Below are 1,153,433 nucleotides of genomic sequence, written 5' to 3'. Positions count from 1 at the left end.
CTGACAAAGAAAAGCTTTTAGTAAACCTAGATAGTAAAGACAACGAGATCGCTTTATCTTACTTTTACACCTGTTCGAACAACCGGATGTCGGGCAGACGATAGTAAAGACACTAAAATAAGGAAGTCTGCGAAATTTTATACGAATCTCGATTATACGGAAAGAAATATTTTTTTAATTAATTTATTGTCACTATATCGAGATTGTCATTCTTTGTAAATATGAAATAAAATACGCAAAGTAAATACAATCATTTAATTTCCGCTAATACAAATATTTGATTCTCGATAATGCTATTTTTTTAATGCAAGTTAACAAGCAATTCCGCGATAGCAGGTAGGCGAGAGTGGACTTATATAGTCAAAACCAACCTACTACGTGATCCAAGATCGCCAACAGCATCAAATTTCATCTGGAAATTTATCTTATAAACTTCCTCATTTATATTTCTGTCTAAAAAGAATCTAAAAAGAACAATTCCAGTGTTGCATTATTATACGTTGAATAAAAGACGAGAATATAAAACAAGAAAAATTTATATATCGCGAGAAAGAATAAAATTAAAAAAAAAAAAAACTATAAGTTCTCTTTATGTATAAATGTACGAATAAGGAGTAAGTAAAAATTTGCATTGAACAACCTGTTATCTTTATAGATCGATATCGCGAATAAGGTGCGGACTGATAGTGCTCGTGAACCAGAAACAAATTGGGCCGTTGAACGGTATTTTTCGCGGCAGCATTGATCGTGTAATGGCCTTCGATCGAACTTTAGTCCTTGGGCCCAGATGTTACCCTCCAGGATCTCGCGATCGATCCTTCCGACGGATGCGACCTTGTTCGTAGGTGCTCCGCGAGGTGTAAGGCGGCTCGAGCTAAAAGGGTCGATGACGAGAGAGTTCGGAAATGCGACGTCCCACGTGGGTGAGTTAGTGCAAAGCCATCCTTCCTCGGCGAGTGCAGTCCTCACTCCGAGCACGGTATCCAAAGCTGGAGGACGCGGTGCGATTCGATAGGTAGGTGCCGCCGCGCCGGATGGCACGAGGCTGGGAGGGAGGGAGGAAGAGGAAGAAGCGGGGTAAGGAAGAGAAGGGTCAGGCTGGGACAGGACGAAAGCTCAGGTGTTCCGTTTCTCGGGCCCCGACTCATCCGCGCGACGGTTTGGCGAACCCGTTGTCGGTGAACAGGCGGCGCACAGTACCCGTCCTCATCTTTGCCCCACTGCTGCATCTCGCGTCCGTCTGCACGCCCACGCCCTAGGAGTCCTTAAGGTCTTTCTCACAGTCGTACCTTGAACCCATTCGCTGCGTCATACGTGTCGCCGGAATTATATGCATCTCAATCACAAAAGCTCTTCCAGCCGCGCGAATAAATAATAGATAAATGTGAAAGAAAAAAAATTACTTTCAGATACCGTGTCTTCTACGATTCTTTCGATCTCGTTTGCTTTTTTTATCCAATCCACGTATAAAATAAGCATATTGATATCGAATAATTCTGCAATACTTCTTATTAGAAAAATATTGCGCGCAACTAGCTTTTAATAATACATTACGATCATTAATTATATGAAAATTTATTATAATTAGCTACAATCCAGAGTATACAGAAGAAACGAAACAAGCATTACAAAAACTATCGGCCGACCAGAATAAAAAGCAGACACGTTTGCAGACTGCGAACTAGTTGTTGCAAAATCAACGCGCCAAGTAAAGTCCCAGTGGGATTTATTAGGTTTCAATCTTCACCGCTGGCACGCGGTGATCCTTCTTATTGATACGGGCAACCATATTTCTGCCTTGACAAACGATTCTGGCGGACGTACTAATTACTCCCCACCATCAATAACGTCTCTCAGGTTGCGCGCTCTGTACCGGATGTAGGGAGAACCGATTTCCTCGTTCGATCGACCTCTCCTTTGTCCGCGTCTGTTGCTCGTTAATTCCTCGGCGCGTACGCAGCCGCGAGCCTTCCCGTACGGTAACGTAATAAAATATATCTTAGCGGTCTGTGTCGATCGGACCTTAGCCTCCAACAAATCGCACATACGCCAACGTCGTCGACACAAACGCGATGTGTACGCGGCCGTGGTGCGTGGATTCACCGCGCGCGATTCAATGCGGCCACGGGACATCCTCCGAGAGAGAAAGAGAGAGAGAGAGAGAGAGAGAGAAAGGCATGAGCGATTACAACGATGACTGCTCTACATCATCCAACGTGGTGATTGTACCCTCGCGTGATACAACGTAGTTCTCGGCTAATACCGGAGACACGGTATCGGTAATATACACGTCTCGGCGCGCGGAGCCGGCTGCCTTCGTGCGCGTAACTTATTGCCGCGCGCTCGAACCGGCGACAGATCCGCCGGAGAGAACGCCGTTTGAATATCGTAGGAACAAGGTATGAGATATTAGTGAATAGGTGCTAATGTTAACAAGGTGGCAGGCGGGATGGAGCCGCTCCATATACGTCGGGGCTCCATAAAGCACATACGTCACTTGAACGCGTCATGACTGACGAGTTGATACAACGATAGCGTAAGCGCCGTTGCGCTAATTTGCGCTCAGCGTTGTACAGTCATTTAGATTAGTATCTCTTTCAACTTTCTTCGTGTTATTTATATCGAGTCATTTTTCCGGATACGTAATTTTTAATGTGCAAAGCATTGGAAGGAAATGTTTTTCTTTAGAAAACATTTATGAATTAATTATTTTTACTAAAAGATCTGAATTATAGTTGCGTTTATAATCTGCTTTGCGATTTATAGAAATCACAAATTACGACTGTTGCTGTTTAAAGTACACGTATTACTTGCGATCACTCTTCAAGTTTTTAATGAGGAAAAAACAGTCTATCTCTCGTCTTCGAAGAGAACTTGATCTCGCGTGGTGCAGCGTCGTATCCTTCACTTGCTACGAATCTTTTGTGGGTATCTTACGTATCACTGTCAAACACGCCTCGGGCCATCGCGATCGCCCTTTTGTGCATACGCGCGCGACCATTACGCATCGAAATCGTCGGTAGGTGCTTATCCTTGCAAATTGTAATACACACAAAAGTTCCGAGGCGGGCCTCTCTCGGGCGTAACCCGAAACCGCGCGCATCGAGAACGCTTAGAAGGCGTCCGTGAGTTGTCCGCATTTACGAGTCGTATGAATATAGATGGTCGGGCCAGTTCGCTGGATGCATGCGACGAGCTATAATCTTTGTCTCGCACGCAAGGGGGCTTTTGAAGGAACGAAGGGCGCAATATTCTGACTGAGAATCGAGGCTTGGCGTCACACACATTTTGTGGTCGATTCTAGAGCACGTTTGTCAATCTTGCGGTACACGACTTATGTCAAACGCATACATACTTCTTGGATCTGTATGTTATCATTGAAAATATGCAGAATTTGAAATTATAAATTTATAATTATAATAACAACCATGATAATAATTAAAATAATGAAATTCATGAAAGCTAAAACTGTTACGCATTTTATTGTCGCTTTTTGCAATTATATTACCGAATTATTCCCGAGCGAGAGACAAGTTCGTGTAATTGTAGTTGATAATTCTAGAATCGTTCTATGGTTAACATTTACTGTGATATGATATATGACGACGAGCCATATATCGCACTTGTGTCCAAAATAATATGTTGCTCAGCTTTATGTCCGGCTTTAGCCTACATTTGTCATTCGATGGATATTTTCTGCCAACCGATTTATACCCTCGCGTATGTCCAAACGTCTACGCTCACTTTTGGGTTTACGATCAATTGAGAGTTTATGTCGCCGTTACAACGATCATATTACGCGTATGTGCGTTTCGATGCACTATACGCAGTCTGGTGAATCACGTGTCCTATTAGCCCACGTGGTTGCCGTCGCCGGAAAAAGTTTTGTCGCTTTCTCATCTTTGCAGTCGCGATCGGCCGAGTCAATTCCAGCGCATCGAAAACATTATGAAGACGTCGATCGCCGATGCGAGCACTCCTCCTACGGGATAAGGGCGCAGGTTGTGCCTGCAATTTACATCGCTGTCCGTTATGGCGTTCACTAGAGTGACAGAAGTAACACGGTTTCCCCGTCGTGCAAGGCTGAAGGCGGACGTAGATGTATCGCCGGCCGATGAAGATCGCCGACCTGCCGTGGTCGGTCCGTCGGCACTTCGCATCACAGCGCAGCCTTTTGAAGCCATCGAGCCTTTTGAAAGGAAGATCGTTTAACAAAAACCCGCAGCGAACCGATACATTTTATATATTTCGAAAAATACGCAAAATAATATTAATTTATTAATAAAAAGAAAAGCAGAAAAATATTACTAATAATATTTCAGCATGATTTGTGAAGGAAAAAATAAGAAAATAAAGAAAAAGAAAAAGAAAGTAGCAAAAAGAATGAAAGAGAGAGGTTTGATCTCCGCGAAAGTTTGCGTCGCCGCAAAGGTACGTGATACCGCGCCGAGGAAAATTATAATACTCTCGTTTAATGCGGATACTTTCTCGGCGCGACGTGTCCAATCGATGCGCAGCAATCGCAGTTACGTGCGCCGGCGTGGTCCAATAACAGAAACGTCGTGAAAGTACGCGCGAGTGTACTTGATTGCCGCTTTTCCCGAATAAGCGTGCAGCTGGCGCGCAAGGCGTATCTCGCAATTTAAGCGGGATAATCATTCGTCGTTATTAAGAAGGGAGTATGGGGCTGCGCGCGGGGCTGGCCCATATCTTCGGCGCCCACACTCGGGACTTTGCTCCGTATTGTCGTCGCCGAAGTTTTACGCCGGGCTATTAACACTTCCACGACAAATAAAGGCCCCTTCTCTGTCTTCCCGCTCGTGACGCCGCACGAATGCAGCGAGCCCGGCATCACGCGAAGAGGTGCACTCGTAATGCGACGCCTCTCGAACGGAACAATTACAGAACGTGCGCTCACCTCGGCGAATTATGCCGCGGCAGCGCGGACACGTTACGCTCGAAATTCGCCGCGGTAATGAGCGGGCACGCATCTTACGTGTACCTTATGACCCGATTTTACGATTCGAGAGCCGTGCCCAAAGAGCGACGCTGGCTCGTAGGTGGCGGTCTCGCACTATTGTATGCTTAAATGATACTTAAAATTCCAGGGTTCGCTATACATTAAAATCGGTCGGTTACCTGAACCGGTCCCGCATAATGTGCATATAGTAGCTTCACATTATGATTCTGCGTCGAAATATCCATGGGTCTTTTCTCGAGTTTATTTTTTGCCGAGAATCGAATAATCCATTTTCTCCATTGAGTTTGACAAAAAAAAATGTCTAAAAAGTATACTCATACATTATTTATAATTCGCCAACTCTGTTTCATCCCGAAGAGACACTCTCGCGATTAAAGACTTCGCGCAGCACCACCATAGATGTATGAAATATTCTCCGATATTAAGCCGAGATTATGGTGGTTAGATGGATCATCGTTCGATGATGGCAAGACTCTAGTACTTCGGCGAGAGAAGGCACAGTGAATACGCTTAAATTACGACTTCTCAGCAAGGTATCGATAGTATTATTACAAGCGCCACTGCTTGGCTGATGTCATTATCCTGGATAAGTATTGGTTCGATGCTGATGTCTATAAATAAAACCTGAATTATAAAGAAGATTCTTTCATCTGTAATCTGGTTGGAAAATTGACCACCAACATTGATTGTTGCAGCGGCAAGCTGATTATTATCACGATTATACATTAATGAAGAAGTAAACGACGGTGTGTTTTCCATTCATGAGTCACGATTGGATTTATTAAGCGATTTGTTCGAACTACTGTCCTTTCGCGCCTGTCTCATTTCATCTTGCACGCTTCATCTTCGCGCTGATACTTTCGCTAAACAATCGGTTAAATCGCAGGGAAAAAAAGTGAAAGCGAGTTGAATATCTGTGTCATTTAATTTTTCTACATTCCAGAATATCGATCTACTCATGCGCGTCTCTCATTTACGGCACTTATTCAACGTATTCCGAACCTTCACTTACTTCATTCTTCATTATGCGCATTGTTGTCAAAGACATCACGATTGTTACCACCATTCAAGAGAGTGCGAATCGATAATTGTAAAAATAACTAAAGCATAACCATAACTATTTTGTCTTCCGGTGTTGGATTGCCGTTAATGCCGAGAATAAAAAGATTTCTGAAGTTTCACTTGAAGTCATTTCTAGCAATAATGATGTCTTAGAACGCAAAGAAACGTTATTATTGCCAGTGGTTGTCATTCTTTCTCGATGAATTCTTGTATTATAGACCATATTTGCTACGAAAAATTCAATCTCTGTTCGTCTCTTCAGTATCGTATAGAATTGTGATACGTTCGTAATCTTCGTAGGTGTTTTTATCGAGAGAAAGCGATATATTATTTGGATGTTTTGTTCGTGAAATAAAAATCCACGTTTGTGCATTGAACCGGAGCTGAGGCTTATTCTGTTGCAGTACGTAGCTTTCTGAAAGTGGAGGAAAATACTTTCGTCGTGTTTGTCGATAGTTGTGTAATGACAAGGCGCTCTGGATGCTGCAGTTGGTGCATACCTGCGTAATAAGTAACAAGTGATCCGTGCACATTTTCTGCACCGGAGAAACGATAATAATGCAACGTAAGAGGGACCACCACGCCTTCGTTCTCTACGATATAGTCCCTCGTAAACGATCGACTTTGAGAGAATAAAGCAATGAATATTACATAATATTATACTTACACGCATAAAATGAATTTATGAATGAAAGCGGTACGTTGCCACTTGGCGATTTTATAAGGGTAATAATATTTAAAACGCAATCGATGTGTTGAACTTTGCATCTGTAGACTACTAAAGATAGCTATTTCTTATGATATATTTATTCCACAAGCGCATTCAACTATAACTATGTTTGTAGCAAATATCATTTAACATTAAAAATAATTACTAAAGAGACTTGCTGTGTGGGAAATATTTTTCAAAAAGTTTTATCGATTTTAAGTAAATTGATATAAAATTACAGTAAATTTCGGAATAAATACTCTCGTAATTTTTTAATATTTATTAATAAAATACGTTTGAACTGTACAAATCTCTTATATCGTTCGAATAAAAAACAGAATCAACTTGACGCTATTACACAATTAGTTACAACTTTCACTGCAATTTACTAATTGCTGTTAATCTGCAGATTATAATCGAGAAGACTAATACGAAAGGTTTAGTGCTTATTAATAATTATATGTGGGCGGTGTTCGATTAATTATTCCTGCAGAGATCTGATCTTTGCGATAAAGTGTATAGCTGCACAGGATGCACTTCTTCAAATGTTAACGTGACCTGGCTTATCCCAGCGTGTTGCAAAGGCGCGCACTGCAATCGCGAGTTCGATGAAGATTAACAAATTTTATTACGATTATCGATTGCAGCCGATAATCGCGATTGCACCGGCTATCTGCACACGCGTGTGTATAGAAGGTGTCGATTACCTGAAGAGGGCGAGACGGCTTAGAGCCTGATAGGATCATGGTTTTTTCGTTATCGAGGATCACGACCGGCGGTGCGATCCGGCCAGACAGGCTGGCAACACATGTCCCCCTGGGCAAGTGACGTCATTCCTTGTAAACACACACTTTGAATTCTGCTTTCCTACGGCGGTCAATCTCGGTAACGACCACGCACCGCTTCGGCGATCTTTTGAACATCGTATATCCATTAGATCCTTCGATAATGAAAGGCCACAGATTAATTTGAAAATAAGTTATGATTTGCATGGTTATCCTGCGCGATAATTTATTTTTCAGCGGGGACTAATAGCTGTGAGCGTCAAGAGCCAAAGGGGTTTCGCGAAAAATAAAGCTAGTGGAAGAAACCTGTCAAAACGTTTCATTATCGCGAGCATGTAAAACGGAATTGGATATGCATGCCAAAAAGTTTTATTTAGTTCGTCGGTATACAAAGCACTTATTACGAATATATTTTAGGCACAAAGGATTAAAATCCATAAAGAAAATAATGAGATACAGAAAAGCAAAAACCAAAGTAAATATATTTTCTTATGAACACAGATTTTGTTGGCATAATTAGAAAGTACAGTTTCGCGTGTTATTTAGCAAGCGCTTTCGCAGTTTCTTCAAAAATACTTTTGCCATTTTACACGCTGACAATTTATTAAACTAGAATTTATCGATTGACATAAATTTAGTAACGAATAAAAATTACTGTACTCTCAACAAGCATATAACTTGTGCCGTCCCGAAGTTTCATTGTTCAGTGGAAGTAGCATAGTTGATGTTGATTCAATCGCTTATCGGGCGATCGGCGGCTTCTCGATTGAAACATGATAAGAGCTGCTTAGTGATGAACTAATTTGGCGACACGTCGGGGCGGTCGCAACATGACGAATTGACAGGTCGAAATAAATCCCGCATACACAACGCGTGTGTCCGCCGGCTACTTCTGGTACCTCGTAAAATTAGAGCTGATCTAACCGGACAGGATCCCGGTGGCTCCGGCGTGCCTACGCACGACGGGATCTGTGGCCGAGCGTAGTGCGGTTATCGTCTGTATTGAGTATCAATGATTCACTCTCGGAATCCTCGGCGCGGTGGTCTGCGGTAGACCTGGTAGATGAATCAGCCGATTGCGAAGGTAATTTACGCGTTCTCGAAAATGCGGTCAATAAACCAATATTAGATCGCATTGTGATTCGACTATTCACCGCGACGTTACGTCTCAATCGCCTTTACACAGATTTCATCCTTCTTTTGGTCCAAAAATACAATAAATTTTTTGTGCTATTAGGAAACTATTCGTATCTTTCATCTCGCTGACCATCGATGCGTTCGTCGATACAATCTGGCATAACAATGTAAATTTATTTTGTCCGAAAGAATTAATTTACTCTAGAATTTAAATCACAGAGTAATTTAGATCCTGAAAAACTGACGATTTAATATGCAAGGTCGGAAGAGTCGAGAACTTAATTTAAATATGAATAACATTATATGAAAAGCATACAAAAAATTAAGAGAAAAAAATAATTTCCAAGTATAACAGAGTTAATTATCCGAATCCACATGTTTTTGTGATATTCCTTAAGACATAAAAATTTTTTTGCAGATGCAACAAGATATTTTGTTTCAACAAGTGCTAAAAGATTCGCAGATTTTACAATTTTTATCGCGAACTTTCGAAAGGTAACGATCGCACGCCCGCGCGTTATGAATCAGTCGATCGTAATTATTGCGGCAAGATCAGATACGACTTATTGCACCGTCATTTATCTACGAAAACAAAGATCTGGCGAAACGTGTGTTTCAACAAAGTCGAGCCACGTCGGGTATTATGTAGCCTAATTGCAACGGCCATCACCGTTTCTCGGCGTTGACAGATTACTGATACGGGAAATATCTAACAAAGTGATATCCTGCGAGCGAGCGGCGCATGATGCGCTCAGCACGGCGCGAAATGAAAATCTCCGGCCGGGTATCCCTTCCCGCTATTACCTGGAAAAGGGTCGACTTTTTGCCGCGCATGCACTTGCGGTGATAACGATCATGCAGGTGACATAGTTCGGACGTGCCGCGATTATGTCATCGGTCGCTCCGGGAACGTAGCTGCTATGGTTATACCGCATCAGACTTCCCGTGGATCAGCATCGAGACACCTGCACGCGTTATCGGCTCAGTTTACTCTCTTCTCGCTTCTCCCCCCCACCGTCCCCGCGCATGAGTTCTTATCGGCGATGTTTACTTTAACTGCGTCATTCATAGCGATGCACCTTAGGCGCTTGCGCATAATCCCACCGAGGGGAATCACTACATTCTTACAGCGCACTCCTACACAATGTTGCTGGGAAGACGATTTGTTCGTTTTCGCGTTTTACGATAGATTATCGCCGACGATAAATAAGTAGTTTGTTACGACGAGATTGATATGTTTCTTCAACGAGGATATATACGACGAAAACGCAACGAGTTTCCACAACAGAACGATAAAATTGCAGGAATAGATTTGTGATTCAATGCTGTCTGGCTATTACAAGATTGACGTAATAATAGCACGAGTCACGGAAATAGATTGGTTAGTCATTCAGTTAATGTTCTTCCCGCAAGATAGATTCAATTGTCGTGAATTGCCATCTTATATATATATATACGTAACATGTTTTTACGTTACCAGCCTTATTGGATAACTAAAAACACATATTGCATCATTTGATTGCAGCATTTAAATTCATAAATCCACACAAAAGCGCATAAATTTAATTTTTTCTATCATATTGCAAAGAAAGAACGCAATATTAGTTTATCGATAAATATTGCATTTTATGTTAGAAACGCGCAAAGCCTTCACGTGACTTGTTATTTCGTATAATACACAATGCAACTGTTACACAATCGCAGTCGATAGCATCACACTGTAGCTCGGAGCATTCCTAAGCAATGAGATCACCGCTACATCGAATCTGTTCGTCGATCTTATCGATATTTCGTATCAACGATTGTCGCACGAGTTGCGCGATTATTATTTGTCATCCGTCGAACGCGGTTTGCGGTGTCGCCGGTCTGCCGAGTGTCTGTCTATCGCGAAGAATCTTATTTACACGGAGAGATACTTGCAAACTCATCGTTTGCTTAGCCCCCGGTAAGGTTCACGTTCGCGTGAGGTCACGCGGAGTTCGATGACAAGCGACGGAAGCCGCTTTCTTTCTCTCGATTCGCCGCGAACGATGACGCGACGCCGGGATGCCGGACGGCGAAATCGGCCCCGGCATTAATGAGCTTGTTCGCTCGCACGGAGAATAGGTAGGAACGCGAAGAAGAGGGGAGGGGGGGGGTCTCCTCTTTCTCCTTCACCCGAGGCGAGGTTTACACGAAGACACACCGTGGGCGGTTCACGAAAAGCCACCTGACGCGGTGCTAGCGTGACGGACTGGTTGTGCTCACGAAGCGGCACTCGATGTCGCTCTGTTGTTTACTCTCCAAACATCTTAATATCGCACACAGGCGCACCATCGTCTCTGTCCACCTCCGTCTTGTCAGCTATTTTCCTTATTTTCGTTTGTGGACAAAAAAAAAGGATCTGTGCCTCACAATAATTGGGGCGCACTTTTTTTTACATCAATGACTCGACGATGATAGACTATTTACACGCGAACGTATACACGTTCTTACTCTTTATACGAGATCTCGTGGTTTATCATGTATCGTGTAATCATAATCTTGCTAATCAAGTGTCCGCCGTAAGAGCCGCGTCAAGTTGAAACGGAGAAGCGACGCGCAAGAACACCGAAGGAGCAGCGAAACTTCTCTATCTACCTACACCGAACAATACGCTACCATAGCCGCTATGACGTCATTGTCGTGACTGCACTCACCCATTCCACATTCTTCGTGCCTCTCCTCCCCTTCTGAGTTCCGCCGTGAGTGATTATCAATATAAAAATGCGGACCGAATTTTGCACGATAAATCGGGGGGGAAAGTGAGGAGCCGCGTGCCGTCAGGAATACCAATCAGCCGGTCGGACTAGATGTTTGCTCCCGATCTGCATAAAGATCGAGGCACGCCGAAAATTATGCCGAAATGCACCGGTTACGACGCTCCCGCTGCAGTCCCGCGATTCATCTCGCTCGGCTCTTTCGCTCCCTTTTCTTCTTATCCGATGAAGGGTGCGTCCACCGCAGCAGGCCGTTTTCTCGAACGGCGAAGTCGGCTCTCATATATCTGCGCACTCTTTGCTATATAAAAAAAAAAAGTTAATATTTTTCGTCTTCTAAAATATACGATTAGGATTGTATTATATACTCATTTGTACATAAGCGCATTCGGCAAGTTTTATGTAACGGCAATGCCTGTAAGTCACGTAATTGTTCAGTACTTTTGCATGTCCGTTACTGATTCTCATTAATGCGCGTATTCATGGGGCGGTACGCGCGAGGCAGGCAACTGTAACCGCGAGTGCCTCGAAGGCGGTACCGAGCGATTTGAAGTCGTACCTATATCCATCGATGTACAATTATCGAACAGCCATAGCGCTGCCGCCGAAGGCGAACATCTGGAGCTAGCTGTTCGGGTCTATTTGTCACTGAACGGTCATTAAAGAACGTCGCAGAGGAGAAGCTGATTGGTGAGCAAGGTGGGAATAATTCTCAGTCAGGGTAGCCATGCCGGAGGAAAGAGCGGATAAGTCGCCGCAAAAAACGTAACACTCTTCTTAGAAACTGCACGACTACTTTTGCACCGCGGATCGCAAAACACATACGCGCTCTCTCGTCCCGCAATCCGTCGATGGAAAGGAAAACAGTGATTGCGGCAAAGATAAACAATTTAAATTATTCAAAAAGCACTCCGCAAGATCTTTTATTCAAGCAAGGTATTCGTTAATGATCTAATGTTGTTGAGAAAAATCATAGGGCCGGAGGCAAAGTCATTAGAATGTATCAGATCGACACTATCGGATTGGAAAGGAGCTCGTTGTAGGTGGAAAATTATCCTCCGCGCACTACAAAACATTAATTTATCCGGTTGACAAGAATTATTAATGTCTCATATTTGTGAGATCTAGGACAGATTTTACGTAATGAAACGGAATGTATCAAACGTACTTTCTCAACTTTTTAAGCATACCACTTTGGCATTTATCGAATAAGTAATTTAATAACATGCTAATTATAAAATATAACTCATATTAAAATTATTAAAGCTGTTTTAATTAATATTTGAAAAGTGTAACGTGTGATCTCTCTCATAGAAGTGATCTCTCTAATAGAAGTAAAGAAGATTTGTATGATTCAACAGAAAGATACATTTTTTGAAACTTTAAACTAATTATAGAAAATATTTTTCTGCGACTTTTTAAATTTTACAGCAAACATTTATCGAGAAAATTTTCAGGAACAATTTAAATCTATTTTTGTAGACTTTAAAAGGGAGAGTTTTATTTCGCAAAGATATATGGATATCAATTACAAATGATATGTGCGTCTCTGTTGTGGAATACAAAAAGTGCAGCGTAAAGACGCCGATTTAGAATCTCTATAAATCATATAATATGTAGAAAAGTGGTATCTTTACAACCCACTTGAGGAGACCATCGTCGTCAACGCTCGAGCGGATTAACTTAATCGTCAGAGAATTCATCTACCTGCGGTTTTCGAAAGTCGACACGGCCGTACGCTAAATCCCGACGATCGACGTAACTGTCAGACTATTTCTTTCAGTAGTGCGAGCGTCCAACGAGTGACGTGCCAGACGAGAATCAATCGTCAAGCGCAAAATGCAAAAGCGGGTGCAATATCGATGCGTCGCATGCCATTTTCGGTGGCAAGTCGTATCGTTTAAGTATCACGCGCGCTGCAATGAAAGTGGATTAGCATTACGTGCACATTGTCGGGACTGAAAAACGCGCGACCGTACGTTGGACTTTTCGACGCGCAAGAGATCGGGACCGGCTCAATGGCTCCCTGATTTTACTCTAATCTCTGTTTACGAAGATCACCATCTTACGCGCTTCTTTGTATCACAAACAATCTTAGAATCGTCTTCTTTGTATAATATTTCTTTTTATCAGCACGATTTTAATGAGATTAACTGTTTTTCGCGACTCTCACAATGATAAAGAAATGTGATCGCAAAAATCAGATTTATAGAATCCCAGTTAAACCAAACGAACAAATTAATTTATTCTAACATTCAAAATCACTAAAAATAGAAGAGAAAATTACTGAATACGTTTTTGTTATTAGAGAATTTCCTACATTTTAATTTGCTGAATGCACTAATTAATATAATTGATATAATTAGTTATACAATGTGCTTCTTTTTGGTTGTGAAACAAAAGGACTCGAAAAAATTCCCGCTGCATTCTTTGAAGTTGAGCGGACAGACGATGATCCGTTCAGAAGCAAACGTGTAGTCGCTCGCAGAAGCTAAAAGAACGACGTGGACCTGATTCTGGGGCAAAACTCGCTAAGCGGTAAAAAGTTGTTGATTAAAAAGCGGCGTAGGGCCAATTCCGAGTTTGAGCGGCGAGCTCTCGTTCTCGAGATACAGGGAAGAGTCTCAGTGCCGCGCGAAACCAACCACAAAAGAAGACAAGACCGGACGACTACCTTGGTCCAAGGACCAAGGACACGGAGCGGAGCACGGCGTAGACGGCCACCCATACTGATCCATCCCGGGTTGTGTTCCCACGTACGGCGCCGCGGGCAGCGGGTTTTGGCAAAACTTCTAGAGACCCAAATTAAAGCCGTTAGCTGCCTCCTACGAACTGTTCGTGGCCGGTCCACCACGATGCTGCATAATTAAAGGAACGTCATGTAATTGGAAGTCAGAGCTGCCTTTGTTCGCCCTCCTGCTATTACGCGCTTTCTTCAAATTGCGCTCAGTATTTGCAGTTTCTATCGATTTACGTACGAGATCGTGAATTTCAACAGCATAAATGTACGCGAATTAAAGCGAAATGAGACGAACAAGGTGAATTAAACGTAGCGTGAAAAATAGATTAGCGAAATGGCGAGTCTGGAGGCTTAGCTAGAGTTACAACTTATCGTCTGATCTCGCCGTTCCTTTGTCGAACACAAGCTTGTTGCTTCACAAGGTAGACGCGGCCATCGGGTGTTCCAACGATTAAAAAGGAGCGCGTATGCGAGCGAGAACATTCTACAAATCATAAAATGTGAAATATATCGCCAGGAGATCGTTGAGTTAGAAATCTAGTTGTGAGTCGTTGAGTTAGAAATCTTCGGTCGTGGACCGCTGGAATCGTGGAAGAATTCGTGTCCATTTGAGGGGGTTAGCGTTGGCCGCAGCGGCAGAAAACGACGAGGATCACCTACTAATATTTTTATTGACCGTAAAAATCGCGCTGTAACTGAGCATCGGCCGCGCCATGAAACGGGATTGAAAATGGAGATACTCTCAATCGTTATCCGTGACAAAGAAGATCGCCGAGGAGTCGATGATCCCCTTATCGGTGGAACGTAAGAATCAAGGTTGCGAGCTGTTGAGTGCCGACTCAATAGTCATCCATTATGCAGTTTATTGCTACTTTGCAGATAAGTCGAAATTGTAATCGATCGCATTTTAATTCGAATAACGAAATCACTTTGTCCCCAAAAGTCTTGAGATTTAAACAGTAGGCTCTCTTTATATGATTTCTTAAGTGGCGCAGAAAAGTGTCATTATTATTATATTATTGAAAAAAGATATCTTATTTGCAGAATATAAAATCTATAATAAATTCACACCTTATTTATGATAAATGAGAACACGCGTTATTGAATTTTCTAATATGATTAAACATGTTATTATTGATCAATCTATCTTGTTACTGATCAGGTTTATTGTCGACGTTTAATGCGCCGAGTTAAATACGTGTGATGACTTGACGTTGGTTAGCATATTTGACTACATATACATTGCATGTTGTATACACGCCGTCAACGCCAGTCGTTGAGCAACTGGGCACATTGAATCCACGTATTAGTATGTAAATTATGCAGATCCATGAGACTGCATTAATCTTCGACGCGTTCCTCGGGGGATTTGTTCTATTTTGTTTGTTTTTATTACGCTTACATAACGAAACAGAATTTCGCTTCCTTATTCGCCCGTTCTACTTTACCTCGTGTTTTATAATTACATCCTGAATTTTTGAGAATAAAGCGATTTCGTCACTCGAATCAGAATAGATTACGATTTTGACTGAACTCATAAATATTCTTTTTTCTCTAATATTAACATTTATAAATGTAATAATTGTTTACAACGAGCAATCACTTTTTGTGAAAGCAAGTCGGAATATCGCCTTACGATTCTCCGTGACACGGAAGAAACGATCGCCCATAAAAATTCTAGGCAACGCAGGCCTTTCTCACGATTTATTTAGGTGCTTGAGCTGGCTTCGCGGTCCCGTCGCAGAGAAGAGTTATACACATTGTGCGACCTCCCCAATGCTGGTCCTCGCGATCTTCTTTTATGAAATTTTAAATCATTCGATTTGGGAATCGCGCACTATTTATTACCCATTCGGACGCGCGACGTGTCCTATAGAAGATTGCTTCCAAGTCGGCCAACTCCGCCTGCACAAACCGATGTAAAATATCGTCTTCGCCAGAGCGCGGCGAGACGTTTACATGCATTCAACGGAATTTATTGTATTATCGTGAAATCTAATTTATACGTCTCGCTTGGTGACGTACTGCCACACAATTTGAGTGAAAACGGACTCTGCAATCATATCACGGTGTGTACGTTTTATTTTTTTTCAATTCGTTTTTTAATTTGTTTTTTAATTTGTTTTATGAATTGATTTTTATATCTATCGATCCATCGATCATTTGTTAAAAGTTAAATGTGCATTGTAGATTGTGGGCGCACACACTTTTCTTTTGGCATTTTAAAAGTAAAGTACTCAAATTATAAAGGCGTTGTATTCTCAACTCTATTTTGTTAAATAATAGTCAGTAGTTTAAACAATATTTGCAATGTTTGTAAGAGCTTGAGCCAAAGAAACTTGAGATCGTAGAAATCTTTATTATCGATGAAGTATTACGCGGTAGTTTCGGTGCAGTAGTCGCGGTGGAGACTCTTACTTGCAAGAAGTTCACTTGCTGTGTAACAAATTTGAAGAGAAAGTTAATTATTTACCTATAAATGACGTAAAGCAATTGAATAAATTGATGTAAGTATTAATTGTAATGCAAAATCTCATAAACTTTTTCACAGTTTATCATAATTACATTTTATCACTGATTAAAGTGAATATAATAAATCATCTAACAAATTTGGCTTATATTGTTAGTTTAATACACTAAACATTATTAATTGTCTTTCACTTTCATATTAAATGCACTAAATTTATATATATATTTCTATGTATCTTTGACAGTTTGCAACTTTAAATCTTTGACAGATGTAAAAAGTTAAATATAAGATAAAAAATAAAAAATATATAACGAATTAAATTAGTTAATAAAAATATAGTTTCAAATTTTGTAGTCGATAATTATGATCAACAAGTGCGCGCAACGAGTTTGACTCGAAAATGCCTAATCCGGAAGTGAAAGGTATTAGATCAGATAATGAGGTTTTAATGATCAAGTTAAACTCGGGAATTTTGTGAAAATTTTAGTATAAAATTAATTGACAAGTAACATGTATATATGGCGCCTTGAGAAGTGCAACCGGATACTCGAGATTGTTTATCAGAAAACAAGTTTTAGGCGTCTCGTACAGATACAGACAATACTATTGATTTAAAAATTGAAAAATTATCACAACTAAACATTTACAAACAATCTATGTCACATTAAAATATTTTATACGCACATTGATGATTTAAATACATAATACGAGAAAGTTATTAAACAATTAATATCTATTAAATATTTAAACATTTTTTATTCCAATAAATATTTAGATCATTTTTTATCATCAAACCGCGTTCGCAATCATGTCACATCATTATTTAAGATTCTCCAGCTCCAACAATTATTTTATAATATTAAATATGCGGGAAGGTAACTATCGGTTCGAAATTTCTCACTGGTTACCGTAAATCTAGTCGATCGTGTCAGACGTCCTGGGAAAGTATGTCTTATCTACGTTCTTATTTGGTGTCCGGTGTGTGCTCCGAATGCAAAGCTGCCGCCGCTGCACCGTTATCGCCGCATAAGCATCTCCCGTGAGGCGGTTTGTTTTATACGCAATTACTTGATGAGTCATTTCTGTAATTGGGGCATATTTTTCCGGAATTTATTGACGACGGGACCTAGCAACCGGCGAGATTAGCATAAACCGAGGATGACTTACTCGGCCTGTCCGCCGGCGACATTTTAACGAGCATAAACTCGCTCGGCTTTATTTATCGTGCGTGTTATCAGTCTTTTCTACCTCGCATTTCGTCCTGCGCTCCCACAAGTCTTTGTAACCGGGAGAAAACGCGGCGGCGCCTCCGTTTGACATTTGATCACGTCTTTAACCGGCCAGCGAGTTTATATCGTAATCTCTCATTCGCGTGGTATGGTAATTCTAGATTTTAATTAATTTATAAATTATATAGAATATATATTTTTTTCATACGCAAAATTTGTTAAGAGATTACGTTGCAAAATATTCTCGGTGTTAACAAATTTTTAGATCGCTGATACAAAAGTTATAAAATCGCAACAACAGTAACATATTTCTGGATGTCAGTTTTTTGTAATCGTTAAAACGAGCGTTAACAATCCATTAGCAGCGGCCCGAGGATATGGCGGAAACTTATTAGGAAAAAATAAATGCTACAAGGAGAGAGGAGCTTGACCGTGGGAGTTTCGAGCCGTTCGTAACAGCGACTGGTACTTAAGCACGGCACCTTTCCTTTGGCAAAAGTGCTCATCGAATGCCGGGGAGATAAATATTCATGTCCCGGAGTCGTTTTCCGTTCGTCTTTTGCGGGGCGTGCATTAGCAAACGGTCGATCTAGCTTCAGGTCGGCCGATATAAATGGGGTATGAGCGCCCAACTGCGTACAAGGTCGTTATCTTAACGCGGCACCACTAAAAACGGGAAGAAGCGGCAAGAGTGAAAAGGTAGACCGCGTAGGAGGGGGGGGGGAGAAAAAAAAAGAAGAGAAGGAGAAGGGAGAGGCAAATAAGAGGATCGGAGGCTGTCGCGTTGGAGAGAAGAGGACTCGGGATTGAGTTGTCCCAAGGTGCCGGATGAATCCTCCGCGAGCTACTCGGGTAGGTTAGGTATGTTAACAAGTTAGGCGATACTAAGATAAGAATCCTCCGCGATCCTTTGTGGCCTCCACACGGTAACGCGACACCAGAACAACCCAGACCAAAACCAGACCGCCGCGTCGGCTTTCGCCCTCTTCCATCTTCGTTTCTCCCACCTTCGCCGCAGGTTCTCGCCCTCTCCTCGCTTCCCTTTGCCACCGACAACCCTCAAAGAGCAGAACGATGTAGGAGCTCAATGAACACGACGCTGGTAGCCGTAGGCGAGCGCCATTCCTCTCATTCATCCCGACGAGATCGCGATCCGCAAAATCTGACCTCCGCTTTTTCGCCACGCTGCTCTCTCGTATCAAAGCTTTATCTCCGCTTTGATTATTGCCACATAAATGCGATATCATCGTTATGATAATTTGAGACAGACTCTTTTAATATTATTAATAACAATGATCACTGCCGGCTACTTTCCATATCGCGTGCCGTTTTCTAATTAAGAAGAATAAAATAAAGTTCTCTATTTGTACACCATAGAATATCTGTATGATTATTATATCATTTTTCTAGTATTGGTTTTGATTTTATTATGTGCCGATTTTCACAAGCCTGCAATTGAAACTTGTGTAACTATTTGAGTATCAAGTAGTTTAACAACATGTCATGAACATGTGAAATTTTTCTAATATAAGTGACACGTGCATTTATATGCGTAGCCTTGTTTATTAAGTGGAAAGGATAGATTTTTTATGTGATTTTATTATTAATAAATACATTATCATTATTAATTATGTCAAAAAGAAACGGTATTATTCGATAATACTTTTCTCGATGAATTTGATTGTTCTCGCGAATTTTGCGAAAGAAATCGAAGAAAATATTGTAATCTTTTTATCTACAATGGTTCAGTTTCTAAACAGCAATCTGAGATTAATGTTTAGTGAAATCAATTGAAATCAAGTAATCAATAACTGAATAATTCTCGCTGCCGAATACATATGTCTATTATTTGTTAAATAATCATTACATATTCCGTTAAAATATTATTACAGTTCAAGAATTAGTTTTATATCTTAAAATTGTCGAAGGATAATTTACTGTAGCAGTGTAAAAAAATTTCTTTACTAATGGCGCTAACGGAAAGAGGAAAGGAAACACGACCTTCGAAAATTCGTCCCATTTTTAACCTGACATTAACTTGTGAATATACTCACAAGTTATTCACTCAGTTATTCACAATGCGCAGCGTGAAGAATTGGCATCAAGCCGTAGCCAAAAGTATCGAGACGAAGGTGATTTCTCTATTAGCTTCGGATAGACCCCTGTAGTGTGTTGTTGGAGGGCAGTGATTTTGGGGTGGAGAAAGGGGGTCCTCAGAGATTTTCATGGGGCCACCTTGGAGCTTTGTAAGTTACCGCCAGATTTTATGTGTGTATCTCTTCGCTCTGCTGGTTAAAGTGCCCACTTTTAGTCGTATAGGAAGGTTGGAGTCGGGTGGTTTGCTTTTGTTGCATTAAATACATTTATGCTCGTTTCTACTGCTCGGGCAGCACGCCTTGGAAGATCGGGTGGATTGAAGGAGGGTGGGAAACCGAAGGACGCACCCACCCTCGCAGGGGAACGACATAGTTTCACGTCGCGCCCTTAGAGATCGTGTGGGATTTTTGGGTTTGAACCGGACGGAGATTATAAGATATCGTTCACAACCGTGATGGAACGCGGCCTACACTTCGGGGGTTAACTGGTTTTGACAGCCGCCGGAGTTATCACGCTTTTATGCATATCGCTCCGTCATCGTCGCTCTTGCTTCTTTCAGGCACGCCTATCAGGCACGATGCGCTTGCATCTAGCGCGCGATCAGTTTCTCTGAACAAAGTTAATTCAACATTTTTCCATTTTACTTGTAAAACAAATGAGAGTAACGACTGCGCTTGATTTTAATGCGAAATTAACTGGCAAATGCGTGGACAAAATCGGAGATAAATTATTGCGGCTGTCTGCTTGAAGAAAGGTAGGCGAAAAAGAAGGAATGAAGAAGAAGAAACGCAGAGCGAGAATGGATGGAGAGGAGGAAGTCGAGATGCATCCCCTCTCTCCCGTCTATGAAAGGAGCCTAGTTCTGTTTGCTTGCTTGTCTGCATCCGTGTCGGCTCGTGTTTCACGAGATTTCGGTATGTGTCCCGTGGACAACTCAATAACACACAACACCGAGGAACAAGGCTCTCTCCCATACGCAGCCGATGTTTCCGACGGTGAGTCCACGGGGTTACTCAGGTAGGCCTTTAATGGTGAAACAAGGATAGGAGATATCCAATATCCGTCTTCTCCCTCCGGCACACGGTCTCTTCATCTCACCCGGGAGTTAGAATCTTCCATCCGATACCCCCCTACAGTCGACATTCTCACGCTAATTGGCCGGCAGCGCCCTCCCTGTAATTTCATTAAGGGGGTCTCGTGCCCACAGTGAGTTTAAGGCCCCGCCAATGCGTCTATCTCGCCCTCGTCTTTCTTTCTCCTTTCCACAGGGCAAATATTTGCCACGTTCGATGGCTTTACAGAGTCCGACAGAACCAGAACCGAAGAAAACGAAGCGGAAAATATATATTTTCAAGGGATTAGCGCATCCATCTATTTCGTTTTCTTTTAGTTAGATAGTTTGGAAAATTACATTTTCCGCTTTTGTCCTTCGTTTTCACTTTTACTTTAAGGTCCATGTTACAAAACAATATGATTATTTGTCGAATATTTTAGTGTCTATTTTTTTTAAAGAAATCCTAATATCATGGTGTCCTCGCCTTTCTTAAAAAATGGAAGAAACTTCTTTGAAAACTTAATGAACGATCCGACAATACTCGAGCGAAACAAATTGGCAACTATCGCATTGTTCTTTGATGCCAACAAAAAAATTTTGTAAAGAAATTTATGTTAATGTGCCGAAGGTAGTATATTTCATATAATAAATGAGATTCTATAGGGTCGTTTCTTTCACGTCACGAGACGTCACGTGACGTGATATATTACCAAATGATTTTGGCAATACTCCAATTGATTTTGTGTCAACGTTATGAATGGCGTTCATAGACAATATAGACATAGAGCTCAGGAAGTGCTTGAATGGCCATGCTATTCCTCGAGAATATTCGCATCTCAAACTTATTATTACTATTTTCTTTGCTTCTTTTATTTTGCATCTCTCTTTGGTAGCATCTTTTGTATGTATGACAATAATGCAGAATCCATATTTTTTAGTAATTGCGTTTTTCACGCTAAGATAAAGTCATTTTACTATTTGTTTTCTAATCTGTATTCCTGCGTCTGTTACACTTATTGTCAGTCGAATAAAAAGCTTTTTCATGCTATAATATAATTAGTGTTTGATAGAGTTTGATTTGTCCTTTATACATTAAACGTGATAGAGATACTTTTTTTTATTAAATACAATGTAATCTGATATTATTGAAAGCAATAGAAAATTGGAAATTAAAAGTAAGAAAAATATACATAGAATACCAAAATATAAACTTAAATAATATTTATAATTTATTTATTTCTTATTACTATGATTTTTATTTTGCGCTATTAATATAACAAATTGAACTAGTTTGCTGATAACAATATTATTCAATTGGCCAATTCGCTAGATTTCATATGCGGATCGAAACGACTTTTGCGTCGAATCGTGTGAACGAGCGATGCGATTTGTCGCCACGAAAGGTCTCGCGAATGGGCGATATACGACTTCCTATCAACTTGACTGTGCCAACAGTCAGCGTCATCGCCAACCTCTTTACGGTTTCTTAAGAGGAGAACCAAGATCTCATGGGCGGTCGTTTCGAATACCTCTTGGCGAACAATGTGCCAGGGTGTGCATACAATTAACCGGCGCGTTGTCGTCGGCTTTGCACACGTTCTGTGTAATTGCATCGTGTTTTGCTACGTTGTATGGGCCCCCTTGAAGTTCTTTTCCACGGTCTATGTGGCCCAAACGTGCCTGAGCATACGATCTGCTTGCTAGCGAAATCGCGAGTGACCATGTTCACACCCCGACGAACTCGCGTGGATAAGAGTTTCTCGCTTAATTGTCGCGCGTTTCCTCTTTCAAATGACAGGGTCATGATCTTTAATAAATAACATATTTTTCATATCGCGCACAATTAATAGATTATACTACAATACATCCACAATGCAATGAAATAAAATCATATTCAAATTACGTGAAAACATTTTTTATATTTAAGTTCGTGTAAATCGCGACATTCTGTATTTCTTTATAGTTTCAACAAAAATAGAATCCACACATTTCACTTTTTTATTTTAATTTCTTTGATATTCTATTAGTTATTAAATTGGAACAACGAAATGCAAATTTACATTTGTTGTCTGGATAGTTAAACAAGTATTTTCATTTTCACTTTACTACACGCATCGTTGTTCAAGCATTCTCGTACAGACTATCGCATTAGGATGCCTGTGAAAACATTTATTAACGACAATTCTATTATAAACCGGATACCAAATTATTTTGATGATACGGAAGGAATCTTTTGGGGTATTAATTTCGTTCCATGTAATTTCATAAGTGGTTGGCGCCAGCCAGGACTGAAGCTTCTCGAATGACCGGTCGGCATTCTTCTTCAATGTGCCGGCAGGTTCAAAATCAGACACGGTTGTGGTTGATCTCGTAGATCTTGGGAGAAGCATCCGCGACTAGCGAGCCGTGAAATCGCAATTTGCCCGCAGATTATGCTCGCAGATCGCCGAAGTTTGAGAAGCGTGAAACCGAGAGGGTGGAGCGTGACGCTACTTGACGCCGCTACTCAAGTAGCACAAGTGTTTTCACACTGTTACTTACGCTTGTTGGACGTCATAAGTTACGATGCCTGAGACTATATCTAAAATTATTGCATAATTATATAATTAATATTAAATTATTGTGTATTTATAATCACAATATATAACTAAAAGGATGTAAAATGTATCGTGTGCGGATTGTGACATTATTAAGATGGATTCGATATTTAAACGCGGATATTTGTTGCAATTGTGAATGTTTAAATATTTGTGTATAACGTTATATATTATATAAGATATATTTATCTACTCATGGAAATATAACACAATCAAATCAAAGAAAGGTGATGTAATTGCGAGATAAGATCGCGAAAGACCGCCGCGCGGTCTATAAAAAGAAAATCGAGATACAATAGGAGGCTGTTTCAACGTTTCTGGTAGATCGAAGATATATGACAGGTAAGACAAGTGGAGGAGGATTCGAGCGCCCACGCTAGGTCGAAGAACCGGTTCTTAAATCACAGCCTAAACAAGCCTATTGTTGCGCATTTAGTGTGTGAATGTTGCCAAATCTAATAGGAATTGCCAATCGGTTTGGTGTGGCGCATCATAAAAAGCAAGAGCGTGAGAAAAAAACAGTGACGGTAAGAAATAGAATATGGAAAAGGAGGGAAGATGATTAAAGTTAGAATCTATTCTTAAAAAAGTTTATGTTATAATGCTTCCAAAAATCTTAAAGTTTTTAATAGGTGATATTTACATAAACATTTAAAAGTCGATACTCTCGTCATTTTCTCTACAATGACATATTAAAACAATAAAAAAGGTATCCAGGCTGACGTAAAGTTACAATTTTCAAAATCGGTTTTTTTTTTTTTGGACAATGATAGGCCTACGTGTCGGTTTCGACTGCATAACACGTTCGAATCTAGATAATAGAAAGAAAAAAGTGGTTTTAATCCTTTCTACAGGCCGCTTTATATTTTACTACTCAGACCGCTAATATATTATCGCCGCAACCGTGATATATTTGACGTGAGTGTCGGGAAAATTAAAGCAATCCTTCTGCTGGTATCGCCGGTGGTCCAGGATCGCGAGCCGAAAGCGGGCCCCGCTCATGGTAATCGGAGATGCCAGGATACAAATATGTGCACATTAATAGAGAACGACTCCACGAATGCTCCACAAGGAGCACGTCTCAGGTTGGCCGAGGAGAAAAAAGGCTATTAATTTGCACGGACATAATTTTTCCCGCAAATTCAAATGGCGTGAATTAAAATTTCATTCACATTAAGTGATTTTTATTCTACAGATATTTTTCGAAACCTTGAACACGCCAACGATGAGAATTCAATTATAATTATCTGCGCCATGTTTTATAAAATATATGAATAAATTTTATTTATTTTATTCGCACGCGCGCTACTGCGAAGAACTTTTGTATATACCTATTGGTTTATGCATTGAAAATTACGGAAAGAAATATGATTCCGTATTATAGACAGCCAACATTTGGGAAAAAAGACTGAAAGCGGCACGGCTGAAAAGGAAAAAGGTAAAGATTGAATCCGACAAGACCCCCCCGTGGTTAAATCCTCGCACTTTTCTGTTAGATGAAATCGCTGATATCATTTGAAGTCCTGCCGCACATTTCTTAGCCACACATTTCTTAGCCACGAATATTTTTGCGGTATTCTTAAAAAATGAATGGTCAAAGAAACCCAAAAACTGTGAATAAAAGAATTTTTTGTTTATTCGGAGGCAAGCACTAACGTTCTTGGACACCGTTTTTTTATTATATATAAAAAAAACACTTGACTTAAGAAAATAAATTGAGCAAAATATTTAGAAAAAGGTGAATTCATAAAAGCTATTCCATATAATCAATAAAATTTAAACTTGCAAAAGTTTGAATAGCATCCACTTTGTTTCTACGATCCATTTTTCTTCGTGTAATCGTTAAAATATTCGAAGGATTATCAATTAAGAAAGGATCAATCAATATTATCATATTATTGACAGCTCCGAAATTTTACAGCCGGTGGTATAATAATGAAACGCTCAATGATTAGTATAATCTATGCAGAGAGGGGTGGTCTAGTCTCACGAACATGCGTGCGAAACAGCTTTCTCCTTTCGGCTGGATCTAATGTGACAGGCTTTTTGGGATTCCCGACGATCGTTTCGCGGATGTTAACAAGGCATCAACATGAGTCTCGTGCCTGACTGCGGTCGGCATTAAGTGGAACGATCAAAAAGGGTGCGGCAACCAAACCGACTACGAGCGGATGGAATAGCACCGATATACCGAAATACTGGATTCGCGGCACATGTGTTCTTGCGGTTTTTTTATATCTTCTGTGAAATATTTTGCCTGCCTGCTGCTCTTGACACACAACGCTTTGTGACGCATCAATCGAGAGTGTTTGATAATCTCCGCCTTTTATATACACCTGAGAAGTGTCGCTCACCAAAGGCAATCCTTTGACCGCCAACCAAGTAAGCGCGAGTTATGAGAAGCATTTCCGCCGCACGCGCGTTCAAAGAGACCGAATGAATCGTACCTTTCGAACTTAATTGGATTTGTCGCAGAATAATGAATGAATCGCGCTAACTAATCTCCAATAATCTTGACAAATGTTATTTTTGTATGACAAAGAACGCCGCTACATAGAAATCATAGAAATTATCATCCTGCTTATATTACTTCGCAAACAATCCATACAACTTATACAAAATTATGATGAGAATGAAATTAACTTCAAACTGAGAGTACAGAATTCTTGCTTCTTTCACTTGACTTGTTATCGCATGCATTCCTTGTGCGCTTCTTATAATTTTCGCGCCGTTATCGCAGAAAATCAGACGCTTGCGTCGGGAGAAGCGCTCTAATCAGTGAGGAACCGAGTCGTGGATCCTCGAGCGCGCATCCGAGAGAACGACGGTGAGGGTGTCGCCGTTCGAAAAATGAGAATGCATTACCCCGACGCCTTCTCTCAAAGCTCTCGGGCGAGATCGACGTTGGTGGCTCGGCGGATAGCACCGGCGTCTGGATCTGGACGCTATTACGAACGTAGAAACGAGCAGGAGAGCGCGACGGAGAAGGAGGGCTCCTCTTTCCTCGCTCTCGGCAGGCATTCCAAAACAAAGAGCCGCGATGCTGGCTCAACGGTGGACAATATGTAAATCAGTGGCTGGCCGTGGTCACGATGTCGCGACCTCGCCGTCCCGCTTCGGGCTACCTCCTCAAACCTCCGCCATCGCCGCCACCAAACCCACTAGCTCGACTACTTCCCCTAAGGGTCTGGGAGATGTGTAACCATACGTAATGGTCGCCACGCTGCAAGAAATTTTAACCGAGATAACCGAGAATGAATGGAGAGAAAGGAATGATTTTACTTGTGAAAATTATGTTATCGAGCGCGGAGCTGCATCTCTCGATCGTCTATTAACGAATATCTAAAAAATTATTTTACACAAATGTATTTAATTCGCTAATTAACTTGAGATTATTTTACAAGTTTATGCCGGATTACATTTCAAGAAAGAGAAGACGTATCCTATTTGAGATTACTTTCTCGAAGAGAATCGCACGTTTATCAATATCTCTCGGCGATGGAAATCGGTGACATATTAAACAAAAGCGCTGGTGCAGCGCAATATACACGAAAAATCACTCTTCCACGATGCACTTTACATTGGCAACTTTCGAAAGTGACCACGTTCAATCAATCTTAGTGCATCAGCTGAACCGAAACCGTCTCGCATATCCACGCGGATACGACTGACGATGACGCATGCATCGGTCAGAATGGCTTTGGTTCCCATGCATTTCGCGAGGACGGCCGACGATATATAATGCCAGCTTCTCGGCCGTCCCTATCTACGGCAATTAGCTGTTAAAAGTGTTCGTGTGTTTCATCGGTTATCGCCGTCCCACCCACGTGCCCGAATCGTCCTCCGCGCGTTATCTCGCGACAAAATGCATCTCGTTCGACCGGAACAGCTGGCCGAAAACGCGACCCGATCCGCCGCGGTAGAAACGTCGTCCGTGCATAAATGCGACGCCAATGTCGCGAAAGAACGGCATTTTCATAATGCCGATCGTCCCTCTTCACTCGGGCCTACGGCCTTTCTTCTTTTTTCCGACCGATATCTGCGTCGTATTCATGCTTCTAGGAAGCGGTCTCATGCTTCCCACGAACGGCACCTCTTTTCTTTGAAGTCATCTCGGCGCTGACCGAGAGAAACACTGCTGAGCTATCACAGCGGGATACTTTTAAGCATATACGACATTTCTACGGCTTACCTTTGCCTTAATTTTTCTTTGATGTGTTTCCGAAAAGTAACATAATTATTAGTCAAATTTTTGCGCGGGAAAATTTATCTTTCTTTTCTTTGTAATATATTCTTTAGGAAAGTATATAAAATCAAGTAAAGTTGTATAAAAATCATATAGAATTTTATTTATACAAGTGTAAAATTATATTGGAATTCAGTTTTGCATAGAGTTGTAGCATTTCATTAATAGAAGACACAGATAGAATTATAGATGTGGACAGATATATAGACGCGAAACGAAAGTGCCGAGTAATTCAATGCAAAGTCACCATTAATGTCTATTAAGCTCTAATAAAAGACGTGCACGCGTTTCGATGACAAAATACGAACAGAGAACCCCTTGCACTAGCCACGTCCTGTCAGCTAACAAGGCAAAATTAGTTGTGAAATAAATCTCGACTGCTTTAAAATGTAGTGCGGCAGGAGGGCAGGGGATGGAACCTATTAGCACAGCACCGCCCCTCAATCAAAAGCAGTTAAGGATGACCGTGTGCCATGCTCGTTTTCCTCGGGTTGTTCAAATTGACGACTACTACAAGGATTCACTCCCTCAACATCTCCGTTGAAGAGAGGAAAATCGAGTATAATTGCATTACAAAAAGGATGTTATGTGAATTCAGAAATACGAGTCGCAAATGATTGCGAATTTCATACTTTATAATTTCATACTTTATGTGTCTTACTCTTACTTATGTTCGGCTATATCTTGCTTCCAAATCTTTTTTTTTTAATATAAAAACGTGTCTCTACGTATGATTTTGTAAGGCGTCTTTGAGCATTTGCATGTACAATCCGCGATATAAAATACGCTCAAGCCACATTTTGTCAATATAGTAGACGATCTTGTTTCCAAGGATGCCGCGGCGTCCTGCGAGGACCACTCAACTTTGGGAGCCTCTCTTGTCTCGGCATTATTGAAAGTTGTCTTGAGGGTCACTAGGAATGTAGCGGGAGGAGGACGCCTCCGGGGATAGCGAGGAGGTGAGGACGGGAGAAAGACGAGGCGAGTCAGATAGCGAGTGATGAAGAGGAATGGACGGCGGAGTGGCGGAGACTCCTTCTAGCAGCCCATGCGGGCGCACTGTCCTAATTACAACGAGGCCTCCTATTTTTTTTCAAGCTGAAAGGAGCCGAAGTATTCGCCCGCGGCAACGGCGCGGGGCCTAGACGATTCCGGACCGCTTTCAGGACTCATTTGCGAAGTGCAAAAGGATCGTCGGCACATCACCGTCGCCGATGATGAGGGAAACGAGAGGCACACATCGAGGAATGCCAGTAGAAAGGAAGATAGTTGGGGGGGGGGGATGAGGGGGAAGGCGGACAGGACGAAAGAAACGCAAAGCGTGTTCTGCCAAAAAAGTGGCGGGAAAAATGTTTTTCCCAGCCATTCATAGCTGTGGCCGAATGTGCGGCCTCTTCTCACGATTCATTCATACCTCACCGCATGAGATTTGATCTACCTGCCTCGCCACCGGCGAAGACACTGGCGGGCCATTCTTCTTTGACGCTCTCTTGTAGGTCCGGTGGTATGCATGCACCGGACCTCTCGGATTTCATCGTAGGCGATTCATCGACCACTGTCGATACTCGCTGACTACGTTTTGTTAATTATCCAAAAGTATTTCTGAACTTTGCAGCCAGTATTTATTAATTAAACGTATTTATTACGTTTATTCACGTTGGAATCGCTGTAATCGGTATAATTTATATCATTATAGTAATTTCACGTTGCAAGATGTTGCGAGAAATGATATTTCCGAAAAAAAAAAAATTATTTCCCGAAAATAATCTCACAGCAAAAAGGAGACAGCTTCTTTTTCGAGTCGAAATGTTGGACGAAAAATATAACTTCTCTTCGACGCCGGGCAATTATCCCGCCTTCTTATAGAATTCGAGAATCGTATCGCTCGTCGGCCGTCAAACGTAGCGTAGGAAGATGGGCTAACGATCTTAATGGCTAGGCAAAACATTGACACCTTGGCGGTGCTCGCGAGACCACCTGGACGGGGACACGAAAGAGAAGGCGGGCAGGGATCGTTAAACACAGGATCAGTGCGAGAGGAGTGGAAATCCTTATGAGAAAGTAAGTTGGGCGAACGATGACAACGAGCTAACAGCGTGCGCAAACACGGCGGCTTGGGACAGAGCCGTACCCGGGCCGGTGATCATGTACTTACGCGTTTCCTCTCAAACACCGACGACGTCGACAGCTCCGGGGACACGGCATCGGACACTGATCATGGGAAAAGACAAATCCCGCTTGTTCAAGTAGGAATGTCCGAGCTGAATGCCCAGGCAACACGCGCCGATGATCGGAGAATCGCTTCGTTAATACGCTTGTTCGAGAGTAAATAGTGGAAATTTGCACAAAGTACATATACAATTGGAAGATTATATTTTTGAAGAGCAAAGAAGAGAATTATCGTATAAATATATTATTTTAATTATAATTATATTTTTTCACGTAGACTTTTACGTAGACTGTCTTTTTTTCATAACGCATTTCAAAATATTTTTTTCTTTTTCTTTGTTTTTATTGAAAAGGATTGAAAAGGATGGAGGCGGAAAAGGCAACATTGAAATAATAACGACGAAATGTATTTGTACGGTCTTTGGTTTAATACGATACAACAGAGCGGGCATTCTAAGATGAGAAACCCGATTCCTATTACATATCCACACATAACTATAATTCTCAATTTATTACTAAATTATAGTATATTATTAGGTGTGTTATGTACAATGCATATATGTGAAGCGACCGCGCTAATTGATTTACTTTTAATTTATCGCGACATATGGAACGCACTTATTCTACTAAAATTTTAGTTTACGGTCCACGATACTCCTACAGTTATCAGAAGAATTTAGTTTTACAATCAATCGAAACGTTTACAGACCGTACTTAGCTTCTCGCATCGTTATTTAATTCTGCGTTCCATACATTTCTACAGTTGTATAAATCATAATGGAAAGAGACAGAGAGACCGAATTGAAAGCGCACGAAAGATATCCGATCTATTCTTAGGAAGCAACATCATATTAATCGACGCTCAAATCTCACAGCGCTATTGCGTTATTTTCAGATAAAAATGACTTTTTGAAAATCGATAAAACAAATTTTTCATATATCGTCAGCCTTTAAAAATATTTCTAAAATGATTGATTTATTACGCGATACGAAATCTGAATGTCATAAAAAGAATGTCATCTATAAAACAATATCATATTATATTAAGAAAATAGCCGATATAAATTACTAAATAATAAAATCAAGATAGAAATGGTGACTCTGTCTCCCTTTTTGTCAAAACGGAAGCAAGCATGGATTGATCCGGTAATGGACAATTAGTCGCCTGAGGGATGTTCTAAGATGCATATCACAGACGCGATGATATGAAAAAAAAATACAATATGCGTGTGCGTATATAAATAACGATTTACACATTAAAACTGCGTCGATGATAATTATGAACCTCGCATTTGTACATATGATTTATGATAAGCTTTCGAGAATCGCTGTCGATGTGAAAATTAAGTATGATAATGCATATCTCGATGCATTTTTGTTCGTAAACGATCGCAAAGTGACTTTCTATCGTGACCGATCTTTAGGAATAGATGGCAACGCGATGAGTCATAAGTACCAAAAAATTCTTCCGGTATTAATTTTGAAGACTGCTGGTGTAGGGCGTATCAGTTTGTGATTTCTTCTAAAAATTTATAAAAATAAATTGATGAATCACGATATATATAAAAATATACATTACACGTTTAAAAAATATATATCAGCAGTCATAAAATAGCATCATTTATGGAATTTTAAAACTATAAATTTAAATCGATGAAGAGAATAAATCTTCATGCGACAACACCCTGTTGCCAATAGTCTTCAACAGTCTCGCGTGTTAAAAAAAAAAAAAAAAAAAAAAATCAGTATAAAAAAAATCACGCAAAAGAATATTTTTTAAAAAGAATAGTATCAAGTAAAATATAAAGTTAAAAGGATCCCGTTTGCGAGTTAAATATCAAAATTAACGAGCCTCGTCAAGTTTCTGATTAGAGTACTCATATCCTGCGAAGGTACGTCAAGGTACGAGAAGAGAAGCAGCAGCAACGCGACACGCGACATGAATTAACGTTTGTCGCGTTCGTTGCATCTTTCTCTTTTTGCACTATGAGAGTTGATATCGTGATAAACTCCATGTATACGAGCAAAAAATAATCGCACGTGTAATCGGAGTTATCAATTGTGATATATCCACCTCTCTTTCATAGGCACTTTTAAGCTCAACTAGATTCTTTAAATACAGAATGGCGCAAAAATCACGGAAAGATTTAAAACATTCATATTTTTTCGGACTTTAATTTTACAGATTTATATCCTTGCAAAATAATGACGAATAAACACAATTGAGCATCGAACCAAGACTATAGAATTTCATCTCGTAAATTGAATTTCTATTGCTTCTAAGTTTATTTTAATTTGTTAAAGCAATAATTAAAATAAATGAAACTCAAAAAAATATAATTAAACCATGTATAGAAAATTGTTTCTTTCAAAAAGATCGTAATTTCTAACTTTATCAATTCCGGCTAATTGTTTTTCATGATTAATTTTCCACGGATTAATCTCTTTAAATCTGTAAAAAGAGAAGATCAGAAAAATTAGTAAAATGAAAAAGGTATGAGTGTTCAAGTCCCTTCCTGACTTTCATGCCAACCTGTACAAGTAATCGGAGTGTAAAAATCTTTATAAAAATAAAATAAATAATCTGAATAAATATGAAAATATGCTAATATTATAATTAGTCAATAAATTATTATATAAGATTATGGAGCATGAATCGCTCACGAAGATACCTTTTCAATGTGCCGTCGTGAGATTTTTGTCGCGTGTACAACGTAATACGTACGCACGATTTTCTCTTGTTGACGAGAGATACAAATTACGACGAGATCCAAAACATTGCATTTGATTATAAATGCATGAAACTATGATTGGATTCTTTCCTACTAACTATTTCTTTCTCAGTTCATAACTGCTTTACGCATGCAGCACAAATAAAAATGCGTAACCTTACGTAATAAATGTCCACATGTCCAAAATTCCACGACTTCAGAAAGTAAAAACATTTGTAGACAATTACACTAAGCGGCTTGAGATTTTCTAGAGCTCTTTCATCGATTGCTCTAATCCTGTATATACCTTGTGTGTATAGTAGTAGATGATTGTCATCAACTTATTTGTATGAAAAAGTATATCAAGAGTCTCAAGTCGTCACTGGTAGATTAAACCGTGGTCGTGTTCAACGTAAGGCGCTAATAAAATGTCGAAAATAAAGTGTATCGAGGATAAAAACATAAAGTTTTTAGAACGTTATTGTTTCGACAATTATTTGCGTTGAACATTGGACGGTTGAGTCGGATCTCATTCTTACATTCTTTCTTGTTTGTGAAATCAAATATATGGTGCATCTTCGCGTGAAGCCATGGTATATGTGATAGATGAGTGTGCTTGAGATTACGTGTGATCGCGAACTACAACGACGAAAGCCAACGGGCCGGTAACCACACGACTCTTTATCCTTGTCTTTCTTCTGTCCGTCATACTGTCCTATCACATCGAAGTTCTATCAGGAAGTGTCGAAGGTGAATGATGGACGAAGTTCGATGATGGCTTAGGAGCCATCACAGAACCTTGATATGGACACGACACCGCGATTTGTCGCGATATATCCGCCGGTTCGACAACGTGGATCGATCCTCGTCATCGATACCGACGGATAGCCCAATCCTTGTTGCGGAAACCATATCGTTAAAGTAATTCCCTCGCGATAATACGATCAATTGTATCAGCGAGGAAAAGAGATCTCTATCACCCTCATCATCTAGGAGAGTAGAGCATCCAGATACGGTTGCGCCAATTTCGTGAGATGTGGAATGACGAATCGTCGCCTGATTGTAACCCTTTTCCGGCTTCCGTCTTGCCATCCTTAAGATTGCATCGGCAAGTGTTTACGTAGATACTCGAATATTTGCTCCACGTACTCGAGGCCGTTCATGTAGTCACGAAAGATTAGCCAGTCCCGCAGATTGCGAAACGTTGAGGAAGACGACATCGCTCGGTACTCGGACGACATGGCATCTCGGGTGACGTCCTGCCGCGACATTACTCCGCGCTCCACTAAAGCGACCTGCAGCTCGCAAAGAACCTGAAAAAAAAATAGAAACATCAGGTTATTAAAAATGTTTTGAACGCTTAAACGCACAGGCGTATTTTTTTAGTGAAAATTTAATGAGCATCGTAATAAAAATGCACTGAAGAATATCAGTATCAGTATCAGTGGAATTACTTAGTTTTCTCAATCTAATTATTCATCTAAATTTAAAACAATATGAAAATGTCGACCAATATAACTCGTAAATACAAAAATCAAGATAAGCATTGCTAGTAATCTTCAATGGGCGGTGACTGTTCTTGGCAGTGATCTTTCAGAGTTCATCTTTTCGAAAAAAAAACCGGTGATCGAAAATAAGCAAAAAAACCGCAGGAACTACGATAGGAACTTGTGCGTGCCGAAAGCCATTCGTCGGAATGGTCGATAAAATAGCAGTTTCGCCTTTCAGCGCCGATTCTTAACGTTTCAACCTCTACGTAAAACGCTCGTAAAACTTGGCAAAACGCTTTTTATCGCGTTTGTAGCCACAAGAGAAAGAATAATTCAGGCTAATTGCGCCGGAGCTATTGTGAAAGTTGCGCGCAGCGGTTCTTTTTTTTTATTCCACGCGCTATAGAAGAGTGACAAATCGGAAACTCGCGGGCTCGTCGTAATTACTCGGGAAGATAACGGATTTGATCTCGAAAATAAACTCACCGTTCGAAGCTCGTACTCGGTATCCTGGAACTGCTTGTGAAACTCGAGATGATGCTCCTCCTGGTCCCAAACTATCTGTTCCAAGCCCACCGCGTACTTCTGCATATATTCATATGCATCGAGGAGAGCCTTGTCGAGCTGAAAATCGAACACATTATTGATCATTTATTCGTAATTATGCGTTATTCGTACATATAATTCATATCGCGTGACGCTTCGCAAAAAAAAAAAAGAAAAAAATTTCTCAGAAGTTACTGTTGTAGATTATTAGCGACACATGGATAAGTGAAACCGACATGAGCCAACGTTATCAATGATACGCACCTCTAACGTATCAAGATACTTTTGATCCAGCTTCTCCCCCAAATGTTTAGGTATCTCATTCAGCCCAGGTAGCCAATCGTAATGGCTATCCTTCCACGTCGCGTGCATGTCGTCGAACTCCATCTTGAAAGTCCGTCTGACCTGCAAAATCAAAGAAGAAAAACGTGGGCGCGATTAGATGCGTGTTGCCTCGCTCGAAAAAGGAGCCGCGGCGTCGAAGAAAGATGCGCGGGACTATCAAGTTTCCGCATCGTCGTCCTCTTAGCGCGCGCAGTCTCGCGGAAATTTAAGAAAAATTATTCCGCGTGGGTGTCGCGTTATTTCAACGTTGTTTTGCGTGTCTCTCATATTCGTTCCCGCGCACGAGAGTAGATTAAGGAGTGCATGAAGCAATACGTGACGTGATACGCATGCGTTTACGGCTGCTACCTGTCAGTTATTTAAGTGCAAGTTGTTTGTTCAATTGATAATATTTAATTTTTATAATAATATCACATTTTCCTTTTCTTCAGAAAACAATCGTCAGCAAAAGAATGCGATGCGTGTGCCGCGACAGTTCGCGCTACCGCGTCTTGACGGCGATGCATCTCGTCACGTAACTCGTCGCTTCACATTGCTGCTTCGTGAAAGGATCGCGGACTAGTTGCACCGCATTGCTCTCATTGTATTTCGAGGTATTCGTCAATTGTGCCGGCAACGGCGCGTACATCGATGCGCTCGCGTTAATTGCTCGTGCACAGCTCGTGAAACAGCGGGAACGACGCCACTGGGTGTCAGCGAGTTTAGTCACCGATTATACGCCGTGCAACACACCTCGTACGCGATCAGTCTCCCGATATCCCTCGTTCCTGGTACGATGAAAATGCAACCGGCCGTGCGAACCGCTGCGTGAGTAACGCTCGGCGCTTGGCCGGCACCTCTCAATGCGCGCGTGCCTTGAGCACCGGCGGCGACGGCGGCGGCGGCGGCGGCTGACTTTTCGGGAATACCGGGATGGGTCAGCTGACGAAAACCAGCTTAGTCCTTTACCCAGAAAATACTTGGAAATTCGGGCGCCGGGCCGAGACACGCTAAACGTCTCTCGCCGGGGGATCGCTTACGTCGAACGAGTCATTATGAATCATCCACCGAGTCGGGAAGTGCCGAGAGACATAGAGACCACAGAAACGCGTGCTATAGTTTGCGTAACATAGGAGTCACTCTAGTTTTTATATCGCAATGCGGTTTAATATAGCAGACTATTCTAATGCATCTACTTGACACGAATAATTCTCCAGACGATTAGCAAAATGTTATCATAGAATAATGTATATACTTCATCATCTGTTACGTAATTCAATTGTCGCGTATTTCTTTACATATCACTTTCGCATATATACTTCGCAATAAACGAACGCTTCAGATCTGTGAACTTATGAGCCGTAAGGTCGTTGCCCTCTTATCATGACAAACAATCGCGATATGGTACGAAGGATCAAACAACCGTGTTAATAAAAATTCCGTTATTCATATTTCACGTGAATGCGCATTCACTAGAGATGTTTGCGCGCGAAAAGATGATTTAGCGTCATCAATCTCGCATCTTGCAGCAATTGTTTATAACGCGCAACAGATAACGCATTGCGTGCATCACTATCTCGAGTTTGGAATGGAAATAATCATCGCGCGATACTACCCTCACAACCTGCGTGCACGATAATACCTTCGATCGCAAACAACATTCCTGAGAACTATACTGCCAGGAACCACGTGTTGCGTGGCTTGATAAATCATATATCCCCGAAGTCGCTGCTCTATCTAGAACGCATACGATGCCGCGGCGGGAAAACAAGTTTACAAACTCGCAGGTTGATGAACGAAAATAGCGGTACGCCTGTGGAAAATAAGTATACGTGACAACGAACGGACGTTCGTAGGCACGACGGCGGCGGAAATTCGTGGCTCGCGAGGGTAGCCCGTAGAAAGGCGGCATCGCGGTAGTCATTCATTAAATCCATTCCCTCGTTATGGCATGTTCGATCTCGTGTACCTGCGGGCACTCGCGCGCCGATCGATGATCGGTCCTTCTCACGCCCCGATCGTTACGAAAGCCACTAGGAGGATACAAAGATATCTTTCCGACCCATCACACTTCGTATCGAGAAATATTAAATGCGCACGGTGGTCGGCCGCCAATTGCGTCATCCGCCGTTATTCTGCTAATGATACCAATAATTATATCTATGGCAGAGTTCTCCGAGTGTACAGGTATGCATAATGCGAGAGATACTTGATGGGTGATTAAACGAAATTTTACGATAATTTGGTGTAAGCAATCTGCTTAATAAATACATTAACAAGACCTATGCGTAGAGAATTCGCCGCTAAACCCGCGTCCGCCTTTTTTTCTTTCAGGTGCCGAAAAGAACTCGTTTTCATCATTGCGTTTTATGATGTGTTGGTTACATTCACGTGATGGCTCTCATTCGGGAATCGATACCTCGATAATTTTCGTTTTAACGTGACACAAAAGAACGGTTTGCAAAGTCACAAAGTTTGAAAATCATCGGTGATTTTTTTCACACTGTGAAGCTCGTAAATTTTCAGTTTTCCCGCTGAGATGTGAAAATAAATAGTGAAAAATACCAACAGCGGAAATGAGAAGAAATAAAAGGTAAAGCGGAACAAAAAAGGTAGGATAAAAATTTGTAGAAAAGAATGAAGGGAAGTTAACTAAGTCGCTAACAACCACTGGCGACGAGCAAATCTATGACGTGGGTCTTTTGTGCCTCGTAAAAGTCTCGTCGACTCGGGTTCAAATAATCGTAAAACCAGGCTGGAAGCCGGCAGGAAGTCGGATGGCAAGAATAGGTATGGTCTCCGCGTGGCGCTGCTGAGGACCCGTCAAAATCAATTAGCCTTTCAGTCGTTCTTCTAGCACGGCTTCACCGCGCTGCACCGCTTATTAGAAGTTATAAAATTTCGGTGTGACGGCTTCGAGGACCGATTTCGAACAGCTCGCGAGTTTGACGCGTCCCATGAACGAAGCGAAAAGAGAGAAACGATCGAAGATGAAGATAGAATTTCTTGATTTCAGTGAAATTCTGACGATGATTTTTAAATTCCATTGATAATTTTTAACACCGTATTAGTTTTTTTTCTTTTTTCTTTTTGGTAGATTGTTAGATTTTTTTCCATACAGAAAAATCGTATTGAATTCATCTCGAGACAGTTATGTGAATTTTTTTTGCAATCTTGTGGGATTTAAGAATTTACGATTGTGGCGGTCACGGCGCGATCGGAAAATATGTCATCGCGCGAAGGAGCGACGCGAATAGACGTCGACACGCAGCAGTGTATCGTGCTAAAGAGATATGTGTCGTATGTATTGAGGCGAGTACATGCACTGGCAGGTTGTATATCCGGTCTGAGTTTTAGTATGCAGGCGGCGTGTCAGTGTGGCGTATCCGCGGTGGAGAGGGGCAGCTTCCGATTCTGATTTATTGGAATCCACCGCTTCCGATATTTTATCCGATTCCTTCACGTACGCCGGCGTCTGTGCACGCAAGCGTCGTCCGTCGCGCGCGATCGCGGCGAACCGCAGAACTCGACTTATAAGTTATTTACGCGAGTGATATGGAAGAACGTACGATGAACCGCGTCATACGTCACGGCGATGAGGAAAAGGAGGTCCGAGATGCAATAAATAAGAAGAGCAAAAAGTGCGGCGGATAAATACGGGATAAAATCCGCGATTGCGCTTTAAAAATTCTCAATCATCCCGGAAGCTTTGTGAAACATTCATTCTCCGATTGCGGAGAGATCGCGGGAGTCCGTCGCCGGCTTCTCTTCGCGCTCGCGCCGCGAGATACATCGGTCATGAGACTTCCGTAGTTCTCGGTATTCCTGGCTAATCTACTCGTCTCTCAGCAGGCAGTCTACGCTGAACCGATAACGAATGTTAGAAGGTGAAGTGACTGAAACACCAGACAGTGTGTCGCCGCGGGTCGATATCAGCGGAGGGAGAGAACTCCTCCCGAGTTTCTCAGTCTCGGCCGCTCGACTTTATATTCGCGACGACGAGAAGAACCCGACTCTTCTCTGTCGTCTTACTCAACTATGACTTCACCGCTTCTCCACGCCGTCCGTTATATGTCGTCAGGCGTTTATACGTGTGCAATTTATTGTCTTTCCTCGTCCAAGGGTAGGGAGCCGAGCCGCGGCCCGTACGATATCGAATTATGCGCTGACTTGGAAAACACCGGTATCCGGTATCCGCCGTGCGATGATGTAACGGGAACGCTTTCTAGCCGCCTTCGGTCGCGGGGCCCCGAGGCGAAACGGACCCTATAATGCGGAGAGGCACAAATACCCTTTCTCGATGTGCACGCGACGAATGCTAATTTACTCGGTCATATACTCGCTTCGCCTAGGTAAACACCGTTTGTGCGAGCGAAGAAGGGTCTTTGTCTGATCCTAACTGATGTTGTTCGACGATCAATCACGGGTGTTTATTTCTGGATACCATTATTTATGCGCAAAGCGCAGCCGTTTAAGCGCTAATGACTGGCGCTCTCTTCTGCCTTGCTTTTTCGAAAAGACTAAATTTCTTCTTACACGCTGCCGTATAATTTTGAGACATGCAAAGACGAAAAGTGGAATCCGCGTCTCTCAATTGGACTGCACATAAAGCTGTCGGATAATCTTCTTATGAAAGGAGAAAAAAATTTCGCATGCGAAACATCGCCTTTGCCCTTGCGGTTTTAAAGTCGGTCTCTTTTTTTGGATCGCTCCTAGAGAAGAACCTTGAGGAACCGCTCGGGTCTGGTGCGTGATTTATTGTCCTTGGCTAGAGATAATAAGGTACGATTGGTCGGGAGAATTCTTTCGAAACAAAAATTTCTCGCGGTCGTACGTTTCTATCGTAAGATCGATTATGTACTACTTCCAGAATTCGAATGCAACTTTCCTCGTAACAATAATAACTGGAATAAATAATTTACAAATTGTTCAGTATAATATCAATATTTTTTTATTTAATGTATTATATTGAAATCTCCATCGGACTTGGAAAACATTTTATAAATTTAGATCTAATCTATTATGCTAATTCTCTTACACATTAATATTTTTCTAAACAACAGACAAAACCGAAGGATCGAAGTGAGAACGCGTTTTCGATTAGCGGTGCAAGTCACAAGATCGAGATCTTTCTCCAAGGTTTATGTGTGCCTCGTAGAACTACGATCGATGTCCGGACGACCGGAAATACTACTATAACCGCCTTCCGCTCGAAGTTCTCTCACTCTATCTGATTTCCCTTCTAAAAGTCTTACTAATAATTATCGAAGCCGCTGATAATTGCTAATCACACTAAACAGCAGTTCGGTTGATAAGTTTAATCTCTCGTTTGAGCCACCAATATTGCACGTAAATTGATTGCGTGAGTGGTCTCAAGATTTTTCAAGAGGACGACAATGCGAAATTGTGCGAAATATAATACATTCGATTACTCACGTAATTGTCGCGAAACAGTTTAGCGTGCGACAACGCCGTCTTCGCTTGAACCACTACTTGTTGCAAGAGCTGATCATCCTGCAACTGAACAACGTCCGTCGAAGAATCGCCGTCATAGGTCACCGTCTCGGCAGCGAGCCCACAAGGATTCACCCATTTTTGCGGTGCGCTCGACATTCTGTCTTCGAGAGTCATTATCGGGGCACTTTGCACCGATAATATTGGTATTATGTATAATACTGCTAAGCAAAGCCCTGAAAAGAAAGACGGTCGTGATAGAAGTTGTTTTAATGATCTTAATTATTAAATTATCATTTACGATATAAAATTGCGATTTAATTCGTATTATTAGGCATTATGTTAATGACTAGTTCATTAAAAAATCTTTATATACAAATTTAAATCAATGTTTCGTGGATGAAATAAGAATCGATACCACGATGGAGTCTTTCATTTACGCCATCGCAATAATTAGAGCGACTGACGCTTTTCTTCTTGATTTTTGTATCATCATCGTGGTATTTTAATACATATTATACAGAATAGAAAGTTAACGAATGCAATGCATCTTCTCACCGAAGATTTGCGCCGAATGAGCGCTGCGGAATCCATTTCGCGACGAGGACTAATTTGTGTAAGGGCATCATTAACGGAATCATCGTCGTATTAAAAAAAAAAAAAAATACAAGACGAAGGTACAGCTCAATGCTCCGCGGTAATCAATGACGTGAGAGCCGCGAGATGCCTGCGTGAAATTATCATCGAGCTTCCGGCTTGTTGCCTCTTTACCCTCCGTCTGTTTTCACCCTCGGGGATTCACTCGTCGATAGTAAGCGCCTAAATGGTAGATTTCGATCGGGGCCGTCTTATGATCATCCGGCAGTTTCAAGATCACCGCTCGTCGAATTACGTCCCCGCGAATTCGTCGTCGCATTATTACGCGAGTTACGACCCTTGATGAGGGGCCTCGGATCACGTGCAGTGGTACGACGACAAACCATCAACAGTTGCGCGTACGCATTTGGAGGATATATAACGACGGCAGGCTACCGCATACGATGCGTTGTCTGCATTTAATCCGTGTCCCCTCCCCTTCACTCCTCTTCACGGTCATCATTTCGAAGGGAGTCACAAAAATCGAACGGTGCGTGCATCGAACGGACACGATGCGTTCACTGCGAAACACAGTGTAAATTTAGAGTTAATTTGGGGACGATAGTTAAAATTTTACCAGTCGCTCAATTTTTTATGTTGAAATTTATCTTTCAATCGCGGAATCTAAATGGACTTTCAAATACATCTAAAGATATGTTTTTCCGTTGATTGGCTTAATCATCATTTAACAATAGCATTCGGCAATACTTATCACATTTAAAAAATTTCTAATTGAACGTTAACAACGCGATATTTATCGGAACAGGGATGTTCTGACAATATCAAGTATTGGATTGACTTATCGTTCGGCGAGATGAATAGGCGCGCGACCAAAAACCGGAGGTGCGTCGTGTCACGTATAGGCGCTAACAAATTTAATTTTAATGTGCATGAACGCGCGATGCAGCGTGGCCGGTTCGAGCGCGCCGCACGAACGGAGGGAGACAGAAATGCAGACGGAGAAAGAGCGAGATGCGGAGAAAACGGGGAGCGGGACGGGGCGTAGGGAGACGCCTTGAACACTTAACGCATATTAATGAGCGGCTCTTAAGTGCGTTCTACGTTGCGATGAGAGAGCAATTTGCCGCGCGGAGAAGTTTGCGCCCCGTAGGATGACAACGCAGAAACCGTGTCGGCCAACAACGGTCAACGTTGACATAATTTTCGACGCGGGCATACTTCTATGACGATACCGCCGATACGTTTCAATAAGCGCTAATTACGCGTTTAACCGTTTGATTTATTACAGATAGGTCGCGCGCACAATCGCCTGCGTTAAATAAGGAAGCGGAATCGCGTGAATTTTCCTCTGTGTATAATATTTGACTGTCACACGACGGCGTATATCATACGTGAGCACGTTGTCCTGGTTTATTTCTTCCTAATTACTTGCAACAACACATAACGGTATTGATTAACGCATCTAGCTATTTTTTGCGCTTTATTCCCGTCGCGGAAATAAAAAGTGGGGAGGAAATATCTTCGAAGGGATGGCAATTCTGACGGAAAGCGTCCAATTAATTTTTCGCTAATGATGTTAGAAGAAACACGTGCGTACTTGCAATGTACTTTTCGCCCATATACGAAAAACGTACGTGTCTCGAGAAACGGCCGTTCGCACTGCAAGTATTTCTATCGCGTCGCGAAGCTTGCAGTGATCCACGTAAATGATCTCGGTGTCCACGATCGTATCTCCTTACTTGTCGCTCAAAGATGTCATTTACTTTCTCTTATTTCTTTAATTACCCCGCCTTCCTTTTTTTCCTCCCGCGGACGTTTAATTGCTATGCGATTAGTCTTCCACGATCGGTCAAATTCGTCGGCGGAGAAAGGAATACGATGATATAGGCATACTTTCAGACGAGTTCTCGTTCAATGTGAGAAAAGAAATTCAAACGGCCGTGTGTGATCTTGCCGCTCAGAACTTACTCTCGCATTTACTTAATCCAGGAACTACGTGCCGCGGACTTTGTTATTTTTCGCAGAAGTACGTTGATATAGTGGGAAACTATCGTCCGCCATGTATTATAATTAATGCGTGTTACTTTCATTACGCGACAAATATCTCAATTTTTCCGCGTTTTATAACAAATTAACTATGCATCCCTTTTTTTCGCCGTTGTCAGCGAATATTAATCCACGAAATGTTCGACAGCTGGCTCCTCCGTGCCGTTTTATCTTTTTATATACTTTACGCCGATATCGGTGTGCGCATTATCGTCGGTGTCGCGAGAGCCTACCTCAACGGCGACGTTTAACGACGGCGTTCCATCGAAATTCCTAAGAACCCGCGGTCGCGTTGAAAAAAGTATGGCGCGCAAAGCCGGTGAACACCGGTGCAAAGCACATCTCTGCTGTCGGCCGGCAAGAAAGACGATGAAAAATGCGGTAATGACGCACTGTCCTCGCATTGCTCGTGACAATTATACCCCATTACGTCCGACCCGCTACTCCCTTTTCTTCCGTTCGCGTCCACAGACCGAAGTGCGTTGCGGTAGGTCGCGATACGCGCCGCGCGTATGTGTGTTCGTCAATTTATCGCAAATTATTCTCTGTCAATTTCTCATTGTCACAAGAGGATAACGCGTCAAGTTTCCTATCATTGTTGACGCGAAGTCGCATCGACATGCTGGTTTGTTGTAGAAAGTTTCGTGCAATAATTAATAATGATTTAACAACGAGTGATAATACGTTGAGCACCTTGTTCACAATAATGTTTCGGCACGTGCCGCGCACCCGCACTTTTGGAAGCCAAGAGGGTTTAAAACCACCTGTAGCGAACCCCGACTGTTCAACAGGTGGCCGCAGGCAAATATAGGACACTCCTGGCACGTACCGCGTTTTGAATTCATTCCGGGAAATCTAGAGCTCCGAATATGTGTCTTGAATTTAATTGAGAATTTGGAAGAAGCAGATAAGACGATGAATGAAACGCGTGTCGACTTAAATCTGCCCGTCCGTAAATGAGGAATCGATAAGGAGGACCGTTACGAAGCGGATGACTAATACGACGAAAATGACGTCAAAGTGGTAAGAGAGAATGACACGAGTGACAATAAATAAAGTAATATCGAAATGTTACATTTATAAACGATGCGTCGCATGCTTTGTCTCGCCAACGCACGTGAAAGAAAATATTCAATATTGTATATTTCGAAAAATCCAAATTAAATATTAAAAATTTATCACAAGCGACTGTACGAAGGCAATGTGTTCATTTATGAAGAAACTTTTAAAAAGTATTATTTAGTATTACGCAATAAATTTTATTATCCTCAAAAAATGTAGGTAAATTAACGAAAGAATGCAAAGAATGGTATACCGTTATAAAAGAAAACGTTAAAATTGCAATTTTTATGAGCTAAAGTAAAAAAGCGTAAAATTATCATTGGCGATTATAGAAAACAGAACCAAGTAGACTTGTAGACCGGTGAGTATACTTGGAGCCCGGCGTTTTCTAATGGTACTTGTCACGGGACGTTCAATGTTTAAGGTTTCGAAGCACACGCGGGTTTTACCGTCAGGTCATAATACGCTCCGGGTACGGATTTACGAGTCATTATCAAGCTATTAGTTTATCGATGTCGGCCGAGTAATAGGACTTTTGAGCTTTATTTTCAAGTATCAGCCGATATAATTCTAGATAGCGATCGATTACCTAGGCAGGTATTTAATACACAGAAATTGAGATAGAAAGATTCTAGATATAATGTTTACATCAGATAAAAACGAGTTAGTTATATATATATATATATATATATTATTCCGTGTTGATGTTACGAAAGGTTAACACCGAGCGAGAGATATAAACGCGACAGGCTTGATACAAATGAAGCAAATCCTGATATGATTTCTAAATCAATTCGGAGAAAGCCTCTTGCAGCCGGAAAGAGGATGCAACTTTTATGTTGACAACGACCACGCGGTAAAGATAGAACTGCACGTTGCAACAGCTGAAATATTGTTAAAATAATTACGTAATGCTATTTTGCGACATTATCGCAATCTCGAATCAATTGATGTAGCATGTTGTCTGTATAGGAACACATAACGAAGATATTTCTTTCATCCGACAATTAATGTCGCTTGTGTAATTGTTGTATATGCGGCTTTCGACGCAAGTTTCACTTATTGATTCATGTTTCGGGAAATGGTGTTAATTTCGCACAATCGATATATCTGCAATGTCAATTTTTAGTCACATTTATTATGACGGTCAAATTTGTGTGCGATAGTAACTTCTACTTACATATCAGCGTGATAAAGGTGACCCGTGGTGTACAATACGACCATCTTCTTCGATTGTCGAGGTGCGAATTGAGCGACAAGTGTCTTCGAGAATCATTTCTCTTCGTTCTCACCGTTTTCGCTACGGTATACGGTATCGGTGTGTAGTTGGAATTTTGTAAGTTGTAATTGTATTTGTAAAAATTGTTGGATGTCTGAGTTTTGGCTTCCGGCAATAAGATTTGATACTTGTGCGCGGTTTCATCGAGGACTCGGTGAGGCGTAGTTCTCTGATCGCGTTCTTTGAATATGATTTCCATCGTCGGTTCTTCCTTTATGAGTATCTCTGCGTTCCTCATCGCATAGCACTCTATCACTCCGAACGCACGCAGGCACTCGCGAGCGCGTATAGGACTTTAAGGCGGGAGTTACGCGAACGTATCCCTCGCGGCCTCTCCTCGCGTCAGCGACGTATATGTATGAGCAATAGATGCACGCGCCGCGACTATACGTATAGATACGTGAATACCGCGGATGGTGCGTCGTGTGCGCTCGCTCCAATTGTATTGCCGCGCAATATGTCACCTCGCTCAAGGGGTTGTCACACTCGAAAAACTGTCCGCACAGAATCACAATCTGTTTGGCACTGATCCCGGCACACACGATGCACTGATTCTTATACGAGGGGAAGGGGGGAATAGGGGGGTTGTGGGATTCCGAGAGAAAGAGGGAGGTGGGTGCTTGACAAAGTGGCGGGGGTACTCAAGAAGTAGAGGAAGAATCAGAGGGGTACACCGTTAAGGGTGGCCCACGTGCCTCCCCCCCCGCCCTTTCCACGGCTTTCTCACTTTGAAATTCGTGCCTTCCACCACCACTTCTATCGCTGATTCTCCTATCACTTGCACTTTACCGTCGCGCTCTCGGAGCGATATTTCTTCTCCACCTGCTCGCAAGTTTTGTCCCCAAGGAAGTGTCAAAAAATCAGCTGAGCACTTGTACCTCTCCGAGACGGAAAAGAGGCGTGGTCAATCGGGCGAACAAACTGGATAGGATGTGAGCGAGCAAGAAGAGGTGAACTGTTCGCCCGCCGTGACAGTAGGAGTAAAGCTGTCTAAGGGAATGGAAGTGGACTTCTGTTCGTCTGCTTTGGCCGTACGTAGATCGGCTCTCGCCGGCCTCGCGCTGTCCTTATCTATTGTATTCTCTTTCGTTCCCTTGCTTCCTCCTTCTACTCTCTCGTTTTTTCTCCCTCTTCCTTCCTGTCCGGGCGCCGGCTCTTTCACTCTTCCTATCACCTCGTGCGCCCCCCGTGTATGACTGTCAGTGTATGGTACTGGCCACTCGGTCGACCTGTGCCTATATACGATTGTAAAGCCACCGAAGCACGTGGCCCGCACCCCGCTTTCAGCCAATCCCTCCCACCATCGTCGCCCTTCCTTCGAGCACCCGCGCCGCTTCATTATTTATCGTCTTCTATTCTTTCTCCTTCTCCATACCGTCATCGCCGCCACCGTCACCTCCTTCGTCCATCGTCTTTTCCCTCCACCTGATCCTCCAACGCGTCTCCTGCTCCCCACCGCCGGAATATCTGGCAGTTCAGGACTACGCGACTCATTCATAACTCCCCGCTTTTGAGCTGCTGCTCCCACTTCGCCGGTCCCCACCATATGCACGTAGTAGGCGCTAGTCACCCAACGAAGCGTCGATTCACGGTCGACCTGCCATTGTAGTTTCAGCCTCTGAACCTTCGGCGATCTTCACTATTACGAATAGGTGCTGAATCTTCTCGCTCTTGCCTATTGAAATTTGCTAAAGCAGTTTCAAACATTTGATTTTACATATCGTAAAAAATGTGCTTCTTATTCTTTCTTATTTTCTGATAATTATTTCTTAATTCTATGATTGTTTCTTCTATCTTTTACACTTCTGTTTTTTGCTTCATTATTCGATATAAGCAGCATATAGCGTTAAAAAGTTTAAATTTAATTTCGTAGAAATATAAAATATTCAAGAATAATTTGTTTTCAAAGTTAATAATTCCACAATCTTTAAATCTATTCCTTACTTATATATTTTTATGACTTATATCGGATAACATCCACAATTTTGCCAGACAAATCAAAGCACTTTTCATACGCAGAAAATATTTTAACACGATGTTTACAGGTGTAAGTATTCACTTTCTACAGAGCAAGAAAGTAAACAGTTTAATTTCGTATTAGAATTGTAATTACATGTCGATGGCTTTTTTCTCCTATCACAGAACACACGTAGTTAGTCGATTCGTGTTCTCCGCGAAAAGTGCAATGTATTAAAACATTGCTGTAGATGAAACGAATCTGTCGACGAAGATAATTATAGGATAGAAGCGTTCCGTCTGTAGAGAGGACGTGTGCGTCAGTAGCGCGGCGGTAAGCGCGATTCTTCTAATTGTCACCGTCGTCGAAGACGACGTGACACCGCTCGTTATCCTCGGTATGTCGTCGAGAATCTCATACGTACAATCCTCTACGTAGTGTTGAGTTTTGCGAAGAGTTCACGGCATTAATAAACGGGCGTTCTAGGGTCGCGATCCTTCGCCGTGCCTACGTCAGACATGTATATACCGTATGTATTTTCCGTAGACATAACAACGACGTCCGTAATAGTGACGATGACGTTGATAGTAATTAGTCGTCTCGCCGACCTCATTGCAACAAGCGCGAAGACATCGCGATTTGTCGAGATGCATACTGTTTGATAAACTGACGCGTTGCACTGAATATCCATCATAATCAATGAGTTTTGCATATGGATTGATATATCTATCATTATCTACATTTGCCGTTTGTCATCGCTTTTATTAATTATTACGGCCGCATGTTAGATATCTTGTTACGATCGAGTGAAGTCTATCAAATGCTGATGAAACTTTCTTACAAAACGGGAGACTTCCGTCTGGAAATGGACGTGTGGTCCAGGTTCCCCTCTCGCGCTTCGGATTTTCCCACTACGACGCGCGCGCTCTCCCCACGCAAAACTACGTCCGTATCCTCTTTTGCCTCCCACTTAAAGTCAGTGATGACGTTTCCTTTCACTAACTCTCGAATGCTTACTAAATGCTTACGTATGTCGTACCTCCGGCGAAGTTGGAAGCACCCGCGCCTATGACAAGCCGTTTGAAACTTCGTACTTCGTACTTTTGAAAGATTTTTCCTAGAAAACCGGACAGGCGTCGGGTCTTCCCGTCACAATAGGATTATGACTGACAAATATCTTCAAGGAATCCGACCTAGCGGTGCGGATGCGGTCAATTATAGGGTTAGAAACATTCCGAAGAGATTTCCAATTAGTTATCATAATAAAATTAATCATACACACGCGCGTTGCAAGATCTTCAACAAATGTATAATAATTATATAACTTCGAATACGATATTGAAACAAAACGTTATATACTTTTCCATCAATATCCTGTTCATTATTATTAATTATTATTTAGGTGCAATATAGAGGACTCATATGTTAAACAAAATCGTTTTATCTTAATTTTTAGGACTTTTATTAAATAAAAAAATTTTTAATTCGCCCATTCAAAAATCCAAGTTCTTGGGTACTTAAATTAAAAATAAATCTAAATTTGAAAAAAAAAATTTGCCCATATTAGATAATCTTATGGATAGAGTTGTACAACATAGCATTCGAGTTACGTCAGCAGGTGTTCGAAAACCACGCTGTGAGTGGACCACACGAGTAGGTTTGCAGGTTTTGGTGCCACCGATTGCACCAGGAAACGAAATCAATGATGAAACAGCAAAATAGATTCTCCATAAATCTTTCTTAGCGCCGTATTTGACTAATTTTCAATTAATTAATTTTATTTGAACAAATCTTTGATATCCTCTAAATTCATATGTTTTTAATCATGTATTTACGACGTTTTTTTTTTTATTGATCGTTTCATTAAAAAATTATCGATAAATGGAAGTGCTTACATTTGACGCAGATAAATACGTCACGTTCAATTTTTGGGGTCAAGTGCCGGAAGCAAGATTTACGCAAGATATTTCACACATACTTGATTCTTGTTAAAAAATGTGGTTTGCGGCTTAGAGATCGACAATCGCGTCATAAATGTGACAAAGTACGCTCCTTCCGGATTGAACTTGCGCTAATTCCCCACATTAGAGATTGTAAGGGATATTTATAAATAAAAGCCTTGCAGAAAAGCATTCAACTTCTGACAAATTGTCTTCGTTAGAAGCTTACGTGTTTTGCGAGTGCGCGTGGCATAGAATCGGCAAGTCTTCGCTTGCTTAGATGATCTATTAAAAATCAAATTTTCAATAGATACACTGCACACCTAAAAATATTTATTTTCTGCTACACGTCAGCCATTTGTCAATAGAGAACGTTTATGCAGAGCTGCTTATGCCATCATGATATGACAGAATACTTTTTAGTACAACAGAATTCTGATGCGTGACTATCAGTAAAGAGCCGTGCCGATATAACTTATTATGACCGATAAGAATCACGTGGTATTTTTGATGAAGTAACGCGGTATATGGCACGGAGACGTGACTTGGAGGAATTGTCAATATTAAACGACCTAGGTTAATAAAACGACGTAAATTCGTAAAGACTGCGTATTGAACAATGCAAAGAATTTTTATTGTTGTAGGTCTGCTACGCGTAATCAATATTTAATACTGAAATATTATTTCTAAAATAACATTCTCTTATTCTTATTATATATTTCTCATAGCTTTCCAAATGGTGCATCTAGTTTTTGCTACAAAATTAAAAATATTTACCAAAACTAAAACTTCTAATGATAAAAATACAAAAAAAAAAGGGTAAAAATTCACAAGTTGAAATAATCTACGAATATTTTTTTATATTTTTATTGTTGTATATGTGATTAGTTCCCAAGTACTTCATTATTTGCACATCAAGTTTACGCATTTAAATTAATGAAGAAACATAGTGACACATTGTATTGAGAGATGCATTTTAATTTGAAAAATACTCTACGTGACCACTCTCACGGATTTGTGCGTCAACTTTGCGTAAGATCACACGTTTGCGAAGGCTCGTGACACGATGGAACAATATAAGGAAAGATGACAACGCGATTAAAAACTGTGTGAATTTATTACGTAAATAAAACGCAGGCATGTTTGAGCACCTAAAAAAAAGTAGCTATAGAAGTTTCTCCTTTATAGCAAATAATAATTGTAAAATTATATCAATAATTATGTAATATTAGTATAAATAAATAAAACAATTTTGTATGTTAAACTTAGATGTTTATCATTAAATTATTTTAATTTCTGTGCAATTGTTCATTTTTAATTCATACAATCGTGGAAATAAAAAACCGAAACTCGGATAATTGAAAATTTAATAAAAATTTAATCCGCACGCAAAACTTCTTTTACATTTCGCTCGTGTAAGATGTATATATTTCTGTGCACCTTGCTCTACCATTTTTTATTTATCGCACGTGATACGGCGCCGGCATGTCCCCTTCTTCGAACGTACGTGATTTCCTAATGAGAGTGCAAGAATAACATCGGTATACATAAAAAAAATAGGTAGAGGAATTTTCAGATAAAAATATATTTCGCAATAAATGGTTTCGCTTGAATTTTGAATCATTGTTTTCAGAAAATATTGCAGCATTTAAATAACAAAAAATTCTTTTGCATTTTTCCAGCAATTATTTTCATCATTATTATTTTATCACGATTTGTGTGTATAAAATACTTATATCAAACAATTTCTCTAGAAATAAGATACGGTAAATATTTTCACTATCTACCGTAGTAATAAGTATTGAAATTTATTGTAAGCGAATAATACGTATAAAAATGAGAAATAATTAGAAATTTTATTATCTGTTCTATCTTTTCCGCGACATGCTTTCGAAAGTAGCTACTCGCGTATAAAATGGATGTTTTCATATTTTAAGAAATCAACCGAGATCCGTGACGACAATACCATATTTTCTGCGCATTAATGTGCGTACGTTTGAAGTTTACGACAGAGGAAAATTAAGTGATGACTAGACCGAGTTTACGCAGAAAAGGTACGCGGTCGCATGGTCCGCAAGAAAAAAAGAGATGTAAGTGAAACGTCCCGCTTAATTAATGAGTCAATGTGATCATTACTTCGCAGGAAACGCGCGCGTTTTCCGCCGAAAACAAAGTGCACATTGCGCAGGCCGCACTGTGACGAATCCTATACTTGTCGACTTCTACAAGATTGACATATAGAACTCGTTACTTATGGAAATTAGTCTAATTCCGTATCGCGGTTGGCCATTACGCTCGTAGTCACGCATCAACGCGTAATGCCCATCATCATGTCCGATAATCACTTCGATGGAAATACAAGAGGAGAATCGCGAGAATTGCGCGCAACGAACACGTGTGCAGCGCCGTAGAATGAAAAACGAGATATTGTTTCTCAAGGCAGGGGTCAAAACTGTGTACTGTAGGTATGGATCGAGTACACGCGTACTTATTGCTGTACACACATGTATTTCACGAAAAATTGTCGTCGACTCTTTCGCTGCTTAGCGCAGCTACAGTTACAATTCAGAATTCCACCCTATTTTTCCGGATAAAAACCGATAAATTAATATTAATACTTCGTGTCGGCAGGTTTTAAATAGCAAGAAATTCATAAGCATCGCACATATGTGTCACTAAGATTATTTACATATTTGGTATGGCACTCTGGATCGTGTATGAATCATGGGATTAATTTTGTAAAGAATGTGCGAGATTTTGAGTCATTAACGAAGCAATTAGTAAAGTGAGGTGTTATAAATCTATATTGTGAGATCCAACATATTGCGATAATTTTATACCGTCAAATCTCAGCTCTTTTCTTCTAAGCAAAATGCAAATTAAAATATATTGTTTTTCATGCCCACTTGATATGCGAACATTTTTCTGAAAACTAACAGCACAAATAGAAAAATACAAGAGTCTTTTAAAATGTTATTCGTGTAAAAGCGAGTTTTGCTCATGGCCAGATTTCTGAAGTAAATATTTTCTAATTATATACCGATTGCAAGGAATTAGTGCTTCAATGAAGGCGGTAATGACAATTGGCAATAAACTAGATCAATCGCGTGCGATAGAGTTCATTGTACTCGATCGAATACGGTAATCTCGTTCAAAAAGATACACGAGGGTCTCAAGCCGCAACCGGTTAAGATTTTGCGCGCGGCATTACGTGAACGGGCGCATTCGAAGCGCGTACGGACGCGCGCCGCTAAAAAGCGGCGTTTAACAGTCCGAAGTGGAAAAGGCGGGGGCAATTTTTCGAAAGAGGCAATTATCGATTCGTGTGGTCCCCGCGATGGCGGCGGTTGCAAGAAGCGGATAGAGACATCGGCCACATTCCACGTACGAAAGGCATCTCGGGATCCCGATAGGGACGGCGGCCTTCTCTCTCTTGCTCTTTATCTTGCTCTTCCTGCTTAACATTTCGGCCGCACGGGGACCACCCAAGGCCTCTCCCCTCGTGTCGGTGCAATATTCAATGCCAGGTATACACGTGAAGGCGAAAACCAAAAAAATATCGGGTCAACCTGAGATAAAGATCGGCCAAAAAGTGTACCGCCAGCGCTCTAAGACTTTAGCAAGCCGACCAACGAGAAATATATGCGCAGACTTTAGAATGCCGTAGAATTTGACAGGCGTGGAGAAAGAAAATCATTTAGGCAAAGGATTTAGGGTATTCATAGTCCGTTCTTATATTTAAGATTGTCTTAAGTACGATCTTAAAATGCTATGAATTTGGGGTAAGTCGCTGCGAAGCTATCTAACAATCAGAAATCATATTAGTATTTTGAGATGGTACTTAAGATAATCTTGGAATAAGAACGAACTAATACCGTCCTTAAGTGGTAGCGCAAGAAAATGCAAGCTCAACGAATAAAAGGGCCCACACAAAAAGGCCCCGCGAACAATATAATTGACTACAATCGATTCATAAGCGATTCCGGTATGACAAAACGAATATTTACTTAATGCATTTTTTCACTTCACCGTGTATGTCAGAAACAAAATCGTGGCTTACCGTTCTGAAGAGAGCGAGACGAATTGAAAATTTCTCGGCACGCGATGTCAGCAGTCATTTATCACAGTAATCATGGCAATGAGCTTTCCCATTTCCGAAGATGCCCTGAACGCGAACTCCAACGGATGTGCCGCGGCGAAACGTGAAAGACGCCGTGATAAAACACATGCCACGTTATTGTAAATTTTGTGGCTATGTAGCAGCGCAGTTGGAAAATCCGGAGTTTGAAGATTGGCAAGGTTCGTTTTACTTTCACGCGTCAACGATGCTGCGATACGCGATGAAAAAAAACAAAACAAAAAAAAAAACAAAAGGATGCGAGTGACACGTTGAGAAATGAACTCTTATTGACGTTTTGCGTTACCGTAATCGCTGGGAAGTCCGTTATTTGTTGTGATTATCGAATCAATCAATCGTTTATATTTATATATTATATAATAACCGTGCAATATTGTATTTTCTATAATATTTAAAGGTATATTTGACACGGTGGAACATCATAGAGTTTGCGATATTGATGGTTAAATATCTCACGCGGACTAACATAGCAAAATTTTAGCAATCAAGATTATAATATAATATTAGACTTTCAATAGCAGTATAATAATGAGTTGAATATATGTAGAGCAAGAATAAACTTACACACTGATTGATTTCACTGCTCGATGCAAGCACTATCTTTAAATATGCGTAACTCTGTTACTTACGAAATAATGACATTATCTGTGGAACTCCTTGTTGACATCCGGCATATATTGATTAGTAAGGATGCATGTATTATGCGTGTGCGTCATTACAATCAAAATTTCCATGAAATAAGCTATCAGAATTTACCCTCCGATAACACAATCGTCATTAAGTGCGCTAATGACGTATGTCGGCACGTCAACGCCCAATATCGATCGCGAAGTTTACACTATGGAACGCAATAGTTTGAATTATTCATTTTACGGGTAGTTTCATCGTTTGAAACTTACTATTATCTTCAATAAATTATAGAGTAGACCTTTAAGCACAAAGTTTGACTGGAACAATCACGTTACGATTATATTTCGGGTATTTCGGGTATTTCACTCGGCTTCGCATTTACACATCGTTAAATGTTAGTAGCATCATCGTACACTCAATACCGTCTTCGCGCAAAATCTATCGTTAGCTGAGCGATTGAGAATCACGTGCGTGACTTATGTGAAATATGAGAGTGCGAAATGATATACTTCTGCTTTGAAATATTAACACATTGTTTTAATTATAAATTTCTTTTACAGTTAAGTCGTTAAAAATCTTTCTACATTTATTATTAAGCCATTAATTTAGTACAGATTTTGCTACCATATTTTTTATGTATTAATTAAACTGCGTGGTAAAAAAAAAAAAAAACTGTTGTTTTAAAACGACAAGAAGAATAAAATTTATCTAGATTTTCATTTACGATTAAGATGCTTTTACAAGTAATTTGCAAAAATTACTTGTTTGAGAAATGCTGAGTTTCAATATTTCATGAATCGAAATAAATTTATAGTAAATTGATTCGCATTGAATAATCAATAAGATGTATAATATAAACTTAAATTATCGTATTAAAACAAAGTAGAAGTACGAGATTAAGATAGATGGATTACTAAATGATTGATTGTATCGTATTCTGAAAACTGTTGAGAATTTAATTATGTAATTAAACGGCAAATCACATGTATAAAATATCCATTACTACAATCATTGATAGTTTTATTTGCGATAATCGTCATCAATTAGCGTGCCTCTATTTCGTTAAGACAAGAAAGAAAATTAAGGATTCTACTGGCAGTTTAAAATCTCGTATATTGCCAGTCATCATCAATGCTAATCTTTGTATGTAAATACCGTCATCCTGTGTATACTATCGATTACTAATTCTCGTGAAATATCTGGCATTGAATTGATTTCTCTGCATTCCTGTACCAACTATCTGATGATCTCAAAAAAAGATGCCATGTTTTTAAGAAATATTAAAGTTTTATCGCGAACTCTTGCATAAAATATTATTTTTTATATTTAAATCCGTTTCGAGAAAGTTAGTTTGGTTGTTTTACTTGAAAATGAATTCTAAAAAATTAATTGAAATAAATATCAAAATAAAGTAGGAAAATAAACAATTTGAATTAAGTCCTATGTTGTTTATTAATAATATAGAAAAAAATCAATTCAGAATTTAACATGTTAAATTATCAATGTATAATAATATCGTCACTTGTATTACAGCAAAAACCGGAAGTTCGTTCTTGTATGCTCGATCAACTCTTATCTTACTCTGGTTCCGGCCGAAATCATCCGACTTTTGGATTGCAATCTGACTCTCGAAACTGCACTGTCGGTTTGACAACGAACTGATGCCCATATGTGCTATTTTAGTTGATTTCAAGTACATCATCAGCAGCGCATGTTTTAGATTTAAAGTGCATCCGCGATTGCCAGACATTGAATTACGAAGAGATGTTTGCATGTAGATATGATGAATGGTAAATATGGATTTAAAAATGGTTTTATCAATTAGTATCAATCCTCGTATAATATATCACTTTTCTATAATAACATTCTGAGAAAAATGTTTCTTAAATGGCTTCTCATCCACATAACGACTCTTGTTTACGGTAAAAAAATTAAATTAATTCATACGCAGTTTATGCGATTGACCTTACAGATTCACTCTCCATTGCGACGGAATAACAGTCGTAAACAGTGTGAATCAACCCTTAATCCATACAGTGTGAATCAACGCGTAACTTATACTTCCTTCAATCTTTGATTCACGCGCGCCTTCGTCTTGTCTGGTCGTAACCGTCTGCTATTATTTTTAGCGCGTGATCACTACTCTGTACGAAGACAAGGAGAAAGAGGGGGAGGACGTTTGTAAGACGGCTCTAACGCCGACCGTGTATATTAGGTCATCCCGCAGGCTTGGCTTGCATAATTATCGGCTCTTCTGTCACCAAAGCCCGACCCGCGTACAGCGTAGCGTTGCTCTTACCGCACCTTCAACCGCGGCACTCATCAACATGGTATGCGTAAAAATGAACACTACATGTGTACATATGTCTTATGAGATCGTGCGATAATTCGAGTTAAGTTATTGTTTTGTTAAGTGCTTGGCACTTCAATCAAACTGATCACGATTTTATAATAAATTATAAATTACAATCATCAAATTAAAAAGATTGAATAAACAGTATCGGGGATATTTAGAAAAAAATGCTTGATATTTTAATCAAACTAGTATGGATTCACGATGTGTTGTAACAAATTGCAAATTACGATTACGAAATTGGAAAGAAATCGAATAAACAATGTTAAATAACTGAAAACATATTTTACAGGGGATTTAAAAGTATTGCACAAGCGTATCTTACAGATACGGTATGCTTAAATGTTATTAGTCGATAAAATTCACCGATTCAAAGATGTGCAAGCGCAATGACACATGTGGAAACTCCTGCTAACGATCATTGAACACTCTCCCAAGTCTTGTTGGTAAGTCACGAGGAAAGATCCTTCGCTATTCTGCGCGGGTAATAATATGTATTATAAGAAAGCCTTGTGCCAGGATTTTCCAATTGTGTCACGAGGCAGTTGTATTTTTGCGTTAATGAGTGCCAAAGAGTCCGATGAGCAGAAAATATAATATAAAAAATTAAATTAATTACAGCTTTGTGCGCGCGTGAGATCTAATCAGTATTTCACCGGTAAAAAAATCGATTATATTGATGATAAGGTTCTTATATATGTTCATTGTGGAAAATCTTTCTTCTACGCTTCGACGTGTAGTTACATTTATCTATCAATATACAGTGAGTTCCTCATATTTTAATAATATAATACAACGAATAAACACCATGATCACTAATTTAGTTGAAAGAAGTTTGGTTGACTGCGATGACACAATTTTGCGAAGTATAACCATGTGTTTACTGCGTCGTAACATCGTGTACAAACTAGTAACGCGCTGGGTGAGTAATTCAAGTTCACTCACGCTTTCTCCGAATCATTTTAAAAGCGCGGGAAAACGGCTGAGTCTTAATATAGCGGAACTTGAAGAACTTTTTATTCATACAGTCAGATACAGTATTCTTTCGCATGCCATACAGTTAACGGCGGATCGTCGCATCGTCGACATTCTCTTCATTAACGGTAAATCGAGTTATAATGTAATTTTAATTTACGCAAAACGTTTAATTTAGCTTCGTGAACTTTTTATTTTAACCGTGCGCAAGTGACAAGAATAGTACGAAAGTGAATATGCAAAGGATAAGTGAACAAATGCAAACATAAATGAAGCAAATGTATGAACATATAAGCTGTTGCACGTGTATCCTGTCGTGACGACTTTTACAAACAAATTATTACGCATTTGCTATCAATCTAATTAGCCACCAGACACATTCAGTCTGTGTGCGATGATGTTAAAGAAGATTACAAGTGACTTGAAAATACTCAATTATTCACACGGAGGATACGCAACGTTAACCCGTTGCGGTTTCTGAGGGTTAAATGATACTGGCGTCGCTGTCGTCTGCGCGATATCCTTGTTTTGAGATTTTTTCCGAGAAAACAATCTTGGACACCAATTTTGTGTGACTGTTGCCCGACCACTTCCGGATACACAACATCCGTCTATTGGCGGAACTATGTCATAAAGGTTCCCTGAAGTACAAATGATCAATCTGGTACTTCATCAATCTAGGGCACTTCACTGCGCGCGAGAAACTTCATCATTCATTAAGAATAAGGAAAGATCTACTCTAACTCTCAATGTATTTTACTAATCATTTTCAAAGATTTGATAGTGGAAAGTCGTGACTCATTATTTAATACAAAAAAATTGACGATACAAAAAACTATTTTGGATCGTTAGATTTTTAATTACTGATTGCAATCAATTGAGATAAAAACCTGGGATTTTCTTATAATAATATTATAAATATTGTTGAATGCGTTATATATGAAGTACAACAACCTGTCATGATATATGTATGTACATTTTTCTATCCGCGGTACGCTGCAAGCCGATGAAAGGCGGCCGATTAGCGTACATGCTAGCCGTCGTCGCGTTCGCATCTGCGATACTGTTGTTTCTTGCGATGCATCGACGAAGAAATCATCGGCATCAAGGCAAACGACTCGCGAGGAAAATTAAATACACAACACACGGCTCGTACTCCCTAATCGTCCAGGCTTGACTTTGATGTCACGGCATGTAATAATACACACACGCAGCACGTTTTGCGCGCTCCTCGGATTGTGTATCTGTCACTGGATACGCTCCTAATCGGTTTAACGCATCAAACGTAATTTAAATCGTTCAACGTCATTCGTATTCGGCGGCAAAACAGTATTTTTCCTCGCTAAATAGCGCGACTCATTAAAATGCTATTAAGTAATAAAGCAGATTGCGACCGATTACACCGCGCGATGCTATCACGTAGATGACCTTTCCGTAAAGTTTGACGTCAGTGCAGGACTGCAGTTGCGACGGATGTTGCGTGATAGATCATGTCACACGCCACAAAGATCCTCGCAAAAACATGTCAATTCGATGTTGATTGTGATGGATAAGAACCGATTGATTCGTTAGATGTAACACCTTTGCTTCGCGTAGGTGCGGATTAAAATTTTACGGGCATAACGATGGCCGCCCACGCCATTCAAACGTCACGAATACTACGTCACAGGTTTCTCGGACTCGAAGAAATAACTCGGAGCACGTTACTCGTAGGTCTTTATCGCATAACATTTCTCGTCGCAAGAATGTCATCACTTAGTGATTCGGTAACGGATGTAACGGTAACTCTGTCGACTCATTGTCGAAACAGGATGTATCAATGTGCCGCGGAAATTTAATATCGCAGATAAGACACAATATTGAGCTATCGTAAACTCAGCTGGCATCAGTTACACGTAGCGTCTATCGCGACGTAATACATCTCGCGTGGAATAAATTTAAACTTTGATAAGGACCCGTGAGAACATATAAATAGGTAGGATTAACGTCGGCGCGAATCGACGAATCCTGTTTTTGGAAAGATAGCTGTGCAACGGCGCACAATTTACATACGTTTTACGTTCTCGTTAAACAATCAGGAGGGAGAAACGTTAATAGCTGATATATTCGTTTGACTCACCTTATTTCGTCGGAAAATTCGCTGAAGGAAGTCCAGTCTGCAACAGAAAGAGGATAAAAATGATTTACCGTTAAGGTTTCACAATCGATTTTTTTTATAACGTGTCTGCGTCGCGTTTTCTCGAGTTGCGTGAAATTTTGACGTCTTTCGTCTGGCAGGTATAAACAGACGAGAGATGCAAAGTCCGAGATATTTTAAAGCTTTATGCAACGATTACGTTATGTCGGAGCAGGATATTCTCTTGGAATATCCCTCGTGTATTTATCCTGCGGTTACTTCGTTAGTCCGTAAGTCAGATTTACCGCTGCTGTAATAGTTGCTTGGCGGAAGAAAAAAACTAGTCATCCTTCAAGTATGCGGGTATTGTTTCTTAATAATACGCTTTGAATCATGTTCAGTTGGCAGACTGGAGTCTTCGAGATGCATCGCATTTGATTGTTGTGCTGCGCAATGTATTTACATTTATTGATGCCGTAGCAAAGGTCAGCTTCCTTCAATGCAATTTTCATGTCACCTTTCGAAAAGAATACCCACAGATGTATCTGTATTATTAGAAAATATACGTAATTTATAATGTGACATACTTTTATCTTCTTCCTATTATTATGAATACAGTAATTTTGTATTGAAGAAAATTTTAATTTGACGCAATAAACTTATTTATATTAATCGAACAGCGCAAAACAAACGGAAAGATAATTGGAAAGGTATTAAAAAAAAAAAAAATTTGATGACGATTGTGTTATCTCGCTTCTTACTTGCAGTACGCAAGATATCGATTACATTGCTTTTCGTCACGTTAATCTTTCTCACGCGTGCAAGGCCAGGTGGACATTGCAATGGACTCTATCGCATATGATCAACATCGTAGATGTATTGCACCTGTAACAATGATTTCTTCGTAATCGCCATAGATTTCTTTCGAGCAGAAGCCAGTTGTGCTTGGTTTAGGATACCAGTGCGAGCAGTCGGCACAAGATGTGTATCATTTGTACTTTCCTGACGTCGCATACCGAGAAGTGAACTTCGTTCTTCTCGGACCATCTGTCTTGGCATTCTAACTTACAATGTGTCTCGAATATCTTCAACATTAAAATTTATCTTCGCTAACGAAGTACGAAAGACAATTATTTTGTCTAGACAAAAGGCTGCTTTACGTTTATGCGACCGCACCTATTTTTCTTCTACACGTGTAATTTACGGAAAGTAAAATTTAAAACATTTTATTTCGTTCTCGATATTAAATAATAACACAAACAGAAAATTATATTATATAATAAAATGCGCGACGAATGTACGTTCGTCAATGGCGCTCCGAATAAGATTTTTACGTACGTATTTTAGAGATAAAAAAAATTGATAAAAGTCGTACATAGGACACCCTATGGATATTACATTGCGATCACACGATGGCACGTGGTCGGCGCAGCCGGTGTACGTCCAAGTATGCACTTGTAGCTCACAAAGTGCTGGTATGTACAGATCATTTCCTCCGGATGATTCATTGCTGAGCCGGTGCCCTTCAGGGTCGGGACGGCGGGTATCTGCTTGGGGTCGGAAGATCGCACGATATCGCGTTACTCTCTCAGGGTGCACCTGTGCAGCTCGCGTCTCAGCTACTATCATGCTACGCGCTTTTGCTTGAGATGCACCCTCCCACCGGCAGATCCGCTTCATTCTCCACTCTCGGTTTCCGTTCCCTTTCTTTCGAGCACTCATATCTACCGATAAGATTTCTGACGGGCCCACTGTGGGCTTGTGCCGTCGTCAACAACACGTGCTTTCGGCTTCATTCACACTTTCATTCAAAGTGGCCGTATCGATTGACTTAAGATTGCGACGTAGATATCTGTGTCGCGTTTCAATTTCCATATCGTATTTGTAAAATAGAAATGTGAAGTAACATCTGCCAATTTTATAGACGAGTATATATTTATGCTTTGTACTTCTACTTCATTAATGAAGGAAATTTAAATTATAATCTTAGTCGCTATTATTTAATCTTCAATTATGTTATCGATACTTTATACAGTTATACTTTATACAGTTTGTTATCGTTGCAGATCATTTTACATGGCCGTCTGTTAGCTATCCATTTCGATACAAAACGCAAACAGAACTAAGAAGCTTGCATATCATCGATAGTCATGCAATACGTCCGCGTTCGTTGACGTGAGCGCTGATGCGATCTCTCACTAGATCGTTTCATTCTTTACTCTCGTTCACATTTCTTTTCTTTTAGGTGTTATTATTTCTCTCGATCAAATTTTCTCTAGAGAGAAATGTACATTTTAACATTAAAGTACATTTTTATGCTTTAAATTGTTATATTATAATATTTAGTAGGTTAGAACTTTAGCATATATATTTCTTTACTGATATGCATTAAAATTTTATACTTTAAACAGAAAAAGGAACTATTTCTTTCTTTAAAATATAAGATTTCAATGCATCGCAGTGAACTTCTAGGCCCATCAAACGATATAAGATACGTTTTAACACTCTACTTATTTGTTATGTATAATTATTAATTTTAATAATAAAATTCAAAGCTTTTTCTAAACTTAACATGAAATAAAGAGCACATTGAAAAAATTCTGAATCCATCAAGTTGGTATGGAAAGCAAGTGTTACATATTCGGTTAGGAAGCTGTGGCATTTCCGGATTGTATATTGAGTAGGCGTAATTTTTGCAAGGCGCCCAGTTGCTTCGTCATACGCGCGATGCTTCTTCGAGGGCATAGTAAGAGAATTGAGCACGCATAGGATCGCCGAGACCGTTCCGTTGAATCATCGCGACTCGATTCCAGGAATGCTCCATTCATCTCGGAGCAATGTCTTCGTAAAGGACGCGTAAACCGAAGGTCTTGCGGAATCGACGAACCTGCTTGCGGAAGAAACACATTCTGACCCCATTCCACGCGCGGTCGTAGCTTTGAGGACGCAGCTTTCCTAATAACAGCTTGATAAATTTTAGGAATATCTCGCACTCTTCCAGATTGCTATTTAGCAGCAATGAGATTATCAAATCGTACATTACGTTTTTTATGGCCAATTTTTTTTATTTATCGCTCGTTCCGATATTCATGTGTATCAAAATTAATTTCAGACACTGAAACAATGTAAACATTTTTTATTGCAAAGGTATAATTCACTAAAGAGGACGGAAACAGTTTTGTAGTGCTATTTTGTATTGATTTATCATATCCTTTGCGTCCCGACACCTACGCTTTATTCTTCAAATCTTTTTTTTTTTTTTTTTTTTTTTTTTTTACTTTTTTCACTATATTGATTGTGCTGCTTTTATAAAAATGATCGAATATCCAATATCTAATTTAATCATAATATATAGAATATTTTTACTTATTTGCATACTTCAAAAATAAAAATTTTAACAGAATTATTATTGCTTGTACTTGTTCAATATTTATTCCGATTGAATAAGTTTGTATATTACACAACAAAGATACGGGTTTCCCCCGCCTTTAAACACTTAAACTCATTCACGCTCACGCTGACGTATACTATTTTGCGAGATACTGAGTATTCTTCTCCAGTAATCTTTCAGTTTATTTAACGGAGTGTAAAGTCGATTACGTATCGCAGTGTTTCCCGCGGCAAATACGAACGACAAGTTCAACACCAAAATTTATTGCCTGTAACGTTTCCGCGGATTTACACCTGCGTCATCAGTTCGGAGTGTTTCCAGCGATCCGAACAATTACGCGGTCCGCTTAAGTAATCGCATAGTGCAACATAGCGCAAGGTGTGCGCAAATTTGATCGGGACTATTTGGCATTTTGTATGCCGAGAACGCCGCTCGTGCTCTGAATCACTGCGAGCGAATTCCTTTGGCGCGCCAGTGATACACCGCGTGTTTGGACCAACTTCCGATCATTTAGTCACGATCGCACGTCTTTTGGGATCTTGCGCAAGACCTCAATCCCGTTACACGGCGCTTCCTTTCCTGATCTTCGCGCGCTACTCTTATGCAAATCCTATTCTCATTCATGCAACCGTACTCTCAGTCATTCCGCGGATATGCGGACATTTCACGACCGCAATTTACGGTCGATATTATTGCAAAATATTGCGTAAGCCATATATTACACTATTTATAACATAGCAGATATAAATAGCGGACTAATAATGCGTATTTTAAGCAAATAAATTATAACTTTTTTAGGATCTTTCGTACGTACGATTATTTTCAGGGAAAATCAGCAAGAAAAATCGAAAAGTCACGCATTATATGTAACACTTCCACATTTTTCTTATTTTTTTATCACTTTGGAAATATTTTTGATTTCGTTAAACAAATTGCGAGGGGATTATTTGGATCGCGCAATCGTGCTATCTTGCAAGACTACTTATGCGTATCGTTATAATGCGATCGCAAGGTCTCTTTTTATATCTGTTATTCATAAAGGGGGAAGCACACCGTATAATCTATGCATATATGCCAGGCGATCGGTCTTTGCATAAGATGCCTAGACGATACCAAAGCACAATTATCATTCACCTGATTCACCTCTCGGCATTGCACTGCCGCAAACGTATCGCGTTTGTTGCGTTTCAATCCGAGTACCGGGGATTACTTTCGCGGAACTTGCCTTCGACTTTTGTGATCGAGGCCATTAGAGACATTTTATAACGGCCGAGTCGCTCGTGATTTCTCGATTAATAATGTTGCGTCGAAGGCCGAACCAGATGTCGCAAAAGACAGATTGCGTTGCCTTGCATACAAAAGCGAGCGGATCTTTTTCGTTTTTATTTTCATTTTTAAATTGGTGTCGCGCGGATGACGTGGGTAACCGGCGCATGATTCTCACACTCGGCATATCAACACGGGGATCGTCGCCTTTCTAATCTCCGGGCCGACAGGTACGAACCGTTTCGTACAACGAACGGTCAGTGACGCGTGACGATACCGACTCGCGTGGCGAATTAGCATACCCATATCATTATTTTCACGCGACCGTAAAGTTTGTCGCGAACGTGCGCAGGCTCACGTTCCGCTTAAGAACGCGCTGTAAGGAAATTTTGAGAGGAAAAAATTATGATCCTCTAACGGCGGAGACACTTTACAGATTTGTTTTTTTCAATAAATTTACCATTGCGTCGATCAATTTTGCGGAAATTCTTCATTTCGCAATATTTCTTCTATTTCTGCATAATTAATATATTTTAAGCAAAATGTCATTTAAATTGATTATTTTGATATCTGTTTTTATACGAAATTGCATCAAAATTTAAATAATTTTGTTCATTCGCAATGTTGTAGTTGACTGAATTGATTAGTATCGGCACAGATGAATTAATCATAATAAATAAGTTAGCTGAATTCAATATAAATCGTATGTGAATAAAGTAAGAGCTTACATTACTAATTTAATGACATCAAAATTAATGATAATTATTATTTTGTTTTATATTATCATTTCAATTTATTATTTTTCTTATATGTTATCATTATATATCGCAATATCGATCAATTTAATTGAAAAATGTAAAATCCTTAGTTTTACACAATTGACTAGCGGCAACAGTGTAACGAGAGGGTCCGTAGGTAAACTCGAGCACGATTGCTGAGTCATTCCGCGACTCCGAGAAATGAGCGAGAGAAGTTTCCCAGTAACCAGATCATCCGCCTCTTAAATCGAAAATATTAAATGCAATCAAGTGATTGTAGCTTATGATAGGCGTCATTATGTTATCACGCTACGAAAGATCGGGCAGAAAATATAACTTCGCGGGAATAAATAGAAGCATCGTTTATGTCGTTGTGTAATATTACAGCGGGAAGCGTTGCTCGAAAGGCTTCTGATCACAAATTTTTGCGTGATAAATATATCGCGTGCTTAAGAGAGAGAGAGAGAGAGAGAAAAAGGGGGGGGGAAGAAAAAGTGTGAGTGATTAACATATCATTACGATATTCTTATTATTTCGTATGAAGATTTTGAATTATAAACAACAATAATAACATTTCCATTTATATCAACACTTGCTAATTAAAATTGTACTGTTTGTTGTATTACATTTTTACATGGATAAAAACAATATATAAAAATATAAAACGCATATATTAAAATTACTAATTATTAATTATGCTGTCACGCGCACCAAGTATTGCACTATACTTTCATCGCTTTGGAGAAGCTCCCGATATGATTGACCCACTTTAATGATATATATTAGGTTCGGTTCTCCTTGTCATCGTTATACACGTTATATGTTATCCGTGCAGGTTTGGACATGTTCGTTCGCGCAGCTTCTTTCGCTTCCATGGCTGTATCTACGCTTCACAGATTCGAGACTCTCTCTGGTTTTCTTTCTTTCTATTCAGCATCTTTGAAATCCTGTTTTATTCATTCGCCCAATCGTTTCTATATTGTAAACATACATCTTCACATTACAAATGTCATTTTGCAATATTTGGTATTTAATTTTTAAATCCGCTAATTTTGAAGATGATTATTTTAAGATGCATTTAACTGCTCTATGTAAAGCATTACACTTTGTTGTAGCAAGTCAATCATAAAATTCAAAAATAATTATTTCTTAACTTTTATGATAAATTAAAGTAAAATTTTTTGCAAATCCTCGTAATAATGTTAAGACAAATATATTCGGCGATTGCATTTCGATCGTTAAACTAAAGCTACGGCATAACTTTCTCTTTCATCGTATGCATTTACCTCAAACCAGTATGTCTATCTATGACCTATGAACCGTATATGCAGCTTCGTACAAAGTACAAATGCAACAACACTCACGTATCGATCTACTGTCTAAATGATCGCGCTACAAATCCGCGGCCTTGCGGCTCGCGCGCACACGCGCGCGGCGGCACGCAAGAGTTGGATAAATCGTTATATGTTAACGTCCGTCACGTAAAATATGCTATCTCGTAGTGACCTATTTTTCGTAACGATCTGCGCCGAGGAGGAACCAATATTTCTACCTAGCTAGTCTGTTCCTTTAATCTTATGTTTCGCTCGATCACGAACTTACCGGGATTTTATCAATGCATGTGAATGGATAAGTACGATTACCTGAATGAAAAGCAGCTATAATATCTAGAATCATCAAATTGTAAGCAGTCGCGTGCTATTCGTACATTTCGATTTAAACATCCATTCCCAGTCTATCGAGGAATAATGTGAGGATTCAGCTATAAACACTGATAGCTATAAACACTTTCCAATACCTTTCTCTGTTGTTTGAACAAAGAAAATGTTTAAAAATAATTAATAAAATATCCACATATTAATATAAATATATAACACAAATTTTTTATAAGTTTATGAAAATTGCATCTGTGGTTTATTACATCTTAATGTATTCTGTTCAATTTTTATTCTCCCATAATTATACAACATTCAAGATTTTAATTTCTTAAAAGGCAATAAATATAAATTTAATTTACATCGTTATTTGATATCAATTTCTTAGATTATTAAGAAATACATTTAAAGTTGAGCATTCATCGATTACTGTGCGGAACACTACGTTGATACTTCTGCTTTAAGGTTCAACCGTTATCGCGGCGTATTTAGTTAATTGAATAAGTGCACCGTAGAAATAATATATTTAAGATGCAAATTAAACTGCGCGAGCAAATAAATGCTTTGCTGTTGCTGCATATAAGACACGGAGGAACGATCTGCGGTATTCGCGCGACGAGCAAAGAGAATACCAAGCGGCGTTCAAGCCTGTGAGGTGTATGAATCAGTCGTAAGCAAGTGTAACGACCCAATGACGTCAAGAACATTGCACAACAAAGCGGTAATCCCAACCGTTACATCGGCTTATCGATTTCTCGATTTCCTTCGAGAGCGTTTAAAAATGTAATAAGAGTATATAAGACTTTGAACTTCATTCATGGCTTCATCATTTTAATCCTTTATCTTAGTCCTTTGAGCGTTTCCAAAAGCTAGTCCACGTATAGATTTACTGTAATTCGATTAATTTGTCAGGATTTACTCATGTTTATTAACGTTCACCTAATTTCGCATCATCTTTCAATCCACATTTTTCATACATTTTATCGCATTTTAATTTTTTCGTCCTATTTTGTTAAATAATAAGCAAGGACTAATTTAGTGAAGTGAAGACATTGGATCGTTTTAAATCCAGGTTTGGTAATTCAAGGACTGTAAAAACCTGATGACAGAAAGGGCAATCGTTTTTAAGAACTACTCACTGATTCCGATAAATGTACGTTAATTTCTGATATCTTGACATTTTCTGTTCGTTCTGAAGAGAAAATTTTCTACTGAAATTGTAAAATATTCATGTATCAGTTATAAATTTTCGTTTTACTTCCTACGCTTCCTTGGTAAAATTCAATTCTAAGATTTCTAGTGGCAGGTTCCTTTTTCCGTAAGAGATATTGTGCCGAGCGATAAGAAATTGCTCTGACGTCATCGCGAGAGCCGCCTTCGTCAATGTTGATCGCGCCATTGCACTTGATTCTTTCGACGTGAAAGCGAACGGAGATAGCTGCGAATGAGTGAAAGTGCAACGCAATGGGAGCATGATGAAACATTAATTTCCCAAATCCGTGTTCTGTATCCTGCTTGAATACTTTGATGATCAGATTTTAAGTTCAAAGTCATGTGAAACCTTTCACGTGAATTGAATTAATTACAAATTCCAGGTTACAGTTTTCTCATAAGTTTTATCAAATACTTTATGATTTTTTAAATAAATTTGCGTGGATTTCTATCTGAAAACATTGGCTAGTTTATTGTAATATAATAAAGTTTTACTGTACTTTCGATCAAAACTGTTGTAAGTTATATTAATACTGTAATACTCCGCAGAGAGACAGAAGTCGAGAAACAATCATGATTCTTATGAGTTAACAATTAGTAATACTTGTGTCACTTCCGTAAATGTTCGAGGAACTTTGGAAAAATTCGCATCATCATGTGTCACGCGTCGAAAAATTCCTTCGCGATGCTTGAGTATGTAGCGTGTTTGAAATACGACAATTATTCACCCGTTTACGTAAGAATTATTACCCATTTAGAAGTCTCTATGTAACGCGAAATCATTCGTCTTAATTGATGCCACTAAGTCTGAAACTATGATTAAGTAGCTTCAATCCGAATATGTTGACAATTAAAACTTTTGACCGAAAAACTATTATGTCTCCATTTTATTGTTTTTTTTTTTAATTATCCAGAAAATTGCAATAAATTCAAACTATTGTATCTTATATAATTCTTATTAATTTTTCGAGCTGCAGCTTTAAATGTCACCTGTAACAAGCGTTTGCTAACGTCACGACATTAATTAGTTTATGTGCATGATTATTTTGAAAATGATTTTTTCTTCTCGTAAACATACGTCATGGAATTATAATGTTTAGATGGGATCGTAACCAATCAAAAAATATTTTCCTGCCAATGTCTAGTTTGTCCTACGCCCGTGTTGCGATACAAAAAAATCTACGAAGTTACTGGACCAGAAAAGAACAGATAAACGCATGATTAAATTGATTATTGATCGATTAAGATTATTGTAAAATATCAGTGATAGGTATCAGCGTGTAATATAAATAATTAATGTGTCACTAATTTTATAAATGGAAATAACTGTTTCTCATTATCTTAAATTGGAAAGAAATGCTTTAATGAGCGCGAATACTATTTTTAATGTCTTTCTGTACACATTCCATTATTTATTTAGTTTTAACATTCTTGAAAATATAGCTTTGCGAGAAGGAAATTAATGCAAAAGTCAAAGATTTCATTAAGCAGAAAAACTTGCGCAGCTTGACCTCCGCGATCATTAATACATCCATTTATCTGTTCCCGAGTTTTTTGAAAAAAAAAAAAAGAAAACAAAACCTGATGCATAATTGGTTATCATCGTATGGCACTCCTCTCTCTCTCTCTCTTTCTTTCTCTCTCGTCATTGCGCAAAATGAGCATTCGCACTTATGCCTATCTATGAACAACGCGTGGCCGGTGCCCCGCGCGTACGTAACGAATGTGCATGCGGATAGTTTAAGGCCGCGCGAACGCGTATGCGTTGCACGCATAATCGACGCGGGCACTTTCTCGCACACGCTTCGCGGCCGTATATGCGCACGAGTGCGCGCGACCGCGAATCGCTCTTTCCTTCTGTCAGCGAAGATCGACGACCTTGGCCTCGTGACCATGAGCGCCGGTTGATTCGTTATATTAGCGCGCGGGCGCTACACGGTATTTCATACTTCCCGAGTGATACAGGATGATACAGGAGGAAAGGTCAGGAATACTTTGGGAAATGATAGTATCGCTCGATGCAGGCAAAAGTTCATATAAACATATCTAATTATCCGTTAGGTGTGTTGGCTGATATATGTATACCTCTTATTTTAATTCGGTTACATTTTCGCGTTGATATACGCAAGATATATTGGCAAAAAAAAAAACGCTTGGCGCGTAGCACGTTTTAATGAACAATGCGGATGATGAAGAAATTATTAATATATTTATAAGAAGCTAAAAGTACTTCTATAATTTGAAACGTTAAATTTTTCTAGAAGGAATTTTTATGCTTTACATATGCGCACACGTGTATGATATTTTTTAATTTTTTTATAATGTTTTTTAATACGAGAACAAGAGATTGCAAGAAAAAACGTTGTAAATAGCTGCAATAATATGTTATTGATTTTCTTACGACATGTAATTATATGGTAATACATTATTTACAAACCTGTGTGTAAGCCTTCATTAGAAATAAATCAGTTAATCGCATGCATTATAGATAATGCATCTATATGCAAATTTTCCATGGCAATCTCCTTAGAAGCTATCCCGATATTGATGGAAAAATCGCAGAGCTGATGAAGATTGTCATAAATAATAAAAAAGAAGATGTACACAGACATATTACATTAAACGTCAATCAATTACACGCAATATTGATAGATAGCCTTCCCCACTTCAATCACATTAATAATAAGTGGCAATCGGAATGTAATGATCGAGATAAAAAACGATACGTCATACCTGTGGGTGGGTGATTAGTATGACACGATCGCCGGTAACGTAATATTAGACCACGCATTAAATTAGGATGAAGGTACAAACTGAGAACGGCTGGAGAACTTGAACGCGACTGCATGAGTCACGCTCACGAGTGTGACTCATGAGAAAATCGCCGGTGGAATCCGTGAAAACGTGAAACTAATCGCGCATCCACAATGCATGCGTAATATGTATAAACTGTGCAGAAAACTGGTTACACAGTCAAACTGACATCTCCCTCCGCAGCGATGCATGTCGGCGATCTGATAACAAACCACGTTGAACGCGTATTCGATTTTACAACAACAAATTGGCGACGAAACAACACGTTTCAGGTGAGAACGAGAAAATTTCCAGATTGCTCGAGATACTGAAGTGCTTCCGGAAGCAATAAAATGCGGAAAATTTTCTGGATATGTAAAAACTTTGCGATGATCTCACAACTTCTTCAAGTAATGGGTAGCAATGAGTATGCCATTACACGGATCATTTTCTCAATGCAAGGTCTTTGATGATTACTATTTATATTCTGCCACAGTTTATCGATGCTTCATCATAAAAAAAAAAAAACTTCCATCGGAAAATTTTAAGAAACAAAATATAATTTGTTTCACGCTTTGCGTGATATACGAGCATAAGTGAAATTATTTTAATTGTGCACTCAGATATTTGAATTGTGCGTAAATATAAAATTTGGCGACATGAATCATAATTATTCATCCATATATTATAATTTTGTAACAGGTAGATTTGAGTTTTATCAATATGATAAATGATGAAACAGAATTCTTATCTTACGTATTTCGATGCTTGGTATTAATGCGTATTGCATTATGACGAAAAGTACATAAATTAAAATTCCTCATATGGATTTTTCTTATATTGATCATAAATTAAAAATATGTGCAGTACCGTACATTTTGAGAAAGAAGAGAAAGATTGTGTTACATTAAATATTTATTTCTACTAAATTCGCATATCTTTTGCATTATATATTTTATTTATAAAGTAAGAAAGAAAATTCGATTAAAGTTTAGCGATAAATGATATTACTGTCTTTTATTTTTTATTAGAGATATTAAAGATTTCACAATTATAACACTAATCAAAATAAGACTAATTTAAAGATACTTTGCGAAATCTAGAACTTGATAAAATAGATTAATAGAACATGGATCTTAACGATCCGAAACGATTGAATCATCGCACAAACTACTTGATTTAACGCTTGCTTTCAATTTTATTTTATTTAGCTGAGATTTTATTCATTATTCTAACATTTTATTATTTTGATATCTCATAGAATCTTTGTTGCAAAACGGAAAATGTATTTTCATGATTGTTGCAAATTCTGATAAAAATTTTGTCTTTAAATTTCTTTCCATTTCTGTGAAAAATACGAGTACACGAGATAATAATTTATCTTGTTCTTAAAGGAATTAAATAACTAAATGACAATAATCCGTGTCTTTTATGTCAATGGAGACATCTGTAGAACAGACGATTAACCCGTTTGTACGCGTACGCAGAAACAGTGAGTCAAATCCTGTACCAGAAGAGACACGCGAATTTGCATAAATAGGAAACGTTTGACGTTGTGTGTGCTGCGTGTATCTGTGTGTGAAATTATGCAATAACAAACTTCTTTACCGATTAACAGATTCTTCTCTATCGACCGTGGAAAAAATACAAAGCGGCAAGAAATTGCGCCGTGACGAATTGAGAGTGAGAATACAGGTATATAAAGTATACAATAGTCGCTAGTGTCAGGATCATTATCGAGCTTTACGGCACCACAGCAGTCTGTAATAATAATCCATGCAGTAGCTGATAAGCTATTCTGAAAACGTAATATCGGCACCACGTGTCTGCAAAATCAAATCATAAAACTCATATCAGACTGTGCGATATAGATTGAAGATTGCGAATTGAAGATTAGAGTTTGACCTATCAGGGCAAAATGAGATAAAACTGAGACTACTTGAGACTACTTCAATTTGCAAGTCCGCCCAAAATAATATGCAATCAGTGCAGAAATATTAACATTCTGACTAATTAGAGCATTGATAAAAGTATTTAATAACTGTACTTTTAAATCGTAATTAGATGTGAGATGTGAGAAAAATTATAGACGTAATTATAAAATGTGTTTCGCATATAAACGTGTAAATGTGTAAATGTGTAAATGTGTAAATGTGTAACTGTATCTCGGTCAGTATGCAATTACAACTAATATTCTAATGAATTTAATTGAGTCTTGAACGGTAATCAATTTGCTCGATGCACTAATTAACTTGGATCGTGTGGATGTACAGTAACATTTTCTAATTGTATAATTCAACGCTATGTGATCATTGAAATACAAAATAATGTATTGCTAGTGAATAAAAACATTTTTTTATTTATAGAATTTCTGACAAACAAATTGACTTGATCTTAAAGATATTGTTGATCTGATTGTCAACAAATAGAAAAGGTATTAATTCTTACCTTTTTTAAAACTGACTGACACACTAAATGAGCTGAATTAAATATTAAGCTGATACAAACAAACGCACAAAGTCAAGAATATTTTACTATTCACAAGAGAGAGGAAAAAAAAAGAAATAAACGCGAGTAAAGGCGTCTTGTGCTTACGGCGCCAACGCGACGGACTAACTGCATGACATGCCTTGGGGCAAGCTCGAGTTATCGATTTTATACTTGGCGTAGACCTCCAGAAGAATTTGTCCCAATTATCATTGGTATATTTCTTATGATCGAATCTGACCGAGTCAATCAACATTTCTTTACAAAAATAGAAAATAAGTTATGCAACTAAATTATATAAGATGTATAAAGCGCGGATAAAGATTTATTTCTTATGTAGTTTTTTTTTTTTTTTTTTTTTTTTTCAAAAGTACATAGCACAGCAATTTGTCAGAAATGCAAGAGATAATAGGAAAAAAATTACGCTCTAGATAAAATCTTTTTCTTACGCGTATAAATGTCAAACGGATAATTAATTAAAAAGCTCGAAATTACTTATAGAGAGAACATCTTCCGATGCTTCTATGTATACTTTTCACGGTATGTTTTGTTATTGCTCTAAAGGAAACTATTCTTTTTTTAGCCTCACGCGCGTCTTAATTGGCTGACGTATCCGAGTTATGTGTTTTTATTCGCCCACTCAATGGTAGGTGGCCATGCACGCGGTCATGCACGCTTTGTTGGAGAAAGCATCTGTTTCTACAGAATTCATTTTCGTCATGCATTAAAAATAGATGACATTAAAACAATCAATTTTAGATAATAACGCACAAGTAATCTATAAATTCTCGTATCTCTATAAATTCCAACATATGTGTCACTGCTGACGTATAGCGCGAAAAGTGAATCACAATTTTATCGTCACGTAATAATTTTAATATTTATCTGTTGTCATAAATTGCATATGCAACTAAAATTCTTTATTTTCACAGTGACAAAGTTTCTGATAATCTAATGATTTTTTCCCCTTATATATGTATAAATTGTTTTCCGCAGTTAAGCATCTTTTATCGCTGTGAATCGTTATATTTTTATAATTATAATGTGTCACGTGTATCAACACAATATATCTACATAAATATCTTTCTATCGATAAATTGTCTCATAAAATAAATTTTTATTTTCAGACCGTTGTATATGAAAATATAGGCATGTTGCATGTGTTTAATTTCCATAAAGCCAGCGTCTGCATGATAAGCAATATTTGCTTGTAATGTATTGCGCAAATAAAAACGTCGAAATGTTTTGAATAATTAACATTTGAGTTACTAGATAAATTAAATAAAACCTTACTTTCCTCTTTTCATATATTAAATAAATTTCAAAAATTTGTACATTAAAATTTCTAAAATTATAATAAATTATGTGGACAATGAATATTTTAAATAATAGAAAAATTAAGCACGTCTTAAATTGACTGACAAATTAATTTTATATTAAATTAATATTGTATTATTTTTGTAAATTTGGCTTTAATTAAATTTAATTGCGAATTACTTTATATGGTTATTAAATTTAGGTATTTAAATCGTTCTCATGCGTGAAACATTTATACTGTCACAACTAGAGTCATTTAACATCGCCTTAAAGCTAATATCTCTTTACGTACGTGAAGATTTGTGAAAGGCCGAGCCCAGCCTAAGATCAATTCGATCTTTGCAAAAAATTATCGATACGATTTTTTATCCGCATTTACCAAATTTGCAGAAAATTAAAAATAAATGAAAAATGTTTTCAAGGACAAAACTTTTTCTAGAACCAAAACTTTAAAAGATATAGTGCATTTATTATTTACAATAATCTGCAATTTTATTTTTATCAAATGATGTACACGGAATAGCTCTATTTTTAGCAAGTAGTTTACTAAAAAAGATCAATGATGTCGATAACATTGTTAACTAATTATATACGCAAATCACTTCCTGTTGATGACTTTCTTGCGTAATAGCTTTATTTTTACATAAACAGTAGCACCAAATGCGTAATATATCCCAACCAAATCAATCAAATCAAAGAGTAAACAGTTCAACGTGCCAGATCAAACCGGCATGAATTAATTCATCGAAACATGCATAGGACATTATTATAATAAAATTCTAAGTCTTACTTTTTTCTCTCTTTCTCGATGACGTGTGTTTTTCGAAATCTTCTTTGGAACCAATGAATTTCCCTTGCCAGACTATGCACGGCCGAACATCTCCTACAAGCCGGTTGGAATCTTCCACGTCGATACGCGCGGACAGGAAGCAACCTGACGAACGTGAACGTACTGCGACTTCGTCGCGCGACTCGAAGTGTTCTTCACGCAGCTGGTATCTTTTCAAGGACGGAATAACGGTGTCACCGGCGCGAGAACGATACCGCAACGGCGCGTCGGGTCCACGGAGAGTCCCTTCTTGGCCGACACCTTAGGATTGCTCTCGATAATTTTTGTCCTCGGGAAACGTGACTCGAAGTCTTATCGCGGCACCTGCGACAGAAAATGATCCGCGCGCAAAATCTTCTTTTTTCTGCAAAAGCGTGAAGATAGCGTCGACCAGGAAGCCCGCGGAGTAGCGAACGAAATGATCGTGCCGAGGAACGGACGGCCGTGGTGAGAGGCCGTATAGAACAACGCTGTTGAATATATCGGTCTAACATGTTTGTCGGTATTAGTATGAGCGTGTAGGTGCGCCTCCTCCGCGCTAGTATGTAGATATGTGGCTTTGACGTGGACGCCTGGTGGGGCCTTCACGCGCATTTCCTCTCTCACTCTGTCATTCTTTCTCATTTCGTCTCTCTCTTTCTTTTCTAAGCAACCTTTATATATATATATATGGAAAGTAGCATGCGGGCGTATACACGAACCCACGCAATATGGGCGCATGAGACTGTGCCTCGGAGAGCGAAGCGCCGCAAAGATAGAGAATTCGTCAAATTTCTGACAATGATAATAAAGTGACGTGATCACTCAGATTCGTTTTTTACTTACTATAGTAGTTTGCGATACAGCAGATAATTGCAGATCCCAATTGCTATAAACAATGCAATATGCAAATTACGGAAAGAATGCAAAAAAATGCAGAGAATTTCATTATGTGCATTCTAACAATTCTAACAATAAAAAAGTTTAGTAATAATTGCAATTTTTTTGCGTTGTGATATTTTATACATAATTAAAACATTGTTTAGTCCAATTTGTATTAAATGTTTGTCAGTACATTACATGTATCTGAAAGATTTAGATTCTTTTAATTTTTCGTTTGATAACGCTCTGAAAATTTTAACATAATAGTTTTTTTTTCTAAATTATTATTGCTGATAATGTGTATTTATATATTATGATTTTAAAAATTACAATAATATTAATATATTTTATTTTCACATTACAAGCATAGTTTATGAGTAATGCAATCGAGTTGCATAGAAGATATGCCAAGACTTACGTAATAATTACTAATCAGCAGGTATTTACTAACCGCTCCAAAAACATCTATTATTAACCAAACTGTTTTACGTACAAAGTTTCCCAGATAGTCAAATGTTAGCTAAAATTTCATTAATTTGTTATCAATATGCCAACATTGCAAACATTTGACTATCTGGGTTCTTTGTAATTTATAATCTTTTAGTAGCAATTATACTAATTTTATGTTAATTAATAAAAATATAAATAATTTTTTTTATCAAACCTCTTGTATTTTTAAAGGTTTGAATATTGCTAATTAATTTCTTGTGATATAATCCATTCATTATTTTAATCCATAAATGTGAGAAAAATTACGCGCAAATACGAAATCGGTCTTACACATATCAATATATACTTAATAGCATTTTCGAATGAACGGATTTTGATTCATCGCAGAACAGTTAATCACTATTTTATTATGAATTCAAGTCTTAATGGAGACGATGCAATGACGTCATCAATCGACTTTAGATTGATCAAAATCCGTTTACTTGAAAACGTTATAAGATTCCATAGCTTTATTTGCTGTTGCGCAAATTACATTGATGTATAAGACACTGTAAAAAGAAGAGTTCCTGCAGTCAGTCTAAATTTAAAAGCCTAATTCCATTTCTGATGGCTACCGTTTTCGCATGTACCTATCGCATAGATCTAAAATTAACCACCTACTGTTTTGGACCGAACTAATCATATATCCAATGTTACGAAATGTTTGGAAGTGTTGAAATATTCTAAAACGATGCTGCCTACTCAAGTTGCCTCGACAAAGTAGGAATGCAGTGAGCAAATATCTCACGCATAAGTATGCCTCTTGTTCATGCATAAATCTTTTGGCAAAGATGAATACTTTAATAAAATACGTAGCAATTTTATTTTTCATTAAATTATTACGCACGCAATAGTTGTGTAGTTTAATTAGAATATTATCTCACCTTAACGTTTCCATTTATGATTTTATTTTTACATGATTTATGATTTGAAATGCAAACATTATAAGTGTTTTCATCGCGGTATAGTTTACATGTGCAATAAACTGGGAATTTACTCGGATATTTATTCTATCTGGGAAATCCCGCCCAGCCTTCGGTTATTCACAAACATAAAAATTGCATCGTAAAATCATACAATTATGTAAACATAACACTAAATCAACGTCTATGATCTAATCAGTTAATTATCGTGGCGGCTATCAGTAACGGTACTACTCGTTTGATTAGATACGCGCAGACGTTTTTATTTAAATACAGTAATATTAATTCTAATTGAGAAAACTGCAATTTCGAATTATATTGTGAAAATATCGACATAATCGTATAAATAGATACGATCTAAATATAATATCTAAATATACGTATCTAAATATAGATATATTGAATTGGTATCAAAGTTCAAATTTTGGGATTAAATTCCAATTAATAGTACATTTTATCTCAGCCAAAGTTTAGTTCGCTAGAATTGTGAAGACAATTATAATTTCAATTTTGAAATAAATAAAAATAAGAAATCCTTTTTTATTTTTGTTTCACTTTTTAGTTATCACACATGTGTTTTTAAATTTATTGACGAAGAGAGTAAAAATTCTAAGTACGCAAATCATGTCGCGTAAATTATTCTTCTCTATCTTTTTTTCTTCAGCAATCCTGATTGCAATCACGTACATATGTGGCGTAGATAGTCGAAGCTTATTTGCCGATCATTATCAGAAAATGCAATCATTTACATGTGCATAATTTGTTTAACGCACTTTAGAATCTCGTGAGTTATCGCTTTACCTGTCGGCAGGTAGTTCGGCTGGTCTTGGTTCGTTCAGCTTCGTCGCTTCGTAGAAAAGCGACGAGGTCGCCTCGTAACTCGATCCCGAGAAGCGATTCCTATGAATTTTCATGATTTGCTAGAATCGACCGTAGTTTACGCGGAACCAGTCCGTGTTTTCCGCGAGTCCATTCTCGCACACAGCGCGCGCGGGAGAGGTGTAACCCCATGGCAGGTACACCTTGCCCCAGAAAAACTGGTAACGGTACATTATTCTATATCTGCATATGCATTATATAATGCATATGCAATATGCGATAATTGTTTTACGTTTGCTACACAGCGCGTTTATCTTATTATCAATACCTCGCCGTGGCGTGTCTTATCGTTATGTTGTGCGAAAATATATCTCACGTGTGCAAAATATAATTAATATAATTAAAACAACAGTAATTATAGTTATGTATAATTACTAGTGCAAATTTTCTTTTTGCATTTATAATGAGATTGTACACATATAGACACATTAACATATGCCAGTATTGATAAATGCACTTTTGCTTCAACGCGTTAAGTATTGTAAAATAAATTTTTTTTATTATTGTTACTTAAAAACTTTCTTAAAACTAAATATATCAATTCCGCCGTGCTAAGGTATGTGATGTCATACCTGGCTGCCATCCTTCTGTACGTTACAAGGTCTCAATTACTCTGACGTAGTCATGAAACGATCGATAATAAGCTCGTCGGAGTGCTACCGTAAAGCATACCGGCGTCCGTGGATGCTTTAAACGATACGGACCAATGGTAGAACCAGCATTCAACAATGCCACGCCCCGGCAATCTTGGAGAGATCAGTACCTGTACCAAAAGGATGCTGCCAAGGCAGGTCAGAAATTGTCCCTGCAGCCCAAGCCGATATCAATTCTTCCCGTGTCAATATTAAAACCTTCGTGCATTCGAACGGTTTGAATGAAATTGTCAAGAAGGTAAAATATTCAAATACAATGACGAATTAGTAATAAAAAATCTATTTCTATTTTTCTTTTTAATCACGTACAATGCTCGTTGAAGTTGAATAGCTTTTAAGTTCAAAAAAGAAATGGGAAAAATTGATTATTTTGAAACCGAGATATCTTGATAGGGCAGACCACACTTCTCCGACGAGTGGAGCGTGCCGCAGAAAATGTGCAACGGGTAGCCATTATTATTGCAACATCACGTAAGATGGTGGACTACGTAAGAGAGTAACAAAAAGAGAAAAATCAAGAAAATAAAAAAGCGGATGTATGATTAAAGAATTTGAGGAAAGAAAAATAGCTATGCGATAAAAGACAAGATTACAGAGAGTTAATTAGAATATTATTATTATCGTCTAGAATATGCTTGTATTTTTTAAATTACACATGATTACTCTCGAGTATTGAAGATTAAATCTTGTATTTCACATTGTCACAGGTGTGCCGTGAGTTTGATTGTGCAATAATAATGCAGACTCTGCAATGTTGCAATAAGCGTAGTAAGCATTGATCAATGTTAACAAAGCGAGGCTATGTTCTCCATTTGAATCATGTCTAAAGTCTCGCGTTACTTCAAACCGCAATTGCTGACTCAAGGATTTCAACGTTTTCAGATGCAAAAAGTCTGCTTCTTTCGATCAAAGAAATAAACACAACACACTAAAGTATTATTTAAAATAACACGTTGTGAATCTTTTGCAAATATTTCCATTTATGATAAATAAAATGTTAAAGCAATCTCACATATGATTTTGAGCGCTTTTAATTTGCAAAAATGTAAATTATTATGTTTTAATGTAGCCAACAAAAATTTTTGAGTTTTAGAAATGATAAATTTTGAAAACAGTAAAATAGCTGAGTAAGAATTAAGCGCAATTGATATAACGTATAATATATAAAATTAATTAAATAAAAATAAAATATTTTGTTTCTAGTTCGAGTCTTCTTCAACGAAAAATCGTGCGAACTACAAGAACAAGTTTGCAAAATACATATCTTATTTAAATTAATTTTAATATAATCAGCAAAAGCATATTTAATACATTTCTCTCAGTCTGCCTAAGATCAAATAAATGTAAATTTTCTTATAAAACAAAATTAACAAAATTAAGATAAAAATTAAAAAAAGTAATATTAAGTAGATAAGTGTATGTTTTCACGATTTTCTGAGACAGCTTTTTCGTCTGTAGTTTTTCAGCACGATGGTTGCTGACCGTCGTGTGTCTTTCAAACGCACTCATGCGATTCTAATAATTATGACAAAGAGTAAATAAAAAATACGATGAATAATATGTGGATAACAAATAGCGGTTGAGACGAATCGTTGCTTACTTGGCAAACTAACCCAACGGGTCTGCGCGGAATCTATATGATCTAGCGGTTGTCAAGAGTTTCGCCGAGAACCAGACTCCTTTCTGGTTTAATACGGAAACATTCGACGTCTGGCTCCGCAACATCATGAAACGCACGCACAACAGAGTCTGAGAAAGAAAGTACCAACTACCGGTAGGGTCGACGTCCGGCGAAGGCCGCTAACGACGCCTAATCTTTTCCAAGAAGCTGTCACAACTCGCCGCTCTTCTGGTATCGGGCCGCGTTCACGATCAACCGTGAACTTTTCGATACAATTACTCTCCGATCCAATAAAAATTTCAAACTGTACAGCAATGTACAGGAAGATCAATGCTATTGGTTTTGGCTTAATAGTCAATTTCTTTTCATTACTTTGTTCTATAAAATAAGATCTTTTGATCACAAATTAAAAAAAAAAAAAAAAAACATTTTTATGGTTATTTGAATAATTCACTTCTTTGTTTCCTTCAAATTTACTGTTTCATTAATATATGCGTCATATTATCTAATTTTAAAAGAATATATTCAAAAGCGACATTGCATCATAAATATTTATGTATACAGCAGAGATCTTGGGAACAAAAAATGCTGTTAATTCTTTTGCAAGCTCGTGCACGGCGCTCTCTCACAAGTCAATTCTCTTCCCGTTCATCAATTTGTCGGCTCCCTACTTGTCGTCGATGTTCCCTATCAGGTATATCCAGCAAAAATGTACTGAATGTGTTGGAAGGGATGAGTCTGCCCTTCTCCAAAGAGAGAGAAGACATTACTCTGACATTCATCAGATTGCACCGTGTATTTTAAGATGCTTGCAATTTGTCTCAGCGGTGGACATTTCGCATATGTAACTAAATTCAGTTCTTGCCATCTCTTTTTATACATAAATTTTAATCAACTTCAAAATTGTTTACAAAATATATTATTATTATGATTATTCACGGTAAATTAGAGATTCAATAATTGTTATATTTTTAAGACAGTATTGAAAAAAAATCATTATAAAATCATAAAAAATGTTTCGGAATCGTGATAAAAACTGTGTTTGCAACGCGTTACATTAAATATGACAGGCCGTCGCATCTATCATGCTTAAGCGGAGGCGTTAACGTCACGTTATCTGCGTCGCCTAGTTAATTAGAAGAATTAATTAGCATCGGCAAGTAGCATAATTAATATGCGCAAGCGAGGCGTCTTCCTCCGGATGTCGATGCGCTGTCAAAGATGTCGCGATTTTTGGCACCGCCTGATACGCCACACCTTCGACCACCTACGGCGAATCCGCATCGAATTAATAAAACATTGAACATAATATGCTGTATAAAACATGATATTAAGCATTGCTTCCGGCTTTCAATGATCAATCGAAATACTGTTCATTCTTCAGCGGTCTCCCATTCAACAGAAACTGTATCGATTGCCATAGCGAGATAGCAGAAGGACATTTAAGCAATGTCGCGTACGCGGAGCTCTCTGTCTAATGCCGTAGACATTGCATTGTATTCACAACAATTCTCAATGGCATTCCATTCATTCAGCGTTGTATCATAATTACTCTTGCTACACGATTTTTGCGCTATTGTTTTCGGGAAATGTAGAATAATTTGTAAATAATAGATAAATATAAATTTGATCTTATCTAATATTGAAAAAAAAAAAACGCTTGTGTTAATTTAGGAAATCAAGTCAATTGTTATGCTAATTCCTCCAATATTGTATTTATTATATTTCGTTATAAATTATCTAATTGAGGACGTTTCCGATTATAATAAGATTTTTGTGTAAAAATTTTGGACGTGGCTACGCGACATTAAATGAAGTCAATGGAATGAACATCTACCTTGGTGCAAATCCGACGATCGTTTCCGACAGGAAGTCTGGCCAAAGAGGAAGCCTCCGACTGCGTCAGCAGACGCCGCTCTCTACCGTACACCTTTCATGCCAGCTCGTGCTGTTTCAAATACATTCATGCCTTTTGCATTTGCTCGCACGAGTTCGCCGACAAAGAACGTCGGCACGAAACCTGCGCTGCATTCTTGATGACCCGACGCTCGTTCATACTTCTCGCCCACGCGCGCCGTCCCGCCGTATTGTTTATTGTCATTTAGAAACCGCAATTGTGACTTGATCAGCTGGAATAACGAACTTCCCTTATGTTAATAATTTACTCCGTCCCTTTTTCAATGACAATTGCGACCGTAGTCTAAAAAATACATTGAATTTAGAAATATGTTACATGAAGTCGAGAGAGAAAAGGATTCTCCTTGTGTTTACGGCTTGCTTGTGTATCGGCTGAGAAAGCTGATTTACGGCTTCTACGGATCTCAGTAAAATATCAAATTTCCGTATAATTGACGTCACGAAATAAAGGCCGTGTGTACATATGTTTCACGCTCTTAAAGGATTCCTTGCAAAGTTGGAATAGCCACACGATTCGCGATCGGCAAATACCGCCACACCCTTCCGTGCCGCTTCCGCCCTTCGTTGAGAGATGTTTGCAGCAAATTGGAACCTCCCCTGCCCTTCCTTCCAGTAATTGGCAAGCCATGCGTTGGGCGTTTTTCTCGGTCCGGCCCCGATCCGTAATTGCGACCGACCGACGAACAAACACGCCGTGTACACGCATAGATGGAAGTCAACCATTCCGACGCTACAACGATCGGGAGAACATTCTAAACGTATTACTTCTTTTCTATCGTGAGGTTACAAATAATTGAAGAGCTTGTTTCCAAAACCAGTTCTCTTCACCTCTGCAATTCGTCGTTGTCGCGAAAAAACGTGTGGTCGGTCCTTGCCGCAACTCATATAACAAACATATCGCTCGATTTCGTGTACAATATGTATTTTTTAAAAGCATTTGTCTTTATAAATAATACGACAGTTGTTTTTTTATTTAATTCAACAAGGCGAGATATAAAACAATATAAAATTCAATATCTCGGTTGTTGATTAAATGCGCGTCCGTGCCAACGCAAATTTTAAAAGTCTTACGTCTCTCTAATAATTTGTTAGAATAAAACAATTCATGTGCCTTGTTTATTTTATGTGAAAATTCAATGTAAAGTAACATAGAACGCGTTTTCTTAAAATATAGCCTTTTCTTTAACTTTCATCTAATTTATTTTACAACATATGCATTTTGCAGACGCGACTCATGTTTTTTTAATCACGCGTCGTTATATGAATATTTACATATATACTTTATATATTCAGCGATAGTCGATCCATGGAACAGGTTTCAAGACGCACACACAGAAATTATACGGAGACAGAGAATTGTAAATGGACGATGGAAAAATACTAGCCGGAAGTTAGCGCTCGTCGTTGCGCCCTGTCATCTTGCGGCTCGTAAAAGCTGCTCCTTCCTCACCTCTTTCGTCTTCTCTATTCAAGTGTTTCTTTGCTGCCGGCCCGATGACAGATGGAGCAAAGACGATCGAACGCGATCCATTCGAGCAAATATAATTGCTCGGTTACTGATTGATTTCTGCCGAGACTTTTGTGCAAACCCTATCGCCTGCTTATATCCTCCTTACATCGCCCCGACTTCTCTTACCGCCAGTCTGCTGTAATAATCATTAATTCGAAGAATCGTTCGAGCGACTATACACAGATTATATCACAGACTATTGCACAGATTATATCGCGCTTTACACTTCATCGCAAAGTAGCATATACGCTATAAATACATAACAGACAATAAACGTTTGTAACAATCGATAGATTAAAATTAATGATTCTTTTTCAATATATTAAGCAATGAATGATGAATTTAATTCGAGATGTCTGAAGAGTCTATATATTTATTTCAACAATATAGTAATTTTGTAAATTGTAGTGTAACGTTATATAGTCAGGTATAGACGTTTTAGTCATTTCTCCAAACTTTCACGGTTCTTGAGCTGCGTTTCTCCAACGGCTTGACGCCGGCTGTTCATTCAGATTTGATCGACATATGATATCGCACCGCAGCTAGCAATCGCGATGACAAAAACTCGATAGGGTCCAAGTAAAAAGATCACGCACGTGATCGTGTGTGCTGTGCCGTCGTGTATTATTAGCAGGTAGCTTGTTAGGCGGTCGGTTTGTGGATAATGGCAGGTATTACAACACGCGACCGTTATTAACCCCTCTATACGTCTCCCTCAGTCGTACACGGTCTCCATAGGCCCCTCTTTATCTCGCCTTCTCGCTGATTCGCTCTCTAGAGGAACACCCCGATACCGACACAGACAAGATATAAATCATTATTCATAATAAGCTCTCGCGACAAAAAACCTGTACCGACAGATCTTAGCTACGCTAAATAATCGCGGTCGTAGTTCTCGCTCCACCGGACGTCTCTCTCCCTCCCCGCTTCTTCAGAAGACCTCGAGACGATCATTCCGCAATTAAAGAATGCCGCTGTCGGGATTCGGACGATTTCTCTCCAATCCATTCTCGAATCTCCGCAAAAGACACGCCCATTTTATAGGAATATTCCGAAAGCGGAAGATCGAATCTATTAAGAAGAATATTCGACAATTTTCCGTGATCTGAAAATTTAACATTCAAACATTTATGCGTTGCAGATAACGCAATATTGTAATATTTTCTTTCAACAACTTTTCGCATTTAAAAATTTTTCAATCACCCAATAATCCACTTAGAAGAAATTGTAAAAGTTAAACATTTAGCGCTCAATACATATTCAACAGTGAGTGTAAGTAATAGGATCAAAGTAGAATCCTCCTTCTTATTCTTATCACTTTTAGCGGTAAAATATGGCTTTTGAGTTTCGATCGATAAAAATACTCAAGGAAATTACTACATTATGTATCTAAAGCTTAGATTTAGTGTCATAAAAATGAAATTACTACATTTAGCGTCAAGAGCAATATGATTTCAATCTCTGCCGAATGAATAGAAATATGAAAAACAATCAGTTAATTTTCTGCGATCCCGCATTTAATAGAGATGACTTTCTCCGCGTCAATACATCTTCGAACATTTTCTTGCGGCGGCCGCGTTTTTTGAGAGACTCCGGAGAGTTTGTGGCGGAAAGGGTTTCGGTCCAGGCGATTCAACACGGTGAAGAACACGTCTTCATTTTAGCGGTCAGGAGGTGCCGGTGACATTCCAGGGAGCTGCGACGCGAACCGAACAGAAAGGATGCGACCTCGTCGCCGGTCGCGATGGCACGACGGGGGATCGACGTCCTGTAAGGCGTCGCCGTCCTCGCCGTCCTCGTCCTCCACGTCGTGTGGGTCCGAGCGTTCCGGACATAGCACCGCGTCCCCACGATCGTCGGGGTTTTGCTACCGCGCGACCCGAGTTTTTCGCCCGGCTCTCCTCTGGCGGTAACTCGAGGCCTGGCAGGCCGGGAGTGCATTACACGCAATTAGACGCCAGGGTGGCCCCGAGGTATGTCCGACAAACGGCCCTCCTCCTCATCCCCCCTCCCTTTCCTCTGCCACATTGTATACCACAACGTCGCGTTTTCCTTCTTGTTCCTCTCCTTGTCGCTTCCATGCCCACGCTCGTTTCCTCTCGTGTGGCCCTTATCGGGCCATCTTTCCGAGGGCTCTCGAGGGCACGAAAAACCGTGCTCGTATTTTTATTCCATTCGTCGAGCTGAACATTATATAGCCGCGGTAATCTAATGTACCTTGTAGCACAAATTTATCATTGCGCCAGCGATGAATTAATCTGTTCTACTCAATCATTTTTTTTTTATCTAAACGGCGTTGTCGCTTGACAGCGGTATCGCAGATTGAAACGCGATCCATTGATTCTGAGATTGGAGGATGAATTGTCACGAAAGAAACGAATCGTCACGGCGTGATAACGTCTACTAAATTGATAAATTGATGAAGAATTATCAATGCAAAAAGTACATTGTTTAATAATTTTATACCACAGACTTCCAATATTAATTTTGTGTCTTGAATAATGTAAATTTCGTAGATATATTTTTCGGATTAAATTGTTATCACATGATTGCAATTCTAACATCTGTTGTTAAATTAAATAGTATCAGACATTCGATAGCTCTCCAACGCGACAGTTCTAGCGACGTATACGGGCGTGGTATGCGTGTCGGCTGCTTCTGCGCCTACAAAAATGAGCGGTTAATTATATTTGTCTGTGTGCGAACACGTGTTTCACACTCTTACGGATAGTCAATGGAGGCTGTGGCTATCGTCGAACAGCATGACACACCGTGCTGTCGTCGCGCAAGAGTGAAGTATGAGGTACGCTGAAGAGAAGGAAGAAGAGCAGGTTGAATAGAGAGAGAGATGCGCGGGGAGAGACTCCATATATAAGAAACGGTGGCACCGTTTAGCGCGGGTTGCACTGACGTGCCTTAAGTGTAATTACCATTGGTGTAATTAATTTAGCTAAAGAGCTACCGGCATTAATTTACCGCGCGACTTCAGTTCTTTTTCCCCTCGAACGCTCTTTTTTTTCCCCCTCCTTGCGCTTAAAGTGCAGTTGTTGCGCGCAGCCTTCTTCCGGAACTCGCGTCTCTGTACTTTTTGCAAACCCCCTTTTATTTCTATCTTCTTTAAAGTAAAATTTTATTTATGTTAAAATTCGTTCATATGATCGAGTTATGTACCGACCATATTTTATGAATTTCTTAATTGCGATAATGTTAGAATTATGAATTGAAAGCACATTATTAAAATATATTAAATAAATGATTTTTTAGACATATTCTGACTTTATAAAGAATGAATTTTGGCAACGATACATTATTTCAAAAAATACGATACAATATATACAATATAAAAACCTGAGATTCACATGTTGCAGCGTATAAGCAGATTTTGAAATATACGACTCGCGGCTGTTTGTTTTATTTTGTGCTGTCTACCAGTCTTGAGTGAAAGGCTGATATTATTGCAGTATTCACGATTTACAATTCGAATAATTTTTTTCACAGCTGTTCATGCAGTTCGTAGCAATCGATGCGATTGTCGTCGCCACGGTCATTAAGTCGCATACCTGCGGAGACAGTCGGCTATTATCTCGTTTGAACAAGAAAAGAAATACCAATAGTTGTATAATGCTCAATTTTTCTCTTGAAATAACGATATTGACATAAGCTCGAGTATTTGCGATAGAAAAAAATGTGTGTCTTTTGTGTCAGCTGATATATCTTCATGTAATTTGACATTCTTATTTAGATTAGAAAAAAAGAACAAGATAAAAGTTACTATCTTTTTATAATTGATGCAAATATAATGTATTTTCTACAAATAAAAATTTTAAAACATAATTGTGCAAATAATGCATATAGATTGCACTATTGTTGACCAATAATTTGCGTCGCGATCTGATTTTCACAATTGGCTCGGTAACCGAGGCCGAGTCCACCTTCATTATTAAACACGTGTATATATTTCACACGCGCTGTGGTAGAAACCGAGACAATTTTCGCAGACTACAGATGCACGCGATATCTCAACAGAAAAGCAAGCGTGCTTGAATGGCGCGAAATTGCGATCCAGACACGAGACCGTGAAACGCGTGTCTCCATGGACCATTCGTTTCGTCGAGGATAACTTGGCGTATTATAGCGCCTTGTTGATGATAGGTGTAAAAACTCATTTTCTGTCCGTATTTTCTGTATTATTTCTTTGCGTGACAATAAGCTAATAATCAAGAGCATCAATAAAAAAAAATCAATGCTATAGATGTTTAAAACAGCAATTCTGTCTCTCTGTGTCTTTCGTGGCTTCTCGAAAAGCCGATTTACGTTGACTATCTCTAAGCTATATCTAAGCAATTGGGCAAAATAAATTTTCCTCAAAAAATTCAACTATTATTTCTAAGAAAAAAAAAGAGAAAGGAAATAAAATACGACGAAAAATTATAAAGGCTCGATGTAGTTTTACCCGGAAGAAAAATATAAAAACATAAGTAAAAGATATAATCATAGTAGCGATGCTTTTTTCAAACATAATCAGAAGATGTGATAGAGTTAATTGACATTATACGTTCAACAGGCGCGATCGCAGTGTATTTGCGCTGGTTGGTGGTCCAATTAGTGTAGCATCCGATGAACGAACGGACGCGGGGCTGAGCAATTGTCGCGGCTGAGACCATATAAATTTCTTAGTACGAGCCGGTGTGACCGCCGGTAGGCCGGTCAACCGGGCTAACTGTGCACACATAGTAGATTTTCTTGCGTCGTTGCACAGTGCTTACTGCCAGTGCGTTCATTTAAGGATATTAAACGCTTTCCTTGTAGGTTGATGATTGCACCGACAGTTACTATCTGGAAACTATTGCCCCTCTGTAAAACAGTAGGGATCCAGAGTCGCACAATTAAGTGTTTCGTGACAAGGCTACTTTTAGAATAGAGCTAGCTACGACTTTTTTGACAATTTTTTAAAAAGATAAAACATTAGAACACCCGTCGTTTTACATGACGTTTTAACAATTGACAAAAGCGCGTGACGTTTTGGACACGCGTAACAGACACTAAAGGTTCTTTCTTTACTTTAAAAATCTGTCAAAATGATTTGTTACTTTGTTTTACTCTTTTTTTGTTAAAGTAGCCTTATTTTAAAAGTAGCCTTGTCAAGAAACGTTCTTCATTGTGCGATTCTGGATCCCTATAGTTTAACAGATAGTTTAAGTATCGTCGATGCAATCATCAATTTATGGAGAAAGCGTTTAATCCTGAAAACGTTAGACTTGGGCTTTTGTCACTTCGAAAATTTAATGGTTGCAGCCAATTTCCAGATTTATTGTAAAGACTTTGTTAAGAAGCGTGCCGTTCCATATTTTACTCTATTCTTTTACAAAAGGCGATAATTTCTGAATAGTAATTGTTGCTAGTGTATAATTCAAGTTCTATACGGAGAAAATTTTATATAAAAAAATAGTAAAAAACATAGTAACAATTTTTATATTCTTATAATTTTTTTATGGTCCGCGGCTACTGCCGTACATAGTAATTTTTTATATAAAATTTTCTCCGTGTATTAGGACTAAAATTAATAAAATATATATTTTGCATTATTCATGATGCTTATTGCTTCATTAACATCGCATTAACATCGCATTAACATGAATACGTAATGTATTTACACGTGCAAAATTATTTTCTTTCACTTATTAAAATTAAGAGCTTAATTTATGGGAGATTATGATGCACTAGTGACACTGAGTAGTAGTTTATAGCCGTACAGTAAAATTTGATTTCAAAATAATGCAAATAGTAATAAGATTTACCAAGGTGAGAATTTATTTGGCAACGTGCGATGGCAATGATTATGTATTTAGATGGCAACCTTGTATTCGGCATCATGTATTTTGAATATTAGATCACACGCTCCACTTGAGTCTTGTGATAAATGATAGATAATTATCATTTATATGATTCGATTCGGCATTATTGAAATGACGTCAGAAGAGAAACGGAGAAGAAATCAGTGTTCTGACCTCTTCTTAAGAGAAAAAATGCAGATTTGCGTAGGAGAATCTGGCTTCTTGCCAAATATCACTCTTCTGTCGGCTACTTGGCCAGCCGTTTCGACGTGACTCGCGCGAGTAGCCTTTATCTTATAACTATTTACGACACCACGAGAAGTTATTGTAGTTTGACTGATGCGAGTGCGTTTCGTGTTTTTCGCGAGAGACGACGACAATTCGCGCTGCTGTCCGATCTAGTGATCTTCGCGATTCCGTGACTTTCGGTATGTAGACGTGAAATCGATACCAAAAAAATAGAGATTTAATTGCTGCATCATAATTTTTGTGTACAAAACGATTCCCCGTATACTAGTGTTGAGTGTGTGTTTATACGCCAGTTTTAAATACACTTACAGAACTTTCTATGATAATGTTAAATAATTTCTGATAAAAAAACATTTTTTTGTTAAAATAATATGTTTATAAAAAAAGTGAGGTTTAAATGAGATTAATAATAATATCTTAGAAATAATTTATGATACAATATATTGCAATGTAAACCTTGTGTTAAAAATATTCTCCGATTGTGATACTCTCAATAAAATGCATACAGAAAGTTGATATATAAAAAAATGAGATAATTTACACTAATTAAAGAATATAATTGTTTTCGTTATTTCTACAATTTTTTATTAATATTTTACTTTATTATTTTTTATTGTTTTTAAAATTTTCATAGACCTTATGTTATAAATAATTTTATGTTATAATATTATATTTGTGCATAATTATTTACATGTCTGTTTCAAATTTATGTTTATTCATAATAAGATTATTGCGACAATTTTAATAATTCAAGATTGTATATTGTTTCAAAGGTACATTGTTTCTCATTTACCATGGAAGCAGACGTTGATTCAGCAAATATAGAAGATTGTCAAAACAACAGAAATAAAAAGAAGCCTGGAATAAGAAATTTCTTTAGAAACGGTAAAGAAATACAAATTAAAACATAAAGTCTAAATGTAACAAATATCTTTTTTATAAATTAAATGTTTAATCTATTATTATAGTTTGGCGTAGAATAAGAATGGTGAGCGATAAAGATAATCAAGGAGAATCAAATAATGATGACGGTCATCTACACTGTACGTATATTTTTAGCTACTTGCAATCAATTTTCTATCAATATTTTTTAAACGTGTAAAACTATTATCATATACTAATAAAAGAGTAGAATATATCCTGAGATAAACAGTTATCTACAGTTGGCATATAAATTTAAATGCATGTAATTTTTAAAGCTAAATTGTTTTATTCATAATTTAAAAATGTAATACAGCATAATTATTAATAATATTGTAAATGTTAAAAAAAATATTTAAAAAAATTTTAAATAATATTAAACATATTACAAGATGTCACCACCAATCGCTATAATCACAAACGAGGTACTATTAAAGATCGACGGCTACGAATAAACTTTCGTGACTCTCGAAGGGGCCTGAGGGGTTTGAAAGTAATTCAAGAGCGATATATTAATATTTTGATATTGAAATATTATATAAAATTAGATCAACTCACCGCCACGATGCGCAGCACCGAAGTTGAAATTCTGTAGATCAGCAATGTTGATCTGTAAAATATACAAAAATATTGTAAATTATAGCAGTATTTAATACAATTAGTATCTGAGAAACAATTACGCACATTGAATTTTTCATTTGTCTTTTTTCAAATAAATAGCTAATGAAAAAATTATCAATAACTGAATTGATTAAAATCATAATAAGTATAATATGTAAAAAACTCTAATAATTATAAATATGAAATATTGCGAACAATTTACTAAATATTTACTAAATATTTCAAATATTTTACGTGCGTCACATTATACATAATTATTTATGTGCAATATTTTACAAATAATAAATGAAAAATGGATGATTAATTGCCTCTTTGGGGCTCTGTCGATCCCCGATGCTCTTCCTGAGCTTCCTTCTTCTCACAGTCCTCTTGGCAATCCTTCAAGGCATTCACACGTGTTTGCAAAGCGAATATAAAAATTGCCCGATATTTTAAACGGTACTTCCGACGCGTATTTTGTCATGTTATACAAAATAAAAACACGAGTATTATAACGCACGGAATATAACGCGTTCGATACTCTGCAGCGTTCAAAACAAGTAACGAAAGAAAAAAGAGGAGGGATCGAAGAGTACGGAATAATTTTTTGCGCGTCAATCGTCGGAGCTATGCTACGCTTGAACTACTTGAATGAGTTTTTTATGCTCTTTTCACGCGAAAAAGGCAATTTATGACATATAAAACTTTCCATTTGGCATATTATAATGTAAATATTATACATTAAAAGTAAAAGTTAAAATCAAATGTGAATACATGTAAGAGTTAAAATAAAGAATACAGAGCCGCAGAATAAAATATCGTTAAACGCGGCAGTTAATTAACAACGCAAACTCTTAATGGATAGAAATATAGGAAACGATATTAATATTCATTGCACTTGTAATTACGAAGCAGATTTATGTTAGGAGAATAGCAAGCATAGTGGTACTGGATGAGATAATACGCCGATACAGAAGGATCTGTCCCGCCTGTATCGGCGCGCACATTCCTCGCATTTCCCCTCCCAAATTGGCACGACTATGTTTCCGCTATTGGTTTGTTATTATTCGCACGGCGGCACTCGTACGAAGTAGATTCTTTCATATCGGCGCATTATCTCGTCCAATACCACTGTTTGCTATTCTCTTAATATAAATCTGCTTCGTAATTGCAAGTGCAGTAAATATTAATATCGTTTCCTATATCTATCAATTTGCGTTGTTAATTAGCTGTCGCGTTTAACGATATTTTATTCTGCGGCATTTTATTCTTTATTTTAACTCTTACATGTATTTTATTCTAACTTTTACTTTTAACGTATTTACATTATAATATACCGAATGGAAAGTTTTATATGTCGCAAATCGCAGTTGCCTTTTTCGCGTGGAAAGAACATAAAAAAAGCATTAAAGTAGTTCAAGCGTAGCATAAACCTGACGACTAACGCACAAAATATTATTCCGTGCTCTTCGATTCCTCTTCTTTTTCCCTTCGTTATACTTGTTTTGAACGCTGCAGAATGTCGAACGCGTTATATTCCGTGCGTTATAATACTCGAGTTTTTATTTTGTGTAATACGACAAAATATGCGTCGGAAGTGCCGTTCAAAATATCGGGCGATTTCCATATTCGTTTTGCGAACATGTGTGAATACCTTGAAGGACTGGCAAGAGGACTGAGAGGAGGAGGAGGCTCAGGAAGAGCATTCAGCGCCGGCAGAGCAAAGAGGTAATTAATCATTAATTTCTTATTTCTTATTTCTAAAATATTGCACATAAATAATTATGTAATGTGATGCACGTAAATTATTTGCAATATATTAAGTTAGCAGCGCCACGATTTTTTCTTAAGTGATATTTACGATACAAAATTATTTTTGATGATATAAAATAATACTAAATAATCCACTAGGTTGCATTCGATTGTGCTGATCTGGTCCTGCCAGCTTAAGAAAGCTATCTAGATCAGTTGATCGATATTTAAGCTTAGAATATACAGGATGAGGCATCTAAAACAGGCCACTTGAATAACTCACTTGCTTTTAAATAGAATGCTTACGATAGAAAAAAATGCATCAGATCAATCTTGCTTGGTTTTAAGAGGAACGTAATCTGGTGTGAATAGTTTTTTTTGTAAATTGAGGTGTAGAGGAGATGCGAAGGTTAACTTCGTTTATTTAAATGGAATAATATGTTATTTTATTTACCTTCTAATAGAGCAATTTAAGCATACAATGACCTATTGTTAAAGGTCATTCAAGGTCGTTAAAGGTCAACTGTGATGGAAAATAATTTACTTCAAGGAACCAATCGAACACTTTTGTGTCTCCTCTAATTGTTGGTATATCGCTCTTGTAATCGCTATACGATAGTATGTAAACAAACATTCGATCACATTGTACGCTTCATAATATGAATACAGCGTATGTTGTACGCTATTATTAATTTGTGGTATGCTACCGACCAAAGTGCGGCTTTGTAACATTCAAACTTCCATGAAGCGTAAAATGTGATTGAATGTTTATTTACATTCTACGATGCATATAGCGATTACAAGAGCGATATAATAATAATCAGAGAAGACACAAAAGTGTTCGATTGGTTCCTCAAAAAAAATTATTTTCCATCAGTTGATCTTTAACAACCTTGAATGACCTTTAACCGTAAGTCATTGTATGCGCTTTAAAATGCTTTATTAGAAGATAAGTAAAAAACATATCATTCCATTTAAAAAAATAAAGTTGACCGTCGCATTTTCTCTACACCTCCACCTGTAAAAAAACTATTGACATCAGATTATGTCCCCCTTGAAACCAAACAAGATTGGTCTGATGCATTTTTTTCTATCGTCAAAAGCAGGCGAGTTATTCAGGCCTGTTTTAGATGCCTCACTCTATATATGTTCGCACTACGGTGCATAAATTTTGTATATTAATTTTTAACAAGCTCTTGTTATAATAATTTATAATAAGTGTTTCTGCTCTAACAGAAAAAATTAATTTGATATTTTTATAGAAAGAATTTTAGAAAAATATAAGAAATAAAAACATACTAATAAATTTATTTATTTTCGCTATGCACTAATTTTGTCTTTTCTAATCTATTCGTGCATTCATGGTTTAATCGATCCCATGGTCGAGCACGGAAATTCGAAATTCGTGGTCCCGTTGACAATGGTCGAGCATAAATCGCGTTACAAATACTGATTGACCACGGAATAATGGTTGATTATTAACACAAATTTCGGACGCAAAGGGCGGAAATTGAGTCGAGCTGTGCGCTAAAGCGTCTTGCGAAAAACACCGAGACGGTCGCTCTTGGATTTTGGATGCAATTAGTGGAAACTAAGCTGAGCTCTGCGCTAAGCATCTCGCCGAGGCAATCGCTTTCGGATTTCTCTGATTGTGAGATGAAAAAGAAGTATATGATATACTTTTTAAAATTAACAAACTTGTGATCAAGAAACCTTATATCTATATATTTTAGTTAACTGCCAATGTTTTAAATTCATATTATGGTATATATATTATATATTGGTATATATATTATGGTTTTTAGAAGATTACCCTCTGAAAATATTTTTAAAATAATGTACCGTTTAATTGGATAATAAATGAGAATTTGCATTAGTTAGTACTGCTTATATATTTACTCTAATTAGAGATAATGGAAATGTAAATACAAGAGAGCGCCAACAGTCTTTCGGGACATTTCTAGTTATGGAAATTCAACAAGATTTTCCACTGTAAATCCTGAGTATGTATTATGTGCCAGTTTCATAGACTTATTTTTATAGCATTCTCGTAGCATTTTAAATTAACTTATTAAAATTTTTGTGTTTTTAAAGAAGAAAGAATATGTATATATATATTCTTTTACACACACACACACACACACGCGCGCGCGCGCACACACACACACACACACACACACACAAAATATTTTTAAAATTAACGCTCTACAAATGCATGGTGTTACTGCTGCGATATTCTTGGAGACATTAAGTATATCGCTAATGATTGAACTTCCACCAAACTTTTTAACATATCGATTTATCATTTCCGTAGAGAATACGCATGAAATATTCAAATATGTTCTAGAAGTTTGACACCGGAGTCGAGAGTTTCTCACAGTTGAAGTTCCTGGTTATACTTATTGTTAGAGCAAACAGCTAAATTTGTTTAGGAAAATCCAAAGTAAATAGATGTATAAGATGTATAAATATTATAGAATTATCCATACATATTCCCAATTTTGTGTATTTTCTCTAATTAGAAATTTATATAAATATATATTACAATAATATCATAATTTAGTACAAGCAACAGTTTTTGATATATTTATGAAACAGAATATACATCGATATATGTATATGCCTACTTGTGTCAGGAAAATTCATGGATAGTGAAAAAGTTAATTTTACCTTTGTAATCAATTGATAACGCCACGCAAATTAATATTTTAGATAAATAATTCTGACTTTATTAAAAATTCTGATGTCTCAGTTTTCAATAAAATTTCTCAAAAATTTTAATTCCTTAAAATTCTGCTGTGAGATAATATTGACGATTATATCGATTTATAATGAACGTATAATCAAATAATAATACACCTTCCCTAGAGCCTGTCGACGAGATAGTCGCGTGTTCTCACTCAACTTGCTACTGCTAATCAGCTGATCAGCTGAACGTAATAGCATTATAGCGTAATAGTTATGTAACGGTTTACGCGCGTTTATATGCCTGTATATAGCATCGCGTTCATTCATAAGTCATGCACGCGCGCCAGATTTTCGAAGCGTTATAACTTGGTGAAAAATTGACATAGCGATATATAAAAAAAAAAAAAAAAAAACGAATATTTCGTGCTTCGCATTCCGCAGATGCTTATGCAATGAATATAATTTTATCGTGTGTAGAATTAACACGTGCATATTTTTATAAAATATAAAACGATACATTATATTGTAAATTATAAAAGAATTTTTAATGACAATTATAGAATTGTTCATTTGTTTGTATCCACGATTTGTATTAAGCTGAATTTAAACTGATTTGTATAAGCAAGAACTTATTCTTGATTATATCCGTTTTATAATTCTTGCATACATCTTTCCTCCCTTTCTCTCCTCTCTCTCTTTTTCTTTTTGCTTATTTTATAGAATTTAAATGTCCCGAGTCCTACTTTGTTCATTTTCAAATCCTTCGAAGAAAATGAAATTGCGTGGAAACGTTGCACGGCCGTTGAAACTTTTGTAGCTTTTCTTAACTTTTTCTCTGATATTTTTTCCTTGTCTTATGACGTCTGAATCACCACCGAGCGAAGGCGTTTTGCTGTGATACTATTTATCTCCATCCTAACGGTCTCTTTATCTAACAGAAACGACTTCCACGTCTCGCCATTAATTTTAACAGGGAGCCACAATTAACTTCATCCCTGAAGCAAAAATGAAAAAATCATACTGATTCTTAAGTGTCCATAATCATACTCTCCATCGTCTCTCTCTCCATCGTCTCTTTCTCCATCGTCTCTCTCTCTCTCTCTCTCTCTCTCTCTCTCTCTCTCTCTCTCTCTCTCTCTCTCTCTCTCTCTCTCTCTCTCTCTCTCTCTCCCCCCTCTCCCTCCCTCTCTCTCTCTCTCTCTCCCCCCTCCCTCTCTCTCTCCCTCTCTCTCTCTCTCTCTCTCATCATTTTAGATGGAGAATAACCATAAATAAGGCAAAGTGCCACCTGACGTTGCTAAGATCCTTCATGCCTTATAGCACTTAAGAGATCCCACTTTTTACGGTTTTATGCATAATTAAGCACATTTAAATATACAGAATAAAGCTGTGCCGCATATATGACTTACATTGCTTGAAACTTTGTTTAAACATTGTTTAAAAGTATTTTATATTGTTGGCACATTATATTTCTTAATTTTTGAAAATCCTAATTTAATGAAAGCTTGAAAATTTAAATTTTAGACCATTTATCATTCGCCTTTCAAATATTTTAGCTTTGGAATTTAACTGTGTTATATTTTAATATGTGTCTCGTACTTTTTTTCGAGTATTGATAAAATTGATTGCGCACAAAGTAACATAATATAATGCTCATACTCGTATGGACATACTCGTATAAACCTAGAGTCATCTCTAATCAAGACAATGTTAAATTTAACTTAATTAAGAGAACAACAGCGAGTAGGAAGATATTCAATGTTTCCTACGCTTCAGGGCGCTCACGCGCGCGCGCGCGCGCGATATTTCATATCATTTCTGTTTCGCTCCTGTCTCCTTTTCACAGAGAGCTGTAAACAATCGCGTTATATGTTCAGGGTAGATTATTTCGCCCGAAGGTGCTTTTACAACCGCGACGATAGTTGGTTGAAACCTTTGTGAACATGTTGCAGTCACGTGAATTTACAGCCGTTTATGCATTAAACACACGTTGAATTATGAAGAGTACCTCGTCGTTTAAAGAGTTCTCGTGGATTGAAGTAGTTCTGCACAACATGCACTTAGTTAAGTGCGTGTAGAGTAAAAGAGCATTCTCATGAAATGTTTATTAATACTTGACGAAGATACGTAAGTAGCAAAACATAACGTTTCTCTCTTAAAAATTAAAAAAATCGTATTTTATAGCAACAAAATTATTTTTTAAGTATTTTTGGTGGTTTATTAACGGTGATAATAATATAATATGCATGTGAAATAAAAAAAAGTTGAAATATAAAACATTCTAACATTTTAATATTATGAATATTAAATAATGTGGCTCCAACTTGATTATAAAATAAACGATTAATATTAGTTCTCACATTTACAAGAAATACGTTTCAAGTGATTTATTGATAATTGGTTTTTGTAACCGTCGTGTAATAATCTGTACACAGATGCTTCTGAAATATATTATTATTATTATTATTATTATTATTATTATTATTATTATTATTTAACAATAAAAATCATACTTGGGTGATCAATTTAACAAGTTTTCCCGACGGTAAATAGAGGATATATTTATAGTTTCCAGTTTTCTATAATCCACCAAGCAAATATTGCAGATCTAAATTCGATACTCAGCGGAAATAAAGTTATATTTCGAAACCCTCTTTTTCACGAGTCACCTATTTCAATTTTCCTGCTTCGTTGACGTCAATGATTATGGCGGGATATGCTATGGTTGGCAGAAGTCAAATAGAAGTCAGGGGCTGCAAAGGGATATGAGCTATTTATATACCTTCCTCAAAGTTTAAGAAGTCATAAGCATATAAAAGTATTTTAGCATGTAGATACCTGGTTTTCTTAGTGATTTACTTTTCCTCAGTGATTTCTTATTAAAAAGCGGAAATAAAAAAATTTTGCAGAATTAAAAGATACCCCTTTGCTATCGCAATATCCTACTTAGCGATATTTCTATACCTAACATTGTTATTTAAATAAATTGCAATAATATTGAAATGTAATTGAAAAGTATTATTACTCAGAGAAACAATCATACAGTAGCTAATTACATCTTCCATTGTAACACCGCATAAATATAATGTAACATTATTTATTATATTTTTCTTTTCCTTTATAAAACCGCTTTCGCGTATGCGTTGTGCATAAAAAAATATTACATATGAATATAATTTTTAATACATTCCTTTATTACGATTTATGATAATCTATATAAATTTATGTAATGCGATAAAGTCTGATGCGTTTCAATTCTACATATAAAAAATAGTATCTTTAAAGTATAACAGCGTTTTAATGCATCATTAAACGATTGCATCTTTCATTTTCATTCAACATTGCAAAAAGATAAAAAATCCATTCTAAATATTATTACTTACTTTCAAAATATTTTATTTTATACCCTTACAAAACTGTAGTCTCTCAAAATGTTTTCGTATCAAATGATACAATTACATCAAAATGCAATTGTGTAATTTGCAATGAAAGCACGCAGTATATTCAAACTCTTAGCGAATTCGTATAAACAATCTAAGGTTATTCCAAACTATGACCGAATTCTAGATCAAAAGGAGAAGCGCGTTCAACTTGACATGATGTTTAAATTGGTTTCGTAATCGCCATGCCATTGCCACGATCTAAATTTTCACTGGCAACCGAAGGCTTTCACATTAAAGCCACTGTGGTTATCGTAAATTGGGGCAGACTTGAGAGTGTATTCGGCGGTCACAGATTTTGCCACTTGGGAACTTCTGATATCGCGGTGTAGCGATCCTGTTTGAGAGGCAGATTAAAACTGACCCTGGAGGCTTAGAACATCGACCTCCAAACCACCTTAATCTTCACCGCTTGCACGCTCCATCGTATAAGTCATGATTCGCGAATATTCGTCAATTAGGAGGCTTATGCAATTACGTGATCTTCTCATGTAAACACGGAGTTATCACCGACTTTCCTCTAAAATATATATATGATACATATGTGCGCGATACTTGAAAAAAAAATGTTTTACATGTTAAAAGAATTATTTTTACTGAAAAATTTTACACGTCTCGAAATGTGCAAATATTTCTTATTCCGTTTATATTGATGGATTTGTTTTCAATACGGAAAGTAAATAACGAGATCGCCGTGTTGAATCTGTCTCTCGTTTTGATCCGTTTTATTACCGCAGAAATATTTCCACAATACAAGACGACTCCGTTCCACGATTCCGTCTGTTCTGTACTCCGTCGACCCTTTACGCAGTCGTGGCTTTAGTTGGTACTTTATCACCTTCATCTCTCGCGAAAACTTTTGCAATTAACGCCGTGACAGTTAGAGAATGTTAATTTGAGCAAGTTACCGTCTGCCATTCGCGATAACGAAAGCCGTCTTTTCGTCCGCGACATCGCCAATGTGATTACTTTCCCTTTGGGATAAGACGTTCTTTCGCCTATCCTTCTCTTCGACACTCCGCACAATCGCGCGGCGAGAAAATACCTCGATGTGGCTCTCGTAATTATCGAAAATCGACTTTCAAGTCGCCAGGGTCCTTTTTTTTTCCTCTTCTCGCTTAAACAACTCTCGATATATCCATGCCGAGTTAAATGGGCGAGTTTTCGTAATGCCACTTTATCCCGGTATCTTCGTAACCACGTGTTCGCAGAAGCTCCCCTTTAATCGAGGCGTGGAATTTCGCTCTACATTTTTGGCGGCGCTTCGAGCGCTAACATACGCGGCAGTTACGCGTCTGGCGAACTCGTCGACATGATGTATTCTAAGCACGAACAAGTGGGCGACGTATCATCGATTTCCCGATGAGAATAAAATCCGTGCATATAACGGCAGTGCGGTATATCGAGCGACGCGCATCCCCGGAAATTGGCGGATGAAGCGAGTAAAATGGATCGTGCAGGCATGATTTTATGGGAAATCCCGGCAGTTACTCGTACTTACTCCCTTAGCCACATGGAATTGCGGATTGATTCCATCGGGAGTGCTCTTATGTCCTTTACCACAAATTGCAGAGTGCCAGCTAACGCGCGTGAAAAGGGGTGGTCATGCTATCAAGTGTTATATTCGTCGACGATGAAACGAGATTGATGACGAGAAATGTACGAGAAACGTTATCATAGTCGCGAAATTTCAAACTTCTATCATAAAAGCAAAAATTAATACCGTACGATCAAAAATTAATAATTAATACACCGATAAATATATCTGACATATTTTTGAGATAACCGAGAATGCTATAGATATCAAATTATTATTGTTGTTACTACTGTGTACGATAGCGCTATTATTATCTGCGTATGACAGATGATGAAACTGACATTTCATTAGCAAGAAATATCTATGTCGTGCGATTTCCGAGAAGCGATAAGTCATCAGCGTTACTCTACTGATTAATTATTTTACTTTCTGCTTTGCTCGAAGATATCTCATTTTGTCATTATTTCTTGTGGTAAAATCATCTTGGAAGTTCTGATAGAAGTACAGATAAATATTTCGTTGGCAAATATTTTTTTTATAACGTGCATTGTGTTCTGCGTTGCATCATGCTGCGCAGTTTTGCTTTTTTATAAGTTGTTTTACAAATGTTTGGGTTTGCATACATGTATGAAATTAATTTTTGCGCGTTTTATTTCAAACCTCTCTTGATATCTATATAAACTCGGCTAACGTAGAATTCAATCAACGGATTTTATTAGATACTGTCTGCACCGTTTGGCTCGTGAAAAAAATTTCGAAAAAATCTGTTTCGAGCGAAGTGACTCGGAAAACGTGAATAGAGCGATAAAGTTCATTTTACTCCAGCTGCCCATGTTCATGCAAAGTGTTTATAAGTTTTATTCGATTTTACAGAAAATTGAATGCAATCTTAATATTTGATTACAATACAGTGATATAAAATATTATAAAATACAGTAATATAGTCGTGTCAATTTTAACTGCAGAAAAACGTATCTGAGTATATCAATATAAGAGCACAATTGTCACAAAAAGGAATTTAATAGAATCGCATAAATTGATATAAATTTAAATCATATGTATGGCAAATATGTGTAATATTAAAATCGATAATAAATATTTTATTTTATAACATATTTAAAACGAGCTAGAATAATCATTCTAATGTATTCAAAAGTGGTTGCAAGTCCCAGATGTTAAGAATGAATAGTGTGATTGGAAACGTCACATGTATTTGCGTGTATGTGTATCGAGTTTCCATCACATACCAATCTATCGTACCACTGGACCAATAATGTTTCTCTCGTAGTTGGCTACCGACGTTCCGTACGACGCCGGAGACTGAATCCCGTGTACATGTATGACGTAGTACGAACCAATCCAACTCAGTGTCGCGAGCAGGATAGAACCGGAAATAGATGCGGTTTCACGAGATCCGGTTTGGCGAGCTGAAAAAAAACGAAGCTTTGCCCAAAGGAATGAATCACGCGGTTCACTCGAGACTCAGGAAATAAAAGCGGAAATTGTAGCGGCTCGGTGAAATTCCGGTGGAAAAATTTGCACATATGCAACGCGAAACCGAATTACTCGAAGACTGGCATTTGTTTCGATAATTTAGGAAGTACAACCGGGTGATAGCTTTACGCTTTTTAATAATGCAGAGCTAGCTAAAAATTTAAATTCCACGTGTAGCGAAAAATTCGATTTCTGTTATTCTGGGTTTACGTTTTTGTAAAAATCGTGTGAATTTATTGCGAAAATGTAGGTGTATTTCGCAATAAAATTATTCTCTTTGCGTGACAATCTATATTTTTTAAATCCGCTATTTGAATGTTTCAAATAAATTAAATATATAACGAAATGTATATGAATGAAATTATTTTTTATTTAAATTTGTTTTATGCTTTTCCATTACGCATTTTAAGCTGTAAGTATCTTTTAATTATTTAAAATTTTATTTCTTTAAAATTCTCTGTTATTTCAAGTTTATTACTGCTTCCTACCCAGCTCATCATTTTATACATATTTGTTTTTTGTTAGTAGAAAGTCATGAACTTTTACTTTTGTAACGGTGTGTAATAAACAAAATAAATTATTATATCAGTCGTAATAGTAAGATAAATTTGTACAAAAATAAAATAATTTTTTTTTTTTTACTTTCTATAATATAAATGTTTTTGGAAGCATTTATGTTCTGGACTTTATCAGCCAGAATAGATTCCATAACTTTCAAAGAATGCCATTAATACATTTTTGCGATGAAAAATGCAGCATAACAAGCGCAACCAAAAAGAGGAACGCAAGAGTCTATTTTGTTGTTTGTAAGTAAATTTATTAAAACATGCATGATAAAATAAATCACTTGAAAAATATGTATGGCGTATAGTTTTAATCTAATTCTGAAAAAATTTAATTTACTACATTTTTATTAAATTTTTAACAATTTTTTATTTACACTTTAATTACTTTAAAGATTACAGAAATATAAGACAAATTTCGAAAACGACTGACCATGTTGCATTGCAAAATAATGCAGGCACTCTTTTATTCGACGAAGCATCACGAAACAAGACAGCTTTGAAGCAGGAAGTTTCATAGACTTGTCTTTTGAAAGATGCACGAGGCAAACTTTCATCGAGTCATTACTGTTAAATGATGTAAATAGAAACGACGAAGTTTGATTGTCTGCTTTGTGAACTCTTGTAATTAATTACTTTCCTCTGTCTTTGTCTTCATCATCATCGTGTTCTTGTGTTTGCTTTCTAAAATATAGACAAGTATACCGAAATATGTGAGAATTTCATGCAATATATATAACGATTCAACAAATAAGGAAATATTGTAATAATTATCAGATCGATAAATATGAATTACAAATTAACAATATTAATACAATCTCAATTACAAATTATCAATAATATTACTCGTATTACATAAATTTCAGCATATAAATCGCATTATTTAGTAACTTTCGCGAATAAATGAGAATAAAGATTCTCAGTAGCTTAATGAATTGCGCGAAAATGAGAACGATATGATTGTATCTAGTATTGGAAGCAGAGTTGGAATAAACTTGTTATATGTTTTACATTTTAATTCTAAAGTTTGCTAATATCTTTGCAATTCCTATCACGATATTTATAAATTATGAAAGTTTACGAAAAAGATTTATGATGTTTTTTGCACGCATTAATATTTATTTATCGTTAATTATTCCAAAATAATTTATGTATCCGATATTTATTTATATATTCTGAAATATTATATTCTTATATTACATTCTAAAATCATTATCGATCATGTCTAAAAAATATGCAACTCATTACAAGTATTTTAATATTAAAATAATTATAACTCAAATAGTAACAAATGCATGTTATATAAAAATATCCAAAGAAAATTTAACGTTCTGTGAATTCATGCCATAAAGTAATTTTTATTTTATTTATAGAATATCCATTTTCCATCATTTTTTTATTCTATTTATATCTGTGGCTTGGTAAAAGAAGTGTCTAACAATAAGTCATTTTTTTCACTATCGAGTTTATGTCTACTTAGGCATGCCTTGTCATTTTTATGACGGAGTGACATATGAATTTCTTATTCCGATAATTAGCGCCTCGAATGTCTGACAGGCTTAAGCATTTCTTGCAATGAAAATATTTTTCGTTCATAACGTTGGGGGGGGGGGGGGGGGACTCGATAATGAAAAAAATGACTTGTCACTTTTTTTATCAAGCCACAGATATACATTAATTTTTTTTAAATTGCATTGGAGACACTTGGATAGCGAATGGTTGCCTGATTTCTCGTTATATTGGATAATTGAATTTCTCCTTGTTTGGCCTGACCCTAGAGGATTATCGGCACAAATTCCAATAAATTACTCGATCTTCAGACTTACTCACCTACTTTTTCCCAGAGTTTCGCTCTCTTTGTGTGAGGGTGTTCATATCGATAATGATATTGACGTCATCACGCCATAGTAAATCAGACAAAATGTGTTAGATTGGGTGTATTACACTTTGTTAAATGTTTTTTAAAGTAGAGAGAGCAAAAGAGACGAAAGATTATATATGTACCATTTTACTCAATTCAATTAAATAAATTATTAGTAGAATTAAAGTAGTAAAATCGTAAATTATTATGTTCTCGTATTTCTCGGCAGACACCTTACGATTTGTAAATTCCATTACAAACGCTCATACGGACGCTGCATGAGAATGCGGAACAAACTGGTCTTAATGCATGAAAATCTGCATTACAAACAGCGGATCGTTACCACGTTTTTCTCACTGCCTTTGTTTTCCGCGTTTTTGCGTTTGCATTCGGAGCAGTCTGCGAGCCGAAAGTAGATTGTAGTTTTTATCGCTGCAAGATAAATATTGTTTTCACCAAGCGGCAAACAGGCACGTAATCAAAGGTTGTATTCCAAACAATTTGACTGCCGATTGACACACGTGCAATTGTTAACGTGGCGCGAGGGTTGCGATAAAATTTGCTGTTATAAAATCAAGAGAGCTAGAGATTTTCGAGTATTTCTAAATACTTTTCAATGATCACATACTCGTGCAAATTTATATCCTGCGTATTTTTAGCAAGATTTTCATCGTATAAAATTTATCGAATATCGAATATTAGTCTGTATGTATATATAAATTCATTCGGTAACAAGTGTTTGTGGGTGATATTAATAATTTACTTTTCTTTCTCCGAGATATTACAACATATGTCGCAATCGTAAATTTGTCGTCACGCTTTATTGCCATGGTTCTGATAAATGATATTTGTAAAGGTGATATAAAGCCATATTTTTCGCAAATGTGGTTTGTTTAATGTATTAGATGATTAATTGTCCGCACTCGTTTGATTCCCCATATATTGTATGTGTACTGCGTGAGAACAAATATTTGACGACGATGCAGCATACAGTTCTCGGTTAAACGATAAAAAAAAGTCGTCCCGAAAATCTCGTGTACGCGTCGCTTAAACTTTTCAGCAAAAATGATTCATCGCGGCTTGGCGAGTTTTCGTGGAAAACGTGTGCGCGTGTGCAACCATGCGTAACAGTGAGAGCTGCAATTTTATCGCTGTAATGGACACAGTCGATATTTGCGCGTCGCATCGCGCCAGATGCAAACGCGTGCCCAACTGTGCATTCAACGAGTCGCCTAGTCGTATCCGAAACTATGCAGGCACGTGACAAGATTGTCGAGCGTGGTTGATTGCTAGCAAAACCCCATATAAGACCATAGTTTTCGTTTCTTCTCATCTTAGAGGCACTATTTGGATCCCGACCACGATTCTACATAAAGATCCGTAAGGATTGTAACGGAAAGCACTCAGCCTTGTGCAAGAAATATTTGCTTCCACGCTTTAAGCAAAATGGAATAGGTTTGCCACGCATAAATGCAAAATTGAGCACATATCTTCTCTTGTGTTATATAAACACTATAATAATAATTTAACAATATTAATTCTAGTCTTTGCATTTCCCGATTAATCAAATTTGAATTTCTGTCTTATATAAATTAAAATATTCTTTTTTACATTTTTTAAAATTTAAAATAATGAACAAGTAATATAAAACAAAAATATATTTATATTTATTGTAGTAAAAAATAATACGAGCACATATGCATTAGATAACTTAATTAAGAAAAAGAATTTATAATTGAATTATAGTATTTTAGAATTTTGAAGCAAGTAGAACCGGAAGGGTTCGTAAATTGCCAAAACCACTGCTGAGGGTTAAAAGCAGAAATCACATAACACATTGGTTTGAGAGTAGACTAGAGACAACAAGATTACTCTAGTCATCAGTATGCCGATCATGAGTCCTAAATAACGGAGGACCTTAATTTGAGCTAAACTACTTAAATCTTATTATCTTCGAGTGGAAGTTACCAATGAGTTGATTACTTTGGATATAAGTGATGTAAACCTAGTTTCTAAACTCGATATACTGCGTTAGTGCATATCCGAGCTTCATTTAAATTTATAATGTTTCAAAACTTGTACCCACAATTAATTCATTAAATATATATTAATCTATATTAATTAAAAACGCCTCATGTTTATCAGTTTTACTGAATCAACGCGTTCTTTGAATAAATATCTGTGAAATGCAATTTCTTGAAATAGGAAATAGAAGTTTCTTGAAATAGTAAAAAATATTCTAATATATGTGTCATGGATGATTATTCATATCTAGTTGATCAAATACATTTTTCATTCAAGGTGCTTCAAGTTACAAGGACAAGTGAACTAAAATATTGTTCTCAGAAATATCAGGTCACTAGGTAACGTAAAAATAATTGCGGACTTTTTAAATAAATGTTCTTTTACCGTGCCATAATTTCTGTAATTAGTATCGATTAGCTACAAATACAACTGCGATATACTTAGTTTATTAACCAATGTATACGCATTCTTTTTGTTAATACGAGTGTTTATTTTATCCATATAATCGCTTGTAAAATTATTGAAAGCCTATTGTACAAGCTAGTACAGAATTTTGTTTCAAATACTATCTCAAATAATGATAGGGTAGGATTGAACTTTCGGCGGTATTGCAATTACGGCTTTTCCCTCTGGAGTGCCTTTAGCACTTCGTAAATGGAAGCTGTATTTAGGGAGTGTCTGTGTGACCGACAATACCGTAACACAATATAGGTTCTACCGAGCTGCTCATAGATCGAACAAGAAACTCGTATATGAGGCGGATGCGTGGGCCCTATTGTTTCATCGTATCTGGCTTTGATCACGCTATTTCATAGATCACAAATTAACGGTGTCACACGCCGCTAAATGTTGCCGTTTCATAGGACCATTAGCTTCCAACATTTCAGGGTATAAGACAGGATTACGCCCGTTTCGCGCATTTTCGTCGCGTCCGATGCAAATTTATGGACGACCGCCTGCTAACAAATTCGCTAGCCGCATAGGGCTGACCACACGTCGGGTTCCTCTACTAGACGCGGCTCGTATGTTATATGTGGTCTCTCGCTTAAATCAAGAAACGTTCCGCTAATGTTACGACATGATTAATTGATACACACTTTATGAATAAATCTCAAATAAATAAACAAATTCTGGGAAAATTTTATTCAATTATAATATATAAAAAAATATATATTTTTCTATAATTATATATTTCTTATAAAAACACTGACATAATTTTATTTATCTTTCCATATATATTTTATTCGAATACAAATTTTGAATAGAAACTAAATATATTTTTTTTGCAATTTTATAAATATCAAAAATATAAATATAGTTGTTTAATTAGACATTTATGTTGCGCAACAGTTACATTAACATAAATTATATTATCATTTGTAATTATTAATGATCTGTTAGGCAACTAAATTTATGCATGTTACAAAGCAGAGTCAGCTACATAAATATAGGAGCGGAAGATCGTATAAATGTGGACTTTCATACCAAAGTAATTAATCCACCGTGAAATATAGCAAACATATGTAAAATATGGGAAGCCACTATTGCAATAAATATTTGTTACAACGTAATATATACTCGTAATAATAAATTAGAAAATAAAACAATTTGTGTAACTAAATTTACTAAAATTTTTTTTCCATTTTCTTCTGTAAACGCTCGAAAATGTAATTCACTTTTTTATTCCTTGCTCCTAGAGTGTGCAGTATCGCTATAAATATCTCTCTTCGATGTGTGACTTTTATTATCTCAAACCGACCGATTTCTATCTCCTCCAATTCTATCAGTTTTCTCGCTCACAGCGTCATGATACAGTGGGCTCTTTCTCTCTCTCTCTGATCGCGTCATACGGGCGCCCGTGGCAACAGGTTACCTAGCAACAGCGTTCCACCTCTTCTGGTTAGCCACCAGAATCAGTGCTGACGCCGACGATATCGCTTTCGGTCCTATTTACCCTCGTGGCCTTCCTTCGGTTATTTTGCGCAATTTACACCTCGTGTCGGCTGCCTACTTTCTCCTACGCAAGCTTTCAGTAATGTGCTCTCCCTACCGGCCGGCTGAACTGTGCTAACAATCTTTATCACTCTCTGAAATTTGCCATCTTACTGCGCGAAACGGTGCCACTCATGATCTACGGACACCGTATCAGGGGATGGGATGGGATAGATGATAAGAAACGGTTTCGTGGATATGATCCCCCTGAGAACTTTTACGCGCCGGGACGAGCGGGAAAAGTTATTTAAAGAAGAGTAAAAGTTTCATCCCTCTTGCTCGTTTTTGTTCGTGATTTTTACACGGTAATTTAGAAGATTATTTGGCGACTTTTTAGTTCCTCATTTATTTCACACAGTCGAACATTACGAAAGTTTTATAGCACTCAATCCAAAATATCCACTTGATGTAGTTTATTATAACATAAAAAATAAACATAAAGTAACACATAATAAATTAAATACGTACATACATGCATAGAACGATATAAAAAAACGCAAAGTTAAAAATGTGAAAAACAAATAATAGAAAAAAATTTTATGTAATGAATAAAAAAAAAGTATCGTTTTATAAAGAATAAGACTGATATTTTTATCGAACAAAGAAAAATTGAATTATGAAGTTATATTCTTTCACACCGATGTAGCTATTCTACTTATATTTATTTTTCTCTTCAGTTCTTCTCTCTAGAACTCATTTCTTCAATCTGTTTCTCAACTTCTTTCCACCGCATAACGGAAGGTTTTTGTCGTTTTGACCAAGTAGTCAAATGTTCGCATTTTCTTCGTCGCATCGTTCGCTTGTTCAAGAAATTTATTTTGATATGTTATATGTGACATAGTTTATTCGGAATAGGAGGACAATGGAAATATCGGTGAAAAATCCGAGCCATATCGACGCATACATCTTCCTGCATGCAAAAATCATGAATTTGTTAGAAATGCATGGGAATCTATAAAAGTTCACTTGACAAACCATGGTCTACTACAAACCTATTGCGAAGACGAATTGTTTGAATTTTAAAACGAGAATGAAATAATATGTATGTGAACGCATACAAATATTTTTTTTCCATAAAACTTTTTAGCGCTAATCAAAACTTTTAGTGATGAATAGCTTGGAAAACTTCATACATACAATAATCTTTCTACGCGCGGGTAAAAATTTCACAAGTGCGCTACAATTTGCTTCAAGCCTCAAAGTTGATAGATTGAGATTACACATTAATATTCAACAATAGTTTAATAAAAAATATTTTAAATATATTAATCATTTATCTCAGTATGCGCTACTAAAACATTTTATGGCCATAAAAAAATTTTATAAGTGAATCAACGAATCGATTAATTGATTATGTGACACTGTTTCATAAATATTATTAGAAAATACTGGAAAAAAGTCTATCATTATACACAATATAATCTTTGGGATAATAAAATAGTTTAGTTGAACGCTATAGTTTATTACAGTTTGATTATCTTCTGACCTGTTTCTGTACCCGTGCATTATCTATGCAGAAAGTTAATCTCTGACGTATCAAATACGAGATGCACTGATAGTGTTATTTTACTTTACCAGCTTGAGATTCTATCAGCTCCCTCTTATTTTCACATTTACGGAATAGTGACTATCTTGCCTACTAACGCGTAATAGAAATTGAAACCCTTTCTTCCTTGTGCAAGGTTATATAGAGCGAAAGAATGCAATAGAATCATTTAAGAACTTCATCTTTTGATGGTCAATTTAGATGAATATAAAGATTCTATTCGAAATTGGGATTTAGACATAAAATAAATTTATATAAAAATTTATCATTTATAAAATATTTCCGCGGACATTTTAGAGTAAATGGTAGTGCTGGTATCTGGGACATTGTCCTACATGCTACCGGCTTGAGTGAATGAAGATAGTGTTTACAGCCTCATTTATATGCTAATCATCGTTCAGAGACGTAGTGCATTGATCCAGTGGATATTAGGGACGCATAGACGCCTCGCTTTTACCTCGACTTATAGGAAACGTACTTTAAAGGCCTCTTCGGCAGGATTTTCCATTATTCACACAAAATTGGTTTACTAATAACAGCAATTTTTAAACAAATAATATCGAAAGAAAAGCTGTTTAGCACAAATTATAATGTATGTATCGTGCGTATCAAAAAGAGTGATTTTTACTTGTCATAAGCATATCCTTATTTTTCTTTATTTGCGCTTTTTGTCACGCGTATGTATTTTGTTAAGCGTTCATTGAAACGTATGTGTATAATTGAAATTGTTAAAATGCGTATACAAACACGAGATTAGCATATACATTAATTTACGTAAGATATATTGTAGATCTCGTTAGATACACAACCACGACGGCCAATCATAGAGACACGGATTTCCCTTATGAAAGCTTCCTGATTGCCCTATTCGCCCATCCGTTATATCTCGGGTTTTATGCAAATAGCTGCAACCCCTACTCTGGCGACTTCCTGAACTAGTTACTTCGTCTTAAATGTTTCGTAAGTAACTAAATTGTTAAACTGTCGTCGTTACACTCGATTCATTAAGTTATCTCTTGTGTATAACACGACATTTTATTATATTATTTCACGAAGAAAATTAACAGTAGTTAAGCGCTTACGATTTCAAAATCTTTTCAAATATGATCTGTTAAGTGATCTGAGTTTAATTCATTTATATGAAATTTTATATGAGACATTTATTTTTTTAAAACAGTTTTCCCCCAAAAAATACATTTTTTTCAATTTTCGAATGTTTATTGAAATTTTGTGATGTAGTAAATACTGAGTGCAGATTTCGTAGGAGAGAAAATTGCACACACAATGCAGATCGCAACGTTTTAATTGAGTTTTCAAACAATATTATCTGCCTCGTTTGTGAAAACAAAGGGATGAACTCAATCTATTCCGTAGTGATTCGTAATCCGAAATGAATTTTTCAAGCTAGTTTTACTGCGATAATGTATTCAAACAAATTTTTTAAAAGATAAAGTAATTAAAAATATTTAGATAACAATTTAATCAAGTGCTTTCTGCTGAAAATATGGTGCATATATATGATTAATGAATTTGACATCGTAGGAAGTAAAGAAAATACAAAAGTCTGGATGCGAGTTTATCATTTGTTAACGTAAGTTTATATTTGAATGCTGACGTCAAATGTTTATTACTATCGTGCATCATGATTTGACTTTTATGAATGTGTACATTCGGTTCTGATAAAGTTTGGAATCCATGTCATCGGAATGCTACATAAAATGTCGTGCACGGCTGTATTTCTGAATTCCGATTTCAATTTGATAGTTCGGAGTCACTTTGTGTATGAGTGACAGTATCCGCCGAATATTGCGCTTCAGATACTCGGCGGTCTCAAGTTTTATGAAATATCATGTCGTTCTTGGCGATTGTCAATCGTGTATTACATGACGTAAAATCAATTGTCAATATAAAGAAGAATTTATTTAATTTGCCGTTAAAAAATTTTTTTTAAATTTATTTCCACATGCCAATCTTCACTTGTGTTTGATTCAATTTACTTTTCGCGCCTCACAGTCGAAACATTTAAAAGCACAAATAGGTATTGATATCCCTTTTCCGTTTTTCCACAGTCGAAAACGGGGACTCGAAAGTACGATAGGCGAATCGTTGCGAGCGTATTAGTACAGTAGTATAGAAAGCACGACGAACGACGATAAATCTTTTTGACAATCGAAATCTTCACCGAAAAACATTGAAAGCCTCGTTTCACAGGTCATTTATCTCTCGTTATACCGCGTGAAAATCGGACGTCGGCGCTACGCGGAATGCATTTTCTGTGAGAGTAATATGTTCTATCATATCTCATGTAAAGTCATCTTTCTTGGTCTCACGAATCAGTGACATCTTATCTTATTCTTCCATTTTCTTTTCCACCTTTTGAATCTCATAACTCTTTTTTATCGTCAATTAATGTATTTGTTTATTTTTAATTATGTTAACTAAATTGTTTAATTTATCTTTAACTGCGCAATTTATCAACGTTAAGAACCGCCTATTTAGTTGCTATTCTCCTACTTTCATTTGTCAGTTTAATTAACGTTTATTTGCCTCTCATTAAAGTCTTCCTTAGGTTCGCACACGATTTCACCCGGATTTTCCCGTGCTCTTCTTACTTCAACTACTTACTTTTACTACAAATACTAAAAATAGTTAACTTGATTTCACGGTGAAAAATCTTGACATCTTGATGCGACGGTATTAAAGCGCACGTGGTGCCAAGGTGACGTCCTTATTATATGCCATGTTCCAATATTTCCAATAGATGTTATCGATGAGACACTATTCGTTCCGATAATTTGAAAAAACAGATATATGTAATTTTGAATAAAAATTTATAAATTCTAAAATACAATAGCATAAAATAAATTCGCAATTGAATTCAGGAGTGAAAATTTATGCCATGGCCAGACAAATTGTATAATTTTAATTTTTAAATTATTAATTAACTTTTAATTTTTTTAAATTATTACATAACTTGAAATAATTACAGAAAATTTGTTTCAATGAAAAGATTATCCTTTGTTCTGAAATATTTATAAAATTCCAATACTTAGATATTAAAATTCTTTGTTCAATAAAAGAGTGAAAAATAATATTTAATTTTAATGTTTCAATATTTGTTTTATTACCTATAATTCATTAAAGTCGTTAGATCTATTTCATTTTAGTTTTTATATGTTATTTTTAAATTTCACCATAAATTTGAACCGCCATGTGATAAAACTCGATCACATTGGCACGTTTGAAGCATCGCATTATCTCCGTTAAACGGAGAAGCACTTTTCGCAGTGAAAAGTCAACATTTAGCAGTTTGACAATCCATTATACTTAGTATATTATACTTAGTATATTATACTTAGTATATTATACTTAGTATATTTTGGATCAGTGACTTGCTTTGATAATGTACAAAAAAATTACTATTCTTAAATACTCGTACATTATTCATGCGCGCTCTTATAAGGAAAACACGTTTCTTTCGTAAAATATGCATCTCATACATAGCACTAGATAGCAATAATGAATTATCTAATAAATTGATTTTTTCTCTGAGAAATAAAATAAGAAATTTACACAATGAATTAAAGGAGAGATCACAGACACGTTTCTACCTTATATTTCAATCTCTTTCTTTTAATATGAAGATATTGATCGCGGCTCTTTCAAACCAATACTTGTTTCACTAAAGTACTTTTGCCATCTTTAAGCGTATCTTTGACTCAAACTTCGAACAACTTCCTTCTCGAAAGGTCGAAACTTCGAAGCGGCTACAGGAATGAAAAACAAGTCAGACAGAGGAAGCATCCGATAAATTACCGAGTTAGAGGCAGATCGCGCGCGAGCCTCTTCTTCCAAACCTCGACTTTAATGTTATTAATAGCATCTGGACGCTATTAATCTCCAGAGATTACAAAAACGAGGGACGGAATTTCACATATGCATGAGTATATGTCAGCACACATTGTGCCAGTGTTCCGATGGGATTTCTCTAAGTAAATTTGTCAGATAATAACAGATTTGCACAATAACAGCTTTGCCATAATAAAATAAATGCCTGAACTGAATAAAGCATAAACTTAACAATCTTTTTACAAACAACATTCTATCTTGAAAAATAAATCTAAAATTATTGTACAATCATCACAAATAATTAAAAAAAAAAAGAGAATTAATTAATAGGAAAAATATTTTAATGATTTCTTTTTTTATAATCTCTTCTAAATTATTTTGAGAACATGATTAGACAGATAAATAGTAAATATAAATTGCGCATGTCTAAAAATGGCATTAAATGTCTTAAAGCACCGAGTGTCGTAAATAGAGTAACACGTTTCAATCGAGGCAGCTGTATTTCTCTATTATTCGTAACAGTGGAATCACTTCAATTAGAAGATCGTGCCTGAGGGCTTAAAGTTTATTAATATATTGTATTTCTGCTGCACGCGAGGCTGAAAGTGACAATTTGTTGAGGAGGCACGTAGAATGCTAACGATGAATCTTCGCGACACAAGGTCAGAATGTCTGAGTGAAACATTTTACGACAGGGTCGCGGAGCCTTGCGTCAGCATTTATATAGGACTGTTACTCCTTGTACAATATAAATTTGTCTGTACCACGCAAAATAAATAACTCGTGACAAATTCAGATGAAAATGGAAAAAGAAGTGAAAAAGAATTTCGTGACTGCCGCGGCATGCCGGTACTTTGATATCATGTATCTAAACAATTCTTTTTCATGCTACTAAACGTAACATTTACAGGCTGTTTTACTTCAATAAATCGTTTCAATTTAATAAATTTGCAGTAGGTTATAATAACAAATAAGGTACAGTCGTACATCATTAAATTAATAAGATGCATTTATATGCAATTCTCTTTCTTCGTAAAGAAGAAGATAGAAAGAAAGAAGACGTTTTCTTAAATAGTGTCTTCATTAAACTTTAATAGATCAGAATGTGTACATCGTGCAAGAGTTATTAAAAATTCCCAAAGTTCCCAAAAGTTCAAAGTGCGAGGAAGCATAATAAAATGATAAATAAAACGAAAGACATCTCGACTAGAATTAAAGCGGAAGATAGGAATCTAATACTGCTCCAAGACTTCTCGTGTGCACACACACTCTCCATAAACTCGCAAGAAGTTTCAGAGCACTATACTGCCATGTCTCTGTGTAGACACTGCACATGCCGATCCAACTACTCACTGTTGCATTACGGGCCTTATTCGGTCGTACTTGCCCGCTGCGGCTTTTCGCTGTCGGCAGATTCGACGGTCCAACTTTGGGTATCTGCCAGATCTATCGATGGGCACTTCCCATCTATCTTATCGCGTGTGAAGGCAACCATAAGTGCTGTTTCGGCGTATTCGATATCGAAGGATCCAATACTCTCAGTCATACGGAATAGGCGATTAGTTCCATATTCCAAACTCCGTCCCAGTTGCACATAATCCTCAGATCTTATATCATTTCTACTAGAAAGTTTCTATCTGTTCGATTACTAGAATTTGCATTTATGATACGTACGTTGCCGTTGGGAGAAACATGCTTCCGTTTTAGAATCTATTTATAAGTATGTATATTTTTGATACAAAATGGTAATCGTTGAAAATACTTAAATTTAACTTTTTCATGTCGCATATAGTTTAATTATAAGATAATTTGCAATAAAAATATTGTCATCAAAATATAAAATGCTAGTTTTTCAAATATTGATTAATTGGACAATGGTCATTGAACAATAATCTGTATTAAAACTCTTGAACTCTCTCTGACAAGATCTCATAAGGAACATGACAAAAGCTGGAAGTACCAATATTGATTTTTTGCAAGCTCGTAAGATGCTTACAGAGAGGTGGAATTACCTCGTGTTTTTCCTTTATATCTTAGAATTTTGCAGAAATTTTCAGTATCGTCTGGTTTGTGGCAAATGACCGATTCAATTTATTAAGTTCTACGGCACGGAAATTTCAATTTACCAGTTTTTAGCAATTTCGGCTTTTACCGTCTAGTTCTTACTCATAGATCATTTATTCGCTTTCCTCGAGACGTGAATAATCTGCATCACACAGTAGGCGTTGCACAGTTTTCGTCGACATACAGTTACTAGCTTTCCTCTGTTTTCCTGTTTCTGGCATTTGCATCGAAATTAACGGATTAAATATCTACATGCGCAACATCTGCTGTATATATCGGTTCGGTCAAACGAAATCCCGATATTGCCGAGACTCACGCTATCAATAAAAGATTGCAATTGCCATTTGCAATTCTTTTCCACGTTTGTCCACCATGTACGCTTCGATGACATTTCTCCTGCAATAGTGGCACCCGCTGAATCATGACCCCGTTGCAAAAAATTGCCTCTAGCATTATCAGCTATTGAGTATTTTTAATATCAAGACTTGGCTCATGTTGATCTCCTTGAAAGTAGGCGCTGGGAAAAATGCTCAAGGCGTTGGATTCGCGACAATAGTCGTCACGGAGAACATGTGCAATCGTTTGGTATTCAAGAAGGTACATCGGGACAATCAAGAAGGGCGAGAATTCTAGATGATAACCGGGGAAGAGCGAAGCGCCTTGATATCTGTCCATAAGGAAAATCTAAGATGAGATGTGCCGGAGGTGCGATTATGTTCTACTTCATGTCTCGATCAAAGATGCCGTAAAACGCTTAGAGCTATTCTGGCAATATATATTCCAGCTGGAATATACATATATATCGCTAGAAATTCTGTACATAATTATATCCCACTAATAACAAACGAAAAACTTTGGAAATAATTATTTTGCAGTTATAGATACAAAAACAATTCACATGCGAGGCGAACTGCAAGATGCAAATCATTGTAATTCACTGTGCATGCAGAGAAATTCAATTTTTAAATAAATGAATAAATTCTATTTTTATATTAGGATTTCGATTTGACTAACAAATATAAGATTTAATCTTTTTTTCCTATTCTGTCAGAACTCTATATTCCATCAATATTTAGTCTTCATTCGAAAATGAAATTACGTGCAGCAAAATGCAGCTGTGATCCGATTTGTATTGATTGATCACACGATACGCGAATACGCTGTTTTCTCGCCGATTTATAAATACTCCAATCGAAATGTGAAAAATCGTAAACTCTTTTTTTTTTTCTTGCGCCGCGACCGTGATTCCGATATCGAGATAAGAGGACCGCAGAGAAATTTAAGTTTAATGGGGATCTAATTTACACCGTGGTTGGCGGCAACGACACAATCGTGAATTGTTTCGGGAAAACGATAAGTATTTGATACCGGGTATCGCTTTGTTAAATCGGAAATCGGTTTTAGTTTTTTCTTCTTTATTTCGCGCCCGGCCATTGTTTCCAATGTCGCGAGGCGATAAAATAGACCGTGTCGTATTCTGCATTATCTGCACGGACTGGTAGGTCTATTACGCTGCCACTCTGTTGCCGCCGCAGCTCCACACACCGTCGCATTTTCGTGCTGGTAAAATATACTGGAGTGTCAATTTTTTGCAGTAACAATATCCGCGTGGAGAGAAATTAAGTTTCGCACGCCGTTTGGAACTACTGCCCAGAAAATCGATAATCGCTCTTTCCTATAGTTGTTCTCAATTACTTCTCTAGTTCTCAATTACTTCCAACTTCTATCAAGAAATAAGCCACTTATTAATGGGCAAGTGGTTAATGGACGGATATTCGTAAATGCCGATCTGTGCAATTAAACGCTTTGCGAAAGGCTCAATGTGCTTTTAGTTTCTCTCGCAGTAGCGATAGAATAAGCTGCGCCATGCCTACGTGCACAATGGTGGATTTTATGACGCGCTTTGAAGAATAAAATTTTTTACGCTTAAATTGAAATTAAGTATGCAGGATCAATGACATTTGTATAACATAAAAACATATAAATGTATTTTAATAAGCAAATGCAGCGCCATCGATGCAGGTGGTTTATGGAGCGCATTATTGAAAATATAAACAGTGGATACACTGTCTAAGATGATGGCAATTTTTCAACTTCCTGTCAATTTCACATCATTTCCAAGTATCGTGCGCCACATTATTTTGATAATGTCCATTACATACATATAATCTATATCCTCTGAACCGACGATGATCGATGCACTCACTTTAGGAGCCATTATTGCGAGCTTGCAAATTTCTAACCGACTTTCATCTGCATAGCCCATAAAGCTCGTACGAAAATATAATATCGTTGCATACACTGCAGCAATTGCGCTCCAAATTACAAGTTGCAATATCGTATAAGTTGCTAGAATGAGCCATCAGGTAACAATGTGAATACAAAGATATATAATTGTCTGATCATGACGTCATTGCAATATATATTTATATCATAAAAAGATATTAATATTATAAGATATTAATAAGATATTAATATTATAACTACGCGGATTAAAAGCAATGTGCATAAACATTGTATAATAATTGTATAAACTATTTTACATTTGTTATCACGAAACTGTGCATTTTTAATATGCATATTTAAATTTTCTTGTATTTTTTCGTTTATATGAATCTTCGAGTTCATTAACAGTTGATTTTTTGGGGGGAAAATTTAAGTTCTTTTAGTTATTAATATTAAATATGAAATACATTCAACACATTCTCACCAACAGCTGTGTCCATAATGTGAAATTGTTAAGAAGCTTCCTTTGAGAGAAAGTGAGAAGTTCGCGGCGCGAGAGTATCATAATTCAAAGATCGATAGAAGTGGAAAGTACTTAAAACTTTTAACCGTGATAGTTGTTCCTCCGACTTTCTTCACCAGCGATCTTATTTCGCCTTTTCTCGGAAGTTGAAAATACGCCAGCGAAAGAAGATCCATCCGATGGATTCAATCGATCGGGTTAAGGCGAAATATCCTAGGATTGGTAATCGTAACGCTGCTCTTTTCAAACTCGATCCTGTTCTCTCGGAAGGACAAGCTCACCGCTATAAGCACATCGTAACGTACACTGCGGCATACAAAACACCGTGGATGAAAGAAACTCCGATCGGACACGAACGAAACTGGCGAGCTCAGCAGTGTGACGGGGATAGCCGCTGAAAAGATTCTACTATCAGAAAAGTTTACGAGTTCCTGAGAATAATGTGGTAAATTACGAAAAAAGAAGAAAAAATAGAATGCTGGAAAAGCACGTCGTTTTAAAAGCCGTCGCAAACTTTCAACATTTTTTTTCGCGTTTAAGGCTTGTATTATGGAGGTTTCAAGCTCGGGATGCAAATTAATGGCAGAACCAAGATGGATTTTGAACAAAAAGTTTGCGCAGCTGTCTTAAACGTGCGACATTAATGCAAAAATTATAGCTAAGACATTGTAAATTGAAATTATTCGGATTTGTTAAAGCGATATTTAATAGTGTACGTATAGAAATTGATAAAATGCGCGCTATATGTTTCACAATTAAGAGATGCATCTCTTAGATTATAAGAGTTATAAATACCAGTTTTAACTATTTTACGTCAGTTAAAAAAAATCAGTAAGTATTATAGTTATTAATTAAAAAGAATAAAACGTAAGAATACAACGTAAAATATATGTATATGATTAAACTGTATAAATAGAGAAATATAGATCGTTGTTAAAATTTTGCGTTTCGTTTCCTTTTAGCGTTTCTTGCGGGGCTTTAATGAATATATAATGCACTTCGAATATTTTAAAATGAAAGGAAATACGATGCGGTGCATAAAAGAGTATCGATAGCTTCTGATGAACAAAATGAGCACTTTCATCCCGCTTTAAATTCGACCAACTATGGGATATCTAAATTTAATTTGCTTTTGAATACTGCGTTCGCAATATTCGCTTCATTTCGTTAAAGCAAATATAGTTTGCTCATCTTACTGGCATCTTCAATCATCTTTCGTCGAGTAGAAGCACGATTTTCTTTGTTTTCCATCTTATATGACTTGAAGGAAGAAGATCATAATAAGCTGGCTGCACATTTGCTGCAGAATGTTATAAAATTTTTCGTGAATATTTGTTTGTAAAAAAAAAAAGAAAATTTGTACATAAATATTGCTATCAAATAATTCATAAAAATTATGTACTACGTGTAGAAAAAAATTATTTTTGACTAATTATGAGATCTTTATTGCCTCAAAGCCTCAAGTTTCTATCGCGACGATATTGGAAGCTGCTCGAAAAATGGCGTAAAGTATAGAGAAAAGATAAAATATAGTCAAATCAATGTACTAAAATAGATTTAATATTTTCAGCCTTGCAGTTATAGATAATTTTATTTTTATAGACAATTTTTTATTTTTAAAAATAAAAATCGTCTCAAAGAGTAATTTTTTTAAATTTAATTTGTTAGCAGATAATAATGCACTTATAGAGAATAAAAACGCGGTTTTGTAGTGAATTCGGGAAAATATGTTTTATCGCGAAGCTTGAGATCCGTCGTTTCGCATTTTCTCGTTGCACGAAACTGGAAGCTTGCTTAATGCGACGAGAGCCAAATAAAACGAGAAAGAAGGTCACCGTGGCGGAAAGTTGCACGCTAAAATTATTTTGCAGAAACTCGGTAAAAATGATAAACCGTTAGTATATCTCGGATATCATAATCATCGTTGAGATATAAGCAAAAATCATATTTTGCCTTATATTAGTTCTTAATGGTTACAATTTCCAGAAGATTTAAAATTAATCCGTAGCAACGGCGACAATTTCATTTTGCTGTGTACGATAAAAATTTTTCAACTTATCAAGAACAGAACCAGAATTTCTTCAAAATCGTTACAAAATTATTTACGAATTATTTACGAAATTATTTACGAATAATTTTGCTCTTTTTTCTATTTGCGTAATAATATTTAATTATTAATAATAATTAACATATCAGCATACACACACGCATTACACGTTATCTTCAAATATATCTTCTGTTACTTCCTATACAAAAAGACATTCATTCAGAGTAATTAGTAATGTTTTCTACTAGGTTTTTATGTATATTGCAGTAAAATGTAGTGACGCTTTTTCCTTTGAGTCCTATCACAGTAACAGTTCCTCTCGATTGTAAATATTACACAAGTGCTCCGATTCCTTTCTTGGCAGCAATTTCCCGTGATTCTCCACGTTCTACCCTTTTGCTCGTCTTCTCTAAGTGTAACGAACGTTTTATTCCTCGCACGCCTGTTCTAACCTAACCTTTAACTAACAATCCGGAATATCAACTCGTTCTTCTTGAATGTTGGTATTGTTAGACACGCTGATATGTATAGCAATAATACAATTTTATTTTTTTTTATGGTTCTTTGATTAAAAAGAACCCATATTTGATCTTTGAAAAAATCTTTTTGTTTGTAAGACTTATTGTGTAAAATAACTATGCTTTCAAAAATTTGGCATATATATATAGAATAGTTTTAAATTCATTAAAACTTTACGTAAAAAAAAAGATTTGATTTCTTCATAGTTTTTTAACCCTGTTTCGTAGGGTAAAGTCTCAACGCACGCTTCAATATAGAAATGATATAATACTTTCGTTTGACCTAGTATGCCGGGCCAGCCCTTTGTGAGGAAGAATTGCGCATTCATGGAAAAAGTGGAGTGCGCCTTACGGAGGATAGGTTGAGATGTCGAAGTTTTTGTGGATGTATTTATGAATTTACCCGATCGGGCGGAAAAATAGGTTATCGCGCAGTCAGATTCCATACTTAGAGAAGCGATAATAACTTATAATGTTCTGCTGCTTAACAGCATGCACGCATTTGTCGATTCTTAAATTGTACTTTATCAAATAATTATATTAGATAGTTAATCAAGTATTTATTTATATATATATCATTTGAAATGACGCCAAAAGTCATCGACGAAAAAGCTAGTCCTGATTAAACTTATTACGCTACAAAAGGCATCGTTAGGAAGTTCTATGGAAGGAATGTATAAAAGGCGAATTATAGGGCAGAGTATTTCACTTGATCGCGCGGAATTTCCTCTTGTCCTCATTTCATGGAAATTATCTTCGAGCGACGTCTGTGAAGCTGGAACTACGAAATGCAAATAAAACTTATGCGGTATTCGATTGTCCACAATTTGACCATATTCGTCTATACACACAATTTTTTTATTTATTTGGCAAAGAAAAGCTATATACAAACAAAACAAAAATTAAATAAAAAAACGCATTTAGTTGTGCTCGTAACAAAGTTTTATCCAATTATTTGCCTGCGTGTAACTTTTTTCTGCAAAGTAAACAAAAAAAATTACGGATGAACAAATATGGTTAAATTGTGGTGTGCCAGCTTCGCAGCTCCCTTCAAGCGCCTCGTGATTTCGAAGCGTCTCGTTGACGACGTAAATACCGTAATGCAATTACATAACGATGAGGAATGTGAATGAATATAATTTCACATATTTTGAGAAATGTTAGTCGCGATGCGATCATAACGGAAATTCTTGGACGTTCGTATACGAAGCATCCATTATCGATAGGATGCATAGGATGCTTACACACGAGTTGCACAAAAATTATAATTTAAATAAGATAATCCGCTCTTTCATTTGCGTGAGCTTAAGTTACCTTATTATTTCAATGCATTCGTCAAACTTTTCTTTTCTATACAATGGCGTTACGTTTCATAAATTCTTGAAATATTAAGAACGCAAAAATATAGAGTACAACTACTGTATAACGCATTCAGTCCATATCTCGGCGAAATGCGAAAAAGAAATGTTTAAAGTACTCAGCCGTATTATGCTAAAACCCAATTCAGTCAGCTTCTGGATGCAGAGAGCTCGAGGAATATGCGTAGATATACGTCTCTTACGATAAAACGTTACTCACTAGCATTGCAAGTGCACTCTGCCACTCTCTGTAGGTGCTAGAGAAGAAAGAATGCATTTCTTCTTGTTAACTGCAGTAAACCATTCATATCTAACACAACAAGTCAAGATAACCGTGTTAATAGCCACTTTCCATTTCCATTTTCTGTGCACTTATTTCAAGATTCTAATCATCAGTTATTTAATTCGTCCAAATAAATTAAGATTTTGCGTGAAAATAAGAAAGTTTTTGATTTTCGCATCGACGCGCGTGTTATTGTGATTGAAAGATCGTAGCAGTGCGCACTCGCGACTGACTGTGATTCGAGAAGATTATCATTGATCCTGGTTTATACCGGCTTAGGGGGGTGGAAATGGTCTCAAGTGAAGTCTGAGCAAAATCGTTATTGGAAACCGCTCTTCGTTAACCGCTTTAATCGGCTATCTTTAGAACCAAATTTCCAGACTTAGGAACGTTAAGACTTTTAATCAGAAAATGTCTAAAATCAGGATGTTGATTCCTTCCGTAATGGTAATTGAATAAAATTGTGGGTTATTCAATTCATGTTATTCAAAAAAAAGGACAAATATAATATTTGTTATCAAAAGAAAATATGAATATAAGTTTTCTCTATCGATCCAAGTCAAAATTTGATATTATGCGAAGAAAAGATATCTTTCCCATGTAATACATACATACATAATGTGGAAGGTCACTTCAACATTTGCAGAGTTATAGCATATTGCGATGATAAGTTCGATTTAGTAGGATCGGTTACCATAATAAGATCTTTCCAACCCCTTTCGTTATCCCTCTCAAGCGTTGGAGAAATTCAGCCTATCTCGCTCCCAGAGGAGCATTTTATTCTCTTCGTCCATCTTCGACATCTCACTAACTCTGAATCACCGATAACGCCCTTCAATAATTTGAAGAGAGAAATAATGCGCAGGCATTTTTCAGGATTTCGATAACACAAGACCGCGTAATTGCTTCTCTTTCTTATGTTCTCGCAAATCTGATAGAGATTTATTATTTATCTACTGATATAATCACGGAAGAAAATTCGGATTACACTAAAAAGAAAATAAGCGCGGATTTATTGTGTAATTCTTTCTCTTGAAAAAGCTACGCATCGATGCTGCAGCGCAGAATTCTCGATCGACATAATATTTATATAACTAAACATACAGATGCTTACTGAGGAAATAGAATGGATGAATGGAACTGGATGGAAATTGCGATTGATTTGAGAGATAGATGGGGAACGAAATCGAAGTAGAGGACTGTGGGTCGAGCTAGATAAGTCAGATCAAAACTGACATCACATTGAGTTAACGGCATTTCGAGTAACTAAAAGCGGTGATCGGTGAACCAGTACTTACGAGATGATCAAAAGGGATTGGATTCGTTTTCACAATTCTATCTTTTCAATTTTACAGAGAATTTAACTAAAGAAAATAGTGTGCAGACTAAAACCGCAACCAAGTGTGTGTTGGTGTCGTTAAAAAGGTGTTAGATTAATCCTGTAATTAGAGAATTAAAAACAACAAATATAAAACAAACGTGTGTGTTTCGTTGCGATACCAAATACCAAAAATTCATACAATTAGCGATATTACAATCTAATAACGATTGATATTAATTGCTCTTGTAATATCATTTTCTGTTTGCGATTTATTCAAATTTATCAGTTAGAAGAATAAGTTCTAATTAGAGAAACGACTTCCAAAACTTTAAGTTGTTGCACCATCTGTGCCAAAAATATGCACATCGTTGCAAGCGCCGTGATTCACCGTTCAAATTCTGTCCGTACTGCATTTTGAATCAGAACCGCGCGCTGTTCGATATTTCCCGAGTGGAGAAAATTTTTGTTATGTGATTCAAATTGCAGATCGATGCGGTGGCTGTTTCATGGCGAGTAGTAGTAGTAGTAGTAGTAGTAATAGTAGTGGTAGTAGTAGACGCGCGCTGCGTCGACTATTACGCGGTACCACGAGATTTCGCTCTCGACAAACGCTTCGCGGCAAGCGGAGACGGGATGAAATTTTGAGAAAAAAGAAACAGATGCCGGCGAAGGTCGGCTTGGCAGGTAAAAATACGAAGCAGAATTGAGGGTGAGCGCCGAGAGGGAGAAGGAACGCCACAATTCGAGGTGTCGAGTGCCAAAGGACCGACCGGCGGTGCCACGCTTCGCAGACGTCCCTAGTGCGCAAGGGCGTTGGCGCTGACGACGGACGGTACTGGAAGTGTCGGGGGTGTGGGGTCTGGGAGCTTTGGAGCTTCATGGGAGGGGCGGGAGCGTGAGGGGGTTTGAGTACAGTAGGGGTTTGAGGAAGCCGTGGGGTGGGACAACCGGAGACGACTGTGCTCCCAGTCGCTCAGTCCGCGCCCCGACACGCAATCACACGCATACTTCTTGTTCAGAGATAGCGAAGTTTCCGTCGTTTATCGCTCGAGGTTTTTCAAATCGGTTCATAATTCCCGCGACCGCGCGACGGATCAATTCGGGAAATCCTCGCTGCCAGTTTCCTTGTCGATCTCTGACGATATCTTACGTTTTCGCCGGTGAGTATAATAGTTGGTAGTGTCGTACTTTCTTTTTTTTTTTTTTTTTTTTTAATATGATCGCACGGAAAGTGAAATTTCTACGGTGCGTTTCGCGCGGCAGTTGTTGTGTGGGAATTCGGGGAAAACTTCCAACTGTTGTACTATTTTCTTGTTAAGCCGCTCAGGTGGCCGCGTTTATCTTCAATGTGGCAGTTCAGAAATGTTGCGTCGCATTAGAAGGGGATTCATCACAAGACACGATAAAGCACGGTAATCCGCTCCTCTTTCATCTTCGTCAGAATCTCATGTTGCCCCGAGAATTACCCTTGTAATTACAATTGTCACACGTCGTCTTCATCCCGCTAATGGAAGAGCCGGCGGGTTTGCTTTATTCTCGACAGAAAGAAATAAGATCTCACGTTGTCGTACGCATTAGTGAAACCCTTACAATTTTGTGCGCAACGAGGTTCGTGCAAATAAAAATTTGTAAGAGTGACACATATTGTCGAAACTTTGTATCGTTTTTTCCATGCAACAATACTGTATTAGAACGAGCGATAAAATAACTGTAAATAAGCGTATTTTGCTGTGTGCGCAAAAATTAAAAATCAATTAATTCAACTGTTTTATTCACATCATCAGCGTAATATCGTTCTTATAGAAGTTTTTTAAAGCACATAAAAAACTCTTTATTACTTTCCTACAAAATTTAAAAATTTATTCAAACTCCATTTCACATTTTGGTAAAATATATCATTTTGGTATTATAAATTTTTTTTTGTATCAAGCATTGGTGCCATGAATTATCTTAACGTCTGGTGTTTTTGCCTTAAATGAAGATATACCAAAGATCATTTATTACGCAGTGTACAGCGTCTATGATTCTTATCCGCGCGTCTATATTGTATCTTCCGCGCTGTGTTACTGAAATGTTACTGAAATCTTAGAAGGAAATCTTAAGTTGAGGAGAATTAATCCACCTCCAATTTTTGGTAGCTATTTTATTACAGATTGAATTTCACAATGAAGTAATACGCGTCTTCTCTTACGTATTTATGACATAAAGATTGACTGTAAAATCACACAATAAATGCAATTACAATATTTTATGTTTCATCATAATTATTTAAATTTTTTGTATATAAATGAAGCTTTGTAAATTTTAATTTTGTATTAATAAGATGCAAAATTTAATCGCCGACAACAAATAATATAAATAGATATAGCTGTATTTTTCCCATATAAGCAAATAAAAGAGATCAATTTGTATAATATATGTATATTCAGTTGCATTTTACAATGCAGTAAAATATAGATTGATATGCATATTCATAATTGTTCATATTTTAACACTTGTTTGTAATCAAAATCACAAAAACAATTATAAAATTATCATTAAATATGGATTCTTTTCACATATGAATTTATTATAGGAAACGATTTCGGATTAAAATTCTACTACACTGCAGTAAGTTACGCTGCAAGTTAAAATTAAAACGCTTGAGATACGCGTTAATTTTTTAAAACGAAATCCTAATCGCGTATCTTCGTTACAATCACTATTTTATAATATTCAAATGTTTTCATCGTATCAAATTGTGAAACACATTATATTCACAAATGAAACAAATGCCAAATGTGCGTAAGTTGTAAAACGGAAAAGATAGAATAATAAAATATAATTGATAGTGACAAAAGCTGCTAATTACAATCGATCAGTTTTGTGCCAGATTAAAATACTGATTGTGCAGCAATATTTTAACATTGATGCTTTTCTTATTGGATCTGCTTATTATGAAAATGCAAATGACAAATTATTTTTTCTTTTTATTTTATATAAAATAATGATAAAATGTTTGTACTTATTGTTACTATATATCATTCCGTATGTGAAAAAATGATTAATGTGTTAGTTCGCTCATTAGCCTTGGAGTTTCTGTCACTTTATGGCTTCGCACACTCGTACTCGCTGCAGAAAATCCATTTGCTAATTGGAGAATGCAGCCATTTACGAAATCAAATACGAACGGCAAGTAAGATTCGTTTACAAATTTCGAATTAGCATTTTGCTAAATCATATGAATGAATTATTATTACGCATCATTAATCCGGTTCTTGATATATATGTTGTATAATAACCGGAGTTTCCATTTATATGCAGCGCGTCCTAGACCTATCAATCTGTCTTCTATTTATATCATGCAGAGTGTACTTCACACAGAAGGTCAATGTATCGATACAAGGAGTTCTTCTTTTAGAACATCGTTTATTCAATAAAAAAAATTAAAATTTTCTTATAAACTTTTATGATCTTCGTAATAATTATAGTGTATTTATTTTGTATCTTCAGTGGTATTAAAAAAAAAAAAAAAAAAAAATGTGTGAAAGCAACGGCATTACTTTGAATATCGGCGCTAGAATCTCCAATATTTTACTTACATTCTTAAAGTAGACATATCCAATCTTAGCTTATCTGTACGAACTGACCGTAATTTTATGGAAGGTTGGCAAGCTCGATCCCAAGAGTAAGCCGAGAACTTTCTTGGAGCTGCTTTCGAGCGCTCATCTCTCCGCTGTCCAAACTTGATTCATCTAACTTCACTCGATGAAGTTCGTCATCCGAAAAGATACGAATTCCGTGAATCGATGCAAAAATACGAAGGAATTCATCTGGCGCGTTTGCAATTTGTGGTCCTTCGTTACGTCAGACGAAAGTTGACGATAGGACGCGACAGCTGTTTCGAAAGCGCGAGGTTGCCAATGTGCGACGTCAGCTTGCTCGTTTAAAATAAAAAACGAAGATTTTCTCCGGTCAAAGACCACGAGAGAGTATCACAAAGTGGATGAGGGAGAGTGAATCGACGGGTTATTATTGAAAAAGTTATAATTCACCCGCGCGCGGGCGTGCGCGCGAATCGTTGACAAAGCTAATTCATACCTCCCGTGCTTCTCCGATCGAATATTTTAATCGTCGACAGTGCCTCTTGTTCTCCACCTCATTGTGCTTCCCTTTGCGCTACTGGACCGGCTTAATTGAGTCTCTCGAATCGCTCTCTGTCCGCGCGGAGAGATCCACAAAGAGAATAGCCCATTGCAAGTTCGATGACTTCGGACGCTTTATTGCTTGCATCAAGTTTTAATTACCGTAAAAACGATAAGAGAGATTCCCATTTATTTGTGTGTCATTCTATATTTAGATAATTTTCGATACAGAAATTGTTTATCACTGCGTAAATTAATCAGCGTAAAAGTTTGAAATTTAGGAAGTTTAGGCGCGGATAAGAAAAAAGTTGCGCTAAAAAAAATCACACTTACAGGAATTGGCATATTTAATCTATGCTTGGAATCGATGAGAGAACCGAATCGGATCGGGGCCGAGTTCTGAAAGTGGTACCGTAAATTTAATTTTTAATAGCGAGTCTGGATTTGTTCAATCCTCCCTCCTATGTCCTCTGTTCGTCTTTTGCCTTCCACATACAACTACCTCAGCGTGGATTGATTCTCTGACAAAAAAAGATTATTATCGTATGACCTAGATCGCTTTAGTATGCAGGTGACATTACTTGGGTAAAGAGAAATTCAATTTCTGAAGAATACGCTCGGGTATGATGTTAATCTGCAAGCCATTTCCCGAATAAATAAAGCTATCTCTGCGTTCCCATGCATACCTTAACACTTTGAAATATTCAACAATGAAATGTATACTTTAATTGTAAAGAGTTATCGAAAATTATTACATATTTTTGTTCATAATTACGACTATTGAATTAAAATAAATTATAATAATACATTATCATGAGAGAAAAAAGTAGAAAAAGCCAAAGCAGAGATTGTTCGACTTACTTTTTACATTAGTTTTTTTATAAAATTTTATTCGATATGTGATACGTTTAGTCTAAATTACTTTTAATAGCTGATCCGTATTTCTCAGGCTTTTCTTGGGTTATCAATTTGGATTACATAATCTGGAGTAATAATTTAATGTTATCGGAGACTTGGAAATTAACCGAGGTAAATGAGCCACTTTACCTTATATGAGATTTACAGAATTAATCAGCGGATTATGGTATATAAAGATATGGTATATAAAGAAAAAAAATAGTTGTTGTACTTAAACGAAAATTTCATGCGACTTATTTTAATCGGTAAAGCTTTTTAAAGTCGAGCATTATTCCTGCCGTTCTTTCAACGTAACCACTTGTCGAACTGTTATTCTCGACCACGCAAACGTTTTCATTTTAAAATTAAGTGTTCGCATCGAAACGAGTTCGTTAATTCTATTTTAATAGACAGCATTTCATCTGTCTTATTTGTAGATTGAATCGATCTGCGCATACTAAAGTATTTTTCATTATCGTCCCCGTGAACACGTGCACGGCTTTAATCAAATTTCGTTTTATATTTGGAAATCTCTGGCGGCTTTAAATTTCATACAAATCACGTTCTATATTTTACCAGCAGTTATATCTAATACTGATATCAAATGAACTTATATCAAAAGTGCATTTAAAAATAATGCGATATTTATCTTTCACGACAACGTGCCCTAAACAAATTTTTATTAAATTTGAATATGGAGATCATAACAGTTAAATAGATGAGTATAAAATAATTTTAACAATTTTACTAATTAAAAAAGTCGATATACTTATTTATAGAAATATCTGCTTCTCGAAATTTAATGTGATATTTTCGCGAAGCGTAATCAATTCAAAGTTAATTTAGATGAAGTTATAGCTCGCTTGATGTCATAATTATAAGCGGTGTAATATTAATTTTTTTAGTGCATTTTATAACGAGATCGTAAACGATTGCAAACGTGGCGTCCAATTTCAGTGAAACGATATAAAGCAACGTCTTCCGCTTCCGAAGCGAAACAAGAACACTATTACCGCTGTCGTTACTCTCAATAAGTTCTCATGGTCGAGCTGTCATGGCTCGATGAAGAGACGTATTTATGATCTTGTTTTTCTGAAAAGCACAAGAAAGTTTTGTCCCGGAAGAACGTTCACCGGCGATTACGCACGATAAAATGAGATGTCTTTGGATGAAGAATTCTTTTTCCGCGCAGACCATCGTATGGCGCCGTTATCCTTCGCTACGTCCTTTGCATACATTTCGCCGACTAAATGTTCCGGTCTTCACCGCGTTGCATAATGCAATAGCCGTCACGCTCCTTGATCGGTCCGCTTTGCTTCTATTTCAATTAATGCCTATTGATTCGATCAGGCCGCGTCATTACGCCGTATCGTAATTTACATGAAGATTCATCAACCCGACTTTGCACGAAATATCATTGATCGGCAGAACGACAATGGACCGTGATATGTATATTTCCTGAATGTTTAATATTAATACAAATCCGTTAAGCTCGAGGCATTATATTCTAGAAATCAGTGCCGTTCTATTATTGTTGTTATTATATATAATCATCTTTACTTGTGAAAAATAAATGCAGTTACTCGTTAAATATTAATGTTATAAGTAAATACGGAAATATGGAATGTATTATAAATATAAATATAGAAATACAATGTCATTTAAAATGCAGGAAAACACAACGTGTTGTTTACAAGAACTGAGTATTAAAAAAGAGCTTATGCATTCGATTAAATTGGACGTATTTCTTGATGTGCACATTTATATATTGTACTTCAAAAATGACACAAAATTTGAATATTGCTGTGGTAATATATTTTTGTCATAAAATAATGTAATTTATATGTAAAATAGAACCGGTATAAGAGAAAGCGTATAAGTGGTAAAGGTATAACGGTACAAGAATAAATGAAAGCTAACCTGAGAATATTTTTCGAAACATTTAAGTTTTATACCGGTGCAACACGAAGCAATTCGACGCACGAAAACGACCGCATTCGCCATTCCGAGGAGACTGCAAACTGCCAATTAACGTATTTCATAGACCGCGACATAAATTTAGCGGGACAATAGAGAGCATGTCTGAATCGGGGGCGTCTGCATCGTAAAGCAAAAATAACAAAATATAAGTACAGTAAAAACGTGGTGAGGCGCGTAACTCTCGGCTATTTGAGTAAATAGTCCATAAAAGCTGCGTACTTTCCGACAAAACGTTTTATGCGCCGCGACGCGTCATTCGTTCGTCGCTCGTAAGAAGTTCTCTTGAACCCGGTGGCGCGGCTGGTCCGGAATTAACTACGGTTCGCTCCAGAAATTAGCCGGACTCGATAAGAACACGTAGCGGATCTATTGATCTTAAGGTCTTTGTTCGGTTTACATCTGCCCGATCATCGGCAGCAACCGACGTCGTCTCCGAAGACGTCAAAGTTTCCGAAGGATCTTAAGGATTTAGAGGGATTTTCTCGTGCACTGTTCCATACAGAATACCGTTGTGATAAGAAATAGAAACAATGGACGGAGGAAGCGAAAGAGGAAGCAAAACGGAGGGCAAATGGAGGGAGGGAGGAGAATAAAGCGAAAAATGAACGAATCGAGAGTAAAAGCAAAACAGAGGAAGCATGACAGAAATGGGCGCTACCACTAGAAATTTTACTCGCTGCATCTCGGACGCCGTTCTTCCGTTTATTTTCCCGTATAAAACTGCCGCGTCCTCTTTTCTCCCTTGCGTTTTATTTATAACGCGCCATTGCGTCTGAACATTAACGGCGTTAATTATGTATCTATATACAGAGTGATGAAAAATTCAATGCCCAGACTGCTAGGAGTAATAGAAGAGACCGAAACAAATGTTTTTTGTTAAACAACTATGGATCTGAAACTGGCACGACTAGTCAACCTGCTCAGATAATTCATAAGATATTTCAAACCCATAGTAGTTTGATATAAAATGTTTGTTTCGGTCTCTGCTGTCAAATTCGTAATAAATTAATGCAAAATATAATATTGTTTTATTGCCAATCACACAACCTACCAACAATCTCTTATCCCTAGCAGTCTAGCATCGAATTTTTCGTCATCCTTTATGTCGCGCTTGTAGACTATCGCGATTACTCGCGCGCGCCGTTATTCGTAGCGTAATTTTGTCAAATCAAGAAAAATTGCATACACGAGTCGGCGGATGTTTTTTGTCGCTTTCCGGAGTTTCATCGACGTATGTATCCTGTCGGATACATACAAGGGCAAGGCATTATCAACTTCAGGATACGATTATAACGTATCCTGCAACATATATAACATGCATATTCGCCGTCTCTGTCTTTCGTATAAGCATACATCATTAATATTTCCCATATTAAATGTCGCTTTGTTAGGCTATCACGTGCAGTGCGTTTGCGTCGTGTAATTAAACTCCATAACGAGGCACTTCGGCGGCTTCAAGTAATTAATAACGCATCTGACAGCGAACGTCGCGCCGCGCAAAGTCGTTCCTGTCGTTGCATTCCTGACTACTCCCATCTGGGACGGACGATTCAAAATTTTTTTCTCCAGCTCTTCTGTTTCCCCGCCAGCAGCTGTAAGAGAAGTGAAGGGCAATATCTCAGGTCTTTATGAATCCCGTTTGTTACGCGAGCCTCTCTTTTGAAACTGAAAATCTTCAGGATTTCATGGGATATTTCTGTCGTACGTTTCGCTTCCTCCGAGACGCTCTCGGTCATTTATATCTGCCAGTGACACTTATACTTTGCAAATTGGTACGTAATTTTTTGCACCTCGTAAGAAATAATCATCCTTTATTTACTTATTTGAGAAACACAAAACACACTATAATTTCACTTACACACACGAATGTAAATTCTTGTGTTTTTGTCGTGAAAATATGTTTGTTTTAAAAAAATATGTGTATTGCGATGTGAAAACGATTGACTCAGTAACTATAAAATTTTTTCTAGAGAATCACTAGTTATTTTTCTATAAAATCATCGATATTTTATATATTGTATAAAATTACAATATATTGTGCATTTTATGAAAGCATCAATTAACTACTTTTAATGTAATATATGTGCGTAGATTACATATACAGATTAAACTTTAAAGAACTTCCATTCCACAATTAAAACACAGAGCGGAGACGCAAACGATGATATATTTACTTTTCATGCAGATGGCAATACTGCACATGGTATTATTTATCTCAATAAAACATAGAGACAATACAATATAACCGAAAATACATAAAATAAAAACAAGTCGGCGCATTTGAATTTAGCGTAATATGCCAAAAAAAAATGACAGATGGTAATAAATTTGGACTTTTCGGTTAATGGGTCAGACCGGAAAAAGAAACTTGCACATATTGTACGAGGAAATAATGTAACAGGTGGTCCACCCTAACTTGCCTAAACATGCATTCACACAACTTTTCCACATTTACAAACTTCGTACTCTGATAAGTTTCAAAGTAATTCAACGTGAAGTAAATTAACATAAGATTTTTGTGTTATTTTCTCTTTGCACTAATGTACAAATATATCTCTGATTATTAATTATCAAAATTCGAAATCGTACAAAGACGTAATAAAGCTTATTTATCAATTAAAGTCTTGTAAGTAAAAGCTTATTTTTTGTAAATTGTTAATAAATTAAAAATAATTTTCTGTAATATATCAAAGTTTCCATTGCTTATATTCTAAAAGAATGTAATAATTGCAATGCGTAGAAAATAAAAGAAGCTTTTAACGTGTACGTTTACCTAAATGCAAAGATTAATGAGAATATGCTAAAAATAACTAAATCATTAGTAGGAGTGTAAATATGTGTACATAAAAGTAATCCTACTCTTTCTAAGAGTGATTTCCACAGAGACCAATTTTATTAAGGCAGTTTTATCAGGAACCTACAAAAGTATGATTAATTGCACGCACGCAGGCATTTGCCTAAATAAATATGGTGTACGTGTAAATACGGAATCCTACAGAATACAAGCGGCGTTAGATGCGTTATAAATGACGGGCGAAAGTGCCGGTTTCCGCCGTTAAATCCTAAATACAAATATTGCACGTAGAATTGTTTATCTCAATATAACATAGGCATTTAAAATAACCAAAACGAGTCGATGTGTTTGAAATTAGAGTAAGCAAAAAAAGATGTTAGATGATGATAAATTTAGACTTTTTGCTTAATGGATTCAATTCATTAATGTGAAAAATAACAACGTAATTTATGGCCATATATTTTTTTTCAAATTAAGATTAAGCTTAAATTAAGATTATTAAGCTTAATTTTTTTAATAGAAAAAAATATTTTCTTATTATAAAACACGTAACTATATAACATGAATTAATTGCATATGATTCAGCATATATATGATTTTGATATGATAGCAATAGTCGCGGATTTTCATAATTCTAGATGTCTTTTTGGTCATTTATCTCAGATTTTCAAAGTCATGATCCATTAATTTTAGTTTCAAACATCAACACTTTGCCGCGTTTTACAACTAAGTTTGCTAATAACGGCCGCTAATAAGTCTCATTGTTAAAGTTTTAAGATCCAAAGGGGACCGTATTTATTCACGGAATTCTCAGCGAGAAAAGCGTGAGTTACATTCCAGAGCACATAAAGTTGGGAATAGTAAACAAGGGCGTTACAAGTTTTCTGAATTCTGCCAGGCGTACTTAGTACACAGAGATAAGGGTCTATCCGCTGGCGAGTAAAGAGGGACGGAAAGCGATAAAGCTGGGGTGGAAAACGCGTAGGAGTTTCCATAAACCGAAGAAATATCGTTTCGGGTTTAAGATTTCCAAATTATGCAAATAACCAGCCATGCGCACACGATACATTGCTGGCGATACGTCGCAGTCACGATGATACGCTGCTGTGTATCGGAAAGACGTTATTCAAGATAGCTAGTACGTATTAAATCGCGACGTCTATTAATTACCGAGGCAGCCTATAAATCTTAAAACTTTTTTAATGGCCGCGTAAATTTCGCGCGATATTTTACACGCGGTCCTGTCAATTTGGAATGGTCCGCGTTGAGGGGATGATGAATAGCGCATGAAAGGAGCATTCTTTTTTTTCCCTTGCGCAAAACTTTTCATAGATTTCAACGTTTCACCGATCGAAAGTTTAATTAAGTATGAGACGTAATTGAAAATGACCCTCGTGAATCTTTTGTGGATTGCTTATGATAAATTGAGTTTATCAGCTGAAATCGAGTTTTCTATTCTTCATTTATTTCGGACGTTTGCTATTTCTAAGTGAAAATTGATTCATTTAACTTTCACAAATACTCAACTTTCTATTCCAAGTTTTATTAATTTAACCCTTTCGCTGCGTACGACGTATATATACGTCATCGAAAAGTAATCTCTCAGTTACGTACGTCATGGATAACTGTTCTTCACTGCACAACGAATATATATATATATACAGAAATAAAATAAAGTATATAAAAATAAATATAATAATAAATATATAAAATATATGTATATATAGAAATCCAGTACCGAAATCAAATATCGTGCCACACACAGCGATCGTTTTTTGGTTGAAACACGCCGCAGCGAAAAGGTTAAGTGGCAAACATTTTGAGATTTTTATTTATTACACATACCCATTGTATTTCAAGTAGTAACGTAAAAATGTTTTATTCAATTTCACTTTTTTCGAATTATAATTTAAAATTAATCGTCAAATTATTGTTTTACATGTGCTGTAGGAGAGTGAAAATACTTGTACAGTCGTGATAATAAAGTATTATCTCTATATTGAAAATTTCACCTTTCTTGCAAAAAGTTTGAACATTGCAAAAGTTCACTAAAGCTTGTCTTGCCCTACATTTAGACTTCTGTACACTTGGAAGTATATCTTTCACCATAAATTGGGCTAAATATATGGTTGTTAAGAAAGAAGATACAGATGCATATGCGAAGATTGCATACGAAGGTTTTCATATACCACTATTAGGTTGCTATCGTTAAAACTTTCATACTATTATTGTAAAAAGACAACTTTGAATTTAGCACATTCACATTGCAGAACATTCAAATTCTATGTAAAATATTCGACCGCGTTGGCTTCGTCGAGAAAAAAACCGAAGTAGTTTTAACCGACGAAAAAACCTATTAGTGTTTTTAGGTAAATGCGATATTGTAAATCTAAAACTACAGTAATTATCATTAAAGTAATTCGAACTCACGGAGACAGATATATTCCTGCTGTACTTTCATGTGTTTTACGATGCTAAAGCTTAAACAATTTGAATTCAAGACAGAATTATTCGAGAAGCATAATATTTGAATGGTGTGTTTTTCTATCTATACATTCAGTCAAAAAATAAAAGGTTATAAAATATAGGAATTTTTTCTGAAAGTTTATGCACGGTTATTGGGTTTCCGTCTTTACTGCTGTTTGTGTATTTTTTCAACAAATTCCTTTCGATAGCAATCGCTTCGAGCATACGGCTAAGTGAAAATACGGGAAAGCGTACAGTTTTAATGATCGCGTACAGAAACGAATGTATAAATATTTTTCAGTGTCCCACGAACTTGGAAGAAAACAAAATAAAAATTCCAAACGGCAATCCGTATTGATCAAACTGCGTAAAAAAGATTTTATTCCACTCATACATTTGAACCATCGCGATTTTATACGATTTTTTAATCTATATGATTTTAATTTTAGTCATTTAATTTTAGTTTAAGGTTTATATGCCGTATTAACTGCGGGTCGTTATTTGCGGAAAAATGGCTCCAGATGGTGTTTTCATTGCCGCCGGTAACAAACCACCATCAGCATGCAGAACGTCGCGATAGCATACGTGTCGATTCCAAATGAAAAACCAGTTCGAAATCGCAATACTCGTGATAAAACCGACAGCCAATGTAATCTTCGCTAATTCAGTGCGCTTGTGTATTATCAGATCTAATTTATAGCCACACAAGGATGCGTCGCATGCCGCATACAACATACAATTAGTATCGACAGTGGGGCGCGAGAATGGTATTGATTTTACAGGTTTATATCCGTTCTTTTGTTCACACGGATAGAGCTATCGTAACCTGTGAGCAGAAACGTGACGTCAAACAAGTAAACATCATTCAGTGGGTCCACGGCGCTGTGAAATCTGGCATAAAAATAATTTTTTTTAAAATAAATTTATCTAAGTATCACATGTGAATTATTTAACATGTGACACACTATAAATTTAATTAACACGTGTAATTTTTGTATGAAAATATTTCCAACCCATTAAATTTAGATTAAAAATCTGCATCAACTATTATGTTCTTGTATGCTTTTATGTCTTTTTAATATTAAAGCCAGCGGCACACGGTACGTTTTTGCTTATTGGATTGATTGCGAGCTAGTAAAATACTAGAAATGCACCATACAGCATACAATATTTTTAGTAATTTACTAACTCGCAATCAATCCAGTAAGGAAAAACGTACCGTGTGCCGCTGGCTTAATTCTGCTTTTAATTAAAATTGTTTAAGTTACTAGTTCATGTTCTTTTCTGGCTAAACGAAACCCAACTCAAATTCGAATAGTCATCATATCGCACATGCAATATGGCGCGTATCTTAAGGGAAAATCGCCATATGTGTCGCGAACCGTGTAACCGTGAAGCTAAACTTCGAGCAGACTTGCGTCCGTGTAAACGCTATGCCGTGAATATTGGGAATTTATGAGAAGCTGGGATGAGCCGCGTTCCCTCCAGACTCTGGAAGCGTTTCCGATTTATCGGGCTTATGGGGAATCCAAGCATCGCCAAGGTGTCGTTCTAACGCTCTACTTTCACTTCGCATATAAAAGTAGTAATCAATTTTGTTTAATTGACAGAATTGAGTAACTAAAGTCTCGTAAAAAGTAAAATGAAACAAATTAAATTTAAGTTGGAAATTTATGTAACGCTGTCATACTCACAATAAGAAATCTATTCGATTTTTGATTGTAATAAATTGTAAAATACTTCTTTACTATGTTAAATTTCGCTAAGACCGTAATTATGTAATGTATAATTATTTTATTACACACTGCGTTTAAAATCACGGAGCAAATTTATTAATAAAGCTAAACATTTAATTGATGATTAAATCATTATTATATTATTCAACGACGTATTTCAATTTTCATCTAGCAATAATCTCATTTTAACATGTAATTTATAATTAGAATTCTAATGCTATAAATTTATTTAAATTAACATATCAATATCGATTTTAAAACCGCATATTGAGATGGAATCGATTATCGTCTTACAAGTTGTCGGACGAATTCTTGGTTCTTAATTATTTTAGAGATTGCTAACTTTATAAAATTAATTTAATAATCTAAACTTATCACTAGCACATTTATCTTTGTGCCAAATATATTTGTCGTTTTAATTAATTTGATTCAATGGTTACAAACATATTTTTCCAAATTCTTTGAAATAAAATACATTTTTTAAGAAAGAAAACTCATTTTATTTTGCATAAACAAACTCGCGGAACAAGGAATAATTCTACTTTTGAATTTAGGTTTCAGAAAATTCAACTGTAGTTCTTGTCTGTCTATATCAACCAATACAGCTTTCAGCATCATCATATACTATGTAACGTGCTGATGAGCAAACGAGCTGCATCGGCGTAAAAACGACTAGTGCGTGTAGCGGCAGTGACTGAAATATAAATAAGTGAGAATGACGTTCGCGCGCGTCAGCTTCGAGAGAATTGATATTCCTACGTGCATCTGCGGGAAACAGCTCATGTGTCGTATTGATATTCCGACACTGATACAAATCCAAACTTTCATAAATTCTATCACGTACAATTATTAAGCTCTCATTATAACTTAATTATATGTAAAGTATCATTTTTATAAAACATGCTATTTATTCTTTTAACTACAAACAAATATTATAACTATATCTAAGAAGACACTTTGAATATTTTCTATAAAACACAAAAGTAATAAAAAAAAAAATACTCCTGCACTAATCTTTTCAAAATATGAACTGTCAAAGTATGCAACTTTCGCAATGACAACTGTTCGATAGCACGAAGTAACGCACAAATGCGCATCGAAATAATCAATTGGCGTCGCAGAAAAGCGGCAACAATAAATACGAGTATCGGCTTTACATGCTCTTTTTAAGCTAGGATAGTTTTAAAAAAGAGGAAGTTATTTAAAGAGTATGTTGGTTTCTATTTATCGGAGATTGCTCTGTTTAAAAACATTAATTCATATGAGTGTGTTATGTGGTATATGTTATCTACGTGAATAATTAACAAATGCGCGAGCGTGATGGATGGGTGGATTTTTATATTAAATAAAATTATAAGTTTATTCGTGCTTTTTTTTTAACGAGGATATTTACAAATTAATAAAGAAATTAAATAAACGCGAAGTAATAGTAAAACACGATAACAAAAGCAAAAAGAATTCTTCTTCAACAATCTTTTTCTAATTAGAACTGGTTTTACCCTTCTCAGCGTGTAAAGCGAGCGCTGCATCGTTTGCACTGCGATATTTAATTTTCTCTCCGTTTCTAGGCAACGCAAAAACGTGCTTTTAGTTCATTTCAGTCGGTTCTCGTTGCAGATAAAACGAGATCGATCGCACGGCTGATAGTATGATTGGGTTTGCGTACCATAGAGTGAAGCCGATCGATGATTGATTGGTCGATTCTTCTACAATAGATTTCGTTACGAAATTGCACAAAGCCAGAAAAGAACTAATAAAAATACGAACCGCTAGAATCATCTGTGCATCCATTGTAATTTAAACGATGAATTGTAAATTGAATCGTTCTGCTACGTTGCTTCGCGGACACAATCATATTTATTTTAGCGATATAAAAACCCAATATATATCACATCGGATATTCTCTATATATAACAATATATAACAATCTATATATAACAATCTATATATAACAATTTATTAATATGTAATATTCCACAAATTACACAAATATTATAAACTGAAATCAATTATCGGCAACTGCGAATTTTTCTATAAATGCTTAAAAGTGAGTGATAAGCACCTTTTTTTTTTAGCCGTATCGAACGTCTCAGATATCACGCGACAAAACCTGCCGGAAAATTGCCGCTGACGCTAGCAATGCGTCAAAGTTTTTCAATTTTGTTTTCTTGCTCGTATTGAAAAGCTCGCGACGGGAACGTACGTCTCGGAAAAAACAAACGACGTCGTTACAAGGTATCCATCGGACGAACGGGACGATACATCACTACTGCGGATAACGGTAGAAAAATACGCGTCACATTCTCCATCGTTATGACGGCGAACTCGTTGGCGGAACGCCGGGAAAATGAGAATTAAACATAGGGTCCGATAAAGTGACAAGTCGGGCGACAATAATGGATCGCGGTGGACGAGAAATGAGTCGTCGTCGTCGTCGTCGTCGTCGTCGTAGTTGTTCGGCTTTCTTCCGCTATTCCGCGGACGCTGATAAAGTTCGCCTGTGCACGCAGACGTACGTAACACCCCCGTTTTCGTTAGCGCCGCTAACATGCCGATGGTTATCGGTAATGGATGAAACGCCCGACTGTTGTGCGTCACACCGCTTGACACAGTCGACCTGCGATGCGACGGATCGGACAGAATCCAAATATTCCGCACAAATTTAAACCGCTGATGTTTGCGCGTGTCATGGCTCCGATAAATTACGCAATGCGCCTGGTTGAAGCTGCAAAGTACTATATAAACTGAGAAAAAACAAAGAGAATCGAGATTCTAGATATTTTTTTTTACAGCAAAACTTTTCATATTTCTGTAGTACATTTAGTTTGCGTGCAACAGAAGCTGCGATTTTATGACTGTGTGAGTTGCATGTGAGTTCAACCTTATTTTCTGGTATTTTTCATAATGCAAAAATTGGAGTTCAACAAAGGATATTTTACGTGCGCAAAAATCGACAATTAAAATTAATATAATTTTGACTTATGACTTGACATGTGCAAAATTAACTTTTATTTAATTTTATTTAATTAGACGAAACTAAAAGGTAACATTTATCAATATAATGATTGAACGTAATAATAGTAATAAATATGTCATACATTTCGTGAATCTTGTTTTTCATCCTTCATATCTTAAAATCTTCACTACAGACAAGTCGGTCAACCAAACACGTTCTTCTATACATCGAGGTTCGTGCACTGCATATAATGCACTCGTAGAAAAAGATCCACGAGAAAAAGATACACGAGAAAGACAACTGTGAATTTCAATGTGGCAGTATCTCGTAAAATGAGAAGATTTCGAATGTAAGAAATGTAATAGTAAGAAAACGAGATATTTCTGACAAAATGCGAACTTGGCAACATTAAAAATGTATTTTAGCTAGTTTGCCTTACATGAGGCACCACATAATAAAAGGCGTATGATCATGCTATATTTTGTGATTAAAGTTCACTACGTTGTTACTTAATGATTGCGTATATTTTTACGATGCACCGTTGTAGAATCGAGCTTTTAATTGAATCGTATCGGGTCAATAGCACTTTTGATAGCCCGGTCAACAAAACACAGTACGGTATAGAGAGAGGCAATATATAATATTATTCGTTTTATATGATGCCTCTCTCGTTTTGACGCTTTTGCGGCAAATATTTGTAAAAGTAAATGTTTCGCCGTGTATTCAACTCTGCACTCTACATATACAACGCGTAATGGCGATGATTGCATTTAGCTTGGAAATTGGCAACATCGTTCTGCCTTCGGATCTATAATGCGAATCTGTTTCTGTGAATCACAAATAGCAGATGTATTCGTGATAACTTCGCGAATAGCAGCGCGAGGTTAATCGTTTATATTGTGCGAGAGGTGAAAAATTATGTTGTAAATTGCGTCGCACGAAACAAGTTCTGGTGCTCCAATTCACTCGCGGTCGCTTGCGGATGCATAGAGGTTCTTTAATGAACGCGATGAAGCGCTCGTATGCAAGAGTGCTTCTGACAGACTGCTTACGTGTTATGAACGTGTTATATGGTTCCCGATCTTATGAGACGGTAAACGCTAGAAATTTACGAGCGGTACTTAATTGGATACGTCAAAATTACTGACGCAAGAGTAAAAAAGTCAACCTATATCAATCCGCCATATGGAATGCGAAAGATCATCCATTCTGCATCAATGATTTCACGGATCATATGACGCCATTCTCGTTGTAGCCTCGTTGAAGCTGAAATCTCGCTTGATTGATGACATTGCACATTGGCTCGATATGCACTCATAACAGTTGGGTTGCCTTGTCCCTATCTTTCCATCTTTTTTTCAACTTCTTTAACAAAAAATTTAATCTATCACCTTTCGTGTATCTCAATCGTGACAAAATTCCACATTTTATACATTGAAATAATTTTTCGCGTTAAGACAATACGCAATTATATTCTCCGTGTAGAACGTTTTATTAATTTATCAAGAGCGCTTCACCATGAAAAGTGCTTCCGGATTTTCTAGATACTGGTGCAAATTACAAAGTATACATGTAAATATTGTCGAAACAATGGAATCTCACCATTACCGTTAATGATAGCCGGCCGGAAAACGGTCGTCTTAGCGCGATCTCGAACTCTTTGTTGGTTTTACCGTACGTGGTGCATTTTAGATTTGGAATCGAGCCAAGACATTTCTCTGACAGACTTATAGGATCGTACGTCGACGACGGCGCTGTATAATGCAAGGCCGACGAATTCTTATCGATCATTTCAATGAACTTTAGTTTACCCAGAGAATACTTTGAGAATGAGAGTGGTGCGACATTTTCACCTGTTCGCGCTATTAACGTTGACGATCCCTTGAAAAATGTTAGAGAGAAAAAAATCATATTTTTATATGATTAATAATTTTTTGTGCATGCATTTTCATAAAATATGTACCTTAATATACATATTTTCGCCAGAAATTTCCAAAGCATATTTTACTCTTAACTGGATGTATTTCGACAGATTCCATACTCACCTGAAACAAAAAGCCAAAATACACAACATGAATATTTAAAACATTATTTTTATCAAAATATTATCTCTAATTATTAATTTCTATTTGAAATATTTTATCCAAGATTATGCCAAGTGTATCATACAACATTAAATAGTAATTATAATTTTAATTAATCATTTATACATTACGGAAATGCAAATATTTATAGAATGGATGTAAAATATCAAATCATTTCGTTATTTATTCGGTTTAATTTAAAAGGGTAATAGATGCGTCCACTTATCTTTGGGGTGAAGAAGTTGCTGAACTAAAATGTCCCCGAATGAACAGTTTTGCCCGACAACGAATTTACTGGTAGCAATTTACAAACTACGAGAAAATGCCGCTAATGCATAGTGACAGAGCCAGACATGAATAGACGTGCACCAGAGAGGCTGATGCGCTCTGTATTATCCCGTGCAAACGGTGTGACGGGCATAATGGACTATTTCGGAGCGGATAAATTTCTATTCACGTATTCTTGCCCGGCAGAAACTTCGCAATTCCTACGTGTCCTGATCGGCAAATTTAGAAGTTAATTATGCGGAATTGTTTGAGAACTCTCGATCATACAGTAGGAATATTGTATAATATTATTATACATATAATAGTATTATAAATTATAAACTGGTCCTGAAGCTAGACGATAAAAGGTTTTTTTTTTTATATTATCAGCATTATATTAAATATACAGTGAATTTTAAACAAGAAAAAAATTAAATATGCACAAGAAATAAAGAGCTTTTTACGAACAAAATGACAAAATAATAATTTGATGAAATAATTCCTCCAATACATTAGAAAAAATAAAATACATTTTTTTTATCTTTAAAACCTACACGATTCCGCAAAGTTATGCACCGCGCTGGCTTTAATTTGTTAGATCTTACTTGCGTAATAGTATCGGCCTTGTATAGTGCGTGATATTTTTATTTTCTCAAGAGGACGTATTTTCAGTAAATCGATAAACCTGCTTGTATACGCAACTTTACCTTTTCCGCTACCTTTCCACTATATTTTCACCGTCTGATCGTTTCATGTTACTTAACAACGCGGAGCTTTTTCAAAGAATCCTCTTGCGTCGTTTCTAAAAATTACCTGCAACCTTTATTTCCTCCTTCTTTTGTCATTGAAGCTTAAAAGTGATCCGTAAACTAGATTTAATTTTGTCTCTTGTAGTTCGAGGATTGAAGTAGATTAATGTGCGTCGTCGATGCCCCGTATAACTATTTCTACTTGCTTCAACACGCAAAGCCAATTACAATTGTGCCAAAAATATTTCTCTCAATTCTATATCTAGAAATAGTAACAACTATTATGATTCAGTAAATTCATTCATGAGGTAGAATATGCTTCCACATTACGTTTGTCATGCGATACATTAGTTGTGTAAGATATGAAAACACATAAATGGCCACTTTATTTTCAGTATTGTTTAACTCAAAAATCAAAATGTATTTTTTACAACAATTAAATGATCGTATATGTTGTATGTTCAATGAAAATATAAAATTGAAAGATATTTTTAAATGTAACGCATCGTAAGGTAAGTTCATCGTGCTTTCCTTATCACTCACTAATCAGAGATACCGAGGTGTTTATTAGAATTAAACTTCACTATTATGTAGATGCTAACAGACGGGCGCTTAGCGAGCGTACCCCGATTGTAATCAAGGAACATGTTGCGCTCAGGAAGCACACTTCGCTGGAGATAAAATGGGCTGTGTCGCAGCATGCTGTGCCTAGCTGCACGCATGATATGTTCACGCCCGTGTTACCTTGTAATTCGTTCTAACCCAGCTCGAGCAAAAGCATGAAAAAGTAAAAGCGCGCGGGATGAAAGAATGATAACATTAGCAAGCATAATAAAAGCAGAGGTAGTGAAATTTTTCCCCAAAAAGAAAATTTTGCGTAATTTTTTACTATTCCATATGATTACACATTCCTATTCTCGTTATCTTTCATCTATCTTTTGTTATTCGAATTTTCAATTCCTATTTTTATTCTCTGTTCACTATTACATGAATTATTCGATTTTATTGAATTGTTCTTTTAGATATTTCTTTAACTTTTTTGTAAATTTAGTTGAAATTAATGGATAAAGAATTCGAAATTTTCATTTGACATAAAGTCAGCGCATTTTAAAATTATTCATGAAAATGTTCCATCAACTTTTATTCAGAGATATATGTAAATACGAAAATGCATACGTAATACAAAAAAAAGATGCATACATAATAAAGGAACCATACAAAAAAAAAATCACTATTAATCGCGAATGTCTGTTAGAGGCATTTGGAGTGGACGAAGCTTAGGAAGAATAGCGGACGCTCGTAAGTCCAGTCGACGGGAAAATTTATTTAAACGAAGCCATTCAATAACGACACCTCGACCGAAACTCGCGGCGCTGTCCTTTGAATTCTCCACATCCGCCCAACCCGACACTCGACCCATTAATTTTTCAACCAGTCAGCAATCTACCTCCCGCCACTTCCTTTTTCTTCTGCACGGCTCTCTTTCCATCCGTTCGTCCCTACGCGAAGAGGCATCGTCCACTCAGGGTGTCCCGGAGCACCACTTAACCAACCGCCGATCGTTGCAGAAATAAATAAAATCGTACTGTCTCAGCATCGAACACGATTGATCCGTCGCTGAATATTTCCAAAGCAGAAACCGTTTTAATAGTTGCAAATCCAATTAATACTAGACATCCCGTCGTGTTTGGATTTGTGATAGAAATGTAAAATGCGTCACAGACAGAGCACGTCTGTATTTGAGAGAGAAATATAAAGGGACTGAGATACATTTTTCTATCTTTAGTTCTGGAATATTTTTGAGACATCATACTTTTAAATAAAACTCTTTTAATAAATATTAATAAGCATATGAAAAATCTCAAATATAAGAAATAATAAACTGTAATTTGTCTAGTTTCAAAATGTGAAACAAATTTTCCGTACACGTGGAAAAATTCTACGCGCTAGAGTAAGTATGTCATTCCTGTAACACCTAGTATATTCGTGATGAATAAGCTTCTGCCAACAGATGTTGCGAAAATTACGCGTAGAATGCTTCGCATATTGCGGAAGTATATAAGCTAATGTCAACAGAAGACGCTGTTATATATTCAAAACGCGCTAAAAGCACTTTTCTACACCGTTACATTCTCGCATTCATCCAAGTGCGAACCTTAACGCGCGGTATTATTATTAACTGCACCACATTTACCGTGCTATAAGCCACGTTATTGATAGTAAATATTATAGTGTTTTGAAAGTCATATCTCTCTTTATTGTCTATTCGCGTGTTTCTTCATTTTTATCTCTTTCTTTATATTACTTTTTTATCACTCCTTGCCAGACATCAGTTTCCGAATTAATAGAATAAAGTTCAAATTGCATGGATAACACAATCTATTCAACTTTGAATATCTTCAAAAAATACGATAAAATTTAATTTAACGATTTTTTAGTAAGACAAAATGTGTAGTAGAATTTATACTTTGCATATATTGGCCTAATCGTTCAATAGAATAGAATTGAGAAAAAGACATGTCCTCTACTTTTATTGTTCATTGTATACGTCTGCCAATCGCTAATACTTGGCAGCAACTAAACTAAAATCGGCAACAAACACGTTGGCACGTATTCAAAACATTCGAGCTTCTTCAAGCAATAGCCCATTCTCTCTTTGTCGTGTCCTTTTACCGACCCCTCCATCGGCTTCTCGTATTCAGGTAAATTGTAGTCTCGAGTTAGCAAGTACGCCAGCGACACAAAAAGGTGCTGTTAACACTAATAGCGCGGTACTAATACGTGTTGAGTAACGTCTGAAGTAGCAACCTGGACTTTTTAGCGTTGAACTAGATACGCTGGTTCTTCGTAAAGATACAAGATGCAATTTATATTTTTATCATTTCCATGTCTGCAATTCAGGTGTTTTTCTATATTCCAAGGAAATTAATCGTGCTCCTCACTTACTTTGTTTCGCTCCCGTCAATTATATAAACATTGCTATTATTTAATTATGTTGTACAATCAGCATTATCAATACACATTAACATACAATCGAATTTTGAGTATCCTTTTGTGAAAATATAAAGAAAATAATAATATTAGAAAAAAGTGCAATATTGCGCAAAAAAATGCAATGCAATTTCTCATTTAAATCGGCGTAATTCTTTTTCAGATATATTATTTTATAAGACTAATATTATTTTAGAATAATTTCATATAAATATGCTTTTCTCTAAAATATTAGATTTCAGAAATAATAAAACTCCAAGTAGCGTTATAAAGCGCAGAGCGAAATGTGATATAGCAGGCATCCTCAATCCTTCAACAGTTCTATTATCCTTCAGTTTTCACACATCCGTATGACAAAGCAAGGCGAAAAATGGTAGCGTTCCCTACTATCTGCGAGTAATATCCGGTGGATTCGAAATGATAATCTTTCTCTGAAAGAGTTTTCGTATTCGGAGATAAAAGACAATACTTTTTCTGACAAAGAGAGAGAGAGAGAGAGAGAGAGAGAGAGAGAGAGAAAGAGAGAGAGGACTCTATGACGAGAGATAATCTAGTAGTTAACTCAATATGACGCTTTCGATTGTTCCGATCTCTAGTTCCATTTAAATACTGTCGTAATAAATGTATTATATATAAAAATATCGTATATATATCTGTTGTCAAAAGATATATACATACATATACACGATGTCGTATACGTGTCAAACTCAAGCGATAAATGTACCAAAAACCACACGAAACAATATCGATATTTCATCGACAAGTACTTTCTATCGTTGCTTTGATATCGTTCTGTCATAGTCAATAATTTATTTAGCAAGACTACAACTTATTCATACATGCCGCGTGTACGAACAAATTACTTTTGTTGAACTGCATACTTTCGTTATCGTGTACGGTTACAATTTCAGTAGGCGAAAATTAATATCTCCATATTATTATGGATTCTATAATGCAAAAATGTATGTGCGAAGTAATTCTGAAAGAATTATGTATAACCAACTTCTGTTATTATCAAGTAACGCAACTACGTGAAAAGTGTGTGTGTGTGTGTGAAGACGGATAAATATTATATTTATTTTCCGTCTGTTCTAATCGTTTCATATGAAAAAGTCGACTGGGTGAAAAAAGCAGGGTCGCGAACTAATCTTCGTCGAGAAGCTTTTTCTCCAGGTTCCCACTTTTCAACGGATAACCTTAAATCAGAAGCGCGAGATCTCAAACGATCATCCTACCCTCTCGGCTTCTCAACTAGGAGGAGGGAAGAAATATAGGCGAGCGGAAACATTAAACCGAGGAAATCCGATATCGCAGAAAACCCTTTGACAATTTTCGACGTGGATACACCCCGTCGTTTGTAAGATGTATGAATATCGGTTTCGAGAACGCGGTAAGAATGCGAACCACTCGGTGCCTCCTTTGTTCCATTTTTCGTCGGGTTTCTGGACGCGAGGACCTTTTCTGGTTCTTCCGCAATGAAGAAATAATCCGAGAAGCGGAATTTTTTCAAAGGCCACCGCGTTTACGATCCAATGAGAAACGAAGGCTGCAGGCGCGAAAACAAGACGAAGGTAGGATCCATTTGTCGAAACTGAAAAAAGCTCGAAAAAACAAACTAGACTGATGTCCTCTCGCCGGAACGTCGATGAAAAATAGTAAAAGCACTCGTGGCTTTATGTGCCATCGTTGTTGAACACAAGTGACGAATTGCGATGAATCGATGCTTTTACGATCATTACTTTGTTGCCGAGACAATTAAACTTTCTTGAAGCTGCTATTTCAGAGCGTAGAAGTTACGATAATATAATTATTTAATATCTCTTTAAATATATTTCAAAATTGTATTGCATAATAACATGCGATTAACTCTAAAATGTTCTGATTCGAAAATGTTCTAAAATTTTATATATATTGTATAATAATTATTATATTACAGTTAATAATTTAACAAATTTAAAAGATCATACGTTTAAATGTATGATAAATCCATATTATCCGCATTTTCAATAAATCGGTTTTACGTATTTAGCCTCATAATATTGGGGATATATGCGGAGCTTATAATTGTTTCTCTTTCGTTTGGCCAAGTCAATTCGCAGATAGACGGCGAAAATCCTCAGCGGATTTTCGCAGTGATAAAGTTTGGGTTTCATTTCGCGGGGTTTATTGGGCGCGCTTTTATTACTGTACACTACACACCGAGAACAAATCATAGTCTGTGTGTATTGGTCAGTCGAGAAAGATGGATTTTACGTTTTTGCTTATTTTGCAAGAAGCAATTTAGATTTCATTTTCTTGCACCGTGATCGAAATCTCGGTCACTTGACTGTGTAATAAGTACATTATGATGCGTACAACGGCCGTCTCGTGAAAACAGCTACTAGTGTTTTGATCATGACAGGAAGGTAATAGGATACGTGAATAAGAGAAACTTCCGACAAACTTGCACACAAAGTTACATGGAAAGCGAAGTTTGTCTCACGTTTTATAGCAATCTCTGTGTCACAACGCTAAGGAATATTTTATTTACGACAGCTTTTGAAAGCTCTCTGGGAATGCACCATTCGAAGCCGTTCGTTATTTATAGTGGTACCTTTTACGAAACATCGGCATTGATTCAATTACGATCGACGTTTTAGGAAACAACCGTTTCTTCAGAGAAATTTCAGTTCGAGAAAGTAAAAGATGCAAGTCATACTTTTTATTTGACTTGTTTTGCAAAACAAAAGATATATAACAAGAGTTATACGAAAGGGATTTTAATATGTTATTTTATCAAAAATAAAATCTCGAAATTAAACAAACGCGTGAACAGTTATTTTAAAATGTAATTTTTTAAATAGCAACAATTGATGACATTTTTATCAGAGATATGTTTCAAGTGTTTAAAATAGTTAAATATTAACGTGCGGTTACATTTGTTTTTAACTTTTCATTTATCTGTAAATGTGTAAATTGTTAACTATTGTGTTAAATTATTTTTATCTAAAAACTGCGAAAACCATTGATTAAACCGATAAAGATTCTAATACAAAAACAAAAACTACGCATCAACACGAGTATCACGAGTTTACATCATACATTTCATCAAACTATTTTAACACAATATTAACTCGTTACCAGCGAACATACACGTGTCTGATAAATAATGCAACGCAGCTTCAAAGCTAACTGTCGCTTTTCTCTCCCTTCGTTCTCTTTTCATTTACAATTCTCTCACTTTCTGCTACGTTTGATCACAAGAATGAATAATTTCTAGCTTAATGCTAACAAATGTTGCATTATGTGACGAGTGTTCTCGCACGATGTTACAATGTACATGTAATATCGTAAAATATTCGTCGCGTGCCAAGAAACGATGCAATTTCTTTTTATAGAACGGTTAATCATGATTCAGCATTAAGCGAGTGAACTTGTATTTTTACAGAGCGCATTACACGCCAAACGTTTGCGATTCTAGGTCGTAGCGCCGTAGATTCCAGTCATTTTCCCAAATTCCGGGTCAATACATCAGAATGTGTACCCACATGATTCCTGCCATTTCATGCAATTTTTAGCGGTTTACCGATATGTTTGTCGAATACTTACGTCGAGGAAGTCACGCGAATAAACGTTACATTGCAACACAATGCTCGGGATTATGTTCTCATCTATGCATCTAGCAGTATACAAAACAGTCCGACTAACCATATGGACGATCGAAATACAATTGGCTTATCCTCGTGAAAAATAGTACTTCCAGTAGTAGTTGGCATAGTGCTTTAAGAATTAATCGAGCGTTCGTGACGTATCGTCTATCAATTTCATTCAAGAAACTTTACAGTGTACACTCGGCACTCGATTAAATTAGATCCATATTATCGATTAAGTACACACTTCATGTAAGATAAATATCTCTTAGGTAATTTACGTTGTAAAAAGAGATATGTATTCTATTACCTGCTGTACGCATTAACTGGAGGCTAAACTGTGATGATATGATATTACATTGCATATATATATATATATATATATATATATGACAGCATATCACATTATACAATAAAAACCGCTACTAAAAAGAGAAATATTTTTTCTACGTAACACGGTAGAATAATAGTACATACGTGTCTGAAACGAAGATGGAGAGAAAACATAAAGTTAATTTCAGTTCGAAACGTGTACGTGCTATCGTTTATCCTGTTACATAAAAATATTTTTCTACATAATATGCCCCGCGCTATCTCTCATACAGTTTTGTGCAATAATTGCGCACTATTTTTAATCCAAATATTGTTGCAAATTGCATTGAAATGTCGTACTTCCATAATTTACTTAACAACGTATTTGCCAACACGTGTGGAAGCAATGAAGCAACATTGAAATTTATGAAATAAATCCATGGTCTTTTTATACAGGTATTGATTCTTTTTTTTTTTTAATTTCTCAAATAGCAGAAACACATAAATTAATCACTCTTGTCTACAAGGTAATTTATCTGTTTTCACTACTTAAAACCTGCGCTACTTCGAACTTTTCGTATTTTCGTCAATTATATAAATCGTGAAGTCACACGTTGGATTGAGGTAGATTTTCGCATCAATCTCGTGAACGTCGATACCACACCGTGCATTCTATTGATCCCCGTAATACTTGGAATCAAGATAATGCTTTTATTATTCATGAATTGAAACGTCTGTCAGTAATACTGACAAGCAATCGTAGAAAAATCCGTTTTTCCTGCATATTTGTCACGGACAAGCATTTTGGCATTATCGTATATTCTTTAGTTAAAGAAGTTAATTTAAGTCACAGTATGAAAATCTTGTGTGTTGGAGAAAATGCTGCACTTAATACAAATATCGCGATAATTCAACCATTCTGAACAAAATGGCAAATAAACAACAAAATTGTTCAAAATAATGTACGTATTTTTCACGCTCCACTTATAAGCAATGCATTTTGTTGATATATGAAAGAACCGATATAAAATGCACGTCATGAACAGCTGCTGGGAATTTTGTACTTTTATCATGTATAGCTATGGGCAGCAATCTCAATATATGGAATGCCGGTTTTAGCTAAAGAGCGTTTCCAAAATGAAATGCATTTCAGCGGACGATTAACACATTCGCTGTATTCGGCCTGCGTCCTGATTTACCTCTCGCTAATCCATCCAACGCAAATGTACGCTCAGGAGAGCGTACTAAAACTCTACGGATCAATTTGCTGGTCAGCAATAACTAATATATTTGAAAAAATATATATCGCCCGCCGACGGAACAAAAAATCTCAATAATAAAATATATATTATATTTTGAGACGCAGTATACGTGTCAAGCGTCTGCGCCGATGATGCGTATGTGGTGCGCACAAATTTATCGATTGAAATTTACTTGAATGCGTGTTGCATGACTCGGTCACTTATGATTCGCAAACCAATGAAACTGCTCGCGGGTGAAATTCAATGACTCCGAAAGCCAATCGACACTGTCCAATGTTATATTTATCGGATGATATTGCGCGGAGATCCGAAATTGCATCGCACACGACTGCTTTCGGTTCGTTCGTCCGTATAATATATTCTAATGGAAACTGAGGTGAAAATGTCAGACAAACAGGCAGCAAAATTACATCTCGTCCATTAGAATACAGAAGTGACCATAATGAAAGGGTGTTTAACGTTACAAATTAGTTCGTATACATGCGAAAAGTATACAAGCGGTCAACCATATAAATCACTTATGCGTGAAGAGCGCATGAATGCCAACTCACTTGGTATTAATAACTAAATAATTAATTATAATAATATTATTTACATAACGAGAAATCTTGCAAACAATTTTTAAGATCAATATTAAAAAGTTGAAATATAAGAATTATGCAAAATTTAATTTTTTCTAGGATAAATGCATCTTAAGTTATAAAATTTAATAAATATTATAAAAGTAACACTCGTGAATATCATTCATCGAGTCCATATAATCTTATACATAATATACAATATTTTAGACAAATTAAAATTTAGAAGCAAAAGGATTTCATCTCATGAAATCCCGCAAGCAAAAACTGTCAGAGACCAGAAAAATTATTCACCCGTTAATCGTTTTTTTTTTGTAATCACGAGGCAAATAATTTCGCTTCCACTAAGTGCTCTATACAGGTCATAGCGCAATTAGTTAAACCTCCAATTAAAAAAAAAAAGCATTACTTCGTTCTTTCTTATTGTATCGACATATGGTCCGCGATATTAGAAGCAAACATTTTTTTTAAATAAAGCATAATAATTTTTTAATGCAATAAATAATAAAGTAGCTCTCTCTCTTCTCACTTATTAAAAGAAATAAAAGAATCCATAACTCTTTATCCATTGATTAAAATGCCCACTAATTTTGAAGATGTTGCAATGTAAGTACATAAGTATTGCAAACGCATCTCCGTTTGAAAAAAAAAGATATTAACAACATAAGTAATAATAATTAACAATAAAATTTTTAATTCTCTGATTTATGAATGTGACGCGGTTTAATTAGCTTTTTAAAAGTTCATTAAAAAGATGGCGGTAAGGAATATTTAATATACATATATATCAAAACCTGATTTAGTAAGAAACCCCTCTTTATTTACGGGCACAGAATTTTGGTTAAAGGGCTCGTTACAATTTACGAGCTCCTTTCTAGCCGCACTATAAATTTCACCTGCCCGGTGCTTTATGCAGAAAAGAGAATTGTGACGACATCGAGAAATTTTAGTGTCTGCCTTCAACCATCATTATGCAAAAGCCCATTAAAATGTTCGATCCACATGTTGTTTACATACGTATGCTCGGACATACGACGCTCTGACATTTTACCTACGCCGATTTACGAGGTTCACTTTTCTAATGTCAAAAGCAGATCATTTGCTTAAATTGTTATTGATAATCACGAACAATCGAAAGGCAATAAAAGTTTTTGTATAAATAAATTTAAAGTAAATTTTATATTTACTCGGCTCGTTCTGCAAAAGGTTTAACAAGAATTTTCCGGAGGAGAACGATTAGTGTGAAATGATCATCCATTATATAATCTGTCATAATTAAATACATATATATTTGATTAAATGGTTCTTGCATATTCAAGTTTCCACTTCGGCTTATTGGTTAAACCTAATTAAGTTTCCGAGGCACGCCTTTAGAACAAAAAGTGATTAACTTCATTCTCCATTCAAATGATGGACAATGCTCTCGCTCCTACAATTAGACTACAGTGCGCCAAAAGAAAGAATCTCGTTTCCGACTAATTATTTCCTTACAGAGCATACTTTCTGTGCGAAATTACGGAACTTCAAGACACAAATAATTGACGAGGATATCGCTTGTTTTATGAAATGAATTAAATGTTTAAGTAGTATCATTAATCATTACTGCAATCATAAATATTTTTATCTGCTTTTATTTTTTTTTAAATAGATTATTGTTATCAAGATAGTTTTAATAATTTAGTAAATCCTTTTTATATTTTTAAAAAGTTTCCATAAGCATAAAAGAATAATCTAATTTTCGGAGAAAAGACTTTATTAATTTCGTGTTACACACAGCATCATTATGCCTTAACGCTTAATTAGCTTTATCTTCACTTGTCTTACACATCTTCTAAAGTCGAACGCACTGTCTGAACATTCGCATTTAATAACTATTAATTAAAGAATTTAATTATTCAAATAATTTGATTAATTAATCCAAAGCAAAACTTAGAAAAAGAAAAGAATAAAATAATGAGAGAAAAACCAAAACATAAATTTTAGACAAGTTTATACTTCATAAATGTCATAATTCATATGTTAATAATTCGTGTAATTCCCATTAATCTTGTAAATGAGCTCTTGGCAAAACAGTTTAATCCGCCATTGTGCGTGGGCAAACTGACCTCGAAATCTCGGACGCCAAACACTTAATAGTGACCTCCGAAAACAAACACTCGGTCGAAATTACGTTGCCAATGGTCGACAGACACAATCATGTGTGCCAGACCCAAAGAATCAGTCCACAATTCACAGTATGTGAATCTCGTGCACATACTACAATGACAAGGCAACGATATTATTTCGATCGATGGAACAATTACTAACGTAATTGTATATAGAGTACACAGTGGGAGAGAGTACTAGCCGGTATCAATCGCGACGAAATCGTACAATACGAAGTTATCTATCAGTTAGTCGAGATATCGATGTCACTCGATCAAAATGGCGCACATTGGTTTAGATCCTGCTGTGTCGCATTCCGGCAATATCCAGAGGGCCCCTATCGATCTTACTATTCACGCCGCGGAATACAATATCATTTATTTTGCATCACACTGATTCCTACAACACTTGAAATATATATTTTGCATATGAATCGAAAGTAAAATTTTTTATCCGCGAGATAAATCAAGATGCGTTTTACAAAAAAAAAAAAATAGTCGCTTTACTTAATTATACATTTGACATTTTTAAGATTATTAAAGAGTTATATCTTTTATACGCGTACATGGCGCGGATATTTTCGCACCCTACGTCATCATTTGTGTAGAAGTTACCTGGCTTGGAGATGGTAATGGCTTCAAGCAAGATTGCACTTGGCTAATAGCCCCTGGCATACTTCCGCAGAATTTAAATTATTCGCGCTAGTTAAGGTATTCACTATTTTCATTTCCCACTTATTTTAACCATGAAATTGGGGCGTCTAAAGATAATATTATTGGCGGAAATCAAGATCGCGCGATAAGTACAAGAACACCAAGAACGCTTGTGGAAATTTTATTATGCTGCAGCGCAATATATAACAATGCAGAATATGTTCAAGATAAACAAGATCTTATTCATCTAATCGATCACAGTTGCTATATACGTCATTATATCAATATCGTGAAATAATTATATATTATTAGTAGTACCAGTATTAGAAAACTTTTCCAAAGTTTTAACAATATATTCAAAGTTGAAAAATAATTGATTTGTGCGATCTGCTGCCCAACAAGCGTGATCGCTAGTAGAGTGCAAGTCGTACGAGTGTTCCAGAGAGTAAAGCATAAGAGGTAAGATGTCCATAACGATGAGCAAGGGTGGCGAGAACCCACCACCTGTTGCCATGGCTACCGTTGGGCGAGCACCGGGATTTGCGTCAGTTTCAAACTGTGAAGCAAACGATGCCACCGCTTAGATCGATTATCCTATTGATCAAAATTCCGCACAGCTATCGGATTATTATTAATATTCGTTTAATTCCTATCATAACTTATTCAAGAATATTATACACTGTGTATCTATATATATTTTTGTTAAGATGTCCATCTAAAAATGTAATGTTTTTACATTATTGCTTAATTCGCGAAGTGTCGTTGGTTTTCAGTCATTTATGAGTCAGAAATTATTAGTGCATCGACATTTTCGTTAAAGAAGCATGAAAATCCATTAGGAAGTCTATTATTAAAATCTATTATTAAAGTAGAGGTCGGTATTTCTGCAACATTCTGTATATTCTATATTTATGAAGTGTACTGAACTTTGTCGACAAAATGTACACGGAAACACAACAATTTTATAGAGATAACTCATGCATGAATAATATTTGACAGTTTTGTCGTATCAATGCACAAACATGACGATATGACAATTATAGAGCGATTAAAGCTATGAAGTAAAGTTTCAAGTGAAATAAAGCAGACTAGCAAAATGAAGAATTTTATTTCAGAGATTATCTCTCACTCGTTATTGGCAGTTTCAATTTTTTTTCTTGACCTGCCGAACGAGCGTCAAAATTATGAGAAAAAGTGGCGTTAGTTTGTGCTTTTAATTACGTCGTCTCGCGCTTTCTTTATTTTTCACAAAGTTTCGACGACTCAATTCCATCAGCGTGTGAATAGATGCAATCCACGGCCATATTTCGGCGCAGAATTTCAATCAGGACATGATTGACGACAGGCGCTGTGTACGTAGTACGAACTCTGCTTTACGCACAGTTTTCTGCAGTTTGTCGAAAAAAATCTAAAAAGCTATATCGCACCCAGATCGTATAAAAAGAGAAACGTCAATATGCATTGCAAAATATTGTCATAAATTATTGAATTAATTTGATACTGAAACAATTTGTTCGTAAATTATGTATTTATTTCTCTTAATATTTTTGTAACATTATAATTATAACGTATTTTCATTTTTTAATCTTAATATTTCAATAAAACGGATTGCTTATTTTTTTTTCTTCCAACGCGAAAATAATATATTCTTTTCGACAGACTGATTCACTCTAAAAGTTTTATGTGACTCTATGTGACTATTCTCAAAATAACCGCAAACAAGTTAAAACAGAATATATCTCTTTTATACAAATAAATAAAACAAAAAAGAGAACAATATATAGCGATACAACAGTATAGCGATACAAAGAAAAAATCTACCAATTAGAAAACTGCATAAGAATTCTGAATTCCGCCGCGATAAAGTTTGCAAAGAAAGTGCAGTATAAGTCGTTATCTTCGAAACTTTGCATGAATTGCGAAGTATTAAAAGAACGTAGAAGTAAAGCTAAGAATACCAGTCGTGCTTTATGAACGACAAAATGATTTTGCAGCAGCAACCTAGTGCTCTCTAGTGCTCCACTTTACCTGGAATACAGTTTAGATGACCTTCTTGCGTTTCAAGGTAAAAATAAAAAAAAAACGTACGCGTTATATCGTTCTCGTGCACCTCTTTAACTAACTTCTTCATTATCTCTTCTCTCTCTTCTCCTCGGTCCATTTATTATTCCATTAATCCGGCTACAAACCGTATAATGTATTCGTTCTAGTTAATAGTTGTTCCTATGAGTTTCTGATTTTTATTTTAATTATCAATTAACTTTAATTATGCTGTATTACAGTTTGCAAACTCGTGTAACATAAGTTTCTTCAACATTTGTGTATATTCAAGTATCGATTAAATATTACGATATCATTGTAATTTATTGCATATTATGATGAAGCACCGCACTTTTTTAAGCTTCGGCTATTTTTGCATAAATTCCTTCTTCTTGGATTCTTGGTTTGATATAATGCTTAAATAATACTGTTACGGTTAATGCATATGTATGTGGGTTTTACATATTTTATGCTGCACTTAGAATTATCTCCTGCAATTGTCGTCAGCGAAAATCTTCTAATTTAACATTTATTTTCATCAACTGTTAAATCTTATTTTGATAGAAATTTTGTGAAAATTAATTTATAATATAAATAATAATTAATTTGATATATATATACACAAACAATTGAAAAAATAGAGAGTTACTTTTCAAGGAAACAATAAGAATAACGTAAATTGATAAATTAATAAAATTTTTTTACGTTTATCTTGCACTCTAAATAAGTTTATTTTTTGTTTAATAAACAAATTTAATTCTTTTCTCTAAAAATAATGTAGTTTCTCCAGAATATTAAGAATGTCAAATTTTACAGAGACATAATACGCACACACAAATGTAAGTTAAGCGTTTATTTTATTGCAAGTGAATATACGCCAAGTTTTTTATGAGAACATAATATATTGCACCCTACAAAGCGTACGGTACAATAAAGGTGTGAAGGTTACGGCTATGAATAGGTTTAGTGTTCGCATTACTTTCAGAACGAGTAATGAGAAACACGTGCACGCGTACATACGGTCAATTACTCACGATTTTCTCATTTTTATGCATTTACGCACGTACGAGCTATATAATTATAATTTCTACGGCTCGTAGTTATGTAGCTACGCAAATCTTTACAGCACACCCTAACTTAGTGTCATCTCCATAATAGAACTGTACGCCTCGATTAATGAACGTTTCATGAAAATTTTGATAATAAGTTCTGCTGCTTTCTATCTCACTTGAGTTATATTTCATATTAATACTCTAAGGATAGAAAAAATACTTATATCTTGTTTTACGATTTACGTGAATATTTATAAATTATCGTAATTACACAACAAAACAAGGTGTGCGTAATGATGCAAATCCAAAGATATTTAGTGTTTTCTAAAAAAAATATTTGAATATTGCTTTTGTCTTTAAATTCTACTTTCTTTTTAAGACAATTCTACGGTAGTTTCTTTGATAAGATCTGTCTCCTTAGCTCGTGTGCTTTCGCTTAGGCTCAGAGATAGTTGAAAGAAAAGACCTCGTAAACGCGAAAGAAGAATTTATCTTAGTCGACGTAATAAAACGTCCCGACGTGAATTTCTCCTGCGTATCGAGCGTGAAAAAATATATCTTTTTTCCACTTGGGTGCATTTTACATTTTCTGTGTCGTAGATCCGTAAGGCATGTCTGAGATGCATTGTGGAATATTTACGTCCGTTGCCAAGATTTACGCGGAAATTAAGGTAAATGCATATTCTCTTTTACGGGTACCTTTGACCCGAATCGTGGTGATAACACGCTTTTATACGCGCCTTTATAGGAAATTCGTGCCCTGCCTTCCGTATCTGAATGAATATGACGCGGCTGCAATTGCATATCAATTTGTAGTTGCAATCCTACCAGCTATACCAGAATACAACGATATCCTGGAAACAAGATATACATAATAATCGCGTTTGCGAAGCAAAATACAGATAAAATTTTCATTGCCAAAGATGAAATGTATATTTGCTTATAGAAACTTCAGAACTCTATTTCTACAAATATTCGTCCTGTTTTTTTTTTTCATCAGTATTTTAGCAAACAAAAAAAATAAAGACAATAAAAGTTTTCTTCGTCTAAAAAAAAAAAATTTTTTTTAAAAGAAAAAAAAGAAAAAAGACAGAAATAACAATACTAATATTCTAAAAATATTTAAATTTTAAATTAACACGGCCAGGTGGAACTAGTTTTCGAGTTTCTAAAGTTACAATTAGTAGTAGAATTAAGGATAGTAATTAAAGTCACTGAGGCATGTGAACACAAGAAAAAGCTGAGAAGAGAGAGAGAGTGTATCACGTCGTACATTTGTACAATACATTTCACAAAAATTGACTATTTCGTTTTTATAGTCTCGCTGTGTAACTGTGCTTCTGAAAAGAGGCCATAGTATCTTAGTGAGAAATTTCTTTGGTCCAAGACGCTTGTATTTTCGCTCTATACGAGATCTACTTGTACACGAGTATTGTCGGAAAGTTCCAATTGATCCGCGCGCAAATGGCGTGTCCGCCTGTTCTAGTCGCGGAATAAAATGGAGCGTATAACCGGTAAGAATCGAGGGATGCATCGAAGTGGAGAGACGGTTATTTTTCCACGATCAAATGTTCGAAAGTATAAAAGTTCTTTTTAACATCACTGATGAGTCACGTAAGCAAAGTATACGCAAAATAATATTTTTCTCCGGGCTGAAAATATCTATCTATGTGATCGAACATTTTCTATACTGCTTTTTCAAAGCTTTGGAAATTTAAATTTTTCATGATTAATTATATATTAATTACTACTTATGTAACTTAGAATCCACAGAGTATCGAATGGAAATATTATTTCGCGAAAACATGTAAACATCGTGTGTTCAGTTATTCATAATTTCATTGGACAATAGTGAGAGACAATTATCTGTGTAGCTTGTGGATTTAAAGTCTTAAGAAGACAAGATTGAAAGTCTTCTATCCGTTGAAAGCGGATCATTGTTTATTCCACGTTGTAAGGATTCAAAGTTTATATCAGCCCTGACAGGAAAGGATCAAGCAGTGCCAGGAACAAGGTCTTTACCTTTAATCTCGTGAAAGAGGGACGGAGATGAGGCATTTTCCCATGAATAATATGAGCAGCAAAATACAGAGAGGCTTGTTGTCTATTCAATAAATGCGATTATACGCGATGCTTCCAGTGCCGCTTGAAATGAAATATATTCGATAATGTGATGTTATATAATATACGGCCCGTACAATATATGGCCGATACTATACATGGTTTGCTAGTCTTTGATAAATATGAGCTTATCTTTGTACAGCAAATATTGAATCAGTCCTATATTCCCCTCATGGAGATCGTCGATTCAAGTCATCTGCAAAACTTAAATAGTCTATTCTCCCGAGCATCGACTCTAAAGCTCGTTCGTTCGCTACTCTCGACATGGGGATTTTCATTTCTTCTCTCGTTCACAATAAATAACGATAAACGCTTCCATGGGCGTGCGATCAAAGCGTACCCACTTTTCTATCTGATGGCTGAATATTGCGAGAATTTCTGTCAATAAAAATCAACGGACTCGAGCAAATAAAATGATTTGAAAGAAACTACACTCCATTCATCTACTGCAAGATAAATAATAATGAATTGTTCTCGTGTCAAATGGGCGCGGCTCTTTAAAGCAGTGGTTTGTTTAAAATCCGATCCGTATAATATGTCTATTTGATAAATATTGCACGTGTATCCGCCTTCAGTATCATGTGATTCAGTACAAATAAAAAACTTTCATCAACCGTATCATGTTAAAAGCTGCCATTTTCCTGCGATTTTTCTTTTTTTCAATCTCTGAATACATCATGCTGCGTGTGACATTATATTATGAAGCGATAACACTTACTAGGTGCGCAACTAAGTTTCCGGGTTTTTTTTATCAATGCAAAATGGAAAATTTCAAGAGAAATACAAAAAACGATTTATTCAAAGTATCGTCCCTCGCTAGCTACACATTTTTGCCATCTCTCTGGCAATACATGAATACCGCGACGATAAAACGATGCGTCTTTGAATCGAAACCATTCATCCAACCAGTTTCGCACTTCTTCGAAATTGGCCAAGTGTAGCCCAGCCAAGCCATGCGCCATCGACCGGAACAAGTGATAATCGGAAGGGGCCAGGTCTGGTGAATACGGCGGGTGCGGTAGCAGATCCCATTTCAGCGTTTTGATGGTGTCCTGGACGATGGAAGTGCGATGGCACGGAGCGTTGTCGTGCTGCAATATCACTCGTTCGTGTCTCGTGTCCCATTCTGGCCGTTTTTCGAGCAATGCATGGTTCAAATTTATCAATTGTTGTCGATAGCGATCCCCATTGACAGTTTCGCCCGGTTTCAGCAGCTCATAGTACACGATTCCTTTCTGGTCCCACCAAATGCAAAGCATTGTCTTCTTTCCGAAGCGATTTGGCCGTGCCGTCGATGTTGATGCTTCGCCAGGTAAAAGCCACGATTTTTTGCGTTTGGGATTCTCGAAATATATCCACTTCTCATCGCCAGTAACAATTCGATGCAAGAAACTCTTTCTTTCATGCCGCAAAAGCAAAATTTCGGAAGTGGCTCTTCGATATTCCATCTGTCTCTCAGTCAACTCATGCGGCACCCATTTTCCTTCTTTTTGAATTTTTCCCATGGCATGTAAACGTTTGGAAATACCTTGGCGAGTCATGTTTAATGCCTCCGCAAGTTGATCTTGTGTTTGTGTATCATCTTCATCCAATAACGTTTGCAGATCGGCGTCCTCAAATGTTTTTGGTCTTCCGGAGCGCTCCTTGTCCTCAGTGTCGAAATCGCCACTTCTGAAGCGTTTAAACCAATCTTCACAGGTAGTTTTCGATGGTGCATGTTCGCCGTAGGCTTTTTCAAGCAAACGACGTGCTTCAGCTGCATTTTGTTTCAAGTTGAAGCAGAAAAGCAAAGCTTCCCGCAAATGCTGTTTATTTGGCACAAAACTCGACATCTTTCTTGTTAGAAAAAATATTTTTGCGTTGCGATATCTGTTGGTATTATGACTGGTTATTGTTGACAGATGTCCAAGTTAATAAAAAAACACAACTTTAGACATGTATATCGACTACATGTATCGTTAGCGCCATCCATGTGTAAAACCCGGAAACTTAGTTGCGCACCTAGTATTGCAAAAATTGCTTCCAATTTTCGTAGTTCTTTATCTTGACTCCGGCGGCTATGAAGGAAACAATGGAGGCCAGGCAATTTATTTAAATAAAACACAAATAAAATGCAGAGTGTGAGGCTATTGTTAATGAAAATTGAAATTAAAAATTAAAATCAGTACACGCAATTTACACGCAACGGGATTTCATTAATAATGCTTTTTCAGATAATAAAGATCTCTACAAGAGTGATAAAATCAATAATAAGATATTGTTTCATTTCCAATTTACAACGATATTGTGCAATTTATATATTCTGCGCGTATTAATAATTAAAAACGTCAATAGTTTATAAAACTGGTATGTCTATAAAAACTGATACATTTCTGCAACACTTTAATGATTGATTTTAACATTTAAAATATTTTGCAATGCTAAGAGAAAACAGAATATAAAATATAGAATATATTATATATTATATAGAATATTAAATATCAATACCTTAATAAAAATATAATAATTGCAATTGAATCTTGTATCTGCCTTTATAATCGCTTTAGGCCACATTATGCAGATATATGAACGCGATATGTACTTTTAGTTAACTTATTCATAATATTCCTTGTAATGAGATTCTTCCACGGTGCCACGTGGTAAATGAAACTCGACCATAATTATGTATTCACAGACAATGTTGCTCTATGCAAATTCAAGAGAGAAAATACAAACCCGGCGGAAAACGAGGTTTATTAGTAATCGTGACATACGAAGTTGATTTTGCCTCATTGTTCTATTTAGTTTTAATTAAATATTTATTGCATATATATGCAATAAATGATACATGGCCAGAAAATGATGTATAACTATCTACATATACATGTATATCACAGATACAAAAGACGTATATCACAGATTCTCCGATTTTGCATTTTATTTATATCATTTATCATTTAAAGAAAATAAAAAGTTAGATAATCTGATATGTAAAATCAAATATTTTTTTAGCTATTAAAGATGTTTTAAAAAGTTTTTATTTATTGAACTTCGTTCAATATATCCGCTTCAGTTTGAAACGTATACGTGAAAAATTAAAGAATTGCAGTCACGTCTTTCACGTAAAAGGAAAGGAAAACCCCAATTGTCAATGCATCAACAAGGAATGTCCACGAGCCCAGCTTTGCAAAGCACATAGCTGGCAGCTTTCCAATTGGTTTGACCTATATCCATTTAAAATGACAGCAAACCAAAACCTCTACTCTTCACGAACTGTGATTTTCTTGCAAATGACAATAGTTTCTCTCTTATGTATCAAACCGGCTACAAAGGACTGTTTTATGATTGGAGTGTTATTAAAAAATGCCTGAGTAAATCTATATAAATGCACCTTTGTTGATATTAAATATAACGCTAATAAGCAACGTAAAATTGCGGTTTATGAAAGGAATTATTTTTTTAAAAAGAAAAAATATGTCAAGTATTTTTGACTATCTTATATTCACAAAAATGTTCTAATAAGATAAATATTAAAAAATTTTAATATTATTATTCTTAAAAGACAAGAGTATTTCATCTGCAGAATGTTTTTAACTTTAAATGATGTAGATCTTATATAATTATAATCGTTATTTAATATTTGGATCACTGAATGTAATTATTTATTATGAACCAGAATCTACATTAATAATATTATAATTATTATAATTATTTTGCTGTTACGCTACTTTATGATATTAATGTCGGATGGATTCTGCAAAGATTTACATAAAATATAATATTAAATTAAATTAATAAAATGCCTGAAAGGCATGTATATGCCTCAAATACCTTATTTCAGTATTATTTTACATAAAATATGTACTTTTAACCAATAAACAAATTGATTAATTTTTATACTTTTTTTCTAACAAAATAAAATTATTAATGTAAAAGCGAATATATTGAAGTAGGCCGAGTATGTGAAGCACGGAATAGAATAACAGAAATAGAATGTTAATTTAAATTATATAACAAAATATATGCATATATTATATATTAGATTATCAGATGCTACAAATGTTATTATTTTGACAGATTATTTTGATCAAAATTGAGAAATTTCTTTCAATTATTTTTGTTTTTTATTTAAAAAAAAAAATTGTCTGAAAATTGATAAAACAGTTTGTGTATAGAAAGTGAGCAAAATCTGAGACAAGTTGCACAAAATAATTCAACGTGCGGATTATTGCAGTCCGAAATTTCCGTCACATTGTAAAACCTCCGCATGGATTTATAGAAAGCGCTGTTCCATTTTCGTTAGAGCGCTCTTCCACTGGAGTTTTATAAATATAGCACTTCCCTCACGCTTATTGCATTCATCGCTAGAATTGCATTCCGGATGCACCAGAATGTGTCCTGCAGGACTCGTGGACTGGATAACGTGAAAAGCCACGACTGTCTACCATTGGTTTTAATGTGCGCGCCGTTATAAATTTGCAGAACCGAGGTCCCATGACAGACCCCCACAATAGCGAAATTGCTAAGAAACTTAACAGTAAAACAATTTCGCAATACAACACATTTCTCACTCAAGTAAGATTACTTAATATCTGTGTAAGAATAAATACAATGCAGAAAATTTTATTTATATATAATATTTATGTTTGCATTTTTATAAGTGTTTATTGTATTCTTGTGCACAGATGTAACAGCAATATATTTTTGAAAATATTTCAAATTTCAGTTTTCAAAGTCATTAAAGTAACGTCAATCCTTTACATGATATAACACTTTATGTCAATTCACGATTATGGAAGCTTTGAAAATATATGTGAAATTCAATCAAAATATGCTGCAGTGAAAAGGTCATTTTTGTACTGTAATATTGTTTCATATACACGCATAAGTTACGTGGATTTCGATTTGCAACTTTATTCCGACAGATACTTTTGATAACTGTTATAATGTTACGATTGACGGTGAAAATATTTTACTATTTCGCAGCTGAGTTTTGCAAAACTTGTGTTTTAACGAAATTGCAATTGGAATTATAATGAAACTGCGCAAAGCAATATCGATTCGGCGGAATAACTACGAAAATTTCAGTGCGAAAGGGCGTTGATGGTCTCTCGGGTACGCCAGACCGCATTGCCTTTGCAGAAGAATGTAATTCCACGTTATCGAAGTACGTGATGGAATGAATGAATGAATGAAAAAGAGGGAACACAGTTTCTAGAAATCTGTCATCGCGTTACTAGGCTTCTTCCGATTCTCATTTTAATGTAATTTCCACTTTTCAAACTGGTAATTGAGATAGATTCATTAAAACCAGATTAATTTTTAAAATTATGAGTGAATAAAAATTATAATAAAATTGTACCAGACAAAATTCGTTAGCTGGATAAAAACTGCATCCTGAGACATATTTCAAAAATATATTAAATATGGAATATAATTTTTAATCAAATATTTCGAAATATATGTACATACAAAATCAAATTAATCGATTCAAAACGTATATGCAAATTAATAGTAAGAGTTCTTATTAAAATCATACTGTAAATCTGTAAACAATTAAAATCTAACTCTTAATAATTTAATAATATTAAGTAAATTAGTATTTAGTGCGTAAATTCGACATCGTGCAATTGGTTTCAAATCAACAAGCATTCATGATTATAGTATTAATTACTTTCTCATCCACAGATAATCTATTCGCTGATATATATTGAATATTTTGTCACACAAATGACTTAATTAATACATTTTGCTCTGATAACACTATATTTAATTGCCAATTAAAATTATAATTTTCTTATTCAACTCTCATTTACAATTTTTTTCAATTCTATCAATTTATAATTTAAAATAAAAGTAAAAATTTTATATTTATGTTACAGAAACAAAAACATACTTTATGATAAAATAATTGTGGCGTTTATAAAATCTAAAATAGTGATTTAACTTAAAATTAAACAATAGATTATTTTCAAATATTAGATACCAACAAATGTCTATTAAATTAGTTCGATGCATGAGCTTGCTATATCCCTTGATTGTTAATCTCTATCGATTGGCTCATTAAATATATTGCACTATCTTGCTTTATGTGTTGTAATAGTAATGAGATATTGCATTGTTAAGACGTCGTGGCGCGTGTAATTTAACGATCAACACATTTGCAACTGGGCTTAATTGAATGCATGGTTATTGATCAAATGTATACAGCATAAGTATACGATGTTCTATAGTGCAGAATATCATTTATAGTATAGCCTATAAAAATGTAATAGGACAATAATAATGAAATCTAATTATCATCATAAGATATTTTACCCTAATTTAAAAAGTGATAGTAACATAAACAGCATTTTTGAAATATTTTAGTGGCAATCTTAATATTTGTCGCCAAATGTAATTAATAAAACTGCGACTTTAATGTTATTGTACGCAATAAATTACTTTTATTGTACGAGTATAATACCATCAAATTAAAGGGTTATTGCGTAAACCCAATTTGAAGGAAATATAATTTTTATTCCATACTATGAATACTAATGTCTGCTCGCTTGTCCTAGTGATAACGTCATTATCATTTTATGGGTCATTATTCCGTGAACCGTAACATCTTAGTTGCCTAGCTCTCGTAGCAGCAACCAGATATAATCCGGTAACATTGCGTAAGTATCTAGAAACTATTCTACCTGTTGCAATGGCTTTGTAAACGTACAATAAAATGGGAAGAATTCCAGTTCGTTAAAGCTCTCGCCACATTCCAGGTCAACGCACACTTTATTTAGACTCTCTTTTTATTTCATCTTACTCATACTCATCGCGAAAGTGAAACTATAATTGTCGTTCGTCGATATCGATCCTTAAATTGATGCCGAAGTATCAAATTGTAACAATTATCGAATAATTTATATCAAAATGCAGAGAGCTATGTTTTTGTAAATAGCTCTTTATATTTTTCGATATAGTCTGCAGATGTTATCAAACCATTGGTTTGATATAATATTAATTTGTCTTTTTGTGTTTGCTTTATATTTAAAATGTATTTGTTATTGTAATATTTGCACAATAACTGGATAATATTGAATTAGTTCATATCGATAAACAGTGTAACGAAAAGCACATTTCGACTGATTGCTGTTATTATCCGCAATGTATTATTTCTATCTCGTTATAAATCATAAACAATTTGTAAATACATAATATATTATCTCTTTTACTGTCAATATAGATTTTGTAATTAAATTTGGGAAGCAATTATGTGCAATTATTTCGTCATTATTTATGAATTATTTACTGCTATTTGGGATAGAGAGTGTGATTTTTTAAAATTATTACTAATTTTTTTCTAAGAAGAATTTATCTAACATAAAAAGATGACAAAAGTTCTCGTAACAACCGTATGATTGACAGTGTAACGATTTTTATTACATATCATTTTATCACAAATATCTATAATACATTTCGTATATATCGCTTCTTCCGGACACTTTGGCAAATGTAGTAATTTCTTGGAACGTTAAACGCAGTCCTACACCGTTATTCATCATCTGAAATGGTTACCCAGTGAACGAGATTGTATAATCTCTCGCTTATGTCTTGTTTACCTCACTCTGTGCTCATGTAATAGTTCAATGAAGATGCAAAGACATTTGTATCAGCATCTATACTACACGCTACATATCATCGAACTAATAATTATTATTTCTGATAATAATTGGAAAAAAAGTATCATATAATAATAATTATCGTAACAGTTAACGATATTTTGTAAACCTTACATTGTAGAAATTCGAATCTACGTTGATATTTCAATGATAATATCTTATTTATAAAAAAAAGTTTAAAAATTTCATAAACAATACTATTTGATGCGTGAAATAAATTGAATTAGTTATAGTTATACGTTTCGCAACTTGTAAAGTAAACTATAAGAACAGCATCTGTCTCTGATCTTTGTCACGACATGGAGATGTCCGGTAAGCGTCAGATATGACAGGCAGTTAAGAAGATGACCGTATTTCCTACTCGAGAGAAGATCGATCGAGGCGAGAATCGAAATTGCGTTGGTCTAGAGAATAATCGAGGACGAAGACTCTAATGGTTGAACCACGTAATGGCGGTGAGCCGGCCAATATTGAGTTATGCTAGACCGGGATTGGCACCGAATACTAGATCGAGCGATATTACGCATTTAGGTATCGGGGATGAGCGTCGCGAATTGACAGTGCTTGATTTTCGCGTCAAATTCCATAAATGACGACCACGTCGGCATACAAATTACAAATTTCTTCCTGTACAGGAAATACCAATAATTTTCCCGCCGGCCACACACGTTTTTATTGTAAACGTCAAAAGCTTACTCTCATTTCGTGCAGAATTGACTACAGTGTATAATGAGTAAATAATAATCAAATTGCATATTTAAAAATTAATAATTATCTTCGGAATAGTGCAGTGAAAAACTAAAAAAAAATTAATTTAATTTTCCTAGTTTTTGACTGATGTTTATGCAATAAAATTTTTCAATAATTCTTATTTAAAAAAATCATAAATCTATGAAAAATACAATTTTCTATCTCACTACGATAAAATATCAAATTACTCGGAAAACTATATTCTGACAACATTTACACAATTACACAATATACTTAAAATAATTCAATTTTCGTAAAATATTCTTTTAATTTGATTAACCATCTATACATATTTATGCTGTACTGTTTTCAAGCAATATAACCATGAAGAAAATTTCCAATAGCTTCCTCAGAGGATATCTACTGTTTCAACAAAATTAGAATTGTTTCGTGCCGGAAAGAACGCATTACTTTTGTTCGCATTACTTAATAAAATATTTCTCTTCGGCTACCAGCAGAAGTATCTGCCAAATGCAGACAAAGATTCTGATCAATAAAGTTGACATTTAAGATGTTTACTTTAGAGAATCTCAGAAAATTGGATTCTCTAAGAAGTTGCTTAATTCAACAAGAACGTTCATCTGATTTGGTTTACACCGCGCTATACTATACGTATAATTTGACAATGACCTAATTAGCGTGTACATAAGCTTGTACCTCCGTTATGTAATTTACACATAGTGAAGCGTAAATTAGGACGCGTGCAAATTACAACCCGTAAGTTAAATTATAGCGATGCTCATCTTGACATCTCTAATGCAAATTATATAGCAACCCACGGTATTTAGATAATTATTTTGGATATTTAATTTATTTAATAATGTAATATTCGTGTAATATTATGCTAGAATCCAAATTATTTAATTATTATTTTATTATCGTTACTAATTATTGTATCTAATTATTATTTTAATTATTTGTCTTATTATTTTAATTTAAAATTTCAAATTGTTCTGTGACAGTTTTGTATAATTTTGTGACGCATTTTATCATATACTTTTTATTATATAAATATATATTTCGAAATTTTGATAGTGTTTTACTGTTTTACCGGGTAACATGAATTAATTATTTTAAATGCATAATGTTAGATAAAGTAAAAATTGAATAGCGTATTGTGAAAGAATGAATATATGAATCTATTGACTTGCAAGTTCTGAGCTTCTCAGTTACACCCGTATTCTATTTTTGTAACTTTATCTAGTCGAAACAATGTGAAGGGTCCATGAAAAGGAGATCGATTCGAGAGCAAAGTAACATCTCAGCGACCTTTTGTGACCGTTAATAGGGACATCGATTAAAAATAAGATGTTCAGGACTATGCATACCGTTGAAAAGATAAAATAATTTCTCTCAATGATCTCCATTGGAATTATGAATTGTAGCACAATATCAAGTTTTTCCAATTTTAAATACGAGAAAAATTTTAAATCATAATTTATGCAGTTGAAAAATGCCTGTAAAAACGCATGCGAAAATATGGAAAGTGTTTATTTTGTTTAAAAATTTATTCATTACAAATTTGCTTTATTATTTTAAAACAACTCCAAATATTAAAAATGCTATATCATTTTATTCAAATTATTTTCTCGCTGCAAATATTATTTTAAGAGAATTGCACAAACATCTATATCATTTTTTGAAGGCCAATATATTTTTCCAACAAACCGATACTGAGTTAAAATTTATACTTTAGACGAGCTGGCGAGCATTATGCAAGCCGTCACGTCAATATTTCCTCAACCACGAAATTGAGAAAGAAGGATGCCACCAGTTTTTCTCATTTTTTTTCCTCATTTACTCGCGCCGCGTAAGGGCATTCTTCGGTCAACTCCACACACATCCCTATGTAAACAGCGTAAACCGAGACTGCTTAAATTTTCACATAGCGCCGCCCTTTCGTAGTCTCCGCCGGTTGACCTGCGAGAAATTTATGTACCGAAGGAATACGCCGTGGTTCTATTTCATTCTTCCCTTCATGTATTCGGGATGCTTTTACCTTACCTTTCATATACCAACACTGTTTTATCATCGTACTTTATCGTACTTTTCTGCTCAAGATACGCTAAGCACAAAAATGTTGCTAAAATATTCATAATACATATGTACTTTTTCAGCCTCACCGCGGTTTTAACTTCAGCTCTTATGTAATGATATTAACATATCGCTCATTTGCTGCAACAAGGACATAATTTAAAATGCCATTTTTGAATTATTGATATAGAAAGAACGGTTCTTACTTGTACTCTCTCTGTTTACTGTTAAAACGATTATAATACTTTTGTCCGACACTACAATATATTATTATACCAATAGAGCATTTCAAAATAATGTTCATATCAAAATTATAATGATTTAAAACATTAAAACTCGTTTTCTGAGTTACGTCACTGCAGCAAATGAGCGATATATAATCAGTCGAAAGATTAGTTTTATGTAAACATTAAAAAATCTCTCTTATCCGGCATACTTTCTTCGCGATTAAACTTGACTATGCACGACTATACACCCTATAAAACAGAATTGTTTTATCCATTGTCGTTTAACTTTGCGTTCGACTTCGCTAAATAAATAAAAGAGTACTGTAACTCCCTAAATAATATAAAAGCGCGCTTCACAGTAAACAATTTCTCACACGTGTTATGTTTTATAACACATGAAATTGATTTTACCTTCTCAAAGTGAATTTCGGTAGCAAACGAAGGTGGAATACATGTACATTGATGGACAGCGGGACAACGTAGAAGCTTCACTGAGCTTCGAACTGCTTCGTAAAGCTTTGTGCATTTCCAATTCCCTGATGGAAAGCTGTTCAATCTATTAAGCTAGGTATGGTTGTCAAAGATTACCTTCTGATTCTATCGTACGTGATATGTACGAGCTGCTAAATTGAATTGATGTAGACAGTGATTCAAACGTCTTGTCCAAATTTGAATTAATCGAATAATATATTTGTCAAACAAAACACATTATATGAGTATATATTTTTGATCTTGTAAGTATTCATATAAATTATCTTATAATTATATTTTCAAGAGTCAATTTCCTTTCTTTTCTTCATTTAGATTAATTAATAATATATTGGAAAAATAGGACACTCAAATGTAATCTTCGTTTCTCATTTAATCATTGATGTGTTTTGCAATTATTTATATTTATATTTATCTGTGTAAAGTAATAAAGAAATTTAATGTAAATTATATAATATTAACAAAAAATGTTAGAAAGATATATTAGTTATCTTTGAAGTTTACCGGTTTCCGAGATAAATTATTTGCGACCGCAAATTGCATAGATGAAGGATAATGGCAACTGATACCCGCATTTCCCGAGGGTTCTTTCAAGGTAAATTCGATTGGTGTTTGCTGAAGATGATGAATATGTGCGGGCGCGCTACGTTGACTATGTATTTCACCCAATCGCTTTGCGTTTTGAGATGGACTAATTTATGCACGTAAGTCGCCGAGCGACTTAGTGAAACATTACGGCGCACGACGCAACTTGCATGCACGTGACGTATCTGCGATGTAAATCGTATAGTCTAAGGTACACGCGCGGTACCTTCGTGTTCTTCAAGACAGGCCTGCTGAAAATTATAGGCCCTACTCGTCCTGCTCTATCCACTGCCGGGACCTACCCTGCAAAAGCCGTTACGATCGCGGAAGATTTGTTGGAAGTGGCGGGTCGTCTTCCTGACTTGGCCTCCGCGCAGGGGAGAAGTTTGGTTCTTGCTCAGGGTCGACTTCGTTCGCGACACGTATATAAAGCTCGAGAGTTTAAAGCCTGATTTATCGTGACGACCGGTGCGGCACGCCGAAATGCGAGTAGACAGGCTAACGTGCGGCGCGGCAAGAGATGTGATCTATAGGTACTAAGTCTATTTCGGATTATCTGACACGAGGACGCACGTCCGTGTAATACGTTGATGTCATGAGAACGTCGGGATAATGTTGCACTACGTTGACATCGTCTCATCCGGAGACATGTAAGGTAATCCCCTTACAAGGATGCAAATGTTTTTGCATTTTCATACTTTACGCTGTTTTTAACAAATATGCAACAAATTCTCCCGTGAACGCATTACAAAATTTACATTGATATATGCGCAAAATTTAATTAAATAAAACAATTTAATACAGAATTATTAAATAAAATTCTTATTATAAATTTAAAAATAAGCACGTAAAATAAAATTTAATTTTAAGCTGTGTTGTAAATTATTTTATACCATATGATATTCGATATCTTGATAATTAATTACACATTTCTTTGATATCGCAGATTACTTTCGGATTCTGTTAATAAAATTTGTGTTTTAATTTATTTATGAGTGTCCTTTAATTAGCTTCTCTTTCCTTCTTTTATATTTCCCTCTTGATTTATTTTCCCAACGCGATCGTAAAATCATAGCAAGACCCTCGTCGAAAAGCATCGAAGAAACCAGGACGAAAATTGGAAGGAAAGAAAAGTAGCCAATCGAGATCGTCGTAAGGTAAAACTTAAGGGTAACGGAGTAATATGAAGGGATGGTTGCCTGAGGGATAAAAGTAGATTTTGGACGACAGTGCGGTCTGTAACGTCAAGGGAAGATCTTTTTTTTAGATCAATAAATTGTTTGGTTAGCAATAAAATGTTAATGTTACGATATACAATAGAGGTAGTTTGATATAAAATCAAATGCAAGAGATACATTTTCAATTGTGTAATACTACTTTATCAAAATATGCCACTTTTATTGTTAATGTATATTGATGATTGATGTAAATATTAATAAGTAAATGTTAAAACAAACTTCACATTTTATTTCTAAGATGTTATGATAATAGACGTTTTAATATTTATTCTGTCATTTTAATGGATTTGTCGTTATAAACTTATTTTTTAAACGTTATTTTAAACGTTATTTTATTTTTTTAAGAAGATTTGTATTCTCCTTTTTACTTATTTACTTTATTTTAAAATAAAATGTTTTTATGAAAAAAAATGTCAAAAAAGTAAATAGAATATTTTCTATAGCATTTTACATTTTCTCAATTTTTTATGAGAAAATATTGTTGAAAGTTTAAGCTTTGACATATAAACATCTATTTCTCGACGTATAATACGGTGCGATTTCATATTTTATTCTATCCTTAAAATTCCACGTAAGCGTAGGCCATTCGATTAAATCGGAGATAAAAACGATATATACGAAGATAAAATATGGGGTTAAAAAAGATAAATCGTAATCGATGAAAGACACGATTCTTTTTTTAAAAGACAAGCTATCTCTGTAGTTTCGTGACATGAACATGGTAATACTAAGCCATGTAACGATGTCAAGAGCTTTGTCGGTGCTCTATCTTATGTCACTTAAGTGTACCACAACCACATCTTAAACTAACTCGAGGTCACGAAACCTATTACAAAGACAGCAAATAAAAAACGCCGTAATTGCTCGTTAAATCTCCTGACGTATATGAATGAAACTTGGAATATGTAGAAAAAAATTAAAGAAATGATGCAGTTTGTTCACGTTTCCAAAATTCTATGTAACTTAATTAGTTTCAGAGTTGTACGTAATATAAATAAATTAATGTTTCTTTTTTTTTTGTAACATTATAAAAAAGTAGTATAATTTATCGATTTAATTTCGTTTTTGTGATAATTCTTACGAAATTATATATTTTTTATAAAGCGCTTGCGTAAACATGTCTATATACAAGATTTAATCTTTTTTGTATTTTATATATATATATCCATTTTTATTCGTATCATCTTTCCCGTCTAACCGTAGAATCACAAGAGCACGTATCTGTCATCATATTTTATTGAGTTAGGACTCTGCTCAGTGTTGTGGGTGGAAAATAACAAAAGATGGAACCCAAGTAGGATCGTAAAACTTACAGATATAAATATCAATCCTGGGTTTTTTTACGTACCCAAAAATATAAGTCCATTCTTACTTTCAACCCGAATTTGAATCATACATAAATTATATTTTTAGGTAAGGAATGCACGACTTTGATAGATTTCTTTTCTTCTCTTAGCTACTTTTTCTTCGGAAATTTTCAAACTCGCGAAACTTTATCCCGAACCTACGGACTTATTCTCATTTTGCACTTTTCTCTTTCATTCGCGGTATCGCGAAGAGTTATGACGATACCGAGCACAGTTGCCATCGTCTACTTGATAATAACGTAAAATTGATTACGGTTTTATCAACTTCGAGTCGATTGCACTGCCGAGTTTCAATAACTTTTATTAACGATGTTGTAAGCGTTGCTATCGCAATATATGCGAAATTTTGATTATTTATTCAACAAATACGTTATTGCACATACATGAAAACGACTGCATGCAATTATTTTAAGAACATTCATAAAATGCAATAAATTCTTATCAAATGCGTTTAACTTCTTTCTTTTATGTCACAAATGGCATAATCAATTCTTTACAATTTCCATCTTATCTCAGCAAATCTCTTGTAAATTATGATATTCGTCGCCTCCCTTTATCTCTGCACGTCCGTGATCGTTTCTTCATTGCAGTCGAGAGAACTCACATGTGCATACGAAGTATACGTAACTTGAAAGTTCTTTGGTTCGCAGTAATTTCGAAGAAACTTCGCTCGAGCAAGACAAGTAGCTTTACGGGTGATCTAATAGCCATTTTATCGCCCTCACTTACAACGGTTGGGTATGTTTGTGAACTTAGAAGTAGGATTGTAACGACTGCAAAGTGCACAAAGTACATCGACGTAAATTTCTGAAATTGGTGCTATTGCTAATTGTCGGCACGCTGTGTGATCAATTGTTAGATTCCAGTTAAGACAAAGAGGCAATTGTGGTAGAACGCGCTACATCGAATTCTATATATTACTGATTCTATCCAGACAATTCGAACGCTTGGTTACGTGAATTTATCGACAGTCGTTAAGGAATACGTATTAAATCCAGAAAAATGGACTCATTACCTCTTAATTCCTCTTTGACCTGACCTCAATTGATTCAATGCCGGAAGTGAAGAAGCTAATTTCTGTGATTATTCCGGTAAAAATTATGAATTGTGTAAAAGAACAGTCAAATTTACTATAATATTTAAACATAATAAAATTCAGTAGCATTTTTTAAGCAAATAATGAAAATACCGTACGTATATTTGAATTTTTATGTAACTCGAACGGCGAACACTCACATGCATAAATGTATCTCGCCTTCCAAATCTTAATAAAATATTGATTTTATGAAAATCAATACGTGCGCATCCCAAAATTGCACTTTCTTGCCAACTCTCTTTTTACCTGTCTTTCTTACGCAACCCATGTACTACTCAACTACCATAATTTCGTGCACAAACACAACTAATGCATGTGTTTCTTCTTTGCCTGTTTCAGATACTAACACAACCGAACTCACAACACACTAATCGACTACGATTTTCGAGAACAAGCATGATCTCGCCCAGGGCCTCACGTCGATGAGAGGGGGGAAATGAGAAAAGGGCTTATTGCTCCCTGCACGATAAAAAAACGGGTCGAGACAAACTAGGATAACATTGAATGAATAATTTGTCGACTACTAAATAAATCGTGGGTCATCACAGTCGGACAAACGGATATCCTATCGTGGGACTTGATCTGAATCTTTTATTCCTGAAGGGAATAAGCGCTGTATTTGCAGTGTTTAAACACGTGTCAGGGTGAGCATTTGATAGAATTTCCGGTTGAAATCCTTCCTTTGAATATATTTGATTTCAAACCTTTTCCAGACGAAATTGATGTGTATTGGATGCAATATATTTGCACGAATATAATTGCACGAATCTTGATAATGTTACTTTGATAAAATTATTTGCAACTCTTTAGACAACATTATCCTCAATCAATACTCTGCATTTGTTAAGTTATTCAGTTATTGCGTATTACATTAAGTCGTATAACACACTCCTTAGATTTTTGCATCAAACGGGGAGATTTTTGCAATAAGAATTGTGCATTGAAATTGTCGTGAATAAAATCGCAAAAAGGTGCATCCGTTTCTAAAAGATCCTTGTAAATTTCGACCATTTGGCGTGAACTTTGAGGATACAGGTGTATCCGGCTGGAAAGTTCGCTTTTGGCGGTAGCAGACGAAACGTGCGGAAAAAGCAAGAAATTTGCTGACACTGCGCTTCTGTATGCACAGTTTCTATTGAGAAATCGATGGTGGCAAGAATCGCCAGCGAAGCGAACAAAGAATCTGTACAATACGCTATTCTATTGTAAAACTGGCCAGTCCGGCGTACTGTGTTTACTAGAATTTTAACCAATTTATGTATAGAATGATTTCATCGTATCTCTCAACACAATGCACGTACTTCAGCAAGAATACGTGATATAATCACAAATACTATTGCCTATAATATTAACATAATACGATATTTATAAAAAAATTTATAGAAATATATAACAAAATATATGGCACGTAAAGTTAGCGTGGAGGTAAAGTTACTCGCGGAAAAGATGGAATCGTACGTGACACGCGTGAAAGAGTAGTCATAAAAGGCGAGCTGAAAGCAATGTCAATAAAAATGAAAAGTTAAGAAAGAGAGTTGCGTAAATGAGGGTGACAGCCCTACGAAACGTCTTACAGAGTTCCCCGAAGAAGCCTGCGGCGATTCCGGCGACGTAAACGAGCAAGGCCCTCGCCGAGTGAAAAGGGCTTCGCGGGAAGAGGGCCGTGCGAACGTACCTCTGGGTCCGTCGTGGTGTTGTCCGCTGGGGGTGGCGGTGGCGGTGGGGGCGGAGGAGGTTGCAGACGCCGTGATTTGGAACGTCGTACAGGTGGCGGTCGGGGTGTTCCCTGTCTTGCCACCATCAGCTCCTCTGTCGCAGGAAGCGCGGGAGGTTGCGGCCCCGTGGTGGGGCTCCCCTCCTATAAAAAACGCCAAGGTACCGGCGTTCTAGCGCGATTGAAGCGTGGAAAAGTTATGAGAAGTGATATTCCGTGTTACGATAATAGAAGTATCTGCAGAAGTATATTTGCGTTTGTCAATTTAGCGTCTTAAAAGTTTCGTATGCATTTTGATGCTAGTTTTGATTCAAATAAAGTCAATTAAGAAACTAAATTCTTAAGCAATACTTTTACGATTTTCATAACTTTAATAGCTCTCTGTGACTTATAGTATTCTGTTTAATATTCAAATAGTATTTGGTTTTCACTTCTTAATTAAATAAAGAATTTTATTATTTATTAAGTTTTTTATTCAAATCAAGTTAATCAGGAAAAATTTGGTCTTATAAGTGGCATATTAACATAACAATAATGAAATGACATAAAATATCAATTAATGATAATAATTGCTTGTAAATTTACTTAAACTGGCCCAGAAATATCACAAACGACGTTCTATTTTTCTAAAACGAAAACTTTCCAAGAAAGTGGAAGCTAAATCTCCTCACTGCTAAAAAATTTTGAACTCTCTTCAATTCTCTACTTAATAATCCATGCGCAAAACATGACAGATATTCGCATTATATTGTATATTTAAAACTAACGGCACTCTTGTGGACGTCTATACATTACGTAACAGTCTTCCTTCTATCTCCATACCATAAATTCTTCAAGCGCGAAAGTCATAACTCAATTAAGAAGTGAATAAATTCAATTACGAATTCGTAATTACATTAAATAATTTCAGGCGTCTTAGAATGGCCAGAAATTTAGATTACAGAAAGTGACATTAATATGCTATAAGCCATGAAATTAGAATCTGCAACGCAAGCCATTGTAAAAAAATGACCGGAATATAATATTGCTTATAAAAACTAATCAAGATGCATCGCTTGTATAAAAAAATCTACAAACTACTGAACCAAGGCATCGAAATCTGATCACGTCGTAAATTCTCGAAGGCAGTGGCACTGTCTGGGGTCGCGGAAGTCGTGGACGCGGCAGAGGCCGCGGGGGCGGCGCGAGCCTGTTCGGTTCCGGCGTCGCCCCCGCAAATTACGCACCAGGACTGCAGGGCGTCGCGCCTGAGCTGCGGGAGGTCGTGAACATCCTTGGTGAAAGGAACCAGGCTGGCACCCTGACGGGCGTGGGCCCGCCACCGGGAACGCTGGATAACGACTCGGATGAAGAAGAAGGGACTTCTACGAAGAGGCCACCAAGACCTCTCTACAGGAGATTAATCAACTACGTGAGGCAAGCCTGGACCGGCGTCAAATTTGCACTAGGTACATTTCCAGCTTTATCAATGTAAAAGTTATTATAATAACTCGCTATGATGTATCGCAGAAGATGGATGTTAGATATTTTTATATAGGTACAGCATAATTCAAGAGTTTGCCTCAAAAATAATATATGAGTAATAATTATATTCTTTGGATTAAACGCTCTTTTTTTTTTAATAAAACTGAAAGATGGAAAGTAAAAAGTTAGAATTGTACGCTTAATATGTCTTATATTACTCATATATCTATTCTCGGATAAAATTAAAATAATGTAATCTGCAATATGATAGTCACGGTACGAATTAAAAGGATTAAGTCTGATGAGTACGTTAAATGGACATCAGTTAAATTACTCGATTCATTATACTCTATATTTACGTGGACGACGATGATGACGTCACGTAGAAATTAATATTCGCTCGCGACAATCTTACGTTTAACAACTGTGTGTACACATATAAGTATGTAAAAATCCTATACCGTGCAAGGCAACTTTTCTCTTTCTCGATTTATTCAAGAATCGTATGGGAATAACATTTTACATTTTATCAAACTGGAATATTCGATGGAATCGACCTCGCGGCACCTCACATACAACGTTTTCTATTGAGCAACGAGTAAAAGAGTGACTAGCGTACTTGTTCGCGAAACATGAAAGCCTTCGGGGTTTAACCAACAGTTCAAGCTGCTCACATGTCTTACCAGTCATCTATGTTGCATGATATCTACTTGCCTCCACGTAGTAACGCTTGCTTGCTTTCTACGTGCAATGCTCATTGCACTATATTTTTTTTCAGTCGATCTTACTCGATTTCGTCAATAAACTAAAAAGCAATCAAAACGTCGTATTATCGACTTATTTAATCGATAAAATTCAAACAATTTTCATATCGTTGATATATACGTGATCTTAAAATAATTCGTAAGATAGTAATTTTGTCTCCGAGATATCGTTTATGCGTTTAAACGTGTAAACTTTATACGCGAATAAATAAGTCTTCTCAACAAACTGCCAACAAACAAACTGTAATCTATCCTTAACGCATGTAAAACGATTGGTGGCTTCCAATAACGCTTCAAAAATAAGATGCATACGAATTGTGATGTATAATGCATCAGAACTTGCAACGTAGGAATCTCTTATTATGCGCATAATAGCAGGAATTTGTAATATGTACGTAGATAGTTAACTATTACTGCCGAAGTCATCACTAAATGCAGATCATAGAATATATAAGGAGTTCTTTCACGCGACACTTTCAGCTTACGTGTCTCGATTGATATCGGTTCGAGCGTAGCAAAAGCTAGTGGCTCGAGGACAAAGGATTATTCAACGATAATGTAAGTTAGAAAAATAGACAAAGCAAATTGGGCCATTTTCAAAACCTATTAAATATTTATACTTGTATCGTTACGTATGACAGTAGCTTCACGGTCACTCTACGCCATTATTCATATCCTATGCAACCTATGGTCGCTAAAGGCGTCTTTTCATCACGCAATACTCTGGAGAGACCTACAGAATATCCACGCAACGTATCCTGGGCATTTGAGGTGGCTAACTTAATGAAAATTCATACTGCGTCCAGGTGCGGTATCATCCGCAAATTACATTTTCGCAAACAAATTTATGAGGGAAATATCTGAAACCAACATCGTCATGCGTCCGACGTATCAGTATGAGAAACAGTGAAATACCGTTTGTTAGCGCTTGCTCCCGTATTTATTGTTTGCCGGTTATCTCAGCTATATAACTTTGTCCGATAGCTGATTCATTCGAGCTGCATTGCAACAAGATCATGCTTTAGCGTATGTTACAAATTTATCATCATAAATTATCTCAGTTAATTTATTAAACAAATAACAATTTTTAATTTATTTTTATCATAATCTATTCATTATATTTATTAATTTATTTTTATGATAATGCAAATTTATTCATTGTTCAATGCACACAAGGCCTACACAATATATATTTATTTTTAATTTATTTGTTCGTTATTGCAAAAGTGTATTTTTTTATGGAGAAACGTAGAAAATATTGAATAGCAATTTAGATTTTCGACAACATTAAATTCAAATAAAATAGGATTTTTATTACAAATTTTGTTTTAGTTATCCAAAATTTGGTTTAACAATAATTCAATGTAGAGGCAGCTGTAACCACAATATGACTACGCTTAACCTCATGTTAATCGAGATTTTGTTTAAACGTTTCGTTGCACTCAAACAAAATGGAACAAAATGTATTGCGGTGAATGTTGAAACAGTCAAACGATAGAACGTGATTGCACGACGAAAATTGAACAAATTGGTTCTGGTCACATTTCATGGTTACGTCATTAGCACATCCTTAATAAGCATTGTGAATTTATTGCTCGGGAAAAAATTTTATCATATACTCAATGCTAATTAATCATAACAGAAGCCATTCATTGGAAATCCTATTGAAATCTATCGACGCAATTTCATAATATGTACTCCAATAGAAATAAATAACTCGATATACGAGTTTTTAAATGAAAAATAGTGATATAAGTTATGGAGAAAAATGAAGTATTAAAATATTCCTTATTTGTGCACATACTGTCAAATAAAATTAAAAATTATAATAAATATATTAATAATTGATTTTATTTCAAAAGTGAGAAAACATTTAAAACAATAAATTTCTCAATAAAATATATGTTCGATTATCAAATATGTACATCTCATAGGCATTACATACATTGATTAAAAGTGTGCTATGAAAATTCCATAGATTCTATTTAACGTAATCACATTTTCTTTTCGCCGCGACCAGTTTAAAAAAGACAAGATTTTATGCGGGATGTCGCATAAATTAATCTGATTATGCAAAATCCTCTCTCGCTCATCCTGCAACGCTAGAATATCGAAAAATCTATGATTACTCATTTTTTTATAAACTCCAACGTATAAAAATAAAGTAGGACTAAAATTGCCTTTTTAAATCTTTCGAGATGTTTTATCATCGATTTATAGGGGAAATAAGTAAAAAAAAAAAAATTTTTCATGATATTCTAACCGGCTTACATTTTATTTATATCGCGTGCGACCTCTGAAGCAGAATTACTCCAAATTACGATTTATTAAGAAGAGACAATTATACGGAAACATTTCTCGGTCTTTACAGAATCATTCATAAACTGCCGAATATCCCCGTTCAATTTGCGAGCGTGTAATAGATTCCTGCGGGATCACTATCGATGAAACGCATCGACGAGAAATCCAGCAGTCCGGCCTTTCATCAGGAAACAGAGACCGACGTGCATGCTGCCTGTCCGACGGATAACGGGAGCATTCCGCGAGGAATGCCTTTCATCCCTTGCACAGATCCAATATCTCGAAAGAGGAGGCAGCGCAGACATCCACGATTCGGTCTTCATCTCCCCTAGACCATCATCCGGAATGAGACAGAGGGTCGAACGGATGTTGCCTTGCCGTTGACCCTATTTACGCTCGGTCAAACCGACCCCTTTGCTTCGGAAGTACATAACACGGAAGAGCAGACAGATAGAGAAGTGCGGAAGCAGCCCTCGTCTCATCTAGATTAAATTTCGAGCTTCTTTGTTCCCGTGATCATCCGCCACGCAATTTTCAAAAGAAGAGATGTCGCGAATATTTATTTGGAATATCTAAAATTCTCTGAAACAATATTGTTAATTGCGATGAAGAAAAAGATTCCGAAGCTCCCCAACATTGGACACTACAAAATCTACTGCTCCATTTTATGCTATGTATGACGATTCTTATCGTGGTTAATAATTATGAGGCGAGATAAGCTGCGCCGGTGGAACCGTTACAGCTTAATAATTTAAGTCGTAAATTTTTCTGATCGATAAAACACTCGGAGAAACATTTGCCTAGAATTCTCTGCAACGACGCGATCATGTTCCCTTTTTTTTTTTTTTTTAATTTTGAGCTGTCATAAAAACTCCCAATGGAATTACCGAAGTTATAATACAAATACACAGATGTTCTCTCCCCAAGCGTTTGCTATCGTTCACTCCGCGAGAGATCATTTGCCGTGCCAGTTCTCGTTTTTATCTTCCTGTGTCACATTTGTCTGAAGATTAAATCTGAGAAATTCAGTGCTGTCGGAACAAGACGATTCGATTTAAATTCCAACACCGGATTGCTCTCTCGCCTCCCAGTTTCCGCCAACCTTTCTCGCGAAAAACATAACGTAAGCTTCATGTGGGAACAGCGTAAGAGTACCTCGAATTTCCGCTCTGAATCCAAATCTTCCTGTGCTGTATGAAAGCGGCGTATCGTACGATACAAATTCCGATTTCTGCTGCGTGCACTTGCGCGCGGCAATGTTTCACGTGGTGAAAAGGATTTATTACGAAATCACTTCATTGAAATCGCTTATCGTTGGACGGAATAACGATTTTTCGTTATTCCCCATTCAAAAATATAATGCAAAGTACTGTTATCGTATAACTCTGACAATATTTTTTTTAATTATTCAGATAACTAATGTATTAATTCTGTTTAATTTCTGGAGTTCTCTTGATATGCATATTTTAATACTTTTTCATAAAGAATTATCCACTACATTTCTTTTTTTTAATCAAAACTTCTCTCTATTAACATTTTCTCTCAGATAACCGAAAGACTAAATTAATAGCTGTTCAAATATCTTAGTCGTTTATGTTGCAAATAATTTAATTTCTTGCTCAGATTGATTAATTGTATCGTGTCATTTCTATAGTGTGTTATTTTAAAATTTTAACATCTTGCTATCACGTTGCCAACATAACTGAACTTACATTTTGTTTAAAATAAGAGGCTCATATATTACTCCGGATATACGTGCAACGCCCTTGTAATATAAAATCTTTCCATTGTGGTTCTGGAATTTAAATCTTTTTAGAAGAAATATATGTATGTATGCTATTTTATTCCCCTATGCGTATATTCACCATTCTCGTTTATCAAAGAATTCATACATATTTTTTGCCTCTTTACACATCTGGATGGATAAATTTTATCTAAAGTTCTTTTTGAAATTAAAGAGAGAGAAGAGAGAATACCATTTTGCGCAAAATACGCATTTCTAGTATCAACGTTCAAGGAATTGTCGCGATGCGACTCTTCCATGAACTGTATTTGTGGAATACATTTCGCAAATCCGTCACCGCTTCGATTGCCAGACTGCCACAAATGGTTCTGAAATTCACTTCATCTTTGATTTCACGACATCACGACGCCGAATGTATAAATATTGTATGAACCACATGTGATATAGAACGGATGGCGCGCTTTCAAACTACAAGGAAGGGCAATTTTTACAAAATCTCGTGGAGCACTATCGTGGTCGCTCGCGTCTCGCTGCCTCTTGTAGCGGTCTCATAAACGCTGTACTTTACTCTACCGAAGGTCGTTTCACGTTGAGGTTTCTTGGAGGTTCGACGGATTCTTCCTGGGATAAAGAGGACCATCCCGTGGGAAATAAGGTGCAGTAATGCAGTACTGCCACTCACGTACATCTCACGAGCAAGCGGAACTTTATGAATTGCAGTGCCAGGTTTTCCACCTGGCGAGATAGCGTGTGTTTCGTCACTCTTTCTCTCCTACTTTCGTAGACGTTAATTTGAAAAAGTCTGCGCAATTGTCACTACGCCGATTAATGAATAGAATTCTAATTGAAAAAGTTATAAAATTTATGATTCGCTATTAAATAAGGAAATTGGATATCTACTTAACAGTGTTTTGTTCTCAAAGCCATAATGTCTTGTTCTCAAACATAATCTTCTCAAGTTAAAGTAAATATCGCTAACCCCCGGTAGACACCAAAGTTAAATGGACTCCGCCAACTCATACATTTGCTTGTACATATAATGTGCCTGAAACTTGCGCACATTTCTGAAATGATGGTTTTTGTAATGATCAGATAAACAAATTATAACTTTAAAATTTACCGTATTCTATGCATTTTTTTTCCACAAAATCAAACAGAAAAATGCATGCGATTTAAAACTTCAACGTGACACGACAGGAATCGCAGAGACGATTGCTGTATCACGCGAAAGTTTGGAATCTTGCAATTCAATCTCAGATCTCTGCTCGCGATTACAGTATCACCGGATACAGGCTTTATAGATAACAGTAACGATTGATGTATTGCACATTGAAAAAAAAAGTAAAAACCAAAATAGTAGCAGTAAAGTGATACTGCGTTCTATTGAATTGTGCAACAAAAAAAAGGCTGAAAAAGATAAGTGTGTCAATCTGGGATTATTTTAATATGAATTTTGTGCACTATTCTCGTATTTGATTTGCGTTATTCATTTATCTTGCAATTTTGAGAATTTCATTTTTCCACGTATTTGTATGTTTGTGACATACATACAAATTTTTTAAACAATATTAAATTTTCTTTTTAAGTACAAAATGAGTTAGAAATAGCTGAAAGGATTTAAATTTCTTTATTTGTTCCAATAGTTTAGACAAATTAAAGTGTAATTGTTTGAAAACTGTGCTTATATAGTTTGCAATACAACGTAAATTTTCCACAAGCAATAGATTTCTCGTCCGTTTTTGTAAACATCACATCGATAGTTTTGCTACTCGTATCTACCTTATAGTACCTTGGTAAAACCTAGCTTTTCGTCTTAAGCTTTCAAAGTTCTTTAATCTTGTTAGAGCTTTCCGCCAGTCCAATGGATTCGTGATACACGAAAGGAATTTACCGATCTCTTTTCCGCGATTAACACGAGTACGTTCCGCTTTTGCTTCGCAGACTCGGAATACGAAGAAGAGCAAACACCAAGATATAGACCAGACTCTTTGGCAAGCCTTTGTCGAGCGACCAGATTCACGGAGGCCGAGCTGAAGAGGATATATCGCGGATTCAAGGCTGAATGTCCTACGGGAGTCGTCAGAGAGGAAACTTTCAAGTGCATCTATTCGCAGTTCTTTCCCCAAGGAGGTGAGGTCAGATTTTAGATATAGCAATATTTCTGTCATGATAAATGCTTCACAATGCGAGAATTCTAACGAAGAAATTTTATTTCTTTGTTTTTAACTAAAAAAGTTATCAAGGAAAGTTACAATACATCAACATATTTTATTACTTAAAACTGCGACGAAAAAGAGAGCAACAAAATTATTACTTTTATATTTTTATGTGGTATGTGCATTATATATTTCGGTTAATAGAATTCTCTCTTTTCATCGAAAAATGCGGACACACTACATCACGAAGTAGATGCCATGGGAGTAGCGCGTTCTACAACGTAGTCAAATATATGTAGAAGACGCGTATATTTTGTATCACTTTAGATTAAAAAGTCAGAGTTCCAGAATAACACGGTTGTTCTGAGACAAGAAACATTTATTATTTGTTGTAATTATCATAACTTGAAATGAAATGGCAAGGAAAAGTATCCATATTTTATGCTTGCTTCATATTCTACATTTACTCTGTGCACACAATATCCTGCACATGGTTCAACATATCCAGCAATGGAATTTGTAATTAACAACAATAGCATTCCGAGTTATCTTCTTTCGCTCCTCCTAGATATACGTTTTTTGATAAACGCAAAATTTTCTCGAACACATTCTTCCCACGGAAGAATTCCGTGGGAACCAAAGAAACGTTTATTTTATAAAAAGAACGGCCGCGGATATACACCGACCAGTTTATTTATTCGCCGCGCATTTATTCGCATTTAAATTTCCTCGTTGCGACGGCAGCATCGGGGATGCGTCGAAGAACGTCAACATGAAGAGGGAAAGAGAACAATCCAACAACTGGGATAACTACAGCCCTTCGCTGAGCGCGGTTGCAGTAGCCATGGTAACGAATTCCCGGATCAAAATGGCACTGCGTTTCAAACGTTCCCTTTTATTCATCCGCATGAGAGATATGGTTATCCACGATTACACGCGTTCCGCGCATTAACGCGATGAAATTCACATTTTCGAAAATTACGCCCGTCGCACCACATTTTAATTAAAATCAATTAACTTCACCGTAATATAAGATGATATTAAGTACTTCATCACACTAAACATTTATAATTGATTTTTTTATAATTAACAAATTTTTTAGTTAACTGTATTTAATTAAAATAAAATCAATTATTGTACAATTTTACGAATTTATATTTTTCTATTTCTATCTCTATTTATTAACAAAAATTAAGATAATTGAAAATATAAACCGAGATCTCACAGTATTACTATATACGAAATATATGTTAAAAATTGTCTTTTCAAGACACAAAATGTTTGTAGCGCGACCATTCGCGTCAATAGCGTATCACGATGTAAAAAAAGAGAAGCAACGGACGGAGTACTCATAAACGTCTGAAGTATCGCGAGGCGCTTAAACCTTCCTGCCATCGACAAATTTCTCGCTGGAAATTCACACCCAAGCACATCGATATCATGATTTGTTTGTCGCTCGACGTAAAAGGCAGATCGAATGCGAATTTACGAGCGATCGAACCCAAAATCCTTGAAAAAATCTCTTGTAGTGAATAGACGACGGTTCACATACCCGTCCATCTTCAATGCCTACTATTTTACGATTTACAGCAATTTATGTCCTTATTCTCTGAAAAGCATGTGTACCATCAGAGAAATAAATACGGCATTATCCAAGCAAAGCTGTCCCCGGAGAAATATAAGAAATATTGAAAATGTGTTGAACGGGAATTTAAAGGCTTTCCATAATCCAGAATGTTCGTTCAATAAAAAGCGTAGTCTATGCAGATAAAATGTATGACGAGAAAACATAAATATCTTCCTAACATATATATTAAAAATTATTAAAATTAAATAGAAAGAATATAATGTATAGAAAATTAATTATAAATTTCCTGTGTTGAATTTTGCTTCGCGAAAAAGAAACGGGATATCCATAACGATTTTACTTCTCCTAAATTGCAAAAGAATCATCTTGTAGGTTTATTTACTGCGTTTTGTTAATTTAGTATAAATCGAACAGTCGAGCAAGCAGGGAGAATATAGAACACGGTCATTAAATTCAAGGTTTTAATTAAAGTCCCATTCGCATTGGGCACGCTACTTTAGATGTTTCGCCAGCGGAGATTTTTATAATTCGTGTGCTTTTGTTTCAACAAAGAAAAACCCAGGATACTTTAATACAAGATTCATAAAATCCACACAAATGTTTAATTTAAATTCTTCTATCTTAAAAATGTTAAAATTTCATGAAAGTATCTTTGTTCTTTGTAAATTTAATCGTCAGCTTATTTTTACGCATACACGTGTAATTTAAAACAGAGGAATGTTTCAAATGGTTATCAGAATTGTTCCAATAAATGGTCGATAGAATCTTTCTTGGCGAATTGTGTCTTTTATCAAGGGTAGGCATGTTTATACTTATCTAAAACCCCTCTGGCAAAACCCAAGAGGGAAGTCGAAATCCGCACGTATAGTTCAGCACGTGAAATTTATACCTCTGATATCGAATACGGGGTCGGCACAATAAAGGGATGTTACAGAGATCTGCCTCGACAGTCAAAAGTCGAACAGGTGAATTACGGTATAGCGATAAATCTCATTCCTCCAAGATAACGATTCACGATTCCAACTTGTTAGTTCATACTGAGCGATTCGCGAAAACTTCCGCTTCCAAAGTAGATTTCTTTTTATTTGCGTCACGTATCATCGATTATTATTATAATACGCATTTATTTAAACAGCTGTCTCAAATGAACATTGTATGAGTACAGATATTTATGCAAAGAGAAATTCCAGCTATTACTTATATAATTTATATTTTATCAGCACTTTTTAAAAAACATCTCGATATGCAATGCTAATGAAGCAATATCGTAAAACACAACACGTTTTAGTTTACGCAATATTTATCAATGTTTGCGTTCGATCGGCTATGAAATAAAACTGCGATAAAAAAGTCAACCGCAATAAAAAAGTATTTACAATTTTAGAAATAATAAGTCTTATCTTATTTCTTGTAGTATCTTGTACTTCCCTTTTGCGCGAAATATGTTGTTGATAAGATATACAGAGAATTTAACGTGTCTTATATATTGACTCAAAGTTACCGCATATATACCACGCGCATGCAGGATTTGTACATATATATGATGCAAGGTGTGAAATACGTGACCCTTCACCCGGAGACTGTAGCTTGGCAATTCTCCGAGGACGGTCCGGAACTATTGAACTAGTGGTGGTTGTACATATACGCGAATCATCCCACCGTGGTTTATATTCTTTAACATTAGTATGCAACACAAAATCTTACTGGATTTCTGAACTACAAAAGGATATGTTAAAAATTATCGAGAATTATAAATTTGTGTAAAATAGCTATTTTTGTTGAGATAAAATTATAATTTAGTTTCTAGCGCGGTTTGTCTCTCGCGGATCAATGTTAAAAAAAAGTACAGATAAAATTTTTAAAATACTTTTTTGAAATAAAACGCTGTGGGTGGAAAAACTAATGTATAAATGTATTCCACAGCAGAAATTTTTTGTATAGCAGAAACGCAAATTTTTATACAAATTAAACTTCTCGCGGTAGTATATGTACATATATCAAATATCTTCTGTACATACTTCAAAGTATTGGTACGTTGTTCTAACTATATATTACTTGAATCGCGGACTCTTCAAAGTGAAGAAAACTAATTTTCAAATTCTACAATTGCCCCACAATCGGGCACGTTTCCCAAGAACACGTAGTTCTCAGAACGCTACCGAACTTTGACAAGTTAGTAACGCTTTATATCCCGGTCTTTCACGATAAACTCCCGATGACGTAATTCAGTATGTCTAAAGTATGATAGGAACTGTTAGAAATTTTCAAGTAAATCCTTTCGATGAATTCAGACCTATAGTTCTTACTTAAATGAAAAGCTGGAGAGTTTGACGTTTACCACAGTTTTACCTACTGTTCGAAAACATGCTTTTCATTGTGAGACAGCTCTTAGTAATTATAATCCACATAGTAATGCACAATGATAATTTTTATTTTTAATTGCAATTATTGTTAAAATATTGTTAAAATATTGTTAAAATCGCAATTATGTTAAAAATATTTTTCTTAATCTTTAACAATTCATAAATATAAGTTGTTAAAACCAAATATGTAGCTTATCTTTTTTAAGCCACAAATATATAGCTTTTTCCCAAAAATTGTATATGTTCCGTTTAAAAGTCTTGATAAGATATTGCGTTATAAAACGTAGTGCGAGGGAAAGTAAAGGGAGTAACAAGTAAAGAGAGTTTTTTTCATTAAAAAAAGTTCTTTAAAATGACCTACATTTCAATGACCATTCATTTTGACTTACATTTTACTCCTTAAATGTTCTTTTACTTTTTGACATACTCGTATATACCTGGTTCTTTTCGTAAAATCTTTACGTGATAAATTTTATCGAAGACAGTAAAAGGCAACCGGTACAGCATAAATATATATGGTGTGATAATTTCCGGCCTGTATAAATCAGCGCTTTAAATCTGAGGCATTCGCGTTATCTCGACTGGAAATTATTAACACACGCCGATGGATATTCAGTTTACGAGTCCACAATAGATTCGACGGTCTTTTGTAGGCTTTCGTTCAAGTCCATTGCATGTGTAACTATTGCAAGATTGAAATGCTTTTATTAGCGATACGCTTCTGTTTTACGAAAAGAACGAATAAGTATTCTTGGTTTCAACAAAGACTAATTAATGGAAACATTTAATTATTACTCATTATATGTGCTTGATATCTCTAGTGCGAATTTCTTTTCGTTTTTAAACCAAATTCGAATAAATTTACTTTTATATTGCATTTATATAACGCACATATAATTATAGGTACTAATACATAAATGCTTTAGTATTGCTATCACAATTTTGACAAATATAAGAAAATCTAGAATTATAATAAAATATGTATATCTATGTATATGTAGAGACGTATAAAGAAGTAATTTACATGTCTGTTTTTCTTTCTTCTAGCTAATACAAGCCAGTATGCGCATTACGTTTTTAATACTTTGGACCAGGATCACAGCGGGCTTCTCAGCTTCGAGGTAAGTTTATGCATTGCATATGTAATTTTCAATCATTTTTAATAAAATGTAATAGCATTGTGTACACACAATGGCCTTCATATGCATTAGTTTTATTTTACGTTGCGGAATCACTTTTGCGATATAAAGTGACACTTAATTCTTTCTTCTGCCAGTCTGCCTTTCTCTGTATTCTCTGAGATTGTTTGTGTTTAGCATATTACTTTGAAAGTCGATTTTATGCATAAAATTTCACGCTATCAATCTCACACTCTATATTTAACTCTTCGGGTCAATTTAATGCAAATTAATATGATAGTACACGAGGCAAAACGTGTGTGTCACAATATACATACGTATCGTAGAATGAAGCAATATGAAAATTGCTGAATAATATTCACGGCTTCAAGTGTTTAACGTGATCAAAGCACATGTGATAACAATTTCTCTAAAATTTGTACCGTTAATTAAAAAAATTCTTTATATGGATCAGTTTTGTACTTTCTTTTTTATCTATAAATTTCTTAATAAAAATCTTGTCTAATACTTTATGTTACAATTGAAATCGTTATTTAATTGGATTCATTGGACAGAAAGCGACTAAATTGAAGAGTGACCGCTTAACCACATTTCACATACATACACACACACGCACACACACACATGTACAAACGACTAGCGGTAATTAAAGTACTAAAGAAGTAATTCAATAAAACAGTTGAGAATAAATAATGCAATTAACTTAATACCTACTCAGCACTATTTAATTAATGGGAAGAGTATATAATATATCAATTAGTATTCTATAATATTTTGGAGTAAAACAATATACATAAATAGATAGTGCACGGCAAAGTTTATCTGATTGCATTGTTCAATATTTAACACAACTTTACTGATAAAATTCAATTACTGCGACTACTATTGTAATCGATACATAATTAAAAGACTAACACGCGCGTCATATTCCAAATAAACATAATTGCAGACTAAGTAAGCTAATTAGATACAGCACAAATGTTCAACGTGCATTTAATTAAATTTACCGAGTGACAGTTCAATCATTCGCCGCTACTCAATTCAAGTGCCAAAGTCAATTTGCAGACGAAGACGATATTGCGACCTGTCGGGGATATTGAAGGTCTAAAGAAGAAAGTGGAAGAAAGGAAGTCACGGAGGCGGAAGTCATAGCGGAATAATTAGCAGATAATGCAATTGCTTTCCGGCCCATTGAGATGGAATTGTGCTTTGTATAATTGGTATCGTCGTGCTCTTATCCCTGCCGGAGAATAGTTAGATCCGAATGCAAACTTTCCGTCATCTTTTTTTTTTTTACATAGTGATAAAATTGTTTAACCTTAACCTTTGATATTTACTCATCTTTAATTAAGTTATCCCACAGGAATCTCTGGACGTGTTCCCCATTGACCTGTATGCGACAAACTTTCAGTCAGATTTCATCCATGTCGAGGGACTCTAATGACGAAAAGTTAGCGCGAATATATTAACTACATACACGAGTTGTTATCACATGTGCTTTGATCTCGGATAATTTTCACGTCGGCGGCGACAGTAGAATTATAATATAATAGAATGATATCTTGAGTATAAGAGGTTTTAAATTTGGATAATTTTTATTGCAGTAAAATGTTTTGGTTGGATAGAAATCCATTATCAAATTTTTATATTTTTTATTAAAAAGAAGAGAAAAAAAGAAGAAAATTTTGTTGTTTATTTAAAATGCTATAATATCACAAACGTATGAACGTAACAATATCCATTGTAGTATTTTAAAATAAACGTTGTAAAAGAAGCTAAAAGAGAGAGAAATGTCTTTTACCGACTTTTTTTCAATAGCTAAAGAACGTAGAATCGCGTTTGCATCGTTAATCCAGAACTTCTCTAGATGATTCAAGGAATGAACGGCTCCTTTATTCCCGTGTTATAATGTATATCATCTTCTTTCATTTCTCGAATTCTATTTGTATTACTACGAACATACGAAGGCCTCTATTGTAACTTCAATCGTATTACATGTTCACTCTGCGAGCGCGCGAGAGGAGGATTACCATTCCTTCTTTCCCGAGATAATACTTTATTCGAGTGCACTTGCTCTCGACGCATGGGCAACAAGACTCCTCCATCTTCGAGGTTCCTTCGGCTGTCCCTTATTCTTTCTCTCCGCTTCCTCATCGCTCCCTTTAGGTGACGACGAGGAATCCGGTGACCGTAAGATTTAATCGCATTACTATCGACAAGTGCATGTGTAGCATTCTCATCGGTTAAATTTCTATCGCGAAAATTTCTCAAAACCAATCTCGCTAAAATTGTCAATAATTTCTCTTAAATTCCGACTAGAATATAGATTTATTTATATATAGAAGGTTTCCTTATTACGATTTATATATTTAATATTTATATATGTATTTAATTTCAAAATCAATATCCGCGAAATACCAATTAAATATAAGTGCTTTTCAAAAATTGCACAAGTTAATGTTATATTTCTAAAAGTATAAAGTATAACCTTGCGTCGAAATTTATATGCAGCGTACCGCGCGGTAATAAATTAACGGCATCTGTTATGAACCAACGCGATAAACGAGATCTACTACGACCTTGGATATTTCATATTGGGATACCGAACAGTTGGTCGCTATAAAATTTCTTTTGCAACAAATAACCACTAAAAATTCTAATTTTTGTCAGAATACACGTTTTAATTGCGTTCAGCATGCCAAGCTAAAGTCAAAATTATAAACTGCAGCGATGACAAAAATTATTTGGCTACAACGTTGCATGCGACATTATAAAAAAGCGTTGTTAGCATCTGTGTTTTAAAAAAATACATACGTTATGACTAAATCTGTTTCAAGCGGAGTAGAATGGGAGAATAAGCGTCACCGGAACTTTTAATTAACTGTGATATCATTTCTCACAAGCCACTCTTTCTCTTTCTCTCTCTTTTTTTTAATATGACTCATTCTGCGACGGATCCTTATCTTCTTCACTTTCTGGCGTTGCAACATTCCCCGCGGATATAGCCGCGCTTTAATAAGGTGATCCTCATAGAATTTTAAAAAGTAATTGCGATTCAACTTTACGAGCGTATTTGCGTACTTTGAAAAATAAGTAATATTGTTAGCATAATCAATCACGGAGCGTAAATAAGTAATGATTTATCTATCACAATATTTTATATACTAATATTGTGTATCAAATAATCAGCGGACATAGAATTATAACTTAAGACAGAAAAATTGAAAGTTTCTTCTTGTATGTAAAAAGTTTTGGAAGACATCACTATGTAAATATAACAAGTTTCTTTTGCGTTAATACTGGACTTACGATATTATGGAGATTTGCAAATCATTTAGAATGTAAATTGTGTTTCAGAATTTTTAAATTAACTAATTAAAAACTTTGTTAATTTTCTTTATAAATAAAAAGCCAAATATATAAAAATATATATTGCTTGGTTTTAAAAATAGGTATCAGGTCTTCTTTTCTTCTACTTGTTAATTAAAAAACTAACAATTCAATTCATTGAGTAAGTGAGAAATTTAATTAGACATGTTAACCGACGGTGGCCGAAATAATATGACACTTTAGTTAAAATGATTTGCATGCTTCCTGCTTACATGTGGATCTGTGCCAAGCAGTTGAAAAGCATTTTCGTGTAAAACATTTGAATATCTGTCATATACAATTCCATTTAAATTCGATAATGTAAAAATTAATTTAAAAATGAGAGAAATATATTCACATAGATTATTTTTCTAGTTTATTATTGAAAAGTGTTAATTTCATGTAATAAAATAATAGAAAGTATTATCGAAAATCTCTGTACATTCGACTAAGAAAAGAAAATCATATCATATGAGTGTGTGAGAACAGCCCTTATTTTCTTCGTAGATCAATTTAATTATGTAATAATAGAAAATTGCAGTGAGTAAAAATTAAAGAATAATCTAGAAACAATTTTGCAAATTGTTGAATCAAATATACAATACGAACAAATAATACACAATATCAGTACAGACAAAAAAAATTGTCAAATTATGTTTCAAAAATAAGTATGTTTATTTCGAAGCAAAATTAAAGAAAGTAATTCAATTTTAACTTTTAATGAAAGTTTCGTTAATTGAATTGAATGTTTCTACAATATTTACTCTTTTAATCGATTCTTTAATCTCATTTCTCGACGTATTGCCGGCGGCGATTTCAATGTCTATAAGCAGAAAGGACAAATTTTCATTCCTTCCAGTTAAGTCTCATCCAATTAGAAGTTTATTCCAGCAGCGAAAATTTGACGATTTCAAGAATGTGCGGAGACGTGATTGTAGTAGTGATTCATTATCTCATCTTCTGCGAGAATCTTGTCTCGAGAGAAACTGTAAACCTTAACGGTGCTATCTTCCACAAATTGTATATGTGTATATATATATATATATATATATATATATATATATATATATACACAAAATTGTTTTACTTGTCCCAAATTTTAACAATATCTAACAGTATTTATGACCAATACAAAAATTAGCTACATTATTGTCTAAACAATTTAATTATAATGTTGCTTAAAATAAAAAATAATAAGATTTTAACAAGTACATTACTAATCTAAATATTCTCTCGTTACTTATTCATACATAATTCATATATTTTTGTTTTAAATATTTCGTTAATTTGAGTATCACAAGAAAGAACAAGGTAAAAAAATTATTTTGTAATTAAAATAATCTTGTTATAATTTTTTACTATTCTCTTAGGGATCGTTTCATTAAGCATGTTGATTTTAAGTAGATTTATTGAAAATTTATTTCAATATATAATGCACTATAAATTTTCTAAAGGCAAACAGCATACTGTAATCTTGAAAATTTTGCAAATGCAAATTCTAGAAAACAAAATTATATACTTTAAGAGTTGAGTAAATACGTATTTGAATAATAATAACGATTGCGATCTTCAAATGCGTTGATGTCCGTAATTCATTGTCCGTAATTCTCAATAAATTGAACGGAATTCCACTGCTATTTCCTGACTCTCGACATAATCATGACCTGGATCAACAATCGATACTTATTCGGATGTTTCATTGTTTATCGTTAGGATTAGGTCAACCATATAAACGCGCAAATATATTTGCAAACCTCCATTTCCTAATTGATGTTGCAATGCTTATTTACTGCTATGCTGAACGCATCTTCACGCAAACCGGTACGTAATATTCATAGTGGCTAGTTTAATATTACTTTCGAAATTATAAAAAGTATCTCAATTAGTAAAAAGTATTGATATTAAAAGTCACTTAAATATCGTTACAGCATTTTTTTGATCAAAACAGCACTGGTTATTAAATCGTTCTTCTCTTAATAAGATAAAAATGTTATTATTATAATACGGTGTTATCACTGTGGATTAAACTAGTACGATTGGTAAAAGCAATAAATTATACGTCTAAATTTTCACTTATTAAAATAATAATGCTGCAACTGTAGCTCTCTTCACTTATAAAATTTTCAACAGCATTCTTTTTGTTCGTAATAATGACGTACTTCCGTTTATACAATATTAATTAACGTGTATATATATACCTAACAGTACCGTGCGATTTTATGAGTAAAAGTCTGTCCATTTAGTTTGCTGTGCTTGACATGAGCACTCTCAGTATTTTAAAAACTTTCCGACCTTCTAAATATTCGCAAAATTTCATCATTTATTGTAAACATTGAAATAACGTTTATAATAACACAAATGACAACTGTATGTATCAGTAACACACACTGACAAAATGTTTAGTATGCATTATATACATATTTTTAAGAGAAAAATATCACAGTGAAATTATAAGATTAGGAGAAGATAAAGATTGAGATTACAAGTGCTTTCTGTGAGAAATGTATGAAGGATTTGAAGTCAGGATAAACGTGTAAACAGACAGAATGATACGAAGCGTGAACTGTGGATTCCGGCTGTAAGTAAGATTAAGCGACGTCAAGTATGATGTATACCAAAGAGGGCTTAGACCTTCCAGAGGCATTTATACAACATTTGGCGATTTCCTACTCCCTTGAAACGCGTCATTTTTTCACTTCATCCAAGCATGGTAGCTTATATTTCATTGTTTCACGCGGTTATATCAGGAAGGATAGAGACACGTGCTTATTAGTGACTGCAATTTCTTAAATTACTAACAACTAGTGATAAAGATTCTTGCCGTAATATCGAAATTTATCTTTATGTAACAAGATTCCACGTGTTTCCATCCATGTTTAAAAAAAAAATCATTAAAAAATATTTTTTAAGAATTTTCGTACTACTCGTGCCTTTTTCTTTACGTTTTATATAAATGATTTGATAATGTCACAGTATAGTAAACTAGTATTATTATTATTATTATTATTATTATTACTAGCGAACGAAAGCTTTTTCAAAAATGGTATTTTTCGCTGTTTTAATCTCTACATATAGTTTTTATCCTGTCTCTCGATTTTCCACGCTCCAACTCCAAGCTCTGTTAACTTTAGTCACTTAACGTCTGCCATCATTTTATTCCCTCATCTCGCTGATTTTATTCTTTGTGGCCGCTTAATATAATTTGCTGGGCTAACAGCACCAACAGATACGCTTTTTGCGCGCAGAGACACCATTAACCAACTAATGAAATTCAGGATAATATGTACTGTGTTACAATTTGTACCAAACAAAAGAAGCGACATTTTAGTTCTAATAATCAATATATTTTCTATTATAGAACTTTAAATGCAATATACTTTTTATTTTATAATTTTATAATTTTAAATACAATTATTGAGATATAACAGCACTGCGCTCCCCCCCCCCCCCCCCCCACACACACACACATACACACACACATTCTTTGCATCATTTATATTAATTAAAATTCCTCCTATACAGAGTGAGTAAATATATTTTCAAATTTTGTGAAAGCGTTCCTGAATAAAAAGGAAGAACAGATGTTTCTATGTGAACATTAGCTCGCGAATAACACAAATACAGTAGTATGAAATAAAGACTTTACTTAAAAGTGTCAGGTGGGTATGTTTTTTGTTTACAAGAGAAGCTCAAAGTGTCCTCGATCATTTTTCACACATGTCTGAACATTTTATCATACGTAAGATGAATATCACTTTTCTTCAAATGAAAACATTCTTTACACTGTTACAGTAAATCAATGAATCAATATTAATATGCTCGGTTGAATTGTCTCAAGCATACTGACTTGATTGTAAGTACGTTGTCTCTTATTGTACTGAAGTACAGAGGCCTGCATTAAAACCCTCTTCCCTTTTTCTTTTCGTGGGTCGTAGTATGCTGATAAACAAACACTATCCCAGAATCAAAACACTAGGGTCACAACATCGTGGAAAGAAACAATCTGATCTGATCTCACGAGTATACGTAATGTAATACTATAGATTGGAACATGTTGGGGCACGTGACGTGAACAAACCTACAATCAGTCATTATTTGAAATCTATTTGTGTCCATTATTTATTGTATCCATTATTTCGATAACAAAGTACTTTCGGCCTAATGTATAGAAACATCTGTTCATACTTTTTATCCAGGAACACGAAATTTTAAAATTATAAAGCAAAAGATATATTAATATGCCTATCCTGTATTTCATCTTTGCATGCACATTTAATGTTACATTTACGTATTATTTTTTGTTTGGCAATTAAAATTTACGAGAAAAAAATAGATATAATAATACGTTTATCTTTTTCAAAACCTTACTTATTTATTGCACATAATGCAATTATGTATTGCCATAATTACGTTATTGATTATTATGTATTAATTACCGAAATTAATTTATATGATGTAGAAGATAGGTATTCAATGTTTTCCAATTCCGATGTCTTTTAATTTGCTCTAACATATGTTATCTGATCGATTCACCTCACACCTCATTGCTTTAATTTGATTTTATTGAACTCGAAGCCTACCAAATGTAATTAGCAAAGTGGCTTCTCCCATAAAGCATCCGTTCGGAAGAATCTAAGAGATTACCGCGGCGAATAAAACTCGCACTTCTGTTTCGCATGACGCAGCAAAACTTTATCTCGAGGCAAAATTTTGTATTCAAAAGAAAGCGCTTATAATGAGACGAAAAGGCGTAAGTATTCTGCTGAGTTTTCATCCATTCGCTTTGCTTCGCGGGACAGATAATTAAAATTCGGCGTACGATTTAATCATCGAGCAATCGTCGCAAACAAAAGCATAAATTTCAGGCTCGCTATCGTGATCGTAGTTTTATTGCAATTATATAAAAACCATTCTCGAGTGTACACGAGTGCGAAAATGTGCTGATGCATTTCTCACGCTGTGGTAAATTCAAGTTAGTGGCATAATGCAAATGCTGCAGCTTCTATTCTATCTTACAGTCATCGCATTCGAAATTCTAGACGAATTTCCATAGTAATTGTTGTCCCGAAACGGACATAACGCCGCCAGTTCTATTACTTACGGGTTTACTTATGCGCGTCTGATATATGTCTATATCCCACGCAATACAAACTTCTCGCGGTTTCACGCTCATACGCGTACATATTAATACGGACTGGGATTTCTACGGTGCAACTTAGTTGATTGATAGCATAGTTTATCTCCTATGAGACGACACATTACACGCTGTCGCAGTTATTTGCTCAATTACTGCACAATTAAATGTAACATCCCTTTGTGTCCAAATTGCTTTTGTACGTGCAAATTTCTCGAAAAATAGCTCCTGCAAATCTTTTTTATATCACGATGCCCTTTATGCACGACCAAAATTTGCATAAACACGTTAGCATGACGTTAATGTGAATGCATTAATGTAAAAGAATAAGCTTCGTAACCGAATTTAAGCTCTTAATTCTAACTTTAAGCTTCTACTTGTATTTTATATTATACTTAAACAAATGAGTATATATTTTAATCACAATTAAAATTGTAATTCTTTAGAATATATTTAACGCTACGATTCTAAACAATAACATCTAAAGTTTTTAAAAAAAAATCATTATTGTAAAAAAGATATAAAAAAAGAAATGCTGAATTACTGGATTTTTATTTATCTAATTGGTTTTTAAAACTTCTGCGTTATTCTGATAAACCATTTTTTAAATAAAAAATGCCTTTTTACTAATTGCTTACTAGTGAAAGCAACATCGCACGATAAATTTGTGGCAAATCGCATCTTTCGATCGTACATAACTTAGCGTCAAGTTGCAAATGCATACGCCGCCACGAGTCTCGTGTGGTATGTTCACATCTGTACGTTTCATTCTAAGTTCTACACCGCGCCGTAATTCAGCCGACGGGCACTAAAGTTTACCGATATATATACCACTCACCATCAGCGTTATTCGCTCAATTATCATTAAACGCAATTCTAACTTTCTTCGCGTGGAAAATTTAATCATTTTATATATGCCCGAACGAACGTTGGAGAGAGACGAATAAGAGGAGAAAATTAAAAATAAGTGAAACATATTTCCTGCGTTTAGGGAGCGAATGTAACGCAACTCGGCATATGAATATCTCGCACATGTACATAACGCAGAAAATGTTCCACGGTGACGCTGTTATGATCGATGCCGCTTTTTATGTGTTCCAGGACTTTGTTACGGGCCTGAGCATACTATCTCGTGGCTCGATAGACGAAAAACTTCGTTGGACGTTTTCTCTTTACGACATCAACGGAGACGGTTGTATCACAAGGGAGGAGATGACGGACATTGTGACTGCGGTATATGAGCTGATGGGAAAATTCGCTGATCCAAACTTGAATCATCAAGGCGTACGCGAGAAAGTGGATCGTATGTTTCAGGTACGAAAATGGAAATAGACCTTCGTATCGCCCGTAGAAAGGGAAGAAAAAGGAAAATAGAAAATATTTTGCGCGAAAAATATATCACGTCTTACGATTGGCTGATAAATCTTCTATTTTGCCAGAACATAAAAATAAAATCTAGTTAATTTATAATTTAATAGATCAGAGAAACATAATTAAATTAAAAATAATGTTAATTACGAAAAGAAAATTAAATTGAAAATGTTAATTTGATGCTTTGAGCAAGCAGAATATTTAAATTAATAAGCTTTGTATCTCTTCCAAACGGCTAAATCTGTCGATAATTTGTTCACTTTAACGAAAGAAAACGAGCTTTGCGAGAGTATATATCCGCGAGACAGGAACGAGCCTTTCTTTTTAGCAGCTGTCACATTGTTAGCTGCGGATGACAATGCCCGCAATGCACTCGTTCTCTTCACCTATCTCCACCGCCGCAGGCGAAAAAGAGAGCAACCTGTTTTACAGAGACAATTTGTGCAGATGACGTGTTGTCTGTCTGATATAAGTTGTGCGCTTTGTCAATTTGATGACAAATGGAGTTCAAGAGTTAGTGTTTTTAAGTGTACAGGGTTCGCGATCGAATTGTGCAAGCAAGCGCAACTGCCTCTAACACAATTGTGTTTTTTTGGTAACATTCGTAATAAATATAGAAATATATCCGGTACAACTAAATACGTAGATATACCAATATTGAAATAAATAGTTAAAAATCATGTGTTTCTTATCTCGTTTATGTATGAAAATTTAAACATAAATTCAGAAATATATTAGACGTAAATCTTATTTTGCTCGGATGCTTCATGAATGCATCTGCACGGTCTCGTGCAATCAAGAAATACTGTTTTGCATAATCAATGTAATTATTCAATTTTACTATCGGAGGATACGGCCTGTTAGATCGGAAGTTTATTTTGTAATCTGTTACTCTCGGGGATGTTAAGCTGCCAGGATCTTAGATCCTCATCTTCGATTCTGTGCAGTCAAGGTTGGATCTATTGACGTGCTTCCTACGCTCTCGTTGACGTCGAAAGGAAACGCAAATTCGACGGTAAAGGCGACGCGACCAGAAAGGGTAAACGCCTTGTTAGGGTTGCTGCTTTTGAAGCATGTACCCTGATATACGTGTACACACTCGCGGTCGCACGTGTAGCGGTCACGGGAGTATAAGAGAGACAGGATTAGTGTAACACGAAGCTCTTACTCGAAACCGCGTGCACCTTACGTTTATATGTATATACACAGATAGTTTAAATTCTAATTGCCTGTGGTTTTAGTTCCTCAAAAGCCCCAAGGGCTTTTCACAAGAAACCGCACTAGCTTCTCAATCTAACTTGCAACTCTCATGCTCTGTGATACTAAATAATAATTATAATATAACAAACATGAGACAGTTGAATTATAATTACTTACTTCCATGGAAAGTTAAAAATCGTTAATCTTTTTTAGTGAAATAATAGAATATTAACAGATTAGATATAAGAAAGGAAAAAAAAAACGATATTTTATCTGTGCAATTAATATAAATCAGAAACTGCAATTCTTGTTTAAATATATTTTGTGATTCATCTTCGAAAGTGTAGAGCTATTATTTTTTTACAGTTTTGTTGACTCAACGTATCACACTCTGCTTTTACCACACTACGAGAAACAATTCGATATAATAGTCATAGAAACTACTGTGGTCGCGGCTTGCGATTCAATTAAATGTTATTCCTGAGTACCCGTCGATATTCTATAGCTAAATCTTCCGGTTCACATGACGTAACTCATTAATCAGTTTGCAATCAACTCTGCAATTCACTGTAAAACGGAACGTTCGCGACGTTCAGGAAACTACCCAAATCTCTATGTGCAGATGTTACTCGCGGTTAAACTTTATTGTCATAATATCAATACCATCTGCTACATGAATGATTCCTAATTAAGAGAGGCTGGGGAGAGTGATTATCCCGCCATTTTTCCCCAATAAGACGATTACTGTGATCCTTGTTTAATACCACTATTTATATTGATGTTACAATTAAAATTGTATTATCATATTTTTTGATACATGCATATGAAATTCATATCATCGTAAATCGTAGATTACAAATGCGCCGCGTAATTGTATCATGTTCTCGATTTTGAAATTCTATTGATGACCGATATAATACAATTCCATACGGTAGATGTATTTAATTGTTAATGAATCAAATTCATTAAATATTATTATATTACTATTTCTCTATCTATTTGCTTTGCAGAATGACTAAACTTTTCCTTTTTACGGTATTGGTATTTACACATTTTACTTTTAATTTGCTCAATTTTTATTTTAAATTTGTAATGCCCTTAGATTTAATTATATAAATAGTAAAAAAAATACAATATAATTTAATTCCAAAGTACATGCGGATATTTTGAAATCTAATGGATTCGAATTGAGAATGAGATACTAAGCAAGGGTTGATAAGCATCTCACAAAAAATGCCGGAATAATATTCAGATTCCTTTCTGTTCATAGTAATGTGTGCTATCATCGTGCAGATAATATCGATAACGTAATATCATATTTGCTAATCGATTATAAATGCACAAGTATAAATGCAAGCTTCGTTAATATCGAGAGAATAAACTTCTCGGTAAAAATATATGTATAGCCTCTTCTATCACTAAAAAACGCATTTTTTATAATAAATTACTTACCATATCGTCGCTCTGCTGTCGACGCCCCAATGCCTCCTATGTCTCCTTCTCCTCCTCTCAGCAATCCTTCGAGCATTCACACACGTTCGCGGCGCACGCATTGCTCGCGCGCGTACTCGAATGCGAAAATCGTGCGAAACTATTACGGCACTCCCGGTATTAACGGCACTCCCGACGCGCATTTTGTTATATCACAACGGAACGAATATATTTCGTAGCACTGATTACGCGCACAAAGTTTATCTGTAACATATAAATACATTAATATTAAAATGATATTTGAAATACGATTATTGGCTTGGCACAATTATTTTCAGACACCCTGTATATTGCACGTACACGATTTTTCGCGAGTCAGCTTGTAGCGATGTTTCGCAGACGAAGAAACAAGATATCACACAACTTAAATGTGCGTTCTAGATTTTCTTTTGTGAGCATTAGCGTTAGATAAATCGATCCGGAACTTTCGCGAAAAAGCTTGAAAAATGCGGCGCAAGACAAAAGATCGGACTATCTCTTAACCATTTCCTTGTTTTTACGATAGCGAATATTTCAAAGTATACCTAAATAATACTTTATCAAAGAAAAAGAAGGAGCCTATGCGGCAAAGACGTATATATGTATAATGTGCCAAATGAAATCAGAACGCAGAAATAATGCGAGAGAGAACTAGAATAGAAGAAATTGCGTTACGTAAAGTGAAAATAAGATGGATGCGCGAAATGGAAAAAGTTTAATCATTATGTACGATGTTTACATGAAGTCTTTTTGTAACTTTGTAATATCCTTAGATTTAATTATATAAATAGTTAAAAAATACAATATAATTTAATTCCAAAGTACACAAAGATATTTTGAAATCTAATAGATTTTTAATCTATAGAGAATACGATGATGAGATTTGCAGATATACACAAGAAATTCACAATTCACGCTTTAAAAACAAATAAAAAAAAATCGATTGAGAAAATGAGCCACGTTTATAATATTTTCACGTTATCAATTTTAAAGTTTTATTAATAATTAATGTAATGTAATCTCGTATTCTAGATATATTTAATCATGCATAAATTCAATTAATTAAACATTATTATTTTTTATATAGTTATTTTGTAGAATAATCAAAATTTTCTTTTACGTATTATAATATTTATATTTATCCATCTTACTTTAACTTCAGTTATTATTTGTTTATAATTTCTTTCTCTATTTGCTTTCTTTTCCAATTTTATTTACTATTTATACACTTATGCACGTATCACTTTGAAACATAACTTCAATTAACGCAGAACACGTAAAGTGAGAATACAAGTATGCGTTAATCGAATAGCTTTCCGCAATTACATTTACTGATGTAGTAGCTTTTTGTAATCGTGCCGATAATCAGATGAACTACTCTTGTAAATGCATTAGAGCACTAAAATTAACGCCACGTACGCCCTTCCCAATTAGTCGTATAATATCATTAATTAATAATAATTGATTCATTTTTCTCTCTCCCTCACTACAGATTAATGAACTATTTCTATATTCAAAGTTAAATACCAGGTGATTAATAAACTTCCTGCATGATAAATAAAAGGTACGATATGTCTACTTTTTCGATCTTTCCAACTTTACGAGGTTCTTTCGACGTAGACCGATAAAGCACTATTAAAGCTAACCCCAAGCCATGAATACAACGTGCACGAATGAAAAATGGACCGGTGGACACTTTATAAACTCCTAACCGCGGCACAATGGCTTTGAACGCTTACGAAGATTCTCAATGCGCTCGTAGAAAAGCGATGAAAGAATAGCTCTTGCCCCCTTCGTGGTTTTGTGACGGATTCCATCAATATTCTTCTTAGATAAGTTTATTAAACCTAGCAAGCATAATTATTCGCAGTTATTTGAACAATTTGAACCAACTATTTACGTATTCCTTTGTTCATTTTAATGTTTTATAAAACTATAAATTCTTTTCCTTATTTTTTTAATACTGTCTAGTGCTAAAATATTTAAAAAGTAATGTATTGTCATCAAAATCTCTTTAAATTTTTCAACTGATTTTACTAAATTTATAAGCGTAGTTTACATGATTTTCAATATCATTGCAAAAAATCGCTGCGACATTAAATATAATTGTGAAAAGCTATTCAAACAATGCACATTTGTTAGTACTCGGAAATTTCAGGCAGTCAAAGCTCGAATTTCGAGATCAAAATAGCAACCCTAAATGATTGTAAATTTTTTATAGTACTTCTTTGTCGTACAAATACTTTTGTTTCCATTAAACGGGCGCTAATTAATCACGGGGGAAAGCAGAAGTAACGAGCATTGGTCGCGGTGTACCTGCGTTATTCGTAGCACTAATTAAAAACGCGCTTCATTCGAGCTCTGTTCGCCCCAGATCACGATTAAATCCGTCCCATTGTTTCTGGAAACTGCGCACCCAGCTCGCACAGTACTTTTCATCCTCGGAAAATGGGCTGCCCTGCCAATTTTTGGTGATAACATCGAATCGTTCCCACGTTATATCACGCGCGAACAAGAAACTAGAATATGAAGAATAATAGAACATGCAAAATATAAAATTTATGACTATATAATTTACCAAAGCATTAAAAACAAAACAATAAAAAAAATTGTAACAAATAATGGTCTTTTCTAAAGAAAAATTAACACGCACAATTTATTGTATTTAAAAAACTGCTTATAAAACGTTATTAAGTAGATATTCACATCAGCTTGCATGTATCATTGTAATATAATATATTTTCTTTTGATGAATTTGACGAAAATTACGAATTTGGATTAAGTCCTTGGTTCACAAAATGATGAGTGATCCTATTATATTGTCAGTTAAAATCCTATTTAAACTTTGGATAATAATTGTTGACTGCAGTATAATTATAGAGCTATGATAATATACCACAGCTTGTAAGCCGTGATACCAATTAATCGCATTCAACAGTACACGACGACAGACTCCTCCTCCACATATACCGACGAGCTTTACGTTTTGCAGTGCTAGGTAATAATTTTGCGATTCGCACCTGCCAATGGTCGATTTAGCGCTGCGCAGTCTGAATTCTCGTACATGCACGCAACATGACGTGAAATCCAGCCTCGACTTTCGATTATGTTTATTCCGTAAATTAACTCAATCCGATAGACTGTACTGAATCGCAGATAATTAGCATTCGGTGGTACAACCGCTCTTCTCTTGGATTATATTTTAATGAATATGCAAAGACCGCTTTATTGACCAAACTATATGTATATCTCATTCACTCGTATAGTTATCTATATGTATTAATATAAAAAAAACATGACATTCTTTTTAAATAATCTCGCATTTTATAATTATTTACATCAATGCAGAAAGTTAAAATATAAAATAATATTAAAAATAAAATTTAAAATTTAAAATAATATTGAGCTAATAAATTTTTCAGTAGCTTAACATACCGTAGAAACAATAATATTATAATAAATATATATATTTGTACGTAATTGAAATGCGACACAGTCGAAACAGGCGTCCGCGCGCATCCATGGTTGACCTGTTCTACTTTAAGTGATGCATACGTGTATATCGACGTACTATCGTAGAAACGTAAAAGTGTGAGAGGACGTCTACATTTTCCTCTACGTCTACGTTTTTTCCTCGTAGTATACCGTCTTAGGATATACGTCAGCGGTGGTTTTCCAATCTAGGTCAACCTAGCACTTTTTTCCCGAGTTTAAGCTTCATACTAATTCCATTCATTCATAGTTCATTCAATCATGTTGAAGCCACGAGATATGAGGTTCCGTATATTCGCAAGCAACTGTGATGCAAAACAAAGAGAGATTTACGAAGCGGATTTTAGTACTTTCCCTTCTATAGAAAGTTAAGATAATACTATTATAACGTTTATAACGTTTTACATAGTACCAACTTTTCTATACGATACTCTTCATTATATAGTTATGGTATTCATTGGATATTAAGACAGTTTATCGTTGTACGGCAACACTACGCAATGCTATTATTTTTATGAATATACATTGTAACTTATTATGTCGAAAATATTAGGTTATTCTGATATATATTCCAACCTTTTTATGAAAGAGATAAAAAGTTTTTTTTATGATAATGCATATAGTATAAGTATGCTGTTTATTTAAATATATATACGAACCTATTGATGAATTAAAGAGTTATAAGTTCCTAACAATATCTATCAGCAGCTCTATTTTGTTTGAATTTCTAATATAAATTAAGATATATTAAGCTTTCGAACAAATGGACTTTACTTGTTCTAGAAAATGGATGGTAACAGAGATGGCGTGGTGACGTTGTCCGAATTCTTAGAGGCTTGTCGAGCAGATCCGGACATCTCGACGAACATGGCAGCTTTGGACACTGCCTTCTGACACTCACCGCGTTCGCAATATACATCGTGGACTTGAAGGGATCACTCGATTAGGAAATAAATCGCTCAAATGTTGTACCTTAATTCCTTGGACCAGAGAAAGGAAATTTCTCAAGGTGTGTCCTATCGTTTTGGAGCGACTGATATGCGATTTTTCAAAATCGATTGCTTTGAAAGAAGACGACATTGTGCGATTTTGCGGGTACTAGCTCAACAAAATGTACTCAGTGGAATCTCTAGATTTGCAAGGAAAAAATTGCTATTAGGAAAAAAAAGAAAAAGAAAAGTATAAATAAATAGAATGTCTCAGCTTGAGATGTGCGATTTGAATGTAAGAAAGATCTATAAAAGTGGTTATTTGTGATAGACGTAAAAATTAAACAAATATTGGCGTGCTGCCTGACAGATAAGATGTTTGTACGATTAGATATCAGAATTCAGAATACAAATAGAGAAGCAGATTGGAGGCGATAATAAGCAAGTTGTTGTAACAATGGTAAAATAATTTTGGTATTATGCTTGGAACTTGCTTAGAAGATGCAAAGTTGTATGCAAAATAGCATGATATCTTTTACAAAAAGAGTGTATGTAATGAGCCCCCCTCCAATAACTGTCAAGTGTCGGCAAAGTGGTAAAAATTTCATAAAGCTTTAGTATTAGTCAGTATGAAATGGTTAGCGAATAAACGAGAATTAGAAATGGACCTTTGTATTGAGTGGACCGTTGCATTGCCGTAAAACACGAAATGTTTTAGAATATATTTTTAAGATTTACGCATGACATTACTCGCACTGTTTTATTTCCTTAATTTTAACTATAAAGATTTTAATTTAGATGTTATAGTTGTCTTCACATATAAATACAAGCAAATATACATATAAAAATGTTGAATGTGTAGAATTACATTATATTAAATGGTCACACATTCTGATTAAAATTTTCGATATTTTATTGTTGATATATGTTTTCGATGCATAGTAAATAAAGAATATAGTGGTTGAAAATTTGTTAAATTATATTTACGTTCGAATTGTACTTAAATGTATAACGAAAAAAAAAAACATAGCATTTGGTCGCATTTTTAAACAATTGCAATGTACATCTACGTGAATTCTTGTAACTTGTATAATTTTTAATAACAATGCGAGTTTTGTGCATGCACATTGAAGTGCGACACAATGGACAAGATAAAATGCGAGAATGAGTAACTCAACTCACGAATGAGACAAAGTTTATCGTGAATCCCGTCGTACAGCTGGATATGTCAAGCGGGATTTGTTGTTTCTAGTGCGTAAGCATGTAGATGGTAAGCGATATCAAAATATTTATTTTTGTGACAGGTAAGCGTATTATCGTTGTAAGATTCTAGATCGTAAAGACTGCGTGCTGCTAAAGAGAGAGAACCGAGGTGGACTTTAACTGAGAATAACGACGAAAGAAATATTCAGGAAAAAAGAGGGAGCCTCTCTCTGTCGATCTGGCATTCGAGTGATCTGTTGCTGAATACACGCGAAGTGTGTATACGTTTTATTATAATTATTCAACGAGTCGTGGGGACTGGACCAAAGCTTCCGCGATGGGCGAAGATTTACTTGAGCGAAATATATTTAATCATTTTCCATCACTGCCTACTTCTGATTAACTATAAATAAGGAGGAATAAACGAACGAATAAAACTGAGAATATCCGAGATGCATCGAGATCAGCGATGCTGGCCTGATCAAAATTATCGACATTAAATTGGAAAACAACACAAATATGAAATTTACTTATTTACAATATGAATTTCAAGTATTTCTTTTCTGTTACGTACGTTTCTTGTAAAATATTCGAGATAGCAAGTATATATATATATTTTACAAGCCGATATATTTGAATATTCCTCCGAGCTATATATATGGAAAGTAATGTGGTGACTAACTTCTCCAACAGCAAAGCTGACACAACTCCAACCCACGCGGTGCATCAATACGTCGAACATAGAGAGATAACAGAAACGAATGCGAATAATAAATTCAATGAAGAAACGAAAAGATAGATCGCGCACGATGAGAATTGCAGGCGTAAAGATTTCTTCGATTTTTAGCAGCGCCTATCTATAGAGTATAAGACTTACATGTAAATTGAGATAAACATCGAATGTTATCTCATATCAACTCGATCACTACCGCATGTCTTTGAAGTTACGTAAGTAAGTGTATAAAAGACAAAAAAAAAACGGGGTAACTGTGTCGTCTAGATACTTTCGAACTCGACTGGACATTAGTTTTTAGATGATGAGAAGGGAAAGAAAGAGAAAGTACTCTTACCCCACGATGGTTAATCGGAAATAAGCTAGGTCTAATATGTTGTGAGCTTTTTTTATGCGCCGTAATTAGTTTTAGAATAATTATTATTTTTTAACGTGACAACTAGACTGACGGTAACTGGAATATTATTAAGTTCGCAAGATGTAAAAAGAAATCGAATGCGCAGAATAGTAATTAATGAAAAGACCGAGTTGTAATATTTCTTATTTCAGGTGTAAGTCCTCGTTATGCCTTAACACCATCATGTGCTTAATTCACACTATCTCAATTATATCTGCACATATTACATTTGCATATTTCCTCTGCTGAAAATATGTAATCACTTCTTTACAATCTTTCTACTTCTCGTCACTGTCGCTAAAAATCGTTTAATCTCTACTGCGTACTGAAACACACCGAACTGCATGTTACTTTCTTTCGCAAACATCGAGTTAGCTAAAGAAAGTTTGATGAAATTTTCGTAATATAAGTTCGATTAAGGATTAAGTATTACAAAGTATAACATGGGAAAGTTGGATTTTATCCTGAATTTTTTTTTAACAAGTTATTTTACGTCAACGAGATAAAAAACGAAATATCTGATAATGATTTAAAGTAATATAAGAACATATCCGAGTGTGTGCAATGATTTGCAACTCTTTTTGTAATGCATTATGCCAATAGAAGAGAGTAATACGCGGTGATATCGTAAATTTTAAACAACATTAGCTTCTATTTAACTTTGTAATTATTATGTTAATCTTTAAACTATAATCGTACTACTTCTTTTGGTACGATATGGATAGTTTTACATGATTGGACAATAAAATATTTCATTGCAATGCGATCAGAACGTTAGACAAAGATATACAATAGTCGTTTATAATATCAAAAATAAAATAGAATAATATTTCCTCGCGCTTTTAAGATGTACTCAAAACATAACTGTCTGAAAATGATCCAATCATTATATTTCAAAAACGCAATTGGCAATTGTTTTACATCAGAAATAAAATTGCTTTGTTCGTAGTCGTTAGAATATAAAATAGCTATTGGTTCTTGATATCATTTAGATTGAAATTAGCAAATATTTCTCAGACTATATATTTCTTATCTATAAACCTGCTCTAAATTGTTGCTATCCTATCGGACGTGATTTATATAAATTATTATATATTATTAATGCTTTTTTCCCTTTAGACAAACAAAAAGAAAAGATATACTGCATCTCAGATGTTTTAAAGTAATGTTAGTTTCTATTACACTTATATTACATTCTCTTATCATAATTTTTTATTTCGTATCTTGTTCAACTATGGGTAGATATAACAATATTTAAGTCCTTCTAACTTTTAACAAAAATTTATATATGTTGAAAACTGATATATAATACATAATATTTACCGACATTAATCTCACATTAATCATTTCAATCGCGATAAATTGCAAGTTGCACTTGATAAATCGAATTTAAGAATCTCAGCACGTTTCTGATCGCTAAGAGACAAAAATTATTTTTCCTTTTTATTTATTTATTATACATCTGATACTCCATCCGAAAAGTGTAAAAGAATTCAGAAGACAAAACTAGCAGATCAATTTACTCAGCCTGAATCGTAACGCAAAATTAGGCTATCTCTCTTTATCTTTTGAAAAATTCTGCATGACTTATAATGCGGCTATTACGTATGTGATTGGCAGACTTTTGGTTGCATCGCTCTCGAAAATTATGTCACGCGATTTACGACGAGCAGAGAATTGGAAAAAATAATAATAGAGTAAAGCATCTTTTCGATCAACCCTATCACGTGGATACTATTCACACGTAGCTAGTTCGGCTACAAGGCTACATAGCCGCGAGTACTACTATCTTGACCCTTTTAATGTAGAGACACTATACTCGAATAGGATTCAAAGATCTATCTATCAAAATCTATCTCTTCTCTGTAGATAGTTGAGTCTTCACCGAGGGTGCTTTCGGTGGTCTCTAATATAGATATTATAACTGCTGGACAGGAAAAAAAATACAATGTGACTTGATCCGTGAACGGAACGCGAACGGTGGAAGTACCAAAAGCGAGGAGGTAATATTCGTCCTTCACGCGATCGCGGGAGAGGAAAAGAGATTTATTTAAATAAAAAGAATTAGAGCAAATAGAGTAATGAAAGATTATGGGTCAGATTGTACTAGCTGACAGATGGTCCAATCATAGACTATATATTCATAACGGGGAAAATAAACGAGAACTTAAAAGAATAGCCTAACAGTGTTATACACGAGGCATGAGAAACAGCGTGCGGAGAGTTATAAGTGTATGTAAAATATTGTTAAACAAAGCGCAGAGACACATTTATGTAGTCGTATAAAATTGCAAAAGCAAAGTTTCTATTATTTGATTAAGTGCTCCGAATCTTCATAATAATTAACAAAAAAAAAACCAATTCAGTTATCAGATTTTCGATTAAATCAATGCATTAAATTAAGACTTGATTAAATATCTTTTGAACCTTTATATTATTTGAGATGCAAATAATAAAGTTTTTTCAACATTCTTATCTTGATATTACGAGAAAAAAATTACTTCTTTAAGTAAGTAGATGGTAAATGATTTACTATTATCTTTTACTATTATCTTTTATTTCACTTTCTGAAATAACCAATCCGTAATGTAATTTAATATTATTAGTCATATTTCTAGTCACATAAAATCTATGTATCATGACGATGTGCTACAAAAATGTGTCACGCAGTTTCTCAGGCATCGCGCGTTGCAACATAACAAAGTTGAACAGATATTATTATATGATGTTAAAATATGGAGGATTTTAAACAGATTTAAAAGAAGAGAACAGGTAAAAAAATATTCATATATTTTCAGTGTAAACCGAGTATATGTATATACTTGTGGTAAGACTACGTATCTCATAGCTTTAACGGCTCGATGCCCAAGTGGAAACAATCTTCTTTGGTAGCTATATATCGAAATTGTGAGTCACGATCAACGACGCGTACAACGTCTCACGGCAAAAAAATGCTACGTAGCCAGTAATTTAATGTGTTCTGTTAACAAAGATGATATGTTTCCACTCGAAAAAAAGCGCATTAAAGGAGTAATCGTTTGGATGTTGATTGTTAAATGTTAGGATAGCTGGATACGACGTTATGTCCTTTCAATCCAAACTACATGTTGAGAGTCCTATTTATTGCGTACGGCTTGCATTTTGTCGATTGATCGATTCCTTACCTTTGGCTATCATCGTATCATTAATTTTATTGAATTTTTCAATCGACACGTGTGTCACCATTTGTTATATAAAAATATGTATGTATGATTTGACTTAATATAGTCTTCGTACGCAGAATTCGAAAATGAAACGTAAAATACATATTTGGTTCGCAACAACGTAGTCACTGCCGTCGCTTCTCCGCAACGAAAATAAATTTTCGCTTCAAACGTTTCGATACTATCTCGAAGAGGTAGTCATTCATGACATACACGAGCTCTTTGTATCACCGAAAAAGGCTCTTTCGAAAAGATTGTACGTTTAGCATTTTGTGTCGTTTAAAAACTTTATGTTTCGCGTCATCTTTAGTAATGTCTCGAAATCTAGTTATTACAGCTTATTGATTATTTATTGTACAATACCTGGAAATATGTAACTATTTTATAAATAAATAGATAATCAACGTGTATGTCATGTGTCTTATTATCAATATTAGTATTTTAATCAATTATGTATGTGTTGATAACGTTAGAAGCGAAGAAATATACTGAAGTTTTGAATCTTTCTTATTAAATTTTTAAGATTTTAGTTTTTAAATTAAACTTTTTTAATGTCTCTTTAAAATTATTTAATTATATATATATATTAAAAATAATAAATTTTATTTTTATATCAATATATATTTATATAATTTATATTTCTAAAATTTTATAATTTTATAATTTAATAAATTGTATGCATAACTTATCAAAATTTAAAATTAGAGAATTTTTTGCTTATTAAAAATGCAATTTTGTTGTTATTTATTTAATCAAGATTTGCAATCAAAATCAAAATGCAATTTTTAGCAATCATACAGTATATATTGAATAAATTTCATAAAAAAATTAATAAATTTACTCACCTCGTTGTACCCTAGCTAAATATGCCGTCAACTGTATCTAGAAAAATTAATATATATTTTTATTGTTACAAATTGTCATATATTTAATGTATATGTTGATCAATACATATTATATAATTATTTCCATATTTTATAAAGTATAATTATATCTGTGAAATAAAATGCGTAAATAATTATCTAAACATTTTAATAAATATTCAATAAATAAATAGGTAGCTGGAAAAACATTGTATGTTACAACAGATGTACCCGGCAAACACTAACATAATGTCAATGTTATAATTTCTCATTCAACAACATTATTGCAATATAATACATTTTGTATGAAACTATTATATTATTAAATGGGAAATTATAACATTGATGTTATGTTTTACTGTTGATTAATGTAGTAATATTTGCTGGATAAAGTAAGATACTGCAAATAGCTCTTAAATATGATTGTGTGTAGTATTCTTAGTTTTTTGTGTAAAATTTATAAAATGAAAAGAATTAAAAATATTATGCACGTTCATATTTAAAAGCTATTCACATTATCTTACTTTACATTTGTTAAATTTATAACGTTCCAGTAAACCTAATCTAACCTAACCTAACCAACAATAATAAAACATCAATGTTATAATTTCCCTCTTAATAATGTTACTGCAATATAACCTGTTATGTATGGAATAATTATATTGCTGAGTGGGAAATTACGACACTGATATTATGTTACTGCTAATTAGTTAGTATTTGCTGAAATAAATATGTTTTCTGAGCCAGCCATTCAAATTTTTTAATAAATATTTTAATAAATACTTTTCAGACATCCTAATAAGTACTTAACAAATACAATTGTAATTGTGTATGTGCAAACTTTATTTACCAGCTAGAGAGTATTAATATATTTGTTGCATCCGTTGTAAATTCCGCCTTAGATCATCAATGTTCCGCATCAGCTCCATTGAAGAATCAATAAATATCAAAAACCAGCACTTACAGACACACTACTAAATTAGGTTATCCGATTATTTCATTTGCGCCACGAATTTATATCGCGAATTTCATGCCGTACATAATACGTAAACCTGAAACAAACATATTCTCTATCACAAAGCAGTCACGCATATAGTTGTAATCGATATTATACATGCATTCAGAGTGAATAAAACGAACATGAAATGATCTTGGCACTTGGGGAAATACACAACGTAATTATGTTTATAACATGACAATCTGTACTTACTGAAACCATATTATACCAGTGTTGATCCACAAAACGCCATTAATCGTAGACATCTGCGATGAATAATACATTTCGATAATCGCCCGTCATTTTAATCGGCACTCCCGACAAAAATTTGCACTCATTACACACTCTTAATAAGGATAATGTACACGATGAATTGCAAAATATTTCCATTTCAAACCGCCTCACCAAAACTTTCCGCGCCTAATAGCGTACTCTTCCGGCTGTCGCGCGCACTACTTCCGAATACCGCGCGATCTATTGTACTGATTGTAAGTCTAAAATTCACTCTTACAATTAGTTTTAAATTTGGAAGAAATTTTTACTGTGTTATTATTATTATAAAAAAAAAAAAAAAATTATATATATATATACATATATATATATATATATATATATATATAAACATATGTAAAGAGATTTAAGCAATTTTCAAACTAAAGATGTAAAAATTTTCTTGGTGTTTCTATAAGTATAAAGAACCATAGGCGCCCGCAGAAATTTGCCTAAGTAAAGGCAAGTCTAAAATCCTCTAGGCTATGTTTATACATAATATTCTGTTATAATAAAAAAAAGCAGTGAGAAACCTGTGTAGCTTAAAGTCAAGATTCATATTATTTAAATTATAAAAATTTTATTATTTTTTATTTGAGGATCGAGCAATGTAATAATTCATTAAAAAGTTCAAAGAGTCATATTTCAGGGGAAGGGGGGCAAATGCCCCTTCTTGCCACCCCTTGCGGGCGCCTATGCCGAGTATGTATACACGGAAAAAATTCTATATCAAAAATTACTATGTACGGAATTAATCGCGGACCATGAAGCCACAAACCGAAAATTTTGTACTATGTTTCACATGTAAAAAACATAGTAAAAATTTTTATAATTCTTTCATGATCCGCGGCTACTGCCGTACATAGTATTTTTAATATAAAATTTTCTCCGTGTAGTAATAACATTTCAGCGAAATAGACGTTATAGCGCGTATTATTTACACGAATATTTGGTAAGAAATAATGCACATATAATATATTATTTCTGTGTATTAAATAAAATTACTTTTAAATTACAACTATATCAGAGAAATCGATATGATTATATAAAGAAAAATGCGTATTTTTTAAAATTATTTATACAGCATTAAGTACAATTGATGTACTGATCGCTGAAATAAATAAATATGATTGACTTAAAGGCTAAAGTGGCTGTGTCAGCTTAATAGACGTGACTTAATAGATATTGCATAAAAAATTGTAATGTGTATGTATTTAACCACCTGATTTCAGATGTGGCATTATCGTCGACTTTCTTTACAAAAATGCTCCGATTTATTGGTTAAAATTTTGTATTACATTACCCTATTTTTATTTCTTAAATAATAACAGTTTTTATGTGCTTTAATTTGCTTTAATTTAATCTTAAATACTTGTATTAAAATGAAGATTATTTAATATTTTAATATTTTATTTTGTTTGAATATTTTTATTAATACGCACTTTGACAGTTATTCGTTTGTGTGCGAAAATAATTTTGGCATTTTTTAATAATATAAAATATATTGAGTGAAGGCAAAAGTTATGATAAGTTTCATGGTACACAGAGAAAATTTTATATCAGAAATTACTATGCACGGCAGTAATTTTCGGTCCGCGGACTATGAAGCCACGGACCGAAAATTTTTATTATGTTTCACATGTGAAAAACATAGTAAAAATTTTTATAATTTCTTCATGGTCCGCAGCTACTACCGTACATAGTAATTTTGGATATAAATTTTCTGCGTGTAGAGAAATGCACCAAGTAATTTTATTAAACTGGACACACTAGCGCGCACTATATGCGCCATTATTTTTTTATTTACAAAGAATTATTTATTATAACTATGTTTAATGAAAGTAATATTTTATTATTATTATTTATATATTATTATACTATCATTGTCGCAATTTGTAGTACTATTTAACGCAAGTCCTGTTATTTACGTGTAAAAATATATTTAAATTACATATACTTGTGATTAGGTTATTACATAAATGTATAATGTAGAATAATTGGAAAATAAATAATCAGACCGAATTTTTAGAAAGCATTTAAATTAAACCAATATTAAACCATTAGTCTTTGACTTCAGAAAAGATTAAAACATAGAATCTGGTATCAAAGAAGACACTTTAAATATTTTCTGTAAAACACAAAACGGTAACCGTAAGCCGTTTAAATGATATATAAAAATTAATGTTTCAGCAAAAAAATTAATATTGCGGAAGAAAGGAAGAATGAAAATCTTTCATGCTTTTTTTAGATAGAATATTGATAAACACTGCAATTAATTTCATCAACAATCTTATCTATTCCGCTTTTCTCTACATGTAATTATATACGTAATAATTTCAGTAATAAATTTCATAATAGTGCACTTGTATAATGTAAAGTACACATAGGCGCCCGCAGAAATTTGTCTAGGTAGGCAAGTCTAAAATCCTCAAGACTATGTTTACACGTAATATTGTGTTATAATAAAAAAAACACATAATATTGTATTACAATAAAAAAAAAAAAAAAACAGTGAGAAACCTGTGTAGCTTAAGGTCAAGATTCATATTATTTAAATTATAAAAATTTTATTATTTTTTATTTGAGGATCGAGCAATGTAATATTTCATTAAAAAATTCAAAGAGTCATAGTCCATGGGCTTACCCCCGAGGGGGAGGGGGACAAATGCTCCTTCTTGCCTCCCCTTGCGGGCGCCTATGTAAAGAACTCGTGTGGAATCTCTCTTTTTCTTTCGTTCTTTTGTTAATGCTTTAAGGCAAATTTTATGCAATTTTTAGATAGATTTGGATTTAACAATCAATAGAAAAGATTGCGAGATCGACAGTTTTTGAATTTTAGTCAAACGGCCTAGAGATCGGCCCGATTATAGTATCCTTTTGTTTTATGATGTTTTCTTTTAGAATCGAGTTTATTAAAGAATAAGAGAGAGTCCCGCCAAAACTATAAGAAACTTTGAGACGACGAAAAAAGACCGCGATATATGCGTACAGGGCAAACAAAGTAGGAAACTATTCAAATATAGCGGTAAGCGAGCGCTGTTACGTGCTGATATGCAACGTAATGAGATTAAAAAAAAAACAGGATACTGTGGGATTTATTAGGGTTATAATATTCGTATATAGAAATTAACAAACGTTCTCGCTTAATAACTCTCGTAAATATAATTACTAGAGAAACATTTTTATTGCTAAAAATAACATAACGTAAAATAACATAACATAAAATAACATCGTCAAATAAATTATTAACAACTGATAAGTGAGAGTAATAATGAAATTAGCAATAAAAATGTTTCTCTAGTAATTGAAGAATTTATTTCTTATACACAAACGATTGTTTAATACAATTGAGTTTTATTTTAATGTTTACTAATATGATAGTGTTAATAATAATTTCTAAACAATATATAATTGATGTGGCAGAATGTATTGCAAACGAGAATAATTCATGCCGCGCCGCTCCTGACGGCGCGTAATGTGAACCCCGTAATTGGTTAATTTCAAATGCATTTTATTCAAAAACTATTGACCCCACAATTTTCTTGTACGGACATTTTTTACTCACGTTATCGAGATCTATCCACTCCTTCGAAGACCTGCGTTTGATCTGAAACACCCTGTATATTCGCATTCCTACATTCGGCCATTCTGCTCGAACATTTGTCCTCAAATGACAATATTTTTACTCTTCTGAATCACTCGCATAATCTACCCATGGTTTCATATAGTCTGCAGAAGTGGATGTTCTGAAAGGTCCTTCGTGTTTGTCTAATTTTTGTACTGTATATCTATCATTACGTAATACTTTTGTTACAGAGTATGGACCAAAATATTTATTCGCTAACTTAAGACCAAGTCCTAATTGCGTACGCTTTATCGCAACTAAATCGTTTTCGTTATATTTTGTCGCTAATTTTCGCGTTTTATTAAAAGTCGCTCGATTTTCACGCTGAATTTTTGTAATACACTCTTTTGCATTTCTACGCAAATCGTCTCGATCATTCCGAAAATCTTCGATCCACTCTTTTTCTAATAATTCTCGAATCTAAGGATCATCTTGAATACGCGCATGAGTTCTAAAAAATAAATGGAATGGTGTTGTACCAATACTTCTATGTGAATTACAATTTAAGTATAATTGAGCCAAATTAATAAATTTAAACCACTCTTCACGTTTAGGATCTGTAAGTTTAGTTAAAATAATGGTATTAAAATTCGGTTCACGCGTTCTATCTGACCGTTCGCTCGTGAAACTCTGGTTAATACATGATTAATGTTTTCTTTCGTACAATATTCTGCAAACTTTTTAGATGTAAAAGCCGCGCCTCGATCTGAGATTATTCTTCGCGGATTTCCAAAAATAGCTGATTGTTTTTTAAGCTTATTTACGACTTCAGTAGCGTTTGTGGTTCTAGTACCATATAACCATACAAACTTTGTAAATGCGTCGACTATTGCAAAAATATACTTATAACTCTTTTTTGTAGAAGGTAGTGATCCTAAATGATCGATATGGTATGTATCTAAAGGTAATTCGCTTTTTTCTATTGTATTTAAATATCCTTCCTGTTTGCCTTGTATTCTCTCAGCTAAAATGTAAGCTACACAGTTTCTTATTACTTTTTCTATTTTCATCTTTACATTGGGCATCCAAAAATCTTTCAATAATAACGCTTCAGTTTTTACAGCAGAGAAATGACCTCTATCATGTGCTTGTTTGATAATTTGTGTGTGCATTGATTTTGGAACAACTAATAAAATATCTCCATTACATTTCTTAAAAAGCAAATTGTTTTTGATTGTATAGCCTTCAATATTATTTTCTTTAACAGTGTCGAATATTTTCTTAATATCATTATCCTCTTGTTGTGCTCGCTTAAACTTTATAGTAAACTATCATTATTATTTATCATCATACATTTCAGAAAAGGATTACGACTTACGCATCTACGTGTGCCATATTTTTTCCAGGTCGATGTTCAATAGTGTAATCAACCTCTTCTAAAAGTAAGGCCCATCTAGCTATCCGTATACATAAATCTTTCTTGTGCATGGTTAAAGTAAATGCGCGACAATCTGTTATTATTTTGAATGTTATTCCTAACAAATAAACGCGAAACTTAGCTAATGCTTTGACAATTGCTAATACTTCTAATTCATAACTTGTATAACGTTGTTCTGCGGGAGAAGTTTTGCCGCTTGAATAATACACTGGATGAAATTTATTATCTTCATCGTTTTTTTGCATCAAAATCGCGCCATATCCATCAGCTGATGCGTCAGTATGCAATTCTGTTTGTACACCTATTTTATGTAAACGTAATACGGGTTTATTACACAATATTTCTTTCAGACGGATAAACGCTTCTCTTTCTCTTTCTGTGAATTGAAATTTCACATTAGATCTTAATAAATTACTCAATGGACGCGCTATAATTGAATAATTTGATACAAATTTTCTGAAATAGCCACTTAATCCGAGAAAGCTTTGCACTTGTTTTAAATTAGTTGATTCTGGAAATTTACGCACTGCCTCAATTTTATTCGCAGATGGACATACTTGACCATTCTCTATTACGTGACCAAGAAATTCTACTTTATTCTGCAGAAAACAACATTTTTTCCAATTTATCATTAATCCTGCTTCGCTCGCAATTTTTAATATTATTTCAAGGTTTTGTATTCCAGTATCTATATCTATAGAAGGTATTATTAGATCATCTATGTAAGTTAGTACTATCTTATCGCGTATTACATCTCGAAAAGTTACATTTATAAATCGTTAAAAAATTGGTGATGGTGAATTACAAAGTCCGAAGGGTACTTTTAAAAATTTATAGTGGCCATCAGGAATAATAAAAGCTGTATACTTTCGACTATCTTCATCGATCAAAACATGAAAAAATCCGTTTTTAAGATCTAAAATACTAAAAAATTTCGCGTTTTGTAAAAGATCTAATTGGTCTTCTATGAGTGGAAGCGGATATCTGTCTCGTACAATTTTTTTATTTAGTTGTCGATAATCGACACACAGTCTGGTACTTCCATCTTTTTTTTTTACTAATACTACAGGACTTGCATAATCAGAAAGAGAGGGTCGTGCAATACCATCTCAAATCTACTCGCTTACATGTTCATTTTCTCTCTTTCTTTTGGTGACAAACATCAGGCTTTCTGATATACCGGCTCTTCGTTTTTTAAGACTATTGTCATCTTAGCATCAGTTTCTTTAGTTTTTAAAGGATGATAGTTATTAACAATGTTTTCGAGAACTAATCGGTGTCTACTTTCCGGAATATGCTTTACGTTTATTTTATCAATTTTCTCGCACTCTAGATCTATTTGAAATATTTCGGGCAATTCATTATTCGTAGTTATCTCTTTGACTGGACTAATTGATATATTTCCGCTTTTGACATGCAACTCGACTGTATTTAAAAAAATTAGTACCAATAAGAAATTTGTGATTAATTACATTATCTGATACAACTCGAATAAGTATAGGATATGAATGTCCGTCTACTGTTAATTCTGCACGAAATTCTCCAAGTGTTACGTTTTCTTTTAGTCCTACGCCATGGAAATGAGTTTCTTTATATTCTAATAAAGGAGATCCTAGTCTAATGTATTGATCCGCGCGTATTAAACATAAATCACTTTCAGTATCAACTAAAGCAACGATTTTATGATCATTAATTTCAACTTCTTTAGTACATTTTGTTTGCATTACCTGCATTGCGACGCAGCTGTCTTTTACCTCTCGTCTCTTCGGACATTTTATCGCAATGTGCCCACGCTCATTGCATTAAAAACACTGAGATCCATTTTTCTTAGTCGGACAGTCCTTGCCATGATGATCGGGTAAACCACAGTTATAGCAATTTTTCTTCCCCTTGTGTGATGATTTATGCTGCTCGTTTTTTCCTCTGTTATCATCCTTGTCCATCCTTTGGCGGAATTGTGTCTTCTCTCTTGATTCGCCGCTTCTCGCTCCAGAATATTTCCTGTCCCATAGTGTGACTTTTTCGAATGCTTCCAACAATGACTTTTTTGTCTTAAGGCCGCTAACTCGTGCTTGATCTCTCAATATTGGATCAGGAATGCCGTCGATAATATATTCAACAATTTCATTTTCTTCAATCGGGATGCGATTACCAAGAATTGTCTTTTCATACGCATACTCGCAAAATGTCTCTCCTTTCTTCCATTCTCGCTCTTCAAACTTTCGTCGCAGTATCATTCTGTTAGACCGATGATGGAACATACTCTTTAGTTCGATCAATAGTGCCTCTAATGATATCTCAATAAATTCAGGCTTAGAATGTAACCAATCTAACGCTTTTCCTCTCAATCGCATACCAATTAATATCTTTGCATGCTCATCATCTAATCGATATGTTCGTTTTAATAGTCAGTCAGTTGTCTTTTCCAAGTCTCGAAGTCGCCTGTTGTACCATCGAAAATAGCAAGTAATTCAGCTATAGCAGTTAAATTGATCTTTGGCACTCGGTTCCGCATCGATATGTGAGTACGAAGGTCGATTGGACGTAAACTTGCAAGCTGTAACAAAATGCAAAGTATTATAAAATTGAGAAAAAATTTCTCTATTTTTGCTTTTATACATTTAATAATAAAAGTCATATAACAATAAAAAAATTTCCGATTAATGTAATATAAGTATGCACACGTCAAAGAATTCGGTAAATTGATACAACAAAAATATAAAAATTACGTCATAAATAATGAAAGTATACTAAGTAAATAGAATAAAATATATGAAATTATGTAAATTTATTATATATATTTAGTAAATTTTTGTTATTTATCATGTAATTATTACATCTAATTTTGTAAATTTATCGATTTTATTTTCAGTATAGAACACCGTGTTTAATTATGGTATTCCCTTATTATGATTGCATAATTGAACATCAAACATACTGTTACTTATAATTATACATCTCCGTGATTTTTGTTTTTCCTTATATTTGTACGTTTTGTAAACATGTGGATTAGTTCTTTGCGAAAAGTTTGTCCAGTTGCGCAGTAGAGAACAAAATTTATACTGTAATGTGCTGTGTCCAATAAGTGAAATATTATGATCATAGGTATCCCATCGCCATATTTAGGTATCTGAAAAATTATTATTGTTATTTTTGTTTTATATAGCCATTAATAATAACATATCGTATTACAATGCATCTATTTTTTTACGCGGAGATTTAACAAATTATTGTATAATTTCATTCATAATGTAAAAATTAAACAGTACAAATTATTAAAAGGACAATATTTAAAAAAATTCAAATTTTTAAAGAAAAATTAATTAATATATTTTTGTCATATACAGAGAGAAAATGCATTTGTAGAGTAAATAAACTATATATTATGATCGTTATTATTTTAATATGAATTATTGATACGTACGTAAAAACAAAAGAGGAAAAAGTAATGTCTAGGTAATTTCACCATTACAAATATGCTCGAAACAAGAATAAGCATTCTTGTGATTTTATACTGCATTTTGTCACTAGAAATCTGCGTTCTTTTATTAAAAGAATCGGACGCTGCAATCAACATTTTGCGAACACGATTTTGCTGGTAAATGTGGTATCCTATCAGAGTATTGCAGATTACTATCACGAGAGCAGGTAAAGTAAATATTAAAATAGTAGTCATAATCGTCCTTTTACTTGTAGCGCCTGTCTGAATGTCCAAATTTAGATGTTTGTATATAATATAAGTATTTATATTTTTTGATTTAAAAAGTTCATTTATATAAGTCATGGTCCACATATAAAAAATGTTGAACAAAATCGCTAGTCCCATCAGCGTGATTACTACGATTTTTGCTTGTCTGACAGTGCACCAAGATCGACGCAGAAGCGGATACTTCGTAACAATATATCGCTCGATGGTAAAGGCTACTATAAGCCACACGCTCAAGAACTCGGAAAAGAATCTCGGAAACTCTATCAAGTACGTTACCCAGTATGCGTCTTTTATTGGTTCTATATCCATTAACATGAGCCATTCAATGAGTAATATTATCGAATAAGTTATGTCGCATATTGCTAGCACGCCCAAGTAGATGTTGGACGAGAAAGAACGCATCTTTTTACGGAAGAGCACACTGGCAGACAAACAGTTTCCTAAAAAACCTAGAATAATAAAAATTGGCGTACCGTACTTTCTTGAAGTTTTAAAAATCTTATAATTATTATAAAGTGCATAATGTAGCTCCAAATAAGAATAAAATTCATATATGACGTCAGTGATTGGAAAATGTCTGCCTACAATATTTTCGTTACATAAATCTCGGAACTTTTCAATTCTACTTATGTTCACAGGTGACTGAAGCGTCATGAAACGTATACTGTAGACATGAATAAAATATTCGGCCATGTTTCGCAAACTTTTGTCAAGATCTCTTTCGTTGTTACAAACATGCAATAGTAGTTCGTGTTCAGATATGCTCGAATAATCTTTGCCAAGATTATTTTCAGAAAACATCCTTGCGTATGATTGTGGATTGTGTGCAACAGTTGATTGTGAGATGTAAACGAAAAGCAAAAAGGTATAATCAAGTTGCATCACGCGTCTGAAAAAGCGTTGTAATTATAATGTATGATATATTTATTGAAATCAATTAATCTTGCATATAAATTTTATTTATTGATATATTTATTAAAATAATTTTCTTTTATTATTAAAAGAATAAAATATACGAAATATATAAAATATATACAGTATTTTAAACATTTAAAGTAAAATGTCTTACGGACTATCTCACTTACCAGAGAATCGTTACTAATTCTGAAGTCTATGAATACGGACGTTACAAACTCTCAGCAATTTCCAGATTACAATCATTGAACTGCTAACCACTGACGATTACAACAAACTGAATGTCGAGACGACTGACTCGGATGACGGTATTATTTCTTCCTGGAAGTTTGCGGCTTACCAAAATGATTAATATTTTGACTGTAAAGTTGCTCATATACGTTGACGTGTAAATTTCTACAGGAGCATATAGCTCTACTTAAGTATTAATAACTGCCTACAATATCTTCGTTACATAAATCTCGGAACTTTTCAATTCTACTTATGTTCACAGGTGACTGAAGCATCATAAAACGTATATTGTAGAAATAAATAAAATCTTCGGCCATGTTTCGTAAACTTTTGTCAAGATCTCTTTCGTTGTTACAAACATGCAAACCTAGTTCGTGTTGAGATATGCTGGAATAATCTTTGCCGAAATTATTTTCAGAAAACATCCTGCGTACGATTATGGAACGTTTGCAACAATTGATTATGAAATAAAAAGCAAAAAGCGGTGTAATCAAGTTGCGTCGCACGTCTGAAAAAGCGTTATAACATTATTATATATGTTATTCATTGAAATCAATAAATTTTGCATATAAATTTTATTTATAAAGACATTTACTAAAATAATTTTTTTTTATTATTAAAAAAATAAAATATACAATATATACAATATATATACAGTATTTTAAACATTTAAGGTAAAATGTTTTACGCATTATCTCACTTACCTGAGTGTTGTTAAAAATTCTGAAACCTACGGGAGTTACAGACTCTCAGTAATTCCTCGATTTCAATTGTTCAACTGCTAAACACTAACGATTGCAAAAAACTGAATGTCGAGACGACTGACTTGGATGATAATATTATTTTTTCCTGGAAGTTTTTGGTTTACCAAAATGATTAACATTTTGATTATAATATTGCTCATATCCGTTGATGTGTGTGTTTCCGCAAAAGTCTGTCGCTCTACTGAAATATTTTTAATGAGATTAAAAAGAAGGTATTAATATTACTAAAATAATACATAAAATTTATTTAAAACAAATTTTTTTATTTTTCTCATAACAGATATTTTATTAAATATAGTTTTTATTATCATAATATTTATGATTACATGACAACTGTCGTTATTATATATTACGTATTGAATAACTAGAACATTATAATATTTTGCGACGTAAACTAGCCTCGGAATCACGCCAGATCCGAGGGAGCACGCCCAATGGAAATCGGTAACCGCGGTACTCCACGATCTTCGGGAGTTAGGTAACTTACGCGGCGTCGGCAGTAAATGCACGACTCAGTAACTCGCGGTGTCGGCAATAAATGCTCGATTCGGTAACTCGCGTTATCGGCAATAACTGCACGATTCGGTTACTCGCGGTACTCCTCGCACGTCGGGAGCAAGGTAACTCGCGAAATCGGTATCCAGAAATGGGCGCCAAGTATAATCGCACCATGGTAACGGTAACTTCAATAATTCTTTTAATATGTCCGGCCGCTCCCCGCTCGGTATATGGCAGAGGGGCGTAGTTCTTTTGATTTCTATTGGAGATTTTGGAGAGGAGATGTCTTCAGAAAAACACCACGTTTAATAATAAAAGTTAATAACTCTTATTATTACAGAATCGTGAATTAACAGAGCTGAACAAGCTTTAGAATCTCTTTAAGAGAGTCGGTATCGCATGCAAATCAAAACATCATATTTGCCAAACAGGCGTCACAGAAAACAATACTCAAAATGATAACCAAGAACGATACTTCCAATGACGTTACTCTAGACGGTATCCAAGAACGACACTCGAGAAACGGTACTCGAAGACTACAGTCGAAACGGTACTCAATACAATATTTGGAAACGATACACAAAACGACAATCGGCAATGATACGCAAAACGATACTTAGAATCGGCAGTCAAAGCGGCACTCCAAAAGATACTCCGGGAACGATACGCAAAACGGTAGCCGAAAACGTTACATACAACGATATTCAAACACGATAATCGGAACGCAAAATGACAATCAGAAGTGGCAATCGGAACGGTACGCAAAACCATATTCAGAAAAACGGTACAATAAACGATACGGTAATAGATTTGCCAGATACGCTCCAGTCTCCTCCCAAAACTGCGACCCCCGAGATTCCGCCAAGAAACGACGCTCCAGAACAAGCCCCAAAACGATAACACCGTCAGATACGGAGACAGAGGGAGTCCTGCCAGAGTCGTCCAATTTCTTTAAAGGCGTAAATCCGGAATCTCGCCCAGAGACGACGTTCCAAGGCCAAATCCGTACTAACGGTAATACATGAATTTCGGTAATCGGCAAAAGGTAATCTCAACGGTAATTTTGATAGAGGCACTCAAGTTTCCGCGACGAGTTGATCGTTACGCCCCAAGGTCGAATTCAAACTCTCGCTGCAAAACGGCACTGCACTCCACGCAAATTCCGCGACTCAAATTCTCTATCAACTTTATCAAACGGTATCTTCTCAAGACAATGGTAACATACGGTAACAGGTAACTGATAACTGCGGTAAGACGGAGACGGTGACGATATAGGTCTTTCTCGGATTACGAGCGTTTGGACTGTCGACGGCTCAGCGCCTCGAAGAGGGCTACGGTAACACAATAACCGGGGCCAGCTAACCTCCGACTCAGAAATTCACGGGAAGCGGTATCGACACTTCTTGTTTCGATAATCAAGAGTAATCGCGGTATTTCAGCGGTAACTGAAGGTGTCGGAGGCGTCCGCTTTGGCCGGTATTACAAAATTATATCTATCCTGGGTGATGGCCTTACAAAGACGGTACGGCTACGCTCGTCAGGATCCTCCTCCGAAGCTGCTCCTTCCCGGTTGCTGGCTCGTCGAACAGTGGTTTCTCTGAGATCCCCCTGGCCCATGTCGAGTCTCCACGCATCGGTCAGCGCACTCTGTTTATAATTTTTCCTCGAGTCGCCTGTCGATCGTAAACAGCTCCGACCTCGTCAATTGTTTATTCTTCATTTGTTTATCCTTTTTGCTCGCCAACGGCCGATACTTCAAAATAAGGGCCTCTGAATTTGCCGTCCTCCGGTTCGATCTGCCCGGCTGGCCAGGCCGCGGCTACATCGACCGTCTGTTTGGACTCTCGGTGATGGCGGCAACGTCTTTCGGCATCCGGTTGCACTGCCGTGCTCCCTCTATCTGGACCTTGTCGGGGCTTCTCCGTAACCTCGGTCCTGCAAAATTGGAGGATCGGTAATTGCTACTATGACAATGTTCAACGCGAGACTCGATACATGACCTTGGTTTCGTATGTTTTCCGGGCTTCCTCTTTACTGTCGAGGTCATCTTTCGAAATCCCACGGCGTTCGCTTCTTCTTGACGTTAGTTACACAAAACGATAAATTGGCCATACACCCTAACGCTAAAATCCTAAGTTTGTCGGTAGATTATAACAATTAAATAAAAGCGCAAGACCCGTCGAAGCGGGAGAAATCGCTCCCTCCTCGACCGGGGGGACGCAACTCCAAATTACGCCCCCTTCGGCCGGGCTAGTGCCCTTGTGACGGGCGCGTCACGTCACAATTTTATTTTGTACATTTCAATTAATATTATATATTTAGTTTTATTTAAATTTATAAAGTTGCATGCAATATTAACACGCTACTATTTTAGGAAATTTTTAGTACTAAAAGTTGTTTGAATAATGGAACAATATTATCGGCGCATTCTAAATAATTGATAATTAATCTCTCGTTTTGACAGCTATTTGCAATGGCAAACACAAATTTAATTTTTATCGTGACGTGACGCTTTTGAGCGTTGTCACAAGGGCGATAGCCCGGCCGAGGGAGCAGAGTTCTGGAGTTGCTCCTCGCGTTGAGAGAGCAACCCGCGAGACTCCACCATTTTCGTGCGTTGTTTTATATGTCGTTTCCGTTTGGTATTTCTATTATCGTTTAAGTTGTAAGGCGAGACCCCGTGCGGGCGGCGTTGCGTATTTTGTGCCTCAGAGCGAAGATTCAGCATCGCCATAGAGACCGGACGCCGGGGGATCATCAACGGGTGTCACGTGTTAGTGACCCCGCAGCAGACAAGGTCAGGTACCGCGATCCCGTCGCCTCCGCCATCCAGGCCCTATCGACTAACTCCGCTTTGGTTTTAGCCACACGCTCGCAAAGAAACGCAGCAGCGGACCTCGCCCGGCTGCAGACGGTACCGAGGACTCCGAAGATGCTGCACCCGGAAGGACCGGAGTAAGGCCCGGCCAGCCTAACCAGTCTCTTCCGGGAACATCGAATAATCAACGCAATCCGAACCGGATGATTTGAGGAAGCCACAGAAAGCGGGGGGGGGGGGCGCTCTGGATAAACTGTGGGCGGTTCTCAGGAGCCCCCCTTTTTGGAAAATCGGCAGGATGCGCGAAAAGGCGACGCGGAATTAGAAGGACCAACGTGCAGAGCCGAGAAGAATCACTGTTCGGTGTGCCGCAAGAGTGCGAGGACCAACGTTAGGACTCAGCCCAACGACGCCGAAGACGCCGATTCGATGTAAGCCGCCTCTCGGGTAGCCGTAGAGTTCCGTCCGGTTATGGCTGGTAGCGTGAGTCTGAAACTCTGTGTTCTGTGTCTCTCACACGACTAATCGCAATTTTGATACCGTAAGCGCGTTTTGGCGTTCAGTTACCGCATGTTCAGCCGGCTCCGGATATCGCGTAAAAGTCTCTTTGTCTTGCGTGAATCCAGCACCGACAGTCTCTTTCTCGTTGCCATTTCGATTGCCGTTCCGTTTCGTTACCGTACCGTCTTTCCGTTACCGTTTCTTTTTTGGAGATACCGACTATTTGCTACCGTCTTTCTTACGATACCGTTTTGTTACCGTTTTTGTCGCGTTATCACAGTACCGGAAGTACCGTGGTTGAATGTCCGCGGACGGATTTTATTCGGGAACGTTCGCGAGACCGCTGTTACTGCAAAGTTAGCGTCTCGGCGAGAAACGTGAAAACCCGCGAAAATAGCCGTTCCGCAACATCTCATTTCTGGCCGTTAGGCCACCGTCGTTCAAAGCATATTTATTTGGCCTTCACCGACCGCGTCGGATTGTCATAATACAAGTCATTTGTTTTGCTGAATATCGTCGGATCAGTTGCGAATTATCGTGATCGCGTTTCCAAAATTTCATGTAGTTACCGAAATTTGTTCTTGTTACCAATTTATTGGGCGAATTGCCTTACTGCCGCTGTATTAAGCTATTTCCGCCGTATCGGCTCAGGCCGAACAATCTACTCATCTTTAACCCTTGTAACCAAATCGTTGAAATACATTATTGTTAAATCTTAATTATTGAGTTGTCCTTGTGTTCGCCTCTCACTCCAGATATCTAACGCCAAATAAAAGAACTGCGCCCCTCTGCCATACACTGAGCGGGGAGCGGCCGAGCATTTTAGAGAACTGTTGAAGTTACCGATACCGCGGTGCGATTACTCGCACCTGGCGCCCATTTCCGGTTACCGATATCGCGTGAGTTACCTTGCTCCCGAATTTTGCGGAGTACCGCGAGTTACCGAATCGTGCAGTTATTGCCGATTTCGCGAGTTACCTTGCTCCCGACGAGCGTGGAGTACCACGAGTTACCGAATCGAGCATCTATTGCCGATACCGCGAGTTACCGAATCGTGCAGTTATTGCCGATACCGCGAGTTACCGAGTCGTGCGTTTACCGCCGACACCGCGTAAGCTACCTATCTCTCGAAGATCGTGGAGTACCGCGGTTACCGATTTCCATTCGGCGTGTTCCCTCGGATCTGGCGTGATTCCGAGACTAGTTCACGTCGCATTATCATCAATCCAATTGTAAGTATATTGGTCGAAAATGCTGAGAACATAAAGGAAAGCAATATGTACAATGTAATAAATAAAAATTACAATACTTGTTTAAAAGCGTTACTTACATATAAAAAAGCGTTTATCATTTATTTAAACAAGTAATATGCACGTGTGTAGTAAATAAAATTATCAAACATGTACATACTTGTATATTAATACACTGGTTGATATGGATATTTGTGACATAATAACATAAAAATAGAACGCAATTTGTCAGTAACAAATTCTTGTCATTTTAAAAAATATTCCTGTAATGAATAGATGTCATTCACTTAACTTTGAAGATAACAAATTGTTTTTGCTTTACAATCAATGATGTGACAATTTTCCCATTTTAAATAGTTAAAAATCAACATTTTTTTCTAAGTTATATAGGTCGATATTCATTAATAGAATATACAAAACTGCCGTTCTCTTTATGATACGCTGAAACATTGATACATACTTCATATTTGTGTATCATAGATTTTTATAATTGTTACTTTTGACTTACTTTTAACACTTTTAATACAATAAGATGTTTAACTATCTTATTTAGCTGTTTGCAGTTAACAATATTTATATAAAGTTATAATGTATATTATAATCTCTCGTGTATCAATCTGGAATGTTAGCTTCTCTTGAGAAACTTTCAGTTGTGCGTTGTTAACAAATAAGTATGATTTTTTGTTTGAAGTGCGATTGGACGTAAACTTGCAAGCTGTGACAAAATGCAAAATATTATCAATTTGAGAAAAAATTGCTTTATTTTTTATTTCACACATTTAATAATAAAAGTCATATAACATAGATAGTAAAAGAATTTTTGATTAATGTAATATAAGTATGCACATGTCAAAAAATTCGATGAATTTACACAACAAAGATGTAAGAATTACATGGTTAATAATGGAAACAGGATTTATACTAAGTAAATAGTATAAAATTTATGGGATATACTTCCGACAAGTTATCACCTCCGATTTGATTGATTTGCAGCCTAAATACTCATTTTATTTAGTAAATAATATTCCCAAATAGATTTTTGGCGCAAATGCCCTCTCCCTCAGCTTCCTCTCAAAGGTAAAACTTTTTGTTAATTATTTCAGAAAGTATTCATTGTACGGAAAAAGTTGTCACACAAAAAATGAAGCTCATAAGAAGCTCGACAAATAAGATCTTATACATATTGTATCTAACTCCAATATTTTAGTCGTTATTATTAAAAATCTGGAGGCAGTGTGTTCCGACTCCCTGCGAGCGGCTCCACCGACAAAAAGCTGTACACATAGCGTTTGGATTGAATCTCGCTTTGCGTAGAAATTTGTAAACCCATGTGGAACCTCGTTTCGCGTGGAAAGTGTATGTGTGGATGCAATGAGTGCCGCCCTTACTGGGGCTTTCACAAGTTTTTTGATAATAACAACTAAAATATTGGAGTTAGGTAAAATATGTATAGGATCTTATTTATCGAGCTTTTTATAAGCTTCATTTTTTGTTTGATAACTTTTTTCGTACAATAAACACTTTCTGAAATAATTAACTAAAACGATTTTATCTTTGAGTGGTGCTGGGGGCGGAAAGGACATTTGCGCCAAAAATTTATTTGTAAATATTATTTACTAAATTAAATAAATATTTAAGCTGAATATTAGCCAAATCGGAGGTAATAGCTTTTTTGAAATCCACCCAAATTGTGAAATTATGTAAATAAACAATATATATTTAGTAAATTTCTATTATTATGTACTTTTTACATCTAGTTTTGTAAATTTATTGATTTTATTTTCAGCATAAAACGCCGTGTTTAATTATGGTATTACCTTTTTTGACTGCATAATTGGACATCAAACATACTGTTACTTATAATTATACATCTCCATGATTTTTGTTTTTCCTTACACTTTTACGTTTTGTAAACATGTGGATAAGTTCCCTGCGAAAAGTTTGTCCCGTTGCGCAGTAGAGAACAAAATTTATACTGCAATGTGCTGTGTCTAATAGCTCGAATATTGCGACCATAACAAACACATTGACAAATTCAGATATCTGAAAAAATTATTAATGTTATTTTAGTTTTATATAACTATTAATAATAACATATCGTATTTTAATGCATCCATTTTCTTACGCAGATATTTAATATAAAAAAATTATTGTATAATTTAATTTTTAATGTAAAAATTAAACAGTATAAATTATTTAAAAACATTCAAACTTTAAGAAAAAAATTATTTAATACTTTTTGTCATATACAGAGAGAATGCAATTGTAGAGTAAATAAACTATATATTATGGTTGGTATTATTTTAATATTAATTATTGATACGTACGTAACTATCAATGCAGTAAAAGTAACGTGTAGGTAATTTCAAGATTACAAATATGCTCGAAACGAGAATAAGCATTCTTGTGATTTTGTACTGGAGCTTTTTATCACCAGAAATCCGAGTTCTCTCATTAGAAGAATCGGAGACTTTAATCAAAGTTTTGCGAACACGATTTTGCTGATAAATGTGATATCCTATGAGAGTATTGCAGATTACTATTACGAGAGCAGGTAGAGTAAATAGTGTAATAGAATCTATAATGATCCTTGTCTTTCTAACTCTTGTTTGATTTTCCAATTTTAGATGTTTGTATATATCATAGATATTCATTCTTTTTTTTTTTAATACTACATTCTGCATGGTCCAAGGAATAACAAACATATGCAGAATGTTGAGCAAAGTCGCTAGTCCTATCAGTGTGATTACTACAATTTTTGCTCGTTTGACAGTGCACCAAGATCGTCGTAGAAGTGGATACTTCGTTACAATATATCGCTCGATGGTAAAGGCTACTATAAGCCACACACTGAAAAATTGGGACAAGAAGTTCAGAAAGTCTATGAAGAAATATAACCAATACAAATAGTTTGTTCCTGGATTTATATCCATTATATGGAGCCATTTAATAAGTAATGTCATCGAATAGACAATGTCGCTTATTGCTAGTACACCCAAGTAGATGTTGGACGAGAAAGAACGCATCTTTTTACGAAAGAGCACACTGGCAGACAAACAGTTTCCTAAAAAAGCCAGAATAATAAAAATTGGCAAACTGCACTTTCTGAAATTTGAAAGGATCTTATAATTATGTAGAAATGTACGGTTTAACTCAAAAAAAGAATAAAATTCATTTAAGACGTCAGTGATGGGAAAATGTCTGCCTACAATATCTTCGTTACATAAATCTTGGAATTTTTTAATTCTACTAATATTCACAAGTAAATGAGGCATCATTAAATTTATACTGTAGTGATAAATAAAATTTTCGACCATGTTTCGCAAACTTTCGTCAAGGTCTCTTTCGTTGTTACAAACATGCAATTCTAGTTCGTGTTTAGATATGCTGGAATAATCTTTGCCGAGATTATTTTTAGGAAACATTCTTGCGTATGATTGTGGATTGTATGCAACAGTTGATTGTGAGATGTAAACGAAAAGCAAGAAGGTATAATCAAGTTGCGTCACGCGTCTGAAAAAGCGTTATAATTATAATGTATGTTATATTTATTGAAATAAATTAATCTTGCATATAAATTTTATTTATTGATATATTTATTAAAATAACTTTTTTTTATTATTAAAAGAATAAAATATACAAAATCTACAAAATGTATATAGTATTTTAAACATTTAAAGTAAAATGACTTACATATTATCTCACTTACAGGAGAATCCTTAAAAATTCTGAAGCTTATGAATACGGGAGTTACAAACTCTCAGCATTTCTCCGACTTCAATCATTGAACTGCTAAACACTGTCGATTGCAACAGACTGAATGTCGAGACGACTGACTTGGATGACGGTATTATTTCTTCCTGGATGTTTGCGGCTTACCAAAATGATTAATATTTTGACTGTATAGTTGCTCATATACGTTGACGTGTAAATTTCTACAGGAGTATATCGCTTTACTTAAGTATTGATAATAACATTAAAAACTGCAATAAATATTACTAAAATAATATACATAAAATTTATTTATAACAAAATTTTTTATTTTTTTCATGAAAGATATTATAGTAAACATAGTTTTTTATTAGCATAATATTTATGCTAATAAAATTACCTAGCAACTGTGGTTGTTATATTATAATACGTATTGAATAACTAGAACATTAAAATATTTTATTTTGTACAGTTTAATTAATATTGTATATTTAGTTTTATTGAGATTTCTACATTTGTATGCAATATTGAATTACTATTTTAGGAAAACTTTATTACTAATATTTGTTTGAATAATGAACAATAGCTCTTTATGCGTTGTGCACATATCATATTGTAATAAAGCAATAATAGACAATAAATATAATGGTCGGACGAAATAATGCGTTCATACACATACACACATATACACACACGGATCTTACAAATTCGGTGAAGATCTAAGGGCCGCGCGATCTAACGATAACATCAGCGGTATTTTCTGATTTTTTATATCGTGGGCAAGTTTAAAAACAACATATATTAAATAATTCTTTGTCGGCATATTGTTGATGTCGCCTTATGCATATAAACCAATGGAAGTTCAGAGCCAATCAGAAGCCGGATCCAAGAAACCTAGCTTGGAAAGGCTAAACTAATATTCATTACTGTTCTGCTCGAGCTAGTCGACGGTTCTACAGCTAAATCCTTTTTGAAGCGTTCAATACGCATACGATCAAAGTGAATCAAAAATCGATACCGTGCGCGCGCGCGCGCGCGCGCGCGTGTGTGTGTGTGTGTGTGTGTGTGTGTGCATATTTATATTAATCAATACCGCGACTCAAGACGATTCGTCTTTAGGCGTTGTCGCGGTTTGTCCGACCACCAGGACTCAGGGCAAAAAACATAACGCCCCTAGGCGAGGTCCATGCGACTCAGGGCGTTCGAAGGCCCCTAAGCGTCGTCTCAATATTAGTGCATCACAAACCACAAACAAAACTGTATCATCTCAAAAACGTGAATCTCAATAAACTAATTTTTATATGCGGAATCACAGTGTGGATGTAATCTATCCCTGCTGATACATAACATTTTGGTGCCTCCTGTGAGGTTTGTGACAAGCAGACGAGCTGACAAGACGGATACAATTGCCTCACATATCAAGGAATAAAATTGACGAATACGTTGGACGACCATTTATTATTTATCATCGATCTGAGTGAGTTATATGATTTCAAGTTATTACGATGGCTGATAGAGTCAAAATTCTCGTGCAAAAACGGACGTCGTTAAAATCACAAATTACGAATTTGGTCAATATCTTCGACAAGGGAAAGATGGACAATTCCGTATTAAAATTACGAATAACGCGTTTAAGAGAGTTATATCACGCATACGAGGAATATCACGACGAATTAGTCATATTAGATCTTAACGATGGGCATCATACCGAATTCGCAAATATACAAGATCGTTTTTATGCTCTCGCTGGTAGGATTGAAATGTCTTATACACGACAAATGTTCCGGATACTGGTAGTAGCACATCGAGTGATGAAATTCGAGCCAATAATAATACGGGTCTCGTAAATGCGGTCCAGAAACGGCGAATTAAATTACCCGAAGCATCTCTACCTACGTTTGATGAAAAATATGAAAAGTGGTTGTCGTTCAAAAACGCCTTTTATAACATGATAGGATCGCAAACAGATTTATCGGATATAGATAAACTTCATTATTTGAAATCAGCTTTAGTCGGGGAAGCTGCCGCTAAAGTAAGAATTTTTGAAGTAGACGGTATCAATTATTTAAACGCATAGAATTTACTAGAATGTTCGTATAAAGTCAAGCGGATTCTTATTTCACGACACCTTTCTTTAATTCTCAATTTATCAGCAATAGATAAAGAAACGACAAACGGTTTATCTAAACTCGCAGACGACATGCAGTAATACGTTGCGTCGTTAAATTCTCTAGGCGTTTCCATCGGACCAAAAATGATCGTACACATTCTTGAAAACAAGTTTCCGAAAAATACATTAGAGAAATGGGAGTCGACTCTTGAGAGAGACGAGTTTCCAAAACCAGAACAATTATACGAATTTCTTTATAAAACTGCAGTCTGCGCGTCGAAACGTGAAAGGTTAAAGATTGCTGAAACAGAAAGAGGCATAGGCGAACCCTTCGCGAAAAAGAAACGAAATGGGTTTACAAATCGAACATTTGTGTTAAATGCATCACGAAATTGTCCAATGTGCAAAACTAAAAACCATCCTCTCTACTTGTGCGACAAATTTAAACAATTACCCGTACAAAAACGCATAGACTTTATAAAAAGCGCGAAAGTTTGCTACAATTGCTTGCGTACACATCGGAGTGTCGCGTGTAAATTCTCGAGTTGCACAATTTGTCAAAAACGACACAATACTCTACTACATCTCGATGATTATGCGACTACAAACAAGTCTAAGTCCGAATCTGCTCAGACAGATTGACTAAACGAAACGACCGATAGAAACACGAATCTCACTACATTACATGCATCTACGCCACAACTATTAACGAGCGCACTTGTGTATATCCGTGACAGTGAAAATAAACTAATTAAGTGGCGCGCTTTGCTAGATACATGTGCCACCGCAAATTTTATTTCCGAAGCTATCATAAAACGATTAAATATAAATGTGCTAGCACATTCATTACCAATCGGTACGATTAATAGTATGAACACGGAATCGAAAGGTATAGTGCAAATCAATATACAATCGATACATGATAACTTTAATAAAGCTTTAACATGTCTAACTATTCTAACAATTACGGATTTGATACCTTCCGAGATTTTTCCGCGCAATTCGATCAAAATACCGGCAAATGTCAGACTGGCAGATCCGGAATTTCATTTACCATGCTCTGTTGATATATTAATCGGTTCAAGATTGACGTTGTCGTTGCTCGCTATCGGTCAGATAAATTTATCTCGCGAGGGTCACGATATGTATTTACAGAAAACGCGATTAGGATGGGTGATCGCTGGCAGTACAAAACCACATAATTATAAGGTGGCGACATGTTATTTAACAAACTTAGAAGACTTGTTACAGAGATTCTGGTCGGTCGAAGAAGTCGCGACAAATAAGTTAAAATCGGCAGAAGATATTGTGTGTGAATGCGAAAATCATTTCGAGAAAACGACCTCTCGTGACACACAAGGACGTTATACAGTTTGTTTACCATTTCGTAATACCGACAAGCGTCTTGGCGAATCACGATTTATCGCACTCAGACTTTACTAGAGTTAGAACGTAAACTCCATACCGACATTACCTTAAAAAACGAGTATACTCGCGTGATAGAAGAATACTTGAAATTAAAACATATGTCTTACATAGAAGATCCTATTGACGATGGCTTTTACATGCCCCATCACGCGGTAGTTAAAGATTCAAGTAGCACAACAAAGGTTCGAAATAGTATTTGATGCATCGGCAAACACTAACAACGGCCTTTCTTTAAATAACATGTTAATGACCGGTCCAACGATTCAAAACAAATTAACGTCACATTTAATTCGGTTCCGCGCGTCATTACAAATACGTCATTACAGCGGACATAAAAAAAAATGTACCGTCAAATATTATTGCACAAAGATGACCGAAAATATCAGCGCATTCTCTGGCGCAGAAACGACAAAATAGAAACCTTTCAGCTTAACACGGTTACATTCGGTGTTTCCTCTTCGCTTTTTCTAGCAATTCGTACGATACAAAGACTCGCGGATAATGAAATTCTTGCATATCCTAAAGCGGCTAATATTCTCAAAACACATTTATATGTCGACGATTTATTAACCGGTGCCGAGACAATTAACGAAGCTGGATGTATTAGAGACGAGATAATTAAATTATTATCGCGTGGCGGTTTCTCCATAAGACAATGGGCGTCGAACGAGAAACAGATAATTAGCGACATCCCATCTAACGCATTACACACAAATTTTGTGTTAAATGAAAACCAATCTCTAAAAACGTTAAATTTAGTATGGAATACATGCGATGATAAAAAATATTATTCCACTCACCCGTTTAAAGATTTAGAGAGAATAACGAAACGAAACATCCTATCAGAGATCGCGAAGATTTTCGATCCGTTAGGTTTACTCGGACCAATCATTTTGTATGCTAAGAAAATAATGCAGGACGTCTGGCGAAGCGGATTACAATGGGATGAATCCGTCCCACAAAGTATCCACACTGAATGGTTAGAGTTCGCGCGACAATGGCTATTAATAGATCAAATTTCTTTCGATCGAAAACTTTTGATAGATAATTGTCATGATATTCAATTCCATGTTTTTTGTGACGCGAGCAATAACGATTACGGTGCGTGTATGTGCGTACGCACTGTCGAAAATCGTGAGATAACAAAGACTCGTTTATTATGCCCTAAATCGCGAGTGGCGCCTTTGAAAACGTTAACCATTCCGCAACTCGAGCTCTGTGGTGCATTATTATCAGCACGATTATACCATGAAGTGAACGATGCGTTAGATATTACGCCTGACAAGGTCATATTCTGGTGTGATTCGACCATTGTATTACACTGGGTAAAAACACAGCCGCATTTGTTGAAAACCTACGTAGCAAACCGTGTAATAGCAATACAGGAACTGGCCGGTAGCCATGAGTAGCGACACGTAAAATCAGAGGATAATCCAGCAGATGCAATTTCGAGGGGTTAATTACCACGTGATTTTTTATTAAATATTACCTGGCGTACAGGTCCGACATGGTTAGCTAAGAACGAAACCGATTGGCCTACCGATGTTTCACAATTCAACGAAATACCGGAGTTAAAAAGAAAAATTTGTTTATCGACTACATATAGCGATATGGGAATTTTCGAAAGATACTCTTCATATTCGAAATTACTCAAAATCATTGCATATTGCCTTCGAGTTCGGCATACAAATAAATACATTGAGCCATTAAGCGCGGAAGAAATAAACGAAGCGGAAGTACGAACGTTAAAGATTCTTTAAGCAATTAGTTTTTCGGACGAAATTAAGAGACTGCAACAAGGCAAGACTTCGGTGAGCAAAGGTAAAATCGCCAATTTAAATCCATTTTTGGACGAAAATAACTTGATTTGCGTAGGAGGGCGTATTCAAATGTCTAAATTGACATTCGCGCAAAAACATCCCATTCTACTTCCAAATCGACACCATTTAACAGACTGTATTATTCGTGAGATACACGAAACGCATTATCATACCGGCATTCAAACCACGCTTTATATATTGCGACAAAAATTTTGGTTGTCAGATGGTCGGAATCAAGTGCGTAAAATCATACGCACTGCACGCGCTGTGTACGTTTTGATGCTAATACAGTAGATTATAAAATGGGAAATCTTCCATCAGTTTGTGTACGTGAAGCTATGCCCTTTGCCAACACCGGCATAGATTATTGCGATCCATTTTACATCAAAGAAAAAAATTCCGTAACAGAACGCGAATCAAAACATACGTGTGCGTGTTCGTGTGCATGACAATCAAAGCGTTACACTTAGAAGTCGTGAGTGACTTATCTTCTGACGGTTTTCTCGCGGCATTACGTCGATTCATAGCAAGAAGAGGTTTGCCAGAAAACATTTATTCTGATAACGGGTCTAATTTCGTAGGCGCACATAATCAATTGAAGGAAATGTACGCGTTATTCAACTCCGAGACACATAAATCTCTCGTAAATAATTTTGCAAATGCTCATTGAATCACTTGGCATTTTATACCGCCAGTAGCGCTATTTTGGTGGGTTATGGGAATCCTGCGTAAAACTTTTTAAACACCATTTCAAACGCGTTGTGGGGGATTCTTTATTCACGTTTGAGGAATTGACCACTTTCGTAATCGAAGTCGAGGGTATTTTAAATTCAAGACCAATCACGACCATATCAACCGATCTGAACGATGTTTTAGTATTATCACCAGCACAATATTTAATTGGCAAACCTATTACGGCCTTGCCGGAGGGCGATTTGTCCTCGGTTCCAGTCAACCGCCTATCCACCTGGCAACATATTACTAAGGTCCGACAGGATTTTTGGACACGTTGGTATCTCGAATACCCGAATGAACTTCAGATACGCAACAAATGGGTCAAGGATGGCTCACAAGTCAAATTAAACACTATCGTGCTGATAGAGGACAAGAACCTACCATGTACTCAATGGGCGATGGGCAGGATCACAAAACTACATCCTGGCGAAAATGGTATAACACGGACTGTCACTATTAAAACCGCCAATGGAGAAGTAAAAAGGACCGTACAGGTATTATGCCCGTTACCTATTAAAAAATAATCGGACAATTCTGTATAACGTTTCTGTAATTAATTGTACAGCGTATACGTATATATATATATACATATATTCTTGTTTGTTCACGTAAAGGCGTAATACGTAATCGCCGAACATACTATATTACACATCAAACGCATGCGATTATAAGCGAAAGACAAATATAACGATGCGATAGTTAATCGTACTCTCTCAACGGGGGGAGTATGTCACGTATGAGAGCTCTCTATGCGTTGTGCACATAAATTCATATTGCAATAAAGCAATCCCAGGGAGAAACGTAAAGTCGAATAGATGTCTAGTTGACGTCTATTCGATAGATCTAAAATAAGTTGATTTTTGCATCTCGGTAGACGTCGAAATGGTTTCTATTAGACACATCTATTAGACGTCTTGTAGATGTCTTATAAATGTTGATTAGACGCCTTATACATATAAAGCTTATATAAAGCTCGTATCAAACCATGCATTAACAATTAAAATTGAAATTTGACTAAACAGAACAAAGAAATTTTAGTCTTCTGTCCTGATTAATTAAATTCCAATCTTCAATCTTTAATACGTAGTCTGATGTGGGCTTAACCCAACGGATTGTTAATATATATTAATGAACTGTCAAAATTATAACCTCGTGTAATGTAATGTCAGATTTATTTATATGTAGTACATAAGTACATTGTTTTATTATAATATGCAATATTGTTTTAAGGATCACTGAAACATATACTGAGAAAAAATACAGCACTGTAGGATGCTTGCGCATTTATATCTTTAATATTATTTGACGCATACACTACAATGCTGTATTTTTTCTTAGTATATGTTTCACTGAGCCTTAAAACAATACTGCATAATATACATTTAACACAGTACATAATTGTAATATATATAATATAATAATATTTATAAGATTTCTAAAGTAGGTACTCTCTCTCTTATATTACTACAGTAGAATATATTATACGATACATTTCTACATTATTCAAATTTCTTTGCGAATACATACACAATATTTAATTATATTTATTATAAAATTTGTTAAGTTTAATTTTACTAATACTCTAAGATAAAAAATAACCTAATATTTTCCAGATCTAAAATTTTAATAAGACAAAGTTGACAAAATCTTTAAAGAAGTATAATCTAAAAATTGAGTTTATACATTATTAGAAGTAAAACAAACAAAAGGTTTGTTATTGTTGCGTTGCTATTTTGTACACTTGTATACAATTCGCACTTAAAATGAGAAGAACGTTATATTCAGGCGTTGGAGAGAAAAAAGAACTAAAGAGTGTACAATGCGATGCAACGCGAACTTTTGCAAATGCGAACTAACCTAAAAGCGTAATATTTTACTTTAAAGTACACAAATATATTAAATCACAAGATAAAGCACAATCAATTTTTCCTTGGGAAAAAAATCGTGCACTTACCGGTTTCTCTTCATTATCCATTTTTCACTGTTTTATAGCAGCACACACGAGACACAAGACAGCACAGCACGTGAACACGTGAATAGGTTACGGCATTCGCGCGGCAATACTTGTTGAGCCTGAGCGGTATGAAAGGCAACGTAACCAATCATATAAATGATCGATATTGATTGGTCAATATAGCACCCGCAAAAATCAAAATTACTAAAACAATTTTTCCGTAAAAATATTATATATATATATAATATTAATATAATACACTGCCGGCCAAAAGTTTGGATACACCATTGAAAAACCAGATATTATTGAAACAAAAACTTTTATTAATATAATTTTTGTTTAAATAATCAAATAATAATACAAAAACTATAGATAATTAAAAAAAAAAACAAATAAGTTGAATTTAAAGAATTTCTGAGACAAAACTTTTAAACTGCCTTTTCATCAAAAAAACCACCTTTCTTTTTGATGACTGCTTCCACAAGTCGAGGCATCCTTTTTACTAATTTATTTATTGTGTCTCGTTCTATGAAAGACCAAGCATTTTGTAATTGTCGCCATAGCTCCCCAGCAGATGATGGACAGGAGATTCTAATTTTTCTGTCAAGCTCTTCCCATAGAAGTTCTATTGGGTTCAGATCGGGCGATTAAGGTGGCCAGACCATATTAACGATAACGCCATCAGCTTCTTTATTCTCTAAATACTTTCGGCAGAGGCGGGAACTGTGCTTAAGATCATTGTCTTGTTGTAAAATGAAGCCACGGCCAATTAGTCTGACACCGGAAGGTATTGCATTTCGAATGAGAATATTTTTATAGTTCTCTTTCCTCATAATACCATCGATTTTTATAAAATCTCCAATGCCATAGCCACAAAAGCAACCCTATACCATTATAAAACCACCCCCATGTTTTACCGTGGGCACAATGCACTGCGGCGTCATTTTTTCAGAGGTGTTTCTTCTTACAAAAATTTGTCTACGAGATCCAAAGATTTCAAACTTGGATTCGTCAGTCTAAAGTACCTGTTTCCACTGCTCTATCGTCCAGTTTCGATGTTGGAGAGTCCATTCAAGTCGTTTCTTCTTATTTATTGGACGGAGCAAAGGTTTTTTCACTGCAACACATCCTTTTAGACCGGCAATTCTTAAACGTCTCTTCACAGTTGTAAGCGATACTGGATTTTTTCAAGTTTTATTGATGTCTGCGCGGATTTCCGGTGCTGTTAAGCGTCTATTTCTCTTGCTAATAACTACTATATGTTGATCTTCCTGTCGGGTGGTTACTTTTGGACGTCCTGTGCGAGAATGGCTACGAAAGGTGCCGGTGTCTTTGAATCTGGCAATAGTTGATTAAATACCTTTTAATGAGACTTTCATTTTTTTGGCGATGATTCGATAAGACATGCCTTCATTATATAAGGCAATAATAGCACCTCGTTTTTCCATAGGTATTTCTTTGTTTTTTCCCATTTTTTTAGATCAGTGCAAAAACACTTTAAAAAACTTTGAACTCTTAGTTGCTAGTGATGTATATAGACACATTTTAACCGTACAGAATACTGACAAAACCAATTTTAAATGCTCATTGTGACTTACGTAAAACGTAAATAAAACATTAAAACATTAACTGACCTTGAAGTAAGCATGTATATCTCTTATCGAGCACCGAACTTGCCTACCACTAGTTATACTTTAGCGATATTTTCGATAATTCTTTTCATAAAAATCAGACAAATTGATTTTTTTCATATAAATTAAGATTTAACTAACTAATAAAAAACAAAAAAGTTTATTAGAAAGCAGTGGAATCTTGCTAAATAAAAATGAACGGTGTACAGGCAAGTGTATCCAAACTTTTGGCCGGCAGTGTATAATATTAAAGAACAATTTATAATCGATTATAATTATATATGCTGCTGACAGTCTCGGGTAAAAGAGGACAGACATAATGCTATCTCTTTCTTTTTGCAGGTATAGCTATCGACCATATATGTAGACATCATTATTAATTTTATAATCTCCAAAATCATGACAGACAGAAATTGATTCGCGCAAATACAAAGTAAATATTAATATTAGACCAAAAATACATTTTATGAGATTATTTTTTTAACCACAAAATTTTTGTGTTTTTATCCTGATGAGGCTATATTGCATTAATATATTTACTTATTGTTAGAAGTCTATTAGACATCTATTAGATGTCGAAAGATAATTTGTAATCTAAACAGTGTTTGATAAACAATACATCGCTATTGTGTAAATATTAAGTTTTAATTTTGTATAAGGAAATAAATGACACAAAATTACATGGCATCTAATTTAGATATTTCTAGACATTATTTTAGACTAGATGGCTCCGACATCTAATAGACGTATATCCGATCTTGTGTTTCTCCCTGGGATAATAAACAATAAATATAATGGTCGGACGAAATAATGCGTTCACACACATACACACACATACACACACGGATCTTATAAATTCGGCGAAGATCTAAAGGCCGTGTGATGCTAACGATAGCATCGGCGGTATTTTCTGATCTTTTTTATCGTGGGCAAGTTTAAAAACAACAATCTTTGTCGGCATATTATTGATGTCGCCTTATGTATATGAACCAATGGAAATTCAGAACCAATCAGAAGCCGGATCCAAGAAACCTAGCTTGGAAAGGCTAAACCAGTGATGCGATATTTCCCACAGCGGTCCCGGCTCCGCTGTTTCACACAATCTTACAGAAGCGCTACGTCACGTATCCGTGTGAGCTCGGCCGTTCAACCAATGGAAGAGAGCGAACGTCTCCCTTCCACCGAGCCGACACAACAGACGATAAATGCATGCTACTTGCATGTTAAAAGCAAGCGTTTCTGATTCAGAAAAGAAATTCTGAGGCGAGTGGCTAAAATATTAGAGATTACCTGTTCGAGACCTGCTTCGTGCAACTTTTTTTTTTTTTTTCCTCATTTGTTTCTAACATAGTAAATTATTAGATATTTTTTTGCCCAAAAAAATAATATTTTCTATTTATTATTAATATTCGCATATATTAAACTAACAATTTTAGAAATAATACAGATCTACTATTGTTAATAGAAAAATGAAATTATTTTACAATGTTGCAACAAAGTGCTAATTTAACATATGCGAATATTTTTAATAAAGATAAAATAATTTTTTATAGGCAAAAACATTATCTAATAATTTACTTAAAATAAATATCGAAAAAGGAAAAAAAGTTACAAAATCACAGTTTTCAAACACGAGATTTTTAATATTCTTGCTATTCGCCTTACTCGTTTAGCCATGCTTGTTATTTTACATTTATCAACATGAAAAATTACACGCCTGCAAAGCTTTTAATTATTTATTTTAAACTACTGCATATTAGCAAAAGTTACTGCAGTAACTACATATACATGTACTGTGGAGATTAGTGGAGGAACACAGTAGCATATTAAAAATGCAGTCAAATAGATGTAGATTTTATTAGTAATTTTATTAGTACTATTAATAAGTAGTGGTCTTCCGCACCACCTTTGAGGTTCCACTTATGGCGCGTTCGATTTTTTTTTAAGTGGATCGTCGCCTGGAGCCCTATTGTACCACTTTTTTTTACACCTGTTATTTACAGGTTAAAATAATTTACAGTAGTTGACACTGTATTTTTGTATCTATATACATATATATATATATATATTGTATTACATCATTCTATTTTTATTTGCTCAATAGCAGTTTTTAATGTGCTTTAATTCGCTTTAATTTAATCTTAAATATTTGTATTAAAATGAAGATTATTTAATATTTAAATATTTTATTTTGTTTGAATAGTTTTATTAAAACGCACTTTGACAGTTATTCGTCTGTGTGCAAAATAATTTTGTCATTTTTTAATAATATAAAATATATTGAGCAAAGGCAAAAGTTATGATAAGTTTCATGGAGAAATGGACCAAGTAATTTTATTAAACTAGATACACTAGCGCGCACTGTATGCACAATTTATTTTTTTAGTTACAAAGAATTTATTCTAACTATGTTTAAATAATCTTAAAAATAAATGTTAAAAATAATATTTTATTATCATTATTTATATATTATTATATCATTATTGTCGCAATTTGTAGTACTATTTAACACAAGTTTTGTTATTCACGTGTAAAAATATATTAAAATTACATAAAGTTATGATTAGGTTATTACTTAAATGTATAGTCTACCATAATAGGAAAATAAATAATCGAACCGAATTTTTAGTGAGCATTTATATTAAACCAATATTAAACCATTACGTCTTTGATTTCAGAAAATATTTAAACAAAGAAATCGAAAATATATAAAAAAAAAACACTTTGAATATTTTTTATAAAACACGAAACAATAACCGCAAACCGTATAAATCATATGTAAAAATTAATGTTTAAGCAAAATGATTAATATCGCGGAAGAAAGGCAACAATGAAAATCTTTCATGCTTTTTTTAAGATAAGATATTTATTAACACTGCAATTAATTTCATCAACAAGCTTATCTATTTTGTTTTCATCTACATGTAATAATATACACAATAAGTCTGGTAATAATTTTCATAATTGTGCACTCGTATAATGTAAAGTACATTGTCACGTTTTATGCTAATAATAAATGAAACAATCACGATCACAAAATGATAATGCTGCTTGGTTACAATTTTCGTAATATGACATTGTAAATATTTCCAACGATAATTATTAAGTCATTTTTTATTCTAAATTATTATCATCCTAATACCGATGCGGGAAGGTCTCAACTGCCTACATTCCCATTTGCCAACAGCTTAGTTTGCCCACAACATTTTGCCGACATTCCCGATTGCCTACAGAGCGATTGCCTACAAGCATTATTGCGCACATTTAAAAATAAAAAATACAAACGTACGTTTGTGCGTAGGCAGTTGAACCCCTCTCACCGATGCAATTACGCATATTGCCTCTACTCGGAGCGATTATTTACTTGACATCCTCAGAATCTTCCGCTTTGCAATCTTCTTAGCGAAGAACACGGACGTTTTTATCAGAGAAATTTCCAGTTTTCATTTGCAGACTTCAGCTTTTGAATTAGTTTCGAACATTGAAGATTTCATTCACCGCAATCAAACACGATAATTCCTGAAACGGCTGGAATATATAAAAAAGACGTGAGAAAGTAGCGGATCTCCAACATGGGAAATTAACGTTAATGTAATTTTGAAATTTTATTACGGGCTGCATCTTAACCGCAAGACATTGCTGTTTAATAATATCAATGGTTAAAAAATTAAAAATTTTTATTATTATTTAATATTTCAATAAAATTGGAACATAGGTAACAAATTAATTCAGCAGCACCTATTATATAACTTTGAAAATTTCGATCAAAAAGTTTTCGATCAATGAGTTTTTGATTGTGATTCTATTCGTGATTTTGTGAATAACATTGACAGAAAAATTGACGCATTCCGATAACATAATGAATAAAATTAAAAGTAGAACAACCTGTATTTACTGCAAACCGTACAAATCATATGTAAAAATGATACGTTTAAATAATAAAATACTTCTTTTATGATGAATTTATATGATTATTTGTTTATGATGAATGCATTATGTATATCATAAACATTTCTTGAACAAACATAATTTTAGAATTTAAATTGATATATTTCACCAACAATTAACGTATTATATATATGGAGACTTTTACAAAAGTTATAATAAGAAATTTACACCACATAAAGTACAAAAAATAATAAAAATATAAAAAAAATTTTAAACATGCGTAAAAATAATAAAAAATTATATAAAAGTTAAATATTTGAAACTAAATTATAGTATAAAATGTCGGTATTTTTCACTTTACAGAAAAGTCGATAATTATTTCATTAAATTGTTTCAATAAATAAAATTAAGAATATAGTTTATAAATTTTAAACATAGTAAATAATAAAAATAATAAATAATAATTATAATTAATAAATTAAAAAATGTAACTTTGTTGTCTATAAAACGTAGATTTATAATCATATTCATAATTTTATAAACATAAAACAAATAATTATACGTCAGAACTATGTATACCACTTTTCTTGTATATATCTTTTAATAAATTAAAATCGTTAAAATTAAGACTGCCATTATTGCTGGTTGTGATGTTACTTGGACGCCGTTACCATCATTTCCCATTGTCAACTTCTCGATAAATCTATATAAACGATAGTTATACATAATAATTATTGTAATTTAAAATTAATTATTTATAATAATATTAACAATAGTATCAATAAAATTTACAAACATTTTCTTATTCAATTTAGTCAGTTTGCGAAATGTTTATTCTTAATATAGTCATTTAAATTAGTTCTCGTAGCAACAAATATGTATGAGTGACAAATATTACATTCTACTTCAAAACATCACTGTCGGTACAGTATTTCCACAGCCAACTTTGAAATGTATTGTTACGTCCCGGCAAATCACGGGTACTTATAATAAGTTGACCGGATATAGCGGGACTAATCGAAAAATTTCGGGTTGCAGGATTTACGCGATCCTACCCGGGGATACGTGCGATAACGTACACGAGTAATTAGTAGGCTTTACGGCCTGATGGCAGTACGCGTTTGACTAAGGGCTATGTGAGTAGCCTCAAATCTTGTTTCTTCTTATCCCGGTGTGGAGTGAGTAAGGAGGAAGTCCGCAAGCATAATTCGACACGTGAAACAGTTACTCGATGCGCGAACGATGGTCAGTTCTTGGCGGCAAATGCAACACCGTTGTACCTCGGGATGCGGATGGATTACTAAGCTATGCCGCCTTAGAAGGCACCGAGACTCGATAGGGATCAGAGGGTCGAGGATCACGCAGCTTCTGCAGAGGGCTTCTGGATTCTGTCTATGGTTATTGTCTACGTGTAGGAAGTCCATTGTACACCACGCAATGGGACGATGTTCCATATGGGACCGACGTGAGGTTCCTCAAAAGGGAAATGTCTACAGAAGTGTTTAGGAAAAGGGCCCGTGCCTAACGAAGGTTTTATAGTCTCGACCCTAACACGTGCAAGTTTACGACTTACCCGAAAGGTGTAGGTTTACGATCTACCCGAAGAGTGTAGAATTACGACCTACCCGAACACGTGCAGTTGCGATCCTTTTCGTAAATCCGAACAAATGCCTGAGTTCGCGTTATTTCCAGATTCGATTATCAATGTTGAATATTCACTTACCGTTCGGTGTATGTCTTAAGAGGCGGCTAAATATCTCAAATGCGACTGGAATATACGGCCCAGCGTGGATCGGCGGGATTGATTCCTGTGATCCGGGGTAGCGGGTTTGGTGTCAATGCGATCAGCGTGTATGGCCAGGGCTTTGATGAGTTGTACTCTTCTTGTCCGTCGAAGTCGCAGGTGCTGGGGTTATCCGCGGCCGCGAACCGATACTCGGCAAGTAGTTTGCGAGCGTGATACTTGACTCCGCCTCGGCGCGTTTTAGACTTAGGCATGAGGATGGAGTGTTGGGGAGTAAAATGCCGAATAATGTGATCTACGGTAAGTGTGCGGTGGGTCGCACCAAGTACCACAGATGTGTGCTTTGTAGAAACGTGTGCGGCGGTCCGCACCACAGATTCCCTAGGCATGTGCTCACTTTCAGCAAAAGAGGTATGGGAGGTATTGCTGGGTAACTGAATGAAGATTTGTGCTTTTAGTCAAATCACTCAAATATATTAAATTAACTTACACTTTTCTTATGTTAGGATTAACACAAAGTATATTCTCGATATAACTATTCTACACTTATTTTAGAATTGATAAGCTAAGATATATGTTAGAGTTAGAACGAATTTGAACTAGAGTTAGCAACTAGGCGCAAGATTTTTTGAGTTGGTTTTGCGTCGAGATCGGAGTTGGAACTGAACTTGTCTGGCAAGCGCTCTCGCTTAGCTGCGGTACGGCGGCTCAAAAAAAGTCATGTAGGTGGGAGGACGTTGTGGAAGAGAAAATGCTTGCGTGGATGGAAGGAAAAGGTTTTTCCTAGGTGGAAAGGGAAAAGAATCTGTGTAGGTGGAAAGGGAAGGAGATTTACGAGCAAGGAGTTGGGGAAGGTCTGGGTCGGGTTTTACGAGCGAAAAAGGTTGGAAGGGTCGAGTGAGGGTTTTACGAGCAAAAAAAAGATTGGAAAAGTCGAGTGAGAGTCGCTCGTTGATACTTATATCCTACGCATGTTGAATACTTATACTCTACGCAATGTTACATATCTACACTCTACGCATGTTAGCTATCTATACTCTACGCATATTGTACTATACTCCACTCTGTTATCAAGAGTGATTCGTTATGATCTATGCGCTGTTACATGACTACGTTATTACCTAGTTGTTGCAAACGGCGGAATACTATTGGAAATTCCCGGGGAAGGCGCGGAAACCAAAGCGGACAAGCTTTGTGATAAACTAAGATCCCTGTTCGCTGGTGATAAGGGGGTCTATATACGCAAACCAAACAAGCTTTCACAACTGCGACTTTCAGGTATAGACGACTCCATTTCGGTACTTGAAATTAAAGATGCGATATCAAGTATAGGGGGCTGTAGGTCAATGGACATCGCGAGTGGAGCTATTAGATATGTTCGAGGGGGTTTAGGCGTCCTCTTCTTGAGATGCCCGATTCCTGCAGCAGTTAAGATCCTTGAGGCGGGCAAACTGACCATTGGGTGGTCGACAGTCCGCGTGGAGGCAATGAAGGCAAGACCTCTGCAATGCTTTCGCTGTCTTGCTGTGGGTCATACCGTGCAGAGGTGCCCGAGTTTAGAGATTCGGCGCTTCTGCTGTTATCGATGCGGAGAGACCGAGCATAAGGCGGCAAACTGTAGAAATAGGGTGAGTTGCCCTGTTTGCAAGGAGAGAGATTTGGACACGGGGCACTTGGTGGGCAGTGACAAGTGCAAACCCGTCCCACTTAAAAAGATACCCACAAGCGACCCACAAAAAATGCACCAGTAGTACCTACGGTTCTTACACCAAAAAAGAATACGGACGATAAAGACGATGCCAAGAAAAAGAAAACGGTCATGGATGGAAAGTCGAAGGACATTAATGCCCCCTCCACCTCGAAAGAAGGCTTTGGTGGCAAGAAAAAGAAGAAGAAGGGTCATTGGGAACTTGACCTATCAGATGACTCACTCAGTGACGAAGATATGGATTGCATGGACGCGGACCTGTTTCCATTCTGATCGCTCTTTAACAAGTGAATTCTTAAGTAAGGATGCAAAACGCCTATCCCGAGTGGGAAAACAATTTTTGTTTGTTTTTATCGGTCTCATGGTCATTTATTCGACAACAAAACTCTCTATATATATTTAGTTAATTAGAAGTGGTCATATGACAATTAGTTAGACTTTTTTTTTTTAGTTAAGAATTAGAATTAGAACATTATTACTAATAGAATTAAGATATATACATTAACGTATCTATATATTTATATACAAACTTAGATGTAGGGTATTTGGTATGTGCCGCTTGCATGTATCTCGTGTATATGTGAGAATTGTGCATAAGTACCTGTGATTCCTTGGACGTCTCGGTTAAACTGTTGGTGGGGGTTTATGACCACGGCTAAGGGGGGGGACTGCGTCATGCGCTAGCTCGTAATCCGGTTCTCCCCTCATTTTCAAGGCCATAGATGGCTAGAGGTGAGTTTTTAGCTGGTAGGCGGTCGGGATGGTTGTCAGGGTCCGGTGGACCTGGTGGATCTTTGCTCACTCTTGGCTTTGGCTTTTTGGTATCCCGCTCTGTCCGCGTGGGTTGCCTGGTCCTGGTCAGGATGAGACGTGGTCCGTTCCCGGATCTGCTGGAGCTCACCTCGATGCGAGTCCCGGTCGAATCCAGCACTACCCTGGTCCGGACCAGGGTGCCTTTTGAAGATTTTCTCATCTCAAAAACTAAAACAAAAAAAACAAATTACCTAGTTGTTGTTGAAAAGAAATTGTCGGAGGGGGAGTATGGGACGTTACAATATGCTTTTTTAACTGTTCCTTAGAATGCGAATCTTTTAAATTTTTAGATAAAATGTTTTAATTGCAATTTTAATGTGTTGAAATATTTAAAATATATCTTGATTTGTTTACACTTTGGTATTTTTGTTCAAGACTAAAAATTTCTACATGTATTTTTTTATATGTAAAACCTAAGGTGGACATTTCGTTAACAATATATAACAATCTTTCAATGGTATAGCCATTTTGTAGTGACGAGACACGTTGTGACGAACCAACTGTGTCATGTGTTTCTTCAATTTGTATTTTTTAATTTGTCCGAATGTGTCCTTTTTATATGATAAGTCAGCACGCTGTTAATACAGAAAGAGAAATTCTTGTGACAAATATTACACTCCACTACAAAATCATCTCTTTTTGTGAAATATTTAGGTGGCCAATAGCGAAGGATATGATTCTTTCGTTGTTTTTCAGAATGCGAACTCAAGTGATTTTCCATAGATTCAGATGTAGACCGAACATTTAAATCACAGATAATACATTGTGAATATAACTTCTTTGAATATTTGAAATACATCCATGGCAATTTTATTAGTTTTTTCTCTTGTTCGTATTTCCAAATTTTTCTATGATGATTTATACAATGCCTGTAGAAATTATGAACGGTTATATAATAATATTTTTTTTCGCAAAACATGCATTGCGCTTTAGAATGCGGCAGTTTTACATAATATTTCCACACATGCTTTTTAGTTACAATAGTTAGTGATTTAGACGTTGCGTCCGTTTGAAGTGATGAAACGCATTCTGATGAACCAACTGTGTCATGTGTTTCTTGCGTTTTTTTTAATTTGTCCAAATGTTTTACTTTTATATGAACATCTAGAGTAATTGAAACATTAAGTGATATATTCTTATTACAAATATTACACTCCACTACAAAATCATCTCTTTTTGTCATATATTTCCATGGCCAACTTCGAAATATATGATTCTCTCGCTGTTTTTCAGAATGTGAACTCAAATGATTTTTTACAGATTTGAATGTAGACAGAACACTTGCATCACAAATAACGCATTGTGAATATAATTTGTTTATATATTTGAAATACATCCATGGCCCTTCTATTACTGTTTTCTCTTCTTCGTATTTCCAAATTTTTATATGATGCCTTGCCATATGTGGTTTTAAGTATCCAATGTTTAAATATATGTATATATTTTTTTTCGCAAAACTTGCATTGTGCTTCAAAATCCGATAGTTTCACATAATATTCCCACACATGTTTTTTATATGCAATATTTAGTGATGTAGACATTATGTCCGTTTGAAGTGACTAGACGCGTGTAAATGAATACGATGAACTAACTAGAACTGCTACAAGAACCTTTCCGTCGATGAGTATAGTAGAGAACGAAAGAAGACGCATTATTATTTTTCACTTGAATGTAAATATTGTTACGTCGGTCAAATGTAGCTAACAATGATCGAAACACGCGGTAACATCTCATGCCGAGTATGTATAGTAATAACATCTCAGCGAAAAAGACGTTACAGCGCGTATCTTTTATACGAATATTTTGTAAGAAATAATACACATATAATGTATTATCTATATGTATTAAATAAAATTACTTTTAAATTATGGCTATATCAAAGAAATTGATATGACTAAATCAAGAAATCGCGTATTTTTCTTATTATTTGTACTGCATTAAATGCAATTGATACACATTCATTGCAGAAGTAAATAGATATGATTGACTCAATAGATATCGCATAAAAATTATTATGTGTACGCATTTAACTACCTAATTTATTTTTTGATATGGCATTATCGTCAACTTTTTTTATAGAAATATCCCGATTTATTGGGTTAAATTTCGTATTACATCACTCTATTCTTATTTGTTCAATAATAACAGTTTTTAATGTGCTTTAATTTAATCTTAAATATACTTGTATCAAAATGAGGATTATTTAATAATTTAATATTTTACTTTATTTGAATATTTTTATTAAAACGCACTTTGACAGTTATTCGTCTGTGTGCAAAATAATTTTGGCATTTTGCAATAATGCAAAATATATTGAGTGAAGGCAAAATTTATGATAAGTTTTATGATAGATAAATGAACTAAGAAATTTTATTAAACTATACACATTAGCGCGCACTATACGCGCCATCAATTTTTTTAGTTACAAAGAATTATTTATTTTAACTATGTTTAATAAAAGTATTGTATCACCATTATTTATATATTATTATATCGTCGTCGTCGCAATTTGTAGTACTATTTAACACAAGTACTGTTATTCATGTGTAAAAATATATTAAACTTACATAAACTTGTGATTAGGTTATTACATAAATGTTTAGTGTAGAATAATTGGAAATGAAATAATTGGACCGAATTTCTAGTGAGCATTTATATGAAACCAATAGCGTTACGTTTCTGAATTCAGAAATTGTTTAAACAAAGAGTTCGGAAATGTATCTACAAAGACATTTTGAATATTTTCTATAAAACACAAAACAATAGTCGCTAGCCGTATAAATCATATGTAAAAATTAATGTTTAAGCAAAATGATTAGTATCGCGAAAAACAGGCAACAACAAAAATCTTTCATGCCTTTTTTAAGATAGGATATTGGTAAACCCTGCAATTAATTTCATCAACAAGCTTATCTATTCCGCTTTTATCTACATGTAATTATATACGTAATAATTTCGGTAATAAATCTCATAATAGTGCACTCGTATAAGGTAAAGTATATATTGTCACGTTTCATGCTAAAGAATGAAACAATTACGATCACTAAATGATAATGTTGCTTGATTTCAATTTTCGTGATATGACATTGTGAATATTTCCGACAATAATTATTTAGTAGTTTTTTGTCCTAAACTATTATCATCTTAATACTGATCCTCTTACGCAAATTGCTTTTACTCGGAGCGATTATCTAGGTACTTGACATCTTCAGAATCTTCCGTTTTGCAATCTTCTTAGTGAAGAACACAGACGTTTTTATCAAAGAAGTTTCTAGTTTTCATTTGCAGACTTCAGCTTTTGAATTAGTTTTCAAACATTGAGGTTTCCATTCACCGTAATAAAATACGATAATTTCTGAAACGTCTGGAATATATAAAAAAGACGTGAGAAAGTAGCGGATCTCCAACGTGGGAAATTAACGTTAATGTAATTTTGAAATTTTATTACGGGCTGCATCTTAACCGCAAGACATTGCTGTTTAATAATATCAATGGTGCAAGAATCTAAAGTTTTTACTATTATTTAATATTTCAAAAAAATTGGAACATAGGTAACAAATTAATTCAGCAGCACCTATTATATAACTTTGAAAAATCCGAGCGAAACGCTTTTGATCAATGAATTTTCGTTTATGATTTTATTCGTGTTTTTGTGAACAACAATGTTAGAAAAATTGACACATTCCCATAAAATAATGAATAAAATAAAAAGTAAAACAACCTGTATTTACTGCAAATCGTACAAATCACATTTCATAAAAATGAAACCTTTAAACAAGAAATGAGACTCTTTTATGATGAATTTATTTGATTTATATGGTAATTTATTCATGATGAATGCATCATGTATATCATAAACATTTTTTGAAGAAACATAATTTTAGAATTTAAACTGATATATTTCACCGACAATTAATGTATTACATTCGGAAATTTTCCAGAACTAATAATAAGAAATTTACACCATATAAAGTACAAAAAATAATGAAAATATATAAAAAATTTTAAACATACGTAAAAATAATAAAAAATTATATGAAAATTAAATAATTGAAATTAAATTATAGTATAAAATGTCGGTATTTTTCTCTTTACAGAAAAATCGATAATTATTTTATTAAATTGTTTCAATAAATAAAATTAAGAATATAGTTTATAAATTTTAAACATAGTAAATAATAAAATTAATAAATAATAATTATAATTAATAAATTAAAAAATGTAACTTTGTTTTTTATAAAACGTAGATTTATAATCATATTCATAATTTTATAAACATAAAACAAATAATTATACGTCAGAACTATGTATACCACTTTTCTTGTATATATCTTTTAATAAATTAAAATCGTTAAAATTAAGACTGCCATTATTGCTGGTTGTGATGTTACTTGGACGCCGTTACCATCATTTCCCATTGTCAACTTCTCGATAAATCTATATAAACAATAGTTATACATAATAATTATTGTAATTTAAAATTAATTATTTATAATAATATTAACAATAGTATCAATAAAATTTACGAACATTTTCTTATTCAATTTAGTCAGCTTGCCAAATGTTTATTCTTAATATAGTCATTTAAATTAGTTCTCGTAGCAACAAATATGTATGAGTGACAAATATTACATTCTATTTCAAAACATCACTGTCGGTACAGTATTTCCACAGCCAACTTTGAAATGTATTGTTACGTCCCGGCAAATCACGGGTACTTATAATGAGTTGACCGGATATAGCGGAACTAATCGAAAAAATTCGGGTCGCAGGATCTACGCGATCCTACCCGGGGATACGTGCGATGACGTACACGAGTAATTAGTAGGCTTTACGGCCTGATGGCAGTACGCGTTTGACTCAGGGCTATGTGAGTAGCCTCAAATCCTGTTCCTTCTGATCCCGGTGTGGGGTGAGTAAGGAGGAAGTCTGCAAGCATAATTCGACACGTGAAACAGTTACTCGATGCTCGAACGATGGTCAGTTCTTGGCGGCAAATGCAACACCATTGTACCTCGGGATGCGGATGGATTACTAAGCTATGCCGCCTTAGAAGGCACCGAGACTCGATAGGGATCAGAGGGTCGAGGATCACGCAGCTTCTGCAGAGGGCTTCTGGATTCTGTCTATGGTTATTGTCTACGTGTAGGAAGTCCATTGTACACCACGCAATGGGACGATGTTCCATATGGGACCGACGTGAGGTTCCTCAAAAGGGAAATGACTACAGAAGTGTTTAGGAAAAGGGCCCGTGCCTAACGAAGGTTTTATAGTCTCGACCCTAACACGTGCAAGTTTACGACCTACCCGAAGGGTGTAGGTTTACGATCTACCCGAAGGGTGTAGGTTTACGACCTACCCGAACACGTGCAGTTGCGATCCTTTACGTAAATCTGAACAAATGCCTGAGTTCGCGTTATTTCCAGATTCGATTATCAATGTTGAATATTCACTTACCGTTCGGTGTATGTCTTAAGAGGCGGCTAAATATCTCAAATGCGACTGGAATATACGGCCCAGCGTGGATCGGCGGGATTGATTCCTGTGATCCGGGGTAGCGGGTTTGGTGTCAATGCGATCAGCGTGTATGGCCAGGGCTTTGATGAGTTGTACTCTTCTCGTCCGTCGAAGTCGCAGGTGCTGGGGTTATCCGCGGCCGCGAACCGGTACTCGGCAAGTAGTTTGCGAGCGTGATACTTGACTCCGCCTCGGCGCGTTTTAGACTTAGGCATGAGGATGGAGTGTTGGGGAGTAAAATGCCGAATAATGTGATCTACGGTAAGTGTGCGGTGGGCCGCACCAAGTACCACAGATGTGTGCTTCGTAGAAACGTGTGCGGCGGTCCGCACCACAGATTCCCTAGGCACGTGCTCACTTTCAGCAAAAGAGGTATGGGAGGTATTGCTGGGTAACTGAATGAAGATTTGTGCTTTTAGTCAAATCACTCAAATATATTCAATTAACTTACACTTTTCTTATGTTAGGATTAACACAAAGTATATTCTCGATATAACTATTCTACACTTACTTTAGAATTGATAAGCTAAGATATATGTTAGAGTTAGAACGAATTTGAACTAGAGTTAGCAACTAGGCGCAAGATTTTTTGAGTTGGTTTTGCGTCGAGATCAGAGTTGGAACTGAACTTGTCTGGCAAGCGCTCTCGCTTAGCTGCGGTACGGCGGCTCGAAAAAAGTCATGTAGGTGGGAGGGCGTTGTGGAAGGGAAAATGCTTGCGTGGGTGAAAAGAAAAGGTTTTTCCTAGGTGGAAAGGGAAGGAGATTTACGAGCAAGGAGTTGGGGAAGGTCTGGGTCGGGTTTTACGAGCGAAAAAGGTTGGAAGGGTCGAGTGAGGGTTTTACGAGCAAAAAAAAGATTGGAAAAGTCGAGTGAGAGTCGCTCGTTGATACTTATATCCTACGCATGTTGAATACTTATACTCTACGCAATGTTACATATCTACACTCTACGCATGTTAGCTATCTATACTCTACGCATATTGTACTATACTCCACTCTGTTATCAAGAGTGATTCGTTATGATCTATGCGCTGTTACATGACTACGTTATTACCTAGTTGTTGCAAACGGCGGAATACTATTGGAAATTCCCGGGGAAGGCGCGGAAACCAAAGCGGACAAGCTTTGTGATAAACTAAGATCCCTGTTCGCTGGTAATAAGGGGGTCTATATACGCAGACCAAACAAACTTTCACAACTGCGACTTTTAGGTATAGACGACTCCATTTCGGTACTTGAAATTAAAGATACGATATCAAGTATAGGGGGCTGTAGGTCAATGGACATCGCGAGTGGAGCTATTAGATATGTTCAAGGGGGTTTAGGCGTCCTCTTCTTGAGATGCCCGATTCCTGCAGCAGTTAAGGTCCTTGACGCGGGCAAACTGACCATTGGGTGGTCGACAGACCGCGTGGAGGCAATGAAGGCAAGACCTCTGCAATGCTTTCATTGTCTTGCTGTGGGTCATACCGTGCAAAGGTGCCTGAGTTTAGAGATTCGGCGCTTCTGCTGTTATCGATGCGGAGAGACCGAGCATAAGGCGGCGGACTGTAGAAATAGGGTGAGTTGCCCTGTTTGCAAGGAGAGAGGTTTGGACGCGGGGCACTTGGTGGGCAGTGACAAGTGCAAACCCGTCCCACCTAAAAAGATAGAGCGACCCACGAAAAATGCACCAGTAGTACCTACGGTTCTTACACCAAAAAAGAATACGGACGATAAAGACGATGCCAAGAAAAAGAAAACGGTCATGGATGGAAACTCGAAGGACATTAATGCCCCCTCTACCTCGAAAGAAGGCTTTGGTGGCAAGAAAAAGAAAAAGAAGGGTCATTGGGAACTTGACCTATCAGATGACTCACTCAGTGACGAAGATATGGATTGCATGGACGCGGACCTGTTTCCATTCTGATTGCTCTTTAACATGTGAATTCTTAAGTACGGATGCAAAACGCCTATCCCGAGTGGGAAAACAATTTTTGTTTGTTTTTATCGGTCTCATGGTCATTTATTCGACAACAAAACTCTCTATATATATTTAGTTAATTAGAAGTGGTCATATGACAATTAGTTAGACTTTTTTTTTTTAGTTAAGAATTAGAATTAGAACATTATTACTAATAGAATTAAGATATATACATTAACGTATCTATATATTTATATACAAACTTAGATGTAGGGTATTTGGTATGTGCTGCTTGCATGTATCTCGTGTATATGTGAGAATTGTGCATAAGTACCTGTGATTCCTTGGACGTCTCGGTTAAACTGTTGGTGGGGGTTTATGACCACGGCTGAGGGGGGGGACTGCGTCATGCGCTAGCTCGTAATCCGGTTCTCCCCTCATTTTCAAGGCCATAGATGGCTAGAGGTGAGTTTTTAGCTGGTAGGCGGTCGGGATGGTTGTCGGGGTCCGGTGGACTTGGTGGATCTTTGCTCACTCTTGGCTTTGGCTTTTTGGTATCCCGCTCTGTCCGCGTGGGTTGCCTGGTCCTGGTCAGGATGAGACGTAGTCCGTTCCCGGTTCTGCTGGAGCTCACCTCGATGCGAGTCCCGGTCGAATCCAGCACTACCCTGGTCCGGGCCAGGGTGCCTTTTGAAGATTTTCTCATCTCAAAAACTAAAACAAAAAAAACAAATTACCTAGTTGTTGTTGAAAAGAAATTGTCGGAGGGGGAGTATGGGACGTTACAATATGCTTTTTTAACTGTTCCTTAGAATGCGAATCTTTTAAATTTTTAGATAAAATGTTTTAATTGCAATTTTAATGTGTTGAAATATTTAAAATATATCTTGATTTGTTTACACTTTGGTATTTTTGTTCAAGACTAAAAATTTCTACATGTATTTTTTTATATGTAAAACCTAAGGTGGACATTTCGTTAACAATATATAACAATCTTTCAATGGTATAGCCATTTTGTAGTGACGAGACGCGTTGTGACGAACCAACTGTGTCATGTGTTTCTTCAATTTGTATTTTTTAATTTGTCCGAATGTGTCCTTTTTATATGATAAGTCAGCACGCTGTTAATACCGAGAGAGAAATTCTTGTGACAAATATTACACTCCACTACAAAATCATCTCTTTTTGTGAAATATTTAGGTGGCCAATAGCGAAGGATATGATTCTTTCGTTGTTTTTCAGAATGCGAACTCAAGTGATTTTCCATAGATTCAGATGTAGACCGAACATTTGAATCACAGATAATACATTGTGAATATAACTTCTTTGAATATTTGAAATACATCCATGGCAATTTTATTAGTTTTTTCTCTTGTTCGTATTTCCAAATTTTTCTATGATAATTTATACAATGCCTGTAGAAATTATTAACGGTTACATAATAATATTTTTTTTCGCAAAACATGCACTGCGCTTCAAAATTCGGCAGTTTTACATAATATTTCCATAGATGCTTTTTAGTTACAATAGTCAGTGATTTAGACGTTGCGTTCGTTTGAAGTAATGAAACGCATTCTGATGGACCAACTGTGTCATGTGTTTCTTGCGTTTTTTTTTAATTTGTCCCAATGTTTCACTTTTATATGACTATCTAGATAAACTGGAACACTAAGTGATACATTCTTATTACAAATATTACACTCCACCACAAAATCATTTTTTTTTGTCCAATATTTATATTGCCAATTACAAAGCATATAATTTTTTTGTTGTTTTTCATAATGTGATTTGAAATGATTTTCTACAGATTCGGATGTAGACAGAACATTTGCGTCACAAATAATACACTGTGAATGTGATTTATTTAAATACTTGAAATACATCCATGGCAATTTTATTAGTTTTCTCTCTTGTTCGTATTTCAAAATGTTTCTATGCCATTTTGCTATATGTTTATAGAAATCTGTTGTGCTTATATAATTATATTTTTTTTCGCAAAACATGCACTGCGCTTCAGAATTCGGCAATTTTACATAATATTTCCACAGATGCTTTTTATTTGCAATAATTAGTGACTTAGATATTGTGTCCGTTTGAAGTAATGATACACGGTCTGACGAACCAACTGTGTCACGTGTTTCTTGCGTATTTTTCAATTTGTCCAAATGTTTTACTTTTATATGAACATCTAGATAAATTGGAATATTAAGTGATATATTCTTATTACAAATATTACACTCCACTACAAAATCATCTCTTTTTGTCATATATTTCCATGGCCAACTTTGAAATATATGATTCTCCCGCCGTTTTTCAGAATGTGAACTCAAATGATTTTTTACAGATTCGAATGTAGACAGAACACTTGCATCACAAATAACGCATTGTGAATATAATTTGTTTATATATTGGAAATACATCCATGGCTCTTTTATTACTGTTTTCTCTTCTTCGTATTTCCAAATTTTTATATGATGCCTTGCCATATGTGGTTTTAAGTATCCAACTTTTAAATATATAAATTTATTTTCGCAAAACTTGCACTGTGCTTCAAAATCCGATAGTTTCACATAATATTCCCACACATGTTTTTTATTTGCAATATTTAGTGATGTAGACATTATGTCCTTTTGAAGTTGAAACCGTGTGAGCTTTTCGAGCGCGGTATAGCTCGTCGGAATCCAGGTTCGGTCGGTTGGGGGTGTGTCAAAGAAAATGCGTTTAGTTAATGATAAATTAGAAGACGTGTTTATTTAATTTAGTATGTTTGATGACTGTGTGTGTACATGCGATGCGAAAGAATTATTAAGCAACGGCTGAATAATTATTTCAGCTAGGTAAAATACATATGAAAGGATATATCGGTGAAATCAGTAACAGAATATCGGTGAAATAATTATTTGGCAATGGCGAAATAAATCTTGAGGCGGCGTGGAATAAATATAAAGCAGCGTGAACGTAAGCGAAGTATCGGCGGTAGCAGAATAATTATCTGAACAACGGTTAAATAATTATTTTAAAGCGGCGCAAAATAAAAGCGAAAGCAACGTGAAAATAAATGTGAAATATTGGCAATAATGAGATAATTATTTGAGCGGCGGCGAAATAATTATTTAGTGTGACGTGAGGCGTCTTGGTGCGGTTGGTGAGAGCGCAAGCGCGGGCGATCGTGTCGCAACGGTTGGTACGATACGGAGCGCTGGTCGGTGAGTGCGTTCGTAGTATCGCGAGTCTGTTCGATCGTAGATCGATGCGGACTATTCGGCGGCGCGGATTGGTTGACGTGGTTTTGCTTGCCGGACGGATTACGATTTTGAAATCCCGGCGAATAAACGCGGTATCAGGACTTAGGTTGCCGATTACGCTCGGCGGGAGTACGAGGATGCTCGTACGAAGGCGGAATCTTAGAACGGCGACTTAGCTTGGTATGCGGAAATGCCCGCAATACGAAGTTCGGTGGCCTAGAGGAGCCAAGTACGCTCGGCGGGTATACGAATAGATTCGTATGCGGGAATCAAGAATACCGAGGACGCTCGGCGGTACACGAGGATACTCGTGTGCTGGCACAGGTATACGAAAAACCGAGTATGCTCGGTTGAGGACTACGAGGACACTCGTAGAGGGATGTTCGCTGTCTATCAGCGAACGGAGTCTGGTGAGAAGACGTTCAGCCGGGCCTCTTTTATACCCGGCTGGCGGCCGAATGATTTCGAATCGGCAAGCATCGGCGGTTTCGGCGGCGAGTCCCCCACAATACGGAATTTCGGAACGGTCGGGTGTGGGGGATTTTCGGCGGTTGACCGCCGCTGTTTTTGATAGGAAATTTATCGGCGCGCGATGCGCCCTTGGTGGGCTACGGACGATGGACGGTCCGTAGCCGTAACGATGCAGCGGGCTGCATCGTTACAAAGTGACTAGACGCGTGTAACTGAGTACGATGAACTAACTAGAACTGCTACAAGAACCTTTCTGTCGATGAGTCTAGTAGAGAACGAAAGAAGACACATAATTATTTTCCACTTGAATGTAAATATTGTTACGTCGGTCAAATGTAGCTAACAATGATCGAAACACGCGGTAACATCTCATGCCGAGTATGTACAGTAATTACATCTCATCCAAATAGACGTTACAGCGCGTATCTTTTACATGAATATTTTGTAAGAAATAATACACAAATAATATATTATCTATGTGTATTAAATAAAACCATTTTCAAATTATGGCTATATCAAAAAAATTGATATGACTATATCAAGAAAAATGCGAATTTTTTTAATTATTTGTATTGCGTTAAATGCAATTGATATATTGATTGCAGAAATAAATAGATATAATTGACTCAACAGATATCACATTGAAATTATTATGTGTATACATTTAATTACCTGATTTATTTTTAGATATGGCATTATCGTTGACTTTCTTTACAAAAATGCTCCGATTTATTGGTATAAATTTCGTATTACATTACTCTATTTTTATTTGTTAAATAATAACAGTTTTTATGTGCTTTAATTTGCTTTAATTTAATCTTAAATACTCGTATTAAAATGAAGATTATTTAATATTATAATATTTTATTTTGTTTGAATATTTTTATTAATACGCACTTTGACAGTTATTCGTTTGTGTGCGAAAATAATTTTGACATTTTTTAATAATCTAAAATATATTGAGTGAAGGCAAAAGTTATGATAAGTTTCATGGTACACAGAGAAAATTTTATATCAGAAATTACTATGCACGGTAGTAATTTTCGGTCCGCGGACTATGAAGCCACGGACCGAAAATTTTTATTATGTTTCACATGTGAAAAACATAGTAAAAATTTTTATAATTTTTTCATGGTCCGCAGCTACTACCGTACATAGTAATTTTGGATATAAATTTTCTGCGTGTAGAGAAATGCACCAAGTAATTTTATTAAACTGGACACACTAGCGCGCACTATATATATATATATGCGCCATTATTTTTTTATTTACAAAGAATTATTTATTATACCTATGTTTAATGAAAGTAATATTTTATCATTATTATTTATATATTATTATACTATCATTGTCGCAATTTGTAGTACTATTTAACACAAGTCCTGTTATTCACGTGTAAAAATATATTAAAATTACATATACTTGTGATTAGGTTATTACATAAATGTATAGTGTAAAATAATTGAAAAATAAATAATCAGACCGCATTTTTAGAGAGCACTTAAATTAAACCTAAATAAACCATTACGTCTTTGACTTCAGAAAAGATTAAAACATAGAATCTGGAAATGTATCAAAGAAGACACTTTGAATATTTTCTGTAAAACACAAAACGGTAACCGTAAGCCGTTTAAATGATATATAAAAATTAATGTTTCAACAAAAAAATTAATATTGCGGAAGAAAGGAAGAATGAAAATCTTTCATGCCTTTTTTAGATAGAATATTGATAAACACTGCAATTAATTTTATCAACAAGCTTATCTATTCCGCTTTTCTCTACATGTAATAATATACGTAATAATTTCGGTAATAAATAATAGTGCACTCGTATAATGTAAAGTACACATAGGCGCCCGCAGATATTTGTCTAGGTAGGGGCAAGTCTAAAATCCTCAAGGCTATGTTTATACATAATATTGTGTTATAATAAAAAAAAACAGTGAGAAACCTGTGTAGCTTAAGGTCAAGATTCATATTATTTAAATTATAAAAATTTTCTTATTTTTTATTTGAGGATCGAGCAATGTAATATTTCATTAAAAAATTCAAAGAGTCATAGTCCATGGGCTTACCCCCGAGGGGGAGGGGGACAAATGCTCCTTCTTTCCCTCCCTTGCGGGCGACTATGTAAAGAATTCGTGTGGAATCTCTTTTTTTCTTTCGTTCTTTTGTTAATGCTTTAAGGCAAATTTTATGCAATTTTTAGATAGATTTGGATTTAACAATCAATAGAAAAGATTGCGAGATCGACAGTTTTTGAATTTTAGTCAAACGGCCTAGAGGTCGGCCCGATTATAGTACCCTTTTGTTTTATGATGTTTTTTTTTAGAATCGAGTTTATTAAAGAATAAGAGAGAGTTCCGCCAAAACCATAGGAAACTTTGAGACGACGAAAAAAGAACGCGATATACAGGGCAAACAAAGTAGGAAACTATTCAAATATAGCGGTAAACGAGCGCTGTTACGTGCTGATATGCAACGTAATGAGATTTAAAAAAAAAACAGGATACTGTGGGATTTATTAGAGTTATAATATTCGTATATAGAAATTAACAAACGTTCTCGCTTAATAACTCTCGTACATATAATTCTCGTATCGCACGATCTGTACTCTACAAATGTCAATCTAAAATTCTCTTATTTGGCTCTCTGGAAGCCCGCTTTTATAGGCGACACAAACATGCATTTTCGCCTTTTCGGCCATTGTTGTTTGTTTAGGCACTCTTTACCCTATGCCGTTCTTACTTTATTATTGCGCCGACAATCATACCGCACTTCAAACACTTTCAACATACGCTTAGATTTATTACACTCTTTCCATTCGCTCATCAAATACATTTACACATACATATATATATTCGCATTCCTACAATACTTTCCGTGGAAATTCTTTATTTCTGAGCCGCTAATAAGTTGCTCGTTAGAGCTGTGGACTAGAACTGAGAACTTAAGAGCTGGACCTTCGTTATATAGGCTTGAGATGTTTTGTCGGCAAGTTTAAGAAAGTTCAGGCGGAGAGATAAGACTAAGAATTTATTAAAATAAATATTTCGCATGGGAAACGGAAATGCAGTAGATCCATGTTTATTAATTTGAGTGCTTATTTGTTAGGCTGAAGGAAATAGATGGACGAGACTATAGGTCGTAAAGATAAGGAGGGTTGCGGCACGTAACAGCGCGCGTGCCTTTAGAGTTAATACATTCGGATATTTGCGAACCTATGTCCACGGAATCGCTAGGCGGCGCCTAAATTTTTTATAATTTTCATAGATAATATCTTAATTGTAAGCAATTACAGTGGCGAACAGAAAAAATTGAAGAAATTCTTGAATTAATTTTTTGAAATAAAAGACTTAGGAGAAACAAAATATTTCCTTGGTTTAGAAATTTATCAGAACAAATCGAAAGACGAAATAAAAGTCACGCAAAAAAATTATATAAAACGGACACTCAAGAAATTCGGAATGGAAGATTGTAAGCCAATTGGAACTCCAGTCGATTCAAACGTCAAGCTAACAGAAAGCAACGACGAGCACGATGAACCAGACGACGATGACTTTAAAACCCAGTACTTTGAGGCAATAGGTTCACCACTTTACTTTAAAGTCAGATTAATCGACCGGACATAGCGCAATCAGTAAACGCGGTTAGCAGCTTCTGTAAAAATCCTGAAAAAATTCATTGGACGGCTGTAAAGCGAATTTTTCGATATCTAAAGAATGCTGCGAATTATTATCTTAAATATAGTAGTAATGGCGACGGTAACATTGTAGGCTATAGTGATGCCGATTGGGGCAACGATAAACAGAAAATCTATAAGTAGTTGTAAATTTCACTAAATGAAGGAGCCATTATTTGGCATAGCAAGAAACAGCGCACAATAGCTTTATCCACAGTAGAGGCAGAATATATTGCGCTTGCTTTTACTCGTCAGGAAGCTGTGTGTGGTTCAGAAATCTTTCGCACGAAATTACAGAAATTGCCAAAGAAACGTTAAAAATCAAATGCGATAATAACGGTGCGATAAGTTTGTCAAAGAATAATTGTAATCATCAATCTACTAAACATATAGATATACGCCATTATTTTATACGAGAAATACTTGCACACACAGAAATATGTAAAAATAACTCATATATTTAGTGATGAGATGACGGCTGATATCTTAACTAGGCCTTTACCAAAACCGCGACATGTGAAATTAATGAATAAGTTAGGTTTAAACAATACATGATAAAAACAAAAAAAAATGTAAAATACTTTCGAGGGAGGGCGTGTTGGAAAGTTCTAAAAAACAAAAAAAATTTTATTTTATTTTGTTTTTTTTTTGCGTATCCGATGCGCCACTGATACTATTATAGACTAACCGATAAGCGATTGATATCGTCACCTGGTGAATCACCTGTATCGGTAATATATAATAAATTTCTCTCTCTCTCTCTCTCTCTCTCTCTCTCTCTCTCTTTCTCTCTCTCTCTCTTTCAAAATTGCATACTATACATATTTCGAATCACATCCTACCACCTCTCTTGATAACTATTAGGTAGGTTTCAATGCTGTTAATATTTACATTCAAACAGAAAAACTGTCTCCTCGACTTCTTCTATCAGGTACTTTCCAACAAAATAAGGCTCGCATCATGTTCAGTTGAATACGTTCTCTCATACAGATCAGATCACAATGAATTGGGTAGAACGAATTAAATCGAAAGAGTGGATAGCGGTATATTTTACAAAAGAAAAAGATTTTTATGCACGGTGTCGAAATCAATCTTGCCAAAAGACTATTAGATACGTGTATGTTCAAAATAAATTTAAGAATCACGTAAGTGAAATATTCATGATGACATCAAAATATTTATGAGCATGAAGAGGCTAACAAGAAGGACTTGAAGTGGAAATATTTTATGCTAACAAGAGAAAGAGCTATAATATGTATTTTATGTGGTATGCCCTTAACTGAATTTCTATCAGACAAAAGTTTAATCAAACACGTAATTGAGCATGTAAAACAAGGACAAGATACAGAAACAAAAAGTGATTGATGTTGGAAATACTTAGACCAAGTTGGAGATTTTTCTGCTGAATGTAAGCTGTGTGCAAATGAAAACATAAAATTTATTTTACATATAAACGTTCAAGCCTTCAAAGCGCACATAAAGGTATTATACATAAAACAGAGCAAACAAAATTAACAGAAGAGTGGAAATATCTAATTGAAAACAACTACTTTTTGAATAAATGTTACACAAAGTCTGTGAATTTTTAAGCAGAATGTCGATTTTGCAAACTCAAATTTGTATGTGCTATGTCGCTTAAGACACACGTAAAGAAGCATGTATTTATTTACCACACCAAAGAGTTTCAAAAGACGGCACTTGGCAATAACTGGCCATATTTTAGGTATACGAAACAAATAGAAGAAAAAATAGAATGTATTATATGTAATCAACTTCTGTCGAATCACCAAATGGAAAATCACGCAAAAAATCATTCTCCACAAGAACGTATATCTTATCAATTTAACGATTGGGTATTTAAATACGCAAAAGAAAAAAAAAATTTTTTGAAATGTACGATTTGTGATGCAGGTATGAACATTATTGCTGACATAACACATTTAGAAACACATATATCAGATAAACATCCAGAAGATCACAATACAATAAATAAAGACAAAATACATTGGACATTTCAAACTGCAAAGAACACCTGGTTGCAAAAATGTTATACAGATGCTGGGAATTTTCGAGCAGAATGTACAGTTTGCGAATGCAAAGAAGTATATGTCAAGAAGGAACAGTTTGAGGAACATATGTGCATGTTACATTATGATATTTTCGATAAAGAAACATGGGAACAATGTAACGTCCACAGATTTTCAAATGAGTGGAAATGTTTGAGGTACACATATGACACAGAAATAAGTCTAAGTATAGAATGCGTAATATGTCATCAAAAAGATGTCAATATTGAACATTGTTGTTCACAAGACCTAAAATCCTCTTCTCAATATTGGATATTTAAATACGCAAGACAAGATGAATGTAATGCGAGTTGTACGATATGTGAAGAAAATATAAACATTGATTATGATTGGGATAATTTAAAAGACCACATGTCATCTGTACATTCAGAAAAATGGGAAAGAATACAACTAAAAGATTTGGAACAAGGAACAGAACATGATGAAGCTGGACCGTCGACAAGCTACGCAAGTTAAAAGAAAAACGATCGTAAGTTTTAATCATATTTTATTAATTACCATTGTTTAGTAATATTTATAATTACATTTTATTCTTTCAGTAGTTTACTCAATCAAAATATGATAAAATAATCAAATAATTAACATTTGTTTTTTATATATTACAAATGTTTATACAGATTCATCAACATTTGGCAATGGAAATGATGGTAGCGGCATTTTTAAGTATCATCTCATGATCAGCAATAACGGCAGTCTTGAATTTGACCTAAGTAATTTGAAAGACATGAAGACATTGGCGTATAATTTGACTTATTTATCGCATATCGGTTTTGTGTTTATAAATGTATAAAATTTGTATAAAATGTATAAATTTAAATATATATATTTATATATTTACAATTTAACACAATCCTATAAATTTATAAACTTATAAATTATAGTTATTGTTTTAAAACATAATATTTTTTGAATTATGCTTTAAAATAAAGTATTGTGTTTATACATTTACAAAAAACTAAACCGATTTCATGAATATAACAAATTTTTTGTATAGTGACGAATCTTCGAGTGACGTACTCAGTACATATATAATAAGAATAACAAAACTCAGATAATTAGTACTTGTTCGAAATATATGTTGCGAATGTTTATGTAAATTTCATCGAATCGCGTTTTGCAACGCATAGATTGGAATAGATACAATGTCTACGTCACTCAATATTTTCAAAAAGGAACCGTTTGATTTTATTGTGCAATTCAACATAAAAATCTTATACTTTTGTATAGTATTTTTATGAAAAAAGTAGACGTTAGAATCCTTAGCAAATCACTAACACAATCATGTTAAGAAGGAACTGGAGAATTACGTATTTCGCAGCTGGACATAGAAGTATTGCTTTTTTGTGCATAAGAAGACAGTATTTTTTGAAATTCATGTACGAAATGTATATTCCTTTAATTTCTTTTTACAATGCTTGTGTAAATACTTTTTGAAGAGTTCGGATATGAACATTTTATATGACTTTACGAAATGATTTTAAAGAATTACGAAACTTGAATCTAAACTTGAATCTTTAGAAAATAATATATCAATATTATAAAGTATTACAAAGATGTAGGAGATTGTATAATTTTATTAATTTAATGTTATGCTTATTTATGAATTCCTTGATCTCATGATATACATATGTTGTCTTAAAGTATTATAAGCAAGTAAAAGATTATTATTTTATTATGTATTATTTCATCATTTCAATATTAATCTTATTTAAAAATATCTTGATTACGAACTTAATGTTATCTTTAAAATAATTCAAGTATGTAGCAGATTGCATTTTATCATTTTAATGTTATAATAATTAAAAATTTCTCAATTTCTATGAAATTAATGTTGTATTTAAAGTATTGTGAGTAGGAGATTATATCATTTTATTATTTTAATGTTATTTCGTTTATTCCAAAATTTCTCGAATCTTTTGCGAATTTAATGTTATTGTTCACGTGATAAATTGAACTTTTGGCATAAGTTTGCACATGGAAATAACACATATTTTAAAATTTTTATATAATCATTTAAGTATAATTCGAGATTGATTATATATTCACACAAATACGTATAGCATGTGATAATAATTGGTACATTTATAATACATATACATGAAAAAATATATATATAGAAAAATCATGTTTTATTTAATTATGTTATACAAATATTCATTACGCTCCAAAAAATTGAAAGAAAAAAATACGTTTAATTTTGATCAAGTTGAATAAGCAGTATTAAAGCGATTTTTGCTTTATAACAGTGCTCAGAATTAATTGAACTTTTCGACCAATTTTTGTGGTCAACATATAATATTTCATTATATAAATTTATATTTGTTACTTTTTTATTTAACTAAATATTTTCTATGTTACTGAGACGGAAAAATGTTTTTTACTCACAAACAATAAAAAGATAATAAATTGTAGCAAATTTGAAATATTAAATATTCGCTTTATTTTAATACAAATACTAAAATATTAAAGTGTTTAAATCTAAGACGTTAAAAACTGTAGTCATGTTATAATTAGCAACAGAATGTTAGAATATAAAAATCAAACCAATAATTTGGTGTATATTGCGCTGGAAAATAAAAGAAATGACGATAACAACGCTGGCGTATCTAAAATATAAATAAGATAAAGAAATAGGCATGTAAGTATCTATATTTCTGCAATAATTGCAATAAATTGTAATATTGGTTCATATATCCATAAATTAAAAGAATACTTATATTTTTTCAATGTAGTTATTGTTATAGATCATAGTATTAATTACGAGCAATAAGCTTCATTAATTTCTTGTACATTATTTTTCAAAACATTATTTATCTGTGTAATGAACGCACTATGATGCTTCTCTCCACCCCCCCTCACTCCCACTTACACTCTTTCTTTCTCACCTTTCCCCCTTTACCCCTCTTTCGCTCTAGCTGGACGCAAACAAGTAAGCACGTGTGTGTCTATTATTTCTTTCTTTCCACTGTTAAATCACAAAATATTCTTTAAAAGAATTGATAAAACTGTCCATTGCTTTATGATGCGTTAAAATTTTGTACATATTACCTATATACATATATGTATATCATAGATTTTTTAATTGTTATATTTGACTTACTTTTAACACTTTTCATATAACAATGTTTAACTATTTTATTAAGCTATTTGCAGTTAACTATATTTATATGAAGTTATAATGTATATTATAATTTCTCGTGTATCAATCAGGAGTGTTAGCTCCCCTTGAGAAACTTTCTGTTGTGTGATGTTAACAAATACAATGTTTTATTTGAACTGCGATAGAACGTAAACTTGCAACCTGTAACAAAATGCACAGTATTATAAAATTAAGAAAAAATTTCTCCAATTTTGCTTTTATACATTTAATAATAAAAGTCACATAACAAAGATAGTAAAAGAATTTCTGATTAATGTAATATAAGTATGCACACGTCAAAAAATTCAATAAATTTACACAACAAAAATATAAAAATTACATCACAAATAATGAAAGTATACTAAGTAAATAGAATTATATATATAAAATTATGTAAATTTATTATATATATTTAGTAAATTTTTCTTATTTATCATGTAATTTTTACATCTAATTTTGTAAATTTATCGATTTTATTTTCAGTATAGAACACCGTGTTTAATTATGGTATTCCCTTATTATGACTGCATAATTAGACATCAAACATACTGTTATTTATAATTATACATCTCCATGATTTTTGTTTTTCCTTATATTTGTACGTTTTGTAAACATGTGGATTAGTTCTCTGCGAAAAGTTTGTCCAGTTGCGCAGTAGAGAACAAAATTTATACTGTTATGTGCTATGTCTAATAAGTCGAATATTGTGAACATGACTATCACATTGCTAGATTCAGTAATCTGAAAAAATTATTATTGTTAGTTTTGTGTTATATAACCATTAATATAGTAACATATCGTATTTCAATGCATCCATTTTCTTACGCGAATATCTAATATAAAAAATCTATTGTATAATTTCATTCAAAATATAAAAATTAAACAGTATAAATTATTTCAAAAAATTTAAATTTTAAGAGAAAAATTAATTAATATTTTTTTGTCATTTACAGAGAATGCATTTTTAAAGTAAATAAACAATGTATTATGATCGTTATTATTTTAATATGAATTATTGATACGTACGTAACGAAAAATGAAGGAAAAGTAATGTCTAGGTAATTTTACCATTACAAATATGCTCGAAACAAGAATAAGCATTCTTGTGATTTTATACTGCATTTTGTCACTAGAAATCTGCGTTTTTTTATTAGAAGAATCGGACGCTGCAATCAACATTTTGCGAACACGATTTTGCTGGTAAATGTGATATCCTATCAGAGTATTGCAGATTACTATCACGAGAGCAGGTAAAGTAAATATTATAATAGAAGTCATAATCATCCTTTTAAATACAGCGCTTATCTGAATGTCCAAATTTTGATGTTTGTATAAAGTATAGCTAATTATATTATTGGATTTTAAAAGTTCATTTGTATAAGTCATGGTCCAAATAAAAAAAATGTTGAACAAAATTGCTAGTCCCATCAGCGTGATTACTACGATTTTTGCTCGTCTGACAGTGCACCAAGATCGACGCAGAAGCGGATACTTCGTAACAATATATCGCTCGATGGTAAAAGCTACTATAAGCCACACGCTCAAGAACTCGAAAAAGAATTTCGGAAACTTTATCAAGTAAATTACCCAGTATGCGTCTTTCATTGGTTCTATATCCATTAACATGAGCCATTCAATGAGTAATACTATCGAATAAGTTATGTCGCATATTGCTAGCACGCCCAAGTAGATGTTGGACGAGAAAGAACGCATCTTTTTACGGAAGAGCACAATAGCGGACAAACAGTTTCCTAAAAGACCCACAATAATAAAAATTGGCAGACTGTACTTTCTGCAATTTGAAAATGTCTCCAAAGCATCTGCAATTGCATGTTGCGTGTGAAAAAAGAAATAAAATTGTTTTATAACGTTGATACGAAAGTCTCTGCCTACAATATCTTCGTTACATAAATCTTGAAATTTTTCAATTTTACTTATGTTCACAAGTGGATAATGCGCCATAAAAATTAAACTGCAGAGATAAATAAAAATTTCGGCCATGTTTCGCAAACTTTCGTCAAGATCTCTTTCGTTGTTACAAACATGCAATAGTAGTTCGTGTTTAGATATGCTGGAATAATCTTTGCCAAGATTATTTTCAGAAAACATCCTGCGTACAATTATGAAACGTTCGCAACAGTTGAAATGAATTGAAAAGCAAAAAGCGGTGTAATCAAGTTGCGTCACGCGTCTGAAAAAGCGTTATAACATTATTATATATGTTATTCATTGAAATTAATGAATCTTGCATATAAATTTTATTTATGAATACATTTACTAAAATAATTTTTTTTATTATTAAAAGAATAAAATATATAAAATATACAATATATATATATACAGTATTTTAAATATTTAAAGTAAAATATTTTAAGCATTATTTCATTTACCTGAAAGTTGTTAAAAATTCTGAAGCCTACGGGGGTTACAGACTCTCAGCAATTCCCCGATTTCAATTGTTCAACTGCTAAACACTAACGATTGTAAGCGACTGAATGTTGAGACGACTTGGATCATGATATTATTTCTTCCTGGAAGCTTGTGGCTTACCAAATGTTTAACATTTTGATTATAATGTTGCTCATATCCGTTGACGTGTGTGTTTCCGCAAAAGTCTATCGCTCTACTAAAGTATTTTTAATGACATTATAAGGAAGCAATAAATATTACTGAAATAATACGTAAAGTTTATTTAAAACAGATCCTTTTTATTTTCTCATAACAGATATTTCATTGAATATAGTTTCTATTAGCATTATATTTATGATTGCATGGCAACAGTGGTTATTATATATTACGTATTGAATAACTACGACATTATAATATTTTATTTTGTACACTTTAATTACACTTTAATATTATATGTTTAGTTTTATTAGAATTTATACATTTGCATGCAATATTATCATGCTACTATATTAGGAAAACTTTATTACCAATATTTGTTTGAATAATGAACAATATTTATTAGCGCATTCTAAATAAAATGATGAAATTGCTCTCTCCTTTTGACAACTGTTTGCAATGGCAATTATAAATTCAATTTTTATCATAAACCTAATTGTAAGCATATTAGTCGAAAATGCTCAAAACATAAAGGAAAGCAAAATGTACATGGAATAAATAAAAATTACAATAACTGATTAAAAGCGTTTCTTATATATAGAAAAGCGTTTATCATTTTGTATAAACAAATAATATGCACGTGTGTAGTAAATTAAATTATCAGACATGTGCATACTTGTATATGAATACACTGGCTGATATGGATATTTGTGACATAATAACATATAAGTAGAACACAATTCGTTAGTAACACGTTTTTGTCATTTTTGAAAATATTCCTGTAATAAAGAGATGTCATTTACGTAACCTTGATAATAACAAATTATTATTGCTTTACAATCAATGATGTAATCATTTTCCTATTTCAAATAGTTAAAAATCAACATATTTTCTAAGTTGAAAATCAACATATTTTCTAAGTTATATAGGTTAACATTTGTTAACAGAATTGACAAATCTCTTGTTCTCTTTATGGTGCGCTGAAACATTCTACATATTATCTACATATTTGTGTATCATAAATTATTTTAATTGTTACTTTTGACTTACTTTTAACACTTTTGATACAACAATGTTTAACTATTTTTTCAAGCTATTTGTTTTATATACTTAACTATATTTATATAAAGTTATAATGTATATTATAATTTCTCGTGTATCAATCAGGTGTGTAAGTTTCTCAAAAGAAACTTTTAGTTGTGCGTTGTTAACAAATAAGCACAATGTTTCGTTTAAACTGCGGTAGGATGTAAACTTGCAAGCTGTAACAAAATGCAAAGTATTATAAAATTAGAAACAAATTTTCTTATTTTTGCTTTTATACATTTAATAATAAAAGTCTTATAACAAAAATAATATAAAAATTTTTAATTAATGTAATACTTATAAATATGCACATGTCAAAAAATTCGATAAATTTACACAACAAAGATGTACGAATTACATAATGAATAATGGAAACAAGATGTATGTATAATTAGTGAATAGTATAAAATTTATGTAAATTATGTAAATGTACAATATATATTTAGTAAATTTCTGTTATTTATCAAGTAATTTTTACATCTGATTTTGTAAATTTATCGATTTTATTTTTAGTATAGAATATTGTGTTTAATTATGGTATTATCTTATTAAGACTGCATAATTTGACATCAAACATATTGTTACTTATAATTATTTATCTCCATGATTTCTGTTTTTTCTTATATTTAAACGTTTTGTAAATATGTAGATTAGTTCTCTGCGAAAAGTTTGTCCCGTTGCGCAGTAAAGAACAAAATTTATACTGTAATGTGCTGTGTCCAATAAGTCAAATATTGCGACCATAGGTAACGAATCGCCATATTTAGGTATCTGAAAAATTATTATTGTTATTTTTGTTTTATATAGCCATTAATAATAACATATCGTATTACAATGCATCTATTTTTTTACGCGGAGATTTAACAAATTATTGTATAATTTCATTCATAATGTAAAAATTAAACAGTACAAATTATTAAAAGGACAATATTTAAAAAAATTCAAATTTTAGGAGAAAAATTAATTAATATTTTTTTGTCATATAAAAAAAAAAAAAAATGCAATTTTAAAGTAAAACAACTATATATTACAGTCATTATTATTTTAATATGAATTATTGATACGTACGTAACGAGAAATGTAGAAAAAATAATGCTCAGGTAATTTCAAGATTACAAATACGCTCGAAACGAGAATAAGCATTCTTGTGATCTTATACTGAAGCATTTTGTCACTAGAAATCTGAATTCTCTCATTAGAAGAATCGGACGCTGTAATCAACATTTTGCGAACACAATTTTGCTGATAAATGTGATATCCTATCAGAGTATTGCAGATTACTATCACGAGAGCAGGTAAAGTAAATATTATAATAGAAGTCATAATCATCCTTTTAAGTGCAGCGCTTTTCTGAATGTCCAAATTTAGATGTTTGTATAAAGTATAGCTATTTAAATTTTTTGTTTTAAATATTTCATTTTTATAAGTTATGGTCCAAATATAAAAAATGTCGAACAAAATTGCTAGTCCCATCAGCGTGATTACTACGATTTTTGCTCGTTTGACAGTGCACCAAGATCGACGCAGAAGCGGATACTTTGTAACAATATATCGCTCGATGGTAAAGGCTACTATAAGCCACACGCTCAAGAACTCGGAAATGAATCTCGGAAACTTTGTCAAGTAAATTAACCAGTATGCGTTATTAATTGGTTCTATATCTAGCAAAATAAGCCATTCAATGAGTAATATTATCAAGTAAATCATGTCGCATATTGATAGCACGCTCAAGTAAATGTTGGACGAGAAAGAACGCATCTTTTTACGGAACAGCACGCTGGCAGACAAGCAGTTTCCTAAAAGACCCAGAATAATAAAAATCAGCATAATGTACTTTTTGAAACTTATAGAGGTCTCAAAAGTATTTTCCAGTGCATAATTAAACTTAGAATAAGAATCAAATTCATATATGACGTCAGTGATTGGAAAATAACTGCCTACAATATCTTCGTTACATAAATCTCGGAATTTTTCAATTCTACTTATGTTCACAGGTGACTGAAGCGTCATGAATCGTATAATGTAGAAATAAATAAAATCTTCGGCCATGTTTCGCAAACTTTCGTCAAGATCTCTTTCGTTGTTACAAACATGCAATCCTAGTTCGTGTTTAGATATGCTAGAATAATGTTTGCCGAGATTATTTTTAGAAAACATTCTGAGTACGATTATGGAATGTTTGCCACAGTTGATTATGAAATCAAAAGCAATAAGTGGTGTAATCAAGTTGCGTCACGCGTCTGAAAAAGCGTTATAACATTATTATATTTGTTATTCATTGAAACCAATACATTTTGCATATAAATTTTATTTATAAAGACATTTACTAAAATAATTTTTTTTATTATTAAAAGAATAAAATATACAAAATATACAATATATATACAGTATTTTAAACATTTAAGGTAAAATGTTTTACGCACTATCTCACTTACCTGAGAGTTGTCAAAAATTCTGAAGCCTACAGGGGTTACAGACTTTCAGCAATTCTCTGATTTCAATTGTTCAACTTTTAAACACTAACGATTGTAAGCGACTGAATGTCGACACAACTGACTTGGATGATGATATTATTTCTTTCTGGAAGCTTGTGGCCTACCAAAATGTTTAACATTTTGATTATAATGTTGCTCATATCTGTTGACATGTGTGTTTCCGCAAAAGTCTGTCGCTCTACTAAAGTATTTTTAATGACATTAAAAGGAAGCAATAAATATTACTAAAATAATACATAAAATTTATATAAAACAGATTTTTTTGATTTTTTTTATAACAGATATTTTATTGAATATAGTTTTTATTAGCATAATATTTATGATTACATGGCAACTGTGGTTATTATATATTACGTATTGAATAACTACAACATTATAATATTTTATTTTTTACACTTTAATTAATATTATATGGTTAGTTTTATTAGAATTTATATTGTTGAATGCAATATTATCATGCTACTATTTTAGGCAAATTTCAGTACTAAAATTTGTTTGAATAATGGAACAATATCATCGGCGCATTCTAAATAATTGATCTCTTGTTTTGACAACTATTTGCAATGGCAAATACAAATTCAATTTTTATCAATCTAATTGTAAGTATATTAGTTAAAAATGCTGAAAACAGAAAGGGAAGCAAAATGTACATGTAATAATTAAAAATTACAATAACTGTTTAAAAGTGTTTTTTATATATATAGAAAAGCGTTTATCATTTTGTATAAACAAGTAATATGCACGTGTGTAGTAAGTGAAATTATCAAACATGTGCATACGTGTATATCAATACACTGGCTGATATAGATATTTGTGACATAATAACATATAAGTTGAACGCAATTCGTTAGTAACACGTTTCTGTCATTTTTGAAAATATTCCTGCAATGAATAGATGTCATTTACGTAACTTTGATGATAACATATTGTTTTTGTATCTTTACAATCAATGATGTAATAATTTTCTTATCTCAAATGATTAAAAATCAACATTTTTTCCAAGTTATATAGGTTAACATTCATTAATAGAATTGATAAATCTGTCTTTCTCTTTATGGTGCGCTGAAACATTCTACATATCACCTACATATTTGTGTATCATAAATTGTTTTAATTGTTACTTTTGACTTACTTTTAACACTTTTGATACAACAATGTTTAACTATTTTATTAAGCTATTTGCAGTTAACTATATTTATATGAAATTGTAATGTATATTATAATCTCTCGTGTATCAATCAGGAGTGTTAACTTCTCTTGAGAAAGTTTTAGTTGTGCGATGTCAAAGAATACAATGTTTTGTTTGAAGGTCGATTGGACGTAAACTTGCAAGCTGTAACAAAATGTAATTTATTATCAAAATGAGAATAAGTTGGTTTATTTTTTGTTTTATTCATTTAATAATAAAAGTCATATAACAAAGACAGTAAACAAATTTTTTATTAATGTAATATAAGTATGCATACTGTCAAAAAGTTTCATAAATGTATACATCAATGAAATAGATATTTCATGATAAACGATGAAAATATATCACCTAAGTAAATAATATAAAATTTATGAAAACATGCAAATTTACAATATATATTTAGTAAATTTCTGTGTATATTTATCATGTAATTTTTACATCTAGTTTTGTAAATTTATCGATTTTATTTTTAGCATAGATCGCCGTGTTTAATTACTGTGAAATTACCTTACTATGACTGCATAACTGGACATCAATTATACTGTTACTTATAATTATACATCTCCATGATTTCTATTTTTCTTTATATTTGTACGTTTCGAAAACATGTGGATCAGTTCTCTGCGAAAAGTTTGTCCCGTTGCGCAGTAGAGAACAAAATTTATACTGTAATTTGCTTTGTCCAATAAGTCAAATATTTCGTTAATAAAAAACACATTGTCATGTTTAAATATCTGAAAAAATTTTTATTGTTATTTTTGTTTTATATAGCCAATAATAATAACATATCATATTACTATGTATCTATTTTTTTACGCGGATATTTAATATAAAAAAATTATTGTATAATTTTATTCATAATGTAAAAATTAAACAGTACAAATTATTTAAAAAGATTCAACTTTAAAAGAAAAATTAATTAATAATTTTTTGTCATGTACAGAATACATTTTTAGAGTAAATAAACTGTATATTGTAGTCGGTATTATTTTAGTATGAATTATTGATACGCGTACGTAACGAGAAATGTAGAAAAAGTAATGCGCAGGTAATTTTAAGATTACAAATATGCTCGAAACGAGAATTATCATTCTTGTGATCTTATACTGAAGCATTTTGTCATTAGAAATCTGAGTTCTCTCATTAGAAGAATCGGACGCTGTAATCAACATTTTGCGAAAACGATTTTGCTGGTAAATGCGATATCCTATCAGAGAATTGTAGATTACTATCACGAGAGCAGATAAAGTAAATATTATAATAAAATTCATAATCATCCTTTTAAGTGTAGTGCCTTTCTGTATGTCCAATTTTTGATTTTTGTATGAAGCATAGCCATCTGTTTTTAATATTTCATTTCTATAATGCGAGGTCCAAATAGAAAAAATGCTGAGCAAAATTGCTAGTCCTATCAGCGTGATTACTACGATTTTTGCTCGTTTGACAGTGCACCAAACTCTTTATTCTTATGTCGTTTCACATTAACAGGATATTTTAACAAAATTACAATCATTGTTCGAGAGCGTTTTTAGCTTAATTAGCTTATCAACGTTTAGTCTACTTACGACTGTATTATTTATGTCAAATTTTTTACACCGAAAATGGCCACATTTTTTAGGCCGAAACATTTGTTGTTATAATTTTTCAATAAAATAAACTTTTGAGTGATTCTAACCAGTTTCTGCTCTAGCTTAGCTCGTTGTTTTCACGATTATTGTTTAATAAAGAAGAGCAATATCTTAATATTATTTGTATTTTTAAAATTATAAAACATGTTAAAAAGCGTTTTTTATATAGAATAAAATAATATGCACATGTGTAGTAATATGATGAGACATGTACTTGTATATCAATACATTGGTATAGATTTGTGATATGATAACATGTAAATAAAACATAACACATTTTTAGAATGTTCTTTTTCTTCATTAAAAAATATTCTTGTAATGAATAAACGTGTAATTTACGCAACATTGATTATGACAAAATGAATTGGCATTACAATCTACGATGCGACAGTTCACCTATTTAATAGTAAATCAACACTTTTTCTAAGTTATAGCTCATCTTCCAAGTAAAGCTCACATTCATTAAGAGAATTGATAAAACTGTCCTTTTCTTTATGGTGCGCTGAAACATTGTATTATACATACTACCTACATATATGTGTATCAAATATTTTTAAATTTATTTATGACTTTTAACGCTTTTAATACAATAATTTATTTAACTATCTTATTTAGCTATTTGCAGTTAACTATATTTATATGAAGTTATAATGTATAATATAATTTATCGTGTATCAATCAGGAGTGTTAGCTTCTTTTAAGAAACAATCATTTGTGCGTTGTTAACAAACACATTGTTTTGTTTGAAGTGCGATTGGACGTAAACTTGCAAGCTGTAACAAAATGCAAAGTATTATCAAGTTGAGAAAAAATTGGCTTATTTTTCCTTTTATTCAATTAATTATTAAACTCATATAACAATTATAGTAAAAGAATTTTATTAATGTAATATAAGTATGCACACTGACAAAAGTCGGAAAATTTACACAACAAAGATGTAAAAATTACACGATAAATAATGAAAACAGTGGCCCACTCATGGTGGGGGGGGGGGAGGTTAAAACTCCCCAAAATTTAATTAATATACTTTATTTTTTTATTAACTTAACAGCAAAAAGTAAAAAATCTGTAGTTAAATAAAATGCGTTCAAATATTTGTATTTTTTGTCTGTTATTAATTATAATCACAATTTTAATAATTCAAAATTCACATCAATATTCTTGCACACAATTTATTATGATAGCTTCTTCAATTATACTGCTGTTCGAACGTATACCTATAATATCTATTGTACTTTAAGATATTCATATTGTGGAAGGATTTAAATAAGTTACTTAAGAAACATCTAGCAGCCATATATATAGACAAATTTTCTAATTATTTAAGCAATCCAGTTAATCTGATTATTTATAGAAAAGCAAAAAAACTTGATATTAATTTATAATTATGCTACTATAAAAATAAAATTTATTTTTTATTAAACAATGTAACATTTTTATATTTTTTAGTCTGCAATATAAAATTATCCTGACTTTTGGTCATATTGTTTTATTTTGTGTGTGTAAATTTTAAACCCCCCCCCCCCCTGAAAAAAATATCCTTAGTGCGCCGCTGAATGGAAATATACTAGTATAAAATGTATGAAATTATGTAAATTTGCAATATATTTAGTAAATTTCTGTTATTTATTATGTAATTATGCCAGATCTCGTCCGGATGGATATAATTGTAGTAGCGTTCCGCTGCGCTATCCTCAACAGGTTTTGAAGCCAGATTCAAAAAACGCGCCGCCTGCCTGCACGTAGGCCGCGCCCTACTATCGCCACGGCCATCATTGTTTTCCTGTAATGCGACTCCTCAACTCGTGCTTTTTTCTCATTTCTCAATACTGTGAATTCTTGTCTTTTCAGGAATGGAAAAGACGTCTCACACAGCCAGAAGGAGAAGGAGATCACCGTCGACAGATAGGATTGCGGGTTTAGAGGAAAAGATGTCACAATTGACATCCTCTCACAGAGTGAGGTTATGGCGCCCCGTCGCCCCTCCCCGCAACTGTCTGTTCTCTCTGCTTCTCCGCAGACGAGTCAAGGGTCACGCATTCATTCGAGATCCGACTCGGAGGTCAGTCTCGAGGCACCTCTCGTGCCAGCGGACCCATCAGGTGTGTATGAATACTGCTGGATCTGTATTTGCGAAATACAGGCGGCATGACGACACAACCTGCTTTCACAGACAGTCTCATCAACTTCGTACATCTAATGCAGGCGAGGATGACTTGCCTCCTCCAGGCCCTGAGCAAAGTTTGCTTCAGGCTAGCTCTCTCCTGGATATCTCTGTCTCCGGCGAGGTCACCGCCGTTTTCTCTGGCCAAACAATTGTTTGGAGAGCGAGACATTGAGAAAGTCTCTTTCTGGGACGAAATAGTAACCCAGACGTGGCAGGATCTCACGCGTTCTGGCCTTGTCAGAGATCAACGTGATCGACTTTTAAAAAAATACTCTCCGCCGGACACAGCGGCTTTTCTCAAAGCCCCGGCATTAAACCAAGAATGTCGAGTGGCTCTCAAGGGAAACTTTGTTATCAAGAGGGATGATTTTGCCTGCAAAAATCAGGATCAACTTGGCAAGGCCCTTTGCGCCCTTGGCGAGGCTATTTCGGATTTTCTCTGCCCGGCCACTCAATCATTTCTCACGTCGGAGGCAGATTCAGCAGTGACTAAGGTTAATGACCTTTTCCATCAGCTTTCCAAATTTAGACGGGCAGAAATCATGCCCGCACTCAATCTTGCAGCCAAGGACACTGCAAATGCTATCCCTTCGGATGAGCTTCTCTTCGGGACCTCCTTTGGAGACCGAATAAAGAAGGTAGCAGCAATGCAGAAATCGTCTAAGGAGATTATCAGAATCCCGGTACAGATATCCAGACAACTTCAGCAGCCGATCTCTCAGCTAGTACGCACGACTGCATCTAGTTCGGGAAATGCCCGAGCCCCTGCCCCCCGCCCGAGGACGGCATCCAGGAGGCCAGGGGCGAACACAAATCGCCGTCACTACTATCCCAGGTCCTACTCGAGGTCGAGGAGACACTAGTTAACACTGAGGTACTAGTGGGCGGCTGACTAGCCCTTTTTCGGTCCCAATGGGAAATAATTACTTCGGATCCAAGGATCCTACAAGTCATTTCGGGGCTACCCCTCATCCAGCAACCACCCTCTCAGGCCAGAGAACCTTCAGTTTTCTTATCCTGCTTCGAGGAGCAGCGCTGTTCCCAGGAGATTGCCAGACTTTTAACTAAGGGAGCAATAGAGCCGACCGTGGACTGTGAGAGTCAATATCTGTCCTCATTTTTCTTGATTGAAAAACTCTCAGGAGGTTGGTCTATTCTCAACCCGAAGGACCTCAATCGGTTTATTAGTGCACCGCATTTTAAGATGGAGGACTGGAAGACCGTTATTCGCCTCATTTCTCCAGGAGATTATCTCGCCTCCATTGACCTGGAGGACGCATATCTCCTTGTTCCGGTACACCAGAACGATAGGAAATTCCTTCGTTTTCGTTTCCTCGGTCATCTATACCAATTCCGTGTCCTACCCTTTAGCCTGGCTTTGGCACCTTACATTTGTACTAAGATTCTAAGGCCAGTAGCATATTTCCTCAGAGTTAAAGGCTTCTCTTCGGTGATTTACCTGGACGATTTTCTCCTCATAGCGCCATCGCATAATCAGTGCCGGAGGAATATCAAGGCAACAAGACAGTTGTTATCTTTAGGATTTCTCGAACGCAGGAGCGTTTCCACCCCGACAAGTTCTTGTCGCTTCCTTGTTTTATTTTTAACATAACATCTTTTACAGTTTCCATCCTCCTTGACGGGAGGGAGAAATTATTCCAGAGATCCTTGGATATCCTTGCCAGAAGCAGTTGCAAAATTCGCTATTTAGCCATTTTTATAGGCTCTTTGATCTCGGTTTGCCCAGCCGTCCAGTACGGCATGTTACACACAGAAATCTTAGAAAGAATAAAATTTTTGGCTCTTACATTTACAGGAGGCGACTTCGAGGCTCAAATGTCTCTCCCTTCATCGATCAGAGAGGATCTCCACTGGTGGAAGGACATTTTTGCGGACAAATCTCAAGAGAATCCCATCAGATCAGGTCTCTTCGCCCTTGAGATCTTCTCAGACGCCTCTCTCACAGGTTGGGGCGCTGTTTGTAGCAATGGGCGTTCACACGGTTTTTGGTCACCAGAAGAGAAGCAATTCCACATTAATTATCTAGAACTACTAGCGGTTTTCCACGCTCTTTGCTGTTTCGCCGCTCATCTTTCGAACTCCAGAGTCCTTCTCAGGGTAGATAACTCTACAGCCCTGTCTTACATTAATCACATGGGCTCCATAAGATTCCCACTCTTATCTAATTTACCTAGGGAAATCTGGATTTGATGCGCAGACCAGAATATCTTCATTTATGCTGCATATATTCCCTCAGCCCAAAATTGCGAGGCAGACGCTGAGTCTAGGGTAGTCTCCGAGGGAACGGAATGGACTCTAGATCATCGATATTTTAGTATAATCAATCATCGTTTCGGGCAGTTTAATATTAACTTATTTGCATCATCCATCAACAGCAAATGCGCTAGATTTATTTCTTGGCTTCCAGCTCCTCTCGCGGAGGCAGTCGATGCCTTTTCGTTACACTGGGGTAGCTTTTATTTCTATGCGTTCCCCCCTTTTATCCTAATTCCAAAGGTTCTACGTAAAATTATCTCCGACGAAGCGGAGGGGGTGGTTGTCATGCCGTGGTGGCCAGTCCAACCATGGTTCCCCTTATTTAATCGCATTATAGTCAGTCGCCCTATCTGCTTCAATCCCAACATTAACATGTTATCATCTCCTTTCAGGAAATTTCACCCAGCTTGGGACAGGATTACCCTGGTTGCCGCGAGGTTATCCGGCAAGCCTTTGTCTACAGGGGAACTCCATTCCAAACAGTAGCTACAATGCTCGCTTCTCTCTCCGAGGCCACTATAGCCCAATATGTGAAACCTATCAAGCTATGGTGGAATTTCTGCAGAGAAAAGGGACATCAACTACTTTACTCTGTCAAGGCCCGTCTTCTGGGACTTTTTATCGTCCCAGTTTGTAGGGGTGCGCTCCTACGCCACCCTAAACTCACACCGTTCTGCTATATCGCTGGTTTCGACGAATGAAGTGGGTTCTCACCTTCTCGTTAAGAGATTCTTTCGAGGAGTTGCGGCTTTGAAGCCTCAACGCCCCCGTTATGACTACGTATGGGACCCAACTCCAGTTCTTAACTATCTGGCCTCCCTATACCCTCATGAGAACCTCTCTCTAGAATGCTTGTCAAAAAAGCTCATCACACTCCTTGCTCTTACTACCGCGCAGAGGATGCAGGCGCTCGCAGCCATCCAGATCTCTAATATTTAATTCGCGGATTCTTTAATTATTAGAATTCCTTCACGTTTAAAAACCTCGGGAATCGGCAGAGATCAGCTCTTGCTCTTGTTCAAGCCCTTCCAAAGTAAGCCAGAGCTCTGTCTTTTCTCTTTATTAAAGTTTTATTTACAATTCACATCCATTTTGCGCAGCGAAAGCTGTTCACCTCTTTTCATTTCTCTTCGGGCCCCGCATAGACCGGTGGCAGCTCAGACATTAGCTCGCTGGGTTAAGGAGGTGCTTGGCTCAGCCGGAATTAATACTAGGATCTTCTCTACACACTCTACTCGTCACGCTTCAATTTCTCTCGCTGCTAGTAGAGGTGTTAGTTTGGACGAGATCAGGCGTACTGCTGGCTGGAGCAGTTCCTCAAATGTCTTTGCCCGTTTCTATAATCGCCCGCTGATTAGGGGCGCAACTTTTCAGGACACAGTCTTGAATAGTACTTAAGATTTTTTATAAAAACAACCTTTACATATAGATTTTCAGATTCATTTCTTTTCTTACATAAACAAATGTATAATCCAAATAGACAACGTTTTATGTTGTACCGTACGGAATCTTCAACAAATCTGTGCTTTGAATATCTACAATTATATCCATCCGGACGAGACCTGGCATAATTTAATAATCAAACAAACTTACCGTGAAGTTCGATTATAATTATGCTGTCTCGTCCGGATGGAGTATCCCTCCCCCCCTTTCTTTTTGTTCTATCCCATTTTTGCCAGATTTGTTACCTTTAAACTAATAATGACCGTGGCAATAGTAGGGCGCGGCCTGCGTGCAGGCAGGCGGCGCGTTTTTTGAATCTGGCTTCAAAACCTGTTGAGGATAGCGCAGCGGAACGCTACTACAATTATATCCATCCGGACGAGACAGCATAATTATAATCGAACTTCACGGTAAGTTCGTTTAATTATTAAATTTTTACATCTAATTTTGTAAATTTATCGATTATATTTTTAGTATAGAACGCCGTGTTTAATAATGGTATTACCTTATTATGACTGCATAATTGACCATCAAACATAGTTACTTATAATTATACATTTTCTTCATTTTTGTTTTTCCTTACATTTTTACGTTTTGTAAACATGTGGATTAGTTCTTTGCGAAAAGTTTGTCCAGTTGCGCAGTAGAGAACAAAATTTATACTGTAATGTGCTGTGTCTAATAAGTCAAATAGTGTGGCCATAACTACCATATTGCCATATATTATCTGAAAAAATTATTAATGTTATTTTTGTTTTATATAACCGTTAATAATAACATCATATTACAATGCATCAATCTTTTTACGCAATTATCTAATATAAAAAATTTCTTGTATAATTTAATTCATAATGTGAAAATTAAACAGTATAAATTATTTTAAAAAATTCCAATTTAAAAAAAAAAATTATTTAATATTTTTTTGTCATATAGGGAATGCATTTTTAAAATAAATAAAACATATCTATTATGGTTGAAATTATTTTAATATGAATTATTGATACTTACGTAACGAGAAATGTAGAAAAAGTAATGTGTAGGTAATTTCAAGATTATAAATATGCTCGAAACGAGAATAAGCATTCTTGTGATCTTATGCTGAAGCATTTTGTCATTAGAAATCTGAGTTTTCTTATTAGAAGAATTGGACGCTGTAATCAACATTTTGCGAATACGATTTTGCTGGTAAATGTGGTGTCCTATCAGAGTATTGCAGATTACTATTACGAGAGCAGGTAAAGTAAATATTATAATAGAATCCATTATCTTTCTTGTCTGACCAGCTCCTTTCTGAATGTCCAAATTTACATGTTTGTATACATCATAGATATTTATATCTTGTTTAAAATACATTGCATCTCTATTATGCATGGTCCCAAAAATAAAAAAAATTTGTAGAATACTACGTAAAATTGCTAGTCCCATCAGCGTTATCACTACGATTTTTGCTCGTTTGAAAGTGCACCAAGATCGACGTAAAAGCGGATACTTCGTCACTATATATCGCTCGATGGTAAAGGCTACTACAAGCCACACACTCAAGAACTCGGAAAAAAAGCTCCAAAAATCCATAAAGAACTTTAACCAGTACAAATACTTTTCTTTTGGTTTTATATCCATTAAGATGAGCCAGTCAATGAGTAATATTATTGAGAAGGCGATGTCGCTTATTGCTAATACACCCAAGTAAATGTTGGACGAGAAAAAACGCATCTTTTTACGGAAGAGCACAATGGCGGACAAACAGTTTCCTAAAAGACCCAGAAAAATAAAAATCGGCAGGCTGTACTTTCTAAAATTTGAATATGTCTCCAAAGTATCTGCAATTGCATGTTGCATGTGAGAAAGGAAATAAAATTGTTTTATGACGTTAATGATTGGAAAATGTCTGCCTACAATATCTTCGTTACATAAATCTTGGAACTTTTCAATTCTACTTATGTTCACAAGTGGATTAAACGTCATATATATATAGTTGAGATGAATAAATACTTTGACCATGTTTCGCAAACTTTCGTCAATATCTCTCTCGTTGTTACAAACATGCAATTCTAGTTCGTGTTCAGATATGCTAGAATAATCTTTGCCGAGATTATTTTCAGAAAACATCCTGCGTACGATTATGGAATGTTTATTCAGTTGATTATGAAATGAAAATCAAAAAGCGGTTTAATCAGGTTACGTCACGCGTCTGAAAAAAGAGTTATATCATTATTATATATGTTATTCATTGAAATCAATGATTTTTGCATATAAATTTTATTTATTAATACATTTACTAAAATAACTTTTTTTATTGTTATAAGAGTAAAATATACGAAATACACAAAATATATACAGTATTTTAAACATTAAAATAAAATGTCTTACTCACTATCTCACTCACCTAAGAGTCGTTAAAAATTCTGAAGGTTACAAATACAAGGGTTACAAACTCTCCACAATTTCCCGATTTCAATTGTTCAACTGCTAAACACTAACGATTGCAAAAGACTGAATGTCGAGACGACTGACTTGGATAATAATATTATTTCTTCCTGGAAGTTTTTGGTTTACCAAAATGATTAACATTTTGATTATAATGTTGCTCATATCCGTTGACGTGTGTGTTTCTGTCTGTCGCTCTACTAAAGTATTTTTAATGACATTAAAAAAAGCAGTATAATTACTAAAATAATACATAAAATTTATTTAAAACAAATTTTTTCATTTTTCTTATGACAGATATTACATTGAATATAGTTTTTATTAGTATAATATTTATGATTACATGGCAACTGTGGTTATTATATGTTACATATTGAATAACTACAACATTATAATAGTTTATTTTGTACACTTTAATTAATATTATATGTTTAATTTTATTAGAATTTATATGGTTGCATGCAATATTCTCATATTATTTTAGGAAAGTTTTAGTACTAAAATTGGTTTGAATAATGGAACAATATCATTGGCGCATTCTAAATAATTGATGATTGATTTTTGGTTTTGTCAACTATTTGCAATGGCAAAAACAAATTCATTTTTTATTATGAATGTAATTGTAAGTATATTGTTCGAAAATGCTAAGAACATAAAAGGAGCAATATGTACAATGTAATAAATAAAAATTACAATACCGGTTTAAAAGCGTTTCTTATACATATATAGAAAAGCGTTTAGTATTATTATAATATATAAAGAAGTAATATGCACATATGTAGTAAGTAAATTTATGAAACATGTACCCGTGTGGAAAATTGTCTCACAAAACTGAGACAAATGCTAATGATTAGCTATTCTAGGCTACAATGAATATCTAGCTAGTAGTGTTAGTATCACTTGCTAGATTTTTGGATGCATATCATATTTGAAATGCTTGGTCAGTGATTATATCTTATAGTTATTTAGAGTTAACCATGACATTGTATTTAACTACGAAAATTATATAGTTATCAGATTGCTACAGGCTACCAATCATTAGTTTTAAATAAAAAAAAAATAGTGTGTTTCTCGTGATATATATCTAATTTCTCTCTATACGCTATCTAATTATTTTTAGTTATAGATGACGTTGAATTATTTAAAACTTATCTAGTTGTCATCTTATACTTGACTAGCAAACTTCCCTCATTTATTATTGTAATTTTTTAGTTTTTTTCTTATTATTAAACATTAAATATTTTTTATTTTTTTTTTTAAATAATAATTATAGATAACCTAATAGATGCTAATACAACTGTATCTAAAAATGTATTAGCTGTAATACAAAAATTTTTTCACCGGGATCTGGCCATGAAGTATACTTGTGTAAAAAAAATTGAAAATAAGAAAGCATTAAAACCATCACTATATTATGATTGTATCAAAGGTAAAATTTATTTATTTATTTATTTATTAAATTTATTGTTGCGCTTTTAATCACAGTACTTATTAATAAATAATTATTAATTATTTTTATCAATGCTCACAATAAACACTTTTTACTGTTCATACAACAATCACATGGTACACGTTTACATATTAAGAAAAACAGGAGGTGTCTTAAGCTTATTGAAAAAATAGAAAGTATAGCACGTCATTTTACTTTGTTGATAAAAGAAATTTTTATATAACGAATTTACCGAATAATATCAATTCGAGCTTGGCTTGGCAAACAACGTGCACGAATCGTAATGCAAAGATCTCAGAATCGAATACAGATGTACCACGAATATTTTCAACGATTAAAAAGGTAAAGGAATAAAATAATATGTATATTGATCGATGTGAACTAATAAAAAAAAATTTACAGCAAAGAAAAATACCAGTGAAATAGAATTAAAAGAATCATGTTAGTTAAATGCGATAAATTCACCTATACAAATGTAAGAATTCGAGCAAACCAATTTCTTTTTACATTTTTTAAAAATAATTTTTACTCGCGAGCCACGAGCTTACCTCACTTATCTAGCTGTGAGATAATAATATTAGCTAGTACATATATGTACTTTTTGTATCATGATTTGGATGTAACAGCATTATATTATTAACTAGGTATTATCTATAAGTTCTGCATAGAAACGACACTTTTTTTGTAATTAATAATTAGTTAATGCCTGCAACATCATCACTCACATGTAAAAGCATTACAATTCTATTTAACTATTAGCTAATAAAACTAGACAGTGATGAGTTGAAACTCTAAATAATTAGATAGTTACAGGACACTGACTTTAATTTTCCACACGGGTACATTGAGATGTACGATGTCACAATTCACCGATTTCAAATAGTAAATCAACACATGTTCTAAGTTATATTTCTCATATTTATTGACAAAATTGATAAAACTGGCCATTTCTTTATGATGCGCTAAAATATTGTATATACTACCTACATACATATATGTGTATCGTAGAATTTTTTAATTGTTATATTTGACTTACTTTTAACACTTTTAATACAATAATATAAAACTATCTTACTTAGCTACTTGCAATTAATTATATTTTAACAAAATTATAATGTATATTATAATATCTCGTGTATATTACGAGAGTTAACTCCTCTTGAGAAATTTTCCGTTGTGCGTTGTTAACAAATACAATGTTTTATTTGAAGTGCGATTGGACGTAAACTTGTAAACTGTAACAAAATGCAAAGTATTATCAAAATAAGAGAAAATAAATTGGTTCATTTTTGCTTTTATACATTTAATTATAAAAATCATATAACAAAGATAGTAAACAAATATTTGATTAATGTAATATAAGTATGCACACTGTCAAAAAATTCGACAAATTTATACAACATTGACGTAAACATTTTATAATAAATAATGGAAATATGTATACTAAGTAAATAGTATAAAATTTATAAAATTATGCGAATTTACAATATGTATTTAGTAAATTTCTGTTGTTTAGCATGTAATTTTTACATCAAGTTTTTAAAATCGATTTTTTTACAGTATAGAACGTCGCATTCAATTATGGTATTACCTTATTATGACTGCATAATTGGACATTATTCATACTGTTATTTATAATTGAACATCTCCAAAATATTTCTGTTTTGTCATAGATTCGTACGTTTTGTAAACATACGGATGATTTCTCTGCGAAAAGTTTGTCCCGTTGCGCAGTAGAGAACGAAATTTATACTGTAATGTGCTCTGTCTAATAACTCGATTATTGATAACTTGACTAACGAATTAACATATTTAGGCATCTGAAAAAATTTTTAATGATATTTTTGTTTTATATAACCATTAATAATAACATATCGTATTTTAATGCATCCATTTTCTTACGCGGATATCTAATATAAAAAAATTATTGTAAAATTTTGTTTACAATGTAAAAATTAACCCGTAGAAATTAAACAATACAAATTATTTTAAAAAATTCAAATTTTAAGAGAAAAATTAATTAATATTTTTTTGTCATATACAGAATGCATTTTTAGAATAAATAAACTGTATATTATGGTCGATATTATTTTAATATAAATTATTGATACGTACATAACTAACAATGTAATGTGCAGGTAATTTCAAGATTACAAATATGCTCGAAACGAGAATAAGCATTCTTGTGATTTTATGCTGAAGCATTTTGTCACTAGAAATCCGAGTTCTCTCATTAGAAGAATCGGACGCTGTAATCAACATTTTGCGAACACGATTCTGCTGGTAAATGCTATATCCTATCAGAGTATTGCAGATTACTATCACGAGAGCTGGTAAAGTAAATATTATAATAGAATCCATAATCCTCCTTCTCTGACTAGCTCCTATCCGATTGTCCAATTCTAGTTGCTTTAGTACATCATAGAAATTCATATTTTTTTTAAAATATACTTCATCTACATAATATTTAGTCCCAAAAATGAAAAAGACATGTAGAATAGTATATAAAATCGCTAGTCCCATCAACATGATCACTACGATTTTTGCTCGTTTGACAGTGCACCAGGATCGACGTAGAAGTGGATACTTCGTCACTATATATCGCTCGATGGTAAAAGCTACTATGAGCCACACACTCAAGAACTTGAAAAGAAAGTCTGGAAATTCCTTGAAGAAATATAACCAATACAAATAATAATTTTCTCTTGGGTTTTTATTCGTTAAAAGGAGCCATTCAATGAGTAACATCATTGAACAAACGATATCGCTTGTTGCTAGCATGCCCAAATAGATGTTGGACGAGGTAGAACGCATCGTTTTACGGAAGAGTACAATAGCGGACAAACAGTTACCTAACAGACCTAAAATAATAAAAATTGGCAGACTGTATTTTTTGAAATTTATAGAGGTCTCCACACTATCTGCAATTACATTAAGCATGTAACGAAAGGAATGAAATTCATATATGACGTTAGTGATTAAAAAATGTCTGCCTACAATATCTTCGTTACATAAATCTCGGAATTTTTTAATTCTACTTATATTCACAAGTAAGTGAGGCATCATGGTACGTCTTCTGTTGATATAATCGTAGATATAATATTCAGCAAACCCTCGTAAACTTTCATCAAAATCTCTTTCGTTGTTACAAACACGCAATCGTAGTTCGTGTTTAGATATGCTGGAATAATCTTTGTCAAGATTATTTTCAGAAAACATCCTGGCTTATGATTATGGATTGTTTGTAACAGTTGCTTATGAAAAGAAAAGCAAAAACGGGTATAATCTAATTGCGTCACGCGTCTGAAAAAGCGTTAAACATTATTATAACATTATTAACGTTATTATATATATTATTTATTAAAATCAATAAATCTTGTATATAAATTTTATTTATTGATATATTTATTAAAATAATTTTTTTTATTATAAAAAAATTAAAATATACGAAATATATAAAATATATACAGTATTTTAAACATTTAAAGTAAAATGTCTTACGGACTATCTCACTTACCAGAAAATTGTTATAAATTCTGAAGTCTATGAATACGGGCGTTACAAACTCTCAGCAATTCCCGGATTACAATCATTGATCTGCTAACCACTGACGATTGCAACAAACTGAATGTCGAGACGACTGACTCGGATGACGGTATTATTTCTTCCTGGAAGTTTGCGGCTTACCAAAATGATTAACATTTTGACTATAACGTTGTCCATATCCGTTGACATGTGAGTTTTTGCAGGAACCAATCACTGTTTAAAGGTATTAATAATATCATTAAAAAAACATTAAATATTATTAAATTAATATATAAAATTTATTAAACACAAATTTTTTTATTTTTCTTATGAAATATATTATATTGAGTATAGTTTTTTTATTAGTTTAATAATTATGATTGAATGGCAACTGTAGTTATTATATACTATGTATGGAATCATAACAAAATATAGAACGACAAAATAATTGAGTTTGTATTGTTTAATTAATTTTATACTTTTAGTTAAATTAAGAGTTATGCATTTGTATGCAAAGTTATCGTTTTAGTATTTGAGGAAAATTTCGTTAGCGATATTTATTTTACAAATTTAATTACAACAATATTATCTGCGCATCCTAGATTGATGATTGCTCTCTTCTTTTGACAATTTTTTTTTACGCCGGATATAAATTCAATTTATATCATTAATCTAAGTATATTGATTAAAAATGCTCACGACATAAAAAGATGCAATATATAGTACATATAATAGTTAAAAGTCACACAACGTGTTAAAAAGCGTTTATTACATGGAATAAAACATGTACATTTGTAGTAAGTAATATGATGAGACGTGTGCTTGTATATCAGTACATTGGCCGGTATAGATTTGTGATATGATAACATGTAAATAAAACATTATACATTTTTAAAACCTTTTTTCCTTCTTTCAAAAATATTATTGTAATGAGATGATATTTACGAAATTTTGATGATAACAAATTGACTTTGCATTACGATTTAAGTTATAGCTCATCTTCTAAGTTATGGTTCACAATCATTAAGAGAATTGATAAAACTGTCCTTTCCTTTAGATGTGATAAAATAACGCATATAATACCTACATATGTGTGTTTCATAGAATTTTTCTATTGCTGTTTTTTATTTACATTTAATATTTTTAATTCAATAATATCTTTAGCTATTTTATGTAACTATTTGTAACTAATTATATTTTAATAAAATTATAATGTATATTATAATATTCCGTGTATATCAGCAGAGTTAACACCTCTTGAGAAACTTTCAATTGTGTGTTGCTTACAAACATATTGCTTTTTTATTTGAAGTGCTATTACACATAAATTTGTAAGCTGTAAGAAAAAACAAAGTATTATCAAATTGAGAATAAATCGATTTATTTTTGCTTTTATATATTTAATTATAAAAATCATTTATATCATAACAAGACTAACAACAAAATGTATGAACCGTATTATCAGAGATATTTATACACATAAAAATTTTTTAATTTTAGGATTTGAAGACGCTCCTGACCCTTACGTCGTTTCACATTAACAGGATATTTTACCAGAATCACAATCATTGCTCGAGAGCATTTCTAGCTTAATTAGCTTATCAGCGTTTTGTCTACTTACGACTACATTATTTATGTCAAATTTTTTACCCTGAAGATTGCCACATCCTTTAGGCCGAAACATTTGTTGTTATAATTTTTTAATAAAATGAACTTTTTAGCAATTCTAACCAGCTCCTGCTTTATTAGTTCGTTGTTTTCACGATTATTGTTTAATAAAAAAGAGCAATATCTTAATATTATTTGTATTTTTAAAATTACAAAACATGTTAAAAAGCGTTTATTATATAAAATAAAATAATATGAACATGTGTGTAGTAAGTAATATGATGAGACATGTACCTGTATATTAATACATTGACTGGTATAGATTTGTGATATGATAACATGTAAATAAAACATAACACATTTTTAGAATATTCTTTTTCTTCTTTGAAAAATATTTTTGTAATGAATAAACGTGTCATTTACGCAACATTGATGATGACAAAATGAATTGGCATTACAATTTACGATGTGACAATTCACCTATTTAATAGTAAATCAACATTTTTTCTAAGTTATAGCTCATCTTTTAAGTAAAGCTCACATTAATTAAAAGAATTGATAAAACTGTCTTTTCCTTTAAATGCGAAAATAAAATAATGTATATAATATCTACATATGTGTGTTTTATAGAATTTTTCTATTACTGTATTTTATTTAGGTACATTTAATACTTTTAATGAACTAATATGTTCAGCTATTTTATATAATTATTTGCAGTTAATTATATTTTAATAAAATTATAATGTATATTATAATATTTCGTGTATATCAGCAGAGTTAGCACCTCTTGAGAAACTTTCAATTGTGTGTTGCTTACAAACACATTGTTTTTTTGGTTAAAGTGCGATTGGACGAAAATTTGCAAGCTGTAAGAAAATGCATAGTATTATCAAATTGGGAATAAATTGGTTTATTTTATACATTTAATTATAAAAATTATATAACAAAGATAGTAACAAAGATAGTGAACGAATTTTTGATCAATGTAATATAAATATAAACACAGTCAAAAAATTCGGTAAATTTACACAACGAAGATGTAAGAATTACATGATAAATAATGGAAACAGGATTTGTAATAAGTGAATAGTATATAATTTATGAAATTATGTAAATTTACAATATATATTTAATAAATTTCTGTTATTTATCAAGTAATTTTTCATCTAATTTTGTAAATTTATTGATTTTATTTTCAGTATAAAACACCGTGTTTAATTATGGTATTACCTTATTAAGGCTGCATAATTTGACATCAAACATACTGTTACTTATAATTATACATCTCCATGATTTCTGTTTTTCCTTATATTTGTACGATTTGTAAACATGTGGATTAGTTCTCTGCGAAAAGTTTGTCCCGTTGCGCAGTAGAGAACAAAATTAATACTGCAATGTGCTGTGTCTAATAAGTCGAATATTGCGATCATAACAACCACATTGACAAGTTTAGGTATCTAAAAAAATTATTATAATGTTATTTTTGTTTTATATAACCATTAATAATAACGTATATATAACGTATTTGAATGCATCCACTTTTTTACGCAAATTTTTAATATAAAAAAAATATTAAATAATTTTATTTATAATGTAAAAATAAAAAAGTATAAATTATTTAAAAAAATTCAAATTTTAAGAAAAAAATTAATTAATACTTTTTGTTATATACAAAATGCAATTTTAAAATAAATAAACTATATATTATGGTTGGTATTATTTTAATATGAATTATTGATACGTACGTAACTAGAAATGCAGAAAAAGTAATGTGCAGGTAATTTCAAGATTACAAATATGCTCGAAACGAGTATAAGCGTTCTTGTGATTTTATATTGAAGCATTTTATCACTAGAAATCTGAGTTCTCTCATTAAAGTTGGACGCTGCAATCAAAGTGTTGCGAACACAATTTTGCTGGTAAATGTGATATCCTATCAGAATATTGCAGATTACTATCACGAGAGCAGGTAGAGTAAATAGAGTAATAGAATTTATAATTATCCTTGTCATTCTAACTCCTGTATAATTTCTCAATTTTAGATATTTGTATATATCGTAGATATTTATTCTTTTTTATCCAAATATTATAATTTGCATGGTCCAAAAAAAAAACAAACATATGTAGAATGTTAAGCAAAACTCCTAGTCTAATCAGTGTGATTACTACGATTTTTGCTCGTTTGACAGTACACCAAGATCGACGCAAAAGTGGGTACTTCGTTACAATATATCGCTCGATGTTAAAGGCTACTATAAGCCACATACTCAAGAATTGGGAAAAAAAGTTCAGACAGTCCACAAAGAAATATAACAAATACAAATTGTTTATTCCTAGATTAATATCCATCATATATAGCCATTTAATGAGTAATGTCATCGAATAGATGATGTCGCTTATTGCTAGCACGCCCAAGTAGATGTTGGACGAAAAAGAACGCATCTGTTTACGGAAGAGCACAATCGCAGACAAACAGTTTCCTACAAGACCCAAAATAATAAAAATCGGCAGACTGTATTTTTTGAAATTTATAATGACATTCACACTATCTGCAATTACATGAAGTATGTCAGTAACGATATAAATAATTTTTATGATGTCAGTGATTGGAAAATGTCTGCCTACAATGTCTTCTTTACATAAATCTTGGAATTTTTTAATTCTACTGATATTCACAAGTGAATAAGGCATCATGGTACGTCTATTGTTGATATAATTGTAGATATAAAATTCAGCAAAACCTCGTAAACTTTCATTAAAATCTCTTTCGTTGTTACAAACACGCAATCGTAGTTTGTGTTTAAATATGCTGGAATAATCTTTGCCGAGATTATTTTCAGAAAACATTTTGCGCACGATTATAAAATGTTTGCAACAGTTGATTATTAGATGAAAAGCAAAGAGCGGTGTAATCAAGTTGCGTCACGCGTCTGAAAAAGCGTTATATCATTATTATATATGTTATTCATTGAAATCAAATTACTTTGTTGATAAAAGAAATTTTTATATAACAAATTTACCGAATAATATCAATTCGAGCTTGGCTTGACAAACAACGTGCACGAATCGTAATGCAAAGATCTCAGAATTGAATACAGATGTATCACGAATATTTTCAACGATTAAAAAGGTAAAAAAATAAAATAATATGTAAATTGATCGATGTGGACTAATAAAAAAAAAATTTACAGCAAAGAAAATTACCAGTAAAATAGAATTAAAAGAATCATGTTAGTTAAATGCGATAAATTCACCTATACAAATGTAAGAATTCGAGCAAACCAATTTCTTTTTACATTTTTTAAAAATAATTTTTACTCGCGAGCCACGAGCTTACCTCACTTATCTAGCTGTGAGATAATAATATTAGCTAGTACATATATGTACTTTTTGTATCATGATTTGGATGTAACAGCATTATATTATTAACTAGGTATTATCTATAAGTTCTGCATAGAAACGACACTTTTTTTGTAATTAATAATTAGTTAATGCCTGCAACATCATCACTCACATGTAAAAGCATTACAATTCTATTTAACTATTAGCTAATAAAACTAGACAGTGATGAGTTGAAACTCTAAATAATTAGATAGTTACAGGACACTGACTTTAATTTTCCACACGGGTACATTGAGATGTACGATGTCACAATTCACCGATTTCAAATAGTAAATCAACACATGTTCTAAGTTATATTTCTCATATTTATTGACAAAATTGATAAAACTGGCCATTTCTTTATGATGCGCTAAAATATTGTATATACTACCTACATACATATATGTGTATCGTAGAATTTTTTAATTGTTATATTTGACTTACTTTTAACACTTTTAATACAATAATATAAAACTATCTTACTTAGCTACTTGCAATTAATTATATTTTAACAAAATTATAATGTATATTATAATATCTCGTGTATATTACGAGAGTTAACTCCTCTTGAGAAATTTTCCGTTGTGCGTTGTTAACAAATACAATGTTTTATTTGAAGTGCGATTGGACGTAAACTTGTAAACTGTAACAAAATGCAAAGTATTATCAAAATAAGATAAAATAAATTGGTTTATATTTTTGCTTTTATACATTTAATTATAAAAATTATATAACAAAGATAGTAAACAAATATTTGATTAATGTAATATAAGTATGCACACTGTCAAAAAATTCGACAAATTTATACAACATTGACGTAAACATTTTATAATAAATAATGGAAATATGTATACTAAGTAAATAGTATAAAATTTATAAAATTATGCGAATTTACAATATGTATTTAGTAAATTTCTGTTGTTTAGCATGTAATTTTTACATCAAGTTTTTAAAATCGATTTTTTTACAGTATAGAACGTCGCATTCAATTATGGTATTACCTTATTATGACTGCATAATTGGACATCATTCATACTGTTATTTATAATTGAACATCTCCAAAATATTTCTGTTTTGTCATAGATTCGTACGTTTTGTAAACATACGGATGATTTCTCTGCGAAAAGTTTGTCCCGTTGCGCAGTAGAGAACGAAATTTATACTGTAATGTGCACTGTCTAATAACTCGATTATTGATAACTTGACTAACGAATCAACATATTTAGGCATCTGAAAAAATTTTTAATGATATTTTTGTTTTATATAACCATTAATAATAACATATCGTATTTCAATGCATCCATTTTCTTACGCGGATATCTAATATAAAAAAATTATTGTAAAATTTTGTTTACAATGTAAAAATTAACCCGTAGAAATTAAACAATACAAATTATTTAAAAAAATTCAAATTTTAAGAGAAAAATTAATTAATATTTTTTTGTCATATACAGAATGCATTTTTAGAATAAATAAACTGTATATTATGGTCGATATTATTTTAATATAAATTATTGATACGTACATAACTAACAATGTAATGTGCAGGTAATTTCAAGATTACAAATATGCTCGAAACGAGAATAAGCATTCTTGTGATTTTATGCTGAAGCATTTTGTCACTAGAAATCCGAGTTCTCTCATTAGAAGAATCGGACGCTGTAATCAACATTTTGCGAACACGATTCTGCTGGTAAATGCTATATCCTATCAGAGTATTGCAGATTACTATCACGAGAGCTGGTAAAGTAAATATTATAATAGAATCCATAATCCTCCTTCTCTGACTAGCTCCTATCTGATTGTCCAATTCTAGTTGCTTTAGTACATCATAGAAATTCATATTTTTTTTAAAAAATACTTCATCTACATAATATTTAGTCCCAAAAATGAAAAAGACATGTAGAATAGTATATAAAATCGCTAGTCCCATCAACATGATCACTACGATTTTTGCTCGTTTGACAGTGCACCAGGATCGACGTAGAAGTGGATACTTCGTCACTATATATCGCTCGATGGTAAAAGCTACTATGAGCCACACACTCAAGAACTTGAAAAAAAAGTCCGGAAATTCCTTGAAGAAATATAACCAATACAAATAATAATTTTCTCTTGGGTTTTTATTCGTTAAAAGGAGCCATTCAATGAGTAACATCATTGAACAAACGATATCGCTTGTTGCTAGCATGCCCAAATAGATGTTGGACGAGGTAGAACGCATCGTTTTACGGAAGAGTACAATAACGGACAAACAGTTACCTAACAGACCTAAAATAATAAAAATTGGCAGACTGTATTTTTCGAAATTTATAGAGATCTCCACATTATCTGCAATTACATTAAGCATGTAACGAAAGGAATGAAATTCATATATGACGTTAGTGATTGGAAAATGTCTGCCTACAATATCTTCGTTACATAAATCTCGGAATTTTTTAATTCTACTTATATTCACAAGTAAGTGAGGCATCATGGTACGTCTTCTGTTGATATAATCGTAGATATAATATTCAGCAAACCCTCGTAAACTTTCATCAAAATCTCTTTCGTTGTTACAAACACGCGATCGTAGTTCGTGTTTAGATATGCTGGAATAATCTTTGTCAAGATTATTTTCAGAAAACATCCTGGCTTATAATTATGGATTGTTTGTAACAGTTGCTTATAAAAAGAAAAGCAAAAACGGGTATAATCTAATTGCGTCACGCGTCTGAAAAAGCGTTAAACATTATTATAACATTATTAACGTTATTATATATATTATTTATTAAAATCAATAAATCTTGTATATAAATTTTATTTATTGATATATTTATTAAAATAATTTTTTTTTTATTATAAAAAAATTAAAATATACGAAATATATAAAATATATACAGTATTTTAAACATTTAAAGTAAAATGTCTTACGGACTATCTCACTTACCAGAAAATTGTTATAAATTCTGAAGTCTATGAATACGGGCGTTACAAACTCTCAGCAATTCCCGGATTACAATCATTGATCTGCTAACCACTGACAATTGCAACAAACTGAATGTCGAGACGACTGACTCGGATGACGGTATTATTTCTTCCTGGAAGTTTGCGGCTTACCAAAATGATTAACATTTTGACTATAACGTTGTCCATATCCGTTGACATGTGAGTTTTTGCAGGAACCTATCACTGTTTAAAGGTATTAATAATATCATTAAAAAAACATTAAATATTATTAAATTAATATATAAAATTTATTAAACACAAATTTTTTTATTTTTCTTATGAAATATATTATATTGAGTATAGTTTTTTTATTAGTTTAATAATTATGATTGAATGGCAACTGTAGTTATTATATACTATGTATGGAATCATAACAAAATATAGAACGACAAAATAATTGAGTTTGTGTTGTTTAATTAATTTTATACTTTTAGTTAAATTAAGAGTTATGCACTTGTATGCAAAGTTATCGTTTTAGTATTTGAGGAAAATTTCGATTGCGATATTTATTTTACAAATTTAATTACAACAATAATAGCGTATTCTAAATTGATGATTGCTCTCTTTTTTTGACCACTATTTTTGACGCCGGATACAAATTCAATTTATATCATTAATTTAAGTATATTGATAAAAAATGCTCATAACATAAAAAGATGCAATATATAGTACATATAATAGTTAAAAGTCACACAACGTGTTAAAAAGCGTTTATTACATGGAATAAAACATGTACATTTGTAGTAAGTAATATAATGAGACGTGTGCTTGTATATCAGTACATTGGCCGGTATAGATTTGTGATATGATAACATGTAAATAAAACATTATACATTTTTTAAATCTTTTTTCCTTCTTTCAAAAATATTCTTGTAATGAAATAATATTTACGCAACATTGATGATAACAAATTGACTTTGCATTACGATCTAAGTTATAGCTCATCTTCTAAGTTATGGTTCACAATCATTAAGAGAATTGATAAAACTGTCCTTTCCTTTAGATGTGATAAAATAATGCATATAATATCTACATATGTGTGTTTCATAGAATTTTTTTATTGCTGTTTTTTATTTACATTCAATATTTTTAATGCAATAATATGTTTAGCTATTTTATGTAACTATTTGCAATTAATTATATTTTAATAAAATTATAATGTATTAATTATAATTAAAATTAAAATTATAATTATAATATTCCGTGTATATCAGCAGAGTTAACACCTCTTGAGAAACTTTCAATTGTGTGTTGCTTACAAACATATTGCTTTTTTGTTTGAAGTGCTATTGGACATAAATTTGTAAGCTGTAAGAAAATGCAAAGTATTATCAAATTGAGAATAAATCGGTTTATATTTTTGCTTTTATATATTTAATTATAAAAATCATATAACAAAGATAGTAACTTTTACATCTAGTTTTGTAAGTTTATCGATTTTATTTTCAAGATAGAACGTTGTGTTTAATTACTGTGGAATTACCTTATTATGATTGCATAATTGGACATCATTTATACTGTTACTTATAATTGTACATCTTCATATTTCTGTTTTTTCTTATATTTTTACGTTTTGTAAACATTTAAATTAGTTCTCTGCGAAAAGTTTGTCCTGTTGCGCAGTAGAGAACAAAATTTATACTGTAATGTGCAGTGTTTAATAAGTCAAATATTATGGACATGACTACCACAATGCCATTATTAGTTATCTGAAAAAATTTTTATTCTTATTTTTGTTTTATATAACTATTAATAATATCATATCAATGCTTATATTTCAATGCTTATATTTTAATGCTTCCATTTTCATATGCGGATATCTAATATAAGAAATCTATTGTGTAATTTTATTCATAATGTAAAAATTAAACAGTATAAATTATTTCAAAAAATTCCAATTTTAAGAGAAAAATTAATTAATATTTTTTTGTCATATACGGAATGCATTTTTAGAGTAAATAAATTGCTAAATATGATTATTATTATTTTAATATAAATTATTGATACGTATTATTTTAATATGAATTATTGATACGTACGTAACTAATAATGTAAACAAAGTAATGTGCAGGTAATTTCAAAATTACAAATATGCTCGAAACAAGAATAAGCATTCTTGTGATTTTATACTGAAGCTTTTTATCACTAGAAATCCGAGTTCTCTCATTAGAAGAATCGGACGCTGTAATCAACATTTTGCGAGCACGATCTTGCTGGTAAATGTGGTATCCTATCAGAGTATTACAGATTACTATCACGAGAACAGGTAAAGTAAATATTATTATAGAATCCATAATTCTTCTTGTCTGAGCAGCTCCTTTCTGACTGTCCAATTTTAAATGTTTGTATACATCATAGATATTTATATCTTTTTTAAAATTGTACATTTTGCAAAACTTTATCTAATTGTAATTAATCAAAATCAGAGTGGAGGTAGCGATACTGTATAATTATCTTTGTTGCGTCGAGGCACGTGCCTTTCACGTCGTTACCGGAACTTTTCTCCACGGTGACGTGATCGAGGGATACGTTCTCTCTGCAGTTGAATATTGTGTTACCACTGCTCTCACGGAGCCTCAGGATTGTTACGGTATTGGTCGTGATTGAATAAAACTGATACTTTTGTTTAAATCAAATACTATTTATTAGCTGTCAGCCGTGCCGGTCATGTATGCGTCCGACTTGAGACTGTGTGATCCCGAAGAGCAGTCGGAGAGGGGGGCGAAAAAGCCGCGCAGTAATACATGGTAGCGCGCATATAAAAATCGAAAGACTAACTAATAATCGCTAACAAACGCCGCCCCCCGTTGAAAGGACGTGCTTTCAAAATGCCATCGCAGACATTTACAAACTATGAAATTGCCGCATGTAAAATAAAAACTAAAGGAACTATGATTCGACGCAAAAAAAATAAAAGTGAACAAAATGTAAAATGATAATAGCGCCGGAGTTTTTTTTTTTTTTTTTTTAATGAACTTATGTATCTATTGGCAAAATAGCCAGTTTAGACAATGGTCTGACGAATGTCCCTTTAGCGGTGCGGACGGTAGCGATTCGCGCTACTTGGTCGGGCCCTGGATGAATTTTTTCCACACGGCCCAAAATCCATTGCAAGGGAGCCAGGCCTTGTTGTTTAAGCAGCACCATCTGATTTGGCTCCAGCGACGTGCCCTTGTTACTCCTCCATTTTGAGCGTTCCTGTAGTGTGTGCAGGTACTCCTGACTCCATCTGCGCCAGAAATTTTGCCTGATCTGCTCGATTTGCTGCCAACGTACTAATCTATTTTCATTAACATCAGTGAGATCATGGTAAGGAAAGCTATTCAAGGCCGTGCCAATCAAGAAATGACCGAGGCTCAAATAAGACAAGTCGTTGGGATTGCAGCTCAAGGGAGTAAGAGGGCGCGAATTCAAAATAGCCTCTATTTTGCAAAAGACGGTTTGTAACTCCTCGAAGGTCAAAGGCGTTTTTGCGGCGATTCTGACTAGATGATATTTTGCGGATTTTACCGCGGCCTCCCAGAGGCCCCCAAAATAAGGTGCGTTTGGTGGGATAAATTTCCACACAGTTTCTTGCTCACGCAAAAAATGATTCACGTCTGATTGAACCTGTTCGTCTTGTAGAAATTCGAAAAATTCTTTAAGTTGCCTTTGAGCTCCGACGAATGTCGTGCCGTTATCAGAGTAGATGCAGGAGGGTTTTCCTCTGCGCGATATAAATCGTTTAAGTGCCCCTAAAAAGGCATCGGTAGTGAGGTCGCTGACGAGCTCCAAGTGCACGCTCTTGGTGGCAAAGCAGACGAAAACCGATAGATATGCCTTATGGCTGCGAGCGTTGCGCCGCTTAGATTCGCGTATCAAAAAGGGACCAGCGTAGTCGACGCCGCAGTGCGTGAAAGGGTTTGAGATAGTTACACGCTCTGAGGGCAATGAACCCATAATTGTCTCAGAATAAATAGGTTTGTTTTTGAAGCACGTTACGCATTTCCTTAGTAATTTTCTTGTGATGGAGCGTAAGGAAATTGGCCAGTATCGCTGCCTTATTGGGGCCATGGTGGCCTGTACACCCGCGTGCGCGTTGCGCTCATGCTCTCTCACTACTATTCGTGTAGTTAAAATATGATCTCGCGGTAACAAAATCGGATGGCGCGCGTTAGTATCTAGGTTTGAATTAGTCAATCTGCCCCCCACTCGAATTAATCCGTCTCCGTCTATAAATGGGGACAAAGATAGTATGCCGCTTGACGTGCTAATATTCTCACCTCTGCATAGTGCTCTTAGTTCTTCGGAAAAGGTCTGGGCCTGCGCCGACTTGCACATGATTCGTAACGCGGTTAAGATCTCTTGGTGAGATACAAAAGGAGTAGGCTCGGGCGGACGACGAACTTTAGAAAACCGCAAGCAGTACGCGAGAATTCGACATGCTTTATTGAGGCTTGAGTGCGAGCTTAAAAGCTTGCTTACAATTGAATATTCCAAAACGGTCGCGGCTGCGAGACATTTTTTTTGCTCAGGGAGACCCTCCGATGAGCGCGTAAACTCAGAATTAGGCCAATCGTTGTCATTCTGTTCTAGAAAGGCTGGCCCATGCCACCACATGGAAGAAATCGCTAGTTCATGCGGGTTAAGACCACGAGATAAAATATCCGCGGGGTTGTCGGTGGTTTTGACGTGACGCCAATCGATAAGATTGGTTAAGCCTTGAATTTCACCGACTCTGTTTGAAACGAAGACCGACCATTTTCGCGACGGAGAAGCTATCCAATTAAGGACTATAGTAGAGTCCGACCATAAAAATAATTGTATGCCGGCTAAAGTAAACAATGCTTCTATTTTTTTGATCAATCTGGCCAGTAGCAAGGCCGCCGAAAGTTCAAGGCGCGGCAATGATATGGCCTTGAGAGACGCAACACGAGATTTTGCGCATAATAATTCTGTGTGATAGGAGTTGTTACTGAATTTGGTGCGTATGTAAATGCATGCGCCGTAAGCCTGCTGGCTTGCGTCGCAGAATCCATGCAACTAGATTACTTGCGGATTCGTGTCGAGCTTGACGCAACGCGGAACGGAGATTTTGTTGACATCGGCCAGTTGCGCCCTGAGCCTTGACCAGCGCGAATGAATATTTTGCGGGACCGATTCGTCCCAGTGGACGCCCAGCTGCCAGAGCTCTTGTAAAATCAATTTGGCCAGCACAATAACAGGGCCCAACAGTCCAAGGGGATCGAAGAGTTTAGAGATTTCGGAGAGTATGATCCTCTTGGACACTGTCGCCGGTTCCTCATCGGGCTTATAATAAAAATAAAACGTGTCTTGAAATTGATCCCAATGAACACCTAACACGGTTGACTAAAAACCGCTGTCGATAGTAACGACGCTGTTGGTTTGGTCATTTAGGTGTTTTACTAAGTCCGGGCAATTGGATGCCCACTTACTAAGCTGGAACGAACCGAAGTCTAACAACTTGGTTGTTTCGTTGCAAATCATTTCCGCCTCACGGATCGTGTCGGCTCCTGTTAACATGTCGTCGACGTAAAAGTCTCTTTTGACGCACGCAGAGTCGTGTGGAAATTCGTTCACGTAATGATCGGCTAGCCATTTGAGGCATCTCGTAGCCTGATATGAAGCGGATGACGTACCGTACGTCACGGTGATGAGTTCGTACGTTTTGATGCGTGAATTAGGATCGTCACGTCACAGTATACGCTGATAACACGTTTGCGAAGGATGTATCAGTACTTGTCTGTACATTTTTATGATATCTGCTGCGAGGGCAAAGCGAAAGGTTCGAAAACGTAAAAGAATAGAGAACAACTCTTGTTGGACGACCGGACCTACCATGAGTGTATCGTTTAGCGATTTACCGGATGCGCACTTTGTAGATGCGTCGAAAACGACTCGTATCTTGCTACCCGTTGCCGAGGATTTAAATACGCAATGGTGCGGTAAATAAAAAGACGCCGCGTCGTCGTCGGCTTGCTCGTTAATTAACTTCATGTAGCCGAGCTCTTGATATTCGCTTAAAAACTGTGCATATTGATCTTTCAAGTGCGGGTCGCGAATAAGTCGCCTTTCCAAATTGTGAAATCGTTTTAAAGCGATAGTTCTTGAATCCTTGAAGGTATTGGGAACGTGCTCCTTAAAGGGAAATTTCACAACGAATCTATTTTGTTCGGTTCGAAACAAGTTTTCTAGAAAATGTTGTTTACAACGAGCTTCCTCGTCGGAATAGTTGTTTGGAAGATCAACAACGTCCTCGACGCGCCAAAAGCGCGATAGTTGATCATGTAATTGTGCATTGGTAATTGACGCGTGAAAGGATCGGACGCTCGCCCGTGAACCTGGCGGTGTGCCCCATCGTCCACCCAGAACCCAACCGAAACGCGTTTTGTGCAACGTCGGATGCGCACGGGGGGATTTAATTTGCCCAATGCAAAGCAAGTCCCAGAAATGTTCAGCGCCAAATAAAACATCGATTTCGGATGCGACGTGAAACTGCGGGTCGGCTAATCGAATGTTATTTGGAATATCGAAGACGCTTCTTTTTAACGTGAAAGCCGGAAACACGTCGGTCACATGATCAGTTACAATGCAATCGAGAGAGAGATTAAAAGAATTTGTACGCGATTGCAGCCGTATTTCTACTGCTTGAGATGCCTTCGTGGTCGTTCGGTTTATTCCAGAAACGGAAACGTCTAGAGATTGCGGCTTAAACGCAAGTACTCGTAGGAAGCGTCGTGAAATGAAATTTGCTTGTGAGCCAGCATCTAGCAGTACGCGACAGGGCTGTCGCGAACCCTTACTATCGTATGCGTACACGGTAGCCGTTGAAAGCATGATGCAGTTGTGAATGGATGAATGCGCATTATTTGCGAGGGCGGCAGAGGAATTCGCGGATATTGCTTCACTGGATCCGTCTTTGGTGGAATCGTGAGACTCTGAGTTAGAGTTTGCGGCGGTAGCGAGGTGAAGCAATGTATTGTGTTTTAATTTGCAAAGCTTACAATTGCCAGAAGTGCATTTACTCAAACTATGATCCGTGGATCTTAAGCAATTCGCGCAGGCCTTGCGTTTGCGAATCTCCGAGATTCTCTGTGAAATCGGCAAAGCTAAGAAGTTTTGACAATGATAGATGGGATAATCTCCCTTGCAAAAAATACACTTGGCCTTGATCGCCGCGAAGCACGATTGACGTTTTGAGTCAGATTGTGAACGTGTGTTCGCGCCCTTTAGAGTGGCGACACTTGATTTGCCGCTTGCCTCAAGCGTTTGACATCGATGAGCAATGAAGTCTATGAATTGCCTCAGCGTCGGCATCTCGGAACTCGTCAGCGATAAACGCCATTCTCGAAGCGTGAGCGCGTCTAGTTTGTTACTTAAAATATAGACTAATAAGTCGTCCCAATGCTGCGTGGGGCGTTTGAGCGCTCGGAGAGCGTAGATGTGCCTGCTTGCACCGTCCGCGACTTGACGCAGTTCTGCGAGATTTTCTTTAGTCATCGACGGCAGATCCATGATTGCCTTTATATGGCCTTGAATGATAACACGCTTGTTATCGTAGCGCTCCTTGAGTAGATTCCACGCTACTTCGTAATTTACGTTGGATATTTCTAACGCAGCGATTTTTTGAGCCGCGTCGCCTGTGAGTGAGGCCCTTAGATATTGTAATTTCTGTACGTTGCTTAACGACATGTTTGAGTGGATAAGAGCATTGAAGGTGTCGAAGAAAGGATACCACTCCTGGTAACCGCCGGAAAATTTAGGAAGATCTAATTTCGGTAGTCTTATGTGACTGTAGTGCTCAAAACTAGCGACCGACGAGGGTGACGGCGAGGGAGAGGCCGATGCTCGTGTCGGTATAGCAGGGTTGAGCTTTTTGCGTATTTTAGCCGATAAAGAATAAAAGGGTTCTTCAAACGTGACTCGATGGTTTGCTTCTGCCGCGTCGCGAGATTCTATTTTCGTTTGTATGTCGTCATATTCCGACCAATACGAATCGAGCTTCGATTTACGCTCTTCGAGTTGAGCTGCTATGGACGGATTAATGGATGTTACCGAATCTACGTAGGTTCGTATGCGCGTACACGCAGCGAGAATTGTCGTGCGTCGCTTCTTGAGCGCAGTAACGTCGTCGTTGGACATGGCGAACGCGATAAATATTTGTGCGACCGGAAATGACTGGCAATGACCTTGGAATAACTGTCCTTATCTTACAAATGAGATAAGCAGGCGCGAGATATAGTTGACAGAGGCAGATCGTAATTGCCGTCGGCGAGGATAAAGAGAAGCGTTCCTGGAAGTCGCCTGATGTGTCAGGATCCTGGATGTTAGCTGCTTTTTTAGCGGCAAGATGGCGCCGGGCGTGGTCGTCCGGATGTTCGAGCGGTATGGACGCTCGCTGTTCTCGTGATTGCACGAGGAAATTGGCTGCCTTGCTTCCGGCTGCTGCACGGATTGTAGTTGCCAGGCAGATGTTTCCTTGCCCTTGATTTGCAGTGGCGTTAACACTTTATTGATACCGAAATCCGGCTCGAAGGACCATTGTTGCATTGAGGCACGTGCCTCGACACAACAACCTTTTGGGTAATAATTTTAACCTATCAAACTATGTACTCAGATAAGCCACAAGTAGGATCATCCTCCGGTCTAGTTAAGGCATAACAGTGCTTTAGTTGAATTTAAAGTACATTGTCACATTTCATGCTAATGAATGAAACAATCACAATCACTGATATGATAATGCTGCTTGATTACAATTTTCGTAATATGACATTGTAAATATTTCCGACGATAATTATTAAGTCATTTTTTATTATAAATTATTATCATCCTAATACCGATGCGGGAAGGTCTCAACTGCCTACATTCCCATTTGCCAACAGCTTCGTTTGCCCACAACATTTTGCCGACAGCTTCAATTGCCGACATTCCCGATTGCTTACAGAGCGATTGCCTACAAGCATTATTGCGCACATTTAAAAATAAAAAATACAAACGTACGTTTGCGTAGGCAGTTGAACCTCTCTCACCGATGTAAATACGCATATTGCCTCTACTCGGAGCGATTATTTACTTGACTTCTTCAGAATCTTCCGCTTTGCAATCTTCTTAGCGAAGAACACGGACGTTTTTATCAGAGAAATTTCCAGTTTTCATTTGCAAACTTCAGCTTTTGAATTAGTTTCGAACATTGAAGATTTCATTCACCGCAATCAAACACGATAATTCCTGAAACGGCTGGAATATATAAAAAAGACGTGAGAAAGTAGCGGATCTCCAACATGGGAAATTAACGTTAATGTAATTTTGAAATTTTATTACGGGCTGCATCTTAACCGCAAGACATTGCTGTTTAATAATATCAATGGTTAAAAAATTAAAAATTTTTATTATTATTTAATATTTCAATAAAATTGGAACATAGGTAACAAATTAATTCAGCAGCACCTATTATATAACTTTGAAAATTTCGATCAAAAAGTTTTCGATCAATGAGTTTTTGATTGTGATTCTATTCGTGATTTTGTGAATAACATTGACAGAAAAATTGACGCATTCCGATAACATAATGAATAAAATTAAAAGTAGAACAACCTGCATTTACTGCAAACCGTACAAATCATATGTAAAAATGATACGTTTAAATAATAAAATACTTCTTTTATGATGAATTTATATGATTATTTGTTTATGATGAATGCATTATGTATATCATAAACATTTCTTGAACAAACATAATTTTAGAATTTAAATTGATATATTTCACCAACAATTAACGTATTATATATGGAGACTTTTACAAAAGTTATAATAAGAAATTTACACCACATAAAGTACAAAAAATAATAAAAATATAAAAAAAATTTTAAACATGCGTAAAAATAATAAAAAATTATATAAAAGTTAAATATTTGAAACTAAATTATAGTATAAAATGTCGGTATTTTTCACTTTACAGAAAAGTCGATAATTATTTCATTAAATTGTTTCAATAAATAAAATTAAGAATATAGTTTATAAATTTTAAACATAGTAAATAATAAAAATAATAAATAATAATTATAATTAATAAATTAAAAAATGTAACTTTGTTTTTTATAAAACGTAGATTTATAATCATATTCATAATTTTATAAACATAAAACAAATAATTATACGTCAGAACTATGTATACCACTTTTCTTGTATATATCTTTTAATAAATTATAATCGTTAAAATTAAGACTGCCATTATTGCTGGTTGTAATGTTACTTGGACGCCGTTACCATCATTTCCCATTGTCAACTTCTCGATAAATCTATATAAACGATAGTTATACATAATAATTATTGTAATTTAAAATTAAGTATTTATAATAATATTAACAATAGTATCAATAAAATTTACAAACATTTTCTTATTCAATTTAGTCAGTTTGCGAAATGTTTATTCTTAACATAGTCATTTAAATTAGTTCTCGTAGCAACAAATATGTATGAGTGACAAATATTACATTCTACTTCAAAACATCACTGTCGGTACAGTATTTCCACAGCCAACTTTGAAATGTATTGTTACGTCCCGGCAAATCACGGGTACTTATAATAAGTTGACCGGATATAGCGGGACTAATCAAAAAATTTCGGGTTGCAGGATTTACGCGATCCTACCCGGGGATACGTGCGATAACGTACACGAGTAATTAGTAGGCTTTACGGCCTGATGGCAGTACGCGTTTGACTAAGGGCTATGTGAGTAGCCTCAAATCTTGTTTCTTCTTATCCCGGTGTGGAGTGAGTAAGGAGGAAGTCCGCAAGCATAATTCGACACGTGAAACAGTTACTCGATGCGCGAACGATGGTCAGTTCTTGGCGGCAAATGCAACACCGTTGTACCTCGGGATGCGGATGGATTACTAAGCTATGCCGCCTTAGAAGGCACCGAGACTCGATAGGGATCAGAGGGTCGAGGATCACGCAGCTTCTGCAGAGGGCTTCTGGATTCTGTCTATGGTTATTGTCTACGTGTAGGAAGTCCATTGTACACCACGCAATGGGACGATGTTCCATATGGGACCGACGTGAGGTTCCTCAAAAAGGAAATGTCTACAGAAATGTTTAGGAAAAGGGCCCGTGCCTAACGAAGGTTTTATAGTCTCGACCCTAACACGTGCAAGTTTACGACTTACCCGAAAGGTGTAGGTTTACGATCTACCCGAAGAGTGTAGAATTACGACCTACCCGAACACGTGCAGTTGCGATCCTTTTCGTAAATCCGAACAAATGCCTGAGTTCGCGTTATTTCCAGATTCGATTATCAATGTTGAATATTCACTTACCGTTCGGTGTATGTCTTAAGAGGCGGCTAAATATCTCAAATGCGACTGGAATACACGGCACAGCGTGGATCGGCGGGGTTGATTCCTGTGATCCGGGGTAGCGGGTTTAGTGTCAATGCGATCAGCGTGTATGGCCAGGGCTTTGATGAGTTGTACTCTTCTCGTCCGTCGAAGTCGCAGGTGCTGGGGTTATCCGCGGCCGCGAACCGATACTCGGCAAGTAGTTTGCGAGCGTGATACTTGAGTCCGCCTCGGCGCGTTTTAGACTTAGGCATGAGGATGGAGTGTTGGGGAGTAAAATGTCGAATAATGTGATCTACGGTAAGTGTGCGGTGGGCCGCACCAAGTACCACAGATGTGTGCTTCGTAGAAACGTGTGCGGCGGTCCGCACCACAGATTCCCTAGGCATGTGCTCACTTTCAGCAAAAGAGGTATGGGAGGTATTGCTGGGTAACTGAATGAAGATTTGTGCTTTTAGTCAAATCACTCAAATATATTCAATTAACTTACACTTTTCTTATGTTAGGATTAACACAAAGTATATTCTCGATATAACTATTCTACACTTATTTTAGAATTGATAAGCTAAGATATATGTTAGAGTTAGAACGAATTTGAACTAGAGTTAGCAACTAGGCGCAAGATTTTTTGAGTTGGTTTTGCGTCGAGATCGGAGTTGGAACTGAACTTGTCTGGCAAGCGCTCTCGCTTAGCTGCGGTACGGCGGCTCGAAAAAAGTCATGTAGGTGGGAGGGCGTTGTGGAAGGGAAAATGCTTGCGTGGGTGAAAAGAAAAGGTTTTTCCTAGGTGGAAAGGGAAAAGGATCTGTGTAGGTGGAAAGGGAAGGAGATTTACGAGCAAGGAGTTGGGGAAGGTCTGGGTCGGGTTTTACGAGCGAAAAAGGTTGGAAGGGTCGAGTGAGGGTTTTACGAGCAAAAAAAAGATTGGAAAAGTCGAGTGAGAGTCGCTCGTTGATACTTATATCCTACGCATGTTGAATACTTATACTCTACGCAATGTTACATATCTACACTCTACGCATGTTAGCTATCTATACTCTACGCATATTGTACTATACTCCACTCTGTTATCAAGAGTGATTCGTTATGATCTATGCGCTGTTACATGACTACGTTATTACCTAGTTGCTGCAAACGGCGGAATACTATTGGAAATTCCCGGGGAAGGCGCGGAAACCAAAGCGGACAAGCTTTGTGATAAACTAAGATCCCTGTTCGCTGGTGATAAGGGGGTCTATATACGCAGACCAAACAAACTTTCACAACTGCGACTTTTAGGTATAGACGACTCCATTGCGGTACTTGAAATTAAAGATACGATATCAAGTATGGGGGGCTGTAGGTCAATGGACATCGCGAGTGGAGCTATTAGATATGTTCAAGGGGGTTTAGGCGTCCTCTTCTTGAGATGCCCGATTCCTGCAGCAGTTAAGGTCCTTGACGCGGGCAAACTGACCATTGGGTGGTCGACAGACCGCGTGGAGGCAATAAAGGCAAGACCTCTGCAATGCTTTCATTGTCTTGCTGTGGGTCATACCGTGCAAAGGTGCCTGAGTTTAGAGATTCGGCGCTTCTGCTGTTATCGATGCGGAGAGACCGAGCATAAGGCGGCGGACTGTAGAAATAGGGTGAGTTGCCCTGTTTGCAAGGAGAGAGGTTTGGACGCGGGGCACTTGGTGGGCAGTGACAAGTGCAAACCCGTCCCACCTAAAAAGATAGAGCGACCCACGAAAAATGCACCAGTAGTACCTACGGTTCACCAAAAAAGAATACGGACGATAAAGACGATGCCAAGAAAAAGAAAACGGTCATGGATGGAAACTCGAAGGACATTAATGCCCCCTCTACCTCGAAAGAAGGCTTTGGTGGTAAGAAAAAGAAAAAGAAGGGTCATTGGGAACTTGACCTATCAGATGACTCACTCAGTGACGAAGATATGGATTGCATGGACGCGGACCTGTTTCCATTCTGATTGCTCTTTAACAAGTGAATTCTTAAGTACGGATGCAAAACGCCTATCCCGAGTGGGAAAACAATTTTTGTTTGTTTTTATCGGTCTCATGGTCATTTATTCGACAACAAAACTCTCTATATATATTTAGTTAATTAGAAGTGGTCATATGACAATTAGTTAGACTTTTTTTTTTTAGTTAAGAATTAGAATTAGAACATTATTACTAATAGAATTAAGATATATACATTAACGTATCTATATATTTATATACAAACTTAGATGTAGGGTATTTGGTATGTGCTGCTTGCATGTATCTCGTGTATATGTGAGAATTGTGCATAAGTACCTGTGATTCCTTGGACGTCTCGGTTAAACTGTTGGTGGGGGTTTATGACCACGGCTGAGGGGGGGGACTGCGTCATGCGCTAGCTCGTAATCCGGTTCTCCCCTCATTTTCAAGGCCATAGATAACTAGAGGTGAATTTTTAGCTGGTAGGCGGTCGGGATGGTTGTCGGGGTCCGGTGGACCTGGTGGATCTTTGCTCACTCTTGGCTTTGGCTTTTTGGTATCCCGCTCTGTCCGCGTGGGTTGCCTGGTCCTGGTCAGGATGAGACGTGGTCCGTTCCCGGTTCTGCTGGAGCTCACCTCGATGCGAGTCCCGGTCGAATCCAGCACTACCCTGGTCCGGGCCAGGGTGCCTTTTGAAGATTTTCTCATCTCAAAAACTAAAACAAAAAAAACAAATTACCTAGTTGTTGTTGAAAAGAAATTGTCGGAGGGGGAGTATGGGACGTTACAATATGCTTTTTTAACTGTTCCTTAGAATGCGAATCTTTTAAATTTTTAGATAAAATGTTTTAATTGCAATTTTAATGTGTTGAAATATTTAAAATATATCTTGATGATTTGTTTACACTTTGGTATTTTTGTTCAAGACTAAAAATTTCTACATGTATTTTTTTATATGTAAAACCTAAGGTGGACATTTCGTTAACAATATATAACAATCTTTCAATGGTATAGCCATTTTGTAGTGACGAGACGCGTTGTGACGAACCAACTGTGTCATGTGTTTCTTCAATTTGTATTTTTTAATTTGTCCGAATGTGTCCTTTTTATATGATAAGTCAGCACGCTGTTAATACCGAGAGAGAAATTCTTGTGACAAATATTACACTCCACTACAAAATCATCTCTTTTTGTGAAATATTTATGTGGCCAATAGCGAAGGATATGATTCTTTCGTTGTTTTTCAGAATGCGAACTCAAGTGATTTTCCATAGATTCAGATGTAGACCGAACATTTGAATCACAGATAATACATTGTGAATATAACTTCTTTGAATATTTGAAATACATCCATGGCAATTTTATTAGTTTTCTCTCTTGTTCGTATTTCCAAATTTTTCTATGATAATTTATACAATGCCTGTAGAAATTATTAACGGTTACATAATAATATTTTTTTTCGCAAAACATGCACTGCGCTTCAAAATTCGGCAGTTTTACATAATATTTCCACACATGCTTTTTAGTTACAATAGTTAGTGATTTAGACGTTGCGTCCGTTTGAAGTGATGAAACGCATTCTGATGAACCAACTGTGTCATGTGTTTCTTGCGTTTTTTTTAATTTGTCCAAATGTTTTACTTTTATATGAACATCTAGAGTAATTGGAACATTAAGTGATATATTCTTATTACAAATATTACACTCCACTACAAAATCATCTCTTTTTGTCATATATTTCCATGGCCAACTTCGAAATATATGATTCTCTCGCTGTTTTTCAGAATGTGAACTCAAATGATTTTTTACAGATTTGAATGTAGACAGAACACTTGCATCACAAATAACGCATTGTGAATATAATTTGTTTATATATTTGAAATACATCCATGGCCCTTCTATTACTGTTTTCTCTTCTTCGTATTTCCAAATTTTTATATGATGCCTTGCCATATGTGGTTTTAAGTATCCAATGTTTAAATATATGTATATATTTTTTTTCGCAAAACTTGCATTGTGCTTCAAAATCCGATAGTTTCACATAATATTCCCACACATGTTTTTTATATGCAATATTTAGTGATGTAGACATTATGTCCGTTTGAAGTGACTAGACGCGTGTAAATGAATACGATGAACTAACTAGAACTGCTACAAGAACCTTTCCGTCGATGAGTATAGTAGAGAACGAAAGAAGACGCATTATTATTTTTCACTTGAATGTAAATATTGTTACGTCGGTCAAATGTAGCTAACAATGATCGAAACACGCGGTAACATCTCATGCCGAGTATGTATAGTAATAACATCTCAGCGAAAAAGACGTTACAGCGCGTATCTTTTATACGAATATTTTGTAAGAAATAATACACATATAATGTATTATCTATATGTATTAAATAAAATTATTTTTAAATTATGGCTATATCAAAGAAATTGATATGACTAAATCAAGAAATCGCGTATTTTTCTTATTATTTGTACTGCATTAAATGCAATTGATACACATTCATTGCAGAAGTAAATAGATATGATTGACTCAATAGATATCGCATAAAAATTATTATGTGTACGCATTTAACTACCTAATTTATTTTTTGATATGGCATTATCGTCAACTTTTTTTATAGAAATATCCCGATTTATTGGATTAAATTTCGTATTACATCACTCTATTCTTATTTGTTCAATAATAACAGTTTTTAATGTGCTTTAATTTAATCTTAAATACTTGTATCAAAATGAGGATTATTTAATATTTTAATATTTTACTTTATTTGAATATTTTTATTAAAACGCACTTTGACAGTTATTCGTCTGTGTGCAAAATAATTTTGGCATTTTGCAATAATGCAAAATATATTGAGTGAAGGCAAAATTTATGATAAGTTTTATGATAGATAATTGAACTAAGAAATTTTATTAAACTATACACATTAGCGCGCACTATACGCGCCATCAATTTTTTTAGTTACAAAGAATTATTTATTTTAACTATGTTTAATAAAAGTATTTTATCACCATTATTTATATATTATTATATCGTCGTCGTCGCAATTTGTAGTACTATTTAACACAAGTACTGTTATTCATGTGTAAAAATATATTAAACTTACATAAACTTGTGATTAGGTTATTACATAAATGTTTAGTGTAGAATAATTGGAAATGAAATAATTGGACCGAATTTCTAGTGAGCATTTATATGAAACCAATAGCGTTACGTTTTTGAATTCAGAAATTATTTAAACAAAGAGTTCGGAAATGTATCTACAAAGACATTTTGAATATTTTCTATAAAACACAAAACAATAGTCGCTAGCCGTATAAATCATATGTAAAAATTAATGTTTAAGCAAAATGATTAGTATCGCGAAAAACAGGCAACAACAAAAATCTTTCATGCCTTTTTTAAGATAGGATATTGGTAAACCCTGCAATTAATTTCATCAACAAGCTTATCTATTCCGCTTTTATCTACATGTAATTATATACGTAATAATTTCGGTAATAAATCTCATAATAGTGCACTCGTATAAGGTAAAGTATATTGTCACGTTTCATGCTAAAGAATGAAACAATTACGATCACTAAATGATAATGTTGCTTGATTTCAATTTTCGTGATATGACATTGTGAATATTTCCGACAATAATTATTTAGTAGTTTTTTGTCCTAAACTATTATCATCTTAATACTGATCCTCTTACGCAAATTGCTTTTACTCGGAGCGATTATCTAGGTACTTGACATCTTCAGAATCTTCCGTTTTGCAATCTTCTTAGTGAAGAACACAGACGTTTTTATCAAAGAAGTTTCTAGTTTTCATTTGCAGACTTCAGCTTTTGAATTAGTTTTCAAACATTGAGGTTTCCATTCACCGTAATAAAATACGATAATTTCTGAAACGTCTGGAATATATAAAAAAGACGTGAGAAAGTAGCGGATCTCCAACGTGGGAAATTAACGTTAATGTAATTTTGAAATTTTATTACGGGCTGCATCTTAACCGCAAGACATTGCTGTTTAATAATATCAATGGTGCAAAAATCTAAAGTTTTTACTATTATTTAATATTTCAAAAAAATTGGAACATAGGTAACAAATTAATTCAGCAGCACCTATTATATAACTTTGAAAAATCCGAGCGAAACGCTTTTGATCAATGAATTTTCGTTTATGATTTTATTCGTGTTTTTGTGAACAACAATGTTAGAAAAATTGACACATTCCCATAAAATAATGAATAAAATAAAAAGTAAAACAACCTGTATTTACTGCAAATCGTACAAATCACATTTCATAAAAATGAAACCTTTAAACAAGAAATGAGACTCTTTTATGATGAATTTATTTGATTTATATGGTAATTTATTCATGATGAATGCATCATGTATATCATAAACATTTTTTGAAGAAACATAATTTTAGAATTTAAACTGATATATTTCACCGACAATTAATGTATTACATTCGAAAATTTTCCAGAACTAATAATAAGAAATTTACACCATATAAAGTACAAAAAATAATGAAAATATATAAAAAATTTTAAACATACGTAAAAATAATAAAAAATTATATGAAAATTAAATAATTGAAATTAAATTATAGTATAAAATGTCGGTATTTTTCTCTTTACAGAAAAATCGATAATTATTTTATTAAATTGTTTCAATAAATAAAATTAAGAATATAGTTTATAAATTTTAAACATAGTAAATAATAAAATTAATAAATAATAATTATAATTAATAAATTAAAAAATGTAACTTTGTTTTTTATAAAACGTAGATTTATAATCATATTCATAATTTTATAAACATAAAACAAATAATTATACGTCAGAACTATGTATACCACTTTTCTTGTATATATCTTTTAATAAATTAAAATCGTTAAAATTAAGACTGCCATTATTGCTGGTTGTAATGTTACTTGGACGCCGTTACCATCATTTCCCATTGTCAACTTCTCGATAAATCTATATAAACAATAGTTATACATAATAATTATTGTAATTTAAAATTAATTATTTATAATAATATTAACAATAGTATCAATAAAATTTACGAACATTTTCTTATTCAATTTAGTCAGCTTGCCAAATGTTTATTCTTAATATAGTCATTTAAATTAGTTCTCGTAGCAACAAATATGTATGAGTGACAAATATTACATTCTATTTCAAAACATCACTGTCGGTACAGTATTTCCACAGCCAACTTTGAAATGTATTGTTACGTCCCGGCAAATCACGGGTACTTATAATGAGTTGACCGGATATAGCGGAACTAATCGAAAAAATTCGGGTCGCAGGATCTACGCGATCCTACCCGGGGATACGTGCGATGACGTACACGAGTAATTAGTAGGCTTTACGGCCTGATGGCAGTACGCGTTTGACTCAGGGCTATGTGAGTAGCCTCAAATCCTGTTCCTTCTGATCCCGGTGTGGGGTGAGTAAGGAGGAAGTCTGCAAGCATAATTCGACACGTGAAACAGTTACTCGATGCTCGAACGATGGTCAGTTCTTGGCGGCAAATGCAACACCATTGTACCTCGGGATGCGGATGGATTACTAAGCTATGCCGCCTTAGAAGGCACCGAGACTCGATAGGGATCAGAGGGTCGAGGATCACGCAGCTTCTGCAGAGGGCTTCTGGATTCTGTCTATGGTTATTGTCTACGTGTAGGAAGTCCATTGTACACCACGCAATGGGACGATGTTCCATATGGGACCGACGTGAGGTTCCTCAAAAGGGAAATGACTACAGAAGTGTTCAGGAAAAGGGCCCGTGCCTAACGAAGGTTTTATAGTCTCGACCCTAACACGTGCAAGTTTACGACCTACCCGAAGGGTGTAGGTTTACGATCTACCCGAAGGGTGTAGGTTTACGACCTACCCGAACACGTGCAGTTGCGATCCTTTACGTAAATCTGAACAAATGCCTGAGTTCGCGTTATTTCCAGATTCGATTATCAATGTTGAATATTCACTTACCGTTCGGTGTATGTCTTAAGAGGCGGCTAAATATCTCAAATGCGACTGGAATATACGGCCCAGCGTGGATCGGCGGGATTGATTCCTGTGATCCGGGGTAGCGGGTTTGGTGTCAATGCGATCAGCGTGTATGGCCAGGGCTTTGATGAGTTGTACTCTTCTCGTCCGTCGAAGTCGCAGGTGCTGGGGTTATCCGCGGCCGCGAACCGGTACTCGGCAAGTAGTTTGCGAGCGTGATACTTGACTCCGCCTCGGCGCGTTTTAGACTTAGGCATGAGGATGGAGTGTTGAGGAGTAAAATGCCGAATAATGTGATCTACGGTAAGTGTGCGGTGGGCCGCACCAAGTACCACAGATGTGTGCTTCGTAGAAACGTGTGCGGCGGTCCGCACCACAGATTCCCTAGGCACGTGCTCACTTTCAGCAAAAGAGGTATGGGAGGTATTGCTGGGTAACTGAATGAAGATTTGTGCTTTTAGTCAAATCACTCAAATATATTCAATTAACTTACACTTTTCTTATGTTAGGATTAACACAAAGTATATTCTCGATATAACTATTCTACACTTACTTTAGAATTGATAAGCTAAGATATATGTTAGAGTTAGAACGAATTTGAACTAGAGTTAGCAACTAGGCGCAAGATTTTTTGAGTTGGTTTTGCGTCGAGATCAGAGTTGGAAATGAACTTGTCTGGCAAGCGCTCTCGCTTAGCTGCGGTACGGCGGCTCGAAAAAAGTCATGTAGGTGGGAGGGCGTTGTGGAAGGGAAAATGCTTGCGTGGGTGAAAAGAAAAGGTTTTTCCTAGGTGGAAAGGGAAAAGGATCTGTGTAGGTGGAAAGGGAAGGAGATTTACGAGCAAGGAGTTGGGGAAGGTCTGGGTCGGGTTTTACGAGCGAAAAAGGTTGGAAGGGTCGAGTAAGGGTTTTACGAGCAAAAAAAAGATTGGAAAAGTCGAGTGAGAGTCGCTCGTTGATACTTATATCCTACGCATGTTGAATACTTATACTCTACGCAATGTTACATATCTACACTCTACGCATGTTAGCTATCTATACTCTACGCATATTGTACTATACTCCACTCTGTTATCAAGAGTGATTCGTTATGATCTATGCGCTGTTACATGACTACGTTATTACCTAGTTGTTGCAAACGGCGGAATACTATTGGAAATTCCCGGGGAAGGCGCGGAAACCAAAGCGGACAAGCTTTGTGATAAACTAAGATCCCTGTTCGCTGGTAATAAGGGGGTCTATATACGCAGACCAAACAAACTTTCACAACTGCGACTTTTAGGTATAGACGACTCCATTTCGGTACTTGAAATTAAAGATACGATATCAAGTATAGGGGGCTGTAGGTCAATGGACATCGCGAGTGGAGCTATTAGATATGTTCAAGGGGGTTTAGGCGTCCTCTTCTTGAGATGCCCGATTCCTGCAGCAGTTAAGGTCCTTGACGCGGGCAAACTGACCATTGGGTGGTCGACAGACCGCGTGGAGGCAATGAAGGCAAGACCTCTGCAATGCTTTCATTGTCTTGCTGTGGGTCATACCGTGCAAAGGTGCCTGAGTTTAGAGATTCGGCGCTTCTGCTGTTATCGATGCGGAGAGACCGAGCATAAGGCGGCGGACTGTAGAAATAGAGTGAGTTGCCCTGTTTGCAAGGAGAGAGGTTTGGACGCGGGGCACTTGGTGGGCAGTGACAAGTGCAAACCCGTCCCACCTAAAAAGATAGAGCGACCCACGAAAAATGCACCAGTAGTACCTACGGTTCTTACACCAAAAAAGAATACGGACGATAAAGACGATGCCAAGAAAAAGAAAACGGTCATGGATGGAAACTCGAAGGACATTAATGCCCCCTCTACCTCGAAAGAAGGCTTTGGTGGCAAGAAAAAGAAAAAGAAGGGTCATTGGGAACTTGACCTATCAGATGACTCACTCAGTGACGAAGATATGGATTGCATGGACGCGGACCTGTTTCCATTCTGATTGCTCTTTAACATGTGAATTCTTAAGTACGGATGCAAAACGCCTATCCCGAGTGGGAAAACAATTTTTGTTTGTTTTTATCGGTCTCATGGTCATTTATTCGACAACAAAACTCTCTATATATATTTAGTTAATTAGAAGTGGTCATATGACAATTAGTTAGACTTTTTTTTTTTAGTTAAGAATTAGAATTAGAACATTATTACTAATAGAATTAAGATATATACATTAACGTATCTATATATTTATATACAAACTTAGATGTAGGGTATTTGGTATGTGCTGCTTGCATGTATCTCGTGTATATGTGAGAGTTGTGCATAAATACCTGTGATTCCTTGGACGTCTCGGTTAAACTGTTGGTGGGGGTTTATGACCACGGCTGAGGGGGGGGACTGCGTCATGCGCTAGCTCGTAATCCGGTTCTCCCCTCATTTTCAAGGCCATAGAAGGCTAGAGGTGAGTTTTTAGCTGGTAGGCGGTCGGGATGGTTGTCGGGGTCCGGTGGACCTGGTGGATCTTTGCTCACTCTTGGCTTTGGCTTTTTGGTATCCCGCTCTGTCCGCGTGGGTTGCCTGGTCCTGGTCAGGATGAGACGTGGTCCGTTCCCGGTTCTGCTGGAGCTCACCTCGATGCGAGTCCCGGTCGAATCCAGCACTACCCTGGTCCGGGCCAGGGTGCCTTTTGAAGATTTTCTCATCTCAAAAACTAAAACAAAAAAAACAAATTACCTAGTTGTTGTTGAAAAAAAATTGTCGGAGGGGGAGTATGGGACGTTACAATATGCTTTTTTAACTGTTCCTTAGAATGCAAATCTTTTAAATTTTTAGATAAAATGTTTTAATTGCAATTTTAATGTGTTGAAATATTTAAAATATATCTTGATTTGTTTACACTTTGGTATTTTTGTTCAAGACTAAAAATTTCTACATGTATTTTTTTATATGTAAAACCTAAGGTGGACATTTCGTTAACAATATATAACAATCTTTCAATGGTATAGCCATTTTGTAGTGACGAGACGCGTTGTGACGAACCAACTGTGTCATGTGTTTCTTCAATTTGTATTTTTTAATTTGTCCGAATGTGTCCTTTTTATATGATAAGTCAGCACGCTGTTAATACCGAGAGAGAAATTCTTGTGACAAATATTACACTCAACTACAAAATCATCTCTTTTTGTGAAATATTTGTGTGGCCAATAGCGAAGGATATGATTCTTTCGTTGTTTTTCAGAATGCGAACTCAAGTGATTTTCCATAGATTCAGATGTAGACCGAACATTTGAATCACAGATAATACATTGTGAATATAACTTCTTTGAATATTTGAAATACATCCACGGCAATTTTATTAGTTTTTTCTCTTGTTCGTATTTCCAAATTTTTCTATGATAATTTGTACAATGCCTGTAGAAATTATTAACGGTTACATAATAATATTTTTTTTCGCAAAACATGCACTGCGCTTCAAAATTCGGCAGTTTTACATAATATTTCCATAGATGCTTTTTAGTTACAATAGTCAGTGATTTAGACGTTGCGTTCGTTTGAAGTAATGAAACGCATTCTGATGGACCAACTGTGTCATGTGTTTCTTGCGTTTTTTTTTAATTTGTCCCAATGTTTCACTTTTATATGACTATCTAGATAAACTGGAACACTAAGTGATACATTCTTATTACAAATATTACACTCCACCACAAAATCATTTTTTTTTGTCCAATATTTATATTGCCAATTACAAAGCATATAATTTTTTTGTTGTTTTTCATAATGTGATTTGAAATGATTTTCTACAGATTCGGATGTAGACAGAACATTTGCGTCACAAATAATACACTGTGAATGTGATTTATTTAAATACTTGAAATACATCCATGGCAATTTTATTAGTTTTTTCTCTTGTTCGTATTTCCAAATTTTTCTATGATAATTTGTACAATGCCTGTAGAAATTATTAACGGTTACATAATAATATTTTTTTTCGCAAAACATGCACTGCGCTTCAAAATTCGGCAGTTTTACATAATATTTCCATAGATGCTTTTTAGTTACAATAGTCAGTGATTTAGACGTTGCGTTCGTTTGAAGTAATGAAACGCATTCTGATGGACCAACTGTGTCATGTGTTTCTTGCGTTTTTTTTTAATTTGTCCCAATGTTTCACTTTTATATGACTATCTAGATAAACTGGAACACTAAGTGATACATTCTTATTACAAATATTACACTCCACCACAAAATCATTTTTTTTTGTCCAATATTTATATTGCCAATTACAAAGCATATAATTTTTTTGTTGTTTTTCATAATGTGATTTGAAATGATTTTCTACAGATTCGGATGTAGACAGAACATTTGCGTCACAAATAATACACTGTGAATGTGATTTATTTAAATACTTGAAATACATCCATGGCAATTTTATTAGTTTTCTCTCTTGTTCGTATTTCAAAATGTTTCTATGCCATTTTGCTATATGTTTATAGAAATCTGTTGTGCTTATATAATTATATTTTTTTTCGCAAAACATGCACTGCGCTTCAGAATTCGGCAATTTTACATAATATTTCCACAGATGCTTTTTATTTGCAATAATTAGTGACTTAGATATTGTGTCCGTTTGAAGTAATGATACACGGTCTGACGAACCAACTGTGTCTCGTGTTTCTTGCGTATTTTTCAATTTGTCCAAATGTTTTACTTTTATATGAACATTGCGACGACTTTTCCGTCGGGCAGAAGTACACCCGCCGGTAAGCGTGTCAAACCTCGTTGCTCTATTTTATAGATCTTAGTAATTATCGCGAAACTTATAGTTGGGCGCCAGGCGCGGATTAACGCGCCACACGAACAAATTACGTTAGAGTCAAATTTTTGCTTTTAAAGAGCAACGGCAATAAGCGCGACTAGCCCACTCTACAAATGGCAGAGGGGCGAGGTTCTTTAGAGATGCTAACCCGGTTTGGAGAGAGGAGTCTGAAATAAACGGTTATTAAGAACACACTAATCAGTAACAAATAACATTTAATTATAAATTAGATTAAGTGAGATTGACGCCGGGTAACGGGCGTCTTAACAATCCCGCGGAGTGGAGACATGTTTTATCTCAGTGAGAGGCGTTATGATTTCACTGTTTAACTCGCGGAAATCCGCGTACTTCCGTCTCACGCGGTATAATATTCGGCGTACAAATTCAGTAACTTTCATTCGGTGCGGTTGTTACAATTAGCTCTACTTCAATCTTTCTTCATAACGGTTAGCCTACAATACGAACTCTATCTCAGTATTATTCTTACGGTTCTGAATGTAAACGCTCGACCGAAGGCCGAGGCGAGAGATACGCGATAGGCTAACTCCAAAAATTCTAACACTCGGTACAGCAATACACCAATAGACGCGAAATTATCATTCATGAACGAGAGACATTAATTAACGCAAAACGACTGTCGGCTCGGCAGCCCCGAGGGGGATAGCATGGTGAAATCTTATTCTATAGAAGCGGTAGTCAGCGGGGCCCGGCCTAAATCTAACCTCGCAACATATCGCGAGACATTTCGGTACTCTTAATACACTTTCACGAAAACCAGGCGGGTTCTTATTTCCGCGAGGCTCGGGCCGCCTACTGATACCGCTCTTACCGCGAAGTCGAAGTGGTGGCCTTACAAATCGCTGGTACGCCCGTGGTAGTCCTCGAGGTTTCGCCCAGGTTGCCGACTCGCCGAACAGTGACGACAGCGAGGCTCGCCGGACAGCGGTGACCTTCCGCGCATCGTCCTGCGCATGTAGATCCGCGCTATCGATTAGCGCTACTTGATCCTTCGATATCTCTAGCGATCTCGATCCTCGCGTCGCTCCTCGATTTTTCGGCCCTCGGTGACGCTTTTCCGAGGTGACCCCGGTCTCTCTCTTTTGGCAGCTGCCGTTAACGCCCTTCGTGGCCTTCTCCGTTTCCAGATCCGAGCCTTCTTTGAATCGGTCGTGAACTGGCCAGGTTCCGACCGGATTCCTCTTTCCTGGCTCGTTACAACAGCTCCTTGTTCGGGTACTCCACCCCGGGTCTTCGGCGTGTGAGAGCGCGCTTCCCTCTCGGGCGTCATCTCTCTCGGTGCGTTCACCGGCCTCGATATGCTCCGTATCTGAAATCGTAACTGCGGTAGCGACTGTGTCTGGAATCGGATGATATTGACAAGGTGTTTTTACTTGCCCTTATCCTGGATCCGTCCGCACGCCGTCCGGGCCTCCGTCGTCCTGCCTGCTGAGTCCCTCGCAGGTCCCACGAAGGCTGCTCCACGGTAATTCACAATATGGGAGTTTGGCCACTCACCACGACTCGCTTAATTCGCTACAACGCAAAATCTAAAATCTCCAAAAAAAGGAATTAAGAGGGAGAGGTCGTCGCCCCCCCGCGGTGGGGTCTCCGACCTCAAATTTCCCTCCTCGATCGGGCTTTCTCGCCCTTGTGACGGACGTCAAAAAAAAAGTCACGTCATAACATCTAGATAAATTGGAATATTAAGTGATATATTCTTATTACAAATATTACACTCCACTACAAAATCATCTCTTTTTGTCATATATTTCCATGGCCAACTTTGAAATATATGATTCTCCCGCCGTTTTTCAGAATGTGAACTCAAATGATTTTTTACAGATTCGAATGTAGACAGAACACTTGCATCACAAATAACGCATTGTGAATATAATTTGTTTATATATTGGAAATACATCCATGGCTCTTTTATTACTGTTTTCTCTTCTTCGTATTTCCAAATTTTTATATGATGCCTTGCCATATGTGGTTTTAAGTATCCAACTTTTAAATATATAAATTTATTTTCGCAAAACTTGCACTGTGCTTCAAAATCCGATAGTTTCACATAATATTCCCACACATGTTTTTTATATGCAATATTTAGTGATGTAGACATTATGTCCGTTTGAAGTGACTAGACGCGTGTAAATGAATACGATGAACTAACTAGAACTGCTACAAGAACCTTTCCGTCGATGAGTATAGTAGAGAACGAAAGAAGACGCATTATTATTTTTCACTTGAATGTAAATATTGTTACGTCGGTCAAATGTAGCTAACAATGATCGAAACACGCGGTAACATCTCATGCCGAGTATGTAGCTCGTCGGAATCCAGGTTCGGTCGGTTGGGGGTGTGTCAAAGAAAATGCGTTTAGTTAATGGTAAATTAGAAGACGTGTTTATTTAATTTAGTATGTTTGATGACTGTGTGTGTACATGCGATGCGAAAGAATTATTAAGCAACGGCTGAATAATTATTTGAGCTAGGTAAAATACATATGAAAGGATATATCAGTGAAATCAGTAACAGAATATCGGTGAAATAATTATTTGGCAATGGCGAAATAAATCTTGAGGCGGCGTGGAATAAATATAAAGCAGCGTGAACGTAAGCGAAGTATTGGCGGTAGCAGAATAATTATCTGAACAACGGTGAAATAATTATTTTAAAGCGGCGCAAAATAAAAGCGAAAGCAACGTGAAAATAAATGTGAAATATTGGCAATAATGAGATAATTATTTGAGCGGCGGTGAAATAATTATTTAGTGTGACGTGAGGCGTCTTGGTGCGGTTGGTGAGAGCGCAAGCGCGGTCGATCGTGTCGCAACGGTTGGTACGATACGGAGCGCTGGTCGGTGAGTGCGTTCGTAGTATCGCGAGTCTGTTCGATCGTAGATCGATGCGGACTATTCGGCGGCGCGGATTGGTTGACGTGGTTTTGCTTGCCGGACGGATTACGATTTTGAAATCCCGGCGAATAAACGCGGTATCAGGACTTAGGTTGCCGATTACGCTCGGCGGGAGTACGAGGATGCTCGTACGAAGGCGGAATCTTAGAACGGCGACTTAGCTTGGTATGCGGAAATGCCCGCAATACGAAGTTCGGTGGCCTAGAGGAGCCAAGTACGCTCGGCGGGTATACGAATAGATTCGTATGCGGGAATCAAGAATACCGAGGACGCTCGGCGGTACACGAGGATACTCGTGTGCTGGCACAGGTATACGAAAAACCGAGTATGCTCGGTTGAGGACTACGAGGACACTCGTAGAGGGATGTTCGCTGTCTATCAGCGAACGGAGTCTGGTGAGAAGACGTTCAGCCGGGCCTCTTTTATACCCGGCTGGCGGCCGAATGATTTCGAATCGGCAAGCATCGGCGGTTTCGGCGGCGAGTCCCCCACAATACGGAATTTCGGAACGGTCGGGTGTGGGGGATTTTCGGCGGTTGACCGCCGCTGTTTTTGATAGGAAATTTATCGGCGCGCGATGCGCCCTTGGTGGGCTACGGACGATGGACGGTCCGTAGCCGTAACGATGCAGCCCGCTGCATCGTTACAAAGTGACTAGACGCGTGTAACTGAGTACGATGAACTAACTAGAACTGCTACAAGAACCTTTCTGTCGATGAGTCTAGTAGAGAACGAAAGAAGACACATAATTATTTTCCACTTGAATGTAAATATTGTTACGTCGGTCAAATGTAGCTAACAATGATCGAAACACGCGGTAACATCTCATGCCGAGTATGTACAGTAATTACATCTCATCCAAATAGACGTTACAGCGCGTATCTTTTACATGAATATTTTGTAAGAAATAATACACAAATAATATATTATCTATGTGTATTAAATAAAACCATTTTCAAATTATGGCTATATAAAAAAAATTGATATGACTATATCAAGAAAAATGCGAATTTTTTTAATTATTTGTACTGCGTTAAATGCAATTGATATATTGATTGCAGAAATAAATAGATATAATTGACTCAACAGATATCACATTGAAATTATTATGTGTATACATTTAATTACCTGATTTATTTTTAGATATGGCATTATCGTTGACTTTCTTTACAAAAATGCTCCGATTTATTGGTATAAATTTTGTATTACATTACTCTATTTTTATTTGTTAAATAATAACAGTTTTTATGTGCTTTAATTTGCTTTAATTTAATCTTAAATATCGTATTAAAATGAAGATTATTTAATATTTTAATATTTTATTTTGTGTTTGAATATTTTTATATATATTAATACGCACTTTGACAGTTATTCGTTTGTGTGCGAAAATAATTTTGACATTTTTTAATAATCTAAAATATATTGAGTGAAGGCAAAAGTTATGATAAGTTTCATGGTACACAGAGAAAATTTTATATCAGAAATTACTATGCACGGTAGTAATTTTCGGTCCGCGGACTATGAAGCCACGGACCGAAAATTTTTATTATGTTTCACATGTGAAAAACATAGTAAAAATTTTTATAATTTTTTCATGGTCCGCAGCTACTACCGTACATAGTAATTTTGGATATAAATTTTCTGCGTGTAGAGAAATGCACCAAGTAATTTTATTAAACTGGACACACTAGCGCGCACTATATATATATATATATATATATATATATATATATATATATATATATGCGCCATTATTTTTTTATTTACAAAGAATTATTTATTATACCTATGTTTAATGAAAGTAATATTTTATCATTATTATTTATATATTATTATACTATCATTGTCGCAATTTGTAGTACTATTTAACACAAGTCCTCTCTGTTATTCACGTGTAAAAATATATTAAAATTACATATACTTGTGATTAGGTTATTACATAAATGTATAGTGTAAAATAATTGAAAAATAAATAATCAGACCGCATTTTTAGAGAGCACTTAAATTAAACCTAAATAAACCATTACGTCTTTGACTTCAGAAAAGATTAAAACATAGAATCTGGAAATGTATCAAAGAAGACACTTTGAATATTTTCTGTAAAACACAAAACGGTAACCGTAAGCCGTTTAAATGATATATAAAAATTAATGTTTCAACAAAAAAATTAATATTGCGGAAGAAAGGAAGAATGAAAATCTTTCATGCCTTTTTTAGATAGAATATTGATAAACACTGCAATTAATTTTATCAACAAGCTTATCTATTCCGCTTTTCTCTACATGTAATAATATACGTAATAATTTCGGTAATAAATAATAGTGCACTCGTATAATGTAAAGTACACATAGGCGCCCGCAGATATTTGTCTAGGTAGGGGCAAGTCTAAAATCCTCAAGGCTATGTTTATACATAATATTGTGTTATAATAAAAAAAAACAGTGAGAAACCTGTGTAGCTTAAGGTCAAGATTCATATTATTTAAATTATAAAAATTTTCTTATTTTTTATTTGAGGATCGAGCAATGTAATATTTCATTAAAAAATTCAAAGAGTCATAGTCCATGGGCTTACCCCCGAGGGGGAGGGGGACAAATGCTCCTTCTTTCCCTCCCTTGCGGGCGACTATGTAAAGAATTCGTGTGGAATCTCTTTTTTTCTTTCGTTCTTTTGTTAATGCTTTAAGGCAAATTTTATGCAATTTTTAGATAGATTTGGATTTAACAATCAATAGAAAAGATTGCGAGATCGACAGTTTTTGAATTTTAGTCAAACGGCCTAGAGGTCGGCCCGATTATAGTACCCTTTTGTTTTATGATGTTTTCTTTTAGAATCGAGTTTATTAAAGAATAAGAGAGAGTTCCGCCAAAACCATAGGAAACTTTGAGACGACGAAAAAAGAACGCGATATACAGGGCAAACAAAGTAGGAAACTATTCAAATATAGTGGTAAACGAGCGCTGTTACGTGCTGATATGCAACGTAATGAGATTTAAAAAAAAAAACAGGATACTGTGGGATTTATTAGAGTTATAATATTCGTATATAGAAATTAACAAACGTTCTCGCTTAATAACTCTCGTACATATAATTCTCGTATCGCACGATCTGTACTCTACAAATGTCAATCTAAAATTCTCTTATTTGGCTCTCTGGAAGCCCGCTTTTATAGGCGACACAAACATGCATTTTCGCCTTTTCGGCCATTGTTGTTTGTTTAGGCACTCTTTACCCTATGCCGTTCTTACTTTATTATTGCGCCGACAATCATACCGCACTTCAAACACTTTCAACATACGCTTAGATTTATTACACTCTTTCCATTCGCTCATCAAATACATTTACACATACATATATATATTCGCATTCCTACAATACTTTCCGTGGAAATTCTTTATTTCTGAGCCGCTAATAAGTTGCTCGTTAGAGCTGTGGACTAGAACTGAGAACTTAAGAGCTGGACCTTCGTTATATAGGCTTGAGATGTTTTGTCGGCAAGTTTAAGAAAGTTCAGGCGGAGAGATAAGACTAAGAATTTATTAAAGTAAATATTTCGCATGGGAAACGGAAATGCAGTAGATCCATGTTTATTAATTTGAGTGCTTATTTGTTAGGCTGAAGGAAATAGATGGACGAGACTATAAGTCGTAAAGATAAGGAGGGTTGCGGCACGTAACAGCGCGCGTGCCTTTAGAGTTAATACATTCGGATATTTGCGAACCTATGTCCACGGAATCGCTAGGCGGCGCCTAAATTTTTTATAATTTTCATAGATAATATCTTAATTGTAAGCAATTACAGTGGCGAACAGAAAAAATTGAAGAAATTCTTGAATTAATTTTTTGAAATAAAAGACTTAGGAGAAACAAAATATTTCCTTGGTTTAGAAATTTATCAGAACAAATCGAAAGACGAAATAAAAGTCACGCAAAAAAATTATATAAAACGGACACTCAAGAAATTCGGAATGGAAGATTGTAAGCCAATTGGAACTCCAGTCGATTCAAACGTCAAGCTAACAGAAAGCAACGACGAGCACGATGAACCAGACGACGATGACTTTAAAACCCAGTACTTTGAGGCAATAGGTTCACCACTTTACTTTAAAGTCAGATTAATCGACCGGACATAGCGCAATCAGTAAACGCGGTTAGCAGCTTCTGTAAAAATCCTGAAAAAATTCATTGGACGGCTGTAAAGCGAATTTTTCGATATCTAAAGAATGCTGCGAATTATTATCTTAAATATAGTAGTAATGGCGACGGTAACATTGTAGGCTATAGTGATGCCGATTGGGGCAACGATAAACAGAAAATCTATAAGTAGTTGTAAATTTCACTAAATGAAGGAGCCATTATTTGGCATAGCAAGAAACAGCGCACAATAGCTTTATCCACAGTAGAGGCAGAATATATTGCGCTTGCTTTTACTCGTCAGGAAGCTGTGTGTGGTTCAGAAATCTTTCGCACGAAATTACAGAAATTGCCAAAGAAACGTTAAAAATCAAATGCGATAATAACGGTGCGATAAGTTTGTCAAAGAATAATTGTAATCATCAATCTACTAAACATATAGATATACGCCATTATTTTATACGAGAAATACTTGCACACACACACACACACACACACACACACACACACACACACACACACACACACACACACACACACACACACACAGAGAAATATGTAAAAATAACTCATATATTTAGTGATGAGATGACGGCTGATATCTTAACTAGGCCTTTACCAAAACCGCGACATGTGAAATTAATGAATAAGTTAGGTTTAAACAATACATGATAAAAACAAAAAAAAATGTAAAATACTTTCGAGGGAGGGCGTGTTGGAAAGTTCTAAAGAACAAAAAAAATTTTATTTTATTTTGTTTTTTTTTTGCGTATCCGATGCGCCACTGATACTATTATAGACTAACCGATAAGCGATTGATATCGTCACCTGGTGAATCACCTGTATCGGTAATATATAATAAATTTTTCTCTCTCTCTCTCTCTCTCTCTCTCTCTCTCTCTCTCTCTCTCTCTCTCTCTCTCTCTCTCTCTCTCTTTCTCTCTCTCTCTCTTTCAAAATTGCATACTATACATATTTCGAATCACATCCTACCACCTCTCTTGATAACTATTAGGTAGGTTTCAATGCTGTTAATATTTACATTCAAACAGAAAAACTGTCTCCTCGACTTCTTCTATCAGGTACTTTCCAACGAAATAAGGCTCGCATCATGTTCAGTTGAATACGTTCTCTCATACAGATCAGATCACAATGAATTGGGTAAAACGAATTAAATCGAAAGAGTGGATAGCGGTATATTTTACAAAAGAAAAAGATTTTTATGCACGGTGTCGAAATCAATCTTGCCAAAAGACTATTAGATACGTGTATGTTCAAAATAAATTTAAGAATCACGTAAGTGAAATATTCATGATGACATCAAAATATTTATGAGCATGAAGAGGCTAACAAGAAGGACTTGAAGTGGAAATATTTTATGCTAACAAGAGAAAGAGCTATAATATGTATTTTATGTGGTATGCCCTTAACTGAATTTCTATCAGACAAAAGTTTAATCAAACACGTAATTGAGCATGTAAAACAAGGACAAGATACAGAAACAAGAAGTGATTGATGTTGGAAATACTTAGACCAAGTTGGAGATTTTTCTGCTGAATGTAAGCTGTGTGCAAATGAAAACATAAAATTTATTTTACATATAAACGTTCAAGCCTTCAAAGCGCACATAAAGGTACATAAAACAGAGCAAACAAAATTAACAGAAGAGTGGAAATATCTAATTGAAAACAACTACTTTTTGAATAAATGTTACACAAAGTCTGTGAATTTTTAAGCAGAATGTCGATTTTGCAAACTCAAATTTGTATGTGCTATGTCGCTTAAGACACACGTAAAGAAGCATGTATTTATTTACCACACCAAAGAGTTTCAAAAGACGGCACTTGGCAATAACTGGCCATATTTTAGGTATACGAAACAAATAGAAGAAAAAATAGAATGTATTATATGTAATCAACTTCTGTCGAATCACCAAATGGAAAATCACGCAAAAAATCATTCTCCACAAGAACGTATATCTTATCAATTTAACGATTGGGTATTTAAATACGCAAAAGAAAAAGGAAATTTTTTGAAATGTACGATTTGTGATGCAGGTATGAACATTATTGCTGACATAACACATTTAGAAACACATATATCAGATAAACATCCAGAAGATCACAATACAATAAATAAAGACAAAATACATTGGACATTTCAAACTCCAAAGAACACCTGGTTGCAAAAATGTTATACAGATGCTGGGAATTTTCGAGCAGAATGTACAGTTTGCGAATGCAAAGAAGTATATGTCAAGAAGGAACAGTTTGAGGAACATATGTGCATGTTTGTTAGAAATAGAAAAGGATGTAGGCGGCGCTCGAGCGAGCGGCGCTCGGTACTGCGGCGGTGTGTGCGACAGCGAGTGGCACCGGCGTGAGCGAGCGTCCGATGTCTCGCTTAGAAAAAAAAAAGAAAAGGCAGTTGTTCATTCTTTTATTTTGTGTGCGTGCGTCTGAGATCTCTGCGTAAAAGGGCAACGTGTCCTCGGTACGAAAAACGGGCAAAATTATCAAGGTGATCTCGACAGAAAGTCCTTAATGGCGTGGGAACCTATTTCTCGGACTTGAGCCCAGATTCCATCCCGTTGTTTCTCAACAAACATCGGGACGGTCCGAGACATATATCGAGTCACCGCGTGGTCAAGGCCAAAGTGGCATTAGACTATCGTCCAGCCAAAGTGGCATTGTATTATTGGTCAAGGCCAAAGTGGCATTGAACTATCGTCCAGCCAAAGTGGCATTGTATTATCGGTCAAGGCCAACGTGGCATTGTGCGATTTCATCACGCTTACGACACAAAGCGGCTTTTGTTTAATCATTCTGCCGAAAGGCCATGTTTTGTTTCTTTTCCTTTCAGGTCATAAAACACAGAGGAATACTCATAACCTAACATAATATTCCGACAGGTGAAATCTAAAGAAGAAGAAACGAATAAATTGGAAGTATTAATATAATCAAATATTTTTGGTGTACGACATTGGTGAGCCGCTCGAAACTTTATTATTTCCGTTAATTTCTTAATTTTGATACATAACTGATTATAAATAATAGCCGATTGCAGGCACTTTCGTTCTCCTACTTAGTTATATTACAATTGTTACGCATTCAAATGCTAGTTTTGCCATGACGCCATAAAGTATCTATAATATTATACTCTCTTTAAAACAATAACAAGATTTTCATTGTCTTTGATTGTTTAATACCATGCGTTATCTTTTTTATATTGTTTGCATTGTAATTTATGATATATGCTAATCTGTGCATTTGTAATTTTGTCAACTCAATCTTAAAATAATAATTATCTTGATTATAGTATATGAATGGTTTTCTTTTGCTTCGACGAGTTATCAGATCATTCGGTATAATTCCATTCTGGATTTCTCACCCTTTTTTCTAATGGTCATTAAGCGCACTAGCTCAAGTTTTTATACATATTTTTGGTCCTTCGAGCCGGATACTTTTGATTCGACATTAAATAGCTTTTAAAAATGAGACTTTCTCACATCGAAGCTCGTATAGAGCAGCAAATTGAGTTGACAAAGTTAATATCCGATATTTATGATGATTTAATTGAACATGACATAACTCACACTTCATATCATGAAATACTTCTACGTTTAAATGTATTAAGGGAAGATTGGCAGAAATTTGCCACGATACATGACGCGATAAATATTGCAATAACAAAGTTGAAATTAGAGGAAGAAAATCAAATAAGGGAGCACATCTATTTCTCCGACAACTTGTTCACCACAACACGGAAGAATTACATAACCAACTGTGGAAGACTACAATCTCTATTGGAATCTGATCAAATAATCGGCAAGGAGAGTACACCCTCTCAATCGTCATGCACGACATCTTCTAATCCTATAGTGGTATCTTATCAAGCGAGATTACCACGGATAGACATTCCGAAATTCAACGGAACACCATCTGACTGGCTCTCTTTCAAGGATTTATTTCAATCACTGGTCTTGAATCATCCCACGCTTACAGCAGTCGAGAAATTGCAATACTTGAAAACGAGTCTAGTTGGATCTGCTGCTCGTCATCTCAAGAATGTTTCGATTAGTGGAGACAACTTTGAGAAAGCATGGCAGAATCTGACATCGTTCTATGAGAACAAGCGTCTTCTGGTCAATGCAGCTTTGCATGCATTTCTAAATTTGAAGAAGATCATAAAAGAGTCAGCAAGTGAGCTGGAACAATTGTATACTAATATATTGCAAGTCTACAGCTCTTTGGAACTCTTGGGCAGACCGGTTTCGGCTTGTGACGATTTTTTAGTCTTCATTGCCACCCAGAAACTTGACAACGAGTCAATAAAGGCATGGGAACAGTATCTAGGAAATACTACGGATCCACCCACGTGGACTCAGTTCATGGGATTCCTGATCACCCGGCTACGAACACTACAAGCATTTGAGAAATCAAAAATTGGGAAATCTGACTCACATTCTCAAGGCCTTAAAACTCATTTCCAAGGGAAGCAAAAGGAGAATAAATCAGACAATACTCTCGGATGTAACATCTGCACCGGCAAACATCAAACTGCTATGTGCAATGAATTTACCAGCAAGTCTCGAACTCAAAAGCTCTCTTTAATTGCGAGATATCGACTGTGCTATAACTGCTTAGGATCCCATCGAATCGCTAACTGCCCTTCTACTAGACGATGTAGGAAATGTGGCAAAAAGCATCACACCTCAATACACAATGATCCTTCGCAAGCAACTGTATCAGGAGATAAGGATGAAAAACCTACTAAGTCATCAGATAGCACTGAACGAACAACGGAAGCGAGAGTTTTACATTCCAATATTTGTCATGGATCGCTTCAAGCGCAAACACTGTTAGCAACGGCTCAAATTCGGATCATAAGTCTTGATGGACACACTACTAAAGCAAGGGTATTGTTAGACCAAGGCTCTGAGGTTTCATTGGTAACGGAACGATTAGTCCAACGACTTAAAATATCACGCCAGCGCTCTTCGGTTCCGTTGGTCGGAATTGGAGCTCAATCTTCTAACAAGACCAAAGGGCTCGTTCACTTCAGGATTAAGCCACACTTTGACTCAAATTTTGAGACTACTATTTCCGCACATATATTGCCCAGCCTCACTTCCTCAATTCCTACCATGGAAAGTCATCAAGATTCATGGACTCATCTAAAAGGACTACAGTTGGCCGATCCTCACTTCTCATCACCAGGTCCGATAGATCTTTTGCTGGGAGCAGAGGTATACGCTCAGATTCTAAATAAAGGAATCATTAGAGGTCAGGCAAACACTCCTATAGCCCAATCTACCACATTAGGCTGGATCGTTTCAGGCCCAACAGGCACAGGTCTCTCTCAATCGTCCTTTTCAAGCTATCATGTTTCTCCGGATAAAAATCTTTGTATAATCTTGCAAAGATTTTGGGAGCTAGAGTCCGTTCCAGCAATACATCGTTCATCATTGACACCTGAGGAACAAGAGTGTGAGACACATTTTAAAACCACACATTCTCGAAACTCCACTGGAAGATACATCGTTAGACTACCATTCAAGAACTCAGTCGAGAAGCTAGGTGACTCTAGACAGAGGGCTAACCTTCTCTGTAACAGGTTACTTCGACGTTGTGCTACAGATCTTAAGTATGCACAAGCATACGTCGAATTTTTGACGGAATATCAGAAACTAGGACACATGAGACAAGTATCGGACTCGACATACGTTCCCCCACATGCCTACTATCTACCTCATCATGGTGTCTGGAAGGAGACTAGTAACACCACCAAATTACGAGTTGTCTTCAACGGATCGAAATCAACGACATCAGGGTACTCCTTGAATGATATCTTACATTCAGGTGCGAAATTACAAGTGGATATATTCGACGTGTTGTTGTGGTTCAGACAATTTCGTTACGTCTTCTCGGCTGACATTGAAAAAATGTTCAGACAGATTAACGTACATCCTGATGATTGGAAATATCAACGTATTATCTGGGAGGATCAGAACCATCAATTAGTTCCCTTTGAACTTACAACTGTTACTTACGGATTGGTCTGTGCACCTTTCCAAGCGCTACGAGCTATTCAACAGCTCACCGAAGATGAAGGTACACGATTTCCTCAAGCCATATCCACTATGACCAAAGGTCGCTACGTAGATGATCTATTCGGAGGCGCTGATTCAATCACTGAGGCTAAAGAATGCGTGAAACAAGTAAATCAGCTCTGCATGGCGGGCGGTTTCCCATTACGAAAGTGGATTAGTAATAATCCTAACATTTTGGAGGAAATTTCACCTGAGAATCACCTTGATTCTCACAAAATTAAGACTGACGACAATCTCATGATATATTCCCTTGGTTCAATGTGGGATCCAAGCAAGGATATCTTTTATTTTCATTTAGATCTGGTCCCCACGGACACCATCACAAAACGAATCATGCTCTCAACAACTGCAAGAATATTTGATCCACTCGGATTTCTCTCACCCGTCATCATAACCGCGAAAATATTAATTCAAGAAACGTGGTCAATGAAAATTGACTGGGATGATCCTTTACCACCTATCGCAAATAGCAAGTGGACTAAATTCATCACTAGTTGTCAAGATATAAACAAACTCAGGTTTCCAAGATGGATTGGTACCGATGCGTCTTCTCTGTTAGAAATTCATGGGTTTTGTGACGCATCATCTGACGCTATGGCCGCCGTGGTCTATAGCAGATCCACCTCTTCAGAAGGACAAGTCGCAATTCAATTCGTGTGTTCTAAAACCAAAGTAGCTCCTTTGAAAAAGCTAACCATACCTCGCTTAGAACTCTCAGGAGCTGTCCTGTTGGTAAAACTGGTCTCTCAAGTACTACGAGTGCTCAACAGGAAAGAAATTAAGGTCTATTTATGGACAGATTCGTCCATAACGCTCACTTGGATTAAAGGTTGTCCATCACGTTGGAAGGAGTTTATACAAAATCGAACATACTTCATACAGGATACATTGCCTCAGGCAAAATGGAGTTTTGTTCCCGGCAACGAGAATCCAGCCGACCTTGCCACTAGAGGAATGACACCCATTCAACTTGCACACATGACCATGTGGTGGCATGGTCCGACATGGCTCTCTCAGTCATCAACTTTTTGGCCTTCAGCTCCAGAGAGAAATTTTACCGGAGAACAGCTTGAAGAGCGACCCATTAGGGTCAATAATGCTCATGTAGCATCACCCCAGCCATGGGACCTTTTAGATCGGTATTCAGACCTAAGCAGACTGTTGCGTATTACTGTCATATGCCAGAGAGCGGTAGCAAGGTTTAAACTACTACCTAACAAGCCGACTCATACTCCGATATCCCCAACGGAACTCCATTTAGCTAAACAGTTTTGGATCAAAGAAGTACAGCGTGCCACATTCCAACGTGAATTGAAGTTACTGTCTGAAGGTAAGGTGCTACCCAAATCCAACTCTCTAATTCGGCTCACACCTTATATTGATGCCGTTGGAATACTTCGGGTCGGAGGACGTCTTCGCTCATCAAACTTGTCTGATAATGCCAAGCATCCTGCAATACTACCACGGAACTCAAGGCTCTCATCTCTTGTGATAGCCGAATCCCACCTTCGATCATTTCACGGAGGAACTCAGCTTACAACGTCCTTTATTAGAGAGGAATTCTGGATTATCGGAGGTCGAGCCTCAGTAAGACGTCACATCATCAAATGCGTCATCTGTGCCAGATTCAGACAAAAAAGGGCGCAACAGCTGATGGGGCAATTGCCTCCTGAGCGAGTCACACCATCACGACCGTTTCTACACTCGGGAGTGGACTATGCAGGCCCCGTCATCATTAAGACATGGAGGGCAAAGAACGCTCGTACATACAAGGCCTACGTAGCTCTTTTCGTATGCTTCTCTACCTCAGCGGTGCATTTGGAGTTAGTCACTGACTATACAGCTGACGCTTTCATAGCGGCGTACAAGCGCTTCACAAGTAGAAGGGGAGTCTGCGCCACTCTTACCAGTGATTGCGGCACCAATCTCAAGGGAGCAAACGCAGAACTTCAACGACTCTTTTCCTCAGCGTCCAAGGAAGCACAAAATTTGGCAACGTTATTATCAAAGGACGGAACACTCTGGAAATTTAACCCTCCATCAGCTCCTCATTTTGGAGGCAAATGGGAAGCGGGAGTCAAATCTATGAAGTACCATCTAAAAAGGGTAGTTGGAAACACCCTACTCACGTATGAGGAAATGAATACCCTTTTAATACAAGTCGAAGCGATCCTAAACTCCAGGCCATTGAGTGCGTTGACAGACGATCCGGACGATCTAACAGTCCTGACACCTGGCCATTTTTTGATGGGTTGCGCACCTACCGTGATCCCTGAACCATCTCTTGACAACGAAAAAACCTCTCGCCTATCAAGATGGCAACTCCTTAGAAAGATGCTTGACTCATTATGGACACGATGGTCCACTGAGTACCTCCAACGTTATCACTCCATTTATAAGTGGAATCAGGCTACTCGCTCCATCACTGAAGGGTCAATGGTGCTGGTCGTAGATGAGAGATACCCACCTGCAAAGTGGCCTATGGGACGGGTCGTCAAGATTCACCCTGGCTCGGACGGATTAGTGAGAGTAGTTACAGTCAAGACACAAACCTCCGAGATGAAGAGACCAATTACGAAACTCTGCCTACTTCCAACTGATAAGGATTAGCCTTCTTCGTTCGTCAACCAGGTTTACGAAGGCGGGTGGAATGTTAGAAATAGAAAAGGATGTAGGCGGCGCTCGAGCGAGCGGCGCTCGGTACTGCGGCGGTGTGTGCGACAGCGAGTGGCACCGGCGTGAGCGAGCGTCCGATGTCTCGCTTAGAAAAAAAAAAGAAAAGGCAGTTGTTCATTCTTTTATTTTGTGTGCGTGCGTCTGAGATCTCTGCGTAAAAGGGCAACGTGTCCTCGGTACGAAAAACGGGCAAAATTATCAAGGTGATCTCGACAGAAAGTCCTTAATGGCGTGGGAACCTATTTCTCGGACTTGAGCCCAGATTCCATCCCGTTGTTTCTCAACAAACATCGGGACGGTCCGAGACATATATCGAGTCACCGCGTGGTCAAGGCCAAAGTGGCATTAGACTATCGTCCAGCCAAAGTGGCATTGTATTATTGGTCAAGGCCAAAGTGGCATTGAACTATCGTCCAGCCAAAGTGGCATTGTATTATCGGTCAAGGCCAACGTGGCATTGTGCGATTTCATCACGCTTACGACACAAAGCGGCTTTTGTTTAATCATTCTGCCGAAAGGCCATGTTTTGTTTCTTTTCCTTTCAGGTCATAAAACACAGAGGAATACTCATAACCTAACATAATATTCCGACAGGTGAAATCTAAAGAAGAAGAAACGAATAAATTGGAAGTATTAATATAATCAAATATTTTTGGTGTACGACATTGGTGAGCCGCTCGAAACTTTATTATTTCCGTTAATTTCTTAATTTTGATACATAACTGATTATAAATAATAGCCGATTGCAGGCACTTTCGTTCTCCTACTTAGTTATATTACAATTGTTACGCATTCAAATGCTAGTTTTGCCATGACGCCATAAAGTATCTATAATATTATACTCTCTTTAAAACAATAACAAGATTTTCATTGTCTTTGATTGTTTAATACCATGCGTTATCTTTTTTATGTTTTGCATTGTAATTTATGATATATGCTAATCTGTGCATTTGTAATTTTGTCAACTCAATCTTAAAATAATAATTATCTTGATTATAGTATATGAATGGTTTTCTTTTGCTTCGACGAGTTATCAGATCATTCGGTATAATTCCATTCTGGATTTCTCACCCTTTTTTCTAATGGTCATTAAGCGCACTAGCTCAAGTTTTTATACAATGTTACATTATAATATTTTCGATAAAGAAACATGGGAACAATGTAACGTCCACAGATTTTCAGATGAGTGGAAATGTTTGAGGTACACATATGACACAGAAATAAGTCTAAGTATAGAATGCGTAATATGTCATCAAAAAGATGTCAATATTGAACATTGTTGTTCACAAGACCTAAAATCCTCTTCTCAATATTGGATATTTAAATACGCAAGACAAGATGAATGTAATGCGAGTTGTACGATATGTGAAGAAAATATAAACATTGATTATGATTGGGATAATTTAAAAGACCACATGTCATCTGTACATTTAGAGGAATGGGAAAGAATACAACAAAAAGATTTGGAACAAGGAACAGAACATGATGAAGCTGGACCGTCGACAAGCTACGCAAGTTAAAAGAAAAACGATCGTAAGTTTTAATCATATTTTATTAATTACCATTGTTTAGTAATATTTATAATTACATTTTATTCTTTCAGTAGTTTACTCAATCAAAATATGATAAAATAATCAAATAATTAACATTTGTTTTTTATATATTACAAATGTTTATTCAGATTCATCAACATTTGGCAATGGAAATGATGGTAGCGGCATTTTTAAGTATCATTTCATGATCAGCAATAACGGCAGTCTTGAATTTGACCTAAGTGATTTGAAAGACATGAAGACATTGGCGTATAATTTGACTTATTTATCGCATATCGGTTTTGTGTTTATAAATGTATAAAAATTGTATAAAATGTATAAATTTAAATATATATATTTATATATTTACAATTTAACACAATCCTATAAATTTATAAACTTATAAATTATAGTTATTGTTTTAAAACATAATATTTTTTGAATTATGCTTTAAAATAAAGTATTGTGTTTATACATTTACAAAAAACTAAACCGATTTCATGAATATAACAAATTTTTTGTATAGTGACGAATCTTCGAGTGACGTACTCAGTACATATATAATAAGAATAACAAAACTCAGATAATTAGTACTTGTTCGAAATATATGTTGCGAATGTTTATGTAAATTTCATCGAATCGCGTTTTGCAACGCATAGATTGGAATAGATACAATGTCTACGTCACTCAATATTTTCAAAAAGGAACCGTTTGATTATATTGTGCAATTCAACATAAAAATCTGATACTTTTGTATAGTATTTTTATGAAAAAAGTAGACGTCAGAATCCTTAGCAAATCACTAACACAATCATGTTAAGAAGGAACTGGAGAATTACGTATTTCGCAGCTGGACATAGAAGTATTGCTTTTTTGTGCATAAGAAGACAGTATTTTTCGAAATTCATGTACGAAATGTATATTCCTTTAATTTCTTTTTACAATGCTTGTGTAAATACTTTTTGAAGAGTTCGGATATGAACATTTTATATGACTTTACGAAATGATTTTAAAGAATTACGAAACTTGAATCTAAACTTGAATCTTTAGAAAATAATATATCAATATTATAAAGTATTACAAAGATGTAGGAGATTGTATAATTTTATTAATTTAATGTTATGCTTATTTATGAATTCCTTGATCTCATGATATACATATGTTGTCTTAAAGTATTATAAGCAAGTAAAAGATTATTATTTTATCATGTATTATTTCATCATTTCAATATTAATCTTATTTAAAAATATCTTGATTACGAACTTAATGTTATCTTTAAAATAATTCAAGTATGTAGCAGATTGCATTTTATCATTTTAATGTTATAATAATTAAAAATTTTTCAATTTCTATGAAATTAATGTTGTATTTAAAGTATTGTGAGTAGGAGATTATATCATTTTATTATTTTAATGTTATTTCGTTTATTCCAAAATTTCTCGAATCTTTTGCGAATTTAATGTTATTGTTCGCGTGATAAATTGAACTTTTGGCATAAGTTTGCACATGGAAATAACACATATTTTAAAATTTTCATATAATCATTTAAGTATAATTCGAGATTGATTATATATTCACACAAATACGTATAGCATGTGATAATAATTGGTACATTTATAATACATATACATGAAAAAATATATATATAGAAAAATCATGTTTTATTTAATTATGTTATACAAATATTCATTACGCTCCAAAAAATTGAAAAAAAAAATACGTTTAATTTTGATCAAGTTGAATAAGCAGTATTAAAGCGATTTTTGCTTTATAACAGTGCTCAGAATTAATTGAACTTTTCGACCAATTTTTGTGGTCAACATATAATATTTCATTATATAAATTTATATTTGTTACTTTTTTACTTAACTAAATATTTTCTATGTTACTGAGACGGAAAAATGTTTTTTACTCACAAACAATAAAAAGATAATAAATTGTAGCAAATTTGAAATATTAAATATTCGCTTTATTTTAATACAAATACTAAAATACTAAAGTGTTTAAATCTAAGACGTTGAAAACTGTAGTCATGTTATAATTAGCAACAGAATGTTAGAATATAAAAATCAAACCAATAATTTGGTGTATATTGCGCTGGAAAATAAAAGAAATGACGATAACAACGCTGGCGTATCTAAAATATAAATAAGATAAAGAAATAGGCATGTAAGTATCTATATTTCTGCAATAATTGCAATAAATTGTAATATTAGTTCATATATCAATAAATTAAAAGAATACTTATATTTTTTCAATGTAGTTATTGTTATAGATCATAGTATTAATTACGAGCAATAAGCTTCATTAATTTCTTGTACATTATTTTTCAAAACATTATTTATCTGTGTAATGAACGCACTATGATGCTTCTCTCCCCCCCCCCCTCACTCCCACTCACACTCTTTCTTTCTCACCTTTCCCCCTTCACCCCTCTCTCGCTCGAGCTGGCCGCAAACAAGTAGGCACGTGTGTGTCCATTATTTCTTTCTTTCCACTGTTAAATCACAAAATATTCATTAAAAGAATTGATAAAACTGTCCATTGCTTTATGATGCCTTAAAATTTTGTACATATTACCTACATACATATATGTATATTATAGATTTTTTAATTGTTATATTTGACTTACTTTTAACACTTTTGATATAACAATGTTTAACTATTTTATTAAGCTATTTGCAGTTAACTATATTTATATGAAGTTATAATGTATATTATAATTTCTCGTGTATCAATCAGGAGTGTTAGCTTCTTTTGAGAAACTATCATTTGTGCGTTGTTAACAAACACATTGTTTTGTTTGAAGTGCGATTGGACGTAAACTTGCAAGCTGTAACAAAATGCAAAGTATTATCAAATTGAGAAAAAATTAACTTATTTTTTCTTTTATTCAATTAATTATAAAACTCATATAACAATTATAGTAAAAGAATTTTATTAATGTAATATAAGTATGCACACTCAAAAAGTCGGTAAATTTACACAACAAAGATGTAAAAATTACACGATAAATAATGGGAACAGTGGCCCACTCATAAGGGGGGCGAGGAGGGGGGGGGGGGTTAAAACTCCCTAAAATTGAATTAATATACTTTATTTTTTTATTAACTTAACAGCAAAAAGTAAAAAATTTGTAGTTAAATAAAATGCGTTCAAATATTTGTATTTTTTGTCTGTTATTAATTATAATCACAATTTTAATAATTCAAAATTTACATCAATATTCTTGCACACAAATAATTATGACAGCTTCTTCAATTATACTGCTGTTCGAACGTATACCTATAATATCTATTGTACTTTAAGATATTCATATTGTGGAAGGATTTAAATAAGTTACTTAAGAAACATCTAGCAGCCATATATATAGACAAATTTTCTAATTATTTAAGCAATCCAGTTAATCTGATTATTTATAGAAAAGCAAAAAAACTTGATATTAATTTATAATTATGCTACTATAAAAATAAATTTTATTTTTTATTAAACAATGTAACATTTTTATATTTTTTAGTGTGCAATACAAAATTATCCTGATTTTTGGTCATACTGTTTAATTTTGTGTGTAAATTTTAAACCCCCCACCCCCCTGAAAAAAATATCCTGAGTGCGCCGCTAAATGGAAATATACTAGTATAAAATGTATAAAATTATGTAAATTTGCAATATATATTTAGTAAATTTCTGTTATTTATCATGTCATTTTTACATCTAATTTTGTAAATTTATCGATTATATTTTCAGTATAGAACGCTGTGTTTAATTATGGTTATATTACCTTATTATGACTGCATAATTGAACATCAAACATACTGTTACTTATAATTATACATTTTCTTCATTTTTGTTTTTGCTTACATTTTTACGTTTTGTAAACATGTGGATTAGTTCTCTGCGAAAAGTTTGTCCCGTTGCGCAGTAGAGAACAAAATTTATACTGTAATGTGCTGTGTCTAATAACTTGAATATTATGTACATAACAAGCAAATTGACATATTTAGGTATCTGAAAAAATTATTATTGTCATTTTTGTTTTATATAGCCATTAATAATAACATATCGTATTTCAATGCATCCATTTTCTTACGAGAGAATATCTAATATAAAAAAACTATTGTATAATTTCATTCATAATGTAAAAATTAAACAGTATAAATTATTTTTAAAATTTCCAACTTTAAAAGAAAAATTAATTAATATTTTTTTGTCATATACAGAATGCATTTTCAGAGTAAATAAACAGTATATTATGTCGGTATTATTTTAGTATAAATGATTGATACGTACGTAACTACTAATGTAATGAAAGTAATGTTCAGGTAATTTCAAGATTACAAATATGCTTGAAACGAGAATTAGCATTCTTGTGATTTTATACTGCAGCTTTTTATCACTAAAAATCTGAGTTCTCTCATTAGAAGAATCGGACGCTGTAATCAACATTTTGCGAACACGATTTTGCTGGTAAATGTGATATCCTATCAGAGTATTGCAGATTACTATCACGAGAGCAGGTAAAGTAAATAGCGTAATAGAATCTATAACGGTCCTTATCTTTCTAACTCCTGTTTGTTTTTCGAATTTTATATATTTGTATAAATCGTAGACATTTATTCCTTTTTTTTCAAAATATGATACTTCATCTAGATAATACTTGAGCCCAATAAATAAAAAAACATGTAGAATGGTATATAAAATTGCTAATCCAATCAGTGTGATTACTATGATTTTTGCTCGTTTGACAGTGCACCAAGCTCGACGTAAAAGCGGATACTTCGTCACTATATATCGCTCGATGGTAAAGACTACTACAAGCCACACACTCATGAACTCGAAAAAGAAAGTCAAAATGTCCACCAAAAAATACAACCAAAACAAATAATTTTTATCTAGATGGATATTCATTAAAACGAGCCATTCAATGAATAATATTATTGAATAAGCGATGTCGCATATTGCTAGCACGCCCAAATAGATGTTGGACGAGAAAGAACGCATCTTTTTACGGAAGAGCACACTGGCAGACAAACAATTTCCTAAAAGACCCAGAATGATAAAAATCGGCAGACTGTATTTTCTGAAATTTATATAGGTTTCCACATCATCTGCAATTGCATGAAACATGTAATAAAAAGAATACAATTGATTTATGAAGTAAGTAATTGAAAAATGTCTGCCTACTATATCTTTGTTACATAAATCTTGGAACTTTTCAATTCTACTTATGTTCACAACTGGATTAAACGTCATATATATATTGTAGGGATGAATAAATTCTTTGACCATGTTTCGCAAACTTTCGTCAATATCTCTCTCGTTGTTACAAACATGCAATTCTAGTTCGTGTTTAGATATGCTGGAATAATCTTTGCCAAGATTATTTTCAGAAAACATCCTTGCGTATGATTGTGGATTGTGTGCAACAGTTGCTTATGAGATAAAAAGCAAAAAGCGGTATAATCAAGTTGCGTCACGCGCCTGAAAAAGCATTGTAACATTATTATATATATAATTTATTAAAATCAATAAATCTTGTATATAAATTTTATTTATCGATATATTTGTTAAAATAATTTTTTTTATTATTAAGAAAATGCAATATACAAAATAAAAATGAAATATACAAAATATATACAATATTTTAAGCATTAAAGTAAAATGTCTTACTCACTATCTCACTTACCTGAGAGTTGTTAAAAATTCTGAAGCCTATGAATACGAGCGTTACAAACTCTCAGCAATTCCCGGATTTTAATCTCTGAACTGCTAAACACTGACGATTGCAACAGACTGAATGTTGAGACGACTGACTCGGATGACGGTATTATTTCTTCCTGGAAGTTTGCGGCTTACCAAAATGATTAACATTTTGACCATAACGTTGTCCATATCCGTTGACATGTGAGTTTCTGCAGGAACTTATCGTTCTATGTAGATATTAATAATATCATTGGTATATAATCATGGATGTATGACCTTTTATCTGATTCCAGCGTTTCTTAATGCTATCAAATGTATTCTCAATAAATATGTTTGTGAATAAAGATACCACATCTAGAGAAGCGGTATAAGTCTTTGGATTAATCAGTTTTCCGTTTAATTTCTTGACTAAACTAAAACTATTTTTTATATAACTGCTAGGTTTGTTTATACTATTGTAAAGTAATTCATGTAAGTTTTTGACTAAATTATAAAAAGTATTTGACTAGAATAAAAGAACACAGAGCAGATATCAATAAAAAATCAGGTTCTCCCTCGGTAATTTCTTAGCACAGAATGGAATTCAATCATGATTTCAAATGGGACAAAATCAACAGACTAGACAGAGAACCTTGTTACAGCGAAAGACTAACTTCTGAAATACTACATATTAAAAGACAGAATACAGGACTAAACAAACAAAAGGACACGGAATTATTACCAGATACAAATCTACCAATACTTAAGAAATTCCCCACCCTTTAATCCACTCAATAGCCTATCCTCTCTTTCCTTTCCGTCTTACATCTTTGTCAGTCGAGTCCCGTTGACTACCGTTGACACATGTCTCATTTTTAAATTTTTGATACACACTTCTGACGGACTGTTTAAGGTATATATTTTTTAGGAAAAAATTTTTGTACTTAATTTTTTTTTAATTTTTTAAATTTTTTATTTCCGAATTGTAGTAATTTTCGACCATTTACATAAACCTTTTTGGTTGTTTTCTATTTTGCAAGTTAGATGGTCTTTGGCTTTACACATTTTTAACAAGAGTAACAACTAAATGTATAAACCGTATTATCAGAGGTATTTATACACATAAAAATTTTTTAATTTTAGGTTTTGAAGACGCTCCTGACCCTTACGTCGTTTCACATTAACAGGATATTTTACCAGAATCACAATCATTGTTCGAGAGCATTTCTAGCTTAATTAGCTTATCAGCGTTTTGTCTACTTACGACTACATTATTTATGTCAAATTTTTTACCCTGAAGATTGCCACATCCTTTAGGCCGAAACGTTTGTTGTTATAATTTTTTAATAAAATAAACTTTTTAGCAATTCTAACCAGCTCCTGCTTTATTAGTTCGTTGTTTTCACGATTATTGTTTAATAAAAAAGAACAATATCTTAATATTATTTGTATTTTTAAAATTACAAAACATGTTAAAAAGTGTTTATTATATAGAAAAAAATAATATGCACATGTGTAGTAATATGATGAGACATGTACTTGTATATCAATACATTGGTATAGATTTGTGATATAATAACATGTAAATAAAACATAACACATTTTTAGAATGTTCTTTTTCTTCTTTGAAAAATATTCTTGTAATGAATAAACGTGTAATTTACGCAACATTGATTATGACAAAATAAATTAACATTACAATCTACGATGCGACAGTTCACCTATTTAATAGTAAATCAACACTTTTTCTAAGTTATAGCTCATCTTCCAAGTAAAGTTTATTCTCACATTCATTAAGAGAATTGATAAAACTGTCCTTTTCTTTATGGTGCGCTGAAACATTGTATTATACATACTACCTACATATATGTGTATCAAATATTTTTAAATTTATTTTTGACTTTTAACGCTTTTAATACAATAATTTGTTTAACTATCTTATTTAGCTATTTGCAGTTAACTATATTTATATGAAATTATAATGTATATTATAATCTATCGTGTATCAATCAGGAGTGTTAGCTTCTTTTGAGAAACTATTAGCGTTTTCGATTATACAGGATTTGAACGACCCAGGGTTGATCAATCACTATTTTACTATAAATGCAAGTCTTTCATTGGTGGAGAGGTTGGAATGACGTCATTAACCAACCCTGGGTCGTTCAAATCCTGTATAATCGAAAACGCTATATCATTTGTGCGTTGTTAACAAACACATTGTTTTGTTTGAAGTGCGATTGGACGTAAACTTGCAAGCTGTAACAAAATGCAAAGTATTATCAAATTGAGAAAAAATTAACTTATTTTTCCTTTTATTCAATTAATTATAAAACTCATATAACAATTATAATAAAAGAATTTTATTAATGTAATATAAGTATGCACACTCAAAAAGTCGGTAAATTTACACAACAAAGATGTAAAAATTACACGATAAATAATGGGAACAGTGGCCCACTCATAAGGGGGGCGAGGGAAGGGGGTTAAAACTCCCTAAAATTGAATTAATATACTTTATTTTTTTATTAACTTAACAGCAAAAAGTAAAAAATCTGTAGTTAAATAAAATGCGTTCAAATATTTGTATTTTTTGTCTGTTATTAATTATAATCATAATTTTAATAATTCAAAATTCACATCAATATTCTTGCACACAAATAATTATGATAGCTTCTCCAGCTATACTGCTGTTTGAGCGTATACCTATAATATCTATTGTACTTTAAGATATTCATATTGTGGAAAGATTTAAATAAGTTACTTAAGAAACATCTAGCAGCCATATATATAGACAAATTTTCTAATTATTTAAGCAATCCAGTTAATCTGATTATTTATAGAAAAGCAAAAAAACTTGATATTAATTTATAATTATGCTACTATAAAAATAAATTTTATTTTTTATTAAACAATGTAACATTTTTATATTTTTTAGTGTGCAATATAAAATTATCCTGACTTTTGATCATACTGTTTCATTTTGTGTGTAAATTTTAAGCCCCCCCCCCCTGAAAAAAATATCCTGAGTGCGCCGCTAAATGGAAATATACTAGTATAAAATGTATGAAATTATGTAAATTTGCAATATATATTTAGTGAATTTCTGTTATTTATCATGTAATTTTTACATCTAATTTTGTAAATTTATCGATTATATTTTCAGTATAGAACGCCGTGTTTAATTATGGTTATATTACCTTATTATGACTGCATAATTGAACATCAAGCATACTGTTACTTATAATTATACATTTTCTTCATTTTTGTTTTTCCTTACATTTTTACGTTTTGTAAACATGTGGATTAGTTCTCTGCGAAAAGTTTGTCCCGTTGCGCAGTAGAGAACAAAATTTATACTGTAATGTGCTGTGTCCAATAACTTGAATATTATGTACATAACAAGCAAATTGACATATTTAGGTATCTGAAAAAATTATTATTGTTATTTTTGTTTTATATAGCCATTAATAATAACATATCGTATTTCAATGCATCCATTTTCTTACGAGAATATCTAATATAAAAAAACTATTGTATAATTTCATTCATAATGTAAAAATTAAACAGTATAAATTATTTTTAAAATTTCCAACTTTAAAAAAAAATTAATTAATATTTTTTTGTCATATACAGAATGCATTTTCAGAGTAAATAAACAGTATATTATGGTCGGTATTATTTTAGTATAAATTATTGATACGTACGTAAATAGCAATGTAAACAAAGTAATGTGCAGGTAATTTCAAGATTACAAATATGCTTGAAACGAGAATTAGCATTCTTGTGATTTTATACTGCAGCTTTTTATCACTAGAAATCTGAGTTCTCTCATTAGAAGAATCGGACGCTGTAATCAACATTTTGCGAACACGATTTTGCTGGTAAATGTGATATCCTATCAGAGTATTGCAGATTACTATCACGAGAGCAGGTAGAGTAAATAGCGTAATAGATTCTATAACGATATGTATCTTTTTAAATTCTGTTTGTTTTTCGAATTTTATATATCTGTATATATTATAGTCATTTATTCCTTTTTTTTCAAAATATGATATTTTATCTTGATAATACATGACCCCAATAAGTAAAAAAACATGTAGAATGGTATATAAAATCGCTAGTCCAATCAGTGTGATTACTACGATTTTTGCTCGTTTGACAGTGCACCAAGCTCGACGTAGAAGCGGATACTTTGTCACTATATATCGCTCAATGGTAAATAGCGTTTTCGATTATACAGGATTTGAACGACCCAGGGTTGATCAATCACTATTTTACTATAAATGCAAGTCTTTCATTGGTGGAGAGGTTGCAATGACGTCATTAACCAACCCTGGGTCGTTCAAATCCTGTATAATCGAAAACGCTAAAAGACTACTACAAGCCACACACTCATGAACTCGGAAAAGAAAGTCAGAATGTCCACCAAAAAATTTAACCAAAACAAATAATTTTTATCTAGATAGATCATTAAAACGAGCCATTGGATGAGTAATATTATTGAATAAGCGATGTCGCATATTGCTAGCACGCCCAAATAGATGTTGGACGAAAAAGAACGCATCTTTTTACGGAAGAGCACACTGGCAGACAAACAATTTCCTAAAAGACCCAAAATGATAAAAATCGGCAGACTGTATTTTCTGAAATTCATATCGGTTTTCACACCATCTGCAATTGCATGATACATGTAATAAAAGGAATACAATTGATTTATGAAGTAAGTGATTGGAAAATGTTTGCCTACAATATCTTCGCGCGCGTTACATAAATCTTGAAATTTTTTAATTCTACTTATGTTTACAAGTGGATGAAGCGTCATGAAATCTAAACTGTGGAGATAAATAAAAATTTCGGCCATGTTTCGCAAACTTTCGTCAAGATCTCTTTCGTTATTACAAACATGCAATCCTAGTTCGTGTTTAGATATTCTGGAATAATCTTTGCCGAGATTATTTTCAGAAAACATCCTGGCTTATGATTATAGATTGTTTGTTAACAGTTGCTTATGAAATAAAAAGCAAAAACCGGTATAATCAAATTGCGTCACACGTCTGAAAAAGCGTTATAACATTATTATATATATTATTCATTGAAATTAATAAATCTTGTATATAAATTTTATTTATTAATATATTTATTAAAATAATTTTTTTTTATTATTAAAAGAATAAAATATACAAAATATATAAAATATATATAGTATTTTAAACATTTAAAGTAAAATGTTTTACGGACTATCTCACTTACCAGAGAGTCGTTACTAATTCTGAAGTCTATGAATACAGGCGTTACAAACTCTCAGCAATTCTTAGATTACAATCATTGAACTGCTAACCACTGACGATTGCAACAAACTGAATGTCGAGACGACTGACTCAAATGACGGTATTATTTCTTTCTGGAAGTTTGCGGCTTACCAAAATGATTAACATTTTGACTATAACGTTGTCCATATCCGTTGACAAGTGAGTTTCTGCAGGAAACTGTCGCTGTTTGAAGGTATTAATAATCGCTATCATTAAAAAAAGCATTAAATATTATTAAATTAATACATAAAATTTATTAAACACAAATTTTTTTTATTTTTTTTATGAAATATATTATATTGAATATAATTTTTTTATTAGTTTAATAATTATGATTGAATGGCAACTGTAGTTATTATATACTATGTATGGAATTATAACAAAATATAGAGCAACAAAATAATTGAGTTTGTGTTGTTTAATTAATTTTATACTTTTAGTTAAATTAAGAGTTATGCACTTGTATGCAAAGTTATCGTTTTAGTATTTTAGGAAAATTTCGATTGCAATATTTATTTTACAAATTTAATTACAAAATAATAGCGTATTCTAAATTGATGATTGCTTTCTTTTTTTGACCACTATTTTTGACGCCGGATACAAATTCAATTTATATCATTAATTTAAGTATATTGATAAAAAATGCTCATAACATAAAAAGATGCAATATATAGTACATATAATAGTTAAAAGTCACACAACGTGTTAAAAAGCGTTTATTACATGGAATAAAACATGTACATTTGTAGTAAGTAATATAATGAGACGTGTGCTTGTATATCAGTACATTGGCCGGTATAGATTTGTGATATGATAACATGTAAATAAAACATTTTTAAAATCTTTTTTCCTTCTTTCAAAAATATTTTTGTAATGAAATAATATTTACGCAACATTGATGATAACAAATTGACTTTGCATTACGATCTAAGTTATAGCTCATCTTCTAAGTTATGGTTCACAATCATTAAGAGAATTGATAAAACTGTCCTTTCCTTTAGATGTGATAAAATAATGCATATAATATCTACATATGTGTGTTTCATAGAATTTTTCTATTGCTGTTTTTTATTTACATTCAATATTTTTAATGCAATAATATGTTTAGCTATTTTATGTAACTATTTGCAATTAATTATATTTTAATAAAATTATAATGTATTAATTATAATTAAAATTAAAATTATAATTATAATATTCCGTGTATATCAGCAGAGTTAACACCTCTTGAGAAACTTTCAATTGTGTGTTGCTTACAAACATATTGCTTTTTTGTTTGAAGTGCTGTTGGACATAAATTTGTAAGCTGTAAGAAAATGCAAAGTATTATCAAATTGAGAATAAATCGGTTTATTTTTGCTTTTATATATTTAATTATAAAAATCATATAACAAAGATAGTAACTTTTACATCTAGTTTTGTAAGTTTATCGATTTTATTTTCAAGATAGAACGTCGTGTTTAATTACTGTGGAATTACCTTATTATGATTGCATAATTGGACATCATTTATACTGTTACTTATAATTGTACATCTTCATATTTCTGTTTTTTCTTATATTTTTACGTTTTGTAAACATTTGAATTAGTTCTCTGCGAAAAGTTTGTCCCGTTGCGCAGTAGAGAACAAAATTATACTGTAATCTGCTGAGTTTAATAAGTCGAATATTATGGACATGACTACCACAATGACATTATCAGTTTCCTGAAAAAATTATTATTGTTATTTTTGTTTTTTATAACCATTAATAATAGCATATCGTATTTCAATGCATCCATTTTCTAGCGCGGACATGTAATATAAAAAAATTATTGTATAATTTAATTTATAATGTAAAAACTAAACAGTATAAATTATTTAGAAACATTCAAATTTTAAGATAAAATTAATTAATATTTTTTTGTCATATACAGAATGCATTTTTAGAGTAAATAAGCCATATGTATTATGGTTGGTATTGTTTTAATATCAATTATTGATACGTACATAACTAAAAATATAGAAAACGTAATTAGCTAATTTCAAGATTACAAATATGCTCGAACCGAGAATATGCATTCTTATGATCTTATGCTGAAGCATTTTGTCACTCGAAATCTGAGTTCTCATTAGAAGAATGGGACACTGTAATCAACATTTTGCGAACACGAATTTGCTGGTAAATGTGGTATTCTATCAGAGTATTGCAGACTACTATCACTAGAGCAGGTAAAATAAATATTATAATAGAATCCATAATATTTCTTGCCCAACTACTTTCATCCGGACTGTCCAAATTTAGTTTGTATACATCATAGATTCCTATATTTAAAAAAAAATACATTTTATCTGAATTATAATATAAATTCGTAGAATGTTACGTAAAATCGCTAGTCCCCCCCCCCCCCATCAGCGTTATCACTACGATTTTTGCTTGACAGTGCAATAGGACAGGACCGACGTAGAAGCGGATATCTTGTCACAATATATCGCTCGATGGTAATGGCTACTATAAGCTACACACTCAAGAACTCGGAAACAAAGCTCCAAAAATCCATTATGAAATGTATCCAATACAAATAATTTTCTATTGAACTTATATATATTATGATGAGATAGTAAATCAGTATTATCATCGAATAGATGATGTCGCTCATTGCTGATACGCTCAAGCAAATGTTGGACGAGAAAAAACGCATCTTTTTACGAAAGAGCACAATGGCGGACAAACAGTTTCCTAAAAAACGCAGAATAATAAAAATCGGCAGACTGTACTTTCTGAAATTTAAAAATGTCTCTAAAGCATCTGCAATTGCATGTTGTATGTAAAAAAAAAAAAAAATTTTATGACGTTAATGATTGGCGAATGTCTGCCTACAATATCTTCGTTACATAAATCATGAAATTTTTTAACTCTACTTATGTTTACAAGTAAATGAGGGATCATGGTACGTATTCCGTGGATATTAAGTTGAATTAAATATTTGGTCAAGTTTCACAAATTTTCGTTAAGATCTCTTTTGTTGTCACAAACATGCAGTCGTAGTTCGTGTTTAGATATGCTGAAATAATCTTTGCCGATATTATTTTCATATAACATCCTGCGCCCGATTATGGAAGGTTTGACAACAGTTGATTATAAAATGAAAATAAAAAAGCGATGTGATCAAGTTGCGTCACGCGTCTGAAAAAGCGTTATATCATTATTATATTATATATGTTATTCATTGAAATCAATGAATCTTGCATATAAATTTTATTTATTAATACATTTAATAATATAATTTTTTTTATTGTTATTAAAATAAAATATACGAATTACATAAAATATATACAGTATTTTAAACATTTAAAGTAAAATGTTTTACGCACTATCTCACTTACCTGAGAAATATTAAAAATTCTGAAGCTTACGGGGGTTACAGACTCTCAGCAATTCCCCAATTTTAATTGTTCAACTGCTAAACACTAACGATTGTAAGCGACTGAATGTCGAGACGACTTGAATGATGATATTATTTCTTCCTGGAAGCTTGTGGCTTACCAAATGTTTAACATTTTGATTATAATGTTGCTTATATCCGTTGACGTGTATGTTTCCGCAAAAGTCTGTCGCTCTACTAAAGTATTTTTAATGACATTAAAAGGAAGCAATAAATTATTAAAATAATACGTAAAGTTTATTTAAAACGGATCTTTTTTATTTTCTCATAACAGATATTTCATTGAATATAGTTTTTATTAGCATTATATTTATGATTGCATGGCAACTGTGGTTATTATATATTACGTATTGAATAACTACGACATTATAATATTTTATTTTGTACACTTTAATTACACTTTAATATTATATGTTTAGTTTTATTAAAATTTATATAGTTGCATGCAATATTATCATGCTACTATTTTGGGAAAACTTTATTACCAATATTCGTTTGAATAATGAACAATATTTATTAACACATTCTAAATAAGTTGATGAAATTGCTCTCTCCTTTTGACAACTGTTCGCAATGGCAATTATAAATTCAATTTTTATCATAAACCTATTTGTAAGTATATTAGTCGAAAATGCACAGAACATAAAAAAAAAACAAAATGTACATGAAATAAATAAAAATTACAATAATTGATTAAAAGCGTTTCTTATATACAGGGTGTCTGGCAATAATCGCCCCACCGGTCACATACAGGTAGAGGAGGTCAAATCGAGTAGAAAAGTCCTTTACCATTTTTTAATTTTCATAATAAGTACTGAGTAATTAACGAAAAAAGATCGGCGAATCCGCGCGAGTAAAGCGCGCGCGGTGAGAAGGACATCCCACTGCTATGCGATCACTAGGCGCGCGATGAAGCGTTGGGAGGAGCGCTCTACAAATGACAATGGCAACATACGAGCGGCGCGTAACGCTAGATCCTTGTGTCCTAGTGATCGCGTAGCAGTGGGACGTCCTTCTCACCGCGCGCGCTTTACTCGCGCGGATTCGCCGATCTTTTTTCGTTAATTACTCAGTACTTATTATAAAAATTAAAAAATGGTAAAGGACTTTTCTACTCGATTTGACCTCCTCTACCTGTATATGACCGGTGGGGCGATTATTGCCAGACACCCTGTATAGAAAAGCGTTTATCATTTTGTATAAACAAGTAATATGCACGTGTGTAGTAAGTTAAATTATCAGACATGTGCATACTAGTATATCAATACACTGATATGGATATTTGTGACATAATAACATATAAGTAGAACACAATTCGTTAGTAACACGTTTTTGTCATTTTAGAAAATATTCCTGTAATAAAAAGATGTCATTTACGTAACTTTGATGATAACAAATTGTTTTTGCTTTACAATCAATGGTGTGATAATTTTCCTATTTGAAATAATTAAAAATTAATATTTTTTCTAAGTTATATAAATTAACATTTGTTAACAGAATTGACAAATCTGTCGTTTTGTTTATAGTGCGCTGAAACATTCTACATATTACCTACATATTTGTGTATCATAAATTTTTTTCATTGTTACTTTTGACTTACTTTTAACACTTTTGATACAACAATGTTTAACTATTTTATTAAGCTATTTGCAGTTAACTATATTTATATAAAGATATAATGTATATTATAACCTCTCGTGTATCAATCAGGAGTGTTATCTTCTCTTGAGAAACTTTCAGTTGTGCGTTGTTAACAAATAAGCACAATGTTTTGTTTGAAGTGCGGTAGGACGTAAACTTGCAACCTGTAACAAAATGCAAAGTATTATAAAATTATAAACAAATTTTCTTATTTTTGCTTTCATACATTTAATAATAAAAGTCTTATAACAAAAATAGTATAAAAATTTTTAATTAATGTAATACTTATAAGTATGCACATGTCAAAAAATTCGATAAATTTACACAACGAAGATGTAAGAATTACATAATGATTAATGGAAACAGGATGTAATTAGTGAATAGTATAAAATTTATAAAATTATTTAAATTTACAATATATATTTAGTAAATTTCTGTTATTTATCAAGTAATTTTTACATCTGACTTTGTAAATTTATCGATTTTATTTTCAGTATAGAACATTGTGTTTAATTATGGTATTATCTTATTAAGACTGCATAATTTGTCATCAAACATACTGTTACTTATAATTATTCATCTCCATGATTTCTGTTTTTTCTTATATTTGTACATTTTGTAAACATGTGGATTAGTTCTCTGCGAAAAGTTTGTCCCGTTGCGCAGTAGAGAACAAAATTTATACTGTAATGTGCTGCGTCCAATAAGTCAAATATTGCGACCATAACTAACGAAACGTTATATTTAGGTATCTGAAAAATTATTATTTTTATTTTTGTTTTATATAGCCATTAATAATAACATATCGTATTACAATGCATCCATTTTTTTAAGCGGAGATTTAATAAATTATTGTATAATTTCATTCATAATGTAAAAATTAAACAGTACAAATTATTAAAAGTACAATATTTTAAAAAATTCAAATTTTAAGAGAAATATTAATTAATGTTTTTTTGTCACATACAAAATGCAATTTTAAAGTAAAAAGACTATATATTATAGTCGTTATTTAATATAAATTATTGATACGTACGTAACGAGTAATGTAGAAAAAGTAATGCACAGGTAATTTCAAGATTACAAATATGCTTGAAACAAGAATAAGCATTCTTGTGATCTTATACTGAAGCATTTTGTCACTAGAAATCTGAGTTCTCTCATTGTCAGTAGCAGAATCGGACGCTGTAATCAACATTTTGCGAATACGATTTTGCTTGTAAATGTGATATCCTATGAGAGTATTGCAGATGACTATCACGAGTGCAGGTAAAGTAAATATCATAATAGAATTCATAATCATATTTTTAAGTGCAGCGCTTTTTTGAATGTCCAAATTTAGATGTTTGTATAAATCATAGCTACTTATATTTTTTGTTTTTAATATTTCATTCGAATAAGTCATGGTCCAAATAAAAAGAATGTCGAACAAAATCGCTAGTCCCATCAGCGTGATTACTACAATTTTTGCTCGTTTGACAGTGCACCATGATCGACGCAGAAGCGGATACTTCGTTACAATATATCGCTCGATGGTAAAGGCTACTATAAGCCACACGCTCAAGAACTCGGAAAAGAATTTCGAAAACTGTTTCAAGTAAATTAACCATACAAAGTATGCGTTATTCATTGATTCTATATCTATTAAAATGAACCAATAAATGAGTAATATTATCAAATAAGCCATGTCGCATATTGCTAGCACGCTCAAGTAGATATTGGACGAGAAAGAACGCATCTTTTTACGGAAGAGCACACTGGCAGACAAGCAGTTTCCTAAAAGACCCAGAATAATAAAAATCAGCATAATGTACTTTCTGAAACTTATAGAGGTCTCAAAAGTATTTTCCAGTGCATAATTAAGCTTAGAATAAGAATCAAATTCATATATGACGTCAGTGATTGGAAAATAACTGCCTACAATATCTTCGTTACATAAATCTCGGAACTTTTCAATTCTACTTATGTTCACAGGTGACTGAAGCGTCATGAAACGTATATTGTAGAAATAAATAAAATCTTCGGCCATGTTTCGCAAACTTTTGTCAAGATCTCTTTCGTTGTTACAAACATGCAATAGTAGTTCGTGTTTAGATATGCTGGAATAATCTTTGCCAAGATTATTTTCAGAAAACATCCTTGCGTATGATTGTGGATTGTGTGCAACAATTGATTGTGAGATGTAAACGAAAAGCAAAAAGGTATAATCAAGTTGCGTCACGCGTCTGAAAAAGCGTTGTAATTATAATGTATGTTATATTTATTGAAATCAATTAATCTTGCATATAAATTTTATTTATTAATATATTTATTAAAATAATTTTTTTTTATTATTAAAAGAATAAAATAAACAAAATATATAAAATATATACAATATTTTAAACATTTAAAGTAAAATGTCTTACGGACTATCTCACTTACCAGAGAATCGTTACTAATTCTAAAGTCTATGAATACGGGCGTTACAAACTCTCAGCAATTCCCAGATTACAATCATTGAACTGCTAACCACTGACGATTGCAACAAACTGAATGTCGAGACGACTGACTTGGATGACGGTATTATTTCTTCCTGGAAGTTTGCGGCATACCAAAATGATTAACATTTTGACTATAACGTTGTCCATATCCGTTGAAATGTGAGTTTCTGCAGGAACCTATCACTGTTTGAAGGTATTAATAATATTATTAAAAAAGCATTAAATATTATTAAATTAATACATAAAATTTATTTATAACAAAATTCTTTATTTTTCTCATAAAAGATATTACAGTAAACATAGTTTTTTATTAGCATAATATTTATGATTATCTGGCAACTGTGGTTGTTATACATAACTGTGGTTGTTATAATACGTATTGAATAACTAAAACATTAAAATATTTTATTTTGTACAGTTTAATTAATATTATATATTTAGTTTTTTTGAGATTTTACATTTGTATGCACAATACCGTACTACTGTTTTAGGAAAACTTTATTACTAATATTTGTTTGAATAATGAACAATACTAAATTAGTACATTCTAAATAAATTGATGAAATTGCTCTCTTCTTCTGACAACTGTTTGCAATGGCAATTATAAATTCAATTTTTATCAAAATGTATTTTTAAGCAAAATTTACATGTAATAAATAAAAATTGCAATACCTGTTTAAAAGCGTTTCTTATATATAGAAAAGCATTTATCATTTTGTATAAACATGTATATTGCACGTGTATAATATGTGAAATTATCAAACATGTGCACACTTGTAAGTATATTAATACACTAGCTGATATAAATATTTTGACATAATAAGATATAAGCAGGGTTGGGAAAGTAATTTTGTAAAAGTATCTAGTTAAAGTTACAGTTCTTTTCATTGAAGAACAACTAGTTACAGTTACAAGTTACCGATTCTAAAAAAAAACACGTTACAGTTATAGTTACTCAAAAAGTAACGAGTCGTTACTTTTTAGTTACTTTTTTGCAATAAATGTGCACTACTATTTTAAATATACGAATCTTACATTTCAAGATTTATTAACTTATTATATACTACATAGGTACTTAATTTTATGTTGTATTATTTTATATGTAATAAATCACAATTGTTTTAAACTTAAAATAAAAATACATTTAAAATATTAAATTAATTAATAATTTAAAATAAATTATTCTAAGTGTATAATAATAAAAATAATAAAAAATTAATATAATATAATAAAAAGTAATATAATAAAAATTATAGGATTAAGATTTTTCAGTTTAAAAATTCACGAATTTCACACAAACAGTCGTAACTTTCCGAAAAATCGTAGACTAATGTTTCAGTTCTTCTTAAAGTCCCAATGTTATGCTTATGTGATAATTATCCTCAAAGATAATTTATTACTTGGTGGCAGTGCATTCTTTAAATGAAAATTTGTTTATTTCTGTTGAATTTCATAATTAATATCTATACGGTTATCCGTCTATTTATTTAACAAATATCGAATCTACACTAAATATGACAATTTTGTTTCTTTCCTTATGCATATGTTTATACAACTATGCAAGTTTGTCTGGATAGGCCCTAATTCTTGCAATTAATACAACCGTATATAGAATATCAAAGTAACTGTTAAATTAGTTACTAGTTACCATAAACATGTAACTAAGTTAAGTTACAGTTATAGATGAAGAAAAAAAAAAACAAAGTTAAGTTATAGTTACCAAAAAAAAATAACTGTAACTGTAACTTCGTTACAAGTAACGAGTTACTTCCCAACCCTGCATATAAGTAGAACGCAATTTGTTAGTAACACGTTTCTGTCATTTTAGAAAATATTCCTGTAATGAATAGATGTCATTTACGTAACTTTGATGATAACAAATTGTTTTTGCTTTACAATCAATGGTGTGATAATTTTCCTATTTCAAATAATTAAAAATCAACATTTTTTCTAAGTTATATAGATTAATATTTATTAACAGAATTGATAAATCTGTCGTTCTCTTTATGGTGCGCTGAAACATTCTACATATTACCTACATATTTGTGTATTATAAATTTTTTTTAATTGTTACTTTTAACTTACTTTTAACACTTTTGATACAACAATGTTTAACTATTTTATTAAGCTATTTGCAATTAACTATATTTATATAAAGTTATAATGTATATGATAACCTCTCGCGTATCAATCAGAAGTGTTAGCTTCCCTTGAAAAACTTTCAGTTGTGCGATGTTAACAAATACAATGTTTTGTTTGAAGTGCGATTGAACGTAAACTTGCAAACTGTAACAAAATGCAAAGTATTATCAAAATAAGAATAAATTAGTTTATTTTTGCTTTTATACAATTAATTATAAAAATCATATAACAAAGATAGTAAACAAATATTTGATTAATGTAATATAAGTATGCACACTGTCCAAAAATTCGACAAATTTACACAACATTGACGTAAACATTTCATAATAAATAATGAAAATATACTAAGTAAATAGTACAAAATTTATAAAATTATGTGAATTTACAATATATATTTAGTAAATTTCTGTTATTTATCATGTAAATTTTACATTTAATTTTGTAAATTTATCGATTATATTTTCAGTATAGAACGCCGTATTTAATTATAGTATTACCTTATTATGACTGCATAATTGGACATTAATCATACTGTTACTTATAATTGTTCATCTCCATGTTATTTCTGGTTTTTCTTACATTTTTACGTTTTGTAAACATGTGGATTAGTTCTCTGCGAAAAGTTTATCCCGTTGCGCAGTAAAGAACAAAATTTATACTGTAATGTGCTGTGTCTAATAACTTAAATATTATGGACATAACAAACAAATTGACATATTTAGGTATCTGAAAAAATTATTATTGTTATTTTTGTTTTATTTAGCCATTAATAATAACATATTTCAATGCATCCATTTTCTTACAAAGATATCTACTAGGATATCTATAAAAAAACTATTGTATAATTTCATTCATAATGTAAAAATTAAACAGTATAAATTATTTTAAAAAATTCCAACTTTAAAAGAAAAAATAATTAATATTATTTTGTCATATACAGAACGCATTTTTAGAGAAAATAAACTGTATATTATAGACGGTATTTTTTTAGTATAAATTATTTATACGTACGTAACTACTAATGTAATCAATGTAATGTTCAGGTGATTTCAAGATTACAAATATGCTCGAAACAAGAATAAGCATTCTTGTGATCTTATGCATTTTGTCACTAGAAATCTGAGTTCTCTCATTAGAAGAATCGGACGCTGTAATCAACATTTTGCGAACACGATTTTGTTGGTAAATGTGATATCCTATCAGAGTATTGCAGATTACTATCACGAGAGCAGGTAGAGTAAATAGTGTAATAGAATCTATAACGGTCCTTATCTTTCTAACTTCTGTTTGCCTTTCAAATTTTATATGTTTGTATATATCATAGACATTCATTCTTTTTTTTTCAAAATATGATACTTTATCTAAATAATACTTGATCCCAATAAATAAAAAAACATGTAGAATGGTATATAAAATCGCTAGTCCAATCAGTGTAATTACTACGATTTTTGCTCGTTTGACAGTGCACCAAGCTCGACGTAGAAGCGGATACTTTGTCACTATATATCGCTCGATTGTAAAGACTACTACAAGCCACACACTCATGAACTCGGAAAAGAAAGTCAGAATGTCCACCAAAAAATATAACCAAAACAAATAATTTTTATCTAGATAGATATTTATTAAAACGAGCCATTCGATGAGTAATATTATCGAATAAGCGATGTCGCATATTGCTAGCACGCCCAAGTAGATGTTGGACAAGAAAGAACGCATCTTTTTACGGAAGAGCACTGTTACGTGCCGCAACTTATAGTTTCTTAGATTACTCTTTTTATTCGAACCTTTGAACCTTTTTTTATCTTTACTCCTTATTGATCCTAAACACATGACCCTTCGATAACTGCAATAAACATTAACACTGTCCCTATGCCTAACGCATAATTTCCCTTTGACAAAATTGCCTTCTTCCAATAAACATTCCGCTGCTAGGATTTTCCTACAGCACCTTAAACGAAGATCATTCTCGCCAGTTCAGTTCTCGATCAAAGCTCAAACCAGCAACACCGAATAAAGACTTTTTCCACAAACGTGTCCCGACTTATTCTAAATAATCTATTACGTAGCTATACGCTCGTAACAATTGGTGGCAGCGGTGAGATTGTTTGTGTGTAAAAGTGCGGAAATTTTTACTATAATTTTACTATGATTGCTGTTAATTAATATCAAGTGAAAGAAAGTTAGAGACCCGGAATTCGAGAAAATTTCGTAGCCAAGCAAGACTATCAAGTAGAAGAACCGAGGTCAATCATAACTTGGTGCTATCCTGACGAAATTAACAGGAGCACATTTCGATCAATCTGTTGAGATCCTGTCTGTTAGCCGATAAAACCACGACGTGTAGTTTACAACCTACCCCGAGGAAAAAGACATCAGGACGCTCCTGAACGAGCACAGCAGCTAACGAAGGAAAAGGACAGCAACAACGAGACTCCGTGGACGGCCAGCACGAAAAAAGGTCAACCTTCATCATCATCTCATCAACGTCATCATCATCAATTCATCTATATCTACCAGCGGCGTGAAACCATCTTGTCATAGATATGCTGCGCATCGTACTTTTGTAAGTCTATGAATTTTGTAAACTTTAGAGACACTAAAGCGCATTATAATACAGACAGTTTGGAAAGTAGTTCGTCGATTAGTTATATTAGCGATAATAATTCTAAACATAATCACGTAATCTCAAATTTAGAAACAATCAATATGAACGATCGAACAGAAACGGTAGAGTCAGCGCAAGGCGTAGATCATTTTGGCACAAATCTAGAAAGTCGAAGATCCTCGACGAGTAACAGTAGCTATTTTCCCGTCCGTAATAGTTTATCGCTCATACCTGTTTTTAATGGAACAAATATTCCAGTGACGCAATTTACAGCAGATTGTAAAGGAGTTAATAATTTAGTCGAGCCAGACGATAGGTTATTTTTCTTTAGATCGGTCTTACAAGTTAAATTAACAGGAGATGCCGCGTTAGTGAGAACAATCTATACAATAAATAATCTTGATGATTTATGCAAAGCATTAGAAAAGGAATTCGGAAATTCCAAAAGTTTTGACCATTGGGAAGTGGAAATTAATAAACTTCAGCAAAAAAGAAATGAATCCATTGAAGATTATGCTACTAGAACCAGAAAATTAAATTTCGAAATGATCCTTGCAATTTCTAATTACCCTGATCCAACAGCAAGAGCAGGACTAAGAATCTTTGCAACGAATAAATTAATTACTTATTTCTTAGGCGGATTACACAATCAAACGGCACAACTTCTTTTATCACAAAAATTTAACACGTTAGAAGACGCAATAGAAAGTGCAACTAGGTACATTACAACATCTAATTATCATTCAGAAAGATTTAGACAAAATAGATTCAACGATACATCGCGAATAACTTGTAATTATTGCAGGAAAATAGGACACACTGAAAACAAATGTAGGAAAAAACGTTACGATTCACAAAATGCCTCTCGTGAAAATCAAAATTCTTGACAAAATAACCAATATAATAACGTCAGACGCGAGCAAAATTTTTCGCGGAATAATAACCCGAACGGAAGCAGATTTAACAGTAACCAAAATTCTTCTAACACTAACTATCAATCCAACCGGTTTAACCAACCCAATCAATATAATCAATCAAATTATCAACGTAATAATAATTTATCTAACAACCTACTTAATAATTGAACTAATAATTCACATTTAAACTACCATGGCCAAGCGAAAAGCACGCAACGTCAAGGCCAAATATCGAGTCGCGCACATCCGATTCAATCACTAGAACAAGAGCAAGAACATATACAATCAGAACAACCTCAAGGAATCTTATATCAATCCCATTCGAAGAACTTAGAAATTCAGGAGACAGATTCTTGTTAGATACAGGCGCTGATATTAACATCATTAAAGCTAACGCATTAGAGCGCGATACACTTGTGTATGTCGATGAAAAAGTAGAGATCCAAGGCATAACCGAAGAAAAGCAACAAACTCTCGGAACTGCATACTTACATTCAAATACGGGAGTTCACGAATTTCATGTAGTGCCCAGTAAATTCCCTTTGAAGGAACAAGGAATTATAGGTTCTACATATCTGCGTCAAGAAAACGCGAAAATTGACTTCAAAACGCGAACGGTAACAATTAGCAATAATCAAAGATACCCATTAGAATTTAGTAATCGAATAACGTTACCGAATAGAAGTATTTGCCCTGTGATGTTACAAACGAAACATTATAACATTGATAATGCATTCATAGATCACAAAGAGTTAGAACGTGGTGTTTTTCTAATGAATAGCATAGTAAAAGTGAATTACGCGGGAGAAACGTATACATACGTGACAAACACGACTGAAAAAGAAGTAGAACTAGAGTTACCTGAGATCGATGTAGAGCCAGTGGATATTACCACGAGCCCGAGGGACAGCCCTACATATAAGATAGACTCGATAATCTCAAATAATGTAACAAAAAGATTAAAATTATTAAAACAGAATTTAAGATTAGATCATTTAAATGAAGAAGAAAAACAGTCAATACAACCTATAATCGAAAATTTTAATGATATATTCTATTTACCGGGAGATCAATTAAAAGGTACTAATAGAATTACACACTCTATAAATACGACAGATAACATCCCTATAAACGTAAAACAATATAGATATCCACCGATCCATAAAAACGAAATTAAAAATCAGGTAAATAAATTATTAGATCAGGATATTATTCAACCGTCTGTTTCACCGTATAACTCACCGTTATGGGTAGTACCAAAAAAACCCGACGTTGATGGCAACAAACGATGGCGGTTAGTAATAGACTTCCGTAAACTAAATGAAAAAACAGTCGGAGATGCATACCCTTTACCTAACATATCAGATATCTTAGATCAATTAGGCAAAGCTAAGTATTTTTCGTGTTTCGATTTAGCCTCAGGCTTTCATCAAATTCCCATGGATCCGCAAGACACCGTAAAAACAGCCTTTAACACGCCTAACGGTCATTTCGAGTATAAAAAAATGCCATTCGGTTTAAAGAACGCCCCCGCGACGTTTCAACGCCTGATGGATAACGTTTTAACCGGACTACAAGGAAATGTTTGCTTTGTTTATTTAGACGATATCGTTATATACGCACAAACTTTAGAAGAACATAAACAAAAATTACACCAAATTTTCGAACGAAACAAAGAAACTGGTCTTAGCTTACTGCCAGACAAGTGTGAATTTTTCAAGCGCGAATTAACATATTTAGGTCATATAATATCAGATAAGGGAGTTAAACCTAACCCAGAAAAAATAAAAGCAATCGAGCAATATTCCGTTCCTAAAAATCATAAACAAATAAAACAATTTTTAGGACTTGTAGGGTACTATCGTAGGTTTATTAAAAATTTCAGCAAAATTACAGAACCATTTACTTCACTCCTCAGAAAAAATGTACCATTTAAATGGGAAATGAGGCAACAAATTAATTATGAAAAATTAAAACAGTTACTATCGAGAGAACCTATTTTACAATATCCAGATTTTGATAAAGAATTTTTATTAACCACTGATGCAAGCGATGAAGGAATCGGTGCAATCTTATCACAAGGCGAAATAGGCAGCGATCTTCCCATTGGTTACGCTTCACGAACATTAAATAAAGCAGAAAGAAATTACGACACAACGGAAAAAGAACTTTTAGCTATTGTCTGGGCAGTGAAACATTTTCGACCTTACTTGTACGGTAAACCATTCAAAATTATCACGGATCACAAGCCGTTAACTTGGCTCTTTAATGTTAAAGATCCATCATCCCGACTAATGCGCTGGCGATTAAAATTAGAAGAATATAATTATAAAGTCGTATACAAAGAAGGAAAACTAAATACAAACGCAGATGCACTCTCTAGAAATCCGCAAATAATGGCCTTTCAGATACAAGCTTCAGGTAGTAGCGACGAATTTGAGCTATAGCCTATTTTTACAACATGCACTAAACGATTCATTGTGGGAAACAGATAATATAATCCCTCAAACTTCAGGTAGCATAAAAGGTCTTTTAGTGAAAGAAATAAACTCTTCTTCTAAAATTAAAATTTCTCTTTCTAAAAACGGTAATAAAGCAGAAGACATAACGCTCGCACCGGGAAATATTAAAATTAAGAAAAAGAAGCATCTAACTGAAATAAATCTCGTTACACGCGAAAATAAAAATACCCCAATAAATATGGAAGATATTTTTAATTGCTTAATTAAACTAAAAGAATATGTAATTGCACATAGCCAAACGATAATTTCGATAGCACCTATAGGAGACGCTAACAATAAAATAAAAATAACTCAAATGATAAAATATATATTTAAAGATACACCAATTAAAGTATATCTATTAGAATCGTTAACACAAGAAGTTGTTGATCCAATAATAAAACAAAATATTTTAACAGAACTACATAATTCAGCGATCGGAGGTCACAAAGGCGTAACAAAAACTTTAAAACAAATACAACAATATTACTCATGGGATGGTATAAAACAAGACGTAAAAAATTATATAAAAGCTTGCCATGATTGTCAAAAACGAAAATTAGTTAGAGTAAAAACAAGAGCACCCATGTTAATTACTGACACTCCAAGTGAGGCATTTGAAAAGGTAGCGATCGACATTGTGGGTCCTTTGCCGGAAACAGAGGAAGGACATAAATACATCTTAACCACACAGGATCAATTAACGAAATTCTGCATGGCTTATCCATTGCTAGACACAAACAGTATGACCATAGCTGATAAAATCGTCAATAAATATATTTATACCTATGGTTCACCTAAAGAATTGTTGTCCGATCAAGGTACTAACATTTCAGGAGAGTTAATGAAAGGAATTGCAAAGATCTTTGAAATCAAACAGGTAAAAACAAGCGTTTACCACCCTCAGTCAAATGGAGCATTAGAGCGCTCACATCACGTATTAGCTGAATATCTAAAACCATATATTAATCAAAATCAAAATAATTGGGATTCATTTCTAGATGCCGCTATGTTCTCTTATAATACCGCTTATCACGAAGGAACAAAAATATCTCCGTACGAACTAGTATTTGGACGAAAACCGCGACTTCCTTCCGTACTTGTAGAACCGAGACAAGGAATCACTCATGAGGAATTTCTCGTAGATTTAACGAATAAATTGAATTACCTAAGAAAAAACGCTAAGAATAATTTACAAAAGGCTAAAGAGTCAGCGAAAGAATATTACGATAAGAAAATGAAACCATTAGTTTTAGATCCGAGAGAATACGTTTATGTATTACACGAAACGGTCAGAACAGGCAGTAAAAAATTGTCTGATCAATACGACGGACCTATTGTACCAGATTTCGACCATCCATACTTGCGAATCGGAACTACTGAAATCCGCTAGATTAGAAAATATATTGAAAGAATGCGATATCCGTGTAATGAAAATTCATAATACTGTCTGGTATCAATTACAATCTGCGAACTCGTGGCTTTATACTGCGCCGCGGGAGGAGACCCTTCACATTTTATGTAAAGACGACAAGCCGCGTCAAACACAACTACTTTTAACTGGTTTAGTTAAACTATTCCCGGAATGTGATGCCATTTCGGATAATGTTTTATTACATACCCAAACTATAAGCATAATCGATACCATTGATAAAGATTTTATTCCTAACGTTAATCTTAGTACAAACAAACTATGCGAAGATATCAAGAAAAATAATGTTAATATTTCAGAGCTTCAATTGTTAAACATTGGTAAAACACCTCACTTAGATATTAATTTGTTAAAAACAGCTAGTTCTAGTTTGGACGAATTATATAAAGAAGCAAATGAGATAGGCAAACATCACCAAACTAAAACCTTATATAAAAAGACCTTGAGTTGATTTTATTATATATTATATACTATGATAGGATTAGTTATTATCTATATAACGGTAAAATGTTCATTGATTAGTAAGTTTGTTCATATTTTTAAATTATGCTGTATACCTAAAGAAGGTTGCGTTCAGTATTTTAACAACTGTTTTAATAATAATATAACCACTTGCAGTGCTCATCCGACAGCTACGCAACGCAAAGTTACCTTTATATCGGTACCGACCGACAGCGAAGAATCCCTTCGTATCGAAAGAGAGGGACATGGAACAAATAACGAGATCCGACGTTCTCGCTCTCGTAATAATCGATTGTCAAGACTTGAACGCGTGTAAGACAAAACACGACTATTGTATCGTTTTAAGAAAATTTAACATTGCGAATTAATGTCATAGTATAAGAACCTATATATGTGTATGTTAGAGTATAAGACTACGTTATACCTCATTGTTAGAACATTGTTGAATATTAATTTTTCTGATCATTGTAATACTAGATTAAGTTATTGCGTTAATTTAGAAATAAGATCTTAAATGTATTTTTCTACTTCGAGAAAGATCTTCATTCCTAAGGGGGGAGATGTTACGTGCCGCAACTTATAGTTTCTTAGATTACTCTTTTTATTCGAACCTTTGAACCTTTTTTATCTTTACTCCTTATTGATCCTAAACACATGACCCTTTGATAACTGCAATAAACATTAACACTGTCCCTATGCCTAACGCATATTTTCCCTTTGACAAAACCGCCTTCTTCTAATAAACATTCCGCCGCTACGATTTTCCTACAGCATCTTAAACGAAGATCATTCTCGCCAGTTCAGTTCTCGATCAAAGCTCAAACCAGCAACACCGAATAAAGACTTTTTCCACAAACGTGTCCCGACTTATTCTAAATAATCTATTACGTAGCTATACGCTCGTAACAGCACACTGGCAGACAAACAATTTCCTAAAAGACCTAGAATGATAAATATCGGCAGACTGTACTTTCTGAAATTTATATAGGTTTCCACACTATCTGCAATTACATGAAGCATGTAACGAAAGGAATACAATTTATTTATGACGTAAGTGATTGGAAAATGTCTGCCTACTATATCTTCGTTACATAAATCTTTAAATTTTATAATTCTACTTATATTTACAAGTAAATAAGGCATCATGGTACGGCTTCTGCTGATATAATCGTAGATATAATATTGAGCAAAGCCTCGTAAACTTCCGTCAAAATCTCTATCGTTATTACAAACACGTAATCGTAGTTAGTGTTTAGATATGCTAGAATAATCTTTACCGAGATTATTTTCAAAAAACATTGTTGCGTTATGATTGTTTGCAACAGTTGTTTATTAGATGAAAAGCAAAGAGCGGTATAATCAAGTTGCATCACGCATCTGAAAAAGCGTTATAACATTATTATACATGTTATTCATTGAAACCAATGAATCTTGCATATAAATTTTATTTATGAATACATTTACTAAAATAATTTTTTTTATTATTAAAAGTATAAAATATACAATATAGATACAGTATTTTAAACATTTAAAGTAAAATGTCTTACGCACTATCTCACTTACCAGAGAATTGTTAATAATTCTGAAGTCTATGAATACGGGGGTTACAAACTCTCAGCAATTCCCCGATTTTAATTGTTCAACTGCTAAACAGTAACGATTGTAAGCGACTGAATGTCGAAACGACTGACTTGGATGACGGTATTATTTCTTCCTGGAAGTTAGCGGCTTACCAAAATGATTAATATTTTGACTGTAAAGTTTCTTATATACGTTGACATGTAAATTTCTACAGAAGCATATCGTTCTACTTAAGTATTGATAATAACATTAAAAGTTGCAATAAATATTACTAAAATAATACATAAATTTTAATTATAACGAAATTTTTCATTTTTTTTATGGAAGATATTATAATAAACATAGTTTTTATTAGCATAATATATATGATTACCCGGTAACTGTGGTTGTTATATAATACGTATCAAATAACTAGAACATTAAAATATTTTATTTTGTACAGTTTAATTAATATTATATATTTATATATTTAGATATATTTAAATATATTTATATATTACATATTTAGTTTTATTGAGATTTATACATTTGTACGCAATATCGTACTATTATTTTAGAAAAACTTTATTACTAATATTTGTTTAAATAATGAACAATATTTATTAGCGCATTCTAAATAAGTTGAGTAAAATGCTCTGTCCTTTTGACAATTATTTGCAACAGCTATTATAAATTCAATACTTATCGTCAATCTAATTGTAAATATATTAGTCGAAAATGTTCAGAACATAAAAGGAAGCAAAATGTACATGTAGAAAATAAAAATTACAATAACCGATTAAAAGCGTTTCTTATATATAGAAAAGCGTTTATCATTTTGTATAAACAAGTAATATGCACGTGTGTAGTAAGTGAAATTATCAAACATCTGCATACTTGTATATCAATACACTGGCTGATATGGATATTTGTGACATAATAACATATAAGTAGAACACAATTCGTTAGTAACACGTTTTTGTCATTTTAGAAAATATTCCTGTAATAAAAAGATGTCATTTACGTAACTTTGATGATAACAAATTATTATTGCTTTACAATCAATGATGTATTCATTTTCCTATTTCAAATAGTTAAAAATCAACATATTTTCTAAGTTATATAGGTTAACATTTGTTAACAGAATTGACAAATCTGTTGTTCTTTTTATGGTGCGCTGAAACATTTTACATATTACCTACATATTTGTGTATCATAAATTGTTTTAATTGTTACTTTTGACTTACTTTTAACACTTTTGATACAACAATGTTTAACTATTTTATTAAGCTATTTGCAGTTAACTATATTTATATAAAGATATAATGTATATTATAACCTCTCGTGTATCAATCAGGAGTGTTATCTTCTCTTGAGAAACTTTCAGTTGTGCGTTGTTAACAAATAAGCACAATGTTTTGTTTGAAGTGCGGTAGGACGTAAACTTGCAAGCTGTAACAAAATGCAAAGTATTATAAAATTGAGAAAAATTTTCTTATTTTTACTTTTATACATTTAAAAATAAAAGTCTTATAACAAAAATAGTATAAGAATTTTTGATTAATGTAATTTAAATATGCACATGTCAAAAAATTCGATAAATTTATACAACAAAGATGTAAGAATTACATGGTAAATAATGGAAACAGGATTTATACGAAGTGAATAGTATAAAATTTATGAAATTATGTGAATTTACAATATATATTTAGTAAATTTCTATTATTTATAAGGTAATTTTTACATCTAATTTTGTAAATTTATCGATTTTATTTTCGGTATAGAACACCGTATTTAATTATGGTATTACTTTTACTTATGACTGCATAATTGGACATCAAACAAACTGTTACTTATAATTATACATCTCCATTATTTCTGTTGTTCCTTATATTTGTACGTTTTGTAAACATGTGGATTAGTTCTCTGCGAAAAGTTTGTCCTGTTGCGCAGTAGAGAACAAAATTTATACTGTAATGTGCTGTGTCTAATAAGTCAAATATTATGGACATGACTACCACAATGCCATTATTAGATATCTGAAAAAATTTTTATTCTTATTTTTGTTTTATATAACTATTAATAATATCATATCAATACTTATATTTCAATGCTTATATTTTAATGCTTCCATTTTCATATGCGGATATCTAATATAAGAAATCTATTGTGTAATTTTATTCATAATGTAAAAATTAAACAGTAGAAATTATTTCAAAAAATTCCAATTTTAAGAGAAAAATTAATTAATATTTTTTTGTCATATACGGAATGCATTTTTAGAGTAAATAAATTGCTAAATATGATTATTATTATTTTAATATAAATTATCGATACGTATTATTTTAATATGAATTATTGATACGTACGTAACTAATAATGTAAACAAAGTAATGTGCAGGTAATTTCAAAATTACAAATATGCTCGAAACAAGAATAAGCATTCTTGTGATTTTATACTGAAGCTTTTTATCACTAGAAATCCGAGTTCTCTCATTAGAAGAATCGGACGCTGTAATCAACATTTTGCGAGCACGATCTTGCTGGTAAATGTGGTATCCTATCAGAGTATTACAGATTACTATCACGAGAACAGGTAAAGTAAATATTATAATAGAATCCATAATTCTTCTTGTCTGAGCAGCTCCTTTCTGACTGTCCAATTTTAAATGTTTGTATACATCATAGATATTTATATCTTTTTTAAAATACATTTCATCTCTATTATGCATGGTCCCAAAAATAAAAAAAGTTTGTAGAATGCTACGTAAAATCGCTAGTCCCATCAGCGTTATCACTACGATTTTTGCTCGTTTGACAGTGCACCAGGATCGACGTAGAAGCGGATACTTCGTCACCATATATCGCTCGATAGTAAAAGCTACTATAAGCCACACACTTAAAAACTCGGAAAAAAAACTCCAAAAATCCATAAAAAACTTTAACCAATACAAATAATTTTCTTTTGGTTTTATATTCATTAAGATGAGCCAGTCAATGAGTAATATTATTGAGAAGGCGATGTCGCTTATTGCTAATACACCCAAGTAAATGTTGGACGAGAAAGAACGCATCTTTTTACGGAAGAGCACAATAGCGGACAAACAGTTTCCTAAAAGACCCACAATAATAAAAATTGGCAGACTGTACTTTCTGCAATTTGAAAATGTCTCCAAAGCATCTGCAATTGCATGTTGCATGTGAAAAAAGAAATAAAATTGTTTTATAACGTTGATACGAAAGTCTCTGCCTACAATATCTTCGTTACATAAATCTCGAAATTTTTGAATTCTACTTATGTTTACAGGTGATTGAAGCGTCATTAAACGTATACTGTAGAAATAAATAAAATTTTCGGCCATGTTTCGCAAACTTTCGTCAAGATCTCTTTCGTTGTTACAAACATGCATTCCTAGTTCGTGTTCAGATATACTAGAATAATCTTTGCCGAGATTATTTTCAGAAAACATTCTGCGTACGATTATGGAATGTTTGCAACAGTTGATTATGAAATTAAAAGCAAAAAGCTCTGTAATCAAGTTGCGTCACGCGTCTGAAAAAGCGTTATAACATTATTATATTTGTTATTCATTGAAATCAATACATCTTGCATATAAATTTTATTTATAAAGACATTTACTAAAATAATTTTTTTTATTATTAAAAAAATAAAATATACAAAATATACAATATATATACAGTATTTTAAACATTTAAGGTAAAATGTTTTACGCACTATCTCACTTACCTGAGAGTTGTTAAAAATTCTGAAGCCTACAAGGGTTACAGACTTTCAGCAATTCCCTGATTTCAATTGTTCAACTGCTAAACACTAATGATTATAAGCGACTAAATGTCGACACGACTGACTTGGATAATGATATTATTTCTTCCTGGAAGCTTGTGGCCTACCAAAATATTTAACAGTTTGATTATAATGTTGCTCATATCCGTTGACGTGTGAGTTTCCGCAAAAGTCTGTCGCTCTACTAAAGTATTTTCAATGACACTAAAAGTAGCAGTAAATATTACTAAAATAAAACATGAAATTCATTTAAAACAAATTTTGTTATTTTTGTTATGACAGATATTACAGTAAATATAGTTTTTATTAGCATAATATTTATGATTACATGGCAACTGTGGTTATTATATATTACGTATTAAATAACTACAACATTATAGTATTTTATTTTGTACACTTTAATTAATATTATATCCCATGTGGGAATTTTATACATCAGACTAGTATTAGATACTGGCGAGATACAGATCCAGTACCGAAAAACGAGTTTTACGTTTCGGTACTGGCATAGTACAAAACCAGTATTAAAATAACAATGGTTTAGTACTAATCCATTATCTAAATCAGTATTGAGTAATGGTACTGAAATGGTATACTGCCGGTAAATTTGCGGTACTGTATCTGTACAAAAATTAGTAAAAAAAAATGTCAAATGTCAAGTACCGAGACGGTATACTGCCGGTAAATTCAAGGTACTGTGCCCGTACAGGAATTGGCAAAAGAAGAGCGTTGAATGCCAGTACCAAAATAATATATTGCCGGTGGATTTTTTTGTACTATACCTGTACAAAAATTAGTAAAAGAAATGTCAAATTACAGTACCGAAACGGTATACTGCCGGTAAATTCAAGGTACTGTGCCCGTACTGGAATTGGCAAAAGAAGAGCGTTGAATGCCAGTACCGAAATGGTACAATGCCAATAAATTTTTTAGCACTAAAATTGGCAAAAGAAGAACATCGAATACTTAGTATACATCATAGGAGGCAGTGTCAAAGAGTATAACCGTTGTATATTTTAATGTGACAGAAAGTGAAACTATATTCTAGTCCATTGCGTTATTAACAAAACGGATAAACTTAGTAAAAAAGAATTATATTTTTTTACGAAAAAAGAGAACCTTGAATAATTGGCCGAGAAACGGAGTAATAACAGTTATTGTGAGTGATAATTCTGTTATTTATTATGTTTACTAGTTGTCAAATTCTCTCTTTTTTTTTGTATTATGGAAAATAATTTTTTAATTGCAATTATATCAATTTTATAACTCATAGTTACAGCTATGTCCAGTGGTAAAAATTTAATAGAAAATGCTGAAAAGGAAGTACTTTTATACCAAAAAATATCGAGATTTAAAGAAGCTAAAGACTATATCATCATCATCGTTATCGTCATCATCGGATGATAATGAAATATATGAAAACGAGAATCAAAAAAATCAGTTACAATCTGACAATGTTGGGTGACCGAAAGTGAAGTTGAAAAACAACGTGCACAAATTTTGCCTTCTTCTTTAGCGTTATCTCATGATAATAGAAATACCAAGTAATTGCACACATATTTAGAATTTAAAATATTTTACATATTTGATGATAAAATTATCTGTTCATCATTATTTGATGATGATATTGAAATTATCTGTTAATACAATTTATACTTTTTAACAACGTAATGATTAATTTTGATGAAATTTTTGGATTTATTATTAAAAAAATAAATAAATGAATAATAAATAATAAATAAATAAACAAATAATAATAATAATAAATAATATTTTTAAATATTAAATATATTTTTCTAATTAAATAAGTAAAATCTTCAATTCTTTAGCATCTTTGATAATGAAATTACATCATCTTCATCAAGTGAAGAATTATGTCACGACAACGAAGTCGAAGAACAATTAGAAAAATTAGATCCAAACATTTCTTTTAAACAAAAGATACTTGATTGGTCTGTTAAAAATGTTGCATGTCTCAATAACAAAATGTTATCTGAGTTATTATGTATTTTGAAAACTGAACATGACGAATTTCCAAAAACAGCTGCAACATTTCTGCAAACTAAAAATTCCAGAAATGTTGTTAAATTTATGTTAAGTGCTAATGGATCGTTTGGTACTTACATTTATTTTGGTTTAGAAAAAGCTCTTAAATTGATGATAAATCCTAAAGTATATGTAAAAGATGTAATTGAAATTTTTGTTAACATCGACGGTGTACAAATTTATAAAAATTTAAAACAACAATTTTGGCCTATATTGATTATGTTACATGATAAGAAATACATTGTCAAACCGCAAGTTGTTGCTATATATCACGGTGAATCTAAACCAAAATCGCCAACGGAGTTTTTAAATGAATTTATAGAAGAACTATTAAGTTTAATGACCAATAAAATTAAATTGTCAGATAAAATATATAATATTAAAGTGTTAGGTTTTATATGTGATACACCGGCTAGGTCATTTATTAAATGTGTAAAATCTCACGTAGCATTTTATGCATGCGAACGTAAAAGGCAAAACAGTTGGTAAAAATAAACGCATATATTCGAGAACTACTTGTGAAGAATGCAATGAACAATCATTCAAAGAACGTAGGCAGCCTCAGCATCATCTTGATAACGAAATTTCTCCTTTATTAAAAATTCCAGGATTTGATCCAGTAAAATCAGTTGTTCTAGATTCAATGCACCTTTTATTTCTTGGTATTACAAAAACTTTATTAAACAATATTGTATTCGGTGGTCCTAAGAATAGTGGTATTGGGCCACGAAATCGATTATTATTAAGCAATTTACTCCATGGTTTATCTGGTCAAATTCCCTCAGAATTCCAAAGAAAAACTTTTGATATTGGTAACTTAAAAAATTGAAAAGCGACACAATTTCGTTTCTTTCTGTTATACAGTGGTATATTAGTACTTCGTCATGTTCTTCCAACTGATAAATATAAGCACTTTTCTCTTTTATATGTAGCATGTCGATTATTATGTAGTGATGATTTGGCAATATTAAACGCAGAAAATGCAAAAAAATTATTAATATTATTTTTTCGTTTGTTGCCTAAATTTTATGGTTCTCATATTCAAAGTATTAATTTTCATAATTTAATTCATATAGCAGATGATGTAACTCATATGGGATGTTCATTGACATTATTTTCGGCATTTCCATTTAAAAATTTGTTGATGACTTTAAAAAAATTAGTTCGTACACCAAATAATCCTTTAAGTCAAGTTGCAAATCGTTTAAAAGAAATTAATTTAAATACTAATATAAAGATTGTTCAATCTATATCAGTTACAGATTATGTTAAAAAGAAATCAATATATTTAGGCAATCATATGACAAAAATAATATTTAAAAGTATAACATGGAATAAAATGATTATTACAAATACATCTCCTAATAACATTGTACAACTAAAAAATGGCAATATCATACAAATTGATAAAATTTATTCGTTAAAAAATGATGTTTTAAATCAAGAAAAATTATCACTAAAAGGATCGTTATATTATGATACAAGAGATGTTTTTAACTATCCTTATAAATCATCTAATGTCGGTTTATGGCAAGTTAATTTAAGCAAATACCGTTGCGTTTTTCATGTTAAAGAAATTAAACATAAATGCGTACTTTTAAACATTAAGAATATTATGTATTGTACAAAATTATTACACGCTTAAATTTTCTTAGTTTGTAAATGTTTTAATAAATGTACATAAATGTAATCAATATGTACATTTAATTTTTTATTACCGTATAAATAAATATTTTAATACATTTCGATTTCGCTATCGATAGTTTCTGTATATGCATTTGTTTGTTGACTGCGGAACCTCGTTCTGGCATCATTGCTGTTATGTGTCAAAGCGTATAACTGTATATTTTTCTTGTATATCTTAATTTACGTGACAAAAAGTGAAACTATATTTTAGTCCAGTGTATTATTAAGTCTAGTGCAGTGCAGTGCTATAATTCGCATCAACCATGAATGATTTTTCATATTTGTGAGTACACGTATTTTTTCAATTTATTGGTAATTATGTTATTGTTAATTTTCAAAATAAAATACGTCATATTATTGACTTAAAAGCTTTTTTTACCAATAAAGAAAAATAATCGTAATTTATTATTCATATAATTTATTATATATAGAACTGAACTAAGTGATAATGTTACGCACGTAGTCGTCTGCTTTACTAGTATTCGGCGTCAAAATAAAAAATTATGTATAGATCTTGTACACACCAAAAGAATGGTTATTAAAACTTAAACGCACATGGTTTTGCAAATATCCGCCAAAATTAGAGTACGATAAAGTACAAGAATGGAGTAAAGAAAATAAAGCTCCAAAATTAACATGGAAGAAATATCCTGTTAAATTAATAAAAAATGCTAGTAAGTACAAATTAAAAAAAGTAAAATAAAAAATACATTGAATTATTTACGTTATATTATAGATAATTTCGATCAGGGACTACGTCGTATGACACGCATTTCAGAAGACACTGTTGTACTTCCAAGTGAAGTATCTGATATAGATGCTGAAGAATTGTCAGATACAGCATCAGATAAATCAAGTAAAATCAGTGATTTTGAATTTCAATCGTTTTCAAGTCAAAAAATTGTAAAAGAAAAAATTACGGAAATAGAAGAAGGTATTTATTGTTTGTAAACATGTTTGAAATTCGTAGATTTATACATTTATAATTAATATTTTTATTTCGTAGATAATGACGTCCCAAGCAGTTCATCAGAATCAGTTACTTTTAAAAATAACAAAAGTTTATTTGCAATGCAAGATTTGACAACCAAAAAAAAGAACAAGCGTAAAGCGACTCTCTCTCTCTCTGACAAAGCCAAAAATTTAAATCTATTGCAAAAAATAAAATTACACAATAATTGTATAGAAAATAATGGTGTAGTATTATTTAACAATTAAGATTACTTAAAAAACTTTTACAATAATATAACTTAGATTTTCTTATAATAAATAAATAAATAAATAAATAAATAAATAAGTTAATAAATAAATAAATTAATAAATTAAGAATAAATACTTATTTGTTTTCCTATTTTAGAATGCACTCAAGTCATTGCTAATGCTTGCTATGAACAAGTAAAAGTACTTATACAAAAAAAGATGGATAACATAAAAAAAAGGATTTTATACGATATACGGAAAGGATTTGAAGAATTACAAAACAATTTATTATTAAATTTATCACACAAAGATGAAATGAATCCAGTTTCTGCTTTAAAACAAATTATTGGTTTTACATTACTGATATCTATATTAGATGATTTTGATACTTTGGATGCCTCAATGGACGTTGACGAAAAAAAAAATGCCTTGGTAATTAATTTTTTTAGATTATTTTAATATTTTATTTAATAAATAAAATATTTTATAGGTTTATATTTTTTACAGCGTACGTTATTTGAGAAATATGTTGATGTAGCTTCAACACACAGAAAAGCTATACATAATGCTTTATCAGCTGTAATGACTAAAGATGTCCAGATATTATTTACTGCTTTTGGTCGACAAAAAAATGAAACAAAAAAATGAAACTTCAGCAAAACGAAAATTTATAGTTTACTTATAGGTATGCGTTATTTCAGCTTCTATTAAATTAATATTAATTATCAATTGATATATTTTATAATATAAGAATAAAAAATTATTTGATAGATATTCTCGTAAGTAAATTTGGAACTAAGGAAGAAAGAGAAATAAATTCTTCCTTGAGTCGATGATTTTCGAGCAGTAGATCGGTGCGGAGGTCGCAAAGAAAGAGAAAATGTTGGAAAAAATGTGAATTAATTAATTAATTATATTATAACTATAATTATTCATGTATTTAATTAATGTCAATTAATTGATTTTATATGTGTATAATAAATAATTCTAATAATAATACTGTAATTTAATTTGATTATCGCGCACAAAATTGATAATAATTATTGGAAATTGATACTGATCTTAAATATTGTTACAGTATTAAGAATCAGTATTGATTTTTGATACTATAATAGTATTTGAAATCGGTACAGATATTTAATACTGTTACTGTATTGGGGAAAAAAGCCGGAACTCCGCTTTAAGACCTTCTTATTCACCGCGTATATTTCGCTAAAAAGCAAAAATTTGCTACTAAGAAACATTGTGTGTATGTATGTACTTGCCATGTTCTGCCTCTGTTGAAACTTTGCGGCGCTCCATTCATTCTCTCAAAACCCTTGTTTGGGACGATCAACGAAGATGCATGTGCAACGCGCGCCGAAAATTTCTTATCGTATAGTTTCCTCTCGACGAGCTAAGTTATTTGTGTAGATAATTGACACTATGTACAAATGATTCGCTTGTTCGAATCATAAATTTCAGAAAGTTTCTGTTCTTATTGAGATATTTAGCCAAATTAAAAATAGCATATATTTGATGATTATATACATACGATATTTTTTATATCGATATTTCATAACATTGGGCAAACACACATAAGTTCTTTCTTAAGTATAATGTCTTTTTATTCTGCGATTTTAAAAAAAATTTAGACATTAATTTTTTCATTATTTTGCAGAGATAAAATTTTTAACTTGATAATTCATATAAAATATTGATTCTATAATTTTTGAAATATATTTGTAATTTTATGTATAACCGCTTCTTGTCTGTATTATAATGCAAATGAATATTAAAGAATATTAAGAACATTATCTTTCAAATTGTTCATATAAATTAAAACATCGTTTATATTTGAGGCGAACTAATTACAGTATAGCAAAATGCAATTATAGTAATTTTTCTTTATGTGATTTATCAATTATAATTTTTTTAAATTATTGAAAAAGTTTCTGCTAGACGAGCTTACTTGAGTGAATTATTCGCGAGTATTTCTGAGTATTGTCACGCTACATTGTGTTTTTGCTCATTTTATATCAAATATCCATTAAATTTACAAACTTTACTTGGCCCTGTCACACACTTTTTACAAATTTTAAAAGCCAACGAGAGTGCAGTAACGTGTAGTTGCTGCAACGCACACCTAGGAAATAGATTTACTACTCGCAAAGCATACATACAAGAGCAATATACATACAAGTTGATCAGCTTGACATGAATCAAATCAAAAGTTTTCCTTGTTTTCCTTGTTTAAATATATGCATGATTTTTCCGTATCTCGATGCTCGGATGTATCTGTCAATGGAAGTGTGCAAAACATGTCATTTGTCATATTTCAGTATAATACAAGAAAGCCTCGTTGCACATTTTTACAAAAAATAGGGAACATTTTTCAAACGTTCAAAATTCAATAATTTTCCAAGCACTGTAACTTGGCAAAAAATCATCGCAGACCAAAAATCAAAGAAGCGTTTTAAAGCTTGAAGTTTGTACATGTGCGTACAGGCTTCAGGCTATTTTTGGAAAATTTTTTATCCTGAAAAAAGGGACTTAAAAAAACGCATTGCTTTATTCCTTAAAATTACGTACCTTCAACACTCTGCAGCACTAGCAAAGATATGAAAAATCGAATTCTTTGTGGGTGTTTCTACCTCTAAAACTCTTTTTTAACTAAAATAAAAAATAGTTTTACGATTAGGTTTATATCTACTATATTCTGCAAAGTTTCAGATTTTTTAGAATTTTTGTTGCCGAGCCTTCCTTGTCAGTTACACAAGTAATAGATTTAATTTTATAGCAGACATATATTGCATTATCATAGTCATATTATCGCAGTAAATAATTTAAATATCATCAAAATAAGTTATCATATTATTTAGTTCACGCGGTAATTCCGGCAACCGCATAGACTGCCGGGATCAATTCGAACTTTCATGACATCTTTACATTATAATTATTTCAAACTGGAAGTAAATTTCTATTACTGGACTGATTATTGTATCTTTAAGGCTAGTTCTGTCAATGGCATAATTGAACATATTAATATGGCATAAAAATATATTAAAATATAACATTTTATCATCTTTCATCTCTATACTATATACAAAGAATTATTTTTACACATATTACGCTCATCTCGTTATTGTTCTAACATGCACGTTACCAAATGCTGCGCAGTCATGCTAGTTTTTTATATTTTTATATTTGGGTTCAAACAGCTACAGACACCATTTAGCGTTTAAGATTAATAATACATTTATTGTTGATTTGAATTTATAATAATGTACAACTTATCAAATTAAGAAATGTTTGTAAGTAACATATTGCACTATAAATAAAATATAAAATATTAATTTTTGTTTTTGTTTTTTATACCAATAAATGGATACAATACATATAACAACTATATTAATAATTCTTCCATTGCGCCAACAAAATTATTTGTTTACCTTTTTAAAATTTTAATTAGCTTCAAATGGCTGCATTTGTTCGATTGGAATAAATTTTACACGAATTGGATGCACAACTCGATTTATTAAATCGAACCGAAATCGAAAATCTTTCAAACGATCAACAGGTTCCAAGTAAAAGTTATACACCAAAGGAGCTATTATAGCCTTTAACTCCATCATAGCGAATCGCAGACCTATTAACATTCATATAAACATTAGAAATTATTTATATATTAAGAAATTAATATTGTAAATATTACCTATACAATTTCGTGAGCCTGCGCTAAAAGGTAAATAAGAAAAAGGATGACGATTTTTAATATTTTCTGGTAAAAATCTGTCCGGATCAAAAACATCTGGATTTGGCCAAAAATCGGGATTTCTATGAATTAATTTAATGCCAATGCCTATTTGTGTTCCAGCAGGTACAATATATGATTCTGAAAATATCACAAAACACAATTTATTAGAATAATTAAAAAAAGTTTATATTGTAAAATAAACATTCGTAAATTTTCGTTAGGAACATATTATATATATATAATATTAAATCACAAAAAAAAACTAGCCGATTTATCAACATAGAAAATCTTTTTTTATAGTTTTATGAAAATATACATGGTTCAATTTATTAAATGTTTAAAATGTTCATCGTGGACTTATAAACACAATTTATTTATCCAAATTTATAAAGTATTTCTAACATTTAATAACATTTGAAGAGGATAGAAGCGATGCATGCGCTAGTGCTTCAGTGACTCCCGAAATGCTATCAAATATTAGAAATACTTTATTAACCCGAATAAATAAATATTTACAAGTCCATGGTAAACATTTTGAGCATTTAATAAATTGAATAAGTCAGAGTAGAGTGTTGATTTTGATTTTGTGTGACTATTCCCGAGCGCTTCAAGTAGCTATAAGTCGAAACTTCAAAAACTGTCATAATTTTTTCAAAGAAATATCTGACAAAAAAATGTTTCAAATAAAATTAAGTTGTCTTTCATAGAATCCTAAAATGTAATTTTATATAAGAGTTTTTTATAAGAGTCCATTTAAAATTTTAAAGTTAACTCCCGCCCCATCCACGTAACCGGGATTGACTAATTTCCATTCCAGTTTGAAGGCCCTTCAGACCCATAGAATTTAAAAACTAAATTTTTAAAATAGATAGTTTCCGAGATACCCAGATGTAAAGAGTTATGTGGGTCACCCGGTATATAAGAAATATTTTTTATTAATTACTCACGTAGCTTTACATCTTCAGACGCAACTCGCGCTATAATAGGAACGCTAGGATACAGTCTCAACGATTCTTTCAAACATCTTTCCAAGTATGGCATATCGTTTAATGCTGCTATATTAAGTTTTCCATTATTCCTTAGCATCACTGCACTAATTTCACTTCTGACACGATCCTACATTATTTAACAAATTTTTACATGTTTTATTTGGTTTGCATTTGTGTCATTTTCAATTAAATTATATATGCAGCACACACATAATATAAAACATGTGTCTTTTTATATTTAAATACACAATTTTATTTTATTATAAATTAAAGCAGAATACTTTTGCATATATTTATTATATTACTGTAATAATCTTAACTATTTGTCAAATATTATCAAAAGACACAAACAATACTAAATTTAACTAATAAAATATTTAGTTAATACAATAAACGAAATATTTATTGTGTTTTCAAATCAATAATTTATATGTGATATACCTGAATATTCTTATGCTCAGCCAATAATAATATTGTGAAGCATATAGACATTGCTACTGTATCGTGACCCTGTAATGCGAAGAATTCATTTTATTCATTCCTATGCATTGTGTATAAACTATTGTACACATATAAAAAGACTTAGCAAGTAAAAAGCAAATTAAAATATTTTTTATATTATTAGTTGTTTAAAATGCTTTTTTCATATAATTTTCGAACATATTGCGTTCATGTGAAACAAATATTTCAAAAAATTAACAATTCCGCATCAATCTTTTTAAAAATTATTAATCAGAAAACATTCTTAATCAACAAACATACACAATTACATGTGTCACGGTAAAATCAAATTGATGTGTGAATAAGTATTTAATTTACCCCTACAGCCCCGTATTGGCCGTAATGCCAGAGTGGATTGTATATATAAATGATCAGATATCTACCTCAAACATGAAGGTATCAACTTCTTCTCTGATGTCCAAATCACTCATTTTATTATGATAGGACTCCGCTATCAAAAGATCCAACATAGCTAATCGCTTTCTTTTTACTGAGAAAGATTACATTACTTTAGTTTAATATATGTTGTATTAATTTATTGAATTAATCCGAAAGTTTCTTCGAATTTTTGACAAAAATAAATGTGCAAAATCTAAAGGAGAATTTTCGGATCAACTCACAATATATATAAATATACATATATGTATATGAATATAATAAAACACAAAACTTTCGCATTCTACATACATGCAGCGTACATATGCAAGTACAAATATTTATACTTTTAAATACATGTGTGTGTGCATGTGTGTGTAAATTCATACCTCCTATTATTTCATCATCGTTTAGTGCATCATTTTCAAATTGTTTCAAATATTGCCCATCAGTGTTTTTATGATATTGTTTTCTTTGCGCAATAATCTAAAGAAAAAGAATATAAATTTGTTCATTATTATATACTGTCGTGCTGCTAAATGTGCCGCTGACATACAAATTAGATTGTTCTAATTTTATTTGAATATTATTATAACTTTATTTATATACACAAAAATTCTGCACAATATAAATAACGCACAATTCTCACTCACTTTCTCGGTAAATCCATGCAATATTTTCAAATTCTTAGCTTGCCTTCTACCCAGTGGCGAAAATGCAAATATCGTATCAGAATAAAGCCACGGTTGCGATAATCTATATGTACAATTATATAATGTTACATAAGAAAACGAGGAAGCAATACATTTAAAGTCTGTGTGTAAGTTTCTTGATAAAATGATTCTTTAAGTTACACCATGATATTTTTATGAAACATTATTCAAAACTTTATATTATATTTATATTCAAACATTCTCTAAAAATGTCGAATATCTTTAAATGTGTTCATGCAAATAGTTACATATATTGTTAAGTTGTATTGCATTAGTATTTGCATAGTTACCTATCCAAAATCATTTTACTGCCTTCATGAACTGCTGTGCGATACTGTTCCTGAAATTCGCCCATATCTTTCATAGAAATTCCCATAGCAGTTTCTATAAATTATTGGTTAAAGTTATATAAATATTTGTTATCATTTTTCTTTTAATCATAAGTATGATAAGTTATATAATATATTTACATAATAATAATTATTATATAGTTTAAGATAATTTTTCAATTAAAAGTTACAATCTAACACATTATAGTGTAAAAAAGTTTATCAGTGCTCAAAGATTAAATATAATTAATATAAAATTATAATTATAATCAATGTTTAATCAATCGAATGTCTATGTCGAGAAAAAATTTCTTATAAATATATACTGACATACCGCATATTGTATTCAACGTATGATGACTAATAAAGGAGATTAAATCATTAATAGTTGATCCTTCAATATCTTTCAAACATTGCACCATGTAATTGCCCTCCTCAATCAAAATATTAACATATTGTTTCAACATATTAAAATGAAATGCTGGCGTTAGCATCTTTCTTCTTTTATGCCATTTCGTTCCTGTAATGAAAAAAGATAGCATCCTCTTTTATTGCAATAACACTCTAAATTATTAATATTTGCCGTAATATCTGCCTTACAAATTAAGTAATTAAAATTTATATTTCAAGTAAAAAATTTCACTAAGTTTGACTAAAAAGAAATTTTTTTTTTATGGCATATACTTTATAAAACAAAATATACTATAATTTAAAAATGACAGTAATTAGTCCTACATTGAGATTAATTTTTAAATTTTATAATTATATGTACTTAAATATAAAATTTATATAAATATAAAAAAAGAATAAAATTTTTATATATTTTCGATTCGAAATATTCTACGTATTAGAAATGAGAATTATGTTATATCTATTACGTTACCGTCACTAGTAAGTAGACCAGTTCCCAACCAAGGATTTAGAAGTGTGTATACAAACCCTTTTCCAATATGCTCTTTTGGGTTGGTTAATATTGTCTACAATCATATAAAAGATTATATTAAATAATATTTTAATTAAAAAATGCAAAAATGGAAAGTAATTTTTGTGTCAACTTGCTGCAACAAGTGTAATTGTTATTACACAGTTATGTCTAAGAAGAAAATGTTAAATAAAGTTAATTATTTTTTGAAGAACTCTTATTTGCATTAGACGGTAAACGCATAATTCCAAATACAAATTATAAATATCGGTATTATTTATCATTTATAATTTTAATATAATATAAAGAATCGTTTTATTTGTACAATTTATCTTAAATAGGAGTATATTTTTAACATTTCCCTTGCATGATGATTTCTTATAAAAGTTCTAGCGCTAATTATGTTTCCCTCTAAACCCGAATCCTATAGACATATAGACATATAGACATATAGAGTGTCCCACGGGAAGTTATCGAAATTATTAACTTATCATTTTTAAACGCATATAGAGAGCAAGAAAAGTAAAATATCCTTTAACATGAAATACTTTACAGTTTTATTTACATATAAACTAAAGAAAATCGGGAATATTTTTATCATTAAATAAGCGTTTTGATGTTTGCGATCATGTAATTCTTAAAAACTTAATATTGTTGATCCCTAAATACTCTTCTTTCCTTATATCGTTTGAACAACAAACACTAATATGTACAATATCAAAAAAATAAATAATTTAAAAAAAACAATATTTAATAAAATTCTAATATAATAATCAAGATTTGCTCATCTTTAAATATTTCTTTTACCTGTGCGTCATCAGGATTACTAATCGAAACAGCTCCAATAGTAAAACTCCACACCTTGAAAATATTCTTATATTCCTTATTTAATTTTTCCAGTGTGTTCAATATATCTTCTAAAAATCCAAATTTAAGAAAATATTAATTAATTTTCTTTAAATATACGTAATTATTAAAGAGCTGCAATCAATTATTTCCATACATGCGCGCCATTGTTTGACCGTAGAATAAATCTTATCTTGTTTACTGTTATGATTTCTAATACTTCTGATACTGATAAGTATCATTGGTCATAGTACAATTATCTGAATTTTTGCATCATAATTTTTTACTAATTTATATTGAAGCGTGAGAATTGAAAATAAAAATATACAATAATCAAAAATAATAAATAACATTTCATAAATAAAAATAAATCTAATTGAAAATTATACTCTTTAAAAATATGTAATGTATATATTATTTATTACATTTGATAAATTTAATGATTATTGGTATCGACAAAGTATTGTGCAATCAAATCATCAATACTGTTGATATCTTTATATCTTACTGAAACATTTTTTATACAAATTATAATATTATAATTTATTATACTATTTATTAATCTGTAAATGTACATAATTTTACTCGCCTAATGAACTGGTGCAATATAAAAGAGTATTGCCGATTAATGGAAGCGCCGGTGGTCCTGGTATTTGATCGATAAGTTGCCAAAATCTTCCATGATGAATAAGATAATGGCACAGTAATATGAGAAAGATGCATAATAGCAGCGAATACAGTAAAGTAATAACCATTTTTTATTGAATAAACTCCAATTTTCTTTTTTTCCTGAAGTGGTTCTAAATGTCAATACGAATTACATAATAAAAAGATAAGTCATTTAGTAATTTCTTAGTGTAAAGAAATACATTTATTAAATTACATAAAAAGTACACTCACCCGAAAAAAAAGCGGTACACTGAAAATGTGGGAAAAATTCATCAAATTTCAACTGACGATAACTTCGTAAATAATAAAGATAGAAAGTTCTATAAAATATGGAAATGAAGCTAAAAATCTCTACTTTAAGAATCAATTTATTTCAATGTTGCAAAATAAATTTATTGAAAATGGCGGATGACAAAGCGCGAGCATGCAAAATTGAAAAATAATGGTTCGAGTTTGCGACGGTGCACGGTATAAACAAAAAATTGTAGCTTATTGGGATCAAAAGCGTACGAAAGTACAGAGTCTCCTCTTTAAAATGCTTTTTTATGCATCTCGATACGATGATTTTTCGCCGAGAGATTCGCATTTGAAGAAAAAGGCAGATTCTTACTTCAAATGCGAATCTCTCAGCGAAAAATCATCGTATCGAGATGCATAAAAAAGCATTTTAAAGAGGAGACTCTGTACTTTCGTACGCTTTTGATCCCAATAAGCTACAATTTTTTGTTTATACCGTGCACCGTCGCAAACTCGAACCATTATTTTTCAATTTTGCATGCTCGCGCTTTGTCCTCCGCCATTTTCAATAAATTTATTTTGCAACATTGAAATAAATTGATTCTTAAAGTAGAGATTTTTAGCTTCATTTCCATATTTTATAGAACTTTCTATCTTTATTATTTACGAAGTTATCGTCAGTTGAAATTTGATGAATTTTTCCCACATTTTCAGTGTACCGCTTTTTTTTCGGGTGAGTGTATATTGTTGAAAAAATTTCGCCGAGTAAAGTCCATCTGTGCGATATCTTACTTGATTGACATCTCTTTTAATAGAGATCTTTCGTTTGATATCATAATTCTTACATAATTTATATTACACACAGCGTCCTCCAGAAGTGCCATTCAAGAAATATTGCACAGCTGGACTCTACTCGACGAGACCTTTTCAACAATATACAGGGTGTTCCAAAAATTTTGACACAGCGGCCGTATGCCGGTAGAGCAGACCAAACTGAACCGAAAAGTCCTCTACCATTTTACAATTTTTACAAGAGTTAAAGAGATATTAATTATTAAAGATTACCGAATGCGAACGCACGGCTGAGATACGACCGCCTACAGACTACGGTCGTTCGCCGCTTACCGCACGCCGCGCGCCAAGCGACCGTAGTCTGTAGTCTGTAGGCGGTCGTATCTCAGCCGTGCGTTCGCATTCGGTAATCTTTAATAATTAATATCTCTTTAAGGCGATGCTGGAGTAGTACTGTTTTACCGACGAAAAATTAATTTCGTAGTTTAAGAAAATTTTTTTATTGCATGTATAGAATTACAAATCCTTTTAAGTGATTAAAGTATACATGCTAAAGAATCGGCTGGTATAACATTTAAAACAAAAAACAGAAAAAAATTTGGAAATTTTACCGACAAGCTGTCGGTGCATACAAATATTTGTTTAATATAAAAATTATACAGCTTGCAGGTGCAAAATTAACATTCCGGCCGAAAGAGAATATATCAAAGATTAATAGGGAACTGTTAGAATTGAGTTCAGAGATGTAGTCTAAAAATGTTTCCTGAATTAGAATTTATGCAAAGCATGCGTGCAATATAGACGATAATGAGGTAAAAAAGAGCAATAGATCAGTTCCGGGATTTTGGGATAGAGGCGCTATACAGTTCTCAGTGCTATCTGTCATATACAGAATCTTTTAGGTTAGTTATGTGTGTGTTAGTTGTGTGTGTGCGTGTGTGTTTGTGTTATGTGCTACGAAACCCGGCTGAAAAAAATGAGTTGAAGGCACTCTAAAGGATAAAAAAGTGTATGTATTATACATAAATTTTGCAACATTTTTGCAAACATTTACATTATTTAGTTACATACATTAATATTCTAATTTCTGTGAAATACTTTTATTCAAGTGCTTTATGTGTATATATTATGTATATTATGTGCTCCATATTATGTATATTCACATCAAAGTATCTATGTAAAAAGTTAATATTATTTTATATATTGTCTATATTTTTATAATAAATGTATATGTCATATAACTTATTTATAAAGCATAAAATATAAAGGTATTTTTAGCTTCTTGTATTTATTATTTGTAAAAAATCTTGTTTAAAAAAAGCATTAATTTTGTGACTTGCAATAATCTGTTTCAATATATACTTCTTTTAAATACTTACAATTAGCCTTATTTTACCTTGGTATCTAAAATACACATCAAAATATAAAATTAATTTCTAATTCAGTAGAAAGAAAACATTGTAATCTTACATCAGAGAGGAATGGTAAAATATCATGTATATGTAATAACAAATAAATCACTTTTCCACTGACATTATACACAACTTTGCAGAAATAAATTTATTCTGTGAATTTTGAATGTGTAGTGCAGTTTAAAACACACAGTCAAAATATGTCTATATTTTTGAAATAATAGTTCTGATTTTTCATGAATCACGGTGGTTTTATAAGATGTTCAATTTTAACAGTTTTTATTGGACTGTACTTTAGACAATATTATATTTTGCCATTTCTTTCTGTTGTAAGACAAGAATGTTTCTTTTCTACTGTAATAGAAATACATTTTTGATTTTGATACGTATTTTAAATACCAAGTTAATCACATAAAATAAGGCTAATTGTAAGTATTTAAAAGAAGCATATAATAAAACAGATTATTGCAAGTCACAAAATTAATGTTGTTTCTTTTATCAAGATTTTTTTACAAATGATAAACACAAAAAATTAAAAATATCTTTATATTTCATGCTTTAGAAATAAAAAATATGGCATATATCATATACATTTATTGTAAAAAGAGTATACAAAATGATGTCAATTTTTTAGAAAGATATTTTGATATGAATATAAATAATATGGAGCATATAATATACATTATATATATATATATATATATACATAGAGCATATGACGTAATAAAAGTATCTTACAATAAAGAATAAGACAAGCCAGAGGCGGTTTTCTCGTGGACTGGCAATAATAAACAGACTGGCATTAGAGAATTCTTATTCTTCTCTTCAAGCCAGAGGCGGTTTTCTCGTGGACTGGCAATAGAGAATAAGACAAGCCAGAGGCGGTTTTCTCGTGGACTGGCAATTTAGAATTACAAAAGCCAGAGATGATCTAACGTCAGCTAACAATTTTTAATAAATATATTCAGAGGCGATCTAACGTCAGCTGACCGTTTAGAAAAAAGAGAGCTAAAGACGATTTATTCGTGAACTGGCAGATTTTAATAAATATTGTCAGAGGCGATCTAACGTCAGCTGACCGTTTAGAAAAAAGAGAGCTAAAGACGATTTATTCGTGAACTGGCAGATTTTAATAAATATTGTCAGAGGCGATCTAACGTCAGCTGACCGTTTAGAAAAAAGAGAGCTAAAGACGATTTATTCGTGAACTGGCAGATTTTAATAAATATTGTCAGAGGCGATCTAACGTCAGCTAACAATTTTTAATAAATATATTCAGAGGCGATCTAACGTCAGCTAACCGTTTAGAAAAAAGAGAGCTAAAGACGATTTATTCGTGAACTGGCAGATTTTAATAAATATTGTCAGAGGCGATCTAACGTCAGCTAACAATTTTTAATAAATATATTCAAAAGCGGTCTAACGTCAGCTGACGGTTTAGAAAAAAGAGAGCTACAGACGATTTATTCGTAAACTGACAGATTTTAAGAAATACGTATTTCTTTTAGTTAGTAATTTACTACACGTGTGGTTTGTTTATGTTTTATCGGATAATTTATAAGCATACATTTAACCTTTTTTCTCGCAATTGAAATTCTATCGTATGGCTGTATGATGTACATACGAGACGAAATAGACCTATACAAGGTGTCTAATAGATATAAATTAGATATGATAAAATATTTGATTTGAAAAATGTATGTATAATACTATATACCTAATTGGAAAAATATGTTATATGCTTTCCCTATTTTTATTCTTATGTAATTAATACAAAATAAATAAATAAGTTAATTAATTATTCAATACATGCATATACATATTGAATATAGTTATCTTTATTTTGTATTTTATGTAACTGAAATGATATATACTCTCATTATTTCAGTCATTATCACATAAAATACAAAATAAAGATAACTATTTATTCAATATATATGTGTATGTATATATATATATATATATATATATATATATATATATAAATTAATTGATTAATTAGTTATTTTGTATTTATTACATAAGGATAAAAATATGAAAAGTATGACATTTTTCTTCAGTGATATATATAGTATTATATGTATATTTTTCATTTATTATTTTGTCATATTTAGTTTGTATTTATTTGACACCTTGTATACGCCTATGTTTTCTCGGACATTATATTGCAGCCTTGCGACGAAATTTCAGTCGAGGAAACAAGCGCAAGCATCGTTTGTTTACTAACTTCCGATGACACACGTACACAGACCACACGTCAGTGTAGTGAGTTACCACTACAAACAAATGCGTACACACGGACCTACGCGGCGTAGGCTACGCCGATAATGTCGTTTCATTTTTAGTACCATCGAAATGATGGCGCTTTCGCGTCGGAGTTCGGCTGCCACTCCAGCATCCCCTTAACCCTTGTAAAAATTGTAAAATGGTAGAGGACTTTTCGGTTCAGTTTGGTCTGCTCTACCGGCATACGGCCGCTGTGTCAAAATTTTTGGGACACCCTGTATAATACATTCCCATTCGCAATTAACATTTCATGCATTGCCCTTGTAAATTAAATATGAAAATTGTACATAATTAAAAAAAAAATATTTTTTTTAAATATTAACAAGTTGCATTGTGTTATTATAATTTTGCAATATTCTTTATAACACAGCTTTTTTAGTAAAATTATATTTAAAATCATTTATCTTGTAATAAATATATTTATAAGAAATTGTTATGTAATTATAACAATGGATAATATGTTACAATCGTAAAAAGGTATGCTATTGTAACAAATAAACATCTTACAATCAAATAAAAATATCATTTTTCGCGAATAGATATAAATAATTTATATATAATATAGATTTTTACGAAATTTTAACCATGCATAAACTATGTTTTACAAAAAAATTAAAAACTTTTTCTTTGATACCTAAATCCAATGATATAACTAATACTTTAATATTATACACTATTGTTAGTAATACAAATTAAATAAAAATGTAGAGTTTACCTTATTAACAATTTTATTACGTTACTTTTCTAAAGATTTCAGCATAAAAATGTTGCTTTACCACTTTATACTAACAATAGTATACACAACTTCGAATACTTTGTAACAGCCTCAATGTGAGTCTCGATTTGAACACTGTCACTGTTATCAAGTTTCTGTTAAACGTCAATGCAAGATAGGCTTTTATATACACATAGTCATTGATAAAATAAATAAAACGTAAATAAAAAAATGTAACATATTGAATGTGATGTTGCAATAAGCAAAGTGCACATTGTGCACCATGCATGTGTATAATGTCATATTCAATATATATTCACAATACGTTTTTTCATTTATTTTTATCTTATCAATTATTATGTATAAAAGTCTATCTTGTATTAACGCCTAAGGGAAAATTTATAGCAGTGATAATGTTCAAATCGCTTCATTTACATTATCATACATAAGATAATTTATATATTAAAAAATATAGTTTTGTCAGCCCAGAGCTGGGTGTTGGTTGCTTAGTAAAAAAAAGTTAACAATTAGTTAATTCAAACGTTTCGGCTTATTTATTTTGGCCATCTTCAGTGAACGAAAATTCGAGAAAGCAAGTAACATGAAATTAATGAAAATAAATATATCCCGCAAGGTTATCGCATTTTGTTTACAAAATTCAGCCGTTGACACTAAGCCTACATAAAATTGGTATGAAATGTCGGAATTATAAAAAACTAATCTTATTTGAATTGTCAGAGATATTTTATATATATATGTGTATAGTGTCAACGGCTGAAACGAACTGCGATAACCTTACGGTTGTTGATTTCCTAATCTAGGAGAGATAAATGTTAAAAGCGTGGGGTCTGAATAGTTTAGTGGTCAGAACATTCGCCCAGCAAACGGAACATTCGGGTTCAATTCCCGGCTTAGCCACTCGCGCCCTAATATTTTTTCTCTCTTCCTTTCTTTCCAATAATTCCTATATGTACATTAAGTTTCTCGATATATGAAAACAATGTACTGAAAATTTCGTACACTTTAGGTATCTCGATCTGAGATCGGTGTACAATCTAACTGTCTCTTGTGGACTAATTTATTAATTTCTTTAAGAAAAAAATTAAAAATTTAGCACTAACATCCTGCGACGGCTCTTAATGCTCTTCTATTATATTCCTTGATTGTTATCATATGGAGCCTTACTATTATATGTGTTTTTAAAATTATATATGTTGTGTGAATAGTATTTGATTGGGACAAATCTTAACGGATGAACGAATCAAATGTTAAACTCTTTTGTCAGTGAATAAAAAGCAAATTAAAATATTTTTACATACAAATTAGAAACTATTTTTAAAGAAGTAATAATAAAATATATAAATGTAAATCATCCCGATAATTTCTTATAATATAAATTTTTTAATAAAATATAGGTCTTTACACTGAGAAAAATGTTCTGTTTGATTCAACAAACCGTCTGTTCGATTTTGGACGAAACAGACAGATTCTGGCTGAATTTACCAGAATCTATCTGTTTCATCGAAAATCGAACAGACAGTTTGACTTTTCTCAGTGCGTGTAACTTATGATATTAAAAAGAATATTGACAAGTTGCATTTAAATACTATAATTTTATGGTATTCTTCATAGTGCAACTGCTTTTTAGTATAATAGAATCAAATCTAAACAAATATAAAATTACTTATTTTGACAAATATAATTATAACAAGTCGGTATGTGACTTATAAATTATAACAATGCATGATATTCTCTGTAAGAGAAAAGATTTCATTACAACAAATAAATCTTAAAACAATCTCACAATTGAATAAGAATAACGTTCTTTGAAGGAACGAAAATAAATTATACAATATATACATTTTGCAAAACTTTATCTAAAATTTAAAAAAATTAAAAACTTGCACTTGTAATGTACTCAAAACTATAATATTATGTATTTAGCATTAGTACAAATAGCATTAGTACAAATATATTAGTTTATCTTACTAACTCTTGTATTACTAACGATTTCGGCAACCGCACAGAATACGACACATCAATTCGGACCGATACCGTTTTCACTTGTATCAGTATTTCAAAATAAGTTTTTTTTATTATTTTTTTATTATTAGGATGACTAATTTTTTATTTCTAAAATTTATTTCTAAAATTTTTTGGTATAAATAAATAATAGAAATACTATTAAAAAATGACATTTATTTCAATATTTCTTTCCAAAATCATAATAAACTCTCTTAGAAGATACGTTTTCGAAATACATTACAAGATATGTTTCGAGATACACTCACTTGTTTATCGCTTTAATCAAGTAACACGTGTAGTCAAGTGCTGAATAGTCTTTGTGCTGAAAGTCAAGTTTCTTTTTCTGGATAGAATAAACTCAAGTATCGTTCGACGAGAATCAAAAGTATATTTTAATCACGTTTGTAGAAATTTCTACTAAAAAAAATTATGCTTTACTTATAAAACAAAATCTTGTACATCTCTGAATACTACATGTAAATATCTTGACGCGCAAATATGATTTCGAATAATGATTTAAATGATTTCGAATAATCATGTAGCATATTTATACGATCAGATTCGCCGCTATCTTGTTTCTCATTTGACGACATGAGACAGCAGTTTTTTTTCAAGTATGAAGAAAAACATTTATATGTGATAGTTTATGTACTTTAAATATCTGTTACAATGTTCTTATCATATGATAGAACTTTTATTTGACATTTATAACATATACTACGCACAAGTTAATTAACAATTTTATACTTTATTAAGACAATTTTTGTTCGTAGATACTCTAAATCTAAGTTAAACGTATATTTATATATATTATATTGATATAAAATTTAAAATTTAAAATTTAACTATAAATGTTAAAATATAAATTCTATATTTTAACATTTATAGTTTTTATTAGCATAATATTGATGATTACATGGCAACTGTGGTTATTATATATTACGTACTAAATAACTACAACATTATAGTATCTTATTTTGTACACTTTAATTAATATTATATATTTAGTTTCATTAGAATTTATATAGTTGCATGCAATATTATCATGCTACTATTTTAGGAAAATTTTAGTACTAAAATTTATTTGAATAATGGAACAATATCATCGGCGCATTCTAAATAATTGATAATTGATCTCTCGTTTTGACAACTATTTGCAATAGCAAATACAAATTCAATTTTTATCATCAATCTAATTGTAAGTATATTGGTCGAAAATGCTCAAAACATAAAGGGAAGCAATATGTACAATGTAATAGATAAAAATTGCAATATCTGTTTAAAAGCGTTTATTATATATAAAAAAGCGTTTATTATTGTTATCATATATAAAAAAGTAATAATATGCACATGTGTAGTAAGTAAAATTATCAACCATGTACATACTTGTATATCAATACACTGGCTGATATAGATATTTGTGACATAATATAAATATTATGCAACACAATTTTAATATATTTTTTCTTTTTTCTTCTTTTGAAAATATTTTTGTGATCGCGCGATATATACGACATTATCGAAAATTTGATGATCAGAAGTTGTCTATAAATTGAGATGCACGATGTCACAATTCACCTATTTCAAATAGTAAATCCTCACACAGCACAAAACATCCTATGACATCTTAGGGATATCTCAATGTCCTGAGGTAATCCTTCAACACTTGTTCTAAGTTATATTTCTCATATTCATTGAAAGAATTGATAAAACTGGCTATTTCTTTATGATGCGTTAAAATATTATACAGGGTGTCTGGCAATAATCGCCCCACCGGTCATATACAGGTAGAGGAGGTCAAATCGAGTAGAAAAGTTTACCATTTTACCTTTACCATTTTTTAATTTTCATAATAAGTACTGAGTAATTAACGAAAAAAGATCGGCAAATCCGCGCGAGTAAAGCGCGCGCGGTGAGAAGGACGTCCCACTGCTACGCGATCACTAGGACACAAGGATCTAGCGTTACGCGCCGCTCGTATGTTGCCATTGTCATTTGTAGAGCGCTCCTCCCAACGCTTCATCGCGCGCCTAGTGATCGCATAGCAGTGGGATGTCCTTCTCGCCGCGCGCGCTTTACTCGCGCGGATTCGCCGATCTTTTTTCGTTAATTACTCAGTACTTATTATGAAAATTAAAAAATGGTAAAGGACTTTTCTACTCGATTTGACCTCCTCTACCTGTATATGACCGGTGGGGCGATTATTGCCAGACACCCTGTATATACTACCTACATACATATACATGTGTATCATAGAATTCTTTTATTGTTATATTTGACTTACTTTTAACACTTTTAATACAGTAATATGTTTAACTATTTTACTTAGCTATTTGCAGTTAATTATATTTTAATGAAGTTATAATGTATATTATAATCTCTCGTGTATGTCAGAAGAGTTAGTTTTTCTTCAAAAACTTTCAGTTGTATGTTGTTAACAAATACATTGTTTTGTTTGAAGTGCGATTAGACGTAAACTTGCAAGCTGTAACAAAATGCAAAGTATTATCAATATGAAAAAAAATTGGTTCATTTTTTATTGCATACTTTAATAATAAAAATCATATAACGAAGATAGTAAACGAATTTTCTATTAATGTAATATAAATATGCACACTGTCAAAAAATTCGATAAATATACATCAATCAAATAAATATTTCATGATAAATGAAAATATACTAAGTAAATAGTATAAAATTTATGAAAATATGCAAATTTACAATACATATTTTGTAAATTTTTGTGTATGTTTATCATGTAGTTTTTACATCTACAATAGTTTTGTAAACTTATCGATGTATGTACAGTATAGATCGCCGTGTTTAATTACTGTTAACTGGAATTACCTTACTGCGACTACATAACTAGACATCAATTATACTGTTGCTTATAATTATACATCTCCATGATTTTTGTTCTTCCTTATATTTGTACGTTTTGTAAACATGTGGATTAGTTCTCTGCGAAAAGTTTGTCCCGTTGCGCAGTAGAGAACAAAATTTATACTGTAATGTGCTGTGTCTAATAAGTCGAATATTATGGACATGACTGCCACAATGCCATTATTAATCTGAAAAAAATGTCATTGTTATTTTTGTTTTATATAACCATTAATAATATCATATTGTATTTCAATGCATCCATTTTCTTACGTGGATATCTAATATAAAAAATCTATTGTATAATTTCATTCATAATGTAAAAATTGAACAGTATAAATTATTTTTTAAAATTCCAATTTTCAGAGAAAAATTAATTAATATTTTCTTGTCCTATACAGAATGTATTTTTAGAATAAATAAACTATATGTATTATGGTCGGTATTATTTTAATATGAATTATTGATACGTACGTAAATAGCAATGTAAAAAAAGTAATGTGCAGGTAATTTCAAGATGACAAATATGCTCGAAACGAGAATAAGCATTCTTGTGATCTTATGCTCAAGCATTTTGTCACTAGAAATCTGAGTTCTCTCATTAGAAGAATCGGACGCTGTAATCAACATTTTGCGAACACGATTTTGCTGGTAAATGTGATATCTTATCAGAGTATTGCAGATTACTATCACAAGAGCAGGTAAAGTAAATATTATAATAGAATCCATAATTCTTCTTGTCTGAGCAGCTCCTTTCTGACTGTCCAATTTTAAATGTTTGTATACATCATAGATATTTATATCTTTTTTAAAATACATTTCATCTCTAATATGCTTGGTCCCAAAAATAAAAAAAATTTGTAGAATACTACGTAAAACCGCTAGTCCCATCAGCGTTATCACTATGATTTTTGCTCGTTTGACAGTGCACCAGGATCGACGTAGAAGCGGATACTTTGTCACTATATATCGCTCGATGGTAAAGGCTACTATGAGCCACACACTCAAGAACTCGGAAAAAAAGCTCCAAAAATCCATGAAGAAATATAACCAATACAAATAATTTTCTTTTGGTTTTATATCCATTAAGATAAGACATTGAATGAGTAATATCATCGAATAGATGATGTCGCTTATTGCTAATACGCCCAAGTAAATGTTGGACGAGAAAAAACGCATCTTTTTACGCAATAGCACAATGGCGGACAAACAGTTTCCTAAAAGACCCAGAATAATAAAAATCGGTAGACTGTACTTTCTGAAATTTGAAAATGTCTCCAAAGTATCTGCAATTGCATCTTGCATGTCAGAAAAGAAATTAATTTTTTTTATGACGTTACTGATTGAAAAATGTCTGCCTACAATATCTTTGTTACATAAATCTTGGAATTTTTCAATTCTACTTATGTTCACAAGTGGATGAAACGTCATGAAATGTATACTGTAGACATGAATAAAATATTCGGCCAAATTTCGCAAACTTTCGTCAATATTTCTGTCGTTGTTACAAACATGCAATCCTAGTTCGTGTTTAGATATGCTGGAATAATCTTTGCCGAGATTATTTTCAGAAAACATCCTGCGCACGATTATGGAATGTTTGCAACAGTTGATTATGAAATAAAAATCAAAATGTGGTGTAATCAAGTTGCGTCACGCGTCTGAAAAAGCGTTACATCATTATTATTATATATATTATTCATTGAAATCAATAAATCTAGTATATAAATTTTATTTATCAATATATTTATTAAAATAATTTTTTTTATTATTAAAAGAATAAAATATACAAAATATACAAAATATAGACAGTATTTTAAACATTAAAGGTAAAATGTTTTACGCACTATCTCACTTACTTTAGAGTTGTTAAAAATTCTGAAGCCTACGGGAGTTACAGACTCTCAGCAATTCCTCGATTTCAATTGTTCAACTGCTAAACACTAACGATTGCAAAAGACTGAATGTCGAGACGACTGACTTGGATGATAATATTATTTTTTCCTGGAAGTTTTTGGTTTACCAAAATAATTAACATTTTGATTATAATATTGCTCATATCCGTTGATGTGTGTGTTTCCGCAAAAGTCTGTCGTGCTATTAAAGTATTTTTAATGACATTAAAAGAAAGCAACAAATATTACTAAAATAATACATAAAATTTATTCAAAGCAAATTTTTTTTATTTTTCTCGTAACAGATATTACAGTAAATATAGTTTTTATTAGCATAATATTTTTGATTACTTTTTTTGTTTTCTTCGCATAAATCGAGAACTCTTACTGCGTGAGTGTCTCGGCAACAGTAACGCCCGCTGAAATCTATACTTATTGTAGTTTGTTCGGTCGCTGGAAATGTAATTTTGATGGGAAATATGTTCAGCACGTAATTTAACTCCATATTATAAGTCTGCGATGTTTTAGAAACGACAAATCGACTTGAAAATTGTTGCACGAAGTTAAATAACTGTTAAGTAACTGAAATTGCTATTTCTATTATTTATTATGCACTTAGGTACACGTACCGGCACGTATGGTGTTCCTCGCCGGCAACGGTATACGTGTGTGAAACAACCGAAGGCGTCACACGCATTCACACAAACGCGTATTTAACGTGTCGCTTGAAGCGAGGAGCACAGCGAGCAGCAAGGGAAAAAGTAGTGGGGGATATTTTCATCTTGCATCCTTAGCGCAAATCGGACGATCGAGAGAGAAAGCATTGCAAGACGTGATGTCAAGTTAGTGGTGTCCCTATAGCTGTTTTCCTCATGCGACCGTCTAATGAAGGAAGTGCGAGCGAGACAGTTAGAGCAGCTCGGTGTTCCTATCGATGTGTTCGCTCTAACACTTATGTGTCGTGCTTTTCTTTCTTTCCTTTAAAAAACGTAGCTGAGCCGCGTGCACCGACCGCCGGCATTCATTCTATTAATTATTATATCATATAAAGAGGCTTAATTTAATGAAGAATAGAAATTTGTATTGAAATGTTTAATTATACAAATATAAGAATTGTTTGCTTCCGTAACAAAAATACACGCTCGTCCTGATTAATTATTCATTTATTTATAATTGCGTAATTAATAACTTCTTTATTATAAGCAAAATTAGTAATAATGGAACAGGATAAGTCGCTAGAACATACTGTCTCCAATAAATGTTCAAATATAAAATTATATATTATACATATTATACATATATTATACATATTTTCGAATAAATCTTATATTTGAACATTTATTGGAGACAGTATGTTCTAGCGACTTATCCTGTTCCATTATTACTAATTTTGCTTATAATAAAGAAGTTACTAATTACGCAATCATAAATGAATGGATAATTAATCAGGACGAGCGTGTATTTTTGATACGGAAGCAAACAATTCTTATATTCGTATAATTAAACATTTCAATACAAATTTCTATTCTTCATTAAATTAAGCCTCTTTATATGATATAATAATTAATAGAATGAATGCTGGCGGTCGGTGCACGCGTCTCAGCTACGTTTTTTAAAGGAAAGAAAGAAAAGCACGACACATAGGTGTTAGAGCGAACGAGACATCGATAGGGACACCGAGCTGCTCTAACTGTCTCGCTCGCACTTCCTTCATTAGACGGTCGCATGAGGAAGACAGCTATAGGGACACCACTAACTTGACATCACGTCTTGCAATGCTTTCTCTCTCGATCGTCCGATTTGCGCTAAGGATGCAAGATGAAAATATCCCCCACTACTTTTCCCCTTGCTGCTCGCTGTGCTCCTCGCTTCAAGCGACACGTCAAATACGCGTTTGTGTGAATGCGTGTGACGCCTTCGGTTGTTTCCATAGACATAGGAATAAGGAGACGGAGTGTAAGCCGCGGGGGGTAAAGTCGCTTTCGGGGAGCGGGGACTACGGTCACATAGTACTTTGGTGCCGCATTTATGCTACAACTAATGCCAATGTGGCACTAAAGTATCACGTGACTGCTATTCCCCGCACCGTGGAACTGACTTCACTCCCCTCGCCTAAAGTAAGATTTTATCATTGAGTTCTATAACATACTGGAGCGAGCCTTCCTATCCCGAACAAAGAAAACTGCGTCCGCGATTTAGAAAAGGACACATATAGCAATGTGAGGATTTCTGTCTCTTTTTACGTTATGCTGAAAACATACGCTGGACAAAGAAGACTAGCCTCACGTAAATCTATCTGTCTTTTTCGCCGATGGAGACATCCCCACTCCTGAAAGGCTCGCTCCAGTATGTTATAGAACTCAATGGATTTTATGCTCTGTCTCCTTATTCCTATGTCTATGGTTGTTTCACACACGTATACCGTTGCCAAGATCTATAGAGAGAAGGTTACCTCAGGCAAACCGGTTGTGGGCGAGGGACGATGAAGTAAGGGGGGAGCTAGTACAGCTTGTAGGCGAGGGGCGACGAAGTAAGGGGGGAGTTAGAAACAGCTTGTAGGCGAGGGACGACGAAGTAAGGGGGGAGTTAGAAACAGCTTGTAGGCGAGGGGCGACGAAGTAAGGGGGGAGCTAGAAACAGCTTGTAGGCGAGGGGCGACGAAGGAAGGGGAAAGCATGATGATCTCATCGTCAAACAGTAGCTGTCTCTCTCGCACGCTTTAGTGTTTTCTCTCTCGCTCCTTTAATATAGAAATGCTTTAAGTTTTTATCAAAAAAATACTTTTATTTTGTAAAATATTGATAGCACTGGAAATTGCGTAATAAAAATTGAAAAGTAAATTAGAAAGGCGCTATAAATTACATATATTGCAAATTATAGCGCCTTTCTAATTTACTTTTTAATTTTTATTACGCAATTTCCAGTGCTATCAATATTTTACAAAATAAAAGTATTTTTTCGATAAAAACTCAAAGCATTTCTATATTAAAGGAGCGAGAGAGAAAACACTAAAGCGTGCGAGAGAGACAGCTACTGTTTGACGATGAGATCATCATGCTCTCCCCTTCCTTCGTCGCCCCTCGCCTACAAGCTGTTTCTAGCTCCTCCCTTACTTCGTCGCCCCTCGCCTACAAGCTGTTTCTAACTCCCCCCTTACTTCGTCGTCCCTCGCCTACAAGCTGTTTCTAACTCCCCTTTTACTTCGTCGCCCCTCGCCCACAAGCTGTTCTAGCTCCCCCCTTACTTCATCGTCCCTCGCCCACAACCGGTTTGCCTGAGGTAACCTTCTCTCTATAGATCTTGACGTGCCGGTACGTGTACATATGTAATAAGTAGGGCGCGGATGTTCGTGCACGATCCCATGTCGCGCGCAGAGAACCGCTGCGTGCGAGTGAGTCGAGTATACACATTATACACGATAGATATATTGAATTCAGATGAATTGACAATCGGGTTTTCTCGAGAAATGCTACCTCAGCGAGTACTCGACTCACTCGCACGCAGCGGTTCTCTGCACGCGACATGGGATCGTGCACGAACATCCGCGCCCTAGTAATAAGTATAAACTGCTTATGACGTTTGCAGTGTCAAGAATTTAGAAAGAGTAAGAAGACTTTGAATAGAATTCTTTTCTCTGTCACACATACTTTTCCTAACCGAGTTGAAAAGAGATAGCGATTCTGGGTGTATTTCAAACCATGTTAGTTTGGCTTATTTTATTTTCTAGATGTTAACAGCCACTAAACTAAACCGAGAAGTGTTCCGATTCGGAAAATAGAAAATAGAAAATAAAATAAGCCAAATTACACCCTATATAAAAAATGGAGGCTTACAATAAGTTCGCGAAAAAAAGAGAAAATAATTTCACTGCCTCTCTTTGTCTGACCGCTCGCTTATGTCTTTTGCACACAGGACGCGATAACGCTTGCCGCGTGACAAGAAGCGACGCGGCAGCCAATCAATCTTTCGCTCTTATGGAAAAATTGTCAGTCGATTGGTTAACGCGTTACCGGTTATTGGTTATTGGTTATTATTATTGGTTAACGGTTACCTTTCACTGCGTGCAAGCGTTAATCGCGTCCAATGTGCAGGAGCCAATAGGCCACGCTTATATGGAAAGACGCTTTTCAGTTTGTACAGAGTTCAATGAGCGTATTTTATCGACTGCTGCACGCATTACTTTTAAAATATCGCGTGCTTTATTCTTCCGCTTGCTATAAATTTTTTTACATATTTAAATATTTTATGCATTATCAATCATATTTAATGTTTCATCGGTGATACCAATTGTATTGAAAAATTAATTTAACTTGAATTGATCAATCTAAAAGTAGCAAGGAGAATGTTTCAAGAATTTTAGAAATATAATTGTACGAAGTGATAGAGTGTACGAAGTGATAGAGTGTACGAAGTGCTAAAGCACAAGAAAAAAAGCTAAAATGATCAACATGAAGTAATAAGAGTTATTTTATTTAAGTTAACAACATTTCTATTATGCATTTTATAGAGATCAATACAAAAAATTTGCTTGGTATAATTCTGGTATAATTAATTAACAAATACTAGTTGTGGTCTTAAATAATGGTATTATTCTTTGTTTGAAATAAATTAATTCTAAAAAAATTGTTGGAAAATTTTGCTATTATGAAATATGTAATATTTGTTTAAATTTATTATGTTATGTAATATTTGTAGGCAAAAGAGGCCAAAATGTATCAACCATATCAGTGCTGCCAGTCGGGCCGGGTTGCCCCTCCAGTCCCTTCCAAAAACCAGGCTATGCCCAGTAACGTATTGTAAGCGTGCGGATCCCAGTAAATATAAATCTAAATTTTGATTTTTTTGATAACACAGATTGAAGACTAAATTTATGAAGAATAAGATAGGATAAAAATAATTATTTAAAAAAAGGAATAGGATGAGAATAATTGTAAAAAAACATTCTTGTATAATTATAAAGAAATACTTTATTTGGCAGAAATTATTAAGAATAACAACATTTGTTGCAAGGGTAAGGAAAACTGCCAAAAACCTTACCAGTATCTGTCTGTTCACTGGGATTGTGCCAAAACTGCACCCACAACACGTTACTGTGGTTACCATGGTTACCGTGCGCGCGGCCTAGCCGTTGGAGGGGCTACCCGGCCCGACTGGCAGCACTGAACCATATTGTGATTGATATGTAAAAACACTGTCTAAAACTCTGAACAACACACTATAGGTTTGCTTTAGTTTTTAATTTGAAGATTTTGTTTTTAATTTTAGTGTTATCTCATTAGCAATATAATCCCAATATCGCCATCTTATTGTATCATATTTTTTTGACAAATCCTTACACAGCTAAAAAATAAGTACATATATTAGACATCATATAAATGAAATAAGTAATTTAATTACTATAAAATAAAGAATATAATTTATTTACCTCATAAGCAGAATTAATGTGAAACAAAGAGGATGGAGTTTCATCAGACAAACTTCTTTCCTGACAAATGTCAATTATACAGGCCAACAAATGATTAGTGCGGCATCCTTCTTTATATAGTTCTTCACATTTATTTCTTACTTTATCATTGTAACCCAAGCCTTTACTATCATGTAACAATATTCTACAAACATAAATTATAAATAATACTCCTATCAATATTTTCTTTTAAAATTATATTTTTAGTATAAATAAAATAATAAGTAAATAATTACCCTCTTAAGTAATTCCAAGCACTTTCATTTCCTCTTACTAGATCTATTTTTTCCAGTGCATAATCAATTTCTCTATCTATCACCTCTTGCTCAAACTTGGTTGTATTACTTATCACAAAATAACGTTGGTTCCAAGCAGAATTATTACGAACATCATCATTTATCAACTGCTCTACATATTCCAGTTCTTTATCATATAAACTGTATCCATAATTGCATTTTATTAATATACACATGCTAATTATAATAAAAATATTTTTATTATAATTTGTTATATATATTGAAAATGTACTAACTTAAAAGTTTGTATACACCACTGACGATGTTGCCAAGCATGATAATTTTTTGCATCCTTACATAAAACAGTTTCTATAAATGTTAATTCTTCTATAGGATCCTGCAACCATTCAACTATAACTTTTCTATGATGCCAAACTTGATAATTTTTAGAATTGTACTTTATCATTCGATCTGTATATTTTAACTCCTCATATAAGTTCTTTTCCAATGCTTTAAGTATCTCTCTTCTGTATTGCCATACAGTGTAATTGGCTGGATTAAGCCATATACAAGTTTCTGTTAAAGCCAACGTACGTTCTGACTTTTCACCTGATTTTAGAATGGCACGGAAATAATCATAGGCATCCTTAACTAAAAGTTAATACAGTAATTAATGAGAATATATAAAAATATGTGAAAATAAAGCTGCAGTTTATTAAAGCAAATTCTTTTTATAGTGCAATAAGTTCGTATAATAATAAGAAAACACATGAAGATAATTCAGTATATTTTACAAAATACAATTTTCTTTAATAATAATTAATCGTAGAATGACTCACACATTTATATACTCACACTTTTCGGAATATGCAATTGCTACAACGGGATGAGGACCATCGTCCTGAGGTAAAGGAGTCACGTCACTCCATTCATCGCGGTCCTTATATAAAATCCACGGTGTTTTCTCATTATCATCGCCATAATTTAACTCTTCGTCAGAACTATCCGACATGCTTTACTTTAATACAATTTTTTATGATCGTAGAGAGAAACAGGACCACAAAAGTTTTCTTTAGAGAATTCTAACCTCACTACTCTCTATACTTGTCCATATTCTATCCAATTGTAAAAATTGCTTGTATCTGCTACAGATAATATACACTCAATGTGCTATAAATACCTTTATACCTGCAGTTGATTATTTTAAAGGTGTATATACACACACACAAATATCTAATTAGAAAAAAAGGTGCTAAAATAATTTTCTTGCCACGTTTTCAATTTTAGTCCACTTGATTTACATTTGTGTCATGAGTTTCGTTTTATGTATCAACTGTATATTAAATAATAATACGATATTATTTTGTAAATGTAAATCTATCATTAATATGTTATCTAGAAAAAATTATAAATATATAAAATAAATAAGGAAAAAAATTTATATCTAAATAACAATTATTTTTCAAAGGTTTGTTTTTCCCAAATCTCAACAAATTAATGGTGCAATTAATGTCATGCATTAAAATTTAAAAGATTTATTGAATAGAACGAAATTATACAATGCTTTTTTGTTTAAAGTATTTAAATAAAAAAGTTGGGTAAGTTGATTATATCATAATATATAACAATGTTCTCTATATTAACCTATGTGTGTATTGTTACACATTATTACAGAATAAATTTGTTTTACACAGAAACATTCATCTCATTCTCTCACAGTTCTAATATTCTTGTCTTACATTCATTCAGTGAATGTACTACATAGCATTCTACAGTAACAAGACTGTAATGTGGAACTGTTAACAAATTATTTTCGCATTATTTTTGGTACAAATCATTTTTATCATTATATACCAATATTATATAACTGTGTCTTATATTTTGCATGTGACTTTGTACATTACTCAAATAATTGACCTTCATTAAATTACATAATGCAAACAATCAATTACATATATAATTTGCTACTTTACATTAAAAACTAATTGGCTAAGTCTTTTATGACACAAAAATTGACTATTATTTACTATAGACGTATGTACAGAGCTACTTCCATCTTTAACAAAAGCTTATTAACTGCAGACATACTTTTATGACAAAAGAAAAAAAAACAGATTCTATTTGCAGCTTTTAATATATAACATACAATATATATTGCTATTTTCTATCTTTCATAAAAAATAAGACTTAATTTTGCTTGATATTTAAAATTGTTACTTAACGAAAAACGTATAACAAGTGACTTCCGATATGTACATACTCAAATAAATACTGTGAAATCAAAGTTATATATTAAAATATATAAACGATGTGTACATAACTTGCAGATTGTGTACATTATTTGCAGAATGTAATTAATGTTGATCATTCGAGCAGTCTGCATATCATATGCAAAATGTCAAGACACTGCACAATTATGATACTGGTATACTATAATTATAATTGTAAAATTATTTGTACCATAAACAATATACACACAGTTGACTTTTTTCTTTTTTTTATAGAACGCAAATTATCTAATTATAATTAATTTTGCTCCTCTTTTTTCTCTTTTTTCTCTTCAGGTTCCTGCTGTGATTGATTTTGACTTTCTCTTTCCGCTGCCATCTGCAAAATCAATATGATTAAGTAATAGTTCTTAAGTTGTGTAAGATGTTGTAAATTGTCGAATTTTCTCTAGATAAGTTCTTGTACCTTCTTATATGCCATTTCAAATAGCTTCAAACTCGCTTGTTGGAGTTCATTCGTTTGTTTCTTTATTTCTTCAGGATCTGTATCATCTTTTTTGGCCAAAGTCTCTCGCAGTTTTGCAACTAATTCTTTAAGCTTATCGCACTATGAAAGGAAGGTAATAAGTATGAAAATGTCAATATAAAATACTAATAACAATAATTAATAATATTATACCTCTTCCTGTGGTAACTGTGCTTTGAATTCTTCTAACTTCGATTCCGTGTCATGTATAATTCCTTCTGCTTGATTAACAGCTTCAACTCTTTCCTTCTTTACCTTATCTGCCTTCGCATATTGCTCAGCATTTTTAACCATGTTTTCAATTTCATCTTTACTAAGGCCACCACTAGACTGGATAACAACTAAAATAAAAAAATCAGATTTAATATCCTAATCCCTCAGAGTAATATCTATGTCGTTTCTTTAGTCACTCAGTATAATATAGTCCACAATTTTTATATAATTTTGTATTAAACTTCAGAGACGAAAAATATAGGCATCACTGTGTAGTATGATTTTTGAATATAGTATATAAAATATATAAAATAAAAAATTTACATACTTTGTTGTTCTTTGCCTGTTCCCTTATCCCTGGCTGATACATGCACTATACCATTCGCATCAATATCGAATGTTACTTCTATTTGTGGTACACCTCTCGGTGCAGGTGGGATACCAATGAGACTAAATTGTCCAAGGAGTTTGTTATCATTAGCCATTTCTCGCTCGCCTTGATGAACTTTAATTTCAACTTGAGTTTGACCATCTGCAGCTGTAGAAAATACTTGACTCTTTTTCGTAGGTATAGTTGTGTTACGAGAGATTAATCTTGTGAATACACCACCAAGTGTTTCGATACCTATAAAGAAAGATTCAAAGAATAATTTTCTTACTAATAATACACAATACAAATTGACTTATAAAGCTAGAAATTCAGCAAATCAGTGTCTTCACTTGGTATCAGAGAGAAGATTAGTCTAATACATCATAGTTTCATATCTATAATCAAGAAAATTTAAGCCTCAATTGTTTACCCAATGATAAAGGTGTAACATCGAGAAGTAGAACATCTGTTACATCTCCTGCGAGTACACCTCCTTGAACTGCAGCACCAACAGCTACCGCTTCATCTGGATTTACAGCTTTCGATGGTTGTCTACCAAATATTTCTTGAACTGTTTGCTGTACTTTAGGAACCCTAGTCATACCACCGACTAATAAAACTTCCCCAATATCGGATTTCGTTACTTCGGCGTCAGAAAGAGCTTTCTGACATGGTTGAATCGTTCTTTTAATCAGATCATTTACAAGACTTTCGAATTTACTTCTGGATAGTTTAAGATTCAAATGTTTTGGTCCACTGGAATCCACGGTAAGGTAAGGTAAATTTATATCCGTCTGGAGAGAACTTGACAATTCAATTTTAGCTTTCTCTGCAGCTTCTTTCAATCTTTGCATTGCCATTGCATCCTTAGTCACATCTAGGCCTTGCTATAATATTAATTTCACAAACTGTTATTTAATACTGATATAAATTTACTTTAATGTAAAAAATAATTATAAAGTATATTTACCTCTTTTTTAAATTCAGATACGAGGTAATTAACCAATGCATTGTCAAAGTCTTCTCCTCCCAAGAATGTATCTCCATTTGTAGATTTTACTTCAAAGACACCTTTCTGGATTTCCAAAATTGAGATATCAAAAGTACCTCCACCTAGATCATAAACAGCAATACTGGAACAAAAATCATATTTATCACATCTGTCTTGCTTTCCAGCAGAATATAGGAAATACAACGTAATGTTCAGTAAAGTGTTTCAGCATGTTCAAGATAAATATCTTTAAGAGACGAAAAATATAAGCATCATTATAAAAAAAAAAATACTATTCATATCATGCATCAATGTAATTCTCTTACATTTTATCTTCCTGTTTATCCATGCCGTATGCAAGTGCAGCTGCGGTTGGTTCGTTAATTACTCGAAGCACGTTCAATCCAGAAATCTGCCCAGCATCTTTTGTGGCTTGTCGTTGAGAATCGTTAAAATACGCTGGTACAGTAATAACCGCATTTTTCACTGAAGTATTTAAGTAAGCCGCTGCTGTTTCTTTCATTTTCATAAGTACAAATGCTCCTATTTGACTAGGAGAATACATTTTTCCATCAGCGCCTTGTACCCATGCATCTCCATTGGATGCTTTAACAATTTTATACGTTACACTTTGCCTGTAAGATGAAATATTATTTATTAATACAAATATAACAATAATTCCTTATTGTAACAAAATCATATAAATATTAATGTGATACATACATATCTTTTTTAACTTCAGGATCTTCAAACCTCCTTCCAATTAATCGTTTTGTTGCATAAAATGTATTAACAGAATTTGTGACTGCTTGACGTTTTGCTGGCATACCAACTAAGCGTTCGTCCTCTGAAAAGATTATTTATTGAAAAAAATAAAATTTAAATTATAAAAATATTTGATTTTTATATTGTTAATTATTGCAAAAACAAATACATAGATAAAATAAATAAATGTTAAAATATATTAAAATATATTAAATAAAAAAATCTAGTAATAACCTTTTGTAAATGCTACATAAGATGGAGTAGTCCTAGAGCCTTCAGCGTTTTCTATAACTTTAGCTTGTTTTCCTTCCATCACTGCTACACAAGAAAAAGTAGTTCCAAGATCGATACCAATAACAGCACCCTTTACACCTTCAGATCTATAAAGTTTCATAGTTTATTTAAAAGTCATTCCAAAAAGAAATATTTATTTCATATGCATCTCTTTTCAATACTTACTTATAACGATACTGTTGTACATCGGTTAACCGATGTGACACGGTAACTGTTGGAGCTGCAACCTAGAATATTAAAAATAAAAATCTGTATATAGAAATAACTGTATTACAAATAAATTATATGTAAACAGTATTATACAGATTTTGTAGAATGAATCAAGACAGAAGGCAGAGAAACATAGAATTATAAAAAAGTACTTAAGTATAATCTTTTATTAACATAAATAACATAAGTCAAGCAAGATTTTTACTAAGAACAATTAAACATTTTAAACAAGGATTGATGATAAATATATTGAGTTATTTACAAAAAATATAAATTTTTTTAGTAGAAATATTTATGCAAAAGAAAATCTAGAACGGTGCAACTTTTCTTATGTAAGTAGTAAGATAAATTTTCTCTATTAAATAATAAAATGCCAAGCCTAAAGAATATATATCGTCAGTTATAAAATCTGAAAATATTCGTTAAATATATGAACCAAAAATTCACGTGCCGGCTTTAAAATCGGCGTCGCGATGGAAATAACATCTTCTAGACTCTTCGCGATGTATGACTGCAAAATAGCTTAGAGTTTATCGCATAACAGCACGACAAGAAAACATTATTAATAAAGAACTATCTTTCATCAAACAATGCATAAATAGCAATGACCGCAAAAAGTTAGAAAAGCATGGAGTTGCATTATCGCTAACAACGAATTTACTTACATTTTTCAGGATTGTGCTGAACTGTTGCTTTCTCGCGATGTCGCAGGCGACACCGGCGTAGTTGCGGTTCAATAATCTTGCGACGCTCAACATTTTGGCTTTCTTTAGTAGCTCCTAGAATTTCAACGATAAATCGGCAGGAAACGTGGTATAACCCAACTTCACATGTAATGATGCAACTCTATTCTCTCCGAACTCCTGCTCGAGACTGTGAAAAGCGAGTAATGCGCACACGCATATGTATCCCGCGTAACGTCCACCAATTGCATTCGAGTTCCAACCGAATACACCAGTAACAATTATATCATTCTACTCCTCGTGACTAATATCCAGTAGCATCTCGAATTGATCGCGAATGTTCTATTGAAGATCGTACATACATCGAACGTACTATCAAAACGATAAAAATGACGAGCGACTGTTTTTCGCAAAATAACGTAAATATTCTACAACAATTCTTATTTCTGTTTCAAATGTCTACACGCTAAGTGCAGTAAAACGAATAGAATAATTCAATAGCCGGATCTCTGTAGTAGTCAGGTATCTAGATTTTTTTGGGTTTTAAAACAGTACATGAAGTCAAAGGTTATGTAATCAAGTAATATAATTGCAATAAGAAACAAACAAATAAGAAACAAAGCTGTGATCTAAGATAGAATATCGTAGAATACAAAAAATGAAACGTTTGTATTCATATTTTAGATTAATACATATATTTTATTAAAATTATCCTAATGCAAATACATAATCCTAGTACAAATAAAATATTTTGAAACTTACAAAATAGCATAATATATGAATAATAATATGAATAACTAATATTTTCTCTATTGTACATAGGGCCTTATCGTATTAGGTTAGAAAAAATTGGTAGCAGTCAGAAAAATAGATTTAACAATCAGTAAAGTAGTACGCACAATAGTGGGCAGTTGGTCTTTTTCTGTTGCATTGAATCGGAAAGTCTAAAAAATTTACGATGGTTAGTAAGATAGATCGCGCAGTGTTCAGCAAAATAATGTACACAGTAGCCAGTAGAGTGCGCCAGTAGTGCGCAATTGCTTGGCGCGAAGAATTTTCGTTTGCGCGGTCTCTTTTCATCGCACGACTTGGAACATGGACGTTTTACTGTGTTAGCGCATATTTTATTCGTATTAAAAATGTACAATAAGTATGAATTTTTGTCGAGAGTGCCGGTTAAAGTGACGCTGTGAGTGTCGGAACATATTATTTATCGTTAATCGAATGCGATGATTAACATTTTATTGAAAATCTGATGGTTGAGCCGTGGATTCAAACACAGGTTAAAGTTCTGTGTATGGTAAGTATAGATTTTGATATTGTAAAATAATTCTTACGTTGAACATTCAGTTTGTCATCATTAAATCGAAAAAACGTAATTGCTGTTATGTACATGTTTATGATGAGCTCCGTGTGATCGCCAAGATTAGTTGCCTTATCGCGTTCACTCGGAATGTATATGTATATGTATATAATGCCAAATAGACCGCCATATTGTAAGTTGATAATAAGTCAAACAATTATGAAACAAATAACGTTGTCTCGTGTTTGTGTTTCATGTGTCGCAAAATGATAAACTAATGTGTATCTGTAATTTTTATATTTTTTCGACAGTGATATGTGCGGGTTAACTTTTATCTAGTAGATGCGAAATGACTAGCGATGATGCGAGATGTTTCAGTTTCCAGTATTGATTTCTCGATAGAGCTGATAGGATACAACGATCGGTGAGTCAATGCATTCATCATATTTGTGTAATTATATAAAATATTGATATCATTGTCTTTTTATTAATATTTGTTGTGTATATAATTTCTAAAAAATTGTACTTTTACAATTACATTTTTGCTCAAATTGCATTTTAATAAGTAAATAATAATATATAGAGCTATTTTCTCTCTATTTCAAGTGAAGAATATTAAATTTTGCACAAGCCATATACAAGTTCTTAGTCTTAAATTATAAGAGTACAAAATTTTGAAAATATAAATTATATAAATATATATATAAATTATATATATAAATGTATAAATATATATAATTTATATTTTCAAAATTTTGTACTTTTATAATTTAAGACTAAGAAATTATATATATAAAGACAAGATTTTATGAAAGCATAAATTTTATATAAAAAATTTGAAGAATGAATTATAAATTTTAAGAATATATTGTTCAACATTATTATATAATAAAAAAAATATAAGCATATTTTTTATTTAATTTTATTAATAAGTCGAATTGTTAATATTTTGACAAAAGCACAGAATTGTAAAAGTACAGTTACGCAATTTGTTGGTATGGCAAAAAATACTATGGTTATTGATATGATTGCTTGTTTTTTTCTTTGATTGATCATCGTAAAATTCGAGATTTTTTAAAATACAATATATGAAGAGAGCCCAATAACTGAAAAATATGTAATATCTTTTCTTACTGTATGTCCATTATAATCATTTTTCTATTTTAATGAATAATATATGAAAAATCTAACATAATATTAAAAATAACTATTACTAAAGAAAATTAGTGTATGGATATTGATCAGAAAATAAATGATTTTAGTTCGAAAAGCAAACACAATGAAATGCATAGTAATTATAGTGAAACATGTACGAAACTATTATTATTTGTTCATTATTTAAGTATATATATTATTGTGATAATACATAGAATTACTATTATATTATTTCTTAAAACAACACTATGTTAATTAATAATTGTAAATATAGGATCAAATTAGGACAGGATTTACTTTCATATTTTGTATTTAAAAAATGCAATAATTCTAATTTTTTCAAATACTTTGATAGTTTTTAATATTTAAAATTTTACGATGACAAATCAATAATAATAAATCTATGTTATACCAATATGATCTTTATTATACTGCTGTGTATAGAAAATGCAGTATACAATTTCTTTTATTTGGCTGCAACATATACATTGAAGTTAAGATAAGTTAAAATGCTGAGACTAAATTCATCCAGAATATAGGATGACATATATTACGTAAAATACTCGATTTGATCGATTAAATTTGATCGATTATTTGCATACGCAATATAAATAATTCAGTGTATTATTCCATCGTTATTGTTGTTACTAATTGTAAGTAAAATATCTTACGTATGCGTATTTTTACATACATCCCAGGGAGAAATACAGGTCGAAAAAACGTCTAATAGACATCTAATAGACATCTAATAGACGTCTATAAACGTCTAATAGACGTTTCTTCGACCTGTATTTCTCCCTGGGATAGCGCACTTAAATTAGTGAGCTTCTGCAAAAATTTATTATATTGAACATTTATAATCCAAACATATTCAAAAGTATTTATAATCTTAAAGATTAGGTAACTCGAAACTGCAGTAACAATGATAGTTTGCAATAAAATTATAACGAGTAGTACAACAAAATGTATAGTAACAAATGTACATACTAAAAATGAGATGGAGATCATTATGAACAGTTCTTCTTTTGTTACATGATGAGGTATTAAAACAATCAACGCACGTTAAGATTTTACTTAAATCTCTACAAGATTAATCAATAAATCATAATATTGCGAATTTTTTTTAACCAAATTTGCAATTGCTTTTAATTGTAAATTTTGCTTAGCAAAACTTTATTGAACGAAATTTTTTAATCAAGCTTGAAATCAATTTGGCGTTTGAAATTACATTGGAAACTTTTAATTAGTTGTTATAAACATTTAGCATAAGTCCTTAAACGATAAACATTTTTTATTTGATTCAACAATAATGAGAACCATCCAAATAGACATAAGAATAACAAACAATCGCTAAGTTCATTTGAACATGCGATTTATAATGTGGTCAGGAACAACATCGTTTAATATGAGCAATGTTAAAATCCGATGATTAGTAGGAGATTTAGGTTAAATCGCATTTGTTCTTTCCTTCCAAGCTGCAAAATTCATGGCTCCTCTCGTATAAACTGTACAATTAGTCATGTCATTCCTGGAACGTGAAAATAATATTTAAATATTATATCGCCTAGAATTGATGCATCACTAGTCAACTATTCAATATTACTATATTTGTATCGTAATTAATTTATTGAATTTAATCAATTAATAAATTACGATATTTGAAAATTAGTAATAATAATTACAGGAAAGGATCTTTTAGAATAAAAGCTCTCGGTTGCATCCATTGTAACCTATCTCCATTGTGGCATAAAATTTGTGCCATTGTACTTTTTCGTATTGCTTCCAATTGTTTTATCGTAAACGAACCAGCGGTATTTCCATTCTCGTACCAATATCTGTCACCTGCGTAGAGAAATTATTATAGATTATAAATAATAAAATAAAATTTTAAATAATTAAAGTCGCGGTAGACACAGCGCACACCGTTGTTGGTGTGCGCTGTTTATCAAATCCAGAGAAATTAAGAAAATGTAAGAAAATTTCATGCAAATCGAATCGAAGTGTTCACTTCGTATCAATATGAACGCAAGAATGAGGATTAAAATAAAATATGCATTCTGTCGCGCGAATGTAGTCGGATACTGCGAAAGCATTTAAAAGTTAAATTAGTCATATTTATGTTGATATTAAACCTGCTGCGAATCCTGTTTTGTTCTCTCTGATCTCTTTAATTCAGGAGAATAACATGCATCGCAAGTTTCGAGTGCGAAAAATGCAAGATTTATTTTATCATATAAAATTGTTAGTTAACGAAAATAAAGTTACCTAAACGAATATTCCGAAATGTCCGTCCTAACAAACAAAGAAACGTGGGTCCGAGAACAGAATCCGATACTGGTGCTTCCGAAAGAGCTCCCGTTACCAGATCTATATCTTCCACACTTCTACAAATTAAACAGAAAAGGATAAAACATTAGGATAGAAAATTTATAAAATACCATAGAGATCGTTTGCATAATTATTATAAGATCTCATAAAAAAGCAATTTATTTTGAGTCGCAATCGTAGAGAAATGCAAATTCAAACACGGCAATCGTTGCTGCATCTCACTCTATATTCTATCTTACTTGTAAACTGCTCGAAGTCTCTCGATAGTATCTCTGGTTACTGTGCCTTTAAGATCCCGAAAGTCCACGATATCCGGCAGATCGCAAAAGCTTCGCCACCTGACATAAGACGGCAAGCCATGATCTCTTCCCTGCTGTATAATTTGCGCGGCGTAGTCCACGGCTACATCGTTGGTTTTCCCGTCGTGGAAGTATCGCTCCAGGAGTATTTCGTTCAAGCCCGGAGGCAGAGGCTTCCTAGAATGTCCCGCTGTCGCGGAAATTAGATCTTGCATCCTAGATCGTCATTAAAATCAAGTTCTCATGGGACAACGTGTCAGTGGATCATGACAGTAGATCTTAGAAAATTTAATAGTACTTGTCGAAGATTTCTACCTTCTTTGAAAGTTTTAAGGATTTAAGGATTTAACTTCCAAAGGTTTAAAGGCTTAAGGAACAAAAATATCAGGGGAGAATAGATTTATATACTGTGCAAATACAGCGGTATTTAAATTTGTTCTGAGTTACGTATATTGCGCAACTCTCATCTCCCTTTACGGGCATTATAGTTTATGAAAGTTATACATGACACCCACGCTCCGCCCCTCTCTCTCTCTCTCTCTCTCTCTCTCTCTCTCTCTCTCTCTCTTTCTCTTCAAGAAAATTATGTTAGTACTTCGAAAATTTTAGGTCGTATAGAAGTGGAATTGTGCTGCGAAATAGCGTCGCGCGATATAAAATTTGGAGGAATAAACCGGATTTTTTTCTTTTTACTCCCAGCTGTTCCCAAATGATGGTTGGCACAAATGGAGCGAATATACGTTTCATGGAGCTCGATTTTTTTGCATTACTTTGTTCTGAGAGGGAGACATGTACAAAAAAGTTTAATATCAACTTTTTACGTTAAGTTTCTTAAATCACGCGCGCTCGTAAAATTTCACAAAAAGGCATCGCTGTAACGGCAATGTGCCTTTCACTGATGTTACATTCTTTTCCACTATGTAATTAAAAAGTTCGTGCGCGCTATTGTTCGTGCGTAGATGGAAGCATATATTCCGTGAACTTTTGTGGAATCGTGTCGAAGTTTGCATAGTCTTTGCTTGCGCAGCCCACATTCGTACATGGTAATAGATTTCGATTTCAGACAAATTAGCGTCGATAAAAATTCACAGTCTAACTTTGTCAGCTATTATTTTTCTGAAGTGAGCTATTATTTTTCTCGATGAATTTCTTTTTTACTTTAATATCTTTTTCGTGATATTTCCGCTAAAATATGAATGTTATTATTATATTTCACACAAGAAAAAGTGAAAGGTAGTAATATTCAATAAAAAGTCAAGTCAATTTTATGAAGACTGAAGAAGCACGCGATGGATGACAATAGTAATCATAGTAAAGCAATTTACTCAACACAACGGCATTCCTATCGTTATAAACTATAATGCAACGAGCATGTTCGCGCTTGACTGGAATGTATTTCATATGATAAAATACGAGATGCGTGAAGCGAGTGTATTTCCCTTCACTCGAGATGACTTCCCTTATCTTTTTAGTACTTGTGTGAGCTTGACACGCATTGATCTCTATCTTAGAAAAAAAAAGTACAACTGACTTGATTGTAGGTATTGTGTTTCTTTGAGACGCAATTTAAGTGATATTCATTACTCGATAGTGTGTAATGTAAAAGTGGAAAAGAATCTAACATTTACGTTTAAAGAATAACATGAGCATTAGCTACAATTCTAATTTGTATGAAACATGACATACAGACTTAAAACGCGAAGAACGAAATCTTAAATATTAGACATTAACTGCTTATTATACAGCGCGTGCATTATAATGATAGCGTGTAGTTTTAGAAATTCATTCACGCACTGTGTGAACTTTCTCACTGTAAATTTCATAATCTCAAGGATCTCGTATTTTTATGTGTATTAACATATCGTGATATTTAAAAATAAAATATATTATTCCTGTGTATAGAAAACGTTAATAGGTTATGAGATAAATCACGCTGAAATATATTTTGAATGATTTTATAATGTTGTTCTGCTTAAAAAATCAATTAAAATATAAACTTTCTCTCTACTTATTCTTCTTTTCTGTTTTCTTCCTGTTGATATCTAAATATCACGCGATAAATTCTCCTCGTATCTTAAATATCGGGTCACACTGGGGTTATATCGAGTAATTTCAACTGACCTGTAGCTCCGACGATCAGTCGGTCGATCGCGCCGGCTTCGTAGAACTCCTGCGGCGCGTAAAAGGCCGACAACAAGGACCTTTCGCCAGACTTTTGCGACGATCGCGAGTCAACCAGGTCGAGGGTTTTCGGGGTCAGGGCGGCGACGAAGAAGAGTCCGGCCGACGCCGCCGAATTCGAAAGTGTCGCGTCCACGCGAGTGTCGTAGCCGCGGAAGTAGCCCCGCTGTGTCAAGCGCAGGTCGAATCTTTGCATAACAAAAGATAACGTGTTTGGTACCGTATATGGATGTGAGTTACGTCTTGGAAAGTGGGGGTCGATCTAACATGATGTAATTTCGTTGCGTCATGGCTCTTGTAGGATGCATCGTACAATTTGGAAACACTTAAAGGACACTCGAATGAATATATAAATAATAAATTTGTCGATACACAATGAATCAGTAAAGCACTGCATCGGGACAATTAATTGCAAATTATTGCGCGATTGCGTAATAAATCGATTTAGATAGTTCGATTGAGTTGGTACTAAAAAAAATGATCGGTTTTTAAGGACCATATTATATGAAAAATTACAAGCAATAGAAATCGTAACTTGTCACAGGAATTCCGTATGCTGTTACGTAAATTATGATTTAACACACGTGTGCGCTATTAGAAATGTAGTCACGTTTTTCGTATATTAACGCCGTCTGATTATCTCCCATCGCATACGTCAGCGTATGCGATTAGTTCTTGTAATGATGGTATAAGAAGCCGTGTTAGACATTAAATAGAGTTATCAGAATGTAATGTCAATTCAATTTATAAAATAGCAACTAGCCATTAAAACCGACAGGTAGACGCCTTTATGAAAATATTGCAACAGGTTATTGCGACTATTGAAGAACATTGACGCTAATACAACTATAAGATACGACGATGAAATGCATATATTGATTAGCATAATATGTATATCAAAGAGCTTTAAATGTTCGAACAAATGCTAAATATTGACTGAAGTTATAACAAAAGAATCTTCAACGATTCGCAATTATTATAAATAAAGCGCGATTAGTGAAGTTTTAATGGAATGTATTAAGAAATGTAATTTAAGAAACATTATACATACTTGTCAAGAGCATCCTCTCCAAAAATAACTGGCAGAAATTCGTTATAAGTTATATGCTGCAGCTCGGCGATAACAATCCTTCTTGCTTCCTGATATAGTTGTTCGTCGTCCCAATGAGGATTTAAACGTTCTAATTCCGTAGCCACTCGGTTGTGCTCCCGTAAGAATAACACGTGCATTAAAGTAAGACCCGGATTCTCGTTTACTCTCGAATCGCCACTAAAGAAACACGGGAATGCTTTATTCGAGCTCCTGCAACTTTCATGTCTTGGCGAAGCCATCGGCAAATTCTTCCTCTGCGTATTTAGCAAACCGCCCTTGCCCAATCGTAAGGCTTTAGCTGTTTCTTCGGAACTACCGTAAAGCGGTGATAGATCCAGATAGGAGGATGCTTGATTAATCTGCTGTCGCGGACCCAACCTGCAACCCTAAATTAAACAATATGGCAACAATTAAATCTTCCATAGTGATTTAATCACTAAGACTGTTTGAAATATGTTAAAAATTATAAAATTTTTTGTGGAAAAGTCAAAACTCTCCATAAGGTTTATAATAAAAGATTCTAAAAGTCTGTTTGCTTCACAGAAGTTGAGTAATATATCTTCTTTAGAATTTTTATTTGAAAAATACATCGGATTAAATCCTAGAATTTTAATTCTATCCATCCGCAATGACGAAACTTTCTCTTCTTCATCTACAGTCTTCGTATGATGAGGGACATGTTCACACTCTGGTGTTGAGTTAGCTAATTTTTATACCCCCCCGTGTCATAAGTAAATTACTATTCGCTTGTGTGTTAGCGACGATATAAATCTTGTGCAAAACTCGTCTCAAAAGACATGAAAGATGAATTCCTAGATCGGGATTCTTGCACAATAATATGAAGAAATCACAGATGGTAGTATCTCCAAGAGATATTTCTCAACATTATATAAGATTTTATTCGCAATTACCTGTAACGAATTTCCTGGATGCGGCGCCGATCTCGAGTATTCCATACACCCGACCGGCTGCTCCGCGCGGATCGGAAAGCACTCGGGATGAAAATTCTCGTAATCAACATTGCAGCATTTGAGCCTGGCACCGTCCGGCAATTCCATCCTGGGCGTATGCGCCAAATCGTTAGCGAGGAATTGACTGAAAAGCGCATTGAGCGCCATCAAATAAGGATGTCTGAGATCCAGTCCGCCGGAATGCACTCTCGAGGAGACTTCTCTCGCGCTTGGCAGCTTTGTGCGGGGCAAGGAGACACCATCTTCGTATTCCGGCGGCAAGAGTCTCACATAAGCCTCCAGTGCTGCGCCCCAAGTTGGATGCAACGGATTATTGCAGCGACCGGTGTGCGTCCTGTAATGGATATCCGTTTTTTTGCACTCGGACATTATTCGCAGAAAGCTGGGCGAGCCGGGGCAGAAGATGGCGGCCACCGTCGGCAGCACCGAAGACGCCTGTTTCGACGACATATTGAGCGCCTCCACGAGCATCATCGTCATCGTCTCGATCCGCAGGGCTTGCCTCGAGAGATTTTGCGCGCCTTCGGTCATCTCGTGGGACGCGCCGAGAAACCAGGACGGCGAGCCGCGATTGAGACGCGTCTGGGAGTCTAGGATCGCTTGTTCCGCCTGGCTGTACCGCTCCATGGAAAGATTCGTACGCTTACCCAGATCCTGCAGCATCCTGGGCGGCAAGGTCGCAGCTCCGACGAGTGTCATTAGAGCGAGGAATCTGTGGATTGAAATCTAAAGATAGAAAACACCCACTTATCCACACTGAGTGCCGCCGCAGTAAACGGTTACGCCTTCGAATCGAGATGCGCTCTTGTGTGAATGCGCTTACGTACCGTATGGTGCAGCGCGGTATTGCTCATTGTTACCCAATCGCTATGCAAATTCAGCGACTGCTGTTATTATCTAACTTAGCAATGATGCGATAGGATCAATCATTAAAAGTACAATTATGGGGTTGGGTATCGCGGCAGTAAAGACGATCGTATATTTGTGCATCCGCTTTGCAAATTACCCGCACACGTTTTAAAGTCACGATGTTTATCGTCTTCTATCGACCCAGATTGCGGACCGGACTCGGCTCGTCTCATTAGTAGAATGTTACTTCGTTACCGTTAGTATTCGGTTTTGCTCTGTCTGCATTTTAACGCTGCGCTAGAGATATAGAGCTCGATAAGATCTCGTTGAAGTCACGTACGGCGATGCAACGGTAATGTACGGCGAGGTTTAAGAGCAAGCGAGGCTTTGTGCGTAATTTGCTCTACGTGACAGCGAAACTGGCGAAGATGTGGTAGACGTGATATCGAGTAGATCATAAACACACTTTGCGATTTATATCGCGCCATCGCAATGAACTCCGCAGACCTTGTCTGCGCGATGGCATTTCGCTTCGCTACATTAAAGACATTGTTTATGATATACCGCGACAAATTCATTCATCAACTCGGCTATCTGCCTCGAGCTAGTTTCTCAACCGAGACCATGTCGCTCTTTTTAATGTTACAGCATAAGGTCGGGACAGATCTGCAAGCGACCTCAAGAAGAGGTCGAATGAAACTGACATTTGAAATCTTTCCTGGTTCTTTTGCGACTGCTTTACGTAATCTTCTTTATTCTCATGATTAGCGTTCGCGTGAATCGATGGAAACAATCGCTCCGACACGCGGATCGATCACTCTCAACCGATTATGTCTGAACCGTTAATCTCCTTATCGACCCGGAACTTCGATGTTGTTAGAACACGAGCATGCACTTTGCGAGCGCGAGGAAGATTTGCGCTGATTTGAAGAATCGATAAAATCGACAGGGTAGATTACGTAATCACATTGCATTAGAGGATTATTGGCGTGATGTATCTTTTCTATAGTAATCAACCGTATAGAAAAAGAAGAAGAGGCAGGAGAATTAAATATATCACTTTTCCAGGATATCTTAAATCTATTAATCCATTTTTTAATTAGCTATCTTTTAATAAAGTTATTTGTAACAAAATTTCAAAAAATTATACATTGCATTATTAGATAAAAAAATTTTATTTTTTTTATGTTAAATTTAAAATATTTGATTTACCTAAAACCTTTAAATATATTATATATCTTGAAAACATTTTTAATTTTCTCGTTACTGTTTGTTCAGATTATATTATTATAATTGAACAACTGCGTGATAAACTTTGGATATCACGTACATTCTCATTTACACATAACGTGAAAATAATGATTGAGATATTTGTAATCTTCATTCACATAAAGGAATAATTACATTAAAATAACATATTATTTTTGAATAATAATCAGAGATTGCAATCTACGAGATGTATAGTGATATACACAGAATGAAAGTGTACGGTGTAAAGTTGTGCCGACACGGTATACAGGGATATAGCGCTGTGTGCAATAGATTATAATAATCATAAAACAATTATAATAATTATAAAACAATTAGTTTTGTGTCCCGCCCACGCGACGAAATTGCGCATCGATTTGTGCAGACCCGAACGATCTCGCACAATGTAATCGTTAACCTTTGATGAAGTAATGAGTTGAGAGAAACGTACCTAACTGCGAGTACAAATCGTTATGCCAAGACTTGAGCACATTCACATTTGCACAGTTTCATAACGTTGCCGTTTCACTGTTTACGACCATTGGGATAGAACGTATGAGCTAATTACTCGATATGTAACGATCCACGCTTAATCAACCCCCGGTTTTGAAACAAGTAATGATCTTGTGAAACTGCAAAATTATCATACTGGGAAAATATTCTATTATGTAAGTATTGTTCTTGCACGCGATTTCACATTTTACATTTTGCAGAAAGCAAGTTCCTTTTTAATAATGATGAGCTGCCGATTGCTTATGAAACAATGTTAATTTGCAAGTGAATACTTATGACTGAATTCGAATTTACAATTTCAAATTTGAATCATTTCTAGTAGAAATTTTCTACCATATTTTCAATTGTTTACGTATTAATCGAGGAAAATAAAGTTATTCTATTTTTTAAAAACATTTATCTTTTATAATAATTATTTGTTCTTCTATTTGTTATTTTTTTTTTAGTACTCATTAATTAATAAAATAAAGATAACACACTAAATAACATATTTTATGTTCTAATACTGCTGTAATACATAACTTAATATATTTTTTTGTATTTAATACATTTAAATCATAAATTTCTGATTTTGATTTTGTGCTCGCAAGGAGTTACGCATTCGTAAATAATCTCATGACAATTATTATATTATTATTAAAATGTCATTTGTATTGCATATTATTTTATATCAGATACAAATTTTTAAAATAATACTATTAATTGATTTATAAAAATTTACAATGTGATTAAAATACTTACCGTGATATGAAAATGAAAAAACTACCAGTGGCGATGCTTCTAACAGGAATTAACATTTTTCTGGAGATGATACACGCCATATCCGCTTCTCTCTCTTCTTCTTTTACGATGTAAGGATAACTCCTATATTTAATACACGGCGTTCATCTGCTTCGAACGGTTTTACAAGAATGACACGCGCGAGAGCAATGCGCGCGAGAACGCGCAGCGGTAAACTGAACTGAGAGCGATGCTTGAACGAAAGTAAAACTCGGGTCTATCTTGTCCGGTCTATTTCGGAGTGGGGTTTCTACCCAGGATCGCAGCAACACGCGATATCAATGGTGCACCATGCATTGAAGTATAACACGTACGCGGCAGCCGCGGCCGTCGGATTGGTATTATGAACGGGACCAAGGTTCGCCTTTCCTTGGCTACGTTATTGGGAATCGCGGTTGAAGGTGGTTTCAAGGCCCGACACTCCGTTCGCACCTTCGTGCGTGCAGCATGGTATGCTTGAACCGTGTGTTCTTTTGCATAATGTCATAACAGTAGGCATCACAGCGCTGTAGCGCTATGTTAAGTGACACGCGCGGGCTTGACTGCAATGTCGTTTGCGGATTGAGATTCCTTGAGATGATACCATCTGTGATTCATTCGGACAGTCGTGCACATCCCTCTATTTACTATTTTCTCTGTGTGGATCAACAGAATAATTATCAGTAATAAATCGCGAGAATATGCTGCGCGTGGGACGAAGCAAAAAAACAATCTTTATCGAATAGATTTCTTTTTTTATGCTTATATTTATTGGGCATTACAATATTGAAAGCGGAGAATTAATTTGGCACAATTCGACGATGAAATGTAACATACATCTATAATTACACATCTAAAATATCATTTGGTTTTACTTTATTAAGATTTGGATATAGGATATAGGATCATATAATTGTTGCAAATAATCAAACCATTTTTTTGGAAGCAATGAACACGTTTATTTATGTTCCATTTGTCACAATTACATTGTTTAGCTTTCCTCTTAATAATTTTATGAAGTTGTCAAGAAATTATTTATTATTTGTTGCATTAGATGTATATTATGCGTTTAATTTACAAGATTGTGTTTTTAGGAGTGTACATCGTCTGTGTTATCGAGTACTGCGCCACTGTAGGCTAAATCCCAATAATGTTCCACTTGATGCTTTTTGAAATGTTCACGTGCCATCTTTTCGATCGGACATACTTTAAACTTAATCTCGCCGAAGTGCCGCTGTTTACTTGTTCCCTCCCAAACGAGAACACATCTGTTCGGTACATCATTCCCATCGTTATCCTTCACTATATCTTCTTCCCACTTGATGCGATGCATCATCAATCGTTTGTATTTAGCTTGCTGCTTTGTCCCACCTTCCACTACAACAACATTGCAATCTCGGAACAGCATCACGCAACCAGTAAGATAAAGTTGTTTCGCGTTAGTCTCCACTTTGAATTTTTTTGAAGCATTGTTGACAAGATCACGTATTCTGTAAGAATATTTTCTATATTATATCTATATATCTATATATCTATAATATAAAACAAAATTATATAACAAATTTTTTTACCTGTAAACAGAGACGTTTACACCAAGACTAGTATCTTCCTTAAGTTTTCTCGCTTTCTTTTCGCGACGTTGATCAGCAGTGAGTCTCCGTGCTGCATTTGCATCTTCATGAGCTTTTAGTCTTTTAGCCATTTGTTGTCGCACATGAGCTTCAATTTTAGTAGGATCCTGCACAGCTTCAGTTCCCAAAACTCGCATAAGATTCGAGATCCGCAGCTTCGGTTCCGGTGGTGGTTCTAAACCTAATCGAATTTTTTCCTGTTCTTCCTTCCATGTTTCTCGTCTATTTTGTCTTCTTAATTTCTTACGCTCCTTCTTCGTAAGAAATACAGGCATGTATATTGGTTTCAAAGGATCCGCTGCAATAAAGTCACCAAAAACCATGAATTATATAATTAAACAACATGAAAGTAAAAATAAACATAATACATACTTGGAGGTCGCATTTGTGTTGGATGTTCCACTAAATTTGTGATAGTAGAACTCTTGATTGTCGTGGGCTCATTTTCATTAGGATATCCGGCAGTTAATATGACAGAATCCCACCATTCTATATTAGGCACATCTTCAGAAAGAGCTTCAGTTTTAGGTGCGATGAGAGCTAATTTGGTTGCGGAACTAATTCCAGTTTTTCTAGCAATTTGACTAATCTCATTTTGTAATTTCTCTAATTGCGTCTTCATACGTATTCTTTCTGCCAATTGTTGAAATTTGCCAGGTTCGTGAAATTTCAATGCACGTTTACCGCGCATTGCTGGTTTTACACCTATTCTGTTATCAAAGAAATGAGTATCCTGTATTTCTTCTGGACCCTTTGATTCTTGCAGTTGCGCTCGGAATTCTTCCCTTTTCTTTGCACGTATGTTAGCTTTTAATGTAGGCACTACTTGAGTCAATTGCACTTCTTTACCTGTTATGTCTACTGTTCTGCCAGATTCATCCAAGATTAAGGGAGTTGGTTTGTCTGGTACATTAACATTACCAAGTAGTCCTGAGTTTAATTTATTTTTGATCTGCGCTTGCAACGCAGCTATTTTTCGTGCTTTGTCTGAATCTGTTTTACTTAATAGGCCCTGATTGTACATGCTTCCTACTGTTGGAAGGGCATCTCGTCCTTTAAATATTGGCTTTGCAGAAGCATCTTCTTGTTTTATTGCCTTCAAAGCTCTTTTTCTTTCTTCTATTTCTTTTTGCGCATTTGCCATCATTTGCCTGATCTAAAGATATATGAAGACAACAAAATAACAATTTTTGTATTAATATTTAAATAATCATGTTTAATATGAAATAAAGTTTTAATACCTTGTCTGCAGAAAGTTGAGTGTCTATAGGCTTCTCATTTTTTGTTTCATCATCTTTAAATCTGGATTTTTTTGCATCTTTATCTTTATCTTTATCTTCAGGATGAGATCGTTTTTTGCTTTTTTGAGTCGCTTTAGTATCATCATATATTGTAAAAATTTTCTCTGTCAACTTAGAAGCCTTTTTATCTTCCAGTAAAGCCGATAATTTATCTATAATTTAAACAATAGCAAATTTAATTAGAAAAGTAGCAAGCAGGCTAGCAATCTATGTATTGTCTGCATTAGATGCTAATAAAAAACCATAGAGAAAATTAATTGTACTTAAATTAATATGTACATATTACATATTTATGTACTTTCTGCTACTTACCTGCTGTTTTACGTTTGTCATAGCCAGAAGTGATACAATTGACAGCAGTAGTAACAATTGCTGGTTCACTGAAGCCAAGAAATTTATGAACTGCTTTTTCAATTTGTGGTTTCATTTCATCTATTTCCTTTCGTGTTAGATACGACATTTTAAAAATTTTTCTTTTTATCACTAAATTCAAGCAATAATCCACAAATTTATAGAGAAGTTATATTCACAACATAACCTTTTTAATAGTTAGGTTAGGGTTAAGTTTGATTCCCTAACGAGTGTGTGTACCACTTGATATTAATTATTTTAAACTCTATATAACACTGAGACTTCTATTGTTATGTAAAATATTACTCTCATTTTATTTGAAACGTATGAGTATTGAAAAACGTTAGTTAATAAGCATACTATGACATCACATTGTACAACTGATGCTAGTTATATTCGACTACGTTCGTCAGAATTCGGCTATGATCGGTCACCAGTTATTTCTTGCCTTACAGTTTGTTACCACGCCTAGTCTGTTATTATTTTTTTTTTTAATGCTTATTAAGAATATGTGTATGCGCATGCATGCACTTATATACGAATATTAAATAATAGGATTTAATAAGTATAAAATTTTAACTTTATTAAACTTTAAATAAGTATAAATAAATTATTGAAAAATAAAATAGATTTATTTTTACTTTGCATTATAATAAAGCATAAAAAAATACTTTTTTTTATTTACAAATTTTTAGGCGTAACACCTAATTTATTTATTTATTTATTATGAATTAATTTTATGGACGTGTAACTCTTTTTTGAAAATGTAGATTAAAGTACGAAAAGAAGCTATATGATAGATGTAAATATAAATTTAAAATTATAGATTTTATTAATCAAATTTACGAATATTTAGATTTTTTGCATATTCTCATATGAATACTAATAGCGTAATTATACGAATTACTACCTGACACTCTCTTGTCCACTTTACTAATGATGGTACTTACATTCCACCTTTGGAGCTGGAAAAGCCCTCAAGGGAGATTTAGGTAGCTTCTCGTAATTGGCACACATTGACCCTTGACTGGATTTTCAAGTTTGAAAGGCTGTGCACACAACACATTATGCAGTTCATCGCTTTTTTACGTGTGCATAGCGTTAGCGAAAGAAATATTCGTTTCATCATAATGTGTATTTGTCATTTTAATAGTTAATATAAAAAAGAAATTTAAAAAATGCGATATTTTTGTATGTTTAAACGAGATATATTAGAGATATTTCGACTCACAGATTTGACATTACAATGAATGTGGAATAACAGAATATATATAAATTTTTGTTTGAAATATAATTTGCAATATAAATATTTCTCTTGAGATATAATTTGAGATATAGAGATTAAATAGCACATATTCTTTATTTAGCTATGATGAAAAAATATTTGAAAGAAATTATTAATAATGCACATCCTTTTATTATATTAATATTAACTAGGTACATTCTTTTTTCAATCCTTGAGGAATATACATAGAGTAAAATCATGAAAAAAAAAAAAAAAATAACAGCGCAAGACTATTTTAAAAAAATAATTTATTTTAAAATGACATTTACGTTTTTTATTTATTTGGTAATATTAATTTATTTGGAATCCAGTGCGAAGGTTCTATACTTGAAATTTTTTATATAATTATATCAACTAGCAGCGATAACATAATCTAATCAGGACATTGCGTGAGAATCGGAATTGTTGAATTCCGACGCCCGTCGCAACCGTTTTCAATAGTTTTGGTATATACCGAAGCACCAAACAATCAATCACTATGCATCTTATGGCCGTTCGGAAGAGACTTACAACGTAACGTGATGTTGCTAGAACGAAATATACGAAGGTGTAAAGGACGAAAGCGGTTGCGAGGGGCGGTGGAATGGCAGTGGACCGACAACCGCAAATGAGAATGGCAGAGGGAACTACGCTGTTCTACGCTTCTCTGGTGACCGATGAGGCCAATTCAGCGAACCACATTTGCTCCATTCCGAGGCTGTTGCTCTAAACTTTTCTGTTGATTGAAATGAAGGAATTGGAATTTCACACCGCATTTCCTTTGTTCCGGTTAGGCATCTATTAGACTTAATTGGCACGTATGGTGCCACGGGGTGCTGCTGTTTATTTCTACTGTCAGTGAGATAAACCGTGATGATGGTGATGATTATCACTGGTTAAGATAAACATTATGACGATTATAGTATCGTGCAGTTATGCAGTTAATAAATGAGTATTCTGGAAATAAATGTTTTATACATGTATTCATCGATAAAACATCATGAAAGCGCTTTATTCATCTTGCTTCGCGCGGGTATTACATTAATCATAGCGTTGTTTACAGATTTTGTATGAAGTAGCACATAATTGCCTGAGTTAAAAACTGCTGCAAAATGTTGGAAACTCATGAAAATCCGATCGCTGGCACATGTATTCGTGATGCACGCTTAAATTAGGACATTTTTAATTAAAAAAAAAATTAAATTAAGTCGTTAACAAATTTTTATTTTTATTGCAAAAATATGTATATACAAATAAAATTGCCGTTCTTCACAAAAAAGTAAACATTACTAAAAAAAAAAAAAAAAAAAAAAAAAAAAAAATATTTTTGACAGAACTTATTTAATATTTTACAAAATTAATGTTTGCCTGACAAATTAATTTCTTTTTTCTCAATATATTGTGATGCAATCAAACGCAAGAGTTATTAACAGTACATTTATTCTGCCGTTATAAACACGTTATTTTGAAAAGAATAATAAAAATGAATCTTTTATGTGTCGATATATTTTTTATATAAACGTTCAAGTACAAAGCAGAATTTGTTTCGAAAATTCGAAAAGATATTCCAAGGGCATTAAGAAGAGAGCACATATCGTCGCAAACTAGTGTGCCCAGTCATCCAAGCATAAATTTCCAACTATGAGTACTCATGCGGGTCGCTTGATTTGTATTCGCTAGTAAAAGTTACGCCGTAGCTATCTGTTAGGCAAATTACTACAAAGTAACTGGACTGTTGATATAGAACAGGTTATCTAGCGTGAACGGGACACGCAGTTTCTAAATACATTTTGAAAAATCAAACTTTATCCCGGCTGGTCGAAATTCAGCCGAGAGAGACCCGATTATTTCAAACTTTTCTCGGCATATTTTTTATGCAAAAAAATAGGATGACGATTGCTCTGAACTTTCCGAACATTACTTTCGCGTAAAAGATTTTATGGGAGAAAATGCGTGGGGTTGCATAAAAAGTGGAAATAATTTAGAACGATAAAAAAAGGAATGAGTGATTCTCTTGAGTTTACTGATGATATATCTGCATTGATTAATTTTTTTTTGCTATAAAAGTTACGGATCATAAAAATTTTGCCTTACCTATACGATTTTATGCTATGGAAACTTTAACGTTTAGAGGTACATAAAACAACTGTATGTAAATACTGCATGTAAACGCAATTCGTTTAACGTGTGAATCGACTTTGGTTATCTATAACGGTCTAATACGGGTTACGATAAGGGAATCATCGTAACTTTTAAATAATATTCTAAATAATCCACTTTACGTCGCAAATTATAAAGAAAAAGAACTAAAATTTCAAGAGCCTTTTATCCTCTTAAAACAAACTCTGCAAACGATGCACCTTTTCAGAATAGTCCAATATCTTTTTTTTTTTTTTTTTACGATCGCGCGTTGCCTCGCTTGGCTCTTGACTGTAGTCCATATCTATTTCCGCAAAACCATAAAATTGCGGTGCTCCCATTCTCGTACCCTGACTGTACAGATAAGTGGCAGGATTCAGAGCCCTTATCCATAAGATGCACCGTCAACGTCTCGATAATCGCGAGAACCGCATTAACCGACCGCATCCGTAAGATGAGTTTAGATCGTTTATCACTGTAATTGATGCAACTAGCTTTCGCAACTTAGGAACAGTAAATAATCATGAAGCTGCAACGCAAACACGAATACTCTCGTGTAATAATATCATTCTGATAAAACAGAGTGTCCGCTAATATGTAAAAGTTTTATTTAACGTTAAATTTAATCTTTCTTCTCGCGACAAGTCATTAAATATCGCAATCTTATAACGTGCTGCAAAAAAAGATTTTGTGGTTTTCTGTAACAGTAATAATAAGTGTGTTATGATCGTGCGTACAGGTGACACAGTCGCATGCCGAACGAGTTATATTTAGTCATTATATATCGGGTCAGTCGTGTTTCTTCGTAAATTTAACGATTTTGTCGGTAGACGTGGGCACGTCCCGAAATGATGTACGGTTCGCTCGTATGAGTCGGCAGCTAATGCTCTAATATGCGCAAAGGGTGCCATGCCCGTGTCACGCGGATTACCACTAATTGTAGTTTATGCTTTATACTACGCTATTCTCTTGTACGGCCGTTGGGTATTCGATGTATTAACGGAGATCTGCGCGTGTGTGGATCCGCACACTGGAAACCGAGCGCGTATCTACATATCAGGCGCGTGAAGATACGTGATAGATCGCGTACGCGTACGTGTGATAGTGAACGTATATCAATATGGTAGAGGTTCCCAAATTTTGTGTTCATTAGTCCTAAGCTTGACACGATCTCATATCCTCTTTCATTATCTAAGAGAATTCTTTGTTGATAACTGGAGGATTTGTGTAAATTAGATTCATCACGCTGTAAATTTATTGAAGATCGCGATTTTAATTGTTTTTATTACAATGAGTTGGATTAATTTTGTTTTTTGTACAAATATTGCATATTTTCTGAGATTGTATTATGACTGCAAGTTAGATATTGATATTTTTAATGTTATTTCTTATGTAAATTTATCTCCTTTAAAAAGATTAAAATAATTTTTTGTATTAACAGCAACTATCAATAACAGAAGATTAATTTACATGGAATATGAGAACTCGAAAATAATTATTATGTTGATCACGTTATACAAACAGAACGACTGCAAAAGGTAAGGGGTTTTGGAATTGATCAAATGTAATTATCATATTTGATAATATTGCTTAATAGGACAATGCGATTGCCCGCATATTTATACATATGCAATATTTACCTTTGTATATCGCAATGTTATCGCTACTACAAATTTTCCAAACAAATTCAAAGTTATCCCGTGTGTTGTGCGGATATAAAACGTCTGGTTTCCCAGAAAGAGCCAGTAGTTCTCTGTGAAAAAGAAAGCGATGTTTTCTGGTACAGCGAAATTAGCGTAGCCAAGAAAATGATTAGTGTAATGCGACACATGAGTGGTTGAGCATTGCTGCGATGCTGCTGCACACGCGGGATGAACAGGGAGCTCGGACTTCCTCGGCTGTCATGTCCGCGCGTCCGTCAGCCTGGGCTAAAATAACCGAGCATCGCACCCCTGCCTTGCAATTAAGCGCGGCTATATCTACCAGTTATACGCAACACACGATCCCCCGTCTACGCAGAGACGTGTACACAGGTGTGCGCGAATGTGCAGCGACTGCCTCGCAAAGGGCGCATTCACAATAGCATTCGCGATCTCCAGCAGAAATCAGCTGCCGGAGATCATCAGCTCATTTGCTTATTTTACTTAATTTCGTCACATGTTATATTATTTAGTTAATTATCGTATGGAGATTGAAACTTGTTTCAACACCAAAATGTATTTGACTCTAATATAAACATATAAACATACGACAATAGGTCTCTCATCATCAGAAATATAACATCCTGAAAAACGTGGATATTGGATAAACACATAATATTTGTCGGACAATATGTAATATTACAAGTTGTAATGCACGGTATTTAAATTGTTAAAAAATTTACTGTGTCCCATAGTTTTCATCCTTTTAATTTTTATATTTCTCTCTCACTCTATTAGACTTTTTAAAATATTTTTTTCCGTCGATTCAGCATTCAACATTTGTTAATTGGAAGTCGATAAAATGTCTTTTATATATCCCGGAGGAATTATTTTAAATTGATAGATAAATATAAATATTTTTAGAATTAAATTGCGATTCCGCACTGTAATTCCAGTTTTTTTCGATTAATGTTTCGTGTGGTGCGCGTATTTCCTTCTCTTCGTTTTCGTGTTCACCGCGTTTGTATAATTACCCGCGTTGCGGTGCGCAACCCTTATTTTTTTAACGGGCAGAACAAGCGTATACAGTCGTTATATCTCGCGGCTACTATCGATGCGAGCGATGTTTACGTTTAATTACCGCTGAATGCAAACGTTTAATTGTTACGCGCTGTTTGTACTTAGAGTTAAATACTCTTTGTTTTCATCACATAAACAAATGGAAAAGATTATTGCTACAAAATTATTATAGCCATGCAAAAGTCATGAACAAAAAACAAAGAAAAAATCGTAAAATTAGCGAGTTTTATCTTTTATTTTTAGAATTGCAAATCATTTATCAGTAAAAAATATATAGATATATACACTTACCTTAATTTCTGCTTACTAATTGCCTATTAGTTTTCTTTAATGCGATAATTTAGTGGTTCTTAATATTATAATATTTATTCTTATTACGCAATATTTCAACGAGCAATTTTACGAGGAAAAGTGGGATAGATTGGAAAGTAAAAAAAAAGAACAATACACACACAATATATATACATTTTCTATAATATATTTTACATTATAAACCAACCATACATCATCATAATAATATCTTGTATTCTTAAGCCTATGCGTGTTTTATCCTATATTTTCGTTTATATACTTCCTTCATATTTATACTTTGTTTACTTTTTCCATAGTATTTATATATATTTTTATTTATATTCATCATTATTTATAGTGTACTTTATATGCTATATTATGTATATATATAATATCATACACGTTTCTTTCTTCTTACGCACGTCCCAGGGCGTCTCGCGGTAGCGTGTGTGTGCGTGTGTGTGTGTGCGCGTGCGTATGTGTATACGTGTGTGTGTGTGTGTATAACGTGTGTGTATCGTGTGAAAATTGTTTCTGCAACTGTACACATTTCGCCATGCTTGTGTACACACGTCCGTCTCTATGCGCGCATAGTATAGGATTCTCGTTCTCTCTTCCTCGCTGCATGCGTTACGTGTCGGATGTGTAATTTGTATGTGTGTGCTTGCGTGCGCCGCTGCGCGCACGTGTATGCCGCGTCGTTGCAAATTACATGTACATTATACAGCTTTCGCTCGGCGTGTTGCTTTCGAGCCGTTCCCAGCCCCTTTAACTTAAATATGCAACGAGGCTGCCATGGGACCCCGCGGGCCATACGTTTAATCGCGGAAGTATACTTAAGTCGCGAGCGCTTGATCGCTCCCGTCGCTTTCGTTATTATGACGCTTTGTTGCCGCTTGCCTTTCGTCGCACCTATATTTTCGGAGGCTGTTTTCGTAATATGAGCACAGTGCCGAACGATGCACGATGGATGGATATCATACCGGCCCCTTCCCTCGAGTACCGCCGTGCCATTTCATGCGTGATACACAATATGTATATATGTTTTACCGGTGTATGTTTTTTTGTGTTTCTTTTTTTGTGTTTCTTTTTTTTTTGTTTTCAAATCCCCGATTGTTCGCGTTCTCGCTGTCTCTCACTTCACTCTCGTTGTCCTTCTCTTTACCGAAATGCATACACATAAAGAAGTGGATAAAGGCACCTAACTTCTTAGCGTACGGTCGTAAGTGATATGCCGCGTGTCGCACCGGGATAGGGAGAAGGGCCTTTTTTTTTTTTTTTTAATCTACGGGGCCCCGCAACGCATACTTCGTCAAATCGTACGAAAAGCTACGAGAAAAATGAAGGAACGTCGTAATCTCTGTATGAATCGGACGCGATCATAATTATCGTACTTTTTTTTTTTTTTTTTGGATTTTACCTCCTAACAACGCTTTCTTCCGCTGAAACGCACTAGATCTCGTTTTTTCTCTCTTTCTTACTCTCATTCGCGTTCATCCGCTTTGATCCTCGCTACATGTCATTCGACACATCCGTATTCTTCGTCTGCCTCCTCTTCCTCGCTCGTCCTGTCAATCTCTTTTCTCACACATGCACACACACAGACACTCTTTCTTTCATACACATGCACCCTCTCTTTCTTCCGCTCTTTCTCTCTCTCTCTCTCTCTCTCTCTCTCTCTCTCTCTCTCTCTATCGTTTCATTACACGTATCTATATTTGGGGGCACGGGGGGTCCAGCAGGCTAGCCACAACATTTATTTTCTCTTACGAGTTACGCTTCAATGTGTGTTTTTTTTTCTTATTTCTTACAACTAAAGGTATTTAACACAGTATGTCGCAGGGCGCGCATTTACAGATGTCGCGCACCCGCATTCGTTCGCTCCCATTTCCTCCTCGTTAAGCTTATATTCGATATAGCTTCTATTTGTTGGCTAATATTATCTTCTTACACATATATGCATATATGTATATATAATATACATATCTGTATTATATATATAGATGCGCGTGTCTTGTTTTGTAGTCTTTTTTGTAATATATATGATTATATACATACATTACTTTATATTATATGCTCATTATCTACGCTTACGGCTCCTACTTTTGTTTTCTTTCACTGTGTGCTTTTTCTCTTAAACATTCTTGCACTAACACTAAGCTGTTTCCACGGTGCTTTGCATCGGTAAGTATCCCAATTTGGCCCGACTGCTGCCCTCGTCCCGCTAAGAATTATGTTTAGACTCCCGAGGGGCATCTCAATATAAATAGTTAAGTTAAATGCACCTCTCGCTTAGAAAGAAAATATACGCGCGTTTAGTTGCGATTTACGGTTTAAAATTTAATTGATAAACGACAGTACTTTGGAAGAATGTGAAATTAACTCCTTTTGTGTCTCCGTAAATCGATGAGATTATCGGATAAAAAGACTACGCGTCTGTGTGTGATATGCCCATATCTCGATAGTCACGCGCAAAGAATTCTAATAACTTGCTGCCTCGTTTCTTATAATTTGTCATTCATACATATTCGTAAGTGCGAAAGTCGGTAATCGTGAATGAAAACTAAAGCGACGTCTTAATTTAAGTACACAGCCCATAAATACTATTCTTGATATCACGTTCAGATTACATCGAAGTAAATTATTTAGGCGATTGTCATTGCTACTCGCGCGATTCGTAGTGATCGAAACAAGTGCAGTGTGCGATAAATTTTGTCAGATTGATTGGTCGGCTGAGTTTGGTTTCTAAGCGTCACGGCTTTATTGTCGCGAAAAGAGGAAAACCGTTTTTTTTTTTTCCGCGAGCACAGTTTGAGTAACTTGAAGCACCGAATTGCTTAATTGCATTTCACGTCCCTCATTGCAGTTCCTGATTGGGAGTAGGATCGGCTGATTGGCTCGATGATATGTTCCGTGTGTGCATTCGTGGTGCCTACGTGTCGATCGATATCAAAATCGCGTTTTGTGGTACACTTGCGAGAGGCAAAAGTATTGCGAACACGATAGGATAGCATCGCAAGCAATCAATACGCCTTGCTCTCTTACTTTCCCCCAGGACCGACGCCACCTCCTCTGTCCATTGCCCGCACGGGACTTGTGCAAACACGCCGGTAACGATAATTAATATCTAGTCCTCGGTGAAAAGAACACGTACAAGTTTCTAAATGTATGTTTCTTCAATGATTGTCGACTATCGTTTGGTAAGTCTCCGCGAGAGATAAGTCTGTCCGGGCGGAGGATCCGTCGGTGCAGTGGCATCAGGACATCAATCGTGGAAACAAATAAGAGAGCATCAAGGGAAGAGACGCACGGATGAAGAAGAGTCGAAATGACATAGTGCCCGTTACGGGATACTAAGAGGAGGCAGGAAAACACGCTACGTGACGGGAATCGGACGAGCGAGGGAGGAAAAAAAAGGCACACATTGAATTTTGTTGTAACTCGAGAATGTAGCGTTTTTCGACCAGGGGGGTTAGATTAGTCAGGAAGGCGGTCGGCGCTTGCTAAAGCTCAAACGATGCGACGGTGAAAAAAATCACGAAATGGCATGAATCGCGTTATCGCGGTATGTTGTCGGGTTGTAAAATCTGAGAACTGCGACTTGAGGACGCGGGCAAAGGATGGAGGCAGCAGCCGCAGCACGCGTGTCTGTATGTATCCGTGTCTCTGTATGTATGTGTATGGTGTCTGTATATACGTGTTCTCGATAGGTGTATGCATATACATGTGTCCTGCCGTTTGTGCCGTATAAGGGTGCTGAGTATAACTTGCGGATATTTAGTTATTGCACTATTTCTCATGAACGCTTTTTTTTCGTTAACCTATTGATCGACAAGCTAGACTAGACTAGACTACGGTCTAGAGCTTTTTGTTAAGTTTCTCGCCGCTACGTTTCTACACGTATGCTGTGTGCATCCTGTGTATTTTGGTGTTGTGTGTATTTACATACGCGTATATGTGTGTTTTTTTTTTTTTTTTTTTTTTACACCTCGTGTACGCGCGCGCGTGTGTCCCTTTTCTCCGGTTGGGTCCGTGACTTAGGTACCGTGATTTAGGTATAAAGTGGATCTCTTGCCAGTTTTGCCCCACGACTTTCGTCGAGTGTGCCCCCCCCCCTCCCCCCGCCTACCCCCCTTTTATTTCTACAATTTGCTTCGCCCGGGTTGACACTTCCCCGCCATCCGCGTCGTTTCCATCCGCGATTCCACTGCCCCTTTTGTTTGCCTACTAAGTCAGATTACATTAATAATTATCTATCTATCACTTTATACTACATTTTGGTTTCCCGTTTAACGCGACGTCTCGCTCAATCGGCTAACTCCACTCGGTATATGTCCTAGACAACGTACAGGACTACATTAAGTCATATACACGCCTCAATGTGTAAGGCGCCTTTCTTCAAATACTTTTTACAGGATCGGGCGTCCACGCTGATTCTTTAAAAGAGTGCAGGATCCCTCACTTTTTTTTTCTCTCTGTCGAAGGTGGAATCGAGTCGGAGTGCATAGCGAGCAATTCGATAAGGGGAGCGATTGGGCGGAACGTAAAAGGAACGTAAAAGTAGAGCGTGTGTCAGATCCAATTAATATCCTTTTTGTGTTGGTGAAACGTTTTCGCGGTATACGTTACTGTACAAGATTTGATTGACAGATGCAAACGCACGCGGTAACAGGTTCTTATTGCATAATTCGTATTACAGTCTGCCATTTGGGTCCCTCTTGCCACTCGGTCTCCGTTCCCCCTCTCTCCCCTCGCTCGTTCCACCTTTCACAAAAATAACCTATATTTTTATTTCTTTCGCCTAACTAATAATGTACACGATATTTTCTTTTTACTTATATAGGTTCTCATGTCGCTTCTTAAAAGCTAATTTTCTCACGCACAGCGCTTTGTTTTACGCACGACGATTGAAAATAACAGCCCTCGCCGCCGCTGCGCGCAAGTATATATATATTTATATATATATAATATATATATGCATTTTTGTATTTATATGTATGTATATATATTTATTTATAATTTTGTTGCTTTCTCTTTGCATACTCGTGCCGTGTCCTCGAGGCTAGTCGCCCAATTTCTATTAAAAAACGAGATTCGGTTAGCATGACGATTCCCTTTTAAGCTAGAAATTTAAATAATGTAAAAGTTTCGCAAATCGCGAGTATAATCTGCATTTTTACTGTGATATTACGTATTTACACTCTGATATTTTTAATTTTCTTAAAGGTTTGTCAAATGTTACGCTATAATTGACGGGCATCGAAAGAGAATAATATTCAATTATAACGATAGACACAATCGTTCTCAATGTGCAGGTTACGAGAAGACTTGAATCGAAAGATGATTAAAGAAATCTTGGATCAACATGCAAGAAAACTGCAGAAAATACTCACGGTCGCGCTTACATTACGTGCGATCGTGCATGATAATTCATATGTTGCACTAAATTAAAGACATAAAAAAATTTAGGATAAGCTAAATGCATTCAGTAAGAAAATCATGTGCATATAATCAAACATATATGTACGAATGAATATATATCTCTAATAACATACCGCGCGAAACAACAACACAAATTAGAAATAAAGTTGACGAAATATCTTTCAATATCTCTCATCCAAATGTATGAAATGGATGAATTCGGAACAGTGTAGTCTGTATAGAAAGATTCCTTCCTAAATGCTCTTTTTTCTTAAAATTGCAAATCAAATGAAAGCAAACGCAACGAGAACGCAACCAATAAAGTGTACGTAACGGCAACACGATTATTATTTTTAATTTTGTTCACGTGTGTGAATTACTCCATCAGAGTCACTCGTTGTGATTGAAAAAAAATGACGATTTTTATTGTCGAGCTTTCTTTTCACGAAAGAGTCACTCTTTTAACCGGCTGACACAATCGCGACACACAATCGTTGGCAGACACTACTTTCATCACGAAACATTTAAACTCTACGCCATGCTGGGCAGATTTGATTGTGCCGTTTTTCCACTTCTTTCGCTGCGTTTCGAGCATTCGTGTGCCGTACTTTGATCATCGGTCTTTTTGATTGAGAAACATCGAACACGCTTTTGATTCGCTTAAAGCACGATCCATCTTTTGATTAATAACATAGTCGTTTATCGCTCGTCCTATCTCGTTTTTGTTTCAGCCATCATCGACGTACTCTTCACGCCCCCTAATCTGACCGCGCTTCTCGTGTGTCTATCCCCTTTTTTTTTGCCTTTTGTCTCTTCTCTATTCGTTTGCGCGGGTAAAATTATGGATTACGCATCGTAATATAGTACCACGGAATATAGTATCACGGGAGAGTTTCACTCGAAAGAGACATCAGACGAGTCATCGCGCCATTCAAAGCGCTTTCGCACGGTGACACTCCCACCCGACACAAAGGAAAACAATATTGAAAACTCGTGTGAATTGCCGAAATTCTGTACAAGGCAGGTGATGTTTTTTTCAAGTTGAAATTTTTTGGAATCCACAGTCAAAGAGGCAACTTTAAGAATTTTGTGTAATGTGTTATTTAAAAAAAAATATATATATTTCATATAAAGAGCAAACGTTTCCAATTTTTCAAAATTATTCTTCGAGTTCCTTGAAGCTTTAGTTCTCGTGTGAATTCGCGTCTGGTTGCTCCGTCGCTCCGACATGAACGCGGTCTAAGAGAAAGCGAGTACAAGATATTATCGGTACGACGAGCATGAGTTGCGGTACTTAAAACCGAAGGGGTGAGAAGGAGCGGTAGATAGGACGAGCTGGAAACAGGACGATGGAGATACAGAAGATCGAGCACGGAGATAACGGGGACGGGCTGCAATAAGTTTCACTTCCCATCTTTTCAAGTATTGAAACTGCTCGTTCTATCACCTCGTCGGTTCGCGACTCGTCCCGCCTCTTTTGGCCGATCCTCCTACAGCAAGCGGACAGTTTTAATAGCGGAGGAGCACGTCGATGATGAGATCGTGTACGATCGCAGCCTCCTAAAACGGCAGCCGCGCGGACAGGGCACGCGTAGACAAAAAACTTAATTCATCTAATCTAACTTTCGTGCTGTTTGTGCAATGTGTCTATCTACGAATTATTTAACTCCCTTTTTTTTTCTTCTTCTTCTCGTCCCTTACTTGTGCTGTGCGGTTTATTTCGTCGCTCGTTCATTTTCTCACGCTCTCTTTCTCTCCTTGCCCATTCTTACTTCTTTTCGCTTTCACACTCTCTTTCCCTCCCCCTCTAGCGCACTCTCATATGTACGATTGCACTCATGCAATTGCTTACATGTTCACGGCTTATACGAGTCTCGATCTCGTTTCTTTTTGTATCGATTTGGCCAAGTTGAAATTCGGGACATCGGCGGGATTGCGATCGTTTTGGTTGCTCCTCGGACAATTAAAATACACGCGTGCACGCACCGTCTCCTCTAGCTATGTTGCTCGTTTTGTTATTTCTTTTTTTTTTTTTTTCGTTGTTGAGAATTCGTGTATTTCTCGTTTACGCAATCGAGAGATTAATTTACAAAGAGACGGAGGAATCGATGGTTGCCTTCTTGCTTCCTAAGCTTAACGTTTTATTGCTTAAACGTCATAAAATCTCGACTCCCTTTGGTTCTACGTAGTCATATAAAAATCTAACGTTTACTTAAAAACCGCGGCGATCCGACGCAATCGGTGTTTCGCGTGTTCCGACATTTTTTTCTCAGAAATGTGCTAAATCGTCGGTGCCTTCCACGACAAACGTGTCTGATCGTTTTATAAAAGTATCCAACTGGCCTAAGTCGTGTCTGAAAAACAGACTCGATTGATAAAAACGGATGCTGAACCGCGCACCTGCGAAGATTTCACGCGTGAATAATCGTTTGGCCACGAATCCAATAATTAAGTATTATAACCGAGGTACGAAGTCTTCGCATTGGCAAATGGGATAAGACACGTAAAGCCAGTAGACAGGGCGAATTGTACGAAGGGGCCGATTACTCGCGCCCCCGTAAAAACGCCGCGCTATACACAAGATCCATCTCCACCTTGCCGCCGAATTTCGAATCGACCTCGAGCAACTTTTAATATAATATGCCTATCTAACTAGCTAATTGTTGAATTTTGTTTATAATAACCTTTATTCTTTTATGTATATATATATTTTTCATTTATATTTATATATATATATATATATTTATATATTTATATATCTTCACGAGTGTGTGCTTCGATTAATCGATCTTTGTATTTATCATTTATACACCGCGGCCGCTCGCCGGCCGCCCACATTCGGCCGCGAGCGTCCCGTTTCGACATTACGTCTTTGAGTTATTATTTTCGCTGTTAAGCCCAAAACTACAAAAATAATGAATCCGGGTAACGAGTCAGTATCCGGCGGTCTGTCGACGCTCTTCTTTTTCTTCGTAGAATCAAGAAATTTGTATGCGCATTGTTAAAACGGTGATAAAGGGTGTCGCGACCCCCATTGAACGTGTGCGGACTCGTGTTCCTCATGTACTCGGTACCGCTGGACGATACATAGTACGCGTAATTGGCCAGTTTCGCTAAGAAAAAAAAAAAAAAACACTGTCGGACCATCACGAATGACGTATTCGCGTGTATGCCGGATTTCTCGTGTTTTGTATTGAAGCTTCGGACACTACTGTTAACGGCAAACGCTATCTATTTCTTCAAGCCGAGCGAGATTGCTAGATTATCCTACAGACTGGACGAGAGGTATCTCCGCTTAGTAATTGGTAGCGGTTTCTTTTCTCTTATTACTGGACGTGAAAACTTACGGGGAGATTGGGGATGTTGGATGCATCTTGCGCAAGGTTACCTAAGGATTATGATTCTTAATCGCTATTCTTTTTTTTTTTTTCTCTCACTTTGCTTCTTCGTTTTTGACTAAGCGAGTGTTATCTGGTTTTCGTGATCGCCACCTTTCGGCTCGCGCGTCGTCAAGCCGGAAGTGGCATGAGTTTTACTGCTTTTGTTGCCGCGGTGGCGTCGATGATGACGGAAATGTTGTTGTTGGTGGTGGTAGTGGTGGTGGTAGTAGTAGTGGAGGAGGAAGTGATGGTGGTGATGGTGGTGGTAACTATTGTTGCTGTAGAAGTTGTTCCTGTTGGTTGGGTGTACTTGCTTACCATCACACTAGAAGGCTAGGCGTCAGCCAGTCCTCATCCGCTAGCTGGACCGCAACCAAGAACACACTTTACCATTTGAACACACAAACGCAGGTTAAGTCTTGGTCCGAATTTCAAGAAAGTAATAGAAATATGCTCGACAATAATCCTCTCTCTCTCTTTCTCTCTCTCTCTCTCTCTCTCTCTCTCTCTCTCTTTCTTTCATTCGTCTTTGCGCTCGTCTCTGTGTGCTCTCTAACTCTCTTGCTTTCTTTCTCTCTTCCATTCATTCTGCCTCTCGCTTGCGCATCATTCTTCACTCTTGCTTTCCCGTTACACTTTCTCACACTTCCCTACTACATGAATTCTAATCGATCTGAATCTACCTTCACCATGACTCAACCTCCACTACGTGGTGCAGTAGTAAAGACGTAAAAACTGCATGTAATCATGTAAGCACAGTGTGTAATAGTGAACTGCTTGCATTATAATTCAGAGCGCATTAACGACGACGAGATAAACGCAAGATTAGGTTAACGAGTTTTCCTGACTTAATCACTGTAATTTCCTCTGTCGTCATTACGTAGAAAAAAAATTAAGTTTATGTTATTACGATCGAATATGAATTACTACACCGATAAAATAGATATGCGAACATCGCTTCTTTCGCTTTCATCTCTGGTTTCTTCCATTCCTTTTCGTTCTGTAGAAAATATTATCCTTTTGCATAAAAACACGTTGCAGCGAGTATTTTCAGCTTGAATGCGAGGTTGAGCCAGGTTGTAGATGCAGTTATCTTGACGCTAATTGATATTCGAAAGAAAGGATAAGCCAGGCCGTGCGATGATAGTGGTAGCGATCACTGTGCCTGCGAACCGAAATATGTAAATAAAGATAGTCTTTTTGAAAATTTCGAGTATCCCTTCCTGGATATTGAACAACGAAAGTATCGATCTTATTAATACTATTATATTCGAGATTTCGATTTAATATTTGTAACATTATATTAATTAGAAAGTAAATTTAGACAATAATTAAGTTGATTCCAATTAATAATCCAACGATTATTTACTGAAATTGCTGAATGCGTTATTCCGAAGTAATTATTGAATTTATTGGAATCGCTAACAATACACGAAAAATATCTATTTTGTAGATATGTAAAGAGAAAATATAGACTTTTCAAAGGGATACTCGAATTGGATTAGATAAAGTGCAAGAAGCATAATACATGCAGTATCTACATTTCGCATTCCATATTCATACAAGTCAAAATCCACGTAGAGTAAGTGAGCGATCTTATCTTTCCATCCAAATTATATTTATGACGTTAATCTTAATTTTTTTAATTCCATTTTATATCTCTTTGTTTATTTTCTATTTGTTGCTATAAGTTTAGTGTGATCACATTCAAGTATCATCTCTAATACGCGATGAACAAATTTACATGGGAAACTTTTACGTTCGTAACTTTCGAGCTTTCGGCTTCTAATTGCAAAAGTGTGAACATTTATGTAAAATTGTTCTCTTAAATCCTATTATGATCAAACGTAAAACTTTGCAATTTTCTTGCGGCAAAAAAAAAGATATCAGCAAAATAAACGAGAAGCCAACTGCAATTTATCTCATTGGCAATATATTTTCGGGCGTTCCGTCTCTCGTTCGTTGTTTTATCGCTACTATTACCAAGAATTCGTGTTCAATTGAGGATGGTTGCTATGGCTAGTTTTCAAGCAAGTTTCAAAGTGGTATTTCACTTGACATGCAGTGATATAATGCGAACTTGGTTTTTCGAAAAGAGATATTTGTGCGAAAGCGAGCTAACTTTTCTCACCGGAATATCTCCTTCGACGCGATAGACAAGCAATCGTACGTGACTTTTACTCCGTTTTATGTGCGATATGTACAAAAGACTCACTAAAGCAACTACAGCTACGTGAAATGTATATATCTCCTTAAGCACATATGGTCGACAGGCCGTTTTACGCACTGCAAACAGCTGCAGATTAATGACTGAAAGCCAAAATCGATACAACGTTCGCAATATGCTACGCTATCTCGAATTATTCGCAGTCACGCTCCTGATAATAGTCATCTAAGGGTTTCTTACGCTATTAATAAATATGTTACTTGCTTCAACGCTACTTAAAAGTGCTATTTGTGTGTGGAAAAATGTTTACAGTACTCTTTTGGCATAATTGATCGTCGAAAGTATAAAAAATAAACAACACATTGATTATATTGTTAAGTTAGAAATTGGAAATATTTTTATTCTGGTTTGCTTTAATTTGTTTATTTCTTTGTCAGTTTAAAGAGAGATTTTTGTGGATCGTTAAATTAAAGCAACGGTAGATGAATAGAATTGTCGAGTAAATCGGATTTTAAATCAGACACTCTCTTACTAATTCAGTTTCGTGTACTTCAACTTGGTCTACTAGTCCCCTTGATCAGAAAACTTGTTCTCTTATTTCCAATAACTGTATTTCCTCTGAAGCAGAATCTTTTAACCTTGATCCGACTTATTCTTCAATCCTATAAATTAATGAATTCGTTGTTCGTACAGTTATATAACAATAAGCCAATATCATTGTATCAGAATATAAGCTTTTATTATTTGATTTAATTAAAAGAGTATGTAATTTCGTGTGATATAACGCTGTCATTAACAAAAGCTATTAAGAAAAGCTATTAATCTGTTAAAAGAATATTAATATTTCTTAAAATTGTACAATATTTCTTGCAAATTTTTTACTTTGCAGAAAATAAGCAATAAAAAGGGAAACATATAGAAACAGTAGAGTCACTTTGAAAATTTCAGACTAAAGTTTTTAGCGAGCTTTTAAATTAAGATAGTCATTTTCAATTCTGAAATCTCAAGTTGTCAAGTTCAGAAATTGTTCTCGAAGCAAAAGGAAAACGTGGGGCATTAAAAGCGGTGCTGAGTTGAAATGCATTCGCTGCGCTTGCCCGAAGCCATCCCTGATCTCTTTTCAAATATTCTAGATTTTTTTGTGGCTATGTCGTTTTTAGCGATGGCGTGTGTGCTTGTATGCAGTGCGCACTTTCTTACGTGTGCAGCTTGTGCGGAAAGCAAAATGGTTGAGCTAGACTTTTCTCTGGACAACTACGATAAGTATTATATTTCACCTCACTGCCATGAACCACAATTTTTTTGCGTCATATCTAAATCTCGACAAACTTCTATAATCTCTCGTCGAACGGGAAAGCGAGTTTGTCTTGTTCCATCAATGTCTGGTGTAAGAAAAATAAAAAATGCTCAGCTACTAAGAGTGCAATCTTTTTCACCAATGAAAAAGACTTAAAGATTATACCAGGAAGATAATTATATTTGGAAATCATACAGTTGATGATTTAGTATTACGTGATATTTCATTTAATCTCATTGACACCAAACATCGTCGCAAGTGTTTTGACAAGAATTCAAAGTAAAGATTATTTTCAGTTTCTATTAATATCTCTCGAAATTCGGTACAAGATAATAAGAATGTTACTTATTTTTCGTCACTTATGTGATATCTTATAAGACATGCTTACTACAAACATCCTCCACACAATTGCCATAATACAATTACGGCTGTCACGGGGCTTTCTCTATGGCAAAATAAATGCCTTCATAACGAGCCATCAAGTGTATCTATTCACGTAGCAGAGATGGGTAACATATTATATCGCTATTCAAACGTAAAAAAGATACTTACCATTTTATTGATGTTTTATATTTTTTTTTGACGTCTTAAGTGAAATTATATGTACACAAATAATACAATGATAAATGTTTCATCCCATCTTTTACCCAGCTCTGTTAATATGTAATATTGCAGTTGTCAATGCATAAGCACATAAATGCCCCTTTAGTTCGTAATTTGTATTTTATTTATACACAGCATTTTATTCTCTCGTGAATAATTATATTGGTTCTTGTCTTATTTATAACAAATTTATGATATATTTAAATTTACAATAAACAAATAATTTTGACGAAATTAATTTGACAGAGAAATTGAAGATCAATAATACTTAGTTATGAAATCGAAAACAGTCACTATAATTACGGTAAAAAACATTTTTGTTTATTTATTAAAAAAAAAATGCAAGTTTTCATCTGCATATACTATATCACTGGCATCGTACATAATGCTGGTATAAATTATTGAAGTTAACATATCGCCGCTGTTCCTGTAACCTCGCAATGATTGTTAACTGAAGCCAGAACATTACACCGAATATATACGCTTGTAGCTAATTATATCATACGCGTTATCGTAGCCATGTTTACCAGTGCAAAATTGTTCCACGTGAAGCGTACCGTGTTCTATCGCTCGAGCTCTCGAATGATATATACTATCAAGTTTACGAGGTTTCCTAAGATCACCGACAATATATATACGTATATACCACTCGCACTCTTCTGCCGACACATGCCTTCGATATCCTTTTGATATCGAATCGAGTTTCCACGTGCAACATTTACAAGCCAATACCGGCACCGACGAAATTGCTTTTGGACGTAACAGGGGCAAGATGCAAAGATATGTAAAAAGCGAAACACTCCTACGTTAGAGCCAACAAACATCACACAAACAAGTACGGCGTACAACTTGCACGCGTATACTGGTGGGATAGATAAAGTAATGGTTACCTGGAACTGTTGCATCGGGTAGGCCATCATTTGTGCCGGTGGCGGTGGTGGCGGGGGTGCGGCTTGCACCCCTGGGGGTGCCGTGACCGTCGTGGCGTGGTGTGGTGGTAACTGTGGTCCCCCAGGTAATCCCTGACCCCATCCTGCCGCTGTGCCAGCGGCGTGGACAGCACCCATGCCCATTCTACGTTTGCAAGAAATACAATGATTACGAAATCGTACAGTTTTTACAGAGACGCAAATGAAAGCTACAATTCGTATTTTGATATCTATCGTGTGTCTGCATCGCGAGTGTATTCTATGATGTTATATTAATATTCTTATTGCAAAATAAGCGAGAAATTTTTGATCAAAATTGTCCGAGTTTCGCATTATTTTTATTCTTTACTAATAATAATATATTGAAATGTATTTTAATGGAATATCTAGATTCAATACAAATATTTATTCTGTACTAATAAAGATGAATAATTTTAGACAAAGTATATATATATATATATATAATATATATAAGTTCTTGGAATAAATTTCGAAAATTAATTTGATTTAAAATTTCCGAATTGTTTTATAATTCATAGCATAGAACTCGCTTCATAAAAGATGGGAAGATGATATATTCATATTAGACTTGAATCTTCGATTATTCAAAACTTGGTCGTATAAAACTTCGTTCTCGAGGAAGAAGAACTTATCTCGCGTGAAAAGCTTACCCCATATATTGCGCCTGTTGATATCCGGCGAACTGTCCATAGGTGTATCCTTGCATGCCCTGAAGAAAGCCACCAGCTTGCATTTGTGTCGCTGTCGTAGGATAAGATTGGGGCGGATACCAGTATCCCAGTTGTCCGGCACCGCCGACGCCACCGACGCCTCCGACACCCGCGACGCCCGCCGCCGCCGCGGCGGCAGCTGCCGCCGCCGCGTAGTATGGGTACGTCGCCGACGATAACGCCTGAAAGAGCACAAGGATCAATGAAATAGAAAAGAGCAAGAACATTGTCTGGATTTTATACTTAACGATGGCGATAGGATTAGGAATGGTAATTTCGTTTCGCCGAAGATTTGTGTGGTCGTTTACGTGCGTGCTTAAAACTGCGTGACGCGTGAATTTCACGACAATTATTTCATTGTCGTAAATTATTTCGCTATTACTCGTCCGAACTCATTTCTTTTCTCGTGGTACAAAATCAAAGGAAATTGCTCTGTCGAATTATCGTAAGATTATATATTTTTATAAAATATATAAATTGATATATAAATTGAATATATCAATTTATAAAATATATAAATTGATTCATAAAATTGTCTCCTAGAGAAGAAAAAATGTTTTTTCTCTTTACAATAATTTGTTGTATATTTCTGTATTTGAATAGCTCTCTTAAATATGTTTCTTCTTTTCGAAAAAAGCGTCGGTTGTGAAATTGGAAAATAATATAAATAGAGAATGACATTGTTCCGAGCGAGAAACTTTTAAAATGTCAGTCTTTAATTTTTCAAGAGTTACGCTTCTATAAAGTTTACGAAATAACGCGTAGCCATTACGTTGTTCGTTAAAATATCCCAGTTAACGATGAACTGGGATATCACGCAAACCAGTTCGATCCCGTTGAATACGAGAACAGGGTATGGCAGGATACGTACTAACGTGATATCTCGGCTCTTCTGGGAGAAGCGCGTTATGGGAATAGAGATCAATTAGAGCGATGTCACGGGCCGAGTAGCAGTGGATGGATGCACGGAAGTACTACCGGGGAGTGCGAGCGCGTTTGGGAAGTACTTCGGGTACCATTCCCAGATCGGGCGTATCTATCCGTCCTAACGGAGCTAATTGCTAAGAGACCCGACCCGACACACTCCGAAGAGTGGCGTCTGAATAGACCGGAATCTTGCCTGATTTCCGGTTCTCTCTCTGTTTCCGCCTTGACTCTTTTCGCCGGACTCTCGAGCGATATACCGATATATCGGCAGAGACGCGTTAGCCGCGCGAAACCGGAAGGAATCGGCCGTGATAGAATCTGGTAACTACTTTCTTTTTCGAACGCCCCGGCGCTTCTTTGAGACGTGAACGTTCGCTATTCAATTTCACGTGACACGTACAACGGCGAGTTTGAATTTTATACGTATATCGAAAAACTCAGCGTTTTACATTTACGGGATTGATATGTAGATATCAGAGATTACATTTTATATTAATGCCGGCGTAGTACTTTTCTTTAAATGATTAAAATTCTCTAGAGATGTTTGTGCTTTATATTCATCGATGCGAGGTCAGCATTTTTGTCTTTCATGCATTATTTCTTGAGAAGAATCGGCGAAAATGTTTATTCATGAAATAAGGTAGAAAAGCTTTCTGGTTTGATACGCGCAAGCAGCGATGTAAATGTTAGAAAACACAGAGGACGGAATTTCACGTCGAAACTGTCCTCCCGGTAGAGCGGATAAAAGGAAAAGATAGAGAGCGTTTACCTGTCCAGTTTGTTGAGCATTATTAGGATCTCCACTCTCTTTGCCCCAACTGCACTTCACCGTTTGGCCATTGATGTCTGTGTTGTGTACCGCTACGATGGCGTGCGTGGCCGACTCCTTGGTGGAAAACCTGAAATTGTAGGAGAAGGGGATTTAAGTCTTTTTCCCAGGACGTGTCCTCCGATGTCGGTGGTGTTGGTACGGCGCGAGGGTGTATACAAAAAGAAAAATGTCCGGAACAATGCGGTGCTCCTTCCACCAGTTAAACCGGACCTTATTATGGTAGCTTAACGAAATGGTCTCTGCGACTGGTGCAGTTTAATTTATGCGAGTTTACCGCGCGCACGAATGAGCACGGTAATTGTGAATCTCGACGAATCTAGATTACTGTAGATGTAGGCATTCAATGTTGAATTCCACACATCAGTTACGCGGATTTAGTCTCTAGCTTGTCAGGAGTATTATTTTTTTGGATGAACAAATACATGTGCCATTAGGTTTTGTACACAGGCTGCTGGATCATAGGCGAACGATATAAATACATTATGTTACGTTTTCTTTCTAACATTCAAGAAATTAAGGAGAAGGAAATTTTTTGAAAAATAACAGAGAGAAATCGTGAAAAGAGAAACGTTTCAAGTATCTCGAATTTGTCCGACACTATTTGTGCATTACATTTTTTTGTTACTTTGCGACAGATATCTGCGGTTTCCATTACTCAAATATTTAAGCACGAGAATGGCTCTATATACAGCGCTCTTTAATTATTCAAATATATCAAATCCGTCACCTCTCGCGGCAAATCTGATCAATTTTGTCCTGCAGGACAGGAGAGGGAGAAAGTTTTCGAAAATCTGATTAGAGCACGTTGAATCCGGCTGCGAGAGTGGCGGGGAATTATTGAATTTATCGAGGATTAGGTCACTTTTAACGTTCGCGTTCAAGATTGCACAATGGCGATTCCGTCTGGGAGTTCGCCCCTTCCTATCCATCGAGCTCCCATCCACGATCGTTGAGTAGGACGAACGATGGTCATCGTCAGCAACCCCCCCTCCCCCCTCCCCCCGATCTCTCTAAGACCTCACCCCGAGCGATAACCAGCGGCAGATAAGATTCTTTCTTTCACCCGAGAAGAAAAGACCCCCCTCCCCTCATCCACCCTTCCGTCTTGCTTCCTCGCTGTACCTTGCAGTAAGTCCATACGTCATCCCAAGATATTCGTTTCCGGGGTTCCACGGCGTACGAGAGAAACGGCGGGAGGAAGAGCAATTAGACGGAAGATATCTGAACGACGGACATTGTCCAGGGGTGGCGGAACTGTGGCAGACATACGAAGCGGCGGAGGCCATCGTATCGGATAAGAACGGACAAGGATATTGAGCAACGTGCGCGAGAAAGGATGAGGGACGGGGAAGGAGGAAGGTACGTAAGAAAGGGTTTTTTGTCTCTTTCTTCTGTCCCTGTTTTCTTCTAGGAGAAACCTCCACCCTCCCGCACCCTCCCGCCTTCTTATCGTTCTAGAGCAACCCACCCACGCTCTCGGCAGTCGTTTCTGAGGTAGGTCACGGATCCCTAGCCGTCGTTAAGGTGGAGCGCTGAATTCGCTTTCGGGAGATATAAATGTTCAGCTGATTTCTTGAACTGTTAGGCTCTTTTTTTCTACGGTTTTCCGAGGCTATCGATTTTCTCCGCAGCAAAATTTATCGCTGTTTTTAATTGTGTAATGCGACATGGCCGTTAATATCGATTTCTTTTCCGTTTCCACATGTAAAATTATACGTTTTACGAAATACACTCACATCAAAATATTTAATAATCTTTCGCTAATGTTTTTGAAACGTACGTAGTTGATTTCGTCGGGTACGGGAAGTTGAACTGAAATATATGATCTGTGCGGATGTAATAGGTAGATTAATGAAATGGCCACGATCCGAGCTTGATGAGTCCGACATGCTGCCATTGACCCGACATGTTCTCGCGTTTCGTGCCATAAATCACAAGCGACGGTGGGTATTGATGCACTATTCATGCGATTTCCTAATATTTCGTAAAATCTCGTTTGATGACTCGCATTACGCTGGCACCAATCATCGCAAATGATTTGGAATAAAATTTTCTCAAATCTTACTTTATATAACTATTATATTGTACAAAATCCTATTGCTTTATGCAAATATATCTTTCCATATACAATATATATATATATATATATATACACATTTGTACTGCTAGATTGACTTTAAACTGAATTACTTAATTTCGTAATAAATTCATCTGACGATGAATATAGATATATCATTAGTTACGCTGTACACACACACTAAGACAATATAGTGCAGTGGCTTTAATTTGATTGGTTAAATAATTAAAAAGATAAGATGATTAAATAAATAAAAAGATTAAGACGATTTAACTTAGTTACCAAAATTGCATTTATCAATAAAATGATATACGATTTGATTATTATTTTACTTATTAATTTACTTTTCCAGACAGATTCACTGTAAAATATATGTCTTTTAGTTCTAAAAACTAAATACTTAAAGCAAAAGATAATTACATACTTTTGTTTAATATTCTGGAAAATTTTTATTATGTTTAGTACGCAAATAAATTGAGTTTGGAAATAAGAGTACAGAGAAAAGTTATATAAGTTGTTATTATGAGAGAAAGACATAGTATCAAGGAACATTTAAATTAAAATTTGATTAAATTTACAATAACGTATGGTAATAGTATATTAAGTTTGTATTCTAAATTTTTATTTTTACAGGATAGTAAAAAGCTTCAGTAATTAAAGAAGTTTGATTATATAATCAGTGAAATGGTTTCAAGGATTTCGTACTAAAGTTCCGTTTAATTCTTCACGTCCAGAGAATTAGCCTTAAGTGTTCTTTGTGGAGTCTAGTGATCGATAAATCATTTTATAATTTAACCGGCGATAGAGTAAAATGGCTTTTAATTACGGCAGTTTATTAAGATATAGAGCGATAATCCGTGAAACTTACATTTATTGTTTTATTAAAATAAAGAATTGTGGTAAATTAGTAAAATTTGTACATTTTTTTAAATAGCAAGAGCAATTGAGTGAGAATTTAGAGTTATATTAGATAGAGTTTTTAACGTTAATATAATTTAAATATTTATTATTAAATAAATTAATCGCCATTGGAGACACTTTTGTTTTAGATTTAAAATAAAATACCCCAAAAATCGATAACTGATTTAAACTAATTATAATTACATGATTTCGGTTGATTTTTATATATTAATCGGCGCAGATAATTTTGGTAAATATGTCAAATTGTACTGATGTCGCAAAAAATATTGGCTAATACGTCTGCAAGCATACGTCTGCAGTACAAACTCTATATTGGATGTGAGCAAAAAGAAACTAACTAGAGCAATTACTATTTTCGGTGACCTCCTAAAAATTGTAATGTAATGAAATAATTAATCCAATACGATGATGCAGTGGCATATTAATAAGTACAGTACTATTAATATTATAGTCTGTTTTTTATTCCATCGTTAGTTATAATCAAATTAAAAATTATTATAATCAAATTAAAAAATATGTAAGAAGATTGTTTGGGATGAAGGATCACAACACAAAGAATTAATAATCGTGTACATCGTATATATTTTATATATACATATTGCATATTGTTCGATTAAGTTTCGGTAAGTCAACTCCAAAGTGTATTGTACGTTCGCGAAATGGCGAACGATCATCTCTGATTGCGGGATGTCTGAAACCTATAGCTGCCTTAGGGAATTCCCCCTCAGGTTGTACTGACAACTTGAAAAGCTACTACTCACGACATATACCTATCTACCCTACATTTCAACAACGTCTCTGATAGTCTTCAGGGATCTCGAAATTCAAAATTATCGGTTTTACCTCAAGGAATGCGGAATAATAAGAAACCGTAGATATCCGACATTACATTTTATTTCCAGACTTAATAACGGTGGCTCTTGTATTTTTGATACGTGATTCGCGATTAAATTTCTTTTACTACTTTATTTCTAGAAGATACTAGAAGTATACTACTATACTTTTCTCTTTTTCACGATTCTATCCGAAATTTAATGAACACTAACTTTCGAGAAATATTTGTTAAAAAATAATTTTTTCAAGTAATTTTAGTTTATTAAATATTCAGATTGAAAATATATTTACCTGATGAAGGCGTAGCCTTTGTCCTTAAATACTCGAATTTCTTGGATGGATCCGAAGGGTGAGAAGGTCTTTTGCATAAGTTCTTCTGTTAAACCATTGGTTAATCCGCCGCAGTACACCGTGCAGTTGGTTGGACTACTTTGATTGTAAACTTCATCGAACGTCAGTGGCTTTGCATTCGCTGTGAAGCAAAAAAAGATGACACATCTTAGTTTCGTATTTACTTATAAAATATAACGAGAAATCTAAGAAAACTGGTTCAAAAGCGTTAATATTCGCAGCTACAACGAATTCCTGAATACAAGTTGTTACACATCTTTCTTGGTTCGCAATAAAGACACAATGGAAACTGTTGATAAATGCTCAGAAATTTGTACAGTATTATTTTGCATAGCGTAACGGGATATGGAGAAATATAAAGTAGTTTAAAACCATTTATTGCGATAGCTCAATTATGGCTTAAGCTAACGAGTTTTGTATGGTGAATTTTTAGATTTGCTGGGTTATCGATGTCGATTCTGCTCACGCCAGAAGATTAATTACTCTTAACAAATATAAAATACGCAACTATGTGGAAGTTTAACAAGTTTACTTTATGTATACATATAACGCTCACTATATTGCAACCTGTTTTAATCGACGCCAGCATACCAATTATCCGCAATTCTTGCGCTTAATTCATTACACGTTAAATATTAGTGAAATAATGCTTCATCCTTGTAAATTACGACAACAGAGAATTATTCCTTAATTAGAGAAACGGTTTAGGAAATATTGACTGCCGTGCCATCCCAAGGGGTATTTTTTTTTTTTATTATCAATCAATGCGGCACAATATCGTTCTGTTTGATGCATAAGTCACGCTCGTTCGTATCGTGATTGGTGCATAAAGAATGAGTAGCGTCGAGGCGAAGTGTATGAGGGCATTCATCAAAAAACGATCAGTGCGCGGTGAAATGATTATTCCGTTTGCGACATCCAGCGGCGGCGATCGAATACGATCCCGATGGCAATATAAGAAACAACACGCGCGTGAGGCCTTGGGAAAGCCATTATTGAAAGTATCTACTTCCCCCCCCCCGCGATAGATCTCTCACGTATCCTTTACCCCGCCGCTCGTCCCTCGGCATTACTTTTACTGATACTACGAAAGAGGTCAACCGGGTTTCATGACGCGGTCGAAGCAGGACGCGCGAGCTGCTGGAGATATCGAACGCCAATGCCAAAGAGGTTGAACCCCCGTCAGCTAAGTTTACGATCGTACGGGGGCTTAGCCTATACGGTCGGAAGCAGGCTACGGGTGTAAACGCGACCGGTAAACCACGGCCTGTAATTGCCTCGTTCGGGGATAGAAGGTTCTCAGAGCGGCAGAACGTCCCGTTAAGAACTTACCGAGGGACGTTCTCTTCTTTTCTCAAAGCTCGGCATTATCTCTTTATTGCTTGGCGAACGTTATTCTCAGTATTCCCGGAATGTCGGCGCAGCTTGTCCGTCTCCGTCGCCGCTGTCGGCTTTAAAAAATTTTGTTTGTTCTAGAACGCTTATTTCGCAAAAAAGAAAAGAGTGAGATTGAAATATCTGCACTTCTGGCGCTTGCAAGGTCGTGAACTTTTTACGGCCCCGCCGTCTTTGATCGCCGGCGTTTCGCGGGTTAATAGCTGAGAATTATTATATGATAAAAAATGTAACGAATCAATGCGCCGCGGTACAATCGCCAATTAGTGTGTAATATTATTCCACGAACATGAAATCTATTTATTGAAAAGGAATATTTTAAGTAAATCAAAAATTTCCGTGAGCGTTTCTGATTTTTAAATTTATTGAAATCTTTGATTCTTCTTTTTTTTTATCAAAAAGAAGGTTAAATGAAATTTATACAAAATTGTTTTGTATTTATTATAGTGATCAAAATATATATGTGTACATCATATTAACGCGGTATTCAAATCATATATATAGTTTAATTCTTTTATTATCATTATTCAGATGAATTATATGTTTAAGGATTATACATACATTGGTACCATGAGTGATTATTTTACAAAACCTTCAAATTAGCAGGCATTTTATGTCAAGATGCAGATAAATCATTATCATATAAAAAAGAGGTATATCTATCTGTACGTCTAATTGTTGCAATTTTGTAATCCTACTCAGAACATGCAAAATTTTTCGTCATAGATCACAAACAACATCGTCAAACGGGTCAAATATGGGAAATTTATTTTTTCCAGAAGTGGTACATATATATATAATGGACTATATATATGTATATATAATCCATTATTATATTTTATTTATCTACTAATTATTGGATTCCCATAAATGTAATTTTAGCTCGAACAAGCGGTCCTGCTAAAAGATCACAACGAAAGCTATTTATATTAAACGTTTCATAAACAATTTATTCCATACCTCGACACAGAATGAATATAACGAATATACGACGCAGTATTTTAAGAAGATGCTCGATCTATAACTCATATCCTCCTTTTAGAACTGTAATAAATTGCCTCCGGCGGAATATTAATTTTATATTGGATTTTAAGCGACACGAGAAGCTGTCACTGCTTTTCTGTCAATACTTGTCCGCGCTGTGGACGTAGTTTTCGAGATTTAAACGAGAGGAGAAATCGAGATTCAAGATATCGGAGATCGATTCGAAGAATTGCTCCCGACGTTTTGAAGCGGCTATATCGAGAATATCTGGTTGAAAAATTGAAGAGCTATTGTAGCTCTATGGCGATGAGTTTCGTACGGAACGGATTCCATGAAAAAAAAAAGATTTAAAGGAAAAATTGCGAAGATGAAGTCGATTCGGAGGTGGAATGATACTGGGTGAGAGGATAGCTATGTACGATCATATTTTTATCGAACTTTATCACACTGTGCTGTTGATTGATTTTAACCTGACATGTAATACATAGTGACACGTTCAGATCGTGATCAGGATAAATACTGTCATCTATAATTTATACAAGCATTATATATCGATTTGTTACGTCGTTAAATGTACGTGGCTGTGTCAATCTAGTATAAATTTTAATGCTGTTCAATTAGTTGTGGGCTTTCAATTAATTTTAAAGGAAATTTTGAATTTCTCATCATGTCAATAAAAAGTAATGAAATACTTCAAAGTTAATTAGTTGAAAAATAAAATTATTAAGAGTCTCTAAAGTAATATGGACAGCATATAAAAATTACTTATATTTCGTTCGTAAAATTTCTTTAGAAGAAAAACGATAGACAACATTTGGATCTTCTATTCTAGTTTCTGATAATAGACGGCGGAATTGTGAATGTTAGAATTTCCATGCGGAAATGCAAGAGGAACTTTTGAGAAATAATAATTTTCAGGAAGATATTCGACGGCTTGCTTTCGAACTCTGGCCTTATTTCCCCTCCGGAAATTCTTAGTACTTTAATCGAAATATTCCTTCTCGAGATTAGGCTATACCGATCCAAACTGATTTGATTCCGCTGAGTACACGATGGTTCCAATTTAACCCCTCAGGCATGATTTTCCCGACGTTTCCATTTTAAGTAGTCGACTCATGCGTCGTATACGTTTAAGGTCTTAATACGCTCCCGACCCTAACGTGATTGCACGACTGGCACGGTCTTGAGAATGCTATTTACCGAGTATTATAGTCGCAAAGTCACATACAGTCGATATGTTTAAAGTTCGATGCTTTCAAGAGCTGCGCTTGCAGAAATTACGTGTCAGTTTACGCGCGGCAATAAAAGTAAGTAACTACTTTCGAGTATCGAGCGCGCCAGTGTAGCAGCGTAGATATTACAGCGACTAAAAATTCTGCAGAAATTTTCTTTAAACTTCCATCGACGAACGATCCATATTTCAGCGTCGCGGGTCAAACAAGAATTTGTGCCGGCAAGAAAATATCCAAATTTCGCTGGTTCTGTCAGATCACTTTCGCTCTTCGAAAATGGTCCGTGATTTATGATCCGTCGGACGTGCCTGGTCGAAGATCCACCATTACGGAAACAGCCTGTAGTTCTAGATTCGGCTCATTAGGCAGCTGATTACGCGGACGTGCCTAAATCGAAGTTCTATACGTCAGGTCAATGGCGGCTACGGCGGTATTCCCGTGAAACTCTATTCTTATCTAGCGGGAACCACTTGGCGATCGAATAACTAGATTTATCACGCGAATCTAGTAACTTCTTACTTCACTGAATTTCCGATAACTCGCCGCTCTCGAGAGCCGGGAGATGAAAGATCAACAAGAAATTCGGGGGTAAACTCGAAATTTTCTACCGACCGCGCCGGAGTCCGGACGCGCTAGTTCCGACCTTAAGTAAAAAAAAGGGGTGCGGAACACTGAAGTAAGGAAGGGAAAAAAAAAAGAAGAAGAAGAAGGACGGCGGCTTTAGACCTCCGCAATACCTCCTCGCTCTCTCCATCTCCCGAAAGGGAAGTTTCCACTTTTCTCCGTTTTATGGCGGATGGAATCTCCAGTGGTCGACGTTAGAACTAGAATGTACATATCTCGTACCCCCTTAAATAACGCGGGTACTTGAAGTTTCGTTGGCACTGGTCACCCCAGCAGCGCGCCAATATTCGTTCCCGACTAAATTCATGGTAGCGAGCACTAAGTGGACACTGGCTGTCCCCGTGGCCATTCTCCTTTTTCTTATTCTCGGACATCCGTGGATATCTGAATAATCAATGCTCGAACTGACGCTGCATTTGTAACTTTCTGGCGGTTCATGTAAATCGGGCTGGACGGAATGGGTTTCTTGGTTCCTACCTCCCCGAATACTTCACCCGCTTCTTATTTAGATAAAGTTGCCGATCCCCACGGTTTTGCAAAAGTATTTAATATGTAAGCCATTATATGTGCTGAGCGTCTGGCGGTTTCTAGCGATATTGGATTTTTTTTTTTCAAATTGCAGGCAATTTGCAAGAGCGAAATACATGGATTTCGTAATGCGAATCTAATTTTATAATTAAACTTTCACGTACAGACGTGTTTGTTGCTCTTCTTGCTTGCACAAGTTACATTACAGAAATTTGTATGTGTATTTACTGTCATTAGTGGCCTATACATAACTTATGTAACTATAGTATTGTTTCGGATATCATTGTAATGTAAATGTATTTATATTTTACAGATAAACTTTGCGCGCGTAATCGGTGCTACGAAATATATTCGTTCCGTCGTATAATACAAACAAAATGCGCGTCGGGAGTGCCGTTAATGCCGGGAGTTGTAGCGAATCTATAGATAAACGCATTTCCGCCGTATGCCATGACAAATATTGGGACACGATTTTTTCTCGACTTTGGGCTTGGCTCGGGGGGAGGGAAAGATTGGTTTTTATCATGAGATCCCGACTGGATCCCGACTCCTTCGGTCCGCTAACATATGCCGGAAAGCATGGGGTTGCTTAATTGCAACTGTGAAACATGATGGACGGCATAGAAATCAATCCAGCGACTTCCGTTAGTTTGGCACCAAAATGCTGCTGGGATGCTCTGTATCCGATCGGTTGACCCCGTGACTAATCGCACCTTACCTTCGTCGAGCTTACCTTTGCCCTCTGTTTTGAGAGAATCGTGCCCCAATTGGTAAATGTGGTGGTCTGAAACGCGGAAGGAATTCACGCGTAACGTCACAGCTTGGACAATTCGGTTCGATTCGCCTGTGACGTCGGGAGTGCCATTTTAAGTATCGCGCGATTTTCGCATTCAGGTACGCGCGCGAGCAATGCGTGCGCCGCGAACGCGTGTGAGTGCTCGAAGGACCGCTGTGAGAGGAGGAGGAGGAGGAGGAGGAGGAGGAGGAGGAGGAGGAGAAGGCCTAGGAGGCATCGGGCAATAGCGGAGCAACGATACGGTAAGTAATTTATCATAAAAATTGCGTTTTTTTGTTTAGTGATAGTGAAGAGGCGATATGTATATAAATTTAGAATTAGTCAAAAGATATTAGTACCTCTCTCACAAAAGAAAAACTAGTATAATATTAGCGGAGAATATGATGGGGAATATATCGAGTGAAAGACTGTGCACGTATATAAAGGTGCACATAAAGTAAGAGAAATCGTACGTAGTACAAGAAAGTAATGAAATGCGAAATATGTGAAATATGAATGGGATATTATAGGTAAAATCTGATGGAGAAATGCTGTGCATACGATCACCAACTCCATTTCTTTCATAAGGTACCTGAGCTCTGATTCATTTCAATGATAATAACCAAATTATGTAAAAATATCGACAAGAGTGAAAAATTAAATAATGAGAAATATGAAAAATAGAATGAAAAGAGTGAAGGAAGATTCGATTTTCTTTTACCTTGCTCACTGTACAATTCCCCCGTTCTCTCTCTTCCCGCCCGTACCTCTCTTTGTCGTATTCGTATACCTCTTTAATAGCTTTAATACCTTTAACATCTCATTCGATTTAGAATATCTTAGGTCCGATAAGATTTTCCAAACAAGGGGAAGTATACGAGCATGCATATTAAAGCCAATGTATACAAATTGTATTGTAAAACGTTACGACATAAAAAATACTTTTAACGAGATTTGAACGACGTTACTACATACGCATATACGTGCATATGTTCCGAGGTGCGCACTCGGTATACATGTATGTACGTACATAAAAGACCATCACACAAGTCTACCAATTTAGTTTAATACCTCTAGTCGTACTATAAACAGCAGTTCACTCGCTCGTGATTTTCAAACAGACATAATAAAAAAATTTTCCACAACAAAAACACAAATAGAAATGTAAAGTGTAACGTTTTGTGCAACAAAGCACCGACATTTGTAATTTCGTGTAATTTTACAAAATGCTTATTCATGAATAAAAATTATTTTATACATTTAGACGTATGCATGATGTTTAAAATGCTACGTTATTCTTTCTCTTGTTCTAGACGCTTGTTAATACGACAATGTGTTAAAAAAACAAAGAAACGTGGACGAAAGAGAGAACGGCTGTATGTATACGAAGAAAAATAGAAGCGATAAAATATTACTCTAAATCAACGCGCAATTAGTGCCGAAATGACAGTTGTTTTATACTTCCGGTTGATTTATCGTAATATTTTACAGCTACAGTGATATATAGCAGTGCTGATATTTTTCTCCACGCAATAATGTATACAAGTATGAAGAGTGAAAATGGAAAGGTAGAGAATGATTAATAATTATAGTAGTAATAAATACAACATAGATAAGTAATATAATAATAATGTTAAAGGTATCTGAAAGGTTGCGAAATATAATTATTGAAAAAGAGGTAAGAAGTAAGAAAAAAGTACGAAACATATTTTTAATAAAGGGTAAATTAGATAACGTTTGTAGCTAACTTGCTTTGATTGTGGTACACTTACACACTTGTTTATGTTCACACCACCTCTCTCTTTCTCTTTCTCTCTTTTCTTTGCTACTGGCCTTAACTCCTGAGGTATCATCCTCCTGCAAAATATCCGTGTTAAAACGACACGTACAAAAAAAAACAAATGCAGCGACGATGGAATATATTCCTAAAGAATTCATTATTGCGTGTAGCGAGAAATATTGGCCACACATTTGTCACAATCGTGGGTCAAAGTTCAATAATTGCAGTAAATATTATCGTACGCAATAATTCACAATTAAGCATATATCAATAGCGCTTCAATAATTCCTCCATTATCGCTCTTACACGTAAGGTGTGTACTATGTTAAAACGAAAAAACCTAAGCTGCCGATGTTTAATCTTTCAAATAAAAGTTTCGTTACAATGGGGTTGTTAGAAAAAAAAAGAAAAATATTGAAAGAGATTTAGCGGAGGTCTCGTCCAATGATAAATGAACCGAGCCGGGTTGACGTTAGATTTGTACGCTGGAGAATTCGATACAGGTATTAGTCAAGCGTAAATTCGCGATACAATAAGGTACGTGAAGAATGGCGGAGCAAATGCTTTCGATCATGAGGGCTTTGTACAAATGTGCTACATTAAATGAAGTCTACGTTTGAATGGATTTTTCTCTTTCTTCTTATCCTACTCGCTTACCATTGTGACGATAGTTTGTACATCCTTATGCCGCTACGGCACTAACGACAATTTAATGGATCTCCTCATAATGACAAAAACTCGGTATTTCCTGACCAGTTTCTCCTATCTCTCAAGATTACACTATAAACTGTACGATGCGTCTTTTTATGGATAGTATAGCCGTATATCGACGCACGATGAGATTGCGTGTAAGTTATAACCGTAAGTTATAACTTACTTTTACTGTCCACTTCTAACGCGCGTACAATGTTATAATGAAATTACTTTCAATTAAATTTTAATCAATTAACCTTATTTTTTTTAGTTTACATTATAAAATAAAGTATCTCCGTAGATTTTTAGAATACTAACTTCAGATTAAATTACGATAGTCATTAATAATAAGCATCATTTAAATCCCATCTTTGTTAATAATTACGTACGTGATTAACTAATTAATTGTTGAAGAATGCAATCAATAATTGATCAGTTCTATCGCACGCTTGCGTATTGCAGATCTTTGAGTTAGGTGAAAAAAATAAGGTAATATCATAAATATGTCTAAAAGATAAATCAAAAGTCAGTCGAGCAGTTAAAGTTTAATATCAAGTTTCTCACATTCAAAGGTCCAAGTATGTGTCGTATAAATTCGCATAAATCCAAGTTTCACACGAAGGTGCAGATGCATAATGCAAATACATTTGTTGCAAGAGCATATACCACGTTAAAGCCTATACCTTCAAGTAGACCTTAACAGTAAACACAAACGCGTGTTCTCCGCAGGGACATTATAGGGACTAATAAACCTGCGAGCTAAACCACGGGCTGCCATACTTTGCCAAGACGGCTGAGTAACCGTGGCCGTTAAAGTTTCCGTATAATCTTGGGATAGGCGGTTTCGTTGCCCGGGAAAAGCCTTACTTCGAACCCCATGCTCATACCAAAGTTTGAGCCGCATCCAAATCTATGCGAAAGGGTTACCCGGCTATTATTTATGGTTCTTGTTCTGTACTTCCTATGTCTCTATCACGATTGTTGTGCACACAGTTGAGTCGGTATCTTTCCCATTCATGTAAATTTCCATTTACCTTACTCGCCTCACTCGACTTAACCTAAACGATACAATTAATAGAAATTATTCGGGTTTTTATATCATTTATACTATTATTTTACTCTATTATTAATCTTATTAAATTTAAATTTGCGACGATTTATTATATTTTAATTTGAGGAAGCTAAAAGTTATTATTAATTATTATTAACTTCGATGCAGTTTGATTCCATTCTATATTTTATGGATGAAATCACAATTTAAATTCTATTACCGTAAATTATCATTATATAATTCAATTTCTACATGCATATATTATCATCTATTAATATGTAACAATATTTCTTCAGAATACAATGTACTTTTATTCACAATTCTTATCAGCTCATTGTTAATATGCGGTACATTGCTGTACGGAAGCGTCTTCGCGACAGTAGTCGTCGAAATCAAAGATCAGATTTGTCTTTAGCTTACTGCGACGAATTATGGATCTCTAATCGAGATGTTTTCCTCGTAATCGATCACCGTGATATCCGGAGCTCGAGCTAGTCTCTAGAATCTAGAGTCTAACCTACCGCTTCGTGCTTCACTTCGTTTCACTGGTTCGCAAGCTCGTTCTCTACGAGTCGGGCCAAGCCAAGATTTGTAGTCGCGGCATAAATTCGAGCTTTCGCCCTTCTCCGACTTGCCCTAATAGATTGGTGGCCGTAACAGAGGCGTGCGATATGTACACGTGTATATTCAGGCACTCTCGGTTTCTGCGTTAAATGCCGGCGGACTCGAGACAATTCGGTCATTTTATCGCTAAACATTTCCAGAAGCCTGTAAGATGCGCGTATAAATTGAGGTTTTCGGATATTGCTCATCCGCAATAGAACAATTAGAAGTGTGTACATAGTCTTGATATATCTAGACCACTGCTGTGCGGTAGCTGTGTTATGTAGTACTGAAGGTTTTGCACCTTTCACGTAGATAACACTTGCGATTAATATGCGGTGATCCGACAAGTCATTAAATTTTCTTTCAAGCGTTTGTGTACTTGCGCGTATAAGCATGGACGAGAGACGCAAAACTCTATAATTTTTCTTACATTTTTATTAAACGCTTCTTACGAATCGCTTTTCTATCGGCTCAGTCAGCCGCGAATCATCCTATTAGGTGGATCGTCTCGATAATCCGCCATGTGGGCGATTTTTTTGCGAGGATCGAGAACCAGACGTATAAACGGTGCAAAGAACACAATTGAAGATAAGCAGGCGCGAAGGTGAGCCGTTTTAGATTAAGCTGGATACGAAAAAGAGAGATGGAGAAAGAGGGAAAGGGAGCGACAAAAAGACACAGAGGGGAAACGAGGCGGGGATGGAGACAGAACGATCCGGCGAGAGAGAAACTGATCCGAGCGTTTAAAGAGCCACGGGGGTGTTCAACAGCGTTCCGCACTCGACGACGAAATGGTCTCCCGCCTCGCCGAAACGGGAAAACCAATCCTCTCTCTGCACCTTCGTTCGCCTTTCGCCTATGTGCCTATATTACCTTCGATCCGCATCTCTGCAAGCCCTCACCACCCTCCGCGGGCGGCACCCGCCGCCGCCGCCGCCGCCGCCGTTACCACCGATCCTTCGCCAACCAACCTCCCCTCCCGCGCGCCTTCACTCGTCCTCGACTCTCTACACCCGACGTGTTCGGTGCCTCCTCTGTTCCCGAACCTGATCCCGCCAAACTGTGCAGTATGTTCCTAGGCAGGCAGCAGCCCTCTGGAATTTCATTTCGTGTGCCGGGCTAATTATACGCCGGGCTTTTACATACGAGGCTGTCGCTATTTTACTGTCGGTCAGCGCGGCGCATGGCTTCCGGGTTGTGTGCACGCTGTTAGTGCTGCCGAGCGTCGGTGAAAAATCTGTACGATCCCGCGCGATCGTTTGCACCGCGCGCCAGAGGAAGTTACAACAGGCGGCAATTATGCGCGAACAAACGCGCGCACGTGAGAAATTCATACGTCCCGCGGCGGTTGCCTTATCGCGCTCCAAAGTGACAAGCCGGGAAATTCGTAATAATAATACAGACGTTACGATCATTCCTTTTGGCACGAAACTAGGTCAAAGGAGATATATATAATGATATAGAAGGAGAAGGGGATTAGATATCGCGATTGGTTTCATAATAACGCGATCTTATCGCTGTAGCAAAGTGACGCGAAAGAGGCTGAGGGCGAATATGCTGTGAATATTCGTCTAAATATTCGTAAAGTAGTAGACGAGTGAAATACGTGTGTCGGAGATTGCGCGCGCGAGATCTCGTCGAGCCGATGAAGCGCGTCCTGCCGCAAACGTATGTCCGTGTATATTGTGTGATTGTCATATCCATCGCGAACGTTCGAGCCCGGAAGCGGTGAAAACGCTCGCAAAAACACGTTAGCCGGGCGAGTGTATTACTGTTGGATTGGTCTCGGTTCCGAGGTGCTGATAGCAGTGATTGCTTGGTCGAGGACTCGGGGTTGGGTTAGTGGTTGCAGCGGTGACTCGCTCGGCAACTACTCACGAGTTACTACTACAAACATTGAGTCTCTTTCCCACTCTTTTTCCCGCGTGCTCGGTCTCCGGCGATCTATCTTTCCACGGGTTCTCGCACCTACGTCGCTCATCCCTTTCTAAAATCACCGCCTTATCCGCCTCTGCGCTTGTCTGCCATCATTTACTTTCGACCACTTTCACGATTAAATGGCCGCGAAATTGCGACTGTTTTACGTGAGCTGGATAGTGTAGTCCGCGGTGACTTCACTACGGCGCGACTGGAGAGAAAAATGTTGAAATAACAGCGGATTCCGGCGTGCTCGCGTTTTATTCATCTGATCAATTATTTCACGTCATTGTTTATGACTTATGAACAAGAAGAGGAACACGAGATCCACCTTAGATTTTCCTTCTTCTCGTATAATCTTATATAACGTGCCTATCTCGTGTGCAAGAAAAATACTGGACAACATCGTTTTTGCATCGGAGCGTAAAAAGTAATAAATCGTTACACGCGCGAATGTTGATGCGAGTCCACATATTTTTAACTTCGGGCTTCGTATCAGTACACATAATTTTTTAATCCGGAGCAGCTGTCTCTCTTTTTGTTTGCCCTTCCGGTTTGTGCTTTGTCATAGCGCTATATTTCACGTGTGTTTGCCGTAATAATTTTCCCCGGTCGATTCATATGTAAAAACGTACACGCTCGCTTCATGCATTTGTGCCCTTTGAAAGTGATGTATGATCTTGATTGGCCGAATCGTTCTGAAGTAGACGTCGTCGAGAGGACAAACGAGCGCCGATTTACATCGGAAATCCGGAGGTGAAATTGCGCGAGGACGAAGTAGGTTTATCGGCACGATTTGTATAATCGTCAAAGTTTTTGGGATTGAAGCAGGGCAGCCATACGCGTACACCGTCTCTTGAGTAAACTCGATCGATCTCGGGCTACGGAAATCTAATTTTAGCGCGGTACCGTCACTCTACTTTCGTTTGCGGACTGTCGGTGTAAATGTTACATCGAAAGTTTTTCTTTTTTTTTATCGAATCTTAATTACACAATAGTTTGTTTCAACTTCTAGAATAAAAAGAAAAAATCTTTTAAATCGGTGATATTACTATACGTTTCGATCAATTTCGTTGAGTGGAGAGGCAATCTGCCAAGTGATTATACGTTTTATTATTAAATATATGATTTAAAGAGCGCAATCAGCCATTCGCACACAGAGATGGGTCTCTTTATAAATCGAAATATGTTGCGGTACAACATAACATGCTATTTAAAGGATGGTATTAAAATATCTTTAATATTTTAGTAAAATAAATCGACAATTCGTGGAAAAGCAAGCGATGCATCTTTTATCATGCGTGATAATTACGCGCAACATTTATAATTTACTGTTATATATGATTTTGTAAGTTAAATAAAATCGCATTTGCGTTAAATTTTTAATGAAATATATATAATTATAGTTTAAATAACAGTAAAAACGTATTTTTTCTATTTATTATAAATATATATTATTTTCGACAGTGTATCTTACAATTTGCCTTTGTTTACTTCAATATCAATACGTGCCAATATAATTAATCAAGTGCAACATTTAAACAGAGAGAAGCTCGTACTAATACAGCCATTATTATTCCCTGGACAATCATCGATATTAATTTCCGTACGTATTCCGGTTTACTATGCTACTAAATGATTCAACCGATGCGGTTCGATTGAAACAAAATCGTATTTTAACGTGCATTATATTCGCGCTAATATTTATCTCGCATCAAAAATCCATATTTTTCCAAATTGCATTCTCATTATTTAAACGAAATCCGGAGCGCATGGATGATAAATACGACAGATTGTTCCCAATGGCTTTAAATTGCGGACGTGCAATAGGAAAGACCAAGTGTTTTAACGACCAAATGGATCTTGCAACGACTGCTGTTAGTACACATAGCCAAGAGGAGATGCACGGCCAGGATACGTTGCCTCTTGCGCGAAATACATCTCAAGTGTGAGTACTCCTTAGAACAATACCTACGAGACTACAGTGTAACATCACGGTCTGGCTTGGAACATTACCTCTTCCGAAACGGGTCACTGAGTACGAACTCGGAGCAATTACAGTGACAATGAAAAATTTATATAAGTGGTTTTCGTCGACATTTAATGTTTTGATCAATAAGTAACCGTTACAATTGCAAGGGAGAGCTTATTACCGTGGTATAAGTTGAAAAATGGAGGGCAGATGCAATATTAATTGTGAATAATTATTAAATCTATCCCTTTCGCTTTACAAAGAAATAATGTTATCGAATATTTTTGAGGCATGATACTTTAGGCGTGTCTTGTTTTCAACAATGTAGTTCAAAATTGAAGACTTTAGATTTATCTTAATTTCCTGTTTGGAATATTGTGAAAAAAGTTGTTGACTCTAACAACAAGTGTCTTAATTATGTTAGAGTTGATTAACACTTTAATGATTATTGTCTTTGTCCATTTGCAATCTCCGTATCTCTGAAATCTCATGGTAAACTAGCGAAAGGGAAAGAAAAAGCGGAAGGAAAAGAGCGAAAGAAGGTCGAAGCTTTAAACCAACGCTAAGGGTCCCAGCCTCGTCTTGGATCAACTGTAAATAACAAAGTCTCCAATTTTCCTCAATTTGTAGTACGAAATACATGGTACAAGTGGTTGCGCTGTCTGTTCTTCGGACTAAGTTTCGCGGAATATATCGCATTTTTCTCCGACGACTTGACGGGTCGTATTGCGAACGTCTCTCCGCGCTTTTAATTCGCATCACGCGCGGATTTCGTATTCTGTCCGAAAGTTTCACATCTCGTCGCATTATCGAGTCAGGAAGTCGGAGTGACCCGGAGATATTGGGGCAGAAGAAATTGCGGCTCATCTGTTCGAGAGGCTCGCAAGCGTTGTGGGCATCTTTGTCCTCCGATTAGTTAAATCGTGCGAGCAATATCAAAAAATCGATTTAGTATATATAATAATCTCGCCAAGGAGAAATGGGACACGGGAGACGTAACGCTCTTGCGATATATTATTAATCGATCACGTGAATTAATACTCGCGATCTGGGCTATTAGCAATTTAAAAGGATCGTAAACCACAATCATGCATCTCTGTAAACCGCGCGGAGAACTGCATGGATACTGTTACTTTAATCGAAATGACGACCGATGTTTAACATCACAATATTATGATAATACGTTGTGCCATGATAATTAGTATACGCCATGTTCGTACGTTGCAAGACAAACAAGATATTTAGGATGTATATCTATGCAGCTCATATCTGATAATGGAGATGCATGATGGATACGCTCTGGTTAGCCGGAGGATTTATAGTCACTGCTCAAAATGCAACAATTTACGAACCGATTATGGAAAACCATGTTTATTAATATGAGTTAATGTGCGATTTTGGAGCAATGATATGGCCAAACTTTTGAGCCGATCAAATCCGGTACGGTACGGTTATTAAATTACATTCGTCTAATTCAGACATAATTCTCAGTTAAACTAATCTCAATGCAAATTATCGATCAAAAATTGTCGCATACTTCTTTAATAAAGCGTGTTAAATAACAAGCTTGAAGAGGCATAATACAAATCTGGTTTTAAATAATTCTTCTTAATTGCTCACCTATCAAATCTGCTCTATGAAGCTCGATATGCTACTGCATTGAGTTCTTTGAATTAATTATGACCGCAGCGCGATCGAATTTGCCAGTCTATGTTTAGTTGTTACCGGCATTGCTCGTGTCATATCCGTGAAATACGATGATAAGATCCGTTTCCATCACGTTAGAGTCGCGCCAAGGTCTTTAGACTTACTCCACAAATTGCGTTACATAAAGTTTGATGGACAATGTGTTGTAATACAATCCCGGACGACGTGACACTAATCGCGTTATCGGTTTGATATCAAAGCCGATTCGATTGGCGGAAGGACGTGTCCGCATCGCGGACGGTCGAAAAGAGTGCGATAATGCTGTAAAACGGAATACGCGCGCGTCCTACGGTTCGTTTCCTAAGGGATATAAACTTGCCGTTCCGCGGCAATTCTAACCAATTTACTATTCATGCTGCTTCGATGTGCGCCCAGCCGCGGGCTGTTGTGATACGGGCAACCAATCAAAAACTCTCGTCCGTGGTACAACCGACCGGCCAGCCGTCGATGCAACAAGCAGAAACCTCTACTCACAGCCTAAAGCGAGGATGGATGTTCGGAAAATACAGGAGGAAAGGATATGGAGAAGAGGGAGGGGAAGTGGGATGGGTGGGAGGACGTACGGAACATATAGAATGGTTGTTGGTCGGTAGTTTCGTCTGTTAACATTTCATCCAGCTTTTGTAGTGTTGCGCATACACGCGTGCAAATGTACACGCGTATACAACGATGTACACTTAACATGGGCGTATCGTTCGGGGAAGGGAAAAGAAGAGAGTACTTGACTCGCCCCTTGAGCTATAAAAGTAATTATCGTTGGGTTAACGATTTAGCCGTATCGGCGCGGTCGCGCGTTTCTCGTCGGACGTGAATGTAAATCATGCGGGACGGACCGCGCGGACAGATCGCGGAGGAGAAAATTACGAAGACACCGCGGGACACCTTTAATTGAATTGGTCTTTGATTTCGCGTGGCTTTATCAAACCGTGACACTTTGACAAAAAGCCAACCAATAGGATGTCAGTTGTGGCATATGATGTTTCGTGCATTTCTCATTCTCCGATAATTGATAAAAAGATCCCCCGCTGTGGGACACGTTGCTTTGTACTTGGGCGACGTAAAAAGGGCGACCGTCCGGCTTTTGTCTCGCGTCGGGTGCTGCAGTGCGAAATAAAGTTGTACAAAGTAATCTTGTCGAATAGTTTTTCATCATCTTCAACTCGGAATGCCCGAGACGAGATTCCCCCCTGCGTCTCTGTAACCAAAAGCCACACGTACTCGACGTGCGACAGAGCCTGCTCCGCCGAGCCGAGCGGATTTAAGATCATCGTGTAATTTAATACACAGAAGCACAGTCAAGCACTGCACGAGGACTCGCCGAGTTGTTGGAGATTTCCGTCTAAACTCCGGCTCCCCTCGATCGTGAGAAAAGCGTCGACAACAGCTTCGTAATAGAAGCTCGACGAGCGGCAGCGCGTTAAGGTCCGCGGCGCGATAAGAGAGACGCCCCTTCCCCTGCTTTAAAGTCGTAAGGCAAGCGATAGATGAAGGGTGAATTTAAAGGGGCCGGCCGACTTCTCGTCTTGGCCGCTTTAACTGCGGGACGACCACCTGCAAGTAGACAATCCGGAATCGACCGGCGCGGCGGCACGCATACAGCGCACGCTGCTGCACCGCCGCGGAGAATGCATCGCCAGCTCTCTATCTGGCACGAATATACTTGCGCACTTTAGTGCCGGGAAGCGTGCCGTGTGTGTTTCCAACACGGCTCGACACTTAACCCACGCAAACGGACTGCGCTGCTTATTCAATGCCTGCCGCCGTCGACCGCCCGTCACTCCTGATGGACTAGCCTTCCGGTGCGTTAAGATTGTGTTCGATACGATGCACCGCTCGGAACGGAAGTTCCCGGAGCGTTTCCCTCCGAGCGTTGCGCGATGCGTCGGCGATTCGTCGTTATTGCTTCGTACAACGTATCCGAGTAACGAGGCATGAATATTAGATGGATATTTACGCAGCGCGATATGATATCGATGCGCTCATGGTAATTATGCGGATGTATTTCATCGGTTTAGCTGTCCGCCGTCAAGTATCTGGTCTAAATGTAAACGTGCGTTTTCGTAACATTTCCGCCCCTTTTATACATACAGATGAAAATCCCCCGAGCGTTAATGCAGAACATTTGTAAAATCTGATCGTTGAGATAGAATCGAGAATAACCGAGTAACTCGGGTTATTAGAATTCCGTCTCGTCTCGTACCTTCATTCGCATGCTCCATTATGCGGATATGTTCAAATACTGATATAAAATCTGACGCATCTACGCAAACGTACGTAAGTACAAATGAGCTTACAAATGAGCTTACAAACGATCGTGTCGGGAATTATAACGGCATTATATCTCAAGTTAGCATCTCATGTTATCGCTATCGGAAATTGTGTTTGTAATATCTATCGGGAGTTTATGTTATGCGGCGTGTATAACGTTATGTATGTACGTTACGTTTTGTTAACTTAAGTGTACAGTTTATTCAACTGCATTTCTCTTGCGCGCATTCGGCGAATGTGAAAAAAATTCTTTCGCGTGTTGAATCGTGATATGCACTTTGTTCCTCACTGAAATTCAACTAGCACTTTATTTATTTTCCGTTGTTACTCATATAATATTACAATGCATAACGTAACCTTTAATGTGCATCATTGGAATATATAAGCCGTTCGTTCAGTTTACGGAAACTTTATACACGCGGTGCGTGTATTTTGCGTTATTTAATAACGGGGACAGGTCGTAATCATGCAGAATGGCTATGCACATTAATATACATTTCATATTTGGCTTATGCACTGAGATTCTAGTAATAAAATGCATTCGCGTACTGTGTAATCATTTTCGCGAAATACAGGGAAATTTTGCATTGATTCGCGAAATTTCAGTGTAGCCCTTCTGTAGGTATATTTTATTTTATAATTATCCGCGCTTCTCATGAGACATATATCGTGATATGCGACGCAAGTATCTTTATATAAATAAATATTTTCGCAGCAGTGAATGTTGCTTTTTGAGATCAGAGAGGTACATTTTAAATGTATCTATTGACAAAGCAAAATCTGCAATTTTCCGTTACCGGAGTGAAAACTTTATGAAAATAGAGTTATGAAAGCACACATAAGATTCGCGATTCTTGAATCGAATACGAGTATCGCATTTATTGTGATATATCGTGTCGCCGGGATAATATATGTACGTCATCGTTCCGTTTGGTGCTCTCGCAAGTTCTGGTTCGACTACGTACGATCCGACGTCGGCGATACAAACTTTCGACATTAACTCGCGCCCAAGTTTGTCCTTTCACACGCCAGCAATCATATTTTTGCCTGACCGCAAAATTATCTAATTGCCACGACTATAAAATATTGGCCCAGTTGCCGGGTAACTTCGGGACTCAGTCAAATTAAATGCTGGCACGACCCAACTGTTTCCCAACTTCCTTTTCGTTTTTCTCTTATTCCTATCATATTATAACCAAGAATTGATATTACTCACACTAGGCTCTCTCGCTGCCGCGCACTTTGCTTTTCATTAATAAGATAAATACAACAGGATGTCAAACATTCCCCCCCCCCCTCCTTTTCCCCTGGCGTATCGTGTCCATGCTCGCGTACAATGCAAACAAATTATCTTGATTCCGTTTATCTATTTGCGTGATGGCTGTCTTGTCGATATTTACCAGAGTGTGTATAACTCAAGTATCAATACTCAAGTCGTCCTAACGTCTTCCCATCTCACCGCGGCATGCAGATCAGCCCTAGAGTACAGCGGCTATGGTGCACCGCGTTTTGGATTTGCAGATGAGAGTTGGCGCAACCAACTCCGGGATGTTGTTGGAGAGATACCGAAGTAAAGAGCAGAAAAGTCCGGGGCCATATAAAACTTCACCGTGTAATTCAGCCAAGTAAAACGCTGGCCGATAAACTTGCACTCCGGACTTCTCCTGTTTTCTTGAATGCGTTTTACCGTGAGCGCGCCTGCGTGTGGCGCAGCCACCGCGCCTCTCGATATTTTCCGCAGCGTTGTCTTTCTTTTATCGCCACTCGCTCCAACTTATTTATCCATCTAAGCTTTTGATATCACATTTTATTGCAGATGGGCGATTCATCGCTCGTTCTATAAGTGATCTAATATTGCTTCAAATTACATTGATATATGTGTCGCTTGATACGTGCCGTAAAACATAATGCGCCAGAAAGAGGCAGCCTCTTTTAATTAAACACGATTTTATCGTTATAATTTTTCTATTAATTGACCCGAGAAAAAATGGTATAATTGGTCAGATGTAAATATATATAATTAGTTATGAAAAGATCTGATAACATATGAAATTTTATATGATCATATAAAATTACATATGTACTCGTAAATCATATATATTTACATCTGACCAATTATACCATTTTTTTCTCGGGGAGTTTTACGTATATAGGACTTTTTGGAATATAAAATAAGATATAGTTTGCGATACAAGGTGCAATGAAGAAAAGAGGTAATAATATTCTCCTAGTTTAACAAGATATACAAAGAGAGATTTAAAATGTGCTTAAATAAAAATGTTAATGATATGTTGATTATGGTAATTTATTCCGGAATAAAAAATTTTCTTTTCTTTTCCTGTATGTGAAATCCAGAAATGCATACTGTGGCGCCACTTTCTATTTTAAGAATGTGGTTCAGTTTTTCTTCACAGTTATTTCAGAAATATTTAAAATCTCCTAGGATATTTTTTATGCTGATAGCGTATGATTTTACTTTAGAATATTGAGGAATGCAACACACACATATTCCTGTTACATCTTAGAGCAGCTGGAATTTTTTGTTTGAGAAGATGGCTCATTACAATGTTAGGAAATGCCTTCGAGGCATTTTCCTATGCTGAAGTGTGTATGTCGCGTTCATGGATATGTGTATTTTCTCTGCAACGAATCATTTTCCAGAAAATATGAAGCTCTTCTATCTAAGGCTGCCGGGTTGCAGCTGCGTATTGTAGAAACAAAGGACTTTTTCGTGAAAATTTCCGCGCAAAATATTTAAGAATCTGCAAAAAATTATTTAATATAAATATATACTCGACGACGGAACAATTTGAATAATACTTCATGCTTTTTGTACTAATCGTGTCAGCAATTATTTTTAATAGAATTTTGGCACAACATCAAAATGACGATAAAAATAATTGTACGTCTCTCGAAAGACGACAAATTTGTCTAATATATCTATTTAGTTTAAAAATTACAAATATCTATTCCAATTGAACGTATGTTATAAAAGTTACTCGCATATTGCTAACTTTTATAAAGCAATTGCAAGAAGTTGCAAGAATGCTACGAAGCGAGTACGTTATGCGAAATGGTGACTTTGAAGTGCGCAAATCGATGTCGCAGATATACCTGCGTATATACATGTACCTACTCTCGTTGAATACGATTGGCCATCGACACAATGTAAGAATTTGCTTGAAGCGTGCCAAGTCCACTTGAAACTCAAGAGTTTTATTAGAGCTCGTAAAGTCGCTAAGATTTTATATGCGAATGACGCAGTTAAAGCAATATTGATTTTTCATCGATATTGTATTATAAATCGATAATCGTTTCAATATTTTGTTTAAGGAACATTTGAGTCAATTCTTAAACATTTTGTAGCCGCAGAAACTAAATTTGGGGCAAATTTTGTATAGTTTACAATGAGTTTCATGATTAATTGCTAATTGAATTGGTAGTAATATAATGCGTGTAACATTAAAATGTGATAAAAATAATTGTATATTTCTCGAAAGACGACAAATTTGTCTAATATCTATTTAGTTTAAAGATTTACAAATTTACATATCTATTCCGATTGAACGTACGTTATAAAAGTTATACTCGCATACTGCTAACATAAATAAAATGATACAAAACAGTCTGAGCTCAGATCAAATCATATCAGAAACTTTATTATATAATATTTATTTATACTTTTTCTTTGCAGATGTACAATAATACTTGATAAAATACAAGCGCATTTTCAACGCACATAATTTTACTAAAGAAAGAAAGAAAGAATATTAGTTATTATCATTATTATTAATTATTATTCGCAATAAATTACCGCCATTCTTAAAGTATCCTATAGCAACTTAATTAGAAACAAGACGTTTTTGTCGTAAATTTCTAAATCTTCACATTATGGAGAATTCCGGAGGACAAGACAAAAATTAATTTTTAGATTACGTTGGCATTAGCTGTAGGAAATGAAACGCTACGTGCAAGACGCGGAACAAACCAAGCGCGACATGGCGCTTATTACTGCGAAACTCCAGATATAGGTTCGGTTAGAAAATTAATAGCGCAAAAGTTATAGATTAAACTAATTCACGTGAGCACGTTTTAATCGTAAATGTTGTTTGCATGGAAAGTGTCATGGAAAGTGTCATAAATTCTACATGTTTACGGCGAAGAAGGGAAAGAAGGGAAACAAGGTGAACTTTTTGAAGATTATTATTTTCTCTTATGAGAAATTTAGGATACGTCCGTCGGGGAATATTAACCGCATAAAGGTGGCCAGCAAGAAAGTACTTTCTGCGAATTTGGCCTATGCAAATACGGGTGAACAATCCGGGTAGGTCGAGTTTGCAAGCCCTCGTCTAGTGAAAAAGTTTGGACGCCTCGCGACGAATACTAATTAAAGACTTGCGGAATGAAATTAGTTAGCCGAGGGATCGGGGGTGACTCTCCGAGGATGGACGATGGAGTCCTCGACTCGGGCGATGAAGAGCCGCTTATGATAATATAATAATACTTACTTGGGGCCTCGGAGTGCTACCTCCAAGCTCATTATGCGTTTAGTTCATAACTTCAATTAGATTCTTACTATCCCTACTGAGCCAGGGCTTTCATCCTGCCGTTGTCTCAAACCATCCTAATTATACAAGTAATTACTATCGCGAAAGAGAACGTTTCAACTCATTCATTGGCCGCGATGATGCTGCATAAGCAAAGATAGTTTATCCCTTTTGCAATTCAAATATTTTGTCCGAGATATTTCAGTTAAACTTATTGTACTAATTGTAATTTTATCGCGGCGGAAATATAATATTACATATTTCTCAAAGTTTAAGCACTCTTATCGCGAAACAGCGTATTCGTGACACTTGCGAGGAGCACCGACGATTATAATGTTCCTCCGTTAAGATTGTATTTGGTCATCCCAATTTGAAGTGCGATTTACGACTTGGCGTCGGTAAACGCATTTTAGAAAAGAGAGGAAAATATTTGTTGACCCCCTCCCTCCCTCCTCCGTCCTTCATCCATCGCTGCGGGAAATTTCCACAGAGTTCATACTGTCGCTCGCCGGGCTTTGAAATCAATCTCAGTACTCTGGGAACATGATAGTTCGACGCGAGTAGAACTTCTTCCTTCCTCCGCCTCGGTCCATTGAAAAAAAGCTCTTGAGTCCATCTCAAGGTATCGATTAACAAACACTCGAACAGCTAGTGCTGCCTTTGTAGAGCCCGCTTTGCAGAGTAACCGCTCGTGGTAAAGCCGTTTCGAGCTTTCCTGAATGGCACAGTGAAAGCTTTCTGTGCGAACGACTCACCGAGTGTTGCACAAGAGGCGGACCTTTCGAACTCCACAGAATAACGCGACCGTGCGCATCCATTTGTGCGCGGTAGAATTTCGCCGACCTAATCGAATTCCGGTTGCGTCGGCGAAATTTCCGCATTCGCGACCGACGAACGCGATATTTAATTTAGCAGCGCCGGTTTGGTATTCATGACGAGGCGTGCTGCGGACGTAAATATAACGCTTTGACGGAGTACTTGGAAATATGTATCGACCCTTTGATTTTATTTTCAAAAATTCTACTGTTACTGTTACGCCATCCGTTCTATTCGCCGAGCTGACTTCGACTTATCAAAATTATTCCTTTCAGCTTTTGTCATCGGAAACTTGCACTCAACATATTTCATTCTTTTTCTCCAAGAGAAAAAAGTTTATCTGAGTTTGTCACAAAGTCGTAATCGCGTTCACCTATTTTTACGTTCCGCTCATTGATAATATCCGCTCTTGCTTGTAAGAACTCTGCATATCTCTATAACGTACTTTTCGCTCTCTAACTACCGCGAGGTCTTGGCGATGAAAATAAGGCGATGAAATAAGAAACGCGACAGGAAACTTGCTCTTTTTGGATGAAAGGCAACGCGTAATACACTTTGATTTACACTTGCGTCGGTTTGCAGCGACAATTGAATACTTTCACCTGCTGTACCAAGGAAACCATTTATCACGATAGTAATCATGCACTATGCTACGCTCTTGTATGCAACAAAACGCTCGGTCATGAGACGCGAAGGTACTTACCTTCAGATTTAGGTGCGGGAGGTTTGCGAGTGGCCCAATTTGTCCGAATACTTCTGCCACCGAGCCACTGGCCATTCATGTTACCGATGGCACTCTCTGCTTCCTGAAAACAAGCACAATAATAAGAAAAATCAATATTCTCTACGAGAAACTCCAAAAGTACAATTCATATATTAAGCAAGAGTTTGCTAATTAACTGCAACTCAAGCATAAAAGTTGCATTAATTGATTCTGTTGAATATTATATTTTTCAAACGCCTGTTTAGCATTCGCTCACTAATGTTTTTAATATTTCATATTATTTTGTTCCCCCGCAACCTTGCAACATTGTTTTTTGATTTTGCAACCAAATACTATATTTCCAATGCCCGCTTTTATACAGAAGCGGTACATTGAATTTTAGCCGGTTTTTATGCTATTGCACACTATTCATTAATTCACTCTTTACGATCAAAGGAACCGTTGATTTTGTAAGAAGCATTCAGATGGAAATACAAAATATTTTTGCATACACCGCGAAATGATGGAGTTATATGGAGGTTATTTTATTTTATAATGTCGTTTCATCGAATGCGTATGAATGCATACGGTTACAGTTAGCGTTTGCAAAATTCTCACATTACAATGCTCTATTCTATTCTTGAGAAGCGGACGCTATAATATGTGAATAAATCTGTGATGCCGAGTAGGATGTAGGAATAAAATGGATAATTGACAATCGTCATTCGCAAAAATTCCACGTGTAATTAAAGTGAATTTCGCGATAATCGATAATTGCGAGATTACGGAAGATAAGGTTGTGTGTATTTATGTATTACAGAATGCTTCTAAGGGATTTCGCCGAGAGTGGGGAATGAAAATACGCGCGGCACCTTCGCGCGAAAGCTCCTTTATTGTCTCTCGCAACGTCTATAACAACAATCGCGGGGCGTCGTAAGAACCGCGGCGGCATCCGCGCGACGCGGAAGGATGTGCTGCATTCACACGCAAAACCGCGGATAAAACCAACAGGTATGTTGACGTCAATATTATCCGCGACTTATTGTTGATTCAGCCGCGGTATCCCGCCGGCTGGGCTCTCGATCCAGGTCAACTTAATATACGTTTTGAAATTTTATTCGATCGACTGCACTCTTGATTCCCCGGATTTTCGCGAACCGCTCCGGGCGATCCGGGACATTTTTCCATCGTGACGTCGGATTCCCTTCTGGGCGAAGGGACGAAATCATCTTCGGCAAAGGGCAGAGAGCGTTGCCGACGTATATTTCCGCGCGACGCAAACTATTTGCGCGACAGCTATGTAGATGTTATAATAAAATAGACATTATATCCGAACCGTCTACTATGCACGCGTCCATTACGCGGTTTTTGTGAAAAACAAGAGCAACTCTCTTTATCGATTATCGAAATTTGTGTAATGCGGAAAGAGTGAAGGGAGCGAGCGACGAGCGATATTCGCAGCGCGCGATGTTCGCTCGAAAGAAATATATATGGTATGACACACGTCATCGGTTGCATCATGCACACACACACACACACACACACACATACACATTCGCACCCGCGTTCGGAGGTACATGCTCGACATCGTGACGGTGGATTCGCAGGACGGCTGAGAGGGATGGAGACCTGAAAATATTCTCGACACGAGGAATTCCCCGAAAAAGTTTACTGTTCGAAAAGCTCTTCGGGTGTACGTAGCGCGGAGACGAAGGCGGGGAGGGGGATACCTCGCCATCTCTCTAGACTTCCCTCCACGCCTTTCCAGCTTCCAGCACAGTCCTACCCTCCGCCGCTCTCCACTGCCAGCCATTTGCGCCATTTGGGGGAGAGTCCCCCGCCTTTTCCTCATCTCCAGTCGTTACTTTCTTGCACGGCGCGGGCTGCACTCTTCAGACAGCGACTCCGCCGCGCTCGTGCCGCACGCTCATCCTCGCCACCGCGGATAAAGTATCTTCGAGTTCGAGTTTCCATTCTCGATATGATGCCGCATATTTGCGCGGTTAGCCTAGATAGAGCCAGGCGACCGAATGCCCCGCTCTAAGCCGATTCTAAACTTCGGTCGATATCCCCGACGCCTCTCTCCGACCCGCAACCCCTGAAAACCACCGCTGCTTGCCCCCTTCCGTCCGGCGTGACCAGGGCGTTTACGTGATACTAGAAGCACCACACAGCGCCGGCCGGTCAGCCGACGTCTTTCCCCGCGCTCACGGCCGGCCGGCGGTTCGAGCTGTCCAAGTACCCATCAAATCGAATTTCTTCCGCGGCCGGCGATGCTATAGACAGACGGGACCACCGCGCACCGACACCCAGCTGCTTTACACTATTATTAAGTCATGCTCCGGCACAACGCGCTGTCGGATTACGTGGCCTTAACAAAACTTCCTTACCAAACAAACTGTACTGATCTCGATTGTCCGTAAGCTTGTCGTTTTGAACTCTTTTATGTCGAGACTTTTATCGTTTTACAAATTTTGTCATTTAAAGTGCAATATAACGTACTTTTTTTTAAATCAAAATTCTTATACACTTTTAACAAATTGCGGTGTATATAGATCATATCAATTATTGCTCATAAAGAAATATTAATTTGTTGAATACTTTGTTGGTAGACGAAGAGAGAATAACGCGAAATGAAATATTTTTCAAGGAAGCTCATTGCTAAAAGATGGCTTTGCATACTTGTCAACTCGTTTATAGCGGTAATTGTATTCCAAAGTTGTGACTCTAATTCACATTGCCGTTTTACTGAATACCAATTACATTACCAATTATTATTATAAAATTTCATATTTAGCAAGAAATTAATATGCCTTTTATTCTGCAAGATTTGATTTAGCACAATTAAAAGTATTCCATATTATATTAACAGCTATATTTTAATATGCATTATAATTTCGTATTTAGTAAAAAAGGAATACGCCTTTTATTTTGTGAGGTTTGATTTAGCACCGTTGATGGTATTCTATTTTTGATCAAAGTTGTACGTGCCTCGCGGCAACAAAGTAATTTCGATGTAGAGTGTAATTCAATGGTACAATAATTCAATTTTTATTGAAATTTCAATGGGGTATAAATGATATAAGTCTATATAATCTACGTAATCATTTGTGCGAGAGAGAGAGAAACATGTTTCGTTTGGCGTGATTAATATTTGAGTCCGTAACGATAAGTAGCGCGAAATTTCAAGCAATATTTTCTTGAAACGTTTCAAATTATTTATTTGACTCGTTCGTACAATCCAGAAAATTAACGTAACATTTTACAATTTTTTAATAAAAGCTGTATGACTCTATGACCAAATAAAAATATGACTTGTTGTTTTAAAAATTCTGCGACTTGCTACATGTACCATATTTCTGTTGCGTCAAAAAATAAAGACTATTTATTTACATAGTCCTGCGTATATTCGCGATAACATGTCAACGCGGCCGTTATACATCCGGTATTCTGACTGCAACCATAAATAAAATAACGTTTACACACATAAAGGTGTTAACCAATGTGCCGTAAATGACGCACTAATTGCCATTGTTTATCTAGCATGGGATATACAAATCTATGCGGGTAGCGGTGCGCTTTTGTATGCTTAAGGTCGTGAGTCATAATATCGCGCGATTTATCGATCAAATGGTAAAGCAACAAAAGTTGACAGTAACTAGAGCGAGCACTTTTACTGAATGTATGTAAGTGTACGCTGGCCATCAACTGGTAACAGGGGCAAAGCTTGGACTACATGATGAATCCGTCCACGTATTTCAATAGACACCGACATTGTACCATATATTTGCTACTTGCCGCATTTTATTTTCATTGGAAATTACAAATCACAATTTACAGTGGCGGGATAAACGTTGCAATCGTAAATCAATTTTTTTTCCACCGTCGTTGGTATTAACGCATCATCGCACCTGACGAATGCGGTACACAAACGCACGAAACGTATAGAAACGCGAGACATTATAAAAGCTCGGTATTCATTAAATGCAGCACTTGAGACCGCCCTCGAGGAAAAACGAGAATCCCGAGAATTCGTATTTCCTCGTACATCTTAAAAGAGCCAGGATGCTGGATGCTGGGCGATCAGAGCTCGCGATTTAGGTACGTGTATCCGGCGGTCGAAGGATATAGTGGCGGCGGGACCGGTCGGTGGACGCGAGGGGCGGTGGGGATAGTGGTGGGCGGGGAAGGGGCGAAATTTTCGCGTGTTCCTAGAGGTTAACGGAGACACTCGGGAAATTTATACTTCGGCAATAGTAATACCGCGGGTGTGAGGCAGGTGCCGGCGGTGGTCCAGATCGATAGGACATTAAAACAGAGAGGAAACGAGAGAGGGTCTACCTTCGGGGCAGGCGCCTCGACGAATAACCCCGCCATAAACGGAGGAAAGCCTTCTTTTACTCAGCCGTACATCTAACTTCGCTGTGATTTACGTCGTGGATTTTGGCGGGTCACCGTAAAACTCCGGCCACTCTCCATTTAGTCTCCGAAAAATGATGTTGTAAACCGTGACGGTCGGACCCTCCTCCTTATTTCATCAGCGGAAGGACGATGTCAAGTTTGACATGCTGCGGAAGTGATTTTGCAGTCGCAGTCGTTGACGAGCGCTCGCGTTCTTTTCGGGGGACAATCGGGGAGTTGGATGCGATAATTAAAATGCTGCTCGGAACGACATTATCTACTCTGCCATTATGCCGCTGTAGGTCTGATTTACATAAAATAGATCGGGCACTTATCTCTTATCTCCTCCGCTCGCAAATATCCGGATAATGTGTCATTTCATTTTTGACTATATAATCTCTTAGATATGGAGTCACGAATGTTGTTGCTTTAATTGATGCTTTGCATGCTGCAATTTTCTCTCGCACTAACGCCTAACGGACTTTCTTGAGAGCGCAGTCGAATTTTGCTAAAATGTCGATCAAGAAAACGTGATGCGTAAAGTTTTCTTCTAGGGTTTCTAAGACTTGTAAGATCCTAAAGTTAACTCGGACTAAGTGGCTTTTTGGTAGTTAAGATATATCGATTGATACATGCTCGAATAATAAACTTATCTTATTAAACTTTCGAAATAGAAAAAAATCTCTTCTCTAGAAGAAGATGTCATGCTATAAAAACATGAATGACTAACAAAACTACACGCATAAAAGTTTAAGTGTTTCAGAGCTATATATTCCTAATGAATCAAAGTTTCTTTATTTTTTGACAATGAGAATAATTGTTAGCTAATAGGGTTTTATGCGGGATAAACTACTTTTAACAAAGTGTGATTGTATCTTGCAAGTTTTAAATACCGTAGCTAAGGCTCATATGATAGACTTTGTTTATTATCTCAGCTACGGCAACACTAATACTCTCGCTACTTTTTAAGGGAAAACATCGGACTAATATAATAATGTTGCTAATAAAAAGTACTTACTGCTTTTTTGACGAAAGAAACGAATCCATATCCCTTGGATTTTAAAGTTTGGGGATCCCTGACGACTCTGCAATCTCTGTAACATAAATATTATATCTTGTAAAATGAAATAATGTATGGACATAAGTAACGTAAGGATAGGATTCCATTATCGAGAAATTCGCTAATAGATCGATTTAGTGGTTAAATCCACTTGGTTCTTATTATAACATTCAATTAAGAATTTCTTATTTTAATCTTCATTTAAAATTCTTGCGTTATCTCTTTGATACCAGAATTTAAATAGAATTAATATCTCATCATATATTTACTTACATTTTTTTTTTTTTTTTTTTTTTGCTACGAAATGATGAATATTGAAATAACACACGTATATACGAATAGAATGATATTTAGCATTTTCTAGGAGGGGAAAGAATATTCATCTCCGTCTACGCGGTCATTATCGCAATATTACGAAGCTCGCAGGGAGGGACCTCAATTTGTTTCATGCACAGTTGAATTTCGAAACGCTCATATTCTCCGGAAAAGTACCGGCGACATTGTCGGGCAAATTGGGAGCGGGTTGCCGGACCGCCCCCGACAAATTCTTCCTCATAATTAAGATTCCAGTAGCGCACCCGGCGGACAAAATTAGGAATACTGGAACGCACGGCGTGGCGCTGGAGGTTTCGGTGTCGTTTCGGCGAGAGCTTAAGGCGAGGAAATATTCTTTCGACCGATAGAGCGGGATGGCATGCGCCGCGAATAAAATTCCGCGCCACGCACACACACACACACACACTGATATATCTCCACGCTTCTCGCTTCCGTTATTCGCCGGCTATCGGGACTTTTTTCGAGCGCAAGTGGGAATTTTCAAAAGACTACGTCGCGCGGTATCTACTATCTACTATGCGCGGTGATTGATGTATACCACGGTCGGAACTTTGATGTATGACACTTTCCGCGCACCATGGAATTAATTGCCCGTAGAAAAAAAATTGCCAGCGTGAAGATGACAGTACTGATCTTCCTCCTTATTGTCTCCGTATTTGTGATGGATGAATTGCAGTAGAGTAGCAAGTAATTAGAAAATAGATGGTTGAATAGTGACATCCATAAATGCAGATGTTTGCGCGGGGTATATTTCACGGACCTTTTTTCGTTTTAACTCTTTTCCGCCGGCTGTGCAATAGTTTTTGTCCGCCAAACTGAAAACGGTCAGCTTCATGAAGATAAGTCATTAAATGTATAATGTGCCCAACCGCAATTTAATGTGTTATGTTTAAAAAGTCTAGCAAACGACGTTTGCCGTGATACACGCGGATGGAAAGCGAAGAAGAGACGAAGTGAAAAAAAGCAAAGGGACGACCTCGTTTGGGAAGAGGAGGCTTCAAAGAAGGGTTGTCAAAAGGAAAGAACGTAAAAGGGAATAAAAGAGGAGGCAGGCGGAATTACGCGCGTTTCAGGCTGCAGCCGGTCGGTACTTCCACTCTGTGCATCAATTTGAATGCACACCTGCCGCGGTTTCGCCCGTAATTAAAACGATTAATCGATCAAAGGACGTATCTGGGCGGAAGCGAAAAGAGTGAGGAGAAATTCGTACGATGTGTACACCTCCCTAATGAGTAACGATAGAGAATAAATTAATGCGTAACGGCTGATGCGTAATATGCGTAGTAGTAATTAAATGTTTTTATGCTCGACGACGTTCCTTTACCGTGAAAAAAAAAAAAAAGAAGAATCCCGAAGTGAATTAAATGGAAGATAAATTCCGAGCGACGAATCATCGGCACGGTCGATTAATCTCTATTGGAAATAAATTGTAAGCAAGACGCGAGCGAAGCGACGCGCGTTTTAACGCGTAGCAAATCCTTTAGCGGCGTCACGTTTCAAGTAACAAATATAGGCGGATAATTTTAATCGACGATGCTCCCCCTCGCCGTGAGTACGCGTCGCGACTTCAAAGGCTTTACGTTACTGCGATATACCATTTCCGATTGCCTTTGCACCGAACGGTCGGCGAACGTCGTGGTTTACGAGCGCGGAATGTTGAGTGGTCAATATAAGTTAGATGTGGAACACGTCGGCCAGTCGTCCGCGTATGCCGTTGCCCACAACTTCGCATCACTCACATCGCGTATCCCCCCCTCCCCGCGCTTCCCGCTTTCTATCGATATAGATATGAGAGCTGTTGTGCGTTTCCGTACAGCGCGCTTGTTCGCTTTCCCTTTGTCGTTCCTCTTTACGCCCGTTCCTCTAGCCGGGCCGCCACCGCCGCCGTCCGCGTAGAGCGAAACAATTGACGTGACGGCGTGCGTCGTGGATTTACGTTCCTCACCGCGAAAAATCATAAATTAATGCACGGTTATTGACGCGATAAATCTCAGAATTTAATTCAGGCTCCGTCGAGCTCCCTGTCGCACGACACGCCGTGCCTCTCATCCTTTTTGGCCGGTGATATAGCCGCGACAATGCCAGAGGCTCGTACTCTGGCGGGTCAAAGCCTCGATAGGATAAAGAGTAAGTCTGGATTTATTGCCATCGAGCCAGTTGAACGCGATGGACGTGTGGATAGAAGAGGTTTTGCATGGGCGCGGTAGCGGGAGTATAGCGGGGTGATGATTCAAATTGCGCGCTAGGCGTGTATCCGGGATGACGAATTTTGCACAGGTTGTCTCTCATTCTATCAATTTCGCCGCCGTGATTCTGTGCGAATTTTCCGCCGTTGCGTATTATTCAATATCAGTCGTGATATTATTTTAACGACGGAAATAATGATTATAAATTGATTGCGAAATTGTTTATACTTTTTATAAAGATGTATGTGTGCGATTGGAAACGCAGCGCGAGGAAGGAAATGGCGACATTGTGTTCACGAAATTTCCATAGCTGCAGAGAAATTTGCATCCAAGGATATACCGTAAGTTTAGATTTATCGCCGTCGACTAGGTCGGGCGTGATAGACGCGAGAGTGGAAGGGTGGGCTGTGTCGATGTTTCAAATTGCGCGCTAGGGACGTAATCCACAGAAAGATTGCAGGCTTGTTGTTCGTTCTATCAATTTCGAAATCTTGACTCTACGTTGTTTATGTAGGTGATATCTGTTACGATTACACTGACAGGAAAGTGTTTACCTACTTAGATTGCTGGATTTCCGAGGCAATCCGATCAATTATATCAATAGAATTATACTTTTACTATTTAAAATTCACGTCATCCATTTCGAACCGATAATATTGATATCTTGTAATTAGCTAAAAATGTAATAAAGTATAAACTGATTAAATTTGTGAACTCAAGACTCATAATAACGCGAATCATTGACAATTCGTGAAAACTATTACGATCGTGAGAGTAAAAAGACAGTTTGGAAATGTTATAAAAATGTTATGGTTCTATGCCTTTGTGCGAAGCAATTTTCTTAATGTGATTTAATTCGTTTAAATAAGTGGTTTCTGAACTGTTTAACAAGTTTCTAGATTCCGTTCTCTTTAATCCCGAGACAAGTATAGTGGAGCTTGTAAAATTCCCACTGGTAATTCTTCTTATCTCGCAAAGTAAGTTCTCCGGGATTGATAAAAGCTGCTGGTCCGCAGCCCAATTTTGACAATTAACATGCGATTCGCTCGTGCAGTATTTACTCAACAATTGCTAGTTTGCGATGTCTGCTGAATGTATTCTGTTCGTAAACAGTGTACTTTTACCGGAATGCTCGATGCATTTCAACAAGTTTAAGCTGATCTCTCCCCCTCTCGCCTTTTACATCTTGTTCCTATCTTTTTCTTGCATCCCTCTTGCTTTCTTTGCCCTCTTGCCCTCTTTGTCTGCTTTCTTTCTTGCTTAGCGCGCCATTTCCTTTCTCTGTATCTACGCTATTCTTTTTCCATATATATTACTCACTTATTTTGGAAACATTCAAACATTACTTGATAATATCATAATTGAATCTTTTCTCCGCAAAAAGTTTTTCCCAGTTTGCTTAGCATGGAAATCAGGCATTCATGACATTTTCTATTTGTGAGAATCTTTTTTTTTCACATTTAACCCGCAATTTATTTGCGGATAATGGTAAAACTACGAATGGAAATTTTGAATAAATACTTCAAACGCATTTACGTGAAAAATTTTTATCCGTGAAATATTTTGTACTTTATAAAATTATATTGTGCATACATGATCACGTATCCTAATTCATAATTCTGTCCTTGCATCACACGTAACAAAAATTTTCAGCTTAATTAAAAGTATGTCAATAATGCAATAAGACATATACAATAAATGGGATCTCCTAGGTATTGCATTATTAATATTATGTTACGCGCAATTTTTGGGGGACAAACATTCGAAAAATACAAACTTATCAATCAATGATATATCATCTTCTATATCTCTAAGGAGAATCTTTCATATAGCTTTCTATACCTCGAACATGCGTGTCACAAAGACTAGGCAATCTTTATTTCCGTCAGTCGGAGCTTACGTTTCTATCGATGATCATTCGAGCGTCTCGCCTCGTTTTTATTTCGTACAAGATATTTTCGATAAGGCGGGCGGAACAAGAAGACGGGGATCGTGAATTGACGAAATCGTGTCACGACCTCATCAGTTTCATATCCTTAAGCCGCGAAACTTTCGCGTATTAACCTCCATTCCTTGATGCCGCTTTTTCATCTTTCATACTGCGCCGGTTCCTTTGACTACGTGCTGCGCAGGCAGTCTTTCCATTAGCCGCCGGAAAAATTCAAACTCATTAATTAGGCGCTAGGAATGGCGCGTCAGCACGAAGATCTTTGTACCGTAGGATCTGGGTCCTTATCGCCCGGGCAACGAAGATTGAAGAACACCATTTTCGAGCGAGCGAGGAGAGGAACTGTGGGGGTATGAGCGTCCGCGAGAACAGATTCATCAATCTACCTACAAATAATCGCTGCAGAGTGCTATCGTTCATCAGCATTTGATCGCTATTCTCGGACGCCGTTTATCGATTTCTGTATCAAGCGAATAACAACTTATCTGTTTACAAGGGATAGAAATACCAAATAGAGTAGAACGTTTATAAAGCGTGCGACATTTTACGATGACAGATTGATATTGTGCCATTGAGAAATTCGCAAGGAAATCAGGTCAGACATGTCGATAATTATTAACACGATGTACAATTACATAAGCAATCAATCCAGCGTAAATTACACGCGAACGCGCAATACATCATGCTCTCATTTATAAAATAACAATTTCCTGTACGCATACGATTACGTAATCTTATGCTACTTTATAGATGTAGATAAAGTGTCACACGCTCAGACCACAAATTTCGTTCTTTGCTTTTATTCAGCCGATATTTCGAGGTGTGCTAAAGGGAAAACCTTTATCGGAAATATTTCGAGTTCAAGCAGCAAATGGTATAGTGCAGTTTTCTATGCTAGCGGGAGTTGTTATCTTCTCGCCGTATAATGAATCCCGTGGGATGTAAGTTATGAATTTATAACCCTCTCACGGCCCGAGGATGAAATATTTTCGATAAGAAGTTACTCCGCCCTTCGATTATGAATAGCGGAAGTGCTAATCTCGGTAGGCTGACACTCTTCTTATCTCGATTGTTATTAATTTCTTTCGGCGCAGATAAAAGATTTTCACAGATCACCAAGCCAAAATATCGCATTTCAGTTTAACAATATCGACCGTGACAGTCTGTTTTATCATCGATTCGCTCGCGTTCGAGCACTAGCGTGGTTTTGCGAAAGGTAGGAATGTGCATTCTGCATAACCAACCAAACCGGCTAAAGTTTACACTATCAACAGGGTTAAGAGTGTTTATAAAGCATTAAAGACCAGCATTTTAGCGTAATGCCAGTCAATCAAGTGGCACGATTGTTTACACAAACTTTGTTGACTTTAAGTAATGTAGCGAGAGAACTTTTATTCTCTCGGTAAACAAGCTAACGCCTTATACTCCCAAGAGTATATTTTCTCTTAATATACTTTTAATAGCAGACAGAGTTCGTCTCATCTGCGACTGATCTTGCAAAGCGCGACGCGGGTATTTTTGATATTTGTAGCATGCGCGACGTCATCATTGACGCCAAACACTGTTCACTTCTAATATTCTCAGGCTTGAACGTTTAAGACTGACGGAAAAATGTTGGCGCAATAAAAGAGCAGGCCACGCGAAAGTCGTCTCGCGCATTGACAGGAACGACAGGACGATGAGGTTGTTTTCTTAATTCTTATTAAGTGCACTCAATACCGAGCCAGCTAATTGTCGATGGGATAGATAGGTCGGGTCGATGGCGTAGGGTGAGGCGGACAGAGTCTCAGACAAAGTCGTGTTGGCACCGACGCCACCCAACAGCCCTCGAGGGTCCCACGAACGAAGCTCCCTTCGATTTTGAGATGGCAACGGAACGAAACCGTGCTCGTTGGTGGAAATGTTCACCATTGAACTCCTCCACGGCACGCCGTTCCTACTTTCGTCGCTGTAAACCGCTTATTAATGTCCCCGATACGTAACACGCGGCATCAGCACCGACCATTACCGAGCCCCTTTTCACCCCTGCTCCCGATTTACCTTCCACCCCTATCACACTCATCCCCTTTCGCGATATTCACCCCTATAACCAAAGGGTTAACCGGCCCTGCCGTAAGCGAGATTATTACCTAGATAACCGGAAAATTAACTGCAAAATGCGCCGTTTTACCCTGCCGGCGTGCGAGGTTATGGTAATTTTAATAACATATTTATTGCTCCCCGACTGTCCTCTCTCTCTCAACGCCCACACAAAAGGCAACACTGAGCGTTTGTAGGTGAGGGCAGATAACGCGCCGCTGATTACACCGGCGCTATTTTGCGAAGTTCGCCGGAGCCGAATTCGTTCGGGCGAGTCGCCAGGTATCGGTAATTTATGTCCTTTCCCGGCAACGATGCGTGATATGTGTATAATGTGTGCAATTTTCAATCCGAATTATTGCACGCATAATCCATTCGCCAAAAACGATATCAAAAACGTCGTCAGTTATTGTGATACAATCATCGTGTTGATGTGTTCTCAAGATCAATATACCGCGAATGGTAAATTAACGTGATGAGATAATCTTCATTGAGGAATGATGAAATAATAATACTTGAAAAATTTGTTATAATTTCAAGCGAAATATTTTATACGAATATAATACGAATATAATACGATCAAATTATTGAATTATAGTATAAATATAGATAATAATTTTGTTTAGTTATTTATATTAAAAACTAGTAATTTTTGAAACGTAAAACGATAACACAAATTGTTTGAAAGGATTAACTTGATTATAAATTTTTATTACATATTTTAAGTCATAATGTAAAATGTGATTTGCGTTTGAGCTACTATATTGAAGAAAGTTATTTAGGGCGATCGGTTTTATTAACGCAATTTAATTAAGAAGCTATTGATTTTTTTATATTTACCTGCGTGTGTGCGACAAGAATAGACGAATTTAAATCTATAAAGAAACAAAAGGAGCGTTGTAATAATAAGAAAAAGGAGAATTTGTCGAGATAAAGGTATTAAGTATAATGGCCGTTCTATAGAAGTATATGGAGTAAAAACATATAATAAAACGCCGTGGCGCGAGCAACGATGATGGCGGCTCGTAGCCCTTCTTCACGGGTCGAGTAAAACTTCCGGCTGAATGGTAAATGCCCGAGTATTTTCTCCAATCGATAAGCTGCATGGCATCTACTGATCACGATAATAAGTTTATCCCATCAAGCGGCCGGAGACTATAAGAATATATTACTTATAATTATATTGTCATAAATTTTAAACTAGTGAAGATTATATCAGCTAATTATTTATAATTTTGTAGAACAGCTCGCTCAAGAAAGAGCTGTAATATATTTATATCTGTATAAGAAGCCATAAGATAATATCAGTGTTTGAAACTTGTGTGATACATTTTATATGAGTGCATTTTTTATTTATAAATCAGTGTATCGCAATATACACACGTAACGCGACGTGTTATAGTTTTGCATTACATTTCGACACGATATGTAATCGTTCAATGATATTTAAAATGTTAAATAACGATGGAATATAAATTATCAAATTCGTATCCTTATTATTTTGTTAGGCGAAAAAAAGGGAATTTTTTTCTGTGGAGTAAAAAATTCTGATATATCGAAGTGTAAAGTGTGATTTTGATGGCGTGGTCGTAAGCATACCAGGCTCCATCAAAATTTTGATGTCGGCTTCGCTTTTGATTCGCGCATATTTTGTCTATTCAGCAAGAGATACAATTCAAAAACAGGTAGTTACGCCCGACGAATCAGCTACGCGTTTTACCAGCTCTCGGTTTTACGAACGCATCACTATCAGCAGGTGACGTGCACGCTGTAACGCTCGCAATATCCCTCCGCGTTGCCGAATGACCGGCACTCAAACGTGGCTATTAGCCCGTGGATATTTCCGTTTTGAGATATGAAAAGAATCTCTATGTTCCCCATACTTTTTCGCTTGTTTTTTTTATTTTTTCTCTTCACTTTTTCTCTCTTTTACGAATGACTCACCAAATCGTGACACGTTGACATATTTTTGTTTTACGATAACAAAGGAAGTGTTTGCAATTATTGTACGAGGAAAAGTCGAAAAGTAAAGATTGATTTTCTTTCTTTCTCGGGTGTCACGCGAGCTCATGCTACTAAATAAAACAATAGTTACCGAAGTGTTTATATCTGCTTGTGGATTCTTTCGCTATCTGCCAGCATCTGTTACGATAAGGTTATTGCAAAATTAAATTTTTACTTGACGTATGTGTTGCTCTTTGGCGTACGCAGAATTTTCCATGCGAATCACTGTCGTGAATAGAGACGAACTGCTTAACGTCGGTGATGAACAGACGTCCAGTGGATTTAACGTAAACGTGATTTCCATAATTTAGGTTAGTAGACATGATTAAATTTCGAATGCGATATCGTCAGCTGTGTTGTGATAAGCGGCATTCTGAAATCATTTGATGTGGTTAGAAGATTATTTGCCGTCTTCATTATGATACCAATAATGACGTATCTTGTGACATTACACGTATATATCTTGTTATATACACATAAAAGTTATTCAATGCTTTCTAAAAAATATAAAATAATTCCAGAGTTTCTTGAATGGCATTGCGCTAATTAAATCATGAAGAAGCAGCACGGCAGTTAGGGATTAAAGTAGCGGTTCCACGTTACTTTCCTGCGTAATTAAAGTAAATTACTACGATGAGTTAACAACGAATTGGCTACAGTTTGAGAAAGTTTGCATCTAGCCGGATACGAGTGAGGATCGTAGCGCGTGAACTTAGAATCTCCTTCCTTCGAGTTAACTACTAGGGGAGCCAAAATAACGAAGGGTTAAGATGGCAGATACAAGGGGACGCAATGTCTTGTTCCCTGATATGGCTTCGTTAAGAGGATTAGGCGGCTTTGAAGTTACGTCAACTGAAATTGCGCTAGATCGAGCGAGAAGGCGTTCGACTGAATTGAGAATTTTTTTTCAACATTGACAAGAGCGAGTAGATTCACTACGGTAGGTTCTCCATTTTTATTTCATTGTAAAGTAGGACGCAAAATGATACACCGCTTATTTGTCGAAATTGAAAATAATTCATGCAAGAAAATGACACCGACAGCAAAGTGTGAACAGTTGTGGCCATGGAAACGTTATGAAAAATGTACAAAGCTCTTGCGAAAACAATCCTGCAAAAATTATTACAGTCGAGAAAATTGGAACAGTTATCGTTTGCGAAAGGTCATAGTATTATTTTTGCGTTAAAGAAAATTCTCACGGATATTAAAAGAAGCAGATCCTGGATATCGAATATATGATATCACATAGTGTCCGCGTCTCACAGGCTCTTCTTATTAAATTTGATAGCAGCTTTCCTAGCTATCGTATTTGCTTTAGACATAGGTGTAAGAGTGGAAACTTTGCGCCAAACTTAGTCTTTACGTCTTTCTGAAATTGCGAACGGAGAAGACTATCGACATTTCTGTCTTAAACGTTGATTAAAACGCAGCGGTTAACGTAGGATATTGAGTTGAGTTGAATGTACTTAAATATGATGTACTTTCTTTGGACTCTTTAAAATAATATCAATGAACAAAATGTGTCCAGTGTTGAGACAACTGTAATTCGGGTGGTTGACAACACGTTACTATAAATACAAATTGAATGCAATATATTATATTATAATATGTAGATAGAAGATAAATAAATAAATAAATTAATATATATATATATTTATACATATGTATATATATATATATATAAATGTACTGTAAATATATATATTGCAAAATTCAATACGCTTCTAACAAGTCGATACATGTTGCATTTATCACGTGAAGCATGAAAATAGGTATTTCGGAATTTCCTTGAGAATCTCGTGATCGGTTTCGAAACAAATATAACAGCGAAACAGAGGATACAGGTCATGTTCTTACAGTTGGATTCTACGCAGAGTGCAAGTGTGCTCGCGGCTTCGGATGCATTTATCCGAATCTTGATATAGAAATTTATTCCATCCACTCGCGCGCGCATCTCGTCTTGAAGTGAATTCACACATGACAGCGTTGTTCAGTATGGTAAATAATCGTTCTGGATTTCAATTCTTACCAACAACTTCGCTTCGCGAAAATTCCAACATGATAAATTAGGAGTTTATCAATAAATGGACATATTAATTCCCGTCCTTTCTTGCACGCGTGCTGTTACGATAAGATGGATATGAAAGCATTCCTTAATCTATTTATTAATCTTGTTATAACAAAGTTTAATATAAAGAACAGTTTAACAATTACTTTAAGCCTCATCTTAAACTTCATCGTAAACTTCGTCAATTTCAGCAAAAAGGTAAGAAGAGTAGAAGGCATCTAAGCTCGATTAAGACTGATTAGTTTTATTTCAGTTTGATAAAGATGTAAGGCAGGCAATGATTAAAAGATTGTTAAAGGATATTAATTTATCTACATATATTTAAACAAGAGAATGTTGAACTTAATTTAGGTAGATAAGAGATTATAAGTATCAACGTTTAAGAAAAGTGGATGAGGATTCCTTGTTGAAAATATAAATCATTTTAAAGTTTATCCCGAGATTCAAGGAAAATTCAAGATTAGATTTAGAATGTCAGAGGATTATCATTGGTCGATGTCGTTAATAGGATTATTTTCCAAATCGAGATAATTGAGAAAAAAAATAAATTTTTAATTAAACACTGCTAAATAGAAATATATCTGTTTTCTTTTTTTCTCTATCAATTTGTTTTGACGTTAGAATTATTTATGAATAAGAATTCTAATTTCCAAATTTTTCGTACAAAGCTCTCGCCGTGTTTCATACGAATGCAACGAACTTCGTAACTAATTATCAATGCAGCATAATTAAAAGAACAAATTCTTTCACCAAGTGCGGACGCCGTTTTTGTTTAATAATGTCATCGATATAACTAACGGTGCATCAATGCTCCTGAACGAAGCAATTTTTAGATAAATTGTATTTGGAAATTGGTGACGTGCGTATATGAAAAAGGTTTATAATGTTTATAATAACGAGCAAGTATAAATATATACTTCAATAATATTGAACTACACGCATACATGTATAAATATCGCGTATGTTTACCTATGCAGCAAATGTAAATTTTTCTCGACTCACTGCAATTCAATAAAACATGTTGTACGGAGAGGACAAAGAGAGGAAAATAAATTGAATTGCATATTAAAAACAATTCGTTATTTTTTGTTACTTTCTATTTTTTTTGTATTTTTAAAATATTTTGTTATATCCAAGTAAAATATACATAATGGCTTTTAAACTATATTTGATAATATTATTTACGCTTCAAACCATGTGTATATAGATATATCTAATATACATATACGATTTATATATTTCAATTTTTATTGAAATGTGCTTGTAAATGGAAATTTTGTAAAATAGAGGACACTTGTGTTCGCAGTGTTAGTTATCGCGTAAATTTTCTTGGTAATTTTATTTTAATCTGCATTTATCCCATAAGATGCATTGGGTAAACATAGAAACACGAGTCTTCGATTCTTTCCAAACAAAATTCGAATGAGCATTAGATACATTCGCTACCATCCAGGAAATTCACCATTTTTGCCTTCACCGAGCACTTATGTGTGCTTTCTATTCGTGCGGAAGATCATCCAATATTTAGTGGTCGTTGGACGGGATAATAAATGTCGGTTCGATTGCAATACGTGCACGTCACGGGCGTAGACTCGATTTCGTTCGGTGGCCCAATCAGTCGAGCCGCGCCTGATTTAATGCGTTATTTTATTAGAAATCTATAAAGCTATCCAGATTACGCGGGGAAAGGTTTATGGCCTGCCGCCAACCCACCGAGTTCGCCCTCTACCGCCCCTTTCCACTTCGAGCTGAACCGTTTTCGACATCCAACATACCAGCACCACCACCGACTTCCGACCACCACACCAACGAATCCTAGCCGATTTGGGCGTCAGCCACCCTTCTTTCGGTTCCGCCAGTTAACGTGTCTGCTCTTCCAATGTGGCGGAAGAAAAAGGACTCCCCGCTCGACTCGGCGAATTAATTTATGCGCGATTCCTTTTTATTTGGGTCGACCCGCGGCCCGACAATTTCCACTCGAAATAGGCGACACCGATGCTGCGAGGATTTTCGCCGCGAAAGAGGTGCGGCTGAATCCTAGGCATTCTTCCACAGAAAAATAATGACGATGAATGAATGTGCAGGACAAAAGAGGTTTCGCGAATGGTAAAAATTCTACGAGATAATGGGAACTATTTTGCGTTATTAGTTTTGTAATTTTACCATGTTGGGTTGATGAATATGTATAAACAAGCTACTGTCACGAGTAGACGAATTATAATTTTATTTGTTAACGAGGTATCTGCAAGCACGTTGTAAACATGCATATTTATAGGAATATTTTTTTTAAATGTTATTTTTACGTTTTATACAAAATATTAATTTGCTAATAAAATATACATTTAATGTCATATCGAGTATAAGTTTTATATATCAGATATTTGTTTGTAAAAGGTAAAAATAATACAAGAGCATAGAGAATTTTGAAGGATCATCGAAACGAGAGAAATTTTTCACTTCCGGCTTTTACGGTCAACGTAGAGTATATTTCAGAAAACGATTGCAGTGGGTGCCAGAATTCTCGCCCCGGAAAATTGAATTCTCCGCTTTCGTTCCCATCCATGAATTTCGTCATCATAAAACAATGGACATAATTTTGAATCCCGTATTACTCACAGTTCAAAAACTTTTCTTCCGCATTGTTTTTCATCTGTAGTTTTCCGCACGGTCGCATCAATAAATTTATGCACGAATACCCAAAGCTTGATTCACTGCTCATCGATAAAATTCGAGATTGAAATTTGTATAAAGCATATATAAAAAAAAAAAATAAATTATACGCTATCAAGCAATGAGAAATATGTGGTATATATAAAAATATAATTATATACATTTGGTATAAAACAGAATTAATATTTTAATATCACAAAAATTCTTGCTCCGGCAATTAGCAATTTAACGAATGGTGTAGTTTATTTCCATTGAATCTACGAGCTGACGTGCTGCATTTAAAAGTGCCTTCTATAATTCCGCGATGTGGTGTGACTGGTGTGGCGTATTGATTTTTAAGAGGGAAACGAGGAAAGTGCGGTGAAGTCGCGACGGCGACGGGCAGCACGTAAAGCCGCGAGGGCATTTGTTAATATCGCAATATTGATTATTTTTAATGAGGATGCCGTGGCAAAACGCCCGAGCAATTGAATAGTCAACACGAGCTTAGCTTTTACATCCGTAATAAGTTTTATTAAGAATATCTTGAGGAGGTTTTCCTTTACAAAATTTATTTTTAAGACGTTATGCATTATGCTGTAATAAAATGCAGCACAAATGGAACGATGTGCGTGCAGTTTTCGCTTGGCGTTAAAAGTGTGAAATTATACTTGCATGGACGGAACATGCCGCCAATAAAATTTCGAAGTGTTTCAAATACGCGCAATGAGATTCTTTGCTCCGTTACTTTAAATAGTTCTTACGTCGTAAATTATAATATATAATAATTATTTGATGATAAAATATAAAGCGAGGATTTATTACGAATTAATAAATGTTAGTCACATATTTTTAAAGAACATACGTGTCCCTCAGAAATTTTTCTGAGAATTGCATAATTATTTGAATCTAACTTTCAAAAGTCAAATAAATTTATAATCCTGTATTTTATGGACGTATTTATCGAAAAATTTAATCCGAATTTATTTCTTTAATTTGGATATCTAACGATTTACGTATAATATAAGGCAGATATATTTTCCTCTGCAATTTCTGCGTTTTGTAAATAAAAAGTTTTCATAAATTCTTCAAGGAAAGGAAAACATAAATTACAGCTTGTCGTCCCAAGTAAATCTGACATTAATGAGATAATGTAACATTTTTAGTACAAGCCATATGTGTATGCCACATAAAAAATGTAAAGAGAATTAGCACTGATATGAGAAACCGACATCGTTCGTACGAAAGATACAGAATCGATTGCAAATGCTATTCAACCAGATTTGAATTCGCGCTGTCTTCCGTTATCCATTTCTATACAAAATTCATGACAGAAGAAATCTCACGCACATTGTATGATTTTTGATTGCGACAATACGGCGTATCGCCGAATATTCGGATCAACGAATTCGCTGCTTCAACGCAGTCTATTCATCTCGGTATCTCGATTGTTTTGCAGTTTTAATATCCAAGATGGTGAATGCTTTGGAGGCCGCGGCGAAGAATGAGGGACGGAGCCTGGTTGCATTTTAATCCTTCCTATATCAGTGCGGTCTACGAAGATATGCATCCAGCCTTCGTAGCCGAGGGGCGAATCCCGGATCTCTCCGTGGGTAAGTGATCAAAGCATATTGAATATGAATTTCACCTGGTTGACTTGCCTGCACGGAGCTCGCCTTTCTCGTCCTGCGTGAAAAAGGATAAAAGGAAGTTGAGCAGGGGCAGCATCTGCGGGGAAACTGTCCGGCGAATTAAGTGCCGCAACAATTCCCGTAAATTGAGAGAAGTGGATTTGACAGGGGAAGCGATTAAGGGATCGATTCAAAAACTCGCGGGTATCGACATTCAGTTTGAGACGTAGTCGTTGCTCGGCAGATTATTAATTGAAAGAGGGATATGCGGAGATTGATTAAATTTAAAATTATGATCACTGGCAATCCCCTGTCCAGGATAATTCTCGCATTTGTTACGAACGGATTTTGCAACTTTACTATGCATCACTAAATGACGCGCGCTAACCAACAGGTACCTTTTTATTATTGTCGCGAGCTTTTCTTCTCCAGATAAAAATTGTGCGATAATAATTTATTAACGATTAATTTATCTTGAATGACTGTGAGTAATCGGAATCTGTTTTAATTATCCTTTAAGCTATTGACAGTGTTGGAGGGACATGTTTGATTACATTCAATCAGACTAATACATTCTGCACGTATTGTGTGCCATTCAATCGCCATTTGATCACAAAGGCGGATTGGTATTGCAATATAACAATCAATTCTTGAATTACTAAGCGTGCCTACGTAATTAGCGCGATAGATCAACGATTGCAGAGAGTCGGCGGCAATCATAAACGTGTACGATATCGTGCGTGTGTGTACACGGTTAACTATTTTAGAACCGAACTTTCATAACCGAATTTGCATTTGTACACATGCAGAAATCCCCTGAAATTCCCCCGAAACACGGGATCGAGTGAATATTTATTTCGTTTACCCAAAAACAAGAGTTTACGTATTTGAAAGGAGGAAAAAAATCCATATACAAAATAGAATACGAATCCCATTTTGATAGATTTTCAATCGGAACATATTACGGGTTTCCATTAGAGACACGAAACTCGATTTCGCATTGGAAGCGAGGAAAGGCGGATGTGTTGGTATCAGGAGCGTTAAAATAATAAAATGGCAAAAGGAACAGCCTTTCTCGCGAGCAGTATCCGCAAAAGTCGCTCCAACTTCCCGTGTACTCGAGACCGGTTCTCTGACCACCCTCTCGTCCTCGCGAACTACAGCCGTCGCCGTGAAAGAAACTCTATAGAAAGGGGGGTGGGCAAGGGGGGGGGGGGAGCAGAAAGGACGGGAGTGTGGGGTAAAGAGCACGTTAGCCAGGCTGCGCGCGCGCGCGCGCGCGCGTGTGTGTGTGTGTGTGTGTGTGTGTGACTTTTAAACCACTCGCCGTACAAGTTGACTTTTATTTGAACGAAGTATCAACAGGTATCGACCCGAGTCTCTCTCCTCCTCTATAGTGTACATCTAGCGGCTCTCCGAGCCTTCCTCTCTTCTCGTGCACCTTACACCTTCATCTTCCTCTCAGGCGGTTCGGCGTGAGGGCTATTCCCTCGCGGATGAAAATCGCGGGATGCCGGCGAGGGAAGTCGCTGCCGCGTGCGCGGCGCGGCGCCGGGACTCTTTAGAAATTAACAGCACGTTGTTGGTTTGATCCTCGCGGATAGCGCGGACGAATGGCCCCGGCGTCTAACACATTTCTCCCCTGTTCGGGGATTTTCGTTTCAACCGCCTCCTCGTTTTATCGGCCAAGTCGGGCGCCGTTCGTCTTTTCCTCCACCTCGTTCCGCGCTCTCGTTCTCCCGGGAGAGTAAGGAAATTGGTTACTCTTATTCGCCGGCGATATTCCCTTTTTTCCCCCCCCCTCCCCCCTTCCCTCAGCCGGGGCAAGACGGTATTCAGCACGATCGCTCTGTGCGCGCGTGGACTCTCTTTCGACCGTTTTGTTTTCTTTCGGTACACTCGTCGAAAAGCTCCTGAGAATGGCGTACTGCGCGAATCCGCGTGCTATATCCATGGGGGACCGGGGTTGCTTTTAATTTAATATAATCTTTGGGATCAATTCGCAGCATGTTTGCTCTGCCCTACCAGCCAAAGGTTCAAAACAGGTAACTTTGATTGAATCGCGGGATACGTGAACGAGATTGGTTGATCCAGCAGATTGAAGAGGAGAATGGAAGATTTTATCAGACGGCAGAAAAACAGCTTAGTCGTTTAGTAGGGTCTTACCTCGTAAAGTACCTGTAAATATTACACGAGATCGTGAAGACCTTTTCGTGAGATTTATTTTTCTTGATACAATCATTCGGTGTATTTTCGACTTAAATTTTGTTTTGAAAATCGTTTCTTATACAAAAAAAAAAAAGTAGGTCTCTCGTTAATTTTTTTGCGTAGCGAGCACGATGCATCATGGAATAGTCGATACAGACGGTAAAAAAACCGCGATCATGAACATCCATTATTCATCAACCAATAATTGGCTTTGTGATCGTGTTATATTTTATCTATGTATTATTCCAATGACGTCAGCATGAGAGAGAAATAGTATTCTATTAATAAACTTATAACGTGTGATAGCCGATTGGATTTGTTGGATTTAATTGTTCTATTATCATTGTAATAATGTCGATGCTAAATGTTTAATCAGACTGTGAAGATTTAATGCAATTATGCATGGAAATATCGGTAACACCATAACGTAAAATATATATGTATATATATATATTTTTTCAAACACGTTCTTTTCATAAGCATCGATGAAAACAATATTTTAGTTGTCGAATGTTTCCTATTCACGTAACAATTGAAAAGATTTTTACAAAATAAGGAAAAAGATTTTATGTCACAGAATGAAAAAAAGATCTTTTGACATTTTTGACAAACATGCTTTCAATGACCGAATCGTTTTAAAATTTCCAACCTAGTTATAAAGTCGTTCCAGACGACGCTATCCATAGCAATTTCTAGCGGCATTCCAACGAAATCCAAAGTCGATCCGGAGATTTCGAAGCTCGGCAGAAAGGCGTTTAAATCCATGGTCGATATTCCGATCGGATGAGCGGATGGCTCGAACGTAGGCAGTGATGGGGGTACGATTGGAGGTGAAAACCAGGGGTAATCCCGGGGATTATTCTCTCTGATCCCAAACCAAATATGTGTTCAACGGATGTCCGCTAACCACCACTACCGCCACCACTACTGCCGCCTCCCGGTAACTTCGCCTTCCATCCCCTGCCATTCTCATTATCGTTTCACGATCTTACGTGATATAGGGTGCAAATGTCTTTCCGCTCTACGTGCGTGACATCGCACGAAAGCAGACGCCGTTAACGTGAAAATTGTTCACTAAAGTAATTATGCGAGACAAGGCAAGTATCGACAGGGCGGACTTCAGATGAGAGTCGTGGAACTTTGAGCGCCTGTTCGGATACCACTATACCAGATGACGGTGTTAGTACGCTAAGATATGGCGTGCGTCTATTGTTGTTAGCCCGAACTAATTTTGTGCGCTCATAATAATACGCCGCTGGCGGAGGAATGCTCTTTTACACGCAATTGAAATAGCTATATACAGTCGTATACAAATTATTCAGCAAACGTTAAAATTTATTCGTCTATTTATGTCGGCGATTGCGGAAATCCGTGTTTAGTACATCGTTTGCCTCGAAATTTGGATTCCGAAAAATTAATCACGGGTAGAGTTAAAACCTCATTTGTCGCCCGCGGTCGATGAATTGGCGCGCACAACGGATATTGTTAATGCCACGTTTTCCGATCGATCGATTCGTGTATACCAAGTTGCAGGTAACGACGACGGGGAAATGTAAAATTTTGCTCACTACTCCTGGGGCTTGTGCCGTCGCGCGCTAGTCGGACAAGCGACTGGCCGAGTTGTCGGTGTTGACCAAGGAGAAGTTGCACCATTATTTAGCGTTTGAATGCCCGATAAGAGAAATCGCGGCTGTTTCGGACAGACATTGTTTGGCCACGGACAGCCCACGTACATGCACGCAGCGGTACCAGCTTCTCTTGCACAGATTTACGCGGCGGTGTGTACTGTTCACTCCGTTTCTCGTATTCTGTTTCTCCCTCTTTCTCTCTCCCTCTCCACTCTCTCTCTCTCTCTTTCTTCTTTCCCCCTCATTCTTGCATTCTCTGTTGCTCTCGCTCTGAAACTCCCTTCTATTCTACTTGGTCTCTTTGGGGTTCACGCAATCGCTTTCCTTTTGTCCTTCTTACGATCTCTTTCTGTTTCTGTTTCGTTTCCATATCTCATGCAATTCTTCTGTTCGCCTTTTCGCGCTACCACTTTCTGCTTACGCGTTTATTATTTTTTTTATTCTTGAGTGGAGAATAAGCTCTCGCGTATATGTAAGTCGTATAACTGGCAAAAATCGATTACGTATTTGACTTGCAATAGAAAGAGTATATATATATATATATATATATATATATATACTCTTTATAGTATATATATATATATATATATATATAATATTATATTATAATTTCTTGGCCGATACTTCGTATATACCATATGTATGATCGCACACACATATATATTAAATAAGTAAGTTAAATATTATATATTACTGTTATGATAATTTATATAAATAATTGTGTACAAAATGTTAAAATAATAAACGTTAAAAATACACGTTTCGGTGATTATATCAAAATCAGAAAGAAAATTGCATTTGCAAAATAAAATCACGTTAATGCCGCGACAACAAAATTATTGTGAAATCGTGCGGTCATTAAAATTAAATTTAGATTCCTGGCAATTTTTGCGTTTAATTGAGTAGAGGACTTTTCGCAAATGCAGTCATGCAAATCTAACGAGATGTAATCGAGTTATCGGAGGTGACTCTCGGTACGTTTTTTTCGCGCAGAAATTTTACGTTCCAGATATATTCGAATGAGAAGACCGTATTCGGAATAAGGATGTATTTTTAAGGATTAACAAGATACGGTCCTAATTACCGGTGTCCCATTACCGAGACGTAACAGCGAGGGATCGCCATTCGTCCAGCTAACATATCGGATCGTTAATGATGTAGTAGAAAGCAATAATCCACTCTGTCGAATATCTTAGGCGGCCCGTAGCTACACAGTGCATTTGGCCTGTCTATTACTCAGGTCTCCCGGCACGGGACATTAGGACACTATTGGTACATTATCAGCGGGCATTAATACCGGCAGCCGCCTCGCACTATCGCGTTGCACGCTAAGATAATTACGGGGTGAAATATCGTCCGGTAAGGCAACATCGCCAGTTACGACCACGCTGGGACCACGCTTGTTCCCCCGCCACCCTGCCCCGCGCCCCATCCCCGTGCCGTCTCTCTCGCGCTCCAACGCCCGTCGGCCGGCCGTCTACCCATCTTTTTCCATTGTCGAGAGTTCGTGTCTTCTCCTCGTATTCCCCGCTCGTTTCCTCGATTCTTCTTCCACTCTTGCCGCCTGGCGCCTTCCTCACGAACGTGGATTTCGGTGGAGCTTTCCCGGTCTGACGATTTCAATTTGTCGACCGGAAGGAAGAAGAGCGGAACTCATTCGAACCGCGGAGAGCCGCCGCTGGTGCCGGAGTGAGCGCGGCTAGTTTTATCCTTCGACCCTATATCCGTCCTCTCTTTATCTCCTTTTCGCTTTCGCCCGTGCCTCTCGCCGGCCGTCCCGTTCCACAAACTTGCTCCTATCTTCCTTTCTTTCGGTCTCCACTTGTTTTTATCCTTATTTTCGTCCCCCTCTCTCTCTCTCTCTCTCTTCTTTTTTTCGGATACGGCGCGCAATAGAAAATCGGTTGCTCCGGGGCTGCTACGGCATCGACGTAGCTATAAAACGCGAGCGCGAGTGGATAAAAGAAGTGACTGGAAATTTCGTCAGGTTGTTTCGATATCGTCGAAACAGTTGGCAGATGGTAGTAACAGGGGCGAGAAACGCGCGAGGTACGAGCTGATAGACGACAGCGCACGCCAGAGGGAGAACAAGACGGGACTGCCGCAGTGGGGAAAGAGCGTGAGGAGTGCGGGGGAGGGGGGAGGAGGGGGACGGGAAAGGGGGCAAGAGTGATGGGGAGAGAGCGTCAGTTCTCAGGGGTTGATTTACACTTCAACCTACATCCAATGCAGCCAACCTATATACGGAACTCGTCAAGTTCCTCCACCGTACTCCCAGGAGTCGATAACTCGAGGATACCAAACTCTTAGCCGTGATGGTATACGACGCCGGCGAAAGCAATAGCTTGTTGCCCGGTCCGGCATCAGCGACTGCCCACTATGTCTTCGAAGTAGTCCCGCTTGCATCGACGATAATGCGCCCGACAACTTGCTAAAGAGCGAGGTCGCTAACAACAAATTAACGCAAGCGTTATGTCTGGTCTCAACGGGAAATTATCACCTTCGCAGATGCAGCTTGTCATTTACTTAGGAATAATTTGTGTTTGTATCGCGAAGTTAAAGCGGTATATATATATATTAATTCTGTCATGTCCGGAAATGTATCGCTTAATTAAACTGGGATCTGAAAGAAAGGAATCTCTGCGATGTGATTTTTTCACACGAATGATAAAAATTGTAAATTCATCGGAAATGTAATATCGGTTAATTTGCGTCCCGCCGCGTCTCATTGAATATCTTAGATCTACTCGTTAAAGATTTCTCATTCAGAGTTAATTAGTTAGCTAATTAATGCTGTACAGAATTATTGCTGAGAGCAAAGAAGCTTGGTTCGAAATAATCTAACAAACTTTTGAAAATGAGAGAAATATTTGGTAGGCAAAAGGAACAATATATAAGAAATGACTAACAATAATCGGGAGAAGAAGCAAACTAAGTCATCAACTTATAACTATTGCGCTCTTCTTTTAGCTTCGTAAAAATATTAGTCTTTTTTCAACGCTCTCTGTGTGGCATCAATGAGAAAATAAATTTTCTTCAAGTAGACATCATTAATTATATTCAAGCGCGTCGCGGCGATTGCTTTTAGAGCTTTCATAGCACTTTCTACAGCGCTATCGCTCTTTTAAATAGAAGTATTAATAATAATAAAAAGTGCGAGAGTCTCTTGCACGGGAACGCGGTAGACTGCAGACTATAATGTGACTTAAACAACTACTTGGTTTTTTTTTATGATCAGAAGACACGCCAACGGACGTGTAAAAACGTGCAAAAGGGGGGGGATTGTAGATGTACGAGCTCGTTTGCCGAACAATTTAAAGTAGATCCCACGTAAACGTAAAAGTGCGAGAAGATACGAGCCGCATAAATAATAGATTTTTAATTCGAGTCCACAAGGAAAAATGAACCACCCTAGGAAGCGACTCCCGATTCATTCTCCTTTTCATGAGGCCTTCGGAGAGGTCGGGCGAGAGGCGAATATGCAGGTTCCTTTTTTGCTCGGGACGTAGGAGAGATTAAGATTTCAGCTATTCTCCGCTGAGCTTCTCTGACGTTTACGCGCCTGCTGAATCGCGAAAGGTATGGCGCCGCCTGAATTCTATTACAAGGGAAAATCGATGACGGAGACGCGAGATTTGGAAAAGGTTCGTTTTAAGTGTTTGCCGCTTTTTTGAGGGAATTGTCCTACTTAAATGTGATTCTCAATATCGAGTGAACGTAGTACTAAATGTTAAGCAAATGTTTGTTCGGTATCTTCGATCTTTTAACGCAATTACTGAATAGCTTTTGCCTGATTGGTTCTGTTTTACAGAAATTTCTTGCATTTATTTTTACTTCTTCGGAAATTTCTTCGCAAGATTTCAATTTCTGTTAGCTTTTTTTTATTACCTTCTCTTCTTACGCTTACACGTACTAATATTTTTCTTGTAATAACGTCTCGCTCCGCAATCTCACAGATCATTGCTGTATTCTGTTCTAACGTATAGTCGAAATTTCAGTTGCCACGTTCGCAGACGTGCGCATGAGATTGAATAGATTCCTGTCGTAAAACGAGTATCGGTTTACACGACTCTCCGGCAATACGTTTTGAGAGGCATAAATGTCGCGAGGAAGATTGGAAGTGCTGCCAAGGGAGAGTGTGGGTGTGTACTTGGAGCACAACAGCGGGGTTGCTCTTAGCAGAACGCGTAAGGAAGGTATGGTATATTGAAACAAACCAGAATCGAGGGTCGCCATAGGGATGGAACGGATGTAGTTGTTAGTCTCGAGAGATTCGCATTCATTCGCCGCCCTCTGTAAATCACCCTCAAATCTTCGACCCCTTCAAATTCGCATTCGCCATACTGTAACTCTACATAAGGTGTGTGTTAGTATAGAAAGGAATAGTGACAAATTCGCTATCCCGAATAGATAAGATACCCAAAGTCGATGTAGGCCGATTTGTGTCTCTGACGTGATACCCGGAATAAAAATCTTTCCCTACGAAAAATGATGTCATATCTAGAAATAGAGGAATCGATCGAGTGACTTATCAAAAATCCATATTGATTGCTCTCAAGAAACGTCGACAAATGAAGCGATATCTCGGAATGGGATATAAGTTAAGTGGCACAAAGTGACATTTCCATGCGTGGCGTTTCAGGATGTGCACGTATTCGCACAAGTGGAGTAACTTTTGATATATGCAGCGCCGGTATGGAGCATAAGTTGATGTTTGTTGTACGTATATCGGAGGACGTATAAACGAACGTCTCTCAAAATTTCAGATTTCTAAAGGACTATCAAAATACGAACGCCTGAGTTGAATAAAATTATAGCGTTGCAGAAAAATCGTTGAGTTGAAATTTTCTCTCGCTTTCTTTCCTTCTCTCTCAGTTGGAAAATAATTTGTCCTACAACGCCTGTTATTTGTAGAATATTGCCTGCGTATTGATGCTAAAGAATTATATCTCCGTGTCGAATCCTTAAGCTCGAAAGGCGCGGAAACATATAGCACATAATTCTCCCACGTACCTGTATCATACAAATCCGATAAATGAATATCAGTAGTTCTCATAACTCGGCACTTAATCCAATGATAAATGTAAGTAGCTTCCATAAACCTCACGTGTTCCCGGCGTTTTATGAATTTGCATTAAAGCTTTCTGTGACGTGATCCCGTTCAGAATGGCTCGATCCGCAGACACGTTGAGCCACGCTCAAACGGCGCCATAGATTTTTCGGTTTCAAACCATTTGAGCGTCCCCGTGTGTTCGCGACACGATGCAGAACCGAAGCCAATGTGTTCCCGGCGAGAGAAAGTCGTTTCAGTTCGCGTTTCAGAACTGGTATTGGTTCCAGTTATGTAGGTACAGATGGGCCAGCGCGCACGGTCGACGGGGCACAAATATATCTATATAGCTGTGCAAACTCGCCGCTATTGCAGGAAGAGCGAATGGGCTATGGAAGCCCGGAACGGAGGGCGAAGAGGTGTGTACGTGTGCGTGCCATTTGTGAATGTCACTGTGCGACACAGAGCCGCGGCTGGACATGAGGGACGGAGAAACTGTGAAATACACGGCTCAATACTTCGCTGGTGCACGCTTTGTCGCGGTCAGCCCCAAACTCACCCGCAATTCTAATTGTTACATGAGGCATCGAACGCCTCGAATATATGTCGATACACGGTGGCGCGAAAAAAACTATCTGGCTGTAGGGATAACTGGGCGCGTCGCGGTTGATGTATCCGGAAGTAACGTTGTTACCCGTAAGTGCTGTGTCGACGTAAATCCTGCTGCTACGCTCAGTTACCCACGCTGGAAGTGAAAATTGGAAATTGAAGCAATTATTTAACGACGTAATGGATGTTTTTTTTTTTTTTTTTCATTGGATGATGTTAACACGGTATCAATATTAACGTTATATTACATGTGGCATATAATTATTTTATGTTGCACAAATTTATGTTATTTGCGAAAGTTATTGTAAATTTTAAAGGTTTCACAGATTTCATTATGCATCATTGCAAGATAGAAGTTTTATCTTTAGAGATGTTTTCATTTCTTAATTTTTAACGCTACAATTTTCCAGAGATTTTTCTTGCTAAAAAATATAATTGTTTTACGCGTTACAAAAAATTCTAGATATTTAACTGCGTCGTCAATATGCTTAGTTTCTTCGTACTCTAACGTCTCCGAAATATAAATTGTGGTATTAGAAGTTGCAGTATTCCTTATATTCTTCGTACTTATACCTGTACCAATTTATTTCATGTCGGCTCCATTTATTTCAACCTGTTGATAGGTAGGAATTCACGTATGCCAGTATGATCTTAGTAGTACTTTTATGACATATATTCTGACAGCAACATCCTTTTAACAGACGCTAGCAGCCGTGATTTGCGATTGTGCGAGTATCAAGGAGAAAAGAAAAATTGTTCACTGAACAATACATTTAGCGTAAATTTTAATGACAACTACATGCGACACGTGAATCCTGAAGAATTAAAACCGTAAATACAGAAAAAGAAAGAATTAACATATGAAGACTAAATCAAAAGCTGTTTACGTATTTGCGTTTCTCTCAAACATACAACTTAAAAATAATAAATACGAGTTTTGTTGGTACTATTCAATCCTATCCGTAAGTTGAATAAGCTAACTAGCTCGCTTGAAAATGTTTCATGAACAAATAATTGCGGGTACATTTCTATACAAGTTGCAACTTAGTTAGATAACAACTATTCTACACATTTCTATGTTGCATAAATATCTATTCCCGCTGAATTTAACATTTATATTGCGCAAAATAGAGAGAAGCCGCGATAATATTGTAGAAAGAAATTTCTTGGTAATATTTTTGAAAGGCGGCGCATTGTACGCGAAGCTATAATTATTCATTTAGTAAGTTGAACTAAAATATGCGTCCCTTGACGGAGAAGCTGCGTCCTTTGCAGTTGAAAAAATACAATGTATTCAATGTTCATTCTTTTTTTTGATACGTAGATTGAATATTGGTAAAGTAATGTATATGTATACATCGGTAAAACATATGCACGAGACGAGAGAATAGTTGAACCGAGTCGTGATGGAATAAAGCGGAGTGGAATGAAGTGTATGCCTTCTGAATGCCCTCTGGGCAAGTCCTCGGGGAGGGAACTTAAAATGTTACGAAAATACAAAACAGGGATAAAGTAAGAGTAGCTCTTGAAGTTGAAATATGAATATACTACTGGCCATGTGAACGCTCAAAGAGGAGGCAGATAGTGGCAAAGAATATTCTCAGAAAAGGGCAATATTTCTGAGTGAGAGAGAAAGAGAGAGAGAGAGAGAGAGAAAGCTGTTGGAATCGCATAAATACGTATGGCCAGTATGAAAGCGGAAAATATTCTGGGTAGTAAATGAAATAATAATATTTCCTGTTTTTTACAAATTATATTATTTATTTCGCGGCAACTTATATAAAGTACAAAATGATATGGACACGTGCAGAGAGAATATAAGAATATACCGAGAAACATAATTTTCATATTATATTACTGAAGTGAGATATTTTTTTATGCGTGTAATTTATATTGGAATAAATAGATACATTACGTTATTATGCGTTTTGCAGCGCAAATATCTATAAATGTCCTAACAAAATAAATTTTTTTATCCTATACGATATCTCTTTTTTATAATACCGGAAATGGTTTTTTAAAGTATTTCTGCTTGACAGCTCTGTGAAATGCAATCTATTAATAAATAGTATATCGCAAATAATGCAACCCATTTTAGAATGTCTGAAAAAAGAGTATTAAAAGTTGGAAAACTAACGTGTTGGTCAGTTTCGCAATTTTTGCACGTGATCAAACGGGCTATTTTCGAACATGTGTATCGGACCAGTTTACGCAACTAAATTTGGTAAACGTGCGCACAATTAATTTTGTACATACGTGCGCAGTGACAATCTGCCTAGAACATTGTATTTTTTTTCACTGCACAGCTTGTCATGGGTTAGGTGAATTGTAAGGATCACTGTAAATGCAAGAATGGCTCTGCAAAACACGTTTATTGTTTCTATTATTATTTACTTTGTTTTATATTAATTCTCCGATGTGGAAAATATAACAAGTAGATTGCATTTAAATCAAATAAATGCATGCATAAAATGTTTATATTCAATTTCATATTCTTAATTATTGTCTAATATTACATAAATTTATACAGATGAAAATAAAGGCAAATTGGAAAATTGACGATCGTATATGTGTCGTGTGTACACGATAACATTATTAGTGTGATTTCAAGGCTTTAAGATTTTCTGTCGACCTCGAGCTATCTTAAACCAGCCATAATTTAAATCAAGCCATGGTTCGCAAGCGGGCAGCCCAAGTTTTATTTACATAAAATTATATTTTAACGATGGAGCTACAAGTACTCAGTTCTTAGTAGTTACGCTCGAAACCGTCGTTATCGCCTCATTATCATAAACTCTTTTCTGAAAAGAGTCGACGTTCAGCTTGTCTGTTCTGTCGCTTGTAAAATGAATTATCTTAATCTGTAAGTTTTCTCACTAATAATCTTATGCTGAAATAATTTGTTTTATTACCACTAATTTTGCTTTACTAATATCCATCGTACGTTAAGCATTACCTGTGTAAACAATATGTATATCTGTTTCATGATATTAATAGTTTGAAGATTTTATTCAAGCTAGTATAATACTCGCATATTAATTAGTTAATGCACAAAGTTCTCTACAAATTTCATGCGCGTCAGAAAGTTTGATCAACATTTTCCTTAACTAAACTAAAGATCAGCATACTTGCAGAATCAAGTTTGCAAGATAAATAAAACTGATTATTTCAATATCTAGTAATTCTGATAGCAATATTAAAATCTGAGAAATTACCAACTTATAAAATGTGTTTAAAACTGTTTCCGCGCGTAAACTTAAAGCGAAATGCGCATTGTGAAAAGAAGAATTGCGAAATAATCTCTCCCCGCGTATCTTCCGCAAGAATTTTGCAAATCAAACATTAATAACTCGCATTTAAGATATTAATCCGTTTTGCATACGGAAGCACATAGTTCACGGTCTCTTTAATACACTTAATACGACTTTGGCTCCTTTGACAAGCGAGCTTTCTGTATCTTGCCAGCCTCGTTCCCGGATCACGATAAAAGGAAACGCTCGGCCGTTAACCGCGAAAAGCAGCGCGGCGCTTCGACAGAGCCTCGGGACTTGCTCGTATGTCGCTATACACGTGATCTACGTACCTGTGTACGTATAATACGACGAACGTTTACGACCCGAAATTCCGACCAAGACCTCGCCGAAATTTCAGTGTGCGAGGCTGCACGTTGAGCATCCACATCCACATCCATATTCATGCAAAACCCGCGGCGGGTAGCGGGTATGCAAATAACAATATAGGTTGAAACGCAGAGGGTGTGTAGAGTAGGGGGAGGGGTGCGCGGGACCCGCGGGTGGATGGAAAGGCTGGGGTGGGCGACGAGGGAGATGGTCCGCGAGTATAAGAGGAGGGAGAGGTTTGGGATCGCGTCATGTGACGGGATTTTTCAAAATGTGAAAACTAATATCGCAAACTCGCGGCTTCTTGCCGCGGACGGGTCATCCTCTCCGGCAACTATGACTGGCAACGACTCACCCTCGCTTCAGCGACGCCTTGATATTCCTCTTCCCTCTCGTGCTATTTCGAACCGCCTTCTTTCTTTACTTTATCCTCCTACGCTACGTCGTTGCCGGCCTAGTAGTCCTTCGCACGGCCACCCTTTTCGCTTTTATGTATGTCGTTTGTGTATATGTATGTATATGGGACGTCATATATAGTGAAGGAAGTGTAGTGTGTAGCGCTGACAGCTACGGGTATCTATATAGCGACTACGATTCACGGTACACCGCCTCTCATCGGCCTGCCTGCGTCGTGGAAAGGGAGTTTTCTTTATTAAAGCCGGAGTGACCAAAATATGAGTTTATATCTACTATGGACCCCCTGTCCGTCGTAACCCTCGTCCGGTATAGCCTTCGTCATAGTCAACATGGAAAATGAGGTACAAATATAAATTCCATCTATCCCATCAGCTCTGCGTCCTTTGTTTTGAGGTTTACGGTGCGCGTAACTTTTGATATGAGAATAGAGAGGATATACGAGAGTATAACTGACAAAACAATATTTAATTACACTGAATAACTAATCCAACGTAAACATTAATAATTAAATTTATTTAATTTAGCTAATAATAGAGATACGAGAATTTGCATACATATTTACATATAGATATTTCTGATTTACACTGTAAATATCCTCTTTATATGCCATTAGAAATATCTATATGTAAATATAGATTTACAGTGTAAATATCCCGCCGCTTTATTCATTGTTTGGATATCGCAACAAAATTAATGTGGTCTAACAGGAGTAATACTTTTTAAATAAGAGGCAATATCACAAAATTGGGATTTAAATTTTTCATACACTAATATCAAGGATCAGTAAATTAAAAGTAGCAGCAAAATAGTAGACACAATTTTCTCGTGCGTGTTATCTTCTTTGAAAATATAATCAGGAAAACTCTCATGTACTGCAATACTTGTGATAATAAACTGAACCTCGATGGAGCTCCAGGGATTCAAAGGAACGTTATGGTTAAACAACCATACGAGTGAACGACGCTCTGGAGACTATCGGTTTTTAGCCGTTATCGCAGTATTCTAAAAACTGACCTATAAATATAAAATAATTTAACAATTCGTTTAACAATCATCGGTCGCGAAAATGAAATAAACTAGTTAGCATTCGATGGATTAATGACTTTGTTTAATTATCAGTGTTGTGCAATAAGATGCGCGAGATTTGCGTAAATTATTGAAATTGATAGAATCTACAGTAATTATGTTGTTTTATTATATGTAAGAGATAAATATACATATAGGGGATAATAGTAGTTAAAAATACAATTCATTATCACGAAAGTTAATTATTATGATAATTTATCTCTCGCAACGTTATTATTATTCGCGCATTTGTCGAGATTATTATGATATACGAGTGATATACGAAGTATAATGGCAAAAAATATATCGCGCAATAAAATTTTACATTGCTTTTTTTTTTAAATTTTCACGAAAAAATAAAACAATCTTTTTCATTTTTAACGATAGACACCAAAAGCTTTTGGCCTATATTTCATTATGCAGTGCGACAGGAGCGGTTTGTAGCACAGGTTCGTAAATAAAGCATCCAATGTTTCTATGTGAAGCAGGTGAAATGGTAACGTTGCACTTCGAGATTGTACAGTTTCCAAGAGGAACTAGATGATGTTCCTCTTCACAGAAGTAGTGCCGCGGCTATAAAAAGAACGATGGCGAAACAGAGTTCAACGTGCGAGCGCACGCGTGTATTAAAAAAATGTTATTACGTTGTTTACGTGTATTTTACAAATAAACATTTCGGTGTATAATAAAATCTATATTAGCGATTTGATTGTTATCTACATACGCAAATAAATTTTATCTCGCCACTCCTTTTCGATGTTCGGAAAATGAACGTCAAAATCAACATTTCCAGAAAAGTTTACATCAAAATTGTTCATTAATTTTAAAAATATTTTTTCATAAATATATTTGCGTTGTATTGTATCGCTTGTCTCGTTGTTTATATTGTGAATTTACCTTTTGCCGACTTCTCGCTGGTGAGATTTTTTTAATAGAGTCTGTTACTTCTCTAGCTGAGAGAACAATAAGAAATTACAGTAACAATACTGGTGCTACATAGGATGTCATTATTGCATGCCACATTTCTTGGTGGAAATTCAACAGAGAATAATCCAGCTGTCTTTGACTGCTCGAACTCTGCAGTTTAATTACTCTGACAAGTGACTTATAAAGGAAAGATGCTGAGGCATATAATGTAATTTACACTTTCCTTAGCGTCATTATTAATAATTTTCTCATCAAGCTACTAATAAAACCCCCACGTTAATTTTTATTGCGTTAATTCTGGATATTGATTATTAAGGCAGATCGCTTTTCTATTAATATATATTTATTTTATCTTATTATTGAAGACTTTTAATACTCGTATTTTGAGATACAATATAATTAATGGCACAAATACGTGCAATCGTAACGATTATTGTTCCGCCTCTGTTGTCGCTGCTCCGATATGAAAAGGCCAAAAGCTCGAGGCAGAACGCGATATAAAGTTCCCGTTCGAAAATAAGTTTTCGTACAGAAAATAGGACAAAATAATCGCCCAAAACGAGAGTTTTATAGCCGCAGATTCCTATAGCATTACTTGTTACGACATCAAGTTGAAAACTTTTCTTCTTGTGCGTCGGTTAAGTAAATTTACATTTTATGATTAGATGCTATTCTGATATAATTGATCGAATAATCAATTCATTAGCCACAGAAGTACACATTTTCACGAAAATGTTATTGCCTCGGAAGATTTAGGTAGATTTTTCAAATGAGGTTTGGAAATATTTTTTTAGTATCTCACCTCTGCGATATTCGTGACTTTTTCTGTATATAGGCACATACAATCACAATCGCTCGCCTGCCCTACTTCATCTGTCCTTTTCTCCGCTTTTGTCTCTCACGGCCCTCGACCTCCTTATTTCGACTGCTTTTTTTTCTTTTTTTTTTTTAGAAATCCAAGTTGCAAGTATTTCGCTTTCAAGTCTGCGCGCCGAGTTGTCGGTATGCGATCCGAAGAGAGCTTTCTCAAATCCGTCAGTATTTCTAAATATTCGTATCAATTCCAGCCCTCGCGAAGTCTGGACATCTCAGTCGCCCGAGTTAGCATCGAGCCGACCAACGAGCCGATACGAATCGCGGTATTCAAAGAGCCCCTTTTTCCTCTTCTCTCTTTCACCCTTTCCGCCATCACATTTTCTCCTTCCTACACGTCCCTCGATCGTCGCAGCTTTCTCTATCTCTCTACTCGCTGCTCGACCCACTGCACAGTCGTGCCGACTACAGCTGTGTGTGCACCGCGAAGTGTGCGTTATTGGCAAAGCGGGGAAAGGCACTTCCAAAGGCCGCCATTTCTGGGGCTGCATCGTTTTACGTGTTGCGTCCGATCGTGAATACCCGCCGCTGGTACCTTTATCTGCTCCTCCGCATCGTACGCTCGTAGACTTCTCTCCCGAAGTGCCTTTGTTCGAATGAGTTGGTCGGGTATTGCGGTGGCGGTGGTGAAAACCGGCTGCGGCCGCCGTCTCTTCCGCGGAAAAGAATTGCCGATTTAATATAGCGACATGCCGACATGCTAAACGTTCCTATGTATCGAATAATGCGATATTGCTCAGTCAGTTTTGTTCGGATACATTAAACCCCTTTTCGTTTTTTACTCACACTTTGCGCAACAGCTTCAGAGAGATGTTAAAATGTGAATATTAACAATGTCCTTCTTAAGCTAATAACAGCGATGAGTTGCGACTAAGCGGAATTGTTTCATAATTATGTCTGTTGAATCTCTGTTATGAATGCACTGACTCGTAGTTTATGCACATTATGTCTTCAATATACCGCATTACGCATTTAATTTTGAAAAATTGCTACAACTAATTTTATTTGCATTTCGCGAGTAAGTTCTCCGCAGAATACATGTTTTTTATGCATTGAATCTGTTGTCATGTTCTGATAAATTAATATTGCTTAGTCTCATCGCGCTCACTTAGAGATAAATAATGATCTCTTCCACGAGGAAGACCCTCATCGGCCATCCGATGTTGCCGAAATACTTTATTCTCTTATGTTGTTAAGTATATCCATTTCTCCTATCATTTTTTGTACGTCTCGAGGAGTTCTATAACCAATCATCTGTGGGGAGAAGAAATCAATTTGCATTCGTTCTAACAAAGAGATATTCCAGAAACATATAGCAGCGAAGAAAATCTCAGCGGATGACATCATTCATCGTAATGGGAGGCTGATTAGTAAATCCTCATTTATGTATTATTACAGTTGCGTTACTTGGGAAAAGGAAGAGAGAGAGAGAGAGAGAGAGGGAGAGAATCTTCACCCCTGGTGGATTTAGCAAATGAGAAGTTAAACCTTAGTAGAACAATAATGGGTCGAAAGTTTCATTAACATGAATATCCTTGAAAGATATTTATTACTCCTTGCCTGGATAATTGAAGAAAGCATTCCGAGTAATGTCGCTTCTTATATTACCATCGCGTCATTACCGCGAACATAAACTCGCAACTGGTTATGAATTCCATCCGAACTAAGTCTACTGACGCGGATCCGAATTCAGCGTTCCGGTCTGCCCGTTAACACGGAAGTACCGCAAGTAAAAAGTTCTCGCGCATCACTGACTCTTGACGCTGCCCGAACTCTCTCTCTCTCTCTCTCTCTCTCTCTCTCTCTCTCTCTCTCTCTCTCTCTCTCTCTCTCGGTTGAATTCGTACGCGGAAGATCGAAAGGTAGAACTGTCCATTGGAGAATCTCGGGGCGGGCCGAATATAGAGGGAAGAGAAAAAGAATGAGGGAGAACGAATACATATCGTTGCGCCGTCGAGCAAACTGAATATTTTACTTGGACAAGTGCTTGGGCCCAGCGTCGGCATATACTCACTTCCAAAGGTAGTTCTTTCCCTGCGACGTCTCTCTCGAGGCGCACAGCGGGTTGACGTTGCAGACAACTCCGGATACTGACCTCTCTTGTCTTTCTCAGACTGCGTATTTTTTCCAAACGCGCGCGTGTGCGCGTATACAGGGTGTTCTCGGTCAACTGCATTTTTTTTCACCATCGATAAATAGTGCGCTAATGATTAAATAAATCGTATTTAAATAGGTATAATACAAGTCCTGAGTTGGAAAGAATTAAAATTCTTAATGATGTATATCGTTTTGTCACAATTCTGTTTTTATAGATTTGTAAAGCATTTCCACTCGTATCAAAAAAATACTGACTCTACAATATTCAATACAATATTTATTAGAAACATCTTGTATGTCGCAAAAAAAAAAGAGAGAGAGAGTCGCCAGAGGGTCTGAACAAGATGGTAGAAGCAGCCAAAGTGCCTGAAGAGCCTACTCGCAGGAAAGCATATATTATGAGCGTACACTTTTATGAGCTAATGAGCAAAGTGCTCCTCTATAGTGCTATTTAGCCGTAGCGGCCAGTTCTTTACGTTGATGGGTTTTATTTATTATAATCGCGCTTAGAAGCTTTTGCTATTACTTTTACGCATTGGTTGGAAATAAAAATTGTCGCGAATATATATGGAAGTCTATAAACAGGGATATTGAATAGCGCGCCATTTTTTTTTTGCAACAGCAAAATTTTACGGTTACTGCGAAGGCATAAGTATCAACTTGTCCGATCTCGAGCGTCACGTGACTTGAGCGGCAAGTGAGTCTCGCAGGCGGAAGGCAATGAAACTGAGAGCTCCGGGACAAGACTTGCGCGTGACATTGATTTCGGCAGGTTCGATTCCTGGCAAACGAGATATTGAGCTTCAAAGCGAGACTCGTACGTGGGCTGTATTTGGATGTACTTCGGGTCTATCTTCTCTCTATCTGTGCGAGGGGGATGGCGAGGGTGCGGCGGGAGATCCTTAGCAGGGTTTACAAAGAGAATGCACGATGCAGCCTCTTACCAGATCTCTGTCTCTACTCTTCCTTTTCCACGCCCCTCCCGCCGCGTTTCGCTCTACTCACGCGCCGCCCTCCACGCCCTTCTTCCGCCGCTCGATATTTCAGACTCTAAGCATAATTCTAACCCTGGTGGACTATACGCGCGCCGAGGGAATTCTTCCGTGGCGACGCGGAGTAGCAGCCTCATTGAAATTTCATACCCGTTGACCTACCTACCGAACCCTCCGTCTCGGATATGCTTGGCTAGTTCGCCCTGGAACATCCGACATCCCGAATACTTCCGACTGCGGGAGTCAGCCATTACACGTCTACGGCATCATCCCTCTTCCGCTTACAGCATCCCAGTTGAGTTCTTCGGAAAACTGTTTATAGAAAGAATGGTCCGCTCGCCGACGTTTACTCGACGACCTCGTACGCACGCCGGGTCTGACGTCGCGCAATGCTTACGCGAAGCAGCGAAGTATCTTGAAAGTTGCGGTACGAAGTCGAGAAAGTGAAGGAAAGTTCACCGTGCCGAAAGAAGTTTGCCAAGTACGGAGGTGCTGTACTTACCGTCGCCGTCTGCGGAACGTTAAAGACGTTAAAGATCGGAATAGTGTTTGAAATTCATCAGGCGAAGAACGCGCGAGAAAATTGATTATATATTTATTAATCTCTTTTCTTTTTTTTTTTTTTCTTTCTTTTTTTTTTTTCGTCCGCGAGACAGTCGACGAAAAATAAAAGTGCAAAAAAGGAAGAGTGATCTCACGCTCGCCGCACCGGGATGAAATATGTAATATTCGCGCGAATTTGACACGCTCTTCGGCGCATTACACGAGTCAGTGTGCAATTGACACTTCCTGGGAGAGTAGTAAGTAAAAGGATGATCGCCAAAGGCCACTAGACTTCCGAAGCCGTGCACGGCGGGCGAGACAATTTCGAATGCCACGGCACGTAGGTACGTTAAAGGCGGTCATAACTATGTCACAGCTTCGTTGGACCGAATTCTCTTTGACTATTTGCCGAGGGGCGAAGCGTCGGTCGAGATGTAAGAGCGGGGGTGTGGGTAAGACGGGGCTGGGGCGAGGCTAAGTTTACGGGGTCAGTTTGTCGAGAGGCAGCCGTAGGGGGTAGAAGAGCGGAGAGCACCTCGCTACTAGAGCGAGGGAGTTGGGGAATAAAGAGGAGCGCGGGGACGTCCACGCGCGGCCCGGCGCGGCGCGGCGAGACGGCAGAGGTAAGATTTAAACTCTGACAACGTCTCAAGTCCGAGTGCACCGCTCGTTCAGTGGATTTGGTCGCTAGCGACCGGCTACTATTACTACTATAACCCGGCGCCAGGATCCGGAATGGAGTCCCCGGACGCCGGGAGACCGGGACGGGAGGACTCCAGTCTCCGGATTTTAAGTGCCTACCGCCGAACCAGCGAGGCGCATTATTCGACGACTTCCCTGAATCATTTCACGGGATATCGCTCTTCACTGCCCTTTCTACGACGTAGTCCGCCGCTCGTATTATCGTTGCGCATCGGAAGGGCAACCATACGGGTAATACGGGGGAAACGAGCATATGTACTTGTTAGAGCACAAAATATACGCGGCGGATTTATCGCGGATAAAACGAGATTGACGTGGAGGTTTTTCACGTGAGGCGATGAGACGGGAACGGGAGAGATCGGGCGTCGGGAGAGATGTGAATCGTATCGGAATAATCCTGTCTTACTTATCGTCATTTATCTACAACTGAAATTCTATAGACAGGAATAATCCCGATTTATAGTGTATCGATGACACAGCGTGCGCATTGTCGGAAATGTAGAAATACGTATTGCGTGTTAATATATAAAAAATTACGACACGACACACGGCGACATTTTTATAAATGAGTAAAATTTCAGCGAGATAAATGAAATTCATTTGACTTGAAAAAATGCCACGCCTGTCGGCGGATTATCGATGTTCTATGAATTATAATAGGACGGGCGACGATCTATGCCGCTACAGTCTTGGGCGAGAATGTGTAAACTCGAACTGTAGACTCGCTCCATAAACCGTAGCAGGAAGTCACAAACCACTCAGAGGAGTAACGGTGGTTCTAAGAGGAAAGACCGAGAGGTCGGCGAAGAGGCGGGTTTCTGCTCCAGGAAGGGAGTGATAATCTTGAGGGGTAATAAATCAAGTGACCGCACATTCGCAACACTCGTGAGTATATGGATCCGCGTGGATTTGCGCGAGCAAGAATTTGCGCCGGCGTAAACGCGGGCGACGGTGGAGCGCGCGCGGTGAAACGCCGGGGCAGCTCCTTTGTCGCGGACGGCGGTGCGCGCGAATTGCATCTGGTATCATTAGCGCCGGCGGTGACAGTGACAAAATTGCGAAACGGATATTGTCGTCGGCGCTGTCGTCTGCCAGCGGGAAAGATTTTTGAAGATCGTAACATTTTCAGGAATTTCCGCTGAAGCGTAAGCGCTATGCGGGTTCGGAATTCCTCTGACATACCTACTCGGCGTAATTCCTGGCATTCGCTTATGTCAGAGCCGCGCTACTTTTAGGATTGAATAAAATGTATCGACGAGTAAATAGGAGTTTACCCGGTATGAGAAATGTTCGGTTGCTTTCAGATAGCCAATAAGAGGGTAAGTAAGTACGCAGCCAGCGAGAGGCTCGTAAGTAATAATTCTCTTCCACCCTCGAAATTCGATATCCGGCGGGGTAAGCTATTTCGTTGGGTCGTTGCTTTGATCCCCTTCGTCTTTCTTACGGGCTGGATACTCCGCAGGAGCCGGTATGTGCATCAGAAAAATGTGAAATGGATAAGAGCATCTGGCAATGGACATTAAACGAAAAGATTGCGCGAGCGACAATCGAATTGCGATGTATTAATCGCAGGCAATCGCGAATGTCGGTCCTTGCGAAGCAAATGGCGAACGACATCGGCGTTTTCCCGAAAACTTTTCTATTTTTGTCGCGTAAAATTTGCACATCTCCAGATGCGACGTGCTTTCGCACTATTCTCGCCAAGTTTTAAAAAGCTTCCGGCTGACAAGCACGAATGTCGACCACGTGCGCGTTGATAATCCTGAAAAAATTACGGTGGAGTTAGAAGTTACTTTGCGGTAATGCAAGCAAGTCCACGCCGCCACGCGGGGCAGAGGCGAAGGGATACGCGCGGGCAAATGAGAAAGCGCTTGAAGGAGAAAAAGATAACACCGGACGGACAGTGAAAGCTGAATTATTATGTCCCGACATTACAATTGAACCAGTCGTATCCCTTACCTACCCTCGCCGCGGCCGCCGCCGTCGCCGCCGCCGCCGCCGCCGCCTCGGCGGTACGAGAAAGTTGTCTGTACTTTTACGGATAAAGATCTCGAGCAAAAGTTACGGTCGTTTGCAAACTAATCGAGCCGTCGCTTTCCCTACAGGGTGTCGAAACTTTCGGAGGCTGTCAACTTTTCCAACCGCCCTTGCCACTGCCTCTCCCATTCCACGCCGTCTCCCGCCCCCAAACACTTCTTTTTACGCTTACCCTCGACCGACGGCGACGATCTGCAAAGTAAAGCAATCGTGCTTTTTTTTATCCTTTCGACGCTATCTCATACGGTTCTTCTTTATGGCCGAGCGGGAGAATAAATAGCGCCCACACGAATTCTCACCGTGTGGAAAGCTGCCGCGAAATATTTCGATCATTATCGGCGTGTTAACCTGTGCAAAGCTCCGCAATTTATAAGTGAAGTTACTGCGGCGCGAATAAATAACGTCAGTCACTACGGTGAAATAGTTTTTTTCGTTATTTACGATATCTTCGCTAAGGAAGATTGAGAAGCTAAGTCACGCTATTCTAAATGTTGCAAAGTGTGAAAAACAGATGTTATCACACGCGTATAACGCTGTAATCGATATCATTTATTCTCGTAAAGGTTACGTCAACGTCACTTGCTTTTATTAGCTCGCGCATTATGATTGGAAATGCACTTGTGTGTAATAACGGAAATTGAAAAACATTTATAATTTTTATGTATTTATTTTTAAATATCACGTTTTAAACAAAAATATATAATCGCTTTTACGCGCGCTTTAATTCTACTAATGTTTGTGAAATTTTCTTTATAGGGGAAAAAACTCGCTCGTCACGGAATATTTTATTACTGATTTAAAATTCTGATTTTAAAAGTATTATCGTCCCGCATTACGGATCAAGTTTAAACGTATTACTCGACAATCGCACTAAGGCCGTCACGTTTACGGCGGGATATTTTCGCGGGATACGAATGGCATGTAGTATTTTAACAGATTGTTCAGGAAGACTGGGATAACAAAGGGCCGTGTGACCTCTCGACATTTAGACTCTCTGGTCATGCGTGTTGTGAATCTCGTGTCCAGCGAAATATTAATTCGGACGCATGTTGTATACGTGGTAGATCACGCGTGAAGGGTGCGATAAGCGCTAAACGCATGCCTCGTCAAAACAGCACGTGTAGGATCGATAGAAACCGGCGGTGGCTCGTGTAATTCGTAAAAACTTTGTGTGCGATTTATGCCGGCAAAAACAACCGACGTGATGTAGCCAGGCGAGGCGGCTATATGAAGTCTTAAACGGAGAAAGACCGATAACGTCCGTAGCGCCTGGGACGGCTGTCCGTCGACGCAGTCGAACCGAGGGATTTCTACGATACACTTGGCGCTACACGTAACGGGCTCCGATTCCAAGCTGCGTTAACGAACAACGAGCAAAGTGTAGCCGCGAAGCCGATCGGTCGATCGGCCGGTCAGTCGAGAGCCGCTCGTCGCGAGATTGATAACGAGGGTCGTTAAAATTCTGCACGCTGCATCGTGAGAAACGGTGCGGCCGAATTTCGATGTGTTGGCGCGTACGTGTACGGCGCTTACGTGTCCCACGTAGTCGTCGCATACGTGTGCGAACTCACACGCGCGGGATCGCGTGTACGTATTTGCACGGCTGCATACAGCGGCGCGGCCGTACGCACACGTGGCCGACGCAGCAGCGTTCGTGTGAACGCCTGGCGCAGATTTCAGCATGGAAACGACTCCCTGGGGGACGGCTATATTAAAATTCCTAAAACTTTTTAATCTTTCCGCCGTAGTTAAATATTAATAACGAAATCTCGGATACAGCAATGTGCGCGGCTCCGCTCAGGGACACGCCGGGCACTACTCATTATGCTTTTGCCGTGCAGACTCCGCCGACGTCGTCGGCTCGCCAGCTCCTTCCGCATTCTCCGGTCCTAGATCTATGGATTAAAACTGGATGATAGCAGTGCGGTGATGGTGGTGGTGGTGGTGGTGGTGGTGGCGGTGGTTGTGGACGTGCGAAATGGCAGAATGGAGAAGGCGGCGCGAGAAGTGGCGCGAAAGCGTAAGGGGAGCCCGGTTATAACGACGCCTTAGAGTATCATAAGTTAAGCTATGCGCGCTGGACTCTGGAAACGTGTTAGTCACGTTTGCATACTCGGGTGTGCGCGCACGTTTAATGGCAGCACGCCTGTGCCGGCGCGAATGTGTATATTAGATGGTACATGTATCGACGAAGGGCACGGCGAGGTGACCGTACAGCTTACTTAACCACCATTTAAACCTGAAAGCGAGCTTTGGTTCTCCGCCGAGATCAAGCTGTGACACTAACGGCCTAACGCTGTACTTAAATGACCGAAACACACGCGACTGAGCATAAGTCAACCTTTAAGAGCAACACACCTGAATTGAACTAAGAGTCACCGATTCGTTATATTGTGCTTCTTCGAGTTTTCATTCATTTCTTCATTACGCACACACGATGCGTGAATAATTGTGCCGCGCTTTTTTCCAAGTTAGTGTACGTCATTTTTATTGCAATATGTAAGGCTATAGTGCGGTATAAATTTCACGCCCGTTCTAATTTGTACGGAATTTTCTTACATATAAAAGTTCTCCCTTTTTAAGTAATGTTTTAATAAGTAACCGTACAACCATTTAGATGTAAGATACATATCACTAGCAGGTACTTTGTCTTTGATCCCGGTGGCTACTTCAAATCTCCAAGAGTAATCAAGGCATAAGTGCAATGTGCTCGTATGCAAATGTGGACATAGGTTGAAGCAAGTTGTCGCACTCATGTGAATGGACCATTCTAGAAATCCCTTTCCTATTGTAGTCATTGTAGTCGCGGTAGCTGTTCCTAAGTTCCGAAGGAACTGCTTTTAGCCCTCTTATAGAGAACAATTATTATTATTCAATGTTCGATCGAATTGTAAGTCAGGAAAAACGTACGTATTCTAAAAATATTGAACAATTGCCGCACACAACAGGTAAAAGTAGGAATTAGAATCGTTCACATTAATCGCATTTTAGTATATCTACCAAAATATACCCGTTTCGTTGTACTATCAGTAATTGTGACATTGATTACAGCCTCAATTTATATTTCGATGTTGCATCATTTGTAAATTATGATAATTAATTTGTGTAGTTAAAATTTCAAGTTGCATTGTTAAAATTTCTAGTTAATAACAGGCGAATCGGCAATTTGTAATTAAATTCCTTTGTTAAATGTAATTATCCTTTGTGTTAATATTTAATGCGAAAGCTTATTTTGTACATATCAACGTTCTTGGAAATTATGTTCTAATTTGAAGTGAGTTTTTCAGTTATGTCATTCTTTTCTATAATGCGCTTTAAACGTTTTCCCTTTTTCTTTGGCAATGCAATGAATGCGAGATACTTTCAAATGCCAAAAATTACGTTTTAACATATCTTCACTAATAACATTTTAATTTAAAAAATTTATTAATTAATTTAAAATATCAGGTATATATAATAATTTGGCTCAACGTGCAAATGTAATAAGTAAATTGAATTTAATTATTTATGAAAATTTTACGAAATTGTTACGTAATTTAATTTATGCTCTATAAAGCACAAAATATTAAATATATTTGAGGAATATGAAGGTTATATCTATATTACTTTTTTTACGTAAAAATTTTACTGCATACGAAAAATAGATATAATATTTAGAAAAAAAAGTACCACAATCTTCTTAAATTACTAGCTTAAAGTGTAAAAACGTAAAGAAAATAGTAATATCTTGTGATGACATTTTGTGATTATAGGTCACACGCATGTATAAAACACGTACATCATATGTATATATGAAACGAAAATTTATGGTGCAATATTCATAAAGGCTTGCCCGAAATGCAGAAGCGCTAAACCGCGTTTCACGCTTGGCAAGCGCTATTCGCCAGCATGGCGTTATTCATATTTGAGGGAAATACGCTGACCGGCATGTATAAGAATCGTGAAATTGCTTAGCACGGAATATCGATATAAATTTGCGATAACTCGTCTCTTTCTAAGCTGCATTTGTTATTGCAGAAAATCAAATAGCAGGTTTGCGTAAAGAGCAGATTTGGACAAGTTTCATTCGACATGTATTTCAAGTATTGTACGATAATTCCTCGTAGTACAATATCAGTCTTGATCGATTGCACTGTAGGATATAATTAATCACGAATGTTTACCGTGTAAGGAGCATGGCAAGCCTTTCCAAGATAAACCAGCCGAGGCGAGGAAGACCGTACCTGGAGTCGGGAAAAGAGCATTGGACGGAGCATAGAAGAGGCGTGAGGAGCATTGGTGTGGTGAAAGAGAGGAGAAAGAAGAAGAGGCTGGGGAAAAACAAAATAAAAGAGGAAAACCGCTAGCAATTTTTCACTAGCTTTTTAAAGCGCGGTTTAGGTACTCGTGGAGCGAGTTTGAATCGATTTTTCCAGAGGGGCGGAGGGGGGGGGGGAAGAGAGGCCCATTTTTCTGCCGTCTTCTTGTGCCAAGCGGCGCAAACTGTACCTACCTCCAGCTGTTTCGCCTGCCGAACACGGTTGTCGCTCGAAGGCCGAGTTTAGATTGGAATCTGAAATTTCGATACCTCGCCCGGCGATTTCCCCCCCCCTTTTTTTTCTCCCATCAGGCAAATGCTCACGAAGTTTCGTGAACGCAGAGGTGCTGCATCTGCATGAGCCAAGAATAAATCAGGATGCGAAATCCGAATGGAGATTTCTTGCCGCGAGAGAAACGGATACGAAGATCTATGCTTCGGTAAGAGCGATTCTACCTCTACGATTTTTACGGATTGAGATTCTTAATCCGCGAGAGATATAGAGAGATGATAAAGCGCGGGATGATAAATTGTTGTTAACGTAAATACCCGCCCGGGGAAATATTAGTGTGAAATAAACGTGCCGGCGTAGCGGTAGCGGCACATAGTTGCGACTGCATTTATTTCGTCCACTTCTTTTGCGGTATATCGCGCCGCGAAATCGCGATACTGTCCCTGACTTTCGTCACGTAAAATCACAGGGCGTAGCGTACTGGCTTGCAGATACAATCGATGTAGAGCGCGGGCTTACTGACACTTCGCATGCTCGCAAAATGTAAGCTCAATACGTTCCTTTTGTTTTACTCACGTAATTTCCTTGCGAAATCGAAGTTCTGCCACTGATTATACCTATTCTTAGACCGCCACAAAATCCTTGGCGTATGTACACAGTAATTTCCTTTCAGAAGTAAAAGTAATTCTCATTATCCGATAATTTGCGACAGTAATCGCATTAAAATTACAACGTATGCAAATATTTTCAACTTTAATTTTGTATTTGCCGAACGGAGTTAAATTAATAACTCGAAGCTTTAAATATACAAGTCAAAGATAAGAGAAAATTTAGTACATTCTACATTTTAAAAGCTTCGTGTTCAATTCACACAGTTTGAAATTTGCTTTAATAGTATTTAATAATGAAGAGGAAACATTGCGGATAAGGGAACTTAGGTTCTTCGTCCGTTATTAATCAATGGCTGAACTCACGGAGGATTAATCGTGTTCTCTAAATAGTGTCTGTCGAGATGCATAAAATCAGCCTCGCCGCTGGCTCATGCCGCATAAATGCACACGGCTTAGTGTTACTGGCTTACCGATACAATCGATCAAGACTGCGGAGATTGACGCGACTTCACCTCCAGCTTGCAGCGACGCCCGACTTCGAAGGGTATCGGTGCTTGCGATATTATCGTCATGCATCTATCGACCGGCGAGTTTAACGGAGCGCAAGGTCGCAGGACTTGTGGTAGCTGCCGCGCGATCGCAGAGATATGCGTTATTATTGTTCGCGTCGGTGCATCGTGAAACGTCGGACGATGATGGAAACTCGTAAAACAGCTCAGTTAAGACGAGAGGGCGAGGTCGTTAAAAGTGTAATAAACTCGAAGTCGGTTGATAAAACGAAATATTCCGGATTTCCTCCTATTGCAACTTCCAGGGATTTGATTATGTCTATTTATCGTCGGCACTGACATTTTCCAGCGCGGTGGCTTTTCTTCAGCGAAGCCGCGTGGTTTAAAGCCGCGTTTTTATAAATTGCATTTCCGGAAGCATTAAGATTGTGAGCGATGTTTGCGAGAGTACGCGGGTCCTTTGCATAAATATTGTGGCACGTTGTACACTTTTACGGCAAATATGTTAGATAGGATAAAAAGTGTTATATTTATACACGCGAGACGCGCTTCAATGACTTAATATTCTGCGCATGGAAACTTTACATCTTTGACTAATATATCATGAAAAATTGTTTATGCACTCGTTATTTGGGTTTAAGCGCGAAAAGCGGGAATAGTGTGCGTTGAAGATCTCCGTAGATCAAAGATTACATTATTTTGCATCTTCGGGAGACCGTTGGTGACATTATGTTGTTATATTATCGCCCGTATAACTCTAGTAGAACGGTAAGTCGTCTTTAATGAGCAAGATTAAAAGGACTTACGAGATCTCTCCGAAGGCTGAGAACGCTTCCCTCAAGGTATGTGTCTCGATCTCCGGGCTCAGGTCCCCAACGAATATGTGATAGTGTTCTGAAACAAAAACGGCACAAGATGATTAGATACATTCTGCAAAAGAAAAGCGAACAATGTGATAAACTCTTGCCGTTATGAGAATTCTCGTGTAAGTTAATAATGATCGTGTTAAAACATTATTATAATTTCAGCAACGAATATTAGCCATAAGCCTGAACGGATGTAACGCAAGGTGAAATATTTTTATTTCATTATTCCCGCTGCAAACATATATTTCTGTGATTAAGCCCCGCCGTCAATGATCTGACCAAAAATGTAGATGAAAATTCAGTAAATTGATAAAAGAACCAATTAATGTTTCTCTCTGTGAAACTCATTTAAAAATTATTACGTTTATCTCTACGTCAAAAAATGAAAGAAGATATGGAATATCACAGCAGTGAAACTGATTTATTCAATATCACCGCACGAAATTCATGTTTGTGATCGCAGCGCAGCAAAAACAGATAACACATCTAACTGTTCTGAAAATATCTGTTCGGTAAATTTTTAATGGGCACTTTTCATCGCTAGCAACGTCATGACTCGATCTAAAATATCCGCGGTACAATAGAAAGAAAATAAAACTCTAGCGCGAGAGTATTAGTCTATTAATCGAAGATCCTTTATAATACACAAGACATGCTCTACAAACATGGACACGTCAAAATAACTCGACGGGGAATAGAAATCGGTTAGGACACAGTTGTAAATTAATCATTTTCAACACAAATACGCAGATATGTTAGCAATAAATAATTATCAGTCGCAGCTGTTTTTAAACAAACGGTGCAAATCGTGGAATACGTGAAATAGAGATAATTATCGATAAGTAATTATTAATCACAGCCATTTCAAATGATCGACCGTTTGCAATCCGTTATTTCCAGAAATTCACATATCAGAATACGCAAGCCTCTGGAAATAACAATTAATTGTAAATGATGCGACATTTATTTGCAAAACTGTGTAATAGCTTGTAACAATACTGTTATTCATTGGTGAAGGAAAATGAGAATTCGTGATGACGCTTGATTACAGAATAATGTTATGTTAAATAACGTTGTGCAAACATTTATCATTTTAGAAATGCCGCATCGAATTTTCAAGCCGGTACATCGTACGACATGATGTACGCTAATGTTGTTCCACGAGATTGGATTATAAGTGCTCTAATACAGGGATGCGTTCGTACTAAACGCACTCGCATTCCTCGGTGACCGAGATCGAAAAATGCGATCGCTTACGGATATCTTTAACGTGATATTACGTTACCTTCAAGGGGCGATAAATAACATTTGCGCTAGCTAACAAGAAGGGAAACTAGTAGTCGAAACTAGTCGTAGTCGAATCGCAGCCGATTTGCTAGAATGTTAATTCGCAGCGCTGTTTGACGTTTCGCTGAATACGCATCTCATTTTTTTTTTAGAGATCCGCTTCGTTTACTTTATCAGTAATTTCGCCACTCTGCCGCGAGTTTTGAAACGTGCTCCATTTATTACCGCGGCTGCGCCAATTTGTTGATCAGCTTACTACATCGAACGCCGCGATTTCCCTTAATTACAGATGCCGTGTTTTCTCTTTCGTGCAAAAATCCATCAACGTGCAATTCCGCGGGATTCAGACAGAGCCAGCCAGCGGATGAGTGCAGCGAGACGGTGTGCAAAGTAAGCTTTTGGGGGGATAAATTATCGATTCGCATACGGTCGTGCAGTCGGGTGCAAGTCGTAGCGTTGCGGTACAGCTTCGCATCGGCTCGATAAAATATGCTCCTCTTCTCTGCCCTCACGTTCCACTTTTCTCCTATCCACATCCTCTCCCCGACTCTCCCGATACGATTTCATCCACGCTGATTCGCAGAAATAGATCAAGACGAGTGTAGTCGAAAATCGAGTTACTGCCGGACGGTCTCTACCAGAGGCATCAGTTACTGCGAATGGAGTATATGCCCGCCGCTGGAAAGTATAGGATGGTGAGATAGGTGTGGACTGCCGGTGACGGAGGGCGGTCTGATTACGATCGGTTTGATAGCCTCTCCTTGCCGGTCGGAGGTTCCGGTGGGCACACATAGTGGCCTATTCTCGTGAATTAGTCCGATCCTCATCATCTTCCCTCCCCGAATGACGCAGCCAAACATCATCGCGTCGTGCCAAGATCTCGCAACTGTTAGGATATCAACAAGAAATTGACAGAAGCTTGCTTTACCCACCGCACTCGTTTCCGAGATTCCGTCTCGAGATACCGTATATTAGCCAAATTCCCTTCGAATTCCCTTGAAATGTATTAAAATTCGAATTTTGTATTAAAAAAAGTCGGCAATGTTTATTTTCAATCTGATACGCGTATGAAAAATACATATGCTACGCTTGCTTTTCATTCCAAAGTAATTTAGAATAGTAAATTTACAAATTTTACAATTCATTTATAAATTTTCAATTAAAATCTTTATGTAAACAATTTTAATATTAATTGTAACAAATGTTTTGATACTCGAGCGTTCCATCGCATCATGAATAAGGTGTCTTTATCATTGATGAATATTATTAAGGCTTGATTCCGTGAAATGTCATGACACAATTCTTTTCATCCGCAGGTTTTTCAGTTGATTAAATTATCCGCGCATTTTTCTTGCCTCTGCTGAATTTTTCAGCGAGCATCGCATTCATACGACTCAAAGGGGCTAAAAAAAGACTGAAACCTTTCCCTCTAAATCATGAAAAACCAAATACCAATAATTTCATCGAAAAAGATCTTGCAGGAAAGTGGTTTTAGGACCGATTTGCTTCCAACGAAATTTTACGAAATCCATCGAATTTGAAATCATCCGGTAATAAATAATTGGCAAGATTCGATTTCGGAAGGAAGAAACGAAATTTTTTGAATTTGTCAAGCATGACCCGCGTAAATGCGGAAAGGGCGTAGCGTAAAAAAGATGCCAGCATTAAAGGATTTCCGATGATGACGTCACGCGTCACGGCTTGCCCACCGCCTGGTGGTTAAACGTGGCCCGTGGTTTTCAATAAAGTGGGACTAATGGAGCGCCATTTATTATTGCAACCCTCTCTCTACCTCTCTCTTCCTTTCTATTTCACATACCTACCGGCTGACAGAATGATGGTTTCATTGGAGTGTAGAATTGAGCATTATTTTCATCATCATCAATGTTCGCGACAGCGATAATTGCGACAAGGTATATAAACATCATTATTATCGCAGACATATCGTCATGATCGTTACATATTGCCACGTTGAAATGCTGATGTACTATGAAATAAGGCTACTAAAGCGTGATACGAGCAGCGCCTGCGTGAACGTATGCACATTGCATGTTTATAACGTGTGTATGCAAGTCGTACGCGGGAAAATACGTTGTGCTAATAATAAGGGAAGGCCGCTTAATTTTGCATGCAGAGTGTCGCTCGATTTTCTTCATGAAATAAATTTCTTGTTTAATACCGTAAGCTGGAAAAAATTTTTCGTGAATACTTTATATGCATGGAATCGTCTTTCGCAATTATTTGACATTCAAGGATAAGTGATTTTAGCGACGTACCGCATGAGATATATATTTAAGACATATATTTAACTTGAATATTCTAGAGCTTTAGAAAGCTCTTGAATTATCATATTATCTCGAATTTGATAAAAGTGCAGACATTTCTGTGTATTAAACATTTATTAATGCAATAAATCATACAAATTTGTTCATTTTATTTTAATATAATAAAATTAAAATCAAATTATCTCTGAATTCTTCTTTATCTCTCTCGAGAGCTAATAAATTTCAATATATTCTATGATTAAATCCTTTTCTTTCTAATTTCATAATGCAAACAATACAATATTACATAAACATTACAATTTCAAAAACTTTGCCTTGGAAAAAATATAAAAGATGTAATTGAATATAATTACAAATTCACAGCTCTTAAAACGAAGAAAAGATAAGAAATTCTTTTTCTAAGAAATGTAATTCGTCACGATATTCGATTCGAATTTATTCACGATGTTGTTCCAATGTGTTACATCTTCCGCGTGACGATTTCACGCGGTTCGAGGACGTGAATGTATTCCCTCGACAGTTACGGAGGTAAAAGATGGAGAGAAAATAGGAAAGAAACGAATACGAGCGTGGGGGCCGGGACACGGCAGCGAGATCCATTGAAGCGGGACAATGCGGGGGTGGACATACAAAAGTCCGGGCCACGCCGTAGATCAGGAATCGAGCGTGGATGGCCCGTAGATCAAGGGTTTCCTTAATTTCGCGGGACAACGGTGAAATGTTGATTTATTGTACCTCGAAGCGGGCCGTGGCGGCTTGCACGCATCCCCATGCACGGGAGAAAATATGCCCGTGCCACCAATGAAAATCTCTATTAATTCTCCGCGCGGCGAAAACCTAGCGGGTTGAACACAATCGAATCGCGATTTGCATGATCGCTTCTAGAACCGGTATATTCGCGCGCACGTGCTGCCCGTGAGAGACTTTTCGGCTCGCGGTTTAGCATTAGAAAATATGATTCACCGAGCAGCTGATGCGAATGCGTTCCGTGCGTTATCCTGTATTTGACCGCGCTTAATTGTTTTGATTGATAGTGACAAATAGAGACGTCAGCTCGTGTTTCCCGGTACGCACCGTTTTCAAATTACAATCCCAAAGTCTGGCAATGTTTGTCGAAATTCGAGTAGGCTCGCGCACTCGAGCTGAATAACGTTGTCGGCCGTTAATAGCCGCGCAATACTAGATGTGTAATACGGCTTAATAACATTTTAGGGCGGGCCGGCGAGATAGTATCGGTGTGTAATTCTACTAGTCTATTTACAGGCCGCGTAAGGTCGTATCGCTATCTGAGAACTATATAAGGGAACGTTGATATCACAGAGACGTTCTCAGACGAGAATTCCGATTCTTTACGCTGTCCTATCGTATTACTGATATCTTGTAATAGAATTTACGACATATTCGATAATAAAGATAATAAATTAATGAAATATGTATCATAAGCACGCGCGAAATCCGCTTTAACGGAGCACATGCAAAGTTACGGGATGAGAAAGTTGGATTGTTATTCATAATTTAATATTGCATGAATTATCGAAAAGATTATACGATGCAGTATTAAGTTCAATGATATTTACAACACCGATATTTGGAATAATATTTATGTCTGCGTATTTTCTTCATTCAGCATTTCGAGGTTTCGCAGTGTACAAACGCAATGCTATTAAATCGCGAAAATACCTTTCATCGTTTCATAATGTTCATCCATGTTTCGCGTGGAAACATAAATAATTAGAGCCAATTTTCCAACATTCTACATTTATAATTTTCTAATTGGACTTCCAAAATATTTTGATAAAATTAAATTGTAATATAATTTATTGTATTAATATAATAAAAAATTTAGCAATTTACATCTTGACATAAATTGGTGTAAGAAAAAAGCAAAACTGTCCAGCTTAACTGAAAATTATGGAAATCCAAGTAAAATCAGACGATTAATAATTTCAGCTTTAACCAGACAAGTGAAACTGATCAAGCTGCATTCAATCAGTGATTAATTCGTACATTTGTATTTGGCACTGATCAAAAAACCCTCTTTCCGTAAGCCTCCACCAGCATGGCACGTTCTTTTGTTTCTGGCGGTCGGTAATAACCAGCTGCCTCGTTCTCCATCGGGGATTTTAACCGGGTTGACTCCCGAAGGTACTTTAGATCTGTTGTTTCTGGTACAAGGATTTTTCTGCGCGAATGCACAATGTATGGGATGTACGAACTAGGTATTTTTAAAATACACGCTACGAATATTTCAATCGTTTTAATACCGATGGACAGCGTGATATAAAACGAATGTTTTGTCATAGTGCCGGCGGTCGAATAAAATTGAAAGATAAATCAAATTTTTAATTAAAAATTAAAACTCGAAAATTAATAGCGACTTACTTCTTCTTTTTACTGGTCTTGGACACCAAGAATTCGTTAGCTCAATAATCTCTCTGTAGATTTTTTAGAACACGAGGGGCTCTCAATTTCTTAGAGCGCACGATTCTTTATTCGACATATTCTTTTTACTAATTTTATTTATTTTGTAATAATTCATCTAATATAAAAATAATTGTACATTATCTGTAATGAAGAACTCATATACAAATACAAGCTGAACAATGTATAAAATATCGAGTTAATTACTATTGCGCTAGTCACCTTTGGCAATTGCACGAAATGTATTAACCGAGACATAGCGGTGCCATTTCAATGCATTCGTAACCGTATCACGAATTGAAAGTGCATTGTTAAACGCACAATGACGGCACTTTGTGACTGATTGTACTACTCGCTAGTATTGGCTTTCTCCAAAAGTGTTTTCGCGGATTATCATCAAGCTCAATCATTGTAATTGACGAGCAGGAAAAATATCCCAACATTAACAAGAATAAAGCTGTGCTTCACCATTTGTGCATCATGCAATTTTTCAATAATCCATTAAATTATGTATTACTCGGTTAAAAAAATACTTTTCTAAATAATTAGTAATTTATTCGGTATTGTTTCCCGATATTTCTTGACGAAAGGATAGATATTTCACGGCACCCCTCGACATGCTGAATCGCTCTTGGTGCGTGACTGTTAGGAAAAAATATGAGCAATTTGTTCGATGGTGTGCGACGTGGCGTAGCAAAGGAAAGGCTTGAATCGTTACGCTCGACGAATTTTTCCCAACAGTTTTTATTTCGTCAGTCCCGTGACAGGCGAAAGAGCGTAGATTACGTATACACGAGCCGGCATCGATAGCGCGTCCAGGCTCAACTGTAAATCGTCGTGATTTAGGGGATGAACGACATATTGGCCAATGCATAGCTCAAACTGCGCTGCAGCCGGTGTGTACTGGCTGTGCAAGGTTCACCGGCGTACCTGCAGCAACGGGATGCATGATGCATTGTCCCTAGACGAGCGTAGATAGTGCCCGAATTGCCGTTGCTACGTTGCGCGACGGATTTTGCCCGTCGATATTCCCCAAGCAGACCTTCACCGATCATTTTCATTGCCACCGCGCCCATCCATCCCCCCGTACAATCATGATGATGAGTATTGACGAAACAATAGCGCGAAATCGTCCCGCTTAAATGGAATTCGCGACTTCCGCTCGCACTCCTCCCGTCCATTCTCGCCTGTGTGCGTGGAATCAGCTTAATTAAATAGTTCAAGAGGGACACGAGGACGGCGGTCAGGCGAAATGGCGTGTCGGCCAACCCGTCGACTCGAACCGTGACCAATACATAACGCGCGTACACAACGTATACAGCGGCGCTGGGCGCGTAAATCTTTAGTTGAAAAGGGCACGGTCGGGCACTGCGGAGCAATTTCGAGTTATTACGCGCGAAAGCCGAACTGTCGATCGCCGCGGATCAAGCGCGGTGTCGTTTCTTATTCGGACGGCGAGCGTTGGCGGTGTCGCAAAAACGACTCAATTTACGTTGTACACGGTCCTACAGGCAAGTGTACGTTAAGTTTCGGTGCCTGAGTCCCATAAATGATTAGCTTGTCGGCCTATCGCGTCACAATTAGTTCCACAGCCAAATGCAAACCGTATCCGCATGTTTTATTCATCGCAGTGCCTATGCGCGGGTAGAAGTTTACCCGTCAACAGTTGCAAAGCCAATACGCGACCGCCGGCGCAGCCATGAGCCCCTCTAATTCCAGGAGCATACCCGGCCTTTATGGAACCATTACCAAAGTGAGATAGAAAATTACTCGGAATGAGCGGTATTAACGAGCATCGCATGATTGCCGATGAACGGTAGCCGTGGCCCGGTCTCGTTTACATTGAATCGGCTTAATTAAATGGTCTGCACGGCACAGCATCTAAAGTGCGTGTGCGTAAGGATTTCCGTATATACGTGTGTACGTTACACACACACACACACACACACACACACACACACACACACACGCACGCACACAGACCACACACACACACACACACGCGCGCACACGCACACGCACGCATATCTATCGTGTATCCATCAGCGTGCGTGGTGGCGCGATGCCAAATTGATGCTGTTTGCCGTTGCTCTAAGCCTCAATCTGCCCGGTTGTAGCGGGACGATCCTAACACGCGCGCGCTAAGCTCGTCGCATTATGGATACGTTCTATCCGCCAGCGTACTCGACCTACAAGAGCGAGCGAGAGCGAGAGAGAGAGAGAGAGAGAGAGAGAGAGAGAGAGAGAGAGAGAGAGAAAGAGAAAGAGAGAGAATGTACCGGGGGACCGTGGTGCTCGAAGGGGTGCCGGTTTCCGAGAGATGGTTGGCAAGTAGGGTGGCGGTGGGTTACTACCGAAGTATTGTTACACAATGGCATCGTCCTCGGGTGACAAACCGATGCTTCGACGTTGTGAGCGGAACTTTCGTGAAACGTGATTAAGCGTCGCTACATATTTACAGCGCTGCGTAACAGAGAGAGAGAGAGAGACAGTAAGAGAGAGCGCGAGAGAGAGAGAGAGAGAGAGAGAGAGAGAGGGAGGGAGAGAGAGAGAGAAAGAGAGAGACAGAAGGAGAGTAAGTAAAGGTACGAACGGGGTGAGATGAGCTAGTAGGTAGTGCATTTTCTGATTATGCACGGTGAAGGCGTTTCGCAACGCTTTATCCGTATTTTCCCGTATCCCCCGTTTGCAAACTTTTCCACAACGATGTAACACAACTGCGAAAGCAATGCTCAGAGATATTACATCGTAATATTGTAATATCATATAATTGCACGGAAATGCGTTATACTTCTGTATACAAGATTGCATTACGGCACAATGCTTGGAAATAATCGACTAATAATATGAATTCTGCAGTTGTGCACGACTCGCGTATGTACACAGACGTAAATTATACATCGGTGAGTATCCACGTTGAGACGTGGAGAATGTATTTGCTATGCAGCTATTAAACTTATGTATTTTAAACGTCGCAAAAATCTTGCACGTTCTAAAACAAGACATCATTTTTCAGACAGTTGCAAATCTGTCCGCGTAATATGTACGTATTTATTTACATCAGTTTATATATCAGAGCAAGGTTTGTTTGCTAAAATTTTACAATCTTTTGATACTTTAACAGTTTTTATTGAAAAATAATTAGTAAAAGTTTAACAAAAACATTTTTGACGAAAGAGGCGCGCACGAGGCGAAGATCAAGAATGCAAAATTCAGAAATCATTTCGTCTACAATTCTTTTTCGTATGCCAATAAAAAGACTTGGATCGCAAGAGTTTGGTTTTTGCAATTGTTGTAAAAGAAATTGTAACATTTAATTTCAAAGCATACTTTTTTCTTTTTTTTAAATTATGTATAATATTTTGAAATTTTACTAAATTATTGTATTCTAGGTGACCATGAAACTGACTGAAAGTGTTTTAAAATAGCTTGTGTAGTCACTCGTCTGTCTCATATGTTAATCACAATTGAATATTATAAGATACATTAGCGCGGCACTTCACCGCTGACCGTTTATCGTTTGATAAAGTCCAGGCACGCCTGCGGCCAGCGGTACGCTCGCATGAGCAAATACGTGACACGTGAAAAAAGCCCGAGCGTGTTACTGTCACCGTTCCCGAAGGTCGCTTTAAAAATCACCTGCGCAGCTAAAGCGACAAAAAGGAAAATCGTTAAACCGATGGCACGTTGATCTGAAAGGATCGCTCTTGATATTCGGGGTGTCGACTCGCTCTTGGGATCGGCCGAACGTGATGTATTTTTACTTGATGGCTAGGTTCCGCGGGCTGCTGGAGCTTTTCGGGGCGGGATGACGCGGGACGGCGCGGAGCGAGCGGGGCAGCGGGAAAAAGAGACTGGGTTGCGTCGATGAGAACACAGCAGTGAGAGAAAGAGAAGTGAGAATGGTGGCCGGCAGCTCCGGAGGGATACAAATTCATGTCGATGCAGCACAAAGTGGCGTCCACCACTTCTCAACCCATTCGCACCCGTTCCACCTCCCCACGCCCATCTCATACCGTCCTCCCGACAGCCCCTTCGACACTGGTTCGGGCGTTCCTATCGATCTAGACAGGCTAAAAACTCGTAGAAACCACCGACGGCAGCTTTTGCGGACGCCGCTTAGCGGGATGTCGTGCGGACGCATCGGCGTCGGTGAGATATTGGCAAGAGAGGCTTTTTGTCGCTGGATGTCGAATGATGCCTTAAGCAGCGTTCAATTACTAAAAGTAGACCGGGAAGAAAGATGTGGCGACGACTGCGTGTAACGGCTAGTAGAATCGCGAGATCGATGCAGTTTATCGACGATAAATAACGACGGTAAATAAATATCCAACGATAATATTTAAGGTTTTCTTTTCTTTTATGTATTACATTTTCTCGATGTCTTTCTTTTCTTCGATATTCCGATTTCCATTTTGAAATGAAAAGAAAACGATAGAATGCTCAAACTAATGTCGGTCAAAGCAATATCTACGCCTGAACAATAGATTTAACCCAATGATTGATTCCGAGCCTGCGCAACTTGCTATTGACATAATTCATTTATACGCACGTTTATTATTCAAAAGACTAATCATCACCGTCGACCGTTCCCTTTGCGAGGAAATTCTCGAGTGGTCACGTTTAAGCGCGACGTGTATACAGGTGAATGACGAGTATATAATTAGAATATCCGTATACACAGGAAGCTCTAACGGCATTATTGGGTGTACCAATATTAGATGCATTGCTAGGTAGATATAGTGCGTACGACGATGATGCGTAATAGTTGCGAACGGTAAGCTGGTGGAGATCAAAGCGCAGATCAGAAATGACGATTGAGAAAAAAGTTTGAAAGAAATACATACATCTCGTAAAAATATTTTCATTAGAGCGTAAAAGAAAATAAATCATTCATCGTCTGAACAAAGTGTAGATCGTAGAACGTATATATTTACACATTCGCGAAATACCATCGTTCGGTTTATGCAAAGATGCATATACTGTACATCGTCCGCGGTGGAATAAACGGCTCTAAGCGGCTATCACGCAGTTAGTGCAAAACAGCTACAGACTACAGATCATCAAATTCTAACACACTTGCTATAGAGCTTAATGACAAATAACAACAAGATAACTACTACGAAGTAATACCATTTTCATATTATTGCCCACCGAAGGAGAGAAGATTAATACTTACCATTAAGCGATTTGATAAATGACACGTTGCTGAACCGTTAATAATATTCCAGAGTATGGACTTAAATTTCAAAGTTAACTGAAACACTGCCAAGCTAAATATCACGTGATAAATGACTCGTGTAAATGCACCATTTACCGTCTACAGAAAGCAATGTAACCTGGCGGATACGTAGAAGTAGGCAAAATAGGTACGGCTGCCTAGATGCAATATGGCAGCATTTCAGAAGGACTAATTGCGAACTGATTGTTTTCCAAGAAGATTGATGCGGCCAACCTTACTTACGGTAAATACGAGCTGCAGGGGGGCGTTATAATTACTACAAACCGCGCGCGTTAACGACTATTCCGATGCTTACTGCTACGTTTTCTACAATTAACATTTTCGGCAAATGAAGAAATATTTACGTTACCTCATTGCGATTTGTTGACTTAAACACAAACTTGATCTTGAAATGAGTGAAAGTGGAATTTTGATATTTCTATCGTGAAATGAGGATGAGAATAAGGAAAGTTGGAAGTGCGTTTGCGATATATAAAGTAATCTACATTAAGATTTTATGTCAATATAAATATTAAATCAGATTTTATCTTTGAGTTATATTAAACAATTTTATTCTCAATCAAAAATATGAATTAGAAAATTTTTAAATTAAAATTACTATTGAATATAACTTGCAAACTGGGTCAAACCGAATGTTTGCGTTAAACTTGAAAATCAGGAAGATTTTTAAATACATTAAGCGCAATGTTTGCAGGAAAATTTTAAAATGTATTAGCGGACAAGATTCTACGATCACTTATCACAAATTTTTAACAAAACATTGCTCCTAGAAAAAGATAACAACAAGAACGATAGCAATATGTAAAATATGAAAACAAGCACATGTAAAGTCCGGGAAATCTATAAACTGTGCAAGTTATGTTAGTATGCAATACGTGCGAAAGTATGCTAAAGTCCTATCGTAATACTCTCTTTTACTTCACTGCGGCGGAAATCGAGAGAGCTGTGGAGAACAGAAAACCGTAATATGAAAAATTGATTGTCACTTTGTGATTGACGACAAGATGTCGAACATCATCGAGCTGTGTGGCATGCACAAAAGATATGAAAGGCGAGAAGGAGCTAGAGAAAACGAAGAAAAAGACGCAAAAGAAGTGGTTTAGGAGGGGTGGGAGTGGCATTCTGGGAAGGGCAGACCAGTCGCGGCCAAGAGTGCACATTCAGCAGCTTTGCTCGATCGCCTTCGGAATATAAATTTGCAACATTATCGTCTTGGAGAGGGCGTTATCCCCATCGGCGTGAGTTTTCTGACACGGCTGGTGTACCCGAGGCCAGCACCGCCACTTTGACCGAATGGTTTTCGAATTTCTTCCACCTCCATCGACTCCGAATCCCGATAACTCGATTACCAATTTATTCATCGCGATGGAAAATCACTACCAGTTTATTCGTCATATTGAAGAAAGGACAACCTTGTGGTATTTCGGAAAATTTCTCACATTTCCATGCGACCGCGGATTTCTCGAAAATCGGATTTCCCGCAAAGACAGGAATTGCTTCTCGCCGAAAGTATGTTTTGCTTTAAAATTTTCTTGCACGAAAATTAGCAACGTGGTATCAACAATTGCATTGTTTCTGATTCACTTAGAAATAATATGCATTATTTCAGTGTTTAGAGGAAAATTACTTAATTGCATATTGTTTTCGAATGCGTGAATGAAATGTTGAATGAGCATGTGACGAGAGGTAGACGATAAAGAGTAACGATAAATTTAATATCACCTTTCGGAGCATTGAGCTTCCGCTATCGCGATTTCACTCGCCAGAGCCGTTAACCGGGTGGGACGTCAATCTTCCGGATAATAAATTGCCATTATTTTCTCTCGGATGCTCACGAGTGTGCATCGTAATTTTTTGAGAGAACTGAAGCTCTGCGCCCGCGGCGATAACAACGGATAGCAGCTTCCGCGCGGGTCTCCGGCGACCTTTCTTCGGTGCCTCGATAACTGGAACGATCAGAAAAGTTTGCGTAACGGTAGATGGTGGGTCATCGATAAGAGGAGGTTGAAATTGAGAACAGAGAGCAACGCCGTGAAGTTTGAGATGGCTCCGCTGTCATGTCGGGATATTCGCGGCAAGACTGATTGCTTGCATTGATCAGCTCTACGCGGGGATCGTCAAACTTGCCCCCAACGCGCGACATCACCCTAATCGGCCTACCCTCATATTTACGCACCGCAGTACACGAAGCGTACGCTCTTAAACCGCCCCTCTCTTGGCAATTTGTTGTAAAGACACGCGATATCTGGCTGAGCCTTGATCCGGAAGCCACAATTAACTAATGGACGGCCAACTCGAAAACTTATGCGAACGCTGCTAGCCGTATCGCGACTGCTTCGTAACTTTCTGGATTGAGATGTATCTTCTAAACCTTGCCACTGAAGCCCTGAGCCTAAGTTGTCACGATCTCTCAAAGAACTTCTATGATCTGCGTTGTCAAACTTCTCAACCCTCGGTCGTTCGATACTCCAATGATCGCTCATCGAATTTAACGTGTCGTAAATGTCCCGTCAAGTGTTATAAAATATCATACGTCATATTATCCTTCATACTTTTGAAACCATTAATATGATATTGCTTGCATCTTAATACGCTATAATACTGTAATATTTTTTTAATTTTGGAAAGCATAATACATAATATGCCAAATAATTAAAAAATACTTATCGTCGGGGACGTTTCTGTATGTAAAATTCACCGCTCGGTCTGCGATGACACGCTTTTATCTGACTCAATGCCTGGTTATAAAATTTCGCTTAATCGCGTAGCGGTATGACTCTTTTTTTTATCGTTTATGGAACGCATGGTTTTTTTTTACGGATGTTAAAAATATCAAATAAAAAAATAGTAAATGTTTCAATTTTGGAATTTCAATAAATGATGTAACTTATGAAAATTCAATTGAAAAGAGAAAACGGATTTAATTAGATAATTGCTTTAATTAGATTCTTCAATTTGCAATAATCTCAAATAGAACACCTCTCGAAATACACCTTAACGTGATATATCCGAGACAGATGTAATCTCTCTGGTAATCTCATTTCGTCCATTAGACAGTATAATTGTCATCGAAGTTGAGGTGAGAGCGATCCATTCCTCTCGTGGCTAGGGTTTTTAGATGATCCGTGAGCGACGTTGAGCGCAGCTTCTCACTTCTTGCGCGGCGGCGGCGGCGGCGGCGGCGGCGGCGGCGGCGGCGGCGACGGCGCGCAGCGAATAGGAACAGAGGCAGAGGGGAAGCGCGTTAAAAAAAGTTGATGAGTGATTTATAATAGGAAGAATAATGGAAAGTGGGTTGGACGACGAGCGCGCGTCGGCGAGAGGAGCGAGAGGCGCGTCGACGGCTCGTTTATTAGTGGGGCACGTTCTCTCCCTTTACTTTACTGCTACTACCACTACCAGCGTGGCTGGTCCACGGCCCAACAGAGTTGTAATTAATTACCAAAGTAATTATCTGATGATTTAGGAACCCACCCCACGGTGTTCCGTGCGCCGAAACTGAAACGAATTACTATTACCCATATCCGAAAACTAACCACCGGCGGCAGTAAGGCGCGAGTTCGTAAAGGGAGGGAAAGGGTTGCTGATGGAATCCGGCGAAGGGGAAAGGTTTTGGCTTCGTTCGAGTAAGCCACTCAAGTTTGGCAAGCAAGCGGTTCCGCGTCGTATATTTATGTATTAGTCGCTTATGAATACATCGAAACATTTCACGCACTTTCTACGACATACACATCGTATGTGCTTATGGATTTTTCTTTTCTCAATTTTTAGTTAATCTTGATTAATATGATTATTATCGTGCAATTATTATCATTTAATCATGTAATGATTTAATCTCACATGTTTCAAAAATAGATTTTTAAATCGACGAATGTTGTACGTGGAATGCGTAATTGATTTAATAGTGTAAATATTCAAATATTAGCCCACAATATAGTATATAGATGAATATGCAACATGCTATGATCTGTCGTTTCCAGATTTATGTTTAATTCGTATCTGATTTGCAGCGTGAATATGCGGCATTAGACAATCTCTAAATCAGAACAATCTTATTATATCTAATTTTCAATGTATGATTACATTATTAAATGCTGTACGAAGCTAATAATCGTAACGCTACATGCAACAAGGTATATGCATTGTATTTATGTTAACTATATGCGTTCACACGTGTAATATTACATCGTAATATTATTATTATGTACAGTACTACTCTATTATAGAACAATATCGCTTAACTCGAGTCCTGTCGGCGTTCATCATTGACCTCCCCAGTCGTTTTCGATTAATCATTGGTTATTGATCGATCCACGACATATATATGTATCGTGTCAACGATAGTACCGTAACGTTACATACCGCAAGATACGACGAAACAAGATAGTGGAAGCATCGAAGTTCAGCGATGGGGTATCTATAATTGGCTACTATGTTGCAGCGTTGTACGTCATTGAATACGTGCCTGCCGCGATGCGCTGATACACACTATTATGATGTCTTGTGTCGCTAAGTATACACACACATCTATGCTTCTCTGAGAGATCGCGTCAGATATGATATACAATATACATAAGCTATTTCTTAAAGTCTTATATATATATTAACTCGTTAGCCGCGAGTGCTGTTTGGAAATTGATTAAAAATTCGCAGATCGAAGAGAAATATTTAAAATTTTTGCTGCACTTCACCGCCTGTTTCGAGTGAAAAGTATTCGAAATGTCTTCGTTTCTAAATCGACTTCGACTCGGAGATGTAATGCGGAATCTCAGACCGAATAACGATGTCCCAGTTCTCGGCGAGCGTGTAACGAGGGGGACTTAATAGCGAGAGGAACGTGACTCTTCTTACAATTAGTAATCCTGCGGCAAAGTGATTCGATAGATTTTACGCACGTCACAAGGACGGACTTAATCAAAATGTGTATACGTTACACGCCGTAAATCTGTATGACTTGCGAACTTTGCTCGGGGAAAGTTAGCGCAGCGGAAAGTAATTTAGCGCGGTGCATTACGGGCGTACGTGGTGACGACAACATTTCAAATGAAATGAAATCACCGACTTCCAAACAGCGACGCATCGCCGGCGTGCGCGTTTGGAGTCTTTATCCGCTTGTTAATGTCATTAAAAGCACGTATACCCGTGCGCGCAGGGGATAATAAATCGGCGCTACTCCACGCCACGCCAGGAATGTTACTCTTCTTCCCGTGATTCGTCGGATCGTCAAATAAACCCACCCTCTCCCTTCGCCTCCCTCTCGATCTCGCCCCATTTCTCTCTCTCTCCCTCTCTCGCGCGCTTTCTCTCGAAATCTCGTTTCGCACGAGTTTCGTATCGTGCTCCATCTGCGCGGCGGATTTCCCTCCCCGTCACGGATTTGCCGTTAATGAGTGAAACGAAGATCTCGCCGTTCCCCTCGCCTCTGACGGAGTTCGAGGTCATTAGCGGCGAGGGCGGCGGAATCAACGGAGCTTATGTCGTTTTCCATTAATCGCGAGCGAGCCGTGGTCCATACCTACCCGGCGAGCGCACCTGCCAGCCTAAGCTACGAGGTCCTGTGACAAACTGCACAGTGCAAAACTTTCAACGTGCCAGGTGGTGTGAGGTGCAGAGAGCGAAGGGGAATAGAGTACGTAGGTAAGAGGAGGCAGCTGGTAAGGTAATGAGAGGCGGAAATGGAAGGCGAGAGACGGAGACGCGCGGAGCGACGGGCGACGGGCGGACGGCGGATCACGGCTGAATGAAAATTTCAAGTAAACAATGCGCGAGTTAAATGTTTATAGTATCAATGCAATCGTTTGTGTACACAGGATCCCTCTCGTCTTATTCGCCGCTTTACCAGCCACTCCCGCATTCTTCGCGTGCGGCGTTCAAATGCTGCGGCTATTGTATACGCGCAATGAGAACGGCGCGCAAGAATAATGAGGAAGTCACGATGCTTAATTGAGTTTTGACATTCCGCGGTACAGAATTTCATTGAGTGCGCACAGCGGAATTGTTCGATCGATCGCTGCGCATATTTCTTGTCGCCAATCGCGATATCGGATATGGCGACACCGCGCAAGGTGAATTCAACACCGAACGACGCGAAACAGCGGGACGCGGAGGTGCGAAAAGCGACGATGGACTAGCAGCGTGAGCGCGAAAAGAGGACTGGGCTGAGGCGAGTATGAGGGATACACAGAAAGACGACGAGGCGCGAACGTTAAGGGCAGGGAGGAGAGCCCTGCCGCCATAAAGCTGGCAGTTTGATAATGCAAGGGGATTGCGTACGTAGGTTACGACGGCGGTAAAGGGGCAAGACGGGGACGGGGGGGGAGTCGCGGTCGTGTAGTCTCGTATATAAAACATTCAGAAAGCTGTTTTTAGTTCGGTGCGATTCAATGCATTCTATAGTGAAAGCTTGCCTGCCTGCCTGCCCGCCTGCCTGCCTGCCTGCCTGCCAGCCAGCCAGCCAGCCTGCTTGCTTGCTTGCCTGGCTGGTTGGTTGGTAACCCTCCTCCTACTCACCGTTCTCTACCTGCAAACGCCACGTTACCCACCCAACAACCCGGCTGCAGCCACCGGCGGTTCGCTCCCCCCCGTCGCTCGCCCCCTTTTATCCTTCCGCCGGTCAAGCGCGCCATCCGTCTGCATTTCAAATTGATGGATTTACTGTGAGGGGGGAAAAAGTGGGAATACTCGCCGAGGGAAAGAGAGCGGGCGCGGCATTTAGGTGCGCGCGGACGTCCGTTTGCTTGAATACGCTTCCAATTTAGATAATTTTGTATAATCTCGCCGGCTCGCGCTTTCGCCTATCGGCTGTCGGCGCGCGATGCACGATTAATAAACTTTTGACATATTCCGTTTTTAGACTCGTGTTACAAAGCTGGTGTTCTCTTTCGCTATTGTTTAAACGGCGCAATTTTCAAATGCCAATTTTGTCATGTCACAGAAATTATTAATGAATTATTATACAGATACTATCCATCTTGGCGCTAAATAAAATTCTTATTATCGTTTCGCGTCATTCGTGCATTTTTATATTATTTTTCAGCCCTGAAGCTTGAATAGTTTATCGATTTACATGTGCAAATATAGAAAGGCCATTACTATAATATAAGCATCGGATAACATCGTTGTATGTTATTTCAGCAATTATAATACACATATGAATATTCATGCTACCTTAATTACAACGTTTATTAATCGATACACCGGGGGAGAAACCATTGTTTGAACTCAAATTTTAACCGTTATATCGCACCTATGTTACATTGCAAGCTCGAAATCGATATTCAATTAAAGATTCATAAGACTTATTTACTCTATCTATTAAGCTCGAATTTGTAATCAATTTGTACTAAATGTATGCTTTAATTGATGTGTCACAAAAGTGGAGTGCACACGGATTTCGACACCACCGTCTTACTCTCTTTGATTAAAGAATTATTTGAAGCTCGTTAGGATAGATTTTCGAACAAACTTCTTGCACAATAATTATGACTAACATTAGATAAACTTCGCGTTCGAAGGTTTAATAACATTAGAGACGATGAAAACACTTCTCGTTTATAAATGTGACGCAAGTATCATCTTGGTAATTCTCGTTAATCGTTGGTAATGAGAATAATTCGTCCATTATTTCACACTTAAGCGAGTCTCCGATTCGAGGATAGTCGTGTGGAAGTAACGACCCGAAACTCGCGTTGCATTAATAACACACGCAAAACTTTGCGCATTAGAATGCAAAATTTTTTGTTAAAAACAAAAAAAAATAATTCCGCATTTGTTTACACGTGAATATGTAAAGCGGCATTATCCGTAATATCAGACAATCCGACCCGAGGTTTCACCTTCTAATTTTATAATGCTTGATAATATCATATTGCGTAGGAGTCGATATAAAAATAACACTTTCTGTTGCATAGACTCGCGCATTTAAACATGGCCGTAATGTAATGCGGCTAATCTCCGCAACATCGTAAAGATATCGTCGTAATCATTACCTGTTGAAGTAATGCCCTGGTGCTATTAATAAATATTGTATCCGGTATCTTTATAATCTCCCACAGAAACTTTTATTATTTGGCAAGACGCAATGTATTTTTCGGCGATCGATACTTCGAGGTTGATAACGCATGTCCCGCTAAAGTAGATTACAAATTGATTTACAGATGTTATCCGTTCGGCAAATTTGAATAACGAGAGTAAGAAGAAATAAAAACTGTAAGTCAATCTCTCGCGTATCGTGAAAGGATGATTATTCTTCGCGAGTCGCGGAATTCTGTTCAAGTCCCGAATATATACAGCTACTAAAGTTAACGAAGATTTTGTGATCTTTCAGAAGCGAGCGCTTGCCGTTCCCGCCTCGGGCTCGGCTCCAGCTTAGGAAGCTGCCGGATATAACGTAAAACCGCTCGTTTAAAGCCGAACAAAGCGACCCATCGGCGCTCCGCTTTCGCGAGGGTTAATAATGGAATTATGAATTGCGTCGCGGCTAAACTTAATGCGATTTCCCTGTAAGCTTCGCCGTAAGCGTTCTAGCCCGATCAATGCAAGCGTTATAAGACGCGGGTGCGCTTTTCACGGCTTCCTCGTACGGTATCGCTATTTTACCAATGTCAAAACGCCTACCGCTTATTTTCGAATAAATTATAAGTATAATTGTTGCACATGCCTCATGCCTCCCTTATCGCGCACTATTCTTGGAGATCACGCATGCAACATGCATGCATTTTCTCATTGAAATGATTAGAAGTTTGCTTTCTTCAACTAAATTGTAAAATAACTTTATTTGCAACTTTCAAAAAAGACGATAACGCCACGGCATTAATTTTCTGCGATAAAACAAATATTATTCTTTATCAGCATATTCTTCCTCATGCTTATAAATGTATAATAACAATTAATAATAATACAATATTTATATCAAATCATTGCACAATTTAAATAAAAAAGTGTGTCGGAAAAATAATATTAAATATAGAAAAAGGCTGTGTTCAAAATTATACTGTTAGATGAAACAAAGCTTTGGGGGTAAAGCAGCTGTGGAGGCTTAGTAAACTTCTTGATCCGAATGGACTTCTTGACCTAGTTATTAATGAAAGAAGGAACTCTAAAATTTAATAACACCGCCGCTATAAATATACAAGCAGACCCGCGGGCATGGTAATTAAATGTCTCGGATACGTTGATCGTCACGATTTCATTAGCACAACTGAGGAACTTAATAAACCGCGCTAATAAAATAAATGGCGATAAATAACAGGTCGAATGTGACGAGTACGGCGAATAACAGGTCGCATGAAATAAACGTGTCGCATGTCTTTGCAAAAGGAGCGTTAATAAAGCCGCGTTGGAGTCGGCTCGACGTTTCAGCAGGATGCACGTATGTGCAAACAGATGCGTGTACATGATTCGTATTTAACTGTGCACTTATGGGCAGCAAACTGTTTATAATTTTAATGAAACGATGCGACAGTACGAAACGTCCAATAACTGGACATCTGTGGAAAACATTTATGCATCACTGACTTGACATGCGCGGTTCAGAATATTCCTCATATCCGAGCTTTTTACATGACGAAACAAAATTTGCATTCATATATACGCAAGGACGTATAGTCAAAGATTAATAATAATTATATTGCTGAAATTATATTATGTGTATATGAATTGATGATTAAGTGCTTTACATTGGATTGAATTACATTAAAACGTCTAATTAAAGAATTAAAACTTTGTCATCGATATCGAAAGCATTTTATTATCAGGATTCTGTCAGAGCTGTTTGAGTTAGTCGAATGACGCTGTGTGTTTCGCAAATTATTACTGATGTAATTCTTCATCGTCTTCTAAGAGCATTATTTAATAACAACGAAGAATTTTTGGACAGAGAGAAACGAACAAAAAGCTAACAATCCTCTTATGCTAATAATGAAAATGAGGATTAATGCTCGCGCGAGCAATTTACTACGTTCTTGCATGACATTTCTACAATAAACTATTCATTGCACATTAGATATTATTACTTTCAAATTGAAACCGCGAGAGAATATCTTTCTTGCAAATATAAAATAATAGTTTTAGTTATAGTATATTTTTATTTTATTTTTATCAAATTTGTGTATTTTTTAAACAAATATATGACTTTTTTTATTTGATATCATTAGCTATTATGCATTTCTCAGATGCAGTAAATTTTCATTATAAATGTATTACTCGTTATGAAAAGAAGTAACTTTGTTATACATCAAAAGAACTGCGAAGACCAAATGATAATTCATAAAACGTGAAATCGCAGATAATAAAGCACGATGCGTAAAAGGTAATTGAAACGCGAAATTTCTATGAAGATGAGCGATCGTGCTCAAATACCAGACACGCCGCGAGCCACAAATCATGTAGTTTACAAGCTTACCTCCGTTTCACCGGAAAATCCCACGGAGGCCGATGGCGGCCCGGTACAAGAAGAACTTCGCGCATCCGAAAGTACAACAAAGATTTAATTAGAAGATTACTCCCACCCACTATCGACCTATATCAACCGCAAACACGACTTTTATCTTCGATGCGATCGAGTTCCGTCCCTTTTATCGTCTTCGACGTCTTCTTTGTTTTCGCTCCATGTTGCATATTCTCGGTAGAGCATAAACATCGCGAGAAATTAGGAACAAAGAAACAAAGCCTCATAAATAACGTATATACAAATTCTTATGCGTTTACTATTGTGATTTGATTTGAGTTGTGAAAGACGATTGTCGTTGATATTTCGTGATCTTCTATAAGCATGATATATTTATAATCTTTATAAATATGCTAAAATAAATTTTGGAAATAGTTTAAACACATGCAATCTGATTTTCATGTACGCCAGATTTATAACAGCTGTGATATTTTTGTTTATTTGAATTAAAATGATGATAGCTGATTATGATAATTTAAAAATTGTCGTAAAAAAGTATTTTTTACAATATTCCCGTATTCAACGCTTACGTATTCTAATCGGCTGCTTTAGAGATATTTTTCTCTCACTCGATTTCTTTCGCTATAGCTTCACCGCTGCCGAATATTCTTCTCAGCACTTCACTCTGCTGTTCTCGTAAAAGTACAGACACGACGTGATCCGTTCTAAAATATTTTATGCTGCTAACAAGTAATCGTACACAATACTGCTCGAAATCCACGTGGCTGATGAAATCACGATTACGGATAAGCCGTAATTAAGGGAACACGAGCTTTCGGTCAGAAGTGTCTGTCGAATATGGAGGAGACCTTCGATCTTCGAGCGACGTAACCGCACGAATGGATCTCGATTTTGAAAGCATCGATCATAGCGAGGATAATCGTATATTATGCGGGCGACGATGGAATTTTGATGTCGCTTCTCAATCGCACCGGATCCATCCCATTAAATATGTAAATATATGCTATTACATATTTTATAGTATGATAGTATCAAGCTCTTTCTCGCAGATATAGCTATAAACCGCGAAAGCTCCAATTTGCATTTTGTTATTTTATATTTTAGTACACATACACGTATCACTGTCAAACCAAAGGTTTCCGTGTAAAAATAGCTGTCCTTAGTTATGCCATACTTAATCTATAGACCGTGTATTATATTTATCATGAAAAAAAAACACACATCTACTACTTTCTCTTCGTTAAATTCATTTAACGAGTAGCTATTTTTAAATTGCAAACAAATGTGCTGTCTGTTATAACCCCACGTGTAAAAATGTTGCTAATTGTTCATTATTCTTTTGTATACGATAGTACGTGGCTTAATATCAAGAATATATGCACATGCCATGTGATATATGTGATATGTGTTCTATCGTTTGCATTAATGTGCAGATGACGTGTGATCCCTAAGCTTTGGACGTACGTACGATAATCAATAGGCGGTTCGTGAAGAGAACGATCGTGATACTAACGAACAAAAGTACTATGTGTATTCACTTCTCGGATACGGAAAAATAATTAATCCGCTATCGAAAATCCGATCGTATTTCCTGTTAAAATTTTTCATTTTCGGCCGAAATATAATGCGAAAATTGCTTCATGCGTAGTGCGTATTTTTCTTAATGAATAACGAATGGGAAAGAAATTCTTGTTTTTATTGTAGAATCTTCAATTATATTTCATGTCTAGACAGGTTTTATATTTACATTAATTAGTAGGCTAATGTTTCTGAAATCTTTTAAATAATATCTTACTTAACGATTAAAAGGGATATATTTACATTCTTGCATTCGGATTTTAAGTTTTCCCAGAAATCTGTAAGAGATTTGTACGAAGCATCGCTATGACTTCGCAGCATCATCAGAAACATTATCAGAAAGCTTATCAGAAAACTGGCAAGTAAAAATTTCGGATTTCTTCCGTAAAGTTTCCTTATTTTTGTTGACAGTCGCGAAACTTTTTAAGGGCCGGCTTATTAGAACGCGGAAAAGTACCGGCGCCGGGTTATACTGCGCACTTCGGAGATCCTAGCAGGTGCACCAGGGGATTGCAAAATCTGAAATACGCTTCGTTTTACCGTCGCAAAAATACTGCTAGTACGTGTGCGCCGCGGGCAAAGAGAGCAGGTTATCTTTAGGCAGTTCGTTTGAAGTAGTGCCACTTTTGCCGAAGCTCGTACATTTTCGCTCACGGCAAAATGTGAAAGACGTGGTCACCGGTATCACAGGTCCCTTTCATCCGGAACGGAACGATTACAACTTCGCGGAAGCTCGCCGTCTAGCGATCTTAATGTATCTTTCATGCGATCAGTTTCTCGGCATTATGATAAATCGCTACAACCATGACGTGAATACATTCGTCGAGTGAAACAAAGTGTTCGCGTTTTCTTTTTTTTTTTTTTTCTTAATTTTTGACGAGTCTACAACGAATACTTTAACGTTACACACTGGGTGTATTACTTAAGCGTAAATGCGCAAGTTACTTGTGAAATTGCAAGACGGATTGCTAACCGTGTGTGTCACAATTCTCTTTCGACGCTGTTTGCCATCGTTTCATCAATTACGAGGACGATCTGTCTCCGTCGAGTTGCTTACAAGAAAAATCACGTAACATGACAGCCGTCGGAAATTTAGCTCTACGTGGATGGGCCAATAAATGTCTTACAAAATAAGACGTTTGTTATATGAAAAATAAATATAAATAGGTGCACATTTTGCGATTGAAAATTTGCAATCAAGGATTATTTATTAATGTAAACCTTGCTCGTTCCGAGTCATCGTAACATCTCGATATCTCAATTTGCATATGCGATCCACGCCGGAAATTAAATAGAACGACGCCGAGTGTAAACATTCCGCCTGTTAAGTCCGCTTGTTAAATCTGCTGCAGCAAGCACGTAAGCTGTGCTCGTTGCGATAAACAGGATAAGATTTTCGATACAATGTTAAGCAATGTCGAGCGTTTACCAAGAGAGTAGCCTCAAAGATTGCAGATTGCCTACATCCCGCATCAAAATGATGTGTCTACCTCGTCACCATGGGACCTCCTGACATAACAAAGTGGAATAAGTATCCCACGGGACGCGCGCAAGAGACGGCGGCGTCATCCCGGGTTCCTTCAGACGGGAAAATAAATTCGTGTCAAGACAAATAAGCGCACTCGACGCCTTCACCTCTCCTACTTATCCGTTTGTCCCGACTCTCCCTGCCCCTCGCCCCTTTATCACTATCTCTTTCTCTTTTCCTCTGATATCTTCGCACACCTTCCCCGCGTTCTCTCCCGCTCCCTTTCGCTCTCACTCTCTCTTTCTCTCTCTCTCTCTCTCTCCCTTTTTTTATAGCCACAGTCTTTTCCTTTCTCCTATCTAGTCCTCTTTATCCCAGGAGAGAAACCTCCTGCCACTTCCGTTGGCTTCACCGACGGTCCTTCAACTTCTTTCGCGTCACCAGCATTCTCCATCCCCCCCCCCCCTCTCTCCCTCGTTTCGCCTGTCTTTCCTACCCTCTCGCTCTCGCGCTCGCTCCGTATCAGTTCTTTGTCCCTCCCTAATACGAGCTAAGCGATTCGGTTTTTCCGTGAGTTTTTCCTTATCTTCCCGACGACGTTTTTTGCATCAGCCTGAGCAAACCCTCCCCCGCCCTACTTTGCCGCCCGCCAATATTTGCTCCCATCTTTCGGCTTATTGGGGGCTGCAGAGACGGCCCGCAGCAGCCAACGAAATCAGGAGCCAGCAGCCCGTCGGGTATTGGCTGTTCCGTCGGTGAAGCCGATGCTCCTAAAAGTCGGCGCTAAGTTAGTCTGATTTCGGCAAACTCAAGTCCGTCCCACGCTCGTACCTGCTCTCCTACCTATTCTTTCGCGTCGCTTGCTCCTCGAGCCGTTATGGACTTCGTTGGCCGTCTCAATCTTTATCTCGTTTCACCGGCGCAGACTTTGAATCGATCGCACAGTTAATTACATCGTCGCCCATGGAATATTGATCTTTCGCGCCTCGTTTCGCGGCAATTTTCCTTTTCAATGACATTTTAAAATTTCACAATTGATCCTGCTAATAAGAATTAATTTTTTATCGCGATAATTTCCGACCGCTCGATTTTGCACGCTTTAATGAAGTTTTTATTGAAATCGATTCTCTCGCTGATGTATGTTATTTCGCCGTTTTTCCGTATATTCCATGTTTTGTGCTTCGCTTCGCCGGCTCATCTCTGTGACGTTGTGTTTGCGCGGTAACTTTATATTTGACTTACACATGTGCCGTCGCGCTAGCACCCATCCGCACCACGGCACCATTGTCCCCGGCGATTTGATAAGCTTGCTCTCATTTTACAGATTCATCTTTCCACCGGTTTTTCCACCTTACCCATCCCGTGTTTGTCATAGTTCTCGCACGGTTCTCGCGCCATTGAAGCGCGTTTGGTCGTTTCTTCAAAATTCGATTCGAACGGTTCGATCGGTCTCCCTTCTCGATAATGCTCACCTACCTATACCCTACCGAGGTACCTACCAATGTATCCTTCCGAAGCGAATGCTCGAGATGTCTGCTGAGTAAGACGGAACGGTGGCTCACGATTTTTCTCGACTGGTACGTATTCGAACCAAACGTGAAATCCAATCTTACACTGACTCTTTCTTTCTTTCTCTCTCTTTCTCTCTTCTTCTCTCTCTCCCTCTCTCCCTTTCTCCCGCCCTCTCTTTCTCTCTTTTTCACTCCATCCCTTTTTAGTGGTAACGATCACGAGCAAAGTCCGTATCACCCGTTACCACAATGGGTGATACATTTCAATAAAAACAGTGTGGATCGGATAGTCGTAAATACACGGAGTTAGATAGGTCTCGCTGGATGTTGTTTTACGAAGAACATTTTATACGAAATAGTATCTGACAGTATATAGAAGAAACTGAAGTAGGACGACCAAGCTTCCTATAGCTCTCAATAAAGCTGTCTTCATGAGTCACCAGGAGAATATACGTTTAAGAGTAACAAATATCAGACAAGAACAATGCTGGCTGACGCGTGTCATTATAAGTATATTTGAAATCTCACACAGATATCAGTATTATTTTCCACAATGATCGCGGAATTTCTGTAAATGCCATAGTGAGGGAAAAAAAAGTTAAAAATTGTGTATCTTTATTCTGATATTCTGCTTCTTTTATTTTAAATAAGGAGTGTGCAGAAAGATCTGCGTGACAAGTGTTCGTCATTTTAATAAACGTAGTGTCGGACGTTCCACGAGATCGCATCTGCTTTATTGTTGCTGCTTTTGACAGAATTACGCACGTATCGAATCGAGTGACTGTACTGTCATTTCGATATCGCGTGGAAATGCTATGTATACAAATAGGAAATTCATAGGAATGCACGTGCAAGACTTCGCATACAGGACGAGCGCGTCAATACAGCTAATTGTGTATCGGTGTGCACGGTACACAGGACATGTTGATCCGAATGCGGCGGCAACAATGCACGACGCCCACTAAGCAGACGTTTAAATTCAGCGACACGTAGCCATCCTGACAGGATTGCCTTTTTGTACGTCCCTTCACTGGTGCGGTCGCGCCAGCATCGGCGACACGGAAAAATCACGAAGGGAATTCTGGTGATGGGCGGAGGTGGCGGTTGCATGATTTAACTCTTACTCCCGTCCCGCTTGCCTCTCCTTTCCCCACCGAGCCGGGATGTAATGATCTGGGAAATTGTGCCCCGATATGCAATATCGACGCGAGTAAAGAAGCGAATACCTAACCGCGATATACGCGCATCATAGGCGCGTATTTATAGGTGTCGTGCATTCGGATTTATTCATGGCTGTCCGCGTCTATTTCGCCGCTCGTGGTGCCTCTCGAGGAGGAAACCTTGTGGCTTGTGTATTTGAGAATGGGAGAACAGTGCCAGGTGAGATATGCGCGTTCACTCTTTTATACGAATCCGTAGATAGCAAGTTATAAATGGATAGTTTATTTTGCAACTAACGTCTAGACACTTACTTTGCAATTAGACCACAGTTTCGACAATTTAATTAAAATCGTCATATCTATTTTCGCGTCATATCTGCATTTTATGAACATATGCAACTTTGTTCAACATCGTTTCTACAATAAGCGTTAAAGTAACGGCTAGAAATATACAATCTAATCATGCGTCTTTTGAGTGTAAGATAAAAAATTTACCACCGCATTGTTATAGATATGTAAGTAATTATAAAATAAATTATTCGTAATGCTGTGGATAATATTTATGTTTAAGTAAAGAGTATAAACATTTTTAGAACCGTTTACAATAATTTATTTATCATTGAATAATAATTAAAACAAAAGAGAATGTATCTTAAAATTATACACAAAATAAAATTTTTTATTTAAGATACAATAAATAATAAAATAGGCTTTCTTTCAGTTTTTAATAAGTTTAACAAACCGGTATTGAAGATAAACTCATATTTATAATTTTTACGGTGATAACAATAAGTAATAAGAAAAAAAAAGATCTTAAGATTTTACATTGTCCAAGTATTCGTAGCCTTTTTAAGAAAAAGAGAAGCGAGGTTGAGAGACACTGCATAGTTAAACCCTCAGCGGGAAGAGGGACGGTAGGGAGGATACGAAGAGGAAACGGTCGCCATTTCCTGGTGACGCGAAGACTCCCAACCCAATCCTGAGCCATCAACCCCCAGCGAGCACAGTCTCACTCTACGGCGAGCTATTCTCTGAATATTTTGGTAAGATGAACGTGGTTTCCGTGATATTAGAAGGGAATGAATTTGCGCCCAGTTTAGTTAGAGAATGTATTGTCCCCCGAAACTGTTTTTCATCTTTCTCAGTAGAAATATTTTTCAGTCGCTCTTGAATTTCAATTTCTGCTAGGAACATTTGCAAATTTAGGACAAGTAGCCAGTGTTGCACAGATTTTTAAAATAAATTCTTATATTTTTAGATTTTGATCAAAATCAAAGATGAATTTGTTTTTTTTCTTTACACGCTTATGATTTGGATTTAGTATTTGTATATATATATTTTTAGTCTTATTTTTTTCTAATAAAAAAAATTTACTAAACCTTTACTTTTTGCATTTATTTATTTACTTTTCACAAGTCTTTTTTAATGTCAACATTTTAGATATTTAAATGAGATATTTACAATTGGTTGGGTAATAAAATTTATTTATTAAATAAATAATTACTATAATTTTCAATATATGTTTAGTAATATAAGCACAAAGTCTCTTTTGTAAGAGAATGGCTTTAATCCTATATATATTTATACATATACACACACGTACAATGGATATGAAACGTTAATCGATGATTGCTAACGGTTCAGTGCTTGCATTTCCATTAGCTAGTTAAAATAATAAACAGGATACAATGACACTGGCAAATCCGCACATAATATAACTGTCAATTAATCGGATGTAGGAAGCGACAAATTATTCCTCGGAACATATGTCTGAAAATATTTTATATTTTTTTCTCGGAACGTTTAATTAAATGTATATTCCATTAAATCTTCTTTGTTAAAGTTATATTTTAATCTCCAATTTCCTTTTAATCCTATTATTCAAGATATTTAATTTGTTAATATAGATTTTAGAGAAATATATTCTCTCTTCTTTTTTAGCGTTAGCGTTTCATTATAAACAAACCATGCGACATCATTTTTACGATATTCACCGGTGCATCCGGTAAATAACTGTTTCCATTTGATGTTTTATATGCAAACGGCATCTAACAGGCGTTTACGATGAACCTACGATAAATGCTTTTTAAAACTTTACCGCTTGTGTTTTTGTAACTTTTGCGATGGTTAAATGCCTAAAAGATGGTAGGATTATAAATGTAAACGTGCATTTGGGTAATGCACAGAAGAAATCTGATATTTTATGAAACAACGGAGCACAGTCCAACAGACAGGAAAAAACATTTTATTCTCTCGTAAATATTCCGCCCGTATATTTTGCAAAACATGCAACGAAGGGGAGCGAGTGTAGCGAGAAGTATAAACATGCGATAGCCATGTGTAACATTGAGCAATGATTTTCTGACTATAATATTTGTACTGCATTAACTAAAAGCTAAACTTCTTTCTTCCAACTGCATAAATGATAAATTTATGCAATTATTAATTCATCATTGTGTCATTAACAATGTAAATAATTCTGCTGGGAAGAATATGCAATATATATGTATATATGGTATATAAAATAAAAGTATGCAACAGTTTTTCTTCCGATACACATTCATAAATTATTTAAATCATACTTTAAACTGAATCATTTATCGAATTCTCCTCTCACTTTCGTATTCGCATTTCAAACAATTGTTTCAGTCACGTCACATTGAGTTATTCCTGTATTATTTAATATATTAACAAAGGTTAACATTTATAACGTTAACCTTTTCCCATCTCATATACATTTCTCTATACGGAATTACACATACGGAATTCTTTATAATATTCGCAATTCGCAAATGTGAAAGCATATAGTAAATTGCATGTATATACCATAGTATCTCATATAGCGTTGCGCATGTGGCAAAAGTATATTTACCAGATATATGAATATTATCCTAAAATCATTTGCAATGCATTATAGCGATTAAATCGGGCCATTAAAAGATCAGCTTTGTACGCGAATTTCCAATCGTGGTGCGAACGTTTCGTCGCTCATTTATTTAATCCCGGTACGCGCGGAAAATTCGCGGGAGCACAACAACCACCCCGCCCGTGTAACAGCGCGCCGGTCGAACGGGCGTTAAGATGCAAAATTGTTATTCCTCCTTCGTCGTATCGCATGGGTGTAAACACAACGAGCGATACGCAATATCGATACCGTGGATTTCGCAGGACCGTTGGTCGGCGAGCGTTTCAGAGCGGTCGTTTCGGCGTGCCCGGAGCTTTAAAGCATGCTGAAAATAAATTATGCACGCACTTCGCGTACGAATGTGCACGGTCGGTTGGACGGTGCTTTTCACGGGAAACGGCTTAACCGAGGGGAAAGGGTGGAGGCGTCATGAGAGAGGGTCGCGGCGGCGATGAGGGGCCGCTATATAGGATGGCTGTAGGGTGAAGCGAGCGGAGGCGACGCGCGCGCGGGGTCGGCGCGGGTGCGAGACGAGTCGAGGGGGATGCTCGCAGAGGAGAACTGCGGGAAACTGAAACGTGGCCAAATCGAAATTAACTCGCGCGTAACAAAGCCGCGACTGAAATATTAATTATCTGAAAATTAGTTGGATATGGGTCACCAAACGATGAGCTATGTGAACAGCAAGGCGACGCGGCGGGGGTGGAGAGCACGGGCGGTGTGTACTTGTCGTAAATACGCGAAACGAGAGCGCTGGCGGCGAGCGTTTCACCCCCGGAGCGCTGCTCTTTACAACACCATGACGCGCGCGGAGCGGGCGCGCACGTTCATCAGCTTTGAACGGCGCCTGAAAACCGCGTCGACCGCGCCGCCGTCCGAGTGTTGCCGATATAAACTTTCTGGCGCGCGCGCGCGCGCGCAAGAGACACCCACTATCGGTAGTTTCTTCTTGATGCGGCATGTTGTCGGACGGCGCGCGGTAACTTTATCAAAGTCGTTTCCAGGTTTCTGTCTCTCCACATAGCTGCATCCACCTCGTCCGTGACGATTCAATCTGTCGGACGGATTACACCGCGCGGAAGAAAAATATAGCCGGACCACGGCGAAGCTCTGGCTTTGGTTGCGCGTAATGAGAAAGGAATTTCGTTGCTAATGGTGGAGATTGCTTTTGTGATAAAAGACTTTATTTACGATTCATTAAAAAATTTGTGTGTACGTTGCTTCGTTCCATACTTTTTATCCGAGACGAATAATCGCTTTACGGCATGCCAAATTGTAATATGTGTTTTCCCCGTCAAATTTGTATAGCGAGTTAATTGCCAGCGAAAAGATGTAAATCAACAAAAACGTAGATATGAGATGTAGAAAAGTTTTCTATTCGGATGTACTTAATCGGTGCAGATAGCAAACATTGCGACTAAGCGAAAGATAAATTGATTCGTATAACAGATGGCGCACACGGTGTGCAAAGGAGTCACTCATGTTAAATATTTGCCGCGATGTACAAACGAGAAAAGCGTAAGCGAGATCGACGACATGTCACACAGGTAAAAAGAAGCAATCGCGAGAGTTGCTCGATTGCTCTCAAGGCACAAACATACATCGCGCCGGATACCGATTTAAAGCCCCCGTACGTTAAGTATATAACGGGATAATGTATGCTCGGGGACTAACAAGGGATAGCGCACGTTACAGCCACACAATCACGACCACCACTAATGGAAATGACACACACCTGACTTGCGCTAACTAACATTTAGTTCGAACATGGCGTGCAGGTTCTGTTTGTTTGATTGTTTGCCAAAAGCCCGCAAATATTGGTCGATCCATTTACTATGCACGTTGCGCCCATCCCCAAACGCGTTACAGCGCATTCGCGTTGGCTTTCTCCGGCCGGCAGCGGTGGCGGAGTTTTAAAATATTTGAGTTTCATTATTGCATTGTTTCCTGGATTAGCAAAGGTTGATTACATTCCGCCGTGTAGTCGGTTGAAAATCACGCTCCCTCTCGTGACCGTTCCGCATCCGTTATGGCATTAAAAAGATTGGCGACGTAATATAAACTTACTGCCGGCGTGTATACATCCTTTACCTACTTAACTCTTAATGACTCAACGTCGAGTATCACTCGCCGCAAAGCTTACCGCGATATGTTTCTATCTAGAACGGAAGCGAATATGTTTTACGCTGCTGATGCAATCGAACCGCAAAGTGCGTGACTCATATTGTCGAAAGAGATGATATAAATAATACAATCTAAAATGGTAATCGTAATAAACTAAACAATTTATGAAATTTACGAGAGAATTTTTAAAAGTGAAAACCTAGCAGTGTTTGCTCCAATTTCGTTGTTTTTATGAAAAGCAGATAATTATCGCGATGACAAAAAAATTAAGTGGGGATGAAAAGTACGATATGAAACGTTAATTGTTCTTCTTTCCGATAGATTTTACTTTTGACGGTAATTAAGAGATACGGTACACGCGATACGCTGTCTCGTAAAAAATCAGGCGCGCGCATCCGCACGGAGTGCTCTTGAGCTGACGATGTAATAAAAGAGCTCCGAAACGCAGTGAGTCAAATTACACCAACGAGAATTTATGAAACGAGCACGTGAGTGCAGCTGGTGCGTCCGATGCGTCGGCTGATGGTCTACACGGTGCTCGGGCAGTGTGCATCCTCACTGCGACACGACATCAGTTTTTATTTTCTTACATTTATGTCGCTGATAACTAAAGTTTCCCGTATTGTCGTTAAATACGGTAGAAAAATGATAAATCGACGGACTTTTGAAAAGTTTGCCGCGTAAAGTACTTTTTACTCTACAAATAACACAAATGAAAGTTGTGTGGCATCAATTTCGTAACGTAACAATTAAAAATGAGAGGCGATCGGAATATTATCCGATCGAATACCGTTGAATTCGCTTTTATGAAACGCGCTATATGAAACGATCCTACAGAGCCCGGATAGTAATAAGAGGAATAGATTCCGTATTATCAAAGCTGTTAGTGGTATGCCATTGTGGTAAGTCTGATCTCGATAGCATACCTCCGGCTTCTAATCTCGCATTAGTATCACATGCACCGAATGACGAATACTATAATGCTATCTCATTGCAGAAAGACGTATGTGCGTTTTCGTCCAATTATTGCAATGCTTGTCGCGATATATTTGTAAGATGAGTCGCGAAAGGAGCGTATTTTGGAAAGAAGATAAAACGAGGTCAGGGTTATCCACCACAATCGTTTCCCTTACTGCCCCTCAATTAGACACATAGCATTTCCTGTTCATCGTTCGACTTCGCGACGAACTTTGACAACCATCCGAAACTTTTCGCGACTTCGTTCATTCGTCTAGCTTTCCTCTTAAGTCCTCACAGCTATTAGTTCCAGAGTTCTTAAGGTTCGCTGGAAACTGTCTTCGCGAGCTCGATAAGGTTCTATCCCACTGAACTCGGTGGAAATTTCATCCAAATTTCCTCGGCCGTAAAGTTGAAGAGTCGACGAAATCGCATTACGCAGCATAGGTGCAATAATATAATATTGCTCTCTCGAGCGACGATTGGTTCGTCGCCGCGGCGCGCGGGCTTGCGGCGCTTGAGAAAACTTGGAATTACAACGCGGTTGTGTGAATTACGCTTGCCGATCGCCCGACGGAACGATACACCCATAAAATCGGTGGAGACTGTACAGCATTTTTGCCCGTTGCAAGTTTCGGTCACTCGGATGAATCCGATTCAGTTATTCTTCGCAGGTCTCGCGTAGAATTGGATAGTTGGAGAATATTGGAGGGAAGAGCGACTCGCGCTGGCTGGCTGGCTGGCTGGTGAAGAAGGTGCCATGGCACGGTTAGAAATCGAACGGGGAATGGAAGGATCGCGGATGAGGACGGAGGGATATTAAAGGTCGAGAGTTGAGACACTGGGTACAGAATATGTGACTGGGTGGCGTCTATCCTCACTCATTTGGTATTCCGTAGGATGTCTACTCCTCCCTATCTATTACCTCCAACTTTCTTCAATCTACGCGTTTTGCTCTCGTTTTACCGATTTATGGATCCGGCGGGTTCACTACCGGGCTAGCTTTGTTTGAATTACCAACCCGCTAAGGCGGTTAGGCGGTCGCCTATCAAAGTTTCCAGCCCCGCACTTACCGAGCGCCCCGCGTTTCCGTGCGAGAGTATTTTCAAATACCACCCGAAGAAAGGAGCGGGGCCGGTTAAGCGGGATAGAGGGGAATGGACTGCTACTACCGCTTTCTCACTCTTTTTCTATTCACATAATATCTTCTTTGAACCCGTGATGAAAAACTGGAAGGGCTAAAAAGCAACCTCGCCTTCGCGAACTTCCTTTGACCAACGTAAAGTAGACGACCGCAGACTTACAAAAACGCTAGACCTACGAAAGCCGATCTTTCACTGCTCGCCCGCCGAACTCCTGTATATTCTCGTTCGATTTTCCTTTCATACGTCACGCTAACATCGCGCGCCGCCGAATTACTCGTTAAACTCGTTTGAGGAAAGTTAGCCATAGTGTTACTGACAACGGCCGCGTTGAAATAATTTCATTAAGCGGAATGAGGTGATCGTCACGTAACGGGGCGTGAAAGAAAACGAAGTTGGTGGCAAATTAAAGCGACACGCGTTAATTTTACTTCCCTTTGAACCGCGCTTCTTTTATTCTTTTGTCGCGGCAAGTGCCAATTAAGTATAAAATGGAACATTTACGATTGCAGGTGGACAGCAGTTGAAAGCGTGAATTAAAAGTGAAGCGCTCTCCATATTAAAATAAAATATTTAAATGTGCATTGAATTTAAATTCGAAAATCGAGTATCATTGCGCAGTTTTTATTTACTTCACTTTTTACAACGCATTTTTTACGCTATATAAAAAAAAAAAAAAAAAAAAAAAACAGCGCAGCTCGTTGAGACAATTATAAATATTATTTTAATCATCTCTGTCAAATAACTTGTATAAATGTGCGAAAAATTATTATGCGCATTGTCTGTGAAACTTATGCGCCGGTGACGATGATATGCAAAGAACTAAAGTATATATTTGGCTTGAAAACTGATCCCACCTGCACCTTGTTCGCGAAAGTATATAGATTCAAATCGTTGAACAAACAGCTTAATAGCGGAGAGAGTAGACCGGTTGCCGATTTGTAGGAATGACTCGATTGCATGCCAGTGAGACGAACAGGATTGTTGTCCCTGAAGAGTAAAGCAATTCCGCGCGAGCACCAGCTTTTCCAGTATCCTATCAGTATCTCAGTTTCGTTTAAGACGTCTGCCATACCCCGCGAAAGGTGAGCGACTTCTATTTTCAGATAGCTTTCCGAGTAACTTCTCACTCGATGTCGCCGCCTCCTTTTTTTTTTTCACCGGCGCAATGGGCGCCTTCGATCTCCGAAAACAAGATAGATTATTACATCAGTGTCACTTCTTTTTGCCCACACCTCGTTTTCGCCGAATAAACAAAGATGTTTGATTTCCTGCTCGAAAAATCACACATAATGAATTATTGACGGAGAATGGAGAGAAGGAAGAATCCAGTGGAATCGGCTGCGCCGATTCGATTGATGGAAATCGCGGCGCTCAGATAACCAGGTTTTATCATGCTACAACCATGTACGCTCACAATCCTGTGAAACTACCGATCCGCACTGTCGCTGCTTTGTCATCGAGATTTCGGTCAATTTGCGGATTATCCTCGATCGCGAATTTTAATAGCGGCACCACCGTGGTCGATAGACATGCACTGCTAGGTACGCGCGTACACACGCGTACGTACACTTACACCGCACGCGTCTATACCGGCGGCGCATTATAGATATACACGTCCGCGGGGAATCCCGCTCCAACAAATTTCGTTGGAATTGGAATAAAAGTAATTAGAGGCATTCGTGTTGTCCTGTAATTAGCTTGTGTGCGCACTTTCCAGCACGCTACGCCCGACGACTAATGCGATTCTTGTGACAGCGTCGTCCAATTTCATGCCGCAGTATCGCAGCCGGTTATTCCAAGGGACACGAAACGCCGTTTATCTATCTCGTGGAATAAAAAGGGTAAAGTGGTGAGTTAAGGGGATGGGAAGGGAACGTAGTACGCGGATCTACGTCTCTCTTCGTTTTCCGCTTTCTCTCGAATTTGATCGTTTACTAGTGCAAACCGGCCGCAGCTAGATTGCTCGCTCAATTCAAACGCGCTAGATGATCTTAATTAAGATTGACAAACTTTATGCGCGGATTATTTCATCACCGTTCGCCGACTTTTTTCATAACGCGAATGTCGAAGCGCCTTATAAGAGACAAGAAAAAAATGGCTTCTCCTGCGTATTAAAATTTTCAAGAGTGTAAATAAATTAAATCTTCTTTCTCGTTTAACTCCAAACGAACTAAAGTTTTTAACAACTTCCATCGTGCAATCCGCTAATATTTTATGCAAGTTATGATCCGGAGGTAAAATTATAAGACACGAGTCCTAAGAGGTAAAAAACCGTCTTGCAAAGGGAACTATACTACGCGTGCAAAAGAGTCGTTGGAGAAAGCTAGAATATGCAAATAGATGTGTACAAGATATATGAAGAACATGCTGTTGTCTTACGTGCGCTGTTATATATCAAAGCTTCCTCAAATCGTGCTAAATTTTTTATTACGCTTCCTACGTTACACATCTTTTCAACTGAAATTGGATTATTTACGGAAAAATAACACGTCTCGTGTCGATAATTTTCATGAATGTGGAAATTATTTCTGCGTGTCTGTGGGTCTCAAATTTAAATTACATCCGCTTTTCAGTCTTCACTTTTGCGCGAATAGTCGGACCATTCGTGCGCGATCAACGCCTGCCTGAAACGTGCTTGCCAAATTACGATACGTTTTTGTTCAATATGTTTAGCGCTGGCAGAAAAGACCTAAAGCACACGGCCATGTCAGGTGGCACGGACTAAATTGGAACTGTCCAAACTTCAACATTCCTTTCGTAATTTGTTGCAAATGGTATGCAAGTCTTGACGTTACTGCGCCGCGGTTTTCTATGTCCCTCGTAATTTTCGCGAAAGCTCTTTAATTTTCGCGAAGACTTAACGTGTTCGCCCGCGGCGGCGCGCCGCGATTTTCACCGGGTCGCGGTGATTCATGGTCACGCCGTACCATTGTTTGGTCGCTGTTTATAAATCACTATTAGTTTATAAATAGGACCCGCTGCTAATAAAGTTTCCCGCGCCTGGCTTGCGCTCATCACGATGTGCATCCGAGCAATTTAAGGTGCTCATAGTCGACCCTGCGCGTAATTACTCTCTCTCTTTCTCTCTCATTCTCACTCTTTCTCTCTCTCTCTTCTACATCTCGACCTTTAAAGGTTAAAAGAATGGCGGCTCGCGAGAACGTTGGTCGCTTCGTTGGTTTTATAATAAAAAATATATCTCAACTGACAAAGAAATATGAAAGCAAGAATTTTGAGTATAAATCACGATCAATGCATTGCTAAAAGTCTAATTGAAAGATAACATCATGATGAATCAGAATTAACTTTTTGTTTACTATCGGGCTACATTATTTTAAAATAATTTTCGTTCAGGCGAAAAATATGCATCAATATATGACAAATAAAATAATTTTAATTAAAGTAAATGAAAGAAATTGAAAATAAAATTTGATAAACATAAAATTTTTACACGAATGCTCATCATTTACAGCAGCGTAACCTTTCAATCTGGAGCACTCATACAAGTAGATCAAGTGCTGGACACAGCTCTACTTTTATATCACGGACCTTATTCACGTAATATGCAAAAATCAATACTTGCTTATGCATACACGTGTACGCACTGTGCTCCGGCGCATCTTCAATTAACTTCTACAATAAACATCGACTCTCGATTTCGCTGTTGAAACGCAAGTCGCGGACTTAATTTCATCGAGACTGTTACGCTTAATCTCGAGTACTTCTTAAAAAAGTGCAAAAAAGTGGAACGGAACAAAACACGCGCGGGGACCGATTGACATTAATTGCATAACTTCGAGAGGGCGTCGAGAGGCCGCTTCCTTTCTTTCGGACATCATCGACAAAGACGGGTTAATCCGTTCTGCGCTATCGGGCGAGTCGCTCGCGCGACGAATGACAATGGCGGTAGATAACAATGGGGTAAGAAGGAGGGAGGGCAAGGCTGCCCGAGAGTACTACGAGTGGAAGGAAAGGCCGGGGACTTGTCCAAGAAGAATCGCCGACGGGTCACTCGTGTAACCCGTGGACCAAGCCATTGCTACCGTCGTTCAGATTTAGAGTCGGGTTGAAGGTGGATGGCTACGCCGTTGCCCGCACCGTCGGGAATAGCTTCCCAAAGCTGGTGAATCGCTTGATGCGGCAGAAGGCGCACCGAGATCACCGCGCGCCGGTTGACGGCGAACCGAGCCGTCTTCCCCTGGAAATTAGAGAAACTGCGCCAGGCATGGTGAAACGTGCGAAGGGAGAAACGAGCTTAAACCTGAACATCGAGAGAGGATTAAATAGCAAAATATCACTCAGAGCGGTGCACAGAACGCGTAGCTTGCAAGCCCCGGCATTTGAGAGAGAACGATGGGTATTACGTGACCGAAATATTTACCTTCGGACTCGCGAGGGAAAGAGAGTGAGGGCGCGCGGATGGAAAGGAGAGGAGGAGAAAGCGAAACAGAAGCGGAGAAGAGAGATGGTGAAAGGGAACGAAAGAGTGGAGAAAGGGTGAGAAACTGCGTTCCTGCTCGACCCTGAAATATATAGAGAAAATAACGTTCCTGGTCTAACGAGAGAACCTTGACCATTGACTTGTGCAGTTCCCGCTTGAAACGTGAGTTTAATTTTAAAATTTTAATCGAATTATTGACGCATTGATGTGGAGAACCGCCTCTTACATAGCTTGACAAATAAGAATTTCTATCGCGTTGGAAGTAGCGCACAATTCGGCAAAAATAGTGTAAAAATAAGGAAAGAAACGACAAAATTCTGCAATTCACGGAAAAAATTTCAAAAATAAAATTTTTCCTAAATTGTAGTCACACATTATTCGACAAATTAATATGCTTACTATATGGATAATTGTTCTAAATTGCATTTTAATCCTACAATATTTTAATAGTTATTTGCAACATTTTTTAACTTTGTTGAATGTATGAAATGCATTAAATTGAAATGTAAATAATTTATATTTGGGGAAAAAGGACAAGTTTGTGAATATTACAGGTACTTTCCGCGAGAATGTAATAATCGCGATAGTTTGTCATAGGCATGCGGATCGCGGCACTTGTTTAGATCCAGTAGTAAACCCGCTGTATCTTCTTGCTATTCTTATCGCGACATCCATAGTTATGCTTCCACCGTATACATTTTACAACGCTCCATTAACGACAACGGCTAAAGCGCCAGCTTTCCCACCCCCGTTTTTTTGTGTTAGTCCGTTCCTGTTTTTCTCGTTTCCGTTTCGCGGTTCTCAAGAGAAATCTCATTTCCCCGCCTTGCGACGTAACCGACCCGCATTTTCACCTTTAACGAGCATCGCGAAGAATAACGTAACGCGCTAAATTAACAATTAAGACCTAAACGGCTGGTAATTAAGCGACGACGCTGGGAGACGGAAGAACAGCTAGCGCAAGGAAACGAATCTGCTGGATGCAGCGAGCTGTAGAAGACCCTGCTAAGTTCAAGAAGGGATAAAAGAGGGAACACAAGTAGGGATGAATGAGAGCGCGGAGGAGAGAATGGCGAAAGAATGAGGGGAAGCTTAGAAACGATGGTGAATTTAGTGGAAATGCATGAGAAACATCAATTGTTTTCGAGAGAAAAGTGTCAGAAAATTTAACATATCAAAGGTGGGATATGTCATGAATCGATTTATCAGCGTTTCTTGATGCTTTGATATGCACATCTTAAGAACGCGAACGTTTCACGGAAATACTCTGGTAAGCTCGTAATATGAGCAATATTTATTGCATCGCATGTAAAAGGGACCTGCTTGTTAGAAAAAAAGTATTATAGTAAATGAAGGACTTACAAGAAGCCGATTTACCAGAGAATGTCATATCAAGAATACAGTTGCTTTTGGATACAATTTGTATATAAAATGAATATTATTACAAGAGTTCTTTCATTGAATATCAAGATTTGCAAGATTTGATATTTAATTTGTCTTACAAATGATTGTCATGGAAAGTTTATAAAAATAATAATTTAATTCCAATTAATTGAATTTTATTCCAATTAAATTGATTGCATTCGTCAGATGTTGCACTTTTGTAATTAAAAAAATCAATTAGTATTTTTATAGATATTTTTACGAAGTTAAAACAAAACCGTCCTTTAAAATTTGATATCGTCAAACAGGATGTAGTCCGTTATTCCATATCGAAGAAAGTACGGAGTTTATGTAATTGTGAGCGGTTTCAGTAATTAAATTACGGTGTCTATTTTGCCGGCATCAATCAATGCGCGAGCGAAAGTTTCTATTTAGCATACCAAAACATTTTGCTGTTTACACTAGTCGCGAGTTCTCAGAACGATATTGATTTTCCATGTCGATACGTACTAACTTCCGAAGGGCGCCGCGAGTCTATTTTAGATGTAAAAAATGACCGACGGCAGTTAGGGGCTTAATTTCACATCTCATAAAACCGCTGAACGGTGGCTCTGGCCCGGCAACGATCTGCTATTATATCAAGCGAAACTCTGCCGCTGAAAAACGGCTTTGGCGTTCTCGTTACTGTTGCGCGCGAATAACTTTTCGTATATCTTGTTTTCGTATGCAAGAATGTTCTGTAAATAAAAATAGCGCACAAGTTGCAGCCTTGCTTTCGTATGGTGTTGTTTGCAAGAGTTCGAACCCCGTCGCCATATTACGCAAATGACATAAAACAATTAACCGTGATAATAACGTTTAAACTTGACACTTTGTCGCATGTACATATAAAGTAATCAACTATAATAGCCACAACGATCCTACTTGGACAATTACGTAGATGTATTTAATTGTAAGCGCAATACACCATTTCGTAATTGTGCGCGAAACTGCAACGCAATGTATATACATATATATATATATATATATATATATATACAATACATATATATATATATATATATATATATATATATATTGACACTCGCTGATAGAACTGTTATAACCGATGTAAACGTCGTTACTTTAAATATTGTCGAATTATTACTCCCGATATCGTGATAATATCCCGATGAATTAAAATGAAAATTATTACGCGACAGTTTCACAGTCACGGTGTTTGCATTGTTATACTCGAGATCGTGTGTCGATACGCGTGCATATTGTCAACGGGATTTAGTATGATGCGAGTCGCGCTTTTATTTTTACGACGTTATTATTTTATAACGTCAATGCGCGATGCGCTTTTTCCCGGAGAACGCCTGTTATATATGGGCGAAGTATAAAAGGACAATCTGCGTGCTTGCCGTGAATTTCGAATTTTTCCACTCCAGTGTTGGGAAGCTAATAACGAAGAAATATTATGTGCGGCTCTTTTTATCTTAACGGGGGAATAATTTTTTTGGAGAATCTCTTGTATCTTACACAAATACGTTATGCAAAGCAATTTTGAGGAGGTAACCTAGGGGACTTCCCCGGGGGAGTAATTCGGGCTTGACCTCACAAATATCTGCGAGTATGTGTATAAAATGTTCCCGCACGGAAATTGGATTGTTATTTTAAAACGTACAGAGTACTGCATATATAGAAACTAAATCGCCAAGCCCTTGCTGTTGTTATTTGGCCACAATAATTTTCCGGAAGTTTTATGCTCGTTCTCGTTTGTAGCACGAAATGGATATGCAACTTATTTCAAATGTACCTTGAATACAGCAAAAATATGAAAATAAATTTTATATAGCTTTGCTTACAACACATAGATATCAATTTGTATACGAATCTATACGCGCATACCAGACGTGTACATTATTTAAATTTAATTTTTCAAGAGTGAATATCGCAAATAATTACAACAAATTTCAAACAAAAATATTGATTAAATTTTAAAGGTTTAAAAGAACTAAAAGGAGGACTCTCTTAACTGTAATCAGTTTGACGGGTAATATTCATGATTATAACTTTTATACAAGAAAATGCCCTCGATAAATAAATTGAACAGGAAAATCGGGTCGTGAACGGGAGATCCATGACAATACCTTTATTGCATCTATGGCAAGCCGATATCCAGAAGGGGATTACAATGATTATACAAATACCGTGAAAGTCTTGAGACATTCAAGTAACGCGGCAACGGCGCTCTTACTTGTAGAAGTGATTGGCAGATCGTTGGTGGGAGGAGGTTAACAAGGTATTGTTTCTTTCAAGCTAATCAAGCTGGACGCTTTACGAGCAACCTATACGACTCATTTTTCCGTTTTAATTAAGATAAAGGTCCAGCGGATAGCCGGCTGGACAGCAACAGATTCCGCATAACACGTAATATTGATTCCTGCTACAAACGCTAATTCGAAATGTGTCCGAAATTGACAAATGTTTATCGGTCACACATGTTACCTTTATCAACCGCCGAATGTTGCCCGCTGTAACGAGACAATATGAGTAATTCTGAGTGATTTTGAATGATAAATTAATCGGTTAAATGATTAATTTTATTCACCGCATACACGCGGCGCGCGGCGTTTCATATTTATAAAAATAACGTTGAAAAATTCTCTAGAAAATTGAGATTAAAATGGAACGATTACTGAAATTACTAACGCCACCTCTTGTTTAATTGATGGCATGAAAATATGCAGGTTTTACACTGACACGTAAAATGCACACGCCTTTTGACCAAAGTGTATGTGTCATGTGCGTTTTGTGTTTTAGTTTGCGAGCTCTAAAGCTGTAAGTACGTGGAATCGATCGGCACTACCTCGTGTTCGTGAGAGCGACGCAGAAAAAAATTGCACGTTTGAAGGTATGACACTGCCGATGGCAGAGTCGTAGCACGAGCAGTGATGGTGTGCACGATAACGCGGAGAAATTGTACAATAATTATACGAGTGCGCCCGTGAATAATTAAGCGTATGGAAGCACTTACGATGCATTCGCTCGCCTTGAATAGCGCTGGTACACACAGCATATTTCATGAGATTTCGCGAAGCACAAGCGTGAGCATTCGTACGTCCGGCAGAGTTATTTGCATTTAAATATTTGTATTGGAGGATATTATTAGCAGAAAAATCTGAAGTAAATAAAACCGTTGCATTTTTATTATTTTCACTATTTTAATATCAAATTCAATATTTTATTCGTTTTTATATGTCTAAAGTCTGCGCGAAAATTAGTTTAAGTTAAAATGATATTGATTAAAAATATAATATTTAATTTTATACGTGGATTTGCACATATAAATCTTTATTATCTTTGACAACAATATTTTTTACCGGTAATATTTGATTTAACAATGATAATTAAATCTGGACTCGCAAAACATTACCGTAACATGTATGTCGTTTTCATCTAATAACGTCTTATTGCGTTTCAAACAAAAGTCGATGAACTGCACTAGTATGAAGCCACTTTTGCTATTACGGCAATAATCGATGACTAAGCCAGGGCAGTAGGCCTTTTGAGAAACGTATAACAATCACAGGTAGATTAGAGCCGACAGCCGTGCCGCAACGACAGGGTGTGTCGCTGTGAAAAAACTCCCATTGAGAAAATAAGTAGGCCGGCGAACGAGTATTGAAAAAGTTTGCAGACATTTCGTTTCCTGTCTTCAAGCAGTGCGCAGTGTGTATTCGGTATTACAGCGAATCGCTATAAATTTTTCTTTACGAATAAGCGATTATTTTCGCAAACTGTAAATTGCTCACACACGGAATTATATTAATTTCGCGTGGCGCGGCTCTCGCGACGCGCGACGCGAATGCCATTGAATTTTTATAAAAGTAGTGCCGTCACGCGAAACTCGATTAATTTTGCATAACGAAATCCTCGCGCAATTGATAGGCAACAACAACAGATGCAAGTAGGTATTTTCATCGAGAAATAGAAGTAATAGAAATGATACCTCCCTATTTATCAATGTGAGAGCGCGACATCTGCAAATTAGCGCGACTCGTCCCTCTTTCGGATATCACGACTCATCTCGCGCTCTCGGAATCGGACCGACGCGCGCGAAGTAAAAAGATTGATGACGTGTCCTCGATCCGTGTATACCCTCGCGAAACGGGCGATGCAAAATCTTTCATGACTCGCTAATGTTTTGTAACAGTTCTTGTTCTGGCACAAACGTTGATAGATCGTTTCATTGACCAACGACGAGATGAAGCTCGTCCGTCGCCCGCGAGAGAAGAACGATCGGCGCGCGATCGGGACGCGATAGAGACGAATGAAAAAAGAGCGCGTAAAAAGCGAGAAGGAGATAGAGAGCGGTGGGAAATGAGAGGAGAAAATCGCGGCAAGGTTGGTGGAGCGATGGGTAGTAGGGTATCTGCCTATTATTCACGCGCGAGATAGGTCGTGGGGTGGGGGTTGATCTAGCTCGATCTATGAGAGCCCGGGGGTGAGGCCAGACTTAGAAAGGTGGGTTAGGGGTTCGTGGCGAATTCTTATAAATCAAAACAGACACGCTATCCCGTCTCATAGGGTGTTTCCACCCTTTCTTACGTCGGCATCTATGCCTTCTTACTTCCTTACCTGGCCCTGGCCGACTGTTGGAAATAAAGGGAAAAGAAGAAAATAAAATATGACAAGGGGGGGCGCGAAAGCAAGTGTCGGGAGGAGTAGCGCGGGGCGGAAGTCCCGACATCTCGGATGTTGATGTATTATTGAGTTTGTCGTGTATTATCGGTCGCTACCCGGCATCGTTGACAAAGGTGGGCGTCGAGAGAGAAAAAAAAAAATTATTAGCGCAACATATCACCGCGCGAAACAATGGAGGAAGGAACTTTTATGTGTTAACCGTGTAGATACTGATAAATATACGCGACAGGTGAATTATCTAGCTACTAAATTAAATGAAAGTAATTTGGTGATTTACGGCAAAATAGAAAAATGTTGAAAGAATGTCATTAAAAAGTGGAAACTTTCTCATTTCCGCACATTTGTCTATCTAATATCTACTCATTTTTGTACGCCGTAAAAAGAATGTGAATTTGATCGCCTCCTGAACATTTTCGCGCGATAAAAAATATTTTCGCTCACAGACACGCTACGCGGAATCGACGGCCGCCGTAAGAAGTTTGCCTCGAGTTACATTACTAAGCAGCACGGTATTAGCCTACCCCGCGATATTATACTGATATTCGCCATCGAAAACAGTTTACTACGCATTGCCGCAGCTTACGGTTATGTTTCGTTTTGAGAATAATATATGCTGCACTCGCATGCACGCTGTTATGCCGCCATTTCTCTGAATAAGACATCAGCTTTGGACGTATTTGGGTAGTGAATATTTAATGTTATCGATATTGCCTTAAAAGTCGTTTTGTGCGGTAACGGGCGTGGAACTGTTTAGTGCATCGTGCAGCGCCTCCGCCTGCGCCACGCGAAATTGATTCAAATTTTTCAAAACGCCGTATTTAGATTTTATCTGTCTCTGGCGGTTAAAAATGCAGGTACAATCTCGCGCCGGACTGCGCAGCGAAATGCGACGGCGTCGTATTATGAGCGGCGGCATTCTCGCGTTACACTAATGCAATTAAGAGTATCGTAATCCTGAACGTAACCCGGCCCGCATAACATAATTACACGTCTCTGCTTATGTGACGCGACGTAATAAATGTGTATAAATATATTTGCCCAAAATATAGTCTCACATATCTCAGCCGGAACAATCGCTGTGCAGCCACGAGTGCTAAAATACACGTGCAAACATTACAACTGTTGGCACACAAAGCGATACGTAATTCCTGCTTCGTAAATCGTCTTGATAATGTTAACAAGATCGTTGCTGTTAAAACTACGAACCTTCTTATTTTTACACATTTGTCCGTTTAATCTCCACCCTTTTTTTGCATGTGTTAGTCTTAATCGGCCCGAAACATGCAACCGGAAAGATCCTGCCATTAACTATTCGAACGAGCTCTCATATCTCAGTAATGATGGACAACGATTTGGCTATTTTTGCATCCAGCACCTAATATCTCATAACTGACGTTGGAACGTGTCTTCTTATAGCACTCGTCTAATTTACATATGATTTATTTCAGCCAAGTCAACTAGCTACATTTATTTATAGACCCATCCACCTACATTCGATGCTCATGCATGACATTTTGCGATTTTCTTTTTTTTCCTCCATCATATTTTACAATCCAAATTGATTTCTGCGTGTTAACAATTGGCGCAATATCGCACCGTCACGATTGCAGAATACATGAAACAATTCGCGAAATATCCGCCGCTGCATTATTACACGTCACGCTTGCTCGAATCGGGGAGAATTCGCTTCTAAAAAGACCGGGAGGAAAATTTAATTGCTGAAACGCGGGAAAATCGAGGGAATCGAACATCTGCAATCACCATCGTATTACCGAAGCGCCAGTCACACAAGCGGAGAAACATAGAAAGGACGAAGAAAACTTACGGGGGTTCTGGACGTGCACGGGAGACGGAGGGTTGGTTCGCGTGACGACGACCGGAGGAGGCATCTTGGCGTGCAAGGCGGCGAGGCATGAGTTCGCCACGTCGTAGATGAGATAAGCACCGTAGTATCGGCCCGCACTGCCCATTTTCAATTTATTCTTACCGGGCGCAACCGCCATTTTCGCGTATCACGGCCGCAGATACAGCCGCATCCACCTGGCGCGCCGATTACCACTTCTCTCCCGCTCTCGACGATGATCGGCCGCAATTACCTGGCCGGATCTCCGATCAGATTAGGAAGCGTGTACTGGATCATCGTGACCTCAACCTTAAAAGTGTTCTCTCATAATATATTCCCCGGTCCTCTCTCTCTCCTACGGCTTCGGATATCGTAGCGATGCACGCGTCATTTATTATCGTTCCGCCGTAACACGGATTTCACATTCTCGTTAAGGATAATGCGGAGTATCTTGCGAAGCTTGAAGAAGATATGGCTTCTGGGCGTTGAATACAAATTGTGAACAACCCGCGCTTCTTTTCGTGAGTATGCATCGCGAATAAAAAAAAAAGAAGAGAAAAAAGAAAGGGGGGAAACGAAAAAGAAAAACAACGCAAATTTAACGAGCTAACTGTTATATAATGAGTGTAAAAATAAATCTTATATCAACACCAGCTTCCACCAACACTATTTTTATCGATCCCGCGGAATTCAAGCACGCCGACAAATTGCAATTTCCTTTTCGCACGTCCAGTTACTACATCAGAGCACTGATTAGCGGACCTTTCAAGACAATGAACCGATCATTAATCCAGCATGTCGGTCCGAACGGCAGGTTAAATAACCGACATTGCTCGCGGATCGCACGCGCGGCAATTCGATTCTCCGCAACCACGGCGAATACCACTTGGAACTAATTATCCGAGCGCGCGCAAGTATTTCGTCCTTGCATTCTCGTGACGAAGCGCTGGCACTGATTTCGATACTGCTCCTCGAACGTGAAGCCTCGATACACCGCACGGCGGTCGGTGGTCGGGATCGCTGGGCTGGGCAGTCGAACGGAAACGGTGCGGTTCCGCGGAACGGAAGCCTGGACCGGAAGCGTCACGAGTCAACGGGCGCCTCTCTGATTGCGCGCCGTGGTCGCGGCTAGATAAAAATGTGTTCGAATGCCGCTTACGTAGCCGGTATAGCTCGATTGCACGGAGTACAAGCCCGGCGATATCTCGTAGTCCGACGCAAAGCTTGGGCGCGAAGCGACGAAATTGAATTTCTACGTGGTGACCAAGGAACGCTCGCGTTTAATAAACGTTACGTTGCCGCGGTGTGTTCGGCTGAGTTTTTAATTGGCCAGCGCACCGTCGCGCACTGACTTCATGCAGAAGCAATAGGAATAACCGCCGCGTCAGCGATATATTATCACGCCGCCGTGCTTCCCGGAAACTTGATACGCGCGCTACATAACAATAGACGAAAACGGGTCGCTTTAATCGGTCAATTTCGCGGCGAGTTTACCGCTGGGTGAACTGACCGTTTAGATATTTACGAAGATACGGCGTATTAAGAGCGGTGCAATGTAAATTAACTTTGCCATTATTTAAATTCTGCCAATGATAGTGCGCATTTATCTACTCTGGATTTGCTTCATTCCGCTTGACACTATCGTGAATGAGGCAGTTTTCGACTGTAATTATATAATTAAAGTATTATTGAAATTTCGCACAAAGGCGTAGAAAGTATAGATTATTGCCGTGCAAAATGTACGGCGAGTTGTCGGAAATTTATTTGATTAAAAACATATTAAATAAAACTGCAGTCCAGCGGAACAAAATTTATAAGCTTTCTTGTATCTCAAAGCTACATATAAAAAAAATGTAATAATAATAGTTATTGTATATAGTAATAATAATTAAGTAGAATGCTGGTAGGAAGCTGGCTAATGTGCTTACTTCGTTACGATGTAATTTCATATTAACGTCTTTATAAATTTAATCCCATTTTATCTCGTTGCCGAGAGTTGCAGGCGCTAGAATTATGATGCACGGCTCATGCAGAATTATGAGAATCGTCTGTATTGATTTTCGAGGCGTTACAATGTATTGTTCAAATTTTAAGTAGCTTGGCGGTAGGCCAAACGCTACCGTCTATAAATCCGCATATTTGTTAACGCCGCCTTGCATTTGTTAATGTTACTTATACGCGTTGCCTATATATTTCATACGCGCAAATCGCTTTGTTTACTCCCCAAAATTGTCAAAAGATTACAAATGTTACTACTATCTATCATACGTGGAGAATATGCGCGCCAGAAGAAAAGGCCTAAAGTTATTCGAACATATACTTTGCGATTCACCGTATTTAACTCTGAAGTGATGTACAATCACACCGTGAAATATCGAAATAATCTATGTTCTTAAAACGGACCCGAATTTTCATCACGGTGCACAATTAAGTCCACAAATTGCAGCGCAATATATTGCTGTAAAAGCACAATTTTAATATGTTTCGAGAGTTGTAAATGCGTGATCAAAAATACATAATAAAATACAGCAATAAAAAGCTTGAAGAGTCTATTGAAACCAAATGTAATAACGCGCGCACAATTTTGGAACAATAATCGCCGTTATCTGAAATTACGATATTTTGCAGGGAAACGATATTTTATTCCGTTAGCCCTTTGACAACAAAGCGGTTTTGTTTTTACTTTGATGTGTGTTATATCCAAGGCAGAACCGGGCAATATTAATCCGATCCGAATAGTAAATGCGTTTTGTGGTGCGTACAACTGTTGCGCACCGGACAGACGCAACATCGGATTGCCGTATAAAAAATGTAATTGCAGTCCCAAAATAATGCACGAGTTGCCGGCTGTTTGCTTCACCGTTTTTACATCTGCCACGGTCCGGCCGTCCGTTCCGTCTTCAATAATTAATACGTTCATATCCGGTTATGCGGATGCGTTCTATGCGCATTCCCTATGCATTCTCCCGTCGCGCTCACTCTATCCAAATGGTCATCATCGCCCGGATCCACACGCGCCGTATGCTGATCATTACCAACTGAAACCGGCGCTCCTGCAAACAATAGGCATCGTCGTACGGTCATGCTTGAGCTATCACGCCGCGCAATTATCGGAATCGATTATCTATCGGGTGGAACTGCGACGGTTCGCGGTCGGAACGCGTGAAAGTCGGATATACAGTGTGTATTTCACACGCGCACTCGTGAGACTTGTAATGAGACCAGCGACTAACGAGATTTCGTCGATTCATTCGCGTTGCGAGAACGGTCAAAAGAGTACTGCGTAGGCGACCGTGAGCGGTAGCTGTCGGGCCCCGCGAGACATATTCGCTCTTATCGCTTTTGCATTATATGCATAAGGCCGTGTGCAAACACAAGAGGCACTGGCAAAATAATTATAAAGCGCAGGCATATATATATATATATATACGTTTCGAGTCTTCCTCTTTCTTTCGAGTAATAACAAGAAATAAGAATGTAAATGTACGAAAGTGCGAACGGCTCTCATCAAGCATCGTTCCAATTGCAGAAACATCACCGTCGGAGTGAAATAATAATAGACTACACAGCGCGTCTATATTTTATTACTTAACTTTATATAGGTCTCAATATAGGTCAACTTTTTTTTAACCCTTTCACGTGTTATTGTTGAATACTTGTAAATGTAGGACGACAATTGCAAACTACAAAGTTTTCTAATAAAAACTTTTCTATCTTATAATATGCAGTTGTGAACAAAAAATTCTTTCTTCGTAGTGCACAAAAGCCTTGTAATTCCGAGGCTGTTTATATGGATAAATGAAAAAATTATGTGCCGAAATATGAATAAATGAGGGAAGAAAATATTATCGATATACGTTTAATTAATTTTTCAATTGACCTGTCCGTCCTCATTTTCTTTATTAATGCGCGTATATTCAATTCAAAATAACAATGTCATTTTGAATCTAGTCTAAATTTAATACTTTCAATATCCTGCAAATTTTCGCATAATTTAAGTGCAATAATGCAACGAGAGCATTCTATCATTCTTGCGAGTTTCAGCCTAGAATCGATAGTGCTCACCAAGTATTTATATTCCGCTGTGTTTCGCGACACACTCGTGATTCAATTCTGTCCCACATCGCTTATATATTTTTCCTTATCTCGTTTTTACATTTTATCATATCTCGACTCCACACGCACGTCCGCTTTCGTCGGGCTTGTCGCTCCGTTCTCATGTGGTCACTTCAGTATGCACGCCGGCCTAAGTGCAGCTCTTCGTACGTGCGTCACACACTCGTTGCTGGTGGTTGTACAGGCGACGGACGTATCGTATCGCACACGGAGAAACGACGCGGCTCGGTTACAACGCGAGCGTACCGGCGACAATGGCACCGACGGGACGCGCGACAGGAAGGTGGCCGTATCAAATGCTTAACGGTCGACACAATGCCACGCCACATATACCGATACACGGTCGCTCCGCAGAGCAAGCGCGATTGTTGGTGCATCGGGCGCGGACGCACATTGTTATTTCCGTCGCGAAACGTTTGACCACAAGCGCTAATTTCACCAGGACACCGCGAATCGTATCTTCAACTGTCTACGACACACGATTACGAGCGGCGATGCGCGCGGAGCAAGCGCTAAGTCCTTCTCATGGATGTAAATTGGTTTATATTAACTCGCACAAAACGCATTATTCAGTTTGGTGAGCTTCCGAGGTGGAAACATAATAGTTGTCTTCGTGTACTTATTGTTAAAACACGAGTGTGAAATTTATACGGAAAGAATATGGAAAGAGGATATACATATATTGTATATATATGCTATATGCAGGAACTCTTATAAAAACATTATTTCAGTCAATTGCAATGTTTGAAATACGCCATCCCCGCTCGCAGAGATATGATATTTTGCTGTGATCACAAATGCATAGTGATTAATATGATCTGTAATGTCCAAACATTTCATATAGTCATCAGCGGATTAAATGAAAACGGAAATGACGTTGACATTGTTCCGAAATTAGATGCACACAATGCCCGGTATAAATACACGTGCGTATGCGAGTCGGGGACATTGTTATTCCCTGGTGCAACGCTCGACCACGTTACAACGCTAATTTCAAAGCGTGCCGTTAGCGAGTTGATGTAATTTATGATCGCGAAATATATAGACGTGATCAGAACATTCGTGCGTAGCGTGCACAAAAGATATTTAAACGAAGCAATCGGATAAATGTAGGCGGGATCACTGTTTTTCGACAAAAATATAAAATCACATAACCGGCCAGCGCGTGCAAATGTGGATGATGGATGAAAACACTTTCGAGTACGCGGGGATTATCGTTCTTGCTACATCAGACTTTAACGATTTAATGTATGCGGAACGTTTACACCGTCCTCACACTAAGCTGATCGTAAAACAATCTTTAATATCTATTATCTAGAATCGATATCAGCGCGGTATCTCGAAACTTTCGAGAGCCACTTCGCATTACAGTGCATTTAATTGCCAAATGATCGTTAGAAAGACTATGAAACCACGAATTAATGTCATAGATGCATTTATCGGCTTGGAAGGCAGATGGTGAATATAGGCTAATGGTTAAAGTTGATTATATTGCCAGTCACAACCGACACCCTTGAGTGGTTAACAAGACAATCGCTTTCACAATCGACGCACTATAATGGCACGATGAAGAATCGGAAAGTCTGCTAATACGTTTCGTGATCTGATTGATATTCAAGAACTCGTAAACAAAATATCATTACTATTATTGATCTTATTATGTCCTTTCTTTCTGCGAGGAAATATTAACTGCTTGTAGGAAAATTTTTTAAGTAGTACAAGTACTTTTTATTTATACAGAAACGATTTCACCGTCTAAGAACTAACCGACTCTTAATGCAAGGAAAATTTCCCGACAGAAAAGTTTGATGGATTTCAATAGCGGATAAAAACTATATAATTCTATCTGTTCTTTCCGCCCGGCGTTCAAAAATATTTCTTCGGCTGCATATATTTTTTATCCCCTTTTTACCACCAGTTGCACTCCGAGGTCGGGGCGCTTCTTTCATATCGGATTGCATAAACGTCTTTCGAAGTCGTTACAAGGCCGCTCGCATAGCTCTGCGGATGTATTGTTCTCGGATTCTTAGGTACGAATACACTCGCCGTTCGTATGTTACAATTCTCACGAGCGTGGTGTCTCTCGCCTGTATTTCCTCCAGAAACTTCATCCCGAGACTTTCGCACGTATACGTATCCACTACTCACCACTTACGCGAATACACTCAACAGGTTACTGCGCCCACAGAACTTACTGCTACGGTGTATTCAACGCGATTTCGTTTTGTTTCTGTAATATACCCCCGTTTTTTTTTTTTTTTTTTTTTTAGGTGAACGAGAGACGATTGGAAAAGTAAAAGTAAATGGAAAAAGTTGGCGCCGACGAAATTAGAGAAAGGCGGCGGGGCTTACTTCCTGTCCGAGTTAAACGATAGTCCAAATTAAATAAGGGACCCTTTACATTAAGCGACAATTTATCGTCGACTCAAGTTCCGATGTAATCAGGATGAATTCTCACCGAATGATGATTGTACAGATTGCTCGAGATAAACAAAATGTTACAAAAATGTATTGTAATAAATTGCAGAAAGAGTATTACGTTTACTTTTAATTGTGCCTGGAAAAACTTGCGTAAATTATTCGTGTCAGTCTCTCGCAATATTCCCATTCGCCGAAAATCCTCTTTCTTGCTTTATTTTTAGTTAATAATACTATTATTATCGCACAATTCTTTTATCGCCAAGGTTAACGGCACGCCGCGTTTAAATCACGAAATTCCTATCAATGACGATGACAACGAGTGGAGGAAGACGTCGAAAACGGAATCAGTGGAGATGGTAATTGAGCATTGGTTACAGATTGTGAGGGGCCGCCACGAGAACGGAACGATCGAGCGGCGAGGGGGCAACCGGGGTACAGGATCGAAGATAGAACGGGGTAAAGATAGAAGAAGAGCGAGTTTCGCATTAGGAGTAATAGGCATTATCTCCATCGATCCCGACTCACTACTCCGCTTCTACCACCTCGCCCATCACCCACCATCTCCCTAGAGCTGGGTGGGTGATTGGTTCGTTCGAGCTAACCAGAGAAAAAACGCATGGGAATTCTGCCGGCTATGGGCACGGCGGACGGCATTCTGATCGCGAAATGCGGGCAGCGGACTTGGGGAGAATCAAGAAAGACCTACGTGACGTATATTGTTGGTAAGAGACGCCCTCCTCTTCAAATATAATATACACCAATAGTGGATATAGAATGGCTTAGATGTACGCGTGTTGTTTGTGCTCTTTAGAAACGTTATAAATAAAAAGTTTATCGAGGGACAATTATTGAAAAATAAGTTCTCTTTAAATTATGAAAGTCTGCTTTGGAATTATGGAAGTCTAACTTTAGAATTAAAAGAGATTCGTAATTACAGAAGTTCCGGATGATAACACGCAGGTTTTAATACGTCAAGTGTGCAGAGACGGTGCAAAACTTGGACTCAATAATTTCTTCTTTTTCCGCGTTGCGAATAAAATTAAATGACAATTAATTAATAACATTATTACTATTGGTATTAATTAATAGCATGATTAATAAGTATTAAAACACGCACGTTTGTTTCAATATTTGATTTAAATTTTGATGGATTGGTCAATTAATTATCTAGAATATCATTTATTCAACACCGATATCTAATTCGAACGTTTAAATAAACAAATAAATATAATAGTAATTTAGACGTTCAATAGCACATTATCATGCGCTTGTAATTTATAATAAATATCGTGCGTTATCCAAGTTTTATTAGTTCCACGAGCTACGGATGTGTAACTCACATCTAACTCCGCCGAATTGATCAAAGCGTAGGTTTCGAATTCCTCGATTTTACGGTTCAACTCGCCGATAGTTTCCGGATCCCGCAATTCCATTCTACCAACAGCGATAACTAATCAGTATAAATTAGGGCGTGTCGTTACGTGGAACTTCAAAGTCAACGACGCACGGGGCATGATACCGCACCGGTAGTTTTTACAATAGTTTTACCACTTTTCCATCACTGCGCACGGCTGTGGTGCGTCAGGTGGAAGAAGGATGACGGTGACTAATTGTCGTAAAGGCGATCATGATATGTCCCGGCTCGTAAATCTGATTGGCTACGCTTACTGACCCCGCTCGCAATCTCGCCAGCGAGATCGCTCGGCACCACACGTATGTCGTTCGGTGCCGAATACGGGTTGGAATTTTAGATTTCTCCGAAATCGCTTGCAGTCTTTTTTAAAGATCCGGAGATATAACATTCCTTGACGACGAGTCATTGAAGTAAGGATAGAAGACGATCTAGATGCGATCGCGAATGTTTCCAAGTGGAAATTGTAAATTGCGCGAGCTACAAAATCGAGGACGGAGAAATAATGATAATGATAGTATCAAAATTCAAAACGGCGTATTTTCTGCGTACCAACTCAAACACGCATATATATTTTATTATTAGGTTTTATTTCTTAATATGTAAGCTAACATTTATTTATTATTAAATATTTTTGAAATGAATGTATTTTTACTATATTTTATAAAATAATAATATTGCAACGTGGCCCTTTCCTCTTTTGCGATTGTTAGAATAAAAATTTATACAAAATGGTGCATGTTGCAAAAAAAATTTATTTTTTTATACTTTATTCATGTTCAACTAGAGTGGAAAAAATAATTGAACAAATTTAGCGTACAAGATAGAGTAGTCTGTGTGTGTGTGTGTGTGTGTGTGTGTGTGTGTGTGTGTGTGTGTGTGTGTGTGTGTGTGTGTGAAAATGTAATCTCGACGTGTTTTATCCAAGTCCGACTGCGATTTAAGAGTAAAAAAAAGTAATTGGGCACGATCATGGAGGAAATCGGACTTTACATCTCGCTGCACGCACGCGAATGCAATAGTAAGCTGAGATGAGAACGGCAATGAAAGTAAAAGAGAGCAGACCAGCGGAGAAAATCGAGAGAGTGGTGACTAAGTGCATCACACAGTGGGAACCATCTTTACTTGCGTGGCATACGGTTCGTCCTACAGTCTCAGGGAAACCAGAAGATGGCTAGATAGGTAATACGATGCGCCAGTAGCATCCCTTATCCAAAGGCAACCCATCCTGTCTTTCCCCTCCGCTCCTCCGGTCCTTTCTTCGCACAACTCTTCTCCTTAGTTTCATCGTCTACGACGGATCCGGTGCTCTTCGATAAGTAGGTCTCTATCGAGATTATCTAGATGGATATCCTGCTCTATTACCCCGCTAGATTATTACAACGTTTGGGATATGGCAGCCCTAATCTAATAAGTTGCTCTTCCAAATTCATTCTCGCGAAAGAGGTTGGCACTAGCGTGCGTCATCTTTCGTTCTATCGAATTTCCATCAGTTTCATTTTGCAGCGGATTCTATTTTGAAGCCTGCGTCAGTGTCGAGCCAATTTAAAATTAACACGTTTGGATTTAGAAATGTTCGGCTCGGAAATTTTGAAAGTCTTGGAAACAGTTTTCGGGCTTGAACGTGTAGTGTAATGTTAGCTGCTCCGAATTTACTGCCATAATTAAATGGCAAGCAAACTTCCGTGTTTCCGAAGCTTCCATGAAATTTTAGGTGGAATATTATAGAAGTCGTAAATACTTCGGATATCTCCCGTGGATTCTCATTGAGAATCTGTATGTCCCTTTCAAGGATCGTGCAAAGTAAATTACACTTCCGAACAACAGATACGCGAGTAACTTCGTCCGCGAGAACGAGATATTATTAGCGAAGTAAGAGTACTTCTTCGTCCAACAGCTTCAAGAATCATCGGTGCAGTCATGAGAAAAGGACGCGACATACAGGTACGCCTGCTACAACGTAGAGGCGTGACATTTTTAATAGAGACGCGACAAAAAGTGTATCTGCAATCCGTAGGACATTGTAACATATAACGAGGTAGAAAGGCGTTAGCCTCGTACAAAGTCTGCCGTAATGCAGTATGAAGATAGCATCTTGCCTTCCATAGAGAGAGAGTAATAAATACGCAAATAAACTTTGCTCGTTAACCTATCGGATAACTTCGATAGACTTAGACGATCTTCGTTTAGTTTGGTTACGTGCATCAGATAAAAATGCTGTATTTCGCGGGTGATCGCGAAAAAAAGTCCTTGTCTCGGGAGACGCTGCTCGACTAATTGCGAGGATGATATAGATATGACATAGATTTCTAAGAGCTAGGAAGTTTAAAACTTTACGGAAATAATCTCAACGCGGTGTTATAAATTCTTTTCAAATGTTGTAAATGGATAGCGTTACGTAACTATCGTTTTAAACAAGTGTTATATCGTTATTAGAAAAATATATATACAAAATCAACTGTTGATAAATTAATTACTCATTATCGTATTTATCACACGTTAAAATGTACATTTTATTCATTTTTATGCCTTAGAATTTTATATCATTTAGTAGCTTAGAACTTTACTGTGATGATATTACAATACTTTAGAATTCTAGACCATTTCTTTGTTTAAAATATAAGAATTCGATATATCGCAGCAAAGAAAATGTGAATTCTAAAATTCTAGGCCTACTAAATGTTGTGACGCAGGATTCTGAAGGATGAAAACGAATAAAATGTACATTAATGTTAAAATATGATGTTTCTAAAAGAAATGTGTATGTTTACAAGATCTTTCTATGAACATATTTGCGACAAGCATTGTATTAAAGGCTAAACCGCAAGGTACGTCGTGGTTTTAAAGCACCTACTGGATAATTCAAACTATTTCGAAACTTTCAACGTTCGCTGCTTTAGTCCTTGTATACTCACAGCTGAAGAAGAAATATGTCGATACTTTCAGACTTCTGACCTTGATATCTTTCACTATACAACATATCAACTGTATGTAAATAATAAAGAGGCTTACGCGACGTACAATTTTCATGTATAATATTTCATGTCCCCATATTTTTAACAGATTATTTATCGTCGATATATTTCACCTGAAAAGAATCACATACATATATTCATCCTTTACGAATCATATTTCTATCGCGCATCGTCAAAATAAAAAGAGATGCGCGTTTCCAGGAAAGCGTAATATTACTTTTATTCTATACATCTTGCGACACTGCAAAAAATTGAATTTCCTGTCGCGTATACCGGTACACGTCATTGTTTTCTCTCGCGGCATGTAACATTGGTAACGCGTTAGGTGAATGTGCCATAATATTAAGTGGTATCTTATGTAGTATCTACCTACACCTATCTCTTCAAACGTCGAGCACTTCGTTCCACCGCCCACCCCTCATTTCGCGCTCTTTCTTCCTACCGTTTCCTCCTCATATTCTCCGTCTATCTTCGCCCGTAGAACGTAATTCAATTCGTCGAGCGGAGTGGAGGCATCAAAATATTAGCATATTGATCAGCCTACCGCGACCCGCTCTCTTAAATCCACGAGCGTAAAACGCACTTAATGCGAGCAACCACTTTGGCTGTTACTACAGCGAATGTAATATCCGTCGCTTGCAGTAACCGTCCGTGTTGTATTCGTTATCCGACAAGTTTTTACAACATGCATAAAGTAGGCGCCGTATCGCGCACTTCTTCGTTTACAAAACGAGACAGACATACGAAAGTAGTGTTAGTACCGCATGAATAGATAAATTATGTAACGTGCACTTCTGATACTTTATTAACATCGGAACGGGTATTACAATATCGCAGAGAATATATATAATTGTGCTCAACCAGTTAGTGTGTTGCAGTTTACTCCATTTACTGCAAATTCCGCCTCAGACTGCTGCGCAGTAGCTCCATCAAATATCAACGTGTATGACATCAAAATCTGTCTTCACTATAATCTGTTTACACTGATTGGCGGAACGCAATTACGATTATGTACTGCAAGTATTCGCGATTGACACCGTTTCAATCATTTCACTTAACGAGTATAGATTTGATGTTATAGATATGTGAAAATGATCGCCTATGTTCATTCAAGAGAAATGCAAAATGCTTTTCATTACACATAGCATATGAAAAATTCAGCTCGTCAGTTTTTAATTGGGTAAAATAAAACTGTTATTGTGTATGTATTCGCACTATTGATTATTTCCACGTGACAGCCGCTGTTTAATCTGTTCACTTTGAATGTATAGTGTTGAACAAAAAAAAGCGCAGAATGTATAAAGTAATAATCGATTACTTATGGTGTCGCATTGTGTGATACGAGTTTTTTTTTTGTACGTTGCGGCAAATTTGTGACGTAAATTTGTGATTTTCAGAAGTAAAGTGTCTGGTTGACTCGTGTTCGATAGTGCACGCGTAACTATATCGGTTCAGGTTTCCGATATTCATCGATTCTTCGATGGAGCTGATGCGAAGCTATCCAAGGCGGAATCTGCAGCGGGCGAGGCAAACTGCAATATCCTAGCTGATGAGTACAATTATTTGTTCATTATTTAACTATATACATAATAACGCGCACATGTACCATCAGCATTGTGTGTTTATTAAATATTTCTTGAAAATATTTTTTAAAATATGCATTAAAACATTCATTAAAATTTGAATTATAAATATTAATTAACATTTCTAAATAGTTATTCACACAATTTATTTTATATAATTTTTGTTTTTATCAAAATGGAAACAATTAAATAATAGTAAACAACGTATATAAAATGAACAATTATTCGTAATGATAATTAAAGTATATATTAATTTTTTTAGGTACATTTGACGCAGACGTACTGAGTTAGGATACAACGAACGGTGAGTGAATTCATTCATTATACATGCGTAATTACGTAAAACACTGATAGTACCTGTGGTACTTTTTCTTTGCCAATATTTAAAATTGTTAAACACTGTACTTTGATGACTAAATTTTTATCTATGAATTACATTTTTGCAAATAAATTGTAGAAACAATACAAAATTGCTTTCCGACAATGTTTTAACAGCAGATTTTGCACAAGTCATGTATGCAATTTATCAGCTTAAATCTATAGTAAAATTATATTTTAGAAATATAAATTCTGTGAAGATTTCCTTTAGAGAAGAAAGTTTTTTACTCAATTTTATTAACAAGTTAAATTATTTAATGTTTCTGCAAAAGAATGCATTATCAAAGTACGGTTTTGAATGCGCTTGCAGTAATTGTAACATTTATTGTGATTTGAAAAACGGTATGTATCTTCAAATGGTTTTGCGCCTACACAATTGTAACAAAAGCGAAATATCTCTGAAACCTCTTTATGAAATAGTTCTATTGAGGGGTGCGACACGTAGGGTAATAATGAATGTTCAAATATCGGCACGTGAACGTGCCTAATGATGGCGCGTTTCAGCGCGGAAGCAACGGGCTTTGAAGAGATACATTATCCACGCTCGTCCTTTCAAACAACCCTCGAGCGACACGCGACCTCCCGATTAAAGCAAATTTCACGCTGACGATAGTTTTCGCGCTCGTAATATTTCTTCGCTGTTCACAGCAGCAGTAGATAAAATCTACAGAGCAACATGAGCAGAGGTTTTTGTTAGGTTAAAAATCACAGTTCAGATTACACATTCTTCCAATTATACTCTCCTTAACAGAAATGTCAAATGGATTTTGATGCAAAATGCGATTAGTAGAGGAAACAGTTCAATAACACTCAAGCTAAACTAATGGAACGAATATTGACTCATTTCTACTTGTTTTTCCAACAAAATAATTCAGATGTGTTTAACGATGCTTCGACAAATTGAATGCTAAATATTGATAAAACAAATTCCTATCAATAATAATATTGTGCCAATTAACGTCAATTAAAGCGTGTAACTTATGTACGAATTGCACAAATATGCACGGTAAATTTTTAAACGCTTTAAATGGCATAGAATACTATATAAGTGTGCATAAAAAAGCATATTGCTTGCGTAGATGTAAATACATATTTTTCAAATGCTGCTCCTGCATTATAGATTTTTCAAACGGTTTTAAATAACTACGACTTATATCATTTTAAATACATAAAATGGAAGTTTCTGAATAAATTATCAGTAAAATATTCCACTTGGTAAACGCGAGGGAACAAATAATTTCGAGATAATAATTTTGCAAGGTTTAGAAAAATGGAAGGATCACGAGCCGAGTGAGATTCGATTTGCAATATGAATCAAAGCATCCTGGCGTTATTATTACTGTACATCACTTGGTCACTCGGGCAGTCGATTTCGAAGGCACGTCGAACGAAACGATTTACGGTAGGTCATGCATCTCGAGGCGCGAGAACTCGACCCGGCCGGCGAACACGACTTCCGCATCCGGCTTACAGCTGCTGCTTTATAGGATAGAGGGTAGGGTACGAGGAAGTGCTCTAGTCACCCGGCCAACCAGCGCCACGCCAGTTAACCAGCGAGCGAGCGAGCCAGCCAGCCAGCCAGCCAGCCAACCAGCCAGCCAGCTAGCTAGCTAGCCAAGCGCCAACAGTACATACTATACCAGTTTGACGCCTGTTAGTCGGTGAAGCATCTACCATTAACGGAGGCAAACATAAGAAGGAACTTACTAGTCATAGCTCCCGCATAACATCCACTAATGCTGATACTAGCGCAATCATAGTCAACGTGTTTCTTGCTATAGCGAAAAGGCTCGAGATCGGGATGATTCACAATTAGGTGCTCTCCTTTATCGAACAGCGGAAGAGAACGAGATATATTGTTACAGTCACGCTGCCAAAATTTATAAATGTTTTTTTGCGTCATTATAGAGAGGAGTTTTAAAACATTGCGAGGTAACGTTGCACAAATGTACAATGAGTGCAAGGAATATATAATGAGTTTTCTTGGATTTTATAAGAGAAGATCGCACTCAGTTTTCAGACAAGGCACCACGGCACCACTTTGTTCATTCGGTTGTAATTATACTCGTATAAAAATGTTTCCCGAAGATGTCTGTGTAATAAGTTTGAAAAAAAGATTTGTGACGGAGAATTTTTTATTCTTTTTCCGTTCATTAGATACGAATTATATATTATTGATATATTCAGGCATTCTGTGTAATATATATGTCGATTTCCATTATAGCTAAGTAAATTACAATGATATATAATTGATCTTATTCTTTAAAATGTTACTTTTTTTTAAGATTTCGATTGTGTGAAATATTTGATGCTAAAGTATTGTGATAAACGTCAGTCATTTGTCAAATTAAGAAAATATTGATTCTCAATTTGTGAAAAAGTCGGGCATTAAAATTAAGATCGGTGGTTTCGCATGTTATATGTAGGTCATGTAATTAAAAAAAAGACAATAAAGTTTTGGCAATAAAGATATCATCAGTTCGAATATGCACTGTCACACAAATGGCTCTATTGCGGCAAACGGTGGCGAATAAATATTATTCGTGTGATCATTTTCCGTCGAATATAATACACATTTAACGTCGATCGAATTTCGCCGTGCGCCTTTTTTCCCCGAATCGTCTTTCGCGGGTGAGTCTTTTTGATGCCAAATTTTAGATTTATCCCTCGGTGAAAGGGGGTCAGATTTTGCTCCAGCGTTCGAGGCAGCCGGCCAAGATGCACGCAGACCCATGCGGTTTTCCACGTGTGTACTACGAGACTTCACGCTGAAACGGACAGCGGAGAAAGGGAGAGAAGAATTTCGGTAGGGAGAGAAGATTCCGATTCATACTTCGTCCACTTCCGCGATGGTACGCTTCTTCTATGTGTCCCGGCGTCGCCAGCAGTATTGCTGTCCTCGTTCCCTTCGGAGTCGTATACGTAGGTATCGTCGAATATTTCGAACTCTTTGTTCGCGACAATGTCTTTCCTCCTCTCCCTCCCCCCCGCCCTCGTTCTCGTTCTCTCAATCTCCCTCTGTACATAGCGCGCCATTTGAGGGTGCAAGGGAGTAGTGTACGAGTCCGCTTGATATTACCGCGCTCGGTTTTTACGGGAAAATGGGTTCTAAGCACCGACGGCGGACTCGTTCCCGGCTAAAACAATATCATTTCATCCCCCGGTACCTGGCCCCCTCCCCCCCCACCCGCTCTCTCCGCCCGGATCGCTTGTTTGGTCGCGACAGGTACTGCCTCGACTTTTCGCATCGCATCCCATCGGTGGACTACGACCGGCAGCTATTCGGTCCTCTGGGTCACGACTGTACCAGAATCCGGTACGACTGGGCGGGTAGTGTAGAGCAACGCGGCGGCATGGGCGGTAGTCGCGCGGCCATACCCCTCCGTCTCCATCAAGTTTAACTTGGCGCAGCGAATTTCCAAGTACCGTTTTACGAGTTTTCGTTGCCACTGGGAATAGACGGATCAGTCGTTACGCCGCACGGCAAATGTTATTCCCGAAGTGAGTACCCCCGTGGTATACTCCCGGCCATCTCCACGGAGGAGAGACTGATAATCAATTTTGCAACGCGATTCCAATTCGTTTGCGACGCATTTGGGGGCTACGAAAATGTCGTTAGTCGACTGGCTTTCACCCTCATTCTATTACGACGGACGGAAGTTTTTCGGTCTACCTTTAAATCATCCAGATTTCCACGACGTCGCCTGACAGATTAGTCATGTTTTTCCACGATTATGAGAAAGTAATTAACGATCTTGGAGAAAGACAGAAAGAGAGAGAGAGAAATATATATATATATATATATATATATATACATATATGTGTGTGTTTGTGATTTTGACGTATATGTCTTTGCATATTGACATATACGTGTATTGTATCGATCATGTACCTATATGCCGTACACTCGGTTGACATGGAGGAACATGCTGGCGAGAAATAGTTTTCTTCTACAATTTGTAAGTGTCACTTGCAATGCATATAAATTTTCGCGATATATAAGACACATATTCTATTTAGTGATAAGTTTTAAACGAGAGTTATCGCTGTAATATCCAGTGCTAGGTTTGTAGCAAACTGTTACCACGATTTGCATATTTATCATGTCGAGTTTGGAATCGGAAAATACCCATTTCTATGCCCAACTCAGCAGAAAATGAAGTATGACTCCGGTATTTTCGGGGAAGGATACTTGAGAGGAGGTCGGTTTTTCCTTAATGCACATGCAAAAAGACAACGCGCGCTCGAGAAGTAGCTGATATCTCAAAGTAGTGCCAAATAGAAATGTCATCCATTTGAATAGATCCTACTGCCATGAATTTATCACAAATATCGACGTTTACTAAATCGTAACCTAAATTTAAAGGAGTCGAATATCACAGATTTAAACAAAAGTGTTTGTCAAGATAAAACAAATGTCGCGCTGTAATATTACATCTTGACAATTTCTAAAATTGTTTCTATCTTACTTCAAGTTGAAGGTGTAAAAATAGCTCACAGAATGATTAATTTCAAATAAAAAGAAATTCTATTACAATTCGGTGTGACAAATTTATGTTTAAAAAATAATCATTTTATACAATTGCAATTGTCTCTTTTTATTTAGGGCGATTCATTATTATTTCAGTGTTTTCCTCCTTAGATAAACATGTGTATGATTCGTATTGTTTTAGTACGTGAGAAAATATCACTTGTGATTCGAAGTGGTCTGGGAAAATATCTTTCTGAGTTATGAGATTACAGGCAATTCTTTAACCAAGGGTATAGTTGCCTGCGATATTTTTAGATCTTAACATGATAATGCACAAGGTCAGTTTTCCTATGATCAATGAAATTGTTAGGCATCGTATTGGACGCGTAACTAATATATCGCGATAATAATGGATCAGTTTAGCTGAGATGATATTTTTCCAAAATTTTTCTTTTGCAAGAACAGCATTCGCGAAAATCGCCTATAATTTAACTTGTCAGAAATTTACTGTGCAAAATTGTACGCCTTCGACCTCTGTTCGTGAAAATGGCCAACATACATATGCAAACAAGAGAAAAGCCTTCTGTACAAAAATATACACAAGAATATATGAATGCGTTGCCTTCGTCTGAGAAGCTGACTTGACATTTGTAGACTGATACGTAAATTTTAATTAAAACTGTATAGACATCATCACGTTATATCAATTTATTTATAAATTTTGAAGCACATAGCAATAAAAATATGTCTCAAAACCAATCTATAGGTTTTTTGACGATTTGCTGCTATAATTCTAACTTCTTATAAAAATAATATTTCAAATAATTATACGTAAAGGAGATAAATTTTGAATATACATATGTAAATATGAATAAACAGAATTTTTTAAATAAAAAGTACGTAAACTATTTATATAATTTTCTGAATTAAATCCAAATTGTCAAATGTTTTTAAATAATACGTGTAAAAATTACATAGTTCTGCGCAATAATATTTTATTGTATTTTAGAAATTAGCGTGGAATAAAACATATTATATGATATTTAAAAATGCAGCATAATTCTGATTCGTGGACGATACAATGATATTATGAAATATTTCTACAATTATTTAAACACGTAATGCGAGGTCGGAAAATAAAGTGGTCTCAGAGAAAAACGGTATTTCAAATAATTCATATACGCTTTGATCTACTTTCTGGTTCCAATTCTCGACTAAATACTACAAACAACTACATTACATATTAAAACATCTACACATTTGCGGTCAATTATTTCGACGATGAGCAAACTCGGATTAATACCATAGCATAAAGTAATGCACAAAATATCGTTAATAATGCTTATAACAAAGAGAAAAATTCAATCTCTCATTTTTATGTATTTTTACTCATTTTAATGAAATATTGAGCTTAAGGTCGGAGTTTTATTATCTACATTATGTTAACGAATAATATGTACGCACAATGATTATATACACGTATGTATAATATGTTACATCGATATTACTATTACAATTTAATTATAATAATATCCAAAAAATATCTCTACACGATGCAGAGAAATTTTTATAACAATTGGCCAAATGATATTATATAACGTTAATATATGTTTCACTTGACTCGAATAAAATAGTATTTTTTTTACTTTTTCAAAATAAATGCCAATGGATAATTATTCTCGCGATATATAGTTTTTAACTCTCTCTCTCTCTTTCTTTCTAATTTACTAGTAAATTATAGGCTAGAGTTATAATGTATCAGCTATAACGAGCATATCGCTTCTAACTATAGGAGGAGTCTCTATGCGAGATCGAAACAAGTCGCAATCAAAGGCAGGCGTGGAAAACGCGGAAACTTAAGCGCAGCCGAATAAAGTGGCCCCGTAGCGGTTAGTTGGCAAGAGGCCGTGCGGCTGGATGACGCGGGGGGTGAATATAGAAAGGAGGGCTGGTAACCACCCCCGTAAGCTACCTACGTGGCATTGAGCGCCGCGGATGGTGGTGGCGCGGGCTGGCGCGCCAACTAAAATTGAATCTGCGAACGAAACTTCGGTAACCTCGTCAGGAAACCGAAGCTAAAGCCATCCATCGCCCGCGCTTTCGTTGCTGGCCCCGTTGCCGTCGGCGCAGCCATCGTCGACTTCCGTTTTATCTGGAAGAATTGTTCTGCCTCTTGTTGCCTGCTCGTTTACCACTTCTTTCCCATTCGTACACCTACGCGCACGTTCACGGTGGATTCTCGAGTGTTCGTAGAAGTTGCGGATCAACGTGTACTCGCGTGTCTCGCTAAATTAGTTTGGGACACCGGGACGTGTAATGATCGAGTCGTGTTTGACACGGGTCAATTCATCGATTGTCACGCTCTTGGAGTTCGCTAATCTTAGTAGCTCTCGCTGAATCGATAAGGAAAACTTTGTGAATGCTGCAAGTAATTTGAAACATTCAAAATTTCAATCAAATATGAAACAATGCAGTATTTACGTTGCGAATTATATTGAAAAATAGCCTCATTATTTTTGAAATACAGGACTTTTGATTTACTGAATGTAAACGAGAATATTCCTTGGATATTAACTGTTCTTTTTTTTTTTCAACCGTTCTTGCGTTTATTTAAGTAAAAGCGCGATTAAATGAACAATTAAAGCTGATAGAATAATAAATACCATTGTAAACTTTAACAAACCCGTTATATCAAAAATACTTTTTCCGCAGGCTCTCTTTTGCGATATGATTATTCCTCTCCAAAATAATATTTTGCGATGCAAATTGACAGTAAGAAAGCTTTGCGCAATTCAATTTGTGGACTACAGCGTCCGCGAATTGCGTTTAAACGAATTTCACGTACTAATGGCCGCCTCCTTGCTATTACAGTATATCGAGCAGACAAACAACTTTACGAGCACTTACCCTTTAGATGCGAGGGATCTATATGTGGAAGTGTGCATCCACCGGTTTCCAGAGGGTTCAGAAAAATCATTGTCTCGCAAAAGCCCTTCGATACAAAGCGAAAGGAAAACTGATGTTGTCTGCATATCGAATAACGATATTGATTCGCAATTCGCATAAATATTTTTCTTCAATTCGTTCAATTACTTTGCGCATTATTGATATTACGCACAGATCTTTTCCAATTGATCGAATCACATGATTACCGAGCGACGTATTCTTATCCAGCTTTTAATTACTTATGCATGAAAATGAAGGCATTATTAAAAGCGCTCCACGGTTTGCATCTACATAATTAAAGAGCATTAGTTACTTTGCTAACAGAAGTTCGCGATGAGAGACCATTGACACGTCGACTATTAACATTACGTTGCGCCATGTGACTCGCGGCATGCCGAGGTACAATGTAGTACCACCTGACGCAAAATCCATCATTTATAACGTAGTTTTCAGATTGGCTAGATTAATCGTTCTAAAATTATGTCAAAAGTTTCATTTGCAAGCCATATACTAGAATAATACGTCCTCATATCTACAACATTTCATATGGTGTTACATGCCATAAATAAAAGAGTATTTATTTCTCGTACAACTTCTTATCAAGTGTTATGTTGTCAAATTATTTCAACACTTTCGCGGCCTATTTTTACGTTTATATTTTGGCATAAGTCAGGAGCCGATCACGTAATTTTACGTTTACTGTTTTTTGCATCATTAGGTCGTGTAATGAAATGTCGGATTTTGCATCAGTTCAATGCAACAGAGCAGCTCGAAGCGTTGAGCAGTGCCGAATATATAACGCGAAAGTGTTAATAATTATAAATTTTATCAAAGTTTCATCAATTTAATTAAAGAAATAAATATTATGCGTCGGTGTAATTATTGTAGATTTACAATTTCTATTGGTACTAGAATATACACAAGTACATTTGATTGGAAATACCGCTTGTATTGCAACAAGGAAATTTCTTTCGCGACAATTTTACGAAGAATAGCAATTGTTGTTCCGAGGAAGACTGGAAATAAGTTCCGTCGCTCCGAAACAATACTAGAAATAGACCCTAATTTAGTTAAGGCGAGGTATTTAATCGCTCCTGTTCAATTCCCTTTGTTATTCCGCTTAATTCCACCACCCGTTGTAAATTACGATTGGCCCTGAAGTCCGTTCAGATATCAAACGCGTCATTCATAAACCATCGTCTCTGAGTCAATCGGAGTTTGCATATCGCAAAGGAACTACGACTACGAGGGGGAAAGAGAAGGAGAAAGAGGTTCTCAGCGATAAGAAGGGAGAAGTGCGCCGTTAGAATCCGCTTTCGGCTGTTTCGCTCGTCGAACAATTAGCGCGATTGATCTTGGAAGAACGGGACGGCGTACGAATTGCCGCGCGTGGAAATGTCGCGACGTCTGGCAGTCATCGATAAATTCCACCCTCGCAGCCGGTACGACGCATACTACGCAGGCGGAGTATACGTAGTGCGATGTGGCGCGGCGTGCCGCGGACTCGCGCCCTTGTTACGCTTCCACGACACGTACGTTCGCGATGTAACGGTAACTACTGCGAGTACGTGCTAAGTGTGCGCGGCTAGGGATTGCCCTATTGGCAGTTGTACGTATTCCACTCTTAGGATTACGTACACGTATGCAAACATAGCCGCATGCGAGAGCGTGCTGTACCGCTGCTCGTCACCGATATATTATCGCGACTTTCCGTGCCGGAAGGCCAAACGAAAGATGTTATCCCGGTGCGCGCGCGTACGGAGCCAATCGCTTCCGCTCGCGCGGCCAAACCTCCCCAGGCTTTTTACGTGAACGGAGAAAAATTCTGGCTTGAGCGTCATTTGAGTAGCGCGTGTACGGGGGCCCTGGAGCGCCGCCAAGGCCTTTCCCCGCATTTCGACGCGCCCGGTTTAATAGCAATTATGCATTTTTAATCGGCGGATAATCGCGGGACTTGAATGCCTGCGACTGCGGTTATTACCGGCAGATGTTGTCGCAATGTCTGGCTATCTCGAGGCAAATTAACGGGAGTCATCCCGTAGCGCGCGCGCGCGGCCAAGAAATTTACTTCTTTAAATGCTAAAATCAATCACAAAGTTGTTGTAAAATAGTTTGGATCGTTAACTGATAGACTGCAACGCGCATTTGAATTTCAATGCGGGAGACAGGCGACAGAGCTGGACCTCGCTCCTGCCGTCCTTATCCCCTCGTCTTCTGCAAGAGAAGTTAGCACTTTTTTTTATGGCCGTCGAAATTGGAGCGCAAAATGATCTTAGCTTTGTAGAAAAATTTATCACGACGATGTCATGGAATTGTTTAATTTGTGTATTGCAAGATTCAGTAACAAGATAAATGCATCGAAAATTATTCTCAGAATAATTTGAGAGAAAATATTTATATTTAAAACGTCTGTAATTTTATAGCTACAGCCAAAGTTTTTTGGAGCTTGAAAAAAATATCACGTTATGTATTACGTATAAATATTTCGCTGAACTCTCGCACATGTTCTCCGTGCATCATTATATGTTTATTGCAACACTGACGCGTACAAGTTACAATTTACGATTAGAAAACTTAAATTTTCTTTTCTTTGTGAGCTCTTTAATTTTTTCTCACCTTCTATAACGTTTAATCGTATCGTAGATGATAAATTTCTCCACTAAACTTTAACACGTGGACGATTAGAAGTAAAGTTAGAAAGTTTCGTCAATGACTAGCAACTGTAAGAACGAGGTTCTTACGAATGTGATTGGCTCAAATAGCGCCGTATCGTGCTATGACTGACGTGGTCAATAGCGCGTACGCGACAACAGAACGTACCGGTCGAATCTATCTTAGAGCCACGCTCAAATGACAGTGCAAAGCTATAAATCTGTGCTATTAAAGTGGCACCTGATTTGTTGGCGGGTGTTGCCGTGTGGGTGAGCGTAGCTGCTGCGGTCAGCTTAGGTGGTTCTATCTTCTGCGGCACGCTGTGAGTGGGTATTGGACCCGGATTCGTCATGGTGGTCATCGTCGTGGGCATCATCAGAGTCGACATGGTCAGCATCTTTGCGACGTGGAGTTTGTCTCGCCGTGGTGAAAGCCGAAGGATGAATGCTTCGTCACGTGACCGTGGGAAATCCTCGATACTGGACGACGCTACTGATATTGGACGCAATCGCGATCGCCGATCTCTATCGATATTCGCAATGAGATTTGGGGAGATTGTCGATCAGCGGCGCGTGCGATTCATGCGAAACGGATCGCCGGTGTGTGTTGCGGAACTGCGTTAATAATTAATCGAAGCGACGACTATGATTGTAATTAAGAGGTAGATCGAGCACTCGTGTTAGCGTCCCACGGATATGGCATCATTCGATCGGCAATATCTGCAAATCCGCACTGTGCAAGAAATGTTCGGTGTGTAGTCGTCCACGAGATGAGAGACAGTGTTGCTCATCGCATGTTACGCCTCACGATCTATCGCGTCGTCACGTAGATCGCCGTGATTCTTCCTCCCCGCGTCATTACTTCACGTCGCCGTACCACCGTTGTTCTTGAATTTTAACAGTGGTCAACATTTGTCGACCGCTGCCTCGTTTGCGCGAAGCCGCTCATCAAACTTCTTCCCTCGAATGACAGAACCTCGATTGTCAGCGACGCGCGACGCTCACAAAACTGTGTTCGCGAAATCTACAAAAACCAGAAACTTTACGAAGATTTCGAACTCGGCGCTGAGTGGCCTTTCCGTGAACATCAAGCGCGCACAGTTTTCAAAACGATCACTCGCAATCAAGTTCGACGCTTTTCCTATTTCTCCATTCGCGCGATGATTTTTTTCTTCTTATTCCGAGACAGTTTCTTCTTATTTTCTTTTTTCTCTGCGTCGTTTGTACACTACCGGTGCACTACGGAAGGGGTCAAAGCGTGCTGGCGCACGCGGTACTGCGTGCGGAGGCGTCCGTGCGTGCGATGTGTAGCGGCGCGCGTCGCAACGTCAAATACGCGTGCCCCGAACTGCGAGAATAAGCGTCACCGATAACGAATAATTTACGTAGGACACGGCAAACGAATAGATTTGCGCATTGTCTAACGATGCCGATAATCGTGCACACGGGAGTCGACAACGGTAGCAGCGGCGGTGGTCGCAACGACGGCGACGTCGTTCTCTACGCTCTCCACGCTGCGCGCGTTACGTCACGTCCGGCCGAGCGTAGAGTCGGAACTCGTCTGGCGGGGAGAGCGCGAAGGGATGCCTGCCTTTGCCTGCCTGCCAGCCTGCCAGCCCTGGACGCCCGCCGTCGCGACGCCCAGAGGCGCCGGCGTTCCCGAGCGTCCGCGGAATCGCACGAGCTAAGACGCGAGCCAGCAGTCGCTCGTTCGCCGTCACGCTGAAAGGGTTGTTCGATGCGGGAGCCAATGCAGCACTCCACGATGATGCGTCTCGAATTATTGGCGATGCTTCTTTTGCATTTAATTGTGTACATTAGTATGACGCTTTCGTATAGATTACATGTCGATTAATCTCCGGGTAACTAGAGTGTATTTTTCCATCAATTAGTTTGCGCTGTCGGCTTTTACTTTAGTATCAGTAGTTATACCCCATTTTAAGACAGACATGTTTAAGAGGCTTAAGATTCTTTTTTTATTTCAAAATAAAAGTAAAATTTCAGGGTTTTGTTTTAGACTTTTGTGTATTTTTATTCGTTTTTACGGGCACTTTTACTAATAAGAATAACTTTGTAATAATTTTATTTATTTACATTATTTCTTTGACAGAAAAATGATTTATTATTAAAATATTTAGATTTAGCTTTTGTATGTAAGCTTGTTCTAATAATTTTAGACTTATTTTATTATATATTACACATATTTTTATTTTGTATATATAGTAACATAAAATAGTAAAAAAGCAACAGACACAGTAAAATTATTGTTATAATTATATTGATTTTTTTTATGTATTAACTGACAAATTCAATTTATACATTGAAAATTTTGTACATTCTTGCAAGAATTTTAGTTTTTTATATAGATGACATTACTTATTCCATTTTTTAGTAAAATACTACTTTTTAAATTTATAAATATTGTAAACATTATTTATGACAAGAAAATCTGTTTTAGTAATATATCTGTCATATTCTGACACACATGTTATATGTCAAATATAGAAAAAGTGACACGAACATTTTTGAATATCTACCATGTTTAACCATATTACATTACGTGCGTTGTTGATGTTTATGCATTTTTTGCATCAAATATTTTTCATAATTTTCAATACTGTGTATAATTCTATAATTAAGCCATCATTTAAAAAATTGCATACATTTTGAATAATATGTCAAAATATTACATCGACAAAAAATAAATATGTCATAGTATTTTCAAAGATATGTGAAAGATGTTTCATATTAATGTTTGAATTATTGAAAAAATATATTATATTAAAGAAATATATTATACTCGTTACATTTTAATTCAATATAAATGCAAACAATGAAGCCAATTTCAAATATATTAAAAATTATCGCATTACGTAATTTATCGTAATATATCATTCCAAAATAAAATTAATTTTAAAAGTGGAAACAAATAATTATATTAAAATAATAGAATTTATTTTTTACAGAATTTTCGACGAGAATTTTGACAATTTCAAAACAGATTTTATCTTTTTAACAAAGCTGTGTCAACGCTCAATATCTATTGTGTTCGAAATAGAACAGTGGTGTCTGACCAATGCGACCCGTATCTACTGTGATCCATTACGTGGCGCCACGCGCTGGGGGCTGATCAAACTAGGGTGATTGCGATGCTAAGCTTCGACCGAATACCGAAAGGATTTCCTCGCTGTTTTCGGTAACATTGATGCAGGGCAAGGACAGGAGTTACATTTATCTTATTGAGCGCTTCTTGACTGCAAGAGAGAATAGAAGTTTACGAGCTCTCGCGGTTCTTATTTGGACGGGATAACTTTGACTTTGGAATAGAGATGTTACAAGCCCAAAAAATATCGTAGAAATATAATCTGAATTCGTAATAGTTGCGTATTAGATGTTTTTTGTGTAGTTATCAGTATACTATAACTCTATCCCAACATCTCGACAGCTAAAATTTATTAGTTCAATATTGATGTGCAAATATTTTACAGACAAATATGCACATAGTCTAACATTTATGTGAAAAAAATATTTTCGCGTTTAATTTGACCTTGCAATTTTTGCTCGCTGATAATTAGACGATATTCATTAAGCTTCGAAATTACAGTTTATTGGTGTTTACATTTCGTATTTGCGACGTAGTCGTTTGAATCAACTGATATACGCAAGAGGTAATTTCACGTTTTCACGCATGGTCTAAAATGACATTTGGTATTAATGAAAAGTTTCGAAATGCTGCACGAAGCTTTAAAACATTGTGCATATTGATACCATTCTGTATTTAATCTCTGGTATTGTCGCTAATTACAGAGCTAACCGTTCTGCAATTTGGCGCAAACGCGATGCGCTTTATACATGTAATTTCGTAATAAACAGAAACAAGTGGAATCATAAAGCATATTATCGTGTGATTAAATGGAAAGTCAATGTTTAGTCTCCACAATTTCAATATCAAATTACAATTTCTGTAAGCCATTAATGCACTTATGTAAATCACTGAATTAACGTTTGATAGCTGCTTCTAGAGATACAGCTTCTCGCGCTTTTTTAAAGATCGAATGCAAAGTACGTCTGCAGATTCTTTTTAGGTATGTAGTTATCAGTTATTAGTTAAAAGTAGTACATTTCACCCTACAGTATTTTTATAATATGATTAAATATTTGAGAAAAATGTTTTTAATTAATTAATTTTTGCAATTTTGTAACTTTCGATGGAATCAAGCTATATGTTCAATTGATGCGCATCGCATTTTATTCTTATAAAGAAGAATATAAGCTCGCGCTTTTAGCATTCATACGAGAGAATGTCACGAGAGGAGCGAGAAACATCTTAGTAGCCTGCAGACGAGCTTTGGCTCATGTTCAAGCTTATAAATAATTCTGTTTGTGGCCATGATCACAGCACTCGTCGACTGCAAGACGTAGGGGACAAAATGACACGTGGAAACGTACACTAAGCGCACGGAGTCTATAAGCTATTGGCATCAAATCGCCAAAGATTTGCAGCCGGCGACATTATTAGACCTCAATTATTTGCACAAAAAGTTTCTCACAATTTGTTTCATACTAATAAAATATTTATTTTTTTTTTTTATTTATCACTGATTACCGCCTACTTGCATACCGGAGCTTCCTTATATAAGCAACGTGATATATGCAAAAAAAAGAACTGCAAAAAGAAATTTCCATATTTCTGTTTTCTCATACGGAAAAAAATCAGTATTTTTGTAAAAAATGTTAATTTAATGTTAATAAGTCCTTTAGATATTTTTCAAACAAAATAACGCGATATTAAGTACACATTCTGCGTAAAAATCGCATTATTATCCGCCTTGTTACTACGCTCACTAAGAATATCGACCTAAAGTATGTTCCGTTAAATTAGACAAGATTCCTCATTATCTTGGAATAACGAAGAACCCGATAATAGCGCTTCGCTGCATCCCGATGATTCGATCCGTCTTTTATCATACGTTCTTAAGATTATATTTCTGCGTCCTTTGCTTTTTGCACGATATAGATATTATATCTGCATAGCCATGACAGAGTTGAGCCAAGTTAATTGCAGATAACAGAAGAACGACGCAGCAATTTTTATTTTCCGCATATTAGTTTAAATTCCATCATAAATTGGCTCTTTCACGGAAGAGAGCCCGGAGATGGGGCTCCAAAATGAAGCGAGGACTGGCGGGGAAAGGTAGAGTTCCGCGATGAAGCTCGCTGGGAGCGAGAGACGAGCGCGAGCCGGGCTTACACGCAGATAGAAGATGGAAGGACGGTGGATGAGCCTCGGGCGATTCGCTCGACATTGCTATGTTGCAGTAATTGCAGCTAATTAAGAGCTTGAACTCTCTCGTCTCTCTTCTCTCTGTCCTAGGGCCCCATGCCGAGTCTTCTCCAGAGGGCACGCGGTAACCTCTCTGTGCGCTACGTCTTTCTATCCGCCTAACCACCGTTGCCTTGTCTACTATCTACTGTTGGAGATAGTATATCAAGATGCCACTTGCCTGCCGCGATCAACGGAGAGGATATTTCAGAAGACTAGACAAATATCCTTTTCGTACTAAATCAATTTTTTCAATGTTACTTTTACGATTTTTTGTCGGCGGTTTGCAAATTGCTGCGTGCGTTTCCCAAAGCTTTCGGCCGATATCAGCATTAATCAGCATTTAATAATTTAATTAAATATAAAATATAATCATTAGAAGTTTTCGGACAATTTACGTTGAAGATTAATTAAAAATTCATGAATTCTGGATACCTGACGATGATTTTGCATCTTGTGCTTGACGTGAAAATAACGCGCTTTATTTATGGAATTTAACAACGTTTATGTTAAAAAACTGTACATTTCCTACGGTAAAACACGTAGATGCACGGACAAAAATAAAAACGCTGCGATATTTGTGGATATTTTCACATTGTATACCAAAAATCCACGGTGGACCAATCTCATTGTAATATTTTTTTTATAGAGAAATGGACACGAGTGTAACGATCATAAAAAATTCAGCCTATTGTCACGGCTCACATGCATCTACATTTCCATAAATTTGCGTAACATTTTTTAGTCAAATTTTATATTTGTACAATTCCGAATTACCGAAAGTATTGTTTCACATTCGACCAATGTCTCACTGAGAAATCGAAAAACAAATTTATCGTTCTTGTTCTACACTAAATAACATGCAAGAATTGCACAAAGTTTCGAATCGTATATTTCGATTAAATATGAATGGTGGATATTTTTGATTGATTGATAAGTTGACCCAGCCTGCTGATTGTTACTAATCGCCGAAAATAATATTCGGGAGTACGCCATCCATCATTAGATCGGTAATATCGATTGTTGATGGCGGCGTTCCCGCATGTCTAATGGCTGTATTGCGCGATATGCTTTACAGTTATAGTAGCTTAACAAGTCAGCCTCTTCAAGTCGGGATATTGTCTCCCGGAGTTTCGTCGTCGTTACCACGCTCGCTTACGTTTGATCGATGACTGCTCCATCGGCCTGATAGACGACATCGGTTACAACTTGCCTTGTACTAGACGCAGGAAGTTCATACGTCTATTGCGTACACACATATATGTCAACCTGAAGATTAACGGGACAGTTTGTCCGCGTGGCAATCCATATCGGAATAACACGTGAAAATTTGTAGTCGATAATGGCTCTCTTTTCGCAGTTCGTAAGATGAGTGGTTTGTCGCGAATAAATCTGCGAATCGAAAGACGCGCGTGTTTCGCTTTAATTTTATTCGCCAAATCTGCAAGTCGAATTAATGAAAAGGAGAGATAACTCACATAGACATATATCGGACGCTACGTGACTCATTTCCTTCACTGATTACCTTCGCAGGAAGCGTGTTAGAGTTGAAAGTCAAGATTGCATAAATAGCAATATATACATTTAGCGATAATGTGCGAAAATTTCCATTATTACAGAAATCTGATAATGCGAACCAACTTTACACTTACTGAAGTGTAATATAGCCCTTTTAATACATATTGCATACTGTATCAACTAGAAGGAAGAAGTATAAGGTCCATCTACAATGTAGCCATAATAACTTCACCTGCGTGTTAAACTTTTCGTGCCTCGTACACTCACCGTTCTCTCTTGACGTAAGTCCCTTCGACTCAAGTTCCTGTCCACGTGGTAAGGAGAGACCCGGATATTATGTAATTGTAACTTTGCGTGAGATATAATATACTCACAATAATTTTGCATATTTTCTAACGTACTGATATATACTACAGTTGTAGTTTTTTCTTATCATATCTCGCTTGATAACACGCCCTATGCGTAAATACATATATTTCAATAGCAATATGTGTTGAGAGAAAAAAAAGGTCAATGCATGTAATTTATTTTGCGTAGAAAAAATATTGCCCGAGGATAATTTAAGATACAAATTGAGAGTGAATCGAAAAATTAATTTATCATAATGATAAAACAAATATTTGTGAAAAAAAATTCATTACATCAACAAATTATTATTCAAATTCTATTGTTTACGCAGAACATATTTTTCACATGATTTTTCGATGCGTGTAATTTATTTTGCGTAGAAAAAATGTTGTCCGAGGATCATTTAAGATATAAATTGAGAGTGAATCGAAAAATTAATTTATCATAATGATAGAAAAATATTTGTGAAAGAAAATTCATTACACCAACAAATTATTTGAATTCTCCTATTGTTTACGCAAAACATATTTTTCACATGAAGATACACCGGCGAAGAGAAAATTGATTCTAATTCATATCTGAATAATACTCGCGATTATGAAGTCGCAATATAATAGTTCTGTCATTTCTCGTGACTAGAAGCCTTGTATCCCTTGCAGGAAAATTTCAGCGAATTATCGGATTTCCGTGCACGCATAAGTAAAGACATGCACGCGTAGATGCGCCATCGCGACCAAGATGATATAGCGATCCATCTAGCAAGTAGTTGGGACAACTTAGTTCTCGTGCGTGCGAGAGTTTCCGTGTCTCCTGTCGCCCTCCCCTTCTTCCGCGGGTGTCTGTTCTCGCATGTATATAGGCGTACACATTGACGGGCGCGCACACAAACATATATGTACACTCTCACGTGACGTACGGCCCCGTTCGTGGGGTAGACAGCGGCTAATCTACGTGTACGAAACCATTTAATACACAGCAGACAAAGGTAGACTCCCAACGCGCGCACGCATACGCGCACCCAATCGCGAAGGTGTGCTCGTGTATCTACACAGTGTGTGAGAGGGAAAGAGAGAGTGAGTAAGCGAGAAGAGGGGGAAGGGGAGTAAATGGTAGCAAGATAGGAAGCAGTCAATAATTCACGCATTACTCTCGGTTATTATGCTACTGTGGTCTGCTGTGGCCGTGTGGTCGACGATTCGGCTTTACATTTGCTTTACCGACCATAGTATCGGCCGAATCGTGCATACGCTGATTTACTAATTCGTAACCGCGCACCACGTCCGCTAGAACTCTATCAACTTATTCATAGGAACTCGCGAAGCAACGTGGCGCTCCTCCCCGGGCGCGGGCGTCCTCTCGCCTCTCCCGATCTACATATACTCTCTCGCGGAATGCTCGCGTACCGCGAGCGGTCCTTGCGGATATACCATTTCGAATTGTTGCGCGTACGTATCTGCATGATAATGGAGGCGCGCGGATACCTCTCGGCTGCGATCACATCTTTGGCGCGGCGCGGTAATTTCCAGCCGTGCGCAACGCCGAGATGAAACATTAGACGTTTCGACCTAGTTGCAGCGGAGATCGCATCGCGAAACGGAGCCTGCGTCGCTCAGAACGTTCTTGATTCGTTTGTATCTGGTCTTCCGTTTAGCTTACGCCCGGCCGCATCAACACTATGTAACGGAGAAGATAGATGACGATCCATTTTCTAACGATCGTTCATGTATATGTTACAAACGACTTTAACCTGCAGATTAATCAACGCACCGGAGCATCTTGACACTTTTGCGGTTGTGCTAAACGAAAGATAAATGTTATTTAGTAACCAAATTTATGTAAACTGGTATTATCCTTTTTGCAAATCTATAAGCTGGGTATATTAATCAGACGCTTTTTAATTGCCGTCACGCGTTTTTTCACTCCTCCGTGCAACTTTATATCGCACGTCGACACACTGTTTTTATTTGCGTATTCTTGAAGAAAATCTCCGCTTATGATTTTTTTTTATTGTAATAAAAGATACTTGTCTGTGCATTTTTATATGTTAAGAGTCGATCTGTGAAAAATTAAAACATGTCTCTCTGCTATTATTTACCTCTCTGTGACAGTGAAGAAGAATAAAGCAGCAATGGAAAAAAAGAAAGATCGTTTTTTTTTCTGTGTCTGAGCAGAAACTCTGGCCTGTTTGTCTTACGCTAATTAACTGAACATGAAATATTTTCCACAGACGCCTGGGGTCTTCCAGGTCGGAAGTTGGAAGAAAGAAAATACCGAACGAAAAGAAGACTAAGTTGAAAGTTGATTCTATTCAGCACTTTTTTGGCGGCTTGCCCATTTTTCTCTTCCCGTAAATATAAGTTGTTTTTAAATGAATAAACAAAAAGGCAAAAAGCGCGTAAACAGGTACAAAACGATCTGCTATATCCAACTAATAATCTGTTTTTGGATAACGCGGAAAAACGCAAGATTTTTTTAACGAGTGCTGCGATAAACATATTTTGCATCTCGCAAATTTTTAATTTAATTTGCTAATATTATTTTTTGGCTATGTAGAAGCTCTTTGACGGTTTTAATATCGAGGTTTTTTTTAATACGCTCACACACGTAAAAAATTCCTTTGATGATCACTTCTGGAAGCAGGTGTTTGAAATCAGGATATTTATACAACGTAGTGCAGGAGTACTGTCGCATAATTACCGTGACCGCGTCTATATTTTTCATCCAGACGCCGCGCATCGCTGCGGCTATTTCCCTAAGATCCCTCTGTTTTTACTGCGCGCCGTACTTAAAATTCATCGCGTAATAACCTACATCCGCGACAACCTTCTGCGCGCTCACTGTCGTTTCGTATTAAAACAATATAGCGTATCGAGATCGCGTACGATGATTGATTCTGCAAGATAAACAGTTTCGAATTCCTCGCTGTTTCAGGACCGTTTTGTGAACGAAGAAAGAGCGAAAAGACGGAGATCTCGTCGCAGGCAACGAGGAAGAAAGGGAATCGCGTTTCACAAGTACGTACGTAACCGGGAATTCATTTTCTCTTAAAACGTCGGCGGGTACCTTTCATTATAAATGTTATTAAATGCCGGAGGTCCTTTAGACCCGGTGTTCAACATTTCAAGTTTTTCTGCTCTCTTTCGTGAGCTTTTCGTTCGCAACTCCCTCTTCCTCACTCACTGACCTGCCTCTTCTCCGGGAGTCGTCCTTGCCGATTCCATTCGCTAAAACGTAGCGTCATGCGGAACGTTTGTCTCGACGAAGTTACGATTTCGTGCTAATACAAGTTTTCCCATTCGTGCAACGTGGTTTTACAATAGCAGTTTTGAAGAATACGGACGGGAAGCACGGGTGGACATACGACCGTGGTGTATGCATGAGACGGCAGGTAGGAATCGTGCACGGATATTCGTAAGATTTACTTCGTCTGCCTTTACATTTGATGCTTCTAATTAACCCGGTAACGCGATAATAACAATTATCCGAGTACGAAGTTTCCGCGGAAGTTGCTTCATAGTCCGCCGCTTCGCGATGTGTTAGTGTGTCCGCGCGTGTGTCTCATACATGTACACACACGGTCACGTGTGCACCTGTGAACTCTGGCATATACTTGTACGGTAACGTTTGACGTGACGGCATCGCGCCGCATATGTTTCTCGTAACAACCCTCGCCTATCATCCGTAGGTAGTAAATTTAGGTTTATCCGGGGTATCCACGAGACATGCGTGTGTGTGTGTGTGTGTGTGTGTGTGTGTTGGTGTAAGAGTTAAGCGTCGCATCGTTCTCTGGTTATGCAACCAACTTTGCTGGGGTCGTAGTTAGAATTACTTTCGTCGTGAAGTAACAGCTTGATTAATGAAAACGTCGCATCGATTGCGACTACACGAAAAGTACAATTAACAACAGAGAGAAACGAAATTTCATTTTGATCCTTCTAGCAGCATTTATTTTCCGAAAGATTCCACGCTTTAGTCGTTTTTAATAACTTTATGGTAATTAACGTTAATAATAATAATAATCGTTGAACACACGGGAAGTATGCATGTCACATCGAATATTCTCCATTCTCCGCAATTCCACACGCATATCTAAAATGTACTCGATAATACGGCGCATTTCAAAGAGCGCAGCCCAACACGAACTCCACGATTTTTGCCGCAGGCCGACAACGTCGGCTTACGTCGGTGTACCTGCCCGTAGAAATCGTACTTTTGTCCGGGTTCTGGTTTTGCTCACGGGCGAGCGGTAGGGCAAGGAAACGAAACAGAGGAACCGGCAATTTACTGCCTTTCCTTCCTAGGAAAGGTCCGGCTAAATAAGAGAGCTGGGGTCTTATTAGCAGATGATGGGGACGACGCTATGCCCTCCACCCCACGTTTCCTCGGGAAACAACGCTGCCTTGAGTTAACGGAACAGAGACGCAGAAGGACGCCGGTGGATGGAGGTAGTTTGTCAACCCAGGGCTTGTTCCCGGTCCGGGCGAACCTAATTAAAGCTGTACACTTTTCTTTCATTATGGCTTCCCTATTCGCTACTAACCCCTCGGTTTCAACATTCGTCTCTTTCCTATGGTAAATGGTTCGTGCGATATCTACTATTCGTCATTTTTAACTTATTTACACGAATATTTGCACTGCTTTTCTCTTTGTCGTTAATTTAAAATCTTTCCAATAACATCGGGTCATTTACTCTTTCCCCATTCATATCTTTTTCTTCTTTTTTTGCAAATTGATAAGTTCCGGCAAATATCTTAACTTTTTAAATAAAATTTTGTAAAATAATAATAATAATTTGATATTGCATCGTTTGAAAATTAAGAAAAATAATCAAAACTTGTTATTATTTTGTATAATTAAAAATTATTACTCACATTGTCGTTGCAACATGGAGAAACTTAACAGCTCTTTTATACCCTTCGTACAATACGCGCGGGACGCAGAATAGGAACAAAAATGGCAATGGTCAAAAGCGCCATGCTGGCTGCGCTCGATAGCGTTTCTTCGCAGGGAAGCAGCTTCACGCTCCATGTACGAAGAACGTAAACGTATCCCTGACGCGAGGGCTTCAGTCGGCAGTTCTGCGCCTGCTTCGATACGGTTCGCTCGCCTGTACGTTCCACAACCGAGTCCCAGCTTTCGGGTGAATTAGCAACAGCGCGGCTAGCTATACTTGAGCAGTCGTGTAATCTCGCGTATAGGCTGTCCCTTTCATAAACGTGCAGAGCATTGTCGGTTGCACACGAATGCCTGGGTACCCAGTGGTTACGGTAATGAAATTGCTACGCTACCCCTACAGCTGATATTATTCTGCTTCCAACAGGAATACCGGCCATTGCGTCGGTTAGTTTAGGGACCAGCCGAGTGATATTTCGCGAAGTTTCCTCGAGCTATTCGCAAGCTCTCTCCCATTAAGCACGCGTAGTGTCCGTTCTCTACCTGGCAGACATGTTGCACCCTACGGCCGAGTGCCCGTCCGAACTACTTACGTTAACGCCGTCGATTGAGTATCATCGGGGGAAGATTATTTCGCCACTTTCCCTTCGATAGATTACATTAGTGTCTGAAACTCGCAAACGAGGCAGACCGGAGGAAGTGCTAACCACAATTTATCCGCCACTGAACAAATGCTTGCTCGAAATAAGCTTTTCGCAATGATAGCGGCGATAGAAATAATAAATTATCCTCCCGCTGTTTTACAATTGAACTAAATTTAGTGATAAATTTGATTAAAAATGTATAATGTATGGAAATAGTGTATTTTGCATTTGAATAAATGCATAACATTTGTCAAAAAGGCGGCGGATCGTGCGGTCGCAATAAACGCTATGTTTGATAATTTCTTCATTATGATTAACTGGTATTGTAAAGTGTAATTAATGTTATTTCAAATATCACTTCGATGGATCATTATACAGTTTTTTGTGAATACATAATTCGGCCCAGGAAATTTATTTCGCATCATAAAGCAGTACGTATTTATTTTAAAATTCTGGGAGCAAAGTGAGTAATGTTGAAATATTATGCTTTATATAAAACAGCAAGCGGCGTAATATAGGATTGAAAGTATAAATTACGGGGAAATTTGTAAATGAATCATTTGAAACTGAAATATGAGAGTAAGCTGGCTACGGCCGCGTAGTGAACATTCCAGTTCTGTGCCTGCGCAGTCAATATTTACCTGGCAAACGCCGTGCAATGAATTCGTGCAGTCTGTGCGAAATGACGTTTTATGTTATGTTTACATTTTCATTATTTATTTTACGCGGTATCAGCTGTTCACCACGTAGAACTATTTAACGTAATTCAATGAAAGGCGACGTTTGACTTGACCGTTTATACGGATAAGTTTAATATAAGATCATAATTTATACACCGAAAGTAGCTCTCGCTAAAGCGCTAGCTTAACGAAACGCTTCGTGCCGCTTATATTATGCTATTTTTGAATATTCAGAAAATATTTGAAATTAAAATAAATTTCCAAAGGTATGCAAAATTATAATACTGTTTTCGAAGATCGGCCACGGTAATAGTAGCGATGTAAATTCGGCAATTCCATATCCCAATCACCTTTCGTCCCGTAATGCAATTGTGATAAAAGGATAATATTTCACTCCTCCTATTATTTCATTAATGATGCTCGGAACTGATTTCATCAAATAATGCGGTAGACGTAACGTGAGCTATCGTTACGGTTAATGGCGCGATCGCCTCGTTTTAATTATGGCATTCGATATTACTGAATGTACTGTATGTCCGGCGCAAAATGGACGCGTCAGTCGCTGGATTATCTTCGGCATTCAAACGTAACCGTGCTATCTGGGCGACATTTGCGCAAGCCTAGATTAGTCCTTCGATTAAGTTTAAACGCAATCGCACATCACTCAGAAGGTAACGGCGATTTTATACAGGGCGTGAAACGGCCGCCGCGCCGAGAGGATTACTATTCCAAGGAAAATCGGTAACGATTGCGAGGAGGTGAGAGCCACTGGCTCCTCTCGGTAGCAGTTCAATTACAGTTACCACGTTAACGACTACGCCAGAGGGCCGATAATGTCGCGATACGGGTCAGGAACTGGCCGCGGTTCCTTTATGCTAACGAATGCTTACACACCAAGAGAGAGCCCCCGCATAGACGATCATATATCGCGTGCCAAAGATAGTGGAGAAATTAGCTGAAAATGGTGATCTTTGGAACGCTTATTGGAGCGGTCACCTTTATCCGAAATACAATCTTGCACGTTAATTGAGATTAGAAACGTATGTGTGGGAAATAGAAAGCGCGGTACGGAAAATAGCTTCGGAAGCGTCATTATGTTTCTTAAATTATGCTGATCCTACGTTCCTTAATTCCATCATACTTTTATAAAAGAAGAGTACTTTTTCTAATGTAATCTAATTTCCTGCAGGAGACCTTCAAATATTACAATTATCATTGCGAAAAGAAGCTAGCAAATTTATAAACATAAGAAAAACGTGTGAGATGTATTCTGAGGGTGAATCCTCTGATTTCTTAATGGTAACTTTCCTTTTATACTGGTACTCTAAGTGGGGCTATCTCGAGGGAACCCTCGCAATTTATATTAATGTAGTAAACGTGAGAAGGCACTACATACCGTATGAAAATATCGTCGACCTAAAAGAACAGGGCAATTTACAGAATATTTGAATTGTAAAATTTCTGTTTTGAGTACCCACTTTTGAGTTCTATATTTTTAAATAAAACATGAATATTATTCCGACCACTAATTATAAATTTTTTAAATATAATCGTTGTGCGTATGATTATTTTGGACTGAGAATCTATCTTACGATGTTTCCGATAGCCATATTTTGGCGACAGATACTGTACAAATTTCAAACTTATTCATGCTATAAAATTAATTAAATTTGTTTAATTAATTCCTGGAGTCACATCTTTGAAAAAAAAAACCATTAATATTTCACGGAATACAAAAGACCAAGGGAAAATAAACGACTTCGTGGACAGAATACTCAAGATTACCGGCGACGCGTACGCGTTGAGCAGCGGACGAATGAACGATCTGATCTCCGCGGCGTAAAGCGAACGGGATAACGAAAAAAAAAAAAAAAAAAAACACTGGTGAAAGAAGATCGGCGCGGGTGCGAGCTGACGGGGCGAGGTATAGTGCCCGCCGAAATGCGCCATTGTGCGAGTTCCGTAGCGCCGTCGCTTCGTGCGGCTATTACCGCGATAATATCTCGGACGGTGCAGCACAAAATGCCCAATTAGGTATGAAGAGCGCGAAAAAAGGACAAGTCGGGGAGGGAAAAAAAGAGGAGGAAATGGGAGCGAGAGGTAAAGGGATTAGAGGAGGTGTGACAGTGAGAGATAGAGAGCGGTCGCGGGTCATATCCGAATGGGCAAGCGGCGGGGGGCGGCGGGGAGGAAGTAGATCGTACATGGGAATGCTGCGTTGGTAGAAGGAAGAAAGGCTGCTGGGGAACGGAGGGTGCTGTGTAGGTACATAGGTAGGGTAGAAGAGGGCAACGATAGTACACCCCCTCCTCCTGCGGGCAACCGTCAGGAGGTGAGAGTGGGCCAGTCAGGGGGTTTTGCGCAATGCGCCCGCCGGCGCTGCAGTGGAGTTTATTCCTGATCTCTGCGTACTTTCCTCTCTCTGTTTGCACGCCATTGTGTGTCACAGGTTGTTGCAGCTCGCAACTTTTTATACGCGGGTCGCGCTGCCGCGCGATCCCTCGCCGTGAACCCACGCGCGCGGAAAGAGACAGAACCGCCGACTCGATTGTTTCTTTTTCTTTTTTTTCCTACCTCTTTGCTCCCCAGACGAACGATTGATTTAGAACGCTGCGAGACAGCCGTGCTATTTATAGCTCGTACTTATGCAATTTGAAGCCGGTCGCGAGAGAACTCTTGCAGTTACTTCGACGTGCTTCCGTTTTCTAATTCGAACGTTGCGGAGCAGAATAGCGGCGCCCTACCTACCACGCGTCGATATCACTGAAGAAGGGCCGTTCTGCCGGCGCTTATACCGGAGCTCATTGTCTCGTATTTGCATTGTTATTCATATTAGAAAGGTGGTTATTAATGATCCGTTTTTCATTTCCGACAATGTGCCATCAGCTCGCAATTACATAGAAATGGTTAATATGAATGCGCAGTTAATGGTTCGAATAGATTACAATTCTCGTTCGATTTATATGTGCATGAATAAGAAGTTACTGCAACATATTGATATATTAATAATCATAAACGTTAAAAATAACAGCTTTGCCCAGTATGTTTGAATATTTAAGATTGATATCTATATATACACCTAAACTTTTAAAATAAATTATTCAAATACAAAATATTATAATTCTTGTGTTGAGCGCATTTTATTATCCTGTTTTAAGATTGTCATGAAACCAAGTTATGCTTATTATATATTTTTAAAATTATTCAAGTTTTATACAATTTAAATTTGTATGCTGTTTCCATTACGGCACCATTCTAAATGCATAAAGCCAGAATTACAAATTCTGCAAGAATATTTACGACAGGCAGCATATGAAAATACATCGCTGCGGTATCACATGATCGAATATGCATTTACTTGGCTTTTAATATGACGTCTTTTCCATTATTAGATGGCACTCTGAAATATCGTCTGGAACGTGACTTTTCACCTTGACAAGTAGCTGAAAGTGGCTTGCAGCACCTGGTATAAGTTTCTTCCGTCGAAATTCTAAACCACTTGAAAGATGAGAAATTTCATTGAATCGATTGCCATTGAAGTGCCTTGAATACCTTGAAGAAGTACATGGATGTGTATTTATTTTGGCTTCCAAGTTCGATAACCAAAGATCAAAATTGTGCAAGAAAAAATGCTTCAGGCTATCGTTTAAGATGCGTTTACGTTTGAAGCCTTTATTACTATTCGAACAAATAATCTTTGTTTCGATGTAGCGAAAATCCTCTTAAAAATATTGAAATTGTGAACATTGTTCCACGTGTCTAATTAATTAAATTCTTTATTATGTGTATTATATGATTTATTATAATAGATTATTATTAAAATTATTCAAAGTATTATTAAGTGTTTTCAATTACATCAATTATCATTATTATTATATATAAGTAATGTCGGAACAATAAATCGTAATTGCTTAATTTAATATACTTTGTGTTGTACAGCCATTTAATATATTTACGTTAAAATTTATTTGCTACGCGCAATATTGATCGTTATTAATTAAATTACTTACTGCAAAGATTGTTATTGATTACTGTTACATTTTATATGAGGCTTCCGATTGTTAACGCAAGCAAAATAAACAAATGCGCTAAGTAATTAACACGTGCGCATACGCCAAAAACTTTCTGCACATAAATTATGGGCTTCTACTCTTCCAACCGCACACATTTGGCAAGCGCCGCCTCTTTTGCACCATTCCGCCGACGAATACAAAACTGTTAGTCGTGATATTCATAATATGGCGATGCCGCGGAAAAATGTCGGACGCATCCAAATTAATACGCCGGGCTGTCGAGAAAAAAATGAGCCGTGCGAGAGCCGCGGAGCGTATTGCGCGCGCAGCGCGCAAGTGGAGCGATGTATTTTTATTCTCGCCGCGGAGCGCTGTTCCCGCAGAATGTAACCGGCGGACTAAAGTCCATCAAACGCAATCCCGGTCGGGCGTTTTAAAAAGATTATTCGAACGGGGAGAAACAACTGGCGGGAAAGCGAAATGGAAAAGTCGCCTTTCGCATTATCTGTTGACAATTCATTATTGGATTCGATACACCCGCTTTCGAATTCCAATAGCGGAAAGTTTTCTGCGCCGTGCACCGTGTGTCTGTACGTATTGTATCAACAAACAAACACGCAAACACACGGCCGCGTAGCGACCTGAGCGCTCACGCCGGTTATTCGTACGTGCACTTATACGAGTCCTCGAAATAAACCCGACGCTGAAGGGAAGGGTGGGCCCTGCTGGTATGTTTGTTTAGAAAATAAGAACGCGTCGTTCGAAACTTGTATACTCAACTCACCCGACTCCCCTCTTCTCGCTACCCGTTGCCCCTATTCATCCCGCGTGCACCCCCCAATCGCTACCGCGTCCCGCAACCCACGTCGGTAACCCACGTTCGCCCGCCTTCGTTCTCGCGTATTTTTCTTCCCGCATTCGAAGCGTCCCCTGCTTGTGGTTTTTTCGTTTCTTTCTATATTTGGTTCCGCAATATTTTAGCAATAGCCCCAACATGCTCGCGAGGAAAACGCATAGCAGCTGCGAAGGTGTACGTGCAATATTGTCGACATGGGTGCACTCCCTTTATAGATGGCATCTATGCGTTATTCTTCCCTTCTGCTCCCTTTTTCTTGCCACCGCGAGGGATTGTATGCTAATTGGAGTCGTGGTAAAAAAAAGGGACGTTTTTAAATCAGATAAGTAAAAGCATTATCTGTGCGATCTCTCAGTTAGTGACACACTTCCGATAAAATCGCGAAAGTGTAGCGTGAAACATAGCAATAAGAGATTATAAAGAAAAGATAACGTATTATATTTTTATACGTCGCTATTAAAACAACTATTACTATATCTATGCTAATCCATATTCATTTTCAATAATGTTTCAACATCACGTTAAAATACCGAGAATCACTTATGTGAGAAAAGAAGGTTAATAATTTTAGAAGCCGTGACTTTCTTTAACATCGCACACTCGTACCACTCGGTATTTGCTATTTTTCCACGTAACATTTCCGTTATCAAACTCGCCAGCTTCCTCCCGTAATCGCGTCGCTCTGGTTTCAGCATTCACTCGATATCAACGGACGCATCTCGGGAACGTATCGCGTTGCGTTGCACTTCAACGCATTTATATTTTTTTTTATTTTCGCCGCACTCTAAACATCCCTCGCTTACATTCCCCTCTGTCGTTCCCGCGCTCGGTTCTACAATATTTCAGCGAACGGCGACAGTTCTTCGCAAGATTCTATGGCTGCAGGTGCATGTCGTACGTGCAACGTTCGCGGAACCGAGTGCCATCCTGCCCTTATCGATATCTCCCGCACATCCTCTCCCTACGGCACACCCATAGCTTTCTTCTAACCAAGAGGGTATCGTCCTCCATCTTTATCCTCCTGTTTCTTCCGCAAGCGCACTCACGGCGCCCTATGTATCGTCATTTCTGCGCTATCTCATTTCTCACCGCCAATTCCTATCGCACTTACACCGGTGTACATTGGTATTCCGTATTACCGTCATATCACGCGAGCACCTTTCGTTCTAGATCCTTCGCGGTGTAGCCAAGCTGCCATCGTATATGGACTTCGGGTCTTCGGGGCAATCGGTCTCCGGTATTTCTGAATAATTTATTCAAAATCGGCCTGTTAATAATTCAGAGCGCTCGGCTCTCGTGCGTGCGACGTACGGCGGGGGAAAAAAGGATGGTTAGAGCGTGGATCGCGAGGAGGGTGAACGGGAGAATGTTCATTAGGGTACAGCCGGTCAAATACGCCCGAGGGATGAATAATGTGACAATGTACAATCGCATGTACACAGGGATTGGCTGTACCTGCCTGGTTTTTGGTAAACAAACGTAGAAAGATCAGCTCGAAACAATAAAATTGTTGGCGCTGCGACGCAGCTGTTTTGTCGACTATCGTGGACATTATTGTTATCTCGTTAAATTACTAATTAGGTCCCTTTTGGCCGCCTCGGAATGGTGCGCATTCGCCCGCGCCACACTCGACATCATAGTGTTAACCGCACAGTATCATGGCAATTTAATAATTTAATTGTACGCTTTTCACAAGTAATAATAGAGTCCTATGTCTGGTCTCGCTCGACATGTTATTATCAGTACGCCTAAGGCACTTTGGAAAGTCAAACGATTGCGTTCGTGGAGCATATTGTAAAATATTTTGCGTGAATGTTAAACAAATGCGTAGCTAGCTTGTAAATGGCACTACAATGGAATGGAATATCAACAAAAGTATCGTTTTAAAAATTCGAATAGAGTTTATATAAAAGCATTTTATCATTAAATTCGTAAAAAATACTTTGATATTTTTTGCCCGATAATCTGCATTAATTCCAATTAAAGTTTGCGCAAATATATTTGTGTAAAACGTGCGTTTAACGCACTGCACTGTATTATATATTGAGATTGTCATCATTTTTATTACTAATGATGCAATATTAAATTTTAAAACAGTCATTATATCGAGTTGGTATTTTTAAATTGTCATTGCGTTTCGTTCGTTCTATTCGCAAATAAACTGGAAAACATCATTTCTGCAGAATAATTTCTGAACGGCGGAGTGCGGACTTCACGGATTGAACGTACCGATTTTATTGCGCACGTCGCGCGAAATTTTCGAGGCAGCTCAGCTATTTCGTGAGGTCGAGGCGAAACAAATAGTATGCAAACGCAAAACGAAGCAAAAAAGAGAAGCTGCGATGACCGAGTGACGACAGCGCGGCATGCTAAAAATGCACATGCGCATAACTCAGCGGTTTAATCGCGAATGCAACTACGGCACGCGTAATGAAAGCGCCTCGAAAAACAAGCTGGCAGCAGCAGCGGCGGCGGCAGCGGTAACAGCAGCATCGGCAACGGCAGCAGCAACGACTGCAGAGCTAGTAGTAACAGCAGCGATAGCGCCGGCACGTAACACGCAGGCAATATTTAGGAGGGTAGGAAAGGGTAGTAGACAACATTCTTGTGGTGAACTCTCGTAAACACACGCTCGACCCTAGGGGTGGGAGGTCAGTGCCATAAATCCAACCTCTCCCAACCGTCTGGACATTAGGCCGAATTAAAAAGTTATTTTTTCAGTGGCTTCCTTTCCTTCATTGCTCGAGCGCTGCGCTTAGCGAGTATACGTGCTCGCCCACTTCTAAGGCATCCCTAGCTTCAGCCATAATGGAACGAGAAATGACTGGCGCGGCAAGTAGTCGGCTACTTTTCCAGAATGCATCTTGCCGGTTACGCAAGAGGCGTTACTTTGTAAATGCGTAACAAATGCGTTTTATCAGCTTCCGTAATGCTTTGCGAACACCGGTCCGATTTAGTAGACAGAGAGAATGCGCTAATACCGTAATACCTTCGCAGCGCCTTACAACGCTCTGTAACGTTGGCTGAATTTTTAATTAAAGTTATAGATCTTCGCGGGGCGAAATTCTGAATGACACAAATGTTATATTGCAATCGAAAATTTTATATCTTAATAGGTAAACTTATTGTCGGTTAACCTGCGCGGCAAATTAAAATTGCGCAGCGGTTTCAGTCGGCAAACTTTTCCCACGCATTTGCCCGGAGAAATATCAAGAGTGTGATGGACCATAAGAGCCGGCGATTCGCGTGAGAGAATGGTGAGGAAAAATTCCAATCTTTTTTCAGACCGTTTAGTTGGTGAGGTTTTAAGTATGTAACGAGTAATCTGCCCAGTGTCTGGGTCTGGCTTTGTCGGAGACTTCGTTATTCCGTCGTGCAGAAACAAAAGCTGTTTCTTTTGTATTAAGTTTGCCAGTTCCCCAGTAAAACTGTTAGTTTACGCGGGTACTTTATTAATTAACAGGGCAGCCCGGGAGTGCAGTGAATGCCGTTTGGTACTTTTGGTTAGTTCCGACTTTTGCTCGGTTACTTCGTTGCTAATCATCGTTAGATATGTAATAGAATGGCTATATATGTGTAAAAATTTCAACTTCACTTTTGTTTTTCTTCCACGCTGTCGGGCACTAAAACTAAAACTCGTAATGTCAGACACATATTTACAATAAAAATGGCACTTTATTTCGCCAAGTTTAGTTTGAAACTGATATTTACAAAAGAGAAACATAGAAAAGGGAAAAAAACAATCGAGAAATAGCGTTGGAAATATTTTGTTCAAAGAATATGTGAAATTCGCGAATTTTGGTAAAAATTTAAAAAAAAATTATTAATAAAAAGATTGAAGGAGGTTTTTTCTCTTTTTTGTGCACATTAATTAAGCTAATTTGATATAAAACTTTGCGCAACATCAGACAATTACATTTTTATACTGAGGTTTCTGGAAATTTACTTTTTATTGATATGTAACTTAAGGTGCACATTCACGATCAGACGAAATGGACAGTGACGGAGTACTTGCATATTTCATAAGCATCGTTGGCAGGAAGAGGAAAACGCCTCTGAAGAACTGAGTGTTTCGGTGATTAGCATGTCAGAGCGCGCGCCACCAGGATGAGGCTTCATCTAGAATTCTGTTTAATTTCTGCGTGCATTAGCCCGCTACTCTCTTTTTTTTCCGTTTTTTATTTTTCTTTTTGAACTCGTGTGCGCAACTGTCTGCGGTCCTAAATCTAAATTTTTTGCGATACATAACGCCAGAAGAGGCAAAATAAAAGGAGTCGTCTTGTAGTTGGCCGAAAGTGGATGCATAGCGGATGGTGGAACGTGTTATTGAAGAAGAGGCGAAACGCCGGGGCCCCGCTAGGGAAATTAAAGGGCTTTTTAATCCCACAAGACGAATCGCCAGCATCTCAGAGAAAATTTCATTTTCCTGAGGCATAAACGGAAGATAATAAAAGTAAGCAGCTAACGCCTAACATATTACGCGCGACGCAACACTGGAGACCTGTTCCGATCTGTATATAAGCATCTTATCGAGTATTACATCCGATGTACTGTTGTAGTGTTGTTGGAGGAAGGCCGCAGATAAGCCACTATTATGCAGGATTAAGATTGGGATTAAGGCCTGCCTGCAACTCGATTAATTCCAACTGTTTTAGACATTAATTGAAAGCGATAAACAAATCTTTGAAAAAGAAGGATAACTAGATAAAATCTCCTACTGTTAAACAAAACGAAATGATGTTAATTTTACGAGTACAATTGTTTTAAGCAAATGAGAAACTTCTTTATCGTCCTGTTCTTTTGAATGATCGAATTGAATGCGCACGAAGACGCATCTTTTTATTTGAGCCAGCTCTCGTCTTAGATATGGCGCTATACGCGAGATGCTCGAAAGATATGTAGCATGTGAAGAAACCAGGCGAAGGAATAAGTTCTGGAATGTAAAGCATCGAAATCGCCCGGAGTATCAAAAATGTCGAGTGGTATTCGGTCTACATCTTGTGGTCCCCGGAAAAACGGAAGAGTTTTCCGGGGACGGAAAAGAAAATCGACGTCAAAAATGCGCGGAACGGAATAAAATGACTAAGTGCTTTCCGAATCCGAACGATTCGTATATGTCTCTCATGGTATTTTTGCCTAGTGAGAATATTATCCTTTTAGGAAGAAAATTGATAATTCAGTTTACTACATTTATGCCATCAATCTTTCGCGCTTTCAATTTGACAGAGTACGTTGCCGTTGGCATTACGCGAACGTGTCTGATATAGATTTTACATATTGCTCGTTTACAAATTATCTCGCAAAGCTTCACTTGATGCAAATCATGGATCGTATAATTTTTTTAATTCAAATTTTTTAATTATGAGTTAATTATTATTTGCGTGCAAAAAATTTCTAGAAATCCAAGGAAAGTGCTAAACCCGGTACTTGTATTCTCCGCATTATGAGTTGGTTCTTAACAAAGATTGTTGTTTTTGCGTTTCGCAAAGAAACGTGTACATATGTTCGCATCCATCTGTCAGTCTGGTCGAGTATTTATTTACAACAAGGTGAAATATGGAGATGTGACTGTAGGAGGCGAAGGACCAGAAACATAAAAGAGAGAGAGAGAGAGAGAGAGAGAGAGAGAGAGAGAGAGAGAGGGAGAAAGGAAGAGAGAAAAAAGAGAGTTGGGACAAGCTGGAGAAGGATCGCAGAGCAGACGTAAGCGAGGAGTGAGCTAGGGGTGAGGGCTCGGAACGACGCTCGCCCTTGGGCGTGTAATTACGCGCTTCGTTTCTCGAAAGCCTCCAGGGTCAACGCAAATGCGGGGCTGGTAGCGGCGCCACAGAGAATACCGTGCCTTCGTACTCGTCACGGCGTTGTTTTTGCGACAAACCGATGACTCTTTCTCTCTCGCTTTTCCTCTGCCCACAACGCATCCTCGCTTGCAGTCGTCCGCTTTGTTATGCTTACAGAGCCGGCGCGGTAAAACAGAGATCGTTTCACTTACTTTCACTTTCCACCAGCGTCAATTCTGCCTTTGTCATAGATTAGTGTAACGACTAGCCGCGCAAGTGGATGTATTAATTACGATAATGTGTATTACAATCAGCAGACATCGTGGTGTATTTAAACGCGGCCGCAGAACGCGAGACGCTGCGTCGGAATTGCTTTAATTGCTGATTCGAAGACTTATTGCGAAATTTGACGCGTGAGATTGCTTCGGTCCCGAGCGGCGCAAAGAAACTCATTAAAGCGACGAATTCAAAGATAAAGACGAGAATTGATAATATCCAATATCGACTTATAATTAGCAAGCGAATAACAATCTCTCTTTTTTTTTTCTTTTTTTTTTCCTCGTCGAAGCCTCGAGCGATTTCGTCGAGCGAGGCGAAACTGCTGTATAAATCAACTGCTATCGTCTCCATTAGATAAAAGGAGGGGAAACAAGAAATCGAAGAACGTCAGGTACAGAGCGAACACAACGGTACAAACGTAAAGTATCCTTTGTGGAATATTCCGCGGCATCCGCCGTGCCGTGAGTCCGAGTATAAGACCGGGTGGTTCTCTGCTGAAGTCAGTTCCCCCCCGCCTTTGGGTCCACCATTGATCCCCTTCTTGCTTCCCGAGTACCAGTACCTCACCCGCATATGGCCTTCTGCTGCACGCGCTCGATGTTTACGAAGCTTTTAAGCGCCCGCAGCATAATTCTCATAACCACGGACAAAGAGGTCGAGAAGGAGAGTTTGGGTGAAGCGGGATAGATAGATAGCGGAAGAGCGGAGAGATCGGCCGTGTGAGATCAAGCAGTAGTAACCGCGAAGTCGGAGCTAAGGCTATGCGCTTCTGGGTATGTTTTGCTTAGAGAGAACATAATGCATACGCCGACCATGCCGGCGGGCTTAGCGTACGTCGGGTGAAGGGGGGAGGGGTGGGGTGGGGGTGGAAGGAAGGGGAGAGTCGGTGGAGAAGGGGGCGAAGGGGTAGTCGAGGGCGACGCAGGGAATACTCCGCAAGGATTCGCCGTAGGGCTCGCCGTGGCAGAATTGCAGCTACGACTTCCAGATGTGTATAAAGAGGAGGGGAGGGGAAGGACTGCTAGTCGGCTCAGGTTACCACAACATGCCGGGGGCTTCTCGAGGTTGGACATCCCCGGTAGTTTAGCGGGTCCCTATAACCTCCCTTTACAGCTACGGCGTTCCTCCCACGCCCGTCCCTGTGTTTGCTCACAAAGCCGGCAGAGAGAAAGGGCGAGGTTAATTAATTAACGAGTTTTTACTTAGGCCACAACCAGGCCAGGCCAGGCGAGGCCGGCGAGGCCGCGCCCCGTGTGTTTGTTGTATCCTCGGTTTGTTGGTAATTGTTAGTCATTTATGTAAACGTAATTTGGGAAGGCTTGGGTGGCGGCTCTAGCCGTGGGCAACATTCCGCGCTAAATCAAACATAGCTGTATTCCAACAGTAAGCGGCGCGCACGAATAGCGCGGGCGGATGCTTCGTAAGCGTACGTAGCGACACGTAGAACTCGAATCTAGTATAAGCGGAAAGTTTATCACCCGCGGTTATAGGTATGCACCGCCGTATTACCCTCAACTGCCACCGAAAATGCACTTGGGAATAAAACCCCGTGTTTAATAGATCTCGCGACTGCACGGATTCAATTTGTCGCTCGTAAGTATAGACTTAACAAAACATCCTTTCTTTAATAAGAACGTATCCGTATTTCGCTCGGTTTATATAGAAGAATTCGAGATAAATTGTGGGGTTGACAATTCAAAAAATTTTTTATGTGAATTTGAGTATTATATGTTTTGCTTAAATGCGAAAAATCGCGTGTATACATAAATTATTTTGTAACATGTCATAACAAATATCAATTATGCACGCGAAAATTTCCAGTAACAGTCAACGCATAATTTTTCATTTTTATTCACGATGAATAACAAGTTATACGCCATAATTTTATTATTCTCGCATGTGCCTGAATTTATGAAAAAATATTTTATTCCGAAAATAGGATTGTTCGTTATCCTGAGATTTATTTGGCGATCAACAGTTATGCGGCCGAAAGAAACCAATCTGCGTCTTTTTAAAACCCGATTCAATTATTTTATCGAGCGATGCGGACAAAAAATGTTCAAAAATCATACTCGATAAATCGATTACCGTCGGCGACACGATATGCACACGCCGCTTTGGATATGGATGGCGATCGTGGGAAAGCTCGCGCTGAAGCAACATCAAGTGCCCGCGGTGAATAGGCTCTTTCTCTCTTTCCCACGTGTTCATCATGACTGGCGAATTAACGCCGCCTCACTCACTCTTCCTGTGCTCACTTTATTTACGCGTGCGGCAACAAATACATGTATACACCAAAACGCGCGATGCCATAGCCACCATAAAGGCTTACGCGTACCCATAAATCCCAATTACAGCTACGAATGCTGCAGACCAGCGGCCGTGACACGCCGCAAAGTGCGGCCCGTCCATAAATTTTGCCGGGCCGGACGTACCGAATTTTCCATGCAATTTGAATAAGAGATACGCATTTGGGAAAATATGCGAGCGCGCGCGCGCGAGCTTTCGTCCGTGCGCGCCTCACCTCGTCGGTGCACGTGAAATTTTCAGAGAATGTTACGCTCGATCCATCCGACGCACCGGTTTATCGCGATGGTCGGACTTGTTTTGTATTCATTTCCCAGCGAAACGGAAAAGAATTCGGATGCGGATAGTGTTTATCGCATTCATCTTCGATTGCTGGAAACATAATTTTATATGACGTTTCCTTTCAGATACAGCGAGGCGTTGCTGGTTTCCAAATAGAAAAAAAACTCGATATTAACGTATTTTCGTAAACGATTGTCGTGCGACCTAAAGTTTACATTTTCACAATTATTTTGGATTATAACCACAAAAGTTTTTTGTAACTTTACTAGAAATATATTTCCAGCTGCGAACGCGTCCAAATCATATCGGGAGGAAAATAAATTATATTTGAATTTTTTAATACGAGTTACTCAAAACCATTAGATCAAAATAGAAGCGCATTGGAGAGAACAGCCGGCAAAGCTAGTTACACAGATACATAAAACATTCACTCGTTTTATTACATTAAATTTTCACTTTTGTTGTTGCGTTGTTCTCCATTTCGCCTGGCCGCTCTTTATTTTAGTTCGCTCGGAATTTTTTCTCGCGCACAGTATTTCTCCGGCTACCTTCCGCAGCAGTATCCTTTTTCTGCTTTTTTGCTTCCTCTTATAGCCTCTCGTTGGCTCTCGTGTTAAACAAATAACTCGAAAATCGAGCGCTTCGTGCGTACGATGTTCTTTCTCATCGAGTGACGACGTGAAAGTTCGCACATTACGCGGCTACGTTTCGTTCCGCGCCCGCAGGTCGAAATGAAGTGAGCGGAAGATAAACACATGGAGAGCATAATTGTACGCGCGTGAAGATGTTCGTAATCGTCAATTAGCACTTCAATACATAGGGGAGGTCGCGCGCGACTGAAACGCGCTGCTCTTGGAAACGACGAATATCGATCTTGTTTAAATGTACATTCGTTTCTTTTCAATTTCACACAAAAAATGTACAATTAATTACTGTTTTTATATATATTCTTTAAATATACGATAATTAATCTAAATATAAATTTTATTTAAATGCGCACAATAATAATAGATAATCGTAAAATTTTGTCAGTATTAATTATGCGGCAGTTTAATATAATTTAGTTTTACACAGATTATAAAAAAATAGCTATAGTAAATTGCTACTTCATTTTAGCTACCTTCCTCTAGATCACTTTGGCGCACGGTGCTGTATTCAGGGTTACTGTGGCATAGAAACTTTGTCATAGTCTGACATAATCTAGACATACCTCGGCTTACACTGGCTTAATTTAGTGTACTTCGTATCTGATTAAAATCTCTAGTCTGGACATTACATGAATCTAAATTTAGAACGCTATTATGATTGTCTTATTACCGTGCTGCAAATTTCACTCGAAAGAAGTAGTATAAAATCTTTGCACTAAAATTTACATGTACTTTTGCCGAAAAAACGATAATTTTTTTAAACAAAAATTTGCAAAAATGATTACACTTGCACTTTCATAATGAATAACAATACTACTGATGTACTGATCTTAACGCGAAGAGATTGGCAAAGATAAAAACAGCATAAGCAATAGTTACGATAATTTGTGACATGAAGAAAAAATCTGGATTCATTGTTGGTCGAAAGTGTCAAATCTGGCCAGGCGTATTCTACACCTTTAGGGCATAGTGAATACATACGTGCGTAGCAGTATATGCGCAAATCAGAATGTGCAAACAAAAGGTAGAGTCGTGAGATGTACTAAACTTCATTGCTATTAACGCTCTTTATTACTATTGTACGCGAAGAGGAACAGAAGCGGAATAAACCTTGCGCTTTAAGCTTGTCGCGTAAATGTGGTTGGTTTGACAAAACGTACGCAAACACGTACATAGAGCTTAGTCTGGCTCATTAATGGCTAAAGATAATGCTTCAGGTTCAAGACTGATGGAAATATCAGGAGTATCTCTCAAAGCCCAAACTACCATGCGGCCTGAGGCAAAGCTGCATAAAGCACCTGGCAACCAATACGCGACACATCATGCGGAATTTGATCCTTATCTCAGTAAATTATAGCAAGCAGGCTTATAAATGCGGCGTTTGACAAAATTTTCATTTCTGCTTTTGTCTGTTTTTATTTTTTTTTTTTTTTCATTTTGATTTTTCTTCTTCGAGCAACGTAGATTCAAATCGATGGCAAGTGAAACATACGGGAAGGATTTCAGAAGTAATAGCGGCCTTGCCGGGATTCACCGAGGAAAAATGATAATCCTATCCCACATGCAGAAGTATCCCTGCATCCTGGCGAGCAGGCCAACGCATAAATAACAAAGTGGATTTCTAGATTTTTCATGCGACCAACCTCCCTAGATTTATCGATCTTCTTGCATGGTGCACTGTAAGCGTCCAAAATGTTGTAAGTCGCGATTGTCTCAATCGCATCTTCCCTTTTCCTTTCCTGTTTTTATTTCGGAGGAGAAATATGATCGGATATTTTGGAAATAAAAATCACACGACAGTATTATTGACTGTTTTGAGATATTATTTTCAAAAATATGTGAATTTTTATTTCAGAAATTAAACAATGCGGAATTTATGAGTATAATCGAACGAATGGAATGTGTGCATTTTTAAATAACACATGCAGGCATAATGGATGCGACGGGCCGTGCAGATTTTTATCGCGATCGGGGGGGGGGGGGGGTGACAAGAAATCGATTGATCATGTTGATTCTTTCCGCGTTACATTATCGACGCGAATAGAGCGCGACGCGGCAATTTTATAAAGTAGGAACGACGAGTCTGTAACGGCTACGCGACGAGATCTATAAAGCTATTCGTGCACGTGAGCAACTGTCGGGTAACGGATCGCGTTTATTACGAGCCATAGCGCAACAAAGCACCCCCGACACGATCCATCTAACCGTTCGTAAGGTTAAGGGGCATTACATTAATGCGCGCTTGTCGGTAGACAAGAGGGCAGTGGGTTCTAAGTTTGTGCAACCCAGTAAGGTTCTGGGAAAGCTGGCAACGCGTATAACGACAAGAGACCGCCGACGAGCCGAGCGCTCTGCTTCTTATTTTCATAAGAGTTATAGCTTATTCTATTATCATTCTTCCTCCCTCAAATATATCGTTTAATATTTGAAACGCACAATTTCGTAGAAATATTTTCGACCGATATATTTGTTGCAGTTTCTCGATAGGTAGTTTAAAGATATCCTTCTTCTCCATTCTTTCCCGAATGCGTCTCTATTCTTATTTTCCATTCTTGTTTCGATTCCCGTAGTTCGGTCACGATTTCGTTACGCTATAAAATCGCGCCGGCTTCAAAACTTCTCTATCCCGGGCCTTTCTCCTTTCTTTCCGCCGAACCCGGGAATTCCTTTATCAATTATGAAACTCGAAATCTCCGGAAAGCTTATACACATTCGAAAATCCATATTCAACCAGCGAAAGGGGGAGTTTCGGGAGAGAGTTTCTGTCGCGCGAAATTGTACTACGCTTTTTTTTTGGCTGCCCCTCCGTCTCTCCTGGTCCGGCTCCACCCCCGAACCACCCTCCGGGCGCAACGGCGGAAATGCGTTGTGAAATATTTAACCTGGTCTATCCCGTCGCCACCCCCAGCAGCGAACCCCTTCCTCCGTTGAACCCCTCCCACTCAACTCGCGCTCTTCCGCCCTCCATCCCCGCTGGCTCGATAGCTAGCTACGAACATCCGGTGTTCTGCATTATTAAATACGCGACACCAACCTCTCGATACTCTGATTTTATGGGAAATCCGTGAATGAAATAACTCGTCTCTTTCTCGCCATGTCATAGTTTCTTCTCGGACGTTACGTATGAGCGGGCCGTGTCGACTGTCTTCATGAATTCAACACGGAGTTTATTCCTCCTCTCCGCCACACGCTTCCCTTTTTTCGGCAAGCTTTATTGGTTCGAACGATAAGATTGAAAAGAGTGTTGAAACACCGCGAGATCTATTGATATCCGACAAAATTATAATCGCACACACGATTGTTACATTATTACGCTAGCTCAAACTGAGCAATAATGAAGGCTTGTAAACAAGAAAGAAATATTTAAGAATGCTTACGTGAAGTTTCATATCATTCAATGTTAAATAAAGTTAAACCCATAAAAAAAATCATAAAAATCAAAGTTAGAATGTTTATTCATGTGAAATCTGTGATAGCGCATCTTATTCGTCAAAAAATACTTTCTCACCGTGGCAAGTTTATATACGTTCGTTTCTTCTTAACGAAGCTGAACGTGCAGACTCGTGAAATGAATGCGCCATGGCTATAGCTGCCGTCATAAAACTTCACTTTTACGTTCGAATCCTTTCTTATTTATGAGACGATATCCGGAAATATGCAATAAAATTACACGTCCTTGTATACGGCATTTTGCAGTATAAATACCATAAATACTGTAGTAGGTCAGCCTCGCGAATTGTACCATGGCTTTGGGCAAGGATATATCTCGATCGACGTTATTGTATGAATTATTAATTATTTGCGGAGTACAAGCCATGAAACTATGCGAGTTTCAAATTTTACCCTCTTTATTCTGCAGTTTTCGTTTCGTTAATTTACCTTGGGTTACAAGTTCTCTTTATTTGATGCAATAAATAAGTCTTTTTTGCTTAATAATACAAAAACCAAGTGCACACGTAGGACCAGCACAGGAGCTCATAGCTTTCGATCTCTTGACACATACCACGGGACTGTTTAATTACACCGTGGTATTTTAACTATTTCAATGTAGACAGATGTAATGTCTCGGGAGGTTTACTACTACATTCGTAATGGAGCAACGATAAAATTGTACGTTAATGTAATATAGCGCGGAAACATTTAAATGTAACTCAGCAATTTAAATCAGGATCATAAATAATTTACTAATGATCACATTGTATTTAATGGCATGCGAATTCTAGGCACAGATTTACCGATGATTATTAACGAACAAAATTATAAGTTAATCTTAGAAATTAGCGTATAAAATTATTTACTGGACGTATTAACGCTTTCATTATCGAGTATATTTTCCTTCTCACAGCGCAAACAAAAGTCACGCACCCGTGCCGCTGTTAAATATTTTATAAAGATAAATTATGAAAGAGAGGGTATTATTGCCTCGTATTTCACAATATGAATTCATGTGTTGACGATCTTCATAAGTTGATAAATCGCCCGCAATCTCAGAAAATTAAACTTTTTGATCTTTCTGGCTATCAAAGGTAAGAGATTGACGAGGTCGGCCTAATCATTAATGATTCACGAAATTGGAGGTAGATTGAGAAGGGTCCTGCAGCCAATAACACTATACTTCCAAACCACATTACTCTTTTCGTTTTTCCCCGACTGCACTACCTTGCCCACGCTCTATTCCTAAGTCCGATTTCACCTGGTAAGATTGACTTTAATTCTGCAACAGCGTTAATATTGCACGACCGCTTGTTCCATACTGATTCGGTTTCTTATTGCTCTGATGCATCTTAGAAATCGATTGGGTGCTCCATATATTTTAACGTTTCTATCTATGTATATTTAAAATATGCATTTGCCTTTTAATTTGTTTAAATATTCAGTTAAAACAGACTCATGAAATAATCAATTAAAAGGTACGCATACAGCGTACGTAACAGAAATTTAATATTTAAAGTAATATAATGGTTTTCATAGTTTTTTTAGTAGATCACAATACATAAAAACCTTTCTTTATCTTTAAAATAGGATACTGAAATTTTTATCAGAAGCTAAAATCTGTGTAAAAAAATACAGTCGCAATACAGTCATAATTTTAACATGTTCAGACATTCTAATACTTTTATTAATTGCAAAATTTCAGCGTTTTACAGTGAAATTATATTTCTAATAAAGATCTACATCATTAAATTTATGAGAATAATAAAAAGAAGTGAGTGTTAGTAAGATTTCGCAAAGAAATTAATTTAGAGAAATGCATATGGATTAGTTTATGTCGGATATATGCAAGCACACGACATACTAATTGGCCGTAACTGTACGTGCCGCAATTATTCACTGTTGGCTGAATACAAAAAGCGAGAGTAAACCAATAGAAGGAGAAGGATGGAGATAGGAAGCTAGAGCGCGTGGGCAACGGAGACCGAGAAGGGTGGAGGTGTTAGACGAGAAAAGTTTTTGCCGTTTTATTGCTACGGCAAGCGTAGATTCAGGATATACGCGCTCCTATTATCTACCTATCTGCCGTGCGACCCCGACTAAACAGTCATAAACAGTCACCCAAGATAACATACACGATGGCGCGCTTTGCTTCTGACCGTTCGAGCGTGTATAATGATATTAATTATTAAAAGCAGAGCAGAACGACAACAGGCAACTCTGTCAAAGCGGCGTCGACGGCGGTGCCTGCGGCTTGCTTCTCGTGCCGTTATATTATTTTTCGTCGCGACCTTTCCCGCGCTTCGTGCAGCTGGTTATTAAGGCGAGGTGCAAAGTGACAGTAAGGGGCGAAGGTAAGGGAGGTTAAACACAGTAGTTTTTCGTGCTGGCCGGAAGTAATTTGATCTGTGTACGAGCACAAAGAAGATTCCTAATAGCACTGGATCACGGTGTCATATTGCGTGTCTTCCGAAACCGCGGGCGAACGGAACGTAATACAAGCAGTCGTGTTGTAAATATCAGTGAATTTATTAACCGTGGTATGAATTTAAGTTGAAAGCGGGACAATTATTCACGGCAGTATTATACAAAAAATATAAAAAAATGTTCATAAATTCAAAATAAAATTATACAGTAAAATATGAAATAACTATTCACAATTTCTCTGATTAAAAAGCTATTGTGGAAAGAGCTGTATTTCGATATTTTTGTTAGGTTTGATTCCATGTCCAAATGACGTTTAATGTAGACGCGAATTTGCGATCATTTTGTGTGACACAACGAAAAATTCAGTCGGTAGGCGTTAAAGCACGTCTTAACTATCTGTAAAAGAACGCGGCCAATTTCCGTTCTTCCTCTCACACGTTCGTGTGTTACGTGCGCAACACCTACGTCGGTCCGAGCAGTCCGGATAATACGACAAATGGGGAATGCGGTGCAGTTTCATGATATGGGGCGTGGACGATGAGGAGAGGGACGGGCAGAGGCAGGGAGTCTCTGCCACCACGGAATTCGGCATTCCTGCAGGGGCGCCTAATTGCTATGGGCCACGCACACGAGGAATTAATAATTAAAATAAAATATTGCGGCGAACGGGTCGAGTCTCCCCTCTTTTATTCGACGACGAGATCGAGCAGGACGAAGCGGGGCGCGGCGCGACACCGACGGCGGCGGCAGTCGTGCTCTGGTTTTCAGCCCCACAGGCGGTAATATACATAATTAAACATACGTGACTTATCTGCTGAAAAATGTTGCGTTTAACACCCACCTCCGCCCCTCGAACCGTGCGCCCTCGTCCTTCGCGCGCGGTCGCCTCCTCTCATCCGGCGACCTCGTTGCCATTGCCCCAAACCAGGACGCGTGACACACTGCGCGTGGTTTCCTGCAGATACCGGCTGTATCGTGTGTTCGCGGTTTCCCAAATTATAGTCCTCTTTTTTTTACAACCCATATCTCTCAGAAAACTTTGGAACCGCGAGCCTCCACTTTCTTCCCTCTCATTATCCTCGAGTCCTGGTGCGTATCATATATATATATATTTTGCACACCTTCCCTCGATGCTCCGAGCGCTCGCCGTATTATTAACTAACGTACAATCCGTCCACATGCGGTGAAAACACGCGATTCCCGGCAGCGCCCGTCCGTTTTTTTCAATTTTCCCGGAAGCTTTCGGAATTATATTTTTTTTCGCCCTCCTCTCTGCTCGTTTTACTACCCCCTCCGCCGTAATGCATCGTATACGGTTTGTATTTTCGCCTTTATTTTGCTCTCGTCCGCACCCCGAACGCCGGCAGCAAGACCGGTTAACGTTCAATTTGCCGATGCGGGAAAAAGTTCAAGATCCCACGGTAGCCCGTTTCCTCAAATTTCTGAGAAAGTTCCCCCAAATCATAGTACTCATTCCGCTCGTCTTACCGTCTACCTCTAAGCCCCTGACTCATGCTTTTTCTTTTCTCGTTCTCTCTTATCGTGGTATATTTTGGATATTTTCTTTCAAGTCTCATTTGATTTTCTCTCTCTCTCTCATATTACATTTCGGCATTACGTTCTCATGCTGTATTATGCAATGACAGTCCGAGAATCCGAGAGGCATCCTCTTTCAAACTTTTAAAAACTTATCAAATTATTATTCTTTAATTTTCTCCTCAATTCTTCTTTAATACTATTGTACCATCGTTGATGCGCCTTTGAAGATTTCTTTTCATTCGTCTCCACTGTTTACATATGTATATCGTGCGCCTCTTTTAACGTTACGCGCGGGAGTCTTTCCGACTGCATGCTGTTATTAGCTCACGTGAAACGCGTTATAGACGATCCCACGGGCTTATAAGACAGTCTCTTTTTCTCGCAATGTGTCGGGATATCTTTTAAATGACTATTTCTTACAAACTTGTACAAACATGCTCCTCTCAGTGTTTTGCAATTATTAAAAATTTGACTAGATATCGAGAAACTAAAAAAAAAAAAAAAACTAAATATTTGGAATGTATAAAAGTTTCCTACAATTTTTGTGACGTCTTCCACTTTCCTTTGAAATCTGATTAACTCGTTTAATCTCATTATCAAGCGTACGCTCGATAGGCACGCTATGCCATGTCCTTTACGACATAATTAGCCTCTCTGAAGCGCGAAATAAGGGAAGACAACGCGCGCAAAGCTTTTCTGAACAGCCTTCCGTTTTACGGCGACAAAAGAAAGGAAAGATTATGGGTTGTACTAATAATTATCCTGCTCGTATTTCGTGAATGACTTGATAATTGAATTATTTAATTAAGAAATTAGTAGATAAAATATTAACACAAATAATATCTATTCACAATATCCTTCATCAGACACTCAATATCATATATTATCGTGTATTCATCGCGTAGAAATTAATCTTACTTTTTATTTTCTCAAATACATCGGAATACGTTTTTTTTTTTTAACGTCGCTGTCTCTGTGATTTCGCCAAGTAGTGCAACGCAATAATTGCATACATTACATAAAAGTGTAAATGCATGCGAATTGTATAAGCTAATGAGAATGCTTCACACACATGCGCTTAGGGCCCTATAGTTTCCCTCCTTCCGTGCATATAAATATCTGCTTAGAATATCTCAACTCACGTGAGGTCTAGATATGTATGTAATCGATGAATGTATGAATACAAATTAGCCTCAGGTTTCTTAATCTCGCGAGCGAAGTGCCAACATCAGTTACCTTAAACCGGCGTGAGATGTAGGCTTAGGAGGGCTCTAGAACTCTGCGGGCTGAAGAAATCCCGAAAGCGGACGGGAGCGTGCGCAAACGGCATTATAACGTTTACATTAATGGAATGCGTAATTAGACGCTTCGATGTACACGTAATGTCGCTCGTGTTCATTATTCGCGTGCGATGCGAGAATGCGACCCCGAACGATTTATCGCGTTCCAGCGACGGAATTGAATGGTCATTGTTATGAATAACATTTGCTTTTAATGCGTCGATTAATGCGTATCTATGTCACCGCGCCGTTCGCTGTAACGACAATCGAGCAAGCCGAGCTTATTAAAAGTTGAATTATTCGCAGCGGTTTACACTACGCCGTTGCGTATATCACACGCGTTTCAAGTCTGTCCCACTTTTTTCCTCGCGCGCGGGAATCGAAGTAAGTAATTGCCGTGCGGAGTTATGCAGGTAGGGGATGTAGCGCGTACGGCAACTTTTTTTCATGCCACCCGCAATCATATTCTAAATAGAGCATCTACTAATAGCTGATTATCCGCGCGATTCATTACACGTCGCTCATTGCGTTTAGCAGCCGAGCAGCAATATTAAACTCATGAACGATGATCGTTGTTTTTTTTTTCCGCCTTTCTTTTTTCCCTACCTCTCCCGCGAGAAGAGCTTTTTTCCCTGGACATTTTAACAATGCAACGGGGGACCTAGGCTATCTCGGCCAGTATTTCAACGCGATACGAGTCTGTGACAAATAGCTACCGATGTAATGAATATGAAACGCAATCCCCCTCCCGCCCCACCCCTCTGCCCCTTCCCCACCCCCCCGGCCCTCGCCCAGCCTCATGCTAACTCGCACCCGGCAACCCTTTTGCCCCACTCTTCGTTCGTAATATGACGCATGATGTCGTACGCGCTGTAAAACGTTAAAGCAAAGTATTCTACTTACCCGTTGCTCTTTATGCCGAGAATATTCGTTTCCACCACTTTCCAACAATGGGTCATAATATGAGGAAAATTGGGTGCGAGCGCGCATATTCACACTTTTCCGTTCGCACGTTGAATAGAATATTTTTTTCTGTTTGCGTAAGAGTTCATTTATATCCCATTTAATTAACCTTACACGATCATTTTAAAGTAGCAATTTATTTTCCTGCCTATTGTTCCGTTAATGATGTATGCTTTTAGAAAATATATTATACTATAGGTATATTACCTTTTGCTCCTTTAATGCATTTACAAAACGTCATTGTAAAATGTTTCCAAAGATTTTTGACGTGACCAAAAAGAAATCTGAATAAAAGTTGATTAACTTGATTGATTAAATAATTGATTTATTTTATATGTTTCTGCAAATTACTTTTCACGGTTCTAAAATAATATAAACAAATAATATAAACATAATATTTATTAAAATATAGTTATATAAAAATAATATAAATAAATTTTTCACATCTAGAGAAGATATTTATTTTTATCATAGATTTGTGAATAATTCACACAAATTGGAAAAATAAGTAACGACTTAGAAGATCTCATTTTTATGGGACGCTAATAGTAAACGACGAGTGGGGAAACTATAATATCAGGCATACCCGACTCATTTGCTTAATCCGCCTACGCTAATGAGCCAGAAATAATCATGTTGCGAAAAATAAGTAATAGCCGCACGCATACAAGAATTCGTACCACGCATTTAATACAAACAATGTTTTCCCGTATCCCTTCCTACGTTTGCCGCTTGCAATAAAAGATGCTCTCAGAAGCATATAAGCTATAGACTTTTCGTATTAACACTCGTTTGTTATTTATTTCCCCCACCTAACGATAATCATGGCGCGCAATTGCAAAAGAGCAAGGCGTTAATAATAATAGCAGCGGGACGGGCGTATGCAACATCTTTATGCGATGTGTGCGGAAAGATTATCCGATGACAAATGAACAAACACACAGGAGTGTCGTGTTTCTCCTTTCCTGTTACACGGTTAATGCCAGGATACCCTGCTCTCTCGGCTACGTCTCAGTATCACAGCATCTCACTCCTATCCGTCGCGCGAATGTGCACGTAACACTGCATGCTAATTGCTCGGCTGGCTCAAGTAAACCCCCATGAAATTACAAGAATGGTATAACATCACTGGTGTCGTCTCGCTGCACCCGATAATGGCTAAGTCGAAAGTTCCTGCGTAATTAAATCTCCACGGCGTGTCGCTTAAACTTATCGTTTCTTCGGCAGTCTTTCTGCGTTAACGTTTATTGCGCAAATCCCGTTTCACAGTAACTAAAATTTAAATGAAAACTTTAGATACGATCCACTAAACACGAAAATTGTTATTCGTGTCATTGCACTTTCATTAATACGATTGTTTCTCTAAACAATTCCGAAATACAAAAAATAAAAGATTAAATAACAAAGTATGCAAACTATTTTTGAATGCTGAATATGTATTTTTGAGTCTTTTTTTAGAATAATTATTTCTCAATGTTATTTAAATCCGATGGATAATTTTTATTACAGCAAAAGTGCAGTAAGAGTTCTAAAATGAGCGCTAGTATTCTCGGAAGAAAATCCTCAATTTTATTTGCATCAGAAAATATATTTTTGTAGCTCTGATGTTGCGGACATAATGCTCGTTCCATAGTAGAATAAAAAAGCTTCGTGTAAAATTGATCGTATTCCCATTCGTAATATGCAAATACGCATGCAGAACGTTTATTCGCATATGTTATATTGGCTGGCGTTTCATTGCAGCCGGATTTGCCGCATTTCCCTGCTTTCCTTTCGCGGCATCTACGCCAGGATCCACGCATGTCAGAGGCATGAAATTAAATTCATGTCAAAGATAATTGTCACATCGCAACGACGCGACGTCACTCAAGCTTCTTGCTACCACGTGCATCGGTGTTTTCGCATATCTATGGACATATTACGCATTCACATTCACATATATGCACGTGATCGGAATTAAAGAAGCACAAGTATATGCCAACCTATAGACAAAGTAGAATCACACGGAAAAAAACTTAGAAAGATGCCTAGGTCTGAACCGATTAAAGAGCAAAAAGTTTTCTTTCTTTAAAGCAGAAAGCTCAGATCAGTTAAATACATAATAGAGAAAATAAATGATTACTCTATTAAAAGTGTTGGACGAAAATATAAAACTTTTCAATAACTTTGAAAACATCTTTTCGCATTGATTATTATAAAAATGTCTAAAGTGTACATTATTTAATGACGGTATCTGAATCTGCTTAGCCGAAATGCGGGAGTATAAATGCAATAGTTTTTGTTATTCGTTACAAAGCTGCTTTTCCTACGTCTTAGCATATGCTTCTCAAAGAAGAGATTCTATTAGTTCATTATAAGAAACACGGGAGTTCTTATCAGACAGAATTCTGCTCGTAATATGAGGAAAAGAGAGAAGCCGAATGCCGCGCTCGGGGAGAACGTATATTACGGAACGGAATAAGTTTTCTACGTATATGCAGATGATATTAACTCCTTCCTCAGAAATGAGGACTGTCATGGTGAGGAGCCATGTACGCTCAAATTGGATAACTTTAATTACGTATCGTTGTCTGCGAGAGAGAAAGTTAATCGAAACTTTTCACAAGTAATTATGCGAGATTATACATCGAGAGTAAAGATCACAGTTAATTTTTAACACAAGTCTGAAATCGTACATAAATATTTAAAGCCGTTTACACGATTGCGCTTACGGTAAATCCAATTTTTACCACTCATTAAAATTATACATCTCATGCAATATGAAAATCGCAATTCTTTTGCGATCTTTTAAGCGGCCCTTAGACATTGTACTATGTTTGTGGAATTGGTATTCCAAATTTGCATCTTACTAGACACGACGTCGATGGAACAAGCGGACAGCAATAAGTTAACCGCATATTAGCACCGGGATTTCCAGCTTCTCCCATTAACACGACGGTCCTGAATATCAACGACCGGGCGATGTTCGCAAACGCGTGGCGACGGACGCAACGCCGGCCAATTCTAATCAAAATTCTACACAAAATCCCCCAAGAGCGAGGCAAGGCGCTTATAATGCTCCACCGTCTAATCTCGTCGCCGGCATCGATTTTCAAAGCGTACTTGAACCTCTTTAACCCTCTCCTGCGGTCAATCGATCGTGCGAGCGGCCGCGTCGAGGGAAACGCGTGGGTTTAATGAGTGTCGGTGCATTCAAGAGAGAGAGAGAGAGAGAGAGAGAGAGACTTGATACTTGAGAGTGTCGATCTTTCGCGATCGTGCTCTGCTTGGGCGATAATGTTGGAAACGGGAGGCGGTATGTCGTGCAGGCAGCTCTAGAAGCACGCAACGGCGCAGAGGGATATGTAAGGATAAAACAGCGTTAGTGACGGACATACCGGAGGAAAAGAGGATGAGAGAAACGTACACCGGAGAGGCTAGAGTGGTTGGCGAACAGAGAGAATGGTCTCCCTTGCGTATTTTACGAGCGTCACAAAGTGTACACATTTTGTTACAAGCAGTCGAGAAGATGGTGTGCACGAGCGGGTCCTGTGTACGCACTCGGTCACATTGTGTGCTTACCCACAATGTCGTACCGCAATACTGCTGGTTACAGGATCGTTTATACATCGCGCCTACAGTCAACGTTAGAAACCCCGGCGCAAACGTCATCGAATGCAGTGGCAGATTACGGCGATACCCGACGTGTATCAAATCCAGAAGCTCGAGATATCGTGCATACCGCCGTAGAAGGTTGATTCTCGTACGCTTTGATCTACGACGATGGCCTAAAGGATTACGTATGCATCGCATTATTCCACATGAACTGATAGACGAGAGAGATTTCAGAGAGCTTTTTAGTATTTCATGAATCAAACAGCAACCTTTACATGTTATATTACGCGCTTTAGAAACATATTTTTAAGACGTGTAAGCAGCGGAAGCCACAGTGATCCTTTTTCAAAGAAATTCTTATACAAATAACGTATATTTAGCAAAGAATATATAAAATATATGTTTTTTTTTCCAATAGAGTGCACAATGACGAAATAATAAAGCAAAATGCATAAATAATGCATGTCTTTCATTTCGAATAAGCGCAGATTCGATTAACGATAGCATTAGCAATTAAATGATAATTTACATATAGAATTGCATATGTAACTAATCGTATATATTCATATATTACGTATTATTAATATGTATTAGTGAAAGCATATTGCGGCATTAATCGCATGTACGCGATGCAGCCAGCATTGAAAGACACGAGTGTACAGGCGAAGGATGCAAACTGAGAACAGCCGTTTTGCTTTGCAAATTATATTTTTTTCGCGCTGTATCCTTACGGTGCATGTGTGTAACTCAAACTGAAAAAGGAAGAAGTCAAATTGTCTCGTATGCGTAACAACGTAAAAAGCGCAGCGGCAAAGCGCCTGGATAAGGTTGCAAAAGTCGTTGTACGTTTAATTAAGAAGAAATCCCATAACCCACTAATGGGCGTAACGATGTCGCCGAAAAGGGACGTAGACACCGCAAAGAATAGGAAGAAGTGCTTTTTCTCCCTGGATTTCGCGCGGCTACCAGCAAGCCTTTGCCCTTAATTCCGTAATACGAATATATGCACCTACCCGGCGGGAGAGAGAGAGAGAGAGAGAGAGAGAGAGAGCGTGCGAGAGAGAGAGAAAGTAAAAAAGTGGGGGGAGGGGGGAGAGAAAGAGAAAGGGGGTGGGCATAATGCACGCTCGTCTGAGTACAGTCTGTAATTATGAAATAACCCCGGACCCTCTTTACGCTTCTATTATCATAGCTTTTTACGCTAGCGCGCCGGAGAAACCGCGGCAAATTTTTCCGTGCCCAGGGCCCGCGCTCGAAAAGTCGTTCTACATTTTCCTTCCGGTTTCTCCCTTCCATTCCAGTTGTGTGAAAGAAGGAGAGAGAGAGAGAGTAAAAGAGGGGGGGGAGAGGGGGGGAGGAAAGGAGGGAGAGAGTATATTCGTAGTTGTCAAGCCAACATCATCATTCACATTGTCTCTAGACATCATTTTTCGTATGTGAAACGGGAGCTTTGCACCGTTTTCTTGTAAATTTGTGCTGTAAATATCTGGCGTGTATGTATAATCGAGATAATAATTATAATTATATTAAATCTTGTTTGATGTTACATTTTTTACAGTGATAAATTGTACATATGCAAATTAATCAACATACATTTATTATCATCAGTTTTCATGTTTGTTGCGTAAAATGTATCTAAATGCAAACTTTAATATTCTGTTTTTATTAATTTAAGATGCCACAGATTTTTTTACAGATACTTTTAACGTGGAATATTGAAGCATTGTACGATAATTACTTTCATCACTCCAAGTATGTATGCAATTTTATACATCGTTCGGGAAGATAGGTATAATTTTTCCTCGTGGATTTTGAGATTTCCAGCGGCCCCGATTACATAAGCGCATCGTGCCGCTCCGATTCTTGAATTATTTATGTCGACTTTGTTGAGGACCGCTGCGCCGCAGAGACTGAACGTCGTGCATTCACAATAAGACAAGAGCAATGTATTCTCTAATGATACGTATGTATAGAATCGTGCTCAAAGAAGATCATCGTGCTCTCGATAATTGTGCCAACAATGACGTAATTATTTTGTTAGAAAAGATTTGCATGGTACACAAATGAAGATTGATAGAACCGCGCTGCGATTTCTTTTTCCCGGTGCAAAAGCGGCTCTTGTGTGTTCAGTCAGTAAGTATATATTAGCCGAGATTCTTTTATATACAATAATTTTCCACGCACGAATATTATATATTTACACGCACGGTGATTCCTTTTACTTTGTTAACTCACGTTACTTGGTACTTTCTAATTTCATGCTTGTCCATCGACCGAATGTGCGAAGCAGCTTGATTTTATGAAGTTTTTTGCCGAGCGAGCTTTTTAACTTTCCATTACAAGTTCGGAACTCGTGATCCTTTAATGCCCCCTTAATTCTTTGATACTCGCGACGGGAGCGTTACGGAATTACCGTCGGTGAGACGATACAACCGCCGCCTACGCTGCATGCCCACGTGGTTTACAATATCTACGCAGCCACGTACTCGCGTGGCCGCTTCAGCGTTAGCAGTTACATCGTGTTTCGCTAACACCCTATTCATTACTCCGCTCACTCCATCGACCTCGGCGTACACGAGTCCGGTCTGCGTTTCAGTCTGCTCGCATTAAAGCTCTAAATACTGTGCGACGAGAGCAAACAGCTCTCTGCCACATCAGGATGCTACTATCTACTTCCTACCATCTCTCCGCACGGCGCCCCGTATAAATATCCCTTTCCGCATCACATCTGCGCTCCGTGCACTCGAAATTTCTCCGCGTATCTACCCGCTCCCGTCGCAACGACCGTACATTAAAATCCGTAACTACTGCACCGTATCCCGCAATTCGCGAAGTTTACGCGGCCGCGAACTGATAGTTTGCGGCGGCGTCAATTACTGCTCGTAATTCTCAATCCATCCAGACTAACGACATTAGTTGAGATGTTATTCCAACTTGCAACAATTAGAATATTCATTTTCGATACTCCTCCACACCTTATTCCGACCAGCTTTATTTTGCTCACATTCGTTTTAGGGGATTAATTAATAAACGCGGACATTTTTTTTCGACCTTTGTACAGCCACCAGCGCCCTGCGTTTTTTCGAGCATGCCTCTTCACATTCAGCATTCATCGCGAAAGTAAATATAATTCAATTGCGCCTAATATTAGCATTAGTTGGAATGCGTCCCTGCTCGCGGATTTTAGAGCTGTCGGGTTTTTATTTATAAAGTTACCTCTCGCATTAACCTTCACTCGCGGTTTTCTGCCGAATGTTATTAAAAGCTATTATGATGTGCGTACTCGAAACGCGACCGTGCATTAACATCCACTATTCGCTCGCGATTTTGTCACTGCAACACAGATATGCTTTTAAAAGGTTTCGTCTATATTACGCGTCGGCAATTTTGATCATCGTGTTTGTGTCGCAGTTTTTGTTTGGTTTATTCGAGCTGTTGATTGACTGTAACAGAAATACGGTATTGAAGTACCGTGCTTCGACAACATATGCTACACCTACGCGTGACACGTGTAAAATTGAAGCAACTCTGTTTTCACGGACGTCCTCAATTAATCCATTAAGATGTAACAATATTGACGCACATTAATGACCCGCGTATCTAAATGCAGTAACCTCAGAAGATAAAATCTGAAATTAGGTCTCGTGATATTCAATAAAATCGAAATTGACAATAATGCGTCATATGATAAATGTGTAATTAAATGTACTTTTGCTTATATTATGTATTGTTATCTCGATTTTCTTTCCGTACAGCAACAATAAGATAAAACATTTGATCATCATTATTGTATGTCTGACCACAGGAATATATTGTTTCACTGAATATTGTTACGCATACTAAAACTTTGCGACATGGAATGGATAAATGCTATTTCAAAATCGTTTACAGACCCGGTCAATTAAATTGCCTCCGATATAGAAATAACTGTGTGCAACGATGCATGTATTCATTTTCACTTTGTTGATTTTTACCGCTCTTGTTTTGTTATTACACGCGCAAAACTGATTTAGCGAGGAGCCTTTTCTCTTCTTTGTTCGTTATTTTGAGCTACATTACATTGAATATATATTTCGATACGCCACGCGCAAATGTATTTCATAACTATTTCATATAACAGATAAAATGAATATAAAATTTTATTATTACACCCGTTTTTCCTATGTGCCGCCCATTGATATTTTTACGTTAAATATAATTTTTTTGTTCGTTTTTGTATTGAATTTGCCTCAATTACAGAGAACACATGCAATAAAATTGAGTTGTCAGTAGCGCGCTGCCGCTCGCAACGTATTACGAATGCGACACTGCCGCATATATTTGCTAAAAGACGCAATATTTTCCTTGGCAATCCGGATACTTGAAGCATCGAACGATGAGTGCCTCTTGAAATTCATGCAATCGTCGCATATTTGAAGTATTTACCTACCTGTTGCGCTCACTATTAAAGAAAAGTACGTTAAATTCGTATTTCTTGTACCTTCACCAGGCGTCTTACCCAGATCCTCGCCGCCCCTGCCTTCGCCCCCTTGTTTACATTTTACGTCGCCTGTATCTATGTATAGATTTCGCAAGATTGGATCCGTTTGCGGATGACAAATAGCAGACGCTTATCGCGTGAGAGGCGAAAACATCATTTCATTTGCGCGGATAAATAGACGCGCGCAACAACTGCCTCCATTTGTTTCCACAATTATCGCCGCATTGTACCCTCCAGGCGGAGCGCGCGACTAAAGCTGCTACCGCACCTCGAAGATTCTAATCTTACTTTCGTGCGTCAGAAGACTTGTCGCTCGCGAGACAACGCCGAGAGCGTCGGGGCTCGGCGACGCCGAGTAGGCAGAGGCGAGAAATTCAAAAGGACGAGATTAGTCGCGTACGTGGCTGCCGTTGCCACTTAGAACCACGTCGCACCATTTGCTTTGCAAATAATCCCCCGTTCTCTGCCGCTGTTTAGTTGCACACATTCAGCCACCCAGCACACGTTCCATCATAAATATGTATCATCCGGATGTACGTACGTACGGACGTAGCTACGGATGCGCACACAGTCGCGGCGAGTCGCACACCGACGTCGCTGCTTAAATGTAATCGCTCGTCGGCACACTCGCACGCGCGCGCTTCTCTCACGCTTTTGCCACTCGTGCCTACGTGCAGCGCGCGCGCGCGCGCGCTCTTCCCGGAGCGAGGAGAACGTCTGATAGCGCGCGGCGCATTCGCGTATTAAGACACGATTTCCTGAAAATTGTTTTTAATGCGCCCAATTAGAGAGAAAGTACGAACGTGATTTTCGCGGAAGATAAATGCATTTAATAAACGGAACGTCCTCCCGACCTACGGACCTTCCGAGAGCAGCGCGAACTGCTAGGCGGCATATGGAAGTGACGTGTGTCTGAATGCGAGCCGCCCTCCTCGACCTCAGCCACGCAAACGTGTACGGGTAATTATCGTCGACGAGATGCACTTTATTATCGTCATCGCGATCGCGGATGAGGAGGCGAGTCTTGCACCACCAAGTGAACATGCGGCGTAGAGAAAAGCCGGGAACGAAGGGGTTGACGTACAAAGGGAGCGAGCGAAAGTATCGGTCGATGCGAGTGTAATTTGTTTAATCAAAGCCAGCGGCGTCATCGCGGTGTCTTTCAGCCGTGTTAGTGGCTATAGATTATGCCGTCACATCTATAATAAGTGATGGAACGCACGAATAGGAATTTCAACGCGCCGATGTTTGTATATTTATAATCGTATCGTGCTTGGCGCAACGCTTTCATTCTTCATTTGAATTTTCTTTAGTAAAAGAGTAATAAAACACTGTAACTTTGTAAAATTTCTTTCTCGATTATCACTGACGTGATATTCTGTTATCAATATATTAACGCGTGTAAAATTAATCATGAAATGTATTAAATGAATAAGGAAGGAGCTAAAAAGATTCGATCTTTGATCATCCAGTGTGTTAATAATATACGAAATAATTATTCTGAATTTTAATTCACGTTTATATTGTAGATAAATATTTTTCTATACAGTTTCGAAATAAATTTTACGGATAAATTTAGTTTGCAGATACGTTCTTCACGTGAACGCACGTCTTCACGTCGGCTGTTATATGCAGGATGCAGAATGCACATTTCGGTTGTCTTTTATTTGTTCATTGAGTAAAATTCGTTAACCGAGCCTATCATACGCACTGAAATCCAAAAAAAAGGGGGAGGGGGTGGAGAAACGGATGCCATCGCGTGGACATTTCGGACGGACATGCTGTCGCACGCGGACTTGCGCGCTACTTTGTATGAAAAGCATGGGCTTTGCATGCAGGAAAACATCCATCCATTCGGTGCGTCCGTGCGCGCAGAAGAGGAGTCAGGCAGTGCGGCCGAACTGCCGTCGACGGACGCCGTTGCACCGCCATCATCGCTTCACGGTGCTTTTCGCATTTGCATATCTACTGGTTTATACTTTTTCGATATCGAGCCGCGGCAGCGCGTCCCAGCGCAGTCACTCGGTCGGTGCGCGAAATTGCGCCACTTCGAGCTCCCCCTCTCGTCGTTACGTCGTTGCTAATTTAAGGGCCTTGGCGATCTAACGGCTCCCCGTGGCTTCGGCGTACCCAGGCTCTTTCGGTTGGTTGCCGTCGTTACCCCGGCCGGATATTGCGATACGATGGTCTCGTTGCCAGCGATGCCGCGGCGTTCGGTTACCCAACGACGCAGCGCTTTTTGCGAGTGAAGGGCTCTCTCTCTCTCTCTCGACCACATCCCACGTACGTAATATCCCGCCGTATGTAAGGCTATTCCGCTCGAAGACTGAAGAAGAACGGCCACTGCGTCATCGCGAGAGAGACATTCTCGTATCGCACGCTAGGGAGTGCATCCGGTTAAGCTGCACTTCTCGAGGATCGACTTAACCGTACTGAAATTCTTTATTATCTTCCCAGCAGTTCAAGTGGCCGGTCAGGGCGTATAAAAGAAAGGAAGAACACAGGAGAAAATAAAAATGTGTTAGCCAGAACGTTATCCCCGTCTGAAAGAGTGCATGAAGCTACACGGAGTATAGCGCGAGGAAAACAAATATCCATTGTTTTATTGTTTAAATTATTGTCTAAAATTATTGCACTTTAACTTCGATTTTTGCAACCTTTATCTTTTTCAGCAATCAATGTTTCTTAAAGTTGTTGAAAATAATCTAACAGCGGACGTTATAAACGCATCAAACGTAGAGCACAACTGTCCATAAAAGGCGACATGGTTAATTTAGAAATTTATTTAATTATACTTTGTGTGCACTTTTATGCTATGCGTGTAGGCTCATTAAGTGTCCATCACATGTATACATATTGAACCCGGCATGGTGTTATCGATTAGTACATGAGATTTTAATGACAGTCACTTAATTGCAATATGTGAGATTTACTGGATCGCTCGATCAAAGTAGTAATGAAACAAATTGCATTTTAAACTGCTTCTTGAATACAGAAATTTACAAGGCATGAACCATCAAAGTACACAATTGCCATGATCATAATTTATTGCAGCCAAAGGCTAACAATTTTTTATATTTTATGCAATTTAGCAAGCGATTCGTTGGAATCACGTTATAAATTATGTAGTAAAGATTTATTTTCGATATCCTATTAGAGCTGCTGAAGCAACGTAACAAAAATTATTTCTGTTTACAAAATAATAACCTAAAATGCATTCATCGATATTTTCGAAAGATACGTTTATTGTTTTTTCTTTTCGCTCTTGGAAAACGAGTCACGTTCGATGCCCGGTGAAATTTGCATTTTTACCGAGTTGAGTTCGATGCAAATTTCTGGTAAATTTTTTCCCATCACTTCCCCCTAAAGCGGTCATATTTCGTTAATCCACAGGTTCACTTCGGGAAATAGTCGCGGGAACATGGACTAGCTTGTGGCGTGGCCGCCGGTGGTTTATTTAAAACATCTACGCGGTTTTTGTTAACCATGCATGCGGCATATGAATTTATATCATCAGTTTGTGACCGCTTCCGAATGAGCGACTGGCGTTTCGATTGACGCCCATAGCGATTTCGAGAAATCGGAAAATCGCAATTTAAAATCATGCGTGCTCTGCTCTCACAGTGGTAATGTAATTAAACTGCGGGATATAGTTAACCAGATCATTTAGCAATTATGCCGAAATTTTATTAGCGAGTAGTTTTAAGTAGATATATACATATTTTGTATTTCTTGGACACATAAGTAATGTAAAAGTTTCGTGCCATTTAATTAATACAATATCGGATAGAATTAGATTGCGCTAGCAAAATTGACTTTACACTACAACAAGAGAGGAATCACATGGCTACAAATTGGCTTCAAATATAATAAGCAACTAAAATTTCACGATTTATAAATCCACGTGGATAAATCAAAATTTAAAAACTTGCGCGTTATTTTTCTACGTTTTATTTTGCTCAACGTTGCTCTTGCGACGATATAATCTAATCGTATCTTAAAGTAACTCGACTTATAAGTTTTATGCAAGAGTATAATAAAAGCATCGTACATTACATACTTTTGGTATAGTATTGTATCTTTTAAAAGTATGGTACGACCTGGCTCGCGCTGTTGTATATCATCATTAGTTGTACACGGAACTTCGTTTTCCTCCCACAAATTTGCCCTGGTTAAAATGATATACAACTTTTTCTTTAGGTAGTCGGTCGTGAGCGGTTGCAATAGTAATTAAACTCTTCGTAATACGTTAGGTGCGTATTCATGCCGCATAATTCATATTCATGGCGAAAAAAATATCGCTCCTTAACTTTACATATCAGAACTAACATATCAGAATATGCAGGAGAAATATTTCTTGCAATCGCGACGTATCTGAAAATATCCACTCATTTCCGTGCAGCGAGGCTTTTTCACTCAGGAACGGCCATTTGTGTTTCGCGTACGCGTTAATAAATATTTCTATTACAACGAGAGCGGATAATGTACATACGTTGGCGATACATTTTTATTTAATTAAAAATTCCTCTGACGTGTAAAGTGCAGAGATCCGGCGTTGAATAATTTGACGGAGCCCATTACGATTAAACACATCGCTGTGTAACTGTTCGGCGTAAATAACCGTCTAAGTACGTGTGTGACAGTTCAAGTGCCGACCAAGTTCTCGGTATACACTCAGGTATTGTAATCTGTTGCCGGCTGCGAAAGGACGTGAGAGTTTAAGAGAATGCCCAAGGCGTATGCACGACAGGTTCTCTTCGCGACATAATCTTTACAACCGCTCATAAACTCCGTTTTTCATATCGTTCGCAGGCTCTTTACCCTAAAGTTTCCCCTTGCCCTTTCCGTCTCTCTCCCTCCCCCTGGCATGTGTCACTACGACAAAATAATTTTCTCTCTACCTCGGATAAGACTTCCCCGGGTGAACTGTGCATTTTAAAATTATTCGCCAGGCTATCTGGTAGGGTAGATATACGCCGACGTGATTCATTTCTTCGTTAGCGCCATATTTCACGTTGTGATCGCCGCGCTCTTACGCGCGAGCACCTCTCCGTAAATCGCTTCGCAGTTTCTCTCAATAAAACTTATGTGCTCTTTCTCGTGTTCTCGCTTATCTTTAATTTAAAATCAGTTTAATATCTTCGCGCACTGTCGCGCGTTTATTCAACATTCGTGATTAACTGCGTAATCATGTTAAATCGCGGACGTAGAAAAAAAGCTATCAATTTGCAAAATTATCCATTTTTCTTGGCAAACCGTTCCACTCAAATTGCCGTACGATTAAATATATTACGAATCATAAAAGATTTTCTCGTTGTATTATTCGACGTATTGCGAGATACGAGCTTTGCGCGAGTGAAAAGCAATGTTTTATCAGCGATAAACTTTGTAATTTGAATGAAAAAATTCAGAACAAACGATTATATTATTGTGGAATTATAATACATGTATTGGTACACGCGTTTGTTCGAAGAAGATCGCACGCTCGGGCAGAATTTTTATTCGTAGACACAGTCCCTGTTGGCGGATTCCAATTTGCCGTATGTTTAGCGAGTATTATAGAACGATAGAATGCTAAATTGTGGATTGTGTAGGACATATCTAGTTGTACGGCGCGCATATACAGAAAGGCTTGCGGTGAAAACGTCGGCGGTGTGTTGTAGCATAAATGGCGGTACATTCGACCGAAGAGAAGGCGCCTTATTCACGGTACTTGAGTTATCGTACACGGGGGATTGCAGTGATTCTCACTATCGAATATTGCACCGTTGTCCGGCGATCGTGCGCCGGCCGCGAAACAATGGCGAACGACAACCCTTATTACTCTCCTAAGGGAACTCTTAGCATAGTAATGCTCGGTCACTAGACAAGCACCGGCCGCGTCCATTTTCACCATTCAAACGATCGTGTTTCACGCAGAAAATAATGCTCGGTTCTCTGTGACGGGCAAAAAGGGCAATTTCTGTATCGCTGTACGTGAAATGTACGTAACGGCGCTACAAATACGCTATGCGATCTCTTTTTTATAGTATCCATTGACGTTTTGAAAACTACGTGAAATTCAAACAAATTGGTTGTTCCCAATGTGGCGCGTGCTTTTAACGATCGCGAGGTTTATTGACACTTTACGTTGTTCTCTATATCTGCCCATTGTTTCAGTGCGTTTACGCATAAGTCTCTTTTTATAAGCGACGCCCGAACAATTTTATACTCTAAAAATTGTGCTAGTTTTTGTGCGAAACCCTTAATTCACAATGCAATAAACAATGTTGCGGCAAAAATACGGTTATACAGATTATGATATTATCGTATGGATGTTAAAATTATTAGTAACGGCCGTTTGGTGGGCGCCATCCCGATCACTCACTACGCATACTATACTATACGTTAGATAAAACAAATATTTTGCAGAGCACAGCGCCAGTATTTCGTCGAAATCAAGAAAGATGGTCCTCCACAAATTACCGCATCTTTACCATGGAGGACATGCGTCACGACCGGAGATTTATTGTTTGGCTGTCATCGCGTACGAGTAAGCGATTTGGCCGAAATTCGGATAACGCAACGTGACAAACGTTCGGGTCGCGCAACGCGTCACCCTTTGCGTCTGATAATATTTGTTGAAATACGCACGACGCAGGGACGCAGTTGTGTGTTTCCTTGTGACACTCAAAAGCGCGACATCCAGCGGATGGCCTAGCTTCATTCGCCAGCGCTGAAAAAGTGACTCCAAAATTGGCCCGACATTTTTCTTCGAACCAATCTGCGAGAAACGTGCTCGTAGAAAGCGAGCGGTAGTTCGAACTTCCGGTCGGCACACGGTGGCACCGTTCCCGAAGTGTGCACCGCACATAAAAGTCATCCCACGTGTGCGCGCGTACATACGTGTCAGTCGCGTACACGTGCAAGTTGATACGTAGAGGCGGCGGCAGCCGGCGAGGAGCAGGGTGCGGGGTTGGGGCGGCGCATGGTTGCATTAACTTGATTAAAGCGTGTATCCTTCCATCAGCGAAACGCCGATGGGCGCACGTGAAAATAATCCTTAAAGCTCGGGTGAGAGCGCAGGAATAACAAATTTTCCTCGCTCGAACTTCCTTTGTAACGGTCGCCGGCTAGAAATTGCACGCGAATCTGATTGTTTTCGGGACACAGTCGCCCGGAAGCGGAATATAATAATTTCTCGCGTTTGTTTTTGCGTCCACGGTAATTCATACATCCAAACGCGCCCGACGCGATAAGCTTTCCCGCGCATCTGTGATTACACACTGTGAGCCGCCCGCGTATGCCGCCCGTGGATGTCTGCGCTTTTACGACAAAGCGGCAGTACTCCATTTCGCCGTGCGGTAAACATTGGCTAGCATCTGGACGGCATTACGGAATGATGTATACATATATAAATTTTTTTATCACAATGAAATGTTTCGCGTTTCTTGTACTTCATTAATTAACCCTTTTAGCCCGGAACAGAAACCTAATATAGGACAGTATTATTTTACGTTTTACGACAGGGAGTTGTGAATAAATAGTCTCGTGAAGAGAAGATTTAATAAAATGAGTTTGCAGCAGCTTCTTTTTGCACGTGTCCTTTAATGCTTACATCCTCTCGGCAGAACGTGCATTCTAACTGGATGTAAAGCGACTGTATGAAAACAACTGAATGTTAAAACGAGTCTTTTAACATTTTTTTTAGTATTATTATCTACAGACATATAAACCTTTCTGTATTATTTAATATTCTAATAATAATTTTTTAATTATAAACCAAGGAATAATGGAAAAAATAGTTCTTTTTACATATATATTTTTTTCAAACACACATAAATAGCATAACAAATGATTAACATTTCTTTTAAGATTCTTTTTAACGCAAATTATATTTTTTAATCAAGTTTTCTATTTCCGAAGCTTCAGTCGAGCTTCAGACAATGAGCAGAATAATTAATTTGTTTTTACACGGTTGCTCTAACTACTCCGCGTTATCAGCCCTTCATCATTGGATCAGCCTTTGTGTCTCCGGATACCGGAATCTAACCCTCATACTTATTAGCTCATGCATGAGACTGGCGCAAGATTCGATCTCGATATGATACCACATCGTGGTTTACCGATTCTCCCATCGGCCGTGAGCTGCCCACAAATGCCAACGGCAGAGCTTTCGCCGCACGATGCACCACGAAGCGTCGTTACACCACAAGGTTCGGAATGGGCAGAGGTGGCACGCGGAGGCGTATATTTATATATATATATATATATATATATATATTTGTATGTATGTCGCGCGAGTGTGTCTGAGCGTGGGCTTTGATGCAACAGCGTGAACAAAGAGAATGCACGATGCACTTGTCTCCCGCGGCTCATCCTATTCTCTCGGTCCGTTGATCTGCATCGTGTCGCCGGTTAAACGCGGATTCCTCGCGAATGTACATACATTAGAACATTTGTATTCGCGCCGGCGCGTATGTAAATGAACAATCTCCGCACTGCACTGTAATCGATGCCGATTGAGTTGACTCAGTCGCAAATCGGGATGAGAATTTATCTCTTTCCAAAAACTCTATTCGAACGCATCAAAGAGTATTTTTGTAATCTATTGGCGAGACCAACGTAACGACGAATCGGCGAGGAAATCAGATTTACAACCGGATTGGAGGATCGATGCTATCTTCACGGGCCGTAAAACACAAACCGCGGGGACGCGGTACGCGACACGGTCGGGGAGGATATTCCGCGCTCTCTCGCGGAAATGCGGGAACGCTAAGGCGCGTGCGAATGGACGCGCAAAGGGCGGATGTGAGAAATAGAGCTTGCGCCTTATTAATAACGATAATAGCGGCAGTAATGCGCGTAAACAGTAGAGACATACGGCTTACGGTCTAACGGTAAACGCTTCTCGACGCGGATAAACGGAATACAGGAGTGGAAGTCGGGATGTAACCCCTTTGTGTCGAAAAGCGCCGTAAATACTAGTACGATTATCCCTCGGCGCGATTCATAATGCAGGAAAAACGATGCACGATTACGCAGTCAGCCAGCCAAACCCAATCCAGCGCTTTTCACCACGACTCTACAATCCTCTTTCTGTTTATCCTATCCCTGCCCCCTCCCCCCCCCCCTTCGCCAGACCCCTTTTCTTCTTCTCTCCGTCGCTCCTTCAAGTGCCGTTCCTGTCAACGATCAAAGGAGGAAAGTGGAACAGGGAATTTTCCTCTTTCCCGAACTTCCTCCTTTTATATCTTGCGTTGGGTCGGTATCTATTTGTAGCTGCAATGAGGTGGGCGCGGAGATTGCATGTCGCTATTAAAGGGGTTCGGCGTGAAATTGATCTATAATATCGGGGTCACTATCACTATAAGGGATTATGGGCAAATCTGCATAGCGATTGAGATAATTGAAATTGCAATTACACAAATTGCATTTATGCAAATCGCGTCCCGTATGTTGTCGCTGTAAGTTTCGGCTATCGCTAATTTTAGCGAATGCCGAACGTGTCACCTCGAGAATATATATTATTTATACGGTTGTGTGTGTGTGTGTGTGTGTGTGTGTCTGTTTAAATAAGCATATATATTGTTAAATGTGATTGTACGTCCATGTAAGGGAGTTCATAATTTTTCTGGAAAAGTGTGAAGATCTTTTATTCCTTCACAAATAACTACTGTTTGCTTTAAGTAAAAATTATGAAACTCCACTTACTTACGGACACGGTTGCCACCTCACGATAAATATATTGCGAGACATGAAAGTTCAAAATATTTTATTGCAATTCGCCGCTCGTACCATCGCCGTTTGTTATGCTTCCGTGCTGGCCATCTTCAGCTGCTATATTTTCATCTTTGCGAAATATACCTCGCGTTAGACCCTACGACTGCGTATTACGACACTCGCATAAACCGGTCTTAAAGTCGCAGTCTAACAGTCAGGTACTGACCTGAAACTAATACAGCCTGCCATATCGTATAGAGACACTCCGCAAATATTATATCTGTACATCGTTTCGATCTCTCACAAACGCTGCTATCTCTCCCTGACTTTTAGCTGTGAAATATTATTTGCAGTTTCGCGGCATGGAAATTCAAATGTGTTTAATCTAGCTAGCAGTCGTCAAAATTTTGACACGGTTTATGTTTTATAACAGTTATATGTTCTTGCTCGATATAAATTGTACAAATTCCTAAATCTGTAATTATAAAAAATCAAAATGCTAACGATATACTGTAAACAAAATTAATACTCTATCTATTGTTGATATGATTATGATTACAATAACCAATTATTTCTATTTAGAAATTAGTTTCTAAATCAAATTTACAGCGAAAATTATTTTTATATCGTCGGATAGCAAATTATGAATATTTATATAACAAAATATACATTATCGGCACAGAAGAATAATTCAGTAATAGGAGGCGAAGCTAAGAACAAGTGAGCGCTTATGATATATGTTGGAATTCCTCCTTTATCTTATCGCAGCCTTTTGGACAAACATATTCTTACACACAGGCGCGACGTAAGAGTCACAGCCGCGAGATGTGAGCAGGTGCATCGGCGCTGGAGTTTACTAGCAATCTCTCGCGGAAAAGTAAAACAACCCGTCGTCCCAGTTGCAGCCGCACGACGTCTCCGTATCCATTCGCCGAATACTGCATACATATGATCGTGAGGAGGATGGCGAAAGTAGACAACGGCGAAAGAGAGAGAGAGAGAGCGCGACGGGAGAAAATGGAGGGAGACGGAGGAAAAACTCTGGCCACCCTGGTAGCTATTCCGGCATATTTACAGAGAGAATAGGGGGAGAGGGGGGGGGGGAGGAGATACGTTTTAGTTTTGCATTTGTCGCCGAGGAGAAATAGTGCTTCGAGAGGAGAGTGCTCGGGGTAGGTGCGCGTAGGTAGATAGCGAAGGAAAAAGGGAAGTGGAGAGAAGGTGATCGTAGGTAGGTGGATAGATACGCGGCGGCGGACCGCGTCGACCGGCGATGGGAAAGAGAACGACAAGAGAGATACGAGACTGCTATCTAACCACGCGAGCGGCTGTGCGAGTCGGGGAGCAAGAGAGGCAGGGATGCAGATAGCAACAAGGGGCTGTGAGGGGGGGGGGAGGGGGCAAAACGGCAGGGACGAAGGATGGAAGGGAGGAGGCAGGATCGGGTCCCATGTGCCTGTCACGGTTTTACAAGTCCATAAAAAGAGGAATTTCAGACTGAGTTAAATATTGCTGCCGCCCTCACTGAATTTCAAGCACGCACACGCGTGCACGAGCTCGCCGCCGGTACATATATAATGCGGGGTGCACACAGAGACACGACCGCGCACCTTTTCACACGTGTAACGAGCGCCGAATGGTGTGGGGAATCTTCCTGCGATATTTATTTGGCCGTCATGCGTGCCTGTTAAATTATTTCAGGTTCGCACCGGCTCGCGCGCGGACGTCGATGCCGAGGGATTTGGGAATGTAACGGGTGGACTTCATTCATCATTCATATCATTCACACACTGTTGTAATTGACAATAAGTTGTATCTCAAAATATTCGTAAGCCCGCGTCGCGTCTGTTGTCCCGCGAGCGCGGCGGATAACATAACAAATTTTTTTGCGCAAAAAAAAAAGAGATTGAAAAGCTTTTCTAATTCGTCCGGCTTGCATTGTAATCCGTATTCGTATCAACTCTCCTATGCGCACGAGCGTGCAGAGATCGTGGGAAGAAAGTAGTTATGACGGGTTTCGTGGTTTATGGCTGATTCTCTGGGGATCCCAGACACAGGAAGCAAAAGAGATTATCACAAGGGACGTACGCTTAATCCCGAACTACCGCTGTACCGGACAGCCTTACGCGTAGAAGTTATTCTAGAAATACATGGAACTGTTACGCCAAGCCCCATTTCACTGAATATCCTTTATCTATGTATGTAGAAATGCTGAAATAATAAATTAAACGCGATGACGAGCGAATTATGTCTGTGCACTTGGCAAAATCTGTGACAAAACCGGAAAAAAAATCTATCGCTTTTTACGTAACGTAACGTATTTTTGTATTACGCATTTTTTCTACTATATTATAATAATTATTGCACGCTGCGGCGCACAGCCGCACTATATCTATCGCCCGATTTGAAAATTAAATTGGAAGTATCTGTTATCGTGAAGGGAGATGAAAGATAATTAATTCTAAGCATCGTTTGATCCATATTCGCTGTGCGTTTCAGTATGTAATGTTCCAACGATTTCTCTTTTCAGCGATAAGAAAACTGGAGCATGTTTTATTGACGCTGAAAACTATACGGTGCCGTGAGATGCTGGAAAATCTATTTCTAACGCGTTGTATCGAATACAGAAACTGTAATGGCTTGTCGGATCGTGACGATTCGCGAAACTGGCGCTTTGATACATAGGTATATGTACATAGGTGAACTTAGATACTTGTTCGATTATCGAATGTACTCTTATTTTAGTTATCTAAGTAATACAAACCTTATTTATTTAGAATTATATTAATATACTGTATAAAATTAATAATTTTGAATATAAATAATATATCATTATCGATAATACAAAAAGCACGTTATTTTCAAGGAAAATATTAACGTACTCATTATTAATATTAATATTTACATATTCACGATTCGAATTTGTTCTACAAAATTGTATTACCGTGAGTTAAAATTTTTACATGGAGATTCTCGTTGCCAATGTTACTGGTTAATAGGAGTCTCAAACGTCTGTCGACGTTAAACATTCAATTAACATTCGATTCGATTAAACATGCGAGTGATTGTAGTTACACGGAATCAAGATAAAACGATGTTATTAACGATGTATTTAATAAATGCTTTTTTAATAAAACATTAATTTAATGTCACAGATGTTAAATTATTTTATTTTAGCCTGGTAAATTAATTTAATTTCTATTCGACGATAATGGGTTTTGTGAAATAATTATTAAAACAGAAAATGCAACAATAATTTTCTAAAATTTTATATGAAATAATATATATAAAATTTGTAAAAATATCTTTTTGTAAAATTAGAGATAATATAAATTCTATTAAAAATAAAAAATTGGAAAATAATGCAAACGTAATAATAAAATAGTTATAAAATAAGATTGATAATTTCATATAATCCATCTATTAAATTTATCCAATGTTTAGATTTTCAAATGTTTAAACTTTAAGTGGACATGTTTCATTATTCAATCGTAATTGCGAGTTATTCTTTCATTATGACAAATAACATTATATAATTTATCAAATTTTATTTGATTATATTATAAGCATCATAAAGAAATAATATAGATTAATTATCAAGAATTATTTGAGCACGTATATTTTACCTGTACGCATTATAATATAAATGATATATATCAAAAGAATAAGTGTATAGTATTATTGTCGCGCGATGTAATGATGATAAATGAGAGGCAGTACTCTATTTTATTACAACTAAATAATAAATACTTGATACAAATATGTAAATTAAATATTATTGCTTTAGTAATTTTATCTTTACATATTAATATAGAAATATTAAATCGAATCTATTCGAACCTTTGTTTATCTGCTAGTACTCGATGAGAAGACTTTCGAAGCTTCTTGCGTCACGTATTGCACAAACTGTACTTTTACTTTGAAGCGGTTTTAAAACTTTTTTCCGACAATAATTTTCGAATTGATCATACTTTGATTATGCACTAATCGAACAAGTCAAGTGAATACAGAAAACATATATTGCTAAATATTTTTTTCATGCAAAAATAAAAATCTAAAAAAGTGTGTACTTACTGCTCGTGTCCTGCTTTGGTTGGTTACCCGGCGACGTCGCCCAGTTAACTTTCATCTCCTGAAACATAAAAAAGCAATGCATTTAGTGTTACGTGATAATGCAGCAAGAAAACAGCACAAGATGTTGATGCGCGCTTATAAGCAGCGCGTCAAGTCGTTTCTATTTACATCGGCATAAACACAGCAATTCTTTGCATTACTACTGATTTTTGGAGTCGGAAAAATGTCTTAGACAAACTTAGGAGAATCGATCACATTACTAGTAAATCGGATCCGCAGATTCTAGCAGCGAGGAAGTGGTTTCACTTGGAGAAGACGTCGGACGGCGGAAATGGGACGTGTCGGGTATCGCCGAGTCCTAACAGACGCCGTAAACTGGATTCTTTATGCATCGCCGTGTACCCGCTCGTGGCGTCGCAGATATTCGATAGATAGTAAAAGTCATTTCGGTGGAATCGATCGCATCCCGGGAAAAAATGAAGATACGTAAACGCGGCGAGATTCACGAACGAGCCGCGGAATAAGTTTCACTGTATTGAATTTCGCAACATACGAGACGTCCGCAGAGAGCCAACGGCTAATTCTATACTATCACGCGTGTGCCGTACATCACTGATTTTATGCCACCCTTTGTCAAAAGCTGCTCCAACAGAGAGTGCACTAAGAATGATAAAAATCCATCAGTTTTATCGACAACTCATTGTTCTTTCAGACAGTGCGGTGCGCAACACTGACTTCCCTTGTAAAACGTTATTGGCAATTAATAAACCTTCCGGGAAAATTCCGTGCAAAAATATGCGTTCGACTCGTCGACGTATTACTTTCGTTTTAACAAATCTTTATTTTCCTATTATTTTCATCTTTATTTTTCTCGCTTCTTCTTGTACTTTATTCGAAAGCAATCTTATTGAGATACATTGCATGATTGCAACTTTATTCTTCAACGTAATCCTATTGCCAATTAACGGTGATAGATTTCACGAGCATGATATAAGCGAGAAACAGTAAAATGTTACGGACGAAGTGCGGATAATAAAAGCCACGTGTACGATACGCAGAAAATGCAGACAGGCTTAATGGAAGAATGGTGTCACCAACGTGGACGATACACCGGCTGTATCAGTACGTGTTAATTCGGTACACGCAACCCGCGTAGTGTTGATATTGAATCGTTACTTTTCATTTTCTTGACCGTCGGCATAGCCGACCCTCGGCGTCGTTTGTGCAGTCTCGGACAGGTTACGGTATTTAAATCCTCCTGGGTTACAAGGGTTTATGAAACTTGCGCGTAGACAGAGATAAAAATAGCATTTTTCGAGACGCGGCAATTAATCGCTGACAATTCTTTTAATAAGGATATAAAATTACAATGCCCGAAGCATTACATTATCTTTTAATAAACGCGGATATGAATTAATGTTGTGATTTGATTTCTTCTTGACAAAATTATCATTGTGACGGCTATTAATGAATTTTACAGTGCATGCTGAGAGAATCAATATATATCATTATTTGATTTCGGTAACGCGTCTGATTTAACTGCTCATGGGATTTACGTCTCCGAGCAGATATATTTTTCGTAATTTCACAGGCCCGCATTTGCACGTTGATGCTAAATGCACACCTCTAAAATCGATATAATCGAATGATAATTGAACCGAATTATGGCGAAATGTGCGAACAGAGGCAAAATACTCCGTACCGCTTGATAAAGCATTTACGCCCATGCGGTGCTTTGTACGATTACCAGCCAGCCGCGTATCGTAAACTATTTTACAAAATATATTTGGAAGCGGCATTGGGACGCCGCAACTAAACGGTAAACTAACCGTAGCAAATAGTCTGCCGAATAGTATATCGGACACTAGTATGCGTATGGAAGTTAAATAACCTATGTTATTGTCTATTATGTAGTAATATGAATATGAATTATTTCTAACTGGCTGATAGCTTCGTTAGCCATGAATGGCACCGGGATAATTGTTGTCGTTGCCAGCCGGTGCGTTGCTTCGAACAAACGCAGTAAAAAATAATACGGCCCGGCGCTATTTCGTTATTCCGTTGCATAACGCTGAAACAGACTTCTCGAGATTTCCGTCGGAGTGGTTACTGCGGAAAGAAGGGAACGAGACGGGAACAAGTAATGTTAAACGGGGAAACCGCGGCGCGGAAAAGTGCGAAAGATAAGGAATACGAGGCGGGGAATAAGTAAGCGAGTGACTATATAAGTAAGGAAGCGAGTAAGTCTGGTAAGTAAGTAAGTTAGGACAGGACAAACGCGCGCGCGAGTGCCCAAGACGGCCGGTACGCGCGAACACGGGGCCCGCAGTGTGTCTGCAGCAATTTGCAACTTTTAATAGTTAGCCTGGGTTGCCGAGGTCGTCTGCCGGTCCAGAGCCCGTTGTTTTATGGTTTATACAGGAGGAAAGCAGGTTTACATGTCGTAGTTTTGAACAGTTAATGCACACGCGCCTTATGCTGAACCCCCACACCTCCGGCTATATTTATATATTAAAAGGTGAAGTTTCCGTCCGATACGCCACCTTCGTATACTCCGCGCGTACATCTAAACTTCCGTTTTGTATAACTCGCTCGCGAAACGAGGCCGACCTAGAATTACAGTTGCAGTAAGGAACGGCGATTGCCGATACCTCGAGTCTTATCGAGCAATTGCATCCGCGAGAATATATACATTCTTAATTTTCATTCAATTGCAATCAAATTTATCTTTTATATTATTTATAAATAAGAATATGTCACATACGTGATGTTTTTAATAAACACAATCTCTCTAATATAAATTGTATAATTAATTGATAATTGATTGTATAATTCAAATTAATATTCTAAATAAATCAATGACATTTCGAACAAATAGATAAGACACGTCAGAATTGTTACAATTTCAACTAAAATAGCAGTAAAATGCACGCTAAAAAGAGAGTTTAACAAAAGAGGAATATATAATTAACGTAATAATTATTTTACCATTTCATTATAGCGACGTCCTGTCGTATTAAATAATCCCGATGCTACGGCTTCCGCGGAGAGACGTGTCGATATTCGCGAATGGAGTCGACATGAAGGAAATCGGAATTCTTTATCACCCTCACACCATCGCGTAAACAAAATCGAGGAATTTTCTGGTCGGCCGAGTGTGAGATCCGTTTCGCCTTTTGCGGCCTACGCAGCGGGCTAAACTCGAAAGCGGCAAATGTTGTCTGCGAACTATCCAACTCTCGCGCAGAGTATCGCATTACTTCGACACGAGGGGGAAATGCGGATGGATCAGTGTGGCACTCTAATGCAAGGCTTAGACCGCGATGTAGGGGAGCGATTACATATTACAGATGTGAAAGTTGAGTTATTGCGGGCGAGCATCGGCAGGAAATCGGGCAGAAATTGCAAGCTGCTGCAGTTTTGACCTTAGACCGAGCAGTCGCCTGCCGGTCAGATATTTATTGTCCTATTATCGTGATTGATGCGCGGCCGCCCACTGGTCAGTATCTTATATAAGTACATTTAATGGGGTAAGGCCGTCTCGGATTTTCGCATGACGAAGGGCGCCGGCACTATATTGTCGTTTAACATTATGGCCGATGCAGCGGCCAGTACAGCCGGGTGGATTTGTAACGTTTTCTTACTTATGCCTTCTTATTTTCCAGCCACATGGCGCCATTAGTCGACGCGGCACCGCTAACGCTTCTCGCCTGCTGCGGTAATAAGTCACGGAAATGCTATCGTAAGAAATTTACGGGACACTCGCTTACTTTCCGCGCGCGCACTCTCCTGAACGGGGGGTGGGAGGGGGGCGGGGGAGTGCCCAGTAAACCCCGTGACAATCCTCCGTGTCGGCTCAATCGTTAATTACCGCTGTAAATATCGGTATTTCGTACGTTCGAGGTGCATCGACCTCGCTCGTTTCCACTTCCGATCTAATTGATACTTTTTACCGTCGGAAACACGTGCGACAACTATTTCGCGTGGGAAAAATCCAAACGTTCTCGCGAACGCTTAATGCTGTAAATCACTCCTTCCGAGGAAAGTGACTTTTTTTCAAATTCGCTTTGTTCCGGTGCGCAGAGTATCTTTAACTTCCCTAGAAATTTATAACATCCATCTTGCCGTTTTTAAGAAATCATGTATTAAGCACGATGTAAGAAGGGGAAATTAGAACTGAAAGAAGTATATATTGTTATATTTAAAATATTTTATTTAGAGAATATTAAATGTATTTCACGATAATTTAATATTATTATTAATTATTTCTACGCAAGCCAACTTTCGTGGAATGTTGTTTCAGTTATAAGCTTTTTCATTTTCGCAAACCATTAACGCAACCGTTTGTTCTCAAATGCAGATCAAATTACATGAAAGAGAAAGGAATAATATATAAAGATTTTTCATCATATAAATAATAGGAATAATAGGATTAAATATGAGAATTTGATTAATCAGTAATTTGATTAAATATTAGAAATGGCTCGCGTAACAGAGTCTAATAGTTATTATGGAAGATGAGGGAAAGAGATATAATCGTAGTAATGGCAATTCAATAATCCGCGTGTTATGTTAATTACCAATTAACTGTAATAGGACCGAAAACAAATAAATCGGAGGTTTACGCATTACGGTAGTTAGGACAATCGATTTTCCGTTTACGCATCAATACACTGTAAGCAGAAAATTGATTTATAATGACGTCACTTTCGGTGCGACCGCAGTAACCGCTATGGTTTCAATAGTGCTTGAATTTCAATTTGTCCATTATTAATTGATTATGCTGATCATATGAAATCGATATGTGAGTTTCAGACAATTTATGAGTTATCCTAATCAATGCGAGCGCTCATAAATTTGCAAATAGATCAAGTAATTTTAACAAATCATTTTCTCAATTCCATCATGACTGCATTTGATTCACGAAGCAATAAAGTTTGTTCATGCAGTTCGTATAATTTTTAAAAGCAATCCTGTTTTATCGCAGTATTAATTATTATAAACTATTAATTACTGATCTTATTGTTTTTTTTTTATATAATTGCATAACAATATTTCTTTCTCTCCGCGCTGTACAATTTTAATTTCCGTTATTTTTCTCTCGCTAAAATTAAAAGCAACTTTAAGTAACTTTATGATTATTTAATTATTTGATTGGCAGAAACAATAAAATTTTTTTTCAATTTTGCACTTATTTCACTTGATGACACAAAGCGATAGCAATGTTTTGCAATTATTTTATTAGATATTTCCAACCACTCTGTTATAGATTAATTATCTATGATGAGATTGCATAGAAATTCATTTTCTGCTACGGTTATTGCCAATTTAATTCCCTGTACAACAGTGTGCATGAATAAATTTGACGAGATGATACGTGCATACAAATTTATTGCGAATATATCCACTTAATATTGTTCTGCGAAATATAAAAGAATTGGAATAATATCGTCCGATGTATTTTTTCACGCATTTGATGTCTAATTATTTCATCTAATATTTTCCTTTTTTATGATGCACATCAATATTATAACTGGCAAGTACATTTGCCTATTATGCCACATGTATAATTATATAATTATGATAATATCTCTATACAATTATGATTATCTCATAACGGATAATTAATTCGCTAATCATATCATTTCCTAATAATAAATTATTTGCAGCAATAATTTCCTATCTCGTGCTTCGTGCAAAGTGATAGATTACATAAAATCTTAAGAACATTCCGCAGAGTACTATTTCTTTGCGAGGAAAAATATGTGTACATCTCTCTACAGAGATTTAGTTGCCGCGAAGAAAAGCGCGATTCTGTTTCTTTACGCGTTTTAATTCTTAAACAACACTCTATCATAAAGTTCATACTTTCGGCGTCCTAATGAGCTAATGCAAATCATTTTCTGTTATACAAATAAACTATATTAATGCAGATTGTGTAACGAATAATATATACGTTTTCGAAGAAAAGAAAATATCCGGAAAACAACGTATACAGAATTACCGGAAGTTATGCGTAACATGTTTGAATTTCGGAGTTTTAATTAGAGTTGAAGTTTTTCATCGATTTCGCTACGTAACTACGAAATCACCTCCAGCCAGAGCCACGTCCATCTTTTTATTTACGTCGGTTATAAGTCAACGGTAGGGCGCTTTCTGTTTACTGCGTCGGACAGCTCGTGATTACAGCTGCATCCCCAGGTACGCGTGTGCGCGCCTCCGGATCCAGAAGCGTTTTAGTACGTCAAGTTTTCCCCCGGTTTTCTATTTATTCATTGACCAAACCGTTTACCCCCAGTGCAGTGTCGCCCGCGCGCGCCCGTCAAGTTTCCTTCCGGCTTTCTTGCTCGAAAAGTTAAGGGAACAGCACCAAATCCCTCGTGCACACGGCCGCACGAGCGTTTGTTTCGAATGCGGGTGTTAGCCGCATACGTGTACACCGTGGCGGAGTTTCAGTCGGCGGTCGAATAGGGAATATACAAGAAGAAGGGTGAGAGAGAGAGAGAGAGAGAGAGAGAGAGAGAGAGAGAGAGAGAGAGAGAGAGAGTAGTAGTAGTAGTAGTAGTAGTAGTAGTAATAGGCGAGGGAGGAGGAAAGGCCGGGTTAGTCTTCGCGTGTGTCTACGCGAAGGCGATATGGTGGTTGTGATAGCGATAGTGGTCCCGTTGGCTGTGCGCACTTCTCCGTGTGGATGGAGGAATACTTCGCCACACCGCACTAACCTATGATATATGATTATGCCGCATGCCCTCCGTTCATATCTTATTATGTATTACCGCTACCGTACACAGCCGTTTCACCCGCCCGCCCGGTCTGGCTACCTCGACGACCGAAGTGGCTTCGGTTTGCCCGCCGCCGTGGATCGTCCCGCCTTTTATCGGAGTGCACTTGAATGCGAGAATCACTATCGTAAATACGAATATGTCGAATGGGCAGTACAAAAGCCGAAAAAAAAATATAAAAAAAAATATGAGGCGTGTAAAAGGTAAACATAAGAATTTAGCTTGTGACAAAGCAAAACTGAATCCAGATTTTTCGTATATCCAAAGAGTTTTCGAGAAAAAGTCTGGTCATTTGTAGAATCGAATCATTTATTAACTGTAAGATTAATTGTTTGTTTTATTCTTCCTTTATTTTCATCATTATGTTATTGTGCAATACCTAATATTTGAATATTTCTTAAATTCCTCTTTATTTGCGTATTGCATTGCGTCTTGGTCTGAAATTAGAGCTGTCTAACTTGTCAAGTCACGGAAGCGAGCGAGCAGGAGACGAATGTAAGAGAAGCGTGAGTGATTGCTCTCGCGTTTAAACAGTTTCTGATTTAAATGATAAACATGTGCGGAGGTCCTCTCAAAGCTTTTATACCGTTATTTTACGATAATTTGATTATTGATCCTGCGCGGGAGCGATAGTTTAAGCGTCTTCCTATCGTGTTTGTGATTGCAAACTCGCCTGTCGTTATTTAATCGAGTGCCAAACGCGGTGATCGCCGTTTTTGTATTCTCTTTCGCGAGTAATTGCTAGTACATGAGTTTAAATGGTCCTTTAAATGCCTGGCAGCGAATGCGCTGATATAACGGTTAATGGAACGTTCAAAATATAACTGTGCAATAGACATCGTCGATGGAAACATACAGTGTCAATAAAATTTGATAAGTCTGATAAAGCGATATAGCTAACTAATGTAGACGTTACACAGGAACAATGTAAAATATTTATGACAAATGTATCTCGGCGCGATGCGGTATATTTGTATGGCTGATGATAAAAACATAAATGCGCGATGTTGATCGAGATCTTTAATCAAACGATCAGTTCTAGTTATCAATCGTAAACGGGAGATTTATTGCGACGTATATAGAGAAGCTTACCTCATCAACATTCGATAAACTTTTAATATTTTTTGCGTATCGCTCAAAAATTGAATTAAGAACGGGATATGAAAGTTGGAATGAATATTATGCGCCTCCATCGATACGTAACGCCTCCTCTGCAGATATCTGGATATATTTGATCATTAAACAACATGTATGCAGTAGAATAATAACAAAATTTTGTTCAGTACAACCCTCATTGCACGGAGAAATTTACAATCGCCCCTTAGGGAAACATTGGTTTGTGTATACTAGGTCACCGGCAAATATGCATTCCATGCATATCCGAGATCGACCGTAGCTTAAATAATAAAAGATCAATCCCCGTATATCACTTTCTACTAGCGCGTCCCTTGATACGCACGTGAATCATGAGTCAACCCAACCATTCTGAAGCCTTTTTGGCACTAAATGAAATAGAAGCGAAAGCGACTTGTCCTCTGAGAGACACATGTATAGGAAATATTTATGAACAAGCGAATTCATCATTTGATAAATATTTCAAACGGTGTATAACTTGCACAAGTTGATGCGATTTTATCATTTTTTTATGTACATAGGCCAATATTTCATAAAATTTTGCAACAATATTTGTGAAAAAAAAAAGTTATTTTTGTGCACATATTAACTGCACTGTTTATTCTATTGTTCCGTGACGACAAAAGACGCAGATGTGCTTGCGGAATAAATCGAAAGCAGCGAGACGTTGGAAAGTGGCCTTAAACGCAGATGCCCGAATGAATTTTGCATGTTACACTCTCGGTGACCCGCGTAAAACGCAGTTTGGCCATAGTTGCTCCGGTAGCCGGACGGCGAACGATGCGCTAGGCATTCCTGACAGAAAGCACGTACGCGTTCGCTAAGCGAGAAGGCTGACACAAGCTTCTAACGGAAGCCTCTCATTGTGAACATCCGTCCCGTGGAATGTGTTCCCCTTCAAGTGGCTCTTCGTCTCGCGAAACATTCTAAACGCGTGGCCCAAGAGTCGCTCCACGTGCACACGCAGTCGGAGAAGCGAGTGTTTATTTCGTCCGAAAAACGCGTTTTCTGGGTCTACGCACCGCGCGAGATGCAGTATGAGAGTTGCTCGAGCATCATTGCTGTTCGTCCTTCATCGATTTCCAAATATAAAAATATTGTCCACAACTCTTACGTAACGAAAATAATTTTTAATAATTTGATAAATATATTTTTATTTCATTAAACAAAATTTGTATTTAACGATGAATTACAGCATTACTTCGAGTATAGCGATGTTAAAAAAAACAAAATTGAAATATCATTAAGTATTTAGCACTGAAAATTTAGCTTTTAATGTAATTAAATGATTCCAGATATATACTCGCAATATATGTAACATTTCTTTCTCGCAAATGTAATTACACTTGATATTAAATACTGACTTCATGACTGTAAGATATAAATTTTACTTATTATTTGAGAATCTGTGATATATTCAACATTTCTAAATGTAGTTTGAAAAACATGCAGCCAAGTTTAATGCCAAGTACGAGGAATAAGGAGTAAAATATATGAATTTGAAAAAACATAAATTTGAGAAAATGAAGAAAAAAGTGCTCCTTTAATAATAATGATGAAAGAATCCTTATGATTTTAATATCCGAGATTGCGGAATTTATTATTCTTCTCACAAACTTATAGAATGCTATTTCTTCTACTTTGCTTTGCACGTGTAAGATATATATGAATAGGAAACTGTTTGCAAATCGAGATTGCTGTGGGATTTCTCTTCACCTGTATGTTTAAAGCTCGATAGAATGCATATATCGTCATTTATTGCTTGGCTGAAGTCAAGGAACAAAAATAAGTTTGCTTTGGAACTGTATGTTTCGGAATTGAATTCAAAAATTCTGTTTAACTTTAGTTGATCGACTTCAATCTACTTGAACATAAACCAAATATTCGATTGGAATAATAACAAATGGCAGTAAACTTGAAGCTTTGAAACTACAACAGTAAATACAAGTGTGTAGGAAATCTCATTGCGCGCGAAGAATTGTCGAAGTGATGCAACGAGAAAAGTATCTCCAGTTTGTACCGTATTGCTATCAATTGGACACTATCAAGTTTTAATTCTTTTCTCATGAGTCTTCTCTACAGCTTTAACAGGCGCGGAGTAAACTTTTCCATCGAAACTACGTAATCAATGCTCGCCCGTTGGCACGAAGATAGACGGCATCGCGCGAAAGTATCGTTTTTCCTTGTAATATGATATAATTACGAAAATCATGTCAGAAAGTTACGTATAGGACTGACCTGAGGATAGAACTTTATATCGTGATTGTTCATAATAACATTACGTGTGATTACGTCGAAGATGTTAAGCTCCACAGAAGTTACCTGCGTAGAATCCCGCGGGAGCTTACGATCTTTTGAACCGATTACGTTCATTATTTAGCATAGCGCCGCAGACGATTTTATTTTAAATCGCATTTAAGTTGCAAAGCTGATGATGTGATTATGCACGAATATTTCTTTTAAATTTCCACGTTTTTTGGAGAAAGATGAAAGAATGTAATAAAATGCATAAATGTAAATTCTTATGCAATATACATATTTTTTCATTAAACTACGATCATGCAAATTTATTTTTCAAATTTCTATTTATTTGTAAACAAATTCAGAAATTTGTGCGGATAAATTGGATGCATATGAAAATCAGACTGCACGGCGTACAGTTAAAACTTTGTCGTCGTAGTGTACGTCATAACGTATTTATGAAATAATATAATAGTGTACGCTGTTATATTTTATAATGTTATACTCACGGTATCTCACTTTCCAGATAGAATTAAGAAATGGTTTCTTTTTCACTAATATCCATAATTATTTAAATGTAAATTGCAAAATATATTTGAGAATCGCACGGAATTATTAATAATCAATGAGACATTGTAGGTGCATTTATCTAGAACGACAGATCTCTTCAAGTTCGCTGAAAATCTTGAATGTTCTTTAGCGGGGCTTTAGAGATAACAAGGAACAGGGAATGGCAAAGACTTGAAAACATCCGTGTATACTTTTAACGGCCTTTTCCCAGAGAGATGCTGACAGTGGATAACTCCTTTGTTTCTTTCTTCGGCCCTCTCGTCGCCTTTTAGCCGCCGCCCGAAGGAAAGGCGACAGCAACGAACAATTCTTTGAGTGGCAGCGTCGAGAGGGAAAAGGTGGCGAATGCAGCAGTTACTGGAGTCAAACGCCGAATACTTCCGTCGATATTTAAATTCCGCGTCAGGACGACGACGACGACGTAGCCGACGACGCAGACGGGTCACGAACGTCGTTTCTCTGACTTTGATCCTCTCGGTAATTACATTCTTTCGGTTTGAAGACGCACGGGTGCGGAGAGAAAGAGAGCCTCGAGACGTTTTCGCCCTCTTCGTGGCGTCTCTTCCCCAAAAATCTCTTCTCTGCCCGTCACTCGTAGCATACGTAAATGTAAGTCGCGCACAGCCAGCCGATGTACCTTTGTACACGGCAACACGTATTCGCATGCCATGGATCTTGCCACGTAATCCTTTTCTTATATAAGAATATTGGTTTTGCAACGCTTTACGACAAATTCCTATGCGTTTCTCAGATATTATGATTGGGATGCTGCAAACTATTTTTTTACGACGTACGTATCTTCTTTTTATATGTGTAAGTGATATGTAATCAATAAAAAAATAAAAATTTGATCTATAATTGTAAGTGGCAGAAAGATCTGGAATTAATGTAATTATTTGTAATAACTGAAATTTTTAATTGTTTGTCAGAAAATTATATTAGATTTAGAATTTATATAAAGATTTATGTCAAGATTTATATAAAGATTTATATAAAGATTTAGAAGTTTACTTTGTATTACTACAAAGTTTTTTTATTCGATTTTCTTATAGCGGCATACATAGGTACGCTGAAGGTTGAATTAACTCGTTGGTGTTACAATCGTTCCTTGTTACAATTGATCCCTCTCATACAGAGAAATAAAATGGCATGATATACGATCGAGTTAACTAATATTAAGACAACTGCTATTGCCGCGAAAAGTTGTTATTATTTCTTCGCCTTACGATGCCTATGAAGCTCGTAATCGGCGCAAATTGCAAGAGCCAGCGCAACGCAACCATTTGGCTGTAATTTAGATTACCACCAAAATTGACACGTAGATGTATGTAATCGTCGCGTAAGCGCCACTTAATAACGCAAAGTCGTTAAAAGACCATCGCGTGACTGATTTGCCATCGGTTGTTGGTGGACTTGACTTACACTTAACAACGCAGTCATACATTATTCTCCTCTTAAAAAATCGATAAAATTTACCGGCAATGTTCCTTGCAAAATAGGCAGCGCGCGTATCGATTCGCCGGAGGCTGGTGACGATCATTTCCGAGCGTAGGAATAAATCATGCGCGTTTCGAGGTATATGTCATTCGCGGTGAAGTATCAGCACGAAACGGTTGTTTCGATGTATATGTCGCAGTGCGGGATCTAACGCTCTCCGGCTTCCCTTGGGACTATCGATTTACGAGTTTTCCACCTGGGCAAACGAGAAGTTTAAAAAGGCTAAGAAAGTTCCTAACCGTCATCCTTTCTCTGTCAGACGCGCGCAATATGATATCGTTAAAAGTTGACATAAACTTCGCAAGTCAGATTACGGCTGTGTAATGCGAGATATCTTATCATAATTATCCATTCAGAAATATCCGAGTTAATAATAGGGGAGCGCGCGATGTTTCGCTGTTACAACGTTACAACTGACTGTTGCCCGTAACGAAGGAGAAATAAGTATAATCGATAGTAACATCAAAGAGCGATATACATTTTTATTATAATTTCGCGCGTTTTACCCTCCACGTCGATTTTACATTGAAAATTGCTTTATCATCCACCCGTACGTTATTTCTAAATGGCAGTAAATGGTCTCATTTACATCAGACAATTTAATTACGCGAAACTGCGGCACGTTTTAATACCGTTTTATCAAAAGCGCTTAAAATTGAATTTGCTCTCATATAAATGGCGGAGTGTATTCGCAGCCGTTAGGACCCTTCGGAATGCATTGTTAATACACCGCACGGAAATATTTTAGGCCTCTCAAAGACAAGTATTACCCTACAGTCCTTAATGTAAGACCGGTGAATTCACATGCAATTCCCATGGTCCGACCATGTTAGGGACGCCGAATGACAGCAGCGGGGGTCATAGACCTTCGTGTTAGGCCCTGCAATTCTATTGAATGAAAAATATTCGTGGTAAATGATTTTAGGACTTCAAGGAATTCGTTGGTCCTTTTGTCCCACGTGAATCCTGTATACTTCTGGATTACACTGAAAGTTTGATGAAAAATGGTAAAGCGTAAAAGATTGAGACGAGAAGAGCATGGAAATAGAGGAAGAAGACGAACGAGTGAGGAAAAAAGTAACATACGAGCTGATGGGAGGGAGAGAGAGAGAGAGAGAGAAAGCGAAAAAAAAGAAAAAGGAGAAGAGAGAGAGGGAGAGGATGAAAGAGAAAACGAAAGAGAGCGCTGTTACTCTCCACGGCTTCTCGCGGATTGCAAGAGAGCGAGATTGACGTGAATATCCGCTCTCTGCTCAATAAAACACGCGAAACAAAAAGCCATCGTAAAACATCGGTTTAAACTTTCATGCGAGTCTGCCCAGATGCTTCCGTCGCTTTTCCCCTTTTCCGACCCGCGTACTACCCTCTCAACAACCCCTACCCTTAACTCTCCTGATTCTGTAGACTTTACCATGAAAATTTTTCTTGGAAAAGAATTGCCGGGCCTAACATGGAGGTTCTACGATCTCCGCACTTTGTGCCTACAATATTGTTCAAGCTTTATGTTCGCGAATGTACGAGCTGATAGAAAAATACATTCCATGTGTTTGCAAAAGATTGTTTGCTCAAAAGTGGTGCATCGTAAAATGGTTTACTTAAATAATACTTTGCCATAACGAATTTTTGAATTTCTTCTTCCCTTTTTTACTTATTTTTTAAACACTTTCATTAAAAAAAACTTTAAAGAATTGTCGATAAAAATTATTTTTAATAATCGGCAGATACATGAATAATGACATAATTAATCAAAATATTTGTAAAAAATTTGTAAAAAAATTTCAATACTTTAAAATCGTATATAAACTATGTGTTATTGTTTTTTGGAAGATCGATAAATAATATATTTCAAAATGTAGTCTGAAAGAGGAATAATCTTTTATAAAATTATTTTATGCAAAATTGTTTTTTCTTTTTATTATTTTTAATGAAGTTATCGTGTTACGATGTCGAAATCTATTTTTTGTGTTAATTTGGTATTAACTACATGATGATATACGATAATGGTCGGTAAGTATCTGTCATGCGAATTCATCCGTTGAAAGCAGAAGTGTTTTGTAAAATGATATATACGGCGCTTTATTAATGGTGTTATCATCCCTGCTAACTATCGATAAATCACAGGGTTCTTTTACCGAATACGCATAAAATGGACCGTATATACATTTGGTCCGGTTTGTTCCGATAATCTATACCCTGCGATTATACATTGAGTAATGTTGAAAAAAGATACAGAACATTTATTCTCTCCATTACGTTTATGTCCTACTTCTAGAATATTTTCAGGATACGAACCGGAGATAGCGGATCGGGATTTCGATTTTAAATCACGCTGATAAAAATTGTTAGCTAACAATAAATCATAATAAAGTTACTCTCGCGGAAGTAGATCAAGGTGTGTCCCCCCACATCGTTGTATCCACGGTAACCCGAAAAATTGTCTGGCTGTTCTAGTCCGTGGCGGGCTTTTGTATCCGAAACAAAAGAAAGTCTATCTCTAATCTCACGGGATGTTTCTTAACTAACCAAGGCAAATGAAGGAGATAACGTCCAAGGAAGAGGAGCTTTCTTTTGGATATGAACCTCCCTTCTGGAAAGAAAGAGCTTGGAACCTTTTGTCTGCAGAATTAAATGATAAAAACATGCCGTACTTTTGCATCACTTGGGCGGCCGCCTGTCTTTGCCTCCTCTATTTGCCTTATTCGTGTTACCGCGCCTTCGCGTGGCTCAGCTCTTGATCCCACCGTCCTATTTTAATAAGAGATTACGCGACAGCACGAAGTCTTCCGCGTTCTTGCCTTCATTCTCTTCGAGCTAGTCAACTGTGCTATGCCCGTCTTAATATCGCCCACGATGATAAAGCGAGAAACGCATAATTAGTTTTATAAGGTGCACGGGAGCATTTGTCACTATGCAATTCGGAGAGCCGGAGATGAAAATCTCAGAAATTGAGAAGATTGATCTTCGCGTTAATATTATATAGGAATATCATGTAAAATAGATAATTGATAAGTATGCTGCAGATAAATAAAATATGCAAATTTATATGTAACATTTGGCGTTGTTGCATTGTTAACGTGTCATGTGATATTACTTTCATCCGTCAACTTAAACGATCAGTTATGTTTTATTTATGAGAACAAATGATGCATATGCACGAAATAGCGACGATTGTACCTTTGTGCATTCGAGCTTTTCCGTTTCATTAATGTTTGCAGATTGATACTTCAAATCTTGTTTTATGACTCTTCAATCATTAGGCATTACAAACCGTATCATGTGCAAAAAACAGATCGCAAACTGTCATTCCGTCAGACGTCACAAAGTCGGCCATTAATTTAAAAGGCTTACTCTTGGCGCAGAGAGAAGCTAGCGACCAATTATGTATTTTCATATATTGTCATGTGTCGATATATGCGAATTCCCAATACGCTTACACATTTCTAAGGCACATCCGATGATGCCAAAGTGTGGTCCTTTGAGTCGTATCGCAACGCCAACTAAAAAGGATTCGAGAGCGCTGCGTAATAAAAGGATTCGAAGTGATTCGATCAGAGAGCATACGATTGAAATGGTGAAGAGGGAGATGACGTTACTTTAGTGGCCGATTGTATGGCTTCTACTACGTGCGTCTTACCGGTAGTGTGGGGTGGCTCTATCGTCTGTCTTTGCCGCTACCTGTCTCAAGCCCGGATATTCCGCATTCAAATTTTCTTTTACTTTGAACTTTGCCTCGATTTTTTCTTAGCGACATACGACGTGCCTTCTGTTTTTATTATATCCGCATGTATACGAGATAGATTTAGTTCGTACGACACAAAAGTTAAGATACATACAGTGCGAGAGATATATGTTATTTCTGTATTCACATCTGCACAGACGCATTATGATAAAATAAAATAATGAAATTACGACAAATATTTCAATTATTTACTTTTATAGAATAATTGTATGTGGCAATAATTAAAAATACTTAGACCGTATCGAAATACAAAAAGTATAAAAATTTAATACGACACGGTTAAAACCGTGATTCAATCGCGGTTCAAAAAATATCCTCATTTCAGTGTAGAAATATGACTGTTACCATTAATAAAATCGCTCCTAAAAAGAAGGAACATAAATAACTGCCATGAAATTGGATGCTTCATGTTACAACCACAACCACGGAAAATTTAGCCATAAAAAGAGAAAGACCACCAGAAGAACAGCCATTTCCTGAAAATATCTCATCTGTGAAGTTAGATTCAACTCGATAAAACGTTTGTTCTTAATGCATTGACCGTATCTTTGTTTTCCAACAACCCAGAATAATTTGTATGATCGTTCGAGCATGATGAATCGGCTTAAACCATTTTCCCAGGAAACTTAAATTGTAAGTAACGTACGGAAGAGTTACCCCGCAAACAGTAACAAATTGTAGTGCTTTTATTCGTAGCGAATGTTACGTCGTATTTAGATGTATATATAAATTACGCAATTACAAAAGTAATTAAGATAATTGTATCCTTTCCTTTGATTTACTCTACTCACATCATTCGCGAGCCAGACAAGCTTACGAAAAAAAAAGCGGTATTTCGATCAGTATACATATAATGCAGAGTGGACGTGTATATGTGTGCTAGGGTGAACGCCTATTCCGATAATTTTATGCTATTTTATGGGAAACTCCAGCACATAAATTTTACACGTTCACCCGCCGAGCATAGGGATAGAATTATGAGCATCGCATGCATTATTACACCGAATGTAGCTAGCTACATTATTATATGATAGTTCAATGTAAAAAGTAATATAAAGTAACTAATCACTAATTTCTAGTGACGTTTCTGTCCATCTAATGTATTATTGGTGGCTTTTGCAAATGGAAATTATTGCCATTGTTAAACAAAAATATATTTTTATGTAATATTATATTTTAATAAATGTATATTTTACATTATATTTTTGCTCTCGCAAATACTATTAATAAATAATATTATTAAGTTAATTTATCTCCGGTATAATATTTACCTGTTATAATAACGTATCCAGCTAACGCAATTTGAATCTAACAACCATAAAAATTTACAATATAATAAAAACCTTCAAATAAAAATCGGGGAAAAAAAATAATTGGAATATATAACAATTATTTCTTTACGTTAACAAAACCAATTTAAAACCAGCATAAAAAATAAATACAAAAATTGATAAGAACAAGAAATAGCAAGATGACTAAATAAGAATAATATGAAAAAATTTGTGCCAAAAAAACAGACATAATATTATTAGATTATTGATAGATTTGTATAGTGGAACAATTTAATAAAGATTTAAGTATCATAATAAATGTGGCATAAAATATTCAATTAGTTGAAACAAAAAGTTGCAAATTCAATTACGTATAAATAAGATGCAACTGCAACGGCAAACGATATTAGCGGTGAACTCTGTGCAAAGAAGAAAAACGGGAAATGTTGTGAGAGAACAAGCATGGGAGGTGAGCATGCGAAGATTTCGCTACGCACCGATAACAGTCGCGCGTTACGAATTTTCAAACGCAGCTCGTACGAGTTTTCGCAGCTTGCAGCGTGACCGTGCGGAAGCGCGTTTTTCTGAGCGTTTACCGATTGGACCACCTTGGAGGCTGCGCGGCCGGGTCAGTTTGATATTGGCCGGCGCGCCAGAAGACAAGCAAAGCTCTGTGCTTTGCTATTGGCGAGGGGCGGAGCCTGCCGAAGCTTTCACGAAAGCTTCCACGCTCTCTCACTCTTATCCATCTTCGGTCTCACCCTATTGCATCATGTAGCTCTCACTCTCTTTCTCTCTCTCTCTCTCTCTCTCTCTCTCTCTCTCTCTCTCTCTCTCTCTCTCTCTTTCATTCCCTTTCCCACTTTCTGTCTCATACACACGCGTCAAACGTTTCCTCTCTCTCTCTCTCTCTCTCTCTTGGGTATGTAACTCTCTCCCTTTCTCACTTCTATCACGGCACCCTGCGACAACACTCCCCTCCCCCCCCCCCCTGTGGTCGCATAGTCAAGGATCCCTACAGAGGGAGAGGAAGGCCACTGTGTACAATTTAGGTCACAATAGCCATAAGTTTTTTCCTTTCGAAGATTTTACCCGCTCGCGCCAGCCGACCGCTGTTAACTAGTCCCGCGCTATGCACCGGGTGCCACAATACATCGAGCGACTATCGACCAATCGCTTGTTTCCAATGCGCGCGGGACTGTGATCCAGGCGAAGCACGACGAACGAAGCTGGCTGATATGCCACTCTCGTCAGGGAGGGGTCAATTGTTTTCCGTGCTTTTTTTCCGCCGATATTTACGAGGTTCGTCGGATATCCGGTTCGCCGTCGGTCGTCGCAATAATAGATCGGGTATTCCGATAGCGTTGACAAGGACGCTTGCAAAATGGAATTAAGGCCTGCAGTTAAGACCGATGCACGCTTTGGCGAGAACTTATCCAAACAAGTTTATATATCGCACGACGAGACTAATCGAATACGTTGAATTTGCGCCAGTCATACTGCAGTATTCTGCTATCAGTATAGATATATCAGCAATGATCGAACGCTGTCTGCACTGTAATTATAGTGCATTACCACTTATTCCAGTAGTACAAGCCAATTGTGAACAGACGCTGCCTGCGCTGTATGCATATAATCACAATGCACTTCCACTTTAATGCATTTAACGTGCTTTGATATTCGATGGCGACTAGAAGAAAGAAATTTTTATATTAAAAAAAAAATATTTTTCATAATCTTCATAATCACAAATGCAGCAAAAAAAATGCACAATAGTGTTTTTCAAGATAGCAAACCTCTGATCGGAGGTGCAAATTTTCTACTACGTCAAAACACGATTAAGTACGTAAAATTAAGATAATTGGCGTCCGGGGTAATTTTAACGAAAGCACCGCGATCGTTAATTGAATCCAAATTGCAGCACGAAACTTTAAAATTCTGTTTGCCGAAGAGCTTTTTGCAAATGAGCATGAATATCGTATGGTCGTCATGCTCCTGGGCATATCTCTTTGGCTCGTGATAATTTTGTGTAATGGTAACACCTCCAAAATGCAGAATTTTTAGCTGCATGGCGAGTTGTTATGCTACGTAAAACTGCAAAGAAACTCATTATCAATAATAGGTATTTTACAAATTCATGTCAAAATGCAAAATGCTTAGTGAGATAAAAACTTTTAATTTATCTAATAATTAGCTGCTTGATTTAATAATAATTTGATACGATCATAAAAATATTGTTCGTAAAGCAAAAAATAAGAATAATAATAAATTTTTAGCGAGAGAAAATACTCAAGATAAACACAGGGGAATGTAAATATGCTCAGTAGGATCTCTTGTATTTTTCTAATTATACTTTACGACGAGATAAACTGTTATTTGTACAACAAGAAAATGTGTTGTGCCTCGATAAGTTAAAGTAAACTTATTTGAAAGATTGCGCGGGTAGCAAGGAATAAAGAGCTTATTGTTAATTCTAAAACAACGCGCTGAGCTCAAAATCGTATATTGTTAGTTTACCATTGCCAGTTTACGCTCACCCGGCCGACTACATTATTATATCTAGCCAGCGCAGATTTGGCTTATGGGAGAAACTTTCTCGTAGCTCGACTATGCACCAGCTGCGATTATACTTGGTACATGGTCGGTATCGATGCCGATATAATGGCTGGAGTCGGGGAAAGGGGAGGTAAGTGCGTAAAGAGAGAGCGAATGCCGTGACGGCTCTCGGCGCGGCGAGATGGAAGGAAGGAGTTAACACGGTGAGGGGAGAGAAAGCGCGCGCGAATTCCGGATAAGTTCGCAGAGCGCGCGCGGACGGGTGCGCTCTCTCGCTGTGGCTCGAGGTTTTTAATAAATATATTAGCAGCTCGGGTTACTCGAGGCAGGCCTTCCCATTCTCTCCCGGGGGGGGAGGGGGGGGGGCGAGATTGCAACCTCCGACGCCGCAAAGTATGCTTAAGATAATCAAGCTTGTCAATAATGTAAAGTACAGCGCGCAAGTGGACCTGCGCCGGTGTGTAATCTCGGCGGTGCTTTCGGCACTTTATCTCGCCCGTCCTTGGTCTTTCGTCGACACCCCCGCCCCCGTATCCTCGCCGGACGGTACCCTCCTTTGTTCGTTAACTCGAATCACTTAATTTTGATTCACCGACCATTCGTGCCGGTGTCGCTTCGTTGGCCGCATGTTTTATTCACAGGCACGAAGAACTTTTGTCGTATCACCTAAATTCCGTTCGCGGGCAAGAAGAACGAGGGGGAGAAAACAGCGCAGCGTATAACGACGGCGAGCTCATTAATCCACGATGAGAGAGGGTAATGGTTGACGATGCTCCGCTCGAACGGAGTTAAGGCGGCTCGTCCGATCGATCGATTTAACTGAATTCTGAGTGCGTGGCGCGGTTATTGAGGAGCAGTCGCGGCAATCGGAAGAGCTACATTTCCTTTGGTTCATTAAATATGCTGCAAAGAAACGTGAAAGTCCGTCCTGCTGCGCGACTATCGGATACGAGTTTCAGGTAGTTTGGAAGTTAGGCAGGACATCAGGAGTTCATTAACATCAGAAGATAGTTAGATTACTTGCATTGCATTAATTCGAACAAGTGGAGACGATGTAAATCGGTTATGAGGAGCACCTAGTTACCGAGATAATTAAGTTTACGCAGCGAGCACTTCACTAAATTAAGGGAAAACGATTTAATATGTTTGCATACCGGTTCGAAGATAGGCATCGCTCTTGTTTGCACTGTTTTATTAAATAAACACCAACATCTAAGTTCATCGAAAATTAAAATTTCTGGCTATATAAATATATTCGATCGAGTAAATCTCAGTCAAAACATTTCGCAAATAACTTTTTATTTATAAGCCGCGCGTACGTGACACAAATAGAAATAATGTAAGAAGGAAGTGTAGAATTGAAAAAAAAAAAATAAAATAAAATAAAACATATGATTAGCCGAGCTTATCGTTGGAAATCATAAAAATATTATACGGTTTATAGCAATATCTATGTGTACACTTTTACCTCTATTTTAACCATAAATTGTTTATGCTGGTATCCAAACGACAAAGCGGTTTACCTCGTAAAAAAGGTATTTTACCTTTCTGAAAAGTTAGTTGCCTGATTTATATACTTTATTCCGTAATGCTTAGTGTTGTAAAATTAAATAAATAATAGCGAATGCAGGGACATAGTAAATTACGAAGAGAAGCATATACAATTATTTGATCAATACGTAATGTCACATTTGGTTACACAACGACAACGTATTTGTTCAATGTAATGCATTTAAATATACGCAGATATACCAATTATATATAAATTATTAAATTCTATATTATTATCATATTATCATTGCGTATCCATATGTATTACATGTATGATATATAGCATGTAAAATTATATATTTATGACACATATTTTCATTGTTGATATTACGTTTCATAGACTTTCGCAAATCTTACGTTGAAAGTAAATCGCTGAAATTTCACTCGCCTGTCGATCGTATAAATCCTTTATTCATATATCAGACAAGTTGCACAAGTTTGCACAGTGCTGTCAGATGAGCGAGTACTCGCGCAAGTATCTGTTACCGAAATAATTTCACGAAAGTTCGAAAATGTCTTAAGGAGGCGGGCAAGTATATAATAAAATGTACAGCATGACGCTTCGAAGGATCCAAACATTGCATCCGGTCGAACTTCTAATGCGAGTTGGCACTCGTCTTTCAAGAGCGATTTTAGTTGAGTTCGAGTTACATTAACGGAACCCATGAACGTGTACGATTTCGTACATCCTTAAGTAGGAAGATGTTATACGTTCGAGCCAGGAACTCGCCTAACAATCTACCTATTTCAGCGTTGATACTCGACATCTTGCTTAACTTTGTGAGACGCTATTTTGCCGAATTCACTTTCCGAGTATTCTCGAGTTTTACGACAATGAACGCAATATCATTTCGCGGCAGAGAGCCGAGGTAGAGGTTGAGACTTTTCATGACATAAGGCGGCATGGCGTATCATGAAATATGGGGGCACTCTAAATGCATTCTCTAATTGTACATCCTTGTCCGAGTTATGCCTTTACTGCACGCCGCTCTAAGTCATCTCGAGAGAGTTCAATATAAGGTTTTCTTTTTATATGCGATTCTGCTGTTTTCTTGAAGTTTTTCGATATAGATTACACCCGTCGTAAACAAAGCAAATAAAACACTTTTTTTACAACGCAACGCGACGGCGTAAAGCGTATAGTTAAAAGTGAAACCACAACAAAAGACTAAGTTTACACATAACACAAGCACAATATTTTCTACCATTTTTTTAGTTTCGTTACATTTTAGATTAAATAATCAGAAATTGTGCCACAGCTGATAAAAATATAATAAAAATTATGCAATATAAAATTAAATATATTAATAGAATTTAATGTTGATATGTGCCGAAACTTTTTGTTCTCGGCATTTATGTCATAAATCAATTAAAATTAATATCCTATCATAACAAAAATAGATGAAATGAACTTCATTAGAAGCGTTCTATTGTTATATTGTAATTTTAGGTGCTCTTTTCAATACCTCGGATATGTGACGTCCATATCAATAAAAAGTTTCAATGCTCGCTACAATTCAGTTAAACCGTAGGTCGGTTGGAACATTTAATTAAGCTTTTATACATTTTTAAAGCATGCAGCATATACATATTAAATAAACATGGAATTTTATGTTCGTCAAACTCATTTAACTTTTGAACTCGCTACAGGAGTTGTAAATGGATAGCTTGTCTAGCGCCCATTTAACGATTGCACATCTCGCTGAATAAATCAACCTTTAGAAATATTCGATGTTCATATAAAACGGTATCAAATCGTAAATATTAATATAAATAGTGCTAATACTAATTTTTTTCTTGAAAATTATTCATTGTTATATTATACTTAAAGGAGAGAGCGTCTTTCTCAGTTACTCATAAAGTCAGATTTAATAAGTTCAGAAATGTGTAAAATTATATTGGAATTAAGAGATCCATTTTAAGCAGTTTGCCTCAGAGTTCTTCGCTTTCTTCTTACAGTTACTGCGACTAATTTGCTGAAAGCGTATTGTTTCATATATTATATCTAAAACGCACATAACACTCTTATCTCTATGGAAAATTTCGCTTCCCAAGTATCCCGTAATACGACAGGACACGACGCCGTGGACGCATCGCAGCTGCGAAGATTAACAGAAAATTAGGATCGGCACATGTGCCAAACATATCCGGGACGCAGGCACGGACAGGCAGAGCGGGCAGGACAAGCTCGGACGGGAAGATCGGTAATCCGTCTCAGAGCCGACAAGCTTCGCGCTGCGCACTACGAAAGCCGAAGTGGCAGAGCTTTCATCCTAGTCCACGGGGAAGACTAATGCTTCTCGCCATCCATCCGATCTCGGATTCTTGTACGTTGTTGCGCTTATGTTCGTGGAAATGACGCCGTAAAAAGCACCGGTCACTTATAACCCTCTTATAGCAATGGGGAGGTTGCTCGCCATCGTGGCACGAGGCCCTATTATTATATGCGTCGGGCGTATATAGGACACACCGCAAAATCTCACCAAGCTATACCGCCTAGAAGTATAATTTTCTCGTTTAAAAGACTGCTTTATCGGTAATGTTTTAATCGTTGCTATACGCGATATCTCGTACGGCGCTCGGGCTGCTTCGAATATGCGAGCGCCGCGCGTACATACGCGCACATACGTCGTGTCACGTAATATATATGCTTGTAGTGGTGATACGTATTCTTTGATGTGTGGCGAGGATAATCAATGCTTTGCCGACACGTTTTTGCGGGCGCGTCGTGGTTTTTCGAGAACGTCGTTGTTTCGTAACGCGGTTAATTCATCGATCGTCGATAATCGATTAAAAAAAAAAAAAAACGCGCTGGTTCCTGCTTTTATTTCACGTTTTTTCGTATGACGTGGCACGACATGAAATGATAATTTTAAAGCAAACAAGTTATTTGATATACGCTAAAATATGAACATTTAAATGATCTTAATATTTGATTTCGTGAGACAATTTTTTCACGGTAAATAAAAGCGCGGTGTACTTTTATAAAATAAATAATAGAATACGTAGCAGAAAGAAGAAATGAGATTAATTATGCACGGATTTTTAATGAGAATATTCTTTCTTCCAGAAATGGAAACTCAATTTTACTTTCACAGTAGCTTTTAATAGGAATAAATAAATAAAGGCATTGTCCCGCGAAACGAACAATAATAATTAACATTTCATAAACATAGATCATAAACTGTGTAGAATTGTTATTCAGACATTTCTTATCGTTATACTCATTTACTACATACAGCTTCACAAATGTATAGCTTCACTACAATAAATTGTAAATACACTCGACAAGTTTAATTAAAGTATCTTTTTCCCATTAAAAACCGTATTGTATTATCCTGCTTTTTTAAAATTTACACAATCCTAAAAGCATTTCATTCAATATTAATTACTATTTGAAAAACATCTTTCTCATATTTTAAAGTCAAATCTACAAATGTTAAACATTTCTACTTTATAAGTATTTATATCCTGAACACATCGTGGACTTTGTTTAATTGCTGTCAAATTATTTATACTGCAGATGTACAGAAACATTTTCTCTGGCATAATCCTTGCACTCGCTGCAATAAATACGCATTAGTATGAAAATACGCCAAGCTTTCTGATCTACATCATATTATATGCCACTGCTCGCGGAATAAATACACATTACTCGTTATTCCGTATGCTGTCCACGTGTTTTACGTTAAATACACTTATCTTATAATATCGAATGCATGCGTGCATGCGTGTGTGCGCGCATTTGTGTGCGTAATGCGGAGAAACATATCTCAAACTGTAAAATAGCAATTTTTAGTATATTAATGGAATAAAAATAAATAATAGAATAAAATGTATGCCGCATACATTTTGCTGCATGTTTATAAGACTTCGCTGTAATCTTACTTTACTTCAGATTGTGGCGGTATTTTTTTCAGCTATATATAAGTTATGCAAATATTATTCTATGTAAATTTATGCGATTATATTCGTATATACTACGGAATTTACTTCCACTAATGCCGGCAAACTATAGCATCTTGGGAGACAGCTATAAATCAGGATCAAGAAAGCATTATTTTCTTTGAAGGTGTTATTCTGTATGATGCATCACACAAAGCACCTTCGTTAATGCTTGTCTATCTACGCATGCCGTAGTCTCGTGAATTATTTATGAAAATTGTAATATTTTTGCGTTTTTTATTCTCAGTTTATGACGTTATCCGAGAAAACTTATATTCCTGAAGCCACTCGAAAGTCGGTTAGCAAGAACAGAGGCTGTATATCAAAATCACTGCGCTATAAAGTACGTAATTATGTGCGGTTATTGCACATAAAATATGATCCTATGTCAACATCTGAATGCATAATTATTTGTTTCACTTGTTACGAGAGCAACAAAAGAAGATATAAAATTTGTCGCGTCAGTAATATATTAAAGTTTCAAACCATTTTTTTGGGGATTGTAATGTACGTTTGATTTTTTCGAATTCGCGCGCCTATGGCACTATGCATTTGTCAACTTGACGCGCAAACAGACAAGTGTCTCTTACATATTAATTAACGTTATAACTCTAGAATTTTATGATAATAAACGGTAATTGTGTATTTCGCGGAAAGTACCGCAGCAGCCAATAGAAAATAATGTTGATTGAATTTCAAAAACCGATAATCCGAGTATTTCAAAATGGATTTTATTAATGGTAATCAAAACATATGTGGACGCCAATTATCAGTTAACGAGCAGGGAAATATTACTTGGGTCAGTTATAACGAATCGAAATATGTTTTCCACGAGAACGGTTATTGAGTAGGCTCTGTATTATTTGTAAGCGAAATGTTATAAACTGTCATCGGACGATGGTTCAATTTAGTCTTTTCAATTGCCTCACCCCGTGTGATATTCGAAAACTTAAATTACACCGAAATTATTTTATTAATTTTCTTTTACGATCTGTATTTACGATGCTTTATTCCTCCCTGCATCTTACAATTAATTTATAATATCAATAAATAATTTTATTTGTCGTTTTTACAGATATTTTAATACAATACCGTATGATATTATTTCTTATATCGAATAAACGTTAAAGATAACGAGAAATATCTTTCATATGATAAATTTAATAAAAGATAACTGCAAATAAGATTATCCGCAAAGTTGACGAAATCGTACACGACTGTCGTTCCGGTATTCGGTAGTCAACAGTTGTTGTGCGTCCAGTTCATTTGTGCGTTGCACGAACGTTCTTATACTTTATCCGGTTCGGTGTGAGGCACTTAACCCAATTAACACATGGTACCTTTATTACGGCGGATCTACACACGTACTTTATGAGCTTACACGTGTACGTGTCATATCATATACGCATATGTTAGTGTAAGAATATAAAGCGAAAGAGCGTGTATGGTCTTGCATTAATTTAATTAATTTCACGAGCCGTATACGCGGAGTACAATTACCGAAATGAAATTATAATAACTGGCCTATCCTCCAGCGTTATTCTCTTAGTTTCCTCAGCATTCCCTTCTGTGTGTTTTTTTGCATAAAAGACAAAAAGACACGAGGCCACTAACATAAATGTGAAAAGGGAAAACTAAACGATGCTAAAGCGTGCGAATATGTCGAGTTTATTCTTTTAACAAGCGGAGATCTTTTGCGTTAAAAGTATCACGTCACGCATTATCATTCACTCATTGCAATTCTTACGGCATTTGCATTTCTATTGCGTAAATTGCGTTATTTGCATAATATACAGTAATGTCGCGCGCGCTATTTTTTTTCTTTCGAACTGAGACGAGCAATAAGTGGCACGACAAGTTCAATTAAACTGCCCGCGAATGTCGCTTGCTTATTATCTTCGAAACTTAACACTACGGAATACAACACACTTTTCAGGATTTGCATTCCAGATGGATATTCTTATGCGCTTCAAATTGCTAACGCGAAAGGGAAGAGAAAGAAGACGAGATACAAGATCTGGGTAGACAAGTGGAACGGGGCGGGTGGGGAGCAAATGAGTGAGTGAGTTTTATGTTTTATGCGGGGCGTAACGTTCCGGGATTAGCATAGTACATGATTGTAAAACCCCCCTGGCGAGCTGGAGAAGCCACAGACGTGTCATCTCCGTTTCCAGAGGATACGCGGTTTCGCTTTACAGCTCAACTTTGCCATGTTTTTCGTTGGCACGAAAGTATTTTTACAATTTTCCACATCTCCAGCCACTTCAGTATGCCCCCGTTCTTTGTCCGAATCGCGTAGCTAATGGCAAGATGCACCATTAAATACGAAATCTTATAAATTAATGTGCGATTAACAGATCATTATGATATTTCAACGGAGTGTGAAAGAGATTCACGCTATTTTAAAACAAATCTGTGTTAATTATTAATGTCAGACCGAAGTATTTCTGCGCCATAAATTGAAACACATTCGCTCACTTTTACGTTAATATACATGCATCGATGGAATTAACCTTGACTTTTTCTATAATATTTAGAATGTTAAAGCGGGTCAAATCAAAGCTGTCTTACGTCATTTTGTCGCAACGATGTATGAAGGCAATTTAAATTTAAATTTAAGTTAATAAGAAGAAAAAAAATTGAATGCTTCTGTTATTTTAAAAACCTTGACCCAACGCTTTTGCTCATTTAATCATTGATTCAATCTAATTCTTTCTTGCGATTAAGAAAATATATATAAAATATATATATAAAAGTATACATAGATATACATGCCAAAAGAAATTTAGTAATAATTTATCATTCACGAAATTAAATAAAGAAGGAAGGATAAAATTGTACAACTCGCCTTTCTCTGTACCTATTTTTACCAGGTTTGAAAATTGCGCCTTTGAATATTATACACGGGAGGTCGAAATAAAAGAGTGATTTTGTTGGAATAACGCCGTACCTTATTTCTATAGGCTGCGTAGATTAATTTGTGCGTACATTACAATGAAGTAAAAAAATCAAATATGTGTGATATATTGCGTACGATGCGAATTTTTAGTTACTATTAGTTTCCGCCCTATATATATTGAACAAGAGTGTTCCATTTTTCAAAAAATAATAAAAATAAAAAATTGTGTTTATATCAAATAAATATAAAAACTAAAAAAATGTCAGTTATTTATAACGATTAAATTAAAAGAATTTTCCGCTTACTTGGGGCTAAATAATAAATAATTTAGCTACTATACACAGCTCACAACATTCGAAAACAAATACGACATAGCTATAACTCGGCGAAAGTTTCTTGACAAACGTTACAAATTCGCACCACCGCAACAACTTCGTTTACGCCAAGTGCAACTTTCCTCGGGCAGAACAGTAAGCCATTTCGCACTATTTAAGTTTTCACAAAGGAACGGATTGTACATTTGATCGGTAACAATCAAGGCATCTGTACATCGACGCGAGAGTTCGAGTGAGAAATTTCCTCTAATTCGGCCCGATGGGAAATGGACATCCGGCGGTAGATACAGAGTTGGAACTCGTGCATCGCATCGTATCCTATCGCGGGAAGCATCGCGTGGAGCGCGGCTCCCGCGTCCGCTTTATTGTTCCATGGAAAAAGAAAACGAGGGAAAGGATGGCGCGGAGCCGCGGAGGCAATCCGCGACCGGAAATTTAAAAAGTTGCGCAAATACATGGGCCGCGGGTGGGTCGGATGAGAGGGGGAGACGGAGGGAGGGTGGTATGTGGTAGAAAAGGGGATTGGCTGGGTAGGTTGGTGGGTCGTGGGGTGAAAGTATACCCGGAAAAAGGCTACGCAGACGAAATTACGTAGTTCCGTGCAATTCGTAGTCGAATGATTCGTGTATGATCAAAGTGTATGCTCCGGCATGCTAAAGTGGCGATATACCGAGTCGATACTGCATCTGCGTCGGCGAGATTACCGCAGATTTGTACGGTACATTAGGTTTTAATCAACGATCGGTGAAAACAATCACACAGCAGTCCGTCTATGTCACGCTTTTTCTTCTGTTCCTTTTTTTTTACTCTCTCTTTTTTTTTTTATTATTTCCATACCAAAGTGACAAATTATTTCGCAAAGAAATACTCTCGCTATGAATCACCGTCCACTCGCGTCGCATCATAGCCTTTTTTCTTTGCATTTTGCACTATCGAATAACAATTCATTTCTCCATCACCGTAACTCGTAGAGGTAAAACAATAAGAGTACGGCCGCGATACTACGGAGATTTATTGGCAATAATTTTACTCGTGCATACAATCGTGAGCGACTCCTATGTGGAAATGACAGCATTTTTAGTGCTAAAATTGCATTATCACGTTCTGAAAGATTGTTCCGTCCAATAAATCGGCATCTAATGTTCAGTCAAACTAAAATTGAAATTACTCTCGCGGCAAAAATGTTTTATTGTCATTTATGTTTATTATAATTAAAATATAATAATTAAAATGATAATTAAAATATAACAATTAAAATATACGCCATATGTGTGGGAAGTGAGCGAACCTTTCATGTCTATTAGATTATTTCTAACCGCGTTATCTTTCATGTCTATTAAATTATCCGTTAACTGTTCTAAATTACGCACATCGTTTCCGCAAATGCATGCATATTACGATTCTTATTAGACCTTTTGCATTTGATCTGTATATTTAGACAAACGGTGAAGCGTTAGGCAACTGACGAGAGAAACCGACGCAACATATGGGAACACGTGCCTTGCGGCGAAGCTTGTATATGGCACGTGTATATACTTTCCGTAAATAATTAATTTAATGTTCAGTTACCTACCCAGCTAAATATTCATTCCAAATTGTTTTGACTTTCGTAGATATTCGTAAGAACGGATATTGTACGTAAAAAAGTTAATTTTCAATTATTTATAGATTGGAGACGTTACAATCCTTTCTAGTCAAAGAATTTATATCTGAAAAAAAACCTCTGAAAACTCGGTACTAAAATTAAATTTGCAAGACATTATTTTCTTGAATTGAGAATTCGCTTTAATGGAGATGTAACTCATCTTGAAATCATTTTACTTTTTATTATCGCTCTTGAATACGATTATTATTATGCATAAAGAAGAAAGTTATTACACTCTATGTTTTTGTGCGTAGTGTTTCTTTTATCATAAAACGCGATGACGGAGAAAATATAAATGGCAGGAACGTTTAGTTAAAAGAATTAGTTTATGCTCCAATTCAACAATTAGATGTGTAGATTATTACTTTCCGTGCGTATTGCTCATAAAACGCGATTATCGTAAGATAATTGCATCCAAATCACTTTTGCATAACACATCATTCAAATACACGTAAAAATCAATGAACTCAATTTGATAAACGTAATTAAAAAACTACATTTTAGAATTTTAAAAATAAAACTGTAATAATAAGTATATAATTTCTATGTTTTGATACCATAGAAAAACTTTATGTTTCAATACTAAAGAAAATAGGTAAAATAATTAACTAACAAATTGGCGAACGGTGATCTTACGCATACGTAATTTTAACCTTTACTGCTAATTCCGATTTAGGCCATTTTTAATAGCGCAAGATGAAAGCCGAATCACGGCGCAGTACGGGGGTCTAAGCTGAATTATGTCCGTAAAAAAGACAGACTTGCTGCGTCATGGAGTTCTAACAAATTTCTCGTAATGCATCAACGTCTGTACTTTATATCCAAGCTTGTGCCGCCCATCTGTGAATCGCCTTTGACGGCCGGCAAATTAAAAACCGTCCAAGTTTTCAGACCGAACGTGTCTCAACGAACGATGCAAAGTAAAGGCCGGAATAAAGCAGTACGTAAGGAAGTAACGCTTTAATAAGGGTGGATCACGCCAAGCGTTGTGTACTGGCAGACTTCTGTTCTCTCTTTAGCGAAATACCGAGATTTATTATATATACCAGTACATTATATACCAATTTATTATATATTACACGCGCATATATTATGCTGGGATTATTGTTTTGACGTTGCTAGATGTAAAAAAATTGAAATGATACGTGTTAGCATGCGGGCTTATTAATCTATTCCGAAACAACACTCATTATTGATAGATTTCTAAAGCTTTTAATAACGCATTACAAGTTTTCAGATATCTTATTAATATAATCGTAATAAAATGTTTGATAATTATTTTTTCATTTAATGCTATCACAAATATGCAAATGTACATACTTCTATCTTTTGTGACAAATTTCAAGTATGTTTCGAATAAAACTTGCACGAAATATTTTCTTTTTCACAAAAAAAAAAATAAATTTTATTGTAAAAATGTCCGTTCTTATAATATCCAAGCCGTGGTATAATCGATTATCGCAATAATAAAATGAGACAGCGATAATCAATTTTAATTTGATCGCTAGCTTTCAACAGCAGGCGAAATAATACTTCAGGCTATAGGGAGAGAAGAACCCCCCCTCCCGTTGCATTTTGTCAGCCTTTGTTCTCCTCTGACTTACATTAGGTAGAGTCATATTTCTCTTTAAACGGACAGTGCTGTCAAGACCGAGACGGTCATCGTTTATAATCAAGCGTATAATGAGTCAGAGACAGATCTGTTGGTTTTTAAGTCCCGCTCGATCATGGGTATTGCTGAACACTCGTGAAACCACCTTTGCAAGTTCTTCATTTTTTTTGAAAGCTTTCCCATGAATATTCAGTGGCTGTCTTCCACCGCGTCATGTAGATATTGTCCTGTCTGCGACGTATTAAATCTTTAAATCCAGACACTCGCCTCTGAATACAAACTGAAGCTAAAAGTGGCATCATGTGTGGATTTCGACGGGAAAGAAAAATAGGAAAACAGCTTGTACGTTAAAGGAATAAAATACAAAGCTTTTTATTCTTCCTTGTAGACATATCGGAAAATGTATAATGTGTTTCAGGCATTGCACGCTTTTTCTCGATTAGGCGACTCTTAAATTGTTTTATCAATTTAAGTCATATTTTCTTAACAGAAAAATATTGATTTCACAAGTATTTTTAAAAAATTTCTATTAAAATTAATTAAAAATTTTTAATATTAAATATTAAAAAAATGAAAAGAATAAGCCCAAAGTTGCCTATAAGAGATATTAAATTTGCATAATACGGTTTTGTTTCACTTATTAAAGCATTTCGGCTGCCTAATGTAATGTTTAGTAGACCATTCAGTGTGTCTAATTTATATGATTTTGCTTCAACGTTTGATCTCATTTAAATAATTGTACAAATGTTAATCTGCCATTCCCATAATTTCATATTAATTAGCTATTTTAGATTCGACTTGTTACTATGGATTCTCATTATTCTACCAAAGCTTCGAGCAATGCAAACATATGATAATCATTCCAGATACTTGTCCATACCAGATAATTTTTTATATTTTATTATTCAACATCTTCCCAAACTTTAAATGCAATGTGTGCGCGAGTACCAATAATGCTTATTAATTTTCTCATTTTCAAATAGAAAAATTAGCAAATTTTTACCAACGCTATTTTCAATGTCTAATTAAATATTTAATTGAATTTTTTGCTAGTTCAGATTAATTAACTCGTCGATTGTTCAATCCGTTGTTTTCACAGGTGCAGAATACACACACATTTACAATTAATGTGTGTCTACATGCATGCGTGATGCCGCGGATGTTGAATATGTGTTTCATAGTGCAGGAATATATACCTTGTATACACCTGCGCGTTGTGCGTTTACACATACATGTACACAAGATACTGATATTGACCGTTTACGCTTTTAACAAGTTGTATCTACACATTGGTATATATCACAATTTCGATTGCTTGACATAGGCATTAATACGTCCGCGCACGCTTATGATAATATTCACTTTATTTTAGATGCACAACACGATTATATATATCTACACATTAAACTTGTTTGCGATTCATCGATCGATATTCCCACTGCGTTAATTCTTCAGAGGCGTGTGTATTGCGAAGATTGAAAAACATAATGGACATTCATCCGAAAAGCAAGGTAATTGGTGCAAATCTACATTTGCAACTATGAACACCCGTACGCCCCCCCCCTCCCCCGTTATGGCACAATACGCAAAAATATAACTCTGGCCAATAAATCAGGCTTAATGCTTGAGCCGAAGTAATGTCCTGAAAGGCTGACTGTAATAAGACAATACGAACTCGCGGAACGATTAAACATCCGGCGGGCAAACACACACCGAAGAGTTTTCGAGATGTTTCATTTTAATCTGAGTTCCTCACCGAGTTGTACTTCGGTGCCTGCCGTACTCCCGAGACGGAGACTCCTCTCCTCGTTAAGGAGATACATGAGCACCGACCTTGTAAGTTAGTCCCGACTCTTGATTTCAGACTTCCTTCACACTTGTCTTCCGACTAGCGCGTTTTCCCTTCGTCCGTTTCGACAATATCTCTGTGTTCCTTATGTTTGCCCCGAAGGGCACGCAATAATTTTGTGCTCATAAGTGACGTACACAGAACAGTACGGTGTAAATAAAATGCTTCGTAGCATTATTAAATACCGCAATGTGTATGAATAATTGAAATTATTAAAATCGCTAAACGGGGCACACTTATTTCTTCTTCGTGATACTTTTAAATAATTTACAAACACAATCACGGATCTTTATTAATGTAATGTCACTGATGAATTAAAAGTTGCAAATGCGTAACAAGACAATCTGACAAAGCTCTCAAAAGAAAACTGCATGTGTGTGATTACATTAGAGATAATGTATTATACATAAATTGTATGAGATGCTACTAATTAAAGCCGGGTTATTTTCTTGTAATATTTTGAAACGCAATAAAATTATTTTCCGTAATAAAATCCTTCCTGTGTATGCGGTATGCTATTTCTCATTCGATGAGATACCTCTGTCACTTGAAAGCCGCTGTACTTTGACGATGAACGCGGCGTATATCGCATAACAAGAGCCGTGTGTAGCCCCAGGCTTCGTATACGTTCAGCTTTGCTTTCCACAGAAATAACAATAACAAACGAAAATAACAAGAGAGTTTCGAGAAAGAGGAGGAGTGCTCCGAGATAAAGTAATAAGATACGTCGCGTATGCTGTGACCCTTTCTGTCTCCTATTAAACATGCTTCTATTCATTTTATTTCCAACGCCTTCGCGTATAACTTTAAATAAGTTTGTCGTACTCTTCATAATTTCTAGACGCCCGCAGTGCAGATTCGTATATCGATATCCATTAGCGTTAATTAGCTTTACTGAGAAAATGGCAAGTATTTTATCTTGCGGAAGAAAGTGCCTTCGATATATAAAGAGTGCTTTCGATATACAAAGAGAAATATTAGAAGAAAATTAATTGTAATTATTTCGACTTACTATACAATTTAACTTATATAAATTTTTGAAAATAAAACTATAAGACATTTAACTGTTTGTTAATTATCATTGGTATTGCGCGCGCGCGCATAAAACTGAATTGTTGTACATCAGATGGCTGATTTTTCATTACTTTACATTAATACGCACTTTTATAATTATTTGCAATACTTGCCTTATAAAGAAAATATTAATAAGTGTTCTTCATTTATTGTATAATAATATAGGCATACGTAAAATTATAGAAAAAGGAGCGTTCTGCTGAAAAGTATATTGACTCAAACGTATAAGTGGAAATGTGAAAGCAAGTAAAAAGTATGAGAAAATGGTTCAAGTAGGAGAGAACACTCCCTTGGGTGCCATATTTATATTTCATCGCTTTTCCATTCAGCTTCCATGATATTGGACGATCTACTCCACTCTACTCGTTGTCTACTCCGTTCATCCGTCGTTTGTACGACGTCGAAAGACGAAATATATGCATTTTCATTATGGAAGATCATTTCGTTTTAATACAAAAAAAGAAAATCCGATACAGTTTCATACACAAAATTGTTATCGACATTGTGTAAATGTTATATACATTCACACGGAGATTTGCTATAAGAGAATAGAACATTAAATATTATAATAAAAACAAATATTCTCTCGTTATAATGAGAAAATATATATTATAAAACTCATTTATTTAACAGTGCTGTTACAAATTTCTTCAAAGAGCGATAATACATTTGTGTCGAATATAGGTCATTTTCATAAATAATTTAGCTACCGAAAAGAATAGAAATTTAAATTATAAATATATACATAACTTTATATACGTCCGTATGTATACATCAACAAAGTTACATTTAAATAAAATTAGACAAGTAGAAATTGAATTATTACTATCTATTATAAATTGTCGGAAGGAGGGGTGACGAATCCCCGATTACAACCGGAAGATGGTTAGTCGGAATTGGAAGTACAAAGAAGCGAGGAAAGTTGGGTAACGCTAGGACTGCCGAAGCCATGGGCTGATACGTATTTAACTCACGTGCCCGCCTAAGCCCGGAAATCAATCGGTTCTCCCGTACGAATTCCAGCATCCGTCGGACGAATCCTACCTGACGAAAATCAAAAGCTGCTGCCGAGTTGTTAGCCGTTCCAAAATCGGCACGAGCCTCTCCTTCTCTTTTTGAAGTGCACGCGCGTGCATATGTATTCGATTACGCTGGGCGGTTTTCAATTTCTGATTGTTTGCGTTGCCGTGAAAAAACGGCAACAAAGAAAACACGGCCGCGCATTCTCGAATAACAGTCACGGGCATAGGATCGCAATTAATCTGAAGAAGTGCGTGGTTGCTTTCCTGTCGTTAAAATGGTATCGTGCTACAATGGTATCGCATAATACATTGGAAGAGCTCGAATTTCGTTTCCGATGCCGCGCACCGCTACAAATATTTTATACATCGAGACATTGTCGTACTTTTATATTTATTTCACTTTATTTGTGCTCCTATATATGATTAATAAATTATAATAATATTGTGAATAAATACAACACTTGTTCACTTTTTATTTAATACATTTTATCGAATAATTAATGTATCTTATAAAACTTTTAAAAACATTTATCTTGAATAATTTTAGGCAATATCTCTCAATACACGACGAAAAATAATTCATGTAAAAGAGATCACAATGTACGTCTCGTTAATTTTTTAAACGATAAATTTTATTAGAAAAAAGAATATATCGAAAAGTGGAATAACTTTGAAATTTTATGTTATGTTATACTGTATCTTAAAAAAATGTTATATAAAAAGCACGTTGAATATAAATGACATACTTAGAGTAAATGTAGATCGTTTACCTAATGTTAATTATTTAATATCGTGTTAATCGCTCTCCATATATCACTGTTGCAGTGCAGCGGATAAACTCGGCATCATGTTAAATCTCGATTTTCAGTCACGACAGACTCGTGTATGTGCGCAAATGTATTCTTAAACATATCCCCACTATCCTTTGACATATCGTGTCGATTGATCGCGTCGGAAATGATCGAAACGATGTTCCGAAAGCAGGCGGCGCGATTACGACGATCATTTTTCACGCGAGCGTATCGCATCCACCCTTCGTAAATGGCATCACGATGCGAGTTCCATATTGTGTTGCAGCTGGTAAGTTGGTAGGTGGATAGGTAGATAGACTGTCTACGAGATAGGTGCGTGCGCGCGTGTGTGCGTGTCCGTGTATGAATAACTACGCCGATCCCCCGGCTGTGCGCGCATCCCTATGTCACGCGAATGCATCTACGTACACAGGCCGCATATATTCGGTTCCCGAGGCATTAAAGTTAAGCCTGTATTTTATTGGACGCGCGTATAAATCAAAAGCTTCGGCTAGTCAAATATTGGAAGCTTTGCATACGCCAATACGCAACCGTGACGTACAAAACGCGTACACTTGCCTATCTATCGACATGCTTCTGGCCCGCTCGCTCGTAAGTACATACGCGCGCATCCCGCGCGTATCTCGGCTGTTTATCGCGACAGAACAAAATCCTGTTTGCTTGCTTTACGGATAATAATTAGTCGGACGGCGTATTTGTGAGGGAAATTATGTATTTTTATCTCGTTGCGAGCGCTCCGCTGCCTCTCTCTGCACGCTCTACATGTTCCACTGTCGTCCGGTATCGGCGCGCACCGTCGACACCGATCTTATCCATACCGCGATCACTCATAGTAATATTTTTGGAAATAAATTAATTGTATCACTCGCGCGTTTATCGCACGGCACCCGCGCGCGATATATGTCTGATTCGATGTGGGTTTCCTGATATTTCTCTACTAACAACGAGAATCGTTTGTAAATATTTCTCTATTAAATATACAAACTTCATGTGAGATATCGAAAATAAATGTGTGTGTGTGTGTGTGTGTAATACGTTTTTAACAAAAAGAGTTCTTTTTTAACTCTAATTCTATTTACGATTTAACTCTATCGTATTCGAAAAATAAATCTTTATTTTTCAGTTATTGAGACTTGCAATATCTCTCTATATGTTTCTACAAAAGTATCTATTGGAATATGTCGTGTATTTTTGCTTGTTTTGTATGTTTGTAATGACATTTTCACGATTTAACAGTTTATCACCCTCTCTTACAATAACGTTTTTCGCGTTCTTTGTAGCGTTTTGTTAGCACATCGTGTTGTTTATCAAAATTTTCAAGTACTGCGGGGGCAACAGCGCGCACGGTTTAACGTTGTAAGCTTGAATTGTTTCAAGAGCTGCATTGCTGGATGCTTTACATAAAAGTACTCGGGTTAATTTAGACCGGCTGTATACGAGTACGCGCGGCTTAATTTCGTAATTCTGTATAATGCTAGCGACCACACCAGAGGCGCTAAAAACACTGGAACTAAAAAGAAAAGAAGACTATATCCTCATTGCGACGAAGGGTAGGGCTTAGAAAACAACTGAGAAGGGTCAGACTATGCTGACAGTAGAGCGTTTTTCTTGTTTCGCTAAGTACGCCGGACCTGCAATATTACAGGAGTAATTATTAAGGAAAGTAAGCAAGAATCGGGCGTGTAAGCCAGGAAGAAAATACAGGAAAGGAGGTAAATTCGCGCTTCTTTTTAATGTCTCATACATTTTTTCCGCGACGAACGGTTTGCATATTTTGTTTGTAACAACGCAGAAAAATGACCGTTTATCATCCTTTCAAAACTCGCGCTTTTGTTACATTCGCCTTTTAATTCACCGAGCTATTTTCGGCACTTGAAAAATTTTATATATGTGTATATTAATCATTATATATAATTAAAAATTTTTATTGATCACTTTACAGAACGATTTATTCAGCTTTAATTCATGCAACATTTAATAACGTAATTACATAGAATCTTTGTCAACATGTTACGTTAATAGCTGCTTTTTAATATATTAACGTCGTGGCGATATCTAGTCAGCAATTTTTATTATTTTCAAAAAATATGAAAGTGTCACACCGATAATAGCGTGGCAAAATAAATAACGCGTAATTAAGTAAAATTATTAGCGAGACATAATTTACACACATCACGTTTATTTTTACAGAAAAATCGATCTACTCGTTAACATCTAACAGATTTCTAAGATTTCTGTCCAACTTCCATTCCCGAATAATCCGCGCTTCACCTCTTTTTGCACTCAAAACCTTGCACTGAAATCTCTCTCGGTGAGGGAACGTCAGATCTCAGCCGAGCTAGATAGAAAGTCAATTTGCCGTGATTCGAAGTAAGTCACGCGCGCGAGACTCATCTGGCGACTTCCGGTTAAAACTTCCGGCCGGCGGGCAACCAGTTTGGCCAGTTTATTACCAGGCACGTTGCAGTAAATATGTACACGGTGGTTCGCGTAATATGAGCGTGCGGTGTATCTCTTTTGTGCTGTTTATTATGGCATGGTAGCTTATATTAATATTGCACGGTTCCCATGCATTCGATATAACTTGAATGTGAGGAACAACAAAATTTCTTGCTAATTAACAAACATATCCTGCTATTCAAAAAGTTTACCTCCCTGATTAAAATGGCCAAAACGTATAATAAAGTTATTGATTGCATATCACAGCTTTGAACAATATACACTAAGATTATATGTACAGTGTAAATAATTCTGCTAAGTTTGATAACGATAAAAAAAAAAAAACAGATTTTTAAAAAATATTAAATAATAAAATTTAATTATAAATAAAGTTAAAGAGTCAAAAGAGAATTATTTTTTATATTAAATAATATAAATTCTGCGCAATATTCTCTCTTTTTTCTTTAAAACGTAATATATTACAATAGCCACAATTTTATTGCTGACCTGTTCGGCATATATGTATATTTTTATGGTAAAAAGATGTGGATATAAAAAAAGGCATCGAGGTGCAATTGAAAATAACAGAAAGAGTTTACCCTCTTTGTAATCGGACATTTTTCTCCGACACCTGCGAAAGCGGCTGAAAAATGCGACGTGTCATATTTCGAAATACGCGACCGGAATTTGGCGCAACTCTACGGCTCTGTGGTGGTCGTTGGTGCGGGATCGGAGAGCATCTTTCGTTCGCGACAATGACTACGACGGCAAGCGCCGACAACGACGATAACGGCGACGATGATGACACTTGTGGTGCACGTACGTGCGTGCTATACACACATGCACACGTCACGCTCACTCATACACGCCGTTCCGTGATTTTCATTTCGCGCGTTACACCACGTACGTGGAAGGCCCGACCCGCGGTTTCTGCGGCACCACGCGCCCCTCCTATATCATCGTTTAAAATAATATTGCGTCCAGAGGGGCATTCGGCGCTCTCATATCCGCCGCGACAAATCACCCTCACCTAGCGCCTACTGCCGCCGGTAGGACCGAGTGCGGTTACGGTAGGGAACAGGACGAAGTAATGGAAAGACACGGGTGGGTGGAGGGCCGAGAGCGGAGGAGCGAAAGAGAGAAAACCGAGCACCAGACTGCGCGAGAGCCTTCTCGCCGTTATTTACACTCACGCGCTTATTGCTTGATTTGATTAATAATTCGCGATGTGGCGCGCGCGCGCGCGCGGCAGGGAGAGAAAAAGGAGGAGGACTCTGTGAAAGAGGTACGAACGAATATCTTGGCATTTAAACGGGAGATAAATTGCAACGGCGGCCGTTGGCGAGACGCTCGTGACGGCGTGTCGCGTAAGTTCGATAATCCCTGCACTACTGCGGATGTCGGTTGTCAGTAGATACGGTCAGCAATAAGCGAGACTATAAGCGCATACATTACTAAAGCCGGCCTCCAGCTTGATTTATAGTCGGATCCGAAGCGATTATAACTGCAACTGTAAGAGTATGACGGTATCTTGACCTGGCAGAAGATATGAATAACTTAAGGTAGATTAGTGCGTACAATGTTTCATTATACGTTTAAGGTCCGATGCTACTGTGCAGGAAACCTTGTAAGACTCAAGTTATCACTTGAGTTTTGTTCTAGGTATATAGATGTACAGCGAAAGTTGTAGCGAACTCTATATATTTCAAGTAAATAAGATCGCTCAACGGATATTTTAAATAAATAGCTTCCGCGTTTAGAGGATGAGTATCGGAAGTTTTTCACGCTCATAAAAATAAATTACCGATAGTCAGTGGAAAAAATCGCAGGAAATGCGATTCCGAACTTTTCTCCGCGGCCCGCCTAAACTCTTACTTGTTTGCGTAACATCGAACGAAAACCACAATGGATGGCGATTGCCGAACATCATAGTCAGCGCGAAACAAGAGTTGAACGGCAGTTGCAGTCAACGTAACTGATAAGTACCGCACGTAGGTCGATCGTTAAAACAACTATAACCAGCACGCAACAATATAATGTTAATGAAGCAATTTCGGTATCAACACATTTCCCGTAATGATCGCGTTACGCCAGACCACTCGTTGCGGATAGAACATAAGTAGAAACAAATGACCCGGTACCGTCGTTCGTAAACGCGAAACTTTTGTCCCCCTGCCGGTTACGGGGGAGCGCAGTTGCCAACTACTTACCTTCGTGGCTTCCTGACCGCTGACTTCTTTTTACTGCGTTTAATCTAAATCTAACTAAGGTCTTACAACGGCGGAGGGAATCGCTTTGACCCTCTTGCACCGCTACGCTCCCGTACCCGCTTTGGAATAACGAGGTTCCGACTAAATGACGAAGCTATATCAAATGAGGCTCTACCGCTATAACCCTTGGGGAATTCTGCAAGTTTATCTTCGTAAATTAAATGGGGGGTTAACGCGAGGGCGATAAGTATTACGATGAGATTCTTTCCAATCTTTGATCCAACCGAATTTCGTTCCGGAGGATCGTCGGATAGAATGCGAATTTCCTTCAAGCAATGCAATTCAAAGATCGTACAATCGTTTGATATTAACGTTTTCATCCATACATTTCACATATCAGTTTTATATAACAATATTACAAACAAAAAAAATCATGACTTGCCGTTTAAAGCCAGATGAGATATTCAAATAAATGAAATATTAAATTAAAAGTAAAACTATAAATATTAAATATTATTATTATCAATGTAACAAATAGTAGGAAAATATTTTGAAATGCACAAGGATATAAAAATTAATATAATAATAGCTATATCACGTTTACATTGAAAATTGAAAAAGTATGAAAGTAAAAAAAGTATCTTCTTTGTAGAATGATAAACCAGTTTATCGTCCTACAGTTAGTAAACTAATGAACCTACTTTTGCAAGTAAAACAGTAATACAAAAACTGCACTGCAGCAATTCAAAGTGATTAATGTCAAATATAGTCGGATCACTATGCCAGTTGCACACACGCATAACGTTGACAAAGAACTGTCATTGACAGATATCGACTGCATGAAATGTCCACCGGAAGAGGTCATGAAAAGTCGATCGCTTCCACACAATGCCTCCGCAATACTCAAAGCGTTGGCTAATTATTCGAACAAATTATCGACAGGATTAAAGCAATTACTCGTCGCGCCTGATTAGTGCGTAAAATTGGAATTACATCGCTCTTCCGCACGATTGTTCTCTCTATCTCATTTTCCGTCGGTATCTGCTTCGTCACTACCCTCGCTCATTTTTTTCGTCTACATCACTCGTTACCTAGCGCTTGCATCCCATTCTGTCTTTTTCCTCTTTGTGTCGCACTCTTTCCATCGCGCGTATAGGCGCGTATTGCTGTCAGCCAATTCCCATTCCACTGCGCACGTATATTCATGTGTCGTCAATGCGAAATGAGTGTATTGTAATATCGTCGATGTCAAGTAGTATAGGTATCATATATTAGTCGCGCGCCGGTCTGGACGTGTTAATTAATTAAATATCTCCGATAATCATTGCGAGCCGCCTGCAGAAACCAAGCTGTGGACTCGCGCTTTTGTTTGTCACCACTAAATTGCCCCTCTGCGTTGTTAACGTGGCATTAACATTAATGGGTATATTGTTAAAACTAGCATGCATTTCGATTAACCTGACAAGCGCATTTGTAATCATTAACGATTGTATTCTTCGCGCTTGTGTGTATACACGCTTCCGTTTCTCGCGTAGTTTCTGCCTTTTCTTACAGAGACTGAATTTTTCGCGAGTAATTAAATAATGCTTGGGAAAAATGTAAAGAACGAAGAAAAGAGGCGTAAGAGAGGATAATATTTATGAAACGATGTACAGCTGCAGCATTTTAAAAGATAGAAATAAAGTGAAGCGAAAGAAACGTTAATGCTGTGACTATTAACGTAAACCATCCTAAGTAAATTCATTGGCGATTTAAATGGGATCAGCCACAGTAACTATAGTGGATTTTATTTACGCGCAATTACATTCTGACTAATAGATGTCCATTCAAACCGATCTCTCCATAAGTCTCCCTTAGAAATACCAGAGGGTGCATTTTTGTGACGCTCGCGCCGTTGCGGGGAAAAAAAACATTAGCTTCCTTGTAACTCCTATATCACACGGGGTTGGTTAAAAAAATAATAAATATAAATGAGGATAATGCAAGATGATGGAAAACTATATAAACAAGGGCCGTCAACTAGCTCTTGAAAAATAACGCACACATAAATTCACGTTAGATTAATTTCTATAGAGTTCTGTTTTCAAAAATTTTACAATACCAAAAATTTCTATAAAGCGGAAAATATTTGTACTTTGTAAGGGCACGTGATGCTGGCATAAGGATTTTCCACTTTTATTGCACGATAGAAGAAAGCGAAGGGCGTTGACTGATAGAGAGATCAGGTCAAATTGATGTGCTGTGCTCAGATATGGGGACAGGCATCTGAAAAACGAGCATACGTCTCGTTCCCTATTACTTCAATTTTTCTTGCTCATAAACATCCGACCATTATACGCGTATGGATGCGCGCTCCTGTTTTTAATAATATAAACTCAAAATATTTCTTGCGACGAGGCTAAGTCTGGATATATGTATAATGGAAAAATATCGTAAACAGAATAACATCTCTACATTTCAGCATAGTAGTTATTTTTCACAGTTAAAAATGTTTACGGACGATTCGGCAGTAATCTGCTTTTAGCTCAGTCATTAGCTTAACTAATAAAAACCGATATAATTCTGCAGCATTTCCTTCAAGCAAATCAAGGAAGAACCGTAAATAATCCGAGAGACTAGAGTTGTCGCTAGTTAAAAGAGATTTTTTACTGAATGACAGACAGTGTGTCCCTTCAATTGTCAAGTTATCGCGATTGAGTATCGACATCTCGCGAAACATACCAACTGTCACGTGCATACGTCACCTGGTACCTCGACAATGCTAATAGATGCAACCTCCTTGCGGTCACGTCATTCGAAAATTAATTACAGTTGGTCGCGGGGTCGTAAAGAACAAGGCCTGAATAATTAACGTGACCGTTGTATCGCGCCCGGAGCTAATTATATGCCCTTCCTTTTCTATTCAACTGATTAGCATATTCGTTAATTATCAGACTTACGTACCGGCAGGCAACATACTTATGCAAGGCGCCTGTCGTCCGTGAGCTTGCGTGCGCTAATATTCGCGCCACTGTGCGTGCCGCGGACCGCGTATACGCATACGTAAGAGGTTGTAACCCCTGTCGACGGAGAAGGGGTCAAATACGCCGCGTTCGAGAACTTTTTAAACTGCGTTGTCAAACGTGCGACTCTGTGCTCGGTATCGTACGGAAGAAAGCCGGAGCCAATCGATACGGCTTACCGATAAAGGCGTCATTAAGTTTTTAATGGCTTTACGTCGTAACGAACGTTTTTTTAAGTATACCTATCAGACACGATTTCTTTTTGTAGGCGATCATGCATGGTTTTAAACTTGCGTAAGCGATTTTATAGAAAATTGTCAAAGAAAAAAAGAGTGTGTCGCGCGCGCGCGCGCGCGCGGGGCAGTTTTTTATTACTTGCCCTTAATTTAAAATAAATTTCCCCTATTTAGTACCGATTTTCACTTTCTAACTGCTCTCGCGTTAATAGCGCACTCCCACAAGCAAAGTGATTATTGTGATTACGCTTGCGAATATCGCAAGACTGCTTTTAGAATAAATTTGCACGTCGAAACTTATTAATACGAACAAGTTAGCAATTTTATATACACGATTATCGGCGATGCTGCATCTTTCCGAATGACTTCAGTTGATGATCTTCATTTGAGAAAAAGCAAAAATTCTTCTTCTTTTCAATCTGCTGCTTTCGTTTGCAACGCGAATTATGAGCGCAGCGTTACTCGCGTCCGCTGTCGCATCATTTTCACTGCCAGCACATGCCTATCTATCATTTCTTGTGTCAGCGTGATGTCGGCGGTCCTGTTGACGACGATTGATTCGAGTACGACAATGAGGGTAACCGTGTAGCCCGTATGAAGACGTAAGCTCGGCAGCGGTATAAGGCCAGGTTTACGCGTACTCGAACGTTTATCGCGCCGTGTCGGGCGTAGCACGCAAACCCGACGTTACACCCTCTGTTGTACTCGCATGGCGGAAATAGTGCCGCGCTGTAATCCTCCTTGATCGTGTTTACGAGCGTGAACTTTCGAAAGTTCCAATCGCAACGTTGGTTTCGGTGCTACAGGTTGCGCTGAAGCGTTATTAGAAAATCATGTTACGTGTGTGGCCATTGCGGCCAAGTATGACACGTTTCGCGCTGATTCGATCAATCCGGCGAATTTAGATCCACGTACAAATCGGACGATTATCCGGCGCGTCTACAACCACATTCGTATTTTACTTTAGAAGCCGCGCTCCTTTTCGCAGACGGTTCGCTGCGAATGAACTTGATATGCATATTTAAGTGAGCGTTGAATTATTCACAATTACGGCTGACGACTCCCGGAGCATTATTTACAGCTAACGGAATTAAATGGCACGTTTTATAATGAACAAAAGCAGTCACGATTAATTACCAGAAAGGAGCGCGAATGCGTATTTCTCGCGCTCGGTGCATAAGTAAACGCAAAACGTGACCTAAATAAGGATTAAGAGCGTTGTTATGTGCCTGCACGAGTTTGCGATGCAAAGTATCTTTTTACATATTTAACAATATTTGGGATCTCGTGAAACGTTAAATAAGCGGAAACGTGCTACAGCGCCGAGTTTGGAGACAGCAGTTACTACGGTCGTTCGCCGATAAATGAGCAATAATGACGACGAGTTGCCGTAATGGTTCCGTTTAACACCCTGCCTCCCCCCCATTCCTTCCTTCCTCTAAGTATCGTTTCTTCGGGATTAACGGCTCTCTCTCTCTCTCTCTCTCTCTCTCTCTCTCTCGCTTGCGCGCGCACACTCCTAGCTGGCTCACATGTAGTCACAAATATTGCATGAAACCAAAATATAAAGCTCAACCACGAAAGTTTTTTCTCCATTCTGTTTAATCCTAACGATTCACTTCCTCTGATTCTACAATAATCATAATAATGAAATGCAATAACTTGCTATAAACACACGCGCAGAAAGTATATATAAACGCAAATTACACATATGTTTAATGAGTGATCTGTTTAATTAATTGTTTAATTGATTGTCCTGATTAGTGAAATATGGATGGATCGTGACACGTGTGACTCACAGGTCGGAATCGGAAGGACGCTGTGACGATTTGTTTATCTCTGATATCGGGTCTACGACCAGAAAAGTCTATTTACTCCGGTATCAGTAACCGTTCGGTGGTCCCCTTTTTAGTCTGAGATAGTAATCTCACTTACCAGGGAAGCAACCGCGTGCGATTTTCAAGGAGATGGAACACGAGGTCTTATTACAAAGAAAATACTGTACTTATTTATAAGTAAAAAGAAAATATTTAATTCCAGATTAACTAAACTAAAAATATATAATTTTCTCTTTTACAATAATTGAAGCTGGATAATAAATACAAATAAAAATGTTTTAGTTATTGGTATGAAAATTACACAGTTTATGATTAATTTTCTCTTTTACAATATTTAAAACTGGATAAAAATACAAAAGTAAACGGTTATTGATAAAGTCGTAATCTACGAATATCTATGTGTGTGTGTGTGTGTGTTTGTATGCATATTAGAAGAAGTAATGAGAAACTGGATGGATAGGAAAGGAATTGGTAGTGCCTATTTACGAACAGAGACCGGCGGAATTGAATATAAAAAGAAAATTTACTTTTTGGTGTGATAGTCGGGTGCAGGTGCGAAAATCTCGGGGGAAGGTTTTTTATGAGCAATATGTGTAGCGTGGTACAGGAGGGAGAGACACAACACTGTTCACTCGCGATAACACTGAAGCGAATTTCTTGGAACTCGCGAGTCGACGGAAAGGACTTATCACAAAAGTTTCGTGATAGAGATTGGAATCCAATAGCGGTGAGCGACAAAACGGAAGAATTAGAGTCGCGAGTAAAGAGTAAGATTGTAAGTTTTGGAAAAACTATAGGCTGAAAACTGTGGCTTGAAACTGTATGCGCGAATCTCAAAATTATATGCAAGTCTAAAATCTATATCCGAGTCTGAAAACGATATATCTACGTCTGAAAACTATATACTGTGTCGCGACTAGAATTCGGCCTCTGGTTCTCTGGGTGGGGATTTTTGAAAGTTTTCTAAGATTTGTAAACTCAACGCAAAGAACGAATGGGAATTTTGAATCGTCGAGGAAATTCTAACGTGGGCGAGGATTGTAAAACATGTTAGCAAATTGAAAGGATGGAATCGGTGAAGATGCTTTGCGTCGTGGGAAATCAAAGAATCTAACGAATGACAATCGATAGATTCTTCGGTGGTGGAGAAAAGTAATAAAGCCTGTTGATAAATGAAAAATCGAAGTTGAGGATTGAAGTTGTTCTAGCGTGGGAGGGAATGCAGTAAGGATCCAACGAATAGGAATTCAGATAGTTAGGATGTTCGGTGATGGTGGTTGAATGTTGTAAAAATTTTTCAACGGATCGGAAACTAAGTTTCCGATTGTTTGTCCGAAACGCGAAAGTCGGCAAAAATTCAAAGAGAAATTTTATTGGGGTAATAGCGCGGTACGCGATTATGCGTCGAACTTTTAGCTTATCGCAATTTCCCCGAAGTATTTAATATTTGCAGAAAGGAAAAATTCCTTTTTTTTATTGTTTTATTTATTTCCGCTCTTTGAAGTTTTTACTCTGAGCAGATTTTGTTTCTTTCGCACAAATGCGTCAGAGTCTAATTTGAGGAAGTACGAGCGCGTTCGGTATTTCTTATCGGAAAATTTTTTTCGGTTTCAAAGGTTTTATTGTTATCTTAATCCCAGAGTCTAATTTTCGATACTCTTTTTGATTTTTGCCGTCTATTTGTGGGATAATCGCGCAAAGGAAAGATCGAGCAGGACGTGAAACGTAACATAATGTTGGATTATGTTTCGTCATCTACCATTTAGTAGCGTTTAAAAATGCATTATGCAAATGCAAAATGGTTAAAATTATATTTTATCTTGATTAATACATAAGTATATTTTTATGATTGCGGGAGATAATTTTGAATCATAAATATTTCCGTGTGAAAATCAAGTTAATTTTGTGAACAACTGTCCAAATTGATTGAGTATGAAAAAAAAACCATGAAGAAAATGAAGAAAAATGTGCTTCAAGACAAGAATCATGTATGAATGTAACCAACAGATGGATGGAGAATCGTATCACGTTTAGCCTATTGCCAATAATTTCACTGAGCTTTCACCGATAAATGAGCAATAATGGTAGCGGATTGGGATAATGGTTCCGTTTAACGCCCTCCGTGCGTTCGTCCAACATCGCTGCTTCGACTATAATGGGAGCCAGCTAGTAAGTGTATCGGTGGCGCGGATGTATCACACGAAAGCGATGGTATTACGCGCCATACATATGAGATAAATCGTGCAAACTGAAAGCCACCGCCTAACGGCTTCTCTACGCGCAACGTTAAATAATAAATACATTATATTTCACGAGCGTGCAGAGTTTACCTGCTAGCTATGTAAATGTGCGTTTGCAAATAATAGTGTGTAAATAAATAATAAGGGAATACTATATTTAATCATGTAATAAATTTTGCATGACCATTAAATACAAACATGTAATAATTTATTATTTAAATCTCTCGTGGGGAGAGAAAAAAAAATACGCGAAATGCATAGAAAATTTGGCGTCTTTCATTTATAATATTGTATATCTCATACATTATAATGAAAAGAATTTAGTGCGATAATAGTAGGTATATTTGAAAAAAACAAAAGAGAGCGACACTTTCTACTATATTTTATTCCAATTTAAAGAGCATTATATAGTGCCCGGTCTATTAACATGCGTTTTCTGAACAAATATGAAAATGTCCTTTACAGTGAAGTCTCACCACAAATGCAATCTCCTCCATTTGCACCCCCACCTCTATTCTTGCATCTACGTGCTCCGGTTTAACACCACGCTATAAAGTTTTTGTCACTGTCTGCAAAATGGCAGTGAGAAACGAGCAGACCTGTCGTGCCCGCGGCTAAAATGGTAGATTAAACGTTCCGCTGTCAGCTATTCAGATCGATTCGTTGCACTTTTGCTTCGCCTTTTACCGAGATTAGATTTATCGAAGAATAATAACTAATTACAGACAGCAAGAATTCACTATGTGACATTCAATGCTGTTGTTATTCGCTATTTTTATATTTTGAGTTATATTGTTATTATCGATGTGTTAAAGTTTTGAAATTTTTGAAAAACGAGCCGCAAGAGATTGACGCTCTTTAAAAACAGGCGGAATCATGAGATGCGAGACACATGTGGATTTCTATTTTTCACACACCATTATATGTCAAATTGGCGTATTTTTCCCAATTTTTGCCGCGCAAACCGTACGACACAATAAACTGCAGAATTTATTTGACGGAACATTTCGCACGCCGTATGTTTTTATGCGCCGAAACATCCTCGTATTAAAATATCAAGGAAAAAGTGCGTCCGCCGCACGCTTAACATTATTACCGGGGCTAAGCCTCCGTTCGAACGCTCCCGCTCTAATAGAGCATCTACGTACACTGTTTTAGTACCGCGCTATAAACTTTTTGCCGCTGTCTGCAAAACGGCAATGAGAAACGAGCAGAGCTGTCACACTACGCTAGAATGGTAGATTAAACGCCTAGCCAACGTGATCGATTAGGTTCTCTTTTGCTTCTTGCATCAGCTCACTGTTCCATGAGTCAATTAAAATCTCAAGGATAATAGGAAAAAAGTTGTGCACGCGCCGCATACACGAAAGTACGGATAACCGTGAGCGCTACATCAAGTACGGTGAGCTGATAAAGGTCAAAATAAAATTGGTGTTTCGATTATCATTGACGAAAGTTGGATGCTTGCGATAAGCAGAAGAAAATAATTGTGTAATTTGTATTCCTAAAGATGTAAAAATATATTGGTTTTATCTAATATAATGTCTATATAGATGTTATCTTAAGTATTGTAAATTTCACGCAAAATGCAATTTTTCATCGAAAGGCACATCGTTTTCTGGCCAACGATAGCTAACAACTTTAGCAAAGCATCGATGAGTCGCTGCGCCGATAATAATTATAGTGAACGTGTCGAGAAGTATCGGCAAAACTGTAATTGGACAAAAAGAAGATGTGCAAGTGACACAGAAAATCGAAACCTACGAGACAAGCTGCACAGCAAATCGAAACGTGCGTTTGAACTAGAAAAGCATGTACATAAGTACGTGCAAGATGTTTCATACGAGTTTTTGTAGCAAAAAAGTTTTTATATTATAACTTACTTTCAAACAAATTATTGTTAATTTTTCGAGCATTTGTAGCAATAATTAGTATAATTCCAAAGTAAAAGTTGCTTCAAAAAATTCTTCTAAAGTATTTTTTTTCAATCATTTATAACAATCTCGTCCATTGTGTTATTTATTGTAAATTATTATATAAATTGAAGATTAAAAAAATTCCACACTGCATATTACTGCGTATTTTTACGCAGCAAATTTTACTTTAACTAAAACTTTCATACATTTATGCGTCAAGTAAAATTTGATTTTGAAGTTAAAATTAAAACATTCACTGTTTCAAAAAAAAAAAAAAAAAAAAGTTATTTGTTGAGAAAAAAGTCTCTTTAGAATTTGCAATAGGACAAAACGTCGCTTTTGCAATTCACAGAACACCACGTACGTTATACGGTATGTATCGAAGGCATCCTTTTGAGAGTGCAGTTACGCTTTGTCGACCAGTCAAGCCTTCCCTGTAGCTCGCCGATCGTACGATCATGTAACCTTTCAACTGCATTCTGTCGCGCGCTGATGTTTCTTCTCCTATTTTTCAACTCCCCCATTTAAAATCCCCACTCGCACCCGTGATATTCCGAATCCGCGTACGTGATTAGATTACGCCACAAAATCGATAGCTCGACCGGCGTTATAACCATTGTCAGGTTAAAAACAATTCATACGTAAAATCTGCCGAGAAATCCGACGCCGGGTATCACATTTCGAGCCGCATCGATGCGTCCTTCTACTCTTTAACGTAGCCGATTCCATTTTCACAGCGGATCTGTTTTTACCTCTGTGAAAATGCGATACGGAAAACATTCGTCAGATATCTCCAATTTGAGCGTTGTTATCCGATTTTAATTATGATCAGAAAATAGTACCGCGTCATCACGGAAAAAGGGAATGTAGAAAAACTCTTGTAAACAAGAAAATTGATACTGCAATTATTGTTTGAGGTTTGCAAATTTTTTAAAAATATCAACTTAAATATTCAAACAATTTCTAAACTTATTTTTAAAATAAGATGCAGTTTATTTTATTCATTATAATCTAACTGCGTTCAGTAACATTATTTAAACCGTGATAATGTTTTTAACATGCCGATATTAAATCACCAGAAAAACACGTATAAAAGTAATATATTTTATTTGAAAAGAGGAAAAAAAAGACAGAAACAGAACGAGAGAGATAGAATCAAGTTTTCAGAGTTATTTCAATGAAATTAAGTAATATTTTCATTGTGAATAACGTTTTGTGCATAATATGGAGGAAAAATTCACGACTGGATTATACTCCATCATATGTTTATTTTACGATAAAATAGCGCTCTTCGTTAAAGACACGACGTATCAATTTTTAGTACAATTACCTTTTATACATTATTCGCATTCATTAAGTAGGTAAGTGCGGTACGTCATTCTACGTACTTCAGAATAGAGAGTGTACGAGAAGGAGAAAGAGGAGAGTCGCTCAACAATGAACTCGCGGTAGGATTTCCAGATCTGAATTTGGAATTCCCAGCGTTCCGAAGTATCCCGCTTTCGTTCTAGCGTGAAATAAGTCTGGGACCTCGGAGCCCTCTCCAAAGCTGACTATTTGCACTTAGCAACTAGTGGTATGGCACCTGGGTGCTCTCAACTAAAATACTACTTTCCGTCGACTGCCTTTTCCATGCTAGTGTAATGCATACATTTGAAGGTTGACTCTTTTCTACGTGGAAACAACCGTTTAATGGTTTAACGTATTATATCAAGGGCCACGTCGTTCCCATTAACGGCATTTATTTTTAGAAATGTTTATATGCGCATAAATTTCAAGCGACTTTAAATAATAAATGTGCTACACGGATACGTATTACGAGCAGCATACTTTTTATTTAATTCGTACATGTCAATTTATCTATCAAGTTCTACTTCTTGAACTTGTTACTTGTTACTTGAACGAAAAACTTTTATCAATATTAAAGTTTCACTTCTTCAAATAAATTTCATGACATTTACTAAATTAAAATTCTTGTAGCTTCACAAAACTGTAAGTTAGTTGATACTTGAAACTTTTGTAGCATCAAATTACTTCAATATCTGACATTTCAAGTCCGTATAATTGCATCGGAACAAATAATCTTTTAACATGCCGAAAATTCAACACATTTCAAAAATTTCTTAAAATATGTACAAGAAAATAAATGAGAGAACTCCACCGCACCGTTATACGTAACAAAACATCCTTATAATTGATGATAAAAGATATACATTGACGTATATATATTGTAAGTTTCCCCCTATTTGTCTCCAAACACGTTACCCTACTAAATCATAGGCGGACGGCGTTCCACGTTCTTAGTTTCACGTGTCAGGACTACATCACGCTGTGGCAAAAACACGCGTCACCGCCGAAACGTATATCCACTTCGTCGGAGCACCGACCCGAGCAATTCATTCAATTTTCAAGAACGTCTACGATACACACACACACACACAAACACACACCCACACACATACAAACAAACACACACACGCACACACTTCTTTGTAGCGTTTCGTCGCCAGTTGCACCGGCGTTTTTGCATACGACTGAAACAAAGAGACCGCGCGATGAATTTTGAGCGATGACGCGCCAGGAAGAAGACGCAAATTCGCGACGGGATGCGGACAGAATCGCAAATAGCGCGGACGTTTCTGTTTACAAGATGAGCGTCGCTGGTTGTAAATCATAGAGTGCGATGGGTAGCACGGGCGCGTGCGAAGGGCAAGCGTGGGTGGGACGGGGCGCAAGAAGTGGAATGTTCGCAAGATGGGCGAGAGGGCAGAGGGTAGCGCGAGCAAGTCTGCTGGGAAATAAGGAGGCAAAGTTAAGCTGCTACCCCCTTCTGCATCTCACCGTGCCTTGCCCTCGACAAATAGCTACGTAACCCTACCGTATTCCAGCGCTATCGCGCCGGCGTTACATCCGCGCCGACGTTACATCCGTAACGTGACGAAGCCACCTTCTCTCTCGTGCGACATAACCACCATCGTTTATCCATTTCCTTTATAGGACGAACTTGTTACAGTTTCGCCGACCGTTCTTCGAAGACAAGATCTCGTGTTCCATTGATCAAACGGCAGGCACGGACGCGAATGATAAATTACTGTAACGACCCGCTATATGGTGACTCGAGAGTGATGAAAAAGCGACCGAAAATGAATGCCGTCGGAATACTCGTGTCCCGGAAATATATGGCGCGGTCTTATCGTCATCGCTCAGTGGAATGTAGTTCCACAATAGTGGTTGATTTAATTAGCGCACCGTTGAAAAGTAAAGATCCCGTCTGTTCGCGTAAACTGAAGGATTTTTTCCCAGCGTGTTTTATATTTGTGCTAAAATTACAAATAAATATAAATAATTCAACATTTAATTTTACAAAAGTTTGTTATTAGAGACTGCCGAGCAATTAAAAGAAGCAAAATATTTAAGTAATTTTAATATCGTTTTATTTAACTGCGTTCTATGTAATAAAAATAGTAATGAAGGATTGCACGTTATATAAAAGTTTAGATAACCTTAAAAGACAATTTTAATACTTCGTACAATTTTAACATTACTTTATGCTATAATAATTTTCACGCAAATTTAGACTCGTTTCGTGATGTTCATTCGTTGGATGTGCTTACATTCTAAATTTATCTGACTCATATCTGCTGCCCAGAGAAAACAGTTCTTCCTCTCGCAGTAACCATTAAAGTAGCATACGTGCTCTCTTTTCCCTGGCGACAATTTCCGAAAATTTCGCCATTTACGTGACTCAAATGGCTAATATAAGCGTGGAAAATAGAAAAAAGATTGTGTTATATTGCCAAATTGAACAAACATGAACAACAGCTTATAATGTGCTTGTTTCTTCAATGTATAAAATATGATAATTTTGTGAATTAAATATTTTGCTGTGCAAATCTTTATTTAATCGCACAAGAAAAAATTAATACTGTTTAATTATATTAAATAAAAAAGAAATTGTTTAGATTTTTATTGTGTGAAAATTTCTTAAATATAATACACGATAAAATACGGTCATATTTAGTAAACAAATTTAGATTTTTTGAAAATAAAAGATCATTATTATTACGTATTTTCTACGTTTTATCGTTAGATTTAAGCTTTATTTAAAGATGAGAACTATTATCCTCTTTCTTTCTCCGCGTCACTTCACTCACGGCAATTATACTTACGAAAGTATCGCTCCCGAATTCGGCATGCAGCGCGACTTGCATTCACGAAATCACATCTCTCAAGTATGTACGGCGCATCGAAACGTTCGGCAATTTTCGACGCCTTAGCAAGTGAATATTTGCATGTTAATACGATTACGGAACTCGCGTCGAGCGAAGAGAATGCGGCGGAAGGAGCTTGGAACCATTGATGGAGGATGGAAGACACACTCACGCGATGTGATGGAAAGAGACTCGCGGGTCTGAGCGAGAGAGTAAGAGTGTCATCACGGTAGGGAGATGAAATGAGAAAAGGAGAAGGAATGGGAAGCGAAAAGGAAGGAGAACCGAGGGGTTCGAGGGAAATGAATCACATCATTATGAATAATAATATGCCCTGCCCGTGGTGTTCTCTCTGTCTGGTTATTAATAGTAATGACATAGCGGGGAATTTTGCGGGAGTAGTGGGGGCTGTGTGTCGCGTGAAGCACGCACTACTACCCTGCGTGACTCCCCGCAGACCAACCCAAACACCCACCGCTTTCCTAAGTATACATGCATGTACGGTCAACGGTACACATATCCATGTCGGCACGTCCCTTGCCTCTGTCGCTCTATCACTACTATCACGTACATATGTTGTGTGTAACGCAAATGGAAAAAAAAGGGAAAGAAAGAAAACGTGTAAAATATTTTGCGATTCTGTATTGCAACAGCTACCACCCGAATGGTTTGTCCATTGATTCTGATTGCTATACAGCTGCACGTTGAGTGCATTGTGAAGCCTATGGTACAACGTAAACACACATAACTCCGCGGTTCATTTCTGTCAATGGTGCGCGTGCATTCGCGACCCTTTGTGAGAAATAACGTGTAACGACGTTCGGATGTTTAGTTTTTCCTGGTTTGTTTTCTGCAACAACAATAGAGATTTCTATAATATTGCGTGGATATCCTAAAATCGAATTGTATATATCATATCATTAAGTTCATTAAGAAAAAAAACGATCACAGATTTTCGTAATTATTTCTATAAATAAAATTTGAATTTTTTATTTTATAGTACAATGCTTGTTGTTAATTTAAAATATAATAATAAATTGGTACAAATAACTCTTAGCGCATTGATTGTGTTTAATGTTAAAACTTTTCTTTGATTTTATTACATGGAATCTCAAGTGGGAAGCGGTAACGCGGTGTGACACCAACGTGAAGCAGTTGGGATGCAATAAATTTAGGGTGTCTCATTACCAAAGGGTTGTAATCCGATCCGCATTCAAAATGAATTCAGATCTGATTACGGTGATGTTTCATCCTTAAAATTTTTTTCTCCCTCGTCCATCATTCAGGTGAGTGTCGTTTTTACATCGTTTATACAATCATTTTTACATAAATAATATCGCAATATAAATTTATTATTAATAAACTTATTATTCGATAATAATGTACTATTATAGCTCAATACACCATCGCTGTATCTGATTATTAAATTGCTTTTAATTTTGAGATATTAGAATTATAACAATTGACGAAAACATGTTTCGAACGAAGGCTTATATTTGTCTGTTCAAATAAAAGCAGAAAAGTTTTCATTCTCGCATTCCCGTGACAAACGGCACTAGATCTACCAGGTATGCATTAAATCTAGTCCTAAGAGTAATGATAGCGTGTACCGTGTAAAAATTCCAAAAGTGACTGCAAGCGGTAGACAATCGTACTGACAAAGTGGCTCAGCGGGGAGGAGAAGGCGGGTCATTCGCGGACAGAAGCCACGCGGGGAGGAATGAAAGCAGGAATCGGGCACGCTCGCCGCATTACTTTGTACAAATAACGCACGCCGCTGTAATTTGCGAAATTCCCGTTATTTTACATTTTAAACTAGAAAATAAAACGGCCAGGCTGGCGGCTGCTTATCCGCCCGGCGGGATCTCGATGCTATCGCCCCCAGTCACGCTTACCCTGCTGCAAGCAAGCCGAGCACGAGTGCTCTGAAAATTACTGTAGTCCCGTACGTGGCGTGAGTATTATTTTTTCCAACCCCCTGCGTCCTGACCCACCGTCGTCTATCCGTATATCCGACGTTTTCCTTCCACCCCTTTTTCCACGTTCGATCCCACATGTTTCTCAGGAAGCGAAGATTGCACATAGATATGAAACTATTGCGCGGCATGCGCGCGCAAACTTTCCGGGCTATCACTCCGCCGAGAATTTCCACCTTACCAACGTGGGGGTGTATTCCATCCCGGAGTTTTCCCCGAAAAAGCAAATGCTGGCGTCATCCGGCGAGCAGAGCTCGAACTACGAATGTAGTATCAGCGTTAGAGGGGCAGTAGGGGGTTGCACAATGCCGCTCGTAGAGAGGGATGATGGTCGGAGTGGGAGCACGCTGTACAAGCCCATGTTACACTCGTCGAAATTTGTTTCCTAATGCTATTTTATTTTTTTCAAGTACAAAAGCATTCATTGAGCTTGCAGAGCTTTTAACAACGTTAAAAATCGACCAACAATCCTTCAAAAATAATTATTATTAATATCACATTACACTGCATATTAATTTCATAAAAATAAAAAAGGAAAATATATTGAAAAAATTGCAAAAGCGAAACGCGAACAAAAATAATATAAAAATGTATGCGGAAACTCTTTTGGTGATAAATATTATAAAAGAAAATATTACCATTTGTTTCATATAATACAAAATTTATTTAAAATTTTATAAATAGGAATTATTTTTATGTTGAATTATCAAGTGAGGAAAAAATTGTGCGTTAGAAATTGTATGATTATATCTAAAATTATCACAAATTATGCATGACACGGCATTTTTGAATAATAAAAAAATTTGCCTCGTGAAAAATGGACTACCGACTGCATACCCCACCACGAAGGAGTAAGCACACAGTGGGGATGAATCGATACAGCCGCGATACAACAGCTGAAGCTTCGAAACTCGAAATAGGAATGCGCACGCACCCCCTTCTATCGCGACTCTATTGAGCCTCAGAACAGTATAACGTGAGGAAATCATTCGTGGCGGACAGGTGATTCTTCCAGCTCTTTCCACGTACGCGCACACCGGATGTATATACTTTTAAGCGCGACGAAGCTGCTTCGTTCATCGAACAACGTAAGTTCTTCATCTCGATTCCGTCTCGCGATAGCCGGCAGTTTTACACAGCAGAAAAATTCATTTACAGACATTATCAGCGTAGTATTTTCCATTCATTAAGTTTACGTAGAATACGCACCATTTGCATAATTATTTTTAGTGTGGAAAAACCCGATAGATTTTGTGAATGTTTCGATGAGAAAATATGATGATAAAAATAAATCAGAGATATACCAAAATAAACTGTTACATTAATTATAAATATAAACATTTTTATGTAGAAAGAAAATAAAACACAACATATTTTAAACTAAACTAGCAACACGGCTTTTCAAGGCACCGATTTCGAAGGCAATGTTATTGGAGTTTTTAAAATTGATTATTAATCTGAAAAATTCACAGCTAAGCATAGACATTTAAAATTGAATAAGAATAATATCAATGTTCATACGAAATAATATATTACGACACGGCTGGCGACTGGTTTATCTTCGCAATATTTCGTCATTTGTTCGATCACCATCCATCACATCGTGACATTGACAGATTCTAAGTTTGATAGAAAGGACGCGGAGCCATCGTAAATTTTGGTATATCCGGAGTTTTATCGAAGATAAAATTGGTATTCTCTAAACTACATTCTTCACTTCTTCGGAAAGCACCTGTTTTTCTATTTCTCAAATACTCATTTTAGCCATAATAATGTAGAAATCGTAATTAGCAATATAAATGTGTTATCAGTATTAATATGAAAACTGAAAACATCGTATAATCAAGTACAATTAAATTCATAATATAATTGCGGTCATGAATTGATATATTGTTCTTTGCATTTTGCAATGGATCGCAATCATAGATATATGTTCTTTTGCACGTTCACATATCGTACGTTGTTTTACAATTTAATTTGTTTTATGCAATTATTCCAGTGTGTGCGCTAAATCTAATGTTTAAGAATAAAATATTTAAGTATATAAAATTATTTTAACATTTAAAATACATATAATTTCATGTTTTGATGAAAACTTATTTAAGAAAAAAGATATCTTATTTACATAACGTCATTTAATTCGAAAAATATGTTATATAGAATAATAAATGTATAACAAAGTAACGCGTGTTGTAGAAAAATTTGTAATAGTTGATAGTACTTGGATTAAATATTGTTGTACTATAATTCGTGTGAAAGTACGATAATCACAGCAATCAATGAACTGGCGAGAACTACGAGCATTTACGCGTATAGTAATAATTGAATTCTCGTGCATATAATCGACATCTAAAGCTGCAGCTCGTGTTAACGATGCAAGTTCAAGACATTGTCAATGGCGATCGAGATTTAAGGACCTGAGCCCTTCACCGGCGTGTGACGAGCAAGGGATTATTCAGTATTGGACAGGACGAGTGTATCGCGTCACGGATCGATCGATCGTTCGGTCGGTAGGTCGATTGAGCTTCGACGATGTAGATTCGTGACAGTACAGAGGGGGATTGACGCCGTACCTATGGGGACAACGATGCACGTCGTATAACGCGCCGGCTATGTATGTAGAAGGGGTGAGAGACAGATTAATGTGACCCCGTCACCGTTCGAACAAAGCTTCGCACAATGGCCGCGCACCGGGGACACTGGACTGGTGGACTGCGCGGAACGGGGGTCGATGATGGTGTGTGGGGGTTGGAGGCAGAGAAGGAAGGGGCTTGACTGCACTGGATATATTACCCGCCACTCGTGGCTATCACCAATGAGATTCAATGCGCGATCACGTACTTCTACCGCGATACTCGGAAAAGTGTTGTCTGCCGGATTCCGGCTGCTTTTCTTTCTATGCCTGTGCCGCTTTCTGCGCACAGAGAGAGAGAGAGAGAGAGAGAGAGACGCCTGTCGCGGTATCTCGGGATTTTCAAGTTTCCATTTTCAAGTATCCCACCTCTCGTTCATCATTCATCAAGTTCCATGCGGCATGATATGGTTCCCTTGTACTTGTCGAAAATACGAGATCGCGTGGGTAAGTTAATATGCGAGTGTCTGCTCGAATGCCGCGCTATCCGCAAGTTTGACAACACGCGTGACTGATTGACCAATGTAAAATGTTATTTAATCGTTAAAACTGTCTAATATTGAATAATCATCTTCCGAGTTTTTGATTTCGAAGCAAGTTTTTATCTGTAATACGTGGGATAGAACGGAATGACCACACCTCCCGAGGGTGGATTCTAGTGCGCGCGCAGAGTAGTTTTATAAGAAAGATTCGACGACTCAAAAATTAACAAAAAAAAATTTTTATTTCGCAAAACTGTAATTAAGATAAACTTAAACACATAATTATTTTCTTATTTCAACGAAAATCGGATCTAAAAATAAAAATACCGCTTCTAAATCTAACTTGTTATATTTTTCTTAATATCTTTATAAGAAATATAAAAAAAAAAAAATTTTACGATCTTCTGTAATCTAAAACACTTTGATGAGATGTATAAAATTTTCTTTCCGCCAAAACTTCCCTGTTAATTTTTATCGAAGAGCTATTCAGTTATTCAACGAGAGAAAAATGCACAAGAAATATGAAACGTCTACAAAGAAAGACGAGAATTCAGATTTGCGTTTTATCGGAACAATAATGGTCACCGTTCACTCTCTTTCTGTCTCCCTTTTTCGATGAAATAAATTAAGTTTCCATGAAATACTAACGCACAAAAAATCCAGTCGCTACTAAAATCCGATTATGTAACCGATTTTAACCTGGATTCGCCCAAAATGACATGCAGCGGATGACGAGTTGAACGAACTCACTATGTAGTACTACACGTAGATTATTAAATTTTATTTTTCGAAAAAATGAAATGGATTATTGATAGCATGCAATTATATGTGTGTAACATTTTTGCCAGTGTCCTTGTTAATCCTATGCGTTACATATGTCAAAATAATATACAAGTGCGTAATCGAGGCATTTTACTCTAAAATTAATCGATTGTTGCAAAATATTCAAACTGATGTGTATAAATGTAGAGAAAAAAAAGCCTCATTATTTCTTTCGCGAAATTTCCTTGAAAACAGATGTTCTTAAAGATTTTACGCAATTTGCTGAGATAAATCAATCAGTTCTCGCATACCTACGTTGATCAAGTTGCAATCTACAAATATGCTTTCACTCATTCAACGAGGTATGCGAGATCCATTAGCCGCTCTACTTGGAGATGCATTCCTCGGTACTCTACGGCATAGCAAGCAAGACAGGTAGGTCAATGATGTGCTCGATGAACAAGGAACCGGAACGCCGTTGATAATGCGCCATTTTAATGACAAAACGAGGCCTTACGGCTACGAGGCTAAAATCAATGCCGCGCTCGCCGGTAATCGTTTTTATGAGTACATGAGGTACCGCTTGCATGTGCCCGGTATTTTCGTGGGAGCTCCATTAAATCACTGTAAAATCTGTTCCACCGTGAGTGCCACGGCTGCCACGCCACTGGAGAATAAAGAGGGGCTTATTATAAGCGACGGTAATTCTCGAATAAATAACCGCGGGCTTGTGCGAAGATCGAGAAGAGGGCTGCTAGTACGCGCGGTGAAGAAGACGGGGGATGAGAAAGGAGAGGTAGTATAGTGGAAGAAAGCAACGGAGAAAAGGGAGGTGGGGCAATGCCGTGGCGGTGAAGGAGGAAAAGGAGGTGGGGACGTAGGTGGCTGATTTATTTCGGCGCCGCAAAGATCTGGATCCGCGTACGTGCTCCGTGCCTCAAATTACCAACTTATAAACTCTGGCGTTCTCTCTCTATCTTCCTTCATCCAGCATTTTCCTATCCCCTTCTTCCCTCTTTCTTTCTCTTTCTTCTGTGCCGCTCCTCTTTCTCCTCGTCCTCGCTCTCTCCGCCTATCTCTCTTTTACCACGTTATAACCATCCTGTTCGCCCATTTACCCGCGCTTTCTCCCTCTCTTTCTCTCTCTCTTTCAGTTTGTAGAACCCTCCATACATCACCCTATTCATCGACCAAGAAAGTAGGAAAGTAATGCGCGCCTTCGTCGCCTCGCCGATGAATCGGGCAGAGCAAAGCATGCCTTGGGATAATCTGAGATATTTATAGATTAATGCGGCCTACCTTTCGGATCGTAACCAGTGGTAGTCATTTCGCACCTCTCGTTAGATATACATCCTTACCTGGAAGTAAATAATTCTTGGTTAGAATAATAATGCTCATAAATAAATGTTAATAATTTATAAAATGCACCAGAGTGTACAGAGTCTTTGTACATGCACAATTTAATTAAATATCGCGGAATGTCAAGCGTATCTATTTCTGTGCAAAAAAATTTCAGGATCGGTGTTCAACTTGCACAGCTGGTATTTTCTCATGTATCTTTAAAGCATGGTGAATTTCAATTACACTGGAGATAGAAAGTAAGAGGCAACAAAGAGGGCGAAGAGTGCAAGAAAAAGACTTGTCGAAGATACGGCAAAGTCAAATATAAAGGGTGCAAACGAAGACGTCGGGTAAAGTCAAAGTTTTTTCAGCAGCGTTAGCGCATTTAATTTACCTCGTGATAATAGGATGGCGACGATATGGTACGCGTGAGAAAAGAGATAGGAAGGTAAAGGACACAGAGCGACCCTTATTAAAATTCATTAATTTTGCCCATCTATGAAAGTCTCATTTTCATGCAAATCTAAAGAATAATCTGGTAAAAAAAAGTTGAAAGACTTTGAAAAAATCGCACGTGTGCGATTATTTACCGCAAAGAATAAACGCGTCGTGTGTAAAAAAAAAAAAAAGAAAAAAAAACGAAGTATGCTAGTAATTATACATCGTCCTGTACTCAAAGTGCAGCTCTATCAAATTCTACGTTGTGTAACAATCTCTCAAACTCTAAACAATCGCAAAAAATTTTATAATATTTCTACACATTTAAAAAATATCTTTCGTGCGACACCTCTTGTCCGAAAAAATTAGTGTAAAGCAAAATGCGCAAATTTATATTCACACACACACACATGTAACATTCATATTTGTATTATAATATTTATAACATCAAAATGTTCTGTATATTCACATTATGAAGAGGAAAATAATATTGTTGATAAAATGTGCGCCGTATCACACTCTATGATTTAATAGCTGGGCAAGTTTCGATACGCGGCAAAATGTTCGGTAACGACCAGATGGATCGGCGTGACAGAAATCTGGCGCGACGTGCAATGAGTGATTGCGTGTTCCCGACGGTAACCTCAGGAGGAGCGAAATTTTCCGACCGACAGCCACGTCAAAGCGATTTGTCGTCGGGCTTCCGCAGAGAAATGCGAGTTGCTCCCTTCTGTACGTACGCGAAACGACCATTTCCTACGTCTTCAGAAATCGCCCGTGCCTTACGTACGTACAGTGCACTATCCGCAGACGTGTTGCCGGGAAAGTCGGAATGATTCCGAGAACATTGTGCCGACCGCCGCCCAACCCGTGCCATCTATCAGTTGTTATTTATTTAGATCGAGCGGATGAATGGTGCTCCCTCGATACCTCACGAGCGAGACGCGGTGGCCGCGTAGCTTGCAGCCTTCTTAAGGAAAATATACATGCCGTAGGTGAGGTCTTATCGCGTTCATGCAACATTAGGCTTCTCCGTTATTTACCGCATTTTCGGGCTTTCCATTTTGCCCCCGTCTCGTTCTCGCGGCCAAGCCGCTTTTATCCGCGGTAACACATTTTGCTAAGGCAGCCGCCACGAACAGAGACAAATCTGGAGTAAAGCAACGCGGCTTGCGCCGCTGCCTATTTATATTCTCGGCCGCCGAGAGCGATTCACCACCGTTACGATACCCCAATTGGATGTTTCCTTAAAATGTGGCGAGCTCTTTGTATTTCCTGCTGGGCGTAGGCGTGGCCAAAGTGCTCTGTCGCGAAACATTTCTCATGATTGCATACTAAGTGCGTACTAAGTGCTGCCTGTAACTTACTGATGTTTATTCAAGCATTTTTCTCACACTTTTTCGACGCAAACAAAATATTATGTTTGCTCGAGTCAACGTATTTAATAATCCGCAAAGTGTTCTCAGATCATTAGCTCGCATCATTTTGCCATCCCGAAGGAAAGGAGAAATAAGGCATTGAAGAAACATAAGTTTAAATAGATTTTTCCAGCGCGGCCGCTAAATATTTGCGCATTATTTCGCTGTTAATGACCCGCGATTGCAGCGTGATCGAAACTTTATAGCGCCAAGGTGTAATTTAGTTTGCATATTTCATGCTGAAATCGATTCTCGGTGCAGCTCGGACGATCGCTCTTGCGAACTTTATGCTTGGGCGATTATGTTAATGCGGATAACGAAGATAACACGACGACTCCGTGCTGCACGGAGCGTGCGCTGGATATATTTCTCGAGCGCTTTTTCGTCTTTCTCCTTTATGCACCACCCTTCACGATGTCTCGTCTAGAACCGACTCTGGTACGCATAAAAATATGCAGGCCTTCCAGGCGGCACGAGTTCGCTGCATAATCATGCAGTCAATGAGCGCGAAAGAGCTAACCATGCGAAAAAGGAGAGCGCGGAAAAAAAATTTATGGCGGCATGTATTAGGATGATAGCATGCCTCTTCATATAGTATTCACCCTCCTGCGCTATGTATTTTGAGAAATGTAAGCAAGAATAAATCATTTATACTGATAACGCACATTATATTGAATCTCGCGGCGTTTGGGAATTCTAATAACCTTCTGGCTTTTCTTTAATCCTTTCTACACTCCCGATATAAAAATATCTGCAAAATATTATTGTTCAATATTTCACAAAAGCTCGTCATAAAATCATAAATTAAGCATCGTAAATAAAGTAGGTGTTATAACTAAAGTAAGTAGCTACTACTTGAAAATATTTCCTGTACGTGTTTTACAAAGTTTAAAAGTACGGCAGCAACAATAAGAGCGTTCCGTCCTACTCGAAAGGATATAAAACGGCGGACGTCAAAGTTAAAGGTATCTGAGTCAGTGACTTAGACGATCGATTATCCGTTTCTTCTTCTGTCAAAACATTACATTCAGCACAGTTAACTTCTTTCTCAAAAGACGCGGACTATCCCAGGGGAAAAAACTTAGAATCGAAGTAAAGTGACAAAAGAGAGCTGTCAATTGGTCTGGCTTTACCATTCTTTTTATATAAAATGTATTGTAATTATATTGTGTAATTATTTTATGTTATCTGCTATTTCGCAAGCAAAATAATAGATAAAAAATAAGTAATAAAAATAAATTTTGGTTATTTAATTGTAGAATTTGAAAATTTCATTATTCTCCGAATTATTAACTATCTAAATTAATGCATACTCAAGTAATTAATAAATAAGCTCACATCTTGTAATTCATGGATGAATATAAAAAATAGATTTATATGTATAAATGCTTATAATATGACTTATAATTGTCACGATATACAAACAATCGGTCTTAATCGTATGATAATTAACAATACATTTGCTCTATTTACTAACAAAACACTACGGATTCTACATGGTTCATTAAATTCCTCTCACTTGAGTAAATTAACAAAGAGTTAACAAGCTATGTAAGCGCAGACTCCTAATTTTCTATGAGTGACTGTTTTCAATCTCCGCTCTTTGCTCTCAATATTTGATTCGGCCGCCACGCAGAAAGCAATATCTCAACTCTGGGGCTGAATATATAAACAGCAGGAGGTAATACCCGTATAATATGCGTATCGGAGCATTCTTACCTTCGATTTCACGGACATCCGAGGTGGTGTAAGGATAAGGGTAGGTCGATATACCAAAGCCTGTTACTCTTATCGCAAAAAAGCCGGCGGCGGAAGAAGAAACATCCCTCGTAAATATAGAAGGTATAAAAGCCACCCTTTTGATGGAGTGGGCTCTTAAGGGTCGAGCTGGTATCGGACGGTGCGTTCGCCGCAGGATGACCAGAAGGATCGGCTAAGAGGGGGAGAGAGAAAAAGGAAGCAAGGAGGCAAAAGGGTGAGGCCACTGTGAACGTAGGACACTGACCGTGCTTAACGATCGCTACACGGACTTCGTATTTTGTTTAAAAGCCAGCCATAAAACGACCACGGATTTCTGGCCACATTGTTGTGTCGTGAGTTCTTCGTAGACCAACATCTGATCGTTTAAAAAATTTCGAATGCTGCAACACTGCATATCCAGCATTAACTACCATTTTGTGCATGAGATGGAAAATTATTCTTTTAAGTAATCATTAATTTGATTCATATTAATGTTTGATATTAATCTATATATTGCAATTAATTATATCTGAATGTTCCGACAATATTAAAAACACTTAAATTTATGAGATGTTTAATACAATTTTGAAATATTCTAAAATACATAAACGCGTGTATCGTGTACTCTGAACGATTTGATTTAGGGAAAGAAGCGAATCCTGCCCCATTTCCATTTTACATATATTTGTCCCGCGACTATTTGTCTCGAGAACCGATTTCTACGGATACTGTACGATGATAGAAAGCATCATCGAAATTCAGAAGGAAACGCCACAAGATATTCCCATTTCCGGCGCGTCGTCTCGGTCATATGGTATTGCGTGTCTTCATGTTTGCTTAAGGATATCAACGGGACGGTGGGAGCGGTGCTACTTGGGGTGAATAACTTATGTTTATTCGCACGCATCTTTATACTTGGCGCCACTTAAAAATGCCTTATATAACATGCGCGGACCGATGCAAGACACTTTATTTTGACAGAGGGATGCTTTCCTAAATGTATTTACTCTACAAAATTGAACCGTATTTATCTTTTGTATATAAATTTCATTTTTTAAATTGATATCTGATTTTTTGGGACACCATGCACTTTAAGCAAACTAAACGAATGATAAAATTGATGGTTTTTATAGAAATTGTTTTTCCTGTCGCTGCGAAGAACTCGAATAATATAAATGACATAAAATGATGGGTATCCAAAAGTAATATGAAGAAAAGCAAAAAGAAGTAGCGCATATGAAGAAAAGCTATTACCGAACCCAGACGTTACATTTCCACTCACCATTTGCACTTCTACTCGCCCGATCTCTGGAGTCGTAAAGGAAATATTTTGTTAATACATTCTGCGCATCATAAACGCGATATGTGGATGTATGTGTAGAGTTAGACATACCGTTGAGACATTATATTTTTGGAGGGCAACCAGCCGCGCAGAGGCTCGCGTCGGCCATAAACCTGCTTTATTTCTACAGGGTGGTTTTAAAATTCCGCTCTTGGAATGGCGGGCGAGATGGAGAGCGCCGGGGAAAGATCGAAGGAATAGTAGAAAGGAGCAAGATGAGCGTACAAACCAGAAAAAAAGCGCGCGATGGAGAGAGAGAGAGAAAGAGAAAAAGAGACGCTGGAGAGAACGCACGCGGGAATAAAAAATATATATGTACATTACGTCCCTCCCCACCCATAGTTGTGTGGATTCGCTGGAGCGACTCATACATATGGGACCAATTTAGTAAAATTATTCAGAAACCGGGAGATTCCAGCCGTGCCCACCTATCACCCCTCAAAGCGCCGTAAACGCGTATCATTGTCAAAGGATTTGAGAGATTTCGAGGAGCAGGGAAAGAAGCGAGCGTGCTGAATGGGCCGGTAAAATGGGATATTAGGCTTCGTACAAAATATTCTCAACGTGTACGTGAAAACTACAGGCAATCGTCACTTTTTCTATATGCTTATGCCAGCTTGATTCGCTTCACACAGTTAATTTTGCTTTACTCCCTCTTAAAATTGAACGCGTGTTTTAAATTTAGATTTTTTTTCCATATTATGATAAGTTTTCTTCACGAAATAACGGAAAAATAAATTGTACGTTAACAATAGACAAATTTGATATTTTTTTCCAGCGATTTATACCTTCAATAATTAATAAATTAAATAAAACGAAATTTAGAAGGTTGCCGTTTACGCAAAGAAAGTATATATTTGAATGAAGCTATATAGAATCGCTTTTTTCTACGTTCTTTAGTTACTGTGCGAGAACGCACAGATATAAACTAAATAAACAAAGCGCAATGTGTGAAAGGGCAGGGATCTGGGATACCAAAAAGTAAAGTAAAGAACTGAGAAGCGTCTAGGTGTGTAGGAAAAGTGAGAAGAAGGGCGATTGTGAGTGCGAGAAAGAAAGACACGCGGAGAAGGATCAGGGCGGAGAAGAAAGAAACCCCCGCGGGTCACTCGTCCGACTTTGCGAAATAAAAACTCGCTTTACGGGGAGCTTTTATTGCGGGTACTGCGTTTCTTTTGTATCCCTTTGGACACGCGCTACAGTGCCTTTCAATCGGTTCAACGAATACATAGTTCTCCAATGGTCTCGTTGGGAATACCACATTCTTCTTTTTTTTTTTCTTAACAACTATCTTCCGCTTCCTCCTATTTTCTCCTTTCGCCTCTTATTTGTATCCCTTCTCTTAATTCCCCTTGCCGTCTTCGCTCAACAAACAAAACACCTTAAACGGTCTTTTACAACAAAACTTCGTACTTTCTCAAGATCGTTCATCGTTCTTTTTCTCGTTTATAATGAAAATTTCTGAATGGATCAAATAACGTTTTATTACGTAATTAACGTTTTCCATATTCACAGAAATAGTTAAAAAAATTCTAAGTATTCTTGTAGGCATGTAAGAGCTCTATAAAAATTTCTACAATTTTATTCATTAAAAACAATTATTTTTTATTTAATTTTGTAGTAATTTCTTAATTAATATTAATCGATTATTTCTATTTAATAATAAAATAACTATTTTTTATTAAAACACAGAAAAAAATTAATGTATAATTAATATTTCACTTTATCAAAATATAATTATGGATCAAATTTTCCAGAAGAATACACCGATTATACGCTACGTTGCCTTGCACACGCATGATGCGTATAATTTACTATAAAAATAAAGGAGGAAAAGCGCGAGGAGAAAAATGCTTTAAAATAAACTATGAAATTTAACATACTATTACGTAACATTTATCTAACATATTTTTGAAATTTTATGCGTCCATGCAATATATAAATGTAACAACCTCTGTAAAGTTAGTACCTCATTTTCACAAATTGAAAGTTTTATCAATAATTCTAATTGCACTCGCAATAGTTCTACAGTTCCTGATAGGTTTTAGAAAAAGTTCCGTTAATTTAGCTAAAAAAATTATAGCCGAAAAAAATGTAACAAGTATATTTTTATCCGGTTCTTCAATTTAAAAGTTCCAAATAAAGCGACATTCTACTGACAACTTTATAGAGCAGTTGACTTTGGAGAACGCAGATATTAATTTTTCATGGTTAATTTACCGATTAATTTGCCAGGAGGAAAAGTGGTTCTTACGTCGAGTTGAAGGAGACCTGTCAAGAGCACTGATTGAAATATAGGGTAGAAAAGCCTCAGACCGCGAATTCTAGAGTGGAATATCGGAGATCGAGAGAAATATGATGCGCATAATTTGAAGTGCTTAACATAGTTTACTTCAAATCACAAATTGTAGACTCACTACAGGTATTTTATTGTTAACATGCGCATTCGTATATTTATCATTTACTAATCACAATGAAATTCTATTAAGTACAAATAATACTTGATCGATGATTAACTCGCGACATTAAATTTTCATAAGTCTTTTTTTTAAATTAAAACAGATAATACATATTTCATAGTATGCCAGTAAATGTTATAACCTTGATTTTCTAGTTTAATTAAAATTGCAATATATGTTAATTGTATTGCGAATGTATTCAATTGCTTTATTTTCGTAATTGTCAATCTATTAAATCATTATCGTCATTGTAGATTAATCTGTAACCATCTAATTATCAATTAATATACTTCATTTGCGCTAATCAGATTTTGACACAATTTCTTTGTTGTTTTTACGTATGCAATAAACGAATAGTGTTTGCGGCGAAGCTTGCAATTAAACCGTAGGCACCATACGCGCTATATATACTCTAGACGCGAAGTGTAGGTAAAACCCGTTTGTTTTGGAAATTGCGTTAATTTGGCGAGCGCAGACGAGCTGATTTCGAGAGTGACGTGGCAATCACTGCGCAATCACCGAGAACGAACGAATCGCAGAGGTTTGGGGTTGCCGCTTCTCTACATACATATATATGAATACGACAAACGCGAGCATATCCGTTTTAACAATTGTGCATGCGAGATAATGATGCACCATGATAAATGTGGCAAGTGCAGGACATTTTTTCTATATCACACTCAACACCTTTCAAACTTTTAAATAGTTGCACATGTACACAGCAAGTTGTACACCATGTTATTATCATGCGCGATGTATTGTGTATTCTGCCATAAAAATATTTTTATGACAAAATAATTTTTTTATAAAAATTTTTTAATATATACGAGAGAAAAACTAGAAATAAAAAGCATTACTATGTAAACATAGCATGCATAGATAACATGTCTGGACGTACTTTATTGATTAATCTATCAAAACTTTTTATATGATGAATCTGGTGACCGTGTAGTCTGGCGCAAAAGTCCTACTAATTACAAAGCCGAGTGGCAGAACAACAGGCTCTGGTAACCAGGAGTGGCAGGAGGTTACCAGAAAATTCAAAGTCTCATCCCGATAATTAATCATCTATTAATTGGCAAGAAAAGGTATGCGTCATCCTACGAAATTACTTGATCTTGAAGAGGCGAATCTCTCGCGTACATAAGTTAAACGGCCCTACTCATTATTTATAATTAATTAATATCCGCTCTCATTTGCGTATTAATTTCCACGCCCTCAATGCCGGCGTGCTGAAAATAATGCATATTGTTATACACTTTAGGATGATAAATGCGAGAACGACTATGTGAAATAGATCTTAGTTTTGTGGTGGGATGCATGGAATTCATATTACAGGAGAAACAAAGATTTACGCTGTGAGACAATTAATTTTATCCACAACGCGCTATGACATCTGTATAATACGCAAACTATGATTGATTACACATATGCGTGAGGAAATAATTATCTCTAAATCCTCAAAAAATAAGTACATTTCTTTCAATTTTTTAAATAGCCATTTAACTATTACCTTTCTATTTTTATTGGATCGTATATCATTAAAAAATTTTTTTAATTTTGAAAAAATTTTCGGAGAGGGTGTTAATAAACTGTGCTTTCGTATCTCGTATTGCTGAAAAAATAATGCGGTTGATCAATATTGAAAAACTGATTCAATACAAATTTATTGCAAACTTTCTATATTTCAATATTTAAACTTAACCCTCTCGATTAATATTGTGTTAATTTTGTAGCGTAACACAACAAATATTTACAAATATTATTCCAAACTCCATATCAATAATTAGTCATTATGATATAATTTACTATAAACATATTAATTTTCTTGTATAGTTTAATATACAAAACTTTACGAAGCTAATGTAATTCTAGACAGAGAAATGTTATGTCACGAGCAATCAATGAATACAAATCATATTAAAATATAACGTACTTCACTATATTATGTGTAACAACTATCTCTCTGTTTACTTAATAACAAATCCGTGTGTACAATTTGCATACAATCGTTTGAGGAAACATATGTAGCTCACTTTTCAATTTGTACCATTCGCCGACGATTCCGCGGTAGAATATGGTTTTTGTGAAATCAATCACGCGTTATTTGCTGCGTGTACCCTCCCCATTGGAGAAGCGGACAGAAAGAGTGGCGACTGGCAGAAATTGTAGGGGAACAAATAAAGGAAAAACACAAAAAGCTAAAGATCGAAATAGATGGACCTCGTATCAGAACAGAACATTCATAAAGCAACCAACAAAAAGGATAGAAAATTTATCAAAAGAAATTTTCTGGATTCTGATAAAACCCTACTCGTATAATAAATTCGATCTCTTACTAGGCCGTCTACGTAGTGTACATGTGTGTGAATGCGTGTGATTTTCTTCTTGCACAAGCTATTGTTAAAATTAAAATTAAAATTAATAAAAATTGATGACATGAAATTTAATATTGTATACGCATGTACATCTCAAAAGTATTAATAATAATTGTTTTAGTGTGCACAAATGCACATAGGCTGACAATGTACACGCGCGCGATCCTGGAGTACAACGAAAAAATAAATTCATTATTTTGTCTACTGATGTGGTTGGAATCTTTGTTCATTACTTCAAACATTGGCCGAAAAAAAAGTCTCGCTTTATTCTATTCCTCCAATCTTCTCATGGACCCAGCGTTGTACCTTAACTGCACGAACGTGTTTCACGTTGAAAGAATCAAAGGGTAGGTAGGTAGCCCGGAGGCGGGGTTGAATCTAACCTTCTCCACACAGCAATTTACTCCGAAATCATTTACCCTCCTACCGCCCGTGATAGAGAGAAAAAGCCGAGCGGAGAAAGACGCAAAGAAAGGGGTATGCCGGGAAGGGCGGGAGGGGGCATTCGAAAAATTGCGCCAGTAAATTTTCGTGGCAACTACCATCATTTACCTAAACTCCAAGGAGCTATTGTGAGGCGGAGATAGAGCCGGCCTCGCAGAATCGCGAGGACAATTGTTTTCCCACCACAGTAGTAAGCAGAACTATCGTAGCCGTGCAAAGTCTGTTCGGTGATGCACAGTAACTGTTTGCAATTATTGGTTTGCCTAGGGCCAACTTGATGATCATCTCGATATGCCCGGTGTTTCCAACAATGTTACTACAACCATCTTCGATTCTCCACTTACATCTCTTTCCTTTTGCAATGTACCACCAGCTTTTGTAATGTCGCGTGCTTTACATATTCAATTGTGACACATTTTATAACCAGGTTTAAAATTATGTAAGAATTTTATGTTAATGATAAAATCAACAACGGGCAGACTTGCATTAAGAAACGTAGATATAGATAAACAGAGAAAAGGGAAATGAAATGGTGAGATGCGAGTAAAAAGGAGAACCGTGTTCCAGAGTATATCCATACCGCGCGTATAGTGTATGCTCGAATGGTATGTGTAGTAACGAGACCCTCCATATTCATAGTGTACAACACGGTTGGGCAAATTTAATTCGCCAGGCCCTCTCGTTCATCCCTTCAAATAAAGCCTCTGTCATCTCATTTGTGGTATCTGTACCTATCTTATTTTAGCTTTTCGTTAACGCATTGTAATTTACAATAAGATATTATAAGAACTACAATAAGATATTATAATAACTATTGTAATATAGTAAAGTAAGATAATATTAAATATACAATTTCGCAAGCAAACATTAAAATAATATTATATCAATCTTATATATCATCTTAGAAGAAAAGTAGAAAATTTTGGCGAATTTAATATAGAGTTAGCTGCATAAGATAAACGAATGGCGGAGGTTAGTAGAATATCAACACTTCAAACTATACCCACACTCATGCGGTGCCCAAAACCAACCTTCATCTCAGCTCAGCTATATTTTGAGGCCAAACCGCAATCCAGTGGCGTAAGCTCCGAGAATAATATATTTTCACAAAAGTACAATCTATTCTCTCATATTGTTACTCGAGTCCAGTTTTCACATTATTAGATGCAAATCGAATCCAAATGATATAAAATAATTTATAAATATTCCATGAATTATAAAATAAATCTTTTTATAAACCATAAGTTAATAAAAAGGATTATAAACATATTTTCTAATAAATCCAAGATACAGAATGTCTTAATTATTACCATAATTTTATCAGATTTTTCTTGTACGCATCATTATATTATTTTATACCAATAATAATATTATTAAGAATATTAAGAAAGATTGTGATAATAAGCTCAACAATTGCAGTGATATATGCTATATGACATTTAATATAACAGCGTGATTTTCTTGACTAGCTTGGCCCGGCGCCACTGTATAAAAATAATACTCTGTAAGATAGAGGCGGGCATCGGGGATTTGTCGACGACTATCTAGAATCAATCCAGTTATAGTAGTCAACCTCTCCGCGGTAAGTCAGAAGGGAGACTCAACCCTTAGTAACGCCAGTCTGTCGGCTGTGTCAATAGCTGATAGCATTAGTGGCACCTATTTCGAGGCAATGTCGTATATTAGAGTTCCAAAGGTTCGATTTGGGTGAGTAATAAAGCAGGCCGATCCAAAGATTACGCCAGTGTTTGATCATAAATATCGTATGACGCGTATAAGAAACTTATGTCGGTACTACAAAAATAATAATGAGACGTCAAGAGAAGAGAAAGGTGATAATGTGTAAAAAAAAAAAATTGTTGCAGAAAATTTTATCTCTCGTAAATAATTGTCCTTAATAAAATGTAAGATATTTTTATAACAATATCTGTTTTCTAAAAATTTGTGATTAATAAAACAAAGTATAAAAAAAGGGAATTGTAACTGTAAATATTATTGTAACTTATGCAATATTCAAGCAGTAGTTGAAATAATGAACAGTGCAAACGATCGATATGCGTGTGCATTCAGGACGAAAAAATTACCGGAAGACTACTGCTGTAATAAACGTGGAATTCAAATATTGAAATAAAGACCATCGAATTAATACTCGATATTATGCTGGATGCTTTTTGAGCTACCTTCCTATACTGGCGATATTACGTGTTTGAAACGGAAGAGCAAGAAGCAACCATTAAAGGTATCCAGCCACTTTTTGCCAGCGGAAATTGAACATTTCTCGATACGCGAATATTCGAAGAGCGCGATCCAATCGCGGGAAACCGAGGTTTCCGGTCTTCGACGCTGGCCGGGGGCGACGATATTTTTCCATCGCGAGCCGCCGACCCCTCTAAGCGAACCATGGCGTGGAAAATATCCAATTTGGTACACCGATTCCACGGCTTAACCGCTCGGACTTGGCCGAAGGCTGTTTTCTCGCAAGCGTTATGGACGGTCACTATAAACACGTCCGAAATGATGGTAGGTATATGCATAACATTTCGTTAGATTCGCGCAGTATTTCGCAGCTAAATATTTCTATGCATCATGATTGGAGTTATTGAGTAATGCGACTGTCATATTAGTATATATAGAAAGTTTTCACATTCTCTATAAGAAAGAATAAAAGAGGAGAAAAAGAGACAAATGCTTCTGATATTGTAAATTATTAATGTCTTTTAACAGTCTTTCTTTAGTGTTTATGTCTATTTTGTTCATAAATTTTACTTAACTTATATCTTAATAATTTTTTAAAAATATAAAATGCAAAATACTTGACAAAAAAAATGACAAAAAATGACTGTGACAATAAAAACCTAAGAATAATCGTATTTGAGATATTGAAAATATAGTGTAGTCCCTTCGATATTTGTCAACGTTTAACAATTCGTGTATTTCACCAATGAATTTAAAAACCTTCAGCGTACACGACGACGATTCATGCAAAGCAAACTGTTGCAGATAGGAACAATTCTCCGTAGTGAAATTATGTTTTTTGCAAAACGGCAAATACAATAACGGGAATGTTTTTTAAACAATTGTTCCCCGCATATCTCACAGGCCACTGTTTTCGTTGCGAAAGAGTTTGTTGTTTTTTTCTCATTTGTTTGTTGTGCGGTGAATTCCAATACGCGGTGATCAGCATACAACAACACGAACGCAGTTTGAAGATATGCCTATTCAAATTTATTTCGTATCCTATTTTGTTGCTTAAACATTTGACGAATGCGTGTTCAATAAGAAATAAAAAGGGTGGAAGCGTCTTACTTTCTGGAAATCAATTTAATATCGATAAACGTTGTCAAAGCTAATTATACAGCAAAATACGTTAACGCAAAGCATTCCACACCTCGAAAGCCCTTTTTGTTGCTTCTAATGCACGGGGACCGCGATGAATTCCGGCATCGCGTTGCAGGCATACTTAATGATACCGTGAAAGCTGCTCTTTACCAGCTCCAGTTCGCTAGCCGCCCACGATAATAGAATTCAGCTCCATAATCCTGTGCTTTACGAGTGGCGTCGGAGGTAAAGACGGCAGGCAAAACGAGGGATCTGGCAAGGAGGAGTATAAGACGAGAGGGGAAACGAAAGACGCGTGAAAAAACAAAGGGCGGGCGACGGGCGAGGGGCTGTGGGAGGATGATGGTCGAGAAGCTTGTTTTCTCGGGAGATAAAAATGTTAATTTAAAAATAAGGCGCTAGTTGGGATTAATAGGGTAATAAAAAGACTCCTTCCCCGAGAGCATTTTTCTTCTTCTCCTCTTTTACTCCGTTTCCGTCTTCCGCCTGTCTCCGGCTGCGAAATAGGATAATTTAGTATTATTGCAAATTAGGGAGGCAGAATGCCACGTTGTTTGCGAATAATAAAGGTCGTCCCGCGGGACGCCGGAAATCGGATGAAGAAGATCAAGTTACTTTCGAGGGTCCGCCTTAGACGTCGAACGGTGATCAATGCTATGATATCACAAGAGAGCGCTCCGTATGTCGGCGAAACTTTGATAAACTCGGATATACGACGCTATGCACCTACATGTCAACGCGCACCATCTGTTATTTCCTTTTTCCAGTTCTCTCTCAATTTTCGCTAATTAAAATGTCATTAATAATAATATTACACTCTGCTGGATGTAGAGCATAAATTTATTACTGTAAAAAGAAACTAATACTCACGTGCGATGCATAATAATATTTGCAGTTGCATATAAATCTTTCACTTCATAATTTGAAATATTCATCTGTATTTTGATATATGACAAAAATATGTGTATATTGTTCGCCGATCATTATTATCAGAAATATTTTTGCGATATCTTTGCATAATTACAATTTGCGCATTTAATGCGCCAATGCTATATTGATTGCATAAGCCATGTAAACTAACAACAACAAAGTTTGCTCCACTTACACAGCGGTTTCTAACGGCGAGGTGTGAATTGGCTTAAAAACTTATCCATTCGAGCGATTATTTATTAACAAGGAGTTCGCGATTCAGCTTGAAATAATGACGCGACGACAACGATGTTATTTTGCGTATTGCACGAACGCGTTATTGAGGTCTCAGGTGGATTTTTATATTTCGTAGCCGAGTGAGAAAAGTTGTAACAACCCTAGCTCTCGAGGGAGCGCAGGACACGAGTCCACGGAAAGTGACTTCTCTTGGATCCCGATGCCCCCCCGCGGTACGGAAAGTATAACGCGAGTGGTGCGAGGAGGCAGCTAGGTAGGTAGCGTCGCAAAAAACGGCAGGCGAAGAAGCACGAAACAAGAAAAAGAAGAAGGTGACGGAGAAGAAGAACAGTTTCCGGATAGGTGCAGCGAGGAACTTGGAATGCAGTTTTCGCTTGTACATCGAGCGGAGTATCTTAGCCGTAAGGTTACCGGAGCAGGTAGCCTGGGCTCGGTCGGCGAGGTTAACTTTTAGTGGCCCTTGTCTCTTGCAATAAAGAAAAGTAGCGGATAGATATCTACACCAGCGGGCGGGCTCTCCGCTCTCTCGTTCTCTCTTTCACTCTCTCTCTCTCTCTCTCTTTCTATCTGGCACACGGATGCTGCGACAACGTATAGGCACCACCGATAGGAATACGTGGTGCGGCATCCACCGCGGCTCGCGGCGGGGAAGGGATAACATTTTCGTGCTCCGAGAAAGGCGAGCCACGAGCTGTTTGCTATTCAGGCCGCGATCGGTGCTATCTGTTTATTCCGAAACAAGCGCATCTCACGAAACAGTCTGCCTCTCCCCTTTCCCTCTCCCACACGCTCGCTCTTTCCCGTCCCGATGCGGCGCGTCCTCCCCGTGCGCCCTTCGTACCTGTCTTTATCTATCTATCTATCCGCCTCTATGTCTCTTTATTCCCGACTACTTGTCTCACTTTCGGCGGCCGCCGCGCCGTATCGCCCTTTCCCGTGGACGTCCCGCGCGCGCTTGCACGCCTCCCTGCGTTTCTCTTTTATAAAATTGATCGCACCGACGAAACCGAAGAAACACGTAGTATGGGGCGTAACACGAGAATATAGGGTGGGCAAGCACGGAAACATCGACCGGCCGTGACAGCAGATGGGTGTCGCCGAGCACTGGTCTGACCGGACACCGATACTCACCACTTTGACACTCGATCGGGACTCCCTCGAGACTGTTTGAATCATGTGATTCGTATGGTATAGTAAATATATATCTTTTTTTTTTTACGTACTTTCGCGAAAACCGAATACGAGATATCCAAAGCGCAAATACTGGTTGTGTGCACGCATATCTCCCGCCTTTATTCTAACGTTAACGTTTATACTGCGTGCGATTGCATATACTCCAATTTTCTATTTTATAGAATATTGTGCAACATTCACTGTTGCATATTTTTTTTTATTATTCTGTAAGATTGAAAATATAAATTGATATAAAATATACATAAAATATTTGTAGAAGTTAATTTATTGTAGGTTTTACTAATAATAAAAATATAATGTGATATAATACATTTAATATATGTACATACATAATTGCGTATAATTATTTTGAATTATTTAAAAAATAAAATGATAAAAATTTTTTTCCAGTTTATACAGCGCCGCTTTTATATCTTCGCATCGTATTCTATATCAGTGATGTATATCCGTCTCAGCAGACGTTTCTCGTGCACGCGCGCTCGAGAGGAAACATGAAAAATACTGTACGTACGAATGGTCAGTCGGTAGTTTTTACGAAGCAAGCATCGAAACCTAACTATCGAAAGACGAAAAGAGCTAAACTTGTCCGTTGAACTTGTAAGAAGCCACTGGAAGGCCACGCACGTGATCGGAGAGCCAAGCACGCGCGGTGAAATTATTGTCCGCGTCCTACAAAGCTGCACAGAAGCGATGAGAGTACGAAACGAGGGGCAGAAAGAGAGGAAAGTGGATGAGAGAGTGGAGGAGAGAGAAATCCGCTGCCTGGCGGACAGAGAGCTCACGTTCTGATTAAATTCTCAGGGAATTTAGGTGATTCCAAGTAGATTCGATTGAAGGCATTTCATAGACGAACAGTCACGAATAAGGGGCAATAAAGATGCGTTTGTCAGAGGAAAATATCCGAGTTTAACACTCTGTAGCCAACATCGCTTCGTATCCGTTTAACAGAAATTTCTAGCATACCCGAAATGTTTGCAGGTTTGTCTTCGCAGTTGTGTGATTGCAAGTTCTTTTGGTTTGAAAATTGATATTTTTATAAATCAAGTAATAGTCCCGTGGTGGAGAAAATTATCAATAGCGGCGTTATTCGTTTTGTTTTTATTGTTAAATCGCAAGAGCGTTAAATCATTTTAATTAACATCTATAGTATCTTAATAAAAAAGAGTAAACAATAATTTTTTGATAGATTTTTCAGATTTATATAGGCGGATATTTTTAAAATGCCATGTACAGAGACCTGTCAATATGTTAAAAAAATAGCCAAGGTATATGTGCACACGGGTATTTTACGCAAGTCAGTGATCATTCATGCCGACCAACCTATGGAAAAAGAATCGTTTTCTTTATCACTCCCGATGGTCTATCGCGATGACAGGCTATAGAATAAAAACGGCCGGCCAAACGGCCGTGTAGGAATGAACAACAAATAGCTGACATTCAAACTGCGAGAACGTAGAAAACTAAATCAATGGACCAACCGAACTTGAATACACCTGCGATCGGAACTGGCGCTACGCTTTCACGCAAGGAAAAGCGGCGTGTACGAAACAATCGATGCGGCACGCCGTGAATCATGCGAATGGTTCTAACGATGACGCGAATGTAAAAGGGTCACGTCAATCCGTTGACGGTTTGAAAGGGACGTGAAATATGGCTTTCAAAGAAACCGCCGGGCGCATCGGGCCGTTTATTTTAATAAACTTCATCTTCTTCCTTTTTCCGCGGCACAAAAGTCCCGGGATAACAGAAGTTCCGGCCGAACCGAGCCCATCATATATACTTCATGTTTTTCGGGAAATCTGCCGGGAAGATAAACAGAAGTAAAAACCGGACACACTAATATTCGTGCTTGCGCCGTAATTGGATATTGCCTGGCTGAAACTAGAATTTTAATTTCGCTAACTCTCTCGCGCTCGGATCGATACTGCCGTTCTCCCCTTCGGTCCAGCGAACTGCGGAATCCCCGAGCGAATTATTGTTCGTACTGCAAACTTCGGAACGTTTAATCCAAATTCACGCGGGAAAAGTTTCGAGAAAAATGAGGCGACTAGAAGAATATTCCGCCGCCGTATCCACCATTTTCACTCTCATTCTTCGCGTCCCTTTCATTTTCACGTTTCGCTATCATTTTCTCTTTCTTATTCATCCACCATGAGATTCTCTCCTCTCGTCCTCTCGTCGTCTCCACTTTTTGCTCTTACGCCATTCTCAGTCGACGAAGTAAGCGCCATGTGAAAACTGAAATATGCTGACTTTTACAGGCCGACGCAAGGGCGAACTACGACGAGAGGACGAGAAAACGAAGGACGTGGAGGGACTAAACCACAAAGGCTGCGGTCGGCTGGATTTTACCGGCGGACGTGTCCTCGGCAATTATTGAACTTTTAAAATCCGAAAAGGCCTTGCTCGTTATATAACATCAGACATGTCCACTAGAAAATTATCGCTGCTTATTCTTCGTGCCTTTGCTCTTCATTTATATAAATACAATCGTAAAAATATGCGTTAGATCTATATACACTTATAATTAAGCCATCAACTAATGAGATTAAATCGCAACAGCAGAGAATATTTTTCGAATTAAAAAAAGCTTCCTAGTTACTTAACATGTAAAAAACTACTTAAATTACTTGAATCAATAATGTAAATATCAAAAATAAAGAATCTAAGAATTGTTTCTTTAAATATTGAATAACATTGTATAACGCAGCGTTATGTAATGCTTTCAATAAAAAAGATCTTTTCTTTAATGCGGAATATATTGAAAACCATGCTTGCGAAACGCTTAAATTTCTAGTATCTTATTCCGTAAGAGATACGTAAATTACATGGCATTTTACCTCCTTGAAAACGCATAGCAAATAGGATTCTCATCATAGACTTGTCGTTCTAACGTGTCTTGCGTACCGTTACTAATTCGCCTGCCTCGGCGAACCTAAGCGCGAAATTCCACGCTTGAGTAGGTAGACAGAAATATATACATGCGCGACGGAATGCACGTCCCTAGTTTGCAAACTAATCGGCAATTCTCTCTTCCGAGTGTTATATGCATGGGCGTTGGTTGAAGCGGTATGGACGGTTGGCCCCGGGCGAGATGCATGCATATTTGGCAGCCGGGGCAGACTTGTACTCCGATATACCTTGTACCAGTAACGGTTCGGTAACGGCCCCGATATGCAAATATATTCATTACGTACCTCGGCCATATCCCCTTTAACCTCCACCCCCTCCGTGATGGCCAAAAACCTCGGCGGCAAAGGCGCGATCGTGTCGGCCAGAGGCAAAAAGACCGGCACCGCGTGTATTTCTACGACTGTCTTATATTCTAACGACACCGCGCGCCAAACGGACGTACGAAATTGACTTTTTGCATAATTTCGGTGAAACATCATGTAGATAAGAATTTTTATTAATATCTCGCAAAGTATATTAATCTAATATATGTACATATGTATCGTATTTTTAAACTAATTAATCAAATAAGAAAAAGGAAAAGAAAAAGGAATATTATTTATCAATGTAATCGAAATTGTGATAAATTAATATTGCTAGAGTCACGATTTTTTATTAGATTCGTATACGAGCGTGGACGGCCAAGTTACAAATTGCCCGCACTTTAGAGTTTAGTCATGATACACGCACCAAGCCGAACACGTGTTCACGAGTAGTCTGGAAACGGTGTGTGAGCGGCTGGCAAACTTTGGCGCGAAAGCCGCATACATACCAACCTGGACATGTGTTTGCGTTTGTATCGCAGCAGGATTCTCTCCCAAGTTTCTCATTTCCATTGAAAGTTATCTCATATAATTCATTTATCTGAAATTGTGTTATGGCTCTCCTCAATGCACAACTTAATCGGTTATCTCATATTATTTACTATTATATACTATTAAGAACTCGATTTAATAAATGCTTTAATAAACAAATCAAGCTCTGTACACATGCAAGGTAAGTTTTTTTGTTCGAAATAAAACGTTTGCGAAACATGCATTTCGATTCTCTCCTCTAAAGCAGTGTTTTCCGTTGTTACGGCATATGCTAAGCACGACACGCGGCATTGATTTCCAGATTTTGATTTAGATAAGACGATGGCGCATACACACACACCCGTAGATTTCTCTATGTTGAATGAGCAACGCAAGAAGCGAACATATTCGTGGACAGTTTCTCTTCAATCGATGCAGCGGTATCGCGGAGAAGTGACGGAAATGTTTAAATTTCGTACGAAGATTTGAGGCAAGGAGATGAAAGCGTGGCTTGAACGAATCAAAGAGAATCGAGGAATCTATTTTCTCTAGCGATGTTCTGCACCGCATAGCTCGAAATCGTCTTTTCTGTTTCCCTCTTTTTGCCATTTCTTTATCGGACTATCCGTCCCGTCTTGCGATGTTGCGCGCGAATACACATTATGCCGGGAGAAGATGGATCTTGCGCGAGAAAACACTGTAAGCCGATGCTTAAAATAGTTCGTGCCAAAAACTCGGAAGGAAGCAACCCGTGCAAATGTTTCACTTCAGAACTTTCATCGTATACTCGCATACCGAACTGTTGCATTGGTGCGTAGAAAAGAAATGTAAATCGTTTTCTTTTTTTTTTTCTTTCTCATATTGTATCTAATACATTCGACATTTAAAAAAAGAACGTAAATATATCTTATAACTTTCTATTTGATGCAGCGGTTTGATTGCACTTAATTATACGTACTTTAATTTTACAGAGAATTTTGCATATAAATTAAAATATGTTTGTGCAACATTAATAAACTCGTGGCATGCTATTTTATAGTTATGATGAACAATAATAATCTTACTTTAGAAAACGAAAACATTCCGTGCACATCTTTTAATTACATAATCGGAAAACGAATACCTTATCATGCCGTTGAAATACTCCGACTCTACGCTCTAGCGATGAGGAAGTTCTGGACGAAACTTTTTCACTTCGCGAGATAGTTCCTGCCGAGTTAATAACAATATTTCCGAGTAAAGTTTTCTATTTACAGAAACTGAGAAATTTAGGAAGCTCTTGGTAAATGTTAGGGTACGGGATGAAGCTCCAGTCAAGTAGAGAATTATTTAATAACTTGATTTAAGATAGGCTCCAAAAGTACGGTTGGAATATAAATTCTATAAATAAATTATACCTCATTTACCAATGAATTTCCCTATTAATCCCAATTTCAAATTGAAAAAATGCATTACCCGTTCTATCTTTATGCATATCTCTGAGGATTTGTAGAAATAGCAGCCTTTCTGAATTCTTTCGCGAGCACGTGTAATCGATAGTTCGAATTGCTCGCGCAATTCGAATCTTATTTATCGCTGCAAAATCACGTCGGCTATACGCTCGCAGTCTTATCTACATCCCAGCTGCGCTTCGTCCCGATCTCGACCGCCGGGAGAGAAGTCGCTGTGTGCAGAAGGGAATCTTGCCCAAGCTGCCACCGGCCCCGAGGGAGTTTCGACTAATTTCCCGTAGGTCCAAGTCGAAATAGACCGTTAACACCCCCGTAGAAGCGTAGAACACAAATGTAAGGCGAGGGGAAGGTAAGCGCTGAGGGCGAGAGAAAGGAGCAAGACGGAGGAGACTGAAGTGAAACGGTGCATAAGATGGTTAAAGGGTGAGCAGAAAGGACGGAGCGAACAAAGTAGGAGACTGATGTAAAATAAGAGGAGGAACAGAAGAGTGAGAGAGAGAGAGAGAGAGTGGGGGGGGGAGGGGCTGAGAGGGGGAGGGGGAGAAATCTCAGCAACGAGACGCGGCAAGGAGGAATTCTCATGATGGAGATAGATAAAAGTGAGGAAGGGCTGGATGTCTCTCCAGTCAAACTGAAACTTATCCGTTTGGCTTCTGGTCTGCGCGTTCCTTTCACCACCATACCATACACCCTATCCTTTCGACCACCCCGTAACGACCGGAAATTTGGAAACTTGACACTACGAAGCGAATTGGCGTAGTTCTTGCGAGGTCACTTCGGAGTTTCTCCACCGGACACACTTTGCCCGCGAATGAAATTGTTCTACCGTACAACCCTGTTGTCGCCCGGCTGTCCCTCTCCTCATTCCCCGTTTCTCGATCTATCTCTCTCTCTCTCTCTCTCTCTCTCTCTCTCTCTCTCTCTCTCTCTCTCTCTCTCTCCCTCGGTCTCATCTGTTTCTCCATCGTTATTACTTTCCCTGCAACCTGAGTTTTTCTCGCGCTTACTTGCGCGCCACTTGTAGTACACATAGAATTATCGTCGTTTTGATAACGCGAGAAGAGAAAAGCAGATAGCGACGAAATTAGAGAGAAAGGGACGGAGAAAAGAAAAGCACCCAAAAGAGGCGGCGCTTTATAGCAACACGATGGAAATACAATGGCACTCATTCTACTGGCTTTTCGTGCCCGCCAGTCTGCCATCCGCCCCCCTCTCGCACCGCTCTCTTGCTCACCTGTATAACTGGAAACTTTGCATAAATATACTATAACTATTGTTTCGCAAGAGCCATTGGTGGAGCGCGTCTGGTTATTTATGGTTGTGGGTTAATGAATTTCTCCTTTCAGACTCGATTTATTGGCTAATCAGCCTTGCCCTGATGCCAACTTTGCCTCGCGGATAAGTTGTAGCGGAACCGCCGGCGGAGGGAAAGTACGGGAGTTCGAGGTTGTAGGATCTCTCTATGACAGGACCGCTATTGAATTCCAACTTGTTCCGTTATTGTTAGCTTTTTTTTAATAACTACCTTGTTAAAAAAGATGATGAAGAAAGGATGAAATATTGAAACTTGGACTTAAGCCACGAAGTTATATTGTTTAATCCTTCAATTTTTCTCGTGTTGATTATGAATCTTCAGAACTGGCGGAGATAATTTTAATGGCAAGCTTTCAACTTTGACGCGCTTTTTAAGAATTTACAGAAATAATGGTTAAAGATTGCTTTGTAAAAGCGTATAAATGAGTACTGCAGATTTTAGTGAAAATGTAATCATTGCATATTGCAAAACCAGATGTTGTAATTGTTACTATTTCTGGAACGCCTGCAAAGACCATCAAGTTATTCAAATATCGCTCTAATAACGAATTCCGGTTTAGATATTACAACGTAGTCAGAATTTTATTCACGGAACATCAGGAAACGTTTTACGGCTATTAAACCACGATCTTGAGAAATTGACCTTTCGTGACTCAACTGTTTTCACACCAATATTCTACGGATACAATTTTGTGCTCGTCTCGTGAAACGTGTAAATAGCCAAGTGTTGCGCGCTGAAGGAACGTCTTCTATTTTTTAATAATCACTAAGTACCTATCTTCGCGTGAACGTTCATTTTTCTTTTCTTAAAGTGTACATCACCTTCTCGCAATTTTGCCGTCGCTTTACTTATATTTTCATTCTTACTTATATTTTCCCACCTCCCGCCAGGCTGAAGAGATGCATTTAAACTGCAGATATACAAGGTGCCCAGAAAATGCACATTTTTATGAATTATTTGACAATATCAAATTATTTTTCAATATCACTATTCTTTAAAAAGCCACGTCTTACGATATATAAATTATTTTCATAAATTCCGAATTCAAATATTACAATTTTTGATTTACAAAAAAGACTGATAAAAGTTCGGGTTTTCTCACTTAATATACAATGTAAATATATTTTTATTATTAAATCTTAAAATGTAATTCTGTTTTGTAGCATTATCTATTATATCGATATTAAATATTTTCGACGCCCGTTGCTGCGTCTCATTTCGAAACAGCAAGCCCCATGTACTTCCTCATTGTCTCTGGTGCGAGACACGGAAACCGGGTAACGATTGAGATTCTTAGTCGCGGAATCTCCGGTGTCGTGATTTGTAGGTAACGGTTAACTCATTTTCCTTGCTCATTCTCTTTCGTCCGTAACAGATTGGCGCCGAGAAAATCCGCGCTGGTGTAAGTATTGTCCTCCGCCGATTCGCCCGGCTGCTTCCTGCTGGTCTTGTGTCACGGACACACCAGAGATTCCGGTAACTTCCACGGTCTACTTTCGCCGACTGCTCTTACCCACCCGACTTTCGGCATGGGATGAGAAAGGAAATCACGTTTGACGGGAAACAATTTCTGCTTGCGTCCGATAACTACGGTCTGTCGTTTTATTAAGGCGTGGTGCCAGCGACAACTTTATGACTCCATTCTGCGTAGTGCGTAACGGACCGATATCGTAAAAAAATATTTTCACGATCAGTGATTATCTCTAATATGCCTGTCATCGATTACGTCGCTGTGTACGGATATCTAAAGGACGTTGACACGATTGATCGAGTTAGCGTTTTGAAAAATTATTTTAAAAAAGAAAATAATAACTAATAAAATAATATACTTATGCACCGATATTAGTACGGTTTTTTATTCGTTTTATTATTTCTAATTACGGTTTAATCGTTAGCTTAAGCGTATTATTGTTACTTGCATGTTAATATCATATTTCTGCTGGCATAATACATAATACATTTACATGAAAAGGAATACTTCGCGTTATTAATTAAATAACAAGCAACCGACAATTAAACAGATATTACTCGCTATGTTATTACGGATATATAATTAATCATTTGATCAGTAAAACTCGAATTACACGCTATATTGATGGATTAAAGTCGCGTTTTCGGGCGTTAAAGACAAAAGAGATTATAATGCCACCGAGATCGCTAATTAATAAAGATCGTATAAAGTCGAAAGAGTGTATTATGAAAGGCGGACCTGTCGGCGAGTTGCTTTCTCTATTTTCAGCGTGTTAATTGTCAGCACTCACTGTTGGCACACGTGCGGCGAAACGCTTGGCTATTCATGCAAACAGTTTTCGAAAGTTTAATCGGTGCATCCGTCGGGTGGGCCGTACGGTCGTATGTTTGGAGTTCATGCGAACAACCGGGAGAAATAGAGAGGAAGGGAGAAAGAAGAAAGAGAGCAGACCAAAACGAAGAAGGGAGACAGAATTGGAGAGAGTAAAACGGATAGAGACAAGCGAACGGAACGACGAGGAAACAATGGCGAGTTAGAGCGAAACGCGAAGGACGTGTGAGAGAAAGGGTGAAGCGCGAGGGGGCGAAAAAGGGAGAGAAAGACAGGAGCGAGAGAAAAGTTGTTATCTACCTCACAGGTGGTGATAAGGCCGCGATTTGTTTCCACGTGAGCTTGCTAGGCATAGATTAAAACTGTTTAAGCCCCGGCCATCCCGAGAGAGGCGCTGTTTCTACTCGAGTTTAATCTAACCCCACTGTTCCCTCACGGTATTTATCCTCCGCCTTTCCAAGTTTTCCTACCATCGTGGGATACATTCAAACGATATTTGTAAATACATATTTGCGTTCGAGAGAAAGAGAGAGATTATAACAACAAAGCTGACCGAAGAAGCAAAGTTTTGTAAGAACATAATCGTACGATTATGCGGCAACGGGAAGTTTTAACATAGTGTACAATGCAATTTTGTCTCGCTAATTTGACTAAAATAAAAACTGTGAAAAATCAATGACAACAGTTATTTAAACTTGTCGAGTTTATCGAATTGTTATCTTTAATACGACTCTGCGGCAGTTTTATCGAGTGTTTAGTATCTATGCGATTGCATGCAACAAACAGTTTAGTCGAATTAAGTACTACCTACGCTGTGTACACATACCATATGCAGTGTGATATATATAGTATAGAACTAAGCCGATTAACAAGCTTCCAAGCATTTTGAGTAAAACTATAAATGATCTTTTAATCTCGTAAAATCTTGTATATTGCAACTTTTGTATCTGTTGTTAAAAATTATATGACGCTTGTTACATTGCTTCTTGTGTGTTAAAAATTGTTAATATAATTCTCAATATAATAAATTATATATTGCGTGCACAGTTAAATTGTAGTTAACTTTTAAATAAATTATACGATATATGAATATTGTGATGCAATAATTGCTATAATGCTTCTCTAACTTGCGCGATGTCGATCGACACATTGCTCGAGGAGTAATAGCGCTAGAAGCGTCAAAGATGATGACGGAATAAAGGATGCCTTTAGCCCCACGATAATTTTAGCCCGTAACCCGCCCCCGCACCCATTTCCTCAATTATGAGGGTTAGAATCCATGCGGTGATGCGCAAGGGATGTTTCCAATTATCGTTAACTGTCCGCATAGACGAGATATATCGCGTCATATCGACACAGGCGTCTAGAACCTATAATATACCTAACTCAATCACTTTATATAGTTAGTAACTATATTAGATAGCATAATTCATATTCCTTGTTGCGGTTTCTATAAAATCGAATATAAAATTAAAAATAACTTTATCTGTGTAGGAATTTCAATAAAAATATATGCAGAACAAAAAATATGTTAACTAATTCCGTTTCTCATGTTTTATTTTCAAACTAATATATGGCGAAAGTTAATCTTTTAATTTGTAATATTATAAAAACGCAAGTGTCAAATTTAATTATTGAAAATAACATCAAGCAAAAGATACTGTCGCCTGTCGATATAACGAGGGACCAATGAAGTGCGTTTTACGTACACTTCAACGGCAATAAATCAATCCTAGGCGATTCACTTCTCCCTCATTTATCCCTCCCCTCGTTTTCGCGATCAGACATGCGATGTAACAATTACTGTTCGCACCCAGCGTCATTCATAATATCTATCATCCTCAAACTTAAAGGGGAACAAATCTCAATGCTGTAATCGTTCTTTCATCCAGTGAATGTCACAAAACCATGCATCATTTCCATCGACTAATGCTTCCATTCAAAAGCATGCAATTTTTACTATTCCTATGTAAAACGGCTTGCTTCTAATTTTTATTGTAACAAAGAATAATATCCCTAATAATATAAAGCTTCAATTACTATTATATGCTATTCTTTCATCTCTTTCTTTCGAGAAAAATGCAGAATATTTATAAGATAAAAAAGTCAACGATTATTGAAAATCCGATTATTATTGAAATAACGATTATTGACATAATTGCGAGAAAAAATAAATTTTTGTAGTTTAGATAAAAGCAAAAATAAGATAATTTGAATGTCACGAATGTCGAGATTTCTGCTTTGCTAATTACATGGCGTTTCGCGGTTCTTATGTGCTTTAGTAGGTAGATAGGTGGATAGCAATAAATTCCAAGCCACGCAGGCAACGGCCATAGCGAGAGAACCTGCACTCGCAGTTAGGAAGGAGAATAATGTTGGTAGGTACATAGGTGATGTAATGGGTAAACATATTTGTACTGATGTATCCATATATGCGAACGTGGACAAAGAGTTAAAATGCAACGTTGTAGGTCTCGAGGGAACTTTGACTATTAATTATAAAACATCCACGTAAACTGAGCAAAGACAATAAATCTTGAAATTTTTTACTGTATAATTTCAAGTACTCTATATATCAATAATAATTTTTATACTTAAAAAAATTTTTTAAATTTTAATAGTTGAAGAAATATTTTAATCATGAAAATCATAAAATTACTTGCTTTAGCTTTGCAGAGCGTTATTATTTTCAAAATTATTTTTTAAATTACATTTAATTAGAGTAGAAATATAAAAATTGCATGCAAAAATTGTAAATGGAAAATAATATTTATATATTTCTGAAACTATTTAATAGAGAAAACGGTACTAGCATATTCTATATCCCACAATAACATCGTTCAGAAAAACAAGTCACGTAAATCTGAACAGTTCTTCCCTTTCTTCGCTTTCTCCGCATCAATTGTCGCTTTTAATGGCTGTTTGTTCAGCCTCTTAAATATTTCGGTGCAAAAACAAGAGCGCTAAAGTGAATGAGCGAGAAATATTTAATTTAGTGTACGGCCAACTGCGTCACAGGTGCATGACAAGAACGGGGATCTGCCGAGCGAGCATTGACTTGTCTATCTCTGATCGTGCTGCAAAATTAATGCGACATTTATCGTAATGGCTTGAAATGACCTGGAAAAGGAGCGATATATGTTGTCGCTTGCAAAAGTTGTTCGATTGACCATGCACGCATGATCCATGACAACCAGTCATAACACAAATTCACCATATATACATGACGATAGCACTTAGAGTAACAGTTTATGGAAAGTAAAGCAGACATAACATAATTAACATAGTGTATCTAGTAAAAAAATATTTTAAAAAATTTTGTCTATAAAATTCAATTATAAAATGTTGCAAAATTCAAATAATATAAAAAACAAATGTAATAAATAAATGTAAATAAACGGTAAATTATATTATTCGAAACTTGACGTAGATGTGATGTACATTATAAACAGCTTACATTTTACACGTGCTGCGATAAATGTCAATATTTATAGCTGCTAACATTGATTCGGTGGAGCTCGCGAAAAAAAAGCAAGAAGCATTATGTGCGGGACAAGTATTGTTCGGGATTTTCATGAATTTTTGCGATTACGCGACGTCACGTAAAACACATCCCATTTCGCGAAAATTGCGTTAGTTGGATTAATCTGGTCGCAGAGCGGATGCCTCTCTTTTATGACGCGGCGTCGCTCTAGGAAACGCCCGGAAAATCCCATGTGCAGCGCTCGTCGCATGCTGTATACAGTCGGGGACCCTTAATAAATCTCCACACAGCGCCGAGCGTGTTCTCGTCCTGGTGGATTCCGGCAAATAATCTGGCCAAGTTTTAATTATTCCTATTTTCGCATCCGCCGACCGGTCGCATGGCGTCGCGTCGCAGCGAAGGCACAGGCGCACATTCCAAGATTTAATTATGCAAATCGCGAGGCCACTAGACAAAACCAATATTTGCTCGAGTTCTTAGATGGGGGACGAATCTCGCGAACAGTCGGAAGCCGTCGAGGGGAAGCGGGTTAGCAGAAATGACACAACGGCAAGTTAGGTGAAATTCCACGACTCATAATCAGGAAGACTCGTCGGTCTGGGTAAATGGAAGCGTATAATATTTTTCTCTTTCTCTCAACCAAATTTTTTGCCGTGATAAATACGTTTTCTTCGTGCAGGATAATGGGCAGCGCGCTAATTAAGGCTGTCCATCAGCGTTTCGACTTTTCCTAGTTAACACAACGCGGATTATAACTTAAATCACGATACCACATCTGAATTAAAGCTTTACAAACATCGTTTGCGTGTTGAAAAGAGTCGTTATTATTTTTCATTGTTATATTTAAATTTTTTATCAATAATATTTTAAAATACATTACAGAGTAAAAAAAAAAAACAAGCAGAAAAGTTAGAAAAATTAATCCTATTTCAGAATTACTTTCAAATTGTGAGTCTGCAATTAAGTTTCGATATGAAAGCTTCTTGAGAAGCAAATTAAAAATTTTACATTAATTTGGTTTGTAGTTATTATTATAATCGAAGACATGTGATAATAATTATTACAAAAAAAACTAAATTACAATAAATTACAAATATAATTAGAATTTTTATAAAAATTTACTTGCACAATTTTTACGTTTGTAAATTTTATTATTAAACCTATTTCTATAATAAATTCATTTAAATCATATAAAAAGTGTGCAATAAAATAAATTAAAATGTAATTAGAGTTAGGAAAAATCCTTTTCTTGCTTCTATACTAAAAAATTTAATGTTATGTTGAAAAGCATTAAAATATTTTCTGATTAGATGCATCATCAATTATATTAACTATAACGCGCAACATTGTAACCTCCATTACACGATCTTGAATTAAATGCAAATAAAAGGCCGCCTCTATATTTATCCGGTGCAGATCTCATTCCGGTACTTGCAAACTTTTGTAAAGTAATTTAACTTCGATAAAGGAATAATTTTATTCATTTGTTCAAAAGTTTATCTAAGTGTGTCTCGAATAAAATAGTTCATAACAGTAACATTGATAAATATTGTTAGAAAATAATATTTTTATCAAAACATTTGAAAACTGTTCAACTTTACTGTACAAATCGAAAATTTTTTATCAAAAACATAAAATGCGATAAATTATTCGATAATGTAAGCACAAGAAAAACTTGGGCAAAGTAGAACTATAATAAATGCATGTTCAAGTAATAATTACAGATTGGAGGGTCCTAATGATAAATAAAATGATCAATCGATAGTTACGGAACAAGCGAATGTAAGAGCTCGACATAACACGATACGGTTGAAAGCGATAGCGGTAGTTGCGACAAGAAATTTGTCGCGCCACATCTCGGGGGGATCGTTGGTCGGCGTGCCTTCGTAACAATGGCCGTAATGACGATCCTCGCGACTATTATTCATTATTTTCCCCCAGTTTCTCCGTGAAATCTCTAATAACGGCGGCTGCGCCAACCGTAGGAGTTTAAAAGCCCAGGCCGTGATAAAAAAGGAAAGGCGGTGGTAGTCAAGCAGGTAATGTATCCAGTTAAAAGTTTTCCAGGTTCTCTGGAGAGGGTGGAAAACTTGCCCGGGACGCCGCGGGGTGAGGGACTAAGGTGCCAGTAGACGCTAGAGATTGTGCATTTGTTATTCATGGAGACCAACGCTTCGGTTGACTTTAACATTTCGTTGTACGGAAAAGTGGCCGCACCTCGCGCTGCGGTTCGGGCGTCCAGGCGATCCGTAAAGAAATGTGGAGAAGGGTCGGCTGACTTAGTGATAACCGAGGGCTTTTAAACAAAATTTCGGCCGCGATCGATACACCAATCTCCATGTAAAGCCGGGTGGAAAACTTTTACGGTGCGCTTATCTCCTTTGAGCTTGTAAGAACCATCTAAAGCGTTTCGAGTGCAATCAAGGGGTTTGAAAATAATCTATTACCCCTCCGTTTCGCTCGATAGCACTCTGTCCATTCTGTTTAGTAGTTCAATCGGGCCGATGTTTGTAGATTTGTGCAAACATTTTGGTGAAAGTGCAAATTATAAAATGACACGATACGTGCTCGCGTATCCACGATATCAGCACTAAAATCGCATGTATCATAATGTATATAAGTAATATGATATAGCAATCAATACAGAGAAAATACTGCATTCGATAACAATAATAATAATGATATAGTAGGCAAATATCGCATTATACAAACTTCATTAAATACTGATCATTTAGTGACAATAATCGTTTTGTTTAATACAACATGCACAATAACGTTATTCGTGTGTTTGAAGGATTAACAGCGCGTATAACGGCCGATATGTTATCATAACATTCCAACACAAACTGCTTGTGAGCTAATTATGCATAAAGATTACTGCCGTGATAGTGGATCACGCAGAGTAAAAGCGTGCGTCTCTAAAATTCTGATATTTGCAATTCTTGTATTAGAGATATTTTATTAATTAATACTTCAAGCATTTTAATTTTTCCAAAGTTGTATGAAAATTATGACAAGACAAATAATTTTATCATAATCACACAACAACGATGATATATGTGCAGCAATAACAATTGCATTAACAAGTCATAAAATAAAAGATTTAGTAACAAATTGCGTTGCTTCGTTATTAATGTTTTAGCATAGCGGAGAGATAATATTTAAGCGCAATGCTTTGCTAATTACAGCCATAACAAATGATAAATAGTGAATAATGTAAATTCGGCTGGTGCGGGAAAATTTAGATAACAGAGCATCGTGACGTCAGTGAATGATTATAAACCCACATCACTCGATTTTTCGTAAGAGCACGCATGCAAGTTTCAGCGGACAGTAGCTGTCGATATTCCCCCTCGTACATCTTCCCCGTTTCGTGTGCGCTCCAAAAACCAGGCTGTATGGGAGGGTCGGTCGGAACACGAGTGAATTGTCGGTGTGAAACGTACGAGTAACGATGAGGTGAAATCAGTGTAGCCACAATTAACACCGCGGCTTGATTTTTGCCGCGTCGGTTTTGCTGTTGACACGATTGTACTCTGTATTAAAGCGCGATACGCGGACCACGCAATTCTGACACATCGCACGTTGCGCGCCTATTGTCGAGTATCGTCTAAGTACCTTTATTTTAATTTTTCACAACGCCGTTGAACAATTTCACCATTATCACCATAAAAAGAAATGTAACAGAAATCGACTAGCTCGAGGTCGTTATATATGTACGTATATCGATATTTCTTTCAAATGTGATTATATTTAATATTATAAAACATGCGACTTTTTAAAGAAAGTAACGACTTTGATTCAAATATTTAATAAAATAAGGCATATACAATACAAATAGAAATAAAATAAACTTTTTCAAATTAACAATTAATCAATTTTTTAATAATAAAAAAAATATAAACCATAAATATAATTGAGTAAGTAGATATTTCATTAGAGGATGCAGCTTCTTAAAAAGCATCTTAAAATTCTTTTGCAACAGCTTTTTTACGCCACTCATGGCACCATGAAGAAAAAAGAAAAGCGGCGCTCAGGTGCGTTCTGCACCATCTCAGCGATCTTACTCGAAAGCGTCGAGGGTGACGATATGAAATTCCCCCTTTCTTCTCGTCTTTATCGCTTCGTAAGTTGTTTTCGTCCCTTTCCTGCCCTATCTTGCTATGTGCTATCAGTGAAATAGGTTCGCGAGAGATATATCCGAGTTTCTGCCTCTCCACAATTTTACAAGAAATTGTCCATGCAACGAGCTGTTTTGTTAATTAAATACGATAAGAAAAGGCAATCCATCTTTTTTTCTCTCTTTGTATTTATCACAATAATATATACCTTGACGACGTTCTGTTAGAATAGTATGCAAAAATTGTAGCACAACTATTGAATATTGCCAAAAATAAGAATGTTTTAAACAGATAAATACTCATCCAAATCTATCATGTTAGAAACTATTGTAAAAAAACCTTTTTTTTAAAATAAAAAAACTTTTATTTTTGAATTTACCTCTTACTGTATCTTTAACCTACTCCGATTTATATCTATAGAATTTTGTAATAATAAATTGCAAAATACATATTTAGATGTTATAAAATCATCTTGCAACATTTGACATATAAATGTAGGAGCATTACAACATGCAGCAATTTCAGGAAAGTTGTTATAAAACACACTCAAGAATATTAGAGTGAAAATATACCGATGCTATACATACGTATATATACACATATATATTGTGTGTGTATTGCATATATATATATCAAATACGATTCGCACGAAATATAAATTCAGCTCTTCGCCAATCCTAAATTTCTATGCAACGGCGCATAAACTACCAACACAACCATGCATTTATGGATCACCATCGCACGATATAATCTGTATTCACGGTTATACCGCAAAGTCGATAGAACTGGAAGTTGGGCGACGGGGCAGGAGGATTGTGGCTGTTGCGGGAAGCAACGTAAATCGTCTGTCCAGACTACGAAAGTAAGATTGTATGAACATAGAATCGTATTAAGCATAGACGAAGTTTGCTACTGCTTATATTACGTTAAGAAAAGTATAAAATTTCTTTCCTAAGATTTTCATCTTTTTTTACCATTTTTTTTACATACTTTTCGTCACATTAAACAAAAAAATTTAATTTCAAAAGTATAAAAAATTAATTTTACGTATTTTTGACGTTTAAAAGTATAAAAATAAAAAATATTAAAAACAATATTTCGAATATTTGTAAATTCAAAGGCAACAATAAAAGCAATCAATATGTGCATGTTTTGGAGACAGTTAATTAACTATATTCATGTTGCCGATAGACAGTTATTATGAAAGTATAACTCCAAAGATCAAAGCAAACAAAAAAGCGTGTATACCGCGGGATGTTTACATTAATTTGTTACACCGGCGAGAAAATCCATTAAAAAACGCGGGGGTTTACGAAGTTACACAATCTGGTGTGTCTCGGAGTGGGCGTAACTCAACGCTGTGTAAGGTGCTCGGGTTACATCTGTTATTCCGTCGCGTCAGCCAGACGGGGGTGATACCGAAGAGGACAGGCGGCGGCATAAAGGGGTGAACCTGCTGGATTAAGCTGGTACAGCCACCGACGCGTACACGTCTTGCCCAAGCTTAACGGATGATTAATCTATTCGCGCCCTCCGCAAACAAGTACCTACTATCTACCTGCTCGCCCACCTACCTACGTAACTACCCACCGGGAGCGCAGCACGATGGCAAAAACGACCGCTTCCAATTACCACGAAACCCGCTCGAAATCTCGCGCTAATTCGAATCCAGGCCTACCCGCGTCGGCTGACACGGGAGAGAAGTAGCTGTGGACATCGGTGGAATTTTTACGAGCTGAATTTCCGAAAGCCATGTGAATTAATGCGTCGACGACAATTCGTTAGATTCAGATATAAAAAGATATATATATGTTTGATTTAGTTTTGCCATAAATAATTATCACAATCGATATTCATAAAATGTAATTTATGAATATAATTTGCAAATTTAATGTCTTGTAACTTTTCAGAGTTAACGGAATAAAAAATGTAAAGTCAATTTCATAAATTGCTAAAATGGCAATGTATCTTACTTGAGCTCAACGATCATTAAAAAAAAAAAAAAAAAATTTGCAAATGTTCACATTAATCTTGCGCGTTATTGATCGCGGAGGCTACTTTTATCGCGGCGTTATTGTATCGGAACGGAGCGATGCCGAGCCTAATACTACATTGAATCGAAACAGAGAGCGCGATCGTGTTGCTCGCGAACAGGAAGACGATCAGATAGATCGCATGAATACTGCGGATGTCGTGCGGTGTCCGGACCTCGTATATATCCGTCGACGAGTCCGACAGACAGCGGACGTTCCAGCGGGACACCATCAACTCTGATTGACAACTCCATGCATGGAACTGCGCAGCCGAGATTATCGGGTCTCCAGACCGGAAGCTCGTTCTGCTGACCACCTCGGAGCTGAACCGAATTTCACCTCCCGCACTATGTACGATTTCCGCATGCAAAAGGGATATCGAACGATGCCCATTCGTATCGACCAGACAGTGGATAAGGATATTTCGTGACATATGAGCTCAGCTGTCGCGCATGACGGCTCGTTCTACACGTCAGAGAAATATCTCAAATATTCAGCGAGTCTGGAAATTAAGTGCTGCCGATGCCTTTACGTTAATTGCCTATCTTTTAATAGCACTGCTATAAAAACAATGTGATCATAATCAATGCCATATTGTGCTGTTTAGTAGAATTACGCGCGGTCACTAATTTATTGAATTCAGAATTTAATAATAAGTAATATAATTAAAAATTTAATAATATCGATAATCAAATATATCTTCAAAAGTAATTCTGTAGAAACTATTTCCTGCATTATTTAAGTGTATATATGATTACTAATATACTACTCAATGTCTACTAATGTTGTGAACAATTTTTAAAAATTCAATATTCTGGAGTATACTTTATATTGACTTATACCACTAATTGTCACATTTAAAAGACCCTGTATAACAAAAGAAAATTTTCAAAGAACAATACTATAACGTGACTATAAGACTGTAAGAAATATCGCGAAATAAACGTATGCAATGTGAGATCCACCAAAAGTGCGATCGAATCGTTGTCTGACTACGCGACGACCGTTACTACTGTCTAATCCGCCGGCGACCCGTATTTTACTACCACGTGGCGATACCCGCGTGCCAGAAGGTATCGAGCGTCGACCGGTTGCGTCGTCCAGACAATGGGCAAGGATATTTCACTGAGTCCACTCCGAGAGCTCGACGCTGAGAATACGCGGCACTGAGAGAGAAAGGCTGGAGAAAGTGAGAGAGAGCGTGAGATAAAGCGAAAGAGAAAGTGCAAGGGGAGCGAGTGGTAAGAGGGCACCCTCCAGGTACCTGAGGATGGTTAACAGGGGGGTAGCAGCGCGAAAAGGGGGCACCAATGTCTTGGCTTGAGAGCTTCGGGGTCCTCCCGTCACCCAATCACGTCCTGGCGAAGCTCGCCATATTTCGCGGGGCGGAGCCCTCTCCTCACTCTCCTCGCGCGACCGACTCAGCCGCTGTGTTCTACTATTATTTTAAACCCTTCGCCACCCCCTCCCCCCATCCCCGCCGCCGACCCCTTTCCCCATCTAAACCCCTCTCGTTCGCCAGTTTCATCCCCCAGTTCTCCTTACCACCTCCGCCCGACACCCCCTACGATCCAGCCTCCTTCTCTCGCCACCTTTCCAGAACGGACCGCCAACCACCCCCCGCCATCGCGTCTCGTACCTTCGGGCGGAGATGAAAATTTCCAGACTCCTTGCGATCGAAACCGAATTGTTATTTCACGAGGTAGTCGACCCTTTACCATCCGTCGACCTAACTCTCTCTTTCTCCTTCGCCCTTGGGCGGATGTTGTAAGTCGTCGAAAGTTCCCGAAGCTTCTACTCTTCTTCTGTTCTACCCTCTTTGCGCAAGAGATTGATGAAAAGCCTAACATTTACCACCGTTTGCACGGTGTAGAAATAGGCAGCATGAAATTTTTAAATATCTAACATTATTCTCTTCGGGAGCAGTTGTCGGTTTTAGAACGATTAATCACGCCAACGGTTGAAAAGCGGAAGAATTCTAGCAAATAATTGTACTATATTGAGACAACTGCACATGTAGCGATATATTTTACGTAGCATTGGCACGGGATAATTTTTCTTTTAAATTCGACATTTGAGGTGCTAATGTCAGTTCGCATTTCATATCTGATGTGACATGCTATTATCTACATGCTATATAAAAGTTAAATGACACATGTAATACTGCAATATTCTGCAATAATTGAAAAATTTATATATACAAAATATCTACTAAATCGTCCTTTGAAAATTATTAAAAAGTAATGATTATTAATATATCAATGGAAAGTGTGTATTGCGATGTTACACGTCCGTCATAATTGTTTCTATTTTGTAGATATTTGCAAACGGAACAGCAGATGTCAATAATAACATAAGACATTAATGAACGTGAAAAAAAAATATTTTGCAAGCGTTTTTAATATCCGATTAAGTAAATCACTTTTCAACAATTTATTATGTTAATTTCCAATTTCTCTTCTTAATACTTAGCTTTAGCAAACATAATCTGCAGTAACGTGAGCGAAAGCGCCCACATTTTGATGATACATGTCTAACACTAACGGTGTACCAACATGCTACCAGGGGTAGCCAACATTTCCTATAGGGGTGCATGTACCAACAATTGTAAACACGGGCTTCAAACTTTGCATGCATCTTTGTGTATTCACACAGTAGATACAATACCTACTAATTTCCAACATACATAGAGTAAATGTGAAAACTTCTACTAAAATATGACGCGTTAATGCAATGGTAAATTCTGTAAACTTCTTATACGACCAAACTGCACTGTATATTTCTACCATCGCCAAGATAGTCGAGCATAATGTGTATGATACATTTCTCCTATAAATTTTACATAAACTCGATTATAATTTTATATAATATTTCAAACTATCAAAATAAATGTAAATTAATTTGTTCTTTAATTAGTTAAAGAAATATTATGTTGCCTTTTTTCAGTAGCAAAATTTACTTACATAGTGTGCCAAAGTCTAATCATATCAAACTAACTACTTCAAAATTGAACAAGTCTCAATTCTCATTAATATACAATTTAATTCCTTTTACTGCTATAATCGATTTGAAAATGATTCTTTCATCTTTCCTTTAGGTACATCCATGAAAAGCTTCAAAGACTGACTGATCGAGAAGATAGAATGGTAAAAGAAGAAAATGAGAAAGAAGAAATGAAGCAGAACTTATCCCCGTGAAGTACGTTGGGTGAATAAGCATCGCTTTCTTTGTCATGTATAAGAACTTGAAAAAGAAGCTTACATACTTTCGATAAAGCCTGAGAGATACATAAATTACATGCATTATCCGACGTACTTATTTCGCTTCGTGCACTAAAACCAACGGTTTTGTAATATATCAGAAAGAAGACTCACCTAAAATTAAATAGCAATATACGTCAGTTTCGTATCATCTTAGGAAGCTATTTTAAGCAAATACTATTTAATTCCAAGTAATTATATTCTGAATCGATACAGATAGCAATCGTGAATAAACGGTTACGTAACGGTGAATAAAATTAAATTTGTCAATTAATGCAGATATTAAATTGTTTTTATAAAAATGAAAAAGTTAAAGTATTTAATCCCGTTACATACTAATTTCATTTGTAACTGTCGTACGTAAAAATTCCTTCAAATTTTCAATACGATTTAATTGTCTGACACGATGTGATTACATGATATTACGATATAGTGAGATTATCTTAAGAAGAACAAGGAAGAGAGACTATAATTTGAATTTATATATAAGCACCGTATAAGCTTAAACATATTTATATTTTCTGCTACGTGGAGCTTTCTATGGTGGTGGCATTCACGGGGTGATAAGGAAATTATTCATATTCATACTTTTGCGGAACATGCTGAAAGTATCTAGGAATACACGTTGAAAAATAGCCACTTTATATGTTGATTAAAATTCAAGCGTTTCCCTGTTAAAAATTCAAAACCTCCGCTAGAAAGCCAAATAAGTCCCGGGTATGCGTAATTCATATTCTTCTTTCTGTCTCCGCACCGCCTGCCGAGATTTAACATTCAACCAAAAATCCCACATGTCTTCGGCACGAAAAAAAATGTCATCACGTCGACCAGACTGGACGGACGAACTTCTTGCTCGTCGCGTGATATATAGCTATCCGAGTTTCCGGTAAATGTCTGCTTAATAAAAATTCCATGCGTTTGATTCTGTCATTCGACTGACCGAGCGGCCCGCCACTCGATCGATGTCATGCTTGAACAACCAATTTGTCGCTTACGAAATTGCAGAGGGGGAAATTACAGTGGTTCGAGCGTAGCGGGGTTATAACTGTATAGTTTGAGCTTCGCGACCGTTTATCGTGAAACAGTTAATATTTGAACGCGACTGGACAGATTTACGCGTGTGGCCGTTAACAAAGTACCACGGTTCAAAGGCTACTTTGTCCGCGCGCGCGTTTCGTTTACGATAATTCGTCATGAAATTAAAAAGCTTAGAGCCTCGTAAAGATAAAGATAAAGATAAAGTTATTGTTCTCGCGTTCTACGGAAAGGCAAACTCGCGCCATACAACGCCGTATGACGACCAGACCGAAAAGTTAACATCTATATCACGTATTTCCCGTTCCGCGTCCTTTTTCTACGTTTTCTCTCGCTCTGTATCGCTTTCCTGTGATCCAATGTGTTGCAACTGAACTTTTATGATTATTACTTGCGCGAATACTCGCGAATATATTGACAAACCATACACACACAATCAGCTTATACAACAATATATACTTATATACACATGGTGTAAGTGGAAATGTAAAAATAGTGGAAATGTTGTGTAGAATTCTTTATTCAAATACCGGATATTTAGAAAGCTTCCAGATAAAAAGATTAAACTTTCAAGCACAAGTCGATGCAAATCAATGCATCGCTTTTGTGAAAAAATCTTACAAACACATGAAAAAATTTAAACGAATAAAATAACTGTAACACATACATTTCCAATAATCGATTCTGTGTAAATAAAGCACACATTAATGTACTATTTTAGTAATTGTACTAAAAATATTTATCATATATTTTATATCAAGTAACTCTTTAACGATACTAATGTCCGATAACAGTAGCGAAAGATGTAATTACATTATCCAGAGAGAAACGAAATTGGTTTTCAAATTCAGCGAGGCCAGAGTTTCTATAAGATGAGAAAGGTACACATGGTCACTTCCCTTCTCGTGGAGTATTTCCAACCATCGATCACGTGTCCGATGCAAGACAAAGTAAATTTAGAATGAATTGGACCTGTGCAATGGTTTCCGCTACTGTCGTTGGCACAATTCATTAAGAATAATTTAGACAATAGCAGTTGTTCACTAACTCTGTCAAGATAAAAATTGCTTTTCGCACCGGCGACAGCACGACGGCAAATAAATTCCCTACATTTGCATTTATTTGCAGAATCACATTTTTACCATCGAAATATGCCGTTCTGTATTATACCGGTAAAATTAATTTTTCGCCGCGCTGCGCAAGAATCTCGCAAAACATGTGGAATATAAAGCTCGATTGATTTAAACGTTAACATTTGAAAACGCACTTGATAGCTGAATAATCAGTGGGAGGACGAACTGAGATTTAGACCAACAGGTAGAATTACTGGCACGGGAGCTTGGTTGGGGATAATTCATCGCTAATCGAACATGGGAGCGGGCAGGTGCACAAGGGTTGGTTTTCACCCTTGCTGTCCTTAGCCGCTGTTATACGTGGTCATGCTCTATAATCGGTTGCCTGTCTTCATTTAACAAAATTGTTATACTTATATGAAGAGAACTTCTTCTCATGCTTTTGGGATACTTTTTACACATTTTTATGATATTCATGTTTCATATTTTTATGTATGTTTTGTAAAAGATATTACGTTAAAAAATTAATCAGATTATAACGCGTAAGGGATCAGTTTTATGATACAATATGTTCTCTCTCTATTAAATATTTATTTTTTTAAATATTTCAATAATCAGTTGTATTAATCTGATTTTATCGTAAAATTTTTAAACTGTGCGTTATGATATTTTACACAAAACAAAATATTTTAAATATTAAAATAATACCATCGCAAAAATTACTGAAAAGCAAAATAATTTTCACAAAATAATTCATGTTTCGTAAAAACAAAGATTAAATATCTCGGTAAACAAAGAAAAGTTTGAAAATTGATTACACGTTTAGGTAACTTTCTCTAATGTAAGATCTATTCAATCAGTTGGAGTTAAAAAATAAACTTAATTTAAGTTTGACATTATCCAATCAACTCGTGGGATTTCAAAGTTAAACTAGGTTTAACTTTCCATGGTTTGTAGATATACACGTAAATGTAACATTGCCTGTAGTAATGATAAAAAGAAAACGAATAAACATCAAGTTAAGAAGCAAAAGAGAATGCAGTTATACCGTATATTTGCATGCGTGTGATCATGAGTATTATATATTCATATATATATATCATTAGGATCAACATCATATATATATATATATATATGCGCGCGCACGCGCGTGTATGTGTGTGTGTGTGCACATGATGTTAATCCTAATGATTTTATTCACAGGTAACGTTTATAGTTATGTCTATGCACGAGCAATATCGGAAGGATTATTGAAATTAATGATCCAGGCTAACTACGTTATAAACTAAAATCATGTAAAATGTATGAACTCGAGCCGTGATTTACGTCCCTAATGCTTCGCTGCAGAGTGAAGAAAGGTAATGTTATTCATGTAATAAAAGCTGCTCCATGAATATTCAAGTGCTTAATATCAAAGTTTTGGTTAATGCGGGAAAAAGAACGAAGAAGTTATTTTTTAAAAAGACCTCATAATAATTATAGTTTTAGTGAGATAATAAACATAGTTGAAAAAAATGCATGAATAGCATGCGATTCGTAGAATAGTCGACGAATTCGAGTATGTAATGAGATTCTTACTTACATTACGCAGAAGCAACTTTGCAAGATAAACAAGACTGCGGCTTATACAAATCGGCTATCTTACCTGAAACAGAAAATAAATTTTTACGGTTACTACAAACAATAATATATATGTAGTTGCACAAGATTCGTTTTTTTAAATATTTAGTAATTTTAAATTATTATAAAAAATAGCTATTAGACAAAATAAAATTCCAATTTTGTTCAGAATATTACACTGTTGGACTTGAGATGCACGTTACAAGAATTAAAAACCGTGAACTATTTCTGACAAGACCACACAACATATTTTACAAGATTAGATACAGCAGGTAAGCAAACTTTATTGTAATAATCGATTTTAATCAAGTATGTGTAATAAAGTTGTCTTTTGGTCTACCACGAAACTTCATTCCCGTATTTCTCTCGTCTGTAATAGCTGTTAGTTTATAGAAGCCGACCGGTGCAATCCGGTTGCCTTCGCAAATCCTAGCGTGAAATTAAGGCTAAATTGTGGTGTCTTCTAAAGGATCGTAAAGGCGGTTGTTGGATGTTCCTTTCTTACCGCATGAAGATATATCGTCTGTTGACTTGAGTGACTGAGAGGAGTCGGAGTTAGACGAGGAGGGACAATAAAAGAAGCAAGGGGAAAAGAGAAGCCAGCGCGTGATGTACAATATTGTTAAAAGCATAGAAATAGAACAACGTGGAACGTCGGTCTGCGCATTCGAGGTCAGGCTGACAATGACAAATGATACCCCAGCACCGTCCTCAAATTTTCTTATTACCCCATACGTGAGTTTTTGCACGACTGTACTTTGCAATTTACGCTTCTCTTGAAGCGCCTGGTTTAGACAACGATTTCAATTCCGATTGTATTTTCGAGTATCGCAATCAATCCTTATAATTGTAATACAATAATAGTAATGATAAATTTCAATTAATATTACGAGAAGAATCACAGTTAATCAAAATTGTACTTTGTAAGAATATTATCTATTCGAATTGTTTATCTTTAATTATTTACGTAAAAAAAAAGAGAATCTTTTATCTCCAAATCTATGATCATATTCCACACAATATATAACTTTATGTTTTATCAAGAGCGCGCAGAATTATTCGGAGTTGAACGTTAAGCGGTCCTTTTGTCGTTCTTAAGTCCACCATGAGTGCCTCTCGAGTGAACTCTATAGAAGCACAGTCTCGAAAGCTTACGACCTTGCCCGCCGCCTGTGCATTGCACACACATACATACGCATGTCCGTGCGTGTAAAGAGAGCGAAAGGGGACGAAGAGTATACGACTATGGCTTTCTGCGAGGCGCGGTGTAGGCAGGTACACTTTGTAGAGGGGCGGGTGCGGGACTCTGTGGAGAGCCAGGGGATAATAGGGATGAGTGGGCCAAGGGATATGAATCAAGCTGAGCAAACATTGAACTTGGAGATACGGTGTCGCCGCACGAAAGCTACATACTGTGGGCAAAGAGGGGAACGTACCTCGAAGTACACCTTCGCGATTACAATTCTCGACCCCCGAGAGCCCGGTTCTCCCCTTCCTTCGCGGGGGGGCGCCCCTCGTCCACCGTAACTCTCCGTTCCCGATGCCGGGAATATGCATATACCAAATATTGATAGTACGAGAGACCGAGTGTTTGCGGGGACGTCAGCCGTCGTATAAAATTTTCCGCCCCTTCGAGTCGGAATAGCCGATGAAAGAAAGTGTCGACCATAAGAAAAGCACTGAACTAAGGTCGCGCGGGACTGCGCGTCTGTTAGACGGAAGAATGACATTCGAGAGAGAGAGAGAGAGAGAGAGAGAGAGAGAGAAAGAGAGAAAAAGAGAAAGAGAGAAAGAGAGAGAGAGTGAGTAAGTCAATATAGATTTTGCTCTATAATACTATTTTAAAAGAAGCAATTTATGTAGAAATATAAAATAAATAATATTATTCAATTTATGAGAAATTTCGAGCATGCGATAGAAACAACTGAAATTCTCCAGTTAAATAGAATTGTACAGGTATGTATATCTTTTTATGTCGCGTCGTAGAGTCGCGTCGCGATTCAAAATTTAATGTACAATTATATATGTATTCGCATTCGCAGAGAGTTGGCTTTGAAAGTTATGTGGAAATTCATAATCCAATTGCCTAATAGTCGTATGCGGGGATGGAAGTCAGTTTTGTGGCGAGTTATCATAAACAAAGAATTTCGTTAGTCGAAGGCCGTCCCTGACGCAGGCTGCGACGCCGGCGAGATAAGGGTGCGCGCGGCATGGCGAAAACGCAGTGTCTCATCCCGAGGGATATCAGGAAAGTGGTCTCTCCGTCTCCTATTCGCGATGTTTTAGCCGACCCCTACACCAGACCGGAATATCTTAAACGGGCAGGGACTTTTTAAGCAAAAACTTGATCGCGTATACGGCCGGCAGCGGCAGTCGGAATGACCGGATCGCGCAGTCTGCCAAAATCGCCGGCAATAAATCGTTAATATTCTAATTGACAAAAAAGAGAGGAGCGCGTCGAGGCCCGCGGGGAAAAACGGTAAAATACGACTACTCTTCAGATTGATCCGGAATACGCGCAAATTGCTTGTGAAAGCAGCGGTTACAGTGGCTCGTTTGTATCGCCGCTTAAATCGATTTGTTTAAATGGAAACGCTAATTTTCGACGCGACGTCAAGCGCGATATCGTATCTCTTTCCTTACTTTGTGTCAAACGCGTAAATTTGGGTTTGCAGTGCGTGCGCCACTAATTTCGATAGCAATTGTCAGTCTTTTGTAAGCGAATGACATATTTGTGCATTTCCGCGTATGAAAAATGACGTTGAATAATTCCACTGTTGAAAGCTCGTTTCGCCGAATAATTAATGATATTGAACATTGTCCTTTCCCGAAACATTTTCACAAAACTGATTGAATTTTTAACATCTTCATGCATTAACGAAAGCCGCGTATATTTCGCATTCCGCCAGAAACTGTCGTTATTTATTGTTATGTTTGTTATTATTTATGGAAACTTCAATTGGATATTTCTCGAATGATCGATGCCGCCGAAAGGTATCTGCATACGGCATGAATTTATAACTTTTCTATGAAACCTCCATAACGCGATAACTATATTTCAACGTTAACGCATATCTCGCATTGCAGCAGACTGGCGGTGTTATTTATAATTCTTTGTTTAGACGCGCAACATTTATCGCGAGTGACACAATCGTTACAAAAGAAACTCTTAAGTACATATCATAAGTAAACGCAACAAAAAAAGAGGCAGCATTAAATTTTAACTTATTAATTTGCGCGCGTTAAAAAGGCGAAAGCAAAGAGATTAACGTCGCGCGACATAATAGATGCGCACTCGGAGATTTTACGCGAAACTTCAACGTGTTTCCCGATACATTGTCGCACACGTTGGTAAGAGACAAAGCTAAAGTTTAGCGGGAAGAAAGAAAACACAACTGACAGGCTAGAAAGAGAGAGAGAGAGCGAGGACGAAACAGAGAAATTGCGAGGAGAACGAGGGAAGGAAGAGAGAGAATCTTTGTGCGAGTTGGCACACAATGGCAACGCGAAAGTCAACTCCCTGCCGGGCCGGAAGTCGACGGTCGGCCATCTTGGCAACCGGATGTGCATCCTAAATGTCTCGCAAGGTTTGTACGTATGAATTGTATATGACATTCTCCTTGCCTTCCTATTCCCGTTCTCATTTCACTATCCTGGTACCTCCTCTCCCCGGTGCCCTCTATCATTTTACTCTCCCCCGTTTTCCACGGCTCCTGCCCAACATTATCATCGTCGAGTTTTAACTCAACGAAGACGCGCGGTGAGCGGCTCGTTGGTAGAATGAGAAGAACGAACGAGACGAAGACGAAGGCGACGACGACGACGGCAACGACGACGACGACGACGACGACGACGACGACGACGACGACGGCCAGGAAAACTTCATTCAGCGCGACGCCGTAGAGTGCGCGTCGGCTGTGCACGCACAGTAGGTGTTATGCATTTTACGACAGTGCCTCGCGGCGCACATGCACGCCAACAATATAAAGGCGAATGTGGAGAACCAGCGAAACGAGAAACGCATAAAGCTCCCCCGCTAGAACGAAGAGAGCGAAAAGCGTAAAGCGTAAAATGTCCTAGAGCTTTTCTGTCTTTCTTCGTCGGGCGGCACTGTCCTCGTGGCGGTGGACGCGCCGCCCGTACTTCTTGTCGTCCTCGTCGTCTACGTCGTATTTCTTCTTCTTCGTCTCCTCGTAATCGCATGTCTGCGACGCCGTGTCGTGTCTTTCTTTGAGTAGACGGTCACTGAGAAGAACGCGCGTCACAAAACACATAATTGAATGACACTTTTAAATTGTCGTCTTGGAAATCGAAAGCAGATTAACTTGTAAAATAGCAAAAACTTAATATTATTCTCGATAAACGTTAATTATAATGAGAAAGAAGAAGAAAGTTTATATCTAATAATTCTCATGACAAGTTTTTTTTATATAAACTTGATGCTAAAAATATTTTCTTTCCTTATATTATATTATATTATTCATAATACTTTTTTGCTTATAGATTTATCAGTTTAGCTAATATATTTTTTCACGAGAGTAACAGTGAGAACGATAAAGCTTCATAACTTTATCAAATTTCATTACTATCAACCTACCATCGTGCTTGCGCAGCTTTATTGTCGTTACTTTACGCTGCGTCACTTGCGAGGCGAAGCATTGGGTGGATTTGATCGATGGAATTGACGCGATACTGTCACGGGAGTGTGCTCGATACGGCTTCCGATAACGCGTCGTAACAAATAATAACAGTCGGGTAACAGAAAGAGAGTAGGCAGAGAGAAGGTAATAGGAAAAGAGATATGAGAAAAAAGTTATCATCCACCCCGTACATAATTTTGGACAAAACTGATAATAATGTTATTCGCAACTTCAATATTAGCTTTTTATTATGATAATATAGTGTATGTTGTCCATGTTACTTGTGTGTTTTATCTTCCTATGATTGCTACCGCCAAAGAATAATTAAAACGTGATATACCATTGTGATATAAATAATTAAATCTCGTCAATCTCGGGAAAAAAAACAGAATTTATTTCAAAGCTTAAAAATAACTGAGATTTATACGGACGTGAAATTATCTATTATTCCAATGAAAAATGATTTACCATTCTACTGAAATCGCGTAATTACGGAAACCAATCTATCAGGCCGGATGCCGGTGTAACTTCTATTTACACGTCCGAAATCGATTTGCGATACGTCAAGTGGCGACGCAATTCGCGATACCGGCAGAATAAAAATTTCTTTCTCGCTCGTGATACTTGGTCGTTATCGGTTTCAATTTTCGCCGGAGCAATAATAATCCACCAAGGTGCGCACGCGGCAACTCGGCTCGAACGTAACAGAGCGAAACAGTTTAGAGAGAGCGTGATAACTCGCGCGTACGGCCGTTTAAAGTTGACCGAGATAAGGAACGATAACAAATAGTGGGAGAGTTACGAGGCAACGGAGAAACGAGGTCGAAAGATCGGTAATACCCGGGGGAGAGCTTTTTCTCACGAAGCGGTCTTCGCAGGGTACGCGCGCCGCAGAGAAAGAGAGAAATAACGGAAAGGCAACACCGCCGGGCTGCCGAGAAATATTCTACAAGAGGTTACCGAGACCGTGCATTTGCAGTATCCTGGGATTGCACGTCGGTAAATCCGCAAAATTCTTTGATTTAGTTTACCATTCCCGGTGCCCGTCCGCGCGCACACATACATAAGCAGCCCGTTGCGGGAGAACGACCGCGTGCACATATACGCGGCGCAAATGCAAAGATAAGCTCCGCGGAAAGGGATCACTCTGGATCAAGAAGCACTCACGACACGTCTTATTTCATTGTGCGTCTCCTCTATTTCTAGTAATCTCCACTTTGTGCCGTGAGCTCTTTTCAACCGCCTACACGTGCAACTTTTTTTTTTTTTTTCTGTCGGAGCGAGTAATTAAAGAAGTTTATTACGGTACTAAAGACAAATGAGTGGCGCAAAATAACAAAAGATACTTAAGCTTTAACGAAGTAAGCTGAAACGCTAGTTGTGGATACTGTAGATTTGTCTTTTGTTTTTTATGTCCACCTCTGTTCGAAGAATAAAAAGTATTAGTATTATTCGCGAGAAATCTAGAATAACATTAATTCCACTATTTGTATGCAACTCTCTTGTACGCGACTCTGTGAAAAAAACTTGAACAATCTTATAACAAGTGGCACGTTATTGTATCGCCTCGGGGTTTAAGATTCTATTAAATAGCAGGAGCACGTATAACGGTTATCGCCGATGTGTTGCCCCCCCCCCCCCCCCCCCCGAAATGTACCTATTTTTAAGGGATCCTTTTACTCGTTAACATCGGTAGCCATTAGCCTCGCTATTTCGTTTGTTAGTTTGTAAAACACAGCGCGCTTTCATCGAACACATTTAATGAAATGAAGTGCTGCCCATGGCGAAACCCTCCCTGCTCATATTAAATTCCGTTTGATATCGCGCACAACGTCAATTTCGTCGTACGCGAGCTTTCACTCCGTATTTTATGTAGATCCTGTCGCAATAAGCGACAGTATGAGCACTCGCTGAACATACCTGCCTTTGTGCGACTGGCAAGTTTTCGCGCGATTTTTATTTGAGGTAAAACGGATCATCAGAATTGTACATTTTTGAAAAAAAAAAAAAAAAAAAAAAGATGAACAAAAAGGAATCAAATTGGTTAAAGTTGTGTGTCCAAATTAATTACTCTTTGACAAGAAACTTTACATAATACGGAGCAATAGCGCGTACACGTACGGTACTCATCGCACATAACACAATTGCCGCAAATGGAGAAATGTTTAAATTCACACGCAACAAGGAACAACCGTATTTTCAATCAAGGCTTACGTAAACACAAGAAGTCGTGGCGCGACTTTTGTCTCTCTGTATAACCTTTCTCTCTCTTCTCTTTTTCCTACTTCTCTCTTGTGCCCGCTTCATCTCAGCCCGACCTAACGCACAAGCGGAAGAAAATTGTAAAATGCGGTGAGCGACTTTTCCCTCATTCATATTCCTTCGGCGTAGCGTAGCAATGCGATTGGCTAACTACCCTGCCATACGTACTACTGGATATCCTGCCATTTCCTTTCGTCTCTCATTGCTCTTGCTGCTCTCTCTCTCTCTCTCTCTCTCTCTCTCTCTCTCTTTCTCTCCGTCTCGGATGCTCGCTTTTACCTTCCTCCTTTCTCGCCCGCGCGTATACAGGTACGTGCTTATACATACATACATATATACGCGAGATCGTTCTTCTCCTTTCGTTTCTTCGCGATATAAATTCATCTCTCTAACTTTCTCTCTCCCCCTCTCTTCAGTCTCTCTCTTCATTTTCAGTCAACGACTGTTCCGGGTAACGCATCGATTCGCTTCTAACCCACCCCGAGTGAAACACCCTCCGAAATCACCCTAGCCTCCTTCTTTTTCCTCATTTCCCCGTCCTTTCGCCCTCCCCCTGTCGTCATCGCTGCCGGTTTACTCTTCCTGATTAGGCTTGAGGGATGAAAAAAGCCTCGTCTACGCTCCGAAGCGCTATATAAAGACGTAAATGCCGCGGCGCCGTTCGCCCAAGACGTGGATTGGAACTCGCGGAATGCAAGGATGGTACGAGAATGAGTGCGAGAATATGATTGCGAGGTGGTGAATGCTCGAGGCGAGAGCGTGTACATCGAACACGCGACGGACGCGGTTTACGCGAGTCATAGCCTGATTAATTGCGCGTCGAATCGAATCATTTGAACGGCGGGTAGTATATTATGTCATCGGGCACATACACGGGCCGAGCGGCGAGATTTGTTGGTCGTTAGGATAAATAATTGCTTCTTTGAGCTGCTTTATTATGCGAGTATTGGCACGCTGTCAGAGTATTATGTTGACACATCAGCACTGAGCTGTGTTGTTTAGTTTATCGACGCTTAAAGGAGAACTACTATGGCACATTACGGCAATGTTTTGACAAATAAGCTTTCAATAAAAGAATTACTTTTCCAGCAATTTTGTATTTGTTGTTACGGCAAATGTAAATGTGTAAAGAGATATAATTTAATAAAATTCTAATTTGATATTTAAAGTTTCGTTGACATTTCTTTGTAAAAACTAATTTTTGTATAAATGTTATGTAAAAAGTGCTAAATAATATAAGTTTAAATGATTTAATTCATTATTAAGTTTTTAATTAAATAAAATAAAAATTTTATTGTCCTTTAATTATTGGACAAGCTGTAATGCAAAGAAACAATGTTGTCAGTTGTTTTGTTATAATTAATACTTACACCAAATTTATTGACCCCTTTGAAACTTTGTAATTATGATTAAATTTGCAATTACGCCCATACAATGGGTACAATATCTATTTTAATAACCGAGCATCGAGGCGCGCGCGAATCGCAGAAAATTGCTCGCCACTCGCGGGCGAATCCATCGCCTGCCAGGCTGTAATTACTCAAGCGTGGTTAAACGGGGTCCCTATTGTGCTGCGCGGAAAGAAGTAACATTACATCGGGCCGCGAGCATATATATAATCGCTTTAAACCGGGCGCGAACGTTACCCAGTGATATACGTGGCAAAAACTTGGCCACTTTATTCATATGCCTCCAGCTCCGTGTTCATAACCTTCCACGACGAGGAGTATATAAAAAAGCGGGTATGCAGCCATCCACTCCCGCGCCCCGCCTTTCCCCGCCGCAGCAAGTCCGCCTCGGCGAACGCGCCTATATATTTCTTCCCCGCCCTGGGCTTAAATATGCTTAGATTCGGGGTAGCTTGATATTATGTTGCTTACTCGACGGTGGGAATTGCGGGGAGAGGCGGGAGGAATCCGAAGGCGAAACCTTCCGAGATATTTCAACACGGCTACGTTTCGCATAACCCGGGAACTTTTCGTGGCCGTGAACACATACTTCATCGACATTCGACGCCGACGAATCGAGGGATGAAAACGACGTTTTGCAGGAGAGTTGTAGATGCGAGGGGGCGGAAAGAGAGAGCTGGAAAGAGGCTGGAAAGCGTGGGGAACCCGTCGCATTTTGCAAACGCTCAAGGCGCTCGACTGTCGAGCCTGGAACTTATTAAACTCCGTAATTAAGGAGTTCTTGATCATACCAGTTTGGATTTAATTACGCGGTGCTACGTCGGAAGTAGGACGTTAATTCGCCCACTTTTCGCAAATTTCTTCCATCGAATCGGCATATTTTTCACCATATTACCTGTTGCATTAGTAAGAATTACGTTGACAAAGTCATTGCATATTTAGTAGCAATAGCGATTTCTTATCTTACTTCATCAAACAATGTTAAATTTCTCCAGTGTATTCTCCAGTGTATTACGATTCGAGTCGCAAAATATAATAGCTAATTTCGATTAGACACTTACGCGACAATGCAATGTTAAATGCGATAAAATGAGAAATTTGTACGAATAAATGGAAAAGAGAGAGAGAGAGAAAAAAATGCTACTTATTCGTCATAGCGCGCAATGTTCTCTTATCTTTCATTTACTCGTCAGAACGCAGTTCCCTTCGTTTCATCTGCAAGCCGCCCTGCCGCCGAATATTTTATTTCGACGAGGCCGATATCAAAATGAGATCGTGTTTAACGCCGCATAGAGACTCGCAGAGTGCGCGCACCGAGTAGAATATTAAAATCTGGAGAAAAATCAAAACGCCACGGGCGGGATATGGCAAAAAGGATGAAGCAGTTCGCGGTATTCGAACGGGAGATGAAAGTCAAAAACCAAGAATCCGGAGATAAATCACGTCGAGAGTTGAAAGGCGGTAGTGTTGGAGTCAATGGCCCTTGCCCGTAGTTGCCCGGGTTTTTGGTTTTTGCCATGGCATCCTCTTCCACCCGACTTCCCGGCCTCCGTAGTGTCCTGGGTAATGGACTAGAAGGATAATAATGCTCTGTTTTACAGCAGCGGAGTGCTACCTCGGCTTCTCCCTCGCCGCCGCTGGGTGTATATGAAAACATCCAGCAAAATATCCACCGGATACCCGGCTCCGTAAGTTTGAGAGATGGTTCGTGTGCACTCTCTCTCTCTTTCCCGCGCCCCCTGGCCCTTCACTCTTTCTCTGTCCAGCTGTGACTCTTGTCTTTCTGCCTTCGCCGCTATGTTCGTGTGTGGTCATTAATTCTTTCTCGTTTTTAGGCGTCTGTGTCAAACCGAGTTGTCACTCGTAGAATTAACCGCTAAAGATTTCCCTCAAGCCTCAAGGATACAATTAACAATTCATTTAATTTCAATCGAGTAAAGTATAATTTTAATTTAAAATTTTCGGAAGGACTAAAAGAATATATTTAAAGTCGAATAAAGAGATATTTAAAACGAGAGAGACGAATGTGAAAAAAAAGCATGACAATCCAATCATATTTTTGCTATGAAAAAAATAAATTCTAAATTAGTTATAGAATTTATATATAAATGTATAAAGAAAAATGTACCGGAACATTATCTGTATCGAGACAGAACAACTTTTCATACGTCAGTGTGCATCATCATGCCCAAAAGTTCCGCACATCGACGATCGTTACGGAATGGTCGCCGCGGTTACGTTTCGTCGATGCAGCTTTTATTTTTGTCGTTTACTTTTATAGAGAAAGTTCTGCGGCAAGCGAGCCGAATTCAAGGCGGCGAGAGGTAGTGATAGATACGATTGGAATATAGCATGAAAAAGGTGCTGTGGGAGGAGACAGCAAAGCAATAGTAACGTTTACGGAAATTGCACTTTCCAAAGAAATTGTACGACCTCCTCACAAGTCTCCCTCGCTTCCTTCGAAAAGTGCTGGATGCTAACGTATGTATGCATTACATGCGCACGTAATATACGTAAGATATCGATATCCATTATTGCGAATTAATAATAGAAGGATTCGATCTAAAAAGGAAATGTAGAAGCACTTTGTACAGTTCAAATAAAATGATTTCTCTTCATAGTTATGTGAAAATTCCTAAAAATATATTAAAAAAAAAAACAAACTTCACATTTTTATATCTTTAGATCCAATTATATATATTTTTCCGGCATGCAAAGATATAAAAGTATAATATTTGCATTTTTGCTGTGTATTTTGAAACATTTATGAATGTATATGTGTACTTTATAATAAATTTCTATTACGTTTCGTAAGAAAATATATTTTATAAAGAGTGAAAAGCATATTATACTCTTCAAAATACTTGGCTATATAAATATTAGTTTGCATATGATATTTGCTAACTTTGTCAACCTTAAATGTAGAGGAAATCCCATATGCCCCGCATATTCTGTTGTTACTACTGAGACACCTGCATAGGTATCTCTACATTTTATTCGCGCATACGTGTACTCTTGCGTATCTCAGGAAAACACGGAAACCATAAGAGCTTGGAAACGACCAAGGATAGGACAAACTCCACGGTACAGGTGCTTCAATTTATGATATGCAGAAATGTTCGTGCAGATATAAGGTTGTATGGTTTGACCAGCGTGGTTTGTACATATAGGTGACGGTATACACGCCATAGCGCTGTAAAACGGTGGTCAACAAAACGATGCTCGTCTCAGCATATTCCGCGTCTCGTAAAACGAGATTCAATTCCATCGCGATGTAACTATATGACGGCACTGGAGAATCAAAGAATTTATATAAATATCTGAAGCGTCATGCTGGAAATGTTAATTACGTAAAAATATTTAAATTAGACAGATAGACACCTTGAATTTACACTATAAATAACAGAGGCAACAAATAATAGAGATATTTTTTTTAAATTTAAACGTGTAACAATTTTCCGCAGTCTTCAGTTTACTTTTGCCAAATGCAGCCGATGTATGTTTATATTTTCATATTCAACAAGCAAAAGTATATACGTTTATTATTTCTATATTATGTCAAAAATCCGTCTACTACAAAATCACGCAATATATCCTCATATATTGTGCACCATTTCGTCGCTGCTCAGTATTCCTGGGCGGCATTGTACATATGAATATGCACGACATGTATGAGTTAACGTTCGCAGCACAGCTGTGTTTGCATTCGCGCCAATCGTGTCTAAAGATGGCTTTACTTGAGTGCATGTATCTGGAAAAATGAAGTAGCGCTTCTCCCCGCCAGACCTTTCGCTCGCTTCGCTTTGTCGTTTGGAAAACAGAACGCGAGGTTAAATCATGAGGGCGACCAATGAGCCGGAAGGGAAGAAAGAAAAGAGTGAGTGAGAGAGAAGCGCCATCATCCCACTCCATTGTCACAACCACTCGACCCTACTTATTTCGATAGCTCTCCCCTGCTTCGTTTGAATAATCTATGTCTATTTTGCACACATACACGCTTCTTAAAGTGCTATCAGCTGTATGCCTTGACAAAATGTGAAATGAAATGTTCACATTAACATTTTATCGTAAATATTTTATTGTTAATATAATTAAATCACGCGGAAAGCAGATTTTAAAAGCAACCTATCTTGTTTATGTTGCAGAAGGAGAGAACACGTACATCACGTGCTAGAGCAGCGGATCGTTCGTCGTGAATTATTTTCTAGAATGGCACTAGAGCGATATTCACAACCATCTCTTCATCCGTGAATACACCCATTTCGCCGTCTCTGAGAGCGGCCATAACCCATACTGCAAAATTTCCGAAGCCTGGTTCTGAAGTATTTATGAAGGTGTACCCGTTCGCACCCTTTCCCGCACATCGCGCAGCCCTGCCCGGTCCTTGTACCACCGCATATTCTCTTACTGCTCATTCCCACTCTGTCTCTGTTTTTCATCCCCGCCTACTGCCGGTTCTATTACTCTTGCGAAAAAGCCGCGGGAGTTAATTTCGAAGTCTTCCTACGTGGAATGGGTGTAGGAGAAAAGAAGAAAAAAAAAAACGGGCGAGGCACCGCCTTCCTTCCGTGCACTTTTTCGCCCTCTTTCCGCGCTCAGGTTACCGGCGTTGGCACTTGCGCCTAATCTTTATCCGATATCTCGATTCGCGGCTGTTGGTCGCTTAAACGCGCAACGGCGATGCTCGGTGTGTAGGTGTACAAAGGTGGAGTGAATGGTTGCGCCGGACGACGGGGTGGAGGGAAATGGCAGCGAAGCCGGTGAAAAAGTGCGACGGTAATGCACGCTAGCATGCCAGCACTCGCAAGGTAAAGTGACATCTGAGCAGGTAAGCATTTTTAATAAAAAAATTTTTAACGACATCACCGCGTAATCCGGTGATAATAACGCGACGCGGCGTATCCGAGAAGTTTCTGTCGGGTCTGAGCTGTAATAATCACATCCGCGATATGGCTGTGAGAAAGTATAATAATTTGTCGCGGTAAGTGCCATAATTCATTTACATCGTATGCTTGTGAATGTTCTTGGACATGTGAATGTTCGTGGATGATATATTTACTCTACTTGAGCGATTACCACGCAACGATGTGGTCTGCATATCTAAAGAATATATGTACGTGTATATGTAATCGGAGAAATGTCAAGCGCAAAATATTTATCTGTACGCGATTTGATTGTCGCTTGAAAATAAAAAGGTTAAAAATCGTAAAAATGTTACTGATCGTTACAAATTTGACGAATCTTTAACAGAATCTTACATAACATTTTTTTATAATACTTGGTAATTTTTTTTTTTCACAACGTTATATTTACGTACTTCTCATAGGAAATGATATTTTAACGGATTACGATTTGTCGCGGTCAACACCGTCCGCAACTAAAAACGTGATTAAAACACGTTATCACTGTCGGGCGTTTCGAGCAACACGTTCTCCGGAACACTTCGGGAAAGCCGATGACAGCGGTTACACGCGGGAAAAAGAAAACATCGGCGAACCTTTCAATTTGCGGATACCTCGGACCCGAAGCGATTCGCAGCTATGGGCGATGAATGAAATCTACAGAGAGGACTGATTTCAGAACAGCGCCACGTATACGTGTATATGTGTGGGCGTGCGGGCGTGGGTGGGTCCAGCGCAAAACAAACAAGGCTTACCGCATTGATCGCCGTAATCCCGAGCATGTACGTAGTCTCCTCCTGTATACCTCTCTCCTGACTCTCACCGATGTCCCCCCCCCCCTTCGACGCAGTCCCTGCTTCCCTAAACCCTCTTCTATGTCGTAGGCGGTACGTGTGCGTTCTATCCGTGCGGTTAGAGAAGTGCGGTCGTACCGTCTGTACGCGTTAACTTGCGCGCATGTCTTTGTGCTTGCGCGCGGATGGATTGTCACAACAGCCGGAGACACTAGACTAAACACTCCAACGATCGTGACCACCGTCGTGTTTCCATCGCACGGGTAATATCCGTGACAATCTTACCCCCTCGACGTTGGAGACTCGATTTGATGTTACGGTATATCGACAGTGCCGGTGATGAGGCGAAAAAAGTGCGGGGGAGAATAGATGATAAAAGAATTTCTAGAAGAGTGCTTTCAATATAACAGAAAGTGTGGAACAAATTATTTTATTCAATGTACATTCCGGAAAAAAAAGTAATATTTACCTTTGATTGGAGTTCGTTTCGCAATTTGTTTGTTCTTACATTTCTGTACGAGAAATTACAATGTATTTACTATTCTGCATATAATAAAGCAATTAGCACAATTCTCTATGTTGAACCTAAAGCGTTTAGGTTTGGAATGCGATTGTACTATACAACTCAAAATAATTACGCGGCAACGCAAAATAGTTAATGAGGAACAGATTGGATTCAGACAGGAAGGGCGAGGGAGGAGGTGTTGGAGTCCGAAAAGTGGAGCGAGTAATTAAGGAATCGGTTAATTTTAGGGTCATGTTTTATGGTGCGCTTCTTGCTTTTCCTCTCCGAGCAATGCAAAGAGAGGGTTAAAAACCATAGGGTTCACCAATGATTTATAATCAGAGAGGGGAGAGGAAAAGGAAACATGTGCTAGGTATTAAATGTTCGCTACTTTAAATTAATGATACGCAACAATCGCATGATATAAAAAAGAATCATGTCAGCATAATTTGCTTCATTTGATTGATAATGATGGACGACACATTGTACCTTAGTCCGAAAATAGGATTATTTATCTTGTACAAGATGCACAATCAATCGTCTGACGGTTGCATTAACTATTTACGGGCAAGCGCCAAGTTATGTTTATTTATATTTTTTTTGTCCGACCTTTCGTTTTATAACGGATGTTTTAAATAGAATATTCGAGGAAGTTTTGTTTTAACATCTTTTTGCGACATAAGATAAATGAACAAGGAAAAAATAATAATGGAGGCAAAACCAGGAATGTATTTAACTTTCAATACATTCCGTTCCTACCAGCTACGAATAGAAAATAACTCCGAAAAGCTTATATTTCAAACTTTCAAGCTTTCACGTGCAGTGAAGTATAGTTAGTAATTTTATCGAAAGTTCGAAATTCTTTTTTCCCTTTTGTTTTCACGACAAAACTATTTTTCACTTCTGTTAAACAGAATATCAGGCTATTATTGATTCTTTGCGGAACAATTTAAAGAATTATTACATCGAGTACTAACTTTATTCGATCCACTTCAATATAACGATTAGCTCTTCTCTTTGCTTCTTTTTCTTTAATGCTTGATGACATAAACTGGTTCTCGCTGTTCGCATTTCTATTTTTCTTTTCCTCTCTTTATTTCATCCGTTCTTTGTCTACAATGGCGTTTAACGTCGTACGAAGATCGGAAGCGTGGTAGGATTATTCGCGGATACCGGATCGCGCAGGATACTCGGAGAGATTCCGAATATCCGGTTGCCTCAACGCGATATCCGTGACTCGATTTCCAAGAGCGTCTCGTTGAAGCGTCTGTATATATATGTACTTACATATTTCCCTATTCCTTTCGTCCTGCAACCGGGACGGCTTTGCCATAGTCCTTTCAGATTTATCGTAAACTCGATTTATCTGGCGGTTGCATATCACTCGCTCGTCAAATATCATGTGCGTTCAACGTCGAAGGTGCTGACGCGTCTACGCTTCGACGTGAATCTATTCGGCGAGACTGAATTTGAAGTATTGCGGAAGCACGATATATAGGCGATATGAATGCAAACGAGTCATCCCATTGTATCCCGCGGAGCAGGATAAATTTCGAACTTCCTACGAGTTCTTTGATTATAAGTTTTCTAATAAGTTTCAAACTGGGAGCTTTGTCGACGCCTCGTCGTGCAAGATGAGCTTTGTAGATGCCGGAGTAATAAATCATTCTTTACAAGAGGTAATTACGCAACGCGTACTGCATAATATTCCTTGCAATACGTAAAAGGCGAAGCAAAATTGGGCAAGCTTTCCTGAACGTTACAACGTGAGAGTGGAAGAAAAAGCGGGGTAGAGCGGAAACGACAAAATATAAAATAGCGCGTATATGCACGATGGTCCTACTGGTTTTCATCTTCTTGCACCTTTTCCGGGCGACTGTCAGAATGATTCCACCCGTTCATTTGTTTCAGACCTTCTGGAGAATTTCTTTGCGCATAACCCTTACAGCAGTATTTCTCGCTGTCGACTTGTATTTATTTCTTTCTGAATTTTTTTCAATCGGTGGTTATGTATTACGTTGAGCGACACATTTTCTAACCGTAAAATTTTTGCCTCGAAATTCTCCTTCAAATCTACGACATTAAAGGTCGTCTCTGACAAGTAAATTCTAATTCCGTAATTAACGTTAAACGTATTAAAAATTTTCTTGACTTTGTTTAGTTTGCAGATTTGGTAGCGTCAGGTACAATGTAAGCAAAAAAGGTTGACGGTATCGTCGCGGAGCGTCGAGGGACGAAAGGTGATTGCAAAGTTCCTCGTAGTGTTCGTGCGGTCGTATCGTCTGACGAGGTCAAAGGTACGTCGCGAGCAAAAGAGAGAGAAAGGGTGAGGGAGACAGAAAGCGCCGTGGTAGTTCAGGTTGGCTGCAGCGAGGGTTGATAGCCGGGGCTCCACGTTTCATTAGCCCCGGCGGCTAACAGTTAACCGACAATTTAAACAATTTTTAACTTCGGAACTTTACCACGTTCACCCTCGTCTCCTTTCTCCTCAGCCTGCGGCGTGGACGACAGCGAGTTGGACAAGGCTCGTCAGCGATCCGAGCGCACTTTGGCTTGAGCCTCAAGAAGAAGAAGGAATGCAATGCGACGGACAGAGATGAAAACAGCATAACGGCGGGAGGGGGGGAAAAACGGGGAAGAAGGACACGGATCAACTTCGCAATATGTGATTATAAGGATAGTTAAAGTTTTAAATCGGTGCGGAACACGATAACTCGTAAAACAGCCGAGCTAAGTCACCGGCGGTAGTTTACTCCGCGTATACAGCCGCGCGCGCATACACACATACACAACGCAACGACATCACGTCGCACAACCTTTGAGTCACGCGCGCACGTGCGCGCTTTTTAATTTTACCGTATATAACTCTGCCGTTCGTTTACCCGCGCTGTGTGCGCAGCCGTGTCTGGCTCTCGGCGAAAATTCAATTGGTCGCGTAAAACGTACGCGCACTGTACCGACGTTCTCGTTTCTCGGGCTTCGCGCGCGACGTGAACGAAAAATCCCCTCGAAGACATCGGGGGACCACCGTGCGACGAGCGGGGGCATCAATCGGCTTGCGATCCGCGCGCAGGCCGTTTCCGGTGTGGAAAACTCGGAAAATTGTTGCCACGAAGCCGTGCAACATCGCATCGATCGAGTTTCAATTAGCGACGGTATACGATCTAATAACGCGACGCGAACACGTTGATTTCGGAAACGACCATTTGTGTTGTCGCGATTGAAAATATCCTGCGCGACTATGTGTATACGAGTATTAATTAACATAATTTATGTTTGTACACCCCGGTAATGCACTTTTGTTGTTTTAGTTAATAATGCCCGGTTAATAATATGGTCACGCGGTAAAGCGTTCAAATAAATTGAAATGTACTGCAATGATCTCTATTAACCGCTCAACTGATGCATCCATAATGCACAACTATGCAGGAATTAATTATAACTTTTGTCTTCGATGCAAATTATTAAACACAAAAGTTGCATGTTAGACAATTCGTAAATACAAAGATGATAAAAAATAGACACGGTAAATTCTCGATTTAACGGACCGCGACATAACGAATTTCGGATTTAACGGACACTTTAACCGCCGCACCGTACGCATTTCTTATCACATTTGTTTTGACTAGCGTGCAATAGACTCGCTTTGTTTCGTCTCAAGTTATCATACGTTAAATGCACACAGAGTGTTTTTGCGATTTCTGAATTTTTACTTTATTAATTAAATAATTTTGCAATCCATACAATTCAAAATGGCGTCAATTGACACAGAAGTTAAAAGAAGGCGTGTAGACTTAATAAATTTTTATTCTATGTTGTATTAAAGTTATATTTGCAAATTTAAAATATTTAAATTTGAAAAGAATGAAAAATGGTAAAAAATGCCCTTTCCTTGGTAACATTCGATTTAACGGACTTTTGGCATTGACAGACACCCGTTCGCCTCTATTAATCGAGGATTTATTGTATATCAAAAGTGAGTCGCGTGCGAATGAAAGAAAAAGAGATGTCTGACCATACGTCAGTTAGAACTACTGTATAGTTGCTACGTTTGCCGTAAAAGATCTGACAATGAGATGAAATATACAAGTTACGAGTGTACGAATAAAACACGCGAGTCACAACAAACATCAGTTTCAATCAAAGTAAACTTGTCAATTCTTGCCTCCACATCGACATAACAGTATTGCGCGCTTCCTCCCCCGGCGCAATCGCCGGGCTGGTGCATTACTTCCCCCGGTTATATTTCGAGCGTATTTTGTACCACGCAATTCCGCGATTTCATTCGATAGAATTCGAAAATAACGCACGTCGAAGCCGCGCGGTACGGTTCGCGGCGTGCCATATTGAAATTTTTGTCAGAGGGAATACCAGGAACGCGTTTCTCCCTTTGCAGGGAATGACAGAGAGACAAAGAGAGAGGGAGTCCGATGGTGAGGGACGGTATTTCGATGGCCTGTTGCCGGCACGCCGCACGCCAGTAATATGCAAATAGCGCGACTGAAGCGCACCTATACGATGACAGAGACGCTGGGGGCCCGGGATGCGCGGCGGGGAGAGGGGATCGAATGTACGTAACTGTACACGTCGGCTTTGATCAAGTGTAACAGCCCTCCGCGCTGGAGTGAACTCGATGAACGTTACGCGTGTAACCATGGAGTGAAGAATTCGCGTTGTAATTTTCCCGAAAATTTCGACGCGCCCTTGCTCGCCGCGCCGAAGGTATTCGAGTGCAGCGTGGGCGTTCTCGTCGCTCGCGGCCGCGCCGGTTCAATATACCTACATTAATGGGCATTCTCTGATCGGACTGATCCAATTTAAAACAATTTCGTAGCTGCAATGACTCGGGCCTTTACGCGGTAAAGAGCCACGGCCGTATAATTGGAATATGCGTAATATTGCGACGTATGATTGCGCGCCTAGATTCGCAATACAACAGACGTGATAAGAAAATTACATCTTTTTATTAGCGAAACTCGACTACCAGTAAATTCGCGATTTAGTAAATGCGCGATTTTGGGACACTTTAACTTGCAAAAAAGTTCAGAAATCAACGTACATTAAAAACAATTTTTTTTCTCAAAATTGTAGAAATATCAATCTCTATGAATGAAATGCAAATACATACATGCATATAAATACAAATATAATAAAGTTGTTTCAAATGTAGCGCTAACTTTTATTATTTTTTTATATGGAAAACTGTATTATATTCAATGTGACATGATGGATTAATTCTCTTAATAATTCGAACGTTTGTTACAATCAGTACATCAACTTGAAAGATTGTAATAACACTTGTCATATCGTACGATTATTGTCCTGAATTTTTCAGGATGATTTCAAATCTGAACGTTGTATTCCGTTGTTCGGATCCATTATAAAATCGATCAATACTATTCAAAAAGCAATATAGTTAAAAGCATGTAAAAACATGAAACTTTGATCCTCTTTGAGGCCTTGCATTACAATCCTCTGTTAAAACGTTAAAATGTAATGTGTAATAGGCTAATCCGAACATCAATGTGCCGTATTAAAATCCGAAAATACGATTATTGTCTGCGTGCGCGATTATTTCTGATTTATTATTTTTAAACCGTCTATGTGGAATTTAATAGCTTTATTTATATTTTATGGATATGCAGGTATTGCCGCGTGTTTTATTTACGATTGAATTTATTTTGCGACACACTCGTATTGCGTAGGATTTGCGCGAAATTATTTAACTAGTAGGGCGGTGAAAGCAAGAGTATGATGCAGTTGGCGGATCAACTTGCAAGAGAATAGAATAGCAACAGTGCTGTAATTAAAATAGTTTACGAACGCGTCCTCCAAAGGTAACCGCGAAAGATCCACACAAATGATCCTTTGATCAATGAACTCAGACAGTATGTGCATTTGTATGCGTGTGCTGATTACCGCTAACAAATACATGCATCTTTCCTTTGTCTCAAATAATTGGAAATCGATATATTAAACACGATGGTTGGATGCGAGTGTTCGCACGTGTAAATACTAAAAGCATAATTTTCGACAGAATCATAGTATTTGTGGATATCAATAGTAATTATGGACTTTTTAAAAATATTAATTTCAGTATTAAGAATAATATTAATTAATAATATTAATAATTAATATTAATTAATATCGATAGATTATAAAAATTTATGCAATTAAATTTCCTGCAACTTTATAGAATATTTCAAATAATAGCAAATGCTATATAATAAGTAATTAGTTCAATATTAATTAATATCTCAAAATTATTTTAACGCACAAAGAATTAATTTAAAAAAATAGATTAAAAGTAATCATATAATGTCCGAATTTTATTTACAAATGCAGCTACGACAAAATTATAAAAAAAAATCTATAAGTTTAAACATTCAAGCAAGTATTCGATAATGAGAGATTATTTGATAGAACAGAAAGGATGCAGAACAGATCTGTGTACATGTTACTGGATGTGTATCGTATTACGAAGAGAGCGAAACCGACAGCAGGAGAAAGAGAATATAGAGCGGAAGGAAATACAGACAGAGAGAGGGAGAGAACGACGGCGGCAGACGATCCGAGCTCTGTTAGCAGCATATTGTAATGCGTCGAGAAGTTGGCGAATAAATCGAAGAAGCGTTGAGAGTAAAATTAGATAACAACTCTCGTTCTGGCTGCTGCCAGTAGAGAGCGGCTCTTCCCAAACTTTTAAGGACCATCTTCTTATTCCCCATACCTCAACCATCGCAGCTCATCTCCTCTCTCTCCCTCCTTTCGTTTGCTTTTCCTGTCTTGACTCCCGGTCGTACTTCTTCCCGGCGCGGCGGTCCCCGACACCTGATCTCTTTCTCTCTCTCTCTCTCTCTCTCTCTCTCTCTCTCTCTCTCTCTCTCTCTCTCTCTTACTCTCTCATTCGTGATGAGGGTTTTACCTCCAGCCACTCATTTATTTGAAGCTTACGTTATTAGGTTTTAGGTTACTCCATTTCAACATTTGTCCGTTTCAAAATAATAGATTGCCTTAGGGAAAGAAATAAATACTTCCCAATTTGTCCTTTTCTAATGAGGATAGCTTTGCGTTTTTTGTCATGCTAATAATGCTTAAGTATTCAGCACGGGACACAATACATAGAAATTGATTGTAACGATTATTATCAGCATAATTGTATATCATTATAAAAATATAAAGCACAGTTTCTTATGTGTCAGCTGTTTTGCTTATTTCTTTTCGTTTAGATAAAATATAAGAGTGAGAAAGAGAAAAAGAGAAAATTGATATTATAAATCTAATCTAACATTCTCTAGATGTCTTTCGGATTTTCGAAATTATCAGCATATTTGCATTAATTTCCGTATCATGAGAACAATATGCAAACGGGATTATAACTTGAGAATGAAAAGCGATTTAATATGATAGCTGATTTGGATGTTTATTGAAACACATTAAACTGGTGAGGTCAGCGGTAAATAATTATATAAATTCAAGAATAATCCAGCACTTTGACAGGCTTTAATATTGTTAATGTAATTACGTAAGGTATACCTCAAAATGTGGGCACCGTTTAAACAACATAATTTATTAATTAATTTATAAATTTAAAGAAAATCGAATAAACATGTATAAAATATTTTTTCACACTTTATATATTTTATCGTACCTAAAAATAAATATAAACATATGATATAACAAAGTTAAAGACAATTTGAATTAGAAACGGATGCCCTTCAACGTATAGAATATAATATTTTTTTATTGATTTATAAACATTGTGATAAAAAAAAAAGAAAGTTTCAAACTAGAAATATTTTTTACGATAATAACTTCATATTAATATGCACGCTGTATCGGATATCACATGTTGCAATCTCGTTTGCCATCCTCACTTTCACATAATTGGCATTCTCCAATGAAAAAAAATACACTCTCCGTATTGATATATTTTTTATATCGCAAGAAAACAGTGGGATGAGATGTCTAATTTGCATGAACGTATTATACCCTTTAACAAAAGGCTCGGGACTCCCTGAATTCAAGTATAATATCTCCAGAAACCGTAAAGCCTGTCTCATCAGTGCACCGTTGGATGATGCTTTTCGCGACGAACGAGCGCGACGACTATGGGCGGAACGAAAGGAGAGATGAGACGCGGTAAAGCAAGCCAGCACCCGCACCATGAAGCGGGTGTCCCGATCAAACGAGCTATTAGACCCGTGTTACGGCAACCTTCCCAGCACCGTCCAACCCTTGTTCGCCGGACTCTGTGTCGCCTCCGGACCCCGAGAGAAGCAACGGTCTCTGCCTATTACATTCCGCCATCCCACTGCCTGCAGCGTAACAATCATAAATCTTCACGCAACGCCCAACCCCTTCCTTCGACTTCGTACTCAAAGTTGTCACCTTGTCGAGGTAAATACCCTACTCCTTAATCTTGTCGCTGCGGCGAACTGGCTGTCACTCGCTCTTGCCAGGCGGTACGCGGCTGAATGTGCGATGCTACCTCGTAAGTACAAGGACGCATGAAACGCGAGTCGTATCTGGCGTGACGTTTGTCAGAATTCGGCTGCGACTCACTACTCCGGAGACCGCGGCATAAACATACGCGTGAGATTTACAAAAGGTAGAATCAAGAGAGTTAAGAACACGCGGTATCGTTATTTATCTTTATAATAACTGTAATGATTACTCTGTGAGATGGATCGCTGTCTCTTCGCGTAAATTCTATTTTAAAATAATTTACGTAATGCATTTTGTGCATTAGAAATGATCAGAGTGCACGAAGATCATTATCGCAACTTTTATTTAATCTTCAACATCTTCACTTTATCATTTTTAATAAATTTAAAGTCGATCTTCGCTTCCGCGTGCAGGAAATGCAAAAAGCAAAATGTTTATTGGTTATTGGTAAATAAAAAATGCGATACTCGCTCCGTTGACATTTTCTGAAAATCAACAGAAGATCAGCGCGCGATTTTATGAAGAGGGGTTAACGTATGTCAATTTCACGTGCAAAAGTATTTTTACGATAACGAATTCCCAAACGGGTTGACGTGAGGCTAATTATGTTTCGGGTGACGAGATCAAATAGGAGGTCGGAGGGACAGTTCTGAACGCAGGAATGGACACGTGAGAGAGTGCGTAGCGGCGCAGAATACGTCGAGGTGGTTGGGGTGCCCTGCAACCGGGGAATGGCAAGCGCGGCGGTTTGCGGAAAGCCGCAGGCAGGCTGAACCCGACGGATCTGGAATAATCATTTGCAGCCTGAATACATTACTCGTGCAATTTATTTTGGTTTGTTTCGGTTTTGTTTCCATGATTTAGTGGAGTTGGGAGCACGGCGCGGGTCGCAGCGCAGCATAGGCAGAAAGAGAACGCGCCGCGGCAGGAAGGGAAAAGGAAGGCACATATGTGTGGAGGAATTGGTGAGAATGCGTGGCGACTCTCCGTCTCTCTCTTTCTCCCTCTTTATCATTCATCGTACGCGCTTTTTCTTTCTCTCGCGCTTTTAGGGGCACACGTATACTCGTGCAACCGCATCGGCTCTCTTTCCCGTTAGTTTTCGATCCGCGTCTCTCTCGATCCGCCGACCCTGGCGACCTGCTGTGCCGCAACCGAGCATCTATTGATTCCTGACGAGAGAGTAATGTTCCTCCATTAATGATCATGTCCTGAATAAATCATTCGATAAAATGGACCCGTTGTTCGTGCGCACCCATGGCCGGGCCTACGTCAAGCCAGCCAGAGGACAAGCGCCAACAAATTGGCATCGCCCCTCGGCGGCATGCATGTCTCGTGTTGTACCTCTCGTATAAGCGCGGAAGGGAGAACCACGTTTCCCTCAGATTCCCTCTTCTGCATTGTAATATTCGCGAGTTCTTGGATTTTGGAATATTCTATCGTATTTGGATCGTCTTTTTTATCGCTATTAAGTGATAATTAAAACTCCAAAATTTCCAATTTTTCCACTTGAAATAGATATCGATAAAAAATTTGAATTAAATATTCAAAAGAAATAAATATCAAATTATGATTTGACTTGCGCTATTACATTTTTCATAATTACTTTCGATTAATATTGTATACAGTAGACCCTCGTATAACACTCATATAATACTGTCTTCTGTGTTATATAAATCCATGTTATACGAGTCACATAGATTATACATATGCGGATTATGTATGCATATAGAAACACACATTTATAAAAGATGTAAAGGTTTATTATAAAAAATGCAAAGTAAATATTTTAAAAATGTAGCTTTTATACGAGATTTCAATGCGAAAATGTAAACTTATTCACCGCGTTATACGAGCCTGTTTTACTGTGTTATAAGAGCACTGCCACCATTTTTCTATTGTGTTATACGAATCTGTGTTATACGGAGGTCTACTGTACATATAATATTATCATTCTGTACATTTTATCGGAAATATTATTCAAGTTTTTCTCGTATTATTCAAGTTAAAGTTTAATGCATAAAAAAGAAAAATCACTGCAGCCATTAAGAAAAAAAAGAGGAAAAGAAAGAGGGAATACGATCGTAAAAGGAAAAAAAGACGAAGGAAGAAAACGCACGCGTACTTAACTGCGGCAAGTATACCTCAGAAGCTCTCGATGCATCTCGCAATTGGAATTGGCGTCTCTTGAGATGTCGGGAAATGAGCCTGCATTGAGACAAATGGCATGGGAACGATGAATCATCGTACGTCAAAAGCAGGAAGTGAGGGCACCATTTTGCAGCGGCATGACGGAACTCTGTGAAACATAGCCTGCGGTATATAAAGAACCGTTTTCTCCTCCCTTTTCCTATCTTTTCATTGAGTCGAGCCCGCGATACGGTATCTTTACACAGCGAATACCGGCCCGATGATTGGAAAAGGTAGATTACAAACCGGTGTAGTCAACACGACGCAAAAAAAAGCAAGAAAAAAAAAATACAGTTGTATAATTTGTCTCTAATGCGAATACGAATATAAAAGATAGCTTTGCTTGAAGACTTTGAATTATTATTCACATTAAATGCCTTTTTTTATCTGGATTCAATAAGTACATTTAAAATACTCATTAATCAATCACATTATAAAAATAGTACTTTTATATCTTTTTATCTTTTTTCTGTTGCAATATCGATGGCTTAAAAATCACATGCGCGCTTATCCGGCATATTTTTAATTAAAAGATTTTCAGTTACAATTACAAAATGTTCACCGTGTATCTGACACAACAACAATGTGTTTAGATACACTTTGCAAGATCTCCGAGTGCATCTGCAAGTGCTGTTTATTCCTTTGCGAGATTCTTCGCGAGATCTTCGAGTGTTCAATATTTATCTCGAAACACGTGCAAACAAACACGCTCTTCCTCCAATTCTCGTCAGTTGTCGGAGATAACAACACTTAATTACACTTTATTTTAAACGTCCACGCTAGAAGAAACTTTCGTAATGGCTGAAGAAAATCGCTTAAAAGATCGAGCAAGGACGTGTCTCGCATCGATGTTCTTACGCATCTCAAATAAAAAAGTAGAACAAAATGCCGACAGACTCGACGATCAGGAAAAACAAAAGAAACAAGCGTAATGTGAGCAAGACGACATTAGAGAAAAGCCTTCGAAGGCAGGCGGATTCGTGTGCATGCTACTCATGCGCCGGTGAACTACTTTCAGCCGGCTCGTTAACGCGTCCCGACAGAGCCAGAGAGAGAGAGAGAGGGAGAGAGAGAGAGAAAGAGAGAAGAAGCGGGGAATGCTGAAAGGAGGTCGAAGCATTTTCCAATTAGCGTTAAACAAATATCTGTACGCCTTTAACCCCGCTAACGCTAGGCAATCTCCACGTCTGCAGCTATATATACTTTCATAGACGCCGAACACGGCGAAGAAAAGGGGTAACTCTGTACGGAGATGCGCGCGATGGGGGACAGCGGGATGAAACGAAGGTGGAAACAACCCGTCCGTCGGTGGAATAAGAAAAGCGGAAGAAGAGAGCGCCGAGGATGAGAAAGGCGCGGGCGCCGGCGGGTTGGAGAGCTCGAATTGACGAACGCGAAAGAACTGAGCGGAATTTCGCATTTAATCAGCCGAGCAACGAGACTGCGAGACTCGTTGGCTCGCGAGCCGGCGAGGGAAAGCACACTGGAATAAAGCGTAGAAAGCGCTAAATGGTATCTGAACTGGTTCCTTTCTGACGAGCACGAGGCGAACAGCCATTTGGTCGGCGAGAGCCGAGAAGATGGTGAGATCGAGAGCGGGAATGGGTGGTGCTGCGAGCGGTGGGTGCTTTTAATCTTTCGCTCGTGCGAGGATGCGCCCATTACTGCAAATTAAACTCCCTCGGGAGCCCCCGGCGTGTGACTACCGGCAGAGAGCTACAGTAATCTGTCCACGAGGAACGTGTATATACGTATACGGTACTGTCTGGTGAAAAACGGCCGGAGAACCAGATGCCCGTCGTCCTGGATATAGGATTTATAGCCGTTGCCCGTACGACACGCTGCGATCGTGAATGAAAGAGATTAACTTCTCGCGAGAACGGCGGTGCACGGGCGAATGTTCGGTAGCTATAACAATCACGCGCTATGTTATTTCAGGATGACCAACGGATTCGCGAGACAACGCGAAGCTTAAAATACTTATTCATCCGGCAATAATCAAACAAAAACGAAGACGCGGACATTACAGCATACAAGAGAGAGTAAAAAATAATTAAAATTAAAAAATATTTCATCCAAAAAGAATCCCGTTAATTTTTTTGCAAATAAAATTAATACACGAAAAATTGTACTATAATTGTGGAATTTTAAGCTACAAAAGAATATATGATCGTTTCTTGCAAATTTTAGTACACTTTTTTTTTTAGATTTTCTCCACAAAAAGATAAACGGTGTTAAGTAAATTCGTAAAATAATAACATTGCTGGCTGCTTTCAAATAGTTGTAACTTGCGTACATTTATATCTGAAAAATGCTATTAGAGAATTAGTTCGTAGCCGTATCGTTCTTGCGAAGACGAGCCGAGGTGCCAGAGCATCCCGATGTACGAGCTTCTTCGTCCGCGTTCAATCGCACTTTTCTGCTCCCCTTTTTCCGTTCCTCATAGGCACGCCGAACGAACCGGTAGTTCTAATTGAATATCAGGCGAAATGTAATTACGGTTGGAATTCATGCTTCGTCGGAGCAAATAATTTGCCATGGCACGGAACACAGTGGAATGGTAACGAGGGGATAGGACGCGGAGGGTGTGTTGAGAGCGCGCGCGCAGGGGCGCGGAGGCGGCAGAGCTCGATGCGTTATCAAAACTTTGATAATCCAATCGATTACCAATGCAATAATTGGTGGCCGAGCCGACGGAAGGGGGTGGGATTTTCGGTCGTGCCGGGATTCGGCGAAAAGGGTGGAGCGGAGGGGTTAAGTGGAATGGGTGGATACTCGTATGTCGGGGTGGTATCGCGGGTTGATATGGGAAGTGGGTGGGCAGGAGGTAGCGTGGAGAGAGCGGCAGAAGGGGGTTAGGGGGGAGGGGGAGGGGGAGAGGGGAAAGCAGAGTAGGTACCATTGTAAATTAACGATAAACGAACTGGCGCTCATCAAAGAGCCCCCTGCGCTCGTAATATCTGTCCAGCTAATCCATTTACCGACAACGGTAATTCTCTGCTGTCGCCGCCGCTACAGCCCTCCGGCCATCCAGTCTTCCACGAAACAGGATGTTCATCCCCGCAAAATGGAAGAGGCAGGACCACGTGATCGTAAACGAGTTTCGATGCAATTCGCAACGTTAATCCTGGTATCGTTTCTGTGATCCTTATACATGAGCCGAAAAGACAAGATCTAGGTGCAAACGATATTACCAGTTTGATACAAGCTGCCGAATCCAGCCGGTATCGGTATAAACTAAACGTGTATAAGTGGAACTATCAAGTTGCTTTCGTCAATAATGTTTTCAAATTCAATTAAATAAAAATGATCCGTAATTCTATATATAGTATTCGACAATTTGCGACTCTATGATTTTAATGACATTTAATTATTTGATGAATTTCATTGATATTCGTTCAAACGTCAATATGTACAGATCATTATTAACTATTATACTAAATTTCTAAATATGTCTTGACAAGTTTTGTAAAACACGAGTTTAATATAAACTGTAGCACGAGTCCTCTTTCAATATAAGTGCATCTTGTGTAAATTAAAAAAAAAAAGCTTCTTCGCCAATGCCCGTATAATTATATATAGATGTTTTACAGATCGAATTGAAGTGCCGAGACGGAAGAAGAGCAGAGGCACCGGTAAGCAGCTAATTTTATTATATTTTCGCTTCCACAGTTTCCGAACTCTCGATAATCGGATCTTCCAGTAAAATTCATCCCAGAATTAGGAGGTGAAAACTTTGATAAAATTAACGATCTCGGGGGGAGAAATTTATATTTTACAAATACAGTTGTTTTTCACTATCTGTATATGTATGTGACTCTTTTAACTGACAATTTATTTTCACATACATGTTCTTATAATATTCTTAAGTAAAAAGTTGATTTTTATGCTTTATTTAAATTAAAAAAAAAATATATATATATAAATAAATATACATATATTTTCTTGTTAAATTAAACTTTGTGGTATAAGCCCGAACAAGTTGAAATTTGATTACTAGTAACGCATTCTACCACGATGAACAAATCCTAAAGGGCGAAATTCACGTGGGATTCAAGGGGATAGTTCAAGGGCGTTCATGCTCTGCAAGCGATTGAACATCAAAGGTCTTTAGTCGTTTGACGCTTCACATGTTTACATTCAATAGGCAAATGCTCTAGATACTATTAGCAACCGGGCGTTTGGTAAACGTACGAGACGGATTGATCCGTATTTAACTAGCAATTTCCCGCTTATACAATTAAAAAAAAATATTCTGCAATATATATGTCACATATTTCGATTTAATCGTTTAGCAAGATTTTTATAAAAAGATAGATGTTACGCTTAGCCGTCACGTTTTTTTATTTATAGGTATTGAATATTTTTTAAAAACTCATGGGAAAGAGAAAAAAAGAGAAGAAAGAATTTCTAAATCTTCTTTCAATGAACATGTCACATTGTCGCTATTACGTGCAGTTTACTACTATAAGTAGTTTACTTAAACTTGTCAGAACATATATCAATAATTTGCAATATAATATAAGATAATTTTATAATCAATTTTACTGATGTACATATAGCCGATTATCCCGCTGACTGCTACTGTCATACTTTGAAGAAAAATATGTCGATGAAGAAAGAATATAAAACTGTAACGTTTGATACTACCGTTCCTTCTGAAATAAATCCAGCGTATTAGAAAGTTATTATTCTCTTTCGCGACGTAGAGCTGGAACCGCAAATTTCCCGAAAAGCACTTTGCGGAATATGAGATTCGCTCGAAACGCTAATGAAATCCGAAGGGCAACGAGCAATTTCTGAAGGTGGCTTACTGGCCACGGCTTAATCTAACTCGGAGCCAGACTTTGCGCCGCGGGAGTTTCGTGCCGTTGGTTCTCGAGGAAGCCATCTCCGAAACTTGTCCCCTAAACGGGGAAGCATACGTCACCAACAATGAAACTTAGTTCAATGAGAAAGCCTGGGGTGTCAATTCGTGTAAGTCGATTTAAAAGCGTACAATATGAAAATTTATATCGTGTGAAGGTGCTCTTAATAAAAATATATTTTCTTATACAGAATCTTATCTTATCTTCTCACTTGATGTCACTAGTTATGAGATATAATACCTTCTATATCTTTTTTTGTGCATTTACACGTTTAAATAAATATTCAAATGCATATTCTAATATATTATAAGATTTTAAAGGCCTACATGCAAATCAATAAGTTAAAATCTTGATTCTTAAAATAACTTTTGAAATTAAATAATAATTGAATAATCTCCCAAATAGTTTCGTCAACGTCTTTTGCAAGATGGTTATATTAGGCTAAAGCTGATGTCCACGTGACATATAATCTACGTTGATCCTCATGAATACGAAATATCTAAAAGCAGCAGAGAGCGCTATCCGCTATAAGACGCGTAATTGACGTTTATAGTACACGATATATATGGATTCAATTTTTATACATTTTTTGTAAATAATATATCTATAAATATATTTTATTTATTTTTAATGCATTCATATTTTTTCCAATTAGAATTTTTTCAAAAACACGTTTAAATGTTCTGAAAAATTTATCAAAAATACGTAAAATTTGAATTTGCTAAAACTATTTGTATTAATGATTTAATAAAGTTATTTCAAAGATTAATTTTATCTTCAATATTCTTCTGATAAATTAAGCATACTACTAAATTTAGCAGAATAAATTTAACTAGAGAGATAAATTATATAATTTATCTACAGATATAACCATTATGACACTTTTAATTTATTTTTTAAGCAAAGAGTATTTATATAGTTATATTTGTTCTTACAAATGTAACAATATAAAGTAAAAATAAAATTTAAAACATTAATGTTGGCAAATTCCCACTTTCAAAATGCAATAAAAATTTTATCTGACATTTATATTCAAATATTTTAGATACAAAATATTGATTTCTTGTGTGATAATGTTTTATCTTTCATATTTGTATACACTATTCTAAATATATTTTGTAATAAACACGTTATTAAAAACTACGAATATCATAAAGAAAAATCTTCGTTCTGTAGAATTTATCATTTTGCGTGTATACTCTCTCTTTTCTGTCTGCACGGTAGTGGCGGTTGCGATGTGCTCGGCCACAATTTTTCCCAGCAATTTGTCTGGCGAACCATAACACAGATCTAAAGCGGCAAGAAAAAATAGCAGGCTGTTGCACTCTCAAAAAATATAAATTGTTCTATGGTTAAAAAAACAATAAAAGATTATATTAATAAAAACATGATAGATAAATATAGAGAAATAAAGATATTGATAAAAACTCTTCTAAAATCATAAAATTCAAGTGGTTCTCAAACACTTTGTACACGAGAAGCTAAATAGGCAAATAAGCTTGACCGAAGGAGTTTCGAGAGGCAGCTTATTGGAATGTTCAAGGTACTCAACATTACACTTTAGTGTAGATATTCACTATTCTGCTATTCCGGTAAGTGTCAACGAGATGCGCGAAACTGTTCAATGAAGTTGATGAACACAACTATGCATAACGTTATCGCTCTTGAAGATAAATGTAATTAAAATGTAAAAGATTGTTAGCCTTTTCACTGCTAATGCAAATTATTACATGCTATGTATGTTAGTAACCACCGATAAATTTCTACAAATAATCATTTTGATATTATTTATGTATATGTAACTAATACTTTTCTCAATCTTCTCAATGCTCATTGGTATTTATGATATGTAACCGTTTTATTACATTTTAGCATTGAACCTACAATCGTTTTTTTCGGAAGTAAAATTTCATATATCCAACTTTTGGCTATCAAAGGCTTTTATCATCCATGGACTGCTGATTGAAATTGAGCAATCGTTTTTATTTTATATATCTAGATGGTAACTCGAATAGTACAACTAAAGAATCTACATTCTCATGTATTTGTAAGAAAAAAAAATGCATTATTAAAATTCACAATATTAAGATAGAATATATGCTGTCTACAAATAATAAAATTTTAGTTATTGCAAATATAATGTAATAAATTATTCGTAAATCACAATACATAATAAAATAATATATTACGATTGTCATAGAGACATGGTATAATACTTATTATTTTTCTCACAAATCAGTTTGCAACGTTCGTGATATATGTATATGTGCCATTCGCTGTAGAAAGAGACGGTCGCCTTTCTGGATATGGCCTCAGGACCGTTGGTTCGATATTTATTGGAGTTACACATAGGACGTAGGGGGCACATCCGGTATAATAATATCTATTTTCCGGACGGCGACGCGGGATGAGTAGAAGTACGACGAGCAGAACCAAACGCAACGAAATGGAACGGCGAGAACGACTACACGATGACGTCGCTGTCGACGCGATGGTCCGCCATAAATGGAGCCGCAGTATGGTGGGAATGAAGATAAATAAAATGAAACGAAAGAAAATAGAATGGTCGGAGGAGAATAGAGTGGGAAACGTGGATGCAATGTGATGGTACCGAAGGTGTTACGTGAATGCAATGCCGATTGACTAGACCGGATGTGTCTTCTTCATCATACATTGGTATCGATTTCTTGTACGCATATTGTCGATTCAGCTGATAGCGTCTTCAGCCATAACTTCTTTGCTTTATCGTAAAATATATAAACGAAAGATATAATTATAGAACTCTATAAATAAATCATAAATAATGATTCAAAGAAAGGACTTGATTATTTATATACAAATCGATAAATTGAAATGATATGTATGACGTTATATGTAAATGTATATGCATGTATTTTCTAGTCAAGAATACAAAATGGGAGCGCATACGAAAGCGGCGTTTTGCATGAAACAGCACGACTGTATTTCCATGAAACACACATAACCGTCAAAAGAATAAGTAGCTTTTCTGTAACAGGTGCGAAAAAATACAATCGTAATACGGCGAATTCGTACTTTACTTGTGCGGCACGAGTATAAAATCGTTTAACGAACGGTCACCGAACATCGAGCTGTGAATTCTCCAGAGCAATATTCAACGAATTCCGAGTCGTGGCACATTCATAATCGTGCCGTCGCTACGAGCGCTACGTAAGACCGTTGGAAGAAGGACGAAGCACGAAATACGGGCGTGACAAAGGTAGCTTGAGAATATAAAAGAGTTCTAGAGACAGAGAGCAGTCCTCGATCGTACGCGAGCTGCGCGCATTGAACTGTCTCATGTTACAGTAAAACGTGGCGATGGAAGAGAGAGCACGAACGAAGATGACGGCAGGCGCAAAAGGGAGGTCAATAGCTCCCACGTGCCAGAACGTGCCGCTGGAATTTAAATGTATTTTATTTAACAGGTGAACGCGTTCAGAGCGTTCGGAGCTCTTTGAGCCCTTTTCCCTCGACAAGGCTATGCTCTTCGTCGTGTCCTTCCGCCCGCGCGACCGCCCCGAGTCTTATTAAAAATACTCGTTAATTACATGCACCTCCCGCGCCGTTCTTCACGATTCGACTTTGCTCAGCGCCGGTTTCTGTTCCCTCGGTCTAAATGTTGAACTCGCCGTCTTTTCCAATGTGAATTAAAAACGTGCAGGAAGCGGAGCTGTGTTTTCAGGTGAGATCAGCCGGAAAAGAGACGGCGGAATATTCCCGTTCGATTCGATCGATTCTATCACCCAGAATACTTCGGCGCATATTCTTACTTCACTACGTTTCACGCCGCTTGAACCATTCAATGAATCGCTAATAAATGAAATTACACATTTACGCTCTTTGCCGACATTATTAATGTCTGTGATTAATGTCCGCAATTAAAAAGGAAACAAAAAATTGATTACATTTTTTACTTTGACAAATTGTATTCAACTATTTAAACCTGATTCACATTGAGAAAAAAATTGATGTCAACATTTTTCATGAAAAATGTATGCTGAATAACTGCAACGATTATACCGAAACATTGCGATTACTCATACAGTTGCTTGAATACCAAGCAGCTCACGATATGACATAATGGGCATTTACACTGTATATATTTTTAAAGTTGCACATATTCTACAAACGCCGCGTCAAGTTGGCAATTTCTAAAATCATTATAACTTGAAAATGACGTCCTTTTAAATACATTCCATTCCGCAGGAACGCGAGAAGAGAGTGTACACTTTTTTTAATGCTACCTTGCTACCTGACATTAGCATACGTGTCTGCAAATGCACATAAACCCGTCGCAAAAAGTAAACGTCAAGAGGTGAAGTAATGGATTTGACAAGATACTCCCCGAACAACCATTATATTCGGTACGTCTACGTAGTAACAACACGATATCAGCCTTCTGAAACACTGAGTGCGAGAGAAAGGCTACCATCCATTTATTCATAACGCTTCATAAATAAATGTATGAAAGCGCCAACGCGCACGCGGGCGGCAGCCGCACTGGGCCAGCGTTTTTCTTTTTCCATCGCTGGCCGCGCGGTATAGGTAAGCTACCTTTTTCGAGTTGTATACATTTATTGTGCGATAAGCAAGAAATCCAACAGGCGTACGCTTAGCGTACTACAGGTGAGTTACAAGACGGTCTATTTACGCGAGATTGCGGCAGACGGCGAACAGGGATTAAAAGCGCGGCGGAGACTGTGTGCATACGAGTTATGCATTTTACGTACGTGTCACAGGGCTGAAAGTTTGAGACATAATTCATATCCGAACACGTAGCTGATACGAACCAAAAATAGATGCCATAGTGTACTCAAAATGTCACGTGCGGATAACGCTTTGTTATAGATGGTGGATTACTACCGGTGATGCTAAAACTTTCGCATTATCTATGAAAAGTTTGCAGTTCAACTGATTAAACCAGCTAATTAAAATGCAACAAATTATTTGCTGCTTTGCAAAAAAAAAAAACTAAATTTATATAAATAATAAACTCACATATTTCAATGCAAAATTTTCCCGAATAATTATCAAAAGTAATACGTGTAATGTTAATAATATTTATTCATAATATATTTCTTTAAAAAACTTTTCACAGTTCTGTAAGAAATTAGAATCTTTACCATTTTAGCTGGTTAATTACGGCCGATGATGGGAGACAATTTCTCAATTGATTGCATAAATAATTTAATTAAAAGAAGAGAGTTTAAAGAAGAAATTTATTGATAGAAAAAAAAGAATACGAAGACGGAATCTTTTGTTCTATAATAAAAAATTTTCCAAGGATAGATTAGTTCATGATATCTTTCATTTTTAAAGAAGCAAGGTGATGAAAAAATAAAAAGGATATGCGAGAGAATAACAAGTATAATAAGAAAATGACGTAAAACAGAAAACTTGCCGCTGTATATTGCCTAGTTTACAATACAGGATTAAGTTGGCGACCGCGCTTCCTTATACCAACGTTTCTGCGAGCGGAACTTAAAGCTCTTGATAAGCTCTCGCGTTCTTCGTTCTCCATCTCTACTACGTCGAATATTTCGCTTTTCCAAGAATCGGTACTTTGTTTCTTATGTAATAACCCTCCCAAGATCCACTGAAAAAAATATTTTAGTCCGCTGCGGTGAAAGCATCTTATCTATTCATCGCGTAAGATCTTTTTTATGAGGCACCACCAGCTACTTGCGTGTTTCAAGAATAAATAAAAATTCGTTTACACGATAATTCTGTAAGTTTCACAACTAAACCAATGTCGAAAAAGGAAATTAGAATATGTAGCTGTAAAATTATTAAATTCCTGCTGCTCTCAATTTACGCCCATCTTAACGCAAATGAAATTCCGCAGCTGAATTAATTAATAGCGTAATAACACATCCTTTTTTTTGTATAAAACAAAAAAATACAAAACTTCGCAGTGTTTTGGCAAAGAAAGCACATTCTACCCGAACTAAAAAGATTCGAAAGGATGATTCGGCATATGAAATTATTGCGAGGCTCCGAAAGAGAAAAATAAGATAGAGCTAACTCAGACACAATACTTTGTGGTAGTGGCGTTACCGGAGGGTGGTTCGGCACACATGTCCAAAAGAAATAGTAGATATACAGTATATGGGATAGATATAATGTTATGGTACGTTGACCACCACGGCCCATGTACCTCCTAGCGCGCCAGTACTGCCACGCTACGTTGGATTTACTCCTCTCCCTTGCCCGCCTTTCGTCCACCCTCGTTTTTACTTCTACTGCGCCACGACTACGTATACCATCCCTTTTTGCATTCTTTATTTCCTCCGTTACCGTGCAAATTGTACTCTAACAAAAATATATGCTTTAATCAGCTTATTTCCGCTTCGATGGAAAATATGGCACCCTGGCGGTGTCCCTGTATCTGGAACGCTTTTTGCTGTGGTAATTGTGATTGCCGGCACGCGTTGAATAGAGTTTCGTTTTACAAATCGTACTCTCCTCTTTTTTCAGAGTACGATGCTATTGTCATTCGATTAAAACTAACGATGCATTGCACTACGCAATAAACCGTAAATAGAAGAAGCCGTTGTAATATCGTGCTCTAAGCGCAATACTTTCAAGATTAAATGTGCAACAAAGTTAACTCTAAGATAAAAAAATAGTATTTTAGTAGAATTTTATTGTACAATACACATTATTCTGATGATTCTATATTGCTTTCAAATGTTTACTTTAAATACTGTGATATTATTGTACTACAGATTTTCTGTTTTCCTATTTCGTATATTTTATTTTTATATTTTCCAACTCACAGAAAATTAATATAATTTAATAAATCTGTTTTGATCACGATCTTTTTCAATTTATATTATTCGGGATAGACTGAAATCAACTGGTTTAGTAATAACTTCGAAAACTTTAGAGAACATTGCAAATTTATTTTTTTTTGTCTATCAAGATAACTCTAGTATGTCCCCGCTTGTTCTATCTCGTTTGACATCGTTGGTTACAGTATTCGCTAGAGGCTTACGTAGTATCGGTTCGCTCACCCTCAGCATATACGTCGCTTTAATTTGCATTCCTACGACCTTCGTAAAATAAAGGTTATCCCGGGCGCGAAGCACGTTTCGAAACTGAATCCGTTTCCCAATCCCCCCCGTCCCTCTCCCCTTCCCACTCCTACTCACGCTACACCAACGACATATCCTGCTTTCATGCTGCGAAAGGCGAACTGTTATTGCAAATAGGCGAAATCATCCTGGCGATCCCTGCTATGGAGATATCATGCGGTTTGCAATATCGAGGTGAAACGACACGGAGGATAATTTTCCCATAGGAATCCAGCACGAACACTATCACGACGTTTGAATCCGGAAAGCCGTCGAGCCGTTCTGAAGACGACCGTTTATGGTTGATGTCACGTGCGAGGACGTTGAAACCAGATCACCCGATTTCTGTCGCCCACGCGATGTTGCGCCAGTGTAAATATTGGATTTTCAAAAAGACATTTAGTATATCCCACCCTATGTGAGAATAAAGACAATGCGTTATACTTATGTTCAACCAACACAAAACAATTCCACGTAGTTTCAGAAATATTAACATACACCAACTACTTGTATACGCGCAAAATATACGTTAATGTACATTTTACTTGCAATCTACATAATTATTTCATAGAAAACGTCATTTTATGCACGTCATATAATAATATCCATTCAAAAGAATAAATTCAAAAATGTTTAATTTTCTCTCTGAAAATATTTCACGATATAAGTTTTGTAAAATAAAAGTTTTTGTTCCGAAGAGACAAATTTGACACACTGAAAAGTTCATTCTCGCGGAAAGCTCGACGATAATAACCGTTTATCCCCCCCCCCCCGGACAGGGAGTCGAGGCATCTCCCAACAATCACTCCAGTAAATTCCTAATTCCCATACATCACATATACGCGGGTATTGAAAATTCAATCAGGTCCAAAAACGCGCTGCGCGAAGCGATTGGCCGGGCTGGCGCGTATTTTTGACGCGTTGCATCAGAGAGCCAGAGTCCTGTGGGCGTGTGTCACGGTTTGACCGATTTACCAGACAGCATTTAAGCGTGTGTGCACGCACATGTATGTGCACTTGTCGGTGCCGTCGACACGACGACAATGACGACGATACGGTGCCGTTGGTGGTGGAAGGCAACATGCCAAACTGTCAGACAGCTAGTAGCATACAACTCGGCTACACGTGTTCACGAGCCCTTCTGTAACCATTGGTATGCCAATACGATGCAGCAGCTCGTCCTGCACCCCTCACCCTTTCTCGCCGAAACGCCTTACGGTTAGGCTATCTGATAACCCTTTAACGTCGCTGTGACCTAGTATGCTGCGTTTGCACGCACGTGGACTTCCGGCCACCCACCGCCCGGTCTTAATCGCTTTGAGTCTTGTGCATTCGTCCCCCCTCGGTGGGTAGTCGGTACGGCGAGGTACCGATGCGTTGCCGCCAATGTTTCCGTTTATCAATATATAGCTGGTTTATTGGTAAAGTATAAGACACAACACAATAATAATAATAACGTTAATTTCAAATTTTGGCAAATTGATTAATTAAAGTATTATAGATTATTTATTTTGTATTGTATTACTTGACTTGACCACTTGACTTTAAATTAAACTTGTTCTTATTTTTCATAATTTCTTAACAATTATTGTATATTGTACATGTATTATTAATATATTAGTTTATTGAGAAAAAGACAGTATTCTCTAATTTCATAATTTAGAACTTTCTATTTGGTATACATTTTATAAATTGAACAAATTTTAAAATTCTCGTAGCAGTTTAGTGCTTCTTTGTAAATAATACTCTGAAAAGATGCTTAAAATGCACAAACGTATTGGTTATTTCTCAGACACGATCTATCTAAAGCAAAAAATGATGAGTAGGTCGGTGAACGATTGCTCGGCTCTAGAGAAGTTTCAGAGGAAACAGTTAAAACTGTGTAGAACTGAGAAATCTCTGATAAAGTCAGCAAGAAGCTTTGATAGAGTCAGCAATGGCCAAACGGTCGACCACTGCTCTTATATAAGGAGAGCGAAGATTTAAAAGAAAATTTGAAAGGAGCGCATTCCTTGGAAACTTTCCGCAATCTACTAACCATGGAGTTAGAAAGAAATACGTTTTCGCGATTTTGCGTCGAGGCATAAAATTTATTAATATAAACTATATCGAATTAGAGATGTCAAAATTAAATCTTAATTATAAAAAGAAAACATTCTTTATCTACTACTAAAACTAAATAGTATCATCTGATATTTGCGAAATATAAATCGCAAATACATATTTTAAAATACAAAAAGATATTTGAATTGTGCCAAATAAAATTAAAATTGTTTGATTCTATAGATATAAAATTGTTCTATTTTATTTGATTCAAATTAAAAAAAAAAACAATACAAACTAAGATGTATCTATTTCTAATCACACACACACACACAAGTTTTAACTTGTGCTTTTTTCTCTTTAACGTAAAATATTGCATTATATCTGTGAAACAATTTTTTATTATAACATTTAAAGACTTCTAGCAAAGATACTTTCAAAAAACTAATTTTTATTCAATATTGCATATTTTATTACGCACTCTAATAGCATTCTATTGTCATTCGAAAGTGGAAAATAATATCATACATGGAACACGTCCGCTAACAACTTCATTTCTTTTCAGATCGCTACAGCGAATTGCTCTCTCTGCGAATATCCAAGAAATCGGCTGAAACCGCGGAGAAACATGGAGGGATCGGAAGCTTTGATAGAGTCAGCAACGGCCGAGCTCCCGACCACCCGCCGCAGCGCGAGAGAGACGGCTCGAAAGGTGGCGGAATGGCAGAGCAGGTTACTACCGCAGGGGCGGGCATAGTTATTGCTATGCATATGGTGTCCTGAACAATAAAACGGAATAGCCACAGTGCACTATAGAAAGGTAAAGGGGGAGGAATGGGATTTTAGAGTCGGTTTTAATCGGGCCGCCGAGCAGGGCCGAATCGAAAGCAACTCCCGCGTTTCCCTTACGCCTCACGGTCTGTTCCCGGTTTCTCCCCCCCTCCCCCCTCACAATTTCCCTCTTTCACCACTGCCTCACCTCCTCACGAATTTCTCAGCCCCACTCTTCACATTTCGATCCCGTACCTCGCTACGCTCTTTACACGTCGACGCGGAGAATCCACCGATAGGCGGACGCACACGCGCTTACTCGTTGTACAACGTGTACGTTTGTGCACCTGCCGATGTCGCACTCGTTCTGCTTGCGCGTCGTCCAATGGAGAAGGTTAAGGTAAAGCGGTAAAGGGGAAGGGGAGACGCAAAAGCGGAGTTAAAGGGAGCCAAGCGGATACAGGGTTAGCGCCGGATTGTATCTACTCGAGCACGAAACGGTTTACATTTACTAAAAGTTTCCAATTGCATGGAGCGCGCCGGATATCCACTCTACTTTCCTCCTTCAGAGACGTCATTTTACTGCTGGCGATAGTCGGGGGGGGATGCCAGCAGGGACGGTGGCCTCTCCCTCTCTCTATCTCTATCTCCCGTACTCGACCCTACCCTTTCCCCGCCAACGATTTCAAAGTCGTAGCAGAGAATCGTTTCGCAAATCCTTGGAGGAGGCGCATCGAGCCGCTTCGTACACCGGCACTTCGATCTCACTTCGTATTGCCCTTACTCGACTTTGTCTCTTTCTGCTTCTCGTTATCTATAATGGGTTTTCGTTGTTCTTCAGCAAACTACGAAAATCTTGTCAGCTGCCTAAACTCCTAGCCACGCCATAATTGCATACATACATAACGTTCCGTGAAAATCGCATCTCTCGATGTGAATCGTTGCTGTGAATACGCGAAAATGATAATATCGCCAGTTTCCGTAAATATAATAATCATCAATTTCATACGATATACTTTCTCACAGAAGTAATAACATATTAACGTATTTTGTATGCATATATATATATATAATATTTATGAAATTTTTAGAGATATACATCTGTTGTGCAACGGAAAGAACGCGTCCGGGCCGAAAATGGAAAGGAAACTGCATGCAAAAATTGAAGCCTTATTATGACAGAAAAGTAAGCATTGATAAAAGATAAGAGGATATTGCAGTTGAATCGAGGGTTATCGAAGTGAAAATGTGTATAGCAGGGAGAAACGACAATAAAATTTTCGAAGCGTGTGAAAAAGACAAAGAAAGAGAAAGATAGAGAGAGAAGAAAAAAAGGAGCGAGAAAGAGCGACGAACTGGTTACAAAGTTGCGAATTAAAAACACAAAGAAGGACGAGCCGGGCGGGAAGAGAGAGTGGGTGTCGGTCGAGGAAGGGTAGATTTGAGACAAAGGGTGCCGCGGAAACAATGGCTTGTAATCTCGAGCCCTTAGAATAGCCCTGTCCTGCGCTGCTCCGTTCAGCACGAGCATGCCTTTCGCCCTCCAACTCCGTATCGAAACCACGGCGCACGATTTTCGGCTCCCTAGTCCTGCCGTGCCCTTCGCCCGCCCAACGAGCAGCTTGTCAGATCTGGCTGAGCACAATGAGCGGGTTAAACGAATCAATTTTTGTGCGACTCTACTCGGAAATTCCATTTCCGTGAGCGACATCCAAGGTACAGGAAGATAAAGAACATGGAGCGACCCGGCGATGAGGTGTGGGCGGCGACGGGCTGGAGTCGTAAAAAGGTAAAGAGATTTCGTGGCCGCGATCGTATTTCCACGAAGGGACGCTGTAAAGAAGTGTTTCGAAAGGTGGCAGGAAAATAAGAAGCTTACACGGTATTAGCACCGCGCTTTCTACCTGTCGGCGAGAAAAAAAAGGGCATCTCGAGAGATTGAGTTCGGAAACCGTCGCATTAACATGATACCATTTTTATTGGTTCTATTTGCGATAGCAATTTGTTAACCAAAGCGTAATAACGCAACCGCGTTAACGCAAGCATATTAATGCAAGCGTGTTAACGCAACCGTGAAAAATTCATATTAAAAAATCAATATGGTGAATTTTATGTGCGTGCGCGCGCGCGCGCGCGTGTGTGTGTGTGTGTCTGTGTGTGTGCGTGTGTAATTTTATACTACAATATATCATAGATTAATTAATAAAATAAAATGCTGTTATATAATATACGCACCATGTTATTGCGACATTGGAAATTGACCATGATAATTGTAATAAGTAGTTTGATTGTTACAATTTCGAGTTATGAGATTGAAATAAGCAAATCAAGTTTGGAAAAATATTAACGCATTTATGAAATATACGAGACAAGTTCAATAGCTAAAGAAACGGTAATCAAAGAAGATGAATATTGTCAAACTTTCGTTGTACCGCGCTATATCGTGTTACTTAGCTTCTCAGTCCCCGTTGCTGCCTTACTACTCATTGCCTCACACCATCGCTCTCTTTCCCCGTTTTACATCTTCTTCGCAGTCCATCCACAAAGAAGAACTTCCGTGGATTACCATCTCGTCGCGGTTCTTGTTAATATTTATTAGATGCCTAGCGTTGGAAGGCGGCGCGGATCGAGAGGATTGCATCGTGTAAGGGGCTACGTGAAACTTTCGTGCTTCAACTCCGTGTCTTTTCAATGAAAGTGATTACGAACAAAAATAAAAAGCCCGGCGCAAGAACAGAGTGTCTTGGATTTCGATCCGTGAACACAGCGCTATTGGAATGTTTAATGACTTTACTTTATACAAACTGCGATAGCCATCAGACAACGATGTCTACTTACGATTTCTCTACTTTTAATACAGCAAAAATAAGTGCTACGGTTAAAATATCATATTTGATTGAAATAAATAAATTATAGAATCCGTCCTTTAAATAGAACTCGGATGGCGTGGCATATGATTAATATCTGCAAATTACATAATTTAACCCAAGCGACTATCTCATAATCTGGTTAATTGTGACACTAATTAACTTCTATCTTAAGTAGATTTATTTTTCTCGGAGCGCGAGATCGAAATGTTAGAACTGCCATGGCGCGCCAGTCAGAGCTCGCGTTCCCATCATTAATGCGAATAACGTCGTGAAGCGTATCCGTTGCGCACGTTCGTATACTTCACGGTAGCGATGTACCGCAATACCAGTTCTCAGATAGCGCAGCAGGGGAGTCCACGATGGTCGGCGGTCCGGTTTGCATTTCACAGCAGATATACGGTTATCTTGTACACGTCCGTGACAAAGCCCGTACGTTCTGGTTAAGCGCTATCTAACCCCGCACCCTCGAACGTCCCCCCAATCTGTGTCCGTATTAATTACGGTACTCATTAAGATATCCGGTAATTCGCGGCGAGGCTGCACCGCCGGCGGTTGCCGCACGTTGCGGCCGCAGCAGCGCACGAGCATCGCAACCAGCGGCGTCGCGGCGCCGGCGCGGCGTTCCGCCGCGCCAGCACACGTAGAAACGGTCCCGGTATTAATTTAGCAAGAGCGTAATTTTCGTTAATTAATTGATAGATTGTCAACCGAGATAGGCAGGCACAACCGCACTCGGTGCATACCGGCGTAACCCGCGGAGCGACTACGGCTGGCTCTAGCGGAGAATGGAATGGAAAAGCTGATGGGGAATGGGGTTGGTTCAGTGTACGTGGCGAATTACTGTGTGCGATCATCTACGGATTAATTAAATTCGATGTAAACGCGTGCGCGGCACCGTGTCACGTTGGGATGCCATAACAGGAAAATTGCAGTAAACGGTGATTTGTACGCAAGGATCGATCGTAGAGAACTTCCTGTGATTACCAATGTTTATCATACCTATGTCGATAGAATATTAATGTGTTTATGACGAAAATACTCTCTTGTGTTTTAACAAGAGATATTGGAATCAGTAATACGCTTAAAGGCAAAGCAATAAAAATTCAAAACTGATCATTTTCGTTATCCTGTGTGTTTAAAATTCAACATTATTATAATATTTAAATCTTTTAAACTCAAAAAATGCAAAAATAAATATATTCTAAATAAAAACTTTATCAAAACATTTTATCGCTAAAAATTGCATGATAAAATGCAAGACTGTTTTAAATTTTAAAGTCAAATAATTTTAATATTACAACATGACTTATTATCAGTTATTCAGAAAATAATTGATCAATTTATTTTTTAATTAATATTATCAGAGATCCAATTTTGTGCAAACTTAAATCGGTTATTATATGCATTAAATTATGAATACAAGAACGGAGTGAAGAAAAAGAAATAATGACGCGCATAAATTAAGATACTAATGTATTAACTAAGAAGCAGTGCCTCGGTAACTCTTTAAAATTCACATGCCTCTACGAGCTAAAGATAAAATTAATCTCGTAGAATAATTTAAAGGCTAGAAATAGCGCCTCTCGTGAAATTGCTCGGCGCTTTATTTAAAGTTTCGCAACCGCGTTGTGCGCCAATTTTCTACCGCGCTGCCAGTATGCCTGATCGATGATGCAGGAACGACATTAATAAGCACCCACGGCACACTGTGTACATGACGTATAATAATCTCGATGAATACTGTCGGGTCACATGCGAGTCACAAAAGCGGCCTAAATTTAGTATGCGATGACATGTTGCGAGTTTTATGAGGCTAGATTGTTGGTAGACCAAAGTCTTACGACGCATTAACTGGCTTTCGATTTATGCATTGAATTATTTGCATTTGTATCGGCCGCAAGATTCGCGGTCGGAATTTAATCGCGCAAAATCATTTGCACACGCGTGTTTGTGTATACGCCGCGGATGCATGCATGCGCGCGTGTAGTTTTCAGAATGACGGCAATACGAGCGTGCAAATCCGAGGCATGCTCCGATCGTTAGCAGAAAATAATTGATTACTTTTGCGCGGTGCATTTTGGTTAATGAAATCGGCTTTCTCATTCGTGATATGAAAAATGACCGAACTAACGAAGTTGGACGACTATCTCACGGCGACGGAGGAGAAGAGACCAACCGGCTTTGCGGCATTCCCGTAAACTAAGAGTCACGACACCATATTATAACATCAGTAGCTCCTTTTGTCGACCCGACGACATTTAGAGGTCTTTGTGTATTCCGCTCGCGTATTTCCCACCTTGTCAACGTTTACCTTTTTTTCTCGGCGTTACTCATTTACCTAATTAATTAGCTTTAATAAAACATTCACGCTTTCTATGTTTGCGTGCAAATATACTTCTTCATTGTGTACACCGTTCTGTGTAACTGCGCGAAAATTGAAATTAACTATATATTCTTGTTTACAACCACAATATAATATACCATTTTTCGCTTGTCTTATAACTCACCAACTTTTTCTTCATAAACTAAGTTAGTAGGTTATACATCCACCCTCCATCTATTGCCATTTTCTTTGTTTTCTCATTTTTGTCTCGCCGTCATTTCTAATTTGATGCTTCTCTTTCATTTCATTCCCTACTTTCTCGCTTTCGTCTACTTCGCAGGTACTCCAGCATTTTCATTACTTCCGCCTTTCTTCACTGCGGATTTCTCTTCCGTAACCACACATGAACCCTTTTGCAGCGTCCTTTGCACCTCCCGGGAATACGGACGGCGGACGCTTAAATTCATAAGAGCCGTGAAATGCGGTGCGAATTTGCGATGTACTAAAGTTAATTCTTGTCGGTTTTAAAGAGGATTACACGAGTTGACCGCACTTGGGCCATCTTTGGGATAACGCGCACTGCTACCCCTTCGTATATGTAATGAGCAAAAAAATCTCGTCGATATTTGAATTCAACAAAACGTATGATATATCTAATGTGAACAACATAATAACATATCGATCGAAACACATATTCTGATTAAATAAACAAGATTAAATATGTAAAACTATATATAAAAGTCAATTATTTTTCTACAATTAATTGGCTACGTAAGTTATTATTACTTTATAGTCAAATTTGTTATTGGTAAAAAATTGTGATAAAATTTCATTATTGTAAAATTCTACTCTTTTCATATATACTGATATTTTATTAATTTTAATTAAACAAATATATATTCCGCTTCTAGAGAATAAAATTAAATCCAATTTTCACAAAAAGAAGTTTCTATAAAAAATTTATTACTTGATAAAACTTTCTATCTGATATATATTTCTCTATACACATATTCAACGATCCCTTGATTTATAAATCAGTTACACCAAGTATTATTATCTCGCTGGAGCGGTTTAAATTTTGCAACAATTCTTGACTACATATCTCTCTCCGTGACCATAAACCACATAGAATTACAAATTCTGGTTGATTATTACTAAATGCGACACCTCCACCCGTTCTGACTTTCCAGATTTTACTCCTCCTCAACCCCTCTCGTCATCCCTGGCCGCATCGTACGCTGATGTATGATTTAATGCTGGTTTCGAGAGTAGACCGAGCAGAGCGCAAAGCGGGTAGACTGGCAATGGTGTAGAGAGGTGGTGGGCCTTAGGGTGGCTGAGGGATGGTATAAGGGTTTGCACGGTGTAGTGTTGCAGTGAGCTCATTAATTTACTAGCAAGCGCCAAAGGGTGGCTTAACAAGGCGCTACGTCCCATTTTATTAGGTAAAATTGAAGACACGCTCCAGAAGACCTTTCTGTTACACTGGTAGGGTTATGAGCGTATCTCCGTAAACAAAAGAATGTTTCGCGTGTCACGAAAATCGAAGCAACGACTTAAATTAGGTACGCCGATATGTATTTACGTTGCAAAATAATATTCTTTAAGAGAACGAACATAGTATAATTTACAAAATATCTAATTGTGTGAATACAAATCTTTAAATAAAGAATGTAAAGATAATCGCCTTTAATTGGAATAAGAATACTTAAACATTTTAATCGATAATAGATTCATAATGAATAAAAAATATAAAAGTTCAACAAATGTATGTTTGCTATTGAAAATATAAATAAATATATAAACAAGTAAAAATATGAATTCTATTTATTGTGTTGTTTGGAAAGTTTCTGAATTTTTTAAATTTTATTTTTATAGAAAAAAACTATAAAATTTTTTGCAAACAATCCAGTATAAATAACAGCCGATTAAATAATGAATTAAAATTTAATATAAGGAATTTGCAAATTGTTGATTTCAACTTGAGGACAAATAGCATACAGTAAAATGTAATTCTGCTACATATGTCAATGTGTAGAATCACTCGATTCTTGACGTGGTTAATTAAGTCGGCTGATATTCCGTAGAAGGAAGTACTCGTAACACGCTTTAGTACCAGAAGATAAATACGTATAGGGTTAATGTATGTCCTCGGCTTCCTTCCGTGAGGAAGATCGTCTCTCGGCTGCTGAGCGAAATAACAAGATTCCTGTATTTATCCTCGGCTTAGGAGGACTCGAGCCTTCGTCACATTCTCGTGTCTATGGCAATTTCTCAAGAGACTTTCCTATCTTACCTGACATTCTCTATCCGTTTTCCTTTACTGTATGGTCTATTTGTCATGTTGCAACAGCCAGGTGTTTCCTATCCATTATGAATCTATTATGACTCTTTCATTATTTACAAAGGATTCTTACGCTCTCGTAATAATATTAATATTTGATGGATACAAATTGTTGCTTTACTTTTTTTATTAATAAATTTCTTTTTCTCGTTATATATTTTTCGACATGTAATTGCAAAATTTTCTGTTTCTATCGGATGTCTTGAATCATTCTTGATAATTGATTTTTTGGTTAGAAAATGTTTACCGGGGTGATTAGTAAAGTTGCCCTGTAATATATAAAACGTTTCATCAAAGCACGCTTTGTGTGTTTTCGGGCAATTAAACATTTCCATTTTCAATTTCTCGTTGGCGTCGAGTGCCCGGGTTCGATCGGTGGTTAGCCTGTGGCTGACGATCGTTGATTCGTTTATCGCTTATCTCTCTTCCTCTCGCTCTCTCACTCCTCTTTTCTACCTCTTTGTTGCTTCAATTTTTTTCGTGGTTTTCCATTTCGTGCAACCTCCCTTCATCCCCCTTCTATCGACAACCCTACCATTCGAATCACCCTCGAGAATCGAACGGATACCAAGCAATTATTTAACGCTGCGTACTGTGGCTTTGGTTTGTCTCGTTGAAATACGGCAGAATCCCGCCTATCGAAACGCCTCTTGTACGAGGTGACAGTTTCATCGGTTATCCTATTATCATCGAACATTGAAAGCCAACTGTATACTGATGAAATAAATTTGGACTTGACTAACGATTATCTGATTATTGCAGAGTCTCCATAATTAATGTGTGCCAAAAACCGTAATACTGAATTGTTCAATTGCATTTTGCTGTTTATTGTTTGACATTATGTTGCAAGCCTCACTAAAATTATTAAAGTAACATTTTAATATTTTATTAGTATGAAACAAAGCTTATAGAAACTTATGTATACCTATGTAAAATTAATTCTCGTTTGTTATGCCCGGTACAAATTAATTTTAATCAAAAATATAATTAATATTTCCAATAGCATTGAAAACTAAATATTGATATCTTCCTATCCTAATCTTTCCCAATTAATATTATATAATCTTTATACAATTGCAGATATGTAATTTATTTCAAAAAATTATGTTTTAATAAATTATTTGTTTATCTTTAATATCAACAAATCAGTAATCGATTGCTAATACATAAATCGTTTTAGACAGTACGCATTATTACAATGTGTTAAAGTTTGCCGATAACGCTTATCATCAAGCTATACCTGTACATATGTGAAACATATGCAATAGTTTTCGAATGGCTAGTTTCTAGTACAATGCGCATGGTATTGCGTTAGGACCAACTTGGGAGCAAGCAGGTGCTCCAGCTTCTCCCACGGGAGGTATCACATCCTCGCAAACCGGAAAATATGTCTCGTAGACAAACGTTAGCTGCGACGCAGAAAACTCGTAAACGGATGAATTGTACGACGGAAATACGATCGTTTCAAAGATCTCAACGCATTGACTGTTTGTATCATCACTCATTCTTTTCTTCTATGTATTATTTCTTTTTTACTTAAATCATTGCCAATAAATACAAATAAAAATTTGAAAAATATAGCTAGTGGTAATATTTTAAAAATGTAAAAATTTAATGCCGATTGTAATATTTAACAAATTTGAATAAATTATAATAGAAAAATATTAGAAATCAATAACTTCTAACAGAATTTTTCAAAAGCCACGATAATATTGCAGTTTTGTTTATCTTTTGCTTCCGATGCTTATGAATATTTCACAAACGTAATTAAATCATATTTACATTTCTTCTCGCAAATAAAGTAATTTGTAGTTTTCATGTATTCCTGATAATATTTTAGGTATTTATTCTTCTAACATGTTTAACTTAATAATGAGTTTCAGGCACTAATTAATATATATCGTACATTATATATACATAATACAATGATCAATGCAATTGGGATATATGTACCATCATTATTATGCTCTATTCACAGAACTTGATTACGTTAATTAGTAAGGGAAGCTACACAACTTTCATAAACAGTTGTAGCTATTATTCTTCCAATTCTTGACTTGAAAGAACAACATGAAAAATAAAGATTACATGTACGTTGTATTATTATTATTATTATATAACTTTTCTATAATTTTACATATCAATAATATATGCAAAATAAAGAATTTTACTTTAATAACTTTTTGTTTAATTTTATTTCTCTTAATTATTCCATTAAATTGCTCTGTTATTTTTACATGCTCGCCGAAATTTTCATTCATAATAAAATACAAGTTAAATTTCATAATTTCCGTAAGATACGATTTCAACATTAAAAACGTATTGTAGCGATTTTATTATAGTATATAGTTATACCGCTCAACGCTGATATGATATCGATAGTCAAATTGCGGTGATATTCATCCAGAATTAAACTGACAATCTTGATATACGTCCGCGCGTATATAAACGTATGTATAATAAAATATCACTGTCTAGGATCGCGTTTCAACGAACACAACGTACATACAAACCTTCTATCATGCACCGAGTTATATATAAGTATGCAAATACAATGCGAACGAATATTTTATACGTGGCGAGCACTTGGCAGAAAGAGCGGTCACGCCAAAAGAAAACTCGAGTGAGGCAAAGGCGACGGAGAAGGGTGGTAACCGGTAGGGCAGGGAAAAAAAAAGAAAAAAAGAGAGAGAGAGAGAAGAACGAGCAAAGCTCGGACGGCTCTGCCTGTCGGGCCGGCATCGCATTGCACGCAGGATTAAAAACCTCAGCAAGAAATATAGCCACTGCAAAAGCTCTCATTTGCAATCTACTCCCACCGCCCTCAGCTTCCTACCGCGCTACTTTTCCGCGACAAGGCGATGGAACGGGACGCCGAAGAGAAGCGAGGATAACGCGGTGAAAACCCGCGGCTCTCCGCGGTCGATGTGTCGCTAAGGTATACTTGTAATCACGAGAAGCGGCTTGAAACTCTTTCAATTTTTGCGACCTGTATTTTGCTCACTTTACTGACAAACGCATGATACTTCTAAAGAAGAAAAGTGCCGAATGCATTATATTTCTAAATTGGTAGAAACAAAAATCAGTTTTATATTCTGCTTGTACATATTTTCTAATTATTGAATTTAATATCTCTTGATTCAAAATAAAAAAAAGAACATTTGCATTTGTAAAAAATTTAGATCCATGGTTAGCTATATGTAAAAAATGCTAAGCGTTGAAGCATGGTCCGCGAATTCAGAGAAGGGCTCACACGCACGGATACCTCTTCGATGATCTTTATTTTTATTCCGCCCCCACTCTTATTTTCTTTTGTTCGTTCACGTCTCACCTGAGATCCAGCTGCCCGTGAAAGGGGTTCGAGGGCAGGCATCGACTCTGGACGAGGGTCTGCATGTTGTTGCAGAGAGATCGACCGGTGGAATAGCGCGGAAAGGGCGCGGAGGTGGGGGTTAACGACCCCGATAGTCGCGGTAGAACGTGCGTGAGCCCTCGCACGACTGATTACGAGTGAGCGACCCTTTGACGATCACGATCGGCCAGCTCGACGCACGAGAAGGTAAGAGCAACAGAGAAAGAACGGAGACGGGCAGTAACACGAGAGAGCAAGTACGCGTGATCGATCAGACCGTGAGCGGCGAAGAGAGCATCGCCTTAGGGGCCCTCCGGAATGAAGGGGTTAGTTATACCGATGTGATACGCGGCTACTATCGTGTATCAGCGTCGATAAATCACCGGATGTAGGTACTCTGATGTGGACACGTTAGGAAAAGCGTCGCATTAATGTTTTTGCTATGCAGCCATATGGAACGGTTAGTCGAAGATTTATTCGCGGAAGATGAGACGGGATGCGGATGCTCTATTGACATGAGATATCGCGGAAGAATTATGTACACTGTTTAAGATCGGTGATTTGGATTATTTATGGCATTACCACGCATATCACTATACACGATATTGCGCTGAAAGATAAACAGGCAGATATCGAAGAGGTATATCGTCTGCAAAATTGATCGCGGCAAAACAGCGTCCGAACTTTAAACATTAGCTTGAAGGATGTTAATCATTTGTTAAACATGAAGTTTATAATGGGCTTTACAATAAAATATATGCGACTTAGGTATTCGCCAAGGTATTTAAACGTAGCTGCAGAATTCAAGTACAGTGTGCTGCTAATCGCCCTAGTCAACTGACTTATGTTGTGTACATAGATAAATCCTCTCAACGGCATGGATAAATCATAGAATATACCATGCCACAAAGTTTGAGACTATGCCGGTATTAACGTTTTTGCTACGCTCCTAATCGCGAACGCTGTGTCATAATCCGTATTTGTGAATAAATTTTTCCCTTGTATGTACATTCGCTACTTGTGACAAAGTATGCAGTTATAAAAATCAGATATACTTCACATGTTCGACAACGAAAATTATCTTTCAATATAATGATTAACTAGCTAATTGTATTGATTCACTCGTATTAATTAACTTACACTATTTCTTAAATAATTTTTATCCAACTAACAAGTGATATAAATAATATAAAATAATAAATTAATTTTTATGTATTAAATGTTGAAAAATAATCTTAGAAAATGATTAAGAAAACAATTACAAATATTTACTTTACGGCAAGAGCGGTGTTAAATTATTTGACTTATTGACATGTCAAACTTCCAGATTTGATAATGGCTAAAGTGGTGTAAGGAATCAGGCGGTGGTCAGTAACTAGGCGTAACAAGAGCACTGACTCGCCGGCGATGTCAGGCGGTATATAGTGTGGCCCGTGGACCCTTGAATTCGTATTTATGTTTGTACCCGCCGTTTGGCAGCGGCGGCGGCGATGGCAGCGCGCGGTAGCGAGAGTCTCGCGGAATTGAAATGCAAATAGTGGGATCCCGGATGCAAATTCCGGTTGCACGGGGTAACGCCAGCCAGCCATCCTGAACGAATGAGCGGACGAACGAACGAGCGAGGGAGCGAGCGAACGAACGAACGAACGAACGAATGAACGAACGAACGAACGAACGAACGAACGAACGAACGAACGAACGAAACACGGCCCGGCGCGGCGCAGGCACGGATCAGTTCAGAACGGAACCAAAAGGAACGGAACTGAGTGGACCGCGGATAGAATGGGGCTGAGTGAGGCAGAGGGTGAGCGATGAGTGCGGCTGAAGAAGAAAGACAAAAAATTGATTGCAATTCGGCGCCACTCTCGGCTTGCCCGAGATAAAAGTAATGCGTTTCGTGCATAACGAGTCGCTCCACCTCCGCCGCCGCCATCACCCAACGCCCACTTCCACCCTTCGACCCTCGTATGTTGCCCACGTTCTTTCCCCTTCCGATCCCTTTTAGTCGGCGCCGTTTTGTTTTCCGCCGCTTTCTCGTGATTTTTTTTAAGTTGCCACGCGCGAAGCGGAGATACATCGTACGACGTCGATCAACTTAACAGACAATCGCGAGCGTCACGTCGGATTGGAAGAATTCGGCTATGTTATAATGAGTTTCTGTCGAGAAGGGATCGCCACGCGCCTGAATCGTGTCGAGCTCAATTGCTAATTGTAGAAGTTTCCTTGGCGCGTGTCGACATATCGGCTAGCATAATTCGCATTTCATTCACGTTAGAATAAATTACGCCAGACGAAAAACTGTTGCGGATCTATCGAGAATAAAACCTATTAGAAGATCGACTAATGACTTTAATCAAAACATTTACTAATCTCCCACTTTCCACCCTCGCTGGCTTACACAGAATTCGATCGATACTTCATAATTATATTAAGTGGAATTGTCGGAGGCAACGGCATCGCTGCATCGCTTATTTCGAGGTAGAAGTATCACTGCATCGGAATGGACGACAATCGGACGGTTAACGGGAAATAATTGGACACTCGTAGTTATCAGGCAGCCAAGCATATCCGTTATTCTCTGAATGGCTAAGGATCGGTTGTCAGTATTCGCTGGAGATATCGTTCAGATATCTACCTACTTGGATACACGGAACACATCAATTTTCTGTCACGTTTACCATGTTGATCGAATTACCGATCACGCACGACGTATTTCGTAGCATGGTATTGCTCGATGGACATCGGAATTTAAGCACGCTATTTAGCCTAATTGATAAGATTCTGTGTCAGTTTTGCTTAAAATTATCTTGTCGCTTTACTTGATAGATTCACCTTCAATATTGTAAAAAATTCTAATTTATTTGCTAGTAGAATTTTATACAAAATTAATCAAAAACCTTTATTTAATATTTCTTAATCTCATTTTGAAATTAAAATTTAAAATCTGATAAAATTTGTTAAGAAAATTAATATTTATACAATTTTTATAATAAATTTAAATCATAAAGAATAATATTTTTCATATTTAATGATTCTCTAACAACAATCTCTAAAACCAAACAACAATTTATGTATTTCCCAATATATATTCTTTAAATGTTTAATTATTACAATCATTATATTTATGCAGAAAATTGTCAAGAATAGAAATTAAAGTGTTAGATTGGGTAATTGCAAAGTCTTGGAAACAGCTGTAAAGAAATATTTTTCCATCAAAAAATTTTACCTAAGTTTTAATTATGCAACTTTATAGCATTTAAATTACCATTAAACTTTTTTTCTTATATATTATCACTCTACATTTTTTTAAAGATTGTAGAGAATCGCTTGCTTAGAGAATCAAGATTAGTCAAATGCTTTCCTTCGAATGCCCAATGTGTATAAAATTTCCGCTTCAATTTCACGCAATATTTTTTAACAAAATTATGTCTAAATATTAAAATTGTTTATTCGACGACAAAATTTAGTCATATATGTATATTCATATACGCTAATAACCTGAGCTCTTTGACCTATTTTTCATAATAACAACATATTTGTCGAAGCAAAATATTCACTCACATATTAAAATTTAACTTGAACAAATTTTACCTATCCGAATGTTCGAGTAATCCCCAATAGCGATAGACTATTTCGTATATCAACACTAGAGTAACGTGTTCAACAGTAACAAACTGCCGGACGGAACAGTTAGAGCAAATACCATCAGCGAGAGCACGCCAGCATCCGTACGGGAGCAGTATCATCGATTACGTCGAAATTAACATTTAAAAGCGGAAAATTTGCAAGTGCCAGGAAGCCCGACGCAGAGCTAACTGTGGACTGCGCGGGAGCCGCTGTACATAATATAAGTTACACACACGTGCGCCCTCGTTACTGAACGCGAGCGTTCCGCGAGCGGGAACACACGGGAAGGAAGGAAACGCGGACCCGACGACAAGAGGAAGGGAGACATCGTCGAAAAACAGTGGAGGGAGTCGCGGCGGGGATACGAACAAGAGGAGGCTGGTGACGCGGTGGAAGGACGGGAGGGAGAGGAGGTGGGCTCTCGGTGGCAGAACCCTCGCTGCTAAATGTAAATGTCCGGCATTTGTTACTTCGCCTGTATGACCCGCTGCTGTTTGTTTGTATCTGCGGTACGGGAGCAGCACGGCGGCGGTCGCGGAGACGCAAGGGGAAAATAGAGGAAGTGGAGAAAGAGCAAGCGCGGTATAGTGCTATTCGGCGTGGTTTTTGTCCCTGCTTTTGGTGCATGTTCTTTTTTTTTATTTTTGGCTCCGTCCTCCCCCGCGCCCCGTCTCCACCCCCCTCTCCATCCTCCCCTCCACCCTTCCTACCGGCGGTCTGTGTAAGCCACCGCTTGGGCACACGCTCATTTGTAAAATTTTATGATAGCCCCCGCTGCGTTGTATCCATTATGTTGTATCCATTACGGACCGTGCGGCCGTCCTTTTTTACGAATTTCGTTTTAATTACTGGCTCGTCCGACCGGCATACCATTCGGCGCGGGAAAGAGCTCTAAACAACTTTGTGCATCGATCTGAGAATATTCCCGCATATTGAAATCACGCGAAATTGCGCGGCGTACCTCGCGGGCAAAACCGACGATTGTGATTTTCTCCGCGCCCATCGTTAAGCTCGTGTGAGATAGAACGCGATAAACGGCGAACGGATGGAAGGTCGGGACAAGGACATTAAAAATACAAAGGCTTGTAAAATTTATTCGACCGGTCAAAGGTGTGTGAATTTAACGAGCCTCGAGCGCGATTAGTTCGATATAATTAACAAGACGGGGAAGCGATTTAATTTAGCTTCAACGCACGATGTTCAAAATATCTCTGTTCAAATCTTTCAGATAATGGAAATAATCCGTAATGTATTTGTGTTATATATTGTGTAAATATAATAAACAATTACTAAAATACTAAGGATTGAAAATTGGGTTTTTCAATTAATAATAGTTTTAACGGTTCTTTTTTGATATTCTTTAAGAATTGATTTCGCATAAAAATCAAAACCATGTACAAAGTCAATAGTAAACAAAAGCAATCAAATTGCCTGCATCTCATACAATATAACAATTTGATAAAACTCATATTGATTCGTACTATGTCTAGAACATAGAATATAAAAAAAAACGTATATAAAAATAACAGACTAGTGCAAATATTGTCATACGTTTACTGCAATACCTCTTATGTTTACTGCAATATCAATATAACTTAATTGACTCTTTTCTATTTGTATATTAAAAAAAACAATTCTTTTTATTAACTGAGATATACAACACAATAGTCCATGTATCAATCACATTGATTTCTTTTATAAATCTAAGATATAGTTATTGATAGAAAATATATATGTATATAACAGCAAAGAGAGATTAAATTGAAAAAAAAAATAAAATTATGAAGCCATTAAACAAACTTATCCTCTTTAAATCTTCATGCAGAAAGAAAGAGAAAGAGAAAAGTATAATAAAAATGTTAAATTGAATTCTTTTTCTAATCAGCAATATCAACGTCGTAATAGTTTCTAGTGATTAATTTCTATGTAATAATACTCGGCTATTGTGTTCGCCAATTCAAAGTTTTGAAAAATGATTGAGCAACAGCCTGCGATATCCTACAATACAGCTGAGTTTATTTCGACAATAGACGGCAGCTTGAGCTAATAATATTCCTCCCTCTGGGCAAATAGAGCAGAGTTTGAAATCAGGAACGCGAAGGGTTGCCTCGAGCTCCGATTTTTTCTTCGCACTGTGTTACGTTTTCCCTACCCCGCGAGCTTCGCCAGTCTCTTTAGCACAGCAAGAAGAGAGCATTGTGCAGAAAACTTCCACGCGCCGCGTCATACCGACTGCCATACTTGTGTGAGACCGCCACTCTTTTGATATTTCAACGTAGTAGACGAGTGGCGTGTCGTAATGAAATCATCTCCAGTGCTTTGATCTTCTCCCCGTGCGGCACACCCCCTGGCCATCACCGGCAACCTCCGCGTCGCTTTCCCTTGAAAACGCGAGTCCACCCCTCCCGCTGTCCCTCGCGAATGTCCCACTCAACCGGCACCGACTCTACTAGCGCCCTTCATCCACATCCCCTCCTCGTGTTCGCGCAGACAGGTAGACAGGCAAGCACACGATCCTCCCCAACCTACACACCTCCATAATGAGTTCCTTCTACATTTTCTTCTTTGCCGCAACACATTTTTACCATGCAGAAAGCAATTTTCTAATTATGACAAGTGCCAACCGGTTATTCTTTGTCAGATGCGCGTCTTTGTTACTCTTTTCATCACGTTTGCCAGCCGACTCGTGATTATTTTCTCACATAATGTTTCCTGCATAGCGGTGCTAATAGAACCGAGTATAAAGTGAGCATCGCGCGACGCAAAAAGAATCCGATGCGATATATTGCACGGCAATTGCAAGGTACTTTCTTCGCGCGAAAAAAAACGGCGATAGATGGTGACGATGATGGATGTTGCGTCGAAGGCAACGCTGAGGACATGAAACGATGAAGTGGCGCGAATGAGTCGCCTTTTTCTTTAACGTGATATGGATAGGAAAAACCTTCGATACTCAGTACTTGTCTCTCAGTTTAACACTTCGCAGACACGTGATATAATATTAAATCATGATGTGAAACAATGTAACTATATGATTTTTGTTTGAGTTGCAGATAAAGAAAAGAGAAATTAAAGACAGCAATGTATATTGAAAAAATATACACAGCCTATCTTTTATTTTATTTGTGTACGGCAACATTAATGAATAATGAAAACACGAGAGAGTATTAAAGACGAAAGCGAATAAGTATATGCGAATAAGTTTATGTAAATTTGTTTTACTATTAATAAATTGTTATTTCTATTAACTCCACTCATTTATCCCATTGATTAAACATAAAATTATATAAATTTATATTATAATATTTTTTAGAAAATCTATCGAGAAATCTAGAAATGGAAAAATGACTGTAACTAAAAATTTTCAAAAACAATACTTTCTATTTGTGCCATCAAATTATTTTTTTCTATAATAACATTATCTTTGCTCCACTAAAAAGTTTCCTAATATTTTCCTAATTTTTTAATTTACTAAATACTCTGTTGTATACATTACATAATAAAGTTTATATGAGAAGTAATATTTTAATTAATAAGCGAATAATTGTATAACTTAAACTAGAAAGTTTAATTAAAGATTCGATAATCGCTTTGTTGTATAAAATTGTAATTAACATTTTCAACATCGATAATATTTGTCGTTATTTTTATTCGTAAAAAAATTTAATAGTTTCAAATTACTTGGCAAAGCTAAGAGAAAAATTGATTAAAACATACTTAAAAAGATTGTTTGCGCAAGCGGAAAAATGGTGACGACACATAAAGAGGAATAACGCAAGACACTATTTGCTATAGTGGACAGTGACGATGATCGATACGCGGATAAGCGCGTTGACGGAGGCGCTAAGAAGCAGGGGAGAGGAAAACGGACGAGAAGCTTGTTCTTTGTACGAGAGAACCATGACCGTGGCGGCTATATAAGGTGTATCGAGCAACAAGGACTAACGGCCTTTAATTAATAAAGTTACGCGAACAACTCTCAAAGTCTTCCTGCCTCCCGTCCCCACCCACTTGGGTAGCAGCTATTTCCTTCGCTTTAGAAATTCTGGTATTTCCCCCCACTCCCCGCCATTGCTTCTTCGTACTTCGGTCTTTCGTAAAGGCCTATCTGCTGCGAAGTTGTAACCCTTTATTGGATGAGAAAGCGTCTTCCGCTTATCTTGCACAGATACTTTTCCATGAAATTTTCTTCGATGTCGATAATTATGCTCGCATTTTAAACGCCATTTAATAAGTAAATTAAATGAATTTTTATAAACACAGCATATTTAGCGCGTGTTGATTTATAGATGGACATAACAATACTCAATTTTTATCTGTTTTCTACTTTGCGTTCATTTTGTCCGCGTTTTTCTACGTTATGAAAATAATAGAAATTATGAGGAAGAAGAATAACTAGAGGAAAACGTGAGAAAACTGTCAATATAGTATATTCAAAAAACTTATGGGATATATCGTGTTGAAACATATGTATCTAATAGAGATTCCGACAATATAAGATAATGTTATCAGAACATGACTAAATATTAATGTTAGAAATTGATGTTAGATTTCTTGGCAACAGGTGTTACCATATTTTTTTATTGTTCTTTTAGATGTCATTAGAAAGATGTTGCGTTAACAGAGAAATGTGCAATCATGCGTTTCATTTTTAATTGAACGTGAATTGATTTTTAGTGAAACAAGTAAATTTGTTGAAAGCAATAAAATTGTGAAATTGAGAAACAAAATATATCGTCATCGTGTGACCAGTCATATGTTTAAAATAAAACAAAATAATGCACAAGTTCTGTATAAAATAAAATTTTTAGCTTTGTTTAAATAAAATTTGTGTATGTGTGAAAAATCAACATTTCATCTTTTTAGCACACTCGCAGCAATTCTAGCTTATTGAAATTTATACGCAAAATTCAAGACACGGTATACACAGAGCGTGTACACGTTTTATAGACACGTGTAGACACTCCGAATTTGTAATACATACGGATGTCATGGCTCGCGCATATATAACACTGTATATGTATACAACAGAGTATACGTCACTGCTATGTAAATTACATAGTACATGTACATGCCGTAATGCGTAAACGTTACCTGTAATAATACATATGTATGGGGCTTTGCTACGTATATTAAGTCAACGACATTTTCACGTGTACTATGCGACGCGTACTTATATGCGGTATAATGGAAATAGATATATAGTATATTCAGTGTGGTGTACATTGGGTGACGTAAGAGTTAGCCCGCACATCGTTTGCTGATCAAATGTTTCACGTAGCGTACGTTAAATATGCATAGATGTTTTCATTGATTCGAAGTCCATCAATCTTTCTATATCAGTGGCATAAACATGAAATGTTTTTCTTTTCTATTACGCTTGTCTTTTTATTAATATGTGTGTGATAACGTGTAATATATATATTGTATAGAGTTACACAAATTCGATAATTTCTCCAATAAAAGTCTCAAAATTTAGTAAATTAACGGCATAACATATATTTAAAAAATGTGCAATCCTATTTATAAGATAAATAATATAAAAAAATTAATTCCTAAATGATTAATCAATTTTACAAATTAATACATAATTCTTTCGTGAAAGAGATTGAAATTTCAAAGCCCGGCGCATTATAATTGATAACTTACGCGAAATTGCGATACATATTTTCTCCTCATTGACGTGCCGGCGCCGAGAGCGGAAAGGGTCGAGGATCTTTTCAAACTGTGTTAAAGCTATAGGGACTACACGGAGACGGACCCCCGGAAAAGGAAGCACCACCCGCGGATTGCCAGACTTCAAGAATTAAACCGCGTTCTCGCTGCCAACAACGTGACGTCTTGCTCGTACTATAGCGCATCGGCCGCCGTGTTTCTCGAGAGAATCTTCCGGCGAGTTATGGCTTGCTAAAGAAAATTGACTTGAATCTACGCCAGGATAATAAAAGCGCATAACTGCGAGGAAACGCGGGCGAGAAAAATGAAGGAACAATCCCGACACCATAGGCGATATCGGTAAGGAGATCATTCGCGTTCGTAGAACGGTCAGAGGAAATCCTCCTCATTATACCGATTATAGATCGTGGCTGTCGGCTTCGTTATTAATAAATATCTATTAGTACGCTGCGAAACTTGTATCGCGATACCGATATTACGAGCGATATTAAACGCGACACGGATATTGCATTATTTTGATCGGACATTTGACCCATTTTATACTCTGTACCTAGCATATTTATGTTGACGTCTATGCATAACAGCTATTAAATATTAAACAAAAAATTGGGAACAGAAACAGTTTTCAATATCTTCAATATTTTAGTTTTATATTAAAAAACACAAATTTTGCATAAAATATGATTACTATCATGTATCGTATTTATGCTATTAAAGTCGTAAAAAAACAAATTTTAAAATCTTATGTAATATAACTTGGAATTTTTTACTTTTTTTTTACAAGATAATATTGTACCAAAATTTTTTCAGTATTTTTGGTAATTGTCAGTATTGTCAATTCTTATCAGTGTTTTATAATTACACAAGTATAATAAATAAATTTACTCACCGGTCGTTGTACCCTAGCTAGGTACGCCGTCAGCTATACCTGGAGAAATTAATATATATTTTAGTTATTATTAATTACCATACATTTTCTGAATGACGATTTTCATATATTATTTAATTATTTCCATTTTAATTAAAACATTTCATTTGATTAACACTATATACAAAGTGCGTAAATAATTACGTAAAAATTTTGATTGATATTCAATAAATGTTTTTATGCAGATTTTAATAAATATTTTCAAACATCTTAGACATATAATAAATAATTTATTTATATTTAAGAAATATAAATTGTAATTATACATGTATGTGTTATCACAATTATGTATTAAATAATAAACAAATAATTGTGCTCACCAGCTAGAATATCGAAGTTTGAAATCTGCTGCTTCATCTGCTGTTGATTCCGCTTTTAGACTGATTTGCATCAGCTCCATCGTAGAATTGATAAATTCACAACTTTTATACTTATGCACTTAAACACACATATTACCGAAAATAGGTTAACTCGTGTATTTCACTTTCAAAAATTACAGATCCACGTCGCGAGTTTACGTCGCAAATTTATGTCGCGGTACACGAAACGCAAGATAAAATACGTTTTGTGTTACAAATACGTTCAACATATTCGGCAATTTTTTCAACACCGTACAAGCATTTCGAGCGAACAAAGTAAAAGGAGATGATACACAAACTATATATATAAATGTATAAAATTCAAGCAATAAACCGACTATTATTTCGAAGAAGTTCGATTGTGATTAGTCGATTTATTTGTTTAATTTTTATTATTTACGTTCTTATTATTTACTGTGTATCATAAGCCGAATGACGACTATTTTGGCGATCTTGTAATGATTACTAGATGCAGATACGCACGCAATTACATTTTACGGGATTTAGATTCCGATGAGCAAAATGTTTAACACATACTATACATAATGAAAGCTAAACTGCGTTCAATGCTCTTGAGCGAATATAGAGATCATTTTCGTGCGTAATGAACTTTGGACTACTCACTACATTCGCACTGGCTACGCACCGGCGTAGTTCAAAGATCGATCGACAAAACACTGTTAATTACGAACGCCTGCGGTAACAATAATACATTCCGGCAATCTCCCGATACTTGAATCGGCACTCCCGACTTAAATTCGTACTTATTATGCATGTTAACAAATAAAATACGCGATTAATCATAGAGCTCCGAACTTTCACTTTCTACATTACACTGTGACATAGCAAATGGAGATGTCATGGCTAGTAAAGCCTCGACGCAGACGCGGCCCCGCCAAAATGATAGAGAGAAGTTGATGACAGGCGTCATCTCGGAACCGCGTCTACATTCATCTGGTACCACGTAAAGTCTAAAGATAGCGCGCATAGCATCGAATTTATCGATATCGATCTGTTTATAAATGCTACTATTTTGTCGACCATCATGAGTTTCTTTTGGCGTTGATTGAGCGCGAATGTTGTGCAATTAATTGCGAATTTTATCTCTATTAAAACAATTAAAAGTGCGAATTTGTGTCGGGATTGCCGATTAAAGTTTCCGGACGTTTTCTGGAACATATTATTCATTATTCAGTATTCATCATTAACGCTATTTCGTCTCTGGCGACCGTAGATTCAAATAGGTTAGAATTCCAGTGAGTATAGATTTTGATGCTACAGACGCGAAAATTATTTTCTACGTTTACTCAAGAGGATCGAACCGCAGTGTATCTTCCATTAAATATATCATGTAAACATTCAATTCGTCGAATCAGATAAAACATAGTTGTTGTTGTTTGCATATTCGTACCTGATGACTTCCGCGTGACCGCTAGAACAATCGTTCGTATCGCTCGCTCGGAAAGCATATACAGTGTCGACTAAAATTATGTGCGTGGACGCGTTACGGCACATACGTTTTATCTCACGTTTACATTTCGTGTACTGCGGTAAACTCGTTACGTAAATCTGTGATTTGTAAAAGTAAAGTGCGCGAGTTAACCTTTGTTCGATCGTAATAGTGAGTGTGACAGCATAAATCTAAATTTCTGGTATTCATCGATTCTTCGACGGAGCTGATGCGATGCAGTCTAAAGCGGAATCTCCAGCAGAATCTGAAGCAAACTACAATATCATAGTTGGTGATTACAACAATTTGTTCATTACTTAAATATTTGTGATAACATACATATATAATTGTACAATTGCATATTTATTAAATATTTAATAAGATGTTTGAAAAAAAATATTTTTGTTAGTATTTTGTTCAACATTTATTAAATATATTTATTACAATTCTTAAATAATTATTTACGCAATTTATTGCATACAGTAATTTTTTAAATGGAAATAATTAAATAATGATAATCAACATATATAAAATGTATGATAATTTATAACAATAACTAAAATATATATTAATTTGTCCAGGTATAGCTGTGAAAACATATTCAGCTAAAGTACAACGACTGGTGAGTGAATTTATTCATTATATAGAATTATATAAAACACTGATATATACCATTTGTTGCCTTTTTCTTGCCTTATTCACTATGTAATTGCGAAGGACCATGCTTTGACAATCACATTCTCATCTGCAATATACAAATAAACAATATAAAAATTTACTTTCTTTCTATTTTTAATAAAAAATAGTAAATTTTGTACAAACAATTTATTATTTTCAAATTATATAATTACAAAATTTTCGAAATAAATTATATGTGAAAAGAAATTATAAATATATACAGGAAAAATATTACAGGAAAAAGATATATGTAGGCGTAAATTATGAAAAATAGAATTTAGAAACTAAAATTTAAAAAATATAAGTTTCGAGAAAATAACATTCAATACAATTTCAATATACATAAATATATTTTTCAGTCAATTTTTTAAATAAATTTAATTTTCTTTAAATTTTTACAAAAGAGCAAATTGTCAAAGTATGATTTTGCATGCGCAATTTGATAGTGCGACAAAAAAAAGGATATTAATACATTTAATCATATAAATAGATAATAGATTGATAATTGATGTCTTCTGTCTTTTATGTAATGTTTTTCAAAAACGGTTCTCTTCTTTAAACGAATAATCTAGAGTCTTAAGTACATACAATATGTTTTGCGAAAAGAGATCTTTTTGCACAACAGTTATAAAATTTATTTTACCTTTACTACAGGTTTGTTACAGCTTTTATAATTATCTCTCAACAATTTCTAACTGTTGTTTAATTTATAAATTATAGTTGTGGCACTAAGCACGTTTCATCTCGTATTTGCATTTCCTGTAACACGGCATGGCAAATTTGCGATCTGAATCCGTGATTTTCGAAAGAGAAATGCACAGGTTGACTTTCATTCGATAGTACACGTAAATACGGGTTTCCGGTATTTATCGATTCTCCGATGAAACTGGTGCAGAGTAGTCTACGGCAAAATCTATAGCTTGTAGAACAAACTGCAATATTCTAGTTGATAAATACAATTGAATACATGGAAAAATATTATATATTACAAATTAAACAAATATAAAGTAAGGTATTGTGAATGGCTCTTAAATATAAACGCGCATAGTATTCTTAGTTTCCTCCTGTAAAATTTATAAAATGTAACATATTCATATTTAAGAGCTGTTCACAGTACCTTACTTTACATTTGTTAAATTTGTAATATATAAAGTGTTCTTCTAGCCACCCATTCAATTATTATATTATCTGTCTATTACTTTTAAAGACTCTCTATCTAGAGAATTATGATAATATAATATATATATACAATTACAATTACAGTCAAACTTTAGTATTTTTTCTTCGAATTTTCCTCTTTTCGTTGCCTTCTTTTTCTAACGTTATACATAACAATGATTGTGAAAATAAGAAAGCGATTAAAAAATAACAGCTACGATGCATTACTACACGGAGAAAATTTTATATCAAAAATTACTATGTACGGTAGTAGCGGATCATGAAGGAATTATAAAAATTTTTACTGTTTTTCACATGTGAAACATAGTCAAAATTTTTGGTTCACGACTTCATAGTCCGCGGTTAATGCCGTACATAGTAATTTTTGATATAAAATTTTCTCCGTGTATGACTTTTTATTTTAAAAAATATTTTTTTTATTAATGCATCAATATTTTGAAATTTATTACATGGTATCTTTTGTTTTTTATTCGCTCTCTTTGATGTCATGTAGTCAACAGACTGTAAACAATTATAATTGTAGTGAAAAGACGATGTAACAAAAAGTGAGAAAAGAAAGAAAAATCAAAAGAAAAAATACAAAATTTGACTGTAGTTTTAATAACATTGTTTAAAAATAACGTTAATTTCACGTTTAATTATGAAAACTAATTTGAATTCTTAATATTCAATTTAAAAAATAATGGTAATATAAGATATCTCGTCAATAAACAAATATTACGTATATTTTAATATCAGTACGAATACTGTTTATCGATGTGTTATTAAAATTTTATTCCAATTTAAAGAATGAACCTTTAATAGCACACTGATAAACAGTATTTGTACTGATATTGAAATATACGTAATATTTATTATTATGACATAATGCTTGTTTATTATGACGAAATATCTTATATGACCATTATTTGAAAAATTATATAGCAAACTTTATTGATATTAATATATCAGCTAACATAATAACATGATATATAGTAAGATTGCTATCAATGAGATTTTAATGCATTTCATTGCATTAGAAAAAACTAAGTTGGAGCTTTATAAAATCAACCATATTTTATTCGATTAACGCGGATCTACTTATGTGGAGATAATCACGTTATACATAATAATCGCCCATTATTTCAATACGTGTTCAATAACGCATGCTGGTTATAGCGCTCTTTTGCTGACACATGCATACGTACAATTAACACACATATGCGCGAAATTCAATGAAGCGATATTATTGCAATTTATTTGCGATTTGCCACATTTATGATAGTCATCTAAAAAATATATTTTCCTAACAACATGTTGATACTTCCAGAAGATTTTCATTATTAATGAATTGCGTTAAGTAATCGAGTAATCTTTTACCTTATTCGGTGTTGTTGCTTGTTGCTGCGGTGAACAGCTGGTGCTGTGTATAGTTGGTTGATTGGTCGTTGCCGGTACGATGCCCTGATGATTAAGATGGCTCAGCTGATTCAGTTGGGTGAGCTGCTGCGGTTGCTGCACCGGATTCTGGGTGTTGGCCTGCAGCTGTTGATGATGCGACTGATGAGCAGGATGAGTCGTCTGATGATGCGTCGCAGGGAAGGTGGGCACCGTGAACGGGACGAACAGCATCGGGCTGCCGAGGATGTGCGCACCACCTCCACCCAATGCCCCCGTCTCCTCCCTACACCTTTTTTGTGCGTTTTTGGTTTTGGGTAATTTTCTTTACTCCATCAACCGTGTTTTTTGTATATATATATATATTTTTTTTTTCTTAATTTCGGTCGTGCTACTACGTATGTCGTTACTTTTATTATGTTACTTTTATCAAGTACTGCTGACGACGACGACGAGCAGAGTAGAAGCGTAGCAGTAGCACTAGTGGTAGTAGTAGTGGTAGTAGTAGAGGTAGAAGTAGTGGTAGTGGTACTAGTAGTGGTAGTAGTAGTAGGAGTAGTAATATACGTGTCGAAGTGAAGCTACAATGTATGTTTAATGATTTATCATTACCTGCACTCCTGCCCCAGCCCCTGGTGCTGGGGGTGGGCGTAGGGGGCGGCTCGGACGGAGGTGGTGGACGCCACCCTCGCTACCCTCAGCGATAGACCGCCCCGCTGACTGGTAAGCTGGACCGAAGCTGGTTGGTGATTGCTATGCACGCAGCAACAGGCACGGCAGCCGATCGGCTGTTGCTGGTTCGAGATAGCCTGGAGGTGATGAGTTAGGGGGCCCCTGGGCCCCGTGGAGGAGGGAGAACACGGATACACCCCAACCAAGCAACCCACCACCGCAGCCCCGGGGCCCGGTGCGCTTGGTGCCAAGGCACCTGTGGACGAGGCCACCCCAAGCTCGCTGGCTCTCCGACAACCACTGCACCACTGCACCCACCCTCCTTGTTGAGGGGTCTGTTGATACGTCCTGTTGACGTCGATCGTTGAGCCGGGCTGAACAATATCAACCTGGGCTTCTTTAAGCTCACGCTTGCCTGCGGGCGGGATTTTGCCTCCTTACTGTTTACTCGGGGTGATCTACTGTCAACTCGCGCGTGGCGAACACTGATTTTTGATCTGTTGCAAATCTTCCTGGATCAGACGATGACGATCGACGAAGAAAATCCGAACCGCTTCACTTCGACTTTAGTTTTTAAATACGTATTTTACACACACACGTGGATGGTTGCTGATTTTAAATCTTATTTAAATCAGTGGAAAATCACAGTCTCTATTGCAGTGTTGTTGTAGTTTTATTGCGAAGAAATGTGAGTTTCAATAGAAAGATTTAGTCCGATGTTGTCAGCTTTTAAATTTTGTTAGCACTATTTTATTAACACTGATGATGCTGTTCACCGATGCGATTATGTCAAAAATAGTCTATCACGATCTTCTGGAAGATGTTTTCGAGAAATATGCTCAGTTTTATTGAATCTCGTTCTTGTGTTTACTGCGAATGTGTTTACCGCATACTCTTGGCGCAGTCGACGCTTACTTCACGACCACGTGGTCGACTTGAGTAAGCTTCTATGTCAATCTCTTTGAATGCCGTTACGAGTGAATTGCAGATATTTCTTGTTGCTGCGGCCTTCGCAATTAGAAAAATCTGCGATATTTTTTGCTGTCAAAATATTTTTTTTGTTTTTTCTAATAAAGTGAGTATCCAAAGCGAACCATCGCACAGGTAATCATTAAATATTAAATTAAAGACAATGGGCTTTAATATTTAATTAATATACGGATGATCGTTTGTACAACAGTTGAATACGGTTCATCGCATCTCGTATAAACCAGTAGAATGATGGTATCTTTCTTGTAGTCGGCAGAGCATGTGTTTCACTCTCAGCTATTTGTAACGGATATCCGGGAGCCCTATGTCACTTGATTCGACAATACAAGTCATAAAATGTGTGTTTCCAGTTTATGATTGAAGATGCAGCATGTGTATCTATCGAAATTTACAACGGTATATTTTGTTAATCTATCAAAATCTTCCAATGAATGAATAGGCTATTGGTGAACAACACTCGTAGTTGCACGCGTCGCACGAAGGTTTTCGCTTATGAATGCGTTGCAAGGAAAGACACGAAGTTCGCGGTACACGCACAATTGTGAAAAACGATCGTAATCACTGATCGTTCGAATGGCACCTTCCCCGATTTTTTTCTTCCGAATGCTGCTCTAGATATCTTTCAGGTGACAGAGAAATATCATAGAAATCTAAATGTTATTGCCGCGCGAATGACATATGAAATAAAAAGCGGCGGTTACTTCCGATCTTTGTATGAGGATTAACACCTTAATTGCGGCGGCCTCCTCTCCTTCTTTCCCGGGTAAATCAAACAAAGCGGCCGGTCCTCGCGATCGTACAAATGAGATTAAAGACACGACGGGTGGAAAAAGAGGGAACCTAACCCGTAATGTTGGAAGGTCGCTCGCCGACTGACTAGCACTTCCGCTCAGGCTGTTGTGCGATTCAGAGTGGGGGATGCTTCGTTGGGTTGTTGTGTGTAGGGGTTGGTGGCGGTGGGTCGACTCGTCGGTTGGTTGGTTGGGGTGGTTGTGTGTGCTTCGCTCGTGCTGTGCGCGGGAAACCAGGGGCTTTCAAGCCTCCAGGATCCGTGCGGCCCGGCGAAATAGCCACCAGTTTCACGTGGCTCGTACTAGCTTGAGTTCAACTACTTTCACCTTGCGTCTTGTTGTCAACGTCGCGCCTGAAGTTTTCATGAAAGCTCGACGCTGTGAATTTTAAGTAAGCACCGCGCGTCGTATACACGTGAATTTCTGGAATGTCGAGCTGATATTTATTTATATGTTAAGCGCTGACACAGTAACAAGGCGGCGTCTGCTTATAAAGATCACTTTCCACTAGTAGAATGTTGGAGGAACTTGGTCGCTTGTACGTTTAGAAATTTAATCGTGTTGCGGCGAGATATACGAGCGGATAATCAAGACAAAAGGGTGGAACACGATTCGGTGAGTAAATCGATTAAACGATGAGAAGAGTCGAGATGTACAAGAGACTGCGTGGGGTATCAGGTGCGCGCTTATCTTGTCAATCGAATTATCCAACGATTGTCGCAGCTGCTCTTCAAAACATCCTTTTATCTTGATAGACACAAACCAGATATCAATCAGCGCCTGTTTTCAAATTTCCAAAGACGCAAGCAAATTATTTTCACCAGAAATCTTTTTTTTTTAGTAAAACACTACATAAAATTTTTAATATTTATTTTAACGTAAACTTTCCGTCACTTTAATTAAATATTTAAATAGTTCTGTTATTATATATAGAATTTTGCGTTAATACTGTAGTTATAATATCACTGGAAATCTCACGTATCCTCGTATTTCTCGCTAGGCCATAAAAGACGTTCAGCCGACGGATACAAGCACTATTCGGCAGATGGATTTGAGCTCGATGGCACGTGTTTGCAGAACAATTTTACGTCGCCTTGCACTAAAATATTCACTTAAGCATACGCACTCGAAGCACCTGTCACAATTATCGAACTTGTTGTTTACGCACTGTCGAAAAAAAACGTCACTTTCACGAACGCTCTTCCGTTTCGGTGCAGAGTCTCACGTACGGGCCGCTGGCGAACGATGGGGGGGTGCGTACCGGTTCGTAAGCGTGGTTGTTTGTACGCGTGCGTCTTGATACGTGTTGTGTTTATGCGGCCGACAATCGTATAGGTGTTGGCGCGAGGGTGAGAGGAAAGGGTGTCTCGGCGCGAGTTACAAGCGGCGGATAAAAAATGATAATAACGGATGAACAGGCGGACACGGGGAACTGGTGTGACGCGGTGTCTCGTAGTCTAGCGTGTAATGGGCTATGGATTTGGTGGAGCGCTGGTCCTGCACGTAGGTAGGCAGCGTGGAGACAAGAACCCTGTATCGCAATGTATCGCGGCGGCGGTGGCGACGACGGCGGCAGCGGCAGCGGCGGCGGTAACTGGAGGGGTGGTTCGTCAGGATGGAGGGGCGAGTGGGTGGCAGAGGGTGGGAGTCTGGTTCGTTCCTTCGTTCGTTCGAAGTGGTGGAAGAGAGGGTAGGTCAGACGATCCCGAGACCGAGGGCGCGCAGAGCGTCGTTCCTCGAGAGCCATGCGGGAACAGTTACCGTTGTTTCCACTACTACTCATGTCATGTATATCTGTTACTTTTTGGCATTCGGTCCCAGCTTCTTGTCTTTCTAATGTACGGATTCTTAACAATTTTTTGTATCAACTTTTCTTCACTGAGTTTTAATGTTTCTGTGTTGGAAAATAGATAATTCTTTATTATATAATACTTTGAGTGACTCTATGTAGTATCTCAATTCTAAAATCTATTACTTTCAAATTTACTTACGTATAAGTGCAAGATGATTATTAAAGTTTGTTACTTCTTTTAGATTTATATTTTAGTATCATATTAGAAACAAGAGATTAAGTTAAAAGAAACAATAGTTCAAAGTTTTAAAAATTTAAGTAAAATTTATCTTTTTACGAAAATTTTGTACAAAGTCTGAATATTTTTCTCTTCACTCCGATGTTAGTTCACTAAGAGAAGAGTGTAACCAAAGATATGTGGTTAGCGCGCCGATGAATCGATCAGCACTGGTCATTTGGCTCCCTTTGTCATACGTGTTAATTAAAAATTGCTGGCGGTTATCGTCGTGGAAGGAAGCACGCACATGCCTGTAATTAATTTGTCGATAAATTCTCATCAACCATCCAGCAATCTCACAGCATTTACTAGTTCCGAAAATTTTGTCTTTTTGAGACTAATAATCATTGATGAATTATTAATTATGTTTTCCATAAAGCCATTTCCATTTATAAATCGCATTCGTGATTGAGATAGTCGCTTTATAACTATTGCAGCATTAACAAAATGTATATATAATAATAGGACATATTCAACTATTCATATCATCAAATTTCATTAGTTACAGTGCTCTGCGATATAATTATTAAAGCGACGTATAAAGATATGCAAATTGACATGAAACATTTACTATTCTTTACTGACCTGAACAGACCTATTTAAATATTTTTTACATACATATGAATTTAAATAATTTTTTTTATATTATATACTTCTTAATTTGTTTATTTTGTAAAAAATCTAACAAAATAAATGTTAAATCTGTACACAAATAATAGCAATTTTAATTAAACTGTAGGCTTCCGCTTTAATATAATTTACCGTAATAGTAATTTACGCTAAATTTCCGTTAATAACACGAATATTGTGTATTTTTATTTATAATTCTATTATCTATTCTGGATCTGGCGGATGCATCAAATTATCATAAATTCAAACATAATTACGATCGAGTGAACATTATTATATGCAATGTGTTTGAAAGATAAAAAAGTCAAATACTTTTTTTTTCTTTATTAAAATATTTTCTCTAATCAAGTTTTTATTGCCATTAAGCAGCAAAAGAAAAATAAAATGGCAAAGACCGACCAAAGGCCAAGTCGACAATTGTAGGGACTTTAAATGCAATTCGCGACTCATCTATAATTCACAGCGTTCGCGGTCGACGTTTTTCCATCGGGTCGCCATCAACGAGCAGGCTCGCGAGCACGACAGATACGGTGTACACATTGCGCTCAGGAAATTTCGTATTTTCGCGGCTAATGACTGAGGAACGAGACGGTAATGTATTCTATGCGGAACATCTACTATGCGCTCCCCATTAGCATTTGTAATGCGCATCTACCCCTAACTCGAGGCGCAAGCGTTGACGCTCGGCGCAAACCCATCAACGTACCATTTATAGCGCCGTTTCGTGCCCGCGTACGCGGAGAAAAGAGTTTACTACTCGTTGCTGGTGAATATGTTAATAGGATGCACCCGCGCAGCGCGCTCGTAGCAGCACCCGGCGTTATAACGCAGCCGTTGGAAGATTACAGTCGCTCGGCGACGGAGATATTTTTCTGCGGCTCCCAAAGGCCGCGATAATACGTGGAAGTAGACGCGCCATTAAGGGGCCTTTCACATGTCACGCGAACGCCGCGCGTCGTTACATCCGCTTGTCGATGCTTTGTGATTTTTTTCTGCGCCGCGGTGGCCAAAGCGATTCACACTTATCGCTTTCGCAGCCCTTATCGAGTGTACGCCGGGTTGTGGATAATCGAGGCCGACGTATCGCGTGCGTGGGTCAGCCGTCTGGCAACACGTGTGTTTACACTCGTGCATTGCCGAGGTATTTTTTTTTTTTTTTTACCTTAATCGATACATTGACAATAGTACGATAAAGAAGGCTGAATATTATTCATCTTGGAACACAATTTATCTATAAAATTTTTCTTTGTAATATTTTTAAACAACTAGTTTTTAAAAATATTGCTCTATATCGATTATTCTCTTCTTTTAAATTTTCTTCTGCATGATTATAAATTATTAGAAGAGATAATTCTCTCTCTTATACTTATAATTATATCACGACAATTGATTGCATTGATGCAACTTCTTATATAATTGATCTATTTAGCTTTCACACTGATATTCGACAGTTGTCTAAGAGTAGAAACGCCGTGCGTCGTAGAATTTCGCGAACATTTTATCCGCAATATTTTGCCACGATGTTGCTGTAAAGCTCACCAAGAAATGCACAACAAACAACGTGACTTCTGGCGGCGATAACGCCGTAATTAACACTTCAGTCGGTATACCGTGCAATCTCGCCGGATGCGTTTCGCGCTAGGGAGGCACCGGAGCCGCTATAATATCCATGAAAAACGCTTGTTCAGAGCCGAAACGACCACCGAGACCTGGAAACGTCCCGAAGCGCAGAGATGGTGACAGCAAAGGCGGCAGGCGCAATAACGGATAAGCGGAGCAATCGGACAGTTTGCAAGCGGCCTCTGCTCCTGATGGGCTGGACGATGGAGAGACACGGCTGTAGGGAGTCGGTATATTTATAATGACCCTATATGTATGCAAATGGCTGCATATCGTACGCTTCTATTCTGCTCGCACCGCTCGCACTCGCACGTGAAAGAGAGAGAGAGAGAGAGAGAGAGAGAGAGAGAGAGAGAGAGCTCGGTCCACGCATTTTCTTTCTCCTTCTCTCTATCTCTCTATATGATCTTGTCTCTCCGTCTCTTTCTATCTCCCTTGCACTTTCCGAATTTGCGGACACGTTTACGTATGCGCACGTGTGCACGTATACCGGGATCGCGTGTGCAATTACGAACACGCAGAGGCGCTTGCGAGAGCTGAGGGATGGAAATGCATCGATTGTGCGTAAACGCGAGTCAACGCAATTCCACGAGAGACCGCGGCACAATTTTGCCGTTAACCAAGTCTTTTTGGCCATTATATGCGGCGAATATCTGATGGATACGACAGATCGCTTTCAGGACGAGATCATTCTAACTTGACATCGAAACCTAGTGTAACTTTCTATGGGTCGACCATAAACGAGAATAGAGAACTCATACGCTTGCATTTATGAGCTTTCCGACAGAACACGTATTTTATCCCATCTCCCAGGAGAGTTTAGCAAAAGCCTACCGATTAACATATTGAACATGCATTTATATTATAATTTGTATATTATATTATAACATGCAAAAAATGTTATTATCGTAATTTCTGGTCAAAGAGAACCATTATAGAGATAAAGTTGCAGATATTAAATAAGTTCATGATATTTTTAAACCTGTATGACATATTCAATTTATATATGCAATTTATACATAAAATTTTGATTAATATTTGATTTTATCAATAGCTGATGCATGCGATAAAAAATAATACATTGTGATTTTATCTTAATTCCCGATTCATGCTGATGAATTTGCGCTATACATTTAACGTTTTCATTAAAATGACTATTTATTTTGCAAAATGTCAATACCGATTATATCTTCAGCTGCCTTTTTAATTCGTCAAAGATACGTCGGAAATGATATCAATGAGCACGGTTACGGAAAATACAATAACAAAAGAGAAACGTTTATATAAGCACCGTTTAGCAGCTTAATATTCGTTAAGAGATTGATTTAAACAAATTATTGGAGTATTCAAAGCGCGGTCAAAATATTACCGTGTATGTTTCTACAATGCGAGAGGTAAAACACATTCATCTCTTTCTGACCTAAAACTCGGCTCCCATAAATGTCGATAGGGCGCATCGCGACACACATAAATTATAACGATAAACATGTTATTTATAGGCCAACATAAATTGGCTATGCTAATTTCTGCTGATCAGCAGGAAACTGCATTCGGGCTGCCGCGATCGCTATAGTCGCACATTCATTGAAAACAAATTGCAGCCTACGCCGATGCCACAAATCTCGCCATTTGACCAGTGTGCAGCGAGAAGTAAAAATTTACTTTCCATTTAACAATGATTTCTTATGTTATTATCTTTTAAGTTATTATCCTCGTAATTTTTGGCCAGTTACAACCAGAATAATAAAAACTGTGAATATAATCACAAAGGTGACAAAAATGACCGATAAATATTATTTTGAAGTATGTGTATATGCAATTAATTATCACGATATAACGAGTATATAAATTGTTTCAAATTATTCTGTAATTGAATAAAAAGAGATTATTTTACATAAACGTTCAATTGTTACTCTCTTTCTCTCTCTCTCTAATCACAAACGTATATATATATACAAAAATTACTTGACAAATTATTAATTACTACATTACAAAGATATTAAAAGAAATATGTAACAAAAAGGATAATAAACATAAGATATCGTTAAAACCAGCTTAAAGCAATAACATTCTATCCTTCATGACCGCATGACATTAGTACAGCATGCAACAATATACCACGATAAAATAGATTCAGCAAGAAGCAGTAGCAACAGTCGCCAGTTTCCCGCGATACTAGTTCCCGTCTCCGCAGTCTTGTTTTGCAGCACGAAACCGTGAACTACCTTAAATAATTGCGAGCTTAAACGTGTTTTGCTAGGGGTCGAGCGAAGGAAGCGAGGCAATCAAAGGAGAAGACTGTCGAAAGAAGGATAAGGAAAGTTTGTAAAGTGTTTTAGCGTATTCGTTTGTCTTAAGGTCTGGTGATCTGTTTCTATTGATGTATATACATTTCACTGTGATTAGCAACAATTAATGGACGTTTATGTAAAATAATCTCCTTTTATTCACTTGACAGACAAAAATGTACAATTAAAAAATTGAAATATTTGTGTTATCGTGAGATTTATAATGAAATTTTATTAGAGTTAATTGACATATTTCAATAATGAAATAACTTTTGTAACAGATGTGAATTACTGAACGAAGCAATTAAAAAATGTAATATTTACTATAAAATTATTTTAACATAATTGTAAAATGCGGATATGCCCGCGAAATTGCAGAAAGATTAATCGCTGATTGCACGATCAAAATTCACGGCGGAAAATACAAAATTGGGCGCGTAATATAGACGTCTTATTTCTGGATACGTAGAAGAGCATGACGAACGGTCGACCCCTCGGCAAAGTCCTTTGCATAGCCGGAGGGAGAGCGCCGAAATTCCAGGGAAGATTAAGACGTGCGGATTTGGGGGTAGGGCAAGCGGAAAAACAGGAGCTAAGGGCAGGGAGCGGAACCTAGCTCGCGGCTACAGAAAACCGTAGTCGGCTCGTCGCAGAGAAGACGCGAGAGAAATCTCTCCCACTACTCTTGCTGCACGATCTCTCCGTCTCCGTATCTGTTCGTCTCTTTCCGTCCTCTACTCTTTCCCTCTCTTTCCCTTCCGCGTAAAAGCAAGAAAGCTTAATTTCAATTTCGAGCCCCGAGGGTGTCGTTCCGAAACGAATATAATTATACGGAATAATTCTGACACGAGGACGATGAGGAGGAGGGAAGGGGGGAGGGGGGGGGAGGAGGTTGGTAGGCGGTTTGGCATCGGGTGCAGGGAGGTGGGAGGGTTTCGGTTGTGAGTCGGTTGAGAAGGAAGTCTCGTTGAAAAGGGGTAGTAGCGGTGCAGAAGAAAGTGGGTAGGTGTGAGAGGGTGCGTACAGTCTAACTATCGTGTAGACCGCGGTTATAGGCATGCCTTTTACGTTACGCACGGCGAACCCGCCGAAAGATAGCGAGTGCTTAATGGCTCGAAATTCCTGCCGGCGTGGAATGCCCTGAATGAAAATTAAGTCAAGTATACTTACTCGCCTCAACCTCGTTTCACAACGTATACAGTTTCGAAGTGTGAGTTCGATTTCTGTCTACTTAACGAATGACAGTTTCCATATAAATAGCCTTCTTCATTTGTGTTTCGACGATATTAGAGAATTATTGTTCGCCCCTTTTCTAAATCTACATTAAAATCTCAAATATTCTCTTCAAATCAGAATTAATTTTGTTTACTTTATTTTATTATATATAAACTTGGGATCTTTTTTGTAGATCTAATCGTCATAAGAAAAATAAATTATCTTTACCAAAATTAATTTAAGTGTAATTAATCTATGCATTGTATAAAGAAAAATAATGGAGATAATTTTTTCGTGTTACAAATTTTTGAATAAACTTAATTATCAAAATACGTAATCAATACGAAATAATGGATAGTCACCAACGACAAAAATACACGTGAAACATATATAGTTCACTGAAACTGAAACTTATAACATTATTTTAGATCTGCTGAGCCATTAACTGATTGCATCTCTCTCTCTCTGTGCCGTCTGATAAGCATGAGTTACATTTTAATTTTTTACGACGAGAATTTATCTTTCAATTCTTTCCTACTGTTTTATCAATTGCCTTTCGTCGCGGCTGACTTCACATTTTCCAACCTCGCGCTCTTCGCTTTCATGCCCTTATTCCATCCCTCTGTTCTCTCACCCTCCTTGAGCCCGATGAGACGAAGGCACCTCGTTTCATTATCCGGATATTAGCCATCGGGGACCCGAAATTGCTACAACTTAAACAATTTGTTTTAATGCAATCGTCGATTAACTGCTTACTGATTGCGTTCTCATTGATTTGTCTGCAATTTCATTTATTGAATTTATTTTTGCGAGACACATTTAAACATTTTATAAATATTGAGTACACTATTTACTGACTATTGGTAGATCTAATAATTAGTATGTGGGTGTTACACATTCTCTGTTAAACATTTCAATGTTCGAATTAGAGGAATATAGTATACTGCTTATAATTTACATGCGGAATTTATAATAGCAAATTCATTACCATTAACTACATATCGAGTTAGAATAGTAATTAATAATTTGAAATTATGGCCATTTCTATGCATGTGGATATTTACAATCTATAGCGTGTACAAGTACTCTTGTTTTATGATAACTCTCCTACCTCATAAAATATTTTATCGTAAAATACCTTGCGGCATAATATTTCTGAAAACGTAAATAATGCATTCAGTATATAACTGTTCATATTTATAAACGTGAAAAATACTGCGACGGGAGATATCCATTAGTGCAAATAAAACAATTTAATATTGTCTTGTACGTCTTTTCTACGCTTTTTGATTAATGAAATATCAAGTTATACAATTAATTTATATAAATAGATAATACACTCTCTGTACGCGGTAAAATCTTCTTCTGTTTTAGCAAACTTTTATTTTTGATTATTATTGTTACTCTTTTCTATTCTAATTTATTATTACATTAATTATATTGTTTTTATTATTATAAAATATAAAGTTGCCAACAATTAATATCAACATTTTATCAGATTACATAAGAAACATATCAAAATTTCAATTGCAAGAATCACAAACGAAATATAGATAAAAAGATAAACATACGGTTGACTAACGTTCCACTGATTGTAAGTGCAGTTCAGTCATACGTGAAAATTATATCACATTGGATGTGGCACGTCAAACGCAGGCAGAAACCAACCAATTCGCTCATTCGAAATAGAGATCGATAATATTGGCATAAGGAATAACCAGCTGTCGATGGCATCAAATAAAAATATGACATATACATTGCTTAAAATTATCAAATTCTGCGAGTAAATCAAGAGCGAATTAAGATCTGCTGGAAGCGTACACAAGTAGACGGTAATTAACTCATCTGGAAATTATGAAAGTCAAGATGAAGGAAGTTTGCTAAAGCTAGAATAAAGTAAACTTTGAAGCGTTACTTATAAAAGGTAACGCAAATTTGCCGCTGCTTCAAAGGTAACTACTTGCTATTTATTCTTTTTACAGGCTAAATACTTTATAGAATTACTTTAGTAAAAAACCTATATTAAATAAAACTTATATATTTATTTTATTATTGTAACGTGAACAAATTATATGATAAAAGTTGCGTCAAATGATGCTGCACCACCTTCAACTATATAACATTTTCAAGTGTATTACCTTGACATTCGCGAATTCGCCTTCAATAATACGACGCGAAAATATAGGGCGACTTATAAATCCCGCAAGTGCGACAAGACTGTTTTCTCGGGAGTGGAGACTGAACGAGAAAGTTGAAGGATACCGCGTGGAATCCTAAACGATTCGTTCGCCATCCAACCTGCCTCACCTCGTTCTTCGTCCGTTCTGGAATTCGCGCTAAGCGACGCGTGCCATGCTGCAATCTAGTGCCTTCGTCTCAGTAGTCCGCAGTGGAATTCCTTTTTCGTGGATATCCTCGGAAGCTCCAAGAAGCACGATGATTCCGTTCAGTCTCGAAACGGTTTTCGTAATCTTCTCTGGAATCTCTTTTCCGAACGTACCCCATCCGGAAACTCCGAAAACTAAGATGATCCCGAATTTCACAACGAAATCTTTTCTCGCACTTCGTTTTAAAGACATTATCACGAAGCGCGATGATCTTCATTTCCTTTCGTATCAAGCTTTCGAACAACACAATCACAAGATGACGTTTACAATTTTCTATTGAAAAAAGAATGTAAATATACAATTGTAAAAGAATGATAAATATATAATTATATAACTATAATATAAAAATACTTGAAAATCACACAGTGATGATATACTACTTTTAAATTACAATATTGAATGCTCTTTGTGAAAGCTGAACAACATCGCAATTAAACTGCAGAATAATTTCATTGTAACAACTTTTTATGATCACATAGAATTGAGTCTTTGTTTTTATAAGTTTCTTAGTTGTCAAAGTACGAAACAACTTAGCGGTAGATGTAACAATCGATAATGATGAAAAGAGTTTTAGCACGTCGATCTGTGCTACGCAGGACGCCGCTCTTAATTAATTTTCGTATCCAGCCGTTAATGTCTCGCGAACCAAGAACGGGGCGGTCCACGCTCGGGACTCATGAAGCTTTTTAAAGTTCGAATCGGTCTCGTCGCGAAGGAGGGCAGGGCGGAACGAGTTGGTTGTGCAGACACAAAGGAGAGCGGGGATAAGAGAGATGGCGACGGAGCCTGAGAAAGAGGAGTGGAGAGAAGCGGCGGAAGAGGAAGACGGAAAAAGGTTGAGTGCGAGCGGGAGAGAAAAGGGAGACGTCGTCGCACGGTGATTTAAGGTCCGGTGTCGCGCTTAGTTCTCTAAACATTTTAGCCGACCTTATTTCGCCTGCATTATTTCAACGTTAAGACAAGGCCGGGACTTCGCGTCGCACAAAGGCCGTGGGTCTACGAGAGGTAGGTCGGGGGCTTACGAAGAAAGCTACCGGCTCGGTTAAGTGGGCTGATACATAAATATACAATTAATCAAGTCGACTCCTCGGTCGTAAATATAGCACATTCGTCCTCTGTATCCAGCCTCGTCGGTGCATCCTTTACCACCTTATCATCCCTTTCTTCTCACGATGCAAGCCCATCCTCCACTTTCTTTCTGATACGCTCGTTTGTGATGAAGATGAGTAAATAAAGCTATTCAGCTAACGAGATCCCACCATATATGTTATACGAGTCCTGTGGCGATCGAAGCACTCGTCGCAGAACAAATGACTCGTAAAACGAAATGCAGCGGCCGCGCTTTCCTCGCATCCGTTGCACGCGAGCGCAATCATTGATATCATATTATAACACAGTCTATCATATGTAGATTTATATATTCGAGATTTAATGGACTTTATAAGTTGTACTACAAAATCATTTTAGTATGAACAGCAGCTTTAATATGCACATAATTGAATATTTATTATAATATTTTTAACATTTTTTAATAATATGTAAATTTAAATAATTTTTTTTTCTAATTTTAAATGTAAACATTGTTAACGAGACTGTGTTGCAATAAGAAGAAACCAGTGTAAAAAAATGTTTTAATGTTTCCAAGCCCTATCTATTTCATTTATAAAAATATTTGTACAAACATCGTGTGTACAAAGCTTCTTTTTCGTGTTAGAAACTCTTTTACACGCCGAAAATTTCAGTAGAATGAGTCAGTTTGTAGCACATATCGTACACAGTTGCCTATTTTCAGTGTTTTTAAAGCGTGATAAACTGTAAAGCAAAAGCTTTTTTTGAGATCAAAGCAAAAGAAAAATGAATTTTGGCTATTACCTCCACAGAAGATGCTCAAAATGATTTTCGTTGGCCTTAGTACGCCTTTAAAAAGCTTCTGCATTATCAAACCGCTCAAAAGTAACTAAAAACGCAAATTTAGACAACTCATTTTTAATGTTTTACCAAAATATGTTGACAGCGGAAAATCAAATAGACTTAAAAGTCTCAAGGATTAAAATTTAATATAATCAAATTGAGTGATATAATCAATCATTCACAGTCAATTTATTTTCTGTAGAAGAATGTTTGTTTAAAAAATGTGAATATATAAATTACAGAGCATATTTATTTTTGTAAAATTTTGCGCGTTAATTTTTTTCTACTAAAATTTTCGACATTTGAAAAGGTTTGTACTTATATTTCGAAAAATAAATAATTTTAAAAACAGAACAAAGATTGTACAAATTATGTTAATTTATGCGGCAATTTATAACGTATAATGATATTCTCTTTTCTTACATAAACTGGTGATAAAACTTAGATGTGCGATGAACAGAGTAATCGTACAGATCCTCAGATACCCTTGTTACTAGTCGATATTAATATATTGCCAATCGCCGAAGGATTAATTGTTTGCTATTTACACAGTATGTTACGATTAATGGATATTTGCCGTCGCAGTGATATTTGCGAAGCAAACATGGTTTGTCGTTTTAACTGCACCAGCTATACATTGTGGTTTCTGCACCAGAGATTGCTAGTAGACGTAAATTATGTATGCGAAAGAAAAAAAAACATTTATCAATACAAAAAGATAGAAGGATGCAATGTTTACACATTTTCATGTAATTAAAGTCAATATCAGCGTGAAAGTTGATATATAGCGCAATGAACATAAGCGAAATTAATTATTGGATACGTAAAATTTAAATATGTATACTTCTTTAAAAAAAAGCAAATATGATTTTATTATGCATGCTATAATATGCTCATATGAAAGTTATTATTATCTCGCATTAATAAAATAATAAATTTTAAACACATATGGATATTTATATTATGATATGCAAATAACGCGATGTAAAAATATACTATGCATAATGTTCGTATTACTGAGCAAAAGGAAATACGGAACTGATATATTGCGATGATCATTTACGCGAAGTTACGTACCAAGAAGCAACCGGAGAATTTGGCAAATGCTACTGCTTTCTTGTGCTTCCGTTAAGAAACCCTGGCAGACTCCATAGCATGACATAGATATAATTTCTGAAACGTCTTCTACGTTGTACATTGGATTTGTCGAAATCCGAGAAATTTTTATTATTCGTAAACCTTCCGATATTGATAATAATGCAATAAAGTGTAATATTATCTGTAAATATGCATGAACATACGATACGCAATACGATGCGAATATATATATACAAATCTCGTGCTTTTAAAACGCTAGTTATTTTTAAGAAATTACAAATGTAATTCTGGGTGAAAGAAAACAGGGTGTAGCTGTCAGCGCGAAATCCAATAAATGTTTAAGCTTCTTCATTTGTGAAACATTTCCGATGAGTGCCAACGCAATTTGCATGTTATTAAAGGACGGTTTTACTGGTTGCGTGGAAAATTCGAAAAATGCATGTTTACGTGACACTGAATAACGCGTTTTCGCATTACACAGACAGACGGATATGCATATACGTAAAACGGCTCGAAGAAAAATGCTGTTAAAGAAGTTTTATGTAACTCTGTGAGAAATTCTATTTGGAAGATTAATGTTCCACAAATCTTGATGGATACAACTCTTTTCTGGATAAGACCATCTCTTAGGAATTATGGAAAAGTGAAAATGTATATGTATAAAAGAGAAAAATTACTTTAAGTGAGTTCGAAATTCTAATTTCGATAAATAGATTACTATTGTATCTTTCGTTTTGTATCGTACTTTGTATCATATCGTATCTATGAAATCTTTACATGCAAATTCGGTAGCGTTTCTGAAAATTTTGAATGCAAGTTATATTGATGAGAGTTTCGAAGTTATATTGACGAAGTTATATTGACAAACTCATTGAAGAACAACGCAGCATCAAAGATTAAAATGAAACAGATGACGGTCCATCGTATGTACCTCGTATTATTTATTGTGTAATATTATGTATTTAGTTCCTTCTACCACACACGCGGAAAAGTTAAATTAAGCCATACTTTGCTTTCTTTCTAACCAGTAGTCTCCATTGCAAATCAGTTCGTCTATACGTTTTCTAAAATTGATTTTAAGTTTATTTAGAAGTTTTGGAACGGCGTTTTGAAGTTTTAATAAAATTTTTATAACATCTTCTTATTGAAATTAATAAAAATTCTTTAAGCGAGGTCGTTAAAAAGAATTTATTAATATTAAGATTGTTGACAATAATCTTTATGATTTTGCATTACTATAAAATAATTATTAGTTTGTGGTTTCTAAATAAATAAATACGGGCTTGGAAATAATCATATAAGAGATAAGAGTCACTATCATTTCAAATCAATAAATGTATTTAGAATAGAGCTATTAGTCTTAAAATGGATTAGACTTTTCATGGATCGCCAATAGATCTAGGTTATCATGTGATATTGTACGAACGTTTTGGTCGAGATTTGCAGATATCCACGTATGTTCAACGTAGATTAGAGAGGTAGATATTCAGTTTCCCGATGAAAGTCCAATAGCCATAAAATTCATCGCGGTGTATGTATGTGTGTGTGTGTGTGCGTACGGCAACTATTTTTAAATATTAAAATCGCAGCTTTCCAAATGATATACGACGCGGACATGCATCAAATATTCATTACTGTTCCACTCCTACGTAGAGATGTATCAACAAGGAGATAACTGAAACTAAGTATACAAAATCAGCTATACGGCGCCTCGCGCGCGATCAAGATTACCGTAGAATCCTCGACGTAGCACGAAGAACGATAATTCACCTCGAAAGTGGCTGTCTAAAAAAATAATCTCCACAGCTTGTCCTTACTCACGCTCGTAAATCAGCATGCACGATTGTGCTCTGCATAGTGGGTCACGGAAGTCGAGTGCTACGAATGAAGGAAAAAGAAATAAAGCCGTCCGATCCTCCTAATAACTCCGTAGAGTCGTATTTTCGCGCGTGCAAAAGAGCGCGGCCGGGTTTTGTCGTCTGATCGCGCTGAGAGTGTATTTGCAAACCTGTCGCCGTTCTTCTCGTCAACAAGAAGAGGAACAAGAGCCGCTACGCGTCGAGCGGCGAGCGTTGCAAATGAATCGTTAAAGCCGAATGGCAGGAAAGCGCATCACAGACGCGAGGAAATCGATGCCCGAGTAAATGATTTCCCGTACGCCCGTAAACGTCCGCGCCTTTCGTACGCAAAGATAAGCAACATAAATCTTCGGGATGCGCGCGTGTGCATGCGTGCAGGTGTACGCGCGCGAGAGATGGTTTACGCGAGTGTGAGCATCCTCGGATGCGCGCGCTCGCTCGCCCGCTCGTCGGGTACTCGAATGATGGCCGTATGTACAGCTTTTGCACCTTTAATATTGCACGCGTCAGTGTTGAAGTATTTACGGCCACGGGCGCATAAAAGCGCCGGGGTTCGGTCCTTGAACTCCCTTTTGCAGCAGCTCTTCCGTCGAGAGATTCAGAGCGTCCCGCTCGCTGCATCTCACACTCGGCATGCGATACTCTTATTACTGAATATCGCTGTGGCATTGCCGTAGATCACGGGGAAAAACTCCCTATGTCGAGCGAAAATCTATGTCCTCCTTGCGCAATGTGCAAATTTTGCGCATACACAACTATTCACGAATATCGATACACTTAGAGCAATTTTGATAAAAATTTCAGAAATATTATACCGCGAGTAAAATAGTATATCAAGCGCGAAATTAATGTTGCAAAAAATAATGTAAACCGCGCGGCAATTTTCTTTTCAGTTCATTATTCGTACACACGACACAATTTCGTCCGGTGTAAAAGTATATGTTTAAATGTATAGTTTTGAATATAGCCGCGAGGTAGAATAGCGAGAACCGACATAAATATTAATTGTACCAGATTACATGTAAATACGTGCAACAGCGAGCGGTGAGCTGAAAGGAGGGTACTGCGGCAGCACGTGCATCCCAAATGGACCATTATTCCATCAGCGACACAAACTGTTGGCTAACTCGGTCAAGCGAAGTGACCGTGGACTCTCCTTTCGGAGACAAGTCGTGGGTGGTGGAGGGATGCTAAGCGGGGTCAAACTAGCGGCCGGAGGGTGGACGGTTTAATTTTTGCGGGCAGTTGCCAGAAATAATCTCTCGCTCGGTTCGACGGAGCTGATTGCTTGATCACGACAAACTTCGCCCGTTCACCGATTTCACCGTCGTTTCTCCCGCGGAGTTACCCGAACTCCAGGAATTAGGCTGTTGTCCAACGGACCTCTCTTCGCGATCGGCATACGAAATCTGCCAGCAATTCCCCCGTTCATAATGTAATTAAATACATCGTAGTGTGTATCGCAATTGTGCGCCGAATCTAAAAACGGCAGTATTTGTAAAAGAGCTATTGAGGGACGAGTATATTTTTCAAAGCCGATTTATCGCACTTTCGACAAGAACAGGCATTTGCATTTAGAGGGTATTAGTTCTTGATTATAACTTTTCGCGTAACAATAGGGATGAGTAGGTCTATTTAAGGCGACGCCCTCGCTCCTGCTTTTCTGCTTTAATGTGTACATATATACATATTAATGCGAGCACGATGCAAATTTAGATGCAACAATCTCTCCCCTTCCGCAACATTCTCCCACATGTCCGCCCAATTACCCTCACCGTCACAAAACACCGAATTGACGGTAATTGCTACTTAAGCTTCACATTGGGCCCTGGATATTCAAAATTTATATCCATGCCTCGGCGGCCTTGCGCTCTCTCGCGCGAATACACGCGTAATGCACCGCGGTCGTTAAAATCGCGAGCTGCACGGCCGCTCACGGAGGGGGGCGAAGATCTCCCCCGCTTTGAGTAGCGTAGGAGTCACGGGAAAACGAAGAGGGAGACGGTGCCGGAGAGCGGGCGAGACAGTAAGACGAAGGTGACGGGGAAGTACGGTGAAGGGAGGTACGACCGTTAATATGGAAGACAGGATGAAGGAGACGCGACAGGATGTGCTCGAGGCGCATTTCACACAAAGTTCCTCGGAGTAGGTACAAGTTTTAGCCCGAACAACCCGTTCCTCTGCGCTACGCTCCTTAATAGATACCTACTTCGCGGGACACACCTACCGTACAGCCAGTACCTGCTGTGCTTCTCTGTCCCTAATGCCCTTCACCGGGTCCTCCAGGATTAAGCCACCCTTGGGAGACCCGGGTGCAAAAGCTATCGGAGGTCACCGAAGAACGGATGGAGGCTAAGCACGGCTCGCCGTTCAGTCTTTTGGATAATGGCGCTCTTAGACTAGCCGATACATCGAGAGACACTCTCAACATAGATTGTCAAGCTTGTCTTTACAACTATTATGTTGGTACAACCATTATATACGGTATCCTTTTTATGAGAATCATTGATTTGTCTGATACGAACGAACTGCGCAGAATGCGCGAGAGAAATCTTATACGGTCAGATTGCTACGCGCAATCTCTTTCATAGGTTTTCAATAATCTTTCTCTCTCGAATAAAGTAAGAAGAATGGAAAGTAAATAATTTTGAGCTTAGTTACCGCTAGATAATAAATGTTACAGGACGCGATATCACGTAAAGAATGATTTATTATGTGTCTTTCAGCTGTTTTCACGTCTGTCAGCTGTTACGTTTCTGAGAATGTGATTTATGGTAGAAAGTTATTGAGCTTATACCTGTGCTATTTCGAATTATTTAATATTTAAAGAATTTTTAGGGACAATTATACGTGAATAATGACAAATTTTTTAGAAGAAATTTGCTGCATCTTTTCTAAATTTCTTAGAACATTCGGATAAATCGATGCACCGATTTTCTGCTGTGGTCAAGCGAGACTTCCTTACGATTAACTTTTCTCGACAATGAGTTTTCGCTTTCAGAATAATTTTCCATGGCGAGTTTTAATGATTGTGCATTGTCCGTAAAAGCAAGGGAAGAAGATAAAATCACGCCGCGTCTAAGAGCAAAGGGTTTTTTAATAAGCGACTGACACCCTTCCGGCGCGATCCGCTTACGAACCCTTTCTTCGTCGGGTAGAGACAAATATTCAGCGAAGGGAAAAAATAACGCGGCGGCAGTAGGGTCGCGCCGTCGAGTCTCATCCATTCTTTGGACTGTGATAAATGCATCTGGTTAATAAAAAAAAATGGAGCCTCGCGTAAAAGCGAAAACCCGAGAAAAAGAGCTAAAATCAATTTGTAGCTCTTGTTTGACTAACACTGTTATATTTTCAAATCATTTACCGTAATTATATTAGCCGTCTTTTTATATTTAACTTTAAATTATTTTACCATAATAACACACTTACATTATAAAGTTTTTTATCATTTTTTACAACTGTATGTTGAAAATGTGCTACTGACGTCAAACTTGTCAATTGCATATCACTTAAAATGTTATAAATAGTTGGCGTGACCTGCTTGTAATATGTATAAAGCAGATATAGGCAGTTATTATTGTAACAATTTTATTGTGTCAAAACAAATTTGTCTATTCTACTTTGTCAATCCGCAAGAAATGAGTCGGGCAATAGAGAATAAAAATACATATTCAGGAATTTAAAATATTAGACATCGTTTATTCTATAGCCAGGTTTCATAAAAAAAAAAAAAAAAGGGAATTGGGATACTGGAAGGACTAACCTCACCAAGTTTGCAAGATGAAGATTATGCAGGAAATTATTCAGAATAATTAAAATGCAGATGCGTCGCACAAATCTTCCAGATTTTTCGGTGCGTTAAGGAGGGTAGTCTAGTCCTCCTTCTTTATTCCTCTTTTCGCAAAAGAAGCGGTGGAGTTGAAGTCAATTCTATCCAAAGAATATATATATGTACGAAGGAGCACAAACGAATGAATGAACGAAGGGATGAAATATACTCTGAATAAGAAATGAGAGGAATATTTAAACGTCCTACTACTATGATATCTTCGTTTTCCTGCTTTACTTCTATTCGTACTAAATATACGAAATTAATCATGAAAAATTTGCATCTAAAGTCATTAAAAAATTAAAAGATCAATGTCGTTGATTATATAATCACATTTATTTAATAAATCAAAAATCAAAAATTGTCTTAAAAAAATGTTTGTTTTAAAGTTTCACTAATTTTATAAAAAGCTAATTAACAAATCATAAATAGTACACTGTCCATAAATATTATAAAATTTTAACAATATTAATTCAGGTGTGTAATACTGTTTCTTTACAATAGCTTTTATCTGAGCGGAAAAGTCGTAATGTTTCACCAGTACGATTACAGATATCGATTTTGCTCAATTCTATATACACCGACTGTAATTTCAGTATAAGCGGATTGGCAACACATAAACTCGCCTGATTTCACATCTATGAAGCTAGTTCTATTAAACATACCACTATCAGATATGATGGAAGCTTATAGTAATATAATAAAAGTATCACAGAGAATGAAGTCGTAAATCACTGGACAATATGACTTATTAAACTTCAAAATGTACACTGCAAGCGTAATTTTTGTCTATGCCAAATTAAAGTATCCAAATAGATATTGTCAGAATTACTTATATTTGTAAATATCTATACATTATTTAACGATAATCATTATTAGACATAGTATAATAGACATTCTTTAAAAAAAAGTAATGAAAAAATGTTTATAATATTATTAATATTTATGAAGTAGCTATAAAAGCATACAATGTACATTTTTAATTCACAAAGATAACTTTCACGCTGTTTTATTTATTGAAAGCTCAATTTTTCAGAAAAAATAATAGCTCGATTCAATCCCGACTTTATAACTATCTCAATCGCTTTGGATTTAGCGGGTTTTAAAACAAACGCAAATGTCTATAAGCGATACCACGGATACGAAAAAAATAGCTCCAGCTCGAAATATAATCGTGTCGAGTTCCGATCCAACGAATTGATAGTTAATTACCGGGAAACGGGGGTGGCTCGGATAACGGATGGGACAAGCCGTCGCTGTAATTCACGAGGAACGGATTTTCGTGTTCCTTTATACGGGACGTAACGCGAGGCGAGCGACATCGAGGGCCGCACCCTTCCTGAATCCTTAACCCGCCGGAACTGAATATTTAACCTGTCCCGACGAACATAGAAAGAGAAAGGGAATAAGGATGAACAGAAGAGAGATATCCCATCAAAGCGGATAAATCTGTGTTCGCTTTAACAGGTCCGTCGATTCCTGCAGAAACGCCATCATCGTCTTTTCTCACGTCTCTTGATAAATATTCGGTCAGTTTTATTGCAAGGACATCACAAGGAAATAAACATGTGATGTGAAACAAAACCAAAGAGTCCGCGTCGTTCGCGAGTGTTCTTCGATGTTTGTAAGAGACTACATTTGCGGATATTTTGAAGAGAAAAAGAATTGCGCAGAAACAACATTTTATTTACGAAAATTGGACGCGAGCTTTGCGTATACGTTACACAATGAGTAGTTGAAAATAAAATTGTTTATAGAGATATTAAAAATATAGCACCAACGTTGGTGAAAGTAAAATAATATTTAAGATCTGTAAAAAGTTTTCCACGGAATGCACGAAGCGAAATGTCAGTTCGCTTCATCTTGATCTCTCTCCCATTTCTCCGCTCTTCTTCCACCGGCTGACATCTCGCCGTTTCTCATCATCCATCAGCAGAGCCCACTCAAGTTGCAACAACTGTAATTAATTTTCTTTTAATTCTCAAGATTAATGGATCGACGCAGTCCACTCCGTTGGCATCGAGCGGAACCAGCGCTTTATGGTGTTTACGGATCTATTTAGAAATTTCCTAACCGTTAGGCACACCGCCAAATAAGCATGGTCATCAATAAAACCGAATGGCGGAGCGTGTGCTAAAACTTGGAAAAATCAATAGACAACGAAAGAGAACGTTACAGGTCAATAAAGTGCGATCAGTTGTAAATATCTCTTATCACTTTTTCGTTACTTGGCCAAGAAAACGTTTTCAAATTTTCTTTAAAAATAACGGTTAAAAATATCAGAACCGAATATTTTAATTACTATTACGATGGTTTTATTAAAATACATATATATTTTATTTAATATTATCCGGAATATTCCACAAAAACGAAATAAAATAATGCATACGAATCGGATCGAAATGCACGGATATTACAAAAATAACGGTGCAGTTGTTGTTAAACAGTAATGCAAATATCATCGCAGCTGTCGCATTTAATCTATCCTGAAAATCTTCGTAAAATTTGTCGTTATTAAAAATTTCTTTGCTTCTAAAATAAAATTTTCCGTAAAATAACTCTCGATTTATGCATTGAATAATAGTCCTAAATATGTGATGAATGTGTCACTGAATAAGCAGATATTTAGTTGTAAAAGCGTTAATCTGGAAATTAGTCGATGCATTTGCGCAGTTAACGATTTTAATACATCGGAGCATTGCTGCAATTATTGCTGCGACAACGAATACTATTGCGACAATATAATTAAAGCATTGCATTAATTTGACGTTATCAGTAGCGCACGAATTCCATGAATCGTTGAAGGATATAACATGTACTCATGCGAGAACACAATTTGTAATTACACCTCCAATCTTAGACGTAACTGTGGGGTAAGCATAGAATTTGCAGAGTCTCTTGTAATTGCAGCAACACAAAACTTTCCGGTATGCATTGATGTTACACAAAGCAGTCGCTGAATAATCGGCTTCTACCCGTAATTTTCTATCTCGTACGCAACTCGTTTTCAGCGCAAATATATGCAGCTGGCGATTATTTATGATAATTTTATGTCTCTTCTTTTTTGTTATATATATTTTCAAGTTTTACAATTGATATCACATTGTGAATTAACTTTTCGTTAAAAAGCAAGAATATACACACTCTGTCGTGAGAAAAAGAAATGTTGAAAGAAAAACAAAGAATAGAAATTGATAGAATAGAAGAAAGCATCATAAAATGATTAAATTTTTCTGATGTAAGTTATTGAGATGTTAATGCAAGAGTTGTTTTCAATTTTTGATTGTTTGCATAATTATAAATTATTTCAAACTTTTATAGCCTATATGACATTTTATAAAATACCGAGATCAATGTTGCGCGACATTCAATGTGCCCATATTTTTTTACAAAAGAACGCAGAGATTCTTCGATGGCGCGCGACGTTTTGGCATCATAAGGGAAAGCCTATTGTCGCACTCTTATTTCATTTCCTTTTACGCACAAACGATCGCGAAGAACGAACTTTCATGCAGAAGCTCGCACACGGATGATAATTCGAGATGGATGGCCGCGAGCTTGCACGGGAGGGAGAAAAAAACGACCAAGAAATACGTACTTTTCGTAGGAAGAGAGAGGGTAAAGGGATGGGTCCTTTATATTCTTCCGACGGAGGTCTGTCCAAATGAAGTGTTGAAGAGCTCTGCCAACATAAATGCGAGCGGGTAAAAGTAACACGCGCTTTGAATTATACGACTACAAAGAGCCGCCACCGGGCTAATTTGTCTGAATGAGCGAGCGATGGACTATGGGGGTACCACGGCGGTTGGACCAGAAACGGGGGTCGGACCTAATTCTGGATAAACACCCTTTCATTATTTCCGGGCTTCGCCGGCGTCTCCTGTTTCGACGATTCCGCTGCGCCTTTGGCCTTTGTTCTCCGCGCGTTGTCTTGCGAGGCGGCGAACACTAGTTCGCTGCCTCGTATCTATCTATCGTTATAGAAACTCATCAGAAAGTGATCTTCCCACGCGTGTAATTATATCGTTAAATATTCTTTTTTTTTATTGCTGTTAAATGAACAGATTATACGCCAATTTCATGAAAACATTTAGTGCGCAACGTTAACAATGTTTTTTTAAAGTCATTTTTTAAGCGGCAAGACGGCAAAGGTTTGTCCGTCTGTAATGAAACTGCTGATTATGTTTTAAATATTGAATGCAATTTATTGGAACGCGTAAACATGTTTGTGAATTTATTCGCAGGAAAAACTTTTGAACATTTCATTGCGTTTTATAATTGAAAAAAATACAACATTTAATAAATCTTTAAAGTTCTGTCGGAGAATTCGGCATTGATGGCGTAGACAATTTTCATCGCGTTCCAGAAACATTCACGGATTAAGGACAGCGATAATTCCTATTCACCGGGCTAAAGGACAAATTATACGGCGATCTCTGCGACGCAAAGTTTCAGGTATTCCGAATCGCAGAATTACGCGCAGGCAGATACAGAGGTTAGTGCTCGTATACTCGTGCACTCGCGATATATACACCGACTGATTTAATTAACATGGATTGCAGCAGGCCGGTCGTACGCATTTAATGATGAGAGCGGCTGCCGGTTCAGCCACGTTTCCTGTTGCTCTGTCCGTAATAAACAAGCCCCTACCTTGGCGCGGCACTGTACAGCGACGTAAATACTAACAGCCAACAACCTCCCGATAGAAAACTTATTGTTGCAAAATTTTATTTTGATCTTTTCGGCGAATCTGTGCTTAGATTGAGATGAGAAATCTAAATAGTAATTACTTTGCTCAACGGAATAAATCAATTTTGTGCTTATCTAAAAAAATTATAAAGTAACGTACTGATAACGCTGCATGGAGAAAATTTTAGATGAAAAATTACTATGTACAGAAGTAGCCGCGAAGAAATTATAAAAATTTTTATTACGTATTTCACATAATGGCCACAAATAGTATTTAAATTTATTATTTCTCTTGTGGTCCGCGGTTACTGCCGTATCATAATAAGTTTTAATTAATTTTCTCCGTGTGGAAAAATGTGCTGTATACTGAGTGTAGTAAATTTCAAATGTAATATAATGGTTCTAAATATTAAATTCTGATATATTCTGATGAATTTAATCTTGATCTTGATATATAAAAATTATATATATATATATATATATATTAGACTCTATTAAAAAAAAGAATCAGAAAAGGTAGCAACTAATTTGACTCGCATCTTGTTACTAACGCAATGAGAATAACTCATTAGATTCTAACCACTTATCGCTATAAATCACGAAAGGTGGAAAGGCAGCGAGGAAACAAATGATGGTAGAGTGACAATGAGTGGTACGAAGGCTCGGAGAAGAAATTCAGGCAAGACGGCGAAAAATTAAAGTAGCGTCCTGAGGAGAAACGGAAGGATGAGGGCGGAAGAAAATGGTCGGGCGACCGTAAAGGCACGTCGAAACAAGCGGGCGTAAAAAACGGGATGCAATTGGCGTGGGCTTAGAGTAAGTCCTCCCGCAGGCCAAACTCTCTCCTCCTCTCTCTTTCTCACTCACTTTTCTTCCTTTCCTCTCTCTCTGTCTCTCGTGATGCCGCGCGGAGGGTGGTTGCGCCCCTCTTGCCGAGCCACCCTTCGTAATCGATCAATTGAAAATCGTTCGAACGACAATCGATTTCGAATCAATTGGAGCCACAGTGTAAAACTAACAGGATACGTATTTCTCCGGTCGCCACCCCGGCCCACAGTCGACTTCCACTCCTCCAATTCTTCCATTTCTACGTCGACCCCCTCGCCGCTCGCATCCCTTCATCCTCAACCCCTTCACGTCCCGACCACGAAACGAGACTACCCCTCTCCTTCGCTCTTCCTCTGTCACTCCTCTCTATCCGCACAAACCTTCTCGCGTGACTCTCCGTCCCTCTTTATCTTTCCTTTCATGCCGCCAGTCGTTCCGGCGCAGCAGTCGCCGGCTCTTTGTTTTTCATCAGGCGAACACAATTTTGGGTTACAGTTCATTCGATTCTCTTTTATTTAATTTCCATTAGAGGTCCAACACGCATCGACCATCTACCCCTTCTCTGTCTTTCTCGTTGACGTGCCGTCTCTAAAGTTCCATCGTTGCCCTGTACCAAATCACTCTTACCTCTCGTTCATCGCTTTCGACTAGATGCTTCGTCCGCGTCTGACTAAACGGCTCTATTACTACTGCGTTCGTAGTTCATCTCGCACAGTTAAACGCTATTTCGTCACTTTCGCAGTAACTTATGCTAATTTCACCCAACCAAAGCGTTCTAAGAAAAAAAATTTATGCACTTGGGTATTTGTTTATTAAAAATATTTTTAAAAAAATAAACTTAAAAAATAAAGAGCGCTAAAAATTAGGAGTAGACAAAAGTAAGAATTATAAAATCATTAAAATTTTGCAATCAATGTTGGCATTGTTTCAAATATTTTTATTGTTGTATTTTATTGATTTTGCCTTCTCTATACGAGAACCGGACAAAGCGTCTAATTATTAAAATGTAATTCTTTTATGCAAAAGTAAATTAAGTTATATAAGTTATATATAATTTTTATGAAAGGTAAAGTAACAATAAAAAACTTAACTTCTCTATAGTCAGCTTTTTTGAGAAAAGAGGAGGCGAAAGAGACAGATGGTAGATGAGAAAAGAGATAGCGTACATGACAGGACGGAAAAGGGGTACGGAGTTGGTAAAAGAGCGGCAGGAAGGGGGAGTTAATGAAAAGCGTCTGACGAATAGACCAACTAATTGTATCCGAGAGGAATTAATAAAAACGCCTGACGGGCCGGCTGGTGTGTCGGCGAGGGGTGATTCTCCATCATTTATTTCATTTTCCTCAAAGTGCCGTCGCTTTTTTTTTATCCTAGAGCACTCATATCCGCCTATCTTCCCATTTCATAACATACTATCCTCGCACAATAATCTTTCACATCTGGAGCTGGATATTTTCATTCCGTTTTCCCAATGTACGTACGTAATACAATATCTAAGTAAATCAATACTGATATGACTACTTTTTAATCACTTAAAAGACGTTGCAATATTAATTTTGCTAGTAATATAATTCTCATTTAATTCCAAGTTAATAATAATTGTCATACATAATTTAGTTTCTCAATAAAGACCTAATAAATAATTGCAGATTCTCTCGCGTGTGTAATGCATTTCAAATGAGACACTTAAAATTAATTGATACGTTGCACGATACAATTCGTCTTAATAGAACGTTTATGATAATATTTGATTTTGCGTCGCCAACTTCCATCGATCACAAAAATACTAAATCGTAATTCAGTCAATCGAAATCCGATAGATGAATAGCCGTTTATTGGCGCGAGAAATCTTTGCAATTCGTCCGTCATTGAGTGCGGTCTCCGGTTTCGTAGAACGGCAAGGCTTTTTGCGCACTTGAACTCGGTCACACTAAATTTCTGGCCGGGTAGACTCCAAGTTGCGGCGAGCGGGAGACCAAAAATAATGGCCGCCACGGCTAAAACCAAAAATAATCGGGCGCCGCCTGCTGTTCCCTCACTAAATCACCGCTCTCGGTACTACAGTGACCAGTTTCCGTCTCTCCTCCTCGCGCTCGCCGCCCCACCTTCATCCCTCGCGTCACTTGCCTTCGCCCCTACCATCGCGTCGTCTCATTATTTACCTTAATTGGTGGCAATTAACAAATAATTAATTGTAAAACGCGGACGCGACCCATCCCGAGGTAACTGTTTAAAAACTCGCCTGAAAATCCTGTTCCATTCCCGGGTTTTTGGATTTTTGGATGTGGATAGCGGGCCGCGGATGAACTATGGGCGCGCGAAGGCACTAAAATGTTATTATCGCGGATATATATGATTATGGTGGGAAATAATATACGTATGTGCGTGTCGAGGGCGTTACATTGTAGCAAAGCATACGTGTGATCCGTAGTATAAAGAGAAAAAACAGGACAGCGCAAAAATATAGATCATAAATCCGTTTAACAAACAGAGCTTTCCCAGTTAGGCTATAAATGTATTTTAGGATTAAGAGAATGATGGAACCTAACGCTTGTTCCTATATACATACGTAAATCACAATCCACAAATAAATTCTCATGTGAAAATAATAAATTGCGTAAATGTATGGTTGTTGTACGTTTGATCCAAAAAAAAAAAAAAAAAAGAAGAAGAAACTAAAAGAGATGCTATTCCAATTCTTTTAATTCTTTTAAGAAGTAACGAAAATTTATTCTAATTCTTTTAGTTCAATTTACCAGGAGGATTTCAATTTCTCCAAGTATGCCAAAGAATCTACTTTCACGGACGTGACGTTACTGCTGCTGTATCTCGAAAGGCGCATTTGCAAAACAAGATAAACTAAAGTTTCGCATATGCATCCTGACTGGAGCGCATTCCTTTGGCAAAAAATCTTCTCCAATGAATAATTTTTGTTTCATTGGCGGATGTGTGTTCGTCTCGTGTAAAACATTCCATCAAAAGAATGTCTACAATTCCAATACGCGTCCGATATCGATGTGTAATCGAATATCCTTCCCAGCATTTGCCGCCTTTTTTCCCGTTCTTCGAACAACAGTGGTTTTCAGCGACGAATGTTTCCTATGAAATTGTGAATAATCATAAAACGCGATGCGCCCATTCTCATATTAACTCGGTTGTACAATTGTACTGTAAAAAAGTCGTATTTATCAGATATGTAGATTACGCCATGTAGCATTACGTATTGACGCTGTAACTGGTGCGCGTTGCGACGCTAAATAAAAACGTACGATAATAACAACATGCCGCGTGACGACGTGGAACGAGCCAGAAACGTCCGCAACGCTTTGGCAAATGCATCTGTCAGCGAACGAAAGCGGCGCGGGAATGGCTTTCCTCTTCCACCGCTGGCTTCGACACCCCTTCTCCCCCCCGCGCTATCCACCCTCGAAAACCGTCCAGTCTGCGCCTCACCCATCCATTCGGCCCCCTTGCCGCCCACCTTCCCGTTGCCCCTTCGCTCAACGCCTCTCCCTCTGGTCCGTTTCATCTCACTTTCTCGCCATTCCCTCCGGCAATTACTATAAATCAGAATCGCAGTCAATATTTAATCCTCGTGGAATGGTGTTCGGCTCGAACGGGGAGGCTGGCGGACGAACGGGCGGCTGCACGTTCAGCGGTGACCGCCGAGGTGCAGCGGGGGCTGATGCAACAATGCCAGTAATGCGATAAAATATACTACGTGTCGAGCCGAGGAGGGGGCGGGGGAGAGGGGAGGGGAAGGGGAACTGGGGGGAAATGGGTGAAATGTCCACTGTTCGTGCTGCTGACCATCGTTCGTTCGACTCTCTCAACCATTCCCTCGATAGAGTAGTTTCAGATAGCGATTCGTCGAAAAACGAGGAAACGCTAAACGTTGGAAGGACGCGACCGTAATCGCGCGTCGTAAAAGTCAATCTGATCTATGCTTCGCTTCCAAAATTCCCTGTTACAATGTTTATCATGAACGTATGTATGCGTGTTATTATATTTATACTCGCGCATAGAAGAAACGCGTAAGAAAGCTTTTTTCTTCGAATAAGAAAAAAGCTGCAGCAGTGTATTATTATCGTAATGTTAATATATTTTAAAACAATCTAACACATATAAAGGAAAGGCTCAAATGATAACTATCAAATAATATAATAGAAAGGCATAGAGAGCCGTCGCGGGATGTTAGTGCGAAATTATAATTTTTCTTAAAGAAATTAATTTGTTAGTCTACGTGAGATAGTTAAATTTGTACACCGATCTCTAGTTCGAGATACTTAAAGTGTACAAAAATTTTAGTACATTGTTCTCACATATGGAGAATCAGTATGTACTGATAGGAATTATTGGAAAGAAAGGAAGAGAGAAAAAATATCAGCCACTCGTGCCCTCTTTTCTTTTAGAAAAATTATAATTTCGCACTAACATCCCGCGACGGCTCTCTATGCCTTTCTATTATATTATTTGTTAATATATTTTCATATATATCATAGTTAATTTTTTTATTCTTAAACAATGGTAAAATTACACAGAGAAAACGTTCGATATAATGGCGCTGATAACAAGTTGAATTTCTTATGTCTTTCACCGCTTTTCGTCCAATTGTCTAAACTCATCAAATTGACAAGACTCTCCTCGATCTCTCTTTAAAACAAGTAGCGGTTAATATTTACAATGCGAAGTGCAGTCGCGTGCCACCCAACCATAAGCAACGGAATCGCAGCAACTTCTGTTTTATTAGGGAGGCAAGTCGACCAACGTACCAATCCGAATGTCATTATTGAAGTAATAGCGGTTCGTGACCTTATTACTGTCATTATTATTGCCATCACGGAGAATTCGAACTGTTCTTAGATCGAACTGTCGTCATCTTAAAAATATCTTAATAACCTCTTCTACAGATAACTATATTTTAGGTACGGCAATATCCATTAAATCAATTCGTCTCAACTTTCAGAATATTAAATAACACGCTCGCTTGCTAATCTTACTTCCCTCGAGATTGCATAAAAAAGTTGCAATAAATTAACTGAAATTTGTACAAAATATTTTTCTCGGAATTAAGAAAATATAATTTATAACATTTCTCAACAGTTCTCCCATCTGTATTATCAAATGGGCGCTAGCTAATACAACGATAAGATTCGATAATAATATTATATTGAAGATATGAATATTAATATTTTTTATAAAGATCCTTTTTTGAATAATTTAATGTGATCTATTGGAATAAAATTAGCCTAGCAATTTATAAGAATTAAAACTCTATTAATCTTTGTGTATAACACGTTGTCGAAAGTGAGAGTGAGACGTTCGCAATGGAGATGAAGTAGTATGAAGGTAGGGCCTCATTGTGGGCAGAAGAATGGAATCTCAAGGGTTGGGTCCTGAGGGAAATCAAAAGGCAGTGGGCCTGCGGGATAAACCAGCCAGATCTCAGTGGAGGTTCGCCAAAGTAGCTTGTCAATAACTTAAATCTCAATCGTAACTTGGTACTCCCAACTGATTTCCGTTTCTGCGACTCGTATCTGCTTCTAGTCGATATTCATAGTTGACGTATCGTCCTGCGTGCGGAAGAAGTACGTGCTTTCAGAAATCCATTCATTCCCTATGATTTTCTTTTTTTATTTTTTTGCTTCAGATTATTATCTACATACATATATATCGCATACTTTGAATGATAAGAAACTATGCCAAAAACTTAATGTTCCGTAATGTTAATGTTTTAAAATGTCTTATCATTTAAGTTCAATACTAAAATTGTGCACTCGATTGGACGGTAAAAACGCTCATTTATAGCACCAATTTAGATTTCCATTCCCATTAATTCTTATATATATCATGTAGATATTTGTGATCTATAAATTTATCTCGCAACTTAAACATTTAAGAAATATTTTTATAGATAAGGGCAGATCGCTGTAACAATTGCTTCTTCTTATAGAAAACTAAATATTTTTAGACAATTTTATTAAAATTGGACAAAAAATTATCGTAGATAAAAAATTAAAAAAACATTTTAAAGTTGAAGCTTTGTGTTTTTACGTATTTTAAATCGTTTTTTGAAAACTTTTTATCTTTACTGACCAAGTGTGCGCCATTAATACGTACGATGCCGTAGTAATGGCGCCCATTCGGCCAGTTGGCCGCACTGTTCTGCCGTGTAGAGATATTCAAATGCTTAAAATTTAGCAATGTTCAAATTACTATAACTCAGTGAAAAATCATTGTAAATAAAAAGTTAAAAAAGCATTTTAAAGCTTAAAACATGTATTTGTAGGTGCTATAGGTCGTTTAAAAAAATTTTCTACTTTTACAGTCCTGAACTCGAATGAAAAACACAATACATTCAACATTCTGTAACTTGATAAAAAAATTTATTTTGTGAAATTTATGAAAAGTGTCCAAAACTACAACATTTTACCTACACAATACATTTTTTTTTTTTTTCAAATTTTGCTACGATTTCTTTTGTTTAAGTTACGTGACTTTGAAACTAAACTTATATTTCTTACGCTAATACTAATTCAATGTCGTGTAACTCGGCCAAAAAAAATCGTAGCATAATTTTAAAAAACGCGTTTTGTAGGTAAAATGTTATAGATTTTGACACTTGTCGTAAATTTTGCGAGAAATATTTTATTATCACTTTATCAAACTGCAAAGTGTCGAACGTAACGTCGTTTTTACCCACATACGTAATTTTAAGAACAAGACATATTTTTTTGGGGCTTAGAAATGTAAAGATAAAAAATTTTCAAAGAACGGTCTAAAGCACATGAAAAACAAAATACAAGCTTTAAAATGCTTTTTTTTTATTTTTTATCTGCAATAATTTTTTGCCAAATTCTAGCGGTTGAAAAATTGCTCAATTTTATGCGTCTGAAAAGTGTTCTCTAATTTTTGTGGAATAGTATATATTGTTTCTTTCATTGAAGGCATATCGCTTTGATTTGAAGTCAAATAGAAACAAAAGTAAATATTTAGTTTTAATCATATAACTAAATATTGTCGCACTGCAATGAGAAAAGTTATTATATATAAATACTTTAAAGTATAGGGTTTATTTTTGTATGGGGAATGTAACACGCACATATATTACAATTGCATTACAATCTAAAATTGCATTACATTATTGTAAAAATCTTTTTTCGACTTTGATGTGGATTCAGAGAGAAATATTGAATAGAAATTGATCAGCGTTTTATGAAAAATGTCAAGATAATTGCTTTTAGATTTTTTGTTTGTTAAGATATCTTGCACATTTTGCGAACAGGTTTCGAAACCAGAAAAAGTATCAATATCAGATTGTTATTCTCGATTGCTGTTGTTAAGTGATTGGTGCAATTGTCAACCAGCCTGCATTCAGGCTTCTCATTCAGGAGATACACTATATCATCATTCACAAACAAGACAACGATGATATCTATAAACAAGGTGGAGAGCGAAGCTAAAGTTACGAACCCATATATATATCCGCTGTCCCCTTCTTACCATCTGCGTCCACCGTTGTGAACATTTCAGAATGGAATTGGGAAACCATCTATTTGTCATTTGATACCAGTGTTTGCTATGTTACTGCACAAGTTAGCTAAGAACATATTTGTTGGCACAGTTATCGTATAGATGCATTATGGCAATCACGTTATACTATTAAGACATTTTATATAAACACAAGAAACAATTAAATGTATTTAAATACGTTTTATATAAATATTTATATTTATCTATATTGAATACTAATAAAACCTTTTATGTTGACCGCTTACTTTGTTAACAATTATTAAGTAAAACGTGGGTTAAAATCCACAAAATTATAACAGACGCAGATTAGTTGCGAAATTATATACAGTAATTATATTCAGACGTAACAGAAATAACGATTCTGCTCGGAAGATTCTGCTCGGAAGCTCGGAAACTGGAGAGAAAGGACTGAAAGCGAATCGGAAAGAGAGAAACAAAGAAAAAAAAGAATGACGGAGAAATAAAAAGCGAAAGTCACGATTGAACAATGCGTCTGTTTGATAAAATAATGAATAACCCGAGCGAAAGAATCGCGCGAAGGACATTAACAGGCAATACATCATCATTCGGAATTATGATAGTGAAAGTTGGAAACATCAACGTGACAGCCAATAAGTCCGCGCAAACAATCGCGGGAGGATTTACATCTTCCTTAGTACTTGGTAGCTATTTACAGCCGGTACATTACGGTGTAAAGTTCCAGGGCAATCGACGTTTCGATACATTACCAGCAAGAAAGACAAATGTTTCGCCCGCGCGTAGGTAATTGATACTATCGGTATCGATTACCATTACCGCCGAAGCTAATTACCTCCGGCATCGTAATCGAATACAATGAGGTAAACAGCGGGCTATTCGCGTTGCATCGGCACAACCGTAATGTCGTTTACACAAAGGCCCCTACATTGGGGCTCGCTCTACGGTCACATCAGCTGGAACATCTAGCACCCTCTGATGCGCGGATCGACCGAAAATTAAACGCTACAGATTGAGAAACGAGGCGTACCGTATTAATAACCATGGCCGGGAATTACTCGCCACGCACGATCGCGCCCGATGTAACGCTCCCGACGAAGTCACGTGCAAGTATAATTCGAGCTAACGAGCGATGCAGAGACTGTGCTGTATGGGGCTTGCGGAAGACGGGAGGAAACAGTAGCGGCAGCGGCGGCGAAGCGGGGGTAAATTCAGTGGTGTGGGACACGGGTAGGTAAGTAAAGTAAAGTCGGCGGCTGTATCGCGCTTAAACTTGGGGGTTAATTCCCCTCGTTACATAGCGAAATGCCGGCGCGCTTTCCTTAGCGATCGCGCCGCTCGGCTGCACGCTTAGGACCGCAATGCGGAATAGGTACTCCGCTGTGCATAAGAAATTCTTCTTTTGGCCGAACTTCTGCCCCGACTTACTTCCGAATTCCTTTCAGCCAGGTTGCTGGCGGCGTTTGTAAGAATTTTATTCTCCACAAAACGCTAGAAATCTCGCGAGGTCCTAATGGGAAATAAGAAGTCTACACGGCACGAAAGCAGATTGTTCCCGCGATTATCGCTGCTACGAAGAAAGGCGAGCTTTATATTTTACCGATTGTGAATTTGAGCAAATTCATTTAGCTACTCTGTCATTATACATAATTGCACGATTAATTTGAATATTTATATCACTTTACTGACGTCTGTGGGAAATGTTGGGTGCAGTAAAAAAAAGAAAAGAGTATTTGTCTTGCCGCATAAATCTATGCATTCGATTGCAAATGAGAATTTATAAAGACTAACCATTTTTCAAGAAAGTTCGGTTAGCAAGATTTGCGCTCTACTTATGCCCGCGGAAATGCGGGATATATAGAAACGTATAGTACGAGGTTGGGAAGGAGCGAGGGGAGAATGACGAGTGAAAGAGGTTAGTCTGCCACATTAGTTGGCATATCCAAGTTTCAGGCATCCAATCTATTACGACCAGTTCGGCATTAGTAATGTGTCGGCGGTAATAGCGAACTCGACGGTTCTTTGGAAAGGCACGGAGGAAGACGAAGGCTGAACGTAAAGAGAGACAGAACAGATGTGAAGGAGAGGGACGGAATGAGAGAGAGGGAGAGAGATAAAGAGGGAAAGCTCACCTGCTAGGAGTCGCTAGAGAGTGACTGCAGCGCGGAAGGTAGCATTAGGGTTGCCGAAGAGTGTTCGGTGGCCAGGGGATAGGCGGTCGGAGAGGATCGCGGGATAGGCGTGCACGACATCAAAACTTGCTTGAGCGAATCTAAACTAACCGAGTAACTCTCTGCGTTACGGGCTACGATATATGTCGCAGTGGGATGGTGAATTGGTGAGTGTTGATGGTGGTAGTATATATATGAAATGGAGGCCGTGGAAGTCGCGGTGAGAGAGAAGGAAGCGAGGTCAGGATAGACCGTGGTGCGAGAGCAGATAGACAGGGGGGGAAGTCAAGTAAGAGCGGGCGAAGAAGCGGCGGGAGATGCATGGTAATAGGAGAGCAATGGAGGAGAATGAAGTAACTCGGCGTATATATCGTGTAGCATGTATAATTCTGACCACATTCCACCAAACTATGACATATTCGAGCATTAGCTATTCCAGCCGGATTCCAATACCTTCTCTCAACCTGCAGCGCGGACCCCTTGAACACGACCCCGCTTTGCCCCCGACCACAGACTTGTCCCCGCACGCCACCATCGTTGATTCACTCGCAACCGCCGCCGACGTTCTCCGCGAACGCCGCTGGTAACCGTCAACCGGCGAACTTTAACTGCACGTGGAATTCGAATATGACGTAGAGGGAAGATGGGAGAACGTGAGAGGAAAGACGAAGGCGACGAAAGAGAGAGGAGTATGATCAAACGTATTCTATTCTACATCAATGGGGTTTACAGTTGTATTCGTAACTTATGATTCGACGGTATCGACAAACTTCACTAAACCTGTAAATTTATTTTCTTCCGTGCCTTGAGTATTACACGAGAGCATTTGTCAAAAACTGAGACAAAATTGCCGTTCCGGAATAAATGGTAAAATTTCAACAGTGCCAATAAAGCGTGCAAATAATAGCTGAAAGAATCGACGAGAACCGTAGCATATAAATGCCAACGGCAAATACACTTACCTTCTCTAAGAAAAGTCGTTGATTGAGAGCCGTCAGCGCCGCGGAAGCTGCTATGTGATCCGCGAACTCCACGAATGCATAGCAATCGTTTCCAGGCTGGAATAATAATTGAGATATCGATTTATGTATCCAAGAGATAACACAATACACAAACACAAAATAAAATATACAAAAAGCGATATAGGAAAGTGATATATTTATATAATTATCACCAAAAAATACTTATTATTTAAGAAACATAATCTATAAAATTGCCATTTTTTATATATAATATACTTTTTGTTTTTTCTCTCACATTTTTTTAGCTTACAATATAAGGTTTGTTTGCGTCACATGTCCCAACATGCTCCAATATGTAATACTATAAATTGGAGCGTATTGAAGCGAATAGGAGCATGTTGGGATATTGTGACGCGAACAAATCTACAAATATACGGATTATAATTGAACCATTAAAATAAAATCCGCTCGTAAAGAACAATATATATGCGCATACAGAGGTACGGCATTAGATGGATCATCATTACAAAAAAAGATGTAGCTGAGAGTCTTTTATTAAAAGAGAAACGGTACGTCTATTGTGACGTACGGAAGAAGAAAGCACGCAATATCTGGGGGATACACGTGGTCTCTCGGAATGATAGACAGGAGCAAAGTCCCACAGTGATTTAAAGCCACTCGTTGAGCCTTATAATGAAAATCTTGCTTCCTTCTTTATTTTCCTACTTGAATTTCTGTTACTTTATTTGCGACATAATTTTATATTACGTTATAAAAGACAAAAGAATTACGATTACAAATATTAAAGAAATTAAAGAGAGCGCAAGAAACGACTATTTTACATTTCATAGTTATTTTAACTTTAACATGTGCGTATTTACGGGCTACATTAATCATTATCAACAGATATGTGATATTGAAATTGATTAAAAGTTTGTATTAAAGCTCTTGCTTATCAGAAAAACTGAATACAGGAAATGAATATGTTCGTATCAACACAGATTATGATAAGATTAACGATGGAAAGATTTCTCCTCTAACAAGTTAACGTCACAGACCACACGTTGTCTATTCTGAATAGGTGCTGCAGATAAGTTATATATTCTCGTTAAAATGAACGTCGTAAACCTTATCTTGTGCCAACGCTCTTGCATTTATTTGCGAAATACACATAGGAAGGGCACACATAAATGCCGCATACAGCAAGATACGTGATGCGAATCAACAATGCGAGTCGTTTATCTTTGTACAAATGTTCTTTAATTATATAAATGGAATTTGCTAAATTCACTTAAATTAAATTTATGCTCACACACGATACGTGTTATATCTAGTACTCTTTTCATTTATAATATTATAATCTTACATAGCAAATATATTGCTATGTAAGCAGTTCAATTTAAAAAATTTAAAGCTTTAATATTTTAAAAACTGCCCGCAATACCAAAATTTTAAAATTTAATATGTCGTTTCGGGTACGCGAAGAAACTGTGCGCATTTATATTAATAGAAATTTTTAATAGAGTTTTTCTATGATTTATAAGTACATTCATTAACTGTAGACTTTGTGCATTTTCTGAATATTATATTCTTATAAAAAGAAAAGTAAATTTTTAATTGTCACTTTAGGCGCATTAATAAATTTTATAAACCGCATTTCGAAGCAAAGAGAATTCGAAACGTTGGATACAAAAGTATCCAACAAAATGGATATAAAAGTATCCATTTTTTTCCGAACATTTCCACATTTCCTACATTTGTAGGAGAAAAATGTAATTTTTTGCAACCTGCAGTGCGGTCGAGAGCCGGAAAAATATTCAATTTTTTTTTTTCAATTCTCTTTTTTTCTCTGTGTCCAACATCATCAGCATCGTGCCAGAAACCAGCGTCGGCTTAACATCGAAAAATAGGTGATAATGGGAAAACGCAGCTGCACGTAAGTTAATTACAAGCAGCTACTTGCGGAGGTACTAATTACTTATTGTAACTTTTGCGTTAATTGCTCTTAGTAATTGCTCTCGGTGGTAATTGGCTGTCCTCCCACCTCATTTACCCTAGACACCTTCGGTGGTCGCGATACGGACAGCAAAATTCCGTCATCGAAATCGCCACGCTGAAATCGTGTTTGCTTACATGGAGCGGTTAAATTCCCTGTAACTCTCCGTAATATCTTGGGACCGTTTGATGCCAAAAGGGGGGGCACGATAGATAAGGGTCGAGTGACGAGCATGGAACGTTCAATTTCACGAGTTAGGAGATCGGAAATTATCGCTAACTTGTTTAATGAGACTGCAATTAGTTTTCAATTTCTTTAATGCAATAACGATGTCTTCGTTTATAGTTGCTATTGAAGACAAGAACTGAGAGAGGTAAAAAAAATTGATAATTAAAAATAAGTTGATTTCAGCGAACATAAATATTCTCATTATTGTGCATAGTTTACTTGTGTGATACACTTTTAAGTTATGAGCATCCTTTTAATTATTTGTGAACACTTTTATAAATTTACAACATTGCTTACAATGACAATTGAACTAAGTTTAATTCGAATAATCTTTTTATATAACTTTTACAAATATTTTGTAACATCCTTTTATTTACTCTCGTTTCTGTATGAAAAGTAGCTAGAAGCTATTATTATTTACGAGCGCTGCATATTATCCAGAAAATATGCGATATTTGGCGCCATTCGTTGGCGGCGTCCATTAATCTGGACAATGAAAATTGGCTTGCATTTCTAAAAGGTACCCTCTCGCTATATCTCCGTTATTCCTACCTATCTCGACTTCATTGTCCGTCGGTTGAAATGCTGTTTCAAACTCTATAGCATAATATATTTTTTTATTATAACTTGCGGATTACTCGATTTGCTTTGTAAGCGAATGCACGATAAAATGCTTTCAGCTGCGGGTCACACATTGCCATTTATATGGCGTATGTATATAAAAATAATTAACTAAAATGTTATATTTACGCGCTCACACGGTTATACTTAAACGATGAAACAACAATTAAATTTTCCTTTGCTATAATTTGTGGGATTTATTAACGATTTTCTGTTTGTGACAGGAATTTTAAATATTGTTAAAATGTCTCTCTCTCTCTTTTTCTTTTTTTCCGTTTTCCTCTACATTATTATAACGTATAATATTAAAACAGTATATAAACTTTATGTAATATCATAATAAAGTACGGGAAATACACATACAGCGGTTGTGTATAATTCGATTCTATTTTATAAAATAGAGCAGCAATCATTATTTGTTAATTAAATTGCATATATGAAGCAAACAGCAATTACGAGGCGGTTAATTTACATTTACATAGTAAACGTAATACGATTCACATTCAAGCAAAAAATAGTGGATAAAGTTCTCTAAACAGAAATCGGTGTAAATCAGCCTACTCGCATGGAACTCGTGCGCTATCATTCGTTTAACTATTGCAGGCTATCGGCCGTCCTGCTAGATGCAATGCACTCCTAACGGTTAACGATATCGACAGATATTGACAGAGCGGTGTAAGGTGCGATCTGGCAATCCGCGTTTCGGTGATAGTGCGCATTAGCTTCACTGTTTGTATTTGGACAGAGAGAAGCGTTGGCCATTGTAATCAGGCACGACACATCGCGCCCCTGGGACGTGCAACCGTGAAGCTTCTCCACTCCATACGCGTCCACCTTCGATCATTCAGTCTGCTATATGCTAAATTTTACTTTTTGCTCTCGCAAGCCAGAACCCATTATCGTCCTTTCCATCACAAACGGTACATAAAAAGAGAGGCTTATTGCTATTTTGACAAAACATTCACGCTCTACATACGAGCTTTTGCCCAACGTTAAATCATTTTTGTTTTAAATATACGTATAATTTTAAATGAAATATTACTTTACGTTTTTTCTTTTGTCTATTGTATAATTTGTTATGTCTTTAAATAATTGTAAATGAAATGACAGCATCTTAATAAAAGTTCTTAAATGATCGAATTAAGCGCTTTTATTGCATAATCTTCTTCGGAAAATTAAATTTGACACTTAATTCGATTTTATAATGTAATGAAAGGCGTGCCTGCATACAATGGTGGCTAACTATATGGTCCCGGGTCAGATATGCACATTCATACGTGAGGTTCGTGTTGATGCTGATGGTATGGCGACGCGTGGAAGCATGGCGTGGCTAGTATAGCGCTGTCTGAACGGTAGTAGAGAGTGCTCGGGGACCGTCGAGCTAAATCACTCCCTAATGGATCGAGCCGCTAATCTCTGATAGACTGCACGCTACCAGGGTTCCTCTCCTCGTTCTGCTGTATCTTCCCTCTCGTATTCCCCTATGCCCATGTTACATCACCCCGCTTTGTAACGAACTATGCATCGATGCAGCGGAATCAAACTCGGTGCTGAAGGGCACAAAATTCCCAGTAATGTATGATCAAGAAATACTACAAACAATCGCTATAACAAGATGTTTTGTAACTTTAATATACACGGTTTTTTATTCTTTAAATGTGCTTGATCTTATTATTACATTGCGACGTGGTTGAGAGGCATTCTGTAAATAATAAAACTGGTGTTTTTTTGTCTCTGCTCGCTGCTACTAGCAATGATTAAGCGGCATAATTTATTAGCATTAAATTATTATGTTATAATTGTCTTCCATAATTAATGCAAAACGTATTTTTTACAATTTAAATTGCTATGGATGTCGTCCTGAAGAGCACATGAGGGAAACAAATAAAATACGAAGAACGCTAGGGCAGCTATCGCGGTAAAAACTAAACGTCAGGGTATTCAAGTTTTGTGGAGCATAAGCCGCAAGCTTAAAAAGCTACCTCAGAGTACACGAAAATTTCGGAATAAAATACCGCTACGCCAACTACGTCACGCGATGTAACATTCCATAGAGACCTTTGGACGGGAAAGAAACTTTCGCGCGCGCTCGGGGTGCTGCCGCACACAATTTATTTTTTTTTTTTCCTTCCTCCTTCCGTAAATGCGACTACATGTACATACATGGAAAATACGTGGCCGCGTGTACTTTCATGGAATCCACGTAACGCACTTGATGAAGTTGGCGTGTCGACGGACAGTAAATCCTCCCTCTTTGCGCAAGACCTGCATAAAATTTTGCAAACAATCAATTAGTCCGGAGGAAGCTTCGATAATCCGTCCGGTCAATTTGGACGACGGTTGAATCTGAAACTTCCTCTCACGGAAGCAACCAGGAAGCCACTATACAAGGGATAATAGGGTAATCCCTACCCTTATCGTATTTCCGATTGTGCGAACTACTCGTTAAATGTTAAAACGTACACAAAATTGTGTGTATTGTATGTCATTTAAATACAATGTGAAATCATTCGAGAGATGCAATTAGAATATATATTGCAAAAAAAATCGCGAATGCGCTCTACATGGAGAGATACGAGAAACAGAATTAAATCACGAAACCATCAACAATGTATCTCCGAATAAATAATAATAATTCGAAATTCTATTATAATGTTTCTAATAATTTCTATGAGAAATGTAGCTTCATTTGGGTTTAAAACGAATCTCTTTATAAAGAAATATATTCGAGTTTGTTATAATAAACATAATGCATATATCGGTGAAATGCGATAAAGTTTTATTCGGTGATATGCTCCAGTTTCGCGTACGTGCGCGTCCATTTCGTTAGGTGCTGCGAGGAGAGTGAAATCTCGCAGTAAGATGGGCAAGGGTGGACGAATCGAGATCTGGCTAGGCGATCTTTACTACCGAAAATCCATTATTTTCCCCATTAGATCGTCCGTCCCGATCTTCCGGGGCAGGCATTTTCGTTTAGCAGTTTTTCTTCCGATTCACGTCGTTTATGACTAACCCCACCTCCAGGGACCGCCGCTATCCACCATTCCGTGCCGTGTTCTCCGCACTATCTCGCACCTTCAAAAGCATCGGTTCGCGCGAGCTTCAAGCTAGGGAATCTCGTCGATCTCGTTTCTACTTCTCTCTCCGCTCGTTTTTATAGTCGGCGCTTACCGTAGAACGTAAGCAAAACAGTCCGCCTACCCTCCTGTCACAGCTTTTTTTCCGTGTTGAGAATTTAAAGGAGATCACTTTGTTTGGCACGAAGCGCCGCACGGAGATCTTCGTATTTCTGTGCTGAATGGCGGATCTAAGAACGTGAAATGTGAGAGAAAGAATTAAAAACGATATTTTTTAACATTAAAACCTGAATATTTAAAATATGTAGGAAACATATGATTCAATGTAGCTTCAGTAATTTAAAATAGAAAATTCAATTAATATTAACGTAATAATGAGTAATAATGAAAGATTTGTGTAAAAATATGATATTAAGATTTTCAAGTATTATCTTTAATTATATAATATAAATATATAAATTTTGAATGCGCAATTTGTAGCAGTGGTCTACATTATTACTACGTTCAATCTTGATAAAAATAAACGTAACGTATCGAGTATAAACTATTAAGAATATAGATTTGCTATTGAGAGAATTGTTTGTTCAGGTTTCTTACTTCCGGAAGATTCACGTTATCAAAAAGATTACAAAATGATTACCAATTACTGTAGCTCATCATTTCATGAGTATTTTAAAATAAAACTATATATATATATATAGAAAAGTCATAAACATTCGAGATAAGCATCACTAGTACACGGAAATGCTTTATACGTTCAAAGTGCGCTACGTGACATCACGTTGTAATTTAGACAAGACGGATATCGCACTCATAAAGATTCGCTCTCTGATATGATTGCATATCACATTTTCCTTAATGGCTTTCACAAATGAATTGGTAGTTATAAAATATTTGTGGTTCAAATTATTTGTATATTACAAAACATTCTATAGATGATGTCTGCATATTAAAACAAAATATTTCAAATATTATTAGTTTTGTGCATCCCAATATAAATTAAATATTTGAAGTAATTAAAAATATTATTATCATATGAAATTGATAATAATTTATGTAAGTATTAGCATGGAATCTTGATAATGAATACTTAACATTAACATTTTTTTATTTGTAAATTTTTGTACGATACATAGTTGCTATGCAATAGGAATAAATTAAATTATTTTATGCTTAATTTAATAAATTTGTTGCCGCAGTTGTTTTATTTCAATAAGCTTGCCCTCAAAAAAGTATATTTTTACATATGATTTTATTATTATTTAAACATCTCACGGGTACATTAACGATAAAACGGAGTAGATGGTCGTTAAGAGCTCCCATGTTAGCCGTAACGCAAACGATAAAAGCACGAATTACGTCATCCTACGATCTTTTTACGCTCCTGCTTTAACGTATAATCTAACGTTAACGAATACATGCGTGTAATGTCTTTTATTTGCTGCGTAGAATACATCTATATTAGAATCCAGAACAAAAGATCTCATTACATACATAATGCAAAGCATTTAATAATTTTCATGGAACAAAAGCACAGAGATTATTACGAGAATTTTTCAAAATAAAGACATATTCATACAAAGCTTTGTATGCATGCCTTAAAAAGCTCATTTTTTTAAATGTAATTAATTTATATATAACATGCACATTGTGCAATGAGAAATTCTTATAACTGCAACGCTTACTTTTCTGTGCTAGCTTTTTAACTGCATCGGTATTTTTGCAAGTTTTGCACAGGTGTGTACAGCGACGACACGATACGACACACAGGTGTAAAATATGAAAATACATAATATCTGATGATGGTTAAGCCGTGGATACGAAGCTGGTGTAGCTGCCGGTTATTGCCGCCCATCTGCCACCCACCGAGAAACAGGCTTTTATAGGGTTTTTATAACGTCGTGTTACTGTGTAGATGGTACGACCTCGTGCATAACATTTGGCGCACCATAGTCCCAGAGCAGAGAGCAAAAAGGGATAATGAAAAATTGCGGCGCGGTGGTTTGAATGCTCGCATTATGAACTGTATCTAAAATGGGTCTCTTGCCACCGCCTGTCATTCACTACGTTTTAGGAGTGCAAATATGTGTTTACCGATGTAGCGAGATAAAACGTACGTGACTTTTACGTGAAAATTGCACACACATTTTTTTTTTCCAAAACTGGATTTTTTTTTTTTTTTTTTTTTTTATTTTAATTTTTTGAAATAATTTATTAGCTCGCACTGTAAAACCGCTCCATAAAACCGTCATATATTATCTGTATATTAATACTTCATTTTTGAATAGAAAGATTATACAGTACAAGAAATATAACCGGCTCCAAATGCATTTTCCATAGAATTAATAATTAGTGTCAATGAAAACCCAAAGTAAATTGCGGTCGCAATCTATATCGGAATGAAATTGTACACGTCCAATATCAATTACTGCAATATCAGGTTTAGTAATAATAACAAGTTATTGGCATAATGTAAAAGCATGCTGTTTTAGGAAATAATTGCTGTCATAACCGGTATCTTTATCTGATGATATTGATCGCATCGTGCATTCCATGCAATTCAGCAAGGTGCGCTATGTTGCCCCGCAACGTGTGCCAATTAAATTCCAAAGTAATGGCTCGCAACAAGCTCTCCATACGGTTTTCGTATACGTTGGCTACAGCAAGACAATACACGCGACACGATACGTTATATGCCAATTAGAGAACGGGGTAATTGCCTGCAAGCGGCTGTATGCTTTTTATGCACAGAACTAGGCACGTACGATCGGCTTTCGTAACGATGCAGACGTATGAAACGACAGGCGAGAAATACCGCAGGAGGTGCACGAGTTATAGTCCTGAACTATCGCGACTATCGCGAGGAAAAGAATAAAGTTCCCTTAAACTAACCAACGTATGAATAGTCTGATTAAAAGTTTTAATCTTTATCTTGCCGGAAGATTTTATGTAAAATCTGTAATAACACAATTAGATTAATAGCTTGTATAGATTTAATATTTTCGAAACTTATGGTAGCAACACAAATCTATTAAATGTATTACGTTTTATGTCATTTATAAAATAAAAATTAGAAATAGAGCTAATCTTAATTTAAAATTTTCATGAACTTTGGTGTTTTAATTCTTTTAGACAAATTTACACTCAAAATAGTGTAAATTTGTCTAAAAGAATTAAAACACCAAAGTTCATGAAAATTTTAAATTAAGATTAGCTCTATTTCTAATTTTTATTTTATAAATGACATAAAACGTAATAAAATAAAAACTTGCAATAATCTTAGTTTTTGTGCAGAATTGAGTAAAAATTTCAACTTTATACATTCATAAGTATACGAGTTCGTACATTTCGATCAAAGTAAAAATACCATGAAGATCGAGTCGTGGACGCTTTAGGGCCGCCGATACCGATAAAAGTATTGGCGTTTTTTTTCTCCTCTACCCTTCCATCACTCACCCCTTCACGTTCGTCGATCCACGCAACATCTTTCTGCCGCTCTGGAAGACTCTGTAACAACCCGGCGAGCACGCCCATCCTCCGCCATCCTCGAAATCTAAATGATTCGGTTATTTCTGGAAGGTTGCTCAAGGCGCTTCTCTTCCATCGACCTCATTGCAAAGTGATTTTCCTCGTAATCCTGAATTCGATCGATTGTGCTCCTCGTGTCGAAATAAACGCGAAGCGCGAAGAGAGAATAGTTACAAAGAGAGCGATAAAATGTTTCTGTTGCGTCCATAAAATAACAAAGTACTGATTAAAAATTGCGAAATAATACAGTAATGATGTAATATTGTATATATTTATTTCGAGTGATAGTTTTTTAAACAGAAGAATTGAAACGTTTGGACAGTTATAAGCTCCAATTTTTAGAAGTCGTCTGTGGCGTATGGCAAAAGAAACAATATAAAGGAATTTAGCATAATAAAAAAATAGATTTAAAAATATACAATACAATATATCATCAGTATAAATTATTATTCGATATTTGAAAAGTTATTTATGATTCACCAATACATAAGGTATGCGCAAAGTACATACATATTTCTTATTAATAATGAATCCTAATTTTCTGCCACAACCCCTCGCCGGAAATGCTAATACAGACCTTATGTTCCTAGCAAACATATATAAATCAAGCAACTCTATCCTACATAAATTATATTTCCAAGCGCCACAGCTGTCACAGGCAGGAACGGCCGATTATAAGAGAAACTCGGAGTGTGAGAGTGAAATAAATATGAAGAAGGATACCAAAGATATATATATATATAACTAGCCTATAACTTCCTAGCCTCTATAATATAACAGTAACAAGTGTTAGAAAAGGGTTCAAGTAAAAGGGTGAATTCCGTTTTACTTTCTAATGTGCCATTACTGTGGTTAGGCTACACCTATCTACCGGTATATATTGCTAGGTATAGATAGGAGGTGAATCGAGAGATCCTATATATAGATGCACATATATATATATATATATATATATATATATATATATATATATATATATAGATTTTTTAGGCAGGGTCCAGCCAAATGCCTAGAATTGCCTCGCCTCTTCCGTGTTGGTGTCCAGTGCGATTCATTACCTCTCTATTCATCGACAGTACCAACGCAACGTTCCGCCGGGTCCTCGAAAACCAACCTGTATCTCCTACTCCCACCACCTTTCTCCTCTCTTTGTCCTTTAACACCCGTCCTATATCACGTCCTTCAACATCACTTCTATCGCTTGTATCATCCATTCAGCGGTGGAGAGCCACTGATCGACGGCGATATCCTTAAAATTTAGCCTTGTTGAGAACAACGAGAGATGAAAATACATTAAGTAACAATGAGGGATTCCTTTTTCCATTTACATTATATATTTTTTACTTTATCGCGTCCTTTAATTATTCCCTGAGAGTTATCAAAATTTATCACCAGCAATAACGAATCATCTTATCTCGCGTTCACGGCGAACGCTCTTACGGCGGAATAAAAGTACTAATCTTCCGTTTGGTGAAAGAAAGACGTCTTTAGCGTGAAACTGGAATAATAAGCAGTTGTAAGTAAGGATGCTTTACACTTTTCTCTCGCCAACGCCTTACGCGAATCTGCGTAGTTTTCGTTCTTGTCGAGACAGTACAATGAACAAATATTAAAAACTATAAATTCATTCATTTCTCTCTGCGGACGGACCACTCGCTCCCTCCACTTCTTTGCCGCTTTTAATGAAATTCACACCAGCGGCTTGGCTGCCAACCCCGTAGCTCCTAACAACAATCCGCCCCTTACTTCCAAAAGCCTTTTCACGCAAATGAAAGTTTTTCGTCTCGAAATTACCTCGAATTATTCAGCATTTAACCGCGCGCTCTCTCATTTATGCATTTATTCAGTGTTCCGATATGATTTACTCCGTAATGTATTTTGATACGCATTCATTTTATTCGAACGCGTGTATACGTGTTTTTACAAATATACGCTTAAACGACAAATGTTGTTGCGTCACGTCTACGCTTTCAGTTATTGGCGACATAAATTTAACATTTAAATAATTCGCATAAAATTATCTGCTTAATAACGTCAAGAAAATAACTTGTCACATTTATTTCATTACAACAATTTATTATATTGTTAAAAAATTTTATGAATGCCGCTGCATTCGTGTTAGTATACGTATTCGAGTTTTCTGAAAACTCTTCGCGGTTCTATAATATTTCTGAAAATGTGCGTCGGCGGCTCGAATTGGAAGAATAATATCGCGGTCGCTTTCTGCCAGTTTAGACGATCGAATACGTCCGTGCCACGCGACGAGATTTATGCGTCGATTATTTATCGTGTCCTTTTCGTCGATGAAAATAGAAAATATGCTTAAAAGGGAGAAAAACGAGAAAGCGGCTGCAGGCGCGCAATATACATATTTGCGATAGGTATACTTAAAATCTCATTTATATTGCTTTTGCTATCTGATTGTACATAAATTCACCTATTGGAAACAAGTCTTATGCATTATATGAATGTGCCTAGTTTATGGAGACTGGTGGTGGTGCATCGCGGAAAGTACACAGCTATCAAAAATTTAAAGAACGGTTTGCAACAAACGTAAGCGAAGGATCTTTTCTACTTGGATTCTGCTTGAACAACATTTATATCATTTATGTTGTACGCTGTGAGACACATTTATCACATTATAAACTGGTGCGAAACGAGGCCTCTGCGCGAATAAACTACTACCTTAACACAAACTGAGAAGGGAGGGATTTAAGATGCAAACTGTGATACAAAGCATCGAAATAAATAAAGGAAACCGATTCAACGTGCGTGTGGAGTAAGGAGCCGGCACGAGATAGTTTAAAGCAAGGTCTGGGTTCAGGTGCTGTTGCAACTAATATCGTAAATCCAGATCGAGTTCGAGGGAGAACAGAGCTCCGTCGCCCTTTCCTTTATAGCTCTCGCGCGGCTAGTACCACCTTTTGCATCTGCGCAATATCTTCATAAAGTAAAGCAATAGGATTATGAGCGCGGATTCCACGCGAATGGCAAAAGTGGAAACAGTCTTTGAATGCCGAGATGCTAACGCAATTTTCGAATATCGAAAGAACGCTCCAAGTATCAATAGTAATCTTATTTGCAAAATATTGATACAAGAATACTTTTATCAAAAATATTGACGTAATCCGATAAAATAATTTTAGGTTTATAACATTTGGCTTATCAAAATATTTGTCTGTTTAAGTAACGGATCAAATAAATGATTCTTGTATTGTGATACTGTTATCACTTCTATATCTTCCAATCAATATCGCATATGCAAAGTTTCATTGAGTAAAAAAGCTTGCTTTGAAGTCGATTTTTTGATAAATAAAGTACTTTCTTTACGATGGAGTGTTTTATTTGTATCTTGCGATCATTCAATTATGATAACGCTAATGGAGAAGAAACTAATCAACTAATGTAAAATTTAGAATATGTTCAGTTATTCTTTAAAACATAAAGTATGAAACCGTCACAAATTACTTATCATAATCGGTCAAGGCAACGTTCTCATTTTTTATAAATGGAATGTGATATGCATATACTACGTACACGATTGCCTTGGAAGAACATATCAATTTCGGATATCGCGCCTGTCGATCAATTGATGCGTGGGTTTCAATAATCCGCTGGATTGTTATCAGCGCCGTACATAAATCGAAATATCGCACGACATACCGACGATAACCGATCGAATTTTAATCGGGGTCTCTGCAGAATAGCTGACGTGTGATCCCCTCGAAAATTCCGAGTAAAATACGATATGTCAGAAATCAATCTCACGGACATCATCATTGACTATTATCTAATAATATTAATTTAACATAACAATTTCTAATTAATAAGCAATCGAGCAAAGCGGACAACACAAAAATCTATTAATTTTTTTTACGTAATTTATGTAGTCTGAGTATTTTCGGAATTTAAATATTGATAGCTATATGAATAGCGACACCTGGCACTATTTCAGCACTTTATTAAAATAGCAATAATATATAAATCAACGTATTGAAACTGACGTATACATTTTATGCAATTAATATTGAATTGACCTCAAATGATGTACTCTTACGAGTTTTCCAGATAAAAAGGTAATGTTTCCAGAAAGACGTATTAAGCTGACCAATGCCGTTGCGAGTTTACGCCGTGATCTCCGAACCGAGAAAATTGTTTTCGGTCAAACGAAACATTTATAAGCCATAAAAAGCCTGCCGTTGCATTCGGGTCGAACGATCTATTAAATTTTTATGAGCTTTTTGTCGGAAACCTCGCAGCGCGTCCGAGCAGCGCACTGACTATGAGAACCGCTCTGGGTTCCCAGCTATGCCTGCATATAAAGGGTGTCACATAAAAACCTGATACACGGAAGTCGTATAAAGTTAATCCCTATCTGATTGAAATAAAAGAGTCATTTTACAATTTTTCAATATCGTTCTCCACTGCGATGAAACATTTGAATGCCGCGGCAGCGGCATATTAAGGTATCAAACTATTCGATTTATAAAAGGATATAAAGCTATTACGATATATTCAAAATCTTATTACACTTAAACTAGATTTGACACATTGTTTATGAGCATTAATTTATAGCGATTTGTATTATTTATATATTATATATAATATTTATCAATTAAGCGGTCGATTAGATAAAAACGATTAATCAAAGTTTGATTTTATCATCTTAATCATATTTATTAATAAATTTTGATATTGTCTATATTATTTTTCAATAGACAAGACGGCAGCAGTGAATATAAACGGCAAAAAAAGCAGCAAAATAAAATAATACCGTTTGAGAAAAAAATAAATTTTTTTAACTATTTAAATCTCGAATATTAATGTAAATTTGCTCGAGAAATTGGCATAATTAAACAGTTGCACAGAATGCTTGCCTTATAATCAACGTTTTTACTATTTGCAAGATATATCATGATTTACAACATTCTTGTTTATCGCACAATCGCAACGGTATCTTAACTATTGTAGTCGGTAAGGATTTGTGTTCGCGGAAGAATGATTTTCACACGTCAGTTTCTCGAAATCAAATCCGACGGTTTACTTGCAAGCATAAGCAAAGAGATGCCACCGTGCTTTCTGGAACAGAGGTTATTTTGAGAACGTTACTTGTGTTAGAGGAACGGGAAAGTAAAGACAAGAGGTAAAGGGTAAGAGAGCGAAGCGGAAGGGAAGAGGGTGAATGCGTCCAACTCCGCTTGTAATGAACTTGTGAATATTTAGTGGGGTAATTGCCCTTCGTGGCGAGTCTCGCCTGCGTCTACCGCTATAAGGGGTGTCCGCCAAATCCGGAAGCAAAACCAATATCAGTCGGCCACCTGTGCTCAGCTTGCACTTCGTCATATATACGTGTGCGCATCGGCTCCACATATCGATAATTTGATTTCCTCGGGGACACCGCAGGACGTCTGCTCCGTTTGGCCGACTCTACTCTTCCATTTTCGTAATATAACAAACAAAAAAGCTGTACACTTCATAATATAAAGTTATTGCAGAAATATATGCTGCCAAACTCTCATAATTTTAGGCATGTATGTTCGCAATTCAAAAACTCCGACAATAAGTGCGAGAAAGCTCAACGCATTCGCATTTTTCCAATAACCCATTCGATACATCGCAAATTGATTTTTCGCAATCGAACCGAAAAGAAACAGAAATGCCTGTAAAGATACGTGCTAGGAATTATCACGAGCTATTAGAATGGAAAAATAGAATTTTCTGCTATTTCCGTGGCTTTCAAAAAATGATGTTTTTGACGATTTACGTCGCTAAAGAATTCTCAAAAATTATTCTTTTATGCAAATTGTTTACAAACTCTATTTACAAAATTTGTATCTGCAAAACACTATTCTTTATCTTAATAGTTTTCATTTTGCACGAATGCTACGACGATGATGAAGAAATCGGAAAGCTTTAATATTTCCTATCCATGTAACTTGTGTGAACGTAATAAACATTTACGTAATCCGGAAGTACCATTTATTAAAGTATAATTTTCGTTGCTGCATTGCACAAAGCAATTTTGAAGATTTTTGCATTCTTCCAAGTGCCATTTTATTCGAACTTGTGCAACGTTACTGCAGCACGCATTGGATTCTTATATTGCTTTCAGCACATTCTTCTTTCAGAATACGTTACTTCGCGAGAGTCTAGATTTATAGTATCGCTTCTTAACTTCTATACAATTCGTACATTCAATATAAATATATATGCATATGTATGCATGCATCATAAATAAAGTACACACACATCGAATTTTATCGACACAAGTCATTGTGCAAAATGTTCTGATAGTTGATCATTTCGTGTTTGAGCCAAATTGCGTCCGGCGGAAGATATAACTTATTTTTATTTGAAAGAGCATTACATCGTGTTGTCTGTGTTTATCGATAATGAGAGTAATGATGAGTTGGAATCTTTAATTTTTCTAAAATGTTTAATTATAATTTTTATTTTACATTTGCTATTAATAGCAAACGTAACACGAGCGAGAAGAGACGCACAATATGATGTCAGTGATGGGAAAGTGATAATGGATATTCAATAAAAAATATTAGAAGCTCATGTAATAAATGTGCACGTCCAAGGAAACACGCAACAAAACTGTAATCTGCTGACGGGCGAAGCCTAAGCTTGGCGCGCGTCTCGTGCAACGGAGGCCTTCGCGTTCTTTGCACGCCATCTGAGCATTTTATAATCACTGTACCTCTCTTTCTCTTTTGTTTTTCTTTCCTCACTTTTACATTCTCTATCTTCCTTACTTAGAAAAATGCCTGGCTATTAATTTACCCTCGCCACTTGCGGCGCATAATGCCTTGACAGAACGTACCACCTGGTAAAACAAGCTGCATAAATTAAACATTGGATTATGTATTCCAAATATCCTTTATTTTCCGAACGAAGGAGAAGAACGTAAATGGGGAAAAGTTAAATGCAGTTTATCGTGAAATATGAGCGCGTAATTATAAATTGCATTCACATTTTCTACGAAAAACAAATGTATATATATATCATGAGTTTTTTATACAATTACGGCTTAATCACTGAAATACGACGATGTCAAAGAATCTTTTTGTTTTAACAGCAGCGTGCAGTCGTGTTATTTTATCTTTGAGTGCCTAAAATAAAATGAATATCCAGACAAACAGGATCAAAATAGTCCAGACATCCATATTCGTCAGCGCGAATAAAGAATAGTGTCTCGGCAATTATAGATTCTCTCTCGCTTCGGCGAAAATGACGAGCGATGAAACGCTACCGGATCGATCATCGGTACACACCTATCTCGCAGCGTATCTTATGACAACGACGGCAACCAATCGGTTTCCAATTTGATACAGAATAGAATCCATTAACAGAGCCCTCGTCGGCGCCTCCACCGACCGGATACATTTCGGCGAGTGTCAAGGTGGGAAATGGCAGAAGTAAAGCGAGAAGCCGGGTGGCGGATGTGACGGAAGAAAAAGGCATTGCGGGCGAGAGAGCGCGACAAGAGTGCGAGGAGGAGGGACGCGAGATGAAAAGGAACATACGAGATGCGCGTAAGCGAGCTGGCTGGCAGCCGGTAGCTGACTCGCACCGATAAGAAGTCTCGATCCGTTCGCCCCCGCAGTGCTCTCTGTCCGCCGCTTCCTTCGTACCTTTCCTTTTACGCGCCTCTTTCTCCTGTATTCTCCTTTTTGCAAGGAGAATACGACATTAACTGACGGACGGAGAGCGACATCGGCGCGATGTAACTTAGCGCGCCGCGGCGTAGATGTAGGCGACTAACTCTGTTGGAGCATTGAGTTCAAAACGAAATAGGGAATTTAAGTGTCACCGCTCTGTGATGAGGTCTTTCCTTGCTTCTGCTATCCTTCCCGTGTACTTCCTTTCACCTTAATCTTCTTATCCTCGTTTCTTTCACGGTTTGTCATCCTCTTGTTCCACACACGATAGGAGTATCCCGATCATTCGAAATTCTACGAAATTTTTAATCAGTGCTCTTGTTACCAATATATAAATTTTTTATCACAATAAAATTTTTAATATTTTAATTTAAATACATACAAGTTGTCTACGTCGCAAATAGTTTATTGTCGATTAAATATAAAAATGGAAAATAAAGATCCTTTATACTTGAAAAATTTGCAGACAATAAAATGTAAGTTTAACTCAGGTTGCGCGACAAGAAATATTTGGAAGTTTTTAACTTGATGCGAAGTACTTATTCCAAACGACCGTCATTGCGTGGAAGAGTTCTTCTAAATGCAGCAATTCCGTAAAAGTGCGAACGATTAAGTAGTAAATTTCTCGTGGCCTACCCATTCTCATCCATATGCGCGCAATTACTATTCCAAGTTCATTTGCCGCCGCCCGTTACATCTCCCGTAAAACGCACTTGCACACGAGTGCCAGTTTGACAATACAAACTGCCCGTTAAACTGTTGCTGTTAAATTGCGGCAATGTTCGCCGAGAGCGGGAAGATCTCTGCTATCACTTGATTCGAGATATACATACGTATCCCAACGCCAAATACTTGAGTTTAGTTTCAGCATACACCGGGATAGTTTCTGCGTTACGCTCGTAAAAACAAATTAACATCTACGTCCATCGCACTTCCAAAGATACAATACATCCGCAAATGAATTCATTTTCGCGTCCAAATCTATCCGCGAAACCTCTTATGTGGGATAATATTCGTTGAAACGACAATTTACTTTGTAATTACTAAATTTTAATAAAATATTTTTTATACATAGCACAAAAAGCGTCATGTTTTATAACTGTGCCGAATTAAATATATTTAGAGCTAACAAAATTACACACGCGATTGCCGATGTCAAAATTAATTATTTATCACTAATAATTATCGTTATATTGAATTTTCTTTATTTCTTCTGTGCTATTATTGTGTTACGTTTACTAATAATGATTGATTAAATTAAAATAAATACGACATACAATTTTAAATAAAGAATATATATTTATTAATTAGGAAAAATATGTACATAAAAGTCGTTTGTACAAGCCGTGTGGTGATCGCATGGGAAAGCAATATTTATTTATTATTTTATCGTTGTTGGCAGTTACGATGTCATAGATGTAAATTAATAACCTTCAGCTTTGCAGCCAGCCGATGCTGGAAAATCGCACACTTTTTTGTCGGGATTGAAATGTAAGCCCTCAGGACACTCCATCACAATTGCTCGGCCATGGTCACAAACAAAGTAATGTTTACAGTTGGAAGGGTGTGGTATGATGATGGCTTCTTTTTCGTCATCATCTGAATCTTCTGGACATGTGACCTCTTGAGCCTGGGCGTAAAATGTAGCCACCAGGCATACCACAAGTGCGAGATAAAGTGTAGCTGAAATATGTCAAACAGATTAAGAAGATTATAAAAAATAATCATTTTATCACTTGTCTTGAATTGGATAATTATTTTGCAAAAATGCAAATTTAACGTAAAATATAATGAGAAACAAATTTTTGTAACTGTGTATTTATAGTACACACATTATAAATCTTAATTTGATGAAAAATATTGAATTAATTACTGCAAATAATAATATTATATATTTGTTACATCGTAACGATCAATCTTTTGCTCATTGCATAAAATGCCGATCACATTTTACTAGCAATAACAAACTTACCTTTCATATTGTCGTTTGAAGAAATTTGGGTCTTTTCTTGACACTTTACACTATGCGAATCGCATGAAGTGATCATTCGATTGCCTAAGATCTCCTTATATACCCGATTAATGGATTCTCTTTATCAGCCTACTTAAATCGCTATATTGCTCCTACCCTCTCTTGACGTTCATACCCTTATCAATCGCGCAGGTAATACTATTGCGATAAAGCTACGATTTCGTGGAATGTTTCAAGTGTGGCTCAAGTGTAAACGTCACGATTACGGATAGCGATTCACATTTGAGCAGCTGCAAATCATAATTGAAATGCTAAGAAGAAGGGGAGTTGAATAAATGTAAAAGTATGATTGAGTAAATGAGAAAGGGAGGGATTTATGAAGATTAGAACGAAATAAACGAAATATACGATCGAGCACGAGAGAGTTGGGGTGGAGTAAGAGGAAGCGAGAGAGGAGAAGGATGCTGGCTGACACTCGGACAATGCCGGCGTGGTGCTGTCGCGTTCGGTTCCTGGTTATGGCGGGTGCACAATGCCTATTGTCGGGCAACCCACCATACAAACGTGTGTGCTGACGCTTTCACACAACGGCTAGCTCTACCTCTACCTCTGTCTCGTCGGCTCCGCTCTCGCTTCATCGCTATACTTTCCGTTCTGTCGAAGACGAACATAAAATCTTTCTTTTTCTGGTAACGCCATCGTTTCTCATAAACGTTTCGACAAGACCAATAAGATATCACGCAAAGAACAATATTGATCTTTTTTTTTCAAATGATATTGTAGAAATGGCGTAAAATGAGATTGAGGCGGAAGGTGGAAAGGTGCGAGAGCGGAAGAATCATATTTGATCGTTATGGCTTAGACGGTACTATCTGAATATCGTTGCAAAATTGAATAAGAATTGTGTGTTTCGGTCTTATCGTGACACAAAAACTATAAATTATGATAAAAATATTCACACAGAAATCTGTAGATAGAGATATAAAATAAAGAATGAATGCGACGTTTGCAGCTAAAATGATAAATATCGTTATCTCAAGAGCTATATATGTTAAGAGTTAATGTCATAAATTAATCGCACATTATCAATATATTTACTCGAACGCGCGCGGCCTGTTTATCTCGAGTTAATCTTATTTTTAATATTGATTTCTATCTTATACATTCAATATTTTTCATGAAACCGGATCTATGTTAAAGATAGTTATAATATAACTTTGATCGCTCTTTCTGTGATGTTAAAAAATTCATGTAGGTATTTCCATTTCATTATTCGTAGAAACAAAGAATAACTCATTATGAATCGTATCGCATTTGTAATATGCCGAAGTAATGCGAAACCCGAAAAGCGAAGAAAAAAAACTCCTTTGTAAGAAACAGTAAGTAAGGCGAGAAAGGCGAATTTGTTCTGCCACTTTATCAAGATGTGCATAATTTGAATTCAATCGTTTGCAAATCACGATCTCGTTCACGTCTTAGTCCCGATTGTTCGGAACTGCGCGGAAATTGGTTCACTTTAGGAAATGAGACATTTCAATCGACACGGAGGAACGATTGTTTGAAAATGGTTGAACGGAAAATCGTCATTTTCTTGAAACGTGCAAAAATTTTGAGTCTCTCAATAGCAAAGTCAAGTTTGATTTATGCGATTTATACGTTATTTTATTTATCATTTAACTGTGAATTAATTATAATCATTACGATAACCAAAACAATAATTTAACAAACAATCTAATAAAATAAAAGACATCTTTATCTAAACCGGTCTCACAAAGTTTAAAAAATGCTATATCTGGAACACGTGGAAACGTTAGCGTTAATATTTCCATTCTTTGTCGTTCGACTGTGCAGAGAGAAGAGAGAAAGAGAGAATTCGGTCTCCCATACTCTCACCATATTGGCATACACGCCGCCTGCGTTTTACGGCCATATTCAGCAATTTTGCATATCGAGGCCAAGCGTGTGTATGTGCGTACATTATAGGGAAAAAAGAGAGAAGGGGGGAAGAGAGGCGAACCCATCGCCGTCCTTTCTTCTCTAGCGCCATCAGAACTGCTGCAAGCCCATTCACCTTTTCCACACCGATTCACATATATACGGCAATCGCAGACCTTCTTGAGAGCTCAATTTATCGCGGAACGGCCTCCGCCGCCGCACCGGTACAAAGCGTGCCGGTGTGCGGGACGTATACCCTCCTTCGGAACAAATTGTCATAATTGAATAACCAAAGAGATAAGCGAGCCCTGCTTTGACCGTGAGCGCGCTCACGTAACTTTGGCAACGGCCTCATACGGGTCGATCCATTTAACTCTGAAGTGCCTCGAGTCCACTTCGTGCTCGATTCTAAACTCTCCCCCTTTTCATGCCTACACGCGTTCGTTTTTACGATTGAGTCGACCAAATCGACCCCTGCTTTAAAATTTACGCTTCATTTGTCTCGATTTCTGCACGGAAAGAATTTATCATTGATGATTTTAAAAAGTAATTATAATTATACGAAATATTCCGCATGCACTTTCAATCATACTAGATCAAACTATTTTTATTAATTATCTATTAATTAATGTGTATAAAGAGCACTATTGTTAGAAGTAGTAAAGTTTTATAATGATTGTGATACATTATTTAAAATCGATTCGGACTCTGCAGCGACTTTTTAATAGTACTATTATAGAGATAAGACAATCGTAAAATTGTGCGATTTATTCTGATCAGAAAGGAAAGGCGGCACAAAAGAAACACTTGATGAAGCTGATGGAAAAGGTTGATACGAAATAAACGAGATCGAGCGGAAGTGGAGGATGCGGATATCGGGGATAGCTTTAACGGTCTTTTGTTTAGCTGACTCTGCCGTTCGCCGGCATGCCGGTAATTGCCACAATGCGGGGTGAAAAGCCAGAAAAAGTACGGCACAGTTGGAAATCAGAGAAAACGGTTAATCGAATGACAAGTCGATCGCTAATTTCACTCTTGAGATATGTCGGCCGAGTTGTATATGCAGGAAAAAGATTGTACAGAAAACATTTACTTTCTAAATTAATTCTTAATTTTATCCAAAATTAATGTGCGCGCGTGTGTGTGTGTGCGCGGGCGCGTAAAAAGAATTTTGTTAAAAATTTTCTAGATTTTTATTTTTCGATAAACAATAACACCAATTATTGTTTTCCTCATCGAAAAGCAAATTAAAATTGATCAACAAAATCTCCGAATTGGAGATATGTATGTACATATCGGCATTCGCATTAGACAACCAGTTAGAAACTTGTTGCTGTGATTTACAATCATGGGGCAGGCAAATTGGGGAGCAGTCGGGAATATGTCATAGATTTGTGCCTATGAGAAGTGGTATTGCGGACACAATTGCTTCTGGCGCGAGGAATGTAACATGTGGTCACGCGATACCGTTTCGATTGCGCTCATTACGGATTTATTAGATTCGTATTCTATTGCTCCTACCTCACTATATAAAGAGCGGAATTATTGAATTTTATATTGCATCCGAAGAAACCGCGTTTATTAAACACATGCTACATCATCCTATACAGGAAAGATTTTAATTTTTTTTCGAAATATTAATTTCTTCAAGCGCAAAAAGTTTATTAATTTCCATGAAATATACATTCATCTATAAAATTTTGCCACCAAATCTCTAATCTTTAGTACAATTAGTATTATAATAATGAGAATTATTTTAGTTTTTAAAGAAAACTTTTTTAATTAAAAACGATCAAATAACGCTGAAATTTGTACTGAGTTTCTTCGTGCGAAACAATTTTTGTTTTAGAAGATCAAAGACGGTAGAAGAGAGAGAGAGAGATATATATATATATATAGTAATATCTGATTCAGTAGCGCGTGGTCTCTGTGGTCATCTGATATTTATAAAGAAGCATGAATTACGAAGACCGCATCCGGTGAGTTGCGGAGCGTGCTTTGTATTACAGTGCTGCACAATGAAACGTTTGCAATTTAAATTGGAGAGAGATAAACCAGATATATTTTTTCCAATAGTGTACAGAGTAAATAAGAAATAACAGCGACGTGGATATAAAATCTTTGGAAAGATTCGTAATTTCAAAAAATTTTGGACTCTAGTTTATTTATTATTTATAGATTATTTGTAGAACAAGTATTAAATATTAAAAGAAAAATTAATGTAACAATGAACACTTTAAGTCTATAGCCGTGATCGAGTTTTTATTGAATAATTAAAAATGTCACTGGCAGAGCTCTTCGCTCTTATGATCTCAAGTGGAGGAGGTCCCTCTTGAAATTTGCATAACTGCTTCAACGATAGGAGCTTGCTTGAAATATGGCGTTTTATTATTTTCAAGGCACTTCACCCGGTTAAACGTAGAGAACGACTAAAAGGTGAGCACAAGAGGATCAAAAGCAATAAGAAGATAATTTTGTTTAGGAATGCTAGTGCGTACAACTTCAATCCAATAAAAGTCAAATACGACTATAATTTTATTGGATTCTGTCAAAATTTCTACTCAAGCTTCTTTATGGATTAATTTCACTCGAAAGATATGAAATAGTGATATGTCTGATACTTTTATTTGATTTTGTTTTCTTAAAATTATTATGCAGAAATATACGAAGGAAATTGAGAACAGTAGCTGCCAATATGCAAGATATTGGCTGACCAAGGTAGAAGATACTACTGTGACTAGTAGTGCTGCCGGTGCAGCAGATATAAAATAGGGTTCTTGATAAAGAGAGCGACAGACGGACGACGTGACATTTATCGCACGTGTTCCACATGTCGACATTACGATTTCGAAAAAATGGCGCCTTATCAACGTACCGCTATGCGTATACCGCTATATATATAAAAATACCTAGCCGTAATATGAATGCCATAGTGTGAAAATATTCTTCAAAAAAGTCGAATGCCGCATTCGCAAGAGACAATTAAAATTTTGCATAGAATGGTCCTTTTTACCATCACAGTAATGCAGTTTTTAGATAACTCACTAATTATACCAATATAATGTGGTAATTAATCACGGCAGTCACAACAAATGCATTACGATGTGCAAAAAAATTGCACGTAATGAAGATTCCATTCGCGTTTACAGCACTCGTTTTCATTACATAAATAAACTAAATACCGCGTTCCACAAGTAAGTATAATTACACGAATAATTATTTCTTTGTCGTCGCGGAGGGAACTACCTTACAAGAACGATTACGCGGTCGTATTCTCTTCAAGAGGAGGAGAGGGGAGGGCATACTAAATGTCTGCGCGACTATTTCCTACATTACAATGAATTTCGGAGAGGCTTTAAGCACTGAATATTAAGAACATTTCGTCGTGCGACAACTCGTTGGTATTTACACGGCTTTCAAGGCCAGTTTGCGAATTACTCTTGCGCCCTGCCCTTCTCGGTCACCTAGCAAATTTCCGTGTCGTCCCCGCTAATCATCACCGTGCACTCCCAAGTTTCAAAGAGAAATGAACTATTCATTGCGGTCGACCCCCTTTACGACTTTCGTAGCCCCTCACATCCCTTACTTACTTATTCTCTTTTCCGCATTACCGGAGGTGTTCTCTCTTCATTCCATAGTCATCGTACGTCTTTCTCACTCACTCTTTCAACGCCCGATTACGTTCAAATTCTATTTCTCATCTTCTAGAATACACACACAGACTTCAGTATGGGTACCTTTGTTGATCCCCTCGGTATATCCTATCATAACACTAAATAATTCTATTTAATTATCTGCCCTTTGCTCTATATATCAGCCGCTTGAATGAACGCAAGATATAATTTATTACGCTTTCCGTGTCAGAATAAGCAGCTTACCCAGGTATTATCTGTTACTACCATTTCAATATTGTCATTTTTCTTTCGGCTTTTACTCCGCCACGGATGCTGTAAATAATGTATATATTGCAAAATTATTTATTTTACTTGTATTTCAAAAGCACTTTAATAATTCAAATTAGTAAATTAATTAAATAATAAAATTTGTAGTAAACTAATTATAAAATAAATAAGTTTTCTATTTTTCGATAATATCTAACAAACATTTGTTTGATCCAATATGAAATAGTAAGCTCCGTTAAATAATAGAATAATAAAAATTTACGAGAGGTATATTACGATTTATTAAAAAACTAATGTATCTCAATAATGGCTTAATATATTTGTTCAAAATGTAGTATATTATTATGCAAAGCTTTGAGTTTAATAATGTATTCCCCGCCACGCCGAAATTGATTCAGTAATTACAGTATACTGCATAACGAAGAGAACATACGCTACAATTATTTTATATTTTAATTATGTCTATAATAAAACTGATGTCATATGTGTCATGCACACATTTTCCGGTAAAATATAATTAAGAATGTATTTTGTATTAATTAATCTGCCACACTAGACAAGATAGACAACGAGAGAAACACATATCCTTCGATATTCATCAACGAGGCGGGCAGACGTGCTAAGATATTCAAATGTAGCATGTATCGTATTAATCTGCAACGAGATACGAAATTAAGTTATAAACGCAAACTTAATTGCATCGCCACCGTCATACATCCAACATAGGCGGTAAGTGCTTGAACTTGCATTATAGAATTTATCTCAGCCATTAATGTACTAAATCAAAATGATTATTATTTTATGAACGCATTCAAAGATCTGTTAAAAATGTTGCACAAATGTTACAATGTTTTGATAATGTTAGAAATAAGAAAATAAAATAATCTCGCGTGCGCGCGTTTTGTATAAAATGTTGAAAAGATATCAGCGAATAAAATCCGTGTGATCAACGAGTAATCGCGCAAAATCTTGGTAAGATTTAACGATCCACCGGCAATTGCATTGACTTCCGACGATTGTTTCTGGGAGAAAATGGACTCCAGAAGTCGTCTAATTGTAAGCTATATCCGACGATCTGCTAGGCATCGATCCTCATTATAACGTCGCGAAACCATCACGATGCACCTAGAAACCGGATCTGAACACCTGAGGAAGACTCATTGAGTTTCTCCATTTGCATCGTGCATGACCTATTTCCATAACATTATCGTAATACTGGCATAAGCGCTGCCGGGTAGCATGACGCGGGAACGACATCGTCGCTGCTGTTGCGATCATCTCCGTTCCTTGTGTATGGAAATTACAGGCGGACATGACATTCGTAATAATCTTGTTATCAACTAAGGTCTAAATTGTCAAACGCGAAAAATGTCAGATATTCTGATTTTTATAGCTGCTATTTATTAGTGAAGTGAGTATTTTCTCGATTTACGTCCGTTCGGTTTATGTTTGGCTTACAATCCTCGACAAGAAACGTTCTCTCCGTAAATTCTTCGTTAAACGTTGAAATTTTATTTATCGTAATCGTGCTTGCCGCGACCCCGTGGAGACTAAGTAGCAGCGTATTTTCCGGACCGGTCGCGAGGAGGAACAATGAAATGAGCAAATAACTAGATTCTCACGCGCAACGGAACAATAATGGCACCGGGGGAAATTTTTCACGGACTCGTGGGCAAAATAATTTGGCAACAGATGCGTCGCGTCGCGTTTTCCGAGCCACCCGACCAAGAATAACGGAGCAGGAGTGGAGCGGAAAGGGTGGAAGGGCGACATAAGCGACGGGGGTGCTTCGTGCACCAGGAGCGCCACATCGAGGTGACACATTTTCGGGATCTGCAATTGCGGCATTCTTGTTATCGCAAAAAACGCGAGATAATATTGAAAAAGCTGGAAAAATATATGTTTGTCGAGAAATTGTATTTTATTTTCGTAGATGAACATGTTATGCACTTCTTGAATATTATTTTTTCAAAACGCTTATTTTATCAAACAATTTAAAATACAAATACGCCTTAAACGATTCGAGTTTTTAAAGCAAAATCATTAAATAGTGCACGAACTTAAATGTACATAAGACGTAAATAATTAACATAGTTGCAATGTCGATATGAAGCAATACATTGTCCCCAATGGATCAGGAATACTAAATCGTAAGATATTGATCACTATGGAATTCTAACAATGCAATCGGCATTTCGATAATAAAGCCCGGAGGTGATGTATGGCGAAACACTTGTTAGTAATTAGATAACTGTTAAATGCAATCAGGTCGAAGTTAATACAACTTACATTGCAGAAATTTATGTTGCTTGTACATCACAAAATAAGATACATATAAAATAAAGACCGGACAAAAATGACTCTCGATGTATCTTCGTCATATCTTTGCAGATATTTATCATCGCCATAATCAAAATTGTTATCCACACCGCCAATATTTACTTTCTCTGCGAAAGAAATCAGTGTTGTATAAAGAATAAGAATATTTTTGAAAAGTTTAATACTTTCCTTACGCGAGACAACATTATATTGTGCGAATACATGTTACGAAATTTGATATCCACTTGAAGGATTTTTTTCGCCCGAATAACCGGAGGCGCCTAGGCTTCTACCTAGTGGCGTATGCTTTCACGAAGTGTGGCGTAAAACGATTCGACCCTCGCAAGATCGAAGGGTGACACGTCGCAAGGATGAGAAAGGCCACAGACAGAAGAAGTGGAAAGAGGAGCCAAGAAAGGTAGATGGGGTACAACTTAGAAATAACAAGGCCGAATGACAAGAAAACAGAGAAGAAGTTGAGGCAGGGGAGAGGAAGGCCCGTTCTGTTAGGAGAGAGAAATGTCTCGTGCCAGAAGCGATGCAGGGAGAGGGGGGGGGGGGAGGGGATAGGGGAACAGAATCGCTCTGACGAGAGCGCGGGGGCAGGCGGGCGGGGGTAGGGTGTAAAGATAAGAGCGTTACGTGAGCGACTCATTAAGGGATGCAAATTAACCGGTGCCAACGACGTTGCCTAGCTCCCTTGAAACTTCGGGGCTGAGCACCGTAGACCAACCACCGGCGTTACCTGCGGTAGTCGCAGTTTGCCAGAAGTGCAACGTGCTTCGAAGCCCCATTTGAGTGTCTTTCGTAAGCATAGTACCTATCATCCGTGCGCGCGCGCGCGCGTTTGATGGCATCTTCGCGGATGGAAACGGAATAATGCGACGACGGTGCACGGAGCATCGTAGCACCGCAAAGAAGTGCAGATTTATCTGAACGCGAAAGAGGGGAGATCCACCGAATGGTTGTTGTCTCACGTTTTATCGTGCACCACGCTGCGCGCAGTTGCGCATTCGTCTCACGACGAAGGATTCTTGGTGGTGCTCTGTTTCGCAACACAGCGGTAACGGAACGTATTATTCAGCAGTCTCAGTGAAGGCTGCCACGGTATTTACTGTCTTTATGTGTTACGGCGTTTACGAAAGTTTTATCGAACGAGATAAATAGAACACATTGTGCAACTAACATCGATTACGGCGGAAGAAACTCTTTCTCTTTTAAATAAATTAACATTGAGAGTAAAGTAGAGACTGATATACCGACGCTTTTCAAATTTTTAATCAGTTGATAAAAAGAAACTGTAGAAAAATAAACCAAGCTGTGCAATCGTGATAAACGCACTAATTAAATAAACTATTGGCCTACTTTATTTGCAACGTTGATTTACTTAAGCAGTTGAGTCTCATTTAGTACAATTGTTCTTCGTCTTTTGTACAATTTAATATCAAGACGGAAGAAATTTTGATAATAATTCGCCTAAATAAATACGGATCTGACTGTCAAAAAAACAAATAGAATTTTGCTTTGGCTTTCAAATTACTGATACAATTTTTTAGTTATTTGGAATCTAAAAACGAGGAAGAGAGAAAGGAAGAAGCAGCCAAGCAATTTGTCACTCATAACTTGATGAATCCGCAATCAACGCGTGTAAACAGCTCGCTTGTGCGGAATTCTGTAAAAAGTTAAAAGCAAGGAAGCATGAAGTTTTAGTGGTAAATAACAGAGCTTCTACTTGGCTCGGACTTAGCTTTTCCTCTTTCCTTGGTATATTATAGCAGCTTCCCTGCTGAAGTAACTAAATAATTTTCAGATTAGATCGTTTACCAACTTGTTTATTTACTCCGTATAATGGACACAGTGTGCATTTCAGACACATCATGTACGTGCTAATTTTTGAGATTCCTAACGTTTATTTCGTTCCCTCGAAATCTTTCTACGACGCTTTTTATGGCCCAAGACAACTCCGAGAGTTCGAAAGGCTCCCTTATAAATGACTGTCCAGCTAACCTATGATTTATAACAGCTTTTAGCTTGCACGGTCGCAAAAAATTACGCCCGAGCAGAAATATATCCGCAGACGGAGGCAAACTTTTCATGAGAGACACGACCCCTACTACTCTGTAAAAGAGAATACTAAATTGAAAGATTTTAACGGTAGGGACGGACTCTCAGGCTGCAAATGTCGAGCAGCGGAAATCCATTTGCTGTCATCAGTAACATAAATTTTGTACTAGCGCGTCGAATGAGATAGATTCTAATTGTTGCATAAATGAAATGATTACACGTACAATAAAGAGCGCGTTTGCGATATTATAATAATGCATATTGCATTATTTGAAGTGCTTACGCAGATCACAGTTATTGGTTTGCGTAAGTTTGTTATAATTATGTTTCAATCATTGTCATCATTATCATAAGTTATTAACGATCCATCGATTTGTCACGATGTACGCAGAGGTTCGCGTGTTCGGTTTAAAGAGCATTTATTATCACTAAGCAAATTCTTATTGATCGAAAATAATTGCATGTCTCCTCCGATCAATCGATAGAATTAGTGAGATTTGCAAATGCGAGGAAATCGCCTCCTGCAAGGGAGCTTAATCAAGAAGGAATGCGCTCGATGCTAGTGCGTAGGAGGAGCTGATGGCTGAACGGCGTTCCACGGCTGCTACCGGGCGTTCTTAGAGAGTATTAGTGACCACTCTCGAGATCACCCAAGGGCCTACCCTACGAATTTCCGGTCTGAACTACTCGGTTCATTCTCCCGACTCCCACCTCTCGTCGTTAATTCATCCCCAGTAGATTGACTAAAGATACGAGGGATTCGTCAACTAATGCGCGCGTTCGACTGTGTAAGGGGAAGGTAATTTACGTACATTTAGTAGCTCCCATTGTCTATCGTATCCACCGACACGACAAACGTGACATCCCTTACATGTAGATGTCGCGCGAGGAAACACGTATACTCGCAAAAGTTTGGAATGTCAAAGTTCAAATTAGTCCGAATTACCACTCGCCTTAATTCTCACGGGAACAACAAATATCAGAATAGCGTAAATCTGTCCTCCGGTTTCAAGCTTGTAAATATACATAATTTCTCTTTCACTCAAGAATTATCTTCCCTTGAAAGTAAATTTCCTATTCTTTGTTCTTTAGAAAACATTAATAATACAATTAGAGCAAATAGAGAGAGAGAGAGAGAGAGAGAGGGAGAGAGAGAAAGAGAGAGAGAGAGAGTTGTCCACACTTTTAATATATTTCAAAAGTTTGTGCACTACGCGTAAAGTTTTAGAAAGGTTCTAAATAGGCCGTTAAGTGGTACAGATGTCCCCAAGTTTCCAGAGACAAGCGCTATTGGATCGTCAACGCGGCATCAGACCGCGCGTTGGGGAGATCGTTCGTCTGGTAAAGAACGTTGATGGAAAATGACATTATCTTTCGGTATAAGTCGGTCGAGTCACCAGAGGGGACGATTCGTAATTGCTTAAGTTAAGGAATGCGCACCGCGCTCGGACGTACCGGCGAAAGCCGGGCGAAAGAAGAATGAAGAAACGAGTGGGAGTGAAATGGGGACGGCGGGAAACGGGCGGAGGAAGGAGTACGCCGAGGGTAAGTTCAAGACCGTGGGATGGCTATGAATTTAAATTTCTCTAATTAGGACGCGCGGGAGACGTAGTGACGCTGTTGGTAGCTTTCCCTTCGGATCCCTCACTGCCCTCTCTATCTCTGTTTCTTCTCCTTCGTTCGTCTCCCGTCCGCTTATATTCTCTGCTTCTTCGTCAGGTCCCTTATTCTCTCTAGCGCGATCCTTATCTTCTGTCGTTTTCTCAGTCCCCTTCGTCGCGTATTCCCTCGCTCTCGGTGTCTCGCCATAATACTGTACTAGCCACAAAACCCCCGCGCTGAAGTAACTCAAGTAAGAGGTGGCTCGCATTGCCGTAGTTGACACCACCTGACTCAGATTTGTTGCTTCTCACGTTCTAACCGAAATTTATTTGAAGCCCGCTAGCGCGGGTTAATTAACGTCTCCCCCGGGATAGAGTTAGTCCGCTCTGGCGTGGCGCGCAAGCTGAAATCGCGAGTGCGTACAAAAGCGAAGTAATCGAACATGCCCGTACTGTGTCGTGTGAGTAATTGAATGGCTAGTGGTATAACTCAGCGTGTGAGCGGTCGATGCCTGAATCGAGATTGCTCGTATAGCTTCGACGCACCGGCTTCTCTTTTATCTTTCGTGCTGTTTTCAAAAAGCCATATTGTTCGCCGGATTAGTTTATTTGTTTATCTCGTGCATTAATAAATATCTCATACATTAGCACTATATAAATCTTTATTTTTACTCAATATAACCTATATAACCTAAATATAAGCTTAATAAATATTACCAGAAGCATAAAGATACTTTATATAATTCGTATCACAAAATAAATAATCCTTAATAAGTCATAAATATGCACTATTTGCAAAAAGTAGCAGAAAATTTCCCAAAATTATTTTGATAGTCGAATTCAATGCTTATCTACCATTATCTGTCTTGATGAATCGCCTGAACAGCGGTAAAAAATTTTCAGGGAATTTCAGCAACCATTAGCGAGAAAAGTACTAAGCCGGCGATTTAAAAAAAGTTTCCGTGGTGCATACATTAACCGGCGTAAATGTGTTCTTCTGCGCCGGTGTGTACGAATCTTAATTCTTTCTTTGTTATCTCCTTCCACTAATTCACGATGATGGTAAAGAAGGGGGAGCAGAAAAAGAAGGGAATAAAGTTAAAGCCGCAGTCGCAGCTAACATTTTTCGTTGCCTTTGTCTTGAAAGATTAAAAGCTTAAAATGTTCACGGCCAATCTGTATATTTTACCAGCCGATCAGGAGTACAATGATTATTTTATAGAAATTTGTTCGTAAATAACATAAGTAAATAGCATAATTTGCGAGTAATTATTATCGGATAAATAAACCTACAAACTATAGGATGTCAAAATTAGCCAGAATGTCACAAAAACAAGCCGCCGATTACGAATTTAATTAGAAGCAAACTACAGTCAAATTCGTAAAAATGTGATAATTAAAAATATTGATTATCGGAGAGCGAGCGGCGCGATTGAGCGGAGTGGTCCCGTACATCTGTTCATTAGGTAATGAACTTATTAAATCAGAGAAGCGCGGTGTGGCGGGAAATTTTACCTATATCTACGATCTCCCTTTGCTCGTTATTCGTTTAATTATCTGGAAATACTGCAAAGGTTAATTGTAATTGGAAATAATAACAAGTTGAATGCTGTTTTTTTTTTTTTTTTAACAACACACAATTATGCATCCGCCGAAAAATCTGGCGTGTACAACACTTAAAATATGCGTAAAACGAGTGGTAATCCTATTAATACGATTGATTGTTATTTACGAGAGAAGAGAAATTTGCAAAAGTGCACGGAACTCATCACGTAACAGTACTTTAGTTTAATTAGTGCGACGAGAAGTAATTCCACGAAATGTTCGTTAATTTTTGTAATACAAAAATATTTTGCGAATAATTCTTTTAAGTGATTTTTCTAAATTTGAATCCGCAATTCCGCCAGTTTCATAGCTTATAGCGAGAGGCCCTCTAACCCGCATAACCAAATTAACGTAGAGAAACGTTCGTGATACAGGTTTACCTTGCTACAGTTTAATCCCGCGTTCCAAGTCGCGTCCAGAATGAAGCGGTGGTGGTGTTGGTGCACGCGCCGAGGGCGAGGAGTGACGTAAAATTTAAGAACCACCCGCATTAAAATCACTGCCTCTGCCAGTATTTCAGCGGCTCCCTCCTTGTCGCTCCTTCTCGCGCGCGCTTCTTCTCTCGCCTCTACGCGTTCTCTCCGGTTTGCGCAAAGGGTGAAAGCATCGGGCAAGAGATGGAGATAGAGCGAGAAAGAGAGCGTGAGGAGAGAGGAAGAAGAGAGGAGAGGCAGTATATAAAGGGTTCGCAAAGTGACTCGAATTGCCGCACAGTCGACTTTACGAGACGGGGTATTGCTAATATCAGAGCATAAGGGCCACCTCCACCCTCCCCCTTTCGATCCGGCAGCCACCTTCCTCTCGAGCCCTTTACCGCTGGCAGAAGCCGGCAAGTACGACGATTCTGCCGAGGCTCCTTAACCATTCGACCCTCCGCGACATTTTTAGTGGCCATCAAAAACCGACGCCGGCTTAATTATTAGGGCAGGAGCGCAGAAATTGGCGTCCCACCTTCTCGCCACCATCTCCCGACTGCTATTTCTACCGTTTCGTTGCGCCATTCGTTCATTTGTTCACCGGCTACGTTCTCGATAGTCCTCCGAGACACAACTACGTGAACAGCTTAGAGAATCTTTCCTGCTTTGAAGGGCCTTGAGAAGTTTATAGAAACTAAGGAAACGAGAAGCGCAATACACCAAGAGCACTTTCAGTTATTGGTGTACTCTGTGTTTTATTGAAGAATGTCTAATTGATGATTAAAGTGCAATAAACCAAGCAAGTCCACTTTCTCAATAATTACACTAGAGCGAAAAAAATCGAAAGATTGTATAACTCTATTAAATATTATTTTATCCTACGTAGATATATATATATTGAATTATATATAATAAGTAATATACTTAACAGACATTCAATTATATTAATTGCAATAATATCATATTTATTTAAAATTTTTTAATATTATCTCATTTGTTATTAGTTCGAAATACATAGAGAAAGTTCTTTTACCATCAGGTTTTTTGTTATTCTTACACATAAAAAAATAATCACATTAATTAATTAACGGACAGCTATTGTCTTGCGTTTAATGAGGGCGTTAGTGTGTAATTTGCTGATTAACAAGTGTGACTGATTAAGAGACAATCCCGTTTTCGCCGTTAGTAAGCAACGCAAACGAACAAGCAATTTGAGCGGAATGATTCCCTTTTAATTGCACATGGCGAGATCAGCCATTAGCGTGTGATGCTTTCCTCTTTCCCTCTCGCCGAGTCCACACAAAGCTTTTCTGCCACTCGAACCATCGCGAGCCCGCTTGGCGTTCCGCATCATCATCCTACCCTTGGCGCGAATTATAGAGGGGATCAACATCATGCGAAGTGTAAAACGTTATGACGAGGTCCCCCGGGGACCTTTCGTCCTGCCGATAGTCAACAAAAGAAGTTCGCGCGATCAGCAGCCTGCGCACTCAAGTATAAATCGCATAATACTGGCAACTAGAAATACATTCAATCTTTAGTCAATTTTTTTCAGTAAAAATGTCACATTTTTCTACAATCGTTCGACAGTATCCTTTCAGTATTTGAGCGACTAAGCTTTAAATCAAACAAATATCACTCTTTTATGCCTGTAAAATCGATGTTAACGATAAATAGTCGGTTATGTTTCAGGCGTACAAAAATGCAGCAATTAGTTACCATCTAACGAGTAGAAATGTCAAAAGGACAATGCGTTGGAAATAATGAATGACCCTTAGCGCACGCTATATGCCACCGCGGCATAAAGCTCGCAAACGATGCAGGATTGTATGACACGTACGTGCTTTCAACACCACGGCGCGAATAAACGACTGAGCGTACCCAAATAAAAGATCGTTTTCCAGCTGCTAAGGCTAACGCGGCCATAGCAAAATTACGAGGACTCCCGGCTTGGCGGCGGTGGATTACGACGATGGAAATTTTATCAGCCATTTCGAATACACTCGCATCCGGGCGCGACTCGCGCAGAAACGTTAAAGGTTCCTCCGTGAGGCCTCGAGAACGCCCGGGCGTCGGAGGTAAGAGGCCGGAAAACGTTGCTGGAAACACTTGCGCACGCCCGCGTGCGTGCATATTGCGGGGAAAATAGCTTAGTTTCGCCATGGGACCGAAATTAGATTTCGTTCGAGAAGACGTTCCAAATGTTCGCTCTCTAACCCCCCCGCCTCCCTCCCTCTCCACTCTTTCCTTTTCCTTTATCTGCCCTACACTACCTCTCCTCGAGGTACCTCGCCAACCCACCCGCTGCACCTTCATTCTTTCGCATCTCCCACTTCAACTCCGAATCGTCGCGCTCTTCCTCCGGCGGGTTTCCTCGTTCTTTCTTCTTTCCGCGCTGAGATTCCGGTTTCCCCGGAGACGCTCGACGACGTCGCGACGCTTCCACCACGTTCTATGGTACTATGCATATTTCACCGATTTTTATGGAATTCCTCGTAGACTTCTTTCCGGCCCCCTGCTTCCTGGCCTCCTGGGCTTCCTTCTTGCTCTTTCTCTATTTCGATTACGAACGTATTTTCTTTTTTTTTCTTTCTTATTCGCTTAGCTCTTTTTTTCTCATTTTTCCTTTTACTTTCCGTTCTCATTGCCTGCTTTGCACTTTTACTTCATAGTCATATCACTTCTTAACTGTAACGCAGCAATGTGTCTTATCCACTTTATGCTCTTGTCTGAGATATCGTAGAATCAGATTTCAAACGTGGAATCTTTCCATTACTTACATGTCTGGTAAAACAGGCGCAGTATAAAATATTAACTTTTCTGCATTCATAAATATTGCATTTTTAAATAAGCATGAAGAGAAACAGTTTGCGGTTCTCGTACTGTCTTGCAGATTAATAATTATTATTCTAACACTCTTTGATCATTTTAACTCCGCTTATTTATTTCATTTTGATCAGTAAAGAATCTTCTAGTTAAATGTTAACTGCACATTTATCGTTCCAGTACTTTATTATGTTGCAGTAATCACATATTAAATTAATGTTTTACGAAATAATGATTGCGCATGTTTCCGCTTAGCAGAAGACTTCGACATTTACGTACAGATCGTGTAGGCGTAGATCGTTACTTTTTATGCAACACTACATGGAAAACGTAACTACGCATTCTTCTTTCTCACGCATGAAGACTGAATACATCAATAAACCTCAAGATACATCAATAACATTTTTAGTTTTTGAAATTACAAGCGATTATAGACGTGCTATAATTTATGTAAATGATATATTTAACGTAAGCTTTGAACTGTGTTGATGAAAAAATTTTATATGTAAATGCAATATATACAAAGTTAATTGTTGCATATAGCGGTTTTTAAATTAAAAATTTTCACACAAGATTCTTTTATTGTTTTACTTGCTAGCAATAGTTTTTCTTTCATTATAAAGTTCCGATTTTAATTCTCCATATAAATAATTCACATATATCCCAGTATTATAATTCTAATCTACAAATGTAATTAGCTTAGAAAATTCTATAGACGAAGATTAATATCTCGTTTGTTAATAAAATCTAAATTCTTTTCCATGTGAAACTTTCACTAGATATATGTTTATATTAATAATCGACTATTTAACATAAAATTATGAATCACACCTGCATGAGACTTTTTATTTTCTTTATTTTTCAAAGCAATATGTGTACGTGTTTTTAAAAGTATAATAAAACTTCTTTTCATTACACTTTTTTTTTCTTAATTGATTAAGAATAAAGAATCTTTTTCTCAAGATTAAATTACTTACAGGAGATTGTCGAAGTTCTCTCGAAAAGATATATTTTTCCTTTCCTCTGTTACTCTTTTTCCGCTCTCTATAAATTCGCTACATTTTCTTTTTATAAAATATAAACAGTAAATAAAAAAATACATTATAAATGCAAATGTTAATTGCTAAAATCTGGAGGAATAAATTTGAAAAATGTAATAAAATACTTTTTATCAAATTGTAAAAAATTGACTAGAAATATGTTAAAAATTAAATAATTATTACCTAAATACAATGATAATCAGTTAAATTATTATTCGTGATACTTATAGTCGTTCGCAAACGAAAAACCGTGTCACTTCCACCGTGTCAGACCCACTTTGTTATATGATGCACATACGGAAGAAAAAATCATGACGCGTGAGAACGACTCTAATCGAGCGACTGTCATTGTTTTAAGCCGCGACCGAACGCAACCGAAACCGTGAAGGAATGAATGAACAGGCGTAAATATACTTTTCTGCTTGATATAAGAAAGATTATTAGCACGAAGAGTATTATTTTAATTAGACTGAGTCGGCAAGAAATTAAAGAAAACATTGCGACAATTTAAGTATCTCTATGTTCCAGTCACTTTTTTTAAAATCTTAAAGAAAGATTTTCTTTTTTCGGATCTCGCTTTCAGCAAACTATTTGCTATTCACAGGAAAGACAATTTTGCCTTCGGCGAAGGGGCTACGCCGGGCATACGCCGGCAACGATACATCCGAGACTCCGCCTGTCGGCTTGCCTTATATTCCATATATATCGCCCATGAGGCAACAACGTGCCTCCTGAGATCAGTATGACTGTCGGTGTGTACAGATACGACGTCAGTATGGAAATAAAGCACTTCCGAGCTCCGCGAAAAATGCATACGTTCCCGCTGGCTAACCCTTCAAACCTTCCTCCGAGATCCCTTCCAATCCCTCCTCGTCACCAGCTCGTCTCGAAAAACCGGCAACTCCACGCGATACGGTGTACGATTAAAACTACACGAGAAGGAAGTCGTTACGCGCCTTCGAGATCGTCTGAGCGGTGGTAAAATTCACTTCGTCTTTGTAGGCATCAACTATTTTACCCGTAGCGAACGCTGTGTAACGTCTTATGCAGGTTCGATGAATTTTAACGAGTTCCGGAAATTATTATCACCCATCAAATATATTCGTCCTTCTAATACCTGCCGTGTAATCCTTTTAACATGAAACGAGATAACTCTGTTATAATCGCGCGATATTATCGTCCCAATTTTTTTATAGATTTAATCGCACAAATTTTATCACATTTCCATTAAACGCGGCGACATTGAAATCCTATAATAATTCTCTAATTTTATTTAGTTATTTTATTTATGCAACTGTGAAGAGTATGTAACATTCTAAAACTGAATTTATTTATAAAGTTTTACTTATTAAATTATCTAGTTTATTTTATTTTTACAAATTAAATATAATGAAAATTTTTATTCTAAGCTCTTATAAAAAGAACTTGAGTAAAATTAACAATTCTGATTTTATTATTGTAATATCAGTGTTACATATTTGGGAAAATGTGTTACACAAAATATACGTACGAAAATGACGTTCATGTTAATTAGCTTACTCAATGCGACCCACTAGCTTAACACGAGCAAGCTCATCTTTACGGAAAACGTGTGAATATTCTCATAGCTTCAGTTTCGGATTACACAGGAAGTTTCATGATCGTATTGTCTAGTAACGTGTAGCAGTAAGTAGAAAAGAGGAAGAGAAAAAGCGCAGACAGTGGGGAAAGAAGCCGATGAATTCCCGACGGCGAATGGATTCGCATGGAAAATCTACGTAACGATTTTAGCGCGAGGAGCGCTGGGTACTAACCATCCTAACTGAAGGCGAAGCGATAGCATTTCATTTACATAACCGTAATTCTACTTAGTGGCGGATATCTAATTCCCTCATACGTTTCCGTTCCTCCGCCGTGCCAGAATTCGCGGAATTTAGGCGACCGCCGATTTAGCCGAGTACTTTCACGAGACAAACACTTTCAGATGTGCAAACTTGTAATCCACATTACGACGGGCCAATCTCTGCAAATGGACTTGAAAACAACGTGTTTCTGCAATACTCTGCACTGTTAATGCCAATGTTTACGGCCGAGCTCGGCAACGCGTACTGCAAGTAGAAAGTAAATAATTAAAGAGTGATGATGAAGAGAGAAAAAAGTATAATGCTTATTAACATGTACATTACAATTAGCTTTTATTGTCATATTTATTGTTTGACTACGACATAATAAATTAATATTGGATGAAGGTAATGAGGAGAGAGCGGAAGTAAAAAAGTTAACATCTATTTACAAAGTATCCATATATTTACATGCGGAGCATATATTAAATGTATAAGCTAATAAGTTCGTTATATCCGGCGAGTGATAGCAGCGATTGCTCATCGGATATAAGCTGAATGTCCACACGTTGAGGGAGAAACGAAAGCTTCGCTGTATAAAATAATAAATTAAAATCTTAAAAAAGAAGGTGGATGTGGGTTAGGAGCAATTGGATGCGTTTTATGGCCTGGCAGTATCGTCACTGCGTACTTCGTAACAATGAGCGTCTCTTAAACGTATACGCTCTACTTATTTTACGTATCTGCTATACACCAAGTTATGCATAACCGTTTGTCAGGCGAAACCATAAAAATGCAAAAACTTTAAGATTATGCCACACTCGGGATTTTAACGGTGCGCTTTCACGACACACGCTCATTTTCAACTTACGCGCAGAGCCGCGAATCGCGGGCCGCGTAAAGTCGTTAATACGCGCGGCGGAAGGAAATAATGTTCGTCGCTTGCGTGCCCGATGGTATCGACGTTTCGAGGTTGCCCCGCGCTTCCGCTGTGCATGGCTCTAAGGCACGTGTGTACGCCCGCGTGTTTTTCGCCCGCGCGCACGTATACACGCGCGAAACTACAAGCGCATCCCATATCCACCGGTTATCGTCAGCAAAGGTATGCACAACCAAGCGTTAACGTGCTTGAACGCCCGCAGAGACGGGACGATGCGTTTTCACTCAGAACGAGATTCTCATAGAAGCCAAGCACCGTTTCGCCGGGTCATTAAACGAGGTTTTGAACTTTCACCTCGGCGAAGGCTGAAACCGCGAAAGATACGAGGCCGCCGATCACGATGCCGGCGAACGCCCGGGCGGCTTTACGAGGATGCGTCACATGGTTACCTGTATACTTCGCGAGAGCGATGCCGCAACCTATTGACCTACATGAGTATTAATAAATGCGCATAATGCTTCGTACCGTTCTTAAGCATCTTTGTGCAGCGATTGCCACTTTCGTCGAATCAGGCCGAAAGAGGCATCGATTATCAATAATCCGACAAAAATCTCGTTCGATATTGAATAATTTTTTTCGTTCTGAGAAGGACTATCGGGACGAGATTTTCATGGACGAAGATAGCGTAAGACGCGAGGATACGAGAAAGTCCAAGTCGTTCTGGATCCTTGATCGGATCTCGGTAAATCATTTGATAATAGGATCACCGTTTACGGACGTGAAATCTTCTCTCACATCGGTAAAAATATCCAATGATATCCGTGTCTCTTCTTACGTTCTCGTAATCCTAGTGAGAGGTGAAAAGTTCTTGGACAAGCAAACGGTTCGTCTAATAACCCGTTATTGATACACTGGCCAACATGTAATTATCACTCTCGCTTATTTACAATACGAGAAAAAGGATTGCATCAACTCCCATTTCTTACTCGCGCGGTTTCATGCCTTCTAATTTCAGTTTCCAGCCGATCAGCCACTTTAGGCACTTTTTGAAGCGCATCAGAAATTGCGTAATACAACATCTTCGCTCGAACGATTTTTAGAAATAAAGAGGTAACACAAGTTACCAGAAACTTTCAACATCGAATTACAAAATGTCGGTTGATTGCATTTTCTTTAGAAATAAAAATTTTAATCTGAAAAAAAATCTGAAAATATGGAAACATGACCGTTCGTTCTTGAGGCAGTGATTTTCCAAAGGAAAATTTTACCGAAGAGCATGTAACGCTTCGATTACGAAAATGCAAGAAATATTTGTTTCTCTGTAGCGGAATTTAATGCTTTTATCGAGATTCTTTGTAGGTTAACCGCAAGCGGAGAAAGTAAAGGGCACTCTATTGACAGCAGTATCTTCGTTAAAAATGGAAATCAAAAAGTCTCTGCAAAATAAATCGAGGCGTTCAAGGCTATTATTTAAAAAAAAAATGCTATTAAATATTTCCACAAAGGCACACATAATTAAAGTTACGAGGATTTCGTTTTGTTGTTGCTCTGTTCGTTTTCTTTCGCAGCCTGTGTCTCGCTTTTCGACACCGACCTCACCTCTTTAATCGTTTCTCCGTATTTAGTATCGAAGAACAAAGCCACTGATGGGTGATTTTTCAAATACTTTTCGTCTTCGCTCCTGTCGCTCGTTTGCTCGGATCGTTTTTCGAGCTCATTGCCAGGCTTGTGGCTATCTACGGTGATAAAATGACCATTTGGAACGCCAATTTCTTGCAGCAGATCAGAACCGTAAACTTTTTCCAATCGCTGAGCCTGCGGCGCTTCTTGAAGTTGCACAGCGGCATTCTCCGGCTCTTCTATAGCGGCTATTATTGATTGAAGTAGATCGTTGGACACCACTTGATCGTGCCTAATGCTGCCATCCGAATTTTCGGTGCCCAATCCACCATCCGCCGCTTGTATCTGCAATCTGTAAATGCCCTTGGAACCCTGAATCTCAAAGTCATTGGCATTGTCGGCGGTCAGTTTCTGCGCCAGAGACAATGCCTCGCTGCCCTCGCTTGATTTGAGAAATTGATTAGCGTCGATCTCGTTCGACGCGAAACTCTTTCCCTGACCGAGACCCTGTAAGGTCAGGCTTGCGGTTAGGGCTTCCGCCGATATTCCTGAGCCGTGCTCGAACGACGCTGCCGCGGGATAGGTATTCTGAGACTGACTAGATGAAGGTGCGGAGAGCTCGTTCGAAACGTCCGCGGTGGACGCGTGAACAGCATTCGGGTTACTCGCTTCGTTCAACGAATCGTATGTTAATCCGATGGGGTTGCCATAACTGTCCTTCAGATTTATCTTCTGCTGTTCATTATGCTGCAGATCGAGCGTGCTGACTGGTGGTCCGCCCAGGAAGTTGTCGAGCGGTTTCGTAAGCGGCAATGAATCGCCGGTGAAAATGGAATTCTGATGATTATCGTCGAACAGATCGCCTCCACCGGTGCTCGCGAAGCCTGTGGCTAGAGAATTTGTAAAACCTAGTTCCGCATTTTTCACACTTCCAGCGTGAGCGCCGGCATTTTCGAAATCGAGCTGCAGCTTGCCGTTAGAATGTGCGCCTCCGTGCGCGGATAATCCACCACCCGATAGCTCGTTGCTCGAGGGCACTTCACCGCCCGAAGATAAGCCTCCACTCAAGTGTAGCTCTCCGCTGGAATGCAATTCCCCGCTTGAAGGTAAACTGCCGCTTAAAGGCAGCTCTGCGCTCGCGGACAATCCGTTGCTCGAATGTAACGCTCCGGGCAGGAGTGGCTGCAAGGCGTTGTTGCAATCGTGACCACCGCCGCCGATTGATAATGAATTGACCACGGGTGTACCGTACGTTGTTGTTAACGCGTTATTCACTCCGCTGTAAAGATTGTTGCCGAATCCGGAGGACGTCGAAACGAAGGAAGTCGGTGGGCCGAAGTTGGGCGCTCCGTAAGTCAAATGGGGCGTCGGAGTGTTAAAATCGGTGAACGACAACGGCGTTCCATATTGCGCGTGTGGCGCGGCAACCGGGGAATTTAGAATTTTATTTCCGTTGAACAAACCGGCTGACGCGAAAGAACCGGGGAATAAATTGCCCGATCCCGACGTGTGGTGAAAAGACACCGGCGCGTGGAGATTCGGTAACTGCTGCTTCGCGGGTGGCGGTAAATACCGATTAATATTCGATAACAGTCCCGTAGGTATCGGCTCTCTGAATTGAATCGGTTCTCGAGTCCGCGGCGGTATCAAAGACTCGAAGGGTACCGGCGGTAACCTGAACGGTGGACCGTGAATTCTTTGAGAGTGCAGATTCTGCTTGGGGAAAGAGCCTCCGAATAATCCTCCGAACGATAAAAAGAACGGACTTCGTCCTCCTTGCGCCGCGGGATAAGGTCCGTTAGGCGAGTAGGAAGAAAGAGGCGGCGCACCGTAAGTATTTAAAGGAGGAGGAGAAAGCAAAGATGCTCCGGATAGCGCCTCGGTGGATTTTCCAAAAGTGGTTAAAGGCGGACCGTAATCGAGCGACGGCGTTTGTTGCGGTAACTGCTGCAACGACAGATCATTTCCTACATTTTGAAACCCGTGAGAATCTCTGCCGCTGTTTAGAACAGCAGCGTGAGCGGCTCCGCCATCGTCCGATGGCAATTCCAGTCCCGTATGAAGCGACGCGGAATTGGCATTAACCGAATTCGAGATATGATTGAACGACGAAGCGTCGGAAGTGCCACTTGACAATGATAAACCTGGGAGATCCGCGCCGTTCAAAGCGCCGTTTGCCGGCAACAGTTCGAATCCCACTGTCTTCGTGATGGATAAGGGTTCAATATTTGGCGTTCCGTATTGCAAGTTTAATTGTTGTCGACCGAACTGGTGATCGGATTGACTAGCAGTACCGACGACGCCCGGGCCTTGATTGTGGAGGGGCTCGTGCTGCGGCAACGGCGGCGGCGGTAATCCATTACTCTCCGAGGAGGCCGACGCATCGTGCACGGACGTCTTCAGATCTTGATCTTCCGGATTGTGTATCGGCACGCCGTAAGAATCGCTCGGCACGTTCGAATTCGTCGAAACGGCCAGCGCGGCGTGCGATAATCCCGCGGAGGCCAAGCCTTCGATGTAATTATGCTTCGCGTCGGGAAGGCCATACGTATCTGCCGGCGGACCACTTTGATTAGGGGAGGTGGCCAATCCCGCGATGGGCTGCCATCCATCGTACTTTATGTCAGGTGGTGTGGGTGGCGCAGGAACGCCTGGTGGAGGTGCCGGTGGTGGAGGTCCGTATAAATCACCGGCCGGTAGACCGTATTGCGGTTGCGGCGCGGCTACGGGCGGCGGCGGCGGACCGTACTCGTCATTGGGCAGAGGATTAAACTGAATAGCTAATTTTGGAGGCGGTGGACCGTAAGTCTCGAGCGATATAGGGATAGGTGGTCCATGCCCCGGCTTCGGTGGCCCGTGCTGACTCGCCGGTGGTGGCGGTATATATTGCTGACTCGATGTGCCGACGAACTTCAATGGTGGACCGTATTGAGGTTTCGGTGATATGAATAGCGACGCCGCTGGCGGCGTAAAATGTTGCTTCGGCGGTCCGTAATGAAGTTTCGGCGGGCCGTAGGTAGGTTTCAGAAGAAGGGAGGGTGTTGCCAAACCGAAACTTTGTTTCGGCGGTCCATATTGCGGCTTGAGACTTCGCGGCGGGCCGTACGATACGGCAGGCGGTCCAAATACGGGTGGCGGCAATTCCGGCGGTGGAGGTGGATAAATGGGCGTTGGTCCAAGGTTGCCGACTAATTCCGGTGGCCCGTATACCGGCGCTGGCCCTTTAAAACCGGATCCCAACGGTGGTCCGTAGTCGTCGGACGGAGAATCAAAAGTGTTGCTTATTCTATCCTCAACTTTGCCCTTGATAGATTTCTTCTCTTCGTTGGTTAACGGCACTTGCGCCTTGTTAACTACCGCTTGCACGTGATTTCCAATCAGTAGGACGCTGAACAGCGCGAGAAGCATCTAAAAGCAGAACGGAACGATTAGAATCGGAGAAAGTAACTTTGTGGTTGCCGTGATTATAATTCTGTTTCTCCATTTTCCGTACTAATCGTCACGTTTAGAATTATATAGTGATGAACGTATAATATGAATTATGTAAGCGCGATAATAATTACACTCAAGATTTTGAAAGATTTAATTGCAGCAAATTGTTTCGTAATAAAGTTAACATAATTTTGCATTTTGAATTTTACTTACGGTTCTATGATTTTAATTTGGTCTTATTTAAATACAGAATATACAGTTAGATTATGTATGTTAATTAAATAATAGTGATAAATTTAGATTACAACTGCAATTTATAAAATCATCATTTTTTAATTATTACATTTACATGCTTTTACTTTTTATTTTCTCAGATAAATATGATCAAACATATTTCAGTACGCAGAGCGCAATAAGCAATGTATTGTCAAAGATTATTATCTTTTTCGTTATATAAACATATCTCCAAAAATAAAAGGAAAATAATTGTCTTCTGGATGTCTATTCATGCATGTGAAACGCTAAACTAGACGTGTTCTAATTAGTTCGTCGGGCGCTTAAGAATAGTTTCGCGTTACAGAGATCACCCATGCTACTCATCATTGTGTAGCAATCATATTAGAGGCCGTGAGAACTTTTGTGTTATTCGCTTAAACTAGGGAAGTCGCTTCAACATATGTGAAAATTATGTAAAGCCACGTTTACACATTCTAAGAATTAAAGAGGCGTACGCGAATAAGTAATTGCGTCAATTGTAAGCAGAGTAGCGAGTATTGCATGAAGATGAATTGCAAGAAATGGAGAAATAGTATTTCATTTAAAACGTTAGTTTCCTCTCTTTTAATAAAAATTAATTAATGATAATTTTTAGTAATAATACTGTATTTATTTCTGGATTTCTAAGTGATTTTGAAGAGATCATACATCATCACGTATCTTTTGTAAGAAAATATTCCAAATGAAACTATCTGCCTGATCTTTCCTTCTTGAACACAATTGTAAAAATGATCAACTAAATGTTCTTTCCATGACATATAAAAGTAGAACTATTGCAATAAAACGCGCAAAATTTGTTTGTACATTTCGTAATAAATATCTGTTGCAAGAGAAGTTATTATTTATGCTAGGAAACTGGCTACTTTAGCCGTATTATTTCTATAGCAATGGTTTGACAATATCATGTATTAAACTATTAATGTTATACTAATTATAAGTAAATAATATCAATAGCTAAATAAAAAAATAATAGCTAAATAAAAAAATAGCTAAATAATAAAATATCAAAATTGTTTTATAACAATAAGTGAAAAAAATTAGATAGATATTTTTGAGTTTCAAATCATACATTTTTATTTTGTTTCATTAATAAAACAATGTTTCTATTTACAATTATTTCTATTTACAATTATTATTACAATTATTACTTGCAAGAGTAATTATTGCAGCAGCATTTTACAATACGCGTGCTAATATTTTAATAAATTATATTTTAAAAGTACGACAAATAGAATTTTTATGTTTCTGTTAAAAAATGCAATATTTGAGGAAATCGATGAGAGGAAGCGATGAGAGCATACAAGCTTGCCGTCTGTCAATGCCGGCAAGAAACCATCGACTTCTTCTTTTAAGTGGCACGATGGCCGAGATGCAAGGCTAACATAATCAACCGTACTTTCTCCAAAGACCACGGGAAATGTTTGCAATCCGGCAAATGTATTGCAATAATTGCAATTTCAAATAATTACATTTTGCGAAAGTGATTTCAAAGATCCTTTTACAATCCTATCTTTTATTGTAATATTTAATTATTTATGCTTTAAAATGTGTTTTTCACAAAAAATTGAATCAAAGTTGCTTAAGAATTCGTAGATGAAAAAAATTTGTGCATAGGGAATCTATATCACATATATGCTTTTTTATACTTTTGGCAATTGAACATCCCAAATTTATTTTCTTAACAGATGATTATTTGTCGTCATAAAAATCACACAATTATAAATGCATCATAATTATATATATATTACATGAAATAAATTTTTGTATACAATCTGTATGCTGCCAGCGGCCCATTAAATTTTTATCATGTAATTTTGCGCATCCGCCGAAAAAATAAAAACAGTTTGATTATTGCATATTAATTCCAATATCCTGCATAATAATTCTAATTATATAAACTTAATAATTTGAAAATAACTATGTAAAAAATCAACGAAATTCCATAGACAGCAATTCAATTTACAATCATCAAAATAAATCACAAGAAAATTGTTTGACGACTTTAGTCACATATATAAAACTTACAAGACGACACACGCGATCCATCAATGCGAACGAGGTCAACAAAAGAAAGTTCCAATCAAATCAAACGGGATGTGTTTTATCCAAAATATATATCCGCATTTCATGAATTAAATTATCAGACACAAGATCCTTTGTTATTAATTAACCGAAATGCAAAATTTATAGTGCTACTATATTTTATTTCAACGCTCTCATCAATCTTTATGTTTCGCATTTCCATAGATTGCATTGTTGACGAACACTTGATAGAATAATTTGATAGCATGCTGTATGTAATAAATAGAGAGTGATTGTATCTATGAGAATATGTCTGATTCTATCTGCATCTGAATCATAATCTATCTTTCACGGTCATGAGCATCGACTATGTAAACACATCATTAAGTAAAAAGTGCTGCCTCTCCGACATAATTAACATTTATGTCGTTTTCTTTTGCGATAAGCAGATAACCACTTTTACACCTGCCCATGCGGATACATTTTTTACTGCCCGTACGGAAATGTATGTGTCTCATATAAACTCTCGTTTTCGCATCGCCACGCGCGCAAGTGCAATGACCTATATTTTTAGCTCATTATATAATCATTTTTTATTTAATTATCTGTCGTTATCGTTCTCTCGTCAAAGATCAGTTCGAAAGGCTAACTTGCTTAACAAATCAACTAAAAAAATTTAATTGACTAGAATCGTCAGGTGGGTCTTTATTAGACACCAATAAGAAACCGGCAATTACTTAATCTCTGGTTGCGAATCGTCGCACTGTAATTATCGATAATGCATACGCCTAAGACCTTTATCGCGCACTCCGTTTATAATGCATGCGCCCTCCCTTGTTAGTACGGAAATTTATTCACATTGAGGTTGTAACATTATTTTAGCCATGGAGATTTCCACACACTAAAATATTCTTTTTAATTTCGTTCTCAAGTCTTAAATATGATATAAGTACGTGTGCGTAAACAACTTTCATCGAATCTATTAAAATACGGAAATTCGATTTATTTCATAAGCGTATATAAATAATTAAACCAACAAAATGTTAATTATAATAAATATATAAATTTGATAGAAATTTATTCAAAGTAATTTTTTGTTATTAGCAAAATATTTATTTTTATTTAAATTTTTATAATAATTATTAAAAATTTTTAAGTTATTAACAACATATTCAGAATTACTATATGTGATAATTATAAATAAGCGTAAATGGAACATGGCATTGATGGCTTGATAGCTGATTAATATGAAATAACGTTTATGAATAATTTTGTGTGAGAAACTGATAATAAATGTAACATATATTTTACTATGATTTAACGAAATATAAATTGTCACTAGAATGCAAATACTATTGTAAAATGTCAAAAGCGTTATGTGTAATAAAATTACATTTATTAACGTAATTAATAAATATTAAAATCAACGTAATAATAATTTTTACAAAAAATCTGTTATTCAATATTTTAAAATACATGTCACATATTTTTAAATATATATATATTTCCTATTTTCAAAAGAAATGACAGATTTTAATGACATAATGAATAAGTTACAAACATTTGCAATTGAAAAAAAGCATACTAAGCCTAAAGCACTGGATTTACTACTTGACATAACTATATTACACTTTTATTTCATTCTAAGAGGACAGTTAAGCACGACAGTCGAAACTCGCAGCGACCTACCTACCTTGAATTTAACCATGACCCACGTGCATAAACCGCAGTCTCGTCACTACACACAAATTATCCGGCACTACGTATCTCCTTCTTCTTGACGCTGCTTCCTTTACTTTTCGCCACTGCACTTTAAAAAAAGTCACGTCTATCCCGAATCGTGTGCGATTTAACGGTGGCTTTTCGTATGACACGTTGCGCGCACCATACTGACACTCGTCGGCCCGCAGCCTCTTTGACGGACGAGCACCACGACTCGCCGGTACTAACACAAAAAATGTTCAGTCTCGTATGAAGACTCCGCTTATATAGACTGCGAGAGGGCTACCTGCCAGAGGAGTCGTCGACTGAGGTTGCCGGGTGAATTGTGGAAAGGAGACCCGGGAAAAGGAGAGAGTGAGTGCGCGCCTAAGGGTACGGAGAGAAGAGAGAGGAAGAGAGAGAGAGAGAGAGGGCATACAGAGAGATGACGCGATGCGGGGCAGACGAGAGCGCGAGAAGAGGGAGTCCTCCTCACACGTCGTTTAAAAATTCTCTTTGTAGAGAAAGTAGGCTAGCCCTGCCTCTGTCTCGCCGAAGAAGTCGAAGATGCGCCGTCGTGCGCGCTCCCTGGTTCCCGGTGACTATTGCGCGTCCGTCACACGAAACCGGTTGTAAATTCTCCCGCGGCACACAGAAGGTAGCGCACGAAAGGATTGCGCCAACCGAATATTACACCCTATGCTCACATTCGAAGAAACGACGTGAGCTATCGATAATATATCTGCTAGCACCTGAACGCCGAAGGACTTAAAAAAGCGCGATGCGACTATGGTTTGCATAAATATGCAATCTGTGAGACGTCTCGTGTATCTTGTCACGACGGGAAAGGATATTTGACTCGGCAGATCCGGATGGTCTCGATAAAATCTGAACGCTGGTAGATTTATGCGCAATATTTAAACCTCAATGTAAATTTCATTACAAATCTTTATTTTTTTCCCGGTCACCTATTTTAAAGATTGGCCAAGAGAGTCACTGATGCATCATTGAGTCTTGAAGGATGCACATTAAGAGTGTTGCGTCGCATGTATGTATAAGAAGTCTTGCACAATACGACGTAATAATCTGCACCATGGTGAATTGTAGATTGATGTAATCTTCAATCATACTGATTAATTATTGCAATGTGCAAGAATAAGCGTGGCGATATCAATGTGATGCGAGAAAATTAGTCGCTCTTCTCTAATTAAAGCCTGTCTTTTACCGGAAATATAATAATTACTACTTCTGCCGCTATAAATTAAGTGAATAGAAAGAAATATTAGTAATTACGTGTTCAGAAAAAGAAAATGGATTTGTCGGCAGTAGAGTAATACAACAAAGAACCTAATAAGAAATCATCATCAGTGCGGCAGCAATTTATTTTTTTTGCTGTTTGAATTAAATATAAATTGCCGTTGAACTATTTAGGATTATACGAATCGTGATTTATGTTTTAATTAGAATCCTAAATGATAAATTAAAATAATTAATCGTACTAAATGTTGAACAATTTAACCATCTTGCGTACACACGCAATATTAAAAAGAAACTAAGATATTATACAACTGGAGATTTATCTATTTTTTTATAAAACGGTAAAAGCTCTCTGTCGCGGATAAATTTTTCAATAAAATCAAATATGATAAAGCAACCTTTACACGATAACGTTTTATACCACTGTCGAATACCACTCTGGGACACCTTCGAGCTTTTAATCACAGCACAGGAGTTTCCTCTGATGTGGAATAAAAAGACGGGAAGCAGCAGTTTCCGTACTGTGCATATAGTGCATACCACACGGATGCACCACCGTATATATACGCCCGACCCCATTGAGATCCATTACGTTGTCATCAATAATTCAGCGGAAAAGTGCCGCCTCTCATGGTCTGGCTTTGCTTGTTCGTCGGCAGTACCATCTACGCTGACGCTGTTACTGCCGCAAAAATCTCGAAATAACGAGAGACCCCGCAAACAAAATTGTTTCGTCCGAAAGTCTGTGCACCATACTGGGTCGGCAAAGGTAGCTAGTTACGGTACGCGCTAGAATTAATTGTCCAACGACACCGGCCATCGGAATTTTTTTCAGCCTCTCTTTATTCAACGATCTCGGGCGGGTCGAGTTTCCACCGCATCGTTAAAACCACGATCGTTGTATCGTCATCATAGAAATTTATCCATACTCGAAACTTTTGTACACTCGCTTTATTTCGAAAAAATGCTTGTTATATTAGTTGAACTGCAAAAATATCTTCCGATAATATTTCATATACGTTGGATTATTTCTACGATAATGATTCACGATACATTAATAATAATTATGTTTTTATTTCCAAGAGTTTTGATCAGGATTCATTATTTTGCGAGATATCTCATTGTCAACTAGAATGGATTCATTACTTGCAAGCTGAATCAGCGAACGTTCCGTGTGTTCAACGATATATCCAATTTTCCGGAAAACCATAACTTACCGTGATGGTGTCAGGAGAAATTGGATCTGTTAGCTTTGTCTTTAATTTCATCTCTTACGTGCGCGCTCGGTTGACGTTTATATCATAAATAATATGTGTGCTCACAGTAAATTTTCTAATCCGATTAAACTATCGAACTTACATTACTAAAGTTATAGTTTCATACATTATCTGCTTCTGCAACGTAAGCTTGCGTATATATCGTCAAATAAGTGGTATATTTGACAGAAATTGCTAATAGATTATATAGAAACTTTTAACAAGATGTACGCATGGGTACTTCAAATTTCATAATTAAGATTTGATTACACTTCAGTAAGAATAATTCTCGCAAAGTGTTTTGAAAGCATTTATGCGCACAAGTAGAAATGCATCCAATCACGCGTTGCGTTGAATCAAAGAGCGTTACCATACTTTTGTATCGTGTAACGAATAGTTAACCATGAAAGGGAAGCTATCAGTTACAGCAGAATCCATGGTCAAGGTGAACGCTCGACGGGCATTAAAGTTTTAGGGTCACGTCAAGTGGAATGCGCGCAGGTGCGGCAACATCTTGTACCGCCAGGCAGAGAACTTTCTTCTTTCTTTTGCTTGAGGTCAGCGTGATGACACACGTTGGGAGAAATCAACGAACAAAATGTTTATCCAACCACGTAAGTTTCTAAACTACGGACATATTTGGTATCAGCCACATCTTCTATCGCCTTTCAAACTATTTTACGTAATAAATATTAGAGGTAAAAGTATACTTTCTTCGTTATACATTCCGACAGACATCTTCAGCGGAGCGTGGCCGAAAGAAAATTTTGAAACTTTTGATGTTTTTGGCATATAAATCGTACTAAATAAACATTTTAGAATTACGCCTCTCTTGTGTCAATAAAGAACATAAAACTTTCCAATCACACATAAAAGAGAAATTATCATAAAGTATTAGATTGACATTTTTATCTTTATATAAATTAATTTTAATTGTTTTCTAATCTAATCTACTTACATTCTCACATCTATTTACTTTTAAAATAAATGAATAAAAATTGATAAAAAATATAAATTTGTGTAATAATAACCTGTATCAGTCATGTGATAAAGAGCAGTATAACGCGCGCGTTCGATACAAGCGTAATACGCAATATATCTATAGATATATAGATCCAATGCTCCTCCAATGCTGCATTGAATATTCCAATATCCCAATGTACACTTCATATATTAAGGATTAATACGCATGGGCAAATGGTAACAGTATTGGAAAATCTAGTAAGTGTCGATCGGTGCAATTTATCAGCCCTATTAGACTTGTCACACCTGATCTCCTGCTAAATCGTTCGTATGTCCGGCAATCGGCGTGTACCACAGCTGGTCCGATTCGCAACGAACAACCAGAGGTGGCTTAGTAAATTAACATCTGCTATGCATTTGATCACAAATATCGAATAAATAATATAATGAAACAATCTGTAATAATAAAATTATACATTTTGCATTATTGCATAAGAGCGCGTTTAAAATTCTATTAAAATAAAATAATATTTATTTTAATTTTTAATTTTCTAGCAAGCACTCGTGTGGTAAAAGTGCTTGTTTTTTACTGGCTCGAGTAAGAAGAATTTGTGCGTAAATCTTTGAAATAGATTTATTCAAATGTATGCGAGACGTGAATGCGCAGCTTTCCATTCAATCGACTGATGACTTCTTTTCCAATCGACAGACTTGACAAATCTTACTTACATAATTAGGGACGTCTTTCAATGCAAAATGCTCGACCCTCCGTTCTTACAATATGTAAATTTTATTTCACCAATGACACTTATTGCATTGTGACGAACATTTTCACTAATGCATAGTAATCGTGACGAATCGGCGCCAATCTTCTGCACGCGTCCTTTCTGACGAAACCCAGCACTTATTCAAACGTAAGTTACAAAGCATGTCCCAATATACATGTTACACCGCCTAATTGCGCCAACTATGTTTTCATCATCATTATGAGTTTGCATGTCTTTGTAGTGTCATAAGTAAAAAAAAAATTCATAACGGTATGAATTTTCATATAAGAAAAATAATTTTCATTAAAAATTGAAAATGATAGCGATTGGCAATTATATGTTATATCGATAGCAGTAAAAATTGATACGGTGTAAAGGCTTGTGTGTGGTAAATATAAAATCAAAAAGTTTAATACAAAAATTTATAATAAATGAGAGCGTGTATGCGTATCGGTTTATGAGCGGACAACGAATACAAAATAAGAATGATTCAACTCTTATGGTGAAGGGGAAAAAAATACGTCGGCGTGCGTGTATTTTCATCACATAAATCCGCCGTCATAAAAAGGAACGAGCGAATTTTCGCAACACGGACGCTTCTGTAACTGGGCGGTGAAACGAAACTCGCGCGAACATCACAATACAACGCTGAGAATTCGGAGCTTCGAGTGCTCACCGTCTCTTCCTCTTATTTCGCTTGCGCGTTGATCTCCACGTGTCGTAAGTCTAAAAATACTAGAAAACCGCTCACACCCGTTCGAACGATTTATTCATGATGCATTACGTTCGTATTCTCGCGAAAGCAAAATTCGTAAATTCTTCTCTTCCCACGACCGCTTTAATTAGCAGCTCAAAACAAAAAAATGCAGCTAATTAAAAATAGCTAGCGTGCCATTCACCCAAGAGAGAAGGTTTGCTCGCGCAACTAGGAATCGAAAATTTTCTCCACCCGTAAAAGGTTCGTCCGTTTTCTCACCGGCCAGCATAACTGTGTTATCTTTCACAAAGTCATCCCACCGAATCAATGACTGGGAACTCACCTTCGCGCCGTGTTTCCGACTCTTTTTCTGTCCTCTTGCCGTCGCCAACGGTATATCAGGTAATGACGCGGGCGCGAAATTGGTTTGATGTCGGCCATTATCGGAGAAAGTTTACAGCGTTCGTGTTTTACCGGAGTTTATCATCTCAGTTTCTCTCCCTCCTGCAGGGGGCTATCACCGTCTACTCGCCTCGACTCAGGTAGCCGCGAATTAGAATACTCCTGCGCGCCGAAATGTTCCCCGACCATCAAAATTTATCCTGGTTTACACTGCATGTATTTCCACGCCAAAAAATCATAATAGTTTATATCTTACGCATTTCTGAATTTAATTAAAGAGAAAGATTCTAAATACAAAATAAAAACTTTCTATTTGTTAATGAATGTATCATTAAATTTTAATATAAGTAGAGAAAGACGCACTGACTCACAGATTTATCTTAATTTTGCCAATTTTTATTTTTAATAACAATCTGTGTCTCTAAAATATATAAAAAATATATAATATATAAAATATATAATATATAAAATATATAATAATAATATATAAAAAATTAAAATCGTGCGATGATAAATAAGATATACACGTGAGAGTACTGAAATCAAAGTATGTCTTTCGTGTAGCTAGTTTTTAAAATATTTATTTAATTTTAATCTTGATTTGGCTAATTTTTCGTCTCTTTTTCGCTGCAGTTTTATGTAAAAACAAATAATTAATTAAGCTAGTTTAAGTTAAAGTCGCTTAAGATCGTTAAAATAGTCATTAAAGATTTACGTGACAAAGTAGGACACTGCGGAGGAAGTGATCTATATTGTACTCAATGCGTGCGAAAGACCTATTTGATGATTTTACGCATCATAATGGCGGCCGACGAATGCACGAATCATTCGTTTCTCGTGCTGTTAACCAATAATAGAACTCATACTGCCGCTTGTTGAGAACGAGTCTGTAATCGGATTTCACTGTAACTTTGCTTCCACCTATCAGAACCTCATTCTTCTGATTATAGGTATCACGAAAATCGTCGTTCCCGGTAACGTTGCCAACTAGATTCGTATCGTTATTCCCCTCGAAACTCCGACAATCAAGTGTCGCGTGAAATCAGTGTGTTCCACCTTTGTGTAAATAAAAATGTTACGGTGCTGCGTGATAACCTTTGGCTTCATTCTTTATATGAAATTAACTTTTTTAAAAATTATTTTACCAAAAACAAGTATTACCAATTTATAATAATGTATTACATAAACTTTACAGAAAATATTCTCAATTTTTTAATGTAATATTTGATATTACATTAAATTACGATTAAATTTACTTTCAAAATTTTTATGTACGTCAATTTTATGATTCAGTAAGAAAAAAAAATACAAACAATAAATATCACGCTCACTTAAGTGTACAAACCACCGAAAAATTATCACATCTGCTGTTAATGATCTTCACAACCTAACATTTTCGACGCCTGTTACGGCAACGTAATACATGCGTCATGTAATAGGTGGTCGTTGCAACAGAACTGTAACACTGCAGATTGTTACTCGTCCCATTAACATCAAGTACACATCCGGAAGAAAACTTTCCCCGCAAGTGTTAACGTGGCGGATCGGCACACGAAGATTTTGCCTGACAATATAAATCCTGAAACTCGTACGCGTTATTCGCGTATCGTCGGATACACCGGCGCGGTTTTGTGTCACATCGCAAAGTTCTTATCCGACGGTTGTGGGTCAGGTCCTTAATCGGATGTGCATACAGAACGGCGGAATCGGAATCTGCAATTTAAACGGAGTACGTCAGAGTTTTCACTCGGATGAATCACCAAGTGAAATCACGTACCTCCGCGTTCCGACGGCACGACGTACTTAGGGACACCAAAAATACGTAACATATGAAAATCTCGCTCTTATTCTTCCCATCTGTAAACCTCGATTTCCAAAATTCATGACAGAAGAAGAACTGTTTTCAGTGAAATTAGCGTTTTAGTTTGCTGGATAAATTCCAAAATCGACAAACTGTCCCGCCTACAAAATCGAAATAGTGAAGAAGGAAGAAATGTTAAGATGTCAATTTTGCGTGAACAGGTGGATTAATTTGAAGTTAAATGCAGTTTAAATTTTGTTATTAGAGGACCATCACAGGGTTGTCTACTATATATATATCTCTCTCTCAGAAGATATTCCCCTAAAAATTCCTTCATTTCCAAGGAATCTCTATAAAATTCCGAACGTGACTCGACGACGTACACTCGGGCGAAGCACATCCGCCGTGCTCTTCCTATATCTCTTCGAAGCGACCATTCTCAGCGGGTCATTAACATACATTCCTGCGGGTAGGCTTCATCTTTAGGGCCGTTGGATGGCTGTGCACTTTCTCTCGAGACTGAATTTCGAGCGTGGGATACGGCGACTGCTTTGAACCTGTGTCTTTGCAACGGCAACGTACATAGCCGCGTAAAATGAGGAGATGCTATTAATCTTCCTGGATCGCGTTAACCGTGAAGTTTGCTTCTCGCATTGCTACGTGCGTAAAAGATATGGAAATGGGATTTCGCAAAGTCACGATAGAAAATGACAGAGACTGGAAAGTGGATTAACGAACAATTCTGTTGTATGATCTCTATTACGAAAACGTTGACACGTGCTAAATTATGGCCGTAAAGACAATATCGTGACCACATCGGACCGACTCTTGATATTTCTAAAACGCTTTCTCTCTCTCTCTCTCTCTCTCTCTCTCTCTCTCTCTCTTTAACGAAATATAAGTGATTTATAAATATTACGCAGGCAGACAAATTAATTTAATTTTTTACACATGTAGATATTTATTCTTGGACAAAATTTATTAATAATTAATATACGTGCGTGAATATACACACAAATAATATTGCTTCTAATAATGAAATTCATAATGATATTATTAATTTAAATAAACATTTAAACAAAAATAAATTATAAGATTTTACGTTACAAGCAATAAAAGTTGTAAGTATGTTTCACCCATAAAGAGTAAAAGACTACGTGACACAACACATTAAACTGAAAAGGTTGACTGAGTCTTGTGAAAGCGTCCTTGTCGCTTGAACTTGCGCAGCGTCTGTTATGCATCATGCCTGGCCATTATTAGCTAAGTGAAGCGGTGATGTAGGACTCATCAGTGGACCATACATTGCATTTCTAACAATAAGAAATATCTTGAAACGAGGATAAAAATATTTTATAATACATTGGTAATTTTTGTTGCTACTTTTTTTATAATTCTCTCTCTCTCTTTTTCATTCTTTCTCTTACTAATTGCGTGACCGTAATTTTGTATAAGTAAATTTTTCATTATTGCATTTTTTATTCATGTATTGTTTTTATATCTTTTCTTAATTAAAAAAAAAAACTTTTCCTTGAGTTTACGATAGATAGCTAGTTCGATATCGACTTTTAACATTCTTTTCGTGGCAAAACAACCTTGCCATCGTACCATGCAACATTTTGTGATAACGCGAACGACGTCAGTGATCCTCAAAGCCTACGAGAATATTCGCTAATCAACCGTAACTATCGGCGAGAAACATCGTTGCATAAGTTTTTCGTGGAACGAGCCGTAACGAGAAATCTAGAAGGCCGTACAAAGAAGGGCGCGACTTCCGTAAGAAGTGGGCAGGGATGATGGAGCGCGATACGTCATCGACTTGTCAACTTGTCGCGCGGGCGATCCGCGCACCGAGTAGAAAAAGACGCGCTAGTTCGACCGCGGCGGTGCGGTTGCACTTTCTAAAGCGGGCGCGTGGTAAATCTCTGATCGGTAAATCGCCGGGCGATTACGAGGCGTGGAAGCCGTCGCGCCGAGCTCACGCCGCCGCTGCGTGCAAGAGGCGATTCGTTCCGGTCGGTAGACGAAGGCGCCGGTAGTAGTAGTAGCAGTTCCCTTCTCCGGAAAATCCGGTCGCCCGACAATTGCGACCTCTCCTCGCGAGAAGGAAACGAGGAGTAAGAGGAGGAGGATGGGGAAGAGGAGGGAGGGGGAGAGTGGAGGAGAGTCGAGAGACAGAAGCCGAGAAGACTACTTGTTTCGATACCGCGAACCTTCACCTTCTCCGAGGTGCACTTGAGACCAACTGCGTTAATTTGGTGCATAAATTAGTCTGCCGCGCGTAGCACTGGAAATTATGTCGCTCCTGCGTCAAGAAACACATACATGTTAGTTACTCACGACGGAGAGGAGCAATAAATTAAGTGAAAACTACAATCTTGATTATAATTTACAGTATAATAATCCAACTTCGTAAAAAGTCCGAGAAAAGAGAATGATAATTTCAATGAATAAACATTGAAAATTTATATTTCATGCATTTCTAAAATAAAACATATGAAAATGTTATACTTGAAATATCGTTTCAAATGTAATACTAATTTCCATATGTTAAAATATTACATTTTCATTTTGTTATATTTATTGTGTTATGCAAGAGATGTGTATCAAGTGCAAATCAGTCAAATGAAATGTATGAATAAGTGTACTAATTTCATGACATTAAATTTTATCGTTGCGTCATGCGAGATCGACGAGAGCGATTCAAGATACTTAGCAAGAATTAAGCATTCGCTATAAACGACTAAGCGCCATTCAAATTGGTTGAGCTGTTCAAATTAAGTTATGCAATTAATCATTGTGAGAGCAAGATGATGGGATATCATGTAAATAAATGTAAATTGGTTAGCACGCGACTATAATTGCATAGCGCAAATCTGCGAGTTTTGATCACAGATTAAAACAAATTCTTATTGAGATATACAAGGATATTTGATAAGATGTTCGTGGGTCACGTGAATTAGCATGAATTTGGCAGGTCCAGTATATCAAAGTTCATCTTATCGTTCGCGATAAAAAAGCATATATACGCGCAACATTGTTGAAGAATCCGGTTATCTGGTAATACGAGTACTCGTCACGAAAAGGAAATGCCGACGAATGAGGGGATGGGGAAGGGAAGACGGAAGAATGGGTAGTCACCTCGATAAGAGAAACCTGCAGGTTCGTCCTTCTAGTCGCAAACTTGTTTGAATGCATTGCTTCCGAATGCAAATTGCAATTTGTCGCTGACGAGAAGAGAAATGGAAGTAACCCGGTGACGCAAAGGCGAAGAACGTTTCTTTGGGCGGTTTATGGCGTTCATTAGAGTTCGAGATCGTACAGCTTAATTTTATTGCTAGCCGTTTGATCGTGGTTAGCAATGTTAATTGCAATTTATCTAGTTGTTTCCAGTTTTTTTATACCAAACAAAAAAAAAATAATATATCGCGCTTCTTCAAATAAACGTCTTTTCTGAATGCGCATCGATTTTGTATTCTAACCAAAAATAAATCTATAATAACTACCGAGTCACGAAATTTTTCATTTTAGTATTGCAAACATAATTCAAATATTTATGCATCACAGACGTTAACTGTGAAAGGAAGCACTGCAGAAATTGAAGCGCAAAGTGTGGAGGTAAAGCGAGGAAAGAGATGAGCAACCATCTGGATGGGAAAAACCTTCACTGTTCCCGCAGGGAACTCCTTCCCTTCTCTCTGCTGACGTTCTTGAATGCATTGATTCTGACTGCATATCTCGATTTACTGGCAATGAAGCGAGAAACGAGGCTACTTTATCCGTTCAAAGAACTGACCTTCAACTTTTATTCCATATTCAAGCTGAGGAATGCTGTTATATGATATATTGTTATGCAACGAGCTTCTTAAACGTATAATAAAATTACATATAACAATTTTAAATGTACAATTATAACTGTATAATCATTTTTAAGATACATTTTTTTATCGTCATTATGATTACACAATTTAATTTAAAGTATAAAGCCATGTGAATACTGCGGATGAGATGCATCACTGATCCATAGAATATATCGGAAAAACAAATATAATGCCGAACACTAGAATACATCTGCCACAATTTCGATGACAAAGTCGGCGCCGTGAAAGCCAACGAACATAACTTATTAGCGTCTGGCGCGCGTGTGTGCATCCGTACACATTAGAATCGCGTGGTACATTAGAATAACTGGCGCATCCATGGAATTTGGTATCAGAGAAATTCTGTCGATCGATGACAGAAGCGCGACGCGCGCTAGTCGAACTTTCGTTTCAACTAGTTCTCTCCCCCTCGTTGAATCGGCAATATCTTCCTGAATTATACGACTGTGCATTGCTATGCATTCTGCGCGGCCGTTGATGTAACGCCAGTGCGAGAATGCACGAGAAGGCGCGTAGGGCGTATATTTCGCACAACGATTGAATCGTCTCGTTGACGCGAAATAACAAGAGAGTAACGCTCGGAATTTTATTACAAAATGATTTTTATCGTATTTCTATTCTGTAGAATATAGGAGTAGACTATACCGGACGATTAAATGAATGGATAATTAATAAAATAATGCGCATGATTAAAAGGACTCAATAACAATAAAATTATTGTGTAGAAGTTACGTCGTATCGCTACGCGTGAAGGCCGCATTTTATTCATCCTTTTAATTCTATCTACATCATTGATAAAATCGTTGCGCAATGGAAAGTATGTCTATAAGGTATTAAATTTCAATTACAATCATAAAAGTGTCTGTGCTTTCAAACGGAATACGAATATGGAAGAGGAAATAATCGAATATAATTACATCATAATTGATATATGTAGTATTAAATAATAAAACATCAATGAAAGTCGATTCTAATGGAATAATAGTTGATGCTTAATTTATCAGTAATTATCGGTACGCAATATGTGTGCTTCGGAATTTTATTCTGTAAAATGCAAGTTAATATGCAGTCACAATTCTGGCGAAATGTTTTATTCAATATATATTTCTGTTAATTTACTGACTCTTATAGTCTCGGCAAGCGCTGTTTAACAATGAATGAAATAGAAAGATACGCAAACCTGTTATATTACTTTATAATTTTGTTCATGTAATGTGCTCAATTTTGTAATTTCTAAAGTCAGTATAAGATGACTAACATAAGTGAATATCATTTACAGGATGTCCCATGAAACTATAATTAACATTTTTGAACACACATAGGAAACAAAAAATAAATAAAATACCTTATAATAGAGGACACTTTGCAGTTTTATTTACGTATAAACTAAAGACAATATTTTTATCATAAATAAACGCTTATTAAAAAATGCCAGATATGGCTAATTTTAATGATATATATTTTCGAAGTGCGCAAGTCAGAATTAAAACAAAAATTAAGTCGATAACTGTAACTTTTGTTGCATAAAGTTTTTCATAGTTTCCAAAAGTTACTTAATCTTTTTGTTATAATTACAACGGTGTGCACTTTGAAAATATAAGCCATTAAAATGAGCAAAATTTGGCATTTTTTTATAAATGTTTATTTAATGATAAAAATATTTTCGATTGTTTTTAGTTTATATGCAAATAAAACTGTAAAATGTCCTCTGTTAGAAGATATTTTATTTTCCTTGCTGTCTATGTGCGTTTAAAAATGACAGCTAATTAATTTCGACAACTGCCCATCGGATACCCTGCATAAAATTAGTAAATCCGGTTCTTATATTCTTTTACGAATCTCAAAATGTTAAATGATAAAATCACTAAAAGATGTTACTGACCTCACTGGACCACTTTCTTCATCGGCAAAGGTCCATTCACTCGCAAAGCGAAATTTCTGACACACTCCTCGAGGCCCTTACTGGCCGACTTATACATACCTATACATTCAAAATCTTGATCTATTTTCTAAATTAAATTAATGATAGTAATTAAGACTTTTAACTATGAGAAAAATTGGAAAAATAGTTTTGAGTTTAACATAACACCATTACATTGATTTTTTTTAGGATAATAATTTGCCATTAATAATGCCAATAATAATGCCATTAGGAAACCACTACACTTGAATATTTTTCATAAATCTTAAATATGTCCTGTCGTGCGTTATCAGTCATGAGGTATGTCGTTCGATAGCGAATCCATTCTCCCTGCAATTCGATTTGAACCTGATCTACGAACGTCACAGTGGCGTAACGAGATGACAGTATAGAAGGCCAAGGTGTCGAGCTGTCTCACGTGGTCGAAAGCCTAACTGATCGTAACCGTATATATATAACCAGACAGTCCAGATTCCTATGCCCTTCCGATACTCGATGATACGGAGCGTGAAATCGAGTTTGCGTCGCCGTGACGACGAGATCAACGCACGACAAAGCGCTCGGTTCAATGATCCGAGTCAGCGTAACAAGCTTTTATTTATGCTTATTTACTATCGATGGTCGCGTCATAAAGTGAATAAAGAAGTTACTCCGGCCTTGTTTCTTCTTACACATGTCGGTCTATGCGCAAGACAGAGAAATTTGCTTATGTAACGCACGAATATAGTGCGCTTTATTTTAGATCAAATATCTCTAAATTTATTAATTTTAACAAAGCGTATCTGAAATAAAAAGCTATAATCTCTCAAAGAGATATGTAGTAATCAGCTTACTGTTTTAAATGAGATAAAATTTATTTATCCATGAGAAAGCTGTGAGTCCATTCAAATGGAAATTAATCATTTGAGTATTAGTCACAAGAATACATGAGAAAAGTACCAAGCAGCGAGATCACGCTTCCGCTATTCATGTAAAAAAATGATATTCTTTTGTCTTATTATTCAACCTGTGTTTGAGGATATTTCTTATCAGATGATTGTACAATTTAATGTATTCTCCATTTTCACAAGCGAAAAATTAACTTCCTGAGAGTCAGTAGAATTACTGCTGCGTTTGTTGACACTTTTCGATATAAAACTGAACAAATGCCTCAGACAGAATTCCACGAACAATAGCACATGATACGCAATCTAGTGGACATGCTTTATCGCACGCAGATAAGGACGTACAAATAGCGATGACGGAATTTCTTTAGAAAGTTATAGTTGTCATAAGGAGATACCCGAAGAGAAAAGCGCTAAATTTGTGTGGGACGATGAAGTGTTGTGAAGGAGAAAATCAGCCGCAAATGGTCCGAACAATATCGTAATGATAGGTATTCAATATAGTAGAAGCGACCGTGTATTCACGCAATGCACATTCTTTTATATTTCCTCTCCGTAGATTTTCCGCAGGAAAACGCCTCATGCGCGCGACTAATCTTTACGTTTTCTAGGGTGAAAGAAAATAACCATTGTTATTCTCTCTCTCTCTTTTAAATTTTATATCGTATATCTCCATTAGATGGTATTTTTCATAACTTTAATCGTGCATATTTTTATTCCATTTCGTTTTAAAAAAGTATTTTCTTTTTAATACTGCACGACTGAGAAAATATACATTTATTTTTATATTCATATGTTTTTTCTTTAATATTGTCAAGTTTATTATGATTCATTTATGATTAACGGTTATTAAGAAAAATATCGTCGACTGTTTCTAGAATTTTTCTGGATTTTTAAATGGAAGATAGGTAACTTCTTGATAATCAGCGATGCAAGTTGAATAAAAGTCAAATACCACAAATTGGCAGAACTTTACTACGACGTTACACGATATTTCTTTTTCATTAGCTTATGCGTAAATCGAACTTATAAAAGAAGGCAGTCATTATTCTTTAACCACAAATCGCTTACTTTGTACCGAGTTCCGTCTCAAGAAATAGAAGATCCCATGAAACCCGATGTTCAACGACCGGAGAAAGTATCTTACTTCACCCTAGCCGATATCTCGTGCTTACAGAAATCTTGTGTATTTACTCGGCCAACAAACGAAATCTTACAAGCACGTACGTTTGCACGTAACAGAAATGTTTACATAATCCAATCGTATGGAGAAAATATTAGAACAGGAGAATACGCGCGAATATGTGTACGTGCAGTAACATATATAGCAATATCCGGAAACTGCTAATCGTCGTTGCAACGTTGTACATGTTCGGAAGCTGAAATGAGAGAATTAGATCATGCTACACTTTTCCCATCGTTTCGTGAATCAAGAGATAGGATACTCCAGTCACGCGCAATCGGCACGCTACGCGCCGAAAATACGTTCGTGGAAAATTTCGAAGTAATCATTGAAGTGAACCATACAATGGCCTGAAATAGGAGAAACGAGGAATCTGTGCCAATTACTTTCTTTAAAAGAGACATTCTAATCAAGTTGTGGAACAAGTTGCGTGTAGCAGATTGCCGGTAACTGATTGTCAGCAGCAATACTGATATTTTTATATTGTTTCAGTAATGATCTATTGTATTATATATCAGCATGTGTGTGGCGCATCTAATATATATTGAAAATAGTTTCAAAAATAATGTTTCTTTGTAGATTTTACTTATTAATAGCTTATGTTAAGAGCTTATGCTAAATGAAGCATTATTATAAAGCAATATCATTAAATAAGATTATTTTATATAAGAATTCCATAATAATTTAAATTTTTCTGTCCTGATAATAATTTTCTAGTGCGTGCTTTATTATATGGATTACTTATTATAATCTACATTCTTCTAATCGGCACTGCTATTTAATAGATGACAGATGTATTTTATTTTATAGCATATTTGTTATCTATTATATTAATTGAGATACATATCTAAATAATTTTACATTAAGTTGATACACGTAAAAGTAATTAAAAATATATCTATGTATTAGTTTAAAACATTTTTATACTTTGTATTTACATTAGGCATAAAAAAAGTAATTTGTTTCATGCCATTTACTTTTTCGCTTTTTTGAGTGTAAAACTTTACTATGAGGTACGCGCGCAAATCTTAGAACTCTTGGTGCCACACAAACTAACACTATAAAAGCTCTTTTACAAAAAGCACAATGCAATAAACTTAAAAACTTTGAGCTTATTGACGTTTCCAGATCGTGGGCGTTACACGATGCGAAGCAATAGAAATACGCGTGTAAAACTCAAACAAGTACATTTATGAAAGCAACAGAAGAATATATCCGGATACCGACCGGAATGTCAAAAGCTTTTACGATTGAGTTTTTATTTGTTTAACACTCGACACGTTAAAAGTGAAAGACGAATAGGTACATTCACTATTCATGGATATGCATATATAATGTGTTTACTTCCGAAATACTGTCATAAATAAATTAGAATTATGCGATTTTCAATGTAAAAAGCACGATACCTAAATAAAAAAATGTACATTCTTCAAAGAATTATTATTAAAATCAATTATCGCATTTTGTCCACTTAGAAGTAAATATCTAACGACTACAATTAAGCATTCTTTATGAAAGTTCCACTAAGTGTTACTTACTATTGTGAAAGTCAAGCAGTTTCTACTTAGTTCAGTGTCTTATAATAGCAAGAGATAGTTCAAAATTAATCAGTGACCATTATGAGCGGGATTTTTAAATGTCTCGCTCTCGGTATAATCATCAATATTTTTATTACCAACCCGAACTTGAAAAGAATCGTACATCGTAACGAGGAAACATTTCTTTCTCAACAGAGAGGATTTCGCTGTTGCGCGTATCGCATAATTAACCTTAATTGCAACCTGTGTAATAATAATTTCTGCATTCTCTTTCGAAGAATATCAAGGTTCAAGGCTTTGACACAGACCGAATAAATCGTGCATGTCATCAAATACGTAATGTCATTTTTTTAATTTTGCAATATTATCGATAATAATTCTACAATCTTAAATTAAGTATATTTAATATTTAATTACAAACTTATTTTATTGAAATTTATTGTAAAAATAGTAACGAAAAGTAATAATTATTTTTATTGTTAGTTTGATTATGAAGCTAATAACGTATAACAAATCTGTTTCACTTTGTACTTTATTTGATTAGAGAGAATTTGTGCTTTACTATATTATCTCATATTTCTTCTCGTAAATTTTTTCATATTTCATCATAGCTCTTCCCTGCTATTCGGTAGGTACGATCGTCGTTATGCTGACCCTCGAAGGTATCCGCGGCACATGACGTCTCGCTTGGAATGATGAAAAAGCATGACCGACGAGTCGAAGCTCGGCGGAACTCTGTACCAGCAACGAGGATGAGCCCTCATTCAGGCTACACATATTTCCCGGGCCGTTTTCTCGTCGTAAAATGAAACTATTACTTTATCAGTTTCCTCCTCGCATCTCCGTCCGTTTGGGTCGATGGAAGTTCCATGTTTCCTCTCATTTGTCTTTTCGTTTTCTTACTCCTCTGTCCATCCCGCGCGTCGGCGGCCCTTCTCTCGCGTGTCTTAGCTGAAGTTCACGAGGCTGCCACGAGGATGCCGTAGCAGGAACAAGGCTGTATACAGAAGGGCTGTACAGCCGTTGGCTGCTGGGATACCAAAGATTCCTTCAGAGATTGCGGACGGAATTTCGCTGCAGTGACGGACGAACTCCTCTCCGCGTCTTGTCTTATCTTACCCTTGCCGGTATTATAGCCTCCCTTATACCCCTCCTAAGACGGAGGTATCCTACGCCAGACAGATAAAATTCCAGGAAAGGCGAAAAGGGCCTCCTCCAACTCCCTTTTCCTCTGGAAACAGGAACCTCCACGGGAGCGAAGCTACGCTGCCGTATCCCATATCCTGTGACGTCGGAAGGAGACTTTAAATCGAAAGATCCCCGTTTAGATGGATCCCCCCCGATGCTCCAAGTGCTGGATCTCGCGTCATTCGAAATCGATTCGGCATGTCGGCAAACACTTTTCGCCATCGAATCGCTCTCCACCCGCCTGACGGATGAAATCACTTTTTATGTAAGCAGAAATCGCGTCGCGCGCTAAAATAATAATCGATAAGACTGCGTATAATGTGTTGTCACTTTTCTGATAGATTTTTATATCTATAGATTGTGCAGAGAAATTTTTAAAGAAAAGCAGATTGATTTGTGATTATCATTAATATTTGAATTTGAAGCTAAGCAAACTCGGTTGTAAAAAATTTTATAAAGTAAATTTAGGCGATTTTGTTGCCATTTTGCAATGTAAATTCAACACTGTAGAATTCCAATGCGATGCTATATTATATTTTATTTATTAGAATCACAAATGTTCAAACATTTACTTCCAAAAAGTAAACTAATAATTTAACTAATTACACAACCATGAAACAGTATATTCTTTATGCAGAAAGTTTGTTAAATGGGTTCGCAAACTTGGAAATTTATGCGTGCCTAGGATGTCAAAAGTAAGTGGAACGAGCAGTGAAAGTTATAAGATAAGGGATTATATTTTAGTAAAGCAAAATTTGCAAACTTGTATAAAATTGCAAATATGAGATCCGCGTTCAAAGTATTACGAAAATATATTGAAATAAAATTGTATCACGTACAGCAAGTATTTGTAACAATATTCTATATATTATATCGATCTCACTTCTACTATTCTACTCTACTTTTTTTTGTCACTTTTTTTGTAACTCTAATTCTATAATATAAAAGCAAATCAAAAAGTGAAGAAATATTTAAAGTAATACGATGAAGATATAAAACATCTATAAATCAGATACGACTCTTATATTATTGTTTTATTAATATCAATAAAATTGATTAAATGTTGTAATGATTATTGCTGTAATTCTTAACGTATTGTAATAAAAAAAAGCAATTTTAGTTAATAAAGAGAGTAGTTGAGATTGGAGATTATATCGATTGGAACGAACGAGGAAGCTGCACTAGTTTCTGGATCATGGCCGGATCACTCAAGGTCAAATACCCTTCATCGATGAAACCTGTTTGGAACACGAGAAGAAAGTCGATGGACCAAACCTGACTCTCGATCATCGGTGCCTGAACTTTCGTAGCGGCCTCCTTTTCGGATAACCCCGATCTTCCGCTTCTATGTCGCGACATTCCACATTTGTCCTTTTCTGAAGGCCACCCGACATATTTATCGGCATATTCATTCCGCTCTCACCTCTCATCTCGTTTAAAATTCAAACGATGCATAATTAATTACGTCGCCCTATATTTACTATTGTAGGATTCTAGCGGTACATTGAATGCCGGTATTATTGTTAAGTTAAACAAGTTTCAACAATAATATTATTCCACTGTCCAATTAATCATCATCTAATGTAAATTTTTATACGTTTCTAGAAAAATTATGACAAATTATGACAAATGACTCGAAGTATTTGAAATATAAAGAACTTGCATTTTTGCGCGTTTTAATTGCTGAAACACCCTTTGAGAAATTGTGAAAAATCGGGGACGCGTAATTAATTAATTCTAATCGCGTCAGCATGCACAGCTTGCAAACGGCAACGACAAACCAAGTTATTGCGCCGTGATACGTGCTGGTGGAATCTGGCAATAAAATTTGCATTAATCGTTCTCGACGAGCGGCCGGAGCGCAGGAAACGAAAACGCAAAAAAGTAGAATATGTAATAACGTGTGACACGCATTAAAGAAAAGAGGAAGGAAATACCGCGAAATTAATTTTATATAGTGATAATCATTTTTTATGTGTACAAGAGATACACATATAAATATCGAACAAATTGTAGAATATATCGACTAATAGAGAAAGCTTTCTGTGAATCGTAAACTTTCCTTATTAGCGATAATTAATTCCTAGCAATTAAATTTTTGAGAAATGTCCACTTTTCACTTTTAGTGTTTCTTAAAATAACATTAAACACACCAATATCACATTCTCATAGCGGATATGTAAAAAAAAGATATCAGTAGATAAAAGATAAGTACTTGAGCTCAAAATGAGAGCGAATGTGAAATGAAAGTGGTACAAAACACTTAGATGGAGGTCCACGAGCTCAAGTTAAAATGCCGCGAAGACAACGACTATTATTTATGAACTATTTGCCGTTGCGTGATTTACGGCGCGAATTGTCGCTAACTATATAGGTAGGTAGGTAGGTAGGTAGATCTAGGTGGCGGCTGGTACAAGAAAGTCAAGACAGCGTGTAAGAAAGAAACAAAAAAACCCGGGAAACAGTATGATGCGTAGAAACGCGCGTGGTGGAGAGAAAATAAAAGATGGAAGCACAGTAGAAAGCGGAAGAAATGGAAGTAACTGGGGAGAGGCAACCGCGAAGGCCACAAAGGCCACGGAGTCACCCAGTGACTGCTCGTTACTCTGGCACGTCTCCAAATCTACTCTACGAGCTTTTTCTATTTTACTCTTTAGTTTTCCGTTCGCCTGATTTATCGTTATATCGCGCATCGGTTTGGTCGCTCAACAGCCGCCACCATTCGTGATAGCAACGACGCACTGATTCCTTAAATGGGACAAAGATTTTAGGTTCATTTGATTCGTGATAAATTTCAATCGTATCAATTATTTCAGTCAACTTGCTGCTGTGCAAGCATTTTTTGTTAATTTAAGATATCAATAAACGTTCTAAAAATAAAATTTTTTTTTATTTTTAAACTTTTCGCAATAAAATTTTTTTCTTAACGTAATATCATAATCATATTAACATAACGTAATATATGCAATATAATAAGATAGGATAAATATAGAAAGAAATAAGGTGTTTAGACAGTAAGGTCTGGGCCAAACTGGGACATGTGTGTGTACATCGATATGATATTTATATAATGAGAACTTTGGATGTCGGCCATGAGTTGCATACATATTAATTTGAGTCAGGTGTAAAGTTTCTTAACTCATAAAAGTAATCGCCACTCGTAAACTCGTTGAAACATTAGTCTTTGCTGAAATTATTTTACAAGCATAGAATTACAGAGAAATTTTGCGTTTGTAAAATATATTTATGTTAGCGAAAGCCAAGCCAGATATCATATTACTAAAAGACAACGCAAGCCTAATTTATTAATAAAAGTATTCATATGTCACAATTTATAATTTGATAAAATAGTGTAAATGTTGTTACAATTTTTACCTCACAAGGATTTACCTCACAGATATATATACTATAATCATAATCGTAAATAAAGTTATATATATTAAATATTAATATTGCAATATGCAAGAAGATAGTCAGATTGTTCAGAGAAAGCGATAAGTAAGAGAAATCATATTTGTGCTAACATTCTGTATACCCGCGTTCATTTTACAGGTGTTTTAGCAATTAGCAAATGAATTAATGCGCTACGCTCGAGACGTGTACATACATAGATTACGCATAACGCACCCATTATTAAGTCGCGTATTTGTCTGTAACGGTGCTTTGCAAACGGCGGGACAGTTTCAGGAGCGTGCATCATCCGCGGAAATAGTTGAAATTCTCTGGGTAGCCGCCGGAAGTGTGAAAGTATATATTGCGCGTATACAAAACGCGAACGAGTGTGAGAGTCTCCGACTGCCGTATATCTTTGTAATAAACTCAGGCGACCCCCGGCCCATTCGGCCGCGCGCTACCCTCATGACCCGTCGACGTTAATTACCAGAATAATTGCCCAGAATGGAAATCCAAGCCTTACCTAGACATGTTTTGCGGCGCTGCGCAGATGGATCAGGCGACACGCATCATCCTTTTAGCACGGCGATTTACCTGTGTTCAACGAATCAAAATTTCTCTACCCGGAAAATAATTGCGACTATTTTTAAAAAAGCTATTTAATTAATTATTTAGTGGAGAATATATCTTTCTCGAATGATTTTGGCGCCGCAAAGCAGAGAAATAAAACGCTTTTATGTAAAACAAGGAAGAATGTGAAGTTTTATCTAGAAGAAAAAGTAGGGTCGTCGGTAATTGCTAAAGCACTTGTAAAAAGAGGGTCGTCCGAAAAAGGTTACTCTTTTATAGCTTGAAAAAAAATAAAGAATCTGGAATACCTAGATTTTGTTCTACTCCGTGATCGTGCTTTCTGCTCGCAATCGAGCCTGTTTCACTGTCACTCGTAGAAGATTCAGACGACGATCGTCGCTCACGGAGCGAAACCGACAAGGAAGAGACTCGTCTCCTTGGAAATTTGCCAAAACCGTGGTACTGGCTCTCCACTTACTAGTCAGTTTGACTTTCTACGTGCCCGAAGTATACTTCCGTTCCTTCCGACTGAGAAAAACGCGTATACATGCCATCGATGTGTCTGTCCTACGGATTTGCACCGTGAGTAGCGACGGGAATCCAAAAAATTCGAGTCTTCTCATCTTCTTCGACAATAAATTTTTCACTGGTTCTATAATTTTCTTCAAAAATTTATTGTGGTCTAGAACTTGGATATAATATTGTATAAATATATTGTTCCTAAAGCGCTATGCGAAAATAATTACAATAAACACTAATTGGTATTCCTGCTCATCGTTATTTGAATGATAATGGTACGCGGTGCTCCGTTGAATATAATGTTGACAGATATGTAGAGAAACATGAAATAAATTCTCTCTCTCTCTCTCTCTCTCTCTCTTAAATCAAAATCAACAATAAAGCACAGACTGCTTCCGCCTATTCTGCATTCTGCGGTCACTATACAAGCTGTACGTGTAGGCACGTGTACTTTCGTGGGCAAGCAACACGGACGTGTGCATATGAAAGCAGAATGCATGACGTGATCCGATCGTTCTCTCTCCTACACGAAAGTGCAGGGGGCTCGGTGCCTGGGACAGAAATTACTTGGAAAATTAAAGACATACCGTCCCTTTTCTTTTCCCTCTGCCATAGCTACCCACAAGATACATCTTGTACTGCGATTCTTCTCGCAAGAAGTGGAGGTTGACCGGGAAGAAAGATGTACGCGGGAAAGAAAAGATGGATGGAAGGGAGAAAGGAAGGAAGGAAGGAAGGAAGGAAGGAAGGAGGGAGGAATGGTGGTAGAAAAAGAGAAAAGGAGAAAGATAAGCGAAAAGAAAGAGAGAGAGGGGTGTGCTCTCGCATAAAATTCTCGTTACTCCGCGTACCGTGTATCGAGGAGCTCTCGAAGCGGCACGCTGATCCTCACTCCTTCTCATCTTCTTCTTAAACCTCTCCCCCTTCCCCTCGGCGCTCTTCAACCCCCGACACACCGCCGCTCGTCCTCGAAATTGCATTTCGCTCGACTGTCGCGGCTCGTTTGCTCGAATGCGCCGGAGAGCCTTCCCGGGAATAGGCTGCCTTTAACTTCGAGGCAACGGTGGCGGTAGCGGCGGTGACGGCAATAGCAGCACGCAGTTCTATTAATTCGAATTACGAAGACGGACTTTACACTATACGCCGCTATTACGTGCAATGTCTGTTTAACTGCGACATCGAAGAGGTGCTGTTACAGGAGTTTGCGTAACTCTAAAAATTCGCTACGCACTGAAGATACTGAAGCCAAAGTAAGAGACAGAATAAGAAAGAGCCGGGTTAAGAATAAATGATAAACTGGAGATGATAAAAAAATGCAGTTACTAAAAAAAATATTATTAATACATATATTCACAAAATATGAAAAAAAAAAAAAAACAAATTATAACATTGTATTTTAAAATCGAAACATTAATTGCGTAAGAGAATTTTTTAACAAGAATATAAGTCAATGAAACAAATATTAAACATTATTCGTTGATAATAAGTTATAAAAATATTCTAGATATGATTTATGAAAGCGAAAAGCGTATGAAAGTAGTTTAGATGTAACATAGCCGCGGCGGGTGGTACGCAAAATTGCGTGATTCCCCTTCGTCGTCGTTGCCTGTGATACCTATTTCTCGAAGTAGATGAATCGCGAAATTTATTCGTTCGAAAGAATTGATGCAATAAAGAAAGAGTGCAATATTGTTTTATTGTTATATTTTTCATAACAGCGATGAATTGACTAGCACGCGGCGATTGTTTTTTACGGCGCGCTGTTATACGCGCTAAGTCACTTCGTTGGCATTCGCCCCTTATTCTTCCTTCATAACACAGTAAAGTGAGTTCAGTCTTTCCCACGGGTACACCTTGTCGTGGCGAGAGGGCTCAGTACCCGGAAGGTTTATTCTGAAGAAGCTAACGTACCCAAAACAACATTGCACGAGTTGAAAATGACTCTTGGCGAACGTACACATGATGCGCTGAAGAACCAATGGATTGCCGCTGGTTTGCAATAGAAAAACGCACTTTTATAAATTTTTATGAATTTAAATTTGCAGTGCGTTTATTTAATTGGAATGTATTTAAAGATTTCTTAAAAACCTACCTGTTAAATTAATGCGACTAACTTTTTTTTTACTTTACAAAGCATCACGATTCTAAATATGTTCGCAAACAAGCACAGATGATTTTCCCGTGGGACATGCATCATATAGAACAATACATTTTCCTGTGGCAAGAGGCAGACCATTTCATTGCCACGCGGTGTATAACTCTCTATATAAATCAACAAGAAATTGATCGCACTCATATGTATGAATTACGAGTTATCGCTCTTCATATCTTCTCGTTTCCTGATCGGCGTGATTTTGTACACAAATAGAGTTATATTATCCTTAAAAAAAAATATCTAAACGTGCGGATAACTTGAATACAATCCTCAGAACGATTTCTACGATTTTGCAACGATTGAAATCAAATAATCCTTGAATCGCGTTATTCGATTCTGCGGAAGAAAGTTTCTCAAAATAAAATTTGCCCCAGACTTCGCAGCCGTTGTGAAACTTTGATAAATGGGATTTTTAAAAGTTTCCATCTAACATTAAGTAAAATTTCCATATTGCTATCATATTTATGCGTACAAGAGAACTCACATTGCACGACGATCAATTGTGCCGAAAGCAACCGCACTTTGCGTTTTTGCTAGCGCATCGCGAAGAAAATAGTTTGAAAGTATTCACAGAATCCACTTCCTGTGATGTTTTCCATGTTCTCTGGACCCGACTGCACGCTATGCGGAATGATGAATGATCTTTTCTGCATTCTATACGAGGGCTGAGTGCACATAATGTCAATTTTAGCCACATGAATCAAATTTGGCGAGGAGAGATACATCGCTCTAGGTAAACTGATATTAGGCATGTTTTTATGATTATAAACACAGAGTTAATCTCTATCTTAGCATTTTACGTATTAAATATAATACATATAACGCAATAATCTATTTTTCTGCATAATTTAATAATTTTTTTCTAACAAAGATATTTCAGAAAGTATTAAAATACGAAAGACTTATAATTACATTGATCAAAAATTGTTTACTATTTAACATAAATTTTGAGCATAACAGTCTGCTAGAAAATCTGCCCAAGTCATAATAAATTTTGCAATATTATTGTTTCTTTGCATGTGTATTTTCATGAATAATATTGTACACCGTTGCTACAAGTGTACACATACCAAATTAGAATCACTATCGCACGTCCAACTACTACCTATCATTTAGCTGTGTGCAAATTAACGGGATAGCGGAACATAGCATCAGAAATAACGAGGCAAAGTGGAGTTAGTTGCATCACCTGCTACGCCGTACAATGAAAGGACCCACCTGAGCATTCTATCTAGCTAAATTCAATTAAGGAGACAGCTCGAACGGAGCCCGCTCCAAATATCATGCTGAAACGTTCGAGGGATATTTCTCGCGCTTCTCTCAATTGAAAGGCATAATTAAAAAAGGCTGAAGGAAAATCTTGAACGGAGGCAATAATGGTGAAAACCTAAAGACACAAATTAAACGAAATTCAACGTAAAATTGTGCTGTCTTACGTTTAATTTAAAGAAGAATTGATATTAAAATAACAGAATCGATTAGCTAATTGATTTGCATTTTTAGCAAAACAAGGTTACGGTCTGAAAATTTTCGCAACACGAAAAAAGTGATAAACCATTTCAGCCGTTATTTTACTAAATGCTATTTGCGAATAATAACACATCCGAAATCAGGATCTGTGTAAAAGCACACATTCAGCACTTTTCCACGACGACATATAATGCACAAAACCTTTCGTCTCTGGACCGCTATTTTCACGGGGAGTGCGCGGCTCATAAATCCGTCCCGCGGCGACGAACCCCACCTGCAGGGGGTTTATAGCTAATAAACGCAAATACCTACCGCGCTGCTTATGCGGAATACATAAAATATTGATACACATTAACTATCCAAACGATACCGGCGACGACGACGTCGTCATAGAGAATAATAGCGATGACGATTTGATGTCGCAAATATTGGACTGAGTAACAGTTTTAATAATTTAGATTAAAAATGCGTGGAATAATAACAAGTCGATATAAAACTGTACTCAACTACATAAGTTTTTAAAAATAAATTAATAAATTATAAGAATTATTTTTTAAAACATACTTATACCTGTTTCTTTATACAGCTTCTCCGTGTTGTATTTTATTTCTCGTACTATTTTTGTCATATATTTTATTTTGTCGCATAAACTTTCCCTCGAAATTATTCAAATCTATTAAGAAACTCGCGATAACACAAAATACTACCTTGTGAAAATAATATGCAAAGGATCAAAATACTAAGTTGTTACTAAAAAACTAGTCGCAGCTTATCGTTAATTTAAGTAGTTAAACAAGCATAAATAAGATTCAAATAAGACAAATTTCATTGTAAAACTAAAATATTCTTTCTTTTTTTTTTATAGTAATATGCATTTATTGGAAAAACCATAAAATTTTCTTGCTTTAACAAGCTGAGAAAATGTCACCTTGGTAATACGCAGTGATAAATAAAGAGCGAAATATTGCACGATTTGAATGATATTTCATGAAACTTGGAATCATATCTTATCTTTGAATGATTTACATTGACTTCTTGGCTCAGTAGCTTACAAATATGACGCGTCCTATTTTATAGCACTTGTCAGCAAATATTTTAGACAGGTCCTGTACTTTTAAAGCGCGTTTTCGCGTAGTCGGTATCGACGATATCGGGAAGATACCGCGCTTTTACTTGACAGATCGTGACAGGTGTGCGCGACACCATTCAGCATTGGACCAAACTGAGGAGCAAAATAAGAAAAATACGAAGAACGTTTTATTCATGTTGAGTGTCACATTACCATCTCGGATAGGCGCATTGAAACGTAATCTACTAAAACGGAAGTGAGTAATCCGTTAGCATCATTGACAGTAGCAATTAGCATTATATTATGTACGGCTACGAGAGAAAAAAGTGAAAGTTTACATTCTTCCTACTTTTTGTCACGTAAATAAGGAAGCGACATTGTTTCGTATATGTCAGTAGTAGAAAGCTTCGCTGACTTTAACCATTCAATTTTTTACCATCTTCACAAATTCCTTGCTACTTGATCAATAATTATTCTTAAAAAAGCACAATGTAGCTATTATATTAAGATATTGTACATAATTTTATTACAAAAATGCTGCAACATGCTTATCTATAATAATTTCTTTGTAGAGCAATCATTAAAATGATTTAATAAATTAAATAGAGAGTTCTGGATCATTAAACTGTAAAGTAATTTATAGCAACTATTATTATTGGTAGGATATTGATCAGTTATTTTGAATAATTTATGCAGAGATACAAATATAACGTTGTTTTCTATATCAGATAAAAGCAATCGAATTACAATTTCGCAATGTTTATTATGGAAATTGTCACAGCTAAGTGATTGCATTGATTTCGATTTTAATAGAATTTGTTATCACGTGTTGTTATCATCTCATTCTGGTCCAAAAAATACGATTGTTTGCGCACTAATCTCCTTGATATTTTTATAATATAACATTTTGTTTTATATATAATAAGTTTTGTTCTAATAAGCATATGTATGTGTCAGTGAAACTAAAATAGATTCGACATTATAAAATGCTATCATTCGATGTTAACATGTTTAACCATGTTATTATTAACAATTACAGGAAGTAGGATTTGTTTTTGGACCTCGTAATATTTCGAGAACATTTATCATTGATCACTACAGAAAAAATATTTTATATTTTAATTTTTTTCAATATTTAATTGGCGAACACACTTTTGGTTACGTAAAATCAACAATTTAGTTTGACTGGTGATATTTATTTATCAAACGGAAGAAAGAATTATCTGTGAAATTTACCTGCACTTTGATCAAATTTTTTTTATTTTATGTCAATATTAGTATATTATTAATACATATATACATATATTATCAAAACTATAATAAAGATTGTAGTAAATAAATATTGCAAAACTTTTTATTTTTATAAAATTTGATGTCATAGAAAACATAAAATACACAAGGAAATAGCATTTTTTAATTATTTATGTAAAATATAATAATAATATGTTCTGAATCATAGTACCTTGATGAATTATTTTTGTTTATATGTAACAGAATTGTAGAATAATTGTAAATATACATACAAAAATCAGTAAAATAATTTAATTAAAATGGTTTCGAAAACATTTAGTCGATAACATGCTAAAACTACAACATACAAAAAATAAAATTTATTTTTATATTATGTTAAATTAAACTGTGTATAAAATAACGAAGTGTACATATTGCAAGCATGCAAATAATAAATGTAGCGCCAAAATCAATTATTTATATCACCAACTATAAATACTTTTTTCCAAAATGTTGATTAAAACTTGATAGAGAATTCAAGAATTATTAGAAAAATAATTGGCATAAAAAATAAAAATATAACTTTTTATATCCTGTTATTTATCTTCCGTAAATTGTTCTTTCAGCGTCTCTAATCGCAAATATGTACAAAAAAAAAAAAGAAAATGAAACTGACGTACCTTGCTAATATTACTTTCCGAGCAACATAATATCTTCCGTGATAGGCAGCGTATCGCTTATATACTTGCTGCTTAATGAAGGGAGAAAGAAAAAAAAGGACGGTAGGAAACAAGGGAAGAACAGTGACGATGAGGAAAAAAGCTTTGTGTGACGTATACACGAAGGTGGATGATGAACAAGTGTTACGTCGCACGAAACCGCACCGTGCAACAAGCGTATATCTCGTGGTGCATGCAACCCACCAGTATAGAAGAAAAATAATATATAACGAGCCGAGAAAGGCGGAGAGAAATAAGCGAGAGGCTAAATCTTACGAGAATCAAGGAGAAAAGTGTACAAACCTCGGTGTTTAGTGGCCTCGCGCGTCTACTATGTCCGTACCTTTTCACAATTACGCTCATAAGCGTTTTCGTCTCTGCCTAGCCATAGTTTTCGCGTTCACTCACGTATGTAACGTGCGCACGTGGGTGCACGCTTCTGCAAAACGTTATTATTGCTTTGAATAAAACAGCAGTGCTTCCCTGGTGCGGCTTTATAAACGGATTACAAGTTCTATTCTTATTTATGAATTATTAATTATTAATTCACGACATTAACTTTTTTCTTTCAGTGATTAATATATTTTATGTGGAAAATATATTGCATTACATTAGTATTTGTAGTATTATTTATGAATATTACATTGCAGAAAAGATAATAACGTCTTACCTCTCTGATGATCTTGCAACTTTTGACGATGCCAATGTGCGAGAACAGAGCAAATAATAGATCCTCCGACACTGCATAATTCAAATTCCCGATATACCTGAATATTAATCATTAAGAAAATTAATTATCCTAAGCATATTTGACGAAATTAGAATTTTTACAAGTTATATTATTTTTATTATATTGTCAGTGCGTATATTAAAAAAATTACATTTTTGCATATTTAAGAATAAAAATATTTATTAAATTATTTAAAAAAGTTCTACTTTTTAATAAAATAATTTTTATAACTGATACAAAATATAAAGTAAACACAAACATTTAACTTAACGATCATAATAATTATGCTTACATTAAAAATTACTTTTTATACTTTCTAATCGTGAAAATTAAAACTATATTTACTGGATATACCTATCTAAAAACAAACTGACATTGTTAAGATAAAATATTATTAACATATAAAAAATACGTATTAGTCAGAATTAATTTGAAATTCGAATTTGATCGCCAAATCTTGATAGCAGCATAGTCACGAAACGGCGAGTTGTTCCACAAAATATAGCGAGGGATGGATACGTGCCAGAAACCCATATGTCCGCCAGCCGAATTAGAGCGGAAATAGGCAAAAATCCAAATTTCCGAAATGTATACCATACATGGCGCACAGCGCGGTACGTACCGCACGATAAATCCTAAACTCGTAGCCGGAGCTCGATTTCCGTAATGGAAGAACAATGAAGAGTGCTTCAGGAAACAATACGATAATACGGGCGACTGTTACGAGAGCGGTGCGGGAATAGAGCAGTAGTAAATGTCATCGGAGTCGCGCATAAACTTGCTATTAACTCGTTATACGTATCGTGAAATAAAACGCACCGCAATACGGACATACATAAACTAAGCTCGGATGATCATAATACTTCTTCATTTAATTACTGGAAGAGAAGCTTGATGCACAGGGGTTGAATATTAGGGAGTTAAATTGGCTATATAATATCCTATATTGAAGCACACGCGGATGACGGCATCTTAAGAATTTATCTTAAACCGTTAGATTTGAAATTGCCCGTAAATATGAAAAAGAAAATTATTATAAGCGAAACGAAAATTAAAACCACACAAAAGAATTACAACCAAACGATTTCAAACAAGATTGATGAGATACAATACTTACAAAGTCTTCGGCGTTGTATCATCCGACATACTGAACTAACTATTTCACACCGCGACGAGCCGCTAAGCGCAGCAGCTTCTCGCATACTTGCACGTTAGAATCGAGTAATTTTACTTAAATACATCTTATGCACGCCAACTAGAGCATAGAAGGTCTAAAGGGTCCTAATAATGGAATTGCGAGCTCTTAGCGCGTGCGTGGATCTCGCAAACTGCCAAACAGTCTGCCAAAGTGAAGAGTGGGCGGTAAATTTTAATTTTGAACTATTTGTATTCTAAATTAAGAAGATACTTATAATGAAGGCTTATGCGAGCTCCTATTGTGGTAAGCAAAAATTAAAGTCATCATGTTCTGAAGTCAATTGCGCTGTAAAGTGAAGAAGCAAAAACTTTTCCAGCGTTAGCAGTTCGCTGTTTGCTTGCACATGGATCCTATCGCGCGTTTGGCTTAAGCAAATATAACTCAGTGTTTCAATGAAAACATGCCAACGATATCTACTTCGTCACGATGTCGACGATCTCTTCAGGAAAACGAAGAAAAATATATCTCGTGAAATTCACCCTGCCATGGCCAGACGCTATAAATAATTCGTGAGTAGCTATCGTAAACGTCGTGGAGTTTTTCCGAGGTGTAAATCACTCTTACTAGGGTTCGTTGTAAAATCTTACCCTTACTCCACTTTATGTTACCGCTGTTGAGCATAAACGTCTGTCTCGCGATGTACGAGTATTTGCATGTTGAAAAGGGAAGCGTGGCTGCGCATCATGCACACAGTGTATAGCAACCAATGCATACCGAATCGTCGGACAGCCAGATATGAATGGCATTGTATACGAAAGTAATATGTAGAATATAATATATATATCAGAATAGCCATTTCTAATATAGCAAATTTCACATGAATTTCGCACGGAGAATGTTATTTCTATAAGCGCACAAGTGCATACATATGTTAATATATCTCTCCTAGAAATTATATTTAGAAGAAACATCATTCGAAGAGAGAAGAAATATGTAGATTATGAAATTTCCTCACCAAAAACGTTTGAAAATGCTGGATATACGAGAAGTGACGCAAAACTTTTTACGGCGCAATATACATGCAAAGAAATTCAGACATCTTTATAGGTTCAATTATGTAGATTTCGATTCTTAAGCTTGGATACTTTTTGGGTAGAATTACATCGATATTGATGTAGTAAGAAAAAAAGTACATAGATTTTATGCGATGTTATAGTTTCTTAAATCTTGTTATAATTTGACGAAATTACGAAAAGATTGATGTACAACGTGACTTTCCGTGTGCATGATTATTCGCGTGACAATATAGGTTCGGCCGTACGTATTAAACGCCGTCACGTAAAAGCCGGCACTTAATTTCCCCGCAATTATAACGTATGCGGGTCACCGTGAAACGTGCCGACCGAAAAATTCTACGTCGAAAGATTTGAAGGAAACATATTTCAAAGTCAGCCTGGCTAGATGGTGAGGATATAAAATAGCAGTCGATCAGCAACGTCAACTTTACGGATCGTGCCCACAGCGACCACAGTTGCATGTCGAAAGCGTCGGCCGTGCCTTTCGGAGCCGCTGAGAAGCCACGAAGTACCGCGAAAAACTTAGTTTTGCGAGGACGATAAATCATCTTGAAATTCGCCAGGACTGACAGCCATGTAGTTTTACGAGAGCCTGCACGCAAAATGCAAAACAGTCTCGAACCTGGTGGGCTTGCACCGCAATTAATTAGCGTTTCGTGATAGCCGTGCATGTGCCGAAGCGTTCCCTTTTTTTTCTCAGCCCCGCTAAAGCCGCTCGCGCGATAAGGTGACGCTATTCGCTGATCCGATTGGACATGTAACACCATTTTAAAGAACATATCGGCACTGCTCGGCTGCACGATGCCGAGAGATTATTGTCCAAGTTTCCCATAACTCTGTTACGTGCCACTATAGCCGCATACCTGCCATACACTTAAGAGTTAATACTACTGATATCAATGAAATAATGATTTCCGATAACATATGCGTAAATTTGTAAATCCAATTATGCGAGGGAAGAAAATTAACTCATGAAAATGTAAAAGAATATAGTAATTTATTAAAATACGCGCATACACGAGAGTCAAAGTTAGTATTTTTTATAATTTGCTATATAGCGAATTAGAAAAATTTATAATCTATTATATCTTTATTCAATTACGAACCGTATATTTACATGTTATTTCATTTACACGTTCTCGTCCCAGTATTTTTATCTTTTCTATTTAACATTCCACACGTACATATCTCCATTCACAAAACCACAATTACACACAGCCTAAATGTCAATAATATATTGAATGTTATATATTGAAAATATATACGAATATAGATATACGCAAATAAATATAAATTGTAATAGAAGATGGCCAATCGCTTGCACGTACTAATAAATTGAATTATAATACATATTTTTTCATTTACAGCTAATAATTGATTTGCTACAAACTAAAATTTATTAATAAGAAGAGAATCATAAAGGCCGATTTTATAATAGTACAATTACTATTTCATACACATATATTATAAATAATGGTTTGTGATAAAATTAAGAATAGTAGAATGATACTGTAAAATACAAAATTTGATTTGTCTGCATCCTATTTGTTTCTTTTAGAACGTTAAGTGCAATATTAGCATTAATTGTCCACTCTTTTCCTTATTTTGAATCAAAAACAAAATTAAATTTCCTTTAACGCGATTTAACTAATCACGTGGCACGTAGTTGTGAGAAAGATATCCTATCGATCATGATTTCGGTACAAAACCAGTCTTGGGTGGTGGGCCGACGGGTTTGCCGGTCATAGGCATCGTAGGATCTATTCCCATCGCAACGGGAACAGACGGTGTTCCTACGTTGCTATTACTGACTGATAAGGCTGAATACAAAGACGGCGAAGGAGATACTCTCTCGATTGACATGGTCTGCTGAGGAAGTTGAGCGTCAGTCTGGATACCTCTGGATCCATATATTTCCTTTAGTATCAAGAGCATAGTATCCTCAGATTCCCTGAAATTATAAAATTGATAGAACAAAAAAAAAATTAATATGCAGTACATATAATGCAACATATTTTTTATGGTGAATGTATTTACCAATAGCAGATATGACTTGTCAGAGCAAAAATATATTCGTTGATATATTCAAAAGGCGCTTCTTGAAGAACATAATCTATCCTTCGTCCACCATTGAGCTGTCCTATTTTTAAGTCAGCACCACCGTCATCGTTGTTTTGTTGATCTGATACGTTCGGCGTTTTCTGTAATTGTTCCTCGACAACTTTATCAATTTCGCGTTCCAGAGCTTGATTGTCCGGTTTGTGAAATAATGTTAGTTGATAGAAAGTGTTCCACGTGTGTTTCACAGAATCAAATATTTTTTGTTTCAAATCTGCTCCGACACGTGCCATCGTCTCCTTCAATTCTGAAAATTTATCAATAGACACATGAATTCTTTATGAAAGTTTATTATTATAGATTATTACACGCATTGTGGAAATAAATAAATAATTTTTACTTACCCAAATGCATTCTTTTTCTGCCTTTGTGATGTGGTATCAACATAGGTCGATACTTGGAAGCTTCAGGATTAATCAAAGACTCCACTCTGTAAGCTACCGGATCGAACGGATGAAAGATATTGAAGAAAGCCGGACAAGTTGGTAGAATAAAGTTTTCTCCGAGAGTGTCGATGCCTCGAACCGTTACAAACATGCCGATCGGACTGCCGAAAGCAAAGAAGGCACGTGGGTGAAAATTGAGTTGCGGATAATGTATGTAAGGTTGACCAGTGCCTGCAATGCCCATTACGTAACTGATTTTCCTACTAAGGCGCCTTTTAAGAATAGACGTAGGCATTGGCCGAATCGGTCCAATACTGTCATCTTCCTGCAACAGCAATTAATATTTTAGAGTTATTTCAAGATATATTTCTTTTTTTAAATATATATTGTAAAAAGCATACAAATTAATCAATTAACGGCCTTCTTTTACTTACACCTCCTTTATCGCTACCAACGTCATCATCGTTTCTCTTTTCATCTTCATCTTCTTCCTGAACGGGATTTTGATGGCACAATAGATCAAACATGATTAAACTACCCAACGAATGACCACCTAAGTATATTCCTCCGTCAAAGCTGGGATTTCTGTCTTTGAATAACGCATGCAATCTGTTCATCTCGCTTCCAACAGTGTGCATAATGGTCTGACAGTACGTAGGACTGGTGTAGAAAAGTACATCAAGCAAGGTATCATTGGTAAAATGCCGTAACTTTGGAATACTTTCCAACGTGATAGCTTGCAGCTTCTTGTCGATCCCCGTATCGTCGGAATGAAGCGTCGTGTGCCAAGAAATTGGCAGAACTTCTATCCTGCTAACAATTCCTTGCTCACTCGCTGTGCGATAATGAGACTGCACCAGTTGAAGTGAAATGCTTCGAAATTCATCAACTGTAAAAGAAAAACTTTATATGTAGACATTTGTATCAAGAGACTTGGTGAGAATTTATTTTAGTTTAATAATAAAACCAATTCATACTTAATTAATATTAAAAAAAAAAACTTAATTTAGTCTAACTTAATATTTAAAAAATTTTATAACTCACCAACTTCTTCTACAGTGCGGAATTTCAAATCACACACGCTACCTATACCGTGAACAAGGAATAGAAGATGATCCACTTTTTCGGGCTCACCCTCCTCTATGTGGAATTCATCCACTCCTCTTTTAACGACTCTAGGTCTACTTGTAGCACCCTGTAAATATGTACTGTCCTCTGAGCCCTGTACAAAATTAGGACTCGACATATCAAACAGAACCATGCGTATAATATTTGAAATCTACACATCTTGAACGATAAAAGTAATTTAATTTTTAAAAAATAAGATTTTTTTAAAGTGACAACAGACAATGTAAGATTAATTAAATGTGTTTTAAGAAATGTTTATGATTTTGAGCATTATTATTACTGCGTTTTTAATTAAAATTTATAAATCAAAATCAATTGTACAAAATAAAATATAACTTTGAATAAATCACATGCGATCAAAATGATGAAACAAAGTTGATATTAATTCTTCCATTCAATATGAAATAAGAACGCAATACAAAGACTTCTTTATTACGAAAAAAAATTATTATCTAAGTAATGAAACATTTTGGCCCAATTTCGGAATTTCCTCAACGGTCCTCAGTCTGACGACATTGCAACTGATAAGATAGTCCACGTGGACTTGACAAGCGGCTCACTTTCTAACGCGCCAGTGGCGTAATCAGGGACAACGAGATTGGGGACCTTACACTGAGGGTGTAAACATGAAAAAAAAAGGTAAAAGAATACACCAAGTACACGCGTTTGTCAGAACATCATATAATGTTGTCATAATTATATAATGTTCTGACAAACGCGTGTACTTTATACATGTTTTTACCCTTTTTTTTAAAGATATTGTAATAGTGTATATACACGTTGATTCTTATTAATGACATCACCGACGTGTAGGAAAGTGACAGCCGGTCGTCAAGTTCAAGTAGACAATTGCAATCCCGCTAGACAATACGAAATGTTTAATTTAGACTTTTTTTCGCGCTCTTTGACATCCGCGCTGTGGCTAAAGAAAATGAAAGTAGGATCGTCGCACGTTATTAACGATTCAACGTGTTGATATTCATCATCGTAATTGCCGAAAAAACTATCGGTTTCACTGTGAGTTGTCAGAATTCGTGACTGTCTTTTTAGGCCACTCTTAGCACGTCTTTATAAAAACTCGCAACTCTCACTCAAATCGTCTCTCAGTCGCTCCTCTCTTACGGCTCGCGTCTGTTTGTTACACGTCACCGCTTCTCAAACGTTTCGCTGTTACACAACACGTGTGATCAACTCTATTTTCGATATCCTCAATATCCAATCAATATACATATATTAAATTCAAAATATTCAAATTTCATAATTATGATACAAGTAATTAACTTAAATATTCAATTTAATGTAAAGTTTTTTTTCCATTGAATATATTTTGCATTAAATGGAAGAGTTAAATTTTATGTGTAACTTATCATGTTTATTAGTTGGCTTTTATAGGCATATAAAATATATAATACTATATATACACACAAAATAATATTTTAATATATGCCTATAAAAGTCAACTAAACATGAAAAAAAAGGTAAAAGAAGTACACGTATTTGTCAGAACATTATATAATTATGACATTATATAATGTTCTGACAAACGCGTGTAATTGATGTATGTTTTTACCTTTTTTTTTTAAAGTATTGTAATAGTGTATATACACGTTGCACTTTGATTCTTATTAATTATATTTTTTAAAATCTTCCTTATTTTTTTTCTCAAATATATGGAATTTTTATTATAAAATTCTAATTAAATATTTTTAAAATACAAAACTTCTTCAATTAATATCAATTTTGTTTCATCAGTTTGATTGCACGTGGCTTATTTACTCACCGCGCTATTTCCCCAAGATCCTGCCAACTCGGGAGACGTCGGTTGCAAATAATGAACCTGAACTGTAGCGCTGTGGAAGACAATGTACTCTCCGTTATTCAGTTCAATTTTTCGGTTCCAATTATTCGTGAGGCATGCCTGCTTGTACTCCTCCTCGAGTTTTGCAGCGGTGGTCTCGTTGTAAGGAACATATCTTGATTCGGTTGCTCCTTTGAAAAACCAAGAACATCGTCTAACTTCACTGGATGCGCCGGTCCAGTAAACGGGCACTCTTTGACGGCGCAAGATATCAACATCATAACGGCCGCCATCAGTAGCCACTATTGTTTCAGGCGTAATATCGCTGGAATTGTGAGCATTTTCTAACTTTAAGCTATCCTGCATGGAGAACGGAAGCCATAGCGTTTTGCTCTCCACTTCCTTGCGATAGAACCAATGATGGTATATCGGTCTATATTGCATACACTTATCGGAAGATCCAGAGGCCTAAAAATATTTATTTATTTTGAGTAAATACTGCGATGTTTTGGACAATGCACTAATTCAAAGTATAGCTAACTAATTAATTCTGTGCTAACGTAAATATAAATGTAAACACTCTATGTAGAAAATTTATTAAAAAACATATTTGTATCTCAAATAATTATTGATTAAAATAATGAAGAAAACTTATCAATAATTAATTTCTACTGTTTGTTTACAAAATCTTATCAGCCACTCTTTCGTTAATCTTATAAATATACAAAGATATAAAATCTGCAAGATATCTCTTACCCAATTTTGGAAACTTGGTGGGACAGTATCCGGCGTGCTGCGATTAGTCGGTGAATTAACCGACATTTGAACAGGATTGAGTGTGGCTGATCCAGTCGGTTCAGGCACTGTCGTTGCCATCGAGACGGCAGAAGGATATGCGGAATTATTTTCAGGAGTAGTGTAGAATTGCTGCTGTCCACTGGTACTCCCGTAAAAATGCGGATTTTGATACGATTGTTGTTGAGGAGAATGTTGGTTGTACGTTTGTGGAAAAGCCGATTGTGTAGGAAGTTCATTCGCAAATTGAGTTGGGTTATAAAATATCGGTGGCGGTTGTGGTGGTTGGCTGGGCGCAGTATATATCTGACTGCTGTACGCCGATTGATTGGATGCACTGTTTAATACCTGCTGCTGAGAAGATTGATCGGCACTCCAAACTGACATACAAGCCGTTGAGTCGATTGGAATCGAGCTCGTGGAGACAATCGCTTTAGAGTTAAATGCAGATGTTTCTTGTAACTGATTTTTTGCCGCATCAATTACCGTTTGGTCAAAACTCGCATTTTTATCCTGATACGAAGGATTCGAAAATTGGTCCGCTTTTGGTGCAGACACACAGTGCGCCTCAACAAACGCAGTTGCGGACTGCGGCGGAGGAGGATAGAAATTGGTTTGTTGCGAAAGTGGGATGGGAGGTACGTAATTTAAACTCGATTTTTGGTCTGCAGGTTTTACATCGAAAGCGGAAATCGATGCAAATATCGGTGGCGCTTGGTAAAGTTGTCGAGACGGATGTGCGTCCGACTTATCTGCTTTAGTATCTGTTAAAACTGAATTGTTATCAGCTGTGTGTACTTCCGAGGAGGTCACTGATTGCGTCGCTGGCTCTTGCCCAAGAAACACGTCACTCCAAGTATCACTTCCAGATTGAGCTGTTTTCACTTCGGTATCGTTTAACTTTATCTCGTATAATTTATCGATAGACTCATTCGTAGCCTGCAATGTCTCGCTCTGTGGTTTCAAAGATTTCGCTGATTCAGCAGCGGATGTAATTTTATTAATAACTTCCAAAGAAGCTCTGGAGGTTGCTTCGCCAGAAGGATCTTCCTTCTGTTCTACAAGCAAATGTTCCAATTTCTCTGTCACCTTCGCAGCTGATATTGGCGCAAATGTCGTCTCGATCTCGCCTGATATCAATGTTGGTTTAATCACAGATTCTACAGACGTGTCGAAAGTATTGTTTTTCGAAACTTCTTCTGGCAAATTTAGCTGATTAGGTGCTTTAAGCGCAGCTTCCGGTTTGTCTGAATTAGGCAAAATTGGTAAGAGATCTTGGCTCGGCGAGAGGCCAGGAAACGAAACGTTCGCCGGAGTATTCTGTGGCGTTGCAGGCTCCGGTGCGCGTGGAGGTATTGCTCTAGATAACGATTTAGAAGCAATTTGCGTAGGTGTGGAAAAATTGTCAGAAAATGGATTCTGATTTGCGAACGGATTTGTAGACGGATTATGTACCACTCCTGCGACTGGACTGGATCGAAATGAGCTATAAGGAGAAATATTCCGCTCAAGTGTCAGACTTTTCTCAAGCGAGGAATTGGGCTGCTGTACGCTAGAGCTGCTATCTTGTGATCCATCTGACTGATATGGATTCAAGATGCTTGGCGACGCGGACACATTTTGATTAGGAAAGAACGTCTGTACCGCCGGGTTCGAATATGGCTTCGCGTTGTTCGACGTTAGATCGGGCGGAGGTGCATACTTCATGCGTCGATTACCGAGCCGATAGGAAATGGGCACTGTAACAAAAAATAATGTGATTAAAGCACTGAATAAATATTCTTGTAATATAATAATAGTACAAACTTCAAAAAATTAATTACATATGCACAAGCACGTTGCAAACATTTAAAATTCGACAATACTTATGTATAAAGGCTTCAATGGTATAAATCAACACAAGAAAATAAAAGACAAAATGAGTCGAGTTGGTTGTTATTACATGTATTTGACTTTTTTTAATCGATTGTAAACAACGCAAAATAATTTTAATTCATTGCCGAATTAATTTGAGGATGCGTACGACACAACTTTTATGATTTATGACTATGCGAATTTTATTTTACTAAGTTATTACACCGAAGAAGGCCTGATAGAGGCAGAAACGTTTGTTGTTTACAATCGATTAAAAAAAGTCAAATATATGTAATAACAACCAACTCGGCTCGTTTTGCCTTTCATTTTTTTGTATTGATTTAAAATTCGCCTTGAGAAATGTTTTACGTATGTAATAATGCATTATGTACGAATTACATTACGTACATCAGATTTTCTATACCGAGTTGCTTATTGATACGAAAATTTTATTTATATCTATTGAAACGCAATTTTAAAATTATTGATTAATTTTAAACACTCACCGTGTGCAGGCTGAGATAAACTAGGTGGAACTGTAGGTAGCGGACGATTGGGTATCGTACCAGTGGAACCGAAAGCAGCAGACTCTGACGAGTTTGTATTTCGAAAATCCTGAGGATTAGTCGCTAAGAATCTTGGTATTTCCGACTCAGAACTCTGATCTCTTTGCGACAATATGTAAGGATTGTGTGTCGCTCCGCTAGTATTCTCAGATGCCTGACTTATTTGCAATCCCGAAGAGTTGGTTTTAGTTGATGACAACGACGGTATGGAAGAAAAGATTGATGTGAAATATCCCGGTTTCGTTGGCTGATTTGTCGTATCCTTGATCTCCCTTGGCGGCGGAAACACACTCGTAGAATTCTCAGACAGCCTTGATGGAGTTTGAGATTGAACATTCACTGACTCTTGACCTATGAAGTTATCGAGTTCGGCATCTGGGAAAAGAACAAAAAGTATCTGTTTAACTCACTTGTCAATTTTATTTTAAACAATGTTATACCTTATTAGCATACTTTTCTATTTTATATTATTAAAAGTATTACTGGATATAAAGCGATATTCAAGGTGATATAATTATGACAGAAACTACGTCTTATGTGGAAAACATTAATATTATATTTAATGGAATAAATGCTTTTTTCAAAATTTGGACAAGAAATTGTTGGAAATTGATAGAATAAATTCGTTGAATAATTCTTAAGTAATCGAATGTAATATAATAAAACTTCTTTTTCAAGACGACTAAATTCTTCAGCAGATTATTCACGATTTGTCAATATTGGACAGGATGCAATGAACGTAAGACCCAATGACGAAGATAATACTAGGTAATGCTAGCCGACAGGGACTACTTTTACCTTTTTACGTAATTGATTAGACGAACTTAGAATCACCGGTATTTTTACGTTGACATATATACGGCGCATGTGCCTAGATTTAAGTATAATTCACAATTATTAACAATCAAATGATATCTGCTACATGATATGGAATAGAAAACTCGTATCAGTTTACAAACATTTGATGTAGATACGTCATTGGATACTAATTTTCATAAAAATAATTAAATTATTAAAAGAACGGATAATCTACACACTAATAAAAATAATTTGTATTTATTTTCAATAGAAATAAATTTATTGTTGTTATACATAATAAAAAATAGTAATATTATATTATATTTATTATATTATATTATGATATATTATATTATATTATATTTATAAATATTATATTTAATACAAAGATTGAAAATATTTTTAAATTGAAGTGTTTTAATTATCAGTGAAAACAGAAAGGTGTTTTATATAAAAAAAGCAATTGATAAAATTTGAAATAAAGATAAAACAAATATACTATCTCGTAAATATTAAAGTTATAATTTTTATCAGCATAAAATATTTAATCGATTGTAAAATCAGTGTGTGAAACACTATATTTACTCAACCATTGTGCATTAAGCTTTACCTATAACAGGACACCTTTAATTGTGCAACGACGCACGTTAACGCCCAGATTTACTTTTGCGTTTCTGTTATCATGTAACTGAGAACACGTTACTCTTCTGTAAACTTGAACGAAACTTTATAAGTACGCCGCACATTTTTACGTCGAGTCTTTCGTTTGAGCTTTTTCCTACGGCCACGTTATGAGATCGCGCGTGTTCCAACTTTATGTGACGTGCTATTTAATTTGCATTTTATGCAAAAATGTATTCAGTGAATCCAAAGTTTTCATATCAATTAACGAAGCTTTTGAACCGGATGCGAAAATGCCTAAGATAGAGGATACGCAAATCGAGAAATCAATCAAGATGGAAACGAGACTAAATGGAATTATTTTGAAGAATGATTCACCTGAGCCTGAAACTTCGCGAGAATTTCCGCTTTTGGAGGCGAAAACTTTGAATAATTTAGAAAATGTAATATGTTCTAAGAGAGAGTACGTTAATAATTTGAATAATATACAATATAGATTAAACAATAAATAAAAATGTTTTGCATTATAATAATAATAAATATATTTAGATAAAACTTTTTTTTTTAAGATAGTGTTTAGTCATTTGTACGTATATTTTATTGAGATTGAGATGCAATCTATATATAGAAATATAAAACAGTAGAATATTGTTTTAAAAAAAATCAGTTTTTGGAATAAAAATAATAAAAAAATATTTCATAGGTATTGCATACAAGAGCTGGAGACAACTGACAAAGATAATTTCTTTGAGGATATCACTCTTTCCTGGTCATTCTCTGGAAATTACAGCGAAGGAGGTAATAATCTGAATATAACGATATAACGTAAATGAATTTTTTTTCCAAGTTATCAATATTATTGACTATGTTTATCGCATACAAATACTGACGTAAAGAGGTTTCACAAATCTTTTGCTATTAGTTATTAGTTTCCAATTTTGTTTTGACGATAAATCATGACGTACAATTAAACATTTATCTATCTAAAATTTTATCGTACAGTGAAAACAATGGTAATCTTGTTATAAAGAATATGTTAAATAAAAATATTAATGGCAAAGTAGCCAATCCTTTTTAATAATACAAGCATATAATTATGTTTAAATAACAAATATATGATTTATGGAAATAAATGGTAAAAATATAATTTTTTATATTGTTTTAGGTAACCTATCATTAGAAAATAGCCCGAATATGAAGATATTAAAACATATACCAGCCAATAATAGAAGTTCAACACACACACATACAATCTTCGATAATTGCCAAGTAAGTAATTTTTAAAAATCATTAATCTAATCTGTCATGCATATCATTATGTGCTTATTATTTATAGATTTATCTCAATTTGGGCTGTAACATTGTAAATGTAGAAAAAAATTTGATTAATGAACACAACAAATTTTACTCAAAATCAGAATTTAATCATCAAAGCATTGAGACTTTCGAGAATTTCTTTTCGGGTATTATTTCAGAGTTTTCGGTAAGTAACAAAGATTAATATGTCCATAATGGAAAAGAATTGATCAAATATATATTTTCTTGTATATATATTATTATAGGAAAAATTAGTGCACAGAATTAATTTAAGCGGACACACTGAAACTAATTTCTACGTAGATGCCAATACAATTGGGATTATAATCAACATTTCGGGAAATCTTACACGTGCAGCTTTCACTATATCTTCAAGTAAGACATATTTTTTTATTTGTTTCTTAATATAAAAAAATGTGTTTTTATTGCAAAACAGAATCTTCTCATCTAAAATATTTTAGGAAATTTAACGATCAACTTTGTGTACGGTACATTCTAACTAATCTTTTTTCCGACAAACTTTGATATTTAGGATAGCAATAGAGTTATGATATTTAATGTTCTATAATGAGTAAGTGATATAATACATTAAATCAATAATGTCACATTCAAATTAAGCACTTCTCGGTATTTCTACAGCATCGGACAGTTACGACACAATTAAAAATAAATCATCTACATGACATTTTCTAGAAAGCGTAAGCGTTAATTTTTTCTTGACATTTTTCTTTTTCACTGACCCCATGAGATTATTAAACGCATTCCGTCACTCCGTAGAATCACTCACTACCGTTACACTCGATTTTGCCTAGCCTTTCTGTATCAAGGACAGTATCGACCGGATGGCTGCTTCTTTGTACACTCGTTGCGTAGCATCAAATCGCACGAGAAAATTTGTCTTCGCATTTATATTTTAATTTCATCCAATATAGAAGTAAACTTCTTATAATTAACAGTTAAATTCAATTAAAGACAATGCAAGAATAAAATTTCCCTTAACGCTGACTCGCGATTTTTTCATATCACCACCAAGATTTTATCACTAAGAGTTTCTTACTGTCCGAATTAGCGAAGTGTTAAATCCGAGAACAGTTTTCACTTTTAATACGCACGTCAACAGACAGAACGATGCAAAGGCCAGGAATAACAATGTCGTTGGCACATACGTATGACAAGAAAGGGGTGGCTATCGGCGCGCGCAACCTTTCAGGCGGGTGGTGCATGAAACTAACGGGGGTTACAAATTCAACGTACAGTTTCGATGTGGTCGCTTACTTTGAAACAAACGAGACAAGCACGAAGAATGAAATTATCGACATTAAGTCCACGAATGGTAAGCAAAATTACAATGTTGATACTATAATCATACGACCTGTACATGAAATTATAAATTTAATGCATATGTATTTGTAAAATAATTATATTGATATAAGAAAAAGACAACATGCACAAGTTAATTTTTTCTGCTTGTAAATGTAACAAATAAACAACACAAATTGTGCGCAGATATTCTCATTAGAAATATTTTCAGGTACTGATTCATTCATTAGAGCACTTTTGGCATAAAATTATTAAGCGTTAAAATTTAAAGATTTTATTGACGATTGATTGATTACCTCGTAAAAATATAAAGATTGCCAATATTATATTATTATCACAAAATAAAATAAATTACATATTAATATCACACTGCGCGTTTACTAATAAATAAAGAATCGTACAGAACTACAAATTAAATACAAAATTTATTTCACAATTTTATCACAATTATTCATTATTATCGAAACATATCACAACGGTATTACTTGCGTTTTTACGCATAAAATTAAAATAAAGAAGCCACTCACTCGTTATTTTCGCCGCAATTTAATTATCAGCACGAATTGCATTCGTGTTCACGCGTACTCTTCCGCAACTTCCAACTTCCTCGTAATACAACAGCCGTCTAACAACTGCCAACTCGTCGGTTTCTGGCTCGCGGATACATAAGATTGTGCAATTTACTCACTGCTCTTTGGTCACGGCTACTGCTCTGCCTCTCTCTGTCTCTCTTTTCTCTCTCTTTCATTCTCGCTGAATTTATATTCTGACGCACGCCACTCCGCGTGGGAAATAACACGAGAAAGTAAAAAAAAGAATTGTTTTTAATTATTTTCTCATCTTAAAATTTAAGACGCAACTAATCAAACCAAAACTAATCTAACGAAACCGGTATTTTAATCGTAAAAAATCTACAATTAAATTTACAAACATTTTTTAGTTGATTTACATAGTTACTTTGCCATTAAATTTCTCAAGATTGTGCCAACGTTATTATTATCTGTCATTTTATTTTTAATCTACGAAATATATGCTTGTTCTTATTATCACTATTTATTAAAATTAATTGTGGTTGAGAAATGGTCATAATTTGTTCAATGTTTCTCTTATATTTTCCACGCAACATCTTACAGTTTTATTATTTATTATGGTTGCACTATTACATTTAAAAATATATTATTATAAATTTTTATCGTTTTCCAGAATATACAAATTTCAATGAAAAAGAAGAAGAAGACATCATACTAAATAAAGCAAACGAAGCAATAATTAACAAAACTAGACAATTCAGTAAATTAGAAAAAGTAAGTTAAAAAAAACTATAATAAAATGCGATTATATCTAATCCTTAAAGTATATTTTTATTTAATCATTGTATATAATTTGCAGGAGTCTCGTAAAAGCAATGTCAACACAAATGATTTTACACTTTTAATTAATCCTGAAATAAATAAAAAGTCAAAGTTTGTGTTCGAAAGATCAGCAGAGAGAGAAATGATAAATCCTCGTCTTCTACATGGCAAAATTAATAATGATGAAACAGTCGACTTTTCTGATATGTCACTCTCGTCTAAGTCAATGGAAAACATAACAAATTATTTTATTTTACATAACAGGTCTTTAACGAGCTATGGTGATTTCAAAATTTCACAGAATATATTGAGCAACAAGAAAACAGCCCTGGTAAGACACATAAACTTTTATAAATTGAGAATATTAATTATTTTCATTATTTTACTAAAAATTATCAAAAATAGCTAATAAACATCATAGAAAATAAATAAAATCTTTACTGTACAGGAGAAACAGCAAAAAATTCAAGCGCGATCATCGGAAGTCGCGTCATTAAACGAAGATATTGACACAAATATGAAACCATCCACTTTCTCTAGTGAAACTATATTAACGCAAATGAAGGATAACGAGAATCAAGAACTTTCAGCGCTAGAATTTGCTAATAACGAACAGTTTTCTGAAAGAAAAAAGATGCTATTGGAAATATCGGCAAACAGTAACTTGATTGTTGTCCCCCCTTCCCAGTCGCCAGGAATACGTCACAGAGTAACTTTCGATTTACTCAACAGTTGTATTCTTCCCGTCAAATATGCTATTCGAGCGAAAAGTTCACCACTTCGAATCTATGCTATTCAACCGATATTGTAAGTAAATCAATTAAATTTGCTATATTGAACATATTAAAAGAAGTTATAGCATTATGGACTACATACCAAGATATCGTATTTTTATAAATATTTATATTTTTCCCATTTTTCAATGAATTTTTTTGATGAATATTTCTTGAATTTTTATACAATGATTTAGCATGTGGCTGTATCCAGGACAAAAAGGTCATGTAGCTGTCGATATCCTCGTACCATTCGGAACTCAAGACTTAGTTAACACGCTATCACTATCTATCGATGGTACGGAAATATCGGAAAAAACAGCATACATTTATGTTCGAAACTCGTTTTCCAAGGTAAACATAAGCAAAAATATGATAAATTATACATAACGATTTACAAAAATCTCACTCTTTTTTCTCACGGATTTTTCGAGATAAACTTGGAAATTACAATTCGAGAAAAATAATATAAAATAATACAAAATACAAATTCATTACATAGCTGTAATATTCTAAACTGTATGTTTGTATAAGAGTGCATTTTATGCCTATTTACTGCTTAATAGATCTTGTATTATCTATTTCTGTTTGCATTTAGAGCATTGATGATGTAAAACCAACAATTGAATATTCATTTAATAGTAACTGCGCTGGTAAATTGGACAAAAGTCGCTGCGATAAGACTCTTTGGAGTGCTGATATCATCGTTGAAGATTACGATTCAGGTAATCGACAGATATAAATAGATATAATAACAAACTAAAAATTTCTAATCAAATAATTAAATTTTGTTTTGTTTTATACAGGTTTAAAACGTGTACTATCGAGTCCAAATGAAATATATCCACGCAGTACTTTTATAAGTGGCACTAAAGAACGCATATCATTTACATATTGGTCAACATGTTGCTCTCCCACCGCTAAAATTACAGCAATTGACGTTTTTGATAATCGATATTCTCGTACTATTGATGTAACAGGTAATATATTTTATTATTATTATTAAAGATGTAATATAGAAATGACTATTATTGAAAATTATTGCAAACAAGTTCAAATGTCATTGGTAATAATTGTTTTTTTGTAGCATGGGACAATCTATCACAAGGAGAGATAGCAGCAATCACGCTTGGTGCATTACTTCTTCTTATTCTTTTGATACTGCTCATTGTTGCTATTGTATATTGCGTTCGTAGAAGAAGTAGTCATGAATTACCAAGATATAGCTCCAGACAACCTATTCGATCTGAGAGAACAAGTTTCTAACAACACACTTGTCAAACATCAGCTATATACATCATTGAAAATAGCAGAATAAACTTCCAATAATATTCTACATATATGTCAAAATATGTCAGAAAGAGAGTACATATAGCAAAGCATTTAATAAATTTCTGTATAAAAGTTAGTTTAATATTAACTCTATATCAGTTGTGCTTGTATGTCGGATTAACACTGGCATTTATTTTACTACCACCATATAGAAAAGTTTAGAATTTATAAAATATATATTTCTCATTTTTATGTAAAACTCATGTAAATCTAACAAAGAATAAAAATAATTTTGAGAATGTAATTTTGTTAAAAATTACTTTGAAAAATCTAACAAGTGATTGTAATACGAAATTGAACTAAAACATGTCGATTTGACATGTTGCGACACACAAATAAAAACATACATGTCATTGTGACGAGCAAATTGTTAAACATTGTAAAATATTAAATATTATGCAAATGCAAGCATTAAATTTTATGTAAGTGCAAATATTACAAGTGCAACGTGTTAAAAAGAAATCATAACTTTTTCTAGGTCATGTGTTGATCAAATAATTTGATTCTATAAAGCATAAGCTAACAGAGCATTTTTTCCAATATACTTATTGGTAGATTTTTCTATGTATTTTGAGGCTCTTCTTACAAATTAATTCACTTCCATACAAATTAGATGATATAAACTGTTAAAATCTAGATATAGGTTAATTCCATAAAACATAGAATGAAATCATTCTATATAAGCCTTGCTTCCGACAGACCATTGACATTTGACTTTTCTATTGCATATGCTTTGTTCAACTATGCAAATCTATTTGCAATGATCTGGATAAATGAAAATTTGTCTTACACAACACATTCCATCACTCCTTTCTGTAGTACCGACTGCGCGAACGATGGTCAGAATAACAGATGTTTGCTCATGAATGCATTTTATCCAAATGCACAAGCACGATACCGACAAGATTAAACACAGAATGATAAACAGAGTAAAAAGGTTACTTTTACATGAATTTCAGTTTCGAATCGATCGTCGTATGGTTTTCTGTGTTATCAGGTCGGGCACAATGTAAAATTTGCAGGTTGCTGAGCCCCGCCCAAGGCTTGAAGAAACTCACCATCTCGAAGCACGGCTGGCGTTGCGGGTGTGACTGGCATCAACAATGCGTTTTCCGTATAATTATCGAAAGGAAATCCCGGACCAGCAGCAGTCAACAACGGGTTTTTCACTTTACGCGGTGTACTGCTCATGTTCACAATAATGTCGGAGTACACGCTGGCACTGACATTAAGAGAGAGGATGAACACGTGGTCTCAACTGTTTTTTCAAATCTTCTCAACGATATTTCACAGTATTCAATCTTTCACGATCTTATTGTCCACGTAAGCACATGTATTTATCACAGCAGTTTGATAGTGAGTACGTCATTTCACGTTGCGCTTGCTCGTACACCAGGTCACACAAATGCCTTAACATATGAAGTTGCACGGGTGTCAAGGCATATCGAGTCGGCGTGTTCCGACTCTACATATTTTTACATCATGACTGGTTATGAACATAACGGCAATGCTGTTTTGGCTATTTCAAAGCAACTGGAGCAATTGATTGATATTATAAATATTAACCTTTATTTGTCAATTGCTCCAGTTGCTTTGAAACAGTCAAAACAGCTTTGCTGCTGTGTTCATAACCATAGTCATGATGTAAAAATATGTAGAGTCGGAACACGCCGACTCGATATGCCTTGACACCCGTGCAACTTCATATGTCAAGGCATTTGTGTGACCTGGTGTACGTTTCTAGAACACACTCATTTCGGATGACTGTCGATTTAGGAAGTTTCGTGCTCCAATTTTATATTGGTATTACATCGGTATAGCAGTAATCTCGCTCTCTTCATAAATCTTGAAATATTGTAAAGATTTGTTGAATTTATTGAATTTTATAGAGTAGACAAATGATAAAAAATATTTAATTCTGCAATCTTATGTTGTAATATATCTTTAACCTTGCCTTATAATTTGATATGGCGTTAAAACAAACTAAAATTCCCTATATTAATCAATATATGTCGGTTACATTCACTGTAAAAACAAAAGAAAACATATATTCAAATTAATGTTACGCTTTACGTCAAGAAAAAAAATTTGAGTATTTTTTAAAAATAAAACTATTAGCAAAAAGTAAAAAATAAATAACAAGACAAAATTGGTGAGAGACAAATAAACAGTTAAATAATAAAAAATAAAAAATTTACGCAAAAATCGATGAAAATACATGTATATTATTAGATTTCTATAATTAACATTAAGTTTTCAAAAATTGTATTTTATTAAAAAATGAATTCCTATCTGTTTGCCAAGAACGTGCAATCGTGTTCTAGTGGATCCCTTTTGGATGCTTTTAATTCTAGACGCCTTATCACGTTTTCTTACAATATATTTTTCTTCATCTCTTTTTTCAGTTTACATGGCTTTAAATAAATATAAAAAATTTACAAAGCAAGAAACGTACAATAAACTTCTATTAATGTGTATCTAGAAAATAAAAATTCAGTATAGAAATGAGAAAAAAAGCGATCAGCCTAATCTATCAGCGTATACGATGGAAGAGCCTTGACTATGTGTATATTCAACACATTGTATTGTATTGTATTTCTGGCAGGCAATGAGATGGTATAATAATACGGAATTACTTTAGAAAATAATATTTAGTTGTAATATTTTATCGAATTATACATTATTAAAATTATTTAATAAATATCAATTCTTAATAATTATCAAGATAATTAAATATGACTGTAACGTCCTCCACTGAAAAAAATGTTTTGCTGATGTAGATAGATTTCTAGGTGTCACAACAAAAATGTATCGCTATTTTTTGTATCTGCTAAAATATTGTTTGTCACGTCTAAAATTTATAACAGCAACATTTTAGCAATATCTTCTAGAAAATTTAGGTCTTATTGCCAAATAATAATAATTACATTGAGTAAATGAGTTTTGATACGATAGCTAGAACGAGCTATATTTTTTATGAGAAATATAGCTGCCGATTATAACGGGCGCATTATACAAATTATGTTAGATGTGAGGATCATACTCTCATAGCAAAACAAATCACAGTAATATCATAATAATATTTCTTTGTGACGCTCAAATATATCATAATAAAATCGTGGTGACATACGAATGTCTGCTTTATCACAGATATAATGTCGCTATGACATCATTGTGATATGAAAAATAAAATAAAAATATAAAATAAGAAATAGATATTTATCTACTCAATTTCTGAACAATCAGTCTATCTAAATTCCCTGTTTGGATTCAGATATTAAACTGATAGAAAGTTATTACATCTTTAATATTATTAGCTGCCTTTTGCAAACGAACTAATGACTAAATACTGTTTTTGGAATGTTGTAATATTTCTGAGACATTTGATGTTGTAAGGTTGCGCCGAGATCGGCCGTCAGGCGGCGCCAGCTCGTGGCTGCCCAAATTGAGCTAACGACCAGCTGGGCGTTGATCGATACTGCGCGAGCGCGATCACGCGCAGTAATCGAAGGAAACCGAGAAGGTTCTCGAATATACGAGAATCTTCCAAAAAGTTGACTTTATGAGAGAGCAGTGATGCGATCTTTCCCACAGCGGTCCCGGCTCGGCTGTGCTCGGCTGCCTCACACAACCTTACAGAAGCGCTACGTCACGTATCCGTGTGCACACGGCGCTTCTGTAAGGTTGTGTGAGGCAGCCGAGCACAGCCGAGCCGGGACCGCTGTGGGAAAGATCGCATCACTGTGAGAGAGCGATCTTCGAGAATCACTCTCTATCGCCGTACCGTCAGATAAAGTCGCAAAACCGAATTAATAGAGAGGCAGTCGATGATTTTTGTCGAACATTTGAACATAGTCGAATTTATTGTATAAAGCATTATCAAGTTAAAATTATATTGTTAAGTTTAACTTTTGATTTAAATTCAGTGTTGAACTTTATTTTATGTTCCATCCTGTCGAACCTTTTAACGTTGCGGGACGAATTGATCGATCATTATTTATACACAATAATGAACAAGGTCGTGTCGTTTTTGAACGGTAGAATCCGTTCAAATTAATAAACCGTTAGCATATCGCTTTTAAGACTTTTTATTCATAAAAATACATCGCGTTGGAAACGAAATACAATTGCTGAGTCGACTCCAAAAAAATGATCTTGCAATAATAGCTAAAATTTTCTAGGTGTAAAAAATTAACTAAAACAGATAAATGATTAGCAACTGTTGTGATATTGCATATGTAATTACTTAATCAGTTTAGATGACAGAAACAGAATATATATCTGTATTGTTTGTGAACTTTAAAAAGAAAGTTTCTCTAAAGCGCCTATCTATATAAGATCAATCACGTGTTAGATCATGCAATGAATAACATTTAGCAATGGTACCTAAATTTTTTAGAAGCTATTGCTAGAACATTACTGCTATAAATTCTGTATGTGACAAATAATGTTTTCACAGATACGAAAAATAGCGATACATTCTTGTTGCGATATCTAGAAATCTAACTACATCAGCGAAATATTTTTTTGAGTGGAGATAACGAAAGATTACGTCGATTCTTTCAATGTCATATTATGATGATATCACCACGACTGTAACTAATGATATCACTGTGACTTTCTGATAATGTCACAATGACATCTCAATTTTTTTGTAACCTTGTGACTCTATTGTAAGTCTGTTGTAATGTCACTGTGGCTTTTTTTGCTATGGGGGTATATTTATTTGTCTCTCGCCGCTAGTCTTTTTGTGTACCACAGTCAAACTTTATAAAAACTATTGGCTTTAACATGAATAGGCGCCGCAGAAAAACTTTCTTTCTAAATTTCACAAATAGTTTAGATATAAATTCTGTCTCTGTCATTTAGATTGATTAAGTGCCAAACATATTCGATATCACAGTATTTGCTAATCATTTATCTATTTTAGCTAATTTTTCGCACTCAAAAATTTTTTGCTGTAATTGCAAGATCATTTTTTTCAGTGCCATATTTTTGCGAGTAATTTTTTGCTTTCAAATTTCGTTTAGACTTTCTATTTTATTATATATCGAGAATATCGCTTGCTGCGTAAAATGTACCTGACACATGTCGCCAGTAAGGCGCAACCCAAAACCCTTCGTGTCATATAAACCTTTTGTTGCTTCTCGGACTGAGCGGCTGTAAATTATTATATCTCAACGCTTTGAAACTTGAGCCCGATACCCGGATACGACCCGTCGCTTTATGTAAACCATGCTTCAAGTATTCGACACTCTCAATCGTAATCATAACCATCTGCGATTGCAACGGACAAACAGTTGTTTTCTAGAGTCCAGAGTAGTATAAATACGGGCCCTGCGAGACCAACGCGCAGTCAGTCAGAAAACTTTGGAGCTGCACGTCGACATCAGCTCCTTACACGGTCCCTTCTCTAAATTTTCGCGAGCTTTATACTTAGTAAAAATCTGCGAGTTCAATCTCTAGCATACAAGTCAATTCTTGTAAGAATCCTAGTTTATAAAGTGAAATTTCTGTAAGTTTTAGTGTATAAAGTGTAATTTCTCATTCGCAAGATTGCTGTATCTTTATTTCATAAATTTCGTTTTTTTCTAAATAGATTTGCTTAGTTAACTTAAAATTCTCTCTTAAATTTGAAGCCTTCAAATCTTATTTCTCATTAACTACGAATGTTCCTTCATTTTTTATTAATGGTTCAATGCCGAAAACGCGTCGTGTCGACAGAAAGAATCAGCTCCGTCGGTTGGTCGTCGAACTTGGTTGTGATGATCACGCATCAAGAAACGATTCTAGTGTGGTAAAAAGAAAAACAAATCGATAATAAAATAATCAGTGACAGTGATGCATTAGAAGAATCTTCCCTTCTACACGACGGCCAACTTGCCCCTTGGAAATTGATGCCGCTAACTGTCGAACCGTGGACTCCGCCCGCCGAACCCATCCCGTGTAGTGATCCCAGGTATCGTGCATGCAGATTAATTTCGGTGAGTCCATTCAGAGATTATTTTATGAAGGAGTACTTAAAAGCGAACGCGATCGTGAAATAATGTCAGAATCCGAAATAGTATTTCCGCGCCTTGAATCGAGTCTCAATTGTCTTTTTGTGCACTGTATTCTGGATAACGCTTGTTTGAATAAAACTACCAGTACGATGTTGTGTCTTAATTGTAGACTATAAGTGAATAAGGGCTCTAAGTGCCAAAAAATTGATTTTGAAATAAAAAGATATAAATGAATATACAGTTCATTTTTTGAATAATGCATTTGATATTTTAATCGTGATATTTAATCGTGTGTTCATACTTACTTGTAAAAAATACTTTTCATGAAAAAATAAAACAACAGTAAAAAATGCAGTTAAAAAAAATGTTAGAAATTCAAAATTTATGAAACGCTATAAGTGCCAAGGAGGATAATGTAAGAAAGGCTCTAAGTACCAAGCAGAATAACGTAAAGAAGGCTCTAAATGTCATAGATACACGGAAAAAATTTTATATAAAAAATTACTATGTACGTTAGTAGCCGCGGACCATGAAAGAATTATAAAAATTTTTATTATGTTTTTTACATGTGAAACATAGTAAAAATTTTCGGTTCGCGGCTTCATGGTCCGCGGTTAATGTCGTTCATAATAATTTTTCATATAAAATTTTCTCCGTGTAGTATATCTGCTATAATATAAATAAATGTAACTTTTTTTTATTTAACTTTTCTTTCATTGCACAATAGGCAAAAAAAATAATTATAACTAAATAACAATAACTAAATAATTAAATAACTATTAAACTAAATAACAATTAAAGAAATAAAAATTCATTTCTTGGTCTATTATATAAAAATAGCAATTTTAGTGAACAATAAGTTTTAGAAAATAAAAAATTAGTTTATAAGATTGCAAAAAAACTCTTTGTGTTGTTTATTTTTTAAATATGAGATCATATCTCGTAGATTATTTTTCTTTTCTTTGGAAATGTGATTTTGAGCTGGAAGATTTTGAAGTTTCATGGAACGTATAAAAAGTAGAGATGTGTGATTTACAAAATTGTGCGTCGCGATTGCGATCTTCCTTGAGGGGGGAACCTCATTTAGAAAGCCGAAAAATACAGCATTTTTAGGAATTTTTTTTTCAGCTGAAATAAAAGTTATCAGTTCAAAACTTTGTGGTTATTTTATTTACAGTATTAAATGTAAAAAATAATTTTTTTTAGAAAAAAATATTAATATTTTTATTAAAAAATAAGGCCGTGTTCGTGGTACCTTGCCGCCCACTGTGTACAAGATAGCGGCCATTCTTTTTATCTGAAACCAAAAATGAAAATTTTTTCATTAAGTTTATGTAATTACCTTCTGGGTAAACTAAAAAAAATTCAAAAAATGCGAAAAATGGAAAATTTATACGACTTTAAAAAAAATTCCAATTTTTACAAAAAAAAATTCTGATTTTATTGCAAAAAATGAGTGTAATTTAACTTTTTACAAAATTATTTTAGTTCACCCAGAAGAGGTGCTAATTACCTATAAAACAAGCCTAGACACAGCTCAATTGGTTAATTAGAATTTTTTCTATCGTGTACACAAACTTGAAAAATGCTATTTTGAGAAAAACGCGTTTAAAGTTTTCGGTATCGAAATGTGAAAAAGAAAAGTGATTTTTGGAAACAGCTGTTTTCCGCTAGTCTGCTATTTCAGGTCTATATAGCAAACCTTCAGCTTCCTCGTTTACTACTTCTTTTTTTTCTTTCACTACTTTTTGGCATAAAACATCGAACACTACACTCGCGGCGCTGTGAATATGTCTCACTATAAGATCGTATGCACTTTTACTTATGCCTTGCCCGATGTCCATAAGGCCGCAAAACAAATTTATTCCTTCTCTATCGACGCTTTACGATTATTATTCTTCGATTAATTTCATAATCATTGTTTATAAAAGGCTCTAAGTTAATATCTTTACGATTACAGCGGCATGTAAAAACAAGTTTAAAACTGAGGCTCCGATTTCCTGCTTCTTCGAATTTCACACTTTGCTTGCACTTTCCAAATTACACTCTCAAATACGTATTTCCGAAAACGTGCCAAAAACAGTTATAAATTCTATAATCCTATATCTTATATTACCGTTGATCAAGCGCCCTGCCGCGCGCTTGTATACCTGCTCGACGCACGATCTTGTTGAGGCTTGTAGCTCGTAAAATACTTTAAATTTTGGTCTGAAATTTTAAGGAAATATTCTTTGATATAGCTACTATCGACTAATTGTAAAACTATTTCTGAAAAATCGATTTTTTGAACCCTATAAATGAGGTTTCCCCCTTAAGAATTGCAGTGAATGCGATATATATCGCATTGCGATTTTTATCTTATATTTTAAATTGTGCATAATTTTGTATTATAAAGGTGAATCACGTGCCATTTTATATCGCAAACACCATTTTGAATTACATGTAATTTTAAATTTTATTCGATTTAAAACAAAATACGTAATAAATCTTTCAAAAATTATTTTAAAAAGAAATAAATAGCATATACGCAGTTATATAAAATTATTCATAAAACTTTAATTTTTTTTATGTTCAAAAAACATAGTACATTAAATTAATTTACAATTATAATTTATTTAACATATAATTAAAAGTTATTCGGCGTAGGAACAAATGATGCATTCATTGCGAGAAATATTAGTTCAGCTGCGTGCTGCTTCGTTAAACACGTACGCTCTTCTGTGATTACTTTTCCGCCCTTGCTAAAAACACTTTCGGAAGCTACACTCGTTCTTTGAACAGCGAGATATTTTTTTGCTGCTTTGCTCAGCTTTGGCAAATCTCTTTCGTAATCTCACCACCATAACAAAGGATCTGTACTCATGTTAACCATCGGCATCTTTAGGTAATTTTTTATTTCCATTTTAATCTGTTTGATTTCTGTCAGTTGCTCGCTTGGATTCGATATGAACTTTTTGCCTCTTCCGAAATATAGCAGCGAAACCGCTTTCAGGTTCAGTCTGATACTCGTTAGTAGAAATATTATTTGTTTCATTTGGTAGGTCCATTTGACTTATAGCTTCTGCGAGTTGTTTCTCTGTTGCATTTAACTCTTTCCTTAAATATTGCTCTTGGATTTAAAAGGGTGCATAATTGAAGAAATTGACGTCTTGCGAATACAGCTTTCTGTGTCTCTTTTGATACGCATTCGTCATTTGTCTTCATAAGAGGATCATATTGCTCCTTTAGAGCTTGAATTAAATGTTGTCGAAGTTTAGTTTCTAAATCCTTTAAGCGAAAAATAAAAACGGTTTTAATATAATGTTATTAATAATCTGAAAATTATATTTTCTATAACTAAAGTAATATATATTATAAATATTGTTTTTCAAAATTCTACCTTAAACTTTAGAATCGTACTAATATTTTTTTCCCACTCATTATCATCAACAGAAAACTCGTTTTCTTTTTCATTATTTTCCAACGATTCTTCAATGAGATTGATGAATGGTAGTATTGCACTAGCAGTAACATATCGCTCATTAGACATCAATAAATAAATTTCTTGTATTGGCTTTAAAATTTTAATAAGATTTTTGAATGTTTCATGCTCTTCTGCATCTAGTTTAAGTTCAGAATATTTTCCTCGATTAAAAGTTAAAAGAAACTGCGTAATTCCTGCATCTTGCGATACAATAACTTCTATATGATTCAGAGCAGACCACCATCTAGTCGGTATGGATGCGGAAATCATTTTTGCCTCCTTGTTTAAATTCTAAAAAACATAATTATTATATACATTATAACTCAAAGCAATTATAGAAGTATTTTAAATAAACAAAGTATTAATAAGAATAGAATGAGTGATAATAGCAATAAAGAAAAAAATATTTTCTTTGTTTCTTTACGGTGTGTTATTATTAATTATTAATTTCCAGATTTAAAAAAAATACATGATTTTAAAAATAGTATTATGCACAAATTATACAAATAAGTAAATAATATCACATATAGAAAAGATTTCATACATATAAATAATCTTATGTAAAAACAAGTACCTTCATAATTTCTCGAAAACATCTGCAAGCCTTTGTAGATACAGCCATTGAAGATTGAATTTTTCGTGCTTTTAATAAAGCTGGTCTTACTAAATTATCTTTTAGCAGCCTTTCTACACCAATCTATGTGGTGTGAGCAAAACAAGCTATACAGTACTGAACAAAATAAATCATACACTTTTCAAAAAATTGAATTTGTTAGTGTAACTATTTTTTTAACAAGCAAATAAATTATTATATACAGGAAAATCAAAGCATTTCAAAATATTTAAATAAAGGAAATATGAAATAATGAAAATTTTGCTCAATTTGTTTGTAAACAATTTATTATTCAATATTGTTACATTTTGCCCTGGACAAAATAAATCATACACTTTTAGAAGTAATAATTAACAAACAAATAAAATTAATTCTAATGGTGCTTAGTACTTGGTGTGGCCACCTTTAACTTTTAATACCGCTTTCAGTCGGCGAGGCATACTCTCGACTAATTTCTTCAAGTATTCAGGATCAATTTCCTTCCAGGCCTTCTGGAGTGCTGCATACGATGTCTTGTCAGTTACATTCGTTTTATCCACGTTCCTGTCCAAATAAGCCTACAGATTTTCAATGGGATTTAAATCTGGTGATTGTGACGGCCATTCGAGCAGTTTTACTTTATTAGATTTAAAAAAGACAGTGGTTTTCTTCGTCTTATGCTTTGGACCATTATCTTGCTGGAAGATAAAGTTGTTTTCTAAATCCAATTTCAAAAGAGATTCTTCCAAATTCTCGCACAATATATCGATATATCCTTCTGCTGTCATAATGTCTTCAATTCGAGCCAAATTACCAATACCAGACTAGGCAAAGCACCTCTATACCATGATATTACCGCCTCCATGTTTTACAGTCTTCTGAATATTTACTTCTTTGAGGGCGTCGCCAGGTTTTCGCCACACTCTATACCGCCGTTTTTGTCCGAATAACTCAAACTTGCTCTCATCAGACCACAATACCTTTTTCCAAAAGTCTAGAGGCATATTCGCGTATTTCTTGGCAAACTCGAATCGCTTTTTCTTATTTATTTTATTTGTTACGTCCTAACCTGGAGGGAAAAGGCGGAGTCAGGCATACGGACGGACGCAACAATAAAAGTATGAATTTGTGGTCTTTGCTCGCTGGTCGGTATGAAGGGAGGCGACCGCGCGAGCCGAACGATTTTCTTTGGCTGAGAACAGGTAAACGATCGTAAGGATCGATATTACGCTGCTAGAGACCTCAACCGATCGTTCGTAGTTCCCTTTTCTGGTCAAGAGACTTAACTCCCTTTACCAAGAACGGAACCTGCGTGCAATTTTCAAAGGGGAGAAGGGAGGTATTCCTTCTGAGGGAGATAAAAAAGGTTATCGGGAGATTAATGGATAGATTACTCGAATGACATGTTTATCGTTTCGTCGGTTTTTCTGTCGACGAAAATTCAAAATCTAATATCGCGATCGCGTGTCTTATCATAATCTCTTCAAGTATTTACGTAAGGCCTCGAAAGTTTGTTTTTTCTGCGGTTATCTCGCTTGGAATTCAGTCCTATCTGGATACTTTTTTCCAACGGCTTTAGATTAGATGGCACGGTGCGTGCTTATTTCGACAAATTTTCGGTTGAAGAGCCTGAGAGATTATAGTACATTCGGGATTTTTCTTAAATCATTAAAATGATATTTTCGTAACGTTTCTTTGAATTTTTTTGACTGGTCATAAGAAACTTGCGTAAGGGAAAGGTCCGTGCAGGACGAAGGACGTAACATATTAATGAAAGGACGCTTTTCAGTCCAGATTCCCTAAGTCTGCGACGCACAGTGCAATTGCTGATAGTCAGGTTCATCGATTCTACAATGTTTCGCGATGATAGCTTCGGATTTTGTTTTACCATTCGAACGATTCTGGTATCATCACGAAAAGTTGTAGCCCACTTTCGACCTTTTCCGGAATAGTTTGTCACAATCCTATGTGTTTCGTATTTTTTCCAAATGTGCTGCACTGCTCCAACAGAGATCGAGTATGTATTAGCAATTATCCTAAAAGAATCGCCATTCTGTCGGTCGCGAATGACTAAATTTCGGATATCGAGAGAAATTTGCTTCCGTGACATTGTTCTTGCTCGTCACAGTTACTACTGATTCACCGAACACGTAAATTCTAGTCGTAGATATAATGCAAACAAACAGTAGAATGACGAACAGCAGCAAAACAATGAAATGTGGATATTGATTCCCTACGTTATACTATTTAAGTGTATGATTTATTTTGTCCAGGGCAAAACGTAACAATATTGAATAATAAATTGTTTACAAACAAATTGAGCAAAATTTTTATTATTTTATATTTTTTTTATTTAAATACTTTGAAATGCTTTGATTTTCCTGTATGTAATAATCTATTTGCTTGTTAAAAAAATTGTTACACTAACAAATTCAATTTGTTGAAAGGTGTATGATTTATTTTGTCCAGTACTGTATGTGGTATATTCATGGAAGAAATGGCTTAAACTATATTCGAGCCGTTATCTGTGGAAAATGCTGTGACAGATGATCGAGAAATATTCCATTCCTCTAATGCGTTTGTCAGACCCTCTTTTAAATTTAGAGCCGTATGATCAATATCTAACAAAGTGCAATTTAGGCAAGCGCTCATTAATTTTCATTTTTCTGTTATAAAGTGTGCCGTAAGTGAGAAATAAGGACTTTTTGCTTCCAGCAATCAGTTGCAAAAGAAATGTCTTTTGCGTTTTTCATAATATTCATGATAATCGTTTTAGTCTTCTCCCAGTGAGCATTATGTTATCAAAAAGAGCTCTTCAAGTACTCAGATTTGAGAGTTAGACATCCAACAACACCATCTTGAAGATAACATAATGATATCAATAAGCCCTCTAATGCGTCACTTTTAGAGGAAAAAAAGAGATCACATAAATGACATCTAAAAGAATATTAAAATCTGACTTCTTCTAAATATCAAGAAAATGTTAACATTAAGAATTGTTATTAATAGCACTATTTTTATGTATTTTATTATATGAAAAGGAACACAATGTTACATACAATACATTATATAACTTTTTTATTATAAATGTAGAATCTATATAGAAACATTTCAGAAATTATGTTGTATGGTACATTTGAGTAATACAAAAAATAATTTTTTTTTTTTTTTCCTTATTTTTTTTACATACAAAAATAAAAACATATAATATATGATCCTTACATATAAAAATAATAAAAATAAAAAAGTTATAAAAGTAATATTAAAATTTTATTTTTAATACTTTTCTTAATTATTTATTTAAGTAATTACACATGTTGTGTACAATACAATATTGCACATGTGAAAAATAAAATTATCATGACAATAAAATGCATATATAGAATATTTCAATACCACTTTTTTATAATTTATCAAAACTAAATAAAACAAAAAAATCTATAATTTTTTCTCAAACATTTCATTTCTTTTTTTCATGTCGTTTTGTATTTTGATTTATCCTATCTTCAGTATGCTGTAGCCAGTTTTTAATTACAGTTTGGATGGAATGGGAAGAAATACTCTTTCCACTAATACTGATGTTTACTTCTGAAAAAATTCTGTTAATAAATTTTATATAATAAAAAGTTAAAATTATAAATTATTATAAAATTATTAAAATTATAAATTTTTATTTTTATTATATATTTACTATTTTCTAAAAAGATATTCAGAATATATTATATAAAAAATATATTCAAAATATATATTTCAGTATATTATACTCAGAAATTATTAATTAAGAAACGTAAAAATAAATTAATTAATTAACTAATTCTTGAACGTTAAAAATATGTAGTAAATAGATGAAAAAAATTTAATTGGAAATAATAATCTCTATAATAATAATAATGATTAAAATATTATGAAAAAATTACAACAAAAATATATTATTAACTATTTCTTTTTTACATATTATTAGATTACAGTACACAAAGTATCCAAAAAGTGACACAATTGGTGTGTAGTGGATAGTAGTAGTGGATAGTAGTAGTAGGTAATTCATATTCAACCAGAATGATATTTCCTATTTGCTTACGCAATTTTACGTTCAATTCCAAGAAAGTTAGGAGGCGTACTAGCCTTACTTATATCAATTATAATTTTATATATTATACCTCTAATAACTACTTCAATAAACACAATAAGATTCTACCCATTTAGACAATTTTTATATTGAACTTTTATCAATATTTTTATTCTATTAACTTGAATTGGGGCGCGACCAATTGAATACCCCTATGTCTATTTAAGACAAATTTTATCCCTATCATACTTTTTATATTTTATATTACTATTTATATCATATAAATATTGAGACAAATATATATTTTATTAATTAATTCAACTCAAAAGTGATTAATGATCTTGAATAAGAATATATTTTAAAAATATAATATAAAAACAAAACTTTCTATTAACTTTTTTCATAATTATAAATTTAAATAATTAATGTAAATATAATTTTAAAAGAAAAATTATTACCAAATAATTTAACACTAACGGCAAACTACTACTAAGTGCATAGCTCATACGTAATGTCCACCTAAAAAATGATGCAGATTGGTTAAACTATGTTTAATATCATTTATATGACAATTACTCATTTCTGTATCGTTGTGTATCTCTTTATATATTTTAAAATTTAAAATAATTTAACTAATTAATAAAATAATTTAATAAATTAATTTTACTTTTACTTTGAATTAATTTTTTTCCAATTTTTAATAATTTTTATCAAAAATAATAATTATATGATAATTAGTTAAAAGTAATAAATAAAACTATAAGAAAACAAAAATACCGATAATGACGTCATCAAATTTCATGTCTCTCGTTTGTATAGTATTTTTTTGTCCGGTCCATGAGAGTTTGTAAGCTAGATAATCAGTTAGAGTAAGTTTTAATGCGTTTCTTACATGTTGTTCCGCATCTTTTCCTCCTATAGTTCTAATTATCCTTTTCTGTAACAAAGTTTATATAATTTAACTTTTATACATGTATTTTTATTTTTTTAATTTAATTGACAAAGAGTATTTACATATTGTGATAAAGATACGGAGTCTTGTGTTATCAATTTATTAAATTCTTCTAGTACCTCAGGCGTTCCAATCGGTAAATTCAAATTTATTGTGTTCTCTTGTGAAGAATGTGGATGTATATCTAACAATAATTATTAGATTGTAACCAATAATCGTGTAATTTTTTTAATGTCATTCTGACAAGCTCCTATTTAAGAAAAACAATATGTGTGTGTGTGTGTGTGTGTGTACATATGTATATAATTAATTAATATATAGGAAGAGGCAATAACTATTGCCACCTTGGATATTTTCGGAAGTATTAGAGTAGGAGAAAAATTTGTTTAATAGAAGTTACATGATATAGAAGATATTCGAGAAACCAATAATTATTACTTTACCTTATATATAACTATAGTTAAATCATATTTATTGAAATATAAATTATTAAAAATTTATTTTTATACACTTACTACAACATAATTCATTATGAGATTCTTCTTTTCTTGTGATATTTTTTTCAATCTTTTGTTGATTGGTTTTATTAGGTGTTCCTAAATAACAATTCCTCCAAGTTTAGGTTATTTTACGTTTTACTTGGGCTATGTCACTTGGCGCGCACAACGCGAGCGTTTATTATTGTTTATTATCCTTGACGACCGTATCGAACTACCGGTTGTTATCGGTTCAAGAGCTCACTTATTAGAGACATCTATAAGTGGACATCATAAAGGGCTTTTTTGAAAGACGTCTTATAAAAAGATAACTTATTGATATCATTTTTAAGAGATGTTAATGAGGTCTTCAAAAAGTCCTCTTAAAGAGCTCTTCCTCTTAATAATGCTCACTGGGCTTATATAACATAGGGATATATTTTTCAGTCATAACGTTTCTATGAGGACATTCAAAGTTAGAAGCTATTGTTTTTAGTAATATTCGAAATCCTTGAAAATTCATGTTATATGTATGCATAGAATATGCATACTATATGCATATTATACTAATGTCATATTATATGCATAGAAGTAGCAATGAAATACGCTATAGCTTTTGAATATTTTTCATGAGTGCGTTTGTCTATAGCACGGAATTGTTGGAGACAAGTCTGACGAGTTTTAGATGCAGATTTAGAGTGCAGTGTTTATTATTATTATAACTTTTTTCAATAACTTCTCTCTTTCGAAAACTTCTCAATTAGACTATAGTAAATAATGCATTAAAATTAGAAAATAATTTCTTGTTAAAAAATTTACTTAAATCAAATTCAGGTTTAGTATATTACAGTGCAATAGTTGTTAAAATGTAGTGAATAAATTTTTAAAATACTAAATCCAAATTTTATAATTTTAAAAACAGTGTTTTAATAAATATTTGTTTAAATTTATGTTTCCAAACTTTTAAAAATAATGAATAGTGCACTTATAAAAAAAAATATTTTCTCAGTACAATTTATTACATTTGAGGAAACATATGCTGAAATAAAGTTAATATATTCAATAATAAGAGAAAGAATATTTTATTTGGAACAAATAAGTTTTTAAATTTTTAAAACGCATTTTTTTACTATCTGTTTTTCTTTCGTTTAAATGTTTTTCTGTATGTTGTTTCGCAAGAATTTTAATGACTGCATTCAGTAGAAAAAGTAGCTCAATAAGCGGTTAGTCATTATTACTTGTGATTGAAATAGTCTTGTAAATCTTTGATAGATTTAGGAAAATAAATCAATTCTCATTTTTATGTTCAAAATCAGTAAGTAGTAAAAAATAAAAGCTATAATTTAGTACATAATAACTATATTGTACAAAAAATTATTTTTACAAATTAAGAATAGTTTATTTAATAGAAAAATCATTTTCTTAAATTAAATCAATATTATTATAAAATTACTAATTTATAAAAAATAAGATTTATATTTCAATAAATATTGACTAAAATGTATAAAATAATTCTTACAATTAATGATTTTTTACTTAATAAAAAAAAGCATTTTCTTGAAATAAAAAAATAAATATGATTGGAAAATTACTAATTAGTAAAAAATAAAAATTATATTTCAATAATCATTGATTGTATTATACAAAATACTTGTTATAATTAATAAATAATTTCCTTTATAATAGAATTATGTTCTTCAAATAAATACATGTATTTTCTTATTTAAAAAAAATGCGTTCACAGTTGTATGCAAACTAACGATTTACTAAAATTAAGGAAATTTTCTTTTTTTTTAGTATATTTTTTTCTCTGTGTACATTTATGATGAAATCAGCAATACATATATTTATAATTAACTTTATTGACATATATTATTTATAAATATACGATTGTAATTCTAATTTAGTTACGATAAAAAATGAAATTCTAATTCAGATCGTGCATAACAATATTAAATTGCAGAAAATATAATTATTAAAAATATTTAAAAGTAATATTAAAACAGTAAAAAATAATAAACATAAATTTACCTTTAAGGTTTTGCAAAACTTCAGTGTAATTGTTGACTAAATGCTGTAGGAGACTAGCCATGGTAGTAATTGTTCACGTAAAATCTGGTAAAAAAAAAATTTGAAGCGTAAGTACAAAATGTACTTGTTTTACATATCCTTAATGTCTACTATATGCATCAACGATAAATTTAAAAATTTTTTATTTATATGTATATACATAGTATATACAGTACATTTTTTTCACATTATGGATATTTTATGTATATACATAAGATATCAAATGTTTACTGGAATATTGACTAAAAAGTAAACTTGCAAAAAAAAACGTAAATGCAAATTTCTTATGTGCACTCACCCTTTTTTTAACTTTGCGGATTAGTTTTACAAATTCTGGGATGAAGAACTTTGTGATTATTGCCTCCTCTCAAAATTAAAGAAGCTTAGATACAATTTACTCCGTATGCGTCTTTCTCGTCCGTATTGAGATAAACGTCCCTTCAAAAACTGATCGTTAATGAATAAAAAATACATCTCGAGCAATGTTCTTATAAAAGATATTTTTCACGCATGCGCGGTGTAGTACCAATGAATCCGGTGGTGTATATGAATCATGTAGGGGGTAATGTTTGCACTGTTGAGCACAAAAAGAGCTGCCTTCTTATCAGTATTCATTATCAGTATTGAAATTTATAATTTTTCAAATTACTGACATTTCTGTCAGGACATGACACAGCCGTGTTACATAAACAACAGATCTTTTTGTTTTTGCCTTTAGTGTGGGTTGTCTGTTTCTCATCATTAAATAATTTAAAAAAATCTTTTACCGATTTTCTTGTTGATGGTAGTTCACTTTCAACTGATTTGCTTTCTTCCATTGCTTCCACTGAAGATTTTAATATCTCCACAGCGAACATTTCACAATGTCAACTCGATTACTTGCGTCTGCCACGGAAGACTGACGATAAGCTCTCGCTATCTCGCGACAGCCGATCCGCGTTCAGACAAATGCGAATCTTTGAACAATATCACGCGTTCAAACAAATGCAAGTAACCGTATCTCTTGATTTTTATTATTTTTATTATTTGATTTTTTATTATTTGAGTTTTATTATTTTTCTATATGTGTATAAATAATTAATGAATAAATACTTCATTACAAGTGCGATTGTGACCTACATTTACAATTTTAATTGCAGGCGCAATTTTAAATCGGAGGCGCAATTTTAAACCGCATGCGATTTCGCGATTAAAAATCCAATTGCAAATCGCACTACAATTAAAAAAAAAAAAAAATTATGATGCTTGCGATATATCGCAAAATCGCACATCTCTAATAAAAAGTGTTATTGTAAATCATTTATTATACGAATGGCACTTAGCGCTTTATACACGTTATTAGCTATGGCACTTAGAGCCTTTAATATTTTTAGTCTACAAATTATTTATTTTAAGTCATTTATTATATTTTTAACATTTAGTGCTTTATACACGTTGTTAATAATGGCACGTAGAGCAGTTTTTTATTTTAATCGCAATTTTTTTTTAATTGGCACTTAGAGCCTTATTTACTTACAGTCTAGAATTTTTATCATAATTTGTCAGAATTGACACGCAGTAATTTCGAACATGTCCTCAGTCATCATTTAAATGTCGGTTCAGTGATTTTTTTGGCAATGTGTCGCGTGTGTCGCCAAGACTAGGGTTGCACGAGATACCAAGACTAGTCTTGGTATTATCTTGTCTTGTCTCGAAATTCGAGACCAGATCAAAACAAGATTTTTAATTAGTTATCAAGACAATACCAAGACTAAGTTGTCAAGATTATTGGTCTTGTCAAGATTGGTTTTTATAAAAGTTAGAATATTTATATTTGTAAATTAGATGAGAAAAAAATCACTATATTATACAAACTTAAAAAAATTTTAATTGATAAAAATATTTATGTTAACAAGAAACATTTAATAGAAACATTTAATATAAAATTTTTATAAATTAGAAATTAAATTCGCAAATTTTGGACATTAAAGAACATTTCAACCATGAATTGATGCACATTAATGCTCTCAAAGATTGTAATCTGTTTCTATTTTTCGACATAGTCAGAGCTCCTATTGAAAAAAGTCTTTCTATTGGCACAGACGAGGCAGTTGAACTTAAAATGTCTTGAGCCATTTTTGATAATGTTGGATAAATATAAAAATATGAGCGTGACATTTCCATTATTCCAAAATATTTACATCTGCACATTCCCTCGGAGCCTGTAGATAATTATTGATTTCTGTTTTCCATGAAATAGTTAATGGTTTTTTATGTAAATAGACGGCACTTATATATAATATATATATATATATTTACTATATATATCATATCTATAATATACAGGGTGTCTGGCAATAATCGCCCCACCGGTCATATACAGGTAGAGGAGGTCAAATCGAGTAGAAAAGTCCTTTACGATTTTTTAATTTTCATAATAAGTACTGAGTAATTAACGAAAAAAGATCGACGAATCCGCGCGAGTAAAGCGCGCGCGGTGAGAAGGACGTCCCACTGCTACGCGATCACTAGGACACAAGGATCTAGCGTTACGCGCCGCTCGTATGTTGCCATTAGGCGCGTTCAGCAGAACAAATCGCTTGGTAGCAATCGAACATGATTGGCTCTTACTTTTAGAACCAACAAATCAACGTTAAGTGTTGACTAGACGACAATTCAGCAGTTGTTCTGCTGAACGCAGCCATTGTCATTTGTAGAGCGCTCCTCCCAACGCTTCATCGCGCGCCTAGTGATCGCATAGCAGTGGGACGTCCTTCTCGCCGCGCGCGCTTTACTCGCGCGGATTCGCCGATCTTTTTTCGTTAATTACTCAGTACTTATTATGAAAATTAAAAAATGATAAAGGACTTTTCTACTCGATTTGACCTCCTCTACCTGTATATGACCGGTGGGGCGATTATTGCCAGACACCCTGTATATTATATCTTTATCTTTATTATGTTTCAATATATTTTGCTGAATTTTATTGGCTCTTTCATTTGAATTTTCTAAATAATAATTATTTTTATTGTTACGTCCTGAGTTGGAGAGGATAGTAACAGTCACGTATCGCCGGTCAACTTTCAAGGGTCTGACCCAGTGGCTTGAACGGTTTGTATATTTGGATCTGAAAAACGGGTCAATAACTGAAGGATAAATAACAAATTTCTCAATGTTTGAATTACTCGAGATCGAGCCGGGCGTAAACGGCGGACGGGTTGAAAAGTTGAACTTGAATCATAGTTCACTAGAATAAAAGGAAAAAAAAACTGAACTGAATCTGGTTGTATAACTCGAGTGAGAAGGGGAATGTATATAATAAAAGAAGAAAATTTGATAGAGGGACTTACACTGGTTGAAGATTGTCGCAAAATCTCGGAAGTCCACGTAACGCTAATCGATTTAAGCTGGAGGGCTTCTGGCTTCGGAAACGAAATCAGCGGTTTTTTAAATTGTTGCTACTAATGATAGTTGCACAATTAATTGGCACAATCTGGTTCACACTTTATGTTTCTTCTTTTAGTAATTCTGACAAAACTGAGTGTTAACTGCATACTCTAAATTCTACCGATATATTAGTCGTCCAGAAAGGGCTGTCTCTAATTTTTATAATTGTTACCTCTCTCTTTTACGTCCCTACTTAATAATTTCGGACGTTGATTTGATGAAAAAAAATTAATTATGCAGCGTGAGAGAAACTTCGTTAGGTTATGTCGACATTATTCAAACAATTTAAAATTTATTACTCCCCGTGTTTGCCAGATACGGTTTCGTTTCTAATGAAATGATCCTTTTGATTTCGATGGGGCATAAAATGCTAACATTTAGAAGAATCTATGCATTCTATTGGTGGTGTGTGAGTATGGTAGGGTGGTTTCTTAATCCTCACGCAGTGTAATTTGATTGACAAATTTATGATTGCCCACGCATTCGCAGTGCGAAATATCCGATCTGACAAACACTCGACCGGTGTCGACTTTTCTGATGGACATTATTTATGTTTGTGCGAAAAATTCTTTTAGCGGAGCTGATGATTTGCTTGGTCTTAGCGTTTAGAGCTGCAGGAAGTTTAAGTTGCGATGATTTAACATTCAATTTATGATGTCAGTTCTGTCAAAAGCTTAGATTCAAATATTAAGATCGATTCTGGCGTAAACGGCGGATGGTATTAGAATTTGAACTTGAATCGTTCACTATAATAAAAAGAAAGAAAACCAACCTGAATCTGGTTATTTAACTCGAGGAGAAAGCGAGGGAATGTAATCAATAATAAAAAAAAAGAAAATTTAAATAAAGGGACTTACGGCTTGGAGATTGTCGCAAGCCTCGGAAGTTCAAGTAGTATAGTTGGTTTAGGCTGGGAGGGGGACCTCTGGCTCCGGAAGCGAGATCGGCGGCTTCTCTCACTTGTTGTTATTGATGATCGTTGCACGTTAACCAGCACAGTTTTGTTTACTTTAAATACTTTGGTTTAGTGATGTTTGCGAACTGAGTTCTAACTGCAGACTCTAAGACTTTTTGATATGTTATTCCGGAATATTTTCTGTCCGGAAAGGGCTGTCACAAGTTTTTATAATTTTTATAATTGTTACCCCTCTCTTTTTCGTCCCTACTTAATAATTTCGGACGCTGGTCTCATGGAAAAATTAATTGGTCCTTCACTGTTAAATGTAAAAGAATTAAATTTAAACCAATTTCTTGAGTAACATTTTTTTAACTAAATGTTTAGTTAAATGTGTGTCAAAGTTATTATTGTAACATAAAATATATAGTTAAAAAATAACTACCTCTACCCTGTGGTTAAATTGCGTACTTTCAAAGAAAGCAATTGAGTCGTTGAGTCCGAATAGTAAACGCCATCACACACAAAATTCCGTAGCGACATAAGACGACATAAGACGTAGCGACGTAAGATGCATTTATACTCAATTATAATTAATCGATTTCCTTACGATTACGTCGCTACGGAATTCTCTGTGTGATGGCGTTTGTACATGTTTGTAACAATTTAAACATGAATTGTGAGTTTCATCTTGGCATTAATCTAAATGTATATCAGATACAAGAATACATCGTGCTTCTGGATGCACCCAATAACATGAATAATGGTTTCTGCACACAGGATAATGCTTGCCGCGCGGCAAGACGCGACGCGGTAGCCAATCAACTTATAACTTTTCTATAAGAACAGAAAATTGATTGGTTACCGCGTCGCATCTTGCCGCGCGGCAAGCATTACCGCGTTCTGTGTGCAGAAGCTATAATGGCTGCAATGAGTAATAACAAGCGCACTATCAGCGCAATCTGCGTATGGCAAGATTTAAACGCACGAATATGGCTTCTACACCCAGGACGCGGCAAGCATTATCCTGTGTGAAGAAGCCAATAGAGGGGTAACTTACACATACGCAAACACGTACATGTGAATACATGTAAGTCACGCGACTCATATGTTCATAGCTTGCGCATGTGCGCGATACCCCTCCATCGTGCTTCTTGCTTTTTTTTTTTATTGAGAGTAAAAAGGAAGCTACGGCACGTGGCCATACAGCTATTCATTAACACAAGCTCGGAATACAATGTCTTCTTCAATATGTCACGTGTGTGTAATGTGTAAATGCGTTAGTGTATGTGTGTATGTATGACCACAATATGTGAGCTCAGGTCCGTGGGTTTGTTAAGCCCAAATGACTGTGTGGTTCAGCCATCCTTGCGGTCGTGCTTCTTGCTTCCAGCATCTAGAATCTGACTACACTCTGCCGCATCGATACGGAAGCGATAGTTGTCGTCGATTTTTGTGATTGCAATTAGTGAGTGAGTAAGTACGTGTACTTTGATCGAGTACTAATCCCTGCTGTTTTGCCGTGCTGTTCTATTGAACTAAGATCGAAGGAGAGAGCGAGCAACAAGGTGTCTACAATCGGCGAGTTTGTCTAATCTTATCTGTTTTTATCTTCTTCAATTCTTAAAAATTCTTATCTGGAAGTGAATTTTGCTTTGTACAAATTTCGCGAGGGCCCTGTGCCGTCACGAGGTCTATGTTTAGAATTGGTGCTTTCCATTTAGTGACACAAATTGACACAAGCATCATTCTATCTTTGTTGTTTATTGATGTTGAAAAAAGACAGAATGTTTGTGTCGACTGTGTTGCCGATCTGACAAATACCCAACCGGTGTTGACTTTTATGATTGGCATTATTTATGTTTATGCGAAAAATTCTTTTAGCGGAGCTGATGATTTGCTTGGTCTTAGCGTTTAGCGCAAAAAGTTTAACTTGCGATCATTTAATATTCAATTTATGACGTCAGTTCTGTCAAAAGTTTAGATTTAAATATCACTCTTGTGAGTTAAATGAATTTTTGATTTGTTTATCGGAAGCAGCGTGTAAGAAGCTTCGTTAGGCTATGTCGACATTATTCAAACAGTTTAAAATTTATTACTTCTCGTGTTTGCCAGATACGGTTTCGTTTCTAATATAAACTCGCGAGAAAGAAAAGAATCGTGGAGTCCTATCAGAACGTAACAATAGTCTTGGTGAGGGCTTTCTCGAATCCTACTTGCGCACGCAAACTCCCGTGTTTCACGAGATTCCAATGTTCGACGCAATTGGCGGAAAGATCGGATGTGAGATCAAAGGCGAAAATCGCGAGCGTAATCATCTCTACTAATGGCGTTTCTTTTGTTTAGAAAATGTATACTCGTACCCGAAAAAAAGAGTTTAATAAGCTTGAACATAGAGCGGTTGTTCCGAGAAACAAGGTTGTAACGGTCTGCTGGGGATTTGCATCCCATCTTGATAGAGAGAAAAAAAATTTATTTCATAATATTGAAAGTTAAAGGGGTTAAATTTTTTATGTCCGTTGAACGCCACATTATCTACAAACCCCACTATTACGCGTTTTGGTAATTGTCCGAGTATTACGTTATCTATCGATTCTCTCGTGACCCCGCTGTGAATTGTAAATGTTTTAACCTCGACTCTTGTGAGCGGATATTTAGCGGTGGTTTTACTCAACATTCTCGCGTATGCGAGTAACATACCGAAGCTTATTTTTACTCTTCTCACGAGCAGCGTGGCGTCGCGAATGCGTAATTTAGAAACTGTGGCATCGGGTTCCATGAAACAGAAAGAATTTTTTGAACAAACGAGTCTTATTCGCATTTCTACTCCGTTGATTAAAAATTTATCTTGATTAAAGACGTCGCAATGAAGATGTCCCATGAGATCTAACATTTTTCCATCGCGGAGATAGGTAGATTGTCTTACGAAGCCGCTATTGCTCGGTACTGCTTCTATCAAGCTTTCCATACTTCCCGGCGTATCCGTATCCCACAGACACGCGGTAAGATGGGTGGTTTTCGCGCGCGAAGAGTAATTTAATAAAGACTCGATGTAGGCGCGATATGCGTTTGCATTATTCGGAGGCGACACGAGCTTTTGATTAAAGCTCTTCTTTAACTAAATACAAAAACACACGTCTAAACATCCTCCCGAAAAAGCTACCGATGTTGTGTCCTCGCTAATAAGGCGATCCCACGAAAAAAACGTTTCCTCTGTCTCGCACGCTATCATTCAGCGCTTCGTAATATTCCGCCATCTTGTAGTCGGTTTCAGCCGCTCCTCACACGAAACTTTGTATTTCGGTTAATCGTATCGTCTAAAATGCAACGTTACCGTCAACGTCCCACCCTCAAATGGAATACGCTCCTCCAGCTGATCTCTTATATCGATTTCAATTGTCTCGAAATTGGTCCGTCGCAATAAAATATAATGTCCGGGTGAAAAATGAGCCACTTGATAGGATCCGAAATCGTGATCACACGAGACGACTGAAACTATTCGAAGAAGAGGTGTTTGCACATCATCTGTTATATACGGTTTACAAGCATCGCAATAGACGAAAAGCTTGTCGGGGATACCGCGAGACAAGCTGGCGGGAAGATTAGACACGAGCGGTACCGCGTGATCAATATGATAAAGTAGGAAGGCAGTGTTACGTCTGGTCACTAGACGTGTGTAGAGAATTCTGTAATATCAATTATTAGCGCGAAATTTGAAATACCTTCTTATTTTTTTAATCACCCTGCATTTACCGGGTTTATTAGGGATACAGGAGGTAATGATCTATCGTGCGAAAGGAAACGAATAAAATAAAAAAATAGATTAAATCAACTCATCTAATTTTAATTAGTAGCAAAGCTTTATAAACACAACTGAGTAATGCAGATATTATAAACTGCACGATACGTCTTAATAACGCAAAAATTATAAACTGCACGATACAACTTAATAATGTAGATATTACACACTACTAAATATGAACTGGATAATTCAGTGATTTTAACTGGACAATGCAGAGAATAGTATATAGAATACAATCTGACTTAACAGTGAGACTGATGGAAGAGTACTGTTGCGCGAGCGATGATGTACGTTGGTTCTCTCGTGGTGGAGAGTAGGTCCTCAAGAGTATCGCATAGATTTTTAATCGTCACATCGGCTTCTTGATACGTTGGAATATTGTTTGGCTGGAAGTTGATATGCAGCTCGTTTTCGTTTATAGAAGATAGCTGGCGGGTGTCTGGTAACCTTTTTGGACGAAGCTGACTTGCTTCCGTTGTTGCCTCTTAATCTCCCGTGAAATTATTCCATCAGCCTTTGCTTATGTTATTCTTATCTCTTCGCTTATTTGTTCAATGCATTGTTTAGTTACGCAGTATTCTTATGACTAATATTCTTATAACTAATAATATAATTAATACTTATAATTATAACTTCAATCTTGCTCTTTAGATGAATTTTAGATGGACTTGTACAGATCTCTTTAATAATGTTCTGTTTTTTGAATTTTACCATTGTCGGAACATCACAGCAGGAAAGTTTTCTTTGTACCATTCAGGCGAGATATCCTCGGGAGGAAAGAGAGATTCCTTTATAAGATGTGGATCTATGAGGGTCAAAGCCAAATATACGTGCAAGTTTGTCTGAAAAATTTATATAATGGTCTTGTTTACATTGTGTCGTTTACATCTTGTTGACAAAGTGGAGATACCTTTGAAGCATCTCCCTGTACATTTTCCATCTCTCCCCCGGATCAGGAGAAGTCGTTGAATTAAGAATTCGACTCATTTCCGCATCGAGACGCGAAATCGGAATTCCGGGGGTTTGTACGGTATTATTAACGTTTTCCGACATCGTCGTCGTCGTCGTTTCCGAATTTTGCCTCGCCTCAGCTATATTTGCCGCTTGACGCTGCATTTTCTCGAGATTTTCCAAAGAAACGAGTACCATTTTTCGCGCCCTTTCCATAACGTAAAGAGTTTCAAAGTTTTAAAATTTTAATTCTTTTCGATAACTCGTGAAACTAAAGCAGAGAGAATAGGCAAAATAATATAGGGTAAAAATCCTCCGTGTTGTGTCAATAGTTTTCTTTTGGATTTCCAACTACCACGTTTTGACGCGATACAACGCAGCGGTGTTTTGTGCTTTACCAGACGATTTTTTTCTCTCTGCTCGAGCGATACGTTACCTTTGAGAGTGTTGAAAATACACTTGCGAATACAATGAATGAGATTATCGTCGGCGTTTCTTCGAAACGCCGTTCGTTGATTTTTTTTTCATGTAACACAACACGCGTAGAAGACAAGCGTTTCTTTCGCCAATAGAACGTTTCACGACTTTCGCCGCTCTATCCGGACTTCTTCTCGCGCTCTCCTTCTCGAGCATTATTATTACTACTGCTGCGTGCGTGAACTCACGTCTTCCTTTTATACGAAACCCTCTCTCATCGTCGTCGTCGTTGTCCCAAAGACTGATCTACAAGGAACGTAAACGTAATGAGCGTTATCGTTGGGAAAGACGCACGTTCGAAAGCGGAATTCTTTAGGTGTCGATTGTTTCAGATCGAGTAATAAATACCCGTGAGGACGCAAAGTAGCGTCGAAGTATGCTTCTTCTAGAAACTTTGAGTCATTGGGGTATACCTGTAGCGCGAGATGACGAATTTGAGCGCGATCGCAGGGATTCTTGCAGACGACGATGTAGTTAGAATTAAGAGATATGTCGCGCTGCCCGTGCCCCTGGGGAAATAGATTTTGTGTGATGAGTATAACACTGAGATTCTTATGATGATCTACCCTTTGTAAAAAGATCCACGATTACGTCGCACAAGAATGATTCTCTCATGAGATCGTCGATTATCACCAATTTTGGTGCGAGAGGATTGTGAGAATAATCATCCGTTTGCGGTAGCCCCTCGCGAAACTCGATTATATTTCTCTTTATTTTATCCTCTCCACTTCCACCATGTCCTCCCCCTTTCTCTTTTTCTGTTTTCGCAAACGTGTATTGTAGTTGACGATATGCGTTTTGCCATTCAGCGTAATAAAATAAAACTCTTTCAAAAGAAACATCGGCCATTTCGGGTAAATATTTGAGAAAGGATTTTACAAAGACCGTTTTATCACAGCCGGTGAGACCGCTGACAATAGTCGTTTAGGCGTTTAGATGTTTCCAGCGCACGTCCATTTTGTGAAATGAACACCGCCGTGTCTTCACTAACATAAAAAAAGCCGTGCAACGGTACGATAAAATAAGCGTACCATCGCGACAAGAGGCACTCCGCAGCGGAGGTGCGCGCGCGCCAGCGTACTTTGCGGCGATCTTTAACGAGCTGATTCGGACCGCAAAACTGGAGAAGCTGGACAAGCGTAAAGGCTGGACAAGCGGAATTACTCGCGCCAGCGCCTGCGCGCGCGGGGGAGTGCTCATGAGATTATGATACTCGCCCACGATGAAAAGTTGCTTTCCCCAGAAAAAATTGGGCAAAAATAACCGTTTTACGTGAATGTATGTGGGGAGAGAGAAATGGGAAAATAAACTTGAAGAAAAATCATGAGAGAATTATTTTTTCACAATATAAATACATAGCAAAAACGATACAAAATATTAACAATTTTATTATTTCTTAAATCTTTACATGATTTTTTTTATATAATTTTAACATTTTCTTAGCCTATTCTTATTCTATTTTTACAACACAATTTTCAATTACTTTTTACAAAAAATTTATAAACTTACATAGATGGGAAAACGTACGTGCAATTATTTAGCTGATAAAATAGAGCGAAAAAACAGTATCGTGAAATAATAATAATAATAATTAGCGTTCGGTTAAATATCCATAAGGGACGGAACAACGACTGTCGAGAAATCTACGTTTTAGCAACACGGGTGTGCAAGCTTTCACTTTTTCGCGTGTTATTATTTCGTGAAAGGCTGTACGTCAAATTGCTTTGAAACGTAGATTTATCGAAGTTTCTCGCGATTCTACCGTTGACGACCCCTCCCCCTCCTCCTCCTCCTCTTGACCTTCTCGCTCTTTACGTAATAATAATTCCCTAATACTATTAAAATTAACTAAGCGTGAGTTTTCAAAATTTAGAGTTATACCCTTTACTTTGCAAACTTCTCGCATTTGCCCTTCCGCTGTGCGAACCACGTATGCATAAAATTTAGGACTACCCGATACAAACGCCTCGATATAGCTACCGCGACCATAGCTCTCGAGTTCGTCCGTCATATCGCTTAGAAAATTATCTGTACACACTTCGTATTCATCGGAGACACCGCTGCTGCTGCTCACGTAAATACAAGAGTCGGTATCGTAATATAAAACGCGACGATCCAATCTATCTAAATATTCGTATAATACAAGACGCGTCTATGCCGTCGTGTAAGCCGCTATAACTACGTTGGTAAGAGGCGAGGGTACGTCCAGCTCTTCTCGCAGTCGCCATGAAACATACATTACTTCGTCGTTCACGGGTAATATTTCGATTATCTCATGCTGAGGACTCGTGAGTAAACTCGCTAAACGCTGTTGAGTTTTCACGATCTTGGTATTTGGCAGGTTGGATTGTTGACCAAATTTCTCCCAAAAAGAATTTAAACATAGCTTTGCGACCGAGCGCAAATCAGGATTTTTCGCGATGTTTTGCTTATCGAGAACGACACCTTTGGTTTTCTCGTAGTCACGAAGATATTGTTCTTTAGACACGTCATCCTCGCACTTGCTTGGCCATTCGCTGGCTTCTTGTTTCAATTTTAAAAATGTATTTATGTATTCCGTGAATAATCCACCCTGCTGTGTATTGGGATCGTAGCAAACTGTGCTGTATTGTCAAATCTCACAAACCCTCGTTACGAGATAACCTTTGTCGATGGCTTTGCGCAATTCGAGCAATATCCACGTACCCTCGAATGCTCGCTCGGCCGGCTCGTGGGTACATTCATCGTGTGAAAATGTTTCGCAACAACTGCGACACAACGCGAATAGCAGCTTTCCACGCACGCGATAGGGTAATACAGGGTGAAAAAGATCGCTCGAAGGGAGTACTCTGCAACACACAAGACCTTCGCCGGAATCAAAATTGTAACACGGACCTATGCCGATTAGAGTCGAACATTCCTCCGCGACGTACACTGTGGGATGTCCGATTGGGGAAACTTCGGTCTTCAGTACGTACGGGTACAAAGAACATACATCCACGTAACGTATCTTCTCCGTACCCGTAATCTCGTACCGCGTCACGATATTCCCCATACGTCCACCGTAGAACACATCGTGCGGGTTGAGTGACTCAATCTCTATCATCGGGTGATTCTGTAAAAATTCACGCATTTTCCTATTTTCCATCATTTCGCGATCAAAGGCGCATTCCCACTTCTCTATCACCGTGTACCTCCGTCTTCGAAGACAATACGTTGTTGCAATGGTACGCTCATAACGCAAATCAATCGTATCCCCGCGTTCGTTGTTTACCGCTAGTTCCCTATTGTGATTAATCTTAAAACACGACGGACAACCGTGCCAAAAACAACCGTGGAATTGCAACACGTGATAGTGCGTTATACCGTTTTCCACCAACTCGTAATAACCATCGACTAGCGTGCCGTCTTGCAGACGATATTCTCGAATGCGTTCTACGTGGGTGATGCTATGTCCAAGCTCGCGCTCCTTCCACACCAGCCACTAAAGTGTCTTCCGCAATTGAGTATTCGCACGTCTGTACCCACCTGGTGGAATTATTCCAATTTCTCTTTCATGTAGAAAGTTTTTTCTAAAAACCCTCATAGTGGAAGCGATGGTTGTGCATTCCTCGAACGGACACATGCCCCCGTACTTCAAGAAAATCTTTCTGAAAGACATGCACGTGCGTCTCAGAATATTCACGTCGTTACAACAGTAACGCAATATCTCGCATTCAAAATCAAACACGTAATTCGTACGAATCATTTTCGCGTGCCACGCTAAAAACTGTTCGCGCTCGTTTGTATTAGGTCGTTCATTAAGTTCTGCAGTTTTTTTTACCTTACATTAAAACATAAATCGTACTTAAAAATTTTATTAATCTAAAATATACTGTCCATCTTGATCGACGACCTTCTACCAACGTTCTAAAAGGGACATAATGCCGTGTTTGTAGAAGTCGTGCAACTTTTGCGCGAAAAAGTCCTCCAAGTACCTTTGGATATCATCTATTAAATTAAAGCGCTGCCCGTCAAGATTATTTTGGAGAGATCGAAATAGGTGGTAATCTGATGGCGCAATATCTGGGGAGTACGGTGGGTGCTGCATGACTTCCTAGCCAAAACTCTTCATTTTCTGTTTGGTCACCAAAGCAGTGTGTGGTCTGGCGTTGTCATGGTGGAAGACAACACCCTTTCTGTTTGCCAATTCCGGCCGCTTCTTCGCAATTGCCTGCTTCAATTTGTCCAACTGAGCGCAGTACTTCTTGCCGTCAATGGTCTGACCGCACGGAAGCAGCTCAAAGTATAGGACGCCTCGCCAATCCCACCATATATTCAGCATCACTTTCTTCGGATGCAAATCCGCTTCGGCGACCGATTGCGACGACTCACCCGGACCGCACCACGACTTCTGGCGTCGGATGTTGTTGTACACCACCCATTTTTCGTCTCCCGTGACCACCCGTTTTAGAAATGGCTCTAGCAAATTCCATTTTAATAAAGATTCGCAGACCATAATACGATCCAAAACGTTTTTTTCGGTGAGTTTATGAAGGACCCAAACATCTGCCTTCTTTGTTAATCCAAGCCGTTTTAATCGCTGCGCAACAGTTGTATGAACAATGTTGAAGTGTTTCACGATTTCTCGCGTTGTCAGGTGCCGGTCAACTTTAATTGCGGCCAAGATTTGATCATCATCAGCGATGGATGGACGACCGGAGCAGGCAGCATCGGAGAGGTTTACATCTCCGGAACGAAAGCGTTCAAACCATCGCTGGCAAGTGTCAGCACTTATGGCCAAGTCCCCATATATGCCACATATCTCACGCCATGCGTCCGTTGCTTTTACTCCTTTCCGAAAGAAAAATAACACAGTGTGCCAAAAATGCATCTTATGATTCTCCATTTTTAATTAATAGCGCGCACAAAAAACACGTCAAAATACAATAAAGTCTCCGGCGAAATGTTAAGTATTATCTAACTTATCGAAACAATATGCGGCAATCTTCACTTTGGACGGTGCATATTTTTTTTGAACAAACAAACACCATATACCGAAAATCCGCAGAACTTAATGAACAACCTAATATTTATACTATCGGGTGAATAATATCGAATATCCGGCAACAGACCGACATATGATTGATTATCGTTAGTATTAAATAAATGCGGAAAAATGCCTTAGTCCGAAGTATTCGTCAGGCCGAAAGCCATTGGTAACTCCGATAAACGCATCGGTATATAATTAATACTATCGATAAATTTCGTATGTCCCACTGTTAGTACTATTATTTTCGTCCCATTTAAGATTACCTGCGGTTCTAATGCGTTTCCGCTCTTAACTATATAACGTAGGATAAATTGTACATCGAATGCTTTTATGAATTATACAAATTATGTGTTTAAAATATTTAGTCGGACGTGTCGCGAAATCTACAAACTCCTTTACAGGATCACGACGAAATATGTATTCACGAATACCACACCACCGACAGTGCACCGAAGTATCTATCTCGGCGCATGTTTCGCAAATCTGTTGCGCGACGCAAAGTGTGGGCACGTGAATATTTACACTTGCGGTACCTTGAAGTGTTTCATTCTGTCGCGTCTCGAAATCGTAAAACATGAATGCAACGCGACTTTCTGTTTTAAGTACGCACTCACTTGCGTTTTGTTGCTGTAAACGCTCTCCCCTCTCTCCCAAAACATGCTTCGTGTCGCTAGTACGGAAATTAGCTTTGTGAGAAAGAGGAAGCATGTGACAAAAATGATTCAACGGCTGGGGAGAACGACACGTCGGACAGTAAATCACACCGCATTCGTGTTGTCTATTACGCTCGATTAAATGACCGTATTCTTCGCAAAAACAAACGGTGCTGCAAACGTTACAAGGCAATTGCCCATCGTATGATTTTTGCGCACGATGATGCTCAAGACACGCGTGATTGAAAAATTCACAATTACAATTTTCGCAATGAATACGCACCGCGTCGAATCGCTCGTACGAGGGTACCGCGTAACAATGAGAGCATTTATTCGAGCATCGGTGTCCCCCTACATCGCTACGGTAACCGACGTTACACGGTACGCAATAACCTCGGCCCGCTTAAATTTAAAATAACGCTGTAATGTCGTAATTCAGCGTGATGTAATAGGTTTAAACACGAGACCGGTTCGCGATGTAGAGAAGTTAATATCGCATTTCCATCGAATAAGGCCCCCGCGGCCAAAAGTTTCCGCGCTATAAACCATTATCGCGATGTTTTCCGCGGCTAGATATTGTTGGAAATGCTCGATTTTGCGAATACCGCAACCTTCTTCTGGAATTGTAATACTGACTTTGCTCGTTAAATCACGTGCCAACTTATGTTGTAACGAGGAATGTCGGTATCTCACGACGTTCCATCTTTCTTGTAGACTACCCGTACGTAAATTACCACGCTTATTGTAAATTTGCGCTGTTACAAGTGCGCGAGGAAAACATAGATTATCCGAGTTAGATATCGTTAAAATCGAGCGTTTATCCGCGATATCAAGCGCGTTACCCGCACGACCCGTAGGAGGAGTGTCACGGAAAACTCGGATGTTGAATTCCTGCGTTACGTTCAAGCCCCCGGAGCTTTGAGCTAGCGAACTCACGAGGTTCCAGATATTCTCGTGACTCAAATCACAAGATGGCCGGAACGAAATACCCGCGGGCCCGTGCGAAAGATTCGGGGAATCGAAACTAAGTCCGAAGTAATCACCGGGAACGCAGAAAGCTCGCGAAACGCATTTTCTAACCACGCGTAAACCTCCTCCTCCTCTGGTAATGGTCGAAGGCGAAAACCAGCCTCTCTCCCTACTACACCAAAATTTCTAAATTCACGCACGTTTTTCCTTATTAAATCTAAATAATTAAAATTATCCCCGTTATAATTCGCGATCTGTTCCGGCGCATCAACCTGATTCTTCGAATACCGCGCTTCCTCTCTCTCCTCCTCCTCCTCTTCTCTCTCCAATCTCCCCTCCTCATGAACTCCTATCTCGTCGTTCTCGTCGGTTTCTTCGGCTTGATTTTCCGCCGACTGCTGCGTATTTTCTTTCATTCCTCTACCGATCTGAACTGGAAAAATTGAAAACAAACAAATTAGTTTATTTTTAAAATTTGGAAAATTATTGTTTTTACACATTTATACTCGAATTTTATGCGTTGTTAAAATTAAAAATAGTAATACATTTTATGTTAAATTCTCTCACCTCTATACAGGATTATTCCCCTTCTTGCTCACCGATGATCGCATTGATCTGTTAATCTGTCCTAACCTGGAGAGAAAGGGGCGGAGTCAGGCATACGGACGGACGCAACAATAAAAGTATGAATTTGTGGTGTTTGTTCGCTGGTCGGTATGAGAGGAGGCGACCGCGCGAGCCGAACGATTTCCTTTGGCTGAGAACAGGTAAACGATCGTAAGGATCGATATTACGCTGTTAGAGGCCTCAACCAATCGTTCGTGGTTCCCTTTTCTGGTCAAGAGACTTAACTCCTTTTACCAAGGGCGGAACCTCGTGCAATTTTCAAAGGGGAGGAGGGAGAGAGAGAGAGAGAGAGAGAGAGAGAGAGAGAGAGAGAGAGAGAGAGAGAGAGAGAGAGAGAAAGAGAAAGAAAGAAGTGACTATGAAATTTAGACTTACTACTTGGATGTCTTCGAAATGTATTTAGATCTCCAATTCTAAAGTCCAGGTGTAGTCGGCCTTGAGGTGTACTTGATTCTCCTGGGGTCAGTTAATGGTATCCGCACTGGGTCGATCGGGGACTGATTGCAGCTGAGGGGGATGAGAAGGGCCACGGCCTTTGAGCGTTATATTCTTCCCGTCGCAAAAATTGATCGGACGTGTCACACAATCTTTTGTATTCGCAATCGAAGTAGGTTCTTTCAACACCGATATATTCCGAGTTATCTTCCGTAACCGGTCTCGTGTACTAGAGAAATAATTGACGCGCACGGTATTTTACTCCCCCACGTCGTGTCTTAGGTTTGGGCATGAAGGATAATGTCGTTAATCTGAAAATTCCAGGCTAAAAGCGTGCGGTGGACCGCACCACGATTAATGGGGATACAGAGACCAGGTACAACGTGCGCTGGTCCGCACCGGAGCAAGTGGTTCTGAGTGTTGATTCAGAGAGATAACTGGGTTAGGTGTTAGGTTGTACACGAGAAAAGAAATCGAATAGTTTTAACAAACAACACTTTACTGAATCTATATTGTTACAAACACTTATTAATTACAGTCACTTAAATATGTTACGAATTATTTCTAAGTTCCAATATTCAACTGAGACCGGAGTAAAACTGTTCGGATAATTCTAAGATTCTCTCTCTACTAACTGGCTAACTAACTAACTGCTGCTGGGTCTCTTCCTTTTATACCCGGATTTTTTTGTTTTGGAAGGGAGGCATTCTTTCTGAGGGGAACGAATTAAGATTTTGGAGGAAATCTTAGGGTGGAGGAAAGTAATAAAGATAGATTTCCAATAGGAAATCAAACTTAAGGATTAATGTCGGGATAGGCGGGAATAAGGCGAGGTATCTGGTGGTGGTATTTAGTATAGACGCTATAAAATTTTATCGGTGCAAACGTGATCGTCGCCGGAAACTCAAAGGACAATTTATCTTATCGGAAATCTCGATACGTGAAGGAATATATGACGAATCTGAAATAATCTTAGCGAGTTTTATGGTTTTATTTTTATTTGTCCGTTAGATTTTGTTAATAGAAAATTTTTCGTTTTTTGAGGAATTTATTAACAATAAGGTAACATTTGTAAAGACCAAATTTCCATTAAGATATATATATTTTTTCTCGATAAGATATGTAACGGACAAATTTTTATTGGAGATCTCTTTGAGTTTTACCGACTGATCGTGAGAAAGTTGCGCAAAGAAGAACCGTGTAGGATGTAGGACGTAACAGATCATTGAACACTAATATTCCGGCGAGTAAGAAATTTCCGGGAAAATAATTCCTAAAAATTTCATCCAATTAGAATAAAGGTATTCGAGTATGAAAGCGTTATCTGTGCAAAAATAGATAACTGTATTAACCTCTTTCCCTCAAAAGTTCCTTTAGATTCTGTTTTAGCTCACTCCACTCCGCTCAGTTATTGTTATTATTCTGATTGGTTGAGCTATTTAATCGACAATTTTTTGCATTATGGCCAAATTTTAAGCATAATTAACATTTTATCAAATTTTCTTGTATTGCGTGTATAGGTTGGCGAACGTGAGTATCGCGTTGTCGGCATTTGTCGGCACTGTGTCCACGTTTTTTACATATTTGACATATTAATATTTCAGTGTTCAAATCATTTTTAGAAACGAATTTCCGGCAATTAGTAGCGATGTGATCGATTTTGAAGCAAATTTGGCAAGTTTTAATTAAATGGTGATCTTGTTTTTTTATTTGACTTGCGTTACTTCCATGCTGCAAATCAGTTATAGCTCGAAGTTCTTTTTCGATACGTAGCGCGTCGGCTACGGTGGCTTTTACGTCTAAATCTCGAGCGATTCTTTGCTCGATTTCTGGTTTTAGACCTCTGATAAAGCACTTGCACATGTCTTTTTCTATAGTTTGGCGAATATCTTGTTTCGGTACACCGTGACCTGAGTTTCGATAAGCTTCTAATATTTGTTTCCCTAATAATTTTACGCGATTAGCGTAGGTGACTACATCTTCTTTGATCTTTTGGTATACGTTTCCTAATTCTCCTTGTAATTGATATACATTTTTAGTTCCACTGTAAATTTGTTAAATAAAAAAATAAATTTGTTTTAAAAACTTAGTTAAGTCGGCGACCATATTAAAATTTTCGTCCCGTATAGTTCGACGCGCTTCGCCTACTATACGAGTTCGTAAGATTTTTGTAAATTATGACCCTATATATGCTCATCCTTGATATCCACATCTTGTTACTACATGAGACATAATTGTGTCTCACACTAAGTTTATGCGCAACGTAGAAAAAAGTGACCCGCATCTGTACACGAGTTGAGAAGAGAAACAAGTTGAGAAGAGCCGAGATTATCGGATCTCAATAACATTTGGGCCAATTGATATGATAGCAATTTATTGCGCATACTCAAATTATATAAGAAAAATATGTTTTTTATACTCCTCAATAAACAAAGGTACATGCCAAAGTACAAGCGAGAAACGTTTCTTACATTTTACATGTGTAAAGCGCAAAATGCTTCTTCCGATTCATTTCGTATAGTGTGGTATAGTGTGTTCTACCGAGCAGTCACGTTTGTATGTTCTGTGCCACTGCAATATATAAAAATGGACAATTTATATTGAATGTAAGTACGGTTGAATTATTATACTATATAACCTTAAAATAATTGCGTGCAGTAAGATTTTTTATTTTCATTGTTTTATTACATATATACACGTCGTCGAAATACATTAATTTTATAAAACTTTTTTTTGTTAACAAATGAAAAGGAAAGAAAGCTGAATAAGCCCGAGCTAATATAATTCTCAATTGCTCATATAATTATTAATTGTTGAATTTTACAAAACAAACGTTTCGGCTCGTCTTTACGACCATCCTCAGTGTTTATACAAATAAAAGTTACATGAAAAATAATGCAAGCTTTCGAAAATTTGTTACATGTCGTGAAACGTCAAAGCCTTGAAAATATGTTGATATTTTTGAGATTGACCAACATAATTTGAAAGCTCCGACGTTTCACGACATGTAACGAATTTCCAAACAAGCTCGCATTATTTTTTATATAATTTTATTTTATTTGAAAGATCAGGTCATCTGTAGTGGCTTCCTATTAACAATAATAAATAATCTATAATGAACAATGAATTTAATAATCTATATATAATTCTATGATTTATTGAATTTCGTATTCCTTTCTTTCTCTATGTCTCGATTATAATGTTATATAATTTCATATATATTATTTTTTACAGATTTATCAAACTTTCTTAAATTAAAAACAAAGCAATATCATAGAGTACAAAAAAAAAGAGTACAAAAAATAGAGGTAAGTACTTCTATTATTGTACATATTTTTGCAAATAAAAATGAAACGTCGAGTGAAACCATTCACTGAATTATCGAGATGGCAACGAAATAGACGTTTACGTCAAAGTATCGACGAATTAACTAGTTATAAAAATTATAACTTTGAAAAAGAAATTAATATGGATAAAATCTCAAATGAAAAACGAACCATTGAAAAGTGTCCAATGGAAAATCCTTTTATTCATTATAAATAATAAATACATATTATAATTTATATGTATTATATTATAAATAGATAATTATGTTTATATTATTTTTATACGTATATGTGTGTTTATCATTATATGTTTGTTTTTTAAACAACATGCATATTACTTATATGTATTTTTTTTTTAAGTATATAAATAAAGTAATTTTTTTAAAGCAATAATCTTATATTTACTTTTCCCTATCTACAATTCTTTCAAAAAAGTAATCTTTTTTCAATTCTAAAACTATTTCTTTTGAATTCATAAAGTAATCCTTTATCTATTCTAAAACTGTTCTTTTTGAATTCATAAAGCATAAATCTGTTGGTATAGAAGAATACTATATGAATACTCTAAGAAATTTTCAAGAATTCCAATCATGGTGCATGTAACTTCTTAAACCATTCTTATAGTATTCTTCTATGAATTCCTAAAGAATTACAATTCAGAAAAGAAGAAAACTTGAAGAATACTTTGCGAATTCACTGTGCTATCTGGGATGGTCTTAGCTTCCTCGCATCCCTCTATAAAAAAACTCAATGGAATATTTTTCCCGTCGAAAAATGGGACGGCGTCGACCACATATTTTAAGGTAGCAAATGGGTTATTTTGCGCCATTGTTAATTGGTTTCAAAAGGGAGGTATTTTTTCTCCACCGCGTGCACACTTTGAACTGATAAAATTCTCTCTTCCGCACACCTTATATACGAGCTCGACGTAAAAACGTCAATTTCGCTGTAGTAATAAACGTTAAAATACGTTCGATAGATGTTGAAAGACGTACGAGAGACGTACGAGAGATGTTCAATAGACGTTCGATAGACGTTCGATAGACGTTCGATAGACGTTCAAAGATGTACGATAGACGTTCAATAGATGTTTGATAGATGTTCAATAGATGTTCAATAAACGTTTGATAGATGTTCAAAGACGTTCGGTAGACGTTCGATAGACGTTGAAAGACGTTCAATATACGTTCAATAAATGTCTGAAAGATGTACGAGAGACGTTCTTACAAATAATAATTTATTATATCTCATGAGATAAGCGATAAGTCATTTTACATGGTGGATTATGTAACGGGTAAAAGGCGGAATAAAAGTCATACGGGTGCAATATACATCATTTTATTAACATAAATCATAGTTGTTTTACATGTTTGTTACGCTCAAACCACCACTTGTACAATTTGCAAACATTCTGCATAGCGCAATGTCTCGTGTGATACCCACAACGCAAGGTTCCGATTACATCCAAGTTCGTCAGGCGTGCGATATCTTCGAAATCCACATCGATTGTTTTAATCTCGAAATCATCGTCATCCAAAATTTCACACAGCTACTTTTTCTTCCCGAGTTCTTTTACGTATATCAGAGGCGATTCCGTACCAATGGCATTGTTGATAAGGCTTTTCATCTGACTGTACGAGACGTGTCTATCTTCCCATCGGAAGCCGTGATGGTGTATCCGTAACCAACACACCAGCGATTTTTCCGATTTTGTCAACAAATACCACGGTACGTGTTCACGAAATACGTAATGAGATAACGTTTGCTCCGGTGGCCAGTTATATAAGTCTTCGTTGATGCATCTTGGTGGGGGATCCGTAGAGTAGATTTTAAATTGACCTTTCGAAGCCTTTTAATTAATAAATTGTATTTCCTTTCGTGTTCTTCCAGTGAGGCGGCGTAGATAACAATATCGTCCATATAAACAAATAATTCCTGGCCTTGTAGTTCTGATAATACTAGATCCATTAAACGTTGAAAAGTAGCGGGTGCATTTTTTAATCCAAAAGGCATTCTATCGAATTCATAATGTCCGAAAGAAGTGGTAAAAGCAGTTTTATGGCTATCTGCAGGATCCATTTTTATTTGATGAAATCCGGAAGCTAAATCACATACGGAGAAGTATTGCGCTCCTTCTAATTGATCGAGAATATCGACAATATTCGGTAATGGATAAGCATCTCCGATTGTTTTATCGTTTAAAGCTCGGAAATTTAAAACCATTCTCCAGCGTTTATTTCCTTTCGAATCTTCCTTTTTGGGTACTATCCATATGGGTGTATTATACGGTGATTGCGAAGGTTTAACTATGCCTCCAGTCAGCAGTTCTCCTACTTGTTTATTTATCTTTTTCTTATGAGATTGCAGAAATCTATATTGCCTCGCGTTTATCAGTCGATCATCCGTTGTTGAAATTTGATGTTGTAATATTTGAGTGGCAGTTAATTTTTCTCCAGGTATGTGAAACCGGTCTTGACTTTGTGTAATAAGCCTTATTATGCCTTCTTTTTCTTGTGCGTTTAAGTGTTCCAAACGTAGCAGGATGATGATTTCTGTAAGACGATCCTTTCCAGATTTTTCTGCCACTACTAGACACTTGCTACGGGCTGGAGTGTTAACGATATATCTTTTATCTCTCATTTTTTCTTATGATTTTTTTGTAAATACAACTTTTAGAATTGATAATACTTTTGCGAAATTTTACACTTTCAAATATGATTTACAGGATGTGTTCACGTTTACTTTAGATATTTTCATTCAGGATTGTCTATAGCGTTAAGAGTTTTGTCGGCAACTGTGTCGGCGTTGCTTCTTGATTTAGCGTCTTGATTTAGATTTTCAGCGTCTTGGTTTAGATTTTCACGCGGAGTTAATTTCTCCATGCAATTGTTACGTCCTGATAGAAGTAGAATTTTTTCGTTGGGCTCGGTGATCAACGTAAACGGGCCTGACCGCACGAGCCGAGCGGCACGTTTAGGACTTGCGACGGGTCAGCGACTGGAAGAGTCGTTTTTACTCCGTCGACAGGTCAACCGCTCGTTGGTTCCCTTTTTGGGTCAAGGAATTGAATCCCTTTTACCTGGGACGGAACCTTTGTGCGCAATTTGAGAGGGAAGGTGTGAGGGGGTGACAAACGAGGAGGGTGTGGTTAAATGAAAAAGAACAAAAGTTTAATTTACTAAAGACTTAACATTTTAATTTAATTGAATTTTTAGTTTGGATACAAAAACTTAACTCTTAATCACATGTGTTTATAATTTTGTTTGTGTATTTCCTACAATAATGTGTGTGTGTGAGTGTTTTATTCTTTCGGAAAGAGGACAGAGGAAATAATAAAATAAAGAGAAATAAACTGACTTACTCGTTGCAGAGTAGTTTCGGAGCGGGTTGAATAGGTTCGGTGGTTCTGAGCGCCCCATTGAGGGATGGTGTTGTATAGGTCGGACCCTTTTTTTGTAAACGTGTGGGCACCCTGCTGCGGGATGGTGTCGTCAGGGCGATGGACCCTCTACTCGAGATGCACCACTTGGTCGCGACAAAGTATCGACTTTTTTAATTCGCGGCCCGAACTACTCGAAAAACTGTGTGAAGAACTTGGCAAAAACTGCTTGAAGAACTAAGTGAATAATTGTGTGTAATTGCGTGTGGAGCCACCAGAACACGGGTTTTTATACCCTTTCCTTGGGGTAGATCCCTTTGGAAAATCTTAGGTTTTTGAGGCGGGGATCGAATAAGAATTAGTCTTGCGAGATTTTTAATGTGGGGGAGGATGGCGTTATTTTTAGCTAATAGGATTGGGTTTAGATGATTACGTTACTTGAAATGGGGTAGGAAGAAAGGGGCCCTAACGAATAAGGAATAGCATCGTTTCGGGTCCATATATGATGGGGGTAGGTTTTTGAGGTGGCGTAACCGTTTGGTGTTAATTAGTATAGGTGGGGTGCATCTCAGTGTCTTAAGATCTGAGTGGGCGTAGTCTTTAGACCATACGATGGAATGATGGGTGGTCTATAGAGGTACTTGCCCCCGATTCCCGGCTTTCGGATTGGATGGTTAAGAATCGGTATATAAGTTTGCAAAGTCTTGGGTCACTGATCTAATAAATTTGACAGTTTACGACTGTCGCGTGCCCTTGGTGTCGCGTGGAGAGTGCGACTAATGCATCTCGGTTTCCCAGTAACATTTTAAACTGAAAATTGAACTACTAAGCCACTAAAAAAAATAGTAATAATCCATCATTGTAATCATGTTATCAGTTGCATCAATTATTGTTTATCAATGATCTTCTAAGCAGGACGCATCGTCCCTGCCTGTCCGTTGTATCGGACTCGTAAGTAGCAAACTATTTTCGCATATACTGTAGGCATAGATTGGTTGTCTTGCGGTGTAAATTTGGTAGCGTGCGACTAGTGCATCTCGGTTTTCCAGACCTACTGAACACGTGCACCGTATTAGGTGTCGTGCTTTCTCGGCGTGCGACTGCGGTCATTCCCCGATCGTTACTCGGTAAAACCCTATCTATTAGCTAGGATTCCCGTAGGTGGAATCCAAGAATATGATTAGCTGGTGCCAGTTCTTCTTTTTATCTCTTACTCTAAACGTCTGGAATCGGCTAAAGACTCTAGCTACCGCAAAGTTTTGACTTTTACGATTTTTCTGGCGACGATAGGCACTCTGAGCGGCCAAGATATTTTGAAATATCCATGCCCCTTGCTATTTTTCTCTGTGAGAAGGCTCGAGCTCCTGGTATCTCGTGAGAAAAACAGCTCTGGTGTTATAATATTCTTTACAAGTTTTTGTTGGTCCCGCATTTACTTGGTCTGATATTTAATGAAAAGAAAAGAATCGTTAAGTCTGATCAAGACGTAACAATACTATAAGCTTATTTTTGGCAAGAACACAAAAGCAAGAAAAAAACAAAATTTTTTTTATTTTTTTTTTTTATTTTTTATTTTTTATTATTGGTTAATTGAAGGCGACACGATGTCGCTACTGTTTCTAATTTTTCGGCATGCCCGAACTGGCATAATATGCCCAATAGGTCTTGCATATGGTTATTTCCCGGAGTCTGTATTTGTAATTTAACGAACGCTACTGCGAGATAAGCGCGCGCGTCATGTTACACTACATGATAGAAGGAAACGAGCAAACCAGTGACTATCATTTTTTCTCGTTTAATTGCGGCGAATAATATAGAGTGAATTATTTAAGTTATGAATTTATTCTAAACACCAATAATATACTTTATGTTTTCTTCTTAATACATATCTAGCCGCGGTAGAATATAAAATCGGAATTATAATAATGAGTTATAATAGCGTGCATGCATGCATGCGTGCATAATTCTTTTGATCAATATACTCACACATACGACTGTACGAGACGTGTCCATCTTCCCATCGGAAGCCGTGATGGTGTATCCGTAACCAACACACCAGCGATTTTTCCGATTTTGTCAACAAATACCACGGTACGTGTTCACGAAATACGTAATGAGATAACGTTTCGCCATCTCGAAGTACCGGGAAGGGTTTTGCGTATAATGAGACTGTCAAGTGTTTACTATCGTCTCATGACGCATTGTAAAAGAGTAATTATAAATTTTTATATTATTTTATTACTTTCTTGGCGTAATATATATATATATTAATTCTAATTATCTAAAATCTATGGAAATATTGCAGAATTAAATAGAAAAAACTAAATTATATTGCAATTATGTGCAAACATTTTTCATTATTACAGTGATTGCAATGCATCAATGTATAATAATACTGTTTAACATTTTAAACTGAAAATTGAACTACTATAAGCCACTAAAAAAAATAGTAATAATCCATCATTGTAATCATGTTATCAGTTGCATCAATTATTGTTTATCAATGATCTTCTAAGCAGGACGCATCGTCCCTGCCTGTCCGTTGTATCGGACTCGTAAGTAGCAAACTATTTTCGCATATACTGTAGGTATAGATTGGTTGTCTTGCGGTGTAAATTTGGTAGCGTGCGACTAGTGCATCTCGGTTTTCCAGACCTACTGAACACGTGCACCGTATTAGGTGTCGTGCTTTCTCGGCGTGCGACTGCGGTCATTGCCCGTCACTCGGTAAAACCCTATTTACTAGCTAGGGTTCCCGTAGGCGGAATCCAAGTATATGGCTAGTTGGTGCCAGTTTTTTTTTTTTTTTCTTACTTTAAACATCTGGAGTCGACTAAAGACTCCAGTTATCGCAAGTTTTGACTTTTACGATTTTTCTGGCGACGATGGGCACGCTGAGCGACCAAGGTATTTTGAAATATCTATCTTTCTTGCTATTTTTCTCTGTGAGAAAGTTCGAGCTTCTGGTGTCTCGTGAAAAAAATAGCTCTGGCGTTATAATATTCTTTAAGAATTTTTAGTTGGTCCCGCGTTTACTAGGTCTGGTATTTAATGAAAAGAAAAGAATCGTGAAGTCTGATCAGGACGTAACATTAGTATAACTTTCGTTGCAAATATTATCTAAAGATGGATTGCTAGTTGGGACTCTGGCAATTCTACCAAAAACCAATTCATAGGGTGTATATTTCGTACCTTCATGCGTGCTTGTATTATAGGAAAAACATGCAAATTTCAAATATTCATCCCAATCTTTACGGGTAACAAATTATTTCAACATTATTCCCACAAAACGTGGTGTGAGCGCACTACTGAACCATTCGATTGAGGTCTGTAGACAGTGATTTTATATTGCCTAATTCTAAATTTATGTGCGACAGTACGCATCAAAATATTAATAAAGTTTGTACCTTGATCGGTTAAAAGAGCTTTTGGGGCTCCAAATGTATAAATAATATCTTGAATAAATGCATCGGCTACATGAGTAGCGGTGGTGTGTTTGAAAAGAATTGCAAGGCAATATTTCGTTAGGAAGTCTTGGATCGTCAATATGTGGGTGCTACCTGATCTTTAGGCGGGTAACGGTTCCATTATATCCATATAAATTTTATCGAATGCTGTATCGGGTGTATCAGTCAAAAAGTCATTGGTTGTTTGGTCTTTACACGTACAAGTTTTTTAAGCTGGCAATTTTTACACTTCTGTATAAAGTTTTGTATGGTTTGTTTCATATAAGGCAAAAAATATTTTTGCCTAATTCGATCGTATGTTTTGGTTACATCTTTGTGTCCTATAATGGACGAATGATTTGTCGTTATTATTTTAAAACGATCCTCTTCGAGTGGTAAAATTATTTTGTTGTTGCAAATCAGTATTTTTACCTCACTTTCGGAGAATATTCGTCGGAGGAGTGAAGCGATCACATTCCAACCGACACTAGCTACATCACCTTTGCAAATAGAAATAGTTTTAAGGTCGAGTTCAGTACCACATCTAATAATGAATGTAAAGCACTACAAATCTCTTTGCATGTTGCTCTTATTATATACGAATAGCCCCGATGGCATCTTCCTTTGTATTTCAGCAGTAATTTAGAAGATGGATACACACTACCGTGACGTTCTCCCATTTGAATGATTCTTTAGAGATTTTTATTCGGTTGGAAATGTGGCTTGCGCTATCGCAATCACAGTAGGCTCTCCGTTGAATATCTCGAGCAGTTGTTCGGGGGTTCTCGTTTGTAGAAATCCTATAGTAAGACTGAAACACTGAACGCACGACCGGATGATTCTTATATATGTTAAAATGAAATTACAAGAGGAACAAAATTCAAGTCTAGGTGCTATACCTAATACCGCGCTATGTCTATGAAATTTAAAATATCTGGTTGGGTCGTAGGTCGGGTCAGTAGTCATGCATGTCTGGCATAATGTTTCATTTTGATCGTCTTTATTCACATATTTAGTATCTAACGTACACCTAGCAGTATTTAACAAAATTAATTGCAGAGGGCTAGTCATTATAATTAATAAAATTCATAAGAAAGGTAGGTATAAATATTCATTTTATTCTTATTTCTGTATTTAGATCTTATTAGAATTTTCGCAAAAATTTAATGTGAACTTATTCTAATATAAGAAGAATTTCCTTCTTCTACTTCGTGATAGTCAAGAAATCTTAATTTTAATCTATCCTTTATAAATTTTAATATAATTTTTGTTAAGATTATTTCGTGATATTCATACGCGTTTGCTAAGTCTACGTTGGTTACGGTTATTGATCTTAAAGTTAATGTCTGAGGGGGAATATTTTGATAAAATGATCTTAATTCCAAATCTGAGAATAAAGTTAATAAGTGATTGTAATGATAAGTACAAGCTCGGCAGTCTTTTATCTTCCTAACCTGACCGAGAGGTGTTTTGCAAATGGTGCAACGATAATTCCTTCGTTCAATGTAAAATTTTACCTTATGCCTCAATTTTAGTATATGTCCCGTTCTAAAGTCGGGGGTTGCCTTGGCAAGGCACCTATAACATATGCTATCGGAGCCCTTTACCGGTTTTTGGGCGTAATATGTTTTTACGCAATATACAAATTTATTAATAAATGTGTCTTTTATATTTATGTTAAATCTTGGGTATAGTGAGACTATCGGATGTCTTTTATCATTTATGCATAGTTGATGAGACATCTATTTGGAAGAAAAAAAGAATCGTAATTTTACAGTCAAAATGCTAACGTAAAATAAAATAATTATAATAAAAAATAATATTCTTTGTCGTACCTTAATGTTTCGAATAGTATTAGTAATATCTTATCAATGGTTATTATTATTCCTTTACATATGATCCTTATGGGGGACTATATACAGGGTTGGGAAAGTTATTTTGTAAAAGTATCTAGTTAAAGTTACAGTTCTTTTCACTGAAAAAGAACTAGTTACAGTTACAAGTTACTGACTTTGAAAAGTAACACGTTACAGTTATAGTTACTCAAAAAGTAACGAGTCGTTACTTTTCAGTTACTTTTTTGCAATAAATGTGCACTACTATTTTAAATATAAAAATCTTACATTTCAAGATTTATTAACTCATTATATACTACATAGGTACTTAATTTTGTGTTATATTATTTATATCTAATAAATCACACTTGTTTTAAACTTAAAATAAAAATACATTTAAAATATTAAATTAATTAATAATTTAAAATAAATTATTATACACTTAGAATAAAAATTATAGGATTAAATTTTTCAGTTTAAAAATTAACGAATTTCACACAAATAGTCGTAACTTTTCAAAAAATCGTAGACTTATGTTTCAGTTCTTCTTAAAGTCTCAATTTTATGCTTATATGATAATCATCCTCAAAGATAATTTATTATTGGGTGGCAGTGCATTCTTTAAATGAGAATTTGTTTATTTTTGTTGAATTTTAAAATTAATATCTATACGTTTATCCGTCTATTTATTTAACAAATATCGAATCTACATTTAATATGACAAATTTTATGACAATTTTGTGGAGGTAAAAGAATTAAATTACATCCTTAAATACACTGATAAATTTATTATTTTATAATAATGTGTCACAATGTGTACAATGTGTACAATGTGTACAATGTGTTACATTACAATATATAATAAAATTATTTTTTAATATATATATCCAAAATTTTAATAAAAATGTTTATTAATTTTTAAAAGAATTTGATATTCAATTATGTCATCGTGAAGATGTCCTCTTTGTGGCGTTATTACAGAACCACCGACGCTGAACATTCGTTCAACAGATGCACTACTCGGAAGTGCCGTGTTGTATTTAATAAAGAGTTTTTTAATTGCGGTATAATCATTTAACATACTGATATTGCAATTATTTGATTTTAAGAATCGATGCAATTCTTCTTGTGCAGACTCGACTTCTTTTGTTTGCTGGTTAAAAGCAAAAAAGTCATCGTGATCGTCGAGGTTTTCATCAGGATTTGGAGAACTTTCATTAGAACGGATTCCTAATAAGTCTTCTAAATAATTTTTAGCAAGTTTCCTTTCTTCTCCATTTATCCAGTTCAACTTGAATTTTGGGTGCAAACAACTTGCGATGATTAGCTCTTTTTTTTCAAATAATGTGGAAAATCTAAAATTATATGTTCAGAATCAATGAATAAATATTGTTTTGTATTAAAAAATAATAAATACATGCGTGTTAATTAAATTAACAAATTACCTTTTATCTAAACCTTGTTGAATAGCTGTAATTAGTGACTGGCAATTAGTAAATCCACTTTTGTTGAGTTTTTCTAATTTTTCTTGTAAAGTTTTTAAGATTGGTAATAAGTATCCCATATACATCCCTGACTCATTTTATAGTATATCTAAGGCTTGTGCCAAAGGTTTCATTGCCTAATCCAAAAACAAAACAAAAATGAAAGAAATTCACTAAATGTATACATAATACAATCTATCTATAGACGTACCTGACAATATTCTTCTATAAATTTAATTTCGTTTTCTGTTAGTCTTTGCAAATTGCAATAATCCAGACATTTATTAATTTTTTCGGAATCATTTTTCAAAAGTGTTACTAGTTGCAGTATAGAATCAAAAGTCGAGTTCCATCTATTAAAATGAAAGATGAAAGTATAGAAAATTATTTATTCTAGAAAAAATACTTATATTTGTACGCAAAGTTGAATGAAAACGTAATGAGAAATAGAAATAAATATTTTGAACAATGTGATTAATATTGAAAGATAGTAAATATGCGATTAATTTGATCGTAGAAGTGGTGATAATTGTAATGTTTTTTATTATTGTGTGGAGAGGGTAATATAATCTGCGGTATTTATATACAAGCCAGCAAACCGAGTGGCTCGTATATAAACACCGCAAATATTATTATCTTTTCAATATTGATGAAAAAACGTTACGACTATAATTAATTCTAAGATCAAATAAATCTCATATTTACTATCTTCCACAATAAAAAATTTTTTTACCTGGTAATAACGGGAGTTTTTAAATAGACACCACATATTTCTTTTATTTTATCAGCTACTTGTGTAGACTGATTCTGTTTATTCCATAATTTTGTTAGTTTAGCAAATGTCAATCTGTATAGTTTCTTGTATAAAACGTTACTATCTATAGCTTTCTCGGAATCTTTTACTGCGACAAGATTTAAAGTGTGACTCACACATCTGTGGTGAGGCGGAAGAATAAGCAAACTTTCTGTATCCATATCTTCTACATCATCCATAATTAAAAGATCACTTAAATCGTTAAATTCTACAGTAGTAAGTGTCTCATCATCATCCTTTTCGAAACTTCTAAAAAAAATATATATTTTATTTATAAATTATATTAAAATATCTTATATGTTAATTATATTTTGTTAATTATATGTTTATTATTTAAATATATTTTAATTGTTTCAGTTAATTATTTGTATTATATGTGGGAAAAGAAGTGCACGTGAACGAGGTGGATGTCATATTTATTTGCGCCATTGTTGATAATTTTATTCAATTGCCGAGATTTGATTTCTATAGAAAAAAATAAGAGACAGAAAGACGCAAAGAAACTATCTGTACACCATTATCTAATAAAAGCATTTATCCGTTCGTAATTGTTATAAAGAGGTAATTTTCTGAAATCCTAAAATCTCTTGACGCGATCCTACATATATGTTAATTATTCTTTGTTTTTTGTAAATTATATTATATTAATATAAAAACTTACATTAGCAGTGTAAAAAATATTTAAAAAGTATACAAAGTATATTTTTAAAACATAAACTCTTACCGAAAAGCTTTAATAAAGTTTGATCCGTTATCGGTTGTTGTACAGCACACTTTATTTTGGATGTGATATTCGAGAAAAACTGAGTTAATTGCACGAGCTAAAACATCGTATGTATGTTTGCCTTTCATCCTACGACAAGCTAATGCAGCCGATTCCCTTTCTAAAGTTTCAGGATTCACCCAATGAATAGTTATTTCTAAGTAACTCCTACAAATTTAGATTTTTATTTATAAGACGTAAAAATATGAAAACAATTACAATTTAAAGAAAAAAAAAAATATAAAATAATATCACTAACCTTTTTGCTTTGCTCCATAAATCTGCCGTCGTCGCAACTATTTCTATTTCCGTCAATTTTTTTTCAAGGGCAGTTTTTATTTTAAAATATGTTTCACAAATTTTTTCTCTTAATGTTTTTCTACACATTATGCGGATTTGTGAAGGAAGTCCAATTCTAAGCAAATTAACGAATGCTAGACTATCTACAATGGAAAGAGGTTGAATGTCTTCGATAATAAAGCGCAGTATAGCTTTATCTAATGCTTTTTGAGTAACTGCTGAATTCCCAGAGCTCCATCTTTCCAATATTTGACATTTATTTGGACCAATATTATTCAGAGAATCTTCATTTTGACGTTTATTTGATAATTTAACTTTTGTCTTATCTATATTCTTCAACAGGTGTGAATGTTTTGCCTATAAATTTTACACACACATGCATATACACATACAGAGAGAGAATGAGAGAGAAAGAGAGAAAGAGAGAGAAAAGATAAAAATAATATATTAATATAATACAGATAGATCTATCAAGACTAAAATATCAATTTTAAATATGTACATAAATAATTTCATAGAATAGAGAAATAATATTATAATAAAAACTTTTTTGAAAAGTAAAAAGAATTTTTACAAAAAATCTCACAAGAAAGATTTAAATTTGCAAAGCTAGTACAGTGTTAACATTTGTTTGCATTAAAAAAACAGAATTTTCATGCACATTTTTTTTCAATTTAGACAATTAGTAATTAGAAATTGTCTAAATTTTCAAAAATTTGTAATTTAGACAATTCCTAATTGTCTAAATTGAAAAAAGTCGATAATATATTCAAGCCATGTCATACTTTGATACCTACTCTTTTATGCATATTTAATTCAAGGTTGAATGTAATTTTCATTTAATTGTTTCTTGAAAATCTAAAAGTTAAATTAAAAAAATTAAAAAAATATAACTTCCTAATATTATTTAATTTTATTATATGTTATGTGTTTTTAATTAATGTCTATTTATTATTGCAGCTAGTTTTATTATTCATATTTTAGTATTATAGTTAATAATATCAATTTTTATGCAAAAAAGAAACTAAATTATTCCTTCAATTTTATATAAAATAAGAAGTTTATGGGTTATCATATTCCTTATATTGTATATATAATTTGTACAGATCAAATTTATTAATTTAAATAAAAGCTGTATTAATTATTATTTAAATAAGTAAAAGATTTGAATGTATAACACCTTACAAAACCAATATTCTACAGTGAACAAATTATTATTCGCTTATTATTTATTATCACAATTTTCAATTTATATTTATTTTTTAAGACTATTAGAATAACAATTATATTTAAAAAGTGACTAAATTTGATGGGAGTACGATAACCCATAAGTACTAAAAATAATCTTAACTTTACACCAAAAATAAGAATTTTTCAATAAAAAATGTATCAATATTATAAAAATAAAAACTTACATTTATATGTTTTCTTAAATTTTCAGTTGAAGTTTTACTTGCATGAATAATTTTCTTGCCAATGCAAATTTTACATAGAAATGCCCAGTTTTTTTTGTTTCCAAGATTTTTCTGTAACTCGAATATTTCTGCATATGCTGGCCATGGCATTTTACATTCTTTCTCCGAAGATTGAGATGCCTCCTCATCCATTACCTGAATTTTTTATATTTAAAACTGTACACAATTCACTGTTTGAAACGTTACGTTTAAACATTATGTAGTGCTATCCCATGAGCGCAGCACGTGGTATGCACAATTTTATCCTCCGGACTGCGCTAGGAATCAGACGCAATAACACAGCGACTTACCTCAACAACATTTGTTATGAATAAAGTTTGGACACTAGCTCTGATGATTGCAATTGATCGCAATTGATCGCAATTGATCGCAATTGATAGGATTAGATTGTTGCTCGATTTTAACATTAACCGTCGTCTTGTCTGTTATACTGATATATCTAATATGGCATCATGTTGACACGCATTCACATACTAAGAGGCCTTTATGACTTCTCCACACAGAACGCGGAAACGGTTGCCGCGCGGCAAGAAACAACGCATACCAATAAACTTAGCTTTCAGAAAAACAGTACACTGATTGGCTATTGCGTCGCTTCTTGCCGCACGACAACCGTTTCCACGTTCTGTGTGCAGAATCCATTAGATTAAGGGCCTATCCAGACAAACTTGCATAATCGCATAAACATATGCATAAGGAAATTGATTGTCCATTTCCTTATGCATTTGCTTATGGACCAATCAATTTTCTTATGCATTTGTTTATGCGACAATGCAAGTTTGTCTGGATAGGCCCTAATTCTTACAATTAATACAACCGTATATAGAATATTAAATTAACTGTTAGATTAGTTACTAGTTACCATAAATATGTAACTAAGTTAAGTTACAGTTATAGATGAAGAAAAAGGAACGAAGTTAAGTTATAGTTACCAAAAAAAATAACTGTAACTGTAACTTCGTTACAAGTAACGAGTTACTTCCCAACTCTGACTATATATATATATATATATATATATATATATATATATATAGTTGGCTACTTTCCCCTTTCCCCTTCTTCGATAAATTCGATTTCCGTTAAACTTGACACTCGTTCCGTTATTACTAATGCAATTATATTTTTATTTTCATAATTTATTACTCTTGCTCGGGCAAGAGCACTCTCGGAAATGGGCAGGAGTTTACCAATGTCGACGAGCATTCGTGCTCCTTTGTCACAAAGTTCACCCTTCTGTGTGACGAATATAACCAAATCATCGTTTTGTGATCAAAAATTGTCATGAATTTGAAGACCAAAATCATGAATTGTATTGAAATTTTCGCTTATTGCGTTACTATTATCCATTTCATTTTTAGAAAAATCATTGTCTGACAAATCGTCATAAAAAAAGTCCGTCAGATCATGTTTATCTGCTGTTCCTTGGTTGTTATTTATATCTTGAATCACAGATGATTCAAATTCCTCTACGTCATCGTTATTGTTTTGGTAGTTCGTATTGTCTTGTAAAATGCTAGAATTGGGAGAAGAATTGACGAATCCGCTATCTGTGAATTGCGGTAAAATTTGGAGCGATTGTGGCGTATCAGAGGGAAATGTTAGATTAATTATCGGATTTCTAGATAGAGTGTTCGCATTTATGTTGGTTTTATCGGCCTTATAAATGACTTCATATTCGTACTCTGCCAATTTAAGCCTCCAGCGAACGAGTCTCGATCGCATCTTTTACCGAATGTAACCAAACTAGCGGCTTATGATCCATAACAAGTAAAAATTTATGCCCGTAAAGGTAGAGTCTAAAATAATTAACGCAATACACTATCGCTAACAATTCTTTCTCGATAGTTGAACAATTTAATTCCGCGTTGTTCAATAAACACGACGTATACGCTATCGGCAAATCTTTACTTATTACTAATTTTAGGCAAGTATCCTAAGATTATTTCTGGATTTCCTACTCTTACATAGAACGTCGATTCTGATCTTGGAGGTGCTATAATAGTTTTGGGTGAGAAAAACGGTACGCGGTTTCCAAAAACATTAAGATGTTCGTGCGCGTAATCTATAGTTGATGATGTTTGTTTGAAAAAATCATTTCCTAATATCCCTGATTGCGGAATCAGAAAGTCATCGGATACAATATGGAAAATTAACGGTATATTGAAAATTGTTAATGTAACTTCTTCGAGAGTATATACCGGGTAATTGTTTATACCGCTTAATTTTAAAATATTTGTGTAGTTGATATTTAAATTTTTAGGCACGATAATTTCTTTAATTATGTTAGGACTGGATCCCGTCCCGAGTCGAAATTTTTAGCTTAGATTAAACCTACAAGTTTTGTCGAATTTGAAGAACCAATGTAAGCTTTAATTTGTTACGTCCTGATAGATGTAGAATTTTTTTCGTTGGGCTCGGCGATCGACGTAAACGGACCTGACCGCACGAGCCGAGCGGCACGTTTAGGACTTGCGACGGGTCAGCGACTGGAAGAGTCGTTTTTACTCCGTCAACAAGTCAACCGCTCGTGGTTCCCTTTTTGGGTCAAGGAATTGAATCCCTATTACCCGGGGCGGAACCTTTGTGCGCAATTTGAGAGGGAAGGTGTGAGGGGGGTGACGAACGAGGAGGGTGTGGTTAAATAAAAAAGAACAAAAGTTTAATTTATTAAAGACAACATTTTAATTTGATTGAATTTATAATTAGGATACAAAACTTAATTCTTAATTGCAGGTGCTAATAATTTTATTTGTGTATTCTTTACAAATGTGTGTGTGTGTGTGTGTGTGTGTGTGGATTATTCCTCAGGGGAAAGGACTAGATTTAAGAAATCAAACTCCTGTAAATTCAGGGTTAGGAAGATGCGGAGGAGGCTCGACGTATTCAATGGTGGTGGCTTCGGAGTTGACGGATATGTTGTCAAACTCCGGATCGTTATGTGGGAGTTCCTCCAGTTGAGCCTCTGCTGGAGGAGGGTGGAAACGGACAGGCGAAGGGGGTCTGTAGTCCAGGAGCTCTTCAAGGATCGGAGAGATGGACCTGGGGGTAGGAAGTGGTGAAAGGTCAAGAAAGGGTTGGAGGAGATTGTTGAGGAGATTGTTGAGGAGATTGTTGGAGGAGATTGTTGAGGAGATTGTTGAGGAGATTGTTGAGGAGATTGTTGAGGAGATTCCCGAGGAATCGATGGTGATACGGGAGGTGGGTCGGTTTGAGTGTGTGTGGTACGTGGGGTGTGTCGCCTAATTCTAACGGGTCTTACGGTGACCCTCGCCGCGTATCTAAGGTATGGTGGGAGGAATATAGCTATGCAGAGAGCGAATGCCGAAAGGTCCGAGCGATTCCGCCGATTGTTGAGTCGCGGCAAATTTTTAGTTCTCACTGATAAATAGCACAACAAAGTTTATAGGGACGGAGCACAAAATAATAATAAAGAGAGGAAAAATAAAACAAATGAACTAACTTACTCGTTACAGGATACTTTCGGATTGAGTTGAATGTGTACGGTGGTTTTGAGCAGGCGCCCCGTTGAGGGATGGTGTGTAGGCGTCGGACCCTTTTGTCAACGTGTGGGCACCCTGCTGCTGGATGGTGTCGTCAGGGTGATGAACCCTCTACTTGGTCGTGACAAAGTATCGACCTTTTTTATTTCGCGGCCAGAACTACTCGGAAAACTGTCTTAAGGACTTGGCAAAACTTGCTTGATAACTGAGTGACTAATTGGGTATAATTGCGCTTGGAGCCACCAAAACACGGGTTTTTATACCCTTTCCTTGGGGTGGATCCATTTGGAAAATCTTAGGTTTTTGAAGCGGGGATCGAATAGGAATTAGTCTTGTGAGAAGATTTTTAATGTGGGGGAGGATGGCGTCATTTTTAACTAATAGGATTAGGTTTAGGTAATTAAGTTACTTGGAATGGGGGTAGGAAGAAAGGGGCCCTAACGAATAAGGAATAGCGTCGTTTCGGGTCCATATGCGATGGGGGTAGGTTTTTGAGGTGGCGTAACCCGGTTGGTGTTAATTAGTATAGGTGGGGTGCATCTCAGTGTCTTAAGATCTAGGTGGGCGTAGTCTTTAGACCGTACGACGGAATGAAGGGTGGTCTATAGAGGTGCTTGCCCCGATTCCCGGCTTTCGGATTGGAGGGTTGAGAATCGGTATATGAGTTCGCGAGGCCTTGGGTCACTGATCTAATAAATTTGACAGTTTACGACTGTCGCGTGGCCCTGGGGTCGCGTGGAGAGTGCGATTAATGCATCTCGGTTTCCCAGACCTACTGAACACGTGCACCGTATCAGGTGTCATGCCTTCTAGGCGTGCGACTGTGGTCATTACCCGATCGTCACTCGGTAAAATCCTATCTATTAGGGTTCCCGTAGGCAGAATCCAAGTATATGGCTAGCTAGTGCCAGTTTTTATTTCCTACTTTAAACATCTGGAGTCGACTAAAGACTCCGGTTACCGCAAGTTTTGACTTTTATGATTTTTCTGACGACGATAGGCACGCTGACCGACCAAGGTATTTTCAAATATCTATCCCCCTTGCTATTTTTCTCTGTGAGAAAGTTCGAGCTCATGGTGTCTCGTGAGAAAAACAGCTCTGGCGTTATAATATTCTTTAAAAGTTTTTTGTTGGTCCCGTGTTTACTAGGTCTGGTATTTAATAAAAAGAAAAGAATCGTGAAGTCTGATCAGGACGTAACAAATTCATATATATAGATATAACATTACATTGGCTATTGCCCTCCTTTGATACTAAAAATTGTTACTTATTGCCGTTTTTTCCATGTGGAAGCTCAAAAGAGTACCTACTGAGAACCTCTAAAAAGGCTCCAGGTTCTATAAATATGTATTTCTAGAAAATAAATATTGAAAACCACTTAATAATCTATTATCTCATATACTCTACTTGCATTTAATGTATGGATCTTGATTTCAATAAACAATATATTAATTATTATAATTTGCTTAACTGTAAATAGGCTACTATAAGCAAATATTATATAAATAATATTCACTTATCTCTTACATATCTATCTGCAGTTAAGTAAATTACATAATTAATGTATTGCGCTTATTGAAATTAAGATATGCATTAAATACAAATAAAGTAAATGTGGTAATAGAATATTAAATAATTTCAAATTATAGGTCAAATATGTAATAAAATATTAAATAAAATTTTGAATTTTAATTGTTTTTTGTTTATTCGAATAAATTTTTAGTTATTTATAATACTAAATATAATACTGAGTTGCACTTAATTTTTTAAAATATTTTTTGCTATTTATTTGTTATTATTTATTTTATATTATAACATTTATTATATTAATCTGAAATAATAAAAATTGAACTCAATTATAGATTAAATATTAATATTTTTATTGCTAGAAATTTTGATAAGATTTGGAGATTCAAAAGAGATAGGAGTTGTAAGAACGAAAGTAGGAATTGTATATTTAACATCAATAAAAATAAGGGTTTTCTAGGACAACAAGATTAAAGAAAGGCCAAAAGAAGACATAACACTTTCAAGATAGAACTTGTAGGTCAAGGAACATTATTAGAGGCACAAATAACCATGTATGAGGTTTATAGTAGGTTTTAAATTTCGACTCGGGGTGTCTAACATGTATGAAAGTAATGAGTGGAGTTATTTCACCTATACTTATCTGGACAGTAGGCACGCGACTTTGTTTACTAAGGTTTACCGTTACGAGTCGAATTTCTGTGGAATCGTTTTCTAAGTACGTTTCTGAAAGGTCGAAGGAGGTGGAGTCTGGTCGGACCCCTGCGGTACGCCCGGTTTCGCGGTGCCGTTTGCGTTTCCCGAATTTTCTTTTCTGCGATTATTACTCGCAATGCGTAATTGGCAATTTTCGAGAAGGTGCCCTTTGTCTTTACAATAACGGCAATATGGCGCGTTTTCTGGATTAGGATTTGCGTGCTGGTTAGAGTTTAAGCGACAGTTTTTAGCGGTGTGACCGAAGTTATTGCAAATTTGACACGTTATTTTAGATTGATTATTTGGATATATTTGTTCGTTTTGTTTTTTCCAACAGTTGTTAGCTGAATGCCCCGGTTTATCACACCACTGGCAAATTATGGAGACTTTATTATTATTATTATTAATTTGGTTATTTGAATTGTTTACACGAAAGGTTTTTGCGTTATGGCCGAGTTTTGAACATAATTGGCATTTTACTGCGTTTTCTTGTAACACGTTTACTGGTTGTCGAGCTTGCCCGAGTCGAAATTTTTAGCCTAGATTAAACCTACAAGTTTTGTCGAATTTGGAGAACCAATGTAAGCTTTAATTCATATATATAGATATAACATTACATTGGCTATTGCCCTCCTTTGATACTAAAAATTGTTACTTATTGCCGTTTTTTCCATGTGGAAGCTCAAAAGAGTATCTACTGAGAACCTCTAAAAAGGCTTCAGGTTCTATAAATATGTATTTCTAGAAAATAAATATTCAAAATTACTTAATAATCTATTATCTCATATACTCTACTTGCATTTAATGTATCTTGATTTCAATAAACAATATATTAATTATTATAATTTGTTTAACTGTAAATAGGCTACTATAAGCAAATATTATATAAATAATATTCACTTATCTCTTACATATCTATCTGCAGTTAAGTAAATTACATAATTAATGTATTGCGCTTATTGAAATTAAGATATGCATTAAATATAAATAAAGTAAATGTGGTAATAGAATATTAAATAATTTTGAATTATAGGTCAGATATGTAATAAAATATTAAATAAAATTTTGAATTTTAATTGTTTTTTGTTTATTCGAATAAATTTTTAGTTATTTATAATACTAAATATAATACTGAGTTGCACTTAATTTTTAAAAATATTTTTTACTATTTATTTGTTATTATTTATTTTATATTATAACCAGGGTTGGACTGGAACACCAGGGCCCATCGAGAAAATTTGTAAAAAGGGCCCCCACTCTAAAGCGCCGCGGCAAAAAATTTTTTTAGTTCAAGGTCAAACGTGTTTTAATGAAATTTGGAGATATTTTGTCCTTTAATTTGTTTGTTGTTGTTTTTATTGTAAATTTTTTTGTATTGTAGTAAAGGTAGCATACGTAAAATAAATAACCATGTATAGTGCATGTATTTTATTTAATAATAAAATAATATTTCTTTGGCTTTTAGTAAATATTCTTTTATAAATTGTCAGTTGCCATAACCTTTCAGACGAATTATAAAAAAAAATGAAAGGAGAACACGAAAGACAGTGACGCACTACAGATAGTTGACTAACGCTAACTCGTGCTCAGCGCTATCTTGGTTAGAGAAGGAAAGCACGTCGTTATTCAACTGTCGCAATCTGATAATTTAGAATTTAGATTATTAATTTCTTGCATAAAAAATTTAAAAAAAAAATTTGGATTTGGGGGCCACTGGGGTCCTCAAAAACATAGGGCCCCCCGAGAAATTTCTCGGTATCTCTCCTGTCCAGTCCGCCTCTGATTATAACATTTATTATATTAATCTGATATAATAGAAATTGAACTCAATTATAGATTGAATATTAATATTTTTATTGCTAGAAATTTCGATAAGATTTGGAGATTCAAAAGAGGTAGGAGTTGTAAGAACGAAAGTAGGAATTGTATGTTTAACATCAATAAAAATAAGGGTTTTCTAGGACAACAAGATTAAAGAAAGGCCAAAAGAAGACATAACACTTTCAAGATAGAACTTGTAGGTCAAGGAACATTATTAGAGGCACAAATAACCATGTATGAGGTTTATAGTAGGTTTTAAATTTCGACTCGGGTGAGGATCAGACAGCATTTATCGGCGCTATGTCCGCGTTTTTTTACAAATTAAGATTTCCGTACCCAAATCGTTCGATAGAAAAGTATCTATTTGTGAGCTAAATTTTCGGCATTTGACAGCCGTGTGGTCAGCCTTTAAACAAATTTGGCAGTTGGGCGATTACCCAGTGTTTTACATAAGCTTAAATTAGCAATTCCGCGTCGTAATTTTGTCATATCGCGGAGCTCTCTCTCTATACGCAACGCATCAGTTACTGTCTCTTGTACACCAGGTCACACAAATGCCTTAACATATGAAGTTGCACGGGTGTCAAGGCATATCGAGTCGGCGTGTTCCGACTCTACATATTTTTACATCATGACTGGTTATGAACATAACGGCAATGCTGTTTTGGCTATTTCAAAGCAACTGGAGCAATTGATTGATATTATAAATATTAACCTTTATTTGTCAATTGCTCCAGTTGCTTTGAAACAGTCAAAACAGCTTTGCTGCTGTGTTCATAACCATAGTCATGATGTAAAAATATGTAGAGTCGGAACACGCCGACTCGATATGCCTTGACACCCGTGCAACTTCATATGTCAAGGCATTTGTGTGACCTGGTGTACACCGAGGTCTCGAGCGATCCTCTGCTCGATTTCGGGTTTTAGCTCGATTTCGGCCTCTAATAAAGCATTCCCGAGTCAAAATTTAAAACCTGCTATAAACCTCATACATGGTTATTTGTGCCTCTAATAATGTTCCTTGACCTACAAGTTCTATCTTGAAAGTGTTATGTCTTTTTTTGGCCTTTCTTTAATCTTGTTGTCCTAGAAAACCCTTATTTTTATTGATGTTAAATATACAATTCCTACTTTCGTTCTTACAACTCCTACCTCTTTTGAATCTCCAAATCTTATCGAAATTTCTAGCAATAAAAATATTAATATTTAATCTATAATTGAGTTCAATTTCTATTATTTCAGATTAATATAATAAATGTTATAATATAAAATAAATAATAACAAATAAATAGTAAAAAAATATTTTTAAAAATTAAGTGCAACTCAGTATTATATTTAGTATTATAAATAACTAAAAATTTATTCAAATAAACAAAAAACAATTAAAGTTCAAAATTTTATTTAATATTTTATTACATATTTGACCTATAATTCGAAATTATTTAATATTCTATTACCACATTTACTTGTATTTAATGCATATCTTAATTTCAATAAGCGCAATACATTAATTATGTAATTTACTTAACTGCAGATAGATATGTAAGAGATAAGTGAATATTATTTATATAATATTTGCTTATAGTAGTCTATTTACAGTTAAGCAAATTATAATAATTAATATATTGTTTATTGAAATCAAAATCCATACATTAAATGCAAGTAGAGTATATGAGATAATAGATTATTAAGTAATTTTGAATATTTATTTTCTAGAAATACATATTTATAGAACCTGGAGCCTTTTTAGAGGTTCTCAGTAGGTACTCTTTTGAGCTTCCACATGGAAAAAACGGCAATAAGTAACAATTTTTAGTATCAAAGGAGGGCAATAGCCAATGTAATGTTATATCTATATATATGAATTAAAGCTTACATTGGTTCTCCAAATTCGACAAAACTTGTAGGTTTAATCTAGGCTAAAAATTTCGACTCGGGTTTACGCATGTCTTTTTCTAGATTTGTACGGATCTCTTTGTCTGGTGTTATGTGACTTGAGCTACGATAGCTTTCCAATATTTGTTTTCCTAATAATTTTACGCGGTTTGCATAAGTAACTACGTCTTCTTCGTTCTTTTGATACACGTTTCCTAACCCTCCTTGGAATTGATATACGTTTTTGGTACCTCCGTAAACTTGTTTTAAAAGTTTAGTTAACTGGGCAACGCTGTTGAAATTTTCGTCTCGTATGGTTTGACGCGCTTCGCCTACTATACAAGTTCGTAATATTTTAGTGAACTGAGGTTCTGCCTCAATAGGCAGCATAGACTTAGCCTTTTCACATTCTACAATAAAATAACTCAGTGAGATGTTTTTGCCATCGAAGAAAAGAACAGCATCGACAGCGTATTTTAACGTAGCAAACGGGTTATTTTGCATCATGTATTTTTCTTCTTTTTCTTTGATAGGATTTAATGCTGGACTAAAAGGTTCGCTCTTATTCGGTTTAACGGTATGGTCGCCGCAAGCGCCGAACTCGATTTCAGAATCAGTAGCTTCCGTGAGAGCACTTTTTCAAATGGCGAATCGTCCGCCGAAAAATTTATTTGTTTACGATTGTGTGTTGAGGGTGCTATGGGCGTGGAAGTGTAAAGTGTGTCTGTTATAAGAGGTCTAGTGTTTCTTTCGTCTTCTAAAGCGGCTTTATATTGTTTCTCTATTTTATTCTTATCATTAGACCTCGTATTAGGCATTCAAGGCTTGCACTTAAAGCAATCCTAGAGGAGCCCCCAAATTTTAAATGGTCTGTTACGTCCTGACTCGACGAAGTCAAGGGAGGGTGGTAACAGCCGCGTATCACTGGTCAGATTTGAAGGGCTTGACCCAGTGACCCGAACGGTTCATTTACGGGAGTCGGAAAAACGGGTCAACGACTGAAGGTCGCTCTTACTCCGTGTTCCAACTTTGCCGTTTGGATGGTTCCCTTTTTGGTCTGAGATAGTAATCTCAATTACGAGGGACGGAATCAGTGCAAATTAGGAAGGAAACGGTGAAAGAGGAGGTCTATTAAAACAAATTTAAAGCGAGGTGATTTTTAATTTAACGATAATCATTTTTAATAGAACTCAAAAATTGATACATAAAAAGAAATTATTACGAACAAAAACATAAATTTTAGGTCAGTAGTATAGCTATGTTGGTTCTAACCCAGGGGCAATGAGGGGGGTGCGGGTGAAGAGGGGAAAGGGGGTATATGGTTACAATGGAGGGGGTAATGACGTCATCGTTTTGGAGGAGAGGGGGTAAATTTGGAGTGGAGGGGGTGACGAGGGAGAGGGAAAGGTATCAGATTACATCAATTCCTGGAAAAGATAAGATAAGGATTGTTTATACAAACATGAGTTATTGCGAGTGTCGTATCCCCGCAGAGGAAAAAGGTTCGATGAGTAATTTATCTGCCACGCACTGATTAAGTCTTCGCAATCGTTTTATTCACTACCTTTCGTATACATGTGTTCCTTACGCTGTCCGGAGAGGAAGAGAGCCCGGATCTGCCGATACGCGTGTATGTCTCGCACGTTATCACCCCAGCGCCATCCTACCTGCTCTCCTGTCCTAATCGCGCTATCATGCTTACGCGCCTAATTCAAAAGGACGTGTAACTATGTAACACTCTTCCCTCTCTTGAGAGAAAAAAAAATCTATATATATATGTGTATTAATGACTCTGTTTTTCAAATGAAATCGGTTCCCCATAACGTGTTGGAACTTTCTTTTCTCGCACTGATCTCCGTGGTGTATTATCCACCTTTGTTTTCACTGGGGTTTCTTTTACAATTCTCGCATTCTTGTCTACATTTACATTCCTCGAAATGATACCAGGTGTTTGACTTACATTTGGGGGTTCGTAGTCAAACATCTCATCGTTCGCGTTATACGTGTCTCTAATTGGGCACTCGCCTATTCTTTGGATTTGATCAATGTGTCTCTTCCAACATTTACCATTATCTAAGCGAATAATATAATGTACACGACCAAGTCTTTGCTGTACACAACCAAAAACCCATTTTTGTTTCCCGTAATAATTCCGACATTCTACTCGTTCGCCGATATGCACTTCGCGAATCTTATCGTACGGCTTAGTCTCGCTATCCTTGCTTATATCAATTTGCGTTGGCAACAATAAATCTAATCGTGTACGCAATTTACGCTTTAACATTTTCTCTGCTGGTGATTCACCCAACGACACATGAGGCAGATTTCTGTACTGTAATAGAATTTGGTACAAAGCTATCTGTAAATCTTCCGTACTTACTAAAACACTATTGAATTTTTTTCTTAACATCTGTTTGAAGGTTTGGACAAATCTCTCCGCTTGCCCATTTGTCGCTGGGTGAAATGGCGCCGTAGTTTTATGTATCACACCATTACATTTGAGAAAGTTTTTGAATTCACTCGATACAAAATGTCGACCGTTGTCTGACACTACCACCTCAGGTATGCCAAACGTTGAAAAAATTTGTCTACAGCATTTAATCGTTGTACTACTTGTAATATTCTTCGTAATGAGTACCTCTGGCCACTTTGAAAAAGCGTCCACCAACACAAAAAAGTAATGTCCCATAAAGGGGCCTGCGTAATCAATATGTACTCTTTGGAACGCTCTGTCTGCTGGCTTCCACGTAAGTGTTTGTGTTTTTGGCGGATTGTTTCGAATTAAATTACAATTTTCGCAGTTCCTAGCTAAATTTTCTAAATCGTTGTCGATACCCGGCCACCAACAATATCTCCTAGCCATTTCCTTCATTTTAATAATGCCGAAATGCTCCTCATGCAACTCTTGCAAAACTTTCTTTCGTAATTTCCGCGGCACTAGGACTCTACCGTCCCGTAAAATCGCGCCACGTTGACAACTAAATTCAGCAAGCGGAACATTGAATCTTTCCCTCGGCTTTATCTCTTTGCCTGATTGTAACGCACGCGCTAAATTTTGTAATTCTGTATCTTTTTCGGTTTCCGCGGCTAACTCTGTAAAAGTGACTGGAAGGGATTCTATTAATTTAATTTCGTATTCATCTACTACATCGTATTCGAAATCGTCCTCTGACTGAATTGGTAATCGCGACAATCCATCTGCATTGCTATGTAATTTCGTATTTTTATACTTGATATCGTAATTGAAAGCTTGTAAGAAAATTTTGTAATGTTGCATGCGCATCGCGCTATGTACCGGCAACGTCTTGTTTGCTGCTAATATTTGTGTAAGTGGACGGTGGTCTGTATAGAGTGTAAAACAATTTCCGTATAGAAACTGATAAAACTTTTTTATCGCAAAAATAATCGCATACGCCTCCTTATCAATCTGTGCATACTTCTGCTGTGTTCGGGACAAGGATTGCGAAGCATACTGGATTACTCGCTCTGATCCATCTGGATACTTTTGCGAAAGGACCGCTCCTACGCCGTACATGCTTGCATCACAAGCCACGATCGTTGGATGTTTTGGATTGTAATGAGCCAAAACTTTATTACTCGTAAACTCTCTTTTCGCCGCTAAGAAAGCCGCTTCGCACTCCCGTGTCCATTTGAAACTCACAGCTTTTCCGCTTTCTTTTTGTAACAACGTATGTAATGGCGTAAGTATTTTACTTAAATTTTGAATGAACCGTCCGTAATAATTAATTAATCCTAAAAACGCACGTAATTCAGAAATGTTTTTCGGGCGTGGCATTTTTTCAATGGCCTCCATTTTTCTTTTCTCTTTATGAATACCGTTTTTATCAATGTAATAGCCGCAATAATGTATACCTTCTTTCAAAAATTCGCTTTTCTCCTTATTAATTTGTATATTAGATTTCGCTAAACGTGTTAGTACTTCCCTAAGTCGTTCCAGATGCACTTGGTCGTTCGGACCTGTAATTTTGATATCGTCTAAGAAAACAGAAACGCCTGGGATACCTTTCAGTACAGTTTCTATTTCTCTCTGCCAGATTGCTGGCGCCGACGCGATCCCGTATAATAGACGTGTACATTTGTATAATCCCCGGTGTGTATTGAGGGTTAATAACTCTCTATCCGCGGGATGAATTTCCATTTGTAAATAGGCCTGCTTAAGATCTATTTTTGAAAACTTTTGACCTCCTGATAAGGTACTAAAAAGTTCGTCCACTGTAGGTAACGGATATTCGTCTACTAGTAATTGTTTGTTTACTGTTACGCTAAAATCTCCGCAGAGCCTTACCGAATTATCTTTCTTTAAAACGGGCACGACCGGCGTCGCCCATTCTGCCGCGCTCGTTTCTTGTAAGATTCCTTCTTTGACGAGTCTGTCTATCTCCCGATCTACTAACGGTATTATTTTGAATGGTACTTTCCTTGCTTTTAGAAAAACTGGTTTCGCGTTCTCTTTTAGAATAAGCCGCGCTTGTATTTGCTTGATTTTTGTACTTGAAGGATCCAAATCATTTTCGTAATCGCGTAAAATTTTATGTAATTCAATTTCTGTATTTGAGTTTAACGTAAAAACTGTACTGGTCAATTGTACGCCTAACTGACGAATCCACTCCCGCCCCATGAGTGGTTCTCTATCAATGACTGTAATGTACATATTTAATGACTTAGTAATCCCTTTGTAACGTACTTGTACTTTTACGTAACCGATAACCGTAATTGTTGTTTTGCAAAATGTAAATAATTTTAAATCTGTATTCTCTATTTGTGCATCTGGAAACCAACGCTTAAGAAAATATTTACTAACAATTGTAACAGCCGCTCCGCTGTCTATTTCGAAACGCACATCTTTCCCGTTAATCTCGACGGAAACAAAATACCTATCTCTATGCTTGATATGTTCCGTATTCATCCATAAAATGTCGCTTAACTGATGCGCCGATGCTTTATTCCTTCTCATGCATACCTTTGCTAAATGACCTTTAATGCCGCAGTTTGAACATACGATTTCTCTATTCAATGTACATTTTGAAGCTAAATGCTTACCTCCGCATCTATAACATGTAACGTTATTTGTACCGTCTGTATTGTTATGGTTTGGAACGTCCTGTATGGCACGCTTTGTTTTCTGGTATGCCGCTGGTCTATTTACTGCCGGCTTCTTATGCTGTGACCGTTTGTCCTTCTTCCCTCTTGCCGCTTCTTTCTGGCCCACGTAGTCCACGGATGATACCCCCGCTGCCTGAATTTGGTTTACGTCTTTCTCTGTCAATTCCATTGAAAGAGCAATTTCGACCGCCTTATCGAAGGTCAAATCCTTTGTTTCCAATAGCCTCGCTTGGGTACGTCGGCTTGTAAGCCCGAAAACGAATTGATTCCGTAACGCCGTTTTTAAATAGTTTCCAAAATTACAGTTTATGCTCATCTTATGTAAAGCCGCCACGTACTGGTGTATGCTCTCCCCGTCGGACTGCTTCCTCTGGTGGAAACGATAATTTTCCGCTATTTCAAGCGGTGCAGGGGCGTAGAAATCCTCCAAATGTAATGCAACTGTATTGTACGTCTGCGTGTACGGGTCGAGAGGTGCTAACTTGTCGCACAGTATATCGAAAGATTTACTTCCGATGAAATGTAGTAGGTACGCCACTTTCTGCGGTTCAGGAATTTTGAACACTGTAACGGCACCCTCGAAACGTTTTAGCCAACGCTTCCAATTTGTAACGGCAGGATCGAAAGCTTCTATTGCGAAACTTCCATGTACGATTGCCTCAGCCATGGCAGAATCCGGAGTTCTTCTTTGCAAAAATTTGTACTTTTCTCTTAAACTTTTGTGCGGTATCCCATCCTCGTCGCCAAACTGTCGTATCCCCGCAGAGGAAAAAGGTTCGATGAGTAATTTATCTGCCACGCACTGATTAAGTCTTCGCAATCGTTTTATTCACTACCTTTCGTATACATGTGTTCCTTACGCTGTCCGGAGAGGAAGAGAGCCCGGATCTGCCGATACGCGTGTATGTCTCGCACGTTATCACCCCAGCGCCATCCTACCTGCTCTCCTGTCCTAATCGCGCTATCATGCTTACGCGCCTAATTCAAAAGGACGTGTAACTATGTAACAGCGAGATAAGGATTGTTTATACAAAAATGATTCATAGTTTCGAGAATTGTTTATATCCTTTGCATGCACGTGCAGGTTTTTTCTCCACATCAAAGGGCAGCGCTATTTTAGGCAGCGCTATTTTTAGAACAGACAAGTGGAGGGGGTGATAAGGAATGTTTATACAAATATTAGGCAGCGCTATTTTAGGCAGCGCTATTTTTAGAATAGACAATGGAGGGGGTGATAAGCGGGTATATATGGTCCATCAAGAACAAGTCACGGTATCAGTCGAAATGTTCATCGTGATTTCGGACGAACGCGACTTCCTGAGCCTGTCGGCGGAGGCATTAGAATTCGTGCCAAAGGTGCTTCTTGTGAGCAAGTTTGCGCGCTTTGTGGACCAAGTGTGGGAAAAACTTCCGGAACATATAAGAGCGGATCCAGAAGTGCGGGGATACCGTCGGTGCAAAGAACATCACAATCAACCGTGGCAGCGCGACTACATCGACGGGCCCGCGCCATATGTTAAAGATTGCACTCTGTGCAAATTGAAAGGTAAATAAAAAAAATATTTTCTCTAAATTTTTATTTTAATAATTTTTATAATAATCTAAAGAAACTATCATAATATATACATCATTACAACTTTATAAATTGTTTTAGGTTTACAATGAACAAGCATCAACCGAAAAGTCTCGTTGAACTCACCAGGAAGGTCATAAACCAGAACGTCGCAAGCAGATACCTATTGAGCGATCTACCGCTTCCGGAGAAGTATATTCGACAATTGTATCAGACGTATGGTCGGGATCACTTCGAAAAATTGTTACCAGAGTGTAAGACGCAAGCCGAGTACTTAGGTATCATACAGTTGATGTGTTGTGTCGATGCCGACGAAATGCCGGAAATGCTTGTATGCGAATATTGAAATAAAAAAATTTTATATTTAAAATGTAAGTTTTTTTATCATCATCATCCCGCTGTAGTAATATAAGAGAACGCGTCGATTGTACCGACTTATCGCGCGTCAAGTTACAGCGATCACATCTAACACTCTTTACAATTCATTTAAACAAATGTTTTCGGTATATAATTTCTTAACTATTCTTTTTTATTCTGTTTTTTAAATCTGAATCTGTATTCTGTCTATAGTATAAACTTATTTCTAACTTAAATATGGGAGAAAGGTAAAATAAGGAGGAAAAAAATTATAATACAAATATTTTTAACACATTTTATTAAAATTTTTTTTCTCTCTCCTTTTATCCTGCCGTAGTATATGTCACATCTATCGCGCGCTTGTGTAAGATATAAATTTAATAGTTTTTATATGCAATAAATATTTCTATATCTAATATTTTACATTTATTATTTTCTAAAGTTAATCTAAAGATGTGGGGAAGAAAGGTGAATATATATACAATTATAATAAAATGTAAAAAATATAAAATTTATTTTAAAAAATGTGTACTATACGTGTGTGTGTGTGTGTGTGTGTGTGTGTGTGTGTGTGTGTGTGTGTGTGTGTGTGTGTGTAATTAATATAAAAACATAAAATAATAAATATAATATAATAATAAAAATAAATATAATATAATAAAAAAATTAAAATCCGCGGGTTCATCATCTGTAACAAATAAAAAACTTATCAATTAATAAAATAAATAAATTGAATAAATTTTAAATGTGATACTTACGGTTGCACATCATCATCCGCAGAAAGCGCTTCCGCCGCCGCCTGCAACACTACCGCGGTGCGCGCCGCATCATATTCCATCTGCTGGAACTGTGTTGTCAAAATTTCAAGCAGCCTTACTGCCGTCATATGTTTCCCCGTATATCCTGCCTGTAAGCAAAATAAAAAATAATATAAGATTAGAAAGTAATTATTATTTTATACATAAGCTAACAATACTTACATCGATGTCAGTATCACCCCGTTTCCATTTCCGTGTACATCATAATATACTTGGAAAGAGTGCAGCACGTGTTGCTGCTGCACTAGCCTCGATGCCTCTTCAAAATCAAGTACTGCACCGTGCAGGACGGTGATCCGGTCTGTCAGGGCCCTCAACAACTGTTCGATCTCGTGTATTTCGAAAGTGTACAGTGCAGCCATTTTTTCAAACTCTCTTGATTCACTCACAAACTGTACGTGGAGACTTGTGACGATCCCAGCCTCCGACGCATTTTTATAGTACATCCCTTAGATGTGGTGCAAATCTATGTGACCGCTCTACGGGGGTTATCTTTTCAAACATACTCCAAATTTAATTGTGAAACATAATTCTTCTCCCGAGTAACCGAATATCGGTCGATAGGTGTTTGATAAATCTAGTATAAACTACTGCAGGATAAACAAATCTCATAAGAGATATCATAGCGACTCCATATAATGAGTTTGACACCTATGAAATTCTTCTCTCACAAGGCTGTTTTACACTCATGAAAAGTAAAAGTTAAAAGATGTATAATAAAGACGTTAAAAGACGTTGCATAGATGTTAAATTAATGTATGATATATGTTTAAAAAAATTGTTTCAACTGAATTTAGAGACTTTAACGCCTTTCACGATTACGAGGGGAGACGGGAGGTGCTTGAGTCCCCCTCGGACGAGGCTCGACTACAGCTATCGGCTTGTGGTACACTCCGCAATCTTTACACTTCTCGTATTCGGAATTTTTTCTATTCTGATCACGCTTTATTTTCTATACTTTTTTTTTCTCCACCGCGTGCACACTTTGAACTGATAAATTACTCTCTTCCGCACACCTTATATACAGCTCGACGCAAAAACGTCAATTTCGCTGTAGTAATAAACGTTAAAATACGTTCGATAGATGTTAAAAGTGGTTTAAGTAATGTTGAAAAGATATACAAAAGATGTTAAAAGTTGTACGTAAGACGTTCAACAATACGTTAAAAGATGTTACATAGATGCTAAAAGTAGTACGATAGACGTTTGATAGATGTTAAAAGTAGTACGATAGACGTTCGATTGACGTTCAAAGACGTACAATAGACGTTCGATGGATGTTCCATAGATGTTCGATAGATGTTTCATAGATGTTCGACAGATGTTCCATAGATGTTTAATAGACGTTCAAAGACGTCCGATAGGTGTTTGATAGGTGTTCGATAGACGTTCTTACAAATAATAATTTATTATATCTCATGGGATAAGCGACAGATCATATTACATGGTGGATTATGTAACGGGTAAAAGGCGGAATAAAAGTCATACGGGTGCAATATACATCATTTTATTAACATAAATCATAGTTGTTTTACATGTTTGTTACGCTCAAACCACCACTTGTACAATTTGCAAACATTCTGCATAGCGCAATGTCCCAGATAGCACTAAATACTCCTATAAACATTTTATAAATATTCTTCAAGAATATTTCGAATATTCCATAAAACATTCTTATATATTCATCGTATGTTTATAGAACATTCGAATAGCACTATTATAAATATTTTTTAAATGTGAATAGAATAATCTACCAAATATTCTATAGAATATTTTGTGCATATTTATAGAATATTTTGCAAATATTCTTTAAAATACTTTATGAACGTGCGTAGTATATTGTACAGAATATTCTATATATCATTCATGTATTTTTTTACAACATTCAATAATCTATTAACATGTGAGTTTTATTATTTTTAAAAGCGATCTATTTCATCTTTTATTTAATCCAAAGAAAGAAACAGTATAATTTGAGAAATTGTTATAATGTTAATATTACCTGTTAACTGATATTATCAGTTTCTTAATTTTAACACTTAAATATTTTTCATGCATTGTAAATAATTTTAACTAATTTTTATCTTCTTTGTAAAAAAGTAAAATGGATTTATTTTCCTTTGAAAATAATTCATATTTATAAGATATTGAATGTTGCATAAAGATATATTTAACTGTCTGAAAATGAACAACTTAATGTTTCTTAAAACAACTGTGATTATTTGAATATATATACATATATTAGGCCGAAAGGTTCATATTTAAGTAATAAATACATAAATGTAATTAAACCTAATTTTTTATTATTTCAAAAAATTTTATACATAAAGTATAAATTTCAAAACGTTTTAAACATTAATATTTTATAAACATATTTTATAAACCAAATAAAATATAATTACAAAACTTTTCTATTTTTAATTTAAAATATTAATTATCATAAAAACAGTGTTATAAATAAAATAAAACTTTATGCATTTCTTAATCATCAATTAACATTCTATAAAATAAAAAAGACATTGCACAATATACTAACTTTAAGCAATGAATTAGACAACAACTGTATAAGTAAATTATACTTTTTAAATAAAACGAAGAACTTCCTAATATTAAGTAATTGTTGTTGCACAAAAGAAATAAAAATAATTTTTTTTTTTTTATCTTAACTCAAAATAATACTTAATTTAATACTTAAAATAATACTCAATAATACTTAATTATAATATTAAAATAAAATTTTTCCATTTACTTGGAATAGAATGTCTTATTTTTCTTTCCTTGATTTTTTCTGTCGTTCCGTTGATTTTACAAGCCAATATTTTATAACAGTCTCTATCATTGCTTCAGAACAATCGTGTGTTTTTTGTGTAGCATATATTAAAAAAAATTAATTAATATTATATATATATATAATATATATTATATATATAATATTGATTAATTTTTTTAATTTTACCTTTAGATGAAGAAAGCAATGTTCTATTCAATTGTGTATTATGTTTAGGTGAAAGAGGCAATGTTTTATTCAATTGTGTATCATCATGTTCATAGTCACTTGAACTTTCAGAAATATCACTGTTTACTTTGCTCCCTAAAAATATGTAATTAATTTTAATAATGATTATAGATTATATGTATAAATTTTAGAGTACTTTAAAGATTAGTAAACTATTGACTTAAATTTTGTAAACTAGTTTTTTTACATCTTTTACATTATTACATAAACAATACCAATTTTTTATTTATTCACAGAAATAAAATTTTTATTAATTTTAATATGTATAAATTGAAATATATATAGACAAATAATAAAAATAAAACATAAAAAAAATTGTGTAAAATAATTTATTTTTTCGTATCAATTTATTAGTATTTTGTAGATATAATATTTTTTAATTTTTATTATTTATGACAATATGTTCAATATTTAAAAAAACTTTTATTTAAACGCGGTACATTTTTTGTAGAACATGGTTTATATAGAACAAATTAAACAATATTTGAAGAATATTTAAAATTTATTTTAAAATTTAATAAAATATAATGTTTAAAACAATGCAATTTTGTAAAAAATACATGACAGAAGTTTTGATTGAAGAGACAAAGCTTTTACAAAAAATATTCACCACCTAAATACATTTTAAAATTTAAAATGATAATTGGACGAAACATTCTATTTATCGTCAAAATAAAATATAATATTTCATAACAAATTAAAAAATGAATAAGGCTTACTGTTTTGTGTGGTACCTAACGAAATGTTATATTGGAGAGTAGGATTACTATCAGACTGAGCAATATCATTTTCTGAATCTTTTTCATCAAAAAATCGTTTCCTTTTTATTTGTCTTTTACCTTCTAAATCTGAATTAAGATCCGACGTATCCTCTGCTTTTGCGCACTTTGCTTTAGCTTTTAGCAAATTGTCTGAAACTGAAATTAAACAGGTATATATAAAGTTAAATATAATAAATTAATAAGTTAAAACAAAATATTGCAATAAAATCTAATAAAATTCTTCCAAATTTAATACTCTACAAACTTATAATATTTTTTTCCATTTGCTAATTGTCGTATTTTACACATATTCCATTCACCAAATGTTGGTGGCATACACGATGATATGGCTTGCGTTAATTTTGATCCTTTAAAAGGTGGCCAATAACAATGTCGTCAAATACCCAAGCAGATGGTATAGCCTCAACAACATTATCATCAAGGAAATGAATTATCATCCATTCCATGATTTTGAAAGTTTTATTAAGATTAAATTCTGTGAGACAATTTTATTTTATTCCTTTTAAACATATTTTTTAAATAAAAAATCAAAATATTTTATTTTGTATTAATCTATTTTATACATTCACAGAAATAAACCCATTAAAAGCCATATAAGTATTGTTAAAATAAAAAAACACAATCAATTTTATAACGTGTACATAATATTTAAGCATGAAGAAGAAGAAAAACAACAAAACCGTTATTATTTGGAAAAATAACAAGTTTTTTACTAATATCATTTACTAACCAAAATGAAATAGAACCAAGAGTATCTACAGAATAAATATTTAATCGCGAAGACTGACACGGCTTATTAAAAAAATTACAAACATTTTCAAATTTTCTACCGATAATATAATAATTATTGTTGCGTGAAGCGAAATTATCAATAAATATTACAGAGTTATCGTTTAATAAACTGTTACGTCCTGATAGATGTAGAATTTTTTTCGTTGGGCTCGGCGATCGACGTAAACGGACCTGACCGCACGAGCCGAGCGGCACGTTTAGGACTTGCGACGGGTCAGCGACTGGAAGAGTCGTTTTTACTCCGTCAACAAGTCAACCGCTCGTGGTTCCCTTTTTGGGTCAAGGAATTGAATCCCTATTACCCGGGGCGGAACCTTTGTGCGCAATTTGAGAGGAAAGGTGTGAGGGGGGTGACGAACGAGGAGGGTGTGGTTAAATAAAAAAGAACAAAAGTTTAATTTATTAAAGACAACATTTTAATTTGATTGAATTTATAATTAGGATACAAAACTTAATTCTTAATTGCAGGTGCTAATAATTTTATTTGTGTATTCTTTACAAATGTGTGTGTGTGTGTGTGTGTGTGTGGATTATTCCTCAGGGGAAAGGACTAGATTTAAGAAATCAAACCCTGTAAATTCAGGGTTAGGAAGATGCGGAGGAGGCTCGACGTATTCAATGGTGGTGGCTTCGGAGTTGACGGATATGTTGTCAAACTCCGGATCGTTATGTGGGAGTTCCTCCAGTTGAGCCTCTGCTGGAGGAGGGTGGAAACGGACAGGCGAAGGGGGTCTGTAGTCCAGGAGCTCTTCAAGGATCGGAGAGATGGACCTGGGGGTAGGAAGTGGTGAAAGGTCAAGAAAGGGTTGAGGAGATTGTTGAGGAGATTGTTGAGGAGATTGTTGAGGAGATTGTTGAGGAGATTGTTGAGGAGATTGTTGAGGAGATTGTTGAGGAGATTCCTGAGGAATCGATGGTGATACGGGAGGTGGGTCGGTTTGAGTGTGTGTGGTTATACGTGGGGTGTGTCGCCTAATTCTAACGGGTCTTACGGTGACCCTCGCCGCGTATCTAAGGTATGGTGGGAGGAATATAGCTATGCAGAGAGCGAATGCCGAAAGGTCCGAGCGATTCCGCCGATTGTTGAGTCGCGGCAAATTTTTAGTTCTCACTGATAAATAGCACAACAAAGTTTATAGGGACGGAGCACAAAATAATAATAAAGAGAGGAAAAATAAAACAAATGAACTAACTTACTCGTTACAGGATACTTTCGGATTGAGTTGAATGTGTACGGTGGTTTTGAGCAGGCGCCCCGTTGAGGGATGGTGTGTAGGCGTCGGACCCTTTTGTCAACGTGTGGGCACCCTGCTGCTGGATGGTGTCGTCAGGGTGATGAACCCTCTACTTGGTCGTGACAAAGTATCGACCTTTTTTATTTCGCGGCCAGAACTACTCGGAAAACTGTCTTAAGGACTTGGCAAAACTTGCTTGATAACTGAGTGACTAATTGGGTATAATTGCGCTTGGAGCCACCAAAACACGGGTTTTTATACCCTTTCCTTGGGGTGGATCCATTTGGAAAATCTTAGGTTTTTGGAGCGGGGATCGAATAGGAATTAGTCTTGTGAGAAGATTTTTAATGTGGGGGAGGATGGCGTCATTTTTAACTAATAGGATTAGGTTTAGGTAATTAAGTTACTTGGAATGGGGGTAGGAAGAAAGGGGCCCTAACGAATAAGGAATAGCGTCGTTTCGGGTCCATATGCGATGGGGGTAGGTTTTTGAGGTGGCGTAACCCGGTTGGTGTTAATTAGTATAGGTGGGGTGCATCTCAGTGTCTTAAGATCTAGGTGGGCGTAGTCTTTAGACCGTACGACGGAATGAAGGGTGGTCTATAGAGGTGCTTGCCCCGATTCCCGGCTTTCGGATTGGAGGGTTGAGAATCGGTATATGAGTTCGCGAGGCCTTGGGTCACTGATCTAATAAATTTGACAGTTTACGACTGTCGCGTGGCCCTGGGGTCGCGTGGAGAGTGCGATTAATGCATCTCGGTTTCCCAGACCTACTGAACACGTGCACCGTATCAGGTGTCATGCCTTCTAGGCGTGCGACTGTGGTCATTACCCGATCGTCACTCGGTAAAATCCTATCTATTAGGGTTCCCGTAGGCAGAATCCAAGTATATGGCTAGCTAGTGCCAGTTTTTATTTCCTACTTTAAACATCTGGAGTCGACTAAAGACTCCGGTTACCGCAAGTTTTGACTTTTATGATTTTTCTGACGACGATAGGCACGCTGACCGACCAAGGTATTTTCAAATATCTATCCCCCTTGCTATTTTTCTCTGTGAGAAAGTTCGAGCTCATGGTGTCTCGTGAGAAAAACAGCTCTGGCGTTATAATATTCTTTAAAAGTTTTTTGTTGGTCCCGTGTTTACTAGGTCTGGTATTTAATAAAAAGAAAAGAATCGTGAAGTCTGATCAGGACGTAACAAAACAAAAACATCTCGTGCGCGACAACGCGAATTTACTCGTAATATTCAAGCAGGATGGAACAAACCTTAAGCATGTCTACAACGATTATGTGAATACGGACCTGACGTATGAAGATTTTTGTACATTGTGTCACGCATGTTGGCAGCACAAGTACGGTTTTTTAGTGATAGACAAGGATAGTACGATTAAAGATGGTGTTACGTCCCGGCGAGTCTTGATTATAATTAAAATTAAACTCACGAGACACGATTGCTTTTCGAGTAATCAGGCTTATGGAGCCCTACTCTGGGTACGCGCAATCAAATTAGTCGTTAATAAAATTTATTAGAAGAGTATATAAATCCAAATTAAGGGTGCAAACGCGGCTTTTCACAGGGGAAAAAAGGGAATTTACGGAATAATGGCGGAGCGCGACTGACACAGAGCTATGATAGTGGCTTCCGATCCTAACTCTTCCGATCCGGATGCGGCACGGGTACGGAGGAAATCCGCGTATACGACTCGACAAGTAAAACAATTATTGAAAGCGCGAACGATGGTCAATTCTTGTCGGCAAATACAACAACGTTGTACTTCAGGATGCAGGTGAATTACCAAACTATGTCGTCTTAAAAGGCACCGAGACTCAATAGAGATTAAGAGGTCAGAAATCATACAACGGCCACAGAGTGCGTCGGGAGTATGACTGCTATTATTATTATCCACGTGCAGGAAATCTAAAGTACACCACGCGATGGTATGATGTTCCATATATAGGCTGCGCGACCCGACTTGGAATTGATTTATGACGTCATTTTAGTGGTTATTCGGAATAGCGTGATTTTAAGATCCCTATTCTTACTAATGCCTTACTAGTACAGCGTGTTGCTTCGGAAGAGAGATAGTATAATTCACTTAGGGTTAGGTTCTAGAGCGCGCACTGGGTTACTTTGCTATTTGAAATAACAATATTGTGTATGTATTCACCGGCGCTGGTTATAGATGTTATTATTTACTGCTCGATTACTGCGGTCGACTGGAGTAGGTTGCCCAGCGTGGACCTGCAGAGTTAATTCCAGTGAGCCTCGATGGCGGATGTAGCGTCAACGGAATCAAAGTATACGGCCACGGTTTCGAACGATTATATCCTTCGCGTCTATCAAACTCACACGTACTCGGATTATGCGATGCGAACAATAATTCGTATTCGAAGTCCTCGTGGTTTTCAAAATGCTCGGTGCAACTAGTATTCGCGGACCCGAACTGGTATTCTGCAAGTAATTTGCGCGCATGATACTTAACACCGGCTCTACGTGTCTTGGATTTAGGCATGAGAGAGGAAGAGTGTGTCAGTCCGAAAATTCCAGGCGCAAAGCGTGCGGTGGGCCGCACCACAATTCGCGGGGATACAGTGATCAATACAACGTGCGGTGGTCCGCACCGGAGATATTAATACTGAGTGCTGATTCGAAGTGCACGAGGAGAGGTGTTGAGGTAGGTTAGAGACACAGAGTTAACTAATTCGAGAAGTTAATTTTAACATACACTTTACTGTTGGTTTTCAGAATACAAGTTTAATTAACAATCTACGCGTACAAAATATTTCTTAACTTATACTTATAATATTTTAACTAAGTTACAATTTAGTGAAGTTACAGTTTAGTAGAATTATTCTAAGTTCGAATTTGAGATAGAGACGGATTTAGAGTGATGTGCCTCGTGTCGAGGCCGGAGTAGAACTGCTCGAACTCGGCCAGTGTGGGTGCTTTTATACCCAAAAATCTATAGCAAAAACTGGGTTCTGGAATTTTGGGATCGAAGGGTCTTACCGTTAGGTCTCAAGAAAAAAAAGGGTTGGAGAAAGTTGGAGGGTCTTACAGTTAGGTCTCCAAAAAAAAAGAGTTGGAGAAGGTCGAAGGTTTTTATGGCAGGTCTCGTACGTGCCTCGGGTGCCGAGCACGTTCGAAGGTTTGGAGGGACGGCCTGTACGTGCGTTTGAGACGGATCCTTCTAAAAAGTTCGAGAACATTCTAGAGGTGGAAGATTCTGGATGGTTCGAGAACGTTCTGAGATGGAATATGCTGGAAGGTTCGAGAACATTCTAGAGGTAAAAGATTTTAGAGAGTTTAGGAAAAGAAAAATTTATGTATGACGGCCGGAGGACGTTACAATGGACGATACAGACGTGGTTTTAACGAGTTTGCGGTACCGCGGAATGGTTAGTTGTTCTCGAGATGTTGACGATGACGCTCGACACAAAAGATATCGACGAGAGGGAGAAGATCGCGAAGGAAATCGCTCGTACGAGCGAGTCGATTCGCAAGAAGCATCGGACGTTGAAGACGGGTAGAGTGGAGCAAGAGGCGCAATTGGAGAAACGGTTGAAACCGATCGTAGAGCCGTTGAAACAAATCGTTGAGAATACCGGAGACGATGATCCTATCGAAGAGCCGTCTACACCGGAGTTGAAGAAGAAGAAGAATCGAAAGCGATGGAGCACAGTGCAGCACAGCACCGTGCCAATGGGTAAACGAATAAAGCCGGATACCTCGCTCCAACCGCAAAAATTAGCGTTCGAAAGCCCGATGAGGTCGAATGAAACCGACACAGCGCGGATCCCTCTCTCGTGACATCCTTGCGAGAGACAATGCAAACGTTCGAAGATCAGGAAGCTCTGTATGATCAAATGGGTCAGCTGAGCCAAGAGTACATCGGGGAGCTCTTGAGCGGTGACAAGAAGAGAGGGATCGACAACGTGTACGGCGTATACTTCAACGATGCGGGAACGTTTCTCGGAGGCAAGGCCTTCGACATTGATAGAGACGACAATTTGATTGTGGACGGTGTAAAATACGCGGGCACGCCCGGCCTGTTTGAATTAATATTTAAAAGACTTCCCGACGATACGCTGTGTACGGAGGATGACAAACAAAAGTACAAGAGCATACTACTCGCTACTAACGCTCACAGACGCGGTCATAACGCGCATTTACCTATTTTGGGAAACAAAGGATACAAATACAAACATATCATCACACCTCTGATATCTAAGAAAGGTGGAGATGTTGCACATCTCGACAAGAGAGGTGCGGGTCACGCGTTACCTAAGTGTAACATACCACAGACCATGACTGTGACCGACAACGCGGTCGATTACGTGCACTGGGATGATCCGAATGAATTGGTGGATCGCCTTCGATTGCTGGACGCCTCCCGTCAGGCGGGAAACAACGCGCACGACAACGAGTTTCTCTCGATTATCGAGGAACTGCGCGAAGCTGGTCGAATTATAAATTGATCGTCGTTGTCACCGCTGTAACCAGTATTGCTCGTGCGATGCTACAGGAATGTCTATCAACAAATTCGGACTATAGCTAGGAGGAAGCAACAGGGTGACGAGACGTGGATCGTGGAGCGGCGGAGTCTCGAAGAATTACGTACGCGAGAATTGTTTATCCCGCAGTAGTTTATACTAGATCTATCAAACATCTATCGACCGATATACGGTTACTCGGGAGAAGAATTATGTTTCACAATTATAAATTTGGAGTATGTTTGAAAAGATAACCCCCGTAGAGCGGTCACATAGATTTGCACCACATCTAAGGGATGTACTATAAAAATGCGTCGGAGGCTGGGACGGTCACAAGTCCACTCAAGCTAATTGACAGAAGCGTTACGTCGTCACATTAGCAATGGCTGCACTGTACAATTTAGAAATCCACGAGATCTGTGAATTGTTAACATCTTTAATGGATCGAGTGGCTGTACTACGAGGTGCAGTCCATCAATTTGAGGAGGCAACGAGGCTTGTGCAGCAGCAACACGTGCTGCACTCTTTCAGAGTAGATTACGATGTACACGGGTGTGAAAACGGGATAGTTTTGGCATCTATGTAAGTATTGCTAACTGATATTACGTATGAAAGATTTACTCTTAATCTTATACTATTCTTAATCTTATACTATTTTTTATTTTGCTTGTAGGCAGGATATACGGGCTAACTTGACGACGGCTATAAGGCTACTGGAAATATTAACAACACGGTTCCAGCAGATGGAAAATAATGCAGCGCGCACCGCGGTAGTGTTGCATGCGGTGGCGGAAGCGCTTTCTGCGGACGCTGTGCAACCGTAGGTATCTATTTTTTAAATCTGTACTGTTATTTTAAATATATTAATAATTTTTTCTTTTGTTACAGATGACTGATTTTTATACATTGATTATTATATGTGTATTATTTGTATATTATTATTATATATTATTTTTGTCACACACACACACACACACACACATATGTAAAGTACACATTTTTAAAATAAATTTTATATTTTTTACATTTTAATCTAATTGTATTGTTACGTCCTGATAGAAGTAGAATTTTCTCGTTGGGCTCGGCAATACACGTAAACGGGCCTGACCGCACGAGCCGAGCGGCACGTTTAGAACTTGCGACGGGTCAGCGACTGAAAGAGTCGTTTTTACTCCGTCGACAGGTTAACCGCTCGTGGTTCCCTTTTTGGGTCAAGGAATTGAATCCCTTTTACCCGGGACGGAACCTTTGTGCGCAATTTGAGAGGAAAAGTGTGAGGGGGTGACGAACGAGGAGGGTGTGGTTAAATAAAAAAGAACAAAAGTTTAATTTACTAAAAACTTAACATTTTAATTTGATTGAATTTATAATTAGGATACAAAACTCTTAACTCTTATTCGCATGTGTTTTATAATTTTATTTGTGTATTCTTTACAATGTGTATGCGTGTGAGCGCGCGCGGGTGTGTGTGTGTGTGTGTGGATTATTCCTCAGGGGAAAAGACTAGGTTTAGGAAGTCAAACCCTGTGAATTCAGGGTGAGGAAGATGGGGAGGAGGCTCGACGTATTCTATGGTGGTGGCTTCGGAGTTGACGGATATGTTGTCGAACTCCGGATCGTTACGTGGGAATTCCGCCAGTTGAGCCTATACTGGAGAAGGATAGAAACGGACAGGCGAAGGGGGTCTGTACTCCAGGAGCTCTTCAAGGAACGGAGAGATAGACCTAGGAGAAGGAAGTAGAGGAAGGTCGAACACGGGAAAGGGTTGAGGAGGTGGTTGAGGAAATTCCTGAGGAATCGATGATAATACAGGAGATTGGTCGGTTTGCGTGTGAGTGCTTGTACGGGCGTTATTAAATGGGGTGTGTCGCCTAATTCTAACGGGTCTTACGGTGACCCTCGCAGCGTATCTAATGTATGGTGGGAGAAATATGGCTAGGCAGAGAGCAAATGCCAAGAGATCCGAACGGTTCCGACGATTGTTGGGTCGCGGCGAATATTCAGATCTCACTGATAAATAACACAAAAAATTTTAACCGAAATAGGGACAGAGCACATAATAAGAATAAAGAGAATACTAATAAGAGAAGAAATAAAAACAAATGAACTACCTTACTCGTTGCAGGATAGTTTCGGATCGGGTTGAATATGTTCGGTGGTTCTGAGCAGGCGCCCCGTTGAGGGAAGGTGTTGTATAGGCGTCGGACCCTTCTATAAACGTGTGGCCACCCTGCTGCGGGATGGTGTTGTCAGGGTGATGGACCCTCTACTTGAGATGCACCACTTGGTCGCGACAAAGTATCAACTAGTTTTACTTTTTGATTCGCGCTCCCGAACTACTCAAAAAACTGTTTCAAGAAACTGAGCTAAACGGAATAACTGCGCAAAACTGCTTGAAAAACTGTGTGTAATTGTGTCCGGAGCCACCAGAACACGGGTTTTTATACCTTTTCTTTGGGGTAGATCCCTTTGGAAAATCTTAGGTTTTTGGAGCGGGGATCAAATAGGAATTAGTCTTGCAAGAAGATTTCTAATGCGGGGGAGGATGGCGTCATTTTTAGTTAATAGGATTAGGTTTAGATGATTAGGTTACTTGAAATGGGGTGGGAAGAAAGGGGGCCCTAACGAATAAAGAGCAGCGTCGTTTCGGGTCCATATACGATGGGGGTTTCTAAGATGGCGTAACCCGGTTGGTGTTAATTAGCATAGATGGAATGCATCTCAGTGTCTTAATATCGGGGTGGGCGTAGTCTTTAGACCATACGATGGAATGATGGGTGGTCTATAGAGGTGCTTGCCCCGATTCTCGGCTTTCGGATTGGATGGTTAAGAATCGGTATATAAGTTCGCAAAGCCTTGGGTCACTGATCTAATAAATTTGACAGCTTACGACTGTCGCGTGCCCTTGGTGTCGCGTGGAGTGTGCGACTAATGCATCTCGGTTTCCCAGATCTACTAAACACGTGCGCCGTATCAGGTGTCGCGTCTTCTCGGCATACGACTGCGGTCATTGCCCGATCGTCACTCGGTAAAACCCTATCTATTAGCTAGGGTTCCCGTAGGTGGAATTCAAGAATATGGCTAGCTGGTGCCAGTTTTTCTCTTTATCTCTTACTCTAAACGTCTGGAGTCGGCTAAAGACTCCAGCTACCGCAAAATTTTGACTTTTACGATTTTTCTGGCGACGATAGGCACGCTGAGCGGCCAAGGTATTTTGAAATATCCATGCCCCTTGCTATTTTTCTCTGTGAAAAAGCTCGAGCTCCTGGTGTCTCGTGAAAAAAACAGCTTTGGTGTTATAATATTCTTTAAGAGTTTTTGTTGGTCCCGCGCTTACTAGGTCTGGTATTTAATAAAAAGAAAAGAATCGTGAAGTCTGATTAGGACGTAACAATACTATAAGCTTATTTTTGGCAAGAACACAAAAGCAATAAAAAAATAAAATTTAAAAAATTTTTTTTTTTATTTTTTATTATTGGTTAATTGAAGGCGGCACGATTGTCGCTACTGTTTCTAATTTTTCGGCATGCCCGAACTGGTATAATATGCCTAATAGGTCTTGCATATGGTAATTTGCCGGAGTCTGTATTTGTAATTTAACGAACGCTGCTTTCCCGCGTACGGGTTTAACTATACGGAATTCCGCTTCTTTTTGTTTTGCCAAAATTTTAGTTAAAGCCTTAGTCCTACGAGACCACATGTCGCCGCGTGTAATGGGTCCGGCGTAGGCTAATCCACAGGAGATGGCCTGCCAGCCCATTCTTTTGAATTGGTGTTCTAGAATGTAGAGATCATTTTTGGGGCACAGGGCACCATAAATAATATTCACTTATCTCTTACATATCTATCTGCAGTTAAGTAAATTACATAATTAATGTATTGCGCTTATTGAAATTAAGATATGCATTAAATACAAATAAAGTAAATGTGGTAATAGAATATTAAATAATTTCGAATTATAGGTCAAATATGTAATAAAATATTAAATAAAATTTTGAATTTCAATTGTTTTTTGTTTATTTAAATAAATTTTTAGTTATTTATAATACTAAATATAATACTAAGTTGCACTTAATTTTTAAAAATATTTTTTACTATTCATTTGTTATTATTTATTTTATATTATAACATTTATTATATTAATCTGAAATAATAGAAATTGAACTCAATTATAGATTGAATATTAATATTTTTATTGCTAGAAATTTCGATAAGATTTGGAGATTCAAAAGAGGTAGGAGTTGTAAGAACGAAAGTAGGAATTGTATATTTAACATCAATAAAAATAAGGGTTTTCTAGGACAACAAGATTAAAGAAAGGCCAAAAGAAGACATAACACTTTCAAGATAGAACTTGTAGGTCAAGGAACATTATTAGAGGCACAAATAACCATGTATGAGGTTTATAGTAGGTTTTAAATTTCGACTCGGGCACGTTCCAACCAACACTAGCTACATCATTTTTGCAAATAGGAATTGTTTTAAGACCGAGTTCTGTTACCACGTCTAATAATGAATACAAAAATTCTTTAATAAATTCGATTTCAGTTATATTCGACACTCGTTCTTTTATTACCAATGTAATTATATTCTTATTTTCATGATTTATTATTCTTAAAGCTGGGATTATATGAAAATACATATTTTATATTATTAATATAAATACAAAACGGCTTGCATATCTACACAAATTACGTAAAAACAAAGCGTTAGCGTTTTGCATATTTTGCATATTTTGCATATATGTATCTTTTTGAGCATATTTCTTGTAAAATTGCATATTTCCATTTTGTCAATTATGTTATCGAAATATATGTGTACGATGAAGATCGATACTTTCTGTCATTGGATGATTCTGCTCGTGCAGTGCGAGTACTAACATAAATCGCTAAAATACCTGTGAATCTAAAGCAGGCCATACACGATCGAACATACTCGGTGAGCATGTTGATGAAAATAGTTGACAGCTGGCTCAGCGGACATGCGCGATCCCGTGTTACGTGCGAGAAGCCACGTAATAGATAATTTTGAATAAATCTGGATTCGTTTGTGAAAAGTTTTTATTAAGTGTTGCTTATTCGAGCTGTGATCGAGAACTGGACTGATGAGATGGATCTTAGTTCCAAGTGCTCTAGGAAATTCGTAGAGGTGGAAGGTTTTATCGAAGGAAAAGGTTTTATTGAAGGAAGAGGTTTTATTGAAGAGAAAATGCGCGTTATGCACAGGAACAGTAATTAGGCTAACTTACGTTTGTTGCAATTATAGGAGGGTCATTTGTTTAGGGTCCGGAAGGAGTAAAGATAAAGATGGTTCGAAGGTTTAAATAAAAGGGGTAATTTAAGGAACTATAAAGTTGCAGCACGTAATACCCCGTCGAGTTCAACTGTTTGCCGGACGTGTCCTGACATGTTCAACCGTGTTTGGTCTGCCTAAAAGATACAGCTAGCCAGTTGAAACTAACTAATTGCACTGATCGTTTTCGTTCCTTGTATTTTATTTTTAATAATGCCGAAGTCAAATTTACTTATATCGCTGTGGATAAAAGATTACCCCGAACTCTATTTAGATAAAGGCAGTGTATTCTGCAAATATTGCAGTAAAACTGTAAGTAAGTTTTTTTTCACGTTTTATTATTTTTTTGTCAATTTATTATTTATTTTAGGTATCATGCAATAAAAAATTTCGAATAACGCAGCATCTTGGCACTAGTTTGCATAAAAATAGTTTAATAAAATTTAGCACAACTTACTTTAAATCAATTGTTTGCTTCAACATCTAAAAACAAAGAACAGGAATCTTTTCATTTTGACTTGTGTAATGCCTTAATTAGTGCAAATATTCCGCTAGCAAAATTAGATAACACAATGTTTAAAACATTTTTGGGAAAGTACACTAAATTTTCAATAGCTGATCGCAGCACCATAAAAAACAAATACGTAAATATAGTGTTTGAGGAAACAATGACCAAAATTAAAAATGCAATCGGCAACAACAACATTTACATTGTTGTAGATGAAACAACAGATACTTGTGGGCGATATATTGCCAATTTATTAATCGGTATTTTAAATGAAAATTACGCCGGAAATCGTATTTAATTGGTACACAAGAATTAGACAGAACAAATAATGTAACTATCTCAAGATTTGTAAATAATTGTTTAACAAGGTTTTATCTACCAAATGCTGTTCCAAGTGAGAAAGTGTTACTGATGTTGTCAGACGCTGCGGCGTATATGGTAAAGTCAGCACAAAATTTGAAGATTTTTTACAGTAATTTGATCCACGTTACATGTTTGACCCATGGAATTAACAGAATAGAGGAAGAAATACGCAATAAATTTCTCGATATTAATAGATTGGTCAATAAGACGAAAAAAGTATTTATCAAAGCACCGCTACGAGTCCAACATTATAAAGATAAACTCCCTGGGCTGCTCCTTCCACCACAACCCGTAATTACAAGGTGGGGTACGTGGCTTGATGCGACTTTATTTTATGCGGAGAACTTTGAAACGATAAAAGAAATAGTGTGTTCTTTTTCTGATGATTCGGCAGTAATTACAGATTGCAAAAATATATTAAATAAAGCGCAACTATCTCAAGAGTTAGCTTTTATTAAAGCAAATTATGATTTTATCAGCGAATTGCTAACGAAACTAGAAATTTGAGGCATGGAACTCTCTGAATCTATAGAATTGATTCAAAGCTTCAAAAACAGAATCAACAACGTCAAAGGTACAATAGGACAACGGATTCAAACTAAATTAGAAAAAGTTTTAAGAAAAAATAAAGGATTTATTCAACTTACTAAAATATCCAATGTATTGCAAGGAAACCATGAGGAAAGTATTCAAATAAGTCCCTCAATTATCTGCAAATTTAAGTACGCGCCAATTACATCTGTGATGTAGAAAGAAATTTTTCAACCTACAAGCAGATATTGTCGGATCGCAGGCAATCTTTCTTGGTTGAGAATTTGAAAAAGCATCTTATTATTATTATTTACAATTCTGTGAAAAATTAAATATTCAAAATCTAGTTTTGTTCAAATTCAAATAATTTCGTTTTGTGTTAATACTACCTTTTCAAAAAAAAAGGTAAAGAAAAAGGCGCCAAGTACACGCTCTTGTCACAACCAAAACAAAATAGTATTGTTTTACATTTAAAAAAAATTGCCGTATATATTAAACCTATCAAAAAACCAGTCGTATATATTACCCTTTCAAAAAAAGCTGTCGTACATATTAAAACCTTTCAACAAGTAATGCTGTTGTGTATATTAAAACTATAAAAAAATATGATATCAGGAAATGACGCCAAGTGGGATTAAAGAACTATGAAAAAAGTTGTAGACTATTTCTAAAAACTCATCAACTAAACTATTTCATAAAACTCTTCTATAAAACTTTTGTACATAAAGCTGTCGTATATATTAAATAAAAAATCTAAAAAAATGCTGTCGTACATATATTATTATATTGCATACTATATTTCACCATATTTTACATATACTATACTATATGTATTATATATATTATTACATATACTATACGATATATATTATTTATAATATTACATATACTATGTATATTATAAAAAATTAAACTCATAAATAAAAAAAATAAAAAAAATATTAAAAAAATAAAAATATTTTACCAAAAAAAATTTTAAAATATTAAAAAAATTTAATTAAAATAAAAAAATATTTATTAAAAAACGCAAAAAAACTTGGCGTTGCTACAGTAAACTACATGTTAACTTACATGATGTCAACTTATTACATTATGTCACAATTAATCGTCAATTGTTATATTATTACTAATTTTTTTGCTTTATAATATTTTGAGGTGTAGCAACGCCAAGTTTTTTTGCGTTTTTTAATAAATATTTTTTTATTTTAATTAAATTTTTTTAATATTTTAAAATTTTTTTTGGTAAAATATTTTTATTTTTTTAATATTTTTTTTATTTTTTTTATTTATGAGTTTAATTTTTTATAATATACATAGTATATGTAATATTATAAATAATATATATCGTATAGTATATGTAATAATATATATAATACATATAGTATAGTATATGTAAAATATGGTGAAATATAGTATGCAATATAATAATATATGTACGACAGCATTTTTTTAGATTTTTTATTTAATATATACGACAGCTTTATGTACAAAAGTTTTATAGAAGAGTTTTATGAAATAGTTTAGTTGATGAGTTTTTAGAAATAGTCTACAACTTTTTTCATAGTTCTTTAATCCCACTTGGCGTCATTTCCTGATATCATATTTTTTTATAGTTTTAATATACACAACAGCATTACTTGTTGAAAGGTTTTAATATGTACGACAGCTTTTTTTGAAAGGGTAATATATACGACTGATTTTTTGATAGGTTTAATATATACGGCAATTTTTTTTAAATGTAAAACAATACTATTTTGTTTTGGTTGTGACAAGAGCGTGTACTTGGCGCCTTTTTCTTTACCTTTTTTTTTGAAAAGGTTATTTTTTGAGATATTATTTCTTTTTTTTTAGTAATTTGTTTTGATTGTGACAAGAGCGTGTACTTGGCACCTTTATTTTACCTTTTTTTTTAAAAAAAGGTAATTGATAGATATTTTTTTTTTAATGATATATATACGACTGTTTTTTAAAGCTAAAATAATGAAATATCAGTTAGATTTTGCTAAAGACGGCCCATTATCACCCCAGTCGTACTTTCAGTATACAGCATACGACGGTCCTCTTTAATTAATTAAGTTATAGAAATACAAAATTCTATAAGTATCATATTGTTTCTAGGCCATTGTGTTTTTCTAATTGAAGCATCATCAGCTTCAATCCAATCATTTTCTTCTCTATGCAGGGTGTCCTATTTAACTTGAGACAACTAAATATTTCGAAAAATAAGCATTGTACGAAAAAATGTCCCAAATAAACTTTTAATATTATCAAGGGGGACGTCTGGCTGTATAAAAATTAACCCGCCCCCACCGCCCCTTGGGGGTGGGGCGGGTGGCAACTTTGAAATTTTAAATGGGAACCCCCATTTTTTATTACAGATTCGGATTCCTTGGAAAAAAATACGTAAGTTTTGTCCGAGACATTTTTTCGAATCGTGATAGATGGCGCTGTAATCAGTGAAAATTAGTTTTTGCCATTTTCTCTCACCATCGGGGTGCTTTATTTCGGTGAGTCCCCTCGCCTGTCACTATTCAATTACAATAAATGCTCGAAATGATGACTTTCCATTTCGATGCATTTATTAACTCGAGCTTGGAATGCTTGTACACATGTAGAAAGTGTATCTGGCGTTATTTGTGCGCAAGCATATCTAATACGTTCCACCATGTTTTCTCGAGTATTTGGTATTTTTGTATACTCTTTTTCTTTAAGGTAACATAAAATTATTTCAACTTTCAAAATTATTTCAACTTTCTTCTCTAAAGATAAATAATCCATTATTTATTTGCTGAAATAAAGAACGCATCCGTAAAAAAACAAGTAGCTAGCGTACCAAAACTATGAGGCATCTACATATGTAGTAAATTTCTGAAATACTGAAAATACTGAAAAGGAGAAACAAAATAAATGAAAGAAATTAAGTCAGAACAATTCTTCAATAACTGGATTCTTTAAATTTCAAGTCAAGTAAATTTCAGTAATACGTACGCTAGCTACTTGTTTTTTTACGGACGCGTTCTTTATGTCAGCAAATAAATAATGGATTATTTATCTTTAGAGAAGAAAGTTGAAATAATTTTAAAATAATTTTGAAAGTTGAAATAATTTTATGTTACCTTAAAGAAAAAGTGTATACAAAAGTACCAAATACTCGAGAAAACATGGTGGAACGTATTAGATATGCTTGCGCACAAATAACGCCAGATACACTTTCTACATGTGTACAAGCATTCCAAGCTCGAGTTAATAAATGCATCGAAATGGAAAGTCATCATTTCGAGCATTTATTGTAATTGAATAGTGAGAGGCGAGGGGACTCACCGAAATAAAGCACCCCGATGGAGAGAAAATGGCAAAAACTAATTTTCACTGATTACAGCGCCATCTATCACGATTCGAAAAAATGTCTCGGACAAAACTTACGTATTTTTTTCCAAGGAATTCGAATCTGCAATAAAAAATGGAGGTTCCCATTTAAAATTTCAAAGTTGCCACCCGCCCCACCTCCAAGGAGCGGTGGCGGCAGGTTAATTTTTACACAGGCAGACGTCCCCCTTGATAATATTAAAAGTTTATTTGGGACATTTTTTCGTACAATGCTTATTTTTCGAAATATTTAGTTGTCTCAAGTTAAATGGGACACCCTGTATATATTACAACGTTTATAATTATCTATTTCATTTAGTCTCTATTAGGTCCTGACCTATTATCATCTCTTTCAGTTTAATAAATAATTTAATTATAGTTGTTATAAATAGAATTACAAACTCGTATTACATAGTTAAATTAAATTTGCAATTTATAAGTGGCATTCAAAAACGATATTCAAATACATTGAGTACATGAGTTAGATAATTAATTAAATATGTTAGTACGTATTATTCATTTGATTAGTTATTTAAAAACAATATACTACATATAATTATTTTTAACATGTTCACAATTTATACTGACAATAAGAACAATGAAAAATAGAAACTAGCAGATATTACATTATATTACCACGATTTGGCCGTTCTGCACGTGCGCGACGTCTGTAGCCTGCGTATGGGATATATGTATAGGTACAACGCTTGCGCACAACGCACAGAGTCTGCTCTAGAGTGAGAAACAAATATCATCCGCACCGTAATATTTTTCGAAACTCTCAAGCACAATCAGCAATGTAGGAGTATTACATATATTTTACTTCACACATGTATACCGCTGTGTGGTCAGATTTGATACACAAACAGCAGCAGCAGCAGGAATGGAAGGATTACCGCATATATGCGCAAGTCACATTGTACATGTGAGCTCCGCGCTTCGCATGTACATGGCTTGCGCATGCGTTGCCGGCGATACATGCCGATATGTGTACATCTGAGATACTAGCCATCTATCGGCAAGAATTTATAAAGTACATACATCCCAGACGACTGAAATAATTTTCATAGTTTTCATGACATTTCGACTTTAGACTTTAATATCTTTATTTATACAGCATATAGAGCAAAAACAAGCATACTTTTATTATATATTTTGGGTATGCGCTATCGATTGAGCCTATTTTTAAATCGATCGGCTCAGGCATTACTGAGATCCGATAATCTCGGCTCGTCTCAACTTTCGGTCTCGCGTAAAGAGACACGGTCGGTCTTGCGCTGCGCGTGAACTTGGCGCGAGACACTGCCGTGTCTCTTGATTTTATATATTTTTTGCTTAAAGTTAATTTATTTGTTTATTCTATTATATTTTTGCAATTATTTATTTCTGTGCTTTTCATTTAATAAATGTATACATTGTATATGTTTTGCATTTTACGCAAACATCTCATTGTTAGTATTTACAGTTCTGTAAGAAATTAAATATTCTAGATTTAGTTTTATATTCAAATAAGTTCGTTTTGTGTTAATACTATTTTATGTATTTTTTTCCTTAAAGTTTATTTGTTTATTTTATTATATTTTTGCAATTCTTTCTTTCTGTGCTTTTCATTTAATAAATGTATATATTGCATATTTTTGCATATTTTTGCATTATTTCCTAATATTTCTGCATATTTTTACCAAATTTTGTGCATACATTCTTGTTTTTGCGTGCATATAATTTCCAGCTTTAATTATTCTTGTTCGCGGGCAAGAGCACTTTCAGAAATGAGTAGAAGTTTACAATGTCTACGAGCATTCGCGCTCCTTTGTCGCAAGGTTCACCTTTTTGTGTAATAAATATAACCAAGTCATCGTTACGCGATAAAAAATTGTCACGAATTTTTTAAATATTAAAATCGTGAATTACATTGAAATTTTCATCTACTGCGTTATCATTATTCATTTCATCTGTTGAGAATTCGTTGTCTGATAAATTGTCATCAGAAAAGTCCGTAAAATCATATCTGTCTGTTATTCCTTATTGTTATTTATTTCCTGGATTACGGATGATTCAATTTCCTGTATTTTATCATCGTCATTTTGATAATTCGTTTCGTCATGTAAAATACTGGAGTTGGGAGAAGGATTGATGGATTCGCTATCCGTAAAAAGCGGTAAAATTTAAAGCGATTGTAACGTATCAAGGTCGAATCAATTATCGAATTTCTGGTTAAAGCGTCTGCATTTATATTTGTTTTACCGACTTTATAAATAACCTCATATTCGTATTCCGCCAATTTGAGCCTCTAGCAAACGAGTCTCGAAGTTGGATCTTTCACCGAATATAACCAAACTAATGGTTTATGACAATCCGTGACAAGTAAAAATTTATGCCCGTAAAGATAGAGTCTGAAATAATTAACACAATATACTATCGCTAACAATTCCTTTTTGATAGTTGAATAATTTATTTTTGTGTTGTTTAATAAACGCCTCGGAACGACGGTTCCGATTCTATTTCTCGTGATGAAAATAAAATAATTTTTAGTAAAGTTCGATCTACGCGTTGCGCGACAATTCATATGGAAAGAAACGAAAGAGTTCAAGCTATCCGGGAACTCCTTCGCCTAGATCACTTGAATAAAGAAGAATCGGAACACATCGGCATGCTTATTCAGAAGCATAGCGATCTCTTCCGATTACCGGATGATAAACTTGCATGCACAACCGAAATAAATCATAAAATTGTGACGACCGACGATTTACTCATTAACTAAACAATATAGAATTTCCCCTATTCACAAGAAAGAAATTAATAAACAAGTTAAAGAACTTTTAGACAATGAAATAATTAAACTATCTGATTCGCCATACAGTTCTCTCTTGTGCGCGACAATTCATATGGAAAGAAACGAAAGAGTTCAAGCTATCCGGGAACTCCTTCGCCTAGATCACTTGAATAAAGAAGAATCGGAACACATCGGCATGCTTATTCAGAAGCATTAGCGATCTCTTCCGATTACCGGATGATAAACTTGCATGCACAACCGAAATAAGTCATAAAATTGTGACGACCGACGATTTACTCATTAACTAAACAATATAGAGTTTCCCCTATTCACAAGAAAGAAATTAATAAACAAGTTAAAGAACTTTTAGACAATGAAATAATTAAACTATCTGATTCGCCATACAGTTCTCTCTTGTGAATAGTGCCTAAAAAACCAGACTCAAAAGAAAATAAGAGGTGGAGAATGGTTATAGATTAACGTATGCTTAACAAAAAGACGATGGGCGATGTCTATCCTCTTCCGAATATTACAGACATTTTAGATCAATTCGAGAGCGCGAAATATTTTAGTGTATTTGATCTTGCGTCTGGTTTTCACCAAATCTCTATGGATACGGCGGATGCCTCGAAAACAGCATTGTCGACGACGTATGGTCACTATCATTTTAATCACATGCCTTTCGGTCTTAAAAACGCGGCTGCTACTTTCCAACGGTTAATGGATCAAAGTTAACGTTCTGATGCTTACTATTGCATATAAATTTAGAATTAAACAATATAAAACCATCGCCTATAGATCTCAATCGAACGGTTCAATAGAACGCTTGCACCACGTTTTGTGAGAATTTTTGAAACAGTTCGTTAATTACATCCGTTACCCGTAAAGACTGGAATAAGTATTTAAAATGTTTTTCTTATAATACGAGCGTGCACGAGAGTATAAAATATACGCCTTACGAGTTGGTTTTTGGTGGAATTGCTAGAGTTCCGATTAGCGATCCTTTTTTAAATGATATTCGCAATGAAAGTTAATTATTTGACTCAATTGTTTTACCGTTTAAATGAGGAAGAAGATAACACTCGGAATAATTTAATTAAATCTAAAGAGAGGTCAAAGGCATATTATGCGATTATGAGATAAGCGAATTATACCTTATAAGTTTAAAATAGGTGATAATATAGTTTATCTGCTGAAAAAGCCGAATAAAAATAAATTGTGCGATCATATCGGCCTTGTGACATTATTCAAATAATGGATAATCATAATGTAAAATTAGCAATAGGCTTAAGTAAAACTAGAATTGTGCACGCGGATAAATTGCGTATCGCAAAAGGTGCATCTCTACGGACTCCCCACCAGGGCACGTCGACGAGGAGCTTTGTAACTGGTCATCGGAGCAATTAGCAGCAGGTTCATTAAGAAAGAATCGGATGACATCATCATGAAGATTATTTTAACTACAACTTTGCTGTTTGTACCCATTTCATCGAGACTCACCGGATGCACAGGAAATGGGCTTAATATAACAATCCTTTCTCTGATTAATATTGGAGATTGCAATCTGGAAACCGTCGAGCCAAATCGAAAGGAAATATACATTCAGTTGCTTCAACTTTCGGATTTTTATCGGACTCAGATAATTCAATATAAAGTGGAGATCGGTCGAATTGTATATCACTGCGGGGTGCATTCTCACATCTCGATAGTGCATAATGGACAAAAGAATTATATTCAAGGAAATAGTTCGATCGGTTGTTTTTGGTTTTACGAAACCGGAACTCTTGTCGTCAGAACCTAACATTTTATATGAAGGTTATGCCACCAAGCTTACGCCAAATAATAATCAATCTACATCTATGGTGTACGCAGTTACGACACATGGAACTATCTTCGCCTTAGCAAAAGCTACAGAAGCAAATCTTTGCAGATACAAGATTTTCCACACCCAAAGCTATCTGAGATCTATCCTGGAAACTCAGCAAGAGAAAATTTTCAAGACTCGTTCCAAAACACCAGTGGACAACCTGAATGTATTTGCATACGTAAATTCAAAATTTGTATACATCGAACAGCATATACAAACTCAGCTTTCGATGTTATATCAAGACATCATGGAACAGAAATGTGCTCTGGAAGAACAAATCTTAAAGAATGCACTTTCATTAGCCAGCGTCGTTCCAGATGAAATAAAAATTCACGAATCATGGAAAATGTTGGCTATACAGCGATAATCGTCGACAATGTCATTCACATTATTAAATGTGAGCCTGTGGAATGCAAAATCAGACACATGAAAGACTACTACAATGAGCTTCCAGTCTATTGTCGTAACATCTCTATGTTCCTGCTAAGGAGATTACGAATTCTTTCCAAAACGGGAACTCGACGAGATTGCAATGAGCTTCTGCCTACGATATACAAGTTACACGGAATTTGGTTTCGTACGGAGCAACGTCCAATGGAATCGCTACCTCCACAAACTATTCAGCCTCTCACCTGTTACTACACCTGAGTCGACCAGCACTGATCAAGGAAAAGGAGAGTCAGAACCAAAAGCAAAGCATGGAACCACCTGCTTCATCGTCTGCGCCAACCAACGAACAATCTCCAGAATCATCTTCGAGTAAAAATTGTAACGTGAGTGAACATAGATACTTTTATAAAAACTTAAGACAATTGTTAGACGACAGTCCGCGCGACATTGTACCGCAGGTTAAGGTAATGAAATAGTATATCGACTATTTTTGTACTTTTATACATGGTAACACATATTTTATTATTTTCTTTTTTTTTATATATGTATATACATATATAAACTTTGGTTCATGATTATAATTGGTATATGTTCAAAATATTGGTGCATGGTTCAATATTTTATTTTTAGGGGAGAGGCGTAACGTCTCCATAAATATGTATATCCATATATAAACTTTGGTTCATGATTATAATTGGTATATGTTCAAAATATTGGTGCATGGTTCAATATTTTATTTTTAGGGGAGAGGTGTAATGTCCCCATATATTTGCGAGTAAATTTTCGCTTCTAAATTTCGTTTAGATTTTTTGTTTTATTATCGAGAATATCGAGAATATCAATTGCTGCGTGAAATGTGCTTGGCACATATCGCCAGTAAGGCGCAATCCGAAACCTTTCGTGTCATATAAAACTTTTGTTGCTTCTCGGACCGAGCGGCTGTAAATTATCTCGACGCTCTCTTGGGCCCGATACCCGGATACCACCCGTCGCTTTATGTAAACCGTGCTTCGAGCATCCGATACTCTAAATTGTAATCATATCTATCTGCGATTCTATTGCATTGGACAAACAACTTCTTTCTAGGGTTCAGAGTAGTATAAATACGGGCCTTGCAAAGCCTCCATGCACTCAGTCATTAAGAAAATTTTGGAGCTTCACATCGAGATCAGCTCCATACGCGGTCTTTTCTCTAAATTTTCGCGAGCTTTATACTTAGTAAAAATCTGCGAGTTCAATCTCTAGCATATAAGTCAATTCTTGTAAGAATCCTAGTTTATAAAGTAAAATTTCTGTAAGTTCTAGCGTATAAAGTGTAATTTTTCATTCGCAAGATTGCTGTATCTTTATTTGATAAATTTCGTTTTTTTCTAAATATATTTGCTTAGTTAACTTAAAATTCTCTCTTAAATTTGAACCCCTCAAATCTTACTTTCCATTAACTATGAATATTCCTTCATTTTTTATTAATAGCCCAATGACGAAAACGCATCGGCAGAAAGAATCAACTCTGCTGGTTGGTCGCCGAACTTGGTTGTGATGATCGCTCGAGGAAACGATTCTAGTGCGGTAAAAAAAAAAACAACTCGATAATAAAATAACCAGCGATAATAATGCTTCAGAAGAATCTTCACTTCTACATAACGGCCAACTCGCCCCTTGGAAATTGGTGTCGCTAACTGTCGAACCATGGACTCCGCTCGCCGAACCTATCCCGTGCAGTGATCCCAGATATCATGCATACACTGAAACAAAAATTCTAGGTAAACTTGTGAGATGCATTTAGTAATGCATTTTTTTTTTTAATTATTTGGTTATTATTAATTAAAATAATAATAACATAATATTTGATAATAATTACAAATATTTTAAAAGAGCAAATTTTGCGTTTAGTCGAGCTAACTAAATTACATAGTATTTATTATCGAAAAGTTTGATGATAATCAGCAAACAATTTGATAATTAATACTAAATTGTCTTAAAGGCATTATCTGATTGATTTGCTGACAGTTACTACATTATTTGGTAAGTATTACTAAATCAGAGATTATTCTTTATGAAATCCATCAGTTTATCATGTTCCTGTGCCTTATGCGCAATATCACGTTGAGTCGCATTTGTTTTGAACACGATACGCTTGTGTGCGGCACGGAAGCCATTTTTTCAACATGCTACTGCATGCTACCGGAATCAGTATCACCAATTCGTACGTGTTCGTAGCGATCTGATTGTGAACGCAAAAGTGTCATAAAACTCGGTTCTGCCGACGTTCGTGAAGCGACTTCAATTAACTATTGAACTATTGAAATTCATAAGTAAAAAATATGAGTGAATTAGAAACTCTTCTCTCGCTTTGGGGACTTAAAGATTTTATTGATATACTAAAAGGTATGTATAGGCTTATTATTTTTTTCTCAAACTTTCTATAATCTGTGCATCTAATCTACAAATCAATTGATATCACAAATATATGCGTGTACATATATACGCATAGTTATATCACATTTTTTGCTTTAATTTATAAAATACCCGTGGATATAGACTTGTTGCTCATCCTCGTATCATTATACCGTTACAAATAAATGATTCGATATTATATTTACATTGTATATATATGTATATAACATAATTTAATTTATTTTTCGTATCACTTATATTATTTCCATACTGTATCATTGTAAATGCTTATGTTTTGTTCATTGTTGTATTTTTTGTTTAATGTGAATAGCGAAATATCTTAACATTATTACACGTTCACATATCTATATTTTGACACACAATATTGCAACGCATTCCGTCTACATTGTCACGATACGACATAAAAATACGTAACTAAGTCTATATTTATTTCAAATGAATACGTGGCTATTTACATTTGATAAAATATAAAAATCTGAATACATTTACATATCTTTTTTTAAAATCTTATGTAATATTTCTAGTTATATAAAAAAATATTTAAATAATTTTTTAATCACTTTTTTTATTAAAAAATCGAGAAAAATAGTTATTTATAATAAATGGCGTGGACATAAAATATGCACGTGTTCACTGTAAGAATTAATTTTTGTCCTTATGTCCTTTTTGTCTAAATGTCCTTGTCATTTATTTAACACAGTAAATAAAATCAACAACATAGAAATTTTGGATGGTCTATTAAAAGACTGCAATTATCGTGATTTTGAACAAATAATTCCCACTCGCATAGATCGAATAATATTTCGTAGAAAGTACAATGATTATGTACGTTTTATCTCCTTTCATTTGATCTTCAAATTTTATCAACATATGATAAAAACAAAAATTTTTGTTTTTATTATATATTCATATTATTACAATATTTTATTTATTGTTATAGTGTTGTTTTTTCAGAGCCTAATATGTAGTAAAATATTTGATTTGCAAAATTCTCCAAGTACTTCAAATCCAGTACTTTTTGAAATAATATACAACAATCCTACTGTTATTGATATGAATAATATTTTAAATGAAGATCAAGAAAAGGAATTATTAGAGATAGAGATAGAAAATAAAAATAAATCGGAAATAGTAAATGAAATGGAAAATTCAGTGAACCATTTCCAAAAAGAATAAAATTGAAAAAAGGATTTAATCTAAAAGATATTCTTTCAAAAACTGCATATGGACAAACATATGGACAAACAATGTTACAAATCAGTCAACATGGACAAACTTTCACTACAAGATGCCAATCAGTGTTGTGCCATATAATTGTTACTCATCTCTTAAATTTGAATATCAGGTAAAGAAATATATTAATATTTTATTTTTTATATTTATTGCATTTCTTGTATAAAATTGGATGATATCACCTTCTTCTGCTTAATTATATTAATAATATTTGTTCAGCATTTTTCTTGTTACATATCCCATACAGCACAGATCATTGCAATCACATTGCAGCAATGTTGCAATATTGCAAATGGCAATTCAACATTACAAAGACATTGTAGAAATATAGATTCACAAAATACTAGCACGTTTGTAGCAATATGACATTAATATTTCGGAAACATTGCAAAATCCAAATTTTATATATATAATTTAATATAAAATATATAATATACATTTTAATAATAAAATATTATAATAAAATAGTTTTTTGCAATATTCTTTTTTAAATTGGTTTAAATTGTATCGTATGCTCTGCGCAGCATATGTGCACGTTCGCGCTTGTGTTAGCTGGCGCCGGCATCGCTGCGTTCTGCGCTAGTCCATCGTTCATTATTGCCACGTGTCGTATGATCTCACGTAGACTCACATTTCTTGTTACAAAAAGAAAGAAAAAAGAGGTAAGTACTTCTTGACAATATTTATGTTTAGTTATAGCAATCTATATACTAAAAATGTTATATTCATTAATAGAAAATCATATATCTAGGGTTAATAATCTATAACCTCAAAATTACTGAGATCGATTAGAAAAGTATTTATCTATGATAAAATGTATTTATCTATGATATGATCTATATTTATTTTACCATATTGTTTCAGAAAATATCATCAAACATTTATATAGGGTGTTCTACAGTGCAATATATATAATATATTGTTTATATTTTGTTGCTGCCAGTATTCTAAATACATTTATTTGGTATTCAACTAATAGGTAAGGATCTTTATCTATATTGGGATTGTCCTTTTATCTTCAATTAGTAATTATTTAATTATCTAAATTATATATTATTTTTTTAGATTGAACTAAAATATATATTTTATTTTTATAACAATACTTGTGTTAGTAAAACTTGTATGCTTAAGCTTAAATGTACGTATATAACTATAATAATAATACATTGTACGTTATTTAACGTTATTATATATCTAACGTTAGTAACAAATATGTCTAACGCATTAAAACATAAAGTGTATATTTCAAAACGTCACATAAGGAGAATTATTGAAGATCAAACTAATATTGATATAGCAGGATCATCTACACAAATTAAACAGTCATTATTAAATTCCAATAGATCTTTTAAAGATAATTGTTTGGTTTTACATAAAATTAGTGATATAAATATTCATGCATTTAATAAAAACATCACTAATGAAACGCTTAATCCTGAAATTGAAATCTGTGAAAATGAAAATCATTATCTACAATGTCAAAATATAAATGACAATAATACTGGCATGCAAGTAGACTATGATCATGATAGTGATATTGACAATCTTACCACAGAAAGTAAAAGCAGAAGCTACAATGATGTTGATGAAAATAATAAATTTAAAAATGATTTTGTTAAATGGGCTTTATCATTCAATGTTAATCATAACGTATGTAATGCATTGATAACAATTTTGCAGCAATATACATCATGTAATTTTTCAAAAGATATACGAACGTTACTACAAACTCCACGGCAAGTTCATGTAATAAGTGCATGTGGCGGACAATATTTTTACGCGGGTTTGAATAATGTGATTAAGAAAATGTTTTTAAAATCTAATAAGAAATATATAAATTTACTTATAAATATAGACGGTCTTCCTCTCTCAAAGTCATCACAGTCTTCATTATGGCCTATTTTATGTTCGAATACAGTAAATGAAGATGTATATGTCGGTGCATATTTTGGAGAAAAAAAACCGCAAGATTGTAATACTTTTCTTCAACCTTTGGTTAATGATTTCATTTCTTTAAGCAATGGTTACATTTATGATAAAAACGTGATCAAAATTAAATTATTTGGTTTGATATGTGATGCACCAGCAAAATCCTTTATTTTATGTACAAAAGGTCACACTGGGTTCTACAGCTGTACAAAATGTACAATAAAAGGAAAATATTTAAATGGTAGAGTTTGCTTTCCAAATGCACCATATTCTTTAAGAACTGACGATTTATTTGCCATTAATGGTTACAAGAATTTTCAGACAGATTACTCCATTATAAATAATATTCCGGGTTTTTTACCTATAACGAACACGCCTTTAGACTATATGCATCTTGTATTGTTAGGCGTTGTTAAAAAATTAATACTTTTATGGATAAAAGGTCCGCTTTCTGTACGTTTAAGACCAAGATTAATCAAAAGAATATCATATTTGTTAATCTTGCTTAGAAGTAATACACCAAATGATTTTGTTAGAAAGCCAAGATGTATACAAGATGTTAAACAATGGAAAGCTGTAGAATTCAGAAATTTTCTTTTATATACGGGACCTGTTGTTTTAAAGTATTCATTAGCAGAAAATTTGTATCATCATTTTCTTATGCTTCACGTAGCAATCACAATTCTTGTTCGTCCAGATTTATATAAAACAGAATTTATAGATTATGCAGAGGCTTTACTTAAAAATTTTGTCTTATCATTTGAGATTTTGTATGGTAAAAAATTTATATCACATAATGTCTGTTTTGTGTCAGCAGGGATAGAATATATCCACACTGTGGTTCCGTATATGAAAAATTAGTTTATTGATATTGTACAGGTTTGTGGGTTTTTACACACACTAATGTTGCGACGACGCTTAGGGGCCTTCGTACGCCCTGAGTCGCATGGACTTGACACACACTAATGTTTTGCGACGACGCTTAGGGGCCTTCGAACGCCCTGAGTCGCATGGACCTCGCCTAGGGGCGTTATATCTTTCACCCTGAGTCCTAGTGGTCGGACGAACCGCGACAACGCCTAGAGACGAATCGTCTTGAGTCGCGTGTTTATTGTTATGGATATGCACACACACACACACTCGGTATCGTTTTCTTATGTTTGATCGTATGAACTTTTCGAAAATAGTCTAGATGTAGAACCATCGACTAGCTCGGGCAGAATAGTATTGAATCCTAATTTAGCCTTTCCAAGCTAGGTTTCTTGGATCCGGCTTCTGATTGGTTCTGAACTCTCATTGGTTCATATACATAAGGTGACATCAACAATATGCCGACAAAGATTGTTGTTTTTAAATTTACCCACGATGAAAAAGATCAAAAAATACCGCCGATATAAAAAAAATCAGAAAGTACCGCCGACGCTATCGTTAGACATTGCGCGGCCTTTAGATCTTTGCCGAATTTATAAGATCCGTGTGTGTATGTGTATGTATGTATGTTAACGCATTATTCCGTCCGACCTTATATTTATTTTCTATTATTGCTTTATTGCAATATTAATTTATGTGCACAACGCATAGAGAGCTCTCATACGTGACATACTCCCCCCGTTGAGAGAGTACGATCAACTATCGCATCGTTATATTTGTATTTCGCTTATAATTGCATGTATAGTGTGTAATATAGTATGTTCGGCGATTACGTATTACGCCTTTACGTGAACATACAAGAATATATGTATATATATATATATATATATATATATATATATATATATATATATATACGTATACGCTGTACAATTAATTACAGAAACGTTATACAAAATTGTCCGATTATTTTTCAATTGGTAGCGGGCATAAGACCTTCACGGTCCTTTTTACTTCTCCATTGGCGGTTTTAATAGTGACAGTCCGTGTTATACTATCTTCGCCAGGATGAAGTTTTGTGATCCTGCCCATCGCCCATTGAGTACATGGTAGGTTCTTGTCCTTTATCAGCACGACAGTGTCTAATTTGACTTGTGAGCCATCCTTGACCCATTTGTTGCGTATCTGAAGTTCATTCAGGTATTCGAGATACCAGCGTGTCCAAAAATCCTGTCGGACCTTAGTAATATGTTGCCAGGTAGATAGGCGGTTGACTGGAACAGAGGACAAGTCGCCCTCCGGCAAAGCCGTAATAGGTTTGCCAATTAAATAATGTGCTGGTGATAATACTAAAACATTGTTCGGATCGGTTGATATGGTCGTAATTGGTCTTGAATTTAAAATACCCTCGACTTCGGTTACGAAAGTGGTCAATTCCTCAAACGTGAATAAAGAATCCCCAACAACGCGTTTGAAATGGTGTTTAAAAAGTTTTACGGAGGATTCCCATAATCCACCAAAATGGGGCGCTATTGGCGGTATGAAATGCCAAGTAATTCTATGAGCATTTGCAAAATTATTTACGAGAGATTTATGTGTCTCGGAGTTGAATAACTTGTACATTTCTTTTAATTGATTATGTGCGCCTACGAAATTAGACCTGTTATCAGAATAAATGTTTTCTGGCAAGCCTCTTCTTGCTATGAATCGGCGCAATGCCGCGAGAAAACCGTCAGAAGATAAATCACTCACGACTTCTAAGTGTAACGCTTTGATTGTCATACACACGAACACGCACACGTATGCTTTTATTCGCGTTCTGTTACGGAATTTTTTTTCTTTAATGTAAAATGGGCCGCAATAATCAATGCCGGTGTTGGCAAAGGGCAAAGCTTCACGTATACGAACTGATGGAAGATTTCCCATTTTATAATCTACTGTATTAGCATCAAAACGTACACAGCGCGTGCAAGTGCGTATGATTTTACGCACTTGATTCCGACCATCTGACAACCAAAATTTTTGTCGCAATATATAAAGCGTGGTTTGAATGCCGGTATGATAATGTGTTTCGTGTATCTCACGAATAATACAGTCTGTTAAATGGTGTCGATTCGGAAGTAGAATGGGATGTTTTTGCGCGAATGTCAATTTAGACAATTGAATACGCCCTCCAACGCGAATCAAGTTATTTTCGTCTAAAAATGGGTTTAAATTGGCGATTTTACTTTTGCTCACCGAAATCTTGCCTTGTTGCAGTCTCTTAATTTCGTCAGAAAAACTAATCGCTTGAAGAATTTTTAACGTTCGTACTTCCGCTTCGTTTATTTCTTCCGCGCTTAATGGCCCAATGTATTTATTTGTTTGCCGAACTCGAAGGCAATATGCGATGATTCTGAGTACCTTTGAATATGAAGAGTATCTTTCGAAAATTTCCAAATCGCTATATGTAGTCGATAAACAAATATTTCTTTTCAACTCCGGTATTTCGTTGAATTGCAAAACATCGGTAGGCCAATCGGTTTCGTTCTTACCTAACCATGTCGGACCTGTACGCCAGGTAAGATTTCGTAAAAAATCACGCGGTAATTGACCTCTCGAAATTGCATCTGCTGGATTATCTTCTGATTTTACGTGTCGCCATTCATGGCTACCGGCTAGTTCCTGTATTGCTATTACGCGGTTTGCTACGTAGATTTTCAATAAATGCGGCTGTGTTTTTAACCAATGTAATACAATGGTCGAATCACACCAGAAAACGACCTTGTCAGGCGTAATATCTAACGCATCGTTCACTTCTTGGTATAATCGTGCTGCTAATAATGCACCACAGAGTTCGAGTCGCGGAATGGTTAACGTTTTCAAAGGCGCCACTCGCGATTTAGCGCATAATAAATGAGTCTTTATTGTCTCATGACTTCCGACAGTGCGTACGTATATACACGCACCATAACCGTTATTGCTCGCATCACAAAAAACATGAAATTGAATATCATGACAATTATCTATCAAAAGTTTTCGATCGAAAGAAATTTGATCTATTAATAGCCATTGTCGCGCGAACTTTAACCATTCAGTGTAAATACTCTGCGAGACCGATTCATCCCATTGTAATCCGCTTTGCCATACGTCCTGCATTATTTTTTTAGCATACAAAATAATTGATCCGAGTAAACCTAACGATCGAAAATCTTCGCGATCTCTGATAGGATGTTTCGTTTCGTTATTCTCTCTATATCTTTAAACGGGTGAGCGGAATAATATATTTTATCATCGCATGTATTCCACACTAAACCTAACGTTTTTAGAGATCGGTTTTCATTTAACACGAAATTTGTGTGTAATTCGTTAGATGGGAGGTCGCTAATTATCTACTTTTCGTTCGACGCCCATTGTCTTATGGAGAAACCACCACGAGATAATAATTTAATTATCGTCTCTAATACATCTAGCTTCGTTAATTGTCTCGGCACCGGCTAATAAATCGTCGACATATAAATTTTTTGAGAATATTAGCTGCTTTAGGATATGCAAGAATTTCATCATCCGCGAGTATTTGTATCGTACGAATTGCTAGGAAAGGCGAAGAGGAAACACCGAATGTAACCGTGTTGAGCTGAAAGGTTTCTATTTTGTCGTTTCTGCGCCAAAGAATGCGCTGATATTTTCGGTCATCTTCGTGCATTAATATTTGACGGTACATTTTTTCTATATCTGCTGTGATGACGTATTTGTACGCGCGGAACCGAATTAAATGTGATGTTAATTTGTTTTGAATTGTTGGACCGGTCATTAACATGTCATTTAAAGAAAAACCGTTGTTAGTGTTTGCCGATGCATCAAATACTATTCGAACCTTTGTTGTGCTACTTGAATCTTTAACAACTGCGTGATGAGGCATATAGAAGCCATCGTCAATAGGATCTTCTATGTAAGACATATGTTTTAATTTCAAGTATTCTTCTATCACGCAAGTATACTCGTTTTTTAAGGTACTGTCGGTATGGAGTTTACGTTCTAATGCTAGTAAACGTCTGAGTGCGATAGATCGTGATTCGCCAAGACGCTTGTCGGTGTTACGAAATGGTAAACGAACCGTATAACGTCCTTGTGTGTCACGAGATGTCGTTTTCTCGAAATGATTTTCGCATTCAATATCTTCTGCCGATTTTAATTTATTTGTCGCGACTTCTTCGACCGACCAGAATCTCTGTAACAAGTCTTCTAAGTTTGTTAAATAACATGTCGCTGCCTTATAATTTTGTGGTTTTGTACTGCCAGCGATTACCCAGCCTAAACGCGTTTTCTGTAAATACATATCGTGACCCTCACGAGATAAATTTATCTGACCGATAGCGAGCAACGACAACGTCGTTCCTGAACCGATTAATATGTCCGAGCGTGGTAAATAAAATTCCGGATCTGCTAGTCGGATATTTGCAGGTATTTTAATCAAATTGCGCGGAAAAATCTCGGAAGGTATCAAATCCGTAATTGTTGGAATAGTTAAACATGTTAAAGCTTTATTAAAGTTATCATGTATCGATTGTATATTGATTTGCACTATACCTTTCGATTCTGTGTTCATATTATTAATCATACCGATTGGCAATGAATGTGCTAACACATTTATATTTAATCGTTTTATAATAGCTTCGGAAATAAAATTCGCGGTGGCACATGTATCTAGCAAAGCGCGGCATTTAATTAATTTATTTTCACGGTCACGGATATACACAAGTGCGCTCATTAATAGTTGTGGCGTATATGCATGTAATGTAGTGAGATTCGTGTTTCTGTCGGTTGTTTTGTCTAGTCAATCTATCTGAACAGATTCGGACTTAGACTTGTTTGTAGTCGCATAATCGTCGAGATGTAGTAGAGTATTGTGTCGTTTTTGACAAATCGTGCAATTCGAGAATTTACACGCGACACCCCGATGTGTACGCAAGCAATTGTAGCAAACTTTCGCGCCTTTTACAAAGTCTATGCGTTTTCGTACGGTTAATTGTTTAAATTTGTCGCACAAGTAAAGAGGATGGTTTTTAGTTTTGCACATTAGACAATTACGTGATGCATTTAACACAAAGGTTCGATTTGTAAATCCATTTCGTTTCTTTTTTGCGGAGGGTTCGCCTACGCTTCTTTCTGTTTCAGCAATCTTTGACCTTTCACGTTTCGACGCGCAGACCGCAGTTTTAAAAAGAAATTCGTATAATTGATCTGGTTTTGGAAACTCGTCTCTCTCAAGAGTCGACTCCCATTTCTCTAGTGTGTTTCTCGGAAGTTTATTTTCAATAATGTGTACTATCATTTCGGGACCGATGGAAACACCTAGAGAATTTAACGACGCAACGTATTGCTGCATGTCGTCTGCGAGTTTAGATAAACCATTTGTCGTTTCTTTATCTATTGGTGATAAATTGATAATTAAAGAAAGATTACGTGAAATAAGAATCCGTTTAACTTCATATGAACGTTCTAGTAAATTCCATGCGTTTGAATAATTGATACCGTCTACTTCAAAAATTCTTACTTTAGCGGCAGCTTCCCCGACTAAAGCCGATTTCAAATAATGAAGTTTATCTATATCCGATAAATCTGTTTGCGATCCTATCATGTTATAAAAAGCGTTTTTGAACAACAACCACTTTTCATATTTTCCATCAAACGTGGGTAAAGACGCTTCAGGTAATTTAATTCGCCGTTTCTGGACCGCATTTACTAGACCCGTATTATTATTGGCTCGAATTTCATCACTCGATGTGTTACTACCAGTATCCGGAACATTTGTCGTGTATAAGACATTTTCAACCCTACCAGCGAGAGCATAAAAACGATCTTGTATATTCGCGAATTCGGTATGATGCCCATCGTTAGGATCTAATATGACTAATTCGTCGTGATATTCCTCGTATGCGTGATACAACTCTCTTAAACGCGTTATTCGTAATTTTAATGCGGAATTGTCCATCTTTCCCTTGTCGAAGATATTGACCAAATTCGTTATTTGTGATTTTAACGACGTCCGTTTTTGCACGAGAATTTTGACTCTATCAGCCATCGTAATAATTGGTAATCGTATAGCTCACTCAGATCGATGATAAGTAATAATGGATGTCGTCCAACGTATTCGTCCCGGATTCCTTGATATTTCAGGCAATTGTATCCTTCTTGCCAGCTCGTCTGCTCGTCACAGACCTCACAGGAGGCACCAAAATGTTTTGTGTCAGCAGGGATAGAATATATCCACACTGTGGTTCCGTATATGAAAAATTAGTTTATTGATATTGTACAGGTTTGTGGGTTTTTACACACACTAATGTTGCGACGACGCTTAGGGGCCTTCGTACGCCCTGAGTCGCATGGACTTGACACACACTAATGTTTTGCGACGACGCTTAGGGGCCTTCGAACGCCCTGAGTCGCATGGACCTCGCCTAGGGGCGTTATATCTTTCACCCTGAGTCCTAGTGGTCGGACGAACCGCGACAACGCCTAGAGACGAATCGTCTTGAGTCGCGTGTTTATTGTTATGGATATGCACACACACACACACTCGGTATCGTTTTCTTATGTTTGATCGTATGAACTTTTCGAAAATAGTCTAGATGTAGAACCGTCGACTAGCTCGGGCAGAACAGTATTGAATCCTAATTTAGCCTTTCCAAGCTAGGTTTCTTGGATCCAGCTTCTGATTGGTTCTGAACTCTCATTGGTTCATATACATAAGGTGACATCAACAATATGCCGACAAAGATTGTTGTTTTTAAATTTACCCACGATGAAAAAGATCAAAAAATACCGCCGATATAAAAAAAGTCAGAAAGTACCGCCGACGCTATCGTTAGACATTGCGCGGCCTTTAGATCTTTGCCGAATTTATAAGATCCGTGTGTGTATGTGTGTGTATGTGTATGTATGTATGTTAACGCATTATTCCGTCCGACCTTATATTTATTTTCTATTATTGCTTTATTGCAATATTAATTTATGTGCACAACGCATAGAGAGCTCTCATACGTGACAATGTCCACAACCTGTTACATTTATGCTCAGATGTTAGAATATTTGGTCCATTAGATCAGTTCAGTGCATTTCGTTTTGAGAATTACATGATGTCCATAAAAAAACTATTAAGAAAGAATGAAAAGCCACTGCAACAATTGATAAAAAGATATAAAGAAAAAGAAAATATTGATTTTCTCTTGCCAAAAAAAGTACCTAATTACAATATTGAAAATTTATATTCACTAAAATATTTACATAATAATGGACCAATTCTTGATTGTATTCATTTTAAATCACAATATTTACAATATTTACAGTTATCCACTAAAAAATTTCATATACATTGCAAAAGTAATAATAATAGTAATAGTTGTTGTCTTTTAAGAAATGGGTGTTATATTATTATTTTAAACATAGTAAAAAAAAATTAAAATATTTTTGTGATTGGTAAAAAACTTAATTATGTAAACAACATATATGAAATACCTTGTAAATCAAGCGATTTTGGTATAAAAATAATGATGCTCAATAGCGATGAAATGTTATCTTATTCAATTACAGATGTGCTCTGTAAAACATGGAAAATTCCTTTCGCAAATAAGCCTAACACATTCGCAGTATTTCCCTTAAATCATACTATGTAAAACGCTTTCAAATAACAATAACTGCAATAATTTTCACATCAATCTGTACATATATTACATATATTTTGTTTAGCATATATAATGCGCTAGACATATTCAATATAATGCTCAAAAAACATTTTGAATTCTTAATACATTACATAAATATAATGCGTTACATTTATGTTTTTCATGCCTCAATATATGTATACACAAGTATTTTGCATTTTAAAGAAAAATGAATACCAATGCATATGTAATTGCGGAATTTCACGATGGACTTCAATTGTGGTACAATGCAGATAGAAATTCAAGTATTTGGCCTACTCATTTTAAAAGTAAATTTAGAATAAATAAAGCTATAATGACAAGAGAGATGCCACAAAATATTGAATGAGACGTATTACCAGTAAAAAGGATTTTTGGCAGAGCAGGTAAAAGTTAATTGTTATATTAAGACTAATTTATATAATAAATTTTAAAAAAGTATTTTTTCCTATCTATAACATATCTTACAAGTTATTATTTGTGAATTATAATTTATTATATAACATTGTTTCAAATTCTAAAGATAATTACGAAGAAGGAATGGAAAAATTAGTCCTTGCAGAGGACACATCTAATATAGATGTATCTTCCGATGAATTAAAAAATCAGAAGAAAAAAAGAAAGACGCGAGAAAGCCAAAAAAAAATTATATCATCTTCTTCAGATGAAGATATATGTTTTAATGAAGATAAACACAATCATGTAAGACAAACTGGCATCAAACTCTTACCTCCTTATTCAGAAATTGAAAACTTTCTATCTCAAAAAAAACTGCATACTCAGAAATCCATAGAAAACAATTCTTCAAATGTATTATGCCAAAGAAATACTTCTTATACAATAAATGGAAGTGGTAAGCAGTACCTAATAATTTATGAAGACTATAATGTTATATCAAAAATGATTTTTTTTACATAGTAATGTTTTCGCTTTTTAGATACAATTATTGACATTGAAAATTTTTCAAAGAACACAAAAGATTTTACACAAAAACCTAATGAAGATAGCGATGCAGAAAATAGTTTTACACGTGGTATGTATGTATATATATATATATATATATATATATATATATATATATATATATATAAATATTATTATATGATATCTATTTTTTTTAACGTTTTATATAAAGGCAATATATATACAGATGTATTTTTTACACAATTCTTATATAAATAGTAAATAGCTTTAATTGCAATATTTAATAATTAAATAAATATTTTTTTTCAGAATACAAGAAACTAGTTTTAGGGAAGCTAAATAAGGTTTTATATAAACTCAATAGCATTGAAAATAGAATGGACATGCTAGAAGACAAAATGCAACGTTCTAATTATTCTAGCCAAGAAGAAATTCTTATACAACTGCCTATAACAACATTTGAAGAGTTAACATTTTTTGAAGAACAATTAAAAGAAGTTAATTTTAAAGACAAAGCGGTATTTAAAAAATATTTTTTTATTTTATTGAATACTTCTAACATGTTCCAAATTGAAATAATGACATATTATAGTTAATATTTATTTAATCTATTGGTTTATTGATAGTTCAGAGAGAGAGAAAGAGAGAGAGAGAGAGAGAGAGAGAGAGAGAGGAGAGAGAGGGAGGGAGAGAGAGGGAGAGAGAGAGAAAAAGTGAATTAATATAAACATAAAACAATATTTTTTAATAATATTCAAAATTTTTTATATTTTTTTTCAGATTAATACGTTTAAACTTGTGGGTGGAAATACTGCGCACATAATGATACGCAACATCTTAAAAAAAGCCATGACAAATAATTTTGCACAACATTTTAGCTGGGCTGGAAAAAAAGCTAAGAGAAGCTTTCAACATTTAGGTCTTTCAAGAATAATTATACGTAAGTCAATTTTTCACACACACAATATAGAATGTCTGACAATATCAATACATACGCTTATGCAGTGATGCGATGTTTCCTACCGAGCTCCCGGCTTCCAAGCCCCGCACAAGCGAGAAGCGTGTACATGTGCTGCGCTGAACGTTTTGCGCAGCACATGTACGCGCTTCTCGCTTGTATGGGGCTCGAGAGCCAGGAACCCGGTAGGAAATATCGCATCCCTGCGCTTATGTGAAATAAAACTCATTACACTAAATGAAAAAGTTCTTTACCATTTTGTAAACTATGTGAAATTTTTAGATAATAAAAGAAGATAGATTAATCGCATGTGATAATGTGGTGGGACAACTTTTGTAGGCATGTTTTCATTAAATGACTTCAACTTATCGATTGTTTCTTAGCTACGACAACTGATAGAGATATGTGATTCAGCTTTACACGTCGCTACCGTTCGTATATTTCACCTTTTGTTCACCAGCTGATATTCACTGTTGCAAACAGACAGCCGATAAGTTGAAGTTATTTTTTTTATGAGACTGTTTCTATACAGCTTATTCCATCATTTTACGCGCACTCATTTGCCAATTTTTTTCAATTAATATTTCAAAATTTTATGTGATTTTGCAAAATGTTACATTTTTATTCAGTTTGATGAGTTTTACATGCACACGAGGCCACGTACGGATACTGTCGAACCCTGTGTGTATATGAATTATATATTGTAATGTTTATAATAACTTTTTATGTTATAGAAGCTGTTCGTAGGACACACAAGCATGTAAGTGATGCTGAAATTGCAGAAACCATTTCCAAGTGGCTTACCCAAGCTTCTGTTAGGATTGAGAGAACAAAGTATGTACTTATAGGACTATGTATTTATAGGAGGATTTATTTTATATATAATTTTATGTATATTTGTATGCAGTATGTATAATTTTATGTAATTATATGAATTTTAACTTTTATTTTATTTTTACAGACATTTAACAAAAGAAAATAATAATCAAGATTTTATTAGTATAATAAAATAAATTATTAGTGGCGATAAAAGGTGGAATATATGAATGGCAGCAACGCGTAAAGTGTTTAACTGCATATCTGTATTTAATTGGTTACTAAGAAATAATCGATCAAAGTCAGGGAAAATATGCTTACGAAGGTTGTCCATATTATATGCACTAATTAATCTATCTTCTCAAAATTTCACTTAATAGCGTACAAAATAAGACTAGATATAAGACTTTATTAATAAAAAATAATAATATAACAAACAAGATTATTTACTTTAAAAAAAGTACAATATTAAAAAAAAATTTTTTTTTTTAATATAAAAAAATATACTTTTATTTCAATGTTAACATGTTATGCAATGTTATGTGTATTTTATTTATGTTAACATAAATACAAATAAAAACATTTAATTAAAATGTATTGTCATAGCAATTTTATATTTATATATTAAAAAATATTGTCTCTATGGTGTTCTCCCTGGGTCTAAGATTGCAATAACAATGCATTATTGCAAATTCATTACATTGCAATATTACCGTAATATTTCGTTACAATCTTTCTAAAGGCGGACATTTTAACGTTGCTGCAATTCCACAGCAATGATGCAACAACATTTTGCAGTGAATTTGCAATATTGCAACATTGCGATGAAAGATTAATGCAATGTGTATGCAATCTTTGTGTGCTGTATGGGATAATTCACTATAATAACTTTTAATTATAATAGCAGACATGAGTTTAAAATGTTTATTCTTAAATTAGATGAAACTTGTACAATATTAATATTAGTTATATCAGTGCTCGGAATTAGTCTGAACATTTCAGCCGATTTCCGTGGTATACGCCTCCTTTCCTCTCCTTACCGCGCGCGCCGCAGCCGCTAGGGCCAGCGCCGCCGAGCGTTAGGAGCGACACTATCTGATTATGAGTGGGTTCTTTTCCCTATTTATTAAAATTTTAAAAAATGTATTAAAATTTATTAAAAATAAATTTTTTATTTTTAAATTTATTAAGTGGAAATATTTCAATAGATTTCCACGTCACCCATGAGATACTAATGCTGACGCGTTTTTTTTTAATGGTTTCCCCCGTAGACCTATTCCACTAAAGATAAAAATAAATTCTTAATTTAAAAAAAAATATATATGTAAAAGAGATTTTCTTAATTAGATTTTCTTAGCCTTTTATGAGAATGAACAATTGATGCAATAATGTAGATAAAAACCACTTTTTGAAAAACGTGTCAGTATTAGTACCTCATGGGTGACGTAGAAATCTATTGAAATATTTCCACTTAATAAATTTAAAAAAAAATTTATTTTTAATAAATTTTAATAAATTTTTTTAAATTTTAATAAATAGGGAGAAGAACCTACTCATAGAACCTAATCAGATAGTGCCGCTCCTAACGCTCGGCGGCGCTGGCCCTAGCGGCTGCGGCGCGCGCGGTAAGGAGAGGAAAGGAGGCGTATACCACGGAAATCGGCTGAAATGTTCAGACTAATTCCGAGCACTGAGTTATATAATGTCTATAATTTCTATTCTCTCTAAAATGTATACATGAATGAATCTACAAAAAAGTTTATTTTAAAAAATCTATTAATATCAAAACTTTTGTCTTTTATATATCAAAGGTATTTATATACATATATAAATGTTCATTATTTTGTATTCTATTCATAATTGTTAAAAAATATTGTGATAATATCATGTTCAATCTCTTTAAGATCGCTCAAAAACGAAGATTTCGAGTAAATTTCTCATGAAAATGTACAACTCTTCCCAAAAGCAAAGAAATTTATTTTATACCACCAATTCGCAAAAAAGACTCCAAAGAAAATAAAGCTGGAATTTCACGAGGAAAATTAGTGGACAGATTTCGTAATGATATAAAATTCATTAATTCTGCTAACAATTTAAAAAAATCAAAAATCAAGCTGAGCAAAACGTTACTACCAATACAGGTATTTCTATACAAAAGTAGAATTGCATTCAAAATTATTTAAAATTATCAACAAAATATTGAAGCAATTTTTTATTTTTTTGAAATTCTTTTTTTAAACTTTGTAAAATGTATATACAGCCTTAGAAATTGCGGAACAACACAGGATATGGTTAATCCAAATCCAAATGGTTTAACCAAAATCCAAAGGACGAAGTAATCAAAAAGTGGGACAAGTCATATGAATTGCGTTTACATAATTGCGCAAATAAATTATTTAAAAATATTAATGATATTATAAGAAAGTGGTCGATATTGACTTCGAATTTTGGATACGTATTGGTAATATGCCTAAATTCAAAATAATTATCATAAAAGTTTACAAATTCAGAATTTATATTTTTCAATTACATTTATATATAAAATGTATAGCTGACGAACATTTCTTTGCGTGTTTGCAGATCGAAAGAGATTTTGAAAGGAAATATCCAGAACATAAAGATAAATTGATTTTATCATGAAACTTGCATTTTGAGAAATTTTACGAACTCTTAAAAAAAAATCTTTCAACAGGAGATCAACTCAATGAAGTTTTTATGCAGTCGCAATCTTTGAATTATGGTGAATATTTGTATTTTTTTTTGCTTAGCCGTTGATATTTATCTATTGAAAGATGATTGTGATTACATGTCTTTAAATATTTAATATTAATAACTTTATAGACAGTAAAACAGTTCTTCAGATCTGGATTTTAGTAGCTATCTTAGCTCCTAGATCAACAAAAGTTAATATAAAATCCGGAGATCGCAGAAGAGTTTGGAAAGCTACAATTTCTGAAAGCTGAGATGGCTTCTTGTGCATTGCAAGGTTAATTCAGTAATATGTACAGTTGCATATACATATTGAACAGTACGACGGGTTGCGCGGCATACTTTACAGGGATAGGCGCAGTTCAATGGGTAATGACAGCATATATGGTATACGTACCATCATAACTTATTGATCGAATTGATTGCACGCATTTTTACTAATTTTGAGTTTACAGCGTTTTAATTATGACGGACTTGAATAATCGTTGCGATTATTACTAGAGAAGCTAAAACACATTAAAGATAAAAAATTAAATTTTAGAAAGTTGACACGTTAAAATAAACAAATATGATACAACAAAATTTCTTTCTTTACCGCTCTATCAAAGCATTTACAACGCTAACACGCGCGAAAAGTAAAGCGGTAAAGAAAGAAATTTTGTTGTATCATATTTGTTTTTTTTAACGTGTTAACTTTCTAAAATTTAATTTTTTATCTTTACTGTGTTTTAGCTTCTCTAGTAATAATCGCAACGATTATTCAAGTCCGTTATAATTGAAACGCTGTAAACTCAAAATTAGTAAAAATGCGCGCGATCAATTCGATCAATAAGTTATGATGCTACGTGTATATGCTGTCATTACCCACTGAACCGCGCCTATCCCTGCAAAGTATGCCGCGCAACCCGTCGTACTGCCCAATATGTATATGCAACACTCTGTATTTTTCATTAATATTTGAATTTAAAAGATAATTGTAATAATTGATTATTTTTAATGTTAGTAAAATGCAGTTTGATATTTTCCTTTTTTCAGATACCTGGAGATATTGAACAGATATGTATTAATAAACAAAACAAGATGTCCCAGATAAATCTTACAATGCAGCCCTTTATCATTGTTGTTGGACCCGAAATAACTCCGATTGAAAAAGTATGCTTGCAGATTGACAAAACTATGTATGAAATGCCATCTGTATTGAAGGCCGTTGATGTATATTATTTTCAAAATATTTATCACCTTCAATGCGTGTTATCCAAAAGAGTGTGAAAATTTTTGGTATTTGATTCAATGGTGCGTCTATGAAATTCATACAGCTTCGGATCAAAAAATTCCATTCGTTTTGCAGTATTCAAAATAAATTTAAACAATTTAGTTATTTTCTTACATTTCGGGATTTTTGAAATCGATTGTGTTTCTTTGAGAGGTTAGCAATTTTTTTCGATTAATATATTAATATTAATCAAAAAAAAATTTTTATATTAATTTTTAGTTGCGTTAGATTAATTAAATATTATGAACTTTTAGTTGCGTTAGATTAATTAAATACAATATAATTGTTAGTTTTAAGCAATATTTGTGCGCAGCATTTCTTTAACTTTTGTTTTTAATCTGTTCAATTCTTTCGATTAAACATATAAAAAAGTATTGAAATAAAAAAATTAAATTAACGTGGAGATGGAATTATCAGTCAAAATAAGTTGCCAATTTTGTTTAAAATAAATTTCTGGAGATACTTAAATTCATTTAAAACATTTGAAATCTCATCATTCATTCAAAATGTCATATAATTGTATTTTTTTAAATTACTATAGGAAATTTTACAAATTCTTTACTTTGGAAAAACATCTAATAGAATGTTTAATTCGAATTAATCAAATAAAATCAGTTTCCAATAAAATCATTCAAAATAATACACAAAAGATTAGAAGACATTCATTATGGAGGAGAGTTTACACAGAATTTCTCATTCAATAATGATAATTCTTCAAAAGAGAAAGATATATTAGAATCTGATGATATTCTGAATTATGTTCTAAAATATATCGCTTCATTATATAATAAATCTAATGTTCCTAGATTGATTGTACAAGAAATTGTTGAAAAATTGCAAGAGACTATTCAGAATATTTCAAAACACTTCCACAATAAATTATGTGAATTTGTATTCACACACACACACACACACAAATTTACTTTTATAAACACAAATAAAATATCTTTTATCCGTTTATTTGAGAAAGTACTAAAAATTTATTAATAATCTGATAAAAAATACTTTTTTATTTGTACTTATAAGTAAATCTCAATATAAAACACATATAAGTTCTTACATTAACTTTTTTATAGTATTTTATGGAAGAATTTCAATAGGTTAGCTGTAATCAAATATTTCAGTTAACTAAATAATTTAGATATAATTCTAATCTTTTCGAATATTGAAGTAGTGAATTTGTATAATAAATCATAGCCACTGACATATTAAAAAAAATATTTGTTATATATTTATCTTCTAAATAGTACATATATATTTATCTTCTAGTACATAATCTAAATTGTTATAAATCGTGCAAAATAGCTTTTAAATATCAAATACTGAAATAAAATATCTGCCATCGCCCGAGATATGATAATTGCATGTTCTTACATTCAGTGACTTTGAAATCTTTAGTACATTTAATTCTGTTAAATTATTTTTGCATGGTAAAGAAATCACATATGCTTTAAAATACATATCTAAATCTAAAGTAACGCATTTTCTATAATAAACAAAAATATCTCTGTTTTCATCCAACATGATATGAATCATTATTCCGAATGATAAATTGTTTTCATCTGAATCTGTAATTATTACAAAATTACGTTTAAATAAAATACTATTACATCTTATCCACGAGATGATTGCCCAGTTTGTCGGGCGATATCATCGTCTATGGAACCGGCACATTCTTGCGTTGCAATTCACGTATAATAGCGCGTCACACGACGCGACCGGATTCACGTCCGCGTTCATCAATTACGTGCGTGAATTAGCGCCGCCGCATCTGATAGACCGAACACACTTGCGCGCACCGATCCCGACAACGACCTGGCGGCGCTATCTGGATAAGGCCCGGGAACTAGTAACGGTCAACCTCGCCAGGGCTTTCCAACGGCAGGAGCTGTACTATAATTTGCGGTGTCGGGATTGGTGGCCGAAGATCGGCGAAACAGTCTGGCGCAGAGAGCATCCCCTCTCGAATAAGGCGGCCGGCGTGAACGCTAAACTCGCGCCAAAATATACCGGCCCGTACCAGATAGGCCGAATCGTCACCCGTTATCTTAGACTTAAAAGATAAGAGGGGGCGATGGCTCCGGCATATCCACATACAGGATCTCAAGCCGGGTAAAGGGGAAGATGCCCCTACCGACTAGGCATCGAAGACCACCCCTCCACAATTCTCGGAATAAATAGACCGATTCCGAGAATCTCAGATCAATTTTTCGTAAAGATGTCTTCAAGTTGGGAGCTCTTCAACGAGATCGAGATCCTTCTGGACGAATGCCTCAAGCTGGAGACCACGACGCCTTCGCCGCTGACTCGCGCTGTCCCCAGGATGGGGACCAGCGTCCAGCGGTCGGACGTACAGAACCGGCATCAGGCCGAGTTCTTGGTCTCTTCACCGCCATCACCACCAAAGGTACGGAAGGAACAGCCGACTGCCGTGCCGACCAACGCCGTACGGCTACTACCAGCCGTTGCCACACGGCCACCACCAGCCGTTGCCACACAGCCAACACCAGCCGCTGCCACACAGCCAACACCAGCCGCAGTCGCACCACCGGCACCAGCCGCCGCATCACCGGCACCAGCCACTGCATCACGGCCACCACCGCCGCCGCCAGCTGCCTACAGTAGACCAACGCTTCCATCGCCGATAATGGTGGAATACGCACCAGGGCAGTTCGCACCGATACCGTACTTCTCGGCCGTAATTTCGCGGCGCTACAAACTACGGACCGCCGAGGGCAAACGATATAAGCTCCGCTTCTCGCGAGAAGGGCGGCTTCTCATGAGCCGTCCGCTGCCGCAGCAGGCTTCCGGCTTCCCAAGAAGGGGGGCGATGTAACAATGCAGCATGCATCGTTACGGCTACGGACCGAACATCGTCCGTAGCCAACAAGGGCGCATCGAGCGCCGATAAATGTTTTCATAAACATCGGCGGACACTCGCCGGACGGTCCCCCACAACCGACCATTTCGAATTCCGCCAGATGGGGGCTCGCCGGCTAGACCGTCGATGCTTGCCGATCCAAACGTCAGTCGGCTGTCAGCCGAGTATAAAAAAGGTCTAGTTGTACGCCTTTTCACCAGATCCTAGGTCCGCTGCTCGACAGCGAACATCCGATCCTGCGAGTGTACTCGTAGTCCGCCAAGCGTACTCGGCTCCTAGTTTCCAATCGCCATATGTACGAGCGTTCTCGTATCCCGCCGAGCGTCCTCAGTTTATCATATTTATCATATAGAATTCATACACCGCTCCTCCATCCGGCAGGCAAACTGCGTCGAAATTAAGCCGATCTCGCGTATCCGAGCGACCGAGCGCTGTGCACACAACCGATGCGACTGGTCTACGAACGGACCCGTGTCGCGTTCACGAACGCACCCGCCATCGGGTCACATTGTCATCCGTACATCGCATATACACACGTATACACATGCGCATACACTCCGGCGTTCATACGTTTCATTTATACATTACTGCACTACATTTATACATCTCATTACACATCAATCACACTGTACATACTTTCATGCTGTCATCCTTCATTACTGGAATAAATTAGTCTTTTTATATATCACTAACAACCGCTAGTTTTTCTGACGTGCCCCTAACCGATCGAGTACCTCATCCCGGCGAGTTATTATTCTATTATATTCTACTATAAGTAAATGCTTGATAACTATTATCCAAAAAAAATTAATTGAGTGAATAAAATATTTATTTTAGAGAATCTAAATTTAATTCCTATCTTCAGCATGCTGTAGCCAGTTTTTAATTACAGTTTGGATGGAATGGGAAGAAATACTCTTTCCACTAATACTGATGTTTACTTCTGAAAAAATTCTGTTAATAAATTTTATATAATAAAAAGTTAAAATTATAAATTATTATAAAATTATTAAAATTATAAATTTTTATTTTTATTATATATTTACTATTTTCTAAAAAGATATTCAGAATATATTATATAAAAAATATATTCAAAATATATATTTCAGTATATTATACTCAGAAATTATTAATTAAGAAACGTAAAAATAAATAAATTAATTAACTAATTCTTGAACGTTAAAAATATGTAGTAAATAGATGAAAAAAATTTAATTGGAAATAATAATCTCTATAATAATAATAATGATTAAAATATTATGAAAAAATTACAACAAAAATATATTATTAACTATTTCTTTTTTACATATTATTAGATTACAGTACACAAAGTATCCAAAAAGTGACACAATTGGTGTGTAGTGGATAGTAGTAGTGGATAGTAGTAGTAGGTAATTCATATTCAACCAGAATGATATTTCCTATTTGCTTACGCAATTTTACGTTCAATTCCAAGAAAGTTAGGAGGCGTACTAGCCTTACTTATATCAATTATAATTTTATATATTATACCTCTAATAACTACTTCAATAAACACAATAAGATTCTACCCATTTAGACAATTTTTATATTGAACTTTTATCAATATTTTTATTCTATTAACTTGAATTGGGGCGCAACCAATTGAATACCCCTATGTCTATTTAAGACAAATTTTATCCCTATCATACTTTTTATATTTTATATTACTATTTATATCATATAAATATTGAGACAAATATATATTTTATTAATTAATTCAACTCAAAAGTGATTAATGATCTTGAATAAGAATATATTTTGAAAATATAATATAGAAACAAAACTTTCTATTAACTTTTTTCATAATTATAAATTTAAATAATTAATGTAAATATAATTTAAAAAAAAAAATTATTACCAAATAATTTAACACTAACGGCAAACTACTACTAAGTGCATAGCTCATACGTAATGTCCACCTAAAAAATGGTGCAGATTGGTTAAACTATGTTTAATATCATTTATATGACAATTACTCATTTCTGTATCGTTGTGTATCTCTTTATATATTTTAAAATTTAAAATAATTTAACTAATTAATAAAATAATTTAATAAATTAATTTTACTTTTACTTTGAATTAATTTTTTTCCAATTTTTAATAATTTTTATCAAAAATAATAATTATATAACAATTAGTTAAAAGTAATAAATAAAACTATAAGAAAACAAAAATACCGATAATGACGTCATCAAATTTCATGTCTCTCGTTTGTATAGTATTTTTTTGTCCGGTCCATGAGAGTTTGTAAGCTAGATAATCAGTTAGAGTAAGTTTTAATGCGTTTCTTACATGTTGTTCCGCATCTTTTCCTCCTATAGTTCTAATTATCCTTTTCTGTAACAAAGTTTATATAATTTAACTTTTATACATGTATTTTTATTTTTTTAATTTAATTGACAAAGAGTATTTACATATTGTGATAAAGATACGGAGTCTTGTGTTATCAACTTATTAAATTCTTCTAGTACCTCAGGCGTTCCAATCGGTAAATTCAAATTTATTGTGTTCTCTTGTGAAGAATGTGGATGTATATCTAACAATAATTATTAGATTGTAACCAATAATCGTGTAATTTTTTTAATGTCATTCTGACAAGCTCCTATTTAAGAAAAACAATATGTGTGTGTGTGTGTGTGTGTGTGTGTGTGTGTGTGTGTGTGTGTGTGTGTACATATGTATATAATTAATTAATATATAAGAAGAGGCAATAACTATTGCCACCTTGGATATTTTCGGAAGTATTAGAGTAGGAGAAAAATTTGTTTAACAGAAGTTACATGATATAGAAGATATTCGAGAAACCAATAATTATTACTTTACCTTATATATAACTATAGTTAAATCATATTTATTGAAATATAAATTATTAAAAATTTATTTTTATACACTTACTACAACATAATTCATTATGAGATTCTTCTTTTCTTGTGATATTTTTTTCAATCTTTTGTTGATTGGTTTTATTAGGTGTTCCTAAATAACAATTCCTCCAAGTTTAGGTTATTTTACGTTTTACTTGGGCTATGTCACTTGGCGCGCACAACGCGAGCGTTTATTATTGTTTATTATCCTTGACGACCGTATCGAACTACCGGTTGTTATCGGTTCAAGAGCTCACTTACTAGAGACATCTATAAGTGGACATCATAAAGGGCTTTTTTGAAAGACGTCTTATAAAAAGATAACTTATTGATATCATTTTTAAGAGATGTTAATGAGGTCTTCAAAAAGTCCTCTTAAAGAGCTCTTCCTCTTAATAATGCTCACTGGGTTATTACTAAATTGTTTAATTGATTCAATTATGAACAAAATTTGTTTTTGACAGGATTAATTGAAGATTTAGTAACTATTATATAAAAATATGGTAATAATTATCAAATATTTCATTAAAATTCACAACTAAATGTATTTGATAACTATTACCAATCAGTTTTTTCAGTGTACAGTTCTGCATTATTACAATATTTATATTATTAAGATTTTGCTTTGATTCATTATTCGTTTCTACAAGGTGTCCCACGGGAAGTTGCTGAAACTAAACGATTGGTTCTCTCCTCCATGACTTCAGAGAGGGTCTTACGGTTAATTGTCGTCCACCCAAGGGTCCGCAATTTTATTCTGGCTGTGGTAGAAGCAAATCTGTGTGCGTAAAAATGAGTAATCTGACAACGGAAAAAAAGGTCTATTTTATCGAGTGCTTCTTTTCTAGAGGATAGTGAATAGCAGTACTTATAGGGGGTTTCGTACTAAATACGGAACACATAAAGTTACAAGCGAAAACACACTGAAAAAGTTAGAATTCATTATTTATTTAAATTTATGCGTTACTCCATTTTTTGGCAATAAATCTGCATAAAAATAATTTTTTATGTTGTTTTTAATAGAATTATCGATAATTTTATGCAGCATGGAACTATCCAAGACCGTAGACACGATCTGCCAAGTACTTATGTGTCTGTAACTGTAGAAGAAGTATTGAAAAAATTTTATAATTATTTTGAACAGAATTCAAATCTGTCTCCATTCGGAAAGATGCCCAAGCCTTTCAAATATTAAAACAAAACAACGGAATTACACAGAATTTTAAAACATTTTCTGAAAATGCATCCGTATAAAATAACATCTCATCAATTGCTAACCGAACGCGCTATGACGAAACGTATGGAATTTTGCAAAACGATAAATGGAATGTTTGAGGATGGAGAACTTGATGAAAAATTGATACTTTATACGGACGAGGCACATTTCTGGCTAGATAATTATGTGAATAATCTTTTTTCTTTGGGGATACATTAAAGACAAATGTTATGCCGGAAATCCAAAAACAGTGCTAGATTTAGTAGCAGCTATTAAAAAGGTCCTCAGAAACATTAAAGACGATATGTTAGAAAAAGTTTTTACGAGTTTTTATAAAAGAATTGAGTTTTGTACAAATTCAAATAATGAGCACTTCGAAAATATTTATCATTAGTTTATTTGATTATTAGCATATTTTTCATCAATAAAATAAACTGATATACAAACATTTTGCTAAATTTTATTTATACCCATTCAAAACTGCAGACTTTCCTCTTTTCAACGCAATTTTTGTTTTTTCCATAACTAAATACATTTGAAAATGACAGCTGATTAGCTTCAGCAACTTCCCATGGGACAGCCTGTATATTATTTATTAGAATACGGTTTTTAGTTACTCTTATATTAACCCCATATAAGATTTTGCACGATTACAATATTTGCATTATTATGGTTTTATTTTGATTTATTATTCGTCAAGAATACACTCCTTGGTTATTATTGATTATTCTTCTAGATTTTATACGGATTAATTTTTCTTACATACATATCTAGATAACTCAAACGTGTTTATTATAAAAGAATTTTTATGAACTATTCTTCCGCCACCTTCATCTGTTCGTAAATCTTACCGATCGAGTCCCACGTTAAGATACAAACATTACGTGATGTCTCGACAATGGCAAAATTCTAAAAAAACAGAACATAATTAAAGAGATCTGTACAAGTCCATCTAAAATTCATCTAAAGAGCAAGATTGAAGTTATAATTATAAGTATTAATTATAAATTATTAGTTATAAGGATATTAATCATAAGAATATTGAATAACTAAACAATGCGTTGAACAAATAAGTAAAGAGATAAGAATAACGTAAGCAAAGGTTGATAAAATAATTTCACGGGAGATTAAGAAGCATCGTCGAAAGCAAGTCGGCTTCGTCCAAGAAGTTACCAGACACCAATCTTATCCGCCGGCTGTCTTCCGTAAACGAAATTGACGAGCTGCATATCAACCTCCAGCCAAACGATATTCCAACGTACCAAGAAGCCGGCGTGACAATTAAAAATCTATGTAATACTCTCGAGAGCCTATTCCCTCACCACAAGAGGACCAACGTACATCATCATCGCTCACCGAGCAGTGCTCTTTCATCAGCCTCACTGTTAAGTCAGATTGTATTCTATATACTATTTTCTGCATTGTCCATTGTCCAAATCTCTGAATTATCCAGTTTGTATTTAACAGTGTGTAATGTCTGCATTACTAAGTTGTATTGTGTAGTTTATAATATCTGCATTATTCAGTTGTATTTATAAGGTTTTGCTACTAATTAAAAAATAGGTGAGTAGATTTAATCCATTTTATTATTTTATTCTTTTCCTTTCACACTATAGATCATTACCTCCTGTATCCTTAGTAAACCCGGTGAATGCGGAGTGATTAAAAAATAAGGAGGCATTTCAAATTTCGCGCTAATAGTCGATATTACAGAATTCTCTACGCTAGTATAGTGACCAGACGTAACAGTATCACCGCCACCGCGCCGGGACGTGACATGACCAAAGAACAAAATATAAAATTAGCGATTAATGATAATAATGATTTCTATTTTGTCAGTGATCAATCTTGAAGACTAAAAGTGTCGAAGTTTGACTGAAAACATATCATTTCATTCTCAGCTTAAGGTAATGTCGAATTCAGTCTTCTCATTAAAAGCTCTAAATAAAATGCTCATTTTTAATTAAATTTATAATGAAATGTCTATACAGTATACGCTGAAATAAATTATATAACAATATATGCTCAGAAACTATTATATGTATTATAATAAATATAAATATTTAAATAAGTTTTCCTCTCTAGAATAGTAATGTTTATTTTCTCCTAATAATAGATATATTATGTAATAGCTCATATTTTAAAGATTACTGCAAATAATTATGAAATATCTTAGCTTGTAATATTTATTTTAACTAATTGTTTTATTTTTCTGTTAAATATATCATAAGTTTTTATTCAATTTATATGTAATCCATTTATAATGTAATGACATTTGCAAGTATTTTTTTTGTATATTTTTTTACAATCTTTATCATGATAGCGTTAGAGAAAATAAAAGAAGTGGCGTAAGTATAATATTATATTTAACACAAAATTTTAATAATTTTTTATAATTAGAATATTATCTCACTTTGTTTGTCTAATACATTCGATGATATTTGAGACAATAAATTACGTTTCATTCTTTGTACATGATGGACCTTCATTAATTGAGAATTATTTTAATCAATACTTTGACTTCCGCAGACTCATATAACGATAGATTAAACACTGGAATCCGATTTACGATTTAATCCTTTTTGGTAGAAGCTTACGCAAAGATGAAGGCATTAAGACTTCAAAGCACCACGTAATTAGTAACATGTGATACAAGTATTAAAGATTCGTACGTCCCTTGAATGGCAAACGAAGCTTTGCTTCGAACTAATCCTTTGTGCACTCGTGTTCTCGACGATACGAGTTTACCAACAGGTTAATCCTTTACCTTGAGCATTCATGAGAAATAGAGAACGTATAACTCACTCGTTATTATTAAAATAAGCAATTTATAAAAAAAATATATTTTTAACATTATTTTTTATACAATTGATATTTATTATATGATAATTTTTTGAACGCAAAATTAAGCGTTTAAAAAATTTTGCGAAAATTAATATAATATCAATTTTTTTTGTATACATGTTTTATTAAAATTTATAAGTATTTGAAAGTTAAATTTATGTCGCCTTCAAAATAAATGTCTTAAATAATTTCTTTCATCTTACTGCGTTAATTTTTATACACATGACTAACGTAGAAAGCGAGAATAGTTTGCGCGCCTATCATGAAATTACACATGGGGCAAAAAATAATATTTTTTGACCCCTGCGTCGCGACGCAGATGACATCGCTAAATATCACTTGGTCGTGCATCCTTGTCCGCTAATCTGTCTAATCTGTCCCAAAATGAAATAGTTGCGATTCTTTCGGTAGCACCCTTCAAATGCACGGAACGATTCCCGCGTTAGTGGGAGAAAACACTTGACCCGACTAGGAAGGGTGGCCCCTGGAGTGGTTTACAACAGGGAGATTATATTTGGGGCAAAGTGACTGTCGGCGATACGTACATCGTCTCTCCAACTAGTCGCGTTAGCATGTCCCTCGATTCTTTGAAAATCAATTGTTTCCAACGATTTACTTTTAGTTTTTAAATAATTTATATTACATTATAGAAAAAGCATAAAAATAATATACTTTCTTTATCTGAATTGTAATAATTTGCAATCGAAAAACACAATTAACAAACTCATAGTAACAAATATTCTTACATATTATGTATATCTATTTAATGCATAATTAGAAATAATCTTGTTTTATTCCAATAAAGTAGTGATTCTTAAGTCACTAAATTCTATGAAATTCCTTGGTAAACATATAAATCTGAACATATCAAATATCGCGTATATACATAGACATGTATGTGCAACGACGCGTTTCACGAATATGCTACATGTCTGCGCGAACAATACGAGTCGCAACATTCCTCCCTCTTTTCTCTTTTTTGGCTCACCTACGCATCTCCACGCCCCCGCGTTCTTCTGGGTATCCAGGCAGAACGAGGGCGGCGTAGAAAGGGCGGCGGGGACAGGGTGCTGACTTTTATTACCCCGTCTGATGTTATGAATGCGACCTGTACGCAGCCCCTCAGGCGTACGTTCCCCTTCCGTCGTTCGTCCTGCATAGCGGTTATGCTTTTTATGGCATGTATATTCGTGGTCATGATTAGTGACGGCTACGAACGCGCGCGTATGACACAACCCTCATTTAACCAAATACCCAGTATCCCCAAATTACGATTATTTGCCGCGCACGGATATGAGTTACAAATATTTATAGACACTTACTATACTTGCACTCGCACTCATCTATGGCATTGTGATGAAAGCAATTCTTCTTCTTTCCAATTTTGTTCAATATATATTCAATATTTCAATCATTTTGATTTTTTTAATAAAATTTGATTGTGTAATGGTATTATTTTGCGCAATAAATTTTTACATTTATTGTCTTCAATATTAAGTTGTACTATATTTGCTTTATCATTTGATTTGATGTTATTGTATAATGAAACAGAAAATTAAAACTCAAAAATAGTGTAGGCTATTTTATTTAATATAACAATGTGTTTTTTTGCAACATTTAGAACGCAATGCGCAAAAAGTATGGATCAATCATCCATTTGTAGCCAATTAGCCACAAACAGTCGAATATTCGTAAAATGTTATATCATTTTTTTTGAAGAGATTCAATTGAACGTTTTAATTTCTATAAAAGCTGCACAAAATTCAATACACACACAAGCACCACTTTAGCTGCGTATATAAAAGCATTTATCTTTATCGTGCTTCAATATTTAAATCAGGAAATTATAGATCCATAAATATAAATAATTTTGACATGCTTATATTACGTAAAATTATTTAACAACTTTATCATCTTATTATGGTATCATTATAAATCATGTCAGAATTATATTAAAATGTCATTTAGTGCAATTTTTTAATTGTTAAACGTCTGCGATTGAGTGCAACGATACAACATACTACGAAATACTATGTATATTGTATTCAATATTGTTTATATTTGCTACTAGTTGATATGCAAATGAGATAAGATTATTAAAACAAGTGACCGTTATTAAAATTCGTCGTATGCAAATATGAGATCATAGAAAGTCGCGATGCACGGTTGGTAGTAATTGTAGACGTACAGATGTTTGCGGTGATAGGGCGCGGCTAATCGTTATGAAAATATTTGCACGCTTTTTGCCCCTTAATAACGCGGGCATCGCTCATGCTACTGGCCGATGCGAGACACCCGCATCTAGGAAGAATATTGCAATCAGTTCTGCTACCAGTCGTTTCGCCGCGTAATAAATTATACTCGACCGCTCGTCGTCGTGTCCGCAACGCTAATTGGATGCTGAAGCGCACTACAAACGTTCGAGATTTCTGTAACCTCTAAGCCCTTTTGTAAAGCGCTTTGGCCCTTAATTGTAATAATGTGATATATGCTAAGAGAAATACGTTAAATTAATTAATAGGTTAATTAAAAACAATTTTTTTCTATTAATTTAACTTTTACATTTATATGTGCGTTTACTTATTCTTTATTATTTTGCGTCAATAAAAATAACTGTTTGTAATTATTTTTTTTCCTTAAAAGTGAGAGCTAAAAATATTATTCCTAACTTGAAATATTCATACTTGTAACAACTAATTTTTATAACATTTAACATAAAGAATAGACAAAAATATGTTACATTTAGTCATACTTGTTGTTAATATCAGTGCATAGATTTGCATTTGCACATGCAAATTGCAGATTCCGGAGATTGTACGTTTGATATCAATCTAACGGTAGGATAAAGTGAAGATTGCGTGCTTCAAGCGGTGGAATGCTCTTTGATCTTGCCTAGAAACTTGCATTATGCACGATTGCTGTCTCCACGTCACTTTATCTTTTTCAACGCATTATACTATTGCTGTTAATAGTATTATTTTACGTAATATTTACATAAAAAATTTGTCGTTTAAACAATATCGTTCCTTGTATTAAATTATATTTAAACATTTATTAAATATTTTTAAATTACTAATATTTATCTCAACTTTCATATTTTATATTTTATAACAGATTCAGAGAAAAATAAAGGCATTCAAAAAGAAATTTTGAATATTTAATTATGTATAAAACAATACAGAATTTTTAATTTTAACGTTATTATAATTAACTGTGACTAATGAAATATTCAAATATTATCATAATTGTTAGATTAAATATTTGAGAAAAGAATAAGTTGAAAAAATATGGAAATTTGGAGAATTGGTACGCGAGCAAATAGCGAAACGATGCTGGATACACATCTACGTACACATCATACCGACAATTTTAATATCCACGAATGATAAACAAAGTGGTATCTAACGAAGTGGATAGAGGCGCGCCGTAATAAAATTTGTGTTGCGTTCCGTCGTGACCGAGTCGGGGGAAACACCACGAGCGGTTTCCTCCGATTTCAATTACCCCGAGCGACTGGTGTATATGGATGCCCGTTTGAGTAAAAACGCGGAAGGTCGAGGGAAACGTCGAGAGTCGCTTTGCAATACCAATTTGTCATTCGGCCGGCCGGGATATTGAAATCTGCTTCGTCATATTTCTGAATGTCTTGAAATATACTCCAACAATATTGCGTTTTTGGAATCTTTAGGAATAGCACCGTTTTAATCTCGTAAATTTTTTTTATTTAGTATTTCCCTGGCATATGGATGATATTGAAGTATATAAAGGTTATAAAATTCAAGCGTGTACATATCTAGAAAAAATATAATTTGCTTTTTTTGAAATTTTATCCATTATTCAGTACATACAGAAATTTTCCAGTTATTATAAATAATATTTTTGTTTCATATACATTTGCACATTATTGTTCAGAGATATTTATCTTTCGTGTTTTTATATTTTACAAAAATAATTGGTATATATTATTAGCGTATTACTATATATTCAAACCGCCTATAAAAATTTGCATAGCTTTTAAAGGCGAACAATATAATTCGGTCGTTTCACTAAAGTGCTCATGCGTTTATATGAATCTCGTCCGTCAAAGAAGAGGGTTCACGATTAAAACTGCGGTTAATCCCATCTCCGTCCCATTTTCCTCCATCCTCTCGTAACGGCCGCTCTTTACCGTTGCTTGGTTTTATTCCAGCAAAAAGCCCGCCCGCAGGTGAAGGACGCAGACTATAACGCAGAGAAGGAGAAAACGATTCAGTGAGGGTGAGAGAACGATAAAAAGAGCAACAAATAAGCAGTGAGGTAGTAACAGGCAAAGAGAGGGAGGTCTTAAACGGAAAAAGATGCAAAATAAAAAGAGAGACTAGGTGCACAATGAAGGTCGAAAGGACGGTATGAAAGAGATTTCTTTTATTATTTGTCTACATTTCACATAGAAGAGATGAAAATAATAATTTGATAAAGGAGAAAAGATAAAGCTAAAGAGCCATTACGTAATCTGAAAAATTTCGCTGAATATATCTGATCATTATTGTAGATCTGTGTGCACATTCATTTTCCACATGGCAATTTATTTTTCTATTTCTCGAATGCGTATCATTTCGGCATCGTATTCTGACATTGCGTTTAATCTCGTATTACAACAATATTAAATGTTTCTCGATGCACAAGGTAAATACATCTCACTGTCAATGATTTAAATGTCAGATGATTTAAATATCATGTGGTGATGTAATTTTATATCTGGAAAAAATACGTTGCAAGCGCGCGACTAATGAAACACGCGCGCCACATGTAAAGTACTGCACGGAGGACTGCACGTATGTGAGCGTAGTGATTTAGACAGAAAGATAAATATATGGAAAGTGCGATAAAGCAGATAGCAAGGCGGATAGATAGACGGACAGAGAGAAGGTGGTTAACGAGATAGGGCGATAGAGAGAGAACGAGCGAGTTTACTGGGGGTAGGGTGAGACCCCACAAAGGCAGTGGGGCTCTTTTGATTCGCGAGCTAATTGGAATGCCGCGGATGCCAACGACGATGGAGCAGGGGTTGGGATACCCTCCACCGAAAGGTGGGGGTTGCAGGGCTCTTGCAAGTCCTGTTGTAACCGAGGGATAGGCGGAGCTTACATCTCGCACAGGGTTGTAGCGCGAGATATCGAAGCTCATCTCGCCTTCGTTCTTCCCTTTCGCCTCGTGACGATTTCGATCTCATCGTGTTGCTTTATCTACGCATGAGCTTCTTTGTACGACGATCCACTGGTTTCTAGGAATTTTGCAAATTATCAATTTCTTCGCAGACGAAAAAAAGAATAAGAAAAATATAAAAAAAATAGAAAAATGATTATTCTTACAGAATTAAAAATTTTGTAATATTATCATTAAATCACAGTACACAATAATTATGGAGAACAAAATTATTACGTTTCTTTAATAGCTTTAAAAAAATTTTAAGATGATTTTGTAGCTCAACACTAACTTTTTGCATCAATTTTTCATATTTAATTTATTCAATTTTAATTAGAAAAACAAAAAAATAATTTAAATAAAATTGCTTGATTAATTTATATTTGTAATAACAATTTATGATTTACCGATAATAACTTTTAATGTATACATGATGATGTTAATTATAAAGAGGATTTCATGATGGTAATAACCGTATTAATTGATTTTGGACAAATGAAATTTGTGATGAAATGGTATATTACGAATTGATTGATATCTTTCTCCGTATCTCTCCGTGATGGCGAAGTCTACATGATTGTGCATCAAGGGCTTTTTGTGATGCTTTGACGTGGGTCGTATGCTAATTTATCACGGCGACAATGAGGCTCCCGCGTAACGAGCGAATATTAGTTACTAACCATCATCCATGTCAAATTTTTATATGGAAGAATAGTACGTGTGATGCAATTTATGTGTGCATTAATAGTCTTTTACATATTTCATAGCAAAGTAAAATTATTGTTTTAGTTCTTAGAATTGCTTAATATTTCAAAATTATTAAAAATAAAAAAATGTATTTATCAATAATTATGTAAATTATTAAGCTTTGATAAAAATTAGAAGATAATGTCATGACATTGTTAATTTAATTTTTACTTATTTCGTAATAATATTTATTTTATGATACGTACCGTAAAGAAATTTTATATTTATTCATATTTTTCTGTAGGCATAATTTGCTTATTAAGCAAGATGTAAATGAACAAGATATTTAATTATTTTATGAAAATTTAAATTACCTCAATACAATAAGTTAGAATAAATAACATCAACTTTTAGTGCGCTGATGTAAAAAGAATATTAAGTTTAATTGTGTGAATAAAGCGTAATCTTCCAGCGTGAGCGCGACAGAGAATTTCTGGACGTTATTAATATTTAAACAAAAGCTTCAGTCAGAGCTGTTTCCTTTGTGCCCGGTTAGTAGCCCTCATAAAAAGCTACACTCCCTCCTCCGACTTTGACCACGAGCGGAGCAAAAATCGTTTGAGAATTTGCGTAAGAGATTATGGTGATTCTTTTTACCATATTTTTCGAAAAATTTAAAATAGCAATCTATTTGTCGCAATCACAAAAAATTTAAAGAAATTCACATTTGTCCGCTTTAAATTTTTTTTGTATGATAGAACTAAATTGAATGATATTCTTTAAGTTATAAATCATTTTATATATAAATGAAAAACCTAATAGCAATCGTAACTTTACCAAATAATGATATAAAAAATTATGACAAATTGATATGGATTTGGGATATTAATTTAAATATGGATATTAATCAGGGGTCAATTATAAACAGACCATTTGTGTTCAATGTACAGAGTGAGAGTTTATTCTCCGTTTAACATGTACGCGTACGTCTATCGTATATAATCAATTATATAATAATATCACGTATTTACAATTGATTTTGTGCGCCAGTGCCAAAAGACGTAAAGTAAAATTCACCTCTTCGAAATTACAAGAAGAAAGAGGACTTCAAATTACTTCGACATCAACTTCAGTTCAAAGTTATATGTACATTGCGAAACTAACTTTTTGCGCCGTTGTGGCATAATTTTCTTATCATACTACACAGAGTACATCTACACGATTCGAAAGACAGTTACAAAAATATATGTTGGACAACTGGTAGAAGGGAAATGACTGTGGATAAAAGGTATTATTGTAGCATTTTTGTGATTGTTACAAGGTGCAATGGCATCTCTCGTTATGTTTATCATATCAATTCTCGATAACTTTATTTCTACGGATCTTTCCTCAGGCTCCTCGGTGTTTAATGTATTTAACACTACGATTCAGTGAAAGATAGTCTCGAAATAGCACATTTAGAAAATGCACATAAATCCTTCTCCTTGCTCTTAAATATCTTTTTCCTTTTCGTAAAGCATAATAAGATATTTCATGATAATTTTTTTTTTAATAATTAGCAGTCAGACGATGCTACATATACATTATAACATGCAGGAGATTACTTTTAAAAATAATTCGAAGGTTTTATTTTGAAAATTGTTGTTCTTGTTGAACACAAAATAAATTTCAATATTTTCTGGAGACATCATATTCTTGAAAAATTATCCAGGAAAGAAGTTTGCATTTGTGCAAGTTTGCACAAAATTGTCTGCAATTTTTTTTTCTTGGGTTTGTAAAAGACAAATTTTGAGAAGAATGGTTTAAGGATCATAACGATTGGACATCCTGGTTAGTGGGCTCTGCGCTGTCTGTACAGAATGTCTGATCCTATCGCGTAAAATGTTTGGCGTATCTTTAATGTATCTAGTTGGTAGTCGTGCGTATTCGTGCGATAACTCGTCCATCACACGCTTTTCCTCCAATGTTTCGTGCGTTGGTATATTAGTGTCTCTGGAGCGTCGTGATTTCATCGTGTATAAAATCGGTGATGGAATTTCACAAGGTCCCATATTTTCTTCAAAGTGGTGTTTTGGTTTACAATGACCGCACCAGGATTGATCGAGAATCTCGGCATCGTCGACTAAACAGAATAATAATATTTAAAGCTATTACAGCTATTGAATAATATTTCCGGTGAAATGTGACGATGAAATCGAATAAGTAAAACAAAATAAAATTTAATTAGGTAAATAAATTTAAAAAAAATTACTTTTTGGCCATTTATTAACGACAAATATAATCATTTTAATTTTATTGCGATTTGCTTACCAAAATGCGCCTTAGCCGAGAAATTAGAATTATCCTGGTATCTGTAGTTGTTTCTTCTCGAAATTGACGGTTTTCTGATCGAGACATTACCACAACGGCTACACTTTCTCCTGTCGGCAAATTCTGCCTCCATAAAGGACTTCATTTCTGGCCTCGTCCGTGCCCGGCGACTTAGCTGGATTGGTGAAGTTGTTGTGTCATATCGATCGGTTGAACTCCTCTGCGGAATCCAATTTTGATGATAACCCGCTGATAATCTTCGAGGAGGATTTTTCAGGACTTGAGTTGTGTACAGATCTTCCTCTGACAATGCCTCGTGGATATCGTGATCAGGTATATTGTGATAGTACCTAGTCACATGGGCATCTCGCAGACATTTGACGTATTGATGATAGAATACATATGATTAAAGAGAATACCGAACAAAAAGCATAATACAGATAATTTATCATTAAAAAGCCGATTAATTATTGCGTTCTCGTTAATTCTGGTTAACGTGCATTTATGTCTCTGATTTCTGATTCATGCTACTTTGTCGCGTGCAATCCGTTTAGTTCTTCATTAGTTTTGAATGGACTGTCCGTCCAATAGTATGATTAAGCTAACATAAATTAGGAAATAATAAGAACTAAGAAAATAAAATAAAGCAAAAAATGTTATAAAAATATTTATATAAATTTTTAATTTAAAGGCAGATTACAAAACAGTTAGCTATCGCTTATCAGATCAAAGATTTAGTAAGATATTTTTTGTATATGAAGTATTTATGTTACAAACCTTGTTGCTAAAGGATGAGCTTGATACAATTTCGGCGGATGCTGAGAATTTGGAGAATAATGAATTCTATGCGGATCTTGTTGCTGATTCATTATTCGCAATCGTTGCTGTGCTCGCAGCAATGCATCTTTTTTAGCTGCATTTCGTTGTATCGCGTGTGGTTCGGCAGGCGCATCGGATTCTTCATCAATCTCATCATCTGCCTCTTGCTCATCGTATTCTTTATTGAGAGATTCCCCGATCCTTTCTTGATCGTTTTCATTTACTATGGTAATATTTGATTTTAATAGATTAAATATGGTTGTATAAAAAAGGATTTTGTGCTTTTTATCACACTTTGGTCTTCTGTAATTATTTTATAAATAATAGAGCATTTTTTTATAGTTATCAGGTAGGAAATTATTGTATCTTTCGACATTAATCCTCCTATTGTTCTTTATCTTTTGTTCATTTTACTTTTTTATATTTTTCCGATATATATCTGATGCAACTGTCAATATTTCTCTTAGAATATACGATAGACTTTAATGGAAAGAAAGATGGATTAAATAACATTCACATTGCTATACCTTCTTCTTCAACATCGTCCTCTAAATTATCTTCCGTAACATTTCCTAGTCCTTCATCGACATATCCTACATTGTTGTCATTTTCTTGCTGATTTTTATACCGATCTTTGTTTACGCCAGGAACATTTTTAGTATAATCTTTGTTTTTACCAGATCTTGTAGTAGTTTGTTGATATCGATGTGGTAACTCCGTTTGAAGAGCAGGAGAATTTTTCAGATGTGTCGAATATGGATAAGTATGATGTTTAAGAGTCTTATAAGAATTTCCGGAGGTATAATAATTCACTGCTTGTTCTGGCATAGGACTTTTATGGCGTCTAAAAATCGTAAAACTACTTTGAATCACTCACATCAAATATTTCCATCAAAAAAATTAATTATGTGAAATTAATATTTTTATATGAAACTAAATACCGAATTTTCGATTGTACAAATATGATGCAAACAATTTTTGATTGAAAGTATCATTCACGTATATAAAAATGTATACTAAATAATTTTTTGATTGAAAAAATTTTCACTTATATATTAATTGATAGTTTGGCAGAATTAAACTAGTAAAAAATAAATTTTTTAAATTAGAAAATTATTTCTAATTAAAAAGTTATGGTATGCGTTTTATTTGCGTTTAATTACCTAATATTTTTATCAGTGGTATCTTGATCGTTCCTGTGATTATATTTCCAATACGCATCAGATGGAACTCTAGCATCAGTGGTTTGTTTATTAGACCACGTAGATGTGTGTTGTGAAGTATATTTTGTCTTATTTTTTCCAGTTTGCTCCATTCTTGTCAAAAGGCTTGCGTAGATATTTAAATGTCATCAAAAGTGGCGTAGAATCTTTTCAATGTCTCAATTCTCATACTTTGCACTCCACCTTCATCAAATTTTGTTTCTTATTGTTTGTAATATTTCTCTATTTACACTATCTTTGGCACAATTTTTTTATTATTGTTTAATACGTCCATTGAAATGTTTAAATTCGGTTCAAGTATAGCTTGCACTTAATTTTACGATTCCTTACGATTCTTTGAAAACACGATAAAATTAAAATGTTCTATTAAACGTATTGGCTTTTCTTTACGATTTTAAATTCTAATATATGAAAAAAATTGTTTAAAAAATAAAAAAACCCACTTTGACATAATAAGGATCGTAATTTTTTTCAATACATAATTCTTCGTTATTATTCTCAATCCATGTATAATTTTTTCAAAGAATACTCGGAAGTCTCGTGATACATATAATATCAAGGACTAACAAGACAGTTAGCACAGGAATGAGAGTGGAGGAAGAAAGATGCGTGGACACTTTGTAAGAAGTTATCGGAAACAATACTTCTTCAAGAGACCGATAAGTGCACGTTAGAAATTTTGTTCACAACTACATCGGCGTGTAGAACGACTTCTCGGCTTCCTAGTATAGCGAAAGGAAAGGGGTTGCGTAGTTAAGGAGAAAAAAGCAAAGTGACAGTCACGATCGAGGAACGCATAGATCGGAAATTCCGGTTTCACCATTTGTCGGCCTCGTTGCTATCTTCGTGCTCCAACGACGAGCTCAACGAGTGTTGAAACTCGTGCACCCTCTGACTTTGTTGCTCGTGATGTAGCTTTCGCCACTTGATGCGACGATTTTGGAACCAGACCTTGACTTGAGCCTCAGTCAACCGAAGTGCATGAGCCAGGTACAGTCTTTCAGGGCCCACCATGTATTGCTGACGTGCAAATTCGCCCTCCAGACGCTCCAATTGTTCCGCCGTGAAAATTGTCCGCACTCTTTTTACTTTGCCGCCTCCAGTAGAAGCGGAAGTCGAACTACCGTTCTTCGTCGAGCCTTCCTGACCTGTATAAATGGCGAATTAACGTAAAGGACAATGATGGATCAGGGAGATTTAATTACAGTCGTTAAAATGGAAAATTGGATAAAATCCTACAGAAACTTTTTTGAAACATAAAGATGTATGCAAGAAATATAACAAATTTACTACTTTGTGATGAGGTTAAATTTTCTGTATACGTTAAAATATATTGATATATTGAAAAGCTGGCAGAAATAGCGAAAAGTATATGGTACCTTAAATATAGAGAATTAAAATTCTGAATACCATTACTTTAACGTTAAAAATTTAGATGTTTGACACATTCCAATAAAAACTAAAATTTATCTGAAGTCAGTTACAGATTTCACACAGAAGTATATAATTTATGATATATAAAAGCATTTTGATTGTTTTTTATTTAACTGAATAATACATCATATAAGGTGACTCGTTAAAAATAAAATTTTATATGCATTCGTGTTTTTGAAATCAATTTTTAAAAATTTTGATTATAAATTTTTTGTAATAATTGCGATTCTAATTTTGATAAATGAATAATTTTAATACAAAAAATTACTTAATAATCGTTTTACTTAACGCGAGATTCATAAACCATTTCTTTTTTCTTGATTACTTACATATTTAAAATATTTATTATGACTATAAACGATATTTTTTTATATTAAATAAATAATTTTGTGTAACAATTCAATATGTGCTACAAAGAAAATTAAACAAATTTTAGAAAATATATTATTTTGACATTATATAAGTAATTAGACAAGTAGTAAACTAATTAAAATTATCAGTTTCTTGCATAAATTATGTTCTTTTGTATTAAACAGAAAGAATGCATTCAAAAACAGCCGAAAGACGAACTAAATTTATTATAAATACCCTGGTGCTTTCTGTACTGTTGCTGTTGACTTCGCTTCTCCCGCTGATTATTTCTCAGGCCTAGAATCGCGTCGATAGTGAATGATTTCGCTTGCTGCTGCTGTTGTTGCTGAGAGTGTTGCATGTGGGTGATCGAGTGTGAATGTGGCACTTGCGTTGACAAGTTTTGCGCGGATAGTTCTGTGCCTAGCAGATGCGAACGTCTCATACGCTCCAGGGCAATGGCTTCGAGATCAGGATTCCTCGGTTGCACTTGCAAATTCCTAAATTCCTTATGCTCCAGCATGTTCGGATTTTCCAGCAGACCCGCGCCGCCGCGCAGTCTCTCGAGAGCCAAGCTGCTAATGTGGCTGTCTCTCATTCTGTCTAAAGAAAAATTGAACTCCTTCATGCGATCGAGACCGTAATTCTTGAGCAAGCCAAAGTCTTTCATTTCCTTCTCCACCACAAAGTTGAGGTCCTTGCTATACCTGTCCAAGGAGGATAACGACGCGTGAGGGCTCCTTTGTTTGGTCTCACGCAGATTAAACAGCACATTCTTGGCGGTGGAGTTTTTAGATCTGCAAAGCGCCGTCGTGACGTCTGCTGATTCCTCGTTCTCGTTTGGTCTATCCAGCGGATAGCTGATTTCATTCAAATTATTGGCGGAATAACTGAAATCCTTGGTCTTGTTCAGCGTCATAGTCAGATTTCTTGCCGAATTTTCGCACGTAAACTCATCAAATCGAAGAGCCGTTCTGCCGCCGCTTTCGAGGCTAATGTGGAAATCTTTCGGCTCCGTCGATACGTCTTCTTTGGTTTTATCAATTGATAAATTTAGCTCTTTAATGCGCTCATAACTTTGAAAAGCTCTTAATTGAGATTCCGAATGGCTGCTATCGCTTACGCAATCCGATAAATCTTCCGTCGCTAATCTGCCCGTCGGATCATTCGTCTCCATCGCAATTCTTGAATTATTATTTTCCTCAATATTAGATTCACGATATTATTACGGATGATAGTGTCCAAACATTCGGCCGTCGCAAAACGATTGACCGAGCATCAAATTATTTTATTATCTTGTACGACGTATTAGTTTATATCTTCTAAGAGAACAAATTCAATTTGACGGAGAAATGCAACAAAAATTTGTCTAGAATACGATGATATATTTTCACACAAACACTTATCACAAATTTTTCTCGCAAAAATGACAACCAAATGGTTAAATATATCCAATCAGTTTTTCTTTTTCGCCATATTCGACAAATCTATTTGTCATTATCAAAAGTGATCACGTGCTTGTCATTGAACAGATTATGTCATTTCTTTTGTAATGTTGAATTACCATCCACTCGTAACGCACAGCGACGAAAACCAGAGTCATTAGATCACCATCACAATCACGTCCATTTTCGCGCAATTATTATCTCGCAGTGAGCAACAATTCGTGCACTGTCACGATTCTCGCAGATTCTTCGAGACAGATTCACTGTATAACGATTAACTGTGCGTCGCCCGACGTGCCGAACAGTTGATGGACAAATACGAACAAGACGAAGATGGATGCGTGGAAGAGGCGAAAAAGCGAGAAGAAAACGCAGCAGTGTCGGAAGACCGAAGTACGAAGGCGCCTGCGACGAGGTATGGTCGGATCGCGTTGGCGCTTCGGAGCATCCAAGGATAATGATGTCAAGCACGAGGATCACCGCTATCGGATAGGGTTGGCCAACGGGACCAAGGATATCCAGCTAATGATCCCGTACGTGACGAGGAGGGTATTCACCCGCCGCCTCGTAACCCTCCTAACCCCCCGCCACCCCTAACAATCAGTCGACCGTTATGTTTCACCTCCACAACCCCCAAATGGACCGCAGGATACCCCCCTTCGTACGGTCAATATTTTTTCATTCGACGAGCGAAGGCTGGGGCGCTCGTCGTCGCTGGATCCTGGTTGGCCGGATCCTGCCATCACCCCATCGTTAGGACACGCCTATCGCGAGCACCGTGGGGGTTATTTGCGGGGAGTCTGTTACTTTTTTCTACCCTCCACCTCGAGCGAGATCCAGCCAGCATCCGCCGTCGCTGGCTCGCAACCCGTTCTTCCTCATCACCGTCCCGCGAGCACTCTTCCTCGTCCCTCGCAGGCACCCATTAATAAGCTTTCGCCTAGACCGACGCAGCTTACTTGAAGATGCTCATACCGACACTACCAGGCTTCCCAGAAGGCGTACCAGTAGAGGCGAAGATGAGCGCGTGCGTGACCGTAGTTAGCGCCTTGCTTGCTTCGACCGCTCGTCAACGGTGTCATCCGGCGTCTAAGATCTTCCGGTAATTAGGTCCTAATGATGATGAGGTAGTTTAATTTTGTTCGGATGATCTTTCTTATCTCGTCTTGGATTGAGATAGTCTTCAGCATCGAAGAGTTCACCAGCTATGGATTATTGGGAGGAATTTCGCGCAATTTATCTTGCGAAATTTCGCGCTGACTCGTGGAATTCTTAAGCTAATTACATGGGGATGCTAATATTATAATGAACATAAATTAGTTATAGAAAATTATTACAAGGGAAAGACTTTGAGAATATACACTGACAAAATTATCGCAAAAAGACACATCTACTGCATGCAACGAAAATAAACTGCAATGTCTTCACATTTTTCGTATGTTTTGATAATAATTGATAAAAATTATATAACGTAATATCAAGATTTCAATATATTCTGGAAAAAAGTCAGAGAAATTCTATTTAAATTTTAAAATACCAGTGTAAAATAAAAGTACAGTTTTAATGCATTAAGGAAAAAATTTTAAAACACGTACAGATTTATATATAGTTTTTGTATCATTAAATTAAGACTGACGCAGCTGTGAAAAGGTAACCGTAGTTATTAACATATTCTAAAGATGTCGAGGTAAATAGGTCCTCCTTAATTGCCTCGTGCCAATCTGAAACTTCATCCACAATCCCCTCATTAGACGTTGACGGGTATGCGGGAATTTCAGTACCTTGGAAAACCTCTAAGGAGGTTAAACTCAAAGCCAAGAGCTTAATTACAACGAGGTCTTTACGTCATATTGACTTCCTGCACGCACGGTCTTATCTTTTCGTTGATATGATGGCATTCCATCTTAATAATACATACTTTATTTGCAACCGAAGAATAATTAATTTAATCAAAAGAAATTTCGTATTGATTATATTTTTTAAAGCTGATTAATGTATAAATATTCATTATTACATTCTAAAAAGATGAAAATGATTTCGTCGCATACAAAAATATGCAATTCTGTTTGCAATTAATAAGTGCATAATGCATGTCATTAATAAATTCACGTGTTCTCTCTTTCACAAAGTAGGCGTGCGCGTGAAATTACATCCTTGATAAAAGTTTTATGCTTGAAGAGCCATTATGAAGTTAAGATTGAGCTATAAATTCCAAATTTACTTAAGCTATTCTCAAACTATTTCACAAACCAGTTCGTAATTGCATCGTATATTTCTTATTATGCAAACTTTGCTATGAACTTTTGCCAATAATTATATCGCCAATCTTTAACTTGGTTAGACTTAAATCTTTAACTTATAAAACAAAAGATTTCAATCTTTTGTTAAAGATAAAAATCGTATATATATATAGAATTTACAAAAAAGAAAGTATACATCGGATGAATTTCTTCATTGTTTTACTTTCACGTCATTCCCTAGTTTGGTAATTATTAACTTTTGGATAAGAAGATCCTCGAAGGGAAGGAGAAGCAGGGTCGCCAATTTCAAATGAAATTGGCGACAAATGTATAAATTAAATGGTGGCCCGCGCCGTAGGGAGTCCGAAAGAATTTCTATTGAAGCCCGATACCCACCCTCTTGATCGCCGCCCAAATGACTTGCGACTCACCCTTATTACGGCCTGAAATTTATCACGGAAATTTCGTGGAGTATTTTACCCGGATAATTGCTCCGCTTTATAAGAGCCACCCTTACGAGCCAATATATAAGACAAAGACGATCCAGCGAGACTTCTATTCGCCTCAGCGAATTTAGTTCAATGTACAGACCGACAAAACGCTTGAATAGACAATCCGATCAACGGGAATGTTTTTTATCCGCATTTCTCAATTCACAAAATATTAAAATAAGAATTATCGAAGAATTCAATTAACATAGCATTAACTGGCGCGTCAATGTAGTTTAACACTGTATCATAAATGAAAGTAAGAAATGCATTTACATTTTACATTTTGTTAGCGAAAATTAAACTGTACATCCGGAAATGTCAATCTGTGCCGATTACAATGACTAGAATTGACTCTCGCCGTCCATGAAGTCCTCACATCGTCACTCATCGATCGACTGGACAAATCTATCAATTGCGAAAACTCGATAATTCAATTCATCGATATTTGTCGGTCTCAATGCGGAAGATCATTAACCAACTAAATATCAATTTCGACGGTAAATAGTAACCGTACTATCTATTGTTTCCAAATTGAATCCGTATCGGGGATGATCTATAGCTTAATGGTGCCGCTAGCTGCCGCTACATACGCGCGGGCGCGCGTGTAAAATTCGAGAACGCATAGTCTCATACGCACCATCTCTCCTCTTCCTCCACTCCGGACAGCCCAGGAACGTAGGTATTGCGATCGACACATACAAAGCAGTCTCTCCCTTCCTGGACTCTACAGCATTCTGTTGCCTTACAACCGGCGTTACCGTCCTCCCCGCTCCCTCTTCGCCGCCTTGGTTCCCCTTGCCCCTCCGTCCTCCTCTTCCTCCACTTCCTCCTCTGGCTTTCATTCCACATGCGATATTAAAGCCAAGGCAATTAGCGGTGGGGGTTGTTGCGGGGGATGGCGAGGGAGCGCGACAGTTTCAGCCGGGTTTCGCAGTCATCCACCTGGTGGGGCTGTCTCGGATATGATTGGCTGTCAGCGGGGGTTAATCCCTGGGCCCGGCCACACCCCGGCATGTCTCAATCCACCCCCGTGAATCCGGTCGGCCGAGCTTTCCGCCCGGAATCCGCTGAAAACGAGGGTGAAAACGCGAACGGCAAGGATATATACCGGATGTATCTGGAGAGCGCTGGATGGGCCGAGCTCCTTAAGCGTGAAGGAGATAATTTCGGACAGATGATAGCGTCATCGGGCAAGAAAGGCGGTAAGCGTGCGCTCGTTTTTAATGATGTAGCAGTTAACGTTTCATTACGCGAATGAAAATTATGCGCCATTTTACGGAGAATTGCGTAAGAGAATGATAATGATGGAATTCTTCGTTCTAGGAATATTTAGAAATGTAAATGTAGTAAATTAGCTATTTCGATCTTTATACAAATGCTAATCCAAAATGCAAATAAAGTTTGTAAATTGTTAAAAATGGAATTCTCAATCATTAATTTAAATACAAGATGTTTATATCACTTATTTTATCATATTCATGCAAAAAATTATATAAATTAATAAGTCCATCAATATGCAGACATTTCTATTCTTCTTAGCACATTTACATAACAGCAAAATTTCAATTTTATTCACTATATAACTGTATCTAAATATAAAAATAAAATTCATCTGCTACAGCCGTTTTCATAAGTTGTAAAACTTTATAACGAGCGGCTGCAGCGTAATTTAGATGAAAACCAAACAAAGTTTAGAACTTCCATCAACTAAGGGGATCGTAATAAAAATTCTGTACCAGGTAAAACAGGAAAAAAAAGATATAGATACAGTTTAATGAGAAGGAGTTAAAAAGGCGATACATAGCAGATTATAAGAGAAAACTTTTTCCTGTGAGATTAAACATTTATTAATTAATTAATGTAGTGGTATATATATTAAAAGTTTATTAGTATGTATTAAAATATCACAATATTATGTGACACAAAATATTTCTATTTTCAGTATCAAGCGATTTATCGAAAACTATTCATATTGTCTATGTTATACGTAACTGTGTTTAATTGTCGTGTTTTTTATTACAACTGTCATTAATGCTTTCAGTACATCCGCGATTTTATTTCTATGTACTGACGCGCATCTCCCGTGCAATTACGGTGAATTTTATTTCCTTAATAACGCGAGGCTTTGACGCCGTCAGTAAGCATATGTTTGCGCGCAGCACAAGATCGATTCCCTCACATATTTCAACGCGCTTCGGTGTTATAAGTGCTTGTGCGAAATACCGCAAAACATTGTGGTCAAAAACTTTTCTTATTCAGCATTAGACTTCATTCGTCAAATGCTTTCTTGGATATTTTGGGGACGCGCCAAGAATGGCGAAGAACAAAATCACGACGATATTCAGCACATGCCAAAGAAATCAAAGCGAATATTGCTGCTACATCAATGTAGTGTTGAGTAAGTGTTATCGTAATATTTTTTAATTCTATATTCTTTTGCAATTTAAAAAAGAGACAAAATAGACTCATAATTATTTTCACTATTATTAAAATAAAGTCAATACAATTTTGACAATAATGTGTAGATGATATTAGTTTTATCTCAATTATTGCCTTCCGAGAAGTAACAATATAATTCATAAAACACTATGGACTTCTACTGCACATATTTAAGTACATCACTGTCTATTATCACTGTCTGTCACATGCGTAGGTGGATTTTTACAAGGTCAAGTAAAGTTAATTAAATTTCTCCGTAACGTTATGTTCAACGGTTAGCCTGTATACTTGCGGTTCTATGAATATCATTATTACTCATTCTTGAAGCAGCTTTAAAAACACTTTTATTATACTTTTACTGTAATAATTGGTTCAGTGTTTAGCAAACGACAAATTGCAATAATAAAAATATTTTATTCAATATTATAATTTAAAGTAAATAGAAATTATTCTTCTATTAATATCAGTATTATAATATTTATGCGTTACATAATTATAAAGCACACACATAAAATAAGTCAAAATATATTTTATAATATAATCAATATTTCGAAACATATGTATTAATTTGTTTTTATAATGTGAGTAAAAAAATGCAAAACAATATGTGCTAATTATAATGAGTCACACATGTGCAGCACACATTTCTGTATGCTGCCAGATGTTCGGAACCAATAATCAGATATAACATTCTGATTTGATATTCAAATAATTATGAGCAATTATTATGTTTCTTAAAAAAGTAACATACAATTAATTGCAATTTTTTATATGAATAACGTGTAATGGAATAAAATGATGAATATTAGATAAATATAGACAAATCATTGATTGATAAATAACTGAATTCATTTATATAAATTTAGAATTGTACAATTGTTATTTTTATTGTGTAATAATTGATCGCGTACAAGGTTATAGAATATGTATAATAAAATAAAAAAAGTTTTTAATAAAAAAAAAATATTAAAATATGATATAAAACTATAGAGATTATTTATCTATCATATATGTCTGTGTTTATATATTCAATAGTAATAATTACGCATGAAATGCTATGAATACCACACTATACATACATGTGTATGTATATGTATACCGGAAATGCAATATCATAAACCTTGAGAATTCTCTTTATCTTTCCTGTGTATATTTTATGGGTATTCACTGTGATTTATACTAATATAATGAATCTCTTTGAGATATCCACTTAATCTAAATTTAGAAATAATACAAATACGAAAAAATTCAAATTATTAATTCAGTAAAGTGAGAAGTTAGAACACGATATATGTAATATATCTTTTCATAAAACAACGATGTATCTCTGCATAAAATATATATAAAAAAAGTATTATAGAATATTATTAAGAACTATCTTTATATTATATAATAGTGCATAATTTTATAATATATATTATTGCTACAATTATTTCTCAGGTAAGTATTTTTACATTAAAAAAAAAGACAATAAAAAATAATAATTTGTATAAAAGGGCTGAGAAAGCTAGAGCAGGATTACGTTCGCCCAATAGTTTAATTCTTTATACAAAAAATACAGACGTTTCGGTTATCGGATTTAGCCTTCTTCAATGTATAATAATTATAGGGTTTATTTCCGCAGGTTTATTTCCGCACGCTATTATGATGATTTCAATTTACGTTATAATACAATAATGTGTCTGGGTTGCACCTCATTACCTTTTAATATCAATATGTTAAAATTTTTTAAATTGTCTTTTAGTTTCAACTGTATTAGCAGTATCTACCAAATTAAGGTTAATAATATTTATTCGAGATCCGTATGCCATCATCTTTTACGTATCACCTTGTATAAATAAATTAAATTAAAATTTATAGTCTGTCGAGATAAATCAACGTTGCGAAAAAATATATAATCTATATCTTGAAATAAATCACATTGAATTTAGAAGTCATCATGTTAAAATGTTAAACTATTCATCGTCTCTTTATTGAACAGTCCGTTATATACATTTGCAAGATTTTTACACACATAAAATCCTTCAACAAAGCCTCCAACATCCACAAAGCTGCATTAAAAATAGTTTCGAACTAGTTAAGAAATTGAATGGTAAGACAATAGACACTGACACTTGCGTAGCTTCATTAGACGTGATATCATTATTTACGAATATTCCGATTAAAGAGACTAATAATAGTATCACTAAACAATGGGGCCATATAAGGAAAAATATATCCATACCTCTTGAAGAATTTTTGATTGGGATCAATTTGGTACTAAACTTTACAAAAAAAAACTCTCTAAAAAATGTAGAGTTTTAACTCTTTTATACAAATTATTATTGAATAATATAAGAGCGAAGAATATTATATATAGTTTGAATTAATAAAAAATAACTCGACGGTACTGAATTGCATTAAAATTACATGCAAGAAACTTTCTGTACCCGTTTATTGCGTTTTACATTAACTAATGAATAAAGAAAACCGTCAGTAGACTCATACATCCCTTCTCTAGTACACGCGTGTACAATCAGTTGGGATCCCCAGCCAGTGAGAGAGTGAATGCTTGGTAGCATGGAGACAGTTCAGTACTACTTTTTCCTTCGTAGGGGTCGCATACTGGATTAATTGAACAATCCTAAGTACTACGATGCTATTAACTCTGTATAATACCGTGCAACTGTAAACTATCACAGAATGATGTAGACATCAAATAATTAGAAATTCTGTTGTTATCGAAGCAGTGAATGTTAGTGCAAATGTGTGTACATTTATAAAAATTCAGGCGTCGAAAGAAAATTGTGAATCGCAAGGATGTGTCGTTGCAAGATAACTCGAAAATAGATTTCAAATTGGATTTAACCATGTTCGGCAATCCCGTAAAGTTTCACAAGAAACATCTTTCGCAAAATCGCACGAGAGAGTTCTCAGATAACAAAACAAACATTGAAGAAATAAAAACGTCATCCACTATCTGTAAAGAAGAATTTTTAACTAACAGAAATCTATCCATTATGACTGATACGCAGCTCGAACTGGACGTCGTGGACAACATTTATTTACGACAGAAGAACCACACTAGTGCCAGAATATCGCATTCATCTTCCAGTACAGATTCGCAAGACTATATCCTGTTAGCATCTGAAGAAGTACCTGTTGTATCAAAAGTAGTATCAAAAGATACAAACTGGGAGTGCGTGAATTATCATGATATCACTGAAAGTATGCGAAGTAACAGCGCCGTAAAAAAATATTGCAGTCCCAAATGCAGTATTTGGTTTCTAAAACTTCGTCGCGAGATCTTGAAGAATTGCCGCAATAAAATTTATCCTCTAACGACAAATGGGTGAGTATATAAAACAATCTTTCAAATCTTTTGTTAATTGTCTTTATAATAAAACTTACTGAAAAGTGAAAATTATTTCACTATAACATCATATTAGACAATAAAATGTATATATTGATTAAAAGTATTTTCTATATTGTTAAAACCATAACTCCTGTACCGAGATTCATATTATATCAAGATTTAGCAGCATATATGGTATCATAAGATGAATAGAACATTATTATGATTCAGTATATAACACGTGCAATAAATAATTAATAGATTTATTTTTAATTGCAACGTGTCACTTAATTTCTGCTCGAAATTCTGTTCACAATACAAATAATTAGATGCTGTTATAAATAAAATAGTGACATCATCATTTCTAATTTTATTATTATCGCTATTAGTCGTATCTCAAGCGAAATTGATAACATAATATCTGTATGCAAAAATAGTTTGTCCGCCCACATAATTCAAATGTCACGGATGTTTCACTGCGATAATGCACTTCTCACGGTCTTTTACGAAGACACTCGATAGACGCACGTGGCCAGGGGAGTTTAAAGACCCTTGAAAGCGCGAACGCGCAGAACCTGGCAGAGGCTCGGTTCGCAGGGAAACACACGTGGATGAGTCATCCCAGTAAATAGTAGCTTGAAGTAACAGGCACACGTATATACGGCCGAGTAAACACAAAAAAGCGGAAGAATATATGATTACGCGATATTTTCACCTGCTTTATGATTTATATTCTTTCTTGCGTTCATAATAAATTATAGATAAATAAATGAAACTTTTATCAATTTAGTTCATTATATAATTTTAAGTGCAAAAATAATTTGCATTTCTAAAAGATATGTTTTTGTACGTAAAAAAAGAAGAAAATATTATGTTGTGTGACTGTTTTTAAATTTCAATCCTATGATTTTTATTGTAGAATTATATGATTTGTATTACGCAGATAGATTATTTTTTTAGACACTATACTCTTTAATCCAGCATTGTTTTGTTAATTGCTGCGTTATGACCAGTACCTACATATGGTATACAAAAGCTATAAATATTATCAAAAATATCATGGTCACGTAAAACTCAATATTCATTAAGTACATTATGTGATCACGTATTTGTATCTTTTATTTAGCTTTGCACGAGCGAGTGCTACGTGAGTCGCGTGCACGGGTGCGAGACACTCTTGCGTAGCGCGTGTATGTAGTGAATTTCCTGCACGCACCGGACCTGAACGCAGGAGGGTTCACGACTCCGTGATTCGATATGCCTTTTGTGCCTATTCTCTCGAAAACAATACTTTCAACCTGTATACTTGGATAAGAACACAAGGCTTTTAGTAGCATCATGTATTGAGTTATTTTTTTGCTATATTCACCAACACAAAATACAATATAATTTTATTAAATAAGTTTAATAAATTTGTAATTCGCTATACACACCGAAAATCATAAAATAACAAATTTTTCATATTTCTAATAATCGTAAATCTCTACTACTAATCATAGTTCAAAACTAAAGTATATTTAAGGTACATTTAAATAAACCAACTCTTTTTAATTGTTAAAAAATATTAATAATCAGATCAAGTAATTTTACAGGCCGATTAAAACTAATTCGGAACAAACTAATTAAAACTAAAAAAAATCGAAATTATTCATTGACCAGGTGTGCAATCATAAATTCGTAACATTTTTAATCCACTCTAGATAATAGGATACTCTAACGTAAACACCAGGCACTTTTCCACAACCATCACCAAAAGATACGACACCGTAAATTGTTTTGTTACTGGTTAATGGTCCTCCGGAATCTCCCTGACAAGCATCTTTTCCTGGGTTTCCATAGCATATATGACGATCATCTTCAACGATTTTTTTGTATATCTTACTAGTGTGAATGCAGGTTTCAAACGGAACGTGATGAATGTAAATGCCTCTAAGAGTTTGAGATACTTGTCCCTTCAAATTAAATTAAAATCAATTACCTTATATTCTTATTAATAATAGATTAACGCATATAGAGAAAGAAAGAAAGGGACAAATGTATGACATAAAAGAAGATAAATAACATTTAGAAAATGTAAATATATTTTTCAAATAAGAATATATAAAAAAGTTTGCTTACTGAATCAGTGGTTCCCCAGCCGCAGATAAACAATTTCTGGTATATTTTAGGAGCTGGTCTTGGTAGACGAATTGGTCGAATGGTTTTTGAAAAACGAAAGAATGGTTTTACTTCAAAAAGTGCGATGTCGTGGACCGGTAATGTCGAAAATGAGGGGACGTATGAATCATTATATATATGAATTTTTGTCACTTTATGCAGGGATCCACCTTTATCCGTTCTGTTGGATCCAGCCCGTACATAATACTTGGATGTTGGCGGATCTCTAAAAAATAATATAAAATATTAAAATTGTAGAAGAAAATTTTAACAGGATTTAATCTATACGTTTTAATTAAACCAGTAGTATAATTATAACATGCTAAAAAAATTAATGATAATATAAATAATAATGTAAAATCTCATTACAAACAATGAAAAGCGGTGAGACCATATTTCCGTGATATTATGCTAGCACCGCAGAAAAATCCATTTTCATCTTGTAAAGCAAGCTACAAATATATATATGTATTATAATTTTAATAAAATATTGACAAAAAAGAACAAATTAATAGAAAAAGCATAGTTAAAAAAGAATATTAACCACGAAGGGTCGATATTTTATATCGACTAATTGTCCTCCGATAATTTTTAGTTGCCTTTCTTGCGTTGCATGTCCTGTTATTTTTTCAAACAGGAAACCTAGAATATACATAGAAAACAATAAATAATTGCTGATGCCAATACTGAAAGTAGTTATCATGTGACTATTATTTTACAAAATTATTTATGTAATTATGCCGTAACGTAATAATGATGTATAGTGATAATCTGTGACGAAAGAACTTTATCAACATTTCTATGCGTGCCTTTTTTAATAATATAATAAAAATAATAAGTAAAATATTTACATACCGACAAAGTAGAGAATAATAACTGCTCCGCGCATTTTTACTGACTGTGCCATAATACGGTGTAAGCTGGTATATGTAAAGCGCGACGATCCATTTCATCGTGACTATAAATGTCATATTTCGTGACATATTTTGTGAACGTTTAACCGAGACAAGCGCAGACACTATCGTTAGTATTTTACAGTATTACAACGCTGTCAAGATTATACGTGATTTATATAAGTGCTACAAACGATATAATATATAATTTAAAATTTATAATTTTTTCTAAAATCGGTTATCTTAAGGATTATGAAACCGCAGTTACGTTTTAGTAGATAATATACAATGTCTGATAATAAGTTTCATTTTCTGGAGCTTATTTTATTTTTTCTTGTATCCCTTGCTGACGATTAACTATTTTCATCTTCCAAAGTGATTTCTTTATGATGTAATTAAGATTAGTTTACGTCTGATGATATTCTTGAAATTCATCTTTCAAGATCGCTTTTGTGACTATTTTCAACGCTGTAAAAATAATTTTTTCTTCCTACCGCGTGATTCTTATAACTCTATGTCTCATTTTATGAATTTTGTCTCTCTAGTTTTGATAACATAACTTTTATTTAAAATTTTATTAAGTTTACATATTTTATATTGACAAAAATTCTTTTATTTCACTAAACTAATGTTTTAACATACACATTTGTTTTTATAATAATTAATTTAACAATGTTAATTCCGCTTTTCCTCTTATTTTTTATATTTGTTGGAATAACCTTTTATTGAACTGTAAAAATTATTCGTTATATCTACAGGTATATTTCTGGTAAAATTTATATTTTCCTTATTATAAATGTTGATGATTTTCTTAGAAGTTTTAAGTATTCCCAAAGAATCATTTTTAATTGTATCAACTGCTGCGAAATCTGTTGAAAACAATGATCTACGTTTACGTTCAGATGACTCCCATTCTTCTGTCGATGTTTCTGCCTCGGAATTGACTTTATCATCTTTATACTTTCCAAAAGAGAATAATGTAGAAACAAAACTAAGAGTCTCCATGAATATGACGATCAATAACATATTATTTGCTAGATATGCTAGAGTGCTGTTATTGTTTCTACTTTGTATCTTCTTTACATCACTCATTGTAAGTATCAATCTTTCGAAGGCTGCATCAGTCTCCTTTTTCATCTCTGCAACAATATTTGTAATTAATTCACAAAATACAGCTGCTATTGCGTAAATTGCTAACCTCAGCTTCTTTTATCAAATTTGAAAATAATGAATAAAAATACATAATTTGTTAAAATTGCTTTAACACAAAATATCTCCTAAAACTAAATGACAAATTGAGGCATAATAATTAACAACAGTAAAAAATATTTCCTTTCTCCGCATGTAATAATTAATTGAAATACTAACGATTTTTTGTACGGTGTACCACAAGATGTTGATTATTTTTAACATAGATATTGTTGTATGGTGTCACTGTGGTTAAATATGTCACATATGTAGTTGGTAAGATAGTAGTACTAGATGGCATTTGTACATCTCTATCATTCAAATTTGAATATCCAAATAATTCTAAAAGTTTTGTCATCCATTCAGACAAATAGTCAAGAATTCTAATACGATTCTGCCATGATTCCTTGAAAGAAAACTTCATTACGTGAGTTAGGAACTTTTGCATCACTGATGCAGAACGATGAAAATTATTAATAGTCAGCATCATTTCTTTTAATATTCCGTTTTTATATTCATTTAATGACGCTGATAACTTTTTGCACCTAAAAAATGATAATTTATTGGTTATAACAATATATTAATAATTAAATTCCAAATTATGGAAACACCAAAAGCAAAATGTATGCTTAAAATAATGACGAACTGCATTTGCAATATTCACAAAATTAATTATTAAATATACTGTAAGGTTTTAGATCATTAAATAAATTAAATTTAATATTAAATTTATCTGACTTATATATTTTAGTTTAGTAGATCTGCACCAAATATCATATCGTTATGCTTTTGCTATTTAGTTTATTGTAAAACATTATTAACCTCATAGCCGTTTTCTTGTTTTTCGCAGCATTTTTCGAAAGTGCATTTAATCTTCTGCGGCCTTCTTCATAAATCGCGAAGCACTGACACACATCGTACGTCAATTGCCTTCCCCATGTGCTTTTCGAGAGAACATTTCCGAGGTCGTTTGCGACACGATGAAGAGATGACCGTTTAAATATTCGGCGGTTTAAAATTTTCTCATAAATGTACTTCATTTGCTGCACTGTAGTCCTTGGGAATTTCCAATTGCAATTAATGTTTACAGTGTTGTTTGAGACATCAACCTTGCAGTCGCTTAAATCTCCAATATTGCTCAACCACGGAGGAAACGTATAATGAATGATTCCTACGTGCGAGTCTCGCGTCGATAATGATATGCAAACCGCGAGACGTTGCAACTCTTTGATACAATCGCCGTAGTGACTGGCTCTTTCGACAAGTGAATGACAAAACAGCGCATACAATTGTTCATCGTTTGTACCGTTATCTGGTATAGAATAGGAGAAAGCTCGATTTAAGCCGGATTTGAATGACTTTACGGTTTTATTCGGTGAATCTTTTGTTAAATTCGCAAAGATCCGAATAAAATCAAAAGATTGTAAACTTTTTCTATTTTCTACTGACAGTAAGCAGTTGAACAATTCTTCATTAAATCTGGCAGCTTTATTTATAGTGTTTAGAAATTTAAAGCTCTTCGTTGCCTTGCGTGGTGACAATTTCTGAAAAAAAAAATGCTAGTAAATTATATATATATATATATATTATTTTAAAGTATATTTTTGCAATAGCACATTCTAAATGGTATTATTATCCTCTTTGAAAACAATCAATTTAGCCGCTTTAAAATTTACCTCATCCTTGAATAAAGTTATATTATACATTTTGAAATAATGATCGATTTTAAATCGAATCTCTTCTCCCACTTTAACGAGATCGCGTAATAGAAGCGATCCCTGGACTATACTTTCGGTAAACCAATCCTTAGAGCTTGTAAAATTCCATGGTGTTTGCTCATCCTGATGAACCGATATGGTCAGTCCACTGGCTTGCGCAAACTCTATAATTTTCTCTCGTATAATCTTACATATCTTACTAATTGTCTCTTGCGAATTGCCTTCATTAAGAAATAACGATTTCAATATTATCGGCTGTGTTATCGGTCCAGTTAATCTTGTCAAGAAATGTTTTATCACTGTCTCAGCGTGCTGAATTTGTGTTGGATTTACGAGGACAAAATCTGTAACGTCTGATGTATTTCTTTGGGACACTGTGATTTCATGATGATACATACGCTTTGTCGCCGCATAAAATACCATACATTCTGTAGTAAAAATTAATAGAAAAAAATATATAATTATTAATATCTTATTCAATTATTATTGATATGGAAAGATATGTCTTTCCTGTTTTACTTACCAAAAAATAGAAACAATACAATCAATTTGCAACGCATGTTTAAGCTGTGTTTGCAGATAACTAGTCTGCATTTATATAGATCCTTTTAAATGTACGTTACGCTCTTTATATAGAATTACAGTAAAATAATTTTTATAAATTTATTCAAACTTATCTCGCTGTAAACTGTATAGCAATGTATAGCACCACAAAAATGGAAAATTTATGAGTCCAAGCAGATGTTAATGTCGCCTCATAAACGTGACATAGTGCGATAATGATAATGTAAAATTATTAGGTAATGTAAAATTTATATTTAAGATTGCGAAACAATAACTAGTATTTATAATTAAAAAAATAAAATTAATATTTTATGTAAAAATTAGAATCAATATTCTCACATTAGAATACTAATCTAGTAAAAAAAAAAAAAAAACCGTTATTGATGTCTAACGATACTACAACGCATTCGCAAAGATACATATATAGTATCAAGCGACGTGGCGCCTGCGTTCATGAAATGCAACGATCGCGACACCAGTCTGGGTAGCAGCTTGCCAGGAATCAATTCTATGCAGGTACTGGTCTAGTATTAGCAATAAAGTGCGTTTGCGTTACTATCATTTAGTGTCTACGATCAAATGAAACTACTCAAATTTAAATATGATTGAAACTCATATTGATCGGCGTGCTGTTGATGATGAAAGTGACATTAAATCTCTTGTTCTCATCACATTTTTTTATAAGGTGTATTGATCAATTGCATATGCAGTCATCAGTGTTTATCAGCGATCGTTGACATTTATGAGAAAAATACTTTACATTTTTCATATATATTTATACCTATATTTTAAGTGAAATTAATATTTTTGCAGTAGTATAAATCCGATTTAAAAATGAAATAGTATGCAATGTAATTTGTGTACAAATTGCAATTTATGCAATATTTATTTTTTGATATTTTTATATATGTGTATCAAAGAGATCATCTGCATAATAGATGATGTCATCGAGATGACAAAATAAACTTCGCAAATGTTGAGTCATTTATACAACTGTGCGTCTTATGACACAAGCGCCTATTTAATTAGCTTGACATCACATGCACAACTGAAAGATAAGTCACGGATGAAATAAAGGTGCAAAACATTTTCTTGAACTATTATTTAAATATTAATCAAAAAGAAGATTCTAATTTTTTTATATATTAATTTTCTAAGGCAAATTTTATTAATCTTAAATTTTTCAAAATTTAAATTAAAAGAAAACAAAAGGCAATCAAATTATAGTTGAAATTAAAAAAAGTTAATGAGATTTATTTTTCGTGAGATAATTATGATAAATTTATTTTAACATTTAATAAATATATTTTTAACACGGTGCCATAAATTTTAGAAGAATGTTTTCTCTCGATAGATAAAAATTAGACAAAATAGCATTAGATAAAATTAAGATTATTTAAATATATAGAAATTTGTAAAATATGCGCACCGGATAAATAGAGTGAGCAGTGTAGCTTGGTATTAGGTGCCCTCTACCAGACGATCAAAAAGTACAAGTGAATGGCGAATGCTCATTCACGAATAAGTGGGACGCGTACTAGTCATCCAACATCGGTCTTTACGCCAGCCGGCATCTTTTCGTTGCGAAATGTAAATTCCTTTCGTACGCAATTCCTTTTGCAAGATCAATAATTGACAAGAAATGATTTTCGTGAGTGTACGATTAATATAAATATATAATTTTTCGCGCGCGCCCAAGTGCCAAACTATTAATTATAAAACAATTAAGATAAAGTACACGCCTTAGAGAATACTGGATCGTATATAAATATCTTTTGATTCATTACTGAGTGAAATCGAGGAAATAAAACTGTGAAGATGGATGAGGAGACTATGTGGAAAGGCTTTTATCATAAGATCGTAGAAGAGAAATTGGAGAAGGAAAAACAACTAGAGAAATCGGAACACGAGATAAGGTAAAAAAATATTAACCGCTTGTCATCATTTTGTATCTTGTACTTTGACAAATGCTGTAGATTTTTGAAGAACATGTTTTATATATAAAAGTTATTCCATATTGTTTAACTAATACTGTGATGATTAAAAGTTATTTATTAATAAAATTCTCTTATACAGAATGAGATGTTTGTATTCATAAACATATTAAATTAAATGACGCATCTATATTTATAAAAATGAAACAATATTCTTTCGTGGAACACATTATTCCAAGCAAAATAACTCTCTTAAGTACATGAAAATTTTGAAACATTTTAAACGTAAATAAAATTAAACAAATTTTTCAAAGAAAGAAAAATTATAATACATTTTTATTTTTAGCGTGTCATAATAACGTTAAAAACGTGTTGAAGTTATAATTTTATAAAAATAAAACTTTTATACCAATTATGCGTAAATTACAGAAATGTACATATTCGGAGATGGTATCACAATATTCATAATAAAAGAGCAAAGAAAGCAAGATAAACTACTTATATATTTTGGCATGTAATTAAGGCATCAATAACCGTGAGCTTCGTATGCATATTAATAATTTCCATGATTGATGATAATACTTTATGATAAACGTGTACGCTCCTAACTTACAGAACATTAAATTAAATTGTATATAGCCAGGCATATAGCACATGTAGAATCTATAAATAGAATGAGACTAACATGGGCCTGTCCGGAGGAGAGACTAACTACGTGACTCCGACCAAGCCTGTGTGATCTTCATACGTTTACATCTATATATGCAAAACATAGGTGTGTCTATACATATACCTATATGTCGTTCCGCGAGATCTGGCGCACAAGGTCGGTACGACGCTACATGATTCACAAACACTCGCGATGTCTTTGTAAGAGATAATTAACTACAAGCAGTTGAGTGAGAGACACGAAATCGACCATCCGTGAAGGAATTTGGTCAGGTGTAATCCGATTGTGTCAATATAAACGACTTATTGACACGTGCGTAAATCGTTTCCGGTATGTAAAACAGTATTAATATTTAAATATCTGTTTAAATGCTTAAACTGTATTTAATTCTAATTTGAAAGTTATTGCATTTCAATAAATTTATATAATAGTATATTATTTTATACAAAATCCCAGGTAGCACATGTTCGTTTCATATACGTTTCCTAAACGTATCCGATGGTTTTATATACGTTTAGGAAAGGTTTCTATATGAAATGAACATGTATCTGAAATGGTCCCCTTATTTCACAAGTGATGCAAGTGATCCAAAGTTAGAGATTTTCAACTTACACGAGAAATATGTTCTGAAGGATTGTCTGCATGTAGTAAACAAGTTGTGTAAGTCTAACTTCATAAGTAAGCGGCTGAGAGCAGTACAAAGTTGGAGAAGTGAACGATAACAGATAGGCAGCTCAAACGCAAAACACTGATTTCCCAACAATTTAAAAATTGGACTTACACCACTTAGGAGCTCGTATATCTCATTGCAAATTTTCTCGGCTGTAGATTCTATATTAAATTTAAAATAAATTGTGCAAAATATAATATAAAAAGAATAAAACAAGTATTTAATCATGTAAATTCTTTGTCATCATAAAATGATTTTATTGCAATAGCAATAAATACTAATTACGACAAAAGATAGATATAAACTATATCGTACGCAATAATGACACCCTTGTTAGGTCATTTCGTACCTATTTCTATTTTTACCATATTTCCCACGGTTTTCCACAAATCAGCGGTACCGCGAGAATACCGCGCACGTCATATTCAAACAATCAGTGGAATTTCCTGGTTTTCCCGAGTGTTAAGAGAATGATGATTGATGATAAAGAAGAGGAAAGACCATTTTATTGTTAGATCATTGCTTCAGGTGAACAGCCCATGAGAATAACGTTGAATCCCAAACATAAATTAAACTTTGATTTTGTATTTTAGATATTTTTTACGTTTTATATACAAAATATTTCACATATGCTGACAGTATGAATTATATAATTTTGTATTATTGCGGATTCTACACAGAGTAGAATAAATATACGACTTTTGGACATTAAAACTCATTATAAAACCCGACATTTTATTTGCTTGTGAAAAATGCAAACATATTTTTTAAATATTTTGAAAGATATTGAATTTAACGAACTGCTGAAACATGTTAAATCTATAATTATTTTATATATTAGAAAAACAACATGTATACGTCATACTTGCGTCAAATGTGGTATATTGCACTGATAAATTCAAGACTGAAAACATACAAACATTTTATCCTGCCAATATTGTTCCGAGGTCAACCATTTTATTGAAGGCCTATGACTTACATCATAATAGACCTTGTGCTTATTATTTGCAAGACAACATTTCAATTTCAGGATAATTTTTTTATTATTCAAATCGATTTTAATATCAAAATCGATCGCAAAAACAAGGAATAAACAGCTCGACCAAGTCCTCGAAATTACCAATACGTGCCATAAAAAGTTAAAAATAGATAGCAAAGAAGAATAGAATAAAATCGAATAAGCATACATTTTTCGAACGACAACCGACCGCAGAGTGCTCGAGTGGCATGTGATACCGTGATTCACTTTGCTCTTGAGTTAAGAATAAAAGAGGCTCAGGAAGAAGCAATGTATTGCCGCAAAAAAAAGGAACGCAGTAGTGACGCAAGTCAACATTTCTTTCTTGTTCTTTTCACTTCGTAATTTGAGAACGTACTTCCCGTTTTATTCTGCGCAAACTGTTTGCAGATTGAAAATTTAAACAATAACGGCGTTTAATTACTGTAATTATTAAATGGAGATAAAAATCAATTCCGTTCTCTACTCTTTTATATTTTCTTTTAAATGAAAAGAATGCAATTTGATCGAAATTATTCAGCTGATTGCAATATCAGCTGAAATAAGTCGAGAAGTTTTCCTCTTAAACCTTTTACTCTCATCCAAGTGTGAAGTGGTTTCCTGAAATCCTCATAGGTGATCGGCAAACAATAAATCTCCTACATCGTGAATTTGTTCGTCATTCTTCAGCACACGGTATACCAATTTGTGCTTATCTCTCAATCGTAAAACACGTTTATCTGGCATAGCGCGTAATTTACACATCATAATGGATGTTGACATAATACGTTCATAGATTATTTTTAGTCAAGAGAAACGTCACAACAACGAGAAATAATATATGTAAAAATATGTAAGAAACACTAAAACAAAAAAGTGTTATTTTATTACATAATGCTACGATTTCATGTAATCAGGTTGTATCGCGAGTATTTCCAATCTCTCTTTTATAAATTACATTGTTGTTATAATTTTAATTTTGATTACATTATTTTATCTCATCATTTCAATATCCACATTTTTGATTATGCACTACACAAATTCTTGTTCATTAACGCAAGCTTAATTTTAACTGCGCGTACTTAACTTTATGGACATCGAATATAATCTTGCGTTATATAAATTTTTATTTTTCAAGCAGCACAAATACATAAAACGTATTAAAAGTAAAAATTTTGTTAATAATATAAAATAAATCTTTTCTCCACTAAAACTTAATCAATATTCTTTTTTTACATTTTTGTTAAAAAGTATATTAAGTTAAAAACATAGAGCAAAATTGCTTTACGCAAAAAGATTTGCTCAAGGTAATCGTTACAATGTACAGCGGCAAACATTAAAATTATACTTCTGCAAATTATTTGTGCAATCGCGTCTTAGATACATCCTGGTACCTCCTACTTGGTAGTCTCCCACCTTAGTTAGTTTTCCACTCGAGTCCTTATTTAGTTTTCGAAGAGGCAGGAGCCAGATTGTGTGTGTTGTACTAGCTCCGAATCAGTTAACGGAAATCTGCCACTAAATTCACGGAACCCATAGACGCGTAATTCGCAATCGTGGGAATCTCTAACTCAACAATACGCGTGGAATCCCGTCTACGTAACAAAGAAGTAATTAAGTTCTGGTTTATATGACCAAGCTGCAATGTTATGACAGTCAGTATGAACAAAGCTACGGAACAAGAATAATGAAGAATTTCGTTACCAAAAGATTATTTAGTGATCCGAAAAAAACGATCGAACCTGCAGAAATGTGAGCATAAATTTACCGTCGAGCTTCGGTTAACTGCACAGTTTCTTGCATGTTAAATTGCATGAGAAATTTCTTTGAAAATGATATTTATTAATATCACAGTGAATCGTGTTGTCTTTTATCAAAATAGACATATTTTGGTTATATTCTGCAACAAGCTTTATTATTAAAGTGCAAATTTGAAGTGCAAACGTATCTAAAGAAAATATCCGAATTTTCTGCGAAATTTACTTCTTAGTTTTCTAATTAAATTTTATTTCTATAAAATTCTACATATTTATATACATATAATATTATAACGCACTTTTATATTCAATTTAAAGTAAAAAATTTAATAATTGATGTGGATAATACTAGTGTTTTTTAAATACGAATTTATACATTTTTATATTTTTTCTTATAGTATTTAGAATTTAAAAAATTATATAATTATAGTATATATAACTTTATTATATCCAAGTGCAAGAGTTTAAAAAATGAAAAATCTAACATTACAATCAAAGTTAAATTGTGAACAGAAAAATAAAACGTAGCAACAAGATTTTCTGTCTAGTGCAGTTTTTCCTGTGTAAATTTACATTGGAAGTCGTTGTGTTGTGTTTTTGCTAAAGGACTAAGAAAAGGAAAATGGCGCACTTTGATAAACTGGATGAGAAACACCCTTATTACGCAATCGCCGCTATTCGCATGTCGCAAAAAGCAGAAAAAAAAGAGATGACTGCCGCGAGAGTCTATTGGAAATTTGCAGCGTTCAACTTTATTAATAAAAGGTGAAACGAGTTTTTCATGTGTGTGTGCGATCTATATCTATATCGAGGGAAGGGCTTGCGACGCGTATTAGCACAGTAGTGCGCAATGTTTCTCATAAGCTATGCGCTTTTGTAAAGCCACGCTTTTCAGTAATTTGTATGCACCTAGGTCGTCCAATACACTTTCTAAAGTGCCATATCTTTTCCTTTTTTCTTTTCCGCTTTCCCGACCCATGTCTTCCTTTCATTTGAAGTATTACACTTGACAAGTGTGTTATATTTTTAAAGTATGGCTTCAGTAATACAAACAACGAAAGGTTTGTTGATTTTAAAACGCTACGACTTGTGTTGATGTTTAGGCAATCGATTATTAGAGTAAGCTTTATAGTAGTGCTGTGTTACAGTGACGTAATGCTTTTAAATGTATACTCGCTCACCATGTGATATTTGATATGACAATATGATCATCATATGATACCTTTTTATAAAAATATGTGTGAAGAATTTAAAATTTTATTAGATATCAAAGTTAAAAAATTATTGAGTTTATTATTAATCCGAAGTGACGTATATGCTTTTAGAATACAAGAATCAGATGGCGGCTTTTTCGAAAATCTGGGCACGCTGCTCGCAGAAAAAGCTCGCGCTCAAGAACAAGTGGAAGGTCCACTTCCGAAAAAGAAGGATGAAACGCAAGAGGAAGAAGAAGAAGACATCTTGAGTGAGGAAGGAAGCATTGAGCCAACGGAGGCTCTGCTGGAAACCGACAGTGACAGAGATGAAAATGAACATGCTCGAAATTTCGTAGCCGAATCGATGGGCTTAAATGTAAGTATTGCATTCTTCAAAATCATTACTGGCGTGACGAGGTAAAAAGAGGTAATTTAATCAATGAAAGTTTGATAGATTCTTTGCTATCATCTTGCCAAGACAAGATTCTATTAAAATTCTAACAATTAAAGATAGCTTGTTTCATCGCATAGTTGAAGATATTAATGACTACTTTTAAGAGGACGAATTCTCATGCGTTAACAGCATGCGAAGTGTTGTCTGAAAATACTTCAAGTAGCTTCATACCGCATCGTCTACGTCAATAGATAACGGGTGGTCTGTTCAATATCAAAATGACTGTGTACAGTTCGGATACGCGAAGCTTCATATAGCGCGCACGTTATTCGAAACAGATTCGTTGACATGGGAGAGTGATTTTAGACGATTGCATTAACTCTCTTGAGACAAATTCTCCCATAAATGTCTGAAAAAAAGTTTGTTTGCAACTACTCAGTATACGTGTAACAGAAAAATTTGATATTTAAAAATAATAAATGTGAGAACAATTCAGAAATTAAAATTTAATAAATAAACAGGTAATCCTTCTCGGTGGTTTTTTGCAAAGTTCATCTTCTCGGTCGTTGTATAATACAGTGATTTTCTATATTTATGTTAGATATTTATGATTCATACTTCTGCTTGGATCGAAACCATATTTTCTGTATATTGCCGCATGTCCTGCCACGTGATGGTAACGATTGGTAGCAATATTGATTTTTCCAAAGACCTCAGTCTGGCACAAAGGGTCGTCCAAGTTAGACGTTCCCTAACGTTATTATTTGAAACATCGCCATGCCTTTCTTCGGCATTAAATCTATTCGTTATATTTGTTTCCATATGAAATAATGCGTTTAATCAAATTTGACGAACCACTCTTTTGTAATAGTGAAGAAAAAGACAACAGATATGTAAGTCTGAAATTAACTACACTATTTTACTAGCACATTGTTGGCACTTGCACAAAAAAAATTATCTCAAATTTATATATGTATGTATCGATTTACATTAGATTGTGTATCCGATTTATGTATACGATTTGATTTGATAAGCAGAATCATATTTTATTATTTGTAATGTAAATAATTTGATTGCGAGAAATTCATTATCGTAATGAATGTATCCTTTCATCTGTTTTCATGATTTATTTTCCGTGATGTCATGCAATAAAGTGCTCAAATAAATTTTTATTGATTCAAGAATCAACCGTTCAGTTAGAGGCTTTAAGCTGGACTTTGATACAAAATAATCATCGTCAATTAAAATGTTACATTACACGGAATGCATTCTTAATTAAACATTTTTATGCAATGAAGGAAAGAAATTTCGAACTTATTCGCGTATTATTAATAATTTTCACAATCACATTTCGATATCCTTATACACAATTTACATGTAAGATTTGATTATAATGCATCTACGGAAATTGGTCGCGATCTTCTCTATATGGTATATCTAATTATGTCCATACGTAAACCCTCCGCATGCCGGGGTGTTATGCCCTACGTTCAATCGAGCAGTTAAACTCAATCTGAAATGAGATCCACGTGTTCGTGCGTTAGCAAATGTACAACGTTACAACTACCACGAAGTCGTCTAGTCGATGTACGACGACTCTGAATCCATCGGTCCATCTATTCCTGGCAGTGTGGTGCTCGCCTCCGTCAAGTTCCTGTCTTGTCTTCTCACGCTGATTATCCTGACCACTTTTTCTAACTTCATTACTAATTGTCAGTCGATGTATCTTAAGCATCTTTAAAATATGCCCATGTCAAGAGGTTCTATGACAAAATGTGAACTTATCCGCGTGTTTTTATGTGGTTCACAGTGGAGAATAGCAAATTTTTTTATTAATCTGTTTTAAATTATTTAAATATTTAAGAAATTTTTTCGGTGAGTTATGCAGGGAATGTGTATTTAAAGGCAAACATTTAATTTGCCATGTGTTGTGATTCTGTTCTATGCCTTTTACGAAAGTGAACGTGTATCGTCAAAATAGTAACAAATATTTGATTGACAAAATTTGTCATATATTATAAATTATTTGTAATATAAAAGTGAGTGAAGACACACGATCAATAAATAATCAATATATACAAAGTAAAATAATAAAAATTTAACTGTAATATAAAACTTAAATTTTTTGGTGGAAATCAAATTGTTTAAAAAATGGAAAAAGTGAGTAATAAATGTCAGTTGACCTAACAATAATTTGATAAAGATATAATATAATTATTTATAATATATAAGATATACGTAATCTCTCTCTCTTATAGCCTGTTCAATTTAACGTGGCGACAAACTGCAACATTTCAGTTTTTGGTATTTGTTAAGTCGTAAAAATAAATTGCTACTCGGAAAACTGGGTTAAGCTGCCTTCTTCTTCTTCTGTCCGATAGTCTTTCGAAAAATTGGCAAATTGTCAGAGGCACAATTTAAAAACAAATCGAATCGTCATATAAGTAGTTGCGCACAGTGGCGCACTTTTCGATCTCTATCTAATAGATATAATCGAAATCCGACATCCAAATTTATTATTTCATTATCGAAAAATTTTCTTATTCATAGGTCAATGCCTTTAGTCATTGTATAATTAAAAAATACTTTAAATTTTAATTTATTATTAAATCATCGTCGTACTCAAGCTACTCTAATGTATCATTCCATATTGCATACACGAAAACAATATGCGAGTTATAAATCATTTAAAGATATTAACACTGCGACAAGAAGGAATCATGATTACTATGACGTCATACCATACGAAACAGCCGACGTATTTCTTAAACAAATTCACCCTCGTCGAAAAATAGAATCGGTATTAGAGTAGGCGTAAAGTTGGACCGGCTCGAAATTGCATAATTCTATGAAAATTAGACGAGGACGGAGTATGAAGGACGAAAACGTGTTCATACACACACATTCCGTTTATCATACAACGGGTGTCTCGATGCGCCTTGGCAGCCAATGAACTAATTGTCGGTATATCAGCTTTCATTGGACGCAATTGTACGAACGTATGGACGCATTTGTGGTTGCACTTGTCCCATGGGTCACTCTAAACGGGATACGACACAGTTCCTTTACGATCAGATTCGCCGCTTGTTTTCATACCGCTTTACACGCGCGCGCAACACGCAATCGCGATGCTCTTTCTTAAGAATCTCCCTTAGAATAAAACAAATTTAAAAGTAAAAAGATTAATGAACGATTAATTGATACATTAAAACATTCGTGACTGTTTTGTAACTCAATAGGTTTTGTTTCTTTGAAAAAGAATGTGTTTTCGTCAGCATCTCAAGCCGTGAATTATAGCGCAAACCGATCTCACTGTCAGAGTCAATTGCACTTGGCAACTGTATTTGCCAGTGGACGTTGATACTGAAGGTTGTGTCCTAATTCTACTCTTGTCATACACATGTTATTGTTAATTGTTAATCTTCATTAGAAATTAAAAATTTCCATATAAAATTTAAATTTAATTATTTTTTTTGCCTAACAATTTGCAAAAATCGTAAATTTATAATTTGTCTTCTGTTAAGAATCAACATAAACCTCTCAACGTGTTCGTATTGTATTATTAACTGCTCCAGAAAGTATGTGCATTATGGTCTGTGGATAGTTTGCTTAGAAAATAACTCTTTGGAACCGATGGTATGGAACCAGCTATTTTAAGCACATGTTACCATCAACTTTCTGCGAAAATAATACGTGTTGCAGAGGCTAAAAAAAGTGCAATTAGAGTAACAGAGTAGAATATATGTACTAAGTGATATTACATAAAGGCAGTGCTTGTCATTTTCCACACCTTTTTTTTTCTATTTTCAGTAAAACACGTAAAGTTGGCTGATGCAGTCGGCAATAAGATGTAGTCAGCAATGCGATTGTTTACCAACACACAAAATTTATCACGGCGGTTAAAAATTATCTGCATTCTGTAAATGTGCAACACTAGTAACATGTTTTCATACATATGCTCCCTGATAAATCGGCAATCAATTCTTAATTATCCATAAATACCTAAAGATTACTCTTCAGGAAACTTTACTCTTTAATATTGCACATGTTAGACGTCGACGAATTTAATTAATTTATTCTCGATATATTTAAACCAGCCATCGTATACATTATACATAAATAAAATTATGTACAACGTGTTACAAATCTAATAAGACGTTACTAATGATGATAGTGTTTCTAAGTTTATCAGTGGCGTAACGGTGCACGTTTGTATCACTAAGACCCCACTGTCTTCGTGTCCATAGTATTACGATTTATGCGTGCTACGATCGATGGCCATTGTCGATTATGCATACGCACGATCGAATATGCGGCGACGTGTGGTTGATAAGAAAGGTCGCGGTCGTCGTGGAAGTTCATCTTTGGTCGACGAAGCGTGTTTAATACCGCACTGATTATTCGTCGATCGCGCGTGCGATAAATCGGCCTCCTGTCCTCTGTCAGTGACACATAAACTTTCGGGAAATAATCTTTGGCAAGAGCGAGATAATTTTTTATGTTCTCCATCGAAAGTGAATCCGCTGCGATCAGTGCGCGAAATTCTTTGTTCTCACGCGAAGCCCGAATGCATGACTGTGTCAAGCGTGAACAAGTTCGACGTCTCATTGAGGCCAGGACCGCTGATGCATGAACGTCATTGTTCTTAACTAACAACATGATCTTCTGTCCTGCGTCTCCGCGAGTCATTGTCGTGTCGCTCTAGATTCTTCTTTCCTAGATTCACTATCCGTTATCGTGGTCGGAACTGTACAAGACAATTCATTTATAAAAGGTGTGCACAGTGTGCTTTTTGATAAAAAGATTCCGGTTCAGAATCCGTACATTTAACGATGACTATGCTGGCCACAAATAGTGCGTATCGCGAAAAAGTTGTGTAAAAACTTCAAATGTGCAAATCAATATGACTATATGACAATCTGTGATTGTTGTTGGTGAAGTGAAGAACTGTATGAGGTTCAATATGGTAAGCACAAACCCGCCTATAAAGGCGGTCACCCTTAATCGTATGAGGAATACCTTTTGTGGAGTACCGAAAGCTGAGATTGAACGTAGGACTAATGCGCTCTTACAATCCATGACGGTGAGTTTAATCGTTGGTTGTCAGAAGAGTGAATTAATGACGAGGAAAATTTATTAAATTATTATCAGCTTATTTTAAATAAGATAAAAAAATGTTTTGAATGAGATAAAATTGCAAAAGTTTAAAATACGTTAATATTGATTTATTTTAAAATTGTATTACTTTAAATTAGTGACTAGAAAATTTATAGCCTAAATCTTGTAGTTTAAATATGATAAATCTTTAAATTTGTACAATACGAGTTTTAAAATTTACTAAAATACTTTTCGATTGTTCAACCATGCTGCTTTAAAAAGAGAAAATAATTTATTTACATACAATTTGGACGCGAGATTTGGTTTAAAGACTTTGTACTCTGATTCGCAAACGATACCTTTACTAGAGTTTCGAAAACAACGTACTCAAGATTGTTTTAATATCAACAGACTGTCTTGTCACAATATGTCATGAAATGACAAATCCGGCAATTAAAAGCATTAATCCCATACTGAAGTTAAGAAAAACAAAACATATAAACTTTTTATCGTCAATATTAATTAATAATTAATATCTTGTCGTTCTATATATGTTTCTTGGTGAAATCTTGGTAATTCATCGTAATTAATGTTATACATCTTGTATTGTTTATAGATTGAGGAACTTTACGCTGCTCTTGTGTATATGACTCAACATCAAATTGGCTTTGATGTTTCCAAAGAATGTAGCGAAGAAACTCTTTTAAACCATTTGCAAAATGCTTTCAAAATCGATAACGAGACGCACGAAAGAGTGTTGGAACAAACGCGAAATCTAGAGGTAACTATCTTTACAAATATTTTGACAAAGTTATAGAGCATAATTTTATCGTAATATGTATATTCATAAAAATTTGTCACTCACGTTTAGCCACCAGAATTGCATCTCAACGTTGAAGTCATCGAAGCCAAAGAATTAGTTTCCAAAGATTCCAATGGCAAAAGCGATCCTTTCTGTGCCCTTTATCTCGAATCGGCACCCACTAGAAGATATAATACTGCCGTGAAAACCTGCACACTTAGTCCAATTTGGGAGGAACATTTTGAATTGTAAGTGAATTAATTACTTTTCTACTTTAAGAATGAGCTACTTCTCTTTTTTTAATAGAATTAAAGACTTTTTAAATAGTGTTATATGTTTTAATTTACGTGTACTATTTTAAAAAATAGTGATAAACTTCTATATTAATATACAAATTTGTAAGTATTATGTGTTCATTAAAAGTTAATAAGTTAAATATTACATTAAAGATCTTTAACTTTCAAAAAATTACTATTATATATTATTAAAAATTATATGTTTTTATTTTCTTATTTAGGCCATTGGAGGATCCCGAAAATGATGTTCTGTGCCTCGAAGTATGGTAAGTTATGAGTTCTATGTGTATTACCCTGTGTATATTATCTATTATTCATTAATATAACTTTAAACGGATGCATTGCAGGGATTTTGACGCTGCCGAAACAGTGCCTGAAAAGATGAGCAAAGTTAAAGATATCAAAGGTGTTCGCGGCTTAGTTAAACTTGCCAAGGAAATCGCAGTAACAGCCACGACTGGTAGTCACGATAATGAATTCATTGGCCGATGTCGGATAGCGTTGAAGGTAATATAAAATTTAATTAGAATAATTTAAAATATGTTAGGGTGTACATTCTTTTCTCTTTTATTTTTTTAACAATACACGTATCTTACTTTTATAAGAAAAAAATAAAGAATTTATGTAATTTTAATTACATTAATTAATAAATTATATAATTAAAATCACTCTTTATTTACTATCAAATATCTTGATAGATTATTTATATTTTTAATAATTATATGCTCTACTTGTATATTTTTTCTTTAGGACATACCAACAACTGGACACACCATGTGGTACGCTTTAGAGAAAAAGAACAAATCTAAACGTCGTGGCGTTGTAAAGCTCCGACTGGCCTTCAGCGCGGAACATAATGCGCAAGTGGCCGCACAAGAACATCGACACCTGTTGAGAGTGTTGCTGCTTCATGAGATTGAAACGGAAAAAATCGAAAAATACTGTTGGTGTGGTCGTTGGTCGGCACCAGCTGAAGCGCTCATTCTTCAGCACAGCGCGCAACGCGGCTTACTAGCTAGAAATCTCACTCTGGCGCAATGGGTTGAATATGCGAGAATCCATCAGGAGCATCCGTTAAGTTTCACAGTCTTTAATAAACTCGCGGTTGATTTGCTGAGGCCAATGGACAGCGGTCTATTTTCCGCTGACGAAACTAGACTCTTTTGGGATGCCACCAAAAAAGTTCTGCATTCATGCTTGAATAGCATACGAAAAATTCGAAGACTGACTTTGGAAGACAGAAACACTATAATGCAATTGTCCGCTATTTTAGGGTAATTATCTACTCTCCTACTATTTTATCAACTTCACAACCTTGGATTTAAAAATAATATTTGACCTTAACAAAATTTATAGAATAGGAAAAATATATAAATTTTGAAAAAGTAAAGTTTTAAAATAAATTTCAAAAATTAACATTTATTATTTCAGAATAATATCGTCTATATCCTCTTTAAAAGTTCCTGAAGACATCGATCTTTTTCCGACTAAAATGTACTCTTGGTTTCCTGAAGTCGATGATTCGAAGATAGACGTGCTACAAGGTTTGGAATATACTGTTATACAAGGCTGCGCCGAATGGTAAGCAAAATAAAACTTGTGAATTTCAGTACATTTCAATCTTCGACACTTTTATCACACACGTATTTTGTATTTCAGGTTCGAACATATAACAAGTAATAATTCGCCGGACACAGAATCGGACGAAGATGCGCTTAGATATCAAATCAAAATAATCCAACTGATTAGAGCGGACTTGCAAAAAGCTATTGATTATCACGACAAACTGTTCATAAAGTAAGTAAGAAAAGTATTACACGCACAGATCACAGTTATATTTAATAATACACGAATAGTACACAAACATTGATTGTAAATTTTAGAAGAATCAACATGCCGTATGCAAGAATGCTATATATTGCATACGAGAAGAGAATCAGTGATATGTGCACGGTTATTATACAGGACGTATGCGCCAGATTGAAGAGAATTGAAGTCGATAGCACTGACAATGAGGAATTAAGCTTAGGCACGACTCTTTTCGAACTTTATCTTACGCTTCAAAGATATGCCGTGTAAGTGTTTGTATTATTGCAAAATTTACATGATATCGATAATTTTTAAGAATTTGCACGTCTAATCGTCGACGTATGATTCACAGACTTGGTCAGATGCTTTGTGCCGAAGGGCAGTTAGAGTATATGAAAGTACAAAATTATTACAACTGGTTCCGAAGCGGTGTTGCGCATTGGCTGGACATCGCAGTGTACAAAGCGCTTAAGCGCATCGATAGAGCAGTCGAAATTGATTCATTACAAGCAGTTGACAGTAGCGTTCAGTACACTTCAAGCGCTGTAGACACATTGACAACTTTTTATCAAATTAAAGTCTTTTGGACGCAGTTAGCGTGGCCCGACGTTGAAGGTTCTTATGCGTTCATAGCAAAAATTATTGACGTAAGTTTGAGAAATTGTTTTTATTCTATATAATAAACGATATGCACGTTTATTGAATTAATCAATAATGAAATAATGGTTTTGCAGGACATTTGCAAATGCTCTATTGCATACGCTGACAAGATGGCTAAAAAAGCGGAGATGACAACGGAATTAGAACAGCTTTCGCAAAGTAGCGTCTATGAGAAGAAGTTTACGATATCTACGGCCTGGTGTTTTGCAATTAATAATATAGATTACATCAGGACATCGATCGCTCCTTTGGCCAAAGATTTGGGATTGCAAAATATCGTAGAGGCTTTAGGAGAGCACAAGACTCACGAGGAGGCTGATCGCTGTCGACAGACTCTTCAGTTAATCATTGACAATGCCGCAGATACTGTGAAGAATAAGATCATAGAATTGTTGGAAGTGGTAGCTTATAAAATGGCTCCCGTAATGAGCAGGTATGTGGAATGTAAATAAAAACTGTTTCTTTTATTAATAATAATCGTTGCCAATTTTGAGAAATTTCTGCTATGAGAATAGTTAATTTTTTTTTTAATTTACATCCTAAGATATTTTAAGAGATTAATTTATGTTTTCAGATATCTCATAGAGGGTGCCGAATTAATTGACACGACCAGCAATGCGATGGATCGTCTGCTGCAGTATCTAGATAGTAATCTCACAACTTTGCATGATAATCTCAATGAGGACAACTTCAAGAGAGTTCTCCTGGTGATTTGGGAAATCATGTCGCAGACGCTGTATGAGCTAGTCAACACTAATTTAGAGGTATTTATTGAAAATCAAAATATATTTTTTATATCTCCCTGTATTGTAAAAAAAAATCAATTTTTTTAAATTTTAAACTGTCACTTTACAGAGACGACGACCGCCAGCATTTTATTCCAACTTGCATCGCACACTTCACACGCTCATCCGATTCTTTAATCTCGGTGCCGATGAAACATCGAACGTGCAAGTCTTGGAGAAGATTGAATCTCTTTTAAAATTACACGGGCTTGAAACCGCCGAACTTATACATTGTTATCATCAGGAACGTCTCGAAGAACAAAAGGAATTGGAAGAACCTATCTGCGGTCTAATCACCGTCAAAGCATATTTCATCGATAATTCACTGAATATACAAATTCTGAATGCCAGAAATCTCCGTTGTACAGATAGCAATGGTAAGCAAAATATTTTTTATAAAATAATATAAAATATTGAGAGAGAACGTCTCTCGATGGTGCGAAATCTGTAAAACTAACGAAAATGGGGATCAGTAAAACAAATTTCCGGCTAAATAAACACAAAGTGAATTTCCAGCTACGGAGAAATCATCTGATAAATGGAACATCCGGTGATAAAAGTGATAATTAAATAATTCGAAGCAAATCTATGTCTCAAACTAATTAGTAGTAATAAGTAATCTGTCGTAAAGAAATTTTTTCTTTTTATGCAAAAAGAAATTGAGATTTTTCTTTCAATCGCTGGTGCAAATGATCGCGGAATCTGAAAGGAGGAATGATGTTTTTTTTTTCGATTTTATAGGCGATTTTATAGGAAAGCTGTCTACTCTCGAGCGTAAACTGCACTCAAAATCTAAACAAAGACTGAAAGAAGGGAAGACAAGTATGTAAAAGTGAATGTAGAGTAAAGTTCTCATTATTGTTATATCAATTCCCTGTCGAATTGCTTGCTCTTGCGGAAATAGCATTTTGGAAATGCATGGCACGGACGAATTTGTGTTGTCGTTTCATATACAAGTAGAAAAATAGTTTTCGATATATTATGGTCTTCCTGGGTTATACAAAAAATCAAATATCAGCACGGCGTATTACGTTGATTATTTGGAATCTTATTTATGAGGTTCCCCCTAAAGTTATTATTAGCAAATACCTAAACAAAATATCTAAATTAAATTATTTTTATATCTTGTAAACAAGTGTAAAAACCAGTTAATGTTGTAATTAAACTGGAATTAATGAACCTCATCAATAAGAATATAATAGATTGCATCAACAGGAGTAATCACCTTCACCGTGCATGGATAGTTTCACACTGGGTTTCTTCAAATGATTTAACTATATTTTATAAAATATAAATTTTTTATGTTTTTATTACAGGCAGGTGCGATTCCTACGTAAAGATCAGACTACTGCCGGAAGAGAAATTTGCCGAAATTAAGGCGCCAAAGACACACGTGCAGAAGGAAACGCTCTTCCCTCTTTTTGACGAAACGTTTAATATGTAAGTAAAGTAGTTAATTATTTCTTAAAGTTATTATATATAAGGTAAGTAGAAAATAGAACAATCTATTCACGAAATAATTGTACAATTGTACAATTTCCAGTTCCCTTACTCCGGAACAGAGAGCCATAGAAGACGCTATAGTGGCATTTGAATTGAAAGACAAGGATTTCCTCAGATCGAGATTTATGGCTGAAGCTTTCCTACCATTTAGCGAGATTCCTGACACTGAACCAGAAACTAACTTCACAACTTTAGAACAAGTTCATTTGAAACTTTCCCGTCCGATCAAAAAAAGTACGTATTATAGTAACAAAATAACAAGCTTTTGTATCATTTATATTTAAAGAATAACTTTTCATGGCTTATAATATATTCGGCAATTTAATTTTTGAATTTAAAGATAATATAAAACATATGGCTGTTATATGATATGCATATAATTTAATTATGTGCGCTTACTCCGTAAATTTCATATTAAAATAAATTAAAATTTTTATTTAAAGGTACGGATATCATTCGCGCATTGGAGCACCGAAAAGGAGATAATCAAGCGATGGACTTCGTTTCAAGACTCAATACTAAAGCAAACTCTAAATGATCTATGTGCAGCTTCGATGTAGATTTACATTTGCACAATTTTCGAAAGTACTCAATACAAAATATATTTAAGAAACTCAGTATAGGACGTATCAATGTTAATATGCCAGCGTTGCCTTACGAGAAGTCGTTGTAAAGTTTTTAACAAATGTGCTGTAGTCATTGCGCCATTATTTTCGTGGCGCGATGTTTACGAGTGTCTGACGGCTGTGCATTGTTTCGATTATTTTATACTTTCGAACAGATTACTGAGTATCGCATTTTTTTAAACTTTAAACAAAAAATTGTAAGGCTGAATAAGTGCTATTTGTGAGAAAATACTTCTATTTATTATAAATAGATATAGTTATTACGTTAAACAATTAAATATTTAGATACACTTTTGTAACTACACTTATGCTTCAACATATTACAAATTTGGAAGAATATTTTATATTGTATACGTGGAAGTATTGTTATGGAGCAATATACATGTACATAGATCCTAATAATAATAATTAAATAATTCAATAACGACATAATAATTCTTTTACCATTAGTATTATGTTTCTTATTAAACAAAACATTGTTTTTATTATAAATATTAATTATCATAAAAATATTCTTCATATTAAATCTATTGATCCGAATGAGATGGCAATTTAACTAATGACGAAACAAATTCTGCTACAAATATAAAGAATATTTATTTATAAATATTTTTTATGTATGCAATGAACCAACAGGGATAAACGTTTGTATTCCTAGAAATTCATTACAGCACCATCTATTGAACGTAGTATGATTTACTTTCAGATCGATCATAATATATATGTTATATTTTTAAAACAGTAAAATTATAATTGGAATTTAATAGGAATAAATGATCTTGACTGAACCATTAATATTATAATAATACAATATGCAAATTATTTGCTCTGATAACAATGTATGCTAAAGTCGAGCAACAGAAAGCAATCCTCTGTTCGGTAAAAAGATGGCGATAGTAGTTTCACAAAGCTGGCTCATTTTGATAAGCAAGTAAGATTATATTGTATAAATACAAATATATTGCTATATAACTAAATTTTTTAAGAATCTTAAAAAATAATATTAAAGTTAATGTTTCCTTTATCTTTTATTTACGTTACACTCACAAAAATTGCGTGATTTAAAAATTTGTAAATTAACAAACTACTTTCTAATGCGATCAGTTAAATTACAACCTGTTATAAATTTTGTGAGAAACTGTATATGAATTCTTTTATAGATCCTCTATACGTTTACGGAGTTACAAGAAACTGTCGTCTTTTAACTTCAAAATTCACGGCTGAGCCACGAATCAGCTCTTCGGAAAGCAAACATGTTTCTGATTGTATACCGAACGATACTTCGTAGAATGGCACATAAATTTTCGAAAGGAAAAGAAGAAGCGAAGGATGGTGGCGCGCATAATATGCGCATGCTAAATATAACTTCCAGACTCAACAACAAATTGTTTATTCAAATCATTGCTAAAACATATCGTTAAAAAGGATTTTTGCATGTATTTCAATTTAGCATTATTTCTATTATAAATTGTCTAAATTTTTCGGTATTTTTATCTTTGCTCAGATATTTTGACAGACTTATATTGTGTTAAAAGTAGAAAAAAGCAGTGCCATTTTTTAATAAATATTGTGCTACTAAAAAATTTTATTTTTTTATGACTTAACGCTGTTGTTTGGTATTCATGAGCGCGATAATGACGTTGTTTATAACGACGCTCAACCACGTTCAACTAATGTGAATTGTGATCTTTATGATACAATTATTACCTTATGAATAACTTACAAATCCCAATTTTGATAGAACTTTGATACTCAATTCGCAAAGCAATTATTTCTACTATTCTCTTTAAAATTTGCAACAATGACAAAAGTATTATTTAAAATAAATAACGTTTTTCGTTTAATCTATGAAGTATATGGATGATACTAGCTTTCTCCTGCGTGCAATATTTCGTTTACATCTTCGACGTGTTACAAATTTTACGTGTTGCGATTAACGGACCAAAATACACACAAGCTATGCAACAGCGTACATAGAGAATCCATAATTACCGAGAATGTCGATCAATATATGATAGCGTTATGCAAGCCGGCTGATGATGACTATTGACCAATAACAATTGCATGCGGCTGAGTGCGTGCACAATTAAAACGATTTCAAAACGGTACGACGTGCACGATGCCATTTATGGGAAAACCAACGAATTCAGATGCATTTAAACCTTTATATAGCAAGCAAAATTTTGTCGCGTAAAATACAAATGGTGGTTTAAAATTTACATTATTATTTCATATATTTTTATTAGATTTATTATTACTAGATTTATTAAAATGTAATTCTCCTTAATCTTGTTAGCAATAAATTATTTGTACTATGATAATCAAATATTGAGAAAAAATTTTCTTTAAAAGAAAATTATATTAAATCTAAATATATAAAAAAGTATTATGTATTAATATACTCTAATAACTACTATTTTGAGCAAATTTAAGGGGATACTGGAGTGACAGCGAACTAAACTTAAACGCAAAAAGCGCTATTATTTATAAAACTAAAAATTAGATTGACACTTCCGACGTAATATCTCATTTTTGTATATTTGTGTAGTGAGTAATTCAGTACACTGGCGTGTAGTCTGTGTATGTGTGTCGGATAATACTACACACTTAATTAAAGAACAATTTTAAGAACTTACTAAAGAAATATTATTTCAGTCATTATATAAAATACAAAATAAAGATAACTATATATTCAATATGTATGTATATGTATGTATTGATTAATTAATTAATTTATTTATTCATTCATAATATATGAGACGAAATAAGCATATACAAGATGTCAAACAAATGTGAACTAAATATAACAAAATAATATTTGAAAAAAATACATATAATACCATACATCTCACTGAAGAAAAATATTATATGCTTTCCTTACTTTTATATTTATTACATAATAATACCACGAGTATTTAGTTCACATTTGTTTGACATCTTGTATATGCTTATTTCATTTCATATATTATATTGCAGTCTTACGACGGAATTTCGATGGAGGAAAAGAGTACGAACTTTACAAACTATCTGATACCACGTAAACAGATCACACGTGTAGTGAATCACTAATAAAAAAAATATGCATTTCTTAAAAATTGTCCACATTAAAACAGTCCACGTTACGTCGCCTCTGACATTATTCATTAAAGATGTCAGCCCACGATAAATCACATCTGATTTCATTCATTAAAATTTACCAGCTCACATTAGATCACCGCTGACTATATTTATTAAAAATTGCCAGCCCACGGATAAATCGCCTCTAGCTTTTCTTATTCTAAATTGCCAGCCTACGGATAAATCACCTCTGACTTTTCTTATTCTAAAATGCCAGTCCACGAGTAGACTGCTTCTGATTTTATTTATTTGGGAATTATTACAAAATTATATTGATAATAAAGACTCTCACTGACAAATAGAAAGTAATCTCAATTGACATTGAAATAACTCTTTCAAATAACAACACGCACGTGTTTTAAAAACATCTAAAAGACGTCTTAAAAAATGACGTCTTTTGGACATTTTTCAGATGTCTTTAAGATACGCGTGTTGTCTAGAAAGAAACAGTAACTAATCTTTTTATGCAGATTTTTTTCGTGTCTGTGCTTAGAACGGGACAAATTTTTTATCCCATTATTTTTCTTATATTTCTACCGCACAGCACACTTTAGTGTTAAATATCATATATTTTTATTTATACACACAAAGATAACGTACACTGTGCAGTTTATGGGTAAAATGTTAGAGCACTACAGACAGTGTGTATCAATATTACATTTCTTTTCACTTTATTATCAGCTATTTCTAAATCTCAGTACGGCGGTTCTATCCCGGGAACTAATTTAGTGCTTTTTTCCGTCTACTATATCGATACCTCACGTATCTACACTATACAAAAATATTCATACACCAGTTTCCGATAAACTAAACTTCTAAGCTCAATTTTGAGGATTCTATGTTGTTCTTCTATATAATATACACTGCGGGAATATACGTACAAATTGCATAATTCATGTGTAAAGAGAATATTATCATAAATTGAAGTTCTAAAGGTTAAGAAAAATTCTTTCTCTTTAATTTTTTTCTTTCTTAGTTTCAAGTCTATGCTTCCGTAGTGCATTATTGCATTTTAATCGGAGAAAAAAATTTTTAATTTTATGCAGATAATAAGAAGATTCGTGTGTAAAAAAATCATGTTTAGTCCGTAACTCCAGGATCCCCTTATAATCAGTTACTAATTATTGGTATAAATAAATATTATTTAAATCATTAAATATTGTTATATTTTATTCATTATTATGTACAGTAATTATCTAATTATATAACTGTTTGATATTATATGTACCAACGTTTATACGAACATCGGTAATCAAGTCAAATCGACGTTAGCATATTGCAAAAGTAAATACATTAATAAACATATTAAATATATGTTATATAATTATGTGTACACCTTAAATAGCAGTTACGAAATGCACATTTCATACTCTTCTTGCAGTGTTTGAAACGTTAATACGCATTCATTACGCAAAACGGCATACTAGTGAAGTGGGTTGTAATGCGCTTTTAGTTTGAAAGAAGAAGTATTATTTCTATCCCGGAGGGCTCAAACACGGATCTGCGTGGGTAATTTTCGCTCCCGTTGGAAATTGCAATTAAATCGACAGCGATACAGCAAGCGCCGGTGTTTGCGCTACAGTAAGTTCCTGGCGACACAAAGCGAACAAACGCGCGCGCTTTATTCCACCGATGACGAGCATCGCGCGCGGCCTACAATCCGCTTGCCGCATGTGCATCGAGCGCGACGCGCGCGCGCGCCCAGCATTATTATTTTCATTGACAGGGTGCAGCGTGAATCGAAAACCGGATTTTAATCCCTCGTGACAGTGACGAGACGCTGACACGAAGATCCGTAGGAACAATTCGTACCCTCAGAACCCTTCGTCGAGATTCAAAAGGTTTCGGAATTAGCATAAGTGATGCTGTACATGATGTGCGTACAACGTAAGCATAAGGCTGTTTTTAAATAATATTAAAAGAGATTTATTCTCGAAACTATTTGGCCAATATGTTACAGTTTTTCCTAAGTCATTATTTCACAATTCTTTTATTAATAAACATAAAAAAAGATGAAACTTCTAACCTGCGTGTTCATTCAAATTTGTTTTCAATTTAAAAAATCCCAAAAATGTCTATACTGCGTTCTGCAGATAGCTTATAGAACAACTATGTCGAAATGATTGAGCGAGAAAGGCTTGAACTTTATTTCACAAGTTTATAAAATTATAGTGACACTTATTGGCATAAAACGTAACGGCACGCGCTCATGTTTATTAATTAAGCTATAAGTTTGACAAATATATTATATCCGATATGTATTTGATTTATATTGTGCAAACAAATTCCGGGAACTTATGTTAAATAAGTTATGTAAACACGAATTATTGCAGTGTATTTTAATTATTCATTTGACTTTTATGTGTAACTTTTGCTACCATTCGTGACTGCGAGTTTCAACAAATTGTTTAATAAATAATATTATACATTTCACTTCAATATTCTTTGGAGAAATTATCGAAATACTTTTCAGAAAAATATAATCTTAAAATTCTTCGATATATTTAATAAATAATAATTAGCATGTGTAAATTATGGAGTTATTAAAACTTTTTTAATTATCAATTAATATTAAAAATAATTGCACGTCGTCATGCATAGTATCACGGTTCTCGCGTTTCTCAAGTAAAAAGAACTGCAATTTTCAGATTCAATCTCATACATAACAGTTGAAGAAAAATACAAAATGCAAAGGCTTCGAAGTAGCCTCATGAAAAATGTCTACATAGTCGAAGGAAATAGAATGCACAAGAATACACAAGAGAGCACTTTTCAGTATTTTCGTATATGAGAAAAGTTGTTTAAAAATACTTAGTCGTGAATAAACTTTTCAAAAATAATTGATTTTGAAGTCGTCACAAAATCTTTTCCTGTAAAATATTTTTCAACACGAATATTTCCGCCACTCTCCCCTATGTAGATAGGGAGAAGAAGCATCATCATGCAGGATTAAGAAAAATCATTACGACAAACTCAGCTGCTTGGGGCTGATTTCACGCACTAGTCGCTCGTGCTGCGCAAAATAAAACGATGTAGGACGCATCCGCCGTTCGAGGTGCAATGAAACTTGCGTGAAAAGAAAACACGGACGAATGGTCTCGCGCCAGCGCGCAATTATCATCAATACAAGGGCGTACATGTACGTTACACGACGCGCGATCGTCCGGCCGGTCCAGATGGTACCCGAACGATACTTATAAGCTTCGTACGGTTTGTCCAGGCACGCACCGTTGCTACCGAGCGGCCGATACAATCGTAATTTCGACTTAACGTCGATTTATCGCGAGCTGTGGACGCGTGGGACGGCACTCGTGCCTTTCTCGAGGTGCGAATAATAGTGTCGGAGGCGCGGCGGTCACGTTCGTTATATCAATGGCCGAGTGTTTTCGAGTCCGTTTCTCATGACTTCGCCTTCTCGCTCTCCGACCTTTTTTCCTGTTTGATCATCAAAGGCCTTGGCTAGATCGTGACGACCGACGAGGTGACGGGATCGCCGGTGTGAACGACTCCCGATCGCTCCTGTCGTGCCACAGCTTGGCGAAGGGCGCGCGAGTGTCCTCCTCTTTCTCTTCTCCTCTTCTCCTACCTCCGCTTCCTGCCGTCTCGTCTTCGCGAAATAAGGTCACGGCGGAGATCGGCAGCGCTTAAGCCGATGCGCAGGAAATGGATCGCAACGTCCCAGGGCGAAACGCGTTCGAGTCTTATCCGATCGAGACGGCGGCGGAACCGTCGCTATGTTTTTGTCGCGTTCTTATTTATCGGCCGTTTATATCAGTGAAAATCTGACGAAGAAGGATTTGCCATTGAGTTCAACCATCGACAGAAATCATTTAATAAGAAAGAAAGCGAAACGAGAAATGACTCTTCAATAAATATAATTTGGTAATGTTTTTCTACTTTTCAATGTTTTTGTCTTTTGTAATTTTAAAGATATAAGATTAAAATAAAACATTTATAAACAAATCAAATATTTAGTAAAAAATAATAATAAATTTATACACGGAGAAAATTTTATATCAAAAATTACTACGGTACGGTAGTAGTCGCGGACCATGAAGGAATTATAAAAATTTTTGCTATGTTTTTCACATGTGAAACATAGTAAAAATTTTCGGTCCGCGGCTTTATGGTCCGCGGTTAATGCCGTACATAGTAATTTTTGATATAAAATTTTCTCCGTGTATATTAGTTGTATTAGATTTTTTACGTAACTATAGCTCTAAAATAATTTTTGAATATTAGTTTTAATATAGTATGATCATATTCTCTTAACGAAAACTGACACACACACATTCCGCAGAATTCAATATCAAGTTTAATTTTAACGCACAATCGCTGGTGCATTTAATAATCGCGCAGTGCAAACACAGTGGCGAAAAGAAATATCGCGCGCGGGAATCAAAATGAATATGCGGCACGTTTGACAAACGTTTCACATGAATCGTTGCACGATCTGTTATCAGAGAACGCGTTTTGTAGCACCAAAAACGAGCGGTTTCCCTAATGCGTACAAATTTGTTACGCTGCAATACAGAATAACCGTCAGCTATATTTTAAATTCCTGAAATGCAAAATGTCGACAAGCCAATCGTGTCGCATTTACAGGACACGATCAAACTCTTTACCCGCAAACGGATCGGAAATGATAGGAAATACTTCTCTACGATACGAACTCATTTTTAAAGCTAAATCTGGATCGTCGACGTTTCGGCTTCGCCTTTCAGAAATGAGTTGCGATGAAGCGAAGCGTTACCTCGCAGAAATGCAAATCGATCGTAGTCGCTTTTCCCAACGTACGCATATGCGATGGAAACTGGAGTTTTGTACAGTAGTACGGCAAATCAAAAATCGTATTAATATAGAAGTAATTATTATGCAACTAAATTTGCAAACATCATTTTTTATTTGGAGTAAAACTGTAATTCAAAATTATCGTACAAAATATATTCAATTATCATTATCATCCGTGATTATTCCGTATAATTTATATATTGTCATAATATGAACGAAAAAGAGCAAATTTGGATGAGAACAATGAATAATCGGTTAATTAATTAATTAGAAAAAGTTATCAAACAAAAGTGAATTTTACATTGCTAAATAAAAATAATAAGTCAATTTCGCGATTATAACCGCACTGCATATTCCGAAGCACTGACATTTAATTTTCTCAATTTGGAGCAAAAATAATTAGCAAATTATGTTTGCGTATTTATACTAAATATACTACAATCATATACAACAGATTTTCATCAAATTTCTTTTTGTGACATGTATACCACAGAAGCTCAAAAATTCTCCCTCATAATTACATGATATAGTTTATAAACCAATTCACGAATGCTAGTTAACGCAATAGTTCCTTAATATAATGATACTTTGTATCTCGGTTTCGGCACGCTGCGAATCGATCCCGGAATCTCATTGTAATTCTATTGATTCGCGTCATCGACTTTTTAACTTATCGAAGATAAACTCACGGGCCTTTTAACGAGCGGACGCATCTCGCGCCGAAAGGCTTTTAAAAGCCTCGGACTCGGCGACAACGGCCGGTTGATTCGCGATGGTTTCCGGTGCCTCTTTTTACAGGGGAGCACGTAGGAGGTAACATGCGGAGAGAAAGAGAGCAGGAAGCGCGAGATCAGCCGATAAGAAGAAAGAAGCGGTCTAAAAGAAGCCGTCCGCGGGTGCGAGTGTACGCGCGCGCGCGCGCGCGCAAAAGAGAGAGAGAACAACTTTGCCGTAACTCGTTTAGGGAGTTTGAATCGAGTTCTTAACGGCGAATGCATTAAAAAGTCCTTATGCGCGGGCCGGCCCCGGCATCCGCGAACCGGTCTCTGAATCTAATCTAAAACTCTATTTCGGCGATCTGATAAGCCACCGGCTGCTGCCCAGGCGCGCGGTGGTCTATCGGACCGGAATGAACGAACGCGGTCGTATTAGCGCCACTTCGAGCTGCTAGATAACGGCAACTAGACGCTCGTTAAGAAACTTACTTAAATCCCACTTGGCGGGAGCAAGCCCGTGACCCGCGAGTGTGTCGTATTCGCTGAAAACGAAGCGCGTCACGGCACCGAAGTTTCCGCCAAAAGTGTATCGCGCAGCACGTCGGCGTGTCTCGCGGTTTCTTACTTTGTGTTATGCGCGGAATGTATTTCAGTGTGCGGGAAAGTTACCGGCAACTGCGAATTAAATCGATACGAACGTCATACGAGCTTTGAATTTTGCGCGAGTTCAACTGTCGTCGACGCGTTTACCGCATTTCTCAACGGCGAATCCACGATATGCCGTATCGTTGCACAGTTAAAAGAATACCCTGTGGCACGTGTGTTTTACAATTCCTTTAAAATATTTTCCATCTTTCTCACGCAGCACAATAACAGCTTTTTAAAAATTCGTCGAAATACTGAAAAACATTCTAAAGTTCTGCGAATGCTCGTGAGATCAAATGATAGATGAGGAAAAGCGTGTTGTAACGCGATAAAGTATTATTACCGGGCAGGAACGCATCGATGAAATAAAGAGAAGGCTTTTACTGCGTTTTCTTAACATTATGCAATACGATTCCCAATGGAATTACCCAAGGTACTCAGATAATTCGCGGGTGCCTTGGGGGATACTCGTGGATTCGTGCGGTCGAATGGAAAGTCGTTTCCGGAAAAAATTCGCATCACTCGGGGCGGGAGGGCTGCGTACAGATATTAGAGCCTGTCGCGCAGCGCGCCGAAGGCGGGGTGAAAAAAGCATTATGTTGAGCCCCCGATGGAATTATCAGGGAATACAGCGGAAGGGAGAAAGAGAGGGAGAGAGAAAGAGAGGGAGAGAGAAAGAGAGTAAGCAGGCGTTGAGGGAGACGGGAGAGAAGAGAGAGACGATAAGTGTATATGCGGTCGTAGTGCACAATATAAATACTATCACAAATAAAATATATTCTATATTTTTTACATCCTCCGTGTTTACCGGCGTGTAAATTCCGCGAGACCGTAGAGTGCACTCTTTATGCGGCCAGAATTCTAGCCACATAAAGTGGCTCGCAAAGATTGCGTAGGACTGCGAGTTTATTATTTCGAAAAGAGGAAATGTTAACTTTAAACTACAATTTCCAATGTCGCTTCCAACGCGGCGCACAAATATATTTTTTTAATACTATGCCGTTGGAACTGTAGACCCTTCAGATGCACCAAGTGAATTTTTGTCGCCCGATCTACGCGGGGATGAAACCAAAAATGTGTACCGACATTATTTCACGCAAAGCTGAAGAATAGTTCGGAATATTATCCCGGGATCAGATGTAAGCTTCAAAAGTAGAAAAAATTCGCATTTTCAGACTTGATAAATTATATTTCATAACAATTGGCTTTACAACAGTGTGAATTGACGTCGAGAGAGAATAACTGGAACGACTGCATCTAAATTATCATTGTACTTTGGTCCATTATTTCTCACCGACGCAATGTTGTGCTCTTTCTCCGGTCTTTTACTCTTTTTGATGGACGTGTGTCGACGAAATGTCATGCAAATAGTCGCGCAGCCCGGCGGTCCTGACAATCGTAATTTTACCACAATCGCGGCACGCATAAACGAGCGAGCGCGTCGTAATCTCGCGGCTAAACAAACGTCGAGTTTACGCCAGCGTGCGAATACGGGATTGACCGTGCGAGGCCATTCAAATCCGTCTTGAAATTCGCACCTGAGGTAACGCGACGTGCTCCGTCTCTCCGCGGTACGCACACATGCGCCGTGCCAACGACCCTCGCTCGCTCACTCGCGTCCCCCGTAGCGCGCGAAAGTGCGAGGGAAACAAACGGGAGAACCTTGGTTGTAGAAGCGAGAAGGGACGAGTGAGGGCCCCCCTCTGACGGGGGTTAAACCTAAGGCACGGTGTACAACACGAGGAGAGGAGTTGCAGCGCGCCGCGACGCGCAGTCTCGACGCCGATTGGCCGGCGAGAAATCCGCGCCAACGAGCGGAGACCAGTTGAGCGCGAGACATCGAGCTGAACGGTTGTACGCACGGGCGCAGCGCGGCAGGCTCTTATCACGGTTCGAACGTACGAAAGCGGCGTGAAGAGGATTCATTCTGTAATTTGCCCGAGGTGGTCGCTACAAAATAACAGTGGTGATCGGCTTGTCCCTTTGTATCCCTTTGCTTCAATTTGTCTCTCATTCCGTGGGATTTTTTTTTCGTCGATCCGAGATCGATTTCCAGAGCAGAAGAATTGAAACGCGCGACAGGGAAAGTGACATCGCCGGCTCGATCGGTGAGTAGCTGTGACTTTTATGAAAATTTCAATATCTGTTTTCGAGTGAACGAGGTGTAAGAAGTATTTCTTTTTAGTAGTATTAAATTAGATTTAGGGATAGCTTTACTATGTGTGAGGGATTATTGATTTAATTGCCCTCGAATTCGACAAAACTCCGAGCGACACGTGGTAGCAGGAGCATTTTCGAGCAGCTGCAGCGTGTCGCGCTCATGAGTCAGAGCTCGTATTGATCGAGATCGCGAGTTTTTAGCATATGCAAATGCACTGATTTTTCCCACAGCTCACGAAGCTTGCTTGCCGCTATTGTTGAATTGTTTCATTTTGTGATTTTATGAATTGACGTTTATTGACCAATAATAAACAAGTATAACGGTTTTGTGTAAAAAAACTCTAAATTTTTATAGAATTGTCAACAAGCATAAAAATTACAAGGTCTTTGGAACAACGTTGCATTTTTCAACATAAATTTTGTAGCACGTTTGCTTTTTACTCGATACATGTTGATTTTAACCTACATTATTTTTGCACTAAAATTTAAAAACAAGGATTAAATATTTATTAATAAAATTTCTGTACATATAAGTGCATAATATTCTCGCAATATTACAAGTATCAGAAATTAATGAGAAACGTGCTTCATTCTCATGCTTCTACCTCTTGCCGCTCCAATTTCCAATTTCTTATAAATTTCTCGTTATATTTTTACTCTACACAATTGACCGAGGTTGTACGCATAAAAAACCTGAAAAAAAAACAAAAGTATCCATTTATCAATTGATCCAAGTGAAACTGACATATGCGAGGTCAAGCGTTACCAAAACCGAGGTCACGTGTGGAAAGTTCGGATTTAAGCTGCCGTTGATTTGGCGCGTTTGAAGTGCGTCCGCGCAGCACCAGACGCCCATACTTAAGTTTATCGGCACGATTTTGACAGGCCTGCTTTTGCAGGAGGCAGGCGCTGCTGGCAGCAGCGTCGGCGTTCTCCGAAGTTAGAGTTCCGAAAAGAGCGGAGATAAGGTAACAGGCTTCCGTCGGGTGCCTAATGCAGTTCGTCGCAGTGAATTAGTCGGCGTGTATATTGGCCGCGTCACGACGCGGCGCCCGCCAGATTGAGACGAAATTTCATTTTCTCCGCAGTGCAAATTCGCGAATTTGCGTCCCGCTGCGAACTGTTAAGTACGACATACACATATGCGATACGCGAACGCCTGCAATTACGTCGAGCGCTGTGTAATTCACCTAGCACGGAAACGCCATTAACATCTGATTTCGTGCGCGTAGCGCCTTGCTTGTCGTTATAACGCGTTAGCTTTCTACCCGGGAGGTGAAGCTCGTTCCGACCACGAGACTTCGAGATCAATTACGACGCGGCAAGAAACGCGAATCGCCGCGGCGCCGCACGGCGCAACGCAGCGCGACGGCAAACTGGCCGCAATTTTCATATCTAAAATAATAGCCGATCGGATCGGTCGATTGATTAGTTGGTCAGTGACCTATCAAGTGCACACATGGAATCTTAAGTGCAAGCATTTAAAGGCTTATCTAGATAAAGAGCAGATTCAAGACAAGTATCATGCGAGATTATTTATTGCGTTGTATATCATAGACCTGTTTTCTACTCAAATATTTATACGATGTTCATTTTTTATATTTCAAATACTAAGAATGAAAAAGAATTTCAATCGCGATTATTATAAATTAGGATAATAAATTTATCAGAAAAGAATCTGTACTTTTATAACTACTGTTGAAATAATATCCACAGTCCGTATAGCACAACAATCGCACATAATACTAAAATTATTCAAAACATTTTTACTGTAAAAATGCTCGGAATTAACGAGGCTAGCTTGTATGCAGAGTATCATATAAGCGTCTGTAACGTTCTTTTTTAAGAGTACCATTTTGAAACGACATTGGAGCGATATCGTAACGATACCCTATCGAAACAAATGCCTTCTAAATGGGTTTTAAGTCCCTTGGCAGCGGCAATATGATTCTTCCGAGGCGAGAACACGGCGGAGGCTCGTTAGAATAGCGTGCAAATACGCGCCGAGAAAGAAGACGTAATGAACGCTTTTCAAGATAATGCCTGGTTGCACGCAGAAATTACTCGCAGATACAATCAAACATACCGCGTGTAAGAATCATCGGGTATTTATCCAGTGCAAAATTTGGAAATCATGAAGATAAATGTGAGTTTGCAGAGGAATTTCGAGAAAATCAAGCTTAGAAAATTTATTCCGCGCGTTGTCGTTAATGCTGACGTATCAATGTTGTATGTAAAGTACTAGTAAGTTACGTAAAGGAAACTCGATGAGCATAAAATAGTTTAAACAAATTTTCCATTGAGAAAAAGAAAAGAAAACTCAGTACTATCTTCTGAACAAATATACGACACTGCGTACTCAAAGTATCTACTTTCGAGCGCTGTACAGGTATTTACATTTTTATTTGCGCAAGCCATACCTTTCGAACACTCGATAAACTCCTACCGTTCCGAGTATAACACTTTTCTCGGCTTTCCGCGCATAGGAGACCATTAGCTGTATACCGTAACCATAATATTATATATGTAGCCTTTAAACGAGTCTTGCATAGTAATTTCGCAGAATATGCAAACGCGCAACATGCGTGACTATATATTTTTTTTCTCGAACGGAATAACTCTCGAAAGTTTAGTTCATCGGATGCTTCTCTCGACGTCGATGCGGCGCGATAATCAGACCGGAATATACAGTAATATGAATGGATTAGCAAAAGCGGTAGAAAGAAAAACAAAACTTGGTGCACAATGCGAAATACTGTGAGTGAAAAGTTTTCGGAGGATTGAACAGAAAATCTGGGCCTCCGCGAGATATCCAGTGGCAGGACGTGCGAGCAGA

The 1,153,433-nt window shown here is 36.4% G+C and overlaps 26 protein-coding genes, 12 long non-coding RNA genes and 1 other non-coding gene across 102 annotated transcripts; 13 read left to right on the top strand and 26 right to left on the bottom strand.

The window, feature by feature from the left end:
* Positions 1-30,419: 30,419 nt before the first annotated feature.
* Positions 30,420-205,667, bottom strand: LOC105672299 (uncharacterized). Of its 6 annotated transcripts, none has more exons than XM_067353329.1 (7): positions 204,906-205,667; positions 91,756-91,807; positions 59,636-59,672; positions 40,522-40,775; positions 35,026-35,166; positions 34,702-34,839; positions 30,420-34,038 (listed from the first exon to the last, which is right to left on the bottom strand). In XM_067353329.1, the coding sequence occupies exons 4-7, from the start codon at positions 40,714-40,716 to the stop codon at positions 33,820-33,822; spliced, it is 693 nt and encodes a 230-aa protein (XP_067209430.1). In that variant the 5' UTR covers positions 40,717-40,775; positions 59,636-59,672; positions 91,756-91,807; positions 204,906-205,667; the 3' UTR covers positions 30,420-33,819. The 6 variants fall into 6 exon arrangements, with proteins under 6 accessions (XP_067209430.1, XP_067209426.1, XP_067209425.1 ...); XM_067353325.1 differs by lacking the exons at positions 91,756-91,807; positions 204,906-205,667 and adding exons at positions 45,425-47,211; positions 73,156-74,076; XM_067353324.1 differs by lacking the exons at positions 91,756-91,807; positions 204,906-205,667 and adding exons at positions 45,425-47,211; positions 59,938-60,193.
* On the top strand, positions 53,122-57,792 carry LOC136999392 (uncharacterized). The gene is made up of 4 exons (XR_010889770.1): positions 53,122-53,719; positions 55,722-55,978; positions 56,161-56,238; positions 56,318-57,792. It is a non-coding gene; the product is annotated as an uncharacterized lncRNA (long non-coding RNA).
* Positions 91,095-178,469, top strand: LOC136999391 (uncharacterized). Its single transcript, XR_010889765.1, has 3 exons — positions 91,095-91,161; positions 91,245-91,319; positions 177,486-178,469. It is a non-coding gene; the product is annotated as an uncharacterized lncRNA (long non-coding RNA).
* Positions 178,593-215,907, top strand: LOC105668998 (Kv channel-interacting protein 4). The gene is made up of 7 exons (XM_067353901.1): positions 178,593-178,600; positions 178,723-179,021; positions 179,985-180,308; positions 187,075-187,263; positions 192,288-192,361; positions 201,984-202,196; positions 209,199-215,907. Exons 1-7 carry the CDS (start codon positions 178,593-178,595, stop codon positions 209,307-209,309), a joined length of 1,218 nt encoding a protein of 405 aa, XP_067210002.1. The 3' UTR covers positions 209,310-215,907.
* A 54,134-nt stretch (positions 215,908-270,041) lies between these two features.
* On the top strand, positions 270,042-272,774 carry LOC105678246 (uncharacterized). Its single transcript, XR_010889771.1, has 2 exons — positions 270,042-271,617; positions 271,766-272,774. It is a non-coding gene; the product is annotated as an uncharacterized lncRNA (long non-coding RNA).
* Positions 272,775-277,645: 4,871 nt separating this feature from the next.
* Positions 277,646-296,649, bottom strand: LOC105669067 (putative G-protein coupled receptor F59B2.13). Of its 3 annotated transcripts, XM_067353314.1 has the most exons (11): positions 296,532-296,649; positions 295,130-296,317; positions 294,606-294,834; positions 291,524-294,249; positions 291,256-291,328; positions 290,146-290,888; positions 289,721-289,864; positions 282,130-282,356; positions 280,374-281,766; positions 279,007-280,178; positions 277,646-278,709 (listed from the first exon to the last, which is right to left on the bottom strand). In XM_067353314.1, exons 6-8 carry the CDS (start codon positions 290,848-290,850, stop codon positions 282,177-282,179), a joined length of 1,029 nt encoding a protein of 342 aa, XP_067209415.1. In that variant the 5' UTR covers positions 290,851-290,888; positions 291,256-291,328; positions 291,524-294,249; positions 294,606-294,834; positions 295,130-296,317; positions 296,532-296,649; the 3' UTR covers positions 277,646-278,709; positions 279,007-280,178; positions 280,374-281,766; positions 282,130-282,176. The 3 variants fall into 3 exon arrangements, with proteins under 3 accessions (XP_067209415.1, XP_067209414.1, XP_067209413.1); XM_067353313.1 differs by lacking the exons at positions 277,646-278,709; positions 279,007-280,178; positions 280,374-281,766; positions 282,130-282,356 and adding an exon at positions 283,062-284,023 and having other exon boundaries at positions 289,643-289,864; positions 290,146-291,328; XM_067353312.1 differs by lacking the exons at positions 277,646-278,709; positions 279,007-280,178; positions 280,374-281,766; positions 282,130-282,356 and adding an exon at positions 283,062-284,023 and having other exon boundaries at positions 290,146-291,328.
* Positions 296,650-300,455: 3,806 nt separating this feature from the next.
* On the bottom strand, positions 300,456-304,604 carry LOC136999369 (uncharacterized). 2 transcript variants are annotated; one of them, XR_010889744.1, is made up of 5 exons: positions 304,458-304,604; positions 303,987-304,241; positions 303,054-303,799; positions 302,530-302,758; positions 300,456-302,171 (listed from the first exon to the last, which is right to left on the bottom strand). It is a non-coding gene; the product is annotated as an uncharacterized lncRNA (long non-coding RNA). The 2 variants fall into 2 exon arrangements; XR_010889743.1 differs by having other exon boundaries at positions 303,054-304,241.
* Positions 304,605-305,554: 950 nt separating this feature from the next.
* LOC105680176 (uncharacterized) lies at positions 305,555-352,451 on the bottom strand. Of its 3 annotated transcripts, XM_067353306.1 has the most exons (9): positions 351,689-352,451; positions 351,187-351,483; positions 350,293-351,110; positions 349,784-350,010; positions 348,635-348,835; positions 348,420-348,499; positions 323,824-326,528; positions 315,835-318,535; positions 305,555-313,753 (listed from the first exon to the last, which is right to left on the bottom strand). In XM_067353306.1, exon 9 carries the CDS (start codon positions 312,656-312,658, stop codon positions 310,211-310,213), a length of 2,448 nt encoding a protein of 815 aa, XP_067209407.1. In that variant the 5' UTR covers positions 312,659-313,753; positions 315,835-318,535; positions 323,824-326,528; positions 348,420-348,499; positions 348,635-348,835; positions 349,784-350,010; positions 350,293-351,110; positions 351,187-351,483; positions 351,689-352,451; the 3' UTR covers positions 305,555-310,210. The 3 variants fall into 3 exon arrangements, 2 of the variants coding, with proteins under 2 accessions (XP_067209407.1, XP_067209408.1); XR_010889753.1 differs by lacking the exons at positions 305,555-313,753; positions 315,835-318,535; positions 323,824-326,528 and adding an exon at positions 347,522-348,099 and having other exon boundaries at positions 350,293-351,483; positions 351,689-351,872; XM_067353307.1 differs by lacking the exons at positions 348,420-348,499; positions 348,635-348,835; positions 349,784-350,010; ... (1 more) ...; positions 351,187-351,483; positions 351,689-352,451 and adding an exon at positions 329,489-332,196.
* LOC136999385 (uncharacterized) lies at positions 338,926-347,383 on the top strand. Of its 3 annotated transcripts, none has more exons than XM_067353301.1 (3): positions 338,926-345,138; positions 345,653-346,003; positions 346,152-347,383. In XM_067353301.1, exon 1 carries the CDS (start codon positions 339,176-339,178, stop codon positions 344,402-344,404), a length of 5,229 nt encoding a protein of 1,742 aa, XP_067209402.1. In that variant the 5' UTR covers positions 338,926-339,175; the 3' UTR covers positions 344,405-345,138; positions 345,653-346,003; positions 346,152-347,383. The 3 variants fall into 3 exon arrangements, with proteins under 3 accessions (XP_067209402.1, XP_067209401.1, XP_067209400.1); XM_067353300.1 differs by having other exon boundaries at positions 345,645-346,003; XM_067353299.1 differs by having other exon boundaries at positions 338,926-346,003.
* Positions 352,452-352,639: 188 nt separating the features above from the next.
* Positions 352,640-355,913, bottom strand: LOC136999389 (FMRFamide receptor-like; the record flags this gene model as incomplete). Its single annotated transcript, XM_067353341.1, has 3 exons — positions 352,640-353,940; positions 354,962-355,108; positions 355,389-355,913. Coding segments are annotated over 3 exons (723 nt in total), but the record flags the coding sequence as incomplete, so codon positions are not given.
* Positions 355,914-356,150: 237 nt separating this feature from the next.
* LOC136999390 (uncharacterized) lies at positions 356,151-361,291 on the bottom strand. 4 transcript variants are annotated; one of them, XR_010889764.1, is made up of 5 exons: positions 360,357-361,291; positions 358,980-360,156; positions 358,473-358,697; positions 356,935-358,299; positions 356,151-356,738 (listed from the first exon to the last, which is right to left on the bottom strand). It is a non-coding gene; the product is annotated as an uncharacterized lncRNA (long non-coding RNA). The 4 variants fall into 4 exon arrangements; XR_010889762.1 differs by having other exon boundaries at positions 358,473-360,156; XR_010889763.1 differs by having other exon boundaries at positions 358,473-359,294.
* A 713-nt stretch (positions 361,292-362,004) lies between these two features.
* On the bottom strand, positions 362,005-371,107 carry LOC105680177 (uncharacterized). The gene is made up of 4 exons (XR_010889766.1): positions 364,478-371,107; positions 363,093-364,281; positions 362,617-362,808; positions 362,005-362,220 (listed from the first exon to the last, which is right to left on the bottom strand). It is a non-coding gene; the product is annotated as an uncharacterized lncRNA (long non-coding RNA).
* Positions 371,108-375,587: 4,480 nt separating this feature from the next.
* LOC105680179 (uncharacterized) lies at positions 375,588-380,063 on the bottom strand. 2 transcript variants are annotated; one of them, XR_010889760.1, is made up of 5 exons: positions 379,904-380,063; positions 378,525-379,708; positions 377,966-378,194; positions 376,159-377,607; positions 375,588-375,972 (listed from the first exon to the last, which is right to left on the bottom strand). It is a non-coding gene; the product is annotated as an uncharacterized lncRNA (long non-coding RNA). The 2 variants fall into 2 exon arrangements; XR_010889759.1 differs by lacking the exon at positions 375,588-375,972 and having other exon boundaries at positions 376,025-377,607.
* Positions 380,064-388,111: 8,048 nt separating this feature from the next.
* Positions 388,112-399,582, bottom strand: LOC136999386 (cytochrome P450 4C1-like). Its single transcript, XM_067353310.1, has 13 exons — positions 399,415-399,582; positions 393,893-394,103; positions 393,265-393,374; positions 392,419-392,512; positions 391,870-392,055; positions 391,497-391,590; positions 391,147-391,249; positions 390,883-390,979; positions 390,502-390,608; positions 390,059-390,127; positions 389,576-389,744; positions 388,587-388,766; positions 388,112-388,520 (listed from the first exon to the last, which is right to left on the bottom strand). The coding sequence occupies exons 2-13, from the start codon at positions 394,056-394,058 to the stop codon at positions 388,336-388,338; spliced, it is 1,560 nt and encodes a 519-aa protein (XP_067209411.1). The 5' UTR covers positions 394,059-394,103; positions 399,415-399,582; the 3' UTR covers positions 388,112-388,335.
* A 3,131-nt stretch (positions 399,583-402,713) lies between these two features.
* LOC105676859 (uncharacterized) lies at positions 402,714-407,028 on the bottom strand. Its single transcript, XR_001101447.2, has 4 exons — positions 406,179-407,028; positions 404,794-405,980; positions 404,287-404,510; positions 402,714-403,924 (listed from the first exon to the last, which is right to left on the bottom strand). It is a non-coding gene; the product is annotated as an uncharacterized lncRNA (long non-coding RNA).
* Positions 407,029-410,668: 3,640 nt separating this feature from the next.
* Positions 410,669-413,086, bottom strand: Fnta (farnesyl transferase alpha). The gene is made up of 5 exons (XM_012375078.2): positions 412,770-413,086; positions 412,211-412,565; positions 411,915-412,115; positions 411,640-411,823; positions 410,669-411,554 (listed from the first exon to the last, which is right to left on the bottom strand). Exons 1-5 carry the CDS (start codon positions 412,924-412,926, stop codon positions 411,450-411,452), a joined length of 1,002 nt encoding a protein of 333 aa, XP_012230501.1. The 5' UTR covers positions 412,927-413,086; the 3' UTR covers positions 410,669-411,449.
* A 347-nt stretch (positions 413,087-413,433) lies between these two features.
* Hsc70-5 (Heat shock protein 70 cognate 5) lies at positions 413,434-418,403 on the bottom strand. The gene is made up of 11 exons (XM_012375065.2): positions 418,177-418,403; positions 417,467-417,528; positions 417,242-417,387; positions 416,966-417,089; positions 416,569-416,877; positions 416,222-416,384; positions 415,682-416,138; positions 415,210-415,506; positions 414,822-415,009; positions 414,609-414,749; positions 413,434-414,521 (listed from the first exon to the last, which is right to left on the bottom strand). The coding sequence occupies exons 1-11, from the start codon at positions 418,267-418,269 to the stop codon at positions 414,441-414,443; spliced, it is 2,061 nt and encodes a 686-aa protein (XP_012230488.1). The 5' UTR covers positions 418,270-418,403; the 3' UTR covers positions 413,434-414,440.
* Positions 418,404-418,522: 119 nt separating this feature from the next.
* LOC105676874 (uncharacterized) lies at positions 418,523-467,857 on the top strand. The gene is made up of 3 exons (XR_001101453.2): positions 418,523-419,494; positions 419,809-419,921; positions 466,137-467,857. It is a non-coding gene; the product is annotated as an uncharacterized lncRNA (long non-coding RNA).
* LOC105676864 (peroxidasin homolog pxn-1-like) lies at positions 420,981-431,334 on the bottom strand. Its single transcript, XM_012375064.2, has 8 exons — positions 430,876-431,334; positions 427,465-428,236; positions 426,512-426,939; positions 425,401-425,648; positions 423,220-423,469; positions 422,918-423,036; positions 422,335-422,494; positions 420,981-422,180 (listed from the first exon to the last, which is right to left on the bottom strand). The coding sequence occupies exons 1-8, from the start codon at positions 430,953-430,955 to the stop codon at positions 422,099-422,101; spliced, it is 2,139 nt and encodes a 712-aa protein (XP_012230487.1). The 5' UTR covers positions 430,956-431,334; the 3' UTR covers positions 420,981-422,098.
* Prp3 (pre-mRNA processing factor 3) lies at positions 431,828-434,571 on the bottom strand. The gene is made up of 5 exons (XM_012375066.2): positions 434,138-434,571; positions 433,766-433,977; positions 432,897-433,680; positions 432,465-432,822; positions 431,828-432,383 (listed from the first exon to the last, which is right to left on the bottom strand). Exons 1-5 carry the CDS (start codon positions 434,283-434,285, stop codon positions 431,984-431,986), a joined length of 1,902 nt encoding a protein of 633 aa, XP_012230489.1. The 5' UTR covers positions 434,286-434,571; the 3' UTR covers positions 431,828-431,983.
* On the bottom strand, positions 440,762-836,498 carry LOC105676868 (nucleolysin TIAR). 13 transcript variants are annotated; one of them, XM_067353321.1, is made up of 13 exons: positions 832,418-832,554; positions 827,354-827,392; positions 766,307-766,369; positions 724,944-725,002; positions 663,167-663,224; positions 534,244-534,331; positions 490,078-490,153; positions 484,659-484,761; positions 461,001-461,181; positions 456,815-456,944; positions 455,059-455,300; positions 454,349-454,532; positions 440,762-449,753 (listed from the first exon to the last, which is right to left on the bottom strand). In XM_067353321.1, the coding sequence occupies exons 5-13, from the start codon at positions 663,219-663,221 to the stop codon at positions 449,712-449,714; spliced, it is 1,101 nt and encodes a 366-aa protein (XP_067209422.1). In that variant the 5' UTR covers positions 663,222-663,224; positions 724,944-725,002; positions 766,307-766,369; positions 827,354-827,392; positions 832,418-832,554; the 3' UTR covers positions 440,762-449,711. The 13 variants fall into 13 exon arrangements, 12 of the variants coding, with proteins under 12 accessions (XP_067209422.1, XP_067209421.1, XP_012230490.1 ...); XM_067353320.1 differs by lacking the exons at positions 766,307-766,369; positions 832,418-832,554 and adding an exon at positions 827,713-828,581; XR_010889754.1 differs by lacking the exons at positions 724,944-725,002; positions 766,307-766,369; positions 827,354-827,392 and having other exon boundaries at positions 440,762-445,354; positions 449,449-449,753; positions 832,418-836,497.
* Positions 587,582-614,325, top strand: LOC105676872 (uncharacterized). 5 transcript variants are annotated; one of them, XR_001101451.2, is made up of 4 exons: positions 587,582-588,412; positions 593,922-593,963; positions 595,298-595,439; positions 595,525-596,491. It is a non-coding gene; the product is annotated as an uncharacterized lncRNA (long non-coding RNA). The 5 variants fall into 5 exon arrangements; XR_010889769.1 differs by lacking the exons at positions 595,298-595,439; positions 595,525-596,491 and adding an exon at positions 614,226-614,325; XR_010889767.1 differs by having other exon boundaries at positions 595,304-596,491.
* On the top strand, positions 828,820-966,710 carry LOC105676863 (uncharacterized). Of its 3 annotated transcripts, none has more exons than XM_012375063.2 (14): positions 828,820-829,489; positions 829,783-829,823; positions 961,076-961,170; positions 961,538-961,641; positions 961,709-961,855; positions 961,935-962,064; positions 962,810-963,022; positions 964,213-964,313; positions 964,399-964,692; positions 964,810-965,168; positions 965,332-965,488; positions 965,733-965,859; positions 965,941-966,114; positions 966,222-966,710. In XM_012375063.2, the coding sequence occupies exons 4-14, from the start codon at positions 961,567-961,569 to the stop codon at positions 966,398-966,400; spliced, it is 1,956 nt and encodes a 651-aa protein (XP_012230486.1). In that variant the 5' UTR covers positions 828,820-829,489; positions 829,783-829,823; positions 961,076-961,170; positions 961,538-961,566; the 3' UTR covers positions 966,401-966,710. The 3 variants fall into 3 exon arrangements, with proteins under 3 accessions (XP_012230486.1, XP_012230485.1, XP_012230484.1); XM_012375062.2 differs by having other exon boundaries at positions 828,820-829,493; XM_012375061.2 differs by lacking the exons at positions 828,820-829,489; positions 829,783-829,823 and adding an exon at positions 960,230-960,835.
* Positions 855,557-949,518, bottom strand: LOC136999388 (nucleolysin TIAR-like). 5 transcript variants are annotated; one of them, XM_067353340.1, is made up of 5 exons: positions 949,212-949,511; positions 948,035-948,131; positions 869,954-870,049; positions 857,393-857,476; positions 855,557-855,751 (listed from the first exon to the last, which is right to left on the bottom strand). In XM_067353340.1, exons 1-5 carry the CDS (start codon positions 949,238-949,240, stop codon positions 855,653-855,655), a joined length of 405 nt encoding a protein of 134 aa, XP_067209441.1. In that variant the 5' UTR covers positions 949,241-949,511; the 3' UTR covers positions 855,557-855,652. The 5 variants fall into 5 exon arrangements, 2 of the variants coding, with proteins under 2 accessions (XP_067209441.1, XP_067209440.1); XM_067353339.1 differs by lacking the exon at positions 855,557-855,751 and having other exon boundaries at positions 857,002-857,476; positions 949,212-949,518; XR_010889757.1 differs by lacking the exons at positions 855,557-855,751; positions 857,393-857,476; positions 869,954-870,049 and adding exons at positions 872,839-876,105; positions 947,668-947,803 and having other exon boundaries at positions 949,212-949,487.
* On the bottom strand, positions 888,653-889,303 carry LOC105676871 (uncharacterized). Its single transcript, XR_010889758.1, has 2 exons — positions 889,043-889,303; positions 888,653-888,753 (listed from the first exon to the last, which is right to left on the bottom strand). It is a non-coding gene; the product is annotated as an uncharacterized protein (transcript).
* On the bottom strand, positions 904,035-919,279 carry LOC105676862 (trithorax group protein osa-like). Its single transcript, XM_012375060.2, has 2 exons — positions 918,494-919,279; positions 904,035-914,478 (listed from the first exon to the last, which is right to left on the bottom strand). The coding sequence occupies exons 1-2, from the start codon at positions 918,506-918,508 to the stop codon at positions 910,972-910,974; spliced, it is 3,522 nt and encodes a 1,173-aa protein (XP_012230483.2). The 5' UTR covers positions 918,509-919,279; the 3' UTR covers positions 904,035-910,971.
* Positions 951,289-968,207, bottom strand: LOC105676861 (uncharacterized). 4 transcript variants are annotated; one of them, XM_067353302.1, is made up of 10 exons: positions 968,033-968,206; positions 967,525-967,875; positions 958,894-959,328; positions 956,495-958,272; positions 955,721-956,206; positions 953,857-954,034; positions 953,247-953,701; positions 952,771-953,137; positions 952,346-952,673; positions 951,289-952,259 (listed from the first exon to the last, which is right to left on the bottom strand). In XM_067353302.1, the coding sequence occupies exons 2-10, from the start codon at positions 967,655-967,657 to the stop codon at positions 951,998-952,000; spliced, it is 4,422 nt and encodes a 1,473-aa protein (XP_067209403.1). In that variant the 5' UTR covers positions 967,658-967,875; positions 968,033-968,206; the 3' UTR covers positions 951,289-951,997. The 4 variants fall into 4 exon arrangements, with proteins under 4 accessions (XP_067209403.1, XP_012230481.1, XP_012230480.1 ...); XM_012375058.2 differs by having other exon boundaries at positions 953,857-954,007; positions 967,525-968,207; XM_012375057.2 differs by having other exon boundaries at positions 967,525-968,206.
* An 11,410-nt stretch (positions 968,208-979,617) lies between these two features.
* Positions 979,618-984,633, bottom strand: LOC105676857 (uncharacterized). 2 transcript variants are annotated; one of them, XR_010890021.1, is made up of 5 exons: positions 984,386-984,633; positions 984,049-984,132; positions 981,367-981,526; positions 981,048-981,108; positions 979,618-980,111 (listed from the first exon to the last, which is right to left on the bottom strand). It is a non-coding gene; the product is annotated as an uncharacterized lncRNA (long non-coding RNA). The 2 variants fall into 2 exon arrangements; XR_010890022.1 differs by lacking the exon at positions 981,048-981,108.
* An 11,157-nt stretch (positions 984,634-995,790) lies between these two features.
* Positions 995,791-997,242, bottom strand: LOC136999566 (uncharacterized). The gene is made up of 3 exons (XM_067353900.1): positions 997,198-997,242; positions 996,551-997,101; positions 995,791-996,241 (listed from the first exon to the last, which is right to left on the bottom strand). The coding sequence occupies exons 1-3, from the start codon at positions 997,240-997,242 to the stop codon at positions 995,791-995,793; spliced, it is 1,047 nt and encodes a 348-aa protein (XP_067210001.1).
* Positions 997,243-997,713: 471 nt separating this feature from the next.
* Positions 997,714-998,642, bottom strand: LOC136999565 (histone-lysine N-methyltransferase SETMAR-like). Its single transcript, XM_067353899.1, has one exon. It carries the CDS (start codon positions 998,503-998,505, stop codon positions 997,714-997,716), a length of 792 nt encoding a protein of 263 aa, XP_067210000.1. The 5' UTR covers positions 998,506-998,642.
* A 15,160-nt stretch (positions 998,643-1,013,802) lies between these two features.
* On the bottom strand, positions 1,013,803-1,018,795 carry LOC136999700 (zinc finger BED domain-containing protein 4-like). 3 transcript variants are annotated; one of them, XM_067354250.1, is made up of 8 exons: positions 1,018,446-1,018,795; positions 1,018,096-1,018,290; positions 1,016,640-1,017,037; positions 1,016,342-1,016,548; positions 1,015,537-1,015,863; positions 1,015,015-1,015,156; positions 1,014,765-1,014,940; positions 1,013,803-1,014,674 (listed from the first exon to the last, which is right to left on the bottom strand). In XM_067354250.1, exons 1-7 carry the CDS (start codon positions 1,018,560-1,018,562, stop codon positions 1,014,902-1,014,904), a joined length of 1,425 nt encoding a protein of 474 aa, XP_067210351.1. In that variant the 5' UTR covers positions 1,018,563-1,018,795; the 3' UTR covers positions 1,013,803-1,014,674; positions 1,014,765-1,014,901. The 3 variants fall into 3 exon arrangements, with proteins under 3 accessions (XP_067210351.1, XP_067210350.1, XP_067210352.1); XM_067354249.1 differs by having other exon boundaries at positions 1,015,537-1,015,866; positions 1,018,446-1,018,790; XM_067354251.1 differs by lacking the exon at positions 1,018,446-1,018,795 and adding an exon at positions 1,017,478-1,017,538 and having other exon boundaries at positions 1,015,537-1,015,866; positions 1,018,096-1,018,438.
* A 14,905-nt stretch (positions 1,018,796-1,033,700) lies between these two features.
* Positions 1,033,701-1,038,330, top strand: LOC136999209 (uncharacterized). Its single transcript, XM_067352692.1, has 2 exons — positions 1,033,701-1,034,245; positions 1,034,354-1,038,330. Exons 1-2 carry the CDS (start codon positions 1,033,864-1,033,866, stop codon positions 1,034,362-1,034,364), a joined length of 393 nt encoding a protein of 130 aa, XP_067208793.1. The 5' UTR covers positions 1,033,701-1,033,863; the 3' UTR covers positions 1,034,365-1,038,330.
* A 120-nt stretch (positions 1,038,331-1,038,450) lies between these two features.
* On the top strand, positions 1,038,451-1,060,885 carry LOC105675632 (uncharacterized). 2 transcript variants are annotated; one of them, XM_067354255.1, is made up of 3 exons: positions 1,038,451-1,046,349; positions 1,046,441-1,046,587; positions 1,046,656-1,060,885. In XM_067354255.1, the coding sequence occupies exon 1, from the start codon at positions 1,045,102-1,045,104 to the stop codon at positions 1,045,750-1,045,752; it is 651 nt and encodes a 216-aa protein (XP_067210356.1). In that variant the 5' UTR covers positions 1,038,451-1,045,101; the 3' UTR covers positions 1,045,753-1,046,349; positions 1,046,441-1,046,587; positions 1,046,656-1,060,885. The 2 variants fall into 2 exon arrangements, with proteins under 2 accessions (XP_067210356.1, XP_067210355.1); XM_067354254.1 differs by having other exon boundaries at positions 1,038,451-1,046,587.
* A 4,429-nt stretch (positions 1,060,886-1,065,314) lies between these two features.
* On the top strand, positions 1,065,315-1,078,427 carry LOC105675633 (uncharacterized). Of its 2 annotated transcripts, XM_067354252.1 has the most exons (9): positions 1,065,315-1,065,487; positions 1,065,574-1,065,646; positions 1,075,176-1,075,375; positions 1,075,513-1,075,842; positions 1,075,927-1,076,022; positions 1,076,223-1,076,431; positions 1,076,694-1,076,853; positions 1,077,606-1,077,705; positions 1,077,833-1,078,427. In XM_067354252.1, the coding sequence occupies exons 4-9, from the start codon at positions 1,075,530-1,075,532 to the stop codon at positions 1,077,882-1,077,884; spliced, it is 930 nt and encodes a 309-aa protein (XP_067210353.1). In that variant the 5' UTR covers positions 1,065,315-1,065,487; positions 1,065,574-1,065,646; positions 1,075,176-1,075,375; positions 1,075,513-1,075,529; the 3' UTR covers positions 1,077,885-1,078,427. The 2 variants fall into 2 exon arrangements, with proteins under 2 accessions (XP_067210353.1, XP_067210354.1); XM_067354253.1 differs by lacking the exon at positions 1,065,574-1,065,646.
* A 1,850-nt stretch (positions 1,078,428-1,080,277) lies between these two features.
* On the top strand, positions 1,080,278-1,082,063 carry LOC105670468 (uncharacterized). Its single transcript, XR_001100430.2, has 3 exons — positions 1,080,278-1,080,427; positions 1,080,529-1,080,673; positions 1,081,432-1,082,063. It is a non-coding gene; the product is annotated as an uncharacterized lncRNA (long non-coding RNA).
* A 16,793-nt stretch (positions 1,082,064-1,098,856) lies between these two features.
* Positions 1,098,857-1,105,568, bottom strand: LOC105670466 (uncharacterized). 8 transcript variants are annotated; one of them, XM_067353241.1, is made up of 6 exons: positions 1,102,539-1,102,678; positions 1,101,659-1,101,901; positions 1,101,023-1,101,339; positions 1,100,454-1,100,718; positions 1,099,677-1,100,026; positions 1,098,857-1,099,488 (listed from the first exon to the last, which is right to left on the bottom strand). In XM_067353241.1, the coding sequence occupies exons 2-6, from the start codon at positions 1,101,808-1,101,810 to the stop codon at positions 1,099,169-1,099,171; spliced, it is 1,404 nt and encodes a 467-aa protein (XP_067209342.1). In that variant the 5' UTR covers positions 1,101,811-1,101,901; positions 1,102,539-1,102,678; the 3' UTR covers positions 1,098,857-1,099,168. The 8 variants fall into 8 exon arrangements, 6 of the variants coding, with proteins under 6 accessions (XP_067209342.1, XP_067209340.1, XP_012219420.1 ...); XM_067353239.1 differs by lacking the exon at positions 1,102,539-1,102,678 and adding an exon at positions 1,102,162-1,102,538 and having other exon boundaries at positions 1,101,659-1,102,052; XM_012363997.2 differs by lacking the exon at positions 1,102,539-1,102,678 and adding an exon at positions 1,102,162-1,102,538.
* A 7,384-nt stretch (positions 1,105,569-1,112,952) lies between these two features.
* On the top strand, positions 1,112,953-1,142,338 carry stac (C2 and C2B_Munc13-like domain-containing protein staccato). Of its 11 annotated transcripts, none has more exons than XM_067354336.1 (19): positions 1,121,501-1,121,888; positions 1,126,607-1,126,765; positions 1,127,326-1,127,572; positions 1,133,304-1,133,468; positions 1,133,559-1,133,737; positions 1,134,007-1,134,051; positions 1,134,133-1,134,292; positions 1,134,536-1,135,059; positions 1,135,217-1,135,366; positions 1,135,445-1,135,582; positions 1,135,669-1,135,860; positions 1,135,947-1,136,241; positions 1,136,329-1,136,687; positions 1,136,829-1,137,018; positions 1,137,110-1,137,416; positions 1,137,781-1,137,861; positions 1,138,356-1,138,479; positions 1,138,583-1,138,776; positions 1,138,986-1,142,338. In XM_067354336.1, exons 1-19 carry the CDS (start codon positions 1,121,791-1,121,793, stop codon positions 1,139,078-1,139,080), a joined length of 3,702 nt encoding a protein of 1,233 aa, XP_067210437.1. In that variant the 5' UTR covers positions 1,121,501-1,121,790; the 3' UTR covers positions 1,139,081-1,142,338. The 11 variants fall into 11 exon arrangements, with proteins under 11 accessions (XP_067210433.1, XP_067210435.1, XP_067210437.1 ...); XM_067354337.1 differs by lacking the exon at positions 1,121,501-1,121,888 and adding an exon at positions 1,122,540-1,122,906; XM_067354335.1 differs by lacking the exon at positions 1,121,501-1,121,888 and adding an exon at positions 1,125,691-1,125,995.
* Positions 1,114,794-1,116,622, bottom strand: LOC105670471 (trypsin epsilon-like). The gene is made up of 5 exons (XM_012364003.2): positions 1,116,465-1,116,622; positions 1,116,154-1,116,251; positions 1,115,979-1,116,061; positions 1,115,571-1,115,835; positions 1,114,794-1,115,404 (listed from the first exon to the last, which is right to left on the bottom strand). Exons 1-5 carry the CDS (start codon positions 1,116,514-1,116,516, stop codon positions 1,115,120-1,115,122), a joined length of 783 nt encoding a protein of 260 aa, XP_012219426.1. The 5' UTR covers positions 1,116,517-1,116,622; the 3' UTR covers positions 1,114,794-1,115,119.
* On the bottom strand, positions 1,117,140-1,120,321 carry LOC105670470 (uncharacterized). Its single transcript, XM_067354345.1, has 5 exons — positions 1,119,932-1,120,321; positions 1,119,367-1,119,836; positions 1,118,513-1,119,234; positions 1,117,871-1,118,235; positions 1,117,140-1,117,641 (listed from the first exon to the last, which is right to left on the bottom strand). Exons 1-5 carry the CDS (start codon positions 1,119,966-1,119,968, stop codon positions 1,117,196-1,117,198), a joined length of 2,040 nt encoding a protein of 679 aa, XP_067210446.1. The 5' UTR covers positions 1,119,969-1,120,321; the 3' UTR covers positions 1,117,140-1,117,195.
* Positions 1,142,339-1,153,433: the final 11,095 nt, after the last annotated feature.

Source organism: Linepithema humile, chromosome 4 (assembly GCF_040581485.1).
Source record: "Linepithema humile isolate Giens D197 chromosome 4, Lhum_UNIL_v1.0, whole genome shotgun sequence".
NCBI classification, from domain to species: Eukaryota; Metazoa; Arthropoda; class Insecta; order Hymenoptera; family Formicidae; genus Linepithema; species Linepithema humile.
The sequence above is the reverse complement of the archived record's forward strand: the minus strand, read 5'-3'. Positions and strand labels throughout refer to the sequence as shown.

Excerpts from the sequence above, each read along its gene's own strand:
- LOC105675633 (XM_067354253.1), top strand. The coding sequence starts at position 1,075,530 with ATGGAAAAATTAGTCCTTGCAGAGGACACATCTAATATAGATGTATCT. Across the intron at positions 1,075,843-1,075,926 it reads TTATACAATAAATGGAAGTG|ATACAATTATTGACATTGAA; the intron begins GTAAGCAGTACC and ends TTCGCTTTTTAG. Across the intron at positions 1,076,854-1,077,605 it reads TCTTTCAAGAATAATTATAC|AAGCTGTTCGTAGGACACAC; the intron begins GTAAGTCAATTT and ends TTTATGTTATAG.
- LOC105670471 (XM_012364003.2), bottom strand. The coding sequence starts at position 1,116,516 with ATGGCACAGTCAGTAAAAATGCGCGGAGCAGTTATTATTCTCTACTTT. Across the intron at positions 1,116,062-1,116,153 it reads TAAAATATCGACCCTTCGTG|CTTGCTTTACAAGATGAAAA; the intron begins GTTAATATTCTT and ends ATATATTTGTAG. Across the intron at positions 1,115,836-1,115,978 it reads CTCACCGCTTTTCATTGTTT|AGATCCGCCAACATCCAAGT; the intron begins GTAATGAGATTT and ends ATTATTTTTTAG.
- LOC136999386 (XM_067353310.1), bottom strand. The coding sequence starts at position 394,058 with ATGGTTATTACTTTACTGTATTCGCTGCTATTATGCATCTTTCTCATA. Across the intron at positions 391,591-391,869 it reads TACGTTGAATACAATATGCG|AAACTGCTATGGGAATTTCT; the intron begins GTATGTCAGTAT and ends AATAATTTATAG. Across the intron at positions 388,767-389,575 it reads GTCTGAAGATGTAAAGCTAC|AATCATATATTGTACCTGCT; the intron begins GTGAGTAATTAA and ends TGATATTTTCAG.
- LOC136999385 (XM_067353301.1), top strand. The coding sequence starts at position 339,176 with ATGAGACTTTCTCACATCGAAGCTCGTATAGAGCAGCAAATTGAGTTG.
- LOC136999388 (XM_067353339.1), bottom strand. The coding sequence starts at position 949,240 with ATGTCGGATGATACAACGCCGAAGACTTT. Across the intron at positions 870,050-948,034 it reads GTTGCAAGATCATCAGAGAG|CCTGGAAACGATTGCTATGC; the intron begins GTAAGACGTTAT and ends TTATTATTCCAG. Across the intron at positions 857,477-869,953 it reads AACGACTTTTCTTAGAGAAG|AGCTCTTCAACACTTCATTT; the intron begins GTAAGTGTATTT and ends TTATGTTGGCAG.
- LOC136999566 (XM_067353900.1), bottom strand. The coding sequence starts at position 997,242 with ATGTGTCCGTTCGAGGAATGCACAACCATCGCTTCCACTATGAGG. Across the intron at positions 997,102-997,197 it reads CCATCGCTTCCACTATGAGG|TGGCTGGTGTGGAAGGAGCG; the intron begins GTTTTTAGAAAA and ends AAGACACTTTAG. Across the intron at positions 996,242-996,550 it reads CCAATCGGACATCCCACAGT|CACAGTTTGCTACGATCCCA; the intron begins GTACGTCGCGGA and ends TTGACAATACAG.
- LOC105672299 (XM_067353325.1), bottom strand. The coding sequence starts at position 45,761 with ATGAGGAACGCAGAGATACTCATAAAGGAAGAACCGACGATGGAAATC. Across the intron at positions 34,840-35,025 it reads AGTATCTTGATACGTTAGAG|CTCGACAAGGCTCTCCTCGA; the intron begins GTGCGTATCATT and ends TTCGATTTTCAG. Across the intron at positions 34,039-34,701 it reads CCGAGTACGAGCTTCGAACG|GTTCTTTGCGAGCTGCAGGT; the intron begins GTGAGTTTATTT and ends TTTTTTTTTCAG.
- LOC105668998 (XM_067353901.1), top strand. Across the intron at positions 180,309-187,074 it reads CGGCGTCAAATTTGCACTAG|ACTCGGAATACGAAGAAGAG; the intron begins GTACATTTCCAG and ends TTTGCTTCGCAG. Across the intron at positions 192,362-201,983 it reads GCGGGCTTCTCAGCTTCGAG|GACTTTGTTACGGGCCTGAG; the intron begins GTAAGTTTATGC and ends TATGTGTTCCAG.
- LOC136999565 (XM_067353899.1), bottom strand. The coding sequence starts at position 998,505 with ATGGAGAATCATAAGATGCATTTTTGGCACACTGTGTTATTTTTCTTT.
- LOC105670470 (XM_067354345.1), bottom strand. The coding sequence starts at position 1,119,968 with ATGCGTTGCAAATTGATTGTATTGTTTCTATTTTTTG. Across the intron at positions 1,119,837-1,119,931 it reads TGTATTGTTTCTATTTTTTG|AATGTATGGTATTTTATGCG; the intron begins GTAAGTAAAACA and ends TTTTTACTACAG. Across the intron at positions 1,118,236-1,118,512 it reads AACAAGAAAACGGCTATGAG|GTGCAAAAAGTTATCAGCGT; the intron begins GTTAATAATGTT and ends ATCATTTTTTAG.
- LOC105676868 (XM_012375068.2), bottom strand. The coding sequence starts at position 832,669 with ATGCTGTTCGTCCCGTTCACGGTGCCCACCTTCCCTGCGACGCATCAT. Across the intron at positions 490,154-534,243 it reads TCAGCCTTCGGAGAGATCTC|AGATTGCAGAGTCGTCAGGG; the intron begins GTAAGTCCTTTT and ends TTTATGTTACAG. Across the intron at positions 454,533-455,058 it reads CAACAGGCGCAATATATGGG|AATGGGCATGGGTGCTGTCC; the intron begins GTAAGCTTTTCA and ends TTGCAAACGTAG.
- Fnta (XM_012375078.2), bottom strand. The coding sequence starts at position 412,926 with ATGTCGGATAGTTCTGACGAAGAGTTAAATTATGGCGATGATAATGAG. Across the intron at positions 412,566-412,769 it reads AATTGCATATTCCGAAAAGT|TTAAGGATGCCTATGATTAT; the intron begins GTGAGTATATAA and ends ATTAACTTTTAG. Across the intron at positions 412,116-412,210 it reads TGGTGTATACAAACTTTTAA|TTTATATGATAAAGAACTGG; the intron begins GTTAGTACATTT and ends TTATGGATACAG.
- LOC136999209 (XM_067352692.1), top strand. The coding sequence starts at position 1,033,864 with ATGTTTATACAAATATTAGGCAGCGCTATTTTAGGCAGCGCTATTTTT.
- LOC105675632 (XM_067354255.1), top strand. The coding sequence starts at position 1,045,102 with ATGCAAACGTTCGAAGATCAGGAAGCTCTGTATGATCAAATGGGTCAG.
- LOC105676861 (XM_012375057.2), bottom strand. The coding sequence starts at position 967,657 with ATGAGCAGTACACCGCGTAAAGTGAAAAACCCGTTGTTGACTGCTGCT. Across the intron at positions 956,207-956,494 it reads CACCAAGTTTCCAAAATTGG|GCCTCTGGATCTTCCGATAA; the intron begins GTAAGAGATATC and ends AAATATTTTTAG. Across the intron at positions 952,674-952,770 it reads CAGAAAAAGAATGCATTTGG|AATTGAAGGAGACGATGGCA; the intron begins GTAAGTAAAAAT and ends ATAAATTTTCAG.
- LOC105669067 (XM_067353312.1), bottom strand. The coding sequence starts at position 291,246 with ATGTTTTCTGAAAATAATCTCGGCAAAGATTATTCTAGCATATCTGAA. Across the intron at positions 289,865-290,145 it reads TTTTCTACATTTCTCGTTAC|ATAATATATGGCAATATGGT; the intron begins GTAAGTATCAAT and ends TAATTTTTTCAG. Across the intron at positions 284,024-289,720 it reads TGTTTACAAAACGTAAAAAT|CTTGCAAGTTTACGTCCAAT; the intron begins GTAAGGAAAAAC and ends ATTTTGTTACAG.
- LOC105680176 (XM_067353306.1), bottom strand. The coding sequence starts at position 312,658 with ATGTCCAACGACGACGTTACTGCGCTCAAGAAGCGACGCACGACAATT.
- Prp3 (XM_012375066.2), bottom strand. The coding sequence starts at position 434,285 with ATGTCGTATCTAACACGAAAGGAAATAGATGAAATGAAACCACAAATT. Across the intron at positions 433,978-434,137 it reads TGACAAACGTAAAACAGCAG|ATAAATTATCGGCTTTACTG; the intron begins GTAAGTAGCAGA and ends TTTAAATTATAG. Across the intron at positions 432,384-432,464 it reads GTAAACGTCTCTGTTTACAG|AATACGTGATCTTGTCAACA; the intron begins GTAAAAAAATTT and ends ATATTCTTACAG.
- LOC105670466 (XM_067353241.1), bottom strand. The coding sequence starts at position 1,101,810 with ATGGAGCAAACTGGAAAAAATAAGACAAAATATACTTCACAACACACA. Across the intron at positions 1,101,340-1,101,658 it reads ACCACTGATAAAAATATTAG|ACGCCATAAAAGTCCTATGC; the intron begins GTAATTAAACGC and ends TACGATTTTTAG. Across the intron at positions 1,100,027-1,100,453 it reads GCTCATCCTTTAGCAACAAG|GTACTATCACAATATACCTG; the intron begins GTTTGTAACATA and ends CCATGTGACTAG.
- LOC105676863 (XM_012375061.2), top strand. The coding sequence starts at position 960,543 with ATGAGATCGCGCGTGTTCCAACTTTATGTGACGTGCTATTTAATTTGC. Across the intron at positions 964,693-964,809 it reads GCAACAAGAAAACAGCCCTG|GAGAAACAGCAAAAAATTCA; the intron begins GTAAGACACATA and ends TTTACTGTACAG. Across the intron at positions 965,860-965,940 it reads CGTTGAAGATTACGATTCAG|GTTTAAAACGTGTACTATCG; the intron begins GTAATCGACAGA and ends TGTTTTATACAG.
- LOC136999700 (XM_067354249.1), bottom strand. The coding sequence starts at position 1,018,562 with ATGTTAAAATCGAGCAACAATCTAATCCTATCAATTGCGATCAATTGC. Across the intron at positions 1,016,549-1,016,639 it reads TTATGGAGCAAAGCAAAAAG|GAGTTACTTAGAAATAACTA; the intron begins GTTAGTGATATT and ends CTAAATTTGTAG. Across the intron at positions 1,015,157-1,015,536 it reads AAAACTCCCGTTATTACCAG|ATGGAACTCGACTTTTGATT; the intron begins GTAAAAAAATTT and ends TCATTTTAATAG.
- stac (XM_067354332.1), top strand. The coding sequence starts at position 1,112,968 with ATGTTCGGCAATCCCGTAAAGTTTCACAAGAAACATCTTTCGCAAAAT. Across the intron at positions 1,133,738-1,134,006 it reads TGGGAGGAACATTTTGAATT|GCCATTGGAGGATCCCGAAA; the intron begins GTAAGTGAATTA and ends TTTCTTATTTAG. Across the intron at positions 1,136,242-1,136,328 it reads TCATAGCAAAAATTATTGAC|GACATTTGCAAATGCTCTAT; the intron begins GTAAGTTTGAGA and ends ATGGTTTTGCAG.
- LOC105676864 (XM_012375064.2), bottom strand. The coding sequence starts at position 430,955 with ATGGCGTGTATCATCTCCAGAAAAATGTTAATTCCTGTTAGAAGCATC. Across the intron at positions 423,470-425,400 it reads ACTGATCGTCGGAGCTACAG|CGGGACATTCTAGGAAGCCT; the intron begins GTCAGTTGAAAT and ends TTTCCGCGACAG. Across the intron at positions 422,495-422,917 it reads ATTTCGGAATATTCGTTTAG|GTGACAGATATTGGTACGAG; the intron begins GTAACTTTATTT and ends TTCTCTACGCAG.
- Hsc70-5 (XM_012375065.2), bottom strand. The coding sequence starts at position 418,269 with ATGTTGAGCGTCGCAAGATTATTGAACCGCAACTACGCCGGTGTCGCC. Across the intron at positions 415,507-415,681 it reads TGTTACACCTTTATCATTGG|GTATCGAAACACTTGGTGGT; the intron begins GTAAACAATTGA and ends CTTTCTTTATAG. Across the intron at positions 414,750-414,821 it reads CACAGTTACCACAGGAAGAG|TGCGATAAGCTTAAAGAATT; the intron begins GTATAATATTAT and ends TTCCTTTCATAG.